Consider the following 1,006,473-nt stretch of genomic DNA (forward strand, 5'->3'; position numbering starts at 1 on the left):
TCAGAGTTTGAGCTCCACATGCTGTTTGCAAAAAACCTGCAACACTCAGTACCCTTTGCTCCCCAGTGCATGGTCCAGAGAGGTTTTCATCTTCTCTGAAACCAATGCTGCACTCTCTCAACACCTCTCTCTTTTTCTCACTTCTCTCTCCATGGAAATGGTTCCCTCACCTCTCTGGAAACACAGTTTTTCTCTACACCAATTCACTTCCACGTACCTTGCACTTTCCTTGCTGTCTGCCTCCAACCGTGGAGATCCTTCTTCTGGGTGTTCCAAATGATTTGGCCTTAATACAGCTGTGTTCAAGGGACAAGGAAAGCCCAGGGTCCCCCGACTTCTCTGACATCTTAACTCCTCCCACTAATTGCCATTATTTCTTATAAATTGCTGTGCTAGACACTATCTTTGGTATTTTATTTTTTAATTTTAGGCATTTAAATACATTAATCCTTTGAGTAACTTTACAAGGTAGGTATCCTCATCTTCATTTTGCAGAGTAGATAGCTGAGGTTGAGAGAAGTACAAAGACATTGAGACATAATACCTGTATTGAACTCTCTCACAAATAACTAACTTTTTAAAGCTCACTTGTTGGCTGTATATACAACCCATTTGCATAGTGTGACTGTAATTTCACTTCCCACAATCCTTAACAGAAAACTTGACTTTTTCACTGGCTTTCACAGGAATTCTAATCCTATTGAACATTTTCTTGTTGTTTTTGTTTGCTATTTTTGTATTGAGTTTTACTGAACATTTGCAGGAACACAGAAAGGATCACATTGCACATTGCATAGAATTTAATGATAAAAATTATCAGTAGACATATATCACCTTCCAGGTTTCCCTAGTTGCATTAATATGTGTGCATATGTGAGTATACTGGGTGAGAGACAGTGATTCTTCCATTCCCTCTTTCCTTTTTACTTTCAATCTTTTTCCTTACCGTCTAGTTTTTGGATATTCTTTGATCCAAGATCATTCCCTCTGGACCTTTAAACCTTGCTCCTTTCTTAAGTGGTATTGTTGAAGTTTGCCTCAGCTCTTCCAAACTCATGTAGCAGATATAAATTTCACCATTCCAAAAGTCAGATATGAAGCCTCAGAACTTGTAGTTTATCGTAATTCAAATTAGCTTATGAATCCCATTTTCACAACTGGCAGAAAAACCTAAACATTCCAATTTAATGTATTTCAGTCACCTCTAGTTTTAACTGTGGTCAGTGCAGAATTTGAATTTATCACATCCTTCTTCTGATTGTATCTTCATAGCTGGTTCTATCAGTACTGTCTTGATCTCTTCTTGTGGGCACATAGTTGCCTTCTATGCACCATGTTGAGTTATATATGATATATGCAAGCTACCCTGAAGTCTATCTTCCACAACACTTCTTAGCCATTGCTAATTTACTGCCAACGTATGTCCCTATGAGACTTGTAGCTTTTAGGATATTACATCTTGCGAAGGTAGACAATGGTCTTTGGTAATATGGGTCCCACTCTCCAAAACCAAAAACAAAACAAAAATCTCACTGAGTAGTTGATGATATAAAGTCCATGTTCTCAATTTTGGTTCCATAAATAAATTTTAGAATTCCAGGAACATTTTTATTTATTAATCATACCTGGCTCTTAAAAATGTGTTTGCTTTTAAATTATAATGTGTGCTGCAAGTTCAAAATCCAATCAGCAGCTTAATTAACATATTTGTTCTAAGACAGGTCCATCCTTCAAGCAAGGACAGGACATTTAGAAAGCCATCTCTGTTGCCAGATTAGTGGGAAAGAATATTGGATACAAGGAATAGAGGCATTGGAAATGATATATCTCAGAATATTAGCTTATGATATTACACATACACACATGCAAGAGTGCAACAAATAAATGTCCCTAAATTTATCAGTACCTACACTCCCTAGAAAATAGTGGAAAATTAAAAGATATATATATATATATATATATATATATATATATATATATATATATATTATTCCTGTTACACTATGACACTAATATTGAGATATAACTTGAATTATTACTTATTTACTGAAGAAGAGGAAGAAAAAATGACACATGGAAATGCATGTACATTTCCATATGTGTTCCACTGAAACTTTTCTGTTTTTGTCAACTTTTATGAACAAGGAACATGAGAAGCATTGCTATAAATTGTGTTGCCTACTCTGCTCCTAGTATGGTAAGCCTCATGTGGGAACATATGTTGTCCATTTTCTTTACTGTTTTTATCCTTGGTGATTAGTATATGGTAGTTAATATAATATTAGAACCTCAGTAAATATTTCTCACATGAATGAATGTTGGAATTTAAGTTGATGGCTGATAACCTGGATTTTATTTTGTTTGGCATGCATAGTATTGAAAACAACAACAGGAGAGTATTTGCCAATATTTAAAAATTGGAGTATTTATGTAAAAATGCAGGTTTTGAGACCTTGAAAATGCAAAGAATATGGCAATACTAGATCCATAGTCCCACGGGGAAACTGAATTGAGTAGCATATGTGCTTTCCAGTTTACCACAGTTCCTACTCATCCTCTGTCTCAAGTAGCTCACTTCATTTATATTACCTGCCTGATTTCCATAGATATGTTTATAATCCTTTCTTAAAGTTATTAATTCATTTAACACACATACACATGTATGTACATGCACAAGCACAGTAAATAACTTTATTTATATATATCTGTCTATTTGACAGAATGAAACAACCCATCAGGAAATATTCATTTTCTGATCAATAATTTTTGAAAATTTTAGGTATAAAACTGATTTCAGTAAAGTAAAATGAGATTCCCATGTAAGATATTAAAAATCCACAAAATATTATCCATTTAAAAATTATTTATTTATTCACAAGAGACAGAGAGAGAGGCTGAGACATAGGCAGAGGGAGGAGAAGCAGGCTCCATGCGGGGAGCCTGATGGTGGGAGTTGATCCAGAGACTCTGGGATCACACCCTGAGCCAAGGCAAACTTTCAACCACTGAGCCACCCAGGCATCCCAACATTCTCCATTATTTGCCAATAGGACTTTTCAATTGTTTGATTCCTTCCCAAGTGGCTTAGCTTTCTGAGGTCCTCAAGAAGAACAGGATGTATGCTCATTACCCTCAATCTTCCTGAGAGGAGTAATTTTCCACCTGCCAACAGTTTCTTCTAGGTCCTAAATCCATCAGCTTACTTGTTCAGCTCTTTCTGTGGAGGCATCTTACTTTGATCTATATACTTTATTAAATGTACTTTAAATTTTCTGGATTCTACTTTCAGAATATTGCAGTGGGTGGGTAGATGTAAGCTCACAGCTTACTACTCCTCACAGACTTTTTGATGATAGATTTCTTCTTTTGTTAATGTTTTTATTTAAATTCCAGGTAGATAACATACCGTATTATATTAGTTTCAGGTTAAGATTTACTGTTTCAAAATTTACATACAACATCTGGTGCTCATCACAACAAGCTCCCTCCTTAATACTCATCACCTATTTAACCCTTCCCCCTCCCCCCAAAAGCCCATCTTGTAACCATCAATTTACTTTCTATAGTTAAGAGACTGTTTCTTGGTTTGTCTATTTTCCCCCTATGTTCATTTGTTTTGTTTCTTAAATTCTACATATGAGTAATGTCACCTGGTATTTATCTTTCTCTGGCTGACATATTTCTTTTAGCATAATACTCTAGGTACATTCACATTGTTGCAAATGGCTAGATTTCATCCTTTTTAATGGATGAATAAAATTCCACTGTGTATGGGGGTGTGTATGTGTGTGTGTGTGTCTGCATGCCACATCTTCTTTATCCATTCATCAGTCAAAGGACATTTGGGCTCTTTCCATAATTTGGTGATTGTTTGATAATGCTGTTATAAACATCAGGGTGCACATATCACTTCAAATTAGTATTTTTGTATTCTATGGGAAAATACTGAGTAATGCAAATGCTGGATTGTAGGGTAGTTCTATTTATAAGTTTTGAGGGAAAAGAGCCACTATGCTGTTTTCCAGAGTGGCTGCACCAGTTTGCATTGCTACTCACAGTGCAAGATGGTACCCCTTTCTTTGTATCTTCATCAACATCTCATTTCCTGTACTGTTAATTTTAGCTATTCATTTTTTAAAATTTATTTTTTCATAAGAGACAGAGAGAGAGAGAGGCAGAGACATAGGCAGAGGGGGAAGCAGGCTCCCTGCAGGGAGCCCAATGTGGGACTCAATTCCAGGACCCCAGGATCACGATCTGAGCCAAAGGCAGACACTCAACCGCTGAGCCATGCAAGTGCCCCAATTTTAGGCATTCTGACAGGTATGAATTGATATCTCATTGTAGATTTGACATGCGTTTCCCTGATGGTGACTGATGCTGAGAAAATTTTCATGTGAATGTTGGCAATCTGTATATCTTCTTTGGAATAATGTCTATTCATTTCTTCTACCCATTTTTAAACTATATTATTTGATTTTGAGTGTTGAGTTTTATAAGTCCTTCATGTATTTTGGATGCTAACCCTTTATCAGATATGTCATTTGCAAATATCTTCTCCCATTTTATAGATTGCCTTTTAGTTTTTTTATTGTTTGCTTTACTGTGCACCAGCTTTTTATTTCGCTGAAGTTACAATATTTATTTTGCCTTTGTTTCTCTTGCCACAAGAGACATATCAAGTAAGAAGTTGCTATGGCCAAGTCAAAGATGTTACTGCCTCTATTCTCCTCTAGGATTTTAATGATTTATTCTCTCATATTTAGGTCTTTAATCCATTTTGAATTTATTTTTGTGTATGGTGTAAGAAAGTGGTCCATGTTTTGCATGTTGTTATCCAGTTTTTCTAACACCATTTATCGAAGGACTGTCTTTTTCTCATTGGATATTCTTTCCTGCTTTGTCAGAGATTAATTGATCATATACTTGTGAGTTCAATTCTGGAGTTTCTATTCTGTTCCATTGATCTATGCAGTTCTAGGAATTTTTTGGTGGAGTCCTTCTGGTTTTCTACATAAAGTGTCCTGTGATTTGCAAATAGTGAAAGTTTGACTTCTTCCTTGCTGATTTGGATGCCTTTTATTTGTTTTTGTTATCTAATTGCTGTGGCTTACACTTCCAGTACTGCATTAAATAACTGGTTTTATGCCAGTACCATAATGTTTTGATCACTACAGCTTTGTAATATATGGTGTAAAAATATATGGTGTAATATATGGTGCCTCTGGCTTTTCTTTTCTTTTTCAATTCAAGGTTTCTTTTGTTTTGGGGGGGGTCTTTTGTGGTTCCTTACAAATTTGAGGATAGTTTTTTCTAGCTCTGTGGAAAATTCTGTGGTATTCTGATAGGGATTACATTAAATATGTAGATTACTTTTGGTAATATAGACATTTGAACAATATTTGTTCTTCCAATCCATGAGTAGGGAATGTTTTTACATTTCTTAGTGTCATCTTAAATTTCTTTTATCATTTTTTGTTTTTTTTGTTTTGTTTTGTTCTGTTTTTACTTTTAAGAGTGCAGACTTTTTACCTCTTTCATTAGGTTTATCCCTAGGTATCCTTGGTTTTGATGTGATTGCAAATGGAACTGATTCCTTAATTTCTCTTTGTTTTGCTTCATTATTGATGTATAGATATACAACGGATTTCTGTACATTGATTTTGTATCCTGGAACTTTACTGAATTCATGTATCAGTTCTAGGAATTTTTTGGTGGAGTCCTTCTGGTTTTCTACATAAAGTGTCCTGTGATTTGCAAATAGTGAAAGTTTGACTTCTTCCTTGCTGATTTGGATGCCTTTTATTTGTTTTTGTTATCTAATTGCTGTGGCTTACACTTCCAGCACTGCATTAAATAACTGGTGAGAGTGGACATCCCTGTCTTGTTCCTCACCATAGAAGAAAAACTCTCAGTTTTTCCCCATTTAGGATGATATTAGTTGTGGGTTTTTTGTACATGGCTTTATTATGTTGAGGTATTTTTCTCTCTAACCCTACTTGTTGGAGTTCTTACCATCAATGGGTATTGCACTTTGTCAGATACTTATTCTGCATCTCTTAAGAGGATCATATGGTTGTTATCCTTTCTTTTATTAATTTAGGGTATCATGTTGATAGATTTGCAAATGTTGAACCACCCTTGCAACCCAGGAATATCTCCCACTGGATCATGGTGAATGATTCTTTTAATGTACTGTTGGATTCAGTTTGCTAGTATTTTGTTGAGAATTTTTGCATCCATGTTCATCAGGGATATTGGCCTGTAGTTTTTAAAAATATTTTTATTTATTTATTTATGAGACACACACACACAGAGAGAAGCAGACACATAGGCAGAGGGAGAAGCAGGCTCCATGCAGGGAGCCTAATGCAGGACTCGATCCCGGATCCTAAGATCACTCCCTGAGCCAAAGACAGATAGACGCTCAACCGCTGAGCCACACAGGTGTCCCTGAAATCTTTTTTTTTTTTAAGATTTTATTTATTTATTCATGAGAGACACACAGAGAGAGGCAGAGACATAGGCAGAGGGAGAAGCTGGCTCCCCATGAGGAGTCCAATGCGGGACTCAATCCCAGGACCCCAGAACCATGACCTGAGTCAAAGGCAGATGCTCAACCACTGAGCCACCCAGGTGCCGCATGTAGTTCTCTTTTATGGTGGAATCTTTGTCTGGTTTTGGAATCAGGGTAATGCTGGCCTCATAGAATGACTTTGGAAGGTTTCCTTCCATTTCTTTTCCTTTCTTTTCTTTCTTTCTTTCTTTCTTTCTTTCTTTCTTTCTTTCTTTCTTTCTTTCTTTCTTTCTTCTTTCTTTCTTTCTTTCTTTCTTTCTTTCTTTCTTTCTTTCTTTCTTCTTCTTTCTTTTTTGTAATAGATTGAGAAGAATAACCCTCAACTCTATGGTCAACTAACCTTTGATAAAGCAAGAAAGAACATCCAATGGGGAAAAGACAATCTTTTCAAAAAATGACATTAAGAAAACTTGATAGCCATGTGTAGGAGAATAAAACTGGACCACCTTCTTACACCATACACAAAAATAAATTCAAAATGGATGAGAGACCTAAACTTGAGACAGGAAAACATCAAAATCCTTGAAAATAAAGGTAATAATCTCTTTGGCCTTGGCCACATAACTTCTTGCTAGACACATCTCCAGAGGCAAGGTAAATAAAAGCAAAAACAAACTATTGGGACTTCATCAGGATAAAAAGCTTCTGCACAGTAATGGAAACAATGAACAAAACTAAAAGGCAACCAACAGAATGGGAGAAGATATTTGCAAATGACATATTGGATAAAGGGCTAGTATCCAAAAATCTATAAAGAACTTATCAAATTCAACACTCCAAAAATAAAAAATCCAGTCAAGAAACAGGTTGAAGACATGAAGAGACATTTCTCCAAAGAAGACATACAAATGGATAATAAACGTGAAAAAATGTTTGACATCACTCATTATCAGGGAAATACAAATCAAAACCACAATGAGATATCACCTCACACCAGTGAGAATGGCTAAAATTAAGAATCTAGGAGGGCAGCCTGGGTGGCTCAGCGGTTTAGCCCTGCCTTCTGCCCAGGGCCTGATCCTGGAGACCCAGGACTCCATGCAGCGAGTCCCATGTCAGGCTCCCTGCCTGGAGCCTGCTTCTCCCTCTGCCTGTATCTCTGCCTCTCTTTCTCTCTCTTTGTGTGTCTCTCATGAATAAGTAAATAAAAAAATCTTTAAAAAAAGAATCCAGGAAACAATAGATGTTGGTGAGGATGCAGAGAAAGGGGAACCCTCTTACACTGTTGGTGGAAATGCAGTCTGGTGTAGCCATTCTGGAAGCCAGTATGGAGGTTCCTCAAAAAGTTCAAAATAGAACTACCCTTCAACCCAGCAATTGCACTACTAGGTATTTATCCAGAGTATACAAAAACAGTGATTAGAAGGGCACATGCACCCCAATGTTGTAGCAGCATTGTCCACAAAAACCAAAACATGGGAAGAGCCCAGATGTCTGTTGACAGATGAAAGAATAAAGAATAGGTGATACATATATGTATATGTATTATATATAATATACATGGCAATATTACTCAGCCATCAAAAAAATGAAATCTTTAAAAAATTTTTTAAAGATTTTATTTATTTATTCATGAGAGACACAGAAAGAGAGAGGCAGAGACACAGGAAGAGGGAGAAGCAGGCTCCATGCAAGGAGTTGGATGTGGGATTCGATCCTGGGACCCCAGGATCACACCCTGAGCCAAAGGCAGATACTCAACCACTGAGCCACCCAGGCATCCCTGAAATCTTCTTTTTTAAATATTTTATTTATTTATTCATGAGAGACACAAAGAGAGAGGCAGAGACAGGCAGAGGGAGAGGTAGGCTTCATTCACAGAGCGTGATGCAGAACTTGACCCCAGGATCCCAGGATCCCAGGATCATGACCTGAGCCAAAGGCATACGCTCAACCACTGAGCCACCCAGGTGCCCCCAAAAGAATTAAATCTCGCTATTTGCAATGATGTGGATGGAACTATAGTATATTATGCTAAGTGAAATAAGTCAGAGAAAGACAAATATGGTTTCACTTATGTGAAATTTAAGAAGCAAAGCATATGAACATGGGAGAAGGGAATGAAAAATAAAATAAGATAAAGACAGAGTGAGAGGCAAACCGTAAGAGACTCTTAACTCTAGGGAACAAATTGAAGGTTGGTGGAAGGGATGTGGGTTGTGGGGGGAGGGGGTAATTGGATGATGGATATTAAGGAATGAGCCCTGGATGTTATATGCAACTGGTGAATCACTAAATTCTACCCCTGAAACGAATAATACACTGTTAACTAAATAATACACTGTGAACTAAATTGAATTTAAATTAAAAAACTAAAACAATGAAATAAAAATATAAATGTTTGGTAAAATTTGCCTTTGAAGCCATCTAGCCCTGGACTTTGGTTTGTTAGCAGATTTTTGATTAATGATTCAATTTCTTTGCTGGTTATTGGTCCGTTCAAGTTTCTTCTCTTCCTCTTCTAGTTTTGGTAGTTTATATGTTTCTAGGAATTTATCCATTTCTTCCAGGTTGGCCAATTTGTACGCATATAATTTTTTATAATATTTTCTTAAACTTGTTTGTATTTCTGTGGTCTTGTAATTTATCCTCTCATTTGCGATTTTATTTATTTGAGTCTTTTCTCTTTTCCTTTCCATAAGTCTGTCTAGGGGGTTATCAATTATATTAAGTTTTTCAAAGAAACATCTCCTGGTTTTGTTGATCTGTTTTTGTTTTAGTTTATCATTTGTTTCTGATTGTTTATCATTTGTTTCTGTTTATTATTTCCCTTCTTCTGCTGGCTTTAGGCTTCATTTGTTATTCTTTGTCTAGCTTCTTTAGGTGTAAGATTGTGTAGTTTATTTGAGATTTTGTTTGCTTCTTGAGGTAGGCCTGTATTGCTATATACTTCCCTCTTAAGACCTCTTTTGCTGAGGTTTTGGAGTGTGTGTTTTCATTTTTTATTCTTTCCATCTATTTTTAAATTTCTTCTTTAATTTCCTGGTTGACTTATTCATTCTTTAGTAGCATGTTCTTTAAACTCCATATATTTGTGGTCTTTCCAAATTTTCTGTTGTAGTTGACTTCAAGTTTCATAGTGCTGTGGTCTGAAAATATGTATCAGGGTGCCTGGATGGCTCAGTCAGTTGAGCATTTGCCTTCAGCTCAGGTCAAGATCCTATGGTCTTTGGATTGAGCCCTCAGTTGTGTTCCCTGATCAGCAAGGAGTCTGCTTCTCCCTCTCCCTCTGCTCCTCTCCCTGCTTATGCTCTTACTCTCTCAGATAAATAAATATAATATTTTTAAAAAGATTTCACTTATTTATTCATGAGGGACACAGAAAGAGAGAGGCAGAGAGAGGCAGAGATACAAGTAGAGGGAGAAGCAGGCTCCATGCAAGGAGCCCAATGTGGGACTTGAACCTGGGAATCTGGATCACTCCCTGAGCCAAAGGCAGGTGCTCAACTGCTGAGCCACTCAGGCATCCCAATAAATATAATCTTAAAAAAAAAAAAAGAAAATATGCATCATATGATCTCAATAATTTTGTACTGTTGAGGTTTGATTTGTGACCCAGTATGTGATCTGTTCTGGAGAAGTCCTGTGTGCACTTGAAAAGAATGTATATTTTGCTTTTTTAGGATGAAGTTTTCTGAATATATCTGTTAAGTCCACCTGGTCCAGTATCACTCAAAGCCTTTTTTTCCTTGTTGATTTTCTTTCTTTCTTTCTTTCTTTCTTTCTTTCTTTCTTTCTTTCATTCTTTCTTCTTTCTTTTTAAAAATATTTTATTTATTTATTTATTCATGAGAGACATAGCGAAAGAGAGAGGCAGAGACACAGGCAGAGGGAGAAGCAGGCTTCATGCAAGGAGCCTGACATGGGACTCGACCCCAGGATCACACCCTGGGCCAAAGGCAGGCACTAAACCACTGAGCCACCCAGGGATCCCCTCCTTTTTGATTTTCTGCTTAGGTGGTTTGGTTTGTCCATTGATGTAAGTGGGTATTAAAATCCCCTACTATTATATTTTTATCAATGAGTTCCTGTGTATTTGTTATTAATTTGTTACTAATAAATTTTTATTCTTTAAGTTGGGAGCATCAGTATTTACAATTATTAGATTTTCGTGTTGGATACTCCCCTTATTATGATATAGTGCCCCTCGTCTCTTGTTACAGTCTTTGGTTTAAAGTCTAGTTTGTCTGATATAAGTATTGCTGCTCCATGTTTCTTTGACATCCATTTGCATGATATATATTTCTGTATCACCTCACTTTTTAATCTGCAGATGTTTTTGGTTCTAAAATGAATCACTTGTAGGCATCATATAGATAGGTCTTATTTTCTTATCCATCCTGACACCCTCTGTCTTTCGATTGGAAGCAGTCTGTTTACATTCAGAGTAATTATTGATAGATATGTGTTTAGTGACAATTTATTACTTGTTTTGTCATTATTTCTGGAGATTTTCGGCCATTGTTTCCTCAAATAAACCTTCTGCCCCTTTTCTCTTCTTCTCCTAGGACTCCTGTGGTATGAATGCTGTAGCATTTGATGAATTTCCTAACTGTACTCTCATGATCCCAAATTTTCTTTTCTCTCTTTTGTTCAACTTCATTATTTTCCATAATTATTTTTTGTATATGACTTGTTTTTTGCTCTGCTTCTTCCTTCCTTGCAGTCTTTATATCCAGTTGGTTTTGAATCTGAGTTGTTGCATTTTTCATTTTGGCCTTATTATTTTTTTTTAGCTCTTTTATATCCGCAGTAAGGGTCTCCCTGATGTCTTCCTTGCTTTTCTCAAGCCCACTAGTATCCTTATGATTGCTGCTCTAAATTCTGGATCAGGCATATTACTAATATCTGTTTTATGGTTTTGACCTTTTCTTGTTCTTTCTTTTGGGATAAATACTCTGTCTTGGCATTTTGTCTAGGTCTCTTTCTTTTTCTCTGTGTTAGAAAAACCTGATATGTTTCCTGATCCTGAGAGTTATGGCTTTATGAAAAAGAAATCATATAGTGTTCAGGATCTGGTGCTTCAGGAAGTGCGTCTGGTGTGTACCATGTGCACACTGCTACTGTGTTTTGGCTGTTGCAGCACTCAGGCCAGTCATCTGTAGAAGTTTTCATTGCCAGCATTGGTGAGTGTTTGGACTTTGGCCAAAGTGTGGTGATTTTAAACTAGGTCTGTTCTGGTTTGCCTGTTGAAAAAGACCTTATACTGGGATGCCTATGTAGCTCAGCGGTTGAGTGTGGGCCTTTGGCTCAGGGCGTGATCCTGGAGTCCTGGGATGGAGTTCTGAGTTCCTGCATCAGGCTCCCTGCAAGGAGCCTGCTTCTCCCTTTGTCTATTTCTCTGCCTCACTCTCTCTCTGTGTCTCTCATGAATAAATAAAAAAGATCTTGAAAAAAAAGACCTTATCCTATTTCCATTAGAACTGAAGCTTTCAGAATTCTGTGGGCAGTAGACATGATACATGCAGGGTTTTGTTCTGGTCTCTGGGTAAAAGGCCTACTGCATGGGTTTTTAGTCACACTTGCCTGAGAAAAGTAGTACCAACAGAGTGAAGGATGGTGGGAGTTGGTGTAAACAAGTTAGGCAGAAGTCTTGGTGCTGTGCTGTTTGCTGAAGTTCGTTTATGCTGAGGTATGGGTGGGAGAAATGGTGGCAACCAGCTCCTTTGTTCCCAGAGAGAGAAGTCCATTTTTAAAGCTCTCAAGGAAGCACTTTCAGATGAGTAAATAATTTCCCCTTGTGCATCCCAGACATTTTTCAGATCGCTGTTTTCACACTATCTCTGGGTTGCTTTCCTGCCTGGAGCAGCATAGCTCACCTTGGACTCTATCTTAGCCACTCATTCTGATTTTTTAAATTCCAAACATCAGCGACCTGGTATGGTGGAGACCTGCACTGGTCCTCTGAGAAAGGCTCTCACACTGCACTGGGTCTGATGCAGGTTTAATGCAGTCACCCCAGAGCACAGGGGCATGGAATTTGGAGCATAGCAGGCTAAATAGCCCATGTCCCACTTCACTGCCTTCAGCAGGTGTGTCTGCACCTATGCTAAGGAGAAGGGAAGAGAAATGACACCCACCATTTTTTTTTGTCCCCAGAAAGGTAAGGTCACCTCTGACATATGCACTCCAAGAAGGGGTAACTGTCTCTCCTAGTGTGTCCAGGGGATCCTCAGATTGTGCCATCTGCTTCTGGGCCTCTGCCCTCCTTATCTACCAGAACTCTGCAGCACCCACATGGCTCAACACCAGCCATGACTGCGAATTTTAAAACTCCAGTCTTTGAACTCCACTGGTTGTAAAAACTCATGATAATCAGCCATTCTGTTTTCCCAGTCAGTGGCTTTATGGAAGTATTTTCTTTGTGCTATCTTCTATGTGCTTATCTCTCTTTCCCTTTCCCTCTCCCTCTTCCTCTCCCTCCCCCTCCCCCTATCCCTCTCCCTCCCTCCTCTATCCATGATCAGGGATCCCTCCCTTCCACAGCACCTGCTATTCTTTTCTCTCCCTATCCCATCTCTGCACCTACTACCTTCCACAATGTCGTCCCTTCTCTTCCTCTAGTTGTAGTTTGTTTTCTCAGTCCTCAGATCTACTTCTTAGGTGTTCAGTTTGATTTAATATTTATCTAGCTGTTTTTGAGGGATGAGGCAAACCTAAGGCTCTCCTATTACTCTGCCATCTTCCCAACACTTCTCTGTCATTATATTTTAAGGCTGCTCAAAGTGAGATCCTTTGATCAGTACTGGTCCCTGAACCATTACTAGCCTGAGATAAATATGGAAATTGTGAGTAAATATTAGAAACTTTTATAATAATTTAGTAGAGTAGTTTTATGTATGTTGAATATAATAATTTAAAACTGGTGTTTGTATTTTGTGTCATTTTTCATTTCATTTTTCTAGTAATCATTTTATTGCATTTTACAAGGTATTAGTCTAATTGATTGCAATTTTTAAAAAAAAGTTACTTGATAGATAGTTTGAAAAGCACTAGTCTAAGCAATTTTTAGGTCAGTGTACATTTATTACCTTTACAAGTGTTGGTAAGGTGCTGCTTTGGGAGATAGACTTCATGTGTGAGCAATTATTTGCTCTTTCTCTATCCATACTTCTCTTTGGGGCAGTAATGGGAGTAGGAGTATAGAAAAGATGAGGATGGTAATCAACTATGAAAATTTGTTCTTCTCTTGCCATTCACTCCCCAATGTATTCATTGACGCCTACAGCATACAGAATTTTCATAGCTAGAATGCTCTGGGGGTAGCTACACAGTTCTGTTTTATTGGTTATACACTTAGCAAGAGTGAGTTTATGAAAATTAAGTCAAATACTTCATAAGGACTGAATAAAGTTTAGTTGCTTTAAAAAAATTCTTTTTTTTTTAATTAACTTTTATTGGTGTTCAATTTACCAACCTACAGAAAAACACCCAGTGCTCATCCCGTCAAGTGTCCACCTCAGTGCCCATCACCCATTCCCCTCCAACACCCGCCCTCCTCCCCTTCCACCACCCCTAGTTCATTTCCCCGAGTTAGGAGTCTTTATGTTCTGTCTCCCTTCCTGACATTTCCCAACATTTCTTTTCCCTTCCTTTATATTCCCTTTCACTATTATTCATATTCCCCAAATGAATGAGAACATACACTGTTTGTCCTTCTCCGATTGACTTATTTCACTCAGCATAATACCCTCCAGTTCCATCCACGTTGAAGCAAATGGTGGGTATTTGTCGTTTCTAATTGCTGAGTAATATTCCATTGTATACATAAAAAAATTCTTGAATTAGAAAGTATCAGAGTGGGAAAAAGCATTGTAGTCTGAAGAATTCTACACTTAGATTTATTTACACATGTCTTTAGGTTTTTCTTTATTTTACAGAAACAAATTGAGATAGTAACTGACTGTACAGAACCTCAATTGGCAGACATGTTCTGATAGAAAAAGCCTTGGCACTTATGTCAAAAGATTGTCAAGTTAACGTGCATTTGTATTATCTATGTTTTAAAAAATGTTTAGGGTATGTCAGATTTTTCATTAATTTTTTTTGACAGTAACCTCCAACATAGAGTTCCGAATCACATCATTTAAGAGAGCTTCTATGATACAGACAAAAAGTACAAAAGGTAGTCAGAGAAGGGAGGGAATATTTTATACTGGAATGTCAGATATTACACCACAGATAACTTAGAGCTTAAAAGGTCAGTGGTATTGGTAATTATATGAGTTGACGAAGAACAATAAGAGAATTGGCATAAAGAGAGGAAGGCAGGAGTATATTTATGAAGAGCACAGTGGGGCTTGGTCAAGCTTAGATGAAGGTTCATACTGGGATCATAGACTATTAGATTAGCTAGGATAAAGTCTGTGACCTTACAGTAGCCATTCTGATTGAATGTTCTCAGCTGTGCTCTAGGCAAAGTTGCTTTCAAACTTTTTTCTGGCAGCAACCTGCAGTATGTTTCTATTGAAACAACAGTTGTCCATTGAACAACATGAGTTTGAACTTTGCAAGTCCACTTGTATATGGATTTTTTAATAGTGCAGTACTATAAATGTATTTTTTCTCCCTTATGATTTCTTTTTTAAAAATTTTTTATTTATTTATGATAGTCACACACAAAGAGAGAGAGAGAGAGAGAGAGAGAGAGAGAGAGAGAGAGAGGCAGAGACATAGGCAGAGGGAGAAGCAGGCTCCATGCACCGGGAGCCTGATGTGGGATTCGATCCCAGGTCTCCAGGATCGCGCCCTGGGCCAAAGGCAGCTGCTAAATCACTGCGCCACCCAGGGATCCCTCTCCCTTATGATTTCTTAATAATATTTTCTTTTTTCTAGCTTATCTTATTGTAAGATACAGTATATAATACATATATAAAATATGTGTTAATCAACTGGTTATATTATCAGGCTTCTGTTCAACAGAAGGCTATTAGTAGTTAAGTTTTTGAGGAATCAAAAGTTATTTGCAGATTTTTGACTGGAGGTCGGGGGGGGGTCAGCACCTTTCACCTCCATGTTGTTCAAGGATTAACTGTATATAGAAAAATTAAGGACAATCATCTGGAAGAGAAGGGGCCAGTAGGAAAGGAGAAAGGAAAGCATAATGATAAGAGTCTGAAGGAACCCTTTAATTCTGATAAGAATAATGAGAGAAAACCAGTCACAGCAAACATGGATCTTGATATCTCATCTAATGTCTTAGAATTTCTACAATTCCTTTAGTGTTTTCAGACCAAACATACTACTTTTTTTCTGAATGTTAAAAGAAACAACTCATGCACATATTGTTACTTAGGCATATATTAGGTTTTTTCTAAAGAGAGATTGAGGTTAAGAAAAAAATTAGATTTCACATAGCAAAGCAGTTCACACATAATGTATTATTTGTACTGCACTCTAAATGCTCTGATATTTTTTTAATATTTTCTATTCAGTTTGATTTCATTAAAACATGCTGATTGGCACCCACTAAATTGATTTCAGTATCCAGTAAAGGTTGTGCTTCTTGGTTTGAAAAATTCTAAGGAAGTGGTTCTCTAAGAGAGGTGACTTTACCACCGCCACCAGGAGACATTTGGCAATATCTGAAAACACTTTTGTTTCTAGCAACTGGAGAGTGGGCAACTATTGAGGTCTCTCTAATAGGTATAGGCCATGGATTGCTGCTAAATCTCCTACAGTGCACAGGAAAGACACTGACCCTCTTACCCCAACAAAGTATTATCTGATTCCAGTTGTCAATAGTCACAGGTTAATAAACTTTTGTATGGAGAATCCATTAGTGGTAGGTGAGAGTTTGCTTCAGAGATTGTATTTTCATTTCTCAAGCAACTGAGACTCAAATAGTTCTTACACTGCCAACCTGCATCTTCCAATGAGTGGAGCTGGATGAGAATTCACTATCCCCTTTTCTATTGTTAGGTACACTTAGCTCCCTTCTATAGAACAATTATATGAACAAAGAAAACAGGTCAAAATATCGGAGCCATTAATTCAAGTACTACTTCCTTTGTTATTCTTAGCAATATATCCTAACATAGTTAAGCTGTCACTATCGAAATTCTAAACCTCATGAATTGACTACAGAATGGTTAGCTGGTTTGTAGTCTTAGTGTTCCCTTCCTATGTTCCATTTACTGTTCTAGTTAAACAGCTTTGCACATGCTAGTGTGCCTTTTCTGAGGTCATGAGCAGCATTAAATACCAAAGAAGGTATTCTTAACCCACCGAACCTATGAAATAGATATTTGCTGTTTTAAGCTAATAAATTTTGAGGTAATTTGTCATGCAGCAATAGATAACTACTACAGACTATTTTTTAAATATTTTATTTATTTATTCATGAGAGACACATGGGGAGAGGTAGAGACATAGGCAGAGGGAGAAGCAGGCTCCCTGCAGGAAGCCTGATGCAGGACTTGATCCCAGGACCCGGGATCATGCCCTGAGCTGAAGGCAGATGCTCAACCACTGAGCCACCCAGGCGTCCCAACTACTACAAACTATTAAATTCTCCAAGTATGATTGTGAAATGATCTATTTTGCCATTTACTTTTGTTACTTATGTCTTCATGTATTTTGAACTGTCCCATGGGACATAAGCATTTATAATTGTTATATCTCCCTGATAAACTGACATTTTATCATTATGAAGTGTCCTTCTTTATCACTCATGATATATTTCATCCTGAAATCTGTTTCATCTGATCAATATAGCCATTCTGGTCTTCTTATGCTTACTGGTTGTAAAGTATATCTTTTTACATCTATTTACTTTCAACCCAAGTCTTTCTATTTAAATTATAGCTCTTTTAGGCAGTGTAGAGTTGGGCTTTATTTTCTTTTTGTCCACTTTGATAATTTCTACCTATTGCTTGGAGTGTTCAGTAATTTTTAATGTAATTATTGACATGTGTTTGATTTTACCATATATTTTGTTTTCAACTTGCACCCTCTGTTTCTAATTTCTCTTTCTCTCCTATATTGTCTTTTATTAATTTATTTGAATTTTTTAGTATTGCATTACAGATTTCCCTGACAACACAAAGGTAGAACATTCTTGTGAAACATTTTGTAAGCTGAAATGACATAAAGTGAGGAAGCAATTACCATTAATTTGTATGCCATTTTTTGAGCATTCCAGACCCACAAAATAACCTCTCTTAGGCTTTTCTGTTACTTTGAGACACATCATGCTAACGGATGCACAAAGTAAATCGAGATAAACAGATGTTCACATACATAGTTCAAAGCTGTGATGACTTGATGCTAAGATGCTGAGTGTAGTTCCCCAGAAAAAGAGGTTGGCAGTGCCACTCTCACTCTTCTGGGCATGTGCTATCTCTATAATGGCTGATTGCAAAATAAGTGCTGAACAACAATTTTTAACTGGTTACACTAACCATCCTCAATGAAGTCAACAAAATATGGTTTCAGTAAGTAAAATTTCAGCAGAGAAAAAGAAACAATAGGACAGTACTAAATGGAAATCTTAGACTTGAAAAAATATACTTTTGGAAATTAAAAGTTCAGAATAGGGGCACCTAAGTGGTTCAGCAGTTGACGGTCAGCCTTTGGTTCAGGTTGTGATCCTGGGGTCCTGGGATCAAGTCCTACATCAGGCTTCCTCCAGGGAGTCTGCTTCTCCCTCTGCCTATGTCTTTGCCTCTCTCTGTGTTTCTAATGAATAAATAAAATCTTCAAAAAAAAATTACAGAATAGACTTAACAGCCAAATGTAAATGGAAGAGGAATGAGTGATTGGACTTAAAGATAGATTGATTAAAATAATCTAATGTGAAATACAGAGAACCAATAATATAGGTATCCCCAATTTTGAAAGTTCATGTCACTGCACTTTGCTTTTAAGGAAGGCCTATATCAATACCTGTTTCCCATAACTGAAAGAAACCCAAAGAGGATTTTCTTTCCTTTTTTTAAGATTTTATTTATTTATTCATGAAAGAGATAAAGAAAGGCAGAAACATAGGCAGAGGGCGAAGCAGGCTCCCCACAGGAGCCTGATGTGGCACTGGATCCCAGGACCACGGGGTCACACCCTGAGCCAAAAGCAGATGCTCAACTACTGAGCCACCCAGGCTTCCCCAAAGAGGATTTTTATTTTTACTAAAAATTCTTGTATATTAACTCCAACATTGACAAATCTTCGTGTTTGACTTAATTGATTTTTTTTTTCTTTTTTGGATGTGTTCCATTTTCTTGGTTCTTTATATGCCTCATTTTCTACTGTATTCTGGTTGTTTTGAATGTTAAATTGTGGACATTTGGGATTCTGTTATTGTTCCCTAATGAATATTGTTTCCTTTGTTTTTGCAGGTGATTTATTTGAAGTGATGGCTGGGCTTGAACTTCAAACTCAGTTCAGATTGATTTTAAATGTGTCTATGTGTAGGGATTACCTGTGAGTTGTTAGTTTGCAATCTCTTTTCTAGGGTTAGATCGTCTTTAGCTGAGATGCTTTTACACTGTCCCATAAATGTCTGATTCTGAGGTCAGTCAGAAATGTGAGTGCACAGTTTAGTGATCTGCTGTATGGTTCTTTTCCTTGCAGGATTCCTCCATTTTTTTTCAGCACTCATTTTCCTGGGTTCAATTTTCTTGTTTTATAGGCCAGAGGCAGATAGCTTTTTTTCCCCTCCATGAAATCCCAGCCAGTTTTAGACTGCAATTAGCCTCAGGCTAAAACCCTCAGCAATAGGAATTTACTTGTCACCCTCCTCCAAGTGAACTTGTACTGCAAACCCAGCAGACACATCTATTCACTCTCCAGTGCGTTCATGTATTTGTTCCTTATTGTATGCCCAGATTTTATTATTCTTTTATGCAGTGGAGAGGAGATGGAGAGTTGTTAGGTAGGATCTTAATTTTTCATTCCTGGAAGTGGAACTTCCTATAGTTTTAATTTTTTAAATGTCAAATATAAAATAAAAAAATAGAAAATATTACAATGGATCCCCATATGCCCAAACCAGGCACTATTATTATTAAGATTTCCCTCACTTATTTCATCTACCTGTTTTTTGCTTTTTCTCATTTTTCCTAAATATTTAAATATATTTATTTAAAGCAAATCCCAGGCATCTCATTATTTCACATCTGCATTGTTCTGTCAGCTTGTACCTGAGACTGAGCAGGGCAGCCAGGGAGCAGAGGCCTCACAAGATAAACAGCTGCCACTGAGACATTCACCTGGCAGGGGGCTGGGCAGCTCCTGCAGGTGCACACACCTGAAATTCAGCACAGCAGGCCTCTCCCCCAGAAGACCAGCTGGAAGAACAGGGGAAGAGCAAGTTCTTAACCAAGCAGTACTAGAAAGCTCCAGGGGAAGTTGAGGGACTTACAGTATAGAGAATGAGAGGATACCCCTACTTCTTTTTGTTGTTGTTACCCCCCTTTTTTTCTTCCCTTTTATCTTCCTTTTTCCAGTACAACTTGTTTTTAGCCACTCTACAGTGAGCAAAATGACTACAAGGAAGAACTCACCACAAAAGAAAGAATCAGAAACAGTACTCTCTCCCACAGAATTACAGAATTTGGATTACAATTCGATTTCAGAAAGCCAATTCAGAAGCACAATTATACAGCTACTCGTGGCTCTAGAAAAAAGCATAAAGGACTCAAGAGATGTCATGACTGCAGAATTTAGATCTACTGAGGCTAAAATTAAAAATCAAATAAATGAGATGCAATCCAAACTGGAGGTCCTAATGATGAGGGTTAATGATGTAGAAGAACGAGTGAGTGACATAGAAGACAAGTTAATGACAAGGAAGGAAGCTGAGGAAAAGAGAAAAACAATTAAAAGATCATGAGGATAGGTTAAGGGAAATAAATGACAGCCTCAGAAGAAAAAAATCTATGTTTAATTAGGGTTCGAGAGGATGCTGAAAGGGACAGAGAACCAGAAAGTGTATTTGAATAAATCATAGCTGAGAATTTCCCTCACTTGGGGAGGGAAAAAGGCATTCAGATCCAGGAGATAAAAAGATCCCCCCTAAATCAATAAAAACCATTCAACACCCCGACATATAATAGTGAAACTTGCAAATTCCAAAGATAAAGAGAGAACCATTAAAGCAGCAAGAGACAAGAGATCGCTAACCTTTATATGAAGAAGTATTAGGTTAACAGCAGACCTCTCCACAGAGACCTGGCAGGCCAGAAAGGGCTGGCAGGATATATTCAGGGTCCTAAATGAGAAGAACATGCAGCCAAGAATACTCTATCCAGCAAGGCTCTAATTCAGAATAGACGGAGAGATAAAGAGCTTCCAAGATAGGCAGAAACTGAAAGAATATATGACCACCAAACCAGCTCTACAAGAAATATTAAGGGGGACTCTGTAAAAGAAAGAGGAAGTCCAAGGAAACAATCCACAAAACCAGGGACTGAATAAGTATTATGATGACACTAAATTCATATCTTTCAATAGTAACTCTGAACATGAATGGGCTTAAAGACCCCATCAAAAGGCGCAGGGTTTCAGGCTGGATAAAAAGGCAAGACCCATCTATTTGCTGTCTACAAGAGACACAATTGAGACCTAAGGACACCTACAGCCTGAAAATAGAAGGTTGGATAATCATGTGCCATTCAAATGACCCTCAAAAGAAAACAGGGGTAGCCATCCTCATATCAGATAAACTAAAGTTTATCCCAAAGACTGTAGTAAGAGATGAAGAGGGACACTTTATCATACTTAAAGGATCTATCCAACAAGAGGACATAGCAATCATCAATATTTATGCCCCAAATGTGGGAGCTGCCAAGTATATCAATTAATAACCAAAGTTAAGACATACTTAGATAATAATACACTTGTACTTGGTGACTTGAATGTAGCACTTTTCTACAGTAAACAGGTGTTCTAAGCACAACATCTCCAAAGAAACAAGAGCTTTAAATGATACACTGGACCAGACGGATTTCACAGATATCTACAGAACTTTACATCCAAACTCAACTGAATACACATTCTTCTCAAGTGCACATGGAACTTTCTCTAGAATAGACCACATACTGGGTCACAAATCAGGTTTGAACCGATACCAAAAGATTGGGATCATCCTCTGCATATTTTCAGACCATAAAACTTTGAAATTAGAACTAAATCACAACAAGAAGTTTGGAAGGATTTCAATCACGTGGAGGTTAAGGACCATCCTGCTAAAAGATGAAAGGGTCAATCAGGAAATCAGAGAAGAATTAAAAAGATTCATGGAAACTAATGAGAATGAATATACAACCGTTCAAAATCTTTGGGATGTAGCAAAAGCAGTCCTGAGGGGGAAATACATTGCAATACAAGCATCCATCCAAAAACTGGAAGGAACTCAAATACAAAAACTAATCTTGCACCTAAAGGAGCTGTAGAAAAGACAGCAAATAGATCCTACACCCAGCAGAAGAAGAGAGTTAATAAAGATTCTAACTGAACTCAATGAAATAGAGACCAGAACTACTGTGGAACAGATTAACAAAACCAGGAGTTGGTTCTTTGAAAGAATTAATAAGATAGATAAACCATTAGCCAGCCTTATTAAAAAGAAGAGAGCGAAGACTCAAATTAATAAAATCATGAATGAGAGAAGAGAGATCACCACCAACACCAAGGAAATACAAATGATTTTAAAAACATATTATGAACAGCTATATGCCAAAAATTAGGCAATCTGGAAGAAATGGACACATTTCTGGAAAACCACAAACTACCAAAACTGGAACAGGAAGAAATAGAAAACCTGACCAGGCCGATAACCAGGGAGGATATTGAAGCAGTCATCTAAAACCTTCCAAGACACAGAAGTCCAGGGCCAGATGGCTTCTCAGGGGAATTTTATCAAACGTTTAAAGAAGAAACCATACCTATTCTACTAAAGCTGTTCGGCAAGATAGAAAGAGATGGAATACACCCAAACTCGTTCTATGATGTCAGCATCACCGTAATTCCAAAACCAGACAAAGGCCCTACCAAAAAGGAGAATTATAGACCAATATCCCTGATGAACATGGATGCAAAAAATCTCAACATGATACTAGCCAATAGGATCCAACAATACATTAAGAGGATTATCCACCATGACCAAGTGGGATTTTTCCCTGGGATGCAAGGCTGGTTCAAGACTTGTAAAACAATCATTGTGATTGATCATATCAGCAAGAGAAAAAACAAGAACCCCATGATCCTCTCAATAGATACAGAGAAAGCGTTTGACAAAACACAGCATCCATTCCTGATCAAAACTCTTCAGAGTATAGGGATACAGGGAGCATTCTTTAGCATCTTAAAAGCCATCTATGAAAATTCCACAGCAAATATCATTCTCAATGGGGAAACACTAGGAGCCTTTCCCCTAAAATCAGGAACAAGACAGGGATGTCCACTCTCACCACTGCTATTCAACATAGTACTAGAAGTCCTAGCCTCAGCAATCAGGCAACAAAAAGAAACAAAAGGCATTCAAATTGGCAAAGAAGAACATCATACTGTACAATGAAAACCCAAAACACTCTACGCCAAAATTGCTAGAACTCATACAGCAATTCGGCAGTGTGGTAGGATGCGAAATCAATGCCCAGAAGTCAGTGGCATTTGTATACACTAACAATGAGACTGAAGAAAGAGAAATTAAGTAGTCAATCCCATTTACAATCGTTCCTAAAATCATAAGTTACTTCGGAATAAACCTAGCCAAAGAGGTAAAGGATCTATACCCTACAAACTACAGAAGACTTCTGAAAGAAATTGAGGAAGACACAAAGAGATCGAAAAATATTCCATGCTCGTGGATTGGAAGAATTAATATTGTGAAAATGTCAATGTTACCAAAGGCAATTTACACATTTAATGCAATCCCTATCAAAATACTATGGACTTTCTTCGGAGAGTTGGAATGAATCATCTTAAGATTTGTGTGGAATCAAAAAAGACCCTGAATACCCAGGGCAATATTGAAAAAGAAAACCAGAGCTGGGGGCATCACAATGCCAGATTTCAGGTTTACTACAAAGCTGTGGTCATCAAGACAGTGTGGTACTGGCACAAAAACAGACACATAGATCAATGGAACAGAATAGAGACTCCAGAAGTGGACCCTCAACCTTATGGTCAACTAATATTCAACAAAGCAGGAGAGAACATCCATTGGAAAAAATACAGTCTCTTCAATAAATGGTGCTGGGAAAATTGGACATCCACATGAAGAAGAATGAAACTAGACCATTCTCTTACACCATACACAATGATAAACTCAAAATGGATGAAAGATCTAAATTGCAGACAAGATTCCATCAAAATCCCAGAGGAGAACACAGGCAACACCCTTTTTGAACTTGGCCACAACAACTTCTTGCAAGATACATCCATGATGGCAAGGGAAATAAAAGCAAAAATGAATTATTGGGACTTCATCAATATAAAAAGCTTCTGCACCACAAAAGAAACAGTCAACACAACTAAAAGACAACCTACAGAATGGGAGAAGATATTTGCAAATGATGTATTAGATAAAGGGCTAGTTTCCAAGATCTATAAAGAACTTATTAAACTCAACAGCAAAGAAACAACCAATCCAATCATGTAATGGGCCAAAGACATGAACAGAAATTTCACAGAGGAAGACAGACATGGCCAACAAGCACATGAGAAAATGCTCCGCATCACTGGGCATCAGGGACATACAAATCAAAAGCACAATGAGATACCACCTCACACCAGTGACATTGGGGAAAATTAACAAAGCAGGAAACAACAAATGTTGGAGAGGGTGTGGAGAAAGGGGAACCCTCTTGCACTGTTGGTGGGAATATGAACTGCTTCAGCCACTCTGGAAAACTGTGTGGAGGTTCCTCAAAGAGTTAAAAATAGAGCTGCCCTCCGACCCAGCAATTGCACTGCTGGGGATTTACCCAAAGTACAGATGCAATGAAACGCCGGGACACCTGCACCCCAATGCTTATAGCAGCAATGTCCACAATAGCTAAACTGTTGGAGGAGCCTAGGTGTCCATCGAAAGATGAATGGATAAAGAAGATATGGACTATTACTCAGCCGTTAGAAATGACAGATACCCACCATTTGCTTCGACGTGGATGGAACTGGAGGGTATTATGCTGAGCGAAATAATTCAATCATAGAAGTACAAACATTATATGGTCTCATTCATTTGGGCAATTTAAATTTAAAATTTAGTGAAAGGGAAAAAATGGCAAAGGAGAGAAAATTAAGACATCATATGAAATGAGTTCTTGCAAACTCAGATTTGTTGAAGAAGACAATTATTTTAAACCCACAATGGATATAAAGGAATATGAAACCTTAGAACCCTGGGATATGGACCCAGTGTTCAAAACTTAAGTTTCGAGTTGGACATCATATTTCCAGTTCTTTCAGGAAAAATTTATTTATCTGGTGTCTAATTTGAGACAAAAGAAATCAGAAAGAGAAAGGACAGCAAATAGATCCTACACCCAGCAGAAGAAGAGAGTTAATAAAGATTCTAACTGAAGTCAATGAAATAGAGACCAGAACTACTGTGGAACAGATTAACAAAACCAGGAGTTGGTTCTTTGAAAGAATTAATAAGATAGATAAACCATTAGCCAGCCTTATTAAATAATAAGACAAAAGAAATCAGAAAGAGAGGGGAATTACCAAAAGACTGTATTATAATTGTTTTCCTTGAGATGTTTTTGAATGCCTTTAAAAACTGGGTGTATAAGTTAAAGCTGCTAAAGATTTTGCTAAACTTGGCAGCATTATAAGGTTCATATTTTCACACAGATATACTCCTCCTGAGAGAAAGTATTTGAGAGATACAAGCTTTTCTTTCATGCCAGGAATTTATGTGTCTGCATTCCATAACAGCATGAGAAAGCTTACCATTCTGGACTCTCTCCCAATATTTCCAATTTAGCTATTAAAACAAGATTTTGTATTTCATGGTTTGGAGGAGTGCCCTTTAAAAGTTAACTCTTTAAATGAATGTAACATTTTCCCTCAATAATCATTTTATGTCCTATGATTTGAATTTTGCTTACATTTCTTCAGATATCCCAAGGTCTATCTTTATATCACTTAAGTTGGAGACATTTTCATAAGTTATCCTTTTTTTCTTCTCATATAATTTAGCAATATATCATAGGTTTAATGTGCATTATTTTCTGTTTCAAATACTAAGTCTAATCAGATTGAAGCCAACATTTGTTTTGTTTCTAGATTTTTGGCAGTTTTAAAAGAGTCCCTGGCTGCCAGAGTTTTGTCTGAAATAGCCTTTTCCAAGAGTTCAGCTGTTTTCATACTCTATCCTTTCATAATGAATGGTGTCTGTCCAAATAAAAGGGCAGATTATTATGGTACGTTAGGACCTTTTAAAGTAAGGAAAATATCTTGCCAGGCTATATATAAAACCAAAATTGAAATACATCCTAAGCCTAACTGCAGCAGTTCCAAAGATACTATGGATACAGCATTCTCAGTCTTCAGAGAAGTCAAAGCATCTGATGAAAACTTTGACACTGAAAGAATGACTATTCATGTTTTCATTCTGAAGCAGATTATTAGAAGGAGACTGACAAAAAGACCTATTTTTAAATGGTCACAGGTATATTAGGAAGAGAAGGAAATATCATTTTTTTCTATTTGTAAATTAAATTGGGTGAATTTAAATAAATATTTTAGCTGAATATAATTTTGCCATCATAATCATCATTATTACCTTTGTGAGCCTAAATGACTAATTTGGAATAGAATGTTAGTATATTTCACATGTCACCTAATTCTTTTTTTAAAGATTTTATTTTTAAGTAATCTTTACACTCAATGTGAGGCTTGAACTCACAACCTCAAGATCAAGAGTCATGTGTTGGGGCACCTGGGTGGCTCAGTTGGTTAAAAGTCTGTCTTCAGCTCAGGTCATGATCTCGGGGTCCTGGGATTGAGCCTCACATCAGGTTCCCTGCTCAGTGGGGAATCTGCTTGTCCCTCTCCCTCTGCCTCTACCCCTCCACCCACTTGTGTTCTTTCTCCCTCTGTCAAAGAAATAAAATCTTGAAAAATAAGTCACATGCTCTGCTAACTGAGCCAACAAGGAGTACCTGTCACCTTAAATCATTACTGTCCTGCTTTCCTTTTTATTTACTTTTTAAAGATCTTTCTTTCTTTCTTTCTTTCTTTCTTTCTTTCTTTCTTTCTTTCTTCATGAGAGACACACACAGAAAGGCAGAGATTTCGGCAGAGGGAGTTGCAGGCTCCCAGGACCCCGGGATCATGACTTGAGCCAAAGGCAGATGCTCAACCACTGAGCCACCCAGATGCACCCTGCTTTCCTTTTTAAAATTTATCTCTTTAAGACCTAAATGTGTGGAGAAATTTCTGTTCATGTCTTCTGCCCATTTCATGCATATGGTTTCACTCATACGTGGAATATAAAAAATAGTGAAAGGGATTGTAAGGGAAAGGAGGAGAAAAATTAGGGAGACAAACCATGTTAGACTCCTCCAACTCTGGGAAACAAACAAAGGGTTGTGGAAGGGGTGGTGGGTGGCGGGATAGAGTAACTGGGTGACAGGCACTGAGGAGAGCACTTGATGGGAGGAGCACTGGGTGTTATACAATATGTTGGAAAATTGAATTTAAATTTTAAAAATGTAAAAAAAAAATAAAAGAAATGGAAAAAAACCTGAATGGGTGATGCAAAACCAAAAAAATCCTAGAAGAGAGCACAGGCTCTAATTTTTCTGACATTGACTGTAGCAACATTTTTCTAGATATGTCTCCTGAGGCAAGGAAAACAAAAGCAAAAATAATCTATTGGGACTACATCAGAGTAAAAGGCTTCTGGGATGCCTAGGTGGCTCAGTTGTTTGAGCATCCCACTCTTGATTTCAGCTTAGGTCATGACCTTAGGGTTGTGAAATTGAGCCCTACATTGGGCTCCATGCTCCGCGTGGAGTCTACTTGTCCCTCACCCTCTGTTCCTCCCCTTGCTTGCTCTCTCTCTCTTAAATAAATAAATAAATAAAATCTTAAAAAATAATAAAATAAAAAAGCTTTTGCATAGCAAAGGAAACAATAAAAAAAACCCTAAAACACAATCTACAGAATGGAAGAAGATATTTACAAAGGACATATCCAGTAAAGAGTTACTACACAAAATATATATACTTCTCAACACAAAAAGAACTCCCAAATAATCCAATTAAAAATGGTCAGAAGGCATGAAGAGACATTTCTCCAAAGAAGACAGAGATGGCCAACAGATACATGAAAAAATGCTCAACACCACTTATCATCAAGGAAATGCAAATCAAAACCACAATGAGATATCACTTCACACCTGTAAAAATGACTAAAATCAACAACACGACATCCTTGGAAAGGATGTGGAGAAAAAGGAACCCTCTTGCACTATTGGTGGGAATGCAAACTGGTGCAGCTGCTTGGAAAATAGTATGGAGGTTCCTCAAAGCATTAAAAGTAGAATTATCCTATGATCCAGCAATTGCTCTACTGGGTAGTTCCCCAAAGTATACAAAAACACTAATTCAAAGGGATATATGCACTGAATGTTTATAACAGCATTATTTGCAATAGCCAAGATATGGAAGTAACCCAAATGCCCATCAATAGATGGATGGATAAAAATGTGATAGATGATAGATAGATAGATAGATAGATAGATAGATAGATAGATAGATAATAGAATATTACTCTGCTGTCAAAAGGATGAGATAGAGCCATTTATGATAACTTGGATGGACCTAGAGGACATTATGTAAGTGAAATCAGTGAGACAGATAAAGACAAATACAAAATGATTTCACACTTATGTGGAATTTAAGAAATAAAATGAACAAAATAAAAAGAGAAAAATTAAAAAAGACTCAGACTCTTAACTATACATAACAAACATGATTATTAGAGGGAAAGTGGGGGAGGGATGGGTGAAATAGATGAGGGGGATTAAAGAGGACATTTATCTTGATGAGTGCTGAGTAATGTATAGAATTGTTGAATCACTATATTGTACACCTGAAACTAATATAACACTGAATGTTAGCTATACTGGAATTTAAAAAATTAATGAAATGAAAGTAGTGTTCTTTCACCTTTGAACTATTGAAAGATGCTGTTATTCTTTTCAGCTAATGAATATGCCTACATTATTCATTCTTTGGATACAATATAAAGCTAGAACAACTATTTTGTGCTGAAATATATATTGCCATTTTTTTGCTTGGAGAAAAAATATGAATCTTCTTATAGATCGAAAACTGATATTAGAGATATTAGTTGATTGTTTAGTATATAGGAGTGCTACTTATACATAGAATAAGATATTAGAAAATGTTAATGCATGTATTATTCAGTATGACTTCAGATTTCATGACTTAGACTATTTTGAATAGTGGCTGAATTAGATACAAATTAGATGCTGAAATCAAGAAGAAGATAAATAAACTCTTACATATAGATTGGCAAAAGAATAATAAATAATTTAATATCACTGGAATATTAGTTAAATTAATTTTAGTCTCTTATTCTCAGGGTTGAATATAGTAATTATAAAGCAAGGATTACTTCATGAATTGGGCCTTCTAAGCATCCACAAATGTGTATGGAGCTTTCAGTTTTTAGTTTGAATACAAAATTGACCTTTGCTGCACGTGTGTAAAATCCCTGAATTCTGTAGGCATTCCAGCCTGAGGATAAAAGTCCTATCATCAGAAGAGCAATAAAACTGAATTTTTTGGGATCCTTGGGTGGCTCAGCGGTTTAGTGTCCGCTTCGACCCAGCGCGTGATCCCAGAGGCTCGGGATCGAGTCCCGCATCAGACTCCCTGCGTGGAGCCTGCTTCTCCCTCTGCCTATGTCTCTGCCTCACTCCTTCTGTGTGTCTCTCATGAATAAATAAATAAAATATTTTTTGAAAAATAAAATTTTCTGATATTTCCCCTATAACTGTTATAGGACCTCCATACGTAGTTCAAGGAGTTTGAGAAGAATGGGTAGGGGCGGTATAACTTAAATAGGAATGCTCTTCCTCTCTATTTTTGTCTAACTAACTCATATTCCCACATCAATGCCTAATTCAAGAGACATCTTTGGAAAGCTTTTTCTGACCCATTCTGATTAGGTAGCCTGCCTCTATGCATCCATAAAATCTTTTTTATTATTTTTCCCATAAAATCTTTTACCTAATATTGTCCTACTTTTCATAGTGCTGATTGTGGAATTATAATAATTGATTTGCTGATTTACTGCCCTATGCCCTTTCCATCATCTCATTTCTCTCATCTCATCATCTCCTTCTTCCTCTCCCATTTTCCCACTTCCAAATGACCACACATACACAAGACTATTAGTTCCTCACCAATAGAGACTATGTTTTGTTAGGCTTTGAATTTCTAGCACATAGAATAATGTCTGGCACATGGTAATGGACAACCAATACTGAATGAATGTAATATGGATGAATGCTTAGAAAGTGGTCATATCAGCTGTCACCATTTCCTTTTCCTCCATCTTCCTAGCATGATATATCCTGTTGCTACCAATGCCAGTGTATTAGTAATGCCTATAACAAAATACCACAGACTGACTGGGTGGCTTAAAAAACAGAAAATTATTTTCTCATAATTCTGGGGGCTTCAAAGTCTGAGATCAACCCAGCATTACTAGGGTTGGCTCCTTCTGAGGGCTGTGATGGAAAAATTTATTCATTGTTTTCTCCTTTGCTTGTAGGTCTTCTCCCTGTATCTTTACATGTCTTCCCTTTGCATATGTCTGTATCCAAATTTCTTCTTCTTACAAGGATACCAGTAATATTGAATTAGGATCCATGTTAATGACCTCATTTTAAGTTAATTACTTCTTTGAAGACTCTACCTCCAAATACAATCACATTCTGATGTGAAATTGGCCCGTGCTCACTGATAGTGCTGTTACTAGTACTAACCATGTTATTGAACGACCATTTTCAAAGCATATATTTTGTGTCAGAAACTGTGCTAAGTGCTTTATATGCACATCTTCAACACATAAGGTTATCCCAATGCCTACCACAGGCACCCATACCCATTGAAGCCCACCAAAAACACCAATATTTTGTCCATCCTGTGGTTTGGCAGTTAACCCCGCTGGAGAAAGTAACCCCTACTTCCTTTGGTGTGATATCCTGCTAAGAAGGGTACAGAGAAGTGCTGTTCGGCACTCTTAAGGATTTACAGAAGCAGCTCTTTTCCCTTTTTTTTCTTTTTTTAAATTTTTACTTATTTATGACAGTCAGAGAGAGAAAGAGAGAGAGGCAGAGACATAGGCAGAGGGAGAAGCAGGCTCCATGCACCGGGAGCCCGACGTGGGATTCGATCCCGGGTCTCCAGGATCACGCCCTGGGCCAAAGGCAGGCGCCAAACCACTGCGCCACCCAGGGATCCCTTTTTTCCCTTTTATTCTTTTATTGCACTCTCCATATATGAAACCTTGGCCATGAGTCCACAGGAATTGCGCCAGGGGACCATGCTGAATAACAATTTTGGGGCTATATTTAGAATTGTACCACCCTATCCACTCCTTTGTACTGTTTTGTATGCTTTGATTCTTTCTTCTTTTGGTTTGAATTTTCCCCAAAGACTTAAATGTAATATATATATATAGCCAATTCACTTCCATCATACCTCCAGACATGCCTGATTTCTAGAAAATACATAGCCTAAATTCTCAATGGAGACTCTAGCTAAATCTAGCTGTAAATTTAGTCTTCACTATGATTTTCTAAAAAAAAATTAATTGTGCAGTTGTTTTCCATTTTAAAATATATTGCAAGAGATGGTGGAGTAACTTTTTTAAATCTTTAAGCATTAGTTTATTATGATGATTGAGGAAATTTTGGACAGAGCAAAAAATTGAGGGAACTCGGGTATTTTGTGGAAAAAAGAGATGGTAGTGTAAAGAGAAGTAACCTTATGAGTTCATGTAATTCACCCTATTTGAGCTAAGTTATACAAATGCCCATATTATAGCATTTAGGAGCATAATTAACTCCTATTTATCCTTCTCATGGGAAAGGGGAGTTTATACAGAGATAGGAGAAAAAGAAAGGAGTTGATGCATAAATGACAAAAAGGTCTATCTTGTGATGTCTTTTAGAAGTCTTGAGTCTTGAGCCAGGTTACAACTGTGGCTGCTCCAAGGTCAAGCAAAGCCCTGTAGGTGAATATGTTCTATCTCAGCCTTTCATGGGCTGATGAGATTATCCTGCATTCAGGGCGATGGAAAGGTTGACTTATTCAATCTTTCACCATGTGAGTAGAGAAAGAATTGTGTAGAGATTTTATATAACTAGTTAGATCCCTCCTTCTCAAGATGATTTTGGAAATCCAATTAATCTACAGTTTTAAAGATTTTTAAAATTATTGTTTATTTACTTTATTGAGAGAGAAAAAGAGCATGAGTAGGGGGAGGGGCAGAGGAAGAGGGAGAGGGACAAGCAGATTCCCCACTGAGCAGGGGCCTGATGCAGAGCTCCATTCCAGGACCCTGGGATCATGATGTGAGCCAAATACAGATACTTACCTGACTGAGCTACCCAGGTGCCCTGAAATCAGAGTTAAAAAAATGAATCACAAGTATATCCTACAAGCTTTATTTTAAAACTCTGAGATCAATAAAGGAAAAAGGGAGTTCAAAGTTGTTTCCCATTCTACAAATTCTCTTCTGCATGATTCAGTTGACACCTTTGTATCTATCACAGTTTTAAATTTAATTGACATGTCTTATCCTTTAGTATTGTGACATTGCAGTACATTAACAGTATCAAAACTTTTCAAGCCAGGTTACCAAAATAGTGGTGATTTTTATTGCTAGGATGAGGCAGAGAAGTTGTTTCCTCCAATCTTCAATTTTTTCCCTCTCTATTTAGTTTACCGATGCCTCTTATAATTGCTGTCCTTGTAGTGTCAGGAAGAATTTCACATCTGTTTGCAGATTAAACTTATTGAGATAGCGTTTCACATGCCCAACCTATAAATTTTTTTGTTATCCATGAGGAATGCCTATTCACATTAGTAGGAGGTGAGTAAACATATGAAGCAAGTAGGAGTCCTACCTTCACTTGAGAACCAGGTAACAAAGGTACAGTTATCAGTGTTCGTAATATTACACCTCCAGTAGAATATAAAGGATCATTTTTAATTACAGGGAGATAACTAAACTTGATAGGGTATTACATAGCTGGACTACTCCTTCACAAATGTTTTTGGAAAACTGACCTTTACATGTTAGCATTATCATAAAAATGTATTTTAAAATGTATACAATTAAAATGTTTGCCAACAGTGTTAAAAACTTGAAGTCACTGTGGAGAGCAAAAAGTCCCTTAGTATGTATTCCTTACGAGAAGGCAACACAGCACTTTTTCACCTAGAGTTTTAATTTGCAGATCCAATATCTCTCTCCAATCAAATGCAATTTAGTATAACTTGTACCAGTATGTAACATGCCAATTAGGTGCTCCAAATAAGGCAAGATTCATCTCAGTGACCCATAAGTAGGGCTTAAGGACTGACAGGATTTCTTTACAGTTTTGGTGGTGACACTTCTCTTAGATTGAAAATGTTTCATTAGGTCTTACGCTCCTAACAGTATTATATGATATCTATAGGTAAGTCTTCATGCTTCCCAAGCAACAAAGAAAGGGGAGAAGTGTTATTAAAGAGAAAGCATCATTAGATTTTCTGTTTCAAATTGATTCCTTTTTAAAATATATCTATTTCAGAGCCTTAATCATTTTTCCTGAACAATAAGCCAGGACAAATATATAGCAGATATAAAACATAATTTGGACATTTCACCTGTCAGTGCTTTTCCAATCCATTGCTGGGAACATCATATTCCTGGCTATAGAACAAATGACTAAAACTCAAGAAGGGTTACATTATGAGAGTGTACTTAAAGGGTCTGATGGGGGTGGAAATGGCAGGTAAAGCCATATGTAAATAAAATAACTCTATAATATTCTAGTTGATGCTCCTGTGAGACAATGTATAAAGAACGTATGTTTAAAAGCTTTATATAGAGATCTGTTTTTCCATGTATCATCTGCCTGAATGGCTTTTTATGCTCCCAAAAGGAAACAATAGATGTTTTTTTCTAATAAGCATGCTATATACACTTGTTTCTGCTGTACTGAGTGCTCTGAGGAGCAGTTACAACTGATGAGTTAAATTTAAAAGGGGCTGCCAACTAGTGAGGTCCTACTTTTACTGACTACATATGAAGCAACTCAAAGAATCATCAATTTTGTTTTTTTTTAAATATTTTATTTATTTATTCATGAGAGACACATACAGAGGCAGAGCCGTAGGCAGAGGGAGAAGCAGGCTCCCTGCAAGGGGCCCGATGTGGGACTTGATCCCGGACCCCAGGATTGTGCTTTGAGCCAAACACAGATGCTCAATCGCTAAGCCACCCAGGCATCTCAGAATCATCAATTTTGAAATAAGGATGCTGTGCCTGCTTTCCTTCACCTCAATCTGATTTTTCTTAGGTTGAAAACAGGGGTATTTGTATAACTTTTAATATACCAAGTGATAGAGCTGCAAATCCTTGTTCTTATGGTGAACTGAATCTCTACATCATTGTCCTTGATATATTTATTTTCAGTATTTTTTATGTTATTTAATGAGGTATGATAAATCCATTTAGTCTAAAACATGTGTTCATTTATCAACTTTTTGTACTGAAAAGAACTAACATTTAAAAATACTGAAATGCTTAAAGGCAGATATAAAAAGCAAATATTAGTAAGCTTTCTTATTAAGGCTTAAAGAAAATTACTAATCCACATTTGACTTGGAATTCAACAAATTTATTCTTCTTAGCAAGTGTAGAGAAAATAGTAATAGTCAACTTTCTAATTGGAAATATAAATTTGATGATAATTATCAGTTTCTCTTATGTTCTCTATTTTTATCCAAATGGTTTTTTAAGGAATGTAGATGACTTTGGTTGATAAGGCACTGAATATTGACCAACAATCCAATGTATTTTTTATTTTTATGAGTTTTCTGGTAATGGAAATTGCTGAGTTGTACTTTATGTTCTCATCCAAGTTGTTCCTACTCAAGCTGAGCAGAATGGAGGCTAGTGCTCTGTGATGCAATATAGAGCCTTTACTTGTGGTTGATACTAATCCACTAATTAGTATTCACCCAATTATCTACCTAATATTTCTTTATTTTACTATAAGAATGTAACTGTAAATATAAACGTGAAAATTTTCTAATTAATTTGGCTTATGAAAGTTCAGACAAGCTATGTCTTAGGATTTCTTTTCCTACTGCCTGTTAGTTTCTTGTGTATCCATCCAGAGCTATTCTGTGCATATAGTGTATACATTTATATAGGTTTGTGTTCCTTATTTTTACACAAATAATAGCATATTGCATAAATGGTAGCATGTACATGTAGTACTATGAAACTGTTTTACATATTACCTTTTTTCACATAATATGTCTTGGACATTATTCCAATAAATGGCTACACTGTAGTCAGTTCCCTCTGATAGACATTTAGGTGTCACCAATCCTTTACTATTGCAAGGAATCTTCAGTAACTATCCTTGAACATCATTCTAGGTACACACTACATATTACATATTACATTACAATAATACCTTTGAAAAAATACTAAAAGTAGAATTGTTGAGTGAAATAGTATGTTAGGGGCACCTGGGTGGTTCAGTCGGTTAAGTGGCCAACTCTTGGTTTCAGCTCAGGTCATGATCTCATGGGTTATGAGATGGAACCCCACTTTCGTTTCCTTGCTCAGTGGGAAATCTACTTGAAGACTTTCTTCCTCTGCCTCTCTCCCTGCTCATACTCCCACTCTCTCTCTCTCTCAAACATACAGATCTTAAAAAAAGAGTACTTTAAATTCTAATAGATTTAGCTTTCCAGCCAAAATTTTCTGAGAATGGTTGATTCTATATATTTTGTTCTTCTATTTTTGTGTGTCTCTAATTGTTAAAAAATTTTTCTTATATTGAGCTGTAATCTATTTTTCTATAATTTCCTCTATTAGTTCTAGTACTGACTTCTGGATTCATACATAACATATTCAGTCTCTCTCTCATATAATTATCTTTTAAAAATTTAAAGAGCACTATCATGTTCTGCCCAAATCTTTTTTCTCTAGATTTCACTTTGTATTACACATTTGTCTGTGTGGCTGTCATATTCATCCTTTGCCCTACTTTTGTTCTGCTCTGAATCACAAGGGGGCTACCTTGTGAAGTTGTTTTTCCCAGACTTATATGTTGTCTGACTTCTGACTGTTCACCAGTATGAGACAGGAGTTTGGAAGTAGGAAGGATCTTGTAATCTTGGTATCCATCTCAAGAAATTAGAAAAGAGAATAGCAAAGTAAACTCAATGAAAGTATATGAAAAATAATAAACACAAAAGCAGATTTTAATTAAGTAGAAAGACATATAGTAAATTCAAAAAGTCAATTACTTCTTTGCAAAGACTAATAAAATCAATAAACTTTTTGCAAAAGTGCCCAAGACAAAGGGGCATCTGGTTAGCTCAGTTGGAAAAACATGTTAATCTTGATCTTGGGGTTGTGAATTCAAACCCCACATTGGGGATATGGTTTACTTAAAAAAAAAAACTGCTCAGGAACAAAAAAAAATGAGTAAGACACGCACCATCCATATCAGAGATGAAAAAAGGAATACCACTAAGGATTTACAGATACTAAAAAGATAAGAGGTTATTTTAACTTTATGACAAAAAAATTTCAATTTTAGATGAAATAAAGAACTTCCTTAAAACACAATTTATCAAAATTGACACAAGAAATAACACATTTGAATTGTATTATATATATTAAAGAAATTGAATTTTCAATTAAAAACCTTCCCACAGGGCAGCCCAGGTGGCTCAGCAGTTTAGCGCCACATTCCCCCCAGTATGTGATCCTGGAGACCCCGGGCCAAGTCCCGCATGGGGCTCCCTGCATGGGGCCTGCTTCTCTCTCTGCCTGTGTCTGTGTCTCTTTCTCTGTGTGTCTCATGAATAAATAAATAAAATCTAAAAAAATAAATAAATAAAAATAAAAACTTTCCCACAAAGAAAACCCCAGTTCCAGATGACAGTAAAATTTCAATACATGGAAGGAAGAAATAGCACTAACGTTACACAAAATCTTCCAGAGAATAGAAAATGGAGGAATATTTCTTAATTCACTCTTGAGAGCAGAATAACATAACAAAATCTGATAAGGACATTAAAAGAAAGAAAAATTGTAGGCCAATATCTCTGATATGCATAAGTGAAAAATTCTTTTAAAGTATTATAAAATTGAATTCAGTGATTATATAAGATTGATAATGATCATGGCCAAGTTGGGCTTATTTCAAGAATTCAAAGGTGAAATGATATTCAAAAATTACTCAATATATTAAAGTTTTGATAACTCTAGTTTTAAGAGTACTATCTTTTCCTAGGTGCATTTAACATATTTTTCAAAGTACTTTAACATGAGCTTATTGAATATTGAAACCATGGTAATGATAAAAATTAACTTTCTGTAAAGAAAAATCAGTTTATTATAATTAAATTGATAAAAATTAAGGAGAAATGAGAAAAGAAAGAAATTAGAAGCAGACTGTGATAATTTCAATAGATGGATTAGAGTTAAAATTCTAAATCTATTTGAAATAAAAAAAATTCACAAAATTTTAGCAAACCAGGAATAGAATAGTGCTTCCTTATCTAATAAATAGTATAAAACCTAACAGCAATGATCATGCCTGGTGGTAAAATATTGAAAACTTTCCTCCTGAGAGTGACAATAAGAAAAGAATAACTGCTATCATCTCTTACATTCAACATTGTACTGGAAGTCCTAATCAGTGCAATAAAGCAAGGAAAAGAAGTAAAAGTTTAAAAAGTTAGAAATGAAAAAAATAATGGCAGTATTATTTGTTTTTTTTAATAAATTAATTTTTTATTGGTGTTCAATTTACCAACATACAGAATAACACCCAGTGCTCATCCCGTCAAGTGTCCCCCTCAGTGCCCATCACCCATTCACCCCCACACCCCGCCCTCCTCCCCTTCCACCACCCCTAGTTCATTTCCCAGAGTTAGGAGTCTTTATGTTCTGTCTCCCTTTCTGATATTTCCCACACATCTATTCTCCCTTCCCTTATATTCCCTTTCACTATTATTTATATTCCCCAAATGAATGAGAACATACACTGTTTGTCCTTCTCTGATTGACTTACTTCACTCAGCATAATACCCTCCAGTTCCATCCACATTGAAGCAAATGGTGGGTATTTGTCGTTTCTAATGGCGGAGTAATCTTCCATTGTATACATAAACCACATTTTCTTTATCCATTCATCTTTCGATGGACACCCAGGCTACTTCCACAGTTTGGCTGTTGTGGACATTGCTGCTAGAAATATTGGGGTGCAGGTGTAGCGGCGTTTCATTGCATCTGTATCTTTGGGGTAAATCCCCAACACTGCAATTGCTGGGTCATAGGGCAGGTCTATTTTTAACTCTTTGAGGAACCTCCACACAGTTTTCCAGAGTGGCTGCACCAGTTCAATTCCCACCAACAGTATAAGAGGGTTCCCTTTTCTCCGCATCCTCTCCAACATTTGTTGTTTCCGGCCTTGTTAATTTTCCCCATTCTCACTGGTGTGAGGTGGTATCTCATTGTGGTTTTGATTTGTATTTCCCTGAAGGCAAGTGATGCAGAGCATTTTCTCATGTGCATGCTGGCCATGTCTATGTCTTCCGCTGTGAGATTTCTATTCATGTCTTTTGCCCATTTCATGATTGGATTGTTTGTTTCTTTGCTGTTGAGTTTCATAAGTTCTTTATAGATTTTGGAAACTAGCCCTTTATCTGATAGCTCATTTGCAAATATCTTCTCCCATTCTGTAGGTTGTCTTTTAGTTTTGTTGACTGTATCCTTTGCTGTGCAAGAGCTTCTTATCTTGATGAAGCCCCAATAGTTCATTTTTGCTTTTGTTTCTTTTGCCTTTGAGGATGTATCTTGCAAGAAGTTACTGTGGCCAAGTTCAAAAAGGGTGTTGCCTGTGTTCTCCTCTAGGATTTTGATGGAATCTTGACTCATTTAGATCTTTCATCCATTTTGAGTTTATCTTTGTGTATGGTGAAAGAGAGTGGTCTAGTTTCATTCTTCTGCATGTGGATGTCCAATTTTCCCAGCACCATTTATTGAAGAGACTGTCTTTCTTCCAATGGATAGTCTTTCCTCCTTTATCGAATACTAGCTGGCCATAAAGTTCAAGGTCCACGTCTGGGTTCTATATTCTGTTCCATTGATCTGTGTCTGTTTTTGTGCCAGTATCACACTGTCTTGATGACCACAGCTTTGTAGTACAACCTGAAAACTGGCATTGTGATGCCCCCAGTTATGGTTTTCTTTTTTAAAATTCCCCTGGCTCTTCGGGGTCTTTTCTGATTCCACACAAATCTTAAAATAATTTGTTCTAACTCTCTGAAGAAAGTCCATGGTATTTTGATAGGGATTGCATTAAACGTGTAAATTGCCCTGGGTAATATTAACATTTTCACAATATTAATTCTGCCAATCCATGAGCATGGCATAATTTTCCATCTCTTTGTGTCTTCCTCAATTTCTTTCAGAAGTGTTCTCTAGCTTTTAGGGTATAGATCCTTTACCTCTTTGGTTAGGTTTATTCCTAGGTATCTTATGCTTTTGGGTGCAATTGTCAATGGGATTGACTCCTTAATTTCTCTTTCCTCAGTCTCAGTGTAGAGAAATGCCATTGATTTCTGGGCATTGACTTTGTATCCTGCCATGCTACCAAATTGCTGTATGAGTTCTAGCAATTTTGGGGTGGAGGCTTTTGGGTTTTCTATGTAGAGTATCATGTCATCAGCGAAGAGGGAGAGTTTGACTTCTTCTTTGCCAATTTGAATGCCTTTAATGTGTTTTTGTTGTCTGATTGCTGAGGCTAGGTCTTCCAATACTATGTTGAATAGCAGTGGTGAGAGTGGACATCCCTGTTTTGTTCCTGATCTTAGGGGAAAGGCTCCCAGTGCTTCCCCATTGAGAATGATATTTGCTGTGGGCTTTTTGTAGATGGCTTTTAAGATGTCGAGGAATGTTCCCTCTATCCCTACACTCTGAAGTGTTTTGAACAGGAATGGATGCTGTATTTTGCAAATGCTTTCTCTGAATCTAATGAGAGGTTCATATGGTTCTTGGTTTTTCTCTTGCTGATATGATGAATCACATTGATTGTTTTACGAGTGTTGAACCAGCCTTGTGTCCTGGGGATAAATCCTACTGGGTCATGGGGAATAATTTTCTTAATGTGTTGTTGGATCCTATTGGCTAGTATCTTGTTGAGAATTTTTGCATCCATGTTCATCAGGGATATTGGTCTGTAATTCTCCTTTTTGGTGGGGTGTTTGTCTGGTTTTGGAATTAAGGGGATGCTGGCCTCATAGAACGAATGTGGAAGTACTCCATCTCTTTCTATGTTTCGGAACAGCTTTAGTAGAATAGGTTTTGTTTCTTCTTTAAACGTTTGATAGAATTCCCCAGGGAAGCCATCTGGCCCTGGACTTTTGTGTCTTGGGAGGTTTTGATGACTGCTTCAATTTCCTCCCTGGTTATTGGCCTGTTCAGGTTTTCTATTTCTTCCTGTTCCAGTTTTGGTAGTTTTTGGCTTTCCAGGAATGTGTCCATTTCTTCTAGATTGCCTAATTTATTGGCGTATAGCTGTTCATAATATGTTTTTTAAATCGTTTGTATTTCCTTGGTGTTGGTAGTGATCTCTCCTTTCTCATTCATGATTTTATTAATTTGAGTCTTCTCTCTCTTCTTTTTAATAAGGTTGGCTAATGGTTTATCTATCTTATTAATTCTTTCAAAGAACCAACTCCTGGTTCTGTTGATCTGTTCCACAGTTCTTCTGGTCTCGATTGCGTTGAGTTCTGCTCGAATATTAATTAACTCTCTTCTTTTGCTGGGCGTAGGGTCCATTTGTGTTTTTTCTCTAGCTCCTTTATGTGTAGGGTTAGCTTTTGTATTTGAGTTCTTTACAGTTTTTGAATGGATGCTTGTATTGCAATGTATTTCCCCCTCAGGACTGCTTTTGCTGCATCCCAAAGATTTTGAACGGTTGTATCTTCATTCTCATTAGTTTCCATGAATCTTTTTAATTCTTCCTTAATTTCCTGGTTGACCCTTTCATCTTTTAGCAGGATGGTCCTTAACCTCCACGTGTTTGAGGTCCTTCCAAACTTCTTGTTGTGATTTAGTTCTAATTTCAAGGCATTATGGTCTGAGAATATGCAGGGGACGATCCCATTCTTTTGGTATCGGTTCAGACCCAATTTGTGACCCAGTATGTGGTCTATTCTGTAGAAAGTTCCATGTGCACTTGAGAAGAATGTGTATTCAGTTGAGTTTGGATGTAAAGTTCTGTAGATATCTGTGAAATCCATCTGGTCCAGTGTATCATTTAAAGCTCTTGTTTCTTTGGAGATGTTTTGCTAGAAGACCTATCGAGGGTAGAAAGAGCTAGATTGAAGTCACCAAGTATAAGTGTATTATTATCTAAGTATTTCTTTACTTTGGTTATTAGTTGGTTTAAATATTTGGCAGCTCCCACATTCGGGGCATATATATTGAGGATTGTTAAGTCCTCTTCTTGGATAGATCCTTTAAGTATGAGATAGTGTCCCTCTTCATCTCTCACTATAGTCTTCGGGGTAAATTTTAGTTTATCTGATATGAGGATGGCTACCCCTTCTTTTTTTTAGGACCATTTGAATGGTAAATGGTTCTCCAACCTTTTATTTTCAGGTTTTAGGTGTCCTTCTGTCTAAAATGAGTCTCTTGTAGACAGCAAACAGATGGGTCCTGCTTTTTTATCCAGTCTGAAACCCTGGCGCCTTTTGATGGGGTCATTAAGCCCGTTTGCGTTCAGAGTTCCTATTGACAGATATGAGTTTAGTGTCATCATGATATCTATTCAGTCCTTGTTTTTGTGGATTGTTCCACTGAACTTCTTATTAAGGGGAATTTTAAGAGTCCCCATTAAAATTTCTTACAGCACTGGTTTGGAGGTTACATATTCTTTCAGTTCCTGCCTGTCGTGGAAGCTCTTTATCTCTCCTTCCATTTTGAAGGAGAGCCTTGCTGGATAAAGTATTCTTGGTTGCATGTTCTTCTCATTTAGGACCCTGCATATATCCTGCCAGCCCTTTCTGGCCTGCCAGGTCTCTGTGAAGAGGTCTGCTCTTACCCTAATACTCCTCCCCATAAAAGTCAGGGATTTCTGGTCTCTTGCTGCTTTAAGGATCTTCTCCTTATCTTTGGATTTTGCAAGCTTCACTATTAAATGTCGAGGTGTTGAACGGTTTTTATTCATTTTAGGGGGGATCTCTCTATTTCCTGGATCTGAATGCGTTTCCTTTCCCAGATCAGGAAAGTTTTCAGCTAGGATTTGTTCAAATACATATTCTGGCCCTCTGGCCCTTTCGGCGCCCTCAGGAACCCCAATCAAACGTAGGTTTTTCTTCCTCAGCCTGTTGTTTATTTCCCTTCATCTGTCTTCATGGTCTTTTAATTGTCTGTCTCTTTTTTCCTCAGTTTCACTCTTTGCCATCAACTTTTCATCTGTGTTACTCACTCGTTCTTCCACCTCGTTAACCCTCGTCGTTAGGACTTGTAGTTTGGATTGCATCTCATTCAATTGGATCTAAATTCTGCAGTCGTGAAGTCTCTTGAGTCCTTTATGCTTTTTTCTAGAGCCACCAGTAGCTGTATAATAGTGCTTCTGAATTGGCTTTCTGACATTGAATTGTAATTCAGATTTTGTAACTCTGTGGGAGAGAGGACTGTTTCTGATTCTTTCTTTTGAGGTGAGGTTTTCCTTCTAGTCATTGTGCTCAGTGCAGAGTGGCCAAAAACAAGTTATATTGGGAAAAGGAGAAAAAGAGAGAGAGAGAAGGAAAGAAAATTGAAAAAGAGAAAAGAAAAAGAAGGAAAAAAGGAAAAAAGAGAAGAAAAAGAGAATGAAAAAGAAAGAAAGGTGAAAAAAGGGGTGGGGAAAGCAATCAGAAATCAAAAAGAAGGAAAAAAAACACGGGGGAGTATCTTCTGATTCTGTATACTTTAAGTCCCTTGACTTCCTCTGGAACTGGTCCGTCTAGCCGGTCTTCTGGGGGAGGGACCTGCTGTGCTGATTTTCAGGTGTTAGCACTTGGAGGAGCTGCTCTGTCCCCTGCCTGGTGCAGGGCTCAGTGGGGGTTGTTTACCCCGTGATGCCCCAGGAGGAACAGCCACAGTGGCTACGGCAGCTCTGGAATCCTGGATTCAGCCCCTGCAGTAACTCCGGGGCTCTCTGTCTGCAGGGCCTGGAGGCTCCCGGGCGGGGCCGCTGATCTGCTCAGCTCGGGGCAGGAGCGTCCTCGCTGTCCTGGGCCCTCCCGGCCTCTGCCTGTCCTGGGGGGAGGCCGGATCCTGGGCTGTGTCCGGCGCCCTGTGCTCCGGGGCCTGCGCTGTTGGATTCACGCTCCCGGCCGCACAGACCCCTCCGCAGAACCGCCACCGGAGCCCCTCCGAGCTGCTCCCATCGCCCTGCAGCCCTCTCCGCATGGAGCCTCTTCCTCTGCCGGAGCCGCCCCCGAGCTGCTCCGGATGCCGAGCAGCTCCCTCAGCGGAGCCGCTGCCGGAGCCCCGCGGAGGTGCTCCGGGTCCCGCCGTGCGCCCTGCAGCCCTTTAGGGAGCTCGGCGCACTCTCCCCAGGGCGCACGTGTCTGTTAGTGTCCCAGGGAGCCTGAGGGCATCCCCGCCCTTCTGGGTCCTGCTCTAACTCCCTGCGAGCCCCTTTCGGCCCGGGAAGATTGGTGCAGCTCCTGCTTCTCCGTGACGGGGCTCTCCTGTCCTGGGGGCACTCGCCCCGGCCTTAGCCCGGCTCCTCGCGGGGCCCCTCCCCCTTGGATGCCTTTTGTTTCTTTATTTCTTTTTCCCCGTCTTCCTACCTTGATAGAAGCACGAACTCTTTTCACTGTAGCGTTTCAGCTGTTCTCTCATCAATATGAGGAAAGGTATTTCTGATATTTGAGTTGTCTGTGCTTATTCAATTTAATCATTTTAATGCCCTATTTATTTTTACATTAAACATACAAGGTTTTGGATTTTCCTAATATTGAAACTATTACATTAGTCCTATCACATTCTTTTTTTTGGTATAATTTTTTATTGGAGTTCGATTTGCCAACATATAGCATAACTCCCAGTGCTCATCCCATCAACTGCCCCCCTCACTGCCCATCACCCAGTCACCCCAACCCCCTACCCATCTCCCTTAACACTACCCCTTGTTCGTTTCCCAGAGTTGGGAGTCGCATGCTCTGTCACCCTCACTGATATTTCCCACTCATTTTCTCTCCTTTCTCCTTTATTCCCTCTCACTATTTTCTATATCCCCCAGATGAATGAGACCATATGTTTGTCCTTCTCCGATTGACTTATTTCACTCAGCATAATACCCTCCAGTTCCATCCACATCGAAGCAAATGGTGGGTATTTCTCGTTCCTAATGGCTGAGTAATATCCAATTGTATACATAAACCACATCTTCTTTATGCATTCGTCTTTCAGTATACACCGAGGCTCCTTCCACAGTTTGGCTATTGTGGACATTGCAGCTAGAAACATCGGGGTGCAGGTGTCCCGGCGTTTCATTGCATCTGTATCTTTGGGGTAAATCTCCAACAGTGCAATTTCTGGGTCCTAGGGCAGGTCTATCTTCTCTTTTAGGAACCTCCACACAGTTTTCCAGAGTGACTGTACCAATTCACATTCCCACCAACACTGCAGGAGGGCTCCCCATCTGGCCCTGGACATTTGTGTCTTCCGACGGTTTTGATGACTGCTTCAATTTCCTCCCTGGTTAATGGCCTGTTCAGGTTTTCTATTTCTTCCTGTTCCAGTTTTGGGAGTTTGTGGTTTTCCAGAAATGCGTCCATTTCTTCCAGCTAGCCTAATTTATTGGTGTATAGCTGCTCATAATATGTTTTTAAAATCATTTGTATTTCCTTGGTATTGGTTGTGATCTCTCATTTTTCATTCATGATTTTATTAATTACAGTCTTTTCTCTTTTGTTTTTCATAAGGTGGGCTAATGGTTTATCTATCTTATTAATTCTTTCAAGGAACCAATTCCTGGTTTTGTTGATCTGTTCTACAGTACTGGTCTCTAATTCATTGAGTTCTGCTCAAATATTTATTAACTCTCTTCTTCTGCTGGATGTAGGTTTTATTTGCTGTTCTTTCTCCAGTTCTCTTAGGTGCGAGTTTAGCTTGTGTATTTCAGTTTTTTACAGTATTTTGAGGGAGGCTTTTATGGCGATGTATTTCCCTCTCACGACTGCTTTTGCTGTATCCCAAAGATTTTTAATGGTTATATCTTCCTTTTCATTAGTTTCCATGAATCTTTTTCATTCTTCCCTAATTTCCTGGTTGACCCTTTCATCTTTTAGCAGGATGCTCTTTAACCTCCATGTGTTTGAGTTTCTTCCAAATTTCCTCTTGTGATTGAGTTCAAGTTTCAAAGCATTATGGTCTGAAATATGCAGGGGACGATCCCAATCTTTTGCTATCAGTTAAGACCTGATTTGTGACCCAGTATGTGGTCTATTCTGGAGAAAGTTCCATGTGCACTTGAGAAGATTATGTATTCAGTTGTGTTTGGATGCAAAGTTCTGTAGATATCTGTGAAATCCATCTGGTCCAGTGTATCATTTAAAGCTCTTGTTTCTTTGGAGATGTTGTGCTTAGAAGACCTGTCATTCGCAGAAGGTGCCATGTTGAAGTCTCCCAGTATTAGTGTATTATTATCTATGTATGTCTTAACTTTGGTCATTAATTGATTGACATACTTGACAGCTCCCACATTAGGGGCATAAATATTCATGATTGTTAGGTCCTCTTGTTGGATAGACCCTTGAAGTATGATATAGGATCCCTCTTCATCTCTTACTACAATCTTTGGGATAAACTTTAATTTATCTGATATGAGGATTGCTACCCCAGCTTTCTTTTGTGGACCATTTGAATGGTAAATGGTCCTCCAACATTTCATTTTCAGACTGTAGATGTCCTTAGGTCTAAAATGAGTCTCTTGTAGACAGCAAATAGATGGGTCTTACTTTTTTTATCCAGTCTGAAACTTTGTGTCTTTTGATGGGATCCTTAAGCCCATTCAAGTTCAGTTACTATTGAAAGATATCAATTTAGTGGCATTATAATGCCTATTCAGTCCCTGTTTGTGGATTATCTCTTTGGGCTTCCTCTTTCTTTTACAGAGTCCTCCCTAATATTTCTTGCAGAGCTGTTTTGGTGGTCACATATTCTTTCAGTTTCTGCCTATCTTGGAAGCTCTTTATCTCTTCTTCTATTCTGAATGAGAGCCTTGCTGGATAGAGTATTCTTGGCTGCATGTTCTTCTCATTTAGGACCCTGAATATATCCTTCCAGGCCTTTCTGGCCTGCTAGGTCTCTGTGGAGATGTCTGTTGTTTATCTAATATTTCTCCACATATAAATTAGGGATCTCTTGTCTCTCGCTGCTTTAAGGGTTTTCTCCTTATCTTTGGAATTTGCAAGTTTCACTATTAAATCTTGGGGTGTTGAATGTTTTTTATTGATTTTGGGGGGGGAACCTCTCTGTCTCCTGGATTTGAATGCCTGTTTCCCTCCCCAAATTAGGGACGTTTTCAGCTATGATTTGTTCAAATATGCACCGAGTGTCCTCTGTCCCTCTTCCACCCTCTGGAACCCCAATTAAACATAGATTTTTCCTTCTGAGGCTGTCATTTATTTCCCTTAACCTTTCCTCATAGTCTTTTACTTGCTCTTCTCTTTTTTCCTCAGCTTCCTTCCTTGCCATCAACTTGTCTTCTGTGTCACTCACTCTTTCTTCTGCTTCATTAACCCTCATCATTAAGACCTCCATTTTTTATTTCATCTCTTTTAATTGATTTTTAATTTTGGCCTGAGTAGATCTTAATTCAATTCTGCAGTCATGAAGTCCCTTGAATCCTTTATGCTTTTTTCCAGAGCCACCAGTAGCTTTATAATTGTGCTCCTGAATTGGCTTTCTGATATCAAATTGTTATCCAAATTCTGTAACTCTGTGGCAGAGAGTACTGTTTCTGATTCTTTCTTTGGTGGTGAGTTCTTTCTAGTCATTTTGCTCAGTGCAGAGTGGCTATAAACGAGTTGTATTGGAAAAGGCAAGAAAAAAAGAAAAGAAAAAAAAGGGAGGGGTGTCCTCTGCTTCTATATATTGTAAATCCCACAACTTCCCCTGGAGCTTTCTAGTGCTGCTTGGTCAAAAACTTGCTCTTCCCCTTTCCTTCCAGCTGGTTTTCTAGGGAAGAGGCCTGATGTGCTGATTCTAAGGTGTGTGCACCTGGGGGAGCTGCTACACCCCTGCCAGGTGCACGGCTCAGTGAGAGCTGTTTTTCCTGTGAGGCCCCTGTTTCCTGATGGCCCTGCTCCATCCCAGGCACAAGGTGACACCAGGAGGAGCAACAACACTGGCAGCGGTCAGCTATTCAGCTCTGAAGTCCGTTCTCCTAGTAACTACCCCAGTCTCCTAGTCCACACTGGCCTGGATGCTCCAGGGGTGGGGGGTGCTGATCTGCATAGCTTGGAGTCACCCGGTGGCAGGAGTGTCCCAACTGTCCTGTGCTCTCCCCGCTTCTGTCTGTCGTGGGGGTAGCACAGGATCCTGGGCTGTGTCCCCTGGGGCCCTGGGATCCAGGGCCTGTGCTGCTGGAATCACCCTCCTGGGGCCATGGCTCCCGAAGGCAGCAGGGCACAGCCCCCTCTGCCGGGAGCCACAGCCTGAGCTTCTCCCAGAGGCCCTTATCATATTCTTTATTTGCATACATTAAAGCAGCCTTATATAATATCCAGGGTACACCATGGGCACTCACTATTTTTCAGTTTAGATTCCACTTCTGAGGTAAAATCACAAATATGAGAACAGAGAAAGATGACCAGGAGCAAAGACTATTTTATATTGCTTTGAATACTTTATATGGTACAAATAGATTGCCTTTCTCATAAGGGAAATAAATTTTTATAATTCTCAAATAGCAACATAATTGAATCATATTGTGTGTGTTTAATTTGAAACCATTTAAAACATAATCTAACCATAGACTAAATATTCTATTCAATCAGCTGATGTTGATTTTCATCCTTACATTTCTAATATTATGACTCCGTAATATCATCTTGATACTTCTTAAATTCAATTCTGTTATTAAACTATGAAAGAGCTAAACCTCAGAAATCTGCTATTTACTTTTGTCTTCCTTTCTAGCCCAGATGGAGAAATCATTACATTACCCACATTTTAATGTGACCTCTATAACTTTTTATAAGACATAGATTAATGAGACTTGGTTCCAGTGACTCTGGGAAATGAAAAGTGGTTGGTAACCTAGAGACCCAGAATCTCCCCATTCATATTTAAGGATTTTCCATACAGGCAGAGACAAAGGAACTGGCCTAAGCATCCCAAGCAGTTCTTCAAATGGATGAAGTGATTAAATTCCCCTTTGGAGTTGTCAGTATCCATGGTAGATATTTTTATCTTGTTCCTTAAGGAAAAGTGAACTAACTAAAAATATTATACATATTTCTTTGTATTTTTAATTGTCAGGAAAGATGATTTTTAAATAAGCGCTACTTGACACTAAAAAATAGTTCTTTATAAAATTTGGACATTTAAATGAAAGTTACCACTTGTAGTCAATAGAGCTGCAATCGATTCTTAAGAAGAATGAACTGAAATTCTGCAGTATCTCTGTGTTGCCTAGTTTGAACAAGAGATCACTTTCCAGATTGAGGTTATTATGCATGTGATTCTGAAAAATGACAGTAATGCACTGCTTTAAAAATCTTTCTAACTCCTATGGAGCTAGATTTTACAGATATTTTTAGCTTAAGTTATTTAATACCTTATTTCTGACAAAATTCTAAAGTATTTTGACCAACTGTTAACACTTTTTCCCTTCAAGGCAATATTTATGTAGTCATGAATGTAAAGAAATCATTTGTGACATCTCAGGAACCTACACCCACAAACTTCTCAAGGTAACTCTTAATGTGTAAAGCACATTCACACCTGCACCCTGATGTTTATAGCAGCAATGTCCACAATAGCCAAACTGTGGAAGGAGCCTCGGTGTCCATCGAAAGATGAATGGATAAAGAAGATGTGGTTTATGTATACAATGGAATATTACTCAGCCATTAGAAAGGACAAATACCCACCATTTGCTTCGAAGTGGATGGAGCTGGAGGGTATTATGCTGAGTGAAATAAGTCAATTGGAGAAGGACAAACATTATATGGTCTCATTCATTTGGGGAATATAAATAATAGTGAAAGGGAATAAAGGGGAAAGGAGGAAAAATAAGTGGGAAATATCAGAAAGGGAGACAGAACATGAAAGACTCCTAACTCTGGGAAACGAACTAGGAGTGGTGGAAGGGGAGGTGGGGGGGTGGGGGGGGTGACTGCGTCGTGGGCACCGAGGTGGGCACTTGACGGGATGAGCACTGGGTGTTATTCTGTATGTTGGTAAATTGAACACCAATAAAAAATAAGTTTATTATTAAAAAATAAAAAATAAAAAAATAAAAATAAAAATAGCAAATTATTATTGAAAAAATTAGTCAATAAACAGAAATATTTCAGCATGGAATTTCAATAAGCTTAAGATGCAAAGGAATACATGATCTGTATATTTTACATTTTCATCACAAAGTAAAATGTTAACATATTAGAAACCTGGAAGAAGTCCAATTTATTTGAAAACAAAAATAATTACCTTCATTTATAGCCAAACAATACTGTGGCAGCTGTATTATAGACTTAAGAGTTCTTTCAGATTCTTTATGTTCATTTTCTTGTTTCTTTCCACTTTATTTTACTTTTTAAAATTTTTGGCAATATAGTTTTGAAAAACAAAAGGACTAAATACTCCTACTTGTCACTAGATGGCAGTAACTCCAGGATGGGTTTCTTTCAATAAAGCAGTAAAATGGAAATTTTTGTTTGCTTTCACCAAAGATAAAGATACATAGTAACTCATGATCAAGATTTTAGTGGTAGTAGTAGAATGAGTGTGTGTTTGTTGGGGAAGGGAAGATGGAGGAGTGTGTGTGTGTGTGTATGTGTGTGTATGTTTTTATTGTATCATAGGTATAGTCCATGGTTTACAAGAGAATTGAAAGTGTTTTAGATCCCTTTTTTTTGTGTATGTATAAAATTAAAACCAAATAACAAATTAGAAAAATATAAACATATCATATAATAAAATAGGGAATTTTTATTTTCACACATTACCCTTGTTTCCTTGTTTTTTTTTAATTATGGTTTTTATTTTATTTTTTTAAGATTTATTTATTTATTTATGATAGACATAGAGAGAGAGGCAGAGACACAGGAGGAGAGAGAAGCAGGCTCCATGCCGGGAGCTGGATGTGGGACTCAATCCCGGGACTCCAGGATCGCGCCCTGGGCCAAAGGCAGGCGCCAAACCGCTGAGCCACCCAGGGATCCCTCACACATTATCCTTGTATACAGATGTGTAGTATTTGTATTTCAAACAGAATGGTTCACAAGTCTTTTTTTTAAAGATTTTATTTATTTATTCATGAGAGACACAGAGAGAGAGGCAGAGACATAGGCAGAGAGAGAAGCAGAATCTTTGCAAGGAGCCCGATGCGGAACTGGATCCCGGATCCTGGGATCATGCTCTCAGCCAAAGGCTGACGCTCAACCTCTGAGCCACCCAGCAGTCCCATAAGTCATTGTTGATGATGAAAGTAGCACATGATTTTTATTTAAGAGCAGGTCACATCTTCCACTTGATGTTTTCTTTCTTTTCAGACATTTTGGACTCAAAATGCATCCATTTGTCTCTATATTTTAAGTAGGGAATTTAGATAAACTATTTGTAAATACATGTCTTATTGGGTTTGAAGTGGATTTTTGAGATTCCTCATGATGAGTGACATCAATTGCAATTTATACTTTGTACGAAGAATCTTCCTAGGACAATGGAGACGTGTGATTTGCCATAATAAAGGCCTCATATTGAGAGATTTTAGTGAGTAGCATGATGAATGACAGTTAATGCTCAGAGCAAAACTTTTCATAAGTCAGTATGCAAGCAGGATACAAACATCAGTTTACATGAAAGGACATTTGGTTCTTTCAGCAACCATCAGTTATTAGTGAAAAATTTCCTCTTGGAGCACTCAAATTTCCTACTCTAGCCATAAAATTACATTGAGAGCTGACATCCTGACAGGTGGAAACAGTTGCATAGAATGTGGAATGTGACATGTTGAAAGAAAAGAGAAGTGATAGGATTGCTTCCTGGAGAGAATCAAAAGCTGACTAGCTCCCATGGAGCAAAGTAAAAACTCTTGAAGTTTCTGAAAGAAGAGAAAGAATTTTGGACAAAGAAGAGCTTTGTATTCTACTCCATCTTCAACTTTTTTTTTGCACAACAGCTGCTGTGTTGACACCTATCTGTCAGATTTCTCTGTGAACTTGGAGAAAAGGGTTGGGGATTCAAATAAAGTAATGCCCCTTTTATTGATTATCATTGTGGAGTTAAAAATTCATTTTCTGAGTAAACTGAAGGGCTCACTTCTACTTTTCATCACTCTCTCACACTTCTATTCTCAGCCATCTTTATTATTATTTTCATGCCTCTGACTCAAATGCCTTCACCCCACCCTTCCCCCTACTTCTATCTAGCCAACCTCAAATGATCCTTCATGATGGCTCAAGTATCACCTCACTTGAGAAGTCTTCCCTGATACAACCTATGTAAGTGTTACTAGATTTAGAAAATGAAGATACGGGAAACAGTTATATTTGAATTTCAGATTAGCGATGAATAAGTTTTTGTATAAGTATATTACAAATATTGCAGTGTTTTTTATTTGCTAAATCCAACAGCCCTACGTGAGTTAAGAGCTTTCTATTTTTATTCACTTCCAAAATGCAATGTTTAATTGACCTTATCAAATAATCCCATATGAGAATTCCTTTATCATTTTCTGCTTTGCATACCAGCAATACAAATGAGTATGGCTTTTGTGAAAGGACTGATTGCAAAATGTTACAAATCACCTTTCAGCATAAAATTCTCCACTGTTCTTTTTTATCTTGATTACCCTATACTTGTATCTTTACTCTGCAAATTCTAAGTATGGCAGAGGAATAGCCTACCATTACTAATTGATAAGCTTTCAAATTCATAGAGCAAAGTAACAAAATTATTCCTCAGCTTACTTCCATGGAAAGAAAGGGTTTATGCCTGAGTATTGTTACTCATAATTGATAGTGGATTAAAATGTAGTTATTGTAAGAAGTATAAATCCTTTATTAGATCTCCTTGAAGATACTACCATAAATGCCAATTACTGAAAATATCTCTAGTAACTCCTTCTACTTAAGGGATATCCCATCTTTAAAACATTAAAAACAGATGTCTCTGCATTACTTCACTGCTGATGTATGTAATAGAAATGACACACTAATTAATTTAATGCACTATAAGTGTACTGATTATTTATCATGGCTGACAATAAAATTATGGAAACATTCAATTACAATCAGTGGTAATTCATTATTTATTGATTTTACATTATGCACACATAAATACAATGCACTTAATTACACAGAAGATGGGATCATTTTTTGTTGATAGGCAGACATTTGAATTCATCAGTTTTATTTAAAAACAAAATTAAGTTTAAGTAATAAGAGTTGATCCAGACTGAAATAATAATGTACTCAGAATATGAATATCAAAATGATTTTAAGTCTCCTTTAAAAGAATGTGTAAGAAATATGAGCTTTTTGAGCAAGATTGCATTAATTTTAATATGCTGCTCAATTATATATCTCTGAGGCAGCCAATGATTCTTCACTTCCTACAATTGCACAGCTTTCAGCTCTTAAACACATACTCTGCAAAATGCCTAATAGGATGCTTTGTGCATAGTAAGAATGAAACAAATATTTATTGTCTAAATGTTGATCTCGAAGAAAATGTAAAAAATTTTTATGATTGAAATGTATTCTATGGGTTTCTGGAGAAGATAGTGTCACCTTTCCCTGTGGCAGTCAAGGAAAATTTTAAGACAGACCATTTTGACAGGTATAGTTTCACAAGCTGAGAAATAAAATTTTAGGCAGAATAACAACATACATAAAGGGTTGGAGGTGTGGAAGAGAAATGTGGGCTTAAAGAATATTTTTTAAAAGATTTTATTTATTCATAAGAGAGAGAGAAGGGTAGAGGCAGAGGGAGAAGTAGGCTTCCTGTTGGGGCGGGGAGCCTGATGCAGGACTCAATCCCAGGACCCTGGGATCATGATCTGAGCCGAAGGCAAACACTTAACCAACTGAGGCAGATACCCAGGGCTTAGAGGATATAGTTATAGGAGAGTAATGAGAACAACATATAATGGTTCATTAGGGCCAGGCTGGGGAGCAGAATGGAGTTGAACAGGGTATCTGGAAGAGGGGAGTTCATAGTGGAAACAAGTTCCATTACTTATTGCTACCCTAGGTAATTATTATTTCTACTTTCCCATAGGCTCCAAGTAGTCTGTTGGCTTGGTATTTGGCTCAACCTAGAATTGTATATATAAATGAATTTTTAAAAGCAAATGATTCTATTTGGTGTGAATCATTGGAGATGGTAGGGGGCTTACTTTCCTAACAATGTAAGATACTATTTCTTCTGCCTTTAAGGTTTCCAGTAAATTGAATTTAATTTTAATAATATTAGTAAAACCAAAACCATGGTGAAACTGTTCCCAGCACCATCACCTGAATTCCACACCAAAAGCAATAGCTTATTTTTAGTTCTGAGAGGAAATTATTTTCATAATTATTTTTTAGAATCAGAAAACAGATTAAGTATAAACAAAGAAGAAATCATCATTCTAGTGGCAAAAGGGGGAAGAAAAATGACAGCCTCATTTTCCTATATTTTTTCACTTGTTTTTGGGGGTATAACTCTCAATTGTAAAGGCACTCTGCTTGGGTTTTCATTATTTGAACAACCTTCTTTCTAGAGGCCTATTACCTAGTAGTTTTTTCATATTATCTTACAACCTATATAAATTACTGTCCACAGAAACATAGAACATATATGTATTTAGAGAAAACTCTAATGAGAAAACTCTAATGAAGGATATAATGTGTATACTTCAGGCTTTCCTTGACTTCTGGTCCACTGTCAGTATTATCAACTCAACTTCAGCACCCAGGCAAGTTAAGACATTAAACAATATTCCATGTCTACATTTAACTTGGAAATTAACTGATAATTGAGTTTTTTATAGACAAGGCAAAGGTATGGCTTGTTTCTACCAATAAATTTACACACTTTATGGAGATGATGGAACTGGGTTGCAGAGAAGCAGGATTATAGGCAAAAGCTCTTTGACAAATATGTCTCCCATCTCCTTTGCCTGCATCTCGGGAGCTTTGAGGTTGGGTTGAGCATGTGAGAAGAAGTGGTGGAAATAGGAAGTGATGAATTAATAAATGAGTGGAGCTTCACAGATTATATTGATCATTCTGTTGCGACTATGAAATTGGCACAATTCTGGAATCCAGAGAGCATGGAGGAGTAGAGCACCAGTTAAGGCTTCTTATTTATTTTCATGCAAAAGACCCATTAAAACTAAGTTGTTGAAGGATAAATGGACAAGATGAGGTCCAGTCAACAAATAAATGAAGAATATAAGTAGGTTCCCTTTCTCATAAATTGTGTTCCTGGAGAATATATTATTTACACTTTTAATCATAATTTAAAATCAAGCAGCATGTGTACTTTATCATGAATGCATATGCAGTGCTACCATCATCTCTTCTGACATCACTGGAAATCACAAATAAGGAATTAAACTAGGCAAGAAGTGTAACTGTTGGGTCCTTCTCTAACCATGCGGGAAAGTTCCCTCAAAATCTCTTTAGTAGAAATCGTGTTTGAGGAACTTACAACTTTAGGCATCCAGACTTAAAAGAATTGACCCCATGAGTGCACCTAAAAGCCCTTACAAATTAATTTTAAATGCACTAAACTGAGACAATGACTCTGGCACATTAAGAGACAGACTTATAAGGAAGGGCTTTCTTTCACATTATAAATGACCAATACTGAGGATTGGACAATTAGTATTCATTTGTCATACTTTGCTTGAAAGATGCTGCCCAGGATTTTCTCATTTCTCCTCTCCACTCTTGTGATTTCAAGGAGCTGCTTACCACTTTGTTTCCCTTTAATGATGGTTGTATTCACATTAGTAGGTGGTAATCGTGCTCCTTTGTGTCTCATCCTCATTCAAGTGTTCAAGGCCTTTCAGGTGTCCTGACTCCCTGCTGTTTTCTCAAGTTGCAGATACCAGAGAAGTATAGACCCCTCGAAGTTTGAGATGAAAAGAATCTTTATGAGAATCTTTTAAAAATGACCCCATTTAGCTCCGTTAGTATGTTTCGACTGTCCTTCCCACAAAATGTGCTGTCAGATCTTCTTGCCTCCATGTCGATTCCCTCTTTCCTTAGATATCTGAATACAATTCCATGTCTTGGGTTACTTTCTGTCTGCTTCTTGTATCTCCCCCAGCCTGCATTGCAGAAATGTATACTTTGACTTAGCTTCCTACTCATTTCCCTTTTCTGTTACCACTTGTCAGCATACCCCTTTCCTGCCTTTACTAATCATTCTAAGTTGAGGGAGTCATAGTTTGTATATACTGAAACTGAAATTTTGAAAAAAAAAGTTCAAAGATAAATGGTAATAGCAGGGATAGCACTTATTCTGTGACAGGCACTATTCTAAGCACTTTATATACATTGTATACATTAACTTTTGTTATCTCACAAAATCCAGATGAAGAAGCACAGTTATTATTATTCCGGTTTTACAGATCAGGGGACCAATGTACAATAAGGTTGAGTAATTTGTCCCAAATTGCCCAGTTGACTTAATCATGGAGCCAGAGTTTGGACCAAGGCTGTCTGGCTGCAGATTCTACTTTCTTACTCACTTTGTTAGACCACTTTCTCACAGAGGAATTACCAAGTTTTGACCGGAAGGGATCTTACAGTTGTGGAGGGATTAGTGTACTGTAGAGTCCTAATTAGGCAGCACTCAATGAATAAAGCAGTGAACTATAAAATATCAATAAGTACAAGTACTCCTACTGCAATGGGATGTCTTGGGTTTATGTTCATTTACATCAAGTATTTCTCTTCCTTGGTTGAATGTAAGGCAAGTTTTGGACATGTTGAAAGTTTCTCAATAGTTTTGAAAGCGTGTATACATTTTTGGGCCATTTTCTATCAGTTCAGAACTTAGGGGTTTCAAATGTAAACTTTGAAAATTATTCTATTACCATTTCAAAAAAGCTTAAAGCTGCAATTTATGATTTGTGCCATCATATGGAGAATGGCTTAAACTCAGAGATAAAAGCTTTGTCTAAGATTCAGATGAATATTTTTTCTAATGCTACAACCCTCCCCCTACTTCTTAGAATATTTTTCCTATCTTGTTTATTAAAGATGAAATTTTATAGTTAAAACATCTAAACTTTAATTTTTTAAAATTTAGCGTAGGGTAATATTTTTAAAGAAATAGTTCAGTGGTTAGGAATTGGGTTTCTAGATCACATTTGAATTATATTTCCAGCTCAGCTACTTCATATCAATGTGACCTTGGACAAGTTAATCATCTTAAGCCTCGGTTTCCTCATCTAAGAAATGGGGATAATAATAAAATCTCCTTGCAGAGCCGTCATGGAGATTTAAAAAAGGGGGCACAAACAGTTTTTAGCAAAATGCCTGCACAAAGTAAGCATTCAATAAATGTTATTTATATCAATAGAAATACAGTAACTTTATTATGAATACTTTACATTTTTACATAACCAACCCAGCCCTTAAATGGGATGTATATGTATTATTGGGAGTTGATTGTCAGCTTTACACTGGCTTGGTGATGAAGGGCCTAGAACTGCTTAGCTATATGAATTCAGCCAAAAATATTTCAGTCATTTGTCTGGATTGTTCCAGCAAAACCCAGAGAAGGCCTTTGCTATGTTCTTAATAACAACACCTAAGAGTTCTTCCTTTCTTTACTTGTCTTTTGCAGAAGAAAAATAACAACAACAAAAGGCAACAATTGCCTGGTGTTCTGCTGCTGCTGGGAATATAAATACCCTCATGTTAATATTTTCCTCACATGAGAGAAAGGTACTGACCTCTCTCCTACTCAAGAGGAACACTTTTTTCTCATGTTAGAACAGGTTATTTTGCATACAGTAGCAAACTTACACATTAGCTCTGTGTAGTTTTAACATCTCCCAGCAATGATTTGAAATAGTAATCTCTCCTCGGTTAAGATACCCTTACATAAAACAAAACATATGGAATAAAATATTTAAAAAGATTTCAAACAGATATTTAAATATGTTTTATTGAAATTTTGTTACATATTCTTTTTTAAAAAAGATTTTATTTATTTATTCATGAGAGACAGAGAGAAAGAGGGGCAGAGACACAGGCAGAGGGAGAAGCAGGTTCCATGCAGGGAGCCCGATGTGGGACTCAATTCCGGGACTCCGGGATCATGCCCTGAGCCAAAGTCAGATGCTCAGCCACAGAGCCACCCAGGTTTCATCCCTTGTTACACATATTCATTACAAATGTACAACATGTAAGTTCTTTAGAGGCCGTAGAAGCAAACATAACATATAAATTTATCACACTTAAAAGAGGCTTTTGTGGGGAAGTTAACGCTTTGATAAATAAAAAATTGAAATAATTCTTAAGTATTATGAGAAGCCAGCCATCACTAACAAGATCCAGAAACTACTAATAAGCAAAATAATCAGTCTTTTAACAAAAACACAATTCTTTAATGCACACTAGCCTCTTAGACTACTTCAGAATAGGTAATAATAAACATTTACATTGCTTAACAATTTATAGATGAGTATCACATACCCATTCATTTAATAAACACATATGGGCACCTCTGATGTGCCAAGCACTGTGGTTGGCACTTCAACTAGCATTTTAAGTAAGATACATGTGATCCCTAACTTGACTGAACCTTATTCTGGGAGAGGCCCTAAGTCTGTAAGATATAAAAAACTGTAATACAAGGCACCATGTTCTAACTGTGTTAAGAGAGTCACAAAATGTTATGAGTTCAGAAAAGGGAGAGTCTGTTTCTGGTTGGGAAAAAAAAGAATGAGAAAAGTCTTCAAGGAGGTGAATGGCAGTAATCTTAAAGGGTGGTTCAGATTTGGATGAATGGACATGAGGAGGTGTGCAGCAACATACTCTATGTGGAAAAATGACATTAGCACCAAGGTGGGAAGGTATGAGATGTTCAAGAGTAGTGGAAAGTAATACCCGTTTACCAGTGTAATGCAACATGTCAGAGTATTGGAAGAAAGGATGAAAGGTAAATCAAAAAAGGACTTAAATGTCACTGCAAAGAGTTTGGAATTTATCTAGTGGCCAGAGGGGTAATGATGAAGTTTTTTTATACTGTAAAGTAAAACTTTAGATAAAATAACCTGGTATGCTAACTAGATTGGAAGATAAAGTATCCAAGAGTAGAGAGGTTAAGAAATAACTGCTGTAATGGTACAAACAGAAAAAAACAAACAAAACTAAGTTGGCAACATTGAGAATGGAAAGAAATAGAAGGGAGAGATATTGCAGAGAGGGGTTCACAAAGCATAGTGACTAATTGGATGGGGCATAATGGATACAGAAAAATCAAAGGTATCTCCCAAGTTGCTATTTTAGTTGACTAGCAGCATGGAGAAAGCATTAAGAAATATTGGAAATGAAAAACAAAGACAAGATTTGAAGTAAATACAATTATCAGTTTTGGGCATGCTGAGATTGAGGTGACCACACAATATCCAAATGGAAATGCCCAATTTTCCAGGAGAATTTTAAGAAAGCTAGAAATAAGATTTGGGGTCATCTGTAAAGCAGAGGTTGTTGCAACTGTAGAATGTTGATGAAACTGCCACAAGTAAGTGTGTAGACATTAGGAATTTTAACATTTTAGGGTCAAGAGCAAGTACATGAAAAAGAAAAGGGGTGCAGGAAAGAGGAAAGACAGATTGTTGGAGAGTCATGGAAGCCAAGGAATAGGTGATCAAGAATGATGCTGGTAGTGTAAAAAGTTGTAGAATATCAAAGGATGAAGATTTAGAAAATAATTTTGGTATTGGCATTTGGATCAGTAATTACCTTTGTTAAAGTAGTTGCAACCAGGTGGTGAGCAGAAATCAAATCGTTAAAGGTTAAAGTATGAAAGTTTGTTGTTTAGGAAGAAGAGAGAGAATTGTAGATTTTCAAAAAATGCTTGATGGTAACTCCAGGGCAAGCGGGTCTCAAACTTTCACCTGCCTCAGAACCACGGAGGCCTGTTCTAATGCACATTACTGGGCCTCACTTCCAGAGTATCCCATTCCAGACCTCTTGGGCAGAGTCCAACAATTTGCATTTCTATCTAGTACTCACCTAATGCTGATGCTGGTGGTCCAGAGACCACACGGAGAAACTTAAGGTTGAGGAAAGTTTTTATTTGTCTTAAGGTCCCTAGCTTTGCACATTTTCAATAATAAATGGGGACAGAAGAAGTAGAGGGGGAGAGATATTGGAGATGCCAAAGACAATGACAAAGAACATCAGTGAAGGGAGTGGAGGAGAATTTTTATTTTCTGAAGGCTGATGGAAGTAGGAGAATATAATAGAGAATATTGGGGAAAAAAACTTTGTAGGAGAAGAGAAGGGAGGATAAGGGATCTCCCACTGAATAATTTTGTAGTGAAATTAAAAAGAAGTAGGAAGGGATAGCTGATAAATGAGGGGGAAGGGTATTTGCAAAGAGTAGGAAAAGGTTGGAGTAGCTACTGCAGGGATTTCAATAGGGTGTCAACAAAATGAATAAAAGGATACCAACTAGCAGTGGGAGTCCAGTTAGAATGGCTTGAATTTGAACACTAAAAGCCTAAGACCTAAAGGGGAACAATGCAGTGAAAGACACAGATGGAATTTGAAGCTGGACACATCTACTTCTCCCTAGAGCAGTGCAGTTTGGGGTATGATATATTCAAAGTCGGCAAGCGCTTATACTTTATGAGATGCTTTGAGAGTTTCCTTTTTATATGTCCATTAGTAAATGTCCATTTTTCCTGTAAGCATCTGATTTTAACTGTTACTCCTTGGGTTGTGAACAGTTTTCTTTTTGCTCAGGCGATTCCCCTTTCCATCTTTGCTTCCCTTGGAACTCATCTTCAATTTAGCATTGAGCAGAATGAGAAAAAATAATTTATATTATAGGAAGTTATTTAATAGCCAATTTCCTAAGGGAACATATATTCCATGGAATAGGGGTATACCAGTTATAGTCAGTTAAATTCTCAGTTATATGAATGCTTTCATTACACATTTATTGCCTTGCTCAATCAAAATTTTTTTTTTTTTAGTTTAAGTATGGTTGACATACAAAGTTATATTAGTTTCAGGGGTACAATATAGTGATTTGACAATTCTAATCAATTTACTTCTATTGTTTGCCTAAAAACACACCTTAGAAGGCTCCTGAGAGTTCTGATTAGAGCCCATATTAGAGGCTGCAATGTCAGTTGGCTGAAGGTTTCAAATAATTCCATTTATTACCTTGGGTTTTGCTTGAATGCCCATTCTGAAAACTAGTTCCTTTAAATGGTTCTGGACATGTTGTGATCCTGAATAAGGATGCCCATATATTTATTTATTTTAAGTTAAAATAGTATCTTCATTTCACTCACAATGTCAAAGTGGAATATTTGACCTAATGTCACAAATGAGCACCCTTCCCCTCCAAATACAGTATGAATTAGGAGAACATGTAAATTGCTAATTAAATCTTGGAAGATTACAGCATTTCAGAGTTTGAGAAGCTACACTTAGACTCCAAATCATTCCACTGGAATAGTAGCATCTAGAATTTCTTCTCTTCTATCAGATGAGATCTGATATCTATACTAATTTTGTTCTCTTATTTGCTGAGGTGAGCTGCTCTTGTCTGGAAATAATTCACATACCTTGAGTATTTTTTTAGTTGGGGCATGGTTCCTCTCTCCATGGAGAGTCCTTTCCCAAGGATACTCTGTTTACTGCAGCCTATATGATTTTATATTGCTTCATGAAATTCCAACTTGCAGGGTGTTGATGGCACAAGGATTCCTCTGGCCTTGTAGAAACCCTTTGCCTTATTTAGAAATATGTTAGACTATGGAAGACATGAAAGTCAGACAGGGATAAAAACAAACTCTCTGTGTGGAATTTATCTCAATCTCAAAGCATAGATAACAAGAGTTGAAGTAGCAATAATAGAGAGTAATCAAAATATCAAGAAAACCCAAAGAAACAACATCTGGCTTCTTAGATCTAAATGACTAAATCTTTAAATTACAAATATCCCCTAAGACAATTACCAAGTTTATTTTCTAGAAGACTGCTAATGGGAGGGAATTCAAATGGGAGGGTCCTTTGTGTATTGACAAGCTTCCAAGGGACTTTAACCCTTAAATGATCAATGGCCAATTTTAGTTGCTAGTATTTTTACTAGAATTTGAACCTTAATCTCTGTTAATAATTAAAATATTACTACACGGGCACCTGGGTGGCTCAATTGGTTAAGCATCTAACTTTTAATTTCTTCTCAGGTTGTGATCTCTACTTTTTGTGGAAGCTTTTTCTGCCTTTGGTATCCCTTCTCCATTGTCCTTTCTTGCTCCTTCTAATTTTCTTACCATAATACCAAACTAGAAACATGACTTAATATCTTTTAAAAGTTATTTGTGGTTGTATGCATCCTCATCTATTATGTTTGAGTCACTGGTCACTGTATTCCAAAAGCAACTACCACAACTTCTTAGCATTTTAACTCCATCCAATTAAAGTTGTAACAGTAGTGGTGCCTGGGTGGCACAGTCACTTAAACTTCTGACTCTTGATTTTAGCTCAGGTCCTGATCTCAGGGTCATGAGATTGAGCCTGCATGGAGCCCTTCCTGGGGCGGGGGGGGGCTCCACGCTCAGCAGGGAGTCTGCTTGAGATTCTCTCTCCCTCTTCCTCTGTCCCTCCTGGTGGTTCTCTCTCTCTCTCTCTCTCTCTCTCTCCAAGATAAATAAATAGATCTTTTAAAAAATTGTAACAGTATGAAGCAATTCAAAGCATAGTTCTTACTAGTTGGCTGGTGAAAGGACAAAAGAAGAAAATATGTTGACAAGAGAGGCAGAACAATCCAATTTAGGACATTTTATGTCTTATTAAGGGGAGGGGCAAGTCCACCGACTCTTACTTTTTGATACTGCTAAGTACAAGGAGATCTAAATAGAATTCAGTAAGGATCTGGAATTATATACAATTTGGAAGGATTTTGGAGACATTACCTTAGCTATAGCTATATCATTGATTAATGCCAAGCATGGATTTCACTTTCTGAATAACAGCCTGTAAATGAAAGAAGCACCCGAAAGGAAATACCTTGATTTCAGAGAATCAAAAGCTGGACAAGGTGTTTTAAAATATTTTTTTTGCTACAGTGATCTAACCACCATATGCTGTGTGGGAAAGACCATGCCTTTTCCCTGGAATGTATCTTGGCCAGCTAGACATTTTGCTTATCATGAGCCCTAGTAGTACCTTTATGGGCAGCTGACATGTGGGGAAAGAGGAATCTTGAGCTACAGTGCAGGACATGGAGCTCTAATTATTGGACCATCAAAACCCATAGATAAGGGAAGAAAATGCAATATTAAAGACTGCAAACCCTTGCTCTTCTCTCACATCCTGTAATGACTGTCTGGAGTCACACGGGAACTTTTCCTATCAATTTTACCCAGGGATGAGGCAGGACAATCTTGAAACTAAGGAATGGAGACAGAGAAAACTGACTAAGGAATGGAGACAGAGAAAACTGACTAAGGAATGGAGACAGAGAAAACTGAGTCTATTACAGGACAGCGGTGGAAGTGCTGTAAAACGAGGCATCCGCCCACCACTCGCAAACCCAAATCCCACAGCCTGTTTTCCAAAGTGATCACAGGCTCACTTCCCCTGCTAATAGCAACCTGCATCTCTAATTTGACTGCAGTTTTGGATGCCGGTTCCTCTGTGCGCTGGGTATTGGAGAACTCACAGCAAGCGCTCTAGGTGGCCTGAACTGTTTTACTTCTTTTTTTTTTTTTTTCTGTTTTACTTCTGTACTCACTAAAGTCTTTCTCCTGGAAGCTGGGCGAATCTGTCTCAGCCCCGCAGAGTTTGGGAGCAATGTGCAAATGGAATTGGAGCCGCCACCACCTTCTCTTGAATTGAACCCAAATGCAGAGTGGCGCGGGGTTCCAGAGAGGCACGTTTTGGAGTCCCGCTTTGTGTTCCCTCAACACTGGTGGGGCATGGAGGGGGAGAGGCTTGTAGCCTAGGCCACTTTGGGAGCTCTGTGTGATCACTGGACGTTCTCTCGTCTGACTGCTAGGCAAGAAGCGGATGAATCCTACTGCCCCCCTTTCAGGCTCCATCCTCCTTCACTAGCGAACCCAGAAAGGCCTCAGGTAGTTGGGAGGCCGGCCAGGGAGTCTCCACCTCCTTGCGGGGAGCAGCCATTCAGGGCGCTTGGGAGCCGAAGGGGGTGGGGTCCATTGGCTGGGGGATGCTGCCAGTCTTGGAAGGGGGTGTGTGGGGGGTGGGTTCTTGGACCGCCGCGCCTCCGGGCTACTAGCTGTTCCAGGGTAGTGGGTGAGCGTGAGCGAATGAGCTGGGCTACAGTAGACTTCAGAACAGTTTGGAGAGAGCCAAGCGCGCCACAGAGAGCGTGAGAGAGCGAAGGAGCGAGTGCGAATAGACCTAGAGGAGACAGGGCAAGAAAACAGGGCCCAAAGACCTACGGTTTGAGACTGAATGAGCATGGCTGTCTCCGCACCTCCGGTGATCTCTGCAACTTCCAGCGGTGCCGGCGTCCCACAGGGCTTATTTCGGGCAGAAACCTTGTACTCTACTCCTGGGGAACCTCCTCGTCTCAACCCTAATATGATCAACAGTTTCATGGCCAATAACCACAGCAGCAGCTCCAGGGGTGGCGGGATCGGGGGAGCCAGCGGAGGCAGCGGCAACACCAACACCAACGAGTGCAGGATGGTCGACATGCACGGTGTGAAGGTGGCTTCGTTCCTGATGGACGGTCAGGAACTGATTTGCCTGCCACAAGTCTTTGATCTCTTCCTTAAGCACCTGGTGGGAGGGTTGCACACGGTGTACACCAAGCTGAAGAGACTGGACATATCCCCCGTGGTGTGTACTGTGGAGCAGGTCCGGATCCTCCGCGGTCTGGGGGCCATCCAGCCTGGGGTGAACCGCTGCAAACTCATCACCAGAAAAGACTTCGAAACTTTGTTCACCGATTGCACCAATGCCAGGTGAGATATTCATTTTTTAGTTTGTTCTTCCCCCTTTGCCCTCTTCTGCATGTTTCATCACCCTCATCCAACTTTGCAGTGTCTTAACTAGCTTGCCCGTATTCTTCATGCTGTAAGTTGATGGGGAAAGAGGACTAGAAGGACTAATTGCCTATCCCTCTAGTCCCGGCTCGGTGGTAGGGCTTGGATCTAAGATAAGCCCCGTGCAAACTTCAGTTTGCTGTCCTCTACTGCAACTTTCCAGTCTTTCGCCCATATCTTGCATGGCTTATTGGCTGCTTGTGGTTATTTGTTAATTTCTTAATGTGGTTTTCATTCCTCTTTTGTGGCCTTACGGGTCGGATAGGTTTTCTCCTGAACACAGACACCAGGGACTTTCTAGGGGAGAAGCCTGGCAGAACTGTAACCTGGGCTCCTAAGCTAGCAATCCAGAACACTGCATTTGGGGGATGCAGAGGGTCCAAAGTCTAGAATCCATCCCAGAGGGTGATTCCTTCCTCATCCTGTGTATGTGTTGTGAGAGTACTAAGGGTGTGTGATGGTGGTGGTAGTGGCGGTGTGTGTAAGAGTGCGCCTGTGAGAGAGCAGAGACAAAAACACAGAAAGAGACAGAGAGCAAGAGCCCGCGAGCAAGAGAGCAGGAGCATATGAGGACATGTGCATATGCCTGCTGTGCAAAGCTCCCTGGTTCAGGATACAGTAAAACCGATGGATCCCATTTTATAAAAAAGAACGACAGCAGTCCTGCACTCGTCCTTTTTTGGGTCAAGGCAATGTGGGGCATAAAAGCTTGGGCTGGGAATCGGTTGGGGGTTCCGGGGGTTAAGGAGAAGTTGGAGAGGATGCTTCCAGCTCTTCTCCTCAGGCAAACAGTTGGAAGGATCCTTTTCCCCCAAAGAGAAGATTTCTTAAATGATGATGATCAGCTTCTCTGTAAGTGTACCTCCTTCATATGACAGTAGATAAATGTCCATTGGTGTATATCCATAAGCAAATTGTATTCAATGTTTCTAAGTTTAAAAAAGAAAGTAAGGTAAACTATATAGTCAAGATTATTTGACTTTTAAAAGACCCGCGAATTAGTCCTTGTAGTGTTTATTCCATCTTCAATCTGGTAATATCTGTTAGGCATGTACACATTTGGCATACAAACCAAGAAATCATCATCAGGTTAAAGGGAACAAAGAGTTTGGTTGTAAAACAGCACTACTGTTGATTATTTTGCAGAAAATTTCTGCAGAGGTAGACTTTCTCACAATGCATATTTAAATCATAAAAACCCTGGATTTACCAACTAAAAGGAACTCAATTGTTAACATCTGTTGTAAAATCCAAATTACTATGTATCGCTGAAGTATACTGACACCTTGTAAACTAACTGTTGCTGACTGCTACAATAAGATAATGCTACAGAACTTACAAGGGGACCTTTCTTCCCCCACTTTGAGCAGTGTCCTCCTGTGTTCTAGGAATTAAACAGAAAGCTGTTTATATGAGAACTTCTAAGTGATTCATATCTGGGGCTTACAAACCTGGTTTATTAGATCAGATTTTAAGGTAGATAGATGGTCTTAAAACACAAAGGATAACTGCTCCCATGATAAAATAAGCAATTATAACTTGTAAGAGTAGGAATGAAATCTTATTTTGACCACAAAGCACTTTACTAATACACAAACTCAGAAAGTTACCAGGGACTTCAGATGAGGGCCATGTAATTTAGGTGTTGCCAATTCAAAAAGACACATCTAAACAATTTTAAACATGAATACCTATCCCCCTCACTCCCTCCTTTACCCCTTCTCCCTTACAAACACCCATTATTAAAGTGGAACAATTATTACACGCAGAAATTTGTCCTATGTTAATAATTAATTTACACATCCTTGAGCAAAATCTATGACTTTCATTTAAAAATAGATTAGTATTTTAATGTAACTGATGCTTCCCTCTAAATAGAAACTTTTATTTAATTAATTTTTATTAGGGCTACTTACTGAAGGGAAACATAATATTATTCAGTATCAAGAGGCAGGTGTTCTTATACTATTTTTAGACTCTATTTTATATATGTTTTTAGGTTATTATTTTAATTCAGTTAAGTTTTATTTACTCCTTATCATTGCATTTACAATGCTAACTTTTTGGGGGGGCTTAAATTGCTTTTGTGTATATGCACGTATAAAGATGATAGAGAAATATTAAAAATATAAGAAATATGTATGAGTTATGCTGTGCCTCCTTTTGCATTTATTTCTTTATGGGCATGTTATTTATTAACATGCATTTTCTGTAAGTGTGTTGCAAGTGTTACAATATATGATCGTAAAAATTTATGAAATATATTCTATGAATGCAGCACATGAATGTAGTTGAGGAAAACTACTAGAAACACACCTATATTGCAATTTCTAGATAGTAAAAAACCCCACAATGTCTAGGGAAAATCTTATCAATGATAAAATAACATTACCAAATTTTATCACTACAAAATGCCCTCATAACCATGTTGTTAAAAACTACAAAAAAAATGATAACATATAATGGATGCTTTATGACTTTAGGTAACATTATTTACAGAAATGTGTACCTTGAATCATTCCCAACATATGAATGATTTTATAAAATTGTGAAATTATTATTTAAATCAACATTATTTCTATGACTTTTCTAGTCAGAGTAAAGGAAGGTAAGGGATGTAAATAGGAATGAGGCTCACAAGAGACAAAATAAGGTAGATGAGACAGACATGAAGCCAGTAAGATAAAAGAGATGTAGGACATGAGCAGAATGATGCTATGAGAGGAGGTGAAAGATGGATCAGAAGAACTTAAAGAGATGTCCAAAGAAATGAGCAACGAATCAATGGGGACTTGGCTAAAGAGGATTGTCACTGAGGACTCATGACTTAGTTCTTCTGGCTAAAGCGGGATGCAAGGAAAAAGTATATACATGTTCAGTGAGTAGAAACTCTTATATGCTATTCTTATTTGAGAAAAGAGATTCATCTTCATCTCTGATGAACAAATTTCCATAATACATTGTTCAAAGGAAGGCCTATTTGTAATGGTGTCATTGGCAATTTTCTTCTCCTACATAATAAACATTTCTTCCCCCTCTCTGTCAGTTAATTGAGGGAGAGTATATGTCCTGACTTAGGGAATTCTATTGAAATGCTTCCTACACTATTCCAGAAGACACAAAATAGACTATTTTCAAATTGGTCATTTTTGAAGACCTTAACGTATTGCCATTAAATCGCATTTGGATTTGTTCAGCTTAGGACATATTTTTATTAATGTGCACTGAAGAAAGGTAGATGAATAAAATACATATATGGTTGTTTCTTTGACAGTACTGAGAGTCACAAGAACTCTATCAGTGGTTTATATTAACTATTTTGTTATTAGCTAATTTTCAAAATATTCAAACTTGTCTTCCCAGAAAAGGAATTGGAAAATAATACCTGCCTTAGCTACTAGAGAATAGTAAAACTAAAAAAAATCTTGACTATACATTGTTTTATTAAATAAGTCGAGCTTTACATCACTGCAATTCCAAAAAGGCTATACAATATTTTTCCTTGATGCTTTCTTACTTCAGAAACTAGTTGCAGGGAGATTATTTTGAGGATCTTTAAGGAAATGATGATAAAAAGACCCAACCAAATGGGAAAAATTATCGTGTTTTAGATCTTTTTTTTTTTCAGCTAAAGCACTCTGATTTTTTTTAAAAAAAATATTATGCAACAAAACTTGGAGTTTTTAATATCAGAGCAGGCAGATTCAGAAAGCAAGTGTCTAAAAATATCACTCTCATGCAATGGATTTTCCTTACTAAATTTTTCAAAGTTTCATGCAGCAGTAGAATATTAAATTAAAAATTGGTATTCAGGGACGCCTGGGTGGCTTGGTGGTTGAGCGCCTGCTTTCCGCCCAGGGCATGATCCCGAGCTCCTGGGATCGAGTCCCACATCAGACTCCCTGCGTGAAGCCTTCTCTCTCTGCCTGTGTCTCTGCCTCTCTCTGTCTCTCTGTCTCTCTGTCTCTCTCTCTCTCATGAATAATTAAATAAATAAATAATAAATAAATAATAAATAAATAAATAAAAAATCTTTTAAAAATTGGTATTCGGTAACTGAAAAATCAGCACATTTTAGTGTTAATCTATTTTTACCTACCTATCTATATAAAAGTAACATTGTTAGATTTCATGAGTGGCATTTCATTTCATTTGAGGATCAACTGTTTAAATGTTATTTATTCATTTATGTATAGTTAAATGAATACTTGGAGAAACAATAATGTATGATTAAGAAAATATTTTAATGTATTTGGAGCCATGATTTGACATATATTCAAATGAGTAAAACTTATTGTTTTAAACTAAAAATTTAAATGATCCTATTGTGGTTGTTATTTTGACTGTGTGAACAGAACATAAATGGGCATCCATATAAGAATAACTTCATGTGAATTATGTCTTTAAAACAATTTAAAACTACTTTAAAATACAAGATATACAATTTTTGTTAGTAACTCAATGATTTCAGCTTTGTAAGTGTAAGTGTAAATATACACTTGAATATGGTTCATAATCTACACAAAATAGCAGTTTACTTTAACAATTGATGTTTTCATTCATAGGAAAGTTATACAAAACCAAATTTTTTAAGAACTTGGATCACTTTCCTGGGCTAATATTTTGTATTACTTAACATTTGCAGAAACAATAAAAATATTTTAGAAATTAATCTGGGCAGTAAATGCAGACATTTTATTTCATAGGATAATGAGGGGATAGTCAGATTGTCTATTACAAGCAGTCACTTAGTCGTCATTGCTGTCTTTTATTAGAAGAATGATGTCCAGATTATAATTAAAGCGATTTAATTATAATCTGCCAGTGCACAGAACTTCCACATGTACATTCATTTTAAATGTACACTTCTGTATAACCAACAATTTTTGTGTTTACCTAAATATTTTAGCTGGATTTAATATTTGTCCAAACACTCATTTACTAGGTCATGAATATTACATTAAAGAAATGATGCATGATATGAAGGAGAATTTCTTTGGATATATGTGTGTAATATTACCCTCAATGTATAGTACATGAATTCCAATAGTTAGGAAGTGATGGTCTTCAGATATTAATGCTTTACATGGTTTCATACAAGAACACCTAATACATGTATAAAATATTGTCTGAATTATTTGATGCTTTTTAAAGTAATTTTATTTTGTCTGAATGAAATTCCTACATGCTTTAAAAATGCTTCTAGCAGGCAAATATAATTGCGAGAAACCTTAATCACAATATATTATATTTCACTTGGCAATCTAGATCTTCAGGATCACTTTATCTGGTGCACTTAGAGATACGAATGATTTAGGTTTATCCGCTCTATACATTTAAAATATGTATTAAAATCACTCCAATTGACCAAAACTGAAAATATTGTTTTTGGAGAAAGGACGTAAAATCTTTCCCCAAAAGCAAAACAATTAGGTATTAATGATATTCTTGTTGCATATTCAAAAGGTCTTTGGTAGCATGTTTTCCTCCTTTTCTTTCCTTTCACCGTCTCAACCTGCAAAACTCTTCACTGTCACTTCAGATTACACAATTCTAAAAAGCAAAAACAACATTTAAACACATTTGCTTTGGAAGGGAAATTGAGCATTTGCACCCAATAAGCCTGATTGTGGAACTGCATGCAAATTGTGTTTTGATTTATCTCTTTTACACTTTTTTCCATTTGAATTGATCTTGCATTAATTTCACCAAGCGGCTCTGTGAGGCTGCAGATGTTGCCCTGTGTTTGATAAATCAATGAGACAGATCTCAATGAATCACTTCAGATGGATTCTCTGCTCAGTTTGATGTCTAGATGTTATTCTTAGCTTGTTATCGTGACAGATGCATTAATGTTCCCATACACTGCCAGCAATGTCAAAGAGATCAAAGCTTTTAAAGTGGCAGCATCCCTTTTTCCATTTTCTGCCAGAACAACTAAATTCATTTAATTTTATTTAGGAATCAGAGAAAAATATCAAATTAATCATGAGCTTCTTCATGGGAAAGATTCTTAATTTTCATGCTATATTAACTATTCCGAAATGGTGGAAATCAATATATTAAAACCTAAATATAGTGTAGCTACTTAAAAGTGCTCCCCACATTAATATTTTAATCATGGTAAGAAAAATGAGAATAAATAATATATGATTGGGACACATTGCAAGTGTCACTATAAATAGAATAATGCTGTATCTGAATTGATTACAGAAGTGTGTTAGTTTTTAAATCCTTACTAATAAGCTTCTTGTTGGCTTAATGCAGCTGTAATATACTCTTACCAAGGGATTTAGAACTCCTTTAGGATTTAATATTTCTTTTTAGTAGGAGGAGGATAGTTTGTCCACTGCATATTCATCATTTCCTCACTTTGTAAAGCTGAAAATCTTAGAAAAGTTTATTTCATTTTAGTATAATTCAGTTATTTATATTCTGGGTAATTATTTGTAAATCATTCAGTAATAATAAATGCTACTTTTATAATTTAATTTCCAAAATTGTAGAAAAGCATAGGCACACCAAAAGGAACTTTGTTATTACTCTAGTGAAATTTATTACCTATCTGCATTAAATATCATAGCAACCATACTTTATATCATTTAACCCAAAGCTTAATTACCTTGGTGTTAGGAGAGAAATAATTCTGTCAATTGTTGTGAAATATTTTGAGTTGAATGCTGTAGATTTAATAACGTTTTAGTTAATCTCTGATATTTAAAAATACAAATTTTAAAAAGGAGATTGAATTTTTCTCTTGTTCAACTCCCTGAAGAATATGTATTTTAAAAAATCAGCTCTTAGAGTTAGTTCCTCTTTGCAGGCCTTTACAGTATTCTTTCATAATAATTTTTTTTGCTTTATTAAAATAGGAAAACAGGAAATACTGTTAATTGATACCGTTGAGGTCTCAAATTCTTCAGGATAATTTTTATCTCCAAAGTTAGGCTAATTTTGGAAACTTAGGATATATACTATGATCTACAGTATAGTTTAAAAAGACATTTATAATGAAGTTTAATAAAGTTATGTACAGGGTTTTTTTCCCAAGATTTGCTTAAAACATGGGAATGTTTTCATGAAAAATTTTTTTTACCACATCTTTCTTTAGAGATAAATTTATAAATTAGAATTGATGAAATTATTATATTGAGAATGTGTATATAATATAGCTAAATTGAATATAATATAGTTAAAGAGCAAATTGATAAGTTTATCACTACCTATAATGATATCCTTAAATGAGAACTGAAATTATTACATAGAACAAAACCTTGAATTTGTAATAATTTCTAAGGAGTAAATTTTAACTTTAGTAATATTCATTGCAAGACTTCATTAAGCCTAATATTGTATATATTTTAGGTACTTAATTCACATTTGTTAAGTGAATACAATCATGCACACACATACACATTTATTCCTCATCAGAATTCTTTGCACAAATTGCCATTCCTTTGAAAAGCTAGGAAATAGTTACATAAGGTATACAGTTATTAAAGACACTAATCTTGAAATTTTAATTCTATTATAAAATCATTTGTAATCATGCCATAAACTTTTCACAAATATGCATATAAAGCTATCAAAATCTAATATATGAAATTAGAATTTGGAACTGAAATATACCTTTAAAGAAAAGATGACTTCTTGACATTTCCTTTTAGTGAAAACCCACAGAAGATGCTCTAATATTATGAATAGGCAAGAATTAATAAATAAGACAAGCCTACTACCTTAAAATCATTTTCAGCTATTTAGATTTATAATATTTGATATCAGTACCACCTGTAGTGACAGTTTACTTTTGATCATTCAAAAAGAAAATGCATGTTTATCCAAATTGAGGTGAGAAGAACAAGATTTTCCTCTTAGCCTGTGAATAGAAACACAAATACCTAAGAATTATGATTTACTTTTTTCCTAGATAAGCTCAAGACCCATTCAGTACAACATGAATTTACATGAAGTATCCCACCCCCCATCCATTTAAAGGAATAACTTAGTTCTTTCAGGTACAATTAATTTTGAAGAGTTAAATTTCCTTTCATCCAGGATCCCTGAGATTGAAACTACTCATACGTATGTACTATTTTGACCCATTAAAATTATCTAGTTTATTAGAACAAATGATGATGAAAAATTTGTAATTATGTTACTGGAATAATATATATAGGACAGGAACATTAAAAAATAATGAAACTATTTTTATTGCTATATAACCATTTTATTCTTAAACAAGTTGACTGCTTAATAGTGTATAATGTAGTGTGTAATGTAAGGTGTATAACATTAAATTGCAATTGTGTTCAATGATCTTATCAGGTTGCTGGCAACTGTTAGATTATAAGAGCATTTAGGCTACATTTATGCTTTTTATGTGATGAGCTAAAAAGAAAAAAAGTAATATTGACCTGTCTCTGGATTAAAGTTTGAAATGGGCAACAACCTGAACACAAAAGGCTTTTTTTTTTATGATTTCTCAGCTTGCCATTGATCTCCTAGTTTTATTGCATTCATTATTTATTAAAAGAATTTGCAAGCTAAACATAACGTTAAGCTAGTTTGCACACAGGGACTGCACTTAGGAAATTGAATGGAAATTGCATTAGAGATGAACATCTGTGCTATTTTTCCACTCGTGTGTATGGGTTTGTATAAAAGGTGTATTGGATTAACAGTTATAACCATTATAGCTTTACAGCAATATGTTAGATTCTGAGCTTTTAGTTATTTTGGAAGAAGTCTGTCTCTCACTTATTTGTCTAAAAAGCATAGTTAATAGCATCACAAACAATATTGGGATAAATTTATTTTTAATTTTATTTGTTAAATGCATTATCTAAATTATGTATCAATTTTGAGATATCCTTCTGTATTGAAGTAAAAACATTTAATAAAAATACATACATAATTATCATTTAAGACCATTCTATCTCTTAATGGCTTTAGATAGTAGGGAGGGTATTATGCTGAGTGAAATAAGTCAATCGGAGAAGGACAAGCAGTGTATGTTCTCATTCATTTGGGGAATATAAATAATAGTGAAAGGGAATATAAAGGAAGGGAGAAGAAATGTTGGGAAATATCAGAAGGGAGACAGAACATAAAGACTCCTAACTCGGGGAAACGAACTAGGGGTGGTGGAAGGGGGGAGGAGGGCGGGTGTTGGAGGGGAATGGGTGACGGGCACTGAGGTGGACACTTGACGGGATGAGCACTGGGTGTTTTTCTGTATGTTGGTAAATTGAACACCAATAAAAATTAATTTAAAAAAAAAAAAAGATAGTAGACTACATAGGTGCAATTTACATAGTACTTATTTTAAGGATGTTGAGTTTAGTGCCGTATTAAAGCACACCAAAAATCAGATAAACTATATAAAAACTTTAACGTGACCATCCATAAAATGTTACTATATCTGTATGTTAGTCCTTGATCCTTCTGGAAGGATAATAACCATATAGATACTGAAGACTCACTTTATATAACAGTATGAACAATAGAGTAGGACGCTGTATGATATGGTTCTCATCTTGAATTCCATCCAAGGAAACTTATTTACAAGAATTTAAGAGTACCTCAACTGAAATGGTTCTCCACAGGACATAAGTTGTATCTTTATGCAGTGTTGTCTTTAATCTGTAGACATTTGGAAGACTCTATCAATTCGATTATTGGAATTGAAATAAGAACTTCTTCACAACCATTTTGATCTTATGATTAGATTTGTTGTGACTCTGCATGTGCACGAGTGCGTTTGTGTGTAAAGTATACTATGTGATGCCATTGTTTTAGTTGCTGCAAACAGTGAACACAACAGTCTGTTCTGTCATGGAGCTTATATTCTAGAATCATGCTGTCTTTAGCTTAGGGAACATAAACCATATATCCTCTCTCTTATATTTGCTAAATTGTGAAATCTTTGTGATTACAATTTTTTTGCCAAATATCTATTGTTGAATACTTCAATTTCCTTCTTCATATCTGCTGTGTGTTTTATCAGTAAACACTAGATTTTTTTTAGTCTTTAGAATTATACCAGAAAGTTTCAACTAAAAATAGTTAGAAAGAAAACACAATATTTTAGTTTTATGAACGTATAGAATTACTCATGTTATAAATAAAATGCATACCAAGAGGAGATTGGAATAAAACAGGTATTTCTACTTCAGAATGGCTGTATTTAATTGACTTTAGTATCTTTTCTCTGACATATATTTGCTGAGTCCTTATGATATGAGCCCTTAAAAATTCACACAATTAGTCATTCTGTGAGATGTTTTTGTAGTAAAATGTGCAACTGTGGATTAAAAAACATGTTTTCCCCATGTAAAAAAACTTACTTTCATTTGTGTTATAATTTTAAATAGATTCTCAAGCTTAGAGTTTGATTTGCTTTGCAAAATTATTTGCAAATGTAATTATTAAACATAATTAAATGTTTAATATTAACATTAAGCCTGATGCTTTGAAGATAGCCTGTGTTCTGCTAAACTTCTGATTTTATTTTGTAAAAAAAATTATGAGTAACCTCCAGGTTTTTATTTGAGGAAGACGAAAGGGAAGTTTTTTCATAGAAAAAAATTTACTGCATAGTATGTTTTGTGTATAGTACACAAGTTTTAGGTCTCATTTTATAAGCCAATTAGAATATTCAGTTTGAACACACACGCACATGCACACACACACACACACACTATATATATAACATATATAATGTTAACTGTATTTAAATATTATAAACATGTTTACATTTATATATAAGATATTTTTCAAGTCATTTCATTTGTCACTTCATTTCAACAAATATTTAATAAGTAATACTATTCATCTGTACAAGGCTACTTATCAAGGGGAACATCATGATCTTAAAAACTATCCAAATTCTTATTTTTCTTATCTCCAGATTATATATGTAGAGTTTTATTGCTACATGGTTAACTCTCAGCTAACCTATATTAATGCAGGGAATAGCAAATGTGTGCAATTCAAAATTATGGAAAATTAAAGCAACATTAATTAGGCTTTGCAGTGCATTATAAAATGTTTATGGCATATTTACCTCTCTAAATATATTTTGCTTATTCTAATATTAAATTGTGTTCACATTTTATGAGTATTCACTGGTGGAAAGGAGACATAGCCAAGAAGCATGCTAAGATTGTATTAATTCTGAAATTAAATGCTTCATATAGAAAAATCTAAAGTGAATAAAGCATAAACAGACATAGAGCTGATATGTTATAGCTAAAAGCAGTGTGCTGGATCATGTTAGTGATTAACTAAAGTATATTTTGCTTGAAATTATTCTTATGTTATCTATGGAAAGATTTATATACTTAATGGATATAGTAGTCATTACAGCTATTAGCAGATTAAAACCTGGAAAACTACATGAAGCCAGTTGTTGATTTTAATATGTTTTACTCTGCTTAGGTCCCTTAAATAACCATCTCTCATAAACTAAACAAATATTTGTTGACAGAGAAATCATGACTTTTGGATTAAAACACATTAATTAATATAGCATTAAATTACTTTTGTGAAGAGTTTCTATTCTTTAATGAGAATATTTAATTGATTTTCAGCTTGCAATTTTAAAAAATGAAACATTATAGTCTTAATGCCAGTCATGTCCCGCAAGAGTGGTCATTTTGATGATGGGCACATGTTGAACACTTTGACCTCTGAAGAGCGTAGTAACTGCTCCAGAGCTTAGTTGATATGAGTACATTTAATATAGCTAATTTCTTTTATTTGCGGTTGTTTTGGATTTGTCCTTGTCATACTAAAAGACTGACAGGCTTTTGTTATTTTAGGGACATGTTCTTTTTCATAAGGTTGTGTGATGTTTACATAATCTACATGTTGCCAGAGTCTAAAGCTTTTCTTATTCTTCACAATTTAGTCCCATTGAATTGGGTGATTGCTCTTCTCTGTATTGTTTCTTTTTCAAGAAGGCTCTCCACTTTTTAAAAAAGGATTTTATTTATTTATTCATGAGAGACACAGATTGAGAGGCAGAGACATAGGCAGAAGTAGAAGCAAGCTCCCGGCAGGGAGCCCCATGCAGGACTGGGACTTGATCTGGGGATTGGGGGGGGGATCATGCCCTGACCCAAAGGCAGACGCTCAATCACTGAGCCACCTTGGTGTCCTGGGCTCTCAGTTTTTAAATGTAAATAAAACTCGAGGAATTCCCCCATTTAGATATTTTTCTGTATTAGTGGTAAAAATGTAAAAGTATTGGTCTCATGGATTCATGTTTCATCATCAAAGAAGGTGCAGTGGATCTCAATTAAAAGTTTTCTGCCCAATTAGGAAAGCTCTTTTTTTAATTTATTTTATTTTATTTTTAAGATTTCATTTATTTATCTGAGAGATAGATAGATAGAGAGAGAGAGAGAGAAGAGAAACGCAGAGGGAGAAGCAGGCTCCCTGTGGAGCAAGGAGCCAGGTGTAGGACTGGATCCCAGGGCTCTGGGATCATGACTTGAGCCAATGGCAGACACTTTGCCACTTAGCCACCCAGGTGCCTGGAAGACTCTTATTTTTTTTTTAAATGTTAATATTTATAGTAATCTCCACACCCAGTGTGGGCCTTGAACCCACAACCTGGAGATCAAGAGTCTTATGTTCCACTGACTGAGCCAGCCATGTGCCCCAGTTAGGTAGACTCTTGATTTAAAGAGAGGAGGACTGTAATTTGGGTAATGTTAGCATTGATACAGTTCCATTTGGTCATGGAAAAAGGAATGAAGCTAAATAAGGTTGGAAAAAACTTGATGAGAAAATATTTCTTATGGAAATATTGAATGGATTGGGAAGTAGCTGATAGATGAGAGGCACGAAATATACTGTGGACTGATGAAGGCTTTTTGACAGTTTTTAAATGAATTATCACATTTAGTTGCATTCATTTTATTTTAGTGGTTATTTTAAGAAGATTCATTAATAGGAACAGAAAGCATAAAAATATTAGCTCTAAATAAAAATAAAAACATTAATGGTCAATGTGGAAATGTTATTCCATTGAGGTGAACTGGTGGCATTTGAAACCATAAGAGAACATTTGAGTATGTCTTGTCACTAAAATATTTGTTTACTATGCTAGTAAATGTTAATTTATTTTGTAAAATATTTTATACAGCATCCACTTATATTTCTTCTGTAAGTTCCATTACTATTATTGGTCTATTAGCCTGTTTCTAGCTTGCCATAGTACATTTTTAAAATACATGTTGACTGTGAATTTTTTTAAGAGGGTTACATTTTGCCTTTGGGTATGTATGCACAGTTTTTATTGTATTCAATAGTAGCTAAGTGTGCATTTTAGAAAGTAATTTGAACTACTGCATTCAAGTTTAATGAACATTGAAATTTGAATTAAAGAACATCGAAGTGGAATTTTTATCATTTTTGTATTTAATAAGTACAGTGAAGTTTAAATATTTCCTTCATGCCTTCTGCCTGAAAATATATCTGGAAGCTTAAAATTACTAGCTAGGTATAATAGTAAAAACTTTACATGTATATACTGGTACATAGTTTATATGGTGCTTACAATATATAGTAGCTCATTTAATCTGATCATTAGAATAGTCTGCTTTTACAATTTTGTTGTCAAATGTCTAAATTTTTATAAACAGATGGCTGATCATTTTATGACATGGTACTTCTGAGGATCACTTAATCTCATTTAGATTTTTTTCACTCAATGCTAAATCAGCATCATCTATAGTTATAATGAAACTAATAATGCTTCTGGGAAATAATAGTACCTTATGTTTGTGCAGAAGTTCACAGGCTACAAAGCTTGTTCATGCACTATCTGCATTTACCTCACAGCAACTATGTGAGGCAGGTCATCTGATCATGAATTTAGGTGAGAAAACTGAAATGTGGGCAAGTGAAGTGAATTGCTTAAGGCCATTCAATCTAGAACAGGTAGAGCTAGTTCTTGAATGTAAGTCTTCTGTTTACCTTCTCTGGTACGATAAGCTCTCTATGCTGTCTCTGAAAAGGTAAGTCTTGATGGATGAATTTGAGCAAACAAGTTTAGTCAGGTGGTGGATTGTTCCAGTTATTCATAGAATTATGTGAAAACTAGAAGTGGGAAATAGAGATAAGCAAACTAGTAGGAGATAAGCACTACACAGGAGCTTCCGTAGAAGTTACATGCTCTGATAGGAGATACTTCCTTTTAATGATGATGTTTCAGAAATACAGTAACTAAACTCTCTTCATCGTGACTCAATTCCATATGCATCTACAGGAGGTTTTGGGAACCAACAAAACTTAACATTTTGAATGGAAAAGTGAAAGGAATAATAACAATTCAAAAAAAGTGTGTAGAGATGGCAGCAGCTCATCAAAGCATAATATTGAAAGAATTAATGAAATTGGGACCTAGAGGCACATGGGTGGCTCAGACGGTTAAGTGTCTGCCTTTGGCTCAGGTTGTGATCCCAGAGTCCTGGGATGGTTCCCCTTGTCAGTCTCCCTACTCTGCTTCTCCCTTTCCCCCTGCTGCTCCCCCTGTTTGTGCTCTCTCTCCTGCTGTGTCAAATAAATAAATAAAATATTTTTTTAAAAAATTGGGACCTAGTTATTAAAAAATATAAATTGTCTCTTGTGTCCAGAATATTATGTTAGGATTTGTAGGTACCTTTAGAGAGCTTTAAATTTTGTTGTAGGGACAAGGCATACACACATAAAAAGATTATGTCATTCATTCATTCGTCAAATAGCTATTGGGTGTCTATTCTGTGTCAGGAACTCTTCTAGGTGCTTGGGATACATCCATTAAAAAGAAAGTTCCCTGCTCTTGGAAAGGTGGTTATATTCTAGGGTATGGTAGTGTGGATGGAAGAAGACAATAAACATTATCCATAATAAAGAAATCAATTATATTGTAAGAAGGTGGTTAGTGCTATGGAAAATATAAAGTAGAGCAAGGTAAAGGTATGGGGGGAATTGGAGTTGTTTGCAATTTTAAATAGAATGGGTATTATAGCTCCGTTGAAAATGTGAGCTTTGTTCACAAATTTGAAAGGGAGGGAAGTAAGCTAAGCTAAATCTGGGGAAGAGTGTCCTAGGCTGAGAAAACAGTGTGATCAAAAAGCCCTAAAGCAGGAGTATAACTAGCAGTTTTGAGGAAGAGTAAGGAGGCTAGTGACGCTGGAGTGTAATGAACTGAGGGGAAGAATAGTGGGAATAAGATTATAATGGTAATGTTGGTGGGGGTTATATAGGGCCTTTAAGCCATTTTTTTAAAACTGAATGAAATGAGGAGTCACTGCAGAGTTTTGTGCAAGGCTGTAGCAGGATTTGACTTAGGTTTTTAAAGGATCACTCTGGCTGCTAGGTTGAGAATAGGCTTAATTAAAGTGGGGCAAGGGTAGAAGCAGTCAGGATGCTATTGCAGTAAAACAGGAGAGAGGTGGTGGTGGTAAACACCATAGTGGTAGAGTAGAGGTAGTAGGAATTATATTCTGAATAGATTTTGAAGGTAAAACCAATAGGACTTCCTGATGGATTAGACACTGAATGTGAGAGAAGACAGTCATTAATAACTCCAAGGTTTTGGTCTGAGCAACTGAGAAGATTAAGTTTCTATCATTTCACAAGGGGAAGGCTGTAGGTGGAACAGATTTGGGATAAAGTTCAGGAGTCTAGCTTTATACTTGTTAGTTTATAGATATCTTTTTTGCTTTTACAGCAGAGATACAGAGTGGTCATTGGATAAAGAAGTCTGGAATTTGGAAGAGACATCTGGACAAGAGTTATAAATTTAGGACAGTAGCAATTGTAAATAGACAAGAGGAGTTTCAAGGATGGAGTCCTGAGTCACATCAACTCAAAGGTGATGAAGAAGAGGAGGAATCAGCAAAAGACTGAGAAAGAAAATCCAGTGAAATTAGAAAAAAAAAAACCCAAGAGAGAGTGGTGTCCCAGAGCTAGGCAAAGAGAATGCATCAAAAAGGAAGGAGTGATCAACCATATCAAATGCTGTTAATCAGTAAAACAAAAAACAAAAAAACAAAAAACACGAGGACAAAGAACTGGCCATTAGATGAGACAATGGAAGTCATTGGTGATCTTGATGAGAGCAGTTTGATTGGAAAAACTTGAAGGAAAAGTCTAAGTGACGTGTTTAAGATAGAATAGGAGGAGAGGAATTGGAGACAGAGTAGAGACAACTCTTTCCAGGGATTTGCTGCAAAGATAGTATACAACTCAAGGTGGGAGAGAGTAGCTTGAAAGCATGGAGTAATGGATCAAGAAGTTATTATATATTATTAAGATGGAAGACATAACAGCATGTGCAGTCAGCAATTTTCCAGTAGAAATTTTAAAAAATTTATGTAGGAAAGAGAGAGGAGTATTGCTGAAGTGATATTCTTGAATAGGAGAGAGTGGATAGGTTCCAGTGCACAAGTAAAGTCATCAGTTTGGGATAAGAGCAAGGTTAGTTCCATCTCCAGATCGGAAAGCCTAATTATGTAAATAAAGATTCTGGTTGATCTGGTATTGGAACTCCATGGAAGACTCCTTCGATTAGTTGGGAGGACTGGAAAGGAAGTTGGAGGTTTGAGAAGAAAAAGAGAGTGTATAATAGCCATCTCAGTGAAGAGAGTGAACTATTAAAGAGCTTTAGTATGATTCCCAGTCAACGTCAAATGCCTTTTGACATTTATGATCACTAATTCAAAATGGTTGGTGTGCTTGTATGTATTAATTCCACTTATGTGGAGCTGCATCAGTACTGGTGCAACATAGGCAAATAATTGGATTTAATTAGATTTATGGTTTTGCTAAGTGGTGTGAGTATAACAAAAGCAAAGGGGGCAAGATAGTTGAAGGTTTAGCAAAAAGCGATTATAATGGATGACAATGCATTTTAAACTGCTAAGGAAAAAAGAGGGCATCAGGGAGGTGAGAGACAGTAAAGGATGGTGGTGTAGATCAATTGGATGTTTCAAGAAGAGGTCAAAGGATTGTTGAAGTGGGAGTATTAGAAGGTGTGAACCAGAAAGAAGTAGTGAGGGTCAGAAAGTAGGATTCACGAAATAAAAATATGGAAATGTTGCAGTTACTGGTAAATTACGAGGTTTAGGATAAGACCATGGGCATGAGTGGCTGAAGTAAAGAGGGCAAGATATTTAGAGGAGAGAATGTCAAAGAACTGAAAGGCCCGTGTGTTGGTCATATCTTCTATGTGTACACAGTTCACTGAAATCGCTAAGGATTCAGAGAGGAGTCAATGTATCATATTTCAAATTTTGTACTACATATAGGGATGACATCAGAGTAAGCTTTGTTAAAAAAAAACTATTTTTTAACTAAATTACTAAAATTTTAAAGCTAAAGTTGCTGGAATTAAGAACCCAGGGAACTCAACCTGACCAAAATTTAAAAAGTAGACCTCATTCACGATATTATGAAGGTTTCAATATTCACTCTAACAGTCCTTGTTTTGCCATGAGCATGCTGTGCTTTATTTAAATTGCCTTGAAGAATATGGTGAAAAATAACATTTTCTGAATAATTTAAATAATGTCTGGTTTATTTTATCTATTATTAACATCTTTTACAATAGATAATGCACTTCATTTTTAGTATGAGCTGTTTTTTCCCCAAGTTATTATTAAATTCCAGCTAGTTAACATACAGCACAATATTCGTTTCAGGTGTAGAGTTTAGTAGTTCATCACTTCCATACATCACCCAGTGCTCATCACTACAAATGTTAATCCCCATCACCTGTTTAACCCAACCCCTCCCACCCACCTCCCCTCTGGTAACTATCAGTTTGTTCTCTCTACTTAAGAGTCTGTTTCTTGGTTTGCCTCTTTTTTCCCCCACCGTGTTCATTTGTTTTGGTTCTCAAATTCCACATATGAGTGAAATCATACAGTGTTTGTTTTTCTCTGACTTATTTTGTTTAGCATAATACTTTCTAGTCCATTCACGTTGCTGCAAATGACAAGATTTCATTCTTTTTTATGGCTGAGTAGTATTCTGTGGTATGTGTGTGTGTATATACATCACATCTTTTTTTTTTTCATTTTTAAAATTTTTTTTATTTAAAAAATTTTACTTCCACTATAGTTAACATACAGTGTTATATTACTTCTAGATGTACAATATCATGATTCAACAATCATATGCATCATTCAGTGCTTATCAAGATAAGAGTACTTTAATCCCCTTCACCTGTTTCACCAATCCCCCACTGGTAACCATCAGTTTGTTCTGTAGAGTTAAGAGTCTGTCGTTTTGTGGTTTGTGACTTTTTTTGCTTTGTTCATCTGTTTCTTAAATTCCACGTATGAGTGAAATCATATGGTATTTGTCTTTCTTTGACTCACTTATTTTACTTAGCATAATACCCTCTAGATCCATTCATGTTATGGCAAATGGCAGGATTTCATTATTTTTTTTTTATGACTGAGTAACATTCCACTGAATATATACACCACCTCTTCTTTATCCATTCATTTATCAGTGGACACTCAAGCTGCTACAATTTGGCTATTGTAAATAATACTGCAGGGGATAACTGCTTTATTTTTTTTTATAGTGTAAACATAACTTTATTTTTTTTATTTTTAATTAACTTTTATTGGTGTTCAATTTACCAACATACAGAAAAACACCCAGTGCTCATCCCGTCAAGTGTCCACCTCAGTGCCCGTCACCCATTCCCCTCCAACACCCGCCCTCCTCCCCTTCCACCACCCCTAGTTCGTTTCCCCGAGTTAGGAGTCTTTATGTTCTGTCTCCCTTCCTGATATTTCCCAACATTTCTTTTCCCTTCCTTTATATTCCCTTTCACTATTATTCATATTCCCCAAATGAATGAGAACATACACTGTTTTTCCTTCTCCGATTGACTTATTTCACTCAGCATAATACCCTCCAGTTCCATCCACGTTGAAGCAAATGGTGGGTATTTGTCGTTTCTAATTGCTGAGTAATATTCCATTGTATACATAAACCACATCTTCTTTATCCATTCATCTTTCGATGGACACCGAGGCTCCTTCCACAGTTTGGCTATTGTGGCCATTGCTGATAGAAACATCGGGGTGCAGGTGTCCCGACGTTTCATTGCATCTGAATCTTTGGGGTAAATCCCCAACAGTACATCACATCTTTTTATCCATTTATCAGTCAATGGACATGGTCTCTTTCCATAATTTTGCTATTGTTGATAATGCTGCTGTATCAGGGTGATGTATCCCCTCAAATCAGTATTTTTGTATCCTTTGGGTAAATACTTGGTAGTGCAATTGTTGAATCATAGGATAGTTCTATTTTTAACTTTTTGAGGAACCTCCCTAAAGTTTTCCAGAATGATTACACCAGTGTGTTTTTCCACCAACAGTGCGAGAGGATTCCTCTTTCTCTTTATCTTTGCCAACACCTGTTGTTTCCTGTGTTGTTAATTTTAGCCATGAACTGAGTTTTATATCAGGAGCATTATCAATCCCAGGAAGTGTGTTTGTTGATATTATTATATCATATATTCATGAAGAGTGAATTAGTTTCCCACTTTCACTTCAGTACATTGGTATTTTATAAACAAAATACTAAAAATATGGTAGGCACAGCACAGAACTAGTAGTCATGGTTCTTAATACATTCGAAGTTGCAGAAACTCAATCAATATATATTTTTGACACCTGCTAGTTTCTGATTCATGGATTATTAACCTCATATGAAAGCTACTTAAATAGCTCCTGCTGTAGTCACCACTTCTCCTAGCTACTCTGACTACTGGTTGGATTTCTTTGGCCTTTCAGGTTTCTTGATGAAGAAATAGTTAATCTTTCATGTGAAATCATTGCGGAGCAAAGCTAAGAAGTTGGTGATCTCAATAGCAATTCCTTGCTAATTACCTGGGAAATGAATTTTCTCTGGTGGAGCTTGCCCAGCCATTCGTCTGGCATCTTAATAAAGTGGCTGGAAAGAAGGGTTTGGTCAGCATTTGCAAACTCCCATTAGATTCTATCACTGATTCTGAATGGGTTTTAGTTTCTGCAGCTGGAGAAAAAGCAAGGGAAGCCAGATGTAGTAACATCTGCTATTAAGACTCTAAGGGCAACAAAAAAAAGAAGTTCCATTGTTAAAACTTGATTTTAGCTCTGTTGGGTTGATTTAAAAAAATCTTGTTTCCCTTCTTTATGTAGCACTGAAAAGAGACATGTACATACACTAGATATTGGATTATCTCAGGATAGTCTGTCCAAAGTGTTGTCGAAAGACTGTTTTAGGCACTGTGACCCTAGTATCTGTTATACAGAAGCAAAGCAGAGGAACAAGTGATTACTCATCCTGCCTGATATTTCAATTTTTTTCTGATATTTCAAATTTGATGAGATTAGACTTCAAGTGAGTATTTTATCCAAGCATGAAACATTGACAGGTTTGTTGAAACTGAATGGAAGTGCACTGATGTAATATAAACTGCCTAAGGAAAATGATAGCAGAAAATGTTAAAGTTGGGATTCCATGAAGAATTGCCTCTAATCAGGAATTGAAAACCATCTTTAAAGATCTAGTTGAAGTCTTACCTCCTCTATGAGAACTTCCCTTATCACCTGCAGTGATCTCTTGCTTCTCTGAAATTTTATTTGCAGATAACTTTTCTCCTACTCCTGTTCCTCTTCTTCTCTCTCTAAATTTTTAAGTTTTAAGCCGTATATGTTTTCTTTTTCTCCCAACTAGCTTCTAAATTCCTCAAATTCGGAACAGTCTGATATGTGTCATTTTGTCACTCATAGTGCCTAATGTAGTACACTGATGTAAATATTCAAAATGTTTTCAGTTCATTAGACAATGTAACTATGATTTGTTATAATTACATTATTTGCTTTGGGAAATATTCATATTTTAAGGAAAGTTACTGCTGTATTTAAAAGGGTGTATTATTTTGATTCTGATTGACAGCTCCTCTTAGACAAAAGAAACCTAGAGAATTATTATTCTGTTTCAGATACCTACATTTGTTCTGATTCCAACTCTTTCTAACTGTATGACCATCCAGGCCTCAGTTTTTTCATCTAAAAGTGGGGATAATTAGAGTTACATAATTCATGGGGTTAAGATTAAATGAGATTATGTTCATAAAGTACTTTGCACATAATAAGAGTTCAGTAAATGTTAGATTTTATTCCTGAAAGTTGTATCACACTAATATGTGTGAGCCCACATATCTACCTACATTTAGAACACAAGAGAAAGGGCAAATTTCAGAATAAGGTGAACCAGTTTTCAGAAATTTTTGCAACCAGCACTAAATTTACTGGTTGGCTGTGAGTGACACTGTATGCACTTCATTTTCTAGGAAATTCTTCTATGTTGACTTTCTAGGCTGATGTAGCAGCTGGTAGGCCATTTATTACTAGTTCTATTTTGGTGGAAAATTCAGCCTTGTGTGTCATTTAGAGTTTGTGACACATGTACCCTCCCAAGGCTTAATGAGTTGTCTGCAGATGGGCTGTTATTTATTACAGTCATGTAGAATGAAATTGATTGTCTTCTAAAATTAATTTTTCATTTGCCTCCAGCCTTCCTTTAGTAGAGGACACACAGTTGCCTGTTTGCAGAAATACTGTTTAATCACATTAATATCTCAGCCCCCCAGGCTGAAGAATATAATTGTACAAATGAACAGCAAAATCTGTATCTTTAACTTCTTTTATGATTAAATTATGCAAATGGCTTATCTCCTGCCCTTCCAAGCACTAATCATCTAATTAGGAATGATGTGTTAAAGGGATGGTTTTAAATCAGGAGAGGGACAAATGCAGGAAGCAGAAAATGGCAGCTGACAATGAAACCACTGAAGGTACAGTAATGTGTACTATATGAATCTATGTATTTGCTATGAAAAGAGATGGGAAGGCTCACATATACTATCCATAGACCTGACATGTGCCATCTTTTGGCAGGAGATATAATTCCTTGTTTTTGATGACATCTTTTTTGAGATTAACCTCAAATTCTTAGTAAGGCAAGTGTTAAGTTTCCTTTATTCTTGAACACTCAAGGGATCTAGGATTTTTATTATTTCACCCAGGAAGGAGTTGGCTTGCTCTTTTAATCCATGGAGGATAATCTGCAGCAAAGTAATGGGACTGCACCTTGACCATGAACATATACTAGGTTTTTCAGACTACTTTAGCAGAAGCAGTTCCCTTTTCCATGAAAAATTAAAGTCAAGACACACAATCCCAGAACAAATATAGTCTTCTACTGTGGAACTCAGGTTCAAATTCCACGGTACACTCTAGATATGTATTTGCAAGATCTGACTGTGGGTTTGTGCTTCTGCTTCCAGATATTGATTGTATACAGCTTTTAGCACAATAGTCCTATTTATTGGCCATAGTTATTCTATATGATATAGATATTATCTCTCTTTTGATAACAAATACTTATTATGTTAACAGTTAATAACTATGATAATTATAAATCATATTATTAATGCTCCTTAGCAACCATGTCAAACTTTATACATTGATGTAGTTCTCATAATAATGTAAAACATAATAAATCATGTTGTAGAAATGAAGGAAAATAATATTATTGTGTATATTTCAGAGCCTCCTAAAATTCTTTCCTATAGGTCCATTTGTGGGAGTCAGAAATCATAACATTTATGTCTTTTAACTGATTTTACTTTTATTAATTTGAATTCTATGCTTTAATTGGCCATTATGGTGAAATATATGATATTTTCTTTATATAATGTAAACCATTTTCCAATGTGTTTGAGAACAAACCTCAAGAAATGTATTCTAAATAGAACATAAACATTTGTGGACTGTACCTTATAATTTTTCTCAAGTTCTTGAGACAAGTGCTGTCATTCATTTACTATTTTTTGTTGAGTTTATTCTTCTCCATGTACTAAAAGCCATTGATTTAGTTTTAAAGGAGACCAAGTTCAGTTCATTGAGAAGACCCACTGATCACCAGTAGTTGCTATTGTCTATTGGAGTGTGGCAGGTCCTTACTATATTGATGACAACTGTATATGGACATTTATTTAACATCTTTGATTTCTTTTTAGACAGTGAGAGTGTGTGGGGAGGGGCAAAGGGAGAGGGAGAGAGAGAGAGTCTTTTGTTTTTTTAAATTAAATTCAAGTTAGTTGGGCAGCCCGGGTGGCTCAGCGGTTTTTAGCGCTGCCTTCAGCCCAGGGCCTGATCCTGGAGATCCAGGATCGAGTCCCATGTCAGGCTCCCTGCACGGAGCCTGCTTCTCTCTCTGCCTGTGTCTCTGCCTCTCTCTCTCTCTCTTTCTCTCTCTGTCTCTCGTGAATAAATAAATAAAATCTTTAAAAATTTTTCAATTTGGTTAACATAGAGTGTATTATTAGTTTCAGGGGTAGAATTTAGTGATTCATCAGTTGCATATAACACTCAGTGATCATCACATCAAGTGTCTTCCTTAGTGCCCATCACCCATTTACCCCATCTTCCCACCCATCTCCACTTCAGCAATTCTCAGTTTGTTCCCTATAGTCAAGAGTCTCTTATGGTTTGCCAAGAGAGAATCTTAAGCAGGTTCCACACCCAGCATGGAGCCCATTGTGGTGCCAAATGTGGCGCCCAACACGGAACTCTATCTTACAACCCTGAGGTCATGATCTGAGACAAAATCAATAGTTGTATGCTTAACCAACTGAGCCACCCACGTGCCTCTAATATCATTGCTTGTTAACACTAGGCATCAAAATATAGTTTATTTGCTTTCATTGGGAAAAAATGTTTGAGCTCTTTATTTAGATAATTGAAGTCAATAAGTCTAGCTTACCAGAATTCTAAGGTTGATTTTTTTGAACTCTGTTCTGGAGATTTGACATGTATTCCTGTAGAAGACAGCTATTTTTAGATTTATACAGTGAAGAGACCATTGCCTTCAGGATTGCACCAAATTCAGAAGGGTCAGATTACCTTGTGGAAGTGAAGGGTGAGTCCTTTAGAACTTATTCCACTGCTATCCTATGAAGCTTTATCTATCTTTTCCTTTGGAAAATATCATAATTATTACATCCCACCCACCCAAAAAAAGTGGTGCATTACCATATCATATGATAAAAAAACGTGAACTGAATATGCCCCTGTTAATACATATTTTTGAGATTGAATTAATCCTCAAAATCATTGCTATGGTTTTCCAATAAATCTAAATAAGTTGAACAGCCATTGCTTTAGTTTTAAAGGAGACCAAGAAGAATGGTTTGAATAATTGGAAATAGTAGTAATTGATATTATAATCCCTGACTTCTAGTAAGTTTTCCACAAAATGTCATTTGTATAGCAGGGATAGAACACTTATATTCATACTTGTTTTTTATTATTTTATTATAATAAAATAAATCTTTATGGTTTATCATTTTATTATTTACATAAAAATTTAACAAGAGATCTCCTTTCTTTGATTGAGTCTCCACATCTCTACTGATTCAGTCACATCTTTAAATGCAACCCACCTCTTGGGTTCTTAAAGCATTTCTACAGAATCCTAAGGTTATGAGAAATAGATTTTAAAACAGAGTATTGAGCAATTTAAGTGATTTTTAAGTATTTTCAAGAAAATTGGAAATAATTTGAATCTAAAGCTCCACTATTTTTTTTTCATTCAAGGGCTAGAATAAGGATCAATAAAATAGCTGATTATTCACCAACTGGGAGACTAAGTACCCACTGTGCAAGAGGCTTATATTCTCTGAGAATTAAAAAAAAAAGTCAGAGAAGTTTATTATCAACTATTGTATTATAGTCAGAATTATGATATCACTTTCTTAAAATTCCAAACTATAGAGCTAAGCTTTAATATGCCTCAGAAGGACCCAGAGGAAGAGGAAGTATGGAAGCTTAATCAGCTGTTTTATTTCTCCTCCTCTTCAATAATTGGGAATGTTGAGTGATCTTATGAAAAACCTAAGATTGCCACACATATATGGCAACTTGGTAAAGTTCAAACCTTAGTAAATGATCTGGCAATAAAGAATATTTGTCTCTGGTGAACCCTACCTGTAAGAGGCAACCTTCTCAGCTTTCTAAGAATATAGGAAAGCACCATCAATAGTTTTTCTTAATGCTTTTCTCATTTATCTGACTTTCCCTTTTTCTCCATTCCTTTATTTTATGTAAAGGTAGAGAATCTTAATGAGATGGGACAGAGTCTAACCCCAGCCTGTAATTTCTAGGTAATTAGTTTAAGTGGCTGAAGCAAGGAAGAATATAGCTTTTAGTTTTCTAAAGGGCCTGATTCCTAACCCAATGCATGCTTTCTGGCATGCTCAGCTCTCTAGAATCTTGCTCCTAGTTGATACAAATTTGGTAGTACTGATTAATTTCTTTTTTAAGGGGGCGTTTGAAGTTTATTCATTTTCACAGTTCTAATAAACTATCCAGAGTGACATTTGTAAATAAGGAGCATTATATATATTTCTTTTATATACATTATTTTTTAAGATTTTATTTATTTATTCATGAAAGACACACAGAGAGAGGCAGAGACATAGGCAGAGGGAGAAGCAGGCTCCCTGCAGGGAGCCTGATGCGAGATTCCATCCCAGAACCCCTGGCTCATGATCTAAGCTGAAGGTAGACACTCAACCACTGAGCCACTTAGGCATCCCTCATACATATTCTGCATATAGCAGTTACTAAATAAATTTTAAATAACTTTCTAACTGCCAATAACATTATTTAAAAACCTTATTTAGTAAATGGCATCCATTGCCATGTATCTACAGTCAAACATAGACATGGCTGCTACACTATTATTAAATGAAAATGTGTCTAGAAAAAAGGAAGCCTGCCATCTCTTTATAGGGTTTGAAGTTATAATTTCTATTTATTGAGTGTTATCTGTGAGCCAGACACTATCCTTGGATCTTTTCATTCATTACCCAATTTAATCCTCATGGCTATCTTATGAGTTTGCTACTGCTGGTCTCTTTTACAGTTAAGAAAACTGAAGCTGGAAAAAAAAAAAAAAAAAAAAGAAAACTGAAGCTGGGATGCCTGGGTGGCACAGCAGTCAAGTGCCTGCCTTCTGCCCAGGGTGTGATCCTGGAGTCCTGGAATCGAGTCCTGCATCGGGCTCCCTGCATGGAGCCTGCTCCTCCCTCTGCCTGTGTTTCTACCACTCTCTCTCTCTCTCTCTCTCTCTCTCTCTCTGTCATTTTCATGAATAAATAAATAAAGTCTTAAAAAAAGGACCAAAAACTGAAGCTAAGGGAAATGAAGTAAAAGAAGTAGTCAATGCAGAGCCAGGAATTCGCTGATACCAAACCCAGGCTCTTTTGATTATATAATCCTGTACTAACTAAAATAGTACATTAATTAAACATCTTTAAAATTATGGCACCAACTGGTTCAGGCTTGAGGAATGGATATTTGAGACAGGGACATAAAATTGAAATATCTACCCTTGGTTGCTTAGAATATGGAACACATCTTGATCATTGGAATCTACTAGTACATTTTAAAGGGATGCTAGTACTGGCAAATGCTAGTTTTCTTCAGAAATATTCAAGCTCTGAATACAAATGGGATAGAGATTATCATTTGTAAAATGAATATCTATTTATTTTGACAAGTCTCTTATTCACTGAACTTATCTGTGGATATTCCAAATAATGTAGAATATATTTCAGGAGGAAATAGAGTCACTACACCCTCCATTGTTCTGTTTCTTTTGTCTACTGCCTTTAAATGATAAAATGGTGTTTTTGAAGACAGGTGGTAACATTCTCTAAAAAATAATTTAGGCTGTTGAATGTTAAGTAGGATATTTATAGGGAGCTATAAACTGGAAAAAGTCTTATGTCTCTTCTGCACAGGATTTAATTATGCAATTTGCTCTGACTTCAAGGAGAATGAGAGAATTGTTTCATACAGTATTGTAAAGGAGGCATATTTCGGGGGTGGAATAATGAGAATCCATACAAGTTGGGGTCTGGACCCCAGGCTGGGGTATAGAATAGAGAAGTCAATTAACATTTCCTTAATAATAGTGGTGGATCTAAATTGTAGGGCATATATTATCTCTTTTTCACTCATATACTTTCATGATACCTTTGTCAAGTTAGCACTATTTTATTTTGTAAATGGAGGAACCAAGTCTTGGAAAGATTAAGTATCTTATCAAAACCAAACTGGTAATGATGGGAAAGAAATGGCAATGTACTTACTTTGCATCCCCTAGTCATTGGACAATGTTTCCTATATCATTTTCATTGCTGTGTAACTCAATTTACATAGGGGTCTTGGAATAGCTTATTAACAATAATTAATGAAGTATCAGGGTTATATAGGATAACAATAAATTTAATGAGAGGTATTCCATGAGCAGAGTGAGATATTTGACTGATATTGAGAAAACATTGTCAGAGGTGTAAACTATTTTGAGATTATAATTGATGCTATGAGAGGAAAATTTCTCTTACATTTTTGGCATAGCATAAACCACTACAAGAGTATGTAGAGAAAGGTTTAGATATGGTCTCTCCTTTAAAATCTTATAGTACGGACACCTAGGTGGCTCAGTGGTTGAGTGTCTGCCTTGGGCTCAGGGTGTGATCCCAGGGTCCTGGGATTGAGGCCCATATCGGGCTTCTTGCATGGAGCCTGCTTCTCCCTCTGCCTGTGTCTCTGCCTCTCTCTCTCTCTCTCTGTGTGTGTCTCTCATGAATAAATAAAATATTAAAAAAAAAGATTATCCTGGACTATCTGAGTGGACCCAATATAATCACAAGAGTCCTTATAAAACTGAGGTTGGAGGATCAGAGTCAGTGGTAGGAGATGCAACAATAGAAGCAAGAAGTTAGAGTAATGTGAAGAAGAAGCCATGAGCCAAAGAATGCAGGTAGCCTCTAGAATCTGAGAAAGGCAAGGAAACGGGTTTTTCCCTGAAGGAACCCGGGGAGATACCTTGAGCTTGCCCTCCAGAACTGTAAGAGAATACATTTATGTTGTTTTAAGCCACTGAATTTGTGGTAGTTTATTATAATGACAATAGGAAACTAATATATGCCTTAAGCTCTGTTCTTTCCCATAATATCTGTCATATGACTGAGTACATGGCAGACAGTAAACATTTTTTACTTGGCTATCTTACCAGAAAACCTAGGAAATGATTAACTGGAAGTGATTCTGAGATTCTTTATATGATCAGTGGACAGTTGTTATATATATATATATATATATATATATATATATATATATATATATTATAAAGGATTTGGAAAATTTTCAATGTTTCTATAAAATTCTGGAATTTGCTCTGAGTGGTTTGAGGTTTAATACAGCTGAATTCTATGCAAAATACTGTAGGTCTCCCCTCTGGGGAGCCTGATGGGGAACTCAATCTCAGGACCCTGGGGTCATGACTGGAACCAAAGGCAGATGATCAACCCCTGAGCCACTAGGTGCCCCAACATTTAGGAATTATAGGATTTTGTTATCATTTAACTCTGGAAGAAATGTCTAAGTGCAAGAGACCATCCATATTGCTATTTTTGTGACTGAAATTAAAATCCAAGTACAGGGGGGAGGGGCAAGATGGCGGAAGAGTAGGGTCTCCAAATCACCTGTCCCCAACAAATTACCTAGAAAACCTTCAAATCATCCTGAAAATCTACGAATTTGGCCTGAGATTTAAAGAGAGACCAGCTGGAACGCTACAGCGAGAAGAGTTCGCGCTTCTATCAAGGTAGGAAGTAGGGAAAAAGAAATAAAGAAACAAAAGGCCTCCAAGGGGGAGGGGCCCCGCGAGGAGCCGGGCTCAGACCCGGGCGAGTGCCCCCAGGACAGGAGAGCCCCGTCCGGGAGGAGCAGGAGCTGCACCAACCTTCCCCGCGGAAAGGCCTCCCGGGGAATTGGAGCAGGATCCCCAGAAAGGCGGGGATGCCCTCAGGCCCCCTGGGACAGTAACAGAGGAACTGCGCGCCGGGGAGAGTGCGCCGAGCTCCCTAAGGGCTGCAGCACTCGGCGGGACCCGGAGCAGCTCGGAGGGGCTCGGGCGGCGGCTCCGCGGAGGGGGCTGCGGGCCACCGGGAGCAGCTCGGCGGCGGCTCGGGCGGAGGAAGAAGCTCCACGCGGAGGGGGCTGCGCGGCTCCGGGAACAGCTCGGAGGGGCTCGGGTGGCGGCTCCGCGGGGGGCTGCGGGGCTCCGGGAGCAGCTCGGAGGGGCTCGGGCTGCGGCTCCGCGGAGGGGGCTGCGGGGCTCCGAGAGCAGCTCAGCAGCGGCGGCTCGGGCAGAGGAAGAAGCTCTGCGCGGAGAGGGTGGCGCGGCTCCGGGAACAGCTCGGAGGGGCTCGGGCGGCAGCTCCGTGGAGGGGGCTGCGGGGCGGGAGCGCGAATCCAAAAGCGCAGGCCCCGGAGCACAGGGCACAGCCCAGGATCCGGCCTCCCCCAGGGACAGGCAGAGGCCGGGAGGGCCCAGGACAGCAAGGATCCTCCTTCCCGGAGCTGAGCAGATCAGCGGCCCTGCCCGGGAGCCCCCAGGCCCTGCAGACGGAGAGCCCCGGAGCTACTGCGGGAGCTGACTCCAGGGCTCCAGAGCTGCCCCCGCCACTGTGGCTTCCTCCCGGGGCCTCACGGGGTAAACACCCCCCACTGAGCCCTGCACCAGGCAGGGGCAGAGCAGCTCCCCCAAGTGCTAACACCTGAGAATCAGCACAGCAGGCCCCTCCCCCAGAAGACCAGCGACACGGACCAGTTCCAAGGGAAGTCAAGGGACTTAAAGTATACATAATCGGAAGATACTCCCCCGTGTTCTTTGTTTTTGTTTTTGTTTTTGTTTTGTTTTGTGCTTTTTTTTCTTTCTTTCTTCTTGATTTCTGATTGCTTGCCCCACCCCGCCCATTTTTTTCTTTTTTTACTTTCTTTTTCTTTCTCTTTTTCTTCTCTTTCCCCCCCCCCTTTTTTTCTTCTTTCTCTTTTCTCTTTTTCTCTTTTCTTTCCTTCTCTCTCTTTTTCTCCTTTTCCCAATACAACTTCTTTTTGGCCACTCTGCACTGAGCAAAATGACTAGAAGGAAAACCTCACCTCAAAAAAAAGAATCAGAAACAGCCCTCTCCCACAGAGTTACAAAATCTGGATTACAATTCAATGTCAGAAAGCCAATTCAGAAGCACTATTATACAGCTACTGGTGGCTCTAGAAAAAACCATAAAGGACTCAAGAGACTTCATGACTGCAGAATTTAGATCCAATCACGCAGAAATTAAAAATTAAAATTTGGGACTAGAAGTCCCAAAGACGAGGCTTGACGAGGTGGAAGAACGAGTGAGTGACATAGAACACAAGTTGATGGCAAAGAGGGAAACTGAGGAAAAAAGAGACAGGCAATTAAAGGACCATGAGGATAGATTAAGGGAAATAAATGACAGCCTGAGGAAGAAAAACCTACGTTTAATTGGGGTTCCCGAGGGCTCCGAAAGGGCCAGAGGGCCAGAATATGTATTTGAACAAATCCTAGCTGAAAACTTTCCTAATCTGGGAAGGGAAACAGGCATTCAGATCCAGGAAATAGAGAGATCGCCCCCTAAAATCAACAAAAACCGTTCAACACCTCGACATTTAATAGTGAAGCTTGCAAATTCCAAAGATAAGGAGAAGATCCTTAAAGCAGCAAGAGAAAAAAAGTCCCTGACTTTTATGGGGAAGAATATTACGGTAACAGCAGACCTCTCCACAGAGACCTGGCAGGCCAGAAAGGGCTGGCAGGATATATTCAGGGTCCTAAATGAAAAGAACATGCAACCAAGAATACTTTATCCAGCAAGGCTCTCATTCAAAATGGAAGGAGAGATAAAGAGCTTCCAAGACAGGCAGGAACTGAAAGAATATGTAACCTCCAAACCAGCTCTGCAAGAAATTTTAAGGGGGACTCTTAAAATTCCCCTTTAAGAAGAAGTTCAGTGGAACAATCCACAAAAACAAGGACTGAATAGATCATGATGACACTAAACTCATATCTGTCAATAGTAACTCTGAAACGGAACGAGCTTAATGACCCCATCAAAAGGCACAGGGTTTCAGACTGGATAAACAAGCAGGACCCATCTATTTGCTGTCTACAAGAGACTCATTTTAGACAGAAGGACACCTACAGCCTGACAATAAAAGGTTGGAGAACCATTTACCATTCAAATGGTCCTCAAAAGAAAGCAGGGATAGCCATCCTTATATCAGATAAATTAAAATTTACCCCGAAGACTATAGTGAGAGATGAAGAGGGACACTATCTCATACTCAAAGGATCGATCCAACAAGAGGACTTAACAATCCTCAATATATATGCCCCGAATGTGGGAGCTGCCAAATATTTAAACCAATTAATAACCAAACTGAAGAAATACTTTGATAATAATACACTTATACTTGGTGACTTCAATCTAGCTCTTTCTATAATAGATAGGTCTTCTAAGCACAACATATCCAAAGAAATGAGAGCTTTAAATGATACACTGGACCAGATGGATTTCACAGATATCTACAGAACTTTACATCCAAACTCAACTGAATACACATTCTTCTCAAGTGCACATGGAACTTTCTCCAGAATAGACCACATACTGGGTCACAAATCGGGTCTGAACCGATACCAAAAGATTGGGATCATCCCCTGCATATTCTCAGACCATAATGCCTTGAAATTAGAACTTAATCACAACAAGAATTTTGGAAGGACCACAAACACGTGGAGGTTAAGGACCATCCTGCTAAAAGATGAAAAGGTCAACCAGGAAATTAAGGAAGAATTGAGAAGATTCATGGAAACTAATGAGAATGAAGATACAACCGTTCAAAATCTTTGGGATGCAGCAAAAGCAGTCCTGAGGGGGAAATACATCGCAATACAAGCATCCATTCAAAAACTGGAAAGATCTCAAATTCAAAAGCTCACCTTACACATAAAGGAACTAGAGAAAAAGCAACAAATGGACCCCACCCCCAGCAGAAGAAAACAGTCAATTAAAATTCGAGCAGAACTAAATGAAATCGAGACCAAAAGAACTGTGGAACAGATCAACAGAACCAGGAGTTGGTTCTTTGAAAGAATTAATAAGATAGATAAACCATTAGCCAACCTTATTAAAAAGAAGAGAGAGAAGACTCAAATTAATAAAATCATGAATGAGAAAGGAGAGATCACTATCAACACCAAGGAAATACAAACGATTTTAAAAACATATTCTGAACAGCTGTACGCCAATAAATTAGGCAATCTAGAAGAAATGGACGCATCCCTGGAAAGCCACAAACTACCAAAACTGGAGCAGGAAGAAATAGAAAACCTGAACAGGCCAATCACCAGGGAGGAAACTGACCTCCCAAGACATCAAAAACCTCCCAAGACACAAGAGTCCAGGGCCAGATGGCTTCCCAGGGTAATTCTATCAAAGGTTTAAAGAATAAATCATACCTATTCTACTAAAGCTGTTTGGAAAGATAGAAAGAGATGGAGTACTTCCAAATTCGTTCTATGAGGCCAGCATCACCTTAATTCCGAAACCAGACAAAGATCCCACCAAAAAGGAGAATTACAGACCAATATCCCTGATGAACATGGATGCAAAAATTCTCAACAAGATACTAGCCAATAGGATCGAAGAGTACATTAAGAAAATTATTCACCATGACCAAGTAGGATTTATCCCCGGGACACAAGGCTGGTTCAACACTCGTAAAACCATCAATGTGATTCATCATATCAGCAAGAGAAAAACCAAGAACCATATGATCCTCTCATTAGATGCAGAGAAAGCATTTTACAAAATACAGCATCCATTCCTGATCAAAACCCTTCACAGTGTTGGGATAGAGGGAACTTTCCTCAACTCCTTAAAAGCCATTTACGAAAAGCCCACAGCAAATATCATTCTCAATGGGGAAGCACTGGGAGCCTTTCCCCTAAGATCAGGAACAAGACAGGGATGTCCACTCTCACCACTGCTGTTCAACATAGTTCTAGAAGTCCTCGCCTCAGCAATCAGACAACAAAAAGACATTAAAGGCATTCAAATTGGCAAAGAAGAAGTCAAACTCTCCCTCTTCGCCGATGACATGATACTCTACATAGAAAACCCAAAAGCCTCCACCCCAAGATTGCTAGAACTCATACAACAATTTGGTAGCGTGGCAGGATACAAAATCAATGCCCAGAAATCAATGGCATTTCTATACACTAACAATGAGACTGAAGAAAGAGAAATTAAGGAGTCAATCCCATTTACAATTGCACCCAAAATCATAAGATACCTAGGAATAAACCTAACCAAAGAGGTAAAAGATCTATACCCTAAAAACTATAGAACACTTCTGAAAGAAATTGAGGAAGACACAAAGAGATGGAAAAATATTCCATGCTCATGGATTGGCAGAATTAATATTGTAAAAATGTCTATGTTACCCAGGGCAATTTACACGTTTAATGCAATCCCTATCAAAGTACCATGGACTTTCTTCAGAGAGTTAGAATAATTATTTTAAGATTTGTGTGGAATCAGAAAAGACCCCAAATAGCCAGGGGAATTTTCAAAAGAAAACCATAGCTGGGGGCATCACAATGCCACATTTCAGGTTGTACTACAAAGCTGTGGTCATCAAGACAGTGTGGTACTGGCACAAAAACAGACACATAGATCAATGGAACAGAATAGAGAACCCAGAAGTGGACCCTGAACTGTATGGTCATCTAATATTCGACAAAGGAGGAAAGACTATCCATTGGAAGAAAGACAGTCTCTTCAATAAATGGTGCTGGGAAAATTGGACATCCACATGCAGAAGAATGAAACTGGACCACTCTCTTTCACCATACACAAAGATAAACTCAAAATGGATGAGAGATCTAAATGTGAGACAAGAGTCCATCAAAATCATAGAAGAGAACACCGGCAACACCCTTTTTGAGCTCGGCCACAGTAACTTCTTGCAAGATACATCCACCAAGGCAAAAGAAACAAAAGCAAAAATGAACTATTGGGACTTCATCAAGATAAGAAGCTTTTGCACAGCAAAGGCTACAGTCAACAAAACTAAAAGACAACCTACAGAATGGGAGAAGATATTTGCAAATGACATATCAGATAAAGGGCTACTTTCCAAAATCTATAAAGAACTTATTAAACTCAACACCAAAGAAACATGAGAAAATGCTCTGCATCGCTTTCCATCAGGGAAATACAAATCAAAACCACCATGAGATACCACCTCACACCAGTGAGAATGGGGAAAATTAACAAGGCAGGAAACAACAAATGTTCGAGAGGATGTGGAGAAAAGGGAACCCTCTTACACTCTTGGTGGGAATGTGAACTGGTGCAGCCAATCTGGAAAACTGTGTGGAGGTTCCTCAAAGAGTTAAAAATAGACCTGCCCTACGACCCAGCAATTGCACTGTTGGGGATTTACCCCAACGATTAAGATGCAATGAAACGTCGGGACACCTGCACCCCGATGTTTCTATCAGCAATGGCCACAATAGCCAAACTGTGGAAGGAGCCTCGGTGTCCATCGAAAGATGAATGGATAAAGAAGATGTGGTTTATGTATACAATGGAATATTACTCAGCAATTAGAAACGACAAATACCCACCATTTGCTTCAACGTGGATGGAACTGGAGGGTATTATGCTGAGTGAAATAAGTCAATCGGAGAAGGACAAACAGTGTGTGTTCTCATTCATTTGGGGAATATAAATAATAGTGAAAGGGAATATAAAGGAAGGGAAAAGAAATGTTGGGAAATATCAGGAAGGGAGACAGAACATAAAGACTCCTAACTCTGGGAAACGAACTAGGGGTGGTGGAAGGGGAGGAGGGCGGGTGTTGAAGGGGAATGGGTGACTGGCACTGAGGCGGGCACTTGACGGGATGAGCACTGGGTGTTTTTCTGTATGTTGGTAAATTGAACACCAATAAAAATTAATTTAAAAAAAATAAAAAATAAAATCCAAGTACATTTAGTAGGAAGAAAGATAACTTGGGGTGTTAGAGGGCTTTGGTTGCATTTACCTTCCTAAACCATATCAATGAACAAATGTCATTTATTTAATTGCTTATTAATACTCTATCATATTGGAGCACCTGGGTAGCTCAGTAAGTGGGCATCTGACTCTTGGTTTTCAGCTAGCATCATGATTTCAAGGTTGTGAGATGAAACCCTGCTTCAGGGTCCACTGGGCATGGGGCCTGTTTGAGATTCGCTCTTTCTCTGCTTCCCTCTGCCCCTCTCCCCACTCATGTGCACTATCTCTAAAATAAATAAATAAATCTGAAAGACTGTCATATTGATAGGTTCAAATAGTGGACAAGAGTACATTATAGCTCAGCATGTTTAAAATATACTTAGCTATATAAAAAACAGGCTACATAACAGTAGCCTGTATAGCTCTGTAACAGCTTTGGAATGAGTTATATAAAGTATTATGTTTGTCAGTTTAGTCTGAAGGCCGTTAAGTAGGGTGCATTATTCATAAGTAAGTAACAAAACCAAAAGAATATAGATAAGAATTTTCTTAGGCTATAGTGCCAAAATTCCCATAAAAATGTTATATAGGTTATGGTTGGATAAGAATGTACAAAACATTAAAATAACTTATTCGTATTTTTTTCATATTCATATTTTAATGTCCTTCTGGCACTGAAACATCATAGAAACGAAATTTATCATTTTCCCATTACCAGATGGTCACTTTTTCTACTATTTCTATCTTGTTAATAGGGTCACTTAATCCCCTAGACTTTTGATCTTACAGTAATTTAAAAACACTTTACTTCTTTGTCTTTCATATACAAACTACTAAATCCTGCTGATTCTTCTCATTATCTGAGACCATCTCCTTTCTGAACTCTTATGTAGATCTCTATATTTTGTTCTTTTATGTTCATAACATAAACTCCTAAAATAACTCCTCCTTTTATCATCCTCTGCATATTTGACCAATGTCATTACTCCTTATTCTGCATCATGGAGTCTCTCCTGCAGACATTTTAATCTGCTTCAGCAGTTTCCCTGACTCAAGATTCGTTCTTTTCTGGAAGGTCCTCCCTGTTCCTTTGCACTAGTACATGTGTCTTAACCATTCAAAATTACTATAAAACTTATATTTTAAAAAAAATTTCTCTTCATTAGTCTTACTTAACTTTGATTCCTCTTTATTCTGACTTCCTTACTTGTGTTTTGTATGTGAGGCAATGTTGGTCCATACTCACAGTGGCACCCTTATTGCCAGGTACTCACCTTGCATTGCCTCTATCAGTATTTAGTATGCATGCAGTATCTATTAAGTGCAATTTCAAATTTATACATAGGCAAGTTTCATAGAACAATGGTCAAAAATACTCCTCCATATTCTCACTATTATGAATAGTGTTGAAATAAACAATACCCCCCCAAAGCCCCCTCAGAACCCCCCAAAAAACTATAGCCAAAGAAAAGAGCACTTTGTGCATCTGATTGCTACTTTCTAGGTTATCTCCTGGAAATCAGTATAAGCCTTGTGTGTTTTGATTTTTCCACAAAACAATGCCATGCATACAGGAGGTAAGTGTTACGTTTAATTGAAACACTATAGTGAATAATTTATTAAAATTAGACAATACAGCTAGCTGCTTTTGGTTTTCACTATTCAATCTATTTGCAACCAGCTTTAGTTTAACAGTGAGAAATATTGCCCGAATCATGTGACATAGTGAAAAATTCAGTATTTTGTATAAAGTGTGTGTGTGTATTGTGTATAGCCCAGCACAGGACCTGTCACATAGTGAATGTTCAGCTTATGGTACTTAACAAGAGTAATATTTGAAAAAGATCCAGTCTTTCTTTATGGGACATGGAGTAGAGATTTAGTGCATTGTTGCTATAAGTTATTGTCCTGGTTAATTCTACCATGACCTTCTAAAATACATTTACCAAGTAGTGGTCACTAATATATTTAGTAAATGATCTGTTCCTGTGTCTTGCATTCAAGGAATCCTATTTGGTAATCAATATGTGCGCACATGAAACAACAAAAAATGTAAATAATTATCAAAACATATAATATATAGTCTTTAGAGTATGTAGAAGTTTAGAAAAGGAAAGAATCTTGAATTTTAAGTTCTTTATAAAAAGTCTGCTTTTTGTTTATTTTGGGATGATATAGAGAATCAGTCTCCTCATTCTTATATGTTTAAACTATACACTGCAAGAATTGGCTTATCTTTTTTTTTTATGCAGCATAGTGCCCTCTGGTGAATGTTCATTTGAGCATCAGAATTCTATTCCACTGAATTTTTTGTAAAATCAGTTATTCTATGAAATGTTACTGGAAAATGAATTCTGTTTGCTCATTAGTTTCCAGAAAATAACAACATATTGAAAAAGAGAAAGACCATATTCTGATTTATAATTAAAAATTAAAAATGATTGTAAATTAAACTCAAGTAGATTTCATTTACTCAGTATGCTAAAAATATGCCTTTTTTTCTTTACCCTCCTGTGTGATAAATAGATTAAAATCCATGCATTTATTGATAGTGTTACCAGTTGGTACTTTTGCAGTTCTTAAAGATAAAGAGATTGTATTAATATTGATACTTCAATTAAATACAACAAAATAAATGGTAATATTATTCTACAGAGGAAAGCATTTGATCTGTAGGCTCAAGTATCATAGGTCAAAACTGGGTTGCATTATTTTTTCTCCTCATTTAGATAACAAATATTCTTAATCCTTTCTTTACAACATGTTTGCTTAGGAGGTAGAAACTATTTTGTTTTCTGCTACTAAGAAATTTAGACCATTTAGATGCTAATAGGTATGTGAAGCTAGTCCCAAGACCACTAACTGCAGATTCCATCTACATTTGTGAATGACTGTATTGGTTTCTTTAGATGCTTGTATATTTGTATTATAAAGATACTAATTTTTGGATCTCTGGGTGGCGCAGCGGTTTAGCGCCTGCCTTTGGCCCAGGGCGCGATCCTGGAGATGCAGGTTCGAATCCCACGTCGGGCTCCCGGTGCATGGAGCCTGCTTCTCCCTCTGCCTGTGTCTCTGCCCCTCTCTCTCTCTCTCTGTGACTATCATAAAAAAAAGATACTAATTTTGCTTTAGTTTTTTAAGTGAATATACTGTGAATTCTGCTAATTATTCATAATCAGCTTTGTTGTTCATGTTATTGTGAAATGATCTTGCCCCGCTAGTAACCTCCATGTATATCACCTGAAACTGATAGACTGATGGAATTGTTTAGAATTCTACGTGACATAGAAACCAGACTGCCCCAATTCAGCTAATTTGACTGACTAATTAGCATTGAGTTGTGTTCTGTAGAAGTATCAAAGCCATGGTTAAACCTGGTTAGAGTGAATACTGATCTTATGTTAGGGAATTTAGTGCATCTTGGGAAAAACCCTGCATAATCTTCATGTAGAAGAAGTGTATAAACTCATTAACATGTAGTCTCCCTTTAAGATATAACTAAGTAGAAAATTTTGACAAATATTATTTATGCATTTAGCTAAAGTTATTTATTTCAGTTGGTTGTTCATCCTAAAATACCCTGTATTGTAGTTTCTTAAATGACTCTTCAAGGGAGCAACTATTAAATAAGCTATAAAAAACAATTTTATGGAATGAAAATGAGAAACTACTAATAAATAAGATATATAACTTATTTAGTAGTATTTAGTTTTAATAAAGTATTTTTTATTTGGGTAGTCTGAGAGAGTAATTCTAAAATGATGCCTACTAAATTGAGTCTAAATTCATACAATTTGGGCAAGTGCTTGCTATGATTTTACCTTCTTCAGACTAGATGTGTACTTATTCTGAGTTAAGTGACTGAGGTTTTAGTTTGTGCCTTTCTCATTTTTTTCACTTTTCCAGATTTTAGAGGAATAATTGACCAATTGTGTATATTTAAAGGGTACAATGTGAAATGATAACTACAATCAAGTTATTTAACATCCATCACCTCCATAGTTGTTGTTTTTCTTTTTTGATTCTATATATAAGTGATACTATATGACACTTGTCTTTCTCTGTCTGGCTTATTTCACTTCACATAATATTCTCTAGGTTCATCCTCATTTTATGGCATATGGCAGGATTTCCTTAATTTTAAAGACTCAGTTGTATTTCAGTGTGTGTATGTGTGTATGTGTGGGTGTATAATCACAATTTCTTTATCCAGTCATCTGTTAGTGGATACTTCAACTGATTCTATATCTTGGCAATTGTGAATAATGGTGCAATTAAAACGGGAATGCAGTTATCTCTGCAAGATACTGATTGCATTTCTTTAAGATACATACCAAGAGGGACGCCTGCGTGGCTCAGTGGTTGAATGTCTGTCTTTGGCTCAGGATGTGATCCCGGGCTCCCTGCATGGAGCCTGCTTCTCCCTCTGCCTGTGTCTCTGTCTCTCTCTCTGAGTCTCTCATGAATAAATAAATAAAATCTTTACAAAAAAAAGATACATACCAAGAAGTGGGATTGGTGGGTCACATGGTTGTTCTATTTTTAATTTTTCGAGGAACCTCTGTACTTCTTTCTATAATGCCTATACCAATTTACATTTCCAGCAACAGTATACAAGAATATGAATAAACATTTTTCCAAAGAAGACATACAAATGGCCAACAGATACATGAGAAGATGTTCAACATCACTCATTGTCAGGGAAATGCAAATCAAAATCACAGTGGGATATCACCTCACACCTGTTAAAATGGTTATGATCAAAAGAACAAGAAATAACAAATGTTGGTGAGGATGTGGAGAAAAAGGGGCCTGTCCCTTTCTAATTTGCTGTGTAGTGTGGGGCAAGTCACCTATCCTTCGTCAGCCCTGTTTATTTGTAAAAGAGAGATAATAAATATTTACTTACTTCTCTGAGTCAGCCCTGTTTATTTGTAAAAGAGAGATAATATTTTACTTCTCTGAGTGGAAAGATTAAATTAAAAATGTGACTGTAGGTTTTCAAAATATTGATATACATTTTTATATTTGTTTTATCATTCCCTTCACTAAATTATAAGCCACTTGAAGACAGAAACTGCATTTTATTGTCTTATCCTAGTTTTCATTTACTAGGTGCCAACTACATGCTCTGTTCTAGCTACTTGGAATACAAAGGTTCATAAAATATAATTCCTATGCTGAAGGAGCACATACTTTATTTTATGGAGGGAGAGAGGAGGGGATTAAGTGGGAGCAGTAAACAAGTATTTAACTATGATACTATAGAGAAATGTAAAAGAGGCATATTAAAGATGCAGAAAGTGCCATGGCAATGGAGACGAGGAAGCTAATGACCACCCCAATTTGGGATGTTCAGTTTCCCAAAAATGGCTTTAGAACTTATTCCTAAAGCATAGGTAGGATTTTTTTTTCAGGCATATTTGGAAAGAGGGATTCTAAGGAGAAAGGAGCCAGAGAAAGTAGAGATGTATGGAAGTTCTTTGTGTGTTTCAGAAAGACTGAGTAATTTGGGGTGTAGTTTTAGATGGATGGGGAACTGGCTATAGATCTTACAGAAGTTGGACAAATATATTCTAAAAAGAAAGATTGGAGTGAAGAGGAGACTAGAAGCTGGAAAAAAATATCTAGTAGATTGCTATAGTGCTCTGAGAAAGAGATTTTAAAGACTGCAGTAGAAAGGGAATGGAGTAGGGATTTGTTTGAGAGCCATCCCAGAAGTAACATTAATGGGATTTGGTGACTGAATAAAAAACTGGACAGTCTTTTTAGGTAAAGAAAATAATCCTTTTTTAGGTCTTGTGACTCAAAACTATGGACACTGCCTTGTACATAGAAGGGGGTCATCAAATTGTTGTCTAATTGGATTAATTCAAGCTCCTTCCTAGAAGATATTAAAATCATCATAAAGATAAGGCTTTATTTTATTTTCACAGCAGCCATTCCAAGTAACTTTTAAGAGTATCAGATTCACCTTTTAAAAAAAGATTTTATTTATTTATTCATGAGAGACACACAGAGAGAGGCAGAGACTAGGCAGAGGGAGAAGCAGGCTCCAAGCAGGGAGCCCGATGTGGGACTCAATCCCAGAACCCCGGGATCACGCCCTGAGCCAAGGGCAGATGCTCAACCACTGAGCCACTTAGGCGTCCCCAGATCACTTTTAGATGATTTTTAATGTCTTCAAGGGCAAAAAAAACAATTCTGTTTTTCAGGTAAAACCGTAAAGAATTAATAGATTGGCTTTCTTGTTATTGTGAACAGGGAAATATTAAGAAATTTTCTATTTATTATCATGTTAACAGAACTGGATTGTTGTTTATCTTTTCAATAGACCTGATAAAAAGATTTGCTAGACAGATGTATAGTATTCTTAATTAAAATATTACATTTGCAAAAACTTTTGATTACCCTAGGTGGTTCTGAAAAAAGCCCTCTGAAGATGACAGAAAATATATTATTACATTCATATTGTTGCTGAGGACACTGACACTTGAAAAAGAAAAATAACTTCTCTAAGAATGACAGCTAGTAAATCTTAGTGTCAAGAATTCCCTTCATTTCTGATTTCAATTTCTCAGCAAAGCCCAGGTATATGTATTTTTATAACGTTCCTCAGGTTATTCTTTAGCAGGTAGTACTTAAGAATCATACATTTGTAAACAAAACTGAAGTTGGGAAATGAGAATGGAGTGGGGAAGAGGGGTTATATAAAAGAGAAGTAAGTGTCTAAGGGGTTATAATGGAATTATGAAGGAAGGTCGGGTAGAGTCCGGAAAGATAGGGAAACAGTCACATTTCTATGCCCTTAATCTAATTCCTGGGTTCAGAGCAGTGGTTCTTATGATGGTTGTTGCTGCTGCTGTTTTTGCTGGTAATCAGTATTTTATTATTATTATTATTATTATTATTATTATTATCATTATTAAGCTTATTTAAGCAGATTTGGAGTTAAGTAGATGTGACGCAAATTCAAGTTACTTCTTGAAAGTGTCTGCCTTGTCTTACCAAAACTTAAAGATGTGTTCATGGCGCCTTTGACTGAAAGAATGCATTTCTTACATTAAAATATAAGTTCCAGGAAGGTAGGATTTTTGTTTGCTTTGCTCATTGTTCTCTCCCCAGAACCTAGAACTGTGTCTTCCACAGGCTAGATATTCCAAAAACCTTTATTGCATCAATTTTCCTGTGGAAAGATATGTTGTAAATTCAAACCTTTGTTGTTCAGCAATGATACTCTTTCTATAATTGAAGTCTCAAGAGATTAAGGTATGTGACATAAAAGTAATAGTTCTTTGGTTGTTTTGCTGTTTATAGGACTGCCACAAGTACTCCCCAGGACTGGGCCAAGCAGTTTCTAAAGACCTGATCTCAGTAGTAGTTGGGTCTTTTAGAAATAGAACTATTATATCAGGTACATTATACATTAAATAGGCCTTTGTGGGCTGGCCTAGGGACATTATATTTTGAATGAGTTAAGAATAACTTAAAATTCAGGAAAGTGGTTAAATTGAAGTCCAGGGTATTAATTGTGACATAATTTAAAAAAATGCTTACACCTTGGCAATGGTTAATTTACGCTAAAATTTTGAAGCAGCAAAAATAAATTTAGAAAACCTTCTCAGATTGGATTTAAAGCAAATACATAAGAGTACAGTTAGAACAATTTGCTGCCTAGCACAAGTCCAACAATATAATAAGTAACAAGAATTAGAAGTAACAATTAGTAATAATTTCTAATTCCCAAGGCACTTTCACGTGCCTTATTTCACTGGATTCTTGAAATAATGCCTATTTTATAGGCAAGGAAACCAAGGCTCACAGAAGATAAGTAACTTCTCCAGGGGTTCCTAGCTGGTGAGAGTTGTGTTCCACTTCTAAAAAGTATATTTCTCCAAATGCATTGACAAAAAGTGATTTTTGAACTGTCCCATCCCTGCTCCCCACAAATGAGAGGAAGTTCCATTTTCAACGTCTAGGAAACTTAAATAGGTTTCTTAATGGTAGTACTTATAATCTTTAGCTTGTAAAATGCTAATTTTCTCATATTTTCATATATCTGAGTGGAAAATACAGTAACCAGAGTTTTCTATTTTTTTCTGATTATAGAACATTTCTGATTATGTCAAAATAAAAAAGCATTATCATGATAGTTCAAGGTGTAACTTCTAGAGTTATTTGACTTTTACTATAGGAATCTTGAAGATAGAAGTTTTCAAGGTCCAAAAAATGTCCTTAATGCAAGGACTGTTTTTAAACAAAACCAAGAAGCTGGGGGAGGCATCTGGGGGCAGGAATTATATCCTAAGTGCCCCTCAAATCGTATTATATAAACAACTACCCATTCCATATACTTGAAGCCCTATCTATGTAGCTGCCCTTGATAAAGAAACAAGGCTTTTGCATGAGGATATGATACATATTATAGCATATTTTTCCTCCTTATTAATAAGGAAAGCAATTAATTTTTTATGGAAAGTAATTCATAGATGATTTATGCTTTTACTTATAATAAAAACAGAACTATATATTGTAGCCCTTGGATACTTTAAAACAATCATTTGAAAATGATTTGTAGGATACTAGAATGTTTTTAGCTTTGAGGAATAGGGAATAACTTCTCTTTTTGTAGAGTATTGTATTTCACTCAATCTTAACATCTCATTCCATAAATAAGTTTGTTGAGTGGGATCCCTGGGTGGCGCAGCAGTTTGGCGCCTGCCTTTGGCCCAGGGCCTGATCCTGGGGACCCGGGATGGAATCCCACGTCGGGCTCCCGGTGCATGGAGCCTGCTTCTCCCTCTGCCTGTGTCTCTGCCTCTCTCTCTCTCTCTCTCTCTCTGTGTGACTATCATAAATAATAAATAAAAAATTTAAAAAAGGTTTGTTGAGTGAATAAAAAATGCATAAATGAAAAAAGCCAACTGTGTATAATGTTCCTTCTGAACAAGGAATTTTGAAAATTTGCAGATGACTAAGATGTGGTTCTTTATCCTCAAAAGTTTGTAACAGAGTTATGAGCTATTACTTGCTTCCTGCCCCAAATCAATAGCTTTTGTGCTTTACAAAGTGTTTTTACATCTGTTCTCTCATTGAATCTTTATAAAAACTCTTATGTAAAACAGACTTTTTCCTCATTTTATAGCCAGGGAAAATGACTTGCCTGGGGTTCTACTGCTGATAAATGGTAAACTAGTGTGATCTGAAATATGTGTAGAAAGCCAAACCCTAATCAATCCCTTGCTAGTTCCTGATGAACCACACCCATTTTATCATTCTGTTAAGTCAGCATTACATCTGAATTTGCACTCCTTGGTATATAATTCAACTTGTTTTTACGTTATTTTCACTGGGGCATGTTCCAAAAGGAAGAAACTAGACTAACCTGTTTTTATTTTTTTTTTATTTTTTTTTTAATTTTTATTTATTTATGATAGTCACAGAGAGAGAGAGAGAGAGGCAGAGACACAGGCAGAGGGAGAAGCAGGCTCCATGCACCGGGAGCCTGATGTGGGATTCGATCCCGGGTCTCCAGGATCGCGCCCTGGGCCAAAGGCAGGCGCCAAACCGCTGCGCCACCCAGGGATCCCTAACCTGTTTTTAAAATCCCCTCTTCATTAGTGTTCTGTTTGCACATGCTGAAGAATGCACTTCACTGAGGATCTTTGGTACCAGATGATGGTTATGTCTGGGTCTGTCTGGTCCTTGTATTGCTTGTCTACATGAACACTGTTGGTAAAGTACATGCTGCATTTGCAAAATATAAAATGATTTGCACATTTGTCTTCTGAATGATTAATCTGAATGATTAAAATACAAATATATGCATTCCACTTATCAGGATTTAGCCTTACTAAATCTCTTTCTTCACTTACAAAAAGACAGGATTACTTCTCTTTGTCCATCTATAGATTGGTGTTTATAAAACTACTGGGCAGACAGTCTTTGTGGAGGACTTTGAAGTTCTACCAGGAAAAGCATTATAAAATGTAGCTTTTATTATCATCATATAGCTGTTATAACCGGTACAGTTGATTGTGTTAAGCATTTAAGATCAGGGTTCATGGATTACTTTGTCAATTTGGCCATAAATTTACTGTTTGCCTGTGAACATCCAACTTCACACATTTGTTCCTGAATTTACCTTCTGTAAAATGTAGACAATAATATTTAACTACATCATACAGAATATTATGAAACTTTACTCTCCTTTCTTGAGATTCTCAAATATAAAGAACTGCAACGATTATTAGCACTGCTTTATTCTGATTGGGATCTTTTTGTGGACAGTGTTAGCATAGCATGTATAAATAAATTAGAGAGGTAAAGTCTTCTCTGGTATGTAGTTAAATAATTTTGCATATATCTTTCTTGTATATTCCCTCCTCCTTAAACAGATATGTATTGAACACCAACTGTGTGCCAGGGATTGGCTTTACTACTAAGAATTCAAAACTAATACTTCCCTGTACCTTCTTTTAGAAGGCTTAGAACTATAGATCACAAGTTTTTTTTTAACTGAGTCCTGCCATTGCTTCAGGTAGTGCAAGAAAGCAGGATGCTGGCAGGGCCCAACAAAGCGTGACAGTTGGAGCTATTAGTGATCAGCTCTAGTGTTTCATAGGAATGAGGCTCGAGATGCTGGCTCTTTATTTCCATCATTCATCCATTACCTAGCTGTGTGACCTTGGGCACTTCAGTTCCACTCCTTGTTATCTCAGTTTTCTCATCTATCATCTTTTTTTTTTTTAGATTTTATTTATTTATGAGACACACACACACACACACACACACAGACAGAGACATAGGAAGAGACATAGGCAGAGGAAGAAATAGGCTCCCTGTGGGGAGCCCAATGCAGACTCCATCCTGGGACTCCTGGACTACACCCTGAGCCAAAGGCTGACGCTCAGTCACTGAGCCACCTATGCATCCCTCTCATTTATAATCTTTAAGACTTCACTTAGTTCAGAGTTTCTACCATTTCTGTTTTCCAGCTCTAGGTAAGACCACAGTTTATAAAGACAATGGATTTTGTTTCTTTGGATTAGTTTCATTAGCTAATCAAGATTGGAAAAGGATGTTTGAGATGAAAAGTCCTCCATCAACCTTTGAATGAATAACACCTTTCATGGTGTGTATAAAGGGAAATGATAAGTTTGGTGACCTAAGCTAGCCCACAATAAATACACACTCAAGCCAAGTTTGTTGTTTTCTTGGATACATTTCCTTAATATAGAGGATCAGTCAAAATTGGCCTTTACTTTGAGGTTAATGCTATGTGCAGTGTTTAGTGAAGGCAGAAATTAAACATTTTATTTTTCAGAGGGCTTTATGTGCTTCACTCTATCTTTGTAGTAGGCAGATTTGTCTTGCTCAGAATATCCTTATTGTTTGTACTCCTTGGAGTCCTAAGAAAATACATGCATAATTTCCATTTTAGTGCAGATAATACAAGCTTCCTGAAAGTTTCAACCTGGAATTTGTGTGTGTGTGTGTGTGTGTGTGTGTGTGTGTATTTCCTCTGCTTGACTTGAGTGGCAGGAGGCTTAAAGAAGAGGGGCATGCCTCCTATCACTTGTGTATCATGATCATGGCCCAGCAACTTGATACTTTAGGTACTATTTAAAAATACAATATATTCAAACGTTGGCTTCTGAGAGCGTAGAAGCAGTACACACAAATGATAAAGTGAGAAATATAGAATTTTCATTAAGGGAAAGACTGGGGATGCCTGGGTGGCTCAGCGGTTGGGCACCTGCCTTCCGCTTAGGTCGTGATTCTGGGATTTGGGATCGGGTCCCGCATCGGGCTCCCTGCGAGGACCCTGTTTCTCCCTCTGCCTGTCTCTGCCTCTCTCTCTCAGTCTGTGTCTCTCATGAATAAATAAATAAATCTCTTTTTTTTAAAAGAAAAGATTGTATCATGTTCTTTTAGATCAATGTTCAAAGGGTGATCTCAGGATTCACAATCTAGTATGTGCTTTAGCTTTGTGCTCATGAAAGAAAGGAAGGAACAGAAAAGTTGACAGTTCTTCTTCCAAATATTATTGTGGCATAGATAAATAAGTTTAATATAAGCTAACAGTGCGCTCCACTACCATTGTGTTTAATGTGAGTCTCATTAATTTAATTCAAGTCTCTTGAGAGCTTAATTGCTCTCAAGAAAAGTAGTGCAGCTCAGGGAAGAAGTTTCTGCAGAGCCACCCAAAATTTGTCTGGCTGATGAGAGTAACACAACTGTTTAAATTTATAGTTTTATTTTTCTTCACAGTATTGGTTTATTTTGTGAAGATAAAAAATGGGGAAGGCAATCCAAAAGTTCCCATTTTGTTCAAAAGCGTGGTTACTATTAGATTTTCCTTGAATTGCTTATTTTATGTTCGTAAAAGCTATTTGGTATTAAAATGTGTGAACTTTTGCATTTAGGATGTGTTACTTTTTCTCAGTGTGATTGTATCCTTTTAAGAATAATAATTTAAAAACCTTTTAACCTTGTGATAGTTTAATTTAAAAAAAAATCTCAAAAAAAAAGGAATGAATTAGTAGTAGCCTTACTTTTGTTAGTCTATGGACTTGGACTCTGCAAACTTCTATTCAAGATTCCTCTAATAGAGAATTAATTGAAAAGAAAATTAGAGAAAGACAAGGAACACTGACATCAGCTCAAAAGTTTTCTTGCTGACTTCTAGTTAACAAAGCTCTAAATGGCTGCTACTCTTCCACCTGCAATCAAGTGTAATAAACCTCCACAGCAGAAGTCAAATTCTGGGGAAAAAACGTTGGAAGCACACACTTACACCATAAAACCTTGTTTATTGCAACCATCAGTCTTCCAAGATATGCCCCACAATGGGATTTGGTAAAGCCATTACAAGGTGCCGTATGAGTTCCATTTGCCTACAGTAAATAGAATGTCAGAAGTGTCAGGGGGAAATAAATATTGGGCTGGTTAAAAGGGAGCAGAGATGGCTCAAAGCATCATTGAGAGGATTGATTTATCTGGCATGCTGTAATGACTGCAGATGTGGATCTGTTATTCTAGATGAGCAATGAATTTGATGAGCTGATAACACAGGGCCAGAGAGGCCTGGTTTTAATTACTGATGAGGAATTTATTTGTGAAGCACTGTGATTAACTGAGGGTTTATTCTGTTATTGACAGGTGACCTTGGGGTTTTTCTTTTCTGATGAATCCCCGAAAAGGAGCTTTTAAAAGAAATAATCAAACAAAAAGTATTTTACCTGTACTTAGAACACAATGAAGTCATTTGAGATATGTTGTTGGGGTGGAAGTTAGTTTCTTTCAGTACATAAAAAGTTTGCCATTCTGCTTATTCGCTGCTTATAAATTACTACTGATTTTTTCTCAAGTATAAGTTTATATTTTTCCTTTTAAGTCTTAACTCTGAGACTGGATGTTGGCATTTATTAGCACGCTTCTATCATTAGTATATAATACTGAGGCAGATTTGTATGGAATCCTGCAATGCCTAGCATAGCTGCTTCATTAAATGATAGCTGATTTGTGTAATATGAATTGGGAGTCAGAGGGAAGTTTATGGCTTTGACATAGTTCTTATGGTGACCAGCATTTTCTTGTTTTTATGAATGATATAGAAAATTAACATTAAAGAGAAGGTCAAAAGAACAGTGATCGTTTGTATTCATTGTATTAACTCCTCTTTTTAAAGTTACAGAATTTGCCTCAAGTTAACTGACAGATTTTGGATATTTGTAGTCCTGTTTGTATGCCTTTTATCTTAGCAAAGTAGGGCTGAGTATGACCATTCTACGTGCTTTTTTAAAAGAGTTTATTTATTTGAGGGAGAGAGAGGGAGAGAGAGAGAGAGTAGGGGGAAGGAGAGGGAGAAGCAGACTCCCCACTGAGCAGGAAGCCCAACATGGGGCTTAATCCCAGGACTCTGGGATCAGGACCTGAGCTGAAGGCAGATGTTTAACCAACTGAGCCACCCAGGTGCCCCTCTGTGTGTGTGTGTGTGTGTGTGTGTGTTTTAAGAATTTAAATGTAGGAGTTTTAGGTTTTCATCTAAAGTATATTTTCAAAACTGTGAGTTCCAAAGCATTACTTACCTACTTTATTTTATTTCAACCAGCAGTGTACAGAGGTGATTTTGTAGTGATTGTGTGGCAAACACAGTGATTTCTGTTGCTAGACTTGTAAACATTGATCCTGTCCAGTTTATAGATAGTTAATTGTTTACAGGCTATTTAAAAAAACACTAAATCAGGAAAACATCTGAATCTCAAAAGTTCCTGCAAGAGATCTAATGGTATTTATGTGTATAAACCTGTTACTGGTTTGGGAGCAAGTCAAGGATCAAGTCAGTTTGCGAGGTAGGCAACTAATTTTCTTTTGCAAACTTTGTATCTTATTCTTATTTTACTTTTTTAAAAACAGATTTATCTGTTTATTCATGAGAGATGAAGAGAGAGAGAGAGGCAGACACAGGTAGAGGGAGAAGCAGGCTCCCCGTGTGGAGCCTGATGTCTACATGATCCCAGGACCGTGGGATCATGCCCTGAGCTGAAGGCAGATGCTCAATCACTGAGCCTCCCAGGTGTCCCTTATTTTACTTTTTTAAAAAAGATTTATTTATTATTTGAGAGAGAGAGAGAGAGAGAGAGAGAGAGAGAGAAAACATTCATGGGGGGAGGAACAGAGGGAGAGGTAGAGAATCTCAGAGTCCCACCTGATTAGGGGTTCCATCCCATGACCCTGAGACCATGACCTGAGCTGAAATCAAGGGTCAGATGCTTACCTGACTGAGCCACCCAGGTGCCCCTCTTATTGTACTTTTACTTCTGAAGAGCTAACAGGCACTGCAGATTTTTGTGAGGATTGTAATGTTTTCTGTAAAAAGCATTATACAGTCTACAATATTGAAAATCTTTGCATAAATAAATAAGCTGAGGCTTTTATATCTGCATTTGTATGTGTGTATAAATCAATAACTAAACTATTCTATTTATACTGGATTTTATTAACTGATATTCTGAGTATTTTGGATGGGGGAATTTTGTTAAAGACAAATGTGATAAATTTGGAATGAATATGACTTCAGTAGTACTCTAAATTGTGTTATTATAATATATACCTAATGTATGTATTCCTAAAAATGATATTTTTTGATTTATCAAACCCAGTTGACTTGAATTTTTTAAAATTGGAGGTTAGTAGAAATTAAATAATAATTAAAGCAGGAGTTACCTGTTGTTTTTTTTCCTGTTTTGTGGTTTTATATTTTAGGGGAGAAACATTGTTTTTCCTTTCGCTTTTTTTTTTTCTATTGTGGATTTACTGTTATAAAGTACATATAGAATTCTGTATTTTCCTATCAACTGGAAGATTCGCTTCTCATCTTAATTTTAAATAGGTTAAGTTCCACTAAATAGATGTCAAGTGTGTGTTTTTGGCGATGGGTAAGGGCTTTCAGGGTTGGAAGATCTGTGTTTCGGGAATCTCAAGCACATTAAAGGGTCAAATAGCTAAAATTACAGTTTTGTCAACACAGAATTTTACCAGGAGGCAAAACCGTTGTACCTACTTCAAAGTATGTGAGTTACTTCCATAGAACAAAATATTTAGATATGAAGAGTGACATATTTTCTGTAGTTTTATTACCAATAATGAATTTAGAGCTTATACATTAATTTAATAAAAGGGTCACAAGGTAGTTCTATTTTTAACTTTTTGAGGAACCTCCATACTGTTTTCCAGAGTGGCTGCACTGGTTTGCATTCCTACCAGCAGTGCACAAGTGTTCCGTTTTCTCCACATCCTCACCAACAGCTGTTTCTTGCGATGTTGACTTTAGCCATTCTGACAGGTGTGAGGTGGCATCTCATTGTGGTTTTGATTTGTAGTTCCCTGATCATGAGTGATGTTGGGCATCCTTTCATGTGTCTGTTGGCCACCTGGATGTCATCTCTGGAAAAATGTCTCTTCATGTCTTCTGCTCATTTTTAATTGGATTATTCATTTTTGGGGTGTTGAGTTTTATAAGTTCTTTATGTTTTGGATACTAACCCCATATCAGATGTGTACTACGAGGTACTTACCCAGAGAATACAAAAATACTCATTCAAAGGGATACATGCATCCTAATATTTACAGCAGCATTCTCTACAATAGCCAAGTTATGGAAACAGCCCAAGTGTTTATCAACTCTTGAATAGATAAAGGGGATGTGGTACATATATACAATGGTACATATATACAATGGAGTACTACTTAGCCATAAAAAAGAATGAAGTCTTGCCATTTGCAACAACATGACTGGAGCTAAAGAGCATTATTGTGCTAAGTGAAATTAGTCAGAGAAAGATAAATACCATATGATTTCACTCATGTGTGGAATTTAAGAAACAAAACAAATGAACAAACAAACAAAAACACTCCTAAATACAGAGAAGAAACTGGTGGTTGACAGAGGGGAAGTAGATGGGGGCATGGGTGAAATAGATAAAGGAGATTAAGAGTACACTTACCTTGATGAGCACTGAGAAATGTAGAGAATTGTTGAATCATTATATTGTACACTTGAAACTAATATAACACTACATGTTTATTATGTTTCAATAAAAAAGAAAAATAAAATAAAAAATTAAGAGCCCTTTTAGTAAAATTTTTGAAAGTTTTTATTTAAATTCCAGTTGGTTAACATAGAGTTAGTGATTCAACACTTCCATACAGCACCTGGTGCTCATCACAAGTGCCCTTCTTAATCCCCATCACCTGTTTACCCATCCTTCCACCTACCTCTCCTCCAGCAACCTTCAGTTTGTTCTCTATAGTTAAGAGCCAGTTTCTTGGTTTGCGCCTCTCTCCCTCTCCCCCTCACCCTCCCTCTCCCTCTCCCCCTCTTCCTCCCTCTCCCCCTTCCCCTCCCCCTTCCCCTTTGTTCATTTGTTTTGTTTTCTTAAACTCCACGCATGAGTGAAATCATATGGTATTTATCTTTCCCTGACTAATTTCACTTAGCACAATAATGCTCTTTAGCTCCAGTCATGTTGTTGCAAATGGCAAGACTTCATTCTTTTTTATGGCTAAGTAGTACTCCATTGTATATATGTACCATTGTATATATGTACCACATCCCCTTTATCTATTCAAGAGTTGATAAACACTTGGGCTGTTTCCATAACTTGGCTATTGTAGAGAATGCTGCTGTAAATATTAGGATGCATGTATCCCTCTCTCTGAAACATCGTATTAGAAGTGAAAGAACTAACGCTTGATTTAAAAATTACATGTAACGAATATGAATATGGACATAAGAAGGCCAACCACCATCAAAGTCAGGAATGCACTTGATGGGATGAGCACTTGAGGTTCAAATTTCTTTACAAAAAATCACAAGTCTGTGTGGGATTTTTATTTTTCTTTCTTTTTTGGTATTCTTACAAATGGATATGCAAGGAGAAAAAGCCAAGTATTCCAAATAAAGAAACTATGTGTATGCATATGTTTCTAAGATGTCTGTTTTCATAAGTTGTATATGAAAAACAACTTACTTATTTTTATTTCAATTAATGGAATATATATTACAGTGTCAATATAATTTGTTATTGCAAATTACATTATTTTTAATTTCAAGTATTTAATTCCAGTTAACATAGAGTGTTATGTTAGTTACAGGTGTACAGTATAGTACTTCAACACTTACATACATGCCCTGGTGCTCATCACAACAAGTATACTCCTTAAACCCTATCACATACTTAAGCCACCCCCACCTGCCTCTCAGCTAGCAATGATCAGATGATTCTCTATAATTAAGGATCTGTTTCTTGCATTATCTCTCTCATTTTTCTTCCCTTTGCTTGTTTTGTATCTTAAACTCCACATACAAGTGAAATCATATGATATTTGGTTTTCTCTGACTGACTTATTTTGCATAGCTTTATACTTGGCAGTTCCATCCCAGTCATTGCAAATGGCGAGATTTCATTGTTTTTTATGGCTGAATAATATATAGTATATATACCAATTCTTTATCCATTCATCAATGAACACACGGGCTGCTTCCATATTTAGTTATTGTAAATAATGCTGCTATAAACATACAGATGTATGTATCTCTTTGAATTAATATTCTTGTATGCTTTGAGTAAATATCCAGTAGTGCAATTGCTAGATCATAAGGTAATTCTATTTTTAATGTTTTGAAGAATCTCCATATTGTTTGCCAGAGGGGCTGCACCAGTTTGCATCGCCACCAACAGTACATGCACGAGAATTTCTTTATTTCCACATCTTCACTAATACCTGTTGTTTCATATATTGTTGATTTTAGCCATTCTGACAGGAAGGAAGTGATATCTCACTGTAGGTTTTTTTTTTTTTAATTGGAGTTCAATTAGCCAACATACAGCATAACACCCAGTGCTCAGCCCGTCAAGTACTCCCTCAGGGCCCATCACTCAGTTACCCCGACTCCCTGCCCGCCTCCCTTTCCATAACCCTTTGTTCGTTTCCCATAGTTAGGTATCTCTCATGTTCTGTCACCCTCACTAATATTTCCCACTCATTTTCTCTCCTTTCCCCTTTATTCCCTTTCACTATTTTTTATATTCTCCAAATGAATGAGACATATAATGTTTGTCCTTCTCCGATTGACTTACTTCACTCAGCATAATACCCTCCAGATCCATCCACGTCGAAGCAAATGGTGGGTATTTGTCATTTCAAATGGCTGAGTAATATTCCATTGTATACATATACCATATCTTCTTTATCCATTTATGTTTTGATGGACACTGAGACTCCTTCCAGAGTTTGGCTATTGTGGACATTGCTGCTATAAACATTGGGGTGCAGGTGTCCTGCGTTTCACTGCATCTTTATCTTTGGGGTAAATCCCCAGCAGTGCAATTTCTGGGTGGTAGGACAATTCTATTTTTAACTCTTTGAGGAACCTCCACACAATTTTCCAGAATGGCTGTAGCAGTTCATATTCCCACCAGCAGTGCAAGAGGGTTCCCCTTTCTCCACATCTTCTCCAACATTCGCTGTTTCCTGACTTATTAATTTTCATCATTCTCACTGGTGTGAGGTGGTATCTCATTGTGGTTTTGATTTGTATGTCCCTGATGGCAAGTGATGCAGAGCATTTTCTCATGTGCTGGTTGGCCATGTCTATGTCTCCCTTGGTGAAATTTCTGTTCATGTCTTTTGCCCATTTCATGATGGGATTATTTTTTTGCTGTTGAGTTTAATAAGTTCTTTATAGATCTTGGATATTAGCCCTTTTTCTGACATGTCATTTGCAAATATCTTCTCCCATTCTGTAGGTTGTCTTCTAGTTTTGTTGACTGTATCCTTTGCTGTGCAGAAGCTTTTTATCTTAAGTCCCAATAGTTCATTTTGCTTTTGTTTCTTTTGCCTTCATGGAAGTATCTTGCAAGAAATTACTGTGGCCGAGTTCAAAAAGGGTGTTGCCTGTGTTCTCCTCTAGGATTTTGATGGAATCTTGTCTCACATTTAGATCTTTCATCCATTTTCAGTTTATCTTTGTGTATGGTGTAAGAGAATTGTCTAGTTTCATTCTTTTGCATGTGGAGTCCAATTTTCCCAGCACCATTTATTGAAGAGACTGTCCTTTTTCCAGTGGATGTTCTCTCCTGCTTTGTTGAATATTAGTTGACCATAAAGTTGAGGGTCCACTTCTGGATTCTCTATTCTGTTCCATTGATCTATGTGTCTGATTTTGTGCCAGTACCACGTGGCCTTGATGACCACAGCTTTGTAGTAAACCTGAAATCTGGCATTGTGTTGCCCCCAGCTATGGTTTTCTTTTTTAATATTCCCCTGGCTATTTGGAGTCTTTTCTGATTCCACACAAATCTTAAGATGATTTGTTGCAACTCTGTGAAGAAAGTCCATGGTATTTTGATAGGGATTGCATTAAATGTGTAAATTGCCCTGGGTAACATTGACATTTTCACAATATTAATTCTTCCAATCCATGAGCATGGAATATTTTTCCATCTCTTTGTGTCTTCCTCAATTTCTTTCAGAAGTGTTCTATAGTTTTTAGGGTATAGATCCTTTACCTCTTTGGTTGGGTTTATTCCTAGGTATCTTATACTTTTGGGTGCAATTGTAAATGGGATTTCTTTCTTAATTTCTCTTTGTTTAGTCTCATTGTTAGTGTATAGAAATGCCACTGATTTCTGGGCATTGGTTTTGCCTCCTGCCACATTGCCAAATTGCTGTATGAGTTCTAACAATCTTGGGGTGGAGGCTTTTGGGTTTTCTATGTATAGTATCATGTCATCTGCAAAGAGGGAGAATTTGGCTACTTCTTTACCAATTTGAATACCTTTTATTTTTTGGTTGCCTGATTGCTGAGGCTAGGACTTCTAGTACTATGTTGAATAGCAGTGGTGAGAGTGGACATCCCTGTCTTGTTCCTGATCTCAGGGGAAAGGCTCCCAGTGTTTCCCCATTGAGAATGATATTTGCTTTTCGGGGCTTTGCGTGGATGGCTTTTAAGATGTTGAGGAATGTTCCCTCTATCCCTACTCTCTGAAGAGTTTTGATCAGGAATGGATGCTGTATTTTGTCAAATGCTTTCTCTGCATCTATTGAGAGGATCATAGGTTTCTTGTTTTTTCTCTTGCTGATATGATCAATCACATTGATTGCTTTATGAGTGTTGAACCAGCCTTGCATCCGGGAATAAATCCCACTTGGTCATGGTGAATAATCTTCTTAATGTATCATTGGATCCCACTGGCTAGTTTCTTGTTGAGAATTTTTGCATTTGTTTTCATCAGGGATATTGATCTATAATTCTCCTTTTTGGTGGGGTTTTTGTTTGGTTCTGGAATTAAGGTGATGCTGGCCTCATAGAACGAGTTTGGAGGTACTCCATCTCTTTCTATTTTTCCAAGCAGCTTTAGTAGAATAGGTATGGTTTCTTCTTTAAACGTTTGATAGAATTCCCCTGGGAAGCCATCTGCCCCTGGACTTCTGTCTTGGGATGTTTTAGATGACTTCTTCAATTTCCTCCCTGGTTATTGGCCTGTTCAGGTTTTCTATTTCTTCCTGTTCCAGTTTTGGTAGTTTGTGGTTTTCCAGAATTGCATCCATTTCTTCTAGATTGCCTAATTTATTGGTGTATAGCTGCTCATACTATGATTTGAAAATCACTTGTATTTCCTTGGTGTTGGTAGTCATCTCTCCTCTTTCATTCATGATTTTATTATTTGAGCAGCTCCCACATTTGGGGCATAAATATTCATGATTGTTAGGTCCTCCTGTTGGATAGATCCTTTAAGTATGATATAGTGTTCCTCTTCATCTCTTACTACTGTCTTTGGGATAAACTTTAATTCATCTGATATAAGGATGGCTACCCCTGCTTTCTTTTGAGGACCATTTGAATAGTACATGGTTCTCCAACCTTTTATTTTCAGGCTGTAGGTGTCCTTATGTATAAAATAAGTCTCTTGTAGATAGGAAATAGATGGGTCTTGCTTTTTTTATCTAGTCTGAAACCCTGCGCCTTTTGATGGGGTCATTAAGCCCATTCACGTTCAGAGTTACTACTGAAAGATTATAATTTAGTGTCATCATGATACCTATTCAGTCGCTGTTTTTGTGAATTGTTTCCTTGGACTTCCTCTTTATTTTACGGAGTCCCCCTTAATATTTCTTGCAGAGCTGGTTTGGTGGTCACATATTCTTTCAGTTTCTGCCTATCTTGGAAGCTCTTTATCTCTCCTTCTATTCTGAATTAGAGCCTTGTTGGATAAAGTATTCTTGGCTGCATATTCTTCTCATTTGGGACCCTGAATATATCCTGCCTGCCCTTTCTGTCCTGCCAGGTCTCTGTGGAGAGGTCTGCTGTTATCCTAATACTTCTCCCCATAAAGGTTAGGGATTTCTTGTCTCTTTTCCCTTTAAGGGTTTTCTCTTTATCTTTGGAATTTGCCAGTTTCACTATTAAATGTCGAGGTGTATAGCAGTTTTTATTGATTTCAGGGTGGATCTCTTTATCTCTTAGATCTGAATGTCTGTTTCCCTTCCCAAGTTAGGGAGTTTCTCAGCCATGATTTGTTCAAATATACCTTCTGGACCTCTGTCCCTTTCGGCGTCCTCTGGAACCCCAATTAAATGTAGATGTTTCCGGGATCCCTGGGTGGCGCAGCGGTTTGGCGCCTGCCTTTGGCCCAGGGCGCGATCCTGGAGACCCAGGATCGAATCCCACGTCGGGCTCCCGGTGCTTGGAGCCTGCTTCTCCCTCTGCCTATGTCTCTGCCTCTCTCTCTCTCTCTGTGACTATCATAAATTAAAATAAACAAAACAAAACAAAAAAGAGCGATCAAAACCCAGCAGATCCAAACTCTCCCCCTCCTTCCTCAACTATGTTGAAAACAGGTATTAATGGAGATCTCCCTCTACTATAAAAAAAAAAAATGTAGATGTTTCCTTCTGAGGCTGTCATTTATTTCCCTTAACCTATCATCATGATCTTTTAATTGTTTTTCTCTTTTCCTCAGTTTCCTTCCTTGCCATCAACTTGTATTCTATGTCACTGACTCGTTCTTCTACCTCATTAACCCTCGTCATTAGGGCCTCCAGTTTGGATTGCATCTCATTTAATTGTTTTTTAAATTTATGCCTGATTAGATCTAAATTCTGCAGTCATGAAGTCTCTTGAATCCTTTATGCTTTTTTGTAGAGCCACCAGTAGCTTTATAATTGTGCTTCTGAATTGGCTTTCTGACATTGAATTGTAATCCAAATTCTGTAACTCTGTGGAAGAGAGTACTGTTTCTGATTCTTTCTTTTGAGGTGATGTTTTCCTTCTAGTCATTTTGCTTAGTGAAGAGTGGCCAAAAACAAGTTGTACTGGAAAAAGGAGAAAAAGAGGGGGAAATAATAGGGTGGGGGAAACAAACAGAAAAGAAAAAACAAGGGGGAGTACCCTGTGATTCTATATCCTGTACATCCCTCGACTTCCCCTGGAGCTTTCCACGCGCTGCTCAGCCAAGAACTTGCTTTTCCCCTGTCCTTCCAGCTGGTCTTCTGTGGGAGGGGCCTGCTGTGCTGATTCTCAGGTGTGTGCACCTGGGGGAGCTGCCCCGCCGCCTGCCAGGTGCAGGGTTCAGTGGGAGCTGTTTATCCTGTGAGGGCCCTCCTCAGTCCAAGGTACAAGGCGACACCAAGAGGAGGAACAACAGTGGCGGCGGCCAGCTCTCCAGCCCTAGAGTTAGCTCTCGCAATAACTACCGCAGCTCCTAGTCTGCAGGGGCCTTGATGCTCTGGGGTCGAGGTCCGCTGATCTGCACAGCTCGGAGCCACCCTGCAGCCGGAGCATCCTCGCTGTCCTCTGTCCTCTCGGCCTCCACCTGTCCCCGGGGGGACTGCGGGATCCTGGGCTGTGTCCCCAGCACCCTGGGCTCTGGGGCCTGTGCTGCTGAAATCATGTTCCCGACGCCACGCATCCCCCTCCGTGTGAAGCCGCCACCAGAGCTGCTGCCAGAGATGCTCCCTAGGCCCCACTGGGCGCCCGCTGCAGCCTTTAGGGAGCTCTGCCTGGGGTGTGTGGCGTGTTCTCCCCGGGGGTGCAGTTCCTCTGTTAGTGCCCCTGGGAGCCTGAGGGCATCCCTGCCCCTCTGGGATCTTGTCCGAGTGCTCTTGAGAGCACTGTTCCATCTGGGAAGATTGGTAAAACTCCTGCTTCCCCGGGACTGGGCTTTCCTGTCCTGGGAGCCCTCCCCACTTGGCCTTAGCCTGGCTCCTCGTGGGCCCCCCCCCTTGGATGCTTTTTTATATCTTTAATTTTTTTTCCATCTTCCTACCTTGATAGAAATGCAAACTCTTCTCACTGTAGCGTTCCAGCTATTCTCTCTTTAAATCTCAGACCAAATTCGTAGTTTTTCAGGATGATTTGAAAGTTATCTAGGTAAGTTGGTGGGGACAGGTGACTTGGGGACCCTACTCTCCCACCATCTTGCCCCGCCTCCAAAATATACATTTTTTTAAAAAAGTTTCCAATATTGGGCATTTGCTTTCATCTTTGGTTCAGTTGATTAGTGGGATAATTGAATTTTATATTAAAATTTAATAAAGAGGGTTTTCATTAGAAAAAACAGCATTGTTCTTTAAACAAAAAAAGCAAATGTAAATCATAAGATCATTCAGCTATAACAGGATGACTTTAGTGTGTGTATATTTAGGAGGATTAATGTGGTGACTACTAGAAAGTGAGAAGTACTAAAAATCAAAGGAAAGCAAAGAGGACTCTTTAGGGTTTGTATTTTTTATCACAGTGAGCCATTACTCTTTTCTGCAATAGAGAAAAGAGTAACATTGCAATACCAAAACTTTCCTACCATAGTTTATATCATAGTAAATGCAGTATTATTATAGGTCAGAGAAATGAGATAAAGCAGTCATGGTTGCTTGTGTGAACTGTGAAGAAACTAATTCAGTTTGTTAGTTTTTTCTCCCTCCTCCTTTTAATATAATATACATATAGAAGAGTGAGCAGATCATAAGTATACACCTTTATTAATTTTCACAAGGGGAACACACCTATGCTTGTGAAGCCAGCACCCAGATCAAGAATTAGAGTATCATCATCACCCCAGAAGTCCCTTTTATGCTCCATTTTAGATAACACCACCCTGCCAAGAAATAAGCTGTATTCTGACATTTATCATCATGTATTTGTTTGCCTATTTTTGAGCTTCATCTAAATAGAATCACAATGTAAATTGCCTTTTGTATCTCGCTACTTTTATTCACTATTATGTTTTTAAGATCCATCCATATTTTTAAGTGTAACAGTAGTTTTTCCTTTTTTATTGCTGCATAGTCTATTATATGAATATATCAAAATTTATTCATTCTACTATTGATAGACTCTTGGGTTGTTTCCATTTGGGGGCTATAATGAATAATGTTTCTATGAGCATTCATGTGTTTGTCTTCCTGTCTTTGGTGGACATAAACACACATTCCTATCATATGATAGGATATCATACACACACATATATATCCTATGATAGGATATCATATACACACACACTTCTATATATATTCTTATTTTAAGCATTATAGATACTGCCAGATAGCTTTATGCTCTCACCAACAAGCAGAGTATGAGAGTTTCCATTTTTTCACTTTATTATTAGCATTTGATATTATATACTTTTTCATTTTAGACATTCTTATGGGTATGTAAGTAAGTCTGTTACAATTTTCAGAAGGAAAAAATACATGTCTGCATAGAGGTTTTTAAATACAGAAAATTATATTCAGTGAACATCTGTAAATGATAACCTGATATTGACTGTAGTTTCTCCTGCCTGGGAAGATCGAGAGCTTGGTATCAACCTTTCTCTATGGGGTAACTCAATGTGATTCACTTCATTTCAGTCTTTTCATTTGACCAATTGGTAACAAAGCAAACAACTTCAAAAACTGCTTCTATTTAAACTGTCATTTTAATACAGTCCTGGAAGCTAGTGTGTGTCTTGGAAATGAAATTTTTTTAAAGATTTTATTTATTTATTTGACACAGAGAGTGAGCACACAAGCAGGTGGAGCAGCAGGCTGCTGTATCAGAATATTGTTATTTTATTTCTTGATCCTTATCCTTTCCCAAATGTTTTTTTTTAATTAACTCACTTATGAGAGAGAGAGAGAGAGAGAGAGAGAGAGAGAGAATGAGCAGGAGGGGCAGAGAATCTCAAGCTGACTCCATGCTGAGTGGAGCAGGAAGTGGGACTTGATCTTTTATCCCTTAAATCAGGACCTGAGCTGAAACCTAAGAGTCAGATGTCTAATCAACTGAGCCACCCAGGCACCCTGTTTCCCAAATGGTTTTTAAACTAGGTGGCAGTTAAAAGATAGTTACTCTGTCAACCATCATGTTCTGAGCAGTACCTCTTTAGGATAGATAATTTTTCATCTGATTTAAACAGATTTTCTCAATGTGATAAGTTACCCACTATTCAAAGAAAGTGGATTTATAGAGGCAGAGAATATATTATTTGGTGTGGTCACCACTCAAGGATCTTTCCAAGAAAGGTGTGCTTTCCAAGGTCTCTGATTATCTTTTTCAGTTTATCTTAATAAGTCTGTATTTATAACCTAGGAAGAGATTTTTAGAAGATATATGGTTATTGTTCATGAAGGCTAATTTATAATAGAATATTCAGTTAGATCATATTAACTGTGAGGTGGCATTGTTATGGAATCCATTCAGATTTTTCTGTTTGAAACCATGAAATTATTTACATTTCTACCCCATTACCCTATTTTTAAGCAATTGTCAGTGTATTTGTAGAATTATATTTAATATTTATTATAATTTTTGAGTTGATAGTGTAGAAATACTATTTTTATTTTACCATATGTCGATATCTGACTATATGGGAAATTCAATGAGTATTCTATATTCACAAACAATATTTGTAGGTCAAATATTAACCTACACGCCTCACTGCTGTAGGTTTACTTCTAAGATAAAATAAAGAACAGCCTACCTTCAAAATTAGGTGATTAATTTACTGGCTGCAATGTGAAGTTTCCAGTTAGTTTCAACAAAGCATGTTTTCTGCAGGAGTTCTGACTTCTAACTTTATGGATGCTGCAGGCATCAGATACTTTCTGTCTTACATTGTCTTCACAGTAGTAGTGTATCCACATCTGCTGTGTATTACACTGTAATGCATTTTAAGAATTGATTATCTTATATTATGTGGTGGGGTTTATTTCTAAAATGACTTAATCTGTCATTAGGTTGGAAGAGAGGCCATATTGCAAAGCCACTCAGGAGCAGTGGTCACATCAGTCTGGGTTTATTGCATGTCTACCGGGAACTTAAAAAGAGGACAAAAGCCCTTCTATTCTGTAATCAAACTCTTGAGTGAATTGATTATCCTAATACTACTAATAGTGCTTCTAATACTGAATAAATATTTTGAAAAAACACTTATAATTAGATTACAGATGGAGTAAGGAAATATATTGGATTAGACTGTTACTGAGGCAGTGTGTTTTAGCAGAAGGAAAAATGGAATAGTTGGAAGAAAATTTCTAGTTCTTGGTTAGCAGGGTCAGTTCCTATCTGCATAGTATTATGCAGATTACTTAACTTCTCTTGATCTTAGCTTCTTTATATGTAAAATGAGGAGAAATATTCACCATTGTCACCTTACATATTTACCATAAGCATTAAAATCATTTGTAAATTTAAATTGCTCTATAAACATAGTACACTATTATCAGGATTTTACAAATCTAGGATAGAGAGATTACCACTAAAATTTATTACAGGAAGAAAAAATCTTGGTTTTTGTTGGGTACACATTATATACAATAACTGTTGAATAATTGAATGTAAAATAGAGAAATACATTTATACCTTGTGTTATGTATATTATTAATCTTGTTTAATAAGGTTTTGGGAGGATTTGTAAGATACGGTCTGATAAAGGATTTAAGGCAGGACTATAGGAACAAAAGTTATCTAATTATAGAAAATAATATAAGATATAATGTGATAGGGAACCCTGGGTGGCGCAGCGGTTTGGCGCCTGCCTTTGGCCCAGGGCGCGATCCTGGAGACCCGGGATCGAATCCCACGTCGGGCTCCCAGTGCATGGAGCCTGCTTCTCCCTCTGCCTGTGTCTCTGCCTCTCTCTCTCTCTCTCTGTGACTATCATAAATAAATTTAAAAAAATAAAAAAAAGATATTATGTGATAAAACCAGGAAAGCAAAGATATTAATACAATTGTCTTACTTTGAGGAAACATTGAAAAAAAACTCACTATGAATTCTCCACCATTCATTCTTCTCCTCCATGGCAAAGAGATTAAAAAAGTAAATGTGAATATTAAAGGTTATCAAAGAAAAGGTAATTAAAATGTCAGGAGTGAGATCATATACATGTACTGGCTAGGTATATTTGAGAACTAAAAGTCTGTTACTTTAGTACTAGTTCAGGAAGAATGTCAAATACTTGCCTATTGGATATTTCTAGGTCAGTCAGAGTATTGCTTTGTTCTTGGGCAATAGGTCCATATTCTTTTATGGATATACATAAAATTAGTTGGAATTTTGAAAGCAATTAACAATACTGCATATTTTAGACACGTTGTACTATATCAAAGTGCTTTTTACATCTTTTTCTTATTTTCTTCATTTTAAGTCATTACAAACTTTGAAAATGTTATCTGAGTGGTCAATATACATTCTTATAAAATGCCTCTACAAGTAACCACCAAGTTCTAAGATCAGGGAAATTAGGATATACCATGCCAAATAACACATATTTGGCTTTTAAGTTAATGTAACTTAAAAACCTCTACAATATAGTAATTCAAAGAATCTACAGTAATTTGAGACCAAATAAAGAGATTATAATATTGATCTATCTGGGTTATTACATCTACTTTTAAAGGTAAATGAAGCATTAACATCTGAGACGGCAGGATTAATCATAATAGCCTCATTGTGAAAGCCTCACTGCTGTAGGTTTACTTCTAAGATAAAATAAAGGACAACCTACCTTCAAAATCAGGTGATTGGGCAGCCCCCGTGGTGCAGTGGTTTAGTGCCATCTGCAGCCCAGGGTGTGATCCTGGAGACCAGGATCGAGTCCCACGTCAGGCTCCCTGCATGGAGCCTGCTTCTCTGTCTGACTGTGTCTCTGCCTCTCTCTCTCTCTCTCTCTCTCTCTCTCTGTCTCTCTGTCTCTCTGTCTCTTTCTCTCTTTCTATGAATAAATAAATAAAATCTTAAAAAAAAAACCAAAAACAAAATCAGGTGATTAATTTACTGGCTGCAATGCGAGGTTTCCAGTAAATTTCAACAAAGCCTGTTTCCTGTAGGAGTTCAGACTTCTAACTTTATGGATGCTGCAGGCATCAGATACTTACTTTCTTGCATTGTCTTCACAGTAGTAGTGTATCCACATCTGCTATGTATTAAAAGAATTCATGTAAAGCAGAGTTGTCCCTTAAAAATAGGTATATACAAAAAAAAAAATAGGTATATACATTAAATGAGTCTTCGAGATGTTCTACCTTCACAGTTTTATGGAAATATCAAAGGTCTAAAAGCAGATTTCATCTAAGTCTCATTAAATGAAGAAATACTTTATCTGTATGAAATTTCTTGATTATTGACAATCTTATCTCCTCTTAAATGACAACTTCCTAAATTCCCTGCTATTATCATGTTACTGCCTAAGTGATCAACATGTATTGCTTTTTTTTTGCATCTTGTGCAAATCAAATAATTATAAAAAACAACCTTCAAACAAGACTAGTGAATTCAAGTTTAACATGTAAATATCTCTGGAAAATAAGTTCTTAACCAATTTTGACAAAGTCAATTTTGACTCTGACACAATTTGACACAAATAATAGATTTTTATGGTGTCAATTTAAGAATTCTAAGGGAGGGGCACCTGGGTGGCTCAGCTGGTTAAATGTCTGACTCTTGATTCCTGCTCAGGTCATGACTTCAGGGTTGAGAGATCAAGCCCTGCATTGGGCTCCATGCTCAGTGGGGAATCTGCTTGAGATTCTCTCTCTCTCCCTCTGCTCCTTCCTCTGCTCATGCTCTATCTTTCTCTCTGTCTCTCTAAAATAAATAAATAAATCATAAAAAAGAATTCTAAGGGTACTTTTTATAAACATGTGATTCTTAGAGATATGTGCTTCTTTTCTACAGAAAAATGTTTTGCTTTATTTTCTTTTTGCATTCATATTTAGTTTAAGAGCCAGATGGGTTTTGAAAGACATAAACCTCTAGGATGGACAGAAAGATACAGAAAAGCTAAATCCATAAATGCCATGTAAGCCATCCAGAGGTCTGGTTGGATTCTTCATGTTTACTGTATTAGGGAGATGATACCAGAACAGATGGTAACACAGATAATTGCAAATTATGTTATCAGTATTTTTGACACTCTAAGCAGTATGCTTCCAATACTTACAGAGAAATCCATTAAATCTTAACAAATATTTTGTATGCTTTATTGGATTTTTAAATGTTCCCTATGAATATTATAAATAAGAAAATACAAAGTTAAAAGGAATTAGGTCAAAAACAATCCCTGAGTATGAAGGGGACATAAAACCAACTGTTTAGGTGATCAGGTTTTATCAAAATAAATTCTACTTTGGATATAGTATCTACATCTGAGAATATGGGGAAATCAAAAGTTTCTGACAATTGATTTACTTTTTCTAACATGTTTAAATGATTTTTGAGTATCATAGATGATCATCATAAAAACAGATGTGTGTAACAGCATCATTTTAATATTCTTCCATTTATTTCAGAGTAAGGCAAATATAATCTTCAGAATTATTTCTGGCTACCTAAACATGGATTATATTTATTAACCTTTTTAAAATTCATTACCTTTTCAGACACTTAAAGATTCTCATATGATGCTTCTCCCTCTCTTTTATGTTTGCTCTTAAATATATTTTTGCAAAGTAATGAAAAGGCTTATCTCAGTAATTTACACCATGTACCAAATTTAAAAATAATAGCAAAGAATTAAATTTCGCTCTAACAAGGAGGCTTTTAAAGGAGGATCCTTACATCTCTTCCAGGGACTTCCTAAAAGTAATTAAATCATTTATTGATTCACTATTTCTGTACTCTGTAAGCGAAGCTTCTCTACTTACTTTTTGTGATATTTCACAAGAACTAAAGACGAACTCATAATAAAGGGAAGGAAGAAAAGCAAGTACAACTTAACTTATACTGCCAAGCATGTGCTATGTCAGTCAAATATATATGTGAAGGAAGAGGTTTGTAAAACAAAATTGTAGAAAATATATTTTCACAGTTTGTTTAAAGAAGAATCCACACAAAAATGCACATAGGAGCCTTGCTGTTGGGACTGATGGATCAGTCCTTAGGTGGCATCAGGGCAGGGAGGCATCAGCCTCAGTAATGGAGAGATGTCTGGGGGAAAGATTGCTCTATCACAGTGATGTGGTCCTAGCATGTTATAAATCGAAGCTTGTTCTTTCTTGCCACTGAGATGAGCAGCTCTTTCTCCTTTTCCAAATGAAATTTTGGATAGAGACAAGGGAGAGATGAAAACAAAAAACTGGGTAGCCCAGGTGGCTTACTGGTTTAGCGCCGCCACCTTCTGCCCAGGGCCTGATCCTGGAGACCCGGGATTGAGTCCCACGCTGGCTTCCCTGCATGGACCCTGCTTCTCCCTCTGCCTGTGTCTCTGCCTCTCTCTCTCTCTCTCTCTCTCTCTCTCTCTGTGTGTGTGTGTCTCATGAATAAATAAATAAAATCTTTAAAAACAAGTAAGAGAAAGTGTTATATCATTAATGTAAATATGCAGAAGGCACAGAAAGACAGTGTAGTGCTGATCTCCAGCTTAAACAAGAGGTGAAGAAAATACTCCCTTAAAAACTTACTCCCTTTTGCCAATTCCGACTCATCCCAGGATGTAAAATAGGTAGGTTATGATAACAGTTTCCTTCTTTTCTTGGTGTAACTTGGTTCTTAATTTTAAAAATTGGAACAGAAATTTTTAAATAGAGTCACGTTTTTTGTTTAGACTGAAAGATATGTTGAATTGGGATGATACTCATTTAGCAGAAGGTACAGTATGGAGTAAAATATGTAGAGCCCAGGTTTTGATTTCTGGCTAACCACAATTCTATATAAGTAAACCTGCAATTTTAAGCATGATGCTTATCTTCATCAGTAAAGTTAGAATAATAATATTGATCTCATAAGTTTTTTTTTTTAATTTTTTATTTATCTATGATAGTCACAGAGAGAGAGAGAGAGAAAGAGAGGCAGAGACACAGGCAGAGGGAGAAGCAGGCTCCATGCACCGGGAGCCCGACGTGGGATTCGATCCTGGGTCTCCAGGATCGCGCCCTGGGCCAAAGGCAGGCGCTAAACCGCTGCGCCACCCAGGGGTCCCTGATCTCATAAGTTATTGGGAATATACATGGGATGACGTGTAAAAAAACTTAGCACAGTGCCTTGTGCATAATAAATTATTGAAAAGTGTTAGTCTCTCTCCCTTTCTATTATCAGTCGATTAACTTATGTAGTCAGCATTTATTTGCCTTTTCCAAGAAATTATTAAATGGGAACCAAAACCCGTTTTTTTCTGATTAAAGAAATCAATATTACTGTCATCAGTATATATATAACCAATTTACTAAAATTGACTGCACTTTTAATAAACAAAATGAAAGGAAACATACCTAATTTATGGGCGAAGGATTTCCAACAAAGTATCTAGGGTAAATTTGTAATGTGGGCAGGGTGACAACTTTATCATCAACATCTTAGCCACAAGTTGGTTAAGCCACTTGCTTAAAATCCCATAGAGGATTACTAACAGAGCTAGAAATGAGTAGCAAGTCTTCTTTCTTTCCACCCAGCATTATAGCTTTTGGTTCATATGATTTGTTATACTGGGCAAGCTCGATTCACATGGGGATTTTCTTTCTTTCTTTTTAATGTTTATTTAGATTTGATGTAGTTCACACAGAGTGCAGTATTGGTTTCAGGAGTAGAATTCAGTGATTAATCACTTGCATACAATACCGAGTGCTCATCATAATAAGTGCCCTCCTTAATACCCATCACTCATCTAGCCCATCTCCCACGTACCTCCCCTCCATCAACCATCAGTTTGTTCTCTATCTTTAAGAGTCCCTTATGGTTTGTTTCGTTCTCTCTTTTTCCCCCTTCCATATTATTCACTGTTTTGTTTCTAAAGTTCCACATAAGAGTGAAATCACATGGCATTTGTCTATCTCTAGCTGACTTATTTCAGTTAGCTTCTTACATTCTAGCTCCATACACATCATTGCAAATGTCAAGATTTCATTCTTTTAGATGGCTGAATAATATTCCTATCTATATCTATATCATCTATATCTATATCTATATCTACATCTATATCTATATATATCACTTCTTTATCCAATTATTAGTCAAATAAGTCAATGGAAATTTGTGCTCTCTCTGTAGATTCACTATTGCAGATAATGCTATAAACATCAGGTTTCATGAACTCCTTTGAATCTGTAGTTTTGTATCCTTTCAGTAAATACCTAGTAGTGCAAATATTAATCATAGGGTAGTTCTATTTTTAACTTTTTGAGGAATCTCCATACAGTTTTACAGAGTAAAACTGCAACAGTTTGCATTCCTATCAACAGTATAGGAGGGTTCCCCTTTCTTCACATGCTCCTCAACATCTGTTTTCCTGTGTTAACTTTAGCCATTCTGACAGGTGTGAGGTAGTATCTTATCATTGTTTTGACTTGTGTTTCCCTGACAATGAGTATTGTTGAGCATCTTTTCATGTGTCTGTTGGCCATCTCAATGTCTTCTTTGGAAAAGTGTCTATTCATATTTTTGCCCATTTTTTAAGTGGAATATTTTTGAACGGTGTTGAGTTTGATAAGTTCTTTACACCTTTTGGACACGAACTCTTCATCAGAAATGTCATTTACAAATTCTATAGGTTGCCTTTTAGTTTTGCTGATTGTTTCCTTTGCTGTGCAGAAACTCTATCTTGTTGAACTTACAATAGTTCATTTTTTGCTGTTATTTCCCTTTCCCTTGGAGACATGTCTAATAAGAAGCTACTACAGCTGAGGTCAAAGAAATTGCTCCCTGTGTTCTCTAGGATTTTGATGGTTTCTTGTCTCACATTTAGATCTTTCATGCATTTTGAATTTATTTTTGTCTATGGTATAAGAAAGTGGTTCCGTTTTATTCTTCTGCATGTTGCTGTCCATTTTACCCAGCACCATTTGTTGAAGAAATTCTTTTTTTTCCATCAGACACTCTTTACTGATTTGTTGAAGATTAGTTGACCACACAGTTGTGAGTCCATTTCTGGATTTTCTGTTCGGTTCTGCTAATTTATGTGTCTGTTTTTGTGACACTAGCATAGTATCTTGATGACTATACCTTTGCAATATAGTTTGAAATTCAGAATCTTGTTGCCTCCAGTTTTGTTTTTCTTTTTTAGAATTGCTTTGGTGGTTTGGGGTCTTTTGTGGTTTCATACAAATTTGAGGATATTTTCTTCTAGCTCTGTGATGAATGCTGGTGATATTTTGATAGGGATTGCATTAAATGCATAGATTGCCTTGGTTGGTATAGACGTTTTAACAATGTTGGTTCATGGGACGCCTGGGTGGCTCAGCCATTAAGCATCTGTCTTCAGCCCAGGGTGTGATCCTGGGGTCCCCTGCTTGGGGTGGAGCCTTCTTCTCCCTCTGTCTCTCTCTCTCTGTCTCTCATGAATAAATGAGTAAAATCTTTAAAAAAAAACAATGTTGGTTCTCCTAATCTATTTTTTTGTGTGTACTCTTCAATTTCTTCCATAAGTGTTCTATAGTTTTTAGAGTAAAGATCTTTTACATCTTTGGTTATGTTTATTCCTATGTATCTTACTGGTTCTGGTGCAATTGCAAATGTGATTGATTCTTTTTTTAAGATTTTATTTATTTATTCATGAGAGATGCAGAGAGAGAGAGAGGGGCAGAGACACAGGCAGAGGGAGAAGCAGGCTCCATGCAGGGAGCCCGATGCAGGACTTGATCCCAGGACTCCAGGATCACTCCCTGAGCCAAAGGCAGGCGCCAAACCGCTGAGCCACCCAGGGATCCCCTGATTCTTTGATTTCTTTTTCTGCTGCTTCATTATTGGTATATGGAAATGCAACAGATTTCTGTATTGATTGATTTTATATCATGTGACTTTGTGGAATACCTGTATTAGTTCTAGCAATTTTTTGGTGGAGTCTTTCAGGTTTTTTACATACAGTATCTTGTTCTCTGCAAATAATGAAAGTGTGACTTCTTCCTTGCTGATTTGGATGCTTTTTTTTTCTTGTCTGATTATGGAGGCTAAGGCTTCCAGTACTATGTTAAAGAGTAATGGTGAGGGTGGACATCCTTGTCTTGTTCCTGACCATAGAGGAAAGGCTCTCAGTTTTTCCCCATTGAGGATGATATTAGCTTTTGGTCTTTCATATATGACCTTTATGATGTGAGGTATGTTCCATCTATCTCTATTTTGTTGAGGGCTTCTATCAAGAATGGATGTTGTATTTTGGCCAATGCCTTGTCTACATCTATTGAGAGGATCCTATGGTTCATTATCTTTTCTTTTATTAATGTGGTATATCACATTGATTGATTTATGAATATTGAACCACCCCTGCAGCTTAAGAATAAATCCAACTTGATCATTATTCATAATTTATTTAATGTACTGTTGAATTCATTTTGCTAGTATTTTGTTGAGAATTTTTGCATCCATGTTCATCAGGGTTATTGGTCTGTAATTCTCCTTTTTAATGGGATCATTCTCTGGTTTTGGAATCAAGGTAATACTGCTTCATAAAATGGGTTTGGAAGTTTTATTTCCATTTATATATTTTGAAACAGTTTGAGGAGAATAGGTCTTAACTCTTATCTATCCATTTATTTATTTTTAATTAAAAATTATTTTATTTGTTTTATTTTTAGACAAACTCTTCTTTAAATATCTGGTAGAGTTCCCCTAGGAAGTTATCTGGCCCTGGACTTTTGTTTTTTGGAAGATTTTGATTACTGTTTCCATTTCTTTGCTGGTCATAGGTATATTCAAATTTTCTATTTTTTTCCTGGTTCAGTTCTGGTAATTTGTAATTTTCCAGGAATTTGTCAATTTTTTTCTAGACAGCACAGTTTGTTGGCATAGAATTTTTCATAATATTCTCTTATAATTGTTTTAATTTCTGTTGTGTTGATTGTGATCTCTCCCCTTTTATTCTTGATTTTATTTATTTGGGACCTTTCTCTTTTCTTTTTGAGAAGTCTGACTAGGAATTTATCAATTTTATTAATTCTTTCAAAGAACCAACTCCTGGTTTCATTAATCTGTTCTGCTGAGTTTTTGTTTGTTTCTTTGTTTCTATATCACTTATTCTCTAATCTTTATTATTTCCCTTCTGCTGGCTTTAGGCTTTACTTGCTGTTTCTTTTCTAGCTTCATAAGTATAAGGTTACCTCGTGTATTTGAGACTTTTCTTCCTACTTGAGGTAGGCCTGTGTCGCTATATACATCCCTCATAGGACTGCCTTTATTACATCTCAAAGGTCTTGGACTGATGTGTTTTCATATTCAGTTGCATCCATGTATTTTTTAATAATTTGTCTTTAATTTCCTGGTTAGTCCATTCATTTTTTAGTAAGATGTTCTTTAACTTCCATATATTTGTGGTATTTCCAATTTTTTTTTATTGTGGTTGACTCCAAGTTTCATAGTATTGGGGTCAGAAAATATGCATGGTATGATCTCAATATTTTTGTACTTTTTAAGGACTGTTTTATGGCCTAATATATGACCTATTTTGGAGAATGTTCCATGTGCACTCAAGATGAAGTGTATTCTTCTGCTTTAGGATGAAATGTTCTGAATATATCTGTTAAATCTATCCAGTCCAGTCTGTCTTTCAAAGCCATTGTTTCCTTGTTGATTTTCTGCTTAGATGATCTGTACATGGGTGTTAATGTCCCCTACTATTATTGTATTTTTATCAATGAGTTTCTTTATATTTGTTTTAATTGATTTATATAATTGGGTGCTCCCATGTTGGGGCTACAAATATTTACAATTGTCAGATATTCTTGATAGATAGACCCCTTACTTATGATACAATGCTTATCTTTACCTCTTGTTATACTCTTTGTTTTACAATCTTATTTATGTAAGTATGGGTAATCCAGCTTTCTTTTGATGTCCATTAGCATGAAAGATAGTTCTCCATCCCCTCACTTTTCTTCTGCAGGTGTATTTAGGTCTAAAATGAGTCTCTTGTTGACAGCATATATATGGGTCTTGTTTTTTAATCCATTCTGATATCTTATGTCTTTTGATTGGAGAATTTAGTTCATTTCCATTCAGAGTGATTATTGAAAGATATGAATTTGGTGCCATTTTGTTACTTGTACAGTTAGTGTTTCTGGTGATGTTCTCTGTTCTTTTCTAGTCTTAACTGCTTTTGGCTCCCCCTCCCCATTCAAAGTGTCCCCCTTAATATTTCTTTCAGATCTGTTGTAGTGGTCATGAACTCCTTTAGTTTTGTTTGTCTGGGAAACTATATCTTCTATTCTAAATGAGATCCTTCTTGGATGAAGTATTCTTGGTGCATATTTTTCCCATTCAATTCAGCATGTTGGCGCCGACGTGGAGAAGGCCGAGGAGGCGCTGGCTGGAGAGGAGGCTCCCTCCCATGGAGAGGGTAGAGGACGAGGCGAATGCTGATCTCTCGGCCCCGGTGAATGGTGAGGCCACATCCCAGAAAGGGGAGAGCATGGAAGACAAGGAGCAGGAGGGAGGACAGAACTCCGAGGAGGGACTGGGCTGTGGCTCCTCTGAAGAGCCATTACACAATGACAATGCGTGGCAGGGCTCCGAGCTGGATGCACCCGGGAAGGAGCGGCAGGAGCGTGCAAGGGTGCCGATGGACTCGGAGTCCCTGGATGAGGAGGACAGCTGAGCCCTGGTGGCCAGGCCCACCTGTCACGCGTATGCCCCAGGCCTGCCCTGGCCCCCACCCGCCACTTGCGGAGCAGAGACCTGTTGGGGAAACGCCATGCTGTCCCTTTGTATCTGTCCCCTGGCTTGTTTTTCTGCCTAACTTCTGTGATTTCCAACCGACATGAAATGACTATAAAGGGTTTTTTTAATGAAAAAAAAAAAAAGTCCAGATGGAGAATTCAGGAGAACCCCACCCGCTGTCCTCGGGTCCTAGGATATATATCCTACCACTCGCTTCTGGCCTGCCTAGTTTCTGTGGACTGATCTGCTGAGAACCTAATCTGTCTTCCCTTGTAGGTTAAGGTCTTTTTTTCCCTTTGTGCTTTCAGGATTCTTTCCTCTCTCTCTCTCTCTCTCTCTCTCTCTCTCTCTCTCTCTCCATATGTGTGTGTGTGTGTGTGTGTGTGTGTGTGTGTGTGTGCGTGTGTGTGAATTTGACTGATATGCCTTGGCAGTAGCTAGTTTTTGTTGAATGTAATGGGAGTGATTTGTGCTTCTTGGATTTTGATGTCTGTGTCCTTCCCCAGATTTTGGAAGTTTTCAGCTATAATTTGCTCAAAAAACCTTCTGTGCCTTTTTCTTTCTCCTCATCTTCTGAGACTCCTGTAATAAGAATGTTATTCTGTTTTAATAAGTCACTGAATTCTCTAGATCGACCTTCATGATCCATTACCTTTGTTTCCCTCTTGTTTTCAGCTTCAATGTTTTCCATACTTTTTTTTTTTTTTTTGGTGTTTATACTCACTTTATTCATACTTGCCAAAAATTGGGGAGATTAAAAACAGATGTGTTTCAGTAAGTGAATGAATGAATTGTGGCACATCTAGACAATAGAATATTATTCAAAACTAAAAACAAATGACCACGTAAGCCAGGAAAAGAAATGGAGGAAACTTAAATGCATATTGAAAGAAGCCCATCTGGAAACATTACACAGTATATGATTCCATCTATATGATATTTTGAAAAAGGTAAAGCTGTGAAGACAGTAAGAAGATCTGGTGGGTATAGAGGGATCATAGGTGGAGCACAAATTTGGGGGGCAGCCAAACTACTCCGTATGACACAATACTGGTGGCTACATTTTATTAGGAATTTGTCCAAACCCATAGAATGTACAACCCCAAGAGTAAATGCAAATGTAAACTATGGACTTGGGGTGATAATGGTGTGTCCAGGTAGGCTCACCGACTGTCACAAATGCATTACTCTGGGGGGGATGATGAATGCTGACAATGGAGAGGCTGCATGTGGGCATAAGCAGGGGATATTTGGAAGTTTGTACTTTCTGCCAAATTTTGTTGTGAGTATAGAACTTCTTTAAAACTTGAAGTCAATTTAAAAAATTCCTACTGGAATATCTAGAGTGGCTTCTCTTTTGCTGTTCAAATCCTGGCTGATGCCATGACCCACAATCCTCAGGTGTAATCATTTCTGTCTTGATTGAGTCAGGAGAGGCGTCATCATGTCTGTGCTGCTGGACTGGGGTACAGGGGTAGAGTCAGTCAAGGGACTGAGGAGCTTCCCTGCTCTTCTCCCAAAGCTCCCAGTGACCTCCAAAGTGGGGCTGCACCTGAGAAACTCTCTGAGCAAAGGTAGGCCCCAGAGGAGGACCAGGGGCTGGCCCAGCCTCTCACATCTGCTTCCTGGTGGTTTATATTCTGACCTGTAACACTGTGGGTAGGTAGCTATTATACTGCTGATACTAATATGTAGCAACATCTTCAGGCTCCAGACTGTTGATGGTGAGGGTGTTTTCCATACTTTTATCTTCTATGTCATTGATTAGTTCCTCTGATTCATCCATCTCCATTGTTATGGCATCCATTCAGGATTACATCTTGGTAATAGCATTTTTATTTGGCTTGTGTAGGTTTTAGCCCTTTTATCTCTGCAGTTAGGGTTTCTCTAGTGTCTTCTATGTTTTTTTTCAAGCCTGTCTAGTATCCTCATAATTGTTTTAAATTCCAGTTCAGACATCTTACTTATATCTGTATTGATTAAATTCATGGCCTTCATTTCCTCCAGTTCTTTCTTTTGGGGTGAATTCTTCTGTCAACTGTGGGTCACTTCCTCTGTTTATAGATCAGCAGCTTTGTTCTTGAAAATTTCCAATCGATTTTTTGAGTGTGCAGAATGATTGATTTTTATCTAGCTGTTTTTTAGGGAGAATGCAAGCTTAGGGTAGCCCTACTCCTCCTCCATCTTAACCCCCTTTAAAAAAAGTAAAAGAGAAAACAAAATCAGTGGGAAAAAGACATGTTATGCATGTTATGCAGACTTATGTACCCTTTTTAGGGGAACAGGAAGAGTATCACTGAGGGTACTAATTGATCTATACACGAATTCATCATCATACTTAGCTGTAAAATGCCCAATTTTAACTCCTTGAAGAGCAGTATATTGTTCCTTGACCTATTCTATTTTGATCAAAGTGATAGATCATACTTTCCTCCTGAAGAGATATCACTGATCTCCAAGATAAATATTATAGTAAAAGTGTAGAAAAACAACCTCACAAAATACCATGTTGATTTAGGCAGCAGTTCTCAAAGTATGGTCTAAGGTACCCCGGGGGACTTGAAGATACTTCCAAGTGTTCCATGGTGTCCCTTCCTTTTCGCATTACACATGTGTGTAAGGCGGAATTTTCTCCATGTACTTAAATGAAAATAACATCATGCGTCAGAATGCTGAAAAATCCAGATGTTTGCTAAATTTACAGAAATATACAAAAATGTAAAACAATGCCATTCTTCTCACTTTTTGTTATTTTTTGCTTTGGAAAATACTTTTTCATAAGATGTGTCTTTAAAATTTATTTATTTATTTATTTATTTATTTATTTATTTTATTTATTTTTTTTTAAATTAATTTTTATTGGTGTTCAATTTACCAACATACAGAAAAACACCCAGTGCTCATCCCGTCAAGTGCCCACCTCAGTGCCCATCACCCAGTCACCCCCACCCCCTGCCCTCCTCCCCTTCCATCACCCCTAGTTCGTTTCCCAGAGTTATGAGTCTTCATGTTCTGTCTCCCTTTCTGATATTTCCCACACATTTCTTCTCCCTTCCCTTATATTCCCTTTCACTATTATTTATATTCTCCAAATGAATGAGAACATATAATGTTTGTCCTTCTCCGATGGACTTACTTCACTCAGCATAATACCTTCTGGTTCCATCCACGTTGAAGCAAATGGTGGGTATTTGTCGTTTCTAATGGCTGAGTAATATTCCATTGTATACATAAACCACATCTTCTTTATTCATTCATCTTTCAATGGACACTGAGGCTCCTTCCACAGTTTGGCTATTGTGGACATTGCTGCTAGAAACATCGGGGTGCAGATGTCCCGGCGTTTCATTGCATCTGTATCTTTGGGGTAAATCCCCAACAGTGCAATTGCTGGGTCGTAGGGGAGGTCTATTTTTAACTCCTTGAGGAACTTCCACACAGTTTTCCAGAGTGGCTGCACCAGTTCACATTCCCACCAACAGTGTAAGAGGGTTCCCTTTTCTCCACATCCTCTCCAACATGTGTGGTTATCTGCCATGTTAATGTTCCCCATTCTCCCTGCTGTGAGGTGGTATCTCATTGTGGTTTTGATTTGTATGTCCCTGATGGCAAGTGATGCAGAGCATTTTCTCATGTGCATGTTGGCCATGTCCATGTCTTCCTCTGTGAGATTTCTCTTCATGTCTTTTGCCCATTTCATGATTGGATTGTTTGTTTCTTTGGTGTTGAGTTTAAGAAGTTCTTTATAGATCTTGGAAACTAGTCCTTTATCTGATACGTCATTTGTAAATATCTCCTCCCATTCTGTAGGTTGTTTTTTAGTTTTGTTGACTGTATCCTTTGCTGTGCAAAAGCTTCTTATCTTGATGAAGTCCCAATAGTTCATTTTTGCTTTTGTTTCTTTTGCCTTCATGGATGTATCTTGCAAGAAGTTACTGTGGCTGAGTTCAAAAAGGGTGTTGCCTGTGTTCTCCTCTAGGATTTTGATGGACTCTTGTCTCACATTTAGATCTTTCATCCATTTTGTGTTTATCTTTGTTTATTTTAAGTAGGCACCATGTCCAGCATGGAATCCAATGTAGGATTTGAACTCATGACCCTGAGATCAAGACCTGAGCTGATCTAATAACGAGTAGGATGCTTAACTGACTGAGCCCCCCAGGGGCTCTGATATATAATAATTTTATTATTGCTAATTTTAGAATTAGTAAATAAGTTGAAGACGTATCTTTAGACCAAAGCTTTAGAAATTACTGAATTAAGATGTAAGCACTTTTACTTGTGTTTAGAGATTTATATATATAATATATTATATATTTATACATATTATGTAGTATATAAATATTATACAATATTATTCATATAATATATTTATTATTATATAATTTATTATATATTAATTATATATATTATATATTATATATAGAAAGAGAGAAAGAGAGAGAGAGTGTTTGTATGTGAGTCTGATTAGAAAAGTAAAATATGCATTAGACACCATTCAGGGATCTATGTATAAAGGCAATATCAACCTCTTCTCTTCCCTAAGAACCCAGAGTTATTGCATGATTTTTCTCTTGTGCGTACATCTACATATTTATTTAAACAAAATTGGGATTGCAAAATATACATTTTTCTCCATTCTTTTTCTTTTATTTAACTTTATAACATGAATATTTTTGCAATGCTTTTAATAATCTTCAGAAACATGCTATTTGATGATAGTATAATGATTCTTTATATATAATCTTTAAGCATTCTATTAATAGGCATATAGATTGTATTTTATTTTTAGATATTGTTACTATCATCGTATCATCATCACTTTTATCATTATACCTAACATTTATTAGGTTCTAGTTATATACTATGCACTGTGTTAAACTTTTAACATGCCTTAGCACTTTAATCTACTTTTGGAGTGTCTATTTTCTCTATGAAATGGTCTTCTTTCTTTTGTCTTTTCAATTCTTCTGTCATGGCATCTAGTTGATAGATCATACTTGAAAGGGAATATGAGGTACTGGACCATTTCTTGCTTTTAATATATAAGGATCAACGAAAACAACATCTATTGTAGTCTCATTCTAATTAATGCCTTCCATATAAAAATACTGTGGTTATGTTTCTTTTTTCTGCTTGTTTGATGTGATTAGCTATGATGTTCTCTCTCTCTTTTCTATTCAGAACCCCTGGGATGAGGGAATTTGCTTTACTTGTTTGGCCAGAAATGGTACAGATTTGGGTCCAGATCTGATAGGGGTCTGGTAGCTTTAAGCCCAGAGAAATTCTACCTCATGGATGTGCAATGTGCTGCTAATTCCATAGTTAGGTTAACATAATTAACCTATGTTAACTATAAAGTATATAAGAAATGTTTGTTGAACAAAAAGTATTTTCTAAGGCAAGATGCCAACATAGGAATTCTGAATATTAATTGCTTCATTTTCATTCAGTTCTGCTTAAATTATTTTATCAGAAATTTGTTCATATTTTTAGTTTGACTTTGCACATTAGATTTTTAAAAGTTTTTGGACATTCCAAACATTCCAGACATGAGGAAACAAAGGACACATTTATTGAAGTGTAAAATTATAGGAAATAGTTTTCTTTAGTTGATTTTTTTAGTAGGTTTTTTTTCTCTATTTTGCCCTTTGTAAATGTGACCAGTGAGTCTGATTTAATTAGATAAGAAAATCAGAGGCTACTCAGAATTTGTCTCTTATCTGCATTTGCCATACCAATTTAAATAAGTGCTTATTTTTCATTACAATCAAGACTATCTATTATGAATACTTTATTTTTAAAAAATATTTTATTCATTTATTCATGAGAGACACACACAGAGAGAGGCAGAGACATAGGCAGAGGGAGAAGCAGGTTCCCTGTGGGGAGCCTGATGGTGAGACTTGATCCCAGGCCCCCAGGATCAGTACCTGAGCCATAGGCAGATACACAACCACTGAGCCACCCAGGTGCCCTTATTATGAATACTTCAAATACCATATCCTATAGTTTATGCATGTATGCTTTTTAAATATAACACCTTAATAGAAACTCAGGTTAGAAGAATAGCAGCTAACAATGAGAGTATCTTCTTAAAATTACTGATCAAAATGCATGAAGGGACAAGAAAACGTAGTCTAATATATTTTCTTGTGTACATATTTATGTGCCATGTTTAAGTTCAAAGTTGTACTCTTTGAGTAACTTGTTATTTATAGAACAAAATACTTTTTCAGGAAGTACCCATGTTGATGGCAGCAAGACCCATTAAGTATTTAAATAGTGTTATTCAATTCATCATTAAAATGAATGTAAAGGAAAATAAAGTAAAATAAAATAAAATGAATGTAGAAGTTGTTTATTTTAGGTTGTTTATCTGTATATCAAATACAAAATGTTATGAATGTGCTGAGTTGAAGAGATTTTGGCTAATCTTTGAATAGGCTTATCGTCATCTAATCTTTTGAGAATCTTTTCTTTAAGGAGACAAATTAAAAGGAAATTTTATTTCTCTGGGTGATTGTGACAATCACATTTTAAAATGAGAAATTTAATAGAATTATGAGTAAATGGAAATAAATTTATCTGCCAAAAATTAATTAGCAATATTCTTAGACTGATATCAAAATCTAATCTAAAATATTTTTAGCCATTTTATACAGGTGACATCTGTGCTTAAATATAATTGTCTATCCCTGCTCTAGTATTACTGGTAATTACTTAGCATAGTTCAACATTTAGTTAATAAATATGTCAAGCTTTTACCATGGTGCTCTTTTTTGCAGAGTTGTGAATTTGCAATTAGTTTTAGATTTACAACATGGTGACAAACAGTGCTGTATAAATAGAGGTTAAACACACAATTTACATATTAATTTCATGATTCATTTATTCAGTGATTTATGTTGATATAGGTTGTATTTAATCTCCGTTCTGTAGTTGTTTCATGCATGATGAACAGAATCGCTATACTGGCAGAGAAGTAATGATGTCTGTAGTGAACTACAGGAAGTTTAAAGGAAAATAAATGTTTGGAAACACAATGATTCATTATCTTTAATACTCTCTGAGAGGCAAGTGAAAAGCAATAACGGATTTTTAAAAGGACCATATCTGACAAGAGGAGGGGGAGGAGGGAAGTTAACCAGCAAGCACAGTGTCTTGCTCAGTAAGCACTGCAACATTTGTTAAATTCAAATGACTTGAAGTAGAAGGTCATAATATATTTCTAAATCTGAATAAAACCTATGTTAAACCTTAAGAAGTTTAAAACAATTCCTTTTAACTGGCTTCTGTTAATTAACCTTGTTTCCTCATGACAAACACCCTTATATTTAAATAATCGTCTTCTTATCCATCCATTCATGTAGTTTTATTTGATATTCTTGATGATATTGATGCAATGTTAAATATAGATTACAATAAATAAAATATTTTCTTTCTCCTTATTTTTAATTTTTTTAAAAAAGATTTATTTATTTATTTTAGAGAGAGAGAGTTCAGGCCAGGGGAGGGGCAGAAGGAAAAGGAGAGAAGCAGACTCCCTGCAGAACATGGAGCCAGATGTGGGGGTCCATCCCAGGACTCTGAGATCATGACTTGAGTCAAAATCAAGAGGCAGACACTTAACTGACTAAGCCATCCAGGCACCCCCTGCTTATTTTTATTTGAAATATCTGAAGTATTAAAAAGGATTACGTTGCCTTATTTTTTAAAAACTCTCAAGCTTGTAGTGGACATAAGTCAGCCTTAAATTGCTCTACTTAAATTTTTCAACAGATTTTTAAAAAGATCTATTTAAGATGGGTAAATTCTGTATATACCTCTCTTTTTGCAATATCAAACTTTGTGGTCTGTATATATCTCTCCTTTGGCAATATCAAATCTTATGATTAAGCAGTTTAAATTGGACAAAACTTAATAGTTATGGTAATATTTCTGGAACAACTTATGTTCTTCAAACTGACCTCATTTTTCTCCTTTTAAATGAGAATCACCGGGATCCCTGGGTGGTGCAGTGGTTTGGCGCCTGCCTTTGGCCCAGGGCGCGATCCTGGAGACCCGGGATCGAATCCCACATCAGGCTCCCGGTGCATGGAGCCTGCTTCTCCCTCTGCCTGTGTCTCTGCTTCTCTCTCTCTATGTCTATCATGAATAAATAAATAAAATCTTAAAAAAAAAAGATTAAATGAGAATCACAATAGTGTGGGGAATCCTTAACTTAGTGCTAGAAGGTTGACCTTGTTTTGTTCTTGAGAAGGAGATCATGTCCTACAAACCTCATATTCTCAAGACCCTCTACTATGTGAAGGTATAGATGTGAGGACTGGAAAGCTTACAGATCACTGAGCTAGGTTCCCCAATAAGTAAACTACTTAGGGCATCTTTGCCTTAAGCATATTTTCAAGAACTAAGGTTAACATTTAGTGTAAAAGTAGCAATTTTTGAAATGAAATTCTAAAAATAAAAACCATGCACCATTTAATTTAATAAAGTAAATCTGTTCTGTATGCATTTATTTAGCTTCTATTTTAGCTGAGTACTTTTATATACTCATCTCATTTAATCCTTGCATACCCCCTGAATAAAGTATTATTAATTCATCTTTGTGGATGAAAAATCTGAGCCTCTGAGACATTAAGTGGCTTGTCCTATGGCAAGTTTATGAAGATTTGAACCTGAAAGGGGATTCCAAAGACATTTTTTCTTTTACATTATACTGTCTCCTATTAAGGAAAGGAGTTAATGTATTTGCAAATGTACCTAAAATATTCCAGGGAGTAAAAGTGGTGGATCTAATTCAGAGTGCTCAATCTTCACTGTTGGCAATATTAGTTCCACTCATATTTAGAGTTGCCTAACAGTGTCTATGATGATTCCTGTAATTTTAGCAGATTTACTTAGTAGACAAAATTGATTGGTTCTGTTGTCTTCATTGCCTTTTGTTGGTTCAATTTCAACTATTTCTCCCGTTCAAAGCCCCTGTATTCTTCAGAAAAGTTCTAAGAGCCAAAGTGTTACATGACTAGTAAGTAAATGTTCACATTTCTTCACTATGTAGTGTCTCAGTGTTTTTCTTGAATGCAGTAGTTTCTTATGGAAAGTCTGTTTCCAGTAGAGGTATTATACAAATACTTGATGTGTTCAGTCACTGGGGTAATCTAATGACAATACAGGAGGATTTGGTGGAAAATAAAGTAATAGCATCAAAACAATTAGTGTTAAAGCAAACAGAAAATTTCACATACTAATTCTTTGGTTTCTTTTCCCCTAATCGTTCTTATTCCCTTCTTCAGTCAATTTTCTACTGTGATGCCACTTTCCAAAGAGTGAGGTAGGGATTAAGACATGATTTCGTCTGAAGACATTTTCTAGCTACTTAAATTTCACAGCAAAAAGTGCTGGATTTAAAATTGTCAAAGGTGATTGACTAAGATTGGAGGATGGAGAGGAATTCCTGGGAAGATGATGTTTAATGGAATATATTGCATTCTGGGGCTCATAACTTGAAATGATAACTATTGACATTTGATGAGTACTTTATAGGAACTTAATGGCTTGAGCAAATGGAGATAAATAAAATAAGCCTATTCCCATTAAAGAAAGTTCGTTTATTATGTAGCCTTCTGCACTGTGAACTGTCTTTTTAGCCATTGAGTGATGCTACCTAAAGTAGGCATATGAAGGAAAATTGAAGTGGGGTGAGTATAGTGGTCATTTTCAAAAGTAGATAACTAGAAAAAGACAAATTAATGAATGAATAAGCAGGTATTCATGGCAGGGTTTCAAATATGATCTCAAAAATAAACACTTGAAAGCTAAGGGCAGGAAAGGGTGCTAAGGCTTAAATATTCTTCTCCCATATAAACCCACAAAACTGAGCCAATTGCACTTCCATTTATTTAAATAATTTGCATATTATCAAGCAGCATAATCTCATCTTGGTTTATAGATGAGTTTACTAGACGTAGAGTTAGATTTCACTTTTAAGTCCCTTGAAATTGTAATGTGATGAGTAGCTGACTATAGGGAGCAGGTGTCAAACAATATCTAAATAACATTCTCCACAAAATCAATATTGAACCACCCTGTCACTTTGGTGAGGGAATAATCTGCTCCAAAAAAATTTCCATTCATTGTATATTGCCTCTGACATTTATTCTTCAGGGATTATTTGCAGTTTATCTTCTGAACCTGAGCCTTTTATCAGCACAGCAGTTGAACTAGAGTGTAAAAAAATGGTAATTGAGTATTTTATCAAATGCTTCTAACAAAACGGACTTTGCAAGTCATAAATGAAGATTAAAACCATTGCTTGCAGGGATGAACAAATTGGAATGATTTATTATTTGAAACATCAATATGTCACTGTTCAGAAATAAAATAGAAACAAACAACCACAGCCCCCCTCCACATTAATAGTCCCCTCCCCACCCCACTCCCAGATATATGCACCCAAAGCCCCTTAGTTGCAGCCAAAGCAGTGGAAGGTAAGTAAGTTTTAATTATTTGTGCTAGTAAAACTGTTAAAAAGACAGGAGGAAAAGCATCATGATAATAGGCTAGCTGCTGTGGGGTACTATGTAAGAAAAAGAGACAGTAATAAAAGAACGGTGTCAAAGGAAAGCAACTATGCATGTGTACTTCAGTGCTCCTAATTACAGAAAGAAGGATTAAATATAATAAATGAGGTGATCTAGAAAAGTGGATTTACTGCTTATGTTTAACATCTAAGTAGGCAATGCTTTTAAAATGGTCTTTATCTCACTTATCTAAAATAGCTTTAAAGAATGATGTTAGAAAAATATGCATTGCAAGTGTATTCTGTCTTAATTATTTTAATTTTAGGATGATTTGGATTAAATGTAGCATTTCTGCAAATTCAGATTGCAGCCATGAAGATTAACAACATGAAAATCATTTATAGGAGCTTGATACGATTTTTTTCTCACCTTAGGAATACTAAGGTTTTCCTTTTTTTAGAATTGAGTAAAAGAGAAACTCTCTTTGTCAGGGGATATTTCAAGCTACTAAAAATGATGTCCTTACTTTGGGGATGTCATTGAATAAGAATGTTTAGTTTCCTTCCAGGCTGCCAGCAGGATACCATTGTCTTTGCTATTCATTTTCTGTGTGAATCTGGGTTTACTACCCATGACTACTCACTAAGAACAAATCAAATGTGCTTGCATCAGGTAGAAACCAAGGCTGGGACCTTTTAAAGGCTTGTGAAAAACAAATAGGTACAACTCTTTTGGTTTGGATAAAAGGAGATTTATTTTCTTCCCTCATTGCTCCAAAACTTCCATCTCTTTCAGATCTTTGGATACAAAATTAAAGAGACAATTGATAGTTACACAGAAAGAGTAGGATACTTGTATAAAGAAGTCATAAATGGTTGAATAATTTTTTAAAAAGTGAAAAAAAATTCTTCTCATTTCTGTCACATGAAAACAATTTTCTGAATATGATTTAGAAGTAATATATGCTTAAAATATTTCTGTGATTTAGATGTTGGAAACAACTTGAAAACCTGGATTCATCTAGATAGATGCACATAGGTTTGAGTAAAGCTAGCAAATCCGTAGAGAAAAGAAAAAAAATCAACCTAGATGTACTAAACAAGCAAAGGGGAAAAAGAGGGGAGAGAGAGAGAGAGAGAGAGAGAGAGAGAGAAAACAAGAACCAGACTCTTAACCATAGAGAACAAACTGATGCCTACCAGAGGGGAGGTGCGTGGGGATGGGTGAAATTGGTGATGGGAATTAAGGAGTGCACTTGTGATGAGCATTGGGTGATGTATGGAATTGTTGAATCACTGTATTGTACACCCAAAACTAATATAACACTGTATGTTAACTAACTGGTACTAAAATAAAATTTCAAAAAGTCAGACTACCAACTTGCACCTGAGAGAGGACATTCTGAATTAATGAGTTACAAGATATTTCTAAAAATTGCAATTATTAAAACATAACAACAAAGGAACACAAAGAAACTTGGAGGTGATGGATATGTTTGATTGTGGTGATAGTAACATGAATGTACACATATGTCCAAACACATCAAATTGTATACATTAATTATGTGCAGTTTTTGTATACCAATTACACCTCACAGCTGGGGGAAAAATAAACGTACTTCAAACAAAAACAAGCATTCATAAGTAAATCTATTGCAACATGAGAATATAGGGGGAGGGGCAAGATGGCGGCAGAGTAGGGTCTCCAAGTCGCCTGTCCTCAACAAATTACCTAGAAAACCCTCCAATCATCCTGAAAATCTACGAATTCGGCCTGAGATTTAAAGAGAGACCAGCTGGAATGCTACAGTGAGAAGAGTTCGCGCTTCTATCAAGGTAGGAAGACGGGGAAAAAGAAATAAAGACACAAAAGGCCTCCAAGGGGGAGGGGCCCTGCGAGGAGCCGGGCTGAAGTCGGGGCGAGTGTCCCCAGGACAGGAGAGCCCCGTCCCGGAGGAGCAGGAGCTGCACCAACCTTCCCCGCGGAAAGGCGCTCGCAGGGAGTTAGAGCAGGACCCAGGAGGGCGGGGATGCCCTCGGGCTCCCTGGGACAGTAACAGGCACCTGCGCCCCGGGAGAGTGCGCCGAGCTCCCTAAGGGCTGCAGCGCACACGGCGGGACCGAGCAGCTCGGAGGGGCTCGGGCTGCGGCTCCGCAGAGGGAGCTGCGCGGATCCGGGAGCAGCTCGGGCGGCGGCTCGGGCGGAGGAAGAAGCTCCGCGCGGAGGGGGCGGCGCGGCTCCGGGAACAGCTCGGAGGGGCTCGGGCGGCGGCTCCGCGGAGGGGGCTGCGGGGCGGGAGCGCGAATCCAACAGCGCAGGCCCCGGAGCACAGGGCGCCGGGACACAGCCCAGGATCCGGCCTCCCCCAGGGACAGGCAGAGGCAGGGAGGGCCCAGGACAGCAAGGACGCTCCTGCCTGCAGCTGAGCAGATCAGCGGCCCCGCCCCGGAGCCCCCAGGCCCTGCAGACGGAGAGCCCCGGAGCTACTACGGGGGCTGACTCCAGGGTCCCAGAGCTGCCCCCGCCACTGGGGCTTCCTCCCGGGGCCTCACGGGGTAAACAGCCCCCACTGAGCCCTGCACCAGGCAGGGGCAGAGCAGCTCCCCCAAGTGCTAACACCTGAGAATCAGCACAGCAGGCCCCTCCCCCAGAAGACCAGCGACACGGACCAGTTCCAAGGGAAGTCAAGGGACTTAAAGTATACAGAATCGGAAGATACTCCCCCGTGTTTTTTTTGTTTTTGTTTTGTTTTTGTTTTGTTTTGTGCTTTTTTTTCTTTCTTTCTTGGTTTCTGATTGCTTCCCCCACCCCACCCCACCCCCTTTTTTTTCTTTTTTCTCCTTTCTTTCTTTTTCTTTCTCTTTCCCCCCCTTTTTTTTCTTCTTTCTCTTTTTTCTTTTTCTCTTTTCTTTCCTTCTCTCTCTTTTTCTCCTTTTCCCAATACAACTTGTTTTTGGCCAATCTGCACTGAGCAAAATGACTAGAAGGAAAACCTCACCTCAAAAAAAAGAATCAGAAACAGCCCTCTCTCCCACAGACTTACAAAATCTGGATTACAATTCAATGTCAGAAAGGCAATTCAGAAGCACTATTATACAGCTACTGGTGGCTCTAGAAAAAAGCATAAAGGACTCAAGAGACTTCATGACTGCAGAATTTAGATCCAATCAGGCAGAAATTAAAAATCAATTAAAAGAGATGCAATCCAAGCTAGAAGTCCTAACGACGAGGCTTAACGAGGTGGAAGAACGAGTGAGTGACATAGAAGACAAGTTGATGGCAAAGAGGGAAACTGAGGAAAAAAGAGACAGGCAAAAGACCATGAGGATAGATTAAGGGAAATAAATGACAGCCTGAGGAAGAAAAACCTACGTTTAATTGGGGTTCCCGAGGGCTCCGAAAGGGACAGAGGGCCAGAATATGTATTTGAACAAATCCTAGCTGAAAACTTTCCTAATCTGGGAAGGGAAACAGGCATTCAGATCCAGGAAATGGAGATATCCCCCCCTAAAATCAACAAAAACCGTTCAACACCTCGACATTTAATAGTGAAGCTTGCAAATTCCAAAGATAAGGAGAAGATCCTTAAAGCAGCAAGAGAAAAAAAGTCCCTGAATTTTATGGGGAGGAATATTAGGGTAACAGCAGACCTCTCCACAGAGACCTGGCAGGCCAGAAAGGGCTGGCAGGATATATTCAGGGTCCTAAATGAAAAGAACATGCAACCAAGAATACTTTATCCAGCAAGGCTCTCACTCAGAATGGAAGGAGAGATAAAGAGCTTCCAAGACAGGCAGGAACTGAAAGAATATGTAACCTCCAAACCAGCTCTGCAAGAAATTTTAAGGGGGACTCTTAAAATTCCACTTTAAGAAGAATTTCAGTGGAACAATCCACAAAAACAAGCACTGAATAGATATGATGACACTAAACTCATATCTGTCAATAGTAACTCTGAACGTGAATGGGCTTAATGACCCCATCAAAAGGCGCAGGGTTTCAGACTGGATAAAAAAGCAGGACCCATCTATATGCTGTCTACAAGAGACTCATTATAGACAGAAGGACACCTACAACCTGAAAATAAAAGGTTGGAGAACCATTTACCATTCAAATGGTCCTCAAAAGAAAGCAGGGGTTGCCATCCTCATATCAGATAAATTAAAATTTACCACGAAGACTATAGTGAGAGATGAAGAGGGACACTATCTCGTACTCAAAGGATCTATCCAACAAGAAGACATAACAATCCTCAATATATATGCCCCGAATGTGGGAGCTACCAAATATTTAAACCAATTAATAACCAAACTGAAGAAATACTTTGATAATAATACACTTATACTTGGTGACTTCAATCTAGCTCTCTCTATACTAGATAGGTCTTCTAAACACAACATCTGCAAAGAAACGAGAACGTTAAATGATACACTGGACTAGATGGATTTCACAAATATCTACACAACTTTACAACCAAACCCAACTGAATACACATTCTTCTCAAGTGCACATGGAACTTTCTCCAGAATAGACCACATACTGGGTCACAAATCGGGTCTGATCCGATACCAAAAGATCGGGATAGTCCCCTGTATATTCTAAGACCATAATGCCTTGAAATTAGAACTTAATCACAACAAGAAGTTTGGAAGGACCACAAACACGTGGAGGTTAAGGACCATCCTGCTAAAAGATGAAAAGGTCAACCAGGAAATTAAGGAAGAATTAAAAAGATTCATGGAAACTAATGAGAATGAAGATACAACCGTTCAAAATCTTTGGGATGCAGCAAAAGCAGTCCTGAGGGGGAAATACATCTCAATACAAGCATCCATTCAAAAACTGGAAAGAACTCAAATTCAAAAGCTCACCTTACACTTAAAGGAACTAGAGAAAAAGCAACAAATAGACCCCACCCCCAGCAGAAGAAGACAGTTAATTAAAATTCGAGCAGAACTAAATGATATTGAGACCAAAAGAACTGTGGAACAGATCAACAGAACCAGGAGTTGGTTCTTTGAAAGAATTAATAAGATAGATAAACCATTAGCCAACCTTATTAAAAAGAAGAGAGAGAAGACTCAAATTAATAAAATCATAAATGAGAAAGGAGAGATCACTACCAACACCAAGGAAATACAAACGATTTTAAAAACATATTATGAGGGGATCCCTGGGTGGCGCAGCAGTTTGGCGCCTGCCTTTGGCCCAGGGCACGATCCTGGAGACCCGGGATCGAATCCCACATCGGGCTCCTGGTGCGTGGAGCCTGCTTCTCCCTCTGCCTCTCTCTCTCTCTCTCTCTCTCCCTCTCTGTGACTATCATAAGTAAATAAAAAAAAATTAAAAAAAAAACATATTATGAACAGCTGTACGCCAATAAATTAGGAAATCTAGAAGAAATGGACGCATTCCTGGAAAGCCACAGACTACCAAAACTGGAGCAGGAAGAAATAGAAAACCTGAACAGGCCCATAACCAGGGAGGAAATTGAAGCAGTCATCAAAAACCTCCCAAGACACAAGAGTCCAGGGCCACATGGCTTCCCAGGGGAATTCTATCAAACGTTTATAGAAGAAATCATACCTATTCTACTAAAGCTGTTTGGAAAGATAGAAAGAGATGGAGTACTTCCAAATTCGTTCTATGAGGCCAGCATCACCTTAATTCCGAAACCAGACAAAGACCCCACCAAAAAGGAGAATTGCAGACCAATATCCCTGATGAACATGGATGCAAAAATTCTCAACAAGATACTAGCCAATAGGATCCAACAACACATTAAGAAAATTATTCACCATGACCAAGTAGGATTTATCCCTGGGACACAAGGCTGGTTCAACACTCGTAAAACCATCAATGTGATTCATCATATCAGCAAGAGAAAAACCAAGAACCATATGATACTCTCATTAGATGCAGAGAAAGCATTTGACAAAATACAGCATCCATTCCTGATCAAAACCCTTCACAGTGTTGGGATAGAGGGAACTTTCCTCGACATCTTAAAAGCCATTTACGAAAAGCCCACAGCAAATATCATTCTCAATGGGGAAGCACTGGGAGCCTTTCCCCTAAGATCAGGAACAAGACAGGGATGTCCACTCTCACCACGGCTGTTCAACATAGTTCTGGAAGTCCTCGCCTCAGCAATCAGACAACAAAAAGACATTAAAGGCATTCAAATTGGCAAAGAAGAAGTCAAACTCTCCCTCTTCGCCGATGACATGATACTCTACCTAGAAAACCCAAAAGCCTCCACCCCAAGATTGCTAGAACTCATACAGCAATTTGGTAGCGTGGCAGGATACAAAATCAATGCCCAGAAATCAATGGCATTTCTATACACTAACAATGAGACTGAAAAAAGAGAAATTAAGGAGTCAATCCCATTTACAATTGCACCCAAAAGTATAAGATACCTAGGAATAAACCTAACCAAAGAGGTAAAAGATCTATACCCTAAAAACTATAGAACACTTCTGAAAGAAATTGAGGAAGACACAAAGAGATGGAAAAATATTCCATGCTCATGGATTGGCAGAATTAATATTGTAAAAATGTCAATGTTACCCAGGGCAATTGACATGTTTAATGCAATCCCTATCAAAATACCATGGACTTTCTTCAGAGAGTTAGAACAAATTATTTTAAGATTTGTGTGGAATCAGAAAAGACCCCGAATAGCCAGGGGAATTTTAAAAAAGAAAACCATAGCTGGGGGCATCACAATGCCAGATTTCAGGTTGTACTACAAAGCTGTGGTCATCAATACAGTGTGGTACTGACACAAAAACAGACACATAGATCAATGGAACAGAATAGAGAACCCAGAAGTGGACCCTGAAATGTATGGTCAACTAATATTCGATAAAGGAGGAAAGACTATCAATTGGAAGAAAGACAGTCTCTTCAATAAATGGTGCTGGGAAAATTGGACATCCACATGCAGAAGAATGAAACTGCACCACTCTCTTTCACCATACACAGAGATAAACTCAAAATGGATGAAAGATCTAAATGTGAGACAAGAGTCCATCAAAATCATAGAAGAGAACACAGGCAACACCCTTTTTGAACTCGGCCACAGTAACTTCTTGCAAGATACATCCACAAAGGCAAAAGAAACAAAAGCAAAAATGAACTATTGGGACTTCATCAAGATAAGAAGCTTTTGCACAGCAAAGGATACAGTCAACAAAACTAAAAGGCAACCTACAGAATGGGAGAACATATTTGCAAATGACATATCAGATAAAGCGCTAGTTTCCAAAATCTATAAAGAACTTATTAAACTCAACACTAAAGAAACAAACAATCCAATCATGAAATGGGCAAAAGACATGAAGAGAAATCTCACAGAGGAAGACATGGACATGGCCAACATGCACATGAGAAAATGCTCTGCATCACTTGCCATCAGGGAAATACAAATCAAAACCACAATGAGATACCACCTCACACCAGTGAGAATGGGGACAATTAACAAGGCAGGAAACAACAAATGTTGGAGAGGATGCGGAGAAAAGGGGACCCTCTTACATTGTTGGTGGGAATGTGAACTGGTGCAGCCACTCTGGAAAACTGTGTGGAGGTTCCTCAAAGAGTTAAAAATAGACCTGCCCTACAACCCAGCAATTGCACTGTTGGGGATTTACCCCAAAGATACAGATGCAATGAAACGTCAGGACACCTGCACCCCAATATTTATAGCAGCAATGTCCACAATAGCCAAACTGTGGAAGGAGCCTCGGTGTCCATAGAAAGAGGAATGGATAAAGAAGATGTGGTTTATGTATACAATGGAATATTACTCAGCCATTAGAAACGACAAATACCCACCATTTGCGTCAACGTGGATGGAACTGGAGGGTATTATGCTGAGTGAAATAAGTCAATCGGAGAAGGACAAACAGTGTATGTTCTCATTCATTTGGGGAATATAAATAATAGTGAAAGGGAATATAAAGGAAGGGAAAAGAAATGTTGGGAAATATCAGGAAGGGAGACAAAACATAAAGACTCGTAACTCGGGAAACGAACTAGGGGTGGTGGAAGGGGAGGAGGGCGGGTGTTGGAGGGGAATGGGTGACGGGCACTGAGGTGGACACTTGACGGGATGAGCACTGGGTGTTTTTCTCTATATTGGTAAATTGAACACCAATAAAAATTAATTAAAAAAACATGAGAATATATATATACATTATATTATTCAATTCACCATATTCATTTGTGATGTTGATAAAAATTTTGATCTTTCCAAAGAAATTTTGGATATGATTTTTCTTATAAGCCCAATACCAAACATTAGTTCTATTTCTATTGAGAAAAAAATTACTTTAAGATTTTAATGTTATCTGGTCAGAATTAGTAAGTCTGTCTACAAGCTTTACTCCAAAAATATTGGTAATAATGTCAAACGTATTTAAAAAATTAAATCTGAAGTGAAAATATTATGCATGGACACTGAACATTAATTTATTGCAATGTTTTTTTCAATAATAAAAAGCCAAACATATAACTCAATATGGAATAATAAAGCAAAAAACTGCAATTTTTCATGAACGCTCAGTAATTTGAATTGCTCTTTTTTGGCAGCTATCATAGACTGTTCTAATGAATAGATATTTATATATATTTGTTGTGAGAATGTTCTTAAGTAGCTTGTTTTCTCAGGTCATTTGTTAGCCCACCTACCACTTTATTTACACCTTCCATTAGTTTTGCATACTTCATTTTGCCAGATAGTACAAAGATATTTAGCATTTTATCTGTGAAACTGCAAGATTAAATCCTTGATATTAAAGGCTACTAGTATCTCCACTAGTTCTTTGCAATCTAGATTAAATACTCAAACTCATGAGCCTTTAAGAACCTGAAGATGATACAAAACTGTTATTTTACATTTTAAACCAAAGAGTTACTATGTGTATCCATTCCTGTAACAATGCAAAATCTTTTTAGAGATTTCTATTTTTATAAGAGTTGGGAATATTATAAATAGTATTATTGAAAGAGAGATTATGTTGTTATAAAAAGGATTGATGGGCTAGATATCAGGAGATGAGTTCTGCTGCTAATCTGGTCATTTGGCTGCAGTAAACCAACCTGTCTAGGCCTCAATTGTCTTATTCATAATATGAGAGAGGCTTGATTATTCCCTTTAACTCTTAACAATCTGTCACTTGTCTGAGACTGAGACTAGAACCTTGGTGTCCTGTCTCACAGCTCATGGCACTATGCTATATAGACTTGTCTCTCACTGTGAAGGCCAGTTAATTGGTTTCTTTTGAATTGGAGAAAAAGCTTTCCCAAATTCTTGGCTCTCTGTGGGAAATATCCTTTAGTATGATTGTTGCTGAAATACAAGCCTGGGGATAGGGTAACAAGATAGCTGTAACTAATATCTCTAATTATAAAGGTACATGGGGATTTGAAGAGGGGTGGGAAATCTCCACGGCCATTAGGTTCAAAGCCATCTTAAAGGTGTTAATATATAATATATATAATATATATAATAATTATATATTATATATAATATAATATATAATAATAATATAATTAATATATTATATAATATATATTATATAAATAATATATAATAAAATAATTATATATTATATATATATTATATAATATATAATAATAATGGAATATTAGCCATAAAAAAGAATGAAGTCTTGCCATTTGCAATGACATGGATGGAGCTAGAGTATAATGCCATGTGAAATAAATCAGTTCAGAGAAAGGCAGATACCATATGACTTCGCTCATATGTGGAATTTAAGAAACAAAACAAATGAATATAGGGTAAAAAAAAAAAAAGAGGGAGGAAAACCAGAAAACAGACTCTTATTACAGAGAACAAACTGATAGTTACCAGAGAGGAGGTGGGTCGGGCGATGTGTGAAATAGTTGATGGGAATTAAGGAGTGCACTTGCTGAAATGAGCACCAGGTGTTGTACAGAAGTGCTGAATCGCTATATTTTACATCTGAAACTAATATTACACAGTATGTTAGTTAACTAACTGGAATTAAATAAAATTAAAATACATACATAGTTTTAAATAATAAAAATAAATATTTAGATTAAAAATGTTTTAATATATAAGCTCAGCATTCAAATATACAGAAAATCAATGCATTTTGGAGGGTGAGTGTAGCAATTCCTCTTATTTCCATGTTTCAGTAGAAGTAATTCCTTTTATAAATGAATGCATATAGGCAACACTACTGTGGGATGGAAAAGGGGTAAAACAGATTTTCCCAGTCTTCCTGGAGTGTAGGGATCTTTTTCTGTTAAGGAAACATGTATATTTACCTCCAATAATGCATATTATATTAACTTTCTAAATGACTAGGTTCACTCTGCATTTTAAAAGACTTGTTATCACTCTTTTCCCTTTGTCAGTTGCTGACAAATTTTCATAGAGCAAAGGCAAAAGGCATATCAAAAACAGAAACATAAATTTTAGTCCTTGGTAATTCTTGAAACAGAATTCCAGTAACATTACTGTTTTGTCTTTTTAAGAAGCACTATCTGAATAAAGGTAATCTGATGGGCACACTCTGTCTTTGAATCATCATTTTGAGTGTTGAGTCAACACATATGTACATTGTATAAAAATGAAAAAATAAACAATTAAAGCATTAATCATGCATCCCTATTTCTTTAATTAGCATGTTTCTTTTTTTTAAAGGATTTATTTATTTATTTATTTTAGAGACAAAGAGAGTGCAAGCAGCGGGAGGGAGGGGGCAGAGAGAGAGGGGGAAGTAGACTCCATGCTGAGCCTGATAAAGGACTGGATCCCAGGACCCAGGTCCCCTGTTCCTCAGTTTTCTCAAAATGTTATATGGTTCCTGCCTCATGGGATTATAAAGAATAAACTGTATTATCCATGTAAAAGTGCATAAAACATGTTCCTGAGCCACAATATAACAATCATCCGCTAATATTATTTGCCAATGATCTAAATTTATCTCCATAAAATATTTTACAGAATATTGAGCTAAGTTTTCTTTTTTTGTCTTTGATATTCTTATCTTCTATGGATGAAAAAATAGGTAATAGTCTTAAATAATTGTAATGATGCATCTTTGACCACTTTCTAAATTATATTTTCTAAATCTTTGAAGCCATATTTAAGTCAATTCAATTGTTTAATTATCTTTACATAAATACATGAGTATATACAAATGATTAGTCTCACTGTTGATTTGCAATTTTTGAAAGGAATGTATCACTGATTACTGTGGATGAAATCTTCTGTATATATATATACTGAGTATTCAGTATCTAAATATTAGAGATTGTTACAATAAGTTTTAGAAAATTGAGATACATAAATCAATCTTATTTCAATATAACTTCGCTGTTTAGATGTTGTGTCTATACAGAGAATTGCAAAGATAAAATCTATATAAATACAAATAAGCATCTGAAGACTGTCTTGACTGACATCTGAAAATTTGAAATCTGAAAATTTCAAAAGCTATTCATTTTTTGAAAATGTTTATTTTTTAGCTTCTTGAAAATTGGTACCTGAAATGGAGACTAATGATTGACTGCCTTCTCAAAGATGAATTAGTGTGTTTTTTCATATCTCCACTATTTGTATGTCCCTGATCTATTAATTTAATCATTTTAGGCCTCAGTTACCTCACTTGTAAATGTGGTCAGAATCACTGGTTTTAATATCCCTTTCAGCCATAATGTTCTATAATTCTTATACTATTAGTGCTATAAGAAAGCCACCATAGTAGTGTGCAAAAATAGTTATTCATATTCATTATCTCAATGTTTAAGAAGCATTCCTGGCTTAATATGTTAAGTACCTTCTCCCATTTTCTGGCACTAAATGTTACAGTTCAATCCATTGTAGACCTAAATCTTACTATACACTGGCTTCAAGGTTAATATAGGTAAAACAAGTGCTCATTACATGAATGTCATAGACTTCTCTCTGCCAGGTTAAATTCTGACACCCCAAATTTTGAAGTGAGCCACTATGTGCCAATTTTTCATTTCTATGTGTTTATAGTTGGGAGAACATTGGTGGATAAGAATTGGCAGAAGAAAAAATCACTAGAAAACATAAAGAAATTTTTTACTTCAAAGAAAGCAATGATTCCAGCTCTGTGGATGAAAACAGCCTGGTTAAGTTCATTTTATCATGTGTCAAAGGACCATAGTGTAATAGACTTACTTCATTGCTTTATTCTTGTGTTTTTTTTTTAATTTTTTTTTTATTATTTATTTATGATAGTCACAGAGAGAGAGAGAGAGGCAGAGACACAGGCAGAGGGAGAAGCAGGCTCCATGCACTGGGAGCCTGATGTGGGATTCGATCCCGGGTCTCCAGGATCGCGCCCTGGGCCAAAGGCAGGTGCCAAACCGCTGCGCCACCCAGGGATCCCTGCTTTATTCTTGTAATGGAAATATAATAATATCAAAATTCTTAGTTCCTTGAGAAAAGCCAGTGTGCAAATTAAAAGTAATCATAGTAAAATAGTAGCTAATATTTGGTGAATACTGACTATGTGCCAAAGATTCTTCTAAGTACTCTATATATATTGACTCATTTAATCTTCACAACAACCTTTGAGCAAGATACTATCATTACACTTATTTTTCAGCTGGGGCACAAAGAGGCTAAGCATCTTGATTAATGTCACATGGTAAGTAAAAGATGAAGTTTAATTAAGGACTTACTACTATTCTAGTGGTAAGCATTACTCTCAAGTGACTGTTACTACTAGGTGTAAAGTTATTTACCTGACCCAAATATAAAGTAATAGTAGAGATCATTTTCTAAAGACTAAGGTTAAAAAGCGATGGTTTCTCAAAATCAATATGTAGGCTTTATCTAGGAGGGTAGTTGAAAGTGTGGTTAGGCTGTCTAATAGATTTGTGTTGTGTACTCTACTGCTGTCTTTGGAGAATTGTAGGTGTTGGTGAGAACTCTGTTACGTCACCATATTTGGCTTGAACTTTTAGCAGCTAAATTTTACTGCCATGTATTTTAGTGACTCAGACAGTAGTCTTCTAATTTCTTTTTTTAAAAGTGCAAGCTCTTGATGATACAGATAATAAAGTCTCATAATTCAGAGAATATACTGGTCTTCTCCCGCAAAGACAGGAAGAAAATTTTCTGCCAACAGTTGACTGGGTGCATTATTTTTTTAAACCCCTATCCACAAGACCTGGAATTTTCTTTAGGCAGGACTAAAACTTAGAAGTATCTTACAGTGGGACAGAATTTATATATAAATATAAATATAAATATAAATATAAATATAAATATAAATATAATTATGTATATATAATATATAATTTATAATAATAATAAAAAATAATATAATTTATATAGAAATGACATGTTAGGGGAGACCTGAGTGGCTCAGTTGGTTTAAGTGTCTGCCTTTGGCTCAGGTCATGATCTCAAGGTCCTGAGATCTAGCCCTGCATTGGGCTCTCTACTCAGGGGATTGCCTGCTTCTCCCTCTGCCATTCCCCCTTCTTGTGCATTCTCTTTCTCTCTCTCTCTCAATTAATTAATTAATTAATTTTAAAAAGTCATGTTAGGCACGAACCTGCTTACCTAGATTAGAATGAGCTGAAACTACAGAATTTACTGTTGCTCTCTAATGAGATTCTTTGAGATTTGTCATTTTTGTGTTAAAAATTACTCAAATACTTTAGGGTTTTGCCGCTTGGTTTTATATATTCACTATTATTGTCTATTAGGTTTGAATCTTAATTAAATGAGGCGACTGATTCTAAATGTAAGGCTTTTCAGAAAATTGAATAGGAATCAATTCTCCTCCTACTCCTCAAAGTGGGAAGCAAACCAAGATGAAATCCATCTGTTATAGTTTTTCCTAAAGAGTTAACCAAATTTCACATCTACTTTCTAATTTATACTCAAAAGACTCTTCAATTGGGATAAATAAAGTTGGTTTGGGAGTGGGGATACATGCAGATTGCAGAAAGTCATGTTTCTAAAAGGGTGTATTTTGGTCAGTACAGAGTTGAGTGACTTGTTGAGGTTTTTTTTGGCTTTTAATTCCAGTGTAGTTAACATACAGGGTTATATTAGTTTCAGATGTGCAATATAGTGGTTCAGTAATTCCATATATTACCCAGTGCTCATCTCAAGTGCAGTTTCTAATCCCCATCGCCTATTCCCATTCCCCATCCCACATCCCCTCTGGTAACCATCAGTTTGTTTTCTGTATTTAAGAGTCTGTTTCTTAGTTTGTTTCTCTCTCTCTCTCTTTTTTCCTTTGCTCATTTGTTTTGTTTTTTTGAATTCCTTATATGAGTGAAATTGTATGGTTAAACATAGATCTACCCTCCAATCCATTAATCACACTACTGGGTATTTATCCAAAAAATACAAAAATAGTAATTCAACTGGATACATGCACCCTTATATTTGTTGCAGCATTATTTACAATAGCCAAACTATGGAAACAGCCCAAGTGTTGATAAATAGATTAATGAAAAAAGAAGATATGACATATATACACAATGGAATATTATTCAGCCAAAAAAAGAATGAAATCTTGGCCATTTGCAATGACATGGATGGAGGTAGAAAGTATAATACTAAGTGAAATATTTCAGATAAAGACAAATAACAATATGATTTCACTCATATGTGGAATTTAAGAAACAAAACAAAGGGGCAAGGGACTTGTTGAGTTTCGAAGGATACTGGAACCTAGGTCTCCTGATGCTTAATCTAATACTTTGTTTCTTAGACTTTGATATGAAATATGATTTTAAAGATTAAAGCTATTGTTTCTACATAGACATTAAAAATAAAGAGGAAACAACACATAGATTTCTTTTTCAGACTATAGCAGGGGCCTCTGATAATGGAGCAAGTTAGAAGGGCGATTGAGACAATGATAATTAATAAATTTCTCCATACACATGCTTGTGAATAGTTCACTCTATATAAAAGAGTTATGAATTGGGATGCCTGGGTGGCTCAGCGGTTGAGCATCTGCCTTTGGCTCAGGGTGTGATCCTGTGGTCCCAGAATTGAGTCTCACATCAGGCTCCCTGCATGGAGCCTGCTTCTCCCTCTGCCTCTGTCTCTGCCTCTCTCTCTCTCTCTCTCTCTGTCTCTCATGAATGGATAAATTAAATATTTTTTTTGAAAGTTATGAGTTGAGTGTAATTTGCTAGCACCTCTAGAAATCATTTAGATTATAATAAATGGTTAGAAGTGGGATTAGTTTCATGTTGGATTTTTCTATTATTTGTAAGCTTAATTCTTCAGTAGCCATTGAATTTGATACTTTGGAAACATAGGCAGGTAATCAAATATTTTCATTCTTTACACTTGCACATGTTTTAGCAAGTTTTCTTCTAACTCACAGATTATCACTCTTGCCAAGTGCATTGTTATATTTGAATAATAAGAAGACAGGGTGTAGATCCAATAGTATTTGAAATATAGTTTTCCATTTTATTTGATAGTGGGCAGATTTTTAAGATTTTTTTAGATTTTTTAAAGATTTTATTTATTTATTTTTTTAAGATTTTATTTATTTATTCATGAAAGACACAGATAGAGAGAGAGGCAGAGACACAGGCAGAGGGAGAAGCAGGCTCCATGCAGGGAGCCTGACGTGGGACTCGATCCTGGGTCTCCAGGATCACGCCCTGGGCTGAAGGCGGCGCTAAACTGCTGAGCCACCTGGGCTGCCAGGGTTTCACTTTATATAAAAGAAGTAAAAGGTGACAAAATTTAACTTGGATTCGGAGAGAACTGAAGAGTAAACAATAAAGTTATTAGATTTATTGTGGAGGTCACTCTGAAAAGTAGCTACAGATTAGAGATAAAATAACAACTGAAAAAAAAAAACACCCATGAGGAAAACAGCATTGTGTGAGCATTACCAAGATAATTTGGATTGGGATGGATTGGACACCTAATTAAAGGGTTGAAGAGATCTCTAGACTTTTCTGAGGCAGAGTGAAAATGGCATGAATCAGTACCATTGCTGTTGAGTTGACTCGTGTGGATCAATTCAGAAGTCAACTCAAGTGAGCTGGTCCACATCAGAGAAAAAGTCTCTGTAAAGATATACTTAATGGTTCCATATCATAAGATTAGTTGAAAATATTTTTTGGTTAAAAAAACCCTTTCCCTATCATTGTATATACTGTCAGACCCTCAATGGAACAATGTGGCTTGTATCAATATATCAACAAATTTGTGGCTATCCTGGTTCGATATATGTGTTGTCTATGTTACAGTTATTTTATGGGGGTGAAGAGGACTAAAGATTTTTAATGCTGACAGGACCACAAAAAAGACCCTTCAAGTGGTTGTCTCCCTCTTTAATGAAGATGACATCCCAATGGGGGACATGCAAATGACTCCATGACACTCAACAGATAAACCAATATTTTGATAATAAGGAGGTTTTTATTTTTTTTTAAACTATGTATTCATGTCTCTGTTACCATTCACAGACATTTCATAGTGCCCAATTTTCAGTATGTGTATTTTAGGAAAATGAAACTGTAGAAATAAAAAGTTACATATTTTTACCAATAGTATATAGATTATGTTAGACCTTTTTGAGAAGATCTAACTTCACTTTTACTTTCAATTAGTCCTACATTAATTTCCTATTTGTTTATAAAATAATATAAAATAATTTCCCCTTTTTCCTGAAATCTACTTTATTCAAATAGGATGCCCAGCCAATTCTCCTAGGATTTATATTACTAACTGGGTGTTAGTTACATTTTAATTTACTTCTTTTGGACTCTACTTAGCACATCTAAATTGTTATATATTAAGTAATTTCTCAGTGTCCTGAAGGACTATAGATATTCCCATTGGTCCCTAGTGAGAATGTATACTATGGCTAAAAGGGGAAAAAATCTCTGAAACAAATATTCCATCAGATAAAATTGAAAATTACTAAAAATAATTTTAGCATAGCAAGTGTTTAAATTTTCTCCAGATTAAAAAAGCATACATTTGATACAAATTTAGTCAATAAGGGATATGATGATTTTTGAGAGATCTACAGTATCATGGTACTGTAGAAAATAAAATAAGATCAGTTCACATGAAAACAAGCCAAGATCTTGATATCAGTAACCTTTGGGAAAATAATACATATTTGGCATTTCCATATGTTATGATTCTGGTCTAATAGGGTTCCAACCAGACTCATAGTTAAGAGAATCCCCGTGGGTTATAGGAATAATATGCTTATTGCTTTCAGCATTGATTTTAATGTTCAAAATACCTTTTTTATCTTTAGAGAATGTGCATTTTAGATTTTATTTTGGTATTTTTATACTTTTCCTTTAGGGAACATTATTTGTGTGCATCCTGCACTAAAAGTTTCAAGGTCAGAATTACTTGCACAGTTGTAATAGTCCCAACAGAAAGATAAATATATATTGACTGCGGCTAAAGTTCCAGTTCTTTCAGTTGCTGAAGGTCAACAGCCCTGTAGAGGTACTCTCCAACCTTCAAACGTCTATAGGTTAAATGACTGATGAATTACTACACTTTTCTAAACAGAGGAAACGTACATTGTACTGGGAAGAAACCCAATGTATTGTGTCTTTTGCTTGATGTAATTTTGAACAAGATGCAAAGCAATTTCAATCTAGCCCCAGTTCCAAAACTTTATGGAAATGATTGCAAAACAGACCATGTAGGCTAAATGTACTAGACCAAAAAAAAAAAAAAAAGATTTAGGGGCACACTTTCTTTTGCAAACCAGAGTTATAACATTGTTTTAGGGTCAGTTTAAAATGAGCTGGTACTCACTGTATGTTAACCAACTAAAATTTAAATCCATCAAAAGATGAATGGATAAAGAAGATGTGGTTTATGTATACAATGGAATATTACTCAGCCATTAGAAACGACAAATACCCACCATTTGCTTCAACGTGGATGGAACTGGAGGGTATTATGCTGAGTGAAATAAGTCAATCGGAGAAGGACAAACATTATATGGTCTCATTCATTTGGGGAATATAAATAATAGTGAAAGAGAATAGAAGGGAAGGGAGAAGAAATGGGTAGGAAATATCAGAAAGGGAGACAGAACATGAAGACTCCTAACTCTGGGAAACGAACTAGGGGTGGTGGAAGGGGAGGAGGGCGGGGGGTGGGGATGAATGGGTGACGGGCACTGAGGGGGGCACTTGATGGGATGAGCACTGGGTGTTATTCTGTATGTTGGCAAATTGAACACCAATAAAAAATAAATTTATTATTAAAAAACAAAAACAGGGATCCCTGGGTGGCACAGCGGTTTGGCGCCTGCCTTTGGCCCAGGGCGCGATCCTGGAGACCCCGGATGGAATCCCACATCAGGCTCCTGGTGCATGGAGCCTGCTTCTTCCTCCGCCTGTGTCTCTGCCTCTCTCTCTCTCTCTCTCTCTGTGACTATCATAAATTTAAAAAAAAAAAAAAAAAAAGCTTATACTATCCAAAGCAATCTACACATTTAAGGCAGCCCTTATCAAAATACCAACAGCATTTCTCACAGAGCTAAAATGAAAAATCCTGAAACTTGTATGGAACCACAAAAGACCCTGAATGTCTACAACAATGTTAAAAAAGAAAAGCAAAGCTGGAGGCATCACAATTCCTAGCTTCAATTTATATTACAAAGTTATATTCATGAAGACATTATGGTAGTCACACAAAAATAGATACATAGATCAATAGAACAGAATAGAAACCCCAGAAATTAATCTAGAACTATATGCTCAATTAATCTTCAGCAAAGCATCAATGAATATCCAATGGGAAAAAATCTCTCCAAGAAATTGTTTTAGAAAATTTGCATAGCAACATTCAAAAGACTGTAACTGAACCATTTTCTTACATCATACACAAAAATAAGTTAAAAATATATTAAAGGCCTAAATGTCAGGCAAGAAACCATGAAAATCCTAGAGGAGAAGCTGGACAATAACCTCTGATATCAGCCATAGGAGCTTCTTTGTAGCTATATCTCCTGTTGCAAGGGAAACAAAAACAAAAATAATCTATTGGGACTTCATCAAAATAGATTCACACAGCAAAAGAAACAATCAACAAAACTATAAGACAACTTATGGAATGGGAGAAGATAATTGCAAATGACATATCTGATAAAGCGTTAGTATTCAAAAAATATAAAGAGCTTATAAAACTCAATACCAACAAAACAAATAATCCTTTTAAAAAAATGTGCAGATGACATGAGTAGCCATTTTTCCAAAGAAGATATATAGATGGCCAATAGACACATTAAGAGGTGCCCATTCATCATCAGGGAAATGCATGTGAAAACTAAAATGAGATATCTTGTACTGGTCAGAATGGCTAAAATCAACAATACAAGAATCAACAGACTCTGGTGAGGAGGTGGAGAAAGGGGAAACCTCTTGCACTGTTGATGGAAATGTGAAGGGATGCAGTCACTCTGGAAAACAGTGTGGATGTTCCTCAGTATATTAAAAATAAGACTACCCTATGATCCAGCAATAGCACTTCTGTGTTTTTACCCATAAAATGCAAAAATACTAATTCAAAGGGATACATGCATTTGATGTTTATAGCAGCATTATCTGTAATAGCCAAAATACGGAAGCAGTCTAAATGTCCATTGATTGATCAATGGATAAATATGTGAAAAAACTGAAAAAGAGAAAATATTCCATATATATAATGGAATATTGCTCAGCTATAAAAAAAGAATATAATCTTGCCATTTGTAATGACATGGTGGTGTTAGAGAGTGTTATGCTAAGCAAAATAAGTCAGTCTGAGGATGATAAATACAGTATGATTTCATTCATATGTGGAATTTGAGAAACAAAACAAACAAGTAAATAGAGGAAAAAGGAGATAGGGAGGCAAACTAAGAAACAGATTCTTAACTATAGAGAACAAACTGATGGTTACCAGAGGGGGTAGGGGGCATGGTTGAAATAGTTGATGGGGATTAAGGATATTACTTGTGATGAGCACTGGGTGCTGTATGGAAGTGTTGAATCACTATATTGTACACCTGAAACTCATATTATACGGTATCTTGACTAACAATTAAAATAAAAACTTGTTTTAAAAATTCTTAGAGGGATCTAGTAAAATTGATTACATATTCATTGTAATTATCGCAAAATTTTACTGGACTTATAAATTTTATTTTACTTGAGTTTATTCTTGAGAGTGCAGGTTATGAGGAACATATAGAGACTGCACAAAGAAGATAAAGTAGCTGTTACTGGCAGTATCATGTTGGAAGAAAGTAAACCAGAGAAAAGGGATATAGCCCATACATACACATCCAATGCATAATACACACACCTTTTCACAAACTTACTGGCTTCAGGGTCCTAGACAGAAACTTATACAGTCATATACGGAAATATATTATTTGAGTAGTTAAGCCAATAAAACCCCTTCAATTCTACCCACACAAAATGTCAATCTGGTAACCTTATAATAGGGTGATAAGTAGCCTAATTTTCAGAATATTATAGAATGTTTAAAACAAGAGCTTTGATCTTCTTAGATAAATCCTTCTAAAGGCCAAGCAACAAACAAGACCAAGTTCACAGTCTATTGGTCATATCTGGTTCCCAGTATGATTTGACACAACCTGTATTACTTACTACGCAGTGATAACAAGTGCCTTTCCACTTTCTGGTGTAAAAAATTAATTTGTATATTGTATTGGTAAATGAACAGCTGCCTGAACACTAAAGTATATAGCAACGCTATTATAGGAGGTTAGTTGTACTAGGAATAGGTGGTCCTTTGATTATATGATTTTATTTTATGTGGAACATTTCAGAAGCCTTCTAAATGAAATCTTTTTCTAACAAGATTAATGACAAAAATATAATTTATTGGAATTCAGTCAGAATGTAGGAGCCTGTTAAATTACTCTGCTGCAAGTGAATTAGGCTGTGTATGAAGTGGTGGTAGCTGAAATGTGAGTGATAATCCTCAGTGGTCATACCGTATTATGGCTTAGAAAATGTTTCATGCTGTATTCATACTGCTGTCTGAAGAACAATCTCTGGATAAAGAGGGAAATGAAGATATTTCCTGTAGTAGATAATTCTAGATATTTATTTTTGGTCAGTAGGATATTAATAGAAAGGCCATATAATTCATCTTCCTACTATAATACTTTGGAGGGTGACAGAGGTTACCATTAATAACCACACACAACTGGCATAAATTAGGAAGGACTGTTTCAGATTACTGGGATGTATGGGTGCCCTAAGAATGAGATATAAAATTTTACAAGATAGTTCCACAGGTAACCCATGATTGGCTCATAGTGAAATTTATTGTCTTTAGCCTAGTACCAAAGTCATATTTGTATAAATGAAATGTCCATATAATAAATATCCATTTTATAACAGGATATAATATGGTTCCTGAACATGTTGTGTGTATGGGTTCTTCTGAGCCCTAAAAAATCTGAATGTGGCAGGTTATTGTAGCATCTTTAGATGGAAATGCCTGATAGAATGGCTGTCATAAAAAATGATATAATTCCATAATTTCCACTAGTGTTTTGACCTTTTTGGCCTATTTCTAGTTTCTGTTTCTTTTTCCTTAGAATTTTCATTTGAAGCTGATTTACAGTTTAATTAAGCATGGTATATTTTATTTGCTTCCCCTTTAAACCCTAATATTTATTTGCTTCCCCTTTAAACCCTAATATTTAAACCCTAATATTCCTCTGTACACCTAATATATTATAGTTAAAACGGAAGCTTCAGAGAGACACTTTTTTTTTTTTAATTAATTTTTATTGGTGTTCAATTTACCAACATACAGAAAAACACCCAGTGCTCATCCCGTCAAGTGTCCACCTCAGTGCCCGTGACACTTTTGATTCTCTTGTTTACTCTGATGTTATCTCACTGTGACCTCTTAGACAAATGACCAAGTAGGTTTTTTTAATGTCTTTATGAAGTTATATGATAAAGTGTATGATTACATTTTATCCAGCTTACTTAGGTTTTTAGCTGAAAGACAATATAGCTATATAGAGTAGTATTATCTCAATAGAGCCACAAACTAAGCCCTTTGCAGATGAAGCATTCATCCACAAGTCTTTAATTCCCTGTTCATAGTCCTGTTGTAAAGGAGATTTGTTTCAATTTGAAAATGCCTAATGATATTAATTGTTCCAGTGTCTCTGAATTATTTTCATAGGAAAGGCTTTAAAGTGGAGGTACAACTTGTAAAATGATGACAAAATTATTTTAGCTGTGAGCTGCTTGGCTCATTCATAATTTTATATCTTTCTACACCTTTGATGTATAAGTAGACTTACTTAATTTTCATATATTTTGAGGAAAAAACAGTTCAGCCTAAAAAGTGACTGTGTAACTGTGATGTTGAAAGATAAGGACAATCCACTCTCTTCATTGGTAAAAAGGAAATGTAATCATCAATGTATTGTTAGTTCAGTCCATTGGAAAGTTGCATCGTTTCTTTTTTATTTTGCTATGTATTTATTTATTTCTCATAATAATTTAGTTCAGTTTACAGAACAATAGCACAAATACATTTAACCCCCAGGTGCCACTTGGCCTCCTCTGCCATATCTGGGGAAGTGGGTTTTAGTACTAACTCCACTGGCTGTGTGATCAAGAGCAAGGCACTTAATTTGCTGCGAAGCAATTTACTAATTTTTAAAATAAGTGATTAGACAGAAAGATTTTCAATGGAGGAGCAATTAGCACTGAGGCTGGACAGCTCTTCCATGTGTGAGACTATCTTGCACATTGCAGGGCACTTAAAATCTCTGGCCTCTAACTAGTAGCAACTCTAGTCTTTATGACAACCCAAAATATCTCCAAATATTTCCAACAATATAACTTTTCAACACTATGCTTCCAACTGCAGAATTCTGTGGTTCTTTTAATTTTCTGAAAATTAAATATATGGCAAATGCCTCTTTACCTAAAATATAACCTAATCAGAAAGCTTAGATAACCAGGTGCATTATTTCTTAATTTCTATCTATAGGTTCTGAGATCTGTTGAGTTTGGAAAGTTCCTCTTGGTTCTGTGAACATCTTTCTTTCTTCTTAAATAATTGCCCACTTTGTCCTCACATATTTTAGTGACTTCAAGATTTATTTTTATAAACTAGACAACTGTTTTTCATGAATATACAGTATCTTTTATTAAAAGAGAATAGGCAATGGTCAGTTACATTTTATAATTAAGTTATTCTGGATCAACTTTTCCACTATACATAAGAGGTAGTTTATTATGATTCTTTTCTTAAAATTTAATGATGTTTATTTTAAAAGAAAATTGGAGCTGATAAATATATTCTTTTTATTCTTCAAGATTTTATTTAAATTCAATTTAGTTAATATATAGTATAATATTGGTTTCAGGAGTAGAGTTTAGCGATTCATCACTTACATATGACACCCTGTGCTCTTCACAACAAATGCTCTCGTTTAATGTCCATCACCCAGTTAGCCCATCTCCTCATCCACCTCCCCTCCAAGCAACCCTCAGTTTCTTCTTTTATAGTTAAGACTCTCTTATGGTTTGGATCCTTCTCTGTTTTTATCTTATTTTATTTTTCTTTCCCTTCCCCTACATTCATCTGTTTTGTTTCTTAAAGTCCACATATGAGTGAAGTCATGTGGTATTTGTCTACCTATGACTGACTTATTTTGCTTAGTATAATACACTCTAGTTCCATCCATGGCATTGAAAATGACAAGATTTCATTCTTTTTGATGGCTGAGTCTATAACATATCTATATTTCACACCTTCTTTATCCATTCATCAATTGATGGAGATTTGGGTTCTTTCTATAATTTGGCTACTGTTGATAGTGCTGCTATAAACATGGGTGTGCATGTTCTCCTTTGAATTAGTATTTTTGTATCCTTTTGGTAAATGCCTAGGAGTACAATTGCTGGGTTGTAGAATAATTTTATTTTTAACTTTATGTGGAACTTCCATACTATTTTCCAGAGTGGCTGCACCAATATGCATTCCCAACAACAGTGTTAAGAGTGTTTCTCTTCCTCTGCATCCTCCCCAACATCTGTTCTGTCCCGTGTTGTCTGTTAATTTTAGCCATTCTGACAGATATGAGGTGGTATCTCATTGTGGTTTTGATTTGTATATCCCTAATGATGAGTGATGTTGAGCATTTTTACATGTGTCTGTTAGCTATCTGGATGTCTTCGTCAGAAAAATGTCTATTCATATCTTCTGCCCAGTTCTTAACTGGGTTATTCATTTTTGGGGTATTGAGTTTGAGAAATTCTTTATAGATTTTTGGATGCTAGCCCTTTATTCATTATGTCATTTTGTAGGTTGCCTTTTAGTTTTGCTGATTGTTTCCTTTGCTGTGCATAAGTTTTTTATCTTGATGAAGTCTCAGTAGTTCCTTTTTTATTTAGTTTCCCTTGCTTCCAGAGATGTGTCTAGTAAGACATTGCTACAGTCCAGGTCAAAGAGGTTGGTACCTTTGTTTGCCTCTAGGATTTTGATGGTTTCCTGTCTCACATTTAGGTCTTTCACCCATTTTGAATTTATTTTTGTATATGATGTAAGAAAGTGGTCTAGTTTCATTCTTTTGCATGTTGCTGTACTATTTTCCCAACACTATTTGTTAAAGAGACTGTCCTTTTCCATTGGACATTCTTTCCTGCTTTGTCAAAGATTGGTTGACTATAGAGTCGAGGGTCCATTTCTCGGTTCTCCATTCTGTTCCATTGAACTATGTGTCTGTTTTTGTGCCAGCACCATACTCTCTTAATGATTACAGCTTTGTAATACAGCTTGAGGTCTGGAATTGTAATGCCTCCAGCTTTGGTTTTCTTTTTCAGTATTCCTTTGGCTATTTGGGGTCTTTTCTAGTTCCATACAAATTTTAGAATTCTTTGTTCTAATTTTGTGGAAAATGCTGGTGTTATTTTGATTGGGATTGCATTGAATGTATAGATTGCGTTGGATAGTATAGAAACTTTAAAAATATTTGTTCTTCCAACCCATAAGCATGGAATGTGTTTCCATTTCTTTGTGTAATCTTCAGTTTCTTTCATAAGTGTTCTACTGTTTTCAGAGTACAGATCTTTTACCTCTTTGGTTAGGTTTATTCCTAGGTATCCTATGGTTTTTGATGCAATTGTAAATGAGACCAATACCTCTATTATAAAGGCCATATATGGAAGACCCATAACTAACATCATCCTCAATGGGGAAAAACAGAGCTTTTCCCAGGCCAGGAACACCACAGGGATGTCCACTCTCACCACTGTTGTTCAACATAATACTGGAAGTCATAGTCTCAGCAGTCAGACAACAAAAGGAAATAAATGGCATCTAAATCAGCAAGGAAGAATTCAAAATTTCAGTCTTCACAGACAATGTAATACTCTATCTAGAAAACCTGAAAGACTGCACCAAAAATTGCTAGAACTAACACATGAATTCATCAGAGTAGCAGCATATAAATCAATGTACAGAAATCTGTTGCATTTCTATACACCAGTATTGAAACAGCAGAAAGAGAAATCAATGAATCAATCCCATTTACAATTGCATTAGTATGATTCTTATGTTGAAATGCAATTCACCTCTCTCTACCTCCCTTTCCACCTCCCAATGTGGGGATTTTCATCCTACTTCTGCATTTTTAGGTTCAGTGACATGTGCCTATAGTGATTAGTGTGCATATATTAATCTATGCAGTGACTATGAAAGTATTCTGCACAAAGTAAATGCTTAGTACTTTTTTGCTGAATATAATACGGGAATAAATTTAACTTTTGTAACACAAAGATTCGTGTGCTATGATTACCAAAGAAATATTCAAGACAACTGGGAGTTGCAATGGTTGCTTTGGTCTAGGTTTTACACATAGTGGGAGAAAAGTGTGATTACCTCCCAGAAATTTGTTTCTCATTCTGAGAAGTCAGGCTATTCCATAACTTGAAAAAGATATCATTGCTTATTCAAATGAAGAAGCAAATATTTCCAGATAATGTACATCCACATATACCTCAGATTAAAATCAGGGTCATTTGTAGCATTTCTTCCCATTTGTCTCCTCCATATGTTAGCATTTTGAGAAGGGTGTATGCTTCTGCATGCAAGTAGCCTTGTCTATTCAAATTTTCAGTCTGCTGAGAGCAACAATATAATGCCTATTTTGAAAATGCTCATTCTATATATTTTTAAAATGCAGTAATAAAAAAACTGCATGAAGAAACTTGAAGGAACTAAATAAAGTTTTCTTTTTTGTGAAAGAATACATTGCATCTTGGTAATTGAACAAATATATCTAATTCAGTACTGATAATGTTGAGTTTTAAGGGGATTTCCCTTTACAGGTAGAATTGCTCATGTTATGTTAGTTTTATTTCATTATGAGAGATCCTTATTTTTAAAAGGTTTCTTTTATGAATATACCAGTTTTTAAATAAAAAGAAACAGTTTTAGTAGTATAATAAAAATAACCAAAATCAAGTGGCTCATCTTAATTTAATTTCCCAGAGGGTTTGTACTTGGATTCTTGACTATACAATTAATAATAATCTCAGAGCGTGGTACACAAAAATTCTATTTTGATAGCTTTTCTGCTCATTTATTTTCCTATGATTTTAGAATTATTAAAATTGAACAAATATTTAGCCTCACCTAAGTTTTATTCTAATCTGAAACAATGCAAATGTTAATGTCACTATTGTAGGCAATGTAATATGAAGTGGATTCCTTTATTGGTCCATATATTAAGGAAGGTAACAGGAAAAAGGGGAAGGAATTCAATATATGTTTTATATGTGATCTATTTTGCCTTTAGCATATTGAATTAACACACTGGGCTTGAGAATTGTAAGAGGAATAATGATCATAAAGCATTTACAAGCATCCTTCGTGGTGTTCAATTATTTCAGTCATGGCAAAACTGGACATGGGAGAAAAGAGTAATGAAATTATTTTATATGTTCAATAATGTTAACAAAGAACATAGAAATTTCTTAAAGTTTTTACTGCAACACAATGGATTGGGCAACAGATATACATATGAGCATAATTTTCTTTGCTTTTACCAGTGCTAGATATACATTAATAAATATATTATTGAAGGCATTTTAATTGTTAAAACCTTGTTTTCTTGCTTCAGTGCTAAAAAATTATTCTTGAAATATAAAGAAAATTATTTGTTAAATATAAGGAAAATGCCCTGTGGACAATGATAGTCTTAACTACCTGTCAATCAAAAGTGGAAGTGTGTTGAGACATTTAATTACAAGATAATGTAGTCATCAAAATGTCGTTGTTGTAAAGACAGCTCATTTTGGACTGGAAGTGTGCAACTACCTCCCCTGAGGTCAGAGATGTTTGGAGGTTAACTCAGTAATGACAAGTCCTTTATTATCACAGTATGACATTGAAAAACTGCAATTATACTAATAAATTAATAACAGTAATAAAATGACAGTCATAATTGCATAATATACAAGTTGTCAACTACATTTTTGTTACATGGTTGGAGTTTTTATCTTATTAGCATACCTGCACTATGTTAATTGTTCCCAGTATGGCATAGACAAAGAAAGATTTCTGAAATTTTTCAAAAGTCATGTCTGTACTTATGGGAGACCAGTGTATCCATATATTTTGATACCATTTATCTTCTTTCTCCTCTGCTATTTTACAAAGCTTTAAAATACATAAGAAGAATTAGTACTACCACCTGACTCAGTGTTAATATACAGCTACCAACCTTAATACTTCACCAGGTTTTGTTTTCTGCCTTTTCTTTTGGCTGAAATGCTTTCTACTTCATTCAGATACATGAAGGGAAAAGTACCTGGTTTTTCATTTTTGTTCTCTTTTATTTTATTCCATAATCCTCTTCATACTCTGGGAGAGCACATTGTAGTTAATCAAACATCTTGCACAGATGTACTATAGAGTAGAGGCACTTTTTATGTTAAAGTGTATGATAGCATCAGTAATTACTTCTAAACAGTTGTAAATACATCTTTAGTACTTAGAATAATCTAAATTGCTGTAGACTATTTTTTATTTCCTAATTTTGCATAAATTAGAAAGTAGATCTCTTTAGTCTCTGACATTTTTTCTGCTGTGAAACTGTCCAGTTAATGTAATTTAAGAGAGGATAGACTTCTCAACAAGGAGATTATTAATGGATTTACGTTTGAAGTGATCTAGCCATGAGTTTACACTTGGTAGTTGATATTTATTTATATAGAAAGCCTTTGAAAAAACGTTTAGATGCCTACTGTTTCCATTGACTTGAATTCGGGATAATTAATTTTATGCTTTTATGAACGTTCTCCCTGGTATCTGAGCAGGCCTTTTTTTTTTTAATTTTTTAAATTTTTATTTATTTATGATAGTCACAGAGAGAGGGAGAGAGAGAGAGGCAGAGACATAGGCAGAGGGAGAAGCAGGCTCCATGCACTGGGAGCCCGACGTGGGATTCGATCCCGGGTCTCCAGGATCACGCCCTGGGCCAAAGGCAGGCGCTAAACCACTGCGCCACCCAGGGATCCCCTGAGCAGGCCTTTTGTAATAGTGATTGATTTTTTCGTTTTATATTTTCTTGCATCTCTTTCTTTATATCTTCTTTTGAGTGTGCTTAAAAACTCCTGGACGTGCTGGGGAGAATAGTTTTCTTTTTGTTCCCAGAGTCAGAAAGTTTACCCAAGTTACTGCCCAGGCTATAACATTAATGAATTTTTAAAAATCTTTAAAAATCTGATTTCTTTAAGAGAAGTATTAAAGTAGTACACAACATGAAGGGACTATATATATTGGACACTTATATTGGCTTATATTATTCTTTTTCCTGAGTAAAGAGAAGGAATGCTCCAGATTCAAACATGTTTTATGGGAAGCTAAAGAGTCATAGGAATTCATTAGTAATATGGGTGTGGATTGACAGTGTTATGCAAGTTTGAAAAGAATATTAATGATGATAATAATAATCAATAATTACTAAGAAAAAGTTTACTATGTTCTTGGCACTGCTTTAAGAACATCACATATACAAAAACAGATACTCCACCCAAAATCAAATGAAAAAGGTTCCAGTGAGGAGGGGCAAGATGGCAGAAGAGCAGGGTCTCCAAACCACCTGTCCCCACCGAATTACCTAGAAAACCTTAAAATTATCCTGAAAATCTACGAATTCGGCCTGAGATTTAAAGAGAGAACAGCTGGAATGCTACAGTGAGAAAACTTCGTGCTTCTATCAAGCAAGGTAGGAAGACGGGGAAAAAGAAGTAAAGAAACAAAAGGCCTCCAAGGGGGAGGGGCCCCACGAGGAGCCAGGCTAAGGCCGGGGCGAGTGTCCCCAGGACAGGAGAGCCCCGTCCCGAAGAAGCAGGAGCTGCACCAACCTTCCCGGATGGAAAGGGGCTCGTAGGGAGTTAGAGCAGGACCCAGGAGGGCGGGGATGCCCTCAGGCTCCCTGGACAGTAACAGAGGAACCGCGCCCCGGGGAGAGTGCGCCCAGGAGGAGCTCGGAGGCGGCAATTTACCAACATACAGAATAACCCCCAGGACCTGTCACACATTCACTCCCACCCCCCACACTTCTCCCCTTCTACCACCCCTAGTTGGTTTCCCAGAGTTAGGAGTCTTTATGTTCTGTCTCCCTTTCTGATATTTCCCATACATTTCTTCTCCCTTCCCTTCTATTCCCTTTCACTATTATTTATATTCCCCAAATTAATGAGAACATATAATGTTTGTCCTTCTCCGATTGACTTACTTCACTCAGCATAATACCCTCCAGTTTCATCCACGTTGAAGCAAATGGTGGGTATTTGTCGTTTCTAATTGCTGAGTAATATTCCATTGTATACATAAACCACATCTTCTTTATCCATTCATCTTTCGGTGGACACCGAGGATTTTTCCACAGTTTGGCTATTGTGGCCATTGCTGATAGAAACATCGGGGTGCAGGTGTCCCGACGTTTCATTGCATCTGAATCTTTGGGGTAAATCCCCAACAGTGCAATTGCTGGGTCGTAGGGCAGGTCTATTTTTAACTCTTTGAGGAACCTCCACACAGTTTTCCAGAGTGGCTGCAACATGTCACATTCCCACCAACAGTGTAAGAGGGTTCCCTTTTCTCCGCATCCTCTCCAACATTTGTTGTTTCCCGCCTTGTTAATTTTCCCCATTCTCACTGGTGTAAGGTGGTATCTCATTGTGGTTTTGATTTGTATTTCCCTGATGGCAAGGGATGCAGAGCATTTTCTCATGTGCATGTTGGCCATGTCCATGTCTTCCTCTGTGAGATTTCTCTTCATGTCTTTTGCCCATTTCATGATTGGATTGTTTGTTTCTTTGGTGTTGAGTTTAATAAGTTCTTTATAGATTTTGGAAACTAGCCCTTTATCTGATATGTCATTTGCAAATATCTTCTCCCATTCTGTAGGTTGTCTTTTAGTTTTGTTGACTGTATCCTTTGTTGTGCAAAAGCTTCTTATCTTGATGAAGTCCCAATAGTTCATTTTTGCTTTTGTTTCTTTTGCCTTTGTGGATGTATCTTGCAAGAAGTGTCTGTGGCCGAGCTCAAAAAGGGTGTTGCCTGTGTTCTCTTCCATGATTTTGATGGACTCTTGTCTCACATTTAGATCTCTCATCCATTTTGAGTTTATCTTTGTGTATGGTGAAAGAGAGTGGTCCAGTTTCATTCTTCTGCATGTGGATGTCCAATTTTCCCAGCACCATTGATTGAAGAGACTGTCTTTCTTCCAATGGATAGTCTTTCCTCCTTTATCGAATATTAGTTGACCATACATTTCAGGGTCCACTTCTGGGTTCTCTATTCTGTTCCATTGATCTATGTGTCTGTTTTTGTGCCAGTACCACACTGTCTTGATGACCACAGCTTTGTAGTACAACCTGAAATCTGGCATTGTGATGCCCCCAGCTATGGTTTTCTTTTTTAAAATTCCCCTGGCTATTCGGGGTCTTTTCTGATTCCACACAAATCTTAAAATAATTTGTTCTAAGTCTCTGAAGAAAGTCCATGGTATTTTGATAGGGATTGCATTAAACGTGTAAATTGCCCTGGGTAACATTGACATTTTTACAATATTAATTCTGCCAATCCATGAGCATGGAATATTTTTCCATCTCTTTGTGTCTTCCTCAATTTCTTTCAGAAGTGTTCTATAGTTTTTAGGGTATAGATCTTTTACCTCTTTGGTTAGGTTTATACCTAGGTATCTTATGCTTTTGGGTGCAATTGTAAATGGGATTGACTCCTTAATTTCTCTTTCTTCAGTCTCATTGTTAGTGTATAGAAATGCCATTGATTTCTGGGCATTGATTTTGTATCCTGCCACGCTACCAAATTGCTGTATGAGTTCTAGCAATCTTGGGGTGGAGGCTTTTGGGTTTTCTAGGTAGAGTATCATGTCATCGGCGAAGAGGGAGAGTTTGACTTCTTCTTTGCCAATTTGAATGCCTTTAATGTCTTTTTGTTGTCTGATTGCTGAGGCGAGGACTTCCAGAACTATGTTGAACAGCAGTGGTGAGAGTGGACATCCCTGTCTTGTTCCTGATCTTAGGGGAAAGGCTCCCAGTGCTTCCCCATTGAGAATGATATTTGCTGTGGGCTTTTCGTAAATGGCTTTTAAGATGTCAAGGAAAGTTCCCTCTATCCCAACACTCCGAAGGGTTTTGATCAGGAATGGATGCTGTATTTTGTCAAATGCTTTCTCTGCATCTAATGAGAGTATCATATGGTTCTTGGTTTTTCTCTTGCTGATATGATGAATCACATTGATGGTTTTACGAGTGTTGAACCAGCCTTGTTTCCCGGGGATAAATCCTACTTGGTCATGGTGAATAATTTTCTTAATGTGTTGTTGGATCCTATTGGCTAGTATCTTGTTGAGAATTTTTGCATCCATGTTCATCAGGGATATTGGTCTGTAATTCTCCTTTTTGGTGAGGTCTTTGTCTGGTTTCGGAATTAAGGTGGTGCTGGCCTCATAGAATGAATTTGGAAGTACTCCATCTCTTTCTATCTTTCCAAACAGCTTTAGCAGAATAGGTATGATTTCTTCTATAAACGTTTGATAGAATTCCCCTGGGAAGCCATCTGGCCCTGGACTCTTGTGTCTTGGGAGTTTTTTGATGACTGCTTCAATTTCCTCCCTGCTTATTGGCCTGTTCAGGTTTTCTACTTCTTCCTGCTTCAGTTTTGGTAGTTTGTGGCTTTCCAGGAATGCGTCCATTTCTTCTAGATTTCCTAATTTATTGGCGTACAGCTGTTCATAATATGTTTTTAAAATCGTTTGTATTTCCTTGGTGTTGGTAGTGATCTCTCCTTTCTCATTCATGATTTTATTAATTTGAGTCTTCTCTCTCTTCTTTTTGATAAGGTTGGCTAATGGTTTGTCTATCTTCTTAATTCTTTCAAAGAACCAACTCCTGGTTCTGTTGATCTGTTCCACAGTTCTTTTGGTCTTGATATCATTGAGTTCTGCTCGAATTTTAATTAACTGTCTTCTTCTGCTGGGGGTGGGGTCTATTTGTTGCTTTTTCTCTAGTTCCGTTATGTGTAAGGTGAGGTTTTGAATTTGAGTTCTTTCCAGTTTTTGAATGGATGCTTGTACTGCGATGTATTTCCCCCTCAGGACTGCTTTTGCTGCATCCCAAAGATTTTGAACGGTTGTATCTTCATTCTCATTAGTTTCCATGAATCTTTTTAATTCTTCCTTAATTTCCTGGTTGACCTTTTCATCTTTTAGCAGGATGGTCCTTAACCTCCACGTGTTTGTGGTCCTTCCAAACTTCTTGTGATTAAGTTCTAATTTCATGGCATTATGGTCGGAGAATATACAGGGGACTATCCCGATCTTTTGGTATCGGTTCAGACCCGATTTGTGACCCAGTATGTGGTCTATTCTGGAGAAAGTTCCATGTGCACTTGAGAAGAATGTGTATTCAGTTGAGTTTGGATGTAAAGTTCTGTAGATATCTGTGAAATCCATCTGGTCCAGTGTATCATTTAAAGCTCTCGTTTCTTTGGAGATGTTGTGCTTAGAAGACCTATCTAGTATAGAGTGAGCTAGATTGAAGTCACCAAGTATAAGTGTATTATTATCAAAGTATTTCTTCAGTTTGGTTATTAATTGGTTTAAATATTTGGCAGCTCCCACATTCGCGGCATATATATTGAGGATTGTTAAGTCCTCTTGTTGGATAGATCCTTTGAGTATGAGATAGTGTCCCTCTTCATCTCTCACTATAGTCTTCGGGGTAAATTTTAATTTATCTGATATGAGGATGGCAACCCCTGCTTTCTTTTGAGGACCATTTGAATGGTAAATGGTTCTCCAACCTTTTATTTTCAGGTTGTAGGTGTCCTTCTGTCTAAAATGAGTCTCTTGTAGACAGCAAATAGATGAGTCCTGCTTTTTTATCCAGTCTGAAACCCTGCGCCTTTTGATGGGGTCATTAAGCCTGTTCACGTTCAGAGTTACTATTGAGAGATATGAGTTTAGTGTCATCATATCTATTCAGTCCTTGTTTTTGTGGATTGTTCCACTGAACTTCTTCTTAAAGGGGAATTTTAAGAGTCCCCCTTAAAATTTCTTGCAGAGCTGGTTTGGAGGTTACATATTCTTTCAGTTCCTGCCTGTCTTGGAAGCTCTTTATCTCTCCTTCCATTTTGAATGAAAGCCTTGCTGGATAAAGTATTCTTGGTTGCATGTTCTTCTCATTTAGGACCCTGAATATATCCTGCCAGCCCTTTCTGGCCTGCCAGGTCTCTGTGGAGAGGTCTGCTGTTACCCTAATATTCCTCCCGATAGAAGTCAGGGACTTTTTTTTTTCTCTTGCTGCTTTAAGGATCTTCTCCTTATCTTTGGAATTTGCAAGCTTCACTATTAAATGTCGAGGTGTTGAATGGTTTTTGTTGATTTTAGGGGGGATCTCTCTATTTCCTGGATCTGAATGCCTGTTTCCCTTCCCAGATTCGGAAAGTTTTCAGCTATGATTTGTTCAAATACGTATTCTGGCCCTCTGGCCCTTTCGGCGCCCTCGGGAACCCCAATTACACGTAGGTTTTTATTCCTCAGGCTGTCATTTATTTCCCTTAATCTATCCTCATGGTCTTTTGCCTGTCTCTTTTTTCCTCAGTTTCCCTCTTTGCCATCAACTTGTCTTCTATGTCACTCACTCGTTCTTCCACCTCGTTAAGCCTCGTCGTTAGGACTTCTAGCTTGGATTGCATCTCATTTAATTGATTTTTAATTTCTGCCTGATTGGATCTAAATTCTGCAGTCATGAGGTCTCTTGAGTCCTTTACGGTTTTTTCTAGAGCCACCAGTAGCTGTATAATAGTGCTTCTGAATTGCCTTTCTGACATTGAATTGTAATCCAGATTTTGTAACTCTGTGGGAGAGAGGGCTGTTCCTGATTCTTTTTTTTGAGGTGAGGTTTTCCTTCTAGTCATTTTGCTCAGTGCAGAGTGGCCAAAAACAAGTTGTATTGGGAAAAGGAGAAAAAGAGAAAAGAGAAATAAGAAAAAAAGGGGGGGGGGAAGAGAAGAAAAAGAGAAAGAAAAAGAAAGAAGAAAAAAGAAAAAAAAGGGGTGGGGTGCGGTGGGGGAAGCAATCGGAAATCAAGAAGAAAGAAAGAAAAAAAAGCACAAAACAAAACAAAAACAAAACAAAAAACAACAACAAAAAAAAAAAAAAAAAAAAAAACCACGGGGGAGTATTTTCCGATTCTGTATACTTTAAGTCCCTTGACTTCCCGTGGAACTGGTCCGTCTCGCTGGTCTTCTGGGGGAGGGGCCTGCTGTGCTGATTCTCAGGTGATAGCACATGGGGGAGCTGCTCTGCCCCTGCCTGGTGCCGGGCTCAGTGGGGGGTGTTTACCCCGTGAGGCCCCGGGAGGAAGCCACAGTGGCGGGGCGGCAGCTCTGGGACCCTGGAGTCAGCTCCCGCAGTAGCTCCGGGGCTCTCCTTCTGCAGGGCCTGGGGGCTCCCGGGTGGAGCCGCTGATCTGCTCAGCTCCAGGCAGGAGCGTCCTTGCTGTCCTGGGCCCTCCTGGCCTCTGCCTTTCCGGGGGGGGGGGAGGCCGGGTCCTGGGCTGTGCCCCGGGGCCCTGTGCTCCGGAGCCTGCGCTGTTGGATTCGTGCTCCCGCCTCGCAGCCCCCTCCGCGGAGCCGCAGGCCGAGTCACGCGAGCTGTTCCCGGAGCCGCGCAGCCCCCTCCGCGCGGAGCTTCTTCCTCCGCCAGAGCCGCCGCCGCTGAGCTGTTTCCGGAGCCCCGCAGCCCCCTCCGCGGAGCCGCCGCCCGAGCCCCTCCGAGCTGCTCCGTGTCCCGCCGAGCGCTGCAGCCCTTAGGGAGCTCGGCGCACTCTCCCGGGCGCAGTTCCTCTGTTACTTTCCCAGGGAGCCTGAGGGCGTCCCCGCCTTTCTGGGGATCCTCCTCCAATTCCCTGGGAGGCCTTTCCGCGGGGAAGGTTGGTGCAGCTCCTGCTCCTCCGGGACGGGGCTCTCCTGTCCTGGGGGCACTTGCCTGGGCATTAGCCGGGCTCCTTGCGGGGCCCCTCCCCCTGGGAGGCCTTTTGTGTCTTTATTTCTTTTTCCCCGTCTTCCTACCTTGATAGAAGCGCGAACTCTTCTCACTGTAGCGTTCCAGCTGGTCTCTCTTTAAATCTCAGGCCGAATTCGTAGATTTTCAGGATGATTGGATGGTTTTCTAGGTAATTTGTTGAGGACAGGTGACTTGGAGACCCTACTCTTCCATCTTGCCCAGGTTCCGTATTTGTCATTTCTAATGGCTGAGTAATATTCCATTGTATACATAAACCACATCTTTATGCATTCATCTTTCGATGGACACCGAGGCAGCATGTTATTTAAACTCCGAGTATTTGTGGTACTTTTTCTTATGGTTGATTTCTAGTTTCAGGTATTGTGGTCAGAAAAGATGAATCGGTGCTTTTGGTGTCTTGAATTTTTTGAGGCTGTTAATGTCCTAATATGTTATCTATTCTGGAGAATATTGTGTGCGCAATTAAAAGGAATGTATATTCTGTTGTTTTAGGATGGAATGTTCTGAATATATCTAAGTCCATCTTGTCCAGTGTGTCATTTATTGTTTCCTTGTTGATTTTCCTTGTTGTTTTTCTGTTCACTGTTTCTTTGTTGATTTTATGTTCAGATGAACTGTCCATTGATATAAGTGGGGTGTTAAAGCCTCCTACTATTATTGTATAATTGTGGATTAGTTTCTTTATGTATGTTATGAATTGTTTTATGTATCTAGGTGCTTCTATAATGGGTGAATTGTTATTTACAATTACTTTGTTTTCTTGTTGAATTGTTTCCTTTTTTATTATACAGTGTCCTTCTTTGTCTCTTATTACAGTCTTTGCTTTAAAGTCCATTTCATCTGAAGTAAGTATTGCTATTCTGGCTTTCTTTTGACATCCATTGTATGGTAGATATTTCTCCATTCCCTTACTTTCAATCTGGATATGTCTTTACATCTAAAATGAGTCTGTTCTAGAAACCATATAAGTGGGCCTTATTTTTTTATCCATTGTGTCAGCCTATGTCTTTTGATTGGAGCAATTTGTCCATTTACTTTCAAAGAAATTGATAGTATTATTGCCATTTTATTACTTGTTTTGTGGTTGTTTCTGAAGATTTTCTTTGATCCTTTCTTGTCTTTCTCTTTTTCATGTTGTGCTGATTTTTAAGTGACATATTTGGATTTCTTTCTTTTCATTTTTTACATGCTTTCTAATGCTTTCTTTTTTTATTATATGGTTACCATTAGTTTTGTATATAACCTTCACTGCATATAGAAGTCTATATTAAGCTGATGGTCACTTAAGTTTGAACCCATTCTTTTCTCCTATCCTCCCCATGTTTTAGTATATATTTTTATATTTTATATACTTTTTTGGATGAGTTCCTTGACTCTTTTTTGACACAAATGTCTATTTTCACTGTTTCCCTGTTTCCTAATTTTATACTGTCACTTTTTGTCTCATTTTTGTCTTCAAAGTGACCCATTTAATATTTCTTACTAGGCTAGTTTAGTGATCACAAACTCCCTTAGTTTTTCCTTGTCTGGGAAACTCCTTATCTTTCCTTCTATTCTGAATGATAGCCTTGCTGGATAGAGTATTCTTGGATGCAGATTTTTCCCATTCAGCAGTTCGAATGTATCATGTCACTCCCTTATGGCTTGCAACATTTCTGTTGAAAAATTTCCAGCTAGACTAATGGATTTTCCCTTGTAAGCTACTGACTTCTTTTGTCTTGTTGTTTTCAGATTATTTTCTTTATCCCTGTATTTTGCCAATTTAATTAATATATGCCTTGTTTTGGGTCTGCTTTTTTAAAATTTTGATGTGAGTTCTGTGCCTCCTGAATCTTGGTATTTATTTCTTTCGTCAGATTTGGGAAGTTTTCAGCTATTATTTCTTCAAATAATTTGCTTCCTCTTTTTCTCTCTTTTTTCTCCTGGGACTCCTATAATATGAATGCTATTTTATTTCCTGGAGTCAATGAATTACCTAAATTATTCCCATCCTGTGTAATTTTTTTCTCTCCTTTCTTTCTTCCTTTTCTTTCATTTTCCATCTTCCATTATTCTGTCTTCATTCCTTTGCTTCTTCCATCTTGTTGTTCTTTCCATCAAGTGTTTTCCTTTTAAAAAAATGATTTTATTTATTTATTCATGAGAGACAGAGAGAGAGAGAGTCAGAGACATAGGCAGAGGGTAGAGCAGATTCCCTGTGGTGATCCTGATGCAGGACTCCATCCTAGGACCCTGGGAGCCAAAGGCAGATGCTCAACCACTGAGCCACCCAGGTGTCTCAGGTGTTTTTCTCCCTTTGTTTATTGAGCCCTTTATTTTTACTATGTTATTCCTTATTTCTTTGTTAGGAGTCTCTCTCTTGTGTTCTACTACTTACTCAAGTCCAGTGTTTATTATTAATCAGTGATTTAAATTTTCTATCAGGCACATTACTTATATCTTTTTTGCTTTGGTTTCTAATGTGGCCTTGTCTTGTTCTTTCATTTGGGATAAATTTCTCTATCTCTTCTTTTTTTTTCTGCCTTTCTGTGTCTGTTTCTGTGTTAAGAAAGTCAGATGTGTCTTCTACTTTTGAAAGTAGTGATTTTATGAAGAGGAGGTCCTGGAGTGCCCTGCGCCTTAGTGTCCTCTGTTCACCAGAACCTAGCAATTCAGGAGATTATCCTATATGTGTTGCTTATGCCCTGGTGTTGTGTCTGATGCACTTTTCCTTTCAGTGCATTCATCAGCAGTTACTCTCTGCCTGTTGGCTGTGCTTCCTTTTTGTGGTGTCAATGAGACCCAGGCAAGTCAATTCTGAGGTGTGTCTTCTGTGCAATTTGAGAGTTGTGTGGCAGTCTTAGCAAAATTATTGTTGGGCTTCCAGTGATATGCTGGATCCCCTAATCACTGTAGCAGCTGGGGTTTATGGCAGGGTGGCCAGGGTAATGAGGCTGGGTGTGGCATGTGACAATGGCTGGGTGTGACTGGGCCCCATGTGTGATGGTGGCTGGGGGCATGCAGCTGGGTGTGGTGTGTTGTGGCAGCTGTGCACCTGGTTGCTGGGTAGGACAGTCACACATCTTTAACAAAATGTACCCTGAGCTGTGGACAAGAGTACAAGTGTCCGTGCAGCCCTTACTCCTTTAGGTGGCTCTGTGTTTATGTTGGGGGACAAGGGAGGTAAATGGTGCCTGCGAGCTTCCTCATTTTCAGAAAAGTCCCTCAAAATGCTCTAAAATCATTATGAAGGAAGATATCTGTCTCTGGTTTGCCCTTGGCATTGTGTAAACTGCTGTTTTTAAGTACCTCTCCACACAGGCCACCATCTCTTAAAGGCAGCCTTCCAGCTATCACTCTCTCTCCTCATTGGCTCTGCTGGCTCATCTAGTGCTTAGTTAGCTGACTATTAAAGCTCCAGTCTTCAAGCCCCAGTGGTTTTACAGACTCATGGAATTTAATCCTTCTGGTTTTTAAAGCCAAACATTATGGGGATTATTCTTCTCCATGTGGGATATCTAGTGTGGAGGTTCTCTGTCCTTGCCACACACCAGCTCCCTCCCTTCTGTGGGCAGCCTCTCCACTTTTCTGACTTTCTTTACCTTTAAAATGAAGTTTCTTCTTTATATTTATTTGTGGAATTTTTTTTTCTGCCAGTCTTCAGATCACTTTCTGGTTTATTGACTTGGATGTAGATAATATCTATTTTAAAGGTTCCATGAGGTGAGCTAAGGGTCCTCCTACTCTGCCATATTCTCAAAGTCCTGGAAGATGGAGTATACAACTGATTTTAGATCATCAAAATCTTTTTGTTCCAAATAGGAATTCTTTAGTGGAATGTGGACTTGTTTACATTAAAAATCTTGACCGACTAGAAAGATCAGGTAAGGAAGTTCCAGCTAATTGAAGTTAATCACATATTTGTGTTGTCAATCCTTGAAAATCTTTGTGATAATATTGGTCCATTTTTTGCCTGCCTTACCTAGAATAGTCTAGTTAACATAAATGCAACTTTATTTGGGTCACTGAATTATTGGGGCCTCAGAAACATCATTGTACTCAGCAATTTTTTTTATTATTTATTTACTCATGAGAGACACACACACACAGAGAGGCAGAGACACAGGCAGAGGGAGAAGCAGGCTCCTTGCAGGGAGCTAGATGCGGAACTTGATCCCCAGACCCCAGAATCACACCCTGAGCTGAAGGCAGATACTCAACCACTGAGCCACCCAGGCATCCCATACTATAAGAAATAAAACACTAACTTGCTGTGGCCAAATTAAAAAAAAAAAAAAACTGTTGTCTGTGTTCTCCTCTAGGATTTTGATGGATTCTTGCCTCACATTTAGATCTTTCAATGATTATGAATTTATCTTTGTGTATGGTGTAAGAGAATGGTTCAGTTTCATTCTTTCTGCATGTGGTTGTCCAATTTTCCCAACACCATTTATGGAAGAGACTGTCCTTTCTCCAGTGGATAGTCTTTCCTGCTTTGTCGAATATTAGTTGACCATATTGTTGAGGGTCCACTTTTGGGTTTTCTATTCTGTTTCATTGATATATGTGTCTGTTTTTGTGCCAGTACCATCCTGTCTGGATGATCACAATTTTGTAATACAGCTTGAAATCCAGCATTGTGATGCCCCCAGAATTGGTTTTCTTTTTCAGTATTCCTCTGGCTATCTGGGGTCTTTTCTAATTCCGTTAAAATCTTAAGATGACTTGTTCCAACTCTGTGAAGAAAGTCGATGGTATTTTGATAAGGACTGCATTGAACGTGTAGCATAGATATTTTCACAATATTTATTCTGCCAATCCATGAGCATGGGATGTTTTTTCATCTCTTTACGTCTTCCTCTTTCAGAAGTGTTCTGTACTTTTTAGGGTATAGATCCTTTACCTCTTTTGTTAAGTTTATTCCAAGGTATCTTATGCTTTTGGGTGCAATTGTGAATGGGATTGATTCCTTAATTTCTCTTTATTCAGTCTCATTGTTAGTGTATAGAAATGACACTGATTTCTTTGCATTGATATTGTGTCCTGCCACGTTGCTGAATTGCTGTATGAGTTCTAGCAATCTTTGGGTGGAGTCTTTTGGATTTTCTATATAAAGTGTCATGTCATCTGTGAAGATGGATGAAAAGATTCTGCACAGCAAAAGAAATAGTCAACAAAACTAAAAGACAGACTACAAAATGGGAGAAGATATTTGCAAATGACCTATCAGATAAAGGGCTAGTATCCAAGATCTATAAAGAACTTATTAAACTCAACACCCAAGAAACAAACAATCCAATCATGAAATGGACAAAACACGTGAACAGAAATTTCACCAAAGAAGACATAGACATGGCCAAGAAGCGTATGAGAAAATGCTCCACATCACTTGCCTTCAGGAAAATACAAATCAAAACCAGAATGAGATACCACCTCACACCAGGGAGAATGGCCAAAAATAACAAGACAGGAAACCACAAATGTTGGAGAGGATGTAGAGAAAGGGGAACCCTCTTGCACTCTTGGTGGGAATGCGAATTGGTACAGCCACTCTGGAAAACTGTGTGGAGGTTCCTCAGAGAGTTAAAAATAGAGCTGCCCTACGACCCAGCAATTGCACTGCTGGGGATTTACCCCAAAGATACAGAGGCAGTGAAACGCTGGGACACCAGCACCCTGATGTTTATAGCAACAATGTCCACAATAGCCAAACTGTGGAAGGAGCCTCGGTGTCCATCGAAAGATGAATGGATAAAGAAGATTTGGACTACGTATACAATGGAGTATTACTCAGCCATTAGAAAGGACAAATATCCACCATTTGCTTCGACGTGGATAGAACTGGAGGGTATTATGCTGAGTGAAATAAGTCAATCGTAGAAGGACAAACATTATATGGTCTCATTCATTTGGGGAATATAAAAAATAGTGAAAGGGAATAAAGGGGAAAGGAGAAAAAATGAGTGGGAAATATCAAAAAGGGAGGCAGAACATGAGTCACTCCTAACTCTGAGAAACGAACTAGGGGTGGTGGAAAGGGAGGTGGTGGGGGTGGGGGTGACTGGGTGATGGGCACTAAGGGGGGCACTTGATGGGATGAGCACTGGGTGTTATTCTATATGTTGGGTTTATTCTATATGAATAAATAAATAAATAAATAAATAAATAAATAGTACTTTTCTTTGACCATCTGCTAAATATGATTGGTATAATTACTAAAGACTCACAATAATCTTTCAAAGAAATATAAATGAACCCATTGCAGTTGAAATATCAACATTTTGGATTTAAACACCCAGACAGGTTTCATTCTATAAATCAAACACTTTGAATATTGCATGCTTCCCATCATCCCCCACCAGTTTATGTACAGGGAAAAGCTCCTTAATACTTACAATTTAAGCTTTCTGTTTAAGATCTTATTCCCCCCCTTAACTTTTGCTTCCAAATACAAGGAATTGATACTTTAGCCATTTGAAGTCTAATTTTTATAAATACAGTTTCTGAACATACATTCAGCAAGGCACTTCAGGTAGATACACTCATAAGACCATCCATTATAATGAATGCAGATATATTTCCAAAGAGAATCATGCTCATGGCATCTAATGTAGAAGCACTGTTTACATGTCAGAGGGTGATCATCTGTCCTTTTCTATCTCATGTATAGATGATCTGGGAGTAAACCTACTCAGACATTTATCATCTTGGAATGTTGATAAAATTAACATGCTTTGCCATTAAGCTTGTGAGTAATGCTATTTCTTATTTTTTCTTTACTTAGCATGATAGATCCACACTGTGATATTGACTCAGGATGTTAGGTTTTTAAACTTGAGAATTAGAAGTGCATTTGTTGGGTAATAAGCATGAGACATCAAACAGTGGTATGAATGGTATCACTGGAGTTTAATTCAGATATAAAATATATGCAACCTCAGTTTGAACTCTTCTTTAGGGTTCTCATTAGACTTAAACAGTCCAATGATTTTTCATTGCTTAAAATGTTCCTTTGAAAACCATTGTTTATAAAACCCTCTACCCTTTGTTTTCAGTGTACCTTGGAACTACCAGTAGAATTACAGTTTTACAAGAGTAAAAAAGGATATTTCATTTTTATGCCACTTCTATACTCATATAAGTACGTTTAATTTTTTTATAAAATCATTTGTGCATAATGGCTGCAAAATTCATATTTGCTAATTTTGTTATGAGGGGAATTATAGCATATTTTAGATTTTTTAGGTGGAAGTAACATTTTCTTAATAAGGTGAGCGTTACTTATATTAGCTCTTGTGAATCTGAGAATTTAGACTTTTCCAAAAAAGCATTCTTATCTTTAACATTTTATTATTATAAACACAGCTCTATTCTATTCAGCTTTGAATTCTGCTCCCTGTTAATTTTTAAAATGAAAAAGAACAAGTTGACTTTTCAAGATATTTGGTTAAATATTCTTACACATCAAATTAATCTCATTCAGGTTAAGGTGTTATATTTGAGTGGGAAGCTGCTTTTTTTTACAGTAATCTTTGTTTTTATCTGTGAATCTTTTTATTATGATTCTTTTGTATCTCATACTGCACAATCATTTTAATAAATGTAACCAAGAGCTAATGAACCATGGAGCTCAGCTGAATGGTGGTCCTCTGAGTTGATTTTTCTCAGTGCCTTTTCTTAGTTATATTAAATTGTATTTATTATGTTTGATAAATCTGTATTTATGAAATCTCTGAATTTATCATTTTTATGTACAAACAGTATTACACATCATTTGGTACTTGGTTCTGTGTTTTATTTTTAAGAAGTAATTTTTTAAAAAGTGCTTCCTTTTAGAGCTTTAAACTGTCTGGGCACTCAATATTTTACACATGGGAAGCAACCTGAGTTCTCTATAAGAAAGCATATAGGTAAGTGCTTCTCTTGTAGAAGCCAGTTTAACTTATAGGATCAGGCCCAAAAAGAAATGTTCTTATTTTTTAGTGAAAATTTATTATGTGACATTCTTCATTTATTTAAATAAATTCCAACAGAACAATACCATTTTAACCAAGCTTTTTCATGGCTTTTCCAAGCATAGCCTTAAAGTAATGCTTTAGTATTACATCCTTGTTTTTAAGCTCATTCTTGTTTTTGCCAGTAAACCAGTGAATGAAGTTGAATTGGCAGACCTATGTACTCTTGATTAAATGGAATGAACTGATTAAATGATACCAGTAGAGATCCTACTTATTAATTTCCAAGGGATTTTTTTTCCTGAATACTCATCAGGCAAAAGTATTGATAGCAATCTTCTGTCCTTCAGTCCAGAACAATGAGTTTAGGTCAGTCCTGTAGGGACAGAGGAGGTAACGCTTGACCTGGGTTTTTAAGGATGATCAGTTTTCCAGGTAGAGGGTATGTGTGGGTGGGGTGGGAGGAATCATAGGTAGTAAGGACACTAGATTTATGGATTGCTTTCCCCTTCACACACTCTATTTTATATTTCCTTATCCTCCCTATCACTTTTCCTTCCAACTCCACTCTCCTGCTTTTCCCCTGCAGGATTTTGTCTAGTTTGAATATAGTCTGTTTAATATGGGCTTAACACCAATATTCCTATATATAAAGTGTATAATTAGAAATAATTCTTTCAGTCAACTTGTTAAGAGATAGAAAACTTTCACTTATAAAATGTTTACTACTTGCTAGAGTTCTCTGAGTATGTGTGTTTCTTCTAATCACTTTCTCCATTTGTTAAATGAGTTTATTCACAGTACCAGAGTAGATTTAATTGAGACAGAAATTTGTTTTCCAAATTAACTCTCTGAGCCTACACACACACACACACACCAGATCTGGGTAGCAATTTTGGAGTTATGGCAAGGCCCCTCCTACCCTGCTGCTAACTGATAATCCCCTTCTTTCTACTCTCTTATCATTTGGTTACCTGCAAATGCTGCTGAACAGACTCATCATGAATCTCAGTCAGAAAGAGTACCCAGCCACATGGCAGCAAAAATGAGTAAAGTTCCTGAGAGGTATGTTCTATTTGAATCTCTGGGGGCATCTGGGTGGCTCAGTGGTTGAGCATCTGCCTTATGTCTCTGCCTCTCTATCTGTGTCTCTCATGAATACATAAATAAAATTTAAAGAATTCCTCTTAGGAGCTCTTTCTTCCTCTAAGCTTATCTTTGATTATTCTTTTTTTAAATTTTTATTTATTTATGATAGTCACACAGAGAGAGAGAGAGAGAGAGAGGCAGAGACACAGGCAGAGGGAGAAGCAGGCTTCATGCACCGGGAGCCCGACGTGGGATTCGATCCTGGGTCTCCAGGATCGTGCCCTGGGCCAAAGGCAGGCGCTAAACCGCTGCACCACCCAGGGATCCCTGATTATTCTTGATCATAAAAAGAAAACATATATAGTCCCAGTTTTGCAAATGACTGGTAACAGGATTCTTTAAAAGTTCTGTTAAAATTGAAATTTAATGCATTTTGTATAAGTCCAGTTTTCACTGGCCTATATCTGACATATGCTAGTAACAATCTGATTAATGGAGGTTGGATGGAAACTTGAGCTCCTTCAATAAGAGGCTAGGCCTACAGAATATCATTGAAGTTTTCATTTTTAAAACATTTATATCAGATTTAAAAATGATGAGCTAGTGTCACAGAGCCAGGTTTCATAGTCAGTGGGAAGTGAGACATGTTAATGGATGTTATATGTCAGTCAAGAATGTACCATCAGTAAAAGGGAGAAAAGTAGGACCATTATATTTTGTCTTGCATATGTTTAACTAAAAAGCATACCTTTAGTTCCCTACAGGTAATTAATTTTATTATAATTAAGATTAATTTATGTTGATTCTGATGCTGAATATAAATGCTATTACCAACTTAGAAAAATAAATTCAGGGGCACCTGGCTGGCTCAGTCAGTAGAAAATGTAACTCATGATCTTGCAGTCATGAGTTCAAGCGCCACACAGGGGATTAAGTTGTACTTAAAATAAAAAATAAATAATTGCAAAGCCAAAGGAAAAGTGAAGATAGAATATATTGCAATACTAGTTTCATGTGGAAATGTCACCTATGATCTGAGCTATTTTTATACTATACATTAAAAATAACCACGTCTGTAATGTGACATTTTGTATTATTTTAGAACACAAGGATTTATAATATCATTAGACCAGAGAAAGAAAGCATAAACTTGTATGGTCAATTTGAAACTAAGAGGAAGGTAATAAAGTGTTAAAGTCTGATTTTAATAGACCAGAATGATTATTTCTGCCTGTCTAGTGAATACACTTGATTCATCTGTTCATTTTTTGATTTGTTGTTTCTCTAAGATTGTTTTCCTCTAATTAAGTCTTCATTCTTTATATGGCATCCATATAATGGCATCCAATGTGTTTTATATATCTGTATGTCTTCTGTTCCTTTAGGCACTATAAGCGTTTGTAGGATAATAATGTTCAACAGATGTTTCAGTATCATGATCACTGTCACCCTGCAGAATGAGCTCTTTCCCAAGGATGCTCCCCCTGTGCTGCACACTTCCATTCTGTTGATATCTTTCTATAAAACAATGAAGGAATGTAGATGGAGCAAAGGGTGAAACACACACACACACACACACACGGATTAAAATGGATACTTCTTACAAACACTGTTTTCTTTTTTTTCCCAAGAAAATAAGATCAACATAATTTTCAGTGTTTGAAAAACATATAAGCACCGATAAAAAATAAATTTATTTAAAAAAAGAAAAACATATAAGGAGGGGTACCTGGGCAGCTCAATTGGTTAAGTGTCCTACTTTTAGTTTTGGCTCAGATCATGATCTCAGGGTCATTAAATTGAGCCCAAGTTGAGCTCCACACTCAGCATAGACTGCTTAAATTCTCTACCTCTCCCTCTGCTCCTCTGCACCTCACTCTCCCTCTCTTTCTAAAATAAATAAATAAAATCTTTAAAGAAAAACCTATAAAGTAAAAGCACACCTTTACATTTTAAAGCATCAGCAAAATGCTTACTCTCATGCTATTGTTAATAGTTCAGTGGTGTTATTTATGTATGTGATTGTGTGTCATTCTTCCAAAGGTCTGCAGCTAATGTACATTCCTTTTTGATTCAAGTACATTTTCCATCCTTTACTGAGAAGGTTAAATCATTAGCTCTTTGGCAATGAAAAATTTTCACAAGCCAGTATAAAATAATTTCCCAAACAAAAAATTTGAACTCAGATATATGACCAATAAATAACTCATTCAAAAAACACTTTTATCCCAATGACATTAAAATAAAAAGTTACAAGTTAAATAATATTTTTGTGAAATCTTTATACTTGTCTTTGCATGATGATCTAAATGTGCATTTTTACTGATGAGCATATTTTGAGCTATGATATACATTTTACTGTTCTGAAGGATCTTTGAAAAACCCATCATTAACACCAACATTATTAATTTGAAGCATGTGTAAAACTCCAAATAATCTTTCGGAAATAGCAGCTTTTTTTTTTTTTCTGCCACATCTGACAAATTGTTAAAATTTGAAAGACTTTTTAAAATATGCCTGCTTTTTGGGGTGCCTGGGTAGCACAGTCAGTTGAGTGTTTGACTTTTGGTTTTGACTTAGGTTGTGATCTCATGGTCTTGGGATTTAAACCTGTGTTGGGCTCTGCGCTCAGCATGGAGTCTACTTAAGACTCTCTCTCTCCTTCTACTTCAGCCCCTACCCCCCCAAATAAATAAATTTATGTATTTATTATATTTTTAAAAGGTTTTATTTATTTATGCATGAGAGACACAGAGAGAGAGAGAGAGAGAGAGAGAGGCAGAGACACAGGCAGAGGGAGAAGCAGGCTCCATGCAGGGAGCTTGATGTGAGACTCAATCCCAGGACTCCAGGATCACAAAATATTTTTTAAAGAAGAAAGTGTACCTGCTTTTTAAACATTTTTCATCAACAATATGTAATTTGAAAAATGATACATAATTTTATTATTTTCTGTGTAGAACCGATTGTTTATCTTTTTTCATTGCTGTCTTCATTGGAGTGTTTAAGGTTCCCACAGGCAAATTGTCAATATTACTTAATATTCATTTTAAAAAATGTGATTAATATCTGAGTGGTAATTATTGTAATAATGATACATTTATCCATTTACATATGAATTTTTGTTTTTGAAAATTTTAATTTCATTATTTTGTTTCAATGTTTTAAAAACGAGAACTCCAGTCATTTTCTTGATATTTTATGACAAGATCACCCCTTCAAGAGATTTAATGGTGGTTTCAGTGTGTATAATCATAGCAAGATTATTTTTCTTTGTGTTAGCATTTTTTCTTTCTGAAAAACAAGATAATTTCATAATTAAGTACAGTGTTTAAGGGCTTTATTTTTAAGGTGTTGAGATACAGTGAACTTAATTGGTCTACTAAGGCCTTATAACTTTTTATTCATCAGGTACAAGCCTATTTATGTATTATGAAAATATATGTATTTTATAAACTCCTTATTGTAAAATGTTCTAAACACAGTGCTTAACATATCATTTGAATGCTGAATATTTTAAAATGAAAATTCAATTGAACAGAAGATTAATAGAATAAATTATATTCATTTTTCTCCTTTAGATATTGAGTTAAATATGGCATACACAAAATGATTTATTTTGCAGAATTAAGAAAAAATAGAGACCTCATTCTAAATTCAAAAAATAAGAAAATTAATTTATGAGATATTATCCTGATGGTTACAATTATAATAATCACAAAAGAGTAAATAAACATCTGATCCATTTTAGTAAATCTCCTTCCCTACAAATGGTTATACCTATAACAAAACATACTGAGATTATGTCAGAAAAATCCTCAGGTTACTCTTGCTTTTCACTCAGCAAATATCTATTGTGTTTAAGAAGTGCTATTCTTTAGAACAATGCTAGTTACCCTTTAAACCTAAATATTCAAGTAAGAGTCTTACAGAGAAGTCATTATGGCCCAGGAAAGATGAATGTAGAATTTAGAGTTCAGGATTTTAGTTATAATGTGAGGTTTAAATTCAGAGATAGAGAACATTTTTGGCATTAATTTTAATAATGGAAATTATAAATTATAAATATATGTTCAAAACTGACAGAAAAATGAAGATAAGCAAGAAATAAACTTTAAAAATCTGACTAAATTCTAAGGTGTAAAAGTGATCATATTCAATGTTGAAAAATTAAGAACATTTCCTCTAAGGTCAGGAACAAGATAAGGATGTCTAATCTCACCACTGTTATTTAACATATACTGGAAGTTCTACCCACAGCAATCAGACAACAAAAATAAGTAAAAGGCATCCAAATCAGCAAGGAAGAAGTAGAACTTTCATTATTTGCAGATAACGTGATACTATATATAGAAAACCCTAAAGAATTTAACAATGAACCTACTACTACTGATAAATGAATTAAGTAAGGTCGCAGGATACAAAATCAGTGTACAGAAATCTGTGGCAATTTTATATACTAATAATGAAGTAACAGAAAGAGAAATTAAGAAAGCAATTTCATTTGCAATTACACCAAAGATAATAAAATACATAGGAATAAACTTGACCAAGGAAGTGAAAGACCTATACTCTCGAAACACTGATGAAAGATATTAAAGATGACACAAACAAGAAGGAGGGGCGCCTGTGTGGCTCAGTCAGTTGTGTTTGACTCTTGGATTCAGCTCAGTTCATGATCTCATGGGTCATGGGATTGAGCGCTGTGTAGGGCTCTGTGCTCAGTAGAGCATCTGCTTGAAGTTTCTCTCCCTCTGCCCCACTCTACACACACTCTCTCTTTCAAATACATAAATAGATCTTTCCTTTAAGGGAAAAGGATATTCCATGCTCATGAATTGGAAGAACAAATATTGTTAAAATGTCTGTACTATATAAAGCAAGATCTACACAGTTAATGCAATCCCTATAAAAATAACAACAATATTTTTCACAGAAGAAAGAACAAATAATCTGAAAGTTTGTATGGAACCAGTTAAGATCCTCAATGGCCATAACAATCTTGAAAAAGCAAAACAAAACTGAAGTATGACAATTCCAGATTTTAAGTTATACTACAAAGGTGTAGTCATCACAACCGTAGGTACTGTCACAACAATAGACACATAGATAAATGGAACAGGATGGAAAGTCCAGAAATAAACCCACTTTTACATGGTCAATTAACTTTGGAGAAAGAAGGAAAGAATATGCAAGAGGAAAAAAGACATTTTCTTCAATGAATGATGCTGGGAAAACTGGATGGCTACCTGCAAGAGAATGAAACTAGACCATTTTCTTACACCACACACATAAAAATAAACTCAAAATAGATTAAGTACCTAAATGTGAGTCCTGAAACTACAAAAATGCTAGAAGAGACCAGAGGCAGTAATTTCTCTGACATTGGACATGGCAACCTTTTTCTAGTTTCATATCCTGAGGCAAGGGAAACAAAAGCAAAAAGAAACGACTAAGACTATGTAAAAATAAAAATTTTCTGCACAGGAAAGGAAACAACCAACAAAACTAAAAGACAACCTCTGGAATGGGAGAAGATATTTATTTGCAAAGGGCACTTCTGATAAAGGGTATCTAAAATATATAAAGAACTTAGAAAACAACACCCCAAAAATTAATAATCCATTTTAAAAATGAGCATAAGGCCTGAACAGATATATATCCAAAGAAGACATCCACGTGGCTAACAGACACATGAAAATATGTTCAACATCACTCATCATCAGGGAAATACAAATCAAAACTATAATAAGCTATCTCCTTAACCTGTCAGGATGACTAAAATCAACAACACAAGAAGCAACAAATGTTGGAGAGTATGTGGAAAAGAGGCATCCTTGTACACTTCTGGTGGGAGTGCAAGCTGGTGTAACCACTGTGGAAAACATTATGTAGGTTCCTCAAAAACTTAAAATTGGTATTACCCTAAGATCCAGTAATCTCACTATCGAGGTATTTACCCAAGAAATACAAAACACTAATTCAAAGGGATACATGCACTTCTATGTTTACTGTGGCATTTTTTACAATTATTTACAAATTATTGGAGCAGTGCAAGTGTCCATTAAGAGATAAATAGATAAGGAAGATGTGGTATATTAATATGCAATGGAATATTATTCAGCCATCAAAAATAATAAAATTTTGTCATTTGCAATGTCATGGATAGAACTAGAGAGTATAATACTAAGCAAAATAAGAAAAAGAAAGACAAATACTATATGATTTCACTCATATGTAGAATTTTAAGAAAGACAAATGAATAAAGGGAACAAAAGGCAAGCAACAAACCAAGAAACAAACTCTTAACTACAGAGAACATACTCACAGTTACCAGAGGGGAAGTGGAAAGGGTGATGGGTGAAATAGAGAAGGGACCTTAGAGTACACTTATTCTGAAGAACACTGAGTAATGTATAGAATTGTTGAGTCATTATATTGTACACAAGAAACTAATATAGTACTGCATGTTAACAATACTGAAATTAGGAGGAGGGGCAAGATGGCGGCAGAGTAGGGTCTCCAAGTCACCTGTCCCCACCAAATTACCTAGATAACCTTCAAATCATCCTGAAAATCTACGAATTCGGCCTGAGATTTAAAGAGAGAACAGCTGGAATGCTACAGTGAGAAGAGTTCGCCCTTCTATCAAGGTAGGAAGACGGGGAAAAAGAAATAAAGAAACAAAAGGCCTCCAAGGGGGAGGGGCCCCGCGAGGAGCCGGGCTGAGGCCGGGGCGAGAGTGTCCCCAGGACAGGAGAGCCCCGTCCCGGAGGAGCAGGAGCTGCACCAACCTTCCCGGGCGGAAAGGGGCTCCCGGGGAATTGGAGCAGGATCCCCAGAAAGGCGGGGATGCCCTCGGGCTCCCTGGGACACTAACAGGCACCTGCGGCACGCGCAGGAGAGTGCGCCGAGCTCCCTAAGGGCTGCAGGGCGCACGCGGGACCCGGAACAGCTCGAGGGGCTCGGGCCGCGGCTCCACGGAGGGGGCTGCACGGCCGGGAGCACGAATCCAACAGCGCAGGCCCCGGAGCACAGGGCGCCGGGTCACAACCCAGAATCCGGCCACCCCCCAGGACCGGCAGAGGCCGGGAGGGCCCAGGACAGCAAGGAGGCTCCTGCCTGGAACTGAGCAGATCAGGGGCCCCTCCCCGGAGCTTCCAGGACAAGCAGACGGAGAGCCCCGGAGTTACTACGGGAGCTGAATCCAGGGCTCCAGAGCTGGCGGCCCCCAAGTGGCTGTTCCTCCTGGGGTCTCACAGGGTAAACAACCCCCACTGAGCCCTACACCGGGCAGGGGACTGAGCAACTCCCCCAAGTGCTAACACCTGAAAATCAGCACAACAGGCCCTTCCCCCAGAAGACCAACTAGATGGACAAGTTCCAGGGGAAGTCAAGGGACGTAAAGTATACAGAATCAGAAGATACTCCCCCGTGTCTTTTTGTTTTGTTTTCTTTTGTTTTGTTTTGTTTTTGCCTTCGGATTTCTGATTGCTTCCCCCACCCTTTTTTTCCTTTCTTTTCTTTCCCTTTTTCTTCTCTCTTTTTTTCTTTTTTTCTTCCTATTTTCTTTTTTTTCTCTTTTCTTTCCTTCTTTCTCTCCTCTCTTTTTCTCCTTTTCCCAATACAACTTGTTTTTGGCCACTCTGCACTGAGCAAAAAGACTAGAAGGAAAACCTCACCTCAAAAGAAAGGAACATAAACAATCCTCTCTCCCAGAGAGTTACAAAATCTGGATTACAATTCAATGTCAGAAAGCCAATTCAGAAGCACTATTGTAAAACTACCGGTGGCTCTAGAAAAAATTATCAAGGACTCAAGAGACTTCATGACTGCAGAATTTAGAACCAATCAGGCAGAAATTAAAAATCAATAGAATGATATGCAATCCAAACTAGAAGTCCTAATGAAGAGGGTTAAAGAGGTGGAAGAACAAGTGAGTGACATAGAAGACAGGTTGATGGCAAAGAGGGAAACTGAGGAAAAAAGAGACACACAATTAAAAGACCATGAAGATAGATTAAGGGAAATAAACGACAGCCTGAGGAAGAAAAACCTACGTTTAATTGGGGTTCCTGAGGACACCGAAAGGGCCAGAGTGCTAGAATATCTACTTGAACAAATCCTAGCTGAAAACTTCCCTAATCTGGGAAGGGAAACAGGCATTCAGATCCAGGATAGGGAGACCCCCCCCCTAAAATAAATAAAAACTGTTCAACACCTCGACATTTAATAGTGAAGCTTGCAAATTCCAAAGGTAAAGAGAAGATCCTTAAAGCAGCAAGAGACAAGAAATCCCTGACTTTTATGGGGAGGAGTATGAGGGTAACAGCAGACCTCTCCACAGAGACGTGGCAGGCCAGAAAGGGCTGGCAGGATATATTCAGAGTCCTAAATGAGAAAAACATGCAACCAAGAATACTTTATCCAGCAAGGCTCTCATTCAAAATGGAAGGAGAGATAAAGAGCTTCCAAGACAGGCAGGAACTGAAAGAATATGTGACCTCCAAACCAGCTCTCAAGAAATTTTAAGGGGGACTCTTAAAATTCTCCTTTAAGAAGAAGTTCAGTAGAACAATCCACCAAAACAAGGACTGAATAGATATCATGATGACACTAAATTCATATCTGTCAATAGTAACTCTGAACGTCAACAGGCTTAATGACCCCATCAAAAGGTGGAGGGTGTCAGACTGGATAAAAAAGCAGGACCCATCTACTTGCTGTCTACAAGAGACTCATTTTAGACAGAAGGACACCTACAGCCTGACAATAAAAGGTTGGAGAACCATTTACCATTCAAATGGTCCTCAAAAGAAAGCAGGGGTAGCCATCTTTATATCAGATAAACTAAAATTTACCCCGAAGACTGTAGTGAGAGATGAAGAGGGACACTATATCATACTTCAAAGATTTATCCAACAAGAGGACTTAATAATCCTCAATATATATGCCCCGAATGTGGGAGATGCCAAATATATCAATCAATTAATAACCAAAGTGAAGAAATACTTAGATAATAATACATTTATACTTGGGGACTTCAATCTAGCTCTTTCTAACCTCGATAGGTCTTCTAAGCACAACATATCCAAAGAAATGAGAGCTTTAAATGATACACTGGACCAGATGGATAAACAGATATCTACAGAACTTTACATCCAAACTCAACTTAATACACATGCTTCTCAAGTGCACATGGAACTGTCTCCAGAATAGACCACATACTGGGTCACAAATCGGGTCTGAACCGATACCAAAAGATCGGGATACTCCCCTGCATATTCTCAGACCATAATGCCTTGAAATTAAAACTAAATCACAACAAGAAGTTAGGAAGGACTTCAAACACGTGGAGGTTAAGGACCATCCTGCTAAAAGATGAAAGGGTCAACCAGAAAATTAAGGAAGAATTAAAAGATTCATGGAAACTAATGAGAATGAAGATACAACCGATCAAAATCTTTGGGATGCAGCAAAAGCAGTCCTGAGGGGGAAATACATCGCAATACAAGCATCCATTCAAAAACTGGAAAGAACTCAAATACAAAAGCTAACCTTACACATAAAGGAGCTAGAGAAAAAATAGCAAATAGATCCTACACCCAGCAGAAGAAGAGAGTTAATAAAGATTCGAGCAGAACTCAACGAAATTGAGACCAGAAGAACTGTGGAACAGATCAACAAAACCAGGAGTTGGTTCCTTGAAAGAATTAATAAGATAGATAAACCATTAGCCAACCTTATTAAAAAGAAGAGAGAGAAGACTCAAATTAATAAAATCATGAATGCGAAAGGAGAGATCACTACCAACAACAAGGAAATACAATTTTAAAAACATATTATGAACAGCTATACGCCAATAAATTAAGAAATCTAGAAGAAATGGATGCATTCCTGGAAAGACACAAACTACCAAAACTGGAACAGGAAGAAATCGAAAACCTGAACAGGCCAATAACCAGGGAGGAAATTGAAGCAGTCATCTAAAACCTCCCAAGACACAAAAGTCCAGGGAAGATTGCTTCCCTGGGGAATTCTATCAAATGTTTAAAGAAGAAACCATACCTATTCTACTAAAGCGGTTTGGAAAGATAGAAAGAGATGGAGTACTTCCAAATTCGTTCTATGAGGCCAGCATCACCTTAATTCCAAAACCAGACAAAGACCCCAACAAAAAGGAGAATTACATCCAATATCCCTGATGAACATGGATGCAAACATTCTCAAGAAAATATGAGACAATAGGATAAAACAATACATTAAGAAAATTATTCACCATGACCAAATAGGATTTATCCCCGGGACACAAGGCTGGTTCAACACTCGTAAAACAATCAATGTGATTCATCATATCAGCAGGAGAAAAACCAAGAACCATTTGATCCTCTCATTAGATGCAGAGAACGCATTTGTCAAAATAGAGCATCCATTCTTAATCAAAACTCTTCAGAGTGTAGGGATAGAGGGAACGTTCCTCAACATCTTAAAAGCCATCTAAGAAAAGCTCACAGCACATGTAATTCTCAATGGGGAGGCACTGGGAGCCTTTCCCCTAAGATCAGGAACAAGACAGGGATATCCACTCTCACCACTGCTATTCAACATAGTACTGGAAGTCCTAACCTCAGCAATCAGACAACAAAAAGACATTAAGGGCATTCAAATTGGCAAAGACGAAGTCAAACTCTCCCTCTTCACCGATGACATGATACTCTACATAGAAAACCCAAAAGACTCCACCCCAAGATTGCTAGAACTCATACAGCAATTTGGTAGCGTGGCAGGATACAAAATCAATGCCCAGAAATCAATGGCATTTCTATACACTAACAATGAGACTGAAGAAAGAGAAATTAAGGAGTCAATCCCATTTACAATTGCACCCAAAGCATAAGATACCTAGGAATAAACCTAACCAAAGAGGTAAAGGATCTATACCTTAAAAACTAGAGAAAACTTCTGAAAGAAATTGAGGAAGACACCAAGAGATGGAAAAATATTCCATGCTCATGGATTGGCAGAATTAATATTGTGAAAATGTCAATGTTACCCAGGGCAATTTACACGTTTAATGCAATCCCTATCAAAATACCATGGACTTTCTTCAGAGACTTAGAACAAATTATTTTAAGATTTGTGTGGAATCAGAAAAGACCCCGAATAGCCAGGGGAATTTTAAAAAAGAAAACCATAGCTGGGGGCATCACAATGCCAGATTTCTGGTTGTACTACAAAGCTGTGGTCATCAAGACAGTGTGGTACTGGCACAAAAACAGACACATAGATCAATGGAACAGAATAAAGAATCCAGAAGTGGACCCTCAACTTTATGGTCCACTAATATTCGATAAAGGAGGAAAGACTATCCATTGGAAGAAAGACAGCCCCTTCAGTAAATGGTGTTGGGAAAATTGGACATCCACATGCAGAGGAATGAAACTAGACCACTCTCTTGCACCATACAGAAAGATAAACTCAAAATGGATGAAAGATCTAAATGTGAGTCAAGATTCCATCAAAATCATAGAGGAGAACACAGGCAACACCCTTTTTGAACTCAGCCACAGTAACTTCTTGCAAGATACATCCATGAAGGCAAAAGAAACAAAAGGAAAAATGAACTATTGGGATTTCATCAAGATAAGCTTTTGCACAGCAAAGGATACAGTCAACAAAACTAAAAGACAACCTACAGAATGGGAGAAGATATTTGCAAATGACGTATCAGAGAAAGGACTAATTTCCCAGCTATAAGGAACTTATTAAACAACACCAAAGAAACAAACAATCCAATCATGAAATGGGCAAAGGATATGAAGAGGAATCTCACAGAGAAAGACATAGACATGGCAAACATGCACATGAGAAAATGATCTGCATCACTGCCATCAGGGAATACAAATCAAAACCACAATGAGATACCACCTCGCACCAGTGAGAATGGGTAAAATTAACAAGGCAGGACACCACAAATGTTGGAGAGGATGCGGAGAAAAGGGAACTCTCTTACACTGTTGGTGGCAATGTGAACTGGTGCAGCCACTCTGGAAAACTGTGTGGAAGTTCCTCAAAGAGTTAAAAATAGAGCTGCCCTACGACCCAGCAATTGCACTGGTGGGGATTTACCCCAAAGATACAGAGGCAGTGAAACGCCGGGACACCAGCACCCTGATGTTTATAGCAGCAATGTCCACATAGCCAACTGTGGAAGGAGCCTCGGTGTCCATCGAAAGATGAATGGATAAAGAAGATGTGGTTTATGTATGCAATGGAATATTACTTAGCCATTAGAAACGACAAATACCCACCATTTGCTTCAAGGTGGATGGAACTGGAGGGTATTATGCTGAGTGAAATAAGTCAATTGGAGAAGGACAAACCTTATATGTTCTCATTCATTTGGTGAATATGTGGAAGGGGAGGAGAGCGGGGGTGGGGGTGAATATCCATGTGCATGGATTTTCCAGGATCTTTAAAAAAGTATCATATGCTTTCCGTTTGCACTAGTGATTGTACTAAATGGAGAAAACTCTTTCTGGAGATATTTATCATTAAAAACAGCATAAATATTTTTTTACATAAACGTTAGCACCCAGAAAAAACAAAACTAGAAAAAGGACAAGGAAAACCACAGCAGTACTTAAGCACACTTCCTAGTAAATTATCCCATTTTCTTTTCCTTTCCCCTGTTAAACCCTCCAGTCACCTGGCAGTAACGGAAATTAACATAAAATAGGTTTCCTCATGTTTGTCTTTCTTTGCTTGTCAGTTAAAAATGGATGTGGATAAAAATGCAATATTTCATTGCATCAAAGATTTGATATAATATCTGAACAATAATGAGCTTTATCTTGACATTCACATTTGAAACAAATACCATCATCTGAAATACTTTTTATGAAACATGTGTCTTTCAAAACTTAAAAAAAAACTTTAATAGTGTTTTATAATGTTGGAGCTGATTAGTAGTTAGATTTTGTTGCTCTTACAGCCTACTGAGGGAGACAAGCTTAATGACTGAGTGATATAACAAAAGCATGCAAAATGTGCTATGTGAGCAGAGAGGAATGAGCCATAATTCAGTTATGTACTTCAAAAATGATAAAAATTAGTCCATCAGAGATAACATTATGATCAACATGTTATTTGACCTGAGTTTACTGTTAAAAAGGAGTATAGTAACTTATTCACAATAGAGGTAGGGGCCAGAAAGTTTCACAGTCCTTTTATTTTTTTCCTTTTTTTTCTTTTTTTTTTCCACAGTCCTTTTAAATGTTCATTATAACCACTTTGTAATTACGTGTTTTTGTCTGCATGATCTTTTGCTAGACACTACAGGGAGATATCCATTAGTTATGGTTCTTGGTTTTACTTGTTTGAATTTTAAGTGATAAAATCAACAGACACTCATGGGGTTAGGTAATGTGAACATATCAATAAATAGATGAAAATGTACATATATCCTTTCACTTTTATCTGAGGAGGATGAAATGGGATGGTAGATGGCAGTGAGTAGAAGTGATGTGTTTTAATCTTGCAAATGTTAATCAAACTAGGTAATTTATTCTCTTTATTTATAGGAATTTACAATCGGGAAGTCCAAGATAAAACTGCCTAGAAGAGAAATGAAAATAACAGTGGCTTTCTTGATGAATGGCAGCTTATTTTTACCTGCACACATGGTTATAGGAAAGGTCTAAAAATTTAAAGGATATACAATGAGATTACAGCATTCCTATAACCTCACTTAGAATATTATGTTTAGTTCTGGCTACCATATTTTTTTTTTTTTGCCATGGATCTTGATTTTATTTTATTTTTTTTTCTTTTTCATTCTTTAAGCTTTTACTTAAATTCCAGTTAACATACAGTGTAATTTTTTTTCGGGTGCACAACATAGTGATTCAACACTTCCGTAGAACACCTGGTGCTCATCACAGGTGTCCTCCTTCAGCCCTGTCACCTATTTAACCCATCCCCCATGCACCTCCCCTCTGGTAACTATCAGTTTGTTCTCTATAGTTAAGAGTCTGTTTCTTGGAGAGTCTCTCTCTTTTTCTTTTTTTCTTTTTTTTATTTTTATTTTTTTTAAATTAATTTTTATTGGTGTTCAATTTACCAACATACAGAAAAACACCCAGTGCTCATCCCGTCAAGTGTCCACCTCAGTGCCCATCACCCATTCCCCTCCAAAACCCGCCCTCCTCCCCTTCCACCACCCCTAGTTCGTTTCCCCGAGTTACGAGTCTTTATGTTCTGTCTCCCTTCCTGATATTTCCCAACATTTCTTTTCCCTTCCTTTGTATTCCCTTTCACTATTATTCATATTCCCGAAATGAATGAGAACATACACTGTTTGTCCTTCTCCGATTGACTTACTTCACTCAGCATAATACCCTCCAGTTCCATCCACGTTGAAGCAAATGGTGGGTATTTGTCGTTTCTAATGGCTAAGTAATATTCCATTGCATACATAAACCACATCTTCTTTATCCATTCATCTTTCGATGGACACCGAGGCTCCTTCCACAGTTGGCTGCCAATCCATGAGCATGGAATATTTTTCCATCTCTTTGTGTCTTCCTCAATTTCTTTCAGAAGTGTTCTATAGTTTTTAGGGTATAGATCTTTTACCTCTTTGGTTAGGTTTATTCCTAGGTATCTTATGCTTTTGGGTGCAATTGTAAATGGGATTGACTCCTTAATTTCTCTTTCTTCAGTCTCATTGTTAGTGTATAGAAATGCCATTGATTTCTGGGCATTGATTTTGTATCCTGCCACGCTACCAAATTACTGTATGAGTTCTAGCAATCTTGGGGTGGAGGCTTTTGGGTTTTCTATGTAGAGTATCATGTCATCAGCGAAGAGGGAGAGTTTGACTTCGTCTTTGCCAATTTGAATGCCTTTAATGTCTTTTTGTTGTCTGATTGCTGAGGCGAGGACTTCCAGAACTATGTTGAACAGCAGTGGTGAGAGTGGACATCCCTGTCTTGTTCCTGATCTTAGGGGAAAGGCTCCCAGCTCTTCCCCATTGAGAATGATATTTGCTGTGGGCTTTTCGTAAATGGCTTTTAAGATGTCGAGGAAAGTTCCCTCTATCCCAACACTCTGAAGGGTTTTGATCAGGAATGGATGCTGTATTTTGTCAGATGCTTTCTCTGCATCTAATGAGAGGATCATATGGTTCTTGGTTTTTCTCTTGCTGATATGATGAATCACATTGATGGTTTTACGAGTGTTGAACCAGCCTTGTGTCCCGGGGATAAATCCTACTTGGTCATGGTGAATAATTTTCTTAATGTGTTGTTGGATCCTATTGGCTAGTATCTTGTTGAGAATTTTTGCATCCATGTTCATCAGGGATATTGGTCTGTAATTCTCCTTTTTGGTGGGGTCTTTGTCTGGTTTCGGAATTAAGGTGATGCTGGCCTCATAGAACGAATTTGGAAGTACTCCATCTCTTTCTATCTTTCCAAACAGCTTTAGTAGAATAGGTATGATTTCTTCTTTAAACGTTTGAGAGAATTCCCCTGGGAAGCCATCTGGCCCTGGACTCTTGTGTCTTGGGAGGTTTTTGATGACTGCTTCAATTTCCTCCCTGGTTATTGGCCTGTTCAGGTTTTCTATTTCTTCCTGCTCCAGTTTTGGTAGTTTGTGGCTTTCCAGGAATGCGTCCATTTCTTCTAGATTTCCTAATTTATTGGTGTACAGCTGTTCATAATATGTTTTTAAAATCGTTTGTATTTCCTTGGTGTTGGTAGTGATCTCTCCTTTCTCATTCATAATTTTATTAATTTGAGTCTTCTCTCTCTTCTTTTTAATAAGGTTGGCTAATGGTTTATCTATCTTATTAATTCTTTCAAAGAACCAACTCCTGGTTCTGTTGATCTGTTCCACAGTTCTTTTGGTCTCGATATCATTGAGTTCTGCTCGAATTTTAATTAACTGTCTTCTTCTGCTGGGGGTGGGGTCTATTTGTTGCTTTTTCTCTAACTCCTTTATGTGTAAGGTGAGCTCTGAATTTGAGATCTTTCCAGTTTTTGAATGGATGCTTGTATTGTGATGTATTTCCCCCTCAGGACTGCTTTTGCTGCATCCCAAAGATTTTGATCGGTTGTATCTTCATTCTCATTAGTTTCCATGAATCTTTTTAATTCTTCCTTAATTTCCTGGTTGACCTTTTCATCTTTGAGCAGGATGGTCCTTAACCTCCACGTGTTTGTGGTCCTTCCAAACTTCTTGTTGTGATTGAGTTCTAATTTCAAGGCATTATGGTCGGAGAATATACAGGGACTATCCCGATCTTTTGGTATCGGTTCAGACCCGATTTGTGACCCAGTATGTGGTCTATTCTAGCAAAGTTCCATGTGCACTTGAGAAGAATGTGTATTCAGTTGAGTTTGGATGTAAAGTTCTGTAGATATCTGTGAAATCCATCTGGTCCAGTGTATCATTTAAAGCTCTCGTTTCTTTGGAGATGTTGTGCTTAGAAGACCTATCTAGTATAGAGAGACCTAGATTGAAGTCAGCAAGTATAAGTGTATTATTATCAAAGTATTTCTTCAGTTTGGTTATTAATTGGTTTAAATATTTGGCAGCTCCCACATTCGGGGAATATATATTGAGGATTGTTAAGTCCTCTTGTTGGATAGATCCTTTGAGTATGAGATAGTGTCCCTCTTCATCTCTCACTATAGTCTTCGGGGTAAATTTTAATTTATCTGATATAAGGATGGCAACCCCTGCTTTCTTTTGAGGACCATTTGAATGGTAAATGGTTCTCCAACCTTTTATTTTCAGGTTGTAGGTGTCCTTCTGTCTTAAATGAGTCTCTTGTAGACAGCAAATAGATGGGTCCTGCTTGTTTATCCAGTCTGAAACCCTGTGCCTTTTGATGGGGTCATTAAGCCTGTTCACGTTCAGAGTTACTATTGATAAATATGAGTTTAGTGTCAACATATCTATTGAGTCCTCGTTTTTGTGGATTGTTCCACTGAACTTCTTCTTAAAGGGGAATTTTAAGAGTCCCCCTTAAAATTTCTTGCAGAGCTGGTTTGGAGGTTACATATTCTTTCAGTTCCTGCCTGTCTTGGAAGCTCTTTATCTCTCCTTCCATTTTGAATGAAAGCCTTGCTGGATAAAGTATTCTTGGTTGCATGTTCTTTTCATTTAGGACCCTGAATATATCCTGCCAGCCCTTTCTGGCCTGACAGGTCTCTGTGGAGAGGTCTGCTCTTACCCTAATATTCCTCCCCATAAAAGTCAGGGACTTTTTTTCTCTTGCTGCTTTAAGGATCTTCTCCTTATCTTTGGAATTTGCAAGCTTCACTATTAAATGTCGAGGTGTTGAACGGTTTTTGTTGATTTTAGGGGGGATCTCTCTATTTCCTGGATCTGAATGCCTGTTTCCCTTCCCAGATTAGGAAAGTTTTCAGCTAGGATTTGTTCAAATACATATTCTGGCCCTCTGTCCCTTTCGGAGCCCTCGGGAACCCCAATTACACGTAGGTTTTTCTTCCTCAGGCTGTCATTTATTTCCCTTAATCTATCCTCATGGTCTTTTAATTGCCTGTCTCTTTTTTCCTCAGTTTCCCTCTTTGCCATCCACTTGTCTTCTATGTTACTCACTCGTTCTTCCACCTCGTCAAGCCTCGTCGTTAGGACTTCTAGCTTGGATTGCATCTCATTTAATTGATTTTTAATTTCTGCCTGATTGGATCTAAATTCTGCAGTCATGAAGTCTCTTGAGTCCTTTATGGTTTTTTCTAGAGCCACCAGTAGCTGTAAAATAGTGCTTCTGAATTGGCTTTCTGACATTGAATTGTAATCCATATTTTGTAACTCCGTGGGAGAGAGGGCTGTTTCTGATTCTTTTTTTTTTGAGGTGAGGTTTTCCTTCTAGTCATTTTGTTCAGTGCAGATTGGCCAAAAACAAGTTGTATTGGGAAAAGGGGGAAAAGAGAGAGAAGGAAAGAAAAGAGAAAAAGAATAAAGAGAAAGAAGAAAAAAGGGGGGAAAAGAGAAGAAAAAGAAAGAAAAAGAAAGAAAGGAGAAAAAAGAAAAAAAAGGGGTGGCGTGGGGTGGGGGAAGCAATCAGAAATCAAGAAGAAAGAAAGAAAAAAAGCACAAAACAAAACAAAAACAAACAAACAAAAAAACCACGGGGGAGTATCTTCCGATTCTGTATACTTTAAGTCCCTTGACTTCCCTTGGAACTGGTCCGTGTCGCTGGTCTTCTGGGGGAGGGGCCTGCTGTGCTGATTCTCAGGCGTTAGCACTTGGGGGAGCTGCTCTGCCCCCTGCCTGGTGCAGGGCTCAGTGGGGGGTGTTTACCCCGTGAGGCCCCGGGAGGAAGCCACAGTGGCGGGGGCAGCTCTGGGACCCTGGAGTCAGCTCCCGCAGTAACTCCGGGGCTCTCCGTCTGCAGGGCCTGGGGCTCCGGGGCGGGGCCGCTGTTCTGCTCAGTTCCAGGCAGGAGCGTCCTTGCTGTCCTGGGCCCTCCCGGCCTCTGCCTGTCCCGGGGGAGGCCGGATCCTGGGCTGTGTCCCGGCACCCTGTGCTCCGGGGTCTGAGCTGTTGGATTCGCGCTCCCGCCCCGCAGCCCCCTCCGCGGAGCCGCCGCCCGAGCCCCCCGAGCTGTTCCCGGAGCCGCACCGCCCCCTCCGCGCGGAGCTTCTTCCTCCGCCCGAGCCGCCGCCTCTGAGCTGCTCCCGGGGCCGCGCAGCCCTCTCCGTGGAGCCGCCGCCCGAGCGCCTCCGAGCTGCTCCGGGTCCCGCCGAGCGCTGCAGCCCTTAGGGAGCTCAGCGCACTCTCCGGGGGCGCAGTTCCTCTGTTACTGTCCCAGGGAGCCTGAGGGCATCCCCGCCCTCCTGGGGATCCTGCTCCAATTCCCCGGGAGGCCTTTCCGCGGGGAAGGTTGGTGCAGCTCCTGCTTCTCCGGGACGGGGCTCTCCTGTCCTGGGGACACTCGCCCCGGCCTCAGCCCGGCTCCTCGCGGGGCCCCTCCCCCTTGGAGGCCTTTTGTTTCTTTATTTCTTTTTCCCCGTCTTCCTACCTTGATAGAAACGCGAACTCCTCTCACTGGAGCGTTCCAGCTGGTCTCTCTTTAAATCTCAGGCCGAATTCGTAGATTTTCAGGATGATTGGAAGGTTTTCTAGGTAATTTGTTGAGGACAGGTGACTTGGAGACCCTACTCTGCCGCCATCTTGCTCCTCCGCCCTGGCTACCATATTAAAAAAAAAGATGTAGCATTTGAAAAGGGGAATTAGGTTGACCTTAGGGCTGCAAGGTATGAGCCGTGAAGACAGTATAGAATCCTGAATTTCTGTAACCTTTAAAGAGCACAGGTTGAATAAGATTTAATTGAAAATAAACTCACTTCAATATACATATAGATATATAATGTCGACTTTGTTTTTTATTACAACACCGATTATTGTAAAAGAGATGTGTAAATTTTAATAGAAATGAAACTTGCCAAAACAGACCTCTGTACTCGTCAGTGTTCTAAGTCCATCTTTCTGTAGCATATAAGTAGAATAATGTTCTATTAATTTCCTCTATGAAATAAAATGTCTTCAGTCAGTGTTTTTCTGAAACATAGAAAGGATATACCCTTAGCTGAATACCACTAACAGACATTCCAATAACTATAAATCAAAGGAAAAATAGTATGTATTAGGAGAGGCAACTAAGTTGCAATTGCCACTAGTTTCTCAGAGGAATTTCATTTTAATCTACTTATATTTTAGGAAGATAGCAACTTAGGAATCAGAGAACCATGGGGTATTTGAGTTATGATGGGCCACTGAGGTCAATTTGTCCAATCCTGGCTTTACAAATTAGGATACTCAGATGTAAGAACAGGAAAGTCATTTGTTCATGGGCACACAGGTAGTTAATTGCATAGTTGAGACTAATATCGAGGTATTCTTATGCCTTGTTCATTGTTCTTTCTGTTAACACTATTGCTTCCAGAATAGGTGGTTATTTGAAATCATTTATAACGTGGTTTCATGCAAGTTCGGGAGTAACTTTTCATGGAAACAAAGTCATAAAGTCAGAGTTCTCCTTTGCTCTATTTTATACTCTGTTTTCATGTTAATTTAGGCTTCCAATCATATTAATGTTAGCTTTAGACTTTTTTTTTTTTTTTTTTTGCACAGGACCCTTCTTTTTGATTCTCATATCTATCTACTTGGTCATTTCATGCTGAGAACATTGCAGTAAACTCCTATCTGGTCTTACCTCCAAACTTTTTTGTAACAATTCATCCTGCACATCCTGTCAGTTGCAATTTCCTGAAGTGTTTTTGCCCTCTTTCTGTCTCTGTTTTTCAAAACCTATCTTCAAGACTCAAATCAATTTCATCTCTTCTATAATGACTTAGTGACCACTTCAGGTAAAATGGATACTTTCATCTAAATTCTTATAGCACTTATTTTATATCACTCATGCATTCAACATTTGTTCATCAGATATTCTTGAGTGCCTACTCTATGCCAAGAAGTTGGGTGGTTTACCACTCACAGACTTTCAATGTAACAATTTGGAACTATGACTTATCAGTCTTTTTTAGACTGAAATAGATATTAGGAATCATGCTTGAAAAATCTTTGTATTCTACGTAGTCCATAGCAAAGAGGCTTTTGTGCATAGTTGATGACTAGTAAATATTTGTGGAATATTTAAATAAGCTGCTTTTTGGGCCTGGGTGGTTCAGCGGTTGGGTGTCTGCCTTCGGCTCAGGGTGGGATCCCGGGATCGGGGATCGAGTCTCATGTTGCGCTCCTTGCAGGGAGCCTGCTTCTTCCTCTGCCTGTGTCTCCGCCTCTCTCTCTCTCTCTCTCTCTCTCTCTGTGTGTGTGTGTGTCTCGTGAATAAGCAAATAAAATCTTTAAAAGAAAAAGAAGCTGCTTTTCATAGGATAAAGAGGTAAATGTGGCCTCTATGGGATCAGCAAACAAACTGTTAGATATCAATTATAAGCATGTTTGAAGAGCTTCCTTTAACTCTTAAAGAAGCTGTTTTTTCACATATCATGAAGTGACAAGATGATCAAGGAAAAAAGTTTGATACATTTTAGTCATATTTTAGTCATATTCTGATAGATAAATATTGTCAACAACAAAAAGTGGAAGAGCATGGACTGAGATTTAAAACACTTCAGTTTCAGTCTTAGATATATAAAAGTGGGACAATATTTCAAACCCACTTCACACACAGAATAGTTGTACTCCATTGCTTAATATTTTTATTTTTTTATTTTTATTTTCATTTTTTATTTTATTTTTTTGCTTAATAAAGAATACTCCATTAACTATAAAACTATGTAACAGTAAGATGTTATTTAATATAAGAAAGATATTGTTGAACAAAAGATTTTAGACACATAAATGAGTTAGATCTAGTTTTTCAAAAGGTAACCATTTGTAAATTTAATTAACTCCCTCTGGTGTCTTGATGGGAAAAGAACGTGCTTTGCATTTTATTTTATTTTATTTTATTATTTTATTTTTTGACAGTGGAGTGGTCCTTGTTAGGGATTAAGTCAGGGGATGAACAGTAAGGGATTTAACAGACCTTCAAGTAAGTAACCCTCTTCATTCCCACTCCTGCCATTTAGTAAAACGTTGAGAGTATATCTAGGCCAAGATTCCTTTGCTTTTAATCCTGCTTGATTGTCTTCATCTGTACTACACCAAACCAGAGAGGATTACCAAGAATGATTAACTGGCAAATGAACTCATATTCTTAGAAACGGCTTAGCTGAGTTCTACTCACAGAACTGTCAGCATTTTACATCCAATTTAAGCTTCACGAAACAAGCCAAATGTTTTTTTTTTAAGTTAAGTTATAATTAAAATAACATTTTAGAATATTTTTCTCTAAGAATAATTTTAAAATGAATCTATATTTTTTATCCATCAATAATTCAGTATACTTGATGCCATCAACTGAGTTTGGACTCATGAAGTTTCTGATCAACTTTAGGTACTCCGTGAAGGTTTATTCAGATTCTAAAGCACCATGGCTATCCTTATATAATTAAGCATCCTCATCAGTGATGAAAATTGTGCTGTATAGTGGAAATCATTTCTTAGAATATGTTTTATGAAAATAAACTTGAATACTCTACAGTGATAAATTTGAGTGAGTTAATTGTCCCTTCACATAGCCATCATTCATCATCAATTATTTGACAAATATTTCCTGGGTGCCCATTCTGTGCCACCATCTTCCTTAGGTTTTGGAGTGAAACAGTGGACAACAACCTTAAACCCATTGTTATATGGAGATTGTGTGTTCCTAGGGAAGATAGATCTAAAACAAGTAAATAGCGCAGCCCCTGTGGCACAGTGGTTTAGCGCCGCCTGCAGCCCAGGGCGTGATCCTGGAGACCCCGGATCGAGTCCCGCATTGGGCTTCCTGCATGGAGCCCGCTTCTCCCTCTGCCTGTATCTCTGCCTCTCTCTCTCTCTCTCTCTGAATGAATAAATAAATAAATCTTAAAAAAAAATAAAACAAGTAAATAGATAAAATATTTACACATTGTTATAAATACTATTAAGGAAGCACCATTTTAACAATTCAAAATTGGAGGCTACTACTAAGTTCTCTACATAGGCAGCACACTATTTAGATAGTGGGTCAGTTTACTATCATCTCAGTGTATTATCAAACCATCAAACTTAAAGCTAACTAGAAGCTGGTAAAGAAGTACTTGTGTCCAGTCCTCAAAGGTTTTAATAAATGTTTTGTTTGGCTTCTGGAACATTTCTTTTTTTTTTTTTAAATTTTTTTTTTATTTATTTATGATAGTCACAGAGAGAGAGAGAGAGAGGCAGAGACATAGGCAGAGGGAGAAGCAGGCTCCATGCACCGGGAGCCTGACGTGGGATTCGATCCCTGGTCTCCAGGATCGCGCCCTGGGCCAAAGGAAAGCGCCAAACCACTGCGCCACCCAGGGATCCCATTTCTTTAGTGCTTTCTGTGAGTCATTCTGAACATGCAATAAGACATGATCATCAACTAGATGACATGATGTATTACTAGTATTCAGTGTTTAAAAAAGCCCTTATAAAAGGCTTGCTAGAACCCCATACAGATCAAAGGACAATATTCAAAGGGTCACTCTGTGTCTTTAGTCAAACCTACAAACATGGATAGCAAGATTATAAGGAAAAAATTTTCCAACAGAAATATTATGGACAAAGATGCCAGAACATTAAGGGATTTAAAATGTATGAAGATTCTGAGGTATGTTCTTAGTTTTATACAATAAGTTATTCAGGTGGTTTATCTAATAATTAATTTGTGTGACTGATATTTACTGAGGTTGAGTAAGTGGAAATATATTATTGAAAAACCTATTTGAGATGCATCTATAGTACCACTAAAAATATTTAGTTTGTCTCCTTGATGGGACATATATTGTGCATAGTAAATATAATTATTACGGTATTGTGAGAAGAGCATGTTAATCTCATTTTTTATGATCATTGCCATGAAAAACACATATTCTGAACCATAATTCTATTTCTGAGATTCTTTATTATTGTAGGACATATGAGAAATATCATTGAATCTACTGAAACTCTACAGACTGGATTGACAAAGTTCTGTTTGTATAAAGGATCATCTGTCAGATACAATTGGCATAGTCTTCCATTCCTTAAATTATATTGGCAGCCTTTGTTAATACAATGTATATCCTGAAGCTCCCTTTTGTACAAATTCTAAAAGTGCCATAGGCTTATTTATCTTTATTCTTACCTCATCCCATATTATTTTTTTCTTTTTCTTGTTTCTTTAGACTCTGATTTTATATCTCACTGACTTTTAAAAGAGTCAAGATGATGCATCAAAGTCTTTCAGAAGAAGCAGATATTTAATATGACCAAGGGTTTTGTTATTCCCAAGTAGTACTAGGAAAAATAAATTTCTGAATGGAGGAAAATGGTCAGTTCTAATTGTTTGGGCTTTGAATCATAAGAATGTGTTTTTGGAGAATTAAGTGAATCAGAGTTTGTTTGGATATCTTCTGGAAACTTAACTAAGCCTAAATATCCAGGCCTTTATTTTTAAACTTTTATATTGAAATATTTTTTCAGTCCATTTTTTTAACCTACATGCTTGTAAAAAAATTGGAATTACTAAAAAGATTAAATAGCTTTATATCTGCTGCTGTGGAGCAAGAGTTGACATATAAGATGAATAAAGTTATTAGCTAAGAGAGTGAGGAAAGCTCCCTAATAGCTCCAACAGTGGAAATACAACAGCTAATATGATTCAATCATGTCTCAAAAGAGAACCTAAAAATGTTTCACCAACAGATATTTGCTGGCCATTTGTACTCTACAGCTGAAGTTTTGGGGAGGGACAGAGCATTGTTTGACTTATGTCCTATTTATTTGTTAATTTATTCCCAGTCAATATTTTATTTATTGTATTGGGCCAGAAAAAGAAGTTACACGACTAAAAGATCTTGTATGTGTAAGGAATAGTTAAAGTCTGATTTAGTAGCTCCCAAAATTTGACAGTATATACCAGATTAACAGATGACTCCTATTTCAAAGCATAAGAAACATTTCTTTCTAAGTTTATTGAACTATAATTGACAGAATTGTATATAAGGTATACAATAATTTCACAATGTATACACATATTGAAGCATAGGAAACATGCTATTGATTTGTTAGATTTTAAATATATGATATGGCTACTACTCTGAATTATAAGATTTCTCTGAGTATAATCAATTTCTTATTGAATATTTTCATTTAACACGACTCACTTTAGGTTTTTTTTTTTTTTTTTTTTTTTTTTTTTTTTTTTGCCTATGGAAACTAGTAAAATGGTTCTACTTCAAAAGTTAAAGGTTGTCTTTCCTCATTAAAGAAAGTGCATATGACTTTTTAGGTAGATAAATAATCTAGCACTTTAAATAGTGTATACATATATGGAAATTTCCAGACATCTCATAGTTTCTATGAGGAAATTGACTAATATTTGAAGTAAATTATATACACAAACTTTAAAATAGTGGCCATAAAACTCAAATTCCTACTGGAACCAGGGAGATAATATAAATTAATTTAGAGGGCCACATATAAGATCATAGGACATCGTGGGACCATAATTCTGTAGGGGACAGAGGAGTACACGCTCTGTCTATGGGCAACCATTGCTTTTCTACTTCATCTAATTTTGTTAAGCCAGTAAATATGTGGGACTAGATCTTTTGGGAAGTCATTTTTTTAGAGAATCTATTGGAAATTCAGATTTTATATAAAATTCTCAGATTTTCATAGCTTTGGCAGACCAAATGCAACACATTTGGCAGCCTTGGTTTCCCGTTTGCAGCCTTTTCTTCAAAAGCAGTGTGGTATAGAAAAAGCACTTGCTTAGAGATCAAGGGAGACACCGATCTTGTCTTATTTCTTTTACTATCTAAATGTGTAGCACATCAGTCTACTTTATTATGTTCCCATGAGAATAAAACAGATATGATCATCTTTGAGGGAGAGTTCAAAAAGTTGTTCCCTGATATATAGTAGAGGAAGCAGGGTGATGAATTCAGGGACAATATCTTGAATTAGGAGTCAGGGACTTCTGGCATTAATTTTCTATGTATAGTTGGCCAAAAATGTTGAACATCTCAGGGGTTGATTTTCTCAGCTGTCAAATGGTGGTGGTAGTGGTGGGTAGTAAAGTACAGCAGTTCAGACTCCCAGTATATCAAGTAGAAAAAAGAACTGGCTTCACTACTAATTGAAGGGATGGAAATAAATGGCTCCCTCTTATCTTTCCTTATACTAACCACCAGCACTTTACTTTTCTTTAGAGTCCAGTTTCAAATCCATTGGAGTATATCATATCAAAGAGATGACCATATCTGTAAAATGCTCTGTTTTAAGTAATTTTGAGTAATCAGTGGATGTAACACTTTATTTAGTTACCCTCATTAGAGGTAGGACTTACTATGTGATATTTGATAGTGAATTTTCAATTTATCTTCAAAGGACTAAAAAACTTAAATCCAATGATTCTGTGAGTCCTTTTTTTCTAAAGACTTTATATATTTATTCATGAGAGACAGACAGAGAGAGAGAGAGAGAGAGAGAGAGAGAGAGAGAGAGAGAGAGGCAGAGGGAGAAGCAGGCTCCATGTAGGGAGCTTGCCACGGGACTCGATCCCAGGTCTCCAGGATCACGCCCTGGGCTGAAGGTGGTGCTAAACCGCTGAGCCACCCGGGCTGCCCAAATCTGATGATTCTGTGAGTTCTTAACTGGATTTCTTACTTTGTGATATTTTGTTGCCTCTTGTCATGTGTTTTGTATGCTGTTTCTCAATTGTCAAATGTGATTATGTGCTCTAGGTTTCAAAAGTATGAATTCCATATCTCTACCAAATTGACTCCAATCAGGGAAGGGTAATGGGTAGCAATCATTGCCATTAACTTTGTTGCCTTGCACCCACACACCACAAGTTAGAAGAATCAAAGTATTAAAATGTATTTATCAGTAGTACAGGATAAAAATGGTCTCAACAAATTTATTTTTTTTATTTTAAGATTTTTATTGTTTTAATAAATTAATTTTTATTGGTGTTCAATTGATCAACATACAGAATAACACCCAGTGTTCATCCCGTCAAGTGTCCACCTCAGTGCCCGTCACCCATTCACCCCCACCCCCAGTCCCCCTCCCCTTCCACCACCCCTAGTACATTTCCCAGAGTTAGTCTTCATGTTGTGTGCCCTTCCTGATATTTCCCACACATTTCTTCTCCCTACCTTTATATTCCCTTTCACTATTATTTATATTCCCCAAATGAATGAGGACATACACTGTTTGTCCTTCTCCGATTGACTTACTTCACTCAGCATAATACCCTCCAGTTCCATCCACGTCGAAGCAAATGGTGGGTATTTGTCGTTTCTAATGGCTGAGTAATATTCCATTGTATACATAAACCACATCTTCTTTATCCATTCATCTTTCGATGGACACCGAGGCTCCTTCCACAGTTTGGCTATTGTGGACATTGCTGCTAGAAACATCGGGGTGCAGGTGTCCCGACGTTTCATTGCATCTGAATCTTTGGGGTAAATCCCCAACAGTGCAATTGCTGGGTCGTAGGGGAGGTCTATTTTTAACTCTTTGAGGAACCTCCACACAGTTTTCCAGAGTGGCTGCACCAGTTCACATTCCCACCAACAGGGTTCCCTTTTCTCCGCATCCTCTCCAAAATTTGTAGTTTCCTGCCTTGTTAATTATCCCATTCTCACTGGTGTGAGGTGGTATCTCATTGTGGTTTTGATTTGTATTTCCCTGATGGCAAGTGATGCAGAGCATTTTCTCATGTGCATGTTGGCCATGTCTATGTCTTCCTCTGTGAGATTTCTCTTCATGTCTTTTGCCCATTTCATGATTGGATTGTTTGTTTCTTGGGTGTTGAGTTTAATAAGTTCTTTATACATTTTGGAAACTAGCCCTTTAACTGATAAGTCATTTGCAAATATCTTCTCCCATTCTGCAGGTTGTCTTTTAGTTTTGTTGACTGTATCCTTTGCTGTGCAAGAGCTTCTTATCTTGATGAAGTCCCAATAGTTCATTTTTGCTTTTGTTTCTTTTGCCCTTGTGGGTGTATCTTGCAAGAAGTTAATGTGGCCAAGTTCAAAAAGGGTGTTGCCTGTGTTCTCCTCTAGGATTTTGATGGATTCTTGTCTCACATTTACATCTCTCATCCATTTTGAGTTTATCTTTGTGCATGGTGAAAGAGAGTGGTCTAGTTTCATTCTCCTGCATGTGGCTGTCCAATTTTCCCAGCACCATTTATTGAAGAGACTGTCTTTCTTCCAACGGATAGTCTTTCCTCCTTTATCGAATATTAGTTGACCAAAGTTGAGGGTCCACTTCTGTGTTCTCTATTCTGTTCCATTGATCTATGTGTCTGTTTTTGTGCCAGTACCACACTGTCTTGATGACCACAGCTTTGTAGTACAACCTGAAATCTAGCATTGTGATGCCCCCAGCTATGGTTTTCTTTTTTAAAATTCCCCTGGCTATTCGGGGTCTTTTCTGATTCCACACAAATCTTAAAATAATTTGTTCTAAGTCTCTGAAGAAAGTCCATGGTATTTTGATAGGGATTGCATTAAACGTGTAAATTGCCCTGGGTAACATTGACATATTCACAATATTAATTCTGCCAATCCATGAGCATGGAATATTTTCCCATCTCTTTGTGTCTTCCTCAATTTCTTTCAGAAGTGTTCTATAGTTTTTACGGTATAGATCCTTTACCTCTTTGGTTAGGTTTATTCCTAGGTATCTATGCTTTTGGGTGCAATTGTAAATGGGATTGACTCCTTAATTTCTCTTTCTTCAGTCTCATTGTTAGTGCATAGAAATGCCATTGATTTCTGGGCATTGATTTTGTATCCTGCCACGCTACCAAATTGCTGTATGAGTTCTAGCAATCTTGGGATGGAGGCTTTTGGGTTTTCTATGTAGAGTATCATGTCATCGGCGAAGAGGGAGAGTTTGACTTCTTCTTTGCCAATTTGAATGCCTTTAATGTCTTTTTGTTGTCTGATTGCTGAGGCGAGGACTTCCAGAACTATGTTGAACAGCAGTGGTGAGAGTGGACATCCCTGCCTTGTTCCTGATCTTAGGGGAAAGGCTCCCAGCGCTTCCCCATTGAGAATGATATTTGCTGTGGGCTTTTCGTAGATGGCTTTTAAGATGTGAGGAAAGTTCCCTCTATCCCAACACTCTGAGGAGTTTTGATCAGGAATGGATGCTGTATTTTGTCAAATGCTTTCTCTGCATCTAATGAGAGTATCATATGGTTCTTGGTTTTTCTCTTGCTGATATGATGAATCACATTGATTGTTTTACGAGTGTTGAACCAGCCTTGTGTCCCAGGGATAAATCCTACTTGGTCATGGTGAATTATTTTCTTAATGTACTCTTGGATCCTATTGGCTAGTGTTGTGTTGAGAATTTTTGCATCCATGTTAATCAGGGATATTGGTCTGCAATTCTCCTTTTTGGTGGGGTCTTTGTCTGGTTTCGAATTAAGGTGATGCTGGCCTCATAGAACGAATTTGGAAGTACTCCATCTCTTTCTATCTTTCCAAACAGCCTTAGTAGAATAGGTATGGTTTCTTCTTTAATCATTTGATAGAATTCCCCAGGGAAGCCATCTGGCCCTGGACTCTTGTATCCTGGGAGGTTTTTGATGACTGCTTCAATTTCCTCCCTGGTTATTGTCCTGTTCAAGTTTTCTATTTCTTCCTGCTACAGTTTTGGTAGTTTGTGGCTTTCCAGGAATGCATACATTTCTTCTAGATTGCCTAATTTATTGGAGTATAGCTGTTCATAATATGTTTTTAAAATCGTTTCTATTTCCTTGTTGTTGGTAGTGATCTCTCCTTTCGCATTCATGATTTTATTAATTTGAGTCTTCTCTCTCTTCTTTTTAATAAGGTTAGCTAATGGTTTGTCTATCTTATTAATTCTTTCAAAGAACCAACTCCTGGTTCTGTTGATCTGTTCCACAGTTCTTTTGGTCTGGATTTCATTGAGTTCTGCTCGAATTTTAATTAACTCTCTTCTTCTGCTGGGCGTGGGGTCCATTTGCTGTTTTTTCTCTAGCTCCTTTATGTGTAAGGTGAGCTTTTGTATTTGAGTTCTTTCCAGTTTTTGAATGGATGCTTGTATTCCGATGTATTTCCCCCTCAGGACTGCTTTTGCTGCATCCCAAAGATTTTGAACGGTTGTATCTTCATTCTCATTAGTTCCAATGGATCTTTTTAATTCTTCCTTAATTACCTGGTTGACCCTTTCATCTTCTAGCTGGATGGTCCTTAACCTCCACGTGTTTGAGGTGCTTCCAAACTTCTTGTTGTGATTTAGTTCTAATTTCAAGGCATTATGGTCTTAGAATATGCAGGGGATGATCCCAATCTTTTGGTATTGGTTCAGACCCGATTTATGACCCAGTATGTGGTTTATTCTGGAGAAAGTTCCATGTGCACTTGAAAAGAATGAGTATTTAGCTGAGTTTGGACGTAAAGTTCTGTAGATATCTGTGAAATCCATCTGTTCCAGTATATCATTTAAAGCTCTCGTTTCTTTGCAGATGTTGTGTTTAGAAGACCTATCGAGTGTAGAAAGTGCTAGATTGAAGTCACCAAGTATAAGTGTATTATTATCTAAGTATGTCTTAACTTTGGTTATTAATTGTTTGATATATTTGGCAGGTCCCACATTCAGGTCATATATATTGAGGATTGTTAAGTCCTTTTGTTGGATAGATCCTTTGAGTATGAGATAGTGTCCCTCTTCATCTCTCACTATAGTCTTCGGGGTAAATTTTAATTTATCTGATATGAGGATGGCTACCCCCGCTTTCTTTTGAGGACCATTTGAATGGTAAATGGTTCTCCAACCTTTTATTTTCAGGTTGTAGGTGTCCTTCTGTCTAAAATGAGTCTCTTGTAGACAGCAAATAGATGGGTCCTGCTTGTTTATCCAGTCTGAAACCCTGCGCCTTTTGATGGGGTCATTAAGCCCGTTCCCGTTCAGAGTTACTATTGACAGATATGAATTTAGTGTCATCATGATATCTATTTAGTCCTTGTTTTGGTGGATTGTTCCACTGGATTTCTTCTTAAGGGGAATTTTAAGAGTCCCCCTTAAAATTTCTTACAGAGCTGGTTTGGAGGTCACATATTCTTTCAGTTCCTGCCTGTCTTGGAAGCTCTTTATCTCTCCTTCCATTTTGAATGAGAGCCTTGCTGGATAAAGTATTCTTGGTTGCATGTTTTTCTCATTTAGGACCCTGAATATATCCTGCCAGCCCTTTCTGGCTTGCCAGGTCTCTCTGGCTCTCCACTCTTTTATCATTCCCAATGAGTATCTGTGGAGAGTCTGTTCTGCCAGTCTTCAGTCATTTTCTGGTTTATTTACTCTCATGTGGACATTATTTAGGTGTAACCATGGGATGAGATGACAAGTAGGGGACAAAGATCCTCCTCCTGTTACATCTTCCCCAGAAGCAGCATGTTGTTTTATAATTTATTATACTTCACTAAAGAATTTAGAAACACTAAGAAATAATACTACACTACTGAAAATAATTTTTGTTCTATTAATTAAACTAATTCTGTAGGTTTTTAAATTAATCTCTTTTGTATGTATTTATTTTGTGTGATTGTGTGTATGACTGTGTGTGTGTGTGTGTATGTGTGTATAACCCTTTTGGGAAGGATGTAAGATAGTTCATTATAGATCCAGAAATAAGTATATAGTGAGCTGTATGATTAACAATTATATGTTTAGAAAATTAAGGCATAATGTTGATATTGGGTCACTTTCATCATCCTTTTGGCCAAATAAAAATAGAAAAATCCCTAGAAGGGGATTTTTTTTTCTCCTCAAAGTATTGGAATGTTCATTGGGAGAGGAAGAAGGCTCTTGAGAGAAAGGAAGAAGACACAATATTGCTGAATCTTTTTTTTTTTTTTTGGAATTGTTACGACCCGAGGCCATATTTTTCAGTGGAAATCTATAACCTTATTTTCTTGCTTTCATATATGGGAAAGCTCTAAGCCACATGACATTTCACATTATTCTTTATTCAGTGGGGAATAGACCAGAAATATAATAGCATTGTCTATATATTTAAAACACTATCTAATAACTATTCAGGCTTTCTTACATTCTTTGTGCTCTTCCTTGCTGGTGTTTCATTGTGTGTAACCTATCTAAAATTCTTGAAGAATTGAAGAACCTTTTTTTGTGAAATATAATAAAGCCTTGATTAATTGGAAACTAACTAACCGGAACTTTCAATTAACCAGTTGTATTTATTTATTTTTTGCTATACTCTCCTTTTAGAAGGAAGAGGCAAATGACAAGAAAACAAGCTGTTAACAGGTATTTATGTATTTATTTTTTAAAAATCAACTTCCTGGGAATGTCCTTGAAATTTGACTTGCCTTTAAACAAATTTCATGAGCTTGTATAGATTCAGCCCAACTTCAATAATTTTGTTCCCTGTACTATACTTATTAAGGTAGGAAAGTAGAGGCATTGAAAATTTTCAGAGCAAATGTCAAATCTTTCTTAATCCCTGGTTAATAATAAGAAAAATGAAATCCAAATAGCTAATTAGATCCTGTCTATCCATTTGAGGGTACTAGTTAATTGAGTCTCCACAGTTTCATTATTGATGGTTATCATTCATATCTATTAACTGGGAATGGATCCTATAATCATGCAGTGGGTAGATGACTTCCAGCCACAGGGAGCAACTCCTTCCCTGGTAACTAAAACAAAAGCTAGGGAAAGGTTGCAAAGTTGATGTGGGTTGAGTGAGGGTCACTGACACAAAAACTATGACACCTGTGTAGAATAACAAGAAGGTAATTTAATCACCGCATGACTCTGGAATGCTTAAGAAGGTACATTCACTTTTACAGGGCAGCACAGGTTATTAAGTGTGCTGTAGGAATAAAGGAAAAAAAATAGGCCGTCTAATCTTGTGGAGTTGCTCCAAGTATCAGGCATGGATCTATTTTGCAAGCATGCTAATAGTTCTAAAATATTTGAAATTATTTTTTCTAAGAATACATTTTTAAAAATTTAAAAGTCTAAGAAGATTCATGCTTGAAACTTGTTATGTTATCTATGACAATTTCACTTGAATTGCAATCAGACATACCATATCGCTGTAGGCTTTATACCTTTCAGGTTGCAATGGGGAAAATAATGGACAGTAACTCAGAGCAGCAAGGGGAAAGGAGGGCAACTCATGGTAAAAAAGTGCATTTTGATATTGCTGGGAATAGTGTCCCTTCTTATCATCTACATATCCTTCTCAGGTTAAATCACCCTTTGCTGAATTTTCCCCAATTTCCTCAGGGCTACCCGTGAAATATGTTTTATCCATATTTTTCTACAACAGAAATATCATGGCATTTTAGGGGCAATGGGTACCATACCATGTGATTTATTCTGGGTTTTTGACATAGAAAATGAAAACCATCATGGTGATGTTTATAATATCTGGGACATTTCCTATACTAAATATTACTTTTAAATATCATGCACACTAAATAATACCCAAGTGACCTGAAGCAGTGGATGTGCCTCCTTAAGTGCCAAGCTTTCTATTAGACTGTAATTTTAGTGCTGAGGGAGACTAGAACCCACTAGATTTCATTAATGAATGATTTTAACTGAAAAACTTTAAACGGTTTGAGTTTTGAAATTAGATTTGGGATACTGAAAGTAAATGTTTTGTTTTAAAGGAATGCAATTGAATTCAGACATTGAAATTGACTTTCATTTTATTTTAATTTTCCTAATAAAATGACGTGCAAATTAATGTAATATTATCTTCATTTAATTAATTATAACAGTAGTTTATAACTGTATAGATAAATTTTAGATTAATCAGAGTACACATTAAATATGTATATATATGTAATTCATTTTTGCATTTGCTGTAATCTGAGAAAAACCATGAATTGCTCTTAAAAGTATATGCACTGATTCACTCACATAAACTACAGAGAAACAGAAGAGTCACAAACTCTAAAGCCTACTGATACAATGCTGGTAATGTAAATGAAAGGCCATAAGCAATGGGGAGTGGTGGCAACTATGGTGGCCTAGACAGTATATATTCTTTCCAAAGGTGTCAGCTATTACTCAGTGTAGTTGATTTCTACCATGTGGGAATGTAGGCCTAATGTTGTTAAGCTCTGAGTTTTTAAAAGAAGCCGGGAATGCAGATTTTTATATGAAATTCCCTAATCCTTAAATGTTGGAAACTAACTCAATAAAAGCAAAAGCAAAACAAAAATAAAAGAAAAGAAAAAGAAAGAAACACTATGGAAGCTAAACAAAATGATCTGTGGCCTGGATCTAGCCCATGGGCTGTCAGTTTATGACCTCTGCTTTAAATTGTAAATCCTCTAGGTATTGCAATTTAAAACATTCACAGTATGTTATTAATGTACCAAACATCTGATAATGGAAAATTTATGTAAAGTGAATTAAAAATATGTGGAATGCTTGTAAATAATTCTGCTGGTACTCAGAATGGTGGTTATGCACTTCATGATGTTTACTTACTATACGGAAATAACCAATATATTTTTCCCTTAATTTGGTTTGAAAGTTAAGATAAAACTATGAAATTTTTGCTTTCATATTTATCAATGCAATGCAGCATGAAAGATTATTACTACGATGTCCAAAGAGAATATTTAAATATAGGTTCTGTCACATAACATAATTAAGGCTTCTATTTAAAACCTAATTTATGGTGCCATATGTGTTCTTTTAACTTTAATTTGACTTGCCTTTCAACAAATATCTAATTTCTTCTAGCAAAATCCTTTATTTTTATGAATGGTTAAAGTAAGAAATAAAAGAAATGTAAGTAGTTAATGACAAAACTTCATTTGAACTTTTGATTGGCATTGGCAAAAATAAAACAAAAGCTAGTCATCTGAAATTTCTGTTTGAGTTAACTGTTTGATTGGTCTGAGACTTTGCTTGTTTGTCATACTCTGGACCTTAGCACATAATCCCACTGTGCTACAATGCTTTTAACATTTGTATGCCTCTTTCATCACTGGCAGTCCAAAAGCATATTTGTCTAAAGAGGAAACCATTAAATTCCAATCTTTCTAGAAAAAAATAAAGAAAAAGAAGGAAAACTTCATTGCTAAACCTGCTTTAATAGCCTTATGATCTGCACCATTAAGTCCTTAGGATGGCCACTTGACAGTCATTTCTGATGAGAAACTTATCTGAGACTTTTAAAAAGGGAAAAGTGGAAAATAAAGAAAGAATACACAATCTCAAATTCTAAATTAATTTTTAAAAGCCCTCATTGGTCAACAAATTATTCTAGTTGCAGATTTAATACAGACATATTTGAAAGATGAGAAATTGTTGGACAACTGGTCAATATATATGACAATGTGCAAAACAGGTGATGTTTATCTAAATAAAATTTGGTAGACAGTGCTCCCCTTTCTAGATCATCAGTTTTTACCACAAGTAATCTATTGTGTGATAGGATGAACTATGTTAAAATAGACTAATTAATTAAAACTGTTCTCTAAAAACTCTAACAACTGGAAATTCTTAGTTAATTAGTTACTCCTCAGAGGTAGAGAATTTAAGAAATGAGGGATTATTTGGTACATTTAACCATGTGACATATCAATACGGTAATTCTGTAAAAATTTTGATGAACAACTGCTACTCTTATTTTTTCCAGAACATAATAATATCTAACATTTTTCAGACATGATATCCCAGGTTCCAGGTTATTTTAGTTCATTTAATCTTTGTAACAACCCTACAAGTTAAGTGACATTATTGTGATCCTTGCTTTACAGATGATGTTACTGAGGCACAGAAAAGGTTAAGTGACTTATCCGAGGCCACACAGTCTACAAATATCAGAGCCAGCATTTTAATCAAGGCAGTTTGATACAAAGCTCATATACTTTGGATCAATATATTTTATAGCCTGACAACTGGAATCAGACTAATTACTAAGCGCTTCACTTCATTATATATATATTTTTTTCTGACTTCCTGGAAAATGGCATTCTTATTCTGAAATCAATTTTGGTAGCATTGCTTTGTGTAATAAATTAGCAAGTTTAATTATAAAATAGCTCAAATAGAAAGAGCAAGAAATAAATGAGAGACATTTGTGGACCAATAACCAAGTCTACATTTTGCTACATTTGACTCAGAGCTCATTTGTTAAAAAATGTATCTGTAAAGAACTATTGATATGACTGCCACTAATCTCCTTTCTCCTCCACCCTTTATTAGAGTTAACTACTGTTTTAAAATTTGTGTGAATTATTTCTGATTTTTTATTATATGTGTGTTTATGCACAAAGAATATGCATTATTAGTTTTTGTGTTTTTAAAATGTACCTAAATGTTTTTGTACGATACTGTCCTTTTGTAATCATTGTTTTTATATTATGTTTTTGAGATTTATCTATGTTGATTCTTGCTGATCTAGTTCATTTATTTTTAATTGTCCATTCTACTATTTAATTGTATGATTATACCACAGTTTGATTATTCTTTACTATATTGATGGACGTTTAGGTTGTTTTCAATTTTTTGTTATTAAATACGGTGCTGTAAATGGACATCATAATTTCTTGTGCCCTTGTGGGAAAATTTCTCTGGGGTATAAACCTAGAAGTAAAATCATTGAGTTGTGGACTATGTACATCTTTAATGGTTATTGCTAAATTGCTCTCCAAAATTTTTCTGATTTACACTCCCACTAGTGTTATACAAGAACTCCTATTTCCCCACATTCTTACCAATGTAGTAGATATTTTTAACAAACAATTCCTTTGAAGAAAAAATAATTCTTTTTATTTATTCTCTTTTATGATTACATCCAGAGATGAAACACTGATTCTGATCACTTAGGGCACATAACAATGCTTACTGAAACTATTTGTGTAATTATTCTTCATTTAAAAACATATGTAATTCAGATATGAATAAAAATACTACTTAAAATTTGTATTTTCCAGGTTACAAACACTTTCCCATAAAGCCTCATTTGATGACAGTGTGGTATAGCAGGTGGAGCTCTGGAAAGAATCAGAACTCCATGGACTTAAAACAACCCTGAAAATGACTGTGGCTTGGGACCTCAGTTGCCACATCTGTAAAATTAGGATGTTGGACCATGCAGTCTCTTAGAGACATATTATAACTTTTGATCTATAATGCATATGTTCCCTTTTCCCTGAAGCTATAATTTACTTATTGTGCACAAAACATAAAGACAAATTGAATTTTATCAATTTGTGAAAAGTGTTATAACACTCTCTGACATAGTTAAGATCATAGGTTTATCTTATTTATCCTATTTATCTTTGTGTTTCTCTTAATTCAAGGACAGGTGGGGGTGGGCTGTGGGACAGAAGATTGGAGCAAGATCTCAGCATTATGACTAGACAGTAGCCACACACCATCTTGAATTAATCTTCAAAGTTTCCCATTCTGAATCATTACATAACAAGTGCTGAAATGCAATGAAAGTCCAACTATAATTTATTACGGCTTTGTGTTTTTTCAAGTTCTTTTTACATATGTTGCAGATTCAGAGAATAGGGTATTCAATATTTTCAACTCACTTAAGATTTGATTCCAATAGTGCTTTTATGGTGCTGCACATAGCTACTTAAAGTAGAGGGAGGACTCAGTCCACCATTCTGTATTCCTTTTTGGATAAGGAGGGTAACTAATTGGATTTTGTGTTTGGGGAGATTTTTTATTAGAATGAGCTAGATCTGTACCCTGGAGTTTAACAAATAGCTTTTAGGGTTTCTTAGATTCCATGTGTACTAAAAAGAAAATCCAGTTAGAAACCTGTCTAATATTTTAAGAAAGATTAAAGTAAAAAAGTTAGTCAGTTTAAACTGATTTAACTTAAACTCCAAGAATTGCCAATCTGCCACACAAACACACTCACATGCCTTCATACATTTACACACACACGTATATTCTATCTCTATCACAGAATACCTATTATTTCAATTACTTTTTAAAAGAAATCTATGAAAACATGAATATGGTTATGTTTTTAGTGATGCTTCTACTTATGGGAGGTGGCAATTTTGGCAAACAAAATCTAAATCAGTTAATCTCTTGCAATGATGACATTTTTATGGGCTTCTGTATAAGTAGTCCTAGGAAAAATTTTTGATAATGTCATTCCTGGGAAGTGAACTGATTTCTACAGTATTTTTACAAGACATTACAAGAAAATTATGGTTCATACACTTTGTTCAGATGATCGCCAGATTAGTACAGTTCACATATGTATACCTCATTGTTCAAATGTGACAATAAGCCTAGAGAATCCCCCATAAATTGATTCTGAGGGTTTCTACATATTTTAGCCTATTTGTGAACTGACTATGGGACTCCTATTTAAGAAGTTCCATGGCTATTTTTGCTAATTGGCTACCCATTTTATAGTTTAATCATGCTCTGAGAACCACTATTTGGCTTTCTCTGTTACTTCTACAAGTTCAGAATAAACTGTGCCAAATTAATTTTGCCTAGATCCTACCTATCCTATATGGAGATTTTTTTTCTTTTTTCCTCTTTTACCTTTTATAAATTTATTTTTTATTGGTGTTCAATTTGTCAACATACAGAATAACACCCAGTGCTCATCACGTCAAGTGCCCACCTCAGTGCCCATCACCCAGTCTCCCCCACTCCCCGCCCACCTCCCCTTCCACCACCTTTAGTTCGTTTCCCAGAGGTAGGAGTCTTTCATGTTCTGTCTCCCTTTCTGATATCTCCCACTTATTTTTTCTCCTTTCTCCTTTATTCCCTTTCACTATTTTTTATATTCCCCAAATGAATGAGACCATATAATGTTTGTCCTTCTCCAATTAACTTATTTCACTCAGCATAATACCCTCCAATTCCATCCACGTCGAAGCAAATGGTGGGTATTTGTCGTTTCTAATGGCTGAGTAATATTCTATATGGAGATTTAATTAGGTTATCTAGCTTTTTCAATAAGCACTAAATAAATCACTTAAAACACAAGATATCACAAAGCTTTTAAGCTAGTTTTATAAATCAGAGCATTTTCAGAACAGCACATTAAGTAGCTGACAAGACTAGTCTATTGAGAAATCATTAAGAAAATAAACATCATGGCTGATGAGTATTTATTAAAAAAATAAAATAGGAGTGTCTGAGTGGCTCAGTTGGTTAAGTGTCTGCCTTCAGCTCAGGTCTTGATCTCAGGGTCCTGTGATTGTGCCCTGCATTGGGCTCCCTGCTCAGCAGGGAGTCTGCTTCTTCCTCTGCCCCTCCCCCTGTTCATGAACTCAAGGGCATGTACCCTCTCTCTCTCTCCAAATAAATAAATAAATAAAATCTTTTTAAAAAACAAAACAAAACAAAACAGAAATGGAGGAAATATAAGCATTGTTGTATTGCCTTTATCATTTGTATTTCTAAAAAGTGCTCTTTATATTTGAGATGTTAATGGATTTTTTTAAAAGATTTTATTTATTTATTCATGAGAAACAGAGAGAGAGAGAGAGAGAGAGAGAGAGAGAGAGAGAGAGAGAGAAAGGCAGAGACACAGGCAGAGGGAGAAGCAGGCTCCATGCAGGGAGCCTGATGTGGGACTCGATCCTGAGTCTCCAGGATCACACCCTGGGCTGAAGGTGGCACTAAACTGCTGAGCCACCCGGGCTGCCCTGGATCTTTATTTATAAAATATTTTTCAGCTGTTCTATGTAATATTCGTTTTTTTTAACAGAGCACTACACTTTTGTTAGCCTAAACAAAGCCTTGGCAAACAACTTTTATCTTTTATCTACAAAACATCAAAATAATGGACATTTTTATCTTTACCTCTGTCTCCAAAATACCCATGTGTTTTGCCATGGATGGTATAGATAATAATACTATAATATAGTATGGTAAATACTCATTTTTGCTATTGTTGACAGCCCAGCATGAACCTTGAGCAAGTCATTTACATGAAGATCCTTGGGATTACCTACATTCTTGTCCACTCTGACCTTGTAATTTTGCTCACACTTGGAAATGTAATGCAGAGTGACTAAGATAATGTTGTTTACACAGACTTTAAGTGGATTGACATTATAGTCAAGCAAGTGTCACATCACCAAAAGTGAAGGAAGACTTAATTACCATAATCCTGTGAATACTAAAATTCCTTGGCCATGTGTGGAATAATAATGTGTAATGTTCTGCATGTTACATTTAATAACGTGAAGGTACAAATACATTAGGTCTCTGGCTGTGTGTTTCTTTAATATAAATGAAAGGAAAGTGGAATTATAGAAGGAAAATGGGCTTTGTAGTAGGATACTTGTCTGAATGTTCAGGTGAAGTCTACTTTTTTTTTTTTTTTTAACTCGGAAGAGTTGCCTAGTGATGGGAAAATGAAGGGACTGCTAAAATATCCATAAATCTAGGCACCAGTGGGTAGGGTGACAGACCATGAATTTCTCTGGAGGGTACAGGGTAGATTTAACTAAATGACTGAGACAGGATAAAGAGGAAAGGCTGATAACCACCTATTATTATGCAACGGGGAACATATCATTATTTTACAAAGATACTGGTGACATTTTCTAAAATTGTATAGCGTTAATCTTAAATTTGTCAGTGTAACTAACTAGTTTGTAAAACAGAGTTGATTCTAAGAACCAGTATGAATGCATTTTAAAAAGCAATGCATTATTCCTAAATCGGTAGGGTTTGTAATACATCTTGATGAATGCTACTAAATGATGTTAAGAAATGGGACTATTACGCCAAAATGGCCATTCTTTGGTTTGTAGTCCTTGAAGGAATTATGTCCCATGGCAACGTGCTCTACAGTCCTGCAGATAGATACATATGAAGTGCCCTGAAGACTAGTCCTGCTTAGTGTTTTTGATAACACTAAGTTTTCAATACAAAGAATACATTTGCTGAAAGAGTTTTTGGCTCAGCATATTAGGACTCCAAAGATCTGTTTGTTACTTTAAATTATCATCCAGAATTTGTTTTTTAACTAATATTAATGTTCAAAAGGTGGCAAGTATAAAATGATTTAGCCATAAAACATTGTTTTTAAATAAATCCATTAGAAAATCGAGATGTAAAAAATATGTAACTCAATCAATTGGTTTGTGTAAATGATATATTATTCATAATCCACAATACAAAATGCTAGATCATCTGATATATAGTGTTTCAGATTTTTAAAAAATATGTAAAAGCTGTTAAAAAAATAAAATACTGAAGGCTGTTAATAACAGCAGCCATGCTTTAATTTGTTGCATGTAGGAGAATTTAAGGCATTTTGAACTGATATGTCATTATAAAATATTCTCCCTACAAACAATATTTTTATTTAAATATTAAAATATAATTATTATTTGATTTGTATTTGATGAAAATCAAATGATTTGGACATTTTCATTTAATTAATTAATTAAGAAGATTTTGTTTACTTATTCTAGAGAGAGAGAGAGGGAGAAAGTGAGAGAGCAGGGGGAGGAAGAGAGGGAGAGGAACAAGCTGACTCCATACTGAGCTCAGAGCACAACACAGGGTTCTATCTCAGGACCCTGAGATCATGTCCTGAGCTGAAATCAAGAGTTGAATGCTTAACTGATTGAGCCATGCAGGCACCCCAGACATTTTCATGTTTAATGGCTAGTAATAGCCAAATAATATATTACTGTAATTCATTTGGTTGGCAGATATGTATGGTTATGTTGCTTTAAAATGAAATTAGCTTAAATAACAAAAATAGTGATTTTATATTCTTTATGCTGTAAGGGTTTTACAAATACTCCTTAAATCACATATTGATATATCTAACATATTAAGAATAAAGTGGTTTTTATTTTTTTGATCATGATTTACATTTGGTAGTAAAGCACCTACTGAACATTACATGAAAGGATTTGGGACATTAAATGAGGCAGCCCATTTAAAAATAGTATATATATATTTTACTTTTGGTTGCAATAAAAACATATTGTGTTTTCCTTAGTTTGTATTTGTCCCCTTCTCCGGCTTCAAAAAATCACTGCTTTATTTTTCAGAACTAAGTTAAACTCCAATTTAGGGGCTCCTAATTTCAAGAAACAATTTATAAAATATCATAAACATTCTTTCAAACTTTTTCAGTCTGTCAGGCAGAAACATATAGTTGAAGTGCCTATATATAAGCAAAAACTTGTGATGCAGCCTTTGTTTTGCTGAGCATGTGCTCACAGCCAATGACTGGCTGCATTCAGATTAGTTTTCATTACTTCAAGCTGACCAGATTTTTTTTTAATAAGGGCACTGGAGCTTTCACCTCAACACTATGGTGATGTGAAATTCCTGCTGCAGAGTCCCTGAGCTGGTTCTAGAAGAGAAGCACCTGTGAGCACAGGCTGTCAGAAGGCCTTTGGAGCCCTAGAGTTTGAGGATACAGCTGCTGGGTTTATGAGCAATTGGAAGTGTTTTGTCACTCCTTTTGCAACCACAGGAGACCACCTAATGACTTTTTACTTTCTTTGGATGTATAATTTGTATTGATTAGTAGTAGTTATTGGGTAGAGCTGTGATGAGGGTGGCAAGGCAGACCCTATTAAGAAATATATTTTGGTGAAGATAGTACTGCCCAGATAGTAACAGGAACAGGGATCTCACATCATTCTCACATCATTTGCCTAATCCCTCACAAAACAATGCATTTTTTTAGGTATTCCTGGAAGTAAACTTTTTAGGTATCAGCTTCTCTTTTCAGAGAATCAATTGGAGCATGAATATTATATTTGATTTTGAAAAATTGTCAGCCTTTCTAGAAATGCTAAGTGATTATTTGAAGTCCAGAAAGAATCCATTCAGCTTTGGAAATTGTAAAAATATTTAAATCAAATTCTAGGTTTGTGAATTAGTGAGAATATAGATTACTTTAGAGGTCTTTCTTATTATGATACATATAGCAAAGCTTTGTCATGAAATTCATGGGTGCTAGAAGATAGAAGTGTTTTACTTTTAAACAAACTATATAGGATATTAGTATCCTAAATTTTCACAGGTATTGGTCAAAAGTAGAAATTCTCCAAAGACACTTTAACTATTTGTAGCATTGCTCTTATTTACATTCCGAGGTGGTTAGACATTCTCTTCTTCCCTCTCAGAAGATGAAACATAAATTTTAATTTAAGGCTTGTTTAATATATGTGTTTGAGTGGAGAATAGGGTACTTAATATTAGATTATATAGCACTATGGGGGTGCCTGGATGGCTCACTTGGTTAAGCATCTGACACTTGATTTTGACTCAAGTCATGATCTCAGGGTTGGTTGTGAGATTAAGCCTTGTCTGGGGCTCTGTGCTGAGTGTGGAATTTGCTTGGGATTTTTTCTTTCCCTCTATCTCTGCCCCTTGCCCACCACTCATGCATGCACCTGTGCACTCTTTCTCTCTCAAAAAAGATTATATAGTACTACTATAACTGTATTGCCTGAAGGGTAATATTTTTAATATTACTTTTAATATTTTAAAAAATATTTTTAATATTTTTCCTGAACCTACTACTTTTTTTAAAAAGTGAAATTTATAATTCAGAGTATCAACTGGTACCTTCATAAAATTATTTATTACAGGTTTTAACCAAATATATTAGCTCTTCATTTAATTGAAATGAATAGATTTTGGGACAAGACACTCTTTCATGTATTCTTAAAAATTTTGCAACTTTCTTACTTAAAATATAACCACTTTCTTTAAAATATGCATTTACAGGAAGGAGTTTTAAGCAAATATTTCAACTTTAATTCAGAAATTGCATTTAGAAATCTTTCTTTGCTCTTTGAAAATCCATTGAGTTTATTGAACTAGTAGTAGCAAAGTTAAGTTCCAGCAACTGCAAAAATAATTAATGAAATTAAGTTGAAAATTTCATAAACAAGTGAAGTTATTATTCATTCTGTACCACACTACAAATGTGGACATGTTAAATGATAAATTGGGCATGAACTGCTTTAATCTGTAAGCTGAACATGTTAGCAAATGACTTGCGTTTGTAATTAGTATTTATGGCCACAGGAGAGTGCCTCTTTTAAATCAGTGACAGGAAGTTGATCAGTTTAGGTTGTCATAGCAACCAAAGAATTGCACTGCTTCTGTTGGATTTAGTCTATTATGCTATATATCCATGTTTAGAAATATATTTATGAGCTTTAAGGAAAACAACTCAAGAATTCAAAAGATGTTGGTATGCCAAAATGCCAAACTGACAAAGTCCAAAAAAAAAAAAAAATGCTTGAACACTTCGTAACAAGCTTAAGTGCTCTATGGTTGTCATAACATTTCTTTTACAAAGCAAATGATGTCTGGAAAAACATTTCAAACTAGATCAGAATGCAAATCCTTTTATGACAGTATGTGGCTGTCACATTCATAATAACAGACAATAATTGATGATTTATGAGATGACACCATGGCAACAAAGTCTTTCATCATTGGCACCCCTTGGTTACTTTTATATTAGGAGCTTGTGGGTGCCTATGAAAAGTTTCCAATATGACATACAAGAAAAAGTCTACTCATACCATAATCCATTAGATCTTATTTGGTGCAGGGTAAAAGCACTGTAGTGGTTTTCAAATCATCTGGCAAAACGAAACCTGGCAAAACCTTTGGTAAAAAATCTGTGTTAAACTAGTAAATATGTTCAATAGCTGAAAACAGACAGATTTGTTTCTGTCACTTAAGCTTTCAAAGAAAATTGGTAATGGTTCTTTTGAGTGCAAGCTGTTAGGTTCTTTAAAATTATAGTTTCTGATAATACCGTTATATAGAAAGGTGGTAGAAGGAGAAAGGGAGTGTAGTGTACATTGACTAGCTTTAACCTCAGAAGAAAGATGATTTTTAAAACTTGATTTTAATGTTGAGGTCTTTATAAAGGTGGAATAAACATGTAATTGGATATTATAGAATGACTTTCATGTGTCTTGTAGGCTGAGGAGTAAGTAACATGTTAGTATTACTTATAGGAGATCATCTATCACTTTTCCTGTTGTGGATTAAAATATTGGAAATACAAAGAACTTCCTGCCTTGGTTTTATTGCTAATTTATAAAAAGGAAAACATTTTATATTTGGACTCTAGAAAGTATACTGGGTTATTCAACCCTCTACTTGATTTATAAAAAAAAGGGTTAAATCAGATGATCACTTTGAGGTCCTTTCTGGTGGAATTGGTCCATGATTTATAAGAAGTTGTAGAAATATCAAAAATTGGATGTACTGAAGATAAAACACTGAAAGTATCCAACTTAACTGACATGAATATAACATAAGCTTGAACATCAAAATTAACCTAGCTTTTATATATGAGGTTTTTAAAAAATATGGATGTGAGGAATTTTTCAGCACTTATTTCTTATCAAACTTTAGTCATTTGAAGATAAAAGTCCATAATATTCATTTGCAGGATAAGCCAATTGTATAAAGAAGGATTTCTGGTATTTATGCAGTAATAACTTTTATTGATACATTTTCTATAAGGCAGTTGAATGGATATAAAACCCTTAATTAACTCCGACTATGCTCAGAGATTATAATAGTCTACCATTCAATGTCATAATGATTTATCTTAGTTAATATAAAAAACTAGCTAATAATTTTGATTCTGAATCTTCTTCTAGATGATAGAGAAATCACATAGGAGAATATGATATTTATTTATTTATTTATTTACTTATTTATTTATAGAACATAATTCTTAATATAATGACACCTGCTTTTGGTTCAAGATTTTGCTCAATGATCTGGAATATATATAAAATGGAGAACACATCGTCTTTAATTTCTAGGAGCTTGTGATTCTGTTGACTGAAAACTAATTATGAATCAACTGAGAATAAACCCAAAGTACTAAACTAAGAAAGTGTGTAAGTGATCAATCACTAACTCCTGAAACCAATACTACACTATATGTTAACTAACTTAAATTTAAATAAAAACTTGAGAGAAAAGAAAAAAAGTGTGATTTAGTATTATATATAGACTTCAGGGATAAAAATTAAAGCTATTTATGATAAGATAAAAATTTTGAAATGACTTCATAGAGGACAAGTCAGGAGGTAAGAATATTCCAACTCAAACCTTAAATGAATTTGCAAATTTGAATTGTCAAAAACATGTTATTCTCGGGTTTGAAAGCCTACATGACAAAGACACACAGATATAAATAACTACAGCATATGTAGAGCTCTGTCCCACTTACACTGCAGTGATAATACTGGAAATAATAACACTTAGGTATTGAATAGTCACCTTATTTGTATGTCTCTCTCCATTCTTAAGTGATCATGAGAATTGATTCCTTCTCTACACTGTGGCACACCACTACTCCTCTTGATCTTAGAATAAAATCCAAATATCCTAAATATGAATCTCAAGGCTTTATATCAGTGGTTCTCAACTGGAGAGGATTTTGCTCCCATAGGACATTTAACAATGTTTGAACACATTTTCAGTTGTTATACTGTGGGGGTTGTGGTGGCAGTACTATTGGCATCTAGTGGGTAGTAGTCAGGAATGCTGCTAAATCCTAAAGTGCACAGGGAAATTCCCCCAATACAAGGAATTACCCAGCCTAGGACATCAATAGTGTTGAGGTTGAGAAATGAGACATGCTACCCCTGCCCCTATGATGTAACCCCTGCCTACTTTTTAATCTTATCTCTGCTACTTGTTCCCTTACTATCAATTCAATCACTTTGGTCCCCTTGAACATTCTATTTTCTTTCTCACTTTCAGATTTTCATAAATGCTGTTCTTTCTACCTGGAACACACCCTGTTACCCTTTCCCCCATACCTCTGACCTTCATTCTATTACACCTGCTTACTCTTCTATATATGCCTATCACCTAGACTCCTTGAGTGTAGGAAGCATGTTTTATTTATCTTTGTATCCTTATTGCTCAGCATGTTATTGGAGATGCAATAAATGCTTGTTGAAGAAGTACATAGACTGCAGGAGGGTTTGGATATTAAGGTAAACAAAGATGGTAAGGATCTCAGTGATTATTATGGCTATGGGAATGAAGAGAAAGAAGTATATTTGAGGGTGACTGCAAAGGAAAAATTCGCATGGATAGGTAAATTATTTCATGTGGATTGTGACAGAAGATGATTTTTTACAAACCATGTAGACTGAGGGAATAGGGACAGAAATGACATAGGAAGAAAGCTTAATCTCAACTCAGAACATAAGAACCTATTTCCATTGACTTAGTAATGCCTATTAGCATCTGGAAATAGACTTCAGTCTGGCTGAATTAATTAGTTCTGTGATCATTTAACCCCAGTTTATCTTTAAAATGGAGAAAGGAGGAGTACATACCTGAATGAGTGGCGGTGAGGGTTAAATTAGTTAATACATGATAAACATCCCAATGTTCAACATATAGTTAACACTTAATAAATTCAGTTATTATTATTATTATTAATTATTATTATTATATTTCCATTGTTTTGAGTCTCCTTTCTGTACCTGACCTCTGCCTTTTGAAATGAAAGCTGTGATATATCTACTATGTTTTCCATGAAGACTTTTATGATGATTTCAGGGAAAGATGATCACCTTCCTCCTATAAACTCCAATACCATTTTAGTTTAGTCACTTTTTTTGCCATTTCTGACACACTGCTCAGTTGTATAACAGTATATGTATTTACATTGTAAGTTCCTTGAGAGTAGATCTGTGACTTAGTTACTCTTCCTTAACATAAAGAAAATGCTAAATAAATATTAGGTTATGATAATTAGTTGTTATTTTTATTTTTTATTTTTTGTATATTTTTTTATTGGAGTTCGATTTGGCAACCTATAGGATAACACCCACTGCTCATCCAGACAAGTGCTCACCCAGTGCCCGTCACTCAGTCACCCCATCCCTCCGCCCACTTCCCATTCCACTACCCCTTGTTCGTTTCTCAGAGTTAGGAATCGCTCAGGTTATGTCACCCTCTCTGATTTTTCCAACTCATTTTCTCTCCTTTCCTCTATAATCCCATTCACTATTTTTTATATTCCCCTTTTGAGTGAAACCATATAATGATTTTCCTTCTCTGATTGACTTACTTCACTCAGCATAATACCCTTCAGTTCCATCCACGTTGAAGCAAATGGTGGGCATTTGTCATTTCTAATGGCTGAGTAATATTCCATTCTATACATATACCACATCTTATGTATCCATTCATATTTCGATGCAGACAGCTAGGCTCCTTCCACAGTTAGGCTATTGTGGATATTGCTGCTATAAACATTGGGGTGCAGGTGTCTCAACTTTTCACTACATCTGTATCTTTGGGGTAAATCCTCAGTAGTGCAATTGCTGGGTTGTAGGGTAGCTCTATTATTAACTCTTTGAGGAACCTCCAGGCAGTTTTCCAGAGTCCCTGTACCAGTTCGATTCCCACCAACAGTGCAAGAGGGTTCCCTTTCTCCACATCCTCTCCAACATTTGCTGTTTTCTGTCTTCTTAATTATGGCCATTCTCTGTGGTGTGAGGTGGGATCTCATTGTGGTTTTGATCTCTATTTCCCTGATGACAAGGGATGAGGAGCATTTTCTCAAGTGGTTATTGGCCATGTGTATGTCTTCTTTGGTGAAATTTATGTTCATCTGCTTTGCCCATTTCATGATTGGATTGTTTGTTTCTTGGGTGTTGAGTGTAATAAGTTCTTTATAGATCTTGGATACTAGTCCTTTCTCTGATATGACATTTGTAAATATCTTCTCCCATTATGTAGGTTGTCTTTTAGTTTGTTGACTGTTTCTTTTGCTGTGCAGGAGCTTTTTATCTTGAAGTCCCAATGGTTCATTTTTGCTTTTGTTACCCTTGCCTTCATGGATGTATCTTGCAAGAAGTTGCTATGGCCAAGTTCAAAAAGGGTGTTGCCTGTGTGTCCTCTAGGATTTTGATGGATTCTTGCCTCACATTTAGATCTTTCATCATCCATTTTGAGTTTATCTTTGTGTGCGGTGAGAGACAATGTCCAGATTCATTCTTCTGCACATGGCTGTCCAATTTCCTTTTGTCAGCAGAAGGTCTTTCCTGCTTTGTCAAATATTAATTGACCATAAAGTTGAGGGTCCACTTCTGGATTTTCTATTCTGTTTCATTGATTTATGAGTCCGTTTTTGTGCCAGTACCACACTGATTTGATGACCACAGCTTTGGAGTACAACTTGAAATCTGGCATTGTGATGCCCCTGGCTGTAGTTTTCTTTTTCAATATTCCCCTGCCTATTCGGGATCTTTTCTGATTCCACACAAATCTTAAGATTATTTGTTACAACTCTGTGAAGAAAGTCCATAGTATTTTGATAGGGATTGCATTAAATGTGTAAATTGCCCTGGGTAGCATAGACATTTTCAGAATATTAATTCTTCCCATCCATGAACATGGAATGTTTTTTCCATCTCTTTGTATCTTCCTCAATTTCTTTCAGAAGTGTTATGTATTATTTAGGGTATAGATCCTTTACCCCTTTTGTTTGGTTTATTCCTGGGTATCTTATGGTTTACAGTGTAATTATAAATGGGATTGAGTCCTTAATTTCTTTCTTCAGTCTCATTGTTAGTGTATAGAAATGCCACTGATTTCTGGGCATTGATTTTGTATCCTGCCACCTTCCTGAATTGCTGTATGAGTTCTAGCAATTTTGGGTGGAGCCTTTTGGGTTTATACATATAGGATTATGTCATCTGTGAAGAGGGAGAGTTTGACTTCTTCTTTGCCAATTTTAATGCCTTTTATTTCTTTTTGTTGTCTGATTGCTGAGGTTAGGACTTCTAGTACTATGTTGAATAGCAGTCGTGAGAGTGGACATCACTTTCATGTTCCTGATCTTAGGGGAAAGGCTCTCAGTGTTTCCCCATTGAGAATGATATTTGCTGTGGGCTTTTCATAGATGGCTTTTAAGATGCTGAGGAATTTTCCTTTTTATCACTACACTCTGAAGACTTTTGATCAGGAATGGATGCTGTATTTTGTCTAATGCTTTCTCTGCATCTATTGAGAGGATCATATGGTTCTTTTTTGTCTTGTTGATATGATCTATCACATGATTGCTTTACCAGTGTTGAACTAGCCTTGCATCCTGAGGATAAATCCCACTTGGACATAGTGAATAATCTTCTTAATGTACTGTTGAATTCTATCGACTAGTATCTTGTTGAGAATTTTTGCATCCATGGTCATCAGGCATCTTGGTCTATAATCGCCTTTTTGGTGGAGTCCTTGTCTGATTTGGAATTAAGGTGATGTTGGCCTCATAGAAGGAGTTTAGAAGTATTCCATCCCTTTCTATTCTTTGGAACAGCTTTTGTAAGAAAGATACTATTTCTTCTTTACACGTTTGGTAGAAATCCCCTAGGAAGTCATCAGGCCCTGGAGTTTAGTGTCTTGGGGAGGTTATTGATGACTGCTTCAATTTCCTCCCCAGTTATTGGTCTGTTCAGATTTTCTATTTCTTCCTGTTCCAGTTTTGGTAGTTTGTGGTTTTCCAGAAACACATCCATTTCTTCTAGGCTGCCTAATTTTTTGGTGTATATCTGCTCATAATACGTTTTAGTATGGTTTGTATTTTCTTCGTATTGGTTGTGATCTCTCCTCTTTCATTCATGATTTTATTATTTGAGTATTTTTTTCTTTTGTTTTTAATAAGGCTGGCTAATGGTTTATCTATCTTATTAATTCTTTCAAAGAACAAACCCCTGGTTTTGTTGATCTCTTCCACAGTTCTTCTGGTCTCTCTTTCATTGAGTTCCGCTCGAATCTTTATTAACTCTCTTCTTCTGCTGGGTGTAGGATCTATTTGCTGTTTTTTCTCCAGCTCCTTTACGTGCAACGTTAGCTTTTGTATTTGAGTTCTTTACAGTTTTTGGATGGATGCTTGTATTGTGATGTATTTCCCCTTCAGGACTGCTTTTGCTGTATCCCAAAGATTTTGAATGGTTCTATCTTCATTCTCATTAGTTTCCATGAATCTTTTTAATTCTTCTCTAATTTACGGGTGACCCTTTCATCTTTTATCAGGATGGTCCTTAACCTACACGTGTTTGAAATCCTTCCAAACTTCTTCTTGTTATTTAGTTATAATTTCAAAGCATTATGGTCTGAAAATATGCAGGGGATAATCCCAGTCTTTTGGTATTGGTTAAGACCTGCTTTGTGACCCAGTATGTGGTCTATTCTGGAGAAATTCCTTGTGCACTTGAGAAGAATGTGAATACAGTTGCGTTTGGATGTAAAGGTCTGTAAATATCTGTGAAATCCATCTGGTCCAGTGTATCATTTAAAGCTCTTGTTTCTTTGGAGATGTTGTGCTTAGAATACCTGTTGATGTAGAAAGCACTACATTGAAGTCACCAAGTATAAGTGTATTATTATCTAAGGATGTCTTAATTTTGGTTATTAATTGATTGATATACTTGGCATTTCCCACATTTGGGGCATCTGTATTGATGATTGTTAAGTTCATCTCTCACTACAGTCTTAGGGATAAACTTTAGTTTATCTGATATAAGGATCGCTACCCCTGCTTTCTTTTGAGGACCATTTAAATGGTTTTCCAACCTTTTATTTTCAGGCTGTAGGTGTCGTTATGTCTAAAATTAGTCTCTTGTAGACTGCAAATAGATGGGTCTTGCCTTTTTATCCAGCCTGAAACTCTGCACCTTTTGATGGGGTTATTAAGCCCATTCACATTCAGAGGTACTATTTAAGATATGAATTTAGTGTCATCATAATACCTATTCAGTCCCTGTTTTTGTGGATTGTTCCCTTGGACTTCCTCTCTTACAGAATACCCCTTTATATTTCTTGCAGATCTGGCTTCGTGGTCACATATTCTTTCAGAGCTCTTTACCTCTCCTTCTATTCTGAATGAGAGCCTTCCTGGATAAAGTATTCTTGGCTGCATGTTCCTCACATTTAGGACCCTGAATATATCCTGCCAGCCCTTTCTGGCCTGCCAGGTCTCTGTGGAGAGGTCTGATGTTAATCTAGTATTTCTCCCCATAATAGTTAGAGATTTCTTGTCTCTTGCTGCTTTAAGAATCTTCTCTTTATCTTTGGAATTTGCAAGTTTCACTATTATGTGTCGAAGTGTTGAGTGGTTTTTATTGATTTAAGCGGGGGTGGGGGGGAATCTCTCTATTTCCTGGATCTGAATGCCTGTTTCCCTTCCCAGATTAGGAAAGTTTTCAGCTAGGATTTGTTCAAATACATATCCTGGACCTCTGTCCCTTTCGGTGCCCTCAGGAACCCCAATTAAATGTAGATTTTTCTTGCTGAGGCTGTCATTTATTTCCCTTAATCTATTCTCATGGTCTTTTAATTGTTTGTATTCTTCTTCAGTTTCCCTCTTTGCCATCAACTTGTCTTCTATGTCACTCACTTGTTCTTCTACCTCGTTAGCCCTTGTTGTTAGGACCTCTAGTTTGGATTGCATCTCATTTAATCGATTTTTAATTTCGGCCTGATTAGGTCTAAATTTTGCAGTCGTGAAGTCTCTTGAATCCTTTATGCTTTTTTCTAGAGTCACCAGTAGCTTTATAATTGTGCTTCTGAATTGGTTTTCTGACATTGCATTGTAATCCAGATTTTGTAACTCTGTGGGAGAGGACTGTTTCTGATTCTTTCTTTTGAGGTGAATTTTTCCTTCTAGTCATTTTGTTCAGTGCAGAGTGGCCAAAAACAAGTTGTATTGTGAAAAGGAGAAAAAGAGAGAAGAGAAAGAAGAAAAGAAAAAGAAAAGGAAAAAAAAGAGGAAGAAAAAAAGAGAAGAGAAGGAAAAAAAGGGGGGGGAGCAAACAAAACAAAAAACAAGGGGGAGTGTCCTCTGATTCTATATACTGTAAATCCCTGGACTTCCCCTGGAACTTTCCAGTGCTGCTTGGTCAATAACTTGTTTTTCCCCTGTCAGTCTAGCTGGTCTTCTGGGGGAGGGGCTTGCAGTGCTGATTCTCAGGTGTGATCACTTGGGGGAGCTGCTCAGCCCCCTTCTTGGTGCACGGCTCAGTGAAAGTTGTTTATCCTGTTTATTCTGTGAGGCCCCAGGAGGAATAACAACAGTGGCGGTGGCCAGCTCTCCAGTCCTGGAGTCAGCTCCCGCAGTAACTACCAGAGCTCTCAGTCTGCAGGGGCCTGGATGCTCCGTGGGCAGAGGCCACTGATCTCAGCTCGGGGCCGCCCTATGGCAGGAGCGTCCTTGCTGTCCTGTGCCCTCCCGGCCTCTGCCTGTCCCGAGGGGAGCGCCGGATCCTGGGCTGGGTCCCCCGGCGCCCTGGGCTCCAGGGCCTGCACTGCTGGAATTGTGATCCCAGGGGGGCACAACCCCCTCCCATGGAGCCGCCTCTGAGCTGCTCCTGGGGCCCAGCCGGGATGCACTGCAGCCCTTTGGGAGCTCAGCCGTGGGATGTCGCACACTCTCCCCAGCCGCAGTTCTTCTGTTAGTGTCCCAGGGAGCCTGAGGGCATCCCCTCCCTGGGATCCTGCTCCAACTCTCTGCGAGTGCCTTTCTGTCCAGGAAGATTGGTGAAGCTCCTGCTTCTCCAGGACGGGGCTTTCCTGTCCTGGGGACACTCGCCCCGGCCTTATCCCGGCTCCTCGGGCATCCCCCTTGGATGCCTTTTGTTTATCCCCCCCCTCCCCCCGTCTTCCTACCTTGATAGAAGCGTGAACTCTTCTCACTGTAGCATTCCAGCTATTCTCTCTTTAAATCTCAGGCCGAATTCATAGGTTTTCAGGATGATTTGAAAATTATCTAGGTAATTTTGTGGGGACAGGTGACTTGGGGACCCTACTCTTCTGCCATCTTGTCCCCTCCCCCTCTTTAATTTTTTTTAAAATTTATTTATGATAGTCACAGAGAGAGAGAGAGAGGCAGAGACACAGGCGGAGGGAGAAGCAGGCTCCATGCACCGGGAGCCTGATGTGGGATTCGATCCCGGGTCTCCAGGATCGCGCCCTGGGCCAAATGCAGGCGCCAAACCGCTGCGCCACCCAGGGATCCCCCTCTTTAATTTTTTTTAAAGATTTTATTATTTTATTCATGAGAGACTCACACCCACAGAGAGAGGTAGAAACATAGGCAGAGGGAGAAGCAGGCCCCATGCAGGGAGCCCGACTTGGGACTCGATCCCGGGTCTCTAGGATCACGCCCTGGGCTGAGGTGGTGGTAAACTGCTGAGCCATCCAGGCTGTCCATATTTCAAGTTTTTAAGTAGTGGGCTCAAAGTTTTAGAAGTCCATGCTTTCACTGGAATTATGCCTTGAGGCTTTAGTGGTGCTCCCGTGAGGAAGGAAGGCAGAGGCCCAGGAGTGGATAGCATGGTCTGAGGATCCACTGCATCCCATGAAGAGAAATATTTACCTTTGTTGGAGTGCATTTGGGAGAGCTGGCACTGCCTGTCAGGGGCTAAAAGAGAAGGCAGGTGCCATTGAGCAGCCCCACTAAATAACATAGCAGCAGAGGTACCTGCTGAAGGCACCTAACCTGGAATCCTGGTTTTGACTGTGCTTTACCATGAACTCCTAGTCCCTGTGTAGTCATGCTACTACTTTTTTGGGACAAGCACCAGCCACAGTGCAGTGATTTCCTCTACCAGATGATAAGTGTGGTTTTGCACTGTATTGGGTCCCTAAATTTGGAGCTTTGAAACCCAGCTACATGCCTAAGATAAGACACAGGAGTGCTGGTGCTGCCAGGCAGATGGATGGCTTTGACATAGGGTAAATGCAGGTGTTGATGAAAGCCTGGGACATAAGAGAGATTTTTCATTCTTCTGTGAAGGCTTCCTGAAACAGTGGAATAGTGGTCGGCATGAACTCCCTTCTCTATTGATGAGATAGTGAGGTGATGCCATTTCCCCCCTGCTCATCAGCATGGACAGGTTTCAGTGAGAAACATAGTAACCCCAGTGGAAGCTGGAGCAGCTTACACCAAGCTCCACCCCACTGAGCCCTGCAGGTGTATCTTTAGTTGGCCCAAGAAACAACACAGCAGGCCACTCTGACAGAAGACCAACACAAAAGCCCCACATGCACCAAGGCTGTTCACCATAGAGTGCCGCAAAGCTTCAGCTCTAAGGAAAATCGGACTTAGCTTTTTCTAACAAGCAGACCAAAACACACCTAGTTAAAACTCACCACACAAGGGACCAGGTCCAAACGCTTCATACTGAAGACAAAGAAAAATTCTGCAGTGGACTGATCTGAGGGAAAGAACAGCCAAAACAACAGCAGAGTACACACAGCATAAGCCAAAATAAACTTCCTGAAGTGCCAGGCCCTGGACAGTATATGACCTCTTCTTGGTATAGCCATTACTCTCAGGAGCAGGCAATGCAACAGTAGACAGAGGTCTAGGCAAAATGCCATGATCTGGAAACAAAGAATACCAAAACAAAGAAATGAAACAGATCACAGCCAGGAATCTAATCAGAACAGATATAAATAATATGTATGAATCAGAATTTAAAGCAACAACCATAAAGATTCTAGCAGAGCTTGAGAAAAGCATAGAACTAAAAATTAGGCTGAAATAAAAAATGCTAAAACCAAGATGCAAAACTGATTGGATGCAATGACAATGAGAATGGATGAATCAGAGGAATGAATCAATGATAGAAGATAACTCTGGAAAGAATGAAGCTGAAAAGAAAGAAAGAAAAGTATTGGATCAAAATGTAGACTTAGAGAACTAAGTGACTCCACAAAGCATAATAACATCATAAGAGTCTCAGAAGAAGAAGAGAGGGGAAAAAGGGGGCATAAGGCTTATTTGAGGAAATTATAGCTGAAAACTTCCCTAATCTAGGGAAAGAAACCATCATTCAAATCCAGGAAGCACAGAGAACTTCCATCAAATTCAACAAATGCTGGCCAATACCAAGACATACTGTAGTACAATTTGCAAAATATAGAGATAGGAAAAGAATACTGAGAGCAGTAAGGGAAAAGAAAACCCTAACATACAAGGGAAGACAAATAAAGTTAGCAAAAGATCTCTCCACAGAAGTGTGGCAGGCCAGAAGAAAGTGGCATGGTATATTCAATATGCTGAATGAGGAAAAATATGAAGCCAGGAATACTTTATCCAGCAAGGCTGTCATTCAGAATAGGAGAGATAAAGAGCTTCCCAGAAAAACAAAAATTAAAGGAATTCATGACCCCTACACCAGCCTTGCAATAAATATGAAAGGGGACCCTATAAGTGGTAAAGAAAGAAAAAAAGCAACAAAGACTAGAAAGGAACAGAGAACATTTCCAGAAACACCAACTGTACAGATAATACAATGGCAGTATTATAAATAAGAATCTTATTTATCAATAATTACTCTTAATGTAAATGGACTAAATGCTCTAATTAATGATATAAGTTATCAGAATGGATAAGAAAAAGACCCATCTATATGCTGTTTATAAGAGACACCTTTTACTGCTAAAGAGAACTCCAGAGATAAAGTGAGGGAAGGAAAACCATTTATCATATTAATAGATGTCAAAAGAAAGCCAGAATAGCCATGCTTTTATCAAACAAATGAAATTTTAAACCAAAGATTGTAACAAAATATGAAGAAGGGGTTCATCCAACAAGAAGATCTAACAATTGTAAATAGTTATGCCCCCAATCGAGAAGCACCAAATATATAAATCAATTAATAAATATGAAGAAACTCACTGTAATAATACAATAATAGTAGGGGACATTAACACCCCCTTAAAGTAATGAACAGATCATCTAAGCAGAAAATCAATAAGGAAACAATGGCTTTGAATGATACAATAGACTAGATGGACTTAACTGATAAATTCAGAACATTTCATCTTAAAGCAGCAGAATACACATTCTTTTAGAGTGAACATGGAACATTGTCCGTAACACATCACATACTGGGTCATAAATCAGGCCTCAACAAATACAAAAAAGTGGAGATCATACCATACATATTTTCTGACCCCAATGCTAAGTAACTTGAAGTCAACTACAAGAAAAAAATTGGAAAAAAAGAAAAAAATTGGAAAGACTGCAAAAACATGGAATATAAAGAACATCCTACTAAACAATGAATGGGTTAACCAGAAAATTAAAGCAGATACAAAAAAAACTACTTGGAAATAAATCAAAATGGAAACACGACAGTCTAAATACTTTGGGATGCAGCAAAGTGGTCATAAGAGGGAAGTATATAGCATTACAGGTCTACCTCAGGACCAAAAGAGTCTCAAATACACAACCTACCTTACACCTACAAGAGCTAGAAAAGGAACAGCAAATAAAGCCTAAATCTAGCAGGAGAAGGGAAATAATAAAGATTAGAGAAGAAATAAAAGATAAAGAAACAAAAAAACAGTAAAACAAATCAATGAAATCATGAGCTGATTCTTTGAAAGAATTAATACAATTGATAGATTCCTAGCTAGACTCATCACAAAGAGAAGAGAAATTACTCAAATAAATAATATCATGAATGAAAGGAGATCACCACCAACATCACAGAAATACAAACAATTATAAGAGAATATTATGAAAAAATATTTCCCAACAATCAAGGAAATCTGGAAGAAATGTATGAATTCCTGGAAACCTACCAACTACCAAAACTGGAACAAGAAGAAATAGAAAATTTGAACAGACCCATTACCAGCAAATAAATTGAATTAGTAATAAAAAAATTACCCAACAAACAAAAGTCCAGGGCCAGATAGCTTCCCAGGAGAATTCTACCTGACATTTAAAGAGTTAATACCTATTCTTCTGAAACTGTTCCAAAAAAATAGAAATGGAAGAAAAACTTCCAAACTCATTCTATAAGGTCAGCATTACCTTGATTCCAAAGCCAGACAAAGACTTCTCTAAAAAGGACAATTATAGACCAATATCCTGGTGAACATGGATGCAAAAATTCCCAACAAGATACTAGCAAATTGAATCCAACTACATTAAAATAGTTATTCAGCATGATAAAGTTGGATTTATTCCTGGGCTGCAGGTTTGGTTCAATATTTGCCAATCAACATGACACACCACATTAATAAAAGAAAGTATAAGAACTATATGATCCTCTCAGTAGTTGCAGAAAAAGTGTTTGACAAAATATAGCACCCATTCTTGATAAAAAAAAAACTCTCAACAAAGTAAGTATAGATGAGACTTATACCTCAACATCATGAAGACCATATACAAAAGACCCCAGTTAATATCATCCTCAATAGGACAAAACTGAGAGCTTTTCCTCCACAGTCAGGAACAAGACACAGATGTCCACTCTCAACATTATTATTTAATATAGTATTGGAAGTCCTGCACTCAGCAATCAGACAACAAGTGACACAATACATCCAAATAGGCAAGGAAGAACTCAAAGTTTCATTAGTTGCTGATAACATGATACTCTATGTAGAAAACACAAAAGATTACACCAAAAAAATTACTAGAAATAATATATGAACTCAGCAATATTGTGGAATATAAAATCAATGTACAGAAATCTGTTGCATTTCTATGTCAATAATGAAGCAGCAGAAAGAGAAATCAAGGAATTGATCCCATTTACAATTGTATCAAAACCCAGAAGATATCTAGGAATGAACATAACTGAAGAGGTAAGTGGGAAATATCAGAAAGGGAGCCAGAACATGGAAGACTCCTAACTCTGGGAAACGAACTAAGGGTGGTGGAAGAGGAGGAGGGTGGGGGTTGGGGGTGACTGGGTGGCGGGCACTGAGGGGGGCACTTGACGGAATGAGCACTGGGTGTTATTCTGTATGTTGGCAAATTGAACACCAATAAAAAATAAATTTATTATTAAAAAATAAAATAAAATAAAAGATATGTACTCTGAAAACTATAGAACACTGATAAAAGAAATTGAAGAGGACACAAAGAAATGGGGGAAAAAATACCCAGTCCATTCTCATGGATTGGAAGAATAAACATTGTTAAAATCTCTATACTACTCAAAGCAATCTACACATTTAATGCAATCCCTAACAAAATACCACCAGCATTTTTCACAAAGCTTGAACAAGCAATTATAAAATTTCTATGGAATCACAGAAGACCCTGAATAGCCAAAGCAACCCCAACAAAGAATAGCTAAGCTGGAAGCATCATGATTCCAGACTTCAAGCTATATTACAAAGCTGTAGCCATTAAGACAGCATGGTACTGGCACAAAAACAGACACATAGATCAATGGAACAGAATAGAAAACCACTAAATGTACCTACAAAAATATGGTCAACTAATCTTCAACACAGAAGATAAAATATCCAATAGAAAAAAGGCAATGTCTTCAACAAATGCTGTTGGGAAAACTGGACAGCAATATGCAGAAAAATGAAACTGGGCCACTTTCTTATGCTATACATAACAATAAATTCAAATGGGTGAAAGAACTACATGTGAGACAAGAATCCACCAAAATCCTAGAGAAGAACAGAGGCAGCAACCTGTTGGACATCGGCTGTAGCAATTTCTTACGAGACACATCACCAGAGGCAAGGAAAACAAAAGCAAAAATGAAGTCTCAGAACTTCATCAAGATAAAACCCTCTGTACAGCAAAGGAAACAATCCACAAAACTAAAAGACAACCTATAGAATGGGAGAAGATACTTACAAATGACATATCTGATAAAGGTTTAGTATCCAAAATCTATAAAGAACTTTTCAAACTCAACACCCCAAAAATAAAATCTAGTTAAGAAATGGGCAGAAATGGGCAGAAGACATGAGCAGTCATTTTTCCAAGGAAGATATCTAGATGGCTAACAGATACATGAAAAGATGTTAAACATCACTCATCAATCAGGGAAATACAAATCAAAACCACGATGAGCTATCACCTCACACCTGTCAGAATGGCAAAAAATTAATGACACAGGAAACAACAGATGTTGGCAATTATGTGGAGAAAGGGGAATCTTCTTACACTGTTGGAAGGAATGCAAACTGATGCAACCACTCTGGAAAACTGGAGGTTTCTCAAAAAGTTAAAAATAGATCTACCCTAGATCCAGCAATTGCACTAGTTGGTATTTACACAAAGGTCATAAAAATACTGTTTCAAAGGGATACACGCACCTGATGTTTATAGAAGCGTTATCAACAATAGCCAATCTATGTAAAGAGCCCAAATGTCTGTCAACTAATGAATGGATAAAGAAAATTTGTTGTATATATACAATATTATTCAGCCATCAAAAAGAATGAATCTTGTCATTTGTAATGACATTTGTAATAATGTGTAAGGAGCTAGATTGTAGTATGCTATGTGAATCAAGTCAGAGAGAGAGACACAAAAACCATATGATTTCAGTCATATGTGGAATTTAAGAAACAAAACAGATGAATATATTTGGGAAGGAAGAAAAAAAGAAAGAAACAAACCATTAAAAGAGAAAGCAAACCATTAGAGACTCTTAACTTTGGAGAATAAACTGAGGAGTGATGGAGGGAAGTGAGTGGGGGATGGGTAAATAGTTGTTGGGAATTAAGGAGGGCACATGTTTTGATGAACACTGTGTTTTATTTGTAAGTGATGAATCACTAAATTCTATAGCTAAACCAATTTTACCATATATGTTAACTAACTAGAATTTAAATAAATACCTGAAGAAAAAAAGCCAATTCCATAAGGTTACATAGTATGATAGAAGTCCCACAATTATAGAAATAGAGAACAGATTAGAGGTTGGTAGACATTAAAGATGGAGATTGAATGGAGGTGAATGTGGCTATAAATGAGTACCAACAAAGAATCTTTGTGGTGATGGAATTGTTCTGTATCTTGACAGTATTAGTGTCTGTATCCTGCTTGTGATATTGTTCTCTAGTTTTGCAAGCCATTGTGGGAAACTGTGTGAAAGTTAGACTGGGTCTTCTTGGATTATTTCTTATACTTGCATGTGAATCTATAGTTATCTCAAAATAAATAGTTGAATTTAAATTAAAAAAATGTATTTAATTGACGTTAGTCAAATTTCATTATTATAGAAAAGCTGATTAAAGGGTGTTTTTTTAATAATTAGGTATCTTCAAGCTATTAAATAACTGAAAAATCTTTTGTTTATAATCTATGAAAGAATTTTTTCTCTTAATGTCAAATCTTTAAAGAAACATGCATTAAAAGATCTCATAAAAGATGACGTTCTCAAGAAACGAAATAACCAACATTCATAAATTTCCAAGAATGCACATTCAATGTGGCTTCCCTTGAGATGTAAGATATATAATATCACATAGGTAAGGGTTCAGAATTAAGTTCAGAAAATATAGCCCAAGAATCTCTACAAAGTTTTGTAGTTACATTATATAACTTAAAAACTACAGTATGACTTCTTTCACATCTTTTACACAGTTTAGTTTGATTCAGTGATTCAATAAACTGTTTTGTGATTAGGAAAGTGTTTTATGGTTGTAATTTATTTATTATGTATTGGCATGGTCTCTGTTTAGACTAGCCTTATTTTACTATAGATGTGAGTACAAGTGCTGTTGGATTCAATTGAGACTTCAAGTGTCCATCTTAAGGACATACTTTGCCTTTGGTCTACATGTGTAAGCAGGGCAGTATAATAAATTAACCTTAACTGAAAGGTTACATGAGCATACTTTCTGATTTATAATGACGAACTCTAACATACAGTATCAAAGAATAGGTGAATCTCCATTTGGGAGAAATAACTTCTAATATATTACAGCATTTCTTTCTAAGCAATTTCACTCTAATCTTATAAAAGCAGAGCCTTTCCAAGTAGCCTTAATTAAGGTACAAATAGTCAAGTTATTTTTTGATATTTGACAAGTAGTTAACTTTTGATGTGATTAGTTATTAAGCATATGAACAATTTTCACATGAATTTGAGAATTGCTTTATTTTTTTGAATGATTTTTAATTTATTCATTTGAGAGTGAAAGAGCACTAGTGCATGAGTAGGGGTGAGGGTAAGAGGGTAAGAGGGAGAAGCAGACTCTCCACTGAGCATGGTGCCCAATACAGGGCTTGATCCCAGGACTCTGTGAACATGACCTAAGCTGAAGGCAGACACTTAACTGACTGAGCCACCCAGGTACTCCAACAGTTGCTTAAAAGAAGAGAAAGGGCAGAGTTATCTGGCTGTTGCATAAATAGGGGAAAATAGCATGAGAAAAATATCAATACTTATTGCACCATTCATGAACATGCAATAAGCAATGACATTTGGCTGGCTAAATGTTACCAAACAAGATAAAATAGTAAGGCAGTATTATTCCATAAATATCTATCAATATTTGGTTGACTTTCTCAGAACAGGTAAGGGACAAGAGCTAAAAATAGATGTAATTTCATAAACATATGAAACCATCATAGAATAGGAAACATCCAATTTTTATTGAAACTTTTATTTAAACAGCTTGGTATTTAAACATAGTTAAATTCAATTTCTTGAAATATAAAGGGGAAAATACCTTTTATTGTAATTTTCTATATTCTCCGCTTCCCCCATGTTTTAAGACCTAGATTATAAGTCACTTTCTCCATGAACCTTTCCTTGAAGGGAAGGGAATACCAGAAAATGTTCTCTCTTCTTTGAATGCTTCTTACACTTATATTTATTCCTTCTTTAAGTTGATTTAAAAAATTATTGAGTACCACCTATACATGCCAAGTACTGGTGTAGGTAGTCAACATTCAGTATGAACAAAGCAGACAGAAGAGAATCCCTGTACACAAATAAGAGTGTAGACAGACAATATACAACATAAACTAGAAAAATATACAGTATACTATATAATAATAAGGGCTAAAGAGAAATATAAAGGTGAAAAGGCAGATTTGAAGTTTGAGAAAGTGAATGAATTGAAATTTTGGATAAGGTGATCAGAGAAGCTTTTACTGAGGTGACATCTAAGGAAAGATCTGAAAAGTGGGAAGGACCCAGCCATGTGGATATCCAGAGGAAGAAACCTCCAGGCACATGGAATAGTAAGCCCAAAGGTCCTCAGGCAGAAGTTTTGATGGACTTCTTCAAAGATCAGAAGAAGAGAAGTATGACTGGAGTGAAATCAGTAAGAGATCCAATGGTAAGAGGTTAGACAAAAGAGGTGACAAGGGGCTAGAACATGTAGACACTTGCTTTTACTTTTAAAGAAATGAGAAGCCATTGGAGAGTTTTCAAAAGAGGAGTGACACGATGTTACTTATTTTTTAACAGAATTATACTGTAGAAGAACCTCATTTACTAGTATATTTAAACAAGGATTATAGGGGCACCTGGGTGGTTCAGTTGGTTAAGCATCTGACTCTTGATTTCAGTTCAAGGCATGATCTCAGGTTTGTGAGATCAAGCTCTGTTTGATGGGGCCCTTCAAGATCCAGCCCTGTGTTAAGCTCTGCACTGGGCTTTATGCTCAGCAAGGAGTCTGCTAGAGATTCTCTCTTCCCCACTTCATTTGCTCCTCTCCCCTCATCTCAGATAAATAAATAAATCTTTTAAAACTTTAACCAAGGAGGGCAGCCCTGGTGGTGCAGCGGTTTGGCGCCACCTGCAGCCTGGGGTGTGATCCTGGAGACCCGGGATCAAGTCCCACATCCGGCTCCCTGCATGGAGCCTGCTTCTCCCTCTCCCTGTGTCTGCCTCTCTCTCTGTGTATCTATGAATAAATAAATAAAATCTTAAAAAAAATTTAACCAAGGATTATGATAGGAATAGTTATAAAATCAGAGAATGGTCCAGGTAGCAAAATTTTCAAGGAATTAGAAGCAATCACCTGTAAATCAGTAGATCACTTCTAAAAAGGAGGACTGTTTGAGGATATATTTTGATAATGTGGGTTTCAATGCTGAGTGTTTTATGGAGAGAAAATGATCTGAAATGAGTAATGAGGAGCAAGGAAAACACCACTTTGCTTCTAGTCCAGTAGTATGAGGGATGTGGGAGAGTAAACAGCTAACACTGGAGTAGGCTGATATATTTTAATCACGTGATAATGTCTTTATCTGTGATCTTACTCACTAAAGTGGACTGCAAGTCACAAAAGTAGGATTGAATGACAGTGTAGGAATGCATAGTTCTTCAAGTTATGTGTGTACTTGCATCATTGTATTTCTAAGTTCCAGGGGCAAGGATTAGGTCAATGTACAGAAGTTCTTTGTATAGGGAGAAAAACTTAATAAAATGATGAATCAAGGATACCTAGGTGGCATGGTTGGTTAAGTGGAGAACTCTTGATTTTGGCTCAGGTCATGATCTCAGGGATGTGAGATCACGCCCTGCATCAGTCTCAATCAGCATGGAGTCTAAAGTTTTTCTCACCCTTTCCCTCTGCCCCTCCCCCACATTCTCCCTCTCTCCCTCTTTCTTAAATAAAAAAATAAATAAATATTTTTTAAATGATATATAACACTCCTGGTTTATTCTTCAGAGCAGCAAGGTTGCTTTTGAAAAAGTATTAGTAGTATAGGTTGCAAAAAAAAAGAAAAATATAATTCCATTATTACAGAATGAATCCTAAAACCCTAAATAAGCAGTTATTTCAGTCAGCACACTAAATGACATAATGAAAATACTCAAAAGTGTTAGTTATACTTAATTCTATTTTAACAGCCTATGAGTATATAGTTGGTAAAAAAAAGTTTTGAGTTACTCAAGCAATTAAAAATAAATGTAAAAATGTCTTCTGTTACTGAAGGCAATATGAGTTTTTAACAAATTTAAGCAGTAAGACGTATGTTACATGTAAGGTTTATTATTTCTTCTTAAGTTGGAAAATGTTTTATCCAAACAATACTTTGAGTTTTTATAGCAAGGGGAAATAATAGAATAGAATAATAGAATTATAGGAATAAAAAATGTTCATAAAAATTTCATTACTAAAAATAACACTAAAATATAGTATTGATGGTATTATAAATGTAATTAAGTTTGTTAGGCATGCTGCTTATGAAATTGGAATGGTTTTAGTTTATATCAACATGACTTAAGACATAGATATACTTTATGTTAGTTCAGAAATGTTAAGATATGTCCAGAATATATGAGAGAATGATTAGTCCTTATAATAAACTTTGGTCAAAAATATGTTCCAAAGTTTTATTCATGGTGTAACACCAGAAACATATCTATATCTTTCTTTTCAGTTTCTGCAGAGAATACTATGGTCCATAGTCAAAAGAAGAGTTTTAGATCCTAATTTTAAAAAATCTTATTAAAATTACCTACTCTAGATGTTTAAATGAAAACTTCCCATCTTGAAATTCTTCACAATAACTTCAAAGACCCAAAGGAAACTGTAGAGGGGAATAAATGCACGTGAATCAACTCATGAAATACAAACATTAGAATTAGTGTCAGACTGGATTAATTTTCTTTTTTTTTGCTTTTCTGTTCACCTAGAGTAAAACTACTTGAGCAAAGAAGCTTGAAATAACATGATTTAGCCTGAAAAGTTTTAGTTAATATACTAATGTGATAAGCAAATAAGTTCATTTATCCATTCATTCATCAACAGTGTTGAGAACTAATATTGCTGTGCTAGGTGCAGGGAATAAAGCTTGGAAGTTTGGAAATCTAGCAGGAAAAACAACATAGAAAACATGAATGAGCATGATAGGTCTGGATTTATATCCCCAGCTCTGCCACTTGCTTTGTGACATTTTGCCACTTACATAATCTTATTAAGCCACAATTTTCTTTTTTTAGAATTTATATTCAATTTGCCATCATAGAGTATAACACTCAGTGCTCATCCCATCAAGTGCCCTCCTCAGTGCCAATTACCCAGCTACCCCAACCCCCCACCCACTTCCCCTTCCGCAACCCTTTGTTCGTTTCCCACAGTTAGGAGTCTCTCATGGTTTGTCTCCCCCTCTGATTTTTCCCACTCAGTTCTCCTCATCTCCCTTATAATACCTCTTACTACTTCTTATAGTCCATGTATGAGTGAAACCATATGATGATTGTCCTTCTCTGATTGGCTTATTTCACTCAGCATAATACCATTCAGTTCCATCCACATCGGAGCAAATGGTGGGTATTCATCCATTCTGATGGCTGAGTAATATTCCATTGTGTATAATATCCATTCATCTTTCAATAGACATCGTGCCTCCTTCCACAGTTTGGCTATTGTGGACAATGCTGCTATGAACATTAGGGTGCAGGTGCCCCGTTGTTTCACTACATCAGTATCTTCGGGGTAAATCCCTAGGAGAGCAATTGCTGGGTGGTAGGGCAGGTCTATTTTTAACTTCTTGAGGAACCTCCACACTGTTTTTCAGAGTGACTGTTCCAGTTCACATTCCCAACAACAGTGCAAGAAAGGGTTCCCTTTCTCCACATCCTCTGCAACATTTGTTGGTTCCTGTCTCATTCATTTTCCCCATTATCACTGGTGTGAGGTGGTATCTCATTCTAGTTTTGATTTTTATTTCCCTGATGGCATGTGATACGAAACATTTTGTCATGTGCTTGTTGGCCATGTCTATGTCTTCTTTGGTGAAGTTTCTGTTCATGTCTTTTGTCCATTTCATGAGGATGGTTTGTTTCTTGGGTGTTGAGTTTAATAAGTTCTTTATAGATCTTGGATACTAGCCCTTTATCTGATATGTCACTTGCAATATCTTCTCCCATTCTGTAGGTTGTTTTTTAGTTTTGTTGACTGTTTCTTTTGCTGTGCAGAAGCTTTTTATCTTGATGAAGTCCCAATAGTTTATTTTTTCTTTTGTTTCCTTTGTCTTCATATCGTGCAAGAAGTTGCTGTGGCCAAGTTCAAAAAGGGTGTTGACTGTGTTTCCTCTAGGATTTTGATGGATTCTTGTCTCACACTTAGATATTTCAACAATTTTGAGTTTATTTTTGTGTATGGTGTAAGAGAATGGTCCAGGTTCATTCTTCTGCACGTGGCTGTCCAATTTTCCCAACATAATTTATTGAATAAACTTTTTCCAGTGGATAGTTTTTCATGCTTTGTTGAATATTAGTTGACCATAGAGTTGAGTGTCCATTTCTGGGTTCTCTATTCTGTTCCATTGATCTATTTGTACATTTTTGTGCCAATACCACACTGTCTTGATGATCACAGCTTTGTAGTACAGCCTGAAATGTGGCATTGTGATGCCCCGGCATTGGTTTTCTTTTTCAATATTCCTCTGGCTATTCAGGATCTTTTCTGATTCCATACAAATCTTAGAATTATTGGTTCCAACTCTGTGAAGAAAGTCCATGGCATTTTGATAGGGATTGCATTGAACATGTAAATTGCCGTGCATAGCATAGACATTTTCACAATACTTATTCTTCCAATCCATGAGCATGGAATGTGTTCTCCATCTCTGTATATCTTCCTCAAATTCTTTCAGATGTGTTCTGTAATTTTTAGGGTATAGATCCTTTACCTCTTTGGCTATGTTTATTCCTAGGTATCTTATGCTTCGGGGTGCAATTGTAAATGGGATGGACTCCTTAATTTCTCTTTCTTCAGTCTCATTGTTAGTGCATAGAAATGCCACTGATTTCTGGGCATTGATTTTGTACCCTGCCACATTACCGAATTGCTGTATGAGTTCTAGCAATCTTGGGGTGGAGGCTTTTGGGTTTTCTATGGACAGTATCATGTCATCTGCAAAGAGAGAGAGTTTAACTTCTTCTTTGCCAATTTGAATGCCTTTTATTTCTTTTTGGTTGCCTGATTTCTGAGGCTAGGACTTCTAGTACTATGCTGAATAGCAGGGGTGAGAGTGGATATCCCTGTCGTGTTCCTGATCTTAGGGGAAAGGCTCTCAGTGTTGCCAATTGAGAATGATATTCGCTGTGGGCTTTTCATAAGTGGATTTGATGGTATTGAGGAAAGTTCTCTCCATCCCTAAACTTTGAAGAGTTTTAATCAGGAATGGATGCTGTATTTTGTCAAATGCTTTCTCTGCATCTACTGAGAGGATCATATGGTTCTTGTTTTTGCTCTTGTTCATGTGATCTATCACATTGATTTTTTTATGAATGTTGAACCACCCTTGCTTTCCTAGGGATAAATCCCACTTGGTCATGTTGAATAATCCTCTTAATGTACTATTGGATCGTATTGACTAGTATCTTGGTGAGATTTTCTGCATCCGTGTTCATCAGAGATATTGGTCTATAATTCTCCTTTTTTGGTGGGGTCTTTGGTTTTGGGATCAAGTTCATGTTGGCCTCATAAAATGAGTTTGGAACAATTCCCTCACTTTCTATCCTTCCAAACAACTTTAGTAAAATAGGTATTATTTCTTCTTCAAATGTTTGGTAGCTGAGAACTTCCCTCATTTGGGAAAGAACAGATACCCATATCTTGTATATCTACCAAAATTAAATTTAATATGTTGAAGGGAATCTAGAAGTGAAAAATATATATAAGACATGGAATTGTAGAAATATGAGAGTCAAAAAGGAAAAAAAACTTAAAAATGAATAATTGGTAAAATATTGTAGTTAAGGTGAGAAAAGAAAAAATATTGGAAATTTTTATTCTGATATAAAAATGAGTCGTAATGGAATAGGAAAAAAAAAGACCCTTTTGTTCTATATACTATTTTCCATCAGTCTTGGAGTTTTCCTGTGCTTCTTGTGCATTAAACTTGCTTTTCCCTTGGACTTCCAGTAGTTCTTCTGGGGGAGGGGTCTGTTGTGCTGATTCTCAGGTGTTTGTGCTTGGGTGGAGGTACCCTGCCCCTTGCCAGGTGCTGGGCTCAGTATGGGTTCTTTATCCTGTGGGGCCTTTGTTCCCTAGAGGCCCCTCCTCTCCCAGGTGAATGGCCAAAAAAAGAGAAAAAAGAAATGGCAGCAGCCAGATTTCCAGGTCCAGAGCCAGGAGCTCCTCTCCCAGTACCAAACCGCGGTCTCCCAGGCCACACTGGCCTTCATGCTCCTGGGGTCAGGTGCGGGTGCACTCATCTACGTAGCTTGCATGGCACCCCATGGCAGGAGAGTTCTCACTTTTCCTGTGCCTTCCCTGCTTTCTCCTGTCCCAGTGGGAATGGAGAATAGCTGGCTTTGTCCACTTTGGCACCCTTGGATACAGGGCCCCGTGCTACTGGACCCAAGGTCCCGGGGACTGCCTGTCCTGAAGGGAATGGAGGACAGTCATATCCTTTGTTGTCCTTTGTGGGGTTCTAGAGTAAAGGGAGCTCAGGATCTGGCCCATGAAACCAGCTGGCTTCTCCCAAATGCGCTGGAGGGTTGTGGCGCTCTAGCCATTTACTGAGATGGGACTTTGGTTTGGGGTGAGCTTTCTCCTTGGTGCCCCTACTCTTATAGTGTCTCTGGTAATTTTGAGGCTTCACTGCCCCTCCTGCGATTCTGCCCTATTTCCCTGCTAAGCATTTTTCAGTCACGGAAAATTTAGTCACGCATTTTTAAAGTTCCTACTTGTCCAGGGCTGGGCTTTCCTGACCCAGAGGCTTTCGTGGCTCCACTTTTGCCTGTCTTATCTCAGTCCTCTCCCCCACTTTATTTATTTCTTTGTTTGTTTAATTATTTATTTTTTATTTACTTTCTGCATTTCTACCTTGTTAGAATTTTTTTAAATAAATTTATTTTTTATTGGTGTTCAATTTACCAACATACAGAATAACACCCAGTGCTCATCCCGTCAAGTGCCCCCCTCAGTGCCCGTCACCCATTCACCCCCACCCCCTGCCCTCCTCCCCTTCCAACACCCCTAGTTTGTTTCCCAGAGTTAGGAGTCTCTATGTTCTGCCTCCCTTTCTCATATTTCCCACACATTTCTTCTCCCTTCCCTTCTATTCCTTTTCACTATTATTTATATTACCCAAATGAATGAGAACATACACTGTTTGTCCTTCTCCAATTGACTTACTTCACTCAGCATAATACCCTCCAGTTCCATCCACGTCGAAGCAAATGGTGGGTATTTGTCGTTTCTAATGGCTGAGTAATATTCCATTGTATACATAAACCACATCTTCTTTATCCATTCATCTTTTGATGGACACCAAGGCTCCTTCCACAGTTTGGCTATTGTGGACATTGCTGCTAGAAACATCGGGGTGCAGGTGTCCCGGCGTTTCATTGCATTTGAATCTTTGGGGTAAATCCCCAACAGTGCAATTACTGGGTCGTAGGGCAGGTCTATTTTTAACTCTTTGAGGAACCTCCACACAGTTTTCCAGAGTGGCTGCACCAGTTCACATTCCCACTAACAGTGTAAGAGGGTTCCCTTTTCTCCGCATCCTCTCCAACATTTGTGGTTTCCTGCCTTGTTAATGTTCCCCATTCTCACTGGTGTGAGGTGGAATCTCATTGTGGTTTTGATTTGTATTTCCTTGATGGCAAGTGATGCAGAGCATTTTCTCATGTGCATGTTGGCCATGTCTATGTCTTCCTCTGAAATTTCTGTTCATGTCTTTTGCCCATTTCATGATTGGATTGTTTGTTTCTTTGGTGTTGAGTTTAATAAGTTCTTTATAGATCTTGGAAACTAGCCCTTTCTCTGATACGTCATTTGCAAATATCTTCTCCCATTCTGTAGGTAGTCTTAGTTTTGTTGACTCTATCTTTTGCTGTGCAAAAGCTTCTTATTTTGATGAAATCCCAATAGTTCATTTTTGCTTTTGTTTCTTTTGCCTTCGTGGATGTATCTTGCAAGAAGTTACTGTGGCTGAGTTCAAAAAGGGTGTTGCCTGTGTTGTCCTCTAGGAATTTGATGGAATCTTGTCTCACATTTAGATCTTTCATCCATTTTGAGTGTATCTTTTTTGTATGGTGCAAGAGAGTGGTCTAGTTTCATTCTTCTGCATGTGGATGTCCAATTTTCCCAGCACCATTTATTGAGGAGACTGTCTTTCTTCCAATGGATAGTCTTTCCTCCTTTATCGAATATTAGTTGACCATAAAGTTGAGGGTTCACTTCTGTGTTCTCTATTCTGTTCCATTGATCTATGTGTCTGTTTTTGTGCCAGTACCACACTGTCTTGATGACCACAGCTTTGTAGTACAACCTGAAATCTGGCATTGTGATGCCCCAGCTATGGTTTTCTTTTTTAAAATTCCCCTGGCTATTTGGGGTCTTTTCTGATTCCACACAAATCTTAAAATAATTTGTTCTAACTCTCTGAAGAAAGTCCATGGTATTTTGATAGGGATTGCATTAAACATGTAAATTGCCCTGGGTAACATTGACATTTTCACAATATTAATTCTTCCAATGCATGAGCATGGAATATTTTTCCATCTCTTTGTGTCTTCCTCAATTTCTTTCAGAAGTGTTCTATAGTTTTAGGGTCTAGATCCTTTACCTCTTTGGTTAGGTTTATTCCTAGGTATCTTATGCTTTAGGGTACAATTGTAAATGGGATTGACTCCTTAATTTCTCTATCTTCAGTCTCACTGTTAGTGTAGAGAAATGCCACTGACTTCTGGGCATTGATTTTGTATCCTGCCACGTTACCAAATTGCTTTATGAGTTCTAGCAATCTTGGGGTGGAGGCTTTTGGGTTTTCTAGGTAGAGTATCATGTGATTGGCGAAGAGGAAGAGTTTGCCTTCTTCTTTGCCAGTTTGAATGCCTTTAATGTCTTTTTGTTGTCTGATTGCTGAGGCTAGGGCTTCTAGTACTATGTTGAATAGCAGTGGTGAGAGTGGACATCCCTATCTTGTTCTTGATCTTAGGGGAAAGGCTCCCAGTGCTTCCCCATTGAGAATGATATTTGCTGTGGGCTTTTCGTAGATGGCTTTTAAGATGTTGAGAAATGTTCCCTCTATCCCTACACTCTGAAGAGTTTTGATCAGGAATGGATGCTATATTTTGTCAAATGCTTTCTCTGCATCTCATGAGAGGATCATGTGGTTCTTGGTTTTTCTCTTGCTGATATGATGAATCACATTGATTGTTTTACGAGTGTTGAACCAGCCTTGTGTCCCAGGGATAAATCCTACTTGGCCATGGTGAATAATTTTCTTTTTTTTAAAAAAATTATTTATTTGAGAGAGAGTGAGGGAGGCAAGTGAGAAGTGGGGGGAAGAACCCAGAGACAGAAAGAATCTTAAGCATACTCTCCTCTGAGCACAGAGGTTGGTGTGGGGCTGTATCCCATCACCCATGAGATCATGACTTGAGCTAATACCAAGAGTGAGAAGTTTAATTGACTGAGCCACCCAGGATCCCTGAGGAGTGCCTTTCTTGTCATTATAACACAAAACCTGTAAATTTCAATCCATTGTTTGAGATTACCAATCTGACATGATTAGTACAGATGAGAGTTTTGAGGCAGGAGAGATAATTATGGCCAATAATCCTTTGTAACTCGATGGATTAGAAAATGGCATTGAGCTTTTGTTGAATGTTGAATTATATTCAATTGATAATGAATGGGTAAGAGCTTTTTCCTGGTTGACCTTTTCATCTTTTAGCAGGATGGTACCTCCACGTGTTTGAAGTCCTTCCAAACTTCTTGTTGTGATTTAGTTCTAATTTCAAGGCATTATGTTCTGAGAATATGCAGGGGATGATCCCAATCTTTTGGTATCGGTTCAGACCCGATTTGTGACCCAGTATGTGGTCTATTCTGGAGACAGTTCCATCTGCACTTGAGAAGAATATGTATTAAGTTGAGTTTGGATGTAAAGTTCTGTAGATATCTGTGAAATCCATCTGGTCCAGTGTATCATTTAAAGCTCTTGTTTCTTTGGAGATGTTGTGTTTAGAAGACCTATCAAGTGTAGAAAGCGCTAGATTGAAGTCACCAAGTATAAGTGAAGTGTATTATTATCTAAGTATATCTTAACTTTGGTTATTAATTGATTGATATATTTGGCAGCTTCCACATTCGGGGCATATATATTGAGGATTGTTATGTCCTCTCGTTGGATAGATTCTTTAAATATGATATAGTGTCCCTCTTCAGTTCTCACTACAGTCTTTGGGGTAAATTTTAGTTTATCTGATATAAGGATGGCTACTCCTGCTTTCTTTTGAGGACCATTTGAACGGTAAATGGTTCTCCAACCTTTTATTTTCAGGTTGTAGGTGTCCTTCTGTCTAAAATGAGTCTCTTGTAGACAGCAAATAGATGGGTCCTGCTTGTTTATCCAGTCTGAAACCCTGCGCCTTTTGATGGGGTCATTAAGCCCGTTCACGTTCAGAGTTACTATCGAAAGATATGAGTTTAGTGTCATCATGGTATCTATTCAGTCCTTGCGTTTGTGGATTGTTCCAGTGGACTTCTTCCTAAAGGGGGAACTTTAATAGTCCCCCTTACAATTTCTTGGAGAGCTGGTTTGGAGGTCACAAATTCTTTCAGTTACTGCCTGTCTTGGAAGCTCTTTATCTCTACTTCCATTCTGAATGAGAGCCTTGCTGGATAAAGTATTCTTGGTTGCATGTTCTTCTCATTTAGGACCCTGAATATATCCTGCCAGCCCTTTCTGGCCTGCCAGGTCTCTGTGGAGAGGTCTGCTGTTACCCTAATACTCCTCCCCATAAAAGTCAGGGATTTCTTGTCTCTTGCTGCTTTAAGGATCTTCTCTTTATCTTTGGAATTTGCAAGCTTAACTATTAAATGTCGAGGTGTTGAACAGTTTTTATTCATTTTGGGGGGGGGGTCTCTCTATTTCCTGGATCTGAATGCCTGTTTCCCTTCCCAGATTAGGAAAGTTTTCAGCTAGGATTTGTTCAAGTACATATTTTGGCCCTCTGGCCCTTTCGGCGTCCTCGGGAACCCCAATTAAACGTAGGTTTTTCTTCCTGAAGCTGTCGTTTATTTCCCTTAATCTATCTTCGTGGTCTTTTAATTGTGTGTCTCTTCTTTCCTCAGTTTCCCTCTTTGCCATCAACTTGTCTTCTATGTCACTCACTCGTTCTTCTGCCTCTTTAACCCTCGTCGTTAGGACTTCTAGTTTGGATTGCATATCATTCAATTGATTTTTCATTTCTGCTTGATTAGATCTAAATTCTGCAGTCATGAAGTCTCTTGAGTCCTTGATGCTTTTTTCTAGAGCCACCAGTAACTGTATAATAGTGCTTCTGAATTGGCTTTCTGACATTGAATTGTAATCCAGATTTTGTAACTCTGCAGGAGAGAGGACTGTTTCTGATTCTTTCTTTTGAGGTGAGGTTTTCCTTCTAGTCATTTTGCTCAGTGCAGAGTGGCCAAAAACAAGTTGTATTGGGAAAAGGAGAAAAAGAGAGGAGAGAAAGAAGGAAAGAAAAGAGAAAAAGAGAAAAAGAAAAAAAAAGAAGAGAAAGAGAAAGAAAAAGAAAGGAAAAAAAGGGTGGGTGAAGCAAACAGAAATCAAAAAGCAAAAAAAAAAAAAAAAAAAAAAAAAAAAAAAAAACCACCAAAAAACAAAAAAACGAAAACCAAAAACATGGGGGAGTATCTTCTGATTCTGTATACTTTAAGTCCCTTGACTTCCCCTGGAACTTGTCCGTCTAGCTGGTCTTCTGGGGGAGGGGCCTGTTGTGCTGATTTTCAGGTGTTAGCACTTGGGGGAGCTGCTCTGCCCCCTGCCTGGTGCAGGGCTCAGTGAGGTTTTTTTTTTTTTTTAAGATTTATTTTTATTTATTTATGATAGAGAGAGAGAGAGAGGCAGAGGGAGAAGCAGGCTTCATGCTGGGAGCCTGAGGTGGGAGTCGATCCCGGGACTCCAGGATCGCGCCCTGGGCCAAAGGCAGGTGCAAAGCCGCTGAGCCACCCAAGGATCCCCTCAGTGAGGGTTTTTTACCTTGTGAGACCCCAGGAGGAACAACAACAGTGGCGGCGGCCAGCTCTGGAGCCCTGGATTCAGCTCCCGCAGTAACTCCAGAGCTCTCCGTCTGCAGGGGCCTGGATGCCCTGAGGGCGGGGCCACTGATCTCGCTCGGGGCAGGAGCGTCCTTGCTCTCCTGGGCCCTCCTGGCCTCTGCCTGTCCCGGGGGGAGGCCGGATCCTGGGCTCTGTCCCTGGCGCCCTGTGCTCCTGGGCCTGCGCTGTTGGATTCGCGCTCCCCGCCGCTCAGCCCCCTCTCCGAGGAGCTGCCGCCCGAGCCCCTCAGAGCTGCTCAGGGGGCTGCGCAGCCCCCTTTCCACAGAGCTGCAGCCCAGGCTCCTCCAAGCTGCTCCCGGGTCCATGCGTGCACGCGCTGCAGCACTTTAGGGAGCTCGGCGCACTCTCCTGCGCACCCCGCAGGTGTCTGTTAGTGTCCCAGGGAGCCTGAGGGCATCCCCGCCCTCCTGGGGTCCTGCTCTAACTCCCTGAGAAAGCCTTTCTGCCCGGGAAGATTGGTGAAGCTTCTGCTTCTCCAGGATGGGGCTCTCCTCTCCTGGGGACACTCGCCCTGGCCTTAGCCTGGCTCCTCGCGGGGCCCCTCCCCCTTCGATGCCTTTTGTTTTTTTATTTCTTTTTTCCCGTCTTCCTACCTTGATAGAAGTGTGAACTCTTTTCACTGTAGCATTCCAGCTCTTCTCTTTTTAAATCTCAGGCCTAATTCGTAGATTTTCAGGATGATTTGAAGCTTATCTGGGTAATTTGGTGGGGACAGGTGATTTGGGGACCCTACTCTTCCACCATCTTGCCCCTCCTCCACCTATTTACACAGTTCTTGATTACTAGTTGAGCAATTGACAATGATGCTTCTTTAACTTGCATTTTTATTTTATACACTTTCCTGATACTCCCAATCCATTTATTTCTCAGGCCATGTGTGTGAAAAGTCAATAATAGATATTATTTCTTTTTCAGATGAGGAAACAAATTCTCTAAGAGTATCATTCTTATATAAACATATTTTACACTAAAATTAGCATATTAAATCATTTCACTGAGATTTTGATAGGTGCTTCAATTAAAAATTAGTTATGATAACCTCAGAAGTGAACCAGCTGCATTTGTGTGAGAATCTTGAAACTTGCTAAATAGTCTAATTGAAGTGGAAGAGAAAGAATATATCTGATAGGAGCTCTCCCGGGATGTGCACTTTCTAGCTATTCCTAATAAGATCTGGACACAAGACAACCTTTGAACTGCAATTAGTCACATACACCATGTATGTTTTGTTTTCCTCGCTGTAGTGTAAACTTCTGGAGGACAAGCCTCAAAAATCTTGTTCTGATACCTAAGATCCAATATTGTGCATATTAGTAGATGCCTAATAAATAACCAAAATAATAAATGAATCATTAAAATAAATGTGAATTGAGCAAAATAATTTGTTGAACTAAGCCAGAAGGTGATATTAAATTAAGTAGAAATAAATATTAAGTCTTTACAGGTCCTTCCAGAGCCTACCTTCATTTTTCCTTCCAAGATGCTCCAGGGGAGTAGTTTAATTTTTGGGATTAGTAAGGGAGAGGAATATTTGGCTAATTACCTATTGAATAGAGGGAACTGAAAATCATTTTTCCTTGCTGGGGATTCTCATATTACTCATATAAGGTTGAATAGTTTTTGATTATTTTTACAGACTATTATATATTTTATCATCCATCTCAGGTTATATGGGTATAATGTGATGCAGCTGATTAAAAATCTATTCATAATTACGTGACCACTGATACTGAAGCACTTAGAGTAGTAACTGGACAAAGTGGCACTTGATATGGCTATGTTAAGAGTAATATAAAAAATATAGGAAAAGGAGTAAAATGATATTTTTCATATAGGTGATCTAAAGCTTGTTTCAATGTGACAAAAACCATCTGTCCAAACAAAAAACTGAACAAAAACAACCGAAAACTTGCTCTGAAGTAAACAGGTAGTTCCCCAAAGGCATTCTTAGTATGTGGTCATTATTTAACCCCTGTCTGATAATAAACAATGCTGACAGAGTGTGTTGGGGAGTTATGATATATGAATAGTGTCAATGCTGTAGGCTGATAACCTATAGCGTGACATTCTATCTATAAACTTTGACAGATACATCACTTTGTTATTGTCACTTTATTAACTTGCTTCTTTGATAGCAAAAGATAATCTTCCCACTGTCTTGAACAGCAGTACTTTACTAAATGTAATATTTGGGAAGCTGTCAACGAATTTCAATTTTTAGTAAGGAACAATGCTTTATACTTGGATTCATATTAAATAGTGATTTCTCAATATGGGATGAAGTTGTTTGCATATCAACAATAAACTGTTTTGTCACATTAAATTATTTATGCCAAATAATCATGATAGCCTCCTTTTAAAAATAATGCTTTGCTAGAAAATGTTGCTTTGGTTGCCTAAATTAAACATTGTTGCCTAATAAATTAATATTTTGGTCTTGTGAATTTTAATTGGAAAACAATAGCTGTTCATAGTTGGAACTGACTACTTGTTTCCTAATAGTTTTCTACTCTGTGGGTATAGTGGGAATTACACAAGCCTCCAGGAAAATGTGGGAAACTAAATCAGTTTCATCCTATTGTGTCTCGGAATTAGAAAAATAATCTTCTAGTACAGTTTCCAAACAGTTTTTCTTGTTTGATGGATTTCCTCCTATTGACCTGATATCAGTCATTTGATATTAAATTAATTCCTGATATCAATTTGAAATATATTGTCTGAAATCCTAAACCAAATGAATTTGGAACTGGGATGCAAATCCTAATTATACTTATTTCTTTCACCTTTTCCTTTTGTGAAGAATGTCTTAATTTACCCTACTTTCCCTGACAAAATCTTTACTATTCTGACCACCAGTGTCCTTGTTGTGTCCTGCTTCTGAGAACCTTTAATTGATAGTTCTTTCTGCCACACTTGCTGGGTCTATTTATATTAATCATACAGCTTATGGTTTAAGTGCTTAGGACATGAGAATGGTTTTATGAGCTATATAGTTTCAGTAAGTGTATCAAGTGTTAGTCTATAAGAAAACAATGTTCTCCTTCTTGTTTAGATTCATTGCCAATATGTATTGAGCACATGTGTCTTGTTAAATAGACTAGCATTGATGGAAAAGATGAAGCAAAGTAGATTGAGATTATCATAGAGGGGATTTTTATCTTATTTTTTTTCAACTTGGAGCTCATTTATGGAGAAGCTGGTTAGAAATACTTAAGTTTTTATAGTTTCCTCATTGTTCTCTCTGGTGTGCATGTGTCACTGGAAAACAGAACCCTATTGGAAGAAAATCAGTTTATAATTGTTTATATTTGGTGTAATTCTAAATTATTTTTTCTTTGATTTTTCCTGTGATAAGAAAAAGCAAATTATGGTTTCCCATTGCATTTTTATTATATTTTAATAACATCATAATTTTAGACAATAGGCCATCGTGAATTTTTTTTTTTTTTTTTTAGTTCAGGGGATCATCCTGCTTTTGAGTTTGACTTTTCTTAAATTCTTAAATTCCTTTGTCATTCACTGTATCCCCTCCCCTTCATTCCTGGCACTGACATTCAACTTTCTGTCATATGAAAATACTTTTAAGAAGATTTCCCTCAAATTTATAAAAAAAATAAGATGTCACCAGTCATTTGTACTTAGTACAAAACTTCATCTGGAGAAAATGTGTGGCTGCCATTGTACATTGGCTCTAGTTAGATTTTCTAGCAAGGAAAATTTACAGTATATTCTCTACCAGGTGGAAATTTTAGCAGTTGATTAGGAGAGTTATCTGATGCACCGAGAAACTCTACCAAAATGTTTTGAATATAAGAGGATACTATTTCCTCTATAAACTACCAGGTTTCTGAGGAGAAGGAGGGAAATAAGCTCATTAGTTTTATTCCTCTTTTAAAGATTCTCCATCTCTTTTTGCTTATATTCTTTGTAGTCAAATATGTTTGCTGGCCCTTATTGAGAAGCAGATGGACCAAAATAGGAGTATAACTGGGAAATAGAGAAAAATCAAGCAAAATGTGGGAGAGCGAAGGACATAGGTTTAAGAATTTATCAAGATTGTATGTACAGAAAACTTTTTTTGTACCAAAAATGAAATTCCATAGAGAGATGAAGATAAATGTGTCTTTGAACTTATTTAAAGAAATGAGTGGTCAGTTTAAGTTCTTGAGATTGACTGGGTAGATTGATTAGGTAGCATGGGAGGACCATAGCTCAGACAATTGACTTTAATAGTGAATGGATTCAAGTCAATTATTCTATGATTTTAAGGCATCTTCATTTAAGGCATCTTCAAAGCCTTAATTGGATTTATTATATGCATATTTATTTATATTTCTTTATTCATTTATATATTTATTATACATATCAAATATATATATATTTTATGTGTTTCTTGCTGCATGTGATATTTTTAAAAATAAAAGAGACTGTCTGAAGGGTGTGTGTGCATCTATTATAAATGAGCTTTATATTACTTGACAGAAACTTGACTCCCTTCAAATTGCATTTATGGTTATAATAGCGGCAAAAAATGCAGAAATAACTGTTTATTTGGAAGATGGGTATGAAGAGCTATATATTTACTTAATTGTTTAAGAGGGCAGCAATGCCATTGTGTAATGTGGAATGGGAATTTCACAAAAGCGTAGGTGTTGCGAATGGTCTCAGAAAATTATGTGAGATGGTAACATCACTAAGTACATAGTTGCTTTAGGTAATCTTCTGATTCTTGGATTGTGGGGAGGCAGCCATAATAGCATACAGGCAATAATCAGCTTCAGAAGGTAGCATGGTCTGTACAAAGGGCACAGACTTTGACATCAAATAAATCGTGGTTCAAATCCCTGCACTATTTCTTCTAGCTATTGTGCCTTGGGGCAGGTTGTCTAAACTCTCTGAGCTCAGAGTCCTCAGCTGCAAAATGAAAATAGTATGTGTCTTGAAGGGTACTTGTGTGGAGATTAAATGGGACCTGACATATATCAGTGCTCAATAAATGGCATTCTCACTTGTACTGAGCATCCTTAGTTATATAGTTTTACCATTGGCTTCAGTTCCTGTTAGAGAACAAAACCAATTAAGGAATAAAGCAAAGTGGGTAGTCAATCATATTTATCTCAATGAGAGGAAGGCATACCAGTAATTGGATAGTACCTGTACTATCCATACCTGTACCGGATGCTAGTTAAATAAGCAACTGCAATTTCTGTGTCTATATTTTATTATGCTCTAGGTGTCTGAATAAGATATTTTTCTTTTGACCAGAAGTAAACATCACTGATGACTTTATTGTCTTGTCATGAATAAATGGGAGGCAGACTGTTAATAGATTTTTATTTTTGTATTAATTTTTTTTTTCCGGCAGCACCGGTGGCGCAGCGGTTTAGCGCCGCCTACAGCCCGGGGTGTGATTCTGGAGACCCGGAATTGAGTCCCAGTCGGGCTCCCTACATGGAGCCTGCTTCTCCCTCTGCCTGTGTCTCTGCCTCTTCTCCCTCTCTCTCTGTGTCTCTATGAATAAATAAATAAATAAGTAAAAAAATCTATAAAATTTTCTTTCTGTCAGATCACATGTACCTATTTTAATAAAATTTTAAAAATATTTTATTTATTTTATTTATTTGAGAGAGTGTATGTGTGCATAAACAGAGAGAGGGGCAGTGGGAGAGGGACAAGCAGGCCCCACACTGACCATGGAGCCCAACACAGAGCTCAATCCCACAACCCTGATCATGAGCTAAGTCTAAATCAAGAGTCAGCTGCTTAACCGACTGAGCCACTCAGGTGCCCCAATTTTTGTGATAGACACAGACATGCACACTTTATTTTCCTTATGGAATTATAAATTAGCAACTTTAGAGAAAGCTTCCTTAAAATATTTCGTAGAGTTTTTGCCTTGCCTAATAAAATCACAAGTACTGTACATGTATTTTTGCCCAAGCATTTTCTTTTCATAATAGGACACATTTACATAAACAAAAAACAGAACTTGCCTTTTTCTAGCCACTTATTTTATGCTATAATTGCATTACAGAAAATTTGCCTTCTAACCCTCAATCGTATTCACATGTACTTAAAGTATATTGCTTAATATCAGAAGTTAATAACAATATTCCTCATTTACATTTATGTAAAATTGGAAGAACATAAGAAATTGTAAATGTTTAAAGTCATTTGCTTCATTAATAGAAGTCTTGAACCTATGAATTCTGTCTCTTATATTTCAATAATTTTGATCATATTTTATTGCTTTAACCATAGAACATCTTGAACAGTTTTAAAGAAGTTCAATGTAGAGATCCCTGGGTGGCGCAGCGGTTTAGCGCCTGCCTTTGGCCCAGGGCGCGATCCTGGAGACTCGGGATCGAATCCCACTTTGGGCTCCCGGTGCATGGAGCCTGCTTCTCCCTCTGCCTGTGTCTCTGCCTCTCTCTCTCTGTGTGACTATCATAAGTAAATAAAAATTAAAAAAAAGTTAAATATAAAAAAAAGAGGTTTAGTATATTGTATGCTGCCCTTAAGTCTTTTCCAAATGACTTATATAATGAATCAAACCCAAGGAACATATAAATAATTATAGATGATGTAGGAATTTTTAGGAACTGATGGTGGAAGCTAATTTTCATCCACTTATATAAGCATAAAATGTTTCTTTTCTAGACTCTCTTTTTCATAATTTATTATGTACCAAAGCACACAATACTTCATAATGTACACTTGCACCCAGATTTCCAATGTAAGTAAATTGTAATATGTAATGAATATAATGTAAAGAATATAAACTTTATGGCATCTCTTCGTAGAACTTGAGGATTATTAAGGAAATATTTCATTGTTATAAGCAGATGTTTTCATTCATATATCCAGAAAGTATTTTTAGAGTGCTTACAACAGTAGTTTACAATTATATAGCGCTTCATAATTTAGTAAGTAGTTTAACACGTGTTATCTCATGGATCTATTTTTTACATTTTTTTATTGGAGTGGAGTTCAATTTGCCAACATATAGCATAACACCCAGTGCTCATCCCGCCAAGTGCCCCCCTCAGTGCCCAGCACCTAGTCACCCCAACCTCCCGCCCACTTCCCCTTCCACTACCCCTTGTTCATTTTCATGGATTTTTGATCCCGGGTCTCCAGGATCGCGCCCTGGGCCAAAGGCAGGCGCTAAACCGCTGCGCCACCCAGGGATCCCCTGGACTATTTTAAAATAAATCATACAGGGATGCCTGGGTGGCTCAACAGTTGCGTGCCCGCCTTTGTTCTTTTTCTTTTTCTTTTTTTAATAAGTTAATTTTTTATTGGTGTTCAATATACCAACATACAGAATAACACCCAGTGCTCATCCCGTCAAGTGCCCCCTCTCAGTGCCCGTTACCCATTCACCCGCCTTTGGCTCAGGGCGTGATCCTGGAGTCCTGGGATCAAGTCCCACATCAGGCTCCCTGCATGGAGCCTGTTTCTCTCTCTGCCTGTATCTCTGCTTCTCTTTCTCTGTGTCTCTCATGAATAAATGAATAAAATATTTAAAAAAAATTCATACATTATATGGTCTCATTCGGGGAATATAAATAATAGTGAAAGGGAATAGAAGGGAAGGGAGAAGAAATGGGTAGGAAATATCAGAAAGGGAGACAGAACATGAAGATTCCTAACTCTGGGAAGCGAACTAGGGGTGGTGGAAGGGGAGGAGGGTGGGAAGTGGGCGTAAATGGGTGACGGGCACTGAGGGGGGCACTTGACGGGATGAGCACTGGGTGTTATTCTGTATATTGGCAAATTGAACACTAATAAAAAATAAATTTATTACTATAAAAAAATTCATACAAAGGAATGTTAACATTATTGAAACTGCATACTTAGAAGACTAGTATATTGGAACAATCATGTAATAATGCTATGATTTTAAAATAACAAATAATTTAGTCATGAAATTGAATGATGAGTGTTGAGCTTCTTTCCTGTTCCCTAAATGGACTTGGTGTGTGCATAAAGTTAGGTAGGCACAATTATATTTATCATAGTACTAAATCTGATGGAACTGCTGTAGTTTCCATGTTGATGGGAGTGACATTACTTATATGTGTGTGTATGTGGGGTGTTTGTGTTTGCACATGCACCCAGCAGTTTCTTTCCCCACTCGATGTGTGCCCTCTTTCTCCCTTGTTTGGTAACTATAGTTATTTCCTTAAACTCTGACTTTCTTTCTCTCTCTATTTAAGAACAAGTCACTCCATTTGTAAGGGTTGATTTGGTTATATTGTCTACTGTGTTTCTCTACAGGCTTTTTTTAATCATCAGAAGGAATTTTTTAGGAGCTATAATTACTAAATAAAAGCTTTTTGTTCCCACTCTCCCCAGTACCCCAACCCTTAAAAAAAAAAAGCTTTTTGCAGAGGATTTATTAGATAACTTTGTAATGTACTGTATTCCTAACCCTGAATAACTGCTAAATTTATACAGTTATATAATCCCCCCATATAGAGATGCTTAATTGTAAAGTTTTAAAGATTATACCTTTACTTCCCTGTCTGCCTCCAGTTTTCTCTTTCAAGCAGAAAGGGGATAATTTTGTATCATCATGGTTAAAATATTTTAATTATGTTTACCAAAATGCTGGCTTGTAGAACTAGAATTATCAGTCTAACTCTCATTTCTCAATCTAATCCCAGAAAGACAAGGTACAGGATCTCCTCAAGGTATTTATACATTCTGCATATTTTTATTTGCTTTTATTTACAAAACAGGATAAAACAAATGAAAACAAAGGAGAAATATGTAAATAAGAAACTAGAAAAACATTTAATGAGAATAAATTAAATCCAGTTTAGATCCCACTGAAGAGCAGATGTATTTGCTTTTTCTATAGTTTTCATTTAGAGAGTTTCTGTCAGCCAAATGCAGAAGCAGTAGTAAAATATTTAGGCTACATCCCCTTTTGTCAGTTCTTTTGTTATTTTTCCTGATGACTCCACTTATATTATTCAAAATAATTCAATCCAGATGATAGGAGCTTTTTGTTATGTTTAATAACTTGCAAAAGCAATGTACTCTTAATTTAATGAATCTGTCCTTTATCTTTAAAGACAGGCTATGCTGTGGACTGAAGTTTAGGGTTGGTTGAATCTTATACATGAATCATACCTCTTAATTGGCTTACAAAGTACTGTTTTACATTGAGGGAGAGATGTAGTGTTTAGATGTTTTTTCTGGAAATAATGCTGGATATTGAGTAAAATCTTCTATAAATTCAGGATGCGAGGTTTCAATCAATGGAAAATTGTTGAGGATTAGTTCTTCTACTCTGGAGAAAGAGTTTTGCTACTTTTTCTTATCAGTGATTTATTTCTATGAAATAAATTTGGTTTCAATATGCGATGGATTGTGGGAAAAAGTCCATTCTGGGACTATAACTGGTAGGAACAGCCTTTCTGCAGTGTCTTATAAATATTTCCACAGATTCAGAGACTATAGCTGGCTTGTTACTTGGAAATGTTCTAAACATCAGACTTTTCTTTCCTGAAACTAAAGTTGATTTTAGATCACTAAGAAGAATTTTCTTATAAAAAGAAGTGTTATTCTAACTATGGTTTCATGAAATAATGATAAATCTTTCAAATATAAATGTATATCTTTTCTAAAATGATTTTATTCATTTATTCATGAAAGACACACACACACAGAGAGGCAGAGACACAGGCAGGGGGATAAGCAGGCTCCATGCAGGGAGCCTGACATGGGACTTGATCCCAGGACTCCAGGATCACACCTCAAGCTGAAAGCAGATGCTCAACCACTGAGCCACCCAGGCATCCTTCAAATATAAATAAAGAAGTCTTAAATATATAATCTGTAAGAAGGAAGAAAAAAATTAAATATTTTAAAACTTGGTTCAGAAAATGGAAATTAAAAACAACCAAGGCTAGAAAAATCTGAATCAAATGGCCTAATTGGCAATATAAGGGAAATTTTTATGTACATGCTTGTTCTATTTCCAGGAAAGATAATGGTTGGAATTTTACTTTAGAAAGCAAAAGATTGAGGTGGTGTCAGTATTTCTTTAATTTCAGAAATGGATGTTGAAAGCTTTTCAGGTTAAGCAATGAAAAGATTTAGAGTGTTCTTCAAATCCCAATTCACCTAAACAGAAGTTTGTACATTATTAAAAGTTAGAATACTATTTATTTCAAAACTACAGTAAGACTGTTAAATTCAGAAGATGCAAATGTTTAGCAAGAAAGTTGAAATAGTTCTATTATTTAGTTTATTTAATTATTTAGTTTCCATATTATATAAATTAAAAATCAAAAAGACAATAGCTTAAATGTAATGTAAACATGCTGTATAAAGTCCCAAATAATACTTTAAAATTTAAGATGACATAATAGCCACTGAAGTTGATATCATGCATATTCTCTTCCAGAAATGTCAGTACAGGGCAGCCCTGGTGGCTCAGCGGTTTAGCGCCGCCTTCAGCCCGGGGCGTGATCCTGGAGGCCCGGGATCAAGTCCCACGTCGGGCTCCCTGCATGGAGCCTGCTTCTCTCTCTGCCTGTGTCTCTGCCTCTCTCTCTCTCTGTCTCTCATTAATAATAAATAAATGAAATTTCTGAAAAAAAAAAGTTGTGCTTGTCGATTTTGAATCACATTATAAAAATAAAACTGTTAAGACTACAGGATACAATTATGTCATTGGAGAGCTAGAAAATATCAATAAGATTATTCTTAAAAGAAGTATAGTGTGTGGTTGAACACATGGGCTCTGGAGTCAAACTGGGGAGACTAACTCTAGATTCATCATTTGCTATCGTGATTCTGGACAAATTGCTTAAGCTGTGTGTCTTTTAGTTTCTTTTTTTAATTTTATTTATTTATTCACGAGAGACACAGAGAGGCAGAGACATAGGCAGAGGGAGAAGCAGGCTCCATGCAAGGAACCCGATGTGGGACTGGATCCCAGGACTCCGGGATCACGACCGGAGCCAAAGGCAGACGCTCAATCGCTGGGCCACCGAAGCTCCCTGTTAGTTTCTAAATCTTTAAAACAAGGATGGTGGTAATAATAGGATCTGCCTCTAAGGATGTATTAATAACTAAATGAGTTATTATCTGTAAAGACCTTAGGACAATGCCTTGTACACAGGAAGAGTATATGTACGTGTCAGTTAAATACATAAAATTGGTTGAAGAAATAATTTCAGCCCTAATCTATGAGATTACAGGTTGCTATTTCCTATAGAGGTATCTAAACAAACCTTGTCTGCTTAGGCCCACATGGTTAAATATGTAAAGCTCATATATAACATTTTCATTTCTTTAATAAATTTGCTGGATGTTTTAGATTTATCCAGAGTAGTTTTAGTTTTCCTTTTCTATTTTATTTTTTCATATGCCTCTGTATACCAAGTAGTGTTCTAGGGACTTAGAACTTTCACTAGAACATAGGTAGAAAAATAAAAGGAGATGAAACCCCATTTTTCAAGTTATTGGTAGCTTTGATAGATGATTTGGCTGGAAGAATCATTCAAGGTGCAATTGTGGTAACAAATGCATAATTTAAGTTCACTTTTTATGTCTTTTTTGGAATTACATAGCTAGAAAGTTAAACTGTTCTGTAAAATCAGGCTAGGAAGTTAACCCTTCATTTAATTTCTCAATGGTGGCATATTATCAGGTACTTACTGTGATAAGAAAGAAGAACAAAAGATGGCCCAATATTACTATCTGTTCAATATTAAGTTCTCAAAAACCTGGTAAAAAACTAATGCAAAATAGAAGGTTGAATTTATATTATTTCTAAAGGCCTATGATCCTATCTCAGTGTACATAAATGAGTTTGCGTTGAATAGAATGTCAATTTGTATACTCTACTTACAGAAAACTGGCCAGATATGGCAGAACAAGATTATGAACTCATTCTTAAAATGGCTTAGCTACACTTTCTACAAATAAATGAAACTCTGAATGTACAAGATGGCACTGAGTTATGCCTTGTTAATAGGGATTAGTGTTCCAAAGAAATGAAATCTGTCTCCACTAAATTTGTGGCATTTTGCATTTATGAATGTTTTTATTCTATAATAATTTATGAATATTGTTTGATTTTTAAATGAATTTTATACACTAGTAAATATATTTCAGAATAACTTGATATGATATCTTCTGTAATTGCTCTAAGGGAGATCTATAGTTCACTAGTCAGCACTTAATTAGTTCACAGGGTATTATGAAATATGAACAGTCCTTTGAATTTTCGATTTCCCACTGGAGTATGTAACATAACTGTAATATTTCTGTTAATGTAACATTAAAAATTCAGATGTCGTATTCATAAGGAAACTTTTATCAACTACTATTTTAAATTAAAGATAAAAGTGCAACCCTTCTGTAGCGTTCAACTTTTTCTTAAAAGCAGTTAACTCTGGTTTTCATCTTGTTCAAGGCTAAATTCCTGTGGCAAAATGGAACTGAGACCAGTTGCATTTTCTTCTGAGTAATTTTTTTTATTAGAGGAATAACATAAATACAGACGCAACACATGTAGTTCTCTTCTTTAACTTGATTTGATGGAGTACATTAATTGATTTTCAAAAGTTGAACCATACTTGGTATAAAACACACTTGGTCTTGGTGTAAAATTCTTATTGTACATTGTTGAGTTTAATTTGCTAATATTTTGTTGATGTATCATGAGAGATTTAGTCTGTAGTTTTCTTGTAAAATTTTTGTCTAGTAGGCTAGCCTCTTCAAATGAGTTAGAAAGTATTTCCTTTGCTTCTATCCTCTGAAAGTATACTAGAGAATTGATTTAACTTCTTCCTTAATGGTTTGGTAGGATCCACTAGTAAACCCATCTCAGGCCTGGTACTGTATGTTTTCAAAGTTTAGTAATTACTGATCAATTTCTTTAATAGATATATACTTTCAAATTGCCTATTTCTTCTTATAAGAGCATTGGCAGATATGTTTTTAATATATTTATTATTTGTGTTTAAAAAATTAAAAAAATTATTATTTGTGTTTTAATATTTTTTTATTTTTTAATGTTTCAAGTTTTTATCTAAATTCTAGCTATTTAATATATAGTGTAATATTCTTTCAGGAATAGAATTTAGTGATTCACCACTTACATACAGCACCCAGCAGTCTTCACAACGATGCCCTCCTTAATACCTATCACTCATTTAGCCCATCCTCCTGCCCACCCCCCCTCCATTAAACCTCAGTTTGTTCCCTATCATTAAAAGTCTTTTTTATGGTTTGCCTCCCTCTTTTTTTCCCTTCCCCTATTTTCATCTGTTTTGTTCCTTAAATTCCACGTAGAAGTGAAATCATATTTGTCTTTCTTTGACTTATTATTATATATATATATATATATATATATATATATATATATATATACCATCTGTTCTTTATCCATTTATCTGTCATTGGACATCTGGGCTCTTTCCATATTTTGGCTATTATGGACATTGCTGCTATAAATATTGGGATGTATGTGCCCCTTTGAATCACAAATTTGTATCCTTTGGATAAATGCCTAGTAGTGCAATTGTTGCATTGTAGGGTATTCTATTTTCAACTTTTTTGAGAAACCTCCATACTGTTTTCCAGAGTGGCTGCACCATTTTGCATTCCCACCAAGAATGTAGGAGGATACCCCTTTCTCTGCATCCTGGGCGATATCTGTTATTTCCTGTGTAGTTAATTTTTGCCACTCTGATAGGTGTCAGGTGGTATCTCATTGTGGTTTTGATTTGTATTTCCTTTATTTTATTTTTTTAAGATTTTATTTATTTATTTGACAGCAAACACAAGCAGGGGGAGTAGCAGGCAGAGGGAGAGGGAGAAGCAGGCTCCCCATTGAGCAGGGAGCCTGATGTGAGGCTTGATGCTAGGGCCCTGTGACCATGACCCAAGCTGAAGGCAGCCACTTAACCAACTAAACCATGCAGGTGCCACTGTATCTCCTTTATGATGAGTGACGTTAAGCATCTTTTTATGTGTCTGTTAACCATCTGGATGTCTTATTCAGAAAAATGTCCATTTTTGTCTTCTGCCTTTTTAGAAATATTTATTTATTAGAAAGAGAATGAGAGAGAGAGTGAGAGCTAGGGATAGGGGTAGAGAGGGGAGAGCGAGATTCTTAAGGAGATTCCATGCTAAGTGCAGAGTCTAACACAGGGCTTGATCTCATGATCCTGAGATCACAGCCAAAAACAAGAGACACTTAAGTGATTGTGTTACCCAGGCATCCCATCTTCTTGGGTGTGTTTCTTAACTGCATTATTTGTTTTTTTGTTTTTTCGTGTTTTTTTTTTTTTTTTTTTTTTGGTGTTGAGTTTGTTATTTTTAAATTTTTTAAAAAAGATTTTATTTATTTATTTTTTTATTTGAGAATGACAGGACGAGCAGAAGGAGGGGCAAATGGAGAGGGACAAGAACACCCCCTGACCCTCACTGCCTGGGGGGACTGAGACAGGGCTCAATCCCAGCCTGACCCTGGGCTAGACCTGAGCTACCCAGGTGCCTTGAGTCTGATAAGTTCTTTTTTTTTTTTTTAAAGATTTCATTTATTTATTCATGACAGACACACAGAGAGAGGCAGAGACATAGGCAGAGGGAGCCTGCTGCAGGACTCAATCCCAGGACCCTAGGATCATGCTCTGATCCTAAGGCAGACGCTCAACCACTGAGGCACCCAGGCATCCCTAGTTTGATAAGTTCTTTATAGATTTTGGATTCTAACTTTTTTTTTCTGAATAATATTTTATTTTTTTATTTTATTTATAAATTTATTTTTTATTGGTGTTCAATTTGCCAACATATAGAATAACACCCAGTGCTCATCCCATCAAGTGGCCCCTCAGTGCCTGTCACCGTCACCCCCACCCCCGCCCACCTCCCCTTCCACCACTCCTAGTTCGTTTCCCAGAGTCAGGAGCCTCTCATGTTCTGTCTCCCTTTCTGATATTTCCCACTCATTTTTTTCTCCTTTCCCTCTATTCCCTTTCACTATTTTTTTATATTCCCCAAATGAATGAGACAATAAAATGTCCTTCTCCGATTGACTTATTTCACTCAGCATAATACCCTCCAGTTCCATCCACATTGAAGCAAATGGTGGGTATTTGTCATTTCTAATGGCTGAGTAATATTCCATTGTATACATAGACCACATCTGCTCTATCCATTCATCTTTCGATGGATTCTAACCTTTTATCAGATATGTCATTTACAAATATCTTCTCCCATCCTGTAGGCTGCCTTTTAGTTTTGTTGATCTTTTCCATCACTGTGCCGAAGTTTTTATCTTGATGAAGTCCCAACAGTTCAGTTTTGCTTTGGTTTCTCTTGCCTCTGGAGACAGGTCTAGTAAGAAGTTACTATGGCCAAGGTCAAAGAGGTTACTGCCTGTGTTCTCCTCTAGGATCTTGACAGTTTGCTGTCTGACATACAGGTTATTTCACCCATTTTGAATTTATTTTTGTTCAGGTGTAAGAGTGTGGTCCAGTTCATTTTTCTGCATGTTGCTGTGCAGATTTCCCAACACCATTTGTTGAAGAGACTTTTATCCATTAGATATTCTTTCCTGCTTTGTTGAAAATTAGTTGACCATATAGTTGTGAGTCCATTTCTGGATTTTCTCTTCTGTTCCATTGATCTTTTTGTCTGTTTTTCTGCCAGGACCATACTGTCTTGATCAGTAAAGCTTTGTAGTATAGCTTGGAGTCCAGAATTATGATTCCTCCAGATTTACTTTTCCTTTTCAGAGTTGCTTTGGCTGTTCAGGGTCCTTTGGCCCCATACAACTTTTAGAAGTATTTGTTCTACCTCTATGAAAAATGCTGGTGGTATTTTGATTGAGATTGAATTCAGTAAGTACATTGCTTTTGGTAGTATAGACATTTTAATGGTATTTGTTATTCCAAGCCATGTGCAGAGAATGTCTTCCCATTTCTTTGCTGTCTTCTTCAATTTCTTTCATAACTCTTCTATAGTTTTCAGAGTACAGATGTTTCACCACTTTGATTAGGTTTATTTCTAGGTATTTTATAGTTTTTGGTAGAATTGTAAATGCAATGGATTCTTTGATTTCTGTTTCTTCTGCTTTGTTATTGGTGTACAGAAATGCAGCAGATTTCTGTATGTTGATTTTGTATCCTACAACTTTACTGAATTCATGTGTCAGTTCTAGCAATTTTTTGGTGGAGTTTTTAAGGTTTTCTACATAGAGTATCTTGTCGACAAATAGTGTAAGTCCGATTTATTCCTTGATGATTTGGATGCCTTTTACTTCTTTTTGTTGTCTGATTGCTGAGGCTAGGATTTCTAATATTATGTTAAATAATAGTGATGAGAGTGGACATCCTTGTCTTGTTTCTGACTCAAGAGGAAAAGCTCTCACTTTTTCCATGATGAGGATTATATTTACTGTGGGTTTTTCCAGCCCAGGAATAAATTCCACTTGATTGTGGTGAATTATTCTTTTAATGTATTGTTAGATTCAATTTGCTAGTATCTTGTTGATAATTTTTGCATTCATTTTCATTAGTGATATTGTCCTGTACCTCTTTTTTAGTGGGATGTTTGTCTAGTTTTGGAGCAAAGGTAATACTGGCCTTGTAGAATGAGTTTCAAATTTTTCCTTCCATTTCTATTTTCTGGAACAATTTGAGAGGAATAGGTATTTACTCTTCTTTAAATGTCTAGTAGAATTTCTTAGATAGCCATCTGGCCCTGGACTTTATTTCTTGGGTGATTTTTGATTCAATTTCTTTGCTGGATATGGGTCTGTTCATATTTACTATTTCTTCCTGTTTCATTTTTGGTAGTTTCTATGTTTCTAGGAATTTATTCATTACTTCTAGATTGCCTAATTTGTTGGCATTTAATTTTTCATAATTATCTTTCATAACTGTATTTCTTTAGTGTTGGTTGTGATCTCTTCTCTCTTATTTGTGATTTTATTTATTTGAGTCCTTTCTCTTTTCTTTTTGATAAGTCTGGCTAGGGGTTGGTCAGTCTTATTGTTTTAAAGAACCAACTCCTAGTTTCATTGATCTGTTCTACTGTTTTTTTCCCCTATATCATTTATTTATGCTCTATTCTTTATTATTTTCCTTCTCTGCCAGCTTTAGGCTTAATTTGTTGCTCCTTTTCTAGCTCCTTTAGGTGTAGGTTAGGTCATGAATTTGAGGCTTTTCTTGTTTATCAAGGTAGGCTTGTATTTTTATATACTTCCCTCTTAAAACCTTTTTTGCTGCATCCCGAAGGTTTTGGACTCTCATGTTTTCACTTTTATTTGCTTCCATGCATTTTTTAATTTCTTCTTTAATTTCCTGGTTAACCCATTCACTCCATAGTAGAATGTTATTTTCCCTCCATGTATTTGTGGTCTTTCCATTTTTTTTTCTTGTGGTGTACCTCAAGTTTCATAGCACTGTGGTCAGAAAATATGCATGGTATGACGGCAATCTTTTTGCATTTGTTGAGAACTGATTTGTCACCTAGTATGCAATCTAATCTGGAGAAGGGTCCATGTGCACTCAAAGCCAATACATATTCTGGTGCTTTAGGATGAAATTTTCTGAATATATCTGTTAGTCCAACTGGTCCAGTGTGCATTCAAAGCCATTGTTTCTTTGTTGATTTTCTGCTTAATCTCTCCATTGCTGTAAGTGAGTGTTAAAGTCCCTTAATATTATTGTATTATTATCAATGAGTTTATTTTTGTTATTGTTTTATATATTTCAGTGCTCTCAAGTTGGGGGCATAATTATTAGATCTTCTTGTTGGATAGACCCCTTTATTATTATATAGTGCCCTTCTTCATGTCTTGTTACAGTCTTTGGTTTAAAATCTAGTTTGTCTGATATAAGTATGGCTACTCCAGCTTTCTTTTGGTGTCCATTTGCATGATAGATATTTCTTCATCTCCTCACTTTCCATATGCAGGTGTCTTTAGGTTTGAAATGATTCTCTTGTATGCAGCATATAAATCAGTCTTGGTTTTTTCATCTGTTCTGATATCCTGTATCTTCTGATTGGAGCTTTTAATTCATTTACATTCAGAATAATTATTTATAGATATGAATTTAGTGATATTATATTATCTGTAAAGTAATTTCTGGAGATTTTCTCTGTTCGTTTCTAGTCTTTGTCATTTTTGATATTTCTTTCCCCAATTGTCCCTTTTAATTTTTCTTGCAGGGCTAGTTTAGTGGTCATGAACTCCTTCAGTTTTTGTTGTGGTTGTTGTTGTTTTTGTTTTTTTTGGTCTGGGAAACTCTTTATCTCTCCTTTTATTCTGAATTACAGCCTTGCTGGATAAAGTATTCTGGGCTACGTATTTTTCCCATCGAGCACATTGTATATATTATGCCACTTTCTTCTGGATTGCCATGTTTCTGTGGATAGGTCTGCTGCTAACCTTATTTGTCTTCTTTCGAAAGTTAGGGATTTCTTTCCCCTTGCTTACTTTTAGGATTTTTTTCCTTATCTCTGTATTTTGCAAATTTTACTGTTATGTGTTGGTGTTAGCCTGCTTTTGTTGATTTTGGTAGGAGTTCTCTGTGCCTTCTGGATGTGGATATCTGTTTCCTTCCACAGATTAGTGAAGTTTTCAGCTATAATTTGTTCAAATAAAACTTCTGGCCCTTTTCTCCTCTCTTCTTCTGGAATTGCTATGATATGAATGTAATTACACTTTATGAGGTCACTGTGTTCTGTAAGTCCACATTCGTGATCCAATATTTTTCTTTCCCTCTTCTTTTCAGCTTCATTATTTCCATAATCTTGTCTTCTAGATCACTTATTAATTCCTCTTAGTTTTCCATCTTTGTGTTAAGTACATCCCATCAGTTTTGTATCTCAGTTATAGCATTTTTCTATTTCTAGTCTGTCTAAACTAGTCTGTCTAGTTTTTAGTTGTTTTTTTTTTATCGCTGTGGTCAGGGTCTCTTTTGTGTCATCTATGCCTTTGTCATGCCCATATAGTATCCTTATGGTTGCTGCTTTAAATTCCACATCAGGCATATTCTTTATACCTGTTTTGATTAGATCACCAACCATGACCTAGTATTTTTTCTTTTGGGATGAATTTCTGATTGTGGCATTTTGTTTAGTTTTCAGTTTTCTTCTCAGTGGTCTGAAAGTCCATTATGTTTCCTGCTCCTGAGAGGAATGGCTATGTTAAGAAGGGCCTGGTGCTTCAAGAAGTGTTTTTGGCATATGCTGTGTGCATTCTGCTGCTGTGTTTTGGCTGCTTTTTCCCTCAGGTCAGACCTCTGCAGCATTTCTACTTGCCTGCAGTGGAGAGTATTTAGACCTTGGCCAGTATGTGGTGAGTTTTAACTAGGTACACTTGGGAATGCTTGTTAAAAGTGGCCAGATCCAATTTCCACTAGAGCTGAAGCTTTGCTGCACTCTATGGTCAATAGACTTGGTGAGTACGGGGTTTTTTCTCCCCTTTTTGTGATCAGTGCTCCCTAGCCCTCTGAAACATATACCATTCTTTTCTGCTCCAAATTATGTCTCTGCATCTCTTACCTTCTACAATGTGGCCTTTTTTCTCCCTTTGGTTGTGCAGTTTCTTCTCTTAGTCCTCACATTGATTTCCTGGGTGGTCAGAATGATTTGATATTTATCTTGCTGTGTTCAAAGGATGAGGCAAGCATAGGGTCTTCCTGACTACTCCATCATCTTACCTCTCTTCAACCGTGTTTTTTAAAAGAATTTGCCCATTTCCACTTGGTGGGATGAGTACTGGGTGTTATGCTATATGTTGGCAAATTGAACTCCAATTTAAAAAAATGGCCCATTTCATAAAGGTTACCAAATTGTGGGCATAAAATTGTTCACAATATTCTATTGTTATCCTATAATATCCATGAGTTCTGTAGTGATGTCCCTCTTTACTTTGTGATATTAGTAACATTTGTGTCTTTTCTATTTTTTCATAGTTTGCATGGCTAGAGTCTTACTGATTTGATTGAGTTTTCCAAAGAATCAGCCTTTAAAATTTTTTTCTATTGATTTCCTGTTTCAGTTTCATTGGTTTCAATTTCACTTATTATTTCTTATGTCCTGCTTACTTCAGATTTAATTTGCTCTTCTTTTTCTAGTCAAAAAATAGAGGCTCAAATTACTGATTTCAGATATTTACTGTTTTAAAATATATACATCCAGTGCTCTACATTTCCCTCCGAATACTTCATTCACAGCATCTCACAAATTTGAATAAGTTGTATTTTCATTTTCACTTAGTTTGAAATATTTTAAAAATATTTTAAACGTTTTTAGAGAGATTTTTGTTGCTACATTTGTTTTTTGGAAGTGTGATGTTTAATCTTCAAGTATTTGGGATTTTCCAGCTATTTTTGTTTTTTATTTCTACTTTAAATGCATTATGGTCTGAGAGCTGACATTGTACAATTTCTCTTATTTTAAATTTGCTGAGGTGTATTTTGTGGTTCCAGATGTGATCTATCTTGGTGAATGTTACATGTGAGCTTGAGGGAAAAAAAAGCACATCCTGCTTTTTTTTGTTGAAGCAGTCTATGCATGCCAATTATATCCAGTTGATTGATGATACTATTGAGTTCAACTATGTCCTTAGTGATTTTCTGCCTGCTGGATCTGTTGAAGTTTATGACTATAATAGTGGATTCCTTTATTTCTCCTTGCAGTTCTATCAGTTTTTGCCTTGCATATTTTGATACTTTGTTGTTAAGAACATACTCATTAAGGATTGCTGTGCCTTCTTGGATAATTGACTCATTTATCATTATGTAATGACCCTATTTAACCCAAATAATTTCCTTGCTCCAATGTCTGCTCTGTCTGAAGGTAATATAGCTAATACAGCTTTCTTTTGATTAGTGTTATCATGGTATATATTTCTCCATTCATTTACTTTTAATCTACACGTCTTTATATTTAAAGTGGCTTTCTTGTAGACATCTATTTGGATCTTCTTTTTTGATACATTCTGATAATCTCTATCTTTTATTGGTATATTTTAGACTACTATCATTAAAAATGATAATTTATATAGTTGGATTGCTATCTACCATATTTGTTACTCTTTTCTGTTTGTTGTCCTTGTTATTTTTTCCTATTTTTGTCTTCTACCCTTCTTCTGCTCTTTCTGGTTTTATTTTTTATTTTTTTAAAGATATTTATTTATTTATTTATTTATTTATTTATTTATTCATAAGAGACACATAGAAAGAGGCAGAGACATAGGCAGAGGAAGAAGCAGGCTCCCTGCGGGGAGCCAGATGCAGGACTTGATCCCTGGACCCAAGATCATGCCCTGAGCTGCAGGCAGACACTCAACCATGGAGCCACTCATGTGACCCTGCCCTCTCTGGTTTTATTTTATTGTATTTTTATTTTTTTTTCCTCTCTGGTTTTAAATGAGGATTTTATATCATTCCATTTTCTCTTATTTCTTAGCATATTAATTATAATTCTTTTTTAAACCTTTTACGTAGTTGCCCTAATGTATATAATATGCATATAAAACGAACCTGAATCTACTTTCAAATAACATTATACTACTCCTCAATCATTGCAACTGCCTTATAATAAAATATTTCTGATTCCTCCCTCTTGTAACTTGTATCAGTGCTATCATTCATTTCACTTATATATAGGCCATAACCGTTGAATATGCTATTATTCTTTTGAACAATCATCTGTTAAGAATAGGAAAATTTAAGGTTTTCATTTTAACTTCTCTTATTCCTTCTCTAATTTTCATGCTTTATGTAGACGGAATTTCTGACCTATTTATTTTCCCTTCTCACTGAATAACTTACTTTGACTTTTTTTTTGGTAAGGCAGATTTACAGGCAACAGATTCTCTCTCTTTCTCTCTCTGAGAAAGTCCATTTTGTTTTCACTTATGAAGGATAATTTCAAAGAATATAGAATTCTACATTGGTGTTTTTTTTCTCTCAAAACACTCCCTTCTTGCTTGAATGGTTTCTGAAAAGTTAAACTTAACCCTATTATCTGCCTTTCTAGAGGGAAAGTGTTTTTAAATCTGACTTCTAGCAATATTTTTTTTTATTTTTTATTATCTGCAGTTTGTATATGATATGGCTAGGCATAGATAATGTAGTTATAATAGAGATGTCCCCTTCCCTACCTAGCAATAGAATATGAAGGTGAGGATTCCAGAATTATCTCAATAATTTAGTTAGAATGCAACCTTAAGCTGGTGGCAAAAGGAGGGGAGAATGAAATGAATAAATTAACAGAGTGTGGTACTCAAGGAATTCTAATTCATGAAGACAAATAGCAGTTCTGTGAATAACAACAATGGTAAGAGCCAGAATACTACATGGCCTTTTATATGTGTTAACTATGATCCAGAGAGAAAGGATCATGAGGCATGGCCTTTTACAGGTATTAACTATGTTTATGACTGGTTGAGAGCAGCTAGGCATCCAGAGGCAAGGTCAGTCATATGCAAGAATCTCATCAATCAATTTAACTTATACGGTTGGGTAATATATATGTAATGTGTATCTAAATACAGGCTCCTAAATTTGTTTATTTATTTATTAATTACATTCTAGTTTATTTATTTATTAATTGAAAATATATATTGGTCACATTTGCTAGGTTTTGTTCTAGACACAGAAATGCAGTAATAAACAAAACAAAATGACACACCTCCATTATAGTTGAGGCAGATAATCAACAATTAAACAAATAAATTGCAAGTCATATGATATAAATGTTATGAGGAAAAATGAAGGAGAGAAACAAAATGAAAATGACTTTGGGATGTTCTTTCAATTAATATTGTCAGGAAAGGCTATTTTGAGAAAGTGGCATTTGAGCCTGAATAAAATGAATAAGCATGCAACATACATATTGGGCAGGAATTTTATGGGAAGAGAGAGAAGGTGCAAAAGTTCTGAAACTAACATTTTAAGGCCTCATCTGGTGAAAGAAGGGTGAAATTTTGTATCCGTTGGTATTTGTTCAGGGAGTGGCAGGTCCAAAAGTGGATTGTCCCTGGCAATACTTACCAATACATCTATGAAATATGAAATAACACAGTGGTTGGGTTTCAATAAAACACCTGTCTTCATTTAGTAATTATTTAGTTGATTGTTCTGGGATATTTGATTGGCAAATTATATGAAAGAAAAATTTTTTGCTTTTTAAAATTCTCTTTCTTACACATTGCTCTTTTTACTGTCTCAGAGTCTAAGCTTATGACTGAAACATCCAATCTCCTCTGTTTACTTTTAAAGATCTTTCATAGTTTATGCTCTTTTTGCATCATATTTTACATAATTAAGTTTTCATGAAAAAACTAAACACTGGGGAAAGCTCAAAGTCAAAAAAGATTCTTCAATTAGAAAATCATGATAGGAATTGTAGTTCTTTATTATATATGTATTTATATGTTATATATATTTATATATTAATATATAATTTTAATTCTAGTATAGTTATATACAGTGTTATATCAGTTTCAGGTGTATATATTTTCTATCAGTTTATATCAGCTTCAGGTGTACAGTGTTCTATCAGTTTCAGGTGTATAATGATAAATTATAATCAGTTACTGTAGTAATTGAACAATTCTATACATTACTCAGTGCTCTTCAAGATAAATGTACTTTTAATCCCCTTCACTTATTTCACCTGTATTTCCTCTAGTAACCATCAATTTGTTCTCTGTAGTTAAGAGTCTATTTTTTTGTTTGTCTCTTTTTTATTGGTTGTTACCTAAATCCCACATATGATTGAAATTATATAGTATTTTTCTTTCTCTGAGTGGCCTATTTCATTTAGCATTTTACCCTATACATTCATTCATGTTGTTACAAACGGCAAGATTTCATTCTTTTTTATGACTGAGTAATATTCCATTTTTATATATAATTAGATATTCTTTATCCATTAATCTACTGATGGATACTTGGGATGCTTCCAAAAGTTGGCTATTATAAATAAATAATACTGCAATAGACATAAGGGTGCATATATCTTTTCAAATTAGTGTTTTCATATTCTTTGGGTAAATAAATGCCTAGTAGTGGAATTACTGGATCGTATTGTAATTCTATTTTTAATTTTTGATGAACCTGTGAATTGTTTTCCACAATAGCTGCACCAGTTTGCAATCCCAATATTGCAAGAAGGTTCCTTTTTCTCCACATCCTTGTCAACATTTGCTTCTTGTGTTTTTCATTTTAGCCATTCTGACAGGTATGAAATAATATCTCATTATGGTTTTGATTTCCATGTCCCTCATGATGAGTGATGTTGAGTATCTTTTCATGTGTCTGTTAGCCATTTCGATGTCTTTTTTGGAAAAATGTCTGTTTGTGTCTTCTGCCCCTTTTTAATATTTTTAAAACTAAGCTTTATTTATTTGGTTGTTGGTTTATTTATTTATATTTTTAAAGATTTTATTTATTTATTCATGAGAGACACAGAGAAAGAGAGAGGCAGAGACACAGGCAGAGGGAGAAGCAGGCTCCTTGCAGGGAGCCTGATGTGAGACTCCATCCCAGGTCTCCAGGATCATGCCCTGGGCTGAAGGCAGGTACTAAACTGCTGAGACACCCAGGAGTTCCCTGCCCATTTTTAAATTGAGTTATTTGTTTTCTTTGGAGTTGAATTGTTTAAGTTCCTTATATATTTGGGACACTATTTATCAGATATGCAGCTTGCAAATATTTTCTCCCATTTAGAAGGTTGTGTTTTAGTTTTTTTATTGTTTCCTTTGCTGTGGGGAATGTTTTTATTTTGATGTGATTCCAATAGTTGATTTTTGCTTTTTTTCCCCTTGCCTGAGGAGACATTTCTACAAAGATGTTGCTACAACTGACATCAGAAAAATTACTGTCTGAGCTGTTTTTTAGTATTTTGATAGTTTCAGTTCTCCCATTTATGTCCTTAATCCATTTTGAGCTTATTTTTGGGTATGGTAAAAGAAAGTAATCCAGTTTAATTCTTTGGCATGTAGCTATCCAGTTCTCCCAACATCTTTTGTTGAAGACGCTGTCTTTTTCCAATTGCATATTCTTGTCTCCTTTGTCTAATATTAATTGACCATATAATCATGGGTGTATTTCTGAGCTCTCTATTCTGTTCCATTGATCTGTGTGTCTATTTTTGTGCTAGTACCATACAATTTTGAATAGCACAGCTTTTTTTTAAATTTTTATTTATTTATGATAGGCACACAGTGAGAGAGAGAGAGAGAGGCAGAGACATAGGCAGAGGGAGAAGCAGGCTCCATGCACCGGGAGCCTGATGTGGGATTCGATCCCGAGTCTCCAGGATCGCGCCCTGGGCCAAAGGCAGGCGTCAAACCGCTGCGCCACCCAGGGATCCCGCACAGCTTTTTAATATATCTTGAAATCTGGAGTTGTGGGATCCCTGGGTGGCGCAGTGGTTTGGCGCTTGCCTTTGGCCCAGGGCGCGATCCTGGAGACCCGGGATCGAATCCCGCGTCGGGCTCCCGGTGCATGGAGCCTGCTTCTCCCTCTGCCTATGTCTCTGCCTCTCTCTCTCTCTGTGACTATCATAAATAAATAAAAATTAAAAAAAAAAAAAAAGAAATCTGGAGTTGTAATACCTTCAGCTTTATTTTTCTTTTTCAAGATTGCTTTGGCTCTTTTGAGTATTATGTGTTCTAGTTCTGTGAAAAATGCTGTTGGCATTTTGATAGAGATTACATTAAATCTGAAGATTCTTTTGGTAGTATTGGCATTTTAACAATAGAAAATATTTTAAGGGATCCCTGGGTGGCGCAGCGGTTTAGCGCCTGCCTTTGGCCCAGGGCGCGATCCTGGAGACCCGGGATCGAATCCCACGTCGGGCTCCCGGTGCATGGAGCCTGCTTCTCCCTCTGCCTGTGTCTCTGCCTCTCTCTCTCTGTGTGTGACTATCATAAATAAATAAAAAATTAAAAAAAAAAAAGAAAATATTTTAAAAGAAAAGCAATGAGGTATGTTTTTATTGTTTTATTTTTTTCAAGTTTTTATTTAAATTCCAGTTAGTTAATATACAGTGTTATATTAATTTCAGGGATAGAATTTAGTGATTTTCCACTTATATACAACACACAGTGCTCATCACAAGTGCCTTCCTTAAGAGGGATGTTTTTAAATAAGCAATTGATTTCAAATCATGAAAGCATTCCAAAATTAATTTTTTCACCTCAAACATGAAAATAACATGCTATTTTGTTCTTCATTTATTTTATAACATGTTTATCCATGCAAAACTCGTTTTCATATGAAGCTTATGTTGTAGATCAGAAGAAATATTTATAGAAGCTGTATTGAAATATTAAATACTACTAGAAGGCATCTAGACGCTACTCAAAGAATTTTAAAGAGTTAATTGCAGTTTTGCAAGAACTTTAACTGTTACTTTAAAATGCGTTCTGAGAAAATTCTTTTAGTTATTTAAAACAATTCTTGGAGCACCCACTATGTACCTGGCACCATGCTGTAGGCTTTATGTGTTTGCTTATTGGAATTCATGAGGATTTAAATGTATTTTTACTAACCTCTAAGTTTGTGTAACAGTGTAGGATGCAAATATATTTTTCTGACCTTTAGCTTGGCAAACTTAACTTGTAAATACTAAAAATAATTTAAATGTCCTGGTTATTCTTTGTCATCTCTGCTTTCTGAGATGTTTAGTTTCACTTAGTGAATCAGAGGCTCCCAATTTCAATTTACCAGATCGATCTAATGATTAGAATGGCAATAGTTTTGTAATAAAAACAGCTCTGATGTGATAGTAAGTGTGCAGACCTGGTGCTATCAAGTCGAGTGCTTAGCATTTCTATTTCTAAAGTTAAATTCTTTACTCAAATTCTCCTTGATAAAATGAAAATACCATTACGGGATCTTGAATTTTTAATAGACGTATAATAAGAAGCTGTCTGTGTATTATATTATTGATTTCCTCAGTACTCACTGTTTAACTAGAATAAAAAACTAAAAACCTCAGCCTCCTATCATTGGAATAAATCATGATAGGGGTACTGTTTTGAGATTCTTAAAGAAACTCAAGAAACTTAAAGAAAGGTTTGTGTACTCTAACCTTTTGTAATGTTGAATTCTGTTAGAGTTGAGCTTATTTTTTAAAGCACATATTTGATTATATAACAGGTCAAATCTCACCTTTAAAAACATAACCAATACATACATTAATGCTGCATAAATCATATGCACTTAACATGCAAGATACTGTACTAAGCACTTAAGTTTTGAGGTTTAAGCATATATAGGTTTCTCTTTTAAACATAAAGGTCTAAGATTTTAAAATTATTAATTATTCATTATCAGACTGTACCCTTCTTTTACAGGCAACAAAACTCAGTGATCTAAAAAGTTTTAAATTTTTCCTGAGAACTGATAACAAGGGAAATAACCCAGATCTGTCAGTAAGTAGAGCATTAAACAAGGAAACTTACAAGGGGGACTAGAACAATGCCACAATTTGGAATTATATTCTAAATTAGCACATTCCAACAAATTCACATGTAAAATGAAAAAAAAAAAGAGATCTGTGATGTTAAAATTTTTATTACCTGTTCTCCTATCACAATGAGATATATAATTGAAAACACAATAGCATAACATATTATTTCATGCCTTGCACAAATTGCTAGAGTTTTAGTGATACCTTACAAATCTAGGTCTAATGAACATGGATTTTTAATTTCATGAAGAAAGTAAACAAACAAAACAACCCAAATGTCTAAGGTAACTGCTAGCATAAAATTGAATTATGAATTGTAATTATGCTTATTTTAAAAACTGAATTCTGGCATAGCTTTTTAGTAACCCTCCTCCACTTGAATACCTTAATAATGTGTGAGGAATTAATTGCGCCATTTTTTGTCATCTATATACATTCCAATTCAGAATACAATTATTCAAGTGTTTGAGGGAAGCACTTATTTTCATTAAAGGGATCAAGGAATCATTTATTTAATTGTTCTTTAGTGAATAAATTCCAAATACTGTTAACTTACACATGTTTCTTAACATGGGATCAATACACAACCATTACATCTAAGGAGTATTAAATTGGAGGTGAGGTTCTCCTTCCCACTTCCACATCCAGTGTTTGGAAGAAGAACGTTATGCAAGTGAAATTGTGAGAGAAAGTTTTCTTTTTTCTTTATATTGCTAGAAAACCTTAATGGTGTTTTAGATGTGATGTTACACCTCAGAAAAGGGGTAATGCATCTTTAAAAGCTAAACTACATCTTCTTTACTTTTATCAAATTCTCTATAAATCTTTCATGACAGTTTATTTAACAAAGTGTCATTGAAACTATAGGTGATTGATGTGACCCATGTAAGATCAACATGAAATGTTTGTAAATGTCAGCAAAATGTGACCATCTAAAAGCATATAAGAATGGAGTTTCCGTGAAAGTGAAAAACAAACAGAAAAATGTTTGTCTTATTCTTTGCTTCCTGGTATGCAATTACAAATTCATAGAAGAAATATTTCATTTGATTTTCCTTTGAGTTCATGTCCAGAGGTCTAATTTACTTTTGACATTCACCCTTTGAAAGCCTTGGTCTCTTATTTACTGGATAAGTTTCCTCTATCACCTATGGAAAAATAATACAGAGTCAAAATTTCTTAGAAAAATGACAATCATTTTAGAAAGTATGGGCAGAGGGATCCCTGGGTGGCGCAGCAGTTTGGCGCCTGCCTTTGGCCCAGGGCGCGATCCTGGAGACCCTGGATCGAATCCCACGTCGGGCTCCCGGTGCATGGAGCCTGCTTCTCCCTCTGCCTGTGTCTCTGCCTCTCTCTCTCTCTCTGTGACTATCATAAGTAAATAAAAATTAAAAAAAATTTAAAAAAAAAGAAAAAAAGAAAAAAAGAAAGTATGGGCAGAGCCTTGGCCAAAAAAATTTCTGTACAAATTGTAGGGTTCTGTCAACTTGGAATTGTCACTGAAGTGTTCCTGTTTATTCACATAGAGAAAACAACATTGATGGTTTTCCATTTAATTGAATAAAATACTGAAATAAAAACAAATATAAGATAAAGGATGAAAAAGAAGGAAAAATAACAGATTAAAATATAAATAAATAAGAGGATTACACCAGTAGCTTGCTCTAAATTGAATACTTTGTTTTTTTTTCTTTTAAATTCCACTATAGTTAAAATACAGTGTTATTTTTAGTTTCAGATATACAATACAGTGATTCAACAATTTCATATGCAACCAGTGCTCATCACAACAAGTACAGTCCTCAATCCGCATCACCTATTTTACTCATCCTCCACCCACTTCCCCTCTGTTTACCATTAGCTTCTTCTCTATGCCTAAGAGTTGGCTTCTTGGTTTGACTCTCTCTTTTTCCTTCTGTTCATTTTTTTTTGTTTCTTAAATTCTACATATAAGTAAAATTGTATGATATTTTTCTTTCTCTGATTGACTTATTTCACTTATTATACTGCCTATCTCCATCCATGTCTTTGCAAATGGCAAGATTTGATTATTTTGTTATTGCTGAGTAATATTAAATTGTGTGGGGATGCCTGGATGGCTGGGTCAGTTAAGCATCCAACTCTTGATTTCTGTTCAGGTCATGATTTCAGTTTCATGAGATCAAGCCCCATGTTGGACTCTATGCTGTGGGAAGTCTGCATAAGATTCTCTCTCTCTCCATCTCACTCTTCTCCTCCCCATCTCTCTTTATCTCTAAAATACATATATATTTTTAAAATGTTTATATACACCACTTTTTCTTTATCCTTTCATCAGTAAATGGACATGTGGACTGTTTCCATAATTTGGCTATTGTAAATAATGCTGCTATAAACATAAGGGTGCATAATACCTGTAAATTAGTGTTTTTATATTTTTCGGGCAAATATTCAGTAGTGTGATTAGTAGATCATAGGGTAGTTCTAATTTTAACTTTGTGAGGAACCTCTATATAATTTTCCACAATGGATACACCAGTTTCCATTCCCAATAACAATGCACAATGGTTCGTTTTTCTCTACATCCACCAACACCTTTTGTTTCTTGTGTTGTTGATTTTAGCCATTCTAACAGGTGTGAGGTGATATCTGGCTGTAGTTTTGATTTGCATTTTTCTGATGATGAGAGATATTGAGCATCTTTTCATGTGTCTGTTGGCCATCTGGGTGTCTTCGTTGGAGAAATGTCTCTTTATGTATTCTGCCCATTTTTTAATTGAATTTTTCATTTTTTGGTGTTGAGTTTTATAAACACTTTATATATTTTGAATACTAATCCTTCATTGGATCCACCACTTGCAAATATCTTCTCCATTTCCATGGGTTGCCTTTTAGTTTTATTGGTTGTTTCTTTTGCTGTGCAGAAGCTTTTTATTTTGTTGTAATTCCAATAGTTTATTTTTGCTTTTATTTCTTTTGCCTCAAGAGACACATCTAGAAAAATACTGCCATGGCCAATGTCAGGAAACTCACTGCCTCTGCTCTTTTCTAGGATTTCTATGGTTTCAGGTCTCACATTTAGGTCTTTAATCCATTTTAAATTTATTTTTGTCTGTGGAGATAGAAAATAGTCTAGTTTCATTCTTTTGTATGTAACTAACTAGTTTTCCCAACACCATTTGTTGAAGAGTTTGTCTTTTTCCCACTGGATATTGTTTCCTGCTTTATCAGACTAATTGACAGTATAATTGTGGGCTTATTTCTGGGTTTTCTCTTCTGTTCCATTGATCTATATGTCTGTTTTTATGCCTATACCATACTGTTTTGATCACGACAGCTTTGTAATATAACTTGAAGCATGGAATTGTGATACCTACAGCTTTGCTTTTTTTTTTTTTTTTTTTTTTTAACGAAGTTGCTTTGGCTTTTAAGAGTCTTTTGTGGTTCCACATAAATTTTAGGATTGTTTGTTCTAGCTCTGTGAAAAATGATAGTGGTATTTTGATAGGGATTGCGTTAAATGTGTAGATTGCTTTGGACAGTATAAATATTTTAACAATATTTTTTCTACCAATCCATGAGCATGGAATGTCTTTCCATTTCTTTGTATCATCTTCACTTTCTTTCATAATCATTTATATATTTAAGAGTGCAAATCTTTGGTCTCTTTGGTTAGATCTATTCCTAAGTATCTTATTGTTTTTGGTGCAACTGTAAATAGGACTGTTTTCTTAATTTCTGTTTCCAGTACCTCATTATTGGTGTGTAGATATGTAACAGAATTCCATGCATTAATTTTGTATCCTACAACTTTTATGGATTCGTTTATCAATTCTAGTAGCTTTTTGTTGGAGTCTTTACGGTTTTCTGTATATAGTATCATGGCATCTGCAAATAGCGATAATTTTACTTTTTTTTTTTTTTTTTTACTAATTTGGATGCCTTTTATTTCTTTTTGTTGTTGATTACTGTGACTTCCAGAATTATGAATAAATGTGGTGAGACTGAACACCTTTGACTTGTTCCTGACCTCGGGAGAAAAGTTAACAACACTTAGTATGATAATTATGGGCTTTCATATATGGGTCTTTATTATGTTGAAGTATAAAGGTTTAGAGGGAAGTTCACTTTGTTGAGGCTTTTTATCATAAATGGATATTGTACTTTGTCAAATGTTTTCTCTATATTTATTCTGATGATCATATGATTTGTATCATTTGTTTTATTGTTGTGGTTATCACATTGAATGATTTATGAATATTGCACACCCTCGCATCCTTGGAGTAAATCCTACTTGAATGGAATGATTCAACTGGGATGGTGAATGATATTTTAAACGTATTTTTTATTTCAGTTTGCTAGCATTTTGTTGAGGATTTTTGCATCTACATTCATCAGGGATATTGGCCTGTAGTTCTCCTTTTTTGTGTTGTCTTTATCTAGTTTTGGCATCAGAATGATTCTTGCCTCACAGAATGAATTTGAAATTTTTCCTTCCTTTTCTATTTTTTTGAAATATTTTGAGAAGAACAGGTGTTAACTCTTCCTTAAATATTTGGTGCAATTCACCTGTGAAACCATCTGGTCTGGACTTTTGTTTGTGGAGGGATTTTTCATTACTGACTCAATTTCTTTGCTGGTTATTGGTCTGTTCAAGTTTTATATTTTTTCCCTGTTTCAGTTTTGGTGATATATATGATCCTAGGAATTTATCCCTTTTTTCTTGTTTGTCCAATTTGTTGGCATATAGCTTGTCATAATATTCTCTTATACTTGTTTGTATTTCTGTGATGTTGGTGGTTATTCTCGCTCATTTGTTTTGTTTATTTGATTCCTTTCTCTCTCTTTTTTTCTTTTTGATGAGTCTGGCTAGAGATTTATCAACTTTGTAGATACTTTCAGAGAGGCAGCTCCTGATTTCATTGATCTATTCTCTCTTTGTTGTTATTGTTTTTTTCCTTTCTATGACATTTATTTCTCTCCTAATTTTTATTATATACTTCCTCCTACTAACTTTAGTCTTAATTTGTTGTTCCTCTCCTGTTTTGAGATTCTTATTACTTCTTAAGATAGGCCTGTGCTACTATATACTTCCCTCGTAGGACAGTGTTTGCTGCATATCAAAGATATTAGAATGTTGTGTTTCCATTTTCATTTGTTTCCATGCATTTTTAAATTTTTTTATTTGATTTCATGTTTGACCCATTCATTGTTAGTAGCATGTCGTTTAACCTCCATGTATTTGTGGTATTCCCCAATTTTTTTCTTGTGATCGACTTCAAATTTCATAGTGTTGTGGTCAAAAATATACATGGTATAATCTTAGTTGTTTTGTACTCATTGAGGCCTAATTTGTTACCTAGTGTGTGATATATTCTGGAGAATGTTCCATGTGCACTTGTAAAGAATGTGTGTTCTGCTGTTTTAGGATTGAATGATCTGTATATATCTGTTAAATCCATCTGATCCAATGTGTCATTCAAACCCACTATTTCTTTTTTGTTGTTGTTTAGATGTTCTATTCACCAATGTAAGTGGTATTGTAAAGCTCCTATAATTGTATTAGCATTGATTAGTTCCTTTATGTTTGTTATTGTTTTTCGTATTTGAGTACTCACGTTTTGGGTGCATAAATATTTAAAATTATTGTATCTTCTTGTTAGATTGTCTCTCATATTAATATATAGTGTCTCTCTTTGTCTCTTATTAGAGACTTTGTTTTGGAGTATGTGATATAAGTATTGCTACTGTGGCTTGCTTTTGACATCCACTTGTATGATAAGTATTTCTCCATCCCCTCACTTTCAATCTGTAGGTATCTTTAGTCTAAAATGCATCCCTTGTAGGCAGAAAATAGATAAGTTTGTTTTTTAAAATCTATTCTGTCACCTTATTTCTTTTGATTGGAGCTTTTAGTTTATTTACGTTCAAAGTTTTTTTATGATTTTATTTATTTATTTATGAATGAGAGAGAGAGAGAGAGAGAAAGAGAGAGAGTAGGAGAAGGAGCAGATAGAGAGGGACAATCAGATTCCACCCTGAGCGCAGAGCCTGACACAGGGTTTGAATTTACAACCCTGAGATCATGATCTGAACTGAAATCATGAGTTGGTCACTTAACTTACTGAGCCAACGAGGTGCCCCCAAAGGTATGTATTTATTGTCATTTTGTTATTTGATTTGTTGTCATTTTTGTAGTTTTTCTGTTTTTCTTTCTTCTCTGTGTCTCATGGTTTACTGGGGTGTTTTGATATATATTAGTTTCTTATTCTTTATATTTTTGTATACCTATAACTGCTTTTGCTTTGAACAAAAATACCTTTGTTACACGACCAAAGATATGAGCTAGGAAGATTTATTTGCCTTTCTGAGCTTTTCTTTTCCTCAGATAGAACTCTAACTCTACCTCCTTTCCTTCTAGAACATAGCCATCTGCTCAACCACACTGGTCTATTCTTGAAGTGATGCATGCAAGAAGCTTGCCTTTTTGGCACTGCTTCTCCAGAACACTACTGATTTTGGCATTTTCCTCCTTTCATTATATTCCTTTTGAATTTTTTTGTTTAAAATATCTTCCTCCTTTGGCATCAGCTTGGCCCCCTTTTTGTGGCCCAGGGGCGGTGCGTACTGGGACTCATACCATTGTGGGTACAGTGCTTTGTCAATAAGCATGACACAGTTCTTCACCAGGGTCTTGGGTGTGGACAAGTCCCTTGTTGGATGCATTGTAGACAACATCAATGATCTTTGTTTTATACTTACAACAGTCAGAGCCCCAGACGAAGTTCCCCCTCATCCAGACTCAAAGGTTGGTTCTTCTTGTTGTCTCCCCAAATGTGGACTGCATGAATGTGGCAGGGGCAAATTTTAGTGTTGACAAGGGGGAGCATCCTTGCTTATACATCCGCTTTTTGTGGTAGGGCTTTCTATTGCCCCCAGTATTACGATGCTTGTGCCAGTTGTCCTGAGAGATTCCCATCTCTTGGCACTAACTGTGAAAGATGTATTACTGTTTTTTTTTTTTTAATTTTTATTTATTTATGATAGTCACAGAGAGAGAGAGAGAGAGAGGCAGAGACACAGGCGGAGGGAGAAGCAGGCTCCATGCACCGGGAGCCCGATATGGGATTCGATCCCGGGTCTCCAGGATCGCGCCCTGGGCCAAAGGCAGGCGCCAAACTGCTGCGCCACCCAGGGATCCCTGTTTTTTTTTTTTTATTTGTGGTAACCAATTGGCTTACATATGACATCTTCTGCATATAGAAGTCTATATTAAGTAGATGGTTGCTTATTTTTGAACTCACTCTTTAGTCTTATCCCTTTCGTGGTTCAGATATTTGGTATCATTTATATCATTTTATTTTGTTCTTCCAATTATTCTTACTCTTACTCATTATTTTTTGTTTTCCACTCACAGAGTCTCACTTAACATTTCTTGCAGGGCTGGTTTAGTGACCATGAGTTCTTTTTAAGTTTGTTAATCTGAGAAACTCTTTATCTATCCCTCAATTTTCAATGATACCCTTATTGGATAGAGTATTCGTGGTTGCAGGTTTTTCATTTCAGCATTTCAAATATGTCATACAACTCACTTCTGACCTGCAAAGCTTCTGCTGAAACAGCTGAAATAATTATGGGGTTTCTTTTGTATGTAACTGTCTTCTTTTCTCTTACAATCTTTAAAATGATCTCCCTGCCTCCTGACCTGGATCCGTTTTCCTCCTCAGATTTGGGAAATCTTCAGTTATTTTTTCTTCAAATACATTTCCCACCCACCTTTCTCTCTCCTCCTTCTGGGATCTCTATAATATGAATATTGCTATGCTTGATGGAGGAACCAATTGTCAAAGATTATTCTCATCATGCAGTATTTGTCTCTCACATGCTTGGCTTCATTATTTTCTATTACTTTAACTTCCAGATCATTAATATGTTCCTCTGCTTCCTGTCACATATTATTTATTCCTTCTATTATATTTTTAATTTCATGTATTGAGTTCTCCATCTCTGATATGTTATTTTTTATCTCTTTGTCAAGGGTCTCACTGATGTCCTCCACCCTTTACTGAAGTCCAGTGAGTATCTTTATTTTTTCCATGTTTTCTTATGTTACAGTTTAAATTCCAATTAGTTAACATTCACTGAAATACTAGTTTTAGGCTTACAATATAGTGATTCAACCCTTTCATAAAACACCCATCACAAGTGCACAAGTGCACCCCTTAATCCTCACCACCTTTTAACATATCTCCCTGCCTATCTTCCTTCTGGTAACCATCAGTTTGCTATATATGCTTAAGAGTTTGTTTCTTGGATTGCCTTTCTCTGTCTCTGTCTCTGTCTCTGTCCCCCTCTCTCTTCACCTCTCTTTTTCACTTTTGCTTGTTTTGTTCCTTAAATCCTATATACAAATGAAATCATATGATATTTTTCATATGGTATTTGCCTTTCTCTGATTGACTTTTATCGCTTAGCATAACACTGTACTTCTATCCAGGTCATTGCAAATAGCAAAATTTTGTTTATTTTTATGGTTGATTAACATTCCATTATATATATAGATGAATGAATAAAGAGGAGATGGCATATTTGGACTCTTTCTATAATTTGGCTATTATTGATAATTATGCTATTATTAGGATGTATGTGTTCCTTCTAATCAGTACTTTTTAACCCTTGGTAGATACCCGATAGTGCAATTGCTGGGCCATAGTATAGATATATTTTTAACTTTTTGAAGAATTTTCATACTATTTTCCAGAATGGCTGCAAGTTTGCATTCCCATCAACAGTGAAAGAAGGTTCCCCTTTCTCCCAATCCTCCTTGGCACTGGTTGTTTCCTCTGTTGTTGATTTTAACCATTCTTACAGGTATGAGGTGATATCTTATTCTTGAATCTTATTTTTTCATTTGTTTTTATTTAAGTTCAATTTGCCAACATATAACACCCAGTGCTCATCCCACCAAGGGCCCTCCTCAGTGTCCGTGACCCAGTTATCCCATCACCCCACTAACCTCCCCTTCTGCAACCCTTTGTTTGTTTCGCAGAGTTAGGTGTCTCTCATAGTTTGTCTCCTTCTCTATTTTGTCCCACTCAGTTCCCCTCATTTCCCTTACTTTTACTACTTCTTATATTCCATGTATGAGTGAAACCATATGATGATTGTCCTTCTCTGATTGGCTTATTTCACTCAGCATAATACCATTCAGTTCCATCCACACCAAAGCAAATGGTGGGTATTCATCCATTCTGATGGCTGAGTAATATTCCATTGTGTGTGTGTGTGTGTATATGTATATATATATATGTGATGTGATATGTATATATATATACACATATATATACATATATGTATATACATATATATATGTATATATATATGTGATGTGATATGTATATATATATATATTGATGTGATCTATCAAGTTGATTGCTTTACAAGTGTTGAACCATCTTTGCATCCTGGGGATAAAGCCCACTTGGCCATGGTGAAAAATTCTCTTAATGCACTCTTAGATAGTATATATATATATATATATATATATATATATATATTTAAAATATCTTCTTTATCCATTCATCTGTCGAAGGACATCATGGCTCCTTCCACAGTTTGGCTATTGCAGGCAATGCTTTTATGAACATTGGGGTGCAGGTGTCCCGGAATTTCACTGCATCTGTATCTTTGGGGTAAACACCCAGTAGTGTAATTGCTGGGTTGTAGGGTAGTTCTATTTTTAAATTCTTGAGGAACTTCCACACAGTTTTCCAGAGTGGCTGTACCAGTTTGCATTCCCACCAACAGTTCAAGAAGGTTCCCCCTTCTCCACAACCTCTCCAACATTTGTTGTTTCCTGTCTTGTTAGTTTTGGCCACTCTCACTGGTGTGAAGTGATATCTCACTGTGTTTTTGATTTGTATTTCCCTGATGGCAAGTGATGCGGAGCATTTTCTAATGTGGTATTGGCCATGTGTATGTCTTCTCTGGTGAAGTTTCTGTTCATGTCTTTTGCCCATTTCATGATTGGATTTTTTTGTTTCTAAGGTATTTAGTTTAATAAGTTCTTTGTAGATATTGGATACTAGCCCTATATCTGATATGTCATTTGCAAATATCTTCTCCCATTCTGTAATTTGTCTTTTAGTTGTGAAGATTTTTATCTTGATTACATCCAAATAGTTAATTTTTGCTTCTGTTTCCCTTACCTACACAGACATATCTTGCAAGAAGTGCTGTGGCCAAGTTCAAAAAGATTGTTGCCTGTGTCCTCTTCTAGGATTTTAATGGATTCTTGTCTCACATTTAGATGTTTCAACTATTTTGAGTTTATCTTTGTGTGTGGTATATGAAAATTGCCTAGCTTCATCCTTCTGCTCGTGGCTGTCCAATTTTCCCAACACCATTTATTGAAGAGACTGTCCTTTTTCCAGTGTATATTCTTTCCTCCTTTGTCGAATGTTAGTTGACCATAGAGTTGAGGGCCAATTTCTGGGTTCTATATTCTGTTCCATTAATCTATGTGTCTGATTTTGTGCCGGTACCACACTGTCTTGATGATCACAGCTTTGTAATACATCTTGAAAGCAAGCATTGTGATGCCCCCAGCATTGGTTTTCTTTTTCAATATTCCTCTGGCCATTTGGAGTCTTTTATAATTCTATACAACTTTAAGATTATTTGTTACAAACTGTGAAGAAAGTCCATGGCATTTTTTTTAAAGATTTTATTCATGAGAGACAGAGAGAGAGAGAGAGAGAGAGAGAGAGGCAGAGACACCCGCAAAAGGAGAAGCAGGCTCCATGCGGGAAGCCTGATGTGGGACTCCATCTTGGATCTCCAGGATCAGACTCTGGGCTGAAGGCAGGCGCCAAACTGCCGAACCACTCAGAGATCCAAGTCCATGGCATTTTGATGGGGATTGCATTGAACATGTAAATTTCCCTGGGTAGCATAGACATTTCACAATATTTATTCTTCCAATCCATGAGCATGGAATGTTTTTTCCATCTCTTTTCATCTTCCTCAAATTCTTTCAGAAGTGTTCTGTACTTTTTAGTCTATAGATCCTTTACCTCTTTTGTTAGGTTTATTTCTAGGTATCTTATGCTTTTGGGTGCAATTGTAAATGGGATTGATTCCTTAATTTCTCTCTCTTCAGTCTCATTGTTAGTGTATAGAAATGCCACTGATTTCTGGGCATTGATTTTGTATCTTGCCACATTGCTGAATTGCTGTATGAGTTCTAGCAATCTTGGGGTAGAGTCTTTTGTGTTTTCTATATCCAGTTTAATGTCATCTGCAAAGAGGAAGTATTTGACTTCTTTGCCAATTTGAATGCCTTTTATTTCTTTTTGTTTTCTGAGTGCTGAGACTAGGACTTCTAGTGCTAAACTGAATACCAGTGGTGAGACTGGACATCCCTGTCGTGTTCATGATCTTAGGTGAAAGGCTCAAACTTTTTCCCCATTGAGAATGATATTGGCTGTGGGCTTTTCATAAATGCCTTTTATTATATTGAGTAATGTTCCCTCTATCTTCTGCACTTTGAAGAGTTAATCAGGAATAGATGCTGTATTTTGCCAACTGCTTTCTCTACATCTATTAAGAGGATCATATGGTTCTTATTTTGCTGTTGTTGATGTGATCTATCAAGTTGATTGCTTTACAAGTGTTGAACCACCTTTGCATCCTGGGGATAAAGCCCACTTGGCCATGGTGAAAAATTCTCTTAATGCACTCTTAGATAGTATTGGCTAATATCTTGGTGAAAATTTTTGTATCCATGTTCTTCAGGGATAGTGGTCTATAGTTCTCTTTGGTGGGGTCTTTGGTTTGGGAATCAAGGTAATTCTAACCTTGTAAAATAAGCTAGGAAGTATTCCTTCCCTTTCTCTGCTTTGAAACAGCTTTAGTAGAATACATATTATTTCTTCTTTAATTGTTTGATAGAATTCCCATGGGAAGCCATCTGGCCCTGAACTTTTGAGTTTGGGAAGTTTTTGATGACTGCTTCCATTTCCTCCCTGGTTATTGGCCTGTTCAGGATTTCTATTTCTTCCTGTACCAGTTTTGGTAATTTGTGGGTTTCCAGAAATGAATCCATTTCCTCTAGATTGCCTAATTTGTTGATATATACCTGCTCATAATATGTTTTTAAAATCGTTTGTATGTCCTTGGTATTGGTTGTTATCTCTCCTCTTTCATTCATGATTTTATTAATTAGAGTCTTTTCTCTTTTGTTTTTAAAAGGCTGGCTAATGGTTTATCTATCTTATTAATTCTTTCAAAGAACTAACTCCTGGTTTTGTTGATCTGTTCTACAGTTCTTCTGGGCTCTATTTCAAAGAGTTCTACTCTAATCTTTATTATCTCTCTTCTTCTGCTTGGTATAGGCTTTACTTGCTTTTCTTTCTCCAATTCCTTTAGGTGCGAGGTTAGCTTGTGTATTTGAGTTTTTTCCAATTTTTTTGAGGGAGGCTTGTATTGGGATGTGTTTCCCTCTTAGGATTGCTTTTGCTGTATCCCAAAGATTTTGAATGGTTGTATCTTCATTTTTATTAGTTTTCAGGGTTGGGTGACTGGGTTGCAGGCACTGAGGTGGGCACTTGATGGAATGAGCACTGGGTGTTATACTATATGTTGGCAAATCGAACTCCAATTATATATATGTATATATATATTTCCATTATATATATATATATATATATATATCCATGAATCTTTTTAATTATTCTCTAATTTCCTGATGAAAGCATTCATCTTTTACTAGGATCTCTGTAACATCCATGTGTTTGAGTTTCTTCCAAATTTCTTCTTGTGATTGAGTTCCAGTTTCAAAGCACTGTGATCTGAAAATATGTAGGGAACAATCCCAATCATTTGGTATTGGTTGAGACCTGACTTTTGACCCAGTATGTTTTCTATTTTCTAGAAAGTCCATGTGCACTTGAGAAGAATGTGTATTCAATTGCATTCAGATGGAAAGTTCTGTATATATCTGTGAAATCCATCTGGTGCAGTGCATCACTTAAGGCCTTTTGTTTCTTTGGTGATGTTCTAGAAGCTTAGAATATCTGTCATTCACTGAGAGTGCCTGTTGAAGTCTCCCAGTATTAGTGTATTATTGTTTAAGTATCTCTTTATTTTTGTTATTAATTGATTGATTTCCTTGGTGGCTCTCACATTAGGGGCATAAATATTCATGATTCTTAGGTCTTGTTGGATAGACACTTAAAGTATGATATAGTGTCCCTCTTCATTTCTTACTACAGTCTTTGGGATAAACTTAATTTATCTAATTGAGGATAGCTACTCCAGCTCTTCTTTTGAGGACCACTTAAATGGTAAATTGTTCTCTAACCCTTCATTTTCAGGTTGGAGGTGTCCTTGGGTCTACAATGAGTCTCTTGTAGAAAGTGTATAGATGGCTCTTGCTTTTTTATCCAGTCCAATAACCACCGTCTTTTGACGGGATCATTTAGCCCATTCACGTTCAGAGTTACTATTGAAAGATATGAATTTAGTGTCATCATATTAACTATTCAGTCCCTGATTTTATGGATTCTTTCTTTAGGCTTCTTCTTTCTTTTAATGGTTCCCCCTTAATATTTCCTGCAGAGCCAGGTAAGGTCACATATTCTTTCAGTTTCTGTCTGTCCTGGAAGCTCTTTATCTCTCCTTCTATTCTGAATGACAGCTTTGCTGGATAAAGTATTGTTGGCTGCATGTTTTTTCTCATTTAGTATCCTGTATATATCATGCCAACCCTATCTGGCCTGCCAGGTCTCTGTGGAGCAGTCAGCTGTTAATCTTATATTTCTACCCATATAAGTTAAGAATCTCTGTCTCATGCTGCTTTAAGAATTTTCTCTTTATCTTTGAAATTTGCAAGTTTCACTATTAAATGTTGAGGTGTTGAATGGTTTTTCTTGATTTTTGGAGGGGTCCTCTCTATCTCTTGGATCTGAATACTTTTTCCTTCCCCAGATTTGGGTAGTTTTCAGCTATGATTTGTTCAAATGTACATTGTGGTCCTCTCTTTCTCTTAGCCTCTTCTGGAATCACAATTAGTCGTATATTCTTACTTTTCAAGGAAAAGGATTTCCTTGATTTTCTCCATGGGCTCTTAATTGTTTTTCTCTTTTTTTCTCCAGCTGCCTTCCTTACTATCAATTTGTCTTCTATGTCACTCACTGTCTCTTTCACCTCATTAATCCTAGCAGTTAGAATATCCAGTTTGGATTGCATCTCATTTAATCTATTTTTAATTATGGCCTGATTAAATCTAAATTGTGCAGTACTGTAGTCTCTAGAGTCCTTTACACTTTTTCCCAGAGCCACCAGTAGCTTTATAATTGTATTTCTGAATTGAATTTCTGACATCATTTTAAAATCCAGATTCAGTAAATCTGTGGCAGAGATTACTGTCTCTGGTTCTTTCTTTTGTGTGAATTCTTCCTTCTAGTATTTTTCTCCAGTGGAGAGTGGCTTTGAAAGTGTAATGAGACAAAAATATCAACCACTACCTGGGTAAAATACATCCTAGATGATTCTGAAGAGGTCAGAGACAAGAAAATAATGGAAAAAGAAGAACAGAACAAAATAAAACAAGACCACTAAAGTGAAAAATAAATTTTAAAGCAAAGTAATAAAAATACAAAGCCAAAAACCCAAAACAAAGAAGATAAAAGAAGAAAGAGTAATGAAAAGGAAAAAAAAGGGGGCGGTGGATGGTTTTGATGAGGAATTGATAGTGGAGAGATAATGTAGTCTACCTGAGGGGTCCTAGAGGGTGATCCTCTTGATTCTGAGTGTATTTTGTTGTGTATGTTAGAAGATGATGAATCCCAACTATAAGTACACCAGCAATACTTATATAAAGCCTCAACATTGACCACAAAAATATAAACAAGTAAAAGAGTGGGCAGAATGGGAAGGAAGAGAGAATATAATCTCACAGAATGAACCATCATGATATTCATGGTATTCTACTTGTTTCTGGATGTATGTTGGTCCTGTTTTATAATGTACTAACTTCCACCATTATAAACCAAAGCAAAGCATAAAAAAACAAAAAAACCATATCTCATATATCTACCAAAATTCAATTGAATACATTGAAGGGAATCCAGAAGTGAAAACTATATCTAAGACATGTATTTGTAGAAATATGGAAGTAAAAAAGGAAACAACTTAAAAATGAAGAATTGGTAAAATATAGTAATTAAGGTCGAAAAAGACAAAAAATTTTGGAAATTTTTAGTCTGATATAAAATTGAATCTTGATGGGGGGAAAAAAGTACCCTCTAGTTCTATATCCTATTTTCCCTAATTCCTGGAGCTTTCCAGTGCTGCTTGTGCATTAATCTTGCTTTTCCCTTGGACTTCCAGCAGTTTTTATGGGGGAGGGGTCTGCTATGCTGATTCTCAGGTGTTTGTGCCTGGGTGGAGCTGCTCTGCCCCTTGCTGGGTGCTAGGCTCAGTATAAGTTGTTTATCCTATGAGGCCTTTGTTCTCTAGAGGCCCCACCTCTTCCAGGCACAAGGTGAAACAAAGAGGAAAAATAACAATGGTGGCTGCCAGATTTCCAGCTCTGGAGTGGAGCTCCCCATGAGTTACTAACCACAGTCTCCCAGTCCAAACTGTCCTAGATGCTCCTTGGGCCAGGAGTGTGTACACTGATCTGTACAGCTTGCAGGGCGCCCAGTGGCAGGAGAGTTCTCACTTTCCTGTGCACTCCCCACTTCCACCTGTCCCAGAGGGAATGAAGGATCACTGGCTTTGTCTGCTTGGGTGCCCTGGTATCCGGGGCCCAGTGCCACTGGACCCTCGCTCCTGGGGACCACTTTTCCTCAAGGGAATGAAGTATAGCCACCTCCATCTTTTGCTGGGCTCTAGGGTAAAGGCAGCTCTGGAGCTGGCCCGCCTAACTGACTGGCTTCTCTACAGGGCTGGGAGATTTGGATACCAGACCAATATCAGACTCAGGTTTGAAGTGAACCTTCCCCTGGGTGCCCCTTCTCTTATAGTGACTCCAAGAATCTTGAGGCTTCATTGCCCCTCCTTTGATTCTGTCCAATTTCCCTGCTAAGCACTTTTCCAACAGAGAAAATTCCGGCATGGATATTTAAAGTTCCCACTTCTCCAGGGCTGGGCTTAACTGCCCTGGAGGCTTTTGATGCTCTGCTTTAGCACTGTTAGTCATGGTTCCTCTAGCCCACTTTATTATTTATTCTTTTTAAAATTTTTCATCTTTCTCCCTTGTTAGAAGTGAAAACTTTTCTCTCTGTAGTGTTCCAGCTGTTCTCTCTTTAAATCTCATGTTGAATTCATAGGTGTTCAGGATGTTTTAAAAGTTATCTAGGTAAGTTTGTGGTGCCAGGTGAGTTTAGGACCCCTACTCTTCTGCCATATTGCCCCTCCTTTTCATTATAGTTTTGACTTCTATTTCCTTGATCATAAGTAAATTTGAGCATTGTTTTTTGTTTCTCTTGGACATCTGGATATCTTTTTTTAGAAGAATGTCTATTCATGTCTTCTGCCCATTTATTAGTTGGATCATTTATTTTTAGGGTGTTGAGTTTTATAAGTTCTTTATATATTTTGGATAATAACCTTTTATCAGATATGTCATTTGCAAATATATTCTCCTATTTATAGACTGCCTTAGAGTTCGGCTGATTTTTTTTCCCTTCACTGTGCAGAATCTTGCTCTTTTGATGAACTCTCAATAGTTTATTATGCTTTTGTTTCACTTGCCTTCAGAGACATTTCTAGAAAAATGTTTCTATGGCCTATGTGAAAGCAGTTATGACCAATGTTTTCCTCTTGGATTTTTATGGTTTTGTTCTCGCATTTAGATCTTTCATCCATTTTGAATTTATTTTTGTGTATCATGTAGCAAAATGATCTAGTTTCATTCTTTTGCATATTGTTGTCCAGTTATCCCAACACCATTTGTTGAAGAGACTGTTTTCTCATTGGACATTCTTTATTTCTTTGTTAAAGATTAATTGATCATAAAGTCATGGGTTTATTTCTGGATTTTCTATTCTATTCCATTGAAATATGTGTCTATTCTTGTGTCAATATCATACAGTTTTAATCATTACAGCTTTTTTTTATATAGAACATCCATTGATCTTTATTTGATTTGACAAAAATTTGCATTATTAAAAGACAGGTAATAAAATTTAAGCGTATATTGAATCTGACTTATGTTCTATAGTATCTAGAATATTATATAAGAAATATCAACTGAGGGGGAAACAAGATAAAAGCATCACATACAGATGCTCCTGGCAAATGGGGGAACTCTATCTGCAGGTGAGGTCCATAGTGTGCACAGCATAAAAAAAAATCCTAGAGAAAATGCAACTGACTTACTTGGGTGAAGTGTTTTTCCTTTTGAGGAGAGGAAGAGGTGGCAAAGAGGGGGCAGAAATTCAAAGGCATGTGCAGAATGGCTTCTCCATTTCAAAATGGTAATAAAAATATTTAGATTATGGCACTAGAGCACCTTTGAAGAAAAGAACACCTTGCCCAGAGTAGGGTCATTGCATAATTCTGTAGTATAGTAATATGTACAATTTTCAAGTAATGGAGAGGATTTAAAGAGTAATTTTACTATAACAGTGGCTATTTTTCTTCTCGCCCTCTGGGGCTTGATCTGTTTCAGCATCACAGGGACACTTCTCCACACAGTTTCTAGGGAACCAGCCTCTGATTCGTGAGACACCTTCTACAGAGGCATCATCAAGAATTTTATCTCCATACAACCAGTATCGTAACCCTCTTGTGGCTAAAATGAATTCCCCTTTCTGTAGCCTTATTCGAGGCTCCTCAGTGCAGGGGCTGGTGAAGAAGGTTTTGATTCCTTTATTCAAAGGACAGCAGGCACCACTGTAATCCTCTATTACTCTATACTGCACACTTCTGATTCTTTTATCTGCTTTTTGTTTCAACTGTTCAATTGTTAAGCTGTACTGGTGACAGTCTTCTCTTACTGGCCATGCTAGTCCATCTCCTTCAGGGACCCCTGACCATGTGAATATCTGTTTAAAGTTCTTCCATCGACTTCCCATATCATAGGGAAAAACAAAGACTTCATCTAGTTGGTAATATTGAATTCGATCCTTAGCCTTTTCTTCAACCCATGATTCAATAGAAGTTTTGTTTCTGAGAATTATTTTCATCTGGATAAAAAACAACATCCCAACAGCTATGGTTGCTCCTAAAGCTAATCCCAAGGCAAACAAGATGGCCGCAAATGCTGCTAATCCAAAGGGAATAATTGGAAGGGGATCTCTCTGGGATGCACTCATATCAATCTTTACCGTGTTCCACCCAAAGGAGAGCCGATTATAAAGCTGTGTATACATAGTCATAACAAAAATGAAGGCAGCATGAATACAACCCAGTGGTGCTAAAAGGAGAAACAGTGTGAACGAAGCATCATTTTGGTAACCACAACAGTTGTTGATCCAAGGACAGTGATGGTCCATCTTCATCACACATCTGTTACACTTTATGCAGTGATGTGACCGTGGTGCCTTGTATGCTTGGCAGACTTTACAATACTGGAGGTACCTGCTATCCTGAGAATTTTCCGGTTTCCACCCCAAAGGGACAAAGCCAGGACCAATAAACATGGCATTGAAGTAGTTATAAAGAATCATGACAGTCCAGTTTATCAACATAATGAAATTCACGCTTCCTCCAGTTGTATGTAAAGGCCAATACCACAACACAGAGTCAATCATGGCCATTGTGGAACATATTGCTATAACACCGAGGGCCATGATGGGACCCCAGTGACAGTCTCTTTAGTTCTTGGAGATTTTCAAACTTGATAACTGAGCAGAATGTATCCATTTTGACGAGGAAGAATGCCTTCCTACTTTTAGAAAATCATAGATTTCCTTTTTCTGTGCACACATTTCCATGTGCCGTGAGTCCATATGTGTTCCTTAACTGCCATGCCTTCAAATTGTGGGAGGTCAATGCAGATCACGCCATTTTCACGGGTACACCCTCTGAGCTCTTTAATGTTAACTAGGAGAATCCAGGGTCTTGGCTCGAAACCCAACCTCTCAGCCTGGTCCTTGGTACCCGCTCCTCGGCCATCGCATTTCCGGGGCGGGCTGGGCTCACCTGGAACAGGCCTTCTCCTCGGCGGACAACTCCATCTTGGGAAAGTCAGGCCCGCGCAAGCAGTAAAGCAGATCTCGGTTGTCCGGAGCTGCAGCGCGGAGCCCGCCGCGCCGCCAGTGCGTCTCCCCAGCCGGCGCTCTGGCCGCTGCTCTCCCACTCCCGCCTCATTACAGCTTTTTAATGTAACTTGAAGATTGGAAATGCAGTGCTTCCAACTTCACTTTTCTTTTTCAAGGCTGCTGTGGCTGATTTGGGGTATTTTATAGTTCCATTTAAATTTTAAGATCGTTTGTGAAGTAGCTCTGTAAAAAACATGGTGGTATTTGGATAGGGATTGCATTACACATGTAGATTGCTTTGCATAGTATAGATATTTTAACAGTATTGGTTCTTTCAATCCATGATCATGGAATATTTTCCTATTTCTTTGTTTCATCTTCAATTTATCTCATTGATGTTTTATAGTTGCCAGAGTTCAGTTCTTTCATCTATTTAGTTAAGTTTATTCCTAGGTATCTTACTGTTTTTTTGTGCTATTATAAATTGATTCCTTAATTTTCATTCTGCTATTTTGTTATTGGTGTATAGAAATGCAAATGATTTCTGCATGTTGATTCTATATCCTATGATTTTACTGAATTTATTCATCATTTCTAGCAGTTTCTTGTGGAGTCTTTTGTGTTTTCTATATAGGATATCATGTGATCTGCAAATAGTGAATGTTTTACTTTTTCCCTGGAGATTCGGATGGTATTTATTTTTTATTGTCTAATTGCTGTGCCTAGGACTTCTAGTACTATGTTTAACAACAGTGGTGAGAGTGGACATCCATGTTTTGTTCCTGACCCTATACGTAAAACTCTCGTATTTTCACCATTGGGGATAAGATTAGCTGTGGGTTTTTCATAGATGGCCTTTATGATGTTGAGGTATGTTCCCTCTATTCCTATTTTGTGTGAGGGTTTTTATCATGAATGGATGTTGTACTTTGTCAAATGCTTTTTCTGTATTTATTGAAAGAATCAATTTCTTATCTTTTCTTTCATTAATGTGATGTATCACATTGATTGATTTGCAAATATTTAACTACTCTTGGACCCCAGAAATTCATCCCATTACATCATGGTGAATGATTATTTTAATTTGTTGTTGGCTTAAGTTTGATGGTATTTTGTTGAGAATATTTTCATCCATGTTCATCAGGGATATTGGCTTCTAGTCCTCTTTTTTGATAGAGACTTTATCTGGTTTTAGTATCAGGGTAATTCTGACATCATAGAATGAATTTAGAAGTTTTACCTCCATTTCTGTTTTTTGGATCATTTTCAGGAGAATAATTATTAACTTATTTAAATGATTGGTAGAATTCTCCTTTAAGCCATCTGGCCTGTGACTTTTGTTTGTTGGGAGTTTTTTGGTTATTGGCTCAATTTCTTTGCTGGTTATCAGTCTATTCAAACTTCCTATTTCTTCTTGTTTCAATTTTGGTACTTTATATGTTTCTAGGAATTTACCCATTTGTTCCATGTTGTCCAATTTGCTGGCATATGGTTTTTCATAATAGTTCCTTATAATTTCATTTTTATGGTTTTGGTTGTTATTTCTCCTCCTAATTGTGATTTTATTTATTTAGTTCCTTTCTATTTTCTTTTTGATAATTCTAGTGAGAAATTTATCAATTTTATTAATTTTTTATCATACCAGCTTCATGTTTCTTTGACGTGTTCTATTGTTTTGTTTTGTTTTTAGTTTCTATTTCCCTTATTTCTGCTTTGAGCTTTTTTATTTCCTTCCTTCCATTGCTTTTGTGTTTCTTTTTATAGTCCCTTTGGATATAATATGAGGATATTCATTTGAGATTTTTATTGCATCTTGAGGTAGGCCTTTATTTCTCTGTACTTCCCTTATAGGACCCTTTTTGCAATATCTCAAATATTTGGGGCCATTGTGTTTTTATTTTAAGTTGTGTCCATGTATTTTTTAATTTCTTCTTTGATTTCCTGGTTGAGCCATTCACATTGTGGTTAGAAAAGTTGCATGGTATGTATTCAGTCTTTTTATTTTTTAAAGATTTATTTATTTATTCATAAGAGACACACAGAAAGAGGCAGAAACATAGGCAGAGGGAGAATCTGACCCCCCATGGGGAGCTTGACGTGGGACCTGATCCTGGAATTCCAGGATCATGCCTTGAGCTGAACGCAGATGCTCAACTGCTGAGCCACCCAGGCACCTTGTATTCAGTCTTTTTCTATTTGTTGAGGCCTAATTTGTGACCTCACATTTGATATATTCTGGAGAATGTCCTATGTGAACTTGAAAAGAATGTGTATTCTGCTGTTTTAGGATAGAGTGTTCTGAATGTATCTGTTAGGTCCATCTGGTTCAGTATATCATTCAAAGCCATTGTTTCCTTTTTGATTTTTTTGTTTAGATGATGTGTCCATTGATGTAACTGGGGTGTTAAACTCTCCTACTATTATTGTGTTATCCTCAATTAGTTCTCTAATGTTTGTTATTGTTTTATATAATTGGATATTCCCATATTGTGGGCATAAATATTTACAATTTTAAATCTCTTTGTTTGATGGTTCCCTTTGTTATGATATAGTGCCCTTCTTTATTTCTTGTTACATTCTTTGTTTTAAAGTCTAGTTTGGGGGTATCTGGGTAGCTCAGTTGGTTAAGGGCCTGCCTTCAGCTTAGGTCATGATGCCAGAATCCTGGGATCAAGCCCTACATCAGGCTCCTTGCTAAGCAGGGATCCTGCTTCTTCCTCTCTCTCTGTCAAACAAATAAATAAAAATCTTAAAAAAATAAAGTCTAGTTTGTCCCATGTATGTATTGCTACTCTGGCTTTCTTTTGACATTCATTTGCAGGACAAAAATTTCTTGATCTCCTCACTTTCTATCTGCAGGTGTCTTTAGGTCTGAAATGAGTCTCCTCAGCAGAATATAAATGGGTGTTGTTTTTTTTGTCCATTCTGACACTCTGTATTTTTTGATTGGAGCATTTAGTTCATTTACATTAAAAGTAATTACTTATGGATATGTATTTATCGCCATTTTATAACCTATTTTGTCATTTTTTCTGGAGATTTTCTTTGATCCTTTTTTGTCTTTGTCAATTCAGTTGTCTCTTTTCTATTCAAAGAGTATCCTTTAATATTTTTTGTAGGGCTGTTTTAGTGGTCATGAACTCCTTTAGTTTTTGTTTGGGAAACTTTTTATATCACCTTCTATTCTGAATGATAGTGTTGCTGGATAGAGTATTCTTGGTTGCATATTTTTCCTTTCAGCACTTTGAATGTATCATGCCCTTCCCTTCTGTCTTTCCAAGTTACTGTTGAGAAATCTCTGAGCAGCCTTATGGGTTTTCCTTTATAAGTTAAGAACTTCTTTTCTTTTGCTCTTTTATTTATTGTTGTTTATAACTGCATTTTATAAATTTAATTACAACAAGTCTTGGTTTGGCCTGCTTTTCTTGATTTTGAAGGGAGGTCTTTGTTCCTCTTGGATCTGTATGACTTTTTGTTCCTCAGATTAGGGAAGTTTTCAGCTATTTTTTTCTTCAAATATATTTTCTACTTCCTTTTCTTTGTCTTTTTCATTTTGGACTCCTATTATACAAATGTTAGTATATTTTATATAGTTCCTGATTTCCCTAAGTGTATTCTCATGTTATATAATTCTTCTTTCTTTTGTTCAGTTTCATTATTTTCCATTATTTTGTCTTTTATGTCACTATTTTTTCCCTCTACTTATTCTAGCCTTTCGTTAATTGCATCAAGCTTGTTTCCAATCTCATTTATTGCATTCTTCATTTCTGGCTGATTCTTTTTAATTTTATTTTCTCTGTGGTAAGGATCCAATTCATGTCTTGTATTCTTTTCTCAAGTCCATTTAGTATCTTTCTGATAATTGCTTTAAATTATTTTTTTATTTTTTTAAAGATTTATTTATTCATTTATTCATGATAGACATAGAGAGAGGCAGAGACACAGGCAGAGGGAGAAGCAGGCTCCATGCAGGGAGCACAATGAGGGACTCGATCCTGGGGCTCCAGGATTACGCCCTGGGCCAAAGGCAGGCACTAAACTGCTGAGCCACCCAGGGATCCTCTGCTTTAAATTATCCATCTTATTTGTAACATATCTATTTCACTAGAACTCTGGTCATGGCCTTATTTTGTTCTTTCATTTGGGATAAATTCCTCAATCTTTTCATTTTTTCTAAGTCTCTGCCTTCTTCTTTGCATTAGAAAATCTAGTTATGTCTGCTGCTCTGGAAAGTAATGTCCTTAAGAAGACAAGTTCCTGTAGTGTCCAGGACATGGCACTTCAGGGGTTCCTCTAGTATGTGTTGCATGCCCTGTGCTGTTTTGTTTTGGATGCTTTATCCTTCAGGCCAGTTGTTCGCAGAAGACCTCATCGCATGCTGTCAATAGTTTCTGATCCCTTGCATGAATGTTGTATGTTTTAACTAGATGTGTTCTGGTCTGCTTGTTAAATGAGACATATCACTTCTTACACCTTTGGCGAGGTTGTATGGGCAAAAGTTTTTGCTTGTCTTCTGGGGAGGGCACCCCTGGGCTTGGACTGAAGCAAGCTTGACTGAGAAGGGTAGTCTAACTTGAGCTCAGGGCTTGGTCTAAACAAGTAGGCAGCCAATGTTGGTGCTGGGCTGCTTCCTGCAGGTGATCCTCTGTTAATGCTGTGGATGGAGAAGTTAAATTGTGCCAAACAGCAGCTTTGTGCCCTGGCTTTTCATGCTATAGGTTGTGTTTGCTCTCTGTGATGCTAGTGAGATCTGGGCAGGCTGGCTCTGTTGGGGAATGAAAGCAGAAGGGCTCAGGGTTGAGGTGCCAGTGTTAGGAAAATTTGCAATGAGCACTAGTCCTAGGTGATTCCCTGAAGCACTGCATCTGGGGGCGTGGTGCACAGTAGGACAAGGGCCCATAACCTTTGTGTACACAGGGGCTGGGCACAGTGTCTGTGCATCAGGTGGTTGGTTGCACCATCTGACTTCTGTGTGCATGGTGGCTGTGTGCATGGAGTGCAGTGGCTGAGGAAAGCCACATCTGTGTGTGGCAGCTGGGTGGAGTGTACAACATTAACAAAAATTGTGCTGAGTCCAGGGCCAAGTCAAGCAGGCTTGGAGTGGGGGAGCTCTCTGGAGAACTTGTGGGAATGGCACTCTGCCAACAGTTTAGATATCAAGTGTCTGGTGCAGCACTGCCTCTGCAAGTGGCTTTCTGATTATGCTGCGAGTTGGGTGATAAAAATGGTGACTATCAGCTCTTTGTTCCCAAAGAAGTCCCCCAACATGCTCTGAAATCAGTATAGACAGATCTCCCACACATTGTGCAAGCTGTCCCTTCAAAAAGAGACAAATCTCTTCTTGAGCTGTTGTCTCTTTAATGGTGGGAACCTGGCTAACACTTGCCCTCATGGCTCACCCATTGCTAATGTTGCTGACTTTAAAGCTCCAGCCTCCAAGTCCTGCTGGTAATAAAAACTCACAGACTTCAGCCTCTCTGGTTTTCACGGCTGGATGTTAGGGGGGCTTGTGTCTCCTGTGTGGGCTCCCTGGTGTTTTTCCCTCTTTGGAACAGTAGTTTCCTCCCTCCTGCAGCAGGCAGCTCCTGCTCACCATTTTTGCCCTTCTTAAAGTCTCTGATGTGGCTTCTTCTCCACCTTTAGTTGTGGAGTTTGTTCTGCTAGTCTTTGGATTGTTTTCTGGTTTATTTACTTGGATATGAGTGATATTTATTTGTAAACGTAGGATGGAATGAGCTTAGGGTTCTCCTAGTTCTGCCATCTTCCTGGCACCCCTCCAAGAATTTGAATAGTTTCTTTATACTTCTTTTCGATGTATTTTTGTACAAACAAATATTTTCCTTAAAATAGAGCACATTCCTTCCTTGGGACTGATATTTTGGTTGTCATATTTTTGCATTACATTGACACAAAAGAAGAATGCATATGGTGAAATCTGTGCAGATGATGTACAGAGAATACAAAACTGAAATTAGAAAGTCAGTTGGCATTATATGAATTTCCCATTTCAATGAGAACATTTTTGTCAAGAGGGGATTACCACACATATTGCTCACGTAATACTTTCTTTATCCTTTTTACAAATAAATGCACAAGTCCACAACTTCCATGAAGAATTGCATCCTATTTACACTGTAAACTGTTTCTTATCACAGTGATTGCATATACACACATATATGCATATGTACACATACATATATATATTTGCATAGTATATATTTTTAAATCGTATTTGGATATCTTGCTCATTTATGGAGCTGGCAAGAAATACTTGGTAATGGTACAACAAAGCCATGATTAACTGAAAAGTAAATACTTTAAATCCTCAATTAAACAAATTTCTCTGTGTAATTCTATTTATCTTTGAGGAGGACATGGCATGATAATATGATTCAAGAAATTTCTTGAAATCAGTACTCACTTCATTTAAATTTAATTCACTCTGTGCATGTCTAGTATGGCACAATGGTTAACTATGTTCAGAGTAATGATGTAAGCTATAGCAAGATCTTTGCTCATCTGAGAGAAATATTATTTTGTTATAAACTTATATTTACAAAACTAGGAAATTGCTCAAACACAGTTTGGAAAGTTATTAAACCTCAGGACTTTAAGCATAATTTAACCTGTCACTTTTGAACTAATTCTGATAGTAAAGCTCAATTACAGACAAGAACTACAATATCCTATTCCTTGAACAGTCCTGTTAACTAGTGTGCTCTGAGAAACATGTTAACTATCTTTCTGCCCATTATATATCTATAATTCAAAAATAAGCAGAGGACCTGAATAGATAGTTTTCCAAAGAAGATAGAGAAATTGCCAACAAACTCATGAAAAACTGCTTAGCATCACTAATCATCAGGAAAATACAAATCAAAAGCACAATATGTCACCTTACACCAGTTAGAATGATCAAAATCAAAATGACAAGAAATAACAAGTATTGGTAAGGATATGGAGAAAAAAGAACAGTTATGCACTGTTGGTAGGAATGTAAATTTATATAGCCACTGTGGAAAACAGTATGAAGTTTCCTCAAAAAATTAAAAATATAAATAATTCCACTTTTGGGTATTTATCCATAGAAAATGAAAACACTAATTCAAAACTATATATGCATCCCTCTGCTTATTGCAGCATTATTTACAATAACTAAGATATAGATGCAACTTAAGTGTCCATCAGTTGGTGAATGGATAAAGAGAATGTGTAACATATACACAATGGAATATTATGTAGCCATAGAAAAGATGAGGTTGTGTCATTGGAACAGCATGAATGGATCTAGAGGGTGTTATGCTAAGTGAAATGTCAGACTGAGAAGTACAAACCATATGATTGCAATCATATGTGAAATCTAAGGGAAAAAATGAAGAAAGAAAAAGCAGAATTAGATCAGATCTATACGTACAGAAAACAAACTGATGGTTGTCAGAGGGGAAGGTGGCAGGTGTTGAACAGAATAGATGAAAGGGCAAGGGAGCTGCAGGCTTTAAGTTATAGAATGAATGAGTCACAAGAATAAAAAGCACAGCATAAGAAACACAGTCAATGATATTATAATAATGATGTCACAGGACAGATGGAAGCTACACTTGTGTTAAACATAGTATAATGTATAAACTTGTCAAATCACTAAATTGCACTCCTGAAATGAATATAACACTGTATGTAAATTATACTCAAATTAAAAAAGAGAGAGAAAAATGTGAAAGAATTACCTGAGGAACGCTTGGTTATTGCATTCTTATTTGAATAGTATCTTCAATCTATAAACATACAATAACTATTGAAAGGTTATGGGTAAAGTTCATCAGTGCTTGGGTAATGAAATAGAATATAGACAACATACTGTGAAATGTATAAAGCCACTAATTTAAATTTGGTATTGGAGTATTGTTGACTACAGATTGTTCTAAATATGTATCATCTGGGAAGCTCTCCTCTTTGGCTGTATTTGATACTCTGTAAAGTATTCCTCATTTTATTCATCTTGTTATTTTCTTGTTATAATTTCTTGGTATGCCATCTACCATTTGTCTTTATTCCATTTTTTGTTTTATTTAAGTTCAAGTTGGTTAACATATTGTGCATTATGAATTTAAGCGTAGAATTTAGTGATTCATTAGTTGCATATAGCACCAGTGCTCATTACATCAAGTGGCCCTCTTCATTGCCTATCACCCAATTACCCTATGCCTCCATACACCTCCCCTCCAGCGACCCTCAGTTTGTTCTCTATAGTTAAGAGTGTCTCAAGGTCTGTATCCTTTTCTGCTTTTATCCTGTTTTTTTTTTCCTTCCCTTCCCCTATGTTCATCAGTTTTTTTATGGCTGAGTAATATTCCATTATTTCATAAATACTCCATATATGTAATCTCACATCTTCTTTATCCATTCCTCCAGCAGAGGGCCTAACACCCTAAAAGGAGTTTTAAGTGACATCTGTTCACTTTGATGTCAACTGAAAGCTAGTGGGCACATTCCCAATTTTTTTGTTTTGAGCATTTTGCTAAATATATAAACTAATCTCATTTCTAGTGAAAAAATCTGTCGAATATCATTCTATATGTCAATTCTAAGCTTGTTACTCCCAGCAATTAATTCATTCCCGCAAACAAGGTCAGGGAGTGTATCTTCTCAGCATATTGAAGACTGGCATTCAAAGTCCAATACAACCCAAAAGATAGTTATAGTGTGATATTGTCTAATACGTTGGAAATTAAAGACTTGCCTCTTTATTTAGCTTATGTGATTTAGGAGGGGAGGGTGGAAACAAAGAGATAAGGGCTAGCAGTTGAAATAAGACATATTTTAGGGTCTTCCATTTTAATTCCCATCCCCCAATGATTATCATAAAGATAGCATTGCTGGTAAGGGAGCTATGACAATAAATCTTTAGGGAGTTACCTGTGGAAAATTGGAGTAGATTAAATAATTAAGTCATTCAATAAACTTTTAAGAGTTTACCATGGGCCATGTGAAAATGTGTATATAAACATATTATTTGTGTGCATGTATGTGTCTATACAGTTTCCAAATTCTATTATATCTATACTGAATACTGGTCAAGAGCAAATAATTAATAATTCAATAAATGAAAATGAATTAGTAATTAATAATTCAGTAAATATTTGCCATATCAAATGAATGAATTGAAAATTTACTGCCTTGTCCTCCAATTACAACAATGGGAATTTAACAGTATCTGTCTCTTTTTATCCTGACTGAAGCTCTCAGTAAGTTAGAGATTCAATAGATATTCTGATGTAGCATGTTAATCTTATTTTGAATGAAACAGTGTTGTGGACAGCAAAATTGATGGTGTTTATGGTGAGACTGTTGCCAAATAGTGGTAAAAGGACTTCATCTTGATATGTGCCTGGGGCAAGAATTATGACCTTCCTTAAAGTTATAATTTAGAAAATACTTAACACAGTGTGGATTATCAATCTATGCATTTGAGCACTTTTAAAATCTCTATATTTTAATTGACATACTTCTTGTCATTTTCAATTATCTTCTTGCCTAAACTACATATGATAGAGTTTCACCATGGATAGAGCGTTTATCTTTCTTGTTAGGTGATGTCTTTTCAACACAGAAGTTGTACAGCTAGTGATATGTCATATAATGTCATCAGATTCTGGAAGACAAATATAGAGCATATTTATTGCATAAGTTAGTTTTAGGGCACTTTTGTTAGATATAAAATATACAGAGAAAATGAAATGAAAATACAGTGTGGAAGAATATTATGCTTAATTTAAGTACATGTTATATATCAAAACACAAGATATTTTAGCACAGTGCCATAATTGAGTCATTAGTCTAACCCTTTGTTATTATCTACAATAAGGATTTGAATTAAGCAAAATCATGTAAAAACTCAGTAAGCCTTACTAATTTGTAGGATCCATTCCTCCATATTATTATCATTATTATTTTTACTAAAGCACAAGTGAGCTAGTTTTTCTTTAATCCAATGATGTGGTTAGAACTGGAATTAAATTTATTGATTGTTTCTATAACTATTGAACTGGAACAAAGCTAGTATATAAAAATATTCTCTAAACTGAAGAGATATCTCATTCAGCTCATACATTCTTAGCATAAAATATTTCGCACTCTCTTTATCCTTAAAATATATTTAAAAATAAACTTAGACCACTGAAAATATTGTTTTTCCACCTTAATATTTTATTTGTAATGAATGTTTGAGAGACTTTATTCATCTTTACTTTGACTTACAATAGCTTTTAATTCACTACTTTTAAAAAAGTTTTTATTTAAATTCCAATTAGTTAACATAGAATGTAACATTAATTTCAGGTGTAGAATCTAGTAATTAAGCACTTACATATAACACTCAGTGCTCATCACAAGTGCTCTTAATATCCACCACCCATTTAACCCATCCCCCACTCACCTCCTCTCCAGCAACCCTCAGTTTTTTTCTGTATAGTTTAGAGTCTGTTTCATGACTTGCCTCCCTTTCTCTCCACTGTGTTCATCTGTTTTGTTTCTTAAATTTCACATATGAGTGAAATCATACAGTATTTGTCTTTCTCTGAATGACTTATTTCACTTAGCATAATACTATCTAGCTCCATCCCCATTACTGCAAATGGCAGGATTTCATTCTTTTTATGGCTGAGTAACTTATATCAAGCTTCTTTATCCATTCATCAGTTGATGGACATTGTTGGGCATTTGGGCTTTTTCCATAATTTGGCTATTGTTGATAAACCTGCTATAAATATTGGAGTGCAAGTGTCCCTTTGATTCAGTATTTTGTATCATTTGACAAATACCTAGAAGTTCAATCGCTGGGTCATAGGGTTGTTCTATTTTTAATTCTTTAAGAAACCTGCATACAGTGAAATAAGTCAATCAGAGAAGGACAAACATTATAGCGTCTCATTCGTTTGGGGAATATAAAAATTAGTGAAAGGGAATAAAGGGAAAGGAGAGAAAATGAGTGAAGATATCAGTGAGGGTGACAAAACATGAGAGACACCTAACTCTGGGAAATGAACAAGGGGTAATGGAAGGGGAGGTGGACGGGGGGTTGGGGTGACTGGATGATGGGCACTGAGGGGCGCACTTGGCGGGATGAGCACTGGGTGTTATGCTATATGTTGGCAAATTGAACTCCAATAAAATTTTTTTTTTAAAAAAAGAAACCTGCATACAGTTTTCCAGATTGGCTGCACCAGATTGCATTCCTACCAACAGTGTAAAAGGGTTCTCCTATCTCCACATCCTCACCAACATCTGTTGTTTCCTGTGTTAATTTTAGACATTCTGACAGGTATGAATTGATAGCTCATTGTAGTTTTCATTTGTATTTCCCTGATGATGAGTGATGTTGAGCTTCTTTTTTATGTCTGTTGGCCATCTGTAGGTCTTTTTGGGAAAAATATTTATTCATATCTTCTGCCCACTTAACTTTGTTTTTTTGAGTGTTGAGTTTTCTAAATTCATTATGTATCTTGGATAATAATGATTTACCAGATATGTGATTTGCAAATATTTTTTCCCATTGGAAAGATTGCCTTTCAGGTTTGTTGATTGTTTTCTTTGTTGCACAGAAGTTTTTTTATCTTGATGAAGTCCCAATAGTTTATATTTGCTTTTGCTTCCTTTGCTTCAGAAGACATATTTAGTAAGAAGCTGCTGTGGCCTATGTCAAAGAGATTACTGCCTGTGTTCTCCTCTAGATTTTGATGGTTTTAATTAATGTTTAGAATAATGAGTAACTTAGAATAGATTGAACTCTATTTGATAAACCGTCAGTCTTATTATTTGATTTATGGCAGCTTTATTTATGAACAGAACTTGAATTCCCCTTGGTTTGAATTCCGCTTTGCTTTTCTCTCTCTCTCTCTCTCTTTTTTTTTTTTTGTAGTAAGGAAACATTTTTCTTTCTTTAAGAACTTAGGAATTGAGGAAGGAGGGGCAAGATGGCAGAAGATACCTCACAGGGTAAACAACCCCCACTAAGCCCTACATCCAGGCAGGGGGCAGGACAGCTCCCCCAAGTGCTAACACCTGAAAATCAGCATAGCAGGCCCCTCCCCAGGAGACCAGCTAGATGGACAAGTTCCAGAGGAAGTCAAGGGACTTAAAGTATACAGTATCAGAAGATACTCCCCCGTCGTTTTTTTTTTTCTTTTTGATTTCTGATTGCTTCCTCCACCCTATTTTTCACCTTTCTTTTTCTTTCTCTTTTTCTTCTCTTTTTTCTTTTTTCTTCCTTTTTTCTTTTTTCTTTTTCTCTTTTCTTTCCTTCTTTCTCTACTCTTTTTTTCTCCTTTTCCCAAGACAACTTTTTTTTTTTTGGCCACTCTGCACTGAGCAAAATGACTAGAAGGAAAACCTCACCTCAAAAGAAAGAATCAGAAACAGTCATCTCTCCCACAGAGTTACAAAATCTGGATTACAATTCAATGTCAGAAAGCCAATTCAGAAGCACTATTATACAGCTACTGGTGGCTGTAGAAAAAAGCATAAAGGACTCAAGAAACTTCATGAATGCAGAATTTAGATCCAATCAGGCAGAAATTAAAAATCAATTGAATGAGATGCAATCCAAACTAGAAGTCCTAATGACGAGGGTTAACGAGGTGGAAGAACGAGTGAGTGACATAGAAGACAAGTTGATGGCAAAGAGGGAAACTGAGGAAAAAAGAGACAGACAATTAAAAGGCCATGAGGATAGATTAAGGGAAATAAACAACAGCCTGAGGAAGAAAAACCTACATTTAACTGGGGTTCCCGAGGGCGCCGAAAGGGCCAGAAGGCCAGAATATGTATTTGAACAAATCCTAGCTGGAAACATTCCTAATCTGGGAAGGTAAACAGGCATTCAGATCCTGGAAATAGAGAGACCCCCTCCCCCTAAAATCAATAAAAAACCGTTCAACACCTCGACATTTAATAGTGAAGCTTGCAAATTCCAAAGATAAAGAGAAGATCCTTAAAGCAGCAAGAGACAAGAAATCCCTGACTTTTATGGAGAGGAGTATTAGGGTAATGGCAGACCTCTCTAGAGACCTGGCAGGCCAGAAAGGGCTGGCAGGATATATTCAGGGTCCTAAATGAGAAGAACATGCAACCAAGAATACTTTATCCAGCAAGGCTCTCCTTCAAAATGGAAGGAGAGATAAAGAGCATCCAAGACAGGCAGGAACTGAAAGAATATGTGACCTCCAAACCAGCTCTGCAAGAAATTTTAAGGGGGACACTTAAAATTCCCCTTTAAGAAGAAGTTCAGTGGAACAATCCACAAAAACAAGGACTGAATAGATATGATGACACTAAACTCATATCTGTCAATAGTAACTCTGAACGTGAACGGGCTTAATGACCCCATCAAAAGGCGCAGGGTTTCAGACTGGATCAACAAGCAGGACCCATCCATTTGCTGTCTACAAGAGACTCATTTTAGACAGAAGGACACCTACAACCTGAAAATAAAAGGTTGGAAAACCATTTACCATTCGAATGGTCCTCAAAAGAAAGCAAGGGTAGCCATCCTTATATCAGATAAACTAAAATTTACTCTAAAGACTGTAGTGAGAGATGAAGAGGGACACTATCTCATACTTAAAGGATCTATCCAACTTAAAAGGATCTATTAACAATCCTCAATATATATGCCCTGAATGTGGGAGCTGCCAAATATATCAATCAATTAATAACCAAAGTGAAGAAATACTTAGATAATAATGCACTTATACTTGGTGACTTCAATCTAGCTCTTTCTACCCTCGTCTTCTAAGCACAACATCTCCAAAGAAACGAGAGCTTAAATGATACACTGGACCAGATGGATTTCAAAGATATCTACAGAACTTTACATCCAAACTCAGCTGAATACACATTCTTCTCAAGTGCACATGGAACTTTCTCCAGAATAGACCACATACTGGGTCACAAATCGGGTCTGAACCGATACCAAAAGATTGGGATCGTCCCCTGTGTATTCTCAGACCGTAATGCCTTCAAATTAGAACTAAAACACAACAAGAAGTTTGGAAGGACCTCAAACATGTGGAGATTAAGGACCATCCTGCAAAAAGATGAAAGGGTCAACCAGGAAATTAAGGAAGAATTAAAAAGATTCACGGAAACTAATGTGAATGAAGATACAACCGTTCAAAATCTTTGGGAAGCAGCAAAAGCAGTCCTGAGGGGGAAATACATCGCAATATCAGCATCCATCCAAAAACTGGAAAGAACTCAAATACAAAAGCTAACGTTACACCTAAAGGAGGTAGAGAAAAAACAGCAGATGGACCCTACGCCCAGCAGAAGAAGAGAGTTAATTAAAATTTGAGCAGAACTCAATGAAATCGAGACCAGAAGAACTGTGGAACAGATCAACAGAACCAGGAGTTGGTTCTTTGAAAGAAGTAATAAGATAGATAAACCATTAGCCAACCTTACTAAAAAGAAGAGAGAGAAGACTCAAATTAATAAAATCATGAATGAGAAAGGAGAGATCACTATCAACACCTGGGAAATTGGCTATATGCCAATAAATTAGGCAATCTAGAAGAAATGGACGCATTCCTGGAAAGCCACAAACTACCAAAACTGTAGCAGGAAGAAAAAGAAAACCTGAACAGGCCAATAACCAGGGAGGAAATTGAAGCAGTCATCAAAAACCTCCCAAGACACAAAAGTCCAGGCCCAGATGGCTTCCCAGGGGAATTCTATCAAACGTTTAAAGAAGAAACCATACCTATTCTACTAAAGCTGTTTGGAAAGATAGAAAGAGATGGAGTACTTCCAAATTCGTTCTATGAGGCCAGCATCACCTTAATTCCAAAACCAGACAAAGACCCCACCAAAAAGGAGAATTACAGACCAATATTCCTGATGAATGAACATGGATGCAAAAATTCTCAACAAGATACTAGCCAATAGGATCCAACAGTACATTAAGAAAATTATTCAGCATGACCAAGTAGGATTTATTCCCGGGACACATGGCTGGTTCAACAGCTGAATCAAGACAAGATACAGCATCCATTCCTGATCAAAACTCTTCAGAGTTTAGGGATAGAAGGAACTTTCCTCAACATCTTAAAAGCCTTCTACGAAAAGCCCACAGCAAATATCATTCTCAATGGGAAAGCACTGGGAGCCTTTCCCCTAAGATCAGGAACAAGACAGGGATGTCCAGTCTGACCACTGCTATTCAACATAGTATTGGAAGTCCTCGCCTCAGCAATCAGACAACAAAAACACATTAAAGGCATTGAAATTGGCAAAGAAGAAGTCAAACTCTCCCTCTTCGCCGATGACATGATACTCTACGTAGAAAACCCAAAAGCCTCCACCCCAAGATTGCTAGAACTCATAAAGCAATTTGGTAGCATGGCAGGATACAAAATCAATGCCCAGAAATCAATGGCATTTGTCTACACTAACAGTGAGACTGAAGATAGAGAAATTAAGAAGTCAATCCCATTTACAATTGCACCCAAAAGCATAAGATACCTAGGAATAAACCTAACCAAAGAGGTAAAGGATCTATACCCTACAAACTATAGAGCACTTCTGAAAGAAATGGAGGAAGACACAAAGAGATGGAAAATATTCCATGCTCATGGATTGGAAGAATTAATATTGTGAAAATGTCAATGTTACCCAGGGCAATTTACACGTTTAATGCAATCCCTATCAAAATACCATGGACTTTCTTCGGAGAGTTAGAACAAATTATTTTAAGATTTGTGGGGAATCAGAAAAGACCCCGAATAGCCAGGGGACTTTTAAAAAAGAAAACCATAGCTGGGGGCATCACAATGCCAGGTTTCAGGTTGTACTACGAAGCTGTGGTCCACAAGAGAGTGTGGTAGTGGCACAAAAAACAGACACATAGATCAATGGAACAGAATAGAGAACCCAGAAGTAGACCCTGAACTTTATGATCAACTAATATTCGATAAAGGAGGAAAGACTATCCATTGGAAGAAAGTCTCTTCAATAAATGGTGCTGGGAAAATTGGACATCCACATGCAGAAGAATGAAACTAGACCACTCTCTTGCACCATACACAAAGATACACTCAAAATGGATGAAAGATCTAAATGTGAGACAAGATTTCATCAAAATCCTAGAGGAGAACACAGGCAACACCCTTTTGGAACTTGGCCACAGTAACTTCTTGCAAGATACATCCACGAAGGCAAATGAAAGGAAAGCAAAAATGAACTATTGGGACTTCATCCAGATAAGAAGCTTTTCCACAGCAAAGGATACAGTCAACAAAATTAAAAGACAACCTACAGAATGGGAGAAGGTATTTGCAAATGACGTATCATTTACCTGATGGTAAAGGGCTGGTTTCCAAGATCTATAAAGAACTTATTAAACTCAACACCAAAGAAACAAACAATCCAAACGTGAAATGGGCAAAAGACATGAAGAGAAATCTCACAGACAAAGACATGGACATAGCCAAAATGCACATGAGAAAATGCTCTGCGTCACTTGCCATCAGGGAAATACAAATCAAAACCACAATGAGATCCCACCTCACTCCAGTGAGAATGGGGAACATTAACAAGGCAGGAAACCACAAATGTTGGAGAGGATGCGGAGAAAAGGGAACCCTCTTACACTGTTGGTGGGAATGTGAACTGGTGCAGCCACTCTGGAAAACTGTGTGGAGGTTCCTCAAAGAGTTAAAAATAGACCAGCCCTACGGCCCAGCAATTGCAGTGTTGGGGATTTACCCCAAAGATTCAGATGCAATGAAACACCGGGATACCTGCACCCCGATGTTTATAGCAGCAATGTCCACAATAGCCAAACTGTGGAAAGAGCCTTGGTGTCCATCGAAAGATGAATGGATAAAGAAGCTGTGGTTTATGTATACAATGGAATATTACTCAGCCATTAGAAATGACAAATACCCATCATTTGTTTCAACGTGGATGGAACTGGAAGGTATTATGCTGAGTGAAGTAAGTCAATCAGAGAAGGACAAACAGTGTATGTTCTCATTCAATTGGGGAATATAAATAATAGTGAAACGGAATATGAGGGAAGGGAGAAGAAATGTGTGGGAAATATCAGAAAGGGAGACAGAACATGAAGACTCCTTACTCTGGGAAACGAACTAGGGGTGGTGGAAGGGGAGGAGGGCAGGGGGTGAGGGTGAATGGGTGACGGGCACTGAGGGCGGCACTTGACGGGATGAGCACTGGGTATTATTCTGTATGTTGGTAAATTGAACACCAATAAAAAATAAATTTATTAAACAAAAGAACTTAGGAATTTACCACAGTAAGCATAAGAAATGAAAAACTGTTTTATAATCATTCAATAAGACATTATCCAATATTAGAACTATATGACTCTGAAAAACAACAACAAATAAGTTATTGTGGCATAACATTTAACATTTTTTTTCCTGAAGGAAGGGACAAATATGCCTGTCTTGGAGACATTTGGCAGATATAATACATTACTCTACACTTAGAGAAAGATATTGTAAGACAATATTTAGTTGTAAATAGCAATTATCATTTAAGACCTATGTAGAGTACGACAAAAGCATTATAGTGGTAAATGTCACTAGTTGTTCAGGTATAGTAAGTTTATATTGCATGTCTCCGTACTACAGTGCATTATTTAAAATTAAATATTTTAAATATTATTTAATCAGTTTAACTGTTATAATGAATAATTATTCTGAAAATATGTCTGTATAATTTTTTTCTGACTATAATATAACTACGGTTAGCTTCTTAAGCATAATTAAAACCCTCATAGGTTTAACAGGGTTTGGAAGTGGAAGATGTGATGAAGGCTTGAAGAACTTAATACTGAATGCTGGAGCATTGGACACATTGAGTATCAATTATTTTGCGTATTGTCAACTGAAACTGATAACCTGCAAGAGATTCTTTTCATTCAGAACCAAGCTCAAATAATTTTACTCCGGGTTAAATTATAGCCAGGAGAATAACATCTTACATGTACACCTTATATTTTGTTCTATAGTACTACTTACACCCATTCCAGATAGTAAAAATGCTGCATCTAAAGGTTTTGCATTAAATTTTTATAACAAAAGAAATATACACCTAATATTAACAGATAATATTAGTACTATCTCTTAGGAGGAAAGCAGGATTTTGCAAGTTGAAACAAAAGGCAAATACCATTTTTTATAGAATAAACCCACTGTTACTGCTATATTCTAGCTAATGTTCAGCAAAAACTATCATCCAGTAGACTTTAAGATTGGCTAATTGTCAATATTATACATACATATATATATATATTATAAGCTAAGCTTATAAGCTTATATAAGCTTATATAAGCTACTGTTCTGAATGAGCCACTGCACTTTGATGTTTTCACCTCCCCCATCCTTATGTATGTGTATGCAGGTATTATGTATGTATATACACACAGGTATATATTTTACTTTTTTTCCCCTTACTTAAATATACCATGCTAAATAAGTGGTTACCTTCTATTAACTTGAAGAGAATATATTTTTTTAAAGATTTTATTTATTTATTAGAAAGAGAGAGAGAGACAGAGAGACAGAGAGACAGAGAGGCAGAGAGGCAGAGACACAGGCAGAGGGAGAAGCAGGCTCCATTCAGGGAGCCTGACGTGGGACTTGATCCAGGGCCTCCAGGATCATGCCCTGGGCTGAAGGTGGTGCTAAACCGCTAAGCCATCGGGGCTGCCCGATAATATTTTTTTTTAATTTTTATTTATTTATGATAGTCAGAGAGAGAGAGAGAGAGAGAGAGAGAGAGGCAGAGACACAGGCAGAGGGAGAAGCAGGCTCCACTCAGGGAGCCCGATATGGGATTTGATCCTGGGACTCCAGGATCATGCCCTGGGCCGAAGGCAGATGCTAAACAGCTGAGCCACCCAGGGATCCCCTTTTCTCTATATTTAAAAGACTTGGGTTTTTTTTTCCTTATTTGTACATTTATTTTGATTCTTGATACATATGAGTGAAATCATATAGTATTTGTCTCTGATTGACTTATTTTACTTAGCATTATATCCTCTAGGCCCATCCATGTTGTGATAAATGGAGGGATTTCATTCTTTTTTATTATGGCTGAACAATATGCCATTATATAAATACAGTTCTTCTTCCTCCATTCATCTTTTGATGGACATTTGGGTGGCTTCCCTATTACTTTTTTTGGTAAGTTTTTTTAAAATTCCTGTTTATTAACATAAAGTGTAATATTGGTTTCTGGTATATAATATAGTGATAAAACCCTTCCGTACAACACCTGGTGTTCGCCACAAGTGTACTCTTTAATCCTCATTACCTATTTAAGCCATCTTCCTGCCTCATCTAGTAAACAACAGATTGTTTGCCATAATTAAGGGTCTGTTTGTTGCTTTCTTTTTTTTCTCTCTCTCTCTCTCTCTGATTTTTCTTCCCTTTGCTTGTTTGCTTTGTTTCTTAAATTCCACATATGAGTAAAATCATACTGTATTTGTTTCTCTGACCGACTTATTTCACTTAGCATAATACTCTCTTACTTTATCTATGTCATTGCAAATGGCAAGATTTCATTCTTTTTTATGGTTGAATTAATAGTCTGTGATATATATATATATATATATATATATATATATATATATATATAATCACTTCTTCTTTATCCATTCATCAGTTGGTGGACATTAGGGATTTTTCCATAATTTGGCTATTGTAGATAATGCTGCTATAAACATCAGGGTGCATATATCCCTTTGAATTAGTATTTGTGGATTCTATGGGTAAATACCTTGGGCAAAATTGCTGGATCATAGGGTAGTCCTATTTTTATCTTTCTAAGGAGCCTCTATAACTGTTTTCCAGAGTGACTGCATCAGTTTGCATTCCCACCAACAGTGCAAGAGAGCTCCCCCTTTTTCCACATCCTCTCCAGCACCTGTTGTATCATCTTATGTTGTTGATTTTGGACATTCTGACATATATGAGGTAATATCTCATTGTAGTTTTCATTTGTATTCCCCTGATGATGAATGATATTGAGCATCTTTTTAAGATCTGTTGGCTCTCTGTATGTCTTCTTTGGAAAAAATGTCTATTCAGGCCTTCTGTCCATTATTTATTTATTTTTTTAAAGATATTTTTTATTTATTTATGATAGTCACAGAGAGAGAGAGAGAGAGAGAGAGAGAGAGGCAGAGACATAGGCAGAGGGAGAAGCAGGCTCCATGCACCGGGAGCCCGATGTGGGATTCGATCCTGGGTCTCCAGGATCGTGCCCTGGGCCAAAGGCAGGCGCCAAACCGCTGCACCACCCAGGGATCCCTCTGTCCATTATTTAAATTGGATTATTGGCTTTCTTGGTGTTGAGTTTTACTAGCCCTTTATCAGATTTTATTTGCAAATATATTCTCCCCTCCCATAGGTTGTAGTTTTGTTGACTATTTCCTTTACTGTACAAAGACTTTATTTTGGTGAAATCCCAATAGTTTATATTTGCTTTCCTATCCCTTGCCTCAGGAAACATATTGAGAAGGAAGTTGCAATGGCCAATGTCAAAGAGGTTACTGCCTGTGTTCTCCTCTAAGATAGTACTGGTTTCAGGAATCATAATTAGGCCTTTAATTCATTTTAAATTTATTGTTGTGTTAGGTGTAAAAAAAGTGGTCCAGTTTCATTCTTTCACATGTTGTTGTACAGTTTTCCCAACATTATTACTCATGAGACTCTTTTTCCCATTGCACGTTCTTTCCTACTTTGTTGAAGATTAATTGGCCATATAGCTGTGAGTTCATTTCTGGGTTTTCTATTTTGTTCAATTGATCTATTTTTCTATTCTTGTGTGAGTACCATATTGCTTGGATCACTACAGCTTTGTAATGTAACTTGATGTCTGGAATTCCGAGGTCTCCAGCTTTGCTTTTCTTCCTCAAGGTTGGTTTGGCTCTTCAGGGTCTTTTGTGGTTCCATACAAATTTTAGATTTATTGTTCTACTTCTTGAAAAATGCTGGCAGTGTTTTCCTGGGGATTGCATGAACTGTGTAGCTTGTTTTGAGTAATATGACATTTTACCGGTATTTGTTCTTTCAATCCATGAGCATGGGATGTCTTTCCATTTCTTTGTGTCTCCTTCAGTTTTTTTATCAGTGTTTTTATAGTTTTTAGAATATAGGTCTTTGACCTATTTGATTAGGTTCATATGTAAGTATTTTATTGTTTTTAGTGCAATTGTAAATGAGATGTTTTCTTAATTTCTCTTTCTGCTGCTTCACTATTTGTGTTTTGAAATGTATAAGATTTCTCTATGTTGATTTTGTGTCCTGCAACTTTACTGAGTTCATGTAACAGTTCTAACAGTTTTTGGGTGGTCTTTTGAGTTTTCTATATAGAGTTTCATGTTATGTGCAAATACAGAAAGATTTAATTCTTCATTACAGATTTGGATGTCTTTCACTTCTTTTTGTTGTTTGATTGCTGAGACTAGGACTTCCAGAACTATTTTTAAATAACAGTGGTGAGAGTTGACAACCCTGTCTTGTTTCTGACCATAGAGGAAAAGCTTTCAGTTTTTCCCCATTGAGGATGATACTAACTGTGGGTCTTTGGTATATGGCCTTTATGATGTTGAGGTATGCTCCATCTTCACCTACTTTGTTAGGGTCTTTATCAAGAATGGATGCTGGGGGAACCTGTGTGGCTTAGTCGGTTGGGCATCTGCCTTTGGCTCAGGTCATGATCCCACAGTCTGGGGATTGAGCCCAGGGAGCCTGCTTCTCTCTTTCCTGCTCCCCCCACTTGTGCTTTCTCTCTCAAATAAATAAATAAATAAAATCTTTTAAGAATAAGAATGGATGCTGTACTTTGTCAAATGCTTTTTCTGCATCTATTGTGAGGATCATATGGCTTTTATCATTTCTTTTCTTAATGTGATGTATCATGTTGACTGGTTTCCAAAACTTGAACCACCCTTGTAGCACAGGAATAAGTCCCACTCGACTGAGGTGAGTGATACTTTTAAATGCACTGTTGGATTCGATCTGCTAGTATTTTGTTGAGAATGTTTGCATCCCTGTTTATGAGAGATACTGTCCAGTAATTTTCTTTTCTAGTGGGGTCTTTGGATTTGGCATCAAGGTAATGATGGTCTTGTAAAATGAGTTTGGAAGTTATCCTTCCATTTTCATTTTTTGGAACAGTTTGAGAAGGATCATTATTAATTCTTCTTTAAGTGTTTGGTAGAATTCACCTGGGTAGCCATCCGGACCTGGACTCTTGTATGTTGGGAGATTTTTGAGTACTGATTTAATTTCTTTACTGGTTATCCTTGTGTTCAGGTTTTCTATTTCTTCCATTTTTGGTAGTTTGTATGTTTCTAGGAATTCATCCATTTCTTCCAGATTGCCAATTTGTTGGCATAATTTTTTAAAGATTTTATTAATTTATTCATGAGACAGATAGAGAGGCAGAGACAGAGGCAGAGGGAAAAACAGGCTCCATGCAGGGAGATCAATGTGGGACTCAATCCCGGGACTCCAGGATCATGCCCTGAGCCAAAGGCAGATACTCAAATGCTGAGCCACCCAGGCATCCTTGTTGGCATATAATTTTCATAATATTCTCTTGTAATTGTTTGTGTTTTTGTAGTGTTGGTTGTGATGTCTACTCTCTCATTCATGATTTTATTTATTTCATTTCTTTCTCTTTTCTTTTTGATCAGTCTGGCTAGAGGTTTATCAACTTTATTAATTATTTGAAAGAACCAGATCTAAGTTTCAGTGATATTTTCTACTGGTTTTTTTTGGTCCTTTATCTATTATTTCTGCTCTATTATTATTTCCCTTATTCACTTTACGCATTATTTATTGTTATTTTTCTAGCTCCTTTAGCTATGGAGTTTGGTTGTCTATTTGAGATTTTTCTTGCTTTTTGAGGTAGGCCTGTATTGCTATATATTTCCCTCGTATAACTGCTTTTGCTGCATCCCAAATGTTTTGCAATGTCATATTTTCATTATCATTTGTTTCCATGTATTTTTTTTATTCCTTCTTTAATTTCTTTGTTGACCCATTCACTCTTTGCTAGGATGATCTTTAACTTCCATGTGTTTGTGGTCTTTCCAAATTTTTCTTGTGGTGTACTTCAAGTTTCATAGCATTGGGGTCAGAAAATATACATCGTATGATCTTAAACTTTTTGTATTTGTTGAGGCCTCATTTGTGACCCAGTATGTGATGTGTTATGGACAATGTTCCATGTTCACTCTAAAAGAATGTGTATTCTGCTGCTTTAGGATGAAATGTTCTGAATATATCTGTTAAGTCTATCTAGTCCAGTATGCATCCAATGCCATTGTTTCCTTGCTGATTTTCTGCTTAGATGGTCTGTCTCTTGCTGCAAGTGGGGTGTTGAAGTTCCCTACTGTTATTGTATTATTATCAATGAGAAGTTTTATGCTAATTATAATTGTTTTATATTTTGGGTGCTCCCAAGTTGGGGGCATATTTATTATTGTTAGATCTTCTTGTTGATATACCACTTTATTATGATATACTGCCTTTCTTTATCTCTTGTTACCTTCTTTGGTTTAAAATCTATTTTGTCTAATATAAATATGGCTACTCGGGCTTTCTTTTAATGTTCATTTGCATGATAAATTCTTCTCCACCCCCTCACTTTCAATCTGCAAGCATCTTTAGGTCTAAAATGAGTCTCTTGGAGTTAGCATATAGGGGGATATAGCTTTTTCAAAACCATTATGACACCCCATGTCTTTAGATTGGAGCATTTAGTCTATTTACATTCAAAGTAATGATTGATAGATATGAATTTAGTGCCCTTTTATTGTGTTTTGTCGTTGTTTCTGGAAATTTTATCTTTTTGTTCTAGTCTTTTTTCCCACTGAAAGAGTCCCCTTTAATATTTCTTGCAGGGTTGGTTTAGTGGACACAAACTCCTTTAGTTTCTGTTTGTCTGTAAAACTATCTCCCTGTTATGAATGATAGCCTTGCTGGGTAGAATATTCTTGGCTGCATATTCTTCCTGTTTATCACATTGAATATCTCATGCCACTTTCTTCTAACCCAGTTTATGTGGAGAGATCTGCTGTTAGCCATGTTTGTTCTGTCTTGTAAGTGAGGGACTTTTTGTCTTCCTGCCTTTAGAATTTTTTCTTTATCTGTATATTTTGTAAATTTAACTATGATATGTCTTGCTGTTGCCTAGCTTATGTTAGTTTTGATGGGGATTCTTTGTGCTTCTTGGATTTGGAAGTCTGTTTTCTTTCTCAGAGTAGGGAATTTTTCATCTATAATTCCTGAAATAATCCTTCTATCTCCTTTCCTCTCTCTTCTTCTTTTGGGACTATGATTATAATATTACTATGTTTCATGGAATCACAGCATTCCTTAAGTCTACTTTTGTGATCTATCATTCTTCTTTCTCTATTTTATACAGCTTCATATTTTTCATAATTTTATCTTCCATATTACTTATTTCTTTCTCTGCTTTTTCCATCCTTGTGGTCAGTACATCCAGTTGGTGTTGAATCTCAGTTTTTGCATTTTTCATTTCATCCTGATTGGGTTTTAGCTCTTTCATCTCTGTGGTCAGGGACTCCCTGGTGTCTTTTATGCTTTTCTCACATTCAGCTAGTATCCTTATGATTGTTGCTTTAAATTCTGTATCAGGCATATATCTGTTTTCATTAGATCTCTGTATGTGAGCCTTTCTTGTACTTTCTTTTAAGATGAATTCCTACATCTTGGCATTTTTTTCTTGGTCTCTGTTTTCTTCTGCATTTTAAGAAAGACAGTTATGTTTCCTGATCCTGAGAGTAATGGCTTTTAAAAACATTGGTCACATAACGTCCAGGGACTGGTGCTTAAGGAAGTATCTCTGGTATATGCTGCAGGCTCTCTACTGCTGTGTTATGGCTGCTCTATTCCTGAGGTCAGTCCTTTGCAGGGTTTCTTATCTGCAGTGGGCAGTGTTTGGACCTTGGTCAGAGTGTGGCATGTTTTAACTACATGTGATCTGAGCTGCTTGTTAAAAACAACCTGGTGGTATTTCCAGTAGAGGTGAAGCTTTCAGAACTCTATGGTCAGTAGACCTGGTATGTGTTGTCAGTTGTGCTGGTCTTCAGGGGGAAAGGTCTGCTGCACTGGCTTCCAGGCACATGTGCCGGATTAAAGCAGTACCAGCAGAATAAAGGGGGGTGGGGCTTGGTGAAAGCAAGTTAAGCAACGAGTGTTGGCTCTGTGTTATTTACTAAAGTTAGTTTATGCTGAATATGAAGGCAGGGGAATGGCACCAGCTAGCTCCTTTATCCCTGAAGAGGGAATTTTGTGTTCCCTGCTGTCAAGGAAAGTCCTCTCTGATGAGCAAATAATTTACCCTCTTTGTTGAAGGTTTTTCAGATCACTGTTTTCACACTGTGTGTTTCTAGGTTGCTTGCTTGTGTCTGGACCTGCACCGTGCAATTTATGTTCTATCCAGGCAGTCCTTTGGAGTCTTAAAAATCAAAACTTAAAAAAAAAAAAACAAAAAACCTCAAAATGTTAGGGATCTTAGTCTTCTGGGGTAGGGTCTCACTGCACTGTGGTGGATGAAGGTTTGACCCAGAAGGGTGGTTAGGCCAGAATGAAGGAATACGGGGTTTGGAGCAAAGCACACAAAAGAGGCAGTGTCCAGGTTAGCCACCCTCAGCAGGTGTCTCTCCACCTATGCTGAGAGGCAAGCAGTGACAGAGGCAAGTGGCATCCTCCAGTTACTTTGTCCCTGGGGAGGGAATGCCACTTTGCTCAGATACAATCCAAGAAGGGGGAACCATCTTTCCCATTGCTTCTCAGGTTATCCACATATTGAATCCTCTGTCCTCAGGTTATCAGGTTGCCTTCCCTACAGGACCACTGAAATGCCCTTAGGGCTTTACATCAGCCATGCCAAATTCTACTTTTTGAGACCTGATAGTTGAAATACAAAAATCATCCCTTCTTATTTTCCCAGTCAGTGGCTTTGGGGATGTGTTTTCCTCATGTGATCCCCTGTGCATTTGTCTCTTTCTTTTGCCTCTTTCTGTGACCAGGGAACCCTCCCCTCCAGAGCATCCATGATCCTATTCTTCACCAGACCATGTCTCTGCACTCTTACCTCCCACAATGTGGTCTTTGTTCTCCCTTTAGTTCTGTCAGTTCTTAGATCAATTTCTTGGATATTCAGAATGATTTGATATTTATCTAGCTGTGTTATAATGACAAGGTAAGCCTGGGGTCCTCCTACTACTCCACCATCTTAGCTCTTCAGTGGACTTTTAAAATAGAGAGTTTTAGCCCATCTTTTGTAGACATAGGCAGCTCTTTTCAATCAATCCATGTGTTGATTCATAGCATAATCACATATGACCAGACTTGGAAGATTAGAGTTAAGTCTATTAGCCAAGATGGCAACATAAAATACATTAAAATCAGCCTAGATATTAGAAATAAACTCCATGTAGAAGCGAAGTGAGTTTCTTAATATGTCTTATGCACTCATTTGATAGAAATACTTGGAATAATTCCACAAAAAAATAAAATTGTAACCTAAAATGTGAAAAGTTCAATCAGCCAGTCTATCTTCTGGATATTTGGTGTGTACAATGCCTTTGACTCTAGATGTTTCACTTTGTGTGGACATAATCATTGTACCGGACAAGCTCCTTAACAGGGTGACTGAATTTTTCATTACTTATGTAGGTATTTTTTTCCAATACAGTTGCTTCGTCAGAACATTAAATCTGTAAAACAAGGGACGTTTCACTAATTTATTTATAAAACAATCTGTGCACAATGATGTCACTAAGAGTGGTTATAAACAATATTCAAGTAATTTATAAAAAATATAAAATATTTTATTCAACAAAATATTTGCTTCTATATGAAAAAAGAAACTTTTATTTTGGCAGCAAACATTTACAAAAGAAGCAAATGTTTTCAAAATGAATGTTTTCTTTAAGGTTGTTAAGTCAGTCAAATGTTTTCACAGCAATTTCAAAATGTTTCCACCCCTTATTTTCAGAGAAGCATGTCTCTCGTTCTCGCCCATCACCCTACAGAAATATTTTGAGACTGTATTTTGACCATGAATACAGTGAGAACATTTTGAAAATGTTGTCTTTAAAAGTGTTAAATTGATGCCCTCGAAGTTAAAAAAAATTAGACAAAAAATGACAGTATCATGCTGTTGAAAGAACAGTAGATTTACCTTTGACTCGGCAGAGGTGAGGCAAGATGGTAGAAGAGTAGGGTCCCCAAGTCACCTGTCTCCACAAACTTACCCAGATAACTTTCAAATCATCCTGAAAACCTACAAATACGGCGTGAGATTTAAAGAGAGAACAGCTGGAATGCTACAGTGAGAAGAGTTCGCACTTCTATCAAGGTAGGAAGATGGAAAAAAATAAAGAAATAAAAAAGCATCCAAGGGGGAGGGGCCCCCGCGAGGAGCCAGGCTAAGGCCACGCAGCGAGGCCCTCAGAATAGGAAACCCCAATCGTGGAGAAGCAGGAGCTTTGCCAATCTTCCCGGAGGGAAAGGCACTCACAGGGAACTCTGGCAGGATCCCGGGAGGGGCAGGGATGCCCTCAGGCTCTCAGGGGCACTAACAGAGGAACTGCGCCCCAGGGGAGAGTGCGCCACACACCCCGGGATGAGCTTCCTAAAGGGCTGCCGCTCACGCCCCGCAGGGCCCTGGGAGCAGCTTGGGCAGCGGCTCAGGCAGCGACTCCGTGCGGAGGGGGCTGCACTGCCCCAGGAATGCAATTCCAGCATTGCAGGCCCCAGTGCCAAGGGCGCTGGGGGATACAGCCCAGGATCCAGTGGTCCCCTCGGGACAGGCAGAGGTCGGGAGGGCACAGGTCAGCGAGCACGCTCCTGCCATCGGGTGGCCCCAAGCTGTGCAGATTGGCGCCTCCTGCCCCTGGAGCATCTAGGGCCCTGCGGATTGGGAGCTGTGGCAGTTATTGCGGGAGCTGACTCCTGAGCTGGATAGCTGGCAAATGCCACTGTTGTTCCTCTTGGAAGCACCTTACACCTGGGACTGAGTAGGGGTGTCACAGGATAAACAGCTCCCACTGAGCCCAGCACCTGGCAGGGGGCTAGGCAGCTCCCCCAGGTGCACACACCTGAGAATCAGCACAGCAGGCCCCTCCCCCAGAAGACCAGCTGGAAGGACAGGGGAAAAGCAAGTCATTGACCAAGCAGCACTGGAAAGTTCCAGGGGAAGTCCAGGGATTTACAGTATATAGAATCAGAGGACACTCCCCCTTGTTTTTTGTTTCGTTTGTCCCCCCTTTTTTTTCTTTTTCTCCTTTTTCCAGTATAACTGGTTTTTGGCCACTCTCCCCTGACCCAAACGACTAGAAGGAAAAACTCATCACCAAACAAAGAAACAGAAATAGTACTCTCCCACAGAGTTACAAAATTAGGATTACATTTCAATGTCAGAAAGCCAATTCAGAAGCACAATTATAAAGCTACTGGCGGCTCTAGAAAAAAAAAAGTATAAAGGATTCAAGAGATTTCATGACTGCAGAATTTAGATCTAATCAGGCCAAAATTAAAATCAATTAAATGAGATGCAATCCAAACAGGAGGTCCAAATGATGAGGGTTAATGAGGTAGAAGAACGAGTGAGTGACATAGAAGAGAAGTTGATGGCAAGGAAAGAAACTGAGGAAAAAAGAAAAAACAATTAAAAGATCATGGGGATAGGTTAAGGGAAATAAATGACAACCTCAAAATGAAAAATCCACGTTTAATTGGGGTTCCCGAGGGCACGGAAAGAGACAGAGGACCAGAAAGTGTATTTGAACAAATCATTGCTGAGAACGTCCCTATCTTGGGAAGGGAAACAGGCATTCAGATCCAGGACATAGAGAAATCCGCCTAAAATCAATAAAAAACATTCAACACCTCGACATTTAATACTGAAGCTTGCAAATTCCAAAGATGAAGAGAAGATCCTTAAAGCAGCAAGAGACAAGAAATCCCTGACTTTTATGAGGACAAGTATTAGGTTAACAGCAGACCTCTCCACAGACCTGGCAGGCCAGAAAGGGCTGGAAAGATATATTTAGGGTACTAAATGATAAGAACATGCAGACAAGAATACTTTATCCAGCAAAGCTCTCATTCAGAATAGGAGAGATAAAGAGCTTCCAAGATAGGCAGAAACTGAAAGAATATGTGACCACCAGACCAGCTCTGCAAGAAATATTAAGGGGGACTCTATAAAAGAGAGAAGAAGTCCAAGGAAACAATCCACAAAAACAGGGACTGAATAGGTATTATGATGACACTAAATTCATATCTTTCAATAGTAACTCTGAACGAGAATGGGCTTAATGACCCCATCAATAGGTGCAAAGTTTCAGACTGGATAAAGAAGCAAGACCTATCTACTTGCTGTCTAAAAGAAACTCATTTTAGATGTAAGGACACCTACAGCCTGAAAATAAGAGGATGGGGAAACATTTACCATTCAAATGGTCCTCAAAAGAAAGCAGGGGTAACAATCCTCATATCATATAAATTAAAGTTTACCCCAAAGACTGTAGTAGGAGATGAAGAGGGACACTATATCATCCTTAAAGGATCTATGCAACAAGAGGACCTAACAATCATGAATATTTATGCCCCAAATGTGGGAGCTGTCAAGCATATAAATCAATTAATAAACAAAGTTAAGAAATACTAGATAATAATAATAATACGCTTATACATGGTGACTTGAACACATTGCTTTCTATAATCGACAGGTTTCCTAAGCACAACATCTACAAAGAAACAAGAGCTTTAAATGATACACTGGACCAGATGGATTTCACAGATATTTACAGAAACTTGCATCCAAACGTAACTGAATACACATTCTTCTCAAGTGCACATGGAACTTTCTCCAGAATAGACCACATACTGGGTCACAAATCAGGTCTTAACTGATACCAAAAGATTGGGATCATCCCCTGCATATTTTCAGACCATAATGCTTTGAAACTAGAACTAAATCACAAGAAGTTTGGAAGGATTTCAAACACGTGGAGGTTAAGGACCATCCTGCTAAAAGATGAAAGGGTCAACCAGGAAATTAGGGAAGAATTAAAAAGATTCATGGAAACTAATGAGAATGAAGATACAACCTTTCAGAATCTTTGGGATATGGCAAAAGCATTCCTGAGGGGGAAATACATTGCAATTCAAGCATCCATCCAAAAACTGGAAAGAACTCAAACGCAGAAGCTAATCTTGCACCTAAAGAGGCTGGAGAAAAAACGTCAAATAGATCCTACACCCTGCAGGAGAAGAGAGTTAATAAAGATTCGAGCAGAAGGCAATGAATGAGACCAGAATAACTGTGGAACAGATCAACAAAACCAGGAGTTGGTTCTTTGAAAGAATTAATAAGATAGATAAACCATTAGCCAGCCTTATGAAAAAGAGGAGAGAGAAGACTCAAATTAATAAAATCATGAATGAGAAAGGAGATATCACCACCAACACCAAGGAAATACAAACGATTTTAAAAACTTATTATGAGCAGCTAAATGACAATAAATCAGGCAATCTAGAAGAAATGGACCCATTTCTGGAAAACCACAAACTACCAAAACTGGAACAGGAAGATCTAGAAAACCAGAACAGGCCAATCACCAGGGAGGAAATTGAAGAAGACATCAAAAATCTCCCAAGACATAAAAGTCCAGGGTCAGATGGCTTCTCAGGGGAATTCTATCAAAGTTTTAAAGAAGATAACATACCTATTCTACTAAAATTGTTTGGAAAGATAGAAAGAGCTGGAGTAATTCAAACTCAATCTATGCACCAGCATCACCTTAATTGCAAACCAGACAAAGACACCACCAAAAAGGAGAATTATAGACCAATATCCCTGATGAACACAGATGCAAAAATTCTCAACAAGATACTAGCCTTTAGGATTTGACAATACATTAAGAAGATTATTCACTATGACCAAGTGGGATTTATCCCCGGGATACAAGGCTGGTTCAACACTCATAAAGCAATCAGTGTGATTGATCATATCAGCAAGAGATAAAACAAGAAACATAGGATCCTCTCAATAGATGCAGAGAAAGCATTTGACAAAATACAACATCCATTCCTGATCAAAACTCTTGAGATTGTAGACATAGAGGGAACATTCCTCAGGATCTTAAAAGCCATCTACAAAAAGCCCTGAAAAGCAAATATCATTCTCAATGGGGAAACACTGGGAGCCTTTCCCCTAAGATCAGGAACAAGACAGAGGTGTCCACTCTCACTACTGTTATTCAGTGTATTACTAAATAGCCTGGCCTCAGCATTCAGACTACAAAAAGAAATAAAAAGCATTCTAGTTGGCAAAGAAAAAGTCAAACTCTCCATCTTCGCAGATGACATGATACTGTACGTAGAAAACCCAAAAGACTCCACCCCAGGATTACAAGAACTCATGCAGCAATTCAGCAGTGTAGCAGGATACCAAATCAATGCCCAGAAGTCAGTGCCATTTCTATACACTAACAAAGAGACTGAAAAAAATGAAATTAAGGATTGAATCCCACTTACAATTGCACCCAAAAGGAGAAGATACTAGGAATAGACCTAACCAAAGAAGTAAAGGATCTATGGCCTAAAAACTACAGAAAACTTCTGAAAGAAACTGAGGAAGACACAAAGAGATGGAAAAAATATTCCATGCTCATGGATTGGCAGAATTAATATTGTAAAAATGTCAATGTTACCCAGGGCAATTTACACGTTTAATGCAATCCCTATCAAAATACCATGGACTTTCTTCAGAGAATTGGAACAAACCATCTTAAGATTTGTGTGGAATCAGAAAAGACCCCAAACAACTAGGGGAATATTAAAAAAGAAAACCAAAGCTGGGGGCATCACAATGCCTGATATCAGGTTGTACTACAAAGCTGTGGTCCTCAAGACAGTGTGGTACTGGCACAAAAACAGACACATGGATCAATGGAACAGAATAGAGAACCCAGAAGTGGACCCTCAACTTTATGGTCAACTAATATTAGACAAAGATGGAAAGACTATCCACCTGAAAAAAAGTCTCTTTAAATGGTGCTGGGAAAATTGGACATCCACATGCAGAAGAATGAAACTAGACCATTCTCTTACACCATACACAAAGATAAACTCAAAATGGATGAAAGATCTAAATGTGAGACAAGATTCCATCAAAATCCTAGAGGAGAACACAGGCAACACCCTTTTGGAACTTGGCCACAGTAACTTCTTGCAAGATACATCCATGAAGGCAAGAGAATCAAAAGCAAAAATGAATTTTTGGACTTCATCAAGATAAGAAGCTTCTGCACAGCAAAAGAAACAGTCCACAAAACTAAAAGACAACCTACAAAATGGGAGAAAACATTTGCAAATTATCTATCAGATAAAGGGCTAGTTTCCAAAATCTATAAAGAACTTATTAAACTCAACACCAAAGAAACAAACAATCCAAACGTGAAATGTACCAAAGACATGAACAGAGATCTCACAGAGGAAGACATAGAATGGCCAACAAGCACATGAGAAAATGCTGTGCATCACCTGCCATCAGGAAATACAAATCAAAACCACAATGAGATACCACCTCACACCGGTGAGAATGTTGAAAACTAATAAGACAGGAAACAGCAAATGTTGGAGAGGACGTGGAGAAAAGGGAACCGTCTTGCACAGTTGGTGCGAATGTGAACTGGTGCAGCCACTCTGGAAGACCTTGTGGAGAAACTTTTTAAGTAGAAAATTACCCGTATTTTTACTTTTCTAATGGCAAATTCACTTTAATTTGTGTTCACTGAAGTAAATAAAAGAAAGAAACAATTAAAACAATTATAGTATTTATTTTCTTCTTCTTTTTTTAATAAATTAATTTTTTATTGGTGTTCAATTGACCAACATACAGAATAATACCCAGTGCTCATCCCGTCAAGTGTCCCCCTCAGTGCCCATCACCCATTCACCCCACCCCCCCGCCCTCCTCCCCTTCCACCACCCCTAGTTCATTTCCCAGAGTTAGGAGTCTTTATGTTCTGTCTCCCTTCCTGATATTTCCCACACATTTCTTCTCCCTTCCCTCATATTCCGTTTCACTATTATTTATATTCCCCAAATGAATGAGAACATACACTGTCCTTCTCCGATTGACTTACTTCACTCAGCATAATACCCTCCAGTTCCATCCACGTTGAAGCAAATGGTGGGTGTTTGTCATTTCTAATGGCTGAGTAATATTCCATTGTATACATAAACCACATCATCTTTATCCATTCATCTTTCAATGGACACCAAGGCTCCTTCCACAGTTTGGCTATTGTGGACATTGCTGCTAGAAATATCGGGATGCAGGTGTCCCGGTGTTTCATTGCATCTGAATCTTTGGGGTAAATCCCCAACACTGCAATTGCTGGGCCATAGGGCTGGTCTATTTTTAACTCTTTGAGGAACCTCCACACAGTGTTCCAGAGTGGCTGCACCAGTTCACATTCCCACCAACAGTGTAAGAGGGTTCCCTTTTCTCCGCATCCTCTCCAACATTTGTGGTTTCCTGCCTTGTTAATGTTCCCCATTCTCACTGGAGTGAGGTGGGATCTCATTGTGGTTTTGATTTGTATTTCCCTGATGGCAAGTGACGCAGAGCATTTTCTCATGTGCATTTTGGCTATGTCCATGTCTTTGTCTGTGAGATTTCTCTTCATGTCTTTTGCCCATTTCACGTTTGGATTGTTTGTTTCTTTGGTGTTGAGTTTAATAAGTTCTTTATAGATCTTGGAAACCAGCCCTTTACCATCAGGTAAACGATACGTCATTTGCAAATACCTTCTCCCATTCTGTAGGTTGTCTTTTAATTTTGTTGACTGTATCCTTTGCTGTGGAAAAGCTTCTTATCTGGATGAAGTCCCAATAGTTCATTTTTGCTTTCCTTTCATTTGCCTTCGTGGATGTATCTTGCAAGAAGTTACTGTGGCCAAGTTCCAAAAGGGTGTTGCCTGTGTTCTCCTCTAGGATTTTGATGAAATCTTGTCTCACATTTAGATCTTTCATCCATTTTGAGTGTATCTTTGTGTATGGTGCAAGAGAGTGGTCTAGTTTCATTCTTCTGCATGTGGATGTCCAATTTTCCCAGCACCATTTATTGAAGAGACTGTCTTTCTTCCAATGGATAGTCTTTCCTCCATTATGGAATATTAGATGACCATACATTTCAGGGTCCACTTCTGGGTTCTCTATTCTGTTCCACTGATCTATGTGTCTGTTTTTGTGCCACTACCACACTGTCTTGATGACCACAGCTTTGTAGTACAACCTGAAATCTGGCATTGTGATGCCCCAGCTATGGTTTTCTTTTTTAAAATTCCCCTGGCTATTTGGGGTCTTTTCTGATTCCACACAAATCTTAAAATAATTTGTTCTAACTCTCCGAAGAAAGTCCATGGTATTTTGATAGGGATTGCATTAAACATGTAAATTGCCCTGGGTAACATTGACATTTTCACAATATTAATTCTTCCAATCCATGAGCATGGAATATTTTTCCATCTCTTTGTGTCTTCCTCCATTTCTTTCAGAAATGGTTTGCATAGTTTGTAGGGTATAGATCCTTTACCTCTTTGGTTAGGTTTATTCCTAGGTATCTTATGCTTTTGGGTGCAATTGTAAATGGGATTGACTTCTTAATTTCTCTATCTTCAGTCTCACTGTTAGTGTAGACAAATGCCATTGATTTCTGGGCATTGATTTTGTATCCTGCCATGCTACCAAATTGCTTTATGAGTTCTAGCAATCTTGGGGTGGAGGCTTTTGGGTTTCCTACGTAGAGTATCATGTCATCGGCGAAGAGGGAGAGTTTGACTTCTTCTTTGCCAATTTGAATGCCTTTAATATGTTTTTGTTGTCTGATTGCTGAGGCGAGGACTTCCAATACTATGTTGAATAGCAGTGGTCAGACTGGACATCCCTGTCTTGTTCCTGATCTTAGGGGAAAGGCTCCCAGTGCTTCCCCATTGAGAATGATATTTGCTGTGTGCTTTTCGTAGTTGGCTTTTAAGATGTTGAGGAAAGTTCCCTCTATGCCACACTCTGAAGAGTTTTGATCAGGAATGGATGCTGTATTTTGTCAAATGCTTTCTCTGCATCTAATGAGAGGATCATATGGTTCTTGGTTTTTCTCTTGCTGATATGATGAATCACATTGATTGTTTTAGGGGTGTTGAACCAGCCTTGTGTCCCAGGAATAAATCCTACTTGGTCATGGTGAATAATTTTCTTAATGTGTTGTTGGATCCTATTGGCTAGTATCTTGTTGAGAATTTTTGCATCCTTGTTCATCAGGGATATTGGTCTGTAATTCTCCTTTTTGGTGGGGTCTTTGTCTGGTTTCAGAATTAAGGTGATGCTGGCCTCATAGAACGACTTTGGAAGTACTCCATCTCTTTCTATCTTTCCAAATAGCTTTAGTAGAATAGGTATGATTTCTTCTTTAAACGTTTGATAGAATTCCCCTAGGAAGCCATCTGGCACTAGACTCTTGCGTCTTGGGAGGTTTTTGATGACTGCTTCAATTTCCTCCCTGGTTATTGGCCTGTTCAGGTTTTCCATTTCTTCCTGTTACAGTTTTGGTAGTTTGTGGTTTTCCGGGAATACCTCCACTTCTTCTAGATTGCCTAATTTATTGGCATATAGCTGTTCAAAATATGTTTTTAAAATCGTTTGTATTTCCTTGGTGTTGGTAGTGATATCTCCTTTCTCATTCATGATTTTATTAATTTGAGTCTTCGCTCTCTTCTTTTTAATAAGGCTGCTAATGGTTTATCTATCTTGTTAATTCTTTCAAAGAACCAACTCCTGGTTCTGTTGATCTGTTCCACAGTTCTTCTGGTCTCGATATTGTTGAGTTCTGCTCGAATTTTAATTAACTCTCTTCTTCTGCTGGGTATAGGGTCCATCCGCTGTTTCTTCTCTAGCTCCTTTTTGTGTAAGGTTAGCTTTTGTATTTGAGTTCTTTCCAGTTTTTGAATGGATGCTTGTATTGCGATGTATTTCCCCCTCAGGACTGTTTTTGCTGCATCCCAAAGATTTTGAACGGTTGTATCTTCATTCTCATTAGTTTCCATGTATCTATTTAACTCTTCCTTAATTTCCTGGTTGACCCTTTCATCGTTTAGCAGGATGGTCCTTAACCTCCACGTGTTTGCGGTCCTTCCAAACTTCTTGTTGTGATTTAGTTCTAATTTCAAGGCATTATGGTCTGAGAATATGCAGGGGACTATCCCAATCTTTTGGAATCGGTTCAGACCCGATTTGTGACCCAGTATGTGGTCTATTCTAGCAAAGTTCCATGTGCACTTGAGAAGAATGTGTATTCAGTTGAGTTTGGATGTAAAGTTCTGTAGATATCTGTGAAATCCATCTGGTCCAGTGTATCATTTAAAGCTCTCGTTTCTTTGGAGATGTTGTGCTTAGAACACCTGTTGAATGTAAAAAGTGCTACATTCAAGTCACCAAGTATAAGTGCATTATTGTCTAAGTATTTCTTCAGTTTGGTTATTAATTGTTTTAAATATTTGGCAGCTCCCACATTCGGGGCATATATATTGAGGATTGTTATGTCCTCTTGTTGGATAGATCCTTTAAGTATGATATAGTGTCCCTCTTCATCTCTCACTGCAGTCTTCGGGGTAAATTTTAGTTTATCTGATATAAGGATGGCTACCCCTGCTTTCTTTTGAAGACCATTTGAATGGTAAATGGTTCTCCAACCTTTTATTTTCAGGTTGTAGGTGTCTTTCTGTCTAAAATGAGTCTCTTGTAGTCAGCAAATAGATGGGTCCTGATTTTTTATCCAGTCTGAAACCCTGCGCCTTTTGATGGGTCATTAAGCCCATTCATGTTCAGAGTTACTATTGACAGAAATGAGTTTAGTGTCATCATGATATCTATTCAGTCCTTGTTTTTGTGGATTATTCCCCTGAACTTCTTCTTTAAGGGGAATTTTAAGTGTCCCCCTTAAAATTTCTTGCAGAGCTGGTTTGGAGGTTAGTTCTTTCAGTTTAAGTATTCTTCCAGTTCCTGCCTGTCTTGGAAGCTCTTTATCTCTCCTTCCATTTTGAATGAGAGCCTTGCTGGATAAAGTATTCTTGGTTGCATGTTCTTCTCATTTAGGACCCTGAATATATCCTGCCAGCCCTTTCTCGCCTGCCAGGTCTTTGTGGAGAGGTCTGCTGTTACCCTAATACTCCTCCCCATAAAAGTCAGGGATGTCTTGTCTCTTGCTGCTTTAAGGATCTTCTCTTTATGTTTGGAATTTGCAAGCTTCACTATTAAATGTCGAGGTGTTGAACGGTTTTTATTCATTTTAGGGGGGGATCTCTCTCTTTCCTGGATCTGAATGCCTGTTTCCTTTCCCAGATTAGGAAAGTTTTCAGCTAGGATTTGTTCAAATACATATTCTGGCTCTCTGTCCCTTTTGGCACCCTCGGGAACCCCAATTAAACGTAGGTTTTTCTTCCTCAGGCTGTCGTTTATTTCCCTCAATCTATCCTCATGGCTTTTTAATTGTCTGTCTCTTTTTTCCTGTTTCCCTCTTTGCCATCAACTTGTCTTCTATGTCAGTCACTCGTTCTTCCACCTCATTATCCCTCGTCGTTAGGACTTCTAGTTTGGATTACATCCCATTCAATTGATTTTTAATTTCCGCTTGATTGGATCTAAATTCTGCATTCATGAAGTCTCTTCAGTCCTTTATGCTTTTTTTGTACAACCACCAGTAGCTGTATAACAGTGCTTTTGAATTGGCTTTCTGACATTGAATTGTAATCCAGATTTTGTAACTCTGTGGGAGAGAGGACTGTTTCTGATTCTTTCTTTTGAGGTGAGGTTTTCCTTCTAGTCATTTTGCTCAGTGCAGAGTGGCCAAAAACAAGTTGTCTTGGGAAAAGGAGAAAAAGAGAGAGAGAGAAGGAAAGAAAAGAGAAAAAGAAAAAAGAAAAAAGGAAGAAAAAAAGGAAAATGAGAAGAAAAAGAGAAAGAAAAAGAAAGAAAGGTGAAAAAAAGGGGTGGGGGAAGCAATCAGAAATCAAAAAGAAAAAACAAAAACAAAAACATAATACACGGGGGAGTATCTTCTGATTCTGTACACTTTAAGTCTCTTGCCTTCCCCTGGAACTGGTCTGTCTAGCTGGTCTTCTGCGGGAGGGGCCTGCTGTGCTGATTTTTAGGTGTTATCACTTGGGGGAGCTGCTCTGCTCCCTGCCTGGTGCAGGGCTCAGTGGGGGTTTTTTACCCTGTGAGGCCCCAGGAGGAACAGCCACAGTGGTTATGGCAGCTCTGGAAACCTGGTTTCAGCTCCTGCAGTAACTCCGGGGCTCTCAGTCTGCAGGGTCTGGAGGCTCCAGGGGTAGGGCCGCTGATCTGCTCAGTTCCAGGCAGGAGCGTCCTCGCTGTCCTGGGCCCTCCCGGCCTCTGCCTGTCCTGGGGGGAGGCCGGATTCTGGGCTGTGTCCCGGCGCCCTGTGCTCCACATCTGCGCTGTTGGATTCGCTGCTCCCAGAGCCGCGCAGCCCCCTCCGGGAGCCGCCGCCCGAGCCCCTCCGAGCTGCTCTGGGTCCAGCTGTGGGAGCTGTGTCCCCTGGACACAGGGCTCCCGGGCCTGGCTGTTGGATTTGCGCTCCAGGTGGCACAGCCACCTCTCTGCGGAGCCACCGCTGGAGCCCCTCTGTGCTGCTCCCGGGTCAATGTGTGCGCGCTGCAGCCCGTAGGGAGCTCGGCGCACTCCTCTGTGCGCGCTGCAGGTGCCTGTTAGTGTTCCAGGGAGCCTGAGGGCATCCCCGCCCTCCTGGGGTCCTGCTCTAACTCCCTGCGAGCCCCTTTCTGCCCGGGAAGGTTGGTGCAGCTCCTGCTTCTCCGGGACGGGGCTCTCCTGTCCGGGGGGCACTCGCCCCGGCCTCAGCCCGGCTCCTGGCGGGGCCCCTCCCCCTTGGAGGCCTTTTGTTTCTTTATTTCTTTTTCCCCGTCTTCCTACCTTGATAGAAGCGCGAACTCTTCTCATTGTAGCATTCCAGCTGGTCTCTCTTTAAATCTCAGGCCGAATTCGTAGATTTTCAGGATGATTTGAAGGTTTTCTAGGTAATTTGTTGGGGACAGGTGATTTGGGGACCCTACTCTTCCGCCATCTTGCCTCTCCTCCTCAATTATAGTGTTTTAACATGAATTAAATATAGCCAATGATGTGTGTTGTATCCCTTAGCATCTATGGATGGATTCAAACTTCTGCTACAACACAATCATTTCTAAAACTGGTTTAAATAATTTTCCAATTTGCCTCAGTTTTCCAGACTGTGCAAGTAAAAATACTTGTATTTTTCTTGGATTAAGGTTGATAATGAGAGAAAAAGTAAATATAACCACTAAGTGAACCATGAGTAGTGTTTTTTTTTTCCCCCATTCTGTCATCTGTGGCTTAATACTTTAGGCTGCTTATCGAGTTCTAAGGACTTTTACTCAAACATTATGGATAAGAAATTTAAGAAAAGCAAAATATTACATTCATTCCATACTATGTTATAGTGAAAGAAAAATATTATACCAACTAAATAAACTACCGATTTAGCAATTCTAATGTTCTTCATTATGCTGCTACTACCAATAATATCTGTCAAATTATTAAGCACTATCATTAAAAACTATGTACTAGGCATTACTCTGCATTCATATTTGTCTGTCTTTTGTGTGCTCATGTTTGTATGTCTGGATGTGTGTATCTTTACTATAACTCTAGAAGTAGGTGTTAAAAGGTAAATAAGGTGTTACTTCTAATTAGCAGATTAAGTATCTGAGATGTACAGAAGTTATATGACTTGCCAAGTATCAGGTGACTTGCCTAGATATAGTTGACAACAGGTTCAAAACTGGTCTACCTGATGTTAAAAGAATTTAAAACACCTGTGTTTCTTTGCCATACAGCTGCAGGAAATTATAGCCTTCATTATATAATGCAATAGATAGGTAAAGAGTATGAGCTGGACTGTTTCATCAGTTCCTAGAGACCTTTTCACTTTGACTTTAGAATGACACTAAGATAGAAGCAATCCTGATTGCCTTGACAAATGATCTAAAGCAAGGCCCCAAAGTCAAACTCTGGTGACACTCCTTGGAGGTCTATTTTGTGCCATTTGACTTAGAAGGCTATAAGATGCTTTTGGCCCATTAGTGTGGCCTAAACAGAGAAGTGCTGGCCCTGCTCTCACCTGAACATGGCTGCTGATCTCTGACCAGTTATGAATGGTAGTGAAACCCATATGGGTGCAAGTAAGCAAATAGTATAACAACATTACAGGAAGACATTTCTGTGACCCTTGAATACATGAAAAAAAGGGTTTAGCAAAGGAAGGAAGGTATCAGGGGTAGAATTTTTTTATTTGTTTTTAAGACCTGCTCTTGATTTGTGATTGCTCTAAATTAGATGTTTTCCTCTCTGGATCAACTTGTAAAACTCACTAATAGTTAATAAATGGTTACTAAAAGCCCAACACTTTTTTTTTTTAAGAATCAATGACATATGTAAGTAAATATAAAGATGCAAGCAGTTCAGAAAATAATTCTACTATGGTTAAGAAAATAAAACATTTTATTTTATTTTTTTATTTTTTTAAAATTTATTTAGGACAGTCACACACACACACACACACACACACACAGAGAGAGAGAGAGAGAGAGAGAGAGAGAGAGAGAGAGGCAGAGACATAGGCAGAGGGAGAAACAGGCTCCATGCACCGGGAGCCCAATGTGGGATTCAATCCCGGGTCTCCAGGATCGCGCCCTGGGCCAAAGGCAGGCGCTAAACCACTGCGCCACCCAGGGATCCCAAAACATTTAATTTTAAATTATAGAGCTACATGAGAACATCAGACTAGGATGTAAGAAATGTCACAATGAAGATGAGTAGAACAAAGGAAGTGTGGTAACAGCTGTAACTGGGCACCTAACTCCTAACCTTGATATCTTCTAATCAAAATGCTTAATTGCATACTTTCTCTGGTATAAACCATTATGCGTCTTTTCTACTTCTGAATCACCAGAGATACCTTTATCTCCATTTTATTTTATTTTTTATTCTTTAGAATTTTATTTTTTTAAAGATTTTATTTATTTATTCATGAGAGACACAGAAGAGACAGACAGAGACAGAGACATAGGCAGAGAGAGAAAGCAGGCTCCATGAAAGGAGCCCGATGTGGGACATGAACCTGTGACTCCGGGATCATGCCCTGTTCCAAAGGCATTTGCTCAACCGCTGAGCCACCCAGGTGCCCCATCTCCATTTTATTTCACCTTTTTCAGTAAGTCTCCTTTTGTTTTATGTCAATGAAATGAGATTTAGAAAACAAGAGATCATTTGATACACCAATATTTACAGATTAACAATATATATTCTATACAAGTATAGTCCAATGGAGATATGTGAGCCACAAATGTGATCCCCATGTGTAATTTTTGTTTTTATTTTTTTTTTTTTGTTTTTTTTTTTTTGTTTTTCTTTTTTTTTTAAAGATTTTTATTTTTTTAGTTTAGAGTGAGAACGAGTGAGCAAGTGAGAAAGAATGCATGTGCACAGGTGGGGGGAGGGAGGGGAACTCTGCACTGTGTATGGAGCCCAGTGTAGGGCCCAATACCACAACCCCTGAGATCATGACCCTACCCAAAACCAAGAGTCCAAAGCTCAACCAACTGAACCACCCAGGCATCCCTAATTTTAAGTTTTCTTGTGGCAACATTTAATTTTTTTGTTTATTTTTTTAATTTTTTTTTAGTGGCAACATTTAAAAAGAAAAAGAAGTAGGTGAAAATAATTTTATTCATGTTTTATTGACACCAGTATATCTAAAGTAATATCATTGCAATGTATAACATATAAAATATTAATGATATATTTTGGAATATTATTTTTGTACCAAAATTTCAAGATCCAGTGTATATTTTAGCCTATTTTAGTTACCTGACATCTCACCACATTTCAAGTGCTCAACAGCCATGTGGGGCTGGTGGTTACCTTACTTAGCTGCACAGCGATAGACTACATAGGCAAACAGGAATGCAACCTGTGTGACCTTGTGTAAGTTATGTTATGTTTCTCTTTTGGAAAATGGGGCAATAATAGCAACTACCTTATAAAATTTGGAATAAATGAAGTGAATTTGTATAAAGACTCAAACAGTGCTTGATAAATGCATTTTTAGTGTTAGGATTCTTCATTATTGTCATTACTGTATACTATATAATATTATTTTGATGTATAGATTTCTATGTTTTAGCTATAACTATTATTATAATAAAAGTACAGTTTAAATAAATGAAATGTAATCCTTAACAAATCAGAACTATGATAAACTATTTCTTTAATACCTAAATCCATCTTTATTAAACAAGCAAAAGTGAGTGACCATAGTTTCAGGATATAATTGAACATTGACATTGCAAATATATTTGCATCACAGGTAGATGATTTACAATAATATTGATACCTAATTTCCTGGTATATACATGGTATTAGCATGTTCATATTTTGAAAATGCTTTTTATTTCTGCACATCACATAATCTATACTTTTCAACATGGGAACATAACGTGCTGTGAATCTTTCCCCAGAATTGACCCTGCTTAGGAAACTGGCAGTTACTTAGCAATCATCTTTGACTTAATATTTCTACTTTGTTTTTAAATTTTAAGTAAGAATCATACCTATTTAATAGTTATGAATTGTCATAAATTTTCATGAATTACAGCAAATTTTAAAGATGGGCTAAACCATTTTATTCATGTCCGAATATTTTCTCTTTACTACTTGAATGTTTAATTTTTGCCTATGCCAAATGGCATTTCTCTCAAGTGTATGATCTCAGATTTTAAAATATTTAAATCAATTATTGCCTTTGTCACCCTGAATGCAGTCAGTTCTGATTTACATATTGCTTATAAATCTTTGTTTCTGGTTATAGAGGCTGATAGCTTCCTTTGTATTTCTTTGATGATACTAAATAACTAGCTTTAAAAATTGAATAGCTTTTGAAATGTTTGAATCATATAAAAATCTTACTTGGTAACATTGTGCAGCAACTATCAGGATATGCATAGGCAGCTTCTTTATTTTTTTAAGATATATTTAATTTATAGAGGCAGGAAGACAGAGAGAAGAGAAAGAGACTGAATGAGCAGGGGGAGGGGCAGAGGAAGAGGAAGAGGGAGAAGGAGAAGGAGAGAATCCCAAGCAGACTCCCTGCTGAGCAGGGAGCCCAATGCCAGGCTCCATCCATCCCAGGGCCCTAAAAAAATGACCTGAGCTGAAATTAAGAGTCAGACGCTTAACTGACTGAGCCACGCAGATGTCCCACAGATTATTTCTTTTGAAATATCCTACCCAGATTATAAAAAATACTTTTGAATTTGAAATAGTTGATCTTAACTGGAAGTAAAGACATTGTTGCTCAGAATGCAATTTGTTCCATATGCTGAACATTTACTCTATTTACTCTTGTGAGTAGTTAATGTACAGAAAATGAGAATTCATGATAATGTAGGAATATCAAAAGAAAAAATCAAGACTCCACATGGGTGGGAGTTACTACTGCATTCTCCATAAGCCATCCTGAGTGCTGTCTCCTCCCATAAAAAGACAGAAAAAATAGACCTGTATGGAGGCAAGTGAGGATTCTATGGTAGTACCACAAAGATCCTATAATATTAAACATAAGGAATAGAATTCATTTAAACTGGCATCTTTGGCTTACAAATATACAGCCCAGGGGGATTAGGTGAATTGCCCAAGATTGGAGAGATAGTAATGGCAGTTCCAAATCTGACATAACACTTTCATGCCTCTAACTATGCTCATTTTCATGGCTACTAAATGTTGGGAAAATAAACTTTCCATATATTTTGGTACATAGATATGTTTCCCATACTTAAGGTACTTTATAATGTCTTCATTATTTTTCATTGCAGATATAATGCTTTTATCTTCAATTATATAAAAATGAAAGTGGCAAGTTCAAATGAATTATTTGATTTAGAAAACCTGACCACAGTCCTTTCCTTTCAGACAGTTGTGTGATGGTAAATGTTTAACGACTGGCTGAAGGTTAGAGTGGGAGTGGAGCTCTGATTTGTGGTATTTGCTGATTTCCACCATGACCTATTTCAAGCTATCAACATGAGAACCTCAACAAGAAATTAGGAGCTAAAACACACAATTGATGCTTGCAAGCTAGCACATGTTGGTTCAAGCACATCACTTCTTTGAAAGCACAAATGACAGCTCAAAATCTAATTCAGGGTCTTTTTATCTCACTTATGTCCTTATTTTCTGTTTATGTACATATATACACCCTCATACATACAGTCAAGACTCCTGGATTTCATGCTTTTATCTGTATTCTCTTTTAACCCAATATTCATTGCTTTGGTAATAGATACTATTTCTCCATATATTGAAAGTATTGTCTTGAGTTACAGATGCTTTTTCCTATGACATACTTCCTGTAAGAACTCTTTTTTCATATCCCATACTCCAACTCACTCCTTCAAGGAATGAAATTATAAAAAAAACACAACAATTTTGTTTAAAGTAGAAATCTTTAAAAATAAACCATAAACTTCCAGTGTAATGTTTCAAAAGAGAACGGAAACATCTTGTGTTCATTGCAATTTGTCTGGAACACAATTTACTTAGATTTTCTGCAGTACTCTTAGTCAGAAGTGATTAACTACCAATTTTAGAGCACTAACAATTGCTGTGTTAGTGTGTAATTAGCAAAAGGGAAGCATCTGTAGTGGGGAGGAAGCCACTCCTAGACTGTATACATTCAAGTTGTAACAAAGAACAAATCAAATTAGCATACTATTTATCTTCAGGGAAAATATAGTTTCTGAATTGTTAGATAGTTCCAACTAATGGGAAGTACAAGCAGTAAGTAACCTTTTGCATGTGTATTTCATTGCTGGTTTTTTACCAATAAATTCCAATGAAGAATGTTTGTGAGTTTTCCTGCTCTTTAAGCACAAAGGCAAACAGGTTGTATTTGGGATGGTGAGATTATCACACCCTCAGTTTAATACGTTATGCTTTGCATTTGACATGTTATCTCTCACCCCAAAAATTGATTTTCTACCTTCACCAAATTCTCTTCTTCATTGGCTTTCCTGTATTCAAATGGAGATTATTCAAATAGAGATTATTTTATTTTATTTTTCAAATAGAGATTATTTTAAATGGTTTCTTAACACCTTCCTTTGCTGCCACTTTCACAGTTAAAATTATTCTATTATAAAAGTATAAAAAGATTTATAATGATTATTCATTTTTAATGAGTATATTTATTTATGAGATACACAGAGAGGCACAGACACAGAGGGAGAAGCAGGCTCCATGCAGGGAGCCCCATGTGGAACTTGATCCCAGGACTTCAGGACCACGCCCTGGGCTGAGGGCAGGCGCTGAACCACTGAGCCACCCAGGGATCCCCTATGATTATTCTTAGCAACAGGCCTAAGGTGAAAACCTGTTGTATTTATTGTATAAATTATAATGTGTGTGCTTGTAAAGAAAGGTTTGCGAAATGCTCATGTAACTGCAGGAATTTAAAGGAAGCTGCTAGAGAGTTTATCCTTTAGCAGCTAATATTCACTGAAAATCATCTCATAGTATTTTATATCAGGAGGGTTTGGGAAGCCTGGGTGGCTCAGCAGTTTAGCGCCTGCCTTCGGCCCAGGGCATGATCCTGGAGTCCGGAGATCAAGTCCCACATTGGGCTGCAGCATGGACTCTGCCTATGTCTCTGCCTCCCTCTCTCTGTCTGTCTCTCATGAATAAATAAAATCTTGTTTGTTTGTTTTTAAGAAGGGTTAATGAATAGTTTAACTTAAACACAACCACTAACTTTCTGGAAGGCAGAAAAGGATAAAGGATACAATAGCCTCTCAGCTGGGGTTTAGGGAAATTGAAAATCTCTTCCTTTTTTACTGTTACTTTTATTTTTATTTGGAATGATTAGTTTTCCTGTGGCTTAATGTAGATTGAGGATTAAATAGAGACTATGTTAACCTTGCTGAACTTGCTTCTCCAGTTTTCAAGCTAAACTTGTGGAAGGGCTTCATAACTGCATTTGAAGCAGAATCAATCTTTTCATCTCAATAGGAAACTAAGGAAATACATTTTTCAGTTTTTGTTCTGCCAATTTTCAAAACAAGTTTCCTTTCTAAATTTAGATTGCAAAAATATTCAGTGTGCAGCTCTTTTGTTAAACTAATTGGTCACCCTGCCACTCATTATTTTTGATATTTTAAACCAGTTAAAAATAAATAAACCAGTTCTATGAGAGTTCAGGAGAAAATCAATATTTGAATCTTGTTTCTACCTCCAAAGTTTCAAAGGAAACTCACAAAAGTGCTTACATGGCAAGTTACAAAGTATTCTGGTAAAACATTAAAAATAATTATCTGATCCCTCCTTCCATTTCTCTCTTCTTCCTTCCTTTCCTTCTTCCTTCCCTCCTAGTTGATGTTTACTTTGTACCAAGAACTATGTTAGGCACAAACATGCAATACTTATACAATAAGAGACAGTGTCCATCAACAAGAAATTTAGAGTGTAGACAAGTAGCTATAGTCTATTTACTGCTAAGATTTTACAATAGGCAGAGTGGGACAAACTGCTCACTTAACCATGGAGCGGAGATGAATTTAAAATAACCATTAGAAATGACAAATACCCACCATTTGCTTCGATGTGGATGGAACTGGAGGATATTATGCTGAGTGAAATAAGTCCATCAGAGAAGGACAAACTTATGGTCTCATTCATTTGGGGAATATAAATAATAGTGAAAGAGAATAGAGGGGAAAGGAGAAGAAATGGGTAGGAAATATCAGAAAGAGAGACAGAACATGGAAGACTCCTAACTCTGGGAAACGAACTAGGGGTGGTGGCAGGGGAGGAGGGCGGGGGGTGGGGGTGAATGGGTGACGGGCACTGAGGGGGGCACTTGACGGGATGAGCACTGGGTGTTATTCTGTATGTTGGCAAATTGAACATCAATAAAAAATAAATTTATTATTAAAAAAATACATTCCTAAAAATGTATTCCTAAAAAAATACATTTCATACCTAAAAGGATGAAACTGCTGTACAATATGCAGGAAATGTCTTGCTGCTCTGATAATGGAAAGAGTGTTAGAGTGAGGATCATCACTAGCTCTTTGAGGAGGTGAATGTTACAGTGCTCTCAGAATGCCCTATTTGATGAGGTTAAATTGCCAAAAGTGTTTAAGAACTTTAAATCTTCCATGGTTTTAATCTTGATAATTTTTTTTCTCAAAAAGAAGAAATAATCAAAAAAAGAAGAAATAATCAACAGGTTTTTACTGCTTAAGAGAGGCTTTAAATTGTATTTAACAATTATATATGGGAACATGTTAGTTGAATTTATCTTAGAAAAAGTTATCAGTGATGAAAACCTTTTAATTTTAGAGTACAAAGTTTTATTTCTATCTATGTTCTCCTGCCTTGAGAGGGTGTTATTTAACACAATATTTGCTATTGTTTAGTCTGCTAAGCCAGAAAATAGCATTTCCTCAAAACATAGAATAAATAACACCCAGAAAGAGAAAGTCCAAAGACAGTGAATACATATACTGTGAGATTCTTTTACAGAAAGTATTTTCTAATAAAATAATTATAATAATATTAATATAAGAGTACTGGACTAGATAAAGGCATGATACAAAAAAAAAGCAAAAACACAGTAAATACATATACTTATTTCTCATTTATAAATACAATATCCTCATCTAAACTTTGAAAGTGTTTTTAAAGTTTTTTATTCCATTTCCCTTGCTGTATTTTGGGATACATTTTGTGAAATCAAATATTAAACAGTGAACATTAGTGTGAGTATATGTTCATCCACATTGAGTGTATCAGGACATTTTCTAACCTTGAACTATACTGTGGGTTTAACCAGCAGGAATGTGTCCATCCATAATAGCATATCCTATTCTTACAGGCCTGTACACAAATTGAAATTAAAGATAGCTTATGGATAAGCTTGTTTCTGTCCTGATTCATTTTCTACTATCAATGTTTTGCTCATGGAACAAGCTCTGTGATTCAAGAACATGCCATATGATTTGAATTTTTTCCTACTGGCATTAGGAATTAATGCAGAAGCAAAAGCGAGCAGCTTCAGCAGTAGGATGAATCCCTGTTTCAAAGAAAATGCAAGAAGGGCAGCATTTCTGATGTTCCTCCTTCTGCAGGCTTGGTTTCCTCATCCTCAAACCACTCCATCAATTCTACCTCATGCTGAGAAGTCCTTCTGCTTCCCACTGCTCCCAATTCCTTTATAGCAAAGAAGATGAATCTTTGAATTACAGTCTGCTGACTGGCATCCTGCTGCTAAGGAAACTGAAAGGAATGAATCATATTTTATGGTAAAAATGCCTCCTACCCATCCTTGGAAAGCCATGCACAATGAATTGAGACCCCATGTAGAACAGACCTAAGTTGATCTCCCACCTCTCCTTTCCTCTGCTCCCTTCTGGGGTCATTGTGAGATAACTAGTTGTCCTCAATAGTGGTCACTCTCTGGACACACACAGGGATTTTTGTGGTCTGACTTAAGATTCTGTGCATAGCTAAGGTTGGGAGAGTGGCCATCTATGGCCAGAAGAGAGGGCTCAGTCTATAATCAGGAATGGTAGGATGTGAACATCTAAATGTTCACTACTAAATTTCAGTACTCAGTCTAGGACTGGGATTAGGGTTTAGGTTGTTGTGAAGTACTTTTAGGGAGAGAAAAGAAGAAAATGAGTATTGCCAGTTGAATTACACTACAATAAAAATGATCTACCTCAAGAAAAAAAAAGGATTGCCCTTTTTGCAACCCTGCCTTTTTGTAGGATCAACTCAACATCAGTAGTGTCAAAGAGATTCTCACCTGAAATGGAGGCTATTAATTAGTTGTAGGCTATTAATTTCATTTTTTCTCAGAAAATGGTAAAACATTCTAGTGGGAATCAAATGTACTCATGAGAGGATATTAAAAAGCAGATCATTGATTTTGCAAATTACATTGATTTTATTTTTTCTATGGTTAAAAGCATAAGTTATAGGTATGGAGGAAAATACCATGTTTTTAGGAAAAGGTTCTCTCTTATGGGGAAGCGTGGAAGCTAGAGAGAAATAGGTCAATAATCTTGGCCAGCTGTGGGATTTGGCAATTTTGTTTACTTGAAGCCAGTGAAGTTAAAGGATATTTTTGAGGAGTTAAATAATGAAAGTGATAATGTTTTTGACTTAGAACAGCTGAAAAAGGAATAAACAGCTCCAGGAATACCCTTATAAAAACATTATCAAAGTAATTGTATGGTAATATACCACTAAAAAAAAAGTAATATACCACTACTATATAAAATGAGAATCTATTTAAATTGGAAAATTCTGCTCAAAAATGTTCACACATTGGCTGTTTCTTTTCTCTCCTTGTGCATTATTTAATTATGGATGATTTTAGAGAAAATAGTTTCTAATTCCTCATAATTACTTGAATCAAATGATTTCAGTACCCATTTAGCAGATGATGAAACTGAAGCATATGGGGTTGAGTGTCTCAGAGTCACAGACCAAATTCACAGTCCATTGCTGGCCTGTCAAATTGTGCTGTCTTGTGGAAACCATGATTTAGGGAGAAAAGAAAAATGACTTTTTGGAAAAGGGTGTTAATCTGTAACCAGGCTGCTGTGTCTCAGGATTTACTTGTTGCATTTGAATCTACCCAGATTTACCTGACTTCAAAATGAAAGTGAGGGACAGCAAAGAACTTTATGAGACCATCCAGTTAGTCCTAAGCATGTCCACTGCCACAACAGCGTTAAAGCTCTTCATGCCCATTTATTAAAATCTAGTAATTTATCCATGATCATGCCACAATCAACAACAAAAAAATTAGAATTCAGTTCTCTATTTCCTGGTGAACTGCTATGATCTATTCTTTGATGAAAATTGCCTTATTATTTCAAAGCACTAAGGAGATGTGGGGCAAAGTATTTTGTGGGGAGAGAAAATGCCTAAAAAATATTTTCCTGTCAAAGTAATGAATGAGGAAGAGAAAATAATGTGAAAAAAATCTGTATGTAAACATGTATTGCGGTTACCTAAGAAAAATTAGAATTGTGAAATTAAAATATAAAGCTTGAACTCTTCTTGAATTCTATTTTAGAAGTAAGGACTTCTTGGGATGTAAATTAAGCATGTGGTAAGAGATGGTTGCGAGAGTTGGTAATTCTTTTATTACTAGCATTCAGACGAGAATACTACTTTTCTAATATGTAAACTGTGGGGTGTATCTTTTATCGTAGATTTTTCTGGAATTCAAAATGATCTCTGTGTAAATTTTAACTATTAATAACTAAGCATAGTAACAATACTCCCTTATATTTGTATAGCACTTTAAAAATTTGTGGTAAAATACATAACATAAAATATATCATCTTAACCATTTTTAAGTGTACAGTGCAGTAGTGTTAACTATATTCACATTGTCAACAGATTTCTAGAACTTTTTAATCTTGCAAAACTGAAACTCTATACTTTACTGAGCAATTTTCCATCCCCAACCCCCTGACTCCCACCATGTCCCAGGCAAACACATTCCTATTTTCTATTTCTAGAAGTTTACTACTATTTATACCTCATATAAGTAGAATTATACAGTATGTGTCTTTTTGTGACTGCCTATTTCTTTTTCTTTTTTTTAAGATTTTATTTATTCATGAAGGACACACAGAGAGAGGCAGAGACATAGATAGGCAGAGGGAGGAACAGACTCCCTGCAGAAAGCCTGATGTGGGACTCAATCCCTACACTTGGGATCACGCCCTGAGCCAAAGGCAGATGCTCAACCGTTGAACCACCCAGGTGTCCCTGTGACTGCCTTATTTCTTATAGCATAATGTCCTCAAGGTTCATCCATGTTGTAACATCTGTCAGAATTTTCTTCCTTTTAAGTTGTATAGCACTTTTAACTTTTCAAACCAGTGTTCATATATATTAACTAATTACATACAATTATCAGGTGAGGATGATACTATGGCATTACGCACATAGTTTGTTCTTTTTTGGGTAATTTTCCATAGAATCAATCCAGAAACCTAATGCAACTTAAAATGTAAGCTAAAATTGACAGATAAAGTGGAAAGCTAGGCATACTTTGAAGTTAATGGATTAGACCAGAAATGTAACGTGGTTCTAATGATCAGATTCACAGATTATTTAGTTTATATCTCTAATCTTAAAGTGAGAAAGCACATCTAAAATAGTCTTGTAATTTGCCTAAGGTCACACGGCTCAATAATGGCAGAACTGGTGTTCTAGTTTCCTGTTGTATGACCAATTGCCTCAAATTTAGCAACTCAAAACAACACCCATTTATTACCTCATAGTTCTATATATCAGAAATCTGGAGAGGCTTGAGTAAGTTCTCAGCCTTGGAAGGCTGAAATCAAGGTGATGACAGGCTGGGCTCAAAATCTGGAAGATTTGGGGAAGAGTCTACTCAGAAGCTCAATGAAGTTTTCGGCAGAATCTAGTTCAATTGTAGGATTTGCATACCTGTTTCTTTGCTTTAAGCCCAGGTTTGTGCTTGGCTCCTTGAAGCTACATGCATTTCTTGATGTATGGCTTTTTCAATCTTCAAGCCAACAATGGTATGTTCTCTGACTTCCTTTCTGTTTTAAAGGGTTTATATGATTGGATTAGATCCATATAGATAATCTCCTCTGATTAACTCATACTCAACTGGTTAGTTAACTTAATCAGATGTACAAAATCCCTTTGCCATGTAATTGTAGCAATCTCAGGTATAGAATATTCACAGCTCTAGTGATTAGGGCTGAAAATCTTGGGATGAAGGAGAATTTTGGAATTCTGCCTAACACAACTGGAATTAGAACTCAGATTTAACTTCTAGAGCTTTCCACTGTACCACACTCAATATATATAAGATAGTTTAAATTAGTTTTATTTTAGTATGAGTCAGTAATATTTATCCATGCAAAATTGGAAAAAAAATAAATCAACAAGGAAACTAGCACCTGTGTTTATCAATTGAATGTGTGTTTCCAGGCTATACCCGTAACCATAGAGACTAACACAGACAGGTTAATAGTGATAGCATTCTTAAAGATCTTGCTCAACTTCCTCAGCTCTCCTGAGTTGTGATATTAAAGTCATGCTCCTGCATTTTCTGATCAATATTAAAATTTGAAATATTAACTTTTGAGATCCTTATTGGGTCTAAACAGACTGATAATGACCAATGTGACTTCATTTGCCAGACATGAAAAACAATATTTTGGTTATTTGAAATAAGTTCCCTAATGCTAATAGGTCCCACTAAAGTGCCCTTTGTGATAACAATTTAAGAAAAGCTGTAAATGATGATACAAAATTAAAGTCACTGGCCTTTCAGGAAAGCAGGAGCAGTTACAGCATATTATACTGAAGCCTTCCTGAAGTAGTGGAACTTAACAAAGCATGTCTTCAGGAACTCTGATACCTTGAAAATGTTTCACAATGAAAGGGCTCTAGTGTCAAATACTATGCTTAGTAGACAGTGAATGAACTCTTCCAGCTGGAATAGAAGACTCATTTAAGAGGTAATTGGAGAAAAGGAAGAAATATGTATTGGGAGAGTTTGCCAGACTGAGGCATTTAGATTTTGTTTTGTATGCAGTCAGGAAGTATTGAAGGTTCTAGAGCAAAAGATGACATAATGAAAGAAATGTTTCACCAAAATTCATAGCACATATTACGTAGAATGGATTGGAACAATGAATCACACTGTTAAAAATAGCCTGGGCATGAAATAATGAGGGCCTGAATTAAGATGTTAGCAATAGATGGAGATGGAAATCTACAACACATATTATAATGGAGCAGAAATATTGGAGACTGAAAATGAAGGAAGAGGAAGAGGGAGAATCAAAATTACCCTCAAGTTTATAGTTTTGGCAACCAAGAGGAGAGCATGCTTGTACTGATGACCAAACAAGAAAAGGAAGGATTGGAGAGTAGGATTTCAGGAGGCATATATTGAATTTGATTTACTAGTGGAATGTATCCAAATGTGAATGTTAACTTCTTATCCATTCTCTTAATATCAGAAGTTTTACACAGTGATATACTCTTTGAATTTAAGAATGTCTTTATTTTAAAAACATTGTATCTGACAGTGATATGATAGAGTTTAGAAGTGGAAATGTTTATTTAATTTGATTTACTCTAAGATTTACTAAGGTGTATTGATTCCACTGAAGTTAATAGGAATTACATAAGCAGAACAAAAAGAGGCCACAAAAAGAATTCAAGTCATGCACCAGCATTTCTGTTATACGATCTTTGTTAATTATTCTAAAATGTTTATTAGAATTCAGCCAATTTATGACAAAAAATAAACTTGTTTAAAGGTGCTAACAACCAGGCCTGGAGCACACTTAATTTCAAATAGGGAGCAGAGTCAAGTAAATGAAGTATAAAATAACTTCACACTTACACTTTCTACCAAAATGAGTAGTCAACCCTTAAATTGTCTATTACATCAGATTTCTTTTTTTATTGAAGGAAAAACAGAAACTCCACTAGCAAGGAAATGAAACATTATAATTTAAGATAATAGATATAAATAATTCAATTTATCACAATTATAAGATTAATGCATAAACATAGGTTGTTCTACATGACCCTTGATATTATAATGTGTGACCCATTAACAAGTGGAGGTTTTCTTTTATCCCTTGAATTCCCTTATGCTTAATTTCCTTAACTTCCCTAACTCTAATGGAATGCTGGTGTTGATGATTTTATTATATCCGAATTTGAGTTTTAGATTGCCTATAAGAACTGAAAAAGGCATACCTGATATTATTAGTGTCAACTATAATAAAAAAACCTGAAAACATAAGTAAATGGTAGTGGAATATAAATGGTCTTGCTTCTGGTGTGTATTTTTGTTCTTTGTATTGATAGCTCCTAGAGACATGATGAGCCACACTTTCAGTTCCCATGAAACAAGGGCCAATTGATGTTCAGCTTAACATAAGCACCATTTTATGAGAGTTACCATAATGACCAGGTTCTAGTTATCATCTTGAACAATTTCATTAAGATTAATGTTAATTGCCCATTTTGCATGGATGACTTTCTCCCAGTTGCTGAATTGGTTGCTTCTGCCTTTGATCTGGTTGGGAATACAATCCAGTGTGCTAGTTAGACAAATTATCAGTTTGCCAACACTAAGAGAAGATGGATTCAGGTTGCTATAAAGTCAGAGTTTGTTTCTCTTTGTAAACACTGAGAGGTCAGGTAGTTTAACTACCATTGGCATCCTTGAAATGTTGTAATAAATGTCAGGCCTAAGAGATTATTATTAATCCATGATGCAATTAAAAGTTTTACTGTTGTGGCAAAATATTCTTCTTTAATTTAAAAAGCACATTGAAAGTCAGAACAGTACTCTCACAGTAAGGTAAACAACACCTTCAAAGCTAATGTCATTCTTGGCTTCTAATGTGAGTGAAGAAAATGATGCATTCAGAGATTATCCCAAGGGATTTTAAATATCAGTGATAGCTATGAAAAGTGAGTCCCAGGTCATTGTTAACAAGTAGCCAATTGCAGTGGTCTTACAAGTGGCTGCTAATGCCACTCTAACTGTCACTATATCTTCAGCAATTTGATCAATTTGTCCAGAATGTTACAAATATTTCTTTAAAAGTAGTAAGCCAAGCTTTCATTGAAGAGGATGATATGATTTGTGATTGATTCCTCACTATATCATGTCCTGACCATATGATTGGTATTAAATTCCCAAAGGTTCATGTCATCACTAACTAATTTATTAACAAGAGTTTTATTCTTTGAAAAACAAAATCACTCACATTACTCAGTTGCTTATTCCTTGATTCATATACAAATGACTGATAACATGAGGTAAAAATAACTCCAATGGTGAAATTTCATAATCTTAATGAGCAAAGTATTAGCTACTTTACCTATTACAATATGGGATAGGTATATCATAGAATGTGTCATATTTTATTGATACCAGAATACCTACTGAATTTCCCTTGGAGGGAACCACTAACTCTACAAGGTTTATAAACTGTGAGGTAATGCTCTGAAGGTAATAAACTTCAACTGCAGAGATATGAAATACTGTAGATATATATTTCAAGTTGGTTTATTCTTTTACCTCAGGAAGCTGGCTTATTTTATTTCTTCTAAAGAAGTTTACAGGCATGCCTGAGTGTCTCAGTGGTTGAGCATCTGCCTTCAGCTCAGGGCATGATCCCCAGGTCCTGGGATCTAGTCCTGCATTGGACTCCCTGCAGAGAGCATGCTTCTCCCTTTGCCTATGTCTCTGCCTCTCTCTTTGTGTCTCTCATTAATGAATAAATAAAATCTTTTTTAAAAAAAGAAGTTTACAGAATAAAGGGGGAAAATGCATATCAGGATAAATTATGTTAAAGAATGACCTGGAATTAGAGAAAATCTTGATTTTTTGGTATGATTTCCCTACAAACCACCTGTTAATTAGATGTAACCATCTAATGTTTATTCAATAAACTGAAGCTCTTAAAGATTTAGCTACTCAATAGAAGTTTTGCTAACTTGTTGGGTTGTTTGCCTTATACCTTAACAACTTTTGTTGATAGTGTTCGTGGGTGATACATCCACTGAACCATTTGGGTGGGATTTTTTTAAAAGCTGTTTTAATGGGATCCCTGGGTGGCGCAGCGGTTTGGTGCCTGCCTTTGGCCCAGGGCGCGATCCTGGAGACCCGGGATCGAATCCCACGTCGGGCTCCCGGTGCATGGAGCCTGCTTCTCCCTCTGCCTATGTCTCTGCTTCTCTCTCTCTCTGTGTGTGTGACTATCATAAATAAATAAATAAAAATGTAAAAAAAAAACTTCAAAAAAAAGCTGCTTTATTTTACAGAGTGCAAATAACTTTGTAATTAAACAGAAACCAATAATTGCCAACAAGCAATTATCATTCAATTAAAGAGTAATTTCATGCTTATTTGTTCCCTGTAAAATAAAACATTACTGAAATCAGTAACACAATCGATATTTCAGCAGAGATAGAATGCTGCACTGATGGACCTTTCAATCTACACTGATTAAATTGTCATCCAAATAACAGTTTTCTAGTTAAATCACCACATGTTTATTTGTCTAGATTAATATGTTAAATATATGCCCGATGCTAATGAAGCTCTTGAGGATAAGAAGTATAGCAGGATCATCTATTAAGAATGATCTTTTCCAACTTTCTACAGAGTCCTCCATATTCTTGCATCATATTGTTAGGCTTCTGTTCTTTGAAAAGAAATACAGGCATTAAGGGAGGGCATGAGATGTGATGAGCACTGGGTGTTACATGCAACTGATGAATTACTGAGCACTACATCTGAAACTAATGATATACTCTATCTAAATGTACTAAAGAAAAAAATGCAGCAACTTTAGTGCTAAGAGTGCCTTACTACAGAGAATCATTAGGTCTAAAAGTAAAAATAAAGCTATCTTCTATTAGTATGGAACTTTATTGATTATAAAGTTCTTTTACAAATTTGATTCTAATTGGAATGCCTGGGTGGCTCAGTGGTTTAGCGCCTGCGTTCGGCCCAGGGAGTGATCCTGGAGTCCCACATCAGGCTCCCTGCATGGAGCCTGCTTCTCCCTCTGCCTGTGTCTTTGCCTTTTTCTAAAAAAAAATCTACTGAGAGTGGGGGTTCTTTGTTCTTTGTGGTCTCCTAGCAGCTGTGGTAATGCTTAAAAAAATCACATCTTATTCTCCATCTCTTTACCTTTCTGTATAGAGACTTAATCACTTCACATTCTATCCAATCTGAATTCTGTGAGTCACTATCTCAGATCTCCGTAGCATGTATTAATACTAGGGATCAAATATAGGTTTAGGGACAGGAGATAACTGGGTTTCTCACAACAAGTAAGCTGTATTGCAAAGTATCTGAGCTAAAAACTAGTCTTTTATGGCTTTAGTGTTTGCCATAACTACGCTGGCAAATTTAGTAAAAAGAAAGGATTGGTCTTTTGGTAATCAATGAAAATAGTCTTTAAAATAAAATTCTATCACTCTTAGTAATTAAAGATTGAGGAGGCAAATGTAGCAAGTGAAGGTATTTCCAAGAAGAGTACATTTTTAACTTGATCTTTGTTTTTGTCTGTTTTTCAACAGTTCCAGGCCTGGCAGGCCTCCTAAACGTTCTTTGGGAGTGTTGCAGGACAATGCTCGCCTTCTGCCCCATTCAGTTTCTGGCCTTTTATCACCAGGACTTATCACTCCAACAGGTAATAAAATCCATCTGATGATCAGCCTTGTCTGTTCATGCTGTCCAGCATTAGAAATAAATTAATATTGATCTGTCTTGCCCTTCAGAGCTTTTCAAGCTGTACTAGAGGTTACATTATTGAATTTTTAAAGTATTCATGAAAACAGTTTTGTTACTCCAGTGACTCAGATCAAATAGACATGACTCTTTAAAAAATTGTCATTTCCTTGCAGGAAATCCCTTTTAAGGCCTTATTGTATGTATATTTTTGTGTGCTGGGGACAGGGATGAGAAGTGCTACCCAAACTAGCTTTGTCTCAAAGCCTTCTATATAATGCAGCACATCTGCTTACTTATACATCCCAATAATATATATTTTTCTTTGTTTTTAAGGGTTTTAATCATCTGTGGATCTTGTCCAGTTTTACTGTAGGTTAGAAAGTAGAAAGAAGATGTACCCTGGGTAGAGAAGCCTGATAATTTGAAAAGAAGAACGTCCAAATGGTCATTATCTTAAATAATAATTCAGTTTATCAACACTGTGATAAACAGTACTCCCCTAAAAATAACAGTTTCATAATTTAGCATTGAACATTTTTATTATCTATAAAAGAACATAAAAGTGCATGAAACATTTAAAATAAGCTTAATATTTATCTAGCTGAAATTTCAAAAATTATTAAAGTTATTATGTGGTAGAAAATTAAAAGGAATTTAATGACAATAAGATCTTTATACCTTTAGTCACACAAAATTTTATAAACCACCTATTGTATTTGGGTATTATGTCTAAGGTAATGAAAAATTATATGAGTAGCAGTTCTTGTCAACAGTAGAACTAAAGAGAAGGACATGTAAAGTAATAATTGCATTAAAGTGTGATGCAGACTATAATACAAGTACATACCAGGTGCTGTAAGATCACAGAGATGGAAGCAACTAAGTTGGTAAATTGGGTCATACACAGAGAGATGGAAACTTTGGAGCTATGTTTTGTAGACTGAGCAAAGGACAGGAGGAGAATCAGTGAAAAACACTCTAGGCAGAGAGAAGACTACAGAAAAACACTAATGAGAAGAGCCTAGTATATTAGGGGGAATACCATTAAGTTCAAGAGACCAGAGCAGAGATCTCCCATTTGAGATAGGAGAGTCATATAGACAATATGTTTAGAATAGAAAGGGTAGGGAAAAGGCAACTTGTGAAGCTAGCTTTTTATTTATCAGGTTTAGGGTTTTCTCTATAGATCAGTAGTTTCCAAAGTGTCTTTTTTTTTTAAAGATTTTATCTATTTATTCATGAGAGACACACAGAAAGAGAGAGGCAGAGAAAGAGGCAGAGGCAGAAGCAGGCTCCATGTAGGGAGCCTGACGGTGGGACTCAATCCCAGGTCTCCAGGATCAGGCCCTGGGCTGAAGGTGGCGCTAAACCGCTGAGCCACCTGGGCTGCCCTGCTAAGTGTCTTTCAAGGACTTTCCTTACCTGTGGGCATGGAATTGGTAATTAATTCCATAATTCCCATTTCTGCTTCAGAATTTTATATACCTTAGTTCACATAGTATTTTGTTTAAAATTTTTTTAAATGCTGTTTAGGGTGCCTGCGTGGCTCACTTGGTTAAGCATCTGCCTTCAGCTCAGGTCATAATCGTGGGGTCCTGGGATTGAGCCCTGCACGGAATCCCTGCTTAACAGGGAGCCTGCTTCCCCCTATTCTCCTCTAACTGCTCTTGCCCCCTCTCTGTCTCTCTTTCTCTCATTCTCTATCTATAAGAAATAACCAAGAAAGATTTTAAAAAATAAAAAAGTTGCTATAGATAAAAAGAAACACCGTTAAGGATTTGGGGGTTAGAAAATGATTTTTAAAGATTTTATTTATTCATGAGAGACAGAGAAGGAGAGAGAGGCAGAGACACAGGCAGAGGGAGAAGCAGGCTCCATGCAGGGAGCCTGATGTGGGACTCGATCCCAGGTCTCCAGGATCCTGCCCCAGGCTGAAGGCAGTGCTAAACCGCTGAGCCACTGGAGCTACCCTAGAAAATGATTTTTTACACTAAGTATACAAAAACAAATTCTGATACAATAATAAAGTAGCCCTGTGCATATAAAAGAATGTTGAGAGCATAATAGTGCAGGAAATATATCTTGGTACTCAATATATGATAATATATTTCTTATAAAATACATTCACAGAGCCTAGAAATAGTACCATGTAAATAATCAGATCCATGTACTGACTTTGAGAGAATGTTAGATGAAAGAAAAAAAGAATTAAAAAACTGCCTTGAAGTTAATGTACATTTTATTTTCGTTTTTTAAAATTTTTTATTGGAGTTCAATTTGCCAACATATAGTATAACACCCAGTGCTCATCCCATCAAGTGCCCCCATCAGTGCCCATCACCTAGTCATTCGCAACCCAAAACCACCACCCTTTCTACCACCTCTTGTTCGTTTCCCAGAGTTAGGAGTCTCTCATGTTATGTCTTTCTTTCTGATATTTCCCACTCATTTTTTCCCCTTTCCCCTTTATTCCCTTTCACTATTTTTTATATTCCGCAAATGAATGAGACCATATGTTTGTCCTTCTCCAATTGACTTATTTCACTCAGCATAATACCCTCCAGTTCCATCCACATCGAAGCAAGTGGTGGGTATTTGTCATTTCTAATGGCTGAGTAATATTCCATTGTATACATAAACCACATCTTCTTTATCCATTCATCTTTTGATGGACAGCGAGGCCCCTTCCACAGTTTGGCTATTGTGTACATTGCTGCTATAAATATCGGGTGCAGGTGTCCCGCCATTTCACTGCATCGGTATCTTTGGGGTAAATCCCCAGCAGTGCAATTCCTGGGTTGTACGGCAGACCTACTTTTAACTCTTTGAGGAACCTCCACACAGTTTTCCAGAGTGGCTGCACCAGTTCACATTCCCACAAACAGTGCAAGAGGGTTCCCCTTTCTCCACATCCTCTCCAACATTTGTTGTTTCCTGCCTTGTTAATTTTGGCCATTCTCCCTGGTATGAGGTGATATCTCATTGTAATTTTGATTTGTATTTCCCTGATAGCAAGTGATGCAGAGCATTTTCTCATGTGCTTGTTGACCATGTCTATGTCCTCCTCTGTGAGATTTCTGTTCATGTGTTTTGCCCATTTCATGATTGGATTGTTTGTTTCTTTGGTGTTCAGTTTAAGAAGTTCTTTATAGATCTTGAATACTAGTCCTTTATCTGATACGTGATTTGCAAATATCTTCCCCCATTCTGTAAGTTGTCTTTGAGTTTTGTTGACTGTTTCTTTTTTGCGCAAAAGCTTCTTATCTTGATGAAGTCCCAATAGTTCATTTTTACTTTTGTTTCTCTTGCCTTCATGTATGAATCTTGCAAGAAGTTACTGTGGCCAAGTTCAAACAGGGTGTTGCCTGTGTTCTCCTCTAGGATTTTGATGGAATCTTGTCTCACATTTAGATCTTTCATCCATTTATCTTTGTGTATGGTGCAAGAGAGTGGTCTAGTTTCATTCTTCTGCATGTGGATGTCCAATTTTCCCAGCACCATTTATTGGAGAGACTGTCTTTTTTTCCAGTGGATAGTCTTTCCTGCTTGTCGAATATTAGTTGACCATAAAGTTGAGGGTCCACTTCTGGATTCTCTATTCTGTTCCATTGATCTATGTGTCTGTTTTTGTGCCAGTACCACACTGTCTTGAGGACCACAGCTTTGTAGGACAACCTGAAATCTGGCATTGTGATGCCTCAGCTATGGTTTTCTTTTTGAATATTCTCCTGGCTATTCAGGGTCTTTTCTGTTCCGCACAAATCTTAGGATGATTTGTCCCTACTCTCTGAAGAAAGTCCATGGTATTTTGATAGGGATTGCATTAAATGTGTACATTACCCTGGGTAACAATGACATTTTCACAATATTAATTCTTCCAATCCATGAGCATGGAATATTTTTCCATCTCTTTGTGTCTTCCTCAATCTCGTTCAGAAGTGTTCTCTAGTTTTTAGGGTAGAGATCCTTTACCTTTTGGTTAGGTTTATTCCTAGGTATCTTAAGCTTTTGGGTGCAATTGTAAATGGGATTGACTCCTTAATTTCTCTTTCTTCAGTCTCATTGTTAGTGTATAGAAATGCCACTGACTTCTGGGCATTGATTTTGTATCCTGCCACACTGCCAAATTGCTGTATGAGTTCTAGCAATCTTGGAGTAGAGTCTTTTGGGTTTTCTCTGTACAGTATCATGTCATCAGTGAAGAGGGAGAGTTTGACTTCTTCTTAACCCATTTGAATGCCTTTTATTTCTTTTTGTTGCCTGATTGCTGAGGCTACGACTTCCAGTACTATGGTGAATAGCAGTGGTGAGAGTGGGCATCCCTGTCTTGTTCCTGATCTTAGGGGAAAGGCTCCCAGTGCTTCCCCATTGAGAATGATATTTGCTGTGGGCTTTTCGTAGATGGCTTTTAAGATGCTGAGGAATGTTCCCTCTATCCCTGCACTCTGAAGAGTTTTGATCAGGAATGGATGCTCTCTTTTGTCAAATGCCTTCTCTGCATCTATTGAGAGGATCCTATGGTTCTTGTTTTTTCCCTTGCTGATATGATCAATCACATTGATTGCTTTAGGAGTGTTGAACCAGCCTTGCATCCCGGGGATAAATCCCACTTGGTCATGGTGAATAATTTTCTTAATGTGTTGTTGGATCCTATCGGCTAGTATCTTGTTGAGAATTTTTGCATCTGTGTTCATCAAGGATATTGGTCTATAATTCTCCTTTTTTGGTGGGGTCTTTGTCTGGTTTCAGAATTAAGGTGATGCTGGTCTCATAGAACAAGTTTGGAAGTATTCCATCTCTTTCTATCTTTCTGAACAGCTTTTGTAAAATAGGTACAGTTTCTTCTTTAAACGTTTGATAGAATTCCCCTGGGCAGCTCTTTGGGCCTGGACTTTTGTGTCTTGGGAGGTTTTTGATGACTGCTTCAATTTCCTCCCTGGTGATTGGCCTTTTATGGTTTTCTATTTTTTCCTGTTCCAGTTTTGGTAGTTTGTGGTTTTCCAGAAATGCGTCCATTTCTTCTAGGTTGCCTAATTTATTGGCGTATAGCTGTTCATTATATGTTTTTAAAATAGTTTGTATTTTCTTGGTGTTGGTGGTGATCTCTCCTTTCTCATTCATGATTTTATTAATTTGAGTCTTTTCTCTCTTCTTTTTAATAAGGCCCGCTAATGGTTTATCTATCTTATTAATTCTTTTAAGGAACCAACTCCTGGTTCTGTTGATCTGTTCCACAGTTCTTCTGGTCTCTATTTCATTGAGTTCTGCTCAAATCTTTATTAACTCTCTTCTTCTGCTGAGTGTAGGCTCTATTTGCTGTTTTTTCTCCAGCTTCTTTAGGTGCAGGGTTAGCTTTTGTATTTGAGTTCTTTCAAGTTTTTGAATGGGTGCTTGTATTGCGATGTATTTCCTCCTCAAGACTGCTTTTGCTGTATCCTAAAGATTTTGAATGGTTGTATCTTCATTCTCATTAGTTTTCATGAATCTTTTTAATTCTTCCTTAATTTCCTGGTTGACCCTTTCATCTTTGAACAGGATGAAACCTGCTACCCTCCACGTGTTTGTTAATGCACCCTTGAGTAAACTTTAGTACCTTATCTATTGAGGAAAATCTGTAATATATATTAAGTTCCTATTATATATCAGGCATGCATGCTAAGTGTTGGGTTTTGTTTTGTTTTGTTTTGTTTTTGAGTTTCTATCAATATTTTATTCAAATCCTAGTTAGTTAACATATATTGTTAGTTTCAGGGGTGGAATTTTTTTTAAAAATGGTGTTATGTTCTTTTTTTTTTCTTGAAGATTTTATTTATTTATTCATGAGATACAGAGAGGCAGAAACACAGGAATAGGGAGAAGCAGGCTCCATGCAGGGATGCCTGATGTGGGACTCGATCCTGTGACTCCAGGATCATGCTCTGGGCTGAAGGCAGTGCTAAACCACTGAGCCACCCAGGCTGCCCTCAGGGGTGGAATTTAATGCTTCATCCATCACTTGCATATAATATCCAGTACTCATTACAATAAGTGCCCTCCTTAATGCCCTTCACCCATTTACTCTATCCTCCCACCCACCTGCCTACCAGTAACCCTTACTTTGTTCCCTATTGTTAAGAGTCTTTTATGGTTTTCCTCCCTCCCTGTTTTTATCTTATTTTATATGCACTTAATTTAATCTTCATTGTATACTTATGGATATTGTTTTCATTTTACAAGTGAGCAACTTATGATTCACTGAGTTTAATTGCATAAGGTCACAAAGCAAATGAGTGGCAGAGCTGGGTTTCAAACCCAGGTCTTCTGAATTCTTTCATCATCTTGATGTTGTCTTATAATGCAAGTGAGAACCCAGTTTAGGCTTTCACCTCCTCCTAATTTACTTGGTTTATATATTTCACCTTCCTTGGCACCTCCTTCCTTGGATCAGGGCCTTGGCTTTTCCTTCTACAACTTGGATTTATCGCAATAAGAACCATCGAAAAAAAATCCTCAATTCTTATCCTTTTGCTTGCACCTAGAATGAGATGATAGAGATAGATAAGATATTCAGTGCAGAACGGTATGAGCACTTCTGTCTAAAGACAGAAAGTTGAAAAAACATTAAACAGGAGGAGGAGGAACATGCCTAGCTCTACAGTAATTCCTCTCCTTAATTTACATTTATTTTACATGCCCAAGAATATCCTACTTATCTATAGTCAAGTGTAAGAAGAAAAATGCTCTGTAAAACCAAGTAGAAATAATTGTGGGATTATGCATTATTTTAGATTAGACATACCACCTCACTCCTCCATTCACAAATATAATTGAGAATCAATTCTCAATTTAGCTATCAGCAAGTTTCATATTTGACATTAAACTTAGTATGGGGATCCCTGGGTGGCGCAGCGGTTTGGCGCCTGCCTTTGGCCCAGGGCGCGATCCTGGAGACCAGGGATCGAATCCCACGTCGGGCTTCCGGTGCATGGAGCCTGCTTCTCCCTCTGCCTGTGTCTCTGCTTCTCTCTCTCACTGTGTGCCTATCATAAATAAATAAAATAAAAAAAAAAAAACTTAGTATGCATTTCAAACTTAACTTTCATTAATTTTCTTTAAAAATAATTTTAAATAATTCAGTTGATATATTTTTAAGTTTTTTTTTTAATTTTTTTTAAATTTATTTATTTATAATAGTCACATAGAGAGAGAGAGAGAGAGAGAGAGGCAGAGACACAGGCAGAGGGAGAAGCAGGCTCCATGCACCGGAAGCCTGATGTGGGATTCGATCCCGGGTCTCCAGGATCGTGCCCCGGGCCAAAGGCAGGCGCCAAACCGCTGCGCCACCCAGGGATCCCTATTTTTAAGTTTTTATTCAAATTCCAGTTGATTTTTTTCTGGAATTTCAAATTTTTATTTAAGATTTTATTTACTTATTTGAGACAGAGAGAGAGAGGCTGAGTGGCAGGAGGGGCAGAAGGTGAAGGGAAAGGGAGAGAGAATCTCTCAAGCAGACTGGCACTGAGCATGGAGCCTGAATCCTATGACCCTGAGATCATGACTCAAGCTGAAACTAGGAGTCAGATGTTTAATTGACTGAATCACCCAGATACCCCTCAAGTTTTTACTTAAATTCCAGGTAATTACCATACAATGTAATGCTAGTTTTAGGTGTAGAATTTAGTGATTCACCACTTACATACAGCACCCATTGCTTATCACAACCAGTTTATATTTTTAATATGGTCTGTATGGGTTGAGATTTATCCTTGTTTTCCCCCAAATGATTATTGAAATGTTTTACAGTACTTTCGTTTCAGGTGCTTGTGTCTCAATTTTTTTTTTTTTTTTGTAAAGAAAGATAATGTTATACAGCTAAGTATAATTTTACATACAACTGACTAATTATTGAAGAATCTGCTGGTACCTCCTGTTTCTGTGTCATATGTAAGGAGAAGCCCCTTTAAACCCTGCTAAAATGCCCAAGTAATGGAACTTTATGTTTGTTTGTATTATTTCTTTCCATTTGTAGCTTAAAAATGGGGTCTAAAGGTCACAAAATAAAATGATCAGGGCGTCTCTTTTCAGATATTGTGATGTTTTTGTACATTATATTTGTCTTTAAATTGTTTTCTCCCCAGCAGTTATAAGCAAATGAAAGTGAAGAGGATTAGAAATGGTTAGGGCATTTTCTTGATTTATTTAAGAAGAGTTCTCAATTTACTTATATAGCTTGACATGTACATCTTTATATAACAGAACCTGATTCATTCAAACTCCACTAATTCAGAATTTGAAATAATTCAGACAGTGGCTACGCTAACTTTTCTAGTATTAATAAAAATATCTTACTTAGCAAAGCAACAAGTATAAACAAGAAAGAAATGTACATGGGTACGAGTGTGTGCATTGGTATAGGGTTAAAATACTTGAGAGGGGGATCCCTGGGTGGCGCAGCGGTTTGGCGCCTGCCTTTGGCCCAGGGCGTGATCCTGGAGACCCGGGGTCGAATCCTACGTCGGGCTCCCGGTGCGTGGAGCCTGCTTCTCCCTCTGCCTGTGTCTCTGCCTCTCTCTCTCTCTCTCTGTGACTATCATAAATAAATAAAAATTAAAAAAAATACTTGAGAAGTTTAAATTGACTTAGGTACCTAAAAAATACTTTAGCAAGATCTGATTATATACAAATAATCAACATACTAATTATTGATAATAGGTCTTTATTCAGTAATATAGGACCCATAGGATCTATTTTTGAAAATATTGCCTGATATTCATTTAGATATTACACCTATGTAACTATAGATATAGTATCTATCTCTATTTCTATCGCTCTCTTTAGATAAAGATATATACACATACTTTCTTTTTAGTTAACACATATTTATTATAACATTATAGAACACAACACATATTTACTATAGCATATATAGAACATTATTATAACATTGTAACATCTTAAAATGAAATGTGTGAATTGAAGTTTTCCCAAATTTCACCCAGCTTTTTGCTTAGTTACTACAAAAGGATGATGTTTGTGTTTTGCCTTCATATATTGAACTGCTTGATATTCTGAACACCTCATGTCTCTGTCTCTGTTCCTGTTGTTCAATTCCTATCTTAATTACTGATAACATTAATGCATAATAATACTATTTTCTGGTATTTTTTGTAAAATCTTTTGGTGTATAGAGAAAAGAACAAGAACATTATCCCCTCATCTTTCTCTGCAGCTCTGTAGAAGTGCTAACATCCCTGGATCACACTGAAGGGATTGATTAGCTATGTAAACCTTTGAATTTCCCAAAAGATGACTACTCCCCTTTCTTTAGCTTAGGAAGCATTGCAAGTAGACAGATGTGGAATTTGGCTTGAGAGAGATTTAAACTGACAGCCTACAAGGAAGTAATATAGTGCCTCAGATGAAATTAGTGTAGTGTTCATTTCTTAAGAGGTAGCAGATTCTTCAGCACTTTTTTTTAATTCTAGCTCTATTGCGGCAAAATATTTTTAGGAATTTCAGCTGTTCTCCAAGGCCTTAGTGAAGACACCAGTCTCTGAACCAGTGAAGACAAAATGCCATTATAATGGCTGCAACACTCAACTCAGGATTGGCAGAGCCATAAGTGGAGTCATGCCAAGTCTTGGCAGTTTGATGTCAACCTTATGATATGATGGTAATGCCAATTAGCCTGATCACATTGCTGGAATCAGTGTCCCTTCTTTTTCACAATGCATTTCATATTCTAACTCAGTTTCGATGCTTAAGAAGTGGTCCTAGGGAGGACAGAGAGGTCTTAGGCTGTTCTTTTTTGAGTGTAAAAAGGAGACATCAACCTAGGAAAAAACCAAACCAGCCTTTTTAAAAGATTTTTTAAAATTTATTTATTCGTGAGAGAGAGAGAGAGAGAGAGAGAGAGATAGGCAGAGGGAGAAGCAGGCTCCATGCAGGGAGTCTGATGTGGGACTCAATCCTGGAACTCCAGGATCACATCCTGGGCCAAAGGCAGGCACTAAACTGCCGAGCCATCCAGGCATCCCCAAACCAACATTATTGATGGTTGACTTAAAACATGTCTGTTTCTATGGCTGTCTTTGGGTTTTTGAATGAACAATATTGTAAAGCATAATTCATGTCACACAAATGGTAACTACTTCTATGTAATTACATTTTATTTATTTCTTAAGTTATTGAGAGATTTATTATTTCTTTAAGTGTCTTCAGGAAGACCATTGTCCTAATAGGATCTGGATCCAGAAGTTTAATTACTGATATTTTCTAACATAATGTGGAGTTTAGACTTAATATGCATTTTTTGTTTTTCTACTAAATAAAGCGCTTAACTATACCAGTTTGGTAGTAAGAACCCTATTCATTCTATTAGCTGAATCTGGAGTTCCCAAATCTCAATTTCTGTGTTAATGTTTTTTCCTGTTATAAATATTTTAACATAAAAATGTATGTACTCAAATTTGTTAGACTCCTGTCAATTACTTTTGTCCTACATGAGTGTCTCATAGAACAGAACCCATTGCTTATTTCCAACATAGGTAGAGGGGGAAACTTGGAATTTAAGCAAATCTTACAGGCTGATGGTGGTGGTGGTGGTGGTGATGATGATGATGATGATAGTCTGTATAGTGTTTTTGTAAAGTATTTCTACATCTTTAAGGTGTCTCTACGTGTATGCATGTAGCTAAAGTTTAAGTTTAAAAATAATGATTTTGGGGATGCCTGGGTGTCTCAGTGGCTGAATATCTGTCTTCCACTCTCGGAGTCCCAGGATCGAGTCCTGCATTGGGCTCCCTAATAGGGAGCCTGCTTCTCCCTCTACCTGTCTCTACCTCTCTCTGTGTGTCTATCAGGAATAAATAAAATCTTCAAAAAATTAAAAATAAATAAAAAGAATGATTTTTAAATGTTTTTTTCCACTTGATCTTTTCAGTAATATTGTAAGCTTAGATTAATATTTCTGATGAAAAAAGTGAATTTTCAATAAGTTAACTGTCTTGACCCAATCTTAGAGATAGTGAAATGTGGAAACAGGTCTCTTGACCATGAATTTCTTTTTTTTTCCCTTTTCAATATTTATTTTATTTTTTAAGTATTAATTTAAATTCTAGTTAGTTAATATACAGTGTAATATTAGTTTCAGGTGTAAAATAGTGATTCAACACTTCCATATAATACCCCATGTTCATTACAAATGCATTCCTTACTCCTCATCACCTATTTAACCTCACCACCACCTACCTTCCTTCTGGTAACCATCAGTTTGTTTTTTATAGTAAAGAGTCTTGACCATTCATTTCAAAGCCTAGGTATCTTGATAATTATTATCATAATTTTACAAATACACTGAACTATATAGTTCATGCAAAAGCTTGGTATTGAAAATTTAAACTAGAAATCTTCAGGGTTACATCAGAACTACTTGAGTTAAGTATAAGACATAATAAGATGTCTGGTCTTTCAGAATTAGGAAATCCTAGAATAATCCATGTAATTAACTGTTGGTGACTGTGTAGCTTCTATAAAATAAAATGTTAATGTTTTCTTTTCCTTTTTTTGATTGTTCTTATAGTATTTTACAGTGTGGGGCAGCTAGTATACCTATAATTTTTCTTTCAGCAGAGCATAAAAACAATCTGAATGATTGCAACCCACTTATCTTGTAGAGAAAGGTAACAGTTATAAATCATTCCTTGTGACAATTCTTTAGTAAATTACCTTGATATATATGGATTGAATTAATATGTTTAAGTTAATGAGAAATATAAACATTATCAAACCACTGCTAGTCTGGCTGCAGTGCTATTTCACATTTACAGTTCTAACTTACCTCTATTTTGTTGAGAGGATCACTGATGACTACACACTTTCATTGTGATAACTGTGATACATACCACAGTGCCTGGCTATCCATCGGGTCAATCCTTATCCCCAAATAAGAGATCTTATGAAAATTACATAGTCACAAGCCAAAACTAGTGGATTATAGAAAGACACATTGGTCTCTCCAGAGCTCATCCCCCAACCTCATTTTCCCCATCACACAGAACTTACATGAAGTGAAATATACAACTCTTCACCTACTACATATGTCATTCCTTCAAGTGTCTGCTCTTTATGCTGACTTGCTTTTCACAGGGAAAAAGCCTACATTTAAATAGTACAATAACACTTTCCATCATACAATATACCTGCAGGTGATAAGTTGCCTTGTCACTACTTTATTTTATTGGAGTCAGTGGATGGCTGTATTGAAATAACCCATTAAACTAAAGCATGTAGTTAGGAAAACACAGTAGTACCAATCATTCAAGGAATCCTACAAAACAAAAATTAGTTTCCTATAATTTTCTATTAAAGTAATAGAGGGTAATAAGATTTAGAATCTACAGGCATCACCTTCATATTGTGACCAGAAATGAGTTACAAAACATAGCCTTGATACCAAGTCTCCGACTTTAAAAAATCTATAGATCATAAGATATCCTGTCTTTATTAACAACTAAAAGCTGGGGTGTAAGGATTGGTTACTGTAGTGGTGGTGATGAAAATGTTTTTGTGTGTGTGTGACCTCTTTCCTTCCCTTCTTGCAGCATATATACTTTGGATCATGTTTTCAACTCATTTTGTCTATATTAAGTATAGGCAAAATCCTGAGAATTGTCAAAATGACAAAAACTTTACATTTGTACACATGCCTGGGTCAGTGTAGCCAGTGCCAAATATTGAGCTTAAAAATATTATGACTGTATGCTTTTCCTCTTTTGAGTGCTCTCAGTCATTTTAATGTACACATGAAAGTGCCAGGTGAGAATTAAAAAAATATATTTCTGTAAAATAAATCCGGGTTAGCAAATCATATGATGTCATTCTTACATGATCACTAGAAATAAAAATTAGCATTCTGAATTTATTTTTTTATAAATTTATTTTTTATTGGTGTTCAATTTGCTAACATATAGAATAACACCCAGTGCTCATCCCGTCAAGTGCTCCCCTCAGTGCCCATCACCCAGTCACCCCCATCTCCCGCCCACCTCTCCTTCCACCACCCCTAGTTCATTTCAGTTAGGAGACTTTCATGTTTTGTCTCCCTTTCTCATATTTCCCACTCATTTTTTCTCCTTTCCCCTTTTTTCCCTTTCACTATTTTTTATATTCCCCAAATGAATGAGACCATATAATGTTTGCCCTCTCTTTCCTTCATGGATATATCTTGCAAGAAGTTGCTGTGGCCAAGTTCAAGAAGGGTGTTGCCTGTGTTCTCCTCTAGGATTTTCCTACCCATTTCTTCTCCCTTCCCTTCTATTCCATTTCGCAATTATTTATATTCTCCAAATGAATGAGACCATATGTTTGTCCTTCTCTGATTGACTTATTTCACTCAACATAATACCCTCCAGTTCCATCCACGTTGAAGCAAATGGTGGGTATTTGTCATTTCTAATGGCTGAGTAATATTCCATCTCCAGCTCCTTTAGGTGCAAGATTAGCTTTTGTTTTTGAGTTCTTTCTAGTTTTTGGATGGAGGCTTGTATTGCGATGTATATCCCTCTCTGGGCTGCTTCTGCTGTATCCAAAAGGTTTTGAATGGTTGTATCTTCATTCTCATTAGTTTCCATGAATCTTTTTAATTCTTCCTTAATTTCTTGGTTGACCCTTTCATCTTTTAGCAAGATGGTCTTTAACCCCCACGTGTTTGAAGTCCTTCCAAACTTCTTGTTATTATTTAGTTCTAATTTCAAGGCATTATGGTCTGAGAATATGCAGGGGACAATCCCAATCTTTTGGTATCGGTTCAGACCCGATTTGTGACCCAGTATGTGGTCTATTCTGGAGAAAGTTCCATGTGCACTTGAGAAGAATGTGTATTCAGTTGAGTTTGGATGTAAAGTTCTGTAGATATCTGTGAAATCCATCAGGTCCAGTGTATCATTTAAAGCTCTTGTTTCTTTGGAGATGTGCTTAGAATATCTGTCGAGTGTAGAAAGCGCTACATTCAAGTCCCCAAGTATAAGTGTATTATTATCTAAGTATGTCTTAACTTTAGTTATTAATTGATTGACATACTTGGCAGCTCCCACATTTGGGGCATAAATATTCATGATTGTTACGTCCTCTTGTTGGATAGATTCTTTAAGTATGAGATAGTGTCCCTCTTCATCCTTTACTACAGTCTTCGGGATAAACTTTAGTATCTGATATAAGGATGGCTACCTCTGCTTTCTTTTGAGGACCATTTGGTAAATGGTTCTCCAACCTTTTATTTTCAGGCTGTAGGTGTCCTTAGGTCTAAAATGAGTTTCTTTTAGACAGCAAGTAGATGGGTCTTGCTTATTTATCCAGTCTGAAACCCTGCGCCTGTTGATAGGGTCATTAAGCCTGTTCATGTTCAGAGTTACTATTGAGAGATAGGAATTTAGTGTCATCATACCTATTCAGTCCCTGTTTTTGTGGATTATTTCTTTGGGCTTCCTCTTTCTTTTACAGGGTATCCCTTAATATTTCTTGCAGATCTGGTTTGGTGGTCACATATTCTTTCAATTTCTGCCTATCTTGGAAGCTCTTTATCTCTCCTTCTATTCTGAATGGGAGCCTTGCTGGATAAAGTATTCCTGGCTGTGTGTTCTTCTCATTTAGGACCCTGAATATATCCTGCCAGCCCTTTCTGGCCTGCCAGGTCTCTGTGGAGAGGTATGCTGTTAGCCTAATACTTCTCCTCATAAAGTATAGGAATTTCTTGTCTCTTGCTGCTTTAAGGATCTTCTCTTTATCTTTGGAATTTGCAAGTTTCACTATTAAATGTTGAGCTGTTGAATGATTTTTATTGATTTTGGGAGAGTACCTCTCTATTTCCTGGATCTGAATGCCTGTTTCCCTCACCAAATTAGGGAAGTTCTCAGCTACGATTTGTCAAAATATACTTTCTGGTCCTCTCTCTCTCTTGACATCTTCTGGAACCCCAATTATACATAATTTCTTCTTTCTCAGGCTATCATTTATTTCCCCTAGCCTTATCTCACGGTCTCTTAATTGTCTTTCTCTTTTTTCCTCAGCTTCCTTTCTTGCCATCAACGTGTTTTCTATGTCACTCACTCTTTCTTCCACCTCATTAACCCTAGTCGTTAGTGCGTCCAGTTTGGATTGCACCTTATTTAATTTTTTTTTTAATTTTGGCCTGATTAGATCTAAATTCTGCATTAAAATGTCTCTAGAGTCCTTTATGCTTTCTCCCAGAGCCACTACTGCTTTATAATTGTGCTTCTGTTTTTGCTTTCTGGCATAAAATTGAATTCCTTTTTCTGTAACTCTTTGGCAGAGAGTACTGTTTTTGATTCTTCCTTATGTGGTGAATTCTTCCTTCTAGTCATTTTGTTCAGTGCAGAGTGGCTGTATGAGCTGGATGAGTCAAGAATGTCAACCATGACCTAAGTAAATTCCACCCTAGATGATTCTGACAATGTCAGAGACTAGAAAATCAAAAAGATCAGAACAAAATAAAACAAAAGGACTACTAAAGTGAAAAACAAATTTTAAAACAACGGAGTAAAAAATAAAAGGTCAAAGAGCCCAAAGAAGAAGAAAAAATTTAAAAAATAATATAAAAAAAAGCTAAAGAGGAAAAAGAAAATTTTAAAAAAAAGAAAAAAGGGGGTACTGGGAGATGGTGGTGGTGAAGAAGTGGTAGCAGAGGGAGAATGTAGTGTACCTAAGGGGTCCTAGAGGGTGATCCTCTTGGTTCTGAGTGTATTAAGTTCTGTATGTTAAAAGATGCTCAATCCCAAATTTACATAAACCAACAATACTTATAGAAAGCCCCAAAATTGACCATCAGAATACAAACAACATAAAGGTGAGGGGCAGAATGGGAATGAAGGAAGAATACAATCTCACAGAATGAACCAGCGCAGTATTCCACTTGGTCCTGGGTGTGTGCTGGTCATGATCTAGAAGGTATTAACTTCCACCATTGTAGAACAAAATGAGGCATTGAAAACAAAAAACAAAACAAAAACCCATATCTCATATACCTCCCATAATTAAATTGAATATGTTGAAGGGAAGCCAGAAGTGGAAATCATATCTAAGACATGTAACTGTAGAAATATGAAAGTCAAAGGGAAGAAACTAAAAAATGAAGAGCTGGTAAAATATTGTAGATAAGGTGGGAAAAGAAAAAAAATATTGGGAATTTTTAGTCTGATATAAAAGCGAGTTGTAATGAAATAAAGGAAAAAAAATATAAAAAGGAGGTGGAACCCTCTAGTTCTATATACTATATTCTCTCAATTTTCCTTGGTCCTAGAGCTTTTTAGCACCTCTTGGTCAAGAACTTGCTCTTCCCCTCTTCTTCTAGCTGGTCTTCTGGGGGAGGATCTGGTGTGCTGAATTCTCAGGTGTGTGTGCCTGGGTGGAGATGTCCCGCTCCCTGCCAGGTGCTGGGCTCAGTGGGAGCTATTTATCTTGTGAGGCCTTGGAATTCTCTGGTGGCCCCGCCTCTCCCAGGCACAAGGTAAAACAAGGAGGAAAACAACTATTTAGGTGGCTAGATCTCCAGGTCTGGAGTCAGCTACCCGCTAGTAACTAAATAATGCAGTCTCCCACTCAGAGTCTAGGTGCTCCCTGGGCAGGCGCAGGTGCACTGATCTGCACAGCTTGGGGGTACCCAGCAGCAGGAGATTTCTGGTTGTCCTGTTCCCTCCCTGCTTCCATCTGTCCCAGGGGAAATTCAGGATCGCTGGCTTTGTCTGTTTGGGTGCCCTGGGATCTGGGGCCCTGTGCTGCTGGAACTGTGCTCCCGGGGGCACAACTCCTGAAAGGTATGGGGCACAGCCACCTCTGTCTGGAGGCAGCCCGCCTAACTGACTGATTTTTGCCAAATGTCCAGAGGGCTGCCACGCTCTAGCCCTTTACAGTAATCGCCCGTGGGTTCCGAGGTGCTTTCCACCAGGGCGCATCTCCTCTTATAGTGACTCCAGGAATCTGGAGGCTTCACTGCCCTTCCTGAGATCGTACCTGGTTTCTCTGCTAAGCACTTTTCTGTCCAGGAAAAATCCAACGCGGATTTTTAAAGCTCCCGCTTCTCCAGGGCTGGGCTTTTTTGTCCCTGAGGCTCTGGGTACTCTGCTTTAGCCCAGCTCCTTGCAGTGCCCCTCTCCATTTATTTGTTTGTTTGTTTATTTATTTATTTGCCTTCCTACCTTGTTAGAAGCAAAAACTTTTCTCTTTGTAGCTTTCTGGTTATTCTTTGTTTAAATATCAGGTTGAATTTGTAGATGTTAAGTATGTTTTGAAAGTTATCTAGGTAAGTTGGTGGGACCAGGTGAGTTGTGGACCCCCTACTCTTCCGCCATCTTGCCCTGTCCTCCAAGTGTTTCTATTTTCTTAGTAAGAATCACCTAAATAGGGGATCCCTGGGTGGTGCAGTGGTTTGGTGTCTGCCTTTGGCCCAGGGCGCAATCCTGGAGACTGGGGATCGAGTCCCATGTCGGGCTCCCAGTGCATGGAGCCTGCTTCTCCCTCTGCCTGTGTCTCTGCCTCTCTCTCTCTCTCTCTCTCTCTCTCTGTGACTATCATAAAAAAAAAAGAATCACCTAAATAACATCCACCAAATGGCCTGAAGGAATTCAAAGGTATCAGCTGACCAAATACATAAAAATGCTCCTGTTGCCCAAGGACTAACCAGCAAGACACACAGCCATCATCATGCCTCCTTTGTGGAAATATATATGTTCAATTTTTTTGAAGAACCTTAACTGTTCTCCATAATGAATGTGCCAATTTATAAATTCTTATCAATAGTGCACGAGGGTCTTTTCTCTACATTCCTGTCAGCACTTTTCTCTTATTTCCTTGATATTAGCAATTCTAACAGGTTGGAGATGGCATTTCATTGTAGTTTTGATTTGCATTTTCCTGATGCTTACTGATGTTAAACACCTTTTTATGTGTCTGCTGGCCATCCGTATGTTTTCTTTGGAAAAAATGTTTATTTAGCTCCATTGCCTATGTTTTAATTGATTTGTTTGTTTGATGTTGAGTTGTATGAGTTCTTTATGTATTTTGGATATTAATCTTTTATTAGATCTATAATTTGCAAATGTCTTTTTATTCATTAGGCTGTGATTCCATTGTTGATGGTTCCTTCTCTGTGTGAAAGCTTCCTAATTTGTTATAGTCCCAATTATTTAGTTTTTTTTTTTGCCCTTACTTGAGGAGATAGATCTAAAAAACATATTGTTAATATGCCCAACAGTTTACTTACTATGTTTTCTTAAATGAGTTTTATGGTTTCAGGTCTTACTTTTAAGTCTTTATTCCATTTTGAGTGTTTTCTTGTTTATGGTATAAGAAAGTGCTCCAGTGTCTTCCCTTTGCATATTAGTTGTTTAGTTTTACCAATGCAATTCATTGAAGAGATTATCTTTCTCCTGTCATATATTCTTGCCTCTTTTTTTGTAGATTATTTAAGTGTAGTTTATTTCTGGACTCTGTTCTATTTCACTGATAGTTGTGCCAGTACTATACAGTTTCGATTACTATAGCTTTATAATATAGTGTAGTAGACTTTGTAGTGTAGTTTGAAATATGGGAGTGTGATACCTTCAGCTTTGTTATTCTTTTTCAAGACTGCTTTGGCTATTTGGGTCTTTTATAGTTCCTCACTAATTTTAACATTATTCTAGTTTTATCAACAATGTGATTGGTATTTGATAGGGATTACACTGAATCTGTAGATTGCTTTGTGTAGTATGGACACTTTAACAATATTAATTCTCACAATCCATGAACAAGTCCATTTATTTGTGTCATCTTCAATTTCTTTCACTCATTTTTATTGTTTCCAGTGTACAGGCCTAACATCTCCTTAAGTTTAATTTTAGTAAGTTATTGTTTTGATATAATTGTAAATGAGCTGTTTTAAAAATATTTCTTTTTGATAGCTTATTATTTTATATAAGTACAACAAATTTCTGTATATTAATTTGGTATCATGTAATTTTACTGAATTCATTTGTTAGTTACATTATTCTTAGTAGAGTATTTATAGATTTCTATATATAGAGTCATGTTATCTTAAAATACTGACAGTTTTGCTTCTTCGTTACTAATTTGGATGATTCTTATTTCTTTTCCTTATCTGATTGCTGTGGGTAGGACTTCCATTACTATATTGAATAAAAGTGGCAAAAGTGGGCTTCCCGGGGGCTCCTTGGTGGGTCATTCAGTTGAGTGCCCAACTCTTGGTTTTGGCTCAATTCATGATCTCATGGTTCTGGGATTAAGCCCCATGTTAGGCTCTGTGCTCAGAGCACAGTCTGCTTCAGATTCTCTATCTGTCCCACTCACTCACTCTTTCTCTCTCTCTCTCTCAAAAAAGTAAAAATCTTTTTTTAAAAAAGTGAGTATCCTTAACTGGTTCTGGATCTTATAGTAAAAGCTTTCAGATATTATTTCTTCAAATAACTTTTCTGCCCCTTTCTCTCTCTTGTCCTTCTAGGATTTCTATAATGCAAATATTAGTACACTTGATGTTGTTCCAGAGTTCTTTGAAACTATTCTGATTTTTTAAAGATTCTTTTTTTTTCTTTTTGCTGACAGATTGGGTGATTTCCTTTGCCTTGTCTTCCAGGTTGATGGTCTGTTCTGTGTCATCTAGTCTGCTGCTAATTTCTTCTAGTGTATTTTTCATTTCAGTTATTCTATTCTTTATCTTTGATTGGTTATTTTCTCTTTGTTGAAATTCCATGTGATCATTCATTCTGGTCACCAGTTTAATAAGCATTGTTATGATCAATACTTTGAACTCTTTATCAGAGAGATTGTTATCTCCATTTCATTTAGGTTTGTTTTTGTTTATTTTTCTGAGGTGGTGTCTTGTTCTTTTATTTGGGACATATTCCTTTCCCTCCTCATTTTGCCTCATTCTCTGTGCTTCTATGTATTATGTTGTTCAGCTACATCTCCTGGTGCTGAAGGAGTAGCCCTATGTAGGAGGTGTCCCTTGAGGCCCAGAAGTGCACCCCTGCTTGGTCACAAGGATCAGGCATTCCAGGGGTGTCTCTTTGTGGACTGCATACAATCTTTGTTTTGGCTGGGTTGAGTTCTGTGGGTGTGCCTGTGGGCACAGCTAGCCCCCAGCATGTCTGGTTTTGAGACCTAGCTATGACTGTCACAAGCACACTGGTGGGTAGGGCAGTTCCTCCCCACCTTCCATGGTGGAAGCCACATTGGGGGTGGCATGTGGCATGGGTCCTGGCTGAGGCTGCCTACAGGGTGTGGCAAGGTGTGATTTAACAATGATTTAAATTTTTTATTGAATTTTGTTAAGTACACAGTGAATGAGTTAAAAAATATATGTGAAAAATATGAAAAAGAAGTAAAAGCTTTTTTCTCTTTTATATTCTTTCAGGTATAAGTTAAAAACACAGCCTTTCTTCAGGTTAATTTTTGTGTTATGAAGGCTTTTTTAAACTAAGTCTAGTCAGAAATAACACTTCTATTTTATTAAGTCTACATTTGACATTACTGGTATATTCTTAAGAACAACTAATTGGACTAAAATGTACTTGAATATTAAGATATGTAATTTAAATTTTCCCTTTGCAAATTAATTTCCAAGTATAATTTTTGGAGTAAAGACATACATTAAGTATAGGTATTAATCAATAAGGACTTACCTTTAATAAATGACTAGATTTATGCTATTATAGTCTTTAATCATTAGTTTCTTCAAAAAGTATTATTTTTCAACAAATGATAAGGCTTATTTTCATAGCTTAAAGTGTGTGTATGTATGAAAATAATCATCATAATATTTGTATTGAATATTGGAGTCTGGAGTCTAATGGAGGTCACCTTTGAATTCAAAATTGTATAAACATTATATTAGTACTTGAATGTTGCACATTTCTTAGGAATACTGAGAAAATCATATTGAAATATCTATTTGGATCCTTTTTTTAAAAATTTTTATTTATTTATGACAGTCACAGAGAGAGAGAGAGGCAGAGACATAGGCAGAGGGAGAAGCAGGCTCCATGCACCGGGAGCCTGATGTGGGATTCGATCCCGGGTCTCCAGGATCGCGCCCTGGGCCAAAGGCAAGCGCCAAACCACTGCGCCACCCAGGGATCCCCTATTTGGATCCTTTTATACTTAAATGAAACATTTGAAGACTACTGAAAAGTATTAAAGGCAATACAGAGAGAATAATTTTGATTGATTTGATTTTAAATTCTTAGAACTTTTCAGTATCTGATAAAAGAAAATTGAATTTAATCTATGGAAAATGAATATGTTTGGTTTTTCTCCTTCATGACAAGTAGTGGAAATATGTTTGTGTAACCTAAATGTAGAAGTCAAAGATTCTAGGAGTAAACTATTATATAGATGAAATGAAATATTCTGTAGAATAATTGATAGCTTTTTTAACTGTGTAACTTATCAATGAAAATCCTTATTAAGTGCAAATGAAAAAAAAAGTCCTGTATTTTTCTTCTTCAAACCAGGTCCATATTGTGATGTCCTTGTGCCATTATCAGGTATCAACAAACTGATAATGTTTTTCTTCCTAAAGGGAAAATTAATTCCTGGATCCAGAGATTTTTACTGATAAAAAGTTGGCTATGGGTAATGCTGTCTGCTTTCACTTTATCAGAATTACAAGAGGAAAATGCTTCATGAAGCCATCAGTGGTGAATTTCTTCATTAAGTGTTTGCCACTAAAAGCCTGGTTAAAACTTAGACCATTGTCATGAAAACTATTGAGTATTATGTGAGGGAAATTATCCAGTTATTGTGTATTTGCTAAGATTAATTCCCAGAGGTCTGTTTTACATAGAATATATGTCTTTTGCCACAAGTTCTTAAAAAGTGAAGGGGCGAAGTGGGAGGTGGAAGTATGGTTTCAGTATCCTCTGAGGGGCATCAAATGAAAGATTTGTTCCTCATTAAACAATTTACTGATGTTTCCCACTAGATTTTGATCTGAACACTTGTTAATCCCAAAGCTCTGACAAGCAAGGCCTGCAGAATTAGGCCAACCAATGCTACAAATATTTAGTGTACATTAAGTGGTAATCATTACTTTCTAGTCTATTATTAGATTAACTTCATAAGGATTGCTTTTTTTTTTCTCCTGGGAGTTGATACATAAATGACATGCTCTACCCTCCAATAAATCTAATAGCAGAGTGAATGTAACATGATGTTCATAGCCCTTGGTCCCATGACAGATTACTTTAGATTGCTACAGGAATTTGGAACAGCATGAAACCATTAAAATTTAAAAGCATCACTGAAAAAAAAAATAAAAGCATCATTGAAATGTTACAACATACCTGACTCATACTGATTATTTCTGATTCTGAGTTATGTTCAGTTTTTTTTTGCCTGATGGTCTCAAATATAATTCTGTAAGTAGCTTAGGAAACTGATTGTAAATAATCAATTGAGTTGATAAACAATTTTACCACAAGGCATAAGAATAATGGCTCTGTGCCTTGAGGATTTTTATCATTGCTAAATGTCACTAGGGAGAATTCTTGTCAATACTGTTTAACTATGTTAAGGCTTCCTTTTTCTCTTATGAGTTACATTAGAAAGGCATGATATTATGTGGCAAGTCTCTTCTACAGGAAATTAATATATTCTTTCTGTAGCAAAACATTTTTTTTTTGTTTCAGCAAGTCAATAGCTTGTGTTTTGTGTTGATTTTTCCTCCTTGCCTCAATATATGAGTTATGATTTTTTTCCTGATAGCTTCAATCCAATCTATATATTATTTCTAATCTTGTAGAGAAAGTTTATATAAGTGTTAGTAGAAAATGGGATCTGAGCATGCTTTTTCCAGGTTTCAGAACTTTGAAGTTTTTTATTTTTGCAGGCCTGGTCCCAAGTGTTTCCTGATTCATTTTTAGTTTAACTATGTGTTAAAGCTAGGGTGATTCATTTTCCTGGGGTATTCTTGGTCTATGCTTCTTCTGATGCCCTGTCCACTTTGGTGTTCCATCACTTTCAAAAGTGCCTTTGATTGAAAGTTAAATTATATAGTTACCTTAGTTATTTAACCATCCAATCTTTATATGAGTAAATTTATCTTAGTGTCTTTTGGAGCTCACCATGTATAGAAATGAATTCTAACACTGGTTCTCTCCCTTTTATAACCAATACATCTGAACATTTTTTTTACTATAAGAGAATAAAGAGGCATATTATACATAGCAGGCCACCTCATTTTAGGTACTTTTTATGAAGACAATTGGAATGCTAAACTGGGTCTAAAAAGTTTAAAATTCCTGTACCCACCATTGATCCTCACCCTTTACAGAGCTAACCTAGCTGTAAACTAGCACTTTAAGTACCCCAGTTTTTCTCTATATTATCATAATATGAAGCACTAAGACATATGTAATTATATGTTTCTATTCATTGTATTAGGAACTAGCATTATTATTATAAAACACACCAGGCAACACAACTAATGAGGGAGCTAAGGATGAGTCTTTTCTTAGGAAAGATTAAAATGCAAACTCAGTTTGAATAGTTTAAACAGAAATTTTGAACATTTTAAGAATTCGCAAGTAACAGTGCAATCCATGCTATGAAAATGCATGGTATGCTTGACTATAGCTTCATCTGAAGTAAAACGTTCTATTATTGATTGAGAAATGCCTTCATTAAATTTAAAGCAAGATTTGTTATACACAGAATCTAAAGCTAAAGCATATCTAATATAATCCAATGTTGTTGTTTTTTTCATAATAAACTTTTTTGGCTTCTATATTCAGAATATAGTAGTTTGACAGCATTGACAGTCTCATAGGAAAACAAAAAATTTCCTAACATAATGATGTTTATTGTTATTTATGTAGTACATTTTACTAACTAAATATACATCAAATTATACACTGTATGGTATATAATCAGGGAGGAACAGACACATTTAAGGAACAGAATTTATTTCAAAGAGAGAAAAAATAAATTTACATAGCAATGGTAGATAAGTAGACATTTAGTAGATAGGGAGGAAAGCCTAGTAGGTAGGTAACTTTAGAAGTCAAATGAATATGGTTTCTCACAGCCAATCCTAAAGGTCAAAATGATGAATGAAACACTGATTCTTATTTTCAGGTTGCTTAGATTTCTCTGGTAACAAATAGCCTTTCCTGACCATCAGTTAAAAATACTTTTTAACTATGATTTGCAAGCATAAATTATTCGTGAATAACAGTAAAGAAAAACAACACATGTTTGACTACTGAGGTCAGAGTACCTCATTCAGTGACTACTCAGGACAATTTTTTTGTTTGACAATGTGATTTGAAACTGAAACAAGTTTTTGTGTGTGTGTGTGTGTGTGTGTGTGTGTGTGTGTGATAAAATCTTTGATTTCTGTAATGCATCTAATCTGGAAACATTTAATGATGGGTATATTTTGTATTACATAATGGTTTCATAAATGAGAAGTTAATATAATTGCTTTGATGCTTTAGTTGAGTTTGTTGTTTTCATAAGTGGAATGATGTGACAGCATCAGCCAGAGGCATTCTGTATATTATAGTAATAATATTAATAATATATAAAGTGTAGCCATCCTCTTATTAGAAATGCATTTTCTGCTTTACTCAGGATTTTAAATGATCAATACACTTTATTATTAAAATTTTTGTCATGTACATACTAAAGATGAAAATACTATATCACATGGAAAGTTATACTTTTGAACAGCTTTTTTATAAGGGCATTATTAGCATACAGTAATAGTCTTTTATGATAGAAATGATGCCACATTATTTTACTTATGAATTATAGACTGGGATGCAGCTGAACAAGAGGAAGAAGTTATATTAGCTTCTACACAACTTATAGAGTATACTGCTTATAACTTAGAAAGTATCATGATATTTCTTTTCTTCTGAGACATTTATGGCAGCATGATGCTCTGGAATGAGACTCAGTTGGGTCCTAGATAATGACGAATTAAGTGTCACTTCTGGTAAATTATATTTATTTTCTCCCAGGAATAGATTTCTCATCTGTAAGATGTCGTGCTTGCCCTGTTCATTTGTTAGGTTGCAATAAGGTGCAAATGAATGCATGAAGTGTATGTGAAAGTGTTTTGAATGATGCAAAATACTGTATGTAGTACTATTCTTATTGTACTTTGGTTTTCTTTACTTTTTGGTCAATGTTTTAATATTAATATATGCTATATTATGCAACTAGGACATAGATCCCTTGTAATGTGAAGTAAAATATTTTGACTTTGTGGATATCATAGACTAATTCATGAGCTGAATGATTTTTTTATTAAATGTATTTCATTACCACCAAAAATGTCTTGTTTATCCAGTGTTTTTAAACCAGATGGCTAATAACACATGAAATAAATCTTCTACACACCTGCCTTGTAACAGTTCCCTCATGCTATAGCATAGTATCCTAAGTAACACCAAAACATGTTTCTAATAACTTCAAAGCTATCCAAAAATGCCATTCTTGCTGGTAACATTTTATTATTTGTAATTTTGGGGTTTGCCTATATTAAGTAGGAATTAAATGAGTTTAATAGAAAGGAATGCCTTTCCATATATGAAAAATACACTTTGAAGCTCACATATGCTCTCAGGAGTTAATGTTTTCAATATTTACAAGAGCGAATAACTCTGGAAACAACAAATTGTATGTATACTATCAGTTGGGCACTCAGCCACCATTTGGAAAATGTCTTCTGATTTCTATCATCCTATAATTTACTCCAGTAAAAATTAAAGCATAATTTGTAACTTTGAGAGGGAAAAATGCTAATAGAGACCAAGTAACAAAAGTGTAATTTAGCAAAACTATTAATTTTAGTTTTTTAAACTATTATAAGCCTATTATTTAAAAATTACTTCAGTATTTAAAAGGCTATAAAATTGTGCTGGGTGTCTTCAAATACATTTTAATTCTCATTTTCCATTGTTTAAAATGTGATAAATATTTATAAATTAAAAACCAAAATTGATTTAATAAACTCCAATCGAATGTTTTTACCTTTCTGTATACATTTTTAAAGTGCATTGTAAAATCTTCAGAGCTAGTGACAGTGGCTAATGTGTCCACCTCCTCCCCCAAATTTAATGCAGTGTGAGGGAAAATAATGCTGATGTGTGAAGCACCCTTTATTTTCAGTTTTTTAAACCAATATGCTTACTAAGTTAATACAACTTTGACTCCTGCATCTATGATATCTGAATCAAATCTGATTAGCATCATATCCTAACCAACACAGAAACTGTGATTTTTGCAATATTTCTTTTGTCCCACAGGCTCCCAAAAAAGTAAGTGATAGTAAATGACTGAGGAATTTGCCAATTTTTAAAGGCATCTTTTCCATATGTTTAGGATGCCTTTATTCATTTTGACAATAGAAGTTTTACAGAATCCTGTAAATCAGGAATTTGCAATTACTCATGTGGTACATAATGCCAAACTCCAGTAGTGGAGTATGGGGTGATGGAAGCCCACAACAAAGAGACTCCTATGTTTTATACAAGTAAGCCATTCAATAGGGGCAGGTGATTGTGGGGGAGAGGGAACTCATTAATAGGTAGAAAGAAAATTGTTGCCTGCTCAGGAGTCAGAGTAGGCAGTTCTTTTTAACTTCCAAAGATATATAGCCATTCTTAGTTACTTTAGGCTGCTTTAAAATACAATAGAATGGGTGGCTTAAATAACACACAGTTACTTCTTACAGTTTTGGATGCTGGGAAGTCCAAGATCAAGGTGTCAGCAGATCAAGTTCCTGGTGAGGGCTCTGTTCCTGACTTGTACACAGCTGCATTTTCATTGTATCCTCAAATGGACAAGGGAGATGAGAGAGACAGAGAGAGAGAGAGAGAGACAGAGAGAAAGACAGACAAGCAGAGAGGGAGAGAGAGAGAGAGAGAGAGAGAGAGAGAGAGATCTTTTCCCCCTTTTCAAGGATACCAGTTCCTTCATGGGGTCCACTTTCACGACCTAATTACCAAAAGAAAGCTGCATCTCCAAATACCAACACTTTGGGGCTCTGGGGATTTGAGATGGACACATTCAGTTCACAGCAGTCATGTAACAGAAACAGCTTCTCAAGTGTCTATGTTTTCCTCTGTGAAATTTCTGTTCATGTTTTTTGCCCATTTCATGCGTGGATTGTTTCTTTGCTGTTGAGTTTAATAAGGTCTTTAGAGATCTTGGATACTAGCCCTTTATCTAGGTTATTTGCAAATATCTTCTACCATTTTCTGAGTTGTCTTTTAGTTTTGGACTGTTTCTTTTTCTGTGCAGAAGCTTCTTATATTGATGAAGTCCCAATAGTTCATTTTTGCATTTGTTTCTCTTGCCTTCATGGATGTGTCTTACAAGGAGTTGCTGTGGCCAAGTTCAAACAGGGTGTTGCCTGTGTCCTCCTCTAGGATTTTGGTGGAATCTTGTCTCACATTTAGATCTTTCATCCATTTATCTTTGTGTATGGCGTAAGAGAATGGTCTAGTTTCATTCTTCTGCATGTGGATGTCCAATTTTCCCAGCACCATTTATTGAAGAGACTGTCTTTCTTCAGTGGATAGTCTTTCCTGCTTTGTCGAATATTAGTTGACCTTAAAGTTGAGGGTCCACTTCTGGAGTCTCTATTCTGTTCCATTGATCTATGTGTCTGTTTTTGTGCCAGTACCACACTGTCTTGATGACCACAGCTTTGTAGTACAACCTGAAATCTGGCATTGTGATGCCCCCAGCTATGGTTTTCTTTTTAAAACTTCCCCTGGCTATTCGGGGTCTTTTCTGATTCCACACAAATCTTAAAATAATTTGTTCTAACTCTCTGAAGAAAGTCCACGGTATTTTGATAAGGATTGCATTAAACGTGTAAATTGCCCTGGGTAACATTGACATTTTCACAATATTAATTCTGCCAATCCATGAGCATGGAATACTTTTCCAAATTCTTATGTCTTCCTCAATTTCTTTCAGAAGTGCTCTGTAGTGTGTAGGTAATAGATCCTTTACCTCTTTGGTTAGGTTTATTCCTAGGTATCTTATGCTTTTGGGTGCAATTGTAAATGGGATTGACTCCTTAATTTCTCTTTCTTGTCTTATTCTAGGGTATAGAAATGCCACTGACTTCTGGACATTGATTTTGTATCCTGCCACACTTCCGAATTGCTGTATGAGTTCTAGCAATCTTGGGGTGGAGGCTTTTGGGTTTTCTATTAGAGTATCATGTCATCGGCGAAGAGGGAGAGTTTGACTTCTTCTTTGCCAATTTGAATGCCTTTTATTTCTTTTGTTGTCTGATTGCTGAGGCTAGGACTTCCAGTACTATGTTGAATAGCAGTGGTGATAGTGGACATCCCTGTCTTGTTCCTGATCTTAGGGGAAAGGCTTCCAGTGCTTCCCCATTGAGAGTGATATTTGCTGTGGGCTCTCCGTAGATCACTTTTAAGAGGCTGAGGAATGTTCACTCTATCTCTAAAATCTCAAGAGTTTTGATCAGGAATGGATGCTGTATTTTGCCAAATGCTTTCTCTGCATCTATTGAGAGGATCATATGGTTCTTGTTTTTTCTCTTGCTAATATGATCAATCACATTGATTGCTTTATGAGTGTTGAACCAGCCTTGCATCCCGGGGATAAACCCCACTTGGTCATGGTGCATAATTTTCTTAATCTATTGTTGGATACTATTGGCTAGTATCATGTTGAGAATTTTTGCATCTATCATCATCAGAGATATTGTTCTATAATTCTCCTTTTTGGTGGGGTCTTTGTCTGGTTTTGGAATTAAGGTGATGCTGGCCTCATAGAACGAGATTGGAAGTACTCCATCTCTATGTTTCTGAACAGCTTTAGTAGAATAGGTATGGTTTCTTCTTTAAACTTTTGATAGAATTCCCTAGGAAGCCATCTGGCCCTGGGCTTTTGTGTCTTGGATGACTGCTTCAATTTCCTCCCTGGTGATTGAGTCTTTTCTCTCTTCTTTTTAATAAGGCTGCCTAATGGTTTACCTATCATTAATTCTTTCAAAGAACCAACTCCTGGTTTTGTTAATCTGTTCCACAGTCCTTCTGGTCTCTATTTCATTGAGTTTTGCTGGGACCTTTATTAATTCTCTTCTTCTGCTGGATGTAGGATCTATTTGCTGTTTTTTTTTTCCAGCTCCTTTAGTTGCAAGGTTAGGTCTTGTATTTGAGTTCTTTCCAGTTTTTGGATGGATGCTTGTATTACGATGTATTTCCCCCTCAGGACTGCTTTTGCTGTATCCCAAAGATTTTGAATGGTTGTATCTTCATTCTCATTAGTTTCCATGAATCTTTTTAACTCTTCCTTAATTTCCTGGTTGACCCTTTCATCTTTTAACAGGATGGTCCTTAACCTCCACATGTGTGAAATCCTTCCAAACTTTTTCTTGTGATTTAGTTCTAGTTTCAAAGCATTATGGTCTGAGAATATGCAGGGGACGATCCCAATCTTTTGGTATCAGTTAAGACCTGTTTTCTGACCCAGTATGTGGTCTATTCTGGAGAAATTCCATGTGCACTTGAGAAGAATGTGTATTCAGTTGCGTTTGGATGTAAGTTTCTGTAAATATTTGTGAAATCCATCAGGTCCAGTGTATCATTTAAAGCTCTTGTTTCTTTGGAGATGTTGTGCTTAGAAGATCTGTCGATTATAGGAAGTACCATGGCCCAATTGGGTGATTACTCTCCATAAGGAGGCCCTGAAAAGGGCAGAAATGCAGTGACCCTCCATCTTTCTCTGGGAAGATCAGTGCAGATGTGCAGAGTTTAACACACACAAAAGTAAGTACTGATTATCCTTGAGGGTTTACTGAAGAGAGAGGACCTCAGTCTTTCATCTCTGGGGCTGGAGATTGGGATGTGGCCATATTTATTTTCATCCTTGAAAAAGAACCTTCAGGGAACAAAGCCATATAAAACAACCAGTAGCCGCTCACACAGCCTGGCTCCTTGGCAAGAGGTAATGCAACTCCACCCAGGCAAACATACCTGAAAATCAATGCAACAAGCCCCTATCCCAAAAAACCAGCTAAGAAATAACACAGGACTGAAAACAAAACTCCAGGGCTACGGGAAAATAATAGTATATAGAATTTGAGGTTTTTTTTTTTCCTCATGATTCAGTTAACTTTCCCTTTAAAATTTTCCATTTTTTCTTTTCTTTTTTCCTTTTCAACTAGCTTCTTATTTTATGAACTCTTTGTTTTTTAAGGTTTTTTTTAGCTTTCATTTATTGCATTTTATTTTATTGATATATTCTTCATTTTTTGTTTCCTATCACTATATTCAGTTTTATTTTTGTATGTATATAAGATTTGCTTTCTTTACAATTTTGGTATTTATTGTCTTCTAACACAGAGAGAAAAATAATACCCAGGACCAAGTGGATTACTGTATTTTGTCCACCTGGTATATATTCTTTCTTCCCCTATCTCTGTTTTATAAATTTGGTTTCTGACCTCTTCGGATTGGTCTAGTGTGTATTTCACCTGGGTGTGGTTGATATTTTTTATCTTGTTCACTTATTCATTCATTCTTCTTTGGGAAAAATGACTAGAAGGAGGAATTCACAACAAAATAAAGAACCAGAAGTAATATTCTCTGCACAGATCTAATTGATATTGATATAAGTAAAATGTCAGAAGTGGAATTCAGGATAACCATTACAAAGTTACTAGCTGGGCTTGAAAAAAAGCATAAAACACTCTAGAGAATCTCATACTGCAGAAATTAAGTCTAATCAGGCCAAAATTAAAAATTCTCTAACTGCGATGTCTAAATTGGATGCTCTAACAGCTAGGGTAAATGAGGCAGAAAAAGAGAGTAAGTGAAATAGAAGACAAGTTGATGGAGAGGAAGAAAGTCAAGGAAATGAGGGAAAAACAACTAATAGGCAATAAGGAGAGACTTGAAGAAATCAATGAAGCCATAAAACAAAACAATATTAAATTATTGGGGTCCCTGAGGAAGAAGAAAGATAGCAAGAGGGACAGAAGATATATTTGAGCAAATCATAGCTGATAACTTCCTTAATCTGAGGAAGGAAAAAGGCATTCAACTCCAAAAGGTAGAGAGGACCCCTCAGCAAATTAATATAAATTCAGCAACACCCTGACATATAATAGTGAAGCTTGCAAATTTCAAAGAGAAAGAGAAAATCCTAAAAGCCACTCAAAACAAGGTATTTGTAACCTACAATGATAGAAATATTAGGCAGACAGCAGACTATCCACAGAGCCCTGGCAGGCCATAAGGGGCTGGCATGATACATTTAGGGTACTAAAAGATGAAATCATGCAGGCAAGATTAATTTATCCAGCAAGAGTGTCATTTAAAATGGAAGGAGAGATAAAGAGCTTCTAGGACAAACAGAAACTAAAAGAATTTGTGGCCACTAAACCAGTCCTGCAAGAAATATTAAAGGGGTTCCTGTAAGCGAAGAGAGAGCCCAAAAGTAACATAGGCCAGAAAGAAACAGAGAAAATTCATAGAAACAGAGACTTAACAGGTAATACACTGACACTAAATGCATATATGTAAATAGTTACATTCATCTGTCAATAATAACTATGAATGTATGAGCTAGATGCTCCAATCAAAAGGCATAATGTATCAGATTGGATAAAGAAGCAAGGCCTATCCAAATAATGTCTACAATAGATTCATTTTAGAACTAAAGACCCTTTTAGTTTGAAGGTGAGGGAATGAAGAACCATTTATCATGCTAGTGGACATCAAAAGGAATTTTGGGTAATAATCCTCATATCAGAAATTAGATTTTAAACCAAAGACTCTAATAAGGGATGAAGAGCGATACTATATTATACTTAAAGAGACTATCCAACAAGAAGATCTATCAGTTATAAATATTCATATTTTTACCTTGGGAGCAGCCAATTGTATAAACCAATTGATCACAAAATTAAGGAAACACATTGATAATGATACAAGAATAGTAGGAAACTTCAACAATCCAATCACAGCAATGGACAGATCAGAACTCAACAAGGAAACCAGGGCTTTGAAAGACAAAATTGATCAGATGAACTTCACAGATATATACAGAGCATTCCACTCCCAAGCAACACAATACACATTCTTCTCAAGTGCACATGGAACATTGTCCAGAATATATCACACACTGAGTTACAAATCAGATTTTAAATGATGCCAAAAGATTGAGATTGTTTCATTCATATTTTCAAACCTCAGTGCTCTGAAACTTGAACTCAATCATAAGAGGGTATTTGGAAGGAACTGAAACACTTGGAGGTTAAAGACTATCCAACTGAAGAATGAAAGGGTCAACCAGGATATTAAAGAAGAATTTTAAAAATTAATGAAAACAAATGTAAATGAAAACACAACTGTTTAAAACAGTTTGGGTACAGCAAAGGTGGCCCTGAGAGAAAAGTACATAGCAATACAAGCCTCTTTCAAAAAATTAGAAAAGTCTCAAATACACAAACTAACCTCATACCCATATGAGCTGGAGAAAGAACAGCAAATAAAGCATAAACCAAGCAAGAGAAGAGAACTAAAGATTAGAGTAGAACTCAATGAAATAGAAACCAATAAAACAGTATAACAGATCAATGAAACTAGAAGCTGACTTTTTGAAAGAATTAATAAGATCCCAAACCCCTAACCAGAGTTATCAAAAAGAAGAGAAAAAGGACCCAAATTAATAAAATCATGAGAGAGGAGAGATCACTACCAACACCAAGGAAATATAAACAATTTTAAGAAAATATTATTAGTAACTTTATGCCAACAAATTAGGCAACCTGGAAGAAATGGATGCATTCCTGGAAACTTATAAACTACCAAAACTGAAACAGGAAGAAATGGAAAACCTGAACAGATCCATGATCAACAAGGAAATTGAATCAGTAATCAAAAATCTCCCAACAAACAAGAGTCTGCAGACAGATAGCTTCCCAGGCAAATTATACCAAACATTCAAAGAAGAATTAATACTTATTCTTCTGAAACTTCTTCAAAAAATAAAAAGGGAAGGAAAACTTCCAAACTAGTTCTATGAGGCTAGCATTACCTGGATCCAAAAGCCAGACAAAGACCCCACCAAAAAGGAGAAATACAGACTAAGGGCACCTGAATGGCTCAGCAGTTGAGTATCTGCCTTTGGCTGAGGGTGTGATCCTGGGCCTCGGGATCGTGTCCCACGTCAGACTCCCTACAGGGAGCCTAATTCTCCCTCTGCCTACGTCTCTGCTTCTTTTTGTGTTTCATGAATAAATAAATAAAATATTTAAAAAAATAATTAAAGAAATGCAGACCAATATCTCTGATGAACATGGGTGCCAAAATTCTCACCAAGATACTAGCCAATAAGATCCAACAGTACATTAAGAGGATTATTCACCATGAACAAGTGGGATTTATTCCTGAGATGCAAGGGTAGTTCAACATTTGCAAATCAATTAGTGTGATACATCACATTAATAAAATAAAGGACAAGAAACATATGATCCTCTCAATTGATGCAGAAAAAGCATTTGACAAAATACTGCATATTTTCTATATTAACACCCTCCATGGTGTAGTGATAGCGGGAACATACCTCAAAATCATAAAAACCATCTATGAAAAGCCCTCAGCGAATACCATTCTCAATGAAGAAAAACTGTGAGCTTTTCCCCTAAGGTCAGGAACACAACAGGGGTGTCCACTTTCACCACTGTTGTTCAACATAGTACTAAAAGCCTAGCTTCAGCAATCAGACAATAAAAAAGTCATTCTAATTGGCAAAGAAGAGTTCTCACTCTTCACAATGACATGATACTTCATGTGGAAAGCCCAAAACACTCAGCCCCCAAATTACTAGATCTCATGCAGGAACTCAGCAAAGTGGCAGGATATAAAATCAATGCACAGAAATCAGTTGCATTTATATACACTGACAATGAGACTGAAGAAAGGGAAATTAATGAATGAATCCCATTCACAATTGCTCCAAAAACCATAATATATCTATAAGTAAACCTATCCAAAGACGTAAATGATCTGTGTCTCTTAAATCTACAGAACATATGAAAGAAATTGAGGCAGACACAAAGACGTAGAAAAATATGTTCATGGATTGAAAGAATAAGTATTGTTTAAATATCTGTGCTACCCAGAGCAATCAACAGATTCAATGCAATCCCTATGTATATAGCATCAACATTTTTTCACAGAGGTGGAACAAATAATCCTAAAATTTGTATGGAACCAGAAAAGTCCCTGAAGAGCCAGAAGAATGTTGGAAAACAAAACCAGTGCTGGGGCATCACAATACGTGAGACAGGAATCCATCAACATCATAGAGGAGAACACAGGCAGCAACCTATTTGACCTTGGCCACAGCAACTTCTTGCTAGACATGTCTTCACAGCCATGGGAAACAAAGGCAAAAATGAACTGTTGGGACTTCATCAAGATAAAAAAAACTTCTACACAGCAAAGGAAATAGTCAACAAAACTAAAAGGCAATCTACCAAAAGGCAGAAGATATTTTGCTAATCCCATATCAGATAAAGGGCTAGTATCCAAAATCTATAAAAAACATATCATACTCAACACCCAAAAATCAAATAATTCATTGACTAAATGGGCAGAAGACATGAAAAGACATTCCTCCTCAAAAGACATACAATTGGCCAATAGACTTGAAAAAATGCTCCACATCACTTGGCATCAAGGAAATGCAAATAAAAACACAATGAAATATCACCTTACACAGTCAGAATAGCTAAAATTAACAAGGCAGGAAACAACAAACGTTGGTGAGAAATAATAACTATCTAGATGTGTATGAGGTTTGGAATGCACTTAGGGTCTCCCTACTCCTCCACCATCTTAACTTCTCCTTCCAGAATATTTCTTTTATAAGTTATTTTCAATGATTGTGGGATTTATTGGTGATATCATAACTGTATTTCAACATCAGTGTATTTTCTTGTTTTATATTTCCCTTATTCAAAATTCAACATTTATTGGAATGTAAGTAGATGAAAATAATTCAATAACAAAAATATGATTACATTCCTATATCTCTTAATATTCAAAGATCGAAATTATAAATTGCTAAGTAGTAACTTGAAAGGGATATACAGCCATTTGGACATTATAACTATTTTGTTGCATAAGATTTTAGATTGATCTGGGTTTCTGAAAGAAAGTAATAAGGAAAATCTAGATTTGTTTCATGTTAGTCTTATGTAGAAGGATTATCTTTTCTCTGAAATAGAATTTTATAATGTATTATCTGAGAATTCAGGAAAGTCTATTCATTAGATTTATGCAAAATAGTAGGTAGTTTTTTTAGAGCCAAAGCTGCTGACATAATTTTAAGCAAATTTTAATGTTTCATGTCTGATTACTGCACCAATTTAGAAATATCATCATAATTATTTTTGGATTAACAATAAATAGCATGATTTCATAATATGTGGAATCTATAAACCAAACCATATAAACAAACAAATAAAAAGCAGAATCAGACTTATAAATACAGAAAACAAACTGATGGCTGTCAGAAGAGAAGGGGATTGGGGACACGAAAAATGAGTGGGGAATGGGAGATACAAGCTTCCAATTATGGATTGAATGTCCTAAGAATAAAAGTTATAGCACAAGGAATATAGTCAATGATATTTTAATAGCACTGTATGGTGACAGATGGTAGCTACCTTGTGGAAAGCATAGCATAACATAGAATTATCAAATCACTATGTTGTACACCTGAAATAAATGGAACATTGTATGTCACCTATACTCATAAAAATTTTTTTAAAAATAAATGTTAAAGGAAAAATACTGTATTAATTTTATAGTCCTAACCATTTAAGTGTGTATATTGCCATCTTGAAAGTTCTAATTATTATAAAGTTTGGTTACAAAGTAACAGTTGTGTATGAATTAGTCAAGTTTATTATTGCAAACAAGTGTCATATTAGTTTGAAAGTTAATAGTAAAAGTATCACAGGAAAAGATTTCAGACTCCTTTGGAACATAAAATTCCACATACAATAAATTGATAATTACACAGAAAGCCAACATTAATTTGGGAAAGAAATAGAGCATAAATTTTGGACCAAGAGTTCATATGTATTTGTGTAAACAGCCCTATATTTTGTCTTATTTCAGTCACTAATACTGTGTTCTCAGGCAAGTCTTTAAGTCTCTTTAGATCTCAGTTTTCAATATGCATGGTTATGTCCCAAGTCCTTCCTAAGTTCATTATCCATTGGTCCACTTCCATAACACACCATACAAATATAATTATTGTTGGTGTTATAAGACAAATGTTATTGCCAGCATCACAACCAATATCAAAATTATATTGATCATATAAACATATTTTCTTTTTCTACGTTTTTTACTTTAAAAGAATCTGCACCCCTTAAGTTTTAAATTTTCTCACTTAACCCTTCATATGAATTACCTCATATGTACCTGTCACACAGACAATGATGTTCAGGAGCAGCCAATAAGATAATTGATGGAAGAACATTTAGATAATTTCTCATTTTTCCTTTCTGAAATATGGTATAAAATCCAAGTAATTGCCACATTGACATAGCTTTCCTATTTTTTTATCAGGTATAAATGCTGGGATTAACTGAGTGATTATTTTCTCAGAAAGCCGTACTGTAATATTTCAATAACCATGTACTAATTAAAACTGCAATTATATTTTTGCTCAAACAAAATGACTTAATAAACATTATCACAAACTGTTTACCCTTCCCCAAAACAATTTATGCTCACTAATACAATTTCCTATTAAAACTGCTGCCAGGTAAATTAAAAACTCTTGGAATAGTACGTAAGTAGGAAATTAATTCAACACTTTAATCTAGACACCTAATAACAGTTGCAAGCTCAAAAAAAAAAAAAGATTGCTACAGCAGGGAGTTAATTAACAGCTTATTCCCCATTTGATAAAAGTAATCCACTCTAATTCCAGTGTAATTTACCTCAATGTGGTTTTTTATATTAAAACCACAAACTGCTTCTGGTGCTGGTAATTATTAGCTTTGTCCTGTGGCCACAATGACAATAAAAGTCAGCAATATCTTAATAATAAGAGGCTGTCTTCTAAATGCCCACAATTAATGATGTAATATGAAATCTTCCAATAACATCAACCATGTATATTGCCACATAAGCAGGGGTTGTAGTTTAGGTTTCAACTGCATTTAATTGCTCCACCTAGTTCCAGGAAACAAGTGTGCCATGTAAAAAGTAAGGAGTTTATTGGCTTCATATATAGGGAAGCACAAGGAAATAGGTGATGAATTCATCTAATTCCTAACAATCCTTCTACCACTGACTTAGCACAGCTATGATCTTTCAACTTGGACTACTGAACAAATCTATGTAGTATCTCTGTCCCCGTTCCCCACTCCAATTTATTTCTGTGTAGCCCCCTGCACAAATCTTGTCTTGTAACTTCCTTGGATATAAACCTTCACTTACTACCTATTATTCAGAGGATAAAGTTGAAACTCTCCAGCATTTTGTAAAATTCTTTTCATGTTCTGGCCTTAATCTATCATTGAAACCTTATTTAGCAACTTGGAAGATAAAAGAAGACAAATTCTGATACCTTGTAGTAACTTTTCCTGGTTTGCCTAACTTTTCCTACTTATCTACTACCTCTTCTGTGAAATTTATTCTGACACTTCACATGAAAATTTAGTCACTCCTATTTTTTATTCTATTACAACATTTCAGATTCCTGTATCATTCCACTAATTGAATCGCCTTTTATTTCTGTTATGTTTGTCTCTACTAGACTAGTAGTTTTCAAAGTGGGGTCTCTGGACCAGCAGTTTTAGCATCACCTAGGAACTTGTTAGAAATGCAAAATTTCAGGTATCATTCCAGACCCACTGAATCAGAAACTCCATAGGTGAGGCCTGGCACCCTGTGTTTTAACAAGCCTCTAAGGTGATTCTGATGGATGGTAAACTTTGAGAATCATTCATTGTGAGCATCTTGAGAACATAGACAAAACCTTATTCAATTTTTAAATCTTCCCATGACATTATAGCACATATACTGAAAAGTACATTTTGAAAGAATGAAATGGTAGAAGGAAGATGAAATAAATGGTATGCAAAATGGCAAATCTTTGAGAAGCTATGGAAATGCAAATAACTTCCATGTTACCCCTTTCTCCAACTAAAATGCATAATCCATGTTTCCTTAAGTGAGTAGATTCTTTATAATAATGAAAATTAAATAATGAAATAATGAAAAATCAAAGATAATAAATTATTTCATATGTTCATTCCTTCTGTGCAACAAAAGATAAATCCCACAGAAGTATTTTTGTATGTTACGGATATTATCAAAAAGTTAATATAGTTAATTTTTCAATATATTTATGGAATTAATTATGAATTTCTAATTATTAATTAACTATGAATTAATTATGTGTATTAATTATACAGTAAACATATTATTCTCATTTTACAGATGAAGAAACCAAAATCCAGTTAACTTAAATGATTTCAAGATAAAATTAGAACCCAGGTTGTCTGAGAGCCATATGCTCCCTCTACTTTATTATACTTCTCCCATACTTGTACAGATTCAATTCCATTTACCAAATGTGTGTGTGCTGACTTCTGTCCTTCAGACACTATGCTTGGATATACCTGGGATATAATGAATTCCAATGTCTTGAAAGAGGGGTAGCATTTGGATAGTTGGTAAGTAAAAAGCAAACAAGTCTAGGTTGGAGTGATAACATAAAAAACATGTGGTTTAAGCCAAGGAATATTGAAGAATGAATAATTAATAAATAATACACATTAGAGAAGAGTGGGAGATGAGACTGGAAAGATAGATTGGGATTGGTTGTAATGAATATCCTGTGCCAAAGTGAAGTTTGAACTTTACCCTGTAGCCAATGAGTGTCTTTTGAACATAGGATGCTGAAATTGGAATTTTAAACAGATTTGTCTGGTGGCTATAGGCAATTATATTGGAGCAGAGAAGGAGGTGTAAAAAATGTCTGAAGTTTTGGCTCTAGTTAGAGGTTGTGATAACCTCAATTTGAGGTAACATAAGGGCCAAGCTACAATATCAGCACTGACAATTCAAAAGAGTGATATGTGCATTCTTCATCTGTACATAACTGGAATGGGCTCTCTACCTTGTTTATAAAATCCTTGCTAATCACTTTTATAGGGTTTTTTGTTTAAGTTTTTATTTAAATTCCAGGTAGTTAATATACAATGTTAATATTAATTTCAAGTGTACAACATAATGATTCAGCACTTCCATACAACACCCAGTACTCATCACAAGTGCCCTCCTTAATTGTCACCAGCTATTTAACCAACCCCCCCCCCCACCTATCTCTCTGGTAACAGTCAGTTAATTCTCTAAAGTTAAAGTCTGTTTTTTATTTGCCTCTCCCTCTTTTTTCCCCTTTGCTCATTTGTTTTGTTTATTAAACTCCATATGTGTGTGAATGATGTGGTATTTGTCTTTCTCTGAATGACTTATTTTACTTTGCATAATACTTTCTAGCTCCATCCATATCATTACAAATGGAAAGATTTCATTCTTTTCTGTGGCTGGGTAATATATATATATATATATATATATATATATATATATATATATATACCACTTCTTTATCCATTCATCAGTAGTTGGACACATGGGCTGTTTCTATAATATGGCCACTGTAGATAAGGCTGCTATAAACATTGGGGTACATGTATTCCTTTGAATTAGTATTTTTGAATTCTTTTAGTGAATACCTATTAGCACAATTGCTGGATCATAGGGTAGTTTTATTTTGAACTTTTTGAGGAATGTCCATATTGCTTTTCAGAATTGCTGTGCCAGTTTTCATTCCCACCAACAGTGGAAGAGGATTCCCCTTTTCCCACACCCTCACCAACACCTGCTGTTTTTTGTGCTCCTGATTTTAGCTATTCAGGTAGGTGTGAGGTGATATTTGGGTAGTTTTGTTTCCCTGACATTGAGTGATATTGAATATCTTTTCGTGTTTATATTAGCCATCTGGATGTCTTTGGAAAAATGTCAATTCATGCCCTCTACCCACTTTTTTAATAGGCTTATTCCTTTTTGGGGTGTGGAGTTTTATAAGTTCCATTATCAAATTTGTCATTTGCAGTTATTTTATCCAATTTTATAAGTTGCCTTTTAGTTTTGTTGATTGTTTCATTTGCTGTGTAGAAGTTTTTTTTTTTTTTTAATGAAGTCCTAATAGTCTGTTTTTGGTTTTATTTCTCTTGCATCGGGAGACAAATCTAAAAAGAAGTCGCTAAAGCCAGTGTCAAAGAGGTTACTGCCTGTGTTCTAAGATTTTTATGCTTCCAAGTCCTACATTTGGGTTTTTAATTTATTTTGAATATACTTTTGTGTATGGTGTAAGAAAATGGTCCAGTTTGATTCTTTGGCATGCTACTATCGTTTTCCCAACACCATTTGTTGAAGAGACTGTCTTTTACCCATTGGATATTCTTTCTTGCTGTGTCAAAGATTAATTGACCATATCATATATTTATGGGTTCCTTGCCGTGTTTTCTATTCTATTCCAATGAACTTTGTGTCTATTTTTGTGCCAGTAGCATACTGTTTTGATCAATACAGCTTTTTAATGTAACTTGAATTCTGGAATTGTGATGCCTACAGCTTTGCTTTTTCAAGATTGTTTTGGGTATTCGAGGTCTTTGGAATTTCCATACAGATTTGAGGATGGTTTGTTCTAGTTCTATGAAAAACTCCTAGTGGTATTTTGATAGGAATTTCATTCAATGTGTAGGTTGTTTTGGGTAGTATAGACATTTTAATAATATTGGTTCCTCCAATACATGAGCATGGAATGTCTTTCAATTTGTCTGTGTCATTTCAATTTCTTTCATCAGGATTTTATAATTTTCAGAATAAAGGGCTTTTTCCTCTTTGATTCAGTTTATTCCTAGGTATCTTATGGATTTTGGTGCAATTGTCAATGAGATTACTTCCTTGATTTCTCTTTCTGATGCTTCATTATTATATAGAAATGCAACAGATTTTGTGTGTTGCTTTTGTATCCTGTGACTTTTCTGAATTCATTTATCTCTTCTAGCAATTTTTTTATGGAGTTCTAGGGATTCTCTGTATACAGTATCATGTCATCTGCAAACAGCAAAAGTTTTACTTCTTCCTTATTAATTTGGGTGCCTTTTATTTCCTTTCATTATGGGACTGCAGTGGCTGACTTCCAGTACTATGTTAAATAAGTGGTGAGAGTGGATATCATTATCCTGTTCCTGACCATAAAGGAAAAGCTCTGTTTTCTCTGTTGAGGATTATATTAGCTGTGGGTTTTTCACATATGGCCTTTATGATGTTGAAGTATGTTCCCTCTAAACCTTCTTGTTGAGAGTTTGTATGTTTTACTTTGGCAAATGCTTTTCTTGCATCTATTATAAAAGGGTCATATGGTTCTTAACCTTTCTTTTATTAATGTGGTTTGAAACATTGATTATTGGTGAATGTTGAACTACCCTTGCAGTCCAGAAATAAATCCAACTTGTTTGTGGTGAATCATTCTTTTAATGTACTGTTGGATTGAGTTTCCTGGTATTTTATTGAGAATTTTTGCATCTATCTTCACCAGGAATTTTGATCTGTAGTTCTCCTTTTTAGTGGAGTCTTTATTTGGTTTTTATATCAGGATTATGTTGCCCATATAGAATGAATTTAGAAGTTTTCCTTCCTTTTTGAATTTTGGAACAGTTTTGAGAAGAATAGGTATTAACTCTTCTTTAAATCTTTGATATCATTTGGCCAGGAAGCCATTTGGTCATGAATATTCGTTTCTTGGGAGATATTTTATTGCTAATTCACTTTCTTTGTTGATTATCAGTCTGTTCAAGTTTTCTACTTCTTACTGTTTTAGTTTTGGTAGTTTATAGGTTGCTAGGAATTTATCCATTTCCTTCAAGTTGTCTAGTTTGTTGGCATATATTTTTTCATAATCTCTTATAATTGTATTTCATTATTTAGGTTGCTGTTTCTTCTTTTTCAGTTGTGATTTTATTTGAGTCCTTTCTCTTTTAATTTTGATAATTCTAGCTAGAGGTTTATCAATTTTATTAATTTTTCAAAGAACCAGCTCTTGGTTTCATTGATCTTTCTCAAATTGTTTATTAAGATGCTATATAATGTATTTCTGTTGTAATATTCCTTCTGCTGGCTTTACATTTCATTCGTTTTTTTTTCTAGCTGGTTTAGGTGTAAGGTTAGATTGTTTAATTGAGACTTTTCTTGCTTCTTGAGGTAGGCCTGTATTGCCATACAGTTCCCTTTTAGGACTAGTTTTGCTGCATCCCAAAGTGTTATAGACCATTGTCTTTACATTTTCATTTGTTTCCATGTACTTTGTTTTAATTTATTCTTTGATTTCCTAGTTGGCTGATTCATTGTATAGTAACATGCTGTTTAATCTCCATGTATTTGAGATCTTTCCATTTTTTCCTTGTGACTAATGTCTGGTTACATTAGCATTGTGGTCAGAAAATGTAAATGGTATATTTTCAAATTTTTGTATTTATTGAGGGCTGATTTGTGACCTAGTATGTGATCTACTCTGGAGAATGTCCCATGTGCACTTGAAAAGAATGTATATTCTTCTATTTTTGGACGGAATGTTCTGAATATATCTGTTGCATCCATCTGGTCCAGTATGTCATTTAAAGCCCTTGTTTCCTTGTTGATTTTCTGTTTAAATTATCTATCCATTGATGTAAGTGGAGTGTTGAAGTTCCCTACTATTATATTATTTTCAATGAGTTTCTTTATGTTTGTTTATAATTGTTTTATATATTTGGGTGCTCCCATTTTGGGTGTGTAAACATTTGTAATCAATTCTTTTGTTTTATTTTTTAAGATATTATTTATTTATTTGAGAGAGAGAGAGCATGAATGTGGGGGGAGGGGTAAAGGGAGAGGGAGAAGCAGACTGCCCACTGAGCAGGGACCCCAGTGTAGGGTTTGATCCTAGGACCCCAAGATCATGACCTGAGCTGAAGGCAGCTGCTTAACTGACTGAGCCACTCAGGTGCTCCTGTTTTTGTTTTTAGTTGACTCCACATCCAGCATGGAGCCCAATGCAGGGCTTGAAGTCACAACCCTGAGATCAAGACCTGAGTTGAATTCTCAACCAACTGAGCCACCCAGGTGCCCCAACACTTAGAATTGCTATGTGTCCTGGTTGAATTGTTCCCTTTATTATGATATAGTGGCCTTATTTGTCTCTCATTCCACAGTTTCTTTCTTAAGTCTAGTTTGACTGATGTATGTGGCTATTCTTGATATCTTTGGATGTCCGATTGCATGATAAATTTTTCTCCATTCCCTCATTTTCAATGCACAAATGTCTTTAGGTCTGAAATTTGTCCTTTGTAGGTAGCATATAGATGAGTCTTTTTAAAATCTATTCTGTCACCCTAGGTCTTTTGTTGGGGTATTTTTAGTCTACTTACCTTCAAAATAATTATTGATAGATATGTATTTAGTGCCATTTTATTATTTATTTTGTCATTGTTCCTGGAGATTTTTCTTCAATCATTTCCTTTCTTTGTCACTATTGGTTTCTCCTTTCCACTCAAAGAGTCTCCTTGAATATTACTTGCACGGCTGGTTTAGTTTTTGTCTGGGAAATTCTTTATCTCTCCTTCTATTGTAAGTGACAGCCTTGTTGAATAGAGTATTCTTAGCTGAAGATTTTCCCATTCAGCACTTTGAATAAATCATGCCACTCTTTTCTGGCTTGTCATGATTCTGTTGGGAAGTCTCTGGCTTGCCTTATGGGTCTTCCCTTGTATGTTAAAAATTTATTTTGTCTTGCTATTTTTAAGATTCTTTCTTAATTACTATATTTTGCAAATTTAATTATAATATGTCTTAGTATTGGCCTGCTTTTGTTGATTTTCATGGAAATTCACTGTGCTTCCTAGATTTGGATGTCTGTTTCCTTCCCCAGATTAGGGGAAGTTTTCAGCTATTATCTCTTCAAATAAATTGTCTGCCCTCACTTCTCTCTCTTCTTCTTCTGAGACTTCTATAAAAAGAATTTCATTGCTTTTGATGGAGTCCCTAAGTTCCCTAAGTCTATTCTCATGTTGCATATTTCTACTTTCTTTTGTTCGGCTTCATTGTTTTCTATTACTTTGTCTTCTAGGATGTTAATTCATTCCTCTGTTTCTTCCAGCTTGCTGTTCCTTCCATAGAACATGTTTTTTTTTTTTGTATTGAGCCCTTAACTTTCATAGTTATTCCTTATCTCTCTATTAAAAGTCTCACTCATGTCTTACACTCTCCTCAAGTCCAGTGTGTATACTTATGATTGTTGCTTTAACTGCTCTATTAGGCATGTTCATAATATCTGTTTCATTTATATCTCGGACCATAGCCTTATTTTGTTCTATCATTTGGAATGTATTCAACTGTCATCACATTTTGTCTAAGTCTCTGCCTTCTCTGTGTTAGAAAGCCAATTATGTCTTCTGCTCTGGAAAGTAATGGCCTTAAGAAGAGATCATGTGTTGCTCAATACCTGGTGCTTCAGGAAGTGTTTCCATTATGTGCTGTATATGCATTGCTGTTGACTTTTGCCTACTCTGCCTTTCATGCCTGTCATATCTAGAGGTTCTCCTTGGTTGCTCTGGTAGTGCTTGATCTGAATGTGGTAAGTTTTAACTAGATGTGCTCCAGTCTGCTTATGAAATGAGACCTGATACTACTTCTACCAGCAATGACACCCTGCAGAACTCTCTGGTTGGGAGACATGGTGTGGGCAGAGGTTTGTACTGGTCTTCTGTGGGTGGTGTCCACCTCCATGGGACTAAGGTAAGCTTAACTGAGAATGACAGTCCTGATAGATCTCGGTGGGATAAGCCTTGGTGTAAGGAAGTTAGGCAGCTAGTTTCCACACTGTGCTATACTTCCTATAGGTAGCTCTGTGTTTATGCTAATGAGCTGGGGAGGGAAATGGTACCAGCCAGCAACTTTGTTTTCAGAGAAGCATCTCTGTGAATGCTGCCCTTCAGGGACAAGCTCCAAGAAGAGTGAACAATCTTCCCACTTTGTGCCACAGGCATTCTTCAGATGGCTGTTTCCCTGCTGTCTGCCCCTGAATTGTTTCCCAGCCTTGCCTTCAGAACTAGAGAAGTGCCCTCTAGGCTTTATCCCAGTGTAGCCTACTGACCTTTAAAATTCTAGGCTTTGACGTACCTGAATAGCTCAGTCAGTTAAGTGTCTGCCTTCAACTCAGGTCATGATTTCAGGGTCCTGGGGTCTAGCCCCACATCAGGCTTCCTGCTCAAAGGGGAATCTATTTCTCCCTCTCCCTCTGCCACTCCCTTGGTTCATTCTCTCTTTGTTTCTCAAATAAATAAATAAATAAATAAATAAATAAATAAATAAATAAATAAAATCTTTTTAAAAGCTCTAGGCTTTAAGCCCCACTGGTTGCAAGAACTCATCAAATTCAGCTCCACTCATTTTCCAAGCCAATGGCATTGGGGAAACTTTCTCCTTGTGCACTTTCCTGAATGCTTATGCTTTTCTCTGTCGCCATGGCTCCTTCTACTTTGCAGCACCCATGATCAATTTCTCTCCAAAGCCATGCATCAGCACTTACTATCTTCTTTGATGTGGCCTCTTTTATTCCTTTGGTTGTGGAGTTTGTTCTGTCAGTTTTCAGGCCTATTTCTGGGGTATCTGGGATGATTTTGTAGCTATCTAGTTGTGTTCACAGGAGGAGAGGAGCCTAGGTCTTCCTACTCCACTGCCATCTTCTCTCTCCCTATGTGTAATTTAAAAAATTTCTATAGATCTCCTACAGAGCTTGGTCAATAAAGCATTTTGCTTATTTTGGGTTCTGGAAAAATGTTAACTAATCAGCTGTAAGAAATGTTCATGGTTTTTAAAAATAGATGAGGTTGCGATGACATTTGTTTCTATAACTTTAGGTTTGAACTTTGTAGTTTAGTATTTTTAAAATTTCATTTATTTTTTTATTTTTTATTTATTTATTTATTTATTAAATTTTTTAAAATTTTTTTAAAAATTTCATTTATTATTAACAGTTTCAGTGGCTAGTTTTAGTTAACATATTAACCAAAGTACAGGAAATTTAGAGTGGAATATTACACTGAGTGTGCACATAATTTTTTTTCTAGAAAAGTAATATTAAACATTTGTAGTTCTTTCATAGTTTACATGGATAAATATGTGATGTGTGAAATGTTACATTTTGCACAGAGCTCATGTTTCATATATATTTGATGCCTTTGTGCTAGATTCCTGATGACTGAAAGCTACTGTGTATATCTATACTCTAGATGCTGTTCGATTACTACTTAAGAAATAATTTTGTCTTTAACTAAGATTGTTTTGTGGACAGGAAAACAACTAGATACATGAAAATCCAAAAGTATTGAGACATGGATTTGAGAGGGATTTAATTGTGTCAGTCATAATCACTCTCAATTTCACCTTGTAGATCTTTCCTTCCAATGAGTTGCTACCTTTTTTTCTATCTTCGATAAAGAAGCTCTCATATATCTGAGCAGATTTAAAGCTCATAAGGTTTTAAATAAATAACTATGCTTTAAGTCCAGTGTGACAGAGAGGATTTAGCTCAGTCTTTGTGTGCATTGTAATGAGTTGGTCCTTCAGAGCTTTGATTAGTCAAACTCTTCTTTTGTTGATATTCATCCAGCAGGCACATTTTATTGACAATTGATTAGTTTTGGATTATGATGACCATTTGCTAAAGTAGGTAACCCTCATTCTTGATGAACTCCACAATTGTTCTAGGGAACTTCTTAGCAGCTTATTTTTATGTTGTACAGATCTAATAGGATTTGAAATTAGGGAATCACCCATCATTTGTGACAAAAGTGCAATTGGTGTACTCTAAAAATGCTTACCCTTCAAATTCTCAATCAATTGTACTAAACCCCCCAAACTGTGTGGAGATTCCTCAAAGAGTTGATATAGAACGGCCCTATGACCCAGCAATTGCACTGCTGGGGATTTACCCCAAAGATACAGATGCAGTGAAAAGGCAGGACACCTGCACCCCAATGTTTATAGCAGCAATGTACACAATAGCCAAACTGTGGAAGGAGCCTCGGTGTCCATCGAAAGACGAATGGATAAAGATGTGGTCTACAATGGAATATTACCCAGCCATTAGAAATGACAAATACCCACCATTTGCTTCAACATGGATATAACTAAAGGGTATTTTGCTGAGTGAAGTAAGTCAATCAGAGGACAAAAATTATATGGTTTCATTCATATGGGGAATATAAAAAATAGTAAAAGGGATTAAAGGGAAAAGAGAGAAAATGAGTGGGAAAATCAGAGAGAGTGACAGAACATGAGAGACTGCTAACTCTGGGAAAAGAACAAGGGGTAGTGGAAGGGGAGGTGGGCGGTGGGACGGGGTGACTGGGTGATGGGCACTGAGGGAGGACTTGATGGGAAGAGCACTGAGTGTTATACTATATGTTGGCAAATCAAACTCCAATAAAAATATACAAAAAACTAATAAAATACAAAGATAAAACCTTGCCAAAAATCATAATGCCAAGTACAAATAGCTTGACTGGTGAATTTAATTAAACAGTTAAATAGAAACAACAATACAGTAGAACAAATGGCTTATTGTCTCACATTTAGATCTTTCATTCATTTTGAGTTTATCTTTGTGTATGGTGTAAGAGAATGGTCTAGCTTCATTCTTCTGCACATGACTGTACAATTTTCCGAGCACCATTTATTAAACAGACTGTCCTTTTTCCAGTGGATAGTGTTTCCTGCATTGATGAATATTAGTTGACTATAGACTTGAGGGCCCTATTCTGGATTCTCTATTCTGTTCCATTGATCTATGTGTCTGTTTTTGTGCCAGTACCACACTGTCTTGATGAAAACCTTTGTAGTACAACTTGAAATTTGGCATTGTGATGCCCCCAGCTCTGGTTTTCTTTTGCAATATTCCCCTGGCTATTCAGGGTCTTTTCTGATTCCACGCAAGTCTTAAGATAATTTGTTCCAACTCTCTGAAGTAAGTCCGTGGTATTTTGATAGGGATTGCATTAAATATGTAAATTGCCCTGGATAGCATAGAGATTTTCACAATATTAATTCCTGTAATCCATGAGCATGGAATACTTTTCCATCTCTTTGTGTCTTCCTCAATTTCTTTCAGAAGTGCACTATAGTTTGTAGGGTATAGATACTTTACCTCTTTGGTTAGGTTTATTCCTAGGTATCTTATGCTTTTGGGTGCAATTGTAAATGGGATTGACTCCTTAATTTCTCTTTTTTGTCTCATTCTAGTGTATAGAAATGGCACTGATTTCTGGCCATTGATTTTGCATCCTGCCACACTGCCAAATTGCTGTATGAGTTCTACCAATCTTGGGGTAGAGTCTTTTGGGTTTTCTATGGACAGTATCATCTCCTCTGCGAAGAGGGAGAGTTTGACTTTTTCTTTGCCCATTTGAATGCCTTTTATTTCTTCTTGTTGGCTGATGGCTGGGGCTAGGACTTCTAGTACTATGTTGAATAGCAGTGGTGAGAGTGGACATCCCTGTCGTGTTCCTGATCTTAGGGGAAAGGCTCTCAGTGTTTCCCCACTGAGAATGATATTTGCTGTGGGATTTTCATAGATGGCATTGAAGATGCTGAGGAACATTCCCTCTATGCCTACACTCTGAAGAGTTTTGATCAGGAATGGATGCTGTATTTTGTCAAATGCTATCTCTGCATCTATTGAGAGGATCATATAGTTCTTGTTTTTTCTGTTGTTGACATGATCTATCACATTGATTGTTTTATGAGTGTGGAGCCAACCTTCCATCCCAGGGATAAATCCCACTTGGACATGGTGAATAATTTTCTTAATGTACTGTTGGATCCTATTGGCTAGTATCTTGTTGAGAATTTTTGCATCTGTGTTCATCAGGGATATTAGCCTATAATTCTCCTTTTTGGTGGGGTCTTTATCTGGTTGTGGAATTAATGTGATGCTGGCCTCATAGAACGAGTTTGGAAGTACTCCATATCTTTCTATCTTTGTGAACAGCTTTAGTAGAATAGGTATAGTGTCTTCTTTAAACGTTTGATAGAATTCCCCTGGGAAGCCATCTGGCCATGGGTTTCTATGTCTTGGGGGGTGTTGATGACTGCTTCAATTTCCTCACTGTTTATTGGCCTTTTCAGGTTTTCTATTTCTTCCTGTTCCAGTTTTGGTAGTTTGTGGCATTTCAGTAATGTGTCCATTTCTTCTAGATTGTCTAATTTATTGATGTATAGCTGCTCATAATATGTTTTTAAAATCATTTGTGTTTCCTTGGTATTGGTTGTGATCTCTCCTCTTTCATTACGGTTTTATTAATTTGAGTCTTGTCTCTTTTCTTTTTAACTTTTTAATTCTTTCAAAGAACCAACTCATGGTTTTGTTTATGTATTCTGCAGTTCTTCTGGTCTCTATTTCATTGATTTCTACTCGAATCTTTATTTTCTCTCTTCTGCTTGGCGTAAGTTTTATTTGCTCTTCTTTCTCCATTTCCTTTAGGTGCAAGGTTAGCTTGCGTATTTGAGGGTTTTTTTTTCCAATTTTTTGAGGGATGCTTGTATGGGGATGTATTTCCCTCTTATGACTGCTTTTGCTTTATCCCAGAGATTTTAAATGGTTGTATGTTCATTTTCATTAGTTTCCATGAATCTTTTGAATTCTTCTCTAATTCCCTGGTTGACCTATTCATCTTTTAGTAGAATACTCTTTAACCTCCACGTGTTTGATTTTCCTCCAAATTTCTTCTTGTGATTGAGTTCTAGTTTCAAGGCATTGTGATCTGAAAATATGCAGGGGACAATCCCAATCTTTTGGTATCATTTGAGACCTGCTTTGTGACCCAGTATGTGGTCTCTTCTGGAGAAAGTTCCATGTGCACTTGAGAAGAATGTGTATTCAGTTGCGTTTGGATGTAAAGTTCTGTAAATATCTGTGAAATCCATCTGGTCCAGTGTAACACCTAAAACCCTTTTTTTCTTTGGAGATGTTGTGCTTAGAATATCTGTCAATTGCAGAAAGTGCCATGTTGAAGTCTCCTCCTATTAGTGTAATATTATCGAACTATGTCTTTACTTTGGTTATTAATTGATTGATATACTTGGCAGCTCCCACATTAGGGGCATAAAGATTGATGATTGTTAGGCCTTCCTGTTGGATAGACCCTTTAAGTATGATATAGTGTCCCTCTTCCTCTCTTACTACAGTGTTTTGGATAAACTTTAATTTATCTGATATGAGTATTGCTACTCCAGCTTTCTTTTGAAGACCATTTGAATGGTAAATTATTCTTCAAACTTTCATTTTCAGGCTGGAGGTGTCCTTAGGTCTAAAATGAGTTTCTTGTAGACAGAAAATAGATGGGTCTTGCTTTTTTATCCAGTCTGAAACCCTGCGTCTTTTGATGGGATCATTAAGCTCATTCACGTTCAGAGTAACTATTGAAAGATATGAATTTAATGTCATCATAATACCTATTCAGTCCCTGTTTGTGGATTATTTCTTTTGGTTTCCTCTTTCTTTTACAGGTTATTCCTTAATATTTCTAGCAGATCTTGTTTGGTGGTCACATATTCTTTCAGTTTCTGCCTATCTTGAAAGCTCTTTATTTCTCCTTCTATTCTGAATGAGAGCTTTGCTGGATAAAGTATTCTTGGCTGCATGTTCTTCTCATTTAGGACCCTGAATATATCCTGCCTGCCCTTTCTGTCCTGCCAGGTCTCTGTGGAGAGGTCTGCTGTTAGTCTAATATATCTCCCCATATATCTTAGGCATCTCTTGTCTCTTGCTGCTTCAAGGATTTTCTCTTTATCTTTGGAATTTGCAAGTTTCACTATTAAATGTCAAGGTGTTGAATGGGTTTTTATTGATTTTAGAGGGGGGACTGCTCTATCTCCTGGATCTGAATGCCTGTTTCCTTCTCCAAATTAGGGAAGTTCTCAGCTATAATTTGTTCAAATATGCTTTCTGGCCCTCTGACCCTTTCAGTGCTCTCTGGAACCCAAATTATACGTAGATTTTTTCCTTCTGAGGCTGCTATCATTTATTTCCCTTAACCTTTCCTCATTGTTTTTTAATTGTTTTTCTTTTTTTTCCTCAGCTTCCTTCCCTGCCATCAACTTGTCTTCCATGTTGCTCACTCTTTTTTTTTAAGATTTTATTTCTTTATCCATGAGACACAGAGAGAGAGAGAGAGAGAGAGAGAGAGAGAGAGAGAATGAGAGAGAGAGAGAGAGAGAGAGAGGCGGAGACAGGCAGAGGGAGAAGCAGGCTCCATGGAGGGAGCCCGACATGGGACTTGATCCTGGGACTTCAGGATCACTCCCTGAGCCGAAGGTGGTGCTAAACCTCTGAGCCACCTGGGCTGCCCGCTCACTCTTTCTTCTACATCATTAATCTTGTCATTTGTTCCTCCAGGTTGGATTGCATCTCATTCAATTGATTTTTAATTTCTGCCTGATTAGATCTAAATTCTGCAGTCATGAAGTCTCTTGAATCCTTTATGCTTTTTTTCCAGAGCCACCAGTACCTTTGTAATTTTTGCTTCTCAATTGGGTTTCTGACATCAAATTGTAATCCAAACTCTGTAACTCTGTGGCTGAGTACTGTTTCTGATTCTTTCTTTTCTGTTGAGTTCTTTCTTCCAGTCATTTTGCTCAGTGCAGAGTGGCTGTATGACTGGGCTGAGTCAAGAATATCAGCCATGACCTAAGTAAATTTCACCCTAGATGATACTTCTGAGGTCAGAGACCCGAAATTGAAAACAAAGATCAGAACAAAATAAAACAAAAAGACCACTGTAGTGAAGAACAAATTGTAAAACAAAGTAGTAAAAAATACATGGTGAGGAATCCCAAATAAGAAGAAAAATAAAGAAAAGGGAAAAAAGAAAAAAAGGCAAAAGTAAAGAGGAAAAGAAAAAGAAAAAAAGAGAAGTAAAAAGAGGGGGGATTGTGAGATGGTGGTGGTGACTAAGTTGTAGTGTAGGGAGAATGTAGTCTACCTGAGGGGTCCTAGAGGGTAATCCTCTTGGTTCTGAGTTATTAAGTTCTGTATGTTATAAGATGCTTAGTCCCAAATTTATATAAACCAGTAATACTTGTAGAAAGCCCAACATTGACCTTCAAACATGAATGAGATAAAAGACAGGGGCAGAATGGGAATGAGAAGTCTCACAGAATGAACCAGCATGGTATCTCACTTGGTTCTGGGTGCGTGCTGGTCATGTTTTAGAGGCTATTAACTTCCACCATTGTAGGACAAAATGAGGCAGAGAAAACAAAAAACACCAAACACAAAAAATATATCTTGTATATCTCCCAAAATTAAGTTGAGTATGTTGAAGGGAATCTAGAATTGGAAATTATATCTAAGACCTGTAATTGTAGTAATATGAAAGTCAAAAAGGAAGAAACTTAAAAATGAAGATATGTTAAAATATTGTAGTTAAGGTGGGAAAAGAGAAAAAAAGTTGGAAATTTACAGTCTGATATAAAAACGAGTTGTACTGGAAAAAGGAAGGAAAAAAATATGAGGGGTACCCTCTCGTTCTATATGTTATAAATCCCTCTGACTTTCCCTGGAGTTTTCAGTGCTAGAAAGAAAGCAGTGCTAGCTTGGTCAAGAATTGCTCTTCCTCTGTTCTTCCAGCTGGTCTTCTGGGGGAGGGTCTGCTGTGCTGATTCTCAGGTGTGTGTATCTGGGCGATATGCCCTGCCCCCTGCTGGGTGCCGGGCTCAGTGGGAGCTGTTTACCCCATGAGGCCCTTGTTCCCTGGTGGGCGCCCCTCCCGGGCACAGGGTGATACAATGAGGAACAACCACACTGGTGGCAACCAGATTTCCATCTCTGGATTCAGCTCCCCGCTAGCAACGAACACAGTCTCCCAGTGCACACTGACCTAGATGCTCCTGGGGTGGTGCAGGTTTGCTGATCTACACAGCTTGCAGAGTGCGCAGTGGCAGGAGAGTCTTCTCCATCCTGTGCCCTCCTGGCCTCTGCCTTTCCAGAGGAAGTGCAGAAATGTCAGCTGTGTCTGCCCAGCATCCTGGGATCAGGGGCCCTATGCTGCTGGAATTGCACTCCTGGGGGCGCAGCTCCCGCGGGGAAGAGGGCGTAGACCCCTCCGTCCAGAGCCACCTGCCTAACTGACCGGCTTCTCCCAGATGCCCCACCAGGTGCATGCTCCAGCCCTTTGAGATCGGCCCACAGTCTGTGCTGCGCTTTCCCCCGGGTGCACTTCCTCTCTTAGTGACCCTGGGAGACTGGAGGCTCCACTGCCCCTCCTGTGGTTCTGCTCAAGTTCCCTGCTAAGTGACCTTCAGTCCGGGAAGAATCCAGTGCGGATTTTTGAAGTTCCTGCTTCTCCAGGGCTGGGCTTTCCTTTCCCAGCGGTGGGAGCCTGGCTCTCTGCGGTGCGCCACCCCCCCCACCCCCCCCCACCCCCGCCGCTTGATTCTTTTTTTATTTTTTTCTGCCTTCCTACCTTGTTAGAAGCGAAAATCTTTCTGTAGCATTCTGGCTGTTCTCTCTTTAAATCTCAGGTTGAATTCTTAGTTTTTCAGGATGGCTTGAAAATTATCTAGGTAGGTTGGTGGGGCCAGGTGAGTTGAGGACCTCTACTCCTCCACCATCTTGCCACATCTTTATTATGTTTTCTCCTTCTTCTTAGATAAATTTTAGTAATTATGTTTCTTGATCTGACTTTTGCATGACTCTTCCATCTCATTCATCTCAGCTCTATGCTTTAGTTGATATATATATGTGTGTGTATATAATATATATATATGTCATAATCTGATACATATCAGATTATAGTTCTCCTGAACATGCCATACAGCTTCAAACCTCCTTTACACAAATTCATTGATCTTTTGTTTGGAATGTTATGCCCTGATCTTCATGTAACTAATTATAAATTTTTTAGTTCTCATTTCAAGAAGCTCCCTCTTCCAGGGAAAGCTTTAGTGATTTCACTTGGTGTTTTCTTTTCCCACATACTTCTCCATTCCTACAGTGAGCTGTCTTAATTGTTCTTCTGAATTCCTTGATTACCATATGTATATGGCAAGTGTAATCTTTCTTATGTATAGTAGCTGTCTTTTCCTACTTCCCTTATTACACTTAGGTTACTGAGGTCAGGGTTGTTGAGTTTTATCTTTGTACTTTTTGTGTCAAGCACAAAGAAAATGTTCAACAATAATTAGAAGGATAGGAGGACCTGAAAAGGAAGGAGGGTGGGTAGAAGTATGAAAAGAAGGCAAGGGGTAAGAAAGGAAGGAAACAAGGGAAGGGGAGAAAGAGAGAAGGGAGGGAGAGAGATAAAGATGTTTTCAGTAGAGATCACTATTGTTAATTTTAACTGGAGAAAAGAGAGCAAGAAAGTTTGTGCTCCTAAAAGAGGCCTAGATCTGATTCACTTCCACTACTCCTATTGGAAATTGGAAAACTAGTCTTTGAAATCATCTACCATCATTATTAATCCTCCAGGGCAATTTTATGCACTATAAATATTTAGAAATAGAATTTGTGTGAAGAGATTCAGGATCATAGCTTTTAGGATAGAAATGTTAGAACCTCTAGAAGCTATAGAGTTCATTGCTTGGCCTAGAACTGGGTTATAACATTCAGTCAAATGTGTATTGTCAACTCCTATATTGATAGAATCCATAAAATGACCAGTATCTACCGGTGTGGTTATAGTAAGAGCCCTGAAGGTCTTTCTTTCACAGGTCTCATTGTTTTCAAGAACAACCATGTTGCCAGAAGAAAAATATAAACATTATTTGTAGATATATAGGAATTATTACATGCCTACTATGTGTCAACCTCCATATTGCTATTCAACGTGCTTTTTGTTCAGCTTTATTTTATGCCATTATTCTATTCTTTTTTATACCATATTACTACTACTCAGATTGCAAATACTTTTATCACTTCTCAGTACTGTAATGCAATAATTACATGCTTTAAACATCATACTCTTCTTAAAGAATTTTTAGTAATTTTGTCTCATTCCACTCAACTTTCTACCCCTACTTAGGTTGTATAAAGTTTTATAACTTTGCAATAAAGTCGTACAATAGGTACATGCTTTAATCATCATGTTATCCTTAAAGAATGTTTTATTTTATTTAGTTTAGTTTTTATTTTCATTACTGTTAGTTAACATACAGTGTAATATTAGTTTCAGATATGCACTACAGTAATTCAAAACTTCCATATACCACCCTGTACTCATCATGACAAGTGGCTCATTATAATCATCTATTTAAACCATTTTCCCATACCTCTTCTTTCTGATAACTGTCAGTTTCTTCTCTAGTTAAGAGTCTCTTTCTTGGATCTCTCTCACTTTTCCCCCCTTTGGCTTGTTTATTTTGTTTCTTAAATCACACATATAGGTAAAATCATATGGTATTTGTTTTTCTGTGACCTATTCTGCTTAGTCTTACATTGTATAACTCCATCTATATAGTTACAAATGGTAAGATTTCATTCTTTTTTTATGGCTGAATAATATTCCATTATACATGTATACCACATCTTTTTTATCCAATGATTGGACACTTGAATTACTCCCATATCTTGGCTATTGTAAACAATGCTGCTATAAACATGGGGTTGCATGTATCCCTTTGAATTAGTGTTTTTGTATTATTTGCATAAGCACTCAGTAGTTCAATTGCTGTATCATAGGGTAATTTTTTCACTTTTTTTTCTCATTGTGGAATTTTATTTGCATGTATATATTACGTCCCTATAAAAAGAATGCCAGGATTTTCCTCCCTGTGTATATTCATTTGGCTTCATTGTGGTACATGATGCCAGCTGAAGATGTTAATACAATTAATCCAAACTGGTGGAGCAGAGGCATATTCTGCCATCTTTCTAGATCTTTGAGCTGTACATCAGATCTGGGACTGATTACTACACCTTTGTTTAACCAGTTTGTGAGGTTCACAACAACTTTCTCAACTTAGTAATCATAAATGATTTAAAATTCTACAATACAACCGTGCTTCATAATCATAGTTAGAAATCAGATGATTAAGGGGCACCTGAGTAGCTCAGGTCATGATTCCAGGATCCTAGGATTGAGCCTCTCAACTAGATGCCAGCTCAATGGGGAGTCTGCTTCTCCCTCTGCCTGCCACTGGCTCTGCTTGTGCCGTCTCTTGCCCACTGTCAAATAAATAAATAAAATCTTTTTATTTTTTCATGGAATATGTTTTTTATTTTATTTTTAAAAAAGTTTTATAGAGCCGGGCTAAGACCGGAGCGAGTGCCCCAGGACGGGAAAGCACCGTCCTAGAGAAGCAGGAGCTGCACCAATCTTCCCGGGAGGAATGGCGCAGACAGGGAGTTAAAGCAGGACCCCAGGAGGGCAGGGATGCCCTCGGGCTCCCTGGGACACTAACAGACACCTGCGCCCTGGGGAGAGTGTGCCAAGCTCCCTAAAGGGCTGCAGCGCGCACGGCTGGACCCGGGAGCAGCTCGGAGGGGCTCAGGCGGCGGCTCGCGGAGGGGGCTGCTTGGCCCCAGGAGCAGCTCCGAGGGGCTCGGGCGGAGGCTCCGCAGAGAGGCGGCTGCCCGGCCAGAGCGCGAATCCAACAGCACAGGCCCCAGAGCACAGGGCGCCTGGGACAGCCCAGGATCCGACCTCCCGCCGGGACAGGCAGAGGCCAGGAGGGCCCAGGACAGCAAGGACGCTCCTGCCCCGAGCTGAGCAGATCAGCGGCCCCATCCCCAGAACATCCAGGCCCCTGCAGGCTGACAGCTCCATAGTTACTATGGGAACTAAATCCAGGGCTCCAGAGCTGGCCCCGGCACTGTGGTTGTTCCTCCTGGGGCCTCACGGGGTAAACAACCCCCACTGAGCCCTGCACCAGGCAGGGGGCAGAACAGCTCCCCCAAGTGCTAACATCTGAAAATCAGCACAACAGGCCCCTCCCCCAGAAGACCAGCTAGACGGACCAGTTCCAGGGGAAGTCAAGGGACTTAAAGTATACAGAATCAGAAGATACTCCCCCGTGTTTATTTTTTTGTTTTTGTTTTTGTTTTTTGCTTTTTGATTTGTTTGTTTCCCCCACCCTTTTTTCCTTTCTTTCTTTTCTTCTTTTTCTTCTCTTTTTTTCCCTTTTTTCTTCTTTTTTTCTTTTTTCTTTTTCTCTTTTATTCCCTTCTTTCTCCCTCTCTTTTTCTCCTTTTCCCAATACAACTTGTTTAGGCCACTCTGCACAGAGCAAAATGACTAGAATGAAAACCTCACCTCAAAAGAAAGAATCAGAAACAGTCCTCACTCCCACAGAGTTACAAAATCTGGATTACAATTCAATGTCAGAAAGCCAATTCAGAAGCACTATTATAAAGCTACTGGTGGCTGTAGAAAAAAGCATAAAGGGCTCGAGAGACTTTACGACTGCAGAATTTAGATCTAATCAGGCAGAAATTAAAAATTAAAAATCAATTGAATGAGACGCAATCCAAACTAGAAGTCTCCACGGTAGCGTGGCAGGATGGAAAATCAATGCCCAGAAATCAGTGGCATTTCTATACACTAACAATGAGACTGAGGAAAGAGAAAAAAAAAAGAGTCAAACCCATTGACAATTACACCTAAAAGCATAAGATACCTAGGAATAAACCTAACCAAAGAGGTAAAGGATCTATACCCTAAGAACTATAGAACACTTCTGAAAGAAATTGAGGAAGACACAAATTATGGTTCTTGTTTTGTCTCTTGCTGATATGATGAATCACATTGGCTGTTTCACAAGTGTTGAACCACCCTTGCATCCCAGGGATAAATCCTACTTGGTCATGGTGAATAATCTTCTTAATGTATTGCTGCGTCCTCTTGGCTAGTATCTTGTTGAGAATTTTTGCATCCATGTTCATCAGATTATTGGTCTATAATTGTCCTTTTTGGTGAGGTCTGTGTTTGGTTTTGGAATTGAGGTGATGCTGGCTTCATAGAATGAGTTTGGAAGTACTCCATCTCTTCCTATCTTTCCGAACAGCTTTAGTAGAATAGGTATGGTTTCTTCTTTAAACGTTTGATAGAATTCCCCTAGGAAGCCACCTGGCCCTAGACTTTTGTGTCTTGGGAGGTTTTTGATGACTGCTTCAATTTCCTCCCTGGTTATTGGCCTGTGCAGGTTTTCTATTTCTTCCTGTTCCAGTTTTGGTAGTTTGTGGCTTTCCAGAAATGTGTCCATTTCTTCTCGATTGCCTAATTTATTGGGGTATAGCTGTTCATAATATGTTTTTAAAATCGTTTGTATTTCCTTGGTGTTGGTAGTGATCCCTCCTTTCTCATTCATGATTTTATTAATTTGAGTCTTCTCTCTCTTCTTTTTAATAAGGCTGGCTAATGGTTTATCTATCTTATTAATTCTTTCAAAGAAGCAACTCCTTATTTTGTTGATCTGTTCCACAGTTTTTCTGGTCTCTATTTCATTGAGTTCTGCCTGAATCTTTATTAACTTTCTTCTTCTGCTGGGTGTAAGATCTATTTGATCTTTTTTCTCTAACTCCTTAGGTGTAAGGTTAGCTTCTGTATTTGAGTTCTTTCCAGTTTTTGGATGGATGCTTGTATTGTGATGTATTTCCCCCTCAGGACTGCTTTTGCTGCATCCCAAAGATTCTGAATGGTCGTATCTTCATTCTCACTAGTTACCATGAATATTTTAAATTCTTCCTTAATTTCCTGGTTGACCCTTTCTTCTTTTGGCAAGATGGTCCTTATCTTCCACGTGTTTGAAATCCTTCCAAACTTCTTGTTGTGATTTAGTTTTAATTTCAAGGCATTATGGTCTGAGAATATGCAGGGGACTATCTCAATCTTTTGGCATTGGTTCAGACCCAATTTGTGACCCAATATGTGGTCCACTCTGGAGAAAGTTCCATGTGCACTTGAGAAGAATGTGTATTCCGTTGCATTTGGATGTAAAGTTCTATAGATATCTGTGAAACCCATCTGGTCCAGTGTATCATTTAAAGCTCTTCTTTCTTTGGAGATGTTGTACTTAGAAGACCTATCGAGTGTAGAAAGTGCTAGATTGAAGTCAACAAGTAAAAGTGTATTATTATCTAAGTATGTGTTAACTTTGGTTATTAATTGATTGATATATTTGGCAGCTCCCACATTCAGGGCTTATATATTGATGATTGTTAAGTCCTCTTCTTGGATATATCCTTTAATGATGAGATAGTGTCCCTCTTCATCTCTCACTACTGTCTTCAGGATAAATTTTAGTTCATCTGATATAAGGATGACTGTCCCTGCTTTGTTTTGAGGACCATTCGAATGGTAAATGGTTCTCCAACCTTTTATTTTTAGGCTGTGGGTGTCCTTACATCTAAAATTAGTCTCTTGTAGACAGCAAATAGATGGGTCCTGTTTTTTTATCCAGTCTGAAACCCTGCGCCTTTTGATGGGGTCATTAAGCCCATTCACTTTCAGAGTTACTATTGAAAGATATGAGTTTAGTGTCATTATGATACCTATTCAGTCCCTGGTTTTCTGGATTGTTCCATTGGACTTCTTCTTAAAGAGGAATTTTAAGAGACCCCCCACCCCCTTAAGATTTCTTGTAGAGCTGGTTTGGTGGTCACATATTTTTCAGTTCCTGCCTGTCTTGGAAGCTCTTTATCTCTCTTTCTATTCTGAATGAAAGCCTTGCTGGATAAAGTATTCTTGGCTGCATATTCTGCTCATTTAGGGCCCTGAATATATCCTGCCAGCCCTTTCTGGCCTGCCAAGTCTCTGTGGAGAGGTCTACTGTTAATATAATATTTCTCCACATAAAAGTTAGAGATTTCTTATCTCTTGGTGCTTTCAGGATCTTCTCTTTATCTTTGGAATTTGCAAACTTCACTATTAAATGTTGAGGTGTTGAACGGTTTTTATTGATTTTAGGGGGGATCTCTCTATTTCCTGGATCTGAATGCCTGTTTCCCTTCCCAAGTTAGGAAAGTTTTCAGCTATGTTTTGTTCAAATACATATTCTGCACCTCTGTCCCTTTCTGTGCCCTCAGGAACCCCAATTAAACATAGATTTTTCTTCCTGAGGCTGTCATTTATTTTCCTTAATCTATCCTCATGATCTTTTGTTTGTCTCCTTTTTCCTCAGTTTCCCTCTTTGCCATCAACTTGTCTCCTATGTCACTTACTCGTTCTTCCACTTCATTAACCCTTGTCATTAGGACCTCTAGTTTGGATTGCATCTCATTTAATTGATTTTTAATTTCTGCCTGATTAGATCTAAATTCTGCAGTCATGAAGTCTCTTGAGTCCTTTATGCTTTTTCCTAGAGCCACCAGTAGCTTTATAATAGTGCTTCTGAATTGGCTCTCTGACATTGAATTGTAATCCAGATTTTGTAACTCTGTGGGAGAGAGGACTGTTTCTGATTCTTTCTTTTGAGGTGAGGTTTTCCTTCTAGTCATTTTGCTCCGTGCAGAGTGGCCAAAAACACATTGTATTGGGAAAAGGAGAAAAAGAGAGAAGAGAAAGAAGAAAAGAAAAAGAAAAAAAGAAAAAATGTGGAAAAAAGAGAATAAAAGAAAAAAGGATAAAAAGGAGGGGGGGAAGCAAACTGAAATCAAAAATCAAAAAAGAAGGGGGAGTATCCTCTGATTCTGTATACTGTAAATCCCTCGACTTCCCCTGGAACTTTCCAGTGCTGCTTGGTCAATAATTTGTTTTTACCCTGTCGGTCTAGCTGGTCTTCTGGGGGAGGGGCCTTCTCTGCTGACTCTCAGGTGTGAGTTCTTGGGGGAGCTGCTCAGCCCTCTGCCTGGTGCAGGGCTCAGTGAAAAATGTTTAAGGTGTTTATCCGGTGAGGCCAGTGTGAGGCTCAGTGGGAGGTTGTTTATCCTATTAGGGTCCACGAGGAACAACAACAGTAGCAGAGGCCTGCCAGCTCTCCAGCCCTAAATTCAGCTCCTGCAGTGACTACGGAGTTCTCTGTCTGCAGGGCCTGGTGGCTCCGGGGCGGGGCCGCTGATCTGCTCAGCTCCGGGCAGGAGCGTCCTTGCTGTCCTGTGCCCTCCCGACCTCTGCCTGTCCCGGGGGTTAGGCCGGATCCTGGGCTGTGTCCCCAGTGCCCTGTGCTCCCGGGCCTGCGCTGTTGGAATCGCACTCCCGGCCGCACAGCCCCCACCGTGGGGGAGAATCTGTCGGAGCCGCATCCGAGCTGCTTCCGGGTCCAGCCGGGCGCGCACTGCAGCCCTCTAGTGAGCTCGGCCGCGGGGCGCAGGTGCTCCGTGTCCCTGGGAGCCTGAGGGCATCCCCGTCCTTCCTGGGATCCTGCTGCAACTCCCTGCGAGTGCCCTTCTGTCTGGGAAGATTGGTGAAGCTCCTGAGCCTTCAGAACAGGGCTCTCCTGTCCTAGGGACACTCGCCCGGCCTTAGCCCAGCTCCTCGTGGGGCCCCTCCTCCTTGGAGGCCTTTTGTTTCTTTATTTCTTTTTTCCCCCCGTCTTCCTACCTTGATAGAAGGGTGAACTCTTCTCACTGTAGCAGCCCAGCTGTTCTCTCTTTAAATCTCAGGCCGAATTCGTAGGTTTTCAGGATGATTTGAAAGTTATCTAGGTAATTTGGTGGGACAGGTGACTTGGGAACCCAACTCTTCCGCCATCTTGCCCTGCCTTTCTAAATGAAAATTTCTTAATCGCAATTTTAATATTAGGAAAGTTATAAATTAACATGAACTTATTTCAGACTTTGATATATGTAGCTACTGAGTTTTCTGAAGACTAGTTTTTATTTTAAAAATTTTGCAAAAATCAAATATATTTCTTTTTGTCCGCTTACATCTTTACATTGTATGTGCACTCTATCTTGATTGATAGGTGAAACAACCATGAGTGTTTAAAGGATAATTTTTCAAATCTATTCTGTTGCAAATATCTATAGAATTTTAATTAAATGGATTGAATTTTACCTTATATAGGTCTTCAGTGACTGAAATATTCTATTGCCCCTTCCCCACTTTTACCCTTTGGCAACAAAGTTAAAATGGTTCCTGTCAACTGTTAAGTAAAACTTTATGTTCATAAGTTCTAAAAAGGAAAAGCTAGTTACCTTTAATGTTGTACATAGACAAAGGATATGAAATAAGATGGAAATGGATACCTGGGTGGCTCAGAGGTTTGGCGTCTGCCTTTGGCCAAGGGCTTGATCCTGGAGTCCAGGGATGGAGTCCTACATCAGGCTTCTTGCATGGAGCCTACTTCTCCTCTGTCTGTGTCTCTGCCTCTATCTCTCTCTCTGTGTATCTCATGAATAAATATATAAATTTTTTTTTTTAAGAAAGAGAATGGCATCTTTAATCAGATAACTGTTGAGACTGTCAGTTGTGCTTGTTTTTGCCACTTTTATGATTGCAGTTGGTTGACTCTTTTTGAAATTTGGAGAATTCTTACTTCTCCATGGGCAACATGGACAACAGCCTTGCCTAGCTTTCTTACTCTCATTCTTATGAAAAAAAAACATCAAAGAAGATAATCACTATATATTAAAGATATGCTTTCTGTATTTTATATATTTGCCTTACTAGTGGTTTTGTAACGTAAGGTATGGGAAAACAATCCCCAATGTTCCCCTGTCATACTGGTCTGAGTTTCCTTTGAAACTGGACTGCCAAACATATTGTAAATCCTCTGAGTCTCAAAAATATTTTAATCTGAACCTTTTATCTTCAGGATTTTAAAATTTGATTTGTTCCAGAAAACAGTTACAAAATTCTTTTATTATTTTCTCCACTGTGCCCTCTGTTTGTGATTGTGACAGGCTGTAAAAGGTCTAGGGTAGAGGACTGAGGAGTGTGAGCAGTTGAAGAGAGAAAAAATGGCCCTGAATAATCTTTTGACAAGCAAAGAAAATGAAAGGAGAGAGGAAGGATATCTTAATCTACTCCATGTTTTTCAAAGACAAGTATATTTGAAGAAATCTCCAATTCTGGGCAGCTGTCTGTTTTCAGTACAGAGAGTCCTTAATCTTTTTTATTGATATTCACCTTTTTTACAGGCTAGAGTGGCTTAAGAACTATGGGTCTGTCTTTTAATAAAGTTGAAATGTTTAAGGTTTGTTAAGAGGTTGCTATATATAATGTTTCCTTTGACCTTTTTCTTCTTTTCTAAAATTATTTGCTAATCTAATTTGGAAACTCAACCTTCTCATAAGAATCACTAATCTTTGTGGTGATAATTTTCTTTAAAATTTTATTTGGTACAGTCTTTTGATAGTTGATGAGAAACTGTCACCTAGAAAACTCTTCTGTATAAATAAATTAGAAAGCTCTTGTTCTATTTTATTTTAAAGCATTAAAAGATGTAGATACTTATAGAAAGCCTATACCTACTAAGAGAAATGGCATATTGAGATAATTTTTAGGATATTTCAAGAAATAAAATACAATACCCTAGATTTTCACAGTGATAATCAATAAGCATTTGACAAAAGTTAATTTAGGGATGCATGAATTATCCAGACAAGTTCTTGATAAATTAAATAGTATAACTTTTCACCCAGATTTTATATAATGGGGTATAGTGTGTGTGTGTGTGTGTGTGTAAAACACATAATTGCTAAACTTTTAAGAATCAATTTATGAAACTAAAAAAAAAGAACTTTTTTGTACTATTATTTTAATAACAAAAAGCAGCATGAAAAGAATAGAACTTTGGAGTCAGATGAAACTTTGTTTAAAGCTCTGCCTTGTTACTTATTCACTGCGTGATCTTGCCCAAGCTAATCAGTCTCTTCCACTCTCACATTCCTTATCTGTATAACTGGCATAATAGTCCTTGTGTTTTTGTACATTTGTTTTGAAGATTAAATGAGATGATATATATAATAATCCTAAAAGGTGCTTCACCTATAGTTGTGGGTATTCAATAACAGTTTTTTTCCCCACTCTTTTTTTTTTTTTTAAATTTTTTTTTTTTTATTTATGATAGTCACAGAGAGAGAGAGAGAGAGGCAGAGACACAGGCAGAGGGAGAAGCAGGCTCCATGCACCGGGAGCCCGATGTGGGATTCGATTCCGGGTCTCCAGGATCGCGCCCTGGGCCAAAGGCAGGCGCCAAACCGCTGCGCCACCCAGGGATCCCTTTCCCCACTCTTATATTGGGTATGTCTAATACTGAGCTACATGCAAGCAAACTGTTCTAGTACATGGAAAATGTATATTAACAATAATATAACTTAAAATTAAAGTCCTTTGCTTCTAATAAAATTTGTAGTCACTTCAGTGATGTTTTTCTTTGAAGATCGTGTCATAGGAAAATTTTATTTTTGAGTTTCTTTTTATATTATTTGAAAATATATTGGAACACCTGGGTGGCTCAGGGCGTGATCTTGGTCTGGGGATCGAATCCACATCAGCCTTCCTGTGAGGAGCCTGCTTCTCTCTCTGACTATGTCTCTGCCTCTCTCTGTGTCTCTCGTGAATAAATAAATAAAATCTAAAAAAAATGAAAATATACCATGGATGTCATGTGACTGTGGTACTTATAAATGAAGAAAACCCATACATACCTACTATTGCAATATTAGCTAACAAAGTAGGAATCTGTTCAGTAAACTTTGTTAAATGCCAAAGTAATAAAGAGCTATTAAAGCCTCAAGAAGAAAGCCAATTCATTTTAGTTACGATATTACATAAAGCTGAAGTATTATATAAATACTAAACAGTGCCAAATGGATTTGGCTGAGATCAAAAGCCAAATATATTTCTCTTCTTTTATCTTTAATGTTACATTTCCTATGAGTATGACTTAGTCAAACGTCTATTAAATTTAGTTTTTGATCTCAACTCCCTTTGGAGTAAACAATTTTTAATCTTTAAATTTCTCTTCTAGAGACAATCATTCCATTGTGTGTTAATGTTCCAATAGTGTGCGAGTAAATAGGATTCTCTGATATATGTGGTAGAAGATCTGACAATCTTTTTTTTGTGTGTCAGAGATAAGAATGAAAAAAGAACATTTTTCAGAAGCTATTAATTGGGGGAAAAATCCCTCCAAGTCATTGGAAACATGTTAACTGATCAACCTGCTGTATTTTTTGGGTAGTTAGAAGAATATGCCTTGCAGTTTGGTAAGAAGTACCTGCTTGTTTGTAATGTAATTTTCTCCTCATCAGTCATAGCTACTACATGATTAATCAAGGAAAACACCTTTTCCTCCATAGATATTTTTTTTTCCTCCATAGATATTTTTAAAAAATAAAAGTTTGCTTAAAAATATCTTAAAACCACTAGGAATGATTATACATTTTTCATTCTTCCTTTCATATATTAAGTAAACTATAGAGAAATTTTCATGATATATTTAAGACCAAAGAGAAATAACAAACATGGTGTGTTTGATATCAGTGTATATATGTGCAGGTGACTACTGTTTACCCATATGTATAATTGTATTTTAAGTATCAAGATCTTTAACCTTTTCTAAACCTTTATTCTTTAGAATGGTAAGTTCATTAGACACACGTTTATCAAGTACTGCCTACTTGCAAGATATATTCAAGATCCTGCTATGAGTACAAAACTGAGCAAAGCATAGTAATTGCCCTATAGCACCCTTCACAGCCTTCATTTGAGGTGGGGGTGTGAGGCCTATTTGTAGGCATAATCATAATAAAAGGTAGAAAGAGACAAATATGTTCACATAAATATGTGTATTTAAAGTAAAATAAGAAAGTTCCAAGAAGAGAGTTATTTCCAGTTGTGAGAATTAAAGATTTTGGGATTGATGGTGTTTAAGTTTTATTTTAAATATTTACTGGGCTGCAGTTAGAAAGAAAAGGATAAAAACATTCCAGGGATAAAAACATTCCAGGTGAAAAAGTCAATCTTCAAAGACGTGAAGATGAAGTGGTAGTGAGTTTGTCTGGGTGACAGAGTGTTTAATGTTGGGAAATATCAGGAAGGGAGACAGAACATAAAGACTCCTAACTCTGGGAAATGAACTAGGGGTGGTGGAAGGGGAGGAGGGCAGGTATTGGAGGGGAATGGGTGACGGGCACTGAGGTGGACACTTGACGGGATGAGCACTGGGTGTTTTTCTGTATGTTGGTAAATTGAACACCAATAAAAATTAATTAAAAAAAAAATAGTGGATGTAGGGGGGAGGGGCAAGATGGCGGCAGAGTAGGGTCTCCAAGTCACCTGTCCTCAACAAATTACCTAGAAAACCATCCAATCATCCTGAAAATCTACGAATTCGGCCTGAGATTTAAAGAGAGACCAGCTGGAACGCTACAGTGAGAAGAGTTCGCGCTTCTATCAGGTAGGAAGACGGGGAAAAAGAAATAAAGACACAAAAGGCCTCCAAGGGGGAGGGGCCCCGCGAGGAGCCGGGCTGAGGCCGGGGCGAGTGTCCCCAGGACAGGAGAGCCCCGTCCCGGAGGGGCAGGAGCTGCACCAACCTTCCCCGCGGAAAGGCCTCCCGGGGAATTGGAGCAGGATCCCTAGAAAGGCGGGGATGCCCTCAGGCTCCCTGGGACAGTAACAGAGGAACTGCGCCCCGGGAGAGTGCGCCGAGCTCCCTAAGGGCTGCAGCGCTCGGCGGGACCCGGAGCAGCTCGGAGGGGCTCGGGCGGCGGCTCCCCGGAGGGGGCTGCGCGGCTCCGGGAGCAGCTCGGTGGCGGCGGCTCGGGCAGAGGAAGAAGCTCCGCGGAGGGGGCGGCGCGGCTCCGGGAATAGCTCGGAGGGGCTCGGGGGGGGGCGGCTCCGCGGAGGGTGCTGTGGGGCGGGAGCGCGAATCCAACAGCACAGGCCCCGGAGCACAGGGCGCTGGGACACAGCCCAGGATCCGGCCTCCCCCCAGGACAGGCAGAGGCCGGGAGGGCCCAGGACAGCAAGGACGCTCCTGCCTGGAACTGAGCAGATCAGCGGCCCCGCCCGGGAGCCCCCAGGCCCTGCAGACGGAGAGCCCCGGAGTTACTGCGGGAGCTGACTCCAGGGTCCCAGAGCTGCCGCCCCACTGTGGCTTCCTCCCGGGGCCTCACGGGGTAAACACCCCCCACTGAGCCCTGCACCAGGCAGGGGCAGAGCAGCTCCCCCAAGTGCTAACACCTGAGAATCAGCACAGCAGGCCCCTCCCCCAGAAGACCAAGGAGACGGACCAGTTCCAAGGGAAGTCAAGGGACTTAAAGTACACAGAATCAGAAGATACTCCCCGTGGTTTTTGTTTTTGTTTTTGTTTTTTATTTTTGTTTTTGGTTTTTTTGTGTTTTTTTTTTTTTGTTCGTTTTGTTTTGTGTTTTTTTTTTCTTTCTTTCTTCTTGATTTCTGATTGCTTACCCCACCCCACCCCTTTTTTTTCTTTTTTCTCCTTTCCTTCTTTTTCTTTCTTTTTCTTCTCTTTTTCCCCTTTTTTTCTTCTTTCTCTTTTTTCTTTTTCTCTTTTCTTTCCTTCTCTCTCTTTTTCTCCTTTTCCCAATACAACTTGTTTTTGGACACTCTGCACTGAGCAAAATGACTAGAAGGAAAACCTCACCTCAAAAAAAAGAATCAGAAACAGCCCTCTCTCCCACAGAGTTGCAAAATATGGATTACAATTCAGTGTCAGAAAGCCAATTCAGAAGCACTATTTTACAGCTACTGGTGGCTCTAGAAAAAACCATAAAGGACTCAAGAGACTTCAAGACTGCAGAATTTAGATCCAATCAGACAGAAATTAAAAATCAATTAAATGAGATGCAATCCAAGCTAGAAGTCCTAACGACGAGGGTTAACGAGGTGGAAGAACGAGTGAGTGACATAGAAGACAAGTTGATGGCAAAGAGGGAAACTGAGGAAAAAAGAGACAAGCAATTAAAAGACCATGAGGATAGATTAAGGGAAATAAATGACAGCCTGAGGAAGAAAAACCTACGTTTAATTGGGGTTCCTGAGGGCGCCGAAAGGGCCAGAGGGCCAGAATATGTATTTGAACAAATCCTAGCTGAAAACTTTCCGAATCTGGGAAGGGAAACAGGCATTCAGATCCAGGAAATAGAGAGATCCCCCCCTAAAATCAACAAAAACCGTTCAACACCTCGACATTTAATAGTGAAGCTTGCAAATTCCAAAGATAAGGAGAAGATCCTTAAAGCAGCAAGAGAAAAAAAGTCCCTGACTTTTATGGGGAGGGATATTAGGGTAACAGCAGACCTCTCCACAGAGACCTGGCAGGCCAGAAAGGGCTGGCAGGATATATTCAGGGTCCTAAATGAAAAGAACATGCAACCAAGAATACTTTATCCAGCAAGGCTTTCATTCAAAATGGAAGGAGAGATAAAGAGCTTCCAAGACAGGCAGGAACTGAAAGAATATGTAACCTCCAAACCAGCTCTGCAAGAAATTTTAAGGGGGACTCTTAAAACTCCCCTTTAAGAAGAAGTTCAGTGGAACAATCCACAAAAACAAGGACTGAATAGATATGATGACACTAAACTCATATCTGTCAATAGTAACTCTGAACGTGAACGGGCTTAATGACCCCATCAAAAGGCACAGGGTTTCAGACTGAATAAAAAAGCAGGGCCCATCTATTTGCTGTCTACAAGAGACTCATTTTAGACAGAAGGACACCTACAAGCTGAAAATAAAAGGTTGGAGAACCATTTACCATTCAAATGGTCCTCAAAAGAAAGCAGGGGTTGCCATCCTTATATCAGATAAATTAAAATTTACCCCAAAGACTATAGTGAGAGATGAAGAGGGACACTATCTCATACTCAAAGGATCTATCCAACAAGAGGACTTAACAATCCTCAATATATATGCCCCGAATGTGGGAGCTGACAAATATTTAAACCAATTAATAACCAAACTCAAGAAATACCTTGATAATAATACACTTATACTTGGTGACTTCAATCTAGCTCTTTCTACCCTGGATAGGTGTTCTAAGCACAACATCTCCAAAGAAACGAGAGCTTTAAATGATACACTGGACCAGATGGATTTCACAGATATCTACAGAACTTTACATCCAAACTCAACTGAATACACATTCTTCTCAAGTGCACATGGGACTTTCTCCAGAATAGACCACATACTGGGTCACAAATCGGGTCTGAACCGATACCAAAAGATTGGGATAGTCCCCTGTATATTCTCAGACCATAATGCCTTGAAATTAGAACTTAATCACAACAAGAAGTATGGAAGGACCACAAACACGTGGAGGTTAAGGACCATCCTGCTAAAAGATGAAAAGGTCAACCAGGAAATTAAGGAAGAATTAAAAAGATTCATGGAAACTAATGAGAATGAAGATACAACCGTTCAAAATCTTTGGGATGCAGCAAAAGCAGTCCTGAGGGGGAAATACATCGCAATACAAGCATCCATTCAAAAACTGGAAAGATCTCTAATTCAAAAGCTCACCTTACACATAAAGGAACTAGAGAAAAAGCAACAAATAGACCCCACCCCCAGCAGAAGAAGACAGTTAATTAAAATTCGAGCAGAACTCAATGATATCGAGACCAAAAGAACTGTGGAACAGATCAACAGAACCAGGAGTTGGTTCCTTGAAAGAATTAATAAGATAGATAAACCATTAGCCAACCTTATTAAAAAGAAGAGAGAGAAGACTCAAATTAATAAAATCATGAATGAGAAAGGAGAGATCACTACCAACACCAAGGAAATACAAACGATTTTAAAAACATATTATGAACAGCTGTACGCCAATAAATTAGGAAATCTAGAAGAAATGGACGCATTCCTGGAAAGCCACAAACTACCAAAACTGGAGCAGGAAGGAATAGAAAACCTGAACAGGCCAATAACCAGGGAGGAAATTGAAGCAGTCATCAAAAACCTCCCAAGACACAAGAGTCCAGGGCCAGATGGCTTCCCAGGGGAATTCTATCAAACGTTTAAAGAAGAAATCATACCTATTCTACTAAAGCTGTTTGGAAAGATAGAAAGAGATGGAGTACTTCCAAATTCGTTCTACGAGGCCAGCATCACCTTAATTCCGAAACCAGACAAAGACCCCACCAAAAAGGAGAATTACAGACCAATATCCCTGATGAACATGGATGCAAAAATTCTCAACAAGATACTAGCCAATAGGATCCAACAACACATTAAGAAAAGTATTCACCATGACCAAGTCGGATTTATCCCTGGGACACAAGGCTGGTTCAACACTCGTAAAACCATCAATGTGATTCATCATATCAGCAAGACAAAATCCAAGAACCATATGATACTCTCATTAGATGCAGAGAAAGCATTTGACAAAATACAGCATCCATTCCTGATCAAAACCCTTCAGAGTGTTGGGATAGAGGGAACTTTCCTCGACATCTTAAAAGCCATCTACGAAAAGCCCACAGCAAATATCATTCTCAATGGGGAAGCACTGGGAGCCTTTCCCCTAAGATCAGGAACAAGACAGGGATGTCCACTCTCACCACTGCTGTTCAACATAGTTCTGGAAGTCCTCGCCTCAGCAATCAGACAACAAAAAGACATTAAAGGCATTCAAATTGGCAAAGAAGAAGTCAAACTCTCCCTCTTCGCCGATGACATGATACTCTACATAGAAAACCCAAAAGCCTCCACCCCAAGATTGCTAGAACTCATACAGCAATTTGGTAGCGTGGCAGGATACAAAATCAATGCCCAGAAATCAATGGCATTTCTATACACTAACAATGAGACTGAAGAAAGAGAAATTAAGGAGTCAATCCCATTTACAATTGCACCCAAAAGCATAAAATACCTAGGAATAAACCTAACCAAAGAGGTAAAAGATCTATACCCTGAAAACTATAGAACACTTCTGAAAGAAATTGAGGAAGACACAAAGAGATGGAAAAATATTCCATGCTCATGGATTGGCAGAATTAATATTGTAAGAATGTCAATGTTACCCAGGGCAATTTATACGTTTAATGCAATCCCTATCAAAATACCATTGACTTTCTTCAGAGAGTTAGAACAAATTATTTTAAGATTTGTGTGGAATCAGAAAAGACCCCGAATAGCCAGGGGAATTTTAAAAAAGAAAACCATAGCTGGGGGCATCACAATGCCAGATTTGAGGTTGTACTACAAAGCTGTGGTCATCAAGACAGTGTGGTAGTGGCACAAAAACAGACACATAGATCAATGGAACAGAATAGAGAACCCAGAAGTGGACCCTGAAATGTATGGTCATCTAATATTCGATAAAGGAGGAAAGACTATCCACTGGAAAAAGGACAGTGTCTTCAATAAATGGTGCTGGGAAAATTGGACATCCACATGCAGAAGAATGAAACTGGACCACTCTCTTTCACCATACACAAAGATAAACTCAAAATGGATGAGAGATCTAAATGTGAGACAAATTTCCATCAAAATCCTAGAGGAGAACACAGGCAACACCCTTTTTGAACTTGGCCACAGTAATTTCTTGCAAGATACATCCACAAAGGCAAAAGAAACAAAAGCAAAAATGAACTATTGGGACTTCATCAAGATAAGAAGCTTTTGCACAGCAAAGGATACAGTCAACAAAACTAAAAGACAACCTACAGAATGGGAGAAGATATTTGCAAATGACATATCAGATAAAGGGCTACTTTCCAAAATCTATGAAGAACTTATTAAACTCAACACCAAAGAAACAAACAATCCAATCCTGAAATGGGCAAAAGACATGAAGAGAAATCTCACAGACAAAGACATGGACATGGCCAACATGCACATGAGAAAATGCTCTGCATCACTTGCCATCAGGGAAATACAAATCAAAACCACAATGAGATACCACCTCACACCAGTGAGAATGGTGAAAATTAACAAGGCAGGAAACAACAAATGTTGGAGAGGATGCGGAGAAAAGGGAACCCTCTTACACTGTTGGTGGGAATGTGAACTGGTGCAGCCACTCTGGAAAACTGTGTGGAGGTTCCTCAAAGAGTTAAAAATAGACCTGCCCTACGACCCAGCAATTGCACTGTTGGGGATTTACCCCAAAGATTCAGATGCAATGAAACGTCGGGACACCTGCACCCCGATGTTTCTATCAGCAATGGCCACAATAGCCAAACTGTGGAAGGAGCCTCGGTGTCCATCGAAAGATGAATGGATAAAGAAGATGTGGTTTATGTATACAATGGAATATTACTCAGCAATTAGAAACGACAAATACCCACCATTTGCTTCAACGTGGATGGAACTGGAGGGTATTATGCTGAGTGAAATAAGTCAATCGGAGAAGGACAAACAGTGTATGTTCTCATTCATTTGGGGAATATGAATAATAGTGAAAGGGAATATAAAGGAAGGGAAAAGAAATGTTGGGAAATATCAGGAAGGGAGACAGAACATAAAGACTCCTAACTCTGGGAAACTTACTAGGGGTGGTGGAAGGGGAGGAGGGCCGGTGTTGGAGGGGAATGGGTGACGGGCACTGAGGTGGACACTTGACGCGATGAGCACTGGGTGTTTTTCTGTATGTTGGTAAATTGAACACCAATAAAAATTTTTTTAAAAAAAAAGAATAGTTGATGTATGATTTAAAAAAGAAAAAAGTTGAAGCTCTGTCTATAAAAATGAGTAGGGATAGATTGTGGGAGGATATAAATACCTAATTAGAAATTTTGGACTTGATTCTGTGGGCAGTGGTAAACGATTAAATATTTTTGTGATGGTGAGGAATGTTATAGTACTGCTGCTTATGAAAAATATCACTAAGACAGTTTGGGATAGACTGGAGGGGGGAAAATGAGAGGCAAGGTGATCACTTAGGGAGTTCTTTAGCTGAGAAGGAATGTAGACCTATAAAAAAATGATTATGAAATTTTTGCAATAATTTTAGAGTAAGGATTTTGATTTTAGACTCATAATGTATGAAATTGAAGTAATACAATTTAAAATCTGCTTTGGAAAATTAATGTTGTGTTTGAAATTATTGGCAGCAGGAATTCAAATTAACAAGCAATATGAACTTTATCTATATAATCTGATTATTTCATGTGGAACTTTCTAAAGTTCCAATGCTCCCAATTCAATTGCAACTAGCCAGAGCAAAAATCTTTTTAATCAAATGTCAATCATACCTGACATATATGGCAATCATTAAAAAAGTATGGTAAATATAACTAAACTAATATCCTGTGGTCCTTAAAAAAAGTAGAGCGTAATAACTGGTTAAGACAGAATTTAATTTGACAGAGTTTAAGTGCGTCATTACTGAAATTACCAACAGAAGTAATGAGGATATAGATCACCTTGAAATTACACCTTTTGACTCTGGAAAGCCCATGATTTATGCCAATCTTCTTGTACAAATTATGATAGTCATTATGAAAACAGCCTTCCAACAATATCCAAGACCTAGGAGGATAACAAAGGAAAAATAAGAAATCAATTGAGGTGAAAGGGAATATAAACAGAACATAGTTTAGTGAACGGCAATCTGGAATGATGTTTGTTCTCATTATATTGCTTCTTGACATACTATCTTAGTCCCAGGAACAATAGCCAGGGAAATTGACAAACACACATAAAGTGAAGTTCCTTGTCTTGTCATCAAGATAGTGTAGCATTCCTAACGTTGTGCTGGGCCATTCTATCCTCATCTGTCTTCCAGATGTGTATGTTTGCTTATCTGTAGCTAAGCAGTTTTGAAGTCAGACATATTATTATAAGATGTTTGGAATTCTGATGGGAATAAAAGGTTAGAAGAAAGATAAATTTCTTTATGGCCTCTGTTTCAAATCATCCATTAGTCCTCAGCTCCTTGCAGAATGCTTTTTATTATGTATGCATGTTGGCATGTGTGTATGTGTGTATCTATCTTTCCTCTATTAATGATCTGGTCTAATTTTTAAATTTAGAATTATTTTTCTGTTACAAGCACTAACATATATATAAGATAATAGCATTTTTGAGTAGGAATGAACAGAAAGTCATAACACTCCTTTGCATCCATCTATTCTACTGGACCATAATGAAATACTGGATGCCTGTAGTTCAAACATCTTAGGGTCTTAACAGTGCATAATATTTTCTACAGCAATTTTAGGAGAAAATAATGTTCATTAGATATTTCTTAGTGTTGAATGGCAATAGTACATAATTTCCTAAACCTTGCCTATCTTGGGAATGATATTACTGTCAGAAGAATGGCACCTCTATTTAAAGTAAAACTGTCATGAAAAGATACTCAACATCACTCATCATCAGGGAAATACAAATCAAAACTACAATGAGATATTACCTCACACCTGTCAGAATGGATAAAATTAGCAACACAGGACACAACAGGTATTGGCAAGGATGTGGAGAAAGGGAAACCCTCTTGCACTATTGGTAGGAGTGCAAACTGGTGTAGCCACTCTGAAAAATAATATGTAGGTTTTTCAAAAAGTTAAAAATATAATTACCTTACCATCCAGCAATTGCACTACTAAGTATTTACCCAAAGGGTACAAAAATATTGATTTGAAGGGACACATACACCCCAGTATTTATAGTAGCATTGTCAACAATAGCCAAATTATGGAAAGAGCCCAAATTTCCATCAACCAATGAATGGATATATGTATATGTACATAGTTTATGTGTATATATATATATATATATAGTCACTATATATAGTGCATTGTTATACAATGCATTGTTATACATATGTATATGTACATTGTTATACATATGTATATGTATATATATAGTGAATGGACCTAAAATATATCATGTTAAGCCAAATAAGTCAGTCAGAAAGATCAATACTATATGATTTCACTCACATGTGGAATTAAAAAAGAAACATATTTGAAAAAGAAAAAATGGATTAAAAAAACAGATGAACATAGGAGGAAAAATAAAGAAGCAAACCACGGACACCTGGGTGGCTAAGCAGTTGAGTGTCTGCCTTTGGCTCAGGGTGTGATCCCAGGATCCTGGTATTGAGTCTCTCATCAGGCTCCCTGCAAGGATCCTGCTTCTTCCTCTGCCTATGTCTCTGCCCCTCTCTCTGTGTCTCTTGTGAATAAATAAATAAAATCTTAAAAGAAATAAGATACATCTTTAAAAAAAGAAGAGAAGCAAACCATAAAGTAGACTTTTAACTATAGAGAACAAACAGGATTGCTGGAAGGAAAGTGGGTGCGGATATAGGTTAAATGATATTATGGAGGGCACTTTTTGTGATGAATACTTAGTGTATGTAATTGGTGAATTACCAAATTCTACTACTGAAACTAGTATTACGCTATATGTTAACTAACTGGAATTTAAACAAAAACTTAAAAAATAAAATAAAATAAAAACCTTTTGAAAATTGTGCCCTCCATTAAGATTCTTTAAGAGGATTATTTTAACTGCTACAGAATATTTAATCATATGAGTGTATCATAATTTCATATTAAATATTGAATTATTTCCCCATTTTCATTGATTGCATGTAACTGTAATAAAAATTTTCTACATTAGATAAAGTGAAATTGTATATAATATAGAATTCTTAGCCATGCCTCTCTACAGCCAGTTTTTTTCTGGTCCTAGAAATGTAAATGGGGTAGTTTTAACGTGTAAATAACACCAGAAAACTTTTATTATATTTATTAAAAGTGCCATAGACTGGCGAGTTTCAAAAGTGACAAAAGTCTTCAGTCACTATACTGCATTTTATGAGGCAAAGTAACATAAGCTTTAAACAATAATCTTGCCATATATTTTGTGTCCATTGAAGATCCAAGAATAAAAGCCAGTTTCTCATAATATTTATTTACTAGCCCTTATAACTCATAAAACAGTTGCTCATGGTGTTGCTTTTGTCAGGTGGCTTCAAGTAATTGTGGATTCAGATAGCTAATATAGTTATCAATATTTATCTTTCAAAGTATGCAGCATTATATACATATAATTACATGTGATTATTATTATGGTGGGCATGATTTAGACATTCTCTTTTATCTCTTGTTTTTGGAGGTTTAGATTTAGACTCTTAGATTTAAAAAGAATTTATTTCACATTGCCTTAAATATAAAAATGAAAGCCCCTGAGATGTTGCCATAAATTTATTCAGCATTTATATCAACACACCTATGGTTAACATCATATGTTCTTTAAATTGAGAATAAGACAATTTGTAACACAAAATTATTCCATGATTATGTTAAATATAACACATTTTTTTGCTTTCTAAAACAGATGCTTGACATATAGTGCTTCAGGGGGCATAAGCATAAGCTGATCATAAAGAATGGCACCATCAGACAGTGAATGAGTAAAATAAAGGCAGAGCTATTGCCACTTTCAGTGTTTGACAACCATCTCTGTCTTTGCCCACTACTTACATTTGTTATTAAATCTTGGCTGGAAGGTTAGGAAGAATGTGACTGTGGAGAGACTGCAAAATATACCTACTACTAGAGAATCATGAACAATTGCTAATGTTGGGCAAGTGGCCCTTTTTCTTCCTCCTGGTGCTGTCCCTTCACAACACCCATTTGGTTATTCTCCAGTCATTCATTAGACACCACCATGAACCCAATACAGTGTCAGGCACCAAGAATTGCAAAAGGTAAGAATAATACAGTTTCTTCCAGTAAGGAGCTTACAGCCTAGGTAATGGAGACAGGATTTAGATGTAAAATTAATAAATGACAAGTCAATAAATTGTTATCTTGGAAGTAAAGTATTCCATGCAGACTTATTGAAAGTTAACATTGGATTGAACCTCATTTTTAAAATTTTTATTTAAATTCTATTAATTAACATATACTCTATCATTAGTTTCAGTGATAGAGTTCAGTTTTGTCAGTGACATATAACACTCAGTGGGCCTTACACCAAGTACTCTCCTTAATGCCCATCACCAGTTACCCCATTACCTCACCCACCTCCAACCCAGCAACCCTCAGTTTGTTTCTGATAGTTAAGTCTTTTATGGTTTGTCTCCTTCTCTGATTTTATCTTGTTTTATTTTTCCCTCCTTTATTTTTCCCTCCCTTACTCTACGATCTGCTGTTTTGTTATTCTTTAAACTCTACATATGAGTGAAATCATTTGACAGTTGTCTTTCTCTGACTATTTCACTTAGCATAATATCCTCTAGTTCCATCCATGTCATTGCAAATGGTAAGATTTCATTTTTTGATGGTTGAGTAATATTCCATTGTGTATATATATATATATATATATATATATATATATATATATATCACATCTTCTTTATCCATTCATGTGGATAGACATATGGGATCTTTCCACAGTTTGGCTATTGTGGACATTGCTGCTATAAATATTGGGGTGAAGGAGCCCCTTCAGAATACTACATATGTATCTTTGTGGTAAATACCAGGTAGTGCAGTGCTGGCTTATAGGGTAGCTCTATTTTTAGCTTTCTGAGGAACATCTATACTGTTTTCCAGAGTGGCTGTACTAGCTTCCATTCCCACCAACAGCATAAGAGGGTTCTCCTTTCTTCACATCTTCACTAACATTTGTTGTTTCCTGACTTGTTATTTTAGCCATTTGACTTGTGTGAGGTGGTATCTCATTGTGGTTTTGATTTGTATTTCCCTGATTCTGAGATATGTGGAGCATTTGTCCCTGTGTCTGCTGGCCATTTGTATTTCTTCTTCTTCTTCTTCTTCTTCTTCTTCTTCTTCTTCTTCTTCTTCTTCTTCTCCTCCTTCTTCTTCTTTCTTCTTCTTCTTCTTCTTTTCTTCTTCTTCTTCTTTACCTTATTTTACTTATTGAAAGTATAACTTATCAGAAAAATATATATTTCTACCTCTCAAACTAATAATACAATTTATGTAAAAGAAATTGAAGTTAAGGTAAAAAATGAAAACTAAGCATCTGTCTTTGGCTCAGGTTGTGATCTCAGCATCCTGGGACTGAGTCCCACATCAGGCTCTCTGCTTGGCAGGGAGTCTGCTTCTCCCTCTGCTTCTGCCCCCCCTCCTGCTCATGCTGGGTCTTTCTCCTTCAGTCTCTCTCAAATAAATTAATTAATTTAATGAAATATTTTAAAAATATCAAGATAATACCATGCATATTTTCTGACCACAGCACTATGAAACTTGAAGTCATTCAGAAGAAAAAAATGGAAAGGCCACAAATACATGGCAGTTAAATAACATGCTACTAAACAATGGATGGGTGAACCAGGAAATCAAAGAAGAGATAAAAAGTAAGTGGAAACAAATGAAAATGCAAGCACAATGGTCTAACACTTTGAGATACGACAAAAGTGGTCCTAAGTAGAAAGTACAGAGTAATACAGGCCTACATGAAGAAGTAAGAAAAATCTCAAGAAAATAACCTAGTTTTACACCTAAAGAAGCTATAAAAAGAAAAACAATCAAAACAAAACCAGCAGAAGGAAGGAAATAATAAATATTACAGAAGAAATAAATGATAGAAACGAAAAAAGCAAAAATAAAAACCAATAGAAGATATCAGTGAAACCAGGAGCTGGTTCTTTGAAAAAAAATCAAAAAAATTGAAAATTTATAATTATACTTTCAAAATGAAAAGAAAAATGACTGAAATAAATAAAATCACAAGTGAAAAAGGAGAAATAACAAGCCAACACCACAGAAATACAAACAGTTGTAAGAGAATATTATGAAAAACTATATGTCAACAAACTGGAGAACCTGGAAGAAACAGATAAATTCCTAGAAACAAACATATAAACTACCAAAACTGAAACAGAAAGGAATATAAAATTTGAACAGACTGATAACCAGCAAAGAGACTGAGTCAGTAATCTAAAAACTCCCAAGAAATAAAACTCCAGGGCCAGATGGATTCAAAGATGAATTCTACCAAAAAAAAGAAAAAGAGTTAATTTTAAAAAGAGTTAATACCTATTCTTCTCAAACTGTTACAGAGACTAGAAAAGGAAAGAAAATGTCTAAACTCAGTGAACATGGCTAGCATTACCTTGATTTCAAAACCAGGCAAAGACCCCCACTAAAAAGGAGCAGTCCAGGCCAATATTCTGAATGAACATGAATGCAAAAATTCTTAACAAAATACTAGGAAACTGAATCCAACAGCATATTAAAAGAATCATTCATCATGACCAAGTGGGATTTATTACTGGGCTGTAAGGGTGGTTCAATATTCACAAATCAATCAGCTTGATATGCTAAATTAATAAAAGAAAGGATAAGAATCAGCAATCCTTTCACTAGATTCCCAGAAAACATTTGACAAAATACAATATCCATTCATGATAAAAAATCTCAACAAGGGAGAGGTAGAGGGAACATACCTCATCACAATAAATGCTATGTACAAAAACCCCAGAGGTAATATCTCCCTCAAAAATGGAGAGTTTTTTCTCTATGGTCTGAAACAAGACAGGTATGTCTACTCCACCATTGTTATTTAATGTAGCACCAGAAGTCCTAACCACAACAGACAACAAAAAGAAATAAACAGCATTCAAAACAGTGAGTAGTAAAATGTTCACTATTTGTAGATGACGTGATAATCAATATAGAAACTCCAAAATAGTCCAATGAAAAATTGCTAGAATTGATTCTCTAATTCAGTAATGTAGCAGAACACAAAATCAACATACAGAAAAAATGTTGGATTTCTATACAACTGTAATGAGGCAACAGAAAGAGAAATCAAAGAATCAATCCCATTTAAAATTGCATCCCAAACCATAAGATACCAAAAAATAAGCCTAACCAAATTGGTGCAAGACCTATACACTGAAAAGTTTGACACTGATGAAAGAAATTGAAGATGATACAAATAAATAGAAAAACATTCCATGCTCATATTTTGGAAGAACAAATATTGTTAAAATGTCTCCACCGCCCAAAGCAATCTGCATGTTTACTACAGTCCCTATCAAAATTTGAGCAGCATTTCTCACAGACCTACAACATACAATCATAAAATATGTACAGAACTACAAAACACCCTTAAGAGCCAAAGAAACCTTGAAAAAGGAAAGCAAATGTGGGGACATCACAATTCCAGACTTCCAAGCTATACTAAAAGCTGTAGTGATCAAGATAGTATGGTACTGACCACAAAATAGACAAATAGATCAATGAGACAGAATAGAAAGCCCATAAATGAACCCACAGCTATATGGTCAATTAATCATTGATAGAGCAAGAGGGAATACCAAGCAGAAAAAGACAATCTCTTCAACAAATGGTGTTGAGAAAATTGGACAACAACATGAAAAGTAATGAAAGTGGACAAATTTCTTTCACCATACACAAACATAAATTCAAAATGGATTAAGGACCTAAATATGAGAAAGAAAACCATTAAAATCCTAGAGAACACAGGCAGTAACCCATTTGGCATCAGCCATAGCAATTTCTTACTGCATATGTCTCCTGAGGCAAGGAAGAAATGGCAAAAATAAATTATTTGGGCTTCATCAAAGTAAAAACCTTCTGCATATCAAGGGTAACAATCAACCAAACTAAAAGGCAATCTATGGAATGGATGAAGATATTTGCAAATAAAATATCTATTGAAAATTTGCATGTAAAATTTGTAAAAACTGATAAAACTTAACACCCAAAAAACCAATAATCCAATTAAGATTGGTCAGAAGTCATGAATGTTTTTCCAAGAAGACATACACATGACCAACAGAGACATGAAAAGTTCTTCATCATTATTTATCATCAGAGAAATACAAATCAAAATAACAATGACATAACACCTCACTCCTATCAGAAGGCTAAATTCAACAACACCAGAAACAGCAGGAGTTGGTAAGGATGCAGAGAAAGGGAACCCTCTTACACTGTTGGTGGGAATGAAAACTGGGGCACCCAGTCTGGAGAACTGTATGAAAGTTTCCCAAAAAGTTAAAAATAGAACTATTAGGCAATTGCATTAAGTACTAACTGAAATAATACAAAAATACTAATTCAAAGGGTGCATGCACCCTAATGTTTATAACAGCACTATCAACCATAGCCATATTATAGAAAAAAACCTTAGTGTGCATTGACAGATAAATGGATACAGAAGATGTGTTGTATATATATATGCAATTGAATAGTACCCAGCCATAAAAAGATCATATCTTGTTATGTGCCATGACATGGATGGAGCTAGAGAGTGTTATACTAAGTGAAATAAGTCATTTGGAGAAAGACAAATACCATATGTTTTCACTCTTATGTGAAATTTAAGAAACAAAATAAATGAGGAAAGGAGTGGGGAAGAGAGAGAAGTAAACCCAGAAACAGACTCTTGAGTAGAGTACAAATTGATAGTTACCAGAAGGGAGGTGGGTGGGGAATAAGTAAATATGTGATGAGGATTAAGGAATACAGTTGTGATGAGCAACAGGTGTTGTATGTAAGTGTTGAATCACTAAATTTTACACTTGAAACTAATATTACACTGTAGGATAACATTCTGGAATTTAAAGAAAAATTTTAAACATTAAACATAAAAAATAAAAATATAAAATAAAATCATATTTTTTGTCTGTTCTCTTTTTGAATGGCTTTATCACATTATATGATTTGTGAATATTGACCCACCCTTTCATCCCTGGAATAAATCCTCCTTGATTGTAGTGAATGGTTTTGTAATTTATTGTTGGATTCAGTTTGTTAATAGTTTGGTGATGATTTCTGCATCTATGTTCATCAAAGATATTGGTTTACATTTTCCTTTTTTATAGTGTATTTAACTGATTTTATTATCAATGTAATACTGGACTCCTAGAATGAATTTTAAAGCTTTCCTTCCTCTTCTGTTACTTAGAATAGTTTGTGAAGAATAGTTATCACCTCTTCTTTAAATGTTGATAGAATATATCATTGATACTTTTTGATCCCAGAATTTTGTTTCTTGGGAGGCTTTTTTTTATTACCAATTCAATTTCATTGCTGGTAATTGGCTGGCTCAAATTTCCCATTGTTTAATTCAGTTTTGGAAGATTATATATTTCTTAGACATCATTTTTCATAATATTTTCTCACAATCCTTTGTATTTCTGTGGTGTTGGTGTTGTCTGTCCTCTTTCATTTTTTATTTTATTCACTTAAGTCCACTCTCCTTTTTCTGCTTTATGATGAGGCTAGATATTTTCAAAAAAAACATTTCCGAGTTTTATTGACTTATTGTTCTTTAGCTTCTATTTCATTTATTTTTGCTCTGATATTTATTATTCACTTCCTTCTACTGGCTTTGGACTTCCTTTGTTCTTTTTTTTAGCTACTTTAGGTGTTAAATTAGGTTGTTTATTTGAGATTTCTCTTGCTTCTTGAGATAGACTTCTATTGCTATATAGACTGACACAGTGTTTTAACTTTTGTCTCCAAGTAATTTTGTAATTTATTCTTTGATTTTTTTTGATTGACCCTCTCATTGATTAGTAGCATGTAATTCATCTTCCATGCATTTTTGTTCTTTCCAGAGTTTTTCTTGTGATTGATTTCTAGTTTCATACCTTCGTATTCAGAGAGGATGCATGCTATGATTTTAATCTTTTTGAATTTGTTGGGACTTATTTTGTAGCCAAAAGTGATCTCAGGAGAATGTTCCATGTGAACTTGAAGAGAATATGTATTGTGCTATTTTTGGATGGAATGTTTTAAATATATCTATTAGAGGCTTTTGGTCCCGTGTGTCACACAAAACCATTATTCTCTTGTTGATTTTCTGTCTGGATCATCTATCCATTGATGTAAGTTGAGTGTTCAAGTCCTCTACTATTAATGTATGACTATTTTCTTCCTTCATGTCTGCTAATAGTTGCAGTATGTATTTCGGTGCTCCTGTATTGGGTCTATAAATATTTAGAACCATAATTTCTTCTTGTTGGGTTGTTGCTTTGTAATTATTTAGTGTCCTTTGAATCTTGCCACAGTCTTTATTTTAAAGTCTATTTTCTCCATATAAGTATTGCTACTTCAACTTTCATTTGGCTTTCATTTTAATAAAAATTGTTCCATGTTTCTACTTTTAATGTGTATATGTCTTTACATCTGAAGTGAGCCTTTGTATGCAGCATATGAATGTGTTTTGCTTTCTTATTCATTCAGTACTTGGTAACTTTTTATTGGAATACTTAGTCCCTTTACATTCAGAGTAATTTTTGGATGGTTATATATTTTTTGCCACTTGGTTATTTATTACTGTACTTTTGCTACACGTCTCTGTTCCTTTTTCCTTCTGCTTTCTTCCCTTGTGGATTGATAGCTTTCTTTTGTGATATACTTGGCTTCCATTTTCCTTATTTTATTTAATTTTTTTAATTGGAGTTCAATTTGCCAACATATAGCATAACACCCAGAACTCATCCCCTCAAGTGCCCCCCTCAGTGCCTGTCACCCAGTAACCCCCACCACCCACCCACCTCCCGTTCCACCTCCCCTTATTCGTTTCCCAGAGTTAGGAGTCTCTCATGTTCTGTCTCCCTCTCTGATATTTCCCACTCTTTTTCTCTCCTTTCCCCTTTATTCCCTTTCACTATTTTTTATATTCTCCAAATGACTGAGACCATACAATGTTTGTTCTTCTCTGATTGACTTATTTCACTCAGCATAATACCCTCCAGTTGTATCCACGTGGAAGCAAATGGTGGGTATTTGTCATTTCTAATGGCTGAGTAATATTCCATTGTATACATAAACCACATCTTCTTTATCCATTCATCTTTTGATGGACACCGAGGCCCCTTCCACAGTTTGGCTATTGTGTACATTGCTGCTATAAATATCGGGGTGCAGGTGTCCCACCGTTTCACTGCATCGGTATCTTTGGGGTAAGTCACCAGCAGTGCAATTCCTGGGTTGTAGGGCAGATCTATTTTTAACTCTTTGAGGAACCTCCACACAGTTTTCCAGAGTGGCTGCACCAGTTCACATTCCCACCAACAGTGCAGGAGGGTTCCCCTTTGCCACATCCTCTTCAATATTTGTGGTTTCCTATCTTGTTAATTTTCACCAATCTCACTGGTGTGAGGTGGGATCATTGTGGTTTTGATTTGTATTTCCCTGATGGCAAGTGATGCAGAGCATTTTCTCATGTGCCTGTTGGCCATGTCTATGTCTTCCTCTGTGAGATTTCTGTTCATGTCTTTTGCCCATTTCATGATTGGATTGTTTGTTTCTTTGCTGTTGAGTTTAATAAGATCTTTATAGATCTTGGATACTAGCCTTTTATCCGATAGGTCATTTGCAAATATCTTCTCCCATTCTGTAGGTTGTCTTTTAGTTTTGTTGACTGTTTCTTTTGCTGTGCAAAAGCTTCTTATCTTGATGAAGTCCCAATAGTTCATTTTTGCTTTTGTTTCCCTTGCCTTCGTGGATGTATCTTGCAAGAAGTTACAGTGGCTGAGTTCAAAAAGGGTGTTGCCTTTATTTTCCTCTAGGATTTTGATGTAATCTTGTCTCACATTTAGATATTTCATCCATTTTGAGTTTATCTTTGTGTATGGTGCAAGAGAGTGGTCTAGTTTCATTATTCTGCATGTGGATGTCCAATTTTCCCAGCACCATTAATTGAAGAGACTGTCTCTTTTCCAGTGGATAGTCTTTCCTGCTTTGTCGAATATTAGTTGACCTTAAAGTTGAGGGTCCACTTCTGGGTTCTCTATTCTGTTCCATTGATCTATGTGTCTGTTTTTGTGCCAGTACCACACTGTCTTGAGGACTACAGCTTTGTAGTACAACCTGAAATTTGGCATTGTGATGCCCCCAGGTATAGTTTTCTTTTTTAAAATTCCCCTGGCTATTCGGGGTCTTTTCTGAATCCACACAAATCTTAAAATAATTTGTTCTAACTCTCTGAAGAAAGTCCACAGTATTTTAATAAGGATTGCATTAAACATGTAAATTGCCCTGGGTAACATTGACATTTTCACTATATTAATTCTTCCAATCCATGGGCATGGAATATTTTTCCATCTCTTCGTGTCTTCCTCCATTTCTTTCAGAAATGGTTTGCATAGTTTGTAGGGTATAGATCCTTTACCTCTTTGGTTAGGTTTATTCCTAGGTATCTTATGCTTTTGGGTGCAATTGTCAATGGGATTGACTCCTTAATTTCTCTTTCTTCAGTCTCATTGTTAGTGTATAGAAATGCCACTGGTTTCTGAGCATTGATTTTGCATCCTACCACACTGCCGAATTGCTGTATGAGTTCTAGCAATCTCGGGGGGGGGGTAGTATTTTGGGTTTTTTATATACAGTATCATGTCATCTGTGAGGAGGGAGAGTTTGACTTCTTCTTTTCCAATTTGAATGCCTTTTTATTTGAGGCTGATACTTCTGATTGCTGATTGCTGAGGCTGGGACTTCTAGTACTATGTTGAATAGCAGTGGTCAGACTGGACATCCCTGTCTTGTTCCTGATCTTAGGGGAAAGGCTCCCAGTGTTTCCCCATTGAGAATGATATTTCCTGTGGGCTTTTCGTATATGGCTTTTAAGATGCTGAGGAATGTTCCCTGTATCCCTACACTCTGAAGAGTTTTGATCAGGAATGGATGCTGTATTTTGTCAAATGCTTTCTCTGCATCTATTGAGAGGATCATATAGTTCTTGTTTTTTCTCTTGCTGATATGATGAATCACATTGATTGTTTTACCAGTCTTGAACCAGTCTTGCATCCCGGGGATAAATTGCACTTGGTCATGGTGAATAATCTTCTTAATGTATTGTTGGATCCTATTGGCTACTATCTGGTTGAGAATTTTTGCTTCTGTGTTCATCAGGGATATTGCTCTATAATTGTCCTTTTTGGTGGGGGTCTTTGTCTGGTTTTGGAATTAAGGTGATGCTGCCCTTTCTGGCCTGCCAGGTCTCTGTGGAGAGGTCTGCTATTAGCCTAATACTTCTCCTCACAAAGTTTAGGGATTTTTTGTCTCTTGCTGCTTTAAAGATCTTCTCTTTGTCTTTGGAATTTGCAAGTTTCACTATGAAATGTCAAAGTGTTGAGCAGTTTTTATTGATTTTAGCGGGGGGGAAATCTCTCTATTTCCTGGATCTGAATGCCTGTTTCCCTTCCCAAGTTAGGAAAGTTCTCAGCTATGGTTTGTTCAAATTCATTTTCTGGTCCTCTGTCACTTTCAGCGCCCTTGGGAACCCCAATTAAATGTAGATTTTTCCTTCTGATGCTGTCATTTATTTCCCTTAACCTATTCTCATGATTTTTTAATTGTTTTTCTTTTTTCCTAAGTTTCCCTCCATGCCATCAACTTGTCTTCTATGTCACTCACGTGTTCTTCTACATTGTTAACCCTCCTCATTAGGACCTCCAGTTTGGATTGCATCTCATTTAATTGATTTTTAATTTTGTTCTGATTAGATCTAAATTCTGCAGTCATGAAGTCTCTTGAATCCTTTATGCTTTTTTCTAGAGGCACCAGGAGCTTTATAATTGTGCTTCTGAATTGGCTTTCTGACATTGAATTGTAATCCAAGTTCTGTAACTCTGTGGGAAAGAGGACTGTTTCTGATTCTTTCTTTTGAGGTGAGTTTTTCCTTCTAGTCATTTTGCTCAGTGCAGAGTGCCCCCCCAAAAGTTGTACTGGATAAAGGAGAAAAAGAGAGAAGAGGAAAAAGAAAAAAAAAGAAGAAGAAAAGAAAGGGGGGTAAGCAAACAGAAAATTAAAAAAAGGCGGGGGGCGGAATATCCTCTGATTCTATATACTCTGAATCCCTCGACTTCTCCTGGAACTTTCCATTGCTGCTTGGTCAGTAACTTGCTTTTCCCCTGTCCTTCTAGCTGGTCTTCTGGGTGAGGGCCCTGCTGTGCTGATTCTCAAGTGTGTGCACCTGGGGGACCTGCTCAGCCCCCTGCCTGGTGCAGGGCTCAGTGGGAGTTGTTTATCCTGTTTATCCTATGAGGCCACTGTGACGCTCAGTGGGAGTTGTTTACCCTGTGAAGCCCCAGGAGGAACAACAACAGTGGCAGTGGCCAGCTCTCCAGCCCTGGAGTCAGCTCCAGTGGTAACTACCGCACTTCCCAGTCAGCAAGTACCTGGATGCCCCGGGGGGGTGGGGGGCACGGATCTACACAGCTCGGGTCGCCCAGTGGCAGGACCATCAGTGCTGTCCTGTGTGCTCCTGGCCTCTGCGTGTCCTGGGGGGAGTGCCGGATCTTTAGCTGTGTTCCTCAGCACCCTGGGCTGCGGGGCCTGCGCCACTGGAATCGAGCTCCGGGGTGTGCAGCACCCTCCCCGCGGAGCTACAGCCAGAGCTGCTCCCGGCCCACTGGGTGCGCACTGCAGCTCTTTAGGGAGCTTGGCCGCGGGGTGTGGCGTGCTCTCCCCTGGGGCGCTGTTCCTCTGTTAGTGCCCCTGGGAGCCTGAGGGCATCCCAGCCCCTCCTGGGATCCTGCTACAACTCCCTGTGGGTGCCTTTCCGTCCAGGAAAATTGGTGAAGCTCCTGCTTCTCTGGACAGGGATTTGCTGTCCTGGGGGCACACCCCATGGCCTTAGCCTGGCTCCTCGTGGGGGGCTCCTCCCTCTTGGATGTTTTTTTATTTCTTTATTATTTTTTTTCCTGTCTTCCTACCTTGATAGAAGCGCAAACTCTTCTCACTGCAGTATTCCAGCTGTTCTCTCTTTAAATCTCAGACCGAATTCATAGGTTTTCAGGATCATTTGAAAGTTACCTAGGTAATTTGGTGGGGACAGGTGACTTGGGGACCCTACTCTTCCGCCATCTTGCCCCCTCCTCCCATTTTCCTTATTTTTGCATATCTATTAAAAGCTTTTGATTTTTCACTACCATTTAACTTTTTAAATTTTTAATTTTTTTTAAGAAGGGAACTTGTGATAAGCCTGCTGTTTTATGGAAGTGTTGATTCACTAAATTCTATACCTGCAACTAATATTACGTGGTATGTTAACTGGGTTTAAATAAAAACTTGGGGAAAAATAATTTATAAATAGAATTCTCTACATAAAGCAATCTATATCAGGTTGATGGGGACATAAATTTGAACCCATTCTAGCACTAGTTTTTGCTCTCACCCCATTTTTATGTATATATATTATTTATATCCTTTTATTACTCACTTGGATGATTTTTTTAAGTTTTTAATTTCAATTCCAATATAGTTAACACCCTACGATATTAGTTTCAGGTATACAATATAGTTATTCAAAAATTCTGCACATTGCCCACTACTCTTCATAATAACTGTACTCTTTAATCCCTATCCTTTGTTTAACCCATTCCCATAGCTGCCTCCCCTCTGGAAATCATCATTTGTTCTCTATATTTAAGTGTCTTTTTCTTGGTTTGCCTCTGTCTTATGCTTTTCCTTGTTCATTAGTTTCTTAAATTCTATGTATGAGTGAAATCATATGGCATTTGTCTTTCACTTAACTGATTTTGTTTAACATCATGCTCTTTAACTTCATCCATGTTGTTACAAATGGCAAGATTTCATTTTGTTCATGGCTGAATAATATTCCATTGTGTGTGTGTGTGTGTGTGTGTGTGTGTGTGTATACTTCATTATCCATTCATCTGTTGAATGGATACTTAGGGTAAGTCCATGACATGGCTATTGGAATAATGCTGCTATAAAAAAAGGGGTGAACATATTTTTTGGATTAGTGTTTTCATATTCTTTCAGTATATAGTAGTGAAATGACTGAATTGCAGGTTAGTTTGAGTTTTTAAAATAGAGAGTATGATGTATTTTTTTAAGTTTGTATTAAAATTAAATTAATTAACATACAGTATAATAGTTTCAGATGTACAATATGGTGACTTAATACTTCCACACAACACCTGATGCTCATCACAACAAGTGTACTCCTTAATCTCCATCACCTATTTAACCATTCCCCCATTCAACTGCCCTCTGGTAACCATCAGTTTGTTCTCTATAGTTAAGAGTCTATTTCTTGGTTTGCCTTCCTCTTTTTCCTCCCTTTTTTCTTTTCTTTTGTTTTTTTAAATTCCACATATAAGTGAAATAATATGCTGTTTATCTTTATCTCACATATTTCACTTATTATTACTCTCTAGCTCCATCCATGTTACTGGAAATGGCAAGATTTCATTATTTTTCATGGCTGAGCACTACTATTCCATTGCATATATATGCCACATCTTTTTTACCCATTTATCAGTTAATGCCCACATGGGTTTTTTCCATAATTTGACTATGATTGATAATGCTGCTATAAACATCAGGTGCATGTTTCCCTTTAAATTAGTATTTTTGTATTCTTTGTGCAAATACCTAGTAGTGTAATTGCTGAATCATGGGGTAGTTCTATTTTTAACTTTTTGGGGAATCTCCATACTGTTTCCAGAGTGGCTGCCCAGTTTGCATTGCCCCTGACGGTGAAAGAGGACTTCCCTTCCTCAACATCCTTGCCAATATAGAATAGAAAACTCAGAATTAAGCTGATAGCTATATGGTCAAGTAATGTTTGAAAAAGCAGGAAAGAATATCCAAGGTGTAAAAGATAGTCTCTTCAAAAAATAGTATAGGGAAAACTGGACAGCTACATGCAAAGGAATGAAATTAGGCCGCTTACTTACACTATACACAAATATAAATTCAAAATGGATTAAAGACCTAAATGTGAGAAAGGAAGCCATAAAAATCTTAGAGCACAGGCAGTAATCTCTTTGACATCAGCTATAGAGACTTATTTCTCAATATGTCTCCTGAAGAAATTAATAGAAAAGCAAAACTTAACTATTGGGACTACATCCAAATAAAAAACTTCTGCACAGCTGAGGGAACAATCACCAAACTAAAAACCCATAGCAAGGGAGAAGATATTTGCAAATGACATATCTGATAAAGTGTTTGTATCCAAAATATAAAGAACTTATAAGACGTGACTTATAGTTAAAAAATGGGCAGAAGACATGAATAGACATTTTCTCAAAGAAGACATACAGATGGCCAACAAACCCATGAAAAGATGTTCAACACTGCTGATCATCAGGGAAATACAAATCAAAACCACAGAGTCATTACCAACCACCCATGAAAATAGCTAAATAAACAGCACAAGCTTAGTTCTATTTTTATCTTTTTGAAGAACTTCCATAGTGTTTTCCAGAGTGGCTGCACCAGTTTGCATTCCCAACAACAGTGCACAAAGGCTTCTTTTTCTCCACATCCTCAACAGTAGTTGTTTCTTGTGTTTTTTATTTTAGCCGTTTTGACATGTACAAAGTGATATATCTCATTATAGTTTTGATTTGTATTTGCTTGTCAGTGATTGATGCTGAGCATCTTTTCATGTGTCTGTTGGCCATCTGGATGTCTTCTTTGGAAAAATATCTGTTCATGTCTTCTGCTCAATTTTTAATTGGATTATTTTTGGGTGTTGAATTCTATATATTTTAATATATATTTTGAATAGTAACCTTTTATCAGATATATCATTTGCAAATATATTTTCCCATTTGGCAGTTTGTCCTTTAGTTTTGTAGATTGTTTTTTGTTTCTTTTGAGTTTTTTGTTTGTTTGTTTTGCTGTGCAGAAACTTTTTATTTGGATGTATTCTCATTATTTTATTTTTGCTTTTCTTTCGCTTACCTAAAGATACATATCCAAAAAAATGTTGCTATGGCCAATGTCAGAGAAATTACTTCTTGTGTTCTTTTCGAGGATATTTAACATTTCCAGTCTCACATTTACTTTTTTAGTCCATTTTGAATTTATTTTTGTATATGGTGTAAGAGAGTGATCCAGTTTTTTTTTTTTAATGTATCTGTCCAGTTTTCCCAATATTATTCGCAGAAGAGGCTGTCTTTTCCTCATTGTATTTTATTGCCTCCTTTGTTGAAGATAAATTGACCATAGAAACATGGGTTTCTTTCTTGGCTTTCTATTCTTTTCTATTGATCTATGTGTTTGTATTTCTGCCAGTGCAATATTGTTTTGATTATCATAGCTTTGTAATATAACTTGAAGTCTGGAATTGTGATACATCCAGCTTTGTGTTTTGTTAGTTTGTTTGTTTAAGCTTGCTTTGACTTTTCATGGTCTTTGTGCTTTCAAACAAATTTAGTATTTTCTTGTTGTTGTGTCAGAAATGTTGTTGGTATTTTCAAAAAGATTGTATTAACTCTTTGGATCGTTCCAGGTAATATGTACATTTTAGAAGTCTTGGTTTTCCCAATCCATGAACATGGAATGTTTTCCATTTGTTTGCATCATCTTCAGTATCTTTCAGCAGTTTTATATTTTTCGGACTACAGATTTTGCCTCCTTGGTTACATTTATTCCCATCTATTTTTTTTTGTATATTTCTTTTACTGGAAATAGTAAAAGACACAGGCAGAGGGAGAAGCAGGTTTATTGTTTATTGCTATAGTATAACACCCAGTGCTCATCCCGTCAAGTGACCCCTTAGTGCCTGTCACTCCATCCCCCTTGCCCACCTCCCCTTTCACTACCCCTTGTTTGTTTCCCAGAGTTAGGAGTCTTTTATGCTCTTTTTTGTATTGTATTTGCATTGTAAATGGAATTGCTGTCTTAATTTTTATTTCTGTTGCCTCATTATTAGTGTATAGAAATGCAACAGATTTGTTTACACTGAATTTGTATCCTGCAACCTTACTGAACCTATTTATCAATTCAAATAGGTTTTTGGTGGAATCATTCAAGTTTTCTATATATATTGTCATTTCATCTGCAAATAGTGAAAGTTTTACTTCTTCCTTGATGAGTTGGATGCCCTTTATTTCTTCTTATTGTCTTATGGCTGTGGCTAGGACTTCCAATTGTATGTTGAATAAAATTTGAAAGTGTAGACATCCTTGTCTTGCTCCTGAAATTTGAGGAAAAATTCATTTTCTTCTCAATTTAGGATGATATTAGCTGTGGGTTATTCATATATGGTCTTCTTAATCTTGAGGTATGCTCCCTTTAAACCTATTTTGTTGAGGGTTTTATCTCGAATTGATATTGTAGTTTGTCAAATGCTTTTTCCGGGTCTATTGAAATGGTCATACAGTTCTTATCCTTTCTGTTATTGATGTGATATCACATTGATTGATTTGCAAATATTGAACCACCCTGGCAAACCAGAAATAAATCCCATTTGATTGTGGTGAATGATTCCTTTAATGTATTGTTGAATTTGGTTTGCTATTATTTTATTGAGAATTTTTGCATCTATGTTCATCAGGGATATTGCTCTGTCCTCTTTTTTTAAGTGGAGTCTTTATCTGATTTCAGTATCAGGGTAATTCTGTCCTCATAGAATGAATTTGGAAGTTTTCTTTCCTTTTGTATTTTTTTGGAATAGTTTGAGAAGTATAGATATTAAGTCCTCTTTAAGTGTGGTAGAGGGCAGCCCGGGTGGCTCAGCGGTTTAGTGCTGCCTTTGGCCTAGGGCATGATCCTGGAGACCCGGGATTGAGTCCCACGTCAGGCTCCCTGCATGGAGCCTGCTTCTCCCTCTGCCTGTGTCTCTACCTATTTCTCTCTCTCTCTCTCTCTTTCTCATGAATAAATAAATAAATAAAATCTTTTAAAAAATTTTAAAAGTTAAATGTGTGGTAGAATTTGCCTTTGAATCCATCTGGTCCTGTACTTTTGTTTGTTGGGGATTTTTTGATTATTGATTCAATTTCTTTGCTATCAGTTTATTCAAATTTTCTTTCTTCCTGTTTCAGTTTTGGTATTTTGTATGTTTCTAGGAATTTATCTGTTTCTTCTAGGTTGTCCAACTTGTTGGCATATAGTTTTTCATAATATTCTCTTATAGTTGTATTTTTGTGGTATTACTTGTTATTTCTCCTTTTCCAGTTGTGATTTTGAATATTTGAGCCAACTCCTCTCTCTATTGATAACTCTGGCTGGATATTTATAAATTTTGTTGGCTTTTTAAAAAATGAACTTCTCATTTCATTGATCTGTTCTGGATTTTTGTTTGTTTCTATATTATTTATTTCTGCTGTAATCTTTATCATTTCCTTCCTTCTACTGGTTTTATACATTGATTGTTTTTTCTTTTCCTAGCTCCTTTAGGTGCAAGATTAGGTTGTTCATTTGAGATTTTTCATGCTTCTTGAGGTAGGCTTGTGCTGCTATTAACTCTCCCCTTATAAACACTTTTGATGCATTCCAGAGCTTTTGGACCATCATGGTTTCATTTTCATTTGTTTCCATGCACTTTTTCTCCTTTGATTTCCTTGTTGAGTCATTTATTGTTCAGTAGCATGTTATTTAACTTCCCTATATTTGTGGTGTTTCTATATTTTTTCTTGTGATTGACTTGTAACTTCATAGTAGTGTAGTCAGAAAAGATAAGTAATATAAACTTTTTTCTTCTTGAATTTGTTAAGGCAGGATTTGTGGCCAAATATCAGCTCTATTCTGGAGAATGTTTCATGTGTACTGGAAAAGAATGTGTATTCTGCTTTTTTAGGATGTAATATTCTGAAAGTATCTGTTAATCTTCTTCATCCAGTGTGCCATTCAAAGTCATTGTTTCCATGTTGATCTTCTTTTTCGATGATCTGTCCATTGATTTAACTGGAGTGTTAAACTCTCCTACTATTATTGTGTTATTATTGATTAAGTTCCTTTATTTTTGCTACTTACTGTTTTATGTATATGAGTGCTCTTATGTTGGATGCATAAATATTTATGATTGTTATATCCTCTTATTGGATTTTCACCTTTATTATCATAAGTGTACCTCTTTGGCTCTTATTGCTGTCTTCATTTAAACATCTTTTTAGCTGATGAAAGTATTGCTACTTTGTTTTTTTTTTTGTTGTTGTTGTTGTTGTTGTTATCCATTTTGGTGATGGATGCTTTATTCTACTAATTTTCAGTCTGCTGGTGTTTTTAGGTCTAAAATGAGTCTGTATATGGATGGATCTTGGGTTTTTTTTTTAAATCCATTCTCTCATCCTTTGTCTTTTTATTGGAACATTATCCATTTACACTCAAAGTAATTATTAGTAGATATGCATATATTGTCATTTTATTATTTGCTTTGTGGTTGTTTCTGGGGATTTTCTCTGATCCTTTCTTGTCTTTCACTCGTGTTTTGCTGATTTTCTTTGGTGATATATTTCTATTTCTTTCCCTTTATTCTTTGAATATTTATAGTGGGTTTTGATACATGTTTACCATTGTTTGTTTATCTCTTCCTTACATAGCAGTCCATATTAAGTTCATGGTTGTTTATGTTTGAATGCATTGTTTTCTCCTCTCTTCCCCACTTTTTAAAAAGTATACATTTTGATATTTTCTGTCCATTCTTTTTGCATAAGTACCTTGATGGAATTGTTTACAGAAATATTCACTTTCTCTTTTTTCTCTTCTACATTTATACTCTCATTTTTTTTCTTTCCTTTGTACTCAAAGAGTCCCATTTAATATTTCTTGCAGGCTGGCTTAGTGGTTAAAAACTCCTTCAGTTTTTGTTTGTCTAGGAAACGCTTTACCTCTCCTATTCTATAGCATTTTTGGATAGAGCATTCTTGGCTCCAAATTTTTCCCATTGAGCACTTTGAATATGTCATGCCCCTCTCTTCTGGCTTGCCAAGTGTCTGTTGAGAAATCTCCAGCTACCCTTTTGGTTTTTCGCTTGTAAGTTAAGGACCACTATTTTGTCATGACGTTTTAAAGATATTTTTCCTTTATCACTCTATCTTGCAGACTTAACTACAATATATCTTGATGTTGGCCTGATTTTGTTGATTTGGGTGGGAATTCTCTGTGCTCTATCAATCTGGATGTGTGTTTCCTTCTCCAGATTAGAGAAATCTTCAGCTATTATTTATCTGAATAAATTTTCTGTCCCTTTTTTCTCTTTCTTCTTCTGGTACTCCCATAAAGCTAATGTTATTACATTTGATGGAATCACGGAGTTCTATATTTCTATTCTTATTTTGTGTAATTCTTTTTTTCTCTCTCTTGTTCAGCTTGATTACTTTCCATTTCTCTGACTTCTAGGTCATTAATTCGTTCCTCTGTTTCTTCCTTTCTGCTATTCATTCCTATTATTCATTCATCAAGTGTGCTTGTCTTTTTGTTTATAGAATCCTTTATCTCTACTAGGTTATTCCTTATATCTGTGTTAATGCTCTTGCTCATGTCTTCCACTCTTTTTGTCAAGTCTAGTGAGTAGTATTATGATCATTGCTTTGAATTCCCCATCAGGCATGTTATATCTGTTTTTCCTAGATCTCTGGCCATGGCCTTGTCTTGTTCTTTTATTTGGTATAAATTTCTTTGTCTCCTCATTTTATCTGTCTCTCTGTATCTATTTCTGTGTGTCATGAAAGTCAGCTATGTCTTCTGATATTTAAGGTAGTGACTTCATGAGGAAGAGGTCCTGGATTCTCTTGCAATACAATGTCCTGTGTTCTCTAGAACCTGACACTTTGAAGAGTATCATATGGATGTTGTTTATGCCCTGTTGTGTCTGAGTCACTTTTCATTTTAATATAATCATCTGCACTGACTCTTTGCCTATTGTGGGCTATGCCTACTGTCTGTGGTGTCAATGGGACCTAGGAATGCCAGCCCTTAGTGAACGTGCCCACTGGGGAACTTAAGAGCAGGGCAGCAGTGTTAAAAAAATTTGTTGGGAAAGTCCTATGCCAGATCCCCTAAGTGCTCTGATGGCTAAAGGCTGTGTCCTGAGGCTGCTGAGAATGCAAGGCTGGGCAGGGCATTGGCTTGGCACAGCTGTGCTAGGCACACAATGGTGGCTGCAGGGTTTGTGGTTGGATGTTGCACTTTGGCTGCAGAGACCAAGTGTGAAGCCTTAACAAAAATTTTCCTGAGCCTTAGGCTGAGGCCAAATGTGTCTCTTTAACCCTTCCTCCCACAGGTTGTTCTGTGTTTATCCTGTGAGTGATGGAGTGGAAAGTCACCTGCCAGCTCTTTCATTTTCAAAGAAGTCCCCCAACATGAGATGAAATCAATATGGACAGATCTGTCTCCTGTTTTCCCCATCATTTTGTAAACTGCCATTTTCACATTGCCTTTCTACAAAGGCTACTGTCCCTTAATGGGTGGCAGCCCAGCTATCACTCACCCTTCTGGATTATCTAGTGCTGAGGCACTGACTTTTTAAAACTCTAGGCTGCAAGTCCCACTGATTTTATAATCTCATGGAATTCAGCCCCTCTTGTTTTTATTGTTAAATGTTATGGAGATTAGTCTTCCCTATATAAACTGTCTGCTGCAAGGGCCCATTTCTCTGCTCTTTCTGGGCATGCAACTCTGTTCCTTTAGTGGGTAGCATCCCTCCTTCTCTCTGATCATCTTCCCTCCATCTTTCTGATCTTCTTAACATTTCAGAAGCAGCATCTTTTCTATATTTAGTGGTGGAGGTTTTTTTCCCTCCCAGTCTGGATTGCTCTCTGATTTATTGACATTGATATGGATGATATCTATTTGTAAACGTGGGGTGGGGTCAGCTCATGTCCTCTTATTCTGTTATCTTTCCACAATCCTCTCTCCTCATTAACTCTTATTTGAACTACTTCAGTACTTTAACAAATACATCCAGGTCCCATCACAAAACTTGGATATTGTTTCATATCTTCCTCTAAATACCTGAACTATGACAGCTTTCTGTGAGACTATTCCCTCATTTTTCAAAAGGAAAACCTTGAACTAGGTAGCTCTTAAATATATATGTAGGGCTATCATATTTTGATTCTTTACTACCTAATGTTACTTTCTGAATTTGCTCACTGATTTTTTTCTTCAGTGATATAACAGATAGCATTTGGTTGAAAAATGCATAGATATAGGAACTTTCTATGTTTTCTACGAATTAAAAATATAAGGGAACACTTGCTCACTAATTGTCTTAGTGCCATTATATGAGACACATTTTATCTGGAATTCTGTCTATAAAATATTTTGTTGACTTTGTTTTGACAGGGTACAAATACATATAGATACAAAAATCCACTACTATACCTCAAATAATTAAACAACTACTAATTCAGTAATTATCATTGTTAAGATCCAGTTCTGGATTGCTGGTCAGAGTAGCTATATAAATTCTTGAAACTTCCCTGATACATTTTTTGTCAAGAGGCACTCAGCCCTGGTAGTCCTAATCTGGGTCCTTTGGTTTAAATCACTACAATCATATTTTCTGTCCAGTTACTGTTTGATGTTAACCAGGTTATTGGGTGACTGAAAATTTGTAAAGCTAAATATAACAAGAAAACTTCTAGGATCATCTATACTATAAAAAGTACAAATGTATGTCATCAATTCTGAGACTAAAGCAATTTCTTTCAGACTCTTTTTTTTAAATTTTTTTATTTATTTATGATAGTCACAGAGAGAGAGAGAGAGGCAGAGACACAGGCGGAGGAAGAAGCAGGCTCCATGCACCGGGAGCCTGATGTGGGATTCGATCCCAGGTCTCCAGGATCGCGCCCTGGGCCAAAGGCAGGCGCCAAACCGCTGCGCCACCCAGGGATCCCTTTCAGACTCTTTTTTTGCCATGATTCATAGATAAGCTAATGTGGTGAAAATTTTACTTCATTTGGAGTTTTCCATGCGTTGTAAAGAGTGCAGAGTGGCAAAATAGATTCTTCCAAACATACAGTTACATGTTCTAGGTTGTATTTTCTCTTACACCTTCTTTTCCTTGATTTGTATTTGCATGGGAGAATAGATTTCCCTGAATTCTAGAACACTGTATTTTAAATCTGCCAGTTTTTCCCCCCTTTTTGCCCATGGCACCAGTGCACCAATAGATGGCTATAAATTTAGATAGTATATAATAATTAAGTTGACTTCATTAGACATTTTGGATGGCATTGTTGGAATATGGCTTGTTCTATTTTTAGTACCCATATCCTTATATCTTTATGGTACTGCCTGAGATATACTTCCTAGGAGAAATAATTTCAAGCTTAAGCACTCACATTTTCTCTTTGAATCTTTTTTATTTCTACCTCTTTGTACCATTATATATAGTTTTAAAAGTAATTGCCTTATATATATTTTAAAATTATTTAAATTCAATTCAATTAACATATTGTTCGTTTCAGGGGTAGAATGGAGCAATTCATCAGTTGCATAAAACATCCCTAAATAATGATATGTATATCAGGATATCATATATAGAGAGAATATATATATATATAGAATACACATATTCTTCACTATATATATATATACATATATATATACATATATATGTGTATATATATATATTCATCTCATCTTCTTTATCCATTCATCTCTCGATGGACATATCCTTCGGTATTTTGTCTATTGTGGGCATTGCTGTTATAAACACTGGGGTGCATTACTTACATTAATACAAAAGAATGTAATTATACTATGGGGGCTGGCCTACTTTCAGAGGTTGCATGCCATGTTTTCATTCGTTTGGTCCCTCAATGTATAAGCATGAGAAGAGTAAAAGGTAGAAAGACCATGTGAAATCATTTTCTCCCTCCTCTCTTCCCCTCCCTGCTAAGGTGATTATCACAGTGAAGACAGCTCATACTTTAGCAGAAGTCCCAACAACGCATTTATTAGAAAGTAATTCCTTTAAGTATTTCACAGTCCTTCCTCTGACAATGTTATTTTAGATAGAATTCAACATACATTTAATGATTTTTAGAGGTTTAAACAGTCCATTGTCAAAACAAGAGTTGAAAATTGCTTTGTCAAAGAATATTATGCATAAATTAGACATGAGTTTTATTTTAGCTTGTACCATGTAGCATAGGTCTGTTAAAGAAATGTATCCAACTTTCAGTTACATTAGAAATGGTCCCCATTTTAAAAGGTATGGTTCTGGTTTTAGGTATAACAGCTGCAGCAATGGCTGAAGCAATGAAACTGCAGAAGATGAAGCTTATGGCAATGAACACTCTTCAGGGAAATGGAAACCAAAGTGGAAACGAATCAGAGCCTGATGATCTTAATTCTAATACTGGTGAGTGTCTTCAGGACTACAAGGCAGGTGACTCTTACTAATGTATTCTGAGATTGGAGAGAAAAGGGATGAGGGCTAGAATAGAGAATAATTTGCATACTTTGATCATAAGCAGTTATTGCAGAAGGATGCTTAACTCATCCTCTAAGTAGTACATTGAAACTAGAAAAACATTACAAGTCAGAATTAAATTTCAGGAAACATTCAGTTATCTTCATTACTTTTTTGTAGTGGAATTAATTACTAATTTTTATAGTGTTAGCTATTTTACCTTCTGCCAGTGAAAAATTGTCCCCTTCAGTTTCACTCCAGAATTCTTTCTACAACTTTCAAAAATTTACCACTGAGAGGCAGTTCTGAAATTCCACCTTGGCCCATCTGCAGTCACTTTAGGACCAACACCTCCTTAGCTAATTAAAGGTGCTGGCATACTCAGGGCATTGGCAGGGGCTAATGAAAAGAAGTAGAACAAGGAGAAAGAAAAGAAGAAAAGACAGAAGAAAAGAAGAGAAGAGGAAGATGTCTGTGAAGTGAAATATCCCTTTCCTTCTTGATAGTTGTATTTCCTCCTTTACCCTGTGATAATTTTAGTTTGGTTTTGATCATAAGACCACCTGTAAGGTGTCTTTTGGCAGTAACTTGGATCACAGCTATCAACATACATTAATGGATGTGCAAATAATTAAATAAATAAATATGGTTTAATTTTATTGCAAAATAAGAAAGGGTAACCAAACATGGTCTTAGGGAGCCATAGGTTTCTGATCTAATTTTTCAGCTAAACTTAATATATTGTGATAGGCAGATTCGTAGCAGCCTTATCTCTCTTCTTTTAGGCTCCTAGGAGTTCAAATACGATGGGACCTTATTTTAGAGGGAAAAAAAGGGGAATAATTAAAGAGGGAAATAACTGATGCCAATCAGTATAATAAGCCACTTCGACTTTAATACAATGTATTTCTCCTCATCTAAAATTGAAATGTTCATGGTGAATTCCAGAGTGAGAATTGGGCTTCAACTAGTGCTCACAGCAGGGAATAAATGGACAAATGCATTTTTTAATTGAATTTGTGGTAGCTGTAAGCAACACATAGAAAATACTAAAGTAATACTAAACAAAGAATAACAACAATATGAAGTTACCAGTTATTATGTACTAAGTATGTCCAACGTTTTTATTTAGTTACAAGCATTTTTTATTTTGATATAATTGATATATAACATTGTGTAAGTATAAAATGTACAATGTATTGATTTGTTACACTTATCTATTACAGTATGATACCACCATAGTGTTAACTAACACTGCCATCACATCTCATTATTACTTTTTTTGTAGTAAGAACCTATAAGATCTAGTCTCTTAGCATCTTTCAAGTGTATAATACAGTATTTTAAACTTTAATTTCAGTGTTGTGCAGCATTTACTCATCTATCTCCTGTGTTAATCCATTTAATTCTCACCAAATTTGATAAGAGTATTTTTGATACTTCCATTTTGCAGATCAGGAAACAGAGGTGCAGTGTGGTTCGGCTTTGCTCATAGCCCCAAAGCTAGTAAGTGCCAGAGGTATATTTCAATCCCATGTCTGGTTAAGTCCAAAGGCTGTTTCAGTCACATTCTTCCTCCTCTTTAATATAGTTTTGAAGCTGAGATTTTATTTTATCAAACCCTTCAAATAAAAGTTGTTTTTATATGAGGTTGCACTGATAAACTCATGATCAGTTTCCTAGTCCTAACACCTTTTATTTCATATTGGCTTTCAAATCTTCTGGTGTCTTAGAATGACCATTATTTGACAGGAAACCACTTGTATATAGAAATAATTGTTAAAAAATAATTGCTGTGCTAATAAAAATTAATGGGAGTTCAAGCAGTAATTTTTGTCATGTTTTTCTTAGACATACTAGTTTATGAAAAAAACTGTACAAAATTTGTAGGTTATTCCTTTATAATAAGACAATAAAAACATTGGAGAGATGTACTGGTGACCTAATTTCTAACTTAGAAGTAGTTAATTTTCCTGGCTAAATATGATCTGTCCTAACTCCGTATACCCATAATTGTGATAAAATAAAGTATTAGGTTTTCATTTGTGTATAATATTATACTTGATGCTATAGAAATGAAATTAGAGTAGTCATAGTGCATGACCTTGCAGAGATTGTAATCTATCTGCATCTTGATGTAATGAAGGTAAGCAGATTTAAAAAATAATTATAATGATGATAATAAGAATAATATGTATTTAAATGAAGAAGTCCCTGAGGTTTTCAGTCTATAAATGAACACTGCCACCATGTCTGTACATGCATACATACTAGATTATGTTATGAGGAGGGATCCCCTCAGCCGTAACTTTCCCCCATGAGGTATTAGAGAACAGGTAGCCCTTAGCAATCTTTGCCACTGAAGACTGCAGCTGCTCTCACTGCCACCACAGACAACCACAGATTTGTCTGTCAAAGAACTTCACAGTCTTTGCCAATGGTGATCTCAGCTGATGGAATTGCACAAAGACAACACTGCTGTGCCCTCCCCATTCCTAGATCTGGAGCTGCCATTGTGCTTTCCTAGAGCCAGAGCTGCCACAATCCATTTAGTCAATGTCTTTGCACCCACCTGCCTGTGAAGGTCTTTCCCTATTGAAGTGAGTCCATAGAGTCTGAAAGAGGTGCCTACTGCTTCAAATGAGCAGACAGCAATGCAAAGTCATATGGAATATAAAAAATCAATAAAACACCACTGAAAAGGAACAAAATAGCATTTTGTTTTGTTTTGTTTACTAAAATAGCCCTAAAGAAATGGATATGTGTGGTTAATTGCCTGACAAATAATTCAAATAGTAGTTGTATAATAATTTCTTTAAGAAAGCTGAGTGAATTATAAGAGAACACAAGTAAGTAATAAAGAAATCAGGAAAACAATACATAAACAAAATGAGAATTTCAACAAAGAGAAAGAAATCTCTTTGGGAATCTGGCAGAAATTCTGCAGTTGAAAAATACAATGAAAGAAATAGGAAATACAGTATAAACATCAATATCAGGCACGATCAATCAGAAGAAAGAAACTGAACTTGAAGATAGGTCATTTGAAATTTTCTAGTCAGAGGAGAAAAGGAAAAAAAATAAAGGGGAAAATAAAGCTACAGGATTTATAGAATACCAGGATGTATTGTTTCTCTCATGCTAATATATGCTTTATGGGGGTTCCAGGAGGAGAAAATAGAGAAAAAAGGTGAGATAAAACTTTTTTAAAGGAATAATTATTGAAAAGTTTCTAAAACTGGGGAGGGAAATTCACATCCATGTTAATGAAGCTCAAAAATATGATCAATCCCAAATGACCACACTTAGATACATTATAATCAAATTGTCAGAGATCAAGGGCAGAGAGAGAGAGTTCAAAAGTATCAAGGGAAAAATAAATTTGCTAAATATGAAGGAACCACCATAAGACTGTAAGTATTTCTGAGAAGAAACTTTGCAGGTGAAGATGGCAGAAGAGTATGATCCCCAAGTCCCCACCAACTTACTTGATAACTTTCAAATCATTGGCCATCATACGGATTCGGCCTGAGATTTAAAGAGAACAGCTGGAATGCTACAGAGAGAAGAGTTTGCGCTTCTATCAAGGTAGGAAGACAGATAAAAAATAAAGAAAAAAAAAAGCATCCAAGAGGGAAGGGGCCCCACCAAGGAGCTGGGCTAAGGCCTGGTGGCGAGAGCCCCCAGGACAGGAAAGTCCAGTCCCAGAGAAGCAGAAACTTTGCCAGTCTTCTTGGACGGAAAGGTGCTCACAGGGAACTCTGGAAGGATCCCAGGAGGGGAAGTGGAGCCCCCAGGTTCCTAGGGTCACTACAGAGGAAGTGCACCCAAGGGGAGAGCACGCCACTCACCATGGGCCGAGCTCCCTAAAGGGCTGGGCGCACGCCCAGCGGGGCCCCAGGAGCAGCTCAGGTGGCAGCTCAGGCGGTGGCTCTGCCCAGAGGGGGCTGGGCACCTCAGGTGCGCGATTTCAGTGGTGCAGGCCCCAGAGCACAGGGCGCCTGGGGACACAGCCCAGAATCCTGCATCACCCCGGGACAGGGGGAGACCGGGAGGACACAGGGCAGCAAGGACACTCCTGCCACGGGTGGCCCCGAGCTGTGCAGATAGGCACCCCCCACCCGCTCCTGGAGCATCCAGGCCCCTGCGGACTAGGAAAATGCAGTAGCTGCAGGAGCTGACTCCAGAGCTGGAGAGCTGGCCACTGCCACTGTTGTTGTTCCTCCTGGTGTCACCTTGTACCTGGGACTGAGCAGGGCCACCAGGGAGCAGGGGCCTCACAGGATGAACAGCTCCCACTTCTGCATGTGGATGTCCAATTTTCCCAGCACCCTTTATTGAAGAGACTGTCTTTTTTCCAGTGGATAGTCTTTCCTGCTTTGTTGAATATTAGTTGACCATAAAGTTGAGGGTCCACTTCTAGATTCTCTATTCTTTTCCATTGATCTATGTGTCTATTTTGTGCCAGTACCACACTGTATTGATGACCACAGTTTTGTAGTACAACCTCAAATCTGGCATTGTCATACCCCCGGCTCTGGTTTTCTTTTTTAATATTCCCCTGGCTATTCGGGGTCTTTTCTGATTCCACACAAATCCTATGATTATTTGTTCCAATTCTGTGAATTATGTCCGTGGTATTTTGATAGGGATTGCATTAAATGTGTACATTGCCCTGGGTGCATTGACATTTTCACAATATTAATTCTTCCAATCCATGAGCATGGAATATTTTTCCATCTCTTTGTGTCTTCCTCAATATCTTTCAGAAGTGTTCTGTCGTTTTTAGGGTATAAAAGATGCTCCGCATCACTTGCCATCAGGGAAATACAAATAAAAACCACAATGAGATACCATCTCATACCAGTGAGACTAGTGAAAATTAACAAGACAGGAAACAACACATTTTGAAGAGGATGTGGAGAAAGGGGGACCCTCTTGCACTATTGATGGGACTGTGAACTGGTGCAGCCACTTTGGAAAGCTGTGTGGAGGTTCCTCAAATAGTTAAAAATAGAACTGCCCTACCACCCAGCAATTGCACTACTGGGGATTTACCCCAAAGATACAGATGCAGTGAAATGGCAGGACACCTGCACCCCAATGTTTATAGCAACAATATCCACAATAGCTAAACCTGTGGAAGGAGCCTTGGTGTCCATTGGAAGATGAATGGATAAAGAAGATGTGGTATATGTATACAATGGAATATTACTCAGCCATTAGAAATGATGAAAACCCACCATTTGCTTTAATGTAGAAGGAACTGGAGGGTAGTATGCTGAGGAAGTAAGTCAATCATAGAAGGACAAACATATGGTTTTGTTCATTCGGGGAATATAAAAAATAGTGAATGGGATTATAGGAGAAAGGAGAGAAAATGAGTGGGAAATATCAGAGGGGGTAACAAAATATGAGAGACTTCTAACTCCGGGAAATGAACAAGGGATAGTGGAAGGAGAGGTGGGCAGGGGGATGGGGTGACTGAGTGATGGGCACTGAGGGGGGTACTTGATGGGATGAGCACTGAGTGCTGTATGTTGGCAAACCAAACTCCAATAAAAAATGTACAAAAAATATCTAGTCAAGTGGCATTTACTCCAGGTATGTAAGAGCTGTTCAATACTTACAAAACCATTGTGGTACATCATATTAATTACAACAAAAAAGGATAAGACCCATATGACTATTTCAATAGATGCACAAAAGGCACATGGCAAACTACAATATCCATTCATGATAATAACCCTCAAGAAAGTCAGTTTAAAGGGAACATACCTCAACATAATAAAGGCCATATATGAAAACCCACAGCTAACACCTTACTCAATTGTGAAAAACAGAGCTTTTCTTCTAAGATCAGGAGCAACACAAGGTTATCCACTCTCCATTTTTATTCAGTGTATTATTGGAAGTCCTTGCCACAGAAATCAAATACAAAAAAAGAGATAAAAAGCAACCAAATTTGTAAGGAATAAATAAAACTTTCACTATTTGCAAAAGACATGATACCATATATAGAAAACTCTAAAGATTCCACTTAAAGAAAACTGCTAGAACTTACAGTTTAATTCAGTAAAGTGGTAGCACACGGTGATAAACAGAAATCTGTGCATTTCTATACATTAATAATAATGTAGTGGAAAGAAATGAAGAAATAATCCCATATAAAATTGCACCGAAAATAATAAAATATCTGGGGATAAACTTAACCTCCTTAGGTGAAAGATCTATACTCTGGTATGTTGACAAATTGAATTTAAATTACAAAATGAGGGATCCCTGGGTGGCGCAGCGGTTTAGTGCCTGCCTTTGGCTCAGGGCACGATCCTGGAGACCCGGGATCGAATCCCACATCGGGCTCCCAGTGCATGGAGCCTGCTTCTCCCTCTGCCTATGTCTCTGCCTCTCTCTCTCTCTCTGTGACTATCATAAATAAATAAAAATTTAAAAAAGAATAAATTAAAAAATGAAATATCTATACTCCAAAAGCTAGAAAACATTGATGAAAGATATTGAAGATGACACAAGTAAATGGAAAGTTATTCCATGTTCATGGATAGGAAGAATCAATACTGTCCATTAAAATGTCCATACTACCCAAGGCAATCTACACATTTAATGCAAACCCTATGAAAATACCAACAGCATTTTTGACAGAAGTAGAATGTATAGAGTTCTGTGAAAAATGGTGGAGGAGGAGGAACCTAAGCTTAATATTGTCCCTTGAATACAACTAGGTAACACCCACATCAGTATAAATAACCCAGAGAACAACATGAGGACTGGCCGAACAAGCTCCACAACCAAATGTAGAGAAGAGACCACATCAAAGAGGATAGAAAGGGTGGAGACACAGTGGGGAGCTAAATGAACTTGTGGGTTATTTCTGGGAGGTAGCCATGGATTCAGAGAAGGGAGAAAAATTTTCCTCCCTGTGTGAGGAAAATTCCCATAGTATTGGCTCTGACAACCAGAGGGGCCAAATTTCATGAGTTCTTACAACAGCAGTAATTAAAGCCTGGGATGTTAAAAATCAGCAGGCTTGGCTCTGGGAGAGCCAGAGAAAACTGAATTCCTGCCTCTAAAGAAACACAAAAACTTTGTGAGATACAGCATAGAAATAGCAATTTGAAAAATACCTGGAATATATGGAAGTGTTAGTTGGTAATAACAAAGCATGTCCCAGAGTGACAGTTTTCATTGGGAGACTCCTCCAGGAATGAAGGAGTTGGCAGGCTCCACTCCCTTCCCCACCTCCAGCATATACACCCTAGCATAAGCATTCACGTTGTAATTTAGTTACACAGCACCCCACCCCCTCTAGGTGGGCCTGGCTCAGTGCCTGTGTTATGGGCCCCCTCCCCTGTGAGACCCATGAAAACATTGCCATGCCACATCTCTCAATTGCACAGTTTGTCGGGCTTCAACCTCATGCCAGTGGTCAGTCACCTTCTGCTGCTGATGCCACAACTTGCTAAAATTGTGAGCCCCATTCATGTACTTTGTGAATCAGACCCCAGCTAATCCTGGTCTTGACAGTGGTGGCATGATCCCCGTAGAACAGGACTGGTGCAGAAAACTTGCAGGCTTTGTGTGACCCACCCACATTCAATTTGCAGATCATCCCTCAGCTATTCTAGGGTCAGCAGCAGATGCATATCCCCTGTGGAAGAGGACAGATGCACAAAATGCATAGACACTATGTGCCCTGCCTGAGTGGCCCTAGATGGCCCTAGTCTACATGTATAGCATCTGTGAGTCCCCTGTGGAAGAGGACCAGTGCACAAAACTAGCTGGCACAGTGACCTCCATCTGTGTGCACTTTGCAAAGCAGACTGGGCTGGTCCTGGTATCCAAAGCAGAGACACACCCTCTCTGACAAAAGACCAGCACCATCTTGTTAAAAGTGTAAATCACACCCACTACTTTCAAGAGCAGGAGATATAGCTGACTTTCCTAACATAGAGAAACAGACACAGAGCGATAAACAAAATGAAAAGACAGAGGAATATTTTCCAAATGAAAGAACAGAACAAAACCACAGCAAGATACCTAAGTGAGATATAGATAAGTAATATGTCTGATAGAGAATTTAAAATAATGATTATAAGAGAGGGGAAGAGAGATGATGGTAGAGCAGTAGGAAGAACCTAGGCTTATCTTGTCCCATGAACACTGTAACTATCAAACCATTCTAAATACCCCAGAAAGTAGTTTAAAGACTGACAGAACAAACTCCATTCTAAAGGGAGAGCAGAAGACACATCGAAGGAAGTAGGAAATATGGAGACACGGTTTAGGGAAGAAACAGTATGTGCTGAGGAGGAGTGGGAGTCTTGGTCACAGAGAGGGGTGAGAGACAGAGGAGCACACAGGGGAACACACAAGAAGAACATTTTCCCAAAGCCATTGGCTGGGAAAAGAAGAAGGGCTTATTTTTGTGAGTTCTTGCAGCCACAAGGGCTTAAAGACTAGAGTTTTAAATGTCAGAGGGCATGGATGGGATATAGCCCTGAGGGCACTACCATATTCCTGAAGAGATAAAGAACCTGTGGCCAGAAGCCATGGAAACAGTTATCTGAAGTATGCCTGGGACACATAGTGGGGACACTATTCCCTCTGTTGGAATGCAACCCTGAGAGGAAGCATCCCAGATGTCTCTCTAAGGACAAAGGGAGATGGGCATTATCATTTTCCTGCCTTCCCCCTCAGCATAAAGTGGGAGCCACCTGACAGAACCAATGTAGCACCCTCAGTGACTGCCTAATTTGACTAAACCAAGTACCACACCCCTTTGCTCTGGGTAGACTGACTTTCTCAGTCAAGACTGCTTCATTCCCAGTGTGTGGGTCCTATCACCAAAAGACCAGCAGAAACTCCTGCCTACACCACGTATCCTGACCAGAGAGTTCTACAGGGCTTCAGTTCTAATGAAAGTAATATCAGTTCTTATTCCACAAGCAGACAAGAGTAAACTTAATTAAAACTCTCCATATTCTAGCCAAAGACCAAACACTGCTCACTGCAGTCAATGAGAAACTCTGCAAACAACTGACCTGAAGGATAGAGCAGCCTGAACACAACAGCAGTATGCATGCAAAACATAACTAAGACAATCCCTGAAGCACCAGCCTCTGGAAACTATATGACCTTTTTTTCATAAAGACATTACTCTCACAAGAAGGACATATAATGGGATTTTCTGACACAAAGAACACAAGACACAATGCCAAGATGGAGAAATTCATCCCAAATGAAACAAGAGATCTAAATGAAATAGATATAAGTAACATGCCCGATGGAGAATTTAAAGCAACAATCATAAGGATGGATACTCACTGGGATTGAGAAAAGAATGGAGACTTCAGGAAGGTCCTTATGACAGAGATAAAGGAGTTAAAAATAAATATTCAGAAATGATAAATGTGATAACTGAGTTTGGAAACAGGCTTAGTGCAAAGGACACAAGGCTGGTAGAATTAGAGGAATGAATAGTGATATGGAAGTTAATAAAACTGAACAATAGAGAAAGAAATATAGAACACAAGAATAGCCTTAGGGAACTCCGTGACTCCATCAAACATAACAACATTCGTATTATAGGAGTCCTAGAGGAAAAAGAAAGAGATAAGGGGACATAAAACATATCTGAGGAAATAATAGCTGAAAACTTCCCTAATCTGGGGTAGGAAACAGACATACAAATCCAGGTGGCAAAGAGAACTCCCATCAAAATTTAGAAAAGCAAACTCATATCAAGACATATGGAAATTACATTTGCAAAATATACTGATAAGAAAGTATCTTAAAATCAGCAAGACAAAGAAATCCTTAACTTACAAGGGAAGACGCATAAGGCTAGCTGGGGATTTCTCAACAGAAACTTGGCAAGCCAGATGGGAGTGGCATAATATATTCAAAGTGCTGAATGGAAAAATCTGCAGCCAAGAATATCCTGTTTAAAAAAGCTATTATTCAGAATAAAAAGGAGAGATCAAGAATTTTCCAGACACACAAACACTAAAGAAGTTTGTCATCACTAAACCAGGCCTGTAGGAGATATTAAAGGGTCTCTTTGAGTGGAAAGTAGAGACCAAAAGTGACAAAGGCAAAAAAGGAACAGAGAAAATCTCCAGAAACAATTATAAAACAAGTAATAAAATGTCATTAAATACATATCTATCAATAATTACTTTAAATATTGGGCCTCTGGGTGGTTCATTCATTTAAGCATCCAGCTCTTGATTTTGGCTCAGGTCATGATCTCAGGGTCATGGGATTGAGCCCTGTGTTGGGCTCTGTGCTGAGTTTGGAGTCTGCTTAAGATTCTCACTCTTCCTCTCCCTCTGCTGCTCCCCAACTCGCAATCTCTCTCTTAAAAAAATAATTACTTTGAACGTTAATAGACTTAATGTTTCAATTAAAAGACATAGAGTATTAGAATGGATAAATAAAAAACAAGAACCATCTATATGCTACCTATAAAATATTCATTTTAGGTCTAAAGACACTTGCAAATAGCAAGTGAAGGGATGGAGAAACATTTATCATGCAAATGAGCATCAAAAGAAAGCTACAGTAGCCATATTTGTATCAGAAAAAAATAGACTTTAAACCAAAGACTGTAAAAAGAGGTGAAGAAGGGTACTATATCATAATAAAGGGCATTATCCAACAAGAAATTTTAACAGTTGTAAATATTTATGCACTCAACATGGGAGTAGCCAAATATATAAATCAATTAGTAACAAATATAAAATAACTCATTGATAATAATATAATAATAGGAGAGAGCATTAAGGCACACTTACTTCAATAGATCACCTAAAGAGAAAATCAACAAGGAAATGATGGCTTTTAATGACACACTGGACAATATGGACTTCACAGATATATTTAGAACATTCCATCCTAAAATAGCAGAATACACATTCTTTTCCAGTGCACATGGGACATTGTCCAGAATAGATTACATACGAGATCACAAATCAGGCCACAATAAGTACAAAAAGATTAAGATCACACCATGCATATTTTTGTTCCACAAAGCTATATAACTTGAGGCCAACCACAAGAAAAACTGGAAATACCACAATACATGGAAGTTAAATAACATGCTATTAAACAATGAATGTGCCAAACAGGAAATGAGAGATGAAATTTAAAAAAAATAGAAACAAATGAAAATGGAGCAAAACATTTGGGATGCAGCAAAAGCAGTCATAAGAGGGACATATAGAGGGACACCTGGGTGGCTCAGCGGTTGAGCATTTGCCTTCAGCTCAGGTGTGATCCCAGAGTCCTGGGATCGAGTCCCACATCGGGTTCCCTACATGGAGTCTGCTTCTCCTTCTGCCTGTGTCTATACCTCTCTCTCTCTCTCTCTCTGTGTCTCTCATGAGTAAATAAATAAGATCTTAAAAAAAGAGGGATGTATATAGCAATATAGGTATATGTTAAAAATGAAGAAAAATCTCAAACATCCTAACTTGCACCTAAAGGAGCTAGAAAAAAAAGAAGCCTAAAGCTATAAGAAGGAGGAAATTATTCTTTAAATGGAGCATAAGTAAATGCTCTAGAAACAAACAAAAAAGCAATAAAAAAGATCACTGAAAGGAGGAGCTGGTTACTTGAAAAAAATAATGAAATTGATAAATCCCTAGCCAGATTTGTAAGAAAGAATAAAGGATCCAAATACATAAAATTACAAGTGAGAGGAGAAATAACAACAAATACCACAGAAATACAATTATAAGAGGATATTATGAAAAATTATATACCCCAAAATTGGACAACCTGGAAGAAGCAGAAAAATTCCTAGAAACATATAAACTACCAAAATTTAAACAGAAAGAAATAGAAAACTTGAATAGACCTATAACCAGCAAAGAAATTGAATCAGTAATCAACCCCCCCCCAAAATCATAAGTCCAGAGCTTAATGGTTTCAAAAGTTGATTCTAGCAAACGTTTAAGGAAGACTTACTATTCTCAAACAGTTCCAAAAAAGTAGGAAATAAAGGAAACTTCCAAATTCCTTCTATGAAACCAGCATTACTGTGATATAAAAATCATATAAAGATTCCACTAAAAAAAGAAATTACAGGTCAATATCCCTGATGAATGTAAATGCAAAAATTCTTAATAACATACTAGCAAAGTGAATCTAATATTACATTAAAAGAATCTTTCACCACAACCAAGTGGGATTTATTCCTGGGCTGCAAGTGTGGTTCAATATTTAAAAATCAATCAATGTGATATATCATATTAAGAAAAGAAAGGAAAAGAACCATATGAACCTTTTAATAGGTGCAGAAAAAGTATTTGACAAAGAACAGCAAACACTCATGATAAAAACCCTCAACAAATCGGGTTGGAGTAAACATATTTTTTTTTTATTCTTTATTTATGATAGTCATAGAGAGAGAGAGAGAGGCAGAGACACAGGCAGAGGGAGAAGCAGGCTCCATGCACGGGGAGCCCAACGTGGGATTCGATCCCGGGTCTCCAGGATCGCGCCCTGGGCCAAAGGCAGGCGCCAAACCGCTGCGCCACCCAGGGATCCCTGGAGTAAACATATTTTAAAATAATGTAGACCATAAACAAAAAATCCACAGCTCATATCATTCTCAGTGGGGAAAAACTAATTTTTTCCTCTACAGTGAGGAACAAGAAAGGGATGCTCACTCTCACTACTGTTTTTTACATAGTAGTGGAGTCCTAGCCACAGCAATTCCACAGCAAAAACAAATAAAAGACATTTAAAATGACAAGGAATAAGGAAAATTTTCACTATTCACAGAAAACTCAATACTCTATAGAAAACCAAAAAGACTCCACCAGAAATTGCTAGAACTGACATGAGAATTCAGTAACGTTGCAGGATAAAAGTCAATTTACGGAAATAGGTTGCATTTCTATACACTAATAATGATGCATCTGAAAGAGAAATAAAAGAATCAATCCCATTTGCAATTGAGCCAAAAACAACGAGATATGTAAGTATAAATCTTAGCAAAGAGGTAAAAGACCTACAACATGGAAAGTTAAAACACTGATGAAAGAAATTGAAGATGATACAAAGAACTGGAAAAATATTCCTTGCTCAATGATTAGAAGAACAAATATTGTTAAAATGTCTGTATTACCCAAAACATTCTACACATTTAAAGCAATCCCTATCAAAATACGAACAGAATTTTTTACATTGCTAGAACAAACAATCCTAAAATTCTTATGGATGCACAAAAGACCCTGCATAGCAAAAGCAATCTTGAAAAAGAAAAGAACAGCTGGAAGCATTACAATTGCAGACTTCAAGTGATATTACAAAGCTGCAATGACCAAGACAGTATGATACTGGCACAAAAATAGACACAGGTTAATGGAACAGCATAGAAAATCCAGAAATGAACCAACTATATGTTCAATTAATATTCAATAGAGCAGGAAATGAGATCCAATGGGAAAAAGACAGTCTCTTCAAGAAATGGTGTTGGGAAAACTGGATAGCAACATGCAAAAGAATGAAACTGGGCTACCTTCTTACACCATACAGAAAAATAAATTTAAGATGGATGAAAGATAAATGTGACATAGGAAACCATTAAAATTCTAGAGGAGAACATGGGCAGTAATGTCTTTGACATTGATTGCAGCAGTTTCTTTCTAGATATGTTTCCTGAGGAAAGGGAAACAAAAGCAAAAATAGACTACTGGGACTTCATAAAAATAAAAACTACTGTACAGTGAAGAAAACAATGAACAAAACTAGAATCAACCTATGGAATGGGAGAAGATATTTGCAACTGACATATCTGGTAAAAGATTCTTATCTTAAATATATAAAGACATTCTAAAACTCAACACCCAAAATACAAATAATCCAATTAAAAATAGGCAGAAGGCATGAATGGATATTTTTCAAAAGAAATTATACAGATGGCCACCAGACATATGAAAACATGCTCAACATCATTCGTCATCAGGGAAATGCACATCCAAATTACAACGAGGTATTACCTCACCCCTGTCACAGTGGCTAAAAACATTCAGGAATACAAAAAAACAGTATCTCTTGTCAAGGATGTGGAGAAAAGAGAATGGTGCACTTTTGGTGGAAAATGAAACTGGTGCAGCACAGATGTTGCTCAAAAAGTTAAATATAGAGCTACCCCATGATCCAACAATTGCACTGCTAGATATTTACCCAAAGAATACAAAATTCTAAATTGAAGGAATAAATGAACCCTGATGCTTATAGAAGCATTATTTACAGTAGCCAAAATCTATAAAAACGCCAAGTGTCCATTGACTAATGAATGAATAAAGAGGAAACAGTAAAAAAAAAAAAAGAGGAAACGGTATATATACCCAATGGGATATTACTCAGCCACAAAAAGATGATATCTTGCCATGTCATTTTCAATGACATGGATGGAGCTAGAGAGTATTATGCTAAGCAAAGTAAGTCAGTAAAAGAAAGACAAATACTATATGATATCACTCATATGTAGAATGTAAGAAACAGAAGAAAATGAGCATATGAAAAAGGAGAGATACAAATCAAGAAATAGGCTCTTAGCTATAGAGAAAAAACTCATGGTTTCCAGATGGGAGGTGGGTGGAAAAGTGTATTAAATATGTGTTGGGAATTAAGGAGGGACCTTGTTATGATGATGACCAGGTGTTCTATATATTCAAGTGCTAAATTCTATATATGAAACAAGTCTTACATTGTATGTTAGCTAGCTGGAATTTAAATAAAAACTTAAAAAAAGAGAAAATAACAATCATAAGAATACTTGTTGGACTTAAGATAAAAATGGAGAACATCAACAAGACCCTCAACAAAGAGTTAGAAAACAAATAGTATAACAAACCAGAGATGGAAAACACACTAAATAAAAATTAAAATATGCTAGTTGGAATAAAGAGCATACAGGTAACAGAAGAATGAATTAGCAACCTGCAGGACAGAGTAATGGAATGTAATCAAGTCATAACATTCACATTATAGTTTTCCAATAGAAGAATATAAAAAATGGGGCCGAATTTTTTTTATAAAGATAGAAGCTGAAAGCTTCCCTAATCTGGTGAAGGAAAAAGAAATCAAGTTCCAGAAGGCACAGAGTCTCCCCAAGAAATCATCCCAAGTAATTCCACACCACAACCCATAGTAATTAAAATGGTAAATATAGAGGTAAAGAGAGGATTTTAAAAGCAGCAGAAAATAGATTTACATAAAAAGGAAACCCATAAGCCTATCAGCATACTTCTCAACAGATATTTTGCAGATCAGAAGGCAGTGGCATGATATGCTCAAGGTGTTGAATGAAAAAAAAAATCTGCAGCCAAAAGAGTGCTCTATTTAGCAAGGCTATTATTCAGAATAAAGGGAGATATAAGAGTGCTTCAGACAGACAAAAAGCAAAGGAGTACATGACCACTAAACCAACACTGGAAGAAACATTCAAGGGGACTTTCAGTAGAAATACCATAAATAAGAATAATAAAAAAGGCAAGAAGCACAAAAGCAAGAAAGTAAGTATATCTGTAAAATTCAGTCAATGGACTCACATAAAAAATGAAATAAAGTATGACACCATATACCTAAAAGGTAGGGAGAAGAAACCTAAAATATTGTTTCAAATTTAAGTGAGAATCATCTTAATATAAACAGCTATATGCAGAATATGTTGTATACAAACTTAATGGTAACCACATATTTAAAACCAGTAATAGATATTGTAAACATGAAGAGAAAGGAATTCAAGTATATCACTAAAGAAGGCCAACTTATGGTGAGAGAAGAGAGCAAGAGAAGAAAGCAACAGGGAAGTTCTATAAAACAAACCACAAAAACCCCACAAATTTTCAATAAATTCATACTTGTAAATATTTACTTTGAATTTAAATTGGTCAAATGTTCCTATCAAAACACAAAGAGTGATGGAATGGATATAAAAATGACCTATCTATATGAGACCTAGAAGAGTCTCTAGGTATATGACACCTAAAGACACCTGCAGATTGAAAGGATGGAGAAGCATTTATCATGTAAATAGATGTCAAAAGGAATCTGGAATACTTATATTGGATAAACTATAATTTAAAACAAAGACTATAACAAGAGACAGGGAAGGGCACTATATAATAATAAAGGGAACAATCCAAGAAAATATAACAATTATAAATTTTTATGCTTCCAACATGGGAGCACCCAAATACATAAAACCCAAATACATAACAACAAATGTAAAGGAACTAATTTGATAGTAACACAATCATAGTAGGGGACTTTAGCACCCCACTTACATCAATGGACAGATTATCCAAAGAGAAAACCAACAAGAAACAGTGGCTTTGAATGACACACTAGACCAGTTGGATTTAATAAATATATTCAGAACATTCCATTCCATTTTCTTTTATTTTTTATTTTATTTTATTTTTTATTTTATTTATTTTATTTTATTTTTTGGACAAAGAAATCTAGTTTATTCCATTTTGCACAGAGCAGTCTATGAATGTGGCTATCTCCTGACTCTATAAATCTGACAAAAAATGCCCCCTCAAATATGCCCAGTTATTCGCCCCACTTCTGTCTTGGAGAACTGGCAGTGGGTGGGATGGAAGGCTTAAGTCTCAAGAATGTCTTTTTGAGATATTTTTGTGGGAAGTTTTGGGTCAAGAGGAAAGATTAGACTCAAGAGTGGGTGTTACATCTTCCATCTTACTGGGGAAATCCAAATCCCAAAGGTTTTCTGAAGAAAGGCATCTTTCTCAGTGACCTAAGGAAGAAAAGAGCCCAGATCTACTACCTGGATGTAAGACTAAGGCAGAGAGAAGATAAGGTTAAGTGGCAGAGATTGCAGACCCAAGACAGAGGAGTGAAATGCATGTGGGGGAGCAAAGTAGACAAAGCCCAGAGGCCCCATTCATAAGTCCCACCTCCTCCCCAGTTCTGAGCAAAGACTTCTTCTCAAGACTAAAATGGAGTTTTAGTTCATGGACTGGCTTTGCTCCGGGGCACAATAAGGACAAGCCAGGCAAAGATCTTATGGGTAGTGAAGGTGGAGAGTCAAGGTAGTGGACCAGGAGACAGACACCCACACAATGAACACTCACAAACCATAGTGGTTTTGAAGCTATAAGGCAGATTCAGGGTAAAGAATGCAGCTGTGACTGAAATACAAAGTCTTATAAGCCCTATCCAACAAAATGTAAATCCCTGCTTCTACTCTGTCCCCTGCCCATGAGCTATTCCTGATCTTTTTTCCAAGGCTGGAGGACAGGGCAGTAAGAAGGAATGGGAGGAGATGCTGAGGCTGCAAGTGGGGCTGTGGCTGAGATTGGATATGCCACCCTTACTCATCCTATAGAAAAGAATTCTCTCTCTCCCTCCCCTCGCTAACATATGGGCTGTTGTGATGAAGGGCCAGTAAAGGCAAAGGGAGGAAAACACTCAGCACATTTTTTTTCCTCCTGCTTTAATCTCAAGTGTAACTGCAGCAACATGAGTTGAGAAGAAAATGTGAGGGGTAGGAGAGCATGAGAGTATAATCCAGCGTAAAAAGGAAAAGGGTGCTTCCCCTACCCTATATTTGAATCTGCTGGGAGCTTTACTCTCAGACTGAGAGTAGATAAAGTGAGATAGAATAGAAAGCATACATGGGGACTTGGAGGAGCAATCACAGACAGAATGGAGATTTAAGTATCCCTTATGATCCCTGAGATGATCCTGAGAGCATAAGTTGGGGGACTGGATGAGAAGTCATAACAACATGTGGATTTTTGAGGGGATGAGGAGCCAGGAACAGTGAGGTCTTCACTAAAGGAGTGACCACTTGATCTATTCTTTGGCTGATTGAAGCACCTGAAACATGGTCTGCTCTGTAAGGGGGACATCTTCACCCCTTACTGCCATCCGGTGTACCACTTGCTGGGAATCACTCTCTAGGATCACCCTTCTATCTATGATTTCATCCACAGCCAAGAAGAGCCCCTCTAAGTTCTCCAGCAGAGCTTGCTTTTCTACATTTTAGCTCAGCATCTGGCTCAATTACTCAAGGGGCAATTCATAACAGCCATGAGCATCAGCTCATTTTCATAGGAGCTGCCTATCACATAGAAATAAAAATTGATACTGCTTTTGTATATTACTGTCAGGCCTTCCAAGAGGGTGATTTCACTGTCAGTCCGACGGGTCTTGTTGAAAATATTCTTCTCAAAGGCCTTTTGCTCCTTGAAAATGGTGTAGGTAGAATTTGGCAAAAACTTGATCTTCATCATTTTCCAGAATCAGAATGGCTTTGGAGTATACAGGGAAGGTTCCAAAATCAATGCTTCCATCTTATCCCACAGCTGGACTGAACATTCCATTCTAAAACAGAAGAATGCACATTATTTTCAAGTGCACAGAGAATATTCTCCAGAATAGATCATATAATAGGCCACAAAACAAGTCTCAACAAATTAAAAAAATCAAAGTTATATCATGTGTCTTTTCTAACCATAATATTACCACGAAAGAATCTAGAAGACATGAACAGAAATTTCCCCAAAGATACATACACACAGCCAACAAGCACATGAGAAAATGCTCCACATCATTTGCTATCAGGGAAATACAAATCAAAATCACAATGAGATACCACCTCACACAAGTGAGAATGGTGAAAGTTAACAAGACAGGAAACAACAAATATTGGAGGAGATGTGGAGAAGGGGGAACTCTCTTGTACTGTTGGTGGGAATGCAAACTGGTACAGGCACTCTGGAAAAGGACAATCATCATATGATTTCACTCATATGTAGAATATAAGAAACAGTGAAAGGGATTATAAAGGAAAGGTGGGGAACTGAGTGGGAAAAATTAGAGAGGGAGACAAACCATGAGAGACTCCCAACTCTGGGAAACAAAGGATTACGAAGGGGAGGTGGTGGGGTTGATGGGGTAACTGGGTGATGGGCCCTGAGGAGAGCACGTGATGGGATGATCACTGGGTGTTTGTTATATGTTGACAAATTGAAATCCAATAAAAATATACCAAAAAGAAACAATTTCATCTATAATAGCAACAGAAAGTATTAAATATTTAGGAATATACTTAATGAAAGAGATAGTAAAATTACAAAATATTAGTGAAGAAAATTAAAGAGGAAACAAATAAATGGGAAAATATCTCATAGTCATAGATCGGAAAATATTGTTAAAAAGTCCATATTGCCCAATGTGATCTACAAAATCAATTTTGATTCTTATCAAAATTCCAATGGCATTTTTCATGAAAATAAAACAGGAAATTCTAAAATTTTTATATAACCACAAAATATCCAGAATATCCAAAGTATGGTTGAGAAAGAAGAAGAAAGCTAGTGACAGCACAGTGCTTGATTTTAAAATATAATATAAATCTTTCAGAATCAAAAAGTGTGGTACTGGCATAAAATCAGACCCATAGACCAATGGAGCATAAGAGCACAGAAATCAATCTATGTATTTACAATAAACTGACCTTTAGCAGAAGTTCTGCAAACACAAAATGGGAAGAGGATAATCTCCAATAAATATGCTGGTAAATGAGTTATCCATATGAAAAATCATGAAGTTGAACCATTATTTCACATGATATACAAAAATCAACTCAAAATGGATGAAGACTAAAATGTAAGACCTGAAAAAAAAAATAAAACAACTAGAAGAAAATATAAGAAAAAAAGCTTCTTGACATTGATCTGGGCAATGACTTTTTTGGTTATGATACCAAAAACACAAGCAACAACAACAAAAAAATAGACACATGGGATTTCCTAAACCTCTAAATCTTCTATATAGCAGAGGAAATAATTAACAGAGTAAAAATGCAACCTATGGGATGGGAGAAAATATTTGTAAATTATATATCTAATAAGGGGCTAAAATTCCAAATATATAAGGAACTCAATTCAATAGCTAAAAGAAACTCCAAACAATCCAGTTGAAAAATGGGCAATGAACCTGAATAGCCATTTCTCAAATGAAGACATACAATCACCAACGGGTATTTTAAATGATGCCCTACTTCACTAATCATTACAGAAATGCAAATCAAAACCACAACATATCATCTCACACCTGTTAGAATTGCTATTATCAAAAAAAAAAAAAAAGATAAGTATTGACAAGGTCGTGGAGAGAGGGAACTCCTGCACATTGTTGGTAATGTAAATTGGTAAAACCATTGTGGGAAAGAGTATAGTGTTTGTTTAAAAAATTCAAAATAAAACTACCTTATGATCTAACAATGCCACTACTGGGTATGTGTCCAAAGAAAATGAAATCAAGACCTCAAAATGACATCTTCATTCCTGTGTACACTGTGGTATTGTTCATAATAGCTAAGGTGTGAAAGCATTTTAAATGTCTTTCTAAAGATGAATCCATAGAGAAAAATGTGATATATACTGGAATATTATTGAGCTATAAAAATGCAAGTCCTTCCATTTCCAATAAATGAACATGGAGGATGTCATGCAAAGTGATAAAACTATAGGCAGAAAGGCAGGTACAACATGATCTTGCTCACATGTGGATTCCAAAATAGTGAACTCGTGGAAGCAGAAAATAGATGTTGGTCAAAGTATACAATGCTTCAGTTATGCAAGATAAAGTTTTTGAGATCTGATGTACAACAATGTGACTATAGTTAACAATACTGATTGTTAACTGTAATCAATACTGATTACAAAATTGAAATTTGCTAAGATCTTAAGTGTTTCACTACAAAACAAAGAAAATGGTAATTATGTGTGAGGTGACAGACATGTTCATTCACTTGATTATAAATTATTTCATGATTTCAAAATGTATATGTACATCAAATTATCAAATATTAAAGTATTACTAGATATATTTATTAATATGATAAATATATAATATTAAATATATATAATTGTATTTGTCAATTATAATTCAATAAATGTGAGAAAAGTCTGCATAAATGAAATCTCTACTCACTGAAAAATAATAAGCTACAGTTTCACAGGTGATCATTTCAAATGGAAATTCATATCAAGAATTTTGGATCTGAAATTGTTTTTGATAATCCAAGGACTAGTGTGTCTTTGAAACTCTTTGGGTATCTGTCTCAGGATGTAAATTGGTGATGTTATTTAATTTGTTTGAGATCAAATGCTATGATTGATTTTTCCTTTTGATTTCCATGGTTATAAACTTTTGATTTACTTTAGTGTCTTCCAAGAAGTGAAGGAAGCAGGTATGTATCGACAAGGGAGATATCAATTAGCAGCATTTAGGATCCAATTAATGTTAATGGGCATGGTCTTCCTGAATTTTTGTGGTTCAAGTAGAAATGGAAAATCAGACATTTAAACCAAAGGTAAGCTAGATATTAGAGAATCACTAAGGCTCTATTCATGAGATAAGTACTGGATCCAATTAGGTCAAGAAAAATCAGTCAATGCAGTAATAATATTCAGTCAAGTGGGTTGTGAAGTATTATATAAGGAGAGCATATTGAATGTTTTATGTGATTTGTGTGGTGACCTAGATGCCGAGCATTAGATTATGATCTATGGTGGTTATCTTCAGCTTCAGTTGCACATAGTTCCAGTGATGTCTTTGACGTGACTCGCAAATGATAGACATGTCATAAGAGTCCAGTATGTGAGTGAAATGAACAGTGTGGATAATGACCATTAATAAGACTCCCTATAAGAGATTATTCTTGAATATAATTCTTTACTAAATTCAGTTTTAATCCATAATGTATAACATTCCAATAATAAAAAGTCAATATGTTAATACAATGGGGAGAAAAGACAAAAATGACTGGCTTTCAAATGCTTACGATCTAGGAAAATAAATATAAAAATGAATTAATGTATAGTCAATGGAATGTTTTAAAAGCAATGAGACGTACAAAGTACCACGTGAAAATAGAGAAAAGGGAAATTCTTTATGAATAACAGATTCAGAAAGAAAATCCAAGAGTAGTGTGTGACATTAGAAGTGGTCTTTGAAGGATCTGAAAGTAAAAGTGAGAAAAATGGATGGCCCTGAATGATGTAAGGAGATTTTACAATAAATTACCCAGGGCAGTCATTTTCCAATAGTAGTTCTCAGAACTCTCAGCCTGTCTCTAGGAATTGGGTAAGAGTTGAGGATTTGGCTTGAGGAAATATTATGTTTAATAACTGGAAATTTTGGATTAATTACATTCCTAGATTAATTATAAAGCACATGTTATTTACAATCTACTGGCAAGTATTTTTTAAAATTAAATTTTAGAGTACTAAGTGGTTTGAAATAATTAAGTGCCACACCTTCACACTACAGATGATGTATGGTCACACAGCTAGATAATGAAAGAGTGACACTGATCTTTCTGTTATAACATTATGCTCTAATGTTTGAATTGATTTTACAGTATAATCTAAGATATATAATGGAATTTCTTTCATTATCATTGAGTCTCAATCAATAAGTGAGAGATGGAGATGCTGCTGATAAAGGAAACTGTCCTTAATTTGGCCCATCCAAAGTTCTATTTACAATGTAAATACTAGGTCTCAGGTCAGACTTGACCTGACCTCAGGATCTACTGTAGACATTACTATTTTGATTATATCTCTGAGGAGTTTTCTTTTTGATAATATATTCTTTCTCCTAAATTAAGTGTGTTATAGAAAAGAAATGTTTGAAGTTCTGAAATTGGATCCAATTAATCAAGCCTTAAACTATGCTAGACCTGCAAATAATGAAAATGATTGAAAATGATTTAGAACTTTCATTTTTAAGTATGATCTTGGCTCTCAAATAAATCTGACTGAATCTTTCTTATTTTTCCCTAATGGGCAGCATTTGTTATTATAAGGTAAATTTTTAAACAAAAGTAAATAATCTCTCTTCCCATTTATCTGTATTCATGTGAATATTTTATTTTAGAAAAAGATTTTTGGCACTGAAGAACCATTTTCACAGTGACCCATATAACAAGAAGACTCAAAAAAGGGGGAAGTTTTTTTTTCTTTTCTAATTTCAGATCCTTCTGAAAGGATCAAATCAAAAACATGCTATTTTTTTAAATGCCATATTGTGGCAAGCTTGCTATCCAATTTCATCATTGATATTAGCTGCTAAATACCCAGAAAGCAAAGTATGACAGCTGTAAAAATATTCAATATTCAATTAAAATGCTGTGTTGGTGTTATCTAGTTATTTTAATAAGTCATAATTTATTTTCTCTGCACATTTCTTATAACTTCTAATTCCAATCCTCCCATTGCCTGCTTGACTACAGCCATTTAATTGTGGAATTATTGGCTTTTATTTATTTGTGGTAGGTTTTATCAAAATGTGGAGTGAAATATCATCTTCGTCATACATAAATGTAACATTTTCCTAATGGGTACGAGATCAGTCATTGCATATTATGCTCTTCAAAACACAACTAGATATTCACAGAAAACATATTCCAAGACCCAAGGTAATTTCCAAATCTATTGATGTATCTTGAAATAAGTAGGACAAAAAGCCTGTATTTAGTTGAGATGTTTGAATGTGAGTGAATAGGAATTTCCCTTCTGTGAATTCTTATATCTCCTGTTTGGTTAAAATTGGTATTTTTAGATGACTCTGTAAGAGAAGAAAAAGAAAAAGGAAGCAGTGATAATAGAATTATTAAGATGAGACATAAAAAGGAAAAACAAACATAGGTGTTAGAAAAATCTTAGGCAAAAGCAGTAGTTTCTCTTCTGAAGACAGACCTACACTTTCTTTGATTTGAGATTTTGTTTAATAGCTTCTCTAATGGCTGCACCATGACTCTGCATCAAGATTTCAGCATGAATAAACAACCTGTTCGTGTTTCATTTAGCTCCAAATGAGAAATTCTGTCTTTTATTGTTTTAGGAAATTAGTCTGTGTATTATTGCTCCTGGAGCTTTATAATTAATCACTAAAGGTTATGGCTATGGAGAGTTGGTGGGAAATAGATGCCTGAATGATTATAATTGTAGCTGTCAAATCAGAAATATAGTTATACAGCAGCAGGTCATTTTTTTTCCATAACAAAGACGTTGAGTGTTGCCCATTTAGAAATAAATGGAAGTAGAAATAAGCAGAGTATTTTTCAATTACATTGCTTATTTCAGGAAGAACTGTGCACAGTGACTTCACTTCCTCTGGAAAATCCAAGATGATAATCATGTAAATCTTTATCCTCTGAGTCCCTGATTATTCTGAGTTTTTTAAAAAAGATTTTATTTATTTATTCATGAGAATACACAGAGAGGAGAGAGAGAGAGAGAGAGAGAGAGAGAGAGAGGTAGAGGGAGAAGCAGGCTCCATGCAGGGAGCCTGACGTGGGACTCGATCCCAGGTCTCCAGGATCACGCCCTGAGCTGTAGGCGATACTAAACCGCTGAGCCACCGGGGCTGCCCGATTATTACAAAAGTTGGTTTAGGTTCTGAGCAGATGTTGAATACTTTACCTTTTAGAGAATATATTTTATAGTGGAAAGAATCAAAGTATATATGGTGGATTAACTTGCAAAGTTGAATTAGAAAATCCCGAAGTTACCTTCATTTTCTATGTTATCCAAACACCTCTTTAGATACGGAGCAAGATGGTTCTAGAAAGTCAAGTGAAGCATGTTTGTTATTAGATCCTGATACCAAGAACTGGTTTTAGATGGCTTTTCTCATAGAATTGTAAACTTTGGGTACTTTATCAATCTTACTTTGATGCCTATGGCCCAGTAAAAGGAATACAAGCCAGAGGACCCTTTGTTTTTTATTTTTTTTCCCATTATTTAAATTTAAATTCAATTAGCCAACATACATTACATCATTAGTTTCAGATGTAGAGTTCAATAATTCATCAGTTGCTTATAACACCCAGTGCTCATCACACCACTTGCTATCCTTAATGCCCATCATTCCCTTACCCAATCTCCCCATCCACCTTCTCTCAGCAACCCTCAGTTTGTTTTCTATTAGTTAAGAGTCTCTACACTCAACGTGGGTCTAAGACTCACAATCCCCAAGATTAAGAGTCACATGCTTTACTAAATAAGCTAGCCAGATATCTCCAGAACCAATTGTATTTTTTAAAACCCTTCTAAAAACTTATTCCAGGGGGAGGGGCAAGATGGCGGAAGAGTAGGGTCTCCAAGTCACCTGTCCTCAACAAATTACCTTCCAATCATCCTGAAAATCTACGAATTCGGCCTGAGATTTAAAGTGAGAAGAGTTCGCGCTTCTATCAGGTAGGAAGACGGGGAAAAAGAAATAAAGACACAAAAGGCCTCCAAGGGGGAGGGGCCCCGCGAGGAGCCGGGCTGAGGCCGGGGTGAGTGTCCCCAGGACAGGAGAGCCCTGTCCCGGAGGAGCAGGAGCTGCACCAACCTTCCCGGGCGGAAAGGGGCTCCCCGGGAATTGGAGCAGGATCCCCAGAAAGGCGGGGATGCCCTCGGGCTCCATGGGACAGTAACAGAGGAACTGCGCCCCGGGAGAGTGCACCGAGCTCCCTAAGGGCTGCAGCGCTCGGCGGGACCCGGAGCAGCTCGGAGGGGCTCGGGTGGCGGCTCCGCGGAGGGGGCTGCGGGGCTCCGGGAGCAGCTCAACGGCGGCGGCTCGGGCGGAGGAAGAAGCTCCGCGGAGGGGGCGGCGCGGCTCCGGGAACAGCTCGGAGGGGCTTGGGCGGCGGCTCCGGGGAGGGGGCTGCGGGGCGGGAGCACGAATCCAACAGCGCAGGCTCGGAGCACAGGGCACCGGGACACAGCCCAGGATCCGGCCTCCCCCGGGACAGGCAGAGGCCGGGAGGGCCCAGGACAGCAAGGACGCTCCTGCCTGGAACTGAGCAGATCAGCGGCCCCGCCCGGGAGCCCCCAGGCCCTGCAGACGGAGAGCCCCGGAGTTACTGCGGGAGCTGACTCCAGGGTCCCAGAGCTGCCCCCGCCACTGTGGCTTCCTCCCGGGGCCTCACGGGGTAAACACCCCCCACTGAGCCCTGCACCAGGCAGGGGCAGAGCAGCTCCCCCAAGTGCTAACACCTGAGAATCAGCACAGCAGGCCCCTCCCCCAGAAGACCAAGGAGACGGACCAGTTCTAAGGGAAGTCAAGGGACTTAAAGTATACAGAATCGGAAGATACTCCCCCGTGGTTTTTTTGTTTGTTTGTTTTTGTTTTTTTTTTTATTGTTTTTGTTTTGTTTTGTGCTTTTTTTTTCTTTCTTTCTTCTTGATTTCTGATTGCTTCCCCCACCCCCCCTTTTTTTCTTTTTTTCTCCTTTCTTTCTATCTCTTTCTTTTTCTTCTCTTTCCCCCCCCCTTTTTTCCTTCTTCTCTTTTTTCTTTTTCTCTTTTCTTTCCTTCTCTCTCTTTTTCTCCTTTTCCCAATACAACTTGGTTTTGGCCACTCTGCACGGAGCAAAATGACTAGAAGGAAAACCTCACCTCAAAAAAAAAAGAATCAGAAACAGCCCTCTCTCCCACAGAGTTACAAAATATGGATTACAATTCAATGTCAGAAAGCCAATTCAGAAGCACTATTTTACAGCTCCTGGTGGCTCTAGAAAAAACCATAAAGGACTCAAGAGACCTCATGACTGCAGAATTTAGATCCAATCAGGCAGAAATTAAAAATCAATTAAATGAGATGCAATCCAAGCTAGAAGTCCTAACGACGAGGCTTAACGAGGTGGAAGAACGAGTGAGTGACATAGAAGACAAGTTGATGGCAAAGAGGGAAACTGAGGAAAAAAGAGACAAGCAATTAAAAGACCATGAGGATAGATTAAGGGAAATAAATGACAGCCTGAGGAAGAAAAACCTACGTTTAATTGGGGTTCCTGAGGGCGCCGAAAGGGCCAGAGGGCCAGAATATGTATTTGAACAAATCCTAGCTGAAAACTTTCCGAATCTGGGAAGGGAAACAGGCATTCAGATCCAGGAAATAGAGAGATCCCCCCCTAAAATCAACAAAAACCGTTCAACACCTCGACATTTAATAGTGAAGCTTGCAAATTCCAAAGATAAGGAGAAGATCCTTAAAGCAGCAAGAGAAAAAAAGTCCCTGACTTTTATGGGGAGGGATATTAGGGTAACAGCAGACCTCTCCACAGAGACCTGTCAGGCCAGAAAGGGCTGGCAGGATATATTCAGGGTCCTAAATGAAAAGAACATGCAACCAAGAATACTTTATCCAGCAAGGCTTTCATTCAAAATGGAAGGAGAGATAAAGAGCTTCCAAGACAGGCAGGAACTGAAAGAATATGTAACCTCCAAACCAGCTCTGCAAGAAATTTTAAGGGGGACTCTTAAAACTCCCCTTTAAGAAGAAGTTCAGTGGAACAATCCACAAAAACAAGGACTGAATAGATATGATGACACTAAACTCATATCTGTCAATAGTAACTCTGAACGTGAACGGGCTTAATGACCCCATCAAAAGGCACAGGGTTTCAGACTGAATAAAAAAGCAGGGCCCATCTATTTGCTGTCTACAAGAGACTCATTTTAGACAGAAGGACACCTACAAGCTGAAAATAAAAGGTTGGAGAACCATTTACCATTCAAATGGTCCTCAAAAGAAAGCAGGGGTTGCCATCCTTATATCAGATAAATTAAAATTTACCCCAAAGACTATAGTGAGAGATGAAGAGGGACACTATCTCATACTCAAAGGATCTATCCAACAAGAGGACTTAACAATCCTCAATATATATGCCCCGAATGTGGGAGCTGCCAAATATTTAAACCAATTAATAACCAAACTCAAGAAATACCTTGATAATAATACACTTATACTTGGTGACTTCAATCTAGCTCTTTCTACCCTGGATAGGTCTTCTAAGCACAACATCTCCAAAGAAACGAGAGCTTTAAATGATACACTGGACCAGATGGATTTCACAGATATCTACAGAACTTTACATCCAAACTCAACTGAATACACATTCTTCTCAAGTGCACATGGGACTTTCTCCAGAATAGACCACATACTGGGTCACAAATCGGGTCTGAACCGATACCAAAAGATTGGGATAGTCCCCTGTATATTCTCAGACCATAATGCCTTGAAATTAGAACTTAATCACAACAAGAAGTATGGAAGGACCACAAACACGTGGAGGTTAAGGACCATCCTGCTAAAAGATGAAAAGGTCAACCAGGAAATTAAGGAAGAATTAAAAAGATTCATGGAAACTAATGAGAATGAAGATACAACCGTTCAAAATCTTTGGGATGCAGCAAAAGCAGTCCTGAGGGGGAAATACATCGCAATACAAGCATCCATTCAAAAACTGGAAAGATCTCTAATTCAAAAGCTCACCTTACACATAAAGGAACTAGAGAAAAAGCAACAAATGGACCCCACCCCCAGCAGAAGAAGACAGTTAATTAAAATTCGAGCAGAACTCAATGATATCGAGACCAAAAGAACTGTGGAACAGATCAACAGAACCAGGAGTTGGTTCCTTGAAAGAATTAATAAGATAGATAAACCATTAGCCAACCTTATTAAAAAGAAGAGAGAGAAGACTCAAATTAATAAAATCATGAATGAGAAAGGAGAGATCACTACCAACACCAAGGAAATACAAACGATTTTAAAAACATATTATGAACAGCTGTACGCCAATAAATTAGGAAATCTAGAAGAAATGGACGCATTCCTGGAAAGCCACAAACTACCAAAACTGGAGCAGGAAGGAATAGAAAACCTGAACAGGCCAATAACCAGGGAGGAAATTGAAGCAGTCATCAAAAACCTCCCAAGACACAAGAGTCCAGGGCCAGATGGCTTCCCAGGGGAATTCTATCAAACGTTTAAAGAAGAAATCATACCTGTTCTACTAAAGCTGTTTGGAAAGATAGAAAGAGATGGAGTACTTCCAAATTCGTTCTATGAGGCCAGCATCACCTTAATTCCGAAACCAGACAAAGACCCCACCAAAGAGGAGAATTACAGACCAATATCCCTGATGAACATGGATGCACAAATTCTCAACAAGATACTAGCCAATAGGATCCAACAACACATTAAGAAAAGTATTCACCATGACCAAGTCGGATTTATCCCTGGGACACAAGGCTGGTTCAACACTCGTAAAACCATCAATGTGATTCATCATATCAGCAAGACAAAAACCAAGAACCATATGATACTCTCATTAGATGCAGAGAAAGCATTTGACAAAATACAGCATCCATTCCTGATCAAAACCCTTCAGAGTGTTGGGATAGAGGGAACTTTCCTCGACATCTTAAAAGCCATTTACGAAAAGCCCACAGCAAATATCATTCTCAATGGGGAAGCACTGGGAGCCTTTCCCCTAAGATCAGGAACAAGACAGGGATGTCCACTCTCACCACTGCTGTTCAACATAGTTCTGGAAGTCCTCGCCTCAGCAATCAGACAACAAAAAGCCATTAAAGGCATTCAAATTGGCAAAGACGAAGTCAAACTCTCCCTCTTCGCCGATGACATGATACTCTACATAGAAAACCCAAAAGCCTCCACCCCAAGATTGCTAGAACTCATACAGCAATTTGGTAACGTGGCAGGATACAAAATTAATGCCCAGAAATCAATGGCATTTCTATACAGTAACAATGAGACTGAAGAAACAGAAATTAAGGAGTCAATCCCATTTACAATTGCACCCAAAAGCATAAGATACCTAGGAATAAACCTAACCAAAGAGGTAAAAGATCTATACCCGAAAAACTATAGAACACTTCTGAAAGAAATTGAGGAAGACACAAAGAGATGGAAAAATATTCCATGCTCATGGATTGGCAGAATTAATATTGTAAAAATGTCAATGTTACCCAGGGCAATTGACATGTTTAATGCAATCCCTATCAAAATACCATGGACTTTCTTCAGAGAGTTAGAACAAATTATTTTAAGATTTGTGTGGAATCAGAAAAGACCCCGAATAGCCAGGGGAATTTTAAAAAAGAAAACCATAGCTGGGGGCATCACAATGCCAGATTTGAGGTTGTACTACAAAGCTGTGGTCATCAAGACAGTGTGGTAGTGGCACAAAAACAGACACATAGATCAGTGGAACAGAATAGAGAACCCAGAAGTGGACCCTGAAATGTATGGTCATCTAATATTCCATAATGGAGGAAAGACTATCCATTGGAAGAAAGACAGTCTCTTCAATCAATGGTGCTGGGAAAATTGGACATCCACATGCAGAAGAATGAAACTGGACCACTCTCTTTCACCATACACAAAGATAAACTCAAAATGGATGAGAGATCTAAATGTGAGACAAGAGTCCATCAAAATCATAGAAGAGAACACAGGCAACACCCTCTTTGAACTCGGCCACAGTAACTTCTTGCAAGATACATCCACAAAGGCAAAAGAAACAAAAGCAAAAATGAACTATTGGGACTTCATCAAGATAAGAAGCTTTTGCACAGCAAAGGATACAGTCAACAAAACTAAAAGACAACCTACAGAATGGGAGAAGATATTTGCAAATGACATATCAGATAAAGGGCTAGTTTCCAAAATCTATAAAGAACTTATTAAACTCAACACCAAAGAAACAAACAATCCAATCATGAAATGGGCAAAAGACATGAAGAGAAATCTCACAGACAAAGACATGGACATGGCCAACATGCACATGAGAAAATGCTCCGCATCACTTGCCATCAGGGAAATACAAATCAAAACCACAATGAGATACCACCTCACACCAGCGAGAATGGGGAAAATTAACATGGCAGGAAACAACAAATTTTGGAGAGGATCCGGAGAAAAGGGAACCCTCTTACACTGTTGGTGGGAATGTGAACTGGTGCAGCCACTCTGGAAAACTGTGTGGAGGTTCCTCAAAGAGTTAAAAATAGACCTGCCTTACCACCCAGCAATTGCACTGTTGGGGATTTACCCCAAAGATTCAGATGCAATGAAACGTCGGGACACCTGCACCCCGATGTTTCTATCAGCAATGGCCACAATAGCCAAACTGTGGAAGGAGCCTCGGTGTCCATCGAAAGATGAATGGATAAAGAAGATGTGGTTTATGTATACAATGGAATATTTCTCAGCAATTAGAAACGACAAATACCCACCATTTGCTTCAACGTGGATGGAACTGGAGGGTATTATGCTGATTGAAGTAAGTCAATTGGAGAAGGACAAACAGTGTATGTTCTCATTCATTGGGGACTATGAATAATAGTGTCAGGGAATATAAAGGAAGGGAAAAGAAATGTTGGGAAATATCAGGAAGGGAGACAGAACATAAAGACTCCTAACTCGGGGAAAGGAACTAGGGGCAGTGGAAGGGGAGGAGGGCGGGTGTTGGAGGGGATTGGGTGACGGACACTGAGGTGGACACTTGAGGGGATGAGCACTGGGTGTTTTTCTGTATGTTGGTAAATTGAACACCAATAAAAATTAATTAAAAAAAATGATAATACCATTTTAATAGAGATAATTCTTATTTATTAACTCTCACTTGGGAATTTTTTAAAGCCAAATAATATTTCCAAATATGAAATTGATTCTTGTGACAATGTAAAAAAAAATAAAATAAAAATAAAAACTTATTCCAGGAATAAGCAACTCTGACTAATGGAGGATTATTTATTATGTCTACTCTTAATAACTCAGGTAGTGGATTAAGAACTTGTTCTGTCAGTGTTAAGGCAGTCTGTATAAAAACACCTCCAAATTAAGCCTAATCATTATCTCTTTTTAACAATGAATAATTTGAAATGATGCGATCTTTTAGAACTTTTTTTTGGCAGGGTATAATCATACTTTGTCATTATTCTTAATACTTCTCCTTCCTCCTGCCCCCAACTAGACCATTAATTAGATCAAAGGGCAGTATTCCACCTCTGAGGAAGAATCTAGCCAGTGTTGGATCTACTGTCTTGATTCTTACATGTTATGCTCTTTAAGCATTTTTGTGTTTTTGTACATTAATTCTGAATATGTATTTCTGCTACAGTTTTGTTCTGTGATTTGAACAAGCCCTCTTCTATTTTTGTGCCTAAGTGACAATGAAGGAGTTTGAGATAATAATTATTGTTTTTGAATTCTAATCTTAATTTCCATGATACTTGATCATCTTTCTGTTTCCATTATCTGTATTGTTTTTATGTTATAGGTACTCTCCTGAATCCAGTGCTCTGAAATTCCATACCATGTATTTATTGTGTCTTCCATTTAGCAATGTCACTTCAGATTCTGAACCCATTGTCAGAAGTTTTATTCTAGTGTCCCCTGATCAAAATGTCCTATGTTTGTGTTCAGGACACTGATAAAAATGTTGGACCACCCTTGGGATCTAGGAGATATTTTATATCATTGCCCAAAACTGATACTAATTCATGAGTGACCACTCTTTGAGTGCTTCTCTCCTGCCTTCTGGGTACTCTCACTAGGCATGTGACCTGCCTGGGTTTTCACACATTATTGATGAGCCAATTGTTTAGACTGGTCACAAAATCTTGATAAAGTCAAAATAAATTACATCTATTGCTTCCCCTCTATCCTCAGGCTGTCATTCTGTCACAGAAGGAGATAGGATTCATCTGACAAGTCTTGATCTTTAGGAAGTTATGCTGGATATTACCCACCATACTATTCTCTTCCACATATTTGCAAATTGATTTGCAGTATCTTCTAGGAAACACAGGTTTTCCTTACAGATTAAAGACAAATGGGCGACAACATAAAACAAAAATCTAAGCAATAGCTCTTAAAATAGACCAAGAAAAATAGAATTTTAATTCCTTTTCTTGAAACCTTTGGGGATATTATTGGAAATGGGTTGTCATATATATGTTACTTGGGAGATTGTTTTCATAAATGGGGTTTACAATAGCTGAATATTGGTATATTTTATTTTTAAAAAGGTCATTTGTAAATGAATTGGAACTTGAAAAAAAATCAATAGTGATTTGCTTAGCTTACTACCATGCCAGATTTCAAAAGCTGATTTACAGGACATATCTGACTCTTAAGAGTATATGTGTATGTAAAAAATTAAAATAATAGTAATCATGTATTGTTATTTTATATTTTTATTTCCACTATAAAGGGCAGTTTATTTTTTAATTTAAATTCAATTTGCCAACATATAATTAGTTGCCAACATTATTAGTTTAAGAAGTCAGTTCTATATAACACCCAGTGCTTATCATATCACATGCCCTCTTTAATGCTCATCAACTAGGTACCCTTTCCTCCCACCCACCTCCCCTTCAGCAACCCTCAGTTTGCTTTCTAGAGTTAAGAGTCTCTCAGGGTTTGTCTCCCTCTCTGATTTTTCCTCATTCAGTTTCCCTGCCTTCCTTTATGGTCGCTTACACTATTTTTTGTATTCCACATATGAGTGAAACCATACGATAATTGTTTTCCTCCAATTGACTTATTTCACTTAGCATAATACCCTCCAGTTCCATTCATGTCAACGTAAATGGTAGATATTCATGCTTTCTGATGGCTGAATGATAGAAGATAGATAGATGATAGATAGATGATAGATAGATAGATAGATAGATAGATAGATAGATGATAGATAGATTTATATGGAATATATAAGCCTAATCATTATCTCTTTTTCACAAACTATTCTCTTAGTTTCAGGTGTAGAGTTCAATAATTCATCAGTTGCTTGTAACACCCAGTACTCATCACACCACTTGCTATTCTTAATGACTATCACTCCATTTTATATATATATATATATATATATATATATATATATATATATATATATAAACATATATATAATATGTATTATATATAATATGTATTATATGTGTATATATATTATATGTATTATTGGAAATGGGTTGTCATATATATATATATATATATATATATATATATATATATATATATTCCATACAAATCTTAGGATTTGAGAGAAAGACAATTAACATTCCATTGTATATATGTACCACATCTTCTTTATCTATTGAAGGACATCTCAGCTCTTTCCAGTTTGGCTATTGTGGACATTACTGCTATGAACATTGGGGTGCAGGTGCCCTTATGTTTCATTACATCTGTATTTTGGTGGTAAATATCCAGTAATGCAATTGCTGGGTCATAGGGTATCTCTATTTTTAACTTCTTGAAGAACCTCCATACTGTTTTCCAGAGTGGCTGTAGCATCTTGAATTTCCAACAAAAGTGGAAGAGGGCTCCCCTTTCTCTGCATCCTCACCAACATTTGTTGCTTCCTGTCTTGTTAGTTTTAGTCATTTTAACTGGTGTAACATAGTGTCACATTGTGGCTTTGATTTGTATTTCCCTGATGCTGAGTGATGTTGAGCATTTTTTCATGTGTTTGTTGGCCCTTTGTATGCCTTCTTTGGAGAAATGTCTTTTCATGTCTTCTGCCCATTTCTTGATTGGACTGTTTGTTTTTTGGGTGTTGAGTTTGATAAATTATTTACCGATCTTGGATACTAGATATGTCAATTGCAATTTTAAAAAAGTGAGGGTCAATTTCTGGTTCTCTGTTCTATTGACCTATGTGTCTGTTTTTGTGCCAGTACCATGCTGTCTTGATGATCACAGCTTTGCAATACAGCTTGAAGTCAGGCATTGTGATGCACCCAGCTTTGGTTTTCTTTTGTTCAACATTCCTCTGGCTCTTCAGGGACTTTTCTAGTTCCATACAAAAATTAAGATTATTTCCTCCTACTCTGCGACAAATATCTACGGTATTTTGATAGAGATTGCATTGAATGTATAGATTGCTCTGTGGGTAGCATAGATACTTTCAAAATATTTATTCATCCAATCCATGAGCATTAAATGTTTTTCCATCTCTTTGTGTCTTCCTCAATTTCTTCATAAGTAGAAAAAAACTGTAGTTTTTAGAGTACAAGTCCTTTATCTCTTTGATTAGGTTTATTCCTAGTTATCTTCTCTTTTTTTTTTTAGTATAATTGTAAATGGGATTGATTCCTTAATTTCTCTTTCTTCAGTCTCATTGTTAGTGTACAGAAATGCCACTGATTTCTGTACATCAATTTTGTATCATGCCACATTGTTGAATTGCTGTATGAGTGCTAGCAATTTTGGATTGGAGTCTTTTGGATTTGCATGTGAAATATGTTGTCATCTGTGAAGAGTGAGAGTTTGACTTCTTTGCTAATTTGAATGCCTTTTATTTCTTTTTGTTTTCTAATTACTGAGGCTAGTACTTCTATTACTATTTTAAACAACAGTGTTGAGAGTCAGAATCCTTGTTGCATTCCTGACCTTAGGGGAAAAACTCTCACATTTTCCCCATTAAGAATGATATTTGCTGTGGACTTTTCATAGACAGCTTTTATGATATTGAGGTATCTTTCCTCTATCTCAACACTTTGAAGAGTAAAGGATACTGTATTTTATTAAATGCTTTTTTCTGCTTCAGTTGACAGCATCATATGGTTCTCTTTTTTTTTCATTAATGTGATCCATCACGTTGATTGATTTGTGAATGTTTTTTTATAATAAATTTATTTTTTATTGGTGTTCAATTTGCCAACATACAGAATAACACCCAGTGCTCATCCCGTCAAGTGCCCCCCTCATGTTGAACCCATTTTGCATAACAGGAATGAATCCCACTTGGTTGTGGTGAAAATCCTTTTAATGTACTGTTGGATCCCATTGGTTAGCAATTTGGTGAATATTTTGACATTTATGTTCATCAGGGATTTTGGTTTGTAATTCTTTTTGATGGGGTCTTTTTCTGGATTTGGGTCAAGGGAGTGCTGACCTCATAGAATGAGTTTGGAAGTTTTCATAAAGGGCAGTTTAATCTGCATAAAGTTTTAGAGCTGGGCACATGAAATATTCTTCCACATTTAATGAATCTTTACATTTAGTGAACATATTAGTGTAAGGGACATGGGAATAATCACTATTTTTTTCTAAACTGCAATTTTCTATTATTTTATGATACTTAGTGTCATTATTTCTGCAGTATGAATATTATCAGTGTATGCAATGACCTTTTGCATGAATTGAACTCAAGTTCAATAAATATTTGTGTCTTTATTAGAAAGTGAAAAAGGTTTTGAGCTTCCAAAGTGAAGGTTTTTTTGTCTTTAAAAATCAGCTTTTATTATACACAAATCTTTGAAATTAATCATTCAGAAAGATTCTATTATTTTGTGACTCAGATTAATGTTAGTGTATCAATTGCAAATATTCTTATGCACATTGGAACTAGAAAACAATTATATAACATTTCTTTGTCAAAATATAATTGACACATAACATTATATTAGATTCAGCTGTATAGCATAATGATTTGACATTTGTATATGTTGTGAGATCACCACAAGAAATCTGGTTAACACCTGTCTTCATACATAGTTACAAACATTTTTTTCTTGTGATGAGAACATTTAAAATTTACTCAGTTCACAACTTTCAATATATTGTTATCAGCTATAAGTACCATGTTGCACATTACATCATCATGACTTATTTATTTATAATTGAAAGTTTGTACCTTTTTCACGTCTTCATTGATTTTGTCCATCACTTAAACCCTGCCTCTGGCAAACTCCAGTCTGTTTTCTGTATATATAAGCTTAGTTGTTTTGTTTTGTTTTTTAGATTCCACATAATGTGGGGATCCCTGGGTGGCTCAGTGGTTTAGCGCCTGCCTTTGGCCTAGGGCATGATCCTGGAGTCCCAGGATCAAGTCCTGCATCAGGCTCCCTGCATGGAGCCTGCTTCTCCCTCTGCCTGTGTCTCTGCCTCTCTCTCTCTCTCTCTCTCTCTCTTTCTCTCTGTCTCTCATGAATAAATAAATAAAACCTTTAAAAAAAAAGATTCCATATAACATGAAATAACACAGTATTTGTCTTTCTCCATCTGACTTATTTCACATAGCATAATGCCATCAGAGTTCATCCATGTTGTCACAAAGTGAATTTTTATGAGAGTTTTATTAATGTACAATTCACATGTAACAAAATTTACTCTTTTAAAGTGTACAACTCAGTGGTATTATTATATTCGTAGATTTGTGTAACTATCACCATTATATAATTCCAGAAATTTTTCATTACCTTAAAAAAAAAACCTGTGACCATTAGTTGTCACTCCCCAATTCTCCCTTAACTCCCCCACCCCTGGCAAACATTAATCTAATAATTCATTTACTGCATGAATTTGCCTATTTTAGTTATTTCTTATAAGTAGAATCATATAGTATGTGACCTCTTAGGTCTGGCTTCTTTGACCTGACATAATGTTTTCTTTTCTTTCAGCTTTGTAAGTTTTTATTTTAATTCCAGTTAACATACAGTGGTATATTAGTTTCAGGTGTGCAATATAGTGATTCAACAATTCTATACATAACCTGGTGCTCATTTTGACAAGTGTACTCCCTAAATACCATTGCTTATTTAACCCATATTCCATTTCTCTCCCCTCTGATAACCATTAGTTCTTTATAATTAAGAGTGTTTCTCAGTTTGCGTCTCTCTTTTTTCCCCTTTGCTCATTTGTTTTGTTTCTTAAATACATATGAGTGAAATCATGTGGTATTTTTCTCTGACTGACTTACTTTGCTTAGCATCATATTGTACAGCTCCATTCCTGTTGTTGCAAATGTCAACAGTTTATGCTTTTTTACAGCTGAATAATATTGCATTTTATATATATCTCACATCTTCTTTATCCATTCATCAATCAGTGGACACTCAGGCTGCTTCCATATCTTGGCTAGTGTAAATAATCCTGCTATAAATATAGGGGTGCATGTATGCCTTTGAATTAGTGCTTCTGTATTCTTTGGATAAATACCCAGTAATGCCATTGCTGGATCATAGGGTAGTTCTATTTTTAACTTTTTGAGGAAACTCCATACTGTTATCCAGAGTGACTGCACCAGTTCACATTCCCACCAAAGGTGCCAGAGTGTTCCCCTTACTCCACATCCTTGTCAACACACATCTTGTTTTTTGTGTTCCTGATTGCTGATTTTAATCATGTGACAGGGATTTGATTTGCATTTCCTTGATGATAAGTGATGATGAACATCTTTTCTTTATTTTTATCTTTTTAATTTATAAGTTCTAGTTACTTGACATACAGTTCAATATTTTTTCAGGAGTAGAATTCAGTGGTTCATCATTTACATGTAAAACCTAGGGCTCATCATAACAAGTGTCCTCTTTAATACCCATCACCCATATATCCAATCCCCCACCCACATTCCTCCATGAACCCTCAGTTTGTTCCTTATAGTTGAGTCTCATGATTTGTTTCCCTCTCTTTCTCTTTTCCCCCTTATGAAATTTCATCCATTTTGTTTCTTAAATTCCACATATGAGTGAAATCATATGCTATTATGCTAAGGAAAATCAGTCAATCAGAGAAAGAAATACCAGATGAAAATCTTTACATGTGTTTATTACATTTGGATATTTTCTTTGTAAAAATGTGTCTACGTTTCCTGCCCATTTCTTAGTTGGTTTATTTGTATTTTGAATTTTCTAAGTTATTTATAGATTTTGGATACTAACCCTTTATCAGATACGTAATTTGCAAATATCTTCTCCCATTCCCTATGTTGTCTTTTAGTTTTGTTGATTGTTTCTTTCACTGTACAGAAGCTTTTTATGGTGATGTACTCCCGATACTTTATTTTTTAGTCTTGTTTCACTTTTGTTTCTAGACATATCTAGAAAGTAGTTGCTATGGCCAATGTCAAAGAATTTACTGCCTGTGTTCTCTTCTAGGATTTCTAGGAATTCAGGTGTTACATTTAGGTCTTTAATCCATTTTGAATTTATTTTTGTGTATTACATAAGAAAAGGGTTCAGTCTCTTCCTTTTGCATGTTGCTGTCCAGTTTTCCCAACACCATTTGTTGAAAAGACAAATATCCCCCATTGGATATTCTTTCCTTCTTTGTCAAAGGTTTCATCAGAGTTTTTTAGACATATTTCCTGAATACTCTGTACTCTATCTTTTTTCTGCAAATTTCATGATATTCCAACTTTATAATTCCCCTTTTTACAGAAAAGCTGATACTGCTGTATAGCAGAAACTCAGTGCCCCCTAAAATGTTGAGAAGAGCAAAGATTGTGACTTAAAGAGAAAGAGAATTTAAGAAGTGATATATATGCTAGTTTAGTTGATGTAGACAGAGGAACTGACCTTTGACTTTTTAAAATTTTATAGTTATCAATATGCAACAGAGAAATAAATCATATCACAAAGGGATTGTTATAGCAGTATCATCATCAAAACCAATGCTTTTGTATGATCTTTCTAGAATCCAACCCTTGCTTGTTGTTCACAGCTGGAGGTCAGATTGTTTAAGGGACAAAAGGTTAGTTCAAGAAGAGTGCAAAGACTATTACTACCAGAGATAAACACATGACTATTTGACTCCAGGTAGGGGGAGGGTTGCACAAGGCTTTCCTGCTGAAATAGCATGAACATGAGCACAAGATAAGAAGAAATTACATACTGGGAAGTTTGCCAGTGTCCGAATGGTCTTAAAATACATTGTTCATCGATTCAGGTATGTCCTCAAGGGAATTATTACTCTCATAGGACTTTTCATTTCTCTCCTGGCTTACAATATGGAGAGACAAAAGCCTCAATCTTAAGCGCTAAAATAGTTAAATAAGAGCCCTTTCAAGGGAATTATCACACCCAAAACTAAACTTTGTTTTTTGTGAGGCAAAGAACTTTATTAATCTTGTTTCAAACTTTATTCCCAGGCTTTTTCAGCTTAATTAGCTGCAAAGAATGATTTGTGTATAAGCAAAAAACTGAAAAGAGCTGTAGTGTCCAAGGGGCTTGTGCTTAAAAATATTAAAGATCTAGATTTTATCAGATCCATGAACAAAATTTTTAAAAAGCAGTCATAAAATAGCAGTTCCCAGTAACTTCTTAAAGTTTTATCAGTTGACTCAATTCAGTTTACTTAATTCTTGGAAGTTTCATCAAAATTCTCCACAAGATCTCCAACTTAATCACCTTCCTTCTCTCTGATAGCAAGTGGTACTTTTCCATCTGCACAGTATTTGGGCAGAGCTTCATCCAGTCTTCTTAAACTACTCGGACTGCCTTTATCATGTTGGTTTAAGATACTGGGTAGCATTTCGCTCAGCTGCTTTGTCTCAGCATGGCCTGTAATAGTGAAAGTGTTCACTGACTAGGATGCGTGAACTTTAGGGCTGTTAAAGTGGATCGCTGTTTCTTGGTTTGTGAACATATTCACTTCTTCAATACCTAGAGATGTTCTTTACCTCTAACTTCTTTTTTTTTTTTTTTTTTTTAATTTTTATTTATTTATGATAGTCACACAGAGAGAGAGAGAGAGAGAGAGGCAGAGACACAGGCAGAGGGAGAAGCAGGCTCCACGCAGGGAGCCTGATGTGGGATTCGATCCCCGGTCTCCAGGATCACGCCCTAGGCCAAAGGCAGGCGCCAAACCGCTGCGCCACCCAGGGATCCCTACCTCTAACTTCTTTAAGAAGGACTGAAGTTTTTATTTGTTTGTTTGTTTGTTTGTTTTTTATCATATGTTGTAGTTGTTCTATGAACCACCCCTCTTCTTTTGGCAAGCAGTTCCTTTCCCACTAATACACACTTGTGCTTGCAGTTTTATGAGTTTCTCCTGGTTCAAGATAGTTTCTTTCATCTTGTTGGAGTGGAAATGAGACCACATGGGGTACTAGTATTGGTGCTCAGGAGGTCTCAGGAGGACCAACTGAGATGAGGTGCACACACACACACGGGGACACAGATGGAAACCAGAGGGCATGCACATATATTTATATTTATGTGTTATACATGCATACATATATTCTTTATCTGTATATAAACATTTATATTATGTTAGTGATGAAAGGATAATACTTAACCATAAGTAATTATCAAAATATATTTTTGCTTAAATTTTATTGACAATAAGCCACAAAACACACAGTGGACAAAAAATGAAAACAAACACCTGAGTACACACAGTGAAAATCAGTAGCTCTCCAGGAATAAAAGAATAGAATTGGAGAAACTTTCTAGAAATCTCAATTAAAGCCACTAGTTCTTTGTGTAGAAATGCAATATAGAAACTTAATGTAGGCACTCTGTAGAAAATATTTCACTCATGTGTGAGAGCTTTGATTTCTGACTTACTGAGGGAAATTGATTGGGCATGGATTCTCAAAGAACACTTTTCCTTTAGCAAATCAGATTTAATTAATCAAGTAATAGAACACACTTCACCAGAGCTTGTTTATCTGCAAGTAATAGTTCCAGATAGATTCCATGGTCTCTGGGAATTCACAATGTTTCTGGCATTGCCAACTTTCTTAGTACCTGTCTAATGCAAAGCACAAAATCTTAAATAATTTCCCTAGGGTATTGTAATTTTCACATTTATCAATTGTTTACATATTAGTGTGAATGAAATTGTGAGAGTTGGTGCTGGGGAAAGGAAGGAGTTCCCTGAGCAAAGCCTAATGGATAGAGATTGTGTAAAACTAAGAGAAAAGAGGAGGTTTGGGGGCCCAAATACTTAACTCTTCCTGTTTCACATTTTACTTCTTTTTTGAACCCATAACATTTTCTAAGGAGGGTATTCCTCAATTTTCTTGAAGATGCTTGACTTCTCTTTCTTGCCGAGAAAAATGAAAGTTATTTCACAAGAATTATTCTCATATGCAAATTGAGTCCACGTCTACTTTACCTAATGCATTACCAAACCAGGCTTTTATTCATGACCCAGCTAGAGAGGCTTGACAATCTGATTCAGATTTCAGTCATGAATAGCTACAAGTTCTTCCTCTAGGAGAGATCCTAGATCCTAATAAGATCCTAATATTTATCTTAAATGGCTTGCAGAAATTTGCAAAGAAACCTTTACAATCCTGTAGGACTTATTTACATCTAAATAATTTGTTGCCACAAAGCAAAAGTTCTTTTCCAGATGCTCAGGATTTATATTTTTATGGGACAGCATCTTCTCTGAAAAACATATACCTTAATCTAAAAATAGAACACAAATGCTCTTCTTTTCAGACTTTCTGGCTTTAGACTGCTTTATACTGCTGGAACATAATCATTGAAGCATCAGTGCATTGTTCTGGAGATCATACCTGATTTCATAAAGGATTAAGAAAGGAACAAAATGTTTTCCTTGTGTAAGCTCTGAAGTTAACATACATGATTTTTTAATGTATGTATTTTTGCTTTCCCAAGAGAGACACCAAGCAATACTACATATTTCAGTGGTATTTCCTTAGAAGTTTAAATATTTTGAGTGTAGACCTTTTTTTTTGTGGGGAGGAAGCTCAATTAGGGTGACTTTTGAGGAATCAAGACAATGGAGGATATACATTTTTATTGTTTTGTATCCTTTTTTCTGACTTTATTTGCCATGGAGTTTTCTTATAAATGTTAATGTTTCATAATCAGTTTAAAAAACACAAATAAATCACTCAGAGGAATATTTAAGAAACCATCAAGAAGGAAAAAAATTCATTGGTTTAATGGAATGCTGTCAAGTCAAATAAGCATCATGAATGATACTGGGGCAGAATTGATACTTTTGCACTGACATGTTAGAACAAAAGCCCATGCAATATTTAGAAAACTGAGAAATCTGTCAGCTGTATGATTGCTAAATTAGCAGAAGCAGGAGAATGCTGCTTAAGTTGAAAACAAATGCATAGGCACAGATCCATCCATATTGTAACCTTTCATGTTCTACACCCACCATGAATAGTCAACTATTATGTGGTCAGCATTTTTGAGTTTTTTCTCTTTTAAATTTTCAAGTGCTTCAAAAGGCCAAAGAAGTAAGTCTTTTATTCTAAAAAAGCAAAACGTCTAGGCTGTTATTTTAGTGTTAAAGATGACAGGATCAAAAAAAGACTTTTTTATCTTTGGGAGTGCTGTTCAGGTTTCCCAGGAATGTTTTGGGGTTGTTAAGGCATGTTTTATTTTTATGCATTTATCCCATGAACAAAATATTTTCTTAACCATTTTCTTTCCAACAAACAGGAGAAAATGTTGTTTTAGTGCCATAACCACACTAGCATATCATTTATAAACATGGAAGGTTTTATTCTCTACTAATATAAAAATGATATGTACATATCAGCATTTAAATTATTTTAAAATACATATTGCCAAAATATAATTATTGACCTCCTCATGCCCTAGTATTGCTACTGTGAGGCAAGTAAGAAGCCAATACTCTTCCTATTATCATAGAAAACAAAGGCACAAACAATTCTAGTGCCTTCCTTAAAGTTACACAGTTTAACAATAGGAGAAAAATAGTGATAATAAAAACAAGACTTATGCTTTCAGTCTATGGTTATACCCTGACTTTTCTGTGTATTTACAAATTTAATTGTCTCTACATCAGAAAATTTAATAAAAATCTTCCATTCCATATTAGCTTAATAAAATCTTCTATTTTCATAAAATAGTTTCATTCCATGTTGGCTGATAATTTATAGTCAATGAAGGGCAAAAAATCGCATAGCTAGCTAACCAGGAATAATGGTATAAAATTGGAAAATAAGATTTTTGGTGTCACTAAATTTTGGAAAAGTCTCAAGGAGTTTGCAAAAGTTGAACTCTTAATAAGGTGGTCCAATTTAAAATTACATCTTACTTTGATCGAAAATTATGAACTTTTTGATATTATCTCTGGAAATAGTGAAGATAATTGATTTTTTTAAAAGATTTTATTTATTTATTTATTTGAGAAAGAGAGTGAGAGGGAGGGACAGAGGGAGAAGAAGAGAGAAAGAATCTCAAGCAGACTCTGCACTGAGTGCAGAGCCCAACATGGGGCTTGATCTCATGACCCTGAGACTGTGACCTGAGCTGAAACAAAGAGTCATATGCCTAACTGACTGAGCCACCCAGGTGCCCCTAGGAGTTATTTATAAAACACAAGTTATCCCCTGATTTCTGGGTCTCTAGACTTTCTATGGAGAGAGATGTGCATACTTTGGCATATTGGTGGTTGAACTTTCTTTCTGTAAGTTCTTGTGGGTTTTGTGTTCCATAAAAGACTTCCTTGAAAGGAGTATCGATTTACACTTTTTTTTTATTTTCAGAAAACTCATAATTATCACCATTATCTGGAAGTTCTACTGACAAAATCACAGTAAGTGAAACACTCAGGGAGCTCAATTGATATTTTCAGTCTACCTGTGGAATGGTCTGAAGTCTAACTAACACTTGTGCCTAGCTTCTTTGTTTCTTAATGAGGTTTCCAACTCTATCCTCTCCTTTTCTTTTTCACTAACCTCTTTTTACTGAATTTCTGAGCTGTGTATACTTTAGGAATTAATTACTGAATATATTAATAGTATTTCATATACTGCAATAATGTTTCTGGAAGTGTGTGAGTCAGAGAAATAGAGAGAAAAGAGAAAAGGAAGAGAGACATGTCCTTCCTAGGCAAAATCTTCCTGACTATTTCTGGTTATCTTCCATTTTGTATGTTATCAATATCTGTTATAGTTACTTATAAAAATGCTTAATTTTATAAAGTATTTGTGTGGATTGTAGGTAATTGGATTACATTGATAAGGCTGAAACCTGCCTTCAAGTGAGAAATAAAAACCATCAGGATGGTTTAGAAATAAGGAAAAATAAGAGAATGCATTTGAAATTAAGGTGCAAGGTTGGAGAGGAAGCCAAATGATTACTGGATGTTAGTTGGTTAGGAAACCTGACTTCTAGAACAATGTCTGCCAAGAAGCAATTATCTTCCTGTACCTGACCCTCTGGGTTTTTTTTTTAATTTTTATTTATTTATGATAGTCACACAGAGAGAGATGAGAGAGAGGCAGAGACATAGGCAGAGGGAGAAGCAGGCTCCATGCACCGGGAGCGCGACATGGGATTCGATCCCGGGTCTCCAGGATCACGCCCTGGGCCAAAGGCAGGCGCCAAATTGCTGCGCCACCCAGGGATCCCTGACCCTCTGTTTTTTGATATATAAAAACAGAAAGTGGAACTAGATGACATTTAAGGTCGATATCAGCTATAGTAATTCTATATTTGGGTATAGGGTAACTGGCTATTCTGGAACTCTAAATTCAGAAGGGAGCAAGAGAAGTATTCTATACATATGTAAAGGTGGCCATTTAGTTCTGAGACTGCTTTTATTTATTTATTTTTTGTTTTTTATATAAATTTATTTTTATTGGTGTTCAATTTGCCAACATATAGAATAACACCCAGTGTTCATCCCATCAAGTGCCCCCCTCAGTGCCCTTCACACAGTCACCCCCACCCCCCACCCACCTCCCCTTCCACCCCCCCCCTAGTTCATTTCCCAGAGTTAGGAGTGAGACTGCTTCTAAATAAATTTTAGAAAACTAGTAATTCAGATATGCTTTGATTGTCGACCCTCTGTTTCTTTTCTACAATTCTAGTGTAGAACTAACATCTTCCTAATAAATATTAGATAATACTGATTTTCTATGTAATACATCTCAAAAGCACATGGAAAATAATAGCCCTGGTCTAAAGCCCCCTGTCTTCACAATAAAAGGGTAAAATAATTAATATAATATATGATAGAAGAATAATTGGGCTTGTTATTCTTGAAAGAGTCAAAACTGAGAAGACTTCTCTCTCCTTTGCATATAGGACCAGATCAATTATATATATCTCTTCCTTCAGTTTAGAAAAGCTCTCATCTCTTTGAACTATATGGCTTAAAATACTATAAATAGCCAAAATTAAAAGTCTCTTTGATCTATCTAAACTGACTTTCCATTAGAAAAGCTGTATCTAAATAAAATGCTATTGATTGTGTATTTCAGTCATTCAGCAATACTTTAAGGGTATAGTTTTCCCCAGAAGCATTAAAGTTAATGGGCATGGCACACATTCATTGAAGGAAACTATATATACCTCTTAGTTTGTATTTCAGACATTTAGGCATAGTCTATGATCTACTTTACTTGATTTATCTAGTCTATAACCTTTCTTGCATTCTAAAAACTGGCACTGAGTTTTAATAGCAGAAAAACTTTGTCTCATTGAATCAAAATTACCTACTTGCAAGTAATCTATTTTCATATGTAAGCTTTGTTATACTAAATTTACTTTGAAGTATGTGGAACATGTCTTTGTAAAGCACAAGAAAATACCTCTAGGTACCTCCCAAGTAATAGGGAAGGAACCTTTCAGTTTCTTGCTATTTTTACTATAAGAAATAAATGCAATGGAACAAAAACTAATGAAAAAATGCAAGTAGCACAGCTAAACTGTTTAGAATGAAGCATTTTTACATGTCTGTCATCTTGTTGACCTTCCACAAATTTATGGTGTCTGAATACCGAGGTCTAAATCTTCAAAGCTTGAAAACCAGAGGTGCAACATAAACTAATCTTCATTTCTTTCTCTATCCTCTTACAGCAGCACTAATGGAAATGTATTTTGTTTAATGATTCTGAAATCCTCCTTGTAATTAATGTGGGAATTGGTCTTACTTTGTAACAGATGATACTGGAATAATAATATGAGAGATGCTATACTGAGACCACGATCCTTCTAAATCTATATCATTTTTCATTTTATTGACAGGAGATGTGTGCAAGAACAAAGAAATTGCTTTTAAAAAGGAGGAAAATAGGATCTAATAAAAACTTCTAATTCAAATATTTTAGTATTGCTTTCAATACACTAACTGTAGTGGGAGAAGGAAAGGGCATGCACTTTGTGTTTAATTTTAGGAAACAAGGGTTTTAGACTTGTTGCTTTATTCCTGATAATGATCTTTGAATGTTATTGCAAATACTAAATAGTGAAGTTTAAATGCCAGAGACCATATTACTGAAGTATGCATTATACATTAGTATGATCACACAAAATGGTATCTTCTATTAAAGAACAATTTTATCTTCAAACAAAGAATTTAAAGAGTGGACAGACTGAGTACGACAGCTATTCTGTACATCATGTTTTTCAATGTCAGTAAATGCTATAGCCACAAATCATTGTGGTCACTAAAGATTTAGTAATGTTTGTAGGTCTCAGATCTTTTTCCATTTAATGCTAATGGACTCCAGGAGCCACAAAAAATTTTACAAAGAAATGCATTATGGCTAAGTCTCATCTTTCCTTCATTTTTTTGTATATTTTTTATTGGAGTTTGATTTGCCAACATATAGCATAACATCCAGTGCTCATCCTGTCAAGTGCCCCCCTCAGTGCCCATCACCCAGTCAGCCCATTCCCTGCCCACCTCCCCTTGTACTAACACTTGCTCATTTCCCAGAGTTAGGAGTCTTTCATGTTTTGTCACCCTCTCTGATTTTTCCCACTCATTATCTCTCCTTTACCCTATAATCCCTTTCATTATGTTTTTATATTCCCCATATGAGTGAAACCTTATAATGATTATGTTTCTCAAATTGACTTACTTCACTCCGCATAATACCCTCCAGTTCCATCCATGTTGAAGCAAATGGTGGGTATTTGTCATTTCTAATGGCTGAGTAATATTCATTGTATACATATACACATCATCTTTATCCATTCATCTTTTGATGGACACTGAGGCTCCTTCAACGGTTTGGCTATTGTTGACATTGCTGCTATAAGCATTGTGTTGTAGGTGTTGCAGTTTTTCACTGCATCTGTATCTTTGGGGTAAATCCCCAGCAGTGAAATTGCTGGGTCATAGGATAGCTCTATTTTTAACTCTTTGAGGAACCTCCACACAGTTTTCCAGAGTGGCTGCACCAGTTAACATTCCCACCAACGGTGCAAGAAGGTTCCCCTTTCTCCACATCCTCTCCAACATTTGTTGTTTCCTGTCTTGTTAATTTTCACCAAGATACAAGGCAATAGAATCCAACAAAACATTAAGAAGATTATTCACCATAACCAAGTGGGATTTATCCCCAGGATACAAGATTGGTTCAACACTCATAAGACAATCAACTTGATAGATCACATCAGCAAGAGAAAAAACAAGAACGATATGATCCTCTCAATAGATACAGAGAAAGCATTTGACAAAATACAGCATCCATTCCTGATCCCAACTTTTCAAAGTGTAGGGTTAGGGAACATTCCTCAGCATCTTAAAATCCAACTATGAAAAGCCGATAGCAAATATCATTCTCAATGGAGAAAGCCTGGGAGCCTTTCCCCTAAGATCAGGAACACGAAAGGGATGTCCACTCTCACCCCCTGCTATTCAACATAGTACTAGAAATTCTAGCCTCAGCAATCAGACAACAAAAAGAAATAAAAGGCATTCAAATTGGCAAAGAAGAAGTCAAACTCTCCCTCTTCCAGACGACATGATACTGTACAAAGAAAACCCAAAAGACTCTACCCCAAGATTGCTAGAACTCATACAGCTATTCGGCAGTGTGGCAGGATACAAAACCAATGCCCAGAAATCAGTGGCATTTCATCTTTCCCTCAAAACACATGTATTATTGATATTTATGGTAGTAAGAATGTTTGGACAATTTCTTGGAGATTTCAATTAATACATACTTAATAGTATATGATGATCAATTGTTATTGCATTCCTTTGCTTTCTAATTCATGTATTGGGCTCTTAGTGGATCCAAGGATTGGCAAAAGAGAGAAAAACTACTGTGAGGAACTTCCTTGGAAGCTCAAATTTGTTTAGTAATTAAGCTCACAAAGCAGTTTCACACCTATTTATTTCCTTTAATTATCAAAAAACCCTGTAAGGTAAGTAGAACAGGTATCATTATCTTTTTGGTAGTTGAAGAAACCAAAGCCCAAAGAGGATCAGCAATTTGGCTAAGTTCTAAAAGATAGTATATAATCAAATACATTACTTTAAACTTCAAAGATGACATTCTTCCATGGAAAAATACTTCATGGTGAAGAAATTAAAGCAAGAAAACATATGGTTTCATCAATACACAAGTCAATAGATTTTTGTGACTTCCTAATGGGTAGGAACACAATGTAATTAGACAGGAAATTTCCCCAAATGGTGAGTTCATAACTCTGCTCATATTGCAAAGCAATGGAGTATATTTCAATTTGATAACAGTGAACAGAATCTTTGATTTATTATGAAAACTAGTCTTTTTTTTTTCAGGAAATATTAGGCCATCACTAGATTTCTTACCCTTTCCTTGCAAAAGAAATCAAAGATCATATCAGTGACAAAGCAACAATTATAAAATCCTTGTTTCTTAAGATTAAAAACAAGGCATGTGCAGTTTACCCCCCCTTCTTGCAATATATTGCAAACACCAACATATTTATATTGGAGATTATCATTAGCTTTTCTTTTTCTACCTCTTAAAAACAATGTCTTTGTTATTGGCACACATGTTATCTATAAGAGCTAGTGAAATGACCTGTTTGAATTCAAAAGACTAGGTATTTTAGCTGCTTCATTATGAGATACTGGAAAGCTCCTTATACTTATCCAGCAATGTGATAATTGTCTAATTTTCCTGTTTATATTCATTAGCATAAAAAGTCTCATATATAAAGTTGGTATGATAAATATAGATAAATTATATCAACTTTAGTAGATATTTCTGACACATAGTTGGTAGTCAATAAATATTTACTGGATACTGATTATATAGTATGCCATTTCATTACATATATATATAATGCTGAAAGTCCTATGGATTAATATATTGTAGGACATATTGTAATTCTAGTTCTTTCTTCGTTATTGACAAAGATTCTTTTGTCAACTAAAAACAAAGAACCACAATTCACTGCAATGTCCAAAATAAATACATAAATGGAAATTTTAGAACTAACATTGTTTCGTATTTAAACAGCCTACAGGAATGTATTCTTAAAGATAAAATAGGTAAAAAGAACAATTCTTTAAATAATGAAAGAAGGGAAACTGAGTGCAGAAAAATTAGAAGAAGGTAAACCATGAGAGACTCCTAACTCTGGGAAACAAAGGGTTGCAGAAGGGGAAGAGCATGGGGGGATGGTATAGCTGGGTGATGGTCTCTAAAGTGGGCACTAAAGCTCTCGTTTCTTTGGATATGTTGTGCTTAGAAGACCTATCTAGTATAGAAAGAGCTGGATTGAAGTCACCAAGTATAAGTGTATTATTATCAAAGTATTTCTTCAGTTTGGTTATTAATTGGTTTAAATATTTGGCAGCTCCCACATTCGGGGCATATATGTTGAGGATTGTTAAGTCCTCTTGTTGGATAGATCCTTTGAGTATGAGATAGTGTCCCTCTTCATCTCTCACTATAGTCTTTGGGGTAAATTTTAATTTATCTGATATAAGGATGGCAACCCCTGCTTTCTTTTGAGGACCATTTGAATGGTAAATGGTTCTCCAACCTTTTATTTTCAGGTTGTAGGTGTCCTTCTGTCTAAAATGAGTCTCTTGTAGACAGCAAATAGATGGGTCCTGCTTTTTTATCCAGTGAAATAAGTCAATCGGAGAAGGACAAACAGTGGATGTTCTCATTCATTTGGGGAATATAAATAATAGTGAAAGGGAATATAAAGGAAGGGAAAAGAAATGTTGGGAAATATCAGGAAGGGAGACAGAACATAAAGACTCCTAACTCTGGGAAACGAACTGTGGGTGGTGGAAGGGGAGGAGGGCGGGTGTTGGAGGGGAATGGGTGACGGGCACTGAGGCGGACACTTGATGGGATGAGCACTGGGTGTTTTTATGTATGTTGGTAAATTGAACACCAATAAAAATTAATTTAAAAAAAATAAAGTGGGCACTAGATGAGATGACCACTGGGTGTTATACTATATGTTGACAAATTGAATTTTAATAAAATAGTTTTAAAAAGAACGTTTTAAAATACGTTTTGATTTAGAAACTTCAAAGGAAAACAAATTTGTTGTGATTTATTACTGCAGGAAAAGTCAATTAGTCTATTACAGTAATTCTTAACAATGGATTATTTGGGGAAGCTCCAATTTGAAAAATAGGCTTTGTCTTAATGATGGGAACATTAGTACAGGGAGCTTCAGGTATTAAGCATGGTAGGTAATATAAAAGAGTGATCATAGAGAATTTGGAGAAAATTCAAAAATCATAAAGTACTAGAGTATAAGATATGTTTTATATTACAATTTTTATTTATTTATTTATTTTTAATTAACTTTTATTGGTGTTCAATTTACCAACATACAGAAAAACACCCAGTGCTCATCCCGTCAAGTGTCCACCTCAGTGCCCGTCACCCATTCCCCTCCAACACCCGCCCTCCTCCCCTTCCACCACCCCTAGTTCGTTTCCCCGAGTTAGGAGTCTTTATGTTCCGTCTCCCTTCCTGATATTTCCCAACTTAAATTCATAGTTGATAGTGTGATACTAGTTTGGGAGTAGAAATTAGTGATTCTTCACTTACATGAAATATCCAATGCTCATCACAAGTACTCTCCTTAATATTGATCATCTATTTAGCTCACTCTCCTACTTCCTCCACCTCCTCACCAGCAGCCCTCAGTTTGTTTTCTACACTTAAGAGTCTCTTTTATGGTGTGCTTGCCTCTCTTTTTTCCCCCTTTCCCTTATGTTCATCTGTTTTATATCTTAAATTTCACATATGAGTGAAATCATATGGTATTTATTTTCTCTGATTTATTTCACTTAGCATAATACACTGTAGCTCCATACATATCACTGCAAATGAAACGATTTCATTCTTTTTTAAAAGATTTTATTTATTTATTCACAAAAGACAGAGAGAGAGAGAGAGGGAGAGAGAGAGAGGCAGAGACGCAGGCAGAGGGAGAAGCAGGCTCCATGCAGGGAGCCTGATGTAGGACTTGATCATGGGACTCCAGGATTATGGGCCAAAGGCAGGCACTAAACCGCTGAGCCACCCAGGGATCCCAAGATTTCATTCTTTTTGATAACTGAGTAATACTCCATTGTATATTTGTAAATCTTCTCTATCCATTCATCTGTCGATGGGCACTTGGGCTCTTTCTATAATTTGGCTATTGTTGACAGTGTTGCTGTGGTGTATGTGCCCCTTCAAATCAGTATTTTGTATCCTCTGGGTAAATACCTAGTAGTACAATTACTGGGTCATGCAGTAATTCTGTTTTTAACTTTTTGAGGACTCTGCATGCCGTGCACCAGTTTGCACCGGTTTGCATTCCCACCAATGGTACAAGGGGGTTCCCCTTTCTCCACATCCTCATGAACACCTGTTGTTTCTTGTGTTGTTGATTTTAGCCATTCTAACAAGTATGAGGTGATACCTCATTGTGGTTTTGACTTGTGTTTCATTGCTGATGAGTGGTGTGCATCTTTTTATGTATCTGTTGGCCATCTGGATGTCTTCTTTGGAAAAAAGTATATTCATGGCTTCTGCCCATTTATATTGGATTGTTCAATTTTTAGGCATTGAATTTTATAAGTTCTTTATATATTTTGGATACTAACCCTTTATCAAATATGTCATTTTCAATCATTTTCTCTGATTCCTTAGTTAGCCTTTTAGCTTTCTTGATTGTTTCCTTAGCTGTCTAAAAGCTATTTATTTTGATGTACTCCCAATAGTTCAATTTGTTTTTGTTTCCGTTGCTTTCTACAATGTGTCTAATAAGATGTTGCTACAGCCCATGTTGAACAGGTTGCTGCTTATGTTCTCCTCTGGGATTTTGATAGATTCCTCTATCAGATTTAATTCTTCCATTCATATTAAATTTATTTTTGCCTGTTGTGTAAGAAAGTGGTCCAGTTTCATTCTTCTGTATGTAGCTGTCCAGTTTTCCCAACACAATCTGTTGAAGAGGCTGTCTTTTCCATTGGATATTCTTTCCTGGTTTGTTAAAGATTAGTTGATTATAGAATTGTGGGCCTGTTTCTAGGTTCTGTATTCTGATCTATTGATCTGTGTGTTTGCTTTTGTGCTAATACCATACTGTCTTGATAACTACAGCTTTGTAAAATAACTTGTGCTGCCTCCAGCTTTGTTTCTCTTTTTCAAGATTGCTTAAGCTGTTTGAGGTTTTTTGTTGTTCCATACAAATTTTAGGATTGTTTCTTATAGCTCTGTGAAAAATGCTGGTGGTATTCTGATAGGTATTACATTAAATGTGTAGATTGCTTTGAGTAGTATAGACATTTTAATATTTATTCTTCCAATCCATGAGCATGGAATGTTTTTCCATTTCTCTGTGTCATTTCCAATTTATTTCATAAATGTTCTATAGTTTTTAGAGTACAGATTCTTTACCTCTTTGGTTGGGTTTATTCTTAAGTATCTTATGTGTTTTGGTGCAATTATACATGGGATGGATTCCTTGATCTCTCTCTTCCTACTGATTTATTATAGGTGTATAGAAATGCAACATATTTCTGTACACTGATCTTCTATTCAGTGGCTTTGCTGAATTCATGTTTCAGTTATAGCAATTTCTTGGTAGAGTATCATGTTGTCTGTAAATAATGAAAGTTTGAGGGAAGTATGGGGGGACTCAGTCAGTTAAGTGTCCAACTCTTGATTTCAGCTTAGGCCATGATCTCAAGGTAGTGAGATCAAGCACCATGTTAGATCACACTCAGCAAGGAGTTTACTTGGGTTTCTTTCTCCCTCTCCCTAATTCCCTCCTGCTTGTGCTCTTTCTGAAAGAAAGAAAGAAAGAAAGAAAGAAAGAAAGAAAGAAAGAAAGAAAGAAAGAAAGAAAAGAAAGAAAGAAAGAAAGAAAACCTTTGAATACTTCCTTGCTAATTGGGATGCCTTATTTTTTTGTTTTTGTTGTCTGACTGCTGAAGCTAGAATTTCCAGTATATGGTTAAATAACAATGGTAAGAGTGAACATGCCTGTCTTTCCTGATGGTAGAGGAGAAACTAATATTTCCCCATTAGGGATATTAGCTGTGAATCTTTTGTATATGGCCTTTATGGTGTTGTATATATTCCTTCTATCCCTTCTTGTTTGCGGGTTTTCATCAAGAATGAATATTGTATGTTTTCAAATGCTTTTTCTGCAACTATTGAGAGGATCATTTGTTTTTTATCCTTTCTTTCATTAATGTAGTGTAGTATCATGTTGATTGATTTGCAAATATTGAATTGCCCTTGCAGCCCAGGAATAAATCCTACTTGGTCATGATGAATGATTCTTTTAATGAACTGTTGAATTCGATTTGCTAGTATTCTGCTGAGAATTTTTGCATACATATACATCCAGGTTATTGACCTGCACTGATCCTTTTTAGTGGGGTCTTTGTTTGGTTTTGAAATCAAGGTGATGCCAGCCATGTAGACTGAATTTTGAAGTTTTCTTTCCTTTTCTAGTTTTTGGAACAGCTTGTGAGGAATAGATATTAAGTCTTCTTTAAATGTTTGGTAGAATTATTCACCTTTGAGTCCATCTGGCCCTGGAGTTTTATTTCATGGGGGTTTTTAGATTACTGACACAATCTCTTTGCTGGTTATCAGTCTGTTCAAATTTTCTAACACTTCCTGTTTCATTTTGGTAGTTTAATTGTTTATTTTTTCTATTTTTTAAATGTTTATTTTTTATTGGAATTCAACTTGCTAACATATACTATAACACACACTGCATATCCTGTCTAGTGCCCATCACCCAATCCACTGCCCACCTCACCTTCCACTAACCATTGTTGGTTTCTCAGAGTTAGGAGTCTTTCATGTTTTGTCAACCTCTCTGATTTTTCCCACTCATTATCTTCCCTTTCCCCTATAATCCCTTTCACTATTTTTTTATATTCCCTGTATGAGTGAAACCATATAATGATTGTGCTTCTCCAATTGACTTACTTCACTCAGCATAATACCCTCCAGCTCCATCCACATTGAAGCAATGGTGGGTATTTGTCGTTTCTAATGGCTGAGTAATATTCCATTGTATACATAAACCACATCTTCTTTATCCATTCATCTTTCGATAGACACGGAGGCTCCTTCCACAATTTGGCTATGGTGGACATTGCTGCTATAAACTTTGGGGTCCAGGTGTCCCAGTGTTTCACTGCATCTGTATCTGTGGGGTAAATCCCCAGCAATGCAATTGCTGGGTGGGAGGGTAGTTCTATTTTTAACTCTTTGAGGAACCTCCACACAGTTTTCCAGAGTGGCTGTACCAGTTGACATCCCACCAACAGTGCAAGAGGGTTCCCCCTTCTCCGCATCCTCTGCAACATTTGTTGTCTCCTGTCTTTTAATTTTCTCCATTCTCACTGGTGTGAGGAGAAATCTCATTGTGCTTTTCATTTGTATTTCCCTGATGGCAAGTGATGCAGAGCATTTTCTCATGTGCTTGTTGGCCATATCTATGTCTTCCTCTGTGAGATTTCTGTCATGTCTTTTGCCCATTTCATGATTGGATTGTTTGTTTCTTGGGTGTTGAGTTTAATAAGTTTGTTATAGATCTTGGATACTAGCCCTTTATCTGATACATCATTTGCAAATATCTTCTCCCATTCTGCAGGTTGTCTTTTACTTCTATTGACTGTTTCCTTTGCTGTGCAGAAGCTTTTGATCTTGATGAAGTCACAATAGTTCATTTTTGCCTTTGTTTCTCTTGCCTTCATAGATGTATCTTGCAAGAAGCTGCTGTGGCCAAGGTCAAAAAAGGAATTGCCTATGTTTTCCTCTAGAATTTTGATGGATTCTTGTCTCCCATTTAGATCGTTCATCCATTTTGAGTTTATCTTTGTATATGGTGTAAGAGTATGGTCTAGTTTCATTCTTCTTCATGTGGCTGTCCAATTTTCTTAGCACCATTGATTGAAGAGACTGTTCTTTTTCCAGTGGATAGTCTTTCCTGCTTTGTCGAATATTAGTTGACCCTAGAGTTGAAGGCCCATTTCTGAGTTCTCTATTTTGTTCCATTAATCTAGGTGTCTGATATTGTGCCAGTACCACACTGTCTTGATGATCACAGCTTTGTAGTACAGCTTGAAATCTGGCGTTGTGATGTCCCCGGCTCTAGTTTTCTTTTTTCAATATTCCCCTGGCTATTTGGGGTCCTTTCTGATACCACACAAATCTTAAGATGATCTGTTCCAACTCTTTGAAGAAAGTCCGTAGTATTTTGATAGGGATTGCATTGAATATGTACATTGCCCTCGGTAGCATAGACATTTTCTCAATATTAATTTTTCCAATCCATGAGCATGGAATATTTTTCCATCTATTTGTGTCTTCCTCAATTTCTTTCAGAAGTGTTCTGTAGTTTTTAGGGTATAGATCCTTTATCTCTCTGGTTAGGTTTATTCCTACGTATCTTATGCTTTTGGGTGCAATTGTAAATGGGATTGACTCCTTAATTTCTCTTTCTTCAGTCTCATTGTTAGTGTATAGAAATACCACTGATTTCTGGGCATTGATTTTGCATCCCGTCCCATTGCCGAATTGCTGTATGAGTTCTAGCAATCTTGGGGTGGAGTCTTTTGGGTTTTCAACATAGAGTATCATGTCATCCTTGAAGAGGGAGAGTTTGACTTCTTCTTTGCCAATTTGAATACCTTTTTTGTTGTTGTTGTCTGATTGCTGAGGCTACGACTTCCAGTACTATGGTGAATAGCAGTGGTGAGAGTGGGCATCCCTGTCATTTTCCTGATCTTAGGGGAAAGGCTCTCAGTTTCTCCCCATTGAGGTTGATATTTGTTGTGGGCTTTCCATATAATCGTGAATGAAAGAGGAGAGATCACAATTATTGCCAAGGAAATACAAACAATTTTAAAATGTATTATGAGCAGCTATACACCAATAAATTAGGCAATCTAGAAGAAATGGATGCATTTCTGGAAAAACACAAATTACCAAAACTGGAACGGGAAGAAATAGAAAATCTGAACAGGCCAATAACCAGTGAGGAAACTGAAGCAGTAATCAAAAACCTCCCAAGACACAAAAGTCCAGGGCCAGATAGCTTCCCAGGGGAATTCTATTAAACTTTTAAAGAAGAAATAATACCTATTTTACTAAAGCTGCTCAGAAAGATAAAAAGGGATGGAATACTTGTATGAGGCCAGCATCACCTTAATTCCAAAACCAGACAAAGAAGCCACCAAAAAGGAGAATTATGGACCAATATCCCTGATGAACATGGATGCAAAAATTCTCAACAAGATACTAGCCAATAGGATCCAACAGCACATTAAGAAGATTATTCACCATGACCAAGTGGGATTTATCTGCGGGATGCAAGGTTGGTTCAACACTCGTAAAGCAATCAATGTGATAGATCACATCAACAAGAGAAAAAACAAGAAGCATATGATCCTCTCAATAGATGCAGAGAAAGCATTTGACGAAATATGGCATCCATTCCTGATCAAAACTCTTCAGAGTGTAGGGATGAGGGAACATTTGTCAGCATTTTAAAAGCCATCTATATGTTTGTTTCTAAGAATATATCTGTTTCTTCCAGGTTCTCTGATTTGTTGACGTATAGTTTTTCATAATATTTTCTTACAACTGTTTGTGTTTCTGTGGTATTTCTTGATATTTCTTCTTTTTAACTTTGATTTTATTTATTTCAGTCGTTTCTCTTTTTTGGAAAGCCTAATTATACGTTTTCATTTTAATGAGTTTTTCAGAGAACCAGCTCCTTGTTTCATTTATCTGTTCTATTGGTTTTTATTTTTGCTTGTTTTTGTTTCTATCTTTTATTTCTGTGATGTTGGTTGTGATCTTTACTCTCTCATTTATGATTTTTATTTATTTGTGTCCTTTCTCTCTTTTTTGACAAGTCTGGCTATGGATTAATAAATTTTATTAATTCAAAGAGCCAGGTTCTAGTTTCATTGATCTATCCTACTTTTTTTTCTGTATCATTTATTTCTGCTATAATCTTTATGATTTCCCTCCTTCTGTTGGCTTTAGCTTCATTTTTTTCCCTAGCTTCTTTAGGTGTAAGTTGTGTTTTTGAGACTTCTTGCTTCTTGAGATACACCTGTATTGCTATAGCCTTCCTCTTAGGACCACTTTTGCTGCATCTGAAAGGTCTTTGGACCATTGTGTCTGCATTTTCATTTGTTTTCATGTCTTTTTAAAATTTCTTTAATTCCTGGTTAACTCATTCATTCCTTAGTAGGATGTTCCCTACCCTCCATGTATTTTTGGTCTTTCCAAATATTTTCTTGTGACTGACCTCATATTCATAGCATTGTGGTTGGAAATATGCATGACATGATCTCAATCTTTTTGTATTTGTGGAAGCCTGATTTGTGAATCAGTATGTGATCTATTCTGGAGAATTCCCATGTGCAATCAAAAAAGAATGTGTATTCTGCTGCTTTAGGATGAAGTATTCTTAATATATCTAATAAATGCATCTGGTCAAGCATGTGATTCGAAGCCCTTGTTTCCTTGTTGATTTTCTCTTTAGATGATCTGTCCATTTAAATAAGTGGGCTTTTAAGGTCCTCTACTATTATTGTGTTATTATCAATGAATTTCTTTGTTTGTTATTAATTGTTTTATATATTTGGGTGTTCCCAATTTGGGAGCATAAACATTTACAATTGTTAGATCTTGTTAGATAGATCCTTTTATTATGATATAACGCCCTTCTTCATCTCTTGTTACACTCTTTGGCTTAAAATATAGTTTGTCTTATATAAGTATTGGTGCTTCAGGTTTCTTTTGAGGTTCATATGCAAGTTCACTTTCAATCTGTGGTGTTTTTGAATCTAGTATGAATTCCTTGAACCATATAGGTGGTTCTTATATTTTTAATCCATTCTGATACCCTATGCTTTTTTAGAGATTTTATTTTTCTATTCATGAGAGACACATGGGGGGGAGAGAGCGAGAGCGAGAGAGAGAGTGAGAGAGAGAGAGAGAGAGGCAGAGACACAGGCAGAGGGAGAAGCAGGCTCCATGCAGGGAGTCCGACGTGGGACTTGATCCCCGGCACTCTAGGACCACGCCCTGGGCTGAGGCGGTGCTAATTCACTGAGCCACCCGGCTGCCCTACCCTATGCTTTTTGATTGGAGTATTTAGTAGATTTATTTTCAGAGTGGTTATTGATAGATATGAATTTATTGCCATCGTACTACTGTAAAGTCAATGTTTCTGGAGATTTTCTCTGTTCCTTTCTTGTATTTGTTGCTTTTGGTCTCTATCATTCAAAGAGCTAACTTCTATATTTCTTGCAGGGCTCGTTTAGTGATCACAAACTCCTTTACTTTTTGTTTGAGAAATTCTTTATATCTTCTTTTGTTATGAATGTTAAACTTGTTGGAGAGAATATTCTTGTCTGAATATTTTTCCCATTCAGCATGCTGAATATATTGTGCCACTCTCTTCTTGCCTGCCAGGTCTCTGTGGTGAGATCTTCTGAGTTTCAAAACTCAAACCTTGTGTTTCCTAATAATTTAGGCATTTCCTTTCCCTTGCTGCTTTTTGGAGTTTATTCTTATCTCTGTATTTTGAAATTTTTACTATGATATGTCTTGGTATTGGCCTGCTTTTGTTGATTTTGGTGGGAGCTCTCTCTGACTCCTGAATTTGAATGTCTGTTGTCTTCCCCAGATTTGGATTTTTTTTGCTATAATTTGTTAAACTAAACCTTCTACCTCTTTTTCCCTCCCTTCCTGTTCTGAGACTCCTTGATCTATTGTTATTACTCTTTATGGAGTCACTGAGTTCCATAAATCTACACTTGTTATCCAATATTTTTCTTTCCCTTTTCTTTTCTGTTTCATTATTTTCCATAATTTTATCTTCTGCAACAGTTATTTTTTCTCTGTTTTTTTCCATCCCTGTGGTTATTACATCCAGTAAGTTTCACATTGCATTTATAACATGTTTTACTTTGGCCTGACTACTTTTTAGGTCTTCTCTCTCTCTCTCTCTCTCTCTCTCTCTCTCTGTCTTTTCTTTCTATGGTATGGGACTCTCTTGTGTTTCCTATGCTTTTCTCATCCAAACTAGTATCCTTATGATTGCCGCTTTAAATTTTGGATCAGGAATATTACTTATATCTGTTTTGATTAGATCCCTGGCTATGACCTTTTCTTATTTTTTTTGAGATAATTCCTCAATCTCAGCATTTTTCTAGGTCTTTGTCTTCTTCTGTATGTTAGAAAAGCCTATTGTTTCATGCTCCTGAGAGTGATGGATTTATTAAGAATAGGTTGTATACTGTTTAGGGCCTTGTGTTTCAAAAAGTGCCTCTGGTGTTTGCTGTGCACACTCTGCTGCTGTTTTGACTTCCTTTTCATTCAAGTCAGTTCTCTATATAGTTCTTACTTGCCTACCATGGAGAGTGTTTGAACCTTGTCCAGAGTGTGGTAAATTTCAAATATGTGTGCTCTGATCTGCTTTTTAAAAGAGGTCTGATCCTATTTCCACTAGAACTGAAGCTTTGTAGTGCTCTGTGGTCAGTAATCCTTGTGTGTGTGGGTGTTTGTGCTGTTCTGGGGGAGGGCCTGATGCTCTGGTTCTCAGGCACACTTGCCCTAGTAAAGAAGCACCAGCAGCGTACAGATGTGTGGCTTGGTGTAAGTGGCTCAGACCACCACTGTTGGCTCTGTTCTGCTCACCGAAGTCAGTCCATTATGATGAGTAAGGGAGGAAAATGGCACCAGTCCTCTCTCTTGTCACTTTCTTCTATGTGCTGTCCAGAAAACCCTCAGAGAAGATCAAATAACCTTCCCTCATGTGTCCCAGGTGTCCCTCAGATCCCTGCCTTTACCCTTTCTGTGTCAGGGCCATATGCCCACCCAGCATCACTGTGCATCTGTGCTGTATCTCAGAAACACAGGCTGAGTTTCAAAACTCAACCTTTAGGGACCCAGTGCAGTGAGGATGCATGCTGGCTTTCTAGGGAAGGGACTCCTCACACTGGGGCTCTTGCAGTTTGTCCCAGAAGGGCAGTTGCACCAATGTGCAGGTGCTTGGAGTTTAGAGTAAAGCACAGCCAAAGCCTGAGTCCAGGTTAGCTGCCCTTGTCAGGTGTCTCTACCCCTAAGCTTAAGTGGTACCATCTACTCTGAGGCCTCTGCCTTCCTCCACAGGATCGTTGCAGTGTTCACCAAGGTCTACACCAGCCATGGTGCAGACTTCTAAACCTCCAGTTTTTGTGGCTTTGTGGCCCACTGATTGTAAAAACTCACAATAGTTAGCTGTTTGTTTTCCTAGTCAATGGCTTTGGGGAAGTGTTTTCCCTGTGCAACCCCCTGTGCACTGCTCTCTCTCTCTCCCTTTCTCTGCCTCTCTCTCTTGCCTTTTCTCTGTATCAGGGATTCCTCCCTTCTGCAGCACCTGAGATTCTTTTCTCCCCTAAATCACATCTCTGCACCTCCTGTCTTCCACAATGCGATCTCTTCTCTCCCTGTAGTTGTGTGTTTGTTCTGTGAGTTCTCATATTGATTTATTAGGTGTTCAGAAGGATTTGATATTTATCTAGCTATATTTGAGGGATGAAGCAAGGATAGGGTCCTCCTCCTACTCCACCATCTTAACTCTCCCTTTTAAGTATAAGATATTTTGATATGTTGCTAACAATTTTGATAGCATATGTCAGGATTAATGAAAGAGAGCAGTGGTGGGTGTTGGTCAGTAGACATAAAGCTAGAAGAAAATGGAACAACATAAACCAAACCAATGGGGACCTAGATATCTAAAAGCAAAAGTCGAATATTGGTTGTAATGGAGTCCTTGGAAATCTGTGAAAAATCATGATAGCAAATATAAAAGAGGCTAAAATAAAATAACATTCATAAATGTCAGATTAGAATAGTCAGTAAAATAAGCAATTAAAAATATCCAAGAATTAGCCTAAGCATATCTACATTTTTTCACCTATTTGTGGAAGTACTCAGAGAATTTCCTCATGTTCAGTTGAAGTTAGTTATACAAACTATACTGAATTTGAATATTCCTAAAGATAAAAACGTAATGTAAATCAGAAAGGAAACAACCTTAAAACTCTAATACTAAGGAAGTATAAATATGAGATTATACTCTTAGCCATCTAAGACATCATAACAAATTTAGAATTTGAAAGGCATTATAAATATATTGCCACAAATACCCTAAAAATAAGTAACAGAATTGATATTTTTGCTCAGATATAGATCCACCCAATCCATCTATTCTTTTTTCCTTTAACTCATGTATTCATTCAATAAACATTTATTGATTGCCTACTCTGTGGCATTGATGTTAAGGACAATAAGATGCAGTCTTTTCCCTGGAGATACTCATAGAACTGTTGTGAAGATAAAATGAAACAATTGGTTCAAAAGTGCTTTCAAAAGTTAAAAGTACTTTACAAATGCTAGGCATTTTTATTGTAAACTCCCAGTATGTGTGATGATTATTTAATAAGCTTACATAGTGTTTACAGATAGCTCATTTGAGTTAATTAGGCCTTGTGACCATCTTTTTCTTAATTTTTAAGTTAATTTTGGGAAATAAGTATGGGAAAAGAAAAGTCTTAGTAGCAAGACTTTGTATAATTATAATAAGATAGTTATCTAGACTCTATGGAACTTTTTGCTTATTTCTCTCTCTTTTAAAATATTTTATTTATTTATTCATGAGAAAGGCAGAGACATAGGCAGAGGGAGAATAAGGTTCCTTGTGGGGACCCTGATGTGGGACTCGATCCCAAGACCCCAGGGTCATGCCCTGAGTCAAAGGTAGATGCTTAACCACTGAGCCACCCAGGTGTCCCTGGAATTTATGTTTCAAAGCAGTTTTATATCCTTTTTATCATATTTCATGCTGTGAAAATCATATGTGAGGGGTAATTATTTACTTATTTTAAGAATGGAGATTGTTTTTCTCTCAGAGAGGTGCATCCTTTATATCCCCTGTAAAATCTAGTTTCCAATTGGAGCTTGATCCCTATCCTGGCCCTGTGTCCTAGTGAGGATGCACCACTCTACCTATATTTTTGACTGATGAACAGAAACAGATTTTAGCAGATCAGCCAGTAACTGATAGAATGATCTCAACTCTCATCTATGTGAACCTTAGTTTCCTTCATCTAAAAAATGATCATTTAGTGGATGATAACACTTCATCCACTAAATGCTGATGCTGTAAGCTCCTGAGTGTGCAAGGGGGGAGCCAACCTTCAAGAGCTAAGCATATGGGGGAGGGGAAAGTTCATTTAAAGAGTTTCAGCTGAAATATACTGCTAGTATAAGTGCAAATTAGAATTCGTTTATCTTCTTATCTATTACATGAAGGAATAAGGTATGGACAATACTATGACTGAACTAACCAGAATATTTTCACATACCACTTTTGTGGCTAAGTTGTCTTTTCTTTGGAGTCAGTGCTATCTAAACATTTGGTACAGATGCAATTGCTGGTGACAGAAATAAATGGGAATAGGGCATTTTCAAAAAGATACATTAAAGATGTCAATAGTAACAGCCTCACAATCCAAATGCCTAATGCATTAAATGTTTTAGTGATATAACTGAATTTTATTTAATGCAGTGACAAAAAATCCTATGCTATATATATTATGTGAGTATAAAATGGATTAGATAAAGCTAGAAATAAATATAATTATTTTCTAGCACTACAATCCTCAGTGCTCCTAATTGTATATATATGATAGCTTCTAATTCAGTTAGGATCAACTATATTCCACATTAGCTTGTCTGTTTAAATCCATGCATTGTACTAGGAAAAAGCCCATTAACTTAATAATATCAATTTAGTTAGTTCTAGCTCATTAACACTGGCACCAAAAGTGTTGTAGAAGAAGACTGGATAATTTTGTTCCTTACATAATTCGTTAGAACCTTAAAGACCTCTTGCCACCATCTACTCTTTCCTTTACACTCTCAGTCACAGCCAAAATTCATCACTGGTTCATTTTTATATGTACATTCAGAAGGCATCATTTATTGCTGTTGTTTGAAAGTCAGCTTTTCAGACTAAAAGAGAAATCACTTGACCTTTCCTAGCCACAATCTCTCATTTGACAACTTTGAAACTCACAATTCACTATAAATGTCCAAATGTTCTACCAGAAAAGAAGCCTGTAAAGGCTTCACTGTTGAGCTTTTCCTATCTTGAATTGATTTTTACTGATGTATACATATGTCATTTTTTAAAGATTTATTTATTTATTTGAGAGACAGAGTGTGTGTAAGTGGGGCGATGGGCAGATGGAGAGTATCTTCAAGCCGACTCTCCCCTGAGCATGGAGCTGTTTGTGGGGTTCAATCCCACAACTCATGAGATCATGATCTGAGTTGAAACCTGACACTTAACTGATTGAGCCACTCAGGTGTCCCTGTATGGTTGGTTTTCATCTTGTACAGCTGAATGGTCAAAAGAGCAGACTAGAATGATGTTCAATATAAATCAAGACCACTCATTAAGATGTTGAGATTATTAAAGATAAATAACATCACTATGAATTGAAACATATGTTTTTAAATATTTTATTTATTTATTCATCAGAGACACACAGAGAGAGGCAGAGGCATAGGCAGAGGGAGAAGCAGACTCCCTACAGGGAGCTTGATGCAGGACTTGATCCCAGGACCCCAGGATCACAACCTGAGCCAAAGGCAGGCGCTCAACCACTGAGCCACCCAGGTTCCACTAAAGGGAATATTTTGATTATCCAGTACTTATTTTTTCTGGCTTAGGAATGGCTTATTACACAAAGTACAAATGAGCTACTTTTTTCTTATTTAAAAATACAAGATTGCTATCTCCTAAAAAAAAAAATAACAGTTTCAAGCTAGTTTTGTACACTCTGAGAAATGTGGACACATCATGCATGTACTCTGGTCTGATCAGTATTTGCTTAAAAGAAGTCTTTCTCTACAAACTAGTGTTTCACATCCTACTGTTAAATAATTTGCTTCTAAGAACCAAATGCAGTATCCAAAGGCTATTGTGTATATTTTCTCCCCTATTATCTTTTAAAAAATATTTCAAATGTAAAAATATGTAATATATATGTAAATTATAAAGTATAATATGTCAGTGAACCCACTATCCAACTCAATAACTAAAACATTACCAAAAACTTGCATCTATTTATGTGCTCATCCCTTTCCCTATACTTCTGCCTCCCCACCAAATGTAAGCACTCTCCAAAATTTTGTGTTTAACTTCTTCTTGTTTTCTATACTGCTTATTTGAAAATAAATATTTAATTTTAGAAACAATTTATAGAATTATAGAATGTCACAGCTGGAAATCACCTGTGAGATCATCCAGCTCGACTCTGTCACTTTACATAAAGGGAAACTGAGATCCCTGGCAGGTAGAATGAGGCTATCTGGCCATTGGGTAGAAATTTAATCATCAGTTGGGAGGTTGGAAATACATTAATGTTCTATGAGTCTACTATCTATTCAGTAATGACTGCAATCATAATAATTGATATTCAAATACTTAGCAATAAAACTAGGTGCTGTAGTTCTTAAATAGGAAGTCTTTGTAACTTAAAAAAGTAAAAATTATATAAAACATATTTACAGAAAAATTGCCTATAAATCATAATTACATATATTGTATTTTAGTCTCTGAATTCTATTATAAACCCAGAGCATCATTTCCATTAAAAACTTTAACATACACAGTAAATTCTTCTAAAGGGCACATCTCAATAAAATAATTTCTGATGAAAATCTGCTCTGATTTTCTTTGGAATTATATTACTGCATACATTATATATATAATATACTATATATAATATTATATATATTTATATATATAATAGAAATACATATAATAGTTATATATGTAACTATTATATATTATATATATTATAACTACATATAATATTTATATATAATATAAATACATATAATAGTTTCAGACCAGCTAAGCAGATTAATTTCCAAAATAGTCCCTAGAAATTGTAGCATATTATTCTTTTGATATCACAGTCATCTCCTTATAGAATTGATAACCTAAGACTTCTTTCTGATGGCTCATCATTGTCACACTCCATTTGTTGGTTAATGGACTCATTTGAGGGGAATTGTGAATAAAATGGTATTGATTTAGCTAAGGAACATTACAATGGAATATTACACAGCCATAAAAAGGATGAGATCTTGTTATTTGTGACAACATGGATGAACCTAAGGGTATTATGCTAAGTGAAATAAGTCAGACTGAAAGAAAGAAATACCATATGATTTCACTCATATGTAGAATCTAAAAAAAATGAATAGACAAACAAAGAAAAAGCACAATCAGACCTGTGAAAAGAACAAACTAATGGTTGTCGGGGGGAATGGGCAAAATTTGGGAAGGGGAGAGAGAGATACAGGTTTCCAGTTATTGAATGAACAAATCATGGGAATAAAAGGCACAGTATAAGGGGAAAAAAGGAATAACATTTAGCAAAGGTTTTATGCTTTGTAAACACAGTATCATGTATCCCTAATTGTTTACTAACTAAAGCTATTTAAACTGGAGCTTCTTACCTTCCTACTGAGGAAATTAAAGGAATTCTGAAGTCTTTTTTTAAGATTTTATTTTTTTATTTTTTTGTATTTTTTTATTGGAGTTCAATTTGCCAACATATAGCATAACATCCAGTGCTCATCCCGTCTAACACTTTTTTAAAAAAGATTTTATTTATTTGAAAGAAAGGGGGAGGAGCAGAGGGAGAGGGACAAGCAGACTCTGTGCTGAGCATGGAGCCAGGTGCAGGTCCAATCCCATGACCCTGAGATCATGAGCAAAATTAAGAGTCAGATGCTTAATCAACTGATCCAACCAGGCACCCCTTGAACTCTTATAAATTGAATATTCAGTATTTGTTTTATCTGTTCTTAAATTCATAGTTTTGTCCACAGTTGAATCTCACTAATTTGTGTTAATGGGGAAGTAGTTAAGTCTGAAATGTAGATAAGCACTGACTAATAGAACTTCCTGTAATGATGAAAATAATTTTCCATGCTGTCCAATATGATAACTACTATCCACATGTGACTTGCATAGCACTTGAAATATGGCTAGTGTGATTGAGTAATTGAATTATTAGTTTTATTTACTTTAATAATTTAAAAAGCAACATTTGACTGATGGCTACCATTTTGGGCAGCTCAGATAGAAACTATCAAAAGGTTAATTTGGTGATATTCAAGAAATAAGGATATAACTGTAAAGATTCATCCTATTAGACACATTTGCCTGAGTTGGTAAGCATTTGTAATTAGTATGCTGTTTGTTTTGACATAATTTTAGGCTAGTTTCTTATGTGAGTGAAACAAATCAAAATTGAGAAAGTGCTTATTTTCTTGATACATCCTTTTTTATAATGTGGGGAGAAATCCATCACCCTACACTCTATTAGTACAGCTACATACTCTAAATTTATTAGTGTAGATATATTGTTTTCTCACAAGGACTAACAATAGAGAGGCACACAGTGATACGATTTTTTTATTAAACATAAGGTATAATAATAATTTCAACGTCAAAATAGAATAAAACCTACCAATCAAAATACTAGACCTCAAAATATTTAGTTCCTATGATAGAGTCTTAACTGCATACCTGGTGTAACCATTTCTGTGACTAGGAAAAGGGATCTTAAAATTAAGTTAATCAGTGCCTAAACATTATCTGTGGTTTTTTACTGAGGTGCCATTTTCATTTAGGAAGCATAATAAAAATGACCTTAAAATGAATATGTAGGTTTCATCCATGAAAATATTGGTTTCTCCAGTCTCTAAAGATCCGTTAGAACTGGTTTGTAGGGGGACCTGGGTGGCTTTGTGGTTGAGTGTCTGCTTTTGGCTCAGGTTGTGATCCTGGGGTCCTGGGATCTAGTTCCACATCAGGGTCCTTGCAGGGAGCCTGCTTCTCCCTCTGCCTACATTTCTGTCTCTCTCTGTGTCTCTCATGAATAAATGAATAAAATCTTTAAAAAACAACTGGTTTGTAAAGCAGGCCTTACCTTTTAATTGAAAACTCTCAAAAAGAATGGTTATTTGTGGCTATATTCCTAAAATCTAAAGAGAATCTTTTTTCATTTACTGTTGGCTTCTAATCATGTGAAAAAGGAAACATTACCATTCTGTCCTAAACATTGGGCCACAATTAAGGCAAAATAGGCTTAGATCCTCAGTGTACTCAGGTTGTAAACAGTAGCCTGACATCAACTGAAAACAAGGAAATGGGGATCCCTGGGTGGCGCAGCGGTTTGGCGCCTGCCTTTGGCCCAGGGCGCGATCCTGGAGACCCGGGATCGAATCCCACATCGGGCTCCCGGTGCATGGAGCCTGCATCTCCCTCCGCCTGTGTCTCTGCCTCTCTCTCTCTCTCTGTGACTATCATAAATAAAAAAAAAAAAAAAAAAAAGAAAACAAGGAAATGGGGTGTAGGTTGGATTATTCCTACAGTGTAACAAGTGTAGTAGTCATGTATGATGTGGACATTAAAAGACCATGTTAAAACAACTTTACCAAAAAACCAAAACAGTTATCAGAAATGAAAAGTGAATTCTCAAGTTTTAAAATGTTTAAGAGCTTTGGGAAGTGTGTATTTGTCATTATGGTTAATTTGCACATACTTCACTGAGGAAAAAGCCAGGGGAGCTAGGCTGAGAACACAGCTGTCCAGGCAGCTCAACTAATTGCCTCTTCATCCTCAACCTCATTTATCTTCATTTCTTCCCAATTATATCAAATTATCAATAGTCTCTGTTGTATCAGTCTTAATCCCCTTTATTCAGGCAGCATTAGATAGTGGCAGATTAATTCTTGGAGGGAGTCGGAGTAAATAACCATGAAATGCCATCTCTGGCAGATGGCATTGCTCACAAGAAATGTGACAAAACATTTGGAATTTATAACTGGGCATTGGTATGAGGATGCAAGCTGTTAATATTTTTTAAAGATATCAAGGTGGTACATGGTAAAAATGTACTGCATATGTCAAAGAAAAAATACAAAGATGTAGGTGTTCATATCTCAAAAGGTTAATACATTTTTAGATGGTATGTTCCCATTGAACACTGTAGCCATGATATCCTTTCATGCCATATTTTATGATAATAAATGGCCTATTTTCATATGAAGCAAAGAATACACATTCTGCATTCAAAGATAGAATATCATTTATTTTTCTTTCTTATCAACAGACAGTGCAATATTTATTGTGTCTATTTCCAAATTGAAAATATGCTTTAAAATTGTAAAAAAAAAAAAAAAGAAATGTCAATAAGAAAACAGTGTTTGGAAACATTTAAATTCTTTATTTGGAAAAGTAAGACAGAATAAAAATCATATTTGTGTCATTTACAAAATAGAAGTAATAGAAATCTAAAGTGTTTCTCTTCAACAAATGTGTTGATTTGCCAAAATAATTACATAACAAATTGTTTTTATGAATTTAATCTTCAGAATCATATGATATGTAGATGTTATTACAAAGATGCAACGGTTGAAATAATAACAATCTTTAAAATGAAATATAAAATAATAAAATAGGACACTTATTGTATCTTATTATCAAGTCAAAGATCTTTTAGCAAGAGCTAGTGGATTTATATTTGACCTTTTCTATAACACAACCCTGGTTAGGGAGTGGGTATCTCTGTCATATTAACACTAGGTGCTAAATTCAATGGAATGACCACAAATTGGAATGATGACCCCTTTCTTCAGTGACTGAGAAGGGGTAAAGGGGACAAAACTATGAAGCTGCCTGCTTCCATGGCATCCCAAGGTACCAAATCTCTAAGCCCTTTTATCTTCTCCTTTTTAGGCTACTCTTGGGTAACTGTATCTTACATCGTCGTCTGTCTCCTGCATTGTCTTATCCAAGTTAAATCTCAGAAATATTCTTTCTCATCTCAGTTTCTTCAGTAGTTTAAATTTTGCATATTTTCTGTATAAAATGTATCTAAGCTGCATGGTAAACATGTATGAATTGAGTTGTTAATTGAGCTCAGAAAATAATAATTTCTAGCTTCCCCCCCCCCATACTTACTCTTGAGGCTTCTTAATTCGAAACCAAAATTTCAAGGCTACTTTATATTGTGCGCCATTAGGTTGGGACAGTTTAGGAAATTTTCATGAAATCAAGGATAAGTTGTCCCCACACTGATGTATCAACTGTTCATCCCACTTTTATTTAGAGTTTGAATCCGTGCTGTTTTTTTGCTCTACAACCTGGACAAAACATATTATTACCATTGAGAACTTAATGCAAAAACATATTATAGACAAATCCAAACTTTTAAGATGTCTATGGTATTGTAATGTCAATAGCTCTAGAGCTACTAATATTTTATAAAACTTTGAAAAGTTATTTTTAAAATGTAACATACTTTGCTTTCAGTGTGAGGCATAGGTGATATTATTTTTTCTAAATGTATTTATGATGTCAGATTGTCAACCTTGGAAACAAAAGTTTGTAAATTGCCAAAAGTACCAGACATCTTTTGCTATTTTTGCTTCACTGCCAGTGCTAAAAAGCTGAGGTGTGTGGTGTGTCAGTGCATATTTAACTTTTCATTCTTACAGGAATGAGTCTGAGCTTAATGGTGTTTATGGGTTGGGATATAATAGACTGAGAACAATAAATATATTATAAATAATAAATTGAATTATGCAACTGAATGGGCAAAATAGACTCATTTGTTTAAATTCTATTCCTCTTTTATTAGCATATCATATATACCATGAAGAGGCCAATTTAAATAATTCAATAATGTAAAAGTTCAATTTTTAATAAAAATTTCAAACATTAAATTGTATTATTTTTAATATTAATTTTGCACCTCCATGTATTGCTCAATTTTGAAAATGAATATTGAAACATAACCAAAAAGGTTCTTAAACTTTTATAACTATTGCACTGCTCCTGACAAAATAAAACTTGTTAATGATAACCAAGGATCATCTCTTATTGCAGAATATATAATCATATTTTGAAACATTTGCCTAATATGTATAAATGTGTGTATATGTATGTGTATTAAAAATTGAAGCTAAATGATTAACACATTAAGTATTTTTACACAATATTTTATTTCTTTTTTTGAAAAATGTATTCATAGAAATAATCTGGAGTCAAACTATCAGACAATTTTTTTTTACCTTCCTGCCTATGGTGCATTGAATGGACATTTGGAAATCAAATAAATAATGCTTCTCCTTGATCACTAAAAAATTAGGATATCTGAACTGCATTCACCACTATTTTCATTTAAAAAATCTTAGTGGCTTTTCCAACAAGTAAATTTATTTTATTTATTTAATTCATTATGACTTGATTTTAAAACGGTATTTCTTTATCTATGACTCGGCTCACAGACAATTGAAATCATGTGTTTCACACTCATAAATCTGTATGTATGTCTGACTCCATTCCATCATGCTTAATATGATTTTCTTGAATTTGTTTCTTTACGATATGGTAAGCATATAATATCAAAAGAATGCCACTATGAAAAGGATGTGTTCTTTTTTCCCCCATCTATCTATATCACTATATACTTCTCTCTACTTAAGGTATTTCTATTGTATTTTGAATTAGATATATTTTCATAACTTTAAGCCCATGGCTTTTGGCATCTTTTTCTGAAGATATTTTCTCAGTTTTCTTCACAAAGTGTCTCGTTTTGCTCCTCAGAGTCTAAACAGTATCATGCACATTCACAGTCAAAGCTTCAGTTAAAAGAATTAGTGTCAATATGCCTTGTATAAACACTATTGATAATAGTAGCTTGATGTGTGTGTTCTAGAGTCTGTTTTGATTCAACTCCTTACTGGCTGTGTGAGCTTGGACAAATTAATCTTTTTGAGTTAAGGTTTTTTTCTATAAAGTGTATCTGATTATGGTACCTACCATATAGGGCTGTTGTAAGGATTAGATGAATAGTTTCTGGAACATATCAAGTGCTCAATGTGCTTTGAACATTTTTCTGGAACAATTTAGGGTCTCAATAAATATGATTCCCATTGATATTAGATTTATATATTGTAATTTTTTCTAAGTAGTGACTCAGAACGACTAATTGTAGTTTTAATTACTCAACATAGTTGAGTAAATAAATTGCATTTATTAACCACTTTGATACCATCAGCAGTAAGTCACAAGTCCTTTCATATTAGAAGTGAAAGACTCATTCCATATATCCATAGGCACACTGAATGCAGGCCTAGTAAAATTTTCTTGTCAATTCTATAATTGTTACATGTTGTTTTTTAATTGTTATATATTGTTATTGTTACTTTCATTCTATATTTATTTCCATCTTCTGTACCATTTCCTTCTTTTTTTCCTTTTCACCTTTTAAAAGCTATGTTGCTCTACACTCTCTTTTATTCCATCTAAAATTGTTTTGATTTATTTAATGCTTTAGCTTAACAAAATATATGTCTGTTTCCCTTTGTATATTATGCTAGGCGCCTGCCTTGTATTTCAATTCATTATCTTTTCCTCAGCTTTATAGATTTTCATGAATTTGAGTGTTTAGCTAAAAACATTAAAATGTGATCTGTCTCTCTAAAATAAATAAATGAGGGGCAAAAGGGTGACTCAGTGGTTGAGTGTGTCTTTGGCTCAGATCGTGGTCCCAGGGTCCTGGGATCGAGTTTCACATCTCCTTCTGCCTATGTCTCTGCCTCTCTGTGCGTGTCTCTCATAAATAAATAAATAAATAAATAAATAAATAAAAAAATAAATAAATAATCTTTGAAAAGAAAAATCTTTTTTTTTTTTTAAAAAATGGTGCTCCTAGGTGACTTAGTCAGTTAAGCATCTGACTTTGGCTTAGGTCATGATCTCAGGATCCCGGGATCCAGCACCATGTGGAGCCCCTGGTAGAGCCCCATCAGGCTCCATACTCAGTGGGGAGTTGCTTCTCCCTCTGCCCCGCCCATTGTTCCATCCCCTTCTCATGTTCTCTCTCTCAAATAAATGAAAAATCTTTTATAAAATAAAACGTAATCTTGTTTCTCTAGTGTAGATTTTGGTCTTTATTTGAGTAAAATGATTTTTTTTTCTCCTGAAGTTCTCTTTTCCTCTGTATTTTGCACTTTCACATTGTCTGCTTCTTTCTTCTATATTTTATTATATCTTGCATTTGTTTTAGAGTGACATAAATTTTTTTTTGAAAAAAGTTGTAATCCATTTTCTCTACCAAATTTCTTCTCATTTTAGTACTTATTCCATCTTACTAAATATGTTGCTTTTTCTTATGGTTCTTCTTTTGAGAAATACTAAGATTAATACCTACTGTATGCCAGCCAAATTCAACCTCCTTTGTACAGGGAGAAAGAGAAAAAAGAATCATCTCTTTTTGCGTTACCAAGAGGATATCAATATACATTGTTGTTTAGATCTCATGTACCCTCTTTAATACACAGTCTTTTTAAATGAAAAAAATATACATATATACACTTTCTGAAATGCCCAATATTTTTGTACCTTCTTTTATCTGCTTCTGAAATGAAGTTTGATTTAGCTAATATATCTTTCAAGAAAAAAATGGAATACACATTTCAATATTCAAAAGAGCTGGCTGGCACCATTTCCCTCCATCATCCCTCAGCATAAACACAGAACCAACTTAGTAAAAAGCACATCCCTGACACTGGCTGCTTAACCAGCTTACACCAGGTGCAACACCTCTGCACTTTGTTGGTATTGCCCTTCTCTGTCAAGTATGTCTCAGTCCCAACACAGTGGGCTCTTTCCCCAGAAGACAGCAGAAACCCCTGTCCACACCACTTCCCCCAACCAGAGACTTATGCAAGGCTTCATTTCTAGTGGAATTAACACCAGGTCTTATTTAACAAGCACACCAAAGCACACTAGTTAAAACTTGCAACACTCTGGCCAAGGACCAAACACTGCCCATGACAGACAAGGAGATCCTCTGCAGGCAACAGGCCTGAATGACACAGCAACTTAAACACAGAAGCAGAGTGCATGCAGCACACACAAGAGACACTCCCTGAAGTGCCTGATCCTGGACACTATATGACGTTTTCTTCATAAAGCCATTACTCTCAGGAGCAGGAAACATAACAGGCTTTCTAACACAGAGAAGACAGAGACTTAGACAAAATACCAACATAGGGGAATTCATCCCAGAATGAAACAACAAGATCAGGTCATGGCCATAGATCTAAACAATACAGATATACCTAATATGTCTGATGGATAATTTAAAGGTATAATCATAAGGACACTCAGCTTGAGAAAAGAATGGGAAACTTCAGGGAGGCCCTTACTACAGAAAGAAAAGAGCTAAAAAAACAATCATTCAGAAATGAAAATTGCAATAACTGAGATTAGAAACAGACTGTATACAATGAACATAAGGATGGAAGAAGCAGAGGAATGAATAAGTGATATAGAAGACAAAATAAATGAAAATAATGAAGTCGAACAAAAGAGAAAGAAGAATTATGGATCACAAGAATAGATTTAGGGAACTCAGTGACTCCATCAAATGTAATAACATTCATATTTTAGGAGTCCCAGAAAAAGATAAAGAAAAGGGGGCAGAAAATTATTTGAGGGAATAGTAACTGAAATCTTCCTTAATCTGGGGAAGGAAACAGATATTCACATCCAAGAGGCAGAGAACTACCATTAAAATCAATAAAAGCAGGCCAACACCAAGATATATTATAATTAAATTAGCAAAACACAGTAATAAAAAAATTCTAAAAAGTAAGACAAAAGAAGTCCTTAACTATAAGAAAAGACCCATCAGGACAGCTGCAGATCTCTCAACAGAAATGTGGCAGGCCAGAAAGACTGGCATGATATATTCATATGCTGAATAGGAAGAATCTGCAGCCAAGAATACTCTACTCAGCAAGGCTATCACTCACAATTGCAGGAGAGATAAACAATTTCCCAGACAAACAAAAACTAAAGGAGTTTGTGACCACTAAAACAGCCCTGCGAAAAATATTAAAGGGGACTCTTTGAGTTGAAAGGAAAGATCAAAAGTGAAAAAAAAAGAACAGAGAAAATCTCCAGAAACAATGACAAAACAAGTAATAAAATGGCACTAAAGACATATCTATCAATAATTACTCTGAATGTGAATGGGCTAAACAGTCTGATCAAAAAAAGAGGGTGTCATAATGGATAATAAATAAGACTCACTTATATTCTGCCTATAAGAGACACATTCTAAACATAAACACACCTGCAAATTGAAAGCGAGGAGATGGAAAACATATATCATGCAAATGTACTTCAAAAGAGAGGTGGAGTAGCCATATTTATATGAGACAAAGTAGATTTTAAACTGAAGACTCTAACAAGAGATGAAGAAGAATACCATATTATAATTAAATGGACTATCCAGGGGATCCCTGGGTGGCGCAGCGGTTTGGCGCCTGCCTTTGGCCCAGGGCGCAATCCTGGAGACACAGGATCGAATCCCACATCAGGCTCCCGGTGCATGGAGCCTGCTTCTCCCTCCGCCTGTGTCTCTGCCTCTCTCTCTCTCTCTCTGTGACTATCATAAATAAATAAAAATTAAAAAATTAATTAAAAAAATAAATGGACTATCCAACAAGAAGATCTAACAATTATAAGTATTTATGCCCCCAATATAGAAGCACCCAAATATATAAACAAAATAATGAACAAAGAAACTCATTAACAATAATACAACAATAGTATGAGACTTTGATATTTTGGACAAATCATCTAAGCAGAAAATCAGAAAGGAAACAATGGCTTTGAATGATGCTCTAGATCAATTGGACATAACAGATATATTCAGAACATTCCATCCTAGAATAGCAGAATACACATTCTTTTCAAGTGCACATGAGATATTCTCTGTAATAGATCATATTCTAGGTCACAAATCAGGCTTCATCAATAAGAAAAGTATTGAGATAATACCATGCTTATTTTCTGAACACATTATGAAACTTGAAGTCAAGCACAGGAAAAAATTTGAAAAGACCAGAAATACATGCTAATAAACAATAAGTGGGTCAACCAGGAAATCAAGGAGGAAATTTAAAAAATACATGTAACAAATTAAAATGAAAATGCGATATTTTAAAAAACTTTGGGATGCAGCAAAAGTAGTCCTAAGAAGGAAGTATATATAATACAGACCTAAGTGAAGAAGCAAGGCAAACCTCAAAAAAAAAAAAAAAAAAAAAACCCTAACCTTACACTTAAACAAACTAGAGAAAGAACAACAAATGAAACTTAAAGCCAGTAGTAGAAGTAACAACTAACAATAAGAGAATATTATGAAAAACTATATGCCAACAAACTGAAAAACCTGGAAAAATGGATAAATTCCTAGAAATATATAAACTACCAAAAGTGAAACAGGAAGAAATAGAAAACTTCAATAGACTGGAAACCAGCAAAGAAATTGAGTCAGTAATTAAAAATCTCTCAACAAACCAAATTGCAGGGCCACATGGCTACCCAGGGGAATTCTACCAAACATTTAAAGAGTTAATACCTATTCTTCTCAAACTATTCCAAAAAACAGAAATGGTAGGAAAACTCCCAAAATAGTTCTATGAGGCCACCATTACCCTGATACCAAAACAAGACAAGAACTCCACTAAAAAAGAGAACTGCAGGCCAATATCCCTGATAAAATGGATGCAAAAGTTCTCAATAAAATACTAGCAAAATGAATCCAATAATACATTCAAAGAATCATTGATAATGATCAAGTGCGATTTATTCCTAGGCTACAAGGGTGGTTCACTACTCACAAATCAATTAATATGGGGGGATAGGTAACTGCTTGATGGGCATTAAGGAGAACATTTGATGTAATGAACACTGGTTGTTATATGTAACTGATGAATCACTGAATTCTACCACTGAAACTAATAATACACTATATGCTAATTACATTAAATTTAAATATAATTTTTTAAAGTGCAAGAACCATAATATCCTCTCAATAGATGCAGAAAAAGCATTTGACAAAGTCAAAGTCTAGAACAAGACAGTGATGTCCACTGTCACCATTGGTATTTAACATAGTACTGGAAGTCCTAGCCACAGCAATAAAACAATAGGAAAAATAAAAGGCAACCAAATCAGTATGGAGAAAGTCATACTTTCATTATTTGTATATCACATTGTATTCTATGTAGAAAACCCAAAAGACTCCACCAAAAATTTGCTAAAACTGATACACGAATCAAATAAAGTCTCAGGATATGGGATCCAATGTACAGAGATATGTGGCATTTCTTTTTTTTTTTTTTAAACATTTTTTTTAATCTTTATTTATTTATGATAGTCACAGAGAGAGAGAGAGGCAGAGACACAGGCAGAGGGAGAAGCAGGCTCCATGCACCGGGAGCCCGATGTGGGACTCGATCCCGGGTCTCCAGGATCGCGCCCTGGGCCAAAGGCAGGCGCCAAACCGCTGCACCACCCAGGGATCCCAGCATTTCTATACCCAATAATGAAGCAGGAGAAAAATAAGTCAATCAATCCATATTTACAATTGTCTGGAAAAAAAAATGGAAGATACCTAAGAATAAACCTAACTAAAGAGGTAAAAGATCTGTATTCTGAAAAATATGAAACACTGATGAAAGACATAGAAGATGACACAAAAATGAAAAAATGTTCCATGGTCATGGTTTGAAAGAACAAATTTTGTTAAAATGTCTACATTACACAAAGCAATCTACACATTCAAAGCAATCCCTATCAAAATACCACCAGCATTTCTCACAGAGCTATAATAATCCTAAAACTTGTATGGGATCCCAAAATACCACGAATAGCCAAAGCAATCTTCAAAAAGTAAAGCAAAGATGAATGTGTCACAATTCCGGACATCAAGCCATATTAAGAAGCTATAGTGATCAAAAGATTATGGTACTGGCACAAAAATAAACACATAGACCATGGAACAGAATAGTAACCACAACTGTATGGTCAATTAATCTCCAAAAACACAGGAAAGAATATCCTATTGAAAAAAGACAAGCTCTTCAGCAAATGGTGTTAGGAAAACTGGACAGTCACATGTAAAAGAATGAAACTGGACTACTTTCTTACATCACACACAAAAATAAATTCACAATGGATGAAAACACTAAGTCTGAGACAGGAAACCATTAATCCAAGAGAAGAACACAGCTAGTCACCTCTTTGACATTGGCTGTAGCAACTTCTTACTAGATATGTCTCCTGAGGCAAGAAAAACAACAGCAAAAATAAATTCTGGGACTCCATCAAAATAAAATCTCCTGCACAATGAAGACAACAATCAACAAAAACTTAAACCTATGGAACAGGAGAAGATATTTGCAAATGATATATAGGAAAAAGGGTTAGAATCCAAAATCTAGAAAGTATTTATAAAACTCTACATCCCAAAATCAAATAATCCGGTTAAGAAATGTGCAGAAGGCATGAATAGACATTTTTCTGGAGAATACATCTAGATATCCAATAGAGACACGAAAGGATACTCAGCATCATTCACTGTGAGGGAAATACAAATCAAAACTGCTATGAGATATCACCTTGGAGCAGTCAAAATACCTAAAATAATAACACAAGAAACCATAGGTGCTGGTGAGGATGGGGATAATGGAAATCTTCTTACACTGTTGTTGGAAGTGCAGACTGGTGTAACCACTCTGGGGAAAAGTATAGAGATTACTCAAAAAATTAAAAATAGACCTTCCTTAGGATCCAGCAATGGCACTACTAGGTAGTGCCAAAATATACAAAAATACTAGTTACTTCAAGGGGATACATGTACCCCAGAGTGTATAGTAGCACTATCAAAAATAGCTCAATGTCCATCAACTGATGAATAAAGAAGATATGGCTTATATATACAATGGAATATCACTCAGCCATCAAAAATGATGAAATCTTGCCATTTGCAATGATGTGTATGGAGCTAGAGAGTATTATGTTAAGTGAAATAAGTCAGAGAAAGACAAATACCATATGATTTCACTCATCTAAAATTTAAGAAATAAAACAGTTGAACACAGAGGAACGGAAATAAAGAGAAGGAATTAAACCATAAAAGACTCTTAATTATAGAAATCATACTGAGGATTGATGGAGAAAGGTGAGGAGGGGATGGGCTATATGGGTGATAGTATTTGTTGAGTTGAACACTGGGTGTTAATGTAAGTGATGAAAGACTAAATTCTACTCCTGAAATCAATTTTATTTTATATGATAAGTAACTAGAACTTAAATAAAACTCAAAATGAAAAAAAAAAGACAAATTCCTTGATTACACTCATTTGTGAAATTTAAATAACAAAAAAGATAGGCAAACCAAGAAACAGGCTATTAACTATAGAGAACAAACTGATGGTTACCAGAGGAGAGGTGGGTGGGGAAATAGGTTAAATAGGTGATGGGTATTAAGGGGGCATTTGTGATGAACACCAGGTGTTGCATATAACTGTTAAATCATTAAATTCTACACCTGAAAATAACATTAGACTCTATGTTGACTACCTGGAATTTAATTAAAAATTTGGAAGAAACAAAAAAGTGGGCAGAAGACCTGAATCAACATTTTCCAAAGAAGACATACAGATGGCCAACAGACACATGAAAAGATGCTTGACATTACTAATCATCAGGGAAATGCAGATCAAAACCGCAATGAGATATCAGCTCAGACCTGTTAGAATGGCGATAATCAGAAAGATAAGAAATCACAGGTATTGGTAAAGATGGTAAGAAAAAGAAACCCTCCTACAACGTTGATGAGAATACAGGCTGATACAGCCACTACAGTAAACAGTATGAGGTTCCTCCAAACATTAAAAATAGAAACACTATATGATTTAAGAATTCCACTCGTGGGCCTTTCTGCCCCTGGATACCGCCGAGTAAGCATCATTAAAGTCTCCCATCCCACCGCTGTCATGTCTAAGTCAGAGTCTCCCAAAGAGCCTGAGCAGCTGCGGAAGCTCTTCATTGGAGGTTTGAGCTTTGAAAGAACCGATGAGAGTCTGAGGAGCCATTTTGAGCAATGGGGGACGCTTACAGACTGTGTGGTAATGAGAGAACCCAACACCAAGCGCTCCATAGGCTTTGGGTTTATCACGTAGGCCACCGTGTAGGAGGTGGACGCAGCCATGAACGCTCGTTGCACAAGGTGGACAGAAGAGTTGTGGAACCAAAGAGGGCTGTCTCCCAAGAAGATTCTCAAAGACCTGGTGCCCACTTAACTGTGAAAAAGATTTTTGTTGGTGGCATTAAAGAAGACACTGAAGAACATCATCTAAGATTATTTTGAACAGTATGGGAAAATTGAAGTGATTGAGATCATGACTGACCAAGGCAGTGGCAAAAAGAGAGGTTTTGCTTTTGTGACCTTTGATCACCATGACTCTGTAGACAAGATGGTCATTCAAAAATACCATACTGTGAATGGCCACAACTGTGAAGTAAGGAAAGCCCTATCGAAGCAAGAGATGGCTAGTGCTTCATCCAGCCAAAGAGGCCGAAGTGGTTCTGGAAACTTTTATGGTGGTCGTGGAGGTGGTTTTGGTGGGAATGACAACTTTGGTAGTGGAGGGAACTTCAGTGGTTGAGGTGGCTTTGGTGGCAGTCGAGGTGGTAGTGGATACCGTGGCAGTGGGGATGGCTATAACGGAATTGGTAATGATGGAAGCAACTTTGGACGAGGTGAAATCTACAACGATTTTGGCAATTACAACAATCAATCCTCAAATTTTGGACCCATGAAAGGAGGAAATTTTGGAGGCAGAAGCTCTGGCCCCTATGGTGGTGGAGGAGGCCAATACTTTGCCAAACCAAGAAACCAAGCTGCCTATGGCAGTTCCAGCAGCAGCAGCTATGGCAGTGGCAGAAGGTTTTAATTACTGCTAGAAAACAAAGCTTAGCAGGAGAGGAGAGCCAGAGAAGTGACAGGGAAGTTCCAGGTAACAACAGATTTGTGAACTCAGCCAAGCATAGTGGTGGCAGGACCTAGCTGCTACAAAGAAGACATGTTTTAGACAATACTCATGTGTATCGGCAAAAACACGAGGACTGTATTTGTGACTAATTATATAACAGATTATTTTAGTTTCTGTTCTGTGGAAAGTGTAAAGCATTCCAACAAAGGGTTTTAATGTAGATTTTCTTTTTGCACCCAGCTGTAGATTGCTAAATGTAATAGTCTGATCATGATGCTGAATAAACGTATCTTAAGAAAAAAAAAGAATTCCACTCTTGGGAACTGGGGGCAAGATGGTGGAAGAGTAGGGTACCCAAGTCACCTGTCCCCAGCAAATTACCTAGATAACTTTCAAATCATCCTGAAAACCTATGAATTAGGTCTGAGATTTAAAGAGAGAACAGCTGGAACGCTACAGTGAGAAGAGTTTGTACTTCTATCAAGGTAGGAAGATGGAGGAAAAAAATAAATAAAAAAGCATCCAAAGGGGAGGAACCAGGCTAAGGCCCTGTGGCGAGTGCCCCCAGGACAGGAAAGCCCAGGCCCTGAGACAGGAGCTTTACCAATCTTCCCAGACAGAAAGGCGCTCACAGGGAGTAGGAGCTGGATGCCAGGAGGGGCAAGGATGCCCTCAGGCTCCCAGGGGCACTAACAGAGGAACTGCGCCCCGGGGGAGAGCGCACCACACCCCGCGGCTGAGCTTCCTAAAGGGTTGCAGCGTGCACCCGTCGGGGCCCTGGGAGCCGCTCGGCTGCTGGCTCAGGCGTTCCCTGGGACCGTGATTCCAGCAGAGCAGGCCCCGGAGCCAGGGCACGGGAGAACACAGCCTAAGTTCTGGCACTCCCCCCGGGGACAGGCAGAAGCTGGGAGGGCACAGGAGCAAGAACGTTCCTGCTGCCGGCGGCCCTGAGCTATGCAGATCGGCAACCCCCCACCCCCGGAGCATCCAGGCCCCTGTGGCCTGGGAGCTGCAGTAGTTACTGTGGGAGCTGACTCCAGAGCTGGAGAGCTGGCCACCACCACTGTTCTTCCTCCTCCTGGTGTCCCCTGGTACCTGGGATTGAGCAGGGGCCTCACTGGATAAACAGCTCCCACTGAGCCATGCACCTGGCAGGGGGATGGGCAGTTCCCCACATACACACATCTGAGAAACAGCACACCAGGCCCCTCCCCCAGAAGACCAGCTGGAAGGACAGGGTAAAATCAAGTTATTGACCAAGCAGCACTGGAAAGTTCCAGGGGAAGTGGAAGGGTTTACAGTATATAGAATAAGAGGATACTCCCCCTTGTTTTTTGTTCTCTGTTTGTTTGCCCCCCCCCCTCTTTTTTTCTCTCCTTTTCTCCTTTTTCCAGTACAACTATTTTTTGGGCACTCTGCACTGAGCAAAATGACTAGAAGGAAAACTCACTACAAAAGAAAGAATTAGAAACAGTCCTCTCTCCCACAGAGTTACAGAATTTGGATTACAATTCAATATCAGAAAGCCATTTCAGAAGCACAATTATAAAGCTACTGCTGGGTCTAGAAAAAAAGCATAAAGGATTCAAGAGACTTCATGACTGCAGAATTTAGATCCAATCAGGCAGAAATTAAAAATCAATTAAATGAGATGCAATCCAAACTGGAGGTCCTAACGATGAGAGTTAATGAGGTAGAAGAACGAGTGAGTAACATAGAAGACAAGTTGATGGAAAGGAAGGAAACTAGGGAAAAAAGAGAAAAACAATTAAGGAATCATGAGGATAGGTTAAGGGAAATAAATGACAGTCTCAGAAGGAAAAATCTATGTTTAATTGGAGTTCCTGAGGGCGCTGAAAGGGACAGATCCAGAAAATGTATTTGAAGAAATCAGAGCTGAGAACTTCCCTAACTTGGGAAGAGAAACAGGCATTCAGATACAAGAGCTAGAGAGATCCCCCCTAAAATCAATAAAAACTTCTCAACACCTCGACATTTAATAGTGAAGCTTGCAAATTCCAAAGATAAAGAGAAGATCCTTAAAGCAGCAAGAGGCAAGAAATACCTAAACTTTATGAGGAGAAGTATTAGGTTAACAGCAGACCTCTTCACAGAGACCTGGCAGGCCAGAAAGGGCTGGCAGGATATATTCAGGGTCCTAAATGAGAAGAACACGCAGCCAAGAATACTTTATCCAGCAAGGCTCTAATTCAGAAAAGGAGAGATAAAGAGCTTCCAACATAGGCAGAAACTAAGAATATGTGACCACCAAACCAGCTCTCCAAGAAAAATTAAGGGGGACTCTGTAAAAGAAAGAGAAAGTCCAAGGAAACAATCCACAAAACAGGGACTGAATAGGTATCATGATGACACTAAACTCGTATTTTCAATAGTAACTCTGAACGAAAATGGGATTAATGATCCCATCAAATGGCGCAGGGTTTCAGACTGGATAAAAAAGCAAGACCCATCTATTTGCTGTCTAAAACAGACTCATTTTAGTCAGAAGGACACCTCCTGCCTATAAATAAAAGGTTGGAGAACAATTGACCAATCAGATGGTCCTCAAAAGGAAGCAAGGGTGGCCATCCTTATATCAGATAAATTAAAGTTTATCTCAAGAACTGTAGTCAGAGATGAAGAAGGACACTATATCATACTTAAAGGATCTATCCAACAAGAGGACCTAAAAATCATCAATATTTATGCCTCAAATGTGGGAGCTCACAAGTAAATCAATCAATTAATAACCAAAATTAAGACATACTAAGATAATAACACACTATACTTGGTAACTTGAATGTAGTGCTTAGTGCTTTCTACAATTGACAGGTCTTCTTAGCACATCTCCAAAGAAACAAGAGCTTTAAATGATACACTGGACAGATGGATTTCACAGATATTTACAGAACTTTACATCCAAACGCAACTGAATACACATTCTTCTCAAGTGCACATGGAACTTTCTCCAGAATAGACCACATACTGGGTCAGAAAGCAGGTCTTAACTGATACCAAAAGATTGGGATCGTCCCCTGCATATGTTCAGACCATAATGCTTTGAAACTAGAACTTAATCACAACAAGAAGTTGGAAGGATTTCAAACACATGGAGGTTAAGGACCATCCTGCTAAAAGATGAAGGGGTCAACTAGGAAATTGGAGAAGAATTAAAAAGATTCATGGAAACTAATGAGGATGAAGATACAACCATTCAAAATCTTGGAGATACAGCAAAAGCAGACCTGAAGGGGAAATACATGGCAATACAAGGATCCATTCAAAAACTGGAAAGAACTCAAATACAAAAGCTAACCTTACACATAAAGGAGCTAGAGAAAAAACAGCAAATAGATCCTACACCGAGCAGAAGAAGAGAGTTAATAAAGATTTGAGCAGAACTCAATGAAATAGAGACCAGAAGAACTGTGGAACAGATTAACAAAACCAGGAGTTGGTTCTTTGAAAGAATTAATAAGATAGATAAACCATTAGCCAGCCTTATTAAAAAGGAGAGAGAAAAGACTCAACTTAATAAAATTATGAATGAGAAAGGAGAGATCACCACCAATACCAAAGAAATACAAACGATTTTAAAAACTTATTATGAGCAGCTATACACCAATAAATTAGGCAATCTAGAAGAAATGGAAACATTATTGGAAAACCACAAACTACCAAAACTGGAACAGGAAGAAAGAAAACCTGAACTGGCCGATAATCAGGGAGGAAATTGAAACAGTCATCAAAAAGCTCCCAAGACACAAAAGTCCAGGGCCAGATGGCTTCCCAGAGGAATTCTATCAAAGGTTTAAAGAAGATACCATACCTATTCTACTAAAGCTGTTCAGAAAGATAGAAAGAGATAGAGTACTTCCAAACTCGTTCTATGAGTCCTGCATCACCTTAATTCCAAAACGAGACAAAGTCCCCACCAAAAAGGAGAAGTATAGACCAATATCCCTGATGAACATGGATGCAAAAATTGTCAGCAAGATACTAGCGGATCCGACAATACAGTAAGAAGATTATTCACCATGATCAAGTGGGATTTCTCCCCAGGATGCAAGGCTGGTACAACACTCCTAGAGCAATAACCGTGATTGATCATATCAGCAAGCGAAAAAACAAGAACCGTATGGTCCTCTCAATAGATGCAGAGAAAGCATTTGACAAAACACAGCATCCATTCCTGATCAAAACTCTTCAGAGTGTAGGGATAGAGGGAACATTTCTCAACATCTTAAAAGCCATCTACGAAAAGCCCACAGCAAATATCATTCTCAATGGGGAAGCACTGGGAGCCTTTCCCCTAAGATCAAGAACAAGACAGGGATGTTCACGCTCACCACTGCTATTCAACATAGTACTAGAAGTCCTAGCCTCAGCCATCAGACAACAAAAATACATTAAAGGCATTCAAATTGGCAAAGAAGAAGGCAAACTCTTCCTTTTCGCCGATGACATGATACTCTACATAGAAAACCCAAAAGCCTCCACCCCAAGATTGCTAGAATTCATACAGCAATTTGGTAACGTGGCAGGATACAAAATCAATGCCCAGAAATCAATGGAATTTCTATACACTAACAATGATACTGAAGAAAGAGAAATTAAGGAGTCAATCCCATTTACAATTGCACCCAAAAGCCTAAGATACCTAGGAATAAACCTAACCAAGAAGGAAAAGATCTATATCCTGAATACTACAGAACACTTCTGAAAGAAATTGAGGAAGACACAAAGAGATGGGAAAATATTCCATGCTCATGGATTGGCAGAATTAATATTGTGAAAATGTCAATGTTACCCAGGGCAATTTGCACATTTAATGCAATCCCTATCAAAATACCATGGACTTTCTTCAGAGAGTTGAAACAATAGGATCCAACAGCACATTAAGATTATTATTATTCACCATGACCAAGTATGATTTATCCCCGGGACACAAGGCTGGTTCAACAGTCATAAAACAATCAATGTGATTCATCATATCAGCAAGAGAAAAACCAAGAACCATATGATCCTCTCAATAGATGCAGAGAAAGCATTTGACAAAATACAGCATCCATTCCTGATCAAAACTCTTCAGAGTGTAGGGATAGAGGGAACATTCCTCAGCATCTTAAAAGCCATCTATGGAAAGCCCACAGCAAATATCATTCTCACTGGAAGCCTTTCCCCTAAGAACAGGAACAAGACAAGTATGTCCACTCTCAGCACTGCTATTCAACATAGCACTAGAAGTCCTAGCTTCAGCGATCTGGTAACAAGAAGAAATGAAAGGTATTCAAATTGGCAAAGAAGAAGTCAAACTCAGATAAAGGGCTAGTAATCAAGACGTATAAAGAACTTATGAAACTCAACAGTAAAGAAACAAACAATCCAATCATGAAATGGGCAAAAGACATGAATAGAAATTTCACAGAGGAAGACAGAGACATGGCCAATAAGCACATGAGAACATGCTCTGCATCACTTGCCATCAGGGAAATTCAAATCAAAACCACAATGAGATACCACCTCACCCCAGTGAGAATGGGGAAAATTAACAAGACAGGAAACAAATGTTGGAGAGGATGTGGAGAAAGGGGAACCCTCCTGTGCTGTTGGTAGGAATGTGAACTGGTACAGCCACTCTGGAAAACTGTTTGGAGGTTCCTCAAAGAGTTAAAAGTAGATTTGCCCTATGACTCAGCAATTGCACTGCTGGGGATTTTCCCCAAAGATACAGATGCAGTGAAACGCCAAGACACCTACCCCCCGATGTTTATAGCAGCAATGTCCACAGTAGCCAAACTGTGGAAGGAGCCTCAGTGTCCATCAAAAGCTGAATGGATAAAGAAGATGTGGTCTATGTATACAATGGAATATTACTCAGCCATTAGAAATGACAAATACCCACCATTTGCTTCGACGTCGAGGGACTTGGAGGCTGTTATGCTGAGTTAAATAAGTCAATCAGAAAAGGACAAACATTATAAGGTCTCATTCATTTGGGTGATATAAAAATTAGTGAAAGGGAAAGGGGAAAGAATGATTGAAAATATCAGTGAGGGTGACAAAACATGAGAGACCCCTAACTCTGGGAAATGAACGAGGGGTAGTGGAAGGTGAGGTGGGCGGGGGGTTGGGGTGACTGGGTGATGGGCTGTGTGGGGGGCACTTGGCAGGATGAGCAGTGGGTGTTATGGTATATGTTGGCAAATTGAACTCCAAAAAGAAAAAAAAAAACCAAACTTGAACTGCAAAAAAAAAAAAAAAAAAGAATTACTCACGTGTATTTATGGAAAGAAAATGAAAATGCTAATTTGAAAAGATTAGAATTGCCAATGGCTAACCACTTACTTCACTGTGAGCTCCCATTTTTCCTTGCCATACCTTTGGTATTTGAGTGGTGTGCATATCGGTGATGATCCATATCTTAGATATTACTGAAACATAATATCGTACTTACTCTTTAGTTAAGATAAAAATAAAAATTGAAATTTTAATATATTGCTTTATCTTCATAAATTATTTTTTATATTTTTTGAGATATGCATACCTCAGAGACCTTGATTTTAAGGTATATTTCACAAATGCGTATGTCACAGGTTATGAATTCTAGGACATATCTCTTTAAAATAAATACTTAGCAGTTTTTCTCAGCTGTTGTTCAGTATTTTAGAAATATAACAGAAAAATGGAAAAGGCAGATGTTGGTATTAAATGATCATTTATTGCAAGTGACTTGGTAACACAGTGTCATTTATACAGACCACATGCTACTAAGGTTAAAAAAGGAGCCCAAATTCAAATAAGAAAGTTTAGTTAACACCTTAAACTTGTGTTAGTTTTTGAGGATCCTTCAACTTGTACTACTTACGTGAGCAAGAAATGAATCCAAATTTCAAAATACTGTCGTGTCACACACACACAAAAAGTTCTGAACTAATCATGATGCCCAGTGTATATGAAATTGAAGGATTTTTTTTGAATTTGGCTTCAGAAAACACAAAATTATACCAGAATATAAAAGGACAATCTGAAAATCTGTGGGGTTCATAGGAGTGTGATTAAGATAAGCTTATCATTTTGAATTACAAAATAATATCACACAAAATAGTATTATTTTCTTCCTATGTCTACAGCAAAATTCCTTTTAACCAGGGTTTTTTTCAAGTTATACAAATGAACAGTTTGCAAGAGTTTCTCCAACCCTCTCATCATAATCAGCAGGTCATGTGGGAGAACACTGTGGCTTCTTTATATGTGATTTAATTCCCTATATATCTGAACTAATCTTTGAAACTCAATAACACAGTGGATGTTCAGGTTTTAGTCACTGTGCTTTAAATGGCACACAGGGAATATGTACATCTTGTAGTATCTTCATTTAGAAACAAATGTATTGGGACTATGTTTGAGTATTATATTTATTTAGTGAAACATGTCAGCCTAATTCTTTGAATGATGTATGATACATGTGCAACTTCTGTGGGTAAGCCTGTGGTGAATACTTAATTTTTAATTATTTAAGTTTATTTTTAAAGTAATAGTTTCCCATGAAATCCAGATATAAACTTATTCAGTAACTATTTATTTTTTAAGCTTTTGGACCTGACTCCATATTCTTTAGGATGATTATGAGAAAATAGTAGAGATGTTCATTTTTCTTAGCGTAATTCGGATACATTGAAACAGCAGTTGTAGACCTTGCTGGTCCATACTCACTCTCCTCTGCTAATGTTTATTGTATGTAAACTTCAATGTGGCCATTGAACAAATATATAGCTTTCTTGCTTTGTGGATACTGCTCTGCTCAGTTTTTTCTTCTGCTTTACCAATTTCACTTTCTAATACTTTCTCTTATTTATTTTTGTTTTTGATAGCTTACATTGGCAGCAGTGACAAGGGTCACTTTGAGAAGATTCTTGAAGTAGACAGTTCACTTAAGAGGATCTTAAGATAGTAAAGGAAGAGAGTAAGGAGGGTCCAAATGAAAGTTGTGGCAGTGGGAATGGAAAGATAACCAATGCAAGTTTGATATCAGGAACTTTGCTACTTTAGCAGCGACTGAAGAGATAGAGAGATGGTAATGATATATATTAAACAGAGATGTTTGAGGGCAAAGACTGTTATCTCTGTATTCTCAGTAACTGAGAATAGCACCTGACACATATTAGGAACTCAAACTTTCCAATTAAAACAATTAAATTGCGCAAATGCCAGATAGAATCAAGGAGTGAGATCTCTTTCATTGAATAATATTGACAATTAGATATGTTGAATTGAAGATGTTTGGATACTCTGTGTATTAAACTGTTCTGTAGAAACTAACCAGTGACTCCTTGTCCTTTAGAATAGCACTAATGTAATTTTCTGCAATGAAGGAAATGACCAATATCTACCCTCCCCAGTATGGAAGTCATTAGCCAAGTACCATTTGAGCACTTGAAGTATAATTGAGGAGCTGGATTTATTTTACTTTTTCATTTTAATTTATTTAAATTAAAATTTAAGTAGATGTGAAATGTATCTACTGTATTGGAGAGTGCAATCATAGAGGTCCGTCAATGAGTGTTCATTGTACCTCTGAGAAAACTTGAAACTTCTAGCCTATAGCCTTAGGATGTGACTTTTCCTATAGAAGTACTTCAAAGCAAAAGAGAAGACTGATAAAAACTGATAAAAAGACCTCTTCAACATTTTTACTGAATATTTGTTATCTATTCTATCTATTCTATAAATGTCTTTCAAAATTCCAGATGCAGTGCATGTATTGCAGTAACAATCTGGTCCAATATACAAAGTTGCTAACTATTTGATTTTTGAATGCATATATGAAATCAAATAAGGGGCACCTGGGTGGCTCAGTTGGTTAAGTGTCTGCCTTTGGCTTGGGTCATGATTCCAGGATTCTTGGATTGAGTCCTTCTCTCTCTCTCTCTCTCTCTCTCTCTCTCAAATAAATGAAATATTTTTAAAAAAGAAAACCAAATAAAGGCATAATATGAGAAATTGTAGAATATGGCACCTCTTCACATATTCTAGTTTCCCATTTATAAATTCAATTTTGGAATATTTAAACTCTGAATTAGGGTCTGTCTCTGTATCTATCTATCTATTTATCTATATGTATGCAGACACACACATATACACATATCCTATCATGATTTAGAGAAAATAATGATATTTTTTTCTCATTTCATTCTATTTTATTGCTACCATTAACTATATTTTCATTACATAATTTTATTTGCTTATAATATTTAGTATTCGTATGCTTAAAGTGTATATATTTCTTGTACATACACATATGTATCTATCTACTATAAAAAATAAAATATATTTAATAGGTCAAATATCCATATGGAATGAAATTCAAAACGTGGAAAAGAATATTTACTAGAGAATAAGTCTTCTTTCCTTCTTATCCATTAGGCATCTGATTGTTCTCAGGTATTTAGATTCAATCACCATTATGAGTTTATTGGTGATTTTGAGAAAATTAAAATGCATCTGCAAGCATAAATTGTATATGGGTATATCTCTGTGTGTGTATGTTTAATGGAGGCAGATATTTCATTTTGGGGGGCATATATTTATGTGCATGTGTGTGTGTGTTTAACCATATAAATGTATGTTGTAGATAGTTCCTTATAAGAACCTATAGACTTCTCCTATTCTTTTCAAAGTTGACATAGCATTCCACTGTATTGTAAGAAGATTTTATTATAACACTCTTATTTATCCCATTTAATCATGTTTGCCCTGAATTCAACCATTTAAAAAATTAAGTTTGTAATTATGTTGTTTGATTTGAATTTATAAAAAAAATTTCCCAAAAATCTCATAATGAACTAATAATTATAGTTTTTTTCTTAGATCCAATTTTTTTTAAAATTAATTTTTATTGGTGTTCAATTTACCAACATACAGAAAAACACCCAGTGCTCATCCCGTCAAGTGTCCACCTCAGAGCCCCTCACCCATTCCCCTCCAACACCCGCCCTCCTCCCCTTCCACCACCCCTAGTTCGTTTCCCAGAGTTAGGAGTCTATGTTCGGTCTCCTTCCTGATATTTCCCAACATTTCTTTTCCCTTCCTTTATATTCCCTTTCACTATTATTTATATTCCCCAAATAAATGAGAACATACACTGTTTGTCCTACTCCGATTGACTTATTTCACTCAGCATAATACCCTCCAGTTCCATCCACGTTGAAGCAAATGGTGGGTATTTGTCGTTTCTAATTGCTGAGTAATATTCCATTGTATACATAAACCACATCTTCTTTATCCATTCATCTTTCGATGGACACCGAGGCTCCTTCCACAGTTTGGCTATTGTGGCCATTCCTGATAGAAACATCGGGGTGCAGGTGTCCCGACATTTCATTGCATCTGAATCTTTGGGGTAAATCCCCAACAGTGCAATTGCTGGGTTGTAGGGCAGGTCTATTTTTAACTCTTTAAGGAACCTCCACACAGTTTTCCAGAGTGGCTGCACCAGTTCACATTCCCACTAACAGTATAAGAGGGTTCCCTTTTCTCCGCATCTTCTCCAACATTTGTTGTTTCCTGCCTTGTTAATTTTCCCAATTCTCACTGGTGTGAGGTGGTATCTCATTGTAGTTTTGATTTGTATTTCCCTGATGGCAAGTGATGCAGAGCATTTTCTCATGTGCATGTTGGCTATGTCCATGTCCTCCTCTGTGAGATTTCTCTTCATATCTTTTGCCCATTTCATGATTGGATTGTTTGTTTCTTTGGTGTTGAGTTTAATAAGTTCTTTATAGATTTTGGAAACTAGCCCTTTATCTGATATGTCATTTGCAAATATCTTCTCCCATTCTGTAGGTTGTCTTTGAGTTTTGTTGACTGTATCCTTTGCTGTGCAAAAGCTTCTTATCTTGATGAAGTCCCAATAGTTCATTTTTGCTTTTGTTTCTTTTGCCTTGGTGGATGTATCTTGCAAGAAGTTACTGTGGCCAAGTTCAAAAAGGGTGTTGCCTGTATTCTCTTCTATGATTTTGATGGACTCTTGTCTCACATTTAGATCTCTCATCCATTTTGAGTTTATCTTTGTGTATGGTGAAAGCGAGTGGTCCAGTTTCATTCTTCCGCATGTGGATGTCCAATTTTCCCAACACCATTTACTGAAGAGACTGTCTTTCTTCCAATGGATAGTCTTTCCTCCTTTATCGAATATTAAATGACCATACATTTCAGGGTCCACTTCTGGGTTCTCTATTCTGTTCCATTGATCTATGTGTCTGTTTTTGTGCCAGTACCACACTGTCTTGATGACCACAGCTTTGTAGTACAACCTGAAATTTGGCAGTGTGATGCCCCCAGCGATGGTTTTCTTTTTTAAAATTCCCCTTGCTTTTCGGGGTCTCTTCTGATTCCACACAAATCTTAAAATAATTTGTTCTAACTCTCTGAAGAAAGTCCATGGTATTTTGATAGGGATTGCATTAAACGTGTAAATTGCCCTGGGTAACATTGACATTTTTACAATATTAATTCTGCCAATCCATGAGCATGGAATATTTTTCCATCTCTTTGTGTCTTCCTCAATTTCTTTCACAAGTGTTCTATACTTTTTAGGGTATAGATCTTTTACCTCTTTGGTTAGGTTTATTCCTAGGTATCTTATGCTTTTGGGTGCAATTGTAAATGGGATTGACTCCTTAATTTCTCTTTCTTCAGTCTCATTGTTAGTGTATAGAAATGCCATTGATTTCTGAGCATTGATTTTGTATCCTGCCATGCTACCAAATCGCTGTATGAGTTCTAGCAATCTTGGAGTGGAGGCTTTTGGGTTTTCTACGTAGAGTATCATGTCATTGGCGAAGAGGGAGAGTTTGACTTCTTCTTTGCCAATTTGAATGCCTTTAATGTCTTTTTGTTGTCTGATTGCTGAGGCGAGGACTTCCAGTACTATGTTGAATAGCAGTGGTGAGAGTGGATATCCCTGTCTTGTTCCTGATCTTAGGAAAAAGGCTCCCAGTGCTTCCCCATTGAGAATGATATTTGCTGTGGGCTTTTCATCGATGGCTTTTAAGATGTCGAGGAAAGTTCCCTCTATCCCAACACTCTGAAGTGTTTTGATCAGGAATGGATGCTGTATTTTGTCACATGCTTTCTCTGCATCTAATGAGAGGATCCTATGGTTCTTGGTTTTTCTCTTGCTGATATGACGAATCACATTGATGGTTTTACGAGTGTTGAACCAGCCTTGTGTCCCGGGGATAAATCCTACTTGGTCATGGTGAATAATTTTCTTAATGTGTTGTTGGATCCTATTGGCTAGTGTCTTGTTGAGAATTTTTGCATCCATGTTCATCAGGGATATTGGTCTGTAATTCTCCTTTTTGGTGGGGTCTTTGGTTTTGGAATTAAGGTGATGCTGGCCTCATAGAACGAATTTGGAAGTACTCCATCTCTTTCTATCTTTCCAAACAGCTTTAGTAGAATAGGTATGATTTCTTCTTTAAACGTTTGATAGAATTCCCCTGGGAAGCCATCTGGCCCTGGACTCTTGTGTCTTGGGAGGTTTTTGATGACTGCTTCAATTTCCTCCCTGGTTATTGGCCTGTTCAGGTTTTCTATTTCTTCCTGCTCCAGTTTTGGTAGTTTGTGGCTTTCCAGGAATGTGTCCGTTTCTTCTAGATTGCCTAATTTATTGGAGAATAGCTGTTCATAATATGTTTTTAAAATCGTTTGTATTTCCTTGGTGTTGGTAGTGATCTCTCCTTTCTCATTCATGATTTTATTAATCTGAGTCTTCTGTCTCTTCTTTTTAATAAGGTCGGCTAATGGTTTATCTATCGTATTAATTCTTTCAAAGAACCAACTCCTGGTTCTGTTGATCTGTTCCACAGTTCTTTTGGTCTCGATTTCATTTAGTTCTGCTCGAATTTTAATTTACTGTCTTCTTCTGCTGGGGGTGTGGTCCATTTGCTGCTTTTTCTCTAGTTCCTTTATGTGTAAGGTTAGCTTCTGTATTTGATTTCTTTCCAATTTTTGAATGGATGCTTGTATTGCGATGTATTTCCCCCTCAAGACTGCTTTTGCTACATCCCAAAGATTTTGAATGGTTGTATCTTCATTCTCATTAATTTCCATGAATCTTTTTAATTCTTCCTTAATTTCCTGGTTGACCTTTTCATCTTTTAGCAGGATGGTCCTTAACCTCCACGTTTTTGAGGTCCTTCCAAACTTCTTGTTGTGATTAAGTTCTAATTTCAAGGCATTATGGTCTGAGAATATACAGGGGACTATCCCAATCTTTTGGTATCGGTTCAGACCCGATTTATGACCCAGTATGTGGTCTATTTTGGAGAAAGTTCCATGTGCACTTGAGAAGAATGTGTATTCAGTTGAGTTTGGATGTAAAATTCTGTAGATATCTGTGAAATCCATCTGGTCCAGTGTATCATTTAAAGCTCTCGTTTCTTTGGATATGTTGTGCTTAGAAGACCTATCTAGTATAGAAAGAGCTAGATTGAAGTCACCAAGTATAAGTGTATTATTATCAAAGTATTTCTTCAGTTTGGTTATTAATTGGTTTAAATATTTGGCAGCTCCCACATTCGGGGCATATATATTGAGGATTGTTAAGTCCTCTTGTTGGATAGATCCTTTGAGTATGAGATAGTGTCCCTCTTCATCTCTCACTATAGTCTTTGGGGTAAATTTTAATTTATCTGATATGAGGATGGCTACCCCTGCTTTCTTTTGAGGACCATTTGAATGGTAAATGGTTCTCCAACCTCTTATTTTCAGGTTGTAGGTGTCCTTCTGTCTTAAATGAGTCTCTTTTAGACAGCAAATAGATGGGTCCTGCTTTTTTATCCAGTGTGAAACCATGCGCCTTTTGATGGGGTCATTATGCCCGTTTACGTTCAGAGTTCCTCTTGACAGATATGAGTTTAGTGTCATCATGATATCTGTTCATTACTTGTTGTGGACTATTCCACTGAACTTCTTCTTAAAGGGGAACTTTAAGAGTCCCCCTTAAAATTTCTTGCAGATATGGTTTGGAGGTCACATATTCTTTCATTTGTTGGGGACAGGTGATTTGGGGACCCTACTCTTCCGCCATCTTGCCCCTCCTTTTGTGGTTCTGTTTTTGCTCAGCAATTGATCTTTCAAATTTTTCCATTTTCTAGTACTAATCATGTTTATTGGCCCAATATTACTATCAAGAATTGTCAGTGTTGCAATGTGATTTCTGTAGTTGCATATTAAAATCTCTTCCTTCATCTCACCATTCCTCTTCATTACAGCATAACAGTTTCTTATTGATTTTAATTGGAATTTCATATTTGTTAATGCAAAATTATGTCAATGTATCAACCATAAATTATTTCCCTTCTCCTAGGTAGTCACTATACAACAGCAAACATCTGGATGAAAAGAGAATAATTGGTGTAATCATAGGAGGGTGATTTTCAATGAATATACCAAGCTTCAGCATGGTCAAGAGAATGCTTTCTGGCTCATTAAGCCAGTCTATGATATTCAATCTTATTTCCTACCTTCTAAGCTTCCATGCATGTAAACTGAATGGCTTATATAAAAACCAGAACAATTAATTACTTATTTCTTTCACATTTGATTGGAAAATCTTTATTCATACAGGCAGGGTCAGGTACCCCTTAGGCTTTATAAAGATTGGTAGAGAATCTGATGTTTTCTGTTTGGCTTGTTGTTTGGGGTTTCTCTTTGTTTTTGTGTGTTTGTTTGTTTTGGTCTAGTATTCCTCTAGTTGGAAATTGGCCAAGACTCACTTTAGAATTAAAGACTGACTTCAGTTACAACGGGACTTGAGTCCCAAGGAGGAGATAGATTCCCAGAGCTGGAGTAAGAGTAGATGAATGCAGGGGTGCCTGGGCGGCTCAGTCAGTGAAGCATATGCCTTCAGCTCAGGTCATGATCAGGGTCCTGGGATCAAGTGCCTGCAATAGGCTCCCTGCTTCACAGGGAGTCTGCTTTTCTCTCTCCATCTGCCCGCCCACTGCATGTTCTCACTCTGTGTCTCAAATAAATAAAAAAAATATTTTAAAAATTATTTTATTTTAAAAAAATAAATAAAAAGATGAATGCATAGAAAGGTTAAAAAAGAAACCTATCAGAGATTCTAGGAGTACTTGGCTTAAAAAAATTTTAAATCTTTAGAAAGAATACCAGTTGGCCCTGAAAGCAATTCCATAAAAAGTCTAGAACCTTACAAATGGCTTTTGTAAATGTGGTGGATGAAAGCAAAAGTATAAAGAAAATGTTCAATCTTTTTGGCTCAGAAATTCCACTCCTAGGAACTAATTGTTTCTAAGAAAAAATTCAAATGAATGTTGTTGATACTGTTGATTCAGAATAGTGACAAGTTTAGAGCAAAATCAAAATCCAATATTTAGTAAACTATGAGTACAATAACTCAGTAGACTACTTTGTAGCCTATACATATTATTTTATAAATGTGATACCTGAAGCAACATGGTAAAGTGTTTCAAAAGTAATAATTGGTATCCATATGAACAAAGCACTAAAAAGCATGAAAATATTTACGATGTTGAATATTAAGAATATGAGCATGAGCGACGCCTGGGTGGCTTAGTGGTTAAGTATCTGCCTTTGGCTCAGGGCATGATCCTGGAGTCCTTGGATTGAGTGCCACATCAGGCTCCCTGCATGGAGCCTGTTTCTCCCTCTGCCTATGTCTCTGCCTCTATCTCTCTCTGTGTCTCTCATGAATAAATAAATAAAATCTTTAAAAAAAAGAATAGGAGCATGTGATTTTTATCTTTTTTTTTATAAATGATTAAATGCACACATTTTACAAAGTGTCCAAGATTCTCATACCCACACCTCTTCACAAAACAGAGTCAGTGTTTTAGGCAACATATGGGATAGAGAAATTCAAGTGGAGACAATAATGACACAGTTCCAGAAAGGGAATGGGAACAGAACTACTGACTTCTGAATGAGTGAACCACTTTATGCAAAACAAACGGGGCAGCCCACACAACTATTTTCTTTTCTTTTTCCCCCCAATTTCATTTAAATTACAGACAGTTAAGTTATAGTGTAATATTGGTTTCAGGAGTAGAAGTTAGTGATTCATCAATTACATATAACACCTAGTTCATCACAACTCATGCTCTACTTTATGCCCATCACCCACCCATTTCATTCAATCAACCTTTAGTTTTTTCCTCTGTCATTAAGAATCTCTTAATTCCCCTCCCCTCTCTCTTCCCCTCTTCCTATATGTTCATCTGTTTTCTTTGACTGAATTGTTTGCTTAGTATAATATACTCTAGCTCAATAAATGTCATTGCAAATGGCAAGATTTCATTCTTTTTGGTGGCTGAGGGATGTTCCATAATAATAATAATAATATATATATATATGTATATATATATATCCCGCATCTCCTTTATCCATTCATCAGTCAGTGGACATTTGGGCTCTTTCCATAATTTGGCTATTGTTGATAGGGCTGCTATAAACAGTGTCTTGCATGTGCCCCTTTGAGTTATTTTTGTATCCTTTGGATTACTATCTAGTAGTGAAATTCCTGGATCATAAGTTAGTTCTATTTTTAACTTTTTAAGAACCTCCATACTGTTTTCCAGAACTGGCTGCACCAGTTTGCATTCCCACCAATAGTGTAAGAGGGTTTCCCCTTTCTCTGCATCCTTGCCAACATTTGTTGTTTCCTGACTTGTTAATTTTAGCCATTCTGACACTGTGTAATGTGATATCTCAATGTTGTTTTGATTTGTATTTCCTTGATGATGAGTGAGGCCGAGCATTTTTTCATGTGTCTGTTAGCCATCAGTATGTCTTCTTTGGTGAAATGTCTATACATGTCTTCTGTCCACTTCTTAACTGGATTATTTATTTTTGAGGTATTGACTTTGATACGTTCTTTACAGATTTTGGATACTAGCCATTGATCAGATATGTCATTCACAAATATTGTCTCCTATTTTGTAGGTTATCTTTTAGTTTTGTTTATTGTTTCCTTTGTTATGCAAAAGATATTTATTTTGGCAATGGGTTTGCCACCAGAACACAGGTGTCATGAAAACCACCACTAAACCTAAATCAAAATGGGAAGGGAAAAGACTCACATCAACATCGTCATCATTGGACACGTAGATTTGGGCAAGTCTACCACTACTGGCCATCTGATCTACAAATGTGGTGGGATCGACAAAATAACTATCGAAAAATTTGAGAAGGAGGCTGCTGAGATGGGAAAAGGCTCCTTCAAGTATGCCTGGGTCTTTTATAAACTGAAAGCTGAACGTGAACATGGTATCACCATTGATATCTCCCTGTGGAAATTCGAGGCCAGCAAGTATTATGTGACCATCATTGATGCCCCAGGACACTTTATCAAAAACATGATTACAGACACATCTCAGGTTGACTGTGCTGTCCTTATTGTTGCTGCTGGTGTTGGTGAATTTGAAGCAGATATCTCCAAGAATGGGCAGACCCGTGAGCATGCCCTTCTGGCTTACACACTGAGGGTAAAACAACTGATTGTTGGTGTTAACAAAATGGATTCCACTGAACCACCCTACAGCCTGAAGAGATATGAGGAAATCATTAAGGAAGTCAGCATCTACATTAAGAAAATTGGCTACAACCCTGACACAGTAGCATTTGTGCCAATTTCTGGTTGGAATGGTGACAACATGCTGGAGCCAAGTGCTAACCGCCTTGGTTCAAGGGATGGAAAGTCACCCGTAAAGATGGGAATGCCAGTGGAACCACACTGCCTGAAGCTCTGGATTGCATTCTGCCACCAACTCGTCCAACTTATAAGCCCTTGCATCTGCCTCTCCAGGACGTCTACAAAATTGGTGGTGTTGGTCCTGTCTCAGTGGGTCGAGTGGACTGGTGTTCTTAAGCCTAGCATGGTGGTCACCTTTGCTCCAGTCAATGTTACAACTGAAGTAAAGTCTGTTGAAATGCACCATGAAGCTTTGAGTGAGGCTCTTCCTGGGGACAATGTGGGCCTCAATGTCAAGAATGTATCTGTCAAAGATGTTCATCATGGCAACGTGGCTGGTGACAGCAAAAATGACCCACCAATGGAAGCAGCTGGCTTCATGGCTCAGGTGATTTTCCTGAACCATCCAGGCCAAATCAGTGCTGGATATGCACCTGTGCTGGATTGTCACACAGCTCACATTGCTTGCAAGTTTGCTGAGCTGAAGAAGATACGTTGTTCTGGAAAAAATCTGGGAGATGGTCCCAAGTTCTTGAAATCTGAGGATGCTGCCATTGTTGATATTGTTCCTGGCAAACCTATGTGTGTTGAGAGCTTCTCTGACTATCCTCCTCTGGGCCATTTTGCTGTTCGTGACATGAGACAGATAGTTGCTGTGGGTGTCATCAAAGCAGTGGACAAGAAGGCAGCTGGAGCTGGCAAAGTCACCAACTCTGCCCAGAAAGCTCAGAAGGCTAAATGAATATTATCCCCAATACCTGCCACCCCAGTCTTAATAAGTGGTGGAAGAATGGTCTCAGAACTGTTTGTGTCAATTGGCCATTTAAGTTTAATAGTAAAAGACTGGTTACTGATAACAATGCATCGTAAAACCTTCAGAAGGGAAGAATGTTTTGTGGACCATTTGGGTTTTTTTGTGCGTGTGTGGCAGTTTTAAGTTATTAGTTTTTAAAACCAGTACTTTTTAATGGAAACAACTTGACCAAAAATCTGTCACAGAATTTTGAGACCCATTAAAACAAAAGTTTAATGAGAAAAAAATCTATTTATTTTGATAATGTTCAAATAGTTCATCTTTGCTTTTGTTTCCCTTAACTTCTATGACGTGTGTAGTAAGACATTATATACAGCCCATGTCAAATGGGTTGATGCCTATGCTCTCCTCTAGGATTTTGATATATCCCTGTCTCACATTTAGGTCTTTCATCCATAGTGAATTTATTTTATTTATATTTATAAAAACATATATATTATATTTATAATATTTATTTATTGTGTAAAAAAAGTGGTCCAGTTTCATCCTTTTGCATGAGGCTCTCCACTCTTCTCAAGACCATTTGTTGAGGAGACTGTTATTATCCTCTTCGATATTCTTTCCTGCTTTGTCAAATGAGTTAGTCATATAGTTGTGGATCCACTTCTGGGTTCTCTACTCTGTCCCATTGATCTATGTGTCTCTTTTTGTTCAAGTACCATACTCTCCTTACAACTACAGCTTTGTAATATAGCTTGAAATCCAAATGGTGGTGCCTCCAGTTTTGCTGTTCTTTCCCAGAACTGCTTTGGCTATTTGGGGATTTTTGTGGTTTCATACAAATTTTAAGATTGTTTGTTCTAGCTCTGTAAAAAATGCTGGTGGTATTTTCAAAGTGATTGCAATCAGTGTGTTGATTGCTTTGGGTAGTATACACATTTTTACAGTATTTGCTCCTCCAATTTATGAACATGGAACTTTTCCCATTTCTTTGTGTCCTCTTCAATATCTTTCATAAGTTTTATATAATTTTTAGGGTACAGATACTTTATTTTATTAGGTTTATTCTTTTGGTGTAATTGTAAATGGGATCAATTCTTTTATTTCTTTTTTTCCCCTGATGCTTCATTAGAGTATAGAAATGCAACAGATTTCTACATATTGATTTTATATTTTGTGACTTTACTGAATTCACGTTTCCATTCTAGCAATTTTTTGGTAGAGTCTTTTGGGTTTTCTACATAGAGTATCATTTCATCTGCAAATAGTAGAAGTTTAACTTCTTCCTCACTGATTTGGATATCTTTTATTTCTCTCTGTTGTCTGATTCTTGATGCTAAGATTTCTAGTACTGTACTAAATAGTAATGGTAAAGGGGACATCCTCTTTTGTTCCTGACCAAAGAGGAAAAGCTTTCAGTTTCCTCCATTGAGGATAATATTATCTGTGGGTTTCTTGTACATGGCTTTTATGACGTTGAAGTATTTTTCCATCTATACCTACATTGGTGAGGATTTTTATCAAGAATGAATATTGTAATCTGTGGAATGCTTTTTCTGCATCTATTGACAGTATCCTATGATTCTTATTTATGTATTTATTCTTAAGGATTTTTATATATTTATTTGAGAGAGAGAGAGAGAGAGAGAGAGAGAGCATAAAGGGGAGGGGCAGAGGAAGAGGGAGAAGCAGACTCTTCCCTGAGCAGGGAGCCTGAAATGTGGCTTGAACCCAGGACCTAGGGATCAATGACCTGAGCTGAAGATAGGTGCTTAACTGACTGAGCCACTCAGGCACTGAGAAGATCATATGATTCTTATCCTTTCTTGTATTAATGTGGCATATCACACTGATTGATTTCTGAATATTGAACCACTCTTGCAGACCAAGAATAAATCCCAACTAATCATGCTGAATAATTATTTTACTGTACTTTTGGATTCAATTTGTTAGAATCTTGAGAATTTTTGTGTCCATGTTCATCAGGTAGGTTGGCCTATAATTTTTCTTTTTTTGTAGCATCTTTGTCTTGTTTTAGAATCAATATATTGCTGACCTTTTTAAAGAAGTTTGGAAGTTTTCCTTCCATTTCTATTTTCTTGGAACACTTTGTAAAGGTATTAACTCTTCTTTAAATGTCTGGTAGAATTCTCCTGGGAAGCCATCTGGCCCTGGACTTTTGCTTGTTGGGATATTTTTAGTTGCTGATTCAATTCTTTGCTTGTTAAGGATCTGATGAAAATTTCCATTTCTTCTTGTTTCAGTTTTGGTACATTGTATGTTTCTAGAAATATCCCCATTTCTTCCAGATTGTCCAGGTTTTTGGCATATAATTTTTCATAAGTTTTGCTTTAAATTGTTTGTGTTTCTGTGGTATTGGTTGTGCTCTCTCCTTTTTCCTCATGATTTGTTTATTTGGTTCTTTTTCTTCTTTGCTTTTTGCTAAGTCTGGCTAGGATGTTATCAATTTTATTAATTTTTTGAAGAACAAGCTCCTAATTTCATTGCTCTTTTATACTGTTTTGTTTCTCTAATGTTTCTTTATGCTCTACTGTTTATTATTTTCCTTCTTGCTGGCTTTAGGTTTTACTTGCTCTTCCTTTTCTAGTTCCTTTAGGTGTAAGATTAGGTTGTGCATTGGAGACTTTTTAATTTCTTCAGGTAGGCCTTTTTTTGCTCTTTATTTCCCCTCTTAGGATCTACTTTCCTGCTTCCAAATGTTTTGGATGCTCATGTTTTCATTTTCATTTGTTTCCATGTATTTTTTATTTGTTTAATTTCCTGGTTAATCAATTCATTCACTTTAAAAAAGATTTTTTTTATTTATTTGAGAGAAAGAGCATGAAGAGAGGTAGAGGGAGAAGCAGGCTCCCCGCTAAGCAGGAGCCCTATGTGGGGCTTGATCCCAGGATTCTAGGATCATTACCTGAGCCAAAGGCAGACACTTAACTGACTGAGCCACCCAAGGGCCTCTAATGCATTCATTCTTTAGAAGGATATTCTTCAACATGTGCTTGTGGTCCTTCCAAATGTTTTCTTGTGATTGACTTCCAGTTTTATAGAATTGTGGTCTGAAAATATTAATGGTATGATCTCAGTCTTTTTGCACTGGTTGAGACCTGATTTGTGACCCAGTATGTGATCTGGAAATTATTCCATGTACACTCTAAAAGAATGTGTATTCTGCCGCTTTAGGATGTAATGTTCTGAAAATATCTCTTAAGTCCATATTGTCCAGCGTGTCATTTAAAGCCATTGTTTTTGTTAAATCTTGTGGATAGACTGGTTTATTATGACATAGCCCTTTTTCTTGTTTTGATACAGTCTTTGGTTTAAAATCTAATTTGTCTGATATAAGTATGGCTCCTCCAACTTTCTTTTGATCTCTGTTAGCATGATGTATGGTTCCCCACCCTCTCACACTCAATCTGGAGGTGTCCTTAGGTTTAAAGAATGTCCTTTAAGCAACATATCAATGGGGATTTTTTTTTTGTTTTGTTTTGTTTTGGTTTGGTTTATTGTTGTTTGTTTTACCATTCTGATTACCCTACGTTATTTATTTATTTATTTATTTATTTATTTATTTATTTAAATTTTTTTTTTACCCTACGTCTTTTAGGTGAGATCGGGCGTGTTCAGGGTGGTATGGCTGTAGACCCCTACGTCTTTTAATTGGAGAATTTAGTCTATTTATATTCAGAGTAATCACTGATAGATATGAATTTGGTGCCATTGTATTACATATAAAGTCACTATTCTTGCATATTGTTTGTGTTCCTTTATAGTCTTTGTTGCTTTTGGCCTCTTTTTCCGGCCCAGAGGGTCTCCTTTAATATATCTTGTAGATTTGATTTAGTTCTTATAAACTCCTTAAATTTTTGTCTGAGAAACTCTTTATCTCTCTTATTCTGAATGACAGCCTTGCTGGATAAAGTATTCCTGATTACATATTTTTGCCATTCTGCACATTAAATATATCATGCAACTCTCTTCTGGCCTGCCATGTTTCTGTGGACAGATGTGTTGTGAACAAGATATGTCTTCCCTTGTATGTTAAGGACTTTTTTTCCCCTTGATACTTTCAGTATTCTTTCCTTGTCTGTGTATCTTGTATATTTGACTTATGTTATGTCTTGGTGATGGTCAGCTTTTGTTGAATTCTCTGTGCTTCTTGGATTTTGGTATCTGTTTCCTTTCCCAGATTAGGCAATTTTTTTGTCTATATTTTGCTCAAATTAAACTTCGCCCCCACTTTTTTTCCCCTTCTTCTGGGACTCTCATGATATGAATGTTAGTATGCTTTAAGAAGTCACTGAGTTCCATAAGTTCACATTTGTGATCCAATTGCTTTTCTTCCCTCTTCTTTTTACCTTTATTATTTTCCATAATTTTATATTCTAAATCAGTGATCTTTTTCCTCTGCTTCTTCAATCCTCATGGTCATGGCATCCAGTAGGGTTTGCATCTCAGTTATAGCATTTTTTATTTTGACCTGACTAGTTTTCAAGGGTTTTTTTTACTTTTTTACTTTTTATTTTTTTATTGGAGTTCAATTTGCCAACATATAGCATAACACCCACTGCTCATCCTGCCAAGTGCCCCCACAGTGCCCATCACCCAGTCACCCCAACTCCCCGCCCACTTCCCCTTCCACTACCCCTTGTTCATTTCCCAGAGTTAGGTGTCTCTCATGTTTTGTCACCCTCACTGATATTTTCACTCATTTTCTCTCCTTTCCCTTTATTCCCTTTCACTAATTTTTATATTCCCCAAATGAATGAGACCATGTAATGTTTGTCCTTTTCCAATTGACTTATTTCACTCAGCACAATACCCTCCAGGTCCCTCCACATCGAAGCAAATAGTGGGTATTTGTCATTTCTAATGGCTGAGTAATATTCCATTGTATACATAGACCACATCTTCTTTACCCATTCATCTTTTGATGGACACCGAGGCTCCTTCCACAGTTTGGCTATTGTGGACATTGCTGCTATAAACATGGTTTTTTTTTTTTAATCTCTGCAGTAAGAGATTCTTTAGTGTCTTCTATGCTTTTCTCATACCCAGCTAGTATCCTTTTAATTGTTTTAACATCTGTTTCATACATCTTATATCTGTATTGAATAAATTCCTGGCCATCACTTCCTCTTCTTTCTTTTAAGGTGAATTCCTACACCTTGTCATTTTGTCTAGGTCACTGTTTTTGTTTGTTTGTCTGTTTGTTTGTGATTGTTAGGAAAGCATTTTATAGTCTTGCTCCTGAGAGTAATGGCTATATTAAGAAGAGATCTGCAAAAGGGGGGAGGGGTCTTATATGCGCTCTGCTATTGTGTTTTGGTTGCTCCTATTCTCAGGTCAGTCCTCTGCAGAGTTTCTACTTGCTTGTAGAGAGGGGTGTTTGGACCTTGTCCACTGTGTGGCAAGTTTTGACTAGTGTGTTTGGTCTTTGATAAAAGAATCTAGATCAAAAAGGAAGCTATATATTATTTCCTGTAGAGCTGTATCTTTGTAGCACTCTATGATCAGTAGCCTTGGGGCATGTGAGGGGTTTGATCTTCTGGGGAAAGGGTCTGCTGGGCCAATTTTCAGACCAATTTGCCCTAGTAAACATGCACTTGTAGGATATAGGGTGGGGGGAGCTTAATGTAAGCAGCAGCAGTCTCCACTGCAGGGTGCTGTGTTTCTCACTGAAGTTGGTCTGTGCTGCAGTGCAGAGGGCGGGAATGTCATTGCTCCTCTGTCTCCTCCCCGGAGTGAGGAGTTTGAATACATCACTCATCGGGAAGCGCTCACAGAAGAGTAAACAAGCACCCCTCCTGTGTCCCCAGCTTCCATCAGATCCCTGTCTTCACCTTTTCTGTGTCTGAGTTGTCTGCCTGCCAGGCAGCATAGTATTCCTGTGTTTTATCTCAGGCACGCAGATGGGTTTCAAAACTCCAAATTTTAGGGACTCACGTGGTGCAGACCTGCAGTGATCCTCTAGGGCAGAGTCACTGCACTTTCCCCATTTGCTAGTTTGTCCCAGTAAAGCAGTTGCATGCAGTGGTTGGGAGTTTATGGTAAATTATAGCAAAAAGCTGGCACCAAGGTTTGCTGTCCCAAGCCAGTGTCTTTGTTCCTATGCTAGGGAACAGGGCAGCACATTGTCACCACCAGTTATTTTATCCCCAGAAAGGCCATGCCACCAGGCCCAAATACACTCCAAGAAGGGAAACTCTCTCTCCCCAGAACATAAAGACTCCTAACTCGGGGAAACGAACTAGGGGTGGTGGAAGGGGAGGAGGGCGGGTGTTGGAGGGGAATGGGTGACGGGCACTGAGGTGGACACTTGACGGGATGAGCACTGGGTGTTTTCCTGTATGTTGGTAAATTGAACACCAATAAAAATTAATTTAAAAAAAAACAACATAAAAAATAAAATAAACAAAAGTTCCTAAAAAAATAAAATAAAATAAAATAAAATAAAATAAAATAAAATAAAATAAAAATTAAAAAAAAAAAAAAAGAAACTCTCTCTCCCGATACAATCCAGGGAATCCTCAGACCACATTTCCCACTCCCAGGTGTCTGCCCTCCTTCTTCACAGCAGCATCACTAAACCTACCAAGCAGGACCCTGGCGATGTCACAGACTTCTAAAGTTTCAGACTTTGTGCTCCATTGCTTATAGTAATTTGCAGTTGTCACACCCTTGCCTTTTCCTAGCCATTGCTTTGGGGGAAGTTTTTCTTGTGTAATCCTCTGCCTGCTGCTTCTCTCTCCTCCTCTCTCTTCACTCTATCTTCTCTCCTCTCTGTAATCATAACTCTGTGCCTTCTGTAACACCTGCAATTCTTTTCTCCTCAAAATCAACTCTGCATCTCTTACCTTCCATGAAGTGGTCACTTTTCTACCTATAGATGTCCAGTTTTGTTCTCTCAGTCCTCAGATGGATGTTTTGTTTTGTTTTGTTTTGTTTTGTTTTTTTGTTAAGAATGATTTGATATTTAACTAGCTGTGTTTGAAGGGTGAGGCAAGCTTAGGGTCCCCTACTCTTCCACCATTTTAACTCAATCCCTAACCATTTTCTTTTTTTTTCTTTTTTCTTTTTTCTTTTTTTGGCAGTTTTATACCTTTATTTGACAATCAGCGATTAGTTCTCATCCACATTAACGGCTTGTAGATTTTTGAAAGTGGTGACAGGTATGTAGGTAACCAGCATGTAGAGTTTGTTTGGTGAATCTTCATCCTCATTAACGTTTTCTGGATAACTGCACATGGATGCAGTATGGAACATTCCTTATTCCTTTGTATTCCTTTGGTCCAGACAGCTTTGTTTAGCCTGGCATTAATGCGCACATCTGGAGTTCCCATCTCCATCATGGCAAATTTCTGGATCTCTTTGAGTGCCTGAGGAGCACACTTCTTGAAACCCACTCCATGGATACGTTTGTTAATATTGATGGTGTATTCTATGGTCACTACCTCCTTGATGGCAGAACGGCCCTTCTTCTTGCCACCCTTGTTGCAGGAGCCATTCTGCCAGGCCCTAGTTGGAAAGCCCATTTTCTTTTCTAAAGCCAGATTGTTTGCTATTGCAGTGATTGGAAATCAATCCCTTACCCTTCTTTTTTGAAACATTCTCCTTAAAAGGATGTCCTAGAGATAATTCTGTGGTTGTTTTGTGTATGGTTTTAAGCAGTGGTTCTGTCTTCACAGTATTCTAAGTCCTAGATGAAATACCTGTCATTGTAGATCATTATGGTAATATAGTAGTCTGCACCTATACACTCTTTATGTCATTCTCTAGTATGGAAGATCAAAATAAAGTAGAATTTCAAATTGGGGGCCATGGCTTTATGTTTTATCCTATTTTGTACAAAATCCTGCTATGTATGAAGAGCTTATCCTTTGCAAGACTGGATCTGAGAACAAAATAGCTGATCATTTTCTTTCTTATCACATATTTTTCCATATTATTATGTTCTTATGTGTGCTCTTTTTGAGTAAAGAAAACTGTTCTTCATTAAAACCTAGCATATGTATGTTAAAGCATCAAAATGGGAGACAGTAATGGTTAGTTAATGGCCTACCACAAACTTTCAAAAGCTATCCATTATGACTCCTGACTTGTTTAGACTACCTGTAACTGTATCATTATTGAGAGTTGTTTATTCTTCTCAGAAGCAGCTTAAGTACAAGGCTATTGAAATGATTATAATTGAAAATGATTGAATATAATTGAATTGATTATATTGAAATGATTATAAAATTGAATTACCTATGTTTAATAATAATTTTCTAAGAAGTAAGATTGATAATTTCAACCCTAAAAAGGAATTTTCAAAAAGTCTTCTCATAGAAAGTTGCCAAATTGCAATCTGTTCATACAAATGTTTTTCAGGTGGAAGTGAATCCTCCTGGGATAAGGATAAGATGCAATCTTCTCTTGCTGCTCCTGGACCCCAACATGGACTTGCTCATACAGCTCTGGCTAACCAGCCAAGCTTTGGGGGTGCTCCTACCCTCAATCTACTGCAGCAGAACCACTTACTGACCAATAGTATGTATGCTGTCCTTTAAAAAATTGGTGTGTTGAGAAAAATACCACACAAGACCCACTGGATAACTTGGGCTATAGGGATAATGAATTTTTCTTCCATAAGCTTTAATAGTTTGAAATCAGAAGGATAGATTGAAAGGGATTCATCTGAAAGTGTAAAGTTTATAGAGTAAAGACAGATTGAGAGGGCATGTAGCAAATTAAAGATCCATGGGAGTCTATGTAACAGAGTAATTAAGAAAGATGTCTGTAGTCACATAAACTTGAGTTTGAAATCCACACCGTTTGAATTCCATATAACTGTTGACCTTGGAGAATGCACCTAAATTTTCGAAGTCTCAGTGTCCACAACTACAAAGTAGGAACAAAAATATACTTATTAAGTAAAATTATTATGAGAGTTAAAAACAATAAAAGAAAAGCTATTAGTGACTTGCATATAGTAAGTACTGTATGAATTAGAAGAATTACTGATACTCAGTAATCAAACTTCAGCTAATGTGTACAAATTCAGGTGTAGATGATTTTTTTGTTGTTTTTAGGAACTGCAATAACTCAGAAGCCTTTCTGCAGGAAATTGTGTCTTATATACATTACTTGACTAAAACCCTATTTTTTCTTTTTTTTAAGAGTTTATTTATTTATTCATGAGAGACAGAGAGAGGCAGAGACATAGGCAGAGGGAGAAGCAGGTTCCATGCAGAGAGCCTGATGTGGGACTCGATCCAGGCATTCTGGGATCACTCCCTGAGCCAAAGACAGATGCCCAAGTGCTGAGCCACCTAGAAGTCCCTCTTATTTTTTTTTAAACCTACTTTTCTCCTAAGCAGAAATCTGAGAGAAAACTTCAATTACTCCTTTCCTTGAGATTTTCATTCCCTCACTAAACCCTAGGATTAAAATAACAGAACAGTCAAATTCTGAGATATCTTAATATGATGTTTTAAATCTTAATTAAATTCATCAGTTTTAAGCATATAAAATAAGTTATGGTGTCTTTAAAATTATTATAAACTCAAGTGTGAAGTGTCTTATAAAATAGGAATGTTAAGCAACGGTCAATAAATAATGGCAAGAAATTTATAAATATTATGTAATAAGAAGACAAAAAAGGATTGATTATGGTAGACTTACTTCTTAAAGTAAGAGAACTTAGAAGACTTCTGGTTTCTGATCGGACATGTAAAGAGGTTTGAAGTTGTCACTCTTCCTCAAAGCAAGAGCAACAATTCTTTTAAATCAATCAGAGATAGGCAGATACAGAGAATCAGAGCTTATAGGGAGCAGAAGCCACAGCTGGAGTCAGATAGAAACCTTTAAATTTTCTGGAGATTCAGTGAGGACCTAGCTTGAGAGATAAAAACCACTGGGGGCCAATTCTTAGTGGGTCCCTGCACTTTCATGAGTCTTAAACTTCAGGAGCCCTAAGGGGGCTTAGCCTTAAGAGGCTCTCTGGATGAAAATCTGAGAAACTTCCCCTCTTGTCTCTGGCTGGTCGCAAGAAAAGTACCCATTTCAAAATATTCCCAGAGTGTTCTATTCTTAACAAAGGCCTGCTCTCAAAAGAAACTATTTTACCAGAGTTAAACAATTTATTTTACCAGAGCCTAACTGATGTGGGGGAAAGGATATATTAAAATCCAACACCCTGTAGCCATTGATGTGAGGTTGGGGAGATGCACACCTCCAGCCCCTTTAGCATTTCCTGTGGGGAAAGAGAAATACTCAGCTCTATCCCCCTCTATCTTTCTTCTCTCACTTGAGGGAAAAAGCTAAAATTACTTGTGAAGATCATAGCTCAAGGACACATGCTCACTAAGAGACTGAAATCTAATTATATGTTTCTCCTTATTACTCATTTTCCCACCATCATGATAGGTTTTTTTTTTTTATAAGAACCAGGATTACAAATGAAAAAATTAGTCTTCAGACCCAATTGAATTTGGCTTCTTTAGGGTACACCAAAGATAACTCCATCACTAATACAACAGCTACAGCAAACAGTAAATTTAACGTAATGCCCTGACAGATAAAAATAAAGCCACCTACATAAAGCCTGTTTACTTCAGTTGCCTTCAGCCAATGCACCATTTCAGCTTTAAATCAAAAATTACAAGGCATGAAAAAGAAAAAAAAAACACAGTCTAAAGATATGAAACAAACATCACAATAAGAATTAGATAAAACACATATCTTAGAATTATCAGACCTCAATTTAAAATAACTATACTTAATATACTGAGAGAGTGGAAAACATACAAGAACACATGGAAATATTAACACTGAAATAATTATACTTGAGTAAAAATAATATGTGGGAAATAAAGGCAGAGAGATTATTTTTTTGTATATTTTTATTGGAGTTTGATTTGCAAACGTATAACATAACACCCAGTGCTCATCCTGTCAAGTGACCCCTTCACTGCCCGTCACCCAGTCACTCCATCTCGCTGCCCACCTCCCCTGCCATTACCCCTTGTTCATTTCCCAGAGTTAGGAGTCTCTCATGTTCTCTAATCTTCTCTGATATTTCCCACTCATTTTCTCTCCTTTCCCCTATAATCCCTTTCACTATTTTTTTATATTTCCCAATTGAGTGAAACCATATAATGATTGTGTTTCTCCAATTGACTTACTTCACTCAGCATAACACCATCCAGTTCTAACCACATTGAAGCAAATGGTGGGCATTTGTCATTTCTAATGGCTGAGTAATATTCCATTGTATATATAGACCACATCTTCTTTATCCATTCAACTTTTGAAGGACACTAAGGTTCATTCTACAGTTTGGCTATTGTGGATATTGTTGCTATAAACATTGGGGTGCAGGTGCCCAGTGTTTCACTGCATCTGTATCTGTGGAATAAATCCCCAGCAGTGCAATTGCTGGGTCGTAGGGCAGTTGTATTTTTAACCCTTTGAGGAACCTCCACACAGTTTCCTAGAGTGGCTGTACCAGTGGCTGTACATTAACACCAAAAGTGCAAGAGGGTTCCCCTTTCTTCATATCCTCTCCAACATTTGTTCTTTCCTCTCTTGTTAATTTTCACCATTATCACAAATGTGAGGTGGTATCTTATTGTGGTTTTGATTTGTATTTCTCTGATGGAAAGAGATGCAGAGCATTTTCTCCTTTGCTTCTTGGCCATGTCTATGTCTTCCTTGGTGAAATTTCTGTTCCTGTCTTTGGCCCATGTCATGATTGGATTGTTTGTTTCTTTGATGTTGAATTTAATAAGTTCCTTATAGATCTTGATTACTAGCCCTTTATCTGATATGTTATTTGCAAATATCTTCTCCCATTCTGTAGGTTGTCTTTTACTTTTGTTGACTGTTTCTTTTGCTGTGCAGAAGCTTTTAATCTTGATGAAGTCCCAATAATTCATTTTTGCTTTTGTTTGACTTGCCTTCATAGATGTATATTGCAAGATGTTGCTGTGGTTCAAAAAGGGTGTTGCTTGTGTTGTCCTATAGGATCTTGATGGATTCTTGTCTCCCATTTAGATTTTTCATCCATTTTGAGTTTATCTTTGTGTATGGTGTAAGAGAATGGTCTAGTTTCATGCTTCTGCATGTGGATGTCCAATTTTCCCAGCACCGTTTATTGAAGACACTGTCCTTTTTCCAGTGGATAGTCTTTCCTGCTTTGTCAAATATTAGATGACCATAGAGTTGAGGGCCCATTTCTGGGTTCTCTATTCTGTTCCATTGATATGTGTGTCTGTTTTTGTGCCAGTACCACACTGTCTTGATGATGACCACTTTGTAGTACAACATGAAATCTGGCATTGAGATGCCACCAGCTCTGGTTTTCTTTTTCAATATTCCTTTGGCTATTCAGGGTTTTTCTGATTCCACACAAATCATAAAATAATTTCTTCCAACTCTCTGAAGAAAGTCCATAGTATTTTAATAGGGATTGCATTGAATATGTACATTTCCCTAGGTAGCATAGACATTTTCACTATATTAATTCTTCCAATCCATGAGCATGGAATATTTTTCCATCTCTTTGTGTCTTCCTCAATTTCTTTCAGAAGTGTTCTGTAGTTTTTAGGGCATAGATTTTTTACCTCTCTGGTTAGGTTTATTCCTAGGTATCTTATGCTTTTGGGTGTAATTGTGAAGGGGATTGACTCCTTAATTTCCCTTTATTCAGTTTCATTGTTGGTGTAAAGAAAGGCCCCCTGATTTCTGGGCATTGAATTTGTATCCTGCCACACTGCCAAATTGCTGTATGAGTACTAGCAATCCTGGGGTGGATTCTTTTGGGTTTTCTACATACAGTATCATGTCATCTGCGAAGAGGGAGAGTTTGACTTCTTTGCCAATTTGAATGCCTTTTATTTCTTTTGTTTTCTGATCACTGAGGCAAGGACTTCTAGTACTCTGTTGAAAGCAGTGGTGAGAGTGGACATCCCTCTCATGTTCCCTATCTTAGGGGAAAGGCTCCCAGTGTTTCCCCATTGAGAATGTTATTTGCTGTGAGTTATTCCTAGATGGCTTTGAAGATGGTGAGGAATTTTCCCTCTATCCCTACCCTCTGAAGAGTTTTGTTCAGGAATGGATGCTGTATTTGTTAATTGCTTTCTCTGCATCAATTGAGAGGATCTTATGGTTCTTGTTTTTTCTCTTGTTGATATGATCTATCATGTTTATTGTTTTATGAGTGTTGAACCAGCCCTGTATCTCAGGGATAAATCCCACTTGGTCATCGTGAGTAATCTTCTAAATGTACTGTTGGATCCTATCGGCTAGTATCTTGTCGAAATGTTTGCATCTGTGTTCATCAGGGATATTGGTTTATAATTTCTTTTGGTGGGGTCTTTGTCTGGTTTTGGAAGTAAGGTGATGCTGGCCTCATAGAACCAGATTGGAAGTATTCCATCCCTTTATATCTTTCGGAACAGGTTTAATAGAATAGGTATTGTTTCTTCTTTAAACGTTTGACAGAATTCCCCTGGAAAGCCATGTGGCCCTGGAATTTTGTGTCTCGGGAGGTTTATGATGATTGCTTCAATTTCCTCATTGGTTATTGTCTTGCTCAGGTTTTCTATTTCCTCCTGTTCCAGTTTTGGTAGTTTGTGTTTTTCCAGAAATTCATCCATTTCTTCTAGATTGCATAATTTATTCATGTAAATCTGCTCATAATATGTTTTTAAAATCATTTGTATTTTCTTGGTATTGGTGGTGATCACTCTTTTTTCATTCGTGATTTTATTATTAGAGTTCTTTCTCTTTGGTTTTTAATAAGGCTTGCTAATGGTTTATATATATTATTAATTATTTCAAAGAACCAACTCATGGTTTTGTTGAGCTATTCTACATTTCTTTTGGTCAATATTTCATTAAGTTCTGCAATAATCTTTAACCACTCTCCTCTTCTGTTTGGTGTAGGTTTTATTTGCTTTTGTTTCCCAGTTCCTTTAGGTGCAAGGTTAGCTTGTGTATTTGAGTTTTTTCCAATTTTTTGGGGGAATGCTTGTATTGCGATGTATTTGCCTCTCGAGACTCCATTTGCTGTATCCCAAGGTTTTTAAACGGTTGTATCTTCATTCTCAATAGTTTCTTTTTTTAAATAATAAATTTGTTTTTTATTGGTGTTCAATTTGCCAACATACAGAATAACACCCAGTGCTCATCCCGTCAAGTGCCCACCTCAGTGCCCATCACCCATTGACCCCCATCCCCCAACCTCCTCCCCTTCCATCACCCCTAGTTCGTTTCCCAGAGTTAGGAGTCTTTATGTTCTGTCTCCCTTTCTGATATGTCCCACACATTTGTCCTCCCTTCACTTCTATTCCATTTCACTATTATTTATATTCCCCAAATGAATGAGACCATATAATGTTTGTCCTTCTCCGATTGAATTAATTCCCTCAGCATAATACCCTCCAGTTCCATCCACGTTGAAGCAAATGGTGGGTATTTGTCATTTCTAATGGCTGAGTAATATTCCATTATATACATAAACCACATCTGCTTTATCCATTCATCTTTCGATGGACACCGAGGCCCTGTCCACAGTTTGGCTATTGTGGACATTGCTGCTATAAACATCGGGGTACAGGTGTCCAGGCATTTCATTGCATCTGAATCGTTGGGGTAAATCCCCAACAGTGCAATTGCTGGGTCGTAGGGCAGGTCTATTTATAACTTCTTGAGGAGCCTCCACACAGTTTTCCAGAGTGGTTGCACAAGTTCACATGCCCACCAAAAGTGTAAGAGGGTTCCCTTTTCTCCGCATCCTCTCCAACATTTGTGGTTTCCTGCCTTGTTGATTTTCCCCATTCTCACTGGTGTGAGGTGGTATCTCATTGTGATTTTGATTTGTATTTCCCTGATGGCAAGTGATGTAGAGCATTATCTCCTGTGCATGTTGGACATGTCAATGTCTCCCTCTGTGAAATTTCTCTTCATGTCTTTTGCCCTTTTCATGATTGGATTGTTTCTTTCTTTGCTGTTGAGTTTAATAAGTTCTTTATAGATCGTGGAAACTAGCCCTTTATCTGATAGGTCATTTGCAAATATCTTCTCCCATTCTGTAGGTTGTCTTTTAGTTTTGTTGACTGTATCCTTTGCTGTGCAAAAGCTTCTTATCTTGATGAAGTCCCAATAGTTCATTTTTCTTTTTGTTTCTTTTGCCTTCGAGGATATATCTTGCAAGAAGTTTCTGTGGCCGAGTTCAAAAAGGGTGTTGCCTGTGTTCTCCTACGATTTTGATGGAATTTTGTCTCACATTTACATCTTTCATCCATTTTGAGTTTATCTTTGTGTTTGGTGAAAGAGAGTGGTGTAGTTTCATTCTTCTGCAGGTGGATGTCCAATTTTCCAAGCACTGTTTATTGCAAACTTTCTTCCAGTGGATAGTCTTTCCTCCTTTATCGAATATTAGTTGACCATAAAGTTGAGGGTCCACTTCTGGATTCTCTATTCTGTTCCATTGATCTATGTGTCTGTTTTTGTGCCAGCACCACACTGTCTTGAGGACCACAGCTTTGTAGTACAACCTGAAATCTGGCATTGTGATGCCGCTGGCTCTGGTTTTCTTTTTTTAAATTCCCCTGGCTGTTCGGGGTCTTTTCTGATTCCACACAAATATTAAAATAATTTGTTCTAACTCTCTGAAGAAAGTCCATGGTATTTTGATAGGGATTGCATTAAATGTGTAAATTGCCCTGGGTAACATTGACATCTTCACAAAATTAATTCTGCCAATCCATGAGCATGGAATATTTTTCCATCTCTTTGTGTCTTCCTCAATTTCTTTCAGAAGTGTTCTATACTTTTTAGGGTATAGATCCTTTACCTCTTTGGTTAGGTTTATTCCTAGGTATCTTTTGGTTTTGGATGCAATTGTCAATGGGATTGACTCCTTAATTTCTCTTTCTTCAGTCTCATTGTCATTGTATAGAAATGCCACTGACTTCTGGGCATTGATTTTGTATCCCGCCACACTGCCAAATTGCTGTGTGAGCTCTAGCAATCTAGGGGTGCAGGCTTTTGTGTTTTCTATGTAGAGTATCATGTCATCAGTGAAGAGGGAGATTTTTACTTGTTCTTTGCCAATTTGAATGCCTTTAATGTCTTTTGTTGTCTGATGGCTGAGGCTAGGACTTCCAATACTATGCTGAATAGCAGTGGTGAGAGTGGACATCCCTGCCTTGTTCCTGATCTTAGGGGAAAGGCTCCCAGTGCTTCCCCATTGAGAATGATATTTGCTGTGGGCTTATCGTAGATGGCTTTTAAGATGTTGAGGAATGTTCCCTCTATCCCTACACTCTGAAGAGTTTTGATCAGGAATGGATGCTGTATTTTGTCAAATGCTTTCTCTGCATCTAATGAGAGGATCATATGGTTCTTGGTTTTTCTCTTGCTGATATGATGAATCACATTGATTGTTTTACGAGTGTTAAACCAACCTTGTTTCCTGGGAATAAATCCTACTTGGTCATGGTGAATAATTTTCTTAATGTGTTGTTGGATCCTATTGCCTGGTGTCTTGTTGAGAATTTTTTCATCCATTTTCATCAGGGATATTGGTCTATAATTCTCCTTTTGGTGGAGTCTTTATCTGGTTTTGGATAAAGGTGATGCTGGCCTCATAGAACGAATTTGGAAGTACTCCATCTCTTTCTTTCTTTCCAAACAGCTTTAGTAGAATAGGTATGGTTTCTTCTTTAAACGTTTGATAGAATTCCCCTGGGAAGCCATCTGGCCCTGGACTTTTGTATCTTGGGAGGTTTTTGATGACTGCTTCAATTTCCTCCCTGGTTATTGGCCTGTTCAGGTTTTCTATTTCTTCCTGTTCCAGTTTTGGTAGTTTGTGGCTTTCCAGAAATGCGTCCGTTTCTTCTAGATTGCCTAATTCATTGGTGTATTGCTGTTCATAATATGTTTTTTTTTGTCATAATATGTTTTTAATATCATTTGTATTTTCTTGGTGTTGGTAGTGATCTCTCCTTTCTCATTCGTGATTTTATTAATTTGAGTCTTCTCTCTCTTCTTTTTAATAAGGCTGGCTAATGGTTTATCTATCTTATTAATTCTTCCAAGACCAACTCCTGGATTTGTTGATCAGTTCCACAGTTCTTCTGGTCTCGATTTCATTGATTCTACTCGAATCTCATTAACTCTTCTCTTCTGCTGGGTGCTGGATGTATTTGCTGTTTTTTCTCTAGCTCTTTTAGGTGTAAGGTTAGCTTTTGTATTTGAGTTCTTTCCAGTTTTTGAATGGATGCTTGTATTGCGATGTATTTCGCCCTCATGACTGCTGTGCTGCATCCCAAAGATTTTGAATGGTTGTATCTTCATTCTCATTAGTTTCCTTGAATCTTTTTAATTCTTCTCTGATTTCCAGGTTGACCCTTTCATCTTTTAGCAGGATGGTCCTTAACCTCCACGTGTTTGAAGTCCTTCCAAACTTCTTGATTTAGTTATAATTTCAAGGCATTATGGTCTCAGAATATTCAAAGGACGATCCCAATCTTTTCGTATCGATTCAGACCTGATTTGTGACCCAGTATGTGGTCTATTTGAAGAAAGTTCCATGTACACTTGTGAAGAATGTGTATTCAGTTGAGTTTGGATGTAAAGTTCTGTAGATATCTGTGAAATCCATCTGGTCCAGTGTATCATTTAAAGCTCTCATTTCTTTGGAGATGTTGTGTTTAGAAGACCTATCGAATGTAGAAAGCACTAGATTGCAGTCACCAAGTATAAATGTATTATTTTCTAATTATGTCTTAACTTTGGTTATTACTTGACTGATATATTTGGCAGTTCCCACATTCAGGGCATATATATTGAGGATTGTTAAGTCGTCTTGTTGGATAGATCCTTTGAGTATGAGATAGTGTCCCTCTTCACCTCTCACTACAGTCTTCGGGATAAACTTTAGTTTATCTCACATAAGGATGGCTACCCCTGCTTTCTTTGAGGACCATTTGAATGGTAAATGGTTCTCCAACCTTTTATTTTCAGCTTATAGGTGTCCTTCTGTCTAAAATGAGTCTCTTGTAGACAGCAAATAGATGGCTCCTGCTTTTTTATCCAGTCTGACACCCTGCGCCTTTTGATGGTCTCATTAAGCCCATTCATGTTCACAGTTACTATTGAAAGATATGGGTTTAGTGTCATCATGATATCTATTCAGTCCTTGTGTTTGTGGATTGTTCCACTGAACTTCTTCTTAAAGGGGAATTTTAAGAGTCCCCCTTAAAATTTCTTGAGAGCTGGTTTGGAGGTCACATATTCTTTCAGTTCCTGCCTGTCTTGGAAGCTCTTTATCTCTCCTTCCATTCTGAAGGACAGCCTTGCTGGATAAAGTATTCTTGGTTGCATATTCTTCTCATTGAGGACCTTGAATATATCCTGCCAGCCCTTTCTGGCCTGCCAGGTCTCTGTGGAGTGGTCTGCTGTTACCCTAATACTCCTCCCCATAAAAGTCAGGGATTTCTGTAACTTGCTGGCTGTAAGGATCTTCTCTTTATCTTTGGAATTTGCAAGCTTCACTATTAAATGTCGAGGTGTTGAACTTTTTTTTTTTTATTTTAGGGGGGATCTCTCTATCTCCTAGATCTGAATGCCTGTTTCCCTCCCCATATTAGCAAAGTTCTCAGGTATTTTTTGTTCTAATATGCTTTTTGGCCCTCTCCCTCTCAGTGTCCTCTGGAACCCCAATTAAACATTAATTTTTCCTTCTGAGGCTGTCATTATATTCTCTTAACCTTTCGTCATGGTCTTTTCATTGTTTTTCTCTTTTTCCCTCAGTATCCTTCCTTGCCATCAACTTGTCTTCTATGTCACTCACTCTTTCTTGTACATCATTAACCCTCATCATTAGGTCCTCCAATTTCTGTTGCATCCATTTATTTGATTTTTAATTTTGGCTTGATTAGGTCTAAATCCTGCAGTCATGAAGTGTCTTGAATCCTTTATCTTTTTCCAGAGCCACCGGTAGCTTTATAATTGTGCTTTTGAATTTGTTTTCTGATACCGAATTGTAGTGCAAATTCTGTAACTCTGTGGCAGAGTGGACTGTTTCTTTCTTTTTTTAAGATTTATTTATTTATTTGTTTGTTTGTTTATTTGTTTATTTGTTTGTTTATTTATTTATTTATTTATTTATTTATGAAAGCCAGAGAGAGAGAGAGAGAGAGAGCGACAGAGTGACAGAGAGGCAGAGACACAGGCAGAGGAACGAGCAGGCTACATGCATGTACCCTGTTGTGGGACTGGATCCTGGGTCCCCATGGTTACACCCAGGGCTGAAAGTTGTGCTAAACAGCTGAGCCACTGCGGCTGCCCAGAGTGTACGGTTTCTCCCTCAGGACTACTTTTTCTGCATCCCAAAGATTTTTAATGGTTGTATCTTCATTCTCTCTAGTTTCAATGAATCTTTTTAATTCTTCTCTAATTTCCTGGTTGACCCTTTCATCTTTTAGCAGGATGGTACTTAACCTCCACATGTTCGAAATCCTTCCAAACTTCTTCTGTGGTTTAGTTCTAATTTCAAAGAATTATGGTCTGAAAATATTCAGAGGATAATTGCAATCTTTTGGTATCAGTTAAGACCTCATTTGTGACCCAGTATGTGGTCTATTCTGGAGAAAGTTCCATGTGCACTTGAGAAGAATGTGTATTCAGTTGCTTTGGATGTAATGTTCTGTAAATATCTGTGAAATCCATCTGGTCTAGTGTATCATTTAAAACTCTTGTTTCTTTGGACATGTTGTGCTTAGAAGACCTGTCGATTGTAGAAAGTGTTACATTCAAGTCATCAAGTAGAAGTGTATCATTATCTAAATATGCCTTAACTTTGGTTATAATTGATTGATATACTTGGCAGCTTCCACTTTCGGGGCATAAATATTGATGATTGTTAGGTTCTCTTGCTGGATAGATCCTCTAAATATGATATAGTGTCCCTCTTCATCTCTTACTACAGTCTTCGGTATAAATTTTACTTTATCTGATATAAGGATGGCTACCCCAGATTTCTTTTGAGGACCACTTGAATGGTAAATGGTTCTTCAACCTTTTATTTTCAGCCTGATGTGTCCTTATGTCTAAAATGAGTCTATTGTAGACAGCAATGGATGGATCTTACTTTTTCATCAAGTCTGAAACCCTGCACCTTTTGATGGGGTCATTAAGCCCATTCACGTTCAGAGTTACTGTTGAAAGATACAAATTTAGTGTAATCATGATACCTTTTCAGTCCCTGTTTTTGTGGATTGTTCCCGTGGACATCCTCTTTCTATTACAGAGTCCCCCTTTTCATTTCTTGCAGAGATGGCTTGGTGGCCACATATTCTTTCAGTTTCTGCCTATCTTGGAAGCTTTTTATCTCTCCTTCTATTCTGAATTAATACCTTGCTGGATAAAGTATTCTTAGCTGATGTTGTTCTCATTTAGGACCCTGAATATATCCTGCCAGCCCTTTCTGGCCTGCCCGGTCTCTGTGGAGACTTCTGCTGTTACCCTAATACTTCTCCCTTTAAATATTACAGATTTCTTGTCTCTTGCTGCTTTAAGGATCTTCTCTTTATCTTTGGAATTTGCAAGTTTCACTATTAAATGTTGGTTGACTGGACATTTTTTATTGATTTTGGGGGGTGGGGGGATCTCTCTGTCTCCTGGATCTGAATGCCTGTTTGTCTTCCCAAGTTAGGAAAATTCTCAGCTATGATTTGTTCAAATACATATTCTGGACCTCTGTTCCTTTCGGCGCCCCCAGAACCCCAGTTAAGCATAGATTTTTCCTTCTGAGGCTGTCATTTATTTCCCTTAACCTATCCTCATGATCTTTTAATTGTTTTTCTCTTTTTTCCTCAGTTTCCCTCCTTGCCATTCACTTATCTTCTATGTCACTCACTTGTTCTTCTACCTCATTAACCCTCATGATTAGGACCTCAAGTTGGGATTGCATCTCATTTAATTGATTTTAATTTCAGCCTGATTAGTTCTAAATTCTGCAATCATGAAGTCTCTTGAATGTTTTTTTTAATAAATTAACTTTTTATTGGTGTTCAATTTACCAACATACAGAATAACACCCAGTGTTCATCCCGTCAAGTGTCCCCCTCATTGCCTGTCACCCATTCACTCCCACCCCCTGCCCTCCTCCCCTTCCACCACCCCTAGTTCATTTTCTAGAGTTAGGAGTCTTTATGTTCTGTCTCCCTTTCTGATATTTCCCACACATTTCTTCTCCCTTCCCTTATATTCCCTTTCACTATTATTTATATTTCCCAAATGAATGAGAACATACACTGTTTGTCCTCTGATTTATGCTTTTTTCTAGAACCACCAGTATCTTTATAATTGTGCTTCTGAATTGACTTTCTGACATTGAATTGTAATCCAAATTCTGTAACTCTGTGGGAGAGAGGACTGTTTCTGGTTCTTTTGAGGTGAGTTTTTCCTTCTAGTCATTTTGCTCAGTGCAGAGTGGCCAAAAACAAGTTGTACTGGAAAGGGGATCCCTGGGTGGTGCAGCAGTTTGGCGCCTGCCTTTGGCCCAGGGCGCGATCTTGGAGACCCGGGATCGAATCCCACGTTGGGCTCCCGGTGCATGGAGCCTGCTTCTCCCTCTGCCTATGTCTCTGCCTCTCTCTCTCTCTGTGTGTGACTATCATAAAAAATAAAAAATAAAAAAAAATTTTCAAGTTGTACTGGAAAAAGGAGAAAAAGACAGAGGAGAAAAAAGAAAAAAATGATAAAAGAAAATAAAAAAGGAGAAGAAGGGAAAAAGGAAAAAAAGAGGGGGAAGCAAACAGAAAACAAAAAACATGGGGTGGTTTTCTTTGATTCTATATACTGTAAATCCCTCGACTTCCCCTGGAACTTTCCAGTGCTGCTTGGTCAGTAACTTCCTTTTCCCCTGTCCTTCTAGCTGGTCTTCTGGGTGAGAGGCCTGCTGTGCTGATTCTCAGGTGTGTGCACCTGGGGGACCTGCTCAGCCCCCTGCCTGGTTCAGGGCTCAGTGGGAGTTGTTTATCCTGTGAGGACCCAGGAGGAACAACAGTGGCAGCGGCCAGCTCTCCAGCCCCAGAGTCAACTCCCATAGTAACTACCACAGCTCCCGGTCTGCAGGGGCCTGGATGCTCCTGGGGCGGGGGCGGGGGTGTGGGCCGCAGATCCGCACAGCTCAGGGCCACCCAGCGGCAGGAGCGTCCTCGCTGTCCTATGTCCTCCCGGCCTCTGCCTGTCCCGGTCGGAGTGCTGGATCATGGGTTGTTTCCCCCGGTATCTGGGGCTCTGGGTCTTGCGCTGCAGGAATCACGCACCTGAGGCCGCAGCCCCCTTCACGCAGAACCACTGCCAGAGCCGCCATGAGTTGCTTGCTCCCTTGCCCCCTTCTGGCATGCACTGCAGCCCTTTAGGGAGCTCGGCTGCGGGGTGTGGTGGGCTCTCCCCCAGGGCGCAGTTCCTCTGTTAGTGCCCCTGGGAGCCTGAGGGCATCCCTGCCCCTCCTGGGATCCTGCTCCAACTCCCTGCAAGCACCTTTCCGTCTGGGAAGATTGTTAAAGCTCCTGCTACTCAGGGCCTGGGCTTTCCTGTCCTGGGGGCACTCGCGGTGGGTCTTAGCCCAGTTCCTCCCCCTTGGATGCTTTTTTATTTCTTTATTTTTTTCCCCCATCTTCCTACCTTGATAGAAGCTCAAACGCTTCTCACTGTAATGTTCCAGCTGTTCTCTCTTTAAATCTCAGACCGAATCCATAGGTTTTCAGGATGATTTGAAAGTTATCTTGGTAATTTGATGGCGACAGGTAACTTGGGGACCCTACTCTTCCGCCATCGTGCCCCCTCCCCCAGTGTACTGTTTCTAATTCATTATTTTGTAGTGAGTTCTTCTTTCTTGTTATTTTGCTCAGTGCAGCGTGGCTGTATGAGCAGGCTGCTTCAAGAATATCAACCACAACCTAAGTAAATTTGACCCTAGATGATTCTGCCCACTTCAGACACCAGAAATTGATATCAAAGATCAGAACAAAATAAAAGGACGCTAAGGTGAAAGAGAGATGAAAATTTTAAGAAGCAAAGTAAATCTTAGAAATCAGAAACACTCAAACAAAATGAACCTCTTGATGGGCTCGTCAGTAGACCAGAGAATGTCAACATTTGAAGAATTTCAATAGAACCTTCCCAAAGTGGAAAAAAAAAGTGAAAAAAAAACATTGAAAAAAAAAAACAACAACAAACCTGAGAGCTGTATATTAAGAATTTTGCAACGGTTGCAAAAGGTATCACATAAATGTAATGGGAATACCAAAATAAAAGGAATGAGGAAACAGAATAGAAGAAACATTTAAAGTATCAATGACTGATAATTTTCTTGAATTAATGAGAGACACTGAGCAAAAGATTCAGGAAGCTCAGAGATTAGTAAAAAGGATAAATATTTTAAAAAATCTACATTTATATATATAATACTCAAAATGCAGTATCAAAAACAAAGAGAAAATCTTTTTTTAAAACACCAGAGAAATAAATCCTCCTTACCCATACAGGCACAATGATAAGAATTACACTGAACTTATCAGAAACCAAGCAAACAAGAATAGAGTGTGTGAAATAGTTACAATGTTGAGAGAAAAAATAAAATAAAAACCCAACGTAGAATTCTGAATCCAGTGAAATTTCCTTTTAGTAGGGAAGAAGTAAATAAAGACTTTCTCAAACAAAAATTGAGGGAATTTTTACCATACCAAAGATCTACCTTAGAAAAAAAATGTTAAAAGAAGGTCTATAGAGAGAAGGAAAATAATTTAGGTCAGAAACAGAACTACATAAATGAAGAATGTTATAGAAAGAATAAAATAAGGTAAATATTTTTTTCTTACTCTTAATCTGTTTTAGAAATAATACTATATTCCGGATCCCTGGGTGGCGCAGTAGTTTGGCGCCTGCCTTTGGCCCAGGGCGCGATCCTGGAGACCCGGGATCGAATCCCACGTTGGGCTCCCAGTGCATGGAGCCTGCTTCTCCCTCTGCCTATGTCTCTGCCTCTCTTTCTCTCTCTGTGACTATCATAAATGAAAAAATTAAAAAAATAAATAATACTATATTCAAAATAATATTATTAGCAATATTTTGGCAAGTGATATAAATGGCAATAATGTTATAAGGGATAAGAGGGAGGAATTGAAATTATTCTGCTAAAAGATACTTGCACTACACATGAAATGGTATAGTGTTATTTGCAAGTGAATTTATAAGTTGTAAATGAAAACTGAAAACTCCAGATGAACCCCATAAGGTTTTTTAAACAAGTAAAATTAATATGGTAAGAGAAGAAAGAGAATCATGTAAAATATTAACAGTAGAGAATACAAGAATGGAAGACAAGGTTTACAAAACAAAACAAGGGCAATGACTAGAAAACACTAACAAATATTATAACTACCTATCCAATTATTAATAATCACTTTAATTATTGGTTTACATATACTTATTAGGGACACCTTGGTGGCTCAGTGGTTAAGCGCCTGCCTTCAGCTCAGGGCGTGATCCTGGAGTCCTGGGATAGAGTCCCACATCGGGCTCTCTGTATGGAGCCTGCTTGTCCCTCTGCATATGTCTCTGCCTGTCTCTCTCTTTGTGTGTCAAATAAATAAATAAATAAATAAATAAATAAATAAATAAATTTTTTTTTAAAGACACACTTATTAGAGATATAGATTTCCCGATGTACTCCAGTGATCAGGGCGGTTGATGCTTTTGGCCATTACTTACAATATACCTTTTATATAATTATGTATCAAGCAAAAACAACCAAATCAAAACCAAAATTAAAAAAATGAAAACTGTCAGAGTAGATAACTTAAGACCAAACTATTTGTTGACTATAAGAAACTCAATTTAAATATAAAGACTGCACGTTGATTCAAAGTAAAGGAATGGAGAAATATATACTATGCTAAAATCAATCAAAAGTTGGTGTAGCTATATTAATTTCAGACAAAGCAGATTTCAGATCAAGAAAAACTGTCAAGGATAAGAGAGGTATGGTATAATGAAAAAGAGGTAAATTCTCCAAGAAGACATTTACAAGCCTTAATATGTTTGCTCCTATTAACAGAGTGTCAAAATATATGAGGTAAACACTGATAGAACTGTCAGAAAAAAAAACCTGATGAATCCACTCTGATAGTTGGAGACCTCAATACTCTTCTATCTGAAATGGACATATTAAATTGATAGAAATTCAGGAAGTGCATAATTGAACTGAAAAACACCATTAATCAACTGGATTTAATGGACATTTATAGAATATTTTATCCAACAACAGAAGGATATACATTCTTCTTAAGTTCACCTGAAACATTTACCAAGATAGATTTGTTAGAGACAAAAAGCAACTTTAGCTTTACAATAGCCAGACATCCAGGATTCTGTAAATATTCTTTAACATATGAAAATCCCTTTAGAAACTTCCTTTATTTCTACCCCCCAACCTAAAGTATATAATCAATTGCTCTTCACAATCATATTGCAGTTCTTTCTGCCCATGAATTCTTTCCCTGTGCCTAAAAAAAGCACATTTTCACACTGAATAAAAAAGACAAATTACATTTCAAGTGATTACAATAATAGAAATCATACAAAATATGCTCTTAGTTGTAAATTAAATTAAGTTAGAAACTAATAACAAAAGACAGCTGGAATATACAAAATATGCAGATATTAAACATCATATAAAGATGGGCATTACATAATAATATAGGGATCATTCCAATAAGAAGATATAACAATTTTAATTATCTGTGCATGCACCCTGGGACACCTAACACATAAGTAAAAATAAGGAAAAAAAGAGATTTTGATGTTAATACAGCAATAAGACAAGACCTTAACATCAAGGAAGACAATCAATAAGGAAACAGTGTCTTTGAATGATACATTAGACCAGATGGATACAACAAATACATACCACATTCCATCTCCAAACAACACAATACACATTCTTTTCAGGTACAGATGGAACATTCTTTAGAACAGATTATATGTTATGCTGCAAAACAAGACTCAATAGATTTAAAAAGACTGAAATATTATCACACATCTTATCACAATAATAAAAATTAGAAATCAATCACAAGAAAAAAATTTGAAAAAATGCAAACATATGAATGTTAAACATATTAAACAACTAATGTGTCAGCAAAGTAATCAAAGAAGAAATTAAAAGATACATGGAAACAAAACCACAAAGGATAATAAGAGAATATTATGAAAAATTATATACCAATGAAATGGACAACCTAGAAGAAATGTATAAATTCCTAGAAGCATACAATCTTTCAAAACTGAACCATGAAGAAATAGAAAATCTAAACAGACTAATAACAAGTAATGAAATTAAATCAGTAATGAAAACACTCCACTCTCCCCTCCAAAAAATCCTGGACCAGATGGCTTTAGAGGTGAACTCTGCCAAACATTTTTTTTAAAGATTGTGTTTATTTATTCATTACAGAGACAGAGACATAGGCAGAGTGAGAAGCAGGCTCCCTTCAGGGAGCCTGATACAGGACTTGATCCCAGGACCTCAGGATCACGACATGAGCCAAAAGCAGATGCTCAACTCCTGAGCCACCCAGGTGCCCTCAACCAAACATTTAAAGAGAAGTTAATACCTACTGTCCTTAAACTATTCCAAAAAATAAAAGAGAAAGGCATTTTTTCAAATACATTATACAAGGCCAGCATCACCCTGTTATCAAAACCAGGCAGGCACCATTAAAAAAAAGAAAGAAAGAAAGAAAACTACAGGGTGATATCCCTAATGAACATTGATGCCAAAATAATCAACAAAATACTAGCAAGCCACATTCAACAATTTGTTAAAGGACTATTCAGCAAGATCAAGTAGGATTTATTCTGGGGGTGCAAGTATGTTTCAATACTCACAAACCAATCAACATCATACACCACATCAACAAAACTGAGAATAAAAATCATATGATCATTTCCATAGATGCATTAAAAGCATTTGACAAAATTTAACATCTGTTCATGATAAAAACTCTCAACAAAGTGGTATTGTAGAGGGAACTACCTCAAAATACTAAAGCCATAGATGAAAACCTCACAGGTAACACCTTAATGAAGAAAGGCTGAGAGCTTTTCTTCCAAGATTAGGAGCAAAAAAGGATGTCTAATCTTGTCACTTTTATCAACATAGTACTAGAAATCCTAGTCACAATAATTAGATAAGAAAAATAAATAAATATTCAAATAGATAAGGAAGAAGTAAAACTCTTATTACTTGCAGATGCCATGATACTATAAGAAAACCCTTAAAACTCCAACAAAAAACTACTAGAAATAGTAAATTAATTCAGTAAATTTACAGGCTACAAAAACAAAATGCAGAAATTGGTTGCAATTCTTTCTTTTGTGTGTGTGTGTGTTAAAACTTTACACACACATTTATTTTATTATTTTTCTTGTATTTTTTATTGGAGTTTGATTTGCCAACATATACTATAACACCCAGTGCTCATTGTGGAGGCCGAGAAAAATTAAGGCCATCCCACCTAAAGTTTAGCATTAGCACAAGTACAGCCATCTTAGGCCCCTGTGAATAAGAGCTGAACTTTACAGGAAAAACTGCATAAAGTCCTTGGCAGGGAATCCCATATCAGAAAGACAACAGAGCCCAGCCTGTGGTAGAAAGTCCCATATTAGAATGAGAACAGAGCTCAATGCCCTTGAAAGCCCCATATCAGAATGTAAACAGAACTTGAGAAATTCCTCCACCCTTTCTGAAAATCCCCTAGACCAGCCTATAAAAAACCCAGCTGTAACCCACTTCGGGGTCCAAGTCCCTGCTCCGCTGTGTTGGGTATACTTGGACCCAAGCTCGAGCTTGCTAATAAACCCTCGTGCACTTGCATCGGTGTCGGCTCCTTGGTGGTTTCTCGGATTTGCAATCTTGGGCACAACATTCATCCTGTCAAGTGCCCCCCTCAGTGCCCATCACCCAGTCACCCCATTCCCCCACCCCCCTCCCCTTCCACTACCCCTTGTTTCCCAGAGTTAGAAGTCTCTCATGGTCTGTCACCCTCTCTGATATTTCCGACTCATTTTCTTTTCTTTTTCCCTTTAATCCCTTTCACTATTTTTTATATTCCCCGAATGAATGAAACCATATACTGTTTGTCCTACTCCAACTGACTTAACTTCACTCAGCATAATACCCTCCAGTTCTATCCACGTTGAAGCAAATGGTGGGTATTTGTCATTTCTAATGGCTGAGTAATATTCCATTTTATATATAGACCACATATTCTTTATCCATTCATCTTTCAATGGACATCTAGGCTCCTTCCACAGTTTGGCTATTGTGGACATTGCACAGAAATGCTTTACACACATAACAAAGAAGCAGAAAGAAATTTTATGAAAATTCCATTTACAATTGCACCAACTAGAATAAAATACCTAGGAATAAAATTAAAGAAGTAAAAGGCCTATACTCTGAAAACCACAAAATACTGAGGAAAGAAACTGAAGAGACACAAAAAAATTGGGAGGATATTCCATGCTCATGGATTGGAAGAACCAATGTTGTTAAAATGTTCATACTACAAAGCAATCTAGAGATTCAATACAATCTCTATAAAAATACCAATAGCACTTTTCACAAATCTAGAACAAATAATATTAAAATTTTGCGGTACTAAATATCCAAAGCAATCATGAGACAAAACAAAGCTGGAGGTATAACAATTCCAGGTTTCAAGATCCACTACAAAGCTATAGTAATCAAAATAGAATGGTACTAGAGCAAAAATAGACATAGATTAAAAGAGCACAATAGAAAAACCAGAAGTAAACCTATGATTATATGGTCAATTAATCTATGACAAAGAATGCAAGAATGTACAATGTGAAAAAGACAGTATCTTCAATAAATGGTCTTGGGAAAACTGGACAGTTACATGAAAAGAATGAAATTGGACCACTTTCTGACACCTTTCAGAAAAGTAAGCTCAAAATGGATTAAATAACTCAATGTGAGACCTGAAACTATGGAAATCTTTGAAAAGAACACAGGTAGTAATTTCTCTGACATAAGCTGTAACATTTTTCTAGGAGTATCTCCTAAGGAAAGGGGAATAAAAACAAAAAATAAATGATTGAGACTACATCAAAATAAAAAGCTTTTTCACAGCAAAGGAAAACATCAACAAGATAAAAGGCAGCTTACTGAATGGAGGAATATATTTGGAAATGATAGGCACAATAAGACAAAAGTACCCAAAATATATAAATAACTTATACAGAACTTAGAAGATGATGGCAAACAGAGGACTCTAGTCTCACCTCATCCCACAAACACAACTATATAACTATCAGATCATCTTAAATATTCCAGAAGTCGCCTGAAAACTGAGAGAACAAACTCCATAACTAAAGGCAGAGAAGAGGCCACATAAAGAAGGTAAGAAGTATAGAGCTAAGGGTTAGGGGAGAAACAGATCACAGCTGCTGCAGAGGAGGTCGGGAGCCATGGTCTTGGAGAGGGGCACAAGAGAGTGGAACAAATGGGGGAACACTTAAGGAAAACATTTCCCCATAGCCATTGAAAAAAGAAGGACTGAATTTTGTGAGTTCTTGCAACCAGCAGGGCTTACATTCTGAAGTTTGAAAGGTCAAGAGGTGTTCCTGGGATAGAGCCTGGAGGGCACTTCAGTGATCTGAAGAATGCCTAGGGCACACAGTAGAGAGACTTCACTGTTTGCTGAAGAGTTCCCTGATTGACAGCATTCCTGGAGACTGCTCTAGAAACAAAGGAGCTGGCTGGCACCATTTCCCTGCCAAGTATCTCAGAATAAACACAGAGCCACCTGCAGGAAGCACTATAGTGCTAACACTGGCTACCTACCTTGCTTAAGCCAAGTCCCATCCCCTGTGCTCTTGTGGATCTACCCTACCCAGTCAAACATGCCTCATCCAAGCACAGAGGGCTTCTTACCCAGAAGACTAATACAAACCACAGCCCACACCACCTCTCCTCTACCAGAAAATTTTACAGGGGCTCAGTTCTGGTGGAGTTAGTGTTAGGTCTCATTTCATAAGCCGACCAAAACACACCTAGATAAAATGGACCACATTTAAGCCAGGGACAAAACACCGCCCACAGCAAGGAAAGAGAACCTCTGCAGATTAATGGCCTGAAGGAAAGAGCAGCCAAAACACAATGGCAGAGTACATGTGGCATTCACCAGAGATATTCCTTGTTATAAAAGGCCCTTCACACTACATGGCCTCTTCTTCATAAGGCCATTACTTTCAGGAGCAATAGACATAACTTCATTTTCTAATACAGAAGAAAGCAGAGACATAGACAAAATGCCAAGATGGAGGAATGAAAAATAAAAGTTAAAGCCAGTCAGTGATCTAATTGGAAAAAAAATGTATAATTAACATGCCTGAAAGAAAATTTAAAGCAACAATGATAGGGAAATCACTGAGCTTGAGAAAAGAATAGAAGACATCAGTGAGACCCTTAGCACAGAGATAAAAAAAGTTAGAAAAGAATAAATCAGGATGAAAAGCCCAATAAATCATATTAAAAACATTCCTGATGCAATGAACAACAGATTGGAAGAAACGGAGGAGCAAATTAATGACCTGGAAGACAAAGTAATGGAAAGCAATGAAGTTTAACAGAAGAGAGAAAAACTTATGGAAAATGAGAATATACTTAAAAGAACTCAGTGACTTCATCAAATACAGAAGCATCCATATTGTAGGAGTCCAAGAATAAGAAAAGGGAGAAAAGTGGGCAGAAGATTCATTTGAAGAAATAATAGCTGACCACTTCCCTAATCTGAGGGAGGAAACAGACATCCAGATCCGTGAGGCACAGAGAATTCCCACCAAAATTTACAATAGCAGGCCAATACCAAGACATATTGTAATTAAAAGGGGGAGATTTTGTGATGAAGAAAGTATCTTAAAAGCAGCAAGACAAAAAAAAGCCAACTTACAAGGAAAGACCCATAAGACTAGCAGGATATTTCCCAACAGAAACTTTGCAAGGCAGAAGAGAGTGGCATGATATATTCAAACTACTGAATGGGAAAAATATGCACCCAAGAATATTTTATCCAGTAAGGCTACCATTCAGAATAGAAGGAAAGGTAAAGAATTTCCCCAGACAAACAAAATCTTAAGGAGTTCATGACCACTACACCAGCTCTATGAGAAATATTAAAGGGGACATTTTGAGTGGAAAGGAGAAACTAAAAATTACAGTATAAAAGTAGGAAACACAAAAACAGTAAAAATGAAATTTTTGTAAAAATCAGTCAAGGAACTCACACCAAAAACGTTATAAAGTATAACATATACCTAAAACATGGAATGAGGATGAGAAAAGAATAAGAACAAAACTGAATGACCATCAAATGACTATAGATTTCTATTTGTAGAACAGGATATATACAAACCTCATAGTAACCATAGTGCACAAACCACTAATATACGTGCAAAAAAAGAGAAAGTTATCTGAATATATCACTAATACAATGTCAACAAAACATGAAAGAAAGACAAGAAAGAATCAGAGAGAATCTCCAGAAACAACCAGAAAATAAGTTTTAAAAAGACAATAAATATACATAGCTATCAATAATTACTTTGAGTGTAAATGGACAAAATGCTCCAATCAAAAGACAGAGGGTGTCAGAATGGATAAAAAGGACCAATCCAGTTCCATCCACGTTGAAGCAAATGGTGGGTATTTGTCGTTTCTAATTGCTGAGTAATATTCCATTGTATACATAAACCACATCTTCTTTATCCATTCATCTTTCGATGGACACCGCGGCTCCTTCCACAGTTTGGCTATTGACTAAGTCAATCGGAGAAGGACAAACAGTGTATGTTCTCATTCATTTGGGGAATATGAATAATAGTGAAAGGGAATATAAAGGAAGGGAAAAGAAATATTGGGAAATATCAGGAAGGGAGACAGAACATAAAGACTCCTAACTCGGGGTAACGAACTAGGGGTGGTGGAAGGGGAGGAGGGCGGGTGTTGGAGGGGAATGGGTGACGGGCACTGAGGTGGACACTTGACGGGATGAGCACTGGGTGTTTTTCTGTATGTTGGTAAATTGAACACCAATAAAAGTTAGTTAAAAAAAAAAAAAAATAAAAAAAAATAAAAAAGGACCAATCCAAATGATTCTTACAAGAGGCTCGTTTTTGACATAAGTTGCTGGAAGACTGAAAGTGAGAGTTTGCAGGAACATTTTTCATGCAAATGGATATCAAAAGAAAGCCAGAGTAGCCATACTTATATTAGACAAACTACAAACTAAAAATGGTACTGAGATGGGCATTAAGGAGGGCACATGATGTGATGAACACTTGGAGTTATATGCAGCTGATAAATTACTAAACTCTACATCTAAAACTAATGATGTACTATATGATGGCTAATTGGATTTAAATTTAAAAAATGGTAATGAGGGGCACTATAAAATAATAAAGAGGAGAATCCCAATAGAACATCTAAGAATTATAATATTTATGCATACATGCTACCACCCAAATATATTAAAAATTAATAATAAGCGTAATGGAGCTAATTAATAATGCTACACTAATAGTAGGGGATTTTAGCATCAATGAACAGATCAGCTAAAAAGAAAATCAACAAGCAAAGAAAAGCTTTGAAAAACACACTGGCCCAGATGGACTTAACAGATATATGCAGAACATTCCATCTTAAAATAACAGAATCTGCATTCTTTTCAAATCAACTAGGACATTATTCCAGAATAGATCACATTGTAGGTCAAGAAAAAGGCCTTGACAGGTACAAAAAGATTGAAGTCATACCAGGCAACTTTGCTGACCACAAAGCTAGGAACATAGTAGTCAACCACAAGAAAAAAAACTGGAAAGATCACAAATACATGAGAAAAGCTGATTAAAATATATACTAGTAAGCAAATGGTGGGTATTTGTCGTTTCTAATGGCTGAGTAATATTCCATTGTATACATAAACCACTTCTTCTTTATCCATTCATCTTACGTGGATGGAACTGGAGGGTATTATGCTGAGTGAAAGAAGTCAATCGGAGAAGGACAAACATTATATGGTCTCATTCATTTGAGGAATATAAAAACATAGTGAAAGGGAATAAAGGGGAAAGGAGAAAAAGTGAGTGGGAAATATCAGAAAGGGAGACAGAACATGAGAGACTCCTAACTCTGGGAAACTAACTGGGGGGGGGGGTGGAAGGGGAGGTGGGGGGAGTGGGGGTGACTGGGTGATGGGCACTGAGGGGGTCACTTGATGGGATGAGCACTGGGTATTATTCTATATGTTGGCAAATTGAAGACCAATAAAAAATAAATTTATATAAAAAAAGAAAACAAATGAGGTAGAATAATAACTATCAGAATGCATTTTATGCTAGAATAAGTATTATTTTGTTAACTTTTGTTTTTTATGTATCAACATATGTATTGGGTTGCAATCTAGAATATATTTCTTAATACAAATATATATATATACATATATGTATATATATTTATATATATATACTAGTAAAAATGAATGATCAACCAGGAAATCAAAGAAGAAATTTAAAAATATATAGAAACAATTGAAAATGTAAACACAATGCTCCAAAATCTTTTGTATGCAACATAAGTGGTCCTTAGAGGCAAGCATATAGCACTACAACTGTACCTCAAAAAACAAAAGATCACCAATAATAAAAAACCTTACACCTAATAGAGATCCAATTAAATAAAATCGCAAATGAGAGAGGAGAAAGAACCAACAATACAGAAATACAATCATAAGAAAATATTATGAAAAAATATATACCAACAAATTGGTCAATATGGAAGAAATGGATGAATTCCTAGAAACATATAAATTACCAAAACTGAAACAGGAAGAAGTAGAAAACTTGAACAGACCTATAACCAGCAAAGAAATTGAATCAGTAATTAAAAACTCCCAACAAACAAAACTCCATGACCAGATGGCTTCACAGGTAAATTATACCAAACATTTAAATACTTAATTCTTATTCTTCTCAAACTACTCCAAAAAATAGAAAAGTAAGTAAAAATTCCAAATTCATTCTCTGAGGCCATCATTACCTTAATACCAAAACCAGATAAAGGCACCACTAGAAAAGAGAATTTTAGGCAAAAATCCCTGATGTAAATAGATGAAAAAATCCTCAATAATATACTAGCAAATCAAATCTAACAGTACATTAAAAAAATTTTTACCACAACTAAGTGGGATTTATTTCTAGTTTGCAATGGTAGTTCTATATTCACAAATCAATCAAGGTGCTATATCACATCAATAACAGAAAGAATAAGAACATTACAATTAACAAACTCAATAGATGCAGAAAAAGCATTTGACAAAGTACAGCATTCATTCAACCTCAACAAAGTAGGGTTAGAAGGAACATACCTCAATATAATAAAGGCCATGTACACAACAGCTAGCATTATTCTCAGTGGGGAGGGGTCAGGAAGAAGGCAGGAATGTCCATTCTAATCACTGTTATTTAACATAGTATGGGAATGCCTAGATACAGCAATCAGAAAGCAAAAAGAAATAAAAAGCATCCAGATTGACAAGGAAGAAGTAAAACTTTCAATATTTTCAGAGGGCATGATACTATATATAAAAACTCAGAAGACTCCACCAAAAATTTGCTAAAAGTGATAAACAAATTCAGTAAAGTCACAGGACACAAAATCAACATACAAAAAGCTGCTGCATTTCTATACACTAATAATGAAGCAGAAAAAAAAGCGAAATTAAAGAACCAAATCTCAGTTACAATTGTAGCAAAAATAGTAAGACATCTAGAAATATACCTTACCAATGAGGTGAAAAAACCTCTACACTGAAAAATATAAAATATTTATGAAAGAAATTGAAGATGACACAAAGAAATAGAAAGACATTCCATGTCCATGGATTGGAAGAACAAGTATTGCTAAAACGTCTATACTACCCAAAGCAATCTACACATATAATGCAATCCCTGTCAAAATACCACCAGCATTTTTCACAAAGCTAGAAAAAATGATCCTAAAATTTGTATGGAATCACAAAAGACTCCAAATAGCCAACACAATTTTTAAAAAGAAAAGCATAGTTAGAGGCATTACAATTCTGGACTTCAAGTTATATTACAAGTTATATTTACGAATCAAAACAGTTATGATACTGGCAAAAAATAGACACATAGATTAATGTAATAGAATAGAAAACCATGAAATGAATCCACAAATATATAATCAATTAATCTTTGACAAAGCAAGAAAGATTATCCAATGGGAAAAAGACCGTCTCTTCAACAAATGGTGTTGGGAAAACTGGACAGCCACATGCAAAAGAAAGAAACATGAATACTTTCCTACACCATACACAAAAGTAAATTCAAAATGGATTAAAGGTCTAAATGTGAAACCTGAATCTAGAAGAGAACACAGGAAGTAATTTTTTGATAATGGCCTTAGTAACTTATTTCTAGATATGTCTCTTGATGCAAGGGAAAAAATAAAGACATATATATGACTACATCATAATAAAAATTTCTTGTGACTATATCATAATAAAAATTTCTGCACAGCAAAGGAAATAATCAACAAAGCTAAGTTGCAACAATGGAATGGGAATGGATATTTGCAAATACTATATCTGATAATGTGTTAGTATCCAAAATATATAAAGAACTTATAAAACTCAATGCTGAAAAAACTAATAATCCAATGAAAAAATGGGCAGAAGACACGAATATATATTTTCCAAAGAAGACATATAGATGGCTAAGAGACATGTGAAAAGATGCTCATCATTATCTATCAACAGGGAAATGCAAATCAAAATTACTATGAGATATCACCTCACCCCTATCAGAATGGCTAAAATCAACAACACAAGAAACAACAGTTGTTGGCAAAGATATCAAGAAAGGGAATTCTCTTATACTCTTGGTGAGAATGTCAACTCGTGCAGGTACTCAAGAGAACATTATTGAAATTCCTCAAAAGGTTAAAAATAGAATTTCTCTGTGATCCAGCAATTGCACTTCTAGGTATTTACCCCAAAAATAAAAAATAACTGTTTCAAAGGGATACATGCACCCAGATATATATATAGCAGCAGTATCTACAATAGCCAAATTATGGAAGTAGCCCAGTATCATGGACTGATGAATGGATAAAGATTATATATATAATGAAAAGAATGAAATTTTGCCATTTGCAACAATATGGGTGGAGCTAGACAGTATTATGGTAAATGAAGTAAGTCAGAGAAAGACAAAGAGCATGTGATTTCACTTATATGTGGAATTTATAAGAAACAAAACAGAGGGGAAAGAAAAAGAGAGAGGCAAACCAAGAAACAGACTATTAACTATAGAGAACAGTATGGTACATACTAATACAAGATGTTAATAAGCAGAGAAACTGCTGGTGGAGAGGGGATATATGGAATTTCTCAGTAATTTCTGCTGATTTTTGCCATATAGCTAAAACTTTTCTAAGAAGGAAGTCTATTGATTTAAAAAGGAAGAAATTTTACCACACCTAAATAAATAGGGTTAAAGAGGTAGTTTCCAGATAGGGGCATGAATAAGAGTAAGTCTAGGGTGAATTCAAATTGTAGAGTGCTACAATTAGTCTAGTGAGGCTAAAGTAGAGCATACATAGAAGAATATTCTGAGATAGTGAAGCTAGAAAAGTAACTTCACATGGAACCAAAGAGCTTATATTTTATTTTGGAGATATTAAGTAGCCACTAAAGTCTTAAAATTGGAGTGGAAAGGCAAGTGAAAAGGCATAGGAGAACCAACCGGGAAAACAGGGTACCAAATTGTTATGATAGGATTAGTACTTGACTGTAGAAATGGCAAGATATTACAGAGGTCAACATGACTTGGAAATTAAGGAGTGTGGGATTTTAGAAGGAGTATTAGAGTATTACTGACGTTTATAGCCTTAATAGCTAGGAAGAAGTGGTGCTATTCATTTACATAAAATTTATAGGAGTTACTGGAATACCGGGATGCTTTAGAAATATGCTTATAGTAGCTAGCATGATGACCTTGAGGTTAACAGGAAAGAGATGACTATTTTGGTGATTTTAAAAAATAATTTAATTACCGTACTATTAAAAGTCTATGTATTTCTGGCATGTTACTAAAAGAGCCAGATTGTTAGAGTGTGGTGTACTTTTGATGGCTCTTAATTTAATGTTTTCAACTTTGGGTAAATGTTGACTTAAATAATTCAGTTTTTGTATATGCTTTGCATGTGCAGCTCATGTGGGGTCACTGTTAAACTAGCCAGTGATGTAAATATTAGCTTACAGTCTAGGGTATTATAGTCAACCGACAGTTATTTCAGGTCATGATCTGAAAGTGTAACTTTTAAGTAATTTATGGTCTTTTGAAATGTTTGATGAATTGTATTTTAAAACTATCAATAGGCTGTTAAACTCTGTAGTCTGTATTTAGTTTGCACATCAATTGGACTTTAAGTAGGCATATGACTTGATATGGCCAGATGGTATCTGAATGATGCTGAAAATCTTTGGAGACTGAGGACAGATTATTACACTGTTAAGGGAAATGTAAATTGACCAAAGGCTTATTTAAGTATTGTGTGATTAAAGGAGGCACTGATGGCTACTTTTCATTTCCAGTTTGATCAATTTTCTACTAAAACTGAGTACACAAAGAAGAATTGAGATCTATAATTATCTTGGGTAAATAAGAACCTTGTATAGAAACCTATTTATGTCATTCATGGTTACTATTATGTTGAGTATAAAGTAAAGCTTTTGGGAAAAGATAAACAGTGATTAATTTAATATGTGTTACGTAACATCTTATTATAGCAAAGTCATATGATGAGTATAGTATAAAAATGCATATACATCAAAGTAATTCTGGAAGGCTAACTGAACAATGTGTATTTTAAAATGGGATGCAGAGGCCATTTTTAAATTCAGTATTTACACTATATTGAGGCTTCTTTAATGAATTAATACAGTAGGAAATTTTAAAACTGAAAAGTTGGATTTGGCAGATTGTTCCTTATAAGTATTTAGATATTGTGAGCCATAAGTAAATTGATAGGGGGAAGTTTAAAATATTTTATTAAAATTCTGTGGGGATTAGCGGTCATAGGAAGTACAGAGTATGTTCCCCTTCTTGGTTTCCATGCAGAATTTAAGTTTCTAACCTTTTTAAATCCTTGTGTAATTCTATTAATACATTTTATGGCTGAATTTATCACAAATATTGGTGAATGTTGTGTTCTTTATATAGGAGTTTCTTCAGTTGAGATGATTACTTTAGTGTTGAGTTGAGATGATTACTTTAGTGTTGCATGGGACCTGTTAAGTATGTTTGATTGTATTGCACAACTTTATCTTTTTGTTGTTGTTAATGGCTTTAGTTCAACTATCAGTGTTGAGGCCAGGAGACAGATGTTAAATCAATTAACGGCATTATGTTTAAACCTGCTTTTTGTCCTAAACGTATGTCCTAAATGTATGTCCTAACTCTCAAAAGAGAGTTTGTGTTACTGTTACTATTGTTTTGAGAAATGAGATTTAGTGGGACTCTGAATATACTTCCTATTGCTTTGTTGTTGTTCAATAGCTATTGTGATCTTTGAAGCAAGGAAAAAATAAGAAGATGGCAAAGAGGATAAAAAGATATTATTAATAGTGAATAATTGTGTGTGATATCAACATAAACACTATCCATTGTAGATTTCTATAATCTATAACAATGTAGGAAAAATTATAGACAAGGATGTTTCAGAATATCTATTAAAAATTATTAACAAATACCAACATCATTGAGTAGTATCTAGAATTCTATTTTTTTAATGGAAGATAAAATAGTTTCTGGGCTTCTGCCCAAATGAAGACAAGATTATTGTTGAGGCAACAGTTTAAGATACATTGTAAAGTACTATGGTTTACTTATCGTAGTGATGTTAATATCCATAATGTTAGACAAACCCTCACTAGCCTCTGCTCAAAGATGTATCCTCACAAATCCCAACCTCATCAGGGGTAAGTAGACAACTATTTTAATTTGTTAGCTTTTCCATGATGACATATCTGTAGATACCACAAGTGTAACATGGATAATACTGGTTTAAATATCCAGTAGTGCAATTGCTGGGTTGTAGGGTAGCTCGATTTTCAACTCTTAGGGGAACCTTCATACTGTTTTCCGGAGTGACTGGACCATCTTGCAGTCCCACCAGCATTGTACGAGGGTTCCCCTTTCTCCACATCTTCACCAAAATCTGTCGTTTCCTGACTTGCTAATTTTAGCCACCTCACTGGTGTGCGGTAGTATATCATTGTGGTTTTGATTTGTATTTCCTCGATTCCAAGTGATGTTGAGCATTTTTTTCATGTGTCTATTGGCCATTTGTATGTTTTCTCTGGAGAAATGTCTGTTAGATGTTTTCTGCCATTTTTTGAATGGATTATTTATTCTTTGGGTGTTCAGTTTGATAAATTCTTTATAGACTTTGGATATATTAGCCCTTTATCTGATATATCATTTGCAAGTATCCTCTCACATTCTGTCAATTGTCTTTTGGTTTGTCAATTGTTTCCTTGCGATACGGAAACTTTCTATCTTGATGAATTCCCAGTAGTTCATTTTTGCCTTCAGTTCCCTTGATTTGGAGACATATCTAGTAAGAATTTGTTCTCTAGGATTTTGATGGATTCCTGTCTCTCATTTAAGTCTTCCATCCATTAATAAAAAACAAACAAACAACAAACTTATGGTGGCTATTTATTATACTTTCTTAAATTCAAAATGTGTTTGTACATTGTATATTTAAATATATGGAATATGTAAATAAGGAAAAAAGGAAAGCGTGTGAAAACTATTTTATCTTGCATAAGAAAGCAAACAGGGGGATCCCTGGGTGGCGCAGCGGTTTAGCGCCTGCCTTTGGCCCAGGGCGCGATCCTGGAGACCCGGGATCGAGTCCCACGTCGGGCTCCCGGTGCATGGAGCCTGCTTCTCCCTCTGCCTATGTCTCTGCCTCTCTCTCTCTCTCTCTCTCTCTCTCTGTGTGACTATCATAAATAAATAAAAATTAAAAAAAAAAGAAAGCAAACAGAATTCTAGATACTACTCAATGATGTTGGTATTTGTCACCAAATTAAAAATAGGTTGAATATTTTGATAGGGGAGTTACTCATTATTGATAAAGTTTTAAATTAGAGCCATACCATTCATTTTAGAGATTATAACTAAAAGGGTAGGACATATTCCAAGGGGTACCTGGGTGGCTTAGTTGGTTAAGAGTCAGACTCCTGGTTTCAGCTTAGGTAGTGATCTCAATAACGTGAGATTGAACCCCACATCGGGCTTCATGCTCAACGTGAAATTTGCTTCAGATTCTCTCTCCTGCTTCTCTCCTTACTTGCATGCTCTCTCTCTTAAATAAATAAATAAACAAATAAATAAAATCATTTTAAAAGACCATATTCCAAGTCTTATTTACTTCAATAATTCTGAAGCCTAGAGAATATACATCCTGTTTTACCAACACCACTATTATATTTTTAAAGAAGGTATTAAGTTATAAGCTACTAACACTTCAATATATTATAATTATTAAAAATAAAATTAATTCTTAATTAACAAAATGTCATTTTGCTTAAAGATTTTTATTTGTTTTTATGAGTAAAAAATTGTGTCTTATAAATACTTTTAGAGTGAAAGCAAGAGCAAGGAATGGGTAGATAAAAGTTTATGGATATAAGAACAATTTTAAAAATATAAAGCAATATTCAATCCTAGGTAGCATTAATTGCCTAAAGAGATACTAGGATATAATAAAACTTGATTTAAAAGAAAAGCCAACAAGAATGAATTCAGATACTTTTTCTTACTATTTCATAGCATCAATTTTGATGTGATTTTCCTTTTCCAAATGTAGTAATTTAACATGCACTGTATCTTTTAGGACTGAATCTGCCATTTATGATGATGCCTCATCCCCTACTTCCAGTCAGCTTACCTCCTGCATCAGTTGCCATGGCAATGAATCAGATGAACCATCTCAATACTATTGCCAACATGGCTGCTGCAGCCCAGATTCACAGTCCACTCTCCAGAGCTGGGGCCTCTGTTATAAAGGTAAGAATCATGATTTGGAGGAGGACACAGGTTTTAATTATATGTAAGTGTTGAGAAAATAATAGCAATACCACTGAATCTTCAGTATAAACACACAGCTCATTGACTCAGTTGTTTATCATATAGTATTGATTTTATTTCTGACTAGGCCTGCTAAGGTGTTTTGTTTGTTTGTTTGTTTTTATTCCATGACCACAGATCTCACTTTTAATTCTAGTTTAATGTCTTGCAATCATGAATACAGTTGTGGGAGGCATCACTAAACAATGGCAGAGTAGAATGATGTACAAAAAATCATTACCATTTGTAGGGTGAAATAAACACTGCACATTTTTGGTGTTTGGGAGGTAGTTCTGGGGTAATATATACCATACAGGACTTATAGTTAGAAAGACCGAAGTTTCAATTCCAATCCTGTCACTTTAGCTCAATAACCTTGGATATAACATTAAAACTGCATGAACCTGTTTCCTCAACTGTAAACTAAATGTTATAGTAATAATCTATCTCACTTATTCATTGGCTGTCCAGAGATAATGTGAGTAATATGTAGGCTAAAAACTTGAAACATTAAGCAATTTTTATAAATTATAGCATTATCGTTATCATCATTATACTATTTTTTTTCAAAATTTCATGACCACTGAGTAATGAAACATAAATAATATTTTGTAACCTGTCCTGATGTCTTCTATTAGTCTGGCATAGGGCCTTTCTGCCCTCTCTCTAAGTGTCATGGGAACTTGGTTTTTTAATTTTTTTTCTTTTGGCAAGGAGATAATAAAAGTGTATATAGAATCAAAAGAGTAGTTAATAAGAGCAACCCATTGACTGGTTCCTTTGTTTCTTTATTTATTCAACAAATATTATACCATTGATGTATACATGTTGTATTGAATGATATGAGATATAGGTAAAGAATACATAGTTCTTGACTTCCAGTACTCACAAACAAAATGTGATACAAACAACAAGTACCCGATTTAGCTTGCACTAACAAGACGACTGTGATGAATGGCATACAGCATCACCAAATATTATAGAAATTTAGAGGAGGGAGTTATTTATACCTCGCTTGGCAAAAAGAGGAGGAAAGGATCACGAAAAGCATTACAGTTGTTGGATTTGAACTGGACTTTGGCAATTTTGATAAGATTATAATAAATGTACATAGGGAATTGTGAAAGAAAGGGAGAAGAAATGTGAGATCCTGGACAATTTTGTTTCATTTTAAATTAGCTTCCAGTTTTGGGGATTTTTTAAATAATGAAAAAAATTTGAGGAAAGGACAAGAAAAATTGATAAATTCTATTAAGCTCCAAATATATTTCCACAGCTAAGTATAAATAAGCTACCTGCAAATATTGTGGCCCTCAATAAGTCAGTCTATCCTAGCTAATCAGAACTTTGTTGTCTGAATATTTGATTAGAGGCTAAACCAGGAAACAGAGTTATCTTTGAGAAAAAAAATCATCCATGAACATATTTAAAAGATGAAATAAGTTTCCCATGATTTTGAAACTGGGTGATTACTAATATGTATATTATATATATAATTTATATAATATATATAGATATATCGTTAATATTATTATATATTATTAATATTATATATTATAATATATAATTTATATCACTTTGTCCATTCATCGGTTCAGGGACACAGGCTGTTTTCATAATTTAGCTATTGTAGATAAAGCTACTATAAACACTGGGGTGCATATATCCCTTTGAATTAGTATTTTTGTATTCCTTGGGTAAATACCTAGCAGTGCACTTGCTGAGTTGTTAGATGGTTGTATTTTTAACTTTTTGAGGAACCTCCATACTGTTTTCCAGAGTGGCTGCACTAGTTTGCATTCCCACCAACAGTGCAAGAGGGTTGCCCTTTCTTCACATCCTTGCCAACACCTGTTGTTTCTTGTGTTGCTGATTTTAGCCATTCTGACCGGTGTGAGGAGACATCTCATTGTAGTTTTTATTTGCATTTCCCTGATGGTGAGTGATGTTGAGCATTTTTTCATGTGTCTGTTAGCCATCTGTATGTCTTCTTTGGAAAAATATTAATTGATGTCTTCTGTCCATATTTAACTGTATTATTCTTTTTGGGGTATCGAGTTTATAAATTCTTTATACATTTTGGATACTAATCGTTTATCAGATATGTCATTTGTATATATATTTTCTAATTCCTTAGTTTTCCTTTTAGTTTTGTTCATAGTTTCCTTTATTGTGTAGAGGCTTTTTATTCTGATGTAGTTCCAATAGTTTATTTTTGCTTTTGTTTATCCTGCCTCAGGAGACAGATTTAGAAAGAAGTTGCTATAGTCTATATCAAAGAAGTTATTTCTTGTGTTTGCCTCTAGAGTTTTAAAGGTTTCATGTCTAATATTTAGGTTTTTATTCCTTTTTGAGTTTACTTTTATGTTTGGTGTAAGAAAGTAGTCTAGCTTCATTCTTTCACAAGTTCCTGTCCCGTTTTCCCAATACCATATGTTCAAGAGACTGCCTTTTCCCCATTGCATATTCTTTCCCTCTTTGTCAATGATTAGTGGTAGATATGATCGTAGGTTCATTTCTGGGATTTATCTTCTGTTCCTTTGATCTATTTATCTGTTTTTTAAAACAGTACCATACTCTCTTGATCACTTCAACTTTGTAATATAATTTGATGTCTGGAATCTGGAATTGTGATGCCTTCACCTTTGCTTTTCTTTTACAAGATTGCTTTGGCTATTCAGGATCTGTTGGGGTTCCATACAAATTTTAGGATTGTTTGTTATAACTCTGTGAAAATTACTGTTGGTATGTTGAGAGGGATTTCATTAAATGCATAGATTGCTTTAGGTAGCACAGACATTTTAACAATATTTGTTCTAATCCATTAGCATGGAATATTTTTCCATTTCTTTGTGACATCTTCATTAATGTTTTATTGCTTTTAGAGTACAAGTCTTTCATCCCTTTGGGTAGGTTTATTTCTAGGTATCTTATGGATTTTGGTGCAATTGTAATTGGGATTTATTTCTTAATTTCTCTTTCTGCTGATTCATTTTTGCTGTATAGAAATGCAACAGATTTCTGTACATTGATTTTGCATCCTGTGACTTTACTGAATTTATCACTTCTAGCAGTTTTTGGTGGAGTGTTTTGGACTTTTTATATATAGTATCATGTCATCTGCAAATAGTGACAGTTTTATGTCTTCCCTGCCAATTTAGGTGCCTTTTATTTATTTTTATTTCCCAATTGCTGTGACTAGGACTTCCAGTAATGTGTTAAATAACAGTGGTGAGAATGGACATTCCAGTCTTGCTCTTGACTCTGGAGGAAAGTCTGTCAGGTTTACCCACTGAGGATGATAATATCTGTGAGTTTTCATACATGGCCTTTATTATGTTAAGGAATGTCCCTTTTTTTCTTTAAAGAGTTATTTATTCATTTATACATTTATTATTTATTTATTTATTTATTATTTATGAGAAAGAGAAAGAGAGAGAGAGAGAGAGAACATTGAGTGGGGGAGAAGCAGAGGGAGAGCATCCTCAAGTAGACTCCCTGTTGAGTGCAAAACCTAACTCAGGGCTTGATCTCAGGACCAATTAGGTCATGATGTGAGCCATGTATAAGAGTATAAGAGTCAGACACTTAATCAACTGAGCCACCCAGGTGATCCAAGGTGTGTTTCTTCTAAGTCTACTTATTTGAGGTTTTTATCTTGAATGGATGTTGTGCTTTGTCAAATGCTTTTCCTGCATCTGTTGAGATGATAGTATCATTCTTATCCTTTCCGCTATTGATGTGATACCTCATGTTGATTGATTTGTGAACATTGAACCACCCTTGCAACCCAGGATTAAATGCCATTTGATCATGGAAAATATTTTTTAATGTATTGTTGGATTCAGTTTGTTAGTATTTTGTTGAGAAGTTTGCATCTGTGTTCATCAGGGATATTCAACTGTAGTTCTCCTTTTTAATGAAATCTTTACCTGATTTTGGTATCAAGATCATGCTGGCCTCATAGAATGAATTTGGAAGTTTCTCTTCCTTTTCTATTTTTTGAAATAGTTTAAGAAGTATAGGTATTCAATTGTCTTTACATGTTTGATAGAATTTGCCTCTGAAGCCATCTGGCCCTGGATTTTAGCTTGTTGGGAGCTTTTTGATACGATTCAATTTCTTTGCTGGATATTGGTATGTTCAAGTTTTCTATTTCTTCTTATTTCAGTTTTGGTAATTTATATATTTCTAGGAATTTGTCCTTTTTTTTCCAGGTTGTCCAATTTGTTGGCATATAGTTTTTCATAATATATTCTTAAATTGTATTTCTGTAATGTTGATTGTTATTTCTTCTCTTTCAATTGTGATTCTATTTATTTGGTTCCTTTACTCTTTTCTTTTTGTTAAGGGGAGCTAGAGATGTATCAATTTTATGATTTTTTTCAAATATCCAGCTCCTGATTTGTTTTATCCGTTTTTTGTTTTGTTTTGTTTTTTTTTTTTAGTTTATCATTTATTTCTGCTGTAGTACTTACAATTTCCTTCCTTCTGCTGGCTTTAGATTTTATTTGTTGTACTTTTTCTAGCTTTTAGGTGTAAGGTTAGGTTTATTTGAGATTTTTCTTGCTTCTTGAGTCCTATAATGCTATATACTTCTCTCTTAGAACCACTTATGCTGCATCCCAAAGATTTTGGACCATTGTTTTTGTTTTGTCATTTGTTTTAATGGTTTTAAAAAATTTATTATTTGATTTTATTGTTGACTCATTCATTGTTTAGTAGCATGTTGATTATTTATAGTCGTTCCTTTTTTTCATTTTTGTAGTTCATCTCAGGTTTCATATGGTCAGAAATGGTGCTATAATTTTTGAGGCCTGATATGTGACCTAGTATATGTTTTATTCTGGAGAATGTCTCATATATGCTTGAAAAGAATATGTACTTTCCATTTTAGGATTAAATGTTCTGAATATATCTGTTCAGTACATCTGTTCTAGTGTCATTCAAAGCCACAGTTTCCTTTTTTTAAAATTTTATTTATTTATTCGAGAGAGAGAGAGAGACAGAGATACAGGCAGAGAGGGAGAAGCAGGCTCCATGCAGGTAGCCTGACCTGGGACTTGATCCCAGGTCTCCAGGATCATGCATTTGGCTGAGGGCAGCACTGAACTGCTGAGTCACCCGGGTTGCCCTCCTTCTTGATTTTCTGTTTAGATGATCTGTGCATTGATGTAAGTGGAGTGTTAAAGCCCCCTATTATTATTGTATTATTATCAATGAATTCCCTTATGTTTGCTGTTAATTGTTTTATATAATTACATGCTTCCAAATTGAGGGCATAAATACTTACAATTGCTAGACCTTTTGTTTTTACTTGTCAGGGTATATCTCTCCTTCTATACTGAAAGATAGTTTTCCTACATACAGCAGTCTTGGTACCAGGTTTATCCCATTTAGCACTTTGAATATATTATGCCATTCTCTTCTGGCTTGCCAAGTTTCTGTTGAGAAATCTCCAGCTAGCCTTCTGGGTCTTCCATTGCATGTTATGGACTTCTTTTGTTTTGCTGGTTAAGATTATTTATTTACCACTATATTTTGCAAATTTAAGCATAATATGTGTTGATGTGGGTCTACCTTTGTTGATTTTGATGAGTGTTCTCTGTGCCTCCTGGATCTAGGTGCATTTTTCCTTTTCCAGATTAAGGAAGTTTTCAGTTATTATTTCTTCCAAAAAAATTTCTGTCCCCTTTACTCTTTATTCTTTTCATGGGACTCCTATAATACAAATGTTATTATGTTTGATGGAGTCACTGAGTTCCCTAAGTCTGTTGTCATGTTTCATAATTATTTCTCTTTTGTTCAACTTTATCATGTCCCATTATTTTCTTTTCTAGATCACTAATTCATTCTGCTTCTTCCAGATTCTTGTTCATTGTATCAAGATTGTTTCTAATCTTTATTGCCTTCTTCATGTTTGATCAATTCATTTTTAAATCTTTTATCTCTGCAGTAGGGTATCAGTGATGTCTTCTATTCTTTTCCCAAGCCCAGTGAGTATTCTTATGATTATTGCTTTAAATTCTCAATCAGGCTTGTTGCATTTATTATTATTATTATTAATTATTATTATTATTATTATTATTATTATTATTTTTGCTTATATCTGTCACCATGGCCTTATCTTGTTCTTTCATTTGGGATAAATTCCTTCATCTTCACATTTTGTCTAAATATCTATCTTCCCTGTTAGAAAAGGCACTTATGTCTCCTGCTCCTGAAAGTAATGGCCTTATGAAGAAGTCATGTAATGCCCATTGCCTGGTGCTTCAGGGAGTGTCTCCAGTGTGTGCTGTGTGTGTTCTGCTATTGTGTTTTGGCTGCTCTTTCCTTCAGGCCAATTGTCTGTATAGTATTTACTTGCCTCCTGTGGACAGTGTTTGGCCCCTGGCCTGAATGTATCAAGTTTTATGCAGGTGAGCCCTGGTCTTTTTGTTAAATGAGATCTGACATAACTTCCACCAGAACTGAGGCCCTGTGGAACTCTCTGGTCAGGAGACGTGGTGTGGGTGGGTGTTTTTGCTCATTTTCTTTGGAAGGGGCACTCTGTGGTGAGACTGAGGCAAGCTTAACTGAGACAGGAAGACCTGCTACAGAGCAGGGGGTTAGAGCTTGGTGAAGCAAATTAGCAACTTATTGTTGGTTCTGGGCTGCTTCCTGCAGGTAGCTTTGTGTTTACGCTGAGGTGCCAGTGAGACAGATGGCACCAGCCAGCTCCACTGTTCTAGAAGAAGCTTCTCTGTGAATGCTGACACTCAGGGAAATGCTCCAATAAGAGCAAATAATATCCCCACTCTATTCCCAGTCATTCTTCAAATCACTGTTTCCATGATATCTGCCCCTGGGTTATTTGCGTGCCTCCTCTCAAGGAGAAGGGCAGTGCCCGCAAGGCTCTATCCTAGCCAAGACTGCTGATCTTTAAAACTCTAGGTTTTAAGCCCTGATGGTTACAAGAACTCACTGAATTCATCTCAGTTCATTTTCTAGATCGATGGCTATGGGGAAATGTTCTCATTGTGTGTTCCCCTGTGTGGTCTTCTCTGATGGTCACTTCTCTGCAATCATAGCTCCCTACTTTCTGTAGCACCCAGGATCTATTTCTTCTCTAAACCACATCTCTGTACTCTGCTTCCTTTGATGTAGCCTCTTCTATGACTTTAGTTGTGGAATTTGTTCTGTCAGTATTCATGTCTATTTCTGGGGTATTTAGGATGATTTGATAATTATCTACTTGTGTTCATGGAATTAAAGGAGCCTAGGGTCCTCCTACTCCACCACCATCTTCCTCTTCTATTTACAGTTTTTTTTTTTTGTCCCAGCATTTTGGCATAAAAAAATGGAAATTTTAGCTAGTATTGTTCATTGTTTTGCAAAATATTTGAAATGAGGTCACCGTACCTTTTATATGATGTTGACCATCTAGAGTCAATTGACCTCCCAGAATACCATCAGAAAATTTAACATTTTGAAAGGAATTTCATAATTATGAAATTTGATTTCTCTCTGACAAATGCACTGTGAATTTGGAAAAGTCATAACGACCTGATTAACCCTCTTTGCTGTGTATTATATTGTCTTAGCTTAGTAGTTTGCTATAACAAAATTCCATAGACCAGATGGTTTAAATATGATAAACTTATTTCTCATAGTTCTAGAGACTGGAAAGTCCAAGATCAAAGTGCCTTATGATTCCTGGTGAGAGCTCTTTTTCTCATTTGCATATTACCACTTTCTCACTGTAGTTCTCACATGGCAAAGACAGACAGGAAGCAAAATTTCTTATATCTCTTCTTATAAGGGTATTAATCCCATCATGAAGGCTATGCCTCCCCATGACTTCATTAACCCCCCAAAATTCCATGTCCAAATTGTTGTGCCCAAGATTGCGAATCCGAGAAACCACCAAGGAGCCAACATGGATGCAAGCGCATGAGGGTTTATTAGCAAGCTCGAGCTTGGGTCCAAGTATACCTGACACAAAGTAGCAGGGACTTGGACCCCGAGGCAGGTTTCAGCTGGGTTTTTATGGGCTGGTCTAGGGAATTTCCAGAGGGGTGGAGGAATTTCTTAAGCTCTGTTCTCATTCTGATACGGGGCTTTCAAGGGCGTTCTGCGGTTTTTCCTGTAACTGAAGTAGGGTAAAGTTCGCTCTTATTCACAGGGGCCTGAGATGGCTGTACTTGTGCTAATGCTGAACTTGAGGTGGAATGGCCTTAATTTTCTCGGCCTCCACACAAATACCATCACATTATGGTTAGAGTTTCAACATATGAATTTGGGAGAAATAATCAGTCCACAGAATATACAATTTAATGTGATTAGAGTGCCACCTGTGCTAGCAACTCTACAGTTAATGATCTCCTGGTATTTCTATTATATCCTTATTTCCAGCATTTTTATTTTATTTTATTTTATTGAGATTTTATTTATTTATTTATTCCTGAGAGACAGAGAGAGAGAGAGACAGAGATAGAGACACAGGCAGGGGGAGAAGCAGGCTCCATGCAGGGAGCCCGACGTGGGACTCGATCGGATCTCCAGGATCACACCCTGGGCTGAAAGCGGCGCTAAACCGCTGAGCCACCTGGGCTGCCCATTTCCAGCATTTTTAATAAAGATTTTATTCATTCATTTAAAAGAGAGACAGAGAGAGAGCAAGAGCAGGAGAGAGAGGCAGAGAAGGAGGGAGAAATAGATTCCCTGCTGAGCTGGCAGCCTGATGTGAGGAGGCTTCATCTCCTGCCTCAAAGATCATGACCTGAGCTGAAGGCAGATGCTTAACCATATGAGACACTCAGCTGCCCCTATTATCAGCATTTTAAAACTCAGTTGCAGAAAAATAAATTTATATCAGAAACAATATACACAAAAAGAGATTAGGGGCATTATACAAAAAGTCCAAAATATGTGTTTAGTTTATTAAAATTTATGAAAGTTCACCAAAAGACCTACCAATGTATTCATATGTTCAAATTATTCTTATTGTTTACATATCTTTTTATTTGCTTTCAAGTAAAACTTACCTTTTCCTCATATTATTTAAAAATGTTCCTGGAATTTAAAAAAATGCTATGATATTAAAAGAAAGTTTTGTATCCTAAATGCAGCTACTCTTCTTTAGCATAGTTTATGTTAAGCTGATACCTGTGGCTTACCACTGATGATCATGAGACTGTGATCTCTATCTCCTTTGGAAGCTGGTCTTACATCACGTGATTTGAGTATTAGTACTATATGATAAATAGAGGTTATCAAGTTAGTGAATGACTGATCTACAAACCATATTTAATTACCAGCACTTAACATTTTAATTAAAGGTCTGGAAGCAACTATTTTAATATTTCTGCACTTCAATTTTCCTTCCTGCAAAATCGATCTCTTTCTTTACATTTATTTCTGTGTTTATACATTTCTTCTGATTGAGTCTACATCAAAAAACTCTTTAGGTTAATGTATAAATCATGTTAACTCCTCATTTTAATTCAGTCGAGCCCAATTGGCATTTGTTAGCAAGCCCATTTGTTAACTAATTGAATCAGAATAAGCCACTGATACCTAGTTTTAAAAGTTTTTGGGTCCATCCATATTTTTTGTTTTCTGACAATTGAGTCCTGATTATGTATCAAGAGGTTTTAAGGTTTATGATCCAATGAGGAGAGACAAACAATAAACAGACTTAATAGTTTTATAATTTTTGATTGGAATTTAAATAGACAAATGAACTCATGTACTTGAAAACATGGTTTTGCAGATTTTGTTTTATACTTTGTAAGACATGGGTTCCTAATCATAGCAAGAATGGAAACTAATATAAAGATTTGAATTTTCCTACAGACTTTGTTTAATATTTTAATAGATGTTTTATTACTGCACTAATGTTGGTTTCCAATTTTTCAGGTTCTTTAAAGGGAACTACATGGGATGCAGACAACTATAATTGAGTGCATATTTACCGAACATGTATTTTTATCATATGACACTCTATTTGTATTCCTTTGAATGCTCATAAACTCAAATGACTACAGCATTTAGTGTACTTATTCATATACTTAATATTTGTCTAGTCAGATAATGTTGAATATTAAAATTAAATAAAAACCCCAGATTCCTATAAAGGACTTAAATATTCTATGTTTTTTATTTGAACCAGCATCCAATAGTATGCCCGTAAACAGATCTAAAAATAAATAAATAAAAATGAAAAGCTCTGACTTATAACACTTTCCAATTTCTGTGTTGTAAATATTTCCATCAGGAGTGATTTCAAGTTACCATCATTTTAATACCTGACTCACAAAATTGCTGTGGATATTTAATAATTGGCCCTAGTTTGAACAGGCTTCACTTCAAGATAAGACTTTCCTTTTAAAGCATTATATGAAATATGAAATGTTTATCAAATCAAACTCTTCATGCCAATCTCCCTTCATATCCATTAAACAAAACCAAAACTTTTGAAACTACTTTGCCTACTAATTTCTATTTCTTCAGAGTAACATAACATGTTAACTAAAAGTTTGAGAAACCTCTATGAAAATTAATGACTAAGTAGTTTGTTTCACCATTGAAATTATACCATCTTAACAAAGAATGATGTCAAATTGAAAAGAACATGTTTGCCTTTGAGCATTTTTCTTCTACCAGTGTGTAAATGTTTCTACCTCAGTGTGAGAAACATTTGGTAATTAGAGATGTGGATTCCTGCAAATGCCCTCAAATAGTGAAAACTAACACAAAGAATAGACATGGTTGTTTATTCACCATGCTGTCATATTTTAAAAATTTTCTTTTCACAGGTAGGAGAGAGAAAACATAGCTTTTTAGGGATCTGAGAAGTGAGGTGACTTTTAGAAACTTGTACTTCTAAAATTTATATATACATATATAAAATTTATATATATAAGTATATATATAAATTTGCTTATAGTTTAATAAAATTCCCTATCTCCATGGTTGTAAACCATGTAACCATTATAAATAACAATGTTTTTTTAAAAATATTTTATTTAGTTAGGAGAGAAAGCAATCATGATGGAGGGGAAGGGCAGAGGAAGAGGGAGAAGCAGACTCCTGTTGAGTAGGGAGCCTGTGAGGCTTGATCCCAGGACCCCAGGATTATGACCTGAACTGAGGGGAGATGCTTAACTGACTGACACACCCAGGGAGTCCAGCAATGAGTTTTAGATACATAGACATATCCGTGTAACAACACTGTTCAATAGAGCAGCCACTAGACATATATGGCTATTTCAATTTAAATGAATTAAAGAAAATGAAAACTTCAGTTGCTCTGTTGCAAGTAGTCACATTCCAAGTGCTCAAAAGTCACACATCACTTGTGACACATATTAGACAATGCAAGTGCAGAACATTGCATCACTGCAGAACATTTTATTGGATAGCACTGTTTTAGAGCATTAAGTAGGGTGGGCAAAAGGTTGTGAATCACTGGTGATCTTTGAGGAAAAGGATAATACAGATTAAAAAAAAACAAGTATATTGCAATTAGCCTTGCAGTTGGCTAAAAAGGACAGTTATTGCTGAATACTGGCTTACTGTATTATTATTATTTCATCATTTTTTTTGTTAGAAAAGAGGGCAAGAACACAGAACTCACTGATTTTGCAAGATTTGATTTGTGCAAATGAGTATGTCACATTGCTTTGTCAAAAACACTAAAATGAAACATACGTAAGCTCCACCTTCAGAATAATTTATAGAATTATATACTGTTTCTGGCTAGAACCATCATAGTTTATTAGTGAAGTTAGATCAATTAAGAAGCAGATTTCATTGGAGGCAGTACGTCCTAATGGGTAAGAGTATGGGCTCTGAAGTCAGAATGCCTGCCTGTATTTGATTTTTGGTTTCACCATTCCTTTTTATGTGACCTTAAGCAAATTAATATACCTATATCTCAGTTTGCCTCATCTTCCTGTGAAATGGTTAGAGTAATTATACCTACCTCGTAGTGTTAACATGAAATTAAATGAGACAGGCTTGTCAACACACTTAGAACACTGCTTGGCATTTAGTAAATAGCCAGTGTATATTAGAAAATATTATTTTATTTTATTATGTTTTATATTCAAGGATCCATATCAATAAGTAGAAACCAATATCATGGCCAAGATCTAGCCTGAGAAAAAAGTCACTTCCCTTATATACATTCCTCTGTGTAACCCTTATCAGTACCAGAACTAAGGGTTCCCTCACCATTAGATACATATACATGTATTGGACTCTCTCTCTGCAAAGCGTTTATTTGTTTACCTGTCATGGCTGCTTTGATCTCCACACAGGAAAAAAGAGTTAGGAATCTGGTGGGGACTGGAAAGGAGTGTCCATTCTAATACCCAAATTGATCTGATTTGTATTTTATTTTAAGCCATCTTTAAATGTTTATGGGGAATTGTTTAGTCTTTAGTTTGAACTATGAACATATGCATCTCACGTGAAAATATCCATGGACCTTCTTTCCATCCCCAATTGGTACATTAGATTCTTAATAAATATTTGTTGCATGAATTAAAAATGATTAATTGGATATTAAACTTTGGGAAGAATTTCTAAAATAAATGATAGTGATGCAGAATTTAATTTCAAAACTAGAAAAGACATTACAAGTTGCAATTTTTTTTCTTTTTTTGGTTTTTGTTTTTACAAAAATTAGTTGGAAATATTGTTACTCCAAGCACAATTCTTTAGTTCTGCTGCAGATCCCTTTACCATTGGCTCCACTAGTAGCATTTGTATTTCATAACTCATGTAGCTATAACAGGAATTGGAATCTGCATTATGATCAGTAGGCTTGCAAGGCTATTCATCATTCAGTTATATCACTGAGTGTGGCAAGATCCTGAGAGCAAAATAGGTAAAATATACCTGACTGGTATAAAAACCTATTTCCTATTTGACATTTAAGTACCTTATTTTTTTATTTGTGGGAAACTGTTTTTAAATTTTTATTTTAATTGCAGCTAGTTAACATAAAGTGTTATATTAGTTTCAGGTGTACAATATAGTAATTCAACAATTCCATACATCATGGGATACTTTGTAATATCCGTGTGGCATAGTTTTCTCTGACAAGAAATTTGAGAAATTTACATAGGACGCAGTTATTTGGCTGTTTACCAGTACCATCTGACTAGCTCTGTTTTTTGTTTGGCCAAGCAGCTGGCAATTAATGAATTGATAGGAAATGGTCACAGGGCAATGGCATTAACATATGAACATCTGGTATTAAAATTAACACAGAGAGGATTCTTTATGATAATTCAAATTCACTGAAAAAAATCACTGGTTGAGGCTTTATTTTTAATTATACACCTGAAACTAATATTATACTTTATGTTAACTAACTGGAATTTAAATAGAACTTGAAAAAGAAAAACAATGCTCTATGAGAAGACAAAGCAATTACTAGCTTTTAGAACATGAGGTGAAGATATATTGAATGAGAACTGAAGGGTGTGTGTGTGTGTGTGTGTGTGTGTGCATGTGTCTGGGTGTCTGTGTGTCTGTGTGTTTGGGTGGGTGGTGGTGGTCCAAGCCCAAAACACAATTTGGAAACTCTGCATTTTCCCACTGAACTAATATATTTTCCCATTCAAGGGCATTTGTAAGCCATGAGTAGATATTATGACTGATTCCTTAAAATGTCACCCTCTTCCAGAACAAGTTGATCATATTGAAGGTGCGAAAGGATCCTTTGCCCTAATATAACTTATATCACATGTAGACTGTGCCTATGATTTTGCACTGTTTCATGGTTTTGTGTTCCAGCTGCAACCTCAATGTGCCTATATTATCTACATTCATGAAAATCCTGCCATAGTCACCTATGTTGACATTCATAATTGTTAATCATGGAATGCAGACTTTTTTTTTTTATAATAAAGACTTGTTTATTTTAGAGAGATAGAGCATGAGCAGGAGGCGGGGCAGAGGGAGAGGGAGAGAGAATCCACAGATTCCCCTTTGAGCACAGAGCTTAATGTAGGGCTTGATTCCAGGACCTCGAGATCATGACCTGAGCTAAAACCAAGTGTTGGCTGCTTAACTGGCCACCCAAGTGCCCCCAGAGAGTAAATCTTAAATCAATTTGTAAAGATCCGTAGGTTGTCATGTTTCCAATGTTGTTCAGAGATACCAAATACCATCAGATTCTTCCTCAGGATTAATAATAAGGTAAGTTAACAGCAACAATGAATAAACTTTTCATTTCCCTGTCCCTGATTTTATTATTAAAGTCTGTCACGTTTAATCTGTTCTGTTTCTGCAAAACTCTGGTGACAATAGAGAAGCAGCACATCAATTAAATATGAAATATCAAGACAAATGCATGAATAAAAAATATCTAGCACTCAGAGAAACTTCCAAAAGCCACTCCTCAGTAGTGAAGCCATTAAATCCTTTAGGAACTCATTAACAGGTTACTATTTGGAAGCATAATTATAGAGAGTTGAATTCCAATTAAATAAAAATTATAAAAGATTATATAATAATCACACTGAATATTGGATACCAATATAATGTCAGTGGTAACAATTTAACATTGATTGATACAGTTGTTAGTAAAAGGGAACTATACACATGTACATATACATATAAACATATGTTTAATATGCATTTATTAGTACTTCATACATTCCATGTTTACTACCATATTTCCAAGGATGTAAAGGAATATATTGAGATGAAATAAAGGATATACATGAAAATAGGCAGGCAGAGTTGATACTTAACTGCCAAAAAACTAAATCCTAAACCAAATTGATTGTGTTAAACCTTGTATAAAAATGAATTTTCTAAGCATTGACCCTATTCTTTATCAAGGTTCAAATGTACTTTCAAATGATTTAATATGATGAAGGTCTCCTTTGACTACTTTTGATATATGCCCCCGAAAGGGGAAAAGTATGATAAAAGAGGGCATAGTATGTACTAAATAATAACATTTTCTGTAACGTTTCTTTCTTATTCGGCATAAGCCCTGAACTATAAACATACATGTTAGAATTTGAGTTATCACAGATAATTTTACTAATTGCAGGGGGAAATGGGCATTTGATTAAGTATTTTTTTTTTGATTAAGTATTTATCAATCTTGGAAATGTCTCCCCTTGGCTACTTTGAATCTAGAGAAGAACTGTAGTGTTTCAGAAGAGCTACAGCTGTTGTCAATGGGGCCCAAATGAAATACATGAAGTGTAACAGGGTTGTAAAAGTCATAAATACCAAATAAAATGAACTTATCAATGACTATAAGTGATTGGAGTTTTAGAGTTGCAATTTTCCTTTTAAATGCCCTTATTGATTTGTTGCAATTACCGTTAACCCCGTATTTGGCAAATGATGAGGACATTATCACTTGTGTTCTCATTTGTAATAAAACAGATTAACTTGCTGTGAAATTTTAACTAGGCTGAGACACAAGAGTAGCCACCTAATGAACCAAAGCACATTGCAATTAAATAGCTAAATAGATGCATACTGATTACAAGGATGAAAAATTGATCTGTTTATTGCAAATAAATTGTTCATAGAACTATTACTTTAAGAGAAATTAAATATTCCCAGTTCCACACAGACATATATATTTTTAAACCCACCTAACTCTTAATCAATATAAGGCACTGAAGTTATCTAATACAGTTTACATGGTGAAAAAGTCAGACCTCTGTGATGCCTTAGGAAAACAATAACAATGAACTGAACCTTGACTGAATTTGGAAAGTAATATCTTAAAGGAGAAATATTACTTTATGAGAATATTATGAGAAATATTACTTTATGAGAATATTACTGTCACCCTAAATCATGTTTTCAAAGTTATTTTTTCACCTAATATGATGTTGAAAATGTCAAAGAAAGAGTTGAAGAGTAGGTTGAGTTTATATTATTTGATCATTTGCTAATATTAATCATTTGAGGGAATCTTCCTTTGTAGTATTGTATTTTTTCTCATTTTTGTGGCATTTTCTATTTGTGTAGATGTTCTTTCAATTTTTTTAAAATTCAAAATGAGCTTTCATTTTTTATTAGGTGGAGTGAACAAGAGCAATGATCACTGTTAGTTGGATTCTCTTGTTTTTCCAAATCATCGATTTTATGAATCATTTAAAAATTTTCCATTTTTATTATGGCAGCATATATTTCTATGTGTATGATTCCTGTTTGCCACCATAGCGTGATTTTTTTCAGTTCTAATTTAGCCTACTAACTGCTGTACTTTGTCCCTGTCCATTCATTCAGATGTCCATCAAACTTAAAAGTAGGACATTGAATTACATATTTTTTCAACACATTTTCAATGTTACAATTCAAAGACAAATACTGAATGTTTTACAATTTATGTACATATTTTGGCATAGAATCATTGAGTCTATGCAACAGTGAAAACCAAAAACTAATTTTGATCTTATATCAAAAATTCCTTACATAGGTGTTGTCTGTGTACATATGCTATTTAAAGAATATATTTTCAGTCATGACAATTTTGGTTTAATTTCACAACTAATACACTACTAGTCTTCTCAGAAAGTAAAAGAATCAGTACAAGAGCTGTATATACTTTGCTGTCTATCCTTGTCCCATCACTCCAGAATACAAGGGTAATTGTTTAGAAAATAAAAACTCTTCTGCTTTGCTTATATGTTCATTTTGTACTATAAATGTAGCTTTACAACTAGATATTTATCTTTAGGGTAAATATAAATGAAATGTATATTAAAAACATTGAAGCATTGTTTTTGAGGTATGAAACCAGTTATAGAGCATTTAAAGTGCAACATAAGTTTATTATAATTATCACTATTTAATTAGGAATAATATTGCAACTAATATACGCAAGGTCTACTATTCATTTTATTAAAATTATCAGATGTTAATTATATGCTAAACAGTAATATAAAACACCATTAAGAATAGAACTACTTCATTGAAGACTGTATTAGTGTTTTCTTGCTGCTATAGCAAAATATGATAAATTTAGTGGCTTAAAACAATGCACATTTATTTTCTTATGGTTCTGCAGGTTGGATGTCTAACATGGGTATCACTGAGCTAAAATCTAAAAGTGTTGGAAGGGCTGCATTTCTTTCTGTAGCTTCCAGGGATGAATCCATTTCCTTGCATTTTTCAGCTTCTAGAAGCCACCCACATTTCTTGGCTCATGGTTCCATAATATTTCCCTCTGACCTTTCCTTTCTGCCTCTAAGTATAATTTATCTATCTCAAGGTTCTCAATCACATCTGAAAAATCCATTTACTATGTGATGTAACATATACACAAGTGATGTAACATATTCAGAGGTCTCAGTCATTAGGATGTGGAGTTAACATTTTTCGGGCCCCTATTCTGCCTGCCACAATGATAGACATTGCAAAATGTTGACTTCTACTAATGAAATAATAAGCTTTAACTCTCATGCTATTACTTTTGTATTCAAACAAACAATAGTTTTCTTTAAGGAATTTATAAATTTTAGGTCTCATGCAAAATCAATATGAAAATGCACAAGCACATTTTTGACAAACTAATTCTTAATATTATGATGATTAGAATGCTGATGTCATTACAGATAATTAGAACTTTTAAGAAACCTGTTATGGATGAATTAAATATTTTATAGAACAAACATTCTCTGTCCCAACATGCCTATTACCCAGTCACATTTATTGCATATATGCATAAACACAGCAATTTGGTTCTTTTACTGATCAATTTAGTTGAATGATTGTCAGATTTACTCATCAAGTTGTGATGCATAAACATAGTGAATAATTTCAGAGTTTTATAGCATTATCCAGAGTCACAAAATTTTTGAGAACTACAACAGTTACTGTAGAGGTATGTAAAATGAATGTTTTATTTTTATTCAAACTTATTATTTAAAACCATAAAAATCTAAACAATACAAATATTGATATTGATAGGTTTTAGTGTGAGTTTGGAAAATTCAACATTATGTCCTGTGTCTACCAAACCATTTTGGTGGCAGAATTCAACATATATTCCTGAGGTCTAATAGAGTGCATGTATATTTTCTCCATAATTTTTATTTGTGCAGAAAGACTCAATATGTACCAGATGCCACTATCGGTGAGTTTTATTCCTTGGCTCTCAAGTGTTTACTTTTGGGAGATCTTAGAGAGTAGGATCACCCTCTAGGCTTTGGTATATTCTTTATGTAAATATAAAAGTTTATAATAACACCAATCCTCACTACCCATCTATGTTCATAATTCTTCATGAATTTTCTAGGAAAGGAAATGGAAACTAACCTTTCTTGAATCTCTAATATATATCCAGCATGACACTAAGCCCTTTCATGTTCTCTTATTTAGCCCTCATAATATCCTACTAATTTCACAAGAACAAAAATTATGTATTTGTCTAAAGATACACATTTAAGATCAATATTATGAACATGCATACTTTGGGGATAAGTGAAAAGTCAACATTTCAAATGTTATGGACTCAACCAACATAAAAAAAAAACCTTGGTGAACAGGTGACATTTCCTTTTGTGTCAGGAACGGATCCCAGAGAGTCCTTCTCCTGTTGCCTCTCTGGAAGAGAACCATCATCCTGGGAGTCAGGCTTCCTCCCACCCCAGCAGCAGTGTGTCCAGCTCTCCCTCTCAGATGGATCACCATTCAGAGAGGATGGGTAAGTGTCTCATCTAAAACAGAAATTAGATATATTCTTTCAGGAAATTCTTCATTATTAAGAAAGAAACTGGGGGAGTTGATCTCTCCTTAAAAAGGGGGGGCTTTTTGAAGTGGTCATTTTTTATTGCTGAACAACAAAATGAAACTTAAAGTGTTACAATTTTCTTCTCTGGAAGGGCCTTCATTTACTGCGTCACTGGATTCAATGGAAACAATATGATGGGATATTTTTAAGCGTATATGTTAAGATAGTTCAATATATTGGTATTTAACAGTTCAGGTGATATAATACATTTGCTATATTCACTGCATCTTTGAATAATGAAAGATAAAATATCTTTTAAACAGTTGATCATTTAAGAGTGACTAAAATGTGAATCAATATATAATTTGCTGTAATCTCAATAATTTAGATCACAAGTATTTAACATTTTGTTGCTTTTTATTATCTCAGAAGTCTTATACCATAGACAGTATTCCAAAAATACTATGCTTTTGTCAGTGATGTGGCATATTGGAGACTTGAATTAGCCATGGTTCTGGCACTGACTAGCTATGAGATCTTGGGTATGTCACTTAACCATAATGAGTTTACTTACTTAATATATGGAAATAATTACTGCCATGCCTAACACACTGGATTTTTGTGAGGTCAAATGAAATATATATGGAAAAATACTTTAGAAATTTAAAATGCTAATGAAGTGTGAGGGATAAGCACTGTTTTTTGCTGTGTCTTTACCATGATTTTTAAAAATATTTTATTTATTCATGGAGACAGAGGGAGAGAGGGGCAGAGACAGGCAGAGGGAGAAGCAGGCTCCATACAGGAAGCCTGATGTGGGATTCGATCCCAGGTCTCCAAGATCACACCCCGGGCTGCAGGCAGCGCTAAACTGCTCTGTCTTTGTCATGATTGCTTATCATTCCTTGCTGCCTGATTTTACTCAGGTATACAGATGTTACCAAGTGCATTCACTTGTAACAAGTTCTCATTTAGTATATAACAATTATGAACCAAACAAGATGGTAAAATCTTTACTTTCTGTATCTACAGAACCTAATTTCCTAAATATCCATCTCCTCTAGGAAAAATGATTTCTGCTCTGCTTTTAGTCTTACTCTCTATGGATGTTCCTTATATGCACTCTAAGTTTTTATGCTTCATAATAGTGATTGCTTGAAGCCTCTCCAAAATGGTTTTTTTTTGTCTTTTGTTTTGTTGTTGTTGTTGTTCTTTTTTTTTTTTTTTGTGGGAGAAAGAGGAATTTGAGAGATTAGCAGAGGTGTTAGTTTCTGAAACTGTTCTGGGGAAGGATGAATATTATTTCTTACTTCTGGAAATTCTTCCAAGTCTCAGTCTGCCAATACTATTTATTGTTTGCAGCTTATAGTAAGCCCAGTGAGTCTTAAATCTGGCTTCCCATTATAACCACCTGTGGGGCGTTTACAAATCTGGATGCCCAGGTTACATGCTCCGATTCTGATTTACCTAGTCTGGAATAAAACCTGGAGGCACTGTTTTTTGTTTTTGTTTTTGTTTTTTTTAATTTTCAGTGTCTCATAAGATTCTAATGTGTAGCCAGAGTTAAGAACCACTGAGCTAGGGATCCCTGGGTGGCGCAGCGGTTTGGCGCCTGCCTTTGGCCCAGGGCGCGATCCTGAAGACCCAGGATCGAATCCCACATCGGGCTCCCGGTGCATGGAGCCTGCTTCTTCCTCTGCCTGTGTCTCTGCCTCTCTCTCTCTCTCTCTGTGGCTATCATAAATAAAAAAAAAAAAAAGAACCACTGAGCTAGAACTTGAGGTTAGTGGTCTTAAGGGAGTGAATTTAATTCCTGGAAGAGGTAATGGGTCTTCTAGCTTTACTTTGTCATAGCTTTTGGACACAGATTACCTGGTTGTTATAAGACTGTGTGCAACTGATTTAAGGCAGTCTGAGCAAGACAAAGAGATATAGCCAGATGACCATTAATGAATCAAGAATCCAAAACACATATTATTCTGTTAGGATAATCTATGTATTGATGAGGGGAGGGGCCAAAAAGAAAGAAATAAATATTGAGAGTTGGCTAAAAGCAGCATAGGGAAATATACTATGTGATAGATATATTGTAAGGGAATGATATCTTACATTTAGAAGTAAAATCAAATATTTCTAAAGCAATGTGTTATTCTAAAAAAATATATTAACCACATAAAACATTTCTAACCTCGCTGGTAGTAATTAGACTGTCTATGCACATTCCCAGTTGTCCGAGCATGATAATGAGATAGACTATAGCAACAACAACAACAAAAAATTTGAGAAATTTTGGTGTAATGTGACCATATTTTTATTTAATAAAGCAATACAACGTTTTAATAAAATATAAAAAAAAGAATTAAATTATAAACTATGAAAATTGGCATGTTTTTCCTCTTTCAATATAACTATTTTTGTGAAGAAGTATTTATAATAATTACCAGAAAGTTATACTTAACCAATTAATTTTGCTATATGTATTTGCAAAAAACTCTGTAAAGTGATTTGAATCTGTAATTATTTTAAACTCAGGAAATTAAGTAGTAATTACTTCTAGAAACATTTTGGGAAGTAGATTATTAATTATGCAGATAAATAGCTAATTTGTTATGTATCTTAAAAGAGCAAACTTTTAAAGTGATTTAAAGAAAATATGTGGGCAATTATATATGCTGTATATATTAATTCCAATTTAAAAATTCACATGGTTGAGCAGCTTATTGATTTTTAAATTATATATTCATCAAACCAGCACAAATGATTCCACTATTTCAGAATTAGAGATGTATACAATTCATGCTAATTGTTATTGGAGTAAAATAGATATTTATGTAATACTTTTCTACCTTTCTTTTGGATGTTTTGCAAGAAAATTACTGAGTTTTATCTTTATTTATAGCTATAATGTCCAACAATAGAGAGGAACTTATTGTTGATCAGGATAATGGACCAACCATCAAAAAATTCCAAAAGGATAATAAAAGTAAAATTATTATTGCTTATTTGATGGCATATAAATATTGGATAGTAACTAAATTAACATGCCAGTGCTGTATATTGCATCCACATTTCCTAATCCGAATATATTTACACTGGCTTTAGATAAATTCTTTTAGTAGTAAAAAAAAAATCCTTACCTAAAGTTTGTTTATTTAATGTTAATAAATTACTTTTCAACCTGAAGTTTTTCAGTGCCTGTGGTTGGAAAGTTCACTTTAAGTCCTATTATTATGCCTGATCAGAAACATCTGACTCTTTTTATTATATATGCACTTTGTTAACTATGTTTAAATGACTTAGAATTTGATAATTACATTTGAAAAACTGGGTTGCTGTCATGGAGAAAAGATGTTTCCCTCAACCATAAAAAGAGATTTTTAAAATATATGCTTACTTGGGCATTTCAAATGAAAGCTTAGCAAGTTACTCCAACCAAGTATTTATTTACCTAGAATTTTGATAGATAGGAGCCAATCTAGTTTTCGATCCACTGAGGTACATGTATCATCTCTGCACAGTATCTAGTTTTTTTTTTTTCCCCTTTGGATATCAGTTTAAATAAGGTAGGGAGAGTAAGAATTTCAAAGTCATGCTATCTTTGTATGAAAACTGAGTACAATTTTGTTTAAAAGGCTAAAAGATAGGGGACTCTGGGTAGCGCAGCGGTTTGGCGCCTGCCTTTGGCCCAGGGTGTGATCCTGGAGACCCGGGATCGAGTCCCACGTCGGGCTTCCGGTGCATGGAGCCTGCTTCTCCTTCTGCCTGTGTCTCTGCCTCTCAGTGCGTGTGTCTCTCATGAATAAATAAATAAAATCTTTTTTTAAGAAGGCTAAAAGAGAAAAAAAGAAAACATATTGGCATATCTTATAGGCTATACATTATGTCTATCATGAATTAAACAGTAACTCTAAGCTAAAGAACATAAACTAACATGTAATTTATCAGATCATCAAGCAATCAATTTGTACTTCAGTATAGGGTGCATTTTTCTATCCCTACTAAAAATACTCCTAATATATAGAAAAAAAAGACTCCATAAGCTGAATAGTTAATGGAGAAATTTATCTTTCTTCTCTATACTGAACTTGCTTCCTAATTACATAAATGAGCATTTTAGTTAGAATTTGGAATCATGTATGATTTTAATTTCATTGATCCATGGTTGATTTCCTTGCCACACGTTTAGTCATTTCTTATCCAAACTCTGAAAGGCTATACCCTCTGGATCTCTGAGATGTAAATGATTGATTTCAGAATACTTTCCAGAATGGAAGAAGTCAGTTTAAAATACCTAAACTCTTACAAGTAATATAATTCTAGTTAAAGATCAAATTTCATTCTTAGCCCAGCAACAATTTGTTCCTGAGACCTCCTTACCACCAAGTCAAAACTATTTGAAGGACAGTGTAGTAGTAAAGCAACCTTTCTAGGAAAATCTCAAGCTGTACATGATACATGTGATTCAATCAGAACTGCAAACCCCATAAGTCAAAATGGCATTTAGGCCTGGTCTGTGTGCTGCAGTGCTCAAGTACACACTATTGTGTCTTATGAAAAATCAGCTGGAATGCTAGTACAGATGTACAATAACTGATTTTCATAAAATGCGCAGTAGTATGTACTGGCACTTCTGAATCTTTTAATGTAGAATGGCAGTTTTACTCATTTCAATCAAATAGGTTGATCACACTTTCTAATGAGGATATTAGTAGATAGGAGTGGCATATTACGATGCATCCAGGTTAAGTGGAAAGCTTTCTTTTATTTTTTTTTAATTTTTATTTATTTATGATAGTCACAGAGAGAGAGAGAGAGAGAGAGAGAGGCAGAGAGAGGCAGAGACACAGGCAGAGGGAGAAGCAGGCTCCATGCACCGGAAGCCCGACGTGGGACTCGATCCCGGGTCTCCAGGATCGCGCCCTGGGCCAAAGGCAGGCGCCAAACCACTGCGCCACCCAGGGATCCCAAAAACTTTCTTTTAAATGAGTTTTTCAATGTCAAATTCTGCCAGTTATATATGTGATATTAAGGTAAAATAGATTTTCTTCAATAGATTCATTAAAAGGAAATGAAGTTAAAATAGAGGTCTCAACATTATTAAATATGACAAATAAGCAGTTTACACACTTGTGGCAAACATGTTTTCACATCTGTTTTGAGTAGTATCATCATGATTTAAAAGTGATTTATAGCTCTGGAAATTATAAAATGCCAACTTTGCTATTATGTGGAAATTTCAGAAAACTGAAGAAATATCATTAGAGTATGCTTCATGTAGCCCACCTCTTGCTGTACCTTGTAAAATTGGGTGACAGTACATGTCTCAATAATTTGCATTTTCCCTTGAATTTTCATATGCAGACATTTAAATCTCTGTATAGTCTGGGATTTTCCTGGCAGTGATGTCCTTTTAGACTTTGACCAAAATTACTTAGCTAAAATTGGTATTTTAGTTTTGACTCAAGTATTTTGAGTAAACTGACTTATCAGCTAAGAGAAGCTTTTGATTTTATTTTTCCACAGACTTTGTCAAAGAAATTGAGCAAATTAATTGCATGTTACAGCATTGTGTTACATGGTTTTTAACTGTCAGTTCTGGAATTCCTTAAAGCAGTCATGACTATTCATTGTAGTTAAAGCATGTGGAAGCAGAAACACAAAGCAGGCACAAAGATCCTCTTCCTATGGCAGTCAGTGGTCTACTAAGCCACTAATAGGAATAGAGGTTTTTGATATTTTGCATTTTGTATTGAATTTATTTATTGAAAACTTTACATGTGCAAGAAGCACTGATGATGAAATCTGAAATTCTATAGAAACAGTGGAACAATAAATTTATCATCTAGCCCAAGACTGGAGTCGACTGACCCATTGTATTTTATATCCATCAGTCCACAGGCTACAGATGAAAAGCTAATAATTTTAATTTACTATGATCATAAGAATCTAAAGTACATCTAGTATATCTCATCTAGAATGAAAATATCATATTTGTTTTTATACAAATGGACTAATTTCAGTTTAGAGGAAGATTGGGCTATGTATTGACACCATAATAATTTAAATGTCCTCTATTCAGTCGAGTGCTTTTTTTTTTTATTCCTGAGACAATGTTAGATACTATATTAATTTTTCAGACCAAGTGGCACTATTTAGGTTTTTGGAAATGATTATTGACTGTGATTAAAGTGGAAAATATATCTTCTGAATAATATGTTACCTTGAATAAGAGAGACAAATGTATTGGGCCAACTAAAATACAAAAATTATTACAAATAAATTTAATCATGAAGCCAAAATACACAAAAAAAGAAATATATAGTTTCATCCATTTTAAGCTTTTCAGTGATTCTAAATAGAAATGAGAGGGAAAAGGGACATATATCACTGGAAATTTTCTTTTAGCAAGAATCATGCCTTAGATAAACCTCATTGGCTATACTTTCACTGCCTAAAGCTGGGAAAATTTCTTTGAATTTCTTTCATTTTTTTTATTTAGAAATAATTGTGTATTGACAATAAGTGCAAAAAGAATATAGAAAGGCCTTCTGTTTCCTTCAACTAGTTTATCCCAAAGGCAATATCTTATATAAGTATAATACAATATGAAAATCAGAAAATTTACAGTATTGTAACCAAAGACCTTATTCATATTTCACCAGTTTTATGTATACTTACTGGTGTGTATATCTGTGTGTGTGTCTTTCTATGGAATTATATTGCACATATAGATTTGTATAACCAACACCACAAATCTATACATGTTCCATCACCACAGGGTTCCCTCCTGCTATTCCCTTATTGTCCATCTCCACCTCAGATCCCTAACTTCTAAGAACTACTAATGTATATTCCATCATTCTAAGAATTTTCTAAAAATGGAATATATTATGTGACCTTTTGAGATTAGCTTTTATTCCACTCAGCATAATTCTCTTAATATTCATCCAAATTGTTGCATGCATAAATAATTTTTCCATTTTCTTGCTGAATAGTTGTGTAACCATTCATATATTTTAGGACATCTTGTTCCCAGTTTTTTGGGGGGAATTATTATTATTTTTTTAAAGAGTAATGTCACAGTTTTTATTTTTATTTTTATTTTTTTAAGTTTTTTTATTTGAGTTCAATTTTCCAACATATGGCATAACACCCAGTGCTCAGTTTTTCCATGTTATTAATAAAGCTTCTATGAACAATTATATACAGGTGTTCATGTAATATAACTTTCATTTCTCTGGGACAAATGCCCAAAAGAGCAATTTCTGGGTCACATGGTATGTGTATGTTTAGTTTATAACAAACTGCCAAATTGTGTCTGAGAGTAGCTATTTTTATATTCCCACCAGCAATATATCAGTCTCTCAAGTTTTCCACAACATGCCAGCATTTTGTATTGTCCTTTTTAAATTTAGCTGCTCTCATAGGTGTGTGTAGTGATGTCATTGTGATTTTAATTTGAATTTCTTTAATGGCTAGTGATATTGAGCCCCTTATCTATATCCTTTTTGTTTAAATGTCTCATCATGTCTTATCCCTTTTTTCTAATTGGTTAGCTTGTTTTCATATTATTGAATTTTGAAAGTTCTTTATATATTCTAGATACAAGTCCAGTAGGCAAAGAGAACTCCCATCAAAATCCAATAAAAGTAGGCCAAAATATACCAAGACATATCAAAGTAAAATTTTCATAATATAGAGATAAGGAAAATGTTCTACAAGCAGGAAGGGTAAAAAAAAAAATCCCTAACTTATAAGGGAAGCCAAATAAGGTTAGGAGCAGATTTCCCCACAGAAACTTGGCAGGTGAGAAGACTGGCATGGTATATTCAATGTGTTGATTGGGAAAATTCTGCAACCAAGAACTTCATCCATCAAGGCTGTCCTTCAGAATAGAAGCAGAGATAATGAGTTTCTCAGACAAACAAAAACTTAAAAAGTTTATGACCACTAAACCAGACCTTCAAGAACCATTAAAGGAGACTCTGAGTTGTAAAGAAAGACAAAAAGCAACAAATACTAGAAAGAATCAGGGAACATTTCCAGAAAAACGGACTTTACAGGTAATACCATAACACTAAATTCATATCAACAATTACTCTGAATGTAAATGGACCAAATGCTCCAATCAAAAGACACAGGGTATCAAAACCAAGACCCATCTATATACCATCTACAAAAGATTCATTTTAGACCTAAAGATGTCTCCAGAATGAAAGTGAGGGGATGGAGAACCATTTGTTATGTTAATGGACATCAAAAGAAACTCAGAGTACCAATACTTATATCAGATAAACTAGATTTTAATCCAAAGGCTGTAACAAGGGCAGCCTGGATAGCTCAGCAGTTTAGCACCGCCTTCAGTCCAGGGTGTGATCCTGGAGATCCGGATCGAGTCCCGTGTCAGGCTTCCTGCATGGAGCCTGTTTCTTCCTCTGCCTGTGTCTCTGCCTCTCTCTCTGTGTCTCTCATAAATAAATAAATAAAATCTTTTTTTTAAAAAAAAGGCTGTAACAAGAGTTGAAGAAAGGCACTATATCCTAATAAAGGGTCTATCCAATGAGAAGATCTAAATTGTAAATATACCCCCAACTTGGGAGCACCCAAATATATAAATCAAGTGATAACAAACATAAAGGAACCCATTGATAATAATAATACAATAAAATTAGCGGATTTTAACACGCCAATTATAGCAATGGGCAGATCTTCTGAGCAGAAATTCAATAAGGTAAAAGGACTTTGAATGACATATTGGACCATATCACCTTAACAGATATATTCATAATATTTCATCCTAAAACAGCAGAATACACATTCTTTTTGACGCATGAACATTCCCCAGAATAGATCACATACTGGTTCACAAATCAACCCTTAACAAATACAAAAAGACTGAAGCCATACCATGCATTTTTCCAGGCCAGAACTCTATGAAACTTGAAGTCAATCACAAGAAAAAATTTAGAATGACCAAAAATATATGCAGGGTAAAGGACATCTTAATAAGAATGACCTAGTTTAAAGAAAAAATTTAAAAAGTACATTGAAACAAAAATGAAAATATGATGGTCTGAAGCATTTGAGCTGCAGCAAAGGTGGTCCAAAGAGGGAAGTATATAGCAATGCAAGCTTACCTCAGGAAGCAAGAAAAATCTCAAACATACAACCTAACATTTCACCAAAGGGAGCTATAAAAGGAAAGAAAATAAAGCCTAAAGCCAGCAGAAGAAGATAAATAATTAATATTGGAGCAGAAAAAAAAAGATTGGAGCAGAAATAAATGTTATGAACAGAACAAATCAGTGAAACAAGGAGCTCATTCTCTGAAAGAGTTAATAAAATTGATAAACCCCTAGCCAGACTTATCAGAAGGAAAAGAAAAAGGATCCAAATAAATAAAATCACAAATGAGAGAGGAGAGATCACAACCAACAGCACAGAAATACAAACAATTATAAAAGAATATTATGAAAAATTAAATGCCAACAAATTGGGGAACCAGGAAGAAATGGATCAATTCCTAGAACCCTATAAATTACAAATGCTGAAACAGGAAGAAATACAAAACCTGAACAGACCCATAACAAAGAAAATGAATCAGTAATCAAAACTCTCCCAAAAAACAAAGTCAGATAGCCAGATGGCTTCCTATATCATAAAGGTTGCATACAAAAAACGCACAGGTAATATCATCCTAGTTGGAGGAAAACTGAGAGATTTTCCTGTATGGTCAGGAAGAAGACAGGGATGTCCACTCTAAGCACTTATTAAACATAGTACTGGAAGTCCTAGCCTCAGTAATCAGACAACAAAAAGAATTAAAAGGCATCCAAATCAGCAAGGAAGAAGTTAAACATTCACTATTCATAGATGACATGATGCTCTAGGTATAAAACACAAAAGCCTTCACCAAAAAAATTACTGGACATGATAAACAGATTCAGAAAAGTCGCAGGATACAGAATCAATGTGCATAAATCTGTTGCATTTTATACACCAATAATGAAGCAGCAGAAAGAGAAATCAATGAATCAATCCCATTTACAATTGCACCAAACCCATAAGATACCTAGGAATAAACCCAACCAAACAAGTAAATGTCCTGTACTCTGAAAACCACAAAAAAACTTATGAAGGGAATTGGAGATGATACAAAGAAATGGAAACACATTCTATGCTTATAGATGGAAAGAATAAGTATTGCTAAAATGTCTATACTACTCAAAGCAATCCACACATTTAATCCAATTCCTGTCCAATCCAATCACCAGCATTTTGAAAAGCTAGAATAAATAATCCTAAAATTTGTATGGAACCACGAAAGTCTCTGAATAGCCAGAGCAATCTTGAAGAAGAAAAGCAAAGCTGAAGGCATAAGAATTCTGGACTTCAAGTTATATTACAAAGCTGTAGTCATCATGCAGTATGGCACCGGCACAAAAACAGAAACATTGATTAGTGGAACAGAATAGAAAGCCCAGGAATGCACCCTTAGCTATATGGTCAACGAATCTTTGACAAAGCAGGAAAGAATATCCAATGGAAAAAAGACAGTCTATTCAACAAATGATGTTGGGAAAACTGGACAGCAATGTACAGAAGAATGAAACTAGACCACTTTGTTACACCACACAAAAATATATTCAAAATGGATGAAAGTCCTAAATGAGAGATTTAATTATAAAAATCCTAGAAAAGGCCACAGGCAGTATCATCTCTGACATCTGTCAAAGCATTTTTTTTTCCTAGAGAAGTCCCCTATGGCAAGGGAAACAAAAGCAAAAATGAACTATTGGGACTTCCTCAAGATAAAAAGCTTCTGCAGAGCAAAGAAAACAATCATCAAAACTAAAAGGCAGCCTACAGAATTGAAGACCACATTTGCAAATGACATATCTGATAAGGTATTATTATTCAAAATAAATAAACAACTTATCAAACTCAATACCCTAAAACCAAATAATCCAGTTTAAGAAATGGCAGAGGACATGAATACATTTTTCTAAAGAAGACATACAGATAGCTAGCAGACACATGAAAAGATGCTCAATGTCACTCATCATCAAATAAATATAAATTAAAACCATGATGAGGATACCTGGGTGGCTCAGTCAGTTAAGTGTCTGCCTTCAGCTTAGGTTATGATCTCAGGGTCCTAGGATCAAGCCCCGCATCAGGTTCCCTGCTCAGCAATGAGTTTGCTTCTCCCTAATCTTCTCCCTTTGTGTTCTCTCTCTCTCTCTCTCTCTCTCAAATAAAGAAATAAAATCTAAAACAAAACAAAACACAATGAGATACCACCTCATGCATCTCAGAATGGCTACAATTAACCACACAGGAAACAACACATGTTGACGAGGATGCAGAGAAAGAGAAACCCTCTTACACTGTTGGTGGGAGTGCAGGCTAGTGCAGCCACTCTTGGAAACAGTATGGAGATTCCTTAAAAAGTTAAATATAGAACTACCCTAAGACCCATCAATTGCACTACTAAGTATTTACCCAAAGGACCAAAAATACTGATTTGAAGGGGCACATGCATGTGTGTGTGTGTGTGTGTGTGTAGAGAGAGAAAGAGAGAGAGAATAAAATTAATGAGGTCAGCAATAAAATGAATGAGTTCTTGCCATTTGTAATGACATCAATGGATAGGATTTCTCATAGTAAGTGAAATAAGTCAGAGAAAGATAAATACCATTTTATTTCACTCATATGTGGAATTTAAGAAACAAAACAGATGAACAAAGAAAAAATAAAAAAGGGGGGGAAGGAAAATAATAACTAACTCAACTATAGAGAAGAAACTGAGAATTGCTGGAGGGGGTGGTGGGAGTGATGGGTATTGAGGAAGGCACTTGTGACAAGCACTAGGTGCTGTATGTAAGTGACTTTTCCTCCCATAAGTAATGGGCTGTTATTCTCTGGCTACCTTACAGGATTTTCTTTGTTGATAGTTTTAAATTTTGGCTATGATGTGTCTGATGAGGATTTCTTTGTATATATTCTTTTGGAATTTATTCAGTCTTGAATCTGTTGGTATATCTTTTGAGAAATTTGGGAAGTTTCAGACTTTATTTCTTTGAGTAGCTTGCCTTCTTTCTTCTTTCCTGAGACCCCAATGACACAAATGTTGGGTCTTCGATATAGTCCCACATAAGCCTTTAGCTCTTTCTCTCACGTTTTTTGTTTTGTTTTGTTTTTTTTTTAGTACATTTTCCCCTCTTTTTCATATTAGGTAATTTCTGTTTTTCTCTCTTGAAATTCACTGATTCTTTCCTCTAACCTCTCCATTCTTTCCATTGAGCCTTCCTATTGAGTTTTGAAATTCTGGTTATTACAGTTTTCAGTAGTTATTAATTTATTGCCTCTTGAAATTTTTATTTTTTTTGCTGTAACTTTCCATTTATTTACCGATATTTATATTCTTTCATTTGTTTCATTTATCTTTGTAATTGTTTACTGAACTTTTTTTATAATACTGCTTTAAAATCCTTTTCAGAAAGCTAAAATGTCTGAGAAATCTTAGTGTTGGTGGCTGTTCACTTTTATCATTCAAGTAGAGATATTCTGAGTTTCTTGGTTTGACAAGTGATTTTTTTAATTGTCACCTGGAAAATGTAGGTATTGTGAAACTCAGGATCTTATTTAAATCTTGCATTTTCTCTTACCTTTGTTGACAAAGCCCCACTGAAGTAATGGAGGCAAAATTGCCTCATTTTTACCAAATGTGGATGGGAGTCCAGATTCTCCATTATGTTTCCATTGATATCTTGGAATGAAGTGGTACTAAGTAAGTGTTGGGTGGAGCAGGAGTTCAGGCTCTTCATTCTAGTGATACCACTCTGTCTGGAAGGGGTTACCACTCTCCCATGTGGCTTTGCCTCCCACTGTTGGAGCAGGTAGCCTCATTCCCACTTGGCTATGGTGATAATCTTGACTTTCCAGTATCTTTTGTCTGATATCACCCCAGGCAGGAAGGTGAAAGGTATCGGTTAGAAGATGGAAGTCTAAGCTTTCCATATAGTCTCCACTGGCACTGTGTGTGTTTGTGGGGGCTGAGTGGTCTCATTACTGCTAAGCATGCCTGAATCTCTACTGAGGTTCTTCTCTAACACCAGCCTTGCTGGATGAAGGAGGGAAAGAGTTTGAAAGGCATTGGCACACCTCATTACAGCCTGGCGAGAGTGAAAGTTAGGTTTTCCACTTGGCCTTTGCTGGAATGGTGGGGGTGGGACTGTAGATTTTTCTAGGATATTTGTTTGAAGTAGAGTAGTTGTCTAAAAGTTTTTAGTATTGCTAAGCTACCCATTCCTAATCTTTTGGCTAGAGAGAGCTTGCTATTCTTGAGGAGTGTATGTGTATGTCTGTGTGTGTGCATATATGCTCACATGCGTGTGCATGCCTATTGGTGTTTCTGAATTTCTGTCTTTTCTATTATTCAGTCAGGGACATATGAGGAAAAAAAAAGAAGGCCAGGGGTATCATTTCTGTGTTATTCACTAGGTTCCAATGACACTAACTGATCTTCCTTTTTCTGTGTATTTTCAGAATATTCTTATGTTTTATCTAGAAAATGCCCAGAGGTTTTAGTGGTACTTAGAGGAATACTATATATATATATATATACACATACTCCATCTTTGGAGGTAGAAGCCTCTCTACCGTTCCTTTATTTTTTAAACAATATTGAATTATACCCCATATATAACAGAGCTCACCCATTTAAAGTGTGAATTTTAGTGTTTTTTATTATACTATCAAGGTTGTGCAAACATCAGTACCATCTAACTCAAGAACATATTCATTAACCAAAACAAAACAAAACAATCCTGTACCTATTAGTTGTCACTGCCCATTCCCCTTCCCTCAGCCTCAGGAAACCACTAATCTGATTTTCTTTCTGTAGATTTGCCTAATCTCGATATTTAAAATGGAAATGATACAATATGTGTCTTTTTGTGTCTTGTTTCTTTCACTTTTATGATTTCACGGTTCATCTAAGATGTAGAATGAATCAATATTTTCTTTTTTGTGTCTGAATATTATTCTATTATATGGATATACTACATTTTGTTTGTCCATTCATCAATAGATGGACATTTGGAATGTTTCCACCCTTTGGCTATTATATATAAAACTACTATAAATGTTTGTGTAATTTTTTTGTATTCACTTCTATTTTATTTCTCTTGTGTATATACCTAAGAGATGAATTGCTCAGTCATATGGTAACTTTACATTTAACCACTTCAGGAACCACCACACTGTTTTCCAAAGTGGCTACAGAATTTTATATTCCTACCAGCAATGTGTAAGTGTTTCAGTTTCTTCCCATCCTTTTCAATGCTTGTTATTATTTTCCTTTTTAGTTATAGCTATTCTAGTGGATATGAAGTATTAATTTGTGGTTTTAATTTTCATTCCTTAATGAATAATGACTTGAGGCATTTATTATCCATTTGTTTATCTTTTATGGAGGAACATCTATTTATGTCCTTTTGCCATTTTTAAATTGAAATGCTTGCCTTTTTGTTTTCAACTTTAAAAAATTCTTTATATATTCTGGATATATAAGACCCTTATCAGACGCAGGGTTTGCAAATATTTTATCCTATTCTACAGATTGTCTTTTCACTTTCTTCACAGTATTTGTCAATGAAAAAAAGGTTTTAATGAAGTTTATCTATTTTTTCTTTTGCCAGATATACTTTTGTTGTCATATATGAATCCTTTGCAAAAATCAAAGGGTATTCCTTGAAAATATAGTACTGTTCTTCGATTCTTAAGGAAAAAAACATACTACCTGAAAATGGACTCCAATTCTTTGAGATAAGAGTGTTATAGTTTTAGCTCTTATACTTAAATCTATGATCACTTTTGAGTTAATTTGTGTGTTTGGTGTTAAATAGGAAACCAATTTAATTATTTTGCATGCAGATATCCAATTTTACTAGCACAATTTATTGAAAACATTTATTTCCTTAATGGATTATTCTAGCAACCTTCTCAAAACTATAAAGTAAGGTTTATTTCTGGACTCTCAGTTATATTCTATTATCTATGTCTATCCTTATGCCAGTATTGCAATGGCTGGATTACTGTAACCTTATAGTAAGTTTTGAAATTTGGGAATTTGAGTCCTCAAACCTTGTTCTTTTCTTTTAAAGTTTATTTTGGAAATTCTGGGTCCTTTTTACATTTACATAAGAATTTCACAATTGAATTCTGCTAAAAAGGCAACTGGAATTCCAATAGAAATTATACTGAATCTGTGGATCAAATATTAGGAATATTTGCCATCTTAACACTACTAAGTATTTTGATCCATGAACATGAAATGTCTTTCCATTTATTTTGGTTCTCTTTAATTTCTTACAATACTTTATAGTTTTCAGAGTATGTTTTAAATTTATTTTAATGTTTATTCCTAAGTACTTTATTTTCAATATTTTTAAAAAAGATTTTATTTATTTATTAATGAGAGACAAACACACAGAGAGGCAGAGACATAGGCAGAGGGAGAAGCAGGCTCCCCACCAGGAGCCTGATGTGGGACTCGATCCCAGGACCCCAAGATCATGACCTGAGCCAAAGGCAGATGCTCAACCACTGCGCCACCCAGATGCCTCATTATTTTTCAATAATTTTTATTCAGTTGTAAATGGAATTGTTTTCTTAATTACAATTTTGAACTGTTCACTGCTAATGTATAGAAATGCAGTTGATTTTTTTAATATTGATTTTGTATTCTTCAACCTTGGTTATTAGTTATAATGATTTTTCTGTAGATTCTTTAAGATTTTCTACATATAAAATCATGACTTCTAAAAATGTAGTTTTACTTCTTTTCCAATCTGTACATCTTTCTTTTTCTATCTAATTCCCCTGGTTAGAGCCTTTAGTATAATGTTGAACAGTAGCAGTGAGAGTGGAAATTCTTGTCTTATTCCTGAAATTAGGAGGAAAGCATTTAGTCTTTCATCATTAAGTATGATGCTATCACTGGGTTTTTCATAGATGCCTTTTATCAGGTTGAGGAAGTTTCCTTCTGCGACTATTTTGTTGCATGATTTTTACCATGAAAATTTGTTAGATTTTGTCACGTTATTGTTCTGCTTTTATTGAGATCATCATTTGGATTTTGCCCTTTATTTTATTAAAAAGTGCATTACATTAATTTTTTAAAAAAAATAATGAAAATTTCATTCATAATAATAAGTAATTTTATCATTTTATCATAAGAATATTTTTTAAAGATTTTAAAAATGTATTCATGAAAGACACAAAGAGAAAGGCAGAGACATAGAGCAAGAAGCTGGCTCCCTGCAGGGAGCCTGATGTGGAACTTGATCCCAGGACCCAGGATCACAATCTGAGCCAAAGGCAGACGCTCAACCACTGAGCTACCCAGGTGCTCCATGATAAAAACAATTAACATGACATCTATCTTCAACAAAATTTTAAGTGCACATTATTTTTCACTATAATACTATAGGCACAATGTTGTACACTGTATTTTTAGAATTTATCTTGCATAACTGAAACTTTGTATCCATTGAACAACTTTCCATTTCCCTTTCTCCAGTCCCACACAATCATGATTCTCCTCTTTGTTTCTATGAGTTTCACTATTCTAGGTACCTCCCATTGTGGAATCCTATAGCATTTATGTTTCAGACTGGCTTATTTCACGTAGCATAATGTCCTTTAGTTTCATCCATGTTGCATAGGCCAGGATTTTGTTTTTAAGGCTGAATAATATTGCATTGTGGATATGTATCACATTTTCTTTATCCATTCATATACTTATGGAGATATATGTAGTTTCCATATCTATGGTATTGTGAATAATCTGTAATGAATTTGGAATACAAATATCACTTCAAGTTTTTAATTTTGATTTTTAAATATATACTCAGACATGGGATTGCTGCATCACATGGTACTTATATTTTATTTTTCTTAAGGACCCTCCATACTACTTTCCATAGTGACGGCATCATTTTATGTTCCCACCATTAGTGTACAAAGTTCCAATTTCTCCATATCCACACAAATATTTGTTATATTTTCAAGTTTTATTTAAATTTCAGTTAGTTAACGGACAATGCAATATTAGTTTTAGGTGTACAATACAGTGATTAAGCACTTCCATAGAACACGCTATATTTATCACAAGTGTGCTCCTTAATCCCTATCACTTATTTATTTTTTTTTAAATTAATTTTTATTGGTGTTCAATTTACCAACATACAGAAAAACACCCAGTGCTCATCCCGTCAAGTGTCCACCTCAGTGCCCGTCACCCATTCCCCTCCAACACCCGCCCTCCTCCCCCCTTCCACCACCCCTAGTTCGTTTCCCCGAGTTAGGAGTCTTTATGTTCTGTCTCCCTTCCTGATATTTCCCAACATTTCTTCTCCCTTCCTTTATATTCCCTTTCACTATTATTTATATTCCCCAAATGAATGAGAACATACACTGTTTGTCCTTCTCCGATTGACTTATTTCACTCAGCATAATACCCTCCAGTTCCATCCACGTTGAAGCAAATGGTGGGTATTTGTCGTTTCTAATTGCTGAGTAATATTCCATTGTATACGTAAACCACATCTTCTTTATCCATTCATCTTTCGATGGACACCGAGGCTCCTTCCACAGTTTGGCTATTGTGGCCATTCCTGATAGAAACATCGGGGTGCAGGTGTCCCGGCGTTACATTGCATCTGAATCTTTGGGGTAAATCCCCAACAGTGCAATTGCTGGGTCGTAGGGCAGGTCTATTTTTAACTCTTTGAGGAACCTCCACACAGTTTTCCAGAGTGGCTGCACCAGTTCACATTCCCACCAACAGTGTAAGAGGGTTCCCTTTTCTCCGCATCCTCTCCAACATTTGTTGTTTCCTGCCTTGTTAATTTTCCCCATTCTCACTGGTGTGAGGTGGTATCTCATTGTGGTTTTGATTTGTATTTCCCTGATGGCAAGTGATGCAGAGCATTATCTCCTGTGCATGTTGGCCATGTCCATGTCTTCCTCTGTGAGATTTCTCTTCGTCTTTTGCCCATTTCATGATTGGATTGTTTGTTTCTTTGGTGTTGAGTTTAATAAGTTCTTTATAGATTTTGGAAACTAGCCCTTTTTTATATAGGAAATAGTTTTATTTTAAGAAGTGTATGTTGAAGGCATCCTAAAATCTTAAACAGGATTCCGGACACCTAGGCCTACAGGACAAATAAATAGGCAAATCTGCCCCACCCTCTGGGGTTGGAACTAGATGTTGGACACCAAAAAGGGCGTGTCCTTTAGTACATAAGTCTCTGAAATCATATAAATATAGAATACTTATAGCAAATCGGCATTAAATACAAGTCACTGAATTTTCATAACTTAATTTGTCTTGTAGACTGAAAGTTCTGATATGTCATTTGCAAATATCTTCTCCCATTCTGTAGGTTGTCTTTTAGTTTTGTTGACTGTATCCTTTGCTGTGCAAAAGCTTCTTATCTTGATGAAGTCCCAATAGTTCATTTTTGCTTTTGTTTCTTTTGCCTTTGTGGATGTATCTTGCAAGAAGTTACTGTGGCCAAGTTCAAAAAGGGTGTTGCCTGTGTTCTCCTCAAGGATTTTGATGGAATCTTGTCTCACATTTAAATCTCTCCATCCAGGGATCCCTCGGTGGCGTAGCGGATTGGCGCCTGCCTTTGGCCCGGGGCGCGATCCTGGAGACCCGGGATCGAATCCCACTTCGGGCTCCCGGTGCATGGAGCCTGCTTCTCCCTCTGCCTGTGTCTCTGCCTCTCTCTCTCTCTATGTGACTATCATAAGTAAATAAAAATTAAAAAAAAATAAATCTCTCCATCCATTTTGAGTTTATCTTTGTGTATGGTGAAAGAGAGTGGTCCAGTTTCATTCTTGTGCATGTGGATGTCCAATTTTCCCAACACCATTTATTGAAGAGACTGTCTTTCTTCCAATGGATAGTCTTTCCTCCTTTATCGAATATTAGTTGACCATACATTTCAGGGTCCACTTCTGGGTTCTCTATTCTGTTCCATTGATCTATGTGTCTGTTTTTTGTGCCAGTACCACACTGTCTTGATGACCACAGCTTTGTAGTACAACCTGAAATCTGGCATTGTGATGCCCCCAGCTATGGTTTTCTTTTTTAAAATTCCCCTGGCTATTCGGGGTCTTTTCTGATTCCATACAAATCTTAAAATAGTTTGTTCTAACTCTCTGAAGAAAGTCTATGGTATTTTGATAGGGATTGCATTAAACGTGTAAATTGCCCTGGGTTACATGGACATTTTTACGATATTAATTTTGCCAATCCATGAGCATGGAATATTTTTCCATCTCTCCAAATTCGTTCTATGAGGCCAGCATCACCTTAATTCCAAAACCAGACAAAGACCCCACCAAAAAGGAGAATTACAGACCAATATCCCTGATGAACATGGATGCAAAAATTCTCAACAAGATACTAGCCAATAGGATCCAACAGCACATTAAGAAAATTATTCACCATGACCAAGTAGGATTTATCCCCGGGACACAAGGCTGGTTCAACACTCGTAAAACCATCAATGTGATTCATCATATCAGCAAGAGAAAAACCAAGAACCATATGATCCTCTCATTAGATGCAGAGAAAGCATTTGACAAAATACAGCATCCATTCCTCATCAAAACACTTCAGAGTGTTGGGATAGAGGGAACTTTCCTCGACATCTTAAAAGCCATCTATGAAAAGCCCACAGCAAATATCATTCTCAATGGGGAAGCACTGGGAGCGTTTCCCCTAAGATCAGGAACAAGACAGGGATGTCCACTCTCACCACTGCTATTCAACAGAGTACTGGAAGTCCTTGCCTCAGCAATCAGACAACAAAAAGACATTAAAGGCATTCAAATTGGCAAAGAAGAAGTCAAACTCTTCCTCTTCGCTGATGACATGATACTCTACATAGAAAACCCAAAAGCCTCCACTCCAAGATTGCTAGAACTCATACAGAAATTTGGTAGTGTAGCAGGATACAAAATCAATGCCCAGAAATCAATGGCATTTCTATACACTAACAATGAGACTGAAGAAAGAGAAATTAAGGAGTCAATCCCATTTACAATTGCACCCAAAATCATAAGATACCTAGGAATAAACCTAACCAAAGAGGTAAAGGATCTATACCCTAAAAACTATAGAACACTTCTGAAAGAAATTGAGGAAGACACAAAGAGTTGTGGCATTGTTTAAACATGTATTTTTCTCCTACCTCGCTAGTTTAAGGAAAATATCACAAAGAAAGGAATGTCCCTTAAGTATTTAAATGATATTTGCATTTTCCATACAAAGCATCAAAGAAGGAGGGCACCTGCCAGAAAGGTGGGTGAGTGAATACTCTCAGAATCCATTTGTATAAATAGAGTGCAGGCTTTTAGGGACTTTTCCCTTCAGGTACTATTAACTGATTTATAAGGTAGCACACTGATGTCAAATCTTAATTTGACCTTTTGTGTTATTTGCCACTCTGAATTCTCTGGCAAATTTAAATATGAGAACACTCAGGTGGTCTAAGCCATATGTATCTTTTTTTTAAGTCCCAATATATTTACTATCCAGTGTTATATTAATTTCCGGCATATAGTATAGTGATTCAAAAATTCCATATATTACTGGATGCTCATAAAGATAAGTATACTTTTAATCTTCTTCACCTCTTTCACACATGGCCCCATCTACCTCCCCTCTGGCAACCAATTATTTGTTTTCTGTATTTAGGAGTCTGGTTTTTTTGGTTTGCCTTCTTTTTTTCCTTTGCTCATTTGTCTTTCTCTGACTTACTTTATTTAGCATTATACTCTTTAGATCAATCCGTGTCATTGGACATTGAAAGATTTTATTCTTTCTTGTGGCTGAATCATATCTGATAAATCTCTATATATCTATCTATATATATATCTATATACATCTATCATCTATCATCTATCTATCTATCATCTATCTATCTATCTATCTATCTATCTATCTATCATCTATCTATCTAGTGTATGTGCTATAGTGTATGGTATATACACTCCATTTTGTTTAACCATTCATCTACCAATGGATACTTAGGTTGCTTCCATAATTTGGCTATTATAAATAATGCTGCGATAAACATAGGAGTGTATGTATCCCTTTGAATTAGTGTTTGTATTTTTTTGATAAATACCCAATAGGGCAATTGCTGGATCATAGGGTAGGTCCATTTTTAACTTTTTGAAGAAACTCCATGCTGTTTTCCAGAGTGGCTGTACCAGTTTGCATTCCCACCAACAGCACAAGAGAGTTCCCCTTCCTCCATATTATCACCAATATCTGTTGCTTCTTGCGTTGTAGATTTTAGCCATTCTGACAGGTGTGAGGTGATATCTCAGTGTGTTTTGATTTGCATTTTCCTGGTGATAATGTTGAGCATCCTTTCATGTGTCTATTGTCCATCTGTATGTCTCCTTGGAAACATGTCTTTTTATATCTTCTGCCTATTTTTAATTGGATTATTTATTTTTTTGGTGTTGAGTTATATAAGTTCTTTATATACTTTGCATATGAACACTTTATCAGAGATGCGTCATTTGCAAATATTCTCTCCCATTCAGTAGATCTTATTTTCGTTTTGTTGACTGTTTACTTTGCAGAAGATTTTCATTTTCATGTACTCCAAACAGTGTAATTTTATTTTGTTTCCTATGTCTAGGAGACATATTTAGAAATATGTTGTAATGGTTGATGTCAGAGAAATTGCTGCCTCTACTCTCTTCTAGGATTTTTATGATTGCAAGTATCACATTTAAATCTTGAATCCATTTTGAGTTGATTTTTGTGTTTGGTGTAAAAAGGTGGCTCAGATTCATTCTTTTGCACCTAGCTGATCAGTTTTCTCCATAACATTTGTTGAAGAGACTTTTTCACATTGCATATTATTGCTCCTTTGCTGAGTATTAATTAATCCTCTAATTGTGGATTTATTTCTGGGCTTTTTATTCTGTTTTAAAGACCTTTGCATCTATTTTTTTTATCAGTACTCTATTCATTTGATTACTACAGCTGTATAATATAACTTGAAGTCAGGAATTGTGATGCCTCCAGCAATGCTTTTCTTTTTCAAGATTGCTTTGGTTATTCAGGATCTTTTTTGTGATTCTGTACAAATTTTAGGATTGTTTGTTGTACCTCTGTAAAAAATGCTGTTGGCATTTTGATAGGGATTGAATTAAATGTGTAGATTGCTTTGTATAGTATGGACCTTTTTTTTTTTTTAGTATGGACATTTTAACAATATTTGTGCTTCTGATTCATGATGAGTATGGAATGTTTTTCTATTCTGTCTTCCATAGTTTTCAGAATACAGATATTTTACCCTTTGGTTAGGGTTATACCTAAGTAGCTCATGTCTTTTGGTGAAATTGTAAATGGAATCAATTCCTTGATTTCTCTTTCTGCTGATTCATTATTGATGTGTAGAAATGCAATAGGTTTCTGTACATTGAATTTATATCCTGTGACTTTGCTGATTTAATATATCACTTCTAGCAATTTTTTGGTGCAGTCTTTTGGGCTTTCTACATAGAGTATTACATAGTCCGTAAATAGAGGATCTTTGACTGCTTCCTTGCTGATTTAATGCCTTTCATTTATTTTTTTTTCTGTCTGATTGATGAGGCTAGGACTTCCAGTACTATGTTAAGTAACAATAGTGAGAATGGACATCCTTGTTTTGCTCTTGACCTTAAAGGAAATTCTCTCAGTTTTTGCCTGTTGATGATATTAGCTGTGGGTCATTTGTATATGTCCTTTATGATATTGAGGTATGTTCCATCTATCCCTACTTTATTGAGGGTATTTGTCAAGAAGGGATGCTATATTTTGTCAAATGCTTTTTCTGCATCTATTGAGAGGATCATGTGATTCTTATCATTTCTTATTAATGTTGTTTATCACATAGATTGATTTATGAATATTACAGCCTAGAAATAAATTCCACTTGATTGTGGTGAATGGTTCTTTTAATATATTGTTCAATTTTATTTTCTAGTACCATGTTGAGAATTTTTGCGTCCATGTTCATCAAGGATATTGGTCTGTAATTCTTTTCAGTGAGGTCTTTGTCTGGTTTAGAATCAAGGTAATGCTGGCCTTGTAGAATGAGTTTGGAAGTTTTCCTTCCATTTCTATTTTTTGGAAGAGTTTGAGGAGAATACATATTAACTCTTCTTTAAATGTCTGGTAGAATTTCCCTGGGAAGCCATCTGGCTCTGGTCCTTTGTTGGGAGATTTTTTATTAATTTTTTTGCATATTATGGTTCTGTTCATATTTTCTATTTCTTCCTGTTTCAGTTTTGGTATTTTGTATGTTTCTAGGAATTTTTCCATTTCTTCAGGTGGTCCAATTTGTTGGCATATTATTTTTCATAATATTCTCTTATGATTGTTTGTATTTCTGTGGTGTTGGTTGTGAACTGTCTTCTTTCATTCATGATTTCATTTATTTGGGTCCTTTCTCTTTTCTTCTTGAAAAATCTGGCTAAGGGTTTATCAATTTTTTTCTTCAAAGAATCAGCTCTATGTTTTGTTGACCTTTTCTATTGTGGGATTTGTTTGTTTCTATATCATTTATTTCTTCTCTAAACTTTATTATTTCCCTTCTTCTTCTGGATTAAGCTTTATTTCCTGTTCTTTTTGTAACTCTTTGATGTATATGGTTAGTTTGTATATTTGAGACTTTTGTTGCTTCTTGAGGTAGGCCTGTACTGCTATATACTGCCCTCTTATGACAGCCTTTGCTGCATCCCAAAGGTTTTGGACTATCATGTTTTCATTTTCATTTGCTTCCAAGTATTTTTTTTTTATTTCTTAGTATTCTGGTTAACTCATTCATTCTTTAGTAGAGTGTTCTTTAACCTCCATGTATTTGTGATTGCTCCAATTCTTTTCTTGTTGACTTTAAGTTTAACATTGTTGTCTGAAAATATACATGGTATGATCTCAATCTTTTTGTACTTATTGAGGGCTGATTTGTGACCTGGTATGTGAGCTATTTTGGGGAATGTTCCATTTACCCTCAAAAAACAATGTGTATTCTGCTGCTTTAGGATGAAATGTTCTGATTATATCTGTTAAGTTGTTCTGGTCCAGTGTGTCATTCAAAGCCATTGTTCACTTGTTAATCTGTTTCCCATTGCTGTGAGGGGGTGTTAATGTTCCCTAGTATTATTGCATTATTATCAATGAGCTTCTTTATGTTTTTTATTAATGTATGTATATATTTGTGTGCTCCCAAGGCAGCATAAATATTTACATTTGTTAGATCTTCTTGTTGGATAGACACCTTCATTATGATATAGTATACCCTTTTGCATCTCTTGTAACAATCTTTGGTTTAAAATCTAGTTCACCTGATATGAGTATGGCCACTCGGCTTTTTTTTTTTTTTTTTTGACATCCATTAGCATGATAAATGTTTTGCCATTCCTTCCCTATCATTCTGGAGATGTGTTTAGGTCTAAAATGAGTCTTTTGTAAGTAGCATATTGATGGGTCTTATTTTTTTATTCATTCTAATACAGTATGTCATTTGATTGGAGCATTTAATTTACTTACATTCAGAATAATTTTTAATAGATAAAAATTTAGTGCCATTGTATTACCTGTAAAGTTGGTATATCTGGAGATTTTCTCTGTTCCTTTCTAGTCTTTATTGTTTTTGTTCCTTCTTTCCCACTCAAAGCATCCCCTTTAATATTTCTTGCAGGGCTGGTTAATAGTCATAAACTCCTTTAGTTTTTGTTTGGGTATCTCTATCTTTCCTTCTATTTTGGATAACAGCCTTGCTGGATAAATTATTCTTAGCTGGAGTTTTTTCTATTCAGCACATTGAATAAACCATACCACTGTCTTCTGCCCTGCCAAGTTTATTTATTTTTTATTTTTTTTAATGATTTTTATTTACTTTTTCATGAGAGACACTCAGAGAAAAGCAGAGACACAGGCAAAAGGAGAAGCAGGCTCCTCTTTGGGGAGCCTGATGTGGGACTCGATCCCAGGACCCCAGTATTATGACCTGAGCCAAAGGTAGATGCTCAACCACTGAGCCACCCAGGTACCCCTGGCCTGTCAAATTTCTGTGGAAAGATCTGCTACTAACTTTGTCTTCTCTTGTAATTTTGAGATTTCTTTTCCTTTGCTACCTTTAGGAGTTTTTCCTTATCTCTGTAGTTTACAGATTTTACTACAATATGTCCTTGTGTTGGCCTGTTTATTTGTTTGTTTTTTATTTTGGTGGAAGTTTTCTGTGTCTCCTGGATTTGAATGTCTGTTTCCTTCCCAACATTAGGGAGGTTTTCGGCTATAATTTGCTCAAGTAAACGTTTTGCCTCTTTTTCTCTGTCTTATTTTTCTGGGACTCCTATGATATGAATGCTATGCTTTATGGAGTCATTGAGTTCCTTATGTCAACATTCATGATCCAATACTTTCATTTCCCTCTTCTTTATAGCTTTATTATTTTCCATAATTTTATATTCTTTTTTTTCATAATTTTATATTCTATATCACTAATTTGTTCATCTCCTTCATTCATCTTCAATGTTATTACAGTCAGTTTTACATCCTGGTTATAGCATTTTTCATTTCAGCCTGACTAGTTTTTAGTATTTTATCTTTGCAGTAAGGGATTGCTTTTATGTCTTGTGTCTTCTATGCTTTTCTAAAGTCCAGCTAGTATCCTTATAATTGTTATTTTAAATTTTGGTTCAGGCATATTACTTATATCTGTTTTGATTAAATCAATGGCCCTGACCTCATTACGTTCTTTCTTTTGGAAAGAAATCCTCCATATTGGCATTTTGTCTAGGTCACTCTGTGTGTGTGTGTGTGTGTGTGTGTGTGTTAGGAAAGCATGTTAAATTTTCTGCTCCTGAGAGTAATAGTGATATTAAGAAGAGGCCATATAATGTCCAGGGCCTGGCACTTCAGAAAGTGTTTCAGAGTGTTTAGTCTGCTGATGTATTTTGTCTGCTTTTTCCCTGTGGTCTGTCTTCTGCAGAGTTTCTCCTTGGCTGCTGTGGGAATGCTTGGACCTTGTCCAGTGTGGTTGCATTTTAACTAGTTGTCCTTTGGCATCCCCTAGTAAAGATATACCTGTAGGCACAGTGGGGCAGGGGTTGGTGTAATTGGTGTGAGCCTCCACTGGGGTGTGCTGTGTTCCTTAGTGAAGTCTGTCTCTTGATCTGCAGGGGAGAAAAATGGCATCACTCCACTCTCTCATCCTTAAAAAGAAGAGTTTGCACTTGCTACTGTTCAGAAAGCCATCACATAAGAACAAACAATCTCCCCTCTCGTGTCCCAGGCTTCCTGAAGAACCCTGCTTTCACTCTGTGTCCAAGCCATGGGCCTGCCTGGTGGCTCAATACCCCTGTTTTTTATTTCAGGCATGCAGCTGGTTTTCAAAAATTACAAATTTTAGGGACCCGTTGCAGCACAGACCTGTGCTGGTCCTCTAGGGAAGGGTCTTTCCCCACTGTGGCTGTTTGTCCCAGAAAAGCAGCTGCATGACTGTGAAGAGTCTTGGTGTTTATGATAAAGAGGAACCAAAATTTAGCTTCCAAGCTAGCTGCCTTCAGCAGTTGTTTCTGCTGCTATCCTAATTAATGGGGCTGCTCAATGACATCCACCTTCTATTTTGTTCTCTGAGAGGCAGTGCCACCTCTCCCAAATGCACTACAAGAATGGGAACTATTTCTCCCTGTGACCCAGGGATCCTCAGATCAAGCATTTTGCTCCCAGGCCTCTGCCCTCCTTTCCCACAGGAGCACCTCTAATCCCACCAGGTGCAATCCAGCAATGGCGCAGACTTTATAACTTCAGACCTTAAGCTACCCTACTTATAAAAACTTGCAATAATCAGCCCCTCTCCTTTTCCCAGTCAATGTTTTGGGGGAAGAGTTTTTTTTTTCTTGTGCAATCTCCTGCATGCTGCTTTCTCTCTTTATCACTCTCTCTCTTTTCCTCTTTCCTCTCTCCATAATCAGTGCTCCCTCCATGCCACAGTACCCACAGTTCTTTCTCCCTCTAATCAGTTCTCCACACCTCCTATCTTCCACAATGTGACTGTTTTTCTCCCTCTATATCTGCAGTTTGTCCTTTTAGTCCTCAGATTGGTTTCTTGGGTGTTCAGAATGATTTGATATTTACCCAAATGTGTTCAAGAGACAGGCAAGTGTAGGGTCCCCTTACTATTCCATCATCTTAACTCCAAGCCACAATAAACTTTTCTGTTAGAAATGCTTTTGCTGCATCTCAAATATTTTGGATCATTGTATTTTCATTTACATTTGTCTTTATGTATTTGTATTTTTTTTTAATTTCTTGGTTAACCTATTCATTGTTTTATGATCTACTATGTCATCTATTCTGGAGATTAATTCATATGCACTTGAAAGGAATGCACACATTTTGATGCAGAATTTAACTATATAGAAATATTTGATTCTGTATTTTTTTAGTTCTGGGATATTCTGGGGCCCTAATAATAAGAGCAACTAAAATACAAAACATTCCTTGAAGGCTATGTACTTATTTTCTGTTGAAGTGCTAGTGCCTGATACAGAGTCATATTCCCCACTTGTACTCAAAAAATACTATTTAAATATAGATGATAGCCCGGGTGGCTCAGTGGTTTAGTGCTGCCATCGGTGCGGGGCATGGTCCTGAAGACCAGGGATCGAGTCCCCAGTCAGGCTCCCTGCATGGAGCCTGCTTCTCCCTCTGCCTGTGTCTCTGCTTCTGTGTGTGTGTGTGTGTGTGTGTGTGTGTGTGTCTCATGAATAAATAAACAAAATCTTAAAAAAATTAAATATAGAGAACTTTGTAAAGTGTTCAGTGCATAATTCCTTGGAAAAGGCTATTGTCCACAAGCATTGAAATCTTAATGTATAGCATTGGTGCATGCTTACAATCCATATATTGACTATTTTATTTTTGTGTTTATATTGACATTTACTAGCTAACACTTGAAAAACAGTACAAAAATTGTCATGGTCTTTTTACATGAACGTTATGGAAATGTTATATGGCTTCCTTAACTGAGGCTCATAGTGACATATTATCTAGGACTTGAGTTCAGTTTTGTTTACAAGTCAACTTGATGCTGAGTCCACTAATGTTTTACTTACATTGCTTTTGTTAGCTGAATTGATTTGATTATTAAATTGATTTTGGATGCCTTTCATTTGTTATTGACCTAAAGTGAGAATGAAAATATTTCATGTTTAACTGTATTACCTTTTATTGCTAAACAAAATATACAAAAAGTTAAAGGTAAACAATGAAAAGCCTTTCTTCATTACAATTCATTAAAATATAAATTCAAACAAATATCTGAAGAAACTCTAAAGTTTATGTGGACAAGAAGGATACTAAAGTTAGTACCATTGTGTTTGATTTGCAAGAATAATTTGAAGTTAATATTGATGCTACGGTATGAAACTATTTAAGTGGGAAGATAATGTTAACTCAGCAGTATCATTGCTGTCATCTTTGTTTAAAGTCATAAAACCAGACTGCTATTTGATTGACAACCTTGTCAAAGAGTGAATGAAGACTGACACTATAATATTGAAAATGCAGCATTTATAAAACTTGTAAGCCAAGTTTTTTTTTAAGATTTTATTTATTTATTTATGATAGTCACAGAGAGAGAGAGAGAGAGAGAGAGGGAGAGAGAGAGAGAGGCAGAGACACAGGCAGAGGGAGAAGCAGGCTCCATGTACCGGGAGCCCGATGTGTGATTCGATCCCAGGTCTCCAAGATCGCGCCCAAGTTTTTTTCATGACATTGCTTCTTTTGTGGAAGACTGCATTTTACACTTAAAAAAATGTGTATGCTGCTAGATACAGTTAAACCTGTATTTTTGTATCTCCTCTTCCTGGATCCCTTTCACCTAAACAACCACGAATGCTGATGAATGAATTAGTAGAACAACTATTTATCTTATTTAGTTGTCTTGATAACAAGACTGACTAGCAATCAGTCTCAGTTACCTTCCTGGGTTTACAAACCTAGTTTTTATTTTGTGGAGCTTAATTTCAATCTTATATAAGTATTCATGCCATACAAGTAAACTGTAAATATAAATTTTTATAAAAATGAGGCATGAGTGCTTTGTTTTACTCTTCATCAGGGAATAGTGGTGATATAATACTACATTTGGAAAGGGTAGGTGATATAGAGGAAGAAAGGCATTGTCAGAATTCAAGTTCCCTTTTTAATTACCAGAAATATACCAGGTTATATTTCTACTCCTATTGTATAGAACTAGTGTTCTGGTATGGCTTCACCAAACACAAAATGTGAGATAGAATCCTGGGCTGAATTACTTCAAGGGAGTCACATCACTGTCAGTAAAAGACATTTATGGAATTCCTAAGGACAGATTTTCTTCCCTGCTATATGGGACAGTCATATTTCTAGTGTTGTTGTATTAAGGAAATCATCATATAACCCCCATGCACACTGAATATTTGATCAAGTGATTCTGTGGAAACATAAGACCTACACAAGGCTATCTTCTGTCAAGGATCTTAAAATATGAGAAAATTAAAATTTCTTTCACAAATGCGATCTTAAAATATTTCTAATTATAGTAATGATTCTTTCTATTCCAAAGGACCAATATATAGGGCTAACCAGCTCAGCTCATTTTTATTTTTTTAAACCTCAGGAACCAATTTAATGTTCTGAAAAGGGTTCTAGTTTTTATTCTAATTCAGTAGGGCCTGAGAGAGTTTAACATAATGTTTCAGAATCTTAGCTTGAAGTATGAATACCTGGGATATTAGAACATGTAGGTAATTAGCTTAATTTTCATTGCTTGCATTTCTTTATGGGATTTTCAGAGTAAAATTTAGGTATTGGTTTTAGTGCAGCAAAATTGCATTGTTCCTGAAGGAAAAACTCTCTTAGAATGAAATGCTGAAAATTAATTTGTTTTGTATATAATACATATGCTTTAGGTTTGGTTTAAATCACAGATATGACTTTAAATCTGTGTATTTTATTGCAAACAATTATTCATTTTCTTTCAAAGTATTTTTATTATCATGATTTGATCATTTTTGCACTTTTATGATTGACATTTACAACTTGAACTAAACTTGTAAATGTCAACATAGCATAAATGAGAACAATTCCAAGACCATGGTATTTTTTCAATATTTATGTCCTTTGTCTGTTTACTATTTCCACACATTCCCAGAGTCACCTATCAGTGTCATTGGGAAGAGGCAATAAAACTCATTAGACTTATATCTCACTGTCAGCACCTTTACCATCACATTACCACCACCACATATAAGAAAGAGCCTTTTAGCATCAGCTTTTGTTATTTTTATTCCCTTTCTGATCATGTCCATTTATTTTTTTATGATTTATTCCTATCTTTCATCATCGTAAAAAATGTTTAAGTTAGGCATTTATAAACTAGTTAAGTTCTACTTGGAAAATAAATATTCTTATGGTATTTCAATTAATAAATTAATCTTAGAAAAGCTATTAAATTTTCCCTGAGAATTGTATTTGCAAATGAAAATTATTCCTTTATAAATAACAGTTAAATACCTCCATGGTGCTTTTTGAGCTTAGGATAGTTGCTTAAAAAGATATGTTACTGCCATCCATCTAAAACATGAGACTTCATTTACTGTTTCCTTTCATCTGTTTAAATAATTACTCTTCTTTCCTGTCTTCAATAATCTATTCTGTTCATTAACATTTCTGTAAAATTAAGTTTGAAAGGTGCTTTGAATGTTCAGAGAGACTGCAGTGCACATTTGGCTACTAAAATCAACCTACTTAAAGCTGAACTAATGTTTAACACAGCTATTTTGAAGTAGTTCACTACTAAGTTTAATGGTGCTGCTAAGGGCATTGTTCATATTACATGCCATTATATTTTGGGGGAGTTGTTATTCCAGTAATAGAGACTATCAATGGCATTTCTGAACAGTGGTTTGAATCCCTTACGTAGTGCTTTCCCACTAACAAGCTACAAATTGTAATTTCAATGGAAATAGTAAGTGGAAGTCATTACCTGATATCTATTCCAAGGAAATTCATTGAGAAAATTAATTATATCAATGATAATATTATTTATAACTGTGTGTATGTGCTTGCTTACATGCCAACAAATGAGATCCATTTATATATGCATGATGATTATAAACTCATGAGACAGGTTTTTTTTTTGTATATGAAATTTAGAGAAATCAACATTATTATATTATTACCTTATGCAAAACAGAATGGAATAAAGCAACAGATAATTATTGTGAATCTACAATGTCTGCACAGGAGTGTTCTAGGTGCTCTTTGAATGTAAAGGAGTGATTATGAGAGAAGAGGCCTAAGGACTGAGCCTTTAGGCACCCAAAATATGTCTTGGAGATAAGAAGAACTTGTGGATGAAACTCAGAAGGAATGGTAAATGAATAGGAAGAAAACTCATAGAAGGGTGTCTCAGAATTAAAATGATGTACATACATTAATGGCATGATTAGCTGCTAAGTCAAGTAAGATTGGGGCTAATAACTGACCACTGGATATAGCAATGTAAATACTTGGCCACTTTTATAAGAGTAGTATCTGTGGACAAGTGGGAACAAAAGCTTAATTGAAGTAAGTTTTCAAGAGAATTGGCTACTACAAACATAGACAACTCTTGAAATGATTTTTTCTCTAAAAGGTAAGAAGAGAAATGGTGTCAATAAGAAGCAAATCTTTATAGGAATGCATAGGAAAAGTCATGGATAGAAGTTCGAACTCCCCTCCTTCTTTCCATAACCAAAATAGACCACTAACTACTCCTTAATACCAGACTACCACATGCACTTAGGTCATGGGTTTTGAGGAAGGGTAGGAAAGAGGAGGCAGAAAGGAAGAGAGGCAGATAATCACTTGGAAGTTGGGTGACAGATTTGAAATAAGAAAAATATGCATCTTGGCTCTTTCCCATCCCTTCAAATTGGAGCAGAGATCAATACCAGAAGTTTCTGGAATAGTAAGTAGGAGAGTGGAGATGCACATGCACATATGGACCTAAAGAGCAAGCTGCTGCCCATTAGATTTTGAGTGCTTGGTAATGATTATATCACAGCTGATACATCAGCAACCTGCAGGGACCCAGGAACAAGCCAGGAACAATTAGTGTTGGTGTCGTGGTTATCATTGTGATAAGGAGGCAGCCAAACTAATTACTCTAAGTGATGGATGAGGATGTGGATGGAAACAGCATGTCCAAATTATTGTGATGAAAATTCTTACTGATTATGTGATAAAAACATGGCATCTCAAATATTCACAGTAGTCTTGGTTAAGTGTTTATAAATTACTTATAAATACTTGTAACATTATTGTATTAGTATTTTATGTGCCAATTATGACAGAACATTGTGGCTATTGGATTTGGAAGCCTTTTTTATTTAATGAAAAGGAACAGTGAATAAATTTTAGACTAACATAGTAAACAATATTTTCCTGCTTTCATCATAATTATCTTTAAATTAGTTGTTTATTTATTTGAGAGAGAGCAGAGAGAGTGAGAGAAAACATGAATGGGGGGAGGGGCAGAAAGAGGGAGAAGCAGGCTCCCAGCTAAGCAGGGGGCCCGAGGTTGGGTTCAATCCCAGGACCCCAGGATCATGACCTGAGCCAAAGGCAGACTCTCAACCACTGAACCACCCAGGTGCCCTGTTTTTTTCCCCCTCTTGATAAAACATCTACTTAAAGTTGAAAGATATTCTAAGAATATGTAGGAGTTACTCATTTTTTAATATAGGCTTGCTTTACTCCTAAGGTACATCTAATTACACATTTCTTCTTTCTGATTTGCCTTTTCTCTGACTTGTTCTTTCTGATTTTGTCCTTGTGGGGCTAGCTTTCCAACTTGTGAGAATTTTTTTATATAAATTTATTTTTTATTGGTGTTCAATTTGTCAACATACAGAATAACACCCAGGGCTCATCTTATCAAGTGCCCCCCTCAGTGCCCATCACCCAGTCACCCCCATACCCCCGCCCACCTCCCTTTCTACCATCCCTAGTTCGTTTCCCAGAGTTAGGAGTCTCTCATGTTCTGTCTCCCTTTCTGAAATTTCCCACTCATTTTTTCTCCTTTCCCCTTTATTCCCTTTCACTATTTTTTATATTCCCCAAATGAATGAGACCATATAATGTTTGTCCTTCTCTGATTGACTTGTTTCACTCAGCATAATACCCTCCAGTTCCATCCACATTGAAGTAAATGGTGGGTATTTGTCGTTTCTAATGGCTGAGTAATATTCCATTGTATACATAAACCACATCTTCTTTATCCATTCATCTTTCGATGGACACCGAGGCTCCTTCCAGTTTGGCTATTGTGGACATTGCTGCTATGTGAGAATTTCTTTTTTTTTTCACAAAACAAGAACAAAGTTGTTATTGTTATTTGAAATGTATGAATTTTAGAGTTTTCTCTGTGGTTTGAGTAATAGAAAAGAACAGTGGCCCCCATAGGGTAATTTTATCTTCCTCATGAAAGGAGACCCTTATCTCTGATGGATATTTTTGCAAGGATTTCCATTTTCAAGTACTTCATAGTAGGTTAGTTCTTAAAAGGGTGGTTGACAATTTTTATTTTGTCTTATTTGCATGGTTAACCAGGCATATTTCCCCTAACTTTTGGGTAGTAACACCTTTTGAAAACTATAGAAGCTCAAAAGATTATATCTTAGTATTAATAATTTGTTTTTCTTTTTTGAACTTTTTTATTTAAATTCAATTAATTAACATATAATGTATTATTGGTTTCAGAGGTAGAGGTCAGTGATTCATCACCCAGTGCTCATAATAATTTTTTAATTGTAAAAACAATGGAGCTAATTTCAAATGCTATGTACAATTTGGAAAACATCCCTGTTTTTAAATTGTCTTTAATTACAATTTAAAAATATTATGTTTATTTAAAAAGTATAAAAAATAGTCTAGTATCTTAAGCCCCAAGTAAAATCGTAGAGCTCTATCTATCCTGGTTCTTCTAAATGAAATTGAACAGGTTTGAGATACACTGAATGGAGATAAGAGACAAAAGACAGTTAAATTTTATATGTTCATGTGTAAACACCTTGTTTGTATACAGAGATACTGTAGCAAAAAATTAATATTGTCTTCTGCATATAAGATAAGGGCCAAAATGACTTATAAAACTATCTTTTTCTTAAGGTATTAGAAATGTCACCTATTTCACAAATAATGCATAACTTGACAAAAATAGAGGGGTGAAATCAACTGAAGGAAAAGAAATAAATAATAATAATTGAATTAATTTCCCAGTTGTAATTCAATTTAGAATAATATTAAGTGCTACAGAAATTTATTTGTATAGAAAGAAATATTTCACACATGTATCTTATTTGTGATTCTATCACATACACATATACACACACAATTTGGTCATTAAAATTGAAGTGGACAAATCAATTCAATCTGAAAACATGTCAACTCTGTAAGATAATTGATTGGTTTCTTTTTCCTCTCAATTTACTAAATATTTTATACCAAATTGGTTCAGTGAAAAGAATCAAATTGGTTGTTATGCATAGAAACAGACTATGTTGCATACTACTATAGTCTCTTTTAAAACTGTAGTATTAAAGATTAAATTCTATTTTTTGTATATAATAAAGGACAAGTACAGAAGAGCTTAGAAACCACAAATTAAAATTTCACTTTTTTAAATGTTAGAAGTTGAAATGAAGAATAACTTCAGTTTAAATTATAAATAGCATGTTGTTATTAAGGATGAAAAACACTTACGTAATCAACTGTAAGAATAAGAGTAAGAACCTAGTTCCTACCAAGTGTAGAATGTTGCTTAAGTAAAATATTAAGTAATGGTAAGAAAATGATACATTTTCTTTTCCACCTATAAAAACCTATTCTGTTTGGATTTAGGAAATTAAGATCTGTTCAGGACTGAATCAATACCTCAAATTCCTAACCTCATTAACGACTTTCTGACAACTAGACATGTCCACAGCTGTCACAATCTCATTCCATCCACAAAATAAATGTTATCCTGTTGAGTGTCCTTTCCTTAAATTAAAGATCTTGGGAAGTTTTCAAAGAGTCAAAGTCTAGGAATCTATTTACTTTATGCTTCTGTGTTCTAAGTCTTCATGTGTGCTCTGTAAATAGCCCTAACCTCTTTAAAACATTCTTGTTGTTTCCCATTCTATGTAATTTAGAAATCAAACTACAAATATGTATTGAATGAACAGTGTGTATGGCAAAATAGTAGTCTCTGCAGAGGAAAAAGAGAATAAGTAGACAACATTCCATGCTCTCAAATTATTCAATGTCTAAATGTCTAATTAGGGACCTTAACCATTAATATATAAATATTTAATTACTAATAAAAGCTGTCAATAACACTGTGAGAGATATATTTTTAGTAGAATAATATGCTTCTATATGTGTGGTTCAGAAAATTAACTATAGGATTGAAGAAAAGTGGAAGGTTATTATGGGCTGAAATAGTCAGGAAAAGCTTCAATGGAGGATATTAATTTAGATCTTAAATGAAATATAATATTTAGAAATGTGGAGGATATGGGCTAATATTCTAGATATGTGTGTTGAAGAAAATTATAGAAATGAGAAAGCTTTGAGAGTAGTAGGCAGCAGGGAGTTAAGTAGGTTGATTAAAACTGAAATTTTTGTAGAGGAATATTTGCAGGTGAAATACAAAAGGTAGGGTAAAATTATGGAGATCCTTCAGGGCCTTTTGTTTTTTTTCACAGAGGATAACATTTATTTTGAGCATTTTAATCTAGTGTTATTGTACAAAAGTGGCATTAAACAGGGAAGACCAAAGCTATGGATTCCAGGTAACTATCCAAGTGTGAGGTAGTTGGAATAGGAGATATTTTAAAGGTAGTATTAAGAAAATATGTTTACAGATTAGATATGATGAGAGAGGCAAAAGAGAGAAGAGTCTAAGTGATTAGGAGGATTCAAGCCTTGGAAAGAGTGAATATGATTAAGAATCGTGATATGAAGTCATATTTGGTTGAGGCCTGTGGTTGGATAAGTGATCTTAATAAAGTGATGGGTTTGCTTTCTGAATAGTTTCATGTAATGATATAATATCCTGATGAATGTGTCCAGTGGAAAGTAGAAAGTGAAAAATTGGAGCTAAAAGTAATTGCTAAAAACAGATTGGAGTAGATCTAGGTACTCTCTCTTTCAAAGAAAAACAAAGAGAGTAATATAACTTTTTTTTTCTTCCTTAGTGTGGACATCTTTAAAGGCAGGGAAGAATAAATATTTATGACATGTTTAAGATGTTTCAATATTTTGCCAGACATAACATAATTGAAAAAAAGACAGCTGGATAAAAAAGTAATTGGTGGAGGTATTACATTTCATGATTATATCTGTATTCATTTGGAAAAACAATTGGGAATCACAAAAAATTTTGAGGAAAAGTGCTAGTTAAAAAAATTGGTTGAAATGCATAAAAGAATAAATTCTTTGGTATAAATCAAGGAGGTGGAAAGTGCCCTTTTATTTTACCTTGAATTATAGGAGAGAACACACACACACACACACACACACACACACACACATGCTTACCATTCACAAATATGAAAATTTATGAGGACTGAGTAGAAGGCAATATTCAATAGTGAGGAACTTCATTTTTAATTAATTCCTAAGACTTTCTAAAAATAATAAAGCATAAGAATGAAAACAAATATCCCCAAATTTCAACTCCAGAAAACCTGAATTTAGGATTTGACTGTCTTTGCTTCTAATTTAAATTTTAATCTACTCTACCATAAGGAACATATTGGGCATTTTTCCCTACTCTGGCTTATTTGGAACTTACCCAAACATATACAGCATGTTAACTAGGTATAATTTCATTTTTCTTTGCTAAGTTACAGTCATCAAACAATATCCTGTGCATAAGCATAAAACCTATGTTTAAGGGAAAATGAATTTTCTGGTTTTATTTTGGTAAACATTGTAATATTGCAAATTTGTGGGCAGCTTTTTAAGTATCATACTTGCATACAGATTGCATTGCACTTAAAATATTTTTAAAATTTCACGAGCAAAGCTTGTGAAAAGTCAAGAATATTGAAAGAATCTGAACTTTAGTGTGTAAGACCTATTCTATTCTAGCTCTTAAAAATTTTTAAACAAGTGCTATGGGAAGCCATTTCCTTTATATGGCTTTTAAGATGTTTACAGTAAAACATTTTTCCCTGTGATTGAATTTTTCAAAGTACTAAAATACTGTAGAGAGATATGTTTTCCACCAGTTTTATGGCTCCCTAGATGCATTTTCTACAAACCTTGTATCTGCTTAGACACAAGCAGTATTGCAAAAATATGCCATGCCATTTTAACAAAGTATATAGCTTTGAAACGGTATGCACAACATACAAATGGGAATGTCAGTATCATAAGAGTAATATAGTTTAAATGATACTCTTTTATTAAAGTGGACCTGAGTAATTTGTTCCTATTTTATATCTCTATTTTATTAGGAGTATTTTACATCTGCAAAAATACTACTGCTGTGTCTATACTTTTTGGATTCAGTGGATGACATGGAATATATTTCTGGTCTAAGACATAATAGTAGAATTGTCCCTTACAATATGTTTCATCCCATAGGAAAATAAATTAAAAATAATTATCTGGTACCTGAAAATGCAGCTTCTGTATATTTTTAAATGTTTGGAAGAGCTGACAAAATTTAAAGAGCTATGAAGTGTGTTGAATAGAATTTTGCTAATCACGGAGCCCATATTCTAGGCAAGTGGGGGAAGATACCATTATAGCTGAGTCAATAGAGCAATATATACCATTATCCAAACTTGAATAGTATTATTTCATTGCTTTTACACTCTGATAGTTTTTATTATAACATCAGACTGCCTCAGAGACAGTGTAGGTAAATATTAGGTGGTTTCTTAGGTTTTCAGTAAATTCTCTCAAGATTCTGTGATACAGTTTGTACTTGAGAATCATAGGCTAACTATAGCACATTTCACTATCTATTAATACAGGTACTTTAAATGAAAATAAGATGGAATCCATTGTCAGTAACCAAGGAGGTAATTTCAATGTCTTGTAAAAAATATGGTATTTTCACATTGGAAAAGTGCAAAATAGGAACTGAATAATGGTTGGGAGGTAACAGGGGACACAGGCAGTAGCAAAGTGATTTTCCTAATGATCAATTCAGATTAGGAAAATGACAATCTCTAAGGGAATTAGGTAGATACAGCTGCTCAGGGGGTGGAGGCATGTTCCTTAAAGTCATCTAAAGTGAACATGAAGACAAATACAGATCAAATGCAGAAATGGAAAACATATGATACTAAACTGAATATAACTACACTGGAAGCAAATGTTATAATATTCATCCTTAAAGCACTTAACCAAATAACTGAATCATTAAAATAGAACAATTTCATAAAATTGGAATCTGGGACAGAAAGTTCAAATGATTTGTTCAAGTCGGTTTCCAAGATATTAGTGTTATAAGATATTAGATATTAGTTCTTGATTTCCTATTTATTTCCATTTTTTCACATTACAAGTTTCCTTGTAACTCTGGCTGAGTTCACAATATTTAAGCATTCATAAAAATAGAAAATGTTAGATAACTGCATTTCACATTCATTCTTGATTTTTGTCAGCCTTTCTGGAAATTAAATCTTTAAAATAATTTTTCCGCTAAAAAGTATCATTTACTTTGAGGATGTATAAGGATAGGATCAGATTCAGAAAGAAAAGAAGAGAAAATCATAATGTGGTACTGTCACCGGAAGTAGGCAGCTGAGAAATTATTCATGCAGTTTGGATCAGTTTCTGCAGTTTTAGAGAAATTTGGATTACCCAAACAAATTTTCCCTTTTTATTTCAAGCTTTGAAATATATAAATGTATATCTGCTTGCAGGCTAATAAAAATATCAAACTCTATTTTGTCTGTATAGACCTACACTCAGCATAGATATAATCTTATAGTAATTTTAAATTTTATATTCAGTAAATGTATTATATTCTGCATTCAAACTAAAGCCCTTATGATGGAAGGTGAAAATAAAATCCTCAAGTACTAGAGTTATTAGCAAAAGTGAAAAATATCCGCAGTATCTTGTTTCAATACCTGCCATTCCATAAATATTTGTAACAATTCATGGGTAAAGGAACTTAAACATTAATAAAATAAGGCTCAATTTGCCAGGAAAATTTAAGAGACATTTTCCCGTTTTTTTTTTTTTTTCCAATACAAGGCATAATCTCATTAATTTTCAATTTTCCATATGGATAAAAGTGTAGCCTAAATTAAATTTAAGGGAAAAAATGTGACTCAAATAATGTGAGCCTGAAGTCTTTCAAATACCTTTGAATTAATCTGAGAGACTTTAGTTACAAAATTGCAAGTTTTTGTCTGATTATTAGGAAAACAAAATACAATAAAACCTTAATTAATGATTGCTGCATTAACTAAGTCCTTTAAACAATTTACTAGATGAAATTGAAGAAAAGGAAATTTCATGGGCAAATCAGTGTATACTCAATGCAGTTTTTTTTTATCTTACACATTCCATATCTACAAAAATAGCATAGCTTCAGGTCTAACCAATTTTAACTGAGGATCAAGTATATTAGTAGGTAATTCCACTTTTTGTTTTCTCTTTTTTTAAAATGTTTTTATTGGAGTTCAATTTACCAACATTCAGCATAACAGCCAGTGCTATTCCCGCCAAAACCCCCCCTCAGTGCCCATCAACCAGTCACCCCAACCCCCCGCCCACCTGCCCTTCCACTACCCCTTATTCATTTCCCAGAGTTAGGTGTCTCTCATGTTTTGTCACCCTCACTAATATTTACAATCATTTGCTTTCCTTTCCCTTTATTCCCTTTCACTAATTTTTATATTCCCCAAATGAATGAGACCATATAATGCCTGTCCTTCTCCGATTGACTTATTTCACTCAGCATAATACCCTCCAGTTCCAACAATGTCGAAGCAAAGTGTGGGCATTTGTCATTTCTAATGGCTGAGTAATATTCCATTGTATACATAGACCACATCTTCTTTATCCAGTTGTCTTTCGATGGACACCGAGGAGAAATTATTTATCTTTCCACAGTTTGGCTATTGTGGACATTGCTGCTATAAACATTAGGGTGCAGGTGTCCCGGCGTTTCATTATATCTGTATCTTTGGGGTAAATCCCCAAAAGTGCAGTTGCTGGGTCGTAGGGCAGGTCTATTTTCTACTCTTTGAGGAACCTCCATAGAGTTTTCCAGAGTGGCTGCACCACCTCATATTCCCACCAACAGTGAAAGAAGGTTCCCCCTTCTCCACATCCTCTGCAACATTAGTTGTCTCCTGTATTGTTAATCTTCCCCATTCTCACTGGTATGAGGTGGTATCTCACTGTGGTTTTGATTTGTATTTCCCTGATAGCCAGTGATGCGGAGCATTTTTTCATTTGCTTGTTGTCCGTGTCTATGCCTTCCTCTGTGAGATTTCTGTTCATGTCTTTTGCCCATTTCATGATTGTATTGTTTGTTTCTTTACTGTTGTGTTTAATAAGTTCTTTATAGATCTTGGATACTAGCCCTTTCACTGATAGGTCATTTGCAAATGTCTTCTCCCATTCTGTAGGTCTTTTAGTTTTGTTGACTGTTTCTTTGGCTGTGCAGAAGCTTCTTATCTTGATGAAGTCCCAATAGTTAATTTTTGCTTTTGTTTCTCTTGCCTTCATGGGTGTATCTAGCAAGAAGTTACTGTGGCCAAGTTCAAAAAGGGTGTGGCCTGTGTTCTCCTCTTGGACGTTGATGGATTCTTGTCTCACATTTAGATCTTTCATCCATTTTGAGTTTATCTTTGTGTATGGTGAAAGAGAGTGGTCTAGTTTCATTCTTCTGCATGTGGATGTCCAATTTTCCCAGCACCATTTATCGAAGAGACTGTCTTTTTTCCAGTGGATAGTCTTTCCTGCTTTGTCGAACATTAGTTGACCATAAAGTTGAGGGTCCACGTCTGGAGTTTCTATTCTGTTCCATTGATCTATGTGTATGGTTTTTTTTTTTTTTTAATTAATTTTTATTGGTGTTCAATTTACCAACATACAGAAAAACACCCAGTGCTCATCCCGTCAAGTGTCCACCTCAGTGCCCGTCACCCATTCCCCTCCAACACCCGCCCTCCTCCCCCTCCACCACCCCTAGTTCGTTTCCCCGAGTTAGGAGTCTTTATGTTCTGTCTCCCTTCCTGATATTTCCCAACATTTCTTCTCCCTTCCTTTATATTCCCTTTCACTATTATTCATATTCCCCAAATGAATGAGAACATACACTGTTTGTCCTTCTCCGACTGACTTATTTCACTCAGCATAATACCCTCCAGTTCCATCCACGTTGAAGCAAATGGTGGGTGCCAGTACCACACTGTCTTGATGACCACAGCTTTGTAGTACAACTTGAAACCCGGCATTATGATGCCCCCGGCTCTGGTTTTCTTTTATAATATTCCCCTGGCTATTCGGGGTCTTTTCTGATTTCACACAAATCTTAAGATGATTTCTTCCAACTCTCTGAAGAAAGTCCATGGGATTTTGATAGGGATTGCATTAAATGTGTAAGTTGCCCTGGGTAACATTGACATTTTCACAGTATTAATTCTGCCAATCCATGAGCATGGAATATTTTTCCATCTCTTTGTGTCTTCCTCAATTTCTTTCAGAAGTGTTCTGTAGTTTTTAGGGTATAGATCCTTTACCTCTTTGGTTAGGTTTATTCCTAGGTATCTTATGCTTTTGGGTGCAATTCTAAATGGGATTGACGCCTTAATTTCTCTTTCTTCAGTTTCATTGTTAGTGAATAGAAATGCCACAGATTTCTGGGCATTGATTTTGTATCCTACCACACTGCCGAGTTGCTGTATGAGTTCTAGCAATCTTGGGGTGGAGTCTTTTGCGTTTTCTATGTATAGTATCAAGTCATCTGCTAAGAGGGAGAGTTTAATTTCTTCTTTGCCAATTTGAATGCCTTTCATTTCTTTTTGTTGCCTGATTGCTGAGGCTAGGACTTCTAGTACTGTGTTGAAAAGCAGTGGTGAGAGTGAACACCCTTGTCGTATTCCTGTTCTTCGGAGAAAGGCTTCCAGTGTTACCCCATTGAGAATGATATTTGCTGTGGGCTTTTCGTAGATGGCTTTTAAGGTGATGAGGAATGTTCCCTCTATCCCTACACTCTGAAGAGTTTTGATCAGCAATGGATGCTGTATTTTGTCAAATGCTTTCTCTGCATCTATTGAGAGGAACAAAGGGTTCCTTTTTTTTCTATTGTTGATATGAACTATCACGTTGATTGCTTTATGAGTGTTGAACCAGCCTTGCATCCCGGGGTTAAATCCCACTTGGTCATGGTGAATAATCTTCTTAATGTATTGTTGGATCTTATTGGCTAGTATTCTGTTGAGAATTTTTGCATCCATGTTCATCAGGGATATTGGTCTATACTTCTTTTTGGTGAGGACTTTGTCTGGTTTCGGAATTAAGGTGATGCTGGCCTCATAGAATGAGTTTGGAAGTACTCCATGTCTTTCTATCTTTGTGAATAGCTTTCATAGAATAGGTATGGTTTCTTCTTTAAAAGTTTGATAGAATTCCCCTGGGAAGCCATCTTGCCCTGGACTTTTGTGTCTTGGGAGGTTTTGGATGACTGCTTCAATTTCCTCCCTGGTTATTGGCCTGTTAAGCTTTTGTATTTCTTCCTGTTCCAATTTTGGTAGTTTGTAGTTTTCCAGAAATGTGTCCATTTCTTCTAGATTGCCTAATTTATTGGCGTATGGCTGCTTATAATATGGTTTTAAAATCGTTTGTATTTCCTTGGTGTTGTTGGCGATCTCCACTTTCTCATTCATTATTTTATTAATTTGAGTCTTTTCTCTCTTCTTTTTAATAAGACTGGCTAATGTTTTATCTATCTTATTAATTCTTTCAAAGAATCAACTCCTGGTTTTGTTTATCTGTTCCACAGTTCTTCTGGTCTCTATTTCATTGAGTTCTGCTGGGGCCTTTATTAACTCTCTTCTTCTGCTGAGTGTAGGATCTATTTGCTGTTTTTCTCCAGCTCCTTTAGGTGCAAGGTTAGCTTTTGTATTTGAGTTCTTTCCAATTTTTGAATGGCTGCTTGTATTGCAATGTATTTCCCCCTCAGGACTGCTCTTGCTGTATCCCAAAAATTTTGAACGGTTGTGTCTTCATTCTCATTAGCTTCCATGAATCTTATTAATTCCTCTCTAATTTCCTGGTTGACCCTTTCATCTTTTAGGAGGATGGTCTTAACATCCACGTGTTTGAAATCCTTCCAAACGTCTTGTGGTTTAGTTCTCGTTTCAAAGCAGTATGGTCTGAAAATATGCAGGGTACAAACCCAATCTTTTGGTATTGGTTAAGACCTGATTTGTGACCCAGTATGTGGTGTATTCTGGAGAGAGTTCATGTGCACTTGAGAAGAAATTGTATTCAGTTGCATTTGGATGTAAAGTTCTGTAAGCATCTGTGAAATCCGTCTGGTCCAGAGAATCATTTAAAGCTCTTGTTTCTTTGGAGATGTTATGATTAGAAGATCTGTCTATTATAGAAAGCGCTGAGTTCAAGTCTCCAAGTATAAGAGTATTATTATCTGAGTATGTTTTAACTTTGGTTATTAGTTGATTGATATACTTTTCAGCTCCCACATTCGGGGCATAAATAATCTTGATTGTTACATCCTTTTTTTTAAATTTATTTATTCATGATAGACACAGAGAGAGAGAGAGAGAGAGAGAGAGAGAGGCAGAGACACAGGCAGAAGGAGAAGCAGGCTACATGCCGGGAGCCCGACGCGGGACTTGATCCCGGTACTCCAGGATCAGGTCCTGGGCCAAAGGCAGGCGCCAAACGGCTGAGCCACCCAGGGATCCCTGTTATGTCCTTTTTTGGATAGATCCTTTAAGTATGACATAGTGTCCCTCTTCATCTCTTACTACAATCTTTGGGATAAACTTTAATTTATCTATATGAGGATCGCTATCCCTGATTTCTTTTGAGGACCATTTGCATGGTACATAGATCTCCAACCTTTTACTTTCAGGCTGTAGGTGTCCTTATGTCTAAAATGAGTCTCTTGTAGACAGCAAAGAGATGGGTCTTGCTTTTTTATCCAGTCTGAAACCCTGCGCCTTTTAATGGGATCATTAAGCCCATTCATGTTCAGAGTTACTATTGAAAAATATGAATTTAGGGGATCCCTGGGTGGCGCAGCAGTTTGGCGCCTGCCTTTGGCCCAGGGCGCGATCCTGGGAGACCCGGGATCGAATCCCACATCGGGCTCCCGGTGCATGGAGCCTGCTTCTCCCTCTGCCTGTGTCTCTGCCTCTCTCTCTCTCTCTGTGACTATCATAAATTTAAAAAAAATTAAAAAAAAGAAAAATATGAGTTTAGTATCATCATGATACCTATTCAGTCCCTGTTTTGTGGATTATTTCCTTGGACTTCCTCTTTCTTTTACAGAGTCCCCCTTAGTATTTCTTGGAGAGCTGGTTTGGTAGTCACATATTCTTTTAGTTTCTGCCTATCTTGGAAACTTTTTATCTCTCCTTCTATTCTGAATGAGAGCCTTTCTGGGTAAAGTATTCTTGGCTGTGTGTTCTTCTCATTTAGGACCCTGAATATATCCTGCCAGCCCTTTCTGGGTTGCCAGGTCTCTGTGGAGAGGTCTGCTCTTTACCTAATACTTCTCCCCATAAAGGTTAGGGATGTCTTCTCTCTTGCTGCTTTAAGGGTCTTCTCTTTATCTTTGGAATTTGCAAGTTTCACTATCAAATGTCGAGATGGTGAACAGTTTTTATTGATTTTAGGGTGGGAATCTCTCTATTTCCTGGATCTGAATGCCTGTTTCTGTTCCCAATTTAGGGAAGTTCTCAGCTATGATTTGTTCAAATATACTTTCTGGTCCTCTGTCACTTTTCGCGCCCCCAGGAACCCCAATTAAATGTAGATTTTTCCTTCTGAGGCTGTCACTTATTTCCCTTAACATATCCTCATGATCTTTTAATTGTTTTTGTCTTTTTTCCTCAGCTTCCTTCCTTGTCATCAGTTTGTCTTCTATGTCACTCACTTGTTCTTCTACCACGTTAACCCTCATGATTAGGACCTCAAATTTGGATTGCATCTCATTTAATTGATTTTTAATTTCAGCCTGATTAGATCTAAATTCTGCCATCATGAAGTCTCTTGAATCCTTTATGCTTTTTCCTAGAGCCACCAGTAGCTTTATAATTGTGCTTCTGAATTGGCTTTCTGACATTGAATTGTAATCCAAATTCTGTAACTCTGTGGGAGAGATTAATGTTTCTGATTCTCTTTTGTGGTGACTTTTTCCTTTTAGTCATTTTGCTAAGTGCAGAGTGGCCAAAAACCAATTGTACTGGAAAAAAAAGAGAAAAAGAGAGGGAAAAAATGGGGGGAGGAAACAAACAGAAAACAAAAAACAAGGGGGAGTATCCTTTGATTCTATATACTGTAAATCCCTCGACTTCCCCTGGAGGTTTCCAGAGCTGCTTGGTCAATAACTTGCTTTTTCCCTGTCCTTCCTGCTGGTCTTCTGGGGGAGGTGCCTGTCGTGTTGATTCTCAGGTATGTGCATCTGGGGGAGCTGCCCCGCCCCCTGCCCGGTGCATGGCTCAGTGGGAGCTGTTTATCCTGTGAGGCCCCTGCTCAGTACCAGGTACAAGGTGACAGAAGGAGGAACAAGAACTGTGGTGGCGGCCAGCTCTCCAGCTCTGGAGGCAGCTCCCACAGTAACTACTGCAGCTCCCAGTCCCCAGGGGCCTGGATGCTCCGGGGACGGGGGTGGGGGCTCCGATCTGCACTGCTGGGTGCCGCCAAGTGGCAGGGGAGTCCTTGTTGTTCTGTGTGCTCCCGGCCTCCCCCTGTCCTGGGGGGAGCACCGGATCTTGGGCTGTGTCTCCCAGCCCCCTTGGCTCCAGGGCTTGCACTGCTGAATCGTGCTCCCAGTGCCTTGCATCCCCCTCCACGTGGAGGCGTTGCCTGAGCTGTTCCCAGGCCCTGCAGGGCGTGTGCTCCAGCCTTTTAGGGAGCTCAGCCAAGGATGTGTGGCACACTCTCCCTGGGGCCGCACTTCCTCTCTTAGTGCCCCTGGGAGCCAGAGGTTATCCCTGCCCCTCCTGGGATTCTGCCCGAGCTCTCTCTGCCTTTCTGTCCCGGAAGATTGGTGAAGCTCCTGCTTCTCAGGGACTGGGCTTTCCTGTCCTGGGGGCACGCGCTGCGCAGCCTTAGGCCAGCTCCTCGCGGGGGCCCCTCCCCCTTGGATGCTTTTTTATTTCTTTATTTTTTTCCATCTTCCTATCTTGATAGAAGCATGAACTCTTCTCACTGTAGCATTCCAGCTGTTCTCTCTTTATATCTCAGGCCGAATTCGTAGATTTTCAGGACGATTTGAAAGTTACCTAGGTAAGTTGGTGGGAACAGGTGTCTTGGGGACTCTACACCTCCACCATCTTGCCCCGCCTTCTCTCTTTTTTTAATTGAAATTCAATTTGCCAACATATGGTGTAACACCCAGTGCTCATCCCATCAAGTGCCCTCCTCAGTGCCCATCACCCAGTGACCCTTACCCCCAGCCCACCTCCCCTTCCACAACCCTTTGTTCATTTCCAAGGGTTAAGAGTCTCTCATGGCTTGTCTCTCTCTCTAATTTTTCCCACTCAGGTCCTTCATTGAGCCCTTTAAGGTGGTTCTTCCCACTCTAAAATAGGGACACTAAGGTTTAAAGATATAACATCCCAAAATACAGAGAGATCTAATCATATTCATTGTGTTATGAGTAAAATAACAGACTCATACATTTTAGGGGGAAAATGTTTTAAAAAACGGAAGTGGGGATATTTGGTGATTAACCCTTGAATAACCACTGAAATTAAGCTGAAAAATACATCTGTGAAAATTCTCTAATTGATTGGGATTTTTTGGAATTATTTCTCTTTGTCACACAGGCAAAGTATAAGTGTCTAATATAGTTATTAGAAGAAATCACTACCACACACTTTAAAATTCTGTGAACTCGTCTTAATTTTCATCACAATACCATGGCTACCAAGTATTCACTAAATGTTTCTGATAAATGTCCTTAAGTTATTGCATTTAGAAACAGTAATTTGAAGCAACATTATAACTAGTTTGATTGGTGATCTTTTTTTCTGGCTTGAAGTAGTTAATGAATTTAAGAAAAATAATATCTGTTTTTACCAAGGCAATCCTGTGGATTTGGTAGCAATTATGGACACCAATTAGAAATTGAAACACAGCTATTTTTTTCAATTTAAATTCAATTAGCCAACATATAGTACATTAGTGAAACACAGTTCTTACTCTATAGAAACTTACAGCAGAATAGGAAAATAAAGGCACAATCAAATACATAGTAATACATAATAAGTAGAAAATGCCCTAAGAGAGTATCCAAATGTGCTCTGAGTGTTCAGAAAACAAATGGATTAAGAATTTATAGGTTACATCATAGGATTGAATACAATGAAATCACTAAAAAAATACTGTGTACCAGGATGCCTGGGTGACTCAGCCCGGGATGCCTGATTCAGCAGTTGAAAGTCTTGCCTTCAGCTCAGGGAATGACCTCAGGGTCCCGGGAATTGGTTCCCACATGGGGCTCCTCACAGGGAGCCTGCTTCTCCCTCTGCCTTTGTCTCTGGCTCTCTCTCTCTGTATCTCTCATGAATAAATAAATAAAATCTTTAAAAAATACTGTGTACCATGAATGTATGTTTACAACAAAAGTATTTCCACAATATACTGTCAAATACAATAAAGTTTCATAAATAAAAAAATTAGATACAAATATTGAAAATAAAAAGAGTAAAATTGAAACAAGCCCTCCAATGTACCTATAAGTGAAGATGAGGAAGAACAATGTTGAAACATGAAATAAAATGGCATATTAATATGTTCTACTGATTGTGTTTACCCTGCCCCTTTAACTGTATCTTATAAATTATCATTTTAGCAAAAAAAAAAAAAAAAAGAGCTTGTTCAATGGATAAAGTAAGTTCTCAGGGCAATAAACAACATCTAAAAGGAGAATTGTACATTTGGCAAAGGTTGTTGAATGGAGCATTACTGATAGATGCGTGCTTCTTTGATAAAATTGTAGAAGTTTTCAGAGGGAAAGCAACAGGTTTGAGAGTCTTAATGCCTCCATTACACAAGAAAGAAAAATGTGAAAAACACAGTGCTTTGCCCTAATTATTAATACTTATTTTAAAAATTCATCTTTGTAAAATAATTAAATTAAATGATATTATGAACTGGCTAGGTTTATTGTTGGACCCTTGCTCACGGGTGCCAACGTGTCCCGGTGGACGCCCCAGAGACTCAGACCCCAGACAGGCAGATGCAATAAGCAAGAGGGTTTATTGAACGTTTGCGCAAACGGGCTCTCCGCCTCAGAGGTGGCAGAGCCCCAATTAGCAATTACAGGCATCTTTTAAAGGCAAAAAACTGCGGGAGTAGCATAGCATTCGGGTTATGACATGATTGACTTCTTTGAAGGTCAACACGAACATGTTCAGGGACTTTCCAGTCAGGGCGGGGGGGGGGGGATAGTTTTCTTATCTCGGAAAAACAGAATGTTTTTGTTGCTTAAATTCATGGGAGGCGCCTGGATGGGCTGCGTCTGGGTTAGGCCTGGTCCCACTCACGGGGGCGGGGGTGTGGGGTTTCTTCATTATAAAAGTGTTGCTATTATGATTGCTCATCTATTAGGAAAACATTTCATAATTTTTATCATAAAATTATGGTGCCTTAGTTCCTCAGTTTCTTATTTCTTAGCTAAAACCAAAAAATCAGCATATTTTCTCACCAGTGTGTGTATGGAGGCATTCATGTATGCACGTGCATGTTTGCGTGTCTGTGAGAGGGAGAGAGAGATAACCAATGATAAAAGAATATTCTTAATTTTCTATAATTGGTATGGTGGTAAAATAAAAAATATGACTATGCACAGATTATAAATAAGTATAATTGTCATTATTAGTGAGGATATCTATATAAATGTCAAACCTGTATATCTATTCATTTCTTATTAAAGATTTTATAGGAAATGACAAATTATAAACTGCTATATAGACTATTATTGACAAGTTTTCTATGGCAGTGTAATTCTGATTTTGAACTATCTTTATTTTTAAACCTTAATCCTATCAGAATACTCAGTTTCCACCTTTCCTGAATATAGGGAAATACTATGTAAGGATTAATCCACAGAAGTGTGATTTTCCTTATTAAACAATTGCTTATGTTAAATTCATCCTTGGAAAAGAATTTTGCTTTTAACTTTGTAGACTCACTTTTTTTTTTTATTATTTTGTTTCCCAATTCTATGTTGTTTTTAAAGGTTTTATTATTTATTCATGAGAGACAGAGAGGGGGAGAGAGAGAGAGGCAGACACAGGCAGAAGGAGCAGCAGGCTCCATGCAGGGAGCCTGACGGGGGGACTCAATTCCAGGTCTCTAGGATCAGACCTTGGGCTGAAGGCGGCGCTAAACCACTGAGCCACCCCGGCTGCCCAATTCTGTTTCTAAATAGTTTCCATTATACACTTCCTTTCCGTGCAGTGTAAATTGATTTTTAGAATCTCTAGGTCTGTAGAAGAGGCTCATTGATGTGTCTTTAATTTCATGCAATTCTTAAAGCTGTGAAAATATATATTTAAAATATAGTTATCATTTTGAAAAGATTTTTAAAAGTTGTACAGGCTAGCTTAAAAAGATATTGTGATAGGAGGGAGTGATCTGGGAGAGCTAGATTCTTGTCTCACAGAGTGGAAGAATGAAATCTCGCGGACAACAGAGAGTGAGCAAAGGATAGAGGTTTATTGAGCAGAGATACAGAGAAAGCTCTCAGAAGGGACAGGGGCCCCAATAGGGTTATCACTGAGAGCTTTTAGTGGCAGTCTTTTATTGAGAAACTAGCCAAGGAGCCCAAGGCCTTGAGATTCTTGTGCAGTCTTGGTTTGAGCAGGGACTATTGATAACACCTCAATGACATATTTGTTTGTGGTATGGTGAGTTTCTGTGATTACTTAGTAGCCATTAAAGGAAGATACTCCCTAACATTTTGGAGCTAGGGAGCCAGGCTTATTATTTTCTCTGTTTTGACTGTCTTATCTCTGCTTTCTTGGGATACGTAGAAGCCTGACTCTGGGCCTTTTGGTGTCCTTGTGGTTTAAGGGAGCCCACAGATTTCTGGGAGCCTGACTCTGGGCCTTTCCCTTATCTTTCCCTGCCTAGCCCCATCTACCCCTAACTCATTCCTACATCAGCAGTATTAATCATGTTTAAAGGTAGCAAAATTTGACTTTTATATAATCCAATGGTTTCTCAAGCTGTGGTCCCCAAACCAGTAACATCAACTATCAATTTGGGCACCTAGAAATTCCAATAGACAGGCCCTACCCCAGGCCTAATAAATCAGAAACTTTGGGAGTTGGGAACTTTTTAAAAAAACAGGACATTCTGATACATAATAAAGTTTAAGAACTCATGCTGTTAAAGTGCTAGATATTAGGATCATGTTCCATTGTACCTTCCACCAAACCTCTCTAGTCAGATATGTTAAGTCAAAACAACAACAACAACAACAACAACGATTTTAAAGTTAGCACCTGAATTTCCAGGTCAGAACAATAAATTTGTCTTCCTGATTTGTGCCAGATTTAGAAGAGAGCTTTCTAGTTGATGGAAAGTCTTGCACATTTCCTGGCAGAGAAACAAAATGAGAAATCTTCTTTATAGCCTCTGCAGTCAGCCTGATGACCAAACCCCTAGTAAGGGTAAAAGCAGGGTTATATTGAAGCCCTGAGGCCATTTTAAAGATAAGTCAGCATAATAAAACATTATCACCTGAAACAGTCAGCTAATTGATGGAAATGTGTGCCCTCCCCAGAATCTTTCCTAAACACATGTCTTTAAAACATCTGCTTCCTTCCCATTTTACCTCTATGCCCACTCCTGCCTCTTGTTTGTCAATTTCTAATGCAGATTGTTACATTCTTACTCTCCATTCAGTTAATGTTATCTCTGCAGCCTTTTTCACAGAAGTAGCCAGGGTAGTTTTCTGGAGAAGGGACTTGCACATGGCTCTGGTACTGTTTGTTTTTTTATGTTAGAAATTTTTGTCTGTCTTGCAGTTTTCAGAGCAAATCCTGGTCTGTGTGTAAGATTGCTTTTCATTTTGGATCCTCAGCCTTTTTTTTAAATTTCTAGGCTCTAGTAAATATAGATATACTTCTAAAAATCAGTTAAGTTTGCTTTATTTTTGATGCAATAATATATCATCTCAAAGATGATGGGAAAGTATGTGTGGGAGCCAACTATTTATATCTTACTATTTTTTGCTCAAAGGACTATAATATGTAGACAAGTTCAATAAATATACAGTAGGCATGTTGTGACAACTATATCAACTATTTTTCAAAATTACAAACTTTCAGTTTGTCACATTATATATATAGTAATCATTGACTTTATTGAAAAGGCTGAGATTTGACCAGAAGCTCCTCACCTCCACCCTCTTTCTTCCTTTCTGACCATATACTTATATAAAAAAATTCAAATTGCATATTCATTTACAATATTGTCTTTTTAAATGGAAAAAGATAATGGAATCATTTTGATGAGTAAAAATATTACCTCAAGATCTAAGATTACCATTTGGCACATCCAAAGTCAGTACATGTGCTGTAGACCCAGGATAGTTACTATTTAGATACTGAGAAAACAGCATTGGACAAATTTTTAGAAAAACAAAGTTCCCATTTTCCTAAAGAATATATTGTAGTGAGATAAAATAGATAACAAAAATAGTAAATAAGTAAGTTATATTGTATATTTTTGGTGATACATTTTCCAGGAAAAAATAAAACATGTTAAAGGAGTGAAAATAGGAGTGCAAGTTGCAATATTAAATAGGGTGTTCAGTATAGATTTCAATAATAAGGTGGCATTTGAGCAAAGAACTGGAGTTAAGTACCCAAAATTAAATGCATAAGATCTATAAAACATACCTTATAAAGTATTATGTTCTAAATCACAAAATATCTTATTAAGCTTATTAAACTCTCTAGTAGAAGCTCAGTGCAGAAAGATGCCAGTATCACATGCTCCTACCCCTCAGTTCTGACAGTCAAAAATGTCTCCAGCCATTGCCAAATGTCCTTTGGACTACAAAATTACCCCCAGTTGAGACACTGACCTTGACTTAAGAAGTCTCTTCAGACCTTTGATAACTGAAAAAGTAACATTGGCATAATTTAGGGTAAAGCCAGGCTTATACAATTACTACCTAAGAAAAGTATCTTGCCACATGTTTTATGAGGTGTTGATGGATGCTTAGGTGTTCAAATATTTTATTTTAGGCTCGTCTCCCACTCCTGGGAATTTTCAATCACCGTTTAATTTTTCTAAGATTTTATTTATTTACTTGACAGAGCACAAGCAGGGGAGCAGCAGGCAGAGGGAGAGAGAGAGAAGCAAGCTCCCCACAGATCAAGGAGCTCATGTAGGGGTAATCCCAGGACCCTGGGATCATGACCTGAGCAGAAGGCAGGCACCTAACCATCTGAACCATCCAGGCACCTCGCCATTTAGTTTATTTAACAAACAATTATTTTGCATTTCCTTTGGGTCAGGTATTGTTGTAAAAACTTTACAAATAGTAGCTCATTAATCTTTATAACAACCTTATGAGGTAGGTATTATTATCTGAACTTTACAGATGAGGAAACTAAGGCACAGAAAAATTAAGTAACTTTCTCAGGGGCTAGTAAATCACAGAACAGAGTTTCAAACCTACACAGTCAGAGTTTGGCATCTTTTGCTGTTCATCCTTATGCTCTCAGCTGCCTAAATTAATATGTAACATATGCTTATATTTAGCACTAGCTTTTTAAAGGACCTGAGTTGTTTGCTTTAATATACTTTGCAAACAAAAAAGAGAACAACATGTCCAGTGATATTTGAATCAGATAAACAACATATTATTATCATCTTAAAGATTTGTTTATTTGAGAGAGAGAGCCTATGCATGCATGGGGTGTAGGGGCAGAGGGAGAGGAAGAAAGAGAATCTGAAGCAGACTCCCCACTGAATGAGAAACCTGAAAGGAGGCTGGATCTCATGACCCTGATTTGATTTTTTAAAAAAGATTTTATTTATTTGAGAGAGAGAGGGCGGGCACGAGAGAGCACAAACAGGGGGAGGGAGAGGGATGACACAGACTCTCCATTGAACAGGGAGCCCTATGTGATGCTCAATCCCAGGACCCTGAGATCATGACCTAAGCTGAAATTGACTGAGCCACCAGGTGCCCCAAGAACAAATTATTCTTTTAGTATAATGATGACCCATGGAGTATTTTCAGACAAACATTGAACAATCATTTGCTGTTTATCCGAAAGTCAATTTCACTAAGCACCTTGTAATTTATCTGCTAACCCTTGCTTTAATTAAAACTGTTTATTATTGTTTAACCCAGTTTGTTCACTATTAGAGTAAGAAACATTGTTGGCATACCTAATATCTTAGGGAAATCCATGGGACTATAAGGATAGTGGGAACACTTTTCAGCTATAATGAATGGATTAATTTAAGTGGTTACTCCAGACTGAAGTATTCTTCCCTTTGAGAGGCACTTAACAGCCTAAGTCACATGATTTCACACTTAATTGTCTGCTTCTATAGCTCATTGACTTTTATTCAAGGTGTATCAGCTCCTGAACAGCAAGCACTGGGTATCATACTTCTTCCAATCCTTCACTGGATATAATATTTGTTATTAGCATAATATTTTATCTGAAAGTTGACTTCTTTCTAATTCATAATTTATAAAGGGACCTGTTATGTCAAATTGATCATATAAAGATCCAGAGTAAAACAGAGCCATTCTAGTTTTAGAAGTATCATATCATACTTTCTCAGGCTGGTGACCCTTCATCTGCTCACTACTAGTTTTTGGTTTTCATTTGTCAGCATAATTTCTTTTTCATTTCCCTAAAGAAATGTAACAATTTAGGGATCAAGTTTTTCTTTTCCACATTCAGGAAGGGCAACATTTGAATCATTCATTGTTCAACTCAGACAATGAACACTTTCTTATATTCATGCAAGTCACATCATTACACAGCAGTTGGTCATTTTGTTGTTATTGTTCCTCTGTCTGGAAGAGGGAAGCAGGTGTCTTGCTTCTGCCAAATGTAATACTGATGGCACCAACAAAAGAAAGTCTCTTGACAGCTCTATTTAGGGGAAAGCATGCAAATCAAATAGAGAAATATAATTTATTTGTTAAAGAATAAAAGCTGACGACCTGATGGCAGGTGGCTGCATTTTTCCACTGCTGAGTGAGTCAGTGGTGTTCATTTTCTAATCCTGTATTATAATCCTCAAAGCCCAGAGGAAAGAAGAAACACTGAACTCCATGAAAAAGTGGGAAAATAAGCACTACGTTCATATAGAAAGTCTAGCAGTCTTGATTTTAATTCTTAGGGGAATTTCTTCATTCTGAGTAATTATCAAATGTTTATCTTTTTTCTACAAATAAAGTTCTTGTCAAGTTTAACATCTATTCATCCGGGCCCTAAGGAAGAAATTAAAGTTAAGAGTTTGTTCAGCAAATAGATTTCCAAGTGCTATTACAAATTATAGCAAGTTTAGCAAACAGGCTTAATAAAAGCAGTCTCCACTTTGCTTCAATGAATGAAGAGGTTGCTGATGTCCTCAACTAGATAACAGTTGTCCTATCTTTATCTTTTAGTTTATACCATTGCATCATATGTGTTGATAAAGGTTTTAATATACACATTTTGAACACCAGCCTTTTAAATCAAAATGCTCAACCAAAACCTTTTCTCCCTGGCTTACAAAGAGTTACTCTTATTTACCTGGCAATCTATGGTTCTAGTACTTGTCTACATTTAATTTCATTAACAATTAGGATTTATCAAGTATATGGGAAACATTTGTACATAATAGTGAATGTCTTTAAATTCTGAGCAAAATGTTGATGTCATTCAGATGTGAAGACCTATTACAAGATTGAAGTAGATTTCTAATGCATTTGTTATACATTTTTGTAGCATGGAATTTAAATCAGAAAAAAAAGACAAATGGTTTGATACTTTTCACTCATTTACACCAAAACATAATACACTTTGACTAGCTTTAGGCTATTATGGACCTTAACATGCAATGTGACCTTGGTCTGAAAAAGCATGTTTGGTTATCACAGAAACTTAATCATAAGAAGTCATAAGTAGAATCCTTCTTCTTTACTGCCTTTATCTAGGTCTAGGAAATTTATTGCTTGTGGGACAAGTAGGATATGAACAATGGGCCAAATAGAGTCCAGGGTTATCTCATCTGTGTGAAAACTGCTGCTGAAAATCGATGTGACCCCTGCTACACTGTCATCCCAATTCCCAACCTCTGTGTCCTATTTGTCTTTTGGTAGAAGCTTAGATCTGTGTGCTGTCTCTGTGTGTCTCTCTTGGGCCAGATTATCAAAATGTATCATTGCCTGCATACCTCTTATATTTCTATTTATTTTCCTGGTGTTGACTAGGTCCAATGAAATATGATTCTTTTTGCATTTGATCCTCACTGCGGCAAGCAACACCTAATTCAACTGTGTCCATCTCTTTTATTTTTTTTTATTTATTTTTTTTTGTCCATCTCTTTTAAAAAGAGTAATGCTATTTTGAAACTTCAATCTACTATACAGCAACATTACAAAGTATAGACCATGTGACCTGTTTTCATAGTCAATAATAATTTTCCTTTCAGCCAACTTAATAGCATTTATTTCATCTCCAAATAGGTGACTTCTAGGAATTTTAATATAGTTTTAATTTTGTTTTATGCATGATGAATGTATTGCTTTTCTTTTTGCATATCTTGTTTGTAGAAAACTCCTCAGATTCTTATTAATGAGGTTACTTGTATATAGAGTGATACAGAACAAAGGATCTATTGATTTTAAGAATTCTGCCCCAGATAGAAAATATTTATTCAGGGGAAAGATTATATTGTCTTAGACTCAGCAGGATGTCAATGTTCTAACTTTGTAGCAGTTCGTTTTGTAAAAATAGATCTTCCAGACTAAATTAATTCATACTTTAAGATTTATAAACAACAGTGCAAAAGCATAAAACCTCCCCAGTTATTATCAATAAATCATTATGAAGTTATTTGATCCACTTATAATGTGCAGAAAACAAAATACTATCTAAATACAGACTTCAAACCATAGAAATAATATTGCTTGGTTAGGTGCTGAGAAATGTACTTTAGAAGCACTAGAGATGCTGCCTAAGACATTTTAGAATTTAGTTTCTTAATGACATATTTCAAATGTTCAAACATTGTAGTTCAAGTAGATCACAGAATTTCTGATATTGTGCTCACTCCCTCTGGAATAGTTACCTCTTCCAAAACTACCACTGGGAAGGAAGGAAGGAAGGAAGGAAGGAAGGAAGGAAGGAAGGAAGGAAGGAAGGAAGGAAGGAAAGAAGGAAGGAAAGAGTTTAGGGTTAATTTCACAACAGTGGAGTTGTACAAGACACATGCATCATGCATTTATAATCAAAATATTATTTTTTATGTTTTATGAAAAAACAATTCCTGAGAATATGTTCATTATAGATTCCTGTGCTAAAAGAAAATCAATAGGTTAATTTATACATTTTATTGAATTCCTTTTTTAAAAAACATTTTATTTATTTATTTGAGAGGGAGCAAGAGAGAGTACAAATGGGGTGGGAGGTGCAGAGGGAGAGGGAGAAGCAGACTCCCCACTGAGCAGGGAGACCTATGCAGACTGATCCTAGGACCGTGGAATCATGATTTGAGGTGAAGGCAGATGCTTAACGACTGAGCCACCCAGGTGTCATTTTATTGAATTCTTCAAGAGCAATAAATAAATGCTTTTTATAACATTTTGGATTCAAATAATATGAAACTGTTAATTCTATAAAATAATTGCTTAGCATTTTTTATCAGTATAGATTTTGGGAAATTGGAAGTTGTAAAAGAAAAGAATTTGGAAAAGGTAATCTCTATTAAAAACATTTTATTCAGAGATAATGCTGTCCCATTACAAATCTCACAGAAGTTTCCCAGAATTCTATGCCACAGCTTTCCATACAGTAAATAGGGCATGCCGTTTGCTATGCAGCAAACAATGATGACTATGAAATCTGTGTGGTTCAAGACTGCATACTAGATGTATAGGCTGCTTGCAATTACAAAATTACCTATATCTGTACAATAAATCCATATTTCTATCACCACTGGAACCAGAACCAATAGCTAGATTTTTGTGAAAATTGGTTAGGTCCAGATTCAAGCCTAGTTTTTTCTTTTCTTGGATGATTTTTGTAATATATGGGGTCATTGAAAATTTTTCTGACCAGGGATATGCATATTTTCAAACTTTGCTTGTGGCCAGTTACTGAAGTAAAGAGACTGTGGTGAATAGAGTAATTTTGTCTGAGGTACTATGATTTACCTCTCATGCACTGTAGTTGAAGCCATTTAAGAATACCAGGGTTTGGGGACACCTGGGTAGCTCAGTTGGTGAAGCAACAATTCTTGGTTTCAGCAAGGGTCATAATCTCAGAGTCCTGAGATCGAGCCCTGCATCAGGCTCTGTGCTAGGTGGGGTGTATGCTTGAGATTCTCTCTCTTCCTCTTCCTTTGCCCCTTTCTCCCATACTCTCTCTTTCTCAAAAAATAGGTGAATGAAAAAAAAAGAGAGAACACCAAGGTTTGTTTGATTACCTTCCAAGATCACTTCTTTGTAGCCTTTTATACTTATATGTCAGAAAAGAAAAAAATCCCCAGTTTCTAATTGCAGGGAAAACTTTGCTATCTGGTTCATACATCTCACATAAAAGATTTGCAATCAGAATTCAAAGATATAGTCATGTAGTTAGGTTCCCAGTGTAAGAGAAAATTCCTTTTGTAATTAGATAGATCTGTTCAAGACAAATTTGAAACATTTTATTAAACAAAAATTCTATTGGAAGCTAAGAAAGAATCTTGTTAATGTAATGAGGATGTGAGAGAAGATAATATAAAAATAAAAGGAGAAAATACAGCTTGTGTTTATATGCCACAGGTGATATTTTTTCATAAGTAATATTCTTCAAAATAAAAGGTAACACCAGAAATAACCAAAATTCCCGTCAGCTAGTAAATAATTAAACAAAGGGCAATGTATCCACGTAATGGAATACTTTTCAGCAATAAAAAGGAAGAAACCACTGAAACATGCTACCACATGGATGAACGTCAAAAACATTCCGCTAAGTAAAAGAAGCCAGACATAAAAGACCACATATTACATCTATTTGTATAAAATATCCAGAATAGGCAGTCCTATAGAGATAGAAAGTAAATTAGCTGTTGCCAAGGGCTGGGGCTGGGGCAGGAGATTAACTGTAAGTGGGCATCAGGAGTATTTTTGTGGTGATCAAGCTGTTCTAAGATACATTTGTGATAATGGTTGCACAGTCCTGTAAATTTACTGAAAATCATTGAAATGTACACTTAAGATAGGCGAATTTTATTATGTATGAATTATACTTTGATAAAGCTATTAAAGAATGTAGATGATAGATAGACAGATGATAGATGACAGTTTTTTAAAAAATGCAGTGTATGCTTTACAAGAAGGTGATCTGGTTATTTAATTTATAGGTATTCATAAACATATCATAAATTTGTTTCTCCAAGTCTCATGCCTCTTTAGCAGCAAATGTTGTTTCATTTTCACTGATTATTTACTGAAACATTTATTTTAAGAAACTAGAGGCAGCTGGGGAATAGGTATGAGTTCCAATTGAGAGTTTTCCATCATCTAGTTATAGAAATAAAATATTTATAGATGCTATTAGAGGTACAGGAAACACAGTGAAGTTTTTGAGCTCTTAATTCGTGAATGCTCTGATATTAATTTTCTTTTTGCAGAAGAGGTACCATTTCAAATTCCAACAATGAAGTCACCCTTGGACAAGATCCAACTGACTCCTGGGCAAGCATTGCCTCCTGGATTTCCTGGACCACTCATTTTCGCTGATAGTCTGTCCTCCGTGGAGACTCTGTTGACCAACATTCAGGTCAACAATATTTCTATAAGCAAAATAAATGTAATACAAGACATTAGCATCTACATAAATTATTTCACATTTGAGAAACTAAAACAGATAAGATGAACTGCATGTCATTTTCTGTACTTTGACAGGGTCTGCTGAAAGTGGCTTTGGATAACGCTCACATCCAGGAGAAGCAGATTCAACAAGAAAAAAAGGAACTGCGAATGGAGCTCTATAGAGAGAGAGAAATTAGAGAAAACCTTGAAAGACAACTTGCAGTTGAGCTTCAAAGCAGAAGTAAGTTTAACAAGTTCAATTACAGAATAAACATTTTGTTGTAAATATATTCAATAATAGTAGAAATATTCTCAGGGATAGCTTGGAACTACTGAAAAAAAAAGACAGGCTAAGAATCAAATACTGTGTGCAATTCACAAGGTAAGATATTTATACTCTTTCTCTTTAATTATAAAAGATAATGAAATATATCTGACTTCAGGCCACTTGCAGATTTAGAAAACATGAATATTCTTAGCTTCCTCACAATTTCATAAAATATTCCTGGATGCAAATAATCTAATAATTTCTTGTAGACGAAATGCTCTTTGCCAAGAACAGTGATAGATAAATAAGATAAATAAAACTAAGTCCTTGTCCTTGAGAGATTTACATTTTAGAGGGCCAGCACAACCAACCAGTTAATTCAAGACAATGTGGCAAGAACAATGAAGCACAGTATATATGGCTATACAGAGAAGGGGTAGTTAGTTCAGTTTGGTGGGGAAGTGAATAGTTGAGGAAGGCTTCCTGTTGCTGACACTTGAACCTGAGTATTGAAGATTGGTAGGCTAAGTAAGGGCAGGAAAGTATCTGAGTGATTTGGACATTCTGAATAGAGGTATCAGTAAGCATAGGCATAAAGGCAAGAAGCTTTATACATGGGCAACTATAAACAGATTGTTATTACTGTGGCTCTGAATTTAATGAAGTGAATCATGGGAGATGATGTAGAAAGATGAAAGTAGAAGCTAAATTGTGAAGGAAATTTTTAACCATGTAAAATATTAGCTTGGATTTTATCCTATAGGTAATGGTAAGTAGTAAAGAAATAAGCAGGGGGATGATCTGGTCTGATATCGATTAAACCACTTTAGTGTTGGGAATAGAGAGAGGGCTTGGAGTAAGACTACAAACAAGGAATTTATGTAAAAGGAGTTTGCTCTCATCCTGGCAGTGGAGATGAGGACTGAATTTGGATAGCATAAGTAGGGATGGACACAAAAGAGAGAGAAAGGAGAGATAATCTTCACAAATAGAATTAACTTTCAAACCATGGGTAGACATTAGGTCATGTACAGATGTGGATAAAGACACTAGTTCACATAAAAACCAGGAAAATTTTAAATCTTCACTTCAGCCAAAAATTTTCACATTTTCCTTACATTTACCTTAAAATACTAAATAGCAGCAAAAGTGTCGATTGTGAATTTCAACTTCTTCTCTTCTCTGCTTATTCTTCTATGGAAGGGTAACAAAGTAAATGCTAAATAAAATAGAGAGTGAGAAGAAGGAAAAAAAAGAGAAAATCCACAAGATAGATAATGCCTCCTTAAGCAAGGAAGAAGAATTCCAGTTGAGTGAAATCCACTAACTTTACCTTATTCCAAAGTTGTATATTATATTCCAAAATTTTTGGCAAGCAATTGAAAACTTACAGTATATTTTCCTTAAGGCCCAGGAATCATTATTAGTCCAGTTCAAAATATAAATTCAGTCACTTCATTTAAAAAGAATTAAATGTCTTTAAAAAAAATCTTAAAAAAATGGAGGAAACCTGGTTGGCTCAGTTAGTAGAGCATGTGACTCCTGATCTCAAGACTATAAGTTCAAACCCTACATTGGGTGGAGAGTTCAAATAAATAAATAAACAAACAAATAAATACAAGCTTAAAAACAAAAGAATTAAACCTCTCATTATCTTGTCAAAATCATTAAATACTATTAAGCAAAACCTAACTTGTCTTTTTAAAGTTTAGAAAAATCCATTTATATCTGGTGTTTGATATGCAAAATAATTATAATTAGCAATCATAAAAACACACATTTTTAGTAGAATGATTTTTTATACTAAAGAACATAATAATCATATGTTAAATATAACATTCCCAGATTGGCATATGTGTAACTACTACATAGAGTAAAATTGGCTTCTAACTTTTAGAGTTATACTTATACCAATTTCTGTTCATTAACTCCTCTTAGATTCTTGAAGTATATCTTTATAATTACTATCACATCTATTATCTTTTAAAAAGGTCTAGACAGGGACACCTGGGTGGCTCAGCAGTTGAGCATCTGCCTTCCAATCAGAGCATGATCCCGAGATCCTGGATCAAGTCCCACATCGGGCTCCTTGCAGGGAGCCTGCTTCTCCCTCTGCCTATGTCTCTGCTGTGTCTGTCATGAATAAATAAATAAAATCTTTTTAAAAAGGCTAGACATGATAGGGGCACCTGAGTAGCTCAGTTTGTTGAGCACCGGCCTTCAGTTCAGGTTATGATCCTGGGGTCCTGGGATCAATCCCCAAGTTGAACTCCCTGCTCAGCAGAAAGCTTGCTTCTCCCTCTCTTCTCCATCGTTCTCCCTTTCCCTCTACCCATGCTCCCCCATCACCCTTCGCGCTCTCCCCCCATTCCTGCTCCTGCTCTCTGACACACCATGCTGTCTCACTTGCACTCTCAAATAAAATCTTTAAAAAAATAAAAAAAATAAAAAGGCCTAGACATGGTTGATGTAATATTATAACTATTATCAAATTTATTCTAAAGTATTTGTATTTAATAAATGTAGCACATTATGATGTAATAATAATACCACTGCTACTATCATTACATATCACATTATCACTACTACTATCATTACTGTCACTACTACTACTACTACTACTACTACTACTACTACTGATGGCTAATGCTTATCAATTGTTATGTGCTAAGCACTGTTTTTAACATTTTACATCTAATTACTCACAATTATAGGAAACTACTCTGTTATCCTCAATTGATGTAGAAAAATTATGTACTTCATCTCTATGAAGCTCAGTATTCTCATCTATTACAATAGTTGAACTGGATAATAACTTAAATTCCTTTCTAGTTCCCTAAATATCTCATATCCACTATAACTAACTTTTTATTACAAAAGGGGAACTTTTTATCTGAAGTCATATGATAGAAAAGAAAGAGGGGGAGGAATTGATCTTATGCTTAGAAGTAACAACAGTCCAAGTATATCAAAAGAATAGTAACTATATGTTTGTATAAAACTACATGTGTAAATATTATATTATTTAATGCTATCATTAAATGAATGTGGTTAGTGAAAGTAGAAAATAATTTTCTACCACTTCTACCATTGCCATACAATTGGATGTTTATTATAAAGCATATGCACAGGAAAGGTGAAAGCAAAAAGAAGTAAATTGTATGTATAATTCTGGTTATAATAAAACTATTATTTTATATATAATATTATATATTATTATCTTTTTTCCAATTAAAATGTAATGAGATATAGTCCCAGAAAATGCTCAGTACATATTAGGTCCTAAATACATGAAAGTTATTATTATTTATTTATATATTTAAAAATGTAATATGCTAATACTGTGGGATTGTTGAACACGATGGTCAGGAGAGAATTCTTGAGACATTTTATGGTGCAACTTAATAAGTTTATTGAAGTAGCACGAGGACAGGACCCATGGGCAGAAAGAGCTGTACTTTTTTGCTATATGAAGCTGGTGGTTATAAGCTTAGTACTCAAAGGGGAGGAGATGTGCAAGGATTATTATAGCATAAATGTCTTCTTCAAATATCTTCACATAAAACTGCTTTCACAAGATTTCTCAGATGCTTATCATTCAGTTCATATTAGCTATGAGTGGGTTTACCCGCAGTCATGAGACCCTTTAAAAGTGTAGCAGTCAGCACATATGTGATCACTATCAAAACAACGCAGTCTATAGGTCAGTCTTCTGAGCTAAAGGTGAACATTTTTTCTGCTTCTATCTCTCCTCACTGTGCCATTGTAATATACATAATCATAAATTTCAAGAAAAACTATATTATAGAATACTTTTGAGCCAATAATTTTACTGGAAGCAAAATTGTGTATTATCAAGGACATTAAGTTATAAATTATTTTTAATAAATTAAGATTTCTGATTTAAGTAATTTGTTAAATGCTTTATATTAATGATGATAAATAAGTATAATTAAAATAGTAAAACAGCTTTATGTTGAACCTCATTTAATAATCTTTTACCCAAATCAACAGAAACCAGGGGTGCCTGGGTGGCTTCGTCAGTTAAGCATCAGATTCCTGGTTTTGGCTCAGGTCATGATCTCCTGAGTTGTATGATAGATCCCACACTCAGTGCGGAGTCTGCTTGAAGATTCTCTCCCTCTGCCCTTCCTCACTCTCAAAATAAATAAATCTTTTTAAAAAAATAACAGAAACCATACATTCTCAGTGTCTTTGTTTCAAGTTTTCCAATTTTGTTATTACCTCAAAGCTCTGAATTTTTGTTTCACATGAATGTAAATTTACATGGGTGTCTAATTCTTTGCAAGTTGCTGAAGGTTACTTACTTATTTATTTATTTATTAAGATTTTATTTATTTATTCGAGAGAGAGAGAGAGGCAGAGACACAGGCAGAGGGAGAAGCAGGTTCCATTCCATGCAGGAAGCCCGACATGGGACTCCATCCTGGGTCTCCAGGACCACACCCTGGGCTGAAGGTGGTGCTAAACTGCTGAGCCACTGGGGCTGCCCAGCTGTAGGTTATTTATGTGAAAGACATTGCACTGTGAAATAAATACAAGTGAAACAAATTAGCATCATAATTAGTTCAAAATATATTTTAATTATATGTGAACACTTTAAACATTTTTTAAATGCCAAAATTTTAAAGTTTGCATATTTCTTGAATGTTTTTCTATTTTCACAATAAAAAATATCTTCAATTTTTAAAAACTGATTCAGGGGGACCTGGGTGGTTCAGTGGTTGAGCATCTGCCTTTGGTCAGGTCATGATCCCAGGGTCCTGGGATCAAGTCCCACATCAAGCTCCCAGTGGGAGCCTGCTTCTTCCTCTGCCCGTGTCTCTGTGTTTCTCATAAATAAATAAATAAAATCTTTAAAAAAAGTAAAATTAAAAAGAATGATTCAGAAAGACTGTAAAGATTGGTAGGCTTAAAACCCTTCTATGAGCCAATATATTGCAGGAACCCAATAATTCTATCTAAGAAATGATCAAACATTTAATGCTATCACTAAGTGCATGTAGTTAGTGAAAGTACAAAATAATTTTCTACCACGACTACCATTGCCATACAAATGCATGTTTATTATAAAGCGTATGAACTGGAAAGGTGAAAGCAAAAAGAAGTAAATTGTATGATTTAACACTCTGGTTGAACCTAATGAGATCTGGAACCCAAATAAACTAATGATATGCATTTATGTCTCTCTCAGTATCTATTTATGGCTTATAATCCACCAAAATAGGCAACATTATTTTATTGACTAAAGTTTTGCCAACTAATTACCTTTTCACGTTTCAGCTACCATGCAAAAACGTCTGAAGAAGGAGAAAAAAGCCAAGAGAAAATTGCAGGAAGCCTTGGAATATGAATCAAAGCGCCGGGAACAAGTGGAACAAGCATTTAAGCAAGCCACTACTAGTGACAGTGGCCTGAGAATCTTGAAAGGTAGTATTTGATTTTGACTTTCACTCTCAAGGTATAGAAAGAAAAAAAAAACCTGATTTAAAAAGAGAGAGGAAGAGAGAAAGAAAGACAGAAAGAAGAAAGAAAGAGAGAGAGAAGGAAAGGAGGGAAGGAAGGAAAACCTAGAAAAAAAAAGAAGGAAGGGAGGGTGGAAGGGAAGGAGAAAAGGAAGAAAGGGAGAGAGGAAGACAGGGAGGGAGGGAGGAAAGAAGGAAAAGAAGGAAGGAAGGAAAGAAGGAAGGAAGAGGCTTTGTTCAACAATAATTCAAAAATCAATTTGAGGCCAGGCTCTTTAGGTTATGAATTAAATGTGTCAAAATAATCCCTATTCTGGGAGATACAAATATCCTAGGAATAACATGAAACCCTGCTGACTTTTGCAATAGAAGCAGTAATGCTGATAACCTTCTTGTATTTAAAATGTAAGTATTTTATGTCCACTCATTTTAAAATATGCTGATAATTGGTCTACTCTTTTTAAATGAGTTATAGGATGCTGATTTCTTTAATGTAGATTGCATCAGTGTTGGGGGTTTAAGGAGGGCCTGGATGAAAAAAAAAATGTTCTAAGTACATTCCTAGGGACGTCTGGGTGGCTCAGCGGTTGAGCATCTGCCTTTGGCTTAGGGCATGATCCGGGAGTTCCGGGACCAAGTCCCATATTGGGCTTCCTGCATGGAGCCTGCTTCTCCCTCTGCCTGTGTCTCTGCCTCTTTCTCTCTGTGTCTCTCATGAATAAATAAATAAAATATTTTTAAAAATTTAAGTACATTCCTGGAGATTCTGTTAGAAGAAATGCTTCTGTCATGAATTGTCTTAATTCCAATATTTTTCTGATTACATTGTCAATTATGAAACTCCACATCATTTCATCTCATAGAATATCCAGGTTCTTCTTTCATTGCACACTAACAGCTTGTGTTTTTAACTGACATGTTAAATATACATATGTATATTAACTGCTATGTGTGTGTAGCAAATATAAACTGAAGAATTTTACACAAACATGCACACATACCCCATACACATGCATGACACACACATAAGACTAGAAGGGTGCTTCAGTGTCCTATACTAAGAATGAGTAAGGGATTTTTTTTATAAATGTGAATCATATTCTTTCTTTCCAAAAGTTCAATTTCCTTTTCACTGTGACTGTCTTGGATCATTGTGTTCACAATCAATAGAAATAGTGTTAGATTATTACCTCATCTTAACCATGCCTCGTTGAAACACAGAAAAGAAGTATCTTACACAATGGGACATCTCAGTGGGAGCCAGCATCTTTGCTTATCAAAGGTTTTAAAAATAACATTACTTGAGTAGCATGGGACATATGTTCTGTGCACTCATTATTATCGTTCGAGGCCCTTGTCATTCTGAGGTGGCTTGAAATTTTTTTACATATTTAAAATTCACCCATCCAGGTCTAGCTTTTCTATTATAGAGGAAAAACAGCTGTTTCTACAGCATGGTGGGTATCTTGTATTCAAATCATTTTATTCTCATATTAATCTTTGATGGCATTGGATGATATATTGGCATCTGTTGCCACATTACCCAAGGGTGTCCAAGCAAATGTGTATATATAGAAATGCTCATATAAAGCTGTGCTTCATGGATATGGATAGCTTTTAGATAATCACATTTCTTATTTAAAATTGAAAATAAAAACCTAACTTCTTATTTCTTTCTCTTTCAATTTTTTTCAAAAACAATTCATGTATCTCTCTCTGCCTTTATAGCCAGTACTACATAAAGACCACAAACCACAACTTGTGTTCTGATGTTCAGTATGCTTAGCATAGAGATATTCTCATCATCTATCACATTTTACAATTAAAAATATACCATAAGAATAGGGAACTTCCATTTATGTAATTGCATCAGTCTTTTTTCTTATTCTATAGTCAGGTCTTGTTACCTGATAGTATGAAGTAATTTTTATGGACAGATTATTTTCCTGAGAATTATCTCTAGAGAATGAAATAAAGAAGTATTTACTATATACTTGAAAATATATGTGAAATTGTAGAATTCAGCCATAGTTTATAATTCTCCCTCTTACCATTAAAAACAGACATACAAAAACAAAACCAAAAATGCCATCCAGAGTCTTGTGTTATCTATAGGACCAAATTACTGGTTTCACTTTAAATGGAATCAGAAAAAAACAGAATTGTACCTTAATCTTGAATGTCCCTTCTTTCAGATACTGGAAATCCAGATGTTGAAATAGAAAACAATGGGACTCCTCATGATAGTACTGCTGTACAAGGTACAGTAAACAGCATACTTCTCTCTATAACTGTGTGATATGGGGTGGGTATGTGCTCCTATATTGGTATTCTTTGTATGAATAAAATAAATAAGTTTAATTCTTCTTACTTTATGTCAGAGGCAGAAATCTTCAGTGATACATATATATACATATAAAATATATATATATATACATACATATATATGGACTAATAATTTTACATATACAATGTGGGCAAATTTCTTATATGTTTAGCTGTTAAAAGTATGTATATTTATGTTTTAGGCATATTCTAAAAATGCTTAGCTGTGAATATAATTTACCTTTCTGAGGTGTACAAAAATATACTTCAAAGAAATCTCACTACTGTTTGTAAAACTCACAGGTAAAATAATCATAACCTATCACTATGTTTAAAGCATTCAAGGCAACACTTTTTATCAACCTTTAAATTCCAGTGCTAAATATAGATAACTTTAGAAACAATCTAAATATGGAAATAAGACCACAACTTTTAATTCATGATTTTCAAGATTCCCATAAATGCCTAGATCCTTTAAAGTATATAAAAATATTTAGTAGTAAGAAAATTGGTGAAAAAATTCAGTATAGAATTTCACTGGAGTGCAAAACAACCTGAAAATAGAAATTGAATTTAACCACTGGAGTTTTTCTAGTCTGATTCTAATGCAGTTTTCTAGCCCTCTGTATGCAGATTACTTTTGTTTTCATGTTTAATATGAAAAGATGTCTCACGCTAATAAAAAAGAAAAGACATCTCCATGAAAAAGTGATTTCCTAACTTCAGAAAGCAAGACAACAACCATGGATATGTTGTTGATAGAGTATTAACTAATCAATGCCTTTTCATTATGTGATGACTGGATCTACATGAAGGCAACAGAACTGGATGTGAAAAAAAGATCCATTCGTGTTCATTTGAGGGTCTCCATTTATGTGGCAGCTTTAGAAAATTTAGAAACCCTGTTTCATGTAGATTTGCCCATCATTTTTACAGAACAAAGAATTTCAGAGCTCATGGATCTTCTGGTAATACCTGTCTCTGCTGAAGTTGAGTAGACCTAATTAATGCATTAATTTTGCTACGTGTGAAAAGCATGTACGTTTATTTCATTCAGTGAAGATTTTGCTATTTCTTATTCTTCTTTTGCTTGCCTGCTTTCTTCCCTCAATTTAAAAGGTGTGTCTATGTGACCAAAGCCAATATGGATGAGACGCTGTATTTGTCCAATTAATTCACCACAGTTAAATTTATGAGGAAAGCCCCACTAGTTGTGGGCTACCACTAGTTGAGTTTGCTACCACATATCAGGCCAAGGTAGAACCCTAAGCCTGAAGTGTTTAATGACTTCTTAATTTGTGGCACACAAATATAATCCCAGTCTTTTATGGAATATTGAGCTCGATTGTGCCCCTCCTTTGATAGGATGTAAGGTCAGTTTTGGAACTGGGGAGGTTAACATACCATCAGTGGTTTATATATTTCTTATCCTTTAATCCTATATTTCAATTCATTGCTGTTTGTTTAATGTATATTATTCCTTTAATTTGCAGCAGTAACATCTTTCCCAACTCTGAAATAAATACAAGCTTTTTTTTTTCTTTTTTACTGTTCTAAAGTTATTTCATTTCCATGCAACAAAAAACAGATACCTTATTCATGGGAGGTTAGTTAGATGATATAAATTAAAAGCCTTCCATTTGATTTAAATGTTCTTATTTTAAACAAGTCTGTAAAGAATGGCTTTTGAATATTAATTTGTGGCTAGGGGTAGGGAACATTTAATATTTATTTTCATTGAGCATACTTTTAGTAAGTTCTATTCTTGCTGGCTAAACATGAGAGAATTAGTACACCTTTAAAAGGATTAATGGGATTTATTTTAAAGCAAGGAAATCAACTTTTATTATTTTTTTGAAATTATAAATCAAATTGTCTAATATATGTCTAATATATGTCATTAATAGTGTCAATATATGGTAAAGTATGGCATATTAATGATTACTTGTTGAATGTCTGCATTTTAGTTTACGTTAAATAATCTTGATAAATGTAATGAAAATGGAAAAGTACACATTCTCATCTCTCATAGCATAGTATTAAAGCACTACAAATAATAAAGTTCCCATCATCAGTTTATGGAAAACTAGAGTGAATTATTTGTGTTAATATGACAGTAAAATCACAGTTTGATATCTAAAGTAAGTTTATTTTTTGAGCAAAAAAGAAAAAAAAATTTATTAGACAGTGGAATAGGTGCCTGAAAATATTATCAGAAGTATCTTGAGTATAGGTCACAAAATCAATCAGTTCAAGTAACTACTTGAAAAGTCCCAATAATATTACTTATTATTTAAGAGGCTCGGAATTGATAAAATACTTTTATATGCATATACGAACTTCAGAAAATGTATAATGCCAGAAAACATAAAATGAAACATTAGCCAATATTTTTTCATTCTTCCTAATGGATTTGCTCTTGTGTATTATAATTTTTATCTTTCATGACATTTTTTTGATAGTGATTTCATCTTTCCATTTCCCTCAATTACCCATTTTTTATTTTGGAAAAAATAATCATTTGCTAGCATTGTTTATGAGGATGAATTCATGCATGCAAATCTAATGCCATTTCCAAAACTCATCTTTTCATAGCAAACAATTCCAGCACCAGTGAATTCTTCTTTTTCTGTTGTCAATAGCTCTGCTGGATAGAAATCTATCAATCTCCCAGTGCTCTCTCTTTTGAAATTAAATTAGTTCCAATGGGATATCTCCTTAAGAGAGTTTAAAGAGGACTAGAAAGGATGTTGCTTGGCCATCTTTAAAAGTAATAAAGTCACATACAGTTTTATGATAATTATCACTTGGACTTTAGTACAAAGATTCTTTGCACTAAGATTCTTTTTTTTAATTTTTTAAGATTATATTTATTTATTCATGAGAGACACACAGAGAGAGAAAGAGAGGCAGAGACACAGGCAGAGGGAGAAGCAGGCCCCATGCAGGGAGCCTGACACAGGACTCGATCCTGGGTCTCCAGGATCAGGCCCTAGGCCGAAGGCAGTGCTAAATCAATGAGCCACCTGGGCTGCCCTGTACTAAGATTCTTATATATATTCTAAACCTCTTTAGCTTAGTTATTTCATGTCCTTTATGCTTTGAATGTTGTTTGACAGACAAGGTATGCATAAATCACCTTCTGTATCCCTTATCTTAGAAGGCTATTATAGCAGCTCCCTCTGAATATTTTAAAGTGATCAAACAATGAATACATACTCTGATGGCTCTGTCCACTATTGCTGGAGGTGAAGGATTCGGTGAAGCATATACACTAACATTCTCCCACCCAGATTCACAGAACTCAGTTGAGGGCCTGCAAGACAGCACATTAGCCATCTTATCAACCAATCTCTGTTTCACGTAAAATAAACATACTGGGTGTCATTAACTGCACCTTCAGATCAATGGTTTTTGCAAATGACTTTCAAGTACCATTTGTGTAGTGCATTTTTGCTGATAAAAGCAAATTGAATTAGCACAACTACAAGTGCACTGATAAAAACTAAAACTGAACTGAATGGCAGTACCATCAGCTAACAAAGTAATATTTTCTCTTTACCATGTTCTGCCATTTAGTTATTATCCTATTGGAAATCTAATTATAATCCTTTTACTCTCTAGTCAAACTTCACAGTTTTTGCAAGCTTAGCACTGACAAGTGATTTCATTATATTTGATTGCCCATGCCCAGATTGACTTAACTTCATGTAGAGACCTCTCAGTTTCTCAGATTCCCTATTTGCACATTATAGCAACATCCTTTAATTAATCGGCATTAACAGCAGTAACATTAACTGCTGAACAGAAAATAACATCATTTTATGATCACAGAGAGAATTCTTTTGCGTGTTTATACCTGAGTTAACTTTTATATGTATATATGTCATTGTTTAGGGCTACTGGTACAGTTGACAGTGCATGTTTCTTAAATTTTTGAGAATTGACATCATCATCTTACTAATAACAGATAAAATGAACCTAAGATATGAAGCTCTTAAGTTCTAGAAAACACAAAACAGCCTTCATGAACTGACTTTCTAGATTAAAAAAAAAAAAGTTCAAGGGAGATAGCATCATAAAGTGCAAGGTCTAAGTGACACAATGCTCCTGTTCCTGCCATTGTATTTGTTCGGGGAAAACAAAACAAAACAAAACTTAAAAAGAAAACAAACTAGGAACTGCTTTTGCAAGGGTAATGTCCATCTGTATGACCAATTTTTACATTTGTGGGGGAGTTTTGTTTGTTTTTGTTTTTGTCTTGCCTACGTGTTTGACCGTGACACAAAATGATTCACCACTGGAAGGTATTTTTCCATAAATATGGTGGAATCAAATAATTTTCCTTCCTTTTGCTACTAACACAACAGAAGTAGATATTAAATCTCACCTGCATGCTAAATGTAAACCAAAATTTGGTGCAAAAGATAAACCTATTAAATGTTTCCCTGCTGACCCATTTTTGCTAAAAAAAATTTGAAAGCTTATTCAGAGAATATGGACTAATCTTTCTAAAATACAAAAAGCATGATCTCATCAATGCAGCACTTGGTGAAGATGCCACTGAAGAATTTTTTTTTGAAAAATTAACAGATTTTACTATACAATTTTTTAAAACAGAAAAGCCTTCTATATGGTGAAACACAGAGTCAGAGTTAAAAGAAAGCAAAGAGTAGTAGGGAATGGTTGCAGCATATTCAACCAAGAACTATTGCACCAAACATATGAAGAATTTCTACAGATATGTAACAAAAACACAAATATGCCATAGACCCCAGGTCAATGTGATGGCCAGGTAATTTCTAGAAGAAAATGACTATAGTGGTGGCCTTGGAGGTGAGTTGGTTAGATCTCCCTTCAAGAGAACTTTTGATTAGTAGAGAAAAAACTGATTGACAGCCTTAAGCTAGAGGATCTTTGGATCCACCGTGGTGGACATGCTGGGCCATGCTTCCTGTAGGCTGTTCCCAGCCAGTGACAGAGCATGGTGGGATCCTGGAACAAGGCCACCTTGGAAACTCGCCACTAGTCTGCTTGAGACACTGATGAATTAAAAGCAAGGTGACTAAAGTGCCATTTGGCTCTAAAAGCAACAGACACAGTTTAACACTTCTATGCTAAAAAAAACCACAATTATTATATATTACAACATGATTTAACATACATGTCTGTAATATAGAAAATCTAATATATATTTATACTATGAAAGATGTATTTGAATATGTATATTCTCATCTACTCTCTCCAAATCAATTTGAGCAATGTCTACCCTTCCTTGACTTTTGAAACTTCCTTATAGTCCATCTTTGCAGCTCACTTGGTAACCCAGGATAACATCCCTCCAATGAGCTTCAGATGGCGTGCCAATATTTATTGGAAACACTTACCCATGGACTAAGGTTGTCATTGCAGAATCTGGTAGGATAGCAATGAAAGTGATGTTAGGAGCAAGTAAAGAGACTGGAAAAACTAAATTGCATATGATTACCAGCCATGTATATGGCTTGACAAGAAAAACTAAAAGGAGATCAGATAGAATTTCTCTATAGGCTTTTCTACTCATTTCCACCAGATTGTGCTCTACATCTTTCTCTTGGGACTCCACAACTTCCGACTCTATCCTCATCAGTCATTAATTGTCCTCCCCTTTTAAAATGTCTTATACTATGTTGAAAGGTATACGTAGGCACTTTAATATTCCCTTGTAAAGTGGAAATGTTCTTTTGTAAAGTGTATAGCATGTCAGAGATTAGATTGTGGGAAGTAGATCTTCTTTCCTCTTAAGTGCTTCCTTTGAGAATAGGAGCCTTTTACTACTCAGAGAAACTTTAGTGCAACTGCCATCATAGAGTGAAAAAAGACTAGGTACTAGGTAGTACACACCCCACAGAGAAGATTTTAGCATCTTTCTCTAAAGCAGCAGTATTATTTTTCCTGTAAGATTCATTAGATGACTCGAGTCATTTTATTTTCTCCCCCAGGAAGTATTTCTCTCATTTTCTTCATCCTTCACAGGATTTTTATCTTGATTGATGGTACCTCCCAGACCACATCATACCTTTTTCTGTGAAATACCTGTCAGATTATAGCACACATTATGTTTTTAGTTCTTTCTAAGGAGGATGTAAACAGCTTACATTATTTGAGAATTTAGGGCTTGGTTGTCAAGGGGTGGCTTGCACCACCTACCACTACATTGTTAAAAGAATATTTGCAATGACTGAAAGGTTGCCACATGATGCTAACATAAAATCCCATCTACAAATCTAAGACTTACAATTCCAGTTATATCTCACCTACACAATAGATGGATTTGGAGTCATAGTGATAGCAAAACAGTGAGACTTGCAAGCCAAAATAGGTTGCTCTGCTACTCAGTATTTTGGAAGTCTATAGAAATAATTCATCAATCAAATATTTTCCTATTATATAGGAAGGATAGTTTAGCCTAACTCTGTAACTGCTTAACCAGTTACTTTATGCTCCATTCTCTGTACTTATACAATATAGTTTTAAGCTGAAATTTCTCTCTATCCCTCCCCAAACCCAGATAAGCTTGAGGAAAATGCAAAAGGAAAGCCTTTCTCTGACCCAAAATTCCTGTTTCACATTTGTGTCTTATTTTTTAAAATATTTTATTTATTTATTCATGAGAGAGAGAGAGAGACAGGGAGAGAGAGAGAGAGGCAGAGACACAGGCAGAGGGAGAAACAGGCTCCACGCAGGGAGCCCGATGTGGGACTCGATCCCCAGTCTCCAGAATCACACCCTGGGCTGAAGGCAGCGCTAAACCGCTGAGCCACCCAGGCTGCCCCACATTTGTGTTTTAAATAAAAACACACTACATTTTCATAGAAGGTTGTAATAACATGCTATTGTTGTCATACCATTTTTTAAAAAATAAGTAGTAGAATAAAATGAAAAAAAAAAGCAGAATGATGTTGCAGTCACATAAATGTGTTGTGGTTCTATGCCAATATGCTTATTGGATAATCCTAAAACAGGAATATAGAGAAAAAGAAAGGCAAGATCTAGTGTTTGTATACCCTGGTAAACTCTGTGCCATTCTTTTCTTTTTGGGACTTTAAGGAGGGGGAGGGCTTAATGTAAAAATGTAACTTACTGAGTGACTTAACTGAAACTTCTGAGAATAGATTCAGGCATGGCTTCATCTAGGAACTCAAAGAATACATCAATTTAAGATATTCCCTTCCCATTCCCTCCAGTGTCCCTTCCCATAGAAGACTTTTTTTTTATATATTTGGCTAAGTTTTTCTGCTCCATTTAACAACATGTGGCAAGCCTAGGCTTATTTTTAGTTATTTCATTAGTAACAATTCCATCAGAAAGAAGATTTTGTCTTTGTGCCACTCTTAATACACATCTTCTACCAGGATTATCTCTGTATGATAGTTAAGAAAGGTATGATTAACCCCCATTTCTTAAGTAGGGAAATATCCTTGGAGAAGTTGATTGGCTTGCTATTGATAGTGGGTTCTAAAACATCGGAATCTTAACCCCCTCACCCATTAACCTCATTGTCAATTCATGTTGATATTATCACTTTCAATCCATCCTGTTATAATCTCTCATAGTCAGCTAGCTAGGATGTTTAACTAGACTGTAATATTATCCTATGCAAAACAATGCATTGGGACCTAGGTAGAAGAAAGATTTTCTAGTTTTAAACAAAAATAGTCTAAAACCAACTCTAATTAAATAATCACCTTTGCCTTAAAACTTTGCAGAGAGTGGGAAATAGTTATAAAAATTACACAAATAAAGCTCTCTTTCCTATTTAAAACTGTGTAGAGAAGCTGAAATAAAAATAGGAAGAAATATTTCTATTTGTGGCAAAACTCACATCATCTATCAGAACAAACCTTAACAGATCCTCAGTTATATAACTTAAGCCAGGATTCTTTACTGTGGTCCATTAGCATAAAGTCTTATTTGTTTGCTATAAGGAACTTCTTTCTCATTTATAATAACCGTATAGCAATCAGTTTTGGAAATTAAAGTAAATGTAAAGAAAATCATTCTTTAAATTTTATACAGACCTTCTTGACATCCCCCCAATCTGTTGACCCCGCCCCCGGTTTATAATTGACTTGTTTAGTGCATGAAAATTAACCTTAGTAATAATCTGCATACTTAAATTGAAATCTACTTTATATCAATAATGCAAATGATTATTCGGACAACATTTTCACCAATTTCTCTTTTAAGTTTAAAGAAAACAGCCTGTTTATAAACATTCTTCACTATTTCCCTATTATAATCCCATAAATGTTTAAGTGCTCTATTTTTTAAAAAATACAAATGAATATCATGTTGATCTCAACATTGGAGAGTAGCCATTTAAAATGAGTGAAGCAAAAAAAATAAATAAATAAATAAATAAACAATAAAATAAAATGTGTGAAGCAAAATCTGCAACTCAAATTTCACAATCTCCTGGTAACTGCATTCCAACTGTCTATGGGATATGTTGGATGTGGCTATTTTTAATGTTCAAGTAAACATTTAATGTTTTCCCATTACTTCCATTTTTATTTTCCTCCATATTTTGATTGTACATTTTGATTCCTTTGAAATGTAGGATTATGGTGTTTTTCTATTAGTTAAACATACAAAAGGAGTAATTAAAAGTTATAAAAAGAACTTAATTGTATTTTTAAATATTATATTAAAATATTTACAATATGCATCCTAAATAGAACTCAAATTTGTCCTTTATTTACAAAATATTTTGTGATTTATACACTTATGGAAGATGGGTAATATAACCTTAGATTTTTAGAGGAATGACATAGAAACATAAGCAACTTTTCACCATGGCATTATTTATAAGAAGTAGTTTAAAAATATGGCATTCCATATGTGACACAAGTGCTTAGAATGGCTTAGTGTGGCTCCTAACATAGTCAGTGTTCCATAAATACTAGTTTTCATTTATTCTCTCTTTTCCTTTCTTTTCTCTGCAGGAAAGTAGAATTCAAGTACATCTAGAGCTCTTAGTGTGACTCAAATTTGCAAATCTGTGTACTAGACACATGCACTTTTACTGACATTTTATAAGTGGTCTTTGGAAGACACAATGTAGGAAGAGCAGTTGTCTAGTAGTCAGAATTTTTCAGTCACTAGCTGGCTAACTCAGTTACTAAGCTTGAGAAGTAATTTAACTTCTCTCTGCCTTAATTTTAGTAAAATAGTAATTATAATATTTGCCTAATTATTCTCTTCAATAAGTTAGATCCATACTTTCTGACAAGTATGACAAATACTGGATTTCATTATTACTGTGCCCAATAAAATACATATGAAGTTAGCATTTGTTTTCATGTGTAGATTTTAATAGGAATGAAATATTTGGCATGTAATTGACGTATAAAACTTCCTTTAAAATGTATTCTCTTCTGTATACAGTTACGGTAAATATATTTTTTATAATTTATCCTCATATGAGAATAGAAGTGTATCCATTCCACCTTTTTAGGGTGGGTCTTACAAAGACCAGAGATTAAATAATAGTGAAAAAGATAAAGAATTAATTCACAAAGTGAGTTAAAAGTGAGCAAGAAAGTTTCATGTTCCATTGTGATACAATTTGCAAAGAAAAGAAAACCTGTACTGATCTTTGTTTTGATTGGAGTATAAATATCAGAAATTTTGGGGCGCTAATAGTCAAGTGATTATGATTTTCAAGAAACTTTGATTTTTTTAGGACTTATAAAATCAATGTAAGACCGTGTTAAACAATGACTCTAAAACAATGCTTTCTCTAGACAAAGAGTAATCAAATGCTATACTATTTTATTATCTGCCCCATTCTTTCATTAGTCTACTTTTCCTATTCTCAAATTAGTAGCTCCATATTTAATTGGACCCCAAATTATTATCACTTATTTGATTTGCAAATGCAAATCTCCAATGCCACATTCTGAATATGTTTCCACAAACAGGTAGAGCTCATAATTGACTGAATATTTAATTTGGATTGAACCTAAGAGTGAAGTGGAGCAGTAACCAGCACATTGTTTTATCTCTTTCTTATTCAGGCTAGAAAAACATGGCCTTTCAGATGTGATCTTATTTAGTACCAAATAACATAGTGCCCATTTGAAGATTAGAAGCACATCACTAGTTAAGTGATGTAAAGAAAACATAAAACTTACTACTTAGCTGGAGAAATCATTTACAAAATATTGTCATTAGTTCATGAATAAGGCAGATACCCCAAAAGAAACGTTTGATAGCCCAAAGTATGCCTGTGATGAATCCTATCAGTTCTTAAGGAAATCTCATTGTCTTTTTTATAGTTTTTACTTAAATTCCAGTTAGTTAACATCAGTGTAATATTAGTGTACAACTTAGTGATTCAACAGTTATATACAATACCCAGTGCATATCAACACAGGTGCACTTTTTTTTTTTCAATTTTTTATTTAAATTCCAGTTAGTTAACATACAGTGCGATGTTGGTTTCAGGAGTAGAATTCAGTGAATCATCACTTGCATACAAGACCCAGGGCTCATCATATCAAGTACACTCCCTAATCCCATTGTTTATATAAGTGATTAAGTGGTGAAGAAACACTTGGAAGAAAACATGAGCTCTGAGTAGGAAAAATAGCTTTTTCAAAACATAAATTAAACCTTCAAAAGCATAATAAACTAATTTCTTTGCAGCTTTTTTATTTTTTATTATTATTTTTTAAATATTTTATTTATTTATTCATGAGAGACACCCAGACAGACACAGGCAGAAGGAGAAGCAGGTTTCATGCAGGGAGCCCGACGTGGGACTCCATCCCAGGTCTCCAGGACCAGGCCCTGGGTTGAAGCCAGCGCTAAATCACTGGGCCACTGGGGCTGCCCCTCTTTGCAGCTTTTTAAAAAGCAAATACAGGCTTCCAATTATGGAATGAACAAGCCACAGGAATAAAAGACTAAGCATAGAGAATAGTCAATGATATTGTAATAGCCCTGTGTGGTGACAGATGGTAGCTAAGCTTGTGGTGAGCATAAAACAACATATAGAGGTATTGAATCACTATGTTGTACACCTGAAGCTAATGTAACCCTGTGTGTCAGCTATATTTAATATGTTGGCAAATCGAACTTCAATAAGATAGACAGATATATAGAGATATAGAGATATATAACAAAAAATACACAGTGAAAAGTTACTTTTAAATTACCATCCTGTCAGGGAAGGAAATCTCATCCAGAGGGGAAATTGCAATCATTAAAAAAGATTTTGATTCAGGGAAAATGGTGTGGCCATTTATTCATGTTTTAGATTATGAAGGGGGAAAAACATTTCTTAATGCCTGGCTTGTTAAGCTAGTCATGCATTTCACTGCAGGTTGTAAAACAGTAGAACATGCACAAGAGGCTCATAAGCATATTTTAGAGTTAGGAAATATCATTTACACTATTTTTATATTGTCAGTATAACCCCTAGATAATAAGAATAAGCTTTAAACTACTGTAAATCTACAGTTTTGCTCACCTTTGTATGATTTCATTTTTAATAGAGTGAAACTCACATCAATGAATATATGTTTAAGGGCTAAGCCTAATAAAGTAATACATTTACCACACAGAGATTTATTCAAATCTTGAACATATATAGCACAGCAAAATACTATTAAGCCAGTTTGTGGTTTTCAGTGAAGTTCATTGAGTAGATGGATTGAGGATTTTCTTTGTCGTAATAAAATTTTGACCAGGTCTTAATTGTTTTTTCTGTGCAGCCTGAACACTGATGCCGGAACTCCAACTGATCATAGGCACGAGTAGAGTGCTGTAGCAGTTACCTGCTTATCTAGTGCTGTAATTCTGTAGAATTAATACTCAAATTCTTAAAATATGGAATCTTCAATTAGTATTTGTTCATTAGGGATAAATAGAACCTTGCACGTACTGGGAAAATGTGCTAGTGAATAGGCTTCATAAGTTTTTAGGGGATAATCATAATGATGATTGAAAATGATACTTTACACTTTTATAACCCCTTTCTTCCATGGAGTTCATAGTGCTTCATAAATGTTATCACATTAATCCACACAGCATTGTAGTGTGGTAAGTAGGTGCTATAATTTTTGAGACAGAGAAAATGCTATTTCTAAATAGTGTGGCAGAAACTTAAATGTAGGCACATCCACTTTAAGCTGTGATTACTGTGAAATAGCTTTATATTTGGCTGACCTGGGATTTAACAGGAAATATGTGAGGAGGTAACTCATTTGTGCAAATGACCAATATTTGTTATCACTGAATTGGAGCTCACTTTTCTAAACAAAAACAAAAACAAACAAATAAAAAACACACTTGTAGTGTTCTTTAAGGGAATATAGACAGATCTAGTTTGCAGATTTTGCCATATCTAGTTCTTCCTTTGATCTGTTGAGAGTAAAACAAGTCATTTAATCCCTTTATACTAGCACATTCCTTATTTATAAAGAAGGCAATGATAAAAACACATACCCAAGCTGCTAAAAATATCCCCTTTATTCTTTTCTGCTCTCCTCCCATCTCCAATCCTGCTTCCTCTTTATTAAGCTATCAACAACTAAACAGACTGAAAAATCTATAGACATAAGAAAGGCAGATATGATGGACCACTCACATCATGGTTATTTTCTATTGTTCACTCTATGATCTAGACATGACCAGATGCCTAAGATGTTCCTGTAATTAGAATCAAATGGATCATTTGGCTTGAATTGTCCAGGAAATTGCCTTAAATATCTTTAACCATTTACTAAATGGAGGTCTGAACAAAGGCTGGTGGCAAATACCTGTCATTATTTTTATGCCTCCTGAGAATGTAATAGAGCAGTATTCCAAGTGTTTTGTTTGTTTTTTTTTTTTTTAGTATTCCAAGTGTTAAGTGGCATTCTAGTGATCAAAAAGTTTTAATGTCTCATCCTAATATGCCCTCCTTACACCAAGCAAAATCGAATCTATTATGTTATTTTTACATCTGCCCTAGAATTAATTGATGATGTGACAAAAGCACCACTCATCCTATGCAAAATTCCAACTGCGTTTTTAATCCATTCTCCAATAATCAGTTCCCTTTTTTGCACAACAATACATACAATGGCCACCTACTCTACACAGTTTTAAATGTTACATTAATTCATATCAATGTGATATTCGAGTCATTCCATGCTCTGAAGGAATCTCTTAAGGCACAGGAATTTGACTTCCTGTGTTCTTGATAGACTATAGAAGGTCTACATCCATAGAGTAGGTGTGCCGCTTTAATCTACTTCAGGGAAACAATGCCAAATTAGAAATAAATCACGGATAAGAAAAACAATCATGGATTGAGGCAAATACAATTTTTAAAAAAATTATTAATATCAGATATCTGAACTGAATAACAAATAGGTGTGATTAAAAATACAGCATCCAGAAATGTCTCATTATTATCTGATAGTCAAACGTGTACTAAACTATAGGGGAAATTGAAGAGCATTTTTAAATTAACTAAGTCACTTAAAAACAAACAAGAGTCTTTTAACAAATAGATGTGTTTCATTGTGCTTGACTGAACTATAAGAATCTTTTTGTTGTTGTTGTTGTTTCTGGTCTTTCCCCACATATCTGCCTTTTTTGTGACACGTGATTTTTAGCTTTTTACTTTCATAAGCTTCAGATGTATGCTACAGAAGGCAAGTCTCACACTTTTTGGGTTTGAAACAACCAGGCATGGTTCTTTAAAGATAATTCAATTGATCAGCAGAGGCTCACCTCCTGTAGGAAGGGGGCCACACCAGACTCCTGTGCCATGGTGTATGCCTATATCAGGCAGTGCTGTGCTAACAGAAGGACTATATGGACCTTCATTTTTATTTTAAAAGATCACATTTGTGTATATCAAATCCCCCTTTGACTTATCTTGTAAATCTTAAAGCAATAAACTGCGGCAGCTCTTTCCAAATGTTAGTGTGTATTGCTCCTTATAAATTCTCAAGCTTCCTAACATTCTTCTAAAGAGGTTTTGTTGGTTGCTCTCCCTGATCTTTAATTTTGTTTATATCTAGAATGAATATTAGATAATCTCTTTTGGAACTCAAGTGCAAACCTTCTTAAAAACATGAAACATTTAATTACTAATTGGCTATTTCCTGTTCCAAATGAAATGAGCATGCTGGGTTTGGATTGAAATTCAGCTACAGCTCTCCTCTATTTATGGTTCCAGATGTTTTTGTTTTATCTCGGAGTTTACTTTGACAGCTACTACTAAATGATAAATCACTCATATTATAGCTAAATGCATTTTGAAATTGAAATGTGGCAAACATTGAGATTGCTGTAAGCATCAATATCAATTAGCAGGTCAATATTGGCTCCTTCCTTATTATCACTCAGTATTGATATATGTAAAACAGTAACAATCTCAGCCATTATACAGCATGCTGCACAAGAGTCTATTTTGCTAGTATCATCTAAGTTAGGAGAAAAAGTTTTACCACTATGAAATCTCAATTTATTGTATTCTAGGTGGGAAAATTAATTCATATTAATACTGTCATCTTCTTGTTAGCCTAGTTTTTCTTTGGATTTTTGAGCTTCTGTAGAAATAGCTCCTGGTAGGCCTTCTAAACAAGCACATTTAATGAAGGGTATGGGCAGATATGTTTGTCTTTTTTTTTTTAATTTTTTTATTTATTTATGATAGTCACACACACACACACACAGAGAGAGGCAGAGACACAGGCAGAGGGAGAAGCAGACTCCATGCACCAGGAGCCCGACGTGGGATTCGATCCCGGGTCTCCAGGATCGCGCCCTGGGCCAAAGGCAGGCGCCAAACCGCTGCGCCACCCAGGGATCCCCTGTTTGTCTTTTTTTTAAGGCAGTAATTAAGCATAGTAAGAGAGATTTTTCAGAAATCATTTTTCTAAAGGGAAAATGGTGATTGCTTTTTACCATTTGTTACTGTGCTTATGGGCCTTTTTTATAAGATATTATTTTGTTTTGTTTCAAGTTTGTAATGTTCACAATTTATATTGCATGATTTTAGCTTTAGCTACATTGTATAAAATTCAATCCTGTTTTCCATTTGATGCTGAAGAGCTTTCCTTTGACATTCAGGCTGTTTACACAGAAAATGAGGTAGACTGGAAAACAGCAACGATCTGGCGAGTTTTCATAATGACTATTCGTAGATGCCACAAAGGAATTTGACCAATTTTCTGGGGTGATAGACTACTAAACAGTTCCCCCAAATTCAAATATTGTTTTGTTCCTGTCCTAGGTAAAGTTCAAGTGAATTCTACAGGATTTTTGGCAAAATATCTGGTTGCCCTCTAATGAAGTTTGGCCCTCTAGGTCATCTGACTAACATAGACTTTTATTCTTCTATTACTTTACCATTATCTTTATTTTTGGTTCTGAAGTATTATCCAGATAATTCCACTCACTCAACACAATATCTATATAGAGAAAAAAAGAAATATTTTAAAGATTTTATACACAAGGCTTAAAAGATATATTTTCCTCCTGACAATGCTAAATTTTGACCAGACTGAATTAATATCTTAGACTAAGCATATCAGTCCAAAAATGATAATGTACTTTCCTTTCTATGTAAATTTGATATATTCAACTCACAAATAGAGACTTTCATTGTTTCTTAAGCATGGGTGATGGACTTGTACATCCCACTTTATTTCCTCGTTCTTCTTTTGTGACCAACTACATTTTTATGATGTAGTTGGATAGAGACTCAGGTCATAAGCCATGACTATCAAAAAGAGCAAGGTTAGACAAAAGGAGGTAGAATTCCTTTTGGAAAATTGTTTCCAAGTATAATTTTATCCATACAATCAAATATGGATAGTATGCATTCTTTTGATTGCCAACATTTAAGTTTGACCAAACACATGGTTAAATTGGTAATCAGAACTAGTCTCCCTTCATGCAGTATACATAGTCTCAGGGTTAGTCTGGGGAGGGGAAATTCTAAATGTACAAAGCTATCATTACCTTAGATGATAGCCAGACACTCTTTTCTCCTTGTTGTGGTAAATCATAGGGATCTTGAACATAGCATTATGTGCAAAACGCGACAGTCATGTGGATAACTGTAGATATCACATTTTATGAAAGAAGTCTTATCAGTCTTCAAGGTCTTCAGTGCTGTGAGAAGAACAGATGCTGTAGCAAAAAATGGAAGATCTTTGAAAACTGACCCAATAACAATAGATGTGTTAAGAAATTTTAAATTTTACCAATATTAAATAAATCCTGTTACATCAGATGATTTAGGTTCCTGAAAATAGAAGTTCAGTATTTTTAAGCACATATCAGAATTATTCCTCAGAAGAACTAACTTGTTTTCTTTTTTTTAAAGGAGGTAACTATTACTGTTTAGCAATGGCACAACAGTTTTATTTGGCCTGAAAGGTCCTCACTGGCTTTACATAAATGAAGATGCTTGTGATTCCAGTTTATCTCTGAAACTATTCAACATGGAATTATTGCAATTGTGTTTATCAACAAAGCTTTGTTTACTGAAGCATCTATTCAGTCTGTTACATTAAAATAGGAAAATGTGTACAGTTTAAATGCAATGATGTAAACTTTGTCCTTGCATTCGATTGATCAGTTTAAGAATATGAGCTAAATCCTAATCTAATGGGTAAAGTAACTTGACCATATATGATGCTTTTCTATGCTCACTTCAGCTTGATTTTTGTCTTTTAAGGAAAAACAATGCTGTAATGTGTTAGAGACTAGAAACATATGTATGGTTTCTCTGTTCTGACATATATAAGTTAAAGTACACCTTCTTTGTTAAAAAAATGTACTTGCTAAACTTCAGTATGAATAAAAGCATTTTGATTTTGTCAGTTGTCACTGAGTTTTTATTTTCAAATTGCCAACTGCAGTCATTGAAGTAAAGTTATAATGCAAATCAAAATTCAGGAACTAGGTTGGTATTTGCAAAACTTTCTCTGGTTTGGTTATTTCCAAACAAATATGAACATCCGTCTTATTTCAGTTCACTAGTTTAAATAGGCCAATATTCTTGTCCTAAATTGTTCAATTGAATCACACCAGATTACCATTTCCTGGCTGTGTGTGCTTAGTGAACTTGCTTTTAGGAGGAAGGGTTGTATTGGGAAACAGAAAAAAATGTGGTAAATAAAAAACTGTAAAATCATTTCTGAACATCTGTTTTTCTAAAAAGTTTCTTCTTGAGAACCACCTCCAGTGAAGAACAAGAAAATGGAAATGGCATGTATCTATTCTGACCCAAAGAAACTTCTGTACATCCAAATATTCATTGTAGTCTAATGAAAAACCAAGGCTAGATTTTTAAAAAGCCTAATGAAAACCAAAACCAAAATTGTGGCCCTACCCTAGTTAATCTAAAATGTCTTCACCTTCTCTTTGGTTCATTCCCACTAAAATCCTTGAGTCTATCTAAATTCTGGTTCATCAAAGAGCCTCTCAGTTATTCCTACACATTGCTACTTCTACTCTTCACCGTGCCTTATAAAAGATGTGTTGTATTCCACAGCTGGCTCACCACAGACTGTAGGTCTTCTAATTCGGAATCATATTGCTTACTTCCAGATGTTTCTTCTCACCATCACCTCTTTATCACCCTTATTTATGGAAGTTTTAAGAGTCCTAAGATGATTGTAAGCTCATCCTCTGCTTTGGAAGAGAAATATCCCTCAGAGTTTTTGGTGGCTAAACAGGCCTGCTCTGGTAGTATGACCTCCTCCCACCATAACACAATAAAAAGGGTACCAAAGAGTCAATCACATGATATGCAGGATTGCATAATTCAAAGCTGAACGCAATGACCAGAGGAAGCATGTGCCCTTTGCTGCCCAACCCTCAGGGTTCCAGGTGCTCACTACTGTCTGTGGTTTAACCTCATCTGGTAGCAGTTATCCACACTGGCTTAACGTTGTTGGGGCAATTTGATTCTGAGTCTGGTGGATAGCTGGTACTTCCTAGGAAGTAGAAGCAACTATGGGATTCTTCTGATTATTTGAAGCTCACCTCATTGGCCCTTCTGAGGAGAATGGGAGCAGAAAATACTGGAATTGAAACCCACTCTGCACCCTCATGTTTCCTGGGATAGGATTGCTTTTTATTTCAATGCGAACCCTTGACCACCCTTCCGCCACCTCCTCCTCACCACTTCCTCCACCTCCTCTGACAACATAAGAACCTTAGTCTTGAGAAAAGAGCACAAGACAGGAATTCCTTCATTGCAGGGAAGTGGATTCACTGTATATCAATTATTTCTTAGGTATAAGCTGTCTTTTAGGGTTGGGAGGATCAGCATTACATCATTTCCCTCTCCTTGGAGATTGTATAATTTACATTTATCCTGAGACTGGCTAGAGGAGCTTGATTAGCTGCATGCAAATTTCAGGGACTGTGATCTCAAGTTCACTGCTTATGCACTAGTGGTGGGGGAAAACAACTGCTCCTACCTTCAGGCATAATCATAAGACTGTCATTCTTAATGATAATTCTAGTATAAGGGTCGTCTCATCTCTTTTAAAGTACCTAAAATTTTTGGAGATCCAATTGTCACTCTTCCCAACTACTACGTGTATAAATGAATGCCGAGGGATTTGGTCATGAAGGCTCCCCTCCATCAACAAACACCAACGTTGTGCCTTCTTACTCAGGGAAAAGTGTCTCTGTGGATGATGATCCAAAAATAACTTATAATAGAATCTTAGACTAATGGGTGTATGGGAGGACCTTTGAAGATCATCAGTAGCCTGATATCTCAAAGGGAGGCACATAATTAGTATTTGAACAATTACAATGCCAAGAAGATAATTCTTTCATTAGCAGCTTTTAGTATTAGAAAAGTGTAAACCGATAGTGAACCAAAATTTTGTCATTTCAACTTGAACTTGATAGAGAAAAACTAGCACAATCATACACATAGGTAAGTGATTCCTCATTAAAAATTATAGAAATCCATCAGATGTTATAGGTAATGGAAACAAATCAGTATGGTTTCTTCGTGTTTGCACTCATGTTCATGCATGTATGCCCACACACAGTATATAGACACAAAACACAACTTTTCTTTCTCAATGAGTTATTGAAATCAAATCTGAACCTTTTATAAATTTTACATGGTTCAATTGTCTCTTGAATAATATGAGCAGCTACATTATGAGATTGTAAAAAGAAAGGTAGGTATGCAGCTAGTAAGCTATCATCAGAAAAGGTAGAAGTAATCTCATATATAAAATGCCTAGATGTTGATGATAATTCTGAAGCTCAGCTCCTTAATGTTTTAAACAAATTCCCCTCTATTGACCTCATACTATCCATGTGAGATTTCTCCTTTTATGCATTATCTCAGTTACATTGCAATCTTTCTCTAAAGTTTCTAGTTTTAAACTAAATGATAGAACTGAGAACACAGCCAGGGACAATGTTTTAAGTCCTGATACATTAGACATATGGAAGACGGAAATTTCAGGAAAGTAAACACACTGATTTAGTAAAAGTAAGACTGCCTAGGATATCCAGGCATATTTATTAAATTTTTTGGAATTGATTTATGCTCCATCAACAATTTCCCTTACTTATTTGGGTTTTTTAATTTTTATTTTAAAAAATAATTTATTTATTTATTTATTTATCTGAGGGAGAGAGAGCTGTCAGGAGCCATAAGCGGGGGGGGAGGGAGGGCAGAGTAAGGGGGCAGAGAAAGGGGGGAAAGAAGGGGAGGGAGTCAAAGGAGGAAGAGGGACAAGCAGACGCCCCACTGAATGGGGAACCCTGCATGGATCTCTTTCCAGGATCCAAAGATCATGACCTGAGCTGAAGTCAGATGCTCAACAAACTGAAACACCCAGGCACTCTCTCCCTTACCTATTTGAATCAGAGAGTCGTGACAGGATGCACTACAATAAATGCAAATGCAGTTAAACCTTAATAATGAACTTTCCAGGCAATGACTTGTTAATTCATTGTGTTATGATGGGGGGAATGTTTTCTCATCTTTAGACAACTTTTCTTGAAGCAAGTTAAACACATTATACTCAGTTAATTTTATGCTGAAAATATACAATATGTAGCAATAAAGATATAACAGGAACCCATTAGAGAGATTAATCTGAGGGCAGTGTGGGATGGATTGAATGGAGATGGTACAGGAAGAGAGACAGTTACCTGTCATAAAATAACACTTTTACATTTTCTTCTACATATTTCTAATTTAAAAGCAGTTTTCCTTGTAATTAGAGATGGCACACTTGCTATCAATTTTTATAGATGTTTAAAATCTTAATTATGAAAATGTCAGTTATTCTGTGGGTTAATCAATATGAAGAAAATATTCTTAGCAAGGTTTAATATTTAGACTTAAGCTTCTACAAACATTAATAAAATCATTTGCCACAGAAAGTTTTATTTGAAATAAAACATTTCAACTAAAGACTCAGTTAACTTAATTCTTTCACCTTTACTCATACACTCAATCCTTGAATGCTTAATGACATAACAAAGGATCATCATTCATGTATAAACTATGGCTCCAGCTTGTCTCACCTTTTTTTCCTAACACCCAGTTTCAATCCGTTTGCTACTTTTATTTATTTATTTTTAATAAACTAATTTTTTATTGGTGTTCAATTTACCAACATACAGAATAACACCCAGTGCTCATCCAGTCAAGTGTCCCCCTCAGTGCCTGTCACCCATTCACCCCCACCCCCCCCTCCTCTTCCACCACCCCTAGTTCACTTCCCACAGTTAGGAGTCTTTATGTTCTGTCTCCCCTTCTGATATTTCCCACACATTTCTTCTCCCTTCCTTTATATTCCCTTTCACTATTATATATATTCCCCAAATGAATGAGAACATACACTGTTTGTTCTTCTCTGATTGACTTACTTCATTCAGCATAATACCCTCCAGCTCCATCCACGTTGAAGCAAATGGTGGGTATTTGTCGTTTCTAATGGCTGAGTAATATTCCATTGTATACATAGGCCACATCTTCTTTATCCATTCAGCTTTCGATGGACACCGAGGCTCCTTCCACAGTTTGGCTATTGTGGACATTGCTGCTGGAAACATCGGGGTGCAGGTGTCCCGGCATTTCATTGCATCTGAATCTTTGGGGTAAATCCCCAACAGTGCAATTGCTGGTCATAGGGCAGGTCTATTTTTAACTCTTTGAGGAACCTCCACACAGTTTTCCAGAGTGGCTGCACCAGTTCACATTCCCTCCAACAGTGTAAGAGGGTTCCCTTTTCTCCGCATCCTCTCCAACATTTGTTGTTTCCTGCCTTGTTAATTTTCCCCATTCTCACTGGTGTGAGGTGGTATCTTATTGTGGTTTTGATTTGTATTTCCCTGATCGCAAGTGATGCAGAGCATTTTCTCATGTGCATGTTGGCCATGTCTAGGTCTTCCTCTGTGAGATTTCTGTTCATGTCTTTTGCCCATTTCATGATTGGATTGTTTGTTTCTTTGGTGTTGAGTTTAATAAGTTCTTTATAGATTTTGGAAACTAGCCCTTTATCTGATACGCCATTTGCAAATATCTTCTCCCATTCTGTAGGTTGTCTTTTAGTTTTGTTGACTGTATCCTTTGCTGTGCAAAAGCTTCTTCTCTTGATGAAGTCCCAATAGTTCATTTTTGCTTTTGTTTCTTTTGCCTTCATGGATGTATCTTGCAAGAAGTTACTGTGGCCAAGTTCAAAATGGGTGTTGCCTGTATTCTCCTCTAGGATTTTGATGGAATCTTGTCTCACATTTAGATCTTTCATCCATTTTCAGTTTATCTTTGTGTATAGTGAAAGAGAGTGGTCTAGTTTCATTCTTCTGCATGTGGATGCCCAATTTTCCCAGCACCATTTATTGAAGAGACTGTCTTTCTTCCAATGGATAGTCTTTCCTCCTTTATCGAATATTAGTTGACCATAAAGTTCAGGGTCCACTTCTGGGTTCTCTATTCGCTTCCATTGATCTATGTGTCTGTTTTTGTGCCAGTACCACACTGTCTTGATGACCACAGCTTTGTAGTACAACCTGAAATCTGGCATTGTGATGCCCCCAGATATGGTTTTCTTTTTTAAAATTCCCCTGGCTATTCGGGGTCTTTTCTGATTCCACACAAATCTTAAGAAATGGACGCATTCCTGGAAAGCCACAAACTACCAAAACTGGAGCAGGAAGAAATAGAAAACCAGAACAGGCCAATCACCAGGGAGGAAATTGAAGCAGTCATCAAAAACCTCCCAAGACACAAGAGTCCAGGGCCAGATGGCTTCCCAGGGGAATTCTATCAAACGTTTAATGATTTCTTCTTTAAAAGATAGAAGCTTTCTTTCTGTTTGGAAAGATAGAAAGAGATGGAGTACTTCCAACTTCGTTCTATGAGGCGAGCATCCCCTTAATTCCAAAACCAGACAAAAACCCCACCAAAAAGGAGAATTACAGACCAATATCCCTGATGAACATGGATGCAAAAATTCTCAATAAGATACTAACCAATAGGATCCAACAACACATTAAGAAAATTATTCACCATGACCAAGTAGGATTTATCCCCGGGACACAAGGCTGGTTCAACACTCATAAAACAATCAATGTGATTCATCATATCAGCAAGGGAAAAACCAAGAACCATATGATCCTCTCATTAGATGCAGAGAAAGCATTTGACAAAATAGAGCATCCATTCCTGATCAAAACTCTTCAGAGTGTAGGGATAGAGGGAACATTCCTCAACATCTTAAAAGCCATCTACGAAAAGCCCACAGCAAATATCATTCTCAATGGGGAAGCACTAGGAGCCTTTCCCCTAAGATCAGGAACAAGACAGGGATGTCCACTCTCACCACTGCTATTCAACATAGTACTGGAAGTCCTAGCCTCAGCAATCAAACAACAAAAAGACATTAAAGGCATTCAAATTGGCAAAGAAGAAGTCAAACTCTCCCTCTTCACCGATGACATGATACTCTACATAGAAAACCCAAAAGCCTCCACCCCAAGATTGCTAGAACTCATACAGCAATTTGGTAGCGTTCCAGGATACAAAATCAATGCCCAGAAATCAATGGCATTTCTATACACTAACAATGAGACTGAAGAAAGAGAAATGGAGTCAATCCCATTTACAATTGCACCCAAAGGCATAAGATACCTAGGAATAAACCTAACCAAAGAGGTAAAGGATCTATACCCTAAAAACTATAGAATACTGCTGAAAGAAATTGAGGAAGACACAAAGAGATGGAAAAATATTCCATGCTCATGGATTGGCAGAATTAATATTGTGAAAATGTCAATGTTACCCAGGGCCATTTACAAGTTTAATGCAATCCCTATCAAAATACCATGGACTTTCTTTAGAGAGTTAGAACAAATTATTTTAAGATTCGTTTGCTACTTTTAGATGTTGGCTGTTCTACCACCTGAGAAGGCATGCTCCCTCTGAACCCTCATCCACTCTCTGTCACCTATACTTTCTTGTCCAGGATATCCCCAAAGTCAGAACTTCTACAACATTCACAGCCCCATGAGATTCCTTACTCTCATCACTCAATACATTGCAGTGGAGATGAAATAATTCCGTATCTTGCTATTAAGGATACCATGGTTGTTATATCCTTTGGGCTTATGATGGAACTCATAAGGAGGACAATTTTTTCCCATGGACAAGATTATTAGATTTGATAGGTAGCTGGGAGTTTTATTTTTTTTTAATTAATTATTTATTTATTTATTTATGATAGTCACAGAGAGAGAGAGAGAGGCAGAGACACAGGCAGAGGGAGAAGCAGGCTCCATGCACCGGGAGCCCGATGTGGGATTCGATCCCGGGTCTCCCAGGATCGCGCCCTGGGCCAAAGGCAGGCGCCAAACCACTGCGCCACCCAGGGATCCCTAGCTGGGAGTTTTAAAGCACTGATATTTTTATCTACAGATCAACTATTCTAGTAGTTCAATTGTATTTTTTTTTTTTGTTTAAGAAAGGAAACATTACAAATGACAAGATTGGGGGATCCCTGATCCCTGGGTGGCTCAGAGGTTTGGTGCCTGCCTTGGCCCATGGCGCGATCCTAGAGTCTCGGGATCGAGTCCTGCGTTAGGCTCCCGGCATGGAGCCTGCTTCTCCCTCCTCCTGTGTCTCTGCCTCTCTCTCTCTCTCTATGTCTGTCATAAAATAAATAAATAAATCTTTTAAAAAAACAAATGACAAGATTGATATAAAAATGTATTTTTTATTCTGAACAACTGAATCATCATGGAAACTCTTGAACACTTTCCAGTTGGAAATCAGAGGTTGCCTAGCAGTAATAACATGTAATTAGACTGTAACAGGAAAGAAAGTGAGGCACATAGATTTTCCCAATGACTAACATATGTTTTAATTTAATAATCACCATGCTGTACATTATATCCTAGAACTTATTTATACCTGGAAGTTTTACCTTCTGACCTCTTTCACTCAGTTTGCCCATCCCCATCCCCATCTCTGGAAACCACCAATATGTTATCTGAATCTATCATCTTAGGTTTTTAGAGATTCTACATCTAAATGAGATCATACAGTATTTTTCTTATATATATATATATTTTTTTCATTCATCATTGATGGACACTTAGGTTGCTTCCATGTCTACTATAAATAATGCTGCATAAACATGGGGATGCAGATATCTTTTCAAGATAGTGATTTCCTTTATTTTGGATAAATACCCAGAAGTGGGGTTTTTGGATCATATGGTAATTCTACTTTTACTTTTTGAGGAATCTCCATTCTGGTTTCCATAGTGGCTGTGCCAATTTACATTCCCAACAGTTTACAAGGGTTCCTTTTATTCCACATCCTACCCAACTCTCATAATTTCTTATCTTTTTGATAATAGCTATCCTAAAAGATATGAGACAGTAGCTCATTATGATTTTGGTTTATATTTCCCTGATGATTAGTGATTTGGGGCACCTTTTCATGTATCTGTTGGCCATTAAGATATCTTCTTTGGAAAAATGTCTGTTCAGTTCCTCTGTCCATTTTTAAATTGGTTTGTTTTTCTGATATTGAGTTGTGTGGGTTCTTTATATATTTTAGATACTAATCCTTTATCAGATATATGCTTTGCAAGTATCGTCTCCTATTCTTTAGGTTTCTTTATCATTTTGTTGATGGTTTCCTTTGCTATACAAAAGCTTTTTGGTTTGATGTAGTCCCACCTGTTTATTTTTGCTTTTGGTGTCAAATTAAAAAATAAATTATTTCTAAGACCACTGTCACAGAGATTACCCCACATGCTTTCATCTAGAAATCCTATAGTTTCAGGTCTTATGTTCAAATCTTTAATTTATTTTGAGCTGAATTTTGTGTATTCTGTAAGATTATGGCCCAATTTCATTCTTCTGGATGTGGCTGCCCAGTTTTCCGAACACCATTTATTGAATAAACTATCCTTTCCCTATTATATATTCTTGACTTCTTTGTTGCAAATTAATTTATCATATATGTATGGGTTTATTTCTGGACTATCTGTTCTGTTCCATTCATTGATGTGTCTGCTTATATGCCAATACCATATTGTTTTGATCACTAAAATTATTTTAAAGATTTAAATATCAGAGGGTGGCTATTTGGGATAAAAAAATCAATCACACAGAGGCACCTGGGTGGCTCAGAGGTGCAGCATCTGCCTTTGGCTCAGGTCTCAATCCTGGGGTCCTGAGATGCAGTCCCACATCAGGCTCCCCACAGGGAGCCGGCTTCTCCCTCTGCCTGTCTCTGCCTCTCTCTGTGTGTCTCTCATGAACTGCCTATTTCTCTGCCTCTCTCTCTGTGTCTTTCATGAATAAATAAAATCTTTTTAAAAATCAATCACATATATACCATGTATGCTTTATTTTCAAACTTCTGACACCTGATTTGTATTTTCTTTATGATCCAGGATTATAATCTTGATGTTTTCTTTTTTAAGATTTTATTTATTCATGAGAGACACAGAGATAATTTATATTTATATATATATTTATTTTCAATATACAATTTGCTTTAATATACAAAATGTAATAAATGTGCTTACATGGAATTTGCATGGATTTGCGAGTTTAATTTTTGAGAGAAACCATATAAGTAATTAAGTTAATATAGATTATTATCTATATTGTGTTGTGAAAATAAAGACTTCTCTAAGTATAACCCCTAAGACAGAAACCATAAAGGAAAAGATGGAGGAATCTTAGCAATCAACCACATCTGCATAGTAAACACAATAAAACAAAAAAGTTAGGGGTACCTGGGTGACTCTGACAGTTAAGCATCTGCCTTTAGCTCAGGTCATGATCCCAGAGTCCTGGGATGGAGCCCCACGTTGGATCAGCATGGAATGTGCTTATCCTTCTCCATCTCCCTCCAACCCCACTCATTCTCTGTCTCTCTCTGTCTCTCTCTCAAATGAATAAATAGAATCTTTTTAAAAAGTTAAAGAAAAATAATAGGTAAAACAAGAAGAAAAGAAAAGACAGGCAGGCAATATATTTGCAATATAGGCTGATAAAGGGGCAGTAACTTTATCATATAAAGAGTTATTGCCAAATAATAAGAAAAAGTCAAATGAAAAATGGACATGGCCAACATGCACATGAGAAAATGCTCTGCATCACTTGCCATCAGGGAAATACAAATCAAAACCACAATGAGATACCACCTCACACCAGTGAGAATGGGGAAAATTAACAAGGCAGGAAACCACAAATGTTGGAGAGGATGCGGAGAAAAGGGAACCCTCTTACACTGTTGGTGGGAATGTGAACTGGTGCAGCCACTCTGGAAAACTGTGTGGAGGTTCCTCAAAGAGTTAAAAATAGACCTGCCCTACGACCCAGCAATTGCACTGTTGGGGATTTACCCCAAAGATTCAGATGCAATGAAACGTCGGGACACCTGCACCCCGATGTTTCTATCAGGAATGGCCACAATAGCCAAACTGTGGAAGGAGCCTCGGTGTCCACCGAAAGATGAATGGATAAAGAAGATGTGGTTTATGTATACAATGGAATATTACTCAGCAATTAGAAACGACAAATACCCACCATTTGCTTCAACGTGGATGGAACTGGAGGGTATTATGCTGAGTGAAATAAGTCAATCGGAGAAGGACAAACAGTGTATGTTTTCATTCATTTGGGGAATATGAATAATAGTGAAAGGGAATATAAAGGAAGGGAAAAGAAATGTTGGGAAATACCAGGAAGGGAGACAGAACATAAAGACTCGTAACTCGGGGAAACGAACTAGGGGTGGTGGAAGGGGAGGAGGGCGGGTGTTGGAGGGGAATGGGTGACGGGCACTGAGGTGGACACTTGACGGGATGAGCACTGGGTGTTTTTCTGTATGTTGGTAAATTGAACACCAATAAAAATTAATTAAAAAAAAAAAAGAAAAATGGACACACTAACCACTTTATTAAAAAATTCAAATTTGAAGCATACTCAACATCACCTTTAATAAAATACAAATTGAAATGAGAAACCCTCTCTTACATATAGTATTAACAGAAAGGAAAAATAATAATTATGTGTAGTGTTAATGAATATTATGTGGAAAAATTAACTCTCACATTGCAATAGAAAATGTTTACTGTTAAACTTTTTGGAAGAAAATTTATCAATGTTTGAAAAAGCTTCATAAATTCACATATCTTTGACTTAGTAATAATCTTTAAAAATTTATTCTATAAAATCTTTGCCATAACTATATAAAAACGGATACAAAAGATTATTCACATCAGCACTTTTTTGTATCAAGAGAAAATGAAATAAACTTTAAATGTCCAGCAATAGATATTAAATAAATAATGATACCTCCATTGAGGGGACTTCTCTGAAGCCATGGATATTTTCTATATATAATAGACCTAAGAAAATGTTCACAATACATAAATAAGTGAAAAAAGTCAAACTATGAAACTGTGGGTACCATAATCACACAGAAACACACACAGACACATACACCTGTATGTCTATAATTACTACATTGTAAGGTTGGAAGTGTTACTGTATAAAAGTTGATTTTTTTCTGTTCCTAAAATTTTTTGACTGTGCTGTAATGTATATGGAATGTTATTATAGATGCTTACTTTTTAATAAGAATATGCATTAATAAGAATTGTGTTAAGAATATCCAGAACTAGTGTCAGCCATATTTTATTATTCAGGTTGGGTTCTAATTCATAGATAACTCTCTAAATAAAAGACACTGATTTACAAAATGTACAAAAGTTTCCAATTGCATTGTTATTTTCATAAAACTGTTCTTTTCTCATTACAAAAACAATATCATTTTATTGTTGATGATTTTCAAAGTATGTAAAAGACAAATCAAATACATTCTGCCTACAATTTTACCACCAATATATAATCACTTTTATTATATTTTTGAGTTATACCCTTTTCTTCTTATTTTTGTTATTAAAATAAAGATACAGATGTGGATCTAAAGCTTTTAAAAGTTGGAGTCTTATTGTACATACAATTTTGAATACAGCAAGTGTTTGGGTCTTGTTATCCACTCTGGCATTTTCTCTCTTTTAATTAGTGTATTTAGACCATATTTAATGTTTTTTATATTGAATGTTATTATTAATATAGTTTGTCTCATCTACTACATATATATCTATGTTCAATTCATTGTTCTGTTTTTTTCTCTTGTCATTTTGCCTTCTTTTCTTCTTTGCCTTAATTAAGCATTTTATATTATTAAATTTTGTCTTCATCCTTAGCATTTCAAATATATATATTTTTTAATTCTAAGTGGATGTCCTAGAGATTGCACTGTACATTTACAACTAATCCAAATCAACTTTTAAATAACACTATTCTTCTTCATGGGTAGTGTAAGTACTTTATAACATATTATTCCAAATTCCTCCCTTCCATATCTTATCATATTATTATTCATTTCAGTTATCCATAAACTATAATCATTGAATACATTGTTGCTATTATTATTTTGAATAAATAGCTATCTGAGACTGTCAAATCATTATTTTTATCTTTGCATTTATGCTTTAGATGTATCTATGGACATATATTAAAGCTCACTGATTCTTTCCATGGTCATGTTTACTCTATTGATGAACCTATTGAAAACATTCTTTGCTTCTTTTTATATTATTGTTGATTTCTAGCACATATTTTTTATTCTTTTTTATCATGTCCATCCCTCTACTCACATTAGTTATGTGGTTTCCCATGTTATCTTCTTTTTCTATTGGGGCCATTAGCATATTTATCATAATTATTTTAAATTCTATTGATAATTGCAAAATTTCTGTCATACTTTAGTCTGATTTTTAAAAGATTTTATTTATTTATTTGAAAGAGTGTGTGTGTGAAAGAGAGAGAGAGAGAGAGAGAGAGAGCAGGAGCAGGGGGGAGAGGTAAAGGGAGAGACAGACTCTGTGCTGAGCAGGAAGTCCATTGCAGGACTCTATCACAGTACCCTGGGATCATGACCTGAGCTGAAGGCAGATGCTTAACCAACGGAGCCATCCAGCCACCCCTTTAGTCTAATTTTGATCCTTTTTGTCTTTTCAACTGTCTTATTTGCCTTTTAGCATGTCTTGTTATTTCTTGTTCAGTCAAACCTGATATATTGGTGAAAGGTTTTGTTTTTCTGGCTGAGAGATAGTCTGTGTTTACCATTTGCTGTAGCTACCCTTAGGAATGGCTAAATTTTTCTCTAGTGTGCTTGTTTTTTTTTTTGTTTTTTTTTTACCTTAAATTGACACAATCTTTATTTGTTGATCATACCTCAATAAGGCTGGAAAAAATAAATTTGGTTGCATGTGAGAGTACAATATCATGCAAAAAATAACTTTTAAAAAGATATGCATTTTCTGATTAATATTAATATGCCATGTTCTACTTATTTTCCCTGGATTTTCTTTTTTTTTAAATAGACTTTATTATTTACAATGGTTTTAGTGTGCTTGTTTTTATCTCCATTGTTGTCTTTGGATTTTCCTAAGAGAGTCCAATTTAAATAGAGTCTGAAACTTGTAGTCCTTTAAGTTGTAGTCCACTATTATCATACAGTAGCCAGAATGATATGATAGTATGGTGTGAAGGAGAGGAGGAATTCTATACTCCTATGGCTAGTCCTCAGTCATTTAAGAGCATTGTCACTGTACTGTGACTTTCACAAGTGCTTCTTATATTTTTCTTTCCTTCGATGAGTCAGAGCAACCACAGGAGACTGAAGTTGGTTATTTCCCTTCCTCCAGGTTAGTTAGGGTCTAGTAAAAAAATAATAAGTGGGATTAGTCTCTATGAATAGTTTCTTTTAAAGATGTTCCATAATTAAGAAGAACAGAATCCTCTGATGTTTTTTAAAACAGCTACTTTTCCCTTTCCTGTGCCATAAGCTGAGGGGATTTTCCTCCAAAGTTCATCCAGTGGACATGGTGGGGCTCCAGAAGTTAAAATTTATAACATTTTGGAAGCCTTGCTAAGACTAGACATGCCAACTTTTTAATTCTCAAGTTAGGCTACCCCGAGCCTCCAGTAATTCATCAATTAGAGTTTAAGTGTTCCAACCAGTACTAACTTTAGACTTCTGCTACTGGTAAGCTGTAATTATCTGCATCAATTTTTCCAATTTTCCTGGCAATTGTTTGCCCTCTGATCTCAATTTTCTGATGAATATAAGAAGAGTTGCTGACTTTCAGATCACCTTCTTCTTGTGAGGACAATAGCAACAACTTGTAGTCTCTTAACCCATCAGATCAAAACCCTGAAGTCTCCTTGTGCATACTATTTTAGAATCTCTTTTATTCACATAGCAATATATAACATCACTTTTTACAATACGTTTTTTTAAGATTTTACTTATTTATTCATGAGACACACAGACAGAGAGAGGAAGAGACAGAGGCAGAGGAAGAAGTAGGCTCCATGTAAGGAGCCTGATGTGGGTCTTGATCTCAGGACTCCAGGATCACGCCCTCTGCTGAAGGCAGACACTCAACCACAGCCACCCAGGTGTCCCAATACAATAAGTTTTTTAATGACTTTATTCTATTGCACAATTCAGAGGTACAATAACTCAACTTATGTCATATTGTTAGATATGTAGGTTGTTTAAAATAATATCATTTTGAGCGAAATGGCAGAATAGAAATTCCCCTGCTCATATCTCTCCACAACAGCAATTTGACTTACATTCATGGAAAAAAAAGTGCCTTTGTGGGAGATTTGAGACCCATGTAGGAGATTGTGAAACACTAATCCAGCCCAAGACTAAGCAAGGTGATTTTAGGAAACAGGCTCATGCCCAGGTCACAATACCTTTTTTGTAATCCTGAATAAAGACCTAGAAACCCTGTGTACTTAGCTGCAGCCCCATTTGGCTTTGGTCCTGCCACCAGCACAATCTGCCATGAGACCTTGGAGGAGCCTCACCTGCCCATGCTTCAGGTAATAGACTAACTGAATCTGGTCCTGGCTATGGGCACTGAAGAGTCCTAGCCTCACTCAACTGTGATATGGGAGCAGTTCTGACTACCCAGGGACTCAACAAAAGACATGCCCATCCAGGCCCCAGTAGACAGGCCTACTGACCATGGTCTTATTGCAGATCCTGAAGCAGACCTGTGTACTGGATTTAGCCATTTTTAGACATTGACCATGGTCTGATTATAGACCCTGAGGCAGACCTATGACCTGGATATAGCCCTTTTTAGACATAGTCCAGGGAGAGTTTTACCTGCCCAAGAACTTGATAGAAGACATGTCTCTCTGTAACCATGGAAAGAAGATGGAAGACTTCAGTCCCAGGTGTTGACCCTGATGTTGCACTGAAATTTGGTTCCAGTCTTTCTCAGTTATGGTCTGAATCTAGGCCTGTCACCCAGGGATATTGCCCAGTGACTTACTGGGGTTACTCCCAGGGATCTGATGAGAGCCACACCCACCTGGTAACAGGCCCACCATATGTGGACCCAACTTCCCTGAAGCAGACTTATGTCCAGCACTAACCCTACTGACCAAGTCCTGGAGGGAATCCTGTTCATCTGTCACTGAAGGAGGATCCAAGGCCACCCAAATGCCAAGTAACAGTTGTACAAACCATAGATCCCACTACAGATGTGTTGACAGCCATGTGACCTGACTCAAGCCCTGCTTTTTTTTTTTTTTTTTTTTTTCCCATGGGACAATTTTGATGGAAACAGGAAGATGCAAATGAAAGCACTAGCTTGAGAGGTTCACAAGGAACCTGGTTGTTTTGGGTGGGAGGATTGAATGTGTGCCTAGGTAGAGGAGGGGGTAAGAGAGGCAAGTCTAGGGAGAGCAAATGTTTGAAGCTATGAGACGGGGAGAAGGAATATAAGGTTGAGAAGAGGAACCAGGAAAACGGTGAAGGTAGCCATTGTTAGGAGGAGGGGTAGGTGAGACCTAGCAAGACAGTAGGCTTGAGACGTGAAGATGGTCAAGCTGCTCTGACCCTTCTCAGCCACGGAGGCTTTGCTCACTTTTCTGCCAACCACCTAACTAATCCCAACTGAGAGCGGAGGAGTATTAACAACCTTAGATCCAATCCGATTGCCTAGAGCTGCTCCTCTGGATGTGTCCTGCTCGGCAGTATGACCAGTGTGAATACCAGATATCCAAATGACCACCAGGCTGTAACTGCCATTAACAAGACTCATTAACTGGTTTCACTAACCAGATTCAGTAACACAGTTTGAGGCTGAGAATTTTGAGGGAGGAATCTTGCCAGGAATATACAGGGTCCAGGGGAACTGTACTGACCCTACTGATGAAGGCACGAGACAGGTAAGGGTATTCTTGCTTTACTGTGGAGGGTGAGAGCACTGCTTCCTTCAGAGGAGGGAACAGAGCCAGGGAATAGGAATGGGGTGAGCAGGGCCAAGTGAGTCAGTGGGATACTCAGTGAGTCAGGAGTGATTACCTCAAGATGATACCCCAAAAGGCCAGAGAAAGGATGACCCAGGAACAGTCTGGCCTTCCTATAGGGCAGTGGTTCTCAAACTTCAGTGTACATCAAAATCACCTGAAGGCTTTGTTAACACCACATTGCTCTGACTCCCCTCCTTCGGCAGATTTCCTAATTCGGTAGTTCTGGGATCCTGGAGGCAATCCCATCAGTCCAGGGACCTGACAGGAGGAAGTCTTTACCTGCTGAACCAGTCTGTAAAGATGGGAATGAGTATTTGCACTTTCAAATGCACAAACAACACAAAACTACATGGATCACAAAGATTCAGGCAACTATATTATCACCAAAAATTGGTGATTCAGTAATTGACTCTAAAGAAATGAATATCTACAAATTACTTGACAAGAAAATAAAAAAATAATAATTTTCTTAAAGAATTTCCAAGAGATGCAAAAAAAACCCTCAAAAACCCCACAGATAGACAACTAAATGAAATTAAAAAATGAATGAACAAAATGAAAATCTAATAAGGAAGTGAAAACTGTACAAAAGAACCAAACAGAAATTCTTTAATTGATTAATATAATGATTGAGATTTGAAAATTCAATAGAAGTCTTCAACAAACAGACTCATTCAGAAGAAGGAAACAGTGAATTCAATGGAAGTTATTTGAAATTAGAGGAACAAAAAGAGCAAAGAATGAAAAAGGGTGAAGAAAAAAATACAGCCTATGGGGCACTGGATGAATTAATATATTTTTTAAAATATTTTATTTATTTATTTGAGAAAGAGAGACAGAGAGAGACAGTGAGAGTAAGAGCATTAGTGTGGGGCATGAGGTAGAGGGAGAGGGAGAAGCAGACTCCCAGCTATGCAGGAACCCCCCCCCCATGGAGGGCTTGATCCCAGGACCCTAGGATCATGACCTGAGCCAAAGGCAGACACTTAAATGACTGAGCCACTCAGATGCCCCTGAATTAATATATTTGCTGTGGGAGTCCCAAACTTGTAAATTAGAAAAGGACAGAAAGCATATTTAAAACATAATAATAGCTGAAAACTTCCTTAATCTTGGAAAATATATGGACATTCAGATTCATGGAGCTTAAGGAACTCCAAGAAAGATAAACTCAAAGAAGATCATTCCAAGATACATTATAATGAATTTGTCAAAATTCTAAGGTAAAGATATAAGTTGGAATGCAGCAGGAAGAAGCAACTCATCATATACAAGAGAACCTCAATATGGCTATCAGCAATTTCCTAAGCAGAAAACTTGCAGGCCAGTATGGAGTAGAATTATATATTCAATGATTTGAAAGACAGAATACAACCTTGCCAAATAAGAATACTGTACCTGTCAAAGAGAAACAAGATATTACCAGACAAACAAAAGCTGAAGAACTTAATCATTACTACTTCTGACTTATAAAAAAATGCTAAAGAGAGTTTTTCAAATTGAAATAAACTAATGCTAGTAACAACATGGAAACACGGGAAAGGATAAAACTCACCAGTAAAGGTCTAAGTACATAGCCAAATTCAGAATTCCCTACTATTGTGATGATGGAGTGTAAATCACTTTTAACTCTAGTATAAATTTACAAAAACAAAAGTATCAGTGTGTCTGGGTGGCTCAGTCAGTTAATCTTCCAATTCTTGATTTCAGGTTGGGTCATAATCTTAGGGTCATGGAATCAAGCCCTACATCAGGCTCAGCACTCAGCAGGGAGTCTGCTTCTCTGCTTCTCCCTTGCCCTCTGCCCCTCTCCCTGCTCATGTGTTCTCTCTTTCTCTCTAAAAATGAATAAACAGACCTTTTTAAAAACCTCAAAGTATCAAAAATAACTACATCCACAATAAATTATTGACTGATACACAATAGAAAAAGGTAGAAATTCTTATGTCAATCACATAAAAACTAGGGGAAGGAGAAGTGGAAGTGTGGAGCTTTTGTATGGGATTGAAAATCAGTTGCTGTCATCTTAAAATAGACTATTGTAATTATGTTTTTTAAAATATTTTATTTACTTCTTCATGAGAGACACATGGAGACAGAGAGGCAGAGAGAGGCAGAGGGAGAAGCAAGCACCCCTTGGGGACCCTGATGCAGGACTCAATCTCCAGACCCAGGATCATGCTCTGAGCCAAAGGCAGATGCTCAACCTCTGAGCTATCCGGGTGTCCCTATAAGTATGTTTTATGTAAGTCTTATGGTTACCACAAAGAAAAGAAAAAAAATTTCTAGTAGATACACAAAGGATAAAGAAAAAGGAACCAATGCATACCGGCACAAAATTATCAAAAAATCACAAAAGCAACACAACAAAAGAGGAAGATGGAAAAAATAAGAACTAAAATACAGTAGGAAAACAACTAAAATAATAGCAACTGTACATCCTTACCTATCAATAATTACTTATGTAATCATACTAAATTCTCCACTCAAAAGACAAGAGAATCTGAATGGATTAAAAAAAAACAAACCACATTCCATCAATGCTTTGCTTACAAGAGATTTAATTTTTTCACATTTTATTTATTTTTATTTTTTAATTGAAGAAATATTTAACTTCTAGTTAGTTAACATACAGTGCAATGTTGGCTTCAGGAGTAGAATTCAGTGATTCATCACTTACATATAACACCCAGGGCTCATCACAGGAAGTGATGAGCCCTTTCCTTAATACCCATCACCTATGTAGCTCATGGCTAACCCACCTCCCTGCATCATAAGAATCTCTTATGGTTTGCTTCCCTTTCTCCTTTTTTTTTTCTTTTTTGCCTTTCCAATATACTCATCTCTTTTGTTTCTCAAATTCCACATATGAGTGAAATCATATGGTATTATTTTTCTCTGACTGACTTATTTCACTTAGTATAATACAGTAACTCCATTTATGTCCTAGAAAATGGCAAGACTTCATTCTTTTTATGGTTGAGTAATATTCGATTGTAATGTATAATAATATAGTATGTATAATAATATATATTGTAATGTATAATATTGTAATGTATAATATATATTTAATATATAGCATTTATATATAATACTATTTATATATATATTTATAATATAATACTATATATGCACAAAAAATCTTATTTATCCATTCATCAATTGATGGACCTTTTGAACCTCTCCATAATCTTGCTGTTGTTAATAATGATGCTATAAACATGGGGCTGCATGTATCCCTTTAAATCTGTATTTTTGTAACATTTTGGTAAATACCTATTAGTGCAATTGCTGGGTCACAGGGTGGTTCTGTTTTGAACTTTTTGAGGAACTTGCTTACTCTTTTCTAGAATGGCTGTGCCAGTTTCAATTCCCATCCAACAATGCACGGGGGTTCCCCTTTTACACATTCTCGCCAACACCTGTCATTTCTTGTATTGTTAATTTTAGCCATTTTGACAACTGTGAGATAATATATCACCACGTTTTTTTATCATCATGTTTTGATTTGTATTTCCCTAATGATGAGTGATGTTGAGCATCTTTTTATGTGTTTCTTAGGCAACTGGTTGTATGCTTTAGAATATTGTTTGTTCATGTCTTCTATCCATTTCTTAACTGGATTATTTGTTTTTAGATGCTGAGTTTGATAAGCTCTCTATTGATTTTGGATATTAACCCTTTATGAGATATGTCATTTGCAAATATCTTCAACATTCCAGAGACCACCTTTTTGTTGATTGTTTGCTTCACTGTGCAGAATATTTTTATCTTGATGAAGTCCCAATAGTTCATTTATGTTTTTGTTTCCGGGGCCTCTTGAGACACATCTAGTAAGAAATTGCTATAGCTGATGTCAAAGAGATTGCTGTCTATGCTGTCTTCTAAGATTTTGATAGTTTCTTGTATCACATTAGATCTTCCACCATTTTGAATTTATGTTTGTATATGTTGTAAGGAAGTAGTCTAGTTTCATTCTACTGTCCAGTTTCCCAAACATGGCTGCTTAAAGATATTGCATTTTCTCCAATAGATATTCTTTCCTGGTTTGCCAAAGATTAGTTGACCATACAGTTGGGGTAAATTTCTGGATTTTCTATTCTGTCTCATTGACCTGAGTGTCTATTTTTTGTACCAGTACCATACTGTCTTGATGACTATAGCTTTGTAATATAGCTTGAAATCTGGAATAATGATGCCTGTTTTTTCTCTTTCAGTGTTGCTTTGCCTATTAAGAGATATTTGTGTTTCCATAAAAATTTTAGGATGGTTATACCTCTGTGAAAAATACTGGTAGTATTTTCACAAGCATTGCATTAAATATATAGATTGGTTTGAGTAGTTTAGTCATTTTAACAATGTTTGGTCTTCCAATCCAAGAGCATGAAATGCCTTCCCATTGTTTGTGTCCTCTTCAATTTCCTTAATAAGTCTTCAATAGTTTTTAGAGTATAGCTCTTTTATCTCATTGGTTAGGTTTATTCATAGGTATCTTATTGTTTTTTGGTGCAATTGTAAGTGAAGTTGTCTTCTTTTTTTCCCCCCTTTTTGGTGCATCTTTTTATTGGAGTTCAATTTGCCAACATATAACACCCAGTGCTCATCCCATCAATTGCCCACCTCAGTGCCCATCACCCAGTCACCCCATCCCACTGCCAAGTTCCCCTTCCTCTACCCCTGGTTCATTTCCCAGAGTTAGGAGTCTCTTATGTTTTGTCACCCTCTCTGATTTTTCTCACTCATTTTCTTTTCTTTACCATATGATCCCTTTCACTATTTTTTATATTCCCCATATGAATGAAACCATGTGATGAATGTCCTCCTCTGATTGACTAACTTCACTCAGCATATTACCCTCCAGTTCCATCCACACTGAAGCAAATAGTGGGTATTCATCCTTTCTAATGGCTGATTAATATTCCATTGTGTGCATTCCACTCTTTATCCATTCATATTTTGATGGACCCCAAGGCTCCTTCCACAGTTTGGCTATTGTGGACATTGCTGCTAAAAACATTGGGGTGCAAATGTCCTGATGTTTCACTGCATCTGTACCTTTGGGGTAAATCCCCAGAAGTGCAATTGCTGAGTTGTAAGGTAACTCTACTTTACCTCTTTGAGGAACCTCCACACAGTTTTCCAGAGTGGCTGTACCAGTTCACATTCCCACCAACAGTGCAAGAGGGTTCCCCTTTCTCCACATCTTCTCCAACATTTGTTGTTTCCTGCCTTGTTAATTTTCACCATTCTCACTGGTGTGAGGTAGTATATCATTGCAGTTTTGATTTGTATGTCCCTGATGGCAAGTGATGAGGAGCATTTTCTCATGTGCTTGTTGGCCATGTGTACATATTCTTTGGTGAAATTTCTGTTCATGTCTTTTGCCCATTTCATGATTGGATTGTTTGTTTCTTTGCTGTTGAGTTTAATAAGTTCATTATAGATCTTGGATACTAGCCCTTTATCTGATATGTCATTTGCAAATGTCTTCTCCCATTTTGTAGGTTGACTTTTACTTTTGTTGACTGTTTCTTTTGCTATGCAGAAGCTTTTTTATTGATGAAATCACAATAGTTCATTTTTGCTTTTCTTTCCCTTGTCTTCATAGTTGCATCTTGCAAGAATTTGAGGTGGGAGAGACCAAAAAAGTTGTTGCCTATGTTCTCCTCTAGGATTTTGATGGATTCTTGTCTCACATATAGATATTTCATCCATTTTGAGTATATCTTTGTGTATGGTGTAAGAGAATTGTCTAGTTTCATACTTCTGCACATGCCTGTCCAATTTTCCCAGCACCATTTATTGACTGTTGTTTTTCCAGTGGATAGTCTTTTCTGCTTTGCCTAATATTAGTTGACCATAATGGAAGGCCCATTTCTGGGTTCTGTATTGTGTTACATTGATTCATTTGTTTGGTTTTATGCCAGTACCAATGTCTTGATGATTACAGCTTTGTAGTACAACTTTAAATCCGGCATTGTGATGCCCCCGCCTTTCGTTTTCTTTTTCAACATTCCCCTGGCAATTTGGGGTCTTTTCTAATTCCACACAAATCTTAAGATGATTTGTTCCAACTCTCTGAAGAAAGTCCATGGTATTTTGTTAGGGATTGCATTAAATGTGTAAATTGCCCTGGGTAACATTGACATTTTGACAATATTAGTTCTTCCAAAGCATGAGCATGGAATATTTTTCCATCTCTTTGTGTCTTCCTCAATTTTTTTTCAGAAGAGTTCTGTAGTCTTTAGGGCCTAGATCCTTTACCTCTTTGGTTAGGTTTATTCCTAGGTATCTTATGCATTTGTCTGAAAGTGTAAATGGTATTGACTCCTTAATTTCTCTTTCTTCAGTCTCATTGTTAGTGTGTAGAAATGCCACTGATTTCTGCGCATTGATTTTGTATCCTGCCACAGACTGAATTGCTGTATGAGTTCTAGCAATCTTGGGGTGGAGGCTTTTGCGTTTTCTATGTAGAGTATCATATCTTCTAAAGAGGGAGAGTGTGACTTCTTCTTTGCCAAATTGAATGCTTTTATTTCGTTTTGCTGCCTGATTGCTGAGGCAAGGACTTCTAGTACTCTGTTGAATAGCAATGGTGAGAGTGGACATCCCTGTCGTGTTCCTGATCTTCAGGGAAAGGATCCCAGGGTTTCCCCACTGAGAAAGATATTTGCTGTGGGCTTTTTGTAGATGGCTTTTAAGATGCTGAGGAATGTTCCCTCTATCCCTACACTCTAAAGAGTTGGGATCAGGAATGGATGCTGTATTTTGTCAAATGCTTTCTCTGCATCTATGGAGAGGATCATATGGTTCTTGTTTTTTCTCTTGTTGATATGATCTATCACGTTGATTGTTTTATGAATGTTGAATCAGCCTTGCATCCCAGGGATAAATCCCACTTGGTCATGGAGAATAGTCTTCTTAATGTACTGTTAGATCCTATTGGCTAGGATCTTGTTGAGAAGTTTTGCATCTGTATTCATCAGGGTTTTGTGTCTGGTTTTGGAATTAAGGTGATGCTGGCCTCATAGATTGAGTTTAGAAGGATTCCATCCAATTTTATCCTTAGGAACAGCTTTAGTAGAATAGAAATTACTTCTTCATTAAATATTTGATAGAATTCCCCTGGGAAGTCATCTGGCCTTAGACTTTTGTATCTTGGGAAGTTTTTGATGACTGCTTCAATTTCCTCCCTGGTGATTGGCCTGTTCAGGTTTTCTATTTCTTCCTGTTTCAGTTTTTGTAATTTGTGTTTTTCCAGAAATGCATCCAATTCTTCTAGATTGCCTAATTTATTGGCGTATAGCTGCTCATAATGTGTTTTTTAAAACATTTGTATTTCCTTGGTATTGGTGGTAATCTCTCCTCTTTCATTCAGGGTTTTATTAACTAGAGTCTTTTGTCTTTTGTTTTTTAATAATGCTGGCTAATGGTTTATCTATATTATTAATTCTTTCAACTACTGAACTCCTGGTTTTGTTAATCTGCTCTACAATTTTTCTGGTCTCTATTTCATTGAGTTCTGCTCAAATATTTATTATCTCTCTTCTTTTCCTTGGTGTAAGTTTTAATTTCTGTTCTATCTCCAGATCCTTTAGGTGCAAGGTTAGCTTGTATATTTGAGTTTTTTCCATTTTTCTGAGGGATGCTTGTATTGTGATATATTTTCCTCTTAGGACTGCTTTTGCTGTATCCCAAAGATTTTGAACTGTTTTATCTTCATTCTTATTAGTTTCCATGAATCTTTTACATTCTTCTCTAATTTCCTGGTTGTCCCCTTCATCTTTTAGCATGGTGTTCTTTAACCTCCACGTTTTTGAATTTCTTCCAAATTCCTTCTTCTGATTGAGTTCTAGTTTCAAAACATTATTCTCTGAAAATATGCGGGGGACAATCCCAATCTTTTGTATCAGTTGAGACCTGATTTGTGACCCAGTATGTGGTCTATTCTGGAGAAAGTTCCATGTGCACTTGAGAAGAATGTGTATTCAGTTGGCTTTGGATGTAAAGTTCTGTAAATATCTGTGAAATCTATCTGGTCCAGTGTATCATTTTTAGCTCTTGTTTCTTTGGAGATTTACTGCTTATTATATCTGTCATTTGTAGAAAGTGTCATGTTGAAGTCTCCCAGTATTAGTGTATTATTATCTAAGTATGTCTTTTTTTTTTTTAAGTATGTCTTTACTTTGGTTATTAATTGATCAATATACTTGGCAGCTCCCACATTAGGGGCATAAATATTCATGACTGTTAGGTCCTCTTTTGGATAGTTCCTTGAAGTAAGATATAGTGTCCCTCTTCATCTCTTACTACAGTCTTTGGGATGAATTTTAATTTATCTGATATGAGGATGGCTACCCTTGCTATCTTTTGAAGACCATTTGAATGGTAAATGGTTCTCCAACCTTTTATTTTTATGCTGGAGGTGTCCTTAGGCCTAAAATGAGTCTCTTGTAGACAACAAATACATGGGTCTTGTTTTTTTATCCAGTCTGAAACCCTGTGTCTTTTGATGGGATCATTTAGCCCATTCACGTTCAGAGTTACTATTGAAAGATATGAATTTAGTGTCATCGTAATACCTAATAAGTCCCCGTTTTTGTAGATTATTTCTTTGGGCATCCTCTTTCTTTTTCAGAGTTGCCATTATTTCTTGCAGATCTGGTTTGGTGGTCATATATTCTTTCAGTTTCTGCCTATCTTGGAAGCTCCTTATCTCTCCTTCTATTCTGAATGAGAGCCTTGCTGGGTAGAGTATTCTTGGCTGCAGGTTCTTCTCATTTAGGACCCTGAATATATCCTGCCCTTTCTGGCCTGCCAGGTTTCTGTGGAGAGGTCTGCTGTTAATCTCATATTTCTCCTCATATAAGTTAGGGATCTCTTGTCTCTTGCTGCTTTAAGGATCTTCTCTTTATCTTTGGAATTTGCAAGTTTCACTATTAAATGTCAAGTTGTTGAATGGTTTTTATTGATTTGGGGGAGAGTACCTCTCTATCTCCTTGATCTGAATGCCTGTTTCCCTTCCCAAGTTAGGGAAGTTCTCAGCTATGATTTGTTCAGTTATGCGTTCTGGTCCTCTGTCCCGTTCAGCGCCCTCTGTAACCCCATTTAAAGGTAGATTTTTCCTTCTGAGGCTGTAATTTATTTCCCTTAACCTTTCCTCATGGTCTTTTAACTGTTTTTCTCTTTTTTCTCAGCTTCCTTCCTTGACATCAACTTGTCTTCTATGTCACTCACTCGTTCTTCTACCTCGTTAACCCTTGTCGTTAGGACCTCCAGTTTGGATTGCGTCTCATTTAATTGATTTTTAATTTTGGCCTGATTATATCCACATTTTGCAGTCATGAAGTCTCTTGATTCCTTTATCCTTTTTTCCAGAACCACCAGTAGCTTTCTAATAGTGCTTCTGTGTTGGCTTTCTGACATTGAATTGTAATCTAAATTCTGTAAGTCTGTGGCAGAGAGTAGTTTTTGTTTCTTTTCTTTGAGGTGAGTTCTACCTTCTAGTCATTTTGCTCAGTGCATAGTGGTAGTATGAGTGGGCTGAGTCAAGAATATCAACCACTACCTCAATAAATTTCACCCTAGATGATTCTGATGATAAATTGAAAACAAAGATCAGAACTAAATAAAACAAAAGGACCACTAAAGTGAAAAACAGATTTTAAAAAAGTAGTAAAAAATAAAAGGCCAGGAATCCTAAATATGAAGAGAAAAAAAAAGAAAACAAAACAAAAAAAGAAAAAAAGGAGAAAAAAGGGGGGTAGACTGGGAGATGATGCTGGTGAAGTAGTTGTAGTTGAGGGAGAATGTAGTCTACCTGAGGGATCCTAGAGGGTGATCCTCTTGTTTCTGAGTATATTCAGTTCTATATATTAGAAGATTCTCAGTCTCAAATTTATATAAACCAGAAGTACTAGTAGAGGGCCCCAACATTGGCCACCAAAACATAAATGAGATAAAAAATAGGGCCAAATGACAATGAGAAATCTCACAGAATGAACCAGCACAGTATACCACTTGGTTCTGGGTGCATACTTATCATCTTTTAACTTCTGCCTTTGGAGAACAAAATGAGGTAGAGAAAACAAAAAACACAAAACAAAAAAAAATATATCTCTTATAACTCCCAAAATTAAGTTGAGTATGTTGAGGGCAATCTAGAAGTGGAAAATATATCTAGGACCTATAATTGTAGATATATGAATGTCAAAATGGAAGAATCTTAAGAATGAAGAGGTGGTAAAAATTGTATTTAAGGTGGGAAAAGAGAAAAAAAATTGGAAATTTACAGTCTGATATAAAAACGAGTTGTGGGATCCCTGGGTGGCTCAGTGGTTTAGCTCCTGACTTTGGCCCAGGGTATGATCCTGGAGTCCGAGGATGGAGTCCCACATCGGGCTCTCTGCATGGAGCCTGCTTCTCCCTCTGCCTGTGTCTCTGCCTCTCTCTCTCTCTCTCTCTCTCTCTCTCTCTCCGTGTCTCTTGTGAATAAATAAATGAAATCTTAAAAAAAAAAAACAACAACAAAAACGAGTTGTACTTGAAAAAAGAAGAAAAAAAAAAAAAAAGGAAGGGTATCCCTGGTTCTATATACTGTAAATCTCTCAACTTCCCCTGGAGCTTTCCAGTACTGCTCAGCCAAGAACTTGCTCTTCCCCTGTCCTTCCAGCTGGTCTTCTGGGGGAGGGGCCTGCTGCGCTGATTCTCAGATGTGTGTACCTGGAGGATCTGCCCCACCCCCTGCCAGGTGCACGGCTCAGTGGGAGCTGTTTATCCTGTGAGGCCCCTGCTCCCTGGTGGCCCCGCTCTTTCCCAGGCACAGGGTGACACAGGGAGGAGCAACAACACTGGCAGAGGCCAGCTGTTCAGCTCTGGAGTCAGCTTTCACAGTAACTACCCCAGTCTCCCAGTCCTCACTGGCCCAGATGATCCAGAGCAGGGAATGCTTTTCTGCACAGCTTGGTGGCGCCTGGGGGCAGGAGAGTCGAAGCTGTCCTGTGCTCTCCTTGCCTCTGACTGTTCTGCGGAGAGTGCAGGATCCTGAGCTGTTTCCGCTTGGTGCCCTGGGATCCGGGGCCTGTGCTGCTGAAATTGCACTCCTGCGGCCTTGGCTCCCAAAAGCATCAGGGCGCAGCCCCCTCCATCCGGAGCCAGCACCTTAGCTTCTCCTGAGGCCCCACTGGGCCCACGCTCCAGCCCTTTTCAGAGATGACCCCACAGTCTGTGGCGTGCTCTCCCTGGGCACACTTCCTCTGTTAGTGACTCTTGGAGACTGGAGGCTCCACTACCCCTCCTGATACTCTGCCTGTGTTCCCTGCTAAGCGCCTTTCCATCTGGGAAGAATCCGGTGCAGATTTTTAAGGTTCTCACTTTCCCAGGGCTGGGCTTTCCTGTCCCGGGAGGCTTTCACCATCTGCCTTAGCCCGGCTCCTCGCGGGACCCCTCCCCCTTGGATGCCTTTTGTTTATTTCTCCCCGCCCCCCGTCGTCTTCCTACCTTGTTAAAAGAGCAAACTCTTCTCTCTGTAGCATTCCAGCTGTTCTCTCTTTAAATCACAGGTTGAATTCGTAGGTTTTTAGGATAAAAGTTATCTAGGTAAGTTGGTGGGGACAGGTGACTCGGAGACACAACTCCTCCGCCATCTTGCCCCCCGCATTCATTCTTTAGTAAAATGTACTTTAACCTCCGTGTATTTATGGTCTAACTTTTTTTCTTGTGGTTGACTTCAAATTTCACAGCATTGTGGTCTGAAAAGATGCATAGTATGTTCTCAATATTTTCATACTTGTTGAGTCCTGATTTGTAATCCTGTATGTGATCTATTCTGAAGAATGTCCCATTAGCATTGAAAAAGAATGTGTATGAAGCTGCTTTATGATGAAATATTCTGAATTTATCTGTTAAGGCCATCTGGTTCATTAAAAAGCCAATGTTTCTTTGTTTATCTTCTGCTTAGGTGATTTGTCCATTGAAGTAAGTGGGATGTTAACGTCTCCTATTATTGTATTATTATCAACAAGTTTATGTTTGTTATGAGTTGTTCTTCATACTTAGGTGCTCTCATGTTGGGGGTATATTTTCCTTCATTAGATCTTGTTGCACAGACCCCTTTATTATGACATACTGCCCTTCTTAATCTCTTGTAACACTCTTTGTTTTAAAATCTTTTTTTTACTAATAAATTTATTTTTTATTGGTGTTCAATTTGCCAACATACAGAATAACACCCAGTGCTCATCCCGTCAAGTACCCCCCTCAGTGTCCATCACCTATTCACCCCCACCCCCCGCCCTCCTCCCCTTCCACCACCCCTAGTTCGTTTCCCAGAGTTGAGTCTTTATGTTCTGTCTCCCCTTCTGATATTTCCCACACATTTCTTCTCCCTTCCCTTATATTCCCTTTCACTATTATTTATATTCCCCAAATGAATGAGAACATATAATGTTTGTCTTTCTCCGATTGACTTATTTCACTCAGCATAATACCCTCCAATTCCATCCACGTTGAAGCAAATGGTGGGTATTTGTCGTTTCTAATGGCTGAGTAATATTCCATTGTATACATAAGCCACATCTTCTTTATCCATTCAGCTTTCGATGGACACCGAGGCTCCTTCCACAGTTTGGCTATTGTGGACATTGCTGCTAGAAACATCGGGGTGCAGGTGTCCTGGCGTTTCATTGCATCTGAATCGTTGGGGTAAATCCCCAAAAGTACAATTGCTGGGTCGTAGGGCAGGTCTATTTTTAACTCTTTGAGGAACCTCCACACAGTTTTCCAGAGTGGCTGCACCCATATTATGAACAGCTATATGCCAATAAATTAGACAATCTAGAAGAAATGGACGCATTCCTGGAAAGCCACAAACTACCAAAACTGGAACAGGAAGAAATAGAAAACCTGAACAGGCCAAGAACCAGGGAGGAAATTGAAGCAGTCATCATAAACCTCCCAAGACACAAAAGTCCAGGGCCAGATGGCTTCCCAGGGGAATTTGTTTTAAAATCTATTGTGTGATATATGTATGGCTAGCCTGGCTTTCTTTTGACACCCATTAGCATGATATATTGTTCTCCATCCCCTCACTTTCAATCTGCATGTGTCTTTAGGTCTAAGATGACTCCTATAGGCAGCATATCAATGGGTCTTGGTTTTGTCATCCATTCTAATACCCCATATTTTTTATTAGACCATCTGTCCATTTATGTACAGAATTATTGATAAAGATGAATTTTGTGCCATTGTATTATCTCTAAAGTTGATGTGTCCAGAGATTTTTCTCTGTTCATTTCTGGTCTTTTTTGCTTTTGGTCTTTCTCGTTCAAAGTGTCCCCTCTAATATTTCTTGCAGGGCTGGTTTAGTGGTCATGAATCCATTTAGTTTTTGTTTGTCTGTGGCTTGAACACAACCCTGAGATCAAGACCTGAGCTGGAATCAAGAATCAGTTGCTCAATCGACTGAGCCACAAAAGTGCCCCTGTCTGAGTAACTCTTTATCTCTCTATTCTGAATGACAGTCTTGCTGGATACAGCATTCGTGGCTGCATATTTTCCCCATTCAACATATTGAACATATCATGCCACTTTCTTCTTGCCTTCCAAGTTTCTGTTTTGAGATCTGTTGCTAAAATTATCTTTCTTCCCTTGTAAGTTTGGGATTTCTTTTTCTTTGTTGATTTCAGGATTCTTTCCTTTCCTCTATATTTTACAAATTTACTATAATATGTCTTGGTGTTGGTAAGCTTTTGTTGATCCTGATAGAAGTTCTCTCTGATTCCTGGATTTTTATGGCTGTTTTCTTCTCCTGATTTGGAATGTTTTCATCAATAATTTCCTCAGATAATCTTTCTGCCCCATTTTCTTCTCTTCTTGAGTGTTCTATAATATGAATGTTAATATATTTTATGGATATGCTTATTTCCCTAAGTCTACATTTGTGATCCAACGTCTTTCTTTCCCTCTTTTTTTCAGCTTCATTGTTTTCCATAATTTTATCTTCTAAATCAGTGATTTGTTCCTCTGCTTCTTCCATCTTTGTGGTCATTACATTGAGTTGGTTTTGCATCTCGGCTATAGCATTTTTAATTTCAGATTGACTAGTTTATATTTTTTTATCTTTGTAGTAAGGAACTTCTTGGCGTCTTCTATGTTTTTCTGTAGTCTAGCTAGTATCCTTATGATCGTTTTAAACTCTGGTTGAGGCATTTTACTTATATCTGTTTTTATTAGATCCTTGACTATCACGTCTTCTTGTTCTTTCTTTTGGGATAAATTCCTCCTTGGAATTTTGTCTAGGTTTCTATCCCTTTGTGTGTTAGGAAAGTCTATTACATTTCCTGCTTCTCAGCATAATGGCTATATTAAGAACATATCATATACTGTCCAGGACCTGATGCTTCAGGAAGTGTTTCTGGCATATGCTTTGTGCACTCTGCTGTGTTTTGCTTGCATTTCCCCTCAGGTCAATCCTATCCAGAATTTTTCCTTTCCTGTAATATGGAGTGTTTGGGCTTTATTCACTGTGTGGCAAGTTTTAATGTATGTTTTGATATGCTTGTTAAATAAGGCAAATCCTACTTCCTCTAATGCTGAAGTTTTGCAGCACTCTATGATTAGTAGACTTGGTGGGTGCTAGGAGTTTGTGCTGTTCTTCTGAGGGGGGCCTGCTGCTATTCTCTCAGACACACTTGCCCTAGTGAAAAAGAAGCTGCATAGTGCGGGGTGGTGGGATTTGGTATGAGTCCCTTGTTAGTGTCCTATAAGTCCTTAAGTTTTATCTAGTCTTTTTTAAATTACTTTTCTTGTAGTATGTCTGCCTGGATAATTTCAAATGATCTATCTCCAAGTTCACTGATTATTCTGCTCAATCAATTCTGTTTTTGCTGAAATTCTCTATTCAGTTTTCCTGTTTTCTTTATATTCATCAGCTCCAGAATTTCTGTTTTTTTAATGGTTTTTATCTCATTGTCAGTATTTTCATTCATTTTTATATCATCTTCCTGATTTTGTTTAGTTGTCTCTATGTATTGTAACTTATTAGGCCTCTTTAACATTTTTAAAAAAATCTTTGCTAGTAATCCTAGATTTCTATTTCATTAAATTTAGTTACTGGAAATTTATATTCTTCATTTTGATTTATCATGTTTTCTTGATTATTTATGTTCCTTCTATCTTTGTGTTGGTGTCTATACATTTGAAGAAACAAGCCTTCTCCCAATAATTATGGACTGAATGTAAAAGGAAAGAATCACTTCAGGAGAGATTCTGGGAGACTTTCAACCCATTTTTAAGAATGTACACACTACCCCTATCTTCCTACATCTTGGGAGAATTTTCAGTTTTGTGCACAATTTGCAATCTTGTAGAGCCATGCCATTTACAGTAGACAGGCTGTTCATTTTACCTCTAGGTCCACTGAAAGGCTGTTGTGTTGGATGAACACTACACTTCTTTCTTACCCTTCTAATGGACTTTCAAGGTTGTGTGTCTTGTCGCCATTTTGCAGAGCCTTGCCCAATGCAGTAAGCCACACACTATTTTTTTCTTTGTTCTTAGTTGCTCCTAGATATCTGAACTATGCTAGTTCCTTCAGAACTCTGGAAGGGAGTGAGACAGAAGCACACCATTCAGGAAACATCCTGAAGAAACAGGAATATTCTATTTATACTCCACTCTCTCTTTCCACTGAAGGGATATAATAGGACAACACAATATCTCAGTACTGTGCTTGGGGGAAGGTCTGATATAAGTAAATTGAAAATACTTTTATTACCCACTTCAATGTAGTTATTCTTGATTTTGTTCCTCTGTTGTACTGCAAATCTAAAGTGGATTCTCAACCCCTCATAAAAGTGTTATGGTCTGCATATCATTGTTAATCAGTATTTCTATGGGGGAAACAAGTGTGGGGAGATTATATTCTGTCATATTGTTGACATATTTTTTTCATCTATTCTGTATTTATATTTTTCCCTTTTATTGTTTTAAATACTCATTATTTGTATCTTCTTTTTGTTCCCAAGAATATTTGTTCTGCCAATCAGTGAACATAAAATATCTTTCCATTTCTGTTATTGAAGAATTTCTTTTATCAGTGTTTTATAGTTTTCAGAGTATGTATTTTTACCTCTTTCATTAAGTTGATTACTAGAATTATTTTCTTAATTTCCCTTTTTGCTACTTCATTATTAGTGTATAGAAATGCAACAGATTTCTGTATATTAATATCGAATCCTGTGACTACTGAATTAATTTTTCAGTTCCAGTAATCTTTTGGTGAAATTTTTAAGGTTATCTGAATAGTATCTTGTCATCTGCAAATAAAGAGTTTTACTTCTTTTTCTAACCAATATAAATGCCTTTAATTTCTTTTTTCCTCTAATTGGTGTGTCTAGGACTTCCAGTATTAGGTTGAATAAAACTCAGAATGGACATCCTTGTAGGGGGAAGGTTTTTAGTTTTTATTTCATTGAGTAGAATATTAGCTCTGGGTTTTTCATATATGCCTTTTATTTTGGTGAGGTATGGTACAATCAACCTACTTTGTTGAGTTTTTATCATGAAACTATGTTACACTTTATCAACTTTTCTTCATAGCTTTTTCTCCGTATATGGAGATTATAATTTTTTATCCTTTTTCTTCATTTTCCTTTTGTTAATTTTTAATTTAAATTGCAGTTACTTAACATATAGAGCAATATGTCTCAAGTGCAATTTAGTGATTTAATACCTATATGTAACAACCTGTGATCATCACAAGTACACTCTTTAATCTCCATAACCTATTTTACCCATTTACCCACCCACTTTTCCTCTGATAACTATCAGCTTATTCTCCATAGTTAAGAGTCTGTTTCTTGGTTTGCACCCCCCCTCTCTCCCCCTCGTTATGCTCACGGATATTATTTCTTAAATTCAACATATTAATGAATAATATGGTATTTTTCTTTCCCTTACTGACTTACTTCACTTAACACAATACTTTCTATATACACCCACATAGCTGCAAATAGCAAGATTTCATTCTTTCTTATGGCTGAGTAATATTCCACTTTATCAGGGGTGCCTGGGTAGCTCAGTCAGTTGAATGTTTGCCTTCAGCTCAGTTCATGATCTCAGGGTCCTGGGATCAAGTCCTTCGTTGGGGGGTGTCCCTGCTCAGTGGGGAGTTTGCTTCTCTCCCCTTGCTCCTGCACTCTCACTCACTTGTGCTGTCTCTCTCCCTTTCAAGTAAATAAATAAAATCTTTAAAAAATTCCACTTTATCTACTCATAAGTCTTCTTTATCCACTCACAAGTCAATGGACAGTTTCCATGTTTTGGGTAATGTAGATAATGCTGCTACTCACATTGGGGTGTATTTATCCCTTTGAATTAATATTTTACTATTATTTGGGTAAATACTTACTAGTGAAATTGTTAGGCAATAGGGTAGTCCTATTATTAACTTTCTGAGGAAATACCATACTGTTTTCTAGAGCATCTGTACCAGTTTGAATTATTACCAACAATGCAGGAGGGTTCCCCTTTCTTCACATCCTTGCCAAAACATATTGTTTCTTGTGTTGTTAATTATGGCCATTGTGATGGGTGTTAGATGATATCTCATAGTAGTTTTAGCTTGCATTTCCCCGATGAACAATGATCTTGAGCATCTTTTCATGTGTCTGTTGGATATCTGGATATCTTCTTTGGAAAAAAAATGTTTATTGATGTTTTCTGCCCAATTTTAAATTGGATTAAATTATTTGTGTTTTTTTAAATTTAAGTTTTATAAGTTCTTTGTGTATTTTGGATACTAACACTTTATCAAATATCATTTGCAAATACCTTCTCTCATGCTGAATGTTCCTTCTCAGTTTTGTTGATTGCTATTTTCACTGTGCAGAAGTTTATCTCTTGATGAAGTCCCAATAGTTTATTTTTGTTACATATTAACCTAAAACAGTAGAATAAACATTATTTATAAGTACATATGAAATATTCTCCAGAATAGATAATATATTAGGTCAAAAAACAAGTCTCCACATATCCATAAGGATCAAAGCCATACCATGGATCTTCTCCAACCAGAACCCTATGAAACTAGAAGTGAACCATAAGAAAATTTTTGAAAGACCACAAGCACTTGGTAGTTAAGCAACAATAAATGACTCAACCAGAAAATTAAGGAAATGAAGACATACATGGAAACAAATGAAAGCAAAAACACAGTGGTCCAAAGCTTTGTAATGCAGCAAAAGCAGTCCTATGATGAAAGTATACAGTAATACAGGCTTACCTCAAGAAACAAGAAAAACCTCAATCTAACATTACACCCAAAGGAGCAAGAAAAAGAACAACAAACAAAACTGAAAAACAGCTGATGGAAGGAAATAATAAAGATTAATGCAGAAATAAATGACATAAAAGCTAAAAAAGCATTGGAACACATCAATGAAATATAAGCTAGTTCTTTGAAAAACATCAATAAAATTGATAAGCCTCTAGCCAGATTTTCAAAAAGAAATGAACATTGACCCTAAAAAACAAACCACAAATGAGCCAGGAGAAATAACCAACACCACAGAAATATCAACAATTATGAGAGAATATTATGAAAAACTATATGCCAATAAGTTGGACAGCCTAGAAGAAATGAATAAATTCCTAGAATCATATTAACTACCAAAACTGAAACAGGAAGAAAATAGAAAACCTGGATAGCCCAATAAGCAGGAAAGTATTAGAATCAATAATCAAAAACTCCAAACAATCAAAATCCATGACCAAATGGCTTCACAAGGGGATTCTACCAAATATTTTAAGAGTGAATACCTATTTTTCTCAGTATTTCAAAAATAGAAAAGTTAGGATAACTTCAAATTCGTTGTATGAGGCCAGCATTACTCTAATAGCAAAATCAGATAAAGACACCACAAAGAAGGAGAACTACATGCCGATATGTCTGATGAATAAAGAAGCAACAAAAGAATAATTCTATACAAAATGCTAGGAAACTGAAACTGACAATACATTAAAAGAATCATTTTACCCTAATCAAGTGTGATTTATTCTTGTGTTGCAAGTGTGGGCCAATATTTACAAATAAGTGTGATACATCATATCAATAACAGAAAGAATATGAACTATGTGATCCTTTCAGTAAAATGAAGAAAAAGAATTTGACAAAATACATAATCCACTCATTACAAAAACCCTCAGCAAAGTAGGTTTATAGGGAACCAACTTCAACATAATAAAGGCCATATATGAAAAACTCACAGCTAGTATCCTCAGTGGGGAAATCTGAGAGCTTTTCCTTAAGGTCAGGAACAAGACAAGTTGCCCACTCTCACCATTGTTGTTCAACATAGTACTGGAAATCCTAGCCACAGTGATCAGAAAACAAAAAGAAATAAAAGGCATCCAAGTTGATAAGGCAAAACAAAACTTTTGCTATTTTCAAATATCAAAATATCAAGATAGGCTATATAGAACTTGTAGAGACTCCACCAAAAAATTGCTAGAATTTATAAATGAATTCAGTAACATTGCAGGATACAAAATCAATGTAAAGGAACCTGTTGCATTTGTATACACCAATAATGAAGAAACAGGAAGAGAAGTTAAAAAAAAAAAACATGTACAATTGCACCAGTAATTACAATCACTCTGGAAAAATAAGGAGTTTCCTCAAAAAGTTAAAAATAGAACTACACTATGATCCTGTAAACACACTATTGGGTATTTGCCCCAAAATACAGAAACATTAATTCAAAGGGGTATGTGCACTCCTATGTTTATTACAGCATTATTTATAATAGCCAAATTATGAGATCAGCCTAAGTACACTTGATCAATGTATGGATAAAGAAGATGTGATGCATATATAATATATATATATATAATATAATGAGATATATAATATATAGATATATACCTATATAATGTAATATATAACATATATCATAGATCTATGTAATATATAATATATGTATATTATATGATGAGATATATAATGCATCTATATTATATGAGATATATAATATATATTATAATATCATATCACATTATATGTATTAACCAATCATAAAAAAGAACGAAATCCTTCCAGTACCATGGATAGAGCTAGAAAGTACAATGTTATGTGAACGAACTCAGTCCGAGAAAGACAAGTACCATATGATTTCACTCATATGTGAAATTTAAGAAAACAAACAAAGGAGCTAAGTGTTAGAGAGAGAGATATGGATAAAAAGACTCTTAACTATAGAGGACAAACTGGAATGAAGGTGGGTGGGAGTTTGGGTGAAACAGGTGATGGGGCTTAACGAGTACAAATATCATGATGAGCACTGAGTAATGCATGGAAATGATGAATACCCATATTGTACACCTGAAAGTAATATAACACTATATGTTAAGTATACTGTAATTTAAATAAAGTATTTAATAAAATATTGTCTTTCAAAAAACCATAAGGAATCAATAAACATACCCCCAAATGTATGTTTCCTTGGGCTCAATCTTATTTCATTTTTGGGTACATGTGTTTTCTTTTCATTTCTGGACTTCAATTGTCCCTGTCCTTTTAGGTGGCAGGGAGGTTAGCGAGGAGAGTGGGGTTGGTTTAATCTAGTAAAAAATACTCCCTCTGTCCCCATGTTGGTCACTGAAAGTTTCTGTTACATAGAATAAATACTTTTGAAAAATAAGCAGCATCTAATTTCTGTGTGAATAAAAGAATCCTAAATTACTTAAAATCATTATTTGAAAAGGAAAAATTAATTGTAAATAACTAGAAGTCAATTAAAGCAGCCATCTGCCAAGTAATGAAAATATTTTATAGTTTTGTTTCAGTTAACTGCCTCATTAATGATTTATAGGTGTGCATATAGCTGGGGGAACCATAGCATTATCTAATATACCCAGAAACTAATTGCATATTTTTAAAAAAGCTATGTTGCTCAAGGGAAAATCTCTAAAATTACTTACCGCCTTAACTTCAACCATATTAAAATGCAAAGCATTTAGAAAATGACTGTGATGTTTTATCATGTTTTTGACTCATAATGTTGCCAGGTTTTTAAAGAAAAAATAAGATTTTCCATCATATTAAATTATTTGCATACTTCTCCAGTGCACAGTATGCATAAACATTGGGCTTATCAAACAAATAAAGTAAGCAATTTATTTTTTAGAACAATTCATAAAATATTTCCTTTTTGTGCATCTGTTATGTATGAAGAGTGAAAATTTGTACAGTAAAAGAATTGATGCACAAAACCATTATTCTTATTATCAAAATGGCATCACATGAATAAATTTTAATATTTTGATATTAATAATATAGTGGACAAGACAAAAATAAAGTAATAATGAAAAATAAGCATAAATTTTTCCAAAGAAGCATCACAGATATTGGTTTGTGGCTTTAAATAAGTTTTCTGAAATTATTTGCATGCATAAAACATGTTCAATGGGAAAAAATTATAATTTTCATATAATTTTGTGTGATTTAGATTTCCACTATTTTTAAAAATATTTTATTTATTTATTCATGAGAGACACAGAGAAGAGAGAGGCAGAGACAGAGGCAGAGGGAGAAGCAGGCTCCATGCAGGGAGCACGATGTGGGACTTGATTCCGGGTTTCCAGGATCAGGCCCTGAGCTAAAGGTGGCGCTAAACTGCTGAGCCACCTGGGCTGCCTGATTTCCACTATTTTTTAAAAAGATTTTATTTATCCATCCATGAGAGACACAGAGAGAGAGGCAGAGACACAGGCAGAGATAGCAGACTCCCCACCGGGAGCCCAATGTGGGACTCTATCCTAAGACCCCAGGACCACCACCTGAGCCAAAGGCTCAACACCTGAGCCACCCAGGAGTCCAAGATTTTCATTATTTTTTTATGAGAGGCAAATTTCATGTCTCACAGCCAAGTTTCAGTAGTTCAAAAGGTATTATTTACAATTAGACTTTTAAAAAAATCACTCAGCCATGGGACATGAAGCCATTTTCTCATTTCCTAATAACTCTAGACTTGGACCATATAAAAGCAAATTTTCAGGTTTTCAGTTTTCAATGGAAAGGAAAACACAACTTGAAAATATTCCCCCCTTAATCCTCAGATTTTTTCATTAAAAGAACAATTTTTTTTTTAATTTTTTATTTATTTATGATAGTCACAGAGAGAGAGAGAGAGGCAGAGACACAGGCGGAGGGAGAAGCAGGCTCCATGCACCGGGAGCCTGATGTGGGATTCGATCCCGGGTCTCCAGGATCGCGCCCTGGGCCAAAGGCAGGCGCCAAACCGCTGCGCCACCCAGGTATCCCTCATTAAAAGAACAATTAATAAAATAACAAATATTAATAAAAACAGCAAAAATATAAGAAAAAGATAAAAAGTAATACAAAAAAAGCTAGTAAACCCTAGACAAGGAAATAGGCACAGACCAATGTAATTAGCTTAAAAAAATGGCAGCTAAGAAAAAAAAAAAAGAGGTAACAATGTGGCAGGACACACCTTAGAGAGGGACACAACAAGGCCTATTTCATCCTTATCGGTGAGAAACTGTAATGGTGATTCCACAAAAACCTGAGAGCTTTTACTAATTTTACCAAATGTGTAATAACAGACTATTTGGATATCCTTACTCTGACTCTCTTAGGAAAAAAAGATGCTGGAGAGATACTTGTGAAACAGAGGAAATTATGAGACTGGATTTTTCTGTCAGAAAGATTCTAAGAATAAGAGAACAATTAGTTGAGTAAATTTTATGTTGAAAGCTACATCAAGAAAATAAAATACACTTCACAACTAGGTCATCTTGGTACAGCAGATATAACAAATCTTGGGAAATAAAAGCTAATTTCAACATTGTCCTTTCTTCTCTCCATGGATGCAGACTACATAAAAGTATGGATAGAACAAAACTAACTGTCTTTAAATAACTTCTTCTTGGAAAACTTAACTATTAGAAGCATTGGCAAGGAGTTAAAGTCATCCATATTATATGAGAAATAGAAAAAAAATAAAAAAAGTAAAAATTTAAAAAAAAGAAAAGGATCCCTGGGTGGCGCAGCGGTTTAGCGCCTGCCTTTGGCCCAGGGCGCCATCCTGGAGACCCGGGATCGAATTCCACGTCGGGCTCCCGGTGCATGGAGCCTGCTTCTCCCTCTGCCTATGTCTCTGCCTCTCTCTCTCTCTCTCTATCATAAATATATAAAAATTTAAAAAAAAGATTTAGACAAACTTAAAGCAGCTCCATAGTGTGAAAAGCTAAAAAGATTTGTCACGGAAATTATGGAAAAAGAAAAAAATAGTGAGATACTTTTATTTTTTATTTTTAAAGATTTTATTTATTTATATGAAAGGGAGAGAGAGAGTGTGTGTGTGAGCATGAAGCAGGGGGAGCAGAGGGAGAAGCCAAGAGAGAAGCAGGCTCCCCACTGAGTGGGGAGTCTGAAGAAGGGCTGGTTCCCAGGACCCTGAGATCCTGACCTGAGCCCAAAGCAGAAGTACTTAACTGAGTGAGACACCCAGGTGCCCTGAGACACTTTTCATAAAAGGGACAGAGAAAGAAACTATACTAGAAGAAAACATAACCAAAGGAACATAAAGAAAGTCACCACAAATACTTTGTATTTTAGAACAAAATGGATTAAATAAAATGAAGAGGTAAAAAGTGAGAGGAAAAAAATGAGGTTGTTGAGATAATAAATCAAGGGCCAAAACATTTTTATATAATTACCAAGCAGAAAGAGCAAAGAATAAATATGGATAAAACAAATTAATAACATGAAAAAAGTTTAGATATAATTATTAGTTAACATAGTTGTGAAAGACCAAGGAATCAGAAAACAATATAGAAAAGACAAAATCTGCTGTGCAAATTGGTGTTTCTAAAGTAAAAAAAACTTCAACGTATTAATGAGGAAAAATATTAAAATACTTGATAAAATTAAGTTTACATGCAATTAACAAAGAGTTATAGATGATTCCAGAAAAAAAAAATGATACTGACTGGTCACACTAGGACATATTTCATGGTGAAATGCTCAATCTTCAAGATAAAGAAATTCTTTTTTCTTAATGAAATAAAATGTGCTTCAAAATCCTTTACCCAGAAAAAAAAATGCTGAAACATGAAAGCAATAGTCATTCTAAAATATAAAATAATTAGAGAAGTAACACTACTGAAATCTTGAAAAAAACTTTACTTGATGATAAAACCAAGTGAATTAAGAGATAAATAAAAATAAAGAACAAACCATACAATTATACAACTGTGAAAATTATGGTAAAAGTGGAGAATATAAATGCTGTAATCTTGGTGGTATAAAAAATATAAATATCAATTCAGGAAGAGGAAAGGAGGAAGGAAAATATATAAGAATTCCAAAGTCTATCTTTTACAGCAGAGCCAATTGGTAATGTGTAAACGTTAAAACAGGAGCTAAAGATACAAAATGAAAACAACTAGTTTTAAAAAGTCGTTTATATTTAGAAATATATATATCGGGGATCCCTGGGTGGCGCAGCAGTTTGGTGCCTGCCTTTGGCCCAGGGCGCTATCCTGGAGACCCGGAATCGAATCCCACATCGGGTTCCCGGTGCATGGAGCCTGCTTCTCCCTCTGCCTGTGTCTCTGCCTCTCTCTCTCTCTCTCTCTCTCTCTCTCTCTCTGTGTGACTATCATAAATAAATTTTAAAAAATTTTTTAAAAAGAAATATATATATCAAAAAACAATTTCCTTTCTAAGAATCATTTCCTTGAGGTATAATTGACATACAAAAATATGGACATAATTAATGTGTAAAATTTGATGAGTTTGGGGGTAAGTATACATGCATTACACTCTCACCACAACTTGTGATTTAAACATATCCATCACTTCCAAAGGTTCCTTTCAATTTCATCATTATTATTATTGTTATTATTATTATTAATTTTCTCACGTGTGATAAGAACATTTAACATAAGAACCACCCATTTTTTTAATTTTTAAGTGATTAAATAAAAGGTATTAATTTCTAATACGATAATGTATTGTTAACTATGGGCACATGTTGTATAGGAAATCTCTAAGACAGACTAAGTGAAATAAGCCAGACACAAAAAGGCAAATACTTCATGATACTACTTACATGAGAAATCTAAAATAGTCAAACTCATAGAAGCAGAGTAGAATGGCAGTTGCTAGGGGCTGGGAGTGTAGAAGGAAAACAACTAGGAGTTACTGTTTAAAGGAAATAATTTCTTATGATGAAGTAATATTTATGTGAACCTTCAGCATTTACTTCAGTTCCACTTCAGTTTGTTTGGTTAAATTAATATATACTTACATTTAATACTTATTTTTTAAAGAAATGAAAGTGTTAGAATCTGATATTTATAAAACAATTTTATTATCAATTAATTTATAATATAGCTATGTCTCTATTTGTCTGTCATCTGTTATCTGTCATCTATCATTTATCTATATTTACCAACCTATCTCTCCACCTATCTATAAATTCATCTATCATTATATTTTTATAATTCATTGCCTGGAATGATATCAGCTGGTGGTAAAACATACTGTGTTTTTTTCTTTAAAAATTTTTTTAAATTTATTCATGAGAGTCAGGGAGAGAGAGAGAGGCAGAGACACAGGCAGAGGAAGAAGCAGGCTCCATGCAGGGAGCCCGACGTGGGTCTCAGTCCCAGGTCTCCAGGATCAGGCTTTGGGCGGAAGGCAGCGCTAAACCGCTAAGTCACCTGCCCCTTTTTCTTATTCTTCAAAGTTATTTTTTGATGTACACAATGTCATCTCCTGTGACATAACTTTCTATTCAATTCTTCAGAAGGATCTGGCAATTTTAATTTTTTTCTTTTTTTAAAGTTTTTACTTAAATTCCAGCTAGTTCACATACGGTGTGATGTTAGTTTCAGGTGTACAATTTAGTGATTCAACACTTCTATATAACATCCAGAGCTTATCACAAAAAGTGAACTCCTTAATCTCCATTATGTATTTAACCTATTCATTCAACTCACCTCCCTTCTAGTAACCATTACTTTGTTCTCTATTGTTAGGAGTCTGTTTTTTTTTTTTTTTTTTTTTTTTTTTTTTAGGAGTTCAGCTTTTTATTGAGCAGCTTATAAAAGTTTAGTCAAAGAGACCAAAGCCCATGTCATCATCAGACTCCTCAGATTCTTCTTTCTTGGCTTCCACTTTTTTCTCCTCAGCTGGGGCAGCAGCGGTGGAAGGAGCAGGACCTCCCGCTGGCGCAGCGCCAGCTGCTGGGGCAGGTCCACCAGCTCCTACATTGCAGATGAGGCTCCCAATGTTCACGTTGGCCAGGGCCTTTGCAAACAAACCCGGCCAGAAAGGCTCAACATTCACACCCGCTGCTTTAATGAGGGCATTGATCTTATCCTCCGTGACCGTCACCTCGTCGTCGTGCAGGATGAGGGCCGAGTAGATGCAGGCGAGCTCCGAGACGGAGGCCATGGCGAGGGCGCGTGCCGAGTGCGGTGCTAGTCGCCGGCTGAAGTGAGGGCCTCACCCCAGCGCGGCCTTAGCTTCCTCGGAAGGACCGAGCACCTTAGCGGTTTGTCCCCCTCTCTCTTTATTCCATTAGCCTCTTTGTTTTGTTTCTTAAATTTCACATATGAGTGAACATAATATATTTCTCTTTCTCTGACTTTTTTCGCTTAGCATAATACTCTCTAGCTCCATCTACATTGTTTCAAATGGAATGAATTCATTCTTTTTTATGGCTAAATAATAATTGCATTGTAAATACATACCACTTCATCTTTATCCATTTATTAGTCAACGTATGTATATTTGTGCTCTTTCCAAAATTTGACTATTGTTAATAATGCTGCCATAAAGATCATGGTCCGTGTCTTCCTCTAAATCAGTATTGTTGTATCCTTTGGGTAAACACCTAGTAGTACAATTACTGGATCATAGGGTAGTTATATTTTTAAATTTTGGGGGAACCTCCATACTGTTTTCCACAGTGGCTGTACCAGTTTTTATTCCCAACAGTGTAAGAAGGTTTCCCTTTCTTGACATCCTTGCCACCATCTGTCATTTCCTGTATTGTTAATTTTAACCATTCTGACAGATGTGAGGAGATATATTATTGTAGTTTTGATTTGTATTTCCCTGATGATGAGTGATGTTGAGAATCTGTGTTTGTTATTCGTCTGTATGTCTTCTTTGGGAAAATATCTCTTCATATCTTCTGTCCATTTCTTAACTGGATTATTTTTGGGGGTTGTTGAGTTTTATAAGTTCTTATATGTTCTTATATGTTCTGGATACTGACCCATTATCTGATATGTCATTTGGTGGTCATTGCTCGAATTTTCTATTTCTTCTTGTTTCAGTTTTGGTAGTTTTTACATTTCTAGGAATTTATCCCTTCTTCCAGATTGCCCAAATGTTAGTATATAATTTTTATAATATTCTCTTATAATTGTATTTCTGTGGTGTTGGTTGTGACCTCTCCTGACTCATTTGAGATTTTATTTATCTGGGTCCTTTCTTTTTGATATGTCTGGCTGGGGTTTTTTAAATTTTATTTATTCTTTCAAAGAACCAGCTCCTGGCTTCATTGATCTGTTCTACTGTATTTTAGTTTCTCTATCATATATTTCTGCTTAATCTTGATTATTTCCCTTCTTCTGGATTTAGGCTTGTTTATTGTCCTTTTTCTAGCTCCTTTAGGTATAAGGATAATTTGTTTATTTGAGGTTTTTCTTGCTTCTTGAGGTAGGGCTGTATTGCTATGTAATTCCCTCTTATCAATGCTTTTTACTGCATCTCCAAGGTTTTGGACTTTTGTGTTTTTATTTTAATTTTATGTATATTTTTAATTTCTTCTTCCATTTCCTGGATGACCCATTCATTCTTACTAGGATGTTCTTTAACCTTCATATCTGTGATCTTCCCAATTTTTTTCTTGCAATTGACTTCAAATTTCATTGAATTGTGGTCAGAAAAGTGTCATGGTATGATCTCAGTCTTTTTGTAATAGTTGAAACCTTATTTGTCACCTAGAATGTAATGTATTCCAGAGAATAGATTCCTCTAGTGAACTCAAACAAGATGTGAATTCTGCTGCTTTAGGAAGATTATATCTGTTAAGTCCGTCTTGTCCAGTGTATCATTCAAAGTCATAACTTGTTAATTTTCTGCTTAGATAATATGTCTGTTGATATAAGTGAGGTCTTTAAGTCCAGTAATATTATTGTATTATTATCAACAAGTACCTTTACATTTGTTATTGTTTTATGTATGTGAGTATTCCCAAGTTAGGGGCATAAATATTTACAATTGTTAGATCTTATTTTTGGATAGACACCTTTATTGTGTTATAGTGTCCTTCTCCATCTCTTGTTACAGTCTTTGGATTAAAATCTACTTTGTCTAATACTTCTATGGCTATTCCACATTTCTTTAATGTCCAATAGCATAATAGATAGTTTTATTTCTTGTTTTGTTGTTCTTTCTGGAGATTTTCTCTGTTCCTTTCTATTCATTGTCACTTTTGGTCTTTCTTTCCCACTCAAAGAGTCCTCTTTATTATTTCTTTCAGGGATGGTTTAGTAATCACGAATTCTTAGGCAAGAATTTATTTACTTTTTGTTTTTATTTTGTTTTTGCTGTTGTTTTTATTTACTTGAGAAAGACTTTATCTCTCCTTCTATTCTGAATGATAGCCTGGCTGGATATAGTATTCTTGGCTGCAGTTTTTTCCCATTCAGCATGTTGAACACATAATGCCCTTCTCTTCTGGCCTGCCAACTTTCTGTAGATTTTCTATTAATATTATTGGTCTTCCCTTTCAAGTAAGGGACTTCTTTTGACTTACTGCTTTTAGTATTTTTTTCTCTGTATATTTTGCAAGTTTAACTACAATATGTCTTAGTGTTGGACTGCATTTATTGATTTTGAGAGGAATTCCCTGTCCCTCCTGCATTTGGATATCTGTTTCCTCCCCCAGATTAGGGAGGAAATATACCTTGTGCCACTTTTCTCTCTCTTCTTCTGGAACTCCTATGATATGAATGTTATTATGCATGATGGAGTCACCAAGTTCCCTAAGTCTACTTTCATGATCCAAGATTCTTTCTTTCTTCTTTTGTTCAACTTCATTATTTTCCATAATTCTGTCTTATTTTATTTATTTATTTATTTATTTATTTATTTATTTATTTATTATAGTCAGAGAGAGAGAGAGAGAGAGAGAGAGGCAGAGACACAGGCAGAGGGAGAAGCAGGCTCCATGCACCGGGAGCCCGACGGGGGACTCGATCCCAAGTCTCCAGGATCGCGCCCTGGGCCAAAGGCAGGTGCCAAACCACTGCGCCACCCAGGGATCCCTAATTCTGTCTTCTTTATCACTTACTTGTTCCTCTGTTTCTTCCATCCTTGAGTTCATTATATCCCATTGGTTTCGAATCCTGGTTATTGCATTTTTCGTTTCACCCTGATTCATTTTTTGCTCTTTTCTCTCTGTGGTATGCACCTCCCTGATGTCATCCATGCTTTCCTGAAGCCCAGCAAGCATCCTTATGATTTTTTATTTAAATTATGAATTAGGAATATTACCTATATCTGTTTTTATTAGATCCCTGTCCATGACCATTTCTTGTTTTCTTTTGGTATGAATTTATCCACTTGGTTATCTTCTCTCTGCTAGGAAAGCCTGTTATGTTTTCTGTTCTTGAGAGTCATGGCTTTATGAAGAAGAGGTCATACTGTGTCCAGGGTCGTGTGCTTCAGGGAGTGCCTCTGGTGTGTGCTTCTTGCATTCTGCTCTATTCTACAGGCCAGTCATCTGCAGAGTTTCTCCTTGCCTTCATTGGACAGCATTTGGTCCTTGGGCAGAGTGTGGTGAGTTTAAGTAGGTGGCCTCTGTTCTACTTGTTAAAAGATACTCAATGCTATTTCCTGTAGAACTGAAGTTTTGCAGAACTCTATGCTCAGGAGACATCACACATGTGGGCATTAGTGCTTGTCTTCTTTGGGAGGGTCCAACTCTGCTGGTTCTTACAACTCTGCTGGTTCTTAGGCACACTTGCCTAAGAAAAGCAGTACCAGTAGAATGCAAGGCAGCAGGAATTGTCACAAGCAGGTTAGGCACTCAGTGTTGAAGCTGTGATGTTTACTGGAGTTGACTTATGCTTTGAGATTGGGTGGCATTAGCACCAGCCAGTTCTTTTGTTTCTGGACAAGGGAGTTCATGCTTGCTGCTGTCAGGGATATCCTACTGGAAGAGTGAATAATTTCTCTTTGTACATCCTTGGCTCTTCTCAGATTGCTGTTTTCACACTGTCTGTGTTGAGTGTGCTTCCCTGCCTGGCACAGCTCAATGCACTCTGGGCTTCATCCCAGTCAGGCTGGCTGAGTTTTAAAACTCCAAACTTTTAGGACCTGATGTGGCAGGGACCTGCTCTGATCTTCTCAGGAAGCATCTCACCATGCTGGGGTTGATGCAGGTTTAACCCAGAAGGGCAGTAGGACCACAGCACAGGAGTATGGGGTTTGTCGCAAAGCACACTACACAGCCAATATCCAGGTTAGCTACCCTCAGCAGGTGTCTCTGTGCATATGCTGAGGAACAGGGGAGGGAAAAGGCTTCTTTTGTCCCCAAAGAGGCAGTGCCTCCTCTCCCAGATGAACTCCAGGAAGATGGAATGGTCTCTCCCAGTGCATCTTAGCCAATCCTCAGATAGTGATGTCTGCCCCTGGGGTTACCTGCCTGAATTTTCTAATGCAGCATACTCAGAGCTCCATACCAGCCATGCTACAGACCTCTAAAACCACTGTCTTTTGAGCAATGCTGATTGCAAAAACTCAGGAAAATCAGCCTCTTTCATTTTCCCAGTCAATGACTTTGGGGGAGTATTCTCCTGGCTCAACCCCTGTGCTCCTCTCTCACACCTTTCTCTGTGACTAGGACTCTGTCTTCTCCACCTGCAATATGTTTCTCTCCCAAACCAGGTGTGCTCTTCTCTCTCACACATCTACCATTTAGATGAAGACAAAATTAGTCTTGCCACCATTTTATATGACAATTTTCTCATATTTGAAAGAGGTATAATATTTATATTTAATTTTCTCTTTTCCAGGTTAACATATAAGATTACTTCAAAATTTCCAACATGGGTATCATTATGAAATATTTCAAATGCTAAACATATAGAAAATAATATTATGAACAACCATGTACCAACTTCAACTTTTTAAATACTGTAACAAATTTACTTCCAATTATTTTTAAAAGAAATGTTACAGATAGGGTTATAGTGCCGTGTAACTATCTTTTTCATTTGTTTTCCTCCTCATAGGTGATGGCTATATTGAATTTTATTGAATTCTATATTCACCATTAATACATATAAGAGTTATGTAATCACTTTTATTATATATCTGTGCATTCATTGGTGATATAATGAATTGCTTTGATGTTGTAAGACATTAGAAACATAATGTCATTCTGTCCTTACATATGCAATTTGTGTATTTTATCTAATATTATATTAAAGATTTATCCATAATGATGCATTGGATCTAGTTCATTCATTATCACTGCTAGGTAGATTTCATTGGATATAAATATCAAAGTATATATATCCACTTTCCAATTAATGCATTTTTAGGTGCACTTATTCTCTCAACAATTATTTATGGAGTCTTAACTATGTATGAAACATTTTTCTAAGTGTTGGTTATTGATATTTATTTTCCTTTCTGTCACCAACAATCTTACTATGTACATTTTTATACATACATCATTGTGCAAATGTTTGAGTATTGTATAGGTTAAATTAAATTATTTGAAAGGTGGAAATCTCAAGTTGTTATATATGTGTTTTGGCTTTACTAGATATTGAGAATAGTTGTATTAATTTATACTCACATATTCTTTATTTTAGATATTCTGTTTTCTCCATCATTCCCAACATTTATTCCCTGATTAATTTTTTGCCAATCATGTGAAATCATATCTTCATTTTAAACATTGCATTACTTGCTTACTAATAACATTGAACATTTTTTAAATGTTTGTCATTCTTTCTCTTTAGATTTACTCGTTTTATTTATATTTATGTTACTATTCAGAAGTGTTCTTTTCTGCCAGTAATGTGCACTCCAAATGTAGTAATTTATGACTTTAATTTTGCTTTGATGTTTTATTGTGAAGTTAATCAAAAGTTAGTGTCATCAGTTTATCATTCTTTTTCATTTTTGTTGTGAATTTTCTTTGTGTATAAATCCTACCTTACATAAAGGACATGAAGATAGTATCCTGGATTCTTCTTCAAATATTATAAAGATTTTTTCACATCTATTTTTTATTTTTTATTTTTTTGTGTTCTTTTCTTTTATTGGTATATTTTTTATTGGAGTTCAATTTGCAAACATATAGCATAACACCCAGTCAAGTGCCCCCCTCAGTGCCCATCACCCTAACCCCCTGCCCACCTCCCTTTCCACCAGAGTTAGGGGTCTCTCATGTTCTGTCATCCTCTCTGATATTTCCCACTCATTTTCCCTCCTTTCCCCTATAATCCCTTACACTATTTTGTATATTCCCCAAATGAATGAGACCATATAATGTTTGTCCTTCTCCAACTGACTTACTTCACTCGGCATAATATCCTCTAGTTCCATCCATGTTGAAGCAAATGGTGGGTATTTGTCATTTCTAATGGCTGAGTAATATTCCATTGTATTTATAGACCACATCTTTTTTATCCATTCATCTTTTGATGAACACTGAGACTCCTTCCACAGTTTGCCTATTGTGGACATTTCTGCTATAAACATTGGGATGCAGATGTCCTGCCTTTTCACTGCATCTGTATCTTTGGGGTAAATCCCCAGCAGTACAGTTGCTGAGTCCTAGGGCAGTTCTATTTTTAACTCTTTGAGGACCTCCACACAGTTTTCCAGAGGGGCTGTACCAGTTCACATTCCCAACAACAGTGCAAGAGGGTTCCCCTTTCTCCACATCCTCTCCAACATTTGTTGCTTCCTGCCTTGTAAATTTTCTCCATTCTTACTGGTGTGAGGTGGTATCTCATTGTGGTTTTGATTTGTATTTCCCTGATGGCAAGCGATGTGGAGCATTTTCTCATGTGATTGTTGGCCATGTGTATGTCTTCTTTGGTGAAATTTCTGTTCATGTCTTTGGCCTATTTCACGATTGGATTGTTTCTTTGCTGTTGAGTTTCATAAGTTCTTTATAGATCTTGGATACTAGCCCTTTATCTGATACGTCATTTGCAAATATCTTCTCCCATTCTGTAGGTTGTCTTTGAGTTTTGTTGATTGTTTCTTTTGCTGTGCAGAAGCTTTTTATCTTGATGAAGTCCCAATCATTCTTGCTTTTGTTTCCCTTGCCTTCATAGACGTATCTTGCAAGAAGTTGCTGTGGCCAAGTTCAAAAAGGGTGTTGCCTGTGTTCTTCTCTAGGATTTTGATGGATTCTTGTCTCACATTTAGATCTTTCATCCATTTTGAGTTTATCTTTGTATATGGTGTAAGAGAATGGTCTAGTTTCATTCTTTTGCACGTGGCTGTCCAATTTTCCCAGCACCATTTATTGAAGTGACCATTTTTTTCCAGGAGATAGTCTTTCCTAAACCAAAGAGGTAAAGGATCTATACCCTAAAAACTACAGAACACTTCTGAAAGAAATTGAGGAAGACACAAAGAGATGGAAAAATATTCCATGCTCATGGATTGGAAGAATTAATATTGTGAAAAGGTCAATGCTACCCAGGGCAATTTACTCGTTCAATACAATCCCTACCAAATACCATGGACTTTCTTCAGGGAGTTAGAACAAATCATCTTAAGATTTGTGTGGAATCAGAAAAGACCTCGAATAGCCAGGTGAATATTGAAAAAGAAAACCAGATGCGGGGGCATCACAATGCTGGATTTCAAGTTGTTCTACAAAGCTGTGGTCATCAAGACAGTATGGTACTGGCACAAAAACAGACACAGAGATCAATATAATAGAATAGGGATCCCAGAAGTGGGCCCTCAACTCTATGGTCAACTAATATTTGACAAAGCAGGAAAGAGTATCCACTATAATTGTGCTTCTGAATTGGCTTTCTGACATCGAATTGTAATCCAGATTCTGTATCTCTGTGGCAGACAGTACTGTTTCTGATTCTTTCTTTGGTGGTAAATTCTTCTCTCTAGTCATTTTGCTCAGTGTAGAATGGCTAAAAATGAGTTGTACTGGAAAAAGGAAAAAAAAAGAAAAGAAAAAAGAACAAAAACAACAACAACAAACAGAAAAAAAGAAAAAACAACAACAACAAAAAAAAAACAAAACAAGGAGGGGTATTCTCTGGTTTTATATACTGTAAATCCCTCGACTTTCCCTGGAGCTTTCCAGCGCTGCTCAGCCAAGAACTTGCTCTTCCCCTGTCCTTCCAGCTGGTCTTCTGGGGGAGAGGCCTGCTGTGCTGATTTTCAGGTGTGTGCACCTGGGGCAGCTGCCCTGCCCCCTGCCAGGTGCACAGCTCAATGGAAGCTTTTATCCTGTGAGGCCCCTGTTGGTGTCCCTGCTCTTTCTCAGGCACAGGATGACACAAGGAGGAACAACAACACTGGCAGCAGCCAGGTCTCCAGGTCTAGAGTCAATTCCCGCAGTAACTACCGCAGTCTTCCAGTCCGCACTGGCCTAGATGCTCCCGGGTTGGGGGGCACTGATCTGCAGAGCTTGGGGGCACCTGGCGGTAGGAGCGTCCCCCCCTGTCCTGTGCCTCCCCCACCTCCGCCTGTCCTAGGGGAGTGCAGGATCCTGGGCTGTGTCCCCTGGTGCCCTGGGATCCGGACCACAGCTCCCGAAGGCAGCAGGGTGCAGCCCCTCCACCTGGAGCCTCAGCCTTAGCTTCTCCTGCGGCCCCGCCCAGCACCTGCTCCTGCCCTTTACCCAGATCAGCCCGCGGTGTGTGGCGTGCTCTCCCCCGGGGTGCACTTCATCTGTTAGTGACCCCAGGAGACTGGAGGCTCCAGTGCCCCTCCTGCAGTTCTTCCCTTGTTCCCTGCTAAGCACCTTCCCATCCGGGAAGATTCCGGCGGATTTTTAAAGTTCCTGCCTCTCCAGGACCAGGCTTTCCTGTCCTGGAGGCTTTTGCCGCCAGGCCTTAGCCTGGCTCCTCACGGGGCCCCTCCCCCACTTGATTCTTTTTTTTTTTTCTGCCCTCTTACCTTGTTAGAAGTGCAAACTCTTCTCTCTGTAGCATTCCAGCTGTTCTCTCTTTAAATCTCAGGTCGAATTCATAAGTTTTCAGGATGATTTGAAAGTTATCAGGTAAGTTGGTGGGGACAGGAGGCTTGAGGACCCTACTCCTCCACCATCTTGCCCTGCCCCCCATGTATATTTTTTAACTTTTCCAAGCTTGCTTATTTGTTCATAAATTAGATATTTATATACAGAACTTCTGTAAGAATTAAATTATATATATATATGTATATATATACACACACATATATATATATATTATATATATATATATATATATATATATATATATTCCTGAGAAGAACACTGCCACTTTATAGTCACAAATGCAGGCCTAGCCTTTACAAAGACATTAGCAACAATAAACCAAGGGGAGAAGGACACAAACTCCTAGTAAGAGATTAAAAAAATGATTTTCACAATGTGTTCTCCCTTCTCTATTCAATGAACTATTATATTTAAAATGTCTAATAGAGACAAAAATTAATTTATCTTATTTTTCATATAGCTTAAGTCAAACTGTGGGAATAAGATTTTGTTATTCATGAAAACATTCATAAATGTAAATGAAAACTGAAAAGAGACCTTCTAAAGATTATCCATTGCAAAATGAATGGTAGAGAAGGCAAATGTTTTGTGTGTGTGTGTGTAAGTCTGTATGTGTATGTGACATTAAAGTCTTTGGTAATTGTTCTAAAAATATCTAGAAAACATTAAAGAAAATGTTGGTGAGAACAGCACTTGTGCCATGCTCTTTTCATATTCACTCCCAGCTCAGTGTGACAGAGATTCTACTCTAAGCAATTGTGGTCAAGGAAATAGAAATTCCTATGCCATACAATTTCACTCCAGGGCTCTGGTAAGCCCTGGAAGGTGCAGGTCATTATCATTTTATATTTCTCAATCTCTGAGCAGATGTTACACTGCAGGTGAGTGCAGCTCAAGGGTCAGAAATTCCCTTCTTCCATATAGACTACAGCTATGTGACAGAAGCAAACTGAGAATACTGGGGTCCTAGTAATCTTCCTCATTCTTATGGTATAGTTTCCTTTTGAGGAAATGCAAAGAAAGACCAGAGGCTGCCACCCCTGTCTAGTGACACAGTCATAAATTAGGTGTGTCAATAAGAAAGAAACATGCTACTGGCCTTACCCAATCTCCAGAGTAGTAGCACAGACATTTTATGAAGAGAAAGTAGCAATCCATACAAGGTAACTGACTATATTTGTAACAGAGTGTAGAGAAGTTCAAGTTTTATGGTACTATAGAAAATAATGTAGATCTTAGTATACTTTATGTCTCCATTATTTTCTATTATTATTATCTCTTAAGCAACCAGGGGAGTGGTGTCATCTCCATGAGGACAGTGAAATAACTCAAAGGTTAGCTGGTTGATAGGAAACAATCAGGGATGGAGCTAAATAGAAATTTTCTCTGGTTAGAAAAAAAAGGTCAACATGGCCTCTAAAACCACCCTTATAAAGGGGACTGTGGTTATATCAGATTGTGGAGTAATTCATGCCCCCAAGGCACTGTAGAAAACAATAAAATATCCAAGTAGCAATTATGAAGGCTAACAGTTGAGTCTAAAAGGTACTAAAAGATACTAGTAAAAGATATCTTAACAGAGCTATCAGAAGAAAAGACAAGTAAAGTCCTGATGAAACTACCATGATTCAATGGTGATAGTGCACCTGCCCTTATGAGGAGAGACACCAGAGGCTTCACACTGTGGAGTAAATAAACATCACTAAAATATTCCACTAAAATCACCCCAAATTGAACAATGTAAAGCACCAGGAAGGTTGGAGGAGTTGAGATGGTGGAGGAGTAGGGGTCCTAAGTTTGTTTCATCCCTCGAATATAACTAGATAGTTATCAAATCATTTTGAACACAAGAGGAATCAACCAGAGGTCTGAGAAAACAAATGCTGCAAATCTATAAGTATAAAAGTGACCACCACTTGGAAGGTAGGAAGTGGGGAGAGCTGAATCAGGTATGATATAACTGAGGATATGGCAGTAGGGAGAGCCTGCTTAAGGAGACTACCACAAAATATTATAAGAAGCAGAGTGCCAAATCACAACTTTTAGTCTGCTACATGTGGGACATGCCTGGCTTAAAGGTATTCAGGCGGTGAAACGGGGTAGAATCCCAGGTGTGACAGCATGGTCTCAGGATCCGCAGAGTTTCAAGAAGAATGGATGGTGTCTAATTGTGGCAAGTTTCTCAGGCATAGGATCATGGAAGCCAGCTGAGAACAGCAAGTCTAGGTGCTTTCTGCTCTGTGTTGCCATAAACTGTCAACCACTGTGCAGTCATACAACTACTTTCTTGGAATAGGTGGACCAATAGGCGGAAGCAGGGTAAGACTCTCCCCAGGAAGTGTCCATGCCACAGAAATCCTGAAAACTGGAGTTTTGAAGTTCAGTTGCTTGCTTGAGATAAAAGCACTCAAACAGAGGGAACGTGAGCACAGAGTTCTGAGAGAAACCAGGGAGACAAGAATAATTGATTGTTCTTCTGTGAGGGCTCACTGAAGAGTGAGGGACCCAAATTATCAGCTCTGGGGCAAGAGAACTGGGTGCTGCCATATTCATTTCACCTATCAGCGTTGAAAGCCCTCAGGGAGCAAAACAGCACCACCTAGTGGAGTCTGGAGCCACATACACTGAGCCCTGCCGCCCTGTGCACTGGAGGCTCATTTCCACCAGAGCAAGTCCATTTGAGAATCAGTGTTACAGGCCCCACTTCCAGAACACCAGCACAAACATATCACTGGCACCAAGTTTACTGATCTTAGAGGGCTGAAAAGCTTCAGCTCTAGAGGAAAACAGTATATAACATTTTTTGTATTCTTTAAAAATAGTTTATTTATTTGAGAGAGAGAGAGAGAAAGAGAGAGAGAGATAAAAAGGGGAGGGGCAGAAGGGAAGCAGACTTCTCACTGAGTGGGGAACCTAACGGGACCTTGGGATCATAACCTGAGTTGAAGGCAGATACTTAACTGACTAAATCACCTAAAAGCCCTTTATATTTTATTCTTTAGTTTTTAATTATTTGTTAGTTATTTTCTTATTTTTCAATTATTTTTAATTTTTATATATATTTTATATAATTTTTGTTTTTGTTTCTTTGTATTGCTTTTTCTTTCTTTCTTATTTTGGGATCTAGTTTCTTTTAAGAAGCATGCCAATACACACCCAGGATCAAGTTTGATTTTGTTTTTTTTTTGTTGTTGTTGTTGTTGCTGCTGTTGTTAGTGCTATATATTTTTCTTTATTCCTTTCTTTTCTGGACAAAATGATGAGATGGGGTAAGTCACCACAAAAGAAAGAACAGTAGCTAGTATTTACAGCCAGGGATTTAATCAATGCAGATATAAGATGTCTGAACTAAAATTTAATGCAATGGTTATAAAGATACTATCTGGGCTTAAAAAAACATAGAAGGATCTAGAGCACCACATAATATAGAGATAAAATAACTAAAATCCAGTAAGGCAGAAATTAAAAATTCCATAACCTACAGAGATGCAATCCCAAGTGGAGGCCACAAAAATGAAGGTGAATGATTCAGAAGAATGAATTGGTGATACAGAAGATACAATTATGGAAAATAATGAAGCCACAAAGAAGAGGAAAAGAAAACTATAAGATCATGAAAGTAGACTTAGGGAATTCAGCAATTCCATAAAATTAAATAATATCCATATCACAGTAGTTCCAGAAGACAAAGAGTAAGAAAAAGAGATGAAATATTTATTTGATTAAATTCTAGCTGAGAACATCCTTAATTAGGGACATAGGCATTCAAATCCAAGAGTCACAGAGAAATCTCTTCAAAAACAAAAATAGGTCAACACTACAACACATTATAGTGAAACTTGCAAATTACAAAGATAAAGAGAAAATTCTGAAAGCAGCTCAGGACAAGAGGGCTTTAACCTACATGAGTAGACACAAAGCTGTCAGCAAACCTGTATGCAAAGACATGGCAGGACAGAAAGGACAAACGATATATTTAACGTATTAAATTGGAAAAATATGCTGCCAAAATAACTTTATCCATCAAGCCTGTCATTCAGAATAGAAGGAGAGATAAAGAATTTCCAAGATACACAAATAAATTAAAGAATTCATGAACACTAGACTAGCCTTAGAAGACATATTAAAGGGGGAAACTTTGAGCCGAAATGGAGACCAAAAGTAACAAGGACCAAAAGTAACAGAGAAAATCTACAAGAACAATGAATATACAAGAAATGCAATCCCACTAAATTTACATTTTTTCAATAATTACTCTGAATGTAAATGGACTAAATGCTTAATTAAAAGACATAGTGTATCAGAATGGATTTTTTAAAAGGACCCTTTGTTATGCTGCTTACAAGACTCATTTTCAACTTAAAGACACTTCTGGATTGAAACTGAGGGGGTGGAGAACCATTTTTCATGCTAATGGATATCAAAAGAAAACTGGAACAGCTATTCTTATATCAGACAAACTAGATTTTAAGCAAAAGACTGTAATAAGAGTTTAAAGAGGGCACTATATCATAATAACAGGGTTATTCCAACAATAGGATATAACAATTGTAAATATTTATCCCCTTAAACTAGGAGCATCCAATATATAAATGAATCAATAACAAACTTAAAGAAACTCATTTATAATCATACAATAAGTGTAAGGGACTTTAATACCCTATTCACAGTAATGGATAAACCATCTAAGCAGAAGATCAACAAACAATGGCTTTTAATTGGACACAATGGACCAGGTGGACTTAACAGATACATTCAGAGCATTTCATCCTAGAGGACCACAATGCACATTGTTTTTGAGTACACATGGTCTATTCTTCAGAATAGATGACATACTGAGTTACAAATCAGGACTCAACTGGTACAAAAAGATTGAGATCATACCATGCATATTTTAATACCATAGTGCTTTGAAACTTGAAGTCAGTCTCAAGAAAACATTTGCAATAACCACAAATACATTGAAGTTAAAGAACATGCTAGTAAGGAATGAATGAATCAACCAATAAAGAAGAATTAAAAATATACATGGAAGCAACTGAAAATGAAATCATGACAGTTGAGAACCTTTATAATGAGCAAAGATGGTCTGAAGGGAGAAATATATAGCAATAGTAATAACAGGCTTTCCTCAGGGGGCAAGAAAAATCTCAAATATGCAACTTAACCTTATATCTCAAGGGGCTGGAAAAAGCACAGAAAATAAAGACTAAATCCAGCAGGAGAAGAGAAATAACAAAAATTAGAGCTGAATACAATGATAAAGAAATTTAAAAAACACAGAAAAATGAAATGAAGAGATGGTTCTTTGAAAGAATTAATAAGATTGATAAACCTCTAGCCAGACTTATCAAAGAGAAAATAAAAAGGACCAAAATGAATAAAACCATGAATGAACAAGGAGAGACCCCATCAAAACCAAAGACATAAAAACAATAATATTATGAACAATTATATGCCAACAAATGAGTCAATCTGGAGGAAATGGATGCATTCCTGGAAACACTGAAACTACCAAAACTGAAACAGGAAAAAATAGAAAACATCAATAGACTCATAACCAGCAAATAAATTTAAAAAAATCAGAAGTCTCCCAAAAGACAGCATTCTAGGGCCAGGTGGCTTTCCAGGGGAATTCAGCCAAACATTTAAAGAAGTATTAATATGTATTCTGGAAGTGTTCCAAAAAAATAGAAAAGGCAGGAAAACTTCCAAACTTATTCTATGAAGCCACCATTACCTTGAACCCAAAATCAGACAAGGACCAACGAAAAATGAGAATTACAGGCCAATATCCCTGATGAATATGGATGCCAAAATTCTCAACAAGATACAACTAACTACTATTCTTCAACAGTACATTAAAAGGAGTATTCACTATGACCAAATGGGATTTATTCCTGGGTTGCAGGGGTGGTTCAACATCCACAAACCAATCAACATGCTGCACCACATTGATGAAAGGATAAGGGCAGTCCTGGTGGCTTAGTGGTTTAGCGCCACCTTCAGCCCAGGGCATGATCCTGGAGACCTCAGATGGAGTCCCACGTCAGGCTCCCTGCATGGAGCCTGCTTCTCCCTCTGCCTGTGTTTCTGCCTCTCTCTCTCTCAATCTCTCTCTCTCTCTCTCTCTCTCTCTGTCTCTAATAAATAAATACAATCTTTTGTAAAAAAGGATAAGACCATAATATCCTCTCAGTAGTTGCAGAAAAAGACATTTGACAAAATGTAGCATCATTTCTTTATAAAAACCCTTCACAAGGTAAGGATACAGGAAACATACCTCTACATCATAAAGGCCATATAAAAAAGACTCATGATGAATAACATCTTCACCATTGGGAAAACCTGAAAGCTTTCCCCAAGGTTAGGAACATGACAGGGATGTCCATTCTCACAACTGTTGTTCAACACAGTATTAGAAGTCCTACTTCAGCATTCAGACAACAAAAAGAAATAAATTGCATCCAAATCAGCAAAGACATCAACCTTCCAATCTTTGCAGAGGACATTATAAAATCTAGAAAACCCAAAAGAGTCCACCAAAAAAATTGTTAGAACTGATACATCTATTCAGTAAGGTTTGAAGATATAAAATAAATGTGCAGAAGTCAATTGCATTTCTATACAATAACAATGAAACAGCAGAGAGAGAAAACAAAAAATCAGTCCAATTTACAATTGTACCAAAAGTAATAAGATATCTATGTATAAACCTAAACAAATAAGTAAAAGATTTGTAGTTTGAAATCTATAGAACGCTTATAAAAGAAATTGAGGAAGACAAAGAAATGGAAAAATATTCCATGCTCATGGATTGGAAGAAGAAAAGTTGCTAAAATGTCTATGCTACCCAAAGAAATCTTACATTCAATGCAATCCCTGTCAAAATTCCAACAACATTTTTCACATAGCTGTATCAAGCAATTGTATAGTTTGTATGGAACCATAAAATACCTCAAATAGCCAAAGTAATAAACAAAAAGAAAACCAAAGCTGGAAGCATCACAATTCTGGACTTCAATCTGTACTACAAAACTGTAATCATAAGGACAATATTATACTGGCACAAAAACAGACACATAAGTCAATGGAACAGAAAACAGAACCCAGAAATAGTCCCTCAACTCTATGGTTAATTAATCTTCAGCAAAGTAGGAAAGAATGTTCAATGGAAAAAAGACAGTCTCTTCAACAAATGGTACTATGAAAATTAGGCACCCACATGCAGAAGAATAAACTGGACCACTTTCTTATACCATATATAAAAATAAATTCAAAATGGATGAAAGACCTAAATGTGAGACAAGAATCCATCAAAATCGTAGAGAAGAACACAGGCAGCAACGTCTTAGAACTTGGCCACAGCAACTTCTTGCTAGACATATCTTCAAAGACAAGAGAAACAAAAGGAAAAATGAACTATGGGGACTTCATCAAGATAAAAAGCTTTTGCACAGCAAAGGAAATAGTCGACAAAACCAAAAGACAACCTACAAAATGGGAGAAGATATACACAAATATGATATCAGTTAAAGGGTTATTATCCAAAATCTATAAAGAATAACAAGCTCATCACCCAAAACCAAAAATTCCAGTCAAGAAATGGGCAGAAGACATGAACAGACATTTATCCAAAGATGCAAAAATGGCTAACAGACACATGAGAAAATGCTTATCACCACGTGGCATCAAAGAAATATGAATCACAACTACAATGAGATACCACCTCACACATATCAGAATGGCTAAAATTAATAAGTCAGGAAACAACAGATGTTGGTGAGGATGCTGAGAAAGAAGAACCCTCTTATACTGTTGGTGGTAATGCAAGATGGTATAGTCACTCAGGAAAACAGTAAGGAAGTTCCCCAAAATGCTAAAAATAAAACTTCCATATGACCTACCAATTGCATCGCTACGTATTTATCCCAAGGATGCAAACATAGTGATTTAAGGATGCACATGCAGCCCAATGTTTATAGCAGCAATGTGCACAATAGTCAAACCCTGAAAAGGGCCCAGATGTCCAACAACAGATGAATATATAAAGAAGATGCGATTTTCATGTATACATGTTTGAATATTACTCAGACATCAAAAGGAATATAATCTTCCCATTTGCAACAACATGGATGGAATGCAAGGGTATTACGCTAAATGAAATAAGTCACTCAGAAAAAGACAAACATCATATGATTTCACTTATATGTGGAATTTAAGAAATAAAATAGATGAACATAGGGGAAGGGAAGGAAAATAAAATAAGATAAAAACAAAGAAGGAGGCAAACCATAAGAGACTTTTAACTATAGGGCACCAACTGAGGGTTGCTGGAGGAGAGGTTAATGCCAAAAGGGGGTAATTGGGTGATGGGCACTAAGGAGGGCAGTTGATGTAATGAGCATTGCATATTATACACAATTGATGAATCACTAAATTATATCCCTGAAATTGATAATATACTATATATTAGCTAAATTGAATTTATATAAAAATGAAAATGAAAAAAGCTCACTAGGAAATCCATATACAGAGTTGATACAAAATATTTTTAAATGTCCTTATTCAACAGAAGTATATGAGACATCCATTGAAACAGAAAAATTTGAAAAATACACATAAAATATAAGAAGACAGAAACTGCGAAATAGGTATCATAAATTTGCTTAAAGAACAAAGGAAACTGTTCTTTAAACAGTTTAGCATTTTTAGCATTTAAGCATCTTCTGCTTAAAGAATATAGGTAGGTACAATGACAAAATCTCATCAAATAGAGAATATTAATAAAAAGAAATTTTTAAAAAGGGCAAAATATAAATACTATAACTGAAATGTATAATAAGTAAAAGAAAAAATCACTAGAGGATGCAACAGCAGATACTGTTTAGGAATATTAGAACATGAAGATGGATCAGAGAGATGATAAAATATGCAGAACAGAGAGAACAAAAGGGAAAGAAAATCATCAGAAATGCAGAGAAATGTAGAACACCATTAAGTACACCAACATTTATATAATTGGAATAACAGGAGAGGAAGAAAGAACAAGAAAATATTTCTGAGGAAATAATGTCTGAAAACATCCTGAATTTGATGCAAAACAGTAGTACCCACATTGAAGATTCTAAGCCAGTTCTAAGTAGGATAAACAAATCCACTAGACATATTTAGTACAACTTTTAAAATATACTTCAGTAGGATAAGTGTCTGACTCTTGGTTTTGGCTTGGGTAATGATCTCATGGGTCATGGGATCCAGTTCCACATTGGGTTCCACACTGAATGGGGAGTCTGCTTGAAGATTCTTTTTCTCCATGCCCCCCCTCAAATAAAAAAATCTTTTAAAAATTAAAAATATTAAAATATGAAGACAAAATATTGAAACCAGGAGAGGAAAAAAAAAAGACTCATCATATGCGGGAATCCCAAAAGAATTAATCACAATCTGTAGTTTATTTTTCATCAGGAAACATGGAAGATAAACCCATGGTTATGACATATTTGAAATGGGAGGGGGGAATGTACAACTTTTCACCCAAGAATTTTATATCCAAAAAAATAACTTTCAAAAGTGAGGGTGAAACAAAGACATTTCCAGACAAACAAAATTTGAGAATAATCATCACTTGCAAAACTGTTCTATAGGAAATAATGAAAGTTATTCAGGTTGAAAGCAAGTGGATCCAGACTGTAATTTAAATACACACACACACACACAAACACACACACAAAGTATTAATTATTAGGAACATTAATTATGTAATTATGAAAGAGAGCATATATACATTTATTTTCCCCATTCCTTCTTAACAAGTTTTTTAAAATTATATAAAAATACATGTATAATTTTATATTCAGATCCATAACATAGAAATGAAATATATTTGAAATTAACTGCATAACAGAGGTAAGTGGGAACATGGAAAAGGCAGGAGGAAAGGATACTAGATGGTAACTGGAACTCACAAGAAGAAATCAAGAAAACCAGAAATAATAAATAGTTAATAAAACAAATTCTTTCTATATGAGGTTGCTCTCCTTTCTCAGGATATTTAACAGACATAAAATTGTATAAAGAAATAACTATAACAATTTTGGGGGTTTGTAACATATATATGCCACATATATACTTGTAACAGTTATATATATAACAGTGGCAAATGGAGAAAAAAATAGAACTATATAGGAGGACTATACCTATTTCCCACTGAATTTAAGTATAAATCTGAGGATATATAAATATACATATATGGTAATCTCTTGAACAACTACTAAAAAATTGAGAATCATAGCAAAAAATTACTAAACAAACTCAAATATTAAATTAGAAAATATTCAATTACTGTAAAATAGCAATGAAGGAAGAATAGAAAAACCAAAAGACATGAAACCTATAGAAAACAAAGAAAAATCAATCCAATTATAACAATATTAAGTGTAAATGGATTAAATAATCCAATAAAGAAAACAGAGAGTTAGATTGAATAAAAAGGCATTATACAATTAAATATTGTCTATATAAAATATATTTTATATTTGAAGGTACAAATAGATTGAAAGTGAAAGGATGAAAAAGTAAAAATCATGCAAATAGCAATAGTAAGAAGGCTAAAATGGCTATACAAAACAAAACAAACCAGGACTTTAAAACTGGGAAAAAAGTTACTAAAAATAAAGATGGAGATTTATAGTGATAAAAGGACCAATTCATTAGGAAGATGTAACAGTTATAAATATATACACTACAAACAACATAGCCCAACAAATACATGAACTAAAAATGGATAGATTTAATGGTTGAAATAGACAATTTGAAAATAATATATGGAGATTTTAATACCTCATTTTAAATAATGGATAGAACAATTAGACAAAAGACCAACAAGAAATAAAATACCTAAATAACACTATAAATCACACAGACCTAACAGATATCTATAGATTACTCCACCCGATATCAGCAGAATATAATCCAAGATAGATCATATGCTAGTATGCTTAAAAAGCCTCAATATACTTAAAAGACTTGAAATCGTATACAGTATGTTCTCAGGACACAAAATTGAATGAAATTAAAAATCAATAACAAATTCTGAAAATTCATAAATATGCAGAAGTTTAAAAAAGATATTCCTAGGGCAGCCCTGGTGGCTCAGTGGTTTGGCGCTACCTTCAGCCCAGGACTTGATCCTGGAGACCCAGGATTGAGTCACACGTCAGGATCCCTGCATGGAGCCTGCCTCTCCCTGTGCCTGTGTCTCTGCCTCTCTCTCTTTCTGTGTGTCTCTCATAAATAAATAAATAAAATCTTAATGATCAAAGCAGAAATTGATGTAGAGAACAGCAAATCAATAAAAAATAGTTGACATCAAAGTTGGTTCTTTGTAAAGATCAACAAACTTGACAAACTTTTAGATTGAATTAACAAGAACAAAAAGGTTCAAATGATTAAATCAATAAATCGGAGAAACAACTACTGATCTTCCAGAAGCAAATTACATGCCAATATGGTAAATGACTTAGATGTATGAAGAAATTCTGAGAAAGGCATACAGAAATGAAACTGACTGAAGGAGAAATATAAAACCTAAATGAAATTTTAGCAAGTAAAGAGATTGGATTATTATGTGGAATATAAAAAGCAAAACAAATGAATAAAAAGGTAGAATCAGAGATGGCAGTGGGGAAATGGGAATAAATGATGAGGAGGAGTGGGAGATACAGTCTTCCAGTTACAGAATGAATAACTCATGGGGATAAAATGCACAACATAGAAAATATAGTAAATTATACTGTAATAGTAACAGATGGTAGCTACACTTCTGGTAATCATAGCATAACCTATAAGAAGTTGAATCATCATGTTAGACACCTGAAACTAATGTAACATTGTGCATCAACTATACAAAAAACAAGAACAATAACAACAAGAAAAACAAACAAAAGCCCAGGCACAGATGATTTCACTGGTAAACTGTACCAGACATTTAAGGAAGTGTTAATACCAATATGTCACAAATTCTTCCAAAAATTAGAAGAAAGGAGGACATTTTTCAACTCATTCTTTGAGATCATTGTAACCCCAATATCAGAAGAAAGGCAAAAAAGAAAGATAAAACTAAATACCAAATTTTCATCATATAGATGCAAACTCCTAAACAAAATACAAGCAAACAGGGATCCCTGGGTGGCGCAGCGGTTTGGCGCCTGCCTTTGGCCCAGGGCGCGATCCTGGAGACCCGGGATCGAATCCCACGTCGGGCTCCCGGTGCATGGAGCCTGCTTCTCCCTCTGCCTGTGTCTCTGCCTCTCTCTCTCTCTGTGTGACTATCATAAATAAATAAAAATTAAAAAAAATTATAAAAAAACAAAACAAAATACAAGCAAACCAAATCTAACAACATATTTTTTTAAAAAGCCACTGTGACCAAGTGATAGTTATTCCAAGCAGGCACATTTGATTTAAAACATAAAAATCAACATAGTACTTTAAAAACTAAAACCACATGGTGATGTGGACACACAAAAATAATTTGACATAATTGAACAGCACTTCATGACAAAAATACTCAACATACTATGAATAGAAAACTTCTTCACTCTAATAAAGAAAAAAACTATGGAAAACCTATAGGTGACATAATATTTCATGGTGAAGGACCAGAATACATAATTTCCCTCTAAGATTGGAATAAGGTAAGAGTGTCTGCTACTGCCACTTCTATAAAACATTGTACTAGAGGCTCTAGCCTTAGACATTAGACAAGAGGGGTGCCAAGCAGGCTCAGTGGTTGAGCGTCTGCCTTTGGTTCAGCTCATGATCCCAAGGCTCTGGGATCAAATCCTGCATCATGCTCTTCACAGGGAGCCTGCCTCTCCTTCTGCCTATGTTTCTGCCTCTGTGTGTGTGTGTCTCATGAATAAATAAATAAAATCTTTTTAAAAAGAAATTAGACAAGAAACAAAGGGAAGACAAATTGGAAAGGAAGAAGTTAATTTTTATTTGCAAATAACATCTATTATGTAAATAGATATAAGGAATACACACACACATACACAGAAACTATTAGAGATAATATGAGTTCAGAGAGAAGGGAAGAGGGAAGAATAGTAGGGGATCCTCATTTCATCTGGTTCCTTTAATTCAGCTAGATATCTATCAAATCGTTCTGAACACCTGTGCATTCAACATGAGATCTAAGACAAGAATTTCTGCAATTCTACAAATAGAGAAGTAACCGCTTTTTGCAAGGTAGGAGGTATGGAGAAGTGAATATGAGGGGATATATCAGAAGATAAACCTCAGAGGGATCCAGCTTCTGGAAAGAGATATAGCAATGGAGTACAAAATTGAAACTTTTAGAAGTCTGCTCCGATGAGGGATGTCCCTACCTGTAAGGTGCCCAGGTAGTGACGTGGGACAGAATCCTAGGTGAGAAAGTCTGGTATCAGGATTCCAGGGGGTCACAGAAGGAATGGAGGTGCTTGAGTGCATATGCGTTCCCAAGCATTGGAACAGGGAAGGTGGTACATTCAGCAAACATGGAAATGGGCTTTCAGTTTGATGTTGCCATGAACTACAAATGGCAGCTCGATTGGGTAACCACTCTCCAAGCTGGGGCCTGGCAAGTGGTTTTACCACAGCAAGACCCTCCTTCTTCCATCAAGAGGAGCAGTGCAAGTGTGCGCAGAATCAGGCAACTGCTCCAGATGCAGGGTCTCAGCAGTGGCAGAACTGTGGTGAGAACCTCCCATTTCCCCAGGAGGATTGCTGAGGGTGTGTGCCACAGGAGTCTGCTGAGTTTGGTGCACACAAAAGTGACTGACTGCTATTCCCTGAGGATACACTGAAGAGTGGGGGCCACAATCCTTCAGTTCTGGGGCTGGAGATCTGGGCACTGTCATTTCTATTTTTCTTTTCTTCATCCTCTAAAGTAACCTGGAAACCTTTCAGTGAACAAAAACAACTTATACTGATACCCGCTGCCTGGCAAGGGGTGGGGAAACTCCACCCAAGCAAAGACACCTGAGAATCAGTACAACAAGCCCCTCCCCAAGAAGACGACAAGAACATCAGGCTAATGCCAAGTTTATGGAACAAACAGAACTGAAAAGCTCCTGCACTAGGGGAAAATTGTATACACATGATTCTTTGGTCTTTCAGTTTAACATTTTCTTTTTCTTTTTTTCCCTTTCAACTAGTTTCTTGTTATATCAACTCTTGTTTAAATTTTGTTTTAAGTTTTCATATTTACATTTACATTTTATAGATATGTTCTTCATTTTTGTCTTTTTACCACTGTATTCAATTTTTTGTATATATTTATATATATGTTTTTCTCTTTTTTAAAATATTTTATTTATTTATTCATGAGAGAGAGAGAGAGAGAGAGAGGCAGAGACACAGGCAGAGAGAGAAGCAGGCTCCATGCAGGGAGCCTGACGTGGGACTCAATCCCTGGTCTCCAGGTTCACACCCTGGGCCGAATGTGGAACTAAACCACTGAGTCACTGGGGCTGCCCTGTTTTTCTTTCTTTACAATTTTGGGACCTACTGCTTAAAACAAACAGAACAAAATACACACAGGACCAAGTGTATCACACTGTCTTATCCACCTGTTAGATGATATCTTTTTTTTCCTTATTTTTTATCTTTTGGTTTCTGATCTATTCAGAATTGTCTAGTGTATATTTCACTGGGGTCATGATCAATATTTTTGATTTTGTTCTCTCGTTCATCTGTTCCTCTCTTGACCAAATGACTACAAGGAGAAATTCACAACAAAAAGATAATGAGAGATAATACATTCTACCATAGATTTAATTGATATGGATATATGTAAGATGCTATATGTAGAATTCAAAATAATGATTATAAAGGTACTAACTGGGTTTGAAAAAAAGCATAAAAGATGCTGGAGAATCCCTTAGTACAGGAATAAAAGAACTAAAATCGAATTAGACCCAAATTAAAAATGCTTGAACTGAGATGCAGTTTAAAATAGATACTCTAGGGATGCCTGGGTGACTCAGCAGTCAGCCATCTGCCTTCAGCTCAGGGTAAGATCCCATGTTTCGGGATTGAGTCCTACATCGGGCTCTCTGTGAGGAGCCTGCTTCTCTCTGTCTGTGTCTCTGCCTCTCTCTGTGTCTCCCATGAATAAATAAATAAAATCTTTTTTAAAAATAAGATAAAATAGAAACTCTAATGCCTAGGGGAAATGAAACAAAAGAGAAAATCAGTGACATAGAAGAACAAATGATGGAAAGTAAGGAAGCTGAGGAAAAGAGAGAAAAACAACTACTGGATCATGAGGGGACATTTCAAGAAATAAGTGATACCATAAAGTGAAAGAATATTAGAATAATTGGGGTTACAGAGGAAGAGGAAAGAGAGAGGGGGGATAGAATGTATATTTCAGCAAATAAAGTCTGAGAATTTCTCTAGTCTGGGGAAAGTAACAGGCATTAAAATCTAGGGGGCACAGAGAAACCCTCTCAAAATTGATAAAAATGGATCAACATCCTGACATACAATAGTGAGGTTTGCAAATTTCAGAGATAAAGAAAAAAAAATCCTGAAAGCACCTCAAGAAAAGAGGTCCTTAAACTACAAGGATAGAAATGTTAGATGGGCAGCAGACCTATCCACAGAGACATGGTAGATCAGAAAGGGTGACATGATATATTCAAGGCACTTAATGAAAAACTCATGCAGCCAAGAATACCTTATCCAGCAAAAGTGTCATTTAAAATGGAAGGAAAGGGCAGCCCAAGTGGTTTAGCAGTTTAGCGCCACCTTCAGCCCAGGATGTGATCCTGGGGTCCCGGGATCAAGTCCCACATTGGGCTCCCTGCATGAAGCCTGCTTCTCCCTCTGCCTATGTCTCAGCCTCTCTGTCTCGCTGTGTCTCAAATAAATAAATAAATAAATAAATAAATAAATAAATAAAATCTTTAAAAAAATAAATAAAATTGAATAAAATGGAAGGAGAGATGAAGAACTTCCAGGACAAGAAGAAAATAGAAGAGTTTATGACCACTAAACCAGCCCTGCAAGAAATATTAACAGGGATCTTGTAAGTGAAGAGAGAGCCCAAAAGTAATATAGATCAGAAAGGAACAGAGATTACGTACATAAATAGTACTTTACAGGTAATACAGGACACTAAATAAATATATTTTAATGCTTACTCTGAATGTATGTGGGTTAAGTGCTTTAATCAAAAGACACAGGATATAAGATTGGATAAGGTAGCAAGGCACATCCAAATGCTGTCTATGAGACACTCATTTTAGACGCAAAGACACTACCAGATAGAAAGTAATGGGTGGTAACAATCTATCAGCTAATGGACATTAAAAATAAACTGTCACAGCAATACTTATATTAGACTAATCAGATTTTTTTTTAATTTTTTTATTTATTTTATGATAGTCACAGAGAGAGAAAGAGAGAGAGGCAGAGACATAGACAGAGGGAGAAGCAGGCTCCATGCACCCGGAGCCCGATGTGGGATTCGATCCCCGGTCTCCAGGATCGTGCCCTGGGCCAAAGGCAGGCGCCAAACCGCTGCGCCACCCAGGGATCCCTAGACTAATCAGATTTTAAACCAAACAGTACAGTAAGGCATGAAGAAGGAAAATATATAATATGTAAAGTGTCTATCCAACAAGAAAAGATAACAATTATAAATATTTATGTTCCTAAATTTGGAGCAGCAAATTATATAAATCAATTAAACGCAAACAAATTTAAACACATTGATAATAATACAATAATAGTAGGGGACTTTAACATCCCACTCACAGCAATGGACTGATCACCTAAGTATAAGATCTACAAGGAAACAAGGCATTTGAATGACATACTGGACCAGATGGACTTACAGATATATACAGAGCATAGAATCCTAAAGCAACACAATACATATTCTTCTTGAGTGTACATGGAACATTCTCCAGAAGAGAGAACATACTGGTCACAAATCAGGTCTCAAATGATACCAAAGACTGGGATTATTCCCTGCTTATTTTCAGACCACAATGCATTGAAACTTAAACTCAATCACAAGAGGAAATTGGGAAAGAACTCAAGTACATGAAGAATAAAGAATGTCTTATAAAGAATGAACAGGTCAATCAGGAAATTAAATAATATTTTTTAAATCATGGAAATAAATAAATGAAAACACAACTGTTCAAAACCTTTGAGGAATAGCAAAGGCAGTACTAAGACATAAGCAGATAGCAATACAAGGCTTTATCAAGAAACAAGAAGTCTGAAATACACAACCTAACATACACCTAAAGGGGCTAGAGAGAGAGAGAACAGAAAATAAAGCATAAACCAAACGAATGAGAAATAATAAAGATTAGATCAGAAAACAGTGAAATAGAAACAAAAAAGTAGTGTAAAAGAGATCCATGAAACTAGGAGTTGGTTCTTTGAAAGAATTAATACAATCAATAACCTCCTAGCCAAACTTATCAAAGGAAAGAGAAAAAAATCAAAATCAATAAAATCATGAATGAAAGAGGAGAAATCACATCCAACACCATGTAAATACAAACAATTATAAGAAAATTTTATTTGCTACTATATGTCAAAAAATTAGGGAATCTGAAAGAAATGGGTGGATTCCTAGAAACATATAAACTCCCAAAAACTGAAACATAGAGACATGGAAAACAGACCCATAACCAACAGGGAAATTAAAACTGTAATAAAAAAAATCTCCCAACAAACAAGAGTCCAGTTCCAGATGGCGTCCCAGGGGAATTCTACCAAATATTTAAAGAAGATCTAATGCTTATTCTTATGAAACTGCTTCAAAGCATAGAAGGAAAAATTCCAAACTCTTTCTATGTGTCCAGCATTACCTCATTCCCCAGAACAGAAAATGACTCCCTCAAAAAAGTAGAATTAAAGGTCAATATCCCTAATGAACATGGATGCCAAAATTCTCACCAAGATACTAGCCAATAGGATCCAACATCAATTAGAAGAATTACTTACTATGAACCAGTTATTCCTGGGATGCCAGGGTATTTCAATATCCACAAACAATGTATTACATCACATTGCTAAAAGAAAGGTCAATAATCATATGATCAACTTAACAGATGCATAAAAAGCATTGGAGAAAGCACAATATCCTTTCTTTTTTATAAATTTATTTTTATTGGTGTTCAATTTATCAATATATAGAATAACACCCAGAGCTCATCCCATCAAGTGTCCCCCTCAGTGCCCGTCACCCATTCAACCCCACCCCCCACCCTCCTCCACTTCCACCACCCCTACTTCATTTCCCAGAGTTAGGAGTCTTTATGTTCTGTCTCCCTTTCCAATATTTCCTACCCATTTCTTCTCCCTTCCCTTCTATTCCCTTTCACTATTATTTATATTCCCCAAATGAAAGAGAACATATAATGTTTGTCCTTCTCCAATTAACTTATTTCACTCTGCATAATACCCTCCAATTCCATACACGTCAAATAATGGTGGGTATTTGTCATTTCAAATGGCTTAGTAATATTCCATTGCATACATATACCACATATTCTTTATCCATTCATCTTTATATGAACACTGAGGCTTCTTCCACAGTTTGGCTATTGTGGACATTGGTGCTATAAACATCGGGGTGCAGGTGTTCCGGCATTTCACTGCATCTGTATCTTTGGGTTAAATCCCCAGCAGTACAATTGCTGGGTTGTAGGGCAGGTCTATTTTTAACTTTGAGGAACCTCCACACAGTTGTCCAGAGTGGCTGCACCAGTTCACATTCCCACCAACAGTGAAAGAGGGTTCCCCTTTCTCCACATCCTCTGCAACATTTGTTGATTCCTGCCTTGTTAATTTTCCCCATTCTCACTGGTGTGAGGTGGTATCTCATTGTGGTTTTGATTTGTATTTCCCTGATGCCCAGTGATGCAGAGGTTTTTCTCATGTGCTTGTTGGCCATGTCTATTTCTTCCTCTCTGAGATTTCTCTTCATTTCTTTGCCCATTACATGATTGGATTGTTTGGTTATTTGGTGTTGAGTTTAATAAGTTCTTTATAGATTTTGGAAACTAGCCCTTTATCTGATACGTCATTTGCAAATATCTTCTCCCATTCTGTAGGTTGTCTTTTAGTTTTGTTGACTGTATCCTTTGCTGTACAAAAGCTTCTTATCTTGATGAAGTCCCAATAGTTCATTTTTGCTTTTGTTTCGTTTGCCTTCGGGGATGTATCTTGCAAGAATTTACTGTGGCCAAGTTGAAAAAGGGTGTTGCCTGTGTTGTCCTCTAGGATTTTGATGGACTCTTGTCTCACATTTAGATCTTTCATCCATTTTGAGTTTATCTTTGTGTATGGTGAAAGAGTGTGGTCTAATTTCATTCTTCTGCATGTGGATGTCCAATTTTCCCAGCACCATTTATTGAAGAGACTGTCTTTCTTCCAGTGGATAGTCTTTCCTGCTTTGTCAAATATTAGTTGACAATAAAGTTGAGGGTCGACTTCTGGATTCTCTATTCTGTTCCATTGATCTATGTGTCTGTTTTTGTGCCAGTACCACACTGTCTTGATGACCACAGCTTTGTCGTACAACCTGAAATCTGGCATTGTGATGCCCCCAGGTATGGTTTTCTTTTTTAAAATTCTCCTGGCTATTCGGGGTCTTTTCTACTTCCACACAAATCTTAAAATAATTTGTTACAACTCTCTGAAGAAAGTCCATGGTATTTTGATAGGGATTGCATTAAACATGTAAACTGCCCTGGGTAACATTGACATTTTCACAGTATTAATTTTGCCAATCCATGAACATGGAATATTTTTCCATCTCTTTGTGTCTTCCTCGATTTCTTTCAGAAGTCTTCTGTAGTTTTTAGGTTAGAGATCCTTTACCTCTTTGGTTAGGTTTATTCCTAGGTATCTTATGCCTTTGGGTGCAATTGTAAATGGGATTGACTCCTTAATTTCTCTTTCTTCAGTCTCATTGTTAGTGTATAGAAATGCCATTGACTTCTGGGCATTGATTTTGTATCCTGCCACGCTGCCAAATTGCTGTATGAGTTGTAGCAATCTTGGGGTGGAGGCTTTTGGGTTTTCTACGTAGAGTATCATATCACTGGCGAAGAGGGAGAGTTTGACTTCTTCTTTGCCAATTTGAATGCCTAATGTCTTTTTGTTGTCTGATTGCTGAGGCTAGGACTTCCAGTACTATGTTGAATAGCAGTGTTGAGAGTGGACATCCCTGTCTTGTTCTTGATCTTAGGGGAAAGGCTCCCAGTGCTTCCCCATTGAGAATTCTATTTGTTGTGGGCTTTTCGTAGATGGCTTTTAAGATGGTGAGGAATGTTACCTCCATCCCTACACTCTGAAGAGTTTTGGTCAGGAATGGATGCTGTATTTTGTCAAATGCATTCTCTACATCTATTGAGAGGATCCTATGGTTCTTGTATTTTCCCTTGCTGATATGATCAATCACATTAATTGTTTTATGTGTTGAACCAGACTTGAATCCCGGGGATATATCCCACTTAGTCATGGTGGATAATCTTCTTAAAGCGTTGTTGTATTCTATTGGCTAGTATCTTGTTGAGAATTTTTGCATCCGTGTTCATCAGGGACATTGGTCTGTAATTCTCCTTTTTGGTGTGGTCTTTGTTTGGTTTTGGAATTAAGGTGATGCTGGCCTCATATAATGAGTTTGGAAGTATTCCATCTCTTTCTATCTTTCCAAAGAGCTTTGTAGAATAGGTATGGGTTTTTCTTTAAACTTTAATAGAATTCCCCAGGGAAGCCATCTGGCCCTGGGCTTTTGTGTCTTGGGAGGTTTTGGATGACTGCTGCAATTTCCTCCCTGATTATTGGCCTATTCAGGTTCTATTTCTTCCTGTTCCAGTTTTGGTAGTTTGAGGTTTTCCAGAAATGTATCCATTTCTTTTACATTCCCTAATTTATTGTCGTATAGCAACGTCGTATACTCATAATACATTTTTTAAATCATTTGTATTTCCTTGGTGGTGGTAGTGGTCTCTCCTTTCTCATTCACGATTTTATTAGTTTGAGTCTTTTCTCTTTTCTTTTAGATAAGGCTGGCTACTGGTTTATCTATCTTATTAATTCTTTCAAGGAAACAACTCCTGGTTTTCTTGATCTGTTCCACAGTTCTTCTGGTCTCTATTTCATTGAGTTCTGCTCAAATCTTTATTAACTCTCTTCTTCTGCTGGGTGTAGGATGTATTTGCTGTTTTTTCTCTAGCTCCTTTAGGTGTAAGGTTAGCTTTTGTATTTGAGTTCTTTCCAGTTTTTGGATGGGTGCTTGTATTGCTATGTATTTCCCCCTCAGGACTGCTTTTGCTGCATCTGACAGATTTTGAAAGGTTGTATCTTCATTATCATTAGCTTCCATGAATATTTTTAATTCTTCTCTAATTTCCTGTTTGGCTCTTTCATCTTTTAGCAGGATGGTCCTTAACCTCCACGTGTTTGAAATCCTTCCAAACTTCTTCTTGTTCTAATTTCAAAGCATTATGATCTGCAAATATGCAGGGGATGGTCCCAATCATTTGGTATCAGTTAAGACCTGTTTTGTGACCCAGTATGTGCTCTATTCTGGAGAAAGTTCCATGTGCACTTGAGAAGAATGTGTATTCAGTTGCGTTTGGATGTAAAGTTCTGTAATATCTGTGAAATCCATCTGGTCCAGTGTATCATTTCAAGCTCTCGTTTCTTTGGAGATGTTGTGCTTATAAGACGTATCGAGTGTAGAAGGCTCTACATTGAAGTCACCAAGTCTAAGTGTATTATCATCTAAGTATGTCTTAACTTTGGTTATTAATTGATTGATATACTTGGCAGCTCCCACATTTGGGGCATTTATATTGATGATTGTTAAGTCCTCTTGTTGGATAGGTCCTTCAAATATGATATAGTGTCCCTCTTCATCTCTCATTACAGTCTTCGGCATAAATTTTAGTTTTTCTATATAAGGATGGCTACCCATGCTTTCTTTTGAGGATCATGTGAATGGTACATGGTTCTCCAACCTTTTATTTTCAGGCTGTAGGTGTCCTTATGTCTAAAATGAGTCTCTTGTAGACAGCAAATAGATGGGACCTGATTTTTTATCCAGTCTTAAACCCTGTGCCTTTTGATGGGGTCATTGAGCCCATTCACGTTCAGAGTTCCTATTGAAACATATGAGTTTAGTGTCATCATGATATCTATTCAGTCCTTGTTTTTGTGGATTATTCCACTGAACTTCTTCTTAAAGGGTAGTTTTATGATTCCCCCTTAAAATTTCTTGCAGAGCTGGTTTAGAGGTCACATATTCTTTCAGTTCCTGACTATCTTGGAAGCTCTTATCTCTCCCTCTATTATGAATGGGAGCCTTGCTGGATAAACTATTCCTGGCTGCATGTTCTTCTCATTTAGGACCCTGAATATATCCTGCCAGCCGTTTATGGCCTGCCAGGTCTCTGTGGACAGGTCTGCTGTTACCCTAATACTCCTCCCCATAAAAGTCTGGGATTTCTTGTCTCTTGCTGCTTTAAGGATCTTCTCTTTATCTTTGGAATTTGCAAGCTTCACTATTATATATAGAGGTGTTGAACGGTTTTTGTTGATATTAGGGGGGATCTCTCTATTTCCTGGATCTGAATGCCTGTTTCCCTTCCCAGATTCGGAAAGTTTTCAGCTAGGATTTGTTCAAATACATATTCTGGCCCTCTGGCCCTTTCAGCACCCTCGGGAACCCCAATTAAACGTAGATTTTTCTTCCTCAGGCTGTCACTTATTTCCCTTAATCTATCCTCATGGTCTTTTAATTGTTTGTCTCTTTTTTCCTCATTTTCCCTCTTTGCCATCAACTTGTCTTCTATGTCACTCACTCGTTCTTCTACCTCGTTAACCCTTGTTGGTAGGACCTCTAGTTTGGATTGCATCTCATTTAATTTTTAATTTCTGCCTGATTAGATCTAAATTCTGCAGTCTTGACGTCTCTTGAGTCCTTTATCTTTTTTCTAGAGCCACCAGTAGCTTTATAATAGTGCTTCTGAATTGGCTTTCTGACATTGAATTGTAATCCAGATTTTGTAACTCTGTGGGAGAGAGGACTGTTTCTGATTCTTTCTTTGAGGTGAGTTTTTCCTTATAGTCATTTTGCTCAGTGCAGAGTGGCCAAAAACAAGTTGGAATGGGAAAAGGAGAAAAAGAGAGAAGAGAAAGAAGAAAAGAAAAAGAAAACAAAAAGGAAAGGAAGGGTAAAAAGAGAGAAGAGAAGAAAAAAAGAGGGGGGGTAGCAAACAGAAATCAAAAAACAAAAACAAGGGGGAGTATCCTCTGATTCTGTATACTGTAAATCCCTCGACTTCCCCTGTAACTTTCCAGTGCTGCTTGGTCAGTAATTTGTTTTTCCTCTGTCGGTCTACCTGGTCTTCTGGCGGAGGGGCCTGTTGTCTGATTTTCAGGTGTTAGCCCTTGGGGGAGCTGCTCAGCCCCCTGCCTGGTGCAGGGCTCAGTGAGTGATGTTTAAGCTGCTTACCCGGTGAGGCCAATGTGAGTCTCAGTGGGGGTTGTTTATCCTGTGAGTCCCCAGGAGGAACAACCACAGTGGCGGCGGCCAGCTCTCCAGCCCTGGATTCAGCTCCAGCATTAACTATGGAGCTCTCAGTCTCCAGGGGCCTGGATGCTCCGGGGGTGGGGCCGCTGATCTGCTCAGCTTGGGGCAGGAACATCCTTGTGATCCTGTGCCCTCCTGGCCTCTGCCTGTCCCGGAGGGAGGCCGGATTGTGGGCTATGTCCCCCACGCCCTGTGCTCCCGGGCCTGCGCTGTTGGATTCGCGCTCCCAGACGTGCAGCCTCCTCTCCGCGGAGCCTCCGCCTAAGCTGCTTCCAAGCTGCTCCCGGGGCCGCGCAGCCCCCTCCTGCACAGAGCCGCTGCCAGATCCCCTCCGAGCTGCTCCAGGTCTAGCCGTGCACGCGCGCTGCAGCCCTTAGGGAGCTCGGCGCACTCTCCCCAGTGCGCAGTTGCTCTGTTAGTGTCCCAGGGAGCCCGAGGGCATCCCCGCCTTTCTGGGGATCCTGCTCCAATTCCCTGGGAGGCCTTTCCGCGGGGAAGGTTGGTGCAGCTCCTGCTCCTCCGGGACGGGGCTCTTCTGTCCTGGGGACACTCGCCCCGGCCTCAGCCCGGCTCCTCGCGGGGCCCCTCCCCCTTGGAGGCCTTTTGTTTATTTATTTCTTTTCCCCCGTCTTCCTACCTTGATAGAAGCGCGAACTCTTCTCACTGTAGCATTCCAGCTGTTCTCTCTTTAAATCTCAGGCCAAATTCGTAGGTTTTTAGGATGATTCCAAAGTTATCTAGGTAATTTGGTGGGGACAGGTGACTTGGAGACACTACTCGTCAGCCATCTTGCCCCGCCTTCCTTTATTCACTTTTTTAACATTACTTTGGCTATTCAGCGTCTTTTCTGGTTCCACACAAATTTAAGAATTATTAATTCTAGCTCTAAGAAAATACTGGTGTTATTTTGATAGGGATTGCATTGAACATGTACATTGCTTTAAGTAGTATGGACATTTTAACAATATTTGTTCTTTCAATACAAGAGAATTGAATGTTTTTTCATTTCTCTGTATCCTCTTTAATTTCTTTTGTAAGTGTTCTATAGTTTTCTTAGTATAGATCTTTTACCTCATTGGTTAGGTTTACTCCTAGGTATCTTATAATTTTGATGCAATTATAAATAAGATCAATTGCTTTATTTCTTTTCTGCTGCTTTATTATTGGTATATAGAAATATATTTATGTTCATTCATTTTCTGTCCTGCATCTTTGCTGAATTCATGTATGAGTCCTAGAAACATTTTTGTCCGGTCTTTTGGATTCCCTTCATAGTGTATCACATCATCTGCAAATAGTGAAAGTTTGATTTCTTCCTTGCCATTTTAGATGCCTTGTATTACTCTTTATAGTCTGATTTTTAGACTAGGATTTCAGGTGCTATGTTGAACAACAGTGATGAGAGTGGGTATCCTTAACTTAGTGGAAAAGCTCTGGGTTTTTCCCCATTGAGGATGATCTTAGCTGTGGGCCTTTATATATGGACTTTATGATGCTGAGGTATGTTCCTTCTATCCTTACTTTCTTGAAGGTTTTTATGAAGAAATAATGTTGTGTTTTGTCAAATGCTTTTTCTGTATCTGTTGAGAGGATCATATTTTTTTCCTTTCCTTTGTGAATGTGTTGTATCATGTTTGATTTGTGGATATCGAACCACTCCTGCAGCCCAGAAACAAACTCACTTAATTGTGGTGAATAATTCTTTTATTGTACCATTGGTTCTATTTGCTAGTATGTTTTTGAGAATTTTTGCATTCATATTCATCAGAGAAATTGGTGTGTACTTCTATTTTTTAGTGGGGTCTTTTGTTTTGGAATCAAGGTAATATTGGCCTCATATGAAGAGTTTGGAAGTTTTCCTTCCATTTCTATTTTTTGGGAAAGTTTGAGAAGATTAGATATTAACTATTTAAATGTTTGTTAGAATTCCCCTGGGAAGCCATGCATCCCTGGATTCTTTTTTTTTTTTAAGATTTTATTTATTGATTGATGAAAGGCACAGAGAGGGACAGAGAGACAGAGAGGCAGAGAGAAAAGCAGGCTCCATGCAGGTAGCCTCACATGGGACTTGATCCCGGGTCTCCAGGATCACGCCCTGGGCTGAAGGTGTCGCTAAACCGCTGAGCCACCCCCCTGGATTCTTATTTATTGGGAAATGTTCTTACATTTACTTTTTATTTATTTATTTAAAGATTTTATTCATTTATTCACAAGAGACACAGAGAGAGAGAGGCAGAAACACAGACAGAGGGAGAAGCAGGCTCCACGCAGGGAGCCCGACGTGGGACTTGATCCTGGGACTCCAGAATCACACCCTGGACAAAGACAGGCTCTAAACCACTGAGCTACCCAAGGATCCCCTGTTCTTACATTTTAAAAATAATTCTATCTCATATATTTCTGCTCTAATCTTTATCATTTTCCTACTTATGCTTGTTTTAGGCTTTATTTGCTGATCTTTCTCCAGCTCCTTAGGTTTAAGTTTGTTTATCTGAGACTTTTCGTGATTCTTAAGTAAGACCCATATTACTGTATACTTCCCCTTCATGAGCACCTTTGCAGCATCCCAAAGGTTTTGGACTGTCATATATTCATTCATTTTCATTTGCTTCCATGTACTTTGTATTTCTTCTTTAATTTCCTGCTTAAAAAAATAATAATAATTTCCTGCTTAACCTACCCATTCTTTAGTAGAATGTTCTTCAACTTCCATGTGTTTGTCGTATTCCCAAGTTGTATTTTTTGTTTGTTTTTGTTGTTTTGTTTTGTCCTTGACTTCAAGTCTCATAGCTTTGTGGTTGGGAATTATTCATGGTATGACCTCAATCTTTTTGTACTGGGTGAGACCTGATTTGTGATCCAGTATGTGATCTATTCTGGGGAATGTTCCACATGCACCTGAAAAGAATGTGTACTCTGCTGCTTTAGGATGAGATGTTCTGAATATATCCACTATGTCTATTTGGTCCAGTGTCTCATTCAACACCTTTGTTTCCTTGTTTATTTTCTGCTTAGTTAATCTGTCCATTGCTCCAAATGGGGTGTTAAATTCTTCTACTATTACTGTATTATTATCAATGAGTTCCTTTAGGTTTGCTATTATTTGATTTATATATTTGGTTGCTCCCATGCTGGAGGCATAAATATGCCTCGTTGGATATCTTGTTGGATATATCTCTTTATTATGATATAGTGTTCCTCTTCATTGCTTATTGTTTTTTTTTCTTATTAATAAAGCTTTTATTTAAGTTGAGTAATTTCCCTATCTGCTTAAATACATTGGTTTCTACAGGTTATCTAAAAACATTTACTCATATATCTTTGTAACCAAATGGTAATGTTTAGACATTCATATATTGCTCTTATATAAGAATTTTCATCATTCCATACTTTTACAACAATGATCTAATATCTCTTAACATTACAAAGTAATACTAATTTATATGCTTGGACTTACAACCAATTGTAGTATAATAAATTACCATATCCTTATTGTAATACTAACAATGTTTAGTTATGCCCTCAACGTTAAATTCAATTATTTAGTATTGAGACCTTGAAACTTTTATGAAAATTCTTAAAGAATTAGTGCTATCAATTACTTAATTTTTCTGAAATTTAAACATTAGAATGCATGCCCATACAAATACATTGAGATTTCCTAGTTGCTTTATGATTTTGTCATCTTTGACTTTCTTTGTGTTATGTGTAAGATGATTTTATACTTTTATTTTTTATTTATTTATTTTTTATTGGAGTTCAATTTGCCAACATTTAGCATAACACCCAGTGCTCATTCTACCAAGGCACCCCTCAGTGCCCATCACCCAGTCATCCCAACCCCCCGCCCACCTCCCCTTCCACTACTCCTTCTTCGTTTCCCAGAGTCAGGTCTGTCATGTTGTGTCACCCTCACTGATATTTTCACTCATTTTCTCTCCTTTCCTTTTATTCCCTTTCACTACTTTTTATATTCCCCAAATGAATGAGACCATATAATGTTTGTCCTTTTCCGATTGGTATATGTATACAATGGAATATTACTCAGCCATTAGAAATGAGAAATACCCACCATTTGCTTCAATGTGGATGGGACTGGAGGGTTAGTTATGCTGAGTGAAATAAGCTTATTATGGTTTTTGGTTTAAAATTTAGTCTAGCTGATGTAAACATGGCTACTCCAACTTTCTTTTGATGTCCCTTACATGATAAATAAATCCCCATCCCCCTCACTTTCAATTTGGAGATGTCTTTATGTCTAAAATGAAGTTGTTATAGGGGCAGCTGGGTGGCTCAGTGGTTGAGCATCTGCCTTTGGCTCAGGTCATATTCCTGGGGTCCTGGTATCAAGTCCCATATTAGGCTCCCAACAGTGAGCCTGCTTCTCCCTCTCTGCCTACATCTCTGCCTCCCCTCTGTGTCTCTCATAAATAAATAAATAAATAAATAAATAAATAAATAAATAAATAAATATCTTTTTTAAAAAATAAAATGAAACTCTTATAAATAACATATCAACATTTTTTAAATCCATTCTGATACCCTATGCTTTTTTGATTGGGGCATTCAGTCCATTTACATTCAGAGCAATTGTTGATACATATGAATTCCTGTAGTACTGTGTGTTCCTTTCTAGTCTTTGTTGCTTTGGTCTCTCTGTTCTCAAAGGTCCATTTCAATATTTCTTGCAGAGATGGTTTGTGATCATGAGCTCCTTTAGTCTTTGTCTTAGAAACTTTTTTTCTCTTTGTCTATTCTGAATGACAGGCTTGAAGGATAAAATATTTTTGGTTGCATATTTTTCCCATTTAGCACATTGAATGTCTCATACCACTTCTTTCTGGCCTGTTAAGTTTCTGTGGACAGATCTACTACTAATTGTGTGTCTGTCCTTGTCAGTAAGGGACCTTTTGCCCTAGCTGCTTTCAGAATATCCTCTTATCTTTGTACTTTTTAAGTTTCACTATGATTTATCTTGATGTCACCTGTTGTTGTTGTTTCGTTTGTTTTTATCTGTTTGTTGTTTTTTTTATTTTGAGGGAAGTTCTCTGTCACTTTTGGACTTGAATGCTTTTGCCCTTCCCCACAGTTGGGAAGTTCTCAGCTGTAATTTATTCAAAGAAACTTTCTGCCCCTTTTTCCTGCTCTTCTTCTGGGGCTCCTATGATACAGATATTATTGCAGTTTATGGAGTCGGTAAGTTCCTTAAATCTACAGTCATGATCTAATAAGTTTCTTTCCCTCTTCTTGTCAGCTTCATTATTTTCCATAATTTTATCATTTTTTATCACCTACTCATTTTTTTCTGATTCTTCCATGATTATTGTGATCACATCCAGTCAGTTTTGCATCTCAGTTATAACATTTTTACATTTTAGCCTGACTTAGATCCTTTCTCTCTGCAGCAGTTGCTCCTCTGGTGTCTTCTATGCTTCTTTCAAGCCCAGCTGATATTCTTATGACTGTTTTAAATCATTGTTCAGATATATCTCTTATATTTGTTTTGAGCAAACCCTGAGTGTGATTTCCTCTTGATCTGTGTTTCCCCAAGAGGTAATCATACAGTGTCCAAGAGGCCTGGCACTTCAGCAACTGTTTCTGATGTACGTTGTATACCTCTGCTATTGTGTTTTGGCTGCTCATTCCCATAGTTCAGTCCTCTGCAGAGTTCTCCATTGTCTGCAATGGGGTGTTTGGACCTTGGCCTAGGTGTGCTTTGATTTGTTTGTTAAAATAAGTCAGGAAAAAAGACTGATCCAAAATGAGAAGAGGAAAAGGAACAAAAAGAGACTAAAAACAAACAAAAAACTATCAGCCTGATTCCAAGAAAAAGAAGGAAAGAAAAAAAATAAAGCCTGGTCCTATTTCCACCAGAACTGATGCTGATGTCTTTAACCACTCTGATCAGTAGATTTGGTGCATGTGTGTAGGGGGTGCTGTCCTGATCTTCTTGGGAATAAGCCCACTGAGATAGCTCACAGTCAGACCTGCCTTAGTAAAGATGCACCTGCAGGGTTTGGGGGGGGGATTTAGTGTAAGCTGGTCCAGCTTACACTTGGGATGCTGTGTTTCTCACTGAAGTCTGACAGTGCTGGTGACTGGATGGGGGAATGGAATTAACCAGACTCTCTTCCTTGGAGAATAGAGTTCATGCCAAGTATTGCTTAGAAAGCTCTCACAGAAAAGCAAGCGATATCTCCTTCTGTGTCCCACGTTCTGTCAGGTCCATGCCTCAAACATCTCTGTGCCCAGTGTTGTTGGCATGCCTGGCACCATAGTTCTGTGCTTTACTTCTGGTACTTGGCTTGAATTCAAGCCTCTGAATCATCAAATGACATAGCATCATGTAGACCCACTCCCCTCCTCTGGAGGAGAGCCTTGCCATGTTGTGTCTGGTGATGCTTCATCAAAGAAAAGCAGTGACACAGCAGCACAGGTTCTTGGGGATTTTTTAGAAGCACAGCAAAATGCACTCACCATGTTGTCTGTCCTCTGCACAAGCCTCTTCACACTGCTGATGAATTGCTATTTGATGGCATCTGCTGGATGTTTTGTCCTTGGAAAGGCAATATGCCCTCTTCCAAATGTACTCCAGGAAGAGTACATTTGCTCTTAGTGGGAACCATGGAACACCATTCTATCTACTTCTGGGCCTCTGCCCTCCTCATCAAGAGCACCACTATGCAACATCAGCTCAATTCCAGGAGATAGCACCAACTTCCACAACCTCATAATTTGAACTCTGTTGTTTGTTAAAACTTGCAATAGCCAGTTTCTCTTGACTCCCCAATCAATTCTTTTGATGAAGTGTTTTTCTTGCACAAACCTGATGCGCTGCTCTTTCCCCCACCCTTTCTCTCCTTTTTTTTCATGGAAAGGGCCCCCTCCTATCCATGTCACAGATTTTTTTCTCCCCCAATTCACATCTCCATATCTCATACCTGTCACTTTCTCTCTGCAGATTGTTCTCTTAATCCTAAAATCAATTCCTTAGGTGTTTAAAATGATCTTATTTCAATCTAGGTGTATTAAAGGGATGAGGCAAGCCCAGGGTCCCCCTACGACTCTTGATTTTAACTTCCTCCTAATTGTATTATTCCATTTAATATTCACATCTTAATTGGAGAGCTCCATTATTATCAGAGAGAAGTTAACTGACTTGCTCAAGTTTACTGAGAAAGTAAATAATGAAGCTAGACATCAAACAAAGACAATTTACTTTTGTTTTTTTTTTTTAATTAATTTTTATTGGTGTTCAATTTACCAACATACAGAAAAACACCCAGTGCTCATCCCGTCAAGTGTCCACCTCAGTGCCCGTCACCCATTCCCCTCCAACACCCGCCCTCCTCCCCCCTTCCACCACCCCTAGTTCGTTTCCCCGAGTTAGGAGTCTTTATGTTCTGTCTCCCTTCCTGATATTTACTTTTGGAATTTATTTGATTAGTCACTTTATTATTTACAACTAACTAAAATGGACTTCTGACTTTAAGAAATGTTAAGCATGTGGTAGATATTTTAATGAGAAAATATACAAATGAAATATAATTTTGGGCCTTTTCACTCAACAAATATGAACTAAATGCCTTCTATGTATCTAACAATGTGTTTGTTATTAGACATGGGGAAATGCTAAAAAATAAATGAAGCCCTGCCCTCAAGAAGTTATATTATAGTAGCATAGATGGGAAAATACATATAATAAATAAACTGTTTGAACATAATAAGCACTATGAAAAAGATAATATGGCAAAGGAAGTGTTAAATGTCAGAATGGATTTGGAAATTATAATTTTAAATTGGATGGTCATGGTTGTCCTCACTGAAAATGTGACATTGGAAATATACTAAGAGGTAAAAAGGGATGCCTGAGTGGCTCAGTGGTTGAGCATCTATCTGCCTTTGACTCAGGGCATGATCCCAGGGTCTGGGATCGAGTTCCACATTGGGCTCTCTGTGAGGTGCCTGCTTCGCCCTCTGACTATGTCTCTGCCTCTCTCTCTTTCCATCTCTCATGAATAAATAAATAAAATCTTAAAAAAAGAGGTAAAAAGTAGTCATGTTAGTATCTAAGGGAAACAATTGCATGGTAGGGGAAAAAAAGATGTGACAAATCATTAAGACAATATATTTATTGGTTTTTTTGAGCAATTGTAGTAGGTTGGTGAAACTAGAACAGTGACCTTGGGTAGGGGAGCAGGAGATGGAATCAGAAAAGTAACAACCTTGTAGATCTATGCACAACATTTAAAGTATTTTAGCTTTATTTTGAATAAGTTTAGAAAATCTTGGAAGGTGGCAAGAGGTGTGAAGTGATCTTTTGTAGGATTTAAAGGGATTATTTTGGATATTATGTTTAGGATAGATTTTTTTTTTCCAGAGGAAAGAATAAAACCTGAGGAATCAGTTAAGTGACCATGTTAATAATCTATGTTAAAGATAATGATGGCTTAGACCAAGGTAATATTAAAAAGTGCAAATAAGTGGTCATATTATGGTATATTTTGAAGGTATATCCAAGAGAATTAATAAATGGCTTGGATATGATATGGGTTTGAGGGGGGAAAAGTGATTATTTTTTAAAAATGGATTCAAAACATAGATTGCTAAAACTAGAAATAAAATTGATAAAAATCTAGCTAGGCTAATTAAAATAAATAGAGGAGGGACACCTGGGTTGCTCAGTAGTTGAGCATCTGCCTTCAGCCCAGGGTATGGTCCCAGAACGAGTCCCACATTGGGCTCCCTTCAAGGAGTTTGCTTCTCCCTCTGCCTATGTCTCTGCCTCTCTCTGTGTGTCTCTCATTTATAAATAAATAAAATATTTTAACAAAGATAGAAGGAGGGAAGATATAATATCAGATATAACAGTGTCCTTATTAATCATAGACATAAAACATAAAATAATATTATAAACAATTTTATATAAATCAATTCAATACATTAGATGAAATACACATTTCTTAAAAGCTAAAAATACCAAACAGATATAAGAAAAGATAGAAAAATTAATAGAATTATGTATATTAAATAAATTGAATGCATAATTTTAAAATTTCCCAGGTCAATGGGGAAGCACTGGGAGCCTTTCCCCTAAGATCAGGAACAAGACAGGGATGTCCACTCTCACCACTGCTATTCAACATAGTATTGGAAGACCGAGCCTCAGCAATCAGACAACAAAAAGACATTAAAGGCATTCAAATTGGCAAAGAAGAAGTCAAACACTCACTCTTTGACGATGACATGATACTCTACATAGAAAACCCAAAAGCCTCCACCCCAAGATTGCTAGAACTCATACAGCAATTTGGCAGCGTGGCAGGATACAAAATCAATGCCCAGAAACCAATGGCATTTCTATACACTAACAATGAGACTGAAGAAAGAGAAATTAAGGAGTCAATCCCATTTACAATTGCACCCAAAAGCATAAGATACCTAGGAATAAACCTAACCAAAGAGGTAAAGGATCTCTAACCTAAAAACTACAGAACTCTTCTGAAAGAAATTGAGGAAGACACAAAGAGATGGAAAAATATTCCATGCTCATGGATTGGCAGAATTAATATTGTGAAAATGTCAATGTTACCCAGGGCAATTTAAAAGTTTAGTGCAATCCCTATCAAAATACCATGGACTTTCTTCAGAGAGTTCGAACAAATTATTTTAAGATTTGTGTGGCATCAGAAAAGACCCCGAATAGCCAGGGGAATTTTATTTATTTATTTATTTTTATTTATTAATGTATTATAGTCACAGAGAGAGAGAGAGAGACAGGCAGAGGGAGAAGCAGGCCCCATGCACCGGGAGCCCGATGTGGGATTCGATCCCGGGTCTCCAGGATCGCGCCCTGGGTCAAAGGCTGGCGCCAAACCGCTGCGCCACCCAGGGATCCCAGCCAGGGGAATTTTAAAAAAGAAAACCATAGCTGGGGGCCTCACAATGCCAGATTTCAGGTTGTACTACAAAGCTGTGGTCATCAAGACAGTGTGGTACTGGCACAAAAACAGACACATAGATCAATGGAAGAGAATAGAGAACCCAGAAGTGGACCCTCATCTTTATGGTCAACTAATATTCGACAAAGGAGGAAGGACTATCCACTGGAAGAAAGACAGTCTCTTCCATAAATGGTGCTGGGAAAATTGGATATCCACATGCAGAAGAATGAAACTAGACCACTCTCTTTCACCATACACAAAGATCAACTCAAAATGGATGAAAGATCTAAATGTGAGGCAAGATTCCATCAAAATCCTAGAGGAGAACACAGGCAACACCCTATTTGAACTCGGCCACAGTAACTTCTTGCAAGATACATCCACGAAGGCAAAAGAAACAAAAGCAAAAATGAACTATTGGGACTTCATCAAGATAAGAAGGTTTTGTACAGCAAAGGATACAGTCAACAAAACTAAAAGACAACCTACAGAATGGGAGAAGATATTTGCAACTGACCTATCAGATAAAGGGCTGGTTTCCAAGATCTATAAAGAACTTATTAAACTCAACACCAAAGAAACAAACAATCCAATTATGAAATGGGCAAAAGACATGAATAGAAATCTTACAGGTGGGGTGGAGATAAAGGGAGAAGTAGACTCTCCACTGAGCAGGGAGCCTGACATGGGGATCAATTCAAGGACCTTGAGATCATGACCTGAGCTGAAGGCAGATGCCTAACCAACTGAGTGCCCCAGGTGCCCCAAGAGTGCTCTTCTTCTTCTTTTTTTATTTATTCATGTGAGACACACACACACACACACACACACACACACACACACACACAGGCAGAGACACGGGCAGAGGAAGAAGCAGGCCCCATGCAGGGAGCCTGATGCAGGACTCAGTCCCAGGGCTCCAGGATCACACCCTAGGCTGAAGGAAGGCACTAAACCACTGAGCCACCCAGGCGCCCAGGACTTTGCTTCTCATGAAATATCCACATGGTACCACTCTAAATAACAGAATTATAAAGATAGATAGATAGATAGATAGATAGATAGATAGATAGATAGAGTTATATAGATATAATTTTTGTATTATGATAAGAAGAGATAACATGAGATCTACCCTATTAATTTTTTTATGTGGAGTGTATAGTATTGTTAACTATAGGCACCATGTTGTAGAGCAAATCTCTAGAATTTCCTCATCTTGCATAACTGAAATATTATATTCCTTGTAAAACAACTTCCAACTGACCCCTCCCCCCAATCCAATATAACCACGATTTTATTTTATACTTCCATCACTTTGACAATTTTACATATATATAATGTAATTGTAACTATGTGATATTTGTCTTTTTGTAACTGACTTATTTCACTTAGCATGATGTTCTCAAAGTTCATCCATGCTGTCACACATGGCAGGATTCTCTTCTGCTTTCATGACCAAATACTATTCATTATATATACATACAATGTATATGCCACATACCACATTTTCTTATCCATCAGTGGATATTTAGGACATTTAAGTTAGGTTGTTTTCACATCTTGGCTACTGTAATGCTAAAATGAATATTGAAGTGCATATATCTCTTACAGATAGTAATTTGAATTTTTCTAGATAAATATCCAGAAGCAGGATTTCTGGATCATATATTAAATCTATTTTTAAATTTTTAAAAGTTTGATATTTTATTTATTTTTATTTTATTTAAATTCAATTTGCCAACACAGAGTGTAACACCTAGTGCTCAACTCATCCTCTGCCCTCCTTAATGACTGACACCCAGTTACCCCATCTTCCTACCCACCTCCCCTTCTGCAAACCTTTGTTTGTTTCTCAGAGTTAGGAGTCTCTCATGGTGTTTGAATGTTTTATTTAATGTATTGCTGGACTATGTTTCCTAGCATTATGTTGAGGATTATTGCATCTATATTCCTCAAGAATATTGACCAGTAATTATCTTCTTTAGTGGAGTCTTTAACTAGTTTTGCTATCAGAGTAATGTTGATATAATAGAATGAATTGGGAAGTTTTCCTTTCTTTTTCAATTTTTGGAATACTTTGAAAATAATGGTTTTTATTTAATAAATTAATTTCTATTGGTGTTCAATTTACCAACATACAGAATAACACCAGTGCTCATCCCCTCAAGTGTCCCCCTCAGTGCCCGTCACCCATTCCCCCCCACCCCCTGCCCTCCTCCCCTTCCACCACCCCTAGTTCGTTTCCCAGAGTTAGGAGTCTTTATGTTCTGTCTCCCTTCCTGATATTTCCCACAGATTTCTTCTCCCTTCCTTTATATTCCCTTTCACTATTACTGATATGCCCCAAATGAATGAGAACATACACTGCTTGTCCTCCTCCGATTGACTTACTGCACTCAGCATAATACTGTCCAATTCCATCCACGTTGAAGCAAATGGTGGGTATTAGTCGTTTCTAATGGCTGAGTAATATTCCATTGTATACATAAACCACATCTGCTTTATCCATTCATCTTTCGATGGACACCGAAGCTCCTTCCAAAATTTGGCTATTGTGGACATTGCTGCTGGAAACATCGGGGTGCAGGTGTCCCAGGGTTTCATTGCATCAGAATCTTTGGGGTAAATCCCCAACAGTGCAATTGCTGGGTCGTAGGGCAGGTCTATTTTTAACTCTTTGAGGAACCTCCACACAGTTTTCCAGAGTGGCTGCACCAGTCCACATTCCCACCAACAGTGTAAGAGGGTTCCCTATTCTCCACATCCTCTCCAGCATTTGTGCTTTCCTGCCTTGTTAATTTTCCCAATTCTCACTGGTGTGAGATGGTATCTCATTGTGGTTTTGATTTGTATTTCCCTGATGGCAAGTGATGCAGAGCATTTTCTCATGTGCATGTTGGCCATGTCCATGTCTTCCTCTGTGAGATTTCTCTTCATGTCTTTTGCCCATTTCATGATTGGATTGTTTGTTTCTTTGGTGTTGAGTTTAATAAGTTCTTTATAGATTTTGGAAACTAGCCCTTTATCTGATATGTCATTTGCAAATATCTTCTCCCATTCTGTAGGTTGTCTTTTAGTTTTGTTGACTGTATCCTTTGCTGTGCAAAAGCTTCTTATCTTGATGAAGAACGAATATTTCATTTTTGCTTTTCCTTCTTTTGCCTTTGTGGATGTATCTTGCAAGAAGTTACTGTGGCCGAGTTGAAAAAGGGTGTTGCCTGTGTTCTCCTCTACGATTTTGATGGAATCTTGTCTCACATTTAGATCTCTCATCCATTTTGAGTTTATCTTTGTGTATGGTGAAAGAGAGTGGTCCAGTTTCATTCTTCTGCATGTGGATGTCCAATTTTCCCAACACCATTTATTGAAGAGACTGTCTTTCTTCCAATGGATAGTCTTTCCACCTTTATCGAATATTAGTTGACCTTAAAGTTCAGGGTCCACTTCTGGGTTCTCTATTCTGCTCCATTGATGTATGTGTCTTTTTTTGTGCCAGTACCACACTGTCTTGATGACCACAGCTTTGTAGTACAACCTGAAATCTGGCATTGTGATGCCCCCAGCTATGGTTTTCTTTTTTAAAATTCCCCTGGCTATTCAGGGTCTTTTCTGATGCCACACAAATCTTAAAATAATTTGTTCGAACTCTCTGAAGAAAGTCCATGGTATTTTGATAGGGATTGCATTAAACGTGTAAATTGCCCTGGGTAACATTGACATTTTTACAATATTAATTCAAACTGTGGAAGGAGCCTCGGTGTCCATCGAAAGATGAATGGATAAAAAAGATGTGGTTTATGTATACAATGGAATATTACTCAGCAATTAGAAATGACAAATACCCACCATTTGCTTCAACGTGGATGGAACTGGAGGGTATTATGCTGAGTGAAATAAGTCAATTGGAGAAGGACAAACAGTGTATGTTCTCATTCATTTGGGGAATATGAATAATAGTGAAAGGGAATATAAAGGAAGGGAAAGGAAATGTTGGGAAATATCAGGAAGGGAGACAGAACATAAAGACTCCTAACACGGGGAAACGACCTAGGGGTGGTGGAAGGGGAGGAGGGCGGGTGTTGGAGGGGAATGGGTGACGGGCACTGAGGTGGACACTTGACGGGATGAGCACTGGGTGTTTTTCTGTATGTTGGTAAATCGAACACCAGGGAAGATGGCTTCCCAGGGGAATTCTATCAAATGTGTAAAGAAGAAATCATACCTATTCTCCTAAAGCTGTTTGGAAAGATAGAAAGAGACGTAGTACTTCCAAATTCGTTCTATGAGGCCAGCATCACCTTAATTCCGAAATCAGACAAAGACCCAACACAAAGGAGAATTATAGACCAATATCCCTGATGAACATGGATGCAAATATTCTCAACAAGACACTAGCCAATAGGATCCAAGATTACATTAAGAAAATTATTCACCATGACCAAGTAGGATTTATCCCCGGGACACAAGGCTGGTTCAACACTCATAAAACAATCAATGTGATTCATCATATCAGCAAGAGAATAACCAGGAACTATACAATCCTCTCATTAGATGCATAGAAAGCATTTGACAAAATACAGCATCCATTCCTGATCAAGACTCTTCTGAGTGTAGGTATAGAGGGAACATTCCTCCACATTTTAAAAGCCATCTACAAAAAACCCACAGCAAATGTCATTCTCAATGGGGAAGCCCTGGGAGCCTTTCCCCTAAGATCAGGAACAAGACAGGGATGTCCACTCTCACCACTGCTATTCAACATAGTATTGGAAGTCCTAGCCTCAGCAATCAGACAATTACTTTTAATGTAAAAAGACATTAAAGGCATTCGAATTGGCAAAGAAGAAGTCAAACTCTCCCTCCTCCTGATGACATGATACTCTACATAGAAAACCCAAAAGACTCCACCCCAAGATTGCTATAATTCATACCGCAATTTGGTAGAGTGGCAGGATACAAAATCAATGCCCAGAAATCAATGGCATTTGTACACACTAACTATGAGACTGAAGAAAGAGAAATTAAGGAGTCAATCCCATTTACAATGCACCCAAAAGCATAAGATACCTAGGAATAAACCTAACCAAAGAGGTAAAGGATCTATACCCTAAGAACTGTAGAACATTCCTGAAAGAAATTGAGGAAGACACAAAGAGATGGAAAAAATATTCCATGCAATAGATTGGCAGAATTAATATTGTAAAAATGTCAATGTTACCCAGGGCAATTTATACGTTTAATGCAATCCCTATCAAAATAACATGGACTTTCTTCAGAGAGTTAGAACAAATTATTTTAAGATTTGTGGGGAATCAGAAAAGACCCCGAATAGCCAGGGGAATTTTAAAAAAGAAAACCATAGCTGGGGACCTCACAATGCCAGATTTCAGGTCGTACTACAAAGCTGTGGTCATCAAGACAGTGTGGTACTGGCACAAAAACAGACACATAGATCAATGGAACAGAATAGACAACCCAGAAGTGGACCCTGAAATGTATGGTCAACTAATGTTCGATAAAGGCGGAAAGACTATCCATTGGAAGAAAGACAGTCTCTTCAATAAATGGTGCTGGGAAAATTGGACATCCACATGCAGAAGAATGAAAATAGACCACTCTCTTTCACCATACACAAATACAAACTCAAAATGGATGAAAGATCTAAATGTGAGACAAGATACCATCAAAATCATAGAAGAGAACACAGGCAACACCCTTTTTGAACTTGGCCACAGTAACTTCTTGCAAGATACATCCACGAAGGCAAAAGAAGCAAAAGCAAAAAGGAACTATTGGGACTTCACCAAGATAAGAAGCTTCTGCACAGCAAAGTATGCAGTCAACAAAACCATAAGAAAACCTACAGAATGGGAGATGATATTTGCAAATGACATATCAGATAAAGGGCTAGTTTTCAAAATCTATGAAGAACTTATTAAACTCAACACCAAAGAAACAAACAATCCAATCATGAATGGCCAAAAGACATGAACAGAAATCTTACAGAGGAAGACCTAGACATGGCCAACATGCACATGAGAATATGCTTTGCATCACTTGCCATCAGGGAAATACAAATCAAAACCACAATAAGATACCACCTCACACCAGTGAGAATGGGGAAAATTAACAAGGCAGGAAACCACAAATGCTGGAGAGGATGTGGAGAATAGGGAACCCTTTTACACTGTTGGTGGGAATGTGAACAGGTGCAGCCACTCTGGAATCTGTGTGGAGGTTCCTCAAAGAGTTAAAAATAGACCTGCCCTACGACCCAGCAATTGCACTGTTGGGGATTTACCCCAAAGATACAGATGCAATGAAACGCCGGGACACCTGCACCCCGACGTTTCTAGCAGCAATGTCCACAATAGCCAAACTGTGGAAGGAGCATTGGTGTCCATCGAAAGATCAATGGATAAAGAAGATGTGGTTTATGTATACAATGGAATATTACTCAGCCATTAGAAACGACAAATACCCACCATTTGCTTCAACGTGGATGGAATTGGACAGTACTATGCTGAGTGAAGTAAGTCAATTGGAGAAGGACAAACAGGGTATGTTCACATTCATTTGGGGAATATAAATAATAGTGAAAGGGAATATAAAGGAAGGGAAAAGTAATGTTCTTGGTTTTTCTCTTGCTGATATGATGAATCACATTGATGGTTTTACGAGTGTTGAACCAGCCTTGTGTCCCGGGGATAAATCCTACTTGGTCATGGTGAATAATTTTCTTAATGTGTTGTTGGATCCTATTGGCTAGTATCTTGTTGAGAATTTTTGCATCCATGTTCATCAGGGATATTGGTCTGTAATTCTCCTCTTTGGTGGGGTCTTTGTCTGGTTTCGGAATTAAGGTGATGCTGGCCTCATAGAACGAATTTGGAAGTACTCCATCTCTTTCTATCTTTCCAAAAAGCTTTAGTAGAATAGGTATGATTTCTTCTTTAAACGTTTGATAGAATTACCCTGGGAAGCCATCTGGCCCTGGACTCTTGTGTCTTGGGAGGTTTTTGATGACTGCTTCAATTTCCTCCCTGGTTATTGGCCTGTTCAGGTTTTCTATTCCTTCCTGCTCCAGTTTTGGTAGTTTGTGGCTTTCCAGGAATGCGTCCATTTCTTCTAGATTTCCTAATTTATTGGCGTACAGCTGTTCATAATATGTTTTTAAAATCGTTTGTATTTCCTTGGTGTTGGTAGTGATGTCCCCTTTCTCATTCATGATTTTATTAATTTGAGTCTTCTCTCTCTTCTTTTTAATAAGGTTGGCTAATGGTTTATCTATCTTATTAATTCTTTCAAAGAACCAACTCCTGGTTCTGTTGATCTGTTCCATAGTTCTTTTGGTCTCGATATCATTGAGTTCTGCTCGAATTTTAATTAACTGTCTTCTTCTGCTGGGGGTGGGGTCTATTTGTTGCTTTTTCTCTAGTTCCTTTATGTGTAAGGTGAGCTTTTGAATTTGAGTTCTTTCCAGTTTTTGAATGGATGCTTGTATTGCGATGTATTTCCCCCTCAGGACTGCTTTTGCTGCATCCCAAAGATTTTGAAAGGTTGTATCTTCATTCTCATTAGTTTCCATGAATCTTTTTAATTCTTCCTTAATTTCCTGGTTGACCCTTTCATCTTTGAGCAGAATGGTCCTTAACCTCCACGTGTTTGTGGTCCTTCCATACTTCTTGTTGTGATTAAGTTCTAATTTCAAGGCATTATGGTCTGAGAATATACCGGGGACTATCCCGATCTTTTGGTATCGGTTCAGACCCGATTTGTGACCCAGTATGTGGTCTATTCTGGAGAAAGTCCCATGTGCACTTGAGAAGAATGTGTATTCAGTTGAGTTTGGATGTAAAGTTCTGTAGATATCTGTGAAATCCATCTGGTCCAGTGTATCATTTAAAGCTCTCGTTTCTTTGGAGATGTTGTGCTTAGAAGACCTATCCAGGGTAGAAAGAGCTAGATTGAAGTCACCAAGTATAAGTGTATTATTATCAAGGTATTTCTTGAGTTTGGTTATTAATTGGTTTAAATATTTGGCAGCTCCCACATTCGGGGCATATATATTGAGGATTGTTAAGTCCTCTTGTTGGATAGATCCTTTGAGTATGAGATAGTGTCCCTCTTCATCTCTTACTATAGTCGCTGGGGTAAATTTTAATTTATCTGATATAAGGATGGCTACCCCTGCTTTCTTTTGAGGACCATTTGAATGGTAAATGGTTCTCCAACCTTTTATTTTCAGGCTGTAGGTGTCCTTCTGTCTAAAATGAGTCTGTTGTAGACAGCAAATAGATGGGTCCTGCTTTTTTATCCAGTCTGAAACCCTGCGCCTTTTGATGGGGTCATTAAGCCTGTTCACGTTCAGAGTTACTATTGATAGATATGAGTTTAGTGTCATCATATCTATTCAGTCCTTGTTTTTGTGGATTATTCCACTGAACTTCTTCTTAAAGGGGAATTTTAAGAGTCCCCCTTAAAATTTCTTGCAGAGCTGGTTTGGAGGTTACATATTCTTTCAGTTCCTGCCTGTCTTGGAAGCTCTTTATCTCTCCTTCCATTTTGAATGAAAGCCTTGCTGGGTAAAGTATTCTTGGTTGCATGTTCTTTTCATTTAGGACCCTGAATATATCCTGCCAGCCCTTTCTGGCCTTCCAGGTCTCTGTGGAGAGGTCTGCTGTTACCCTAATATTCCTCCCCATAAAAGTCAGGGACCTTTTTTTCTCTTGCTGCTTTAAGGATCTTCTCCTTATCTTTGGAATTTGCAAGCTTCACTATTAAATGTCGAGGTGTTGAACGGTTTTTGTTGATTTTAGGGGGGGATCTCTCTATTTCCTGGATCTGAATGTCTGTTTCCCTTCCCAGATTAGGAAAGTTTTCAGCTAGGATTTGTTCAAATACATATTCTGGCCCTCTGTCCCTTTCGGCGCCCTCAGGAACCCCAATTAAACGTAGGTTTTTCTTCCTCAGGCTGTCATTTATTTCCCTTAATTTATCCTCATGATCTTTTAATTGCTTGTCTCTTTTTTCCTCAGTTTCCCTCTTTGCCATCAACTTGTCTTCTATGTCACTCACTCGTTCTTCCACCTCGTTAACCCTCGTCGTTAGGATTTCTAGCTTGGATTGCATCTTATTTAATTGATTTTTAATTTCTGCCTGATTGGATCTAAATTCTGCAGTCATGAAGTCTCTTGAGTCCTTTATGGTTTTTTCTAGAGCCACCAATAGCTGTAAAATAGTGCTTCTGAGTTGGCTTTCTGACATTGAATTGTAATCCATATTTTGTAACTCTGTGGGAGAGTGGGCTGTTTCTGATTCTTTTTTTTGAGGTGAGGTTTTCCTTCTAGTCATTTTGCTCAGCGCAGAGTGGCCAAAAACAAGTTGTATTGGGTAAAGGAGAAAAAGAGAGAGAAGGAAAGAAAAGAGAAAAAGAAAAAAGAGAAAGAAGAAAAAAAAGGGGGAAAAGAGAAGAAAAAGAAAGAAAAAGAAAGAAAGGAGAAAAAAGAAAAAAAAGGGGGGGTGGGGGAAGCAATCAGAAATCAAGAAGACAGAGAGAAAAAAAAACACAAAACAAAACAAAAAAAAAACAAAAACAAAAAAAAAAACAAAAAACAAAAACAAAAAAAACACAGGGGAGTATCTTCCGATTCTGTGTACTTGAAGTCCCTTGACTTCCCTTGGAACTGGTCCGTGTCGCTGGTCTTCTGGGGGAGGGGCCTGCTGTACTGGTTCTCAGGTGTTAGCACTTGGGGGAGCTGCTCTGCCCCTGCCTGGTGCAGGGCTCAGTGGGGGTTGTTCACCCTGTGAGGCCCCGGGAGGAAGCCACAGTGGCGGGGGCAGCTCTGGGACCCTGGAGTCAGCTCCCGCAGTAGCTCTGGGGCTCTCCGTCTGCAGGGCCTGGGGGCTCCCGGGCGGGGCCGCTGATCTGCTCAGTTCCAGGCAGGAGCGTCCTTGCTGTCCTAGGCCCTCCCGGCCTCTGCCTGTCCTGGGGGAGGCCGGATCCTGGGCTGTGTCCCGGCGCCCTGTGCTCCAGGGTCTGCGCTGTTGGATTCGCGCTCCCGCCCCGCAGCCCCCTCCGCGGAGCCGCAGCCCGAGCCCCTCCGAGCTGTTCCCGGAGCCGCGCAGCCCCCTCCGCGGAGCTTCTTCCTTCGCCTGAGCCGCCGCCGCCGAGCTGCTCCCGGAGCCGCGCAGCCCCCTCTGCGGAGCCGCCGCCCGAGCCCCTCCGAGCTGCTCCGGGTCCCGCCGAGCGCTGCAGCCCTTAGGGAGCTCGGCGCACTCTCCGGGGCGCAGTTCCTCTGTTACTGTCCCAGGGAGCCCGAGGGCATCCCCGCCTTTCTGGGGATCCTGCTCCAATTCCCCGGAGGCCTTTCCGCGGGGAAGGTCGGTGCAGCTCCTGCTCCTCCCGGACGGGGCTCTCCTGTCCTGGGGACACTCGCCCCGGCCTCAGCCCGGCTCCTCGCGGGGCCCCTCCCCCTCGGAGGCCTTTTGTTTCTTTATTTCTTTTTTTTCCCGTCTTCCTACCTTGATAGAAGCGCGAACTCTTCTTACTGTAGCGTTCCAGCTGGTCTCCCTTTAAATCTCAGGCCGAATTCGTAGATTTTCAGGATGATTGGATGGTTTTCTAGGTAATTTGTTGAGGACAGGTGACTTGGAGACCCTGCTCTTCCGCCATCTTGCCCCTCCCCCTCGAAGTAATGGTTTATTAACGGAAACTAATCCTATATACTTATGCAACTAACAACAGCACTTAAAAATATATGAGGATAAATAAAAATAAAAAAAAAAATTTAAAAAAAGGGATCCCTGGGTGGCGCAGCGGTTTGGCGCCTGCCTTTGGCCCAGGGCGCGATCCTGGAGACCCGGGATCGAATCCCACGTCGGGCTCCCGGTGCATGGAGCCTGCTTCTCCCTCTGCCTGTGTCTCTGCCTCTCTCTCTCTCTCTGTGTGACTATCATAAATAAAAATAAAAAAAAAATTTAAAAATATATGAGGGGAAAGAATTAAGATGGTGAAGTCGAAGACCCTGTACTTGCTTCCTCTAGCAAATACAGTAGCTAAATATCAAATATTTCTTAACAAACAAAAAAATTGATCTGAAGACTGAGAGAACAGATGAACAAATTGCACAACTAGAGGGAGAGAAGATGCCATATCATATAGGGTAGGATTGCAGACATGATATCGGAGAAAAAAAGGATCACAGGTTCTGTGGAATGGAAGGAGTCCTGATCATAGAGAGTGACAATTGGGAGAGAGAGAGATAGAGAGAGAGAGAAATTATCACACAAGGAAAACACTTTCCCAAAGCCATTGACTGGGAAAAAGAGAGAGGATGATTATTGTGAAATTTTACAGCCAGTGGAGCTTAAAGACTGGAATTTTCGAAGCATGTGCCATGGCCAGTGTGGAGCCTGGCAGGTGCTGCCAGGCTCCTGTGTAAAGGAGGGCAGGGCCTGCAACAGATTGTGTGATTTAAGGATTTCCATGATGCCCTGGGAGAAACATTCCCCTCCTCTTGAAATCCATCTGAAAGAGGTAGCACTGTCCCTCGGGGGACAAAAGGACATGAGAACCATGGCACTCCCACACCCATTAAGTATATGGACAGAGACATCTGCCAAGGGCAGCTAACGTGGACTCAGGGTTTTGGTACACTTTGTTTTAAACTCTAAACTCCAGTTCATTGGTGTGACTGACCTTCTGGGACAAACTGGCACCAGCCCCAGCACAGTGAGACCCTTCCCAGTGGACTAGTGTGGATGTGGGCCACACTAAGTCCCTAATGGTTGGAGATTTGAAACTCAGCCAGCATGCATGAGATAAAATGTAGATGGACTGCACAGCAAAAGAAACAGTCAACAAAACTAAAAGACAACCTACAGAATGGGAGAAGATATTTGCAAATGATGTATCAGATAAAGGGCTAGTTTCCAAGATCTATAAAGAACTTATTAAACTCAACACCTAAGAAACAAACAATCCAATCATGAAATGGGCAAAAGACATGAACAGAAATCTCACAGAGGAAGACATAGACGTGGCCAACAAGCACATGAGAAAATCCTCTGCATCACTTGCCATCAGGGAAATACAAATCAAAACCACAATGAGATACCACCTCACAGCAATGAGAATGGGGAAAGTTAACAAGGCAGGAAACCACAAATGTTGGAGAGGATGTGAAGAAAAGGGAACCCTCTTGCACTGTTGGTGGGAATGTGAACTGGTGCAGCCAGTCTGGAAAACTGTGTAGTGACTATCTGTAGCCAAAGATAAATCCTGTTTATCAATACTATACTGTATAACCCCCATATTTTTCCTTTCCCACTAGTGTTTGTCTATAAGTTAGAATGAGTGTTAATAGTTATAGACATCTTATTGTGATGACTAGTGGAGAGAAACTTATGTCAGTTATTTGTATGAATTCTATCTTTATTTAAATAAAATTCCAATTAATCATTTTAAGAAAAAAAAATCATTTTGAGAGTAAAACCGTTTTCACACTAAGTCAACACCAATAAGTGTCAATCATATTACTTCCAAAATATTGCTGTTATCTGGAATAGTCACTTAACAAATTTAAGGAGGAGAATAAGATTTTATTCTTGCCAATGCAAATATCTTAAGAATGGGCTCTTCTGCCTTTTTCTTCACTCTACAATAAACAGATAAATTGCTGTTTTGACAATGCAGAGGTAGCAATATTTACTTTCATCTATGAAGAAAGAAAAAAAAAGGTAGCTGGTAGGGTTTGTCTCCTTTGCTCTAAATTACTCTCAGTACCTACTGTACTTTCCCAAAACACCACATGAAATATTAAAAGAAGGAAACCATTGATTGCCAGCTTCTTTGGCAGGGGGATTAATTGAAATGGGAATTGAATATTCTACAGCTTTACTAAATTAAAAAAATTGAGCAGAATTAAATCTATTGCAATGTATCTGCCAATTCCTGTGTTTTAAGACTCCGTCAGTTCTTGAGACATTTATGTTGTGAAATAATTGGCTTTTATATGTGTGATTTAAAGTGTTTAGTTTGCATATTCACAAGGCATTTAAAAGGTGCCTTTGGATGTTCATTTATATAAAGTCAATGATTTAGAACAAGTGTACTTTTCCTGGTGTTGGAATTAAATGTAAGACCATATAATGATTTTACAGAGGCACAATTAGTTACAGAACTTAAGTCTATTAACTTCCAAAATGGCTCTTGTTAATTAACTCAGAAATTTTCTGAGTAGAAGGTGGCTGATGGTTTCTCTTCCTCAGCCTTTGTATACTTTAGTATACCACAACAGGAATAACTTAACTACTAAATAGCCATAGTGTTGTCAGTCTTTTTTCCAGAGTAGGAAAAAAGGAGCAGAACACAAATATGTTATATTAGCTGAAATAATTTTAAGTAGACTAATTCAAGACAACACAAATACTGGAAAATGTGCACCTTCTCTTCTTTACTTTGATGAGTATCTGAATGAAAAATATGATACAAACAGTAAATAATAGACTTGATGTTTCACCTGAGGTGAGAATATGACTATATTATTAAGGAGAAAAATGATTTTTAAGGCCAACATATATTTTATAATTTAAGATGAAAGTATGTCACATTTTATGAGTATTTTAAGAGAAAAGAGTTGATCTCTATATTATTAATTAATTAGTTTAATGCAACTGTTTCAATTTGTCTGACTTATTTATTATTGAACTATACTTGGCATACAATGTTATATTAATTTCAGTTGCATAACATTGATTTGACAATTCTATACATTACTCAGCACTCACTACAATAAATGTAGTCACCATCTGTCACCATGCAACGTTATTACAATATTATTGACTATATTCCTTATGCTGTACTTTTCATCTGTATGATTTATTTATTTTATAATTAGAAATTTGTATCTTTTAGTCCCCCTTATCTATTTCATCCATCCACACAGACACCTCTCCTCTGACAAGCCTCAATCTGTCTTGTATTTGAGACCATTTTTGTTTGTTTGTTCATTTGTTTTATCTTTTTAGATTGGACATCAAATCATGAAAACATGTGTCTTTGTCTGACTTATTTCACTTATCGTAATTCCCTCTAGGTCCATCTATGATGTTGCAAATGTCAAGGTTTCATTCTTTTTATGATTGAGTAATATTTCACTATATATATAGCAATTCTTTATCCATTCATCTATCAGTGGACACTTGGGTTGCTTCCATACCTTAGCTATTGCTAATAATTCTGAAATAAACAGGGGTTAATATATCTTTCAAATATATGGTCGGATATATTTAAAAAAATCATGCTGTAGGTAATGGAGATAATAGTATTTGGCATGAAAATAGTGACAGTTTTCTTGAGGCCTCCGGACAGATCTAGTATATTTGAATCTAGGGAAGAACACAATTTAGACTCCAGTTGGCAACTTCTCCACATAAGTAGTATTTACTACTGCTTCTGTATTTAAATAGCTATCAAGGGATCCCTGGGTGGCGCAGCGGTTTGGCGCCTGCCTTTGGCCCAGGGCGTGATCCTGGAGACCCGGGATCGAATCCCACGTCAGGCTCCCGGTGCATGGAGCCTCCATATCCCTCTGCCTGTGTCTCTGCCTCTCTCTCTCTCTCTGTGACTATGATAAATAAATAAAACTAAAAAAAAAAAATAGCTATCAAATAAAGGATGAACTAGCCCCAGGCATTTGGTGATTATTTTTCAGTATGATTTTATTGCTACAACAGTCAAACAATTTTGTGCACCAAATTGGGTATGTTTTATGTAGAAATTCTTTGGATTACAACTAATGTGGGAGGAAAGCATTGAAGATGTCATTACTGTATTTATTATTATGAGCGATTTAGTGCACATTTATCTCTACCCCACCTTCCCCATTTTTTGAGTTTTGTTCATTTAATCAGGGAGTATAAGCCAGTGCTAGAACAATTATTCAATTTAGCATGTAACTTTTCCTTTTCAATACTTCTTTTTAGCATTTGCTTAATATATTTAGAATGTCATCTATACTTAATTGCATATAATTCATGGATTTTTAAAGACTCACCTGTTGTCTTTTTACACTACTTTTCCTTTCTTGATTTGTTAATATTTAATTGATATTTATAAAGCCTTTCAAGTGATATATTCACAAAGAAATTTCCCATCAGAAACGGCTTTGTGTTTAACTTTATATATAAAATGATTTTTGTTTCAGAGAAATCTGAACACTTATGATTTTTTTTAAGATTTTATTTATCTATTCATTCATGAGAGACACAGAGAGAGGGAGGCAGAGACACAGGCAGAGGGAGAAGCAGGCCCCTCACAGGGAGCCCAGTGTGGGACTCGATGCTGATCCCAGGGCCTCCAGGATCATGACCTGAGCCAAAGGCAGACGCCACTCAGGTGTCTCATGTTTTGTAAATAAATTATTAGTTTTCTTTACAGCCTATACACTTAGAGAATTCTAAAACTTAGCACTTTTCTCTTGCCTTGTGAAACAGGACTTAGTAACAAATGCTTGGAGTTCCAGTTAGGGGACAGGGACACTCAATCAAGGGTTCTTGTGGGGTGAAGAGAATGGTTTCAGGAGAACCCATAGACATGAGAACCCCCTGGACGGGTGTTGGGATATAGGAAGGACCTACATATCCCACTCCTGGCTTAGATCACATACTGCCAGCATTTCAGGAATTATCTGCTGGAGATTCCTGGATCACCAAGTCTAGGGCTTGCTCCCTGAGATGGGAAAACAGAACAACCCAATAATTCATTATTATAATAATAGCAATTGTCCTTGAGAAGGGAAAGTTGCAGCAGGTCAAATGAAAGTCTGTAATTGTGTGGGTTCAGAGAAAATTTGGGCATACAAGTGAAATAAGGTTCTGAGTTGAAGAAGAAAATGCTTCTGGGAGATAGTTCAATATAGCAGAGGAGGAGGAGACCTTGGTTTCATCTAGTCCCAAGAATTCAGCTAGAAAGCTATCAAATCATTCTGAACACCTGTGAACTCAACCAGAGATCTAATAAAAGAATAACTGCAACTCTAAAATAGAAAAGTAATGACTTTCTGCAAGGTAGGGGATATGGAGAAGTGAATCTGAAGTCATATATGGGAAGATAGACTTGGGGAGGGGAGCATAACTCAGCCAGCAGCAGAAAGTGAAATGGCAGTGGAGCACAAAATCAGAACTTTTAGAAGCCTGCTCTACTGAGAGACATCCCTGCCTGGAAGGTGCTCAGGGGGCAAAGTGGGGCAGAATCCTAGGTAGGACAGAGTGGTCTCAGGATCCTTGGGGTCACGGGAAGACCAGAAGTGCCTGAAGGTGGCAGAGTTCTCAGGTATCAAAGCAGGGAAGCCAGCTGCAAGGCCAGAAATTGGCTTTCACCTTGGTGTTGCCATACACTGCAAACCACAGTATGGTTGGGTGACTGCTCTCTAAGCAGGGGTCCAACAAGTTCCAGATCTATAGTGAGACCTTCCTCTCTCCCCCAGGAAGAGCAGTGTGGGTACACTCTGCAGGAGTCTGCAGGGTTCAGAGACTCAAAACAGGATCTCGTGCCTCAGATAGAAATGCTTGGCCACAGAATGGGTTAATAGAGTGTTGTCAGAAACCAGGGAGATAAGAGTAATTGCTTTTCCCTGAGGGTGCACTGAAGAGTGGGGGAGGTATAATCTTTTAGGTCCAGGGCTGGAGATCAGGAGGCCACTATTTTAATTCTCATTTCTAAAGAAGCAGGGAAAACCTTCAGGGAACAAAAGCCATGTAGAGAAATCCAGAGCCCCTTACACTGAGCCTGGTCCCCTGACAAAGGCCATGAATTCTGACCAGGCAAAGACACCTGGGAATCAGTGCAACTGGCCCCTCCCCTAGAAGATCCTGCTAATACCAAATTTATTGATCACACAGAACTACAAAACTCCAGCATTAAGGAAAAATAATATATATATATATTGTTGGTTTTTATAATTTATATTTATATATAAATATATATATTTATATATATATAATTTATTTCTTTCCAATTTAAGGATCTAGTTTTCTAACAAATAGACCAAAATACACACAGGATTTAGTGTATTTCTCTGTTTTTTTAACCTGTCAGATTATATTCTCTCTCTTAAATTTTCTTTTTGGCTTCAGGTCTGTACTGATTTTAGTGTATATTTCTCTAGGTTCATTGTTTCTATTTTAGTATCTTGTTCTCTTCTTCATCTATTGTTCTCTGGACAGAATGACAAAAATGGGAAAACTCATCTCAAAAAGAGAACAAGAGGCAGTACCTATTGCTAGTGACCTAATCAGTATGGATATAAGTAAGATGTTGGAACTAGATTTCAGAATAATGATTATAAAGATACTAGTTGGGCTTGAAAAAAACATAGAAGACACTAGAGAATCCCTTTCTGGAGAAATAAAAGAAACAAACTCTAATGAGGTAGAAATCAAAAAGGCCATTAATGAGGTGCAATAAAAAAATGGAGGTTTTAACTGCTGGGATAAATAAGACAGAAGAGAGAATTAGCAATATAAAAGACAAAACGATGGAGAATAAAGCTGAGAAATAGATAAACAACTATTGGATGATGAGGGGAAAATTTGAGAAATAAGTGATACCATAAAGTGAAACAATATTAAAATAATTGGGATCCAAGAAGAAGAGAAAGGAGAGAGAGGGAAAGAAGGTATACTAGAGCAAATAATAGAGGAGAGCTTCTTTAATCTGGGGAAGGAAACAGGAATTCAAGTCCAGGAGACACAAAGAACCCCCCTCAAAATCAATAATAAAAATAGCTCAACAACTCGACATATAATAGTGAAACTTGTAAGTTTCAGAGACAAAATCCAGAATTCAGTTTGGGACATGAGGTCCTTAATCTACAAGTCTAGAAACATAAGGCTGTGGCAGACATGTCCACAGAGACCTGGAAGGCCAGAAGGTACTGGCATGATATATACAGGGTATTAAATGAGAAAACTTTGCAGCCAAGAATACTTTATCCAGAAAGGATTCATTCAGAATTGAAGGAGAGATAAAAAGCTTCCAGTACAAACAGAAAATAAAAGAATCATTGATCAGAAAACCAGCCCTGCAAGAAATATTAAAGGGAATCCTTTAAGTGAAGAGAGCCCAATTTTTTTTAATAAATTTATTTTTATTGGTGTTCAATTTGCCAACATACAGAATAATACCCAGTGCTCATCCCGTCAAGTGCCCTCCTCAATGCCCGCCACCCAGTCACCCAAAATTAACATAAACCAGAGAGAAACAGAGACAATCTACAGAGTTACTTTACAGGTAGTAAAATGGCACTAAATTCATCTTTCAACAGTTACTCTGAATATAAATAGGATAAATGCCCCTAACAAAAGACACAGTGTATCAGTTTGGGGAAAAAAAAAAAAGCTAGACCCATTGAAATGCTGTTTTTGAAAGAGGTTCATTTTAGACCCCAAAATACCTCCAGATTGAAGGTGAGGGGGTGGAAAACACTTTGTCATGCTAAAGGATATCAAAAAATTTAGACTTTACACTAAAAACTGTAATAAAAAATGAGGAAGACCACTATATCTATGGAAACAGCCCAGATGTCCCTTGACAGATGAATGGATAAAGAAGATGTTTATATAATATATATATATATATATATATATATATATATATATATATAAACTCAGCCATCAAAAAAATAAAATCTTACCATTTGCAGAAACGTGGCTAGAACTAGAGGGTATTATGCTAAGTGAAATAAGCCATCAGAGAAAGGCAATTATATGATTTCACTCGTGCGGAATTTAAGAAACAATACAGAAAATCATAGGGGAAGGGAGAGAAACATAAAAGAAGACAAAATCACAGAGGGAGATAAACCATAAGAGACTCTTAATCATAGGAAACAAACTGAGGATTGATAGAGGGGAGGGGAGTTGGGGGATGGGTTAACTGGGTAATAGAGATTGAGGAAAGCACATAAAGTAATGAGCACTGAGCATTATATAAGATTGATGAATCATTGAATCCTACCTTTGAAACTAATAATACACTATATGTTAATTAATTGAATTTCAATAAAAATCATTGAAATCTAATATTCAGATACAGAAGGTTCATTACAAAGTATATCTCAAGAGAGCTAAAAATATTAGTAACATCTGTGGTTGCAGAAAGTAAAAGAAAAAAAAGGACTTCAATATTAGAGGGGGAAAACATAGTTTATTGAGAATAGTGTTAATGTTTATACTGATTATTGTGCTCCTCAGTAGAATGTAGAGTTAAAGAATCCAGTTGGAGGATCAAAAAGGAGAAGAAAAAAAAAAAAAAAACGAATTGCAGAAATATGCCTGCCCTACAGTAGGGCAGACATATACCCGAATAGCTCACTCTTAAACTGAAATTAGGATTCTGAAGTTTACAGTGTATTTATAAATTAATTCATATAGAATATGTTACAACCATCAGTCTATGTGAGTGAGTATTTTACTCCAGAAGTATGCAGCTTGTTATTATAAAAATTAAGAATGCTGGCAATAGGGACTTAATGCATTAAACATTGCTTATTGTTAATTATATTGTTTTACTTGTCATTTGGCACAGGATATAGGTACATGGAACCAAACAAGCTGAACTTTCAAAAGCATTAATTGAACAGAATATATAAATGATGCAGGTTAATATTCAGCCGATCATGATAATAACAGTCACAAGGCTCATTTTTAAGCATAAGTCATGTTTTCTGAGACTATTAAGCATATCCTCAGTACTTGCAAGGAAAGTATAGCCCTACACGTTGTGGCCCACCTCATTTTATTAGGGACAGAATTGAGGCCCTGTTTTTTTTTTTTTCTTTTTCATTTCCAATCTGTGTGCAGAGGAAAATGAAATTTTCTATAGATTTAATCCAATTTGTCTGCATTTGCTCATTATTATTTTTTCTTCAAAAGTTTTATTTCATTGCAAGTTTTTCTTTTTCACTTTCTCTACTTTAAAATATTATAAATTTATAGAAAATTGGAAGGATAGTAAAGAGTCCCTCTGTACTCTTCACCTAGTTTCTTTCAACAGTTATGTCTTACATAGTTACAGCACCATATCAAAACCATGTCAGTGGGCATTGGTACAATATATCTGTACATATGTCAATTTACTACCTTGTATAGATTTGTGTAATTGGCAAAGCAATTTAGATACAGAACTTTTCCATCATCTATCATGCTACTGCTTTATGATTGCGCTCATCTTTCCCCTATAACCAAACTGTTACAATCTCTAATATGTTCAACGTGTTTATAGTTTTGTCTTTTTGAAAATGTTAATTATGTGATATTATATACTATGTTACATTTTGATATTGTTTTATTTTATGATGATCTATTTTTAGGCTATGTCTTATCTTCTTATGATCTCTATGTTTATCACATCACTATACCATACAGTTTTGTTATTATGCCACTATAATAGATCTTTAAATCCATTAGAGTAATTTTTCCCACATTCTTCTTTTTTTTTGAAGATTTTATTTATTTATTCATGAGAGACAGGAAGAGAGAGGCAGGGACACAAGCAGAAGGAGAAGCAGGCTCCAAGTAGGGAGCCTGACATGGGACTCAATCCCAGATCCCCAGGATCATGCCCTGGGCTGAGGGCAGCACTAAACAACTGAGCCACCTGGGCTGCCCACACGTTACTCTTATTAGAAACTGTTTTAGCTCTTCTAACTTCATTACCTTTCCAAATACATTTTAAAATAATTTTGTAACAAAAATCTTGCTTAGGTTTTCATATGAACTGTGTTAAACATATTTATATATTTGTACTAATTGACATTTTTAAGTATATTGAGTATTTGATTCCATAAATACATCTCTTCATTTTTTAAGATCTTTGTTTTATTCTTATTTTTAAAGTGTCATCCTGGGGATTCCTGGGTGGCTCAGCGGTTTAGCGTCTGCCTTTGGCCCAAGGTGTGATCCTGGAGTCCCGGGATCGAGTCCCACGTTGGACTCCTGGCATGGAGCCTGCTTCTCTCTCTGCCTGTGTTTCTTTTTTTTTATAATAAATTTATTTTTTATTGAACACCAATAAATTGAACACCAATTAACCAATAGATAGAAGCGTGAACTCTTCTCACTGTAGCATTCCAGCTGGTCTCTCTTTAAATCTCAGGCCGAATTCGTAGATTTTCAGGATGATTTGAAGGTTATCTAGGTAATTTGGTGGGGACAGGTGATTTGGGGAACTTACTCTTCCGCCATCTTGCCCCTCCTCATAAGCAAGAAATTATCTCTGCCTGTGTTTCTTCCTCTCTCCCTCTCTCTCATGAATAAATAAATCTTAAAAAAATAAAGTGTTATCCTCCTTTATTATTTACTCTTGTTACATTTCACCATTTTCTCCTTTCCAATTTACTAAACACCTGATCAGTAAAAAATATAGTTCTTTAGCTTGTTTTTCATACAAACTTGTTACTTGATTTTCTATAAGGAAAGAAGATCAAAGCTCTATACACATAAGCAACATAGAAAATTACTTTGAAAAAAAATCTGTTTTTTTGCAAAGAACTAGTTTGAGTAGCAGATGGCCAAAATTAATTTAGGCAAATGAAACCACTGCCTTCAATGTAAGCTAAGTACTTCATCATCTTCCCAGAAATGTAGACTCTAAAATTTGGAGCAACCATTTCAGAAGTTTGCAAATAACAGTTTCTGATATGGGAAGTTCAAAATGAAGTTTTCTTTTTTAATGTATTTTTTAAATTTTTATATTTTAATTTTGATAAAATATGTAAAACACAACATTTAGCATTTTAACCATTCGTATGATTATAATTCAGTGATCTTAATTAACTACATTCTCAATGTTTTGCAGCATCAACGCTGTTTATATCTCAACATTTTCATCATCCTCAACAAATACTGCGTACCATTAAAAAATAAATCCAATTATCTCCTACCCTAAGACTCTGGTAAACTCTATTTACTTTTGTCTTTATGAATTTGACTTTTCTGGGTACCTCATATAAGTTTAATAATACAATATTTGCCTCATGTGTCTGGCTTATTTCTCCTAGCACAGTATTTTAAAGGTCCATGCATAGTTCAGCATATAACAAAATTTTTAAAAAATACTATTTTTAATGCCCGAATAATATTCCATTGTGTGGATATAACACATTCGTTTATCCATTCCTCTGTTAATTGACACAAGTTTTTCTACCTTTTGGCTATTCTAATTAATGCTGCTATCAACACTGGTGTAAACGTGTTAGTTCAACTACCTTCTTTCAATTACTATCTATATCCCAGAGAAAAATGACTAGGTTATATGGTAGTTCCATGTTTGAATTTTTGTAAAACTGCCACACTGTTTTTCTCAATGTCCTTACCATTTGACATTCCCACCAGCAATGAACAAAGGTTCCAACTTCTCCACATTTTTGCTAACACTTGTTTTTTTTTGTTTTTATTATTATCATATTAGTACTTTTGAAGTGGTATCTCATTGGCTTTTCATTTGCGTTTTTATTAAAACTAATATGTTGAGCATCTTTCCATGTCTTTCTGGTCCATTTGTATATCTTTGATTTCTACTTAAGTGTCTCTTCAAATTCTTTGCTCATTTTTTCTTCCAAGTTTTATCTTAAATTCCAAATGGTTAAAATACAGTGTAACATTACTTTCAGGTGTATGATGTAGTTATTCATCAGTTACATATAATAACTAGTGTTCATCACAACATGTGTCCTCCTTAATACCCATACCTCATTTAACACATCTGCCTGCCCAATTCCCCTACAGTAACCCTCAGTATGTTCTCTATAGTTAAAAGAGTATGTTTTATGGTTTGCCTCTCTATTTACACTCTATGTTCATTTGTTATGTTTCCTTAATAGCACATATGAGCGAAATCACATGGTACTTGTCTTTTTCTGACTTACTACATTTAGCATAATACTCTCTAGCTTCATCCGTGTCACTGCAAATAGAAAGATTTCATTATTTTTTTTATGGCTGAGTAATATTCACAGACACAGACACACACACACACACACACACACACACACACACACACACACATCACTTCTTCCTTATCCATTCATCACTGAATGAACATTTAGGATCCTTCCATAATCTGTCTATTGTATATAATGATGCTATAAACTTTGAGGTGCATGTATCCCTTCTACTCAGTATTTTTCTATGCTTTGGTTAAATATTTGGCAATTCAATTGCTAGAATGTAGGGTAGTTCTATTTTTAACTTTTTGAGGACCCTCCTTACTATTATCTAGAGTGGCTACACCAGTTTGTATTCCCAAAAAGTAAGTAACAAGAGTACTTTCTCTGCAATCTCCTCAACGTCTGTTGTCTACTGTGTTGTAATTTTGGCCACTCTGACAAGTGTGAGGTGATACCTCATTGTAGTTTTGATTTGTATTTCCCTAATGATGGGTGATGTTGAGCAACTTTTTAATGTGTCTGTTAGCTATCTGGATGAGTTCTTTGGAGGAAAAATGTCTATTCATGTCTTCTGCCCATTTTTAACTGGATTACTCATTTTTTTGGCATTCAGTTTTATAGCCTTTTTATATATTTTGGATACTTAACCCTTTATCAGATATGTCACTTGCAAATATCTTCTCCATATCCATAGTTTGCATTTTAATTTTGTTGATTCTTCCTTCATTGGGCAGATTTTTATCTTGATGAAGTCCCAATAGTTCACTTTCATTTTTTCCCCTGCCTCCAGAGATGTGTCTAGTAAGAAATTGTGATGGCTGATGTCAAAGAGTTTACTGCCAGTGTTCTTTAGGATTTTTATGGATTCCTTTCTCACCTATAGATCTCTCATCCATTTTGAATTTATTTTTGTGTATGCTGTAAGAAAGTGATCCAGTTTCATTCTTCCACACGTGGCTATCCAGTGTTTCCAACACCCTTTTTTGAAGAGACTATCTTTCTTCCATTGGACATTCTTTCCTGCTTTGTCAAAGATTAGTTTAATATATAGTTGAGGGTCCATTTCTGGGTTTTCTATTCTCTTCCATTGATTTATGTTTTTGTTTGTTTGTTTTGCCAGAACTATATTGTTTTAATTACTACAGCTTTTTAATATAGTTTGAAGTCCAGAATGGTGATTCCTCCAGCTTTGCTTTTTTTTTTCAAGGTTGCTTTGGACTTTGGGCCTTTGTGGTTCTATACAAATCTTAGGATTGTTTGTTCTAGCTCTGTGAAAAATATTGGTGGTATTTTGAGGGGTATTGCATTAAATGTATAGATTACTTTGGGTAGTATAGGATTTAACAATATTTGTTCTTCCAACCCATGAGCAAGGGGTGTTTTTCCATTTCTTTGTGTCATCTTCAACATCTCTCAAAAGTGTTCTATAGTTTTCAGACTAGATATCTTATAGCTATTTAGTTGCTGTTTGAGGTAGGCTTGTATTGCTGTATACTTCCTTCTTAAAACTGCTTTTGTTGCATCCCAAAGGTTTTGGACTATTGTGTTTTCATTGCCATTTGTTTTCATGTATTTTTAAATTTTCTTCCTTAAGTTCCTGGTTCACCCATTCGTTCTTTAGGATGACGTTCTTTAGCCTCCATCTGTTTGTAGTCTTCAGAAATTTTTTTCTCCTGGTTGGCTTCAAGTTTCACAATATTGTGGTTAGAAAGTACACATGGTATAATCTCAATTTTTTTGTATTTTTTGAGACCTGGTTTTTGACCTAATATGCAATATATTTTAGCAAATGTCCCCTGTGCACTTGAGAAGAATGTGGATTATCCTGTTTTATGATGGAATGCTGTGAATATATCTACTAAGTCCATCTGGTCCAGGGTGCCATTCAAAGCCATTGTTTTTTCATTGATTTTCTGTTTAGATGATCTGTCGATTGATGTAGGTGGGGTATGAAAAACCTCTACTATTATTGTATTATTATCAAGGAGTTCCTTTTTTTGTTAATGTATTATATATTTAGGTTCACCCAAGTTGAGGGCATAAGTATTTACCATTGTTAGATCTTTATGGTTAGACTTCTTTATTATGATATAGTGCCTTTATTAATCTTTTGTTACAGTCTTTGGTTTAAAAATCTAGTTTGTCTGATATAAGTATTATTACTCTTCCTTTCTTTTCACAGTCATTTCATGATATATATTTCTCTATCCCCTCACTTTAAATCTACAGATATATTTAGGTCTTCAAGTGAGTCTCTTATAGGCAACATACAGATGTGTTTTTGTTTTTATCAATTCTGATACCCTATGTCTTTTGATCAGAGTACTTAGTCCATTTACATTCAGTTATTTCTGATAGATTATGAATTTATTGCCATTTTATTATTTTTTATTTTTGCTTCTGGAGATTTTCTCCATTACTTTCTAGTCTTTTTGCTTTTGTTCTTTTTCCTACTCAAAGAGTTACCTTTAATATTTTTTGCAAAACTGGTTTAGTGGTTATGAACTCCTTTCATCTTTATTTGCCTGGGAATCTCTTTTTCTCTCCTTTTATTCTGAATGATAACCTTGCTGGATAGAATATACTTGGTTGTAGAATTTTCCCACTGAGCAAATTAAATATATCATGCCACCCTCTTCTAGGGTGCCAAGATTCTGTGGATAGATCTGCTGCTAACCTAAATGTCTTCTCTTGTAAGTTGGGAAGTTAGGGACTTCCTAATAAGGGATTTCTTCCTTGCTGCTTTTAGGATTTTTTCTTTATCTCTGAATTTTGCAAATTTAACTCCAATATCTCTTGGTGTTGGCCTGCTTTTGTTGATTTTGATGTGAGTTCTCCGTGCTTCTTGGATTTGAATGTTTGTTTCCTTCCCCAGATTAGGGACGGTTTCAATTATTATTTCCTCACATAAACCTTATCTTCCTTTTTCTCACTCTTCTTTCTCTGGGACTCATGATACAATTTTTTTTTAATTTTTTAAATTTTTTAATTTTTTTTTAGTTTGGGTTTTTTTGGTCAATTTGTCAACATACAGAATGACACCCAGTGCTCATCCCGTCGAGTGCCCACCTCAGTGCCTGTCACCCAGTCACACCCCCCCCCCCCGTCCACCTCCTCTTCCACCACCCCTAGTTCGTTTCCCAGATTTAGGAGTCTATTATGTTCTGTCTCCCTTTCTGAAATTTCCCACTCATTTTTTCTCCTTTCCCCTTTATTCCCTTTCACTATTTTTTTTATATTTCCCAAATGAATGAGACCATATAATGTTTGTCCTTCTCCAATTGACTTTTTTCACTCAGCATAATACCCTCCAGTTCCATCCACGTCGAAGCAAATGGTGGGTATTTGTCATTTTTAATGGCTGAGTAATATTCCATTGTATACATAAACCACATCTTCTTTATCCATTCATCTTTCGATGGACACTGAGGCTCCTTCCACAGTTTGGCTATTGTGGACATTGTTGCTATAGACATCGGGGTGCAGGTGTCCCGGCGTTTCTCTGCATCTGTATCTTTGGGGTAAATCCCCAGCAGTGCAATTGCTGGGTGGTAGGGCAGGTCTATTTTTAACTCTTTGAGAAACCTCCACACAGTTTTCCAGAGTGGCTGCACCAGTTCACATTCCCACCAACAGTGAAAGAGGGTTCCCCCTTCTCCACATCCTCTCCAACATTTGTTGTCTCCTGCCTTGTTAATTTTCCCCATTCTCATTGGTGTGAGGTGGTATCTCACTGTGGTTTTGATTTGTATTTCCCTGATAGCAAGTGATGCAGAGCATTTTCTCATGTGCTTGTTGGTCATGTCTATGTCTTCCTCTGTGAGATTTCTGTTCTCATGATACAATTTTTATGAAATTTCATGGAATCACTGGGATTTTGTGTCACACTTATAAAGTCAGCTAAATTTGAACCTGGAAGTCAGTGCGTGGAGCCACCAACTAGGCCGCGGGCAAGCTCCCCCCGGGGCGAGCTCAGGGGCTAGTGTGCAGCGCGTGGGGTTTTTAAAGAAAACTTCCCAAGTTGTGAACGTAGGGAGGGCATCAAGTACATATTTTAAACGCTTCCAGAATCTTTGATGCCTGGCACTTCTGGACTGAGGGAACCTGCTTGCTGGCTGAAAGGAGAGGGTTTTGAAAGGATTTGAAGTGCTGAAGCTTTCTCCATACCCGCTATTAAGAGAATAAGGTGATCCCTTCCTGTGAAGACTGGCTCCAGTTCAATATGGAGAGCCTTCAGATGGATTTTAAAATTGAACACACTTGGGATGGTCTTCCAGTGAAGCATGAGTCAGCATTTGTCAGGTTGAATCCAGGTGATGGAGGAGTGATGATGGAAGTTAGTGCTCCATTTTTCAATGATCCTCCAGCCCCACTTGGAGAACTAGGAAAACCTTTCAATGTACTGTGGGATTATGAGGTTGTGGAAGCATTTTTCTTGAATGACATAACCAAACAGTATTTAGAAGTTGAACTTTGTCCTCATGGACAACATTTGGTGCTTTTACTCTCTGGAAGAAGAAATGTGTGGAAAAAAGAACTTGCTCTGTCTTACAAAGTGTGCAAAGGAGAGACAAAATGGGAAGGTAGAGCTTATCTTCCTTGGAGTTATTTTCCACCACATGTGACAAAATTCGATGCATTTGCAATTCATGGATCAAAAGATAAGAGAAACTATGAAGCTCTTTACCCTGTAGCTCAACATGAACTGCAGCAAAGACAAAAACCTGATTTCCATTGTCTGGAATATTTCAAGCCTTTCGGTTTTAACACACTGCTTGGAGAAGAATGGAAACAACCAGAATCTCATGTACAGGAGTATAGTAGATGACAATATCAGTCATTTCTCCTCTGTATATTTTAAGATAGGACATGAAAAGCAGTAACTTAAAAGAAAGAGAAAGAGAAATTGGACTTCATCAAAATAAAAACTTTCTGTTCATCAAAAACTTCCATTAAGGGATCCCTGGGTGGCGCAGCGGTTTGGCCCCTGCCTTTGGCCCAGGGCACGATCCTGGAGACCCGGGATCGAATCCCACATCGGGCTCCCGGTGCATGGAGCCTGCTTCTCCCTCTGCCTGTGTCTCTGCCTCTCTCTCTCTCTCTCTGTGAATATCATAAATAAATAAAAATTAAAAAAAAACAAAAACAAAACAAAAAAAAACTTCCATTAAGTGAAGAAGCAAGCCACAGATTGGAATAAAATATTCAAAGTACACATATCTGACAAAAGATTCTTACCCAGAATATATCAAAAACTCCTGTAAATCAGTAATAAAAGAAGCCAGTTAAAGACACTTCACAGGAAAAAAAATATACAAAAGTAAATATATAAAGTTAACATCATCACTTATCATCAAGGAAATGCACATTAAAACCATAACAAGATACCAGTAAATGACTAAAATTACAAAATATACACACTGGTTAAATGGTTAAAGCTGAAAAAGACTGACAATAATGGGAATAATGTCAAGCAATAATGGGAATGTGGAATACCTAGGACTTTCATACACTATGGATAGGAATAGAGTATATGGTACAAGAACTTTGGAAAGTGGAAGTTTCTAAAGTTAAATATACACCTACTTTGTGTTTCAGCAGTTTCATTCTTAGGTATATACTCAAGAGAAATCAGTATTTATGGCATTTTTATCCATAACACAAAACTATAAACAATCGAGTTTCTATCCACAGGATAGACAAGCTGCAATATACTCAGTGGAATACTACTTATGAAAACGAATGGACTACTGGTACATGCAAGAACCTACGTGAATCTCAAAAGCATTACGTTGAACAAAATAAACCAGATACAACATTCTGCATAACTCTTTATATGAAGGCCAATTATAGGCCAAACCAGGCTGTTGTGATGCATCTCAGAACAGTGATTGCTCTGGGTGAGGGCAGAGGATTCAAATTGTCTGGAAAGGGGACATGAGGGGATTTGAGGGAGTGGGTAATTGAAATATTTTGTATCTTGATCTGGCTGACAGTTATGTAGCTGCATACATTTGTCAACATCCCCCAAGCTGTATGTTTAAGATTTGTGATTTTACTACATGTGAAGTATATCTTAATAAAATATTGTTATGAAATAAGCTGTAAATTAAATGGAGGTAACTTCTGCATATTGTTCCATTGAACAATCCCTGTGCTAGTTAAATGTGACTTAGTAACTAATTTTTTTCATTTATTCTGTCTTCTGTCTGAAAAGAGAACGGTATAAAATAAATACTGATTTTTACAAAAAAAAATAAATAAAGTCAGCTAAATCTAATGACATGAAGATGTTTTCTACTGATTTCTTTAGAGATTTTATAGGTTTAGCTCTTAAGCTTATCTTTCATTCATTTTGAGCTAATATCTGTATATTGAGTACGATAAGTCCAATTTCATTTTTTTATATGTGGGTATACAATTGTCTCAGCAATGTTTACTGATAAAAACGTCCTTATATCTTTGAATAGTCTGAGCATTTTGTAAAAAAGAATCAATGGACCATTTATATTATTTTCTTTCTCACCTTTCTATTCTATTACATTGTATTATACATCTGTCATTATATCAGTATCATACTGTTTTAATTACTGTAACACTGTAGGAAGTTTGGGATGCCTGGGTGGCTCAGTGGTTGAGCATCTGCCTTCCTCTCAGGTCGTGTTCCCGGGGTCCCGGGATCGAGTCCCAGATCAGGATAGCCACAGGGAACCTGCTTCTTCATCTGGCTGTGTCTCTGCTTCTCTCACTTTGTGTCTCTCATAAATAAATAATTTAAATCTTTTTTTAAAATGTAGGAAGTTTTTAAGTTTGCTAGGGTGAATTCTCCAACTTTGTTCTTTTCCAAAATTGCTTAGGCTATTCAATGCTTCTTGTAATTTAATATGAATTTAAAGATTAACTTTTCCATTTATGTGAAAAGGCTGTTAAAATTTTGATGAGGATTGCATGTAATCTGTAGGTTGCTTTGGGGAGCATTGGCATTTAAACATGTTAAGTCTTCCTATTAAAAAAATGTAGGCTAATTTTGCATCTGAGTATTTTATTATTTATTTCGTCAGTTTTTTATAGATTTCAGAGCACCAGTCTTTAACTCATTAATCAGATTTACTTCTAAATATTTAATCTCTGGGATCTCTGGGTGGCCCAGCAGTTTAGTGCCTGCCTTTGGCCCAGTGCGTGATCCTGGATACCTGGGATAGAGTCCCACATCAGGATCCCTGTATAGAGCCTGCTTCTCCCTCTGCCTGTGTCTCTGCCTCTGTGTGTGTGTGTGTGTGTGTGTGTGTGTCTCAGAATAGATAAATAACATCTTTAAAAATAAATAAATAAATATTTAATCTCTTAGGTACTATTGTAAACAGAAGTGATTTCCTTATTTTTCAGATTGTTCATTGGTAATTAATAGAAACACACCTTATTATTGACTATTGGCCAAGTACCCTGTGATTTTGCTGAATTCATTTCTTAGTGTTATTTTCTTTTTTTATGGATTTTTGGAAATTTCTCTACACAGGATCACCTCATTTGAGACCAAACTTATACCACTTCCTTGACATGTGGGATGCATTTTATTTATTGTTTGTCTAATAGCTCAGCTAGAACTTCCACTGCAATATTGAACAAGCAGTGGTGAAAGCAGATTACCTTAGCTTGCTTCCCATGTTAGAGGTAAGTTTTCAGTCTATCATCATTGAATATGATATTATCTATGCTTTTTATATAGATGTCCCTTATTACATGGATAATTTTCTTTTTACCTTTAGATTTCTGACATTTTTATTTTATTTTTTTAAATTAATTTTTATTGGTGTTCAATTTACCAACATACAGAAAAACACCCAGTGCTCATCCCGTCAAGTGTCCACCTCAGTGCCCGTCACCCATTCCCCTCCAACACCCGCCCTCCTCCCCTTCCACCACCCCTACTTCGTTTCCCCGAGTTCGGAGTCTTTATGTTCTGTCTCCCTTCCTGATACTTCCCAACATTTCTTTTCCCTTCCTTTATATTCCCTTTCACTATTATTCATATTCCCCAAATGAATGAGAACATACACTGTTTGTCCTTCTCCGATTGACTTATTTCACTCAGCATAATACCCTAGAGTTCCATCCACGTTGAAGCAAATGGTGGGTATTTGTCGTTTCTAATTGCTGAGTAATATTCCATTGTATACATAAACTACATCTTCTTTATCCATTCATCTTTCGATGGACACCGAGGCTCCTTCCACAGTTTGGCTATTGTGGCCATTGCTGATAGAAACATCGGGGTCCAGGTGTCCTGACGTTTCATTGCATCTGAATCTTTGGGGTAAATCCCCAACAGTGCAATTGCTGGGTCGTAGGGCAGGTCTATTTTTAACTCTTTGAGAAACCTCCACACAGTTTTCCAGAGTGGCTGCACCAGTTCACATTCCCACCAACAGTGTAAGAGGGTTTCCTTTTCTCCGCATCCTCTCCAACATTTGTTGTTTCCTGCCTTGTTAATTTTCCCCATTCTCACTGGTGTGAGGTGGTATCTCATTGTGGTTTTGATTTGTATTTCCCTGATGGCAAGTGATGCAGAGCATTTTCTCATGTGCATGTTGGCCATGTCCATGTCTTCCTCTGTGAGATTTCTCTTCATGAGATTTCTGACATTTTTAAAATTCTGTCATGAATATTGGATTTTGCCAAGCGCATTTTCTGCATAGACTGTGATGATCACATGTGGGTTTTTTTTTTACCTTTTTTTCTAGTAATGAATTCCATTTATTTTCTTATTTAAAAGATTTTATTTATTTATTCACGAGACACAGAGAGAGAGAGAGAGAGGCAGAAAAACAGGCAGAGGAGAAGCAGACTCCATGCAGGGAGCCCTATGTGGGACTCGATCCCAGGACTCCAGGATCATACCCTGGGCCAAAGGCAGGTGCCAAACTGCTGAGCCACCCAGGAATCCCCTATTTTTTTAAATAAATTAATTTTTTATTGGTGTTCAATTTACCAACATACAGAATAACACCCAGTGCTCATCCCATCAAGTGCCCCCCTCAATGCCAGTCACCCATTCACCCCCACCATCCGCCCTCCTCCCCTTCCACCACCCCTAGTTCATTTCCCAGAGGTAGGAGTCTTCATGTTCTGTCTCCCTTTCTGATATTTCCCACACATTTCTTCTCCCTTCCCTTATATTCCCCTTCACTATTATTTATATCCCCCAAATGAATGAGAACATACACTGTTTGTCCTTCTCCAATTGACTTATGTCACTCAGCATAATATGCTCCAGTTCCATCCACATTGAAGCAAATGGTGGGTATTTGTCATTTCTAAATGTGGAGTAATATTCCATTGTATACATAAACCACATCTTCTTTATCCATTCATCTTTCGATGGACACCGAGGCTCCTTCCACAGTTTGGCTATTGTGGACATTGCTGCTAGAAACATTGGGGTGCAGGTGTCCTGGCGTTTCATTGCATCTGAATCTTTGGGGTAAATCCCCAACATTGCAATTGCTGGGTCCTAGGGCACATCTACTTTTAACTCTTTGAGGAACCTCCACACAGTTTTCCAGAGTGGCTGCACCACTTCACATTCCAACCAACATATCTTCATTTGTCATAGGTTTATTACAATTGTATTTTTATTCTTGAGCTAGATTGTATATTTTGTATATTTTGATGAATTTGTCTATTTCTTCTAGGTTATCTAGTGTCTTGGTTGAATATTGTACTTTGTATTTCCTCCTAAATTTTTTTTCTACATATGGTCATCAGCAGTGTCCTGTATTTCATTTATTATTTTAGTTATTTGCATCTTTACTTTTTTCTTTGTTAGTTTAGCTAAAGATTTGCACATTTTGTTGACTTTTTTAAAAAACTAAGTTTTAGAATTATGAACTTTCTGTACTGTTTTTATATTCTCTGTTTTGTTGTGTTTCACTTTTTTTCCATTTTATTATGCTATGCTTTATTGTGCTTTGCACATATTCGTTTTTTTGTGTGTTTTTGTTTACAATAGAATTTTTGCAGCAAACCTGCATTGCACAAGTCTATTGGCAATATTTTCCAACAGATTTTGCCAATTTTATGTCTTTGTGTCACATTTTAGAAATTCTTGCAATATTTCAAAATTTCACTATTATATTTTTATAGTGTTCTATGATCAATTATCTTTGTAATTGTACTAGGGAGCCACAATCTACTCCCATTTAAAATGGCAAACCGAATCAATAAATATATCATGTATTCTGACTACTCCATAGAGCAGCCATTCCCCCATGTTTCACCCTCTTCTGGGGACTCCTTATTACATGAGATACAACTCTATTAAAATTAAGCCAATTTATTACATACAATGACCTTCAACTGTTCTAGTGAAGAGAAGAGTTGGACTACTCTCACCTTAGTTTTTTTAAGTTTTTTTTTAATTCCAGTTAGTATGCAGTATAATATTAGTTTCAGGTGTGCAACATAGTGATTCAAAACTTCTATACAACACCCAGTGCTCATCACAATTGCACTCCTTAATGCATATCATATATTTAATCCAAACCCCCACTGACATACCCTCTGGAAACAATGTTTGTTCTCTCCAGTGAAGTCTTTTTCTTGTTATGCCTCTCCCTCTCTCATTTCCTCTTTGTTCATTTGTTTTGTTTCTTAAATTCTACATATGAGTGATATCATATTGTATTGTTCTTTTTCTGACTGACATAATACTTAGCATAATACTCACCAGTTCCATCCATATCATTGCAAATGGCAAAATATCGTGTTTTTTATGGCTGATTAATAACTAGAGTTATTTACAATGATTCTAAAGGACTAGTATCCAAAATCTAAAAAGAACTTACTAAATTCATCACTCAAAAAACAAACAATCCAGGTAAGAAATGGCCTGAAAACATGAATATACCTTTCTCTAAAGAAGACATTCTGATGGCTACAGACACATGAAAATGTGCTCAACATCACTCATCATCAGGGAAAATACAAACCAAAACTATTATGAGATACCACTTCACACCAGTCAGAATAGCTAAAATTAACAACACATGAGATAATATGTGTTGGTGAGGATGTGGAAAATGGGGAAATCCTCTTGCACTATTGGTAGGAATGCAAGCAGGTTTTTATTCTGATGAAGTCCTAATAGCTTATTTTTTATTTTGTTTTACATGTTTGAGGAGATACATCCAGGAAAAAAGTTGCTAGTGCCACATGTTGAAGATGTTACTGCCTATGTTCTCCTCTAGGATTTTTATGGTTTCAGATCTCACATTTAGGTCTTTCATCCATTTTTACGTTTCTTTTTATGTATATTCTAAGAAAGTGTCCCAGTTTCATTCTTTTTACAGCAGCTGTCCAGTTTTCACTACGCCATTTGTTGAAAAGGCTGTCTTTTTCCCTTGGGTGTTCTTTCCTTTGTGAAAGATTAATCCATCATATAGTTGTGAGTTCATATTTGGGTTTTTTATTATGTTCCCTTGCTCCATGTGTCTATTTTTGTAACATACTGTTTTGATCAGTACAGCTTTGTAAATATAACTTGAAATCTGCAGTTGTGATGCCTCCAACTTTCCTTTTTTTCTCAAGGTTGCTTTGGCTATTTGGGTCTTTTGTGGCTCCATACAAATTTTTGGACTGTTTGTTCTACTCTTATGAAAAATGTTATTGGTATTTTGATAGGGATTACATTAAATGGGTAGATGGCTTTGAGTAGTATATACACTTTAACTCTAATTATTATTCCAATCTATGAGCATGGAATGTCTTTCCATTTCTTTGGGTCATCTCCAAATACTTTCATCAATTTTTATAGTATTCAGAGTGCAGGTCTTATAACTCTTTTGTTAGATTTATTTCTAGATTTCTTTTTTTGGTGTAATTGTAAATAGGATTGATTCTTTAATTTATCTGTCTCTAGCTTCATTATTGGGGTATAGAAAACAATAGATTTCTGTACATTGATTTTGTAACCTATAACTTCACTGAATTTGTGTATCTGTTCTAGATAATTGTTTAGTCTTTGAGGTTTTCTAAATAGTGCAATAATAAAAGTTTTACTTCTTCCTTGCTGATTTGGATTCCTTTTATATATTTTTCTTATCTAATTGTGTTGTTATGACTTCTGGTTTTATTTTAAATAACAGTGGTGAGAGTAGACATCCCTGTCTTTTTCCTGGCCATAGAGGAAAAAGTGACAGCTTTCCCTCATTGAAGATGATGTTGGTTGTGGGATTTTCATCTATGGTCTGTATTATGTTGAGATAAATTACCTCCAAATCTAACTATTGATGGTTTTATCATGAATGGATGTTTCCTTTTTGTCAAATGCTTTTTCTGGACCTAATGAAATGATCATGTGATTCTATCCTTTCTCTAATTGATGTGATGTATCATGTTGATTGATTTGTGAATATTGAACTATGGTTGTTAACCTGGAATAACCCAACCTGATCATGGTGAATGAAATGTATATAGATATAGATATAGATATAGATATAGATATAGATATAGATAGATAGATATGCAGATAGATAAATAGATATAGATAGATAGGTGATAGATAGATAGATAGATGATAGATAGTTGGATTCAGTTTGTTAACACTTTGTTGAGGATTTTTATATCTATGTCAGCAGAGGTATTGTCCTGTAGTTCTTTTTTTGTGGTGTCTTCATCGTGTTTTAGATTCAGAGTAATGCTGGCCTCATAGAATGAATTTGGACATTTTCACTTCTTTTCTATTTTTTGAAATAGTTTGAGAATAATAGGTATTAACTCTTCATTAAACGTTTGGTAGAATTTCCCTGTGAGGCCATCATGAACTGGATCTTTGTTCGTTGAGAATTCTTTAATTACTGTATCAATTTATTTGCTGCTTATTGGTTCATTCAAATTTTCTCTTTCATCCTAGTTCTTATGATCATGTTTATGTTTGGTAGTTTATGTTTCCAGGAATTTATTCATTTCCTCTAGTTTGTACAATTCATTGGTATATAGTTTTCATAGATTCTCTTATAAATGTTTGTCTATCTGTGATTAGTAGATTTTCTCCTCTCTCATTTGTAATTTAATTTTTTTTTCAGTCATTTATCTTATTTTCTTAAGAAGTCTGGTCAGAAGTGTATCAACTGATTTATTAAAGAACCTGCTTCTCTTTCACAGATCTTTTCAATTATTTTCTTAGTTTCTATGTCATTTATTTCTGCTCTAAACAGTATTATTCCTGTATTTGGGTTTTACTTGTTGTCCTTTTTCTAGCTCTTGGAGATGTAAGCTAAGGTTATTTATTTGTTATTTTTCTTGATTCTTGATTAGGCCTCTTAAAACTGCTTTTGCTGCATTTCATATGTCTTAGACTATCATGTTTTAATTTTCACTTTTTTCCATGTAGTTTTTATTTCTTCTTTTATTTCTGGGTTGACTCATTCATTATTCAGTAATATGGTATTTAACTCAATGTATTTTCGGTCTTTCCAGATTTTTTCTTATGGTCGATTTCTAGTTTCATAGTGTTTTGGCCAGAAAAGATGCATTGTATGACTTCAGTCTTCTTGAATTTGTAAAGGCTTATTTTGTGGCCTAATATGTGTTCTATTCTGGAGAATGTTTAATGTGAACTTGAAAATAATGTGTATTCTGCGTGTTAGGATGGAATATTCTGAATGTATCTGTTAAGTCTATCTGGTCCAGGTCATGCATTCAAAGCCTTCATTTCCTTGTTGATTTTCTCTTTATATGATGTCTTTGTTGATGTAAGTGGGGTGGTGAAGAATCCTACTAGTATTGAATTGTCATCAAGTAGTTCCATTTTATTTGTCATTAAATGTTTCATATATTTGGGTGCATAAATATTTACAATTGTTAGGTCTTCTTGCTGGATTGCCCCCTTTATGATTCTGTAATGCCTTTTTAATCTATTTTTACAGTGTTTGTTTTTTTTTTTTTTCAGTGTTTGTTTTAAAGTCTATTTTGTTCAATATAAGTGCTACTACTCTGGCTTTCTTTTGATATCTATTTGCATGATAAATGTGTCTTCGTTTCCTTAACTTTTTTTTTTAATTAATTTTTATTGGTGTTCAATTTACCAACATACAGAAAAACACCCAGTGCTCATCCCGTCAAGTGTCCGCCTCAGTGCCCGTCACCCATTCCCCTCCAACACCCGCCCTCCTCCCCTTCCACCACCCCTAGTTCGTTTCCCAGAGTTAGGAGTCTTTATGTTCTGTCTCCCTTCCTAATATTTCCCAACATTTCTTTATCCTTCATTTATATTCCTTTTCACTACTATTTATATTCCCCATATGAATGAGAACATACACTGTTTGTCCTCCTCCGATTGACTTATTTCACTCAGCATAATACCCTCCAGTTCCATCCACGTTGAAGCAAATGGTAGGTATTTGTCGTTTATAATTGTTGAGTAATATGCCATTGTATACATAAACCACATCTTCTTTATCCATTCAGCTTTCGATGGACACCGAGGCTCCTTCTACAGTTTGGCTATTGTGGCCATTGCTGATAGAAACATCGGGGTGCAGGTGTCCCGACGTTTCATGCATCTGAATCTTTGGGGTAAATCCCCAACAGTGCAATTGCTGGGTCGTAGGGCAGGTCTATTTTTAACTCTTTGAGGAACCTCCACACAGTTTTCCAGAGTGGCTGCACCAGTTCACATTCCCACCAACAGTGTAAGAGGGTTCCCTTTTCTCCACATCCTCTCCAACATTTGTTTTTTCCTGCCTTGTTAATTGTCCACATTCTCACTCGTGTGAGGTGGCATCTGATTGTGGTTTTGATTTGTATTTCCCTGATGGAAAGTGATGCAGAGCATTTTCTCATGTGCATGTTGGCCATGTCCATGTCTTCCTCTATGAGATTTCTCTTCATCTCTTTTGCCCATTTCATGATTGGATTGTTTGTTTCTTTGGTGTTGAGTTTAATAAGTTCTTTATAGATTTTGGAAACTAGACCTTTATCTGATATGTCATTTGCAAATATCTTCTCCCATTCTGTAGGTTGTCTTTTAGTTTTGTTGACTGTATCCTTTGCTGTGCAAAAGCTTCTTATCTTGATGAAGTCCCAATATTTCATTTTTGCTTTTCTTTCTTTTGCCTTTGTGGATGTATCTTGCAAGAAGTTACTGTGGCCAAGTTCAAAAAGGGTGTTGCCTGTGTTCTCTTCTATGATTTTGATGGACTCTTGTCTCACATTTAGATCTCTCATCCATTTTGAGTTTATCTTTGTGTATGGTGAAAGAGAGTGGTGCAGCTTCATTCTTCTGCATGTGGATGTCCAATTTTCCCAGCACCATTGATTGAAGAGACTGTCTTTCTTCCAATGGATAGTCTTTCCTCCTTTATCGAATATTAGATGACCATACATTTCAGGGTCCACTTCTGGGTTCTCTATTCTGTTCCATTGATCTACGTATCTGTTTTTGTGCCAGTACCACACTGTCTTGATGACCACAGCTTTGTAGTACAACCTGAAATCTGGCATTGTGATGCCCCCAGCTATGGTTTTCTTTTTTAAAATTCCCCTGGCTATTCGGGGTCTTTTCTGATTCTACACAAATCTTAAAATAATTTGTTCGAACTCTCTGAAGAAAGTCCATGGTATTTTTGATAGGGATTGCATTAAACGTGTAAATTGCCCACGGTAACATTGACATTTTTACAATATTAATTCTGCCAATCCATGAGCATGGAATATTTTTCCATCTCTTTGTGTCTTCCTCAATTTCTTTCAGAAGTGTTCTATAGTTTTTAGGGTATAGATCCTTTACCTCTTTGGTTAGGTTTATTCCTAGGTATCTTATGCTTTTGGGTGCAATCGTAAGTGGGATTGACTCTTTAATTTCTCTTTCTTCAGTCTCATTGTTAGTGTATAGAAATGCCATTGATTTCTGGGCATTGATTTTGTATCCTGCCATGCTACCAAATTGCAGTATGAGTTCTAGCAATCTTGGGGTGGAGGCTTTTGGGTTTTCTATGTAGAGTATCATGTCATCGGCGAAGAGGGAGAGTTTGACTTCTTCTTTGCCAATTTGAATGCTTTAATGGCTTTTTGTTGTCTGATTGCTGAGGCGAGGACTTCCAGAACTATGTTCAACAGCAGTGGTGAGAGTGGACATCCCTGCCTTGTTCCTGATCTTAGGGGAAAGGCTCCCAGTGCTTCCCCATTGAGAATGATATTTGCTGTCGGCTTTTCGTAAATGGCTTTTAAGATGTCAAGGAAAGTTAACTCTATCCCAACACTCTGAAGGGTTTTGATCAGGAATGGATGCTGTATTTTGTCAAATGATTTCTCTGCATCTAATGAGAGTATCATATGGTTCTTGGTTTTTCTCTTGCTGATATGATGAATCACATTGATGGTTTTATGAGTGTTGAACCAGCCTTGTGTCCCAGGGATAAATCCTACTTGGTCATGGTGAATAATTTTCTTAATGTACTCTTGGATCCTATTGGCTAGTATCTTCTTGAGAATTTTTGCATCCATGTTCATCAGGGATATTGGTCTGTAATTCTCCTTTTTGGTGGGGTCTTTGCCTGGTTTCAGAATTAAGGGGATGCTGGCCTCATAGAACGAATTTGGAAGTACTCCATCTATTTCTAACTTTCCAAACAGCTTTAGTAGAATAGGTATGATTTCTTCTATAAACGTTTGATAGAATTCCCCTGGGAAGCCATCTGGCCCTGGACTCTTGTGTCTTGGGAGGCTTTTGATGACTGCTTCAATTTCCTCCCTGGTTATTGGCCTGTTCAGGTTTTTGATTTCTTCCTGTTCCAGTTTTGGTAGTTTGTGGCTTTCCAGGAATGCGTCCATTTCTTCTAGATTTCCTAATTTATTGGCGTACAGCTGTTCATAATATGTTTTTTAAATCGTTTGTAGTTCCTTGGTGTTGGTAGTGATCTCTCCTTTCTCATTCATGATTTTATTAATTAGAGTCTTCTCTCTCTTCTTTTTAATAAGGTTGCCTAATGGTTTATCTATCGTATTAATTCTTTCAAAGAACCAACTCCTGGTTCTGTTGATCTGTTCCACAGTTCTTTTGATCGATTTCACTTAGTTCTGCTTGAATTTTAATTAACTGTCTTCTTCTGCTGGGGGTGGGGTCCATTTGTTGCTTTTTCTCTAGTTCCTTTATGTGTAAGGTGAGCTTTTGAAATTGAGTTCTTTCCAGTTTTTGAATGGATGCTTGTATTGCGATGTATTTCCCCCTCAGGACTGCTTTTGCTGCATCCCAAATATTTTGAAAGGTTGTATCTACATTCTCATTAGTTTCCATGAATCTTTTTAATTCTTCCTTAATTTCCTGGTTGACCCTTTCATCTTTTAGCAGGATGGTCCTTAACCTCCACGTGTTTGTGGTCCTTCCAAACTTCTTGTTGTGATTTAGTTCTAATTTCAAGGCATTATGGTCTGAGAATATACAGGGGACTATCCCGATCTTTTGGTATCGGTTCAGACCCGATTTGTGACCCAGTATATGGTCTATTCTGGAGAAAGTTCCATGTGCACTTGAGAAGAATGTGTATTCAGTTGAGTTTGGATGTCAAGTTCTGTAGATATCTGTGAAATCCATCTGGTCCAGTGTATCATTTTTAGCTCTTGTTTCTTTGGATGTGTTGTGCTTAGAAGACCTGTCGAGGGTAGAAAGAGCTACATTGAAGTCACCAAGTATAAGTGTATTACTATCTAAATTTTTCTTCAGTTTGGTTATTAATTGGTTTAAATATTTGGCAGCTCCCACATTCGGGGCATATATATTGAGGATTGTTAAGTCCTCTTGTTGGATAGATCCTTTGAGTATGAGATAGTGTCCCTCTTCATCTCTCACTATAGTCTTCGGGGTAAAATTAAATTTATCTGATATAAGGATGGCTACCCTGCTTTCTTTTGAGGACCATTTGAATGGTAAATGGTTCTCCAACCTTTTATTTTCAGGTTGTAGGTGTCCTTCTGTCTAAAATGAGTCTCTTGTAGACAGCAAATAGATGGGTCCTGCTTTTTTATCCAGTCTGAAACCCTGCGCCTTTTGATGTGGTCATTAAGCCCGTTCATGTTCAGAGTTACTATTGACAGATATGAGTTTAGTGGCATCATGTCTATTCAGTCCTTGTTTTTGTGGATTGTTCCACTGAACTTCTTCTTAAAGGGGAATTTTAAGAATCCCCCTAAAAATTTCTTGCAGAGCTGGTTTGGAGGTTACATATTCTTTCAGTTCCTGCCTGTCTTGGAAGCTCTTTATCTCTCCTTCCATTTTTAATGAGAACCTTGCTGGATAAAGTATTCTGGGTTGCATGTTCTTCTCATTTAGGACCCTGAATATATCCTGCCAGCCCTTTCTGGCCTTCCAGGTCTCTGTGGAGAGGTCTGCTGTTACCCTAATATTCCTCCCCATAAAAGTCAGGGACCTTTTTTTCTCTTGCTGCTTTAAGGATCTTCTCCTTATCTTTGGAATTTGCAAGCTTCACTATTAAATGTCGAGGTGTTGAACGGTTTTTGTTGATTTTAGGGGGGGATCTCTCTATTTCCTGGATCTGAATGTCTGTTTCCCTTCCCAGATTAGGAAAGTTTTCAGCTAGGATTTGTTCAAATACATATTCTGGCCCTCTGGCCCTTTCAGCGCCCTCGGGAACCCCAATTAAACGTAGATTTTTCTTCCTCAGGCTGTCATTTATTTCCCTTAATCTATCCTCATGGTCTTTTAATTGCCTGTCTCTTTTTTCCTCAGTTTCTCTCTTTGCCATCAACTTGTCTTCTATGTCACTCACTCGTTCTTCCACTCCGTTAAGCCTCATCGTTAGGACTTCTAGCTTGGATTGCATCTCATTTAATTGATTTTTAATTTCTGCCTGATTGGATCTAAATTCTGCAGTCATGAAGTCTCTTGAGTCCTTTATGGTTTTTTCTAGAGCCACCAGTAGCTGTAAAATAGTGCTTCTGAATTGGCTTTCTGACATTGAATTGTAATCCATATTTTGTAACTCTGTGGGAGAGAGGGCTGTTTCTGATTCTTTTTTATTGAGGGGAGGTTTTCCTTCTAGTCATTTTGCTCAGTGCAGAGTGGCCAAAAACAAGTTGTATTGGGAAAAGGAGAAAAAGAGAGAGAAGGAAAGAAAAGAGAAAAAGAAAAAAGAGAAAGAAGAAAAAAAGGGGAAAAAGAGAAGAAAAAGAAAGAAAGGAGGAAAAAAAAGGGGTGGGGTGGGGGAAGCAATCAGAAATCAAGAAGAAAGAAAGAAAAAAAGCACAAAACAAAACAAAAACAAAACAAAACAAAACAAAAAACCACGGGGGAGTATCTTCCCATTCTGTATACTTTAAGTGCCTTGACTTCCCCTGGAACTGGTCCGTCTCTCTGGTCTTCTAGGGGAGGGGCCTGTTCTGCTGATTTTCAGGTGTTAGCACTTGGGGGAGCTGCTCTGCCCCTGCCTGGTGCAGGGCTCAGTGGGGGTTGTTTACCCCGTGAGGCCCCGGGAGGAAGCCACAGTGGCGGGGCAGCAGCTCTGGGAACCTGGACTCAGCTCCCGCAGTAACTCCGGGGCTCTCCGTCTGCAGGGCCTGAGGGCTCCCGGGAGGGGCCCCTGATCTGCTCAGTTCCAGGCAGGAGCGTCCTCGCTGTCCTGGGCCCTCCCAGCCTCTGCCTGTCCCTGGGGGAGGCCGGATCCTGGGCTGAGTCCCGGCGCCCTGTGCTCCGGGGCATGCGCTGTTGGATTCGCGCTCCTGCCCCGCAGCCCCCTCCGAGGAGCCGCCACCCGAGCCCCTCCGACCTGCTCCGGGCCCCGCCGTGCGCGCTGGAGCCCTTAGGGAGCTCGGCGCACTCTCCCGGGGCGCAGTTCCTCTGTTACTGTCCCAGGGAGCCCGAGGGCATCCCCGCCTTTCTGGGGATCCTGCTCCAATTCCGCGGGAGTCCTTTCTGCCCGGGAAAGTTGGTGCAGCTCCTGCTTCTCCGGGACGGGGCTCTCCTGTCCTGGGGACACTCGCCCCGGCCTCAGCCCGGCTCCTTGCGGGGCCCCTCCCCTTTGGAGGCCTTTTGTGTCTTTATTTCTTTTTCCCCGTCTTCCTACCTTGATAGAAGCGCGAACTCTTCTCACTGTAGCATTCCAGCTCGTCTCTCTTTAAATCTCAGGCCGAATTTGTAGATTTTCAGGATGATTTGAAGGTTTTCTAGGTAATTTCTTGGGGACACGTGATTTGGAGACCCTACTCTTCCGCCATCTTGCCCCTCCCCCATTTCCTAACTTTCAATCCACAAGTGTCTTGGTCTGAAATGAGTCTTTTGTAGACAGCTATAGATGGGTTTTATTTATTTATCCATTCTGTCACCCTATGTACTTTAATTGGAACGTTTAGTCTACTTACATTCAAAGTAATTATTGACAGTTATATTATTGCCATTTTATTACTTGTTTATTTTTTGTGAAGATTTTCTCTCATTCTTTCTTTTCTTTCTGTGTTTCATGGTTTACTGGCTTTCTTTATTGATATATTTGGATCTCTATCTTTGTGTATTTATTAGTGGTTTTTAATTTGTGGTTACCAGTACGATAGTATATAAAACTTCTGCATTTTACAGTTTATATTAAGTCAATTATCATTTAAGTTTGAACTTATTATTCACTGCTCTCCTCTCCATATTTTAGTATATGCTTTCATATTTTAGAACCCTTTATTTTCTGAGTTCCTTGAGTAATTTTTTACAAAACTTTTTTTTTTTTTTTTTTGGTGCTTTTGTATTTCTTTCCTACGTATTCTAACTTTTGCTCTTTCCTGTTCTTTCAAAGAGTCCCCTTTGGTATTTCATGCTTGGCTGGTTTAGTGGTCATGACGACCTTTAATTTTTGTTTTCTTGGGAACTCTTTATCTCTCCTTCTACTCTAAGTGACAGCCTTGCTGGATATAATATACATGTTTGCAAATTTTTACTATTCAGCACTTTGAGTATATCATTCCTCTCCCTTCTGGTTTGGAACATTTCTACTGAAAAATCTGCTTGACAGGCTTATGGGTTTCCTTTGTATGTAACTTTCTTCTTTTTCTTGCTGCTTTTTTGTTTTTACTTCTTCATTATGTTTTCACAATTTCATTACATTATGTTTTGGTGTGTATCTTGTTTTACTTATTTCATTGGGATTTCTCTGTGCCTTTTGGCTCTTCTCCATAATAGGAACATTATCAGCTATTATCTCTTCAAATAAAATTTCTGCCCCCTTTTCTTTCTTTTCTTCTTCTGAGACTCTTACAGTATAAATGTTATTACTCTTGAGGGAGTCTCTTTGTTCTCTACATCTGTTTTATTATTTTAACTCCTTTTTCTCTCTTTTGTTCATCTTGAGTACTTTCCATTACTCTCCCTCATCAGTCATTAATTTATTGTTCTGCTCTTCATTCCATCATTTTGTTTATTGATCACCTTATCTCTTTTATGCTATTTCTTATCTCTCTGTTAAGAGTCTCACTGATGCCTTCCAATCTTTTCTCAAGTGTACTGATTATCTTATGGTCATTAGAAATTCTCTATCATGAATGTTCCTTCTATCTGTTTCACTTATGTCTCTGCAATGGTCTTGTTTTGTTCTTTCATTTGGGACAAATTTCTCTGTCTTCTCATTTTCTGTAGGTCTCTGTGCTTATTTCTATTAGGAAATGAAGCTGTGTCTCCTGTTCTTGAAGGTATTTGCATTACAAAGAAGAGGTCTTGTAGTCACCTGCCATGTAGTGCCCCCTATTCCCCAGAGCCTGACACTTCAAGGAGTGTGTCTAATGTGCACTGAGTGCCCTCTGCTACTGTGTCCTTGCTGTTTTATCCTTCAGGCCAGTCATCAGCAGAAACTATTTTTTATTGTGAGCAATATTTATTCCCTGGCCTGAATGTTATTAGTTTTAACTAGGTGTGATCCGGTTTTCTTGTGAAATGAGACCTGTTGCCACCACATATACTATAACATCCAGTGTTCATCCTGTCAAGTGTCCCCCTCAGTGCCCATCACCCAGTGACCCCATTCCCCTGCCCACCTCCCCTTCCAATACCCCTTGTACATTTCCCAGAGTTAGGAGTCTCTCATGTTCTGTCATCCTCTCTGATTTCTCCCGCTCATTTTCTCTCCTTTCCTCTATAATCTCTTTCACTAATTTTTATATTCCCCACAGGAGTGAAACCATATAATGATTGTCCTTCTCCGATTGACTTACTTCACTCAGCATACTCCCAAGTTCCATCCACATTGAAGCAAATGGTGAGTATTCATTATTTCTAATGGCTGAGTAATATTCCATCTTCTTTATCCATTTATCTTTCAATGGACATCTTTCCAGTTCCTTCCAAAGTTTAGCTATTGTGGACATTCCTGCTATAAACATTGGGGTGCAACTGACCCAGCAGAGGGTGGTGCATCTCTGCCCAGGCATACACACCTGAGAATCAGCACAGCAGACCCCTCCCCCAGAAGACCATCTTATCACCATTATTAACCTAGTAATTAGTCAATTGCATCAACATTTCCATACTTATTTGAAATGCCATTGGCATCATATACTAAGAGTTTACCTATTCTTCAGTCTGTGAGCTTCATATTTCACTACACACAATACAGTGGCTTAGAGTGCAAAACTTGGAGTCATATAGATGGCATCACTATACTTTTTGATAATTATTTAACTTTTTATGTCCAATATCCCCATTTATAAAATCGAGATAATAATGATGTTTTCTTTTAGGATGGATATATATATATGCATGGGTGGCTCAGTCAGTTGAGCATCTGACTCTTGATTTCAGTTCAGGTCATGATCCCATGGTCCTACAATCAAGCCCTGCATTGGGCCTTGCATCAGCATGGAGTCAGCTTGGTATTCTTTCTTTCCCTCTCCCTCTGCCCCTCCTTACCCCACTCAAGCTCTCTCTATCTCTCTAAAATAAGTAAATAAAACTGTTAAAAACAAAATATCTTTCCAATTTAACTCTTTTTCTCCCCTATGATCATTTGTTTTGTTTCTTTAATTCCACATGAATGAAATCATATGGTTTTTGTCTTTCTCTGACTGACATATTTCACTTAGCATAACACTCTTTAGCTACACCCATGTCCTTGCAAATGGCAAGATTTCATTTATTTTATGGCAAGATTTTATTATTTTTATGTATATACATACATACATACACACACATCCTCTCAATCCATTGCATCAGTTTATGAACATTTGGGCTCTTTCCATAATTTGGCTATTGTAGATAATGCTGCTATAAACATTGGGGTGTGTGTATCCCTTTGAATTAATAGTTTTGTATTCTGTTGATAAATGCCTAGTAGTACAATTACTGGATTATAGGGTAGTGCTATTTTTAACCTTTTGAGGAATCCCATACTGTTTTCCAGAGTAGCTGCACAAGTGCACTCTGAAAAACAGTGCAAGAAGTTTCTCCTTTTTCCACACCCTTGCCCACACCTGATGTTTCCTGTGTTCTTGATTTTAGTCATTCTGACAGGTGTGAGGTGATTTATATCTCATTGTAGTTTTCATTTGTATTTCACTGGTAAAGAGTGATTTTCATAATCTGTAAACCATCTATATATCTTCTTTGAAAAAATGTTCATATCTTCTGCTAATTTTTAACTGATTTTTTTGGGGTATTGAGTTTAATAAGTTGCTTATATATTTTGGATACTAATATTTTATCACGTGTCATTTGAAAATATATTTTCACATTCTATAGGTTGCATTTTACATTTGCTGACTGCATCCTTCTATGCAGAAGCTTTTTATTTTGATGAAGTCCCAATAGTTTATTTTTGTTTCTCTTGTCTCAGGACACATATCTAGTAAAAAGTTTGGAGGGACAATGTCAAAGAGGTTACTGCCTATGTTCTTCTCTAGAATTTTAATGGTTTCCTGTATCACATTTAGGTCTTTAATCCATTTTGAATTAATTATTATACATGGTGAAATAAAGCTGTCCAATTGCATTATTTTGCATGTTGTTGTCCAATTTTTCCAACACCATTTATTGAAGAGACTTTACTTTCCTATTGGATATCCATCCTTTGTGGTGAATTAATTGGCTATATAGTTATGCTCCATTTCAGGGTTTTCTATTCCTTCCACTGATCTATGTGTCTCTTTTTCTGCTGGCACCTTATTGCTTCGATCACTATAGCTGTGTGATATGACTTGAAGCCCAGTATTGTTAGGCCTTCAGCATTGGTTTTCCTTTCAAAGATGATATGGATATTAGGGGTCTTTTTTGGTTCCATACAAATTTTAGGATTGTTTGTTTTAACTCTGAAAAATTTCGTTGGCAATTTGATCAGGATTGCATTAAATGTGTAGATTGCTTTGGGTAATATAGATATTTGAACATTATTTGTTATTTCCATCCATGGGCATGCTAACTTTTTCATGTCTTTGTATCCTCTTCAATTTTTATTCATCAGTGCTTTATAGTTTTCACAGTATAGGTCTTTTGCCTCTTTGGGTATGTTTATTCTTAGGAATCTTATGGGTGTTGGTACAATTGTAAATGGTATTGATTCCTTGATTACTGTTTCTGTTGCTACATTATTGGTAATTAGAAATACAACAGATTTCAGTACATTCATTTTGTATTCTGTGATTTTACTGGATTCATTATTAGTTCTCATGGGATTGTGGATTTGTGTATGTGTGTGTGTAGTCTTTTGGAGTTTTCTATACATAGTATCATGTCACCTGCAGACTAAATGTTTTACTTCTTTCTTGCCAATTTGGATGCCTTGTGAGTATTTTATTGTGTGATTGCTGTAGAACTTCCAGTGATATATTAAATAAGAATGATGTGAGTGGACATCCCCGTCTTGCTCCTGATAATAGAGGAAAAGCTCTCAATTTTTTCCCCATTGAGGATGATATTTACAGTTAGCTTTTATTATGTTAATGTACGTTTCCTCTAACCCTACTTTGCTGAGGGTTTTTACCATGAATGGATCTTATACTTCATCAAATGTTTTTTTTTCTGCATCTATTTAGAGGATCATGTACTTCTTATCCTTTCTTTAAAAACTGTGGTGTATCACATTCATTGATTTGAAAATATTTAACCACCTTGCAACCCAGGAATAAATCCCACTTACTAATGATGAATGGTGTGTGTGTGTGTGTGTGTGTGTGTGTGCGTGTGTGTGTGTGTATGATTCTTTTAATGTGCTCTTAGATTCAGTTTGATAGCATATTATTGAGAATTTTTCGATCCATATTCATCAGAGATAATGTCTGTAGTTTTATTTTTTAGTAGTGTCTTTATCTGGTTTTGCTATCAGAATAATGCTGGTCTCATAGAATGAATTTGGACATTTAACTTCTTTTTTCTGTTTCTTGGAATAGTTTGAAAAGAATAGATATTAACTCTCTTTTAACTGTTTGGTAAAATTAACCCATGAATCCATATGACCTTTAAAATCCCTTTCACTATTTCTTATATTCCTCATATAAGTGAAACCATATGATGATTGTCCTCCAACTGAATTACTTTACTCAGTATAATACCCTCCAGTTCCATCCATGTCAAAGCAAATGGTGGGTATTCGTCCTTTCTAATGGCTGATCAATATTCATATATATGTATATATGTTATATATAAAACATCTTATTTATCCATTAATCTGTCAAAGGACATTGACGCTCCTTCCACAGTTTGGCTATTGTGGACATTGCTGCTATAAACATTGGTGTGCAGGGGTCTGGCATTTAACTGCATCTGTATCTTTGGGGTAAATACCTGGGAGCACATTGATGAGTCCTAGGGTAGCTCTATTTTTAACTCTTTGAGGAACCTCCACAGTGTTTGCCAGAGTGGCTATACCACTTTGCATTCCCACCAACAGTACAAGAGGGTTCCCCTTTCTCCAGCATTTATTGTTTCTGTCTTGTTAATTTTTGCCATTCTCACTGGTGTGAGGTGGTACTTCATATGGTTCTGATTTGTATTTCTCTTATGGCAAGTGATGTGGAGCATTTTCTCATGTGCTTATTGGCCACGTGTATGTCTTCTTTGGTGAAATTTCTGTTCATGTCTTTTGCCCATTTCATGATTCAATTGTTTCATGGGAGTTGAATTTCAACTTCATGGGATTTGATCTCTTTATAGATCTTGGATACTAGCCCTTTATCTGATATGTCAATTGCAGACATCTTCTCCCATACTGTAGGTTGTCTTTGAGTTTTGTTGACTGTTTCTTTTGATGTGCAGAAGCTTTTTATCTTGATGAAGTCCCAATAGCTCATTTTTGCTTTTGTTTCCCTTGCCTTCATAGATGTATCTTGCAAGAAGTTACTGTGGTCAAATTCAAAAAGGGTTTTGCCTGTGTTCTCCTCTGGGATTTTGATGGAATCTTGTCTCACATTTAGATCTTTCATCCATTTTGAGTTTATCTTTGTGTATGGTGTAAGAAAATTGTCTATTTTCATTCTTCTGCTTGTGGATGTCCAATTTTTCCAGCACCATTTATTGAAGAGACCATCCTTTTTCCAGTGGATAGTCTTTCCTGCTTTGTCGAATATTATTTGACCATAGAGTTGAGGGCTCATTTCTGGGTTCTCTCTTCTGCTCCATTGATCTATGTGTCTGTTTTTGTGCCAGTAGCACCCTTTCTTGATGGTCAAAGCTTTGTAGTATAGCTTGATATCTGGCATTGTGATGCCTCTGGCATTGGTTTTCTTTTTCAATATTCCCCTGGCTATTCAGGGCCTTTTCTCATTATGCACAAATGTTAAGATGATTTGTTCCAACTCTGTGAAGAAAGTCCATGGTATTTTGATAGGGATTGCATTAAACTTGTAAATTGCCCTGGGTAGCATAGACATTTTCACAGTATTTATTCTTTCAATCCATGAGCATGGAATGAGTGGCTCTGTAAAAAAGCATAAAGGACTCTAGAGTTTGAGTTCATTACCACAGAATTGATATCTAATCAGGGCTAAATTAAAAGTAAATTAAATGAGATGCAATCCAAACTGGATGTCCTAAAAACAAAACAAAACAAAACAAAACTGGATGTCCTAACTGCTAGCATTAATGAGGTGAAATAAGGAGTTAGTGACATAGAAGACAATTTGATGGTAAGGAAAGAAGCTGAGTAAAAACGAGAAAAACAATTAAGAGAAAAGGAAAGGCTTGGGGAAATAAATGATAGCCTGAGAAGAAAGAATTTACGTATAATTGGGGTCCCAGAAGAGGCTGCGAAGGAGGACCACAAAGTGTATTTGAACAAATCATAGCTGAGAACTTCCCTAATTTGGGGAGGGAAATAGGCATTCAGATCCAAGAGATAGAGAGGACAGCCCCCAAAATCAATAAAAACTGTTGAACACATCAACATTTAATAGTGAATCTTCCAAATTCCAAAGATAAAGAGAAAATCATTAAATCAGTGACAGACAAGTGATTCTTAACTTATAGGGGAGGTATTTCAGATTAACAGCAGACCTCTCCACAGAGACTTGGCAGGCCAGAAAGGACTGACAGGATATATTCAGGGTACTAAATGAGAATAACATGCAGCCAAGAATACTTGATCCAGCAAGACTGTCATTCAGATAAGAGGGAGAGATAAAGAGCTTCCAAGATAGAAAGAAACTGAAAGAATATGTGACCACCAAACTAGCTCTGCAAGAAATATTAAGGGGGACTCTGTAAAAGAAAGAGGAAGCCCAAAGAAATAATCCACAAAACAGGGACTGAATAGGTATTACAATGACAGTGGGGAATTTTTTTTTATCACTGATTCAATTTCCTTGGTGGTTATTGCTCTGTTTAATATTTCTATTTCTTCCTGTTTCAGTTTTGATATTTTATGTTTCTAGAAATTTATTCATCTCTTTCCTGTTTTCCAATTTGTTGGCATATAATTTCTCATAATATTTCTTATAATTGTTTGTATTTATGTGGTGTTGGTTGTTATTTCTCCCGTCTCTTTTGTGATTTTATTTGTTCAGGTCCTTTCTCTTTCCTTTTTGATAAATCCGGCTAGCAGTTTAACAATTTTCTTATTTCCTTCAAAGAACCAGGTCCTGGTTTCATTAGTCAATTCTTTTTGTAAGATTTTATTTATTTATTCATGAGAGAGAGAGAGAGAGAGAGAGAGAGAGAGGCAGAGACACAGGCAGAGAGAGAAGCAGGCTCCATGCAGGGAGACCGACATAGGACTCAATCCCGGGACTCCAGGATCATGCCCTGGGCCAAAGGCAGCACTTAAACCGCTGAGCCATCCGAGCTGCCCTCATTAGTCAATTCTAGTAGGTTTTTCTGGTTGTTGTTTTGTTTTGTTTTGTAAGTATCTATATCATTTAATTTTTCTCTAATATTTATGTCCTTCTGTTTACTGATTTTAGGCTTTGTTCTTTTTCTAGGTCTATTAAGTGTAGAGTTAGATTGGTTTTTTTTTTGAGATTTTTTTGCTGCTTATACTTAGCTTATATTGTCCTATAATTCCTTCTTACTATTGCACTTGCTGCACTCTAAAAGTTTTGGACCATAGTCTTTTCATTTTCTTTCATTTCCATGCATCTTTTTTACTTCATCTTTAATTTCCTGGTTGACTTGTTCATTGTTTAATAGCATACTGTTTAGGCTTCACATATGTGTGTTCTTTCAGATTTATTTCTGTTTTACTTAAAGTTTAATAGTGTTGTGATCACCAAAAATGCATGATATGGTCCCTGCCTTTTTGTACTTTTTACAGCTTAATTTATGACCTAGTATGTGGTCTATTCTGGAGAATGTCCCCTGTGCACTTGAAAAAATGGAGATTTTGCAGTTTTAGGATGGAATATTCTGAATATATCTATGAAGTCTCTCTGGTCTAGTGTGTCATTCAAAGCCATTGTTTTCTTGTTGGTTTTCTGTTTGGTGATCTATCGATTGCTATAAGTGAGATGTTAAAATCCCCTACTATTATTGTATCATTATGAATTACTTCATGTTTTTTATTAATTGTTTTATACATTTGGGTGCTGCCATGTTGTGTACATATATGCTTATAATTGTTATATTTTCTTGTTGGATAGAACTTTTTATTATGATATAGTATGCTTCATCTCTTGTTATATTCTTTGTTTTAAAGTCTAGTTTGTCCAATGTAAGTATTGCTACTCTAACCTTCTTATTATCTCCATTTGCATGATAAATTATTTTCCATCATTTCACTTTCAACCTGCAGTTGTCTTTAGAAGTAAATGAGTCTATTGTAGGGAGGATATAGATGTGCCTTGTTTTTTTTTTAAATCCATCCTGACCCCCTATTCTTTTGATAAGAGGATTTAGTTCATTTACATTCAGAGTAATTATTGATAGATATGTGTTTAGTGCCATTTTATTAATTGTTCTATCATCTTTTTTGATTCTTTATTGTCTTTGACAGTTTTGGTCTTTCATTTCCACTCAAACAGCCCCCTTTAATATGTCCAAATTATGGAAGCCACCCAAAGGTCCATCAATAGATGAAGGGGTAAGGAAGATGTGGTATACAAAATGGAATATATGTATTAAAAAATGAAATCTTGTCATTTGCAACAGCATGGATAGGAATAAAGAGGATAATGGTAAGGAAAATAAGTCAGTCAAAGAAAGACAAATATCATATGGTTTCACTTATGCATGAAATTTAAGAAATAAAACAAATTTAAAAAGATAATAAAAGAGTCAAACCAGAAAATAGACTCTGAATTATAGAGAACAAATTGAGGTGGTTGGGGATATGGGTGAAATAGATGAAGGAGATTAAGAGTACATTTATCTTGATAAGGACTGTATAATATATAATTGCTAATTTAGTATATTGTAGAACTGAAACTACTATAACACTGCATGTTAACTATAGTAGAATTAAAAAAATTTAAAAGTTATAGCCCTTGGAGTAGATGAATTTCAAGGGGAATAGATTGCCTTCCTGGTTCAGATGACTCAATATGCCCCCAAACCAGTGTCTCAGTGATGCGGCCAGAGAACCATAGCAGGGGCAGGCCCATGCAGACAGCCAGCCATGTGGGATTGCCTCACTAAGCAGTGGATATGATATGCTACTCCATAGGATCCAGAAGGTAGAGCATCAAGCCAATGAAAATTATTCTTGAATTCTCAATTCAGATGAAGTTTTCCCTGTTAGGTTTTTTCTTTACTTGACACTTGTCACTCTTTTTTCCCTACATTTCTTTTATTTTGTAATGGGAATGTCTAGTCAATGCGTTTCCCATCATTGTATTTCAGAGGCACATAACTTACATAATTTCACTGGCACACAGTTGGATTGCATTTTTTCCTCAGGATGAGTTACTGACTTGGTGTATCTCTCTTAGATGATAGATGAGACTTTGGACTTAAACTTGGGAGTTTATACTGTATGATAATCAAAAGAAAGTGACACTAGCAAAAAGATATATAGAAACACAAATGAGATAGAATAGAAAGTCCAGAAATCAACTCTTGTACATGTTCTCAAATTATTTTTGGCAAGAGTGCTAAGTGTATTGAATGGAGAAAGGACAGTCTTTTGAACAAATAGTCCCGAGGAAACTGGTATCTATATGTCAAACAATGAAATCATATCTTTATCTTTTACTATATAAAATTAACTTAAATGAATCAAAGACTTGGGCAGCCCAGGTGGCTCAGCAGTTTAGCACTGCATTCAGCCCAGGGTATGATCCTGGAGTCCTGGGATCGAGTCCCACGTCAGGCTTCCCTGCATGGAGGCTGCTTCTCCCTCTGCCTGTGTCTCTGCCTCTCTCTCTGTGTGTGTCTCTCATGAATAAATAAATAAAATCTTTATTTAAAAATGAATCAATGACTTAAAAAAATGAGCCGAAAGTGTAAAATGTACATAATTATAAAACATATAAGAAGAGGAACTTCTTCATGACATTGAGTTTGGGGAAGATATTTCAGGTAGGACACCAAAAGAACATGCATCAAAAAGTAGACAAATTGGGCTTGATAAAAATGTAATTTTTTTAACATCAAAAGACACTAACACAACAGTGAAAACACAACTCACAGAATCGGAAAAAAAAAGTTTCTAAATCATATATCTGATAAAGAATTGATTTACATATAGTATAAAGATCTCTCACAACTCAACAATGACAACAAAAAAATTTCACACAACTCAACTGAAAAAATGAGTAAAGAACTTAATAGACATTTTCCTCAAAGAATATATGCAAATGTTCAATAAGTACATTAAAATATTTTCAATGTGAGTAATCGTTAAGAAACAAAATGAATTCTGTAATTAAATATCACTTGACATCTTTTAGAATTGTTATCATTAAACAATTGTTTTAGCATGGATGTGTAATAATTGAAATACTAATTCATTACTGTAGGAGTGTGTAATTGTGCAGCCAGTATGGAAGATATTATGTTGGTTTCTCAAAAAAAAAAAAAAAAGGTAGAATTGCAATGTGATCCACAAATTCTGCTTGAGGTATACATACAAAGTAATTGAAAGTAGGGACTGAAACAGATATTTTACACCAATTTGAATAAGCAGCATTATTCACAAAAAAACAGTAGAAATACAAATATCCATCAATGGATAAACTGATAATCAGAATGTGATATATATATATATTTATATATATAATGAAATATTCAAACTTAAAATGAAATTCTGATATATGTTACAAGGGTGAACTTTGAAAGCTCATGTAAGTGAAATAAGCTAAACACAAAAGGACATATATTGCACAATTCCACTTATATAAAATACTTAGGGCAGTCATATTCATAGAGACAGAAAGTAGAATAATAGTCACCAGGACCTGAAGGCAGAAGATAAAGGGGACTCATTGTTTAATGAGTACAGAGTCTTAATTTTGAAATATGAAAAGGGTCTTAAGGATAGTAGTGATAGTTACACAATAATGTGAATATTCTTATTGCTACTGAATTGTACACTTAAAAATGGTTAAATTGGTAAATAATTTATCTGTATTTTATCATCATAAAAATGATGCAATTTTAAATAGCTCCAGGAAAAATTGTAAATTTCAATGTGAAAAGTGCCAGGAAAAAAAATTGACCTAGGGAAATTGCTTTTGAAAGAAATATAAATGACTATAAATAGGAGAAACACAGTCAGAAATAAACAAGCAGGAATTTGTGTGAAGAAAATTAGTAGGTAAGGGTGCTCACATCAATTATGTTATATGTAAAAGAGATGTTATCTATAGAGTGTGAGGTAAGCAGGGATGGGACTTGGGTTTGCACCTTGGAGGAAGGGATTTCAGTGGATATAAATCTTAGAAATTTTCTATATAATTTATATGTACGTGTGTATTTATTTGTTGCTTTTCCTCAGTACAATTCAACAGCAACACAGCACTCACTTTGTTAAAAACCATCAAAAACATTTCAGATAATTCATTTTACAAATCTGAACATGGGGAGGCGGGGCAAGATAGTGGAAGAGTAGGATCCCTAAGTCATCTATCCCCACCAACTTACTTACATAACTTTCAAATCATCCTGAAAACATACAAATTCAGCCTCAGATTTAAAGATAGGACAGCCGGAATGCTACAGTGAGAAGAGTTCTGGCTTTTATCAAGGTAGGAAGACAGAAAAAAAAAATAAAAAAGCATCCAAGGGGGAGGGGCCCCGCAAGGACCCAGGCTAAGACGGGGCAGCAAGAGCCCCCAGAACATGAAAGCCCAGTCCGGCAGAAGCAGGAACTTTATGAATCTTCCCAGACAGAAAGACACAGGGAGCTCAGGAAGGATCCGAGGAGGGGTAGCGATGCCCTCAGGCTCCTAGGGGCACTAACAGAAGAGCTGCGCCCCAGGGGAGAGCGCACCACTCACTGCCTGTGGAGCTCCTTAATGGGTTGGAGAGTGCACCCAGCATGGCCCCAGGAGCAGTTCAGGCAGTGGCTCCGCGTGGAGGGGGCTGTGTGGCTCCGAGAGCAGGATTCCAGCAGTGCAGGCCCCGGAGCTCAGGGCAGCGGAGACACAGCCCAGGATCCAGCGCTCCCTCTGGGACAGAAAGAGGCCAGAGGGACACAGAGCAGCAAGGACGCTCTGGCCACCAGGCAGCCGTGAGCTATGCAGATCAGCACCCCTGCCCCTGGAGCATCCAGGCCCCTGAAGACTGGAAGACTACGGTAGTTATTGCTGGAGCTGACTCCGGGCCTGGAGAGCTAGTTGCCTTCTCTGTTGTTATTCCTCCTGGTGTCACCTGTATTTGGGACTAAGCAGGGCCGCCAGGGAGCAGGGGCCTCACAGGATAAATATCTCCCACTGAGGCATTTACCTGGCAGGGGGCAGGGAAACTCATGCAGATGCACACATGTGAGAATCAGCACAGAAGGCCCCTCACCTAGAAGACCAGCTGGAAGGACAGGGGAGAGCAAATTTTTGACTAAGCAGCACTGGAAAGTTCCAGGGGAAATCTAGGGACTTACAGTATATAGAATCAGAGGATACCCCTCCTTGTTTTTTGTTTGTCCCCTCCTTTTTTTTTTCTTTTCTTCTCCTTATTCCAGCAAAACATGTTTTTAGCCACTCTGCACTAAGCAAAATGACGAGAAGAAAGAAATCACCACAAATGAAAGAATCAGAAACAGTACACTCTCCCTCACAGTTACAAAAATTGGATTATAATTCCATGTCAGAAAGACAATTCAGAAGCATAATTATAAAGCTACTGGTAGCTCTGTAAAAAAGAATAAAATATTGAAGAGACTTCCTGACAGCAAAATTTAGATCTAATCAGGCCGAAATTAAAAATCAAATAAATGAGATGCAATCCAAACTGAAGATCCTAACGACAAGGATAAAGAGGTAGAAGAACGAGTGAGTGACATAGAAGACAAGTTGATAGCAAGGAAGGAAGCTAAGGAAAAAAGGGATAAAAACAATAAAAAGATCATGAAGTAGGTTAGGGGAAATAAATGACAGCCTCAGAAGGAAAAATCTACCTTTAACTGGGGTTCCGGAGGGCGGTGAAAGGGATAGAGGACCAGAAAGTTTATTTGAACAAAATATAGCTGAGAACTTCCCTAACTTGAGGTGAGAAACAGGCATTCAGATCCAGGAGATAGAGAGATCCACCCTAAAATCAATAAAAACCGTTCAATCCCCTGACATTTAATAGTGAAACTTGCAAATTCCAAAGATAAATAGAAGATCCTTAAAGCAGCAAGAGACAAGAGATCCCTAAACCTTATGGGGAGAAGTATTAGGTTAACCGCAGACCTCTACAGAGAGACCTGGCAGGCCAGAAAGGGCTGGCAGGATATATTCAGGGTCCTAAATGAGAAGAACATGCAGCCAAGAATACTTTATCCAGAAAGGCTCTCTTTCAGAACAGAAGGAGAAATAAGGAGCTTCCAAGATAGGCAGAAACTGAAAGAATATGTGACCACCAAACCAGCTCTGCAAGAAATATTAAGGGGGACTCTGTCAAAGAAGGAGGGAGACCAAGGAAACAATCCACAAAGACAGGGACTAAATAGGTATTATGATGACACTAAATTCATATCTTTCACTAATAACTCTGAATGTGAATGGGCTTAATGATCCCATGAAAAGGTTCAGGGTTTCAGACTGGATAAAAAAGCAAGACGCATCCTTTGCTGTAAACAAGATACTCATTTTAGACCTAACACAACTACACCCTGAAAATAAGAGGTTAAAAAATCATTTACCATTCAAATGGTCCTCAAAAGAAAGCAGGGGTAGCCATCCTCATATCAGATAAAGTTTTTTTTTCTAAATTTTTATTTATTTATGATAGTCACAGAGAGAGAGAGAGAGAGAGAGGCAGAGACATAGGCAGAGGGAGAAGCAGGCTCCATGAACCGGGAGCCCGATGTGGGATTCGATCCTGGGTCTACAGGATCACGCCCTGGGCCAAAGGCAGGCGCTAAGCCGCTGCGCCACCCAGGGATCCCCTATCAGATAAAGTTTATCTCAAAGACTGTAGGAAGAGATGCAGAGGGACACTCTATGATACTTAAAGAATCTATCCAACAACAGGACCTAAAAATCATGAATATTTATGCCCCAAATGCGGGAGCTGCCATATATATGAATCAATTAATAACCGAAGTTAAGACATACTTAGATAATAATACACTTATACATGGTGACTTGAATGTAGCACTTTCTACAATGGACAGGTTTTCTAAACAAAACATCTCAAAAGAAACAAGAGCTTTAAATGATACACTGGACCAGATGGATTTCAAAGATATTTACAGAACTTTACATCCAAACACAACTGAATAAACATTCTTTTCAAGTGCACATGGAACTTTCTACTGAATAGACCACATACTGGGTCAAAAATCAGGTCTTAACTGATACCAAAATATTGGGATCATCCCCTGTATATTTTCAGACCATACTACTTTGAAACTAGAACTAAATCACAAGAAGAAGTTTGGAAAGATTTCAAACACGTGGAGGTTAAGGACCATCCTGCTAAAGATGAAAGGCTCAACCAGGAAATTAGAGAAGAATGAAAAAGATTCATGGAAACTAATGAGAATGAAGATATAAATGTTCAAATTCCTTGGGATACAGCAAAAGCCATATTGAGGGGGAAATACTTTGCAATACAAGCATCCATCCAAAACGTGGAAAGAACTCAACTACAAAAGGTAACCTTGCACCTAAAAGGAGCTGGAGAAAAAAACAGCAAATAGATCCTACACCCAGCAGAAGAAGAGAGTTAATAAAGATTCGAGCAGAACTCAATCAAATAGAGACCAGAAGAACTGTGGAACAGATCAACAGAACCAGGAGTTGGTTCTTTGAAAGAATTAATAAGATAGATAAACCATTCGCCACCCTTATTAAAAAGAAGAGAGAGAAGACTCAAATTAATAAAATCATGAATGAGAAAGGAGAGATCACTACCAACACCAAGGAAATACAAAAGATATTAAAAACATATTATGAGCAGCTATACGCCAATAAATTAGGAAATCTAGAAGAAATGGACACATTTCTGGAAAACCACAAACTACCAAAACTGGAACAGGAAGAAATAGAACACCTGAACAGGCCAATACCCAGGGAGGAAATAGAAGCAGTCATCAAAAACCTCCCAAGACACAAAAGTCCAGGGCCAGATGGCTTCCCAGGGGAATTCTATCAAACGTTTAAAGAAGAAACAATGCATATTCTACTAAAACTGTTCGGAAAGATAGAAAGAGATGGAATACTTTCAAACTCGTTCTATGAGGCCAGCATCCCCTTAATTCCACAACCAGACAAAGACCCCACCAAAAAAGAGAATTACAGACCAATATCCCTGATGAACATGGATGCGAAAATTCTCAACAAGATACTAGCCAATAGGATCCAACAGTACATTAAGAAGATTATTCACCATGCCGAACTGGGATTTATCCCGGGATGCAAGGCTGGTTTAACACTCGTAAAACAATCAATATGATTGTTCATATTAGCAAGAGAAAAAACAAGAATCATATCATCCTCTCAATAGATGCAGAGAAAGCATTTGACAAAATACAGCATCCATTCCTGATCAAAACTCTTGATAGTGTAGGGATGGAGGGAATATTCCTCAGATTCTTAAAAGCCATCTACTAAAAGCCCACAGCAAATATCATTCTCATTGGGGAAATACTGGGAGCCTTTCCTCTAAGATCAGGAACAAGACAGGTATGTCTACTCTCCCCACTGCTATTCAACATAGTACTAGAAGTCCTAGCCTCAGCAGTCAGGCAACAAAAAGGAACAAAAAGCATTCAAATTGGCAATAAGAAGTCAAACTCTCCCTCTTCGCCGATGACATGATACTCTACATTGAAAACCCAAAAGCCTCCACCCCAAGATTGCTAGAACTCATACTGCAATTGGCAGTGTGGCACGATACAAAATCAATGCCCAGAAATCAGTGGCATTTCTATACACTAACAACGAGACTGAAGAAAGAGAAATTAATGCGTCAATCTCATTGACAATTGCACCCAAAAGCATAAGATACCAAGGAATAAACCTAACCATAGAGGTAAAGGATCTATACCCTACAAACTAGAGTACAGTTCTGAAAGAACTTGAGGAAAGCACAAAGAGATGGAAAAGTATTCCGTGCTCATGGATTGGCAGAATTAATATTGTAAAAATGTCAATGTTACCCAGGGCAATTTACATGTTTAATGCGATCCCTATCAAAATACCATGGACTTTCTTCAGAGAGTTGGAACAAATTATCTTAAGATTTGTGTGGAATCAGAAAAGACCCTGATAAGCCAGGGGAATTTTAAAAAAGCAAACCATAGCAGGAGGCATCACAATGCCAGATTTCAGGTTGTACTATAAAGCTGTGGTATTCAAGATAGTGTGGTACTGGCACAAAAACAGACACATAGATCAATGGAATAGAATAGAGAATCCAGAAGTGGACCCTTAACTTTATGGTCAACTAATATTCGATAAAGGAGGAAAGACTATCCACTGGAAGAAAAACAGTCTCTTCAATAAATGGTGCTGGGAAAATTGGACATCCACATGCAGAAGAATGAAACTAGACCACTGTCTTGCACCATACACAAAGGTAAACTCAAAATGGATGAAAGATCTAAATGTGAGTCAAGATTCCATCAAAGTCCAAGTGGAGAATACAAGCAACACCCTTTTTGACCTTGGCCACAGTAACTTCTTGCAAGATACGTCCATGAAGGCAAGAAAAAAAAAGTGAAAATGAACTATTGGGACTTCATCACGATAAGAATTTCTTGCACAGCAAAAGAAACAGTCAACAAAACTAAAAGACAACCTACAGAGTGGGAGAAGATATTTGCAAATGACGTATCAGGCAAAGGACTAGTATCCAAAATCTATAAAGAACTTATTAAACTCAACACCAAAGAAACAAACAATCCAAACATGAAATGGGCAAAAGACGAACAGATATCTCACAGAGGAAGACATAGACATGGCCAATAATCACATGAGAAAATGCTCCGCATCACTTTCCATCAGGTAAATACAAATCAAAGCCACAATGAGATACCACCTCACACCAGTGAGAATGGGGAAAATTAACGTGGCAGGAAACACCATATTTTTTAGAGGATGTGGAGAAAGGGGAACCCTCGTGCACTGTTGTTGGGAATGTGAACTGGTGCAGCCATCTGGAAACTGTGTGGAGATTCCTCAAAGAATTAAAAATAGATCTGCACTGCGACCCAGCAATTGCACTGTTGGGGATTTACCCCAATGATACAGATGTAATGAAATGTTGGGACACCTGCACCCCGATGTTTATAGCAGCAATGTCCACAATAGCCACACTGTGGAAGGAGCCTCGATGTCCATCGAAAGATGTATGGATAAAGAATATGTGGTTTATGTATACAATGGAATATTACTCAGCCACTGGAAATGACAAATAGCCACCATTTACTTCAACGTGGATGCAACTAGAGGGTATTATGCTGTGTGAAATAAGTCATTCAGAGAAGGACAAACATTATGTGGTTTCATTCATTTGGGTAATATAAAAAATAGTGAAAGAGAATAAAGGGGATAGGAGAAAAAAATGAGTGGGAAATATCAGAAAGGGAGACAGAACATGGGAGACTCCTTACTCTGGGAAACAAACAAGGGGTGGTGTAAAGGGAGGTGGTCTGGGGGTGTGGGTGACTGGGTGATGGGCACTGCAGGGGACACTTGATGGGATGAGTACTGGGTGTTATTGTATATGTAAGCAAATTGAATTCCAATAAGAAAATAAATTAAATAAAAAGTCAGTATGCTTAAGAAACACAAAAATAATTTCAATGAGCCTAAACTAACTATAAAGCTCTCAGATTCAAATAAAATAAAATAAAATAAATATATATATATTTCTATATATAATATATATATTCCTATATATATAGGAATATATACGGTTGAATATATATAATTAATATATATATTCCTCTGTATATATTCCTATATATTTAGACAATGCCCCTTTTCATCAAAATGTGTATATAAAATTACTAAAAATAATTTCATTTGGTTTAGTTAGAAAAACTATATTTGCCTCTCAGTAGAGGATATTTGGTTTTTCTGATTCTCATGGACATTCTTCAAGATGCATCTTCTGTCTCCATTAAGACACATAGATTTTGAGGGTCTAAGGTACTTGCTCAAGATCTAAAAATTATTTTGTTTCATTTTTTAAAAAAAAATATTTCTTTATTTGAGAGTGTGTGTTCAAGCATACGAAGGGGCAGAGGGAGAGTAACTCAAGCAGACTTCCGGCTAAGTGTGCAGTCTGATGTGGGACTCAGTCTCATGACCATGAGGTCATAACCTGAGCCAAACTCTAAAGGCAGATTCTTAACCAACTGAGCCAAACTTGTGCCCCACAACTATTTTGTTTCTAATGTTAAAGGTAAACCTGCACAACTATGGCTCTAAATCCTTGTACATTCCACTATATAGTATATTTTTTTCTCAAAAACTTTAATCATCCTGTGTACTAACATCAAAACTTTTGCAATATCTGCAGTCACTGCATACTATTATTTATTTAACATTTTAAAATTAACTATAAAGCATCTTGTCTTTGCAGTGGTAGAGAGTTTTCTTCTAAGTCATAAAAGTCTTAAAAACTGAAATCACTAGTTTGATGGATGAGTTCCATTTCTAACATACATTCAAATAAATAAATGAATAAATAACTTTTAAGAAATATGTCAATGTAGTGACACCCCTTGTGGCTCAGTCAGTTAAGTATCTGACTCTTGATTTTGGCTCAATTCATGATTTCAGGGATGTGAGATTAAGCTCCATATGAGCTCCATTCAGCATGAAGTCTCCTTGAGATTCTCTCTCTCTCCTCTGCCCCTCATCCTCACTCATGGTCTCCCTCTTAAATAAAAATAAATAAGTAAAATCTTTAAAAAATGTGTCAGTGTAATACCTAAAATCACCTTGCATAGCCTCAGAGATATAATTGCCATACTTGGGAAAATTGCCAGCCACCTATCTTGCACTGACTTGCATTCAGATATTGATGCCAGGGATACCATTCAAAATGTAGGCCCATTTTTAATTTTAAGTGTACCCTTGAAATTTGGAATTAGGAGTTATCAAGATATAAAAATTGATATTATAAGAGTGTATGATTTGTTGGTTAAGGAAAAATATATATAGAAAATAAGAATAAATCTTGGCAAAGTTTTATCATTAGGAGAAACAAAGATAAAACACATTTTTATTAGAGTCTATACCAAAAGAGGACAAAATATTCCATGGAATCATAGGGTCTTTGGCAAAAAACAAAAATAAAAAAGGTAAGGTGAGGAATTGAGGAAGTGCCATAGGATTTAAGTTTATGTTTAGGCATGTTTATCTATAGAATAGGGGTAAAATACGTTGTAAATTATTAAGGTGTGAGTTGGCAGTAATTATAGGCACCATAGACCCACTGTTTAAGGACTATGAATATATTAAGGCAAGATTTTCTTGGGATAAGTGAGATGGAGCATGTTTATAGGTTGGCAATAGAGTGGAAAGAGATTTAAAATGAAGAAACCCCACACCCCCTCCCCCGTGAGTGGGACCAGGCCTAACCCAGAGGCAGCCCATCCAGGCGCCTCCCATGAATTTAAGCAACAAAAACATTCTGTTTTTCCGAGATAAAAAAACTATCCCTCCCACCCTCGCCCTGACTGGAAAGTCCCCGAACATGTTCGTGTTGACCTTCAAAGAAGTCAATCATGTCATAACCCGAATGCTATGCTACTCCCGCGGTTTTTTGCCTTTAAAAGATGCCTGTAATTGCTAATCGGGGCTCTGCCACCTCTGAGGCGGAGAGCCCGTTTGCGCAAACGTTCAATAAACCCTCTTGCTTGTTGCATCTGCCTGTCTGGGGTCTGAGTCTCTGGGGCGTCCACCGGGACACGTTGGCACCCGTGAGACAGGGTCCAACATTTGGGGGCTCGTCCGGGATCCGAGACGCCCCCAGGCTCAATCCGAAAACAGGTAGGAGGTAAGACCGAGCTAGCTAAATGTCATATCTGTCTCTTCTGTTTGTCTGACTGGCCGGGTCTGAATTGTGCCAGGTCTGTACTGTGCCTGCAGGACGCTGTACTCTGTATTTGGACCAGTTGGGGAGGCAGACGTGCCCTGAGACCACTGGTCCCCCTCTGGAGTCGGACTCGGAGTGGTCTGGAAGAGGAACGGAGCCCCGGCACTCCCTCCTCTTCGGGGAGGGTCGTTGTTCGCGACTGCTCCCATCCGTATCCACTGCGCCAGTCCTGTCATTCGTGTGCGTCTGTTTGTTCTGTGTCTTTCTTTCTGTCCTCACCGCTCACCTCTTTTCTACACCCATGGGACAGACTGTAACCACCCCTTTAAGCCTCACTCTAGATCACTGGAAAAAAAGTCGCTGGCCGGGCACACAACCTTTCGGTCGAAGTCAGAAGACGAAAATGGGTCACCTTCTGCTCCTCAGAGTGGCCGACTCTCAACGTCGGGTGGCCCAAGAACAGAACTTTTAATATTGGTATTATCTTGCAGGTGAAGGCCCTGGTCTTTCAGCCAGGACCCAATGGACACCTTGATCAGGTGCCGTACATCATAGTGTGGGAGGATCTCGCTAAAAACCCACCCCCCCCCCGGATAAAATGCTTCACCCCTTCTCAGGGGGGACCGGGCAGAGACTCCCACCCCCTCCCTGTGTCACTCCCCTTGTTCCCCGCCCTACCTCTGCCTCCACTCCCTCAGCTCCATCCCCTGACTCTACTGGGGTAGAGAGGCGACCCCTCGCTTAACCCCCGCTCTCCAGTCACCTCCGCTTTCCACAAGAGCGCAGGGCAGAGTCGGAAGACGTCAGGACCTCCCAGGCATGTCCCCTCTGATCAGTAGGTGGCCAGATACAATACTGGCCGTTCTCTGCCTCTGACCTTTACAACTGGAAAACTCATAACCCCACTTTCTCCCAAGACCCCCAGGTGCTAACTGGGTTAATTGAGTCAATTCTGTTGACCCACCAGCCGACCTGGGATGACTGCCAACAGCTCCTGCAGACTCTCCTCACCACGGAGGAGAGACAGCACGTCTACCTCGAAGCACGGAAAAGCGCCCCGGGGGTGGATGGGAGGCTGACCCAGCTGCCTAATGAAATTGAGGATGTTTTCCCCTTGGTTCGCCCGACCTGGGACTACGACACTGCTGCTGGTAGGGAGCGGCTCCGTCTCTATCGCCAGGTACTCCTAGCGGGTCTCAAAGGGGCAGGGCGATGCCCCACCAATTTGGCAAGGGTACGTGCTATAGTGCAGGGGAAAGATGACGCGCCGGCAGGTTTTCTGGAAAGATTAATGGAAGGCTACCGTATGTATACCCCCTTTGACCCCTTGGCCAAAGATCGACAACCAGATGTAATCATGTCCTTCATCGGACAATCGGCCTCGAGTATTTGTAATAAGTTACAACAGTAGGAGGGACTTCAGGGATACACCTTACAGGACTTAGAGAGAGAGAAAGAGATAAAAGAAACGCAATAAAGAACTGACTGGGATACTGGCCACCATAGTACAGGGCTCAGGGCAGAGTAAGTCAGGACAGAGTAAGGACCTGGGAGACAAAAGAAAACCATGGGTTAAATGAGACCAGTGTGCCTACTGCAAGGAAAAAGGACATTGGGTTAAAGATTGTCCAAAGAAGGGCCAAATGCAGGGACCTAAGAAGAAGCCCATTGCCTTTCTGTCCCTAGAAGATAAAGATTAGGGGTGTCAGGGCCAGGAGCCCCCCCGGAGCCTCGGATAACCCTTAAAGTGGGGGGCCAACCAGTGACCTTCCTGGTTGATACGGGAGCGCAACATTCAGTTTTAACTGAGGCAGAAGGACCCTTGAGCTCTATCTAAAAGATGCATTCTTTTGCCTAAAGTTAAGCTCTCAAAGCCAGCCTAGTTTTGCCTTTGAATGGAAAGATCCTGAGACGGGATTCTCAGGACAACTCACTTGAACAAGGCTACCACAGGGATTCAAAAACTCCCCCACCTTGTTCCACGAAGCCTTGCATCAGGACTTGGCAGACTTCCGAGTTGGCCATCCGGACCTCGTTCTCCTGCAGTACGTGGATGATTTGCTCATAGCGGCTAAGACAGAACAGGATTGTGTAAAAGGTACGGGGGCCCTGCTCGAGAGACTGGGAGGACTGGGGTATAGGGCCTCCGCCAAAAAGGCCCAAATAGGCCAGAAACGAGTGACGTATCTGGGATATCTCCTGGAAGGAGGCCAGAGGTGGCTGACGGAGGGCCGCAAAAAGGCTGTAGCCCTGATCCCAGCACCCACTAGTGCCAGAGGGCTACGAGAGTTCCTCGGCAGTGCCGGGTTCTGCCGCCTCTGGGTACCCGGGTTTGCAGAGCTGGCGGCTCCCCTATATCCTCTCACGAAATCCAACACCCCCTACCACTGGGGAAAGGAGCAACAATTGGCTTTTGACAAAATAAAAAGGGCCTTATTGACCGCCCCTGCCCTGAGCCTCCCAGATGTAACCAAGCCATTTACGCTATATGCTGATGAACGCTAAGGAATAGCCAAAGGGGTCCTAACTCAGAAACTGGGACCCTGGAAAAGGCCCGTGGCATACTTTTCAAAAAAAATTAGACAGCGTGGCTGCAGGATGGCCCCCATGTCTCCGAATAATAACGGCTGTGGCAGTCCTGGTAAAAGACTCAGATAAGTTGGCCTTCGGCCAACCCCTCACTGTGGTGGCCCCCCCACGCCATAGAGACAGTCATCCGCCAGCCCCCTGATCGATGGCTCTCAAACGCTTGGGTCACCCATTATCAGGTCATGTTACTGAATTCCAAGCGGATACGGTTCGGGATGGCTACATCCCTAAACCCGGCCACCTTGCTTCCAGAAACCGAGTCCCCCTCCCTGATAATGCATGATTGCCACCAGATCCTAGCCGAGGTCCATGGCACCAGAGGGGACTTGACGGACCAGCCTATGCCAGATGCTGAAGCAACCTGGTACACAGATGGGAGTAGCTTTCTATGAAATGGTGAACGTAAAGCCGGGGCGGCCATGGTAGATAAAAAAAACCTGTCATCTGGGCCAGTGCCCTAAAGCCTGGAACTTCAGCTCAAAGGGCAGAGCTTATAGCCCTAACTCAGGCCCTAAAAAAGGCTAAGGACAAAAAGGTCAACATTTATACTGACAACAGAAAATTGAGTATAATTAACTGTCCTGGGCATCAGCACGGCAACGACCCAGTAGCAGAGGGGGAACAGGATGGCCGATGAAACAGCACGAGCCGCTGCACTAGGCCCACAGGAGGATGGACAGAAGCATCCCCCACCAGACGAGAAACTGCCCAGGTGGTTGTCAAGAAAATCCTAGAAGAAATTTTCCCCCGGTTTGGACTGCCCAAGGTAATAGGGTTGGACAACGGCCCTGCCTTCGTCTCCCAGGTAAGTCAGTTGGTGGCCAGATTACTGGGGATAAATTGGAAATTACATTGTGCATACAGACCCCAGAGCTCAGAACAGGTAGAAAGAATGAATAGAACAATTAAAGAGAACCTAACCAAATTGACATTGGAGACTGGCACTAGAGACTGGGTCCAACTCCTCCCCTTGGTCCTGTTCTGAGTCCGGAACACTCCCACGCGCCATGGACTAAGTCCTTACGAGATTCTCTATGGAGGTCCCCCACCAGTGACGGACTTACTAGATTCTGCTATTGACCCTCTTGCTAATACTCCCGGTTTACAGGACAGGCTAAAGGCGCTCCAGATTATCCAGCACCAGATCTGGAGACCCCTTGCAGCTGTCTACCGCCCCGGAGATGCAACCGACCCACACCCATTCCAGATCGGTGACTCCGTCAACGTCAGGAGACATCAGTTCAGGACCCTTGAGCCCCGCTGGAAGGGCCCATACACCGTATTACTAACCACCCCAACCGCCCTAAAAGTAGACGGTATTGCTGCTTGGGTCCACACCTCGCACGTCAAGGGTGCCCCATCAAGGAGCATCGCTGACGCCAGCAAGGACGGACCGGGCAAGCCACTCCAGGACGGACTGAAGCTCCACCACACCCAAAACCCGTTCAGGATAAGACTTTCAAAAATTGTTCAATGGCAATTGTTATATTCCTACCTCTCCTAGCACTTTTCACCCCCGCCAAAGGTAACCGTCATGCCCCCAAAAAGTTAACCTGGCAGGTATTAACGTCTGGGGGTGACGAGGTCTGGTCAATAACAAAAACTACTCCCATAGGAACCTGGTGGCCCAACCTATATCCTGACTTATGTAAATTAACCATAGGGGCCCCCAGCCCATGGGACCTAGAGGGGTATTCCGACACCTCTAAAGCCCCCAACCGAGAAAGCCCCCCCGGACGAAAAGGATTAGACCCCTGGGGAGGATGTGGCACGCCGGACAGGAGGGCCATGTTACGCACCCTCCCCTTCTATGTCTGTCCCGAGTACCACAGAGATCGCAGGCTAAATCCCACCTGCGGAGGGGGGGAACACTTCCATTGTAAAAATTGGGGGTGCGAGACTATGGGAGACACAGGATGGGAGGCCCTCCTCCTCCTGGGATTACATCACTGTCAAGGCTAACTATACTCACCCAGGGTTACCAGGAACTCTGCAATACTACCACCCTGATTTTAGGGACTGACTTTTACCTGGTGTCCCAGCCGGGAACCTGGTGGGCATGCAACAAAGGCCTCACCCCCTGTGTATCTGCTCAGGTCCTAAATGACTCTGAGGACTTCTGTGTTATGGTGCAGATTATGCCCAGGGTATTCAATCACCCTGCTGAAACTCTAAAAAATCAATATGACAGACATCCCACCTGTTTTCAGCGCGAACCTCTCTCCCTAACTCTAGCCGTTATGCTGGGACTAGGGGTCACAACTGGGGTGGGTACTGGTGCAGCTGCTCGGATCCAGGTCTCACGATGTTATTTAGAACTCCAAGCAGCTGTAGATAAAGATCTACGGGCACTGGAGCAGTCCGTTTCTAAGTTAGAACAATCCCTTACCTCATTTTCAGAAGTAGTACTTCAAAACAGGAGAGGCTTGGATTTACTATTCCTGAAAGAGGGAGGACTCTGTGCGGCCCTAGGAGAAGAATGCTGTTTCTATGCAGACCACTTTGGAGTCATTAGGGACTCCATGGCCAAACTCAGAGATAGGCTAAATAAAAGACAAAGGGACCGGGAGGCCCAGCAGGGTTGGTTTGAAGGCTGGTTTAACCAGTCTCCCTGGATGACCACCCTAATCTCTACCATTATGGGACCTCTAGTTATCCTGCTCCTACTGCTAACTTTCAGCCCCTGCATCCTCAACTGGCTGCTCCAGTTCATCTGAGAAAGATTGTCCATTACCCAAGCTCTGGTACTAACTCAACAATATCGGGCCCTCCAAACTGAAGAAATAAAAGTTCCCTAAGATTTTAAGGTTAAAATCAGCCCAAAAAAATAGGAGGGAATGAAGAAACCCCACACCCCCGCCCCCGTGAGTGGGACCAGGCCTAACCCAGAGGCAGCCCATCCAGGCGCCTCCCATGAATTTAAGCAACAAAAACATTCTGTTTTTCCGAGATAAAAAAAAACTATCCCCCCCCCCACCCTGACTGGAAAGTCCCCGAACATGTTCGTGTTGACCTTCAAAGAAGTCAATCATGTCATAACCCGAATGCTATGCTACTCCCGCAGTTTTTTGCCTTTAAAAGATGCCTGTAATTGCTAATCGGGGCTCTGCCACCTCGGAGGTGGAGAGCCCGTTTGTGCAAACGTTCAATAAACCCTCTTGCTTGTTGCATCTGCCTGTCTGGGGTCTGAGTCTCTGGGGCATCCACCGGGACGCGTTGGCACCCGTGAGCCAGGGTCCAACAAAAATATAATGGAAAGAGAGATGTAGTTAGAGAAAAGTGTCAGAGGAGACGGAAAGTAAAGAATATGATAAAGGGTACAAGTAGAAATTTTAGCAGGAAAGAATGATGCATTTTGTTTTATTATGGGAAAATATGGTAAAAATTTATATCTTAGGTAGAAAAAACAAAATTTGCAGAATGACTTGATCTTATCTGTAGAATTATCTGAGGAAAATAAAAACTGATGGTAATTTTGGGAGCTTGGTGAATGGAAAATGTTTGAAAATCTGTTTTGGGAAATGTAACAGGGTGTCAACACTGATAAATAAAAGGATTACCAAGCAACAGTGATGACTCAGCTGAAGTTAGATAACATGAAATTGCAGCGGATCCAATTAGCATAGTTTCATGAATTTCTATAGCAATGTAACACTATAGAGAAGTGGGATCCAATAAAGCAGAGTGGTAGTTCACCCAAGGTTGAAAAATGACATGCCATGGGCAATAAAAGAGGAGAAGGAGACTAACAAGAGAATTATTCAAACAATTGGGCATGTTCATATAAAGTCAGAAGACAAATTCAATTGGGAAAATTTTGAGGGAGCTAAATATTTCATCAGAATGTGAGTAAAAGAAATCTCAGTGGGAGTGAAGAAGTATAGATATGTGTTTGGGGTGCAAAGAGGAAATTTCAGAACTTGGTATCTTGGAGAAGTGTATGCCTAAGTAATGATGGATGGTAAAAAATATGGGCTGGTGGTGGAAAGCCAAAGTGATAATCTTTCTGTAGATAGTTCATAATAGAGCTGATAGCCGCTGAAGATGAGAAATAAAGAACATAATTTAAGAAGTTATGTCATAAACTGTCATCATCTTTCCTTGAACATTGCTGTATTGAGGTCAGATCACTTGGAACACTCAGTAAATCCATCTAAAGATTGTAAGAAAGATCTCCACAGTTGGAGGAAGACATAATGACAAGTGTGAAATTCATGGAAGTGAATTAGGGGAGAGAAAACCTGCAGTGCCATGTAGGTAAGGAAGCCATTTCCAAAGGAAAGAGAAAGGGGTTGACAGAGTACAGCATTGGTACCACATAAGAAAAAAAAATCTCTCCTTACCATGGACTATAAGTGAAGGAAAATGAGTGTCACCAGTACTTTACAGTCTGTGGAGCTCAATTTCTGAGGTTTTGGAAGTATGTAACTTTTGCCAGAGCTGTGGCTAGCACTTCTGGGGAAAAGGTGCTGACCTGAGATAGCACAAAATGGCATAGGGATTTCCTAGGTTGCACTGGAAGAGAACATTACCCTTTTTGGAATACAATTGGAAGAAGATATATTGGATGTCCAAGGAAAAAAGACTGTAGGCACCAGCAAATTGCCTCTCATAGGCAGAGAGCAAAAGCACATGAAGAGGGTGGTAACGTGGTGGCTGGTTGCTTTTTATGGTGCTACAACATTCTTTCTATGCACCATACAAGTGTGGGACTGTTTTTTCAGAATGAAGGGTACTAGATAGCATGGAAGGGAAGCCCTACTCTAGAGGACAGAGAGGATCTGCATAGCACCTGTCATTCAAGCTTTGGAGTTTTGAACCCTAGCCACACCAAAGATAAAATGTGGGAGACCCATGGCACCAGTGTGCAGATAGCCCTTTCTTTCCTTTGAGTGGTTTCTGAACAGCCAGGGGTGTTAAATTCCATGTCCCAGGATTAGAATGAGTTGGCACCATTTTACCATCGGTAACAACACTGTTATACCTCATAGAGCAACACAGGAGCCTCTAGTGGAGGTGGGTGCCACTTACATCAAACCCTGCCTCTGTACTTGGCAAGTGAATTTTTATAGGGGCAGGATCAACTCTGAGCCAGTGCAGCAGGTCACTCCCCCAGGACAGTAATACAGGCAGTAGACCACATGCACCAAGTCTACTGCTCATACAGAGCTTCAAAGTGCCCCCTTTAGTTCTGGTGGAAATAAGACCAGGCTGTATTTACTTTTACTTATTTCTAATTTTCTTTTTCTTTCTAATGAGGCTTAGAATTTTTCTTGTAAGTGGGTTTTTATTATTTTTATTTATTTATTTTATTTTTATTTTTAAAGGTATTTTTAAAAGATTTTATTTATTTATTCATGAGAGATGCAGAGAGAGAGACAGAGACAGAGACAGAGACAGAGAGAGACACACACACACACACAGAGGCAGAGATGCAGGCAGAGGGAGAAGCAGGTTCCATGTAAGGAACCGAACATGGGACTCTATCCTGGAACTCCAGGATAATGCCTTGGGCTGAAGGCAGGCGCTAAATTGCTGAGCCACCCAGGGATCCCCTATTTATTTATTTTTAAAAGATTTTATTCATTTACTCTTGAAAGACACAGAGAGAGACAGAGACACAGACAGATGGAGAAGCGGACTCCATGTAGGGAGCCTGAGCAGGACTCGTTCCTGGGTCTCCAAGATCATGCCCTGGACTGAAGGTAGTGCTAAACCACTGAGCCACCCGGGCTGTCCATAAGTGGGTTTTTTAATTTCCCTTTCTCTCTCTACCTTTTTTTTGGGGATCATACTTCTGTTTTTCTTTCCTTTTTTCTATATTTTCCCCTTTCTTTCTATTTGTAATCAGGCTTATAGGTTATTTGAGCTTTTTTTTTTTACTTTCTTTTCCTTCTCTCTCTCTCTCTCTCTCTCTCTCTCTCTCTCTCTCGGAGGGCCATAAATCTTGCTTGCTTGCTTGCTTCCTTCCTTGCCTTTCCTTTCCCAGGCTTTTTCTCAGTAAATAAAAGCACAGCTAGATGAAGGTTTAAACATTCTACATTGCAAGCAAGGAAGATCACTGCAGAAGACTGACCAGTTGGAAAGAGGGGAAAAAAGGAAAAGCATAGTGAGCACAGCATACACCAGAATCACTTACTGAAGTATTAGGCACTGGAGAGTGTATAACCTCTTTTTAATACAGTATTACTCTGAGGTAGAGGAGAAATAACAAACTTACATAACACACAAAAGATAGAAAATTAGCCAAAATGACAAGACAAAGAATTCTCCCCAAAAGAAAGTTCAAGAAGATTGCACAGCCAGGATCTTGCTCAAAACAGATATAAGCAATATATCTGAAAAAGTAATTTAGATCAATAGCCATGAGATAAAAGATAAAGGACCTAAATACTACTCAGGCTGAAATAAAAAAATGATATAATTGAGATGCTATAGTGACTTGATGTAACCACAAAAAGGAGTGAAGAAACAGAGAAGAAAATAGATGAGGTAGAAGAAATTATATAAAATGCTGAAACTTAAAAGTATACTATTAGAACATGAAGGTAGACTTAGGTAACTCAGTGATTTCATAAAGTAAAATAATATCTGCATTATAGGAGTCCAAGAAGAAGAGCAAGAAAAGCAGAAGTCTATTTGAACATATTATAGCTGAAAATTTCCCTAATCTGGGGAAGGGAAAAGGCATTCAAGTCCAAGAGGCACAAAGAACTCTCTCAAAATCAACAAAGACAAATCAACAGTGTGAAATACAATAGTGAAACCTGAAAAATACAAAGAAAAAGAGAAAATTCTGAAAGCAGCTAGGAAAAAGAGTCCTTAACCTGCAAGGATAGACACAAAAGGTTAACCACACAACTGTCTACAGATACCTGGCAGGTCAGAAAGGAGAGGCATGATACATTCATTGTTCCACATAGGAAAATATGTAGTCAAGAGTATTTTATCTGACAAGGCTGTGATTAAGAATAGGAGAGATAACGAGTTTCCAAGACAAGCAAAAACTAAAGGAGTTTGTAAACACTAAACCATCTCTGCAAGAAATATTAAAGGGGAAACTTTGAGTAAGAAAGGAAGACTAAAAGAACAAAGACTAGAAAGAAACAGAGGTAATCTACAGGAACAGTGTCTTTACAAGTAATACAATGACACTAAATTCATATATTTCAATAATTACTCTGGATATAAATGGACTAAATGGTCCAATCAAAAGACAGGTTATCAAAATGGATAAAAATCAAGCTCTAATGATATGCTGCTTATAAGAAACTCATTGTAGACCCAGGAACATCACCATATTGAATATGAAGGGAAAAAGAATCATTCATCATGCTAATGGGCATGAAAAGAAAGCTGAAGTAGCCATCTTTATATCAGACCAACTATTTTTTAAATGAAAGTCTGGGGACACCTGGGCAGCTCAGTGGTTGAATATCTGCCTTCAGCTCAGGGCGTGATCCCAGGCCTGGGAATCGAGTCCCACATCCAACTCCCTGTGAGGAGCCTGTTTCTCCCTCTGCCTCTGACTCTGCCTCTCTCTCTCTCTGTGTATCTAATAAATAAATAAATAAATAAATAAATAAATAAATAAATATTACAAAAAGAAAGTCTGTAATAAGAACTAAAGAAGGAAATTACAACAAAAGTGTCTATCCAACAAGATCTAACAATTATAAATATTTATGCCGCTAAATTGGAAGAAGCAAAATACAAAAATCAACTAATAACAAATTTAAAGAAACCCATTGATAATAATACAATAATAGTAGATGACTTAAACACCATAATCACAGCAAAGAACAGATCATCTACAAAGATGAAGGAGGTAACAATGTCTTTTAATGACACACTGGGCTTGAAGGACATCATGATAAATTGAAAGTATTTCACCATAAAGCAACAGAATAGACATTCTTTTCCAGTGCACATGGAACATTCTCCAGAATAGGTCATATACTGGGTCACAAACCACTTAGGCCTCATCAGTACAGAAAGATGGACATCATATCATGAATATTTTCAGATTACAATGCTACAAAATTTGAAGTCAACCACAAGAAAAAAATTGGAAAGATGATAAATACATGGGGGTTAAAGAGCATCCTATCAAAGAATGAATGACTCAGGAAATTAAAGAACTAAAAAATCAACATGGAAGCATATGAAAACAAAATGCAACAGCTCAAAACCTTTGGGAGGCAGCAAAGGAAGACTTTTGTGGGAACAAATAAAGCAATACAGGCCTTCCTCAAGAAGTAAGAAATGTCTCAAATACACAACCTAACTTGGCACCTAGAAGAGATGGACAAGTAACAAAAAACGAGGCCTAAACCCAGAAGGAGAAGTGATATAATAAAGATTAGAGGAGAAATCAATGACATAGAAATCAAAAGAACAAGGGAAAAGATAAACAAAACTAGGAGCTTGTTCCTTGAAAGAATTAATAAGATTGATAAACCCTTAGCCAGACTTGTCAAAAAGAAAGAGAAAGGACCTAAATTATAAAATCATGAATGAAAGAGAATGAGAGATCACAACTATCACAGAAGGGCAGCCCCGGTCGCTCAGTGATTTAGTACTGCCTTCAGCCCAGGATGTGAACCTGGGGGCCCGGTATTGAGTCCCACATCAGGCTCCCTGCATGGATCCTGCTTCTCCATCTGCCTGTGTCTCTGCCTCTCTCTCTTTATGTGTCTCTCATGAATAAATAAATAATCTTTAAAAAAAAACAACCATCACAGAAATACAGAGAATTATAAGAGAATATTATTAGCAATTATATGTCAACAAATTAGGTAATATGGAATAAATGGATGCATTCCTAGAACCATATAAACTACCAAAACTGAAATAGGAAGAAATAAAAAATCTGAACGGGCTGGTCACCAACAATGACATTGAACCATAGAAAAAATCTCCCAAAATCAAGAGTTGCAGACCAGATGACTTCCCAGAATTCTACAAAACATTTAAAGAAGAATATATTTTTAATACCTATTTTTAAAGCTATTTCAAAAAATAGAAATGAAGAAATGAAGGACTCCTGGGTGGCTCAGTGGTTAAGCATCTGCCTTAGGCTCAGGGCGTGGTCCTCAGGTCCTGGGATCAAGTCCCACATTGGGTTCCCTGCATGAAGCCTGCTTCTCCCTCTGCCTATGTCTGTGACCCTCTCTGTGTCTCTCATGAACAAATAAATAAAATCTTTAAAAAATTAGAAATGAAGGGAAACTTCCAAACTCACTGCATAGGCCAGCATTACCTTGATCCCAAAGCCGACAAAGACTCCACCAAACAGGAGAATTAGAGACCAATATCCCTGATGCCCCTGAATGCTAAAATTCTCACCAAGATAATAGCCAATAGGATCAAACAGTACATGAAAAGGATTATCCAACGCCACCAAGTAGGACTTATTACTGGGCTGCAAGAGAGTTCAACTTCTGCAAATCAACCAATGTGATACATTGCATTAGTAAAAGAAAGGACAAGAACTGCATGATACTCTCAATTGATGCAGGAAATGCATTTGATAAAATACACCATCCTTTCTTGATTAAAACTCTCCACAATGTAAGGGTAGGGGGAACATGGCCTGATATCATAAAAGCCATCTATGAGAAGCCTGCAGAGAATATCATTCTCTCTCTCTTTTTTAAGATTTTATTTATTTATTCATGAGAGACACACACACAAAGAGAGGCAGAGGCAGAGGGAGAAGCAGGCTCCATGCAGGGAGCCCAATGTGGGACTCAATCCTGAGACTCCAGGATAACACCCTGGGCTGAAGGTGGCACTAAACCACTGAGCCACCCGGGCTTCCCGAGAATATCATTCTCAATGGCAAATACCTGAGATGTTTTCACCTAAGGCAGGAACACGGCAGGGATGTCCACTCTCACCGTGCTGCTGGGTGACCAAGAAGCTGTCCAGATGAGTGTACCCGTACTTGCCCCTGGAAGCATCTAGGACAGTGAGGACTGGGAGACTGCGGTTAGTTACTCCCCGGGAGCCCAACTCCAGAGCTAGAAATCTAGTCACCACCATTGTTGTTTTGAGTCTTTGTTTCACCTTGTGCCTGGGAGAGGTGGGTCTGCTAGGGAACAAAGGCCTCACCGGATAAACAGCTCATACTGAGCCCGCACCTGGCAAGGGATGGGGCATCCCCACCCAGGCATAGATACCTGAGAATCAGCAGAGCAGGCTCCTCCCAAGAAGAACTGCTGGAAGAACAAGGGAAGAACTAGTTTATTGACCAAGTACCATTGGAAAACTTTCAGGACTGAGGGAAAATAGTATAAAGAAGTAGAGTCTTTTTCTTTTTTTCTTCTCTTGCCTTTTTCCATTATGATTCATTTTTTTTTTAAATTTTTTTTTTAAATTTTTATTTATTTATGATAGTCATACAGAGAGAAAGAGAGAGGCAGAGACACAGGCGGAGGGAGAAGCAGGCTCCATGCACCGGGAGCCCGACGTGGGATTCGATCCCGGGTCTCCAGGATCGCGCCCTGGGCCAAAGGCAGGCGCCAAACCGCTGCGCCACCCAGGGATCCCGATTCATTTTTATATCAGACTAAAAATTTCCAATATTTTTTTCTCTTTTACCACCTTAACTGCAATATTTTACCAGCTCTTCATTTTTATTTTTTTTCTGTTGTGACTTTCACATTTCTAAAATTACATATCTTAGTTATATCTTGCACTTCTGTATTCCCTTTAACATATTAAATTTAATTTGGGAGATATAAGAGATGTGGGTTTTTGTTTTGTGGGTGTTTTTTTGTTTGTTTCTTCTATCTCATTTTGTTTTACAATGGTAGAAGTTAATACCTTCTACCCAACATACACCCGAATGTTGAATACTGTGCTGGTTCATTCTGTGAGATTATATTCTCTCTTCCTTCCCAATCTGTCCCTTACTTTTATCTTGTTTATGTTTTTGTGGTCAGTGTTGGGGCTTTATATAAGTACTGCTGGTTTATATAAATTAGGGATTGAGCACCTTCTAACATACAGAACAAAATATGTTCAGAACCAAGAAGATCACCCTGTAGGACCCCTCAGGTAGACTACATTATTTCTCCACTACTACTTCTTCACCACCACCATCACCTGTTTTCCTCTTTTCTTTATTTCTTTTTTTTTCTTCTTTGTTTTGGTTTTTGGTTTCTTATTTTTTACTACTTTGTTTTATAATTTGTTTATCACTTTAGTGTTTCATTTGTTTCATTTTGTTCTGTTCCCCTTTTCTTTTATTTTGTTTTATTTTGTTCTGTTCCCCTTTTCTTTTATTTTCTGGTCTCTGACCTTTTCAGAATCATCCGGGGTGTGTTTTAATTAGGATGTGGTTGATACTTTTGACTCAGCCCACTCATACAGCCACTCCACACTGGACAAAATGACTAAAAAGAAGAAGTCACCACAAAAGAAAGAAACAGTACTCTCAGCCACAGAGATACAGAATTTGGATTTCAATACAATGTCAGAAATTCAATTCAGAAGTACAATTATAAAGCAACTGGTGGCTCTGGAAAAAAGCATAAAGGACTCTAGACACTTTGTTGCTGTGGAGTTGAGATCTAATCAGGCCGAAATTAAAAAAATAGATTAATGAGATGCAATCCAAACTGGATGTCCTAACTGCTAGGTTTAATGAGGTGGAAGAGTGAGTGACATAGAAGACAAATTGATGGTAAGGAAAGAAGCTGAGCAAAAAAGAGAAAAACAATTAAAAGCCCCTGAGGAAAGGCTTAGGGAAATAAATTATAGCTTGAGAGGGAAAAATACATGTGTAATTGGGATACCAGAAGAAGCTGAGAGAAAGAAGACCACAAAGTATATTTGAACAAATCACAGCTGAGAACTTCCCTAATCAGGGGAAGGAAACAGGCATTCAGATCCAAGAGATAGAGAGGACCCCTCCAAAAAGTCAATAAAAACCATTCAACACCTTGACATTTAACAGTGATAATTGCAAATTTCAAAGATAAAGAGAAAATTCTTTTTTTTATTTTTTTAAGATTTTATTTATTCATTCATGAGAGACACACAGAGAGTTGCCTGAAGTTGTTGTTACTCCTGTTTTTGCTGGTTTTTTTTCCCTCTTTTCCTTCTTTCCTCCTTTCTTTTGTGGACACAATGGCTAGAAGGAGAAGTTCACCACACAATAAAGAATCAGAAAGGGTAGCCTGGGTGGCTCAGTGGTTTAGCCCCGCCTTCAGCCCAGGGCCTGATCCTGGAGACCCAGGATCGAGTCCCATATCAGGCTCCCTGCATGGAGCCTGCTTCTCCCTCTGCCTGTGTCTCTGCCTCTCTATCTCTCTGTGTCTCTCATGAATAAATAAAATAAAATCTTTTTTAAAAAATAATCAGAGGTAGTACTCTTTGCCATGGAATTAATCGATATAGGTTTAAGTAAGATGTTGGAACTAGACTCCAAAACAGTGATTAAAAAGATACTAGCTGAGCTTAAAAAATAGCATAGAAGATACTAGAGAATCCTTTACTGTATAAATAAAAGAACTAAAATCTAATCAGGTCCAAAACAAAAATGCTATTACTGAGATGTAGCCAAAAATGGAGGATCAAACTGCTAGGATAAGTGAGGCAGAAGAGAAATTAATGTTATAGAAGGCAAAATGATAGAAAGCAAGGAATCTGAGAAAAAGAAAAATAACTACTGGATAACAAAGAGAGAATTCAAGAAATCAGCAATTTCATAAAACCTAATAATACTCAAATAACAGGGGTCACAGAAGATGAAGGTGGGGAGAAGGTTTATTGAACAAATTATAGCTGAGAATTTCCCTAATCTGAGGAAGGAAACAGGCATCCAGTTCTAGGAGGGACAGAGAACCTCCCTCAAAAATCAATAAAAAAATTAAAAAATCAATAAAAATAGGGCAATACCTCAAGATATAATAGTGAAGCTTCCAAATTTCAGACATAAACAGAAAATCCTGAAAGGAGATCTAGACAAGAGGTCCTTACCCAGCAAGGATAGATACATAAGGTCAGCAGAAGACATGTCGACAGAAATCTGGCAGGTCAGAAAGGACTAGCATGATATATTCAGGGTGCTAAATAAGAAAACATGCAGTCAAGAACACTTTATCCAGGAAGGCTGTCATTCAGAACAGTAAAGAGTTTCCAGGGCAAACAAATCTAAAGGAATTCATGAACACTAAACCAATCCTGCAAGAAGTATTAAAGGAGATACTTTGAGTGTAGAAAGAGTGCAAAAGTAACAAAGATTAGAAAGGAACAGAGACAATCTACAGAAACAGGGATGTTACAGGTAAGACAATGGCACTAAATTCATATCTTTCAGGAATTACTCTAATTGTAAAAGGACAAAGTGCTCCAATCAAAAGGCACAGGGTATCAGATTGAATAAAAAAAAAAAAAAACATTGATATGCTGTCATCAAAAGATTCGTTTTAGAACCAGAGACAACCACAGACTGAAAATGAAGGAGTGTGGAACCATTTACCATGATAATGGACACCAAGAGAAAGATGGAATAAAATCCTTATATCAAACAAACTGAATTTAAATCAAAGAGTATAATAAGAGATGAAGAATGAGCCTATATCACAATAAAAGGATCTACCCAACAAGAAGACCTAAGAATTGTAAATATCTTTGCCCCTAATTTGGGAGCAGCCAGTAATATAAAGCAATTATTAACAACATTATAAAAAACATTCAGAAACACAATAATAATGTACAATAATAATAGGTGAGTTTAACAACCCACTCACAACAATGGACAGATCATCTCAGCAGAAGATCAACAAGGAAACAAGGGCTTTGAATGATACACAAAACCAATCGGACTTAACAATACCTTCAGAGCATTTCATCCTAAAGCAACAGAACACACATTCTTCTATAGTGCAAATGGAATATTCTCCAAAATAGATCACATAATGGGTTGCAAATCAGATCTCAACAGGTACCAAAGGACTTAGGTTATACCAAGCCTATTTTCAGGCTACTATGCTTTAAAACTTGCATTCAGTCACAAAAGAAAATTTCAAACGTCCACAAATAAATGGAGGTTAAAGAGCCTCCTACTAATGAATGAATGGGTCACCCTGGACATTAAAGAAGAATCCAAAAAATTCATGAAAACAAATAGAATTGAAAACATGGCAATTCAGAAACTTTGGGATGCAGCAAATGCAGTACTGCAAGGAAAGTATATAGCAATACAGGGATTTCTCATGAAAAAAGAGAAATATCCAACACAAAAGGTAATATTACACCTGAAAGAGCTGGAAAAATAGCAAATGAAGCCTAAATCCAGCAGGAGAAAGAAATAATAATGATTAGAGCAGAAATCAATAATACAAAAATGAAAAGAATAGAACAGATCAAGAAAACTAGGAAGTGGTTCTTTGTAAGAATCAATCAAATCAATGAACCTCTAGCCAGATTTATCAAAAAAAGAGAAAGGACAAATATAAATAAAATCATGAATGAAAGAGGAGAAATCAGAACCAACACTGAAGAAAGACTGACAATTATAAGAACACATTATGAGCAACTATATGCCAACAAATTAGGCAATCTGGAAGAATTGGATGCATTCCTAGAAACATATAATCTGCTAAAACTGAAGCAGGAAGAAATAGAAAACCTGAACAGACTCAAAATCAGTAAGGAAATTGAAGCAGTAATAAAAAATTTCCTAACAAACAAGAGTCTAGGACTTGATGGCCTCCCATCAGAATTCTATTAAGCATATAAAGAATTACTTCCTATTCTTCTAAAGCTGTTTTTTTTTTTTTAAGAAATGGAACGAAAGCTTCAAAACTCATTCTATTTGGCCAGATTTGCCTTTATCCAAAGGCCAGGCAAAGACTCCATAAAAAGGAGAATTAGAGATCAATATCCCTGATGACCAAGGATGTCAAAATTCTCACCAAAATAATAGCAAATAGGATACAAAAGTACATTAAAAGGACTGTTCACCAATAACAAGTGGATTTTATTTCTGTGCTACAAGGATGGTTCTACATCTACAAATCAAAAGACATGATACTTCCTATTAATAAAAGAAAGGACCAGACCAGAGAAATGTGATCCTCTCAACTGATGCAGAAAAATTATTTGATAAAGCACAGCGTTCTTTCTTGTATAATACTCTATGCAGTTTGGGGAAGAAAGGAACATACCTCAACAACTTAAATTCCATTTATGAAACATCCACAGAAAATATCTTCAGGTCAGGAACATGACAAGGATGTCCACTCTCATAGCTATTGTTTTAAGTTGATACTGGAAGTCTTAACCTCAGCAGTTAGAAAACAAAAAGAAAGTAAATGCATCCAAATTGGCAAAGAAGTCAAACTTTCATTCTGCCCAGACAACATGATTCTTTTGTAGAAATTTGAAAAGATGACACCAAAAAAATTCTTAGATTTAATATTGGAATTCAGCAAAGTTGCAGGATATAAAATCAGTTCACAGAAGTCAGTTGCATTTCTAAACACTAACAATGAGGCAAAAGAAAGAGAAATCAAAGAGTTGATCCCATTTATAATTGTACCCCCAAACATAAGATATCTAGAAATAAATATATCCAAAGAGGTTAAGAATCTGTACTCTGAAAATTATAGAACACTTACTAAATAAATGAAGAAGACACAAAAAAATGAAAAATTGATTCCATGCTAATGGATCTAAGAAAAAATATTAAAATACCTATGCCACCCAAAAAAATCTACATATTCAAAGCAATACCTATCAAAATACCACCAACATTTTCCACAGAGCTGGAACAAACAACCCTAACATTTCTAAGGAACTACAAAAGAACCCAAATAGTCAAAGGGAGGTTGAAAATGAAAACCAAAGTCAGAGTCATCTCAATTCTGGACTTCAAGCTGTAGTAGAAAGCTGTGATCATCAATACAGTGTGGCACCAAAAGACACTCATCTATCAATGGAACAGAATGGAAAATCCATAAATTGACTGTCAACTATATAGTCAAAAAATCTTCAACAAAGCAAGAAAGAATATTCAAGGGTGGGGGGCAGGCTCTTCAAGAAATGGTGTTAGGAAAATTGGACAGCCACATGCAGAAGAATGAAAGTGGACCACTTTCTTACACCATACACTAAAATAAACTTAAAATGGATGAAATATGTAAATGGTAGAAAAGAAACCATGAAAACCCTAAAGGAGAACACAAGCAGCAACCTCTTTGACTCCAGCAACAGCAATATTTTTCTAGACATGTTTTCAGAGGCAAGAGAAACAAAAGTAAACATTAACTATTGGGATTTCATTAAGATAGAAAGTTTTGCACAGAAACAGAAATAGTCAACAAATGTAAGAGGCAGCCTACAGAATGGGAGAAGATATCTGAAAATGTCTTATCAGATAAAGGCCTTGTATCCAAAATCTATAAAGGACTTATCAAACTCAAGACCAAAACAAACAAACAAACAATCCACTCAAGAAATGGGCAGAAGACATGAATAGACATTTCTTCAAAGAAGACAAAAAAATTACCAACAGACACATGAAAAAATTCTCAGTGTCTCTGAGCATCAGGGAAATACAAATCAAAATCACAGTGAGGTACACATCACACCAGTCAGAATAGCTAAATTTGACAATTAAGGAAAAACAGGTGTTGGCAAGGATTTGTTGAAAGAGGAACTCTCTAACTCTGTTCTTGGGAATGAAAACTGGTGCAGCCATTCTGGAAGATAGTATTAATGTTCCTCAAAAAGTTAAAAATAGAGCTACCCTATACCTAGCATTTTCACTATTAGGTATTTATCCAAATTATACAAACATAGTGACTCAATGGGCATCTGCACCCCAATGTTTGCAGCAGCAATGTCCATAATAGCCAAAATATGGAAAAAGCTCAGGTTTTCACAGACAAATGAGTGGATAAGGAATATGTGATATATATATTGGAATATTACTCAGACATCAAAAAGAATGAAAAACTCTTGCCATTTGTAAGGACATGGATAGAAGTATTGGGTGTTGTGCTAAGCGATATAAATCAATCAGAGAAAGATAAATATCATATGATATCACTCATATGTGGAATTTAAGAAACTAAATAGATTAATATAGGGGAAGGGAAGGAAAAATAATATGAAAACAGAGAGGTAAACAAACCATAAGAAATTGTTATCTATAGGAAAGAAACTGAGGAGTGCTGGAGGGGAGATGGATGGGGAGATGGGATAACTGAATAATGAACATTAAGGAGGGCACTTGATGGAATGAGCACTGGGTGTCATTTGCAACTGATCCATCACTAAATTCTATCCTTGAAACTAAAACAAACAAAAACTTCCTCTTGCAATCTCTTTTCTAAATTTTTATTTAAATTTCAGTTGTGTAACATAGAGTTTAAATGGTCATTTTAGGTGTACAATTCAGTGACTCAGCACTTCCATACAATACCCAGTGCTCATCACAAGTGCACTCCTTAATCCTCATCATTATTTAACCAATCCCCCACCAACCTCCACACTGGTAACTGTCGGTTTTTTATCTATAGTTAAGAATCTGTTTCTTGGTTTGCTTCTGTGTTTTTCTTTTTCTTTTCCTTTTCTTATTTGTTTTGATTTTAAATTCCACACATGAGTAAAATCATATGGTATTTATCTTTCTCTGACTGACTTATTCTGCTTAGCATAATATTCTCCAGCTCCACCTGTGTCATTGCAAAAGGCAAGATTACATTCTTTTATATTGCCTAATAATAATCTGATTATTATTCATCAATAAGTGGACACTTAGGCTGTTTCCATAATTTTTTGGTAGATAAGGCCACTATAAACATTGGAGTGCATGCATCACTTTGAATTAGTATTTTTATATTCTTTGGGTAAATAGTTGTGCAGTTGCTGGATCATAGCATAATCTTATTTTTAACTCCTCTTGCAATCACTTTGCCAGTGTCACTCCTTTCCCTATAGTTTAAAAGCATCATGGGACTAATCCTGTAGAAACCAGGGTAAAATGAGTGTGAATCTTGTGGAAACCAGTGTAAAATGAATATGATAACATTTACATAGAATATCTTAATGCTTAAGATTACACCTATTTTTATTTTTATTTATTTATTTATTTAGGTTGTCTGAAAGGTAAGCTCATGAAAAGCATTTTTCCTACAATGTCAACCCTGTGAAGTGAGATTTTGCTCATGTACATTTCTGCCTGACACTGAGAAAAGTGACTGAGTAAGTTAGATCAGCAGTGTATATATTTTGCTAGTATAAGTATAGATGTGCCGCTAATTTACTAAAGAAAGATGCAATCTGATAGTATGTAATAAGTTTCTTACCATTGCTTTATTTAAAAATATGGTTGAAGATTGTCAAACCAGTAGCAAATAGTAGTTATTACTATTATTTTTTTGCTGTTTACTTGCATGACTAAGCAACTATTTATATGAGCACATCAGAAATGAAATATTCCATCTAAATGCTAAATAAAAATAATACACAGTTTGCATTTTGGAAATCCATACCTCTTATACACTAGAATTTGAAATTCTAATGAAGTAGTTTATCCTGGTTCAGATCCAATATAAAGTTAGTTTTATTTTCCATTTCAGCATATATAGGTCAAAAACGGACAATCTTTAAATGTAAAATGCATAAAATTGAAAACATTAAGAGGGAGTTAATATTAAAAAAAAAGAAAACCATATGATAATTGCACCTGGCTAAATCCTTGAAAGAGTCTCTGATTTGAAAATGATAGCTATTCAATGAAGTGGATGAATTTAGCCAAACATTAAATAATTTTCATTGAAAGGAAAAACAAATAGTAACATTTATAATGGATATACGTATTAAGAGATTATATAGGAAAATATGCAAATAACCAATGTATTTTCTTAAAAGCAACATTTATTTTTCTATGCAAGTTTTTAGAAAAATTTAAACAAGTTTCATGCCTAAATGAATCTTTAAAAAAGAAATACACTCTTTTGCTTAAGAAGACAGGCACTACATTATATGGTTTCACTCATACAGAGAATATAAAAAATAGTGAAAGGGATTATAGAGGAAAGGACGGAAAATGAGTGGGAAATATCAGAGAGGGTGACAGAACATGAGAGACTCCTAACTCTGGGAAATGAAAAAGGGGTAGTGGAAAGGCAGGTGGGTGGGGGGTTGGGGTGACTGGGTGATGGGAACTGAGGGGGGAACTGGACGGGATGAGTACTGGGTGTTATACTATATGTTGGCAAATCAAACTCCAGTAAAAAACATACAAAAAAATAAGACACGCACTAAAATATTCAAAATATGCCCGTGCTGTTAATATGATGAGAACGTAAGTATATCAAGAAAACAGTTAATGTAAGTCTGAAATTAACAAACAATCTAACAAGGGGCACCTGGGTGCCTTAGGTCTGATCCTGGGGTCCTGGGATCGACTACCACATCAGGATCCCCACAAGGAGCCTGCTTCTCCCTCTGCCTATGTCTCTGCCTCTCTCCCTGTGTCTCTCATGAATAAATGAATAAAATATTAGAAAAAGAAACAATCTACAAAAAGAAAAATTAAATTGGCTCAAAACAGGGATGAAAGGTAATATAATATGGTTTCTATTTATTTCAAAATTAGCAGATGTATTATTATTTCTTCTTATGCTAGACTAGGAAGAAAAATATTTAAGGAAATATTATCCAACTGTAATGCCTGTTGGCATTGAAATAAGATGTCAGTGTGCTTGCCAAACGTACTATTGACTCTAACATTTATGAACACAGACTTTTATAAAGTTTACTAACTATATTTCCATGTCTTCCTCTTTTCTTTATGCACTTCTAGCTTTTTTGAAACCAAGAACAGTAAATCATAGCAAAAGACAGCAGTGTATGCCAAAAAATATGAGAATCTAGGACATATACCCTATGCTAATTCTCAATCTTCCAGCATCCAATTTTCTTCTCCCCCCAGGTTCTGAAGGTGGTGTTTAGAGCTGTTTCAAATTTATATGAAAAAATTTTTAAATTATTGCCCCTCCAAAATTCCAAACAGTCTATTGCCTGTTTACTAGGAAATATTTTTAATTGAATGGGGAAATGAGGTCAGGGAAAGTCACTATGTATTAAAAAAACAAAACAAAACAAAACTACTTTTCTTAGCAGAGACACTTTTTTATATTGAGTTCTACAGAGATTAGCATACATAGGGAGAAATTCAGGGAGAATCTTATTTAAAAAATTTTTATTTATTTATTCATGAGAGACACAGACTGAGAGAGAGAGAGGCAGAGACACAGGCAGAGAGAGAAGCAGGCTCCTCACAGGAAGCCTGATGTAGGACTCAATCCCAGATCCCTGGATCATGACCTGAGCCAAAGGCAGGCGCCCAACTGCTGAGCCACCCAGGCATCCCAGGGAGAATCTTATTTTTTCATCATTAAACTTTTAAAATTTTTTCTTGAAAAGTTGGTTTATGCTGAATATTATTGACTCAATATAATGTGTATAAATATGTGATTACTGAAACCTAACAGCATGAAACTTTATATGTTAGAAAAATTATACTATAATACAATCATCAATTTTGCATTTGAAGGCTGATATTAGAATAAGATTCCTAATGTAATTATATTTTCCACATGGTTGGCTGAGAAATTTTCTGCATTAAGTGCTTTTTTCAAGATTTTTGTCATACTCAAATTCTATGTGTCAAAATTACACTTTTAATCTTATAGAGTTCACATAAACTCTAATAGATAGTTTCTGGAACTAAATTTATGATGTCCTGTAAATGTGGGGTTAGTAAAGGAAACAAAATTATTTTCTGGTCAATTTTTAAATGCGAAATAATCAGCAGTTTATTAGGGTTTTTTTGTTATTGGAAACATTAAGAATTTGACATATTTAAAGAGCCAAGGGAAAAAAAATTTCGAAAATATGAATGACATTTTAGACAAAGATTTACTACTACAGGATATATTTTGGGAAACTAGCCTTTGCTTGTTCCCTGAAATAACAAAGCTGGCTATAAAAGAACAATGAGAGTACAGGGAATTGTTGATAGTGGAAACAAACCATGTCATGTGATTTTCCATTCTATAGTGTAAGCTTATCAAATGTTAGAATTTCTCACCATTCTTTTATTGAGCAAAACATACCTGTGGCAGAAACTTGAAATGGAGATTTAATATTCTGAATTTATGATGTGAGTTTTATTTGGAAATCTAACTTAGTTGAGATATTTTTTACAAATAGAGATAGGGGTATCTATAATGAATTACTAGGAATTCAAATTTAATGACTCAAGTTCTTGGGTTTTCTCTTGCTGATATGATGAATCACATTGATTGTTTTACGAGTGTTGAACCAGCCTTGTGTCCCGGGGATAAATCCTACTTGGTCATGGTGAATAATTTTCTAAATGTACTGTTGGATCCTATTGGCTAGGATCTTGTTGAGAATTTTTGCATCCATGTTCATCAGGGATATTGGTCTGTAATTCTCCTTTTTGGTGGAGTCTTTGTCTGGTATTGGAATTAAGGTGATGCTGGCCTCATAGAACGAATTTGGAAGTACTCCATCTCTTTCTATCTTTCCAAACAGCTTTAGTAGAATAGGTATGATTTCTTCTTTAAATGTTTGATAGGGGATCCCTGGGTGGCACAGCGGTTTGGCGCCTGCCTTTGGCCCGGGGCGCGATCCTGGAGACCCGGGATCGAATCCCACGTCGGGCTCCCGGTGCATGGAGCCTGCTTCTCCCTCTGCCTATGTCTCTGCTTCTCTCTCTCTCACTGTGTGCCTATCATAAATAAATAAAATTAAAAAAAAAATGTTTGATAGAATTCCCCTGGGAGCCATCTGGCCCTGGACTTTTGTGTCTTGGGAGGTTTTTGATGACTGCTTCAATTTCCTCCCTGGTTATTGGCCTATTCAGGTTTTCTATTTCTTCCTGTTCCAGTTTTGGTAGTTTGTGGCTTTCCAGGAATGTGTCCATTTCCTCTAGATTGCCTGATTTATTGGCGTATAGCTGTTCATAATATGTTTTTAAAATCGTTTGTATTTTCTTGGTGTTGGTAGTGATCTCTCCTTTTTCATTCATGATTTTATTAATTTGAGTCTTCTCTCTCTTCTTTTTAATAAGGCTGGCTAATGGTTTATCTATCTTATTAATTCTTTCAAAGAACCAACTCCTGGTTCTGTTGATCTGTTCCACAGTTCTTCTGGTCTCGATTTCTTGAGTTCTGCTCGAATCTTTATTAACTCTCTTCTTCTGCTGGGTGTAGGATCTATTTGCTGTTTTTTCAATAGCTCCTTTAGGTGTAAGGTTAGCATTTGTATTTGAGTTCTTTCCAGTTTTTGAATGGATGCTTGTTGTATTGCAATGTATTTCCCCCTCAGGACTGCTTTTGCTGCATCCCAAAGATTTTGAACTGTTGTATCTTCATTCTCATTAGTTTCCATGAATCTTTTTAATTCTTCCTTAATTTCCTGGTTGACCCTTTCATCTTGCAGCAGGATGGTCCTTAACCTCTACGTGGTTGAAATCCTTCCAAACTTCTTGTTGTGATTTAGTTCTAATTTCAAGGCATTATGGTCTGAGAATATGCAGGGGATGATCCCAATCTTTTGGTATCGGTTCAGACCCAATTTGTGACCCAGTATGTGGTCTATTTGGAGAAAGTTCCCTGTACACTTGGAAGAATGTGTACTCAGTTGAGTTTGGATGTAAAGTTCTGTAGATATCTGTGAAATCCATCTGGTCCAGTGTGTCATTTAAAGCTCTCATTTCTTTGGAGATGTTGTGCTTAGAAGACCTATCGAGGGTAGAAAGCACTAGATTGAAGTCACCAAGTATAAGTGTATTATTATCTAAGTATGTCTTCACTTTGGTTATTAATTGACTGATATATTTGGCAGCTCCCACATTCGGGGCATATATATTGAGGATTGTTAAGTCCTCTTGTTGGATAGATCCTTTAAGTATGAGATAGTGTCCCTCTTCATCTCTCATTACAGTCTTCGGGGTAAATTTTAGTTTATCTGATATAAGGATGGCTACCCCTGCTTTCTTTTGAGGGCCATTTGAATGGTACATGGTTCTCCAACCTTTTATTTTCAGGGTGTAGGTGTCCTTAGGTCTAAAATGAGTCTCTTGTAGACAGCAAATAGATGGGTCCTGTTTTTTTATCCAGTCGGAAACCCTGCGCCTTTTGATGGGGTCATTAAGCCCGTTCACGTTCAGAGTTAATATTGAAAGATATGAGTTTAGTGTCACCATGATATCTATTCAGTCCTTGTTTTTGTGGATTGTTCCACTGGACTTCTTCTTAAAGGGGAATTTTAAGAGTCCCCCATAAAATTTCTTGCAGAGCTGGTTTGGAGGTCACATATTCTTTCAGTTCCTGCCTGTCTTGGAAGCTCTTTATCTCTCCTTCCATTTTGAATGAGAGCCTTGCTGGATAAAGTATTCTTGGTTGCATGTTCTTCTCATTTACAACCCTGAATATATCCTGCCAGCCCTTTCTGGCCTGCTGGGTCTCTTTGGAGAGGTCTGCTGTTTCCCTAATACTCCTTCCATAAAAGACAGGGATTTCTTGTCTCTTGCTGCTTTAAGGATCTTCCCTTTATCTTTGGAATTTGCAAGCTTCACTATTAAATGTCGAGGTGTTGAATGGGTTTTTTTTTTATTTTAAGGGGGGGAAATCTCTCTATTTCCTTGATCTGAATGCCTTTTTCCCTTCCCAGGTTAGGAAAGTTTTCAGCTAGGATTTGTTCAAATACATATTCTGGCCCTCTGTCCCTTTCGGCATCCTCAGGAACCCCAATTAAACGTAGGTTTTTCTTCCTCAGGCTGTCATTTATTTCCCTTCATCTATCCTCATGATATTTTAATTTTTTGTCTCTTTTTTCCCCAGTTTCCCTCTTTGCCATCAACTTGTCCTCTATGTCACTCACTAGTTCTTCCACCACGATTGAATTGGATTGAATCTCATTCAATTGATTTTTAATTTCTGCCTGATTAGATCTAAATTCTGCAGTCAGGAAGTCTCTTGAGTCCTTTATGCTTTTTTCTAGAGCCACCAGTAGCTTTACAATAGTGCTTCTGAATTGGCTTTCTGACATTGAATTGTAATCCAGATTTTGTAACTCTGTGGGAGAGAGGACTGTTTCTGCTTCTTTCTTTTGAGGTGAGTTTTTCCTTCTAGTCATTTTGCTCAGTGCAGAGTGTCCAAAAACAAGGAAAAGGAGAAAAAGAGAGGAGAGAAAGAAGGAAACAAAAGAGAAAAAGAAAAAATAAAAAAGGAAGAAAAAAAGAAAAAAAAAGAAGAAAACGAGAATGAAAAAGAAAGAAAGGGAAAAAAGGGTGGGGGAAGCAAACAGAAATCAAAAAGCAAAACAAACAAACAAACAAACACGGGGGAGTATCTTCTGATTCTGTATAGTTTAAGTCCCTTAACTTCCCCTGGTACTTGTCCCTCTTGCTGGTCTTCTGGGGGAGGGGCCTGCTGTGCTGATTTTCAGGTGTTAGCACTTGGGGGAGCTGCTCAGCCCCCTGCCTGGTGCAGGGCTCAGTGGGGGTTGTTTACCCCGTGAGGCCCCAGGAGGAACAACCATAGTGGCGGCGGCCAGATCTGGAGCCCTGGATTCAGCTCTCACAGTAACTACGGAGCTCTCTGTCTACAGGGCCCTGGATGCTCCAGGGGCGGCGCCGCTGATCTCAACCTGGGGCAGGAACGTCCTACTGTCCTGGGCCCTCCTGGCCTCTGCCTGTCCCAGGGGGAGACTGCATCCTGGGCTGTGTCCCTGGCGCCCTGTTCTCCAGGCCGCACAGCCTCCTCCGTGGAGCCCCTGCTCGAGCCCCTCCGAGCTGCTCGCGCTCCAGCCATGTGGGCACTGCAGTCCTTTAGGGAGCTCGGCGCACTCTCCCCAGTGCGCAGTTGCTCTGTTAGCGTCCCAGGGAGCCGGAGGCCATCCCCGCACTCATGGGTCCTGCTCTAACTCCCTGCGAGTGCCTTTCCGCCCGGGAAGGTTGGTGCAGCTCCTGCTTCTCCGGGACAGGGTCTCCTCTCCTGGGAGCATTCGCGGTGGCCTTAGCCCGGCTCCTCGCGGGGCCCCTCCCCCTTTGATGCCTTTTGTATCTTTATTTCTTTTTTCCCGTCTTCCTACCTTGATAGAAGCAATAACTCTTCCTACTGGAGCATTCCAGCTGTTCTCTCTTTAAATCTCAAGCCGAATTCATAGATTTTCAGGATGATTTGAAGGTTATCTAGGTAATTTGGTGGGGACAGGTGATTTGGGGATCCTACTCTTCAGCCATCTTGCCCCTCCCTCTTTCTCTTTTTTTTAAAATAAATCTGTCTAGAGGTTTATCAATTTGATTAATTTTTAAAGAGAATGAGTTTCTGGTTTCATTAATGTGTTGTATTATTTTGTTTTTTGGTTCTATATAATTTATTTCTGCTTTAATCTTTATTTCCTTTCTTCTGCTGACTTTAGGCTTCTTTTTGTTTCTATTTTTCTAGGTCCTTTGGGTATAAGATTTGGTTGTTTATTTGATGTTTTTTCCCCTTAGGTAGGCCTGTATTGCAATATACTTCCCTCTCAGGACTGCTTTTGCCGCGTCCCAAATGTTTTAGATCATTGTGTTTTCATTTTCACTTGGTTCCATGAATTTTTTCATTAATTTGCTGTTTTCTTAATTGACCCATCCATCATTTAGTAGCATGTTATTTAAGCTCCATATATTTGTGGTCTTTCCAAATTTTTTGTTGTGGTTGACTTCAAGTTTCATAGTGTTATGGTCAGAAAAGAGTGAATGGTATGTTCTCAATCTTTTTGTATTTGTTCAGGCCTGATTTTTGAACTAATGAGTAATCTATTCTAGAGAATATCACAGTACACTCGAAAGGAAAGTTTATTCTGCTCTTCTAAGATGGAATGTTCTGAATATATCTGTTAATTACATCTGGTCCTGTGTGTCATTCAAAGCCATTGTTTCCTTATTTTCTTATTAGATGGTCTGTCCACTTATGTACATGGGATGATAAAAGTTATATCAAAGGGTAATAAATTATTATTATATTATTATCAATGTGTGCTTTCATGTTGAGCTTATAAATATTTACAACTGTTATATCTTCTTTTGGATTCTCTCCTTTATTATAATATCTTTCCCATCTTCAACTCTATTCACAGTCTTAGATTTAAAGACTAGTTTGTTCAATATAAGTATTGCTGCTCTGGCTTTCTTCTGATGTTCATTTGCATAATAAATGCTTCTCTATCCCCTCACTTTCTTTTTTTTAATATTTTATTTATCTATTCATGAGAGACACAGAGAGAGAAAGAGAGGCAGAGACACAGGCAGAGGGAGAAGCAGGCTCCATGCAGGGAGCCTGACGCGGGACTCGATCCCAGGACTCCAGGATCACGCCCTGGGTTGAAGGCAATGCTCAACCACTGAGCCACCTGGGCTGCCCCTCACTTTCAATATGACACTCTTTTTAGGTCTAAAATGTGTCTCTTGTAAGCAGCATATAGATGGATCTTTTTTTTTTTTTATCCATTCTGAAAACCTATGCCTTTTGTATGGGGGTTTTAGTCCATTTACATTCACAGTTATTATTGATAGATATGTATTCAGTGCCATTTTATTGCTTTTTTTGTCATCTCTAGAGATTTTCTCTGTTACTTTCTTGTCTTTGATATTTTTGATCTTTCCTTTCCACTTTAAGTGTCCCCTTTAATGTTTCTCACCAGGCTAGTATAGTGCTCATGAAGTCATTTAGTTTTTGTTTGGGAAACTCTTTATCTCTCTTATTCTGCATGATAACCTTTCTGTATAGAGTATTCTTGGCTGCAGGTTTTTCTCATTCTGCATATTGAATATATCATGCCAGCTTTTTGGCTTAACAAGTTTCTTTTGAGAAATCTCCAGCCAGGCTTATGGATCTTCCTTTGTATGTTACTGACTTCTGTTGTCTTGCTGCTTTTAAGTTTTGTTTCTTTATTAATATCTTTTGTAAATTTTATTACAATATGTCTAGGTGTTGGCCTGCTTTTGTTGATTTTAATGGGAGTTTTCTGTGCCTCATAAGTATGTATATCTGTTTCCTTCCCCATATTAGGTAAATTTTTAGCTATTTTTTTCCTCAAATAAATGTTCTGCCCCCTTTTTCTGTTTTTTTTCTCCTGGGATTCTTATAATATGAATGTTATTATCTTTGATGGAGTCACTGATTTTTTAAGTCTATTCTCATTTGCATATTTCTTCTTCCTGTCTTTTGCTTAACTCTGTGTTTTCAATTAATTCATTCTTCTGCATCTTCCAGCTTTCTGTTCATTGCCTCAAGCATGCTTCCAATCTCAGTTGTTGCATTTTTCATTTCTAGTTGAATCTTTTTTACTCATTTACCTCTATGGTAAGGATTTCCCTGTTGTCTTCTTTCTTTTCTCAATCTGTATGAGTATCCTTATGATTGTTGGCTTCAAACTCTCCAACAGATGTGTAACTTGCATATGTATTGCTTAAACCTTTGGCTGTAGCTGTCTTGTTCTTCCATTTTCGATCACTTCCTCTATCTTGGTATTTTGTCTCTCTGCCTTCATTTCTGTATTAGAAAAAGCAATTATATTTCCTTTTCCTGATGTTAATTGGTTTATGAAAAAAAGTAGTGTACAGGGCATGGTGCTTCAGGGAGTGCCTTTGGTATCAGCCTTTCCCCTAAAAATGATGCCTTGCAGAACTCTGATTGGGAGGTGTCGTTTAGGCAAGTGTTCATGCTGGTCTTTGGGGAATAGCCCACTGTGCTGGAACTGAGTAAGCTTGACTGAGAAAAGTAGTCCCACCAGAGCTCAGGAATGTGAGACTTGGTGTAAGCAAGTAAGGTAGCCTGTGTTGACCCTGTGCTGCTTCCCTCAGGTGGCTGTGTTTACATTGAGGGACAGGGGAAGAAAATGGTGCCAGCCAGATCCTTTGTCCCTAAAGAGGTATCTCTGTGAATGTTATCTTTTAATGAAGCACTCTGAGGAAAACAATCTCCACCCTTTTGTTTCCTCGGCATGTTTTAGATGGCTCTTTCTCAGCATTCTGCTTTGGATTTTTATCCTGCTTTCTCTCTAGGAGCAGCAGAGAGTCCTCTGGGCTCTATCCCAGCAAAACGCACTGACCTTTAAAGCTCCAGGCTTTAGAGATGTGGTGTGGGGACATCTCTAAATGTCCCCACAAGGACAGGGTCTTGTGCTTGTCTTCTGGGGAGGGAGCACTGTGTTGGGACTGTGGCAAGATTGCCTGAGAAAAGCAGTCCTGCCAGAGCAAAGGGAGGTGGAGCTTGGTGTGTTAGCTATCATGTGTCAGTGCTGCACTGCTTCTTGCAGGTAGCTCTCTGTTTATGCTGAGTGGCAGAAGAGGTTAATGGCACTGGCCAGACTCTTGGTGCTCTGAGAACTGTGAATAATTTCCCTTCTGTGTGTCTCAGGTGCTCTCAATTCACCATTCCCACACAATCTACCCCTGGGTTGTTTTCCTGCCATCTCTCCAGGATTAAAACAGTGCTTCTCTGGGTACTATCTCAGCCAAGCTTTCTGGCTTCCAAAATTCTAGGCTTTAAGCCCTAGTGGTTAAAGAAACTCAGGAAATTCAGCCTTCTCCTTTTCCCAGTCAATGGCTTTGGGGAAATGTTCTCCTTGTGCAGTTCCCTGTGTGCTCTACTCTCTCATTCTTCTCTGTGACCAAAGCTCTCTCTCCTCCATAGCACCTGTAAGCAGTTTTCCCCATAAGCCAGGTCTCCATACTTCCTACCTCCCTCAGTGTGACCTCTTCTCTCCCTGTAGTTGGGTAGTGGTTTTCTCAGTCTTCGGAATGATTTCTGGGCTAATTAGAATGATTTGATAGTTATCAAATTGTGATCCTGAGATGAGAGGAGCCTAAGGTTCTCCTACTCCACCACCATCTTCTCAACTCCCTAGGATGGATTAATTTCTAATGGTAATAATATACATGCTGTATATTTAGTAGTCCTGCTTTAGAGTAAACACTAACCAATTAAAATATTATGTTGACATTCTGTATTTTAGAATAGATATACAAAATAGTGGTTTTCATTAGCCTCTTTTAAGAAATCCTGATTCTTTCTGTTTGTAAATAAATGAGCTGAGACATTTCCAGAAGCTTGTGAGTTTTAGCATTTATTCAGTTGCTTCATCACATGGACACTCAGATGGAATATTTGGAGTAATAAAAGATTAATCATTCAAATTAAAGGCTATCATGAGCTCTTTAAATGTACTTTATTAAAAAAAAGATTTTATTCACTTATTTATTCATGAGAGACACACAGAGAGAGACAGAGGCATAGGAAGAGGGAGGAGAAGCAGGCTACATGCAGAGGGCCTGATGTGGGACTCAATCCTGGGAATCCAGGATCATGCCCTAAGCCAAAGGCAGAGGCTCAACCACTGAGCCACCCAGGCATCCCTAAATGTACTTTCTTATTAAACTTCTTTTATTTAAAATAATTGCAGATTCATATGAGGATATAAGAAATGCAGAGATATTCTACAGAGTTTTTCCCTAATAAATAAATTAATAATAATAATAATATATAATAAAATGACAGTTTGCAAAATTATGAGATAATATTACGATTGGATACTGACATTGATACAGGTAAGATACAAAACAATTATATCACATTGATCTCTCCATTGTCCTTTTTTAGAAAATTATTTTTATCTTTATGAATTTTAAGTGAGGTATATTTGACATACAATGGTATATTAGTTTCAGGTATACAATATAATATATTTATTTTAATTTTTAGATATGGTGAAATGACCACAGCAAAAATCTAGTTAACATTTGTCACCAGACATAGTTGTATCATTTCTTTTTCTTGTGATGAAATCTTTTAATATTTGCTCCTTTTGTAACTTTCAAATATGCAATACAGTATTAACTATAGTTGTCATGTTGAACGTTACATCCTCATGACTAATTAACTTTACACCTAGAAATTCCAGCCTTTTGACCAGCTTCACCCATTTTACTAAACTCCTCATACCCTAGCTCTGGCAACCATCAATATGTTCTCTGTTTCTATGAGCTTCTTTTTCTTTTTCTTTTGTTTTCACATCCACATATAAATAAGATCATACAGTATTTATCTTTCTCCATCTGAAGTATTTCACCTAGTGTACCACCTTAAAGGTATTACCATGTGGTTGAAAATGGAAGGATTCCATTATTTTTACGACTAAGTAAATATTCCATTGTGTATATATGCCACATTGTGTGCAGTCATTCATCCATAAATGGGCACTTTCATTGTTTCCACCTCTTGGCTATTGTAAATAATGCTACACTGAATATGGGGGTGCATATATCATTTTCTGCTAATGTTTGTGTTTTCTTTGGACAAATACTCAGAAATCGAATTGCTGAATCATACTTTATTTTGAAATTTATCAAGAAAACTGCATACTGTATTCTATACTGACTGCACCAATTTACACTCTTACGAGAGAGCACAATGGTACCATTTTCTTCACATCCTCACTAACAGTTCTTACATTTTGTTTTATTTATTTATTTATTTATTTATTTATTTATTTATTTATGTTCAATTTGCCAACATATAGCATAACACCCAGTGCTCATCCCATCAAGTGCCCCCTCAGTGCCCGTCACCCAGTCACCCTCACCCCCCACCCACCTCCCTTTCTACCACCCCTTTTTCGTTTCCCAGAGTTAGGAGTCTCTCATATTCTGTCTCCTTTTCTGATATTTCCCACTCACTTCTACCTTTCCCCTTTATTCCCTTTCACTATTTTTTATATTCCACAAATGAATGAGACCATATAATGTTTGTCCTTCTCCAATTGACTAATTTCACTCAGCGTAATACCCTCCAGTTCCATCCATGTCGAAGCAAATAGTGGGTATTTGTCATTTCTAATGGCTGAGAAATATTCCATTGTATACATATTCCAATTCCTCTAAGAAATTTCTGTTCATGTCTTTTGCCTGTTTCATGATTGGCTTGTTTGTTTCTTTGCTTTTGAATTTAATAAGTTCTTTATAGATCTTGAAAACTAGCCCTTTATCTGATACGTCATGTGCAAATATCTTCTCCCATTCTGAATGTTGTCTTTGAGTTTTGTTGACTGTTTCTTTTTCTGTGCAAAAGCTTTTTATCTTGATGAAGTCCCAATAATTCATTTTTGCTTTTGTTTCTCTTGCCTTCATGGATGTATTTTGCAATAAGTTGCTGTGGCCAAGTTCAAAAAGGGTGTTGCCTGTGTTCTCCCCTAGGATTTTGATGGATTCTTGTCTCACATTTAGATCTTTCATTAATTTTGGGTTTATCTTTGTGTATGGCGTAAGAGAATGGCCTAGTTTCATTCTTCTGCATGTGGCCTGCCAATTTTCCCAACACCATTTGTTGAAGAGACTGTCTTTTTTGCAGTGGATAGTCTTTCCTGCTTTGTCAAATATCAGTTGACCATAGAGTTGAGGGGCCATTTCTGGATTCTCTATTCTGTTCCATTGATCTATGTGTCTGTTTTGTGCCGGTAAAAACACAATGTGTCTTGATGACCGTGTCTTGCAGTAGAAGCTGAAATCTGGCATTCTGATGCCCCCAGCTATGGTTTTCATTTTTAATATTCCCCTGGCTATTCAGGATCATTTTTGATATGACATAAATCTTAAGATGATTTGTTCCAACTCTCTGAAGAAAGTCCATGTTATTTTGATAGGGATTGCATTAAATGTGTAAATTGCCCTGGGTAACATTGACATTTTCACAATATTAATTCTTCCAGGCCATGAGCATGGAATATTTTTCCATCTCTTTGTGTCTTCCTCAAGTTCTTTCAGAAGTGTTCTATAGTTTTTAGGATATAAATCCTTTACTTCTTTGGTTAGGTTTATTCCTAGGTATCTTATGCTTTTGGGTGCAATTGTCAATGGGATTGACTCCTTCATTTCTCTTTGTTCGGTCTCATTGTTAGTGTATAGAAATGCCAATAATTTCTGGACATTGATTTTTGTATCCTGCCAAACTGCCGAAATGAGTGCTGTATGAGTTCTAGCAATCTTGGGGTGGAGTCTTTTGGGTTTTCTACGTACTGTATCATGTCATCTGCAAAGCAGGAGAGTTTGACTTCTTTTTTTTCCAATTCAAATGCATTTGATTTCTTTTTGTTGTCTGATTGCTGAAGGTAGGACTTCTAGTACTATGTTGGATAGCAGTGGTGAGAGTGGACATCCCTGTCATGTTTCTGATTGTAGGGGAAAGGCTCTTAGTTTTTCCCCATTGAAAATGATATTTGCTGTGGGCTTTTCTTAAATGGCTTTTAAGATGCTGAGGAATGTTTCCTCTATCCCTACACTCTGAAGAGTTTTGATCAGGAATGGATGCTGTATTTTGTCAAATGCCTTCTCTGCATCTATTGAGAGGAATATATGGTTCCTGTTTTTTCTCTCATTGATATGATCTATCATGTTGATTGCTTTACGAGTGTTGAACCAGGCTTGCATCCCGGGGATAAATCCTACTTGGGCATGGTGAATAACCTTAATGTACTATTGGTTCCTATTGGCTAGTATCTTGTTGAGAATGCTTGCATCTGTGTTCATCAGGGATATAAGTCTATAATTCTCCTTTTTTGGTGGACAAAGACCTGGTATCGGAATTAAGGTGAAGCTGGCTTTATAGAATGAGTTTGGAAGTATTCCATCTCTTTCTATCTTTCCTAACAGCTTTAGTAGAATAGGTATTCTTTCTTCTTTAAACGTTTGATAGAATTCCCCTGGGATGCCATCTGGCCATGGGCTTTTGTGTCTTGTAAGGTTTTTGATGACTGCTTCAATTTCCTCCCTGGTTATCGGCCTGTTCAGGTTTTCTATCTCTTCCAATTCCAGTTTTTGAAGTTTATGGTTTTCCAGAAATGCTTCCATTTCTTCTAGATTGCCTAGTTTATTGGCATATAGCTACTCATAATAAGTTTTTAAAATCGTTTGTATTTCCTTGGTATTTTGGTGATCTCTCCTTTTTCATTTGTGATTTTAATAATTTGAGTCTTTTCTCTCTTCTATTTAATAAGGCTGGCTAATGGTTTATCTATCTTATTAATTTTTTCAAAGAACCAACTCCTGGTTTTGTTGGTCTGTTCCACCGTTCTTCTGGTCTCGATTTCATTGAGTTCTGCTCGAATCTTTATTAATTCTCTTATTCTGCTGGGTGTAGGATTTATTTTCTGTTTTTTCTCCAACTCCTTTAGGTGCAAAGTTAGCTTTTGTATTTGAGTTCTCTCCAATTTTTGGATGGATGCTTGTATTGCGATGTATTTCCCCCTCAGGACTGCTTTTGCTGTATTCCAAAGATTTTGAACGGTTGTATCTTCATTCTCATTAGTTTCCATGAATCTTTTTAATTCTTCCTTAATTTCGTGGTTGACCCTTTCATCTTTTAGCAGGATGGTCGTTAACTTCCATGTTTTTGAATTCCCTCCAAACCTCTTCATGTGATTTAGTTCTAGTTTCAAAGCACTATGGTCTGAAAATATGCAGGGGACAATCCCAATCTTTTGGTATCGTTTAAGACCTGATTTGTGACCTAGTATGTGGTCTATTTGGAGAAAGTTCCATGTGCATTTGAGAAGAATGCGTATTCAGTTGCATTGGATATAAAGTTATGTAAATATCTGTGAAATCCATCTGGTCCAGTGTATCATTTAAAGCTCTTGTTTCTGTGGAGATGTTGTGCTTAGAAAAGCTATCAAATGCAGAAAGCGCCATGTTCAAGTCTCCCAGTATTAGTGTATTATTATCTAAGTATGTTTTAACTTTGGTTATTAATTGATTGATACACATGGCAGCTCCCACATTCAGGGCATAAATATTCATGACTGTTAGGTCCTCTTGTTGGATAGATCCTTTAAGTATGATATAGTATCCCTCTTCATCTCTTACTTCAGTTTTTGCAGTAAACTTCAATTTATCTGATATGAGGATTGCCACCCTAGCTTTCTTTTGAGGACAATTTGAATGGTAAATAGTTCCCCAACCTTTTATTTTTAGGCTAGAGGCATCCATAGGTCTAAAATGTATCTCTTATAGACAGCAAATAGATGGATCTTGCTTTTTTATCCAGTCTGAAACCCTGCATCTTTTGATTGGGAACATTCGGCCCATTCACATTCAGAGTTCTTATTGAAAGATATGAATTTAGTGTCATCATAATACCTTATCTTCCCTGTTTTGGTGGATTATGTCTTTGGGCTTCCTCTTTATTTTACAGAGTCCCCCTTCATATTTCTTGCAGGTTTTGTGGTCACATATTCTTTCACTTTCTGCCTATCTTGGAAGCTCTTTATCTCTCCTTCTATTGTGAGTGAGAGCCTTGCTGAATAAAGTATTCTTGGCTCCAGATTCTTCTCATTTAGGACCCTGAATATATCCTGCCAGCCCTTTCTGGCCTGCCAGGTCTCTGTGGAGAGGTCTGCTGTTATCTAATATTTCTCCCCATATATTTTAGGGATCTCTTATTTCTTGCTGGTTTAAGGATCTTCACTTTATCTTTGGAATTTGCAAGTTTCACTATTAAATGTCGAGGTGTTGAACGGTTTTGATTGATTTGAGGGGAACCTCTCTATCTCCTGGATCTGAATGCCTGTTTCCCTTCCCAAGTTAGGGAAGTTCTCAGCTATGATTTGTTCAAATACACTTTCTGGCCCTCTGGCCTTCTTGGTGCTCTCTAGAACCCCAAATAAACAGATTTTTTTTTTCCTTCTGAAGCTCTCATTTAATTTCCTTAACCTTTCCTCATGGTCTTTTAAATGTTTTTCTCTTTTTTCCTCAGCTTCCTCCTTGCCATCAACTTGTCTTCTATGTCACTCACTCTTTCTTCTACCTCATTAACCCATGTCGGTAGGTCCTCCAGTTTGGATTGCATCTCATTTAATTGATTTTTAATTTCATCCTGATTATATCTAAATTCTTCAGTCATGAAGTCTCTTGAATCCTTTATGCTTTTTTTCCAAAGCCACCAGTAGCTTTATAATTATACTTCTGAATTGGCTTTCTGACATCAAACTGTCACCCAGATTCTGTAACTGTGGCAGAGAGTAATGTCTCTCATTCTTTCTTTTGTGGTTAGTTCTTCTTCCTAGTCATTTTGTTCAATGAAGAGTGGCTAAAAACAAGTTGTACTGGAAAAAGGAAGAAAAAAAATACAAGGAGGGGTATCTTCTGGTTCTATATACTGTAAATCCCTCGACTTCCCCTGGAGCTTTCCAGCACTGTTCAGCCAAGAACTTGCTCTTCCCCTATCCTTCCAGCTGGTCTTCTTGGAGAGTGGTCTCCTGTGCTGAATCTCAAGTGTGTGTACATGGGGGAGCTGCCCCACCCCCTGCCAGGTCTACGGGTCAATGGGAGCTGTTTATCCTGTGAGGCCCCTGTTCCCTGGTGGCCCCGCTCCATCCAGGCACTGGGTGACCCCAGGATGAACAACATGGTAGCGGCCAGCTCTCTAGCTCTGGATTCCTCTCGTACATTAACTACCAGTCTCCCAGTCCCCACTGATCTTAATGCTCTGGGGGCGGGGGGCACTGATCTGCACAGCTTGGGGGTACTCTGTGGCAAGAGCATCCTCTCTGTCTTGTGCCCTCCCCGCCTCCTCCTCTCCTCTGCAGGTTTGTGGGCTGTGTCTTTTCACACCCTGGGATCTGGGGCCTGTGCTGCTGGATTCATGCTCCCGAGGCCACGGCCTCTGAAGGCAGCAGAGTGCATCCCCCTCCATCCAGAGCTGCCACCTGAGCTTCTCCCGAGGCCCTGCTGGGTGCACGTTGCAGCCCTGTACCGAGATTGCCCCACGGTGTGTGGCATGTTCTCTCCAGGGGCGCACTTCCTGTTAGTGACCCCGGGATACTGGAGGCTCCACTGTTCCTCCTGTGGTTCGGCCCGAGTTCCCTGCTAAGCACCTTTCTGTCCGGGAGGAATGTGGTGCTTACTTTTAAAGTTCTTGCTTCTCCAGGACTGGGCTTTTCCATCCCGGGAGACTTTTGCTGTGGCCTTAGCCCAGCATCTTGCAGCGGCCCCTCCTGCACTTGATGCTTTTTTATTTTATTTTATTTTATTTTATTTTATTTTATTTTATTTATTTTTTTCTGTCTTCCTACCTTGTTAGAAGCCAAACTCTTCTCTCTGTAGTGTTCCACCTGTTCTCTCTTTAAACCTCAGGTCGAATTCATATGTTTTCAGGATGATTTGAAAGTTATCTAGGTGAGTTGATGGGGACAGATGACTTAGGTACCCTACTCCTCAGCCATCTTGCCCTATCCCCCAAATAAATCAAATCTTTAAAAGAAATGTTTATATCTTATGTTTTCTTCTAATCTTTTTATGATTTATGGACTTATATTGAGGTTTTTAATCCATCTTTAGTTAATTTTTCTGTAGGTGTAAGATAATAGTAAAATTCATTCTTTTGCACGTGGCTGTCCAGTTATCCTAGCACCATTTATTAAAAAGACTGTAATTTCCCCATTGTATAGTCTTGGCTCCTCTGTGATAATTTAATCGACCATATATGGATGGGTTTATTTCTGAGGTGTCCATTCTGTTACATTGATCTATGTGTCTGTTGACGTGCAATTTTACATCAATTTCTGACGTAAAACACAGTGATTCATCTCTATACATTATGCTATGCTCACCACAAGTGTAACTGCTATGTCACCATACACTATTAAAATATCATTGACTATATTTCCTATGCTCTCCCTTTATCACCATGAATTATTCATTCCATAACTGGAAGCCTGTATCTCCCACTACCCTTCATTCATTTTGCCCACCACCCATCAGCCATACAATCCAATAATTCCACTACTAAATATTTACCCAAAGAAAACAAAGACACCGACTTGAAAAGATATATTCACTTCTATGTTTATCACAGCATTATTTATAATAGAGATATGGAATCAAAATAGTGTCAATCAATAAACAAATGGATAAAGAAGACATGACTTTTATATTACACACACACATACATACTTGATTTGGCTCTTCAGGGCTTTCTTGTGGTTTCATACAAATTTTAGGATTGTTTATCCTATTCTGTGAAAAATGCCATTGGAATTTTGATAGGCATTGCTTTCAATCTTTACATTGTTTTTTGTAGTATGGACATTTTAATAACAATAATTCTCTCAAGCCATCAGTGTGAAATATATTTCCATTTATTTGTATCTATTTCAGTTTATTTCATCGGGGTAATATAGTTCTCAGTGTACAGGTCTTTCACCTTCTTTGTTAAATGTGTTCCTAAATTTATTTTTTTGATGGAATTGTAAATGGATTTTCTTTCCTAAAAACAACTGATTTCTGTATATTTATTTTGTATCTTTCAACTTTACTGAATTCATTTATCAATTTTAACAGTTTTCTACTGAAATCTTCTGGGTTTTCTACATATACTGTCATGTCACCTGTAGACAATATTAGTTATCCATTCTTTTACAGCCATACTCACTTCCCTTTTCTGATCCGTGGCTCTGACACTTAGTAACAATGTTATTTTATATTTCTGAAATTTTGCCATTTAAAAATATATCAATTGAATCACTTAGCATGTACATATTTAGGATTTTGTTTTTCATTCAGCATAATTCCCTAGAGATTCATCCAGGTTGTTGCATTAATCAACAGCTTTTAACTTTATATTGCTGAATAGGACATTATGGCATAAATTATCCACTCTTTATTTAACTATTCACCTATTGAGGGACATATGGGTTGCTGGTGGTTTGGGGCTATTATGAATAAGCTGCTATAAACATTTATGTTCAGAGTTTTGTGTGGATACGTCTTCATTTCTTTGGGATTAGTACTTAGGAGAGGAATTTCTTGGTCATATAGTAGCTGAATGTTATGATTAATAAGAAACTGCAAAACTAGTTTTCAGAGTGATTGTAGAATTTTACTTTTCAACCAGCAATATATTAGTGGTCAAGTTTCTCTACATCCTCACCAGCATTTGGTATTGTCTCTAACTGTACTCTCTAACTGTAGTTCTCATTTAAACTTCAATGATAAATTAGTGATGTTGAGCATCTTTGTATGTGTTTATTTGATATCTACATATCTTTTTTCTTAAAGATTTTATTTATTCATGAGAGACAGATTGGGAGAGACACGGGCAGAGGGAGAAACAGGCTTCTTGAGGGGAACCCAAGTCGAGACTCAATTCTGGGACCCTGGGATTATGACCTGAGCCAAAGGCAGATACTTAACCAGTGAGTCACTCAAGTGCCTGATATCTACACATCTTTTTTTGTAAAATATTTGTTCATTTTTTCAATTTTCTGCATAAGTTGTTTGTATATATAAAAATGATTTTTGTGAGTTCATTTTATATTCAAAATTCTAGTCTTTTTTCCGATATGTGGTTTGCAACTATTTTTTCCTACTCTGTAGCTTTATTCAATCATCATCACCTGAGCTTTTGCCAAGTACATTGTTTACATTTTAATGTCTTAATTTGTATGTTTTTTCTATTAATTATGTTTTTACTGTCAAGTATTAGATAATTTTTCCTAACTGTAAATGCAGATCTTCTCCTGTACTGTTTATAAGTTTTATGCTTTTATTTTTCACATTAACAACAGGGTCCTTTTTACTTGATTTTTTTCATTTGAAGTATGAAGATTAGTATGATTTTCTTTGTTTGCTATGAATGTTTATTGCTCCAGCACCATTTATTCGTTGAGAAAGATATTCTTGGTTTATTGAATTAGTCTTACACCACTGTGAAAATTATTTCTGAATATTTTTGTAAGTCTATTCCTGGGTTCTTCAGCTAATACACTATAGTTTTCAATACTGTACTATATAGTGGGTTTAAACATCAGACAGAGGAATTCTTTCAACTTTATCTTTTTTCTTTTTATATTATTTTAGCTATTTTAAGTCCTTTCTATAGAGATTTTGGATAAGCTTGTCTATGTCTACAGAACATTTGCTGAGATTTTTATCGGAATTTTATCTAATCTATAGATTGATTTGGTAAGAATTGTCATTATCTTATACCGAGTTGTCCAATCCATGAAAACAGTATATTTCTCCATTATCCAGGCCTTCTTTGATTTCTTTTATCAATATTTTAAAATTTTGAACATACAATTCTATATAACTTTTCATCAGTATATATCTATTTCTTTATCATTGGAGCAATTATAAATAATTTTGGATTTTTAATTTTAGCTTCAATATTTTTATTGTTAGCATATGAAAATATAGTTGATGTTTGCATGTTGATCTTATTTCCTGTAACCTTACTGATTGTACTTTTTAGCTCTAGGAGAGGTTTTTGGGGTTTTTTTTGTGTGTGTACATTTCTTGGGATTTTCTAGGTAGACAATCATGCTATTTTTATGTAGGAACAGTGGTATTCCTTTCTTTTTATGCAATGTGATTTTTCTTGTTATTTTCTCTTTCTTGCCATATTGCAGTGTCTAGAAGTTCCAGTAAAATGTTGGATAAGAAAGGAGAAAGTGGGGATCCCTGGGTGGCGCAGTGGTTTGGCGCCTGCCTTTGGCCCAGGGCGCAATCCTGGAGACCCGGGATCTAATCCCACATCGGGCTCCCGGTGCATGGAGCCTGCTTCTCCCTCCGCCTGTGTCTCTGCCTCTCTCTCTCTCTCTGTGACTATCATAAATAAATAAAAATTTAAAAAAAATTAAAAGAAAGGAGAAAGTGGATGCAATAGGTTCAGTTCAGTTGTGTCCTCCCAAAATTCATATGCTGAATTCCTAAACCCATACCATAGAATTTGGGTATACATGTGGATAGAGTCTTCAAAGATATATTTTCAATTAAAATGACATCATAAGGTGATCCCTAATCCAAACTGATTTGTATTCTAAAAATAGGAGAATAGGATACACATACAGAGAGGGTAGGATATGACAATACAAACAGAAGATGCCTGTCTACAGTTCAAGAGAGAGGACTTGGAAGACATGAAGCCTGCTGACACTTTTATCTCAGAAGTCTAGCCTCCATAATTGTGGGATGATACATTTTGAGATTTTAGGCAACCTAGTCTGTAATATTTGAAATGGAGGTTCTAGAAAACTAATACAATGAACATCATGTCTTGCTTCTAAATCTTAGAATGAGTATTGAATACGATTTTACCTATACATTTTTTATATATGGCCTTTGGCAAGTAGAATAAGTTCTGTTTTATTCTTGTACAGTTATAGTTTTTTTTTGTCATGCATGGGTGTTGGGTTTTAAAAAATCTTTTTCTATGTTAACTGATGTCATCATATAAGCTCTTTTTTGCCATTAGCTTATTAATATGGTGAATTATTTTCTTAACTTTTGATTTTTGAATCAGCCTTGTATCTCTGGAATAACTTCCACTTATAAAGTTGTAAAATTATTTTTATGCATTGTTAGATTTAATTTACAATTTTGTTTAATTGTTTTGCCTATACATTTCTGAAAGATATTGATCTATAGCTTTCTCCATTTTCCTCTTTGTCTTTTTTTAATGAGGGTAATACTAGTCTCATTAAATGAGTTGGAAGTGATCCCTCTTCTATTTTGTAGAATAGATTGTGTACCACTGGTATTATTTCTTCTTAAATACTTGGTATAAGTCACCAGTAATATTATTTGGGCTTGTGGATTTTTCCTTTAGAGCTTTTTAAATTATAAACTCAATTTCTTTAAGGTGTACACATCTATAGAGATCATCTATTTTAACTTTTTAAAAAATTGTTGTTCATCATTTACATATAATACCCAGTGCTCATCATAAAAAGTGTCTTCCTTAATACCCATCACCAATCTATCCCAATCCCCTACACACCTCCCTCCATCAACCCTCAGTTTGTCCTCTATAGTTGAGTCTCTCATTTGTTTCCCTCCTCTCTCTTTTGCCCTCTCCTGATTCTTTATCTACTTTGTTTCTTAAATTCTACATATGAGTGAAATCACATAGTATTTGTTTTTCTCTGATTGATTTATTAAACTTAGCATAATACACTCTAGCTCCATCCACACCACATTAATAAGAGAAAGGATAAGAAATATATGGTCCTGTCATAAATGCAGAAAAAGTATTCAACAAAATACAGCATCCATTCTTGATAAAAAAAACCCTTAATAGAGTAGGTATAGAAGGAACACACTTCAACCTCATATAAGCTACTTATGTTAGACTTACAGCCAATATCATCCTCAATGGAAGAAAAACAGGGCTTTTCCTTTACATTCAGGAATAAGACATGGATTCCACTCTCATCCTTTGTATTTAATGTAGTACTATAAGTCCTAGCCTCAGCAATCAGACAACACAAAGAAATAAAAGGTATCCAAATCAGCAAGGAAGAAGTAGAACTTTCATTATTTGCAGACAACATAATACTCTATGTAGAATACCTGAAAGAACCTTTTAAAAAAAAGGCTAGAACTAATACATGAATTCAGTAAAGTCACAGGATATAAACAATGAACAGAATTCTGGTGCATTCCTATACACCAATAATGAAGCAACAGAAACAGAAATCAAGGTATCTATCCCATTTACAATAGCATCAAAAACCATAATATATCTAGCAATAAACCTAACCAAAGAAGAAAAAGATCTATAATCTGAAAACTATCAAATACTTATGAAAAAATTGTTATTGTTGATAATGCTGCTATAAACATTAGGGTGCATGTATCTCTTTGTTCCAGGGACATCCATACTGTTTTCTAGCTACAAGTTTTCAGCTATAATTTGTTTGAATAAACCTTTGGCCATTTATCTTTCACTTCATCTTCTGGGACTCTTATGATATGAATGTTATTATATTTTACTAAGTCACTGAGTTCTCTAAGTCTACCTTTGTGGTCCACAATCTTTCTTTCCCTCTTCTTTTCAATTTCATTATTTTCCATAATTTTATCTTTTATATCACTGACTTGCTCCTCTGGTTTGTCCATCCTTGTCATCTAAACTTAATTATCTCCCAAAGGTCATATTTCCAAATATCATCACATGGGGAGTTGGAGCTTCAAGATATGAATTTCAAGAGATAATGCAGTGCATAGCATTATTTCAGGGAAATTGATTAATTTCTTCGAAGTTGTCAAACATAGGAGTGCAAAGAAGCTTGTAGTATCCCCTTATCTTATTATAGGTTCCAGGATCTGCAGTGATATTATCTGTTTAGTTTTAATCTTGTTAATTTGTATCTTCTTTTTATCATTCTTGCTAGATGTGTTTCAATTTTATAGATTTTATATATATTATTTTTTGTTTTTGTTTTCTTGTTTTTTCTCTAGTTTTCCTCTTTTTCAGCTTCAATAATAAATATTGGTTCTTATCTTTATTTCTTTCCTTCTGTCTAATTTGAATTGAATTTGCTTTCCTTTTAATAATCCTTGAAGAAGGAATTTAGATGATTGATTTGGGTTCTTTTGTATTCTTCTGATATAAATATTTAGTGCTCTAAGTCTCTCTGTCAGCACTGCTTAACTGTGTGCCATACATATTTTGATGTGTTGCATTTTTATTCTTATTTAGTTCTTTGTAATTTTAAACTTTATTTTGATACCAGCTCTTGGACCCATGGATAATGTATGTGTGTTGTTTAATTTCCACATATTTAGATACTTTCATATTGTATTTGTGTTATTTCTGGTTTGATTCCACTATGTTTAGAAAACACACCCTGTATTATTTCAATAATTTCAAATTTGCTGAGGTTCCTTTCATATCCACAAATACAGTCTATCTTGGTGACTTTTCCATGTGTTCTTAAAAAAATGTGTATTTTACTGTTGTTGGATTGAGGCTTCTATATACATTATAGTTGATTAATGGTGTATCCAATTCTCCCATACCCTGCTGAATTTATTTTTTTAAGATTTTTTATTTATTTATTCAGAGAGAGAGAGAGAGAATGGCAGAGACACAGGCAGAGGGAGAAGCAGGCCCCATGCAGGGAGCCTGACACGGGACTCAATCTCAGGTCTCCAGGATCATGCTCCAGGCTGAAGGCGGTGCTAAACTGCTGAGCCACTGGGTCTGCCCCTCTGCTGATTTTCTAGTTGGGAGTGTTCTATGAAATCCTCAGAGTGATGTGTTGAAGTACCCAATAATAATAGTGAATTTGTCCATTTCTATCTCTGCTATATCATTTTTGGCTGTGTGTGCTTAGAGGCTCTATTTTTTTTTTTTTTTTTGGTGCCTACAAATTAAAGTTGTTTTATCTTTCTTGTGAACTGGCAGTTTTATCATTGCTTGTCTTTTTGTTTCTACTATATGTCTTTGCTCACAAGACAACTTTATCTGATATTAATATAGCTACTACTTGTTTTTCTTAAATAAATGATTGTTTGATATATCTTACTCCACATATTAACTTTCAAATTATCTATGTTTTTGCACTTGAAGTGAGATTCTTGTATTCAACACATTGTTGGATTTTTTTAAATTGATATATTGCCTTTCAATTGGTATATTTAGGCCATTTACATTTAAGGTAATTAATGATATATTGGGATTTAAGTCTCCAGTTTTGACTTATGTTGTTTATTACCCTTGTTTATCTTATTTTATGTATTATGGATTATTTAAGCACTTTTAAGGATTCTATATTGATTCACTTAGAGTTTTTTAGACATATCACTTGGTATAGTTTTCTTAGTCATTGCCCTAGGCACTACATTATATGCACACAACTTATCACGGTATATTGTTTTCCATATTTTACTACTTTGAGTGAAGTATAGAAAGTTTATCTGCATTAAGTTTCATATAACCTGCTTACTTTTTTTTATCTTTATCTTTATTTAATTTCTTTTTTGATTGGGGAGGGGGAGAGAGAGAGAGAAAATCCCAAGCAGGCTCCATGCCCAGAGCAGAGCTAGATGCAGGGCTCGATCTCATGACCTGGAGATCATGATCTGAACTGAAACCAAGATTCAGATGTTTAACCAACTGAGCAACTCAGGGGCCCTCCTCCCCACTTTTTAAATATAACTTTTTAAGTATTTTCTTCATAAATAGAGAGAAACACATCAGATGATATAATTTTTGGCAACTACCAAAAATAGTTTTAAATATTCAAAGAAGTAAGATAGTCCATTATACTTACCTGTTTACTTCTGTTTTTACCCATCCCATTGTCCTTGTTTCCTTTCCCAAGTTCAAAACTGACTGAACTTCCCTGACATGGAATGTGATAGAATAAGATCTCGTGCCCTACTTTTCAACACATCATTAAGACTCATTGCTGCCTATTGCAGGTGGAGGTGTAGGCTACTGGACATCACTTATATTGTCCTGGTGGGTGAATTGGAGTACCGACTGGCTTGGCAAATAGGGAATTAAAGATCAGCTGCTTACTCAGATAACATCCATCCAAAAATTGAACTGCTGCTGTTTCTGCTAGGCAAGGAACAGCACATTACTTCTCTTTCCTAGGTCCCACTAATACCATCCTGCAAGGAAATCAGACTGCTACCTGCTTTTTGTGGAAACTAGTGGAGTAAGGATATGGGGAGTTGTAGAAAAAGTATTGCCAAAACGTTTTTCTGTTGTTAAGCCATATTTTTCTGGGTCTAGTGAAAAAAGGGGCTTAATGGTGCCTGAATAAAATTTGGCCAAGAGTTTTGTCAGTTACAGGGAGAAGATGACCATTTGCAAGCCAAAGATAGAAATCTAAAAAGAAATCAACTCTGCTGACACATTAGTATTCAACTTATAGTTTCCAGAATTGTGAGGAAAAAAATTCTCATGTTTAAGGTATCCGATCTGTGGTACCTTGTTATGGAAGCTCTAGCAATCTAATAAACTCTGATTCAGGGAATGAAGAAAAACAACCATATATTCAGTGGATTACAGTTAGAGATATAGATAGAGGCTAATTATGGCCAGATAGCATGATACTCAAGGGGGCATGGCTTTTTAAAATGTGATTGAAGAAATAGTTTCGAAGTGATGTTAGGCATGCCTACCCAATATTGTACTGGAACTTCTATCTAGAACAATTAGGTAAGGCAGATAAATAAAAGGCATCCAAATAAAATAGAAGGGAGCAAAATTGTTGCTTTTTGCTGATATTATTTTATACAAAAATTTATAAAGAATAAACCAAAAAATGTTATAACTAATGACATAAGTAAAGTTGCAAGAGAGAAAATCAACATAGAGAAATCAGTTGCATTCTTTTACATGAATGAAGAAACATTTAACAGAGAATTTTATTTTTTTACTTTTTTATTTTTTAAATTATTTTTTTATTGGAGTTCAATTTGCCAACATATAGCATAATACCCAGTGCTCATCCCGCCAAGTGCCCCTCTCAGTGCCCATCACCCAGTCACCCCAACCCTCCGCCCACTTTTCCTTCCACTACCCCTTGTTCATTTCCCAGAGTTAGGTGTCTCTCATGTTTTAACAAAGAATTTTAAAAAGAATTATCCCACTCATGATAACATTAAAATTAATGAAATATTAAAAATAAATTTAACCAAGGAAGTGAAATATCTGAAAGAAAATTGCTTTGCTAAAAGAAATCAAAGAGAATACAAACAAATGGAAATACATCTCTTGTTCATGGATTAAAAGAGCTAATATTGTTAAAATGTCCATACTACCCAAATCCATCTACAAATTTGATCTAATCACCATCAAAATACCAAAGATATTCCTCATAAGAATAGAAGAAACAACAATAAAATTTGTGTGAAACTACAAAAGATCCCAAATAGACAAATAGACAAAGCAATTCTGAGAGAAAAAAAAAGAAGACGTCTAAAGGTAACTTCCAGATCTCAAACTATACTACAAACCATAGTAATAAAAACAACTGGCACAAAAATAGACACATGGATTAGTAAAAAGAATAGAAATCCTGTTGTATTCAGTCAACTAATATTCAGTAAGGGATACCAGAGCACCCAATGGAGAAAGGAAAGTTTCTTCAACAAAACGGGTTGGGGAAAATGGAAAAAAACACATGCAGAAAAATAAAATTGGAACCCTATCTCACACTATTCACAAATTTAACTGAAATGGATTAAAAAATTAAACATAAGATTAATACCATTAAACCTCTGGAGGAAAATATGGGGAAGGAATTCTTCATAATGGTCTTAGCAATGATGAACATGATGCCAAAAGAACAAACAAAAGTAAAAATAAGCAAGTGGGACTACATCAAAATCAAAAGCTTCTGCTCAGCAAAAGAAACAACAAAGTGAATCTATAGAATGGAAAAAATATATATAAAGAACTCATGCAACAACAACAAAACAAAAACAACTCTATTAAAAATGAGGGGAAGAACTAAGTAGACATTTTTCCAAAGAGAACAGCAAAATGGCCAACAGACACATGAAAATATGTTCAACGTACTAATCAGGGAATTGCAGGTTTAAGCCCTAATGATATATCACTTCACACATCTGAGAATGACTATCATCAAGAAGACAAGAGACAACTGGTGTTGTAAAGGATGTAGTAAAAGGGGAAACCTTATGCAATGTTGGTGGGAATGTAAATTATTCCAACCACTATGGAAAACAATAGGGCAGTTTTTCAAAAAGGTAAAAATAAATTCACTATATGATTCAGGAATTCCACTATTGGGTAAATAATCAGAGGAAAATAAAACAGTACTTTGAAGAGATATATGCATTCCCATGTATACTGCAGCACTATTTACAATAACAAAAATATGGAAACAACAAAACACCCATCAATGGATGAATGGATACAAAATATGTGGTATATATACACAATGGAATATTATTCAGACATAAGAAAACGTGGTATCTTGCTATTTGCAACTATTGGGTATTCCACTATTGGGTAAATAATCAGAGGAAAATAAAACAGTACTTTGAAGAGATATATGCATTCCCATGTATACTGCAGCACTATTTACAATAACAAAAATATGGAAACAACAAAACACCCATCAATGGATGAATGGATACAAAATATGTGGTATATATACACAATGGAATATTATTCAGACATAAGAAAACGTGGTATCTTGCTATTTGCAACAACACAGATGGATATTGAGAACATTATGTTAAGTGATATGAATTAGACAGAGAAAGATACTGTATGACATCATTTATATGTGCAATCTAAAAAAGTAATATCAGCAAAAAACACAACAAAATGGTGTTTACTGGGGCATGAGGATTGGTCGGATAAGATAGATGTTGTTTAAAGGTATAAATTTGCAATGAGTAGTAAATAAGTCATACATGGTATGTAGATAATATTGTACCTTAATTATGTAATGTGATAAATGTCTTTACAATTGCAATCATATCACAACATGTAAATGCATTATGTCAGATGTGTTATACACCTTAGATTTACATATATGATGTCATATATGTTCAATAAAAATAGAAAAGAAAAAGAAGTGATGTGTGGAACAAAGACCATATTTAATTTACCTGCTTGATCAAGATTGAATAATAAAAACCATAATAATGATGCTAACAAAATCAACAACAACAATAAAAAATAGTGACAATTACTTTATATTCCAGGCTATCTTCTATTATTTTCGTCATTTTGTACAAATTGACACATTCACCTCTCAAAATACCCTTATTACCATTGTTTCACTGATAAAAAAAAAACTACAAAAGTTTTATTTTTTTCCCAAGGTTATATGGCTATTCAGTCACAGGGATACAATTCAAATCAAGATATTCTGGATCAATGTCTACTCTCTGAATAGGCTATAAGGTAAATAATGTGAAGGAGAAAAAGTAACCTCCCTTAGCTTTTTAAAAAATTCTTACATCTAATGAAATCCAGAATCTGGATCCACCTAAATATATGCTTCCAAGTTTGTACTCATTTTCTAATTTATAGTTGTATTAAGCCAAATATTGACTAAGTGATAAACTAATTGTGGTAATCTAATATATTGCAGTTTATACTATTACTTTGTTTATTAAATTAGATAAAGGGAGTGCTAACCCATAGTATGAAAAGTAGAATATTAGTTCTAAGAATTCATTATTCTTTCTTTTAACTTACAACATTATAGACCCAAAACAGTTTCATAATATAATAGTTGCATGTATGGTCCAGGAAGTGAAATATATTTTTTATTAAGTTCTGGAATTCTGTTCTGTCAGGAAATAAATATTTACATATAGAATTGGTAGTCTGAAGCATGTGCATATTATTCCCTCATAAACATGTGTAAATTTAAATCTGTTTTTATAAAGTTTTTTTTTTAATTTTGATTTATCTATGATAGTCATACACACACAGAGAGAGAGGCAGAGACATAGGCAGAGGGAGAAGCAGGCTCCATGCACCAGGAGCCCGATGTGGGATTCGATCCCGAGTCTCCAGGATCGCGCCCTGGGCCAAAGGCAGGCGCCAAACCGCTGTGCCACCCAGGGATCCCTGTTTTTGTAAAATTAATAAAAGATTACACATTTTATAAAGTCTGTATTAATTGTAAGAACAAACTGCCCAGTTTCCTTAAGTAATTTACATGAACTGTACAATAAAATTCTGTTTTAAAGATCAGATAGCTTGCAGGAGAAGAAAGTTATTTTGAGTGTATATTAAAATGCACAGCAACAATCCTAAATCAAAATTTTTGCTTCCTGTCTGAAAGTCTGTAGCTATGTCTACTGGCACTCAGAGATCGCCACAGTCAAGCTACAAAGTTAGTAGGCAAGGAGTGGAACATTAAAAATATTGGTTATTCTTATCACCAGCATTTCATAATGAATGAGGTTAATATACCAGTAACCTACAGCTGAAAATATTTCAGACCTTTTCAGGTACCATTTACACAGAAAAAAAAAAACCCCACAAATACATCTAATGGAAAAATAAAAGTACAGAAAAATGAATTTTTGTTTTGTGTATTATAAAGAAATATATTGATTCAAATATGGTAGAAAGGACATAAAATTCAGGTAGGAGCTATAAATTTACCATAGTAAGAAGTATACTTTAATTAAAAAGACATAAAGGGATGCCTGGATGGCTCAGCAGTTGAGCATCTGCCTTTGGCTCAAGGCGTGATCCCAGCATCTGGGATCCAGTCCCGCATCAGGCTCCCTAAGGGGAGCGTGTTTCTCCCTCTGCCTATGTCTCTGCTCTCTCTCTGTCTGTGTCTTACATGAATAATTAAATAAAAATCTTTAGAAAAAGAAAGAAAGACATAAAGGGTTATAAAGGTGAATATTCATAGAAAAGTATTGAAGCCAATTTCATTGGAAGATATTTGACAATATGCATTAACTTCTCTTGTTTCTTGTCTATTACATGGTAGAAACCTTAGTCAATTTTCATTTAATTAAATTGTTTAATTGAAATGATAGTGAAGGGGCTCCTGGGTTTCTCAGTCTGGTAAACATCTGCCTTCAACTTGGTTCATGATCTCAGGGTCCTAGGATCAAGCCCCACATTGAACCCTACATTGGGGTCCCTGCTTCTCCCTCTTCCTATGCCTGCCACTCCCACTGCTTGCGCTCTCTCTCTCTGTCAAATAAATAAATTAAAAATCTTTTTAAAAATGAACATAAAAATGTGAGCAAAAATACTAAGTGCATTTTGCAGAATTTAGTTGCAAACAAGGTAGTCTTCTTGGCACTGGAAGTATCAAACATTCACCAAAAAAGGTTTAGAGCTAGTAAATGAATTCAGTAAACTGAAGGATACAAAACTAATATATACAAATAAACACAAATATGTTGCATTTCTGTAAATTGAAAATAACTAACATAAAGAGAAATTAAGTAAATAATCCCATTTATAATTGCATCAAAAAGAAAGAAATAAGCAGGAATACATTTTACCACAGAGGTGAAAGACTAATATGATATTGATGAAAACTAATATGATATTGATGAAAGAAATTAAAGATGCCACAAATAAATTGAAAGATACAGTGTGTTCATGGATTGAATGAATCAATATTGTTAAATGATCATAATACCCAAAATAACCTATAGATTCGATCCATTCCCTATAAAAATACCAATGCCATTTTTTTACAGAGCAAGCACAAATAATCCCAAAATTTGTATGAAAACACAAAGGAGTCCTGAAAAGCCAAAACGATCTTGGAAAAGAATAACAAAGCTGTTGGTACCATGTTCTCTGAATTAAAATTACACTACAAAGCTATAGTAATAAAAACAGTATGGTGTTCTCATGAAAACAGACATGGAGATCAATGGAAAAGCATATAGAGTCCAGAAATAAACCCATATTTATATGGCTAATTGATCTTCTACAAATAATGCAAGAATATACAATGGGAAAAGACAGACTTTTCAATAATGGTGTTGGAAAAACTAGACATTATGCAAAAGAATGAAACTGGACTTCTTTCTTACACCATATAGAAAAATAAACTCAAAAATGGACTAAAAATGTAAATGTAGGACCAGAAAACATAAAAAATCTGGAAGAAAATATAAGCAGTAAGCTCCTGGATGTAAGTCTGAGCAATATTTTTGTGGCTGTGACTCATCAGGAAAGGAGAACAAAAGCAAAAATAAATAAAATTGCATCAAACTAAAAAAAACTTTAACAACAACAACAAAAAGCTTTTGCACAGTGATGGCCGTCATCAACAAAATGAAAAGGCTGAATGGAAGATGATATTTCTCAACAATATAATCAGTAAGGGGTTAATATCCAAAATTTATAGAAGACTCACACAACTTAATATCAAAAAACAATCAATCCAATTAAAAATTGGCAGAAGGGGATGCCTGGGTGGCTCAGTGGTTGGGTGTCTGCCTTTGGCTCAGAGGGTGATCTTAGGACCTGGGATCAAATCCCACATCGGGCTCCCTGCAAGGAGCCTACCTCTCCCTCTGCCTGTGACTCTGCCTCTCTTTCTCTCTGTGTCTCTCATGAATAAATAAATAAATCTTTTAAAAAAATTGGCAGAAGACCTGAATAGACATTTCTCCCAAGAAGACATGCAGACATCCAAAAGACACATGAAAAGATGATCAATAACATTAATCATCATGGAAATGTAAACCAAAACCATAATGTCAACTCACACTTGTCAAAATGTTAAGTCTCTCTCTCAAATAAATAAATAAATAGAATAGGTATGATTTCTTCTTTAAACGTTTGATAGAATTCCCCTGGGAAGCCATCTGGCCCTGGACTTTTGTGTCTTGGGAGGTTTTGGATGACTGCTTCAATTTCCTCCCTGGTTATTCGCCTGTTCAGGTTTTCTATTTCTTCCTGTTCCAGTTTTGGTAGTTTGTGGCTTTCCAGGAATGCGTCTATTTCTTCTAGATTGCCTAATTTATTGACGTAGAGCTGTTCATAATATGTTTTTAAAATCGTTTGTATTTCATTGGTCTTGATAGTGATCTCTCCTTTCTCATTCATGATTTTATTAATTTGAGTCTTCTCTCTCTTCTTTTTAATAACGTTGGCTAATGGTTTATCTATCTTATTAATTCTTTCAAAGAACCAACTCCTGGTTCTGTAGATCTGTTCCACAGTTCTTCTGGTCTCGATTTCGTTGAGTTCTGCTCGAATTTTAATTAACTCTCTTCTTCTGCTTCGTGTAGGGTCCATCTACTGTTTTTTCTCTAGCTCCTTTAGGTGTAAGGTTAGCTTTTGTATTTGAATTCTTTCCAGTTTTTGAACGGATGCTTGTATTGTGATGTATTTCCCCCTTAGGACTGCTTTTGCTGCATCCCAAAGATTTTGAACGGTTGTATCTTCATTCTCATTAGTTTCCATGAATCTTTTTAATTCTTCCTTAATTTCCTGGTTGACCCTTTCATCTTTCAGCAGGATGGTCCTTAACCTCCACGTGTTTGAGGTCCTTCCAAAATTCTTGTTGTGATTTAGTTCTAATTTCAAGGCATCATGGTCTGAGAATATGCAGGGGATGATCCCAATCTTTTGGTATCAGTTCAGACCCGATTTGTGACCCAGTATGTGGTCTATTTGGAGAAAGTTCCATGTGCACTTGAGAAGAATGTGTACTCAGTTGAGTTTGGATGTAAAGTTCTGTAGATATCTGTGAAATCCATCTGGTCCAGTGTATCATTTAAAGCTCTCATTTCTTTGGAGATGTTGTGCTTAGAAGACTTATCGAGGGTTGAAAGAGCTAGATTGAAGTCAGCAAGTATAAGTGTATTATTATCTAAGTATTTCTTCACTTTGGTTATTAATTGGTTTAAATATTTGGCAGCCCCCACATTCGGGGCATATATATTGAGGATTGTTATGTCCTCTTGTTGGATAGATCCTTGAAGTATGAGATTGTGTCCCTCTTCATCTTTTACTACAGTCTTCGGGGTAAAAAAAATAATAATAATAATAATAAATAAATAAATAAATAAATAAATAAATAAAATATTTTAAAAAGGAAATAAAAGGCATCCACATCAGAAAAGAAGCAGTTAAATTTTCACTATTTGCAGAGACCATGATACTCCATAAAGACATCCTGAAGACTCCACCAAAAGACTGCTAGAACTTATATACAAATCCAATAAAGTCACAGGATATAGACTCAGCATCCAGAAATCTGTTGCATTTCTATATGTCAATAATAAAGAAGCAAAAAGAGAAATTAAGGAATCTATCCCACTTACCATTGTCCACAAAATTATAATATATGAAGGAAAAAACTTTTAAAAGCATATAAAAGAGTTGTACTCCAAAACTCTTCAAAGTAACTGAAGATGACACAAAGAAGTGGAAAGAATTTACATGCTCATAGATAGGAAGAAAAAATATTGTTAAAATGTCTATACTACCCAAAGCAAATTACACATTTAAAGTAATCTCTATCAAAATACCAAGAGCAATTTTCACAGAGCTAGAACACTAACTTATATGTTTATATGGAACCATAAAAGATCCCAAATAACAAAGCAAAGTTGAAAATTAAGACCACATCTGGGGGAATCATAATTGCATACTTAAAGTTACATTACAAAACTGCAGTGAGCAAAACAGTATTATAATGGCTCAAAGATAGACACATAGATCAATGGAACACAATACAAGACCCAGAAGTGCACCCACAACCATACAGTCAATTAATCTCTGACAAAGCAGCAAAGGATATCCAATGGGGAAAAGACCATTTGTTCAAATAATTTTGTTGGGAAAACTGAGCAGCAACATACAAAAGAATGAAATAGGACCTTTTCCTCCATGATACACCAGATAAATTCAAAATGAATTTAATAGCTAAATGTGGGGCCTGAAACCATAAAAATCCTAGAGGAGAACAAAGGCAGTAACCTTTGACATCAGCCTTAGCAATTTCTTTCTAGATATGTCTCCTGAGTCAAGGGAAACAGAAGCAAAAATAAACTGTTGGAACTTTGTAAAGATAAAAAGTTTCTAAGCAGTTAAAAATATAGTCAACAAATGTAAAAGGCAACCTATGAAATGTGAGAAAATACTTGCAAATGTCATATTTTAGTATCCAAAATACATAAAGAACTTACAACTCAGAACCCTAGAAATGAATAATCCAATGAAAAAAATGGGCAGAAGACATGAATAGACACTTTTCTAAAGAGGACATCCAGATGGCCAACAGACAAATGAAAAGATTCTCAACATAACTCATCATTTAAGAAATACAAATCAACACCACAATGAGATGTCATCTTACACCTGTCAGAATGGCTATAATCTAGAACAGAAGAAACAACAGGTGTTTTCATAGATATGGGGGGGGATCATTCTTGCACTCTTGGTGGGAGTACAAACTGTTGCAGTCACTCTGGAAAACAGTATGGGGATTCCTCAAAAAATATAAAGGAAAAAAAGAAAAAAAAGAAATACCCTATAAACCAGCAATTATACCACAAGTTATTTATTCAAATAATATAAACATATTAATTCAAAGGAATACTTGCACCCCAATGTTAACAGCAGCATTATCTGCAATAGTCAAATTATGGAAACAACCCAAATGTCCATCTACTGATGAATGGATAAAGGAGATGTGATACATATATACACCAGAATCTTACTCAGCCATAAAAAAGTATGAAATCTTGTCATTTGCAACTACATAAATGGAGCTAGAGATTATTATGCTAAGTGAAATATATCAGAGAAAGAGAAATACCATATTACTTCACTCATATCTGGAATTTAAGAAACAAAACAAAGCAAAGGGAGGAAAGAGAGGGAGGCAAACAAAAGAAATAGAATCTTAGCTATATAGTGACAAACTCATGGTTACCAGAGGATAGGTGAGTGAAAGGATGGCTTAAATAGGTGATGGGGATTAAGTAGCACACTTGTGATGAGTACCAGATGTTGTATGGAAGTGTTAAATCACTATATTGTATACCTGAAATTAATATGATACTGTATGCTATCTGGAATTTAAATTAACAAATTTTAAAACTTCATAAATTAAAGAAATAGCCTTTATTACATTAAGGTATGTTCACTCTAAACCTACTTGGTTGAGGGTTTTTTTTTTTAACACGAATGGAGGTATTTTCTGAAGTGCTTTTTTTCCTCCACCCATAAATATGATTCTATCTTTTACCTTATTGGTGTCATGTATCACACTGATTGGCTTGTGACCATTGAGCCAAACTTGCATCCCAGGAATAAATCCCACTTGATTGTGATTATTTTTTAGCATATTACTGAATTTATTTTGCTAGTATTTTATTGAAAATTTTTTCATCCATGTTCATCAGGGATATTGGCTTGTAGGTCACTTTTTTAGAGAAGTTTTTATCTGGTTTTAGATTCATGGTTATTGGGCCCTCATAGAATAAATTTGGAAGTCGTCCTTCTTTTTCTATTTTTTTTGGAACTGCTTGGGAAGAATACATATTAACTCTTCATAGAATGTTTGGGAAAATTAGAAATGCGAAGCCATTTGACCCTGGACTTTTGTTTGTTGGGAGTTTTTTGATTATTGATTCCGTTTTTTTGTCAGTTGTCAGTCTGTCCAAATTTTCTATTTCTCTCCCTTTCAGTTTTGATACTTGATATGTTTCTAGGAATTTATCCATTTTTCCAAATTGTCTGATTTATTGATATATTTTCATAATATTTCCTTATAATTGTTTGTATTTCTGTGGTGTGGTTTTATTTCTTCTCTCTCATTCATGACTTTATGCATTTAAATATTTTTTTCTTGAAAAGTTTGACTAGAGGTTTATCATTTTTTTAAAGATTTTAATTTATTCATGAGAGACACAGAGAGAGAAGCAGGATCCACTCAGGGAACCCAATGTGGGACTCAATCCAGGATCATGCCCTGAGCCAAAAGCAGATGCTCAACCACTGAACCACCCAAGTGTCCCAAGGTTTATCAATTTTATTGAGCTTTCTTTAATGAAAAAGCTCATTGTTTCATTGATATAGCCTATTGTTTTATATTCTTTCTATATAACTTATTTCTTTCTCCAATCTTTGTTATTTTCTTCCTTCTGCTGGTTTTAGGTTTAGTTTTTTGGACTTTTTGCATTTCCTTCAGGTATAGGTTTAGGTTGCTCATTTCAGACTTTTCTTCCATCTTGAGGTAAGCCTGTATTGCTCATGATTCAAAGGAGAATTAGACCATGTGTGCTACAGCAAGGAGAGAGCCCTGATCACAGTGAAAGTTGAGAAAGAGAGAGAGAACACGCCCCCCGAACCATTGACCAGGAAAATGAGAGTGGCTGATTTTCATGAGTTTTTACAACCAACAGGGCTCAAAGACTAGAGTTTCAGAGATTTATGGCTTTGCTGGTGTGGAACCCTAAAGGAGCTGCAGTTCTCCTATGGAGAAGGAGGTCATATAGCTCAAAAGAAGATGGCGAGATCTGAGGATTACATGGGATGCACTGGGAGACAGGTAACTCTTCTTGAAATGCATCTGGGAGAGGTGGCATTGCCTCTCCAGGGACAGAAGAGCCTGCAGGCGCCATTAGCCACTTGCTTCCCAGCAGAAGCATACAGATACCTGTTGAGGGCAACTAACCTGGATACTGGCTCTTGGCTGTGCTTACTCCAAACTCTATTCCCATGCACACTGGTGTAGCTGCGCTTCTGGGAAAAACTAACATCAGTTCCAGCAGAGTGACACCCTTCCCCAGAGGACCAGTAGGGGTCCATGCTATACCAGGTCCCTGAAGTTTTGAATTATAAAACTCAACTGGACTGGCTGGAATAGAACACAGATGCACTGAGCTGCCAGGCAGGGAGATGGGCCAGACATAGTGTGAAAGCAGAAACCTAGGAACACTTGGGACTTATGAGGAGAGATTGTTCCCTCTTCTGGGAGCACTTCCTGGACAGCAGCAGGTACAAACAGAAAGGAAGGAGGGGAATAATGGCATTACTCTTCCCGGTCCCTCAGCATAAACTTTAGGAAGCAGCACAGGGCCAACAATGGTGGCCTAAAACCCTTATTACCCCACTTTCACTATGCAGGTACTACTTTTCTCATGCAAGTGTGCCTGAGAACCAGAACATTTGGCACATCCCCTAGAAGACCAGCAAAACTGCCCCACACTCACCATGCCTATTAACCATAGAGTTGTACAGAGCCTCAAAGCATGGAAATAGCATCAGATCTTAATTAATAAGCAGACTAGAGAACACTCAGTTAAAACTCACCACACTCTGGCCAAGGTCCAAATACTCCCTACCGCAGTCAAGGAGAGACTCTGCCAAGGATTAACCTGAGGGAAAAAGCAGCCAAAACACAGCAGCACAAATCACACAACATACACAAGAGGCACTTATTGAAGCACCAGGCTCTGTACAGTATATGACTTTTTCTTTATTAAGCCATTATTCTTGGGAACAGGAAACATAATTTGTTTTCCTAACACAGAGAAGACAGACACTTAGACAAAATACCAAGATGGAGAAGTTCATCCAAAAGAAAGAACACAAAAAGATCACAGCCAAGACTCTAACCAAAAGATATATAAATAATATGCCTAATCCGGACTTAAACAATTATCATAAGGATACTAGATGGGCTTGAAAAAGGCATAGAAAACACTATGGCATCTCTTATCACAGAAACATAAGACCTAAAAACTAATTAGGGCAAAATGCAAACTTCAATATCCAAGATTCAAAACTGATTATATGTAATGACCATAAGGATGAAAAAAATCAGAGGAACTAATAAGTAATATAAAAGCTAAAATATGGAAAATAATGAAGCTGAAAATAAGAGGGAAAGAACAATATTAGATGACAAACAGTAGTCTTAGGGAACACAGTGACTCCATAAAGTGTAATAACATTCATATCATAGGAGTACTAGAGCAGAGAGAGAAAAGAGGGTAAAAGGTTTATTTGAGGAAACAATAGCTGAAAACTTTCCTAATCTGGGGAAGAAACAAACATCCATATCCAGGAGGCACATAGAACTATCATAAAAATTGACAGAACCAGGCCAACAAAAAGACATATCATAGTTAAAATTTCAAAAATAGATGATGAAAAAATCCTGAAAGCAGCAAGAGAAAAGGAGCCCCTGACTTGAAAGGGAAGACAAATAAGGTTAGCAGCAGATCTCTCCACAGAAACTTGATAGGCAAGAAGTGGCATGATACATTTAACATTCTGGATGGGAAAATATGCAACCAGGAATAATCTATGAGGCAGACTGTTATTCAGAATACAAGGAGAGATAGAGTTTCCCAAACAACTAAAGGAGTGTGTGACCACTAAACGAGCTCTGCAAGATATAGGTCATAGGAATGGATAAGAAAACAAGATCCATCTATATGCTGCCTATAAGAGACTCACCTGAGATATAAAGACTCCTATAGAATGAAAGTGAGGGGTGGAGAAACATTTACCATGCAAACGGATGTCAATAAAAAAGCCAAAGTAACCATACTTCTATTAGACAAACTAGATTTTAAACCAAAGATTATAACAAGAGATGAAGGAGGGAACCATATCACAATAAAGATGTCTATCAAATAAGATCTATGCATAGTAGATATTTACACCCCCCAACTTGAGAGCTCCCAAATATACAATACAATTTATAACAAACATAAAGAAACACATTGGTAATTATACAATAAGAGTAAAGGATTTTAACAGCCCACTTATATCAATGGACAAATCACATAAACAGAAAATCAACAAGTAAAAAAAGGGATTGAACGAGAAATTGGCCCAGATGGATTTAACAGACATATTGAGAACATTTAATCCTAAAGCAGCCGAATGCACATTATTTTCAAGTGCACAGGGGGCATTAACCAGAGTAGATCACATACTAGTTCACAAATTAGGCTTCAATAAGTCAAAAAGTTTGAGATCATACCATGCATATTCTCTGACAACAATACTATTAAATTTGAAGTCAACCACAAGGAAATATTTGGAAAGCCCACAAATTCATTGCGGTTGATAAACATCCTACTAAAGAATGAATGGGTCAACCAGGAAATTAAAGAAGAAAAATAAAATACATGGCAGCAAATGATAATGAAAACATGAATGTCCAAAACCTTTGGGATGTAGCAAAAGTGGTCCTGAAAGGGAAGTATATAGCAATACAGACCTAAATCAAGAAGCAAAAAATATTTCAAACAGTCCAAACTTACACTTCAAGGAGCTAGAATAAACAACAAATGAAGCCTAAAGTCAGCAGAAGAAGGGAAATAATAAATATCACAGAAGAAATAAATGATATAGATAGAAACAAAAAATAGTAGAACAGATTAATGAAACCAGGAGCTGGTTCTTGCAATGAATTAATAAAATTAATAAACTCCTAGTGAGACTTATCAAAAAGAGAAAGGACTCAGATAAATAAATCATGAATTAGAGAACAGAAATCAATTGGGCAATCTGGAAGAAATGGATAAATAGCTAGAAACATATAAACTACCAAAACTGAAATGGGAACAAATAGAAAACTTGGACAGACTGATAACCAGCAATGAATCTGAGTCTGTAATGAAAAAAAAAAAAATCTCCAAAAAATCCCCCAAATTCAGGGCCAGATGGCTTCACAAACAAACTCTACCAAACATTAAAAGAAGAGTTAATACTTACTCTTCTCAAACTGTTCCCAAAAAATATAAATGGAAGGAAACTTCCCAACTCTTTCTTAGAGGCAAGCATTATCTTTATTTCAAAACTAAACAAAGATCTTGCCAATAAAGAGAATTACAGGCCAATATCTTTGATGAAGATAGATACGAAAATTCTCAACAAAATACAAACAAATATATTCCATTATTACATTAAAAGAATCTTTCACCACAATCAAGTGGGATTTGTTTCTGAGCTGCCAGTGTGGTTCAATATTTGCAAATCAATTATTATGATGTATCACATTAATAAAAGAAAGGATAAAAGGCATAGGATCCTCTCTGGTGCAGAAAGTAAACGGAGAAAAAGTATTTGACAAATTACAGCTTCCACTCTTGATAAAAACCAACAACAAAGTAGGGATAAAGGAAATGTACCTCATCATCATAAAGGTCATATATGAAAAATCCACACCTAATAAAATTCTCAATGATGAAAAATTGAGACTTTTTAATTTTTGGTCAGGAACAAGAAAGGGATTCCCATTCTCACCCTCTGTATTTAACATTGTACTGGAACTCCTAGCCACATTAATCAGACAACAGAAAGAAATAAAATGCATCCAAATCAGCAAGGAAGAAGTCAAATGTTCATTATTGGCAGATGACGTGATATTCTATGTAGAAAACCCAAAAGACTCCATCAAAAATTGCTGCAACTGATACACAAATTCAGTAAAGTCACAGGATAAAAATTCAATGTATAGAAATCTGTCAAAATACCATCCAAATTTTTCACAAAGCTGGAAAAAATTCTAAACTTTTTATGAAACTTCAAAAGGCCAAGAATAGACAAAGAAACCTTGGAAAAGAAAAGTGAAACTGGAAGCCTCATAATTCTGGACTTCAAGTTATATTACATAGCTGTAATCATGAAGACAGTATGGTTCTGGCAGAAAAACAGACACATAGATCAATGGAACAGAATAGAAAACCCAGAAACGAGCCCACAACCATATGGTCAACTAATATTTCACAAAGCATGAAAGAATATCCGATGGAAAAAAGACAGCATCTTCAACAAATATTGTTGGGAAAACTGGACAGTAACAACCAAAAGAATAAAAGTAGACCACTTTTTACACCATACACAGAAAATCTATTCAAAATGTAAGAAAGACCTAAATGTGAGACAAGAAACCATCAAAATCCTAGAGAAACGACTTCTTTGACATTTGACATAGCTATTTCTTGCTAGTTATGTCTCCTGAGACAAGGGAAACAAAAACAAAAATGAACTCTTGGGATTTCACTAAGATAAAATGCTGGGCAGCCCGGGTGGCTCAGCAGTTTACCGCTCCCTGCATGGAGCCTGCTTCTCCCTCTGCCTGTGTCTCTGCCTCTCTCTGTCTCTCATAAATAAATAAATAAAAAGTAAATAAATAAATAAATAAATAAATAAATAAATAAATAAATGTTTTATTTAAAGTCCACTACTTAACATATAGTTTAAATATTCGTTTCAGGACGAGTTACAGGGTGTTTTTTTTTTAATTTTTTTTTATTATTTATTTATGATAGTCATAGAGAGAGAGAGAGAGGCAGAGACACAGGCAGAGGGAGAAGCAGGCTCCATGCACCGGGAGCCCAACGTGGGATTCCATCCCGGGTCTCCAGGATCGCGCCCTGGGCCAAAGGCAGGCGCCAAACCGCTGCGCCACCCAGGGATCCCTACAGGGTGTTCTATATAAGTGAATATATATATATATATATATATATATATATATATATATATATATATATATTCTATATGTTCTGGCCTTCCAGAAGAAGGTCTTTCTTTATCTTTCATGGAGATGGAGGGCACATTTGATGACACATTCCCAGCGATCCCCAAGTCGGGCACACAGACTGGCATTAGAGGAGGTCCCAATGTCCTCCAGTTATGTTGTTGTTGTTTTTATTTTTTATTTTATTATTTTTTAAAGTTTTATTTATTTATTTATTCATTTCTGATAGACATACAGAGAGAGAGAGAGGCAGAGACACAAGAGTGGGGAGAAGCAGGCTCCATGCCGGGAGCCCGATGCGGGACTCCCCGCAACTCCAGGATCACGCCCTGGGCCAAAGGCAGGCGGTAAACCAGTGAGCCACCCAGGGATCCCCTGTTGTTGTTTTTAATGAGCTTCTCCTTGGGACATGTGAGTGTTTGCTTCTGTGTCAGGAGGAGTCGTGTTCTTTATAAAGGTAGAAAAAAACTTTTTTAAGTGTTCATCAAAAGTTCCCTCCCGAATATACATAACCCATTTAACACATCCAGCTGCACACCTCCCTCCATCAGCTCTCAGGCTCTTCTCTATAGTTTAGAGTCTGTTTCATAATTTGCCTCTCTTTTCCTCTATATTTTCACTAGTTTCATTTCTTAAATTTCATATATGAGTAAAATCATATGGTATATGTCTTTCTCTGACTGACTTATTTTGCTTAGCATAATACAATCTAGCTCCAACCACATAATCGCAAATAGCAAGATTTCATTATCTTTATATATATTATATCACATCTTCCTTATCCATTCATCAATCAATGGACATTTGTTCTTTCCATAATTTGGCAATTGTTGCAATGCTGCTATAAACATCAGAGTGCATGTGTCCCTCCAAATCAGTGTCTTTGTATCCTCTGGGTAAATGCTTAGTAGTGTATTTGCTGGGTGTTATACTATATGTTGGCAAATCAAACCTCAATAAACACCTGTTGTTTCCTGTTAGCCATCTGCACATCTTCTTTGGAAAAATATCTATTCACGTCTTCTGCCTATTTCTTAACTGGATTATTTGTTTTTTGGATATTGAGTTTTCTCCATTCTTTATAGATTTTGGATACTAACCCTTTATCAGATTTGTTCTTTGCAAATATCTTTCCCCATTCCAAATGTTGCCTTTTAGTTTTGTTGGTTGTTTCCTTTCCTGGGCATAAGCATTTTATCTTTTTGTAAAAGATTTTATTTATTTACTCATGAGAGAAGGAGAGAGAGAGAGAGAGAGAGATAGATCTACACAGGCAGAGGGAGAAGCAGGCTCCATGCAGGGAGCCCAACGTGGGACTCGATCCCAGGCCTCCAAGATCTGGCCCTGGACCAAAGGCGGCGTTAAACTGCTGAGCCACCCGGGCTGCCCTAAATAAAACCTTAAAACAAATAAACAAAAAAAGACTAAAATTTGTGTAAAATTATCAAGAATTATTTGTTTGCTCCAAACAAATATCTTGCCATTGCAATTTATGCAATCATTATTTTCACCAATTTATACGAACTGAAACTTTCTTCTTGCTAGGAATTACTTAGAAATACCTTAACATTGCACCTTGCTTTAGTTAGAAATCTTCAAATCATGGCACCTGAGTGGCTCAGTCGGTAAGTGTCTGCCTTCAGCTCAGGTCATGTTCCTTGGGTCCTGGGATCAAGCCCGGTGTCAGGCTCCCTGCTCAGCTAGGGATTTGTTTTTCTGCCCTACCTGAGCTCATTCTCTCTCTCTCTCTCTCTCTCTCTCTCTCTCAAATAAATAAATAAAAATCTTTTAAAAAATCTTCAAATCAGTGACAAAATATAAGAAAAATAACTACAACTGCATAAGAAAAAAGTAGGAAAAAGTTTGTGAATTACTAGCTTTTCTTTAATCAATAAACTTAAAAGGGCACAGAAACTTGAAATAATGTCTGTGATGTTTTGTTAAGTTACTAAAACCAGCATATATAATATATGTAGTATGATCCTATATTTGTATAAAGCAATATCAAGCATCTAAATGCACGTGTATGTTTGTGTAAGGATCAGAAAAGATATGAATGGGAGAGGCATCAGGTTTTTGACAATAGTTATTTTTTTGACAGATAAAATAAGAGCATGAAAAAGAACTTGTTCATTCATTTTATGCACTTACTGCCTTTTAGGATGTGAGTGCAACCTCCATGCCTTATATATCTAGCTTCCTCACTGCTCTATATCTAGTACCCAAAAATAAATATTTTAAATGAATAAACAAAGTTTAAATTGTCTTAGAAGATAGATAATTTTTTATTTTATTTTATTTTTAAAAGATTTTATTTATCTATTCATGAGACACACACACACACACACACACACACACACACAGGCAGAGACACAGGCAGAGGGAGAAGCAGGCTCCATGCAAGGAGCCTGATGTGGAACTCGATCCCGGGCAGGATCATGTCCTGGACTGAAGGCGGTGCTAAACCGCTAAGCCACCAGGGCTGCCCAATAGATAATTTTTTAAATGCAAATGGTGTGCTAGGTTTCTTTTTGTTAGCCATTAATTACCATGAATACATATTATTTTATAGTGACAAATGACCGATTTATGACTTCTGAGACCTCCTACATCTCTCAGATGTCTTGTATTACCTCCTTCGGTAGTATAAAATATTACTTCATAAATAGTACTATATACCAATCATCTGATAAATGATCAATTACAGCAAATATGATTCCAAGTTCATTCTTACTTAAAAATGATAAAAGACAAGCCATTTAATTACCTTTCTTCTATTTTTCCATTTTTAACATTTCTGTATATTTTTATTCACTCTGTGGTAATATTTCCAAGTGTTACCATTTAAAGGGTTTAGGTCATCATGTTTGGGAACCTGCAGTTACCAAATGTAACTTCCATTTGGATTATATATGATTCTTCCATTTGGATCTTATACAAATTCTGTCACCCACTTCACTTTACAGAAGGAAAAACTGAAGTTCTAAAAAGTAATTTGCTCAAAACTTCACAAGTAATAACTCTTCCTGAAAGTACTCTCAAAAGTGTAACTTACAAATTATCAGTGAAACTTTTCACCAACATTCCCTGCTTAGAAGATCAGGAAATGTTTGTGATTTGTAATGTCATATGCCTTAACAGTGTTTTTTGACCTTTTCCTTTATCAAACTAATATACCTATAATCTAGTATCTCAATTTAAGTAGTTGAAGGGACTGAGCATGGCATTGTGTGGTACGTATTTAATTCTCATTTATAGACCACATATTAAAAATACAACTTTAATTCATAGAGGATGTCAAAATATCAAATTGTGACACATACAATTTTACACAGCACAATCACATGTAATTGGAAATATGTTAATATTAACAACATTAACAAAAATAATAAAATTCTATGTGACACATGTATTTTGTGTTATAAACTTGGGCTGTGAGCATTCACCTAGTCAGAATGGCAGATCAAATAGGCCATTTATGCATATTCTTGAAGAAAACAGAAAAGTAGCATAGTCTCTGTACACTAGGATTTTCATATATTGTCAACATTTTATTTTGTGTAGTTCAGTTTTTGTACTTGTTGTTATGGTTTGTATTTCCTGTTTCAAACAAACTGAAGTCTGAAAGAATCTTATTTTTCTTTATTTCCTGACAATATAACAATACCTTAGTGTAGGTAGCAATTGGACACCAACTCCAAGTCTTTAATAAATCCCATTCACGATTAAAGTTAAATTCTTTTTTAGGACAATGATCCTATCCTCCACAACATGAGGAATAAATATGAGTTCATAAATATTTGTAAATACTTAAAAATTGGCATTCAAAATGGAAACTAATATTTAGAAGCTCCTGAAAACACATACAAATGTAGACACACACATATGTGCGCACACATACAGACAAAGGTGTAGAGGGAAACAGTAAGTGGGGGAATTATATTTTACAGAAAGTTAGGGTTTAGTGTATTTATTCATTTATTTATTTATCATCTATCTAACTTTTATTTAAATTAAATTAGTCAATATTAGAACATCATTAATTTCAGATGTAGAGTTCAGTAATTCTTCAGTGGAATATAACATCCAGTACTCATCACATCATGTGCTCTCCTTAATGCCTGTCATTCAGTTACCTTATCCCCCATTCACCTCCCCTCAAGCAGTCAGTAGCACCCAGGTTTTTCCAAATAGTCACCATTTTTCTTTTGTCTGCATAGACTTTTTCTCAGTAGCTGCCTTCAACTTTTGTTGCATTATTTCAGAGTCCCTCTGTTTTCTATGACAGGTGGTCAAGCTATCCTCTTTTTTTGTTCCCTTACTAACCCTGGGATTCCTGTTGCTATAAATATCAGGGTGCAAGTGCCTCTTCAGATCACTACATTAGTGTCTTTAGGGTAAATGCCTAGAAGTGAAATTAGTGGGTCATAGGGTAGCTCTATTTTTAGCTTCTTGCCAACAGCATAAGCATAAGAGGATTATGCCAACAGCATAAGAGGATTCATTCCCTTTCTCCACATCCTTGCCAAAATTTGTTGTTTCCCAGCTTGTTAGTTCTAGCCATTCTGACTGGTGTGAGATGGTATTTCATTGTGGTTTTGATTTGTATTCCCCTGATGCCAAATGATATGGAGCATTTTTTCATGAGCCTGTTGTCCATTTGTAAGTAAGCCTTCTTTGGGCAAATGTCCATTCATGTCTTCTGCCCATTTCTTGGTTGGATTATATGTTTTTTGGGGTGTTGAGTCTGATAGGCTTGTTGTAGATTTTTGATATGAGCCCTTTATCTGATATGTCATTCGTGAATATCCTCTCCGTTTCCATAGGTTGCCTTTTAGTTTTGTTGACTGTTTCCTTTGCTGTGCAAAAGCTTTTTATCCTGATGGAGTCCCAGTAGTTCATTTTTGATTTGGGATCCCTCATCTTTGGAGATGTCTCTAGCAAGATGTTGCTGCTGCTAAAGCCAAAGGACTTGCTGCCTGTGTTCTCATGTAGGATTTTGATAGATTTCTATCTCACATTTAGGTCTTTCATCCATTTTGAGTTTTTCTTTGTGTATGGTGTAAGAGAATGTTCCAGGTTTATTTTTCCACATGTGGTTCTCCAATTTTCTCAACACCCTTTGTCGAAGATACTGTCTTTTGTCCATTGGATATTCTTTCCTGCTTTGTTGAAAATGAGTCAACCATAGAGTTGAGGGTCTTTTTCTGGGTTCCCTATTCTGTTCCATTGATTTATTTGTTGGTTTTCGTGCCAGTACTATAATGATTTGATGATTACAGCTTTGTAATATAGCTTGAAGTCCAACTATATGTGATGGACTTGTGATGCCACCAGGTTTGGTTTTCTTTGTCAACATTCCTCTGACTATCTGGTGTCTTTTCTAATTCCATACAAATTTTTGGATTCTTTGTTCCAGATCTGTGAAAAACGTTTATGGTGTCTTGACAGAAATTGCAATGAATGTGTAGATTGCTCTGAGTAGCATTGATATTTTAACAATATTTACTCTTCCAATCCATGAGCATGGAAGACTTTTCCATTTCTTTGTGTCTTCCTCGATTTCTTTCATAAGTGTTCTGTAGTTTGTAGACTATAGGTCCTTTACTTATTTGGTTAGGTTTATTCCTAGGTATCTTATAGTTTGGTGCAATTTTGATGAGATCAATTCCTTAATTTCTCTTTCTTCTGTCTCACTGTTAGTGTGTAGAAATGCAGGTGATTTTTGTGCATTGATTTTATATCCTGCCACTTTACTGAATTGCTGTATGAGTTCTAGAAATGTTTTGGTGGACTCTTCAGGGTTTTCCACAAAAAGTATCATGTCCTCTGTAAAGAGTGAGAGTTTGACTTCTACTTTTTACTTAATTTTGGTCCTTTCTCTTTTCTTTCTGATAAGTCTGGTTAAGGCTTTGTCGACCTTATTAATTATTTCAAAGAATCAGCTCCTGGATCCATTGATCTGTTCTAGTGGGGAGTTTTTGCTACTATTTCATTGATTTCTGCTCTGATCTTTATTATTTCTCATCTATTGATTGGCGTACATTTTATTTGCTATTCTCTCTCCAGCTCCTTTAAGTGTATGATTAAGTTGTATATTTGAGACTTTTCTTGTTTCTTAAGAAAGTCTTGTATTGCTATGTACTTCCTTTTAGGACTACATTTGGTGCATTCCAAACTTTTTAAACAATTGTGTTTTCATTTTCATTTGTTTTCATGAATTCTTAAAATTCCTCTTTAATTTCCTGGTTGACTCATTCATTCATTTTAGGATGCACTTTAACCTCCAGGTATTTGGATTCCTTTAACATTTCCTCTTGTTATTGAGTTCACATTTCAAAGTATTGTACTCTGAAAATATGCATGGAAAAATTTCAGTCTTTTGGTACCCATTGAGACCTGATTTATGACCCAGTATGTGATCTACTATGGAGCATGTTCCGTGTACACTCAAGGAGAATGTGTATTCAGCTGCTTACAATGGAATGCTCTGAATATATCTGTGAAGTCAATCCAGTCCAGTGTGTCATTCAAAGCCCGTTTCCTTGTTGATCCTCTGCTTAGATTATCTGTCCATTGCTGTGAGCAAGGTGTTAAAGTCTTCTACAACTGTTGTGCTATTATCAATATATTTCTTTAAATTTGTTACTAATTTGTTTATATAATTGACTATTCCTATGTTGAACATATTTAGAGTTGTTAGATCTTCCTTTTGGATAGACCCTTTAAGTATGATATAGTGTCTCTCTTCTCCCCTTACTACAGTGTTTGATTTTAAATCTAATTTGTCTGATATAAGGATTGCTAACCCAATTTTCTTTTGATATCTACTAGCATGATAAATGGTTCTTCACCCCCTCGGTTTCAATCTGGAGATGACTTTGGGTCTAAAATGAATATCTTATAGACAGTATATGAGTGGGTCTTGCTTTTTTTAACCTAATATGATACCCTGTGTATTTTGATTGGAGCATTTAGTCCATTTACATTCAGAATAACTATTGAAAGATATGCATTTAGTGCCATTGTATTACCTGTAAAGTCACTATTGCTGTGTATTGTCTCTATTCCTTTCTGTTCTATGTTACTTTTGGGCTCTCTCTTTGCTTAAAGGATTCCCTTTAATATTTCTTGCAGGGCAGGTTTAATGATCACAAATGCATTTCGTTTCTGTTTGTCCTGGAAGCTCTTTCTCTCTCCTTGTATTCTGAATGACAGCCTTGCTCAATAAAGTATTCTTCACTGCATGTTTTTGTCTTTTAGCACCCATGCCTGTCAGTTCCAGCCTGCCAGGTCTCTGTGGGTAGGTATCCTGACCATCTAATATTTCTACCCTTGTAATTTACAGACCTCCTCTCTCAAGCTGCTTTCAGGGTTTTCTCTTTATCTCTGAAATTTTCAAGCTTCACTCTTATGTGTCAGGTGTTGATCTATTTTTATTGCTTTTAAGGGATGCTATCTCTGCCTCCTGGACTTTAATGCCAGTTTTCCCCCCTAGATCAGGGAAGTTCTCAGCTATGGTTTGCTCATATATTCTCTCTCTCTCTCTCTCCCTCTCTCTCTCTCTCTCCTTTCTCTTTTATCCTGTGGGACCCCAATTATTCTAATATTGTTCAATTTATGTTATTGCTGATTTCTCATAAGCTTCCCCTAATGATCCAGTGGTTGTTTTTCTCTCTTTCCCTCAGCTTCCTTACTTTCCATCATTTTGTCTTCTATGTCACTATCTCTTTTGCCTCATTTACCCTAGTGATTAGAGTGTTCATTTTATTTATTTATATAAAACAGAGAGAGAGAAAGAGCACAAGTAGAGGAGAGGACAGAGGGAGAACCAGACTATCCACAGTGAAGGGAGCCCAATGCAGGGCTTCAACCCAAGACCTTGGGAACATGACCTGATCTGAAGGCAGACACTTAACCTACTAAGCCACTCAAGCACCCCAAGTGTTCATTTTAGAATGCATCTCATTTACAGCATTTTTAATTACAGCCTGACATTATTTTAGTCTTTTATTTTTGTACTAAGTATTACCTAGGGTTTTTTTTATGTTTTTCAAAACCCAACTAGTATCTTTATAATTGTTATTCTGAATTCTAGCTCTGACAACATACTTATATCCATATTGATTGAATCTATGACAGAGAATACTGCCTCTGGTTCTTTCTTTTGTTATGAATTTCTCCTTCTATTTATTTGGTCCAAAGAAGAATAGATGAAAAGAGAACAAAATAAAAAAAAATCACAAGGTGATACAGTTGGTCCTAGGTGTATTTTGGTCTATTTGTTAAAAGACAGTAGTTATAAAAAATAAATTTGAATACAGTGAAAGGAAGCCAAAAATGAAGATATATCTATAACATGTAATTATAAATTGAAAAATAGGGATCCCTGGGTGGCGCAGCGGTTTGGCGCCTGCCTTTGGCCCAGGGCGCGATCCTGGAGACCCGGAATCGAATCCCACGTCAGGCTCCCGGTGCATGGAGCCTGCTTCTCCCTCCGCCTGTGTCTCTGCCTCTCTCTCTCTCTCTCTGTGACTATCATAAATAAATAAATAATTTAAAAAAAAATTTAAAAAAAAAAAAATAAAAAATAAATTGAAAAATAAAAAAAAAACTTAAAAAATAGTTGATAAAATAAGAAACTAGTTTAGGGACACTTGGGTGTCTCAGTCAATTAAGTATCAGCCATTGGCTCTGATCATGATCCCAGAGTCCTGGGATTGAGCCTTGCAATAGGGTCCCTGCTCAATGGGGAGCCTGCTTCTCCTTCTCTTCCACCCTTGTGCTATCTCTGTCATTATCTCTGCCTCTCTCTCTCTCTCTCTGTCTCAAATAAATAAATAAATTAAAAAAAATAAGAAACTAGTTGACAAGGAAAAAAAGACAAAAAAAATTTAAACTGAAAGACTAAAGAATAATGAGAAAGCCCCTCAAATTTTATATACTATTTTCTTCTAGCTCAGGAGTTTTTCAGCTCTGTGTGATGTGTAAATCCGGTATTTGCCAGATTTAGTCCTGCTGATCTTCTGCGGGAGGAGCCTATTGCACTTATTCTCAGGTAACTTTGCTTGGGAAGAGTTGAACCCCCCATTGCCAGGGGGCTGGGCTCAGTGTAACCCAAGCTGTTTTGGGTTTCCCTGTGTGTCTTTGTTCCCTGAATGCTTTCCCTGTAGCTTTAGAGGATGAAAAAGAAAATAAAAAGAAATGGCAGCTCTCCAGCCCCAGAGGTGAACAATGGAGACCCCCCAATCTTCAGCAGGGAAAAACAATAACTTTTGTGAGCGCCAAATTCTACAGACTCTTACAGTGTGAACCTGTGCTGATCCTCCCAGAGGAAGGAGGAGGGTCTCACAATGGTTCTGTGGCTTACTAGACCCCTGCTTAGAGAGTGGCCACTGAATTGTGCCATGGTTTGCAGTTTATGGCAACACTGAGCTGAGAGCCCACTCCAGGGCTCACTGATTGTAGCCAGCATCCTTGCTCCAATGCTTGGGCACTCTGCTGCACTCAGGAACCCGAGTGACCCCAGGGATCCTGAGACCACACCATCCCACTTAGGATTCTGCCCTGTTTTGCTGCCTGAGCCCCTTTCAAGCAAGGACATCCCTCACTGAGGCAGATTTCTAAAAGTTCTGATTTTACACTCTGCTTCTCTATCACTTTCCAGTAACCAGCAATTATTTTATTAGATCTCAGGTTGAATTCACAGGTGTTCAGAATGAATTGATAGATATCTAGGTGAATTCAAGGGACCAGATGAAATGAGGGTCCCCTACTCTTCCACCATCTTCCATTCTGTCACTGGGGGTTCAATGTTTCTAAAATAAAATATAGTATAAATCAGTTTGGAATCAAGAAAAAGAAATATATCTATATATATAAAGATGAATTTCAAAAAGAGTAAAAAGTTATATTGTCATGATTAAGATTGATAGTTGAGATGTATAGGCCATAGTGAATAATAGTTTTATACATTAAAATGCTTTCTTATCACACACATTAGTCACCAGTTACATGGAGAATTGAAAGATTCGGGCATTGCTACTGACCTGTGAGTACCAAATGACAAGAGTTATGGAAAGTATTTTTTTTCTTGTTTTATTGTCTCTCATTTTGGCATGTAGAGCATTTATTTATTTTTATTAGAGAGTGAGAGAGAAAGAGCACGTGTGTTCAAGCCCATCTAAAAGGGGAGAAGGAGCAGAGGGAGAGAGAAAATCTTAAGCAGGCTTCATGCCCAGTTCAGAGCCTGACATGAGGCTCCATCTCACAACTCTGAGATCATGACCTGAGACAAAATCAAGAGTGAACACTTAACTAACTGAGCTACCCAGGCACCCTAACATGGCACTTATTTTTGAGTTAAGTTTCTCAGAAGCTTAAATTTTAGCATAATAAATAAAACAAAGTAGAAAAATGTTTGGATTAAGAAGTTTCAAAGGCTTTAAAACTATTCAAAACACAAATATGAGAATAGCCATTGAGATTATTAGAAAGTACTGTTTAAGTGGTTGTGAATTTTTTTCAGGACAGATATTTAGGGGAATTATATAATTTCAAAATTTCTAAAGGGTGTGTGTGTGTGAGTGAGTGTGTGTGTGTGTGAAGGATGCTGAAGTAAAGATAAAGATGATTATTCAGGTTTTTTTTTTTCTCTCTCTCTCTGTTAGGATTCAGGAAGAAATATACCTGCTTTTCTAGAAGAAGGGGTAGAGGAGAATTCAGATAAATTTGAGTATGTGAAGCCCCGAAGAGCTCTATTCCCAACTAGTCGTTTATATTCAGACTTTATTTTTTGTGTGCTGTCTTGGATTTCTCTCCATCCCATTCCATTATCATTTTAATGCTTATGTTTCTGGCCCCATTATGGAAACCTAAGCTTTATTAGCACTGTTGTTTTAACAGGGAAGTTAATGTTGTTGATCTCAGGCAATTTTAGAAGAGCAATTAATTTGGTTAAGTTATTCAGGTATAAGAACCTACATGCCTTCTGTTACATTCTAGGCATTAAACTACTGAATGTAATATCTTTTTTACTTTAAAACTTTTTAAAATTGTGTTTGCATATATGTGTTTCTACTTTTATGGGAAACAGATTAAGATGATGAAATGAGACCAGCATTTTCTGAGCATAGGACCAAGTGGAGACTTTTCTCATCTGAGTTATTATGTAACTTGGGGCAAGAGCTATCGACTTCAAGGCCTATCAGAAATGATCATAAAATCCAATTTACGACAGTAAAGCAAAACTATTATTACCATAGACTTCAAAGTCAGACTTCCTTCCTTGAAATCCTGTCTCTGCCACTTACACCTTATAACTTTGGAAATTTTACTTAATTTCTTTGTACTTCAATTTCATCATCTGTATAATAGAAATGATATTAGTATGTTAAAAGCTCATTGAGACAAAACAATAGGAGTTAAAAACATCAACAGAATGATAAAAAAATATAATGATCAAAAGAATGGGTAAATAAAAATAAAGAAGCATTAAAAAACCCTCATTTTCCACCTCACTGAATAAGCCAGCTATTTCAAAAGAGATCCTGTTTCAAACTTTCTTTAAAACAAAAAACAAAAGTGAATATCAAACCATAGCAGGCAGGAAATGCCAAAGATGTTAACCTTCCTCTGGAAACACATGACTCCCATTGTTGGAAATGTAAATCTGGGAACTTTTGTAGGAAGGACATGAATATATCTTAGTTATCACAAGTTTCCATAAATACCCAGGTTTAAATCATGTGAGACTTCATAGATTGCAGTCAGAACTACAGTAATAGTAAATTAAAGAGAGAGTAAACTTACTTTTTAAAACATTTGGTCAACGCACTTACTTAGAAGTCTAGGTTTTAACATAATGCTAAATTCAAATATATATATATAATATAAATAATAATTTATATTATTAAATTATTAAATAAGTATAGTAATTATATATATATATTTTTTTCTATAACTGTAGGACATCAAAGCCACTGATTCTGGAGTCCCAGGATTGAGTCCCACATCGGGCTCCCTGCATGGAGCCTGCTTCTCCTGCCTGTGTCTCTGCCTCTCTCTCTGTGTGTCTCTCATGAATAAAAAAATAAAATCTTTCAAAAAAAGAAAAGAAAATGTTATATTAAAAAATCTGAAACAAAAAACCCCAAACGGATCATTGGCATTGCATTGATGAAACTGGTTAAGTGAATCTTCCTACTCTTTAGAACTTTAAAGATCTGTCTGACATTTTGAGCATAAATATTGGTCAAAGTGATCACCAAATTGATTTATTATGCTAGCATGGTCAGCATCTGCAGTATTCTGGTATTATGGAATATTTCATTATTATTTTAGCCTGTTTCTTTTTCCCTTAATCAATAAGAATAGAAGAAGAACATTCAAGTTAGAAATAAAGAACTGGGCATCCCAGATGGCTCAGCGGTTTAGTGCTGCCTTCAGCCCAGGGCGTGATCCTGGAGACCCAGGATCTAGTCCATGTCCGGCTCCCAGCATGGAGCCTGCTTCTCCCTCTGCTTGTGTCTCTGCCTCTCTCTGTGTCCCTCATGGATAAATAAATAAATCCTTAAAAAAAGAAAAAAAGAACTTGGTAATAATTAAATGTGTTAGTTTTGAAAAATGAATGGAAACAGTCTAAATCATAATTTATTTTGAGCCAGAAAATTTTATACGGATATATGTGTGTGTTGTATGTTTACTGATGTATTATAGTCTACATTTGTAAGTGTATTGTAAGTATTCTTGCCATTATTTCAGAAATAACCAATCTAAACATATAGATAATCCCTGTCTTTTCTCCAAGTATCTCAAACAATTAAGCTTTCTTATTAATGAATTAATATTGTAGCATTGCATATCAAAAATAACTGTAAAAATGTCAATTAATGTTGGCTAAAATCATTGTCTTACTTTAAGTTGTAATTCTTGAATTTGATTATCTTCAAGATAAAAATAAATATACTTAGTTGTAACAAAATAAAAAAGATATATCATAGATAGTATGAATGTATATTGTCTATGTTGATTTTTCCATTTTGTTTTTATATTCTTGTTTTAAACAACAGTTTTTATCATGCCAAAAAGGCATTATATGATTGTCATGTACTACAGTTCCTAATATATCTTTGAACCCCTTTTTGTTTATAGGCTACTATTTTGCAAATGGCATTTTGGAAGAAATCATGTTACATTTCTTCGCTTATAGTCTTTTTTTTTTTTTTTTTTTTTTGTCTTCCCACAGTGTCAACCTTATTCCACCATATAGTAAGGGCTACGTAATTGTAAAACAGGGTCAGGATTTCAAACTCAATGACATTTCACCATGTGATTAACTTGGCTTCATACAGGGCACACAAAGCAAAACACAAGACAAGTCACACAACAGACTAGGCACCTGGATGGTTCAGTTGGTCATGAGACTTCAGCTCAGGTCATGATCTTGGGTCCTGCTTAGCAAAGAGTCCACTTCTCACACTCCCCCTGCTCTTTCTCCTGCTTGTGCTCTCTCTTTTTCTCTCAAACAAATAAAATCTCCTCCCAAAAAGGATAACATAGAACAAACCAAATTCAAAGTCAGTCTGTGGGCCCACAGTTGATATGAGGTCACTGTCAGGCCTGGGTCAGCTCTCAGTACTTACTGCTTCTTATATTCAAGCCATGAAGGATCTCAGTTCTGTTTAGATTCATCAGGTAGAGCCTACTGAGGCAGCTGCATTTTTTTTTTAAGTGGTCAGTATAGAGGGGTCAGTCTCTAAAGAGTCTGACAGTTGAAAAAAAAAACCCTCCATTTTAAAAGGGATCTAATCAGTCTTGGGTCCCTGCAGACCTCCTCTGCTTCTGCTTCTTATAAGTTCCTGGATGGCATCAGCTGGTGTGATCTCTCTGATATCTGAGAGCTGCAGTTCCTTCAATGCCTACATCACTTCTTGACACAGGACCCCTCCTGACATAAATGACACCATCTTTTCCCCCCAATATTTTTTTTTAAATTTAAATTCGGGCAGCCCCAGTGGCTCAGGGGTTTAGTGCCGCCTTCAGCTCCAGGATCCCTGGAGACCCGGGATCCCATGTCAGGCTCCCTGCATGAAGCCTGCTTCTCCCTCTGCCTGTGTTTCTGCCATTGTGTGTGTGTGTGTGTGTGTGTGTGTGTGTGTGTCTCATGAATAAATAAATAAAATATTTTAAAAATAAATAAATAAAATAGAATTTAAATTCAATTAACATATAATGGATTATTAGTTTCAGAGGTAGAGTTCAGTGAATCTTCATTCTTATATAATACTCAGTGCTCATTACATCACTTGCCTTCCTTAATGTCCACCACTCAGTTACCCCATGCCCCCTACTCCTCTCTCTTTGAGAAAACCTCACATTGTTTCTTATGATTTATCTCCCTCTCTGATTTTGTCATTTTATTTTTTGCTTCCTTTCCCTATAATCTTCTGTTTTATTTCTTAAATTCCACATGTGAGTGATATCATATGATAATCTTTGTCTGATTAACTTATTTTGCATAGCATAATACCCTCTCATTACATCAACATGCTTGCAAATGGCAAGATTTCATTTTTTGATTGCTGAGTAGTATTCCTTTGTACATATATACCACATCTTCTTTTTACATCCATCTGTCAATGGACAACTGGGCTTTGATCATAGTTCATGTATTGTGGACATTGCTACCATAAACATTGGGGTGCAGATCTGCATTTGGATCACTAAATTTGTATCTTTGAGATAAATACATAGTAGTGCAATTACCTGTCAGAGAGTAGCTATATTTTCCAATTTGAGCAGGACCCATGCTGTTTTCTAGAGTGGCTGAACCAGTATGCATTACCACCAAGAATGCAAGAGGGTTCCCTTTGCTCTGCATCTTCACCAACATCTGTTCTTTCCTGACCTGTTGATTTTAGCCATTCATACCAATGTGAGGTCGTTTCTCACTGGTTTTGATTTTTATTTCCCTGATGCCAAGTGATGTGGAGCATTTTTTAAAGATTTTATTTATTTATTTATTTATTTATTTATTTATTTATGAGAGACATAGAGGGAGAGGCAGAGACACAGTCAGAGGGAGAATGAGGCTTCCTGTGGGGAGCCTGATATGCGACTTGATCCAGGTACCCCAGGATCATGTCAACCACTGAGCCACCCAGGCCTCCGGATGTGGAACATTTTTTCATAAGTCTGTCAGCCATTTGTATGTCTTCCTTGGAAAAACGTCTGTTCATGTTTTCTGCCCATTTCTTGGTTGCATTATTTGTTCTTTGGGTGTTGAGTTTGGTAAGTTCTTTATATATTTTGGATACTAGCCCATTATCTGATAAGACATTTGTGAATTTATTCTCCCATACTATTGGTGGTCTTTTATTTTTGTTGACTGTTTCCTTTGTTGTGCAAAAGTTTTTTATACTGATAGTCCCAATAGTTCATTTTTGCTTTTGTTTTCCTTGCCTTTTGAGACATATCTAGCAAAAAGTTCCTGTGACAGAGGAAACAGAGGTTACTACCTGTGTTCTCCTCTAGAATTTTAATGTATTCTTGTATCACATATGGGTCTTTAATCCATTTTAAGTTTATCATTGTTTATGGTGAAAGAAAATGGTCCAGTTTCATTCTTTTTTTTTTTTAAAGAATTTTATTTTATTTTATTTATGATAGTCACAGAGAGAGAGAGAGAGAGGCAGAGACACAGGCAGAGGGAGGAGAAGCAGGCTCCATGCACCGGGAGCCCGATGTGGGATTCGATTCCGGGTCTCCAGGATCGCGCCCTGGGCCAAAGGAAGGCGCCAAACTGCTGCGCCACCCAGTTTCATTCTTCTACATGTAGTTGTCCAATTTTCTCAACACCATTTGTTGAAGAGATAGTCTTCTTTCCTGCTTTGTCAAAGATGAGTTGACCATAGAATTAAGGGTCTTTTATTTTGTTAATGTAGTGTATCACAGTGATTGATTTGAGGATGTTGAACCACTCTTGAAGCCCAGAAATAAATCACACTTGGTCATGGTGAATAATCGTTTTTTAAAAAATATTTTATTTATTAATTCATGAGAGACACAAAGAAAGAGGCAGAGACATAAGCAGAGTAAGATGCAGGCTCCCCAGGAACAGCCCAATGCGGGACCCCAGGTACATGCCCTGAGCTGAAGGCAGATGCTCAACCATTGAGCTACCTAGATGTCCCATGAATAATCATTTTCATGTACAGTTAGATCTTATTGACTAGTATCCTGGTGATAGTTTTGGCATTTATGTTCATCAGGGCTATTGGTCTGTAATTCTTTTTGGTGGGGTCTGTGTCTGGTTTTAGGATCAAGGTAATTATGTCCTCATAAAAATAATTGGGACATTTTCCTTCCACTTATTTTTTTTTTTTTGAAATAGCTTTAGAAGAAAAGGTATTATTTCTTCTTTAAATGTTTGGTAAAATTTCCCTGGGAAGCCATCCAGCCCCAGTTTCTTGTTTGTTGGTAGATTTTTGATTATTGCTTTAATTTCCTTGCTGTTTATGGGTCTGTTCAGATTTTCTATTTCTTCCGCTTTCAGTTTTGGTATTTTATACATTGCTAGGAATGCATCCATTCTTTCCAGATTACCTAATCTGTTGGCATATAGTTGTTCATAATATGTTCTTATAATTGTATTACTTGGGTGTTGGTTGTGATATCTCCTCTTCCATTCATGATTTTGTTTATTTGGGTCCTTACTCTTTTCTTTTTGATAGATCTGGTTAGGGGTTTATCACTCTTATTGATTCTTTCAAAGAACTAGATCCTAGTTTCCTTGACCTGTTCTCCTGTTCTTTTGGTTTCTATTTCATTGATACTATAATTTTTATGAATTTTCCTCTCCTGCTGGGTTTGGGCTTTATTTGCTCTTCTTTCTTCATCTCCTTTAGGTCTAAGATTAGCTTGTGCTTTTGAGACTTTTCTTGTTTCTTGTGAAAGGCTCATATTGCTATGAACTATCCCTTTAGGACTGCCTTTGTTGCATCCCAAATGTTTTGAAGAACGGTGTTTTCATTTTCATTTGTTTCCATAAATTTGTTTATATTCTTCTTTAATTTCAGGCTTGATCCATGGAATGCTCTGATTATATCTGTGAAGTCCATCTGGCCCAGTGTTTCATTTAAAGCCCATGTATCCTTGTTAATCTTCTATTTAGATGATCTGTCCATTGCAGTGAGTGGGATGTTAAAGTCCCCTACTATTATTATATTATTATTGATATGTTTCTTTAATTTTATTATTAATAGGTGTATATAATTGCCTGCCACTATGTAAGGGGTGTAAATACATATAATTTTCAGATCTTCTTATTGGATACCCCCTTTATATAGGGCCCTTCCTCATCTGTTCTTACAGTCTGGTTTAAAATCTAATTTTTCTGATATAAGGATTGATAACCCAGCTTTCTTTTGATGACCATTAGCATGATAATTGGTTCTCAATCACCTCAGTTTCAATCTGGAGGTGTCTTTAGGTATAAAATGAGCATTTTGTCGATAGCATACAGTTGTGTCTTGCATTTTATCTAATGATACCCTGTGTCTTTTGATTGGAGTATTTAGTCCATTTACATTCAGAGTTACTATTGAAATATATGCATTTAGTGGCATTGTATTAATTGTAAAGTTACTATTTCTGTGTATTGTCTCTATTCCTTTCTGATCTATGTTACTTTTGGCTCCCTCTTTGCTTAAAGGATCCCTTTTAATGTTTCTTGCAGGGAGGATTAGTTAATCACAAGTTCTTTTGCCTTCTGTTTGTCCTGCAAACGTTTTATCTCTCCTATTTTTTTTTGTTTTTTTTTTTTTGCTTATTAGATTTTAATAACGTCCTGAAATATAGTCACTCATTACATTTTATTGAAGAAATACCTGATTTTGCTCCAAGTTGCTTGATTCTTCATATTGCATAAAATTTATCAGTGGGGATTAAGAATAGCTGAGTAATCTAGTGGAGAGTAGCATATAACACACAGAGTCAATAAACTGGCAGTTGGAGCTCTTGATTTTCTCCATGGCTTCTTTGGAAGCAAAATCCTTAACCATGTGATACAAAGTAGAATGAAACTCAGTTTCTTCTTTAAGGGCTTCAGAGAATGTCTCACTGTTTTCGTTGATCTTGAGCCTTTGTGCTCTGTTACCACTAAACATTAAAAGGGTCCAATTAGGATTCTGAATAGGTTCTTCAGTAAGGTATTCACTCAGCTTAACTATAACTTTTTTTGAAGTACATACTACATTCCACTTGCTCCAACCAAATGCAAAAGCAGAACTTAGCAGGGCCAGTTGTCGATAAGCTTTCAATTCCACCAAAGGATCCTTATAATTTATAATAACATAAAAATGAGAGTGTCCACTAGGGAAGATATTTAATCCAGTTTCTTTCAAAGCAAAAATGAAAGAAATCGGAGTCATCCATTTTCCTTCCAAAGTAGATGAATGCTTTTTGTCACTTAGTTTGATTGATGCTAACATGCAGAGGTTTTCCTTAATTTGTATTTGAACTTCAGTAAATACTGTAGTCACGGTCAAAAGTACTTTATTCACACCAAGTGGTCTTAGTTCCCATGACTGGAAGGGCATATTAACATGAGTATCTTGAATCAAGATAACAGGGCCAAACGTTTCTAGGCTGAATGTTATAAGTCTTTCTTCTGATTTATAAGAGACATTGCTGATGCCATCAGTTTGCCAATGTTTACCTTCAGCATCCCACCTTGCAACCATAGGATCCTCAAAAAAGATTACATTCTCTTGAACCTCAAGCGTGACCTCTATGGGTGGGAAAGCATTTTCTGTTTCTACATCTTCAGTAGTTTCTGGAGGATATATGTATTTCTGCAATCCTTCTTTGAGTATTTCTACAATCATCCAGCTTTTCATTGTTTTATACTGTGGGGGAAGCTCCAAAATATCCAAGTGGTACACTCCACCCAGGGTTGTAAATTGGTATAAGTCGACCTCATTGTCTTCAAAGAAAGTCGGTTTTTCAGTAGCATTCTCTATCAGCAACAACTGTGCTGATAAAACTGTTTCACTTAATAATTTCATCTCCAGTTCACATTTTGTGGCGTCAGATTCTTCCTGGACAAAACTCGTTTGTACTTCAATATCACCTTGTTCCTCACATTTTGTTTCTTCTTCTTCGTGAATAGAGTTAGACTCATTTTCTAGTTGTTTATTCTCTTCTGGGAGCTCTTTGCTGATTGCTGCTTCTACACTCTTGACTTCATCTCTGACAAACTGTGGTATTCTGGTAGTATGTCCTTGGAATGATGTTGAGATGGGGCGCAGTGGTGTGACATGGTCATAGTGTGTATGTAGGAGTCGCAAAGCAATGTCACTTGTTGCCAAAATCCTTGGAATTTCAAATCCAGTTTGTGTTTCAGAGAATCTGACACTTTTGTACCTTGGATTCTTCTTGAGGTTTGCCCACACATATAGAGTAACATTTTCATCTTGAATGACTTTTTCCATATTTCCACTGTCCAGATCTGCTAACGTACTAGCTTGTCTGAGAAGTATTTCTGTGGCTATATTAAACTTAAGATGAAGGAGCTCCTGCATTTCTAGAATTGATCCTTGGTATTGTATTATATTTTTATCTTCCAAATAATATGGTGGCGTTTCCAATAAAATTAATTTCAATTTCTCAATTAACTGGGGGAAAGAAAATACACAACTCCAGCTGTCTCTAGCCATTCCCTTCCACATTTAGCACTAGTTTACTCTTTGCAATCACTTCCTCAAAGGTCTCATTTGTTTCTTCTTTCCATAGACTAATGAAAGTATTAATTTCTGGGGCTATTGAAGGATCAGGACTCCCATCACATTGAATGTAGTGTTTCCACTGAGAAAGCAATCTAGTATCTTGTTTTAATTTCTCTGCTTCAGGAAAACACCTCTCTAATAAAGAAAGTTCTTCAAGTTCTTCATTTCTCCTTTCTAGATCTTTTGCTTCGAGTTGATTCCATTTTTCTCTCTCAATCCGTTCTAGTTCAAGCCTTTCCATTTCTTCTTTTTCATATTTCACACGGGCTTCCTCTTCCTCTTTTTGCCGTCTTTCCTCCTCCTCTTGTAGCTGCTTTAATCGTTCAGCTTTGGTGACTTTCTTCTTCTTTCTGCCAGACTTGATCTTGGATTTATCAGCCACCAGAGTTTTCAGCCAACAGTAAGTTTCTACTGCTTAAGCCATTTTGTTTCACTTTGTTACTTGGCAGCCCTGGAAACTAATACAGTAGATTTGTTTGGAGTCCAGGATGTTGCTGGAATCTGAATCTTAACAAGTATTCCAGATGTGGTAGAAGCGAATGTTCCAGGAACATTTTGAAAAACCTTGCATTCTGCAGCCAGCACAACCTCTGCAGGCGGCCAAATCCTATCTCTCCTATTTTGAATGACAGCCTTGCTGGATAAGGTATTCTTGGCTGCATATTGAATATATCATGCTAGTCACTTCTGGCCTGCCACGTCTCTGTGGATAGGTGTGTGGACAGTCTAATGTTTCTACCCTTGTAGTTTAAAGATGTCTTGTCTTGAATGGCTTTCAGGATTTTCTCTTTGTCTCTGATCTTTGCATGCTTCACTATTTATGTTGAAGTGTTGATCTATTTTTAGTATTTTGAATGGCATTATCTGTGCCTTCTGTACTTGAATGCCTCTTTCCTTCTCCAGATTAGGGAAGTTCTCTGCTATCATTTGCTTTAATATACCTTCTTCCACTCTCTCTCTTTTCTCTTTTTCTTAAATCCCAATTATTTTAATACTATTTCACTATATGGTCACTTATCTCTTAAGTCTCCCCTCATAATTCTGTAGTTTATCTCTTTTCCTTGACTCCTTTAGTTGCCATCATTTTAAATCTTATATCACTAATTCTTTCTTCTGCCTCATTTATTCTAGCATTTAAAGGTTCAATTTTATTGCATCTTATTAATAGCCTTTTTTATTTCAGGCTTTATTTACTTTATTTACTTTATTGACACAAGTAGCCAATAGGACATTTTAGTTCTTTCATTTCTCCAGAAATGGGTTCTTTAGTGTCTTCTATGCTTTTCTCAAGCCCAGCTAGCATCTTTATAATCATTAATCTGAACTCTAGTTCAGTTGTCTTACTTTTATCCATACTGATTAGGTTCCTGGCCATCTGTATTGCCTTTTGTTCTCTTTTTTGATGTGAGTTTTTCTGTTTTGTCATTCTTTTGGAAAGTGGTCATTTTTCTAGTTGTAAAATTGCAACAATTCTTTTCTTAGATCTCTGGCTGACTTCACAGTTGTTCAGAATAACTTGATGATTAGGTGAATTCCTGGGATCAGACAAAACTAAGGTCTCCTACTCCTCTGCCATCTTGGAAAAACTCTGTAGTCTTAACAACATAATTCTTATAAAATAATAATTTTAATTTGAGTTTTATGCTATAGTTTTGGACTCTATAAATTTAACTCACACTGCATATAGTCAATGTCTTTTCTAAGATAGTAAATATAATTTTTCTTATTTATACAAATAATAGGCAGATATTGTTTCTCACTTTACACAAGACAGCATGGAAGAGAAAGAACAAAAAATACTAAAGAACTAGTTCTAACTGTACAAAATTTTGTTTCTGCAAAGAGTAAGTTTGAACTGCCCAAAACATTGTTTGTGCAAAGAATAAGTTCTTTTTACAATTATTTTTGACAAAAAAATCAAAACATATATGTACATTATAGATTTTACAGCTAAATGGATTTACCAAATTCTGATTGTATACTTGAAAGATTGGAACCAAATGTAGGATATGAAAGTAGGTCTTTGTATCACTTGTCCCATAGCTTGTATTGTCTCTATTAATTCTGAATCATTTTCATCCAATAAAAGTCAGGGAGATGCAGCACTAGTGGAAGAATTAAAGAAGGGGGGTGTGTTATTTGACAGAAAAACATAGTGAGATTTTCATTATTTGAAATTAATTCAGCATGAGTCACTATATCTTTATAATATATGGTTGGGTTGAAATGGAAGCCATTAGAGACTAGAGTTTAGAATGAGCCATTCATGTGGATACTCACTCTGTCCAGGGTAACTCAACGAAGAGAAGGATGAGATACTTTCCTCAAAGTGCTTTAGCTACAAAAATGCTTCCTCTAGCTAGATGGATCTAGTATACCACTAAACAAAAGAATGAAGAGAAAAGAAAAACTGGAGATAAAGGATTTCTGAAAAGAAAATAGAGGGATAGCCTGGGGGATTCAGTTGATTAAGCATTTGTCTTTGGCTTAGGTCATGATCCCAGGGTCCTGAGATCGAATCCCATGTCGTTCTCCCTGCTCAGTGGGAGTCTGCTTCTCCCTCTCCCTCTGTCCCTCACCCTGTTCAGGTGCACACACTCTATCTCTCAAATAAATAAATAAATAATCTTTTGAAAAAATGAAAATGAAATGATTAAGTATAGTTGAGACAACTGGAAAAAATATGTGTTAAAAATTCATTCAAGTGTTTACATTGTGGCTTAAGTAGGCTTTTGTTGGCAATTTGGGAATCTAGTTACCATGCAGTGTATTGTTTTATGGGAAATGCACTTTAACCTTAAACATAAACAGTTAATATATTTATGTACTTTTTGAATGCAACCTTTGTTCAATTTAAGGGAAAAAGAATTCCTATTATAAACTGAACATTATATGAAATGTATTAAACTACAAGTCAACCAACTCTTTCTGTAAAGGACTAGATAGTACATATTTGTGACTTTGTGGAACATATGGTTTCTGTTACAGTGATTCAATCCTGCTGTTGTATTGTGAAAACAGCCATAAACAATATTTAATAAATGAATGTGGCTCTATTTCAATAAAACTTTATTTAGGGAAATTGAAATTTGAATTCCCTATGATTTTTATGTATCACAAAATAGTACCCTTCTTGATTTTCCTCAACCATGAAAGATAGTAAAAAAAAAATATTCATCACTGTTTCCAGTTTCCTTTATACAAATTTAAATATTTTTATCTATTTCAACCCCTAATTGAATAATGGTTTATTTGAATCTGAAGAATTTGGTCTATAGATACCATAGGTATTTCAGATTTACAAACATAGTTCCAAAATACTAGGATTTATTAAATACTTTTAATTGAAGATATTATCACAGTGAATAGAAGTCAGCAGGTCTGATATTATGCCAACCTCTTAACAATGATTCTTGCCTCCAGGTATTTATGTCTTTGAGTGGACCTCTCCCACACTGAATAGGACTGACACAAGTAGTCAATAGGACAATACAGAAATTATAGTTTGCACCTACTGAGTCTAAGTCATTAAGGACATTGCAGTTTTTTCCTTGCTCTTTTTTTGAATCACTGGTTCTAGTGGAAACTAGCCATGCCATGGGAACACTCAAGCATTACTGTAAAGTAGTCTAGACGGTGAGGTACTGAGTTGGAAACATCGTTTTCAAAGCAAAGGTAAATGAGCTTTTGAGTGTGGTGTGTTTTCTAGTATATTATGTCTTATTCAGAACTGTAATAAAAAGGGGGGTAACATACTTTGATTTATAATTGAGAAGACGGGGCAACCCGGGTGGCTCAGTGGTTTAGCGCCACCTTCAGCCCAGGACCTGATCCTGGAGACCTGGGATCAAGTCCGACATGGGGCTCCCTGTATGGAGCCTGCTTCTCCCTCTGCCCATGTCTCTGCCTCTCTTTCTCTGTGTCTCTCGTGAATAAATAAATAAAATCTTAAATAAAAAACTAAAAAAAAAAATAATTGAGAAGACAATCATAAGAAATTTAATATTTGAAAAAATAATTTAGACAAAGGTTAATATTTGGTATAAAAACAGGAGATATCTTGATATAACAAGTATTATATCAAGGATGAGGTCTGCATTCTAATTCTCAATCTTTCACAACATTCAATATGATTTTTTGAAGCTGGGAGCCTTTAGTGTTATGAGTACAAAGGGATCTTTAGCACAGGTGGACTCTAGCAGTATCATGATTTCATATGTAGACTTCCTGCCTTTATCAATCCATCACTTCAGAATTTAGCACTGATTTGAGTGTCATCTGTTTAAAAAAATAAGAAAACACATATTTAAGAAAGAAAATATAGAATGTTTTAGTACTTTAAATAAATAAGTTTTGTGCTCCAACACTTACTGAAAGTTTAGCTAAATATTCTCCCTTTTAATAATAATGATACTCACTTCTTATGAGTGAATACCAGTCCTTGTCTTTTCAATTATCAAAGGTATACTATGCCATAACTGTGTAGATTAGGTTAGATTTTTTTAAGACAAAGGTTTCTAAGATGGTATGTGACATGAGATCTGAATCAATGTGTTACTTATTAATCATAATTTAGTCATACTGTGCAAATTTACAATCTCACTTACCGAACTTTATTTCACAAGTACTTAATAAAAGTTGACCTTTCCCAAACACTGGGGATAATATTAACATACATGTCTCATTTATTTCAACAACCTTTCAGTTTAAGGTTTCAAAGGAAGATATTCTTCACTAGAAAGTTTAATGCTAAATAATAAACCTTTACCATGTTTCTTTTATCTTAGACGTATTTTTAAATTTTGTAGATGCATGCATGTTAATGTATGCCCTCTTCAACACTGTAATAAACAAACTTAAGCAGACTTCTTTGCAGTATAATTCTCAAAGCCTTTAAAACATCAATTGAAATTTTGAGTCTCCTAGAAGAGAGTATAACATAAATCATTTACCAAATACATCTGACTACAGAGCCTAATTTAAGAAAAACTGACCCAATTCACATCCAGAAACTAAAGAGTACATAACATCTGACAGGATTCACTCTACTTAAATTATCTGAACCATCCTTATCTCTGCCTCCACAAGTTGTCTGTTTTACTGAGGCTTCATTGCAATGATGATCCCAAACACTCACCTGTTTTAGTAAAACAGTGCTATACATTAGAAATATTCTCTCACCACCAGAGCTAGGTGCTTGCAATATGAAATTTTCCATTAACAACTTATGTATCCTGTCTAAAGGTCCCTGTCTCCATGGACCAAACTATTCTGAAGAATGGCTCAAGTGTAGAAATTAAGTTCTTGAATTGCAGTTGAAAATATAAATTTGATGCACTATTTTTTTTTTCAAATCAGCAATAGATGGAGGCGGGGCAAGATGGCAGAAGAGTAGGGTTCCCAAGTCACCTGTCCCACCAAATTACCTAGATAACCTTCAAATCATTCTGAAACCCTACGAATTCGGCTTGAGATTTAAAGAAAGAACAGCTGGAATGCTACAGTGAGAAGAGTTCATGCTTCTATCAAGGTAGGAAGACGGAGGAAAAAAGAAATAAAGAAACAAAAGGTATCGAAGGGGGAGGGACAATGCGAGGAGCCGGGCTAAGGCCAAGCGGCGAGTGCCCCAAGGACAGGAAAGCCCCGACCCCGAGAAGCAGGAGCTTCATCAATCTTCCCTGACGGAAAGGCGCTAGCAGAGAGTTGGAACAGGATCCCAAGAGGGGCAGGGACACTCTCAGGCTCCCAGGGGCACTAACAGAGGACCTGCATCCCGGGGAGAGCACGCCACATCCCGCAGCCGAGTTCCCTAAAGGGCTGCAGCACGCCCAGCTGGATCCGGGAGCAGCTGCAGCGGCAACTCGGGCAGAGGCTCCACAGTGGAGGGGGCTGCGAAGCCCGGGAGCATGATTCCAGCAGTACAGGCCCGGGAGCCCAGGGAGCCAGGGGACACAGCCAAAGACCTAGCCCTCCCCCCACCCCAGGACAGGCAGAGGCCCAGAGGGCACAGGACTGTGAGGATGCTCCCGCCACCAGACGGCCCTGAGCTGTGCAGATCAGCGGCCCCGCCCCCAGAGGAGCCGGGCCCCTGCAGACTGAGAGCTCCGGTAGTTACTGCAAAAGCTGACTCTAGGGCTGGAGAGCTGGCTGCTGCCACTGTTGTTTTTCTTCCTGGGACCTCACGGGATAAAAAAGCCACACTGAGCTCCACAGTGGCCTCACAGGATAAACACGTTAAACAACTATCACTAAGCCCTGCACCAGGCAGGGGGCTGAGCGGCTCCCCAAGTGCTCACACCTGAGAATCAGCACAGCAGGCCCGTCCCCCAGAAGACAAGCTAGAAGGAGAGGGGAAAAACAAGTTATTGACCACAGAGCACTGGAAAGCTCGAGGGGAAGTCAAGGGATTTACAGTATACAGAATTAGAGGACACTCCCCCTTGTTTTTTGTTTTCTGTTTCCTTCCCCCGCCCTTTTTTTCTTTTCTTCCCTTGTTTTTTCTTCTTCCTTTTTTTTCTCTTTCCTTTCTTCTTTCTCTTCTCTCTTCTTCTCCTTTTCCCAATACAACTTGTTTTTGACCACTCTGCACTGAGCAAAATAACTAGAAGGAAAAACTCACCTCAAAAGAAAGAATCAGAAACAGTCTTCTCTCCCAGAGAGTTACAAAATTTGGATTGCAATGCATTGTCAGAAAATCAATTCAGAAGAACAATTATAAAGCTACTGGTGGCTCTAGAAAAAAGCATAAAGGATTCAAGAGACTTCACAACTGCAGAATTTAGATCTAATCAGGCAAAATTAAAAATCAATTAAATGAGATGCAATCCAAACTAGACGTCCTAATGAAGAGGGTTAACGAGATAGAAAAACGAGTGAGTGACATAGAAGACAAGTTGATGGCAAAGAGGGAAACTGAGGAAAAAAGAGAAAAAAACAATTAAAAGATCATGAAGATAGACTAAGGGAAATAAGTGACAGCCTCAGGAAGAAAAATCTACATTTAATTGGGGTTCCCGAGGGCACCGAAAGGGCATGGGTCTAGAATATGTATTTGAACAAATCATAGCTGGAAACTTTCCTAATCTGGGAAGGGAAACAGGAATTCAGATCTAGGAAATAGAGTGATTCCCACTAAAATCAATAAAAACTGCTCAACACATTGACATTTAATAGTGAAGCTTGCAAATTCCAAAGATAAAGAGAAGATCCTTAAAGCAGCAAGAGACAAGAAATCTCAAAATTTTATGGGGAAAAATATGAGATTAACAGCAGACCTCTCCAAAGAGAGCTGGCAGGCCAGAAACGGCTGGCAGGATATATTCAGGGTCCTAAATGAGAAGAACATGCAGCCAAGGATACTTTATCCAGCAAGGCTCTCATTCAGAATAGAAAGAGAGGTAAAGAGCTTCCAGGATACACAGAAACTGAAAGAATATGTGACCTCGAAGGCAGCTCTGCAAGAAATATTAAGGGGGATTCTGTAATAGAGGAAGTCCAAGGGAACAATCCACAAAAACAGGGACTGAATAGGTATCATGATGACACTAAACTCATATCTTTCAATAGTAACTCTGAACGTGAATGGGCTTAATGACCCCATCAAAAGGTGCAGGGTTTCAGACTGGATAAAAAAGAAAGTCCCATCTATTTGCTGTCTACAAGAGACTAATTTTAGACAAAAGAACACCTACAGCCTGAAAATAAAAGGTGGGAGAACCATGTACCATTGAAATGGTCCTCAAAAGAAAGCAAAGGCAGCCATCCTTATATCAGATAAACTAAAGTTTATCCCTAAGACTGTAGTGAGAGATGAAGAGGGACACTATATCACACTTAAAGGATCTCTCCAAGAAGAGGACTTAACAATCATCAATACATATGCCCAAATGTGGGACCAGCCAAGTATACCAATCAATTGATAACCAAAATGAAGACATACTTAGATAATAGTACACTTATTCTTGGTGACTTCAATGTAGTGCTTTCTACAATCGACAGGTATTCTAAGCACAACATCTCCAAAGAAACAAGAGCTTTAAATGGTACACTGGACCAGATGGATTTCACAGATATCTACAGAACTTTACATCCAAACTCAACTGAATACACATTCTTCTCAAGTGTACATGGAACTTTCTCCAGAATAGATCACATAATGGATCACAAATCAGGTCTTAACTGATACCAAAAGATTGGGATTGTCCCCTGCGTATTCTCAGACAATAATGCTTAGAACTAAATCACAAGAATAAGTTTGGAAGGATTTCAAAACATAGAGGTTAAGGACCATCCTGCTGAAAGATGAAAGGGTCAACCAGGAAATTAAGGAAGAATTAAAAAGATTCAAGGAAACTAATGAGAATGAAGATACAGCCATTCAAAATCTTTGGGATAGAACAAAAGCTGTCCTGAGGGAGAAACACATCACAATACAAGCAGTCATTCAAAAATTGGAAAGAACTCAAATACAAAAGCTAACCTTGCACCTAAAGAAGCCGTACAAAAAAGAGCAAATAAATCCTACACCCAGCACAAGAAGAGAGTTAATAAAGATTCGAGCAGAACTCAACGAAATTGAGACCAGAAGAACTGTGGAACAGATCAGCAAAACCAGTAGTTGGTTCCTTGAAGGAATTAATAAGATAGATAAACCATTAGCCAGCCTAATTGAAAAGAAGAGAAGAAAGACTCAAATTAATAAAATCATGAATGAGAAAGGAAATACAAATGATTTTAAAAACATTATGACCAACTAGACGCAAAAAAAATAGGCAATCTAGAAGAAATGGATGCATTTCCGGAAAACCACAAACTACCAAAACTGGAAAAGGAAGAAATAGAAAACCTAAACAGGCCAATACCAAGGGAGGAAATTGAAGCAGTCATCCAAAACCTCCCAAGACACAAAAGTCCAGGGCCACAGGGCTTCCCTGGGGAATTCTATCAAACATTTAAAGAAGAAACTTTACCTAAACTCTAAAGCTGTTTGGAAAGATAGAAAGAGATGGAATACTTCCAAACTCAGTCTATGAGGCCAGCATCACCTTAATTCCACAAACAGACACTCCACCAAAAAGGAGAATTATAGACCAATATCCCTGATGAACATGGATGCAAAAATTCTCAACAAGATACTAGCCAATAGGATCCAACAATACATTAAGAAGATTATTCACCATGTTCAAGTGTGATTTATCCCCGGGATACAAGGCTGGTTCAACACTCATAAAGCATTCAATGTGATTCATCATATCAGCAAGGGAAAAAACAAGAACCATAGGATCCTCTCAATAGATACAGAGAAAGCACTTGACAAAATACAGCATGCATACCTGATCAAAACTCTTCAGAGTATAGGATAGAGGGAACATTCCTCAGCATCTTAAAAGCCATCTATGAAAAGCCCACAGCAAGTATCATTCTCATTGGGGAAACACTGGGAGCCTTTCCCCTAAGATCAGGAACAAGACAGGGATGTCCACTCTCACCACTGCTATTCAACAAAGTACTAGAAGTCCTACCTTCAGCAATTAGGCAACAAAAAGAAATAAAAGACATTCAAATTGTCAAAGAAGTAGTCACACTCTCCCTCTTCTCTGGTGACAGGATACTCTACATAGGAAACCCAAAAACTCCAACCCAAGATTGCAAGAACTCATACAGCAATTTGGCAGTGTGGCAGGATACAAAATCAATGCCCAGAAGTCAGTGGCATTTCTATACATTAACAATGAGACTGAAGAAAGAGAAATTAAGGAGTCAATCCTATTTACAATTGTACCCCAAAGCATAAGATACCTAGGAATAAACCTAACCAAAGAGGTAAAGGAGGTATATCCTAAAAACGACAGAACACTTCTGAAAGATATTGAGGAAGACGCAAAGATTTGGAAAAAAATTCCATGCAATGGGTTGGAAGAATTAATATTGTGAAAATGTCAATGTTACCCAGGGCAATTTACACATTTAATGCAATCCCTTTCAAAATACCATGGACTTTCTTCAGAGAGTTGGAACAAACCATCTTAAGATTTGTGTGGAACTAGAAAAGACCCTGAATAGCTAGGGGAATATTAAAAAAGATAATCATATCTGGGGGCATCACCATGCCAGATTTCAGGTTGTATTACAAAGCTGTGGTCATCAAGACAGTGTGCTTCTGGCACAAAAACAGACACATAGATCAATGGAATGGAATAGAGAATCCAGAAGTGGACCCTCAACTTTATGGTCAACTAATATTCGACAAAGCAGGAAAGACTATCCACTGGAAAAGAGACAGTCTCTTCAATAAATGGTGCTGGGAAAATTGGACATCCACATGCAGAAGAATGAAACTAGACCACTCTCTTGCACCATACACAAAGATAAACTCAAAATGGATGAAAGATCTAAATGTGAGACAAGAGTCCATCAAAATCCTAGAAGAGAACACACGCAACACCCTTTTGAACTCAGCCACAGTAACTTCTTGCTACATACATCCAAGAAGGAAAGAGAAACAAAAGCAAAAATGAACTATTGGGACTTCATCAAGATAAGAAGCTTCTGCACAGCAAAGGATACAGTCAACAAAACAAAAAGACAACCTGCAGAATGGGAGAACATATTTGCAAATGACCTATCAGATAAAGGGCTAGTATCCAAGGCCTATAAAGAACATTTTAAACTCAACAGCAAAGAAAGAAACAATCCAATCATGAAATGGGCAAAAGACATGAAGAGAAATCTCACAGAGGAAGACATAGACATGGCCAACATGCACATGAGAAAATGCTCCGCATCACTTGGCATCAGGGAAATACAAATCAAAACCACAATGAGATACCACTTCACACCAGTGAGAATGGGGAAAATTAACAAGGGGGGAAACAATAAATTTTGGAGAGGATGTGGAGAAAGGGGAACCCTCTTACACTGTTGGTGGGAATGTGAACTGATACAGCGACTCTGGAAAACTGTATGGAGGTTCCTCAAAGAGTTAAAAATAGATCTGCCTTACGACCCTGCAATTGCACTGCTAGGGTTTTACCCCAAAAATACATGTGCAGTGAAATGCCAGGACACCTGCACCCTAATGTTTATAGCAGCAATATCTACAATAGCCAAACTGTGGAAGGAGCCTCGGTGTCCATCGAAAGATGAATGGATAAGGAAGATGTGGTCTATGTATACAATGGAATATTACTCAGCCATTAGAAACGACAAATACCCACCATTTGCTTCAATGTGGATGGAACTGGAGGGTTTATGCTGAGTGAAATAAGTCAATCAGAGAAGGATAAACATTATATGGTCTCATTCATTTGGGGAATATAAAAAATAGTGAAAGGGAATAAAGGGGAAAGGAGAAAAAATGAGTGGGAAATACCAGAAAGAGAGACAGAACATGAGAGACTCCTAACTCTGGGAGACGAACAAGGGGTGGTAGAAAGTGAGGTGAGCAGGGTTTGGGGGTGACTGGGTGACAGGCACTGAGGGGGGCACTTGATGTGATGAACACTGGGTGTTATTCTATATGTTGGCAAATTGAACACCAATAAAAAATAAATTTAAAAACATCAGTAATAGATAAAAGAAGGAAATATTTGGGTTAATGAGAGCTATAATACCACAGTCACAGAGTGAAAATTTCTCAAGACTCATTGAGAGTCACAGTCAGACAAAGGTCTCAAGACTCATAGACTCTCAGTTACAAAAGGTCTTTCTTTATATGATACTTTTTGTGTGCCTTACGTTAACGACAAAATAATTATCTAAAAAAGTTGCCTTCCTGATACTTTCTTTTTTTGAAAGATTTTATTTATTTATTTATTTGTTTTTTTGTTTGTTTGTTTGTTTGTTTATTTATTTATTTAAGACACAGAGAGAGCGAAACAGAGACTTAGGCAGAGGAAGAAGCAGGCTCCCTATAGGGAAGCCTGGGAACTCCATCCCAGGACCCGAGGTCACATCTTGAGCCAAAGGCAGATAATCAACCACTGAACTACACAGGAGCCCACCTTCATGATATTTTCTAATGTACAGGCTTCATTCATTACTGATATGTGCTTTTTATAATTTACAAATATCGTAAACCATATGCTTCAAATTGGAGTGAGCTTTATATGTGATCTAGAAAGCTTTACTTTTACCATTGATCCTGACAATACTAAACTCTTCTGAGGACTTAGAGCCTTATTCTCAAAAACACACATGAAGTGTTTTATCTTTGTAATCCAAACTCCTCTTTCCTTCGAATTTTCTACAGAAAATAGGATTTTATCCACTTTGAATTCATCAGATATTATTCTCACTTTTAAAGATTTCTATCTAGGGAAAATTATCTTATATTGATTCTTTATATGCAATTATAAATTTACATCACAAACTCATAGAATTCTGGAAGATGGAGCATGTGAATATTCCTGAACATAATTGAGGGTTCTTATTCTTAGAAGAACTTCAAAATCAGTGTCTAATGTTAGAGATTCCCTTGCTCAATTATCTGAAAAAGACATTACTAAATATAAATACAAAAAAATGGGCGAAAAAAGGAATAAAAGGCATTCAAATTGGAAAAGAAGTCAAACTCTCCCTCTTCACAGATCACATGTTACTCTATATAGAAAATCCAAGACTCCATCCCAACATTGCTAGAACTCATACAACCATACACCACTTCAGCAATGTAACAAGACACAAAATCAATGCCCAGAAATCAATGGCATTTCTATACACTAAAAATGAGACTGAAGAAAGAGAAATTAAGGAGTCAATCCCATTTATAATTGCACCCAAAATATAAGATACCTAGGAATAAACCTAACCAAAGCAGTAAAGGATCTATAGCATAAAAACTACAGAACACTTCTGAAAGAAATTGAGGAAGACACAAAGAGATGGAAAATATTCCATGCTCATGGAATGGAAGAATTAATATTGTGAAAATGTCAATGTTACCCAGGGCAATTTACACATTTAATGCAATCCCTATCAAAATCCCATGGACTTTCTTCAGAGAGTTGGAACAAACCATCTTAAGATTTGTGTGGAATCAGAAAAGACCCCAAATAGCCAGGGGAATATTAAAAAAGAAAGCCATAGCTGGGGGCATCACAATGCCAGATTTCAGGTTGTACTACAGAGCTATGGTCATCAAGACAGTGTGGTACTGGCACAAAAACAGACACATAGATCAATGGAACAGAATAGAGAATCCAGAAGTCGACCCTCAACTCTATAGTCAGCTAATATTCGACAAAGCAGGAAAGACTATCCACTGGAAAAAAGACAGTCTCTTCATTAAATGGTACTCTGAAAACTGGACAGCTACATGCAGAAGAATGAAACTAGACCATTCTCTTATGCCATACAGAAAGATAAACTCAAAATGAATGAAAGATCGAAATGTGAGATAAGAATCCATCAAATATTTGGGATAAACTTTAATTTATCTGATATAAGGATGACTACCTCTGCTTTTTTGTAGGACCATTTCAATGGTAAATGGTTCTCCAATCTTTTATTTTCAGGCTGGAGGTGTCTTTAGGTCTAAAATGAATCTCTTGTAGATTGCAAATAGATGGGTCTTGCTTTTTTATCCTGTATGAAACCCTGCGCCTTTTAATGGGGTCATAACACCATTCACGTTCAGAGTTACTATTGAAAGACGTGAATTTAGTGTCATCATGATACCTATTCAGTCCCTATTTTTGTGGATTGTATCCTTGGGCTTCCTCTTTCTTTTACAGAGTCCCCCTTAATATTTCTTGGAGAGCTGGTTTGGTGATTACTTATTCTTGCAGTTTCTGCCTATCCTGGAAGCTCTTTATCTCTCCTTCTATTTTGAATGAGAGCCTTGCTGGATAAAGTATTCTTGGCTGCATGTTCTTCTCATTTAGGACCCTGAATATATCCTGCCAGGCCTTTCTGGCCTGCCAGGTGTCTGTGGAGACGTCTGCTGTTATCCTAATGCTTTTCCCCATAGAAGTTAGGGATTTCTTGTCTTTTGCTACTTTTAGGATGTTCTCTTTATCTTTGGAATTTGCAAGTGTCACTATTAAATGTCGAGGTGTTGAGAGGTTTTTATTGATTTTAGGGGGGGATCTCTCTATCTCCTGGATCTGAATGCCTGTTTTCCTTCCCAAGTTAGGGAAGTTCTTAGCTATGATTTGTTCAAATAAACACTCTGGACCTCTGTCCCTTTCGGCGCCCTCGTGAATCCAAAATAAATGTTGATTTTTCTTTCTGAGGCTGTCATTTATTTCCCTTAACCTATCCTCATGATCTTTTAATTGTTTTTCTCTTTTTTCCTCAGCTTCCTTCCTTGCCATCAACTTGTCTTCTATGTCACTCACTCATTCTTCTACCTTGTTAACCCTCGTTGTAGGACCTCCAGTTTGGATTGCATCTCATTTAATTGATTTTTAATTTCAGCCTGATTAGATCTAAATTCTGCAGTCATGAAGTCTCTTGAATACTTCATGCTGTTTTCTATAGCCATCAGTAGCTTTATAATTGTGTTTCTGAATCGGTTTTCTGACATTGAATTGTAATCCGAATTTTGTAACTCTGTGGGTGTGAGGACTGTTCCTGATTCTTTCTTTTGAGGTGAGGTTTTCCTTCCCATCATTTTGCTCAGTGCAGAGTGACCAAAAAGAAGTTGTACTGGAAAAAGGAGAAAAAGAGAAGAAAAAAAAAAAAAGAAGAAAAAAAGCCGGGGGGAGAAACAAACAGAAAACAAATAACATGGGGCATTATCCTCTGATTCTATATACTGTAAGTCCCTAGATTTCCCCTTGAACTTTCTTGCGCTGCTTGGTCAAGAACTTGCTCTTCCCCTGTCCTTCCAGCTGGCCTTCTGGGGGAGGGGCTGCTGTGCTGATTCTCAGGTGTGTGAACCTGGGGGAGCTGCCCAGCTCCCTGCCAGGTGCACGGCTCAGTGGGAGCTGTCTATCCTGTGAGGCCCCTTCTCAGTCCCAGGAATAAGGTGACACCAGGAGGAGGAACAACAACATTGGCCATGGCCAGCTCTCCAGCTCTGGCGTCAGCTCCCACATTAACTACAGCATTTCCCAGTCTATAGGTACCTGGATGCTCCGGGGGCGGGGGCGCTGATCTTCACAGCTCAGGGCCGCCAGGAGGCAGGAGCGTCCTTGCTGTCCTGTGTCCTCCCGGCCTCTGCCTGTCCCGGGGGGAGCGCCGGATCTTGGGCTGTGTCCCCATTGCCCTTGGCTCCGGGGCCTGAGCCACTGGAGTCATGCTCCCGGGACGCGCAGCCCCTTCTGCGTGGAACCGCTGCCTGAGCCGCCTCCCGAGCTGCTCCTGGGGGCCCTCCAGGCTTTTAGGGAGCTGGGACCCTGGTGTGTGGCACGCTCTCCCCAGTGGTTCAATTCCTCTGTTAGTGCCCCTGGGAGCCTGAGGGCATCCCCGCCCCTCCTGGGATCCTGCGGGAGTTCCCTGGGAGTGCCTTTCTGTCTGGGAAAATTAGTAAAGCTCCTGCTCTTTAGGACCTGGGCTTTCCTGTCCTGGCGGCACTCACGGAGTGGCCTTAGCTTGGCTCCTCCGGGACCCCTCCCCCTTGGATGCTTTTTTATTTTTTATTTTTTTCCATCTTCCTACCTTGATAGAAGTGCAAACTCTTATCACTGTAGCATTCCAGCTGTTCTCTCTTTAAATCTCAGACTGAATTCGTAGGTTTTCAGGATGATTTGAAAGTTATCTAGGTAAGTTGGTGAGGACAGGTGATTTGGGTACCCTACTCTTCCACCATATTGCCCCACCTCCGCAACACCCTTTTTGAACTTGGCCACAGCAAGTTCTTTCAAGATACATTTATGAAGGCAAGGGAAACAAAAGCAAAAATGAGCTATTGGGACTTAATCAGGATAAAAAGTTTCTGCACAGCAAAAGAAACAGTCAACAAAACTAAAAGACAATGTACAGAATGGGAGAAGTTATTTACAAATGACATATCAGATAAAGGGCTAGTACCCAAGATCTGTAATGAACTTATTAAACTCAACAGCAAAGAAACAAACAATCCAATCATGAAATGGGCAAAGACATGAACAGAAATTTCGAGAAAGAAGACATAGACATGGCCAACAAGCACATGAGACCATGCTCTTCATCACTGGCCATCAGGGAAATACAAATCAAAACCACAATGAGATACCACCTCACACGAGTGAGAATGGTGAAAATTAACAAGACAGGAAACAACAAATGTTGGAGAGGATGTGGAGAAAGGGGAACCCTCTTGCACTGTTGGTGAGAATGTGAACTGGTACAGCCACTCTGGAAAACTCTGTGGAGGTTCCTCAAAGAGTTAAAAATAGAGCTCTTCAATGACCCAGAAATTGCACTACTCGGGATTTACCCCCAAGATACAGATTCAGTGAAACGCCGGGACACCTCCACCTCAATGTTTATAGCAGCAATGTCCACAATAGCCAAACTGTGGAAGGACCCTCTATGTCTTTCCACAGATTAATGAATGGATAAAGAAGATGTGTCAGCCATTCTTCAAAGAAGAATATTAGTCAACCATTAGATAGGATGAATACCCACCATTTTCTTCTATGTGGATGGAATGGAGGGTTTTATGCTTAGTGAAGTAAGTCAGTTGAGGAAGGACAATCATCATATGGTTTCACTCATATGGGGAATATAAGAAATAGTGAAAGGAATTATAGGGGAAAGGAGAGAAAATGATTGGGAAAAATCAGAAAGGATGACAAAACATGAGAGATTCCTAACTCTGGGAAATGAACAAAGGGTAGTAGAAGATGACTTGGGTGGGGGATGGTGTAAGTGGGTAATGGGCACTGCGGAGGGCATTTTATGGAATGTGCACTGGGTGTTATACTATATGTTGGCAAATCGAACATCAATTAGAAATAAATAATTAATAAGAAATAAGAAAGTGAAATAAATGAGTGAAACTTTCAATTCATAAAGATACAAGGCAGCTGAGGTAGCTAATAAGAAAAAAAAGTCTTTAAATTTCTGAAAGGAACTAAGAGTTCTTGTTTAAAATGAAGGATTGGAGTTCAGAATCCAAGGCTAGCAAGATTTCCTGTGAAATCAAAAGTCACAGCATTCTGGATAGCACCAAGGCATATATAGAGATAATGCTATTATTTGAAAATATAATTTTAACTTAAATAAATGATGACTAATTGCATACACATATGAATGCATACATAAACACTGACTTTCACATGTATGATAGGGAAGAGGAAGGTGTTTGGAATAAAAATAAGAGTTCAAGTTCCATCTATCCAGTTATCAGCATGTCAAGTACTTAGCATATTTTCTGGCACATGGTTAAAATTAACAAAGTGAACGATTTGTGATATTGAGGGCATGATTTGTGACATTCTCTGAAACTGATTTCTAGTAAAGTTTACAAATGATGTCTTCATAATTGCTTAAATTTACATTTCAATGGGCCTGTACATTTTCTATATTAAAATGATACAGGTTTCTGATTTTTTTAATGTGGTGGCAAGGATACTCCACGTCACTCTCTCCATAGGTGTCCATCGTTAGGTTTTTGTATATATCTTCCAAGAAATTCAAAGATATACTTTCAAATATCCTGTTTCTGACTTATTGATCAGAATTTTATTCTAATTTGATTCTTGGTCTTCCTTTCCTTGATACTAATATGGTTATCCATTTGCTAGTGTTACATATCTACTCAGATACTATAATTAAATTCCAAACCAAAAACAATATTATTTTTTGTAGCCGTTAAAAACAAAATAACATCCAACATGGGATGCCTGGGTGCCTCAGTGGTTGGGTGTCTGCCTTCTCTCAGGGTGTGATCCTGGAGTCCCAGGATCAAGCCCACATTGGGCTTCCTGCTTGGAGCCTGCTTCTCCCTCTGCCTATGTCTCTGCCTCTCTCTGTGTGTGTCTCTCATGAATAAATAAATAAAATCTTTAAAAAAATACATAACATCCAACAAATAAATATTCCAATCAAGAAATGTGCAGAAGGCATGAGTAGACATTTCTCCAAAGAAGACTTACAAATGGCCAACATACACATGAAAAAGTGTCCTGCATCACTTGGCATCAGGGAAATATAAATAAAAACCACAATTAGATTGCACCTCACTCTAGTTGGAATGGCTAAAATTAATAACCCAGAAAACAACAAATGTTGGTGAGGATGTGTAGAAAGGGGAACCCTTTTGCACTGTTGGTAGAAATGTAAGGTGGTATATCTACTCTGGAAAACAGTATGGAGGTTTCTCAAGAAGCCAAAAATAAAGCTAGCCTATGACCCAGCAATTGCATTACTAGGTATTTACACCAAAGATACAAAGTTTGGGATCTGAAGGGGCACCTGTACCACAATGTTTATAGCAGCAATGTCCACAATAACCACACTATGGAAAGAGCTCAGATTTCCATCAACAGAAGAATGGATAAAGAAAATTATATATATATATATAAATATATAATTATATAATTATATTTATATATATATATGAATTATATTCATGAGAGACACAGAGAGAAAGAGAGAGGCAGAGAAGCAGGCAGAGGGAGAAGCAGGGTCCATGCAGGGAGCCTGATGCAGGACTCAATCCCGGGACTCCATGATCAAGCCCTGGGCCGACAGCAGACGCTAAACCACTGAGCCACCCAGGGATCCCCTGTCTTGGAGAATTTAATGTCTGCTTGAGAAAAATGTATATCTTATTGCTATTTAGTGGATGCACAGACATCTATAGAGTCTTTTATATATATATATAAAAGAGAGAGGGGGGATGGAGAGAGAGGAGTATTATTTAGTCATCAGAAAGGATGAAATATCACCATTTATATTTATATAGAACCGGATGGTATTATCCGAGTAAAATGTCAGTCAGAGAAAGACAATTATCAAATAGTTCCACTCATATGTCGAATATAAGAAACAATACAGAGGATCATAGGGTAAGGAGGTAAAACTATTTAGTTTTCCCTCAGAGAGGGAGACGAACCATGAGAGACTCTCAACTCTAGGCAACAGAGGGCTGCCAGGTAAGAGTTGGGTGGGAGGATGGGGTAAATAAGGTGATGGGCATTAAGGAGGGCAGTGATATCATGAGCACTGGGTGTTATATGCATCTGATTAATTACTGGACTCTACATCTGAAACTAATAATGGACTGTATGTTGGCTAACAGAATTTAAATTAAAAAACACAAATATGCAAATAAAACAACAAAATCATGAGGAAAAATATACAAATATTCAGTAAATTCAGTGAGTGGGTTTCTATATAACAAACTCATTTATTTTTATTTGTATTTATTTATTCAGGAGATACACACACAGAGAGGCAGAGAAATTCCCAAATCATGATTTTAAGCTATTAGTAGGTCATAAATTTCCATGTTACAACATGAACATGAAGGAATTCTATGCACAATAATTAAGAAATAATAGCTACCAAGAATAATTCATTTTATATGAAATAGCTCCTAAAATTGAAATGATTTTTAGTGGAATGAGTCAAATAACATAAAAAAATATGAATAAGTTAATCTGGTAGACAATGCACATTAGAGTAATATTTGTATTCATTTGTATTTTCTGGTACTTCAAAAGAAAATATCATCAATGCAAAAAGGTATTAAAAGTAAAACATGGGATCCCTGGGTGGCGCAGCGGTTTGGCGCCTGCCTTTGGCCCAGGGTGCGATCCTGGAGACCCGGGATCGAATCCCACATCAGGCTCCCGGTGCATGGAGCCTGCTTCTCCCTCCGCCTGTGTCTCTGCCTCTCTCTCTCTCTCTGTGACTATCATAAATAAATAAAAAATTAAAAAAATTAAAAAAATAAAAAAAAATAAAAGTAAAACATAATTGGTAAATTGAACACCAATAAAAATTAATTTATTAAAAAACACACACACACACAAAAATAAAAGTAAAACAAGTATTTTTTTACTGGTTTTGTATAAAATCATGGCACATATGTACCCTTAAAACAATAGGTAATTCTAGTTGCCTTGCCTCAGGAAAGGCACAGTGGAATTGGTTTAGAAAAGAGTAATATAAATAATCAATTTGGTGTGTGAGCCATCTATAGACAATTAAAAATCTGGACTTTTAACCTTTCAAAAATAAAATTTGAAATAATACATACCAAATCAAAATATTAAAAATAAAACACAAGAAAATGGTGAATAACTCTGTTAAAAACGTATTAAATGATTTAGGACAATTTTATTTTATGTGGTGCTTCACAGAGTATATAGTTTATTGGAATTATTTCTCAATCTAGGTTTCACAACAGAAAAGTTTTATAGAGCACTAGCTATATTTATTAATTGTTTATTATATGAACCTGAAGTTTGTTTTCATCCATACACTTTAAGGTTAACTTCATGAAGGATATCCATGTCCACTATACCTGCAGCTGCCACAGAAAACATCCTCAAATAACCCTTGCAATTTTTATAGTGCATTAGTTGAATCTTGGATCAGAAATTAATATAATAATTATAAGGAAGAAATTAAAAAGCTATATTTAGCAGGTATAAAATTAAAATATATTTGTTCTATGCCATATGACTCTGGTTTGTTACTTCTAGCAACAGTTTCTACCAATCCTGCCGATTAGCTATAAATGATTTTTCTCATCATTATGGTTTTCTTAATGACATTTTCATTTTTCTAGCTCACTTTATTGTGAGAATACATTATATAATGAGTATAACATACAAAATATTTGTTAATTGACTGTTTATGTCATAGGCTTCTGGTCAATAGTGCTAAATAAACTATTTCATTAGCCTTGTTTGAGTTTCTGCATATACAGTTGACCCTTGAACAGTGTGAGGGTTAGGAGCACCAACCCTTGCACAGTCAAAAATCCACATATAACCTTTTATTCCTCCAAAACTTAACTATTAATAGCTCACTATAGTATTTTGTCTATTCTGGTAGATGTGTAGTATAAGTGTAGTGTATTATTATTATTGTTCAATTTCCTAATGAAATCTGATGTTGACCACCATTTTATATTCTTCTTCACCATCTGTATATCCTCTTCAATTGAGTATTTATTCTTTGGTCTAGTTTTTATTGGATTGTCTATATTCTTATTGTTGAGTTTTAGGAGTTCTTTCATGTATTTTGGATACCATTCCTTTACTGATTAGGTGTTTTGCAAAGATTTCCTCATACTTTGTCTTCTTATCCTCATAACAGTGTCTTTTTCAGAGCAGAATTTTTAATTATAATGATGTCCAAATTCCCATTTTTTCTTTGATACATCATCCATTTGATGTTTTATCTAAAAAGCTATCACCAAACCAGAGTTCATCTAGATTCTATCCCGTTGTCCTCTAGAAATTTTATAATTTTGTATTGTTAATGGACGCAATTCACTCTCCAGATACTCTAGCATCAAATATTTTCTTTTTCTTATGAATCATGCCACTTATTTTTCCTAAGTTTTTATTTTCAATATAGTTAGTTAACATACAGTGTTCTATTCCTTTCAGGCTTTAAATATAGTGATTTGACATTTCCATACACTACCCAGTGCTTATCACCACAAATACACTCCTTAATCCTCATCTATTTAACCAATCATCCCACCACCATCCCTTCCAGTAACCATCCATTTGTTCTCTATAGTTAAGGTTCTCTTTCTTGGATTCTCTCCCCCACCGTCTCTCTCTCTCTCCCCCCCCCCCCCTTTGCTTGTTTTTCTGTTTGTTTGTTAAATTCTACATATGAGTGAAATCATATGGTATTTGTTTTTCTCTGACTGACTTATTTCACTTAGCATAATGCTAATTAGATCCAACCATGCCATTGCAAATGGCAATATTTCATTCTTTTTATGGATAATATTCCATTGTATTTCTATACCACATCATCATCATCATCCATTCATCAATCAATAGAAACCTGAAATGCTTCCATATTTCAGCTACTGTAAATTACACAGATATAAACATAGGAAGGCAAATATCTTTTTGAATTAGTGTTTTTGTATTCCTTCAGTAAGTACCCAGAACTGTGAATCATTGAAAACTCAATAGCAATAGAGAAGGATACAGCATAGCATAGTGATTTAGAACATGCATTTAAATATCAGACATATTTGATCTGAGCACCAAACCTCTTACTTATTTATCAATGTGACCTTGGAAAGATTTCTTGATCCTTCTATTACTCAGTTTCTTCATCTTTAGAGTAAACAATGGCATCCGCTTCAGATTTCTATGAATATAAAACCAGATAATGCACAATACCTTGCACATTCTAAGTACACAATGTGTGTTATTACAATAATCCAGGGATCTCATCACATTATTCATTTATTAATTCAAGAAACATTACCGAGTGCCAGTCTAGCAGGATTCATGCCAAATTCCAAAGGTATAACGTCCTAGTTCCTGCCCTGAGGGAATTCACAGTTAACTAGAAGAGAGAGACAAATAAACATAGTTACAATACAGTGTGTATAGAAAGTAATGAGGTTAAAAAGGCAGAGCGGTGTGTTAACGTTAGGGAAGAAGGCAGGGATGACTTCATAGATCAATGATATTGGGTTAAGTTTTGGAAAATAAATTAACATCCAGGTGGAGGACAGTGGAGGCTGGAGGATAATGAGAAACCTGGACAATGAGTACTTTATATCTGAATATTTGCAATGGTCTACTTGATTTATTGATTTACATCCCCCTATATTTTTTCAAGCTTTTTAAAAATCACAGTCTCAAACCACAAAGTTGCAGTATATCCTTTCTGCATTTATGCTCCTGTTTTCATTATCTTTTTCTGCCCACTTTATTTGGGTTTACTATATTGCTTTTTTTTTCTAACATTTTAAGATGAACATTTTAATGAGCACATTAATTTTAAGCATTTAATTTTTACAATATATTTAAGTCTATGTTTTTCTAAAAAAACAATTATATCTCACAAGTTTTTATATATATTTTATTAGCATTTATTAGTTTTTTAAATGTTTTCATTATAATTTTTCTTACATCATGAGCTAATAAGCATCATATATAATTTTTAATTACCAGATGGTGGGAGTATTGTAAATCATATATTTTTGTTACTAATTTTTAGCTTAATTGTGTTGTAGTCAGAGATTTTAATATACCTGATACCTAGTCTCTGACATTTGTTGAGATTTTTTTTTATGGTCTTGCACATTATCAACTTCTGTGAATATCCCATGGTTACTTGAAAAAAAAAAGTCTATCCACAAATTGCTGGTTACATAACTGTATATGTTTGTCCATAAGTTTATTTGTGTTTCCCAGATCACCATTTTTTGTCTATTTAACCTATCAATATTGACTAAAGACAGGTTGAAATTTTTTCCTCTGATAGTGAATTAATCATTTTAAGGTTATTTTTCTTGGATGTGTACATGGTTAAAGAACCTTTTCAACTATTTAATAACCCTTTGAATCTATACTAATTCTGTTTTGTCCTTAAGTCTTTTCTTTCTGATATTAATCAAGACACAATAGTTTCATTTTAACTAATGATTGTCTGATATGTCTTTTTTCTATCATTTTACTTTCTTTTTTATTTTATTTATTTTTTATTATTTTACTTTCAATATATGAGTATTAACTGCAAAAAACATATATTTATATTTTTTCCTTTATTCCTACAGTAGACTGTAGTCCTACTGCATATCAATACTATGCAAAATCCAAACTTCTTATCCGAGGCCTTCTCTAATTGTTCTCCAGGCTCCAGATTTACTAATCTTATTTCTTACTTTTCTTGACTTATCCCACAACTTACATTTTTTGGTTATCTTTCCTCTGAACACAAGTTGTTTCTCTGTCTTTGTATATGCAATTCTCTTTCCCTGTCTTGTCCTTTATATTCCTCAAAATAAGTTTATTTATTTATTTATTTTTGTATATTTTTTTGGAGTTCGATTTGCCAAGATATAGTACAACATTCAGTGCTCATCCTGTAAAGTGCCCCCCTCAGTGCGTGTCACCCAGTCACCTCATCCCCCCACCATCCCACTCATTTTCTCTCCTTTCCCCTATAATCCCTTTCACTATTTTTTATAATCCCCATGTGAGTGAAAGCATATAATGTTTGTCCTCTGATTGACTTACTTCACTCAGCATAATACCCTCCAGATCCATCCATGTCTAAGCAAATAGTGGGTATTTGTTTTTCTATTTATTGATTTATTTTTTTTTAATATAAATTTATTTTTTATTGGTGTTCAATTTGCCAACATATTGAATAACACCCAGTGCTCATCCCATCAAGTGCCCCCCTCAGTGCCCATCACCCGGTCACCCCCACTCCCCGCCCACCTCCCCTTCCACCCCCCCCCCCAGTTCGTTTCCCAGAGTTAGGAGTCTCTCATGTTTTGTCTCCCTTTCTGATATTTCCGACTCATTTTTTATCCTTTCCCCTTTATTCCCTTTCACTATTTTTTATATTCCCCAAATGAATGAGGCCATATAATGTTTGTCCTTCTCCAATTGACTCATTTCACTCAGCATAATACCCTCCAGTTCCATCCACGTTAAAGCAAATGGTGGGTATTTGTCATTTCTAATGGCTGAGTACTATTCCATTGTATACATAAACCACATCTTCTTTATCCATTCATCTTTCGATGGACACCGAGGCTCCTTCCACAGTTTGGCTATTGTGGACATTACTGCTATAAACATCGGGGTGCAGGTGTCCCAGCGTTTCACTGCATCTGTATCTTTGGGGTAGATCCCCAGCAGTGCAATTGCTGGGTCATAGAGCAGATCTATTTTTAACTCTTTGAGGAACCTCCATACACTTTTCCAGAGTGGCTGCACCAGTTCATATTCCCACCAACAGTGCAGGAGGGTTCCCCTTTCTCTACATGCTCTCCAACATTTGTTGTTTCCTGCCTTGTTAATTTTCCCCATTCTCACTGGTGTGAGGTGGTATCTCATTGTGGTTTTGATTTGTATTTCCCTGATGGCAAGTGATGTGGAGCATTTTCTCATGTGCTTGTTGGCTAGGTCTATGTTTTCCTCAGCCATTAGAAATAACAAATACGGGATCCCTGGGTGGCGCAGCGGTTTGGTGCCTGCCTTTGTCTGGGTGCGCGATCCTGGAGATCCAGGATCGAATACCACATCGGGCTCCCGGTGCATGGAGCCTGCTTCTCCCTCTGCCTGTGTCTCTGCCTCTCTCTCTCTCTCTCTGTGTGACTATCATTAAAAAAAAAAAAAAGAAAGAAAGAAACAACAAATACCCACTATTTGCTTCATCGTGGATGGAACTGGAGGGTATTATGCTGAGTGAAATGAGTCTATCAGAGAAAGACAAACATTATATGGTCTAATTCATTTGGGGAATGTAAAAAAATAGAAAAAATAGTCAAAGGGAATAAAGGGGAAAGGAGAAAAAATGAGTCGGAAATATCAGAAAGGGAGACACAACATGAGACTCCTAACTCTGGGACACGAACTAGGGGTGGGGTAAGGGTACGGGGGTGGGGGAAGGGTAGGGGGGTGGGGGAAGGGTAGGTGGGCGGGTGTGGGCGGGTGTGGAGGTGACTGCGGGAGGGGCACTGAGGGGGGCACTTGATGGGATGAGCACTGGGTGTTATTCTATATGTTGGCCAATTGAATACCAAAAAAAATAAATTTACAAAAAAATAAAATCAATTTAGAGAAGAAAGGAGAATATATGTGTTTTTACTATTTTATGATTATATATTTACCCTTGTAATTATAACTTATAAATAAAATTATGCTATTTCATTTTCATGTGGATTATAATTATAGCCTTACATCACTTTCTTTCAGTCTGACAAAATTCCTTAACATTTATTGTGAGTTGGGCTTGCAGGAAACATATACTCTCAGCTTTTGCTTATTTGGTAATATCTTTATTTCACCTTCATTTTTTAAGATAGGTATACTGGAATTTTGTTCTTGTTTCATATATCTTTTATTCTTCACTTTGTGTACATTATTGTACTTGCTGTCCTCTATTCTTTTTGATGAGAAATCAGCTTTTGAATTTACTGAAGTTCTTTTGTAAGTGACTAATTTTACTCTTGCTTATTTCTTTCTTGTCTTTTGTTGTTATAATTTTTAACATGATATATCTGTGAATCTCTTTGTGTTTATTCAGCAAGAAATCACTGCTCAGGGGACAAAGAAGGACAGTTGGGGTACCAGTATCTTTATTGGCACTACATGCATGGTAGAGACTCCACTGATAAGTAGAAAAAAACCTGGGAAGAATACCCCACCTCTCAGCCACACTTTCTCAGAACTCAACCTCAGCAACCAGTATTTGCATTCATGATAATAAATGCGGAAATCCTGACTCTTTAAAAAATATAGCCCTTCTACTGGGAGCCTGAGGGAGAAGGTGCTCTGTTTTCTTACCAGCATGGAATGGAATTTCCATATTGCTGAATTAGAACACATGAGGGAGGGAGTTAGTCTCTATTCAGGTACCATATTCTTTCTTTTACTAAATTTTAATAGATTTTCTTGAGTAAATTATTTTTCATTTACTGTATGTACTTCAGACCATTTCCAAAACCCTAAAATGATTGTTTTTGTTTTAATAACTTGTGAAAATTTCTTCTGGGAAATGGACTCATGGAGCTCATCTCATTATGCTGGAAATCCCTCAATTCGTGTTATTCTTGTGCATTTTTTGCTTTAACACGAAAAAGCCAAGTTGAACCTCTTTGATAATGCAATCAACTGAGAAGAAGCATGCAAAAATCATTCAGTTACCAGACATTAAGTGCAATAATCTCAACAATTTACTATGCAGTAATGAGGAACCTGAAAAAAAGTTTGTCATTCATCTAACTGTGAAATAGCTTATAATCTTATTTGAAAACAAGAATTAGAAGATTTATGAAATGGATAGATAATAAACAGTGTCTGAAAGTTATCTTAATTGAATGGCATAGATGGGAATTTCCCAAATGTATTCTGTAAAATGTTAGGATTTCAGAGGGAAATGTATCTATGGTGAAATAAATTTTAGAAATACTGCTTATTAGAGTACTTCTTAGAAATTTGCAATGCATGTTTGCACATTTAATATTCCCATAAGTGCTCCAATAAAGGAACATCTTTAAAACTATCTTATCTAGTATTTCCTAAGATATTCAACCATTGAAAACACCCCAACCAAGAATATTTAGTAAGTGCCTATGGGACACAGTTTAAGAAATCCTAAGGAAGATTAAAAAGTGCTTGTTAAGATTTACCTTTCCTTTCAAATCTCTTGTATGATGTATTATTTCATATAATTTCCTGTATATCAACATGTATAATTATAGTTAACACATAAATTTTTAATTTCCTATTGTATTAAAATGGACTTAAGGGCTTATAAGATAAACTCATTGGGGACACCTGGGTGGCTCAGTGGTTGAGCATCTGCCTTCAGCTCAGGGCATGATCCCGGGGTCCTGGGATCGAGTTCCACATCGGGCTCCCTGCATAGAGCCCGCTTCTCTCTCTGCCTGTGTCTCTGCCTCTCTCCCTGTGTCTCATGAATAAAAAAATAAAACCTTTAAAAAAAAACAAGATAAACTCATTGACTCTGAACAGGAAACAAGGGTGTAATATGTAGAATTTGATAAAACAGGTTGAGACAGAAAATAGGATCATTTATGTACTTTGAAGTCTTTGTTTAAGTATGTCAACTAATCAGAAATTACATAAGGAATTAAGAGCAATAAATAGCTCTTGGGGAAGTAATAGGTAGATTTGCACCAAAGCAAATAAAATGAAAGAAAAATAAGCTCATTGTGGTCATCAAGACAGTGTGGTACTGGCACAAAAACAGACACATAGATCAATGGAACAGAATAGAAAACCCAGAAGTGGACCCTGAACTTTATGGTCAACTAATATTCAATAAAGGAGGAAAGACTATCCATTGGAAGAAAGACAATCTCTTCAATAAATGGTGCTGGGAAAATTGGACATCCACATGCAGAAGAATGAAACTAGACCACTCCCTTGCACCATACACAAAGATAAACCCAAAATGGATGAAAGATCTAAATGTGAGACAAGAGTCCATCAAAATCCTAGAGGAGAACACAGGCAACACCCTTTTTGAACTTGGCCACAGTAACTTCTTGCAAGATACATCCAGGAAGGCAAAAGAAACAAAAGCAAAAATGAACTATTGGGACTTCATCAAGATAAGAAGCTTTTCCACAGCAAAGGATACAGTCAACAAAACTATAAGACAACCTACAGAATGGGAGAAGATATTTGCAAATGACGTATCAGATAAAGGGCTACTTTCCAAGATCTATAAAGAACTTCTTTTTTTTAAGTTTTATTTATTTATGATAGTCACAGAGAGAGAGAGAGAGAGAGGGGCAGAGACATAGGCAGAGGGAGAAGCCGGCTCCATGCACCGGGAGCCCGATGTGGGATTCGATCGCCGGTATCCAGGATCGCGCCCTGGGCCAAAGGCAGGCGCCAAACCGCTGCGCCACCCAGGGATCCCCTATAAAGAACTTCTTAAACTCAACACCAAAGAAACAAACAATCCAATCATGAAATGGGCAAAAGACATGAACAGAAATCTCACAGAGGAAGACATAGACATGGCCAACACGCACATGAGAAAATGCTCTGCATCACTTGCCATCAGGGAAATACAAATCAAAACCACAATGAGATACCACCTCACACCAGTGAGAATGGGGAAAATTAACAAGGCAGGAAACCACAAATGTTGGAGAGGATGCGGAGAAAAGGAACTGTTGGTGGGAATGTGAACTGGTGCAGCCACTCTGGAAAACTGTGTGGAGGTTCCTCAAAGAGTTAGAAATAGCCCTGCCCTACGACCCAGCAATTGCAATCTTTGGGGATTTACCCCAAAGATTCAGATGCAGTGAAATGCCGGGACACCTGCACCCCGAGGTTTCTAGCAGCAATGTCCACAGCCAAACTGTGGAAGGAGCCTCGGTGTCCATCGAAAGATGAATGGATAAAGAAGATGTGGTTTATGTATACAATGGAATATTATTCAGCCATTAGAAACAACCAATACCCACCATTTGCTTCAATGTGGATGGAACTGGAGGGTATTATGCTGAGTGAAGTAAGTCAATCGGAGAAGGACAAACAGTGTATTTTCTCATTCATTTGGGGAATATAAATAATAGGGAAAGGGAATATAAGGGAAGGGAGAAGAAATGTGTGGGAAATATCAGGAAGGGAGACAGAACATAAAGACTCTAACTCTGGGAAACGAACTAGGGGTGGTGGAAGGGAAGGAGGGCGGGGAGTGGGGGTGAATGGGTGACGGGCACTGGGGGGGGGCACTTGACGGGATGAGCACTGGGTGTTATTCTGTATGTTGGTAAATTGAACACCAATAAAAAATTAATTTATTAAAAAAATAATAAATAAAATATCTTTCACAATAAAAAGGAGTGGGAAATCAAAGAAATAGGCAGAAGTTGGTAAAAGAATACAAACTTTCAGTCATAAAATAAATTAGGGTCTGAGGACCTAATGTATAATATGGTGGCTATAGTTGATAACACTGTATTGTATAATTGAAAATTGCTGAGAGTAGACTTAAATGATCTCACACATAAAGTATATACATGAGGTGATGGCTATGTTAATCCAATGGAATAATCTTTTAAAAATGTATACCAAATCATTACTTCGTACACTTTAAATATATTTTGTTGATTATACCTTCATAAACCTGGAAAAAATGTTTTAAATGCATATGTATGTTTATTAACAAGGAAATATATTCATGATATGTCATTAAAAAAAAGAAAGAAAGAAAAATAAGCTCATGAAAATGTTGTTGAATCAGAAACTAAGAAACTAACCTGGTTTTAGTTCATGTAGCTATGGATAAAGAATAATTTCATTTTTAGCCTCAGGTTTATACAACTAGATACCTAAAATGTAGCAGAGACACTAATTAGCCAAGTGGCCAAAATGTAAAGAAAAAAAAGGAGGCTTGAGCCTCCCCACTTTTCTACAGTATTCCAACTCATTTTTTTTGATATGTGTAGACTAGTGTACAATGTACAAAAATGATATAAACATGGTTAAATACACTTAAATAAAATTGAAGGGATACGTGTGAGCTCTAAGGAGGTGAAAAGATTTTAGGTACATAACTTTTAATGGATTAACAATCAAAGCTGATATTTTTACATATACTAAGCTTTTACATAGTTTGAGATCATATAAATTGAATCATGTGCTTTCCTTCTCTGTTGCTCTGACTTCTTTAACCATTTTTTTACCTTAATAAGCCTCCATTTATTCATCTTTCTATAAGTATAATAGCCACCTCATAGGATTGTCACGAAAGATCATATGTACTGATATATATATATATATGTATATATATATATATACACATGGATATGTGTGTGTGTGTGTGTGTATACACACACACAAATAAGACCACATATTTAAGACACCTGGTATATATTTGAATTTCAGTAAGTGTTAGTTTCCACATCCTCCCACTCCTACATATGTCCTGAATGGACCTAAATATTTGTCCAGTAAAGAGAGTCAGAAAACATCAAAATAGGGACGCCTAGATGGCTCAGCGGGTGAGTGTCTGCCTTCAGCTCAGGGTGTGATTCCAGGGTCCTGGGATCAAGTCCCACAACAGGTTCCCTGCATGGAGCCTGCTTCTCCCTCTGCCTGTGTCTCTGCCTCTCTCTCTTTCTCTGTGTCTCTCATGAATAATAAATAAATAAATAAATAAATAAATAAATAAATAAATAATAAATAAACTATTTTTTATTAAAAATATCAAAATAGAGGAGAGAAAGCTATTATGTATTCAACAGATATATCCTGCAAAATGACTAGCTCTCAAAGTTGAGCATGCATGAGGAGGGCGGGAGGTGGGGGTCACTGGGTGGCAGGCACTGAGGTGGACACTTGGGATGAGTACTGGGTGTTATTCTGTATGTTGGCAAATTGAACACCAATAAAAAATTAATTTATTATTAAAATAAAAGAAGTGATGCTAGGAAAACTGGAAAGCTACATGCAAAAGAAGGAAACTGCACCACTTTCTAACATTATACACAAAAATAAACTCAAAATAAATTAAAGACCTAAATGTGAGATTTGATATCATAAAATGCCTAGAAGAAAATACAGGCAGTGATTTCTTTGACGTTGATCTTAACAATGTTTTTCTACCCATGTCTCCTCAGGCAAGAGAAATAAAACCAAATTAAACTATTGGAACTATGCCAAAATGGAAAATTTTAACACAGTGAAGGAAACCATCAACAAACTGGAAAGGCAATTTACAGGATAGGAGTAGATATTTGCAAATGATCTATCCAATTAGGAATTAATATCCATATACAAAGAAATTATATAACTCTGGACTGAAGGGGTGAAATAATCTTGATTAAATTGGGCAGACATTTTTCTAAAGAAGACAGTATGGTAAACACACACATGGAAAGATGCTGAATATTACTAACTGTCAAAGAAATGCAAATCAGAATTACAATGAAGTTTCACCTTACACGTATCAGAGTGGCTATAATCAAAAAGACAAGAAATATCAAGTGCTGTTGATGATGTGGAGGAAAATGAAACTTCATGTCCTATTAGTGGCAATGTAAATGGGTGCAGCTACTTTAGAAAACAGTATGGTGTTCCTCAAAATCTTAAAAATAGAAAATCAGGGATGCCTGCCTGGCTCTGGTTGAGTGTCTGCCTTTGGCACAGGGCATAATCCCCGGATCTAGGATCCAGTCACATCAGGCTCCCTGTGAGGAGCCTGCTTCTCCCTCTGCCTGTGTCTCTGCCTCTATCTGTGTCTCTCATGAGTAAATAATTAAAATATTTTAAAAAATAGAAAAATCATATTATCCAGTAATCACACTATTGGATATTTACCCCCATGAAAAAATGAAAACACCAATGCAAAAAGATAGATGCACCTTTATGTTTATATACATAAAGAAAATTTAGGAATTCTTATTATTCCAACATCATCTACCTCCTTACTGAGATTCTGCTGATGTTTCCTTATTGATTTTCTGCTTAGATGATCTTTCCATTGCTGTAAGTGGAGTATTAAGATCCCCTGCTATTATTGTATTATTATTGATGTGTTTCTTTAATTTTGCTACTAATTGATTTATATATGTGGCTGCTCCCAATTTAGGGGCATAAATATCTACAATGGGTAGATCGTCTTGTTGGATATACCATTTTATTTTGATATAGTATCCTTCTTCATCTCTTATTACAGTCTTTGGTTTAAAATCTAGTTTGTTATAAGAATGGCTACTCCAGCTTTCTTTTGATGTCCATTAGTATGATAAATGGTTCTCCACCCCCAAACTTTCAGTCTGGAGGTGTTTTATGGTCTAAAATCAGTCTCTTGTAAGCAGCATATCCATGTGTCCTATTTTTTATTCATCCATTCTGGTACTTTATGTCTTCTGATTGGAACATTTAGTTCTTTTACATTCAGAGTAATTATTGAAAGATATTAATTTGGTGCCAATGTATTATCTCTAAAGTCACTGTTCCTGTAGATTATCTTTGTTCCTTCCCAGTCCTTGTTACTTTTGGGTTGTTTCTCTGCTCAAAGGATTCCCTTTAATATTTTTCGCAAGCCTGGTTTAGTGTTCATGAATTCCTTTTGTTTTTGTTTTCCCCAGAAACTCTCTCTTTCTATTCTGAATGACAGCCTTGCTAAATTAGGTACTTGGCTGCATGTTTTTCTGTTTTAGCACCTTGAATATGTCAAGCCAGTCCTTTCTGGCCTGCCAGGTCTCTGTGGACAGGTCTGCTGCCAACCTTATGTGTCTACCATTGTAGGTTAAGGACCTCTTGTCCGGAGCTGTTTTCAGCATTTTCTCTGTATCTTTGAAATTTGAAAGCTTCACTATACTATGTCGAGGTATTGACCTATTTTTGTTGATTTTGAGGAGTGTTATCTGTGCCTTTTGGACTTGAATGCCTATTTATTTCCTCATATTAGGGAAGTTCTCAGCTACAATTTCTTCAAATAAACTTCCTGTCCCTTTCTTCTGTTCCTCATCTTCTGGGATCCTTAAAATGGGGATATTATTTCACTTAATGGATTGTTGAAATTCTCTAAGTATCCTTTCATAACCTAACATTATTTTCCCTCTCCTTTCAGTTCCCTTATTTTCCATCATTTTATATTCTATATCACTGATTCACTCTTCTGCTTCATTTATTTTTGTTTTTATGAATTTCACTTGGGACTGCATATCAGTAATAACATTTTTAATTTTGGCCTTGCTAGATTTTAGTTTTTTATTTTTACAGTAGGGGATAGTCTAGTGTTTTCTGGGGGCAGAACTGAGCAGAGATCAGAGACACAGGTAGACTGCAGACAACCTGCCTATTATTTTTTGCTGTCTGCTACAATAGATTCTGGCTTGTGGGTGACTGCTTTCCTGGGAGAGAACAGAGTAGGAGACTAAGACTTCTGCCTGTGTCTCTGCTCTCTGCTCAGTTCTACTAAAGAAAAGCAGTGCCTCTGCATGCATAGAGGTTTAAGTTTAAGCTTATTTTAGCTCACAGCAAAACGTTGCTAAGAGGTTTTCTGCCCTCTGTGCACACTTCTGAACCCACTGTTGAGCACTGCTCAGTGGTTCCCAGTTGGCTTTTTGTCTTTGGAGAGGCAAAATATGCTTTCCAAATATCCTCTGGGAAGGAAAGTGATCTTTCTCTGTATGACCTCAGGGATTTCCTTACTGGGGCTTATTTTGCAGTCTCTACCTGCTCTGCTTTCACCCACTGTCTCCCACTGTCACCACTCCTCTTCCCTGGAGGAGAGTCTCATGGTGCACCAAGCACTATCTGGTTCCAAAAAAGAAGCCACATGATACTTGCACAGAGGATAGAGTTTATTGTGATGCATAGAACAAAGCTAAAACCAGGTTATCGGTTGTCTGCACAAGAACATATTTTGCCTCTCTAAGGACAAAATATCTGGACAAGACTCATTCATACACAGGCTGGAATCTATTGTGGCAAACAAAGAAAAAGCAATAGTCAAGTTATTTGCAGTCTTCCATGTTCTTTTCCTCCAACTATGCAGATTTTTTCTTAATCCTCAGATCATATTCCTATTTGTTCAAAATAGCTGGATATTGATGTAGCTGTGTTGGAAGGAGGAGGCAAGGCCAAGAACCGCTACTACTCCTAATGTAGATTTTTTTTTTGGAGGGGTGTTAGGATTTGGAGCCAATGGCCAAGAAAAAATCTCAAGATGTCTTCAGTGCAAACTTTTTTTTTATTATTAAAGCATGGAATCAGGACCTGTGGGCAGAAAGAGCTGTTGCCACTGCTGCCTTCTGCTTCCTGCTGCCTAGGATTGTGAGGGATGACTGATTATATATACTTTGGGGGTGGAGGAAGTAAAGATAAAAGGAAGTTCCAAAAAGACTTTCATATGTTAAAGAAGACTCAGGATCCTGGAGTAGTGTTATAATCTGCCTATCTCAATTCTTTTTCTTTTTTGGGGGGTGGGGGTACAGTATACTTTATTGATGGTACATGACAAGGTAGGGCTCCCCAAGCCCCTCCCCTTCCTCCGGGTCTAGGATATAAATTGGAGGTCAGGAGATTCTCAGTGTGTTGGGGGATTAAGTTGGGGCAGGGACTCCCCAGCAGCTGAGGGCCTCTCTCTTCCTCTTGTTCTTGCTGGGGCTGGTGGTCCAGGAGGCTCTTACTCCTTGGAGGCCATGTGGACCATGAGGTCCACCACCCAGTTACTGTAGCCGAATTCATACCAGGAAATGAGCTTGACAAAGTGGTCATTGAGGGCAATGCCAGCCCCGGTGTCGAAGGTGGAACAGTGGGTGTCACTGTTGAAGTCACAGGAGACAGCCAGGTCCTAAGTGTAGCCCAGGATGCCCTTGAGAGGGCCCTCCGATGCCTGCTTCACTACCTTCTTGATGTCGTCACATTTGGCAGCTTTCTCCAGGCGGCAGGTCAGATCCACAACTGACACATTGGGGGTGGGGACACGGAAGGCCATGCCAGTGAGCTTCCCATTCAGCTCAGGGATGACCTTGCCCACAGCCTTGGCGGCACCAGTGGAAGCAGGGATGATGTTCTGGGCAGCCCCTCCACCGGCACACCACAGCTTCCCAGAGGGGCCGTCCACGGTCTTCTGGGTGGGAGTGATGACATGGACGGTGGTCATGAGGCCCTCCATGATGCCAAAGTGGTCATGGATGACTTTGGCTAGAGGAGCCAAGCAGTTGGTGGTGCAGGAGGCATTGCTGATAATCTTGAGGGAGTTGTCATACTTCTTGTGGTTCACGCCGATCACAAATATGGGGGCATCAGCAGAAGGAGCAGAGATTATGACCCTCTTGGCCCCACCCTTCAAGTGAGCCCCAGCCTTTCCATGGGGGTGAAGACCCCAGTGGACTCCACAACATACTCAGCACCAGCATCACCCCATTTGATGTTGGCGGGATCTCGCTCCTGGAAGATGGAGATGGACTTCCCGTTGATGACAAGTTTCCCGTTCTCAGCCTTGACTGTGCCGTGGAATTTGCCGTGGGTAGAATCATACTGGAACATGTACACCATGTAGTTGAGATCAATGAAGGGGTCATTGATGGCGACAATATCCACTTTTCCAGTGTTAAAAGCATCCCTGGTGACCAGGCGCCCAATACGGCCAAATCCGTTCACTCTGACCTTCACCATCATGTCTCGGGGATGCGGCTGGCACTGCACCAGAAGATGCGGCTGTCTGTCGAATGGGGAGGAGCAGAGATCTCAATTATTTTTCAATGGGCTACTGGTTATAAGGACATTTAATTTCATCTACATTTACCTCTGCCTTTGTTTCCCACATCATTCTGCTATATTAACTCCGCCCTAGCTGGGTAGTACAACCATTTTAACATTTTTCTTTCAATTCATGAGCTAGCATGAAGAGTTTTGCCATTTCTTTGTGTCTTCTTCAATTTGATAAATTTGAAATAGCCCTTTTCAGTGATAGCCATATTTCTTAAACATTATTATACTTTTAGTAAATTTCTAATGTCTAATTAGTTCATTGTTACTGGCAACTGAGTATAGCTATACCACAAAGGTGCATGAAGAGTTGGCAAAAAATGATGTTACTACTATAGTGTTTGATCTGATTCAGCATAAATTTTTAATCCAATATTATTAATTTTTAAGATTTTATTTATTCATGAGAGACAACAAAGACTGAGTGAGAGAGAGAGAGAGACACAGGCAGAGAGAGAAGTAGGCTCCACACAGGGAGCCTGATGTGGGACTCACTCCCAGGACTCCAGGATTACGTCCTGGGCCAAAGGCAGGCGCCAAACTGCTGAGCCACCCAGGGATCCCCCTTAATCCAATATTATTATTTCAACATGATCCCATGTAGAATATTCTAAGTATTTTAGCAGATACATAACCACAGATTAAAATTAATTGAAGAGATCAAGTAGTTTGCATATGCTATGAGGTATATATTTTTATTATCAAAGTTACACATGCACATTATAAAAAATTTCAAACAGCATAAAAGAATATAAAGTTATAGTTAAATGTCATCTATTTTCAAATATATTACTTTGTATTGATAAGTAATGAAACATTTTGTGGCCAAAGGAACAAATAAAGAAATACTACAATTTTTTATGTGTATGAACAATAGTATCTTGAAAGGATAAAAGAATCATATTATACTCTGTGAAGATAAATAAAAAGGGGATTAACCAAAAGGTACCTGATAATGCAAAGTATAACTATAGATAATATAATTTTCCAAAGTTGATTGGACATGTATACACCTGAATTCAGTAAAGATTCCTTATATTTCTCTATTAAGAAACATTTTAAATTACCAGGAAGAGAAATATGACTTTAGAGAGTAAAACTTAAGGTAAGATATATATTGGAAGCTATAAAACATTTAATTTTGTTTGGTTAACATCAATGGAATATCATGGATAAAAGAATCAAGCTTATTAATTGCATACATTATTTTATTCATTTTTTAATTAAAATTCAATTTGCCAACATATAGTATTACACCCAATTCTCATCCAATCACATAGCCCTCGTCAGTGCCCATCACCCAGTTATTCCATCCCCCAGCCACCTCCCCTTCCACAACCCTTTATTTCCCAGAGTCAGAAGTCTCTCATGGTTTGTCTCCTTCTCTAATTTTTCCCACTCAGCTACCCTCCTTTCCCTTATAATCTATTTCACTATTTCTTATATTCCATGTCTGAGTGAAACCATATGATGAATGTCCTTCTCCAATTGGCTTATTTCACTCAGCATAATACCTTCCAGTTCCATCCATGTAGAGGCAAATGGTGGGTATTCATCTCTTCTGATGGCTGAGGAATATTCCATTGTAAATATATACCACATCTGCTTTATCCATTTATCTGTTGAAGGACATTGTGACTCCTTTCACAGTTTGGCTATTGTGGACATCGCTGCTATGAACACTGGGGTGCAGGTGTCCCGGCATTTCACTACATCAGTATTTTGGGAATAAATACCCAGTAGGGCAATAGCTAGGTCGTAGGGTAGCTCTATTTTTAAGCTTTTGTTCTTATTTCTTTTTTTTCTTTTTTTTAATTTTTTTTTATTTATTTATGATAGTCACAGAGAGATAGAGAGAGGCAGAGACACAGGCAGAGGGAGAAGCAGGCTCCATGCACCAGGAGCCCGATGTGGGACTCAATCCCGGGTCTCCAGGATCGCGCCCTGGGCCAAAGGCAGGCGCCAAACCGCTGCGCCACCCAGGGATCCCTGTTCTTATTTCTTGAAGAACCTCCACACTGTTTTCCAGAGTGGCTGTACCAGTTTGCATTCCCACTAACAGTGCAAGAAGGCTCCCCCTTCTCTACATCCTCCCTAACAATTGATGTTTCCTGTCTTGTTAATTTTTGCCATTCTCACTGGTGTGAGGTGGTATCTCATAGTGGTTTTGATTTGTATTTCACTGACGGCAAGTGATGTGGAGCATTTTCCCATGTGCTTGTTGGCCATGTGTATGTCTTCTTCATTACAGAGTTGGAACAAATAATATTAAGATTTGTATGGAATCTGAAATGACCCTGAAGGGCAGCCCTGGAGGCACAGTGGTTTAGTGCTGCCTGCAGCCCGGGGTGTGGTCCTGGAGACCCAGGATTGAATCCCACTTCAGGCTCCCTGCATGGAGCCTGCTTCTCCCTCTGCCTGTGTCTCTGCTTCTCTCTCTCTCTCTCTCTGTGTGTCTCTATGAATAAATAAATAAATAAATAAATAAATAAAAAAATAAATAAAATCTTAAAAAAAGTATTCTGTTTAGAAATGACCCTGAATAGCCAGAGGAATATTGAAAAAGAAAACCAATGCTGGGGGTGTCACAATGCCAGATTTCATGCTGTATTACAAAGCTGTGCTCATCAATACAGTATAGTACTGGCACAAAAATAGACATATAGCTCAATAGAACAGAAGAGAGAACGCAGAAATGGGCATTCAACTCTATGGTCAACTAATATTCAACAAAGCAGGAAAGAATATCCAGTGGAAAAAGGACAGTCTATTCAAAAAATGATATTGGGAAAATTGGACAGCCATGTGCAGAAGAATGAAACTAGACCATTCTCTTACACCATACACAAAGATAAACTCAAATTGGATGAAAGATCTAAATGTAAGACAAGAATCCATCAAAATCCTAGAGAAGAACACAGGCAACATGCTTTTTGAACTTGGACACAGTAACTTCTTGCAACATACATCTACGAAGACAAAGGAAACAAAAGCAAAAATGCACTATTAGGAATTAATCAGGATAAAAAGCTTCTGCACAGCAAAAGAAACAGTCAACAAAACTAAAGGACAACCTACAGAATGAGAGAAGATATTTGCAAATAACCTATCAGATAAAGGGCTAGTATCCAAGATCTATAAACAACTTATCAAACCCAACACTCAAGAAACATGAAATCCAATCATGAAATGGGCAGAAGACATGAACAGAAATTTCCCCAAAGAAAACATACAATGGGAGATGTTTAGTTTGTATAGGCTCCATGGTGATTTTTGAAGTATCTTACTATTTATTGTTTTGATTTTAAGGGTAGAATGCAGTATTCTCCATATGTTATTTTCATTTCATTTTTTTTAATAAAATAATTTTTATTGGTGTTCAATTTACCAACATACAGAATAACACCCAGTGCTCATCCCGTCAAGTGTCTCCCTCAGTGCCCGTCACCCACTTACCCCCACCCCTACCCTCCTCCCCTTCCACCACCCCTAGTTATGTTATTTTCATTTCCTCATTGCATTTTCATGTCCTTTCTTTTTCTTATTTCTTCTCAAGATGTCTATAAAACAGTTTTATGTATTTACATTTTTAAATTTGTGATAGGCAGTTTTTGAGTTGTAAAAATAATGATCTCACTGCACCTCTTATGTTTTTCCATTCTATTCTAGTAATCTTACAAGAATCAAATTTTTAAAAATTATAGGAAATACAGAAAAACTGGATAAATGAAATTATGATTCTGATGTTTTATTTTATTTTATTATTTTTTTAAGATTTTATTTATTTATTCACAAAAGACACACAGAGAGAGAGGCAGAGATACAGGCAGAGGGAGAAGCAAGCTCCATTCAAGGGGCCTGACGTGGGACTCGATCCTGGGACTCCAGGATCACACCCTGGGCCAAAGGCAGGCTCTAAACTGCTGAGCTACCCAGGGATCCCCGATTCAGATTTTTTAAAAGTTGGACTGTTTTTGGATGCCTGGGTGGCTCAGTGGTTGAGCTCTTGCCTTTGGCTCAGGGTGTGATCCCAGGATATAGGATCAAGTCCCACATCAGGCTCCTTGTGGGGAACCTGCTTCTTACTTCACCTGTGTCTCTGCCTCTCTCTCTCTGTGTCTCTTGTGAATAAATAAAATCTTAAAAAAAATAAAAGTTGGACTGTTTGAGTTAGATTCTGTAAATATGGACAAGTGAGAATAAGCACTGGGGCAAAAGTGCGAGTTACCTGAAAGACACCCAATCCATTTTTGTGGGGATGCTCCTCCCCCTTTATATATAAATGAGTTTGTTCCAACTCTCATTCCATGTTCAATGGGAGACTGAGCATCTTTAACGTTCTTTCCCCATGTTACAGACTGAATCATGCCCTCCAATATATATATGTTGATGCCTTTACTCTCAGTGCTTCAGAATGTGACTGTATTTAGAGATAAGACATTCAAAGAGGTAATTAAAATGAGACTATTTGGATAGGTCCCAATACAATCTGACTAGTGTCTTTAGAAAAAGAGCAAATTTGGGCACAATGAAAGAACCCTAGCATGCAGCATAGACAAAAGGCCATAAGAGGACAAGGCAAAAAAGTAGACATCTGGAAGCCAAGGAAAGACCTTAAAAGAAATCAAATTTGCTGATGACCTTGACCCTGGACTTCTAGCTTCTTGAACTGTGAGAAAATTCATTTCTATTGTTTATGCCACTCCATCAGTTGTATTTTGTTATAGAAGCCCTAACAAATTAATATGCCCATTATTTATAGGGCCATTAATTTTCAGCACAGTAAACAATTCAGCATACTAGACATCTCTATCTTTAAAATCCCTTGGACGCCACTGGGAATTTCTCATTGACCATTTCTTTCATTATTGATCTGGATTCTGTCTCTTTGTGCACCTGATATTTTTCACATTTCTTTTCTGCATTTTTTTCTGGCACCTCATACCCACTCTTAGGCTGTGCCTAGAAATTCAGAACAACCCTCAATTCATTATGCAAAGTAATTCACCTCTCCAATTCTTTCCTTCCGCCATTTTCTTTTCTGTAATGGGCTCTCGTTATAGGAAGAAAACTCATTTAAGTTACTGTAGTAAATAAAGAGCAGAGGATTCCAGATATAAATTGTTCACCTAAAATAAATGTGCTTCTTATATCATAGAGTATCAAATAAATATATAAGTAAAACTCATGATAAACTACTATGAAAGAACAGAAAAGAGTATGACTAGAAAGCTATGTGATTTATTAAAGATATTTTAATAGGTTGAGCTGATTTTGGATGATATATTTTAGAAGATACTTTTGAATAAGTGACTTTTAAGCTGAAATCTAAAGGATATTTATGGTTTAGTCAAGTGAAAAATTGTCAAAAGTCCTATCCAAGAATAGAAAAACTAAATCTGTGAAATCTCTGGTATGGAAAGAATTTGGTTTATTTAAGGGACTGAAGTCAGTGTGGTTAAAATTCAGTGAGCTGAAGGTAGAATCAATCAAGGTGATGCTAGAGAATGCAAACATTAGGCAAGGCATCTGGGTGCACACATTACTTCTCTTTTCTAAATACCATTAAAGTCAATTTCAAAAAAAATTGTATTTAGTGATATCCCAAAGAAAGATGATCTTGAATGGCTTCTTACTGATTGGGTTGTTCCATAGTGCATTTTTATGTTTAGCCCTGATAAGTATGAACCATATCAAGTAGAATTTTATCAGCCATAGCAAATTTTGTATTTTTAAAATTTATCTTAACTGCAATGGAAAGTCTTTGAAATATGATTATCAATATCCCCAGGTATCTCTCTTAGCATAGTTTCTATTTTCTTTACAATCTAATCCATTCCCTCCAGACAAGCTCCATCTTATCATGTTAGGAGAGATGTGCTCAAGTATGGTCTGACCAGCACAGCATAGATTTAGAATACCATGTTCCTTTTCTGTACTTCAAACTCTTGATAATTTACTGAAGATCATATTGGTTATTTTTGCAGTCACATTCAATTATTGAGTGAGAGAATCAGACTTTTAGAATGTCCAGGAACCATTAAAATATTTTAATCCAATTACCTAAGTCTGTAAATGAAGAAACTAAAGCTCAGAGGATGAATTTATAATAAAATCCTGAAGTAATTTTCATATTGTAATAAAACATCTCACTATATTTTTTATTTGTTCAATTGGAAGTATATATTAAATCTCTTTTGATAAGATTTGGCCATTTTTTTCCAGTCCATTAAAATATTTTTGCATATTAATTAATTAAAACCATATGTTTGACTACCCTCTCAGCTTCACTGCATTTGTGAATGACCATCCCTGTCCCAATCGATCTTTCCCAAATACTACATATAAAACAAAATAAGGCAGAAGACAGATCATGGCCACACCATAAGAGATATTCTTCTACTGAGACCTTGTAACATTAATTCTTTTTTTTTATTTTATTAATTCTTTATCTAGTTATTCAACTAGTTACAGTTCCTTATGTGTTTCATTGACTTGCCTGTACATGTTATACAACCAAACCGGCTAATCTCTTCACTGTATTCCACATGACAGTCCTTTCTATTCAGTGTAATTAATTGCATATTTAATTTACTTAGCTTGGAATGATTTCACTCATCTCTCAAGATTTCTTTTTTTTAAGATTTTATTTATTTATTCATGAGAGACACAGAGAGAGACACAGGCAGAGGGAGAAGCAGGCTCCATGCAGGAAGCCCGATGTGGGACTCCATCTTGGGTCACCAGGAACACGCCCTGGGCTGAAGGCAGCGCTAAACCGCTGAGCCACCTGGGCTGCCCTTAATATTTCTTTATCCTTTAATACTCAAACTTTCTTTATGTAGATTTCCTAAATGACTTCAATCCTCAGTGACTTCTCTTTTTAAGATTTGCCTTTTTTGAGGCAGAAAGAAAAAGAGAGAGAGAGCACATGAGTGGTGAAGAGGCAGAAGGAAAGGGAGAGAAGTTAACACCCCACTTGAGCTGAAACCAAGAGTCAGATGCTAGTGGACTGAGTCACCCAGACACTCTGTGACTTCATTTTTTTAAGAGAAGTTCATATCTTTTTTAAAAAAATATTTATTTATTCATGAGAGACAGAGAGACAGAGAGAGAGAGAGATAGAGAGAGGCAGAGACACAGGCAGAGGAAGAAGCAGGCTCCCCGCAGGAAGCCTGATTTGGGACTCAATCCAGGGTCTACAGGATCACGCCCCGGACTGAAGGTGGAGCTAAACTGCTGAGCCACCGGGGCTGTCCAGAAGTTCATCTCCTTTTCTATTTCTAGTATCCACTCTACTGCTCAATACATTTGTATACTATCTCTTTCTTCCTCTGTTTTGTGTGTAAATATTGTACCATTATAATTTTTTTTAAGATTTTAAGAATTTATTTACTCATGGGAGATACAGAAAGAGGGGCAGAAACATAGGCAGAGGGAGAAGCAGGGTCCCTGCTGGAAGCCTGATGCAGAACTAGATCCTGGTACCCTGGGATCAGGACCTGAGTCTAAGGCAGTTGCTCAACCACTGAGCCACACAGGCATCCCGTATCATTAACTTTTTTCAAGACACTGGGTGGACTAGCCTCGTGAACTGTGATAAATAAATGTCCATTATTTAAGTTACACAGTCTTTGGTGTTTCATTTTAACAACGCATGCAGACTAAGACAATAGCTAAAATGGTCTTGAGAAACAATCACACTGGGGCACCTGGGTGGCTCAGTGGTCAAGCATCTGCGGTTGGCTCAGGTCATGATGCTGGGATCCTGGGATTGAGTCCTGCATCAGGCTCCCTGTGGAGAGCCTGATCTCCCTCTGCCTGTGTCTGCCTCCCTCTGTGTCTCTCATGAATAATTAAAATCTTCAAAAAAACCCAAAATAATCATACTACCTAATATAAATAATAAAACCTTCTGTATAGCTACAGTAACCAGATTGTGTTTTATTGGCAGAAAAAGTCACACATAAATAGACCAGTGGAACAAAGTAGAGAACCCAGAAGCAGATACCAAAAACATGCCCACTTGGTTTTTGACAAAGTTATAAAAGCAAAACGAGGAAAGGATAATTCTTTCAACAAATAATGTCAGAGAACTGGACATCTGTAGTAAAAAAGAAATAAATTTGACCTACATCTCACACTATATACACGAAGCAACTCAAAATGAATAATGCAAGTAAATATAAAATATGGAACCATAAAAGTTTTAGGGAAAAAATAGAAAAAAGTTTTTGGAATCTAGTGCTAGACAAAGTTTGCAGAGTTGACACTAAAAGCATGATCTATAAAAGGAAAATTTGATGAACTGGATTTGGTCAAAGTTAAAAACTTTTGCTCTACGAAAGTGCTCCTTAGGAGGATGAAAAGACAAGCTACAGAGAAAATATTTGAAACCCCATATCTGACAAAGGATTAGACTCTGGGAAAATTCAAATTTAAATCTCAATGAGCAATGAGGACAAACCTATCAAAAAGGCTAAAGTAAGAAAGAATGGCAACTCCAAGTGTTTGTGAGGATGTGGAGAAAGCAATTTTTTGTTCATGACAGGTACATATTCATTGAATTAAATTATCTGTTCAAACCTGGATGCATGTGCTTATGTCTCATTCAGCTAAATGCAAATATCTATAGAAATAGCAAATATATTTATGCTCAAAATCTATACTCAGTAATTTCCTGAGTTTTTTATAGTTAATTTTATATTTAATTCAACTGTCAAATCTAAACCAGATCATTAAAGTCAACATATATATTGAGTAAGTTATGTGAAAGACAGGTTACCGAGATGCATAAAGTACCACATATTAATATAAATGTTTTCTCTATGTAATGGCTATGGGAATATACACACTACATGTGTATATATAATTATTGTTTGAATTAATTTTTTAAAGCCAAATTATGGTGCTAGATAACTGATTTTTAAGGTCTGACTTGTTTTTTTTATAATAAATTTATTTTTTATTGTTTTCAATTTGCCAACATACAGAATAACACCCAGTGCTCACCCTGTCAAGTGCCCCCCTCAGTGCCTGTCACCTATTCACCCCCACCCTGCCACCTTCTCCCCTTCCACCACCCCTAGTTCATTTCCCAGAGTTAGGAGTCTTTATGTTCTGTCTCCCTTTCTGATATTTCCCACATGTTCTTCTCCCTTCCCTTATATTCCCTTTCATTATTATTTATATTCCACAAATGAATGAGAACATATAATGATTGTCCTTCTCCGATTCACTTACTTCACTCAGCATAATACCCTCCAGTTCCATCCACGTTGAAGCAAATGGTGGGTATTGGTCCTTTCTAATGGCTGAGTAATATTCCATTGTATACATAAACCACATCTTCTTTATCCATTCATCTTTCGATGAACACTGGGGCTCCATCCACAGTTTGGGTATTGTGGACATTGCTACTAGAAACATCAGGGTGCAGGTGTCCCGGCGTTTCATTGCAACTGTATCTTTGGGGTAAATCCCCAACAGTGCAATTGCTGGGTCATAGGGCAGGTCTATTTTTAACTCCTTGAGGAACCTCCACACAGTTTTCCAGAGTGGCTGCACCAGTTCACATTCCCACCAACAGTGCAGGAGGGTTCCCTTTTCTCCGCATCCTCTCCAACATTTGTGGTTTCCTGCCTTGTTAATTTTCCCCATTCTCACTGGTGTGAGGTGGTATCTCATTGTGGTTTTGATTTGTATTTCCCTGATGGCAAGTGATGCAGAGCATTTTCTCATGTGCATGTTGGCCATGTCTATGTCTTCCTCTGTGAGGTTTCTGTTCATGTCTTTTGCCCATTTAAGGATTGGATTGTTTGTTTCTTTGGTGTTCAGTTTAAGAAGTTCTTCATAGATCTTGGAAACTAGCTCTTTATCTGATATGTCATTTGCAAGTATCTTCTCCCATTCTGTAGGTTGTCTTTTAGTTTTGTTGACTGTATCCTTTGCTGTGCAAAAGCTTCTTCTCTTGATGAAGTCCCAATAGTTCATTTTTGCTTTCGTTTCTTTTGCCGTCGTGGATGTATCTTGCAAAAAGTAACTGTGGCCACGTTCAAAAAGGGTGTTGCCTGTGTTCTCCTCTAGGATTTTGATGGACTCTTGTCTCACATTTAGATCTTTCATCCATTTTGAGTTTATCTTTGTATATGGTGCAAGGGAGTGGTCTAGTTTCATTCTTCTGCATGTGGATGTCCAATTTTCCCAGCACCATTTATTGAAGAGGCTGTCTTTCTTCCAATGGATAGTCGTTCCTCCTTTATCGAATATTAGTTGACCATAAAGTTCAGGGTCCACTTCTGGGTTCTCTATTCTGTTCCATTGATCTATGTGTCTGTTTTTGTGCCAGTACCACACTGCCTTGATGACCACAGCTTTGTAGTACAACCTGAAATCCGGCATTGTGATGCCCCCAGCTATGGTTTTCTTTTTTAAAATTCCCCTGGCTATTCGGGGTGTTTTCTGATGCCACACAAATCTTAAAATAATTTGTTCTAACTCTCTGAAGAAAGTCTATGGTATTTTGATAGGGATTGCGTTAAACGTGTAAATGGCCCTGGGTAACACTGACATGTTCACAGTATTAATTCTTCCAATCCATGAGCATGGAATATTTTTCAATCTCTTTGTGTCTTCCTCAATTTATTTCAGAAGTTTTCTACAGTTTTTAGGGCATAGATCCTTTACTTCTTTGGTTAGGTATATTCCTAGGTATCTTATGCTTTAGGGTGCAATTGTAAATGGGGTTGACGCCTTCATTTCTCTTTCTTCAGTCTCATTGTTAGTGTATAGAAATGCCATTGATTTCCGGGTATTGATATTGTACCCTGCCACGCTACCAAATTGCTGTATGAGTTCTAGCAATCTTGGGGTGGAGGCTTTTGGGTTATCTATGTAGAGTATCATGTCATCGGCGAAGAGGGAGAGTTTGACTTCTTCTTTGCCAATTTGAATGCCTTTAATGTCTTTTTGTTGTCTGATTGCTGAGGCTAGGACTTCCAATACTATGTTGAATAGCAGTGGTGAGAGTGGACATCCCTGTCTTTTTCCTGATCTTAGCGGAAAGGCTCCCAGTGTTTCCCCATTGACAATGATATTTGCTGGGGGCTTTTAGTAGATGGCTTTTAAGATGTCGAGGAAAGTTCCCTCTATCCCTACACTCTGAAGAGTTTTGATCAGGAATGGATGCTGTATTTTGTCAAAGGCTTTCTCTGCATCTAATGAGAGGATCATATGCTTCTTGGTTTTTCTCTTGCTAATATGATGAATCACATTGATTCTTTTACGAGTGTTGAACCAGCCTTGTGTCCCGGGGATAAATCCTACTTGGTCATGATGAATAATTTTCTTAATGTACTATTGGTTCCTATTGGCTAGTATCTTGTTGAGAATTTTTGCATCCATGGTCATCAGGGATATTGGTCTGTAATTCTCCTTTTTGGTGGGGTCTTTGTCTGGTTTTGGAATTAAGGGGATGCTGGCCTCATAGAATGAATTTGGAAGTGCTCCATCTCTTTCTATCTTTCCAAACAGCTTTAGTAGAATAGGTATGATTTCTTCTTTAAACGTTTGATAGAATTCCCCTGGGAAGCCATCTGGCCCTGGACTCTTGTGTCTTGGGAGGTTTTTGATGACTGCTTCAATTTCCTCCCTGGTTATTGGCCTGTTCAGGTTTTCTATTTCTTCTTGTTCCAGTTTTGGTAGTTTGTGGCTTTCCAGGAATGCGTCCATTTCTTCTAGATTGCCTAATTTATTGGCGTATAGCTGTTCATAATATGTTTTTAAAATCATTTGTATTTCCTTGGTGTTGGTAGTGATCTCTCCTTTCTCAGTCATGATTTTATTTATTCATTTATTTATTTTTTTAAAGGGTTTTTTTTAAATTTTTATTTATTTATGATAGTCACAGAGAGAGAGAGACGCAGAGACACAGGCAGAGGAAGAAGCAGGCTCCATGCACCGGAAGCCTGATGTGGGATTCGATCCCGGGTCTCCAGGATCGCGCCCTGAGCCAAAGGCAGGTGCCAAGCCGCTGCGCCACCCAGGGATCCCCAGTCATGATTTTATTAATTTGAGTCTTCTCTCTCTTCTTTTTAATAAGGTTGGCTAATGGTTTATCTGTCTTATTAATTCTTTCAAAGAACCAACTCCTGGTTCTGTTGATCCATTCCACAGTTCTTCTGGTCTCGATTTTGTTGAGTTCTGCTCGAATTTTAATTAACTCTCTTCTTCTGCTGGGCGTAGGGTCCATCTGCTGTTTTTTCTCTAGCTCCTTTATGTGTAAGGTGTGCTTTTGTATATGAGTGCTTTCCAGTTTTTGAATGGATGCTTGTATTGCGATGTATTTCCCCCTTAGGACTGCTTTTGCTGTATCCCAAAGATTTTGAACAGCTGTATCTTCATTCTCATTAGTTTCCATGAATCTTTTTAATTCTTTCTTAATTTCCTGGTTGACCCTTTCATCTTGCAGCAGGATGGTCCTTAACCTCCACGTGTTTGAAATCCTTCCAAACTTCTTGTTTTGACTTAGTTCTAATTTCAAGTCATTATGGTCTGAGAATATGCAGGGGACGATCCCAATCTTTTGCTATGGGTTCAGACCCAATTTGTGACCCAGTATGTCGTCTATTCTGGAGAAAGTTCCATGTGCCCTTGAGAAGAATGTGTATTCAGTTGAGTTTGGATGTAAAGTTCTCTCGATATCTGTGAAATCCATCTGGTCCAGTGTATCATTTAAAGCTCTCGTTTCTTTGGAGATGTTTTGCTTAGAAGACCTATCGAGGGTAGAAAGAGCTAGATTGAAGTCCCCAAGTATAAATGTATTATTATCTAAGTATTTTTCACTTTGGTTATTAGTTGGTTTAAATATTTGGCAGCTCCCACTTTTGGGGCATATATATTGAGGATTGTTCAGTCCTCTTGTTGGATAGATCCTTTAAGTATGAGATAGTGTCCCTCTTCATCTCTCACTATAGTCTTCGGGGTACATTTTAGTTTGTCTGATATAAGAATGGCTACCCTTGCTTTCTTTTGAGGACCATTTGAATGGTAAATGGTTCTCCAACCTTTTATTTTCAGGTTGTAGGTGTCCTTCTGTCTAAAATGAGTCTCTTGTAGACAGCAAATAGATGGGTCCTGCTTTTTTATCCAGTCTGAAAACCTACACCTTTTGATGGGGTCCTTAAGCCTGTTCAAATTCAGAGTTACTATTGACAGATATGAGTTTAGTGTCATCATGATATCTATTCAGTCCTTGTTTTTGTGGATTGTTCCACTGAACTTCTTCTTAAAGGGGTATTTTAAGAGTCCCCCTTAAAATTTCTTGCAGAGCTGGTTTGGAGGTTACAAATTCTTTCAGTTCCTGCCTGTCTTGGAAGCTCTTTATCTCTCCTTCCATTCTGAATGAGAGCCTTGCTGGATAAAGTAGTCTCGGCTGCATGTTCCTCTCATTTAGGACCCTGAATATATCCTGCCAGCCGTTTCTGGCCTGCCAGGTCTCTGTGGAGAGGTCTGCTGTTACCCTAATACTCCTCCTCATAAAGGTCAGCTATTTCTTGTCTCTTGTTGCTTTAAGGATCTTCTCTTTATCTTTGGAATTTGCAAGCTTAACTTTTAGATGTCGAGGTGTTGAACGGTTTTTATTGATTTTAGGGGGGGATCTCTCTATTTCCTGAATCTGAATGCCTGTTTCCCTTCCCAGACTAGGAAAGTTTTCAGCTAGGATTTCTTCAAATACATATTCTGGCCCTCTGTCCCTTTTGGCACCCTTGGGAACCCCAATTAAACGTAGGTTTTTCTTACTCAGGCTGTCATTTACTTCCCTTAATCTATCTTCATGGTTTTTTAGTTGTCTCTTTTTCCCCCAGTTTCCCTCTTTGCCATCAACTTGTCTTCTATGTCACTCACTCGTTCTTCCACCTCGTTAACCCTCATCGTTAGGACTCTACTTTGGATTGCATCTCATTTAATTGATTTTTCATTTCTGCCTCATTAGATCTAAATTCTGCAGTCGTGAAGTCTCTAGAGTCCTTTATGCTTTTTTCTAGAGCCACCTGTAGCTGTATAATAGTGCTTCTGAATTGGCTTTCTGACACTGAATTGTAATCCAGATTTTGTAACTCTGTGGGAGAGAGGACTGTTTCTGATTTGTCTTTTGAGGTGGGGTTTTCCTTCTAGTCATTTTGCTCAGTGCTGAGTGGTCAAAAACAAGTTGTATTGGGAAAAAGAGAGGAGAGAAGGAAAGAAAGAAAAGAGAAAAAGAAAAAAGAAAAAAGGAAGAGAAAAAGAAAAAAGAGAAGTAAAGGGAAGGAAAAAAAGAAAGGAAAAAAAACGGTGGGGGAAGCAAACAGAAATCAAAAAGCAAAAAAAAAAAAAAAGACAGAAAAATAAAAACAAAAAACAAAAACAAAACAAAACAAAACAAACACGGGGATGTATCTTCTGATTCTGTGTAAGTCCCTTGACTTCCCCTGGAACTTGTTCCTCTAGCTGGTCTTCTGGGGGAGGGGCCTGTTGTGCTGATTTTCAGGTGTTAGCAATTGGGGGAGCTGCTCTGCCCCCTGCCTGGTGCAGGGCTCAATGGGGGTTTTTTACCCCGTGAGGCCCCAGGAGGAACAGCCACAGTTGCTACGGCAGCTCTGGAAACCTGGATTCAGCCCCCGCAGTAACTCCGGGGCTCTCCGTCTACAGGGCCTGGAGGCTCTGGGGCAGGGCCGCTGATCTGCTCAGCTTGGGGCAGGAGCGTGGTTGCCGTCCTGGGCCCTCCAGGCCTCTGCTTGTCCTGGGGGGAGGACGGATCCTGGGCTGTGTCTCGGCGCCCAGGGCTCAGGGTCTGCGCTGTTGGATTCGTGCTCCCGGCCGTGCAGACCCCTCCGCGGAGCCGCCGCCCAAGCTCCTCCAAGCTGCTCCGGGTCCAGCTGTGCACACTTCAGCCCTTCAGGGAGCTCGGGGCACTCTCCCCTGGGCACACAGGTGCCTGTTAGTGTCCCAGGGAGCCTGAGGGCATCCCCGCCCCCCTGGATCCTGCTCTAACTCCCTAAGGGCGCCTTTTCTCCTTGGAAGATTGGTGAAGCTCTTGCTTCTCCGGGAGGGAACTTTCCTGTCCTGGGGACACACGCCCGGGCCTTAGCCCGGCTCCTCGCAGGGCCCCTCCCCCTTGGAGGCCTTTTGTTTCTTTATTTCTTTTTCCCCGTCTTCCTACCTTGATAGAAGCATGAACTCTTCTCACTGTAGCAGTCCAGCTGGTCTCTCTTTAAATCTCAGGCCGAATTCGTAGATTTTCAGGATGATTTGAAGGTTATCTAGGCAATTTGGTGGAGACAGGTGATTTGGGAACCCTACTCTTCCGCTATCTTGCCCCTCTCCTGTAGGTCTGACTTGTACGTTCACACAACTAGGTTAAACTTTAGTAGAGATAAAGTTCTTTACTTTCTTAAATTTTTAACTATCTAAAAACAGTGTGTGTCTTTGTGTATGCATATTTATGTGCCTAACAGCCTATAAATATGCCTCTGTGTCTATCTCTTATCTGTCCAAAGAAAAAAAAATGTTACTTACTATTTCACATGGAGTTGATTCTTTGAAGTTTTTATCTATGGGGAATGATTTGATTCATGTTATATGTATATCCATTTCTCTGTGTTTTTACAAACACGCATACATACCACATGAAGTCTTCATTGCAGAATTTGTATTTATGAAATGCTATACTGTTCTGTACTCAGAAATTTGTTTTGTTGCTACGTTTAAATTTCTAAATTATTTTTCAAATTTCTTCCAGGAACTCTTTTTTCACTTTCAAATGGTTTAGAAAAAAATATGTAATTGCAATGCCTGGGTGTCTCAGTGGTTAAGCATCTGCCTTTGGCTCAGGGCATGATCCCAGAGTCCCGGGAACGAGTCCTGCATCGGGCTCTGTGTATGGAGCCTGCTTCTCCCTCTGCCTATGTCTCTGTCTCTCTCTCTGCGTCTCTCATGAATAAATAAATAAAATCTCTTAAAAAAAACTAAAAAATAAATCAAATAAATAGTAAAACTTTCAGTATATACAGCCTAATATGTTACCAACTCACATTTAAAAACTGCATTAAAGGCATTCAAATTGGCAAAGAAGAAGTCAAACTCTTCCTCTTCGCGAATGACATGATACTCTACATAGAATACCCAAAAGCCTCCACCCCAAGATTGCTAGAACTCATACAGCAATTTGACAGCGTGGCAGATACAAAATCAATGCCCAGAAGTTAGTGGCATTTCTATACACTAACAATAAGACTGAAGAAAGACAAATTAAGGAGTCAATCCCATTGACAATTGCACCCAAAACCATAAGATATCTAGGAATAAACCTAACCAAAGAGGTAAAGGATCTATACCCTAAAAAGTATAGAACATTTCTGAAATAAATTGAGGAAGACACAAAGAGATGGAAAAATATTCCATGCTCATGGATTGGAAGAATTAATACTGTGAACATGTCAATGTTACCCAGGGCCATTTACACGTTTAATGCAATCCCTATCAAAATACCATGGACTTTCTTCAGAGAGTTAGAACAAATTATTTTAAGATTTGTGTGGCATCAGAAAACACCCCGAATAGCCAGGGGAATTTTAAAAAAGAAAACCATAGCTGGGGGCATCACAATGCCAGATTTCAGGTTGTACTACAAAGCTGTGGTCATCAAGACAGTGTGGTACTGGCACAAAAACAGACACATAGATCAATGGAACAGAATAGAGAACCCAGAAGTGGACCCTGAACTTTATGGTCAACTAATATTCGATAAAGGAGGAACGACTATCCATTGGAAGAAAGACAGCCTCTTCAATAAATGGTGCTGGGAAAATTGGACATCCACATGCAGAAGAATGAAACTAGACCACTCCCTTGCACCATATACAAAGATAAACTCAAAATGGATGAAAGATCTAAATGTGAGACAAAAGTCCATCAAAATCCTAGAGGAGAACACAGGCAACACCCTTTTTGAATTTGGCCACAGTAACTTTTTGCAAGATACATCCATGATGGCAAAAGAAACGAAAGCAAAAATGAACTATTGGGACTTCATCAAGAGAAGAAGCTTTTGCACAGCAAAGGATACAGTCAACAAAACTAAAAGACAACCTACAGAATGGGAGAAGATATTTGCAAATGACATATCAGATAAAAGACTAGTTTCCAAGATCTATGAAGAACTTCTTAAACTCAACACCAAAGAAACAAACAATACAATCCTGAAATGGGCAAAAGACATGAACAGAAATCTCACAGAGAAGACATAGACATGGCCAACATGTACATGAGAAAATGCTCTGCATCACTTGCCATCAGGGAAATACAAATCAAAACCAAAATGAGATACCACCTCACACCAGTGAGAATGGGGAAAATTAATAAGGCAGGAAACCACAAATGTTGGAGAGGATGTGGAGAATAGGGAACCCTCTTACACTGTTGGTGGGACTGTGAACTGGTGCAGCCACTATGGAAAACTGTGTGGAGGTTCCTCAAAGAGTTAAAAATAGACCTGCCCTATGACCCAGTAATTGCATTGTTGGGGATTTACCCCAAAGAGACAGATGCAATAAAATGCCGGTACACCTGCACCCCAATGTTTCTAGCAGCAATGTCCACAATAGCCAAACTGTGGAAGGAGCCTCGATATCCATCGAAAGATGAATGGATAAAGAAGATGTGGTTTATGTATTCAATGGAACATTACTCAGCCATTAGAAATGACAAATACCCACCATTTGCTTCAACGTGGATGGAACTGGAGGGTATTATGCAGAGTGAAGTAAGTGAATCGGAGAAGGACAAGCATTATATGTTCTCATTCATTTGGGGAATATAAATAATAGTGAAACGGAATAGAAGGGAAGGGAGAAGAAATGGGTAGGAAATATCAGAAAGGGATACAGGACATAAAGACTCCTAACTCTGTGAAACGAACTAGGCGTGGTGGAAGGGGAGGTGGGAGGGAATGGGGTTGACTGGGTGATGGACACTGAAGGGGGCACTTTACCAGATGAGCACTGAGTGTTATTCTATGTTGGCAAATTGAACACCAATAAAAAATAAATTTATTATTAAAAAAATAAAAATAAAAATTGCATCATATATTCAAATAATTACAAAGAATTCAGTTTCTAGCATATTGTAAATATTGGCATTTCAAAATAAGTCTTTTAAATCACTCTTTCAAATATATCCAATGGAATCTCAATACTGTGGTGTATTGATACTGCTATCATTCATTTAATAATACATGGAAAAACTTTTCTTTAGCAGTAAAAATTTTATTTTCTCCTTGAATCCCTATTTTCATTTCATCCTTCTAAAAAATTATTTCCTAAAATAAAATATTTTTAAAGTATTCTATAGATTATCTTATTATAATTCCTGAAACAGAAATGCATATGGAAATTAAATTGTATTTTAAAAATTTCCTTTAACTACATTTTTTTTTCATTGAGAGCATTATAATTATTAACAAAGATTAAAGAAAATAATATAGGTCCATTTTATATTTGTAAAATATATTAAACAAATATTAAATTTATTGGGAATGAATCATTAGTAGAGACTGATGGGTGGTTGTGTTTTCAGCTCCTACATCAACAATGCTAGAATGAGAAAGGAGTCAGCATCGTTTATTTCTGTTTCTTTGTTTTACAGATGTGAGCACTAAAAAAAATTGTTCACCTAGATAAGTGGATGAATGTAAATGGAAGGAGTTTTTTTACAGCAATTCCATGCAATTCGTTGATCTCCTTGTCTTGACATCTGAAAACTGATTGAGACTATGCCTCAATGTTAATATTTTTTAGCCTTCTTCAACATTGTAATAATTAGAACAGGTTTGGTTTATTTTTTAAAATATCTTACTTATTTATTCATAAGAGACACAGAGAGAAAGGCAGAGGCATAGGCAGAAGGAGAAGCAGGCTCCCCACAAGGAGCCCAATGCAGGACTCAGTCCGGGACCCAGGGATCATGCCCTGTGCTGAAGGCAGACGCTAAACCACTGAACCACCCAGGCATCCCAGGACAGTTTTTCCTTAAAATCCTGTGTTTAGCTTTCCAAATCAGATACTGGTTTTCTTTGTACTACTTTAGTACTGTCCAATGTAGCTTGTGCCAAGTTAACAGATACACCTCAGGGTCATGATAGGTTGCTGATGTGCAGCATTTAATACACAGAAGCCTATGACTATATTATTTTTTTAAGTAGGCTCCTTGCCCAGGATGGAGCCCAATGCAGGGCTTGAAGTCATGACCCTGAAATCAAGACCTGAGTCGCAATCAAGAGTCAGATGCTCAACCAACTGAGCCATCCAGGTGCCCCATTATTATATTATTTTTCTTTAAGTTGTATAATCAGATAATTACAGGAAACAAGTAAAACAATCTATTCCTAAATACATTTGAAAAAAATGCTTACTTCCGAAGAATTCTAATTCTGATTGACTGATTCGATTTGCAGGCCAGAATTTTGTTTAGAACACATCAACAGGGTGTATGGCTGCTAAGTTGACAGGTTTCAACTGGTTTGCAGGCTTCATACACAACCCCAGTATAGTAATTCATTATTTAGAAAGATATTTTAACTCATAATCAATTTGCAGCTTCATTTTAAAATTCTAGCACTTACAGAAACACTAATTAATGTGATAATAAATTCATTCATAATTTGTCATTCAATAATTCTACATATATTAAATATTTATTACATAAAAAGTAGATAATAAAGCAATGGGAAGGCAATGATAAGTAAATATGGTTCCTATCCTCACAGTCATCTACTTTGCTTCTGTTTGAATATGTTTACATCTTACTTTTATAATCAGAAATGTAAAAGAAACCCTTATGCTTCATAAAATATTATTCTCTTCAATTATTTTCTAAAAGATCTATATACTTTCTTAGTCATTCTACGATTCTGTGTCTAAGACCTAGGAAAATGGTCATAATCTGCATAATTTATAAAAGCACATTCTCGGTAGAATCATACAGAATATTGTGTTATTACTGTCTACACTTTGATAGGTACTAGTTAGTATTCAACTTATTGAAAAAGGACATAGAGAAATAGGCTATATCTGGATCATAATATGCTCAGAAGATATATTGACAAAATAATGTTGTAAACCTCTGGCATCAGAGAAGATATTATTTAGGTGGAGTGTTTAGATGGATAAATTTAAACTAATTTTTGTACTACCAAAACTTATTTTCACATCTATTATAAAATTTTATTCAGGGATCCCTGGGTGGCGCAGTGGTTTGGTGCCTGCCTTTGGCCCAGGGCGCAATCCTGGAGACCCAGGATCGAGTCCCACGTCGGGCTCCCGGTGCATGGAGCCTGCTTCTCCCTCTGCCTGTGTCTCTGCCTCTCTCTCTCTCTCAGTGTAACTATCATAAATAAACAAAAATTTTTAAAAAAATTTTTATTCATTTGATCTGCTATTTACATTGTGCTTACTGTATGTCTGACAGTGTTTCAAGCACAGTTGAGAATACAGTGGTGTAAAACTCAGAATTTTTTTCAGGTTTTTATTTTTTACAAGATTTTATTTAAATACTAGTTAGCTATCATACAATGCAATATTAGTTTTGGGAGAATACCTTCATAATTCATCACTTACATAACACCCAGTCCTCATCATAACAACTGCCCTCCTTAATACTCATCACATATTTAACCCATCACCCCATGCATCACCACTGTGATGTGATAACTATCTGTTTGTTCTCTAAGTTAAGAGACTGTTTTCTGGCTTGCCTCTCATTTCTTCCCCTATGTTCATACATAGGTTTTGTTTCCTAAATTCCACATATGGGTGAAATTATATGCTATTTGTCTTTCTTTGACTGACTAATTTTGCTTAAGACTCTAGCTATTTCCATGTCATTGCAAAGGGCAAGATTTTATTCATTTTTATGGCTCAGGGTATATACACTATATCTTCTTTATCTATTCATCAGTTGATGGACACTTGGGCTGTTTCCATAATTTGGCTATGGTAGAAAATGCTGCTATTAACATCAGGGTGCAGTATTTTTGTATTTTTTAGGTAAATACCTAGTAGTGAAACTGCTGGATCATAGATAGTTCCATTTTTAAATTTTGAGGAAATTCCATGCTGCTTTCAAGAGTGGTTGCACTAGTATGCAATCCCACCAACAATGAAAAACAAAAGACTTACCCTTTCTCCACATCTTCATCAATGCCTGTTGTTTCTTGTGTTGTTGCATTTAGCCATTCTGACAGATGTGAGTTGATATTTCATGACAGTTTTGACTTGTATTTCCCTGATGATGAGTGATGTTGAACATCCTTTCATGTGTCTGTAGGCCATCTGGATGTCTTCTTTGGAAAAACGTCTATATCTTCTGCCCATCTTTAACTGGATTATTTGTTTTTTGGGTGTTGTTTGATATGTTCTTACATATTTTGGATGCTTAACCTGTGTCAGATATGTCACCTGAAAATATTTTCTCCCTTTGTAAAGGTCGCCTTTTAATTTTGTTGATTTTTCTCTTCACTGTGCAGAAGTTTTTTATTTTCGTGAAGTCCCAATATTTTATTTCTGCTTTTGTTTCCTTTGCCTCAAGCTACATATCTAGTGAGAAGTTGTTTTGGTCAATGTCAGAGAGATTACTGCCTGTGTAGTCCTCTAGGACTTTGATGGTTTCCTGTTTCACATTTAGGTCTTTCATGAATTTTGAATTTATTTTTGTGTTTGGTGTAAGAAAGTGTTCCAGCTTTATTCTTTTACATGCTGTTGCTGCCCAGTTTTCCCAACAGTAATTGTTGGAGAGATTTGTCTTTTTTATGTTGGATATTTTTTAATACTTGGTCAAAGAATAATTGACCATGTGGTTATGTTCATTTCTAGATTTGTAATTCTCTTTCATTAAAATATGCATCTGTTTTTGTGCCAGTATAATATTGTTTTGATCAATACTGTCTTGTAATATAACTTGAAGTCTGGAACTGTGATGCCTCTAGCTTTAATTTTGTTTTTTCAAGGTAAGTTTGGCTATTAGGGATCTTTTGTGGTTCCATAAAAAGTTTAATATGTTTTCTAGTCCTGTGAAAAAATGGTGGTGGTTTTTAAAAAGATTTTATTTATTTATTCGTGAGAGATACATAGAGAAAGGCAGAGCCATAGGCAGAGGGAGAAGTAGGTTCCTTGCAGGGAGCCTGATGCAGAACTTGATCCCAGGATCCCAGGTTTACAACCTGAGCCAAAGTAGACACTCAAGGACTAAGCCTCCTAGGTGGCCCTGATGGTGGCATTTTTGATAGGGGTTGCATTAAATGTGAAGATTGTTTTGGGTAGTTTAGACGTTTTAACAATATTTGTTCTTCCATTCTTGAACATGGAATGTTTTTCCACTTCTTTTGTCACCTTCAATTTCTTTCATCATTGTTTCATAGTTTTCAGAGTACAGATCTTTTCCCTTTGGCTAGGAGTATTCTTAAGTATCTTATTATTTTTGGTGCAATTTTAAATAGGATTAATTCTTCAATTTCTCTTTCTGGTGCTTCATTATTTGTGAACAGAAATGCAACAGATTTCAGTAGGTTGATTTTGCATCCTGTGATCACTGAATTTGTGTATCAGTTCTAGAAATTTTCTTGTAGAGTCTTTTGGGTTCTCTCTCTTTTTTAAAAAAAAGATGTATTTATTTATTCATGAGAGGCACACACAGAGAGACGCAGAAACACAGGCAGAGGAGAAGCAGGCTCCTCACAGGGAGCCCAATGCAGGACTCAATATCAGATTCAGGGATCATGCCCTGAGCCTAAGGCAGACGTTCAGCCGCTGAGTCACCCAGGCATCCTTCTTTTGGTTCTCTATATAGATTATCATGTCTTCTGCAAATAGTGAAAAATATGAATTCTTATTTACCAATTTGGAAGTCTTTTATTTGTTTTTGATGTCTAATTGCTAAAACTAAGACTTTCAGTACAACGTTAAATAACGATGATTGCTGGCAATCAATATGTTGAAGTTTTCTATTTCATTTTTTTTCAGTTTTGGTTCAGTTTATATGTTTCTAGGAATTTAATCATTTCTTCCAAATTATCCAATTTGTTAACATATAATTGTTCACAATGTTCTCTTATGACTGTTGGTATTTTTGTGGTGTTGATTTTGATCTCTCCCCCTCTCACTTATGATTTTATTTATTTGAGTCCCTTCTATTTTCTTTTTGATAAATCTGGCTAGGGATTTTATCAATTTTGTTATTTTTTTCAAACCTTTTTTCTGATTTGATTAATCTGTTCTACTGTTGTTTTTGTTTTTGTTTTAGTTTCTATATCATTTATTTCTGCTCTAATTTTTATTATTTCTTTCCTTCTGCTGTCTTTAAGCTTCATTTGTTGTTCTTTTTTATAGCTCTTTTCAGTGTAAGGTTAGGTTGTTTATTTGAGATTTTTCTTGCTTATTGAAGTAGGCCTATAAAGCAATATTTTCCTTCTTAGGACCAGTTTGGCTGCATCCCAAAGGTTTTGGACTGTCGTGTTTTCATTTTCATTTGTCCATGTATGTTTTTAGTTTTTTCTTTGATTTTCTGATTGACACATTCATTGTTTAGTAGCATGCTGCTTAATCTCCATGTATTTGTGGTCTTTCCAATTTTTTTTTCTTGTGGTTGACTTCAAGTTTCATAGCATTAATAGCAACTCCAATGTCTGAAAAGATGCATGGTATGAACTCAGTCTTTTTGTACTTGTTGAAGCCTGTTTTGTGACCTAATACATGATCTACCCTGGAGAATGTCCTATGTGCACCTGAAAATAAAGTGTATTCTGTTGCTTTAGAATGAAATGTTCTGTATATATACGTTAAGCCCATCTGGTCCATTGTATCATTCAAAGCCATTGATTCCTTGTTGATTTTCTGCTTAAATGATCAGTCCATTGATATAAGTGGGTTGTTGAATTTCCCTAGTCTTATTATATTATCAATGAGATCCTTTATGTTCTTTATTAATTGCTTTTATATATTTGATCAGCCTTCAATTGATTGGATAAAGCCCACACACATTAAGGAAGACAATTTACATTACTCAGTCTATTGATTTAAATGTTAAACTCATCCAGACACAGCCAAAATAATGTTTGACCAAGTTTCTGGGTACTCCATCACCCAGCCAAATTGACACATATTTACCATTACACCTACAAAAACAAGAGAGGAAAGGGAAATTTATAATTATATTTATAGAAAACTGCAGGTAACATACCTACCAAAACGTTGAAAAAGATATTCAGTTTCTAAGCATTTAAAATCCATTGTAGGTAGAAATTTAAAAATCTCTTCAGCCTCTCCATACTATGTATGAAGAAACCATGATACAAAGAAGTGAAGTTACTTATTCAAGATCATACAGCTCATTAACTACAAAGCCAGAACTAAAACCAAAACCTTACAATTCTGATATTCTTTCTAAGAACACACTGGTATAATTTCTCCCTTAGCACCTGTTTACATTACATGGAAACTGGAAAAAATTCAAACTGAATTTCAAAATGACATTGTTGAAAGCATTTAAAACACATGACTGTTATAGAAATACTTCTCTCTGTACAATGTAATGATCCTGATTTAGATATCAAAGTACTTTGTGTACTTTATTACTGAGCTATGTGGCAATTTGGAGTTGATTCAAGACATGTCCTTTTTACTCCTGTCACAAAGACTTCTGAACAAAGAAAATAGACCTTTAACACTCCCTGTGAAAATAAAGAGCATAATAAAGAGGTGTTTATACAGGCATAGAGCCAGAATAGACTATTTGTTTTCAAGCTATTGTCACTGAGAGAAGGTATCTCT

The 1,006,473-nt window shown here is 36.7% G+C and overlaps 3 protein-coding genes, 1 long non-coding RNA gene, 1 other non-coding gene and 5 pseudogenes across 5 annotated transcripts in view; 4 read left to right on the plus strand and 6 right to left on the minus strand.

Annotated features, from left to right (window-relative positions):
* The window catches only part of LOC140596323 (uncharacterized), a 75,727-nt gene extending 49,442 nt beyond the window's left edge, over window positions 1-26,285 (plus strand). Inside the window, exon 3 of the long non-coding RNA XR_011998362.1 lies at window positions 20,023-26,285. This is a non-coding gene — a long non-coding RNA (uncharacterized lncRNA). The remainder of the gene's footprint in view (window positions 1-20,022) is intronic.
* Window positions 26,286-63,501: 37,216 nt separating this feature from the next.
* DACH2 (dachshund family transcription factor 2) lies at window positions 63,502-713,646 on the plus strand. The gene is made up of 12 exons (XM_072745035.1): window positions 63,502-64,244; window positions 224,078-224,116; window positions 370,686-370,798; window positions 469,742-469,873; window positions 577,634-577,792; window positions 610,344-610,516; window positions 629,123-629,258; window positions 688,513-688,661; window positions 688,787-688,934; window positions 694,266-694,412; window positions 696,643-696,708; window positions 708,535-713,646. Exons 1-12 carry the CDS (start codon window positions 63,730-63,732, stop codon window positions 708,537-708,539), a joined length of 1,782 nt encoding a protein of 593 aa, XP_072601136.1. The 5' UTR covers window positions 63,502-63,729; the 3' UTR covers window positions 708,540-713,646.
* LOC112933583 (small ribosomal subunit protein eS8 pseudogene) lies at window positions 300,441-301,064 on the minus strand (annotated as a pseudogene).
* Window positions 311,544-313,031, minus strand: LOC112933603 (palmitoyltransferase ZDHHC6 pseudogene; annotated as a pseudogene).
* On the minus strand, window positions 487,763-488,283 carry LOC112933584 (coatomer subunit zeta-1 pseudogene; annotated as a pseudogene).
* Window positions 532,918-533,008, plus strand: LOC112933617 (small nucleolar RNA SNORD55/SNORD39). The gene has a single exon (XR_003237705.1). It is a non-coding gene; the product is annotated as a small nucleolar RNA SNORD55/SNORD39 (small nucleolar RNA).
* A 42,172-nt stretch (window positions 713,647-755,818) lies between the features above and the next one.
* LOC112933574 (large ribosomal subunit protein P1) lies at window positions 755,819-756,283 on the minus strand. Its single transcript, XM_026016760.2, has one exon. The coding sequence runs from the start codon at window positions 756,186-756,188 to the stop codon at window positions 755,844-755,846; it is 345 nt and encodes a 114-aa protein (XP_025872545.1). The 5' UTR covers window positions 756,189-756,283; the 3' UTR covers window positions 755,819-755,843.
* A 69,491-nt stretch (window positions 756,284-825,774) lies between these two features.
* Window positions 825,775-826,365, plus strand: LOC112933605 (UPF0462 protein C4orf33 pseudogene; annotated as a pseudogene).
* Window positions 826,366-943,864: 117,499 nt separating this feature from the next.
* Window positions 943,865-946,174, minus strand: LOC112933607 (dynein axonemal intermediate chain 7-like). The gene is made up of 2 exons (XM_072743324.1): window positions 945,739-946,174; window positions 943,865-945,686 (listed from the first exon to the last, which is right to left on the minus strand). The coding sequence occupies exons 1-2, from the start codon at window positions 946,036-946,038 to the stop codon at window positions 943,956-943,958; spliced, it is 2,031 nt and encodes a 676-aa protein (XP_072599425.1). The 5' UTR covers window positions 946,039-946,174; the 3' UTR covers window positions 943,865-943,955.
* Window positions 946,175-980,391: 34,217 nt separating this feature from the next.
* Window positions 980,392-981,523, minus strand: LOC140596251 (glyceraldehyde-3-phosphate dehydrogenase-like; annotated as a pseudogene).
* Between the last annotated feature and the right edge of the window lie 24,950 nt (window positions 981,524-1,006,473).

Source organism: Vulpes vulpes, chromosome X, assembly GCF_048418805.1.
Source record: "Vulpes vulpes isolate BD-2025 chromosome X, VulVul3, whole genome shotgun sequence".
Classification (NCBI taxonomy): domain Eukaryota; kingdom Metazoa; phylum Chordata; class Mammalia; order Carnivora; family Canidae; genus Vulpes; species Vulpes vulpes.

Coding starts and splice junctions, on each gene's coding strand:
- LOC112933607 (XM_072743324.1), bottom strand. CDS start 946,038: ATGGAAAGGCTTGAACTAGAACGGATTGAGAGAGAAAAATGGAATCAA. Junction 945,687..945,738: donor AGAGTAAACTAGTGCTAAAT/GTGGAAGGGAAT, acceptor TCTTTCCCCCAG/TTAATTGAGAAATTGAAATT.
- LOC112933574 (XM_026016760.2), bottom strand. CDS start 756,188: ATGGCCTCCGTCTCGGAGCTCGCCTGCATCTACTCGGCCCTCATCCTG.
- DACH2 (XM_072745035.1), top strand. CDS start 63,730: ATGAGCATGGCTGTCTCCGCACCTCCGGTGATCTCTGCAACTTCCAGC. Junction 469,874..577,633: donor TGATCTTAATTCTAATACTG/GTGAGTGTCTTC, acceptor AATGTTTTTCAG/GTGGAAGTGAATCCTCCTGG. Junction 629,259..688,512: donor TCACCATTCAGAGAGGATGG/GTAAGTGTCTCA, acceptor TTCTTTTTGCAG/AAGAGGTACCATTTCAAATT.